Source organism: Triturus cristatus, chromosome 1_2 (genome assembly GCF_964204655.1).
Source record: "Triturus cristatus chromosome 1_2, aTriCri1.1, whole genome shotgun sequence".
NCBI classification, from domain to species: Eukaryota; Metazoa; Chordata; class Amphibia; order Caudata; family Salamandridae; genus Triturus; species Triturus cristatus.
The window spans coordinates 517,700,672-518,725,178 of NC_140580.1; the positions used below are offsets into that span (position 1 = coordinate 517,700,672).

The window sequence follows — 1,024,507 nt, forward strand, 5'->3', positions numbered from 1 at the left end:
TTTTTCAGACACTGCAGAATGTCGCCGTTCAAAGCCACGGTAGCCTTAGATTTCAGAGCAGCAGATTTCACATCTCACTGAGCCTTTATGGAGTCATAAAACTAACCCGGCAAGCCTCACTTTGTGAAGGGGAAGGACTCAAGCGCTGGTGTCTCTCATCAGGCCGTCATTGAATCTCATTCTCGTCAGCAAAGGTCTTAAACGAGTTTGCATTTCTTTCGACAAAGATTTTTCTGAAACACCCGTCCACAGTTTTCATTATGTTCAGTGCACGTAGCTTGCAATGTTATGTAACGTAATGTTATGTTATGAAAAGTTATGTTATGTACCGTCATGTTATGTAAAGTTAAGTTATGTTACGTTATGTAACGTTATTTTATGTTACGTTATGTAACGTAACGTTGTTATGGTATGTAACGTAATGTTATGTTATGTAAAGTTATGTTATGTACCGTCGTGTAATGTAACATTATGTAAAGTTATGTTATGTGACGTTATGTAACGTTCTGTTATGTTACGTTATGTAACCTAACGTTATGTTATGGTATGTAATGTTAACTTATGTAACTTAATGTTATTTTTGTCACAATCCCACCCACCTGAATACCAGGAACCGCGGAAATGGAGAAAGTCTCCCCTCTCACCTCCAGACCAAAACTCCACACTGTCTAGAACAGGATGGGTGATTGAGCCCAAGGGGAAAGGGAAGTGAGCTAATCCAACAAGCCTTGGGAGAAGAGGTCAGTGCAAGAGAGTGACAGGGTTTCTTGTTGGTGACGGAGAGACGATGGGTTCTACCTCTTCTGATTCTTGGGGTCACATGGGAGAGACACTGTCACAGAATAAGCGTTAAGGTTCCCAAATAGAATCGTCTTTGGAATGGTAATTTTCCTGGAATAAGAGTAGTCCTAGAAGTCCATTAGGACAGTGCACTGAACCCAACATATAATACAACAAGCATTGGCATAGCCAATAGGTCTCGCCTCTGGGACTTTATAAGTGTTTAGCCATGCAACCGTTAATGTTGTTGCACCAAGGATATTGTGCTGGATAACTAAACACTTATAAGGTCCCAAAGGTGAGACCTATTGGCTATGCCAATGCTTGTTTTGTTATGTTTTACTGAACTCAAGTTATGTTATGAAACAAAGACAAAGTGGAAAGGAGTGGGCAGGGGCATAAATAAACACATGCTTTTTCTAGGAGTCATTAGCCAGAAGTAGAAGCGCAGTGCTGCCCATTCTATGGCGCAGGGGCCATTTTGAATCCGGTAGCTGGGCACATTCTGTATAGTTATTAAATTATTAAATTATAAATGTATCAATTTGAGTACATCCAGGTGCACAGTGTGGGGTTTTGAAACCAGACTATGTGTGGTAAGCAGAAACAAACAAGGAATTTTACTTGTTCATTAAAAGCCGTAGTCGAGTTACAGTTTCTCATCTTTTAACGAGATAATGTTATTTAGATAACGGGGAGGGGGGGCGTGTAGGTGTGTATTTATAACTACATCCATTTCGATCCACCAAGTAAAAGCGGTTTCGTCAATTCGCGCATCCATTTTTAGTGAGACATATGATACTTTGAAAACTATTTTTTTCTCCCAAAATAGTCGGTATGTTTTATTCATCGTACGGTCTCTTCCACCGTTTTGAAAGTCTTCTGTTCTTGGGTTGTTTTCTGTTTTAATTATTTTTAAATTCACTGAAAAAACCATAAGTTTCAGGGGTGTTATAGTTAGCTGGACATTTCCCTCGTACAAACCCCTAGAAATTCCCCCGTTATAGTTAGTTCAGCTAACTATAACTCACGCGCCCCCACAATGCACTGCTGATGACGTCACATATTACATCACTCATGACATGGTCAGTGACATCACTCATGACATCACTGATGACATCTCAAATGACATCACTGATGACATCATCCAGTTTCTGTAGAGTTTTAATATGTTTAATATATATAGGGAAAGACCTATGGAAGAAGGATTGGGTGTATAAGTGTGTGAATGGATGATTTTCTAGGTGTGTGACTGACTCAATAAGTGAGTCATTAAACGTATCTTACTGCAGACTAGTGACTAAACTGTGTGAATGTCTGTATCTGTCTGTCTGTTGGTATATAAGTGCCTGCATGGTTTTGTGAACCTGATTGGTTGTCTGAGTATCTGTATGGGTGCATGAGTGTTTGTGTGGGTAGGGTGTGTGTGACTCTGTGCATAGATGTGTGAGTGGGTGATTCTATGGGTGCATGGTTTTAAGAGTGCATCTGTGATGGACTGTATGGTTGGGTGAGTGTATGTATCAGTGTGTTAGTGATTGAATGTATATCTCAGTGGTACATGTGTGAGTAACTACATATGTGAAAGGCAGGGTATATGTGTGTAAGAGTATATAACTGGGTATATGTGAGAGTGTGTGATTGTGAGAGTGGCTGTATGGATGAGTGTGTGCTTGTATCAGTAATTGCATAAGAGCGTAAGAATGTGGTAGTATTTTTATGAGTAAATGAACTTGTGTGTGTATAACTGTATAGGTGAGTAAATTGGAGTGTGCTTAATTATTTGCATGATTGACTAGGTGTGTGAGTATGTCTATGGATGATTGGCGGTGTCTGAGTGTCTATATAGGTGTATAAATGCATATGATAGTCCTGTATTGAGTGACTGTAAGTATGAGTGACTCTACAGATGAGTGAGTGGAGGTGTGTGTAGACCTAAGAGTCAATGAGTGGGTATGTAGTTATTGGTATTGTAGTATCTATGGTTTTAAGAATGGCCGTCTGAAATTTTGAGTCGGTATATCAAAGATTATATTAGGGTGTGAGAAGATGCACTAATTTATTACATGGATGACTTCATCAGTGATGTCATTTGAGATGTCATCAGTGATGTCACTGACCATGTCATGAGTGATGTAATATGTGACGTCATCAGCAGTGCATTGCGGGGCGCGCGAGTTATAGTTAGCTGAACTAACAATAACGGAGGAATTTGTAGGGTTTTGTACGAGGGAAATGTCCAGCTAACTATAACACCCCTGAAACTTATGGTTTTTCATTGAATTTCTAAGGTTTTTTGAATGCCAATTCCTAACTATAACGTGCATGAAACCTATGGTTTTTTCAGTGAATTTCAAAGGTTTTTTAAATGCTAATTCCTATCTATAATTTATCTCTTAAAGCTATGATGTTTAATGATTTTCATTGAATTTCTAAATTTTTCAATTTCAGTGTTTCAATTCCTTTAATTATGTTTTTTTTAAAAATACTTTTTTATCACCTGTTTTTTAACTTATTTTTTCAATTCTTTTAAAAAAATTTAAAAAAATGTTTTTATTGGGTTTTAAAAAAAAAATTGTTAATGTTTTAAAATATATTTTTATATTTTTTAAAATAATTTTTAAATATATTTTCAAAACGTTATTTATTTGTTTTTTTTCATTTTTTGGGGATCCGCGCACCCAACGCGTTAGGAACCGCACACCGTGCGCGCATTTCACTGTTTAAAAAAAAAAAAGGGGGGGCCCCAGCAACACTAGAGGGTCAGAGTATTTCTACCCTGCCCCCTTTACATCTTTAACACACTTATTTCCCTTACTTAATCAGCCTCGCTTCTACCGAGGCACAAAATGGTTTTTAAAAAAAAAATTGTTAATGTTTTAAAATATATTTTTATATTTTTTAAAATAATTTTTAAGCTATATTTTCAAACATTCATTATTTTTGTCATTTTTTTGGGATCTGCACACCCAACGCGTTAGGAACCGTGCACCGTGCGCAAAGAAGAAAATGCTGGTTCTGAGGGAGAATGTTTTCTCAAGGAAAGTGTCGAGGAACCTCTCCTGTGGTCCTTGTAACAATGTAGCAGTGTATTCCAGCAGTGATTGTACACTGATGTAGCGACGAAGAAAGAGGAACCACTCCTGCTGTCCTCGTAACAAATGTGGTGGTGTTCACGACAGGGGACGTACACCGGAGTCTCCTTTAAGGACGAGGAACCGCTCCTGCAGTCCTCGTAAGTAAGCAGCAGTGTGCTCGGCAGCGGCCGATTACACAGAAGAAAATCAGGGAGGAGGAAACCGCGCCTGCGGTCCTCAAAAGGCGTTGTGATGCCCATGGCAACGGCCGTGCACAGAAAAGGAAACAGGAAAAAGGAACCGCTCCTGCGGTCTTTGAAAGGCATTGCGGTGCTCATGATGACGGCTGTGCACCGTAAAGGCAAACAGGAAAAGGAACCACTCCTGCAGTCCTTGAAAGGCGTTGCGATGCTCACGGCAACAGCCATGCACCGTAAAGGAAAACAGGGAAAAGGAACCGCACCTGCGGTCCTTGAAAGGCGTTGCGGTGCTCACGGCGACGGCCGTGCACCGTAAAGGTAAACAGGGAAAAGGAACGGCTCCAGCGGTCCTTCCAAGAGCGGGGCGGTGCTCAAGACAAAAATAGCGGTGTTCACAGCAATGGTCGTACACCGAATTCTTGTTTAAAAATAGGAGGCGGAAACTGTAGTCTCCTAACAGCATGGTTCCAAAATGACTCTTTAAAGCCAAGCAACTTGATGCGGCTTCCGGTGCCTCTTTATAGGAGCGCCTCCTTATCACATGGTGTGTTTAGCCCAATAAGGAAGGAGAGGGAATCATCAAAGGGAAAGCAGGAAAGAAGAAGAAGGGCATTCATACAGATTTGAGGGTGGTTAGGAAATTGAGTGGTAACATTACCTCCTCCCCAAATGCTGACTAACAGGGCGAGGTTTATCAGGGTTGCGAGCATGAAACCTCCTCCCTAACAGAGGCGCATGGACATGCGCGGCAGGTGTCAGGCTACTTACATTTCCGCAGGAACGTGACGCAAATGAAGAAGAATCCCCAACTTCACCTGGTCATCAAATGCACCCAACTGGGTCAAAGTGCAAATAATAACCCGGGGAAGAAGGGAAGAAAACAAGGAAAAACACACAAAAATTCTTCGTGGCGCACCAAGTCTGAGATTGGGTCACTGTAAACAATATTTGAAAAGTTGGTAAGTATAAACTTAGTGTTTACCCTATGAATATATCTATTGATTAGTCTGGTGTATATATATATATATAATTATGCATATACCTGGATATTTCCCTTCTTCTGTGTTGTCTAATAGCTGAGGTATGTGTTGAAGATAGATGAGTATGGAACATTGAAAACAACCTGGATAAAGAAAATAAACGCAAGAAACATATGTAATGAACAATTGTAATTTGTTCATGTGTCTGGAATTAAATGATTGTAGAAATGGAACCCACCAAATGTTTTTATAGGAACTGCTCCATATATTTCTTGGTTAACTGCATAACTTAAATTCCCTTGACTGTAGGTAATTCATTCTTTTCGGTATTCATCCTTTCCTTATTTTTAGGAATCAAGAATGATCCAAGAAATTAAGAAAAAATCCAATCTTCATCAAATTGGAGCCCAAATCAGATAAGTAACATCAGAAACATTAAATATTTACAAATGGAGGACTGTATACCGACTTAATCACTTATTGCAGAAGTCCGCTTTTCTTTCTTATGTTTTTTTAGGAGGTGGTGAACGAGAACCTGAAGCCTACCGCAAAGAGGAGGCATCGAAGAGAATCCAGTAAATTGCAGGAAGCGAAGGATTAAATAAGGTGAGCGCCGCAAGGACGCCGCGGTGAGGGCACGAAGAAGCAATGTCCTTCAGGAACCGAGAAATGGCAAGAAGACGCCACGAGGATGCCACGATGGAGGAGAACCAGACGGGAGAGAGCGACGTGACCTGGAAGCCAGGTGAGTAATTCTGGAAGCATAGTCTGTACTCCAGAAAGTAGAACGCAAAGCATTCTTGCCCGAGAGCGGCTTGCTTACATGCACTGCAGCCGGCTCTTGCGCATGTGCAGGGCGCGAGTCGGCCAGCTCTGTAGTTCAATAGTCGCTCGCGCTCGACAGACCTGACCGCACGTTCCCAGGTTCTCTCTTTAGGTGGGTATCCCTTCCAATCAACCAAATAGAAAAGCTTCCCATTCAGTTTCTGTGAATCCATGATACGATTCACGTCATATTCTTCATGATTGTTAACTAAAAAGGGAGGTGGAGGAACCAAGGGATGACTAGAAGGAACAAAGGGTTTGAGATGAGAAGTGTGGAACACAGGATGGATTCGGTATTCATCCAGTAACTCTAGTTTCATGGCCACTGGATTGATAATTTGAACTATTTTAAACGGTTCAAGAAAACGGGGTTGCAGTTTCTTTGGACCCTCCAAATGGAGATTTTTTTAGGCTAACCAAACCATATCTCCAGGGGCATAGCACGACTATGTCTGTCTGCTCTTAACTTCATTGTTTCTTTTGTCAGACGTAAATGTGTTTGGGCAGCTTTCCATATCTCTTTCAGATTCAAGCAGAGGAAATCCACTACCGGAACCCTGAAGGTGGGTTGCAGGGGGACTGTTCTTGGGTTTAAACCCATAGCACAAAAGAAAGATGACATGCCTAAAGCGGAGAGTAAGCTGTTGTTGTATGCGAACTCAGTCACAGCATGGTTTTAACCCAACTACTTGTTAGAGTGGCTAATAAACAACGAAGGTACTGCTCCATGGTCTGATTAACTCGCTCTGTCTGTCCATCCGTTTGAGGATGATAAGTGGATGACAGTCGTAGATCCATTTTCAGGGCTGAACATACTTCGTGCCAAAATTTAGAAACAAATTGAGGATCCCTGTCTGAAACAAGTACTGGGGGAACACCATGCAAAAGTATGACGTGTTGAATGAAGACTGTCAACAATTTATTGGCCTTAGGGTTCTTAGGAAGAGGCACAAAATGTGCTACCTTAGAAAAGGAATCTACTACCACAACAATAGCGGTTTGTCCCTCCTCCTCAGGTAGATCTGTGATAAAATCCATACTCACAGTATGCCACGGATAAGGGGGCACAGGAAGAGGTTGCAACAACCCAGCAGGCGTTGTATGGGGTACTTTCTGTGTTGCACATATGGGACATGATGTGACATAGTTTAATACATCAACAGCCATGGTTTCACACCAAAACCTTCCATTACAGATGTTCTTGGTCTTCTGAACACCTGGATGGCTCACCAAAGAAGAGTAATGGTCCCATTGTTGTACTTGATCTCTGTATTTGCTCAGAATATACAACTGCTCCCCATGATAGAGTAAGCCATTCTTTAATTGATAATTGTGTTGTTTTAACCAAGAAGACATATTCAATTCGGATAATGTGTTTTCCAAGTCAGTGCAGAACTGATCAAATGAAACGTACCCAAGTATTTTATCAGAGGGTGTCAGTGACACAAGGTTTGGATTGGTTCTTTTATGTGGGAGTGACACGCATATTCGGGACAGAACGTCTGTTTTGCCATGTTGTCAGGCTGGTTGATAGGTGATCACAAAATCGAACTCACTAAAGAAAGATACCCATCGCATCGGTCTGGGTGTCAAAACTCTTGCTGCGCAAAAGAATTCCAGGTTCCTATGGTCAGAATATATAGATATGATGTGCCTAGCTCCCCAGAGATAATGCCTCCACTCCTGAAAAGCTTTCTTGATGGCCAGCAACTCCCTCTCAGAGATTGTGTAGTTTTGTTCCGCTGGTAATAGTTTTTTTAGAAAAGTATGCAATAGAGTGCATCTGTCCTGTCATGTCTCTCTGGGACAACCCCCCCCCCCCCCACACACACACACCCCCCACTGCATATTGGGGTGCATCTGCTTCTACAAAAAAGGGAACGGCTGAGTCAGGATGTATTTGCACAGGATCAGAGGTAAAATTACTTTTAGCATATCAAAAGCCAGTTGTGCTTCCAGCGACCAAACAAAAGGTACCCCTTTTTTTTTTTTACAAGCCTCGTTATGAGTGTCACCACATCTGAAAAATGAGTGATAGAACGACGGTAAAAATTTACAAAGCTCAAAAGAAACTGTACGTCCTTCACACAAGTTGGTACTGGCCAAGCCAGATGGCCTCTACTTTCTTTTTGTCCATCTGTATCCCAGCAGCAGAAATCAAATGTGGAAGCATGAAAGGTACATTTCTCAAGTTTGGCAAACAGGTTATGTTCCCTTAATCTTTGTAGTACTTGCTTCACATGACCCTCGTGTTCACTGGGATTTCTAGACAATACCAGAATATCGTCAATGTAGACTATTAAGAAGCGATCCAGGAAATCACGGAATATTTTGTTAATAAAAAACTAAAAAGCCGCAGGGGCATTGCAGAGGCCAAATGGCAACAGACAGTACTCAAACAATCCGAACTTCGTTCGGAATGCCGTTTTCCACTCATCCCCTCTACCTACCCTGATGAGATAATATGCTCCCCGTAAGTCTAACTTGGAAAACCCTGTGACATCCTTTATTTGATCCAACAATACCGGGATGAGTGATAACGAATGTATGACGTTACAACGCAAACATTTACAACACATGTCTTTACAACGCATGATTTTACATCGCATGCCATCACAACGCATTTTTAGAAACTACACTTACAACGCATTCCATTATATCGCATTATACCTTTACAACTCATACCATTACAACGCATACCATTACATTGCATTTAAGGTAAGTGTTGGATAGTGTAGGGGTAAAAATTACTATTTCCACTCCAGTGAGTGCAACATTAGGGTAAGTGTTGGATAGTGCAGGGGTAAAAATTACTATTCGCACTCCAGTGAGTGCAACAGTAGGGTAGTGTTGGATAGTGTAGGGGTAGAAATTATTATTCCCACTCCAGTGAGTGCAACAGTAGGGTAAGTGTTGAATAGTGTAAGGGTAAAAACTATGCGTTGTAATGGTATGCGTTGTAGCGACATGCGTTGTAATGACATGCGTTGTAGTGACATGCGATGTAATGGCTGCATTGTAATGGCATGCGATGTAAATGATGTTGCGTTGTAATGACTGCATTGTAAAGGTAGTGCGATGTAATGACTGCGTTGTAAAGGTTGTTTCCCGAGGTAACGGGCATTTGTTTTTAATCGTCACTCTATTAAGCGACCTATAATCTATGCACGCGTGAAGGCCCCCTCCTTCTTTGGTATGAAGAAAAGACGAGAGGAGATTGGAGAGAAGGAATGTCCAATGAACCCACAAGCTAACATCTCATCCAGGTATTCTTTTAGATGAGCCATTTCTGGTTCTCATAGTGTGTAGATTCTGCTGCATGGAAGTACCCCCACAGGCTCCAGATCTATGCGGCAATCGAAACTGCGATGAGGAAGCAGTGCAGTCACCTTTGTCTTATCAAACACGTCGGCGTACTGCAGATACATATGGGGTATTTTGATCTGTTCCGAAACAGTACAAGAGGCACACACTAGAGGAGAGACCCATTCTATTGCTTCTTGATAACAGTGTTGGATACAATGACTAGAGTTCAAGGTTACAGTTCTACACATCCAATCAATTTGGGTTTATGCAACTGTAACCATAGTACCCCTAGAATTACTCCCAAAGTAGGAGTGCCTGTAAGGTCAAAAGATATCTCTTCAGAATGACCGTTATCACACACCAATGTCAGAGGTGATGTATACGTCGTAATGAGTCCTGATGATAATTCAGACCCATCCACTGCTCTGACAGGTTCAGGCTCTTTCTTTTTTACAGATTCAATGCCCAGGGAGTTAGCCAGTTTGTTATCTAAGAAATAACCAGTTGCTTCAGAGTCTAATAGAACGGAAAGCGCCACACGATTAATGTTGGACAAGACCAAGGTAACACTAATGGGTAAGTGGCGAGGTACTCGTGCCAAAGAGGTACTATGGAGGAGATGGTTACCATGCTGGGCATAAGCAACACTCTTTCTAGGCACGGAGAATTTAGGTCGAATAGGACATTCTTGAGCAAAATGACCCCCTTTCCCACAATAGAGACAAAAGTTAAGAGTACGTCTCTTCTCTTTTTCTTCTCGAGTTATCGGCCCTCTGATCCTTCCAATTTGCATGGGTTTGGTGGGAAGTATTCTATTATCATCCCTCTGATCGCTTTTATACACAAGGACACGAAGAGTTTTGTTTCTCCCTCTCTCTCTCCGCCCCATTCACGAAGCCGGTGGTCCATTTTAATCACCAGATCGATGAACTCAGTGTACTCCTCTGGAGGATCCACTATTTGGGACAAAATATCCTTTAATTCATCGTTAACCCCCCGATAGAATTAGGATGTCCTTTTGTCTAGAGGCCAACGAGTTTCTGCCATTAACCTATTGAAATCGGTCACGTAAGAGAGCAAAGGATTCTTTCCTTGTCTGAGGTTTAACAATTTGGTGTCGCTGGGCTGCATAAATGTATGCTTGTCAAACAGCCTCCTCATTTATTGCTTAAAAAGTCATACAAGAGGGGGTCGTCTGTTTCGACTAACGTTATCGAATAGTTGGCCGCAGTATCCATAAGATAAGATAAATGCTACTTTGGCCAAGTCGTCTGCAAAATTTGTATGTCCACGCATGAACTGTAGATGGCATTGATTCATGAAACTGCGATATTTACCGCTTTCCCCACTAAACCTCCCTGGGGCAGCTAATGAGACAGGAACAGGAGTAACTATGGTCATACTAGCAGGTCATACTAGCAGGTTGAACCCCACCTCCCGGTTGGGGTTTGTCAAATAGGAAGGTGGTGGGCTGTACTACAGGACGGGAAGATTTGGGAATGGTCCCAGGTTGATGACCCAATGGCATTCCTACCTGCCTACTATGCAACTCATTTTTTAAAGGCTGGTTTTCTTGTCTTCGTTTTTGGACCTCTGTTTGAATGGCCGTCAAAGCCACCACTAACTCCTGTACTGAGGAAACAGGATTTGTGTCAACAGGGAACAGGGTCTCTCCATTCTCATGGAGATCAGTAGCAGTCCACCGAGTAGCTTTAAATTGGGGGTTACACGTGGCACTGTTGTCCTCAAAAAGTGTTCTGCATAAAATGTGAACTGCTCAACAGCATCATCCAAAAACACATGATTAATAAAGTGCTGGAAAAGAATTGATAGGCAACAAGTTCTCTGCATTTACTGTACACCCTGCAACAGCACTAAAGGTAGGCAAAAAAGACTGCACCATATAAGGGGCAACCCAGGGTTCAGCACTTCAAAAAGAAAGGTTTGCAGCTCCAGGCTGCAATCAATCTTGCTCATGCTGCACTACAGGCACATCAATGTCCTCCTGTAAATGAGGCAAATCATCAGTGCTAATAGTGGATTCATCATCAGATGATTCCCCGTAAACAAAAAATGCACTGAAAGATTCTTGCACTTTGTCCTCAGCCGCTGATGAAGAGTCCCTTTCAGAGCCATATTCGAAGGCAGATAAGAAACTATCAATACAAACCACATAACGAACTTTCTACTACAAAAAGCTACGAAGATACCTTTTACTTGCCACAGACAGCTAGACTGAAGATTAACTGAACCTACTCTACACAAACACAGCAAGCGCCATATACACGAGACAATACATTATAGATAATGCACAAATCGAAACGTGAATTTGAAAGACAATAAAACATAAGCAAAATATCTTAATATTATTACAACTGTTAAGAAACGTTCAAGCAGAGCAATGATACACATTTAAAATAAACATTACAAAAAAAGTTTCCTAACCAAATACATACAGCTATACAAATTGCAAATCTGCAAATGCCAAAACTTACTTCAGAATATGCCGCCAAGAAGATCAAAAGTTTTTCACTACAATAAAATGGTGAAAATAAGGTCACAAATGCACATGATAAGAAATAAAACAGTTAACATTATAAATCACAATGAGGCCTGCTCAGAGGGGACAGATCTGAATCAAATAAGACAGGAGTGGAGCACAAAGTGAAGGCAAAAGATTGGCATCTAAAAGCAGAGCAACCCTTACCTTAGGAGCAGCTCCCCCCACATACAGAAACTTATTCCCTGGTGTCTAGTGCCCCCTCCCAGGGGAGATTGACCTAAAAAATGGCTGTTCTGCCCCCAGGCGGAACGGAAACACAAGACAAATGCTCCCTTCAGGGGAGCAACCCTTGCCAAAGGGGCCACCCTCCCACAAATAAACAATATTGGCAGACATCCCTGGTGACTAGTGGTTTTCTAACCGCCGGGGGGGAGCAGATCGGCCTAAGAAAGTGTGGATCTGCCCCAAGGGAGGAGGAACAAAATAAACTTGGCCCCTTGAGGAGAGCGACCCTTGCCCAAGTGGCCACCCCTATGAATGAAAAAATATTAAAGACATCCCTGGTGTTTGGAGGGTTTTTGGGGCAGTACGGCCTTCAAAACTGCTAATCTGCACAGAGGTGGGCAGAAAACAGAGGAAACATATATGTCTCAAAACTGGGGAGCAACCCTTGCCCAATAGGGTGCATCGCGCCACAATCACAATGCCATGAGGCCTAGTGTTTGTATTCCTGCTGTGTGATCGTGGTCCCACCTGTGATCACCCAGCAGGAATAGACAGAAGAGAGACTCTGTGGACCACTTCCACCCCAATCCCTCCTGCAGCAAACAGACCTACCTCAACGAGGTCCTCTTACCTGATGCGCTGGAACCAATGGCTTCCAGTGTGTTCCTGGCAAGCAGTTATGAAGTTGGTGCAACGTGTGTGCTCTGACATCATGATCTTCCTGGGGAAGTGTCAGGGTTCTCAGCAGAAGAGCTACTACTGCCATCCCCAGTGAGGGCAGGTGGCCGGGGCACAAGAGTGGGTTCTAGGACGTTCTGGATACGTCCTTAGCATTTGAGAAGCAAACAAATGTGGGCGGTATTGAGACATCTGATAAGTATTGATTGCTGTCCCAACTGCCACTGTACTGCATTTACCTATTTAATAGCCTTTTGGCTTTATATATGACCTTCAGCCATGCACAGCAGGGTTTAGGTGAACAGCTAGGCCTACTGCTAAGCCGCAAGCCCAACCCGCCGTAGACCAGTAACTTCCACTGCACACACAGCCTTCACTCATGCACAGTGAGGGTTTACTGCAAGACTGTTTTCGCAGGGGTTAGTTTTATTTGGAGTCTTTTTAATGTTGTTTTACTATTTTTGTGCAACTTTGGTGGCAGCCAGACGCTTTGAAACTTTTACTACTTGGCCCTGCTGCAATCATAGTTCCCTCACCCCTTTTGATATCTATTTATGGTAAATCTGGACATAAGTACATGCAAGGAGTATACTGTCAATGCAGTCTGCGTCTATGCTAATCATTCTTTTGACTAAAGCACTCACACTGGGCACAGGGGGCCATTTTCTCCCATTTAAAGGGCTGCCACCTCAGACACAAAAGGAATCAGCACTGTGGGGCACTTCATTTTGGGCCCTGTTCACAGGCATATGCCCCATCAGTGGTTAGAACACTGGGATTAAGAATGAGTGCCAGGGGCATAGCTTCAAGGGGGTGTTTGGGGTGTGACACCCCTCGTTTAAATGCATTCTTGGCTTCGTAGCTGGGTCTAGGGGTCTGTTACCTCTGTGTCAGTTTTTCTTGTACTGGACTAAGAGTGAAAGACAAAACAGTGAGCTTTGGTGACTACTGACTTGGCCCTTAGTTCACTAATGGCATTGTTGTTGCAGGCGAACTATTAATGTTTTTTAAAATGTCACATTTAATAAATGACTGTTTATGCAGTGACATAATCAGACGTACTAAGATTAAATGTTTCCCCATGTTAAAGAAATATATTTTTTTGAAATTGTGAAGACGTTGTATCATATTTTTACATTATGTTCATTGAACTATGCACATGCCAAACGTTTCCATGGCTCAGCTCGTGCACTGACTCTTAGAGTTAAGCCAGAACCATGACTCGGATCACTCTGGTAATTTGCCTATACACTCTCCTACATTTGTTACTCGGGCTTAGAACATGGGGCCCTCAGTCACAAATAATTTGTAAAAGGCAAGGACGAGAAAGATAGAGCCCGGCCCACATGCACAGATTTAACAATTCTACTCAAGGCTTCTTGTAGCAGACACAAAGAAAGTGCGTGCAGGGAAAATGCATTTGAAATGAGTGACCCAAGACCGGGTCTACAGGCCATTGTGTTGACCGTCAAAGTAGTAATGAGTTTCCATTGAGAATTTACAGGTCCAGGTGGTAGAGGCAGGTGCAGAATTCGAGCAAGGGTGTTTGGGGTCTGACACCCCTAAAAATGCATTCATGGTTTGTTAGTTCTGTCTGCTATGTCTGCATTGATTTTCCTCGTTGTTCTCATTTCACGAAGATGTTTTAACGTTTTAATTTTTTGGTTTTAGATCTTTAATGTATTTAGTGACTGGGGGCCATATGTATCATTCCAAATTGAGATCGCAAACACCAAAATTTGCAGAATTTCGGTGTTTGCGATCCGAATTGGGCTTAGTGGTATGTATTAATGAAAAACTGCCTCTCAAAATAAGGAATCGCAAAATTTGCGATTCCCTATTTTGCGATTGCATTTAAGGAATCGCAAATTGCGATTTCTTAAATGCAATGTAAGAAGCACAGAAAAGGTGCAATTTGGGCTTAAGGAATCGCAAATTACCACCAACTTCTTTGAAAAATGCACTTTTTTGCATTTTTCAAAGTGCAACTTGGCGTACATTATTTGCGCCACATGTGCACCCATGCTTATTTCAATGGTGGAACAGGGTGTCCTTTTGACACCCTGGCACCCTTGAAGTTGCAGTCTCAATATGCGATTCTCTAATTGCTAATCGCAAATTGAGAATGTCTTCCCATTCATTCCTATAGGGAGGGTTTCCTTAATTGCGAATCGCACTTTGCGATTCGCAATTAAGGAATATGTAGGATTCGCAAATTATTTTGCAAATCCTACATACATCTCGTTTTGCGATTCTCAAATAGCGATTCTCTAAAATTCGCTATTTGAGAATCGCAAAACCAAACTTTCATACATATGCCCCTGGTTTACCAAAAAAGTAGTTAAATATATATCCATAGAAGAACCCCTAGAATGGATGGAAATTTGCTGCTTTTTGGAATTTACAAACATTGGCAGTAGTAGGTTTGGAAAGCTGCACCAGTCTCAAATGTCCAGGCATACTACTGGCAATCAGACTCCCAAAAGGTACTGGGATGAATGCTTGTAACCAGTTGCATTCACTCAGGTTATCATTCCAACCACCGTTTTTCATCCACTCTGCCTCTCTAGACAGAGACCAACCTAATGCAAATCAGTACCGACCCTTTTCTTCACAAAAACAGTCATCCTGAACCTTGGTAATCTCACCGCTCCATCCTTCTGTCCACTGCTTTTTTTAGTTGGGAAATTTGATTTTCACACACCCCGAATCTCACTGACTAAGCTATATGCGCCTGATGTGTCCGATCATTTCCTCTAATTTGAATAAAACCTGTTATTGTGAATTGTGGCTCTGAAAATGCCTTCTACACTTTTTTGGCTTTTTCTTACCAGTGTCTTTGTGGTAAATTGGCACTTTGCTTCCAAGCCAGTTTACTACAGGTAAGCTAAACTTGGTATCCCTGCCTGTGACATACAGCACCTTCAATACATTGAAAACGCTGCTACAAAAAATGTGTTTGGTTTTAAGAACTACAACCACATCTTTGCTGTCTGTTTTAATTTCACTGACTTCCGAGAGAGAAACAACCTTTACCACAAGCGGAACCCCACGTGCCTTTACCGCGCAGGCCTAAAAAAGGAAGCAAAACTACCATGCAAGTCTTTACCACGCAGGATTTTACAACAAATATGCCTTTACCATGCATACCATTACAATAAATTTTGTTATGAAGGCATGAATGGTAAAGGCATATTCGTTGTAAAAGTTTCAAATGTAAGTATATGTAAGTATTAATGTTTTTAAATTTTAAGTGTTCTAGATGTTTATTACACACACCCACACACACACACACACACACACTCAATCAATCAATCAATCAGGGAATTGTGGAGCGCACTACTCACCCGTAATGGTCTCAAGGCACGGGGGAAGGGGGGTTTACAGCTCAGAGTCAGCTAAAGAGCCAGGTCTTGAGGTTCTTCCTGAAGGTGTGCAGAGTGGGGGAGCTTCTGATGTCGATCGGGAGCTCGTTCCAGGTCTTTGCCACGATGTAGGAGAAGGCTCTTCCACCTGCTTTGGCTCTGCGAATGCGTGGGGTTTTGGGGAGGGCGAGGTCGGCGGAGCGGACATTTCTCTTGGGTACACGGAAGGAGACTCTTTCGTTGAGGTATTGGGATCCCGTGTTGTGGAGGGATTTGTAGGCATGGGTGAGTAGATTGGAGGTTACTCTCTTCTCAACGGGGAGCCTGTGGAGGTCTCACAGGTGTTGGGTGATGTGTTCATGTCATGAGATGCCGAGGACGAGTCTGGCTGCGGTCTTCTGGATGGTCTGGAGTTTACAGAGCAGGGATTTGTTGATTCTGGTGTACAGGGCGTTTCCATAGTCTAGTCTGCTTTTTATGCGTGCATGGGTGACCGTCTTTCTGGATTTGGGGGGGATCCATTTGAAGATCCTCCAAAGGATGTAGAGGGTGTTGAAGCAGGTGGAGGCGAAGGTGTAGATATGTCGGGTAATGGTGAGGGAAGAGTTGAGTATGATGCTGAGGTTTCGGGCGTGGTCCGTGGGAGTGCGGGGGTTGCCAAGGGTGGTGGGTCACCAGGTGATGTCCCATGCTGAGGGGGTCGGTCCGAGGACGAGGACTTCTGTCTTCTCCATGTTGAGCTTCAGGCAGCTGCTGCACATCCAGGTCGCTACGTCTGTCTTTCCTTCCTGGAAGCTGAGTCTGGTGGTGTGGGTATCCTTTGTGAGGGAGAGGATGAGTTGGGTATCGTCACCTTAGGATACTATGCTGAGTCCATGCTGTCTGACGATGGCGGTGAGGGGGTCCATATAGATGTTGACGAGCGTGGGTTGTACTCCGCAGTTGATCTCTGTGGGTTCGGAGAGGAAAGGCGGGAGTCTGATTCTTTGGGTTCTGCCGGTGAGGAAGGAGCAGATCCAGTCGAGCGCAGTTCCCTGTATGCCGGCGTCGTGGAGTCTGGCGAGAAGAGTGCGGTGGGAGACAGTGTCGAAGGCTACAGAGAGATCTAGTTGGATGAGGGTTGCGGTGTGGCCTTGGTCGAGGAGAGTGCGGATGTCACCAGTGGCATGGAGGAGGGCGGTATCGGTGCTGTCGTTGCTGCTGAATCTGGATTGTGAAGGGTCGAGCCTGGAGTTCTCTTCGATGAAGTTCGTTAGGTGGGCGTTGCCGATCTTCACAGTGACTTGGTCGCAAAGGGGAGTAGAGAGATGGGTCGGTAGTTTTTGAGGTCTGTTGGTCCGTGGAGGGCGCGCGCACACACACACACACACATGTTTTTGGGGGTTTAGGGTAGGTAAAAGTATATGGGTTTTTGGGTTGTAAGGAGTTTTATGGTTTGGGGTTTTGGATGGTAAATTAAGTTTTAGGATTTAGGGTGGGTATGGGCTTTTGGGTGGTAAGGACAATTTTAGGGTTTAGAGTGGGCATGGGTTTTTGAGTGGCAAGGGTAAATTTAGGGTTTAGGGTGGTAATGGGTTTCTGAATGGTAAGTGTTTTTTAGGGGTTAGGGTGTGTATGGGTTCTTGGGTGGGAAAGGAATTTTTAGGATTTAGGGTTTAGGGTGGGTATGGGTTTTTGGGTGGGAAGGGGTGTTTAGGGTAGGTATGGATTTTGGGGATGAAAAGGGTATTTTTAGGGTTTAGGGCACAAATGGGTTTTTGGGGGCTAAGGGTTTTTTAGTGTTTAGGGTGAGTATGGGTTTTGGGGTGGCAAGGGAAGTATGCATGTATGTGTATATATATACTTATAAATATATATTTGCAGCCTACAACATCGGACCGCAGCTGAAACCAATTACGTGAAGCCAGCTGACCTCACCTAATTGTGAGGGCAATAGAAATATAAGGGAGGGGTTGGAGTAACCTCGTCTAGCTGCGGCATCTGAGGAAGGCTTACATAAGCCGAAATGCATCATGCCATACAAAGCTGTTAATAAAATAAACACCCATGAAGCTCCCCACTGTGTCCTCTGGTTTCTCTTAATGAGGGGTCGAATTTATATATATATATATATATATATATATATATATATATATATATATATATATATATATTTCTTTTAAAAAACAAAAAAGATACACCCACACACATATTTGGATTGCTTTTATTCATTCCAGGTTGGTTTGTATGGTGTTTTACCAATCCAAAGCTGTAACAATGCCTGGAGTGGTAAAAGGCTTTTGTCATTTTACAGCCCGGCGTGGATGTCACTATGCTAATTCCATGCTTAAAGACTTTGGTGTAGAAATGGCAAAGCACTTTGTCCCTTTCTATGTCGGCGTGGATGGCACTGTGCTATTCTTATGCTTAAATACTTTGATAGAAAAGCAGACATTTGAGGTGAGCAAATTTAGAGTGTCGCTGGTGTTGTAGGGTGCTCATTACAGGAGCTGCTCTCCACCTAAACTTGGGAACTACCCAAAGATCTCCGCTTCTTTTTTATATATATATATATATATATATATATATATATATATATATATATATATATATATATATATATATATATACATATATATATATATATATATATATATATATATATTTTTAGAGAGAGAGAGAAAATTTAATTTGGGGTTATACTTTCCTGGTAACTTTTTACCACGCCATACATGGCTTAACCACGCAAATTTCATGGTAAAGACTTGCGTGGTAGTGTTGCGCACATTGTAATGACCGCGTTGTGAAGCAATTCATGGTAATGGCTTGCGTGGTCCCGTCATACATACGTATAGAACCTTGTATGTATAAAATCTATATGTGACTCAGAACTTTATAGAATAAAGAAACTTACTTTATAAAGGCTGAGTTCAACCAATATCATGTCAGTTGATCCCTCCTCTCCATCTCTAAATCATTGTTTCAATTCTCTAATTTTTACTTCAGAAGTTTAGAGTTTTCTGGTTACTTTTAAACATGAAAATTATGGAAAACTAGGTCATGAAGACTAGGATGTCACCCATGCCCTTGGGTGAAGAGGTTGGCTTCAGGATGTACTGGGTAAGAAAGAGGACTGTGGGGCCGAAATGATCGAAGGTAGTAAGGAGGACTGAGCGAGGGCTCTGAAATGAGAGCTAGAGAAACTGGCTGGGAGGGTGTGAGTGAAATAGTGGGGGTAGTGGACAAGGAAACTGTGAGATTTGTAAAAAGACATTCTTTGTTTGTTTTTTTTTCAACAAATTTTTATTGATATAAACAGCAAACATCATAATTGTTGTTCTTACAGGAAGTAAAAAAGAGTGACCAAGTGAGTCAAGATATAATGTTGACCTCTAATAGCATATCATACGTGATGAGAAATCCAGGTTGTTAGGCTAAACATCAGGGCATATATCTATGCTACAGGGAAAAATGAAAGACAATCATGAGACCAACAATATAGCTAACATTTAGCAGGGTCCAATACCCAGGTTTGTTAAATTATATCGAGCAACAAGCAACTAAACCAAGCATCCATCCCCACCCTCATCCCATGATCTTTGCTCCTCTTACCCCCACAAAACAAAAATTATAAGAGATTAGTGTAATGGCAAGCCCATCCTAATGCTTTGTAGTCTTCATTCCATTGTTGGTGGTCAGTAGATGAAACCCAGGGTCGAAACTCAGGTATTAACGCATTAAGGCCCCAAAGAGAGGTCATAAACACCACCCGTGGAACACTTAGGCAGGAGCTTCATCCTCATCTTCACTCTCACTTCCCTGAAAGTCAGCCAGGACCGCGTCCCATGCTCTCTCAAAATCTATGGGTCTTCTACCCTGAGGTGCCTCTTGGAGTAATGCTATCTCCTCACATCGCCTAGCGCAATATTTCCACGTTCTAGCCATCCAAGCAAGGCCCCTCAGCGTTTTTCCAGAGCATTGTAATTCTATGCTTAACTAGCACTAAAGCTAGATCAATGAATGAGGTAGTAACAAAGACCTAGGAGGCAAAATCGAGATGTGGGTGTAAGGGTACGCTCTGTGGCCTCTGTCAAGAGGAGCACCACCTCGGTCCAATAGAGGGTTAACTGGGGGTAGCCCCAGAGCATATGGAGGATATCTCCTACAGTAACATGACAGTGCAGGCAATCAGGAGGAGTAGGCAGAAGATAGACACAACTTCAGGGGCATGAGATATGCCCTGTGTAGGACGCAAAAGTGTATTATTTCTGATCCGAGCATTTCGGAAACCTTAGGTGCCACCTCCACATTTTTGCCCAGTCTTTGTCTGTCATGGAGGATCCCAGATCAGTTTCTCAACAGTTTCGTGGTACCACAAGTGGGATACAGACATCCTCATGCGAAACACAATACAATCCGGAGACAAACCGGCGAGTGTTAGACGTGTCACACAGGTAACGGTAACTATGGAGAAGCTTGGGCTTCACTCCGCGTCCACCCCAGAGCTCATGCAGAGTCACAGTCAGGTTGCCATAGAGTAGGAACTGACCCACCAGAATGTCGAAATCCTCACATAAATCCAGCAAAGGCCTCAACATAGTCTCTGAATATAACATACCCACTGTATCTAGCCCCACTGCTTACTAGTCCATTAACTGTTTCTCCTCCACACGATTCAGCTGTGAGATATCCAGGAGAATATCCAGGGAGTATGGGGATCTTACCCTCGCTTGACCAAGAACCTTCATCTAGTGCACCCGAAGAACATTGAGGTCCTGTCGACCTCCAGGGGTGGTATAAGGGTCCAAAGCTGCTGCATGCTAGGGGGATCAGTAGTTGCATTGATCTTGGGGCCTCCCTTCCCGGAAACCAACCCACAGCCCATTGCAGCTGCGCTGCCAGATAGTAGGAGTGAAAATCAGGGGCATTCATCCCACCGTCCGTCGTTGAAACAAGGCCCGAGTGACTTGTCACCGCCCCTCATTCCTTGTGAGATCAATACGGATGGAAACGAGGTCTCGGAATGTAGCCCTCCGCATCACCAATGGGACCACCGCAAATAACTACAATAGACAAGACAACACCACCATTTTAGCCATGTCAAAGCAGTCCAGCACAGAGAGAGGCAGAATCTTCCAAAATACCACACTAGCATGCATTTCAGCTACAAGCATTCCTATATTGCCTTCTAGGAGGTCGGGGAGGGTCCGGTAGATCCGAACCCCAAGGTAATGCACCACTGTCGGTTCCCAGCACCTGTGACACAAGTATGGGGACACTTCCCTGTCACTGTGGATTGAGAACAGACTGGTTTTCCGCCAGTTTACTCAGAGGCCTCATCAAAAGCAGCAAGGAAATCTCTCGCCCGTTCAGGTTCTGTGCGCATGTCGTGCAAGTAAAGCACCATATTGTCCGCGTACAGTGAAATAAAGTGAGACGCTCTGTGAGTTCGAATACCAGTAGAGGACAGGCCACTGCATAACCGTACAGGATAGGGGTTCCACCGCAATGACAAAAAGTAATGGGGAGGGTTGGCAACCTTGGCGGGTGCCACATCAAACAGCACATTGCCCCAAGATTGTGCATACTGTACGTATGGTGGTGACATGATCAGTATATAACAAAAAGGTCCAAGAAACAAAATGTGGTCCCAACCCCATCCGGAGCATGACGGCATGGAGAAAGTCCCAATACAGGCAATCAAATACCTTCTTGATGTCCACAAACATGCCCCCGCCCATTCCAGCTGTCGCAGACCCTCCCCAATTATTGCCAGCAGTCACCTGATATTAAAAGCCATGCACCAGCCCAGTATAAACCCGGACTGGTTGATATGGATTAATCCAGGCACACTGCCAAGGATCTTGTAATCAACGTTCAACATTGACAGGGGATCGGTAGGGAGTCACATCCGAGGCAGGTTTCCCTAGTTTGAGCAGAGGGATAATAAGAACCTCACGCATAGTGGGGGGCAGCGCCTTGGTGGTCAGTGCATGTTGATACAAGGGCATCAATCAGGGCTCAAGATTGTCAAGGTAAGCAGCATAGAATTCCACCAGAAGGCAATCAGTCCCTGGAACCTTCTCACGGGCCAAGCGCCGGACCTCAGCACAGATCTCCTCCTCCGTAATATTCTTCCCCAGTGCATCTACAACCTACCGGGTCAGTTCATTAGGTGGCAAAGCAGTCAGCCATTCAATAATGAAGGAGTCTTGTTGTGCCTCTCGAGCCGCATATAGGTGAGAATAATAGTTTGCAAAGGATTAATTGATCTCTCCCTGGGTGTTCTGGTGGGCAGCGTTCTGAGTTATCAATTCTAGTATTGGTGATCCGCGGTGAGAGAGGGTTAGCCAACCAAGCTAATAAGGGGGGGGGGCAATCTATCCCCCTTTGTGTCATGCCACTCACCTGGCTCTTGTCCGCAGAGACAATGCTGGACTTCTATCTCTCCTCTGGTGGCATCTGATCAGGGAATTGTAACTGTGAATCAACTGCTGCCCCAAAAGGGAAAGGGGATTGAGACAAAATAGCAAAGAGAGAGACTTGCGTGCCTTAGAGCTTAGCCACTCTCATCATGGAGTTGTACGTATGTCTCTTCTCAGTCCTGGAGAGCGTCATCGTGATATGTGCGTAATGTAGAGTGTGGTGAGCTGTACTGCAAATACAAGTACAGAGGTTATTCATTAAATGAGTAGTCATTAAATATTCCCTCCCGCCTTTGACATGTTTACTAACAGTCAGTTACACGATAATTAATCTATTGCTGCACAAACCTCCAATGTTATGATATGTTAAGAATTTTTTAAAGAGTGCGATTACCACAAAGATGCCTTGGCGCTGTCTGAGAGGCAAGCTAGGTGATGTTTAGATGTTAAATAGCCAGATCTTTATCTCCTTCCTAAAAGATGTTAGTGAGGGGATTGCTCTGAGATGAGGTGGGAGGCTGTTCCGAAGTTTAATTGTTTTGAGGACTATACCTCCGCCACCCCATTGCATCTTTTTTAAATTTAGGGACGGCTAAGAGGTTGGCTTTGGCCGATCTGAGTTCTCGGTTAAGTTTATATCGTTTAAAGCTGATCTAAGGAAGTCCGGCTCTGAGTCATGCATTCCTTTGTGGGCTAAGCAGAGGGCCTTAAATTTAGCACAACTGCCCATGGGAAGCCAGTGAGCTTGCGAAGTCCCTGCGTGATTGAGTGGAATTTGGGAAGATTAAGAAGCACTCTACCTGCGGCATTTTGGACTAACTGAAGTCAACTCATGTTTTTCTAGAATGGTTAGATAGATACTATTGTAGTAGTCCAACCTGGGAAGGACAAGTGCAGTGATTAAGGTTTTCCTGTGGCTATCTGGGATCAATTGAATAATTTTCGTGATCATTTTTAGGATATAGTAAGCTGAAGACGTTATAGCTGAGATTTGTGCACTCATATTAAGGTTGTTATCAATAATGACTGCTAAATTCTTAGCTTTGGTGACGGGAAGAGGAGGCTGGGGCAAATATTCAGGCCACCAATTAGTGGACCAAGCAGGAGAAGGGTTCCCAAAGACAATGATCTTGGTTTTACCTGAGTTAAGCTTCAGGCAGTGCCCGCTCATCCAGCCACTGACCGCCTTGATGCAATTTCGGCATCTCAGAGGGCCCGATGAATCATTATTGGCTGCTGCAATTATCAACTGAGTATCATGAGCATAGGATGTTACCTCCAAGTTGAAGCTTCTAATAAGAGGGGCCAGTTTCACTACATAAATATTAAAAAGTGTTGGGCTTAAAGACGACCCCTGAGGGACTCCGCATGGCAGGGAAAAAGGAGAGGAATTAAATTTGCCTAACGCTACTGTTTGCGATCTGTCACTGAGAAAAGAGGTGAGTAGATCAAGCGTGACCCCCTTCACTCCTATTTCCTCCAATAATCAACTGTTACCCTTAGAGTTGCGGCAAACCTGGCAGAAGCTATATTAAGTTTTCACATCACACACTAAGGTACACCTTGTTTGTTCAATACTAGGCACAAGGTGCACAAGAGTGTGCTTTTGGATTCACAGACTACAGCACAATAATGCATGGCTTATAAGAATGTCACTGGGCGCTAATACCAAGACCTCAGTATGTACGTTAAATAATACCCACACTGCCTCTATGTTCAAGAGTTGTCCTGTTTTCTGAATTTCAGCATCATAAAAACAAGTCTTTGGTTGATACGCTTTCTGTTAGTACACTAACCTTAAGGATGGTACTTAACCATGTTTTCTTTTAGGTGCGGCATTGTAGGGATGGTGTTCGCTGCGTCGCTGGATTTGCAAGGGAGAAGAAGACCGCACTGCTGAAGATTCACACAATGGCAGTGCGGTGTTGCAGGGATGGAGTTTGCTGTGTCACTTGATTTGCAGGGGAGAAGATGTTCGCAGCGTTGGAGATTCACAGGAGAGCTGCAATGCAGAAGAAACTCGGCCAGGTCATGGAAATGTTCAGGTGAATGGGATCCCTGAAGAGGATCCATCCTCTTCAACCAGTGGGTAAGCCAATGACTGCCTTATGGTTTGAGTGCAGTATAAATACTGTTCCCAAATCCTGATAAGTCAGCCCAAATATCCACATAGTCATGTGCCTCTGAGTGATCCCAAATATCCCCATAGTCTTGTGCCCATGAGTCAGCCCAAATATCCCTGTAGTCATGATAAGTCAGCCTGAAGGCCCTGGGGGATGGTACTGTTCGTACTTTGGTGTTTTATGACTCAGTGGCCTTGGGTCCTGGGGAATAATTACCTGGGAGGCTTTGAGATGTGTGCTTGATCCTTCAAGCCCCACACACACAAGGTACAGGAGGAGTGAGTACACAAGGAAGTCAGGGTCATGACACACTGAGTGTGACCTAACCACATATGGTTTGTGAACGAAACAGAGGAGGTGCTCCACATGTTCTGCTACTCTCTCTTTTGCATCTAGTAATTCCTGGCATAAGTGCTCCAAGTCCAGAAAGGTTCGCTCCTGAACAACAATATCCAGTAATCTGGACCCCTGCATATTCTGAGAAGCATGGTCCTCGAATAACCACTTTAAAGGCCTCCCATCCCACAAACAGAGAGGAAGAGGAACCAGTGTTCTAATCAAAATAATTCTGAATACCCTCCTGAACAGTTTCTCGAAACATAGGGTCTGCTAGGCTCTCTGCCGTAATGCGCCAGCTGGGTGTGCAGTTGTGCATTCCACTTCATTGTATAGTTTATAACAAGGTATTATGATCGGAGATGGTGTGGGCTAAGTATTTAATGGATGAAATGGCCCCCAGGATGTCAGGAGAACATAAGAAGGTATCAAGCGTACATGTAGTGCATGTATGACCAAGTGGAAGGAGTAATCTCGATTTAGGGGGTGGCGATGATACCAGCCATCACCCAAGCCCCTGTGCCCCTGCCAGGGTGTGAATTTATGGACCAGATGAACAGTAGGAGAGTCTCGGAGAGGAAGGTGAGAGCAGTCCTACTCAGAGTTGACAACACAGTTAAAATCGCCCCTAACAATAAGCGCCCGAGTTAACAAAGGTGCCAGCACTCATTGACAAAGATTGATCAACATTAGGGGCGTAAACATTAACAAAGGTGATATCTTGCCCATCTAATCAGCCCTTCAAAACAGAGTAACACCCCTCCACATCAATCGTGTCACTTGTAAGCTGAAACGGGACACCTGGTTTCACCCATATTGAGGTTCCCTGGGCAAAGGCTGAGTATGTGAAATATACTCTGTGCCCACTGCATCTCTTGCATAAGGCCGCCCCTCACTAGCATTCGAGTGAGTGTCCTGCAGGAATGCCAGATGAACACCCCTGTGTTTCAGGAATGCTCACATCTTATGAAGTTCAACCTTATTGTGGAGGTCCTAGATGTTCCTGGAGAAGAATTTTTAAGTGTGTCCTCTTCACCTCATCAAACAGTACTAGAGCCCAAAACCAGCTTGCAGGATATATGCATATCTGGAGAGGGGCACTTAGCCATGCCTAGAAAAAGGAGAAGCAAGAGCAGCTGGCCACAGGACCCCAGGTAACCCCAACAAACAGTAAAACAATCCAACACCCCCTCCCAAGGACAGTAAGGCAACGACACCCATCCAAACTAAATACTCCAACTAAAAACTAATTGGATCAGAAATACACGCAGAGTCTAAGGGGTGGTGGAATTAAGACACATTCCTCTCGAAAGGAAGAGGGACTCCCAACAGGTTACCTCCAACCATGACCATGTACTAAATAAAAGGAAAGGAAACCATCAGGGCCCCCAGTTAGAGAGGAAAGAATGCCCAAGCTTGTAATGGGGAAATGGCGAGTCACTACCCTGAGGCATAACAACAAGGAGGGAAAAAGTCAAGGGGGAACATTGTATAGTACATAAATAGATACCACCACATGAACAATGTGTTAAAATAGTCCTGCTGTTTGCGGGGTGACCTTGGGTGGATCCCAACTCCAGTCTGTATGCAGGGTAGAATCAGACTCCATGCCTGTGTCAGGACCACTGGATGCAGCCCCCTCTTCTGGTAAATGCCATTCAGAGCCAGAAGTCAACAGCACTCTGGCGATCTCTACAGACCTGGCCCAAAGAGGGGGACTACTTCGCCTCCCTGTATTCCAGGGTTGGTTTCGAGGGCACCTACTATGCCCCTGAGATTCTGGACTCCGGTCAAGCTAGTCAAGCTAGTCCCACACTTCGCCAGGTTCTAGGAAAACCTTTGTGCTCTGGGCAGTGATCACTCACAACTGTGCAAGGTACAGCATGGCATATTAAATATCAAGTTCTCAGAGCTTGCGTTTGACTTCATGGAACAAGGACCTCTGTCTCTGAACTGCAAGCATCAAATCCTGGAACAGCATTACTTGACTATTGTCCATCTGGAGTTCCCCAATGTCTCTGGTGTATTTAAGGATGTGGTCCGTGTCCCAGAAGTGGGGAAGGTGCGCAACAATGGGTTGAGTCGGCCCGCCAGGAGTTGGGGGCTGGGCCAGCACTATATGGGCACTCTCCAGAGTAAAGAAGGAAGAAAAGCCCTCCGGTGCAACTTTCTCCTGCAAACATGTTACAAGAAAGGCTACCATGTCTGTGCCCTCCAACTTACCAGGCATACCAACCACCCGGATATTGTTCCTGCGGGCCATCTACATGGGTCTCAAAAACATGAACCGGTCGACCACCTCCTCCAACTGAGTCTTTAGATCTTTAGGGGTAGGGACTATTTCCTGCAAGGTAAGTTCTGTAGCAACAATATGTTCCCCTAGTTTGCGTTGGTCAGCCCTCGGGAGGCTGAGGTCCACTACCACTTGTCCATTTTGTATCCAAGGGTTTCTTTATATTCCTGAATGGCCATAAAAATAGAGTCCAACTTGTCCTGCAAAAACAATACTGAATCTGAGTGTATGCAAGACTCTTCGCATCACACAGGAGAACAGAAGATTTATCAGGATCTTGTCCTTGGGCCTCCTTCCCACGGCCAAGGGGCAGCATTGGGTTGGGTGAGGAAAGAGGGGGGACGACAACATGAACCAATGTCAGTCACCTACTGCCAGGCAGGTCCGGGATGGGTAAGTTCCTGTACAGCGTGCAGTTTTCTAGGCACTGGGTCGTGGAGAGGGAGGTGAGATGCTGGGACCATAAGGCAGAGAACAGAACTGGGAGGAGAGCCGCCAACCCAATGACTCAGTGGGCCACCATCAGTAGCCATGCTGAAGACCGTAGGCAGCACCCCACAGCTTCAGTTAATTATGGCGAGTCCTCCCCTCCATCACAGTCGTATCCCTGGTAGTGTGAGTAGGCAAGCGAAGGAATCCCCCAAGGCAGGGCACGAGGTTCCCCGTAAGCACCAACCACTATGCAGCATCCAGCAGCCATTCATTTGAGGTCCCTCAATTGTTGTGGGTACCTGTGGCTGCCTAGCGAACCCCACAATTGCAGGTCTAAACGTAAGGGTGGGTCCCCCCTTCCCACTGCTACAGTTCAAATATCTTTGGCTCAGACAAGACCTCCAGGGCAGTGCGAGCACACAGTAGGCAGCAGTGAAACTTGGCGATTATTTTCAAAGAACTATTTCCTCGAAGCCTGCCTGAGTTGTCATTTTCCAATGTCTCTCATAAAGGGGACTTCAAGTAGCTAATGGAGCCAAGTTGGTATCCTCCATGAAGGTGTGTAATGCGCACAACGGTGCAAGCGACAATATTAAAAGGTACTAATCTCCCAGTATGGCAGGGGTGCTGTACTCAGTATGGGCAGTCGGCCGCAATTGACTGTCCTCATGGGCCCACAAAGGGCACATCTTAGTTCCGATGTGGCAGCTCGAGGGATCCAGTCATCAGACAGGGTTGACAGCAGGACTTAGCAAAACCAATCTCTGGAGGGGTCGCAGGTAAGCTCCGGCGCCTCAGGATAATCACGTGCGGACTACGGACACCCAGTGGGGCCCCCCATGTGGTAGAACAGCTCCGATCAGCAACAGGGTCTCGGGTGGTTACAATGGCCTCCAGCATCTTAGGCCTCTCTGAAGGAGCTGCTTAAGTACTGGGTAGCTGCCATCTTGAGTGGGGCATTGCCCAGCCCGCTCAAGAGAGGAGTGATGAGTGTACCTGGGCGGCCCCCAGTAGCACTCCACCACGGTGGGGGGTCTTGAGGCAATGAGGTGCTTGCATGCGCCTCACTTCCGGGAATCGCAGTGTCTGTACTCCTGCCCCCTCTCAGCTTGGCAGGGTTCCCAATCATCAGGCGGGCCCCCTCACAAAACTCACCAGCTCTAGATATCAGCAGGGCCCGCAGGTGAACCTTCATGCCCTCAGGTGCCGCACTTTGTGCCGAGTAGGAGGATGGCTCCAACCGGAGCTTAACAGAGTGAAGCCACCATCTTAGTTGTGTCGGAGTACAGCCCAATCGTTGAAGAAGCGGCAAACGGGCTCCGGCAAGTTCAATTTGGGCCCCCCTTGGCAGGAGGGGGTACCTCAACACCCTAATTGGCAGTATCAGGATGGGGTTAGATGTAAAAGCCCTGCTGGGAGCTCTCACTGGCCTCGTCTCACTCCATCGGCAGTTGGCGATGCCCCAAAGGCATCCTTTGTTGTAAGCTCACAATCCTTTTCAAAAGTCTTCTAATTTTGTCCATTTTACAGTCCATGCCTACACTAATACAGTATGGTTTCCAATGTGGTTTGCAATTTAGGCTGATTAGCTTTAAATGTAAGTGATTGCATGTAGAGAGCATTTGAGTATGTTAACTGGAGACCTCACCATGGAAACAAATTATCTGTCTCATATTTGGGAACAGCTGCAAATAGGATTACAGGATTAGATTAGTTGGCTGTGGCTGTAACCGTGCCCCAGTGCATTTATTCTCAACCTGTGGAGAGGAACCAAAAAGAGAGGGAGGTCATTCTGCTAACAGACTCACAGGGCAGAGAAGGCAACCACAAGCCAAGAAAAACAAGGGGAAAATCAGAAGCATTGAAATAAAATAACAGCAATTAGAAGGCATCTCTCTATCGTTAAAACAAAGAAAGCCACGATGTATTTTTGAATCTATTACGAAATGTGTTAATTGTTGAGCCCCATTAAAGATCTGTGACAAAAACTATAAACATACAGTAGAATGATGTGCACTGTTTTCAAGTAACGTGAGATACAGAGAAGATGCAAATTTGTGTTTTGTAAATGTAAATAATGCCAAATGTAGTTTACCCTACGTACAGGTAGCCCCTCTAACCTACCACCTTCAACCATCCATGACTTTTTGGTCCATATCACTTTCCTTGCTGTGGATTTTGTGCCAATATTTACAATGTTGGGGCAAAAACCTTCAAAAACCAGAATGCAACTTGCTTTTGGATAAATATTATCCAAAAACTCATCATCAATTCCCACAAGTTCAATTGCTCGTCGGATCTAAAGAGGAGTACCACACGGCCACAAACAGGAGCAGGACCTTCGGATTGTCCGCCGTGCCTACCAACCAGCAGATGCACTGAGATTGAAACAAATGTGTCAATAAAAGTTTGAGCCCTGATCAGAAAACTGTATAAGACCACTGAAAGGACCTGGAGTCAGCATCTGTTATATGGAGTCCTAGAACCACAGTCCTCTGTACTTGCATGTAACTATCATGGCCATTTATCGTCAAAGGTTGAGCAGAGGGGGGTTGAATTTGTGCAGTGGGATAAAAGTGCTCATCAGAACCTTAGAATCGACCATGAGTGGAAATCAAACAGGATCCTCTAAGCTTGGTCATTAATCCTACATCAGCCTTGAGCCTGATTTGAAATTCCACCTGCTTCTGTGCCCCAGATGTATTCCACCCTTCGTGTCTTTCAATAAGGAGAGCTAAAACGCTTTGCATTTTCATGTTTAGAAATGTTGTTTAGATTATGGCATTCGTGAGTATTCCGGTAAATAGGACCTTTTATTTAGGAGTGCCAAACTATAAATATCATGAATTGTATTTATACTCTGACAATCAGCTAAAGAACGATGCTGTAAATGGAAAATATAATATAAATTAAGCTTCCAAATTTATTGGAATAACTCTGCCTTTCTCTCTCTGTTAATCTACCTCCTGCCACTTAGCTTTCACATAACTTTACTGCTAGGGTCTTTTATCTCTAAATAGAGTTCCAAAATGACACCCGAGGGCCCCCTGAGTCTATTTCTCACTTACTGCTGAGGAGTCATGGATAAAAGACTTGCTAGGGTCTTGGCAACCCTCACATTCTTCTTCAAGCCAGTGAGCCCTCAGGACCACTAATCATCTACAGCAAAAATCCAGTGAGCCCTCAGGACCACTAATCATCGTTTGCAAAAATCCGGTGAGCCCTAAGAACAACTAATCATCTTTAGCAAAAATCCAGTGAGCCCTCAGGACTACTAATCATCTACAGCAAAAATCCAGTGGCCCTAAGGGCCACTAATCATCTTTAGCAAAAATCCAGAGAGCCCTCAGGACAACTAATCATCTTTAGCAAAAATCCAGTGAGCCCTCAGGACAACTAATCATCTACAGCAAAGATCCAGTGAGCCCTCAGGACAACTAATCATCTACAGGACAAATCCAGTGAGCCCTCAGGACCACTAATCATCTTCAGCAAAAATCCAGTGAGCCCTCAGGACAACTAATCATCTTCAGCAAACATCCAGTGAGCCCTCAGAACAACTAATCATCTTCAGAAAAAATTCAGTGAGCCCTTAGGACCACTAATCAAAAGGATCTTCTCTCGGGATTGGTGCTCCTTTTACTTGAGGAATATTTTTCTAGAAAATAAATATACAATTTTTAGTTCATCGCCTGCCTGTGTCTTTTCTTCTATGCCTTGCTAGTATCTCCCATGCAAGCAATCTAAGTAGATGGAAAACCTGTAAGGGTAGATAGTGCCAGGTCAGGCTCAGAATCTAACCATCAATAGCGTGACAATCTAACAGTGAAAAACTTGTGTATTGCCTTAGATTGCATTGTTATGCAATTACATTTAGGTAGAGCTTCATACACCTGACAAGGTGCCGAAGCTCTTTCCGTGGTTCAGAAACGGGGGTTGTGATTTGCACCGTGCAGATTATTGGTACAAATTTAAGTATAATCTGCACTCGAGCAGATGGGTCTTTTGTCCTAAGCTGAGACCTGACATCAACAAATCAGTAATATATCAATTATAGGGAAGCACTTTAGGCCTCACAAGGATGACAGAGAGTAGTGGATTTGCAAACCATTAAGTTGTATTAACAGATTAGAAATGTTAAAAATTTTAACTATTCACATTAGTCGTAAATCAAGAATCGTTATATAGATAAATGGTCAGTATAATTCAAAGAGATTCTAATATATCAAATTCATATGCAAAGCGCTCCCATTTCAGTTTGCCCTGAAAGGAAATCCCCTAACATGGCAAGCTAAGAAGCTGATAGAATGAGAGAAAATGGAGCAGAAAGTGTCGGCAGATAAAGCCTGTAAAGGCAGAATCAAGTGAAGATTGAGTCGAATAAACGAGAAAGGATTTCCTCAGGGGTGTAAGTCTTTGAGCAGGAGCAAAACGTTCCAAGAGAGTGGAAATGGAAAGGGCATCTCAGAAACTAACTAGCTGAATAGTGAGTGCACAATGATACATACAATTTTCAGCTTTTGCTATACTCTACACAGTTCCTAGAGAGAGGTAACCAATTAAAATTACACATTGATGATAAAAACTTTGGAATAATGTCTGGGTATAAGCTAAATGTCGAAAAAACCCAAATTCTTTGTACAAAGAACATACAATTCGATGATTCTAGAGTTACAAATGAGGTTACTTACTTAGGCATTCAGATCAAAACCCAAATGCAAGAAATTGTTGAAAGTAATTGGAAGCTGACTATAGCTCAAATTAAATATTCATTAGATAGATGGAGCAGGCTGAAATTATCAATAATCGGAAGGGGGAATATAATCAAGATGAATATCTTAGCCAAAATCCTGTATTTATTTCGAAGTATACCTTTAGAATTCACACCTAAACATATACAGCAATTACAAAATATATGTGGGAAATTCGTGTGGGCTCCTGGTAAACCTCGTAGAGCCATGAAATGGCTAACGTTACCGGAAGAAAGAGGAGGCCGCGGTTTGCCTGATTTTCTTTGCTATTATTATATTTGTTTTCTAAAAAAAATGGGATATGTACTGACAGGGGAATCTCCAAAAAACGAGGCGGATGCCCCATCCATCTTTTTCTTACTTCTAGGAGAAAAGGCAAAAGGTTGCTTATTAAAGGAATTAGAGGGCAACTACTACAAACACACCCGATTTAAGGTACTTGCTTCAGCATTTAAAGTCTGGAGAAATGTCAAGAAAATGATTAAATTAGGTAAAATTATATATTATACTCCTTTTGATGCTAATAAAATACTCCCTTCTGTGTTCTGGGACGATAATGCTAAGACATGGATTAGAAAAGGGATCTCTAGAATTGGTCACTTATATGATAAAAACGCAACATTTGTAACATACGCAGAATTAGTGGACAAATATCAGCTTCCACAGACGTTTTTTTTTAAATATCTCCAAATGCGTGACTTTTGCTTGAAAAATCAGATTGACGCTATTTCTAATAACTTAATTGAGGGGATCCGTCTTCAAAAAAGGATCGGCCCACTATATACGATCTTAATGGAATATAGGAACGATGATATTCAAAAATATAATCAATATTGGATGAACCAACTGGGAGACCCTCAAATTGATATAGTGGAATCTTTATGTCTCGCTAAAAAAATTTTGTTTGGCAGCCAATTTAAAAGCTCAAGTATATAAAACGATTTTTAGGTTATATTACACTCCTAAACGTATGGCAACTTGGGGAGATAAATATAATGGTAAATGTTTTCGGTGTGGAGATCAGGAAGCTGATATGTTGCATATTTTTTATAATTGTACAAAACTGTCGCATTTTCTTGTGGATGTCGAAAGATTTATGTCACTGGTGTTAGTTTGCCCTTTGAAGATTTCCCCCTCACTTATGATACTGGGAAGGTGTCAAAAAACATACAGCCATCAGATCTTAAAAGAACATGGGTATTTTTTATTTCTTGCAATGACGGTAGCTCGGTTATGTATCGCAACAGAATGGCTATCACCCGAGCCTCCGACTTTTGAATTCTGGAGAGCCAAGTTATATCGTATTTATGAAATTGAAATGAATTTGTATGCACTAAAAGGAACCAGGAAGAAATGTTTAGGAAACTTAATTTGGGGAGCCCTTTCTAATTTTCTCTCTGATAATACAAGTACATCTTGGTTTTTGCTCTTTGTTCTTTTTCTTCTCCTTTCTTATTGTTTTTCCTTGTATCGAAGTTATGTATATTTATAACAATGGAACTGTCATGGAAATAAAATAAATAAATAAAAAAAAGATGTAAGAGTCTTTTTCTCAGGCATCGCACCATGGAAGTTTTCAGCTGCATGGCCGTCATTAAATATCTCATAAGAGGATGATACAGCCCAGTCAGGCTGACCTAGGCGCAGGTGTGGGAATTTACTCTTTACTCTGAATGAAACGTACTGATAATCTATTCTCCCAGAAACTAAAACATTTGCTACATTTAACTAATTCAAACTACTGTTGCTTAGAGTTTGGCTCCTGAAACGAGAGAAAAGGGAGACTCTGTCAGGATTTGCTATCTGCTTAAAGGAACGTCAGAGGCATGAAGCAATATCCACGACTTCCCCAAAACACCAACCGCACCCAACAATGTCAAAGTGCCAATGGTACTCTGGGGAAGAGGGGAAACACAACAAGGGTTAAAAATCCCTCGACGACTCTCTCTCTGTGGCACAGGACCCGTCAGGACAGGAACAGGACTATAAAACAAACTAATAAATGTAACTAAGGACCTGTATACTAATGTGAACTGATTCTCTTTTCTTTTCTCCTAATGAATTATCCTCTTACCTAGCTCTGAAAATAAAGAGGCGTGTTCCAATGTTTCCAATGTTTCCTTTCTTCTTGGTCTATGTAAAACACTCCTTATAATGCATCTTGCTTGTATGTTTAGGCCATGTGAACAAAACATATGTGGAACCTTAACTTCAGGTTTCTCCTTTCTCAAGTGTATTTAATTTCCCCCAAATAAAAAGGAGACGGATCCCACAGTGCCAGGATAACTCAGATTAATATATTCTAGTGAACCAAAGTACAAAAAGCAGCGCAAGAGCGCTGTTACCGTAATGTCTTTACTTCTTTCTTGTTTTATATTGCAGGAATTTAGAAGCCACTCGAAGTCCACTGTAGTCCCACCTGGACCACCAATAGGAGCGACCGTCGAGGGCGCCAAAGAAGGAGGGAGCGTGCGTGATGAGGGAAACACCGCCGAGAAGGCTACAAGCCCAATGCAATCACCGCTGCTAGGACGCCGATCGCGGCACGCCACGCGGCCGACGTCCCAGGAAGCAGACCCGCGACCCATCGCCGCTCCAAGCCCCGAGGGCAACCAAGGAAACGTGGAGAGCACAGGAGCCCCAGGAACCGGACAAAGAAACACCAAGAGCTTCCAAAGAGCGCGACGCGTCAGCAGACGTGGGAGGTCGGACTTTACACACACCCGACCTCCCTCCGCGCATGCCCTCTAGTTACGGCGGCCATCTTGGTAGTTTAGATGGTCCGGGATCAGTAGTCCCGACAGTATACCCCCCCCCACAATCCTTCCAACTGGCTTGGGTTTATCAGGGTGCAGTCTATGGAACGTGCGTACCATTCGAGGAGCGTGTACCTGGCTGGCCGGCTCCCAAGTACGTTCCTCAATACCATACCCCTTCCAATGTATCAAGTATTGGAGTTGGCGTCGAACTCTACGGGTGTCAATGATTGCCCAGATTTCATACTCTGGTTCCCCATTCACTATTATAGAGGGTGGAGTCTTGGGTAGACGTGTACCAGGTTCCACTGGTTTTAGTAGCGACACATGAAAAACAGGATGGATCTTCAAAGAAGCTGGAAGATCCAGTTTCATAGCAACAGGATTAACCACCTTGCATATCTTGTATGGTCCAATATACCTGGGTTTAAATTTGCAAGGTCCTCTCAACGTCAAATATTTAGAGGATAGCCAAAGTCTATCTCCTTGTTGATACTCGGGTTCTGTGCGCCTGTGGGAATCCGCCCCCTTTTTATAACTGACCTTGGCGTTTTCTAATGTAATTCGAGCTGTCTTTTGTATCTCTTGTATTCCCTTTATGAAATCTATGGCTGCAGGGGCAGGACAAGAAGCGATTGGGATGTTAGTAGTGTGCGTGGGTGAAAGCCATAATTGCAATAGAAGGGGGAGAAGGACGTGGATGTATGACAGCTATTGTTATAGGAAAACTCTGCAATCCATACCATTTCATCCCAGTCTTCTAGAGGGTACAAGGTGTAACATCTGATGTATTGCTCGAAGCATTGGTTTACTCTCTCAGTTTGGCCGCGTGTTTGAGGGTGGTGACTAGAGGATAATCGGACATCTACCTGTAATAAGGCTCCTATCCCCTTCCAGAATTTGGAAACGAACTGAGCCCCCCTATCTGATATTAGCACAGATGGAAGGCCGTGCAACCGGACTATATGTTGAACGAAGACAGAGGCTAAAACCTTTGATGAAGGGAGAGCCTTCAGTGGGACGAAATGTGCCATTTTGGTTAGTAAATCCACTGCTACAAGAAGTGTTGTATTTCCCTGGGCAGTTTTGGGTAAATCCACTATAAAATCTAAAGACACAGTGTGCCAGGGACTAGGTGGTGTAGGTAACGGCTGCAACAAACACGTAGGGCTCTGGTGTGAGGCTTTCCCTTGGGCTCAGATATGACATGTTTGAACATAACGTTTTGCGTCTCTCCCCATACTAGGCCACCAAAAGTGTCTTCTTAATAGGTCCAGAGTCTTCATGTACCCTGGATGTCCCGCTAGAGGATGGGCATGACTCCATTCTAGTGCCTGTGACCTCAATGCCTGGGTGGGGAGAACTAAACCCCCTTGGACATAAAAGAAATCCTGTTCTGTAGTGACTTCATGATTTTCTACTGTTTGTTTCATAGCGGGGGACGATTGTTCTTTTTTGACAGCTCTCAAAAAGTCATCCTCGGAGCTTAGGACCCCAATTATTCTCTCTTGGGCTATAATAGGGGGAGGGTCACCCTACATTTCCGAGGTTTCGTAGCCTAAGCGGGACAAAGCACTTGCTTTGCTGTTTTGTTTTCCTGCTTGGAACTGAATCAGGAAATTGTAGTCACTAAAGAATTGCGTCCAGCGTAGTTGTCTCATAGATAGAGCCCTAGCAGATTTCAGGAATTGTAAGTTATGGTGATCTGTGAGTACAAGTATTCTGTGGTTTGCTCCTAGTAAGTATTGTCTCCATTCCTCAAATACCCTCTTTATGGCTAATAGCTCCTTATCCCCGGTGATATAATTCTGTTCTGCTGGTGACAAGTTTCGAGAAAAATATGCTATAGGGTGTAGGTGTCCGGTTTCAGGATCAGTTTGAGAAAGAACCCCTCCAACAGCCACTTGAGAGGCATCGGCCTCTACTATAAAGGGTCGAGAAGGGTCCGGATGTCGTAGAATTGGTGCCTTCGTAAAGGCGTTCTTCAGTGTAGTAAAAGCTCTTTCTGCCTCATTAGTCCAACTAAACTTGAGCCCTTTCCTTAACAACCTGGTTATAGGTGACACTACATCAGAGAAATTACTAATAAAGCGCCTGTAAAAGTTGGCAAAACCAAGAAAACTCTGGATTTCTTTTACATTTTGTGCTGCTTGCCAACGCATAATGGCTTCCACCTTCTGTGGGTCCATACTGATTCCTTGGGCAGTTAACACAAATCCAAGAAAACTTACTTCCCTGGTATGGAAGCAACTCTTTTCTATCTTACAGTACAAGTCGTTGTCTCGCAATCATTCAAGGACTCTTCGAACATGGACTTCATGTTCTTGCTGTGATGAGGAGTAGATTAAGAGGTCATCTATATAAGCAATCACGAACAGGTTTAACATATCTTTTAGGACCTCGTTAATAAAAAACTGGAAGGCTGAAGGGACATTACACAACCCAAAGGGCATTACCAAATACTCGTATAGCCCAAATTTGCTACAAAATGCTGTTTTCCACTCATCTCCTTCCTTGATTCTTACAAGATGGTAAGCTCCTCTTAAATTGAGTTTGGTGAAAATTTGAGCATCTTTTACTTGATCGAGTAGGGAAGATATTAAAGGCAGAAGATACCTCTTCTTGATAGTGACAGCGTTTAAAGCTCTGTAATCTATGCAACATCTAAGACCTCCCTCTCTCTTGGGTATAAAAAAAAGAGACGAGGAAGCAGGAGACCTGGAAGGACGGATAAAACCTATTCGTAACATTTCGTCTAAATACTCTCTTAAGTACAAGTTTTCCTTTTCTGTTAATGTATACACCCTACTTCAGGGTATGCGGGCTCCAGTTAATAGATCTATTCTGCAATCAAAAGATCTATGAGGTGGAAAACTAGTAGCCTTTTCAATATTGAATACTTCTTTTAGATCCTGATAAACCAAAGGTAGTTCTGGTTCCTCAATATAATTAAGGGCATTAGCCGACTTAGTACCAATTGACTCAGGAAGAAGGTGCGCACCACAGAAATCAGGGTTGAAAGCTAATGTCATTGCTTTCCAATCGATAAGCAGGCAATGTTGGCGCAACCAAGGTAACCCCCGGATAACTGGAAATTGAGGGGAGCGAATGAGATCAAAAACAATGAGTTCATGATGTTCTTCTTGAACGACTAATGATAATTTTATGGTGGCATGGGTAATAGGACCAGATTTTAACTTACTCCCATCTATCGTGGTAACCTCTTCCCAAGACTCTTTAGACACCTTAGGAATATTCTTCTCCTGAGCCCACAATGTGTCCATAAAGTTGCCTGAAGCACCGGAATCAACCATTATCTGTACGTCTGCAACCTGTTGTCCCCATATGAGACGTGAAGAAAGGAAGAAGTGACTTGGTCTAGAAGGCATTAGCGAGACAACCATCCCTGAAGTACCAGAAGCCTTTGTCTTGTGAGACCTCGGGTTTTTTAGTTTTCCGACTGTCTTGCTAGTTTTGGTTTTACAGGGCATTCCCTAAGAAAGTGTCCCTGCTTTCCGCAATACAAGCACAATTTCTTTTCTCGTCTTCGTTTTCTTTCATCTTCACTAAGAGGCCCTCTCACACTCCCTATTTGCATGGGTTCAGGCTCTTCTATCGTCTTTTCGGATTCCCCTTTCTTTTCTCTGTAGGTAGTAATTCGTCCTTCTGGTCTACTTCTTTCTCTCTTTCTTTCGAAGAGCCTGTGATCCAATCTAACTACAAGATCAATAAGAGCGGAACAAGACTCGGGCGGGTCTACAACCTGAGCTAGCATATCCTTCAACTCATCTCTCAGACCACGGTAGAATAAAGTACTACGCTTCTCCTCAGGCAATCCAGCTTCTACCACTAACCTATTGAAAGTAGAGATATAAGTAGCCAAGTCTTTGTTTTCCTGTTTTAAGTTAAGAAGGTCAGTATCAACTGAATGCACAAAGGAATGTTTATCAAACAATTTCTTAATTTAGTTTTTGAAAGCAGAGTAATCTTGTAGCAGAGGATCGTTCCTTTCTATTAAGGGTATGGCCCAATTTGCGGCAGACCCACCCAGATAGGATATAACAAAAGCCACCTTTGCTTGATCCGATGGAAAGCAAGAAGCCTTACACATGAAGTGTAATTGGCACTGGCTAATGAAGATCGCGAATTTGGCAGGATCCCCTAGAAACCTCTCGGGAGGGGCCAGCGGAATGGACTGTGGAGTGGTGACCTGAATTACCGGAAGACCGGCACTTGGAGTTTGAGTAGAAGTGAAAAGAGGCCCCCCCCAGGTTACTCATTCCTGGTTCTGATCTCAGACCCCGCTGTATATTATCTACCCTTGCCGAAAGGGCTTGTGTTTCTTTTTGTAAGTTACCTATCATATGTGCTAAGTCTGTAAGGGTCACCTGGTTCATGTCCATGACGTTCGGGCAAGACAATAACTTTCTTTTCTGGCTTCGCGCTATGTCAGGATTCGCTATCTGCTTGCAGGAACGTCAGAGGCATGAAGCAATATGCACGACTTCCCCAAAACACCAACCGCACCCAACAATGTCAAAGTGCCAATGGTACTCTGGGGAAGAGGGGAAACACAACAAGGGTTAAAAATCCCTCGACGACTCTCTCTCTGTGGCACAGGACCCGTCAGGACAGGAACAGGACTATAAAACAAACAAATAAATGTAACTAAGGACCTGTATACTAATGTGAACTGATTCTCTTTTCTTTTCTCCTAATGAATTATCCTCTTACCTAGCTCTGAAAATAAAGAGGCGTGTTCCAATGTTTCCCTTCTTCTTGGTCTATGTAAAACACTCCTTATAATGCGTCTTGCTTGTATGTTTAGGCCATGTGAACAAAACATATGTGGAACCTTAACTTCAGGTTTCTCCTTTCTCAAGTGTATTTAATTTCCCCCAAATTAAAAGAAGACGGATCCCACAGTGCCAGGATAACTCAGGTAAATGTATTGTAGTGAAACAAAGTACAAAAAGCAGTGCAAGAGCGTGGTTACCGTAATGTCTTTACTTCTTTCTTGTTTTATATTGCAGGAATTTAGAAGCCACTCGAAGTCCACTGTAGTCCCACCTGGACCGCCCATAGGAGCAACCACCGAGGGCGCCAAAGAAGGAGGGAGCGTGCGTGATGAGGGAAACACCGCAAGTTCCCTTTGACAGAGTGTGGCAAATATCTTGGCTTCTGTCTGAACAAGAACAGAGGTGTCGTATATCAGCTACAGTTTCGATAAGATATCAAAGCTTTAATACCCCCAGACGACTTTAAATCGATGGTACTCTTTCTGGAGGCTTCAAGACTTTTCTATGGAAACTCCATTTTTATTGGAATCCCTAACATTCGTCTAGCACGTCTTAAAGCGTCACCACGTGCTGCTGCAAAACTGGTTACAGGCCGAGAACATTCGAACATATAACCCCAATGGTAACTCCCCATCCAAGCAAGAAACAGCTATAAACTGGCATTCATGCCCATCAAACCCTCCACCCGGGACTCCAATTAACCTGGCTCAGAAACTCCTTGTTCCGGGGGACAGCAACAACTCGGGAGAACAGACAACCCCCTCCATGAAAAGCCTTCAGTGCAGAACACTAAGACAGTAAAACAATCTTTCGTTGGGAGCACCCCTAGAGTTTGGAACTCTTTCATGCTCTTTCACACAAATTAACTTGTTGTCTTTGGGAAAACAAGCATTTGCAATCCAATAGGTCTCGCATTTCGAAACTTTAACCTATTGGTATTGTAAACGACAATGCCTTTTATTACTGCAGGTTTTTTAAACATAAATAAAAGGCATTGTCATTTACAATGCCAATAGCTCAATATCTCGCAATTGCGAGACCTATTGCATTGCAAATGCTTGTTGAAAGATGCCGTTGAGGGGTTCATCCTGATTTCAGTGGGCAGAAAATTCCAAATTCTCGGGCGATACCCGAAAAAACTCGATTGTAAGTTTTCTTTTTATTGAACTATGAAGTCTTGAATTCTATAAACATTGGAGGGTGGAATTATCTGTCCTGTACGTACATTTGTCTCCCATAAATGATGGAATATGATAAACCGAATGGCTTGGTGGCTGAAATTGCCCTTAAGTCAGCATAGAAGGCCAACCCTTTCTTTCTGGAGGACCTTTTCCTCCAGGGAGATTGTCCCTCTACCCTTAGAAACATTTGATAGTTGAGGAAGATGAGTCCTTCACTGATGGAAACATCACTCGAGCTATTCAACAATAAAGATGCGTTTCTTTTTTAAGTGTTTGGCCTTTTGAAATCCTTACTGCTATCCCCTAATACCCCTCCCCAGCACCCCCCACCCCATAGCTGTAGACTAGTAGGGTAAATCCTTGATTCTCAGACACTTTTCCCGGCTGATGAAGCCAAACCCACACTTCTTGGAACCATCGCCGCAAGTTCGGTGATGAAACCCTAACAATGCACGTCATTTGGGACATCAGGAGGCTGGTGGTCATGTTCAGGAGACACTTCAGACTGATACGAAAAATTTGTTTTTATGCTCGCTCCGAGACACTTGTAACCCGGGTTTGCTGAACCTGCAAAATGCTTTATTGTAAAATGATTCCTTGTTTCTAGATAAGAGACTCACGCTTGAATCGGCCCCGGCTGGGATGAATCAGTCTCCTGGGAGAGGAGACAAGGCTTGCTTGTGGTAAGACAATGTCCGTACAACACCACAACAAACCACAGACACAGAGCACATGTGCCAGAGTGAGTCCGCTGAGTGAGTCCGCTTCCAGGCCCCGCAGCCCCCCAGAGGGGCACTCACTTCGCGCGTTATGGTTTGCATCAGAGATGCTGCTGTCAGAAATATGGTTTTACTGAGCGACTCCTGCCCCGCCGTCTGATGCCCCCATGCCTGCGGTGTTATGAACACAGAGATACGCATGCACGCAGACACAACAGGTAAAGGGAAGGAGACGCAGACACACAAACAGGCATGCACACTTACGAACACACATAAAGACACATACATGCACACAGACGCATATATGTAAACAGACACCCACATAAACCACAGACAGACAGAAACACCCCGAGACAAACAGGCACACAGTGAAACAAACGCACAGACACACACGTACACAAAAACAAACACTCAATCAGGCAAACACACCGACACATTGGCCCAAACACAAAGATAAGCACACCACTACACATAAACACACAAAGACCCCCACAAATTCGGAACACAAATAGAACTGTCTTAATATCTACCCTGGAAAACATCCTTTAAAAGCTAACCCTGAAATTGATGTGTTTAACGAGTGGGGCACGCAAACACACAGCATGCCCACACAACATGCAGCATACACATTGGGTGCGCTTGGACAACCGTATATAAAATAGGCATGCGAGCCGACTTTACAGGGCTTAGACTCAGCAAGCAGACCTACATAAAAACAAGTTCCTTTTATTTTAACGTGCACACACAACTTGTGTCCACAAACTGATATGCAGGTCTGCCAACACAGAAAGCTAACAGCACCCAAGAGGGTGATGGCAGGGGACTGGCTTAGATAGCCTGCTGTATAGCGGCTGAAGGTACCCGCACAAGAAACACACAGCACTAGAAACTTACAGGAACAGAACAGTACAAACAGAGAGAGTTCCACGAGGACTGCTCAAGGTACAACAGCGAATACTAAATATGAGGCACGAATAATAATAAATATATTGAACGCATTGTAGTATTACAGACTATCTAAATTCCCTGTCTGTGAGGACATCGGCACAACATTGTAAAAACAAGCGAAAGAGGATCGTGCCGGAGCATGGGGATCTCTTATCTATATGGGTCCATGTGTTTAAACACATGGCCTCATAAAAATAAGAAAGTAATTCACGACAGCCGTGAAGCAGGCCACCGAGTCCAGATCACAAGCCAAAGGGAGTCAACCAAAACACCTCATTTCCAATGGCAGGCCACCGTATAACATAAACAGTGACTCCGGCCAATGGGAATGATGGGCGGGGCTTAAAGCCCTCTTCTGAAAATCCTCTCCTACAAAATCTCTCACGGAGGCGGAGCAGGGCTCTGCCCTGCAACGCACGTGAGACCTAAAAACTCCTACAGCGTCATTTGGCTCTCTGACAGACTGTGATATTGGTTGTACTGCGAACGGAACAGAGAGGTACCTTTACCATCTTTTTCTTTAGCATTTTATTTGGACATTCCCTTATTGCTTCGCCTCATTTAATATGGCAGGTGGTCAGTTATTAAATGTAACTTGTTATCAGTACTCCTGTAAAGCTCCCGTCGTCTGTTACATCCTGTCTGCCGTGAATGCTGGTGCTTTGACAAACAACGACAGCCTTATCTCGTCTGCTGGTCTCTTGCTGCTCCGATATAATATTTACCTGAAAAAACTGAACTTTGGGAAGCACATTGACTTTGGTGTGATCGTCTGGATAAGATGCCACATATAACTCCATAGGCTGGTACTACTTAGACTTATTACAGCCTGGTGTTGCTGCTTGCCTTTGGTGTGGGCTTCGCCGTTTATTCCCGAATCACTCCCCGCACGATTAGGAACTAATATGTACGATTGACATTTCATTATACTATATCCTAAATTCTGGATCTAAGTACACTTTTTCTAATATATTATTGTGGAGATCAACTTCTCATTATTGGAAATTTTCTTAGATAACCTAGAGTGGTTCTTGCTTTTATTTCTTCACGGTCATCATAAAGACGGTGTACATACCTGATGCTAAATAACATTGACGGGGAACGAGTCACAAACCACGAAGCCGGCTATTTACTGGCCTCTCTCTGTTCGAGATTGACCCATTGAATAACTAGTGCCCTGAAGAAGTCCTGTATTAGGACGAAACGCGTTGGCTGTATCGTTGTGAAAAGTTGTACTTTTGACTTCGTTTTTAAACCACTGAAAGAAGAATAAAAAGGAAAATCTTGAAGAACATCACTATAAAGCACTCTGCCATCACTCTGCATTTGTCCGCGCTATACAAAACTTCTTAACTAACTTTATAATGAACTAACTAATTATTTACTTAAATAAAAAAACATATAAGTAAATACATTCATAAATACATACATAAGGAAATACGTAATACATGCATAAATACAGTCACAGGAATGAATATGGACTTTGAGTCTGTGACTCAGTGTAATACAACCTTTCCCTGCAGGCACTGCCTTACCAGTTGTCTTGGGGATCACCATCACTACATCATTTGAAGTGCTCCAAAGGGCATGTGATATGGTGTTACACTTCTTGTGGGCTTCTAAAGTGAACTTGTGTGATTTTAAATATTCCACTTAGGTACAAACACTTGCTATTTGTTCCTGCTTCAGTTTTTCTCCGTTACCATATGTTCTTCCTTTTCATATGCCTTTCTCCTTTTCCTTAGGTTTCGTCCTGGAGGCGGACTGCTAAGAAAGACTTTTGGCCTCGCCTTTATTTTATTTTTTAACAAATTAAGCACTGGCTGATTGGTTAAAGTGTTCTGGCAGACATGGGACCTGCTCCTGGCTTGTTAGTGAGAATTACTTTCCTGTTGGTCGATTTTTGTCTGTACTCTGTCTAACTTCTGCATGTATGTTATTTTGAAGTTATCGGACTCTATGGGGCTTCGTTAAGGTAACCTGCTCCTTGTACATAGCTCTTTAACTTTCCTAGCTAAAATTAATAAAAATAAGCCCTTTTTGAATATATTAATGCTAATCCGGTTTACACTAGGACAATTGGAAGCCTTTTGGACACCAAAAATAAGAAGATGTGTTGGGAGAGTGTTAGCGGTCCGACACATCTCCTCCCTGGAATTAACTGCTTGCAAAAACATTTGACGTTCAATTGTTATTTCCCACACTGAGGATAAAAACACCAAGAGGAAAATAATTCCTATACTTTCTTGTTTTAGAAAAATAACAGGGAGTGACACAACAGTATTAAACTCTCAGTTTTCACAATTTGATTTGTGAGTAGCTCATTTAGGCTAGGTTTTGTCAGTATATTCTGATGCTCGAAGCCCTGGCTATCTTATTATAAATTCAGGACTGCCTTGCATTTGATAAGTTTCCGAGAACATTTGCAAATAAATGAGGAGAAGCCACAAGACCTTGATTAGGGATGTAATAAGGGACAAGGTCCATTAAGGGCTCCTATTCATATATTGCCTGGACAAAAAACAAATAACCTTTGTCAACTAAAGTTTCTGTTTATTTCTGTGGAAAAACGAATCCAGATAATTCTGTTGTTAAAATGTATTGTTTAAAAAGGAAATATGAGAACATGTGTAAGAGGGGGATGGGTTGAAAAATTCCAGGAGGTTTTAGATTGTACTGTCACTTTCTAACGAGTATTTGGTACAGCCAGTAGGTGTGACTTTTCTAATAAGTAATGTGTTTCTTTCTTTTTTAGCCAAATTGTATTGGTTTTGCAAAGGGCACAGTATTAGTGACCGAATGGATCACCTTAAAGCTCAATAATTTCTATCCTATTAAATCAAATAACACTCCAACATTGATTCATGCAAGTCTTACTCACCCCCTACCCCACCACAGTGTCTCTTCTGTCCCTTCAAGTGCGCTTGCAGGAAGCTGCTGCAAATGGTAGCTTGACAACCGTCAATAGTCCATCTCAGGCCTTGGTGCAGTCCATCGTCCCTTTGGTGTCTGCAGTTATGGTTCTGCCTCCTTGGCGGTCTGAGCTAGTCTTCCTCCTCCTACCAGCTATCCCAAATTTTGATTAACTTTTTGGGACATCCTCTGCCCTCATATACTAGCTTTTCTATTGCTCAGAACCTCTGAATTTCTGTCACCCAGTCCTACACTCGTGGTCAGTCTGCCCTTTCCCACTTTCGTACCATTTCTCTTTTGGCCCCCATTAGCCCCAGATTGACCAGTATCCTATGGCACAATGTAATATTAGTACCCTGCCACACTCCCAGTAATACTAGGGATGCATGCACGCCTATTCATGTGCCCACTGGGGCCTCCAGGCTGGTCCGCACCCACCATCGAGAATTGCGCCAGCGTTGGTAGTTCCATATAGTGTGAAGGAAGGACCCCCACTGACTGCATGCATGTAGGCACTTGTTGAGTTCTGTCCATCCTATTTTGTGTAGTAGTGTCCCGGTGTAGTAGATCCTGTGAAGTATTTTAAGTTGTATCAGGCAGAGGCAAGCCAGTATGTCCACCCACCAAGGGAATTGTAGGGCACCCCCCCAGTCTTTGTCGTCTGTGTCTCCCAGATCTGACTGCCCACATTCTCTTAGTTTGCTCAGATCTCCCCGTGTTTTAAACTTTTTTTAGTTTTACAGCATCTCGGATCTAATACAGCAAACATCCTGTACCAGATATGCTGTCTTATCATGAACATTTTAATACAAACTCAGTTCTTCCTTCCCCCTCCCCCTCAGTATAGTTCAGGTATAATAACATTGTTGATCTACTTTAAAACTAGACATATGTGCATGACAAGGTAGCATCGCTTAATGCAGTCGGCATTCTTCCTATTTTTACTGTCAGGACTCTGGATGGCAGTCAAGATATCACAGCATAGCAACGCAGAACAGTGCACATGTCGTATAGTTTTACCATTTATCATTCAACCACATTTTCACAGTTCAGTGTTCCCCTCCCTTGCGCAAATCCAGGAGCATTTGCCCCCACGGCCGTGTATCATCCTGCAGTTTCCTGTCTTGCATAATATGTTTCATTTTGACCTTCTCAGCTACTGCCCATTCCGATACATCTCGCAGCCACTCCCCATGGCTCAGTGGGCGCGCAATGAGCCATTTGTTAGCAATTTGCCTTTTAGCAAACAATTGCCCCAACATTAGGAATTTACAGTTAAGCTTCTTTTTAACAGGGGCGGGAAGAAGGCCCAGCAATACCTCCCGGGGGGTAGCGTCAAACTTCCAGCTGGTGGCTCTATTTAAAGTCATCAGGACCAACTTCCAAAAGGATACGATGTCTACACAGTGGCATACCCTATATAAAAAGTCGGTCTTGGTTGTTCTGCAACGTGGACACCTATCCTGCCTCGTAGGGTGGTTAGCATGTAAGGTCCTAGGGGTAAGGTACAGTTGGTGTAAGTAAATATATTGTACGAGTTTAAAAAGGGCTTTAGAGCACCTTGCCCCAATCACATGATGTTATATTGACATCTAATCCTTACTCCCATCTGGCACGTGCTTTCGGGGTGATTGCCCGGGAATCTTCCTGAATCGCCCTGTATAAGATGTGTGAACAGTCTCAAGCCACCAACAATGTCTAACTGTCTATTCAGTGTATGAGAGGGTACAGGTTCTTCTGGGAAACTAGGCCCAAGCTTGTGGGCTGTGGCCAACATCTTATTGTACTGTAAATACTGTCCTGTACCCACTGCAAATAAATCATCTGCATCCTCCGGGGTAATAAACTGGCCCGCCAGATATAAATCGCCCAGTACTTCGCATCCTCCGCCTTTCCATTTTCTCATCAGCATAGTGTTCTTTATGTCCACAAAGGGTTTAAGTGCCCATATCGGCATATCTCGTGCGAATGGGGCCCTGTGGAGGACTAACATGACCACCTGCTCCAATATACAGCCCATCTGTTTAACCAGGTGAGGCCAATGTGCTTCTTTATTGATTGTCAAATTTATTTGTGTATTTATGTCGATTAATGAGTTGGTGAATGCAAGAATGAGTCAATGGGTGGATTAATCGATGAATATGCAAGTACATGGATGGGTGGATTGTTGAATGGGACATGTTCAAAAGTTTGATATAGGCTGGAGTGTAGTGTGACATTAAAGGCATAAGATACAAGGAGCCTCTTTTTCTCATCCCATAAAATGTATGAAAATGCCATCCACAGCTTTACTTAGTGTCGGTCAATGGATGGCCACTGTGTGCAAAGAATTGCCACTATGATGTGAGATGGTAATCACCATGTCATTGATGCCATGGCAAGTGTTATGCCTGCAGTTGTCACCACTATTCCAAGGATACCCACAATATGCCTAGATTTACAAACATTAGCCAAGGCCAGCCAAAAGTAGGTACTATCATTCCATGGGTTCCCAAAATTTGCCTGTAATTACCAGGCTTATGCCAAGCACAGCATTATGTAAGAGGTAGCTACCACCTTGCCATGGATGCCTCCAATTTGCTAAGAATTGTCAACAATATTCCTTGGCCAGCATTCGACCAGGAGTGGATGTCAATATGCCATAGGGTGCTGCAATACGCAAGAATTACCACCATTATTCCAGGGCAGACATTATGCTGCAGAAGGGCATGACCACCATATTCCCAGGATGTCTACAGTAGGCCCAAATATACCACTTTTGTAACAAAAATGAACACCATTATACCTTACATGAACCTCATCACACCGGAGGTTGAATGATTGTGAAGGGGCAAGGGGGTTGGAGAAGTTCCCCAGATGCCTAGGGTGACTTGAAAAAGAAGGATGAGGTCACTGACTGGTGTGATGCAAACACCGCTCTCTCTCTTTCTCTCTCTTTATAAAATATACACAGTCCAGTCATTCTCCATGGAGGGCCCAAGGCAGTATTCAGGGCCTTAGGGACTGGCCAATCATGGCTGATGTGTGGGTGGGGGCTTGGTGGAATCTAGGCAGGTAAACTCATTTGCCATTGCCCTGCTCACACCTACCTATGCGGATGCCTACAACTGCTTTACCAATTAATGGCCTGTCTGTTCGTAAATGGGAAAAACTTGATATGTCATTGCTGACAATTAAAGTTACCGAATGGCAGATAAACGTGGGCTGATCAATATGTGTACGACACTTCCAATAATCAATGACTGGGGTGAGCGTTTGACCCTCTTTGGCTATAGATTGTGCAAGGTGTGAGGAAATGTGGTTTATTATGTGGTGTGGTTGTGTGACCTCACTGTGTAATAAACTCACAAACCTGTCTTCAGTCCAGTCAGGCTCATTTGTAAAACCTTAGCTCAACACTGAGTAGCTGTGGCTTCGAGCAATCACGCTTTCATAAAGGAACAAGTGCAAAGCATTTAAAAGTACCAAAAGAAATGAGTACGAAAGAAATGCAACAAAGGAAATCTGACACCACTTTAAAAAAATAGGTCTTATTTTTATTAATTTTTAAACACCAAAATTAACAAAATCCAATGGAAGGCTCTGGACATATAAATTATAAGCAAATCATAACTCATTGCTTTTCACTTGAAATGCAAACAAGTATTGGCATCTACTGTGGTTAGCGATTTCTTTGAAAACTTTTGAAAACTTTTTATAAAGTTGTATTTGTGCACTTTGGGCAACCAACTCTGGCAGGGAACAAGTCACAGCGCCCGCCAGGCTTAGCAGGACAGTTACCTTGTGGTCCTTCAAGGAACGCATCGACAACAAGGCACACAACAGCAAAGAGCTCTTCAACATCGTGAAAGAGCTCTCCAACCCCAGCTCCAGCTCCAACGACATCCTGCCGTCTCAAGACCTATGCGACTCCCTAGCCACCTTCTTTCACCGCAAGATCGCAGACATCCACGACAGCTTCAATACCCAGACCCTCCAGACAGCCGCCAACACTGCAGACTCACTGCCCCCCAGCCTCACAAACCACCTGGTCTCCTGGACCCACATCAACGACGACGAAACCATCAAGACCATGAACACCATCCACTCCGGCTCACTATCCGACCCCAGCCCTCACCTCATCTTCAACAAAGCAAACTGCATCATCGCACCCCAACTTCGGAAGATCATCAACAGCTCCTTCGAGACCACCACCTTCCCGGAGAGTTGGAAGCACGCCGAGATCAACGCCCTACTCAAGAAACCCACAGCGGACCCAAAAGACCTCAAGAATTTCCGGCCCATCTCCCTTCTACCGTTCCCGGCGAAAGTCATCGAAAAGATCGTCAAAAGGCAACTGACCCACTTCCTCGAGGAGAACAACATCCTGGACCTGTCCCAATCTGGATTCCGCAGCAATCACAGTACCGAAACCGCCCTCATCGCTGCCACAGATGACATCAGGACCCTACTGGACAATAGCGAAACCGCGGCCCTCATCCTCCTAGACATCTCGGCCGCCTTCAACACCGTCTGCCACCACATCCTATGCACACGCCTACACGACGCAGGAATACGTGACAAAGCCCTGGACTGGATCACCTCCTTCCTCACCGACAGAACCCAGAGGGTCCGCCTCCCCCTTTCCTTTCTGAAGCCACCAAGATCATCTGCGGCGTGCCCCAAGGATCATGCCTCAGCCCTACCCTCTTCAACGTCTACATGGCACCGCTCGCCAACATCATTCGCTCGCACTACCTCAACATCGTCTCCTACGCCGACGACACTCAACTGATCCTCTCACTCACAAAAACCCCACCACAACCAACCTCCACTATGGAATAAAGGCCATCGCCAGCTGGATGCAGACCAGCCGCCTGAAACTTAACTCAGACAAGACAGAGGTCCTTATCCTCGGATCCACTCCCTCCGCCTGGGACGACTCTTGGTGGCCTCTTGGTGGCCAGCCGCCTTGGGATCCGTACCCACGCCCACCGACCACACATGCAACCTGGAGTTCATTCTGGACTCATCGCTCTCAATGACCCAGCAAGTCAACGCCATCTCCTCCTCCTGCTTCAACACCCTCTGCATGCTGCACAAAATCTACAGATGGATCCCTACCGGGACCAGAAGGATGGTCACACAGGCACTCGTCAGCAGCGGACTGGACTACGGCAACGCCCTCTATGCAGGAACTACGGCCAAACTCCAAAAAATACTTCAACGTGCACAAAACCCCTCCACACGCCTTATCCTTGACATCCCCGCCACACTCACATCACTGCCCACCTGAGAGATCTGCACTGGCTCCCAGTCAACAAGAGGATCACCTTCAAGCTCCTCACCCATGCCCACAAAGCACTACACAACGCCGGACCAGCATACCTCAACAAGCGTCTCACCTTCTACACCTCAAACCGCCGGCTTCGCTCCGCCGACCTCGCCCTTGCCACCGTCCCACGCATCCACAGGACCTCCACCGGTGGCAGATCCTTCTCCTACTTCGCTGCCAAGACATGGAACACCCTCCCCACACAGCTGCGACAGACCCAAGACCTGCTAACCTTCAGGAGACTTTTCAAGAAGTGGCTGTTCGAGCAGTAGCTGCACCCCCCACTCCCGGTTAGCGCCTTGAGACCCTCACGGGTGATCAGTGTGCTCTACAAAGAATTGATTGATTTATTGAAAGCAGTCTCCAGTCCAGTTCCAGGCTCTATGTTCAAACTGTTATAGACATCATTGAAGCTGATGCAAGGAATGCAAGATGCTGAGGATGCGTATCCAGTCAACTGGGGTTTTCCTGGGGCCACCCCTTGGTCAACAAACACAGTGGGGTGATTTTGGCCACAGAGGTCAAGGTGTCTCGAAGTCGAGGTGAAGTTCAGCTATAAAAAAGTTGCCACTGGTTTACAGGTCTCTGGTCTGAGCCACACAAGCAGTTCCCTTTAACTGTGGATTGTGTCCATCTTGGAATACCATTCTGAACTTCGATGAATCTCATGGGCCGAGCACACTAGGGTGCAACTTTTGAGTATAGGGGCTCAGTCTCCTAGGCTGCATTTCAGCATTCGGCATTGAGCAAACGATTGTGGTCACCAAATCAGCTTCTTAAGCTTTTGTGGGCCTGGAGCTGTAACAGGAAGTCAACTAACTGACTCTTGGAATTCTACACTAATACCTGGGGCTCATGAGAGGACTTTTCCTCGAACAGAGCACCACAGGCACAGTCCCATCTTTGAAAGTCCAGGAGCAGCAAGTTTAGTCCAGTCTTTGATGCAGCCTCTCTTTGCCAGGTCCAGGAAACGGCTGGGCAGTCCTTTTTTGGTCCTCTCTCTAGAACAGGCATGATCTGAAGTCTAGGTCCCAGAGGTGCCACTTTTACGTCCACAATTTGCCCTCAGGGATGCGGTGACAACTGCCAATGGGCTACCAGATCCCCTGCACTGAATGCCGACTACCTACAAAGTGCAGCATCTAGCTATCCCAGAGTGCAATATTCTGCCCACTCCGAAGATGGCAGAACCCTTCTCTCTGTATGTGGAGCTTGGTAGCCTACCCTAGAGATGTGGCTACCTGAGGCCTACACACCAACGGGAAAAGAGGTTTGACCACTGTTTCCCCCTCCCCGTCCATGACGCCAACCTGTCTACCAGAAAAAAGAAACATTCCCTCTCATGTGTGTCCACCATTTTGGGCTCACACCCTATCTGGCTTCTTGAAGGCAGAGGTAACACCTCTTACAACGGCAGGCCTGCATTGTGTCTTTTCGTGATAGTTGTTCACACCTTTCCCCAGGAGGACAGAAGACTGTCTCATGGCCAGCAACTATAAATGGCTACTGGAAAACTTGTGCAACAGAGTGGCAACTTTCTGAAGTTGCTTTTTACTCAAAAGTAACATTACATTTGACTAGGGCATTATGTCGGGTTTAGTGTAACAATAATTTTTGATACCTTGAAGTACCAACGATACCTTGAAGTACCAACTTTAATAGCCCTATTCAGAAGCTAGCACAGTTGAGTTGTCAGTGTGTAACCCTGTACTTGCCACTGGGGCTACTACCCGTTCTACAGTAAAAATGAAAAATTGGGGTTTCTACTGCTAGGGCATATAAAAATGCATGTCCCACTTTTTGATATACAGCACCCTTGTTTAGGACTCAACAGCCCTACCTTAGGGGTGACCTATATATATTACAAAGAAAGGTCTGTACTTTGTCATTAGTTTATTTGGCAAAGTTGAATTAGCAGTTTAAAACTGCTGTACCAGTGAATTAGCAGGCTGAGAGACATGTTTTACTTTGTCACATTCATTGTGGCACAATGACTACTGCAGCCCATAAGGTACACTTTAACTTATAGGCCCTGGGTACCCCTGGTACCATATACTAGGGACTTTAAAGGTAACTGATGCCAATTGGGTATAAGCCAATTAAACATACACTTTTACGGGCCGGAGCACTAGCACTGAGGTCTGATTAGCAGGCCTCAGTGCCCTCTCAGAGTCGAAAGACCAGCATCATCAGTCCACATTTTGTAGGGGGGCGTGGCTTGACTGCTGAACATGACGGATGAGCCTAGAGCTCCGCATCATCCCGTAATTTTCCCTGAAAATCTTAGAGTTCGGGATGAGACGAAGAGCCAGAAACAGGCCCATGGCAATGGTGAGGAGCCCGGGGGCTTCAAGAGAGAGTTTCCGGCTGCTGCGATCCCGGCGTGTGCTAAGATTCGATGGCCTGGACGCATTCCCGAAGCCCGAAAGGGGAGGAGGCCGGGAGACGCGATGACTGCTGGGTCCTATCGATCTACAGAACCCGGGGATCGAGGACACAGCGGTGGATCGGCCTGTAGTTGAGTAGTCCACCGCTCGTGCTGCACTGGGAGGCCCAGAGGCACCCGGTTGGGGACTCTCAATCTGAATTGAGTTTGGGGGCCTGCGTGGGCAGAGGCGATGTGTGCGTCCCCGGCAGGCCCAGAGGCTGAGCGAGGAACTAAGTCGTGGGCAACACCCTGTGGCGCAGTAAGTAGGCCTTACAAGGGAGAGCGGCAGTACTGAGGAGGGCTGAGAAGTCGCTGAGGGCTGCCTGGGGCTTTTGGGGCTGCCCGGAAAAGTAGAACGCGGCCCGCTGGGAGCAACGTGCCAGGCCTCATGGTAGAGACCGGCATGGGGAGAGCCTGCTGAGAGCTGACAGGCAAAATCCAAGGTGAGGAAAAGCCTGACTGAGGCGAGCACTGGAGGTCCCTGAAGTAGAGATGGCTGCAGAGCTGCCCTAAGTGGTGACATGGCGCACGTGGATGTGTGCTTGCCGGGATGCGACAGAGGGGAGAGGGCCCTTTTCTGGTAGATGAGGCTGTGAGACCTGAGACTTGGCAATACCCTGAAACTGAATAGCCAACCCCATGGGCAGTGTGGGTGGCCTTCCCCAGCTGGCACGAAGTGGCAAGTGCCCAGTAACCACCTTGGGCGTAAACGGAGTGAAGAGCAAGGGACACTAGTTAAAGTTTGGACGGCCAGGCGGATGGCCCAAGGTGCACCTCTCGCTTTCCCTCCCTCTGAGAGACAATATATACACAGGACACAATAATCACAAACAAATTGTGTTAGTGGAGGCGCGGAATACATCAAAGAGAGATACTTTTGAAGGTGACCATAGGCCTGCGCCATTTGAAGAATTACAAAGGTGACCCCGGCACCCACAAGGAGACGAGGGGCCTACTAGAGATCACCAGGCTCCTGTGGAAACTGGTTGGAAACACCCTTCCTCCAATCTAGCGGCCTGCTTGTGAAAAAGTCCCACACACAACCTCTGAGCTGCGGAAATGCCAGGCGTGAAGCCCAATGTTACCATGGACGAGGCCAGAGTAAAGTCGGTGGGAGCTCCCTTGGCGCAAGAGGATGATCCCCCGGACCTCCAAAACCGAGCACGCCGCCTCAACCGCCAATAGACCCGGTGAAGCAGCAGCTAGCCAAAATCCTGGAAGCCATTGCGGATACTAAAGCCACACTGCATCAGGACATTAGTGCGGTTTCGGTGGGCCTGGGGCTTCTCCGAGTTGAAAACCACAAACTATCCGAAAGGGTAAAAACAGCAGAGTTGACCATAGCGGACCTAACCCCGGTGCAAGCTGCGCTGTCACTTCAGGGCACAGGCCTTTCGTCCAGAGTGGACATGCTGGAGCAAAGAGTGGAAGACGCATATGGCCTCAATAGAAGTAATGACATTTGTGTGGTGGGACTGCCTGAGAAAGTGGAGGAAGGAGACATGATCGGCTACCTTGAGACATGGCTTCAAACGGTGGTTGCGCCAGAGGGGCTGTCCGCATACTACATGTTGTAGAGAGCACATTAGGTCCCGGGAAAGCCCCAGGCCTCCTTCCACACCCAGTGGTGGCCAGACTGTTGCACTACAAATATAGAGACCTACTCCTGCAGAGGATGTGATCAGGCGGCCCATTCACAGAGAACAACATCAGGGTCTCCATATTCCCCGATTATACATTGGAGGTCCAAAGAAGGAGGGCATTGTATCTGGTGGTGAAGAAAGATCTGCGCGATGAAGGTCTTCAATATTTGCTAACGTTCCCTGCCCACCTCCGCATCTTACTAGACGGCCAATCCCACTTCAGTGATGACCCCAAAAGGGCACAGGACTGGATAGAGGCACACAAAACTGGTAGATCGATGGGTGGAGAAAGGCAACCCCAGAGACAACCTGACAGAGACAACAAAACAAGACCCAGGAGACGACCCCGACGGGAACAGTCAGAAAAGCCCAGTCCCTCGCAGACTGAGAAGGAGAGAGCTGCAACCGTGCGGGCGAGATAGTGAAAAGTGCTGAGACTCCCTCAGAAGTGGGTTCAGGCTCAGCTAAAGGAATGGAAGGCTCAGAGTTCGAGGCCTCTGGGGTCAGCAGTGTGGCGCTAACGATGGTTACCCCTGGGACTACACAAAACATCATCTGATTAATGACTTGAGCGACACCAGGCCACGGCTGGAAACGATTAGGGACCAAGCTCATATGGACTCTGTGGAAGCTGTTCCAGCTCAGCCTGTGTGCTTTGGGCTGATGCAACAGGGCGAAATGCTAACTTTGTGCTACTGGCTAAACACCCCCGACGGGCGGGTACCACGATGGTCCCTGCCCTAAATTGGTGGGTAGTGACTTGGGTAAGGTTTGGGCAGCCGACTGTTGTTGAGCGGCTCTGGGATAAGGGAGTTGTAAGTTACTGGAAGTTGTGTTTTTATGCGCCGTTGCTTATTCCGCTGAATAGGGGTGGTCACCGGGACACATGGATCGCTTGGGGGTGTTGTGGGGAACTGTGCAATTCTATACTATCATCAATCATGGCAGCCGCCCCAGGTATTATTTCCTCTTTAGTGGAATCAAACACTTCAATTACATCCACACAGTATAGCCATACCGTATCATCAGAACATAAATTCACAATTGAGATAATAAAAAGTGAAGATTTTATTAAATCTTATTTGAACAATTTATTACGATCATTAAAAAAATTAAAACATCAAACAAACCATTGCATTTCTTCAACACAATCAATTGTTATGTATACAATAAAAAAGCATAAAAACCTATATTGCATCAGAAGAGGGTCACATGAAAAACACACATAAATTTCACAATTATACAAACAACAAAGCGGGAGAAAACAATAGACAAAAAGCTCATATCATTGTATAAAGACACCAGTCTATAATAGATTATTTGTCACAGTCGGAATACTTTACATAGTGCTTTTCCATCGACTTCCAAATATCCTAATGATCTAGTGTGTATACATTAAAAAAGCATCATTTCACAATTATACAAACAACAAAGCGGGAGAATACAGCCTCGGAGAACTAGACCCCCGATCCCTATGTGGAGGATCAAACCCTAGTTGCTGGAAGATGGTCCCTTTAAAGAGTCTTGCCTTCTGACATGACACAACGTACGGAACCGGACGTCATGCTGTGACTCGCTGGAGCTATCGTACTCCATACATTTTACATGATATTTTTCCTGTCATAAGGCACAACATGAAGTACATGCAAGAAGATCTCTCGAGTGTTGAGCCCTGAAGAAGTCCCAGTTGGACGAAACGCATTGGCTACCAATCTCGTGCTGTGATTTTAAAGAAAAACGAATGAATAAAGAATAAAAGGAATTTTGGAAGAAGGAACGACTCCTACATTTGTTGTCCGAAAGGAAATTGTCCTACTGTTCCCACTTGTATAATATGGACTAAAAGAATGTGTTACACATATAAGTGACTGGCTAGACGAGTGCTGAACCATTTTTGAGAATTTTGTTTGGAAAATTTATTTTCCTATATAGAGGTGTAGGGGTCACATCTCTCGTTCTTTGCACCACTGTATAGCTTTTCATTACTTTTATCACTACGTGTGGATGAGTGCAGGACTAGCCTGCCTTGCCCTAATAACATGAGGGTTAGGGATTGGATGTTCGATCAGTGGATATGGGAACACGGTCTGATTAAAAGATACAATAGTGGGTGATAATATTGATGTGGAATAGATTACCTGGGTTGACATACCTCTGTAGCACTCAGAGTCAGGTGTCTGGCCACATTCAGGGATGCTGAAGTCCTTTTCATTCTCAATGCCCACTGCCTCACCCTACCGCTGAGTGAGGAAGGCAGCAGCTGAATCCTCCTCAAGGAACGCTGTTCCTCACCTCTGTGGAGTTCAGTCTAACATGTCAAAGTAGGCTCTGGTGCTGGGGAGAGATGAAGGCTGACGCCAATGGTGGAGAGAGTATCCATACAGACCACTCACTGTAAACAGTGAGCAGCTGAAACGGATCTGGTCTTTTGGCTTGAGCCACAAACATAGAAGAAAGACTTGCCTTAATGTTAATCTGATACTGATGGTTCACTAGAAAGTAGCCATATTAGAATAGAGCCATGAAAGTCTTCACAAGGCTAGCCAAGGAGTCTTCTCCATAGATTTTTTGCATGCATTACACAACTATTATTTTTTTTTTTCTTAGGTTACTTGAATGCTGTCTGGTATGCCCTTTTACTCTTCTCTCTAGAGACATAAGCTCCTAGATATCTCTTTAGGCAGAACTTAGAACAACTATTAGGATCTCCAAGGAAATATCAAAGGAAACACAGGTGGGGAATACATAATTCATTTAACAAATTATGATCTCTTACATTGCTCTTCAGCAGGCTACATATACAAGTAAAAGTGTTAATAGGAAATTCTCCAGGCCTTCATTTAACGTCTTTGACCATCAAAGTAGGATCAAAGTAGGAGTAGTGCCTCATAGGCCGAGTGGTCACAAAGTGGTGAGACCACGTGGCTAGTACTGCTGTCGTGGGGAGACCACAAGGCCAGATCTTAATGCCCTCACACACCTGTTAGGGTGTCATTCTTCATCATTGGGCACTCCTCGTCTGGCCAGCGCTGCAATGTCTGACGGGCCTGGGGGCTCTTTGTCGGAGATCTTTTGATCCGAATTTGCCATTTAGGTGAATGCATGAGAGGGGGCTGTGCAAAAGTGTGTCAAGTGAAAAGTAAGGTGTGTTTAAAATAGACTCTGGTGCCCATAAAACAATTTTTATGGGGTAAGGGTACCAGGGCTAAAATAAAACAGTGGTGCTATCGTCCGGTCACAATGTACCTAGATAGCTGTCAGCAAAGTGAGGTCGATATGTTTGGTGCCTTGATTGCCCAGAGGGTCAGTCTGCACTTCATCAGGACCGGAAATAGTGATTTATCGCCCCCTAAGGAGGGTGAGACCTTATTTCTAATAAAGGATGGCCACTCAATATGTATGATACTACACCTGAATGGTTGCTGCATAACGATTCCACCCCAAGGTGAGCAGAACAATATCCCTTCGGCAAGTTGGAGGGTCCCGGAAAAACTGTGGGACACCTAGTCAGATCCGGGACAGTGATGCAAGACCTAGCCTCCTCCAAGGCGCCTGGAACTGAACTTGTGGTCTCCCCGCAACAGCAGTACTAGCCATGTGGTCTCACCACTTTGTGACCACTCGGTCTATGAGGAACTACTCCTATTTTGATGGTCAAATAGTTTACTTCTGGTAGGAGCATGGGTGTAGACCTCTATAAATATTGAGCTCTTCATCCCCCAATGATATAATAACTTCATTTAACGTCATCAGACATGTTGTATGAAGTCTTTTAGTATGAAAGCATTTTATATTGTCAACCTTTAGCTCACTACAAATGTATGAGTCATTTTGCTGCTGGAAGAATTGTAATGTGATCCCAGGTTTCAAGGTACTTGATTAAACTATACAGGTAACCACCAACATTATTTTCTGGGTGACACTCGTATTATTGTAAAATTGCTCTCAGGGCAATCTGGAAGGTGAGGCACTATGCAAAGCACTACCTTCATTAGTAAAGAGAGATTTAAGAAGAAAACCTTCTAAAAGGACCACTGGTCATCTATTTTCCAACAAACCTAAATAGACCCTATGCAAGAATGATTAACAACATATCTCTTTGATTGTAGAGAGGCTCTTGACTTTAAGGCAAGGCACCTATTCTGTAAGTTAAGCAAGATAGGGGAAACCCTCAGGCACGCTTCAATTAATTTCACTTCTTTGTGAAGATTCCTGACCAGCATTTAAATGAACTTGCAGCGATTTGTACAGCTAACTCTTTGGCATTAACAGCGGAAAAGAATAAGATATCTTTGTGGGAGAGTAATCATTGGTTTTTATTTGACACAGGATTAAAATGATTTAGGAGTACCAGAGAGATCGATACAACATAATGTGTATCATAATGGCAAATGGTGATATGCACTGTTGATAATAAATGTTACTAATACCTAGTAAATGGTACTCCGTTTACTAACCTCAGAAGGATGGAAGGCTGAGTTTGCTTTTTCCAAGACCTATACCGTACGGATCACAACATGTCAATGATGAGTTTTAACTCACTGCGCCATCCTGCCATGTGAATCACGCAGAGGCACATATACAGACAGGCAAATTCATATAAAAACACACTTGTCCGCTGTCGCGTCCTATCCAGCCCTGGTACTCGCCAATGACAACGTCACACACGGAGAGTAGTTATATACATCTTTATTCTTCAGTGGTTAAGCAAGAACTTGATGTTCTAAACATGCATTTACTTCATTGCTCTCCTACTCTTACATCATAGGTTTGCAGAGTCCATCAGGAACCAAAAGGGTTCTGTCATTCTTTATTTACAAGACACTTTACCCATCTACATTGCACCTAGATGCCCCATATCATATATGAATCCTCCAGCCAGCCCGAGTTTTGCCCAACAGCGTTTTTCAGGCAGTGGTTTCAAAACTATAATTCTAATGGTAAAATCAGCTATCAGAAAGCACATTTATGTTCTCTAAAAAGAGAGAACTGGCTAAAGGTGGAAAACTTGGTACGTGCCAGTTTATTATGCACATGGATGGACATATGGAACATAACAAAAGCGCACAATTCTTCATCATGCGGACAGCTTGAATCATATTCGGTTTGCTGCCTAAGGACCTAATTACGAGTCTGGCGGTTCAAGGACTGCCAGAGTTGTGGTGGCGTGGCGTGGTGGTCCAGCCACCGCCTCACCAGCGGTCTTACCACCCTATACGATTTGGACAGTCGGATTGTAATTGGACCGTTGGCTCTGCCTTGGAACCACCGTTCCCTGGAAGTTGTACGGCAGTCAGGGCCATTGTAAGATGCAGGTAGTACAGCTGCGGCACCGCCATGCATATTACAAGTTTCAGGACCACCAGCATTTTCATGGAGGTCTTTCCTGCATGAAAAGGCTGGCTGGCGGCACTGAAACAAAGGGGAATCTACAGGTCTACCTGTGCCTCCACAGCCTGGGGATGAATGCAGGGGAGCCTGTGCATGTGCCCCACTTCCTGCACGGCATGGACTTTACTTTGGCATTCCCTGGAAAGAGGCACCGCTGCGGGAACCGCCATGCCACCCGCCCGCCAGACCCCAAGATTATTTGTAATGTGGTGGGCAGGTGGCACCAACTCTTGGCGAAGCGGGGTCATGGCAGTGGCAGGGCACCCGCCCTCACACTGCCATAATTTGTATCCGGGCCCTAAGTGTTCAGATGCATGATGAAAGAGCTAAACTCCATTCCTCAAGCAAGATGCTTGTATTAAACTTTCATTCAAATAATCTTAAACTCAGCAATTGGCTCTATCGAACTTGAATCCCTAACTCATTCTATTTGTCCAAAAGGATTTGCTAAAATTACCATATAACTCAATGTAACTGGGATTTCCCAGTCCTTGCCATGACCCATCTCCTAATTTGTTAAAACATCTATTTAGTCTTTCAGTTCTTCTGCTGTATCCTGTCATTTTACATGAAAACAGCACTGTCTGCTGCACACTAAACCGTCTCTTGGTGCCAAACATCTCGAGATGGCACACTTGCTCTTCGTCACTGCTATACAAAATACAGTGCACACAAGGATTTGTGTTTTACTTCCACATTAGTGGCATTGTATGTGGACATGCATGAACATCAGAGGTAGCTTATCCACTATTGTTGGGTTATCCATCCTTAGCCCTCTACTATTCAATCTGTATGTCAGACCTTTGGCTGATGTTGTTGAGGGTGCTGGTTTGTCCCTGTTCTCTTACGCGAACAACTCTCAGATTATCTTCTCTCTGTCAATGGAGAGCGCAGCTGAGACTTCCCTCCTCCAGTTGGGCTTGGGTAAAATTGCCTCATGGATGCAGGCCAACTACTTTAAGCTCAACGGAGAAAAGACCGAGGTTCTGGTCTTAGGTAAAAAGAAGGATCTCTGGGGGCCCCAACATTGGCCTAGTGAGATGGGCGCACTTCCTCAACCCTCCCGCCAAGTCCGCAACTTGGGTGTCATCATTGATGACTCACTAACTATGCAACATCAGGCTGTTAAGGTAGCCGCCACATGCTTCACCATCTTGAAGTGGCTAAAAAAGATCATTTGGATGTTGCCAGAGCCTGCCCAGAGAACTGTAGTCCAGACGCTTGCCACATCTAGACTGGACTACGGTAACATTCTTTATCTGGGAGCAAATAAGGTGGTGACTCGCAGGCTACAGATGGTTCAGAACTCGGTGGCAAGACTACTTTGCTGGGTTCCTAGAGCTATCTCTGTTTCCGGCCATCTACGTGACCTGCATTGGCTCAGGATGGAGAACCGTATCAAGTTCAAAGCCCTGAGCTACATGTTTAAAATCAAAACAGGCGTGGCCCCTCAGTATCTGCAGTCTCTGGTCTGCCCCTATGTGCCTTCTCGCTGCCTTCGCTCGTCTACTCAAGGGAAATTACTGTGCCTAAAGTAAAACTATCTCGGATGGGTGAACGATCATTTGCACACCTTTGGGCCTTCCCTTTGGAACTCACTTCCCACCTCAATTCGGAATGAAACAGCATTTATACAATTCCGCAAATCCTTAAAAACCTGGCTTTTCAACCAATAATCTTTAAGATGCTACCTATTCCTTGGACTGGCTGGAGCCGGGAAACCCTTTTTGGGTAGCTGTTGCGCCTTACAAATTTAACTAATAACAATAATAATAATCTTAAGCACTAGCGTTGCTTCTTCAGGCAGAGGCTGATGTCCACGGTATGTATGCAGGAACTGCATAGGGTACTGAGGGGTGTTGTGATAAGAAACCAGGCAACAGACCATACCAATGAGCTTACGCAGGGTAGGAGGCTTGAGGTTCCCTGGTTAGAATAGTGGATTTTCTTTTTTGTCACTGCGTAAATGTATGATAAATGTAGGGCTCTCCTCTGGAATGGACTCACACAGAGCCCCTATCCATCAATCTACCTTTTTCTGGTAAAAAACGCTCACAATATATAAATATTCTTGTGACAAATACTGAACTGCCCTCAAATCTCAGTGTGCAGCAAATATTACCCCAAACGCTACTAAAATCAACTCAGATCTCACTGACATGAAAACTATGACATATATGTCTCCTACACATACACTTTCAAAAACAAGAATTTACTTACTGCATCATAATAAACACACCCGTGAAATAAAAATCCAAAACCTGGCATTGTAAAATGTCTGCAGGATAATAAGTGTTAGGGACATTGAAATGGAATCTGAATGTGACATTAAAAATTGTATGTTGCGCTTAGTTGCTTGTCATGTTGATTAGGAATCTGGTGCCATGTTACATGTGACTTCCATGAGGAATCTGGTGACTACTATAAAACATAGACTACGAGGAATCTGCTGCTTGCTCACATGTTTGTTTTATTGAAAGAGAGATCCAAGGCCAACCTGCAGAGGCACAAAGGAATCTGGTGTTAAGTTACAGGTTCCATCACTGAGGAAGTTAGTGGAAAAATATGCATGAAATCAAGGAGAAATGTGTTGTTATATCAAATATACACACATAAAGGAATATGGTGCCCATACATTAAGCGATTTAGTGGTATATGTGTAATCTTTCAGGAGTGTGTTTTTTATTGTTCAGCAGATCTACTTGGCTATTTGGAAGCATAGATGCGCTCTGCTTGACCATTCAGGCATGTGTTAGATCTTATGCTGACCCCCACATTCATGAATTTGCAGTGTCAATCTGCATACGCACTAAGGACATCTTGACTACGTCTGAAGTGGAAGGGAACCAAGATATTGGACCTACTGTTGAACCACTGAGACTATAAGGGTCCTTCCCAACCTTACCAAAGGGAGTTATTGGTGACGGATTGGGAGGATTCTGTTTGTAAAGGCTTATGCATAAATCAATTGAGTTCTGAAACAAACATAATTTCAATAATTTTATACTTTATTTTTTTCTGTTCATAAAAACTGTATCAAACTCCTGTTGAAAGGTGCTGACATTGTAATTCTGCTACAAGCATAAGTTTAGCAGTGTTAGTATTTCCTGTACACATTCTTCTGAGAATTACTGCGATCTATATATATTTTCTAAACTATAAGATCATACACTTATTGTAATGGGCTGCAATATCAGGCCCCAGTAACAAAAGCAGCAGTTCTTCACACTTGCACCCCCGGGTGTGGGGGGCTGGTCCTACAAAATTGCCAGGGCTGCTTTGAGTTCCCAGTCCGGCCCTGAACTCCATTTTAGCAGTACAAATTATATGGATACCTTGTGCTTTCCCTCTCAAACTGCTTTTTAATGCTGGACAGTTGAATGTAGACATTTAGTGTTACACACACTTTTCTTCAATGCACCTTCATATTAAGCTGCACATTATCATGACAATCTAGTAAGCCACATGGTTTTATTTGTGATTAACTATAGCAAACTAAGGGCCTTATTTGGAGTTTAGTGGGCGGAATACTTTTTCAAAACGTGACGGGTATCCTGTCATCTGTATTACATGTGCCGTAGGCTATAATGCACTTTTCATACATGTGATTCTGCTATCGCTGTATAAAAACCTGTTTCTAATATCTTTATAATAGGCGATTTGTGACATACCCTGTCGCTTATTATAAAGAAATGACATAGCCGCTCAACTATAATAAATTAATACAGTTGAGTTCTATCGTCACAAGGAGGGGAAAGGCAGGTCAGGGTAGGAGCATTAGTAAAGCAGCTGAGCAAAGAACGAAAAAAAATGTTGCTTTTTTTTCCTCCCGATTTGTTTTTCTAGCTGTACAGTGACAAGCAGAAAGGACATAATTAAGGCAACATGTTTATTTTTTGCATTCCTAGAGTAATTATAGAAGAGTTAGAATGTTTCTGCATGTTTCTACATTTTCTGAGCTACTGCACTTATTTTGCACTAGAGGTTCGGTTTTTATTGTTCATGTTTGCAAACATGCTTGCTCTCTCATACGAAAGAGCTACTCACCAGGAGTTAAGTGGGTTGTAGGAAAGGTGATGGTGTGACCATGTATTATAAGGAATAACGTACCCCCTCAGTATATAATAAGGATATTACAAGTCATCTTGATGTTCCATAACCTTATAAAAGAACTCATCCTTTGTCCTCGTTCCTCTTTACAGTCATGGAACTCCTCAGTGACTTACAATATCCTCATAATGTACGACAGGGGGGTACTTTATCCCATATGTATCATGGCAGACAGGGCATCGGCCACATTTGTGATGGAGTATTAAACTCTAAATAAGGCCCCAGGTATCTTAATGCAACCATTTATCTGGATAGATTTTTTCACCCCAGTGTTCTTTATCAGTATTGGGATACGGAGCTGCTTGAAAAATTGTAAGATATCATTTTTGCTGCCTGGCGTGATACAGTTGTGACAATTAATAGGCAGTGGAACCTAGCAGTGACAAGGTTGCCCTTCCATCAACAGAGAGCAGTGCTGTCGCGTGGCGAGGTGCTAACCGAAGCGAAGCACCGGCTCATTGACCAGAGAAATTGAAGTGTCCTGCTCTTCCCAGAGATTGTTCTGTCCGCCGGTTGGGCCATTAATACATTTCTGACCATGCCATCTGCTCAGAGCTGCCAGTTATTATCTGCCTGTTTGCTCTGTTCGAGTTAAGTCAGCCAGAAAGGATATTTTTTATGCAGTATCCAAGGTTGAAGCAGCTCCCTCTGTGTTCCGTTGGTATTGTATCTGCAAGGCGAGGCTTACTGTTTCTGTCACACTGACCCCCTCACGCCCTGTTTTACATGGATGATTCCTCGGTGGTGTGCCGAGTGCACCCATCCAGTTAGCTGCCAGCATGGGCTGGCGGCTGGCACTCAGGTACACAGGCAGTCTGCCTGGCGATGCGCGCAACGGGCAAGATGGATGTATGCACTGGACCGGAGGTCAGGTACACCGTGCACTGCCCCCTGAGGGCTGCAGTAGTGCGGAAACATTCTGAAGTGAGGCTGAAAACTGGACTCCTGTAAGACGGCCTGTGACAGAAACTGTGGAACCTTCTGGAAATCAGAGTGGGAACACAAAATATTAGAATTTAAAAAATCTAGAATCTTAAGACATTCACGGGCACAGTTTAAATGTAAAGTGTATACATGTTTGTACACATTTGTACTTTTTTTTTCATTTATTTTGTTAGCGTTTGTGTATTGTTAAGGAGATGAGAATGCCGCATACCAGAATTTGAAAAGAAAATACAGTTAATTGGTTTGGAGATAGCCATATTTGAATACTAAGGGTTGTATCACAAAGTGAGAACTGGAAGTACTTCAGTTAAGGCACAGATTGTGTCTTAGTCTTGTGCTTACTCATTTACTGGTATCTCAAGCTGTACTTGAAATTGAAAAATAGAAGTGCAGTACCTGCTTGTGTCTGAGAAGTGCCGGTACTCTCCAATTAAAGTATTACGTCTCCTTTGATAAGTGCAGGTACTCTCCCTCTCAAAATGAACAAGTGCCGGTACTCAGTACCGGCTCATTTAAAGCACTGATCTTAAGTATTTGAAGAGTCGGAGCAGCGCTATTTTACCACCAGGAAAATGTTTGCTTCCGACAGAAACCTTCAGTACATGAGCTGCTTTTGATTACAATGTAGCAGCACTGGTAGACGAATCTGAACTGAACAGAACGCAACACAATATCACACTAAGCAACATAACAACACAAAACGTAAAGGACACATCACAACAAACGCACCACAAGAACTGCAGTATAAGTATAACACACCAAAATCACATTGCAATCAGAGACGTTTTAAGGCATGTGCAAAGTGGGCTCTGGCCCAGGGCCCAGCCTTTCAGGGGCCCCCTGACAGAGACAGCTCTGTTCTGTCCAGTCTTGCCCTGGTGGCCTTGAATCATTCTTAAACAGATTGTTTTAAATACTGTTTTCCTTTCATTTATTTTTAATGTGGGTGATGTGTCAGAGTCTATTAAAGACATTTTGCAGAGAAATGTTATGTTTATTTTCATGCAACATCCATCACATATGAAAAATGGAAAGGTCTCGCAGGGATTATTTGCAGCAATATTAATGAAATGCTGCTGTGTTACAATATTGAAAACACACATCACTATCTCTGAACATGAGATTAAACGCATTAGAATTTGGACGATTGTGCTGGTGCACTGTCAGTGACCTGGGAAAAGAAAACAGCTGAAATTGAATAATAAATTCAAACCTGTCCTGAACAGGGGCCCCCAAAATAGGTTTTGCCCATGGCCCTCAAACTCCTTAAGATGTCCCTGTTTGCAATAATGCAGCACAAAGGCACAGCAGCAAAAAATAAAAACAGAACACGTCATCACCACAACAAAATGCAATACAACAAATCTGCAGAAATGTTTTTGTCATCTCCAGAGTCCTGTTTTCAAAATATGATGTTAAAAGGAGTTGGAACAAGCACTGATTTAACTTACCAAGGACATGAAATATCACCAGTCAAAAAAGTTTTATAAACCTCCTAGAAATCCTAATAGGGCCAGTAAAAGGAGTTCCTATTGGGGTTACAAGATATGGTGTTTCACCCGGAGACTTCGGCTGTTGAAAGTATCCAAAATATCCCAGTGAAACACCAAGAGAGAACATACAGTAACTGAGGTAGAAACAACCATTCACCCATGTTATCATGTCTTTTAATATGGACTAATGCAGCATATTGTACATGGAAATGTTTTTATTAATCACGCATAATAAAAAATGTATTCCCTTTGATTTACTCATATCCCTAGAGCCCTGAAAAATTATTTTCAGAAGCCTGTGTCAAATACAAATTTGTTATGTTATATATTTTTAATCAATTATTTTATAGAGTCTTCAAGCCAAAACAACAAGAAAAGTAAGAACAAAAGAATACCCATATCTGGAATATGTCTTTGATTCACAGAGAGGAAGACAATGCATTTAGGTAAAATGAATATAAAACAAATCAGATCCATTCCTTCAGGCTTCTTATGTTATTTTAAGGCCTCTCACAATTAAAAAATCTCACAAGAACAGGAACTTTTGGAAAGGTCCCAGTATGCCAGGGATATTTGTTATGTGTTCTGGCTTCTCTTTCCAGGAATCATAGGTGAGAATACTTCAGTCGTGCTGACCTTGCATTGTAGGCCTCCTATCACACTCTTTTTTCTCTTCCATAGTTGTTACTGCCATGTAGGTGAGACTCATTTCAGGGGAATAATGCTCCCTGAAACAGCTAACAAGCTTAACTTTGGCAGCTTTGCTGCCACCGATATGGCACTGATAATGCTTCCGTGAAACTAATGGTTTGGTAGCCCAGTCACCAAAGCACAATGAGGCCCAGAGTTTTTTTTGTTTAGTTTTTAGTTAGATCTAACTAATGTTTCCAGGACCGTGCCATATGAGTGGGAAACACAAACTAGTACATACCCACATAGTAATAGGTTTGTAGAGGTTTGCAAACGTTTTGTAAACGTTTTGCAGCATTTCTCATCCTATTCCACTTTTAATCTATATTTGGACGATTCACCTCTAGGCAGTGTAAGTATGTATTAGGGGTAGGTAATAAATTCCACTCCACCAGTGGAGGTTTGGCCACTCCATTTATTCATGTATCACGGAGTTCCGGCCAAATTCTGCCAACCGCCGCATGGCGTAGTTTTTTCTCGTGCGCCGCATACCACCGGTAAGTTGGCAAGCGGCAGCAGGAATTGGCGTCCCCTAGGGTGATTTTCAGGCGCTTTGAGGGTATCTGGCAAGATTTTCCCATTGTGGGTGGTCGCGACCATTCATGATGCGAAAGTTGCCGTTCAAGTGCAAAATCTACTCAAGCGGCAGTAAAACCAATTCAAGCAACAGCGCCCTCCGGCACGCCAGGTGGTGCAGTTCACGCTGATTTTTCAGCGGCAAACAAGCTTCCAGGCCTAAGAAATCAGCAGAAGTTCTGATTTCTGCCCGAACGTAGATCTCAGTGGAATCATGCTAAGTTTTCATGAAACTTTGTGAGGTCCGCCCACCCATACTATGTGTTCCCCATTATCATGAAATGTTTGTTGGAATTAGAGACATTCAATGGTAAACATTTTCACTGATGGAAAAAGTTAAATCCAGTGCATCCATGCATACTGTACAAGGCGGATAGGGCTTGCATATTGGATTAAAAACAGGCATAAGTAAGCAATGCATTTGAATACCATTCATTTATTCATGTACATTACAAGATGCGAAGTTTAGAAACTAGAACGTTAGAAATGTTTATGAAATAAGATAACACTTTTAAAATAGTTGTAAGTTCTGAGTGTTGTAAGTTAGACATGTTTTATGAGTTCGCCCCTGACATGCCATTGACCAGACATTTCACTTGCACCTATCACTCGAAGTTAGCTAGCTGTCAGGAAGAAAGAACCACACAAACGAGAACAAATTTAAATTCTCATTGTCCATAGCATCATCCTTTCAGATGATTTGGAAATGCGGATCAGGTGTGGAAAGTGAAACCATAAAAGAAAATCACCAAAAATATAAAGCGCTTTTTGCCCCATTCCTTCTGTTACAGTTCTTTCAATTGGCCTCCTTAAAAAAACTTTCAGAAGGCAGTATTATGTGCTTTACAGCTGTTTTCTTTCTCCTCTTTCTGAAAGTTTAGCTATACCAAGATAGCCATCAGAAGCCTGCCATAATAGGTTTTCAATTAACCTCTTGACTGCTAGGGCTTTCCCCTTGCTTTGCCAGTAGCTCCTGCTTAATTCTAAAAGTACCCAAGGTTTGTAGTTTCCTCTAGTAAGAGGGAAGCAAGAAAATAGCCAACAAAAGCTCCATTTTTTTTTTGTGTGGGAAAAATAGGAAAGAGTGCTGTGTAAGAAAGTGTATGCGTTTTTTTCTAAAAATGGCATCAACAAAAGGTTTGCTGTGCTAGGCTCGCCATCATTCCATCTTTAAGGAACAAGCAGAATTGTATCCAAACCAGCGTTTTTGCATTTTGCTAAGCAGTAGTCTGTTTTTTTGGTCTCGCCTAAACAACGTATACAGTGTGCTGCAAAAATGTGTTGTCTATTATTCAGTTGGCTTACTACCTGCCCACAGCATACCATCAGTTTTTAGGTCTCGTGGCGTAAGCAGCGCATGCGCTACTCTCGTCATACGAGACTTCTTGGAATCGATACGATTCCAGAAGTCGTGTCGCGGCTCCGCCTCCAATTTTGATAGGTGCTGGTCGTTTTGCGTCATGGATGATGCAAAACACAGTGTAATGATTGCACCGGAGGCAATCATTACACTGAGGGTTGCCACCCTGTCCCCCTTTGGCCCCGCCCACCTAGATTTGATCTTTTACTTGCGGCGGGAGACAGTGTCTCTCAATTAGCCGCAAAGCACTTCTTTTTTGCTATTAGCGCGTTTGTGTTCAACAATGGCTGACACGCCTTTCATTTCTCCTAAACGCTATCTTGTTACTATACGCTTGAGGCGCGGTGTCTTTTGCTTTATTATTGCCATTTGTTTGTTGCGTGAACTCGCCAGCACATATTCCTCTCCCAAATCGGAGCATGTTTTAAAGTGATATTCGGAAAATGATTCCCGGTTGCATGTGAGCTGAAACCTTTCAGAGCAGCAGATGTAAGTGTTCAACATGATTCTAAACACAAGTTGTGTATAGTGATGTTCCACTCTAGCGCTGAAATGCTGACCGCTCTACTTTTTTGCTCAAAGCTTTAGTTTATCGTACATTTCCACAACACTACCAAAGTTAAAGGAAACGCCTGAAGTTTTGGATAAAGGATTCAGTGCTTCTCATTAAATTTAGAGGCTGATGCTCGCTGAAATGTGATTCTTTCATGCCAACACAGGGCTGGGATCCAGCTCTGAGGCCAAGATCTAAACGGAAGCCCTATTCACAGCGTAAGAGAGCAGATGGTACAAAGCCACCTGAGTACAGTCTCTGTGCTCCAGAAGCAGTCAGGAGTTGTTTACTCCACGCATTTGGTGCACAGTGAAAGCGGTGGGATTCAGTGTCGTAGAGTCGGGGAGGGGGGTGTTTGGGGTGTCGCAACCCCAAATAAATGCATACATTGTGCTCTACGCTATCTTGTTACTATAAGTCGTAGTCGTAACCCGTGGGGCTTATGGCGATAATTCTGTTAGTCAAGTTTCTTTATTTATTAGTTCCCTTGTCTAGCATTTGATTCTGTCCACATGTCAATGTGGCAATATTCTGACCAGTCGCAACTAGTCAGTGGCCATACTGTCCGTCTAGTACCTGGAGACCATCAGTATCGCGCTGTACAGGTCCAATCATTCAGGTTGCTGCCTTTCATGCTTTTGTCGGCACCCCGCAGTGAGCATCTGCAGGATTAACAACAGAAAGCCACTTTGCATAACAGAAAGCCACTTTGCATACCGATGAGCTGCTGAGGCATGGTTCTGAGACCTGTAGTTTGTCACACGGCGCGCTTGATTTCCTCTTTCCATACTTGGGTAGCTCGCCCAGGCCTGCTTTTACTTTGCATCCTGGGATGTGTAGTTCCGGTGTTATGATGACATTCACAGGACTAAGCATCGTAGAATGCAAAGAAAAATACCTGCATGGGTTGTGCTACTTGCGCACGTAGATGGGCAACGTCAGAGCTCTGCATAAATGGTGGTTTGAAGGGGGTGGGAAATATGACGCAGATTGCTACATTCAGTTGATGAAATGTGTCGGTAACTCAAGTCTACCAAGCGGTGACCCGTGACCTGAAGCAACCATTGGGATTTCTTTTTTTGTTTGCCCGTTACATAAAACAGCATTCTGGGAATTGTAGTTTAAAATGGGTTGGACCTTTTTAAGAACAAGATGAAGCTGTCAAATGAAGGACTATAGCAAACTTCAAATGAAGCAGCTAAGGGGGCTGTGTTAACAGAGGCAGCACTCTGGGCTGACAGCCTGCAAGCACATAGGCACTCCTCGCTGAAAACGCATATCCAAAGCACAGAGGCATAGCTCTTTACTCAAACTGACATCAAGCAGGCAGAACTGTGCAATCACATGAAACAGGCAGCACTTTACAGTCACATGGATCACGTAGTACGCCAGGGTGACACGAGGCAAACAGCACTATACACTAATCGACACAAACCAGGCAGCACTGTGTTTGGGTGATGAAGGCAGCACTTTACACTCACATATAGCAGGCAGTACTGTACTCCCATGTGAAGCAGGCAGCACTTTACACTCACATGAAGCAGGCAGTACTGTACTCTCATGTGAAGCAGGCGGTACTTTACACTCACATGAAGCAGGCAGTGCTCCATGGCGACACAAGGCAAACAGGACTATAAACTAACCGACATAAACCAGGCAGCACTTTGCTCTGATGATGCAGGCAGCAATTTACACTCACATGAAGCAGGCAGCACTTTACACTCACATGAAGCATATAGCGCAATCTCGACCCACAGGTATCATAGCGCTTTTCATGAGCATTAGTTGAAGTAGCACATAGGATGCAACAAGTTTGTTTGTGTAATAGCTGCCGCTTCACCTCTTCAGAGTAATCATGTGGTGTGCTCACCCTCCCCCAGCACCCACAGAAGCGGAAGAAGTTAGTGTCGTACAGAGCTACCCACCAACAAAGCAAAGATCCCCTCACAGATGCTCCATTCCCACACCGCCATGGTTTGCATTTAGTCACGGCGCTTCCTCGAACACTTCACTGCCCTTGGCCAGTAACACAGCGTGGAGCCTCTTTAGTACCCACCCGAGATCGGATGTCTTACTGGTCGGCGCAAGGATGATCTTTTGACTCATTAACTTCTTATCTGCTGCCTGAAACCCGCCTCGGGGCATTCAGACACCCTCTGGGTTGAAGCTCTACTGCCTCATCATTGGGTAGCCATGTGAGGAGTTACTGCTCTGTTTGTCCGCATGTATGGAGACAGTCGATAACGTGTAATTTAGTGTTGCTTGTAACTTGCCAGTCCAGTTTTTGAACTGCATCAGCAAGCGAGATGATGATAACGTGTCTTTTCTCCAGTACTTCATACCTCACGTCTGCATTTGGATTCGCTGCATCTAAGCAAGTTTCTCCCTCACAGCCCTAGAACCTCCCTCACCTTTGTTGTCACATAACCTTCTCAACAACCCCACATCATCATTTTACTAAAGATTTCAGGAAGGATGTGGTAGGTTCTAGGGCTGTGTGAGTTAAGTGTTCAGGCTGGACTAAAAAGCCTAGACAAAGCATAATATTGTTACAGAAAGCAATGTGTCCGGAAGAGACAGCATACGCATCACACGGATGAACAGCCTCAATTTTTCAGCCAAAGTTTGGGTACAATCTTCACAAGTTAAAAAATTAGTGTGTATGTGCGCGAAATACTCATGTTTGGAATCACAGGATGTTGAGCGGACGTCAGGCTCGAACCTGTTTGACAGAAAATAAAATGCTGGCGCTTGAGAGGAAGGGACCGGGAGGAAGCAAAACACTCTCTTAAAGCTCTGTGCAAGAGCATGTTTGTCAAAGGACAACAATAACGGAAGCATTTTCAATATAATATACTATGAATTCATAGTTGTTGCTTATGTACCTAATGCAATTTACAGCCATCGAGAAAGCCAATAGTGCTGGCTTGTTGAAGGTGCAATGTTACTTGTGTTATATATCTGGATGAATGGACAGAAGCAGCAAATACCAGTCAGGCGGCACACTATGCTAAGCACAGATTTTTAGCTAAAGTGTTTTAAGCCACGCCTTTGATTACATCGGCCACGCCCCATGCAATAGGTCTCGCCTTTCATTAAGTTAAAGCCATTTGCTTTGCTATACAATACCATTAGCAAAGCAAATGGCTTTAACTTAATCAAAGGCGAGACCAATTGCATTTTCAATGCTTGTTTAAATTGTCACTCTCACTTGCAATCTTTGATTTTTTTGCTTGAAATTAATTTACAATGTCTGCTTTAACAGCTGCAGTCTCCAGGTTAATCTCCAGGGGGGAAGTAAGGGAATTACTGTGCGAATTAGAGCTAGAATTACTGATTCCAAGAGTAAGACCTAATTTCTCTCTCAGGGAAATTCAAGGTTCCACTTATAATCCATGTTAGCTTCTCCCCCAGAGTTCCCACTACCAACTGCATCTGTAACTCTTGGGTGGGGGATTTAATGGGTAGAAATCACGGCTACTTGTACTTGTACCGCAAGTGTTCGAGTGAGCATTGTGTCGGAGTCCTACAAAAACAGAGTCAGTGTATAACCCTCAGCTCCAGTGCAAACAGGCATCCATTTTGTACCTCTGCTTTGATGGTCACCATTAAAAGAAAAAATATATTTTCTCCTCCAGAAACTAAACAGTCCTTGCCTCCAAAAGAGTGAGCCTGTTTCCCACAAAGAACCATGCATAACATGGCCTCTCCACCCACATAATGGTAGTAGTACACTATCTTTATTTATTTATTTATAAAGTTTTATATAGCGGGAACAAGATCCCAAGGGATATCAGAGCGCTTCACAATAAAAGATGATCAGGGATGTACAGGCATCAAATACAAATCAACGAAACAGTTACAAAGGGTGCCCAATTACAGCAGATCCGGATGTGCAGGCGTCAAATACAAATCAACGAAACGGTTACAAAGCGTGCATCAAAGCATCATTATCGCTAACAATAGCGGAAATGGGAGGGGAAGAAAAGAATAAATAAGGAAATATAGCAAATCAGTACAAGACATGAAGGTATAAGTCCAGTAACTTATAGCAGGTGATCCAAATCCAATTAAGGCAAGAACTTGTTCATGAGGAATCATTTTACTTCCAATTTGAAAGCAACCGTGGAAGTGAGTCTGTGAACTTCAGGGGGGGAAAGAGTTCCAGATCCCCTGGGCAGAGTCGGAGAAAGATCTTAGACAAGTTCTCTTTTTGCGAAATATTTGTGGTTTCCGGAGGAAGGAGTTCGCGCTTCTTGTGGGTCTACCACCTCCTAATTCTAGCTTTGTGACAAGATACTTGGGGGTTTGGAAATGGAGAGCTTTGTGAGACAGGCAGGCAATCTTTAGCTGTATTCTTGCTTCAAAAGGCAGCCAATTTAGAGATTTTAAGACTGGGGAAATGTGCACATTTCTTTTTGTGCCCATGGTCAGTCTGGCCGCAGCATTCAATACAGCCTTAAGTGGGGCCAAGGTATAGTTACAGAGGCCACATAGCGTAGCACTGCCAAAGTCTAGCGTCAGCAAAACTAGGGCTTGGACCACCTGCTTGAAGTCAGCTTGTGGAAGGAAAGGTTTGAGATTCCTGAGTGTTCTCATCTGGTGATTCGCTCCCTTGCACACCTTGCTAATATGATTCTTCATATTTAAATGTTTGTCCAGGATGATTCCGAGAGATTTGGCAGAATCAATAATGAGGGGAGAGCAGTTGAAGGCAGTGAGATGGTTCATCCAGAGGTCTAGCTTGGGAGTATGATTCGGAGGAGAAATTAGCAGAAATTCGGTTTTGGAGGTGTTGAGTAGGAGGTGGTTCTCGGTTAGCCAGTTCTCAGTATTCATGAGGGTAGTGTTGAGTGATATAAGATATTCCGGGGAGGAGATTTTCAGGTAGAGTTGTGTGTTATCTGCGTACATATGGAAGAGAATGTTCATTGAGTTTAGTGCATTAGCCAGTGGTTCCAAGAAGAAGTTGAATAATATGGGGGATAAGGCGGACCCTTGTGGAACCCCCATAGACACTGGTGTGGGCTGGGATAGGGAGTGGTTCACCTTTATTCATTGTGATCTGTGGTGGAGGAAGGACGAGAACCATTGCAATACCAGACTGTAGAGGCCCATCCTATGCTCCAAAATAGATAAGAGGTTATCGTGATGTACAGTGTCAAATGCAGAGGTCAAGGAGGATTAGGAGGCAAGATTCATTGTGGTCGAGCATTTTTTAAATGTCATTGATAATGTGAATGAGAGCAGATTCAGTGCTATGTCCACTCCGAAAGCCAGATTGGTGTTGTCTAGGAGTTATAAATTCTCAATGTGAGCGCAGAGTTGAGATTGGACGCATTTAGGAGTTTGGCCAGAGTAGTGATGTTGGAGATAGGGCGTAAGTTGTTTAGGTCGGCACTATCAGCATTAGATTTTTTTAGAATAGGTGAAACCTGAGCTGCTTTTAGGCAGTCGGGGATTGTGCCTTAAGACAGTGAGGCATTGATAATCTTTGTCCAAAGGGGGGTGACGACTTCCTTGATTTCTTTGAAGACGGAGGATGGTACCGGGTCACTAAAATGATTGGATGGGTTGATACTCTGAAGAATCTTGTTAATGTCTCTTTCACTGAAAGGAGTAAAGGTGCCCCATGAGGTATTGTTCTTGGTGCTCAGACTGGCTGGTTCAAGCTGTTCTGAGGGGGACGAAGGGTGCGCAAATGAATAGGATGGCAAAGAAGCTTTCTTAGAATCCAGTTCGATATTGATGAGTCTTGATTTCTCGGTGAAGAAAGCAGCCAGAGCGTCACATGAGGGTGGGCTGAGAACTCGGTCAGAGCGCAAGGGTGCATCAACCGATTGTTGTTTAACAATTTCAAAAAGATTCTTGGGGCGATTAGAAGCTTGGTTAAGTTGGGATCTGAAGTAGTCGGCCTTGGTGCTCTTGATTTGTTTGTTATATGAGCTCCTTACCGTTCTAAGTACTTTCAGCTGATCCAAGGATGGTTTGGATCTCCAAGATTGTTCAATTCCCCTAGGTTGCGTCGTTCCGAATTTAGGTTGTCATTGAACGGAGATTTTTGTTGAGGAATTTTTTTGTTGGAGTGGTGCCATGGAATCCATGATACTTGAGATCGTAGAGTTGTAAAAGTCTGTGAGTACATGAACCTCAGACATGTCAGCTTGGGAGGAAAGGGCAGATTTACATTGGGTTGCTAGTTCAACTGTGTTGATATGTCTAAGGTCCCTTTTCCATATCTTCAACTTCATCGGTTGAGCCTTCCTCAGGGACACCTCCCGGTTGATATAAAAGAGGATGATGTGATGGTCGGACCAGTCACAAGGGGAGATGTTATCCAGTGACATGGTGCTTCCTTTGGAGATGATGAGATTCAAGATTTCTCCTTTATTATGCATCGGCCGGTCACAGTATTGAATCAGCTCGTGATCATCTAGGAAAGATTTAAGGCATGTAACAGCTTGGTCATTGGGGTTGGACCAGTGAAGGTTGAAATCACCGAGGAAGATTTGGGACACTACGGAATCGACATTGCCGGAGATGACTTCCATTAGTTGTTCGATGAAGGAGCGATTGTCCCCTGGGGTGTGATAGAATGATGTAGTTTACATACCAGGAGGTGGTTGCTTGAGATGTTGAGACAGAGGTATTCACTGGAGGACTCAGAATGAGAGACCGAGAGTGTATTCTGATGTATACAGGCTAGACCACTGCCCTGCTTCTCCGCTCTGCTGAGACGAATTATGTCATGGGAAGGAGGAATTAGGAGGTCTAGGAAAGGAGTGGAAGAGGGATTCAACCAAGTTTCAGTGAGGATGATGATATCTATCTCATTGTATTGGATGAGGCTGAAGATATCAGAGGCGCGTTTACTGGCTGATCTGCAGTTGAGCAGTGTGCATTTAAGTTGTCCCGGTGTGTGGGGAGAGACAACTGTGAGATGCTAAGTCGCTTGAGGTTGTCTTTAGTTATGAGTCGGAGGTTGTGTGGGGGTTCCCTGTTCGGGTTAGCATGAATGACTTGAATTTGACCGAGAGGAGCCTTGATGGTGTCTAAGTTAGGGGAATAAGAGGAGAGCAGATCATTGATATCCTTAGATGCAAGATCGGTCTTCGTCCTTTTGGGCCCGGAGTGGGCATTTGGGAGAGGTAAGGTATTAAATGTGGAATGGAGAGGATGCTGGGCAGGGCTAGATATCCCACTAGAGGGGACTCTGGGCAGGTTTTGAAGGGAGAGGAGGGAGCTGATCAAGGGGAGATGCTCAATTGAGAGGGCTTTCAAGACATGAAGTTCAGCCGTAAGAAGGTGCAACTGGAGGGATAAATCATCAAGGCGCGCCACCAAATCTGAATGCTGTGTGAGGGTTAAAGGGTGTATAGGGGGATCAGGTGGAGAGGAGGGGCCACGAAGGGAGCCAGAGAGGTCTAAGGCAATACTGCTAAGTTCAGGAGGGGGGAGTTGGCCATTGAGGATTTGCAATGTTCCTGAAAGCTTGGAAAGAGGGGCTAGGGAATGTGATATCTTCCTGCAAATGTGTTTTTCCATTGAAGGAGGAAGTTTAAGAAAGCCAAAATTACTATGCTTCTACAAGCAATGGATCGATATCAATGTAATTAATTAGAATTTTTAACCTCAATTGTACAGAACATCAGTTTTGATGGTTCGTGTTTTCTGTGAGAGAATTCAACATTCTACGTTTTCTTTTCATTTTGCGCATTTAGCTTAGAAGATACCAAGAAACATTCCTAACATTTGCAACAGTAATGTATCTAAGCCTAGATGTTTCAATGAGTTGTACACATTTTGGTGGAAATGTTAATCTGGTGAATAATGCGGATGATACTGGTAAATGGTTAAATAGGTCTTGGTGGAAGAGTTAATCTACTGAACAAAACTCATTATGCAGCTGGAGTGGTTAAAACTAAAACAAACTTTTCATTCTCTTCATTTTTATAAAAATGTAGGTGGTCAACTAGGAGCATCAATATTTTGTGAAGACATTTTATTTAAGAGCATCTACAATATGAACGCACTTTACAACCACAAAGATTAGGTATGCCTCCTCTTGCATCCAAGAGACCTTCAAAATACAAACTGAAGCCTCAGCACTTTTTTATTTTATTAAAAAAACCCTCTTTTTATTGATTTTTTTTTTACACCATTATATTTTCATACGAGACAAACAAGAACAACTTTCAAGCAGTAGGACATTCCTTCTATTCTCAGTGTTTGGTCTACACAATAGTACATGGTTGAACATGGGTCTAAGTGCCAAAGCAGAAAGGTAAGGCGTTTACAGAGTGGCTATATGCATCCGTATGGGCCCGGGATGAGCCTATGGTGGAGTGAAACCAAGTTGCTATGTTAATGTGAGTGTGAGCCACTGTGAACTGTTGGGGAGGGGGCAATTAAACAGCAGCATGACCAAGAATTGTGATTACAATCACAGGTGAACAGTTTGTGGGGTGGGGTGGGGTGCAGGGCTCCTGTTCGGTACTACCAGCACACTGCCTGTGTGGTAGTTTTCACAACCACTATTACTCAAGGAGGGGGCGACGTCATTCACCAGTTCTCAGAACTGTGTGGACATGTTGTCCCAAGCTGCCGCTATGAGTCTCTTATGGCGAGACTCCTCATGGTGCAGCTTAACACTCGCGGCTTCTGGCCACCGGAGGAGCGCCTTATGCCATAGTATTCAAGCTGGTGAGTTTGGTGATAGTGGCAAGAGTGTCATGTATTGTGTGACAATAGTGCGCTTAAGTCAGTCATGACCAGAGCATATGCTGCAAATCGGCAATGCAGGAGTGACATCTGGGGCATGTGAGATGTGCCTTCGGGAACATTTGGTTCAGTTTAGATTGTGTCAGGTAAGCTCTACGGAGTATAGTCTAATGTATGTTTTTAAATCTCGCATTTCGGGAGACCCTTTGGGGGGACTCGAATGCCATGGTCCTCTTTGAGTCATGTGTAATGGACGTGCGATGTCGTACTTCCATGCTGTTCTGAGGGATGTTAGAGATATCCCTGCATGCTCCCTAATGGCCTTGTAGAGCCATGTGACTAAGGGGTGCTGAATGCCAATGGTATATAAGGTTTGTATGATGGCATGGGGGGGTTCCTCATCCACCGTGTGTCAAAAAAGGTGGCACATAGCCAATAAATGGCCTGGTGGGATACCATGATCTTGTCTGAGCTGGTCAGACCTTAACAAGTGGTGGTGCTGCAATAGGTCACTGACTGTGATTAAGGAGTTATCATACCAGGAAGGTGAGTCACCAGCTGTGAAGAAGCCTAGGAATCTTGGCAGACTGAGGAGAGGACTTAGGGGTGCATATGGTTGAACATGACGTGTTGGCTGGAAAATCCTGGCTAAGCACTTTCAGACTATCCAGACATGCATAGGCCATGAGTGTTGAAGCTTTACTGTGGGTAGCAGAAATTGTTGAAGGGTATTGTGGGACAAAGGTCCATCGCCAGTGTTCATTTCATAAAGATTGACACCAGTCAGCCAGTTGGGCTGCGGGGTACCACGATTTGTAGGAGGGAGCATTTAAGCCCCCTTTACTCACCGGGAGTTTCAGTTTATGTAGAGCTATTTAGTGTCTCATGTTTTCCCAGATTAATTCCCCTAGCATGGAGTCCGACTCTCAGAAGAATTGCCTGGGTGGATAGACATGTACTTTTAAAAAGTAGCACAATAGTCGGGGAGGACAATCGTGTTCGGAGGGCTATTTTGCCTCTAATTGCATGTAGCAGATGCTTTCAGAATGTTACCTGGACCTTGAGGGCTGTGAATGCCTGTTTCAAGTTTCCCTCAAACAGGTTGAGTTGTAAATAGCAGAGCGGATTCCTGAGTAACAAACCATTTCCCCTGCCCAGAACAGTATGGCGCCACCCAGTCTTATCTCCTGTAATGGTGCATCTAGGCAGAGTGGGAAGACACAAGATATTGCCCAGTTCACTCATAGGCCTGCTGCTTTTTCAAACTCTTGGAGTGTTGCATAGATCTCCTCTGTGCCTTTGTTGGTGTTTTGAAGATAGAGCAACAGATCGTCGGCGTAAAGCGACACTGCTTGGGTCGTGCCTCCCAGTGGGATTCCGCAGTGTGTGTCTTCTGAACAGAGGCAATGGCCAAGAGTATGGGAGATAGGGGGCAACCCTAGTGGGTACCATGGACTATCGGTAATGGTTCAGATATTAAGTGGCCAATATGCACCCGGGAGGATGGGGTGGTGTATAATAGTTTCATACAGGCTAGAAGATTCCTAACTATTCCAAGCTTGGCCAGTACTTTAAAAAGATACTCCCAGGACAGCATTTCAGACCCCTTCTCTAGGTGAATTATCAAGCATGCTGCATGGACGAACCACAGTGATGCCTGAACTATCACATGGAATAGTCTTCCAGGATTGTGCTACGTGCTATGTCCAGGGACAAACCCAATTTGATTGTGGTGTATAATGTTAGGTAGTATCTTGAGGCCAGTCTTTTCCAGTATTTTGTAGCCGGCGTCCAATATTTCTATGGGCCGATACGAGGATAGGTGGGTGGGATCCCTATCGGGTTTAAGTAGAGAGATGAGGAGGGACTGTTGAAGGAATGCAGGGAGCACCCGAGTATCTAGCGCTTCATTGTAAACGTCTGTCAGTTTAGAGGCTAGAGGGGTGGAGAAGCGGTCATAGAATTCCAGAGGAAGATCATCCTTGCCTGGCGTTTTATTTCTGTCCAAGTTATTGATAGTTGTTTTCATCTCTGCCACTGTAATAGGGTTATAGAGATCTTCACATTCAATAATCGAAATGCTAGGCAGAGTTACTTTCTCCAGGTCATTGCAGGCAATGTAGCAGGTGGTGCCAGGTAAAGAGTAGTAGTCATAATAAGTTTGGAATATGGCTTTTTGCTAATACAGGAGAGAGCTAGCAGTGGGCACTAATCTGGTGATGGGCGGCGCACTGGCTTCCTGACATGCCAACCAGGCCAAGAGACAGCCTGGTTTGTCTCCAGTCTAATGTATCCTAGCTGTGTAGGTCATGAAGTTGAAACACCGCAGGTGCTCCATTATGTTTGCATGACTGTCTTTAGAGGTTGTTAGAGCAAGGCGCTTAATAGCGTTGAGAAGGGCATGCCGCTTGAGGTCCTCCAACGTCATCTTGGCATTTGCAAGATCCCTGTCTAGAGTCTGCCGTACTCCTATTATTTTTTTAATCCAGATGCCCCATGTAACCACCTTAAAGGCATCCCATTCAAATGCGTGGGAAGTAGCTGTGGCGTAGCTTTTGACAAAAAAATGGCTTATGTGCTCGAGTTGAATGTCTCAGAAGACGGGGTCATCTAAGACATCTTGTGGTAGACGCCATATGTGGATTGGTGAGAGGGGTGCGCTTCAGTCCATATCGACTATGTGGGCTGCATGGCCAGAGATGACATGACCAACGGAGTGTTTTAACTGGGGCAATATGGAAGTAGAGCATAGAAAACAGTCAAGGGGAATGTATAAGTCGTAAGGGGCGAGTAGTGGGAGTATTGTTTGGCTTGTGGGTTTTGTGTACGTCAGGCGTCTGACAGTAACCCAGCAGGCGAATTGTGCTGAGTGAAGGTTCACGGGTGCTTGGGGCAGTGGTAGGTGTGACCTGTCCAGGTCGATATCAAGGATACTGTTGTAGTCTACGCCCACTACCCACAGGATGTACACCCATTGGGACAGGACCCCTGACAAAAATTGGACTGGATTGAGTTAAGTGCATAAATACACCCAAGAGTACTTGGGCTCCAACTAAGCGACCCTCCCTAAAGATATATCTGCCTTAGTTGTCAATTGCAGTGTTCAGTGCCTGAAAAGGTATGCCAGGATGGACCCAGATCAGTGCACCTCTCTCGTATGCAGAATATGTTGGGCAGTATATGGAGCATCTGCAGTGCTATCGCAGCAGCTGAAGCTTCTCCTTGGTGAGGTGAGATTCCTGAAGGAAACATATATGTGCCTCTTAATGTAGGAGTAACTGTGGTGTGTTGTGTGCCTACCCTGACATTTAGGGTTAAGAGCCTGGTCTGATGGCGGTGCACCATGGAGTGGGGTTGTAATGGGGTGAGTTATGATAGTGCAAAACTATGTGGCCCATTTATTTCCCACCCACATGGGTGTGGGTTATGTGGTGCTCATGCTGTAAGGGGAACAACTGTGGTAACAGAAATGGAAACTTGAACCATTTCAAGAGCCTGCAGCAAAAAGCTGCATGTCAAACAATTGCGAAGAACACATTCTGTAGGTTGGGTTTTGTACTGAACAATAATCTGTAAGGAAGAGGGTTTTTTCTGGAGCAAATCGCAAGGGATCCTAGTTCATGTTGTCCTTGGCTCATTGTTCGGGCCACAGGATATTGCAGGCAAATGTCTTGAAAGACCAGGGGGCAATGTAGATGGGGGCAGGCTAACCTTTAGATTTCAGCAGGCAGGGAGCCCAGCTTGATTCTGACTGTAATTTGGAAGCAAAAGCAAAACTGGTCAGATCCGGCAGGAAGGGCATCAGAGCAGATTGTCTGCTGTCTGCGCAGTGATTCGTGGGCCAGAAGCTGATAGCAAGTGGTGGGAGTAGCTGGAGGCTCTGTCATCCTCGCTAACAGTGGAGGTGGCATCGTAATCTGTAGGTGTTGTGTTGAGAACTGGCGGAATGCCAGTGCTGTGGCCGACTGTTGCTCCCTTCCCATTTCCTGTGGGAGGGCACCTGAGGGGCCCCATGGTGCCCGCTGGCGGAGTGGCCGCCACAAACATGCGTTGACCTATTACGCTGTGTATTGCCCTTGTCCTTTGGAAGACGAGTGCCGCCGTCGGTGTGGTGCTTGATCTGGTCCCAGGCTGATGAGGGCTCTGTGAAGAAGATGGAAAGCAGGTCCTGGACGATCTTCATTTTCACCGGATACAGCAGGGAGTATTGAAGATGGAGGTCTTGGAGATGATGCTTTACACCCAGGAAAGAGGATCATTGCCACTGAAATGCCACTGTGTATTCTGGGAATACAGAAACCTTGCAATTCTCAAGTTCTTTTGACAAAAGAGGAAGGTGCACCAGAAAAAAGTCCAAAGCTTGAATGAGTCCTTAGAGTTCCTTTTAATTTTCATATATGTTACTTTCTTTTCATAGAGTAAGAGATCAGCCAACGCGTTTCGTTCTTTGAGATAAGAACTTCTTCAGGGCTGAAACAAGTAACAAACAAGTATATAGACATAACTACAAATATATACGCAACATATATATACATATATATACAGCCAAAGTGTTACATACATTACATAAGACCGTACACAAAATGACATCATTAAACATATAGATATAGACACATATGCATAAGTATATACAAAAAAATACAGCGAAATTCACATAAAAACGAGAATAATATAAATATGCATAAAAACAGCAGAGTAAAAAGACTATATATATATATATAAAATAAGAAGAGAAAAAATCTCATTCATTATTCAAAGGGTACTAGTGCAGTAAACAAATGCACATAAATATGGGATTTATGTGAGTAAATTCCAAACATATATATTATAGAGAGGGAATACTATCCATGAATCACAGGACGTGGACGGATTAAAAAAATCTCAAAAGGTGGCCACTTCATAAGAGACAAAAAGATATTTCAATGTATCTCACCGGTGTTTAAGCGTAGTAGAATAAGAGAAAAGTGGTCATCCAGAAGTCTGTAATACATATATCTATCGCCGTGCAATCAATAACAGGAGAATTCCTTAATATAGATTCAACTGGATAATTTTTGCAAGGATTCCAATATGCTGTAAAGTAAATTGAGACAAGAGAAAAAGAGAGAGAAAAGGAAAAGGAAGAGAAAAGGACAAAAAAGGGGGGGGGACAGAAATGAGAAGAAGAAAAAGAAAGAAAAAAAGGAAAAGAACAATTGAGAAATCATAATAACAGAGAACACAATATAATATATATTCAGAAAAGTCTTCCAAAGTTTAAGACATCTGCATGGATGCCAAATACAAGACAACACCAAAAAGATAATAATAAATCTCACCTGAAATGGGAGGACACTAACAGATAAGAATCACTGCACGGCGAAGGATACTAGAGAGTCCATATCCTCATGATCCCATAATATGGATTCAAGGGTACATAACGTGTAAATTCCACGCACTAAAAGTAACCAAAAATAGAAAGATACTAAGCAAAAGGGTACTACGAATAAACAGAGAATAATACAACAAATAAAAGGAGGAGAAAAAAGAGAAAAATACACCAAAAAGAAAGAAAACCTGTGCTGCAAGCAGTATAATAACTGTTATATGACCTCAAAAGCCAAACCCGTATACTCAATATAATGTAAGCATGTTGGTCAAAGTACCACACCAAGGACAAGAGTAAAATCTCTGGAACGCGGGTGTAAATATAGCAGTATACAAGTAAGCAACATTTGGAAAGACTTATACAATTCAAAATACAAAAGAGTCATGAAAGCGATACCGTGGTCAAATCGGTAGACAAAGTCACAAAAAAGACGCGGACCAAGTGAATCAAAATATAACCTAACCAGGGTAAGGACATAAACTAACGTCACGAATGGATGTTTAAAAAACAGGAGCCTTGTTAGAACAGTGTTAATGGCATGCCGAGTAATATTATCTCAAATTAAAAAGTTACAGGGTATACGGTAAGCGTAGCAGCACACTAGTAAGCAAAAAATTAGAAAGACTTACCCAAATCAAATACGAGAGGGCGTGAGACCGATACCGCAATAAGATCGGCAAGCACAGTTTGAAAAGAGCCGCGGAGCAAGTACGCCATTATATCACCTGACCAAAGTAGAAAACGTCAAGTATTACGTCAGGAATTAGACAAGCGCCATGTTTGAATGGTGTTAAGAGCATACCAAGTAGTATACAAATGAAATGAAGACTAGCAAAAGAAGCGAACAATGTCAAGAAGTAAAAAGTATGAAAAAAGCGCCATAATATAGCGGTGTTTAGGGAATATCGAATTGTTCAGAAATTGAGAAGCCAACCGGATATGCATATCACATAATATACCTGTCCAAACTAGAAACGTCACCTTTACATCAAAAATAAGAGTGTCAAAACAAGCGCCATATTTGAAAAGAGAAGTATACTCAAAGGTTAAAGATAAATACCATATACGGACATCGTCCAAAGAATACAAAGTTTGAAACAAGCACCAAAATAAAAGGTGTAATGGGCAAATTGAATTATATACTCAAAGTTGAAAAACAAACCAGATATACAAACCACAGAGTATACCAGTGCGCGTGAAGAAATAACACGCTAATCATGTATATCATGATATTAAGGGGAAAAAGAAAATAACTTAACCCCATATATAAATATAAAGAAAGTAATCTCCATATTTATAGAATTTCAATACGTATGGTATGCCTGAAAGAACTATAACCAATAACAAGTTATTATATGTAAGCGCAAAGAATATATATGTAAAACGTATCCACAGGTCAAGTGCTGATAACCAAGAGATCGAAAAGTATATGTACTACACATTTCCAAAGCGGCAACTACATAGTAAAGAGAACAATTGGGGAATAAGAAAGTATGAAAAATATATGAAAATGAGCAACAGAAAAAAGACAGAAGTAGGAGAAGATATATGTAATAACATGATAATAATAAAGTAATGGCTAGAGAATGAATCCTAAGAGAGTACTACAGGGACATCATATTTGTGTACAGTCAGCAATATGTCCAGATTGATCTTGATATACAGATATGTATAGAATGAAGAAGGGCCCATATGCAAGCAAACATAGTTGTATAACCAATGTACAGTATAGCAAAATTAAACAATAAAGCATGTACATATATATAGAAAGGATTGGCAAGTAAAGATTAAAGAACGAACTATGCCTAACAAGTGTCGAGTCAATTATGGTAACACAAGCTGTCCTAAAAAACAAAAAAGAGAGTAATTATTCATAATTACAAAAAATAGTGCATCTCGGTATCAGAATTGTGTCCCAAAGTAGTAGCCCGTAGGCGACATATCCACTTTGCTTCCACCTGTCTAAGGATCAATTCCCTGTTTGAACCTCTTTTGCATATAGGAATATGTTCAATGCCATGAAACCAAAAAGAGGAGCGATCGTTATGTTTGATCCTATAGTGTTCAGTTATGGGGTATCTGATGTCATCATTTAGAAGAGCTCGCCTGTGTTCCTGTATACGTATCTTTAGGGGGCGAATGGTACTTCCCACATATATAATACCACAATCACAACCAAGAATGTAAACAACATAGGTAGTATTGCAATTAATAAAATGGTTGATGTTGAATTTGCGTCCACTGTTGTAAGAGAACGTCTTGGTTTTATGTTTGCCCATGGGACAGATATTACAACTACCACAGACAAAGAATCCCTTAGGTTTTTCAGGGAGCCAAGTACCCATAGTTCGTGAAGTAGTAATATAACTAGGGCACAGTTCGTTTCTCAATGATAAGCCTTTTTTGTATGTGATGGAAGGTGTAATAGAAATACAATCTTTCAAACCATTAATAGAGGTTAAGAGGCACCAATTTCTCTGAAGAGCTTTAAAGATACCATCACTGTGTGTGGTATACTGTGTAATAAATCTTGCTCTGTTGTTGGTACTGTTGTTAGCTGTAGGTTTGTCGAGTAGTGTCAATTCTCTAGTCGTAGACAGGATTCTTTGTTCAGCTTTATCCAAAGTTTTGTTATCATACCCCCTATACTGAAATCTTTTTTTAGTTTCTTTAACATTAGAGAGAAAGTTACTCTCCTCGCTGCAGTTTCTCCTGATACGTGTTAATTCCCCAAAGGGGATGTTGTTAATAACAGAACTTGCATGGGCACTAGAAGCATGCAAAACAGCATTGCACGCGGTCTCCTTTCTATAGAGTTTACTCTCAATCTTATCGTTTGAAACATAGAAATTAATATCCAAGAAATTGATATTGTTAGTATGATAGGACATGGTCAGTTTAACATTAAACATATTATCATTTAGATAAGTGAAATATTGCTGCAGTTGTTCAACAGAACCGGACCAGAGACAGATGATATTGTCTATGTACCTCCCCCAGAACACAATAAAATCAGTCCAGGGGGAGGCACGTCTGGCCCAGGCATGCTCCCTCTCGTACCACCCCATAAAGAGGCAGGCGTACGAAGGAGCAAACCTGGAACCCATCGCAGCGCCCTTAGTCTGTTGGAACCAGGTCTTGTCATGCATGAAGAAGTTATTCATAAGAATAATGTTGACCATTTCAACAACCATCTCGTTGTATTCAAAGAGTTCAGCACCCTCCCGATCCAAAAAGGAACGTAATACCATAATACCAAAATGTTTGTCAATACATGTATAAAGACTCTCAACATCAAGTGTCACAAAAAGAAGTTCCTCAGACCATTGAAAGTCTTTAAGTTTGACAAGGATGTCCTTACTATCCTTGACATATGAAGGTAAATCCAGTACATATTTTCGTAGCTTGAGATCTACAAAATGTGAAAGTTTTTCGGTGGGTGAGCCCACCCCTGAGATGATGGGTCTTCCGGGGGGGAATGACCCCCCCTTGTGTATTTTTGGTAGAATGTATATACAGGGGAAAGAAGGACTTTCAACCCTTAAAAATCTATACTCATCTTCTGAGATAAGGGACATATCTCTCCACTCACCCAATTTGGTGTTGATCATGAGGGAGAGAGCGGGAATGGGGTTAGTGGTAATCTTCCTATAACAGGTGTTGTCATTTAGTTGTCTATTGATCTCATCAAGATAATCAGTGCGATTCATAATGACAATATTCCCCCCTTTATCTGCTTCGCGTATGACGATATTGTTGTCATCTTTTAGACGTTGTAAAGCCTGTCTTTTATTGTAAGAGATGTTCTGTTTCCTGAAGGGTTTATATTTGTTGGAAGTTTCCAGGGCATATAGTTCTTTAGTCATTTTCTCATAGAAAATATCTATATTTGGATTATAACCAAAAGTAGGGACAAATTTAGATTTGGGGCGTAAACCGCTATCATCATGTGCATCCTGGATAATATTAAAATCATTCAACAAACTAGGTATATCACATGGAGTATCATCACAAATAGATAATAAACATTGTACATTCCTAATATCCGCAATAGTATGAGAACTAGGATCACTAGGTGGTATATTGGTAACCTCTTCATGCGGTCTATTAGAAAAGTAATCACGAAGTTTGAGATTTCTAACAAACTTGTATAAATCAACATGTGTATTAACCAGGTCACCACACTGGGTGGGACAAAAATTTAAATCCTTACTAAGAATATGAGTCTCATCATCATCAAGTACTTTATTAGAAAGATTGACAATTTTCAAAGTGTATTTATCATCAGTTATAGTAATGTCATCAGATGTTAATTCATACTCCCCTTTTTGGCTTTGTTCGATATATCCCCTTTTCCTGTTGTAGACTTGGGATTTATTTTTGGACCTCCTCCCACCGCGCCTGATCTTAACTGCTCCTGCTTTTGTTGGAGTCTGTTGGAAATGCGTAGTTTCGCAAGTTCCTTTTGGAAGGACGAGGCCCCTTCCCCTAAAGGGGTCTCCGGTACTAAAGATGATGATGCAGTGCTCTCTTGTGATGAGATAGATATATTACTGGTTGAGCCTGTATCGTCGCTCTCTCCCTTGTCTTCTCTATTTCATTTTTTATCCTCTAGACCTTGTACACTGTCAAATTTCTTGTGAAAAGTATAGATTCTACCATCTCGATAGTCTCGGTCGTCTCTCTTAATCTTTCTAAGTTTTTTCTCTTTAAGATATACCTGGTGGTTGTCCATAACTTCTTTCAAGATATTATAATTCTTTTCAATGAGATCTTTCTCACCCATGTCATTAATCTGTTTTTCGATAGCTGCAATTTCTTCTCGCAACTTCTCCCCTTTTTCACATGCATGTTTAACCAAGATTTTCATCATAGTATGTGATGCCCCCTCCAAATTACATTCCCATTCATTCAGTAATACATCGCTTAGATCCTCAAAGGTGGGGAAAATTAAGATGCGTAATCCTCTGGGTACCTTACCATTTTCTATGTACTGTTGGAGGGTTACGCCGTCCCACCACCTACTTAATTCCTGTTTTTTTAGGCGTTCAAGTCTTAAAAATAATGTTTTTAAGCTGGTCTTATGTGTAGTTGTTTGAGTAACCGTCTCCTTTGAGGTACCTGTCCTGAAGAGATTGTATGCCATCTCTTCACGACCATCGTTGAATTTAGACATATTATGGTAGTAAGTCACTATAGTTTATATATGAGGTGAGTGCAAGAACGGTCAATAAAGTGTACTTGACAAAAGAAACCACCACGGCTGACCACTGGTTCAGCACCTCAAACCTGGTATACAATAGTAAATGTCCTGTGCACAAATCTTCCAAAGTCCGCCGCGGAGGGACTCCACTGAAAATCAGATGAGGAAGCACTTTTGACAAAAGAGGAAGGTGCACCAGAAAAAAGTCCAAAGCTTGAATGAGTCCTTAGAGTTCCTTTTAATTTTCATATATGTTACTTTCTTTTCATAGAGTAAGAGATCAGCCAACGCGTTTCGTTCTTTGAGATAAGAACTTCTTCAGGGCTGAAACAAGTAACAAACAAGTATATAGACATAACTACAAATATATACGCAACATATATATACATATATATACATATATATACAGCCAAAGTGTTACATACATTACATAAGACCATACACAAAAAGACATCATTAAACATATAGATATAGACACATATGCATAAGTATATACAAAAAAATACAGCGAAATTCACATAAAAACGAGAATAATATAAATATGCATAAAAACAGCAGAGTAAAAAGACTATATATATATATATATAAAATAAGAAGAGAAAAAATCTCATTCATTATTCAAAGGGTACTAGTGCAGTAAACAAATGCACATACATATGGGATTTATGTGAGTAAATTCCAAACATATATATTATAGAGAGGGAATACTATCCATGAATCACAGGACGTGGACGGATTAAAAAAATCTCAAAAGGTGGCCACTTCATAAGAGACAAAAAGATATTTCAATGTATCTCACCGCTGTTTAAGCGTAGTAGAATAAGAGAAAAGTGGTCATCCAGAAGTCTGTAATACATATATCTATCGCCGTGCAATCAATAACAGGAGAATTCCTTAATATAGATTCAACTGGATAATTTTTGCAAGGATTCCAATATGCTGTAAAGTAAATTGAGACAAGAGAAAAAGAGAGAGAAAAGGAAAAGGAAGAGAAAAGGACACAAAAAGGGGGGGGGGGGAACAGAAATGAGAAGAAGAAAAAGAAAGAAAAAAAGGAAAAGAACAAATAATAAATCATAATAACAGAGAACACAATATAATATATATTCAGAAAAGTCTTCCAAAGTTTAAGACATCTGCATGGATGCCAAATACAAGACAACACCAAAAAGATAACAATAAATCTCACCTGAAATGGGAGGACACTAACAGATAAGAATCATTGCATGGCGAAGGATACTAGAGAGTCCATATACTCATGATCCCATAATATGGATTCAAGGGTACATAACGTGTAAATTCCACGCACTAAAAGTAACCAAAAATAGAAAGATACTAAGCAAAAGGGTACTACGAATAAACAGAGAATAATACAACAAATAAAAGGAGGAGAAAAAAGAGAAAAATACACCAAAAAGAAAGAAAACCTGTGCTGCAAGCAGTATAATAACTGTTATATGACCTCAAAAGTCAAACCTGTATACTCAATATAATGTAAGCATGTTGGTCAAAGTACCACACCAAGGACAAGAGTAAAATCTCTGGAACGCGGGTGTAAATATAGCAGTATACAAGTAAGCAACATTTGGAAAGACTTATACAATTCAAAATACAAAAGAGTCATGAAAGCGATACCGTGGTCAAATCTGTAGACAAAGTCACAAAAAAGACGCGGACCAAGTGAATCAAAATATAACCTAACCAGGGTAAGGACATAAACTAACGTCACGAATGGATGTTTAAAAAACAGGAGCCATGTTAGAACAGTGTTAATGGCATGCCGAGTAATATTATCTCAAATTAAAAAGTTACAGGGTATACGGTAAGCGTAGCAGCACACTAGTAAGCAAAAAATTAGAAAGACTTACCCAAATCAAATACGAGAGGGCGTGAGACCGATACCGCAATAAGATCGGCAAGCACAGTTTGAAAAGAGCCGCGGAGCAAGTACGCCATTATATCACCTGACCAAAGTAGAAAACGTCAAGTATTACGTCAGGAATTAGACAAGCGCCATGTTTGAATGGTGTTAAGAGCATACCAAGTAGTATACAAATGAAATGAAGACTAGCAAAAGAAGCGAACAATGTCAAGAAGTAAAAAGTATGAAAAAAGCGCCATAATATAGCGGTGTTTAGGGAATATCGAATTGTTCAGAAATTGAGAAGCCAACCGGATATGCATATCACATAATATACCTGTCCAAACTAGAAACGTCACCTTTACATCAAAAATAAGAGTGTCAAAACAAGCGCCATATTTGAAAAGAGAAGTATACTCAAAGGTTAAAGATAAATACCATATACGGACATCGTCCAAAGAATACAAAGTTTGAAACAAGCACCAAAATAAAAGGTGTAATGGGCAAATTGAATTATATACTCAAAGTTGAAAAACAAACCAGATATACAAACCACAGAGTATACCAGTGCGCGTGAAGAAATAACACGCTAATCATGTATATCATGATATTAAGGGGAAAAAGAAAATAACTTAACCCCATATATAAATATAAAGAAAGTAATCTCCATATTTATAGAATTTCAATACGTATGGTATGCCTGAAAGAACTATAACCAATAACAAGTTATTATATGTAAGCGCAAAGAATATATATGTAAAACGTATCCACAGGTCAAGTGCTGATAACCAAGAGATCGAAAAGTATATGTACTACACATTTCCAAAGCGGCAACTACATAGTAAAGAGAACAATTGGGGAATAAGAAAGTATGAAAAATATATGAAAATGAGCAACAGAAAAAAGACAGAAGTAGGAGAAGATATATAGGATCAAACATAACGATCGCTCCTCTTTTTGGTTTCATGGCATTGAACATATTCCTATATGCAAAAGAGGTTCAAACAGGGAATTGATCCTTAGACAGGTGGAAGCAAAGTGGATATGTCGCCTACGGGCTACTACTTTGGGACACAATTCTGATACCGAGATGCACTATTTTTTGTAATTATGAATAATTACTCTCTTTTTTGTTTTTTAGGACAGCTTGTGTTACCATAATTGACTCGACACTTGTTAGGCATAGTTCGTTCTTTAATCTTTACTTGCCAATACTTTCTATATATATGTACATGCTTTATTGTTTAATTTTGCTATACTGTACATTGGTTATACAACTATGTTTGCTTGCATATGGGCCCTTCTTCATTCTATACATATCTGTATATCAAGATCAATCTGGACATATTGCTGACTGTACACAAATATGATGTCCCTGTAGTACTCTCTTAGGATTCATTCTCTAGCCATTACTTTATTATTATCTTGTTATTACATATATCTTCTCCTACTTCTGTCTTTTTTCTGTTGCTCATTTTCATATATTTTTCATACTTTCTTATTCCCCAATTGTTCTCTTTACTATGTAGTTGCCGCTTTGGAAATGTGTAGTACATATACTTTTCGATCTCTTGGTTATCAGCACTTGACCTGTGGATACGTTTTACATATATATTCTTTGCGCTTACATATAATAACTTGTTATTGGTTATAGTTCTTTCAGGCATACCATACGTATTGAAATTCTATAAATATGGAGATTACTTTCTTTATATTTATATATGGGGTTAAGTTATTTTCTTTTTCCCCTTAATATCATGATATACATGATTAGCGTGTTATTTCTTCACGCGCACTGGTATACTCTGTGGTTTGTATATCTGGTTTGTTTTTCAACTTTGAGTATATAATTCAATTTGCCCATTACACCTTTTATTTTGGTGCTTGTTTCAAACTTTGTATTCTTTGGACGATGTCCGTATATGGTATTTATCTTTAACCTTTGAGTATACTTCTCTTTTCAAATATGGCGCTTGTTTTGACACTCTTATTTTTGATGTAAAGGTGACGTTTCTAGTTTGGACAGGTATATTATGTGATATGCATATCCGGTTGGCTTCTCAATTTCTGAACAATTCGATATTCCCTAAACACCGCTATATTATGGCGCTTTTTTCATACTTTTTACTTCTTGACATTGTTCGCTTCTTTTGCTAGTCTTCATTTCATTTGTATACTACTTGGTATGCTCTTAACACCATTCAAACATGGCGCTTGTCTAATTCCTGACGTAATACTTGACGTTTTCTACTTTGGTCAGGTGATATAATGGCGTACTTGCTCCGCGGCTCTTTTCAAACTGTGCTTGCCGATCTTATTGCGGTATCGGTCTCACGCCCTCTCGTATTTGATTTGGGTAAGTCTTTCTAATTTTTTGCTTACTAGTGTGCTGCTACGCTTACCGTATACCCTGTAACTTTTTAATTTGAGATAATATTACTCGGCATGCCATTAACACTGTTCTAACATGGCTCCTGTTTTTTAAACATCCATTCGTGACGTTAGTTTATGTCCTTACCCTGGTTAGGTTATATTTTGATTCACTTGGTCCGCGTCTTTTTTGTGACTTTGTCTACCGATTTGACCACGGTATCGCTTTCATGACTCTTTTGTATTTTGAATTGTATAAGTCTTTCCAAATGTTGCTTACTTGTATACTGCTATATTTACACCCGCGTTCCAGAGATTTTACTCTTGTCCTTGGTGTGGTACTTTGACCAACATGCTTACATTATATTGAGTATACAGGTTTGACTTTTGAGGTCATATAACAGTTATTATACTGCTTGCAGCACAGGTTTTCTTTCTTTTTGGTGTATTTTTCTCTTTTTTCTCCTCCTTTTATTTGTTGTATTATTCTCTGTTTATTCGTAGTACCCTTTTGCTTAGTATCTTTCTATTTTTGGTTACTTTTAGTGCGTGGAATTTACACGTTATGTACCCTTGAATCCATATTATGGGATCATGAGGATATGGACTCTCTAGTATCCTTCGCCGTGCAGTGATTCTTATCTGTTAGTGTCCTCCCATTTCAGGTGAGATTTATTGTTATCTTTTTGGTGTTGTCTTGTATTTGGCATCCATGCAGATGTCTTAAACTTTGGAAGACTTTTCTGAATATATATTATATTGTGTTCTCTGTTATTATGAATTATTATTTGTTCTTTTCCTTTTTTTCTTTCTTTTTCTTCTTCTCATTTCTGTTCCCCCCCCTTTTTTTGTCCTTTTCTCTTCCTTTTCCTTTTCTCTCTCTTTTTCTCTTGTCTCAATTTACTTTACAGCATATTGGAATCCTTGCAAAAATTATCCAGTTGAATCTATATTAAGGAATTCTCCTGTTATTGATTGCACGGCGATAGATATATGTATTACAGACTTCTGGATGACCACTTTTCTCTTATTCTACTACGCTTAAACACCGGTGAGATACATTGAAATATCTTTTTGTCTCTTATGAAGTGGCCACCTTTTGAGATTTTTTTAATCCGTCCACGTCCTGTGATTCATGGATAGTATTCCTCTCTATAATATATATGTTTGGAATTTACTCACATAAATCCCATATGTATGTGCATTTGTTTACTGCACTAGTACCCTTTGAATAATGAATGAGATTTTTTCTCTTCTTATTTTATATATATATATATATAGTCTTTTTACTCTGCTGTTTTTATGCATATTTATATTATTCTCGTTTTTATGTGAATTTCGCTGTACTTTTTTGTATATACTTATGCATATGTGTCTATATCTATATGTTTAATGATGTCTTTTTGTGTATGGTCTTATGTAATGTATGTAACACTTTGGCTGTATATATATGTATATATATGTATATATATGTTGCGTATATATTTGTAGTTATGTCTATATACTTGTTTGTTACTTGTTTCAGCCCTGAAGAAGTTCTTATCTCAAAGAACGAAACGCGTTGGCTGATCTCTTACTCTATGAAAAGAAAGTAACATATATGAAAATTAAAAGGAACTCTAAGGACTCATTCAAGCTTTGGACTTTTTTCTGGTGCACCTTCCTCTTTTGTCAAAAGTGCTTCCTCATCTGATTTTCAGTGGAGTCCCTCCGCGGCGGACTTTGGAAGATTTGTGCACAGGACATTTACTATTGTATACCAGGTTTGAGGTGCTGAACCAGTGGTCAGCCGTGGTGGTTTCTTTTGTCAAGTACACTTTATTGACCGTTCTTGCACTCACCTCATATATAAACTATAGTGACTTACTACCATAATATGTCTAAATTCAACGATGGTCGTGAAGAGATGGCATACAATCTCTTCGGGACAGGTACCTCAAAGGAGACGGTTACTCAAACAACTACACATAAGACCAGCTTAAAAACATTATTTTTAAGACTTGAACGCCTAAAAAAACAGGAATTAAGTAGGTGGTGGGACGGCGTAACCCTCCAACAGTACATAGAAAATGGTAAGGTACCCAGAGGATTACGCATCTTAATTTTCCCCACCTTTGAGGATCTAAGCGATGTATTACTGAATGAATGGGAATGTAATTTGGAGGGGGCATCACATACTATGATGAAAATCTTGGTTAAACATGCATGTGAAAAAGGGGAGAAGTTGCGAGAAGAAATTGCAGCTATCGAAAAACAGATTAATGACATGGGTGAGAAAGATCTCATTGAAAAGAATTATAATATCTTGAAAGAAGTTATGGACAACCACCAGGTATATCTTAAAGAGAAAAAACTTAGAAAGATTAAGAGAGACGACCGAGACTATCGAGATGGTAGAATCTATACTTTTCACAAGAAATTTGACAGTGTACAAGGTCTAGAGGATAAAAAAAGAAATAGAGAAGACAAGGGAGAGAGCGACGATACAGGCTCAACCAGTAATATATCTATCTCATCACAAGAGAGCACTGCATCATCATCTTTAGTACCGGAGACCCCTTTAGGGGAAGGGGCCTCGTCCTTCCAAAAGGAACTTGCGAAACTACGCATTTCCAACAGACTCCAACAAAAGCAGGAGCAGTTAAGATCAGGCGCGGTGGGAGGAGGTCCAAAAATAAATCCCAAGTCTACAACAGGAAAAGGGGATATATCGAACAAAGCCAAAAAGGGGAGTATGAATTAACATCTGATGACATTACTATAACTGATGATAAATACACTTTGAAAATTGTCAATCTTTCTAATAAAGTACTTGATGATGATGAGACTCATATTCTTAGTAAGGGTTTACATTTTTGTCCCACCCAGTGTGGTGACCTGGTTAATACACATGTTGATTTATACAAGTTTGTTAGAAATCTCAAACTTCGTGATTACTTTTCTAATAGACCGCATGAAGAGGTTACCAATATACCACCTAGTGATCCTAGTTCTCATACTATTGCGGATATTAGGAATGTACAATGTTTATTATCTATTTGTGATGATACTCCATGTGATATACCTAGTTTGTTGAATGATTTTAATATTATCCAGGATGCACATGATGATAGCGGTTTACGCCCCAAATCTAAATTTGTCCCTACTTTTGGTTATAATCCAAATATAGATATTTTCTATGAGAAAATGACTAAAGAACTATATGCCCTGGAAACTTCCAACAAATATAAACCCTTCAGGAAACAGAACATCTCTTACAATGAAAGACAGGCTTTACAACGTCTAAAAGATGACAACAATATCGTCATACGCGAAGCAGATAAAGGGGGGAATATTGTCATTATGAATCGCACTGATTATCTTGATGAGATCAATAGACAACTAAATGACAACACCTGTTATAGGAAGATTACCACTAACCCCATTCCCGCTCTCTCCCTCATGATCAACACCAAATTGGGTGAGTGGAGAGATATGTCCCTTATCTCAGAAGATGAGTATAGATTTTTAAGGGTTGAAAGTCCTTCTTTCCTCTGTATATACATTCTACCAAAAATACACAAGGGGGGGTCATTCCCCCCCAGAAGACCCATCATCTCGGGGGTGGGCTCACCCACCGAAAAACTTTCACATTTTGTAGATCTCAAGCTACGAAAATATGTACTGGATTTACCTTCATATGTCAAGGATAGTAAGGACATCCTTGTCAAACTTAAAGACTTTCAATGGTCTGAGGAACTTCTTTTTGTGACACTTGATGTTGAGAGTCTTTATACATGTATTGACAAACATTTTGGTATTATGGCATTACGTTCCTTTTTGGATCGGGAGGGTGCTGAACTCTTTGAATACAACGAGATGGTTGTTGAAATGGTCAACATTATTCTTATGAATAACTTCTTCATGCATGACAAGACCTGGTTCCAACAGACTAAGGGCGCTGCGATGGGTTCCAGGTTTGCTCCTTCGTACGCCTGCCTCTTTATGGGGTGGTACGAGAGGGAGCATGCCTGGGCCAGACGTGCCTCCCCCTGGACTGATTTTATTGTGTTCTGGGGGAGGTACATAGACAATATCATCTGTCTCTGGTCCGGTTCTGTTGAACAACTGCAGCAATATTTCACTTATCTAAATGATAATATGTTTAATGTTAAACTGACCATGTCCTATCATACTAACAATATCAATTTCTTGGATATTAATTTCTATGTTTCAAATGATAAGATTGAGAGTAAACTCTATAGAAAGGAGACCGCGTGCAATGCTGTTTTGCATGCTTCTAGTGCCCATGCAAGTTCTGTTATTAACAACATCCCCTTTGGGGAATTAACACGTATCAGGAGAAACTGCAGCGAGGAGAGTAACTTTCTCTCTAATGTTAAAGAAACTAAAAAAAGATTTCAGTATAGGGGGTATGATAACAAAACTTTGGATAAAGCTGAACAAAGAATCCTGTCTACGACTAGAGAATTGACACTACTCGACAAACCTACAGCTAACAACAGTACCAACAACAGAGCAAGATTTATTACACAGTATACCACACACAGTGATGGTATCTTTAAAGCTCTTAAGAGAAATTGGTACCTCTTAACCTCTATTAATGGTTTGAAAGATTGTATTTCTATTACACCTTCCATCACATACAAAAAAGGCTTATCATTGAGAAACGAACTGTGCCCTAGTTATATTACTACTTCGCGAACTATGGGTACTTGGCTCCCTGAAAAACCTAAGGGATTCTTTGTCTGTGGTAGTTGTAATATCTGTCCCATGGGCAAACATAAAACCAAGACGTTCTCTTACAACAGTGGACGCAAATTCAACATCAACCATTTTATTAATTGCAATACTACCTATGTTGTTTACATTCTTGGTTGTGATTGTGGTATTATATATGTGGGAAGTACCATTCGCCCCCTAAAGATACGTATACAGGAACACAGGCGAGCTCTTCTAAATGATGACATCAGATACCCCATAACTGAGCACTATAGGATCAAACATAACGATCGCTCCTCTTTTTGGTTTCATGGCATTGAACATATTCCTATATGCAAAAGAGGTTCAAACAGGGAATTGATCCTTAGACAGGTGGAAGCAAAGTGGATATGTCGCCTACGGGCTACTACTTTGGGACACAATTCTGATACCGAGATGCACTATTTTTTGTAATTATGAATAATTACTCTCTTTTTTGTTTTTTAGGACAGCTTGTGTTACCATAATTGACTCGACACTTGTTAGGCATAGTTCGTTCTTTAATCTTTACTTGCCAATCCTTTCTATATATATGTACATGCTTTATTGTTTAATTTTGCTATACTGTACATTGGTTATACAACTATGTTTGCTTGCATATGGGCCCTTCTTCATTCTATACATATCTGTATATCAAGATCAATCTGGACATATTGCTGACTGTACACAAATATGATGTCCCTGTAGTACTCTCTTAGGATTCATTCTCTAGCCATTACTTTATTATTATCATGTTATTACATATATCTTCTCCTACTTCTGTCTTTTTTCTGTTGCTCATTTTCATATATTTTTCATACTTTCTTATTCCCCAATTGTTCTCTTTACTATGTAGTTGCCGCTTTGGAAATGTGTAGTACATATACTTTTCGATCTCTTGGTTATCAGCACTTGACCTGTGGATACGTTTTACATATATATTCTTTGCGCTTACATATAATAACTTGTTATTGGTTATAGTTCTTTCAGGCATACCATACGTATTGAAATTCTATAAATATGGAGATTACTTTCTTTATATTTATATATGGGGTTAAGTTATTTTCTTTTTCCCCTTAATATCATGATATACATGATTAGCGTGTTATTTCTTCACGCGCACTGGTATACTCTGTGGTTTGTATATCTGGTTTGTTTTTCAACTTTGAGTATATAATTCAATTTGCCCATTACACCTTTTATTTTGGTGCTTGTTTCAAACTTTGTATTCTTTGGACGATGTCCGTATATGGTATTTATCTTTAACCTTTGAGTATACTTCTCTTTTCAAATATGGCGCTTGTTTTGACACTCTTATTTTTGATGTAAAGGTGACGTTTCTAGTTTGGACAGGTATATTATGTGATATGCATATCCGGTTGGCTTCTCAATTTCTGAACAATTCGATATTCCCTAAACACCGCTATATTATGGCGCTTTTTTCATACTTTTTACTTCTTGACATTGTTCGCTTCTTTTGCTAGTCTTCATTTCATTTGTATACTACTTGGTATGCTCTTAACACCATTCAAACATGGCGCTTGTCTAATTCCTGACGTAATACTTGACGTTTTCTACTTTGGTCAGGTGATATAATGGCGTACTTGCTCCGCGGCTCTTTTCAAACTGTGCTTGCCGATCTTATTGCGGTATCGGTCTCACGCCCTCTCGTATTTGATTTGGGTAAGTCTTTCTAATTGTTTGCTTACTAGTGTGCTGCTACGCTTACCGTATACCCTGTAACTTTTTAATTTGAGATAATATTACTCGGCATGCCATTAACACTGTTCTAACATGGCTCCTGTTTTTTAAACATCCATTCGTGACGTTAGTTTATGTCCTTACCCTGGTTAGGTTATATTTTGATTCACTTGGTCCGCGTCTTTTTTGTGACTTTGTCTACCGATTTGACCACGGTATCGCTTTCATGACTCTTTTGTATTTTGAATTGTATAAGTCTTTCCAAATGTTGCTTACTTGTATACTGCTATATTTACACCCGCGTTCCAGAGATTTTACTCTTGTCCTTGGTGTGGTACTTTGACAAACATGCTTACATTATATTGAGTATACGGGTTTGACTTTTGAGGTCATATAACAGTTATTATACTGCTTGCAGCACAGGTTTTCTTTCTTTTTGGTGTATTTTTCTCTTTTTTCTCCTCCTTTTATTTGTTGTATTATTCTCTGTTTATTCGTAGTACCCTTTTGCTTAGTATCTTTCTATTTTTGGTTACTTTTAGTGCGTGGAATTTACACGTTATGTACCCTTGAATCCATATTATGGGATCATGAGAATATGGACTCTCTAGTATCCTTCGCCGTGCAGTGATTCTTATCTGTTAGTGTCCTCCCATTTCAGGTGAGATTTATTGTTATCTTTTTGGTGTTGTCTTGTATTTGGCATCCATGCAGATGTCTTAAACTTTGGAAGACTTTTCTGAATATATATTATATTGTGTTCTCTGTTATTATGATTTATTATTTGTTCTTTTCCTTTTTTTCTTTCTTTTTCTTCTTCTCATTTCTGTCCCCCCCCCTTTTTTTGTCCTTTTCTCTTCCTTTTCCTTTTCTCTCTCTTTTTCTCTTGTCTCAATTTACTTTACAGCATATTGGAATCCTTGCAAAAATTATCCAGTTGAATCTATATTAAGGAATTCTCCTGTTATTGATTGCACGGCGATAGATATATGTATTACAGACTTCTGGATGACCACTTTTCTCTTATTCTACTACGCTTAAACACCGGTGAGATACATTGAAATATCTTTTTGTCTCTTATGAAGTGGCCCCCTTTTGAGATTTTTTTAATCCGTCCACGTCCTGTGATTCATGGATAGTATTCCCTCTCTATAATATATATGTTTGGAATTTACTCACATAAATCCCATATTTATGTGCATTTGTTTACTGCACTAGTACCCTTTGAATAATGAATGAGATTTTTTCTCTTCTTATTTTAGATATATATATATAGTCTTTTTACTCTGCTGTTTTTATGCATATTTATATTATTCTTGTTTTTATGTGAATTTCGCTGTATTTTTTTGTATATACTTATGCATATGTGTCTATATCTATATGTTTAATGATGTCATTTTGTGTATGGTCTTATGTAATGTATGTAACACTTTGGCTGTATATATATGTATATATATGTATATATATGTTGCGTATATATTTGTAGTTATGTCTATATACTTGTTTGTTACTTGTTTCAGCCCTGAAGAAGTTCTTATCTCAAAGAACGAAACGCGTTGGCTGATCTCTTACTCTATGAAAAGAAAGTAACATATATGAAAATTAAAAGGAACTCTAAGGACTCATTCAAGCTTTGGACTTTTTTCTGGTGCACCTTCCTCTTTTGTCAAAAGTGCTTCCTCATCTGATTTTCAGTGGAGTCCCTCCGCGGCGGACTTTGGAAGATTTGTGCACAGGACATTTACTATTGTATACCAGGTTTGAGGTGCTGAACCAGTGGTCAGCCGTGGTGGTTTCTTTTGTCAAGTACACTTTATTGACCGTTCTTGCACTCACCTCATATATAAACTATAGTGACTTACTACCATAATATGTCTAAATTCAACGATGGTCGTGAAGAGATGGCATACAATCTCTTCGGGACAGGTACCTCACAGGAGACGGTTACTCAAACAACTACACATAAGGCCAGCTTAAAAACATTATTTTTAAGACTTGAACGCCTAAAAAAACAGGAATTAAGTAGGTGGTGGGACGGCGTAACCCTCCAACAGTACATAGAAAATGGTAAGGTACCCAGAGGATTACGCATCTTAATTTTCCCCACCTTTGAGGATCTAAGCGATGTATTACTGAATGAATGGGAATGTAATTTGGAGGGGGCATCACACACCATGATGAGAATCTTGGTTAAACATGCATGTGAAAAAGGGGAGAAGTTGCGAGAAGAAATTGCAGCTATCGAAAAACAGATTAATGACATGGGTGAGAAAGATCTCATTGAAAAGAATTATGATATCTTGAAAGAAGTTATGGACAACCACCAGGTATATCTTAAAGAGAAAAAACTTAGAAAGATTAAGAGAGACGACCGAGACTATCGAGATGGTAGAATCTATACTTTTCACAAGAAATTTGACAGTGTACAAGGTCTAGAGGATAAAAAAAGAAATAGAGAAGACAAGGGAGAGAGCGACGATACAGGCTCAACCAGTAATATATCTATCTCATCACAAGGGAGCACTGCATCATCATCTTTAGTACCGGAGACCCCTTTAGGGGAAGGGGCCTCGTCCTTCCAAAAGGAACTTGCGAAACTACGCATTTCCAACAGACTCCAACAAAAGCAGGAGCAGTTAAGATCAGGCGCGGTGGGAGGAGGTCCAAAAATAAATCCCAAGTCTACAACAGGAAAAGGGGATATATCGAACAAAGCCAAAAAGGGGAGTATGAATTAACGTCTGATGACATTACTATAACTGATGATAAATACACTTTGAAAATTGTCAATCTTTCTAATAAAGTACTTGATGATGATGAGACTCATATTCTTAGTAAGGGTTTACATTTTTGTCCCACCCAGTGTGGTGACCTGGTTAATACACATGTTGATTTATACAAGTTTGTTAGAAATCTCAAACTTCGTGATTACTTTTCTAATAGACCGCATGAAGAGGTTACCAATATACCACCTAGTGATCCTAGTTCTCATACTATTGCGGATATTAGGAATGTACAATGTTTATTATCTATTTGTGATGATACTCCATGTGATATACCTAGTTTGTTGAATGATTTTAATATTATCCAGGATGCACATGATGATAGCGGTTTACGCCCCAAATCTAAATTTGTCCCTACTTTTGGTTATAATCCAAATATAGATATTTTCTATGAGAAAATGACTAAAGAACTATATGCCCTGGAAACTTCCAACAAATATAAACCCTTCAGGAAACAGAACATCTCTTACAATGAAAGACAGGCTTTACAACGTCTAAAAGATGACAACAATATCGTCATACGCGAAGCAGATAAAGGGGGGAATATTGTCATTATGAATCGCACTGATTATCTTGATGAGATCAATAGACAACTAAATGACAACACCTGCTATAGGAAGATTACCACTAACCCCATTCCCGCTCTCTCCCTCATGATCAACACCAAATTGGGTGAGTGGAGAGATATGTCCCTTATCTCAGAAGATGAGTATAGATTTTTAAGGGTTGAAAGTCCTTCTTTCCCCTGTATATACATTCTACCAAAAATACACAAGGGGGGGTCATTCCCCCCCGGAAGACCCATCATCTCAGGGGTGGGCTCACCCACCGAAAAACTTTCACATTTTGTAGATCTCAAGCTACGAAAATATGTACTGGATTTACCTTCATATGTCAAGGATAGTAAGGACATCCTTGTCAAACTTAAAGACTTTCAATGGTCTGAGGAACTTCTTTTTGTGACACTTGATGTCGAGAGTCTTTATACATGTATTGACAAACATTTTGGTATTATGGCATTACGTTCCTTTTTGGATCGGGGGGGTGCTGAACTTTTTTAATACAACGAGATGGTTGTTGAAATGGTCAACATTATTCTTATGAATAACTTCTTCATGCATGACAAGACCTGGTTCCAACAGACTAAGGGCGCTGCGATGGGTTCCAGGTTTGCTCCTTCGTACGCCTGCCTCTTTATGGGGTGGTACGAGAGGGAGCATGCCTGGGCCAGACGTGCCTCCCCCTGGACTGATTTTATTGTGTTCTGGGGGAGGTACATAGACGATATCATCTGTCTCTGGTCCGGTTCTGTTGAACAACTGCAGCAATATTTCACTTATCTAAATGATAATATGTTTAATGTTAAACTGACCATGTCCTATCATACTAACAATATCAATTTCTTGGATATTAATTTCTATGTTTCAAATGATAAGATTGAGAGTAAACTCTATAGAAAGGAGACCGCGTGCAATGCTGTTTTGCATGCTTCTAGTGCCCATGCAAGTTCTGTTATTAACAACATCCCCTTTGGGGAATTAACACGTATCAGGAGAAACTGCAGCGAGGAGAGTAACTTTCTCTCTAATGTTAAAGAAACTAAAAAAAGATTTCAGTATAGGGGGTATGATAACAAAACTTTGGATAAAGCTGAACAAAGAATCCTGTCTACGACTAGAGAATTGACACTACTCGACAAACCTACAGCTAACAACAGTACCAACAACAGAGCAAGATTTATTACACAGTATACCACACACAGTGATGGTATCTTTAAAGCTCTTAAGAGAAATTGGTACCTCTTAACCTCTATTAATGGTTTGAAAGATTGTATTTCTATTACACCTTCCATCACATACAAAAAAGGCTTATCATTGAGAAACGAACTGTGCCCTAGTTATATTACTACTTCGCGAACTATGGGTACTTGGCTCCCTGAAAAACCTAAGGGATTCTTTGTCTGTGGTAGTTGTAATATCTGTCCCATGGGCAAACATAAAACCAAGACGTTCTCTTACAACAGTGGACGCAAATTCAACATCAACCATTTTATTAATTGCAATACTACCTATGTTGTTTACATTCTTGGTTGTGATTGTGGTATTATATATGTGGGAAGTACCATTCGCCCCCTAAAGATACGTATACAGGAACACAGGCGAGCTCTTCTAAATGATGACATCAGATACCCCATAACTGAACACTATAGGATCAAACATAACGATCGCTCCTCTTTTTGGTTTCATGGCATTGAACATATTCCTATATGCAAAAGAGGTTCAAACAGGGAATTGATCCTTAGACAGGTGGAAGCAAAGTGGATATGTCGCCTACGGGCTACTACTTTGGGACACAATTCTGATACCGAGATGCACTATTTTTTGTAATTATGAATAATTACTCTCTTTTTTGTTTTTTAGGACAGCTTGTGTTACCATAATTGACTCGACACTTGTTAGGTATAGTTCGTTCTTTAATCTTTACTTGCCAATACTTTCTATATATATGTACATGCTTTATTGTTTAATTTTGCTATACTGTACATTGGTTATACAACTATGTTTGCTTGCATATGGGCCCTTCTTCATTCTATACATATCTGTATATCAAGATCAATCTGGACATATTGCTGACTGTACACAAATATGATGTCCCTGTAGTACTCTCTTAGGATTCATTCTCTAGCCATTACTTTATTATTATCTTGTTATTACATATATCTTCTCCTACTTCTGTCTTTTTTCTGTTGCTCATTTTCATATATTTTTCATACTTTCTTATTCCCCAATTGTTCTCTTTACTATGTAGTTGCCGCTTTGGAAATGTGTAGTACATATACTTTTCGATCTCTTGGTTATCAGCACTTGACCTGTGGATACGTTTTACATATATATTCTTTGCGCTTACATATAATAACTTGTTATTGGTTATAGTTCTTTCAGGCATACCATACGTATTGAAATTCTATAAATATGGAGATTACTTTCTTTATATTTATATATGGGGTTAAGTTATTTTCTTTTTCCCCTTAATATCATGATATACATGATTAGCGTGTTATTTCTTCACGCGCACTGGTATACTCTGTGGTTTGTATATCTGGTTTGTTTTTCAACTTTGAGTATATAATTCAATTTGCCAATTACACCTTTTATTTTGGTGCTTGTTTCAAACTTTGTATTCTTTGGACGATGTCCGTATATGGTATTTATCTTTAACCTTTGAGTATACTTCTCTTTTCAAATATGGCGCTTGTTTTGACACTCTTATTTTTGATGTAAAGGTGACGTTTCTAGTTTGGACAGGTAGATTATGTGATATGCATATCCGGTTGGCTTCTCAATTTCTGAACAATTCGATATTCCCTAAACACCGCTATATTATGGCGCTTTTTTCATACTTTTTACTTCTTGACATTGTTCGCTTCTTTTGCTAGTCTTCATTTCATTTGTATACTACTTGGTATGCTCTTAACACCATTCAAACATGGCGCTTGTCTAATTCCTGACGTAATACTTGACGTTTTCTACTTTGGTCAGGTGATATAATGGCGTACTTGCTCCGCGGCTCTTTTCAAACTGTGCTTGCCGATCTTATTGCGGTATCGGTCTCACGCCCTCTCGTATTTGATTTGGGTAAGTCTTTCTAATTTTTTGCTTACTAGTGTGCTGCTACGCTTACCGTATACCCTGTAACTTTTTAATTTGAGATAATATTACTCGGCATGCCATTAACACTGTTCTAACATGGCTCCTGTTTTTTAAACATCCATTCGTGACGTTAGTTTATGTCCTTACCCTGGTTAGGTTATATTTTGATTCACTTGGTCTGCGTCTTTTTTGTGACTTTGTCTACCGATTTGACCACGGTATCGCTTTCATGACTCTTTTGTATTTTGAATTGTATAAGTCTTTCCAAATGTTGCTTACTTGTATACTGCTATATTTACACCCGCGTTCCAGAGATTTTACTCTTGTCCTTGGTGTGGTACTTTGACCAACATGCTTACATTATATTGAGTATACGGGTTTGACTTTTGAGGTCATATAACAGTTATTATACTGCTTGCAGCACAGGTTTTCTTTCTTTTTGGTGTATTTTTCTCTTTTTTCTCCTCCTTTTATTTGTTGTATTATTCTCTGTTTATTCGTAGTACCCTTTTGCTTAGTATCTTTCTATTTTTGGTTACTTTTAGTGCGTGGAATTTACACGTTATGTACCCTTGAATCCATATTATGGGATCATGAGGATATGGACTCTCTAGTATCCTTCGCCGTGCAGTGATTCTTATCTGTTAGTGTCCTCCCATTTCAGGTGAGATTTATTGTTATCTCTTTGGTGTTGTCTTGTATTTGGCATCCATGCAGATGTCTTAAACTTTGGAAGACTTTTCTGAATATATATTATATTGTGTTCTCTGTTATTATGATTTATTATTTGTTCTTTTCCTTTTTTTCTTTCTTTTTCTTCTTCTCATTTCTGTTCCCCCCCCCTTTTTTTGTCCTTTTCTCTTCCTTTTCCTTTTCTCTCTCTTTTTCTCTTGTCTCAATTTACTTTACAGCATATTGGAATCCTTGCAAAAATTATCCAGTTGAATCTATATTAAGGAATTCTCCTGTTATTGATTGCACGGCGATAGATATATGTATTACAGACTTCTGGATGACCACTTTTCTCTTATTCTACTACGCTTAAACACCGGTGAGATACATTGAAATATCTTTTTGTCTCTTATGAAGTGGCCACCTTTTGAGATTTTTTTAATCCGTCCACGTCCTGTGATTCATGGATAGTATTCCCTCTCTATAATATATATGTTTGGAATTTACTCACATAAATCCCATATTTATGTGCATTTGTTTACTGCACTAGTACCCTTTGAATAATGAATGAGATTTTTTCTCTTCTTATTTTATATATATATATATATAGTCTTTTTACTCTGCTGTTTTTATGCATATTTATATTATTCTCGTTTTTATGTGAATTTCGCTGTATTTTTTTGTATATACTTATGCATATGTGTCTATATCTATATGTTTAATGATGTCTTTTTGTGTATGGTCTTATGTAATGTATGTAACACTTTGGCTGTATATATATGTATATATATGTATATATATGTTGCGTATATATTTGTAGTTATGTCTATATACTTGTTTGTTACTTGTTTCAGCCCTGAAGAAGTTCTTATCTCAAAGAACGAAACGCGTTGGCTGATCTCTTACTCTATGAAAAGAAAGTAACATATATGAAAATTAAAAGGAACTCTAAGGACTCATTCAAGGTTTGGACTTTTTTCTGGTGCACCTTCCTCTTTTGTCAAAAGTGCTTCCTCATCTGATTTTCAGTGGAGTCCCTCCGCGGCGGACTTTGGAAGATTTGTGCACAGGACATTTACTATTGTATACCAGGTTTGAGGTGCTGAACCAGTGGTCAGCCGTGGTGGTTTCTTTTGTCAAGTACAATTCTCAAGTTCTATCAGGGCTGCTTTCTGAGTCGCTTGCAGAATGTTGTCTCTGTCTTTGTAGTGTTGGAGCCTTGCCACGACAAGGCAGGGTGAAGAGCCCGGCGGTGGGACGGTACACTGTGCACTTCTTCAAATGAGAAGTACGGGGACAATGCTGGTGCCAGGGTGAATGATCTCACCCAGTCCTCTGTCATTATTGTGCAGGAGCCCGTTGGTCCTTCGGGCGTCTCCTGGAGTCTCACCACTCTTATGTTGACTCGACGAGCCCTTCCCTCTGCCTCTTCTGCCTGGTCCTCTAGATGTCTCACATTATCAATGAGGTCACACGTACATTTCCCTTGGTCTTCTAGTTGGGGTGTTATATCCGCCAATGTGCGTTCTGTCTGGAGGCTAGCTTCCTTTGGACATCATGGAGGAGGTTGAACTCTGATTGCTGTTCCTCAATCTTAGTTTCGACTGATGATCTGGAGGTCTCTATCGCCTGTAATATGGTGTTTAATTTGTCACTTGATCCTGGGGGATGGGTGGGTTGCATGTGGCCAAACTCTGTCTCTTCCAAGGAAGAAGGGGATGGTGGTCAGTAAGGTCCCCTTATCGGTTTCTGACAGCCCATCCTGCCGTGGGGGAGACAGGTGGCCTGCGCTAGATGTATGTGTAGTGAGCCCAGCCATTGCTCACTGTTATGTGGGTGAGCACCCAAGGGTGGTTGACGGAGCGGTGGATCAATAGGTTGGAGTGGGTATAACCAGGTATGCCCCTGCAGGTTGATCTGTTGAAGGGGATCTGATGCCGCTCCGTGATCTGGCGTCAGGGTGACATCCAGCCCCAGGACTCTCCATCAACCCACTCGGGTGGGGGAGCGAAGGCAGGGAAACTGGTGCTTGGTATTGGTATCCGGCCTGGGGGCAGGTTTCCCTATCTCCCTGCAATGTAGTGTAGGCCTCAGTGCTGGGCAGTATCAGTGTGATCCCCTCTGTGGTCCAAAGCCTCAGTCAGGTGTATATGGGCGGCAACAGGGAGTGAAGCTGGGTGGCAAGGGTCACCAGCACATGTGCTTTCAGTTCCATCTTACCCCAGTGTGTGCTTTCAGTTCCATCTTACCCCAGTGTGTGACTCTGCAGTAGTGCCATGGGATCAGCTGTGGCAGGATAGCCTTGTGTGCTTTTCACTCTTGGTGTGGACTTGGTCAGCCCTTCTCCTGGCTGACTCTGCCCCGGGATCCCAGGGCCGGGAGCAAGTGGGTCCCCGATAGGCCATGCAGCAAACAGAAGCCCACCTGACTGACCCGCAGCCACAGCTCCCAGTCTGTCCATCTGGTGACTTTGTTCAATGTCTGGTTGGTTGTGGAGAATACTCCCCCTTTGGCAGTCACCCTGCGGCTCTGTTGGCCAGCCTTGTGGTAGCAGGACTCCCAGCTGCCGGGCACCAGGGCACGTTGAGGGTCTTTCTCAGTGCAGTTGCAGCAATAGTTGCAGTCCGCATTCAAGCCCCCCTGGTGATCTGAGGTCCAGCAGGCTAGGCCCAGAAGGGGAAGGTGTGGTTTTGTGGAGCGACTTCCACTAAACACCACCCGCAATGGTTTTGGAACTCCAGCTGGCTTAAATAAGGCAGGACACCTCAACCTCCACTGCCATTGCTCTGCGGACTGACGTGGCCCACATTGGAGCCAGGCCTGCCAGACCGGGTCTTCAGGACGATCTCAGCAAGGCCCCAGGGCTTGCTATTGTTGGGACTGGGCCCTCACCTCAGCGGCGCCCCTCCGAGTCTGTTGCCTCTGTCACTCACAGCAGCTCAACAAGCCCAGGGCCGGCTGGGTGCAGACTTGGTCCCTCGGTGTTGGGCATCTTCTGTGCGGTCGGGAACTCGGGCAGCAGCCAGCTGCCCCGTATGGTGCAGGGCTTTTCCCACGGGTGATACTAAGGCCCCCTCATCCTTCTTCTTTGTGTTCTGTGGAGAATCGATGAAGGGGGCTTATTAGACTTGGCATCTTTTGACGTGTTTTCCCCTGTCTTTTCGCTTTCTGACCTTCCAGTTTTTGTTGGTGTAGTGTCTCTGCGCACTTTCTCACTGCTGTTCAGTGTTAAAGTGTAAGTGCTCCTGCTGTAAATTGTGTTATGCATTGGTGTTTCCATGAATGGCATTTTTGATTTACTAGTAAGTCCCTGGTACAGTGCACTGAGAGAGCCAGGGCCTGTAATTCAAATGCTACCAGTGGGCTTGCAGCACTAACTGTGCCACCCACAGAATTAGCCCTGTAAAGGTAACTCAGACCTTCCACTGCAGAGTCTGTGAGCAATTTGTAACTGCCATGTCGACCTGTCAAGTGCACCCACTTGCCAGGCCCCAATCTTCCCTTTTCTTACATGTACGTCACCCCTAAGGAAGGCCCAAGGTACCCCTGTGGGCAGGGTGCTGTGTATGTGTATGTAGGACATGTACTGATGTGTGTGGCATGTCCTGGTAGTGAATTACAGTGTAATTTGTTTGTCACTATGGAAAGACTAACTGTCCAATAGGGTAGAATGGGAGTTTTGCTTATAACATCTTATAAGCATAACTTACTATTGGGACATGATAGGGAAACGGAGTTTAGTATGCCTGGACTCAGAATGTAAAAATGCATCCTTTAGTAAGATGATTTTTATGTTCTGTGTTTGAAAATACCACTTTTAGAAAGTGGGTATTTTCTTGCTTAGCAAATCCTGTGTGCCTCTCCCGGTTTGTAGATTCACTGTCTGGCTATTGAATGACAGGGGCTGGGGATGTGCATTCTCTCAGATGGCCACCGGAGGGGGAGTGTTGATGTGTGCCCTGCCTTTCCTGAATGAGTCAGGGCTGGGCTGAATAGACCTGGGCTGCATTCAGAGTAGTGGGAGGAGTTTTCACTAGTCCGTGAATAGGCCTGGTCTGCAGAGTAGTGGGAGGAGTTTTCGCTAGCACCTGAATAGGCCTGGTCTGCATTTAGAGTGGGGGGGAGAAGATTTCCCTTGCACCTGAATAGGCCCTGTCTTCCTTGGACTATGCTGTCTCCACCTCCTACTGGGAATCTGGGCCAGAGAGGACCAAACTGGTTTGGACTGAGCACAGACACTCTTTGCCTGAGAGAACAAATGAATTTTGAGCATAAATATTGGGGCCCAGACCCCAGAACTTTAGAACTCACTGGAATCAAGAAATCTGCCAAGAAGAAGAGCTGGAAGAATTGCCAGGAGGAACACTGTCCCTTTGCTGTGTTGTTGCTTTGTTGGGTTGCTGCTTCTGCCTTGGACAGAGAAAGGACTGGACTGAACTTTCTTTATTTGTGCTGAGTATCTCCAAGGGTTTGAAGTAGAGCTTGCCTCCTGATCTGAAGTCTCAGGAACTGCAAAATCTTCACCAACCTCTGGGTACCGCTTCTGGAGCCGCTGTTTCAGTTGCCACAGTGAAGGGTAAAGCAACCGAATCTGTCGCTGGCTCCGTGTCCTGAAGGCACCGCAGAGGGCACCGCCGTATCTCACACCACAACCCTGCTCTCACTGACCACGACCGCCGCACAGCACACCGCCTCACTTCACTTTGGCGCCCTGGTCTCATTGACGTCGTTGCAACACGCTTACCGCGACTTCCGTGACTGCATCGTGGCTTGGGGGCACCGCTCGTAAGTCACACGACGCACCTTCCCACACCGCAGCCCGGACCAACCAACGTCAGCTTCCCGCAACTGGCTCTGTCACCTGCATCACGATCTGTCAGCACCGCAACAAGCACCTCCTTCACTCCGCACTGCAGCCTTGGTCTCACCAACGCTGCTGGACCACCGTCACCGAGCCGCTGCCTGCACCGTGACTTGAAGGCACCGCACGCCGCACCGTTCCGCTTCACACCGCAACTGCGACGGTTGCCACGACCGTCCCGCACCCACATGTCGGCCGCAACACAAAAGGTACTGTTTACGAGTCTGTTGACACCCCTGACCGATGCGGTCAGACATAACTGTTGGATTCTGTTATTTAAAGCACCGCGGAGGCACCGGACAGAGCTACCGACTTCAAGGAACTTGTTTTTTCAAGTATTCTTGCAAAGTGCATATTTTTAAAGTACTGCATGTTTGATTTTTGTCTTTTTGGTCTTGTTTTGGATATGTAAAAATATTGGATATTTCTGTAAACTGGTGTGGTGTCTTTTTGTAGTGTTTTCACTGTATTACTGTTGGTTATGTGCTAATGCTTTACACACTGCCTCTGAGATAAGCCTGACTGCAGGGCCGGGTTTAGCACTGGTGGCGCCTTGTGCGATAATGTTTGTTGGCGCCCCCCCAGTGACCATCTCCGCCACGGATTCCATCACTACTACCATTTGACAATGCCCCCCAAGTCTCCGTCACCACTGTCTCAGATTAATTTAGTTTTATAGCGCCACTCATACCATTTTAAGATGTCAGAACACTTTACATCACACACGCATTGCACAGAGAAAATCATCGCTGTGTAAATCAGTATATAGGAAAGGTTACGTAAGACAGAGGCCTACAAGGAGTAGGAGTCACATGTCATCCTTACTGGTATGCAGTATCGTTTAAGAGTCCTTGGACTGGAAAAGCACAAATTCAGAATTTAAAATGTAACACCATTGTTCGGGGGTTTCTTTAACCCCTTGTGTGCCCCGCCCTTTCCCCGCCCTGTGCCGGGCGTTGAATTAGCGGGCAGGGTTCATGACGAGATAGTCTCGTCATGGGCACAGCGCAACCACGCTCCATGACGAGACTATCTCGTCATGGGCACTGAAGGGGTTAATAATGAGAATTGATTTCTCCCCAAATGAATCCCTTTTGCAAAATTAGGAAACCAAAAGACTGGGCAAAAAATATTTAGCTCTAATATTTTCCTTGCAATTTACATGCAGCAGGCACATTAACCCTCTGCACGATGATGATTCAAAGCTTTTACTAGAGAAAGCTCCGGTCTTTCTCCAGGAAGAACATTAATCACAGGAGTTGTCATTTTTTTTGATGTCTGGAATCTGCTGAGTCAATGTACGCGGCATCAGGTGCTTTTGAAAGGTGAACATGGCGCCCCCACCCCGAGTCAGCGCCCTGTGCGGTGGCACCGATCGCACCGCCCTGCCTGACTGTTCGTGCCAAGCTTCCTAGGGGGGTGAGCAGGGGTTATTTTAGGAGTGTAACTCCCTTACCCTGACTAGGAAAAAGGGTCCCTACTTGGACAAAGGTGCAAGCCCTTGCCAACTAGAGACCCCCATTTCTAACATGCCTTGTGGATGCTGGAGACAGGGGTGCGGCACAAACCCGGGCGGGATCACTCTGGAGTGTCACTGTGGTCCGTGTCAGCAGCTCTCGGGCCAGAGGTTGTTAGCCCTTCAGTCCCCCATGGATGGTGAGGGGATGCACGTATTGCATGCAGCATTAATGCGTATTCCTCTCCTTTTTTCCCCGGAACTCTGCTAGCCACAGTCCGCCATTTTCAGAGGCTAAGTACCCTCAAGGCTCTGCTCCTTAAGAACACAATGGAAATTAAATGATTGGAGTTGGGAGAGGAAGACAGAAGAAGAAGAGAAACAAGGTGGAAAATTTACAAAATTTGCATCCCGCCAGTTCGCTGGCCAACTGAGGTAGAAAGAATGTCAAATGACTTCATAAGTATGAGTACAAGATCACAATATTTGTCACAGTTTCTCCAGTTCTCTGCCCTCCAAGAAGTCTTCAGCCAACAGTGGTTGTGTAAAAAGAATCTGCAGCTCTCATGAATCTTCACATGCAGTCCTTTAATCTGAATTATCTCTCTTTATGCACCTCCAATGAAGCTTTTGGATAATCATAGAAGACCTGTTCCCTGAGAAAATGAAACATAAGAGCTCATGGATCCTCACTCATCACAGGGGTGGTAGGCCCAGCACCCTTTAGAAATTCATTAGAGGTTTTCTGCCTTCACCTGGTCCATCTCAATCCAAAGTACAGAGGTAATTGCTGAGTCTTTAAAGTACTGGCAGGACAAGAATATTCCCCTGAAAAAAATCCTTTTTAATTTGCAAACTCCGAATTTTTCTCTCCATATCCAGAACCTGCTTCTCAGTCTGGGTTGCCTTCATTCTCATCACTTCCAATGTTATCTCTATTGAAGAAGGTTTTCTAATGATTGTCGAATTAGAGGTCTTTAATTCCAGTACCACTTTTCCTTAGATATGCTGGCTAAGACTGGGTCTTTAGCAGCCTCAGAAGCCCCCTCGCCGAGACAGAGCAAAGTGCAACCCTATCACCCAATAGATTCCAGTGCATTGACAACTAGCAGTGTGGTTGACGTATTTGTGGATTTCAGAGACAATTGGGAGAAGGGATGGGTGGGCAGGCTCCTCCAAATGCTAGCTTATGTGGGGCGGAATAGTGCAGCTAAAAAATACTTCCTCTGGTGCACAGCGAGCCTAGCTGAAGCTCCTCATTGTGACATTCATCCTGGTGCCCAGCAAGGTCAACCTCAATGTCAGTATGAATTTCCAAAAAGTTACATGCAATATAAGTGAATATTTGGGTGAGATCACTGTGGTGAACAAATGAAGACACAAGACACTGCAGAATAAGTATGAAGCTGTATATTTATTGGCCACAGTCCTCCAGCCTCAGCCAGCAACTGCCAGATACCTAATCTCCCCAGGTCAGCCCTTCACACCGCAATCCACATTACATAGAGAAGGGTTCTAGAATATGGAATATGGAATGCAGTGCACCACAACATCTCTTCACACCGCAATCCACATTACATAGAGAAGGGTTCTAGAATATGGAATGCAGTGCACCACAACATCTCTTCACACCGCAATCCACATTACATAGAGAAGGGTTCTAGAATATGGAATGCAGTGCACCACAACATCTCTTCACACCGCAATCCACATTACATAGAGAAGGGTTCTAGAATATGGAATATGGAATGCAGTGCACCACAACATCTCTTCACACCGCAATCCACATTACATAGAGAAGGGTTCTAGAATATGAAATGCAGTGCACCGCAACACCTCCCTTCTTTTACAGACATACCAACAATGCAGAACTATAGGAGACTACCTTACAAAATGTAAAGTCAGGTAACAGGAATATAAATTCACAACTTAAAGAAAATATATTGCAAAATACAGTCAGGTAAAAAGATCAACCCTTGATAGCAACCATACAGTGCAAGTTGCATTATGTAAGAATATCACTTCCTATGTCATGAAAGACAAACACAGAAGTATAAAATACACAATGTACCCTTAAGGATCTCCGTACTGATAAGGCTAGACTGGCCCAGCTACTTTCACAGTTTGGTTTCATGTAAGGACTACAAATAAACGCCACTAAGTCCTTCGGGTATTCCTTCTATGGCACATTTAAAGAGCCCACTCTCCAATTTGGTAAGCTCTAACGGAACCTGATTCTTTCTGCTATTAAGGAATACAGATTTATTGGAAAACACAGGTTATACTAGAGGTAAATCTGGTGCATAGGATCAATTTGCGGAGGTTGCAGGTGTCATTCTGGGTCAGGTTACTGATATCTTTTCCAGGCCAGATGGCACTGGCAAAAATGGTAATGCTCCTGCGGTTACTGTACCATACTGTGACTCTCCCGTTGGTGGTCCCAACCTGGGTATTTAAGCTTGTGAGCTCCATGCTCATCGATCTAGTCTGGGGGAAGGGACGATTCGGATTTAGCCTGTCTAAACTGCAAATGGGAGCCCCTGATTTTAAAGCCTACTATATACCTGGACAACTGAAAAGGTTATCATATTGGTTAGCAGGTTATAATTAGTTTGAAATAGGATATACAACCATGCAACTGCAGCAAGGGAAGCGCCACTCACTGTTATGCCAAAATCCTCGTTATCACACGTAGATTCACTATTGTTGCGTACTGCCCTGATGTATTGGAAAATAGCCTTAAAGTACTCTAACACACATACGCTGTATGCACCGAACATTCCACTTTGCTGTCTTCTGACATCCACGGGCAAATTGATGGCCCGCAAGCTGGCTCCCTGGGATCAGGCCTAGGTGACGTCAGTTGGATCCCTGTTCATGGACGGAGTCTTTCTGCCCCATGCAGAGTTTGTACAAGTCCATGAGTTGCCTGATCCTTTATTCCTGACTCACACTAGTATTCTCCATTATGTGCGCAAGCATTGGGTAGTGGATAGTAAGGAACCTGCTACTCACGAGTTGCTTTGTGCGCTACACACAATGGGGCATGGGAGCCATTTGGTATGCTGGCTCTATGGTGGTCTGAGCGAACACCTCAAGGTTTCACTCCACCCCCTGAAACTTAAATAGGAATCTGATCCCGCAAGGGAACTGTCTGACAAAGAATGGGCCCACATTTTAGAGTACCCCAAAAGCATTTCCTGTAATACCCGATTTAAATGTATCCGGTTTTCAATACTACACAGAGCGTATTTGACACCATGCAAGCTGCAAGCAATGTCCTCTGAGGCCGCATCAGAGTGCCCGCGTTGTCACTAACCCAATGCAGAACTCATACACATGCTTTGGTCTAACAAGGTACTGGGGGCAGGTTTTGTAAGGGTTGTCATGGCTGACAGGAGTACATACCTGGACATCGTTGAATTTCTGCATATTGGGTTTGTCCCCACTGTCTAAAACGGCTGCAGTGATGCAAAGCTTTGTCGACCTTGCATTACTTCTGGCAAGAAGATTCATAACACAGCGCTGGAAGTCTCCCCGAGCTCCTAGGGAAGGGTTCTGGGAGGAGGAGGTGCTGCCCTGGGGCTCTGCTGAAAGCGAACCACTGCAGCTTGAAGAATATAGGGGTCTTTGTAAGAAGTCAATTTTGTTGGATTGGGCAGTGCTGCTGGAACAGTTCCATGAACACAAAAAAAGCAGTGTCCTTGATGCGCCCAGGGTATTTTCGCCCTGCGTATCAGGAATATTTAAAAACGTTTCCTGTGTGGTGCTTGTATGGAAATCTGAAAGAGAAAAATCAGCGTTGAACTGATCACTCTTAATAAGACCGGCCTTCCAGTGCTGTACAGCTAGTGACCCTGCAGTACATTGACTCCTGGCAGTGCATTTCTGAAGGGCTCTGCGAGCTGAGGTAGCAAATCAATTTCCCCGACTCTAAATGAGGTAGGGTAATTACAAGGTGGGCGGAAGATGACTTCAGCTAATTTAAAGCAGGTGTCCCATTAACCAATCAACCCTAAATGATCAAATACATTGGTCGTGAATTTCAAGTTCCCGAAGGAGATCTTATTACCTGAATTGATTGGAATATAGTGCTAAGAAATCAAAACATCATGTGATCATTGCATAAATGTGAGCATTTTTTTTAATACCGCTTGAGAGTAAATGCATGATAAATACGTGCAGCAAAATCAAACTTTAGACAATCTGCCACCTGGCAAGTGTTTTTTTAAGGCAAGACAAACATGTTTTAGGAAGCATCTTGTTATCAGTAACGTTTTTTCTTTTTAGGCAAATCACGTTGACACCGAGACCCTTTACTGGATCAGGCTCAGTGCCACAGCTGTAGATAATTCTAAATTTAACAGAAGCTGCAAACCTGCGATTTTTTATTTTCTCAAATACCATAAACCACAACAATTTCCATGATGAATATAGATAGAGCTTTCAAACCCCAGAATAGGGAACGCACAGCATCTAGAGCAGCGACACCATCAATAAGGTTAATAGGTAGAAGCCAAGGGTCGTGCATTTAACAGGGTGGGACTAAGGAACCAAAAGCAGCCCTGGGAAAAATCGTCAAACCAGCCCCACTCACTAGCCTCCTTGTGCAATCTCTCTCTTACTATCCATGCTCTCTCTCTCACATCTTACCTACCTTCTCCTTCTCTGACCTCTTACTCTCTACCTTCCCTTCCCCGCCTCTCTTTCTCTCCAAGCCTCCCAGTGCCTGCTGCTGTTAACCTCGGGAGCCTGGGAAAGTTACAGAGGCACCAGGAGCGGCCCTGAGCTGTCACAGCTGGCCTCCAGGAGCTCCAGCCCACCAGAGAAATGCCAGGTGGAATAAGAGGCCAGTCCGCCACTTGCATTTCACAGAGAGTACCACAAGCAATCGTTGAACTAAAGGGGAATTTAACTGAAGCTTCCCACTTGCTGCTGTACCAGTTGCTGACCCGGATCCATAACAGCATCTTACGAAAACAAGGATGGTCAGTGAGTTCCATCGAGTCTTTGTAGCTTCCAGTGTGTTGCATTAGGTTTCGGTTGTCCGAATAATAATAAGAAGAAATACTTTGCTGACCAGTGATAAGATCTCCGTCATGGTCCATGTTCTTTCGTTCTTCCTTTAGGGAAAGCTTGTTGCAGAAAGAGAAGCTTCTGTTGTAACAATACTGAACCTTTTACAAAGTTTGAATACCTGTTTGTGGTTAGCCCCGACAACTACAGGTGGTTGATGCATCCCATCACCTTCTTTTCTGTTAGAGTTAGAGAACATGCTTTTGGATGTGTTTAAAGACTGAGGTGCCATAGTCTTTTTTAGTCTGTTTCTTGGCTGTTGATGTATCATGTTGCCTTTCAATTCAATTCAAAATACTTTATTTCGGCCTATAAGGCCATAGAAGAAAGAAAACAATAAAATACAGTACATACATAGCAAGTTTTAAAAAAAAAATATGCTCATACATTACTCACTTCATCGCATCAATATACATCTGTTTCGTTGGAGTTCGTATTGAGTTTGGATGAGTCCCACAGGTTGGTCTTGACAATCTAAAGGCTAACCTATTATCTTGCTCATCTGTAAAGTGCTTGTGCAATTTATGAGCAGCAAAGTACTATTTGTTCTGTACCAAATATCGATTTCCGGAAAAATGCATATACAATGAATGTGCAATAGCGCAGTTGTTACAATATACCGTTATGCACGAACATCCGCGTGAATTGATTTGTGTCCAGAATGATACAAAAATTAATAAAATTTAAATATTCATTAAAAAGTTCAATAAAATGCCTATGTAAAACTGGAACTGTCAGTGCAGAAGATTATCAATATATTACTAAAAATATAAACGCTTATAAAATACATGACAATTAAAAGTGCGTCAGTGTTTACACAGAAGAGTAGCTATTTCACTTTCGATACCATATAGTCTTTGACAGTTATCTTCCCCGTGTATCTACCCCACTACACTAATTGTGACGCCATCTTCAGAGCCTTTCAGGTCAGCCTTTTCCAAGGATAAAAATTGTATTCTTACTAAATAGTAATTCGGTATCAGTACAGTATTTGGTTAAAGTATCTAGTCCCCTTGGATTTTAAACATGACTACTCTTGCCGAATAGTACACCCTTACCACTAGATTGACACTTCGGAGTGGCGCCCTGATTATAGAATTAAAGTTTTTGCCCTCTCTTTTTCCTTATAAAGTTAATAGCCAATAGGAATCGGCTGAGCCCAAATACTATTAGGCGAGAGTTGCCAGTTTTTAATATTCTCAACATTTCATTCATTCTCCTGACACTAAGGCACCTGCCTATCGGTTTTATCCACTTCCCTCTGGCGGATTTATATGCAGGGCAAAAAAACAGGACGTGTGGAATGTCCTCATCAGCCCCCATCTGGCAGAAAGTACAGTGAGACTCCCCCTCCTTAAGTTGTGACATTGTCCATTTGGCAACAAAACTGTTTATCTGCAATGTCCCGTATCTGAATTTCAGGTATAGACACTTTGCCAATTGTGGTTCTATCTCATCTGGGAATGGCTCGAAACAGGGGGTTGTTTTAAACTGAAGGAATTGCGCGATGAGCCTGCCCAATGTGCTGCTTGAAGTTACCTTATGTCTAACATAGTCCCAAAATAACAGCTTAATCTCACATTTTGAGTCAGGAGTCAGCAGATTCGGATTCAACCAGTTTCTGCTCAGACCTAGATCAAAAAGCCATGTTCTAATGTGGATCAACCAGGGAAAAGAAACTTGGGTGTCGAGTGCCAGCAGTTCGCTTAAGTGATTCTCTGTACACTGCTAATTCCGGTGTTGTCCAAGTTCTGATCCGAAATGACAGGGTTCTCCAAATTGCTAGGTGTTCCAAGCGTTTGATGCCCAAGTCATAGGTCAATGGGATCAATGGAGTATGTTGAGGAAGGGCGACAAACATTCTCAAAATTTAGTTTTCACCGATGGTTAGAGATTTGAGAGTGCCACTTCCCCAAATCTCCGCACCATACCAAGCAGCAGTTTGAGCTCTGGCCTTGTACACTTCCAGAGCGGGGGTGATGGCTTTTGAGGACATTGCAACTTGTTTTTTTACAATGGGAATAGAGTTTTGCATTAAGATAGCCTTCGACTTCTCTATCTGTGGGGCCCAGGATAGTTTAGAGTCTAAGGTGACTCCTCAAATATACAAAGTTTGATACACGTTCCAATGCTGCGCCATTCAAGTATATTTTGTTCTTAAAACTTCTGTGCGGCCTTTTAGTCATGTATTTTGTTTTTGTTGGGTTCACCGCGAGGCCTTTTGCTTTGCAATATTTATTAAGCATGTGAAGTAGGTTCTGCAGGCCACTAGGTGTTTGGGACAGCAGGATAGTGTCATCCGCAAATGTTAAGGTGCAGATGTAATTACCCCCTAATTTTGGCGAGTCATGGACACAATTTTGGAAATGTTCAACCAGATCGTTTACATACAAGAGGAACAGAGTCGGCGCCAGTACACAGCCCTGGCGCACTCCCCTCTTGACTTGGATCTCATTAGTAAGCTTGCCACCTTTACCCTATCGTACCTTAGCATAGTTGTCTTGATGTAGCCTAATAATTTGGACTAAGATCTCGTCAGGTACACCCTGTTGGTGTACATTTTCCCACAACTGAGCCCTTGGGATGGAATCGAATGCCGCCTTTAAATCAATAAAGGCGACATATAAATGGCTAGATCTTAAACTTGTGTATTTCCAGCCTAAGTTCAGGCGTCTAAACACTTGATCTATTGTACTTGTTTTCTGCCTGAAACCAGCCTGGCATGGTGATAGTATATCCTCTGCTATAATCCAATCAGTAAGCCTAGTTAAAATTTGTTTAGCATAGACCTTCTGTAGAACGTCTATCAGGCTTATAGGCCTATAGTTTGCAGGCTCTTCCCTGCTTCCCTTTTTATCTATATGGACTATCTCAGCGCCCTTAAAGGACACTGGCACTGGCTGCCCCCTAGCTATTGCATTCGTTAGTTCGTTTATGTATGGTACCCACACTTCCTGGCTATGTTTGCATGGATCCCCCGGTATTCTTTCTGGGCCTGGTGCCTTTGATGGCTTAATGGCTGCTACAGCATGCACCGTGTCCTCTATGCTGAACTGTAAAGGTGGTATTTGACTTGTAGTCAGGATCACCCAAGATTTGGTTGTGGGGTGTTTGGCTGAATCCAAATCAACAATGGTATCATAGAGGTTTGCAAAATGCCTCTGCCAGGTGATGAGGTCTAGATAGTGGTCAGAGGCCGTCATGTCACGTTTGGTTCCATGGGTCATTAATTTCCAAAAGAATGCTTGGTCCCCATTGTTTGCCGCTACTATAAGCTCTTCCCAAATACTATCTTCCCAGTTTCTTTGGGCTATCTTTTGTATTTTCTTGTATTTTGTTCTTTCTACTCTAATCTTGAGTGCGTTTTTGTTTTTGAGGTCTCTAATAAGCCGGGTTTTGGCCAATCTACATTCCCTATCATACCAAGGGTTAGATGACTGAGCCCCTGCCTTTACGGTACCCATTTTTATCCGTGGCTTGGTTAAGTGAACTTGTATTTCCTCTACTAGTTTCTGGTGGATGTCTGTTATCTGGTTGATTTCACTTGTTCTAATATAGCAGGCCATCTGACTGACCTTCGATTATTCGTTACCAGAGGCTGCCTTAGTTCTACTCTTGGGTCAGTTTATAGGTATGCATGGATTGGAAAATGTTTACCATTTAAAGCGAAGCATAACGGGAAATGGTCGCACTCTGATCTCTTGTCAACTTTGAAATACTGTGCATATGCCCAATGTGATGTACTGATAAGTATATAATCTATTCTCGACCTTGAGTTTCCTCTTGTGAAGGTATTTGCACAAGCAAGGTCTGAGGGGAAGCGGTCACTGCATGCTCTTAGACCTTTCTCGATGGTGAGATGGAACATTTGAATGGCAGAGGTGGTACACATCACTGTGTTTTTTGTTTGGAGGTGCGGAATCCCTCTAAATTGATCTTCCTCTTCAGACACTAGCGTCGAGTCCCACCATAGGTTCATAACAGCAATTAAAATCACCCCCTATGATGATGGCATCTTTTGAGTCGATGGATCCCAGGACCTCCTTGAAATGTTCTAGCAAAAGTGCTTCTTTTGAGCATTCCCTAGGTCTTACATATATATTAAAAAGATACAGCTGTATAGCATTAGAGAACTTAAGTTTCAGGCCCAAGATGTCCAATGAACACGTGGGTACAATTTCTATAGTAACATTTAGGTTAATTTTTACCCATATTACCAGTCCTCCCGATGCCCTCCCTTTTTTTGATTGTAGTGCCTCTATACTAAAGGTTCTATACCCTACTTTGTGCTGTGGTTCCCTAGCCCATGTCTCCTGGAAGAGACAAAGATCGAAGTCTTCTACGTAACTCTGCCAATCCGGTTCCTTAACTTTTTTCTTGAGCCCAGCTATGTTCCATGAGATTATCTTTATCAAGTTAGAGGCCAGGAGTGTATGGGTAGTCGGCATGTCACTAGGTACAAGACGGGTATTACACTCCCCTATTGAGTGGATGTTATCTACCCTGGTTTCGTGATGTGATGCATGATCTAAAATAACATCAAGACTTGATTGGGGGTTAGAACAAGAACTAAAGCTGACTGGGTTTGTATCTTGTTCAGGGGGGGGCCCTTTAGCCATCTTGTTCACCCTGTCTTGCCGAGCCAATCAATCTACAGTGTCTAAGTTCTTTGTCTCCTGTGTATCTTGGTGTCGGTTAGTGCAGATGGCTAGCTCCGGAATGTTTTGTTTGATGGTAATCAATGGATCAAAGAGAGTGTGTGACCGAAGGTTCATATCAATTAAACTATCTGCTATAAACCTTGAATGGAACGTTAACTTTATATCGTCCATACTCCCCTCTTCCTGTTGGAACCTTTCAGCTCTTATGATATCAGATCTTACTACAGAGAGACACTGACGTTTAAATCTGATCCAGTGGATCGCTTTATTTATCAGAGAATCCTCGTCTTCTCTGGCTCCCCGGTTTAACCTTGATGATGGTATATGTGTTGGGCTTATACTTAGTCGAGTATTGGGTTGATGGATGGGTGCTCTGTAGATGGCGATGGCCCGGCCCCTTCCGGACATTTTTGGGGTTTGGACCTGGCTCGTAATGACTTAATGATTTCGACCTGTGTACGTTATGGGGCGCCCGAGGAGCTATAATGCATCCCACGTTATTCGAAGGATTGCGTGGCCCAAATGGTTCATTCAAGTAAGTCATATGTGCAATTGGTCTTGATGGATGAGGAACTATGTTAGTTGGGTCTATATTCTAGTTTGTTGGGTCCTTTACAGGATGTTTGGAGGGTGCACCAGATGGATGTATTGGTCGCTTGATTACCCTGTTGGTCAGATCCGGTTTTTCACCAGAGTGCGTAGAGCAATTTATCAAGTTACTTTTTTCTTTAGGAGCTATAGGCAGGCTTTTTAGCAAGTCCAGAAGCATTCTCTTAAGTCCTGCTATCTCCTCTTGTGTAGAGTTCTGCTTTTGGCAAAGATCCCTCAGCACCTCATTAGTGTCCTCTAATTCTGTTTGGGTCCCTACTTCTCTCAAGCCGGCTGCAAGCCGTGTTATGAACTCAATCTTCTCCACTTGTCCCTCAGAATTTTCTTCATGGTCGTCTGCTAATATTAAGAATCTATTAGAGCATTCTAAGTGTATAAAGTCCCTAGTTGAGGCACTGGACTCTTCTGAATCTATAGTGACTCGTCTAGGGGACTCTTTTTGGGAGGAAATAACTTGTGTGGCTGAGGGGGACTCTGGGGCGCAATGCACAGTTACTAGAGGACTTTCTTGCTTTGGGATTTGTTTTGTGGAGATTGCTTTGCTTGCTAAAGTATGTAGAGATTTTCTTATTGCCTTTAGGTGCTGCTTCATCCCCATTTGCTAGCATAGATTCAAGGTCCTCGATCAACTCATCAATAGCTGCTAAGGTGCAGTTGTCTGCTGCAGAAGTCGCTGTTTTGCTAAATCTAGCCATCTTCTTCCTGCCTGCTACTGACTCTATTGCCTTCCTTTTCCCCATGTTCCTAGCAGCAAGCTGCTCAAACTTGCTGTTAGGGTTTTTGACTCCAGTAGCGGGGAAACTATCAAGCTTTTACATTTCCCACAGGACAGTTGTAACAAGGAAGAAGTGCACTGACTATTCAGCTAGTAGAAATTGTTTGCAGCGTCCCTTGGCTTATATATCAGAGAAAAAATGTTCAATTATTTATGCCGGTCAAAGTATAGCAAGTACATACATCTTTAGAAAAGTAGAGACGGTGTTCTGCCAGGCCAAAGAAGTCTTCCAAAAAGTTCGATATGGGGGCGACATAAGTCCGAATTTACAGTTCGAAGAGTAATATCAGAATTAAGCAGGTGGGTCAATTAGTGGATAAAATTCCATACAGCTCACAAAGTTCCATAAGAATAAATGAAAGAAAATAATTCTTACCCTAATGCGGTGTGAGCTTATGATGGATACAATTCTCTGTTACTGCCAGGGGGGGGGGGGGGGTGGCCCTGCCCTGCCTCTGTCTGTCTCTGACGGGTGCAGACGGGCCTGCCCTTGGCTTCACCCGGGCACGAATGCACACATCCCACGCTGCGGGAGTACTGGCAGAGTTTTAAGCGCCTTCTGGCGCGAAGGAAGCTCGTCCGCGGCGTCCGTGCTGCATTGCAGTCTGGGGCTTAGAGTTCCTGGCCCCCCACAAGACAAGGCAGCAGCGGTTCTGTCTCCTGCGCTGCGGGGGCACTAGCAGGGTTTTAGGCGCCTTTTTGCGTGAAGGAAGCTTGTCGGCGGCGTCCGCGCCTCAGTGCAGGCTGGGACTTGGACTTCCTGGCCCCCCACAGGACAAGGCAGCAGCTGTTCTGTCTCCTTTCACGGACACATTTGTATGATTTTATCAAGTGAACTGTGAGCCCAGGGCTCCATGTACAAGCAATGGAGCGAAGAAGTTGCACACGCATGACCTGGTTGTTCGGTTCTTGTATGAACTTAGCAATATCAACTAAACTCAATATTTCCCACCACCAAGAAATAACTTCTCTGTTTTTCTATTCTGTTAATGGGATTGGTCAACAAATAGGCAAACCGTTTTTTCCCTTTGCAAGTCAATGAATGCGACACACATAATCAACATATATAATTGAAAATGTATCAAGGTTTTGTAGAATGCACGAGGTTACGTTCTGAATTAAAAGTTATTGATTGTTTGCAGTGTAGAACGGTCGTTCTGGCAACTTTTATGTAAATCACCCAGGATTAGTTCTGCAATAAATGTAGAGCGAGATTATCCTGTCTGTCCACAATTGCACTTCTCACCCTGCTGACTACAATGCTTTGGGATGCAGGTCATGGGCCTGTGCAAATAGGACAGCAGAGGCGTGAAGCTTGTGATAAATACAACTGAAGTTCCAGACGGCATCGTTTGGCAACAGTCCCGTCAAGCATTCGGTTGTTCGCTTTTTGAACACACTTCACATACCATATATAGCCCCAGAGAGTCAAATAACTAACTTTTGACACCACAAGTGGATGACTTTTGGACTCATTGCAAATTAGGTTTGAATTGTTTTCCGGATTCTGACTCAGTCCCAAAAATGAGCTAAAAAAGCCTGATAATTTAAATTAAATAAAAAATATTTCATGTGATCAGATTGAGAAACAGAGAGCTCGCTGCATGCGCATCTATTTCACTGTCGCAAAACCTCACAAGTGCACAGGGGCAGCCTGTCAGGGTGAAAGAAATCACAGCACATATCAAAGTGACATTGTGAGTTGGAATGATCTTTGTTATCCGCTGTATCTTGTGAATAGGAAACATCTGTGTTGCAAGGGCCAATGAGCATTAAAGAGCTATCCAGGCCGGCCCTTGCAGTAAGCCTGCATCAAACAAACCGACTTGGTGCGGTTGACTTCACCAGAGAACACATCTGTCCATTTGGAACCCCCGACGGACACCGTGGTGATTTTTCTCTTTATTTCAGGCCTTGTGGTCACGGCGTGGGCTGGTGTCTTGGTTTTGGAGCTACTGGCATTGGGTTTCTCTTGTTTAGGATGCCACAAATACCAGGATTTTAAGTTGCATTAGAACCCTAACCCTAAATACCAGTGGTCAGTCCTCACCGGTGGATCACAAGTGTGCAGTTGGTGAAGCTACCAAGGTTGGTACCCATGGGTGACGTGCATGTAAATCCAGCACCTGGTGCCCTTAACATTGACTGGGAGACCAGTTGGGACCTCAACTGGTCTCTGCTTTGAAGCATCGCCAGTGGACCGTACCCCTCTCTCTGACTGCTAATTCTCCCTTAAATTGATGCCGACACATTAACCTTAAGTAGGTACTTTGTTTGGGAACGCTCTTCTAGTTTGGTTGGAGAGTTTTTGATCTTACTAGTCTTCGGATATTTTTTACTAGAAAGTCAGCCACAGGTGCTGACATTCATTGAGTTGTCCAGCATGGCACTGTAAGCCGCCAAGAACGTAGGACAGAGGAAAGGCATATGATGTATTGTTACACTCTGTCTGACACCTGTGCTTCATGGACTGGCTGGAGTAAAAAACATTATAGTGGATCCGAAAATTAATAAAGGCCGCTTAGAACACGAGAACCTTTTACGGGTATTGAAAGAGGGCCGTCGAGCCCCTTGTAAATAGGAACTCTTCTGCCTAGAGCCTAAATTCTACAAAAATGTTTGGATTTGTGTATCGGCCATAAAATGTACTACGACCTTGAGATGTTTTGTGCATATCTTTATTTTAATTGTCCTTTCTTTTCTAATTTGTAAATAAAAAGTTATGGCCTTCAAAGATATAGTCCTAACTGGACATTGTGTTTATTGAGATCCATTCAGTGCCCAGGTTTAAAACCCTCTACCTCCTCCTGGAATAAGCCTTGACTGTCTGGCTCTCTGCACAAGGACAGTCAAAGGATGTAACCTGTTTAACCAACTGGGCCCGTATTACATAAACAAGGAAATGCCCCCTCAAGATAGCGCTGGCACTTTATCAGGGGCAGCTCCTCCACTAAGGCAGAAGAGCGTCGCCCCACTGCCTTTCAGCATGGCAAAAAAGGAAAAATAAATTGATAATAACGCGATGTTACTATCATTTTTTTTTTGTGCTGACGCAGTTTTGTGGGGCAGGGCTAAGCTGGGCAGCGCAGGGGAGAGGAGTGGTGGCACTCTCTTAAGTGCGCATGAATGTTTGACCAGCCCTCTGGGTGGAGAACATGCCCAGGCTCCCATTATCCATCTGAACACGGCGCTTAGACCAATCACAGCTGGCCGACCGGCAGGTAAATGATCTTTTTTTATTTTTCTTTAACCCTTACGCCCCTTTCCCTCTACCGCTACCTCCCAGCCCCACTACTGCTTCCCAGGAGCAGACGCGACTACGCTATGTGTGCGCCAGCGCTATCGGTATTACAGAAGGGACCCCACAAGCGTCTGCTGCCCCTTCTGTAATACCACACAAATGCCCGTTGCGCCCCCGGGGCACTTTATGTAATACGTTCCCTGGAGTGCAATAGTACCCGCGGTTCAGAGAACGTGGTGAATAACAGTACCAACCGCAAACATGACCCGGTTACCAATGACTGCAGCAGGCCCAGAGAAAAGGTCTCACACCCAGTAATGCAGCCACCCTTGCCTATCTGCTCCCTGAGGTTTCTTCTTGTGCTCCACGTTTCCCCTTCTGCCCAAATCCCAGTGATGCGTCTTCACATTCCAATTCACTATCGATAAATTGACTACTGTCTCCACTTCAGAACATGCTGTAGTACCACATTTGGAAGCAGCAATTTAAACCCCACACAGAGGAAAAAGGTTATAGCAGGTGGTGAACTTTCAAAAAGAGGTGATTTTAAGCTAATCCCAGTTTTTTACTGTGTACTTAAGCAAATAAAGCAGGCCCTACCAACCAAAGCAGCGATTGGTGGCGTTGAGTCCCAATAAAAACATTTTGAGAATTAAAATTTAGCAAAATTGTAGATTACACAGAATATTTTCACTACAAAAATGGCCAAAAGTCCTTGATTTCACGGGCATTTCGGAAGGGGCACTATGTAATTCAAAGGCTTCCTGGTTTACTAAGTGAACCTGACTCTTTCTGGGGCAATGTTCGTGTTCTCTCCAAAAACACCTTTTTAAAATGGGACCAAAAATTGAATGTTCTGCTCTTTTTCACCAAAAATGTGCAAAAAAGCGTGGATTGTACAGTAGTACTTAAGTGAGTCTTATGACATACTACAACATTCGAGGTTACCCACACTACCTGACTTTTGGGACTAATGGTACTAGTGCCTATCATTGTTCTTTACATATGACAGGGCCTGATTACACACCATCGAGGGCAGAAGCCACATGTTCCTTTTATCTGATCTGGGACCCATGTAATATGAAGTAATTGCCAAGCAAAATCCACAAATATCCTGCACATTGGTTCCAGAAGTTTAGCAAGTTTGCCACATTCTGAAACCAGCCTTGAGGCAGGGACAAAATTGGCGAGGCAGCATGCAGCCTACCCTGAGGGACTGCTGGTTCCCCTCCCCATGGACAACCAATCTCTCGACCTCCACAGTGTTGTCTGTGTTGGGGAGGCACCAAAATTATGGAGCTTACCCCCTCAGCCTCATGATCTTCCGAAGGCTATGGGGAAAAACAATGGGGCCTCTTTATCCTAGGACAATGGCACCAACAAGCCTGGGGCCTAGTGGCAAGACCCTCCATGCACACATATAAAAGGAATTAAAATATACATATTTGAGCCTACCCAGAGTGTGGCACACAATACAGAGTTTGGGCCTAGCTTTGTTGGTGACCTGGCCTGCCCTGGTGACCATGGTCCCAGTTGTATCTCGTGCAGACCCCACACATATTGGAGTGCAAATGTGCAACGCCATGGTCTATCTAAGATCTCAGCCTGGTATTACATGTAACGAGGGCCTGTAAATTAAATGCTAATAGTGGGCCTGAAATACTCAATGTACCACCCACTAAAGTAGCCTTTTAAAACATGCCTCAGCCCTGCCACTGCAGCTTGTAATGCAGCTTTTAACTGCCAGTTTGACCTGACAAATAAACCTTTTGCCAGGGCTAAACCTTCCTTTTTAATACATATAAGTATTAAGCCCTAAGGCTCATAGGACAGAATGCATAGTATTTAAAAGGTAGGACATTTGTACGTACGTTTTTAAATGTCCTGGCAGTAAAAGTTGTTTTTCACTGTTGGAAGGCCTATCTCTCCCTTTGACGAGCACAGGGTTACCTTATTACATTTAATAGCTGCTAACTTTGAATAGGGAGCAGATAGAGATATGTTGTTTAGACTCAAATGAATTGTAATTTAAAATCCTCTTTAATGGTAAAATCAGATTTTAAGTCACAAACCTGAAAATGCTTATCTTAGAAAGTTGATAAGTACATGTTAAGAGAATGCACTCCTTCCCTTAAATCATTTATCATATTGTTGAACTTGATGTGTGAAATGCGTGCGAACAGAAGCCATGAAAACGCCCCCTAATCACAGCTTGTTATGAAAAATAACTCTTGAAAGGCACATTCCTCCTGTACCCGACTGTCGCACTGCTGAAAGGAAAATCATTCCTGGGTAAACCACTTCCTCCAAAGTTGCATATTTTTCCATAGTTTATCCATCATAATCCAAAAGTTTTGTATCATACATCTTCCTGTATACTTCACCAACACGGAGCCAGCATGTTTGCACTATAATTCTTTATTAAACAGTTTCAAATGCCTAATGTTGCCAATCCAGGCTTTAACAGAGGCACGTAAGGTCAAACATGTTTAAAGAGTGGGCTTATTTCATTTATTACTCCCAGTGCATTTCGAATCTTACAATTCTTCGTCAGGGGTTCACTAAAACAGATAGAAAAAAACAGTTTAACTTGGTGCTCAGACTTACTGTATGCCAAAAATGCTGCTAGTTTCCATACCACCTCCCTCACTTCACTAAAAAACAATCCAATATTTCCACTAATTGTGAAGCCCCATCGTGCTCAAAATCTTTTCCCAACAATCAAAGTACCTCCCCAGTTTTATCAACTAGTACAATGAATCACAACTCCCTCCCCACTAACAAATTCCCCAAACTCCAGGCAGCCCTCCATTTCTCACATTTACCTTCTAAACACCAAAACCGGCAGTCTAACCTCATGATTCTCACTTCACTTCCTCTTCCCAAATATCATAGTCACTTACTAGAAAGTTGGCATTTTCTTGTCCTACTTGCTCCTTCTCCCAGTGTCCTGGGTCACATGTCTGTGAATTACTCTACGGGTGGTGTTTGTGTTCCTTCCAGACATTAACGCTGGAGCGGATTAGTTGTGGACAGGATGGGCCAACCTGCCAGTATGGTTGGGACGGAGCTGTGCCCAGCCCCACGTAGTTTTCAAAGGGTTTGCCTCCAGTACACACACCTGACACTAGTTATTTGTCACCCCAGACTTCTTGGAGCCTAGATCCAGGAAGGGATGACCTTTCCAGAACCAGGTGTGGTCTAGCATAGGGAATACCCCCACTTCAAAACCTGGCACCATGTATAAATATTGGACTTCCAGAGCCACTATTCAGTATACTGCTTGAACTGTGGACATTACAGAAGAATGACTGCCTTGCTCGGCAGAGGCGTGCCCTGTTGTTTGGGGCCTGCCGAGCTCACCAGAGGACTACCCTGCTGCAATACAAGGACTGCCATGCTGCTTGAGGACTGCCTTGCTGTCTAAGAAGGAAGACTGGACCTGCTCCCTTCATCCCAGACTACCAGAGTGACTCCAAGGGCCAGTAGGTCGACCTCCTGTCTGAGCTACAAGGACTTAACAAGCTCCAGAAGCCTCCCTGCAAGCGCATAGCTGACCTGCTGCACTGTACCTGCCTGAGCCCTGCTGGCCTGGGCTGGAGTTAGTTCCTGATACCTAAGAGTTAAGCACCTCCTGTGAAGAACAGTGAAATCCGGGCATGTAGGGCTGTTTTTGAGCAGGAACAGGCTGAGATTCTGCCGCCTAGATACTGCCGCCTGCAAAGACCGCCAATGCAGAACTACAGTGAAACCGACTCTTTGCGCTACAGCGACAGCCAGTGACGACTGTCAATGAGGAATCTGCACTGGGTCCTGACCTCCCTTCTCTGGTCAGCGGCCCCGCGGGGGCCAGGGTCACTTTTCACCGCTCTCAGAGGGCTGCCCCTCGTTTCTCTGCCTTACCGCCACTCACCTTGTGGCCACACTCGGGAACGCGCTGCTGCCGCTCCCCCTTACAAGCCTCTCGCAGCTTCAGCCCCGTCCCTCTCAGTCAGGCCCTGTCGCCACTGTGGGTAGGCGGTGCCCCTACGGAGCCTCACCCAGCCCCTGCAGCCTGTTGCAGCCCGGTACCTTGATGCTTCTGCTTTGTGGGCCTTCTAGTGCGGGGAGACCATACTCATCTAGGCCGCGCCGCTGAGTTGTCAGAGGCTCCTCACCTCGGCGTCACCAGCACCAAGCCTCCTCTTCCCGGCCAATGGAACCACGAGGGCCGGGATCGTTCTTCCTCCTCAGTCAGCTGGCAATCCCAGGATCCTTGCCTCCTCCTCCGCCCGCCACTGCAGCCGCTCTCAGGGTTGCGCTGACTCCATTTCCCCTTGCAGGCTTCCCACTGCGGCTACAAGATGGCCGTCAAAGCCTGCCAGCTGTCTCCCGACTCTACAAGCTAGCAGCATCTCACTGCAACAGCTCCAAGACTTTAAACAACACCAGGGGAGTTGAGGCGATCCCTTTGTGTTGTGTATGCTTTACAATGCATATACTGCACCCAGGATGATTCCAGATAAACGAAGCTAACAGGAGCTCTGGGGAGCACGTCTAAGCGAAGTCCCCAAGCGACAAAATTGTGTTTCTCTCTGCATGTCAGAATGTTTTCTTGAACTAGATGAGGAAGATATTTTGGAACTCTTAGCAAAAGTGTTCTCAATTTAGCTTTTAAATTACTCAACATAACTTCTATGATAAACAGAGCTCCCTCATTCTGCTCATTTCTAAAGAAAAAGCGTTAGGTTTTACAGCTTTGATTCAATGAGGATAACTTCACGTGTACCACACTTTTTTCAGAAATAAAGAAGGGTAGTGTAGTAACGGTACTTCACATATTTTCCCCAGGAAGGAAATGTGAAGTGCCGTCACTACAGGTAGCACTCTTGTTCTTCACTGGGCCACTGTGGGAAACTTCAATATAGCATGGGGAGTCAACTGACAGATTGCTGCTGGTATCAAAAGTACATGTTTTAGTCTAAATGTCAGAATGTTTTACTGACACAGATGATAAAGATATCTGATAACTCATAGAAAATGTGTCCTCATTTAAGTTTTCTATAGCACTAACTATAATTTCTATGACAAAACAGAGCCCCTCATTTTGTTCCAAACATCTGCTGAAATGTTGTTTTCAATAGTAACATCACCCTCAATGTTCCCAGTGACTGCTATGTTCCAAAATGTAGTTTGATCGTTATCTTTAGTGGCAACAAGTAGGGTCTCCTATCTTCCTTGGTCTCATTCCTTATTTGAATTACTAATAGCCTTTTTGTAAGCCACTCACTTAGCTTGGACTCCTGGGATTTAATAGAAGGGATTAATGCAAGTTTAGTAGCTCTGAAACGGCTATTGAACTACAAGGGTGGGGGGGGGGGGGGGTCTTCCTTTTGGCTTCCACATAGAAGAGAATTTTGAGGTCTTCAAATAGTTAATTATGAACCTCCTCAATACTCACTGTGGATTCTTCCCGAGCCGTAAGGGGGTTTATGTTACTTAAATCTACTAAGCTCCTCTCAATCAGCTTATAAATAGACTTAACTGTTTCCGGTGAACGTGCTATCATGCTCTATTTAATTCTGCACCTGTTCCAAGCTTGTTTATGCCTGCCTAATCTGGTGACTGTTGCCCTACTAACCAGAAGATCCATGTCGAGTGCAAGGACATTGTGGTCAATATCGTGCCTTGCTATGATTACCATGGCAGTGAGAAATGGCCAAAGTCTAACATCGAATAGTGTGTAATCTATTAGACTGTTTCTGTGAATCCGATTAAATGTGTGCCTCCCATTCTTGTCTGATGGGGTTCTCCTGTTGCATGCATGCACACGCTGATTTAAATTCAGGGCATTTATTTGTCGGGCCAGTGGACACCATTTCTTTATGGGGTGCATTGTCAAGTCCAGAATGGACCAGACTCTATCCTCCTCCTTAGAGAGGCCATCAATGCTCACATCCAAAGGCTCGAATTTACAATTAAAATTGCCACCTACTATTTTATAGGTTCCCTCCGGCAGAGCTGCCAGATGAGCAGCGGGCAATTCAACTGTGGGCAATTCCTGTCTATTGGCCATGGGTCTTGAGTAGATATTATACACTTAAACAGTTAGCCCGGATGGAAATAGGAGGTTTACACACAGGATGTCATCCAATATTAACTCCACCTTCTCCACTGAACACCCAAGGTGAGTTCTAACCCACACCATCAAACCCCCAGAGGGTCCACCCCTGCCGCTAACTAGTGCCTCTTTACAATAGGTAGCATAGCCTGCTCACTGCACTTTCGTGGTTAGCAAAGATTCTTGGAAAAGGCAGACGTCAAACTGGTCAATGAAAAGACCCCAATCCATGCAATTTGGAGCCTATACCAGCGTTCCACGAAAGGACCATAAATGGAAGATGGGATCGAGCAACACTGAGCATTGCCATAGCCTCTTCTCGAGATGCGTCTCCCTTAATATCAATCTATCCAAGTAGCCCATTGCTACTTTCCTGCAGGCAGGGTTGTTGCCCTCGGTGGTCCCCTTCAATGCATTGTCCAACTGATGATGTATTGTCTCTGTGCATTGATGGAAATACAGTGGGAGAGGAACCTCTATTATCACAACTTGTCACAATATGTCTAGAGGACGTAATAGGATTGGTTAACACAGTCCCTCCTCCTTCTGTGTCTAGTGTGGTTGTGATTTTGGAATATCTTTAAGCTCAATTGCTGCTAAGCTAAGCGCACCAAAATTGGTTCAATTTCCTTACACACAATACCCTTGACTCTATCAACCAACTCCTCCATCAGATCAGCTGTCCGGCTTGGTTGTAAATCCAAACCCCTTTTCAGCAACTGAAAAAGGGAGCTAGACAGACACAGGGATATTGGGTCAAGATCCAGCTTAGGCATCTGTCTTGCATTGCTTGTTCAGCACTGTCCTCCTCGGTCTTTTAACTGCTTGTTGGAGTTACTCGTGGCATACCTTTGAAAGAGGAACACCATTATGTGCGCTAGACAACTGATGGGAAGCCCTGCATGCCACGCTAGTCTCGGCCTCAGGAGAACCAATAGCAACAACGGGCTCAAGTAAACCGGTAGATGATTTTGTAGGAGCCCCAGAGCCCAGGGATAGTATTCTCTCTGCCAGCTCAGTTTTTGTTGATACAACCCCTATCGCCCTCTGCAAGATCTGGTCTATTGATGTGGGTTTAGGGGGAGGGGTAACCGCCAACGGACCTCCAACACACTTATGTTTGCCCATGAGTCCCTCACTATTTTATACACTATTCGTAACTGGGGCCGATCTAGAAGGTAATATAAAAAATGCCTTATTTGGATGCAGATGGAGCTTAGGCAAGGCTAGTTAGGACCATTTAAGCCACCATGCGATAAGATATGGGTGGTTTACTAAAACGAAATGAGAAAAAACACAATCAACCAAGTCCCAGAGAAGCCATTAGAGCGATGGCCCAGCCTCGTCCGGCCGCGGACAGGTGCAGACGGGCCTGCCATTGGCCCGGGCTTTGCCTGAGCGCTGCCCGGGCGTTTCTTTGCATGTCCTGCACCACAGGACTTTAGCGTACTTAAGCAGCACTGGGTTAATGGCTAGATTGGTCTCAGGTGCTGGTCCAAGTGAGGATTCTGCGACTGGTAGTCCCCAGGGGCTGTCTGCTGCAGCGGCTTTTCTCCATGGAGCTTCTCCAGTTGTCACCATTAACACGAAAAGTGCGGCCCCCATACGGTGCTCCTGAAATGTAGCTGGTCCAGCGAGCCCCAGTGACACAGGGACAAGCACATCGGCCCGTCATTTTGTTAATTTTTAAAGGAAATGCTTTAAATGTTACAGCTTTGGTTCCATCAGGCCGGCTTTATGTGTGCCACAGTTTGTCATATATGTAAAATGGTAACACTTTAGTTTTTCATTAGAATGTTGTGGAAAGCTACAGTAGAACACTGAGTAATCAATTGACAGGCTGTTGGAAGTTAAATATTATTGAAGTAGACAATATCATTTGACACAAACATCGTGTCAAAAATATTGTTTACCAAAATATTGTCACTATACTTATAATGTTATGTTATGTTATAATGGTAAACACAAAAATATCATAAATAAATATTGTTGACACTCATGTCATCAGAAAATGGACAAAAATAAAAAACATTATAAGATAGTAATAAAGTAGTAAATAGTTTAATATATAATTGTAACATAACATGAATTGAATATGTATTCCACTACTAATCAATAATAAATACATCAATATATACTTATATAAACACACAAACACATACATATATATGTATTTATATTTACATAAATATATATATATTTTATAGTGTAACATAATTAATAAAAGTAATTGCTTTTACTTTTTTATATGTCAAAGGTATTAATGTGACTATATATATATTATCTACTGACGGTCGCCAGTAGATAGTTATAGTTAGGACCGAGTTCCCATAGGAAATCTGAAAATTCTATTTTGAATAACTTTGGCGCCGGTTGACTTATCTTTGTGAAATTTTCAAAACTAATGGGGCGCTCCGCTCAGCTCCTACGCTGAAAGTCTCGGGGTGATTCGTCAAGCGGGGGCTGAGAAAAAAGGGGGGTCCCAAAACGCGTTTTCCCCATGCATTTTCCCATAGGACCTTTAGTCGAAGGTACAGCCCGAACGGCTGAACAGAATTACTTGAAATTTGGCAAAGAGGTAGTCCTCAGGTCAGGCATGTGCCTTTTGCATATCTGGTGTCAATCTGTTCAGTAGTTCCTGAGAAAATTGCAGTTAAAAGTACATAAATATCTATATGCGCGCACCAAATGTCCGCGAGCGTAATTCTGATTGGTGGTTAGATGTCAGTCAACATTCCAATCGGTCGAAATCAGGAAGTGTCGGACGCCATTTTGTGTGTGACAGTGAAAAAGAGAGGTGGAGAACGTGAAAAGGGGGCAGGGTAGAGAGTTCCTGACCCCCTAGCCTTTGTTAGGGGGTCCCCGAAGGGTGAAAAAAACATTTTATTTTTTTTCAAAAAATCGCGGCGTGCGCGCATGGTGCGAACACCCCCAGCCGCCATTTTGAGTTTTAGAGGCAGAAGAGAGCTAAAAACACAAGTGGAGAACGTGAAAAGGGCGCAGGGTAGAGAGTCCCTGACCCCCTAGGCCTTCTCAGGGGGACCATCAAAGACCCCTAAGGTCCCAAAAAAAAACAAACGTTTTTATAAATATTGCGCGGTGCGCGCACGGCGGCAAAAAATTCATTAAAAAAATAGAATTAAAAATCAAGTTTAAGTGTTTAGATGTTGGTTGGCTCTAAAAAGAGCCATTGTGTTCATTGAGTGTTTTTTTGTACCTACAAGTAAGTACCGATGCAGAGTCTAACGTTCAAGAGGAAGACTCTGTTCCCTTCATCTGTGAAATGTACACCGTCTCCTCTATAAATGCCTTGCATGTTGTAACGCAAGTTGTTGTGGTATATAGAACCCATACCATAGTCTCTGAGGAAAGCAGAAACAGACTTATTGGCGTGCTTTTTTGCTTGTTTTCTTGAACTGTGATGGTTAGCATTCAGCACAAATCACTATCTCACAGAAGAGAGGCAAATGCTAACACATTTGAAAACAACAGGGTAGATTTTCCTTCCACTCCTGCAATGGGTGAGGTAGTTCCTACATGTTCAAAACTCCAATTAACCCTTACCACAGGTGATCTTACATACATCTCTGCAGTCTTCATGCAGTTGTGCAAGCGTCCATGCAGATCTCTCTTGCACCTGACAATACACGAATTAAATCTCTGACAACAATTCCTGTGTGCACACAGACTCATGGTGTGATTCTAGGCACAAAACAGCATTCCTGGGTGATACCAATACACTTTAACTTATGGTGAAGACATACTCCATAATATCTTACAAGTTCAAGGCAGTTAAATATCTTCCAAAACATAAAATGTAAAACACAACTTTAAAAGAAGAAACAAATTTCTATTATTTATATCAAAATACACCACATTCATCCCCTCTCAAATTCATAACTCACCTTTAAAAGTAGTTAGTTGAGAAAGAAATGTGCCACTCACACAGCAGATTATCGGAGCCAGAATCTCTGAGCTGTACTCCTCTCACCAGAACCACTAAATGGCAAAATTTCCCTCTCTTTTTTCACACATATACATGTTAACTTCAAATCACATTGCTTCCCACATTTGCATTGAATTAGTATATAGCGACACTCCTACCAGTGTAGGGTGTCCGAACACTTTGCATCGCACACAAATTACGCAGAGCCAATCCTTCATAAGCGTGTGAATCGGTGTATCGGAAATGTTACCTAGGCCAAAGGACTCAAAGTGTATGAGTCTCATGTCATCCCTACTGGTAGGCAATCTAGTTAACGGTTGCTTAGTGCGGAGAATCACAAGCTCAGTGTCGCTTTCTGGCCAAATTAACTCATTTGCCACAATAATCATGTTTTAATATTGGATGCTTTGCGATGTGTATGCAGTACAACCTGGAGACTCGATAATTCAATAGGACGGTATGGGCCGAACGAACACAATGCGGCAGTGACACCCGGTGGCCAATACACCACTGGCCTCAATCTTACCCGTCAGAACTATAGACTTCGTCAATGGTTGTTCGTGGCACAAGAAAATTAAGCAGCAACGAAGGCTTGGGGATACTAAAGAAAGCTGACAACTTGGCCGCAACAAACCTGATATTGCCGAGGCAGGGCACCAGACAGCCTGAGATCATGTCCGAGTCCGGATGTGCTCCCGCAGCCCATGGACCCAGGGGGCCGCCGGGGGAGCACTCGACGCGAAACCGGACTACTACTACTATCCAACAACAAGCTTACAGTATTCTGGGCATATAAATGCTATAAGCGGAACCCGGGACCACCAACAGCCCCCGGCACAAAGAAAAGCCGAAGATACCGCAAGCGGCTGAGGAGGAAAATCCCCAACAGACAGAGAAAGAAGGCCCTATAAACTGCAGGTAGTTTTAGTCCCACCTGAGTACAATCCAGAGCCAGCAGAATTCAAGAGGAAATCCTGATCCCTTATTTCTAGATCCAGGCTTGTTCTCAACTGTTTCGTACTTCCTAACCAAATCACCCTACCTCTCCAATCCCAGGTAATCATAACAATAAGGGAGCACGTTCACCCGTAGGTAACTTGTGCTAAATAATAGATGGTTCTTGTTACCCACTCAATGGAACTCATTCTATCGCAGCAGGTGGATGAAAGGCTGAGCAGTACGATAACTTGGCACTCAATCACAGGTAGAGTACTCCACCTTTCGTTAGTGAACCAGCCCTCTATGCATAATGTATGAGTGTTGGGGCATTGGGGCCCGGCACCCTTGCTGAGCCCACTGTGCCTTTGCACATTTTATCTATGCCTTTCCCACTAGAACGTTGGCAATCATTAGGACGTCGCTTTTCCCTAGGGTGACCGCCGCTGCGACCACGCACCGGTAGCGGCGTCCCTGGCTCCACCGCATGGCACCGCAAAACGTATCTCACCGCGGGGTGGAGGTGCAGGCAGGTGAGCAGCGCGCGGGGAATGCGACCCGGGCGCTGGCGGTAGGCCACTGTAGGGGCCGCGGGGTGGGCGCGCGCGCCGCAAGCAGGCCCTCCCGCGGCGTGAACCCGCCTCGGTGAGCCGGGGCCGCCGGCACAGGACACGACGCGACCCCGAGGCACCCGACACCAGTCGAAAATGCGAGGCATAGTTGCGGAACGCAATTGCTTTTGGCCTATGATCTGTCTGAGAATACTGAGTGTCTTGTTGACCCCATTGGAAATGCACCTGTGACCAACGAGCACAAATGCAAAAGGGAAGGCCTGGCTGGGAGGCATCTCCCCGGGAGGATCACCGTGCGCAGCCACGCGCAGGCCAACTCGCGCCAAAGTGCGCTCAGGCTGCTGTGACGCGCACCAGGGCTAAAGCGCGGTATTTCGGGTTTTTGGTTTTTTTTTTTTTTAATATAGAGCACCGTATCTACATTACACATTCAGGCCCGGGGAGCCGAGTGATTTGCCCAGAACCACACGACGCGAGCAAGACCTCGAGGCCCGAACCCTGTCCCCCCGCACCAGAGGCGGCAGCGCATCCCACGGACCACATCCTTGGCCTGAGCATGCTCTCATCCATTGAGCCGTCAGTACTGCCTCGCCCGCTTGGCATGGGAGGGGGGCAATCCAGGAGGAAGCGGGCGTGTGGGCGCCCACTGTGAAAGCAGGCAACCGGGAAAATAATCACACTAAATCAAAACACAATTGCTATAGATTTAGCCCGTCAGAGATGACCAGGCCTCCACTGCTGGGGATTAAACCCTTGCCTCTTAGGGACCTGCAGTAAAGGATCAGAAGTATGACCCGAGCCCGCGCCTCCGGAGGCGACTGCGACCTGAGCGCAGCGCCTTAAACCGCTCGGCCATCCGACAGATATAAGGAAATTACAGGGGGGTAATCGAACCTGCGCCTCCGATGACATGAGAGCGTTAAGCCAGCGCTTTAAACCCCCGGAACACCAACTGTGGCATGAGAGGGGCCGACCCCGCGATGCACCCTCCCCCAATGCAAATTTCAACCCTTTCCAAATGATTCCTACCCCCAACATGACTTCTGCCTGCTACCATAGCAACAGATCATGGGACGCTGGTGTGAGCAGAGAGGTCAGAAGTTCAGCACACAATGTTTCTAATCCAAAGAGCAAGAGTGCTTGACTTTTCAAACCTAACAGCATATCCAAAGTAATCTTCTGTGGGAACACATTTTTCTGAACCAATACAAAACCTGCTTTTAAAAATGTAAACATACAGCCTAGTTTTTAGTGTTGAAGGGTCTGAAACAGCCAATGAGTTCTTTTTATTAAAAAAAAAAGTATGTAAGCCTCCATTTTACAACTATCTTTCTTTTCATATTGCCATTCTACTGAAAGACACCTTCTGAGTGCATCCAGATCTCCTTGAAAGATGTTCACAGTGTGGATTGTAGGTCATAGCTATGTCTACTGGATTGAAAAGTATGCGGAAAAAAGAGGTATTGTGAAAGACCTTGCTTTGCCAAATGTAGACATTAAATGGATTGGTCAGAGAGGGTTAAAGTGGCACCAATTAATGCCTTTGGTGAAATCCTTTCTACATCTCCCACAGCCTGACCTTATAATTGTGCACTGTGGTGGAAATGACCTAGGCACTTTAACTGGGGTAGGTCTGGAAATGCTTGTTAAGGACACCTTAGTGCAATTGATGTCACTTTTTCCACAAACTACCTTTGTATATTCTAATATATGCCAAAGGCAAAAGTGGAACTGGTCCAACCAATATTGTCCGCAGATTGAGAAAGCAAAAAAGCACGTCAATAAGTCTGTTTCTGCTTTCCTCAGAGACTATGGTATGGGTTCCATATACCACAACAACTTGCGTTACAACATGCAAGGCATTTATAGAGGAGACGGTGTACATTTCACAGATGAAGGGAACAGAGTCTTCCTCTTGAACTTTAGACTCTGCATCGGTACTTACTTGTAGGTACAAAAAAACACTCAATGAACACAATGGCTCTTTTTAGAGCCAACCAACATCTAAACACTTAAACTTGATTTTTAATTCTATTTTTTTTATGAATTTTTTGCCGCCGTGCGCGCACCGCGCAATATTTATAAAAACTTTTTTTTTTTTTTTGGGACCTTAGGGGTCTTTGATGGTCCCCCTGAGAAGGCCTAGGGGGTCAGGGACTCTCTACCCTGCGCCCTTTTCACGTTCTCCACTTGTGTTTTTAGCTCTCTTCTGCCTCTAAAACTCAAAATGGCGGCTGGGGGTGTTCGCACCATGCGCGCACGCCGCGATTTTTTGAAAAAAAATAAAATGTTTTTTTCACCCTTCGGGGTCCTTCGGGGACCCCCTAACAAAGGCTAGGGGGTCAGGAACTCTCTACCCTGCCCCCTTTTCACGTTCTCCACCTCTCTTTTTCACTGTCACACACAAAATGGCGTCCGACACTTCCTGATTTCGACCGATTGGAATGTTGACTGACATCTAACCACCAATCAGAATTACGCTCGCGGACATTTGGTGCGCGCATATAGATATTTATGTACTTTTAACTGGAATTTTCTCAGGAACTACTGAACAGATTGACACCAGATATGCAAAAGGCGCATGCCTGACCTGAGGACTACCTCTTTGCCAAATTTCAAGTAATTCTGTTCAGCCGTTCGGGCTGTACCTTCGACTAAAGGTCCTATGGGAAAATGCATGGGGAAAACGCGTTTTGGGACCCCCCTTTTTTCTCAGCCCCCGCTTGACGAATCACCCCGAGACTTTCAGCGTAGGAGCTGAGCGGAGCGCCTCATTAGTTTTGAAAATTTCACAAAGATAAGTCAACCGGCGCCAAAGTTATTCAAAATAGAATTTTCAGATTTCCTATGGGAACTCGGTCCTAACTATAACTATCTACTGGCGACCGTCAGTAGATAATATATATATAGTCACATTAATACCTTTGACATATAAAAAAGTAAAAGCAATTACTTTTATTAATTATGTTACACTACTAAATATATATATATTTATGTAAATATAAATACATATATATGTATGTGTTTATATAAGTATATATTGATGTATTTATTATTGATTAGTACTGGAATACATATTCAATTCATGTTATGTTACAATTATATATTAAACTACTTACTACTTTATTACTATCTTATAATGTTTTTTATTTTTGTCCATTTTCTGATGACATGAGTGTCAACAATATTTATTTATGATATTTTTGTGTTTACCATTATAACATAACATAACATTATAAGTATAGTGACAATATTTTGGTAAACAATATTTTTGACACGATGTTTGTGTCAAATGATATTGTCTACTTCAATAATATTTCACTTCCAACAGCCTGTCAATTGATTACTCAGTGTTCTACTGTAGCTTTCCACAACATTCTAATGAAAAACTAAAGTGTTACCATTTTACATATATGACAAACTGTGGCACACATAAAGCCGGCCTGATGGAACCAAAGCTGTAACATTTAAAGCATTTCCTTTAAAAATTAACAAAATGACGGGCCGATGTGCTTGTCCCTGTGTCACTGGGGCTCGCTGGACCAGCTACATTTCAGGAGCACCGTATGGGGGCCGCACTTTTCGTGTTAATGGTGACAACTGGAGAAGCTCCATAGAGAAAAGCCGCTGCAGCAGACAGCCCCTGGGGACTACCAGTCGCAGAATCCTCACTTGGACCAGCACCTGAGACCAATCTAGCCATTAACCCAGTGCTGCTTAAGTACGCTAAAGTCCTGTGGTGCAGGACATGCAAAGAAACGCCCGGGCAGCGCTCAGGCAAAGCCCGGGCCAATAGCAGGCCCGTCTGCACCTGTCCGCGGCCGGACGAGGCTGGGCCATCGCTCTAATGGCTTCTCTGGGACTTGGTTGATTGTGTTTTTTCTCATTTCGTTTTAGTAAACCACCCATATCTTATCGCATGGTGGCTTAAATGGTCCTAACTAGCCTTGCCTAAACTCCATCTGCATCCAAATAAGGCATTTTTTATATTACCTTCTAGATCGGCCCCAGTTACGAATAGTGTATAATATAGTGAGGGACTCATGGGCAAACATAAGTGTGTTGGAGGTCCGTTGGCGGTTACCCCTCCCCCTAAACCCACATCAATAGACCAGATGCTGCAGAGGGCGATAGGGGTTGTATCAACCAAAACTGAGCTGGCAGAGAGAATACTATCCCTGGGCTCTGGGGCTCCTACAAAATCATCTACCGGTTTACTTGAGCCCGTTGTTGCTATTGGTTCTCCTGAGGCCGAGACTAGCGTGGCATGCAGGGCTTCCCATCAGTTGTCTAGCGCACATAATGGTGTTCCTCTTTCAAAGGTATGCCACGAGTAACTCCAACAAGCAGTTAAAAGACCGAGGAGGACAGTGCTGAACAAGCAATGCAAGACAGATGCCTAAGCTGGATCTTGACCCAATATCCCTGTGTCTGTCTACCTCCCTTTTTCAGTTGCTGAAAAGGGGTTTGGATTTACAACCGGACAGCTGATCTGATGGAGGAGTTGGTTGATAGAGTCAAGGGTATTGTGTGTAAGGAAATTGAACCAATTTTGGTGCGCTAAGCTTAGCAGCAATTGAGCTTAAAGATATTCCAAAATCACAACCACACTAGACACAGAAGGAGGAGGGACTGTGTTAACCAATCCTATTACGTCCTCTAGACATATTGTGACAAGTTGTGATAATAGAGGTTCCTCTCCCACTGTATTTCCATCAATGCACAGAGACAATACATCATCAGTTGGACAATGCATTGAAGGGGACCACCGAGGGCAACAACCCTGCCAGCAGGAAAGTAGCAATGGGCGACTTGGATAGATTGATATTAAGGGAGATGGCATCTCGAGAAGAGGCTATGGCAATGCTCAGTGTTGCTCGATCCCATCTTCCATTTATGGTCCTTTCGTGGAACGCTGGTATAGGCTCCAAATTGCATGGATTGGGGTCTTTTCATTGACCAGTTTGACGTCTGCCTTTTCCAATTATCTTTGCTAACCACGAAAGTGCAGTGAGCAGGCTATGCTACCTATAGTAAAGAGGCACTAGTTAGCGGCAGGGGTGGACCCTCTGGGGGTTTGATGGTGTGGGTTAGAACTCACCTTGGGTGTTCAGTGGAGAAGGTGGAGTTAATATTGGATGACATCCTGTGTGTAAACCTCCTATTTCCATCCGGGCTAACTGTTTAAGTGTATAATATCTACTCAAGACCCATGGCCAATAGACAGGAATTGCCCACAGTTGAATTGCTCGCTGCTCATCTGGCAGCTCTGCCGGAGGGAACCTATAAAATAGTAGGTGGCAATTTTAATTGTAAATTCAAGCCTTTGGATGTGAGCATTGATGGCCTCTCTAAGGAGGAGGATAGAGTCTGGTCCATTCTGGACTTCACAATGCACCCCATAAAGAAATGGTGTCCACTGGCCCGACAAATAAATGCCCTGAATTTAAATCAGCGTGTGCATGCATGCAACAGGAGAACCCCATCAGACAAGAATGGGAGGCACACATTTAATCGGATTCACAGAAACAGTCTAATAGATTACACACTATTCGATGTTAGACTTTGGCCATTTCTCACTGCCATGGTAATTATAGCAAGGCACGATATTGACCACAATGTCCTTGCACTCGACATGGATCTTCTGGTTAGTAGGGCAACAGTCACCAGATTAGGCAGGCATAAACAAGCTTGGAACAGGTGCAGAATTAAATAGAGCATGATAGCACGTTCACCGGAAACAGTTAAGTCTATTTATAAGCTGATTGAGAGGAGCTTAGTAGATTTAAGTAACATAAACCCCCTTACGGCTCGGGAAGAATCCACAGAGAGTATTGAGGAGGTTCATAATTAACTATTTGAAGACCTCAAAATTCTCTTCTATGTGGAAGCCAAAAGGAAGACCCCCCCCCCCCCACCCTTGTAGTTCAATAGCCGTTTCAGAGCTACTAAACTTGCATTAATCCCTTCTATTAAATCCCAGGAGTCCAAGCTAAGTGAGTGGCTTACAAAAAGGCTATTAGTAATTCAAATAAGGAATGGGACCAAGGAAGATAGGAGACCCTACTTGTTGCCACTAAATATAACAATCAAACTACATTTTGGAACATAGCAGTCACTGGGAACATTGAGGGTGATGTTACTATTGAAAACAATATTTCAGCAGATGTTTGGAACAAAATGAGGGGCTCTGTTTTGTCATAGAAATTATAGTTAGTGTCCGTCACTCCCTTCGAGCTAACATCCCTCCGGGGACCCGCCCTCCGCAGGCCTCCCCGCTTGAGGACAGGCTGTTGGACGGCCACATGCCGGAGCATGCCATTTCCCTCACATACAAAAAACTGATTAATAACCCCCCCGACCCCCTAGACTCCCTGAAAGCGAAATGGGTGGCAGACGGGCTTGAGATTGATGATGAGGAGTGGATTACCGCGCTGGGGTCTCCTAGGGAGGTAGCGATATCAGCTAGACTCCGACTGGTGCAGTTAAAAATTTTGCACAGGGTATATGTCTCCTGCACCAGGCTCCAGGCGATGGGTAGGGGAGGGGAGGGACTGTGCCGTCGGGGGTGTGGAGAGAGAGGTTCCTTTTTTCATATTCTATGGGAGTGCCCGGGTGTACAGCGGTACTGGCGGCGAGTGGTGTCCTGTATGGGGGAGGTGTGGGAAACTGAGATACGCACGGAAGCTAAGAGATGCTTGCTGAACATTTGGGAACCCACGGACTTGTCCCAACGGGGGAGACTATGGGTCACACTGGGACAAATTGTTGCCAAAAGGAATATAGCCCGCCTCTGGGGGGCATCGACCCTGCCGAAATTGAGGGGCTGGCAGAACGATATGGACTGGTGTATGCTACAGGAAAAGACGGTATACACGGCACGAGGGTGTCCCAGGAAATGGGAGGAGGTGTGGTCGCTCTGGAACGCATACCGGGGGGATATAGTTGAGCCACCGCGGGCCCGCCTATCCGACCTCGAAAGTGTTGACGCCATATAGGCTGCAGGCCGGTTCGGGCTGCTAGCCTGGTCTTTTGACTGTCCTCATAAGTTCCCGGTGCTGCGCCACCCTAGATGCACTGCATGAAAGAGACCTGTCTTGTGTGACCTGTTTTGTGTTTTTTTTGTTGTCTGAAAATAATAAAAAGATTTACAAAAAAAAAAGAAATTATAGTTAGTGTGAGGTTCCGTGGGAATCGTAATGATACTTTTTGGGTATGTTCGAATAGGGACGAGTTTGGTATCTACGAACCGCAAATGGCGAGTTTAGTGGGTGTACGCGTTTTCGCTACGCTACTATGTACGGTTCATCTCATTCCTGGGTATGTCCATCTGAGCCCTCGGGTTCCATTTGAGATGCGGCATCCATTTTGTTTCTTGCCCTCAGGTAGCCAGCGAATGGACCTTGTCCGCTTCGTGACCCTGGGATTCCCAAGCTTTCGCGGAGGACACGTGTTCCCTTGAAGGTGTCTTTATGATGAGGGGGATGACACGGCAAGGGCAGATGGCCCCGCTCGAAGCTCATCTTGCCGTGCTGGTCTATTGTTTCAGTCGTGCATGCATTAGGCACGGGTCCTTTGATCCTGCAATCAAGCTTCCGATATTGCTCTTCACACTCTTTTTCAATCTGTTGTGCATCCTTGTTTTTTCCTTTGCATCTGTTTCTGTCCCTTCTCCCAATTCGTTTACAGTCAGAATGGAATGTGCTTAATGTGGGGATAATGTGCTTTTACAGTTGGGAACCGGCAATGTTGCTGTAATTATGTTCCGGGCTTCTGAAACATGATTGCGACCCTTTTGAAGTTTACTGTGGGAACTGAGTTGTAAACCTTTGTTTGCTATGTTGTGCAATGACGGAAAATGTGTATAAAAGGAGCGATCCACTTCTACAATTCGAAGCAGTCTCTCAGAACCTACACGTTGTGTACTTCTTGCGATTTCTGTATCCCTGCAGTAAATAAACGCTGATCTTTGACGCCGCAGGAAGTGTCCCGTGTCTCTGTGTTTTGTACGCCGGAACAGGTAACCCACGAAGGTTTCAGGTGTTGTCCCCTGGCACCGCTGGGCCTTAGAATAGCCTAGTCCTTCAGTGGGCGCCCAACGTGGGGCGACATCAGCGGTACCGGTCCAAAGCCCGACGATCGTGAGGAACTTCGTGTGAAATCTCCGAGGGAAGTTGCACCCCGCTTCATCGATCCAGTTGTCGAAATAAGTGGCCCGAAGACTTTTCCCGCGAAGATTCCCGCTTCCTGACGGCTGCGACGGACTGATGCCCTGACTGTCGACCTGTTTTGGCGCCTGGCGTAGTCCTTTGTACGGCGAGACGATAGACGGGCCTTCCTGGTGACGCCATTGCTCTTTCAGTTAAGTATTTGTGGGTCGCTCCCAGAGTTCATGGTTTTGTAGTTCCTTTTTGGGACGGTTACTTTGTTGTTTGCGTGGTTCCATTGCATTTGTGGTTCTTAGTTGTTGGTTCTTAGTTGTTGGGTTTTATTTGACGATTGCAATTGCCAAAAACCGAGGGTCTTGCATTTTTTTTGCGAGGACATCGTAATACGATAGCCCTTGAAGTTTGTAAACTCGGTTAGTGTGCACGATGCCTGGCCGTAGTACTTTGTTTGGTTTCCTTAAATGTTGCAGCACGGATTCCCGACTGGAGGATTCATGTCCGATACCTCCAGTTGGAACTCCAATTTATGAGCTCTATAGTCGCCACGGAGTAGGTCCTATCGTATATAATGAATATTGGATTCGTTATACTAAAAAGGATGGTGTTCTTAGTTGGCCACCACATGGTAGTTTCGAAACAGCAATATTGGATAATCTTGAAGCCAAATTGTTTAAAAAGAAGGCTAGGCCGGCCATGTTTGATTCCTTTCGGTTATGGCGCAAAGAGGCCAAGCAGAAAGAAGGTAGGGAGCGAGAGTCGTTAGTGAAAATGGCGCGTAAATGGATTAGGCATCCTGCGAAGTACGCTCCGCGTATAGTTTTTGAGACATTTTCTCAGTTTAATGAGTCCACACAAAGATTCGTGTTCGAGGAAATGTGTAAATTCTTGAAAGAAGAGTGGGATAATGAGGAGGTAGATAATGTACCGCCTGAGATCACTGAGCTTCAGAATCAATTTTCGACTGGTATGGTTGTGGGTGGTAATGTCCGATGTGCTTTAGAGCGTCTGTTATCTTTTCGATCTACAGTACAACCTCGAGCATTGTTTAAGGACGACACTGAGGAGCGGATGGCACAACCTGGTCAGTATCCTATGCGGGAAGTTCCCCCAGTATGGATGCCAGGTGATCCTGCTGCTAACCCTGTTATTTTACCACACTTTCAGAGAGTTTGGATACACCTCCCGTGGAAGCGATCGGAAGTTTTGCAGGTAAAGCAAACCTTGCCTGACCCCCGCAAAAATCCTGCAGGTTATTATAAGGAGTTGTCCCAATTAGTGGATGCTACTGTCATGAACCTTGCCGATATTGATATGTTGTTTGGTAATGTAGTACCTCAACCGATTTGGGCGAAAATCCGTCAAGAGAATCACGCAGCTGAGTTAGGCGATGATTGGGCTGCTCTTGCGGCGGCTGACGCACGGCAAGTTGGTGGGGCTAAACCTGAACAGCTCATTGAGAATCTGCCCCAGAGGATAATTACACTTATGAAGACACTTATGCCAGCCATACGCGTTAATTGGGACAAATTGTCTGCGTGCAAACAAAAGAAGGGCGAAAGTGTCTCCGATTTCTTTACGAGATTTGAGGAGGCATTTATCGATCATAGTGGTCAGGATATGAGCTCTGAGGGAGGTCAGCGGTTGTTCGTTGATAAATTTGTATCGAATTTGTTGCCTGAACTAAGCAACAAGTTGAAGAATTCTGAAAGTTCGTGGGCCGTTTCTACCACTGCTCAGATATTAGCCACGGCCCAATACTACGAAAATAGGGAGAAAGAAGAAAGTGAACGCACAGATAAGAAAACGAAGGATCTTAAAACAAAGGTCTTATTGCAGCAAGCGTATCCTCCGTGCTCGAATCAAAATGACTCGCAACAGCCAAATCGATTACAATCACAGTTTTCTAGACCACAGTTACGTACTGACTCCTCTACACCTCGCTCTGTGTTGGGGTATAATCAATGCACATATTGTAGGGGGGAGGGCCATCTGAAGTTTAATTGTCCGGTTTTGCGTGACCGGAATAATGGTGTTTCGGCTCGAGGAGGTCGTAGTGGTCCTCAACAAGCATCACGTGGTAGAGGTCGCGGTGTTACTCAGAATCAGAATGAGCGTTTTGCCATTTCATCAGACTCGCAAAATTGCTTTGATCGGCGCGATCCATCGTCTGGTAGATCTGCACAGTATCATGTGGACGACTATTATGTCGAGCATGATGTTGATGCGGACAGTAATTACTAGGACAGCCATAGACAAAGTAAGGGAGTGGTATCAGTTCCGGTTGATCAGAGAGGGCCTTATGTCGCAGTTGCCACATTGGGCGTAGTTGAGCCTTTCCTGTTGGACACTGGTGCAGCGAAAAGTTCCATCATGCATTCGAAACTCCCTGGCGCGCCTTTGTCTGGCTTCACGAATGTTTCCGTTGGATTCTCTGGCGCCCCCGTTAGCAATCCAGTTTCTAGCCCTTTGCCCCTTACAATTGGGTCTCGTGAGTTAGAAGCTCCTTTAATTTTGACTACTGGTTGTGGTGAGAATCTTTTGGGCCTGGATTTATTGAAGCGGTTATATGCGACTTTGTACTGTTCTCCTGCGGGAGTGGAGCTTACGTTGGGTCAGAGAGTGATCTCTCCTATGTATTTGTCGACTGATAATCTCCCACCGGAATTGAGTTCTCTTCCTGATTCTTTGTGGGCGACAGGTCCCAATGATGTGGGCCTGCTGGATATACCACCTTATGTTGTTCAATTGAAATCCAACGTGCGACTGCCATGCATTCCTCAGTATCGTATCTCTCTTGATGGAGAACGAGCACTTCTAGCGATCATTTACGATTTGATCGATAAAGATGTCATCGAGGAAACACGGGGTAACGTGTGTAATAGTCCTGTGTTACCTATTTTGAAATGAACTGATCCATCCAAGCCTCCTGTGTATCGTTTTGTTATTGATTTAAGGGAGGTGAATAAAATTGTTGTTCCACAGTTTCCCGTGGTGCCTGATATTACAGCTTTGCTGACTCTGATTCCAGCTTCTGCATCATGGTTCTCGGTAATTGATCTGAAGAATGCTTTCTTTAGCATTCCAATTGCTGAGGAAAGCAGAGATCTATTCGGTTTCTCATTAGGTGGTCGTAGTTTCAGGTTCAAACGCGCGCCTCAGGGCTACTGTGAGAGTCCATCGATCTACAGCCAAGCTCTTAAGAGTCAACTTGATGCGTTTGTGTTACCGGCTGGTGCGGCCTTGATTCAGTACGTTGATGATCTGTTAGTAGCTGCTGACACTGAACAGATTTGCAAAACTGCTACAGTATCGCTGTTACAGCATCTATGTGACTTCCATCACAAAGTGTCACCTTCTAAACAACAATATTGTTGCCAAGAAGTAACCTATCTAGGTCACTTATTGTCAAAGGCGGGAAGAAGGTTGACCCCTGAACGAATTGCAGCAATTGCTCGAATGACTGTGCCAATAACTCAGAGAGATGTGCGTGCCTTTCTAGGTATCACGTCATACTGCAGACAGTGGATTCCGAACTTTTCACTGTTAGCGAAACCATTGATAGCTCTCACGTGCAAGGATGTTTCGACTCCTTTGCCATGGACGGAAGAATGTCAGAAAAGTTTTTCTGAACTGCGTGATGCGTTGTGTTCGGCTCCTGTGTTAGGTACTCCTGATTACAGTAAGCCATTTACACTATACATTCACGAGAGAGAAGGTTGTGCGTTGAGTGTTTTGACGCAACAATTTGGTGGTAAGCAGCGTCCATGTGCGTATTTTTCCTCGACTTTAGACCCGGTAGCTAGAGCGTTGCCAAGTTGCTTGAGGGCGACAGCGGCAGCTGCGGTGTCTATTCGACAATCCGCGGGTCTGGTCATGGATAATATGCTCATAGTGATGGTTCCGCATGCAGTTGACACTCTCTTGAATCGGACAAAAACTCAACATCTGACGAGTGCAAGGTTGTCTGGGTATGAGTTGACCCTTTTGGCAAGTCATATACAGATTAAGCGTTGTAATGTACTGAATCCGGCGACATTGTTGCCGGCTAATATGGAAACAAATGGTGTCCCACCACATGATTGTTATTTACGAACTGAGGAAGAAACGAAGGGTCGTGTGGACCTGAAAAACACTCCATTGACAGACCCCGATGGCACTTTGTATGTTGATGGTTCATGTTTTAAGTTGCCGAATGGTGATGTGACGACTGCGTATGCTGTAGTGACGTTGAGTACGGTTGTGGAAGCTGCGAGATTGAGTCAGAATTCGGCGCAAGCGGCAGAATTGATTGCGTTGACAAGAGCGTGTGTCTTATCTAAGGGAAAGCGGGTGAATGTGTTTACCGACAGTCAGTATGCGTTTGGTGTTGCACATAGTTTTGGTCGATTGTGGAGAGAAAGAGGATTTATGACATCGCATGGTACGAAGATCCAACACGGACAGCTTGTGAACGATCTTTTGGATGCACTTACATTGCCTAAACAGGTGGCAATCATTAAATGTAGTGCGCATCGAAAGGTTACGGATGATGTTGGTCGTGGTAATGCATTTGCGGATGAGATTGCTAAGGAAACGGCTAAGAATCTTGCAACCCGAATGTATGTTACGAGTTCAGTGAGGTGGCCGACGGAGACTGGGATGTGCGAAGACACTGTTGAGAGTGTGAAAGCAATTCAGAATGAGGCCACTAAAACTGAAAAGACCAAGTGGAAAGAAAGTACGGGAAAGTTAGACGCCCATGGATGTTGGGTTGACTTGTCGGAATATCAGAGGTGGATGTTACCGGATGCATATGTGCTAGCTGTCGTGACTATGGCTCATGGTCTGTCACATATTAGTGCGAAAGGTATATGCAAGTTATTGTCCCCTGTGTGGAAGAACGATGGTATTGCTAAATGTGCTGAGAGAGTGGTTAAGAATTGTATGGTGTGTCTGACGCATAATCCTGGCAAGGGCACCCCCACTCCACCTGGTCATTTTGCTCCTCCTGCCTGTCCCTTTGAGGTTATCCAACTGGACTTCATCCATGTGGAGAGATGCAATAATCTGAAGTACGTTTTAGTTGTGGTTTGTGCGTTCTCCAGATGGATCGAGGCCTATCCTCTTAAGGATAATACTGCCCTGTCCACAGCGAAAGTCCTACTGAAGGAATACTTTCCTCGGTATGGAATGCCACGGATTGTGTGGTCAGATAATGGAAGTGAGTTTGTGGGAAGTGTGATGCAGAGTGTGTGTAAGGGCCTTGGAATTCGACAGAAATTCCATAGCGCCAATCATCCTCAGGCAGCGGGTTTGGTTGAAGGGTACAATGGTACTCTGAAGCTGAAACTTGCGAAGATACAAGCTACGACTGGTTTGTCATGGCCTGATGACTTGCCTTTGGCTCTCTTATCAACCAGAGCGACTGTGCACTCTCGAGTAGGGCTCAGCCCATACGAGATTGTGTTCGGCCGCCCTGCGAACATTTGGGGAGTCCCGAGACCTAAGGCCTTTGATAGTCTTGAGTATCCAATGCTAATTGATTATCTTCATGAACTGACTGCTAAACTGAGGTTAATTCATCAACAGGTCTTTGAGGCTTTACCGGCACAGACAGAGGGTCCTGGACATCGGCTCCAACCGGGTGACTGGGTTGTTACCCGCAATTTTGGCAGAAAACGCAATCTGGAGCCAAGATTTGTGGGACCCTTTCAAGTATTGTTGGCTACAAAGACTGCAGTTCGGTTGGAAGGCAGAAAGAACTGGGTGCACGCCACCCCCACCAAAAAGGTGCCGATCCCTTCACCAGCAGACAATTGGGTGAGAACTGGTATTGCGGCAACGGAAACTGAGACCCCTCTATGCTTTGTGCCGTTTAGTGATGCTCAACCTGTAGGAGACAATTCATCGCAGCCAGATACACCTGTTGGGTCGTCAGTTGTGGAGAACTCAAGCTCCCAGTTGTCATCTAATCGACTGAACACTGTTCCACCAGCTGAACAATTATTTGAAGAGCAGACTCGACCTGGAAGAAATCGATACTTTCTTCGTCCACGTAACAAAGACTAATACATTTTTTCTTATATTCTCCTTTACTGTTGCCACGAACATTAAGAACAATTACATCCTTTTCTGATTTTTTGAGTTTCTTTTTATGTGTGCTTTTCACAGCTAAAGAGATTTTTATTAAGCTGAGTGTCTAAGAAAACCTATCATCCGGGTTAACCGTAGGGCCGTGCGGGTACTCCCTTCTGTTTAGCAGGTTCCTGACACTAGGTCGGTTACTTTTTGTCGACTCCTGGGAACTCCTGGGAATTGATAATCGCTACTCAGAATGAAGTGCGTCAAGTACGTCACGGACGGTTTTAAGAGGATGGCATTCTCTAAGCTGTTGGAAGTAGAAAGGATGTCGGCGCAAAGATCAAAATTGCATAAGATTGTACGAACGAAATGTTTTTTGTTTCAGGTATTTCTACTGTTTCTAACTGTTTCTATGCTATTGGTGAGTGGAGTGTATTTTGGAATACAGTCGTTATTGCCTTCCATTTCACCTACTCTCTCTCCTAAACTAAGCGCTATTACCACTGCTTCTCCACATTCCTTTCATCCTCTGCCCCAACATGAACAGGTTAGACGTGCGGAATTTATGAATAACTCCTTCGTTCAACTCCTACATCAGCATCAGTTGGTGATGAATACTACCAATTGTTGGGTGTGCGGGTTAATGCCACATACCATGGATAGGGGTATTCCGTATCTGGTTCTTCCTTATAGCTCCCACGGGTCAGCTCGAGCATTCCAAATTATGTTCCGTAGTGCACTAGATTCCTACCCCAGTCGAGAGCCACGCTCTGCAAACTCTGGTCCTGGTCCGTACCACAAGCCTTTGGCGATAGCAATTGCTGATCTAGATAGAGATATTTTTGATGCATCGCTTATTCCAGATGAAGAGGTGCAAGCCTATAAAGATCTGAGTGAGGCTGAATATAGTATGTCAGTGGGTGATAGACAGCTTAAGAGCTCGTCTCCAATATGGATTGTACCCCACCTCGGTAATTTCTGCTTGAAAGGTCTGGGTCGAAATCCGAGAGCACAACTTGGGAAGAGTGCTTGTACTGATACGTATGTTCTACCGATGCTCTCTTCCCCTGTTTTTCTGACTGCCAAGGGTACCTATTTCATACGTTATGAACGTGCATATACATGTTTGCCCCGTGACTTCTCGGGTACCTGTTATATTGCGAATCTTTTGCCACCGACTTTTACAGTTGCCTCAGACTATCACAAAACTAGAATTGTGAGAGGCGTTATTAGCGAAAAGGACACTGCCGGTCAAGAAGCAGGAGACTTCTTTAAGGGTTTCTTGCCGTTTTGGGGACCTATGATTAATAGTAGGAACCTGAGACAGTTGACCCGTGTGGTAGAGTCGACTGCTAACATAACTGCGAGTGCTCTTGGTAATTTAACAGCAGAACTTCAGGCGGATAGACTTATGACGTTGCAGAATCGTATGGTTTTAGACGTTGTTCTTGCGGATAGAGGTGGTATGTGCAAAGTGATCCATTCGAGCTGTTGCATTTTCATCCCTGACAACGCTCCAACTGTTTACCAAGCCATCTCGAAGTTGCATAAGATCTCTGAGTCCATACACGTGGACGAAGGTGGTTGGACACTTCTAGGATGGTTTTGGGGTCTGATATCAATCTGGGGTTGGAAGATTCTGATGATCGTAGGGGTTGTTGTAACGTTTCTGTTCACGTGTTGTCTTTGTGTGCAGTGTGGTCCTGCCTTATGTGGCCTCTGTGCTACAACGTGTATAAGACGGCCATCAGTTACCAAAGAGACGTTGATGAATAGAATGATGTTCCAGCAACAGCTGAACGATTTGATGAATATCGAAATCGATTCTGATCTCGACTAGTGCTTGCCTACATGAGGGCAAAAGGAGCGTCTGAGGTTCCGTGGGAATCGTAATGATACTTTTTGGGTATGTTCGAATAGGGACGAGTTTGGTATCTACGAACCGCAAATGGCGAGTTTAGTGGGTGTACGCGTTTTCGCTACGCTACTATGTACGGTTCATCTCATTCCTGGGTATGTCCCTTTTAGATGCGGCATCCATTTTGTTTCTTGCCCTCAGGTAGCCAGCGAATGGACCTTGTCCGCTTCGTGACCCTGGGATTCCCAAGCTTTCGCGGAGGACACGTGTTCCCTTGAAGGTGTCTTTATGATGAGGGGGATGACACGGCAAGGGCAGATGGCCCCGCTCGAAGCTCATCTTGCCGTGCTGGTCTATTGTTTCAGTCGTGCATGCATTAGGCACGGGTCCTTTGATCCTGCAATCAAGCTTCCGATATTGCTCTTCACACTCTTTTTCAATCTGTTGTGCATCCTTGTTTTTTCCTTTGCATCTGTTTCTGTCCCTTCTCCCAATTCGTTTACAGTCAGAATGGAATGTGCTTAATGTGGGGATAATGTGCTTTTACAGTTGGGAACCGGCAATGTTGCTGTAATTATGTTCCGGGCTTCTGAAACATGAATGCGACCCTTTTGAAGTTTACTGTGGGAACTGAGTTGTAAACCTTTGTTTGCTATGTTGTGCAATGACGGAAAATGTGTATAAAAGGAGCGATCCACTTCTACAATTCGAAGCAGTCTCTCAGAACCTACACGTTGTGTACTTCTTGCGATTTCTGTATCCCTGCAGTAAATAAACGCTGATCTTTGACGCCGCAGGAAGTGTCCCGTGTCTCTGTGTTTTGTACGCCGGAACAGGTAACCCACGAAGGTTTCAGGTGTTGTCCCCTGGCACCGCTGGGCCTTAGAATAGCCTAGTCCTTCAAGTGCTATAGAAAACTTAAATGAGGACACATTTTCTATGAGTTATCAGATATCTTTATCATCTGTGTCAGTAAAACATTCTGACATTTAGACTAAAACATGTACTTTTGATACCAGCAGCAATCTGTCAGTTGACTCCCCATGCTATATTGAAGTTTCCCACAGTGGCCCAGTGAAGAACAAGAGTGCTACCTGTAGTGACGGCACTTCACATTTCCTTCCTGGGGAAAATATGTGAAGTACCGTTACTACACTACCCTTCTTTATTTCTGAAAAAAGTGTGGTACACGTGAAGTTATCCTCATTGAATCAAAGCTGTAAAACCTAACGCTTTTTCTTTAGAAATGAGCAGAATGAGGGAGCTCTGTTTATCATAGAAGTTATGTTGAGTAATTTAAAAGCTAAATTGAGAACACTTTTGCTAAGAGTTCCAAAATATCTTCCTCATCTAGTTCAAGAAAACATTCTGACATGCAGAGAGAAACACAATTTTGTCGCTTGGGGACTTCGCTTAGACGTGCTCCCCAGAGCTCCTGTTAGCTTCGTTTATCTGGAATCATCCTGGGTGCAGTAAATGCATTTTAAAGCATACACAACACAAAGGGATCGCCTTAACTCCCCTGGTGTTGTTTAAAGTCTTGGAGCTGTTGCAGTGAGATGCTGCTAGTTTGTAGAGTCGGGAGACGGCTGGCAGGCTTTGACGGCCATCTTGTAGCCGCGGTGGGAAGCCTGCAAGGGGAAATGGAGTCAGCGCAACCCTGAGAGCGGCTGCAGTGGCGGGCGGAGGAGGAGGCAAGGATCCTGGGATTGCCAGCTGACTGAGGAGGAAGAACGATCCCGGCCCTCGTGGTTCCATTGGCCGGGAAGAGGAGGCTTGGTGCTGGTGACGCCGAGGTGAGGAGCCTCTGACAACTCAGCGGCGCGGCCTAGATGAGTATGGTCTCCCCGCAATAGAAGGCCCACAAACCAGAAGCATCAAGGTACCGGGCTGCAACAGGCTGCAGGGGCTGGGTGAGGCTCCGTAGGGGCACCGCCTACCCACAGTGGCGACAGGGCCTGACTGAGAGGGACGGGGCTGAAGCTGCGAGAGGCTTGTAAGGGGGAGCGGCAGCAGCGCGTTCCCGAGTGTGGCCACAAGGTGAGTGGCGGTAAGGCAGAGAAACGAGGGGCAGCCCTCTGAGAGCGGTGAAAAGTGACCCTGGCCCCCGCGGGGCCGCTGACCAGAGAAGGGAGGTCAGGACCCAGTGCAGATTCCTCATTGACAGTCGTCACTGGCTGTCGCTGTAGCGCAAAGAGTCGGTTTCACTGTAGTTCTGCATTGACGGTCTTTGCAGGCGGCAGTATCTAGGCGGCAGAATCTCAGCCTGTTCCTGCTCAAAAACAGCCCTACATGCCCGGATTTCACTGTTCTTCACAGGAGGAGCTTAACTCTTAGGTATCAGGAACTAACTCCAGCCGAGGCCAGCAGGGCTCAGGCAGGTACAGTGCAGCAGGTCAGCTATGCGCTTGCAGGGAGGCTTCTGGAGCTTGTTAAGTCCTTGTAGCTCAGACAGGAGGTCGACCTACTGGCCCTTGGAGTCAATCTGGTAGTCTGGGATGAAGGGAGCAGGTCCAGTCTTCCTTCTCAGACAGCAAGGCAGTCCTCAAGCAGCATGGCAGTCCTTGTATTGCAGCAGGGTAGTCCTCTGGTGAGCTCGGCAGGCCCCAAACAACAGGGCACGCCTCTGCAGAGCAAGGCAGTCATTCTTCTGTAATGTCCACAGTTCAAGCAGTATACTGAATAGTGGCTCTGGAAGTCCAATATTTATACATGGGGCCAGGTTTTGAAGTGGGGGTATTCCCTATGCTAGACCACACCTGGTTATGGAAAGGTCATCCCTTCCTGGATCTAGGCTCCAAGAAGTCTGGGGTGACAAATAACTAGTGTCAGGTGTGTGTACTGGAGGCAAACCCTTTGAAAACTACGTGGGGCTGGGCACAGCTCCGTCCCAACCATACTGGCAGGTTGGCCCATCCTGTCCACAACTAATCCGCTTCAGCGTTAATGTCTGGAAGGAACACAAACACCACCCGTAGAGTAATTCACAGACATGTGACCCAGGACACTGGCAGAAGGAGCAAGTAGGACAAGAAAATGCCACCTTTCTAGAAAGTGACTATGATATTTGGGAAGAGGAAGTGAAGTGAGAATCATGAGGTTAGACTGCCGGTTTTGGTGTTTAGAAGGTAAATGTGAGAAATGGAGGGCTGCCTGGAGTTTGGGGAATTTGTTAGTGGGGAGGGAGTTGTGATTCATTGTACTAGTTGATAAAACTGGGGAGGTACTTTGATTGTTGGGAAAAGATTTTGAGCACGATGGGGCTTCACAATTAGTGGAAATATTGGATTGTTTTTTAGTGAAGTGAGGGAGGTGGTATGGAAACTAGCAGCATTTTTGGCATACAGTAAGTCTGAGCACCAAGTTAAACTGTTTTTTTCTATCTGTTTTAGTGAACCCCTGACAAAGAATTGTAAGATTCGAAATGCACTGGGAGTAATAAATGAAATAAGCCCACTCTTTAAACATGTTTGACCTTACGTGCCTCTGTTAAAGCCTGGATTGGCAACATTAGGCATTTGAAACTGTTTAATAAAGAATTATAGTGCAAACATGCTGGCTCCGTGTTGGTGAAGTATACAGGAAGATGTATGATACAAAACTTTTGGATTATGATGGATAAACTATGGAAAAATATGCAACTTTGGAGGAAGTGGTTTACCCAGGAATGATTTTCCTTTCAGCAGTGCGACAGTCGGGTATAGGAGGAATGTGCCTTTGAAGAGTTATTTTTCATAACAAGCTGTGATTAGGGGCGTTTTCATGGCTTCTGTTCGCACGCATTTCACACATCAAGTTCAACAATATGATAAATGATTTAAGGGAAGGAGTGCATTCTCTTAACATGTACTTATCAACTTTCTAAGATAAGCATTTTCAGGTTTGTGACTTAAAATCTGATTTTACCATTAAAGAGGATTTTAAATTACAATTCATTTGAGTCTAAACAACATATCTCTATCTGCTCCCTATTCAAAGTTAGCAGCTATTAAATGTAATAAGGTAACCCTGTGCTAGTCAAAGGGAGAGATAGGCCTTCCAACAGTGAAAAACAACTTTTACTGCCAGGACATTTAAAAACGTACGTACAAATGTCCTACCTTTTAAATACTATGCATTCTGTCCTATGAGCCTTAGGGCTTAATACTTATATGTATTAAAAAGGAAGGTTTAGCCCTGGCAAAAGGTTTATTTGTCAGGTCAAACTGGCAGTTAAAAGCTGCATTACAGGCTGCAGTGGCAGGGCTGAGGCATGTTTTAAAAGGCTACTTTAGTGGGTGGTACATTGAGTATTTCAGGCCCACTATTAGCATTTAATTTACAGGCCCTCGTTACATGTAATACCAGGCTGAGATCTTAGATAGACCATGGCGTTGCACATTTGCACTCCAATATGTGTGGGGTCTGCACGAGATACAACTGGGACCATGGTCACCAGGGCAGGCCAGGTCACCAACAAAGCTAGGCCCAAACTCTGTATTGTGTGCCACACTCTGGGTAGGCTCAAATATGTATATTTTAATTCCTTTTATATGTGTGCATGGAGGGTCTTGCCACTAGGCCCCAGGCTTGTTGGTGCCATTGTCCTAGGATAAAGAGGCCCCATTGTTTTTCCCCATAGCCTTCGGAAGATCATGAGGCTGAGGGGGTAAGCTCCATAATTTTGGTGCCTCCCCAACACAGACAACACTGTGGAGGTCGAGAGATTGGTTGTCCATGGGGAGGGGAACCAGCAGTCCCTCAGGGTAGACTGCATGCTGCCTCGCCAATTTTGTCCCTGCCTCAAGGCTGGTTTCAGAATGTGGCAAACTTGCTAAACTTCTGGAACCAATGTGCAGGATATTTGTGGATTTTGCTTGGCAATTACTTCATATTACATGGGTCCCAGATCAGATAAAAGGACCATGTGGCTTCTGCCCTCGATGGTGTGTAATCAGGCCCTGTCATATGTAAAGAACAATGATAGGCACTAGTACCATTAGTCCCAAAAGTCAGGTAGTGTGGGTAACCTCGAATGTTGTAGTATGTCATAAGACTCACTTAAGTACTACTGTACAATCCACGCTTTTTTGCACATTTTTGGTGAAAAAGAGCAGAACATTCAATTTTTGGTCCCATTTTAAAAAGGTGTTTTTGGAGAGAACACGAACATTGCCCCAGAAAGAGTCAGGTTCACTTAGTAAACCAGGAAGCCTTTGAATTACATAGTGCCCCTTCCAAAATGCCCGTGAAATCAAGGACTTTTGGCCATTTTTGTAGTGAAAATATTCTGTGTAATCTACAATTTTGCTAAATTTTAATTCTCAAAATGTTTTTATTGGGACTCAACGCCACCAATCGCTGCTTTGGTTGGTAGGGCCTGCTTTATTTGCTTAAGTACACAGTAAAAAACTGGGATTAGCTTAAAATCACCTCTTTTTGAAAGTTCACCACCTGCTATAACCTTTTTCCTCTGTGTGGGGTTTAAATTGCTGCTTCCAAATGTGGTACTACAGCATGTTCTGAAGTGGAGACAGTAGTCAATTTATCGATAGTGAATTGGAATGTGAAGACGCATCACTGGGATTTGGGCAGAAGGGGAAACGTGGAGCATAAGAAGAAACCTCAGGGAGCAGATAGGCAAGGGTGGCTGCATTACTGGGTGTGAGACCTTTTCTCTGGGCCTGCTGCAGTCATTGGTAACCGGGTCATGTTTGCGGTTGGTACTGTTATTCACCACGTTCTCTGAACCGCGGGTACTATTGCACTCCAGGGAACGTATTACATAAAGTGCCCCGGGGGCGCAACGGGCATTTGTGTGGTATTACAGAAGGGGCAGCAGACGCTTGTGGGGTCCCTTCTGTAATACCGATAGCGCTGGCGCACACATAGAGTAGTCGCGTCTGCTCCTGGGAAGCAGTAGTGGGGCTGGGAGGTAGCGGTAGAGGGAAAGGGGCGTAAGGGTTAAAGAAAAAAAAAAAGATCATTTACCTGCCGGTCGGCCAGCTGTGATTGGTCTAAGCGCCGTGTTCAGATGGATAATGGGAGCCTGGGCATGTTCTCCACCCCGAGGGCTGGTCAAACATTCATGCGCACTTAAGAGAGTGTCACCACTCCTCTCCCCTGCGCTGCCCAGCTTAGCCCTGCCCCACAAAACTGCGTCAGCACAAAAAAAAAAATGATAGTAACATCGCGTTATTATCAATTTATTTTTCCTTTTTTGCCATGCTGAAAGGCAGTGGGGCGACGCTCTTCTGCCTTAGTGGAGGAGCTGCCCCTGATAAAGTGCCAGCGCTATCTTGAGGGGGCATTTCCTTGTTTATGTAATACGGGCCCAGTTGGCTAAACAGGTTACATCCTTTGACTGTCCTTGTGCAGAGAGCCAGACAGTCTAGGCTTATTCCAGGAGGAGGTAGAGGGTTTTAAACCTGGGCACTGAATGGATCTCAATAAACACAATGTCCAGTTAGGACTATATCTTTGAAGGCCATAACTTTTTATTTACAAATTAGAAAAGAAAGGACAATTAAAATAAATATATGCACAAAACATCTCAAGGTCGTAGTACATTTTATGGCCGATACACAAATCCAAACATTTTTGTAGAATTTAGGCTCTAGGCAGAAGAGTTCCTATTTACAAGGGGCTCGACGGCCCTCTTTCAATACCCGTAAAAGGTTCTCGTGTTCTAAGCGGCCTTTATTAATTTTCGGATCCACTATAATGTTTTTTACTCCAGCCAGTCCATGAAGCACAGGTGTCAGACAGAGTGTAACAATACATCATATGCCTTTCCTCTGTCCTACGTTCTTGGCGGCTTACAGTGCCATGCTGGACAACTCAATGAATGTCAGCACCTGTGGCTGACTTTCTAGTAAAAAATATCCGAAGACTAGTAAGATCAAAAACTCTCCAACCAAACTAGAAGAGCGTTCCCAAACAAAGTACCTACTTAAGGTTAATGTGTCGGCATCAATTTAAGGGAGAATTAGCAGTCAGAGAGAGGGGTACGGTCCACTGGCGATGCTTCAAAGCAGAGACCAGTTGAGGTCCCAACTGGTCTCCCAGTCAATGTTAAGGGCACCAGGTGCTGGATTTACATGCACGTCACCCATGGGTACCAACCTTGGTAGCTTCACCAACTGCACACTTGTGATCCACCGGTGAGGACTGACCACTGGTATTTAGGGTTAGGGTTCTAATGCAACTTAAAATCCTGGTATTTGTGGCATCCTAAACAAGAGAAACCCAATGCCAGTAGCTCCAAAACCAAGACACCAGCCCACGCCGTGACCACAAGGCCTGAAATAAAGAGAAAAATCACCACGGTGTCCGTCAGGGGTTCCAAATGGACAGATGTGTTCTCTGGTGAAGTCAACCGCACCAAGTCGGTTTGTTTGATGCAGGCTTACTGCAAGGGCCGGCCTGGATAGCTCTTTAATGCTCATTGGCCCTTGCAACACAGATGTTTCCTATTCACAAGATACAGCGGATAACAAAGATCATTCCAACTCACAATGTCACTTTGATATGTGCTGTGATTTCTTTCACCCTGACAGGCTGCCCCTTTGCACTTGTGAGGTTTTGCGACAGTGAAATAGATGCGCATGCAGCGAGCTCTCTGTTTCTCAATCTGATCACATGAAATATTTTTTATTTAATTTAAATTATCAGGCTTTTTTAGCTCATTTTTGGGACTGAGTCAGAATCCGGAAAACAATTCAAACCTAATTTGCAATGAGTCCAAAAGTCCTCCACTTGTGGTGTCAAAAGTTAGTTATTTGACTCTCTGGGGCTATATATGGTATGTGAAGTGTGTTCAAAAAGCGAACAACCGAATGCTTGACGGGACTGTTGCCAAACGATGCCGTCTGGAACTTCAGTTGTATTTATCACAAGCTTCACGCCTCTGCTGTCCTATTTGCACAGGCCCATGACCTGCATCCCAAAGCATTGTAGTCAGCAGGGTGAGAAGTGCAATTGTGGACAGACAGGATAATCTCGCTCTACATTTATTGCAGAACTAATCCTGGGTGATTTACATAAAAGTTGCCAGAACGACCGTTCTACACTGCAAACAATCAATAACTTTTAATTCAGAACGTAACCTCGTGCATTCTACAAAACCTTGATACATTTTCAATTATATATGTTGATTATGTGAGTCGCATTCATTGACTTGCAAAGGGAAAAAACGGTTTGCCTATTTGTTGACCAATCCCATTAACAGAATAGAAAAACAGAGAAGTTATTTCTTGGTGGTGGGAAATATTGAGTTTAGTTGATATTGCTAAGTTCATACAAGAACCGAACAACTAGGTCATGCGTGTGCAACTTCTTCGCTCTATTGCTTGTACATGGTATCAGCCCTGGGCTCACAGTTCACTTGATAAAATCAAACAAATGTGTCCATGAAAGGAGACAGAACAGCAGCTGCCTTGTCCTGTGGGGGGCCAGGAACTCCAAGTCCCAGCCTGCAATGCAGCACGAACACCGCGGACGAGCTTCCTTCGCGCCAGAAGGCGCTTAAAACTCTGCCAGTACTCCCGCAGCGTGGGATGCGTGCATTCGTGCCCGGGCAAAGCCCGGGCCAAGGGCAGGCCCGTCTGCACCCGACAGAGGCAGGGCAGGGCCACCCCCCCTGGCAGTAACAGAGAATTGTATCCATCATAAACTCACACCGCATTAGGGTAAGAATTATTTTCTTTCATTTATTCTTATGGAACTTTGTGAGCTGTATGGAATTTTATCCACTAATTGACCCACCTGCTTAATTCTGATATTACTCTTCGAACTGTAAATTCGGACTTATGTCGCCCCCATATCGAACTTTTTGGAAGACGACTTTGGCCTGGCAGAACACTGTCTCTGCTTTTCTAAAGATATATGTACTTGCTATACTTTGACCGGCATAAATAATTGAACATTTTTTCTCTGATATATAAGCCAAGGGACGCTGCAAACAATTTCTACTAGCTGAATAGTCAGTGCACTTCTTCCTTGTTACAACTGTCCTGTGGGAAATGTAAAAGCTTGATAGTTTCCCCGCTACTGGAGTCAAAAACCCTAACAGCAAGTTTGAGCAGCTTGCTGCTAGGAACATGGGGAAAAGGAAAGGAAGGCAATAGAGTCAGTAGCAGGCAGGAAGAAGATGGCTAGATTTAGCAAAACAGCGACTTATGCAGCAGACAACTGCACCTTAGCAGCTATTGATGAGTTGATCGAGGACGTTGAATCTATGCTAGCAAATGGGGATGAAGCAGCACCTAAAGGCAATAAGAAAATCTCTACATACTTTAGCAAGCAAAGCAATCTCCACAAAACACATCCCAAAGCAAAAAAGTCCTCTAGTAACTGTGTAAGGCTGCCCGGGGGGGGGGGGGGGTTGCGCAGCGGCCCACCCCTTGGAGGGCGGCCGCCTTAGTGCCACAGGAAGGCACAGGGGTGGGAGGTCGAGTCCCCCCCCCCCCGCATAGAGATGTAGCCCATGGGTGGAGCGCATGCTGCGAAGGTCCGATGCCTCGTGTTCGACCCCCAGCAGCCCTAGTGCGTTGTAAGAGCAATGATCGTTGCCAGCTAGCTCAGTTGGTTCGAGCGTGGGGAATTAACGCCAAGGTTGCGGGTTCGGTCCAGTACGGGCCAGTGCTCTCACGTATGTTTACCCCCTCTCACCCCCTCTCGGATTGCTTGGACCACTCCCGGCCCGTTGGGGGCCTCGGGCGTTCTATTGCGTTCGTCCGGGCGACCGCGGGCGGGGGGGGGAGGGTGCATCGCGGGGTCGGCCCCTCTCATGCCACAGTTGGTGTTCCGGGGGTTTAAAGCGCTGGCTTAAGGCTCTCATGTCATCGGAGGCGCAGGTTCGATTACCCCCCTGTAATTTCCTTATATCTGTCGGATGGCCGAGCAGTTTAAGGCGCTGCGCTCAGGTCGCAGTCGCCTCCGGAGGCGCGGGCTCGGGTCCTACTTCTGATCCTTTACTGCAGGTCCCTAAGAGACAAGGGTTTAATCCCCAGCAGTGGAGGCCTGGTCATCTCTGACGGGCTAAATCTATAGCAATTGAGTTTTGATTTAGTGTGATTATTTTCCCGGTTGCCTGCTTTCACAGTGGGCGCCCACACGCCCGCTTCCTCCTGGATTGCCCCCCTCCCATGCCAAGCGGGCGAGGCAGTACTGACGGCTCAATGGATGAGAGCATGCTCAGGCCAAGGATGTGGTCCGTGGGATGCGCTGCCGCCTCTGGTGCGGGGGGACAGGGTTCGGGCCTCGAGGTCTTGCTCGCGTCGTGTGGTTCTGGGCAAATCACTCGGCTCCCTGGGCCTGAATGTGTAATTCTAGATACGGTGCTCTATATTAAAAAAACAAACAAAAAAAAAACAAAAATACCGCGCTTTAGCCCTGGTGTGCGTCACAGCAGCCTGAGCGCACTTTGGCGCAAGTTGGCCTGCGCGTGGCTGCGCACGGTGATCTTCCCGGGGCGATGCCTCCCAGCCAGGCCTTCCCTTTTGCATTTGTGCTCGTTGGTCACAGGTGCATTTCCAATGGGGTCAACAAGACACTCAGTATTCTCAGACAGATCATAGGCCAAAAGCAATTGCGTTCCGCAACTATGCCTCGCATTTTCGACTGGTGTCGGGTGCCTCGGGGTCGCGTCGTGTCCTGTGCCGGCGGCCCCGGCTCACCGAGGCGGGTTCACGCCGCGGGAGGGCCTGCTTGCGGTGCGCGCGCGCGCCCCGCGGCCCCTACAGTGGCCTACCGCCAGCGCCCGGGTCGCATTCCCCGCGCGCTGCTCACCTGCCTGCACCTACGCCCCGCGGTGAGATACGTTTTGCGGTGCCATGCGGTGGAGCCAGGGACGCCGCTACCGGTGCGTGGTCGCAGCGGCGGTCACCCTAGGGAAAAGCGACGTCTAATGATTGCCAACGTTCTAGTGGGAAAGGCATAGATAAAATGTGCAAAGGCACAGTGGGCTCAGCAAGGGTGCCGGGCCCCAATGCCCCAACACTCATACATTATGCATAGAGGGCTGGTTCACTAACGAAAGGTGGAGTACTCTACCTGTGATTGAGTGCCAAGTTATCGTACTGCTCAGCCTTTCATCCACCTGCTGCGATAGAATGAGTTCCATTGAGTGGGTAACAAGAACCATCTATTATTTAGCACAAGTTACCTACGGGTGAACGTGCTCCCTTATTGTTATGATTACCTGGGATTGGAGAGGTAGGGTGATTTGGTTAGGAAGTACGAAACAGTTGAGAACAAGCCTGGATCTAGAAATAAGGGATCAGGATTTCCTCTTGAATTCTGCTGGCTCTGGATTGTACTCAGGTGGGACTAAAACTACCTGCAGTTTATAGGGCCTTCTTTCTCTGTCTGTTGGGGATTTTCCTCCTCAGCCGCTTGCGGTATCTTCGGCTTTTCTTTGTGCCGGGGGCTGTTGGTGGTCCCGGGTTCCGCTTATAGCATTTATATGTCCAGAATACTGTAAGCTTGTTGTTGGACAGTAGTAGGGGTCCGGTTTCGCGTCGAGTGCTCCCCCGGCGGCCCCCTGGGTCCATGGGCTGCGGGAGCACATCCGGACTCGGACATGATCTCAGGCTGTCTGGTGCCCTGCCTCGGCAATATCAGGTTTGTTGCGGCCAAGTTGTCAGCTTTCTTTAGTATTCCCAAGCCTTCGTTGCTGCTTAATTTTCTTGTGCCACGAACAACCATTGACGAAGTCTATAGTTCTGACGGGTAAGATTGAGGCCAGTGGTGTATTGGCCACCGGGTGTCACTGCCGCATTGTGTTCGTTCCGCCCATACCGTCCTATTGAATTATCGAGTCTCCAGGTTGTACTGCATACACATCGCAAAGCATCCAATATTAAAACATGATTATTGTGGCAAATGAGTTAATTTGGCCAGAAAGCGACACTGAGCTTGTGATTCTCCGCACTAAGCAACCGTTAACTAGATTGCCTACCAGTAGGGATGACATGAGACTCATACACTTTGAGTCCTTTGGCCTAGGTAACATTTCCGATACACCGATTCACACGCTTATGAAGGATTGGCTCTGCGTAATTTGTGTGCGATGCAAAGTGTTCGGACACCCTACACTGGTAGGAGTGTCGCTATATAAAGCAATGTGATTTGAAGTTAACATGTATATGTGTGAAAAAAGAGAGGGAAATTTTGCCATTTAGTGGTTCTGGTGAGAGGAGTACAGCTCAGAGATTCTGGCTCTGATAATCTGCTGTGTGAGTGGCACATTTCTTTCTCAACTAACTACTTTTAAAGGTGAGTTATGAATTTGAGAGGGGATGAATGTGGTGTATTTTGATATAAATAATAGAAATGTGTTTCTTCTTTTAAAGTTGTGTTTTACATTTTATGTTTTGGAAGATATTTAACTGCCTTGAACTTGTAAGATATTATGGAGTATGTCTTCACCATAAGTTAAAGTGTACTGGTATCACCCAGGAATGCTGTTTTGTGCCTAGAATCACACCATGAGTCTGTGTGCACACAGGAATTGTTGTCAGAGATTTAATTTGTGTTGCTCTTGTTCTGTAAGACTTGCACTCGTAGGAAAGGGGCAGCTTGTTTTCTTGAACTGTGATGGTTAGCATTCAGCACAAATCACTATCTCACAGAAGAGAGGCAAATGCTAACACATTTGAAAACAACAGGGTAGATTTTCCTTCCACTCCTGCAATGGGTGAGGTAGTTCCTACATGTTCAAAACTCCAATTAACCCTTACCACAGGTGATCTTACATACATCTCGGCAGTCTTCATGCAGTTGTGCAAGCGTCCATGCAGATCTCTCTTGCACCTGACAATACACAGTCTCCAGAAACACACTCTTAGCACACAGCCAGCTGCTTCTCCTGCACTCCCATGCTTACTACTCAGCACTGTGTGGTATTTCAGATAGCAGTGTGTACCGCTAACACATTCAACATCACCAAGGCTCATTTCCTTTGCTCTAGTCTAATCACTCACCCAAGTTCCACATGCTCATGGTCTCAAGTAGCTGTTAGGACATGTGCTCTTTTCTGCCTCTCTAAACTATAAGGAAAATGTGTCAGGCTGTTACAGTAATTATCACTTGCTCTACCACAGTAGTAAATGTGCTTTGAAATTGCCAATTAAATATCGTTTTCTGCCTAGAATCAAACCATGAGTCTGTGTACACACAGGAATTGTTGTCAGAGATTTAATTTGTGTTGCTCTTATTCTGTAAGACTTGCACTCATAGGAAAGGGGCAGCTTGTTTTCTTGAACTGTGATGGTTAGCATACAGCACACATCACCATCTCACAGATGAGAGGCAAATGCTAACACATTTGAAAACAACAGGGTAGATTTTCCTTCCGCTCCTGCAATGGGTGAGGTAGTTCCTACATGTTCAAAACTCCAATTAACCCTTACCACAGGTGATCTTACATACATCTCTGCAGTCTTCATGCAGGTGTGCAAGCGTCCATGCAGATCTCTCTTGCACCTGACAATACACATTCTCCAGAAACACACTCTTAGCACACAGGCAGCTGTTTCTCCTGCACTCCCATGCTTACTATTCAGCACTGTGTGGTATTTCAGATAGCAGTGTGTACCGCTAACACATTCAACATCACCAAGGCTCATTTCCTTTGCTCTAGTCTAATCACTCACCCAGGTTCCACATGCTCATGGTCTCAAGTAGCTGTTAGGACATGTGCTCTTTTCTGCCTCTCTAAACTATAAGGAAAATGTGTCAGGCTGTTACAGTAATTATCACTTGCTCTACCACAGTAGTAAATGTGCTTTGAAATTGCCAATTAAATATCGTTTTCTGCCTAGAATCAAACCATGAGTCTGTGTGCACACAGGAATTGTTGTCAGAGATTTAATTTGTGTTGCTCTTATTCTGTAAGACTTGCACTCATAGGAAAGGGGCAGCTTGTTTTCTTGAACTGTGATGGTTAGCATACAGCACACATCACCATCTCACAGATGAGAGGCAAATGCTAACACATTTGAAAACAACAGGGTAGATTTTCCTTGCAGTACTGTAATGAGTGAGGTAGTTCCTACATGTTCATAAGCCCAATTAACCCTTACCACATGTGCTCTTAAATACATCTCTGCAGTCTTCATGCAGTTGTGCAAGCGTCCATGCAGATCTCTTTTGCACCTGACAATACACAGTCTCCAGAAACACACTCTCAGCACACAGGCAGCTGTTTCTCCTGCACTCCCATGCTTACTATTCGGCACTGTGTGGTATTTCAGATAGCAGTGTGTAACGCTAACACATTCAACATCACCAAGGCTCATTTCCTTTGCTCTAGTCTAATCACTCACCCAGGTTCCACATGCTCATGGTCTCAAGTAGCTGTTAGGACATGTGCTCTTTTCTGCCTCTCTAATCTATAAGGAAAATGTGTCAGGCTGTTACAGTAATTATCACTTGCTCTACCACAGTAGTAAATGTGCTTTGAAATTGCCAATCAAATATCGTTTTCTGCCTAGAATCACACCATGAGTCTGTGTGCACACAGGAATTGTTGTCAGAGATTTAATTTGTGTTGCTCTTGTTCTGTAAGACTTGCACTCGCAGGAAAGGGGCAGCTTGTTTTCTTGAACTGTGATAGTTAGCATTCAGCACAAATCACTATCTCACAAATGAGAGGCAAATGCTAACACATTTGAAATCAACATGGTAGATTTTCCTTCCACTCCTGCAATGGGTGAGGTAGTTCCTACATGTTCAAAACTCCAATTAACCCTTACCACACATGTACTCTTACATACATCTCTGCAGTCTTCATGCAGTTGTGCAAGCGTCCATGCAGATCTCTCTTGCACCTGACCATACACAGTCTCCAGAAACACACTCTTTGCACACAGGCAGCTGCTTCTCCTGCATTCCCATGCTTACTATTCAGCACTGTGTGGTATTTCAGATAGCAGTGTGTAACGCTAACACATTCAACATCACCAAGGCTCATTTCCTTTGCTCTAGTCTAATCACTCACCCAGGTTCCACATGCTCATGGTCTCAAGTAGCTGTTAGGACATGTGCTGTTTTCTGCCTCTCTAAACTATAAGGAAAATGTGTCAGGCTGTTACAGTAATTATCACTTGCTCTACCACAGTAGTAAATGTGCTTTGAAATTGCCAATCAAATATCGTTTTCTGCCTAGAATCACACCATGAGTCTGTGCGCACACAGGAATTTTTGTCAGAGATTTAAATCGTGTTGCTCTTGTTCTGTAAGACTTGCACTCGTAGGAAAGGGGCAGCTCATATGATAGAATTTGAAAAGCTCAAAAAAATATAGTAATATATTTAAATTACATAAAGGTATTTTTTCTTTAGTTTCCTTTAGGTATTGCTGAACAACACTGAAATAAATTAAACATGCCTATAAAATCAAGAAAGAGAAAAGAACAGCAAAAACATCTATATTTGAAGACAACTGGACAACAAAAAGTAGTTGAAGAACCTCATGTTGGAAAAAAGAAAAAGTCTTCTGGTAAGCAGACTAAGGATTTTTTTAAAAATATCCTCAAACATAGAAAAAATGTACAAAGTATATCCACTGCAAATAGTGTTTCAAGAAGAAAACAACAACACAATTGAAAGAAAATACTAAATGCTAATGTACAATCAGAAGCAAGAAATAATGACTTAAAAAGAAAATCAGAATTTCAAAACATTCGTAAAAAAATGTTTCAGAGAAGAGTGGTGTTCAATTTGCTAAAGGATGTGAAAAAATATAGGAAGAAAGCAATATTTTATAAGAAAAAGAAACATATTGAATCAATTGTTGCAAAGGCTTTGGAATTAAAAAGAAAACTATTCATTTTAATTTTGAACAGGATCCGTACATTAGATAAAATAGTCAATGTAATGAAGTCAAAAAGCAAAAGGAAAAGAGTAGTGAAAAAAATAACTTTTGTAATGTGTTCTTAGGAGAATGGAAGCATAGTTCAAGTACTGAACCATTTTTTAATGAAGAGAGTTATCTTCAAAGTAATAGTTTGCTGCATGCAGTTGACACCAGTGGTCGAACTTATGAAGTTAAAGATGGTTGTGTAATGGAAAAGGAGAAAATGGTTCCAAGAAATGAGGAAGAAGTGTTAGCTGATGAGGTAATGGGGAAACGTCCTAAAGCCCCAGTGTACACTTGGAATTGTAGTTGTATTTGTACTGTACGACAAGAATCTATCGATAAATTACGTGACTTTCTAAGAGAATATAGTAAAAAAAAGTGTTAAACAGAAGATTAAGGTGCTTCAAAGACTAGATCCATGCAGAGTGAGAAAGAATACTGGTTTGCAAGGACATTCTCTGGCTTGTCTTTCTAGGAAAGTTTGTCAAAGTGTTTTTCACCATTTTAGGATGCTGGCAGTCCATCATACTGAAATGAGAAAGTTTGTGAGAAGATTGTATTTTGCTAAAAGTCCAGCACTAAAGTTAAATGAGTTGAATAGTGCTCTGTTGCGTGGATCTGTATCAGATGTAGAGAAGGTTACTGATGATATTCAGTTTTGTTACTTTGGTCCAGAACAAGAAAGTGCAGGAAATGATACAGTTATTGAAGAAAATGTGGAAGAGAATGTAGAACCCACTGTTAGTAAAAATTTTGAACATCAAATGACAAAATTTACTATCATCTCTAATGAAAGACCAAATATTACTTGTATTTGTTGCCGGAGAAGCCATTATAAAACTCAAACAAGGAATGTTGATCTCTATAAAAAAAGTGAAAAAGAAAATAATTATGAGTGGAAGGATTTTGCTACATATTTGTTTCGGGAAAATTGTTTTGATTTGGTGAAGATCAGCGTATTTGTAAATACTGTTATAACAAGTTAGAAGAAAATAAAATGCCAGCTAGAGCTGTACATAATAATTTAGAATTGGTTGATATTCCTGCAGAACTTACACCCTTATGCATCAAGCCAAAATCCAGTCGGTAAAATACCGATTCCTTATTAGCTCCCGGTATTAAGTAAAAAATACCCAATCCCAATGCATCAACCCAAAAGCAGAAATCGGTATTTAAGGAATCCTTAAATAGCGATTCTTTAAATAGGGATTCCTTAAATACCGATTCCTTAAATAGCTCTTGCATTTAAGGAATCCCAAAGTGAGATTCCTTAAATGCAATGCATCAAAGTTAAAAAATTAGCGATTTCGCTAATAAGGGGAGCAAATTACCATGAAGATGAACTGCATGGTAATTTGCAAAAACTTTGAAAAATGCACTTTTGTGCATTTTTCAAAGTGTCATGTTGCGCACACACATGCCCTTAGAGCATGTGTGTGTGCAACATATGTGCACATATCATTTTCAGGGGTGCAACAGGGTGTCCTTTTGACACCCTGGCACCCTTGAAAGTGCTCCAGCTATTAGCGATTCGGTAATACCGAATCGCTAATACAGAATGGCTTTACATTCATTCCTATGGGCCTCCAAGCCCATAGGAATGAATGGGTAGGTATTCCTTATTACCGATTCGGTATTACCGATTCGGTAATAAGGAATGTTAAGGAATCGCTATTTGAATAGCGATTCCTACATGCATAGCCTTTTGCTATTCCTTATTAGCGATTCCTTATTTTTCGCTAATAAGGAATCGCAAATGCTAATGTTGATGCATATGCCCCTTAGTGATTTAAATACGTATGAGTCTATACTCATTCAATGTGTCCATCCGTTTCAGACTATAGTTCGTATGGAGCCCAAAACAGGTAAATTACCTCCTTCAGATTTACAAAGAGGTTTAAAAGGAAGAGTTGTCTATTTGCCATTAGATTTGAAAAAAAATATTGAAACAATTGATGCAGATAGTTTGGAAACTGAACCATTAGTTATTCTGGTTAATGGTGTATCTACAAAGAATAAGAACATTTGGCAGGAGCTAGTAGATGTACGAAAAGTACAAAGAGCTAATTTATATTTGAAAAGAAATAATAAGTACTATGAATCAATTTATATGCATGAAGATGAAGAAGTTTTACTAGCAGACACAGGAATACCAACTGGGCAAATTGAAAAAGTGGATAAGTCAAAAGAAGAAGAAATTTATGAACATTTCAGCATACATCCTCTTCATTCTAAAGAAGTTATGGGAAACACTATTGATCTGTTTCAGATGAAAAAAGCAAAAGGAACTCCCGTGAGTGTATGGGAGGAGAGCTTGGAAGCTCGTTGTTTTCCCCAGCTGTTTCCTACAGGAAAAGGTGGACGATATGATGAACGTCCAGTACAGATTCCTGCTTCTGAGTATCGGACTACAAGATTATATGCAGAAGATCCAAGATTTCGTCAAAGTATTCCTTATTTGTTCCATCTTTTATTTGAAAGTGACTTGTCTGCACTATCTTATGCAGTAAATCACATTTTAAAAACTGGAGTACATCTACATAATGTGTCTGCAAAGGATTTTATAAACAAAGTGCAACAGCGAGATGATCATTTGGAATCTCAATTGATTAATCTGATGGCTTGTCAGCGTGGAACTAATGAATATTGGTACAGACGCCATGGAGAATTGAAATGTATGTATCGGAATGTAGGAACTCCTACATGGTTCCTTACCCTAAGCTGTGCTGAGTACGCTTGGGACGATTTACTGGATTTTCTTCGAGAGGCAAATTCAAATATTGAAAACATCCAATACAAGACAGCAGGAGAATTGTGCTCATTGGATCCGGTTAATGTTTGCAGATATTTCAATCATAGATTTGAGGCTATGATGTCCTTCATCTGCAATAACAAAAATCCACCTCTTGGAGAAGTTGTGGATTTCTTTTGGAGAAAAGAGTACCAAGCAAGAGGTGCTCCTCATATTCATATGCTGTTGTGGATCAAGGATGCCCCAAAATTTGGAACAGATTCTGATGATGCAGTTTTATCTTTCATTGAAGAATATGCAACATGTGCTATACCTAAAAGCACAGAAGAAAAAAACTTAAAAGAGCAAGTTTTACGTTTCCAAAGTCATCGGTGTGGAAAATACTGCCGACGAAAGTACAAGAGTAAAGATAAATTCTACACAAAATGTCGATTTGGATTTCCACGACCTGTTCTTTCAACAGGAAGAGTAAACAGTTTTATGTCAGCTGTGCGACATACCATTACAAGAAAATCTCCGAAAAATACCTACTACCTAAGAAGAAAAGAAGAGTCAATATATTTAAATGACTACAACCCAATCATTTTATCCATGTGGAATGCTAACATGGATATTCAGTATGTAGCTGACAATTCTATTGCTGTTGCTCGGTATGTCACATCTTACATCACTAAATCTGAGAAAACGGAATTGAAAGAAATGTGGGAAGAGATTTCTCACGAGAAGACTGTCAGTAAAAAGCTATACAGTTTCAGTTTAAAGATGGTATCGCATCGAGAAATTGGATCATACGAATGCTCAGATAGGTTATCATGTGCAAGTCTGTACTCCAAATCCAGATGAATAATTTGGGTAAGTTTAGGCCTTGCAGGAATGCGAAATCGGGTACTGAAATCTATTCGAGAAATTGAATATTTAGCAGAGAACGAACCAGAAAGTACAGACATTTTGAAAACAAATATGTTGGACACATATTACCCAAACAGAAGTCATCATCTTGAGAACATGTGTCTCTATGAAGTGCTGCATTACTACATTTTTACACGGAATGCCACAGAAGACATCAACAATGGAAAATATAAAGTCATTGGTGAGGAAGGATGTTTGGTGAAACAAACAAAAGGAAGTTTGATTAATCACAGGAAGCTGAGTTGCGACACTACTGACAAAAAGGAATTTTACTACTTAGCACTTTTACAGCTGTTTAAACCATGGCGTTCAGAGAATGAATTACTTGGAGATTTTCAGAGCTATGAAGATTCCTTTAATGCATGTAAAGATAGCATAGAATGCAGTACTTTCACAAATTATGTACAAATGTTAAATGAAGAAATTGAACAAGAAGCTACAATTGCAGCTGAAGTAGCTAGAGACAGTTCTCAAGACAGTCAAAGTTCTGGTACGCTCAGTCAAGATCCCCTAGGACAACCAATCGTAGAAAATGAAGCTGCAATAGCCATGACTGAAGTGGAAACAGCTATGAATCAAGCTCAGGAAGATTTAATAGACTTACCAAATTTGGAACAACAACTGAATGATGAACAACAACAAATTTATGAAGAAGTCACAAAACAAATTGATCATGGATTACTACATGAAAATAAAGAGTGCTCATGCACATCATTTGAACCAATCAGAATGTATGTGAGTGGACAAGCTGGAACTGGAAAAAGTTTCCTAATTAAAGTAATTCGAAGCTACCTACAGCAAAAAACAGATTCAACTTTGTCTTGTGTTGTTACTGCTCCAACTGGGTTAGCAGCACATAACATAAAAGGAATTACCTTACATCGTTTGCTAATGTTACCAGTAGAGCATGAGAACAAAATAGAATACCACAAGCTAACAGGAGAAGCATGTTTTGAAGTTTCAAGAGTGTTGAAGAAAATGAAAGTTCTCATTATTGATGAGGTAAGCATGGTATCAAACTTAATGCTTGCCTTTGTGCATTTAAGAATGCAGCAAATTCTAAAGACAGACTATGACGTGTTATTTGGAGGAAAACATGTTATAGTTTTTGGGGATCTACTGCAGCTCACTCCAGTTAAAGGACAACCAGTATTTAATACTGTTGCACATGAAGACACGAAAAAGTCATTAGGAAGTATAGGTAATGTGAATATTTGGTCATACTTTGAGTACAAAGAACTCATTACCAATATGCGGCAAGCAAATGATGATGATTATGCAAGTATTCTCAAAGATATCAGAATTGGACTACTCACAGAACATGGCAGAAAAGCTTTACAGAGTCGATTGCTATGTAATTTGTTTCCAACAGAACAAATAGTTCCAGAGAAAATATACAAGAAAATTGCAGAAAAAAATACTGTAATCTGCTTAATGCCAACACTACATGAATGCTCTATATTCAATGAAGAACTTTTGAAATTGGAAAATGAAGAGATAATGAAAATGGAAGCCGTGGATAAAATACAGCATGAAGGAATAACTATTATATTGACAGGCAAATTGAAAACTAAATTGGATTCTCTAGAGAAAAACATATCGAAAACAGCTGGTTTAGAAAAGAATCTTTATGTATGTATGAACTGTCGAGTAATTTTAAGACGTAATTTGAATGTAGAAAAAGGTTTAGTGAATGGAGCTATGGGTATAGTTGTGGGTTTTGTTAATTACCAGAAAAAAGATGGAATTGAATTTTTAAAAATAAAATTTGATCAGATTGAAGAGGTTAAAGACATTAGTCGTTGTTCAGTTCGTTTTTTGCTTGTGAAAGACTTATATGTACGTAGGAAGCAGTTTCTGTTTTCTCTAGCATATGCTCTAACTATTCACAAATCTCAAGGATTAACTGTAGATAGTGCTTTTGTAAACATTGGATCTAGTGTGTTTAAAGAAGGTATGGCATATGTTGCTTTGTCACGAGTGAAAAAATTATCTGGTTTATTCATGATAGACTTTGATGACTCAAAAGTTAGTGCTGATGCAAATTGTGTAAAGGAGTATAATAGATTAAGAAGAAGCTATGCTCCTCATTTAGGTCAGTATCCTGTGTTTGAAAAACGTGTTGTTTGTCGGAAAAGGAGAATTGAAAATATCTGTAATGAGGATGTACAGAAGAGAAAACAAAAAGAGAGTGATGTGATTGCAAGCAAAAAGAAAAAGGACAATGTTGAAGAGGTTGTTGGTTGTCATTTTGAAAATAGCTCTGGTGTCAACTGCTATGCTAATGTAGTGCTGAATGTTGTATTTTATCTTGAAAGTTTGCAAGAGCAGATAATACTAAATCATGAAAAAAGATTTTGTTCTCTGCTGAGTTTCCTTTATGAGAAGTTGAGTAATGATAAAACTAAAATAGAAAGTGCTTCTGATGTTAGAAATCTTTTAGATGTATGTTCTGGATGTACACAGTTTACACAAAATGTCCAGCAAGATGCACAGGAATTCTTAATGTATATGCTTATGGTACTGGAAGATGAAGGGGTAGAAATAGAAAATATGTTTGGTCTCTCTTATAAATGGGAACATTGTTCTGAAAACTGTATGAACACATGCAGCACTAATGTTGATTCTGAAAGGTTCATACATTTAACATTACCAGAGAGTAAATCAGTGACTTTTAGTAAATTAGTTAAAGATGCAAATCACAACATGGAATGTTCACAATGTAAATCAGAAATGTTATCAACGTTATTTTTAAAGAAATATGGACAGTATATAATTTTAATGATGCAACGTTGTAGAGCTGATGGAACAAAATTGGACACTTTAATAAAAAAGTTTGTAGGAAATCGATTATGAATATCAGGAAAGACTTTTGTTGCAGTTGCAATAATTTTCCATGATGGACCTTCTATAACTTCTGGTCATTACACAGTTTATCTAAAATGTGGAAAAGGCTGGACACTGTGTAATGATTCTCAATTGATTTTTAAGCAATGTTTGCCTGCAGAATTTCCAAATTCCTACTTAATTTTTCTAAAACCAAAATTTTAGATACAAATTGCAGCATCTGAAGAAACCATTATTTCGATTTTATAGGATTACCATTGGATATTTCACCTAAAAAGGATTTAAAAATTACCATTTGGCCTCATGGAAAGGCTAATGTTTCTATTGTGGACTTCTTTGACAGATATTATTTTGGTGTATGTGCTTAAGCCTCTGGAGACCAGGTGAAACAAAATTCGATTTCCTTACCTGCCGTGAGGGGAACGGCCATCGTGGGGGAGAAGACCTTATCGAGCAGCAACACTGCCGCCGTGAGGGGAACGGCCATCAAAACCACAACCCCCAGCATTCCCAGCCCCAGGCGCTTGCCGGTGACGGTATCCGGCAGCGCCTGGGACGTACAAAAGACCCGCAGGTGCCCCGCAGCACGGGACGCGCCTCTGGAGACCGGGTGAAACAAAATTCGATTTCCTTACCTGCCGTGAGGGGAACGGCCATCGTGGGGGAGAAGACCTTATAGAGCAGCAACACTGCCGCCGTGAGGGGAACGGCCATCAAAACCACAACCCCCAGCATTCCCAGCCCCGGGCGCTTGCCAGTGACGGTATCCGGCAGCGCCTGGGACGTACAAAAGACCCGCAGGTGCCCCGCAGCGTCCCTTGCCCGTCATTGCCAGGAATAGGCAGGGCTGGGCCATCCCCCTAACGTTGACCAGCCGCTGGTGCTTAAAAGGTATTGTTGATTTGTTGCTACTGCTGGGGACCATTCATCTGTTTACCACCTGTGCCATCTTGACTACTAGGGACCTCCCTTCTGTTGTTATTATTGGACATTTTGCAGCTGGCTCTGCTCTTCTATTTTGTTGCTATTACTCCTGGAGACATTCATAAACTTACGTGTCTGGATTTTGGTGCGTGTCTGGGAACTGACAGGGAAAGAGAAGCACCTTCTGTTGGGAAGAGATGGCAACTAAGTCGGGCAGGGTGGGCAAGGGTGGGAAGGCGGTCCCTTCAGGCTCAGTCATGGGAACATTGGACCAATTTATTGTTCGTGCTTCCTCAATCTTGGCCCACGAAATTGACCGCACTGAAAAAAGATTGTCACTGGATATTGTGGCCAATAGAAGGTCCTCAATGGGTCTCCTAGCTGGGGCGGTGTCTCCCATCTCGTCCATTAGAGTCCCAGTTATCCCTATTATTATCCCTGGCTCAGCTGTTCAACCAGAAGAGTGTATAGGCATTGATCAGGGGGTGCACACTGCTCTAGTACACCTAGCTCCTAGCGAATCTCATAGGGGGCGGAGACTATATCTACAATTGTATCTCCATCTGAGGGTCAATTAGGCTCTTTAGCTGGTAGCATTTCGCCTGACCCTATGGAGAGTAATGTTAGGACTTGTTATAAACGTGGTGTAAAACGAGTGCACCCATTGCCAGTAACTAAGAGGAAGTGTAGGAGTATGGCCCAGAAGGGTAGGAAGGCAAAAATCCAGAAGCCAAATGCTATAGCCGAATCTTCTGGAGGTATATTGGCGCCTCTAGAAAATAGTGCCGAGATTTTGTCTACAACGATGGCTGAGATAGATCAAGCAATGATTTCAGGGACAGATACCCCGTCTGATTTGACATAGGCAATATGGGATAAAATTGAACTGTTAGTTAACAGAATTTGTATCCCTATTTTTAAAAGATTTATCTCCATTGAAAAAAGACTTGATCTAATCGAAGGTGGAGAAGCTAAAACTATTAACAGTGTGAGGTCTGTGGACAGTGTTAGTAGTGGACAGCGTATGGTGGGAACTACTAAGACTAGTTCTAGGTTAAACCCATTAGTACATTCCTCGCAATTAGCGGTACCTGAAAGTAATCTTGCCGCGATTGTGAATGCTCCTATCCCCCAGGTCCCTTTGCTTGCCGCAACCGGAGCACATGACCCAAGTAGGGAGGGCGCAGTGTTGGATTGTCCTGATTTAATTCCCCCTGTCTTAGATAGGGGCAGTAGGGTGCCATATGATATATCTTTAGGCAGCCTTCCACGTATAGACCTCCCCCCTGCATCTACTCCTTATGTTTGTATTCTGACAGGGGTTCCCCCATTGAGACCGGGACAACGTGAAGACTACACTGATTCAAAAAATAAGTGTATTCATTGGCTGAATATGAATCGATCTCTTTTTTTTTTTTTTTTTTTTTGAGCAGAGCTTAATAGGAAACAATTCACCACATATATTGCACAAACAATCCGAACTTTTTACTCATGATTATCCATTGATTAAGTATGACAACTATTGCATATATCATTAATTTATTTTATTTCTTGCTTTTTCATTTCTATTTATATATATATATACATGTACAAAACCTTTCTTTGTGTACGTTTTATATCAAAATTATCATGTCATACATCAATGTGAACATTTGCATTTGCATTGTACATTAGATAATCAATAGGAGACAAAGGTTGTTGAGAGAAACAAAAAACAAACAAAAGAAATAACAAAAATAGAAGATAATACTATGTTATGGCTAATATTTTTTTGATTCTACGCGCGTTTCGGCGATCAGCCTTCTTCAGGTAGCCATAGTCCTGATACCTCCTATAGTAAAAGAAAATAAACTATAATTGTCTGTGCAAACCATGACACCCTAAAAGTGCATAATCATAATTCTAAAGAGTATATATACACATTTATTTACAAATTGTTACATACAAATATCTATTTACAATTTCGTACCTTTTCCTATACACATTAAATTATATTCCTATTTACAATTTCGTACCTTTTCCTATACACATTAAATTATATTCATTTCCAAATCACTATAGCTGCCTTTGGTTTCAAATTTGTAAATTTTTAGATTTTTAAAATGTTTTAAAAAGGGAGCTCAGTGAAGGAGAAACTCAAAGCATTCAATTTGATACAGTGTTTTTGGAGGCTTTTCACTTTTAGTCAGATTCGGTGTAATCAATTCATCGCTACTCTGCGCTGTGATAGGCTTCTTTAAGTCCTCCCCTTGGTCTGAGACTGATATTATATATCTATAGAGTTGTCACGACCTTTTTCTACTCTGTATGAGGTCACAATTATACTAGAAGTATAGACGAGTTTCATTAGGATTCTATTGCTTCTCTCTTTGCTCGCTCTATATATTATGTATCATTTCATTTCATTACCTTAAGGCGTGCAGTCACTCGTATTTACTCTATTGAGTGCAGGTCTGTAGATATTAATATCAATTTGTTTTTTCACCGCCCAAGGGTTGTGCTCAAGATTCTATAACAGGGAAAGAGTACGATATTAAGGATGATGCTGTTGCACAATCGAGCCCACTGTATCTATATAATTATGACTGACTTACTTTTTTGAGATATTTTCTGACATTGGGCAGGGCAAAAGGATAGTGACGTGCATCTAAAAAGGCTTACTGCTGGATTGATCTTGCTTTGCGATCTGTAGAAGACATAACATTATGATATCCTAATATTAATATTTTACAGGGCGACATATTCATGACTGACCTTCTTAGTCTTTTTTGGTTATTTTTAGGTACTTACTTGGGCTCAATGTCAATGTATGGTCACCAGATCGTTCCGTCTTAGATCTGGCGTATCTGGTAGCTGGTGGACATATTAATGGTTAGGTGAAGAATAATGACGTAGTCTGGGGGAGAGAGAAGTAGACTTGAATCTAGATGGATGTTAAGACTTACTACGCTTGTAAATCGGCGGGAAGAGCAACTTTCAATCTATTTACTTGATCGCGTAATCGCAAAATTTCACTCACCAGAACAGCAGCGCTACTTGCTCTAGCGGGTCACGGCGTATACAGTAGTCGCTCGATGTTTGCTCTTTTCGAACGGCCTGCGGTGACGTTGTCTATAAATAAGTGTATTAGATTGGATTACTGGTCATCGTCTGCCTTGTATTTAGCGATATAGTTCGCTATATCCTCTCTGTTTATGCTAGTTGTTAAGATGCTTGATAATCACTCACCAGAGGTTCGTCATTTTCTTATTTAAAATTTGCCGTTCTCAGCCTCATCGCTCTCCTGTGGCCGTATCAGCCTACAGACGCCATTGACATCCGGCATTTCCGTTATATTGTGTAAGCCTTTCTGTCATTGGTTGCTTTGCGTGCCGGGCTGGCCTATCGTGTGCTATTTGGCAACTGTTTCCATTTGGAAAGGTTACGTTAACATAGTCGATTGGACACAGATATAATTGTGTTTTTAAAGACCACCAATCATACGTGGCCCGATTATTGCGCGCACAAGAGATCTTAAAGGTATAGGCGTTTAGGTCACCGTCAATGACCTAATACTTCTGCACAAAAAAGAGGATAATATATATTGAGCGAGTCCATAAGTGACAAAGTCTGTTCATCTCACGGTTAAAATATTAGTGAAATAAAGACCTCTTTGTATATTTATACCCTTATCAAACCAGACACCCAAAACAAATGGGATCCAATTGGGGCAATCGTAACGTCTTTTATATAGATTCAATAAAGTTATGTATTAGTGTTGAGATACTGCAGTATTCCTATTGCGTAACTTGCCTCTAAGCCTGACCCAAAGGTTTGCCAAAAATGTAAGAATGTCTATTTGGTATATTAAATTCATTCCAGGGTTCTACATGATGTTTCTCATAATTATGTACATCGTATCAGTTATTGTAACGAATAGCTTGACTCCACGGGATCTCATTATTTAACCCTTGCTTATATGTGTCCAGGGAGAAAATCCAAAAGACTTCCCTTCTTTTCTGTATCTCCATGCCCTTTGTTCCACTGATATTGATCTTTTCCAATATTAACCATTTTATATTTTCTATAGTGTGATTAAGATCAATAAAATGTTGCACTAGTGGTGCTTGAAGTTTTTTCGTTTTGATAGCAGACCTGTGTTCTGTTAGGCGGGTTGCCATAGATCTTGATGTTTCCCCTATGTATGTTTTCTTGCAGGGACATTGAATTGCATATACTATGTTAGTAGTTTTGCAATTTGTTAGGCTCTGCAAATGTATTTCAACTCCATTTATGGAGTATTGTTTAACTTCTAGGGCAGATTTACAGGCCAGGCAGGACATACATCGATAGTTTCCTTTTACTGTGTGTAAACCTTCAATGGTTGTTTGTGTGGCCGTAGTTGTTGGTTTTTGCATACGGGATCTTGTCACCAGATCCTTCAAGTTTTTGTTTTTTCGATATGCAAACATTGGTTTGGGTAGGCAGTTTGAGTCACTCCTTGTGGCATTTAAGATGTGCCAACTGGAATTTACAATCTGTCGTACGGACTCGTTCATGGTTGAGTATCTCATAACCATCACCAAACTTTTTTGTTCTTTTGGGGGTTTCTTTTTCAATAGGCATTGGCGATCAAAGTACCGGGCCCTTTTGAAGGAGTCACGTACTAGCCTCTTGGGATAACCCCTGGCTATAAATTTCGCCTTCATAATGACCGATTGCTTGTCATAGTCCTCTATGTTGGTGCAGTTCCTTCGAAGACGAAGGAATTGCCCAAAAGGAATAGTTGACTTCTGTACTGACGGATGATAGCTAGAAAAATGCAGGAGCGTATTCCTTGCTGTGGGCTTTGTAAATAAATCAACCACTAGCTGTTGTCCGGTGGCTTTGATTGTTACATCTAAGAATTCAACTTTATGTTTGTCACTTGCTGCCACAAAACGGATATTTGGGTCGCAAAGATTTAACCAGGAAACAAATTCCGTTAGATCTTCTTCTGTCCCATTCCAGATGTAAAAGACATCATCTATAAACCTAGACCAGTTAGTGATGGATTCACTAAATGGTGCAACTTCATTGTATACAAAATGATGTTCATAGTATGCCATAAAGATGTTTGCTACCGTGGGTGCACAGGAAGCACCCATGCTTACTCCTTGCGTTTGTTGGTACAATGTACCATTGAATTCAAAGGTGTTCTCTTGAAGGATGATTTGGAGACATTCCAGTAAAAATTGTACAGGACAATCTATTTCATAGGTTTCAATAAACCATTTTACTGCTGTTAATGCTGCCGCTTGTGGGACATTGCTATATAGTGCCTCAATGTCCATGGTAACCAACAATTGTGAAGATTGGTTAAAGCTGATTTGTTCAATCTTGTTGATAATGTCAACTGTGTCCCTTATATATGATTTTGTTTTGGGGATATGGGGACGTAGTATGGCATCGACGTATTTAGATAGCGTCTCTGTTGCCGACCCAATAGTAGTCACAATGGGCCTATACGGTGGATTAGTGACATTTTTATGGATTTTTGGTATACCATATATAGCAGCCATTTTGGGTTTCGGTACATTTAGGAAAATCGATTCTTGCTCACAGATGGCTCCTTCTTCTAAGCCTTTTTTCGTTAAGTCTCTTATTAATTTGGACACTCGTCTGGTTGGGTCAACACTGATGGGGGTATAGTGCTTTCTATCAGACAACATCGTGGTCATATTGGTGACATATCGGTCTGTATCTATTACCACTATTCCCCCACCTTTGTCGCAGCTTTTGATGGTAATATCCGTATTGTTTTTGAGTTTCATGAGGGCCTGGTATTCGTCACGAGTTATGTTGTATCTGGGTGCTGGAATAAATTTTGTGGCTGTTGTTATTTTGTTAAATACCACATGCTCGAAGATAGCCACCTCGGGTCCTACCTGTTCCAGAGTGGGAGTGAACGTAGATGGGGGTGCTAACCCTGATCTGTTAGGGGTACCTGTTATTTGAGGGGGCCTATCCTCAAAGAAGGCCCGCAATCTGATCTTACGAAAAAATGAGATGAGGTCTTGGAACAGTTCAAACTTGTTAGCTTTGGTATGTGGGATGAAAGATAATCCCTTTGTTAATACGGATTCAGTCTGACTGTCAATTTTGATGGTACTTAAATTGAAAATTGGAATTTGATTTATTCGCGCCAATAGTGGGCATGTCTGGTCGTCAGAACTTGTGGGTCGTCCTGATAGAAATTCTGTGTTTGGGGGTAGTTGTATCCCTGCTGATAAGCGCCCCGTTGACGTCGTTGGTACCGAGGTCGCCATCTGGTTCTCTGGGCTCCTCCCCGGGCTAAAAAACCAGGTCGATCACCCCTATTGTCCCCTTGGCCCTGACGGCTTCCCATGTTGGCTTGATATTGATTGTAACCTTCTCCTTCTGAGTCTGTGGTATCTGAGAAGGTTACTATTTTCTTGATGGGCCTATCATTCCTAGACTGAAATTGATCTTCCTCTACTGGTAGCTGTTGGTAAAAGTTGTCTGCCAGGTATGGATAGATTTTTTCTTGGGTGGTATATCTTACATCCTTTTTGAGCTTATCTGTTTTTCGTTTCATCAGGTATTCCTGGTAAGATACCATCTCTGCTTCTACCTCTTCTAATTTCTTTTTCGCTTCCTCGATTGCTTGGTCATTTTTGATTTTGTTTTCTAATTCCTGGATTTCCTCCATTAGTGTTTGTATCATCTCTTTAGATGTTTCTACTATAAGGATCATTAGATCCCGAGAACATCTATTTGCTATATGTGACCAGCGTTCTAGGAATTTTCGAATTTTAACAAATAGACTTGGGATGTTTCTCACCCTTAGCCCTTGCGGGATAACTCCTACCTTTAGGTACTCCAACATGAAATGGCCATGCATTTCAATGCGTTTGGCTTTTTTCTTTAATGCTGTTAATTTGTTAAGGTCTTCATTACCTATTGTACTGGTTCTGAGGGGCTCAGAACCAGAAACATCTAAAGAGATGATACAAACACTAATGGAGGAAATCCAGGAATTAGAAAACAAAATCAAAAATGACCAAGCAATCGAGGAAGCGAAAAAGAAATTAGAAGAGGTAGAAGCAGAGATGGTATCTTACCAGGAATACCTGATGAAACGAAAAACAGATAAGCTCAAAAAGGATGTAAGATATACCACCCAAGAAAAAATCTATCCATACCTGGCAGACAACTTTTACGAACAGCTACCAGTAGAGGAAGATCAATTTCAGTCTAGGAATGATAGGCCCATCAAGAAAATAGTAACCTTCTCAGATACCACAGACTCAGAAGGAGAAGGTTACAATCAATATCAAGCCAACATGGGAAGCCGTCAGGGCCAAGGGGACAATAGGGGTGATCGACCTGGTTTTTTAGCCCGGCGAGGAGCCCAGAGAACCAGATGGCGACCTCGGTACCAACGACGTCAACGGGGCGCTTATCAGCAGGGATACAACTACCCCCAAACACAGAATTTCTATCAGGACGACCCACAAGTTCTGACGACCAGACATGCCCACTATTGGCGCGAATAAATCAAATTCCAATTTTCAATTTAAGTACCATCGAAATTGACAGTCAGACTGAATCCGTATTAACAAAGGGATTATCTTTCATCCCACATACCAAAGCTAACAAGTTTGAACTGTTCCAAGACCTCATCTCATTTTTTCGTAAGATCAGATTGCGGGCCTTCTTTGAGGATAGGCCCCCTCAAATAACAGGTACCCCTAACAGATCAGGGTTAGCACCCCCATCTACGTTCACTCCCACTCTGGAACAGGTAGGACCCGAGGTGGCTATCTTCGAGCATGTGGTATTTAACAAAATAACAACAGCCACAAAATGTATTCCAGCACCCAGATACAACATAGCTCGTGACGAATACCAGGCCCTCATGAAACTCAAAAACAATACGGATATTACCATCAAAAGCTGCGACAAAGGTGGGGGAATAGTGGTAATAGATACAGACCGATATGTCACCAATATGACCACGATGTTGTCTGATAGAAAGCACTATACCCCCATCAGTGTTGACCCAACCAGACGAGTGTCCAAATTAATAAGAGACTTAACGAAAAAAGGCTTAGAAGAAGGAGCCATCTGTGAGCAAGAATCGATTTTCCTAAATGTACCGAAACCCAAAATGGCTGCTATATATGGTATACCAAAAATCCATAAAAATGTCACTAATCCACCGTATAGGCCCATTGTGACTACTATTGGGTCGGCAACAGAGACGCTATCTAAATACGTCGATGCCATACTACGTCCCCATATCCCCAAAACAAAATCATATATAAGGGACACAGTTGACATTATCAACAAGATTGAACAAATCAGCTTTAACCAATCTTCACAATTGTTGGTTACCATGGACATTGAGGCACTATATAGCAATGTCCCACAAGCGGCAGCATTAACAGCAGTAAAATGGTTTATTGAAATCTATGAAATAGATTGTCCTGTACAATTTTTACTGGAATGTCTCCAAATCATCCTTCAAGAGAACACCTTTGAATTCAATGGTACATTGTACCAACAAACGCAAGGAGTAAGCATGGGTGCTTCCTGTGCACCCACGGTAGCAAACATCTTTATGGCATACTATGAACATCATTTTGTATACAATGAAGTTGCACCATTTAGTGAATCCATCACTAACTGGTCTAGGTTTATAGATGATGTCTTTTACATCTGGAATGGGACAGAAGAAGATCTAACGGAATTTGTTTCCTGGTTAAATCTTTGCGACCCAAATATCCGTTTTGTGGCAGCAAGTGACAAACATAAAGTTGAATTCTTAGATGTAACAATCAAAGCCACCGGACAACAGCTAGTGGTTGATTTATTTACAAAGCCCACAGCAAGGAATACGCTCCTGCATTTTTCTAGCTATCATCCGTCAGTACAGAAGTCAACTATTCCTTTTGGGCAATTCCTTCGTCTTCGAAGGAACTGCACCAACATAGAGGACTATGACAAGCAATCGGTCATTATGAAGGCGAAATTTATAGCCAGGGGTTATCCCAAGAGGCTAGTACGTGACTCCTTCAAAAGGGCCCGGTACTTTGATCGCCAATGCCTATTGAAAAAGAAACCCCCAAAAGAACAAAAAAGTTTGGTGATGGTTATGAGATACTCAACCATGAACGAGTCCGTACGACAGATTGTAAATTCCAGTTGGCACATCTTAAATGCCACAAGGAGTGACTCAAACTGCCTACCCAAACCAATGTTTGCATATCGAAAAAACAAAAACTTGAAGGATCTGGTGACAAGATCCCGTATGCAAAAACCAACAACTACGGCCACACAAACAACCATTGAAGGTTTACACACAGTAAAAGGAAACTATCGATGTATGTCCTGCCTGGCCTGTAAATCTGCCCTAGAAGTTAAACAATACTCCATAAATGGAGTTGAAATACATTTGCAGAGCCTAACAAATTGCAAAACTACTAACATAGTATATGCAATTCAATGTCCCTGCAAGAAAACATACATAGGGGAAACATCAAGATCTATGGCAACCCGCCTAACAGAACACAGGTCTGCTATCAAAACGAAAAAACTTCAAGCACCACTAGTGCAACATTTTATTGATCTTAATCACACTATAGAAAATATAAAATGGTTAATATTGGAAAAGATCAATATCAGTGGAACAAAGGGCATGGAGATACGGAAAAGAAGGGAAGTCTTTTGGATTTTCTCCCTGGACACATATAAGCAAGGGTTAAATAATGAGATCCCGTGGAGTCAAGCTATTCGTTACAATAACTGATACGATGTACATAATTATGAGAAACATCATGTAGAACCCTGGAATGAATTTAATATACCAAATAGACATTCTTACATTTTTGGCAAACCTTTGGGTCAGGCTTAGAGGCAAGTTACGCAATAGGAATACTGCAGTATCTCAACACTAATACATAACTTTATTGAATCTATATAAAAGACGTTACGATTGCCCCAATTGGATCCCATTTGTTTTGGGTGTCTGGTTTGATAAGGGTATAAATATACAAAGAGGTCTTTATTTCACTAATATTTTAACCGTGAGATGAACAGACTTTGTCACTTATGGACTCGCTCAATATATATTATCCTCTTTTTTGTGCAGAAGTATTAGGTCATTGACGGTGACCTAAACGCCTATACCTTTAAGATCTCTTGTGCGCGCAATAATCGGGCCACGTATGATTGGTGGTCTTTAAAAACACAATTATATCTGTGTCCAATCGACTATGTTAACGTAACCTTTCCAAATGGAAACAGTTGCCAAATAGCACACGATAGGCCAGCCCGGCACGCAAAGCAACCAATGACAGAAAGGCTTACACAATATAACGGAAATGCCGGATGTCAATGGCGTCTGTAGGCTGATACGGCCACAGGAGAGCGATGAGGCTGAGAACGGCAAATTTTAAATAAGAAAATGACGAACCTCTGGTGAGTGATTATCAAGCATCTTAACAACTAGCATAAACAGAGAGGATATAGCGAACTATATCGCTAAATACAAGGCAGACGATGACCAGTAATCCAATCTAATACACTTATTTATAGACAACGTCACCGCAGGCCGTTCGAAAAGAGCAAACATCGAGCGACTACTGTATACGCCGTGACCCGCTAGAGCAAGTAGCGCTGCTGTTCTGGTGAGTGAAATTTTGCGATTACGCGATCAAGTAAATAGATTGAAAGTTGCTCTTCCCGCCGATTTACAAGCGTAGTAAGTCTTAACATACATCTAGATTCAAGTCTACTTCTCTCTCCCCCAGACTACGTCATTATTCTTCACCTAACCATTAATATGTCCACCAGCTACCAGATACGCCAGATCTAAGACGGAACGATCTGGTGACCATACATTGACATTGAGCCCAAGTAAGTACCTAAAAATAACCAAAAAAGACTAAGAAGGTCAGTCATGAATATGTCGCCCTGTAAAATATTAATATTAGGATATCATAATGTTATGTCTTCTACAGATCGCAAAGCAAGATCAATCCAGCAGTAAGCCTTTTTAGATGCACGTCACTATCCTTTTGCCCTGCCCAATGTCAGAAAATATCTCAAAAAAGTAAGTCAGTCATAATTATATAGATACAGTGGGCTCGATTGTGCAACAGCATCATCCTTAATATCGTACTCTTTCCCTGTTATAGAATCTTGAGCACAACCCTTGGGCGGTGAAAAAACAAATTGATATTAATATCTACAGACCTGCACTCAATAGAGTAAATACGAGTGACTGCACGCCTTAAGGTAATGAAATGAAATGATACATAATATATAGAGCGAGCAAAGAGAGAAGCAATAGAATCCTAATGAAACTCGTCTATACTTCTAGTATAATTGTGACCTCATACAGAGTAGAAAAAGGTCGTGACAACTCTATAGATATATAATATCAGTCTCAGACCAAGGGGAGGACTTAAAGAAGCCTATCACAGCGCAGAGTAGCGATGAATTGATTACACCGAATCTGACTAAAAGTGAAAAGCCTCCAAAAACACTGTATCAAATTGAATGCTTTGAGTTTCTCCTTCACTGAGCTCCCTTCTTAAAAAATTTTAAAAATCTAAAAATTTACAAATTTGAAACCAAAGGCAGCTATAGTGATTTGGAAATGAATATAATTTAATGTGTATAGGAAAAGGTACGAAATTGTAAATAGGAATATAATTTAATGTGTATAGGAAAAGGTACGAAATTGTAAATAGATATTTGTATGTAACAATTTGTAAATAAATGTGTATATATACTCTTTAGAATTATGATTATGCACTTTTAGGGTGTCATGGTTTGCACAGACAATTATAGTTTATTTTCTTTTACTATAGGAGGTATCAGGACTATGGCTACCTGAAGAAGGCTGATCGCCGAAACGCGCGTAGAATCAAAAAAATATTAGCCATAACATAGTATTATCTTCTATTTTTGTTATTTCTTTTGTTTGTTTTTTGTTTCTCTCAACAACCTTTGTCTCCTATTGATTATCTAATGTACAATGCAAATGCAAATGTTCACATTGATGTATGACATGATAATTTTGATATAAAACGTACACAAAGAAAGGTTTTGTACATGTATATATATATATATATAAATAGAAATGAAAAAGCAAGAAATAAAATAAATTAATGATATATGCAATAGTTGTCATACTTAATCAATGGATAATCATGAGTAAAAAGTTCGGATTGTTTGTGCAATATATGTGGTGAATTGTTTCCTATTAAGCTCTGCTCAAAATTTTTTTGCTTTAAAACCCTATAATAGGAAATTTATTTTAGGGGTACCCTTGTTAAGTTACAATATATGAATCGATCTCTACCACCTGGAGCCTTGGCTAAAATTCATTTTGCAAGAAGGGTGGACTGGGTTGGGCAAAGACAGAAAACGATTGAGGGGGATTGTATTATTATTAATTTTGGGGACACTAGGGGAGGAGCCTAGCGCGCAACCAAGATGGCCGCGTAGGTGCGAGGCTCCCGAGGACCTCCGCGACCTCCTGCATAAATCCTGACCATATCCTGTCCTAGACGAGGGGACTGTGTTCGTGAGACCGAGCTGAGGTGCCACCCGTTCTCCGTTTCCAAATCGGACCTCGGACACCGGCGGGAGCATCGATTGAGGTTTGCGGCCTTCTCCACGCCGGCCCCCCGGATTGGAGTTGTGGGGCGATCCGGAGACAAAGTGAACAACAGCGGCGGGCGAGGCTGGGCGATTCGCGTACCCCGCACTTTCACTTTCGCGCCCTCCTTGCTGCCAAGCCAGGTAGGGTCGCGAGGCGGCGTGCGGTGGTGTGGCTTCATCGGGGTGCCCTGCCGGCCCGCCAGCTGTGATCCGCCCTTCGGAGCTGTGGTCGCCCTCCCCCGGAGCCCGTGAACTGGTTTGTCAGCCCCTTTCAAGGAGATTGGCACGATTTGGGGACTGGAGCCATGTCCACGAAACAAGATGGCGACCGGGCAAAGGTGAAATCGACCCGCCGTGGCGCAGCCCCTCAGTCTAACAGCATGGACCGCTACACCCTCCAGAAGGGATCTCCAGAGGCGCTGCGTAGGTCCCCTGTTGGCCCGACTGATGCTCCTGCTCTGCCCGCGGATCTGACCCTCCGGGACGTCATGGGCGCCATCGCCGAGATGAAGGCCTCAGTGGACCAGCGCTTTGACACTCTGGCGCAAAAGATTGACTTTTTCCTCGTGGATGTGGGCCTGGTGAGGGCCGATCTGTCCAAGACGAATGACCGGGTCGACTCTTTGGCCCACACCACCTCGGGCCTCACAACGGACGTGGCGGCCCTCCAAAAGGAGGTGCGCCGACTGGGCCAGGCGAGCGCCCTGATGGATCGTCGACTGGAAGATTCCGAGGGTCGGGCCCGGAGGAACAATGTTCGCATTGTCGGGGTGCCGGAGGGACGTGAGGAGGAGGCGGCGGATCTGTTTGTGGAGGACCTGATCCTCACCCATCTCCAGCCCCGGGGGCTGAGTAAACTCTTCGCAGTGGAACGTGCCCACAGGGTCCCCGGAGGGAGACCTAAGATCGGGGCCCCTCCGAGGCCTCTCATTGCCCGGATCTTCAACTTTCGGGACAGAGACGCTATCCTGCAGACTTCTAGGCAACAAGGACCGGTCAGACTCAACAATATGGACGTAAACTTCTATCCTGATTTTACTCCGGCGGTCCAGAAGCAGAGACTGAGTTTTCTCGGAGTCAAACGTCGCCTACGGGACCTGAACCTCAAGTATGCGATGCTTTTTCCAGCGAAGTTGAGGGTAGAGGTGGATGGCCGCACGCACTTTTTTGATCGTCCCGAGGCGGCCGGGGACTGGTTGGACACTTTGCCCGGGGATCGGGGCCGGGGGGGTGGGGGGGGCGCGGTTGGTGGGGAGGGCTTGCCGGATCAGGACTGAGGGACTAATAGTAGGCCTTGCTCTGGACAACATTATTGTCATCATTGACTGATTGTGTAAGTTCCCCTCCCGTGGAGGTCGTACGGGGTCTCTTGGGGGCTTTCCCTCCTCCTCTGGGGGACTAGTTAGTGTTTTCATCTATGGGGCGACAGGCACACTGCACTTTGGGGGGGCTGTTTGGGCTCATGCAGGGGTGCAGGGAGGGGGGAGTTCTGTTGGGACGGGTGGGTTGGGGTGGGGTGTTGTTCGTTTTTACCGCAAGGCAAACCCTTTACTGTATTGGTGTTTTTGAGGTGCTCTCGGGGGGACGAATGATGGCTTCTGTATGTGATGGGGGGTAGGGACTTGACTTTGTTGTCTTGGAACGTCAATGGACTGGGGGATAGGATTAAGCGAGGTGTGGTCCTGCAGTATCTGAAACGAATTTCGCCAGATGTGGTCTTTCTGCAGGAGACACACCTTATTGGTAATTCATTTTGTGCCATGAATCGGCGTGGCTATCGTTTGGTGGCCCACTCGGGCTTCACGTCTGGCTCGCGGGGGGTGGGCATCATGGTTAAGAACTCGCTCCCGCTGGAAATAGATGAGGTACGCCATGATGAGAGGGGACGCTACACTGCCTTGGTGGGGAGAATGGAGGGCAAAGTGGTTGTCTTTGTTTCAGTGTATGTCCCACCGGGGCTACAGTCAACCACTTTTGCGGACCTGGGGCGCCTCCTCCTTGACCTTCCGGGGGGGCTTCTGGTGGTTGGGGGGGATTTCAATGCGGTGGTTTCTGGGACTATGGATCGTCACCCCCCTAGGGACCTCCCCCGGGCGCAGGCGTGGCTGTCCGGCCTCTTAGATACATTGGGATTGGTGGACTGCTGGCGCTTAAAACATCCCGCGCAGCTGCAATACACCTTCCATTCGGGTGCCCATGGTAGCCTCTCGCGGCTTGATCATATCCTTGTCCCTGCGGCCTATGCTGGGAGGGTGGGAGAGGTGCGCCATCTGGCGCAGGGTATTTCAGATCACTCCCCGCTCCTGTTGCACTTTGGTGTCCTCCCGAGGGGGGAGGGCAGGGTAGCTCCAATCAATGCCTGGTACCTGCGCGACCCCACCATTCGTGCTGACCTGATTAAATCCTTGCAGCGGTATTTTGAGGAGAATGTGGGGTCTGTCCCTTCGGCTATCTCCCTCTGGGAGGCCTTCAAGACAGTTATTAGGGGGGAGGCCCTCTCCTTCATATCCCATGCCCGGAGGCGCGAGCAGGAGGAGGTGACCCGAGTGGAGGCCGAAATTACTGAATTAGAGGGTGATTTGGGGAGTGGGGTGACGGATGCTGCACTGCATGTTCTACACCTTAAGCAAGCGGCCTATAGGGCCCTTGTCACGGAGGCAGCCAGGGGCCTCAGTAGAGAGCAACAGGGGCGACTGTATGATGTGGGTGATAAGGCTGGTAAATTGATTGCGTGGTTGGATAAAAAGGAGAGAGCGAGTCGTGTGGTCCCGTTGATTGAGAGGATGGATGGTGTACGTGCCACCGAACCAGAAGACATTGTCTCTTGCTTCGCGGATTATTTCCGCGAGGTGTATTCCCCGGTCTCTCCCTGCTCGGAGGCGGATTCCCATGCCCTGCTTCGAGATATCGCGCTGCCCTCCCTTTCGGTGGAGGACAGGGAGTCGTTGGATGCTGCTCCTACCTCGGACGAAATTGCCCTCGCTATACGCTCGGTCGCATCTGGCAAGGCCATGGGCCCGAACGGCATCCCTATCGAGTTGTATAAGCTGCGACCGGACGTACTGGCACCCCACCTCCGCGCGATGTTCCTGGCGGCCCACTCGCGGGGCTCCCTCCCGCCGGACCAACGTCTGGCTACAATCGTGGTGATCCACAAGGAGGGGAAACCCCGAGACCGGGTTACCTCCTATCGGCCTATCTCGCTCTTGAATGCGGAGCCCAAAATCCTTGCCAAGGTGCTCGCCAACCGGCTGGTCGGCGTGGTAGGTGATTTGGTCCACCAAGACCAGTCTGGCTTTATCCCCCCATCGCAACACGGCCCTCAATCTGCGGCGCTTGCACGGGGTGCTCGCGCGTGTTCCGTTTGTGCGGGAGCCGGCCATCTTGGCGTCCTTAGACGCCACCATGGCGTTTGACACACTCGAATGGCCATACATTTGGGCGATGCTGGCGAAATTTGGATTTGGACCGGGATTCATCAGCTGGGTCAAATTGTTGTACTCGGGCCCATTAGCGCAGGTGGTAGTGAATGGGCGAGTCTCGGCCCCATTCGCGCTGGGACGGGGCACGCGACAGGGCTGCCCCTTGTCGCCGCTCCTGTTTGCATTGGCCTTGGAACCCCTGGCGGAGTGGCTGCGGTGGCACCCTTCCATCCGTGGTCTCCGTTGGACCCCCGAGTATGAGGACCGCGTGTCCCTCTACGCTGACGATATCCTTTTGTATCTAGCCTCCCCGCGCAAATCACTGACTGTCCTGGTTGATGTCCTGCGCTCCTTTGGCCGTAACTCAGGCCTTGTCATCAACTGGGCTAAATCATGTGTCTATGTGCTTTCCGGGGAGGCTCCCGTCCTCCCGCGGGGATGTCCGATCCAGATTGCCTCGCAGGGGTTTCGGTACCTGGGTGTCTATATCACGCTGGACCCGGAGGCCCGCTACGAGCGAAACTTGCTTCCCCCCCTCCAGCGCTTGAAGGAGGACGTCGCGCGCTGGCGGCGCCTGCCGCTTTCGCCGCTCGGCCGGGCGGCATTGTTTAAGATGATGTCGTTGCCGCGCTTCCTGTACGCTCTCCAGAACACTATGGACCTAGTCCCGGCGCGCTACTTCCGTGAGGTGGAGAGTCTACAGCGCCGTCTGTTCTGGGACGGGAGGCCGCGTATAGCCCTGGCGAAGTTGACGCTCCCGTGGTATGACGGGGGGATTGCCCTCCCGGACATTAAGCGGTATTACTGGGCCTCCCAGCTAGCTGCAATTAATCACGGCCTCTATGGGCCCGCCTTGAAACCGGCATTTGAAATGGACAAGATGCTCCTGCCCGGTGGCGATTACAATCGAGCACTCTACTCTGGCGCGCCGGATCCCCGCTTGACGGGGCCCACGCGTGTCATGGTGCGGGTGTGGCACGCGGCCAATGCAGCTATGGGGTGGAAGGACCGTTTGACCCGGGCGTCGCCGTTGTATGCGCCTCAGCGGTTGGGCTCCCTGTGGACCTCGAAGGGCTTCGAGAAGTGGGACACGATTGGCATCAGTAAAGTGGGGGACCTCTGGACGAGAGGGGGATTTAAAACATTCGAGACGCTGCAGACGGAGTTTCAGCTGCAGGGCAGTGAATACTTTCGGTACTTGCAGGTCCGTCATGCGCTGGGCTCCGTCTTCCCAGACGTCGCCTCCATCCCGGAGTCTTCCCCCCTGGAGGATAGAGTGCTGGATGGCCACGTTCCGGATAGCACGATCTCCCTCATTTACAAAAAATTGATTAATGATCGCTCGGGCCTGCTGACCGGCCTCCGTGAGGCTTGGGTTGCCGACGGGCTGGAGTTGGACGACAAAGACTGGATTTCCGCGGTGGCCTCTCCGAAGGAGGTGGCCATACCGGCTCGCCTTCGCTTCGTCCAGCTTAAGATACTTCACCGGGTTTACATGACGGGGCCAAGGCTTCTGCGTATGGGTTATGCTGAGGATGGGTTGTGTAAGCGTGGGTGTGGTGCTTTGGCGACTTTTTTGCATATTTTGTGGGAATGCCCGAAGGTGGAGCGATTCTGGCGTGGTGTGCATGAGGTCCTGCGTCTGGTTACGCATGTCGCGCTGTTGCCTGAAGCGAGGAGATGCTTGCTGAATGTGTGGGAACCAACTGATTACTCGGTTCCGCAGACGCGATGGTTGACTCTGGGATATATGATAGCTAAGCGTGACATCGCTCAACTGTGGGGATCCCAGCGGCCCCCGGCGGTGTCGGCCTGGAAAGAACATATGGATTGGTGCATGTTCCGAGAAAAGGTGTATGTGGCGAGGGGCAAGCCTGGGGCGTGGGTGAAAATATGGGGCCCCTGGAACGCCTACCGCGGGGGTATCTGCGGGCCACCACTGCTGCCTCCTACCTCACCGGCTCCGTCCCCCTAGTTGACCCCCTCCCCCAGCCCCGGGCACAGAGTTCCCCCAGTCCTGGACTTGTTTCCCTTCCCCCTCTTTAGATTCCTGTGGATGGTCGGGGTCCCTCATTTGAGGAGCACGTGTGGTTACCTTCGATTGCGGGTTGCCTTGCGGGTGTGGTTTTTCTATGTTGTTGTGTTTGGATAAAATGAAACCGTATTGTGGGCTTAGAGTCATGTGGCCCACGTCGTTGATGCCTCCTGATTTACTTCTCTGCAACGCCAAGTGCCCTTTTGTAAGTTTGTCAGGTGCTCCTGTCACTCTAGCGGCCGGCCGGAAGGTTGTAGGCCCATACTTGTATATACTTGAGATTACAATAAACGGTTTCAAAAAAAAATAAAATAAATAAATAAATTTTGGGGACACTAGAGCTGGGGAGTATATCTGTAGCGGGCATCACCAAGGTATGGTTTCTAGGATAAAACCTCTTCCCCTAACATACTTCTCCCCTGCCCCCCCCGCAGGCATTTGGAAAACTAGGGTACATAGGAGTGGATTGGTAGGGCGGCCCGGGGGGGAACTAGGTGTTCCGTTAGGAAATAGGTTTGAAGTTTTATCTGGCCTAGAGGAGTGTGATTGACTACTAACTATGACTAATCAACATAACTCGGAATGTATCTCAAAAGGTATCAACCCCCCAGATCTAGGCTTGAAGATGCCCGACGTGGATCATGGAAACCCAATTGTACCTAATCATTCCCTAGATGGGACTTTACCAAATAAACTTCCACCTGATGATAGTTGGAAGCTTAATGGGGAAAATGGGGGTAATAAGCCAGAACTGTTCTTGGGGACGACCACGACCTTGGGTTTTCCCCCTACTCAATTGGGCTGTCCTACGTTAAATAATTCCTGTATCCATAGACCTACAATCCTAAAGTTTCTATCCTGGAATATTGCAGGGATGGGTTCTAAACTAGTACATTCTGAATGGTCAGATTTTATTGATACCCATGACTTATGCTTTTTTCAAGAATCTTGGGCAATAGAGCCCCTGTTTCGTTTGGGGTATCTCTCTTTCCAGGTCCCTGCGATAAGACAAGAGAAGGGTCGCCCAATGGGGGGTTTGGTAACATGGGTACGGCAGGCACTTAGTTGCAAAATCACACAAATACCAATAAATAGTAATGATATTCTTGCTATAAAAATTACCACAGATCAAAGTCCTAGCCTATGTATTTTTAATGTCTATGCTAGAGGACTGCCTGGTGGGCGTCGTTCCCTTGTTATAGCTGACCTGGATAGGCTGTTGGACAATATACCAAGGGATTCTAGCCCGATGGTCGTGGGGGATTTTAATACCACGTTTGAACCCCTGGGGCAAAACGACCAAGATTTAAAGGCAGGATGAGGATGAATTTGGGGCATACCCACACTGGAGGTTGAGCCAATTAAAAAATGGTCAGAGGTGGCAATACAATTGAAAGGACTGTGTATCGGGCAACGATTGAGGGCCGTAAATGGGCGTACACTTTCTGATAAGAATGGGGCTAACACCTTTAATAACGGACGCAGGGCGAGTCGTATTGACTATGTGCTGGTAGGCCTGCCTTTGTGGCATTGTGTGAGGGACATGGCCGTAGTTACCCGAGTGGAAAGTGACCATGACCCTCTCGTTGTCACAATGGCTGGGCTGTTAGGTGAAATTATGCCAGCTAGCCCAGTGGAAGGAGCCAGCAACCTGGTATTGTCTAAGGATATACGCCATCTGAGATGGGAAAACGTTTCAAGATCCCAGGCAATATTGACAGAGATAAATAATGAGGTGGACAGGGTATTAGAAGTTTGGGTTCTGACGAGGGAAGCCAGATTCCTTTGACCCATGTCACCGTGATGCACACAGCACTGTTTGAGCAACTAAAACTGTTCTTTGGTAAATCTGTCAAGTATCGCCAGGGTAAGAAGAATAAAACTGAAGGATGGTTCACTGACAATTGTCGCCAGTTGCGGAGAAACTTGGGGTTAGCTATAGGTGAAGGTGACCCAGGAAAAGTAAGGTTGGTACGGGACTCCTATAAAATAGCAGTCAAAGCTGCTAAAAAACTTTGGGATCAGGCAAGATGGGTAGAGCTCAAAGAAGCATGTGTGTCACGGAACCCTAAAGCATTCTGGGATACGTTTAAGTGGGATAGGGGGGGGTCTCCGGACCCCCCGCAGAACAATGTTGCCCACCATCATTGGGTGGAATATTTTAAACCCCAGTATGCTTCTTTGGAGGACGAACAGTCTATGGGTCCCATTGATATAACCTTTTTCTCTGGAGAGGTGTTTACGTTAGGTGAAGTAGATAGGGCCTTGGATACTATAATTCCTAGTCGTGCTCCTGGAATGGATAACATTCCAGGAGATGTGTTTTTAAACTGTAAAACCTCATGGCGCTTGTACATAAGACATTTAGCAAATGCTATTGCTTGTGGGGCTCCAATCCCGGCCTCCTGGAAAGGGGCCGAGATAATACCGGTTTTTAAAAAGGGGGATAAATCTGTTGCTGCCAATTATAGACCAATAAGTCTTATAGACTCCATCCAAAAGATCATGGGTAGACTGATCTTACATAAGCTTCAGTTATGGATGAATGATGAACATATTCTTACCCCACTGCAAGCGGGTTTTCGCCCCCTTACTAGTACCATCGACCAGGTCTTCCGCTTTATTAACATCTATTGGAAGACAGTCGTTTTGGGAAAAGGAGCCCTGTATGTGGTATTTGTTGATTTGAAAGCAGCCTTCTGGTGCCACGACGTAGGCTGTGGGGTGTCCTAAGTGAATTGGCGATGCCTGCTGATCTGCTGTCTTTGATCATCCGCCTACATGAGGATAATCACGCGCGGGTCCGGTGGGGGTCAAAGGGTGAGGTCACTGACTTATTCCCCGTTGATAGGGGAGTGCGCCAGGGTTGCGTGCTTGCGCCTACCCTGTTTTCGCTCTTTGTGAACGGGGTGGCTGATTTCCTCCTGGAGACCCCCACCGATGCCCCTGTGCTGGCGAAGGAACGCATACCTGTTCTCATGTTCGCGGATGACACTTTGATAGTGTCTAAGACCCCTAGTGGCTTACAAAAAGCTCTTAGTAGGTTTGAGGCCTTTTGCTCGATTCGGGGTCTTATAATTAATACAGAAAAGACAAAATTTATGACATTTAATGAGCACAAATCTTTTCGGGGCAAGGTCTTTATGAATAATGTACCTCTTTTGAAAAAGTAGATGCCTTTACGTATTTGGGGGTCATGCTTCAGCCAGACATGAGTTGGTCTAAGCAAATTAATACAGCTAAACTAAAGCATAAACAACAGGCTGGCATTCTCGCAGCTAATTTTAAAACCTCCTTCTCCAAACCAATTAGCCCATTGATGGAGATCTATGGTCTGAAAGTCCTAAGCTCTACTCTGTATGGTGCGGAACTATGGGGGTTCCAGAATCTATCCACCATAACAGTTGCTAAAAATTCTTTTTTGCGCAAGGTCACTGGCGTCCCGAAAAGTACTCCCACGTGTCCATTATTGCTCGACTTAGGAAGGAAATCAATAAGGGATCTGGCTAAACTTCGCCCTCTTTTATATTGGCGAAGATTGTGGTGTACGGTTGAACTTTCACATTATGCAAGAGGTCTAAAAGATGTAATGGACACAGATCGTTTCCACAGGATTAAATGGCTAGGGGAGATAAGGTTGCCGCTGGTGAACCTCGGCCTGAGAGAAGTTTGGGAGGATCCCCAAAATGCTTCTTTTCCCTCAAAGAAGATGCTAAAGGAGATGTATTGGGATATGATAACGGCATCAACGCGAGTAAAGGGTGCAGTAAAACAACTGTCAGGTCGGTTCCTTGAACTGAAGTCAAAACCTGCTCTAGAACATTATTGGGACTTCATTGAGAAACCTTTTAGACAGGAAGTTATACTTCCAAATGAGGATCGGTACCCTACCTGTTAGATCATTCACTGGCAACTGGGTTGGGGTTACTATGAAAGTCTGCCCAAAATGTCTTGATAAAGAAGAAACTGTTAGCCATTTGTTGTTTTTTTGTCCACTGTATAAAAAACCTTGTGCTATGTGGGTCTTACCTATCTGTAAGCTTCTGGGCTTCAGGAAGCATGAGGAGGCACTAAGAATACTTACAACGGATTAATCGCAGCCAATAGCAATTGCCATGGCAATGTTTCTAGGCTGGGCCTGGTCCATCAGATTTAGGGTGTTGCCTCAGGCTGTCTGATTGTAATGGCCTTAGTTATGTTGATAGGTTAAACCATGATTCGAATCGTTTGGGACATTCCTGAGCGTATATGTATTTTAAAATCTTTTTAGAACCAATTTACTCGGCAGTATTCATTGTTTAATTTGTTATTAAACGTTTTAGATTCAGAATATTTATTATCTTAATTTATATATTGTATATATGTGTTTCGCTTTTATGACAAAACTGTCGAATAAAGCTATTTCAAACCGAAACCGCTTAAGCAACAAGATTTACAGACGTTATTTATTGCAAATAGTTATTGTTCTTAGAAGATATTTTTAATATATATGTTACATTTCTATCAAGGTATGTTTTACTGAGGATAGATTCAGGCCATTTTTAAACAATCTTTCAGATTGTTTATTTTTTTGCCCGCTGTTAAGTGATGAATACAATTGATATCACTATTTTCAGTGAAATTCAATATATTCTGAAAACAGCAAAAAAAGGGCAAAAAATTACTTTGTTAAATATGAAAATATGTGTACTGTATTCTAAAATGTATTGTTAAATATTACTACTTTTTTTTCTTTTTTTCAGATCTAGAAAGAAAATTTAGGAAATTGAATCCATTTTTCTTGTAATTAAAAAAACCCATTTATTTCTAATTAAGTTATTTTGTTGGTCAGGTAAGTTTAAAATATCTGTATTTCTCACCCCTTCACTTTCACGCTCCCTTTTCTTCACTTCTCCTCACTCTGCTTTTCTCATTCCCCTTCCCTCTCTCTTCTTCCTTTACTGCTCTTTCGTAACTCCCTCACTCCTTCTCTACTACTCCCCTAGGTTTACTGCCTCCATCACTATTTTTTCAACCATGTTTCTCTCCCTGTCTCCATATGTCTCAGTCATTCTAACTGCCTTACTCCTTCTCAGTTCCTTGCTCTCTGTCTCTGTTTCTGTCTCCCTCCCTTTGTCTGTCTTACCCTTAATTTCCTTAACATCTCTGTTTCTACCACTCCTCCTCTCTCCATCACTCATTTTCCATCTTTGTTAATTTTGTAACCTTCTCCGTCATTCTCCTTCCCTCACCGTCCCTAACTGTCACTATCCTTTACTCATAGTCACTCCTATTCTCCTACTTCACTTCCTCCTGTCTGTATCTCACACCCCTTCACCTTTTCGCATTCTTTCCTTCACTCTCCCTCACTCTCCTTTGCTCATTGAAATCCTGACACCCTTTCTCTCACTCCAGTTTCCTAAATCCCTCCATCCCCTCACTCCCCATCTCTCACTTTCCCTTACCCCCTTTTCTAATCCTCATACCCCTTATCTCACCATCACACCACTTCTCTTACTTTCAATCCCTTTACCCTGCTGTACATCATCCGCTTCATCTGTTACTCCCTTTTCCTATCTCCGTCCCTTACTCCCCTTTTCTCACTCCCCCTCCATCACTCTCCATTACTCACTGCCATTCCCTTACTCATTCACTCTTCTTACCTGTATCCTCTACCCTTAGTCCTTTTGTTGCAGTCAGTCTTTCACTTCCCTTTCATGACTGATCATACTTTCCTTTTCTCACTCATTCTGTCTGACCTTTCCTCCTCTTCACTCAGTCATTTCAATCATTTCAATCATTCATGTATACACTACACATTCATTCAATAAAATTACAACACAGTATATTAGGAATATAGCTATTCTTGGAGAAGTGAAGTGAGTTGTGAAAAGAACTGTTTTTTTGTCTTTTTTGTTTTGTATTTTTTTTATAGTTTTTTAACAATTTTGTATTTTTTTTAATTTTTTTAGAGCACCAAAAAAAACTGGTAATGAAAAACTGTTCAACAGGAACAAAAACAATAAATGAAAAAAATTATGGGCTGGAGCATGTGTGCTGCTGTATTTTGTTTTCGATCAAGTTAATACTGCTCTCACCGTAGCAAAGAACAGCATTGCACACATTACAATGTATGTGCACCATCTGGAAAAGTGGGCGGATGTCCAGTGATCTGGTACACGGAGAATCTGCGGCTGCAGATGATGTGCTCGGCTGAGCAGGTGGAGGGTTGTCTCTTAGGGCTCTAGTTGACTCTCGAACATAAGGTACAGGATGCACTGCCTTGAAGTGTCTCAACATTGAATAAATACTAAAAGAGTATTTCTTGTTGGGATCTCCTCTGGATAACACAGTTCCACAAATAGTGCATGTCACCTTCGGGCATTGACCTTCTTTTGGCCCTCTGGAAAGGTGAAGAATTTCCAGATGAAAAAGTCTTTTTGTTTGGTCTGCCTTGGTGGTACCACAAAGGTCTCCTCCTCACTCCCTGAAGTAGACTGCTGTTCTGCCATTTTCAAGTAGAATAGCTGTTCAGCTCCTTGTCCCAGGAAATCAGAAGAAATAGTGAGGGGAGTGGGTGTGGTGTTTGAAGATTCTGGAACAGAAACTACTATGAACCAATGAAAAGTGTTGTTTCGTAATCACATGACTTGCCGTGTGCGCACGTTGCTCGTACGCATGCTCGCACGCATCAGACATGAATTACTTTTAACCCGATTTCTAAAACATGAAAAGGAGGCAGGGAAGACACTCCCTGACCCCCTAGACCTTCTCAGGGGGTCCCTAAAGGACCTCGTAAATAAAAAAAAAACACGCGCTCACCGTGAAAAACCCTTAAAAAAAAAAAAACCTTTTATAAGTTTATAGAAGATATTAACTATGCTATTCAACTTTATCCAAATTAAAAAAAAAAAGAGCTGAGCCATTCCATATTACAGGATACAGTCAATCTATAACTATATACATAGGTAGTTTATTGTAAAATAAATATATAAAAAATATAATAATACATACATAAATTAGCATTTAAAAAACCTTACAAATTCACAAAAAAAACCATAGGTTTCACACACGTTATAGTTAGAAATTAGCATTTAAAAAACCTTGCAAATTCACTAAAAAAAACATAGGTTTCACACACGTTATAGTTAGGAATTAGCATTTAAAAAACCTTGCAAATTCACTGAAAAAACCATAGGTTTCACACACGTTATAGTTAGGAATTAGCATTTAAAAAACCTTGCAAATTCACTGAAAAAACCTTAGGTTTCACACATGTTATAGTTAGGAATTAGCATTTAAAAAACCTTGCAAATTCACTGAAAAAAACATAGGTTTCACACATGTTATCGTTAGCTGGACATTTCACTCGTACAAAACCATTGAAATTCCCCCGTTATAGTTAGTTCAGCTAACTATAACTCGCGCGACCGCAATCCACTGCTGATGACGTCACATATTACATCACTCATAACATGGTCAGTGACATCACTCATGACATCACTGATGACATCTCAAATGACATCACTGATGACATCATCCTTGTGTAAGAGTGGCAGACCTCCTCTTATCCTAATATAAACTTTGATCCACACATTGAAAAATACAAAATAAAGTTTTGAAAACTATAGAGATACCAAATTAATAATTTGTTTTTCTTCATTAAAGTCCCACCCTATCGCCCTACAAACCCAACAACCAGCTATGACACTAAAAATTACTATCAACAATTAAATAAATCATTCTAAATCACTTAAAATTCCAAACTAAATGTACAATTAATAACACACAAACAATAGTAACACATAAACATTTATAGATGAATTAAATATTAAAATAATTAAAAACAATCTTTTTACAACTATATCATTGAAAACAATATTAAAAACAGCTATACTATTAAAAACGATATTACCTAAAAAAAGATATTCTTGATATCAATATTTTTGCATCGCCATATTTTTGTGTCACAATATTTATTTTTCCGATATTTGTTCCTCCCGATATTTACACCTCAATATTTTGTCCAAATACCATTAGAAGTGCATAGAAGACGTTATTCTTACATGGCTGAGGACCATAGTGTAGTATGAACTTATTTTAGCTTCCGGAGCACCTACTATAACCTCTATGAAAAAATCTCAAAAATGGTTTGTCATATCTCAGCAGAAGATCAGCATTATTTACAGGGTAAAAACAACCTAGACAACACCAACATTTCTAAAATTAGTATGGGACCAATAACACAATGATTTCTATTGTAATGCGACCAAACTCTATTACCGCCCTTTATATGTGGTTCTTTTTGTGACTCTATTAACACCCTTTATATGTGGTTCTTTTTGCGACCCTCAAAAGCAGGCTTTTACTACAATGCATTTAAATGAGGACCATGTCCCAGAGTCCTGTAATGGCTGCAACAATATGTTGTCCATGTTTTGGCCAGCCCATCAAGGAGGGGACCTTTTGGGACCCCCCCCCCCCCCCACATGCCTTTGGGGTCAGGTTGCACCCTGCCCTTTAATATATATTTTTAATTAAGTTTCAATTCAAGGGTCTGTGTCCCTGAGTCCAATAACGGCTGCCGCAACATATTGTTCAGGTTGTGGTCAGCCAGTCAGGATTGACTAGTCATCTTTAAAGTGGTCAACTGGATCATATCAGGACACCAACAGTCCCTCTTAACTATATTTCAACCTACTTTAACCACACGATGACCACCCCATCAGCTCTTTAAACACAAACGTCTCAAAAAAGGCTAAACAGATTTACACCAAATAATGAAAAGCACACTTTCTGAGTAAAGGTATAATTTCTAACTTAATTTGGTTTATTTACGTTTAGTTGGGGTTTTTTTGCAAATGCAACCGTAGTTTCTTAGGGGAAATAACATAGGAAATCAAAGTTTTTGGAACACTCCTTGTTACTTATTTGCTCCTGCTTGATAAATCATGGTGAAACTTTACAGGAAGAAACTGAGGTGGATGAACATCTTCTTTGGAAAGTTTTGTGAAGATTTGTCAAGTGGCACTAAAGTGATTAGCAAAACAAAAATTCCTCTTCCTATGGAAACTGTGATCTAATTCCACAAACGCAATTTAGGATTAGGTATTTTTACGCAAACAAAAAAGGCCTGAAATGCTCCTCTTATAGTATGCACCACTTAAAACACATCAGACTCACTCCGCTCACCATGCTCAATTCGCCACTTGGCCAAAGGCACAGGAAATATGACTGTCTACCAAGAGCAAAACATTGCTGCGGGCGTGGGTTTTGGTGTGTGTTGTGTGTACATTAATATGTAAGACATTGAGTGCTGGTGCCCAAAGCTCAGCTCAGAAACTCGCAGCCGGCAATATTAAATGTCAATGAGCCGAATACCAAGGCTGCGTAGTCTTTATTCCACCTCAGGCCTCTTTAACCCCCTACCAGACACTCGCTGCACCTTTATTTCACTTGTGCATTTTCTTGCTTTCTCTCTTGGTAATGATTTTTACGTCTTTCTCTTCCTTCGTCTTTCCATTTTGTGTGTTTTTCTCTCTCTTGTCCTCAGTAAATGTCTGAGGAGGGAAAATAAGTTCCGGTCTCCAAAAATGAGGGCCGGTGGCCCCCACCGGCTCAAATTATTCACTGGTTGGATATCATAACTGGTATTTCAGAGCCTATTCTTATTTGTCTTCACTTAACCACAACTAATCTGTAACTGTGGATTTTTCCCTTTAGTGAGTCCTAGACTGAACCTCAGAAATTTAGGAAAAATTCCTTGCTAATTACCTGGCCAACATTGTGATATCAGACAGACCCAACATCAGAATTGGAACTGCAGCTCTTTTTATGGGCAATGAAGTAAGTGTGTTACAATGAGGCGAGTTTCTTGTTTAGTTGGCTGTCAAGTTGTGGTCCTATTTACATCTGTCAGGTGTACGGTCTGCCCTACTATTGAGCAGAACCTAGTTAAAAACACACAATGTAATTCTTTTATTTCTGTGCTTTATGTTGATAACAATTGTAGGTTATTTTATTGTGGGTCAGGAACTAAGGCTCATTTTCTGTCCGCAGTCTTTGCTTTCTGATAGCCTTTTTTTTGCAACGAGAGTTGTTTCTAATGGGTATTCGCACACATTTTGCATTATTCAGTTTCTCTTTATTTGTTCTGTGATTTACTGTCCTGTTTGTTTGTGCCTTCCTATTTTTATTGCATTGGAATTTCTACTTAAAAAAAAAAAAAAAAAATTGGAATCCGAACAATAAACTAAATTGGATCACAACTTCTCTAGGCATTTACAGGGAAAGTGATTTTAATAGAATGGCAGGGCTTATTGTATTTTAATTATCGTGTCTGCCGGATGCCGAAATCCACTTGTTATTACAATGGCTGCTTAGGGCTAACATAATTCTGTCAAAGTCAGAAACCATCTTGAAGAAATATGAAAAAAATCAGAAATGGTATTCTACTGTATTAAAAATGTATACAGAAAAACACAATTGTGCATGGGTGCATCGTAATTCCAATCATTCAATGCTCGTTCTATTATAAACATCAAATAATGCTGGTGCATATGGCAGTCAAACTGTTCTCTAAATGGCATTTTCGGTGTGATTCAGATGCTTGCTGCCTAGCTGCTTTTTAGGGAATCTTTAGTATGGGGGTAGTATGGAGGCAGCTACACAGGATCCTACCAAGCAAAAGAATGCAAGGGCTCAGTATTATCGAGTCCGGAGCGGGAACCAAAAGCAGCCCTGACAAAAATGTTCAAACCAGTCTCTCTCTCTCTAGCTCTCTCTTGCTCTCTCTCTGTCTCTCTCTCTCTCTCTCTAGCTGTTTGTCTCTCTCTTTCTTGTTCTCTCTTTGTAGCTTTTCTCTCCCTAGCTGTTTCTCTCACTCTCTTTCTCTCTCTAGCTCTCTCTTGCTCTCTGTGTCTCGCTTCTCTCTCTCTTTCTAGCTCTTTCTCTCTCTCTCTAGTTCTCTCTCTGTTGCTTGTCTATCTCTCTCTCTAGCTCTTTCTCTCACTCTCTCTCTGTGTCTCTCTCTATCGCTCTCGCTTTCTCTCGCTCTCTCTCTCTGTCTCTCTCTCTAGCTCTTTCTCTGTCTCTCTCTCGCTCTCACTCTCTCTCTTGCTCTGTCTCTCTCTTGCTCTCTTCAGCTCTCTATCACTTTCTCTCGCGCTCTGTCTGTCTCTTGCTCTGTCTCTCTCTCTAGCTCTCTCTCGCTCTCTTTCTCTGTCTTTCTCTTTCTTGATCTGCCTATCTCTGTAGCTACTTCTCTTGCTCTCTCTCGCTCTCTCTCTCTCACTCTCTCCCTATATCTGTCTCTCTTTCTCTCTGTCTGTCTCTCTCTAGCTCTTTCTCTCACGCTTTCTCTTTCTCTTTCTCTCTCTCTCTCTTTCGCTCTGTCTCTTCTTTTGTCTGTCTCTCTTTCTGTCCCTGTAGTTTCTGCTGCCATAAACCCTAGGGACCTGGAGACAGATGCAGCTGCGTTGACCTTCAAAAAATGGTCTCCATAGGGTCAAACCCCTCCTTTTCCCAAATGCCAGATGTTATAAATGGCCAGTCCAGCCTTTAGAATTATGTGGCAAAGTTAATTGCTTCCAAAAGATTCTAAACAAAATCATATTTCTGCAAGTAATAGGACACACTTCACTTGTGTTGTGCAATGAATGATAGCCTAGAATATATAATGGAGCAAAATATTATATTTTATTAACGTCTTTATTTTGAAAAAAAAGAGCAAACATTAATTAGACCAAAAAGAAGGTGGACGAGATACCAACACACATAAACAACCCCAGAACACTAGTTAACATTAAAAGCATACAGTACATGCAAATATGAGTGATGAAAAAGTCTGCTATCTACACATAAGTATCCTGCACCCTTCAGACAAAGTAATCCAGTAGGAAAGGTGCCGTCTTTTGAGTGACAGCAACCTTACTTGTGAGTGTGATCTCTGAGAATAGCTGCACTTCCTTTGTTGGGTCATTTAGACTTTGTCAGTATTTTTTTTTTTTTTTTTTTTTTTTTGAAAAACCTTTATTGACATTTCGATCATTGACAAGTATGGGCCTACAACCCCCCAGGGCCGGCCGCTAAGCAATCAGAGCAATAAGGTCAAATATAAGCACATGCGGCACCTCGGTAGCAAAATCTTCATACTAAGATAGTTCGGCCCGGGAGCCGCGCAGGTAGGACACCAGGAGAAAGGGGTTTTTCATTTTATAATGAAACAAAACAGTAGGATCAGGTGCCAAACAATTTCCCAACAGCGATAAAGGGCAGGCCGCATGATAGACGTTAGCAATAAACAGCAATCTATTGAATCCATGGCGCAAACACAGGAAATGATGGGAAAGAATATCAAAAACAGTTGCGCCTGCAGGCCCCCATACCTAACGCCCAGAGAACCCCCGGAAACTGTGGCACACACGGAGAGGCAACGGTTCACAGCAAAAGAGGCACACCACGCTGATCCCAGAAAAGAAGAAACAAGAAGAAACGGAGAAGAAAAAGGAGGCCATGGAAAAGGAGAGGAAGACTGAGAAAGAAAAGAGTCCCCCCCCCAACCCCCCACCCTGCACCTCTGCAAATGAGTATGGCCCCTCCCCCCAGCAGTGTGCCTGTCGCCCTGGAACTAGACCCGAAATATAGAAGAAACAGGGAAAAAGGAATAAGAAAGAACCCCACCAGGCGGGGGGGTGGAGAAAATATAATAAACTGGAGGAGGGCCTTCAGAACATACCCCCGGCTTCTCCCTCCCGCACAGTAAGGTATCCCAACAGCAAACAATAAGTAGCACCAAATCGACCATAACAAAAGGGGGAATGGGGAGCATTGCGCACCGAATAAGCTAGTAGCTATGTCCTGGGAGTACACAACCATGAGTCCGCCCGTCTACCAGATGACCACCCCGAGGGATCAGCCTCATCCCTGACCACTCCTGGCGATGCTGCCCATGCCTACCCCCCGACCCAGCGCCATGTCTGATGTTCCAAGGTGAAGGGATGTCCCAAAACAACCGGGAAGCGACGCACACAGGCGGGGTGGAGGTCTCAGAACGCCAACACAGTCCGCATCTCGGAGGGACGTCTTTCCCAGTGCTGCCCCAGGATCTGTACTGCACACAAGGTCCGGGAAGGCTGAATCATCCAAAGTAGACAGACATTGCTGGTAAAGTCCCTGGGTCACCGGAGGTCGTGCACGGGACGAGGCCACCACCTTCCACTCGGAACCACTACCTCCGGAACAGATCAAACCCTCAGTCAGCCGATCATACGGTAGCATACTGTCCGGAGTGTCCGGCTGCGCACTAATCGCAGGGATGGCCGCGACATTATCCTCCTGTGTGCAGTGTAGGAAGTCCCTGTGTAACTGTGGACCAGCATGCCGCCATTGTCCCAACGCTGATGCCACACCGTCGATCTTACTCCCCAAGACCTCGATGCCACGAGCCAAGGAGAAATGAAGGGCACCAAGGGCCTCAAGGAGGTCGCCGTACCCCAGCACTGCTCCCCGCGGTCGCTCTGCCACACTCCCAAAAGTCACACACTCCCAATCCTGCTGCGACCCGGTGGACAGGATAGTAGGCTGCATCGCAACAAGATGGCCGCCGGGGGAGGCCCGACTCGTATGGGGGCCGGGACCCAGGGACAAGCACCTCGGGGTCCACGTCGCTGGAGACAGGGGTCCGGGGGCAGGTACAAATACAGCCGTTGCGTGGACTCGGGCAACAGTCGTCTCCACCAAGGACCAGCAGCCGCGAAAATCCGGGAGCAGTCTGCAAGGATCAGGGCGAGCTAGGGGCGGTGTCCGGGCAGCTCACCGTCAAAGGCAGGGGCAAACACCGAAGAGTCTGAGAACTGCACCCCCGGGCATGCCCTCGATCCACTACGCTTTAGCAACGGGAGCGGCCGTGGCGAGATGCAGGCCGGGGGCAGCACCGCTCCGGTGGACCGACTCCACCCAGTCACCACAGGCCGCTGTTGTTAAACTGCCACCCGGCCAAGGCGTCCACTCGAGGTCCCGGCTCCGGGGCTGCACGGGCCGCAAAGTTCATCCGCAGATTTCTCAGGCGGTACAGTAGCCAAAAACCCCGGAGTCACACGATCGGTTGCCACTCTCCTTCACAAACACGATCCCATGGCGCAAGCTGAGGATCTAGTACAGGATATCCGTGCGGGATGCGGAGGTTCACGGACGACTTTGTCAGTATTAATTTGATTTTCTGACCCTTTTAACTAGATTGTTCACCTATAAACATTCATCTTTTCAGTGTGAAGTATTCCTTTGCTATTTATCAGTTTCATATTGACTGTATTTAGCATCTATAGCGTGTTGAGTCAAAGCTATTTGGTTCTGCTTTTGTGGCGTTTTACAAGGGAAGTTTCTGTAATACAGAGTAACCCTTTTATGATACTCCTGTAAGGTATGAACAAGACAACAGTTTTGAAATGTACCATAGAAGTAGGAGACAGAGCCGTATATACGGCATTCTCTAAGATATAGCATATCTATGTGTAATTTGTCATTTTCTGGGACTTCTAAACTGAGAATAGGAAGTGACATGGTATGGCCTTAGGTCTTCTGCTATAGATCTATTTGGAGTGTGGTACTTCGTTATAGTTGCTGGATTGACGCTTGCTGAGATAGCATATAGTAAGCATTTTGTACATTTCTCGTAGACCTCATTGTGAATGCCTGTTGTGAACCAGTTGTAAATGTGGGGCTTATTTATGATTTATAGATTCTATGTAACGCCCTAAATTTGGCATTATTACTCGCCTGGTTCTCATATGTAACAAGGCACACTTATAAGTATTGTTTTAGTGATCATTAGTGGGTTGAGGCTTCCTGTCCCCGATTTGGATTTTCTTATGTACATTTGTTTAGTAGACATGAGCACAGAGATTTCTACTGAATCCTGGCCTTATACTATTAGATGCAGCTAATACCTAGACTATTTCATTTGGGACTTGAGTTATCGGTTAGTAAGTATACTACTAGTACGACTTACGAACTAAGGCCTGATATGATTGTGTCATGAACGTCCGAGTTGGTGGGGGTGCACCCGGTTAGATCTCCGTAGTGCCAAGGGGTAATGCATGTTGCATTTGGAGACAAGGAGAATAAATAGATGTATCTCACTCTTCTCTATGATGACTTTGGGCCTAATTACGAGTTTGGTGGTCCATAGAACCGCCAAACTCACGGTGGACGTGTGGTGACGGTCTGGGACCGCCGCATCAGTGCTCTGACAGCCGTATTACGAGTATTGCGGTTGAACTGTGAGAGCACTGTCACAGCCACCAGGGATCCGCGCTCCCTGGCGCGGTGGTCTTGAAGCCGCAATATGTTTGGCGGTGCCGCTGCAGCACCACCAAGCATATTACAAGTTTCCTCACTGCAACCCTAACCACATCGGTGAGACCATATTGAAAAGGGTGGTGACGAGGAAACAAAGGGGGCCCTACAGAACCCCCCGGTGCCTCAGCCCATTTGATACATGCGGGGGACATATGTTGTTTCACTCTGTGTGCATGCAACCCCCTTTCCTGCATGGCATGGACTTCACAGTTCACTTAAGAAAGCATAATATGTAAGAGTATTGCTCAATGTCACTAGACAAAAAACAGGAAACACGCACAAAAGAACAATTGTACAAAAATTAAAACTTTGTCTTTTGATGAATTAAAGCACACACAGGCTTAGAAGGACCTAAAGCTGCAGTTAGCCAAACTGGCTGCGGAGGAGAGAAGTGCCGTGGCAGAAAAAGCCATAGCAGGGGAGAGGAGAGCTGAGGTTGAGAGGTTCTAAGCCAAGGAAAAACTGGCCATGAAGGCAGAACAAAAGAAAGCTGAGAGAGCCTTGGAAGAGAGAAAAAATGTTGGCTCATGAACTCAGTCTTAAGGAGCTGAACTTAAAAGCCAAATAGCTGTCAGAGGCCAATAGAAATTGTGGCAGCGAAAATACAGTTTCCAGTAGTGAAGGAAGGATCTACATAACTAGGGACATGGTGCCGGTCTTTGTTGTGGGTGATGACATAGACAGGTGGTTTGAGGAATAAGAGGTAGCTCTAGAGATGCATAGGATCCCTGAGGAGGATTGGGAGGCTAACCTCTGGAGGCTTATACCTAAGGAGGGGAGGGACGCCATACTGGCCCTAGAGAAGGGAGACATGATGAGGTATCCCCTCATGATGAAGACACTTGTCAAGAAATATGGTTTCACCCCAGAAAAGTACAAGTTAAGGTTCAGGGGCAGGGGCAGTCAGAAACTGTCGCGCCAGTCTTGGAGAGATTTCATGGATTACTTGTGTACGGTACTGGCTGGTTGGGTGAAGGGTAGTGAGTTAAACACCTATGAGGGGCTGTACAATTTGATCACAAAAGAGATCATGTTCATGTCATTGTTTTCCAGAACTTAACCAACACCTAGTTGACCTCAAGCTTACTGATCCTCAGGAAGCTTGCAAAGGTGGAAGGTCTCTGGGTTAGTACCAGATTTTCTGGGAAGGCACTGGGGAGTGATCCTAAGGAGGATGGCCCAGGTTTCCCCGACAGAGTGAGGGGGAGGTACACAGGGACCCTTCTAAGGAAAGGAGGGACGGTTATGGTGGGTGTAGGTCCAGGGTGCCCATTTCCAACCCTGGTGCTGTAATTGTTCCCAGTTGGGGCACAAGGAAGGGGGCCTGAACTATACCAAGTGACCATCCACTGGAGGGAGCTCTATGGCTTTAGGAGAGTTGGGAAATGTGGCCACCCCCTGCACCCTGACGGTTCAGTCTTCTGGGAGCACCACTTTCAAAGGGAGTTGGATGGAGGTCCAGATGGAGGGGCAGGAGGTCGAAACAGCCCACAGTGGGAGAACCAGGGAATCAGGGGTTGCTGCTCTGAGAACACTGACCACAGGGAGGCCACGTCTGACCTGGGGGTGCTCCCTGCGCTGTCACAGAGGCAGAGTGCTGGAGACCTGCCCCAGGCAAACCCCTTCAGGACACAGAGTGTGTGACCCATGAGGGGGTTTGGTGGTTCCCCCTTAAGACGTCCTGGCTCACCAGGCACTTATTTAGCTTCAGGCTACAGAATCCAGGCTGAGTGGCCAGTTTCAGGCTAACACCCCTTGACTGGTGGTAAGGAGAGTTGAAGAAGGGTACTTAACAGCTGGGGTTATTGCCCCCTCCCCTCTGAGAAACCTCAGAGGTCAGAGAACCCTGGCCTTTGTTGGCTACTGCCTTATGGGAAAAGTTTTCCTTGAGTTGGGGACAGATGTCTGATCCAAAGGGTGGAATGGGCCACGTCCCTTTGTTGGCCATGGTGGTACTATCTGCCTACTGGGATGCATCTGTGGGAAAGTTAAGATTAGGTGCTGCATAGATTGAGTCCACAGATGAGGAGAAGGATATCCCATGGGTCATTTCAGTGGCTCAAGAGAGTACAAAAAGAGGGATCCAATGGAGTTCAGAGAGGTGTAGAACTGACAAGTGCCCCTGCATAACAGGGGCTTCTTCCATTTTTTCTCTTCTAAGCAGGGAAGCCCATCAAGGTATTGATTAATCTTCCCTGGCTTTTAGCTGGAGGACAGTTGTATTGAACTTGGCCCTTTCTGCAAGGTCATCCTCAAACATTTTGCCTTCACTCCTCCCATTTTTGGTGAATTCATTTTTGTTGGCCTTAGGACTTATGCTTACTTTACCACTGCTAACCAATACTAAAGTGCTAGTGCTCTCTCTTCTCTAAAAATGGTCGAATTGGCTTATACTGAAGTGGCATATTAAATTTTCTTGTAAGTCCCGAGTAAAGTGGTACTATGTGTGCCCAGGCCCTGTAAATTAAATGCTACTAGTGTGCTTGCAGCACTGATTGTGCCACCCACTTGAGTAGCCCTAAAACATTTCTCAGGCCTGCCATTTCAGCCTGTCTGTGAAGCTTTAAACTGCCATTTCAACTTGGCAAAATAAAAAAAAATCAAGACTCAAACCTTTGTTTTTAATTCATATAAGTCACTCGTAGAGTAGGCCCTGGACAGCCCACGGGGCAGGGGGCAGTGTATTTAAAAAGTTCAACATGGACTTTTAAGTTTTACATGTCCTGGTAATGAAAAACTCTTAAATATGTTTTTCACTACTGCAAGGCATGCCCCCCGCATAGGATAACATTGGAGTTACCCTATTACATTTAATAAACTGCAGTGGCGGCTCCTTCATTGGGGCGTGGGTGCATCGCCCCACTGCTTTCTCGCAGTGCGAGAAGGCAGAAACATAAAATGGTAAAACTACCATTTTATGTTTCTGCTTCTCACAATGCGAGAAAGCAGAAGTGACTGGAGTGCCTAGTTGAGGGCGGGCGGGTGAGCGGTCCTGCTCGAGGGCAGGAGGTCAGTGGCTTTGCCCACTGTTGTGGGTACTGACTGGTCGGCCCCAGGGCCGACCAACTCAGTCATGCGCACTCTCCCTTTTTCTCTATGTAGGCTGAAATGGCCCAGCTGGGGCGCTCTCCACTGCGCCTCACTAATCACAACGCTACCATTGCAGTGTAGGGATTGGCTTAGGGGAGCAGGAGAAGGGAGGCTGCCTGCAATGCGCCAGGAGCAGCAGGAGCTGAGGCGGCAGTGCGTGATGCTGTTGCGGAACTGGAGGAAGGTAAGTTTTTTATTTTATATACATATTACCGTCCATCCCACCTCCCTCCCCCCGTGTGAACACCCCCACCCGTTTTGCTTGCCGTGACTGCTAGCAGAAATATACACATGCAGATAGAATAATAGAAAGACGGTGGATAAAGGTACCTCTAGGGAAGAGTTTTGGGATAGGTACATATAGTGTCAGAGTCCAGTGGTTGTTGGGAGGAGGGGATCCTCGCTCTCAGCCTCCATGCCTGCCCCGTGCGCCACCTGGAAGAGGTGCCGTTGTGGCAGTGTCTGCGTGGGAAAGCTCCCATACCGGCATCGAGCCCAGAAAATAAACACACGGAATAAAAAGTGCTTTAATTTGCCCAGGTGTGCGTATTGTTGTCTGTGACTGTGCGAAGGAAGCACTGTTAGCAAACACACAGGAGACTGGCGCAGGCAAGGTCAAGCCCACACACAAGGGGTGTCACATTTACTCAGGTGCGGTATGACACGGCCTCTCGGCCTGGCGCCATAAGTGTGTTCACTGCAGATGAAACGGACTCCTCGAGTTCTGGCCTCTGAAACTCTGGCAGACTATCACTCCTTCCACGTCACTGACCGCGTGCACTCCAGTGGCCTCTTATTTATTCTCCATGGCCGACCTCGTGCACTGAAATGGCGCCTCAGTTTAGTTACCCACATCTACTTTTTTACGAAGCCTGTCTCTTTTACCCATTACTGGCTCGTTACATTAATATAACTAACTGGTGCTTGGGTAAAGCGCTCCGATACCTTCAGGTCGAGTTTGCGCTATATAAAACTGCAAAGGACAAGTAAAAACACACATAAAAAACACTCGCTATTCACATATGCACTGATGTCTAGCAAATGCTGGAAAAGAGGAAAATCGGGCTGCAGTCTTTTACTGATCCAAGTAAATAGGAACACTGCAGCGAACATACAGGGCCGTACAAAACTGCCCAAATGAATTGGTACTGCCAGTGTTACCGCATGTGTAAAACCTAAGTATACACTCCAACAATACAACCCCGTACACTCCAACGCTTAATGGGGCTGTAACACTGGTGAGAACTAATCTGAAAAGCTTCGAAGCCACGTTACAGAGAAACGTACAGAAGGTTTGTGTAAGTTTGAATGCACATTTGGCCAGGAGTGTTGCTCAGAACTAAGACGGTTTAAACATCACTGTCCCTACTTCATAAGCTCCTCTTGTGTAATCCAACTCTTATTTTCCTTCTCCAATTGCACCTTGCTCCTCCTTGAAGTCACATTTCCTTTAATCAAGATTTTCTTATGACCAGTATGATTAAGAATAGTTGTGCTACTGCGGTACCAGTAAATTGTAGTTCATTTTAGTTCCATATTTCCAGAGCATTCTCATTATGTGTCAAACTTCTATAAGGTTTCTTAACTCCCACAACTCTAAACAGTAGTATTGACTGAGCTGTTCTTCACACCTTCTGGTTTGCTTGAAAATACACCATTTGCCCACTCTTTTTTTCAAAATGTTCTCGGGGGGAGAACCCTCCCCAAACCCCCCATAGGTGGTTCAGACTCGCTCGCTACGCTCGCTTGCCGCAGTGAAGTACGTACGACAATTGTTTTACACCCCACCACTTTCAAATGTCACCAGCCGCAACTGCAACGTCAAAACCGGAACAGGTAAGCAGTTCATGTTTGGTGTCTTTAGAATTGTAACAAAAAATCCTCTTTTATGGTAAAGTCAGATTTTAGAATACAATTTTCAAAATGCCACCACTTTTAGAAAGTTGCCATTTTCCTGTGTTAGCCATTTAAAGCTTGCAGCTGAGAGTTGGGCTTTGTGTATTCCTCCTAGACAGCCACACAAAACAGAAAGCTTAGGGGTGCCGAGATGGGCTATCAGTGGCAGGATGGGAGGGCGGAGCTGTCACACTTGAATAGGCTGTGTGCTGCCTCCACACAAAGGGCTGCATACCCCCTGTAGTTGATCTGGAGCCAGGGCAGGAGAGGCAGGCAACTTGAGCACTTCATAGGGAAGCTTCTAGAAGCTTCTCCCACTTCAAAGGAGGCACCTCATATAAATATTGGACCTCAGACACAAACTCATCAGTACACTTTGGACCTGTGGAGACTCTGCCAGGAAGAAGGACAGCTATGCTGCTGAAAGGACTGACTCTCTGCTGGACTGCTGACCTGATGGATTACTCCCTTGCTGGACTGCTGCCTTGCTGTCCTGCTGCCCTCTTGCCTGAGTCAGAGGGATTAGACCTGCACTTAAAACCAGGAATCCCAGTGTGACTCCAAGGGATAGTCTGCTGTCCTCCTGTTCAGAAGCACAGGGAAATAGCAGGCTGCCAACCACCTGAGCCAGCGCCCAGATCCAGCTGGAGCAAGCCTCCAATCCCCAAGTGGTGCCCCTTAGGTTGTGGCCCCTTGGTGTGGCCTCAATGGAGCTGAATTGAAGTTTATGGGATCTTCATGACCGCCAATGGGCCCGTTGGTGTCAAAACCTTGTCGCTTGCTCTGCCCGCCAATGCAAAGTTCCACCACCCGACCCTTCGCACTACAGCATCAATTGCTCACGGGGAATGTCACTGCGAAGCTACGGTTGGACAATTCACAACAGGATCTTCGCCCTACAGCGATAAACCTCTGTGACACCAGGCCTGCTCTTTGCGCTACATCGACTACCATCCACAACGCTTCCTTTCTCCTCGCGGAACCCTCCACACTGAGTGGGACTTTTTGCGCTGGACTGAGAAGGTAACTTTTCAGCGGGATTAACCTGGTCCCTGTCCGACCCGCCGACCATCGTGGTTGGCCTGAACTTGTGACTTATCCCAGTCTCGCTCGACCAGATAGCTACTAGTGACGCTTTGGGCTTTTTGTTCTATTTTCACTTAAATCGTTAAAATAGTAAATGTCAGGTTCTACTGATTGGATTTTTGTTGTTATGGTCTTGATTTATTTCTTAAAGTTTGCTCTATTTCTCTAAATTGATATGGGATTTTTCTTCTGTTGTGTTTTCACTTTATTACTGTTTGAAGAGCTTCATAAATACTTTCAACAATGCCTCTAAGATGGCGACTGAAGCCGGAAGACTTAGAGGATCAGGTCTTCCGAACGACAGTAGGTACTGCAATCAGGCAATATTTTGAGGAAAATACTAACACAGCGTCATCTAAATTAATAGAATGGGATGCATTGAAATCGGTTATACGAGGACGGTGTATATCAGAATCGGGGGGGGGTACGCAAGACACTGCTGCAAGCTGCAATAACAGCAGAGCAAAAGCTCCGACAGTTGGAGAGAGACCGACCAGAAACGGTAGATAAACAAGAGGACCTATTAGCAGCTAGGGAAGCGGTGGCTGAACAAGTTGAAAGACTACGCTGCTTCAACTATAAAAATTATATCAGCAGGGCCCACTCAGAAAGGGACAAATCTGGTGCTTTGTTGGCCTGGTTGGCTCATCCAGTTAGGAGGGGCGGTTGATCCTGGAATTAAGGGGACAAAGGGATGAAACATTATACCGTCAGCAGGACATTAATAATAGATTTTTGGAGTTCTATATGGATCTTTATGGGAGCAAGCAGACCCCAATGCCTGAGGACCTGGCTGAGTTTATGAGTGATGTAGCCCTCCCGGTGGTCATGGAAGAAGCAGCAAAGAAATTAGAAGGGGACCTAGAAGTGCACGAGGTGCGGGGAGCAATAAAAACTATGGCCAGAAATAAAACACCAGGTACGGATGGACTCCCTGTGGAGTTCCACTCGACCTATGCTGACTTACTGGCTCCTAGATTGGCAGAACTATATCGCCAGGCATACCGGGAGGGGCACCTCCCCTGCACAACTAGAGAGGTGATTATACCATTATTGAAACCAGGGAAGCCGGCATTGGACACGGCGGCCTACCAACCGTTGTCTATGCTTAATTTAGACTATAAACTACTGAGTCGGATATTGGCAACTCAGCTTCTCCCACATATGGCAACTTTAATACACAATGACCAAGCAGGTTTTATTCCTGCCAGAAATACTGCTTTGAATGTCAGGCAGTTACTTCGTGTTCTAGAGGCGCGATCCAACGGCGAGGATGATGAGACCATCTTCACTGTAGATATTGAAAAGGCCTTTGATAGTCTTGAATGGGCCTATCTATTCGAGGTCATGAAGAGATTTGGCCTGGGACCTGCATTTATTAAATGGACGGCGCTGCTGTATGCAGACTGTACTGCCCTGGTTAAGACGGGGAGACTGATCTCGGCTAGCTGCAGAATAGAACGTGGTACGCAACAGGGGTGCCCTTTATCGCCCCTGCTATTTGCCTTGGCGATGGAGCCGTTGGCAGCAAGGGCTCTTACAGGTAGACATTTCCAGAGCTTGGAAGAGGCAGGCCAGATTCACCATATTGCATTATATGCAAATGATCTGTTGTTGCAGATGCGGGCAATGTGCTCAGAGGGGCTAAGGACCTTCTTCATGAGCTGGGACGAGTAGCGGGCCTAAAAGTGAACTGGACCAAATCATCTCTCTTTCCTGTTCGGGCAGATGGTGTTCTCCCACAAGAAACGGAGGGAGTACGGTGGGAAGCCCGCTGTCTGACGTATCTAGGCACACAAATATATCACTCTCATGGAGATTTATTGGAAGGGAACATAGGAAGAGCCTTGAGAGGGGTTAAGAGTAGCTTCGACTTCTGGGGGACCATGCCTCTATCGGTGGCAGGTAGAGTTGCCCTCCTAAAGATGGTGACACTCCCAAGACTGTTGTACTATTATGGAGTGGTGCCAGTCTGGATCCCACCACGAATGTTCAACCAACTCAACTCGCTGGTGACAGCATTCATTTGGGGAGCCAGCAGACGGAGGGTAGCACTCACGACTCTTATGAGACCGTGGGCAGAGGGAGGCTTGGCGGCTCCGGACTTTGAGAATTACTATATAGCAGCGCAAATGTAGTGGCTCACAAAATGGGTGGCAGACAAACTTAGAGGGCCAGAAGAGCGGAGAGATGAGACCCCAAACTTGAAGTCTTTATCAAAAATCCTACTGAGACTTCCTTGCCGAGACCGGGACCTCTCTGTAGACCTGAGGACAGCACGTAGATGCAACAGGAGCCTGAGACGTTCCAAGATTACGCACCCCTACGCGCCAGAGATTCCCTTAATTATATGTGAGGCACTCCCCGATGGAGGCAACTAGCGTAGATTAGAAGCTTTAAGAGACCTGGGCCTGTCTACAATGGGAGACCTCTATGAGGAGGGTACTCTGATCCCATTCGACGATCTTAGAAACTGATATGACATACCGGGTAGGGAATTTCTATTACACACAGCCCTTACAACAGCCATAAGGAAACATTGGAGGGAGGGACTCACAGAAACGGGAACTTCTACGGGATACCAATCCATAGTGTCAGCGGCTGGTACCTTTAAAGCAGTCCCATGTTTGTATCGGCGGCTTTCATACACTACACTCTCCCCTTTGACTAAGATACATAGGGAGTGGCAGACAGACTTGGATAAACCCAGAGTGGATAAAGACTGGGGGGTACTGATGGAAAGAGCATGGAAAGGCACCAGAAATGCAAGATTTCAATAAATGTGAGGGCCTACCTCACACCGGATAAGATCAATAGATACTTTAATACGCAAACAGCCGCATGCCCACACTGCCATAAAATAGGAGCAGATTTCTTAAACATGTTCTGGAGCTGTCTCAGAGTAGGGGCCTTCTGGGATGAGGAAACCACGATTATGGCAGAAGTGATTGGAAAAGAGATAGGAAACACCCCCGATTATTGCCTACTACACTGGTTTCCCCACACTGCTAAGAACAAAGTAACTAGCAAATTCCAGGACCTTGGGTTGGTTTTGGCCAAACGAGATATTGCCCGCCATTGGAAGGCGAGAGATGGCCCCAGCGCGACTAGATGGAAAAAGGAGTTTATTAAATGGGCTGAGTGCGACAGTTCAGTCTGATTGCAAATAGCTAGAAGGACAGGGAACGAGAAAACACTGGAGTCAGCCAGAGCATGGGCAGCGTTGCTGGACTCGTTAAAGAACCCTGTAAATGCGGGGGGAGGATGACCAGGTGGGAGAGGTCTAAGGCCCAAATGATTGAGTCCAGTGTACGAATCCTATTCAAAGCAGTATGCCCATGGCTGATGGGCTCCCTCTGGTGATGCAGGTATTATATGAGGCTGTACTAGTGATCGTTAAAAGCTGGGCTGGAAAACCAGTGAATTAGCTGCATAAGTGCAGCGAACATGGTGACACGCCTCGGGGATAGTTGGGGATAGTTTGTATAGTTACATAGGGTTTGTAGAATTACTAACTGTCCTCTTGTTGAGCAGAGTATGACTACTAGAGTAGTAGGCTCCTGACCATACATAGGTAGAGTGCGCACCTTGATGTCTTATTATGGCTGAGCGATTCATTCATTAGAATGTCAGTATTAAAATGGGGTGCATGAATCTAGAACTCTACTGATGTAATGTGATATTGATTGTCTGTAAACCTAATAAAAAGTTTGTTTGAAAAAAACATTGCCTCTAAGTTAAGCCTCACTGCTCTGTGCCATGCTACCAGATGGTTGAGCACAAATTAATTTGGGGTTTCCTTGCAACTTCACCCTGACAACAACTGTGGTTGCTGCTTAAGAAAGGTTTCAATCCCCTCAACCAATAACCCAATTTCTCACATACAGAACATCATTTGGCATGGCAAGCTCATCTAGTGGAATATACAGAAGTTCTGAAAACATGTCTGCTATTGAGTGTTTATTTATCCAGTCTTACTAGTTGCTGGTGTGCTCTAGATTTGGTGGTCGGTGGAAAAACATGATTTTCGATCAATTGCATTTGTGGAGCATATAGCGTCACAAGCCATGCATGCTTACTTAGCATTTTCCAACCATAGCTGTGCACTTGACTAAACTGATATACCTGGAAGCATGCATGTGATTATTCAGCACTGCTTGCAGATGGTAAGATTGGGTCATGTCCATTTCAGCCACAATATGCTGCGCTGGATTTGCTGTATGAAACCAGTAGTGTTGATTTACGGAGTGTGCCTGTGTGCACAGGCAGTATAGCATATCAGGGACATTGAGACCACCCTTCACATATAGTTTCAGAAGTGTTTAGATTGCTTACCACCCTACACTAGATTTACATAAAGGAGATTGTAACGTTGTAAATTATAAGTTCTATGGTAAACAGGTAAAGGAATTTCAAAAGCTGAGCCAATTATTGTCAGAGGTGTTTATTCAAGCAATTTACTTGCTCTATAGGATTTGGCATAACTGTTCCGTAAACATCCTTCTGTACTGTCTCCATTTCCCTATGAATATTATTCCTAAGGTGTTCACCAATTCTGATTGCCAAATCAATGGATACTGTATCTGGCATTGGTGCACGGCAGGCGTGAGGGTAAATGCATCGACTTGGTCCTATTGATAGTGAGAACAGATAATCCACCACATTTTAGAACTGTTCTGATCATGGCCAATACGTTTCTAGAGGGAACTCTAATGAATAATAGGATGTAATCTGCTTATAATGATACGAACACTCGACCGGACATAATATTGACATCCCTATGGAAATGGTGCTAGTGGAACCGGCATACCAACGGTTCTATAGGAATTGCAAAAATGAACAGGGATATGGGGCACTCTTGTCTGGTGCCCCTAGGACATTCACTAGAAGGGAAAATGTGTTATTGACTAGCACCCATACTGTGGATTGGGCATACAGCAAACTCAGACACGTCATAAAGCTGATCATTTCAAGCACTGTAAATGTATGTTTCCATTCAATTGAGTTGAAAGCCTTGGCCGCGTCCAAGAACACAGCCACTGCTTGCAGTTAAGGATCTATTTGGTGCAGCATAGCATATATAGTACACAAGTTGCAGGTTGTCAAGCGGCCTGGTATAAACCCATACTTCTCAGGTAGTATTATCTGAAATATCTGGGGCATCAAACGTCAAGTCAGTATTTTTGCCACGATTTTGTTATCCAGATTTATCAGGAACAACTAGTTCTTTGTCAGGTTTGAGGAGGGTTTTGCAAATTATTGGTTGCAGTTTCCTGATTGTCTTCAACTCCTTATAGAGCTGCAATAGGTTGGTTCGAAAATATCAGCGTATTCCTTATAGAACTCAGTTGTTATTGGTTGCGCTAGATATCCCCCATGTGGATCTCCCAGCCGTGCTATGGCATTATCTTCCAGATACTCTTTTATTTCGGAGTCAGAGCACTAATTGTGTGAGTAATATAGTTCCATGTAGAAGTGCACAAATTCTCAAAGTATCTCCCACATCTCTTATCTCCTACCATTTCCCGTAGTTCTGCTTTCATAGTGCATATAACATTCACCGGAGTTTGCATTTCACCTGTACTACTCCAAAATTGCATCACACACTTCTTCTCGAAACCCACGGTCCAGTGGTGCTTCTGAAGGGAATTGCTAAAGCCTACGCTGTGCAGTCATCTCTGGTATAGTCAATATGATTTGTACAGTACCGTGATCAGACACTAATTAAAGCCCGTAGCATCAGGCTGGTCAACTACGCTGAGTTTGTCTTTCAGAAATAATCAACAGGTTGTAAAATATTTACACAACTGTATGAATGGTATTGTCAATTGGCTAGACTCAAATTCCCTTAAATTCAATGGGGATAAAACTGAGTTTTAATGCTGCTCAGCAAACAAAATCCCTCTGACACTCCCTGTGAATTTTTGCCCATTGTCAACCAGAGAAGAACTGATACAATCTGGCTCGGTCCGTAATTTAGGGTTTACTTTTGACAACAAGTTGTCCATGGAGCGCCACATAATACAGTTGCTGGCACATGTTTTTCGCTCCTCTGGAGTCTTTGGAAACATCTCCCTATGCTGCCTACGACTGCTATAACTTTGATCGTGCACAGTGTAATATTAAGTAGGCTATACTACTGTATACTCGTCTGTTAGGTGCACTAGAATATCTGATAAATAGACTATACAGTGTCCAAGCCTCTGCCGCTAAACTGGCACTGACAGACCTGTACAGATCGTCTACATCTCATGCGATGAGGGAACTTCACTGGCTCCCTCTGAAACGGAGAATAGCCTTCAAATCACTCTGTACAGTCTTTGAAGCTTCAGGGTAAGGGCCCAGTGCCCCTACAAAACAGATAAAAAAAGTTACACCTCTGGGAGATGTCTCCACTCTGCGACGGCAAATCTTATCTGCATTGCCAAAAAGATTCAGTCAGAGCATCCCAGTTGAATATATGTCGTTACTACGCATTCCGTTGCAACGCATGCCTTTACCACGCATGCATTACAACGAAATGGTTTTTACTCGCATTGCCCTTACCTCGATCTTGCCTTTACCCCGCTTTTTCGTTTTTGGGGGGAGACCCCCCCAAGCCCCCTTTCTTCTTTTTTTTTCTTTTTCTTAGGTCTTCGCCGACACTAACGAGGGACTGATGCTTTTTTTTCCGACCAGGAAGACGTTTTTCCGTGATGACGTTGCTTGCGTGCTAAAGACGTCGTTGAAGTAATACGCGTTGTGAAGACGTTTACGAGGTAAGTGTACCGTTGTAAACGTATCGCGTAGAAAACGCTTCGTGGTAAAGCCTGTTTCCCATCCCAGTTCTGCTAGCTTTCCTCAGATCTTCTGTTGACCTATTTCACTTCAGAAAAGCCTTGAAAACCTCGCTTTTCCCTAAGTTATCCATTCCTGCATTTCTCAGTCATCAATAGCGGCTGCTTTTGCCCCAGTTTTGTCCTCAGCGACAGAATACCAGTTTGATGACAGTGCGCTTTATAAATGTTTTAAATACATAACAATAATTTATTCTGTGCACATTAGTAAATTTTACTGATTCCTTGAAGCATGCTTCCCTTATGTGGCAAGTTTAAACTCGGGTTACACAGGACAGGTTTATTGTTAATTGTTTTTTATAAATTACTATATTTGAGGTATTGCTTGAGACTGTATAGCAATTTGTGTGTGTGTGTATATATTGTGAAGTGTTTGACTCTACAATGGGTGGAATTTTGGCAAAATCTAAGAATTAACTGCCAGAAGGGAAAGTGCCACTCTGGTTGGAAGTACTGCTTGTGAAATGCTTTTGAATCATGGTATGTTTACATGACTGTGGCTATTGGAATGACACAAAGCTACTGCAAATGACAAAATGCAGCACTTTCCTGAATGGGGTACGTTCAATGTGAAGAAACGATTAGTGCGTTTTGTTTGAAATGAAACCACACCCGACATTTTCGCAGTTAGAAACACTGAATTAATAGGATTAGGCAGCTAATGAGAAAGCACCTAAGAAAATGTTCAAAGGTCAGACTGCTACAGCTGTTCATAATAGATGGGAGCAAGGCTGAGTTTGAGGGAAAAGGTGTGGTATCAAGAAGTGTTAAAAACTGTGGGTACTTTCCCCTTAATTTCTAATGACCCAAATACAACCAAATCAAAAGAGAACATGAAAACCAATAAAAATGACTGTACTAAAAGCCGTTAATGACTCAACATATTATTGGATTGAATAAGATGCCTTGCTCCTTTTAATTTCTCCTTGTCGATGAACAAAGGTGCAAATGGCTAGTGGCGGAGGTTGTTTAATGATTACACCCGAAGATTGAGGTATAGACAATTCCACTCCCTCAGCCCTTAGTTACACCTGTCGGCTCTGTGCCTTAACTACTCATGTTATTTTAGTGATTTGAGGGTCACCATGACAAGGGGTGTGATTATTAATTGAGGTGAGTAGTCACCCACCCCAAACAATAATCCAATTTCTTACAGAGGACCTTAAGGAACTTCTGCCTCATGATGTAGATATGGGCGATGAGTTGGCATGGGTCATCCTTTCTCTCTGACACTGTCATGTCCTAGAGATGTGCCTGTGTTTTCCTTAAGCCTTCTCCTGGGTTTTGGTAAAGTAGAGAATTTAAAAACAGTTTTTGGTATAATTTTTGCTTACTCAGATGTTCTGGAAAGGGCCTATGTTTTTCAACATGCGCTGTGGAACTAGGTAGAATCCAGAGTGTAGAAGACAACAGCTAAATTGGTAGTATGTGCGACTGGTGTCATGTTTGTCCACCCACAGATCATTGAAACGGCTCACAGACACGTCAACTGTGGCCCATGATTTATGTCAATTCATGACTTCAGCTTGGTATTCTGCAATAACGCAATGTTCTTGCCGTAGTTAGTATACCTTGCAGCTTACATGACTTCTGCAATAATTTTGGGTGAAATGTCACAGAAACATATCCAGCATTGATCTGAGAGCTGATGGCTTTCACAATTTATAGTTATTAAAATTACAATACTTACATGCTCTTTCATATGAGTGTCAAATGAGTCAATAGTTTTACCAGGCTTTAGGTAGAAAAATGAAAGAGGTACCTTTCAAAGTCGGTATTCTTTTTTTAGTAGAACGGAAGTCACCACTCTGTCTTTGAGCTTGGCATAGAAGTTTCATTTTCTATTTCTGAAATGAAAAAAAAATTGTCTTTGGCGTAAGTTTGCTATTTCTGAAATGAAAAATAATGTCTTTGGTGTCGAACCAATACAGTGCATAAGCAGGCACAGCAGTCAATGCCAAGTGCACCTATGTAGATGTCAAATTATTTTACCCACCTGCACCATCCGAGGCCCTGGTTATTGGTAAGGGTGAAATTGAAAGCTATGGGAGGGCAACCGGGGTTAATGTCTGACCAGGGACACTGATGACAGGTACATGAGGTTGTACATTGGGGTGGTGCAAAGTACTTGCCTCCATTTGCAACTCAATGAGCAGTCCTCTTTCTTTTTTGCATTCACCTTTGACCTGCTGAGCCACGTCTGCCTGTTATGCACTGTGATCTCTTGACATGGCTAGTGATATGCTGCAGGGTTCAGGGCTGGGAGTCAGTTACAAGGTCCTTCATAATAATTTTAAGTTCAGTAAACTTCGACAGGGCAGAGAATGGAGATTCTGGAAGATGATCCTGGAAAGCCAGAAGCTAGACCGCTAACCATCACAGGAGAGGAGATTGTGGGGCCTAAGATAATTACAGGTTAAGTGGGATAGAGCGGCATAAGCACCTCTGACTAAGGTTTACATTTTCTGGCAGCTATTGCTAATTGCCTTGGCTTCCAGCTTCGATAGTTCGTTCACCCACTTAGCATCTCACAATTTTGTTGTGTTACTTCTGTTCATTCAGTTCCCTCACTTTCCCTCTCTGTCACTTTGTTGGAGTCTTTCTTACTTGCTTGTGTGGAGTAGACCGGCTTCTGTTACGAGGTCTTAGATGCACGGGTGTCCTGAGGAACTTTGCCAGAATCCAGGTCAACGTTTGCTCGCACATCCGCAATGCCTGCTCAGGTTTTGGGTACGCATTTGTTTGAAGGTTTAAATCATAAGAACTTCTGCTATTGCTGATAGCTGTCATCTTACCTTTCTGTTGTCACACGCATGCAGATACTCTTTTAATTGTTAATAGTGCAACTGTGGTTTTCATCTAACGGTATTCAAAGCACACAACAGAGTCTTGTTATAAGAGAATGGCGGACCCGCAACCAGGATCGCTGAATTCTTCACTTCTAACCCTTTTTCAATACTGCGTTCTCCCTTTGTCAATCCTATCTTTGTCTTTTTTCTTCTTCCTCCTTTTTCTGCCTTTCTCTCGCTTCCTTTTGGTTAAAGTCTGAGGATGAAAAAAATTCAAAGTCCCCAAAACTGAAGGCCAGTGCCTACCATCTACAACCACAACACATAGTAAGTACTAAAGTTCATGCTGTGTGGCATAAGGGTTCCTTTTCATACTGGTCTTTTCCATCAGACAGTGTTTTTATGCATTTGGCTTTTTTCTCGCCTCTCATTGACATTCTCTTAACACCCAGCAATATCTCTTATTCTAGGGTCATATGGCAGTGTGGCTGCAGGAAGGGTACAATCTTTCATCACTGCCTTCAATAAGAAAGCAAAGTAGTGACCTTAGCATATAGCCTTAGACATTTCCTCTAGAGAGAGGGGCTGTGTATTTATAATGGATAGGAGCTCATCAGGGATACTCTGAGAAAAGTATTTCGAAAGGGACTATCACTAGTTTAGCTTATTTGCATATTTCATATAGTCAGTGTCCTCTAGTGTGAATTGGCAGTGAGAAGAGGTGGGTAAATCATTAGTCATAGGGCTTCTGTTTTTTTGTCAAAACAAATCACACAGAATAATCATATCAAAGTAAGGAATTAGTGTAACTAAGCAGTACTCGGACAAGGCCTACATGATAGTAGTGGTGGTAGTGGGAAGCGGGGAGGTAAAGATATATTAAGACAATGTTGAGTGAGCAGATGAGAAACAGTGTGTACCTCTCCCTGGTGTATGTCATAATGCACCTGGATGTATTTCTGCTCTCTCTGGAAAACACCATTTACTGTTTTACTCACCACTATGGCCCTTGTAGCTCCAGGGCCTGGCAGCTTGACTCACTCATTTTCAGCACTGTGAGCTACTAGAGGGTGATGCAGAGCTTTGGTTCATCTGCTATAGTTTCCAAAGAGCCAAAAGTCAAAAGAAGAATTATTGTATAGGACAGCGGTTCTCAACCTTTTGCCTTCTGGGGACCCTCACTGAATCATTACTGGAAGCCGGAGACCCCCAAGCAATTTGTACATTTGGAGTCTTAAGACAGTAAAATGCAAAAAATACACAAAGTGCACACCAAACAAATACTCAAATTACAAAATATTTTATTATTTCACAACAGAAAAATAGACAAAAATCGAAATTTTAATTGTAATGGGAAGGTGCCCGGATTCCACAGAGCACAGGTTACAAATGACTGCCCTTTTGTGTTTCTCTTTCCCGTCTGCCCTCCATGATGCACTTTCTCTCTTGCCCAAGTGCTTCTGCCCAGCCCGCTACTGTTGCTCTCTTTACTTTTTCTCCTCGCTCCACATTGCTCTCTCTCCCCATTTGCTTGCTTCCCTCCCTGCACCATCCATGGTGCTTCCTCCCACCGGCACCCTGTGTGTTGCTTCATACCTGGCCTCCTGTAGCTTTCCCTCACTCTGCATGATTTTGCTCCCATATTGCTTCTACGCTAGTACCCCCATGTGCTCCAGATTGCTCTCTCTTACCGTTAGTGAGTTTACCACATCTTCACCATCCTTGTGCTTTAATCCGCCATCCTGTTTCTTCCACCCACCTCATCCTCTGTGATCCCGCCCTCCACCATTGCTTCTGTGCACCCCCTGAACTCCACGTTGCTTTTGTCACTGTTACTTTGCTTCCCACTACCTGTGCCAGGGTGTGGCTTCTCCCACCCTCCTGTATATTCTCCTCACCCCTGCCCTCCATGATTCTGTCCCCTGTGCCCTTCTTGTTGCTGTCTCCCACAGGTGTTTCTCCCTTTGCATTTGACTCCCATAAAAGCTCAGGATATCTAGTTCAGCTTCGCCAGGGAGCAAATGACCTTCAGGACTTTGAATTCAAATTGCCGGGGGAACAAATACAGCAGCTCCACTTCTAAAGGTGCAGGACCTATAATCACTGAATTGCATGAATTAGAATTGCTAATTACAATTGGTACATAGGTGAATACCACTAAGAATGCACCGAAGAGAGGACAAGGACTAAATCGGCATGTAATCTGAACACAGTTATGGCTCGCTGACTCACAAGCCTGAATGTACATAAAATGTTCAAAGTATATACAATACTATATTGCTGAAACCATTAGAAAAGCCAATAGGTCCCAAAGGCGAGACCTATTGCCTTTGCCAATGACTGTTATTTTATTGCTGAACTTTGCCCTGCCACAGTTTTAACAGATAACACAAACATTTGTTCAGGACAAGAGTCCGCTTGAGGATGGTGAGGGTCACTGCAGCACAGCATGTGAATTAGCAAAATTCCTTATTGCCGGAAGAGACCCTGAGCTGCCCTCGTGCGCACAGTTCAGCCGCAAAACAACATGCAGAAGGCATAGCTCTTCGGCATATGGACAAAGCGGAATGGTCAGACATGGGAAAGGGCACAGTTTTGCTCCTTCAACAGCCCGGTGTGAATGACATCAGCAGTGCAATGCAAGGCGAGGCACCATAATGAAATAGGGCCGATCACCCTGCAACTTGCACATAATTGATTCACCCAGATCAGTATGCCCCTGTTCCCTCAACACTTCCCCAGCGGCTGCAGACGATGCCCCCCACCCCTTACACTCACCACAGCCATGAATTAACGAGTTGTGGTGTTGGTGGGTCATGTTCCCATCAGAGTCTGGGCACAGGGTCAAGACTGATTTGCATATGGCTGGGTTCAAACTGGAATGGCATGGTAAGCAAAAAAACGATGGATTTAGGCCTAGATCTCTGTACTGGGGTGAATGTATGACATTGTTCTGCATTCTGTCCATCAACTGTTGTTTTTGCATTTGTCACCCTGAGTGGGACGGGTATGCCAAGACGTGGGTCCCGTGCTCTCCATGCCACTGGAATCAAACTATCCTGGCTGAAGAGGGGTAAAACCCTGAAACCGGTCCTAGGATGCTTGTTTCCAGTCCAGGGAGGACCTGGCTTGACCGTTCGGGCTGGACTGTTCCCATGAGGCACAGGGTCAAGACTGATTTGCATATGGCTGGGTTCAAACTGGAATGGCATGGTGAGCAAAAAAACTATGGATTTAGGCCCAGATCTCAGTTTTGGGGTGAATGTATGACATTGTTCTGCATTCTGTCCATCAATTGTTTTTGCATTTGTCACCTGAGTGGGACGGGTATGCCCAGACGTGGGTCCCGTGCTTGCCATGCCACTGGAATCAAGCTTTACTGGCTGAAGAGGGGTGAAACCCTGAAACCGGGCCTAAGATGCTTGTTTCCAGTCCAGGGAGGACCTGACATGGCAGTTTGGGCTGGACTGTTCCCATGAGGCACAGGGTCAAGACTGATTTGCATATGGCTGTGTTCAAACTGGAATGGGATGGTGAGAAAAATAACGATGGATTTAGACCCAGATATCTGTACTGGGGTGAATGTATGACATTGTTCTGCATTCTGTCCATCAACTGTTGTTTTTGCATTTGTCACCCCAAGTGGGACGGGTATGCCCAGACGTGGGTCCCATGCTCTCCATGCCACTGGAATCAAGCTATCCTGGCTGAAGAGGGATGAAACCCGAAACTGGTCCTAGGATGCTTGTTTCCAGTCCAGGGAGGACCTGGCTTGGCAGTTCGGGCTGGACTGTTCCCATGAGGCACAGGGTCAAGACTGATTTGCTTATGGCTGGGTTCAAACTGGAATGGCATGGTGAGCAAAAAAACGATCGATTTAGGCCAAGATCTCTGTACTGGGGTGAATGTATGACATTGTTCTGCATTCTGTCCTTCAACTGTTGTTTTTGAACAACAACAGCTGCAGTCCTTTCTCTCTTTCGCCTGTATCTGCGTCCTGCTGATTGGCTGTACTGGCGGCACTGGACCCCAGGGAGATATGCGGTAGGGCGGGAGGGGGCCAACATGGCGTAGAAAATGGACAAACGGGAGGAGCTCCGGTAGCATTCTAGAGAGAAGTGTTTGCAACTTTAAAAAGTGTGAATGTTTTTACCTTCATGAATGTCTGGAAAATGCATCAAAGTGAAAACATTTCCATAAACCTTCATGTCTTGGCAGCATCCAATACCCAATTTAGATGATACTTAGGCATAGTAACTCACCTTCTTGTTGCAAACTGATATATGGTACAATCCTCAAAGCCCAGAGTGTGAAAGGTCAAAAGATGGCGAGAGATAGTATGCTTGTTGAAACTACCAAAGTTAACTTGCCCAGCCCAGCATATAGCTCTCTGTATGCCATTCCCAGCTACCTCTATGTCAGTACCCTGTATTTCATCACACAGCTCCCTCTGCACCTGCCCCATCTATGGCAGTATCCTGAATGCAAGAACAGCATGCCCTATATCCCAGCACCATGTACTCGAGAATTAACCCTGTCACTGGTTTCCCTTCATTCACATGCTCATACTAACCAGGAAAACATGGGGCCCTAGATCTCAGACCTAATTTCCGAAAAGTTGACCAGACGGTAATCAATCCCTATGTAGTTGCTAGTTGACTATAATCGTTCAGAGCTCTCCGTATACCGGCAGTAGTGTACAGCAACCGAGAGGCTGTATACAGCAACATGTTGTAAACACCCGTCACCACATCACAAAAGGTGCAAGGGGAGTGTCGGAATCTCTGAGGAAACCTACCTCTCCGACTGAAGAGTCAGGGTCATGACGCAATCCAGTGCAAACTGAACAGAGCGTGTCAGTGCAAAGATTCACTTGATTACACGTGGTGGGCACTTCCGCTCTCTGAAGACAAACAGATCCTTATAGAAGTATTACAGTCGCAGCACATGCAGGAAATATTACAGCTTCTAGAAAACGTATGCGGTATTACAGGTCTTTTGCACTTAAACCTATAGGGGACATTACAGGTGTGCATATCGGTAGGAGGCTGACAAAAGCAGTCATGTGACATTGCAGAACTTTCACACAGAGCAATATGCGACATTGCAGGCCATATACACTTAAAGGGCAATAACAAATATCCAATGACACCATCCTTTTAAATCACTTCATAATGTATGTGGGTGATTTCTCAGGTGAGACACTTCGCATGGAGCTGCTGCACCACTCCCGAGTGTGGAGCTGCAGACCTATCTATTCTGTCTTGATGATTTATTTTCTTGTTGCAGCACATTACCTACCCCACAGATAAAAGCACAATAATATCTCGTTGTCGAGACACTTACACAGTGGGATAAACAGTCTTTCAAAAATCAGAGCATTTCTTAATACAAATGTTCATTTCTTCGCAATCATTTCTCTTATTTCTTTATGAACCAAAGTCTGGCACATGTTTTCAAGTCGACTACCGAGACCTTTTCAAAGTCTTTTGTGTTTTATTTTTTGTAGAGGGGTTGTTGTTTTTTTCATTAACTCTAGTATCCCATTCACATGCTACAACCTGCACTTCCTGTCTCTTTCTCTCATTTTTGTGTGTTCTTTTTCACACCTGCTTTCCACTGTTTCCTCTCCATCCGCTTTCCTTCCTATCTATTTAGCTAGGTCAAATTACCACTCCACTGCAAACAAAAAAAACATACCTAAAAAACATTGTTATTTACACCGCCAATAGTTCGAACGTTTCACAAATGTGAGACTGATTGCATTGAAAATGCTTGTTTTAATCATGCCACCACTGCACTGCCATTCACAGTTCTTGTGATGTGAGTATGCAGAGGTGTTTCTGTATCCAGTCAATCTCAATGCCTTTAGTGGTGGGAGACAGACTGGGCTAGGGACTTGAGACCTGTGGACTTTGCATACCCACTGATAATGTGTCACCGACCCCCAGGTTAAGAACCAACGGTATGGGAGCGCGCAGCGAAAGAAGATGGCCGCTACGTCGAGCCGGCTCATCACAAAGGAATTTCGTTTTAGCAGCGCAGCTTCGGAAAAAACTATGGATTCCGACGCCGGATGTGGAAACTCTTGACTCTGCAAGTTTTTAGACCGAAATGCGGTCTTTTCGTCATCTTATTTGCTGATTTGTGTTTTCCTCAGAAAAGCGGCCGCCATTTTGCCTTCAATGCTGCGGTTATTTTTTTCCTTCTGCTGCAATTTTGCTTCTCTTTGGCTCACTCCCTCCTACAATTAAACACTATTAAAGAGAAAGACGTCATTTTTCATATCATGCCTTCTTTTTTTTTTCTCTTCATTGTGGTTTTTTGCCGCTTTTACACTCCCTCAATGCCTCTATCGTAATTTTTAATATCAAATTCACAAACAAGTGCTGTAAGGAGATTACTGCTTGCGCCTACCAAGTGACGTCCCCTGTTTGCTCAAATAATATAATTATATTCCCTATTATACTGCAATTCCGGCGCTGCTGATGTTGATGATTCCTTTGTTCTGCTCTCATTGATAACTCGTGGTTTCCCTGAGGCACGTTTCCAGTGCCCCATATTTCATTGTTATCCATCGCTGTGCTGTGTTGGGACGTTTCACTCTTTTGCGCCATACTCACCATTACCACTGCTGCATCACCAATATTGCTGTTCTGCCGGCGGCCTTTGTTTGCCATCTTTGTCGCTATCTGCTGAGACACCTTCAACATGGATACTGCGAATTCAAGCAAATCTTATGTAGGCCCCTCAGGGGGTCGCAAAGATTCTAATGCCTCTTCTGTCAAACGTACCAAAAAAGACCCGCCCTCCCCTAATAAATCTCCGCTGCCTATTACTCTCGAGGACATCATGGAGGAGCTACGTCTTATTCGTCCCTTTATGAAAGACACTGTTACTACACTTCAGAGGCTGGATGATAAATGGTTTAGCCTAGATACGAGACTTTCCGATGTAGAACAGAGGATCAGTGATGCTCAAGATGTGGTTGCCAGAGTTGACACACTCACCAAGGAAATCAGCCAGCTCAAAAGGGTTACGGAAGATTTAGAAAATCGCAATAGGCGCAACAACCTTCGCATTTATGGTATTCCGGAAGGTTCTGAAGGGTAGGACATGATCCAGTTCTTGAAAACTCAAGTTCTTCAAATTGTTGGTCTCCCAAATCTTCAGACTTCAACATACAACGTGCCCATCGTCTGGGGCCAAGGAATACATCTCCTACATCTACACCTCGGGGAATCATTGCCTATTTCCTTTTATACTCAGACCTCATGACGATTCTCCAAGCTGCAAAGCAACATAAGCAAATGATTTGGTCTGGTCATAAAGTTTTTTTCACTCAGGATGTTTCTAAACCTACTTCTTCTCGTCGGAAGGAATTTTTGGACCTTCGACCTGCACTGAGATCCATGAATGCACGCTATGGTCTAATCCATCCTTGTGTTTTCAAAGTGACTTATAAAGACAGAACTTTTAGTTTTGAAGACCCTGCAGACCTGAAGAAGTTCATTCATACTCACAAAGGAGAACTCATGGAATTGAGAAAGCCCTAACTGTTTTGTTAATGTCTGAGTATTAAGTCTTGTTTTAATCCTATTTTAAAATGTATAGTTTAGCTCTTATGTTTCCTTTGTTCACTCCTTCTTTTTCTTGCAGGTCTTCCCCTTCCGGTGTTGTTGTCAAGGTGTCAAGGTCACCCTTCATATCGCCCTGTTGTTTACACTGTGCGTCTCATCCTGCTGCTGTTTTCTTTTTCCTAGATGTTTGGTAACTTCCTTCATTTGTCCAATTTGGTTGCCTTTCGTTCTGTATTTCACTTCACAGTCATTCTTTCTCCTTTTTTAGGGTAGCCTGCTCTTTATAGCTGCCTCTTCCTAGTCTGGCTGTCTTGTTCTTCGTTACCCCCTCCCACATTAATGTTTTTTGTTCAGTTGTTCTTTGTGGCTAAAGCCCTTTGGCTTTTTGCCATCCTTCTTTTGCTACTTTCTGGGGGACTCTGTTCCCCCTTATCCTCCTTTCTATTCTTTCCCCTTCCCTCTCCCTCTCCTCTCCTTCCCTCAGTTCCTACTTCCCTTTCTCTTTATCCCTTTCTTCTCTACTTTTATGGCAACATTTACGTTACCTACCCCACTCTATATTTTCCTCTCTCCTATTTCTGTTTATGGTACTCCGTTGTTCTCTTCCTCTATTCCTGTCACCATTTCCGGGGTGGACACAAGCTTTAGCTTCCTCGCTTTTGGTTCTCCTTTGTCATTCACATCTATTCAATATCTTTTTTCCTTTTTTCTCTCTTTTTCCACTCTGTTTTAAATTCTCTACTTCTTTTTGCTTATTCTTATTTTACTTCCAGAAATGAACGGTCTTCGTGTTATTTCTTGGAATGTTAAAGGTATTCGAAATCCTGTTAAAAAACAGCGTGTTTCATCTCATTTAGCAAGATTGAAATGTCATGTTGCATTGTTACAAGAAACTCACCTTAATTCACAAGATTTGTCTTCAATACGTAAGCAATGGGTTGGGGAGGCCTTTTGCTCTCCGGCAGTAAACAACAAAAATGGTGTTATTATTTTATTTCATAAATCGTTGTCTGTTCAGTTACAGAATGAGTCTCATGATAACTGTGGTAGATGGTTATTTTTTAGATGTTACTGTTAATAATACAAAATTTTCCTTCTGCAATGTTTATGGCCCTAATGGTGTAGATTTAACCTTCTGGAATGATTTTGCCATGCTTCTTTCTTCTCATGCGACTGATGATTTAATTGTGGGTGGTGACTGCAACCAACTTATGGATCCCTTTCTAAATCGTAAGTCACTCACCAGATATGTACCTAATAAGATGCAAAAGTCCTTTTTTAAAGCCATCTCTTCTAGCGGTCTTATAGATTCATGGAGACTTTCTCACCCTAACACTTTAGAATTTTCCTTTTTCTCTCCAGTACATGCATCACACTCCCGTATTGATTATATTTTTCTTACTCAACATGCCCTTCAATTTATGACTAATTCAGAAATAGGTTCTATTCTTATATCTGACCATGCCCCTGTTATAATTGACATGGATTTTCCCTCACCTACTCATATTTCTCGGCGCTGGCGCTTTAATAACTCGCTCCTCCTAGACTCACAGTTTACTGAACAATTTAAGCTCTTTGCAGTGGATTTCTTCACAAATAATCTTCGTTCTACTTCTCAATTTCATTTTATTTGGGATGCTTTTAAGGCTGCTGCCAGAGGATTTGTTATTGACTTTGTATCCCGAAAAAAGAAAAAAGCCCTATCAATGTCAGCCCAAATTCTTAAACAAATTAAAGACCTGGAGCATCTTTACTTCACCAAAAGCTCTTCAGAAACACTTCCCTCTCTCATTAAAGCTAAAATGCAATATAACAAACACTCTTGGGACTCTGCATGTAATAACCTTCTTAATTTCCATGCCAAAATGTATGGGGGCTGCAATAAAGCTGGCAAATCTCTCGCTAATTACCTCAAAATTAAAAAACAAAAATCCAAAATAACAACTATTACTGATTCATATGGGAATCATCAGTACACTGATGACAAAATCCTTGACTGTTTTGTTCAATATTACTCTTCACTTTATACTCCAGAATCCGTTCCCTCTCAGGTTCAAATTGACTCTTTTTTTTCAGTCTATTCCCAGGTCTTCTGATAGTTTTACTGATCTTTATTCCCACGATGTCCCCCTCTCAGAGGATGAAATACTCAATGCTATTACTCTTCTCCCCAAAGATAAAACACCTGGACCAGATGGGTTTATGGTTCGTTTTTATTTGCACTTTAAGGATATCCTCTTACCACATTTATTTTCTTTGATTACCTATTGTCTTGCTCAAGGAGAATCCAAAGGTTCCTTTACACAGGCAATGTTATGTTTGATCCCTAAAAAAGATAAAGATCCCTCCCTTTGTAAAAACTATCAACCTATTTCTTTAATTAACACTGATTGTAAAATTTACGCTAAAATTCTGGCCTCTTGTATTAATAAGATCATTCCTAACCTTACTAACATTTTTCAATCTGGGTTTGTCAAAGGCAGGTCCATTACTGACAATTCGAGAACCTTCCACAATATCATCCACCAGTTGCCGCTATTACATTGGACGCTGAGAAAGCATTCGATAGAGTATGCTGGGATTTTATGTTTGGTGCATTGAGGTGGCATGGCTTTAGCCCTTCCATTATTCGACATATTCAATTATTATATTCTGCTCCCTCTACTTCTATCTGGGTTAATGGTTCTCAATCTCATTATTTCTCTCTGCATAGAGGCACCAGACAAGGTTGTCCTCTCTCCCTCTTCTTTTTATTCTTGCGTTAGAACCCTTTTTAGAAAAAATTCGACGTTCGTCATCATATACTGGCTTTACATTTCAGAACTTTGATATTAAGTTCACTGCTTACGCAGATTATATTTTACTTTATATCTCTAATCCGACCACTTCTTTACCTTCACTCTTTACATTGTTGCAAGAATAGTCTCTGGTTTCTGGATATAAACGTAATATAGACAAGTCTGAGGTTTTACCCCTTAACAAATTTTGCCTTCCTCACATGTTTCAAGGTTCTGGCTTTGAATGGAATTCTGGTAATATTAAATGCTTAGGTATTCTCTATACTAACACTATTAGAGAAACCATCAAGCTTAATCAGAAAGATATTGTTAAAAAGCTCTCTTCCCTTATAGACAATTGGTCTCCTCTTTTCTTATCCTGGTGGGGGAGGTTAGCCACTATCAAAATGATGCTTCTTCCCATTGTACATTTTTATCTTTCTATGCTTCCAATTTCCCTTCCACTCTATTTTTTTAAAACAATAAATCGTATCTTCCCCTCATTCTTATGGAATAAACGCAAAGCTAGGATCTCTATTTCTCGTCTTCAGAAACCCAAAGATTCAGGTGGAGTCAACTTTCACAACCTCACTCGCTTTCATTTTGCCTTCACTCTAACACAAATTTGGCCCTTTCTATCTGATTCATCTGATCCTCCTCTAACAGCCTGGAGCTCAATAGAACTTGCGCAACTTTCTCCTTTCTCCTTCAATACGGCTACTCGCTTATCTCAGCCTCTGCAGCATTTTCTTACCCCTATCTTTAAGCATTCCAGAGCACTTGCTCTCTCAGTGTTTCGCTCCTCCCTTTCGCAGTCAGAGTTTTTTTCCTCAACTCCAATTTGGTATACCAAATCCAAAAGAGCACTTTTTTGGAAGGAATGGATTGATAAAGGTATTATTACCTTTGATCATTTACTTGCTAATAACTCCTTACGAGACTACTCTGACATTTGCGCCTCCTTTCACCTTTCCAACGCACAGTCTTCTCAATATCTCTTGCTTTAAAATTCTTTAGCCTTCATAAACTCTCAAATTGCTTCTCTGCCCACTATTGACACAACCCCTCCCCTATCAATGCCAGATTTCTCTATTCCTCTCAAAGCTGCGGCTATCTATAAACTACTTTCTTGCCCCTCTGCTGAAAGACCCAAATCTAAACTTGAACTCTCCTGGGAAAAGGATCTAGCTCAAGAGGTTCCCCTTCAGGTTTGGAATTCCTTATGGTCTAAGATACACACTGTTTCCCGCTCTGCTAGTTCTACACAGACTTTCTATTTTTTTTACAATAGACTTTTTTTTACCCCGTCCGACTTACATCATTTCAAATTGTCTGATTCCAAAAAATGTTGGTCTTGTTCTCATACCGATAGTGATTTTTTTCAAATGTTCTTTCACTGCCCGTTAGTTAAATCTTTTTGGTCTCGTATTTGGTTAAAATTAAATGAAATATTAGCTACTGACCGCTCCTTTGAGATTGTCCATATTTTTTTGGTTGGTGCCTCACCTATATGGAATGCTCACTGTAATACATGCAAATTTATAGATTTATATATAGCCATTTCTTTACAGATAATTACTACCAATTGGAAAGACACTTCAAAGATTTCATGTAACGCCTGGTGGAATTTACTGTGTCACCATCATAGGCTTGATCGTGCTTTTGCTACCACTGTACCTCTTTTGATCAAAAAAGATTTGTTATTGTTGCCTTTAACCAATTTTCTCTCTCAAATTGTCCCTTGATTATCTTGTTTTTGTCCCCTTTTTCAATTATAGCCGTTATTTAGTTTTTCTTATATATATATTTACTTGCTTATGTTAATTATATGATATTTTACTCTGTATATTGAATGCTTTTCCCCCCTCCCTCCCTTACCCTCTTTTTCCTTGTCTTCCTTTTGCCTTCCCTTGCATATTATACATAATACCTTTCAAAAAAAAAAAAAAGCTTTTTCCCTAAGTATATCCCCTACTTCCTTTATGGCATTCTTTAAATCTTGTAAGATTTCAATTGTTTTTATTGTTTATCTCATTGCCCAATGATTCTCTTTTGTATTGATGTTTTACTTGGTTTATTATATTTAATATAGCTTTCTAAACTGAAAAAAAAAGAACCAATGGTATAAGAAATTAGATAAAGCCTATTTGTTCTTCGAGGATTGTAAATCCATTTGGGAAGGACAGTAGCCATTTTATGGACCATTGGTGCTGAGACTTCCAGTGCTCCTCCTTAGGCCGCCATCATAGTCTACAGGCCACAGAAGTGAGAAGTGCTTTGTGGTTTACTATAAGCTGGTGCCACATGGGTCTATGGGCAAAAAATATCAGTCATCATAAATGTACCTTTTCTTCTGCACTAAACTTCCTTCCTGGTCACGAAACTTCGTTTGAATTAATTATATTGTTGTTTATGTAAACTTTCTATAGTAGGGTGTGTCGGTGTTAGACTTGGCATCTTTTGCATGGTTTTCCCTGACTTTTTGCCTCTACCTCCTGTATTTTTGATGCTGTGCTAGATTTCGTTTTTGCTGGCTTAGATGCTTTGAGCACTTAGCCACTGTTGATCAGTGTCAAAGTGCAAGTGCTCCCTTTGTATATTGCTGTTACAATTGGTTCTCTCTGATTGGCATTTTTGATTTACTGGTAAATCCCTAGTACAGTGTACTGAAGTGTGCCAGGGCCTGTAAATCAAATGCTATTAGTGGGCCAGCAGCACTGATTGTGCCACCCACATGAGTAGCTCTGAAAAGGTAACTCAGACCTGCCACTGCTGCGTCTGTGTGAAGTTGTTAACTGCCATGTCTACTTGGCAAGTGCACCCCCTTGCCAGGCCCTAACCTTCCCTTTTTCTACATGTAAGGCACCCGTATGGTTAGCTCAAGGTACCCCCCTGGGCAGGGTGCAGTGTATGTAAAAGGTTGGACATGTACTGGTGTGTGTGACATGTCCTGATGTTTAAATACTGCCAATTTTGTTTTTCACTATTGAAGGGCTATCTTGCCCCATAGGATAGAATGGGGGCTTATTTATAACATCTTATGAATATAACTTCCCATTGGGACAAGATTGAGAAATAAAGTTTAGGTTCTTTGAACTCAGAATTCAATAACACGTCTTTTAGTAAAGATGGTTTTTAAATTATGTGTTTGAAAATGTCACTTTTAGAAAGTAGGCATTTTCTTGTTTAACTATTCTGTGTGCCTCTGTCTGTTTGTGTATTGACTGTCTGGTTTTGGAGTGACAAGGGCTGGGGATGTGCATTCACTGTAGACAGCCACTTGGGGGGGTTGAGGTGTGCCTGGCCCTTCCGGGATGACTCAGAGCTAAACTGAATAGACCCTGGCTGAATTTAGAGTGGTGGGAGGAGATTTCCTTGCACCTGATTAGGGCCTGTCTCCCTTGCACAATGCTGTATCTACCCCCTGCGGTCATGCTGCACCAGTGAGGACAGAACTGGTTTGGACTGGGCACAGAGACCTTTGCACAAGGAGAACAAAGACATTATGGGGTATAAGTATTGAACCTAAAACCCCTGAACTTTAGACTTCTTCTGGAATTGATAGAGATCAGGGTGTGTATAATATACCCACTACCATGGATAAAGTAATCTCACAGTTACACGCACATGCATTCATCATACGCTAGGGCCCATTTCACTATACTAACATACACTCAAATACTACCAGCATTAAACCTGTGGAAAGAAAAACTCCTAATCACCCTGCATCTATATCGAGGTCGATAAGATCTGATTTTTGTGACTGTCCTTAAACATATTCTATACAACATATACAGCAATAATCAAAAATGCAAACCCAATAATTGACAAGAAAGAATATCCAACACCATGTTTAAAATTATATTGCTTTATCTAAGATTAGTCAAAGTAAATCAATTAGAGTAAATCATTTCTCATAATTACCTATTCTAGCTAAATGTCAGAACGGGTCAGGACAAGTCTCTCGGTAAATGTCTCTCAAGACGAAGTCCCTTCAGCATCAATCCTCAGCAACGCAGATTCAGTACGCGGCAAAGGCAAAATGGCAAGTGGCAAAAAAACCCTCTCTAGGCTAACATTTCTTATAGTTTCTAAACAATGGAAAGATACATTGGAAACATAGAAAAAACTGTAATGTCCGCCGGACCTGCTGAGCAGAGCGAGAAGGAAAGGATGTAACATCGCTGCATTTGAAAATCTCCGCTCAGGAAAAGTTCACATAATAAAGACTACGGAACAGGAACCAAGAAATAAAACATGTATCATATTAGTTCTGCTTCTCCTCGGCTATCGAGCCACAGTTCAGAGTTTTTCTCTAAGGCTCCTTTGTTTCCCAAGGCTGCCAAGGACATTTTCATTTCACTTGGAGATCTCCCAAAAACTGCTGCTGTCCTCATGGAAAGTTTTCAAACAAGCAAGCAAGGACCATGGTCAGTTGGCTTCAGGACCATTTCCAGCAGGGGTCTCCCTCGTCACAGTTTTCATATTATAAATCACAGCCTGGCTCATAAATCGGCCATCTTTTCTAGGCCAACATAGGCCTCAATAGACCATCTTAATTAAAAGAAACAAAAACAACGTTACCACAGCATAGTGATTAAACAGTGTTAACCCCACTAATACCCTTATGTGTATGCATCTATCTAGCACTTGCAACATAGAAAAGCATTAATTCGAAAAGCATTTTGTGCTCAAAAATAAACAGCACATAGCAATGTTTAAACATGAAAACACGCACGTTATTTTTTAAACAGCACATTTATGCACACCCACGTGTAACTCTCTCTTGTTAGGACAAACGGATTGATTAATATAAACGCACTCGCACAAGACAAATAATTAATTATTAATTATTAATAAATTAGTACAACGAATAGACATGCCAGAGCTTCAAAAGCCACTGAATTTTTCAAACTGAAAACTCTGCTCCAGCAATCCCCCCTTTGGTGATTTTATCACCAAATAAACCCCAAAAAAAAAAAAAAATTAGTGAAAATTTAGTCCCATTTTAGGAGAAATCAGAAATGTCTTTTCCCCTTACACAACATTACACACCAGTCACTCTTTCATCATCCCTTTTTGTCTCTAAGTAAACACTCTCCCTCAATTCTTCTAACTCAATTTCTTGAGGTTCTCTCTTCAACCTCTTGTTTTTCTTTTCTTTATTCAATTTCTTCCTCCCTCCCCTATTTTTACAACACACACACACCAATCTTATTATTAATAAGGCAACAATTATACAAGTTAAGGGAAACAATATTCTACCTATAATAGTACTACCTATTTTTGCAATAAAATTCTTAACAGCTATCATTTTATCAGCTATTTTAGTCCACAAACTCTCAGCTTCAAGTGGTACTAATTCTTCATGCAAATCAGTAATATTTTTGATATAGACCTTCAGGTCTTTGCTTTCGATGGAATGTAAGTGCAACAATGTTGAACTTTCAGCATTCCACAGACTCCACCCTCCTTGGCCAATAGAATATCAAGGGCAAGTCAATTTTGCATAGACATGGCACGTACGGCACTTAATTCCGTATTCACCAAAAGAAACCCTCCAGCGGTATTTGTCGATAAGCGATCAACCACTGTGGACAGTTTCCGAATTCCATAAGCATTCAAAGAAATTCCCACTGCTGGAATCAAAACCCCAAAAATATCACCCACTATTTCAGACCAAGTTTCTCTCTTAAAACGCGTTAGTAAATTAATATGTTCTACATCTGTTATTTTATCTATATGAAAAAATTTTGGAAAAACCAGGCCCACATAACACGTGCCATACCAATGGTCAGGCAACTTGTAATAAGCCTTGTTCCCACAAACATAGTACACTCCTGGAAAAATTGTATCTTCTCCACCTCTGAAACCCCAACCTGTTGCAATGAAGTATGTATCATGGCACTCACTAGTCCCGACAAAATATGTATCATATTGGGATTTCCTTCTTGTAATACAAAGTTTACCCTTCTGTGGTGCATCTAGAGCTAAAGTCGGACTAGCCCCATTCTTCAACTCTTTTCCCATCTCAATGTCCCAAATTGTCTCACTCACTTTATATTTTCCTGCTTTCTCATGCATGTTCAATCTCCTTTCTTCTACCATATCCAGGAAAGCTTTCTCCTCTCCTTTCAAACTGCAAGTTAAATTATTCTTAAAAATGTAATCTAATGTTAATCCTTTTTCTTCAATAAAATTCTCACCAAAAGTGTTAGCTTCTTTAGCTGGATTCAGCTCTTTGTTCATTGGCAAGTGCCCAAAAATACTATCTCTGTTAGACATTTTATAATCTACTCTCCCTAACAAATAAAAAACACTACTTAAAATACTACAGGAAATACCATATGTAGCTGGTAAATGATGATAAGTAACACCCTCTGAAACGGATGCAGGTAATTGCATACAGACGTAGCAATCCCTTACTTCCATTGTTTTCACATATTCATATAACAGTTTTGAAAAAACATTACTAGAAAAGTTATTAATTGACCTATCTTTGTGTATGTAAGTATTACTAATTCTAATTGGAACTACTTTTTGCGAATTCTTCTCTTCATTTGTCACATTCTCTGTATGCATCTCAAACTCTACTTTAAAAGTAACTAATAAAACTAAAACACCCCATAGAAGCATTAATAATCCAGTACAGCAGCAGCACATCCTACACCACCTTTTAAAGAAGGCACATCTATTTCTATTATCCTCTATGTTAGCCATTTTACTACTTTAGTTTAGCCTCTACTACTCCACTACTGTTGGAACTTCTTCAATTCTTCAGCAAATTCTTCAGCTTTCAGTTTTTCCAAATGATCCTTTCGTTCACTTAATCCAAGTGAATCCTTCCTTTATTCAGTTTGGATACTTGTCAGTCTTCACTTAAATTTCTTCAACATCAAATTGTATTAGATCTCCAACATCAAAATCCTCAGTACTCGACTCTTCTCCAATGTCAGTCAAGAGTACTTTCAGAATTTCACCAGTATCTTCCTCAACCACTTCTCTCAAGATCTCTTCCGGACTATCTCGAGTCACTGTTTCTTCTTTTCCTCCTTCAGACAGTGCCACATAAGACCATTCCGGTGATCTGTACTTTTGGTTGGGTCTTCTTACTCTTTTTATTTCTACTGGTTCGTTTGACTCCTTTGATTCTTCTCCTTCAGCTTTTGAACTTTGACTCGAAACTTCATTCACTTGTTCAGCTTTCGATGTACTTGCTCTTATTATTTTGTATCTCAGCCTCTTAACTCTGTTGTTAGGCCAACGATCTCCTCTTAACACCTTTTTCGGCTTTATTTCTTTATTACTTCTTTCTCCAATCCAAGTCCTCTTTCTCAGAACTCGACCCTCTGTTTGTTCATCCTCATCATCTGTTTCAAGTGCCTCTTGTTTCCGTTTTCCAGCAGCTTTCTTCTTTCCCACAGATTTTTTCACCACTGTTTGAGACTTCCCTACTCCAGTCCCTCCTCGGGTCTCCGACACGCAATCTTCTTGCTGTCTACTTGTCCCTTCACCTAGCTCATCAAGAATGTTCCCTACACCTCCTCGGGGGTCTTCCGCAATCTGTCCCTCTCTATCTTCTTCTGACCCTACTTCTTCAAGTATAATCTCAAGTGGTTCTTCAATCTCCTCCTCTTCTGATTCAGGAGTAGTCTCTGTGTGATTTCTCTTTTCTTTTCTTTTTCCTTCACTGCTGTTTGAAACTTCAGGCTCTCTTACAGAATCTGATCTCTTCTCTGATACTCGCAGTGGTTCATTCGAAGCTTTTCCTACTTCTTTCCCCACTGATTCTGTATCTTCATCATCGCTGGAATGTGACTCTTCAAAATACTCTTTACCAGTCCCTTCTTTTGGGTTTGGAACTCTCAGAGTATGACTTGCATGTACCCAGTGCTTCACTCCAGCACACTTTACTGCAGTCGTCGTAGTCAGAATAACTTGTCTCGGTCTTCCCCACCTTGGAATCAAGCAATTTCTTCTTCTGTGTACCTTTATCCTCACCCAGTCTCCTGGACTCAGATCATGGGCTTGCTTCTTCTCAAGTGTGGTAGCTTCTTCTCCAACCTGGTGAAACACAGAATGAACTGCGTCAGCCAGGCCTTTACAGTAATCCAAAATCATGTCATCAGTTATTGTCACCAACTTATTGACAGGCACGAATGCATGGCGCATTGCACGTCCCATGATTATTTCGTGCGGACTCAAACCAGTAGTTCTATCTGGAGTAGATCTCATAGTCATCAGAACTAGAGGTAAAACATCTGGCTATTTCATGCCAGTGGCTAAGCACATTTTTCCAATCCTATTCTTGATTGTGCCATTAATCTGCTCAACCACACCAGAAGCCTCTGGTCGGTATGCACAATGTAGCTTCTGCTGTATTTTCAATGCTTCACAAATCAAACCCATAAGCTCATTTTGAAAGTGTCCACCTCTATCAGACTCAACTGTTACTGGAAACCCGTACCTAGGAATCAACTCCCTTAACAGTAACTTTGCCACTGTTAATCCATCATTTCTTCTAGTCGGGTAAGCTTCCACCCACCTTGAAAACAAACAGACTACCACTAAAACATACCTCAGTCTGTTTACTTGGGGCATTTCAATGAAATCAATCTGCATTCTTGTAAAAGGACCTCCTTCTCTGCCTATTGTCCCCAGACTCACCACTGTCTTTTTCCCAGTGTTAAATTGCTGACAAACCAAACACCTCTGACAGATGCTTTCTGCAATTTTCCTGAACTTTGCATTGTACCAGGTCTGCTTGAACGACCTACCCATCGCGTCCCTCCCTAAATGTCCCTGGCCATGATACATCCTTGCCATTGACGACAAGATGGAGTTGGGCATTACTGGTCTGCCATCTCTGTAGACCCAAACATGGTCTGTTTCTCTTGGAGCACATCCTGCCTTAATCCAATCTTTTTTCTCTTCCTCTCCTGCCTCATCTTGCAACTGTTTCACTTCATCCCAGGTCTCTAAAACATTAGTAAACATCACAGAGAGAAAATACATTTCCCCTTCTCTGTCCCTGTTGATGAACTGATTCGTTTTGGCACAGTATTGCGCAACATCGTTTGCATAACGGTTTCCGACCGTTATAAAATCCTCCCCTAGTCCATGGCCAGCACATTTTACAACTGCTAACTCCTTAGGCAGCTGTATCGCCTCAAGCAATTTACCAATCACTTCAGCATTCTTTATCGGAGTTCCACTCGATGTCAAGAAACCTCTTTGTAGCCAAAGTTGGCCAAAATCATGCACCACTCCAAATCCATACTGACTATCAGTCATTACAGTTGTCCTCAAATCTTTCCCAATTTCACAAGCTTTTCACTGCAGTACAGCTCAAATTCTTTCTCATAGTCAGGCATACCCAAGGCTGGAGCCTCACACATTTTACTCTTGAGCTCTTCAAATGCTGCCATTTGTTCTGCATCCAGATCCAATGGATCTGTCATTTCACTTTTTGTCAGTTTAATCAGTGGCTTTGCTATTAAGGAAAAATTAATTATCCACTGACGACAATAACCCACCATACCCAGGAACATTCTCACTTCTCTCTGGGTTTTTGGAGCTTTCATTTCTCTGATTATTCTGATCCTGTCAACAGTCACTTTTCTCAGACCCTTTTCAATATTGTGTCCAAGATAATGCACCTCTTTCTTGCAAAATTGCAATTTGGCTGGAGATACCTTTAACCCTCCATCTGCCAGATGATTCAGTAAAGCTATGGTATCTACTTCACAAGCTTCACGTGTCTTTGATGCCCCCAGTAGGTCATCAATATACTGCACTAGTACTGAACTCTCGGGCATGATCAAACTTTCCAACGACTTCTTCAATAACTGATTGAATATCGAAGGACTCTCCGTATACCCCTGTGGGATTCGACACCATGCTAAGATACGCTGGCCAAACCTAAATGCAAAAATCGGCTGGCTATCATGATGCAATGGAATTGAAAAGAACGCATGACACAAATCAATCACTGTATACCACTCAGCATCATGTGGAATTTGATACAGGATCACTGATGGATTTGGCACAATAGGACAACATGCCACCACAATTTGATTAACTTTTCTCAAATCCTGTACGATCCTAAATTTCCCATTGGGCTTTTTTAGTCCCATTATCGGTGAATTACACGGACTACTCAGTAGTTCTCTCAGGACTCCTTGCTGAATCATTTTCTCAATTATAGGAGTTATCCCTTCAATTATTTCTGGTGTCATTTTGTATTGAGGAATGTTAGGATATGTGATTCCCTCTTTTACTGCAATTTTCACTGGATCTACATTATTCATCAATCCCACATCCTCTGCAGTAAAATCCCAAACTGTCCTTTTCACTGTGTCTCTCAGCTCTCGAGGCAAATCCTCCGGATTAAACACAGCAAATGCACCAATTAATTCACTTTCTCTATTCTCTAGAGTCACTCGGTACAAAACATCTTCATCTGGTGTCTCAAAGGCTATTCCATCCGGTGTACAAAAAATTGTACAGTTCATTTTGCACAACAAGTCCCTACCCAATAGGTTCACTGGACTCGTGTCACAGACAATGAATCTGTGCATGTCTGAAAATTTCCCTATCTGTACTCTTACAGGTTCAGTAAGACGTGTTCTGATTTGCGTATTGGCTACACCAACTACTTGGATTGCTTCATCCGAGAGAGGAAGATTTCTAACATCTGTTGACCTGACAGTTGATCTCGTCGCACCTGTGTCTACCAAAAAAGTAACACTCTCCTCATTTATTTTCCCATCCACAAATGGTCCTGCCTGGTCTATTTCTAGAGTTGCACCAAGTATGCACTCTTCTTCCTCTCCTCGGCACCGTCAATAATCACCCTCAGACTCACTCCCTTCACTCTTTAACAAGTACTGTTGTACTCTGTTAGAACGTCTTGGTTTGTTTACCTGCTCATCATTGTAGAATCCTGAATCCTGATTATACTTTTGTAACCCTCTATTCTGCGGCAAGGGCGGTTTTGGCTCTTGACTCTGCTCTCTCACAACTTTCTGTTGTTGCTGCTGTTGATTATTTCCTTCGTTCTGCACCTGTTGATTTAAGGATTTATTCTCATTACTCACTAATGGTGGATTAGGACACTCCGATCTCCAATGCCCCAATTGGCCACAGTTGTGACAAGGAAACTTTTTCTTCGCTTCCTCAAGACTTCCTTTTCCTTTCCCTGCATATCTAGGTCTATTCCCTGCATTATTTCCTGGATTATTTGCTTGTTCCACTAACTGTGCTTCCTGTCTCTCCGCAACTTTCACTTGTGCCCACATTGCTTTCTCTTTCAGCTTTCTTTGTTTTGCTTCAATTTCATCACTGAAGTATTTTGCATGCCTCAGGATCTCATCTACTTTCTTACTCTGCCAATCCACTGTGTGCTCACGAATTCTCTCACCAATTTCAGGTCTAAGGCCATATACAAATCTGTATACAAAATGACTCAAATCTTTGTCACCCAGGTGTTCATCTCCACTGAATTGTTTAAATGCCAGTATCAGCCTCTCGTAAAAAGCATGAACTGATTCTTTCGCTTCCTGTTGTGTTCGATCTATCTTTACCCAATCTGTCTCTTTTGCAGGAACTTTACTCTTCAGGTATACCATCACCTGATCATACTTTCTCATTACCTCTGGATCTGGTGCCCCTGTTCTTGGGTCTCTTGGATATTCCTCAGTAGGCCAACTCACAACTATTTTACACTCAGTCCACAAGTCTGCTGGAACAATTATATCAAACAGACTATTCAGGTCAACCCACAGCACTTTTGACAATTTCACAAACCTATCTACCTGCCTATACCACTCGACGGGCTTTTCTCTCAATCGAGGGAAATCATTCGTGAATGATAAAATATCCTGTCTGGTCCATGGAACATGTACATATCCTCCTCCAGGTATTTCTCTCATAGGATAATTATCCACTGGTTTCTCCTTTTCTCTCACTGGAAATGCTGAATAAGTTGTTCTATCTTCAGCCTCATCTCTTTTCTTGTACCACCTATCCTTCCACTTTTCTACATCACCCAATCTTCGCAATAATGCTACCATTTCCTTAATCTGTCCTGTTCTACCAGTAGCATTCAAATTTTCAATATCCTTCTCTGTAAAATCCATCCTGTAAGTTCTTTGTAAATCTTTCACTTTATCAATGTCAACTCCCTGTTCATTTGCTATTGCTCTTAGCCTGTCATGTGTATTTCTTGCTCTCCAGGTAACACTCTTGCACATAAACATTAGTTCACCATCATGATGACTCTTCAGAATCTCTGTTGGAACTGTTCCTGTAACAAGCTCTTCTAGTTCTACACGTAACCTAGCTACATCAATTACTTGTGAATCTTTATCCTTTTTCTGTAGAACCTTCATCCAATCATTCAAATCATCAACTGTTATTTCAGCAGTTTTTCTCACTGGAACCACTCTCTTTTGCGGTTCTAAAATTGGCATCCCTGAACAACTAGCTTCACTAGCATCCAATATTTCACTACATGTGTCATGTCTTGATTGTCTCAGGTCACTTCTTTCTGCTCTTTTGCCTGAATCTCCTGAAGGACCAACTGAATTTGTCAGATTATTTCCAACATATGGAATCACCAGTCCATTCTCACCTGTCCTCTGTTTGTCAAACACAGGCATAACCGGACCTATTGTTACAGGCACCGTAACAGCTTCTAGATTCTTCGTTAACTCCCTAATTTTCTCTGTCAACTCTGTTGTAGTTCTGGCTAATTGTCTGGCATTCTCATCAAGGTAATGATCACTTCTTACCTCAGGTGTCTCATTTTCTGTCTCACTAACACACACTGTATCCCTTATCGGAGAAACAACTGGTGTACTTTTATCCGGTTCTGGTCTATATGGAGGTGGTCTCTTGTAAATCATGTCATTCAAGACCTCATCCTCATACTCATTAACTCCATATTTTCTCATTTCTGACTCAGGAACCCTTTCTGCTCCTCCTTCAACTGTTCTCATCGGATATAATCCCTCTGACATACTAACATCTCGCCACCTTTTCATTCGATCATGATGAGTCTCACGATCATGTCTCCTCCCAAACATATACCTATAGTACCCTCCAGATCTCTGTTTTTCTCTCTCATGTACTTCCTCTTCCCATTCCACTAAAGCCTCGAACTGTGTAGGTCTCGGTTTCGGGTCAAGACATAGCATCTTTTCCCGTAAATTTCTCAACACGGCCAGATTAAATGAACCATGTTCTGGAAATGCTAGAACACCATCTTCTTTAGTATACCTAACCCAATTCTCCAACCATATACAGGTATGAAACCCATGTCTCGCAGCCATGAAGGATGCAGGTGTTTTCGGTGGAGGTAACAACTCACCCTCTCTTGTTTTAACATCTTTATCCTTGCTAAACCACTTTTTAATTTTACCAAAGAATGTCTTCTTCTTTTTTTCTTCTTGGTAATACATTTTAGCGTTTACCAAAACTCTCTACTCTTTCCGTATTATAAATATACAATACGAATTTTTCAACCAATTGCAGCGCGATTCACACTAACGCACCAATCCTGGAACGTCTACGTCACTAAATAGCCCTTCCAATCCTTGCGCGGCTCACACTAACGCACCAATCCTAGCGCGAGCACTATTCTGATCTACCATCCAATCAGAGCGCGGTCTTTCTGACGTCAACAGTCGCTGACTGCAGCTTCTGCTCTGTCTTCTGTCACTCGTCTACCCCTCCTTTACAAAAATCTTTTCAGTAGACTTCGTGTTAAAATTTCTACAAAATCTATTAGTTACAACATAAAAACATCTCCATTGTCTGCTTCGCTAACCACAGAATAGTAAAAGAGAGTTTATTTCATAAGAGACCTTTCATTGACACAGTAGCACTTCCTCTACTCTGCCCTACTAACATACATTCATTAACTGTTTCCTCTAGGACTTGTCCAAAGAGTCTTACAATCAACTAAATGTACAAACATTCACGCACATTCATACAAGGAAATATAGTACATACGCACAGAATCCTGCTTCCCGAGAACAGACAATCTGCTCCACTACAGAATTATAACATACACCAACTAAGCAAGCTTTCTTTGCCCAGTTCTTCAAACAAGCTCAGAGAATACCTATTACTCCTCCCGCGATAAGCTTTAACGGAAATCCTTACGGATCCCTGGGACTTAAGACCAGAGTTTCACAGATAACCTTCATTATCATACACACTCCTTATATACCAGAAATATCTAATAGTAACATACGACGATGTCACTGATTCCGAACCCAGACAATGTGACGCGCAACTTCAATTGTCACACGTTATTCCTCACAATTCCGTCTTTCCCGAGAGCAGCATATACTTCCCTCTGCCCTACTACGGAACTGCTACAGCTTCCAAGTTCCAGAAGCACTACATATAACTCAACATTACGACTCCAACATATAGTATTAGTACATATACCAACATGAACCAATAATCAATAATCAATAAACTAATGTACAAGCAATCTTATCAGATCAAGACAATCATCAAAAACCATCCTCTGCTACCAGGAAATTGATAGAGATCAGGGTGTGTATAATATACCCACTACCATGGATAAAGTAATCTCACAGTTACACGCACATGCATTCATCATACGCTAGGGCCCATTTCACTATACTAACATACACTCAAATACTACCAGCATTAAACCTGTGGAAAGAAAAACTCCTAATCACCCTGCATCTATATCGAGGTCGATAAGATCTGGTTTTTGTGACTGTCCTTAAACATATTCTATACAACATATACAGCAATAATCAAAAATGCAAACCCAATAATTGACAAGAAAGAATATCCAACACCATGTTTAAAATTATATTGCTTTATCTAAGATTAGTCAAAGTAAATCAATTAGAGTAAATCATTTCTCATAATTACCTATTCTAGCTAAATGTCAGAACGGGTCAGGACAAGTCTCTCGGTAAATGTCTCTCAAGACGAAGTCCCTTCAGCATCAATCCTCAGCAACGCAGATTCAGTACGCGGCAAAGGCAAAATGGCAAGTGGCAAAAAAACCCTCTCTAGGCTAACATTTCTGATAGTTTCTAAACAATGGAAAGATACATTGGAAACATAGAAAAAACTGTAATGTCCGCCGGACCTGCTGAGCAGAGCGAGAAGGAAAGGATGTAACATCGCTACATTTGAAAATCTCCGCTCAGGAAAAGTTCACATAATAAAGACTACGGAACAGGAACCAAGAAATAAAACATGTATCATATTAGTTCTGCTTCTCCTCGGCTATCGAGCCACAGTTCAGAGTTTTTCTCTAAGGCTCCTTTGTTTGCCAAGGCTGCCAAGGACATTTTCATTTCACTTGGAGATCTCCCAAAAACTGCTGCTGTCCTCATGGAAAGTTTTCAAACAAGCAAGCAAGGACCATGGTCAGTTGGCTTCAGGACCATTTCCAGCAGGGGTCTCCCTCGTCACAGTTTTCATATTATAAATCACAGCCAGGCTCATAAATCGGCCATCTTTTCTAGGCCAACATAGGCCTCAATAGACCATCTTAATTAAAAGAAACAAAAACAACGTTACCACAGCATAGTGATTAAACAGTGTTAACCCCACTAATACCCTTATGTGTATGCATCTATCTAGCACTTGCAACATAGAAAAGCATTAATTCGAAAAGCATTTTGTGCTCAAAAATAAACAGCACATAGCAATGTTTAAACATGAAAACACGCACGTTATTTTTTAAACAGCCCATTTATGCACACCCACGTGTAACTCTCTCTTGTTAGGACAAACGGATTGATTAATATAAACGCACTCGCACAAGACAAATAATTAATTATTAATTATTAATAAATTAGTACAACGAATAGACATGCCAGAGCTTCAAAAGCCACTGAATTTTTCAAACTGAAAACTCTGCTCCAGCAGAATCAAGAGAAACCTTTGCTAAGGAGCAGAGCTGGAGAAACTGGTACTGCCCCTTTGCTGTGTGCTGTCTGGGGTTGGCCTTCAGTAGCTGTTTCTGCCAAGGAAAGGAGAAGGACTTTGCTGTGTGCTGTGTCCCCCTGCTTGAGCAAGATCTCCAAGGGCTTGAGTAGAGCTTGCCTCCTGTTCTGAAGTCTCAGGGACACAAAGACTTCACCCCAGCTCCCCTGAACTTCCTATCTCAGAGTTCTGACCTGCCAAGAGGTGCCTGCGACTGTGTGGGGCCTCTGGAGGTTGTTCCTGTTGTTGGGAGCTGTAAAAGCAACGCAACTACAAGGAAATTAACACATCGGTCTTCTTGTGGCTGTTTTTCCGAAGCAGCACTGCTGTGCGAGAAGAATCTCCACGCATCGCTGCACCGCTGCCAAAACCGATGCAGCGCCTGTCACCGCTGCAAGAACTGACACATCGAGCGATCACGGCTGAAGGAACCGACGCAGCGCTGCTCGACGCTGCCGCATCGATCAACAACGCATCCCAGATTTCCACGCATCGTACCTGTGCGGCAAGATTTCCCGACGTATCACCTGCGGAGCAAAACCGTCTTGGAATCGACGCATCACTTCCCCATACAGACCAGATTCGATGCATCACTTTTCCTGCATGCAGCAGAACTATCGCATCGCCTCCCCAGGGTCTCAGGGACTGATTTCTTTGTTTTTCAATGCTTTCCATCTCGACGGCTGTTTGGCCTTGTGAATTTTGTTGCAACCACAGGTACTTTGAGAGAAATCACGCATCCATAGTTTTCTATGGGCCAAGTTGTTTTAAACCTTTTTAAAGTCATATTCTTATTACATGTTTGGTCTTGTTGAGTTTAGATAAAGATACTTTATTTTTCAAAACCTGTGTGGTGTCCATTTGTGGTGTTATCACTCTATTACTGTGTGTTTTGAGTACAAATACTTTACAAATTGCCTTTGGGATAAGTTTGTTTGCTCGTGCCAAGCTACCCAGGGGGTGAGCAGGGGTTATCTAAAGTGTGTATCCCCCTTACCCTGATTAGAAGCAAGGGTCCTTTTTGGACAAAGGTACCTACCTCTACCAGTCAGTATTCTTGTTAAGATTGTAACATTTTACAAAATCAAAATGTAGCTAATACCAGATGTGAGTGCATACGCCTGGCAAAACAATATGCATACACCAAAATCAGATGGTCCACGACTTATTGTCAGCATATTATTTCTCATAAAGTGTGTCTCTTTTCACGGCTTGTTAGGGATCTGTATGAAAAATTGTGCCAAAGTTTATAGATTGAAAATAAAAAGAGCAGACAGACTTTTTTGACAAGCCAGGAGCTTAAAAACAATACTACTCAATTCCTCTGCATGGCAGGAATACGGAACGCTGTCGACGTGGTTGACATTGCATCAGTTCTGCAGTGAAAGTATTTGTGACACTTTTAGGCCACCAATATCTTGAAGCATTTGTGTGCTCTAATTCAAAAAGTCAATTTTTATAAAGAAATGTTGCTTCATTTACAAGACATTGTCCTACCTCAGTGGAAACAAAGCTAAAGTGAAATGTTTTTTTGATCTTTTTAGTCGGTACCAAGACACATGCGGAAAAAAAAAACGTATAAATTAATTTTAGGAACGCACCCTCCGAGGAGACTTATATACTGTGAGAATACAATAGCCATCCTGTAATGGAGAACATCCACTCAGATTTGGAAAATAATGTGCCTCACTCATAGAGTTTTTACTGTGAGGTGTTTAAATCCTGACGTAAGCCTGACTGGCAGAATAAAAGATTTGTGAATTGAGCCCAAAATCTTTAATCATGAAGACCAAAAAGAGAAAGCTGTGTTAAAAGGAATTCAAAATTAGAAAGTGCTGTATGAAAATGTGTGATCATGTTTTTGTTTTGTGGTGTTCTTTAATTGTTTAGGCGAGGTTATATCTTATGTGTACCACAAATTAAATAGAAATTAAAAGTAAAAAAAAACTGTAGCCCAGCTCAGTGAACCACTGCCGAAAACACAAAAATCTAGCCCATTAGCATCCTATCTCAGGGACGTAGAGGTACTCTAAAAACATTATTTAACGCAGCAACGTTACCTAAAACAAACCTGTATTTTTAGGTTGGACATGCAATGGAGCTTGCGCCATTCGTTGCATGCATATTGTATTCATACATACTCTGAGTCTCTCATTTAGTTTCCTTCAGTCATTGGCTTATTTGACTCTGGAACCTTCAGCCACTGGCAAGAGACATTTTCAGTCACATTATGAATCAGCTCACAGGAGCATTTAGGCTACACCTTCTTTCCACTGGTTGTTTGGTTGGATCCTTCCTCCTCCAGTGAGATGCATGTGGAATACATATGGGGCAGCTTTACATGTGAAAAAGTACACTCTCTCATCACAGATGTAATTTTTTATCTCATCCATTCATTATACACAGAAAACAATCTTCTTTTTAATTGTTTTGCACTGCGCCAGGCACTATTTATTGCTTTTGGCAGCATTCGGCTGCAAGCTTTGCCAGTGCTTTCATTCTTTTACTGAAATCACTTTGAGATCTTTACACCCAATTCGGACTATAAAATTTGCCATTTAATTTAGAATGGCACTCTCTTTTCCAGCTTAAATTTGAAGAAAGGTGCTGATTTTGATAGATTCACCAGAGGCAAATTTAGCCATAACAATCAAAAAAGCAGTTCATGACATCAAATGTGGCAGACACATGGCGCCATATTGTCCTTTCCTCTGTTGTATTTTTTTTAATTTTTGTCATAAGCACAAAACCCAAAGCGGCCATCGAAGATGAGACAGACAATTATGTATACGTCTGTCAATGTTCACGAACTTTCAGAAAATTTTGAAAAAAAACCCATAAATAAATAAGTGTTCGGATTGATTGAATTTTCACAAACAGCACAGAATGTGATTGGCTGGCAAGGCCACTTAAGAAGGAAGACACTGTGTATCTCAATGAAATGTTAAATGAGTTGCTGTTATCGCTGAAGTCCCGCATAGTCAAGGGTATCTAATAGCGGGTAAAATAATTATCTTGTTGTAATGGCCTCCTCCAAAGGTCGTTAACTTAATTAGTACAGGCAGGTAGCGAGGGAGATGACAGCCACCGATACCTGAAAAATTAGTGTTGAGGGGGTGGAGATTAGCAAAGGCAAACTGCATGGAGTGTGAACTTGTACTGTCCTTTCAAACTGCATTCCCTGTGAGGTGATTGCATTAAACATATTGAAATTACATCGTAAACACAGGCATGATTGATTTTTTTTATGTATAACTGGGGTGGCATTCGCAGACGCGCTAAATATATACACATTATTTGACATACACTTAAAGCGTGTATGTTGCACTAAATAACTGGTAAACCGCAGCCTTGGATCAGCAGGGCCATAGCAATGGCAGAATGCATGGTGTACAAATATGTGAAACTGAAAATAACATAGCATAACAAAACACAAATACAAACACGGGTACCTCTGTATTTGTGGAAGCGGTGCATGTATATAAGAGCATGCATATCTGGTGGACGCAGTACAGACTTCACTAGCTGCTTCCAATATAGAAAACAAAACTAAATGTGCTCTCCTTCTCGGCCCCTATCTCTATGGTGCATTCATAAGCAACAAATGAAACAGACACAGATTGCTATAACATTGTTTGAGAACAATGCAAAAACAAGAAACTGCAACTAGCGTTCAAATTGCACATACATAGATCAATTTCTGCATGGTGAGAACAGATACATTCAAAAACTTTTTTTTATGTAGATGGCACTGTCAAACACATGAAACCCCCAAAACAGAGTGGTGGAAAATCGATCTTCCAAGCCCTTTCCAAAGAGTGCTCTGACTTTTGTCTGTATTTTGTGATTCAACGAGGGCATCTGTTCTCTTCAAAAGGGGTCAAGGAAACCCTACCCTTAGATTTGGTGGTTAAGCCAGAGAAACATCCCCGACCAGCGAGGGAGTGGCAGCCTGCTAAGTGATATGCACTTTGTTTGACATTTCTTCAGTGTGCTATCTTTGCCTAGGTCTCTTTCTTCCTTATTTATCACTTTTGGTCTATCTTTGCACGAGTCTTCCTATGCCGGGAATGAGCAAAGGGGTATTTCACCTTAATATTTGGGGAGAGGAATGCCATCTGACAGCTAGATTGCCGACTTTGGAGCTGGGAAATCAAGGTTCGAGCCTCGGGGTCGCATCCACATCCTGTGATTCTGGGCATATCACTTAGTCTCCCGTGCCTACGAAAAAAAATGAATGTGTCCTTGTGTAACTTAACTGGTACTCATGCAAAGTGCTCCAATACCTTTGGGTCGATTTCACGCTATATAAATCTGCAAAAAAATGTATATATTTACTCCAGAGTATCACGCTACCAAAATATTGAGGAGCAAAATATTGTCACGGTAAATATATGTGCTTAACTATAGATTTATTTTACTTAACTCCACATATATATACTTTGAAGATGTGCATATCTTTAGGGTGTGTGCAGGTGGAGTTAAGAATAGTAAATCTGTACTTACCTATATGTACTTACCTTCCCAATATATTTGTCCATGATATTTTGGCCATGAAATTTTGGTAGCGTGATGTTTCTGTAGTTGACTGTTAGAAATGGGATTTCTGGTTGGCTAGGGCTTGCGCCAAAGCCAGGCAGAAACCACCACTCAAGTCAGGGCTGGGGAGTTACACGCCAAAGATAACCCCTGCTCACCCCCTTGGTAGCTTGGCACGAGCAGTCAGGCTTATCTCTGAGGCAATGTGTAAAGCGTTTGCGCACGCACCCAGCAACAACACCCAAGGCCCACCACAAAAGAAACTCCACACAAGGTATTATATGAAAATAGCCTTTGTATTATACCAAAACACATTAGATAAAAACACACACTCTACAATGTGCCAACAGGCACGGGCAGAATTTACAAGGGATTATATGTACAGGGGACCACTGTCAGGAATTAGCACTAATCACCAATTGTACATGTAGAACATAACACAAATTAGCACTGTAGAACACAACCAGTAACTACTGGCGCAATAATGACCTCAGCCAGTGGCGTAACGAAACTTGAGGGGGCCCCCCTGCAAAGCACATGGAGGGGGGCCCCCCTCCCCCGGCGGCGCGGCCCACTATTTACCACTTTGCCCTACCATCCAGAAATCTAGCATATTTTGATTTGAAACTTCCAACATTTAAATGAAATGCCTCTATATTGTCTTTCTCTAATGAGAAAGTGGGAAACACTCTTAACATACAAGCAATGCCATTTGTAACAATACTGTCAAAAGCAGACTATTTAACTGAGGCAGCAATCAGAACAATGCCAAGGAGTGATCCTATCGTCTCAGGAACTGCCTACGGCTAAAGAACAACTACGAAGGGTCTGAAATAGAATAGACAATACCATGAAACTTTGAAAGACCAACCCAAACCTGCAATTCCATAAAAACTCGACTGACAATATACAAGAGAAGTGCATAAGCTATAACTCAGTATCCTGCGAAAGTCAAGAGAAATAGACTGGTGAACTATCTGCATGCCACACACTAGCGACTGTCAAGGGGTGTGCATGATAATAACGTGAACTGAGGAAGAAATTACAATCATAATGGCTTTATTAGTAAGCACTGCAAAACAGGCAGGCACACAAGGCTGAGGAAGAAAACTGTTTTGATGCTTCAGAATATTGATGAAGATGTCACCCTTCCATCCTCACCCCTCCATGCCAACCAAAAGTTTCATAGATGCCAAAGACCCCTGCTCTTTCTAGCATCCTCCTGGCCTTCTGGAATGTCCTCCCAGAACAACTCCCACTTTCATTATTAGTAACAAATGACATTTCAGGGTAAGAAAAAGGCTTACCCGGCGTTGACTGTTTCGGCTAGGCCAGCAGCATGGCACAGATTTGTTAGGACAGCAGCATGGCACAGATTTGGTTGGACAGCAGCATGGTTCAGATTTGTTAGGATAGCAGCATGGCACAGATTTGGTAGGGAAGCAGCATGGCACAGACCTGGTAGGGCAGCAGCATTGCACAGATTTAGTAGGGCAGCACGGCACATAATTGGTAGTTCTCAGTTTGGTCACCCCTCTGAATGCCAGCTTCACCAGCTGAGTGTGTTGATGGAGTCTATTGTATCGGCCTTGATCAGCATTAGAAGATGAAAACATTCTGAGGCCTGCCAGCCAGGAAAAATCTAACTACCTCCACCACATTAAGGGTGGCTACAATGTCTGAGGCTATCCTTGCTGACTCTTGGGTGGGTCCCATCCTGCTGACCCCGGACGTTGGGGCGACAGGACCTGCTATCTGCCTTTATCAGCCTTAGGAGATGAAACCATGCTGAGCCTTGCCAGCCAGGAAAAAACCAACTACCTCCACCACATTAAGGGTGGCTATATTGTCTGAGGCTATCCTTGCTCTCCACTCTTTCCATTTCTTCCCCTCTCTTCCTTCTCCCTCAACCCTTACTGTAGCTCCATTCTTCTTTGTTCCTTCTCTTCCTCCCTTGCAGTCTTCTTCCTTTGCCCCATCACTCTCTCCCCATCTCCTTACAAGCTTCCTTCCTTCTCTCCTTCCTTCATTTCTGCTTTACCACATCTCTATCTTTCTTCTAGCTTTTTCTTCCATACTTACCTTCCACCCTCCTTTCTTCTCTCCCTCCCTTTTCCTTTCTTCTTCCCTCCCTTCTACTCTCCTAACTGTTGTCTCCCCACCTCTCCTTCCTTCTATTCCGCTCTCTCCTTTCCCCCCTTTCTGTCTTTAAGCGCCCACCCACCACTCTTTTTTCGCTCCAACTCTTGTTACGTAGCTGTACATCTGGCCCAGCTTCATCTGAAGTGCAGCAGACACCCACTAAGGGTTTCTCATAAATCATTTAGCAATTTTTTGTTCTGGTATCATATGTAATTAACAGCTTGATTAATATTTTAATATTAACTTGCTTTATAAACCCTAACATCTGTTAACTCATTTATTGATGCCACTTGTCAGACTGGCAATGGGGCTCCCGTCAATTTAGAACAAAGAGAATTTAAGACCGTAAGTGAAGACAGGTGTAAGACACATCCCTGACACAAATCAACTACAATTGAAAGAAATATGACTCTAAACTGCTTGATGCACAGCCAGGCAAAAAAGCAGCTCTACTTAATGATGAATGCATGATGTAAATGAGCTACAATGATATCCACACAAGTCTCCAAGGAGCATAATTTAATCATTATAGTCTAATACCTCCTGCCTTGAAAGAACTGCACTGGTTTTCTATTAAACTAAGAATTACATTCAAAGGTAATGTATACAAATCATTTCAAGTATATGGTCCTTTCTATCTTGGTAACTTGACCCCAAATGTAAACCAGGCAACAAACGGAGGTCAAGCAGCACAAGTCCTCCAATAGTTCCACATGCAGATGAAAGCAGCATGCGGAAAACAGTGAGAGCTCAGGAGATGCTTTTTGGAATTCCTTGCACCACATCCTTCAAGTCACCGCCAAACTTTCATCCTCAAAGTACTGAAGAAAAAGTTATTCAAAGAAACCTATGACCATGAGCAGACACTATTCAGGACCACCCATCACCCTTTATCATAGCGCTCCTCACGGTCCGTTGGCTCAGTGTAGCTCCCACAAATATCCATCTCAAATATACACCCCTAACAGTTGCCCACGTCAGTCTTTAAGCCGAATGTTTATACCGTGAATTCCATCTCTCTCCTGCTCGAAGTGCAAAGTTTACCTAGCAATAGGTTAGAGAGCTACAAAAATTATAAAACAAGTACACAACTAGAACATTAAAGGCAAGTGAACAAAGTGTGTAACTTTTCTTGGAACCAAATAGAAATCCCCCCCCCCCCCACAGCCCCATAAATTTAGAGGGTGTCCCCTCCACATTACCAATTTGGATATAGATAATGTAAGCCCATGTCAAATTCTTGTTCTCCAAATACATCAACAGTTGCTCCCTGCCCATCCCCACACTGTATAGCTCTTTATTCCCACCCATGTGTAAACCCTCTACTAGAGCAAGGTTGGGAATGCCTTCCAAACTTTGCAAATAACCGCACACTGCAAGTTTTCCATTATTTTTCAAGGAACCTCCCCCCCCCCCCCCCCCCCCACACGAATGCCCACTCCACACCTCACCACTGAGATGTTTGCTCTACCTTAAAATTACATCATGATTAAATCAAGTAGCAAGTGAAAATTCACGACTTTTGTAAACACTACATGCAACCTGTGGAGCGGCCAAATTAATCTTAGTTTCACAAATGGCTTTGGTAATTACATCTGGTGTCAAACAAATGGAAATATCTGACAATTGACTGATTGTCCATCCCTTAGTTTCTTGGCGTCAGTTTGTATCTGGAAAATACCCATTAGTCGCTAATTAATGCCGCCTATATACAGTGTGCAAAACAAGTGTAATATATGGCCAGTCAAGGGATGTACGTCACCCTAATCCAGAGGGAGTGACGGAGCGCTCATTATTCCTAGGTCAGTGTGCAAGTAACTCATACAGTCTAGGTATACTCTTTGCCTTCGGAGGCCTGTTGTCCTCTTTATTCCATTATGCAATCAAGACTGCAAGTCCCAGAATGTAAGGTAAAAGACTGGGTGAGCTACTCACTCGTGGACTGGGGGAACTTCAGCACTCTGAAGCAATATTTGCCACCTCCCCTAAAACGGCGCAATTTACAAACGCCCTCATTGCAGATTCGCTATCGTAGCTTTCAAGTAATCAGGAGCTACATGCCACAGCTTCAGTCAGGCCTGGTTTTTTTTTTAGTCAACCATACTCTGTATGTACGATTAGAAAGGACCCACATTTTTACAAAGATACCGAAACTACAAACACCAGCACATAAAGTTGAAATGGAAACACGGGCAGGTTGAACACGTCACAAATGGAATAGGTTACATTTAACAGCTATATAGGTGCCAAGTTTCCCAAGTCCATTCGTGGCTAGCTCGGTAAGTTCCTTTTTTTTCTTCTTAGACTTCTGTGAATTGTAATCTTATTTAACCAAATATAAAAATGGGACTACAAGTCTCAAAATTCTAAGGAAAACCCGGGACGATACTAACTCGCCTGTGGACCTAGGAAAAATGGTACGTATGAATTGGTAGCTGGATAGCTTTTGTCTTCTAGGGCAACCTGTCCAAGAATTGTATTTTTGTCCTATCAGATGTTATGACTACTTTACTCAACAGTCTTTGTGTGTCGACTTTGGAGGGGTGAAAGGCTGAAGACGCATTGCTTGGGGCTGAAATACAATGTTTTATCCTGGTTTACAAGCACCCGGTTCTGAATAAGTCGTTAATAGGCATGGTGTTTTCAGTTCAGAAGGAATAACCCATTAGTGCCATAATGTAGTCATTTGTACGCCATATATTCCTTGAATACTAAACGAAAAAGTTATTTCTAATCAAGGAAATAAACGGTAAACTGTAGTTTTGAAACGTCCAGCAGTACACACAGCTCACCTTTACGAATAGTGTGTCTATCACAGTATGCGCTTCGCTGGACTGTTGATTAATGAATATGAGGTTTCTAAGGACTCAGTTTATGCGCGGCGCGCGCTGGCTTGGCCGGGCCCGACTATAAGCTAGGCCCCCGGAAAGTGGAGCCCCGGTCTGCATGTGCCTGAGCCAAGCAGGTCCGGCCTGCACTATCGGAGTACTGCCTCTCTGACTCAGGTTTGCAGGCGGGCCGTGAGCTGCTGTGGCAGTGGGTAATTACCTTCAGAGGCGGGCTGACCGGGCCTGGTCGCCCGCCCCCGGCCTCAGCTCAGATGCCAGTCACTGCAGATTTCTTCTGTTCGTTATACTTTTTGCAGCGAAAGAGCGCTGCAAAAAGTATAACGAACAGAAGAAATCTGCAGTGGAGTGGCAGGGACCCATACCAGGATTCCATTCCATTGCCCACCACCAACCCAACCTCTCTAAGACTCTCCACTCCGATGGACGGTGAGCGGCACCACACCACCAGGGCAGTGGCTCGCGTTACGGATCACTACTCCTGACCCGCCCTGCCTCGGACATACTCACGACACTCACCTGCAGCAGAAGACAGGACGAGGCTAGCCACCAAGCAGGGGCTAGTACTAGTAGTACTACTCTAGTGTAATTATCCAGGCACGGAGCGGCCGCACCCTTCACAAGAGTCAGTACTGTTACAAGTCACGCGCACTTTTAATTACAATGCGCATGACTGTGGCACCAGCTTCGCCCCCTCCCCCACCCTGAAGACGCGGCACCGCGCGCGCAGACGCACCATTTAATTATGAGTACGGGCGTACTGTGCACTAACTATTTAATTAATTTTATTAATTAAATAGTTAGAGGCCGTCACCGTAGCGTGCGCGTACAGTTTAATTTATGGGGACTTGGGAGGCCTCAGGCCGTCTGAGCAGTTAACTTGAGCACCTTTTTAACTGTGAAGACCGAGGCTTGCTTGCACTGCAGACGTCTGCCACCGCTGAGAGAGGGGGCCCTTGGAGTGTGGGGGCCCCCCCGCAGCCCCCGTGGTGCGGCCTGTGTTACGCCCCTGACCTCAGCGTCATCACACTAGCATCAGGTATAAAACCTATCCTGCATCCATCACAGGGGCATAAACACATTATGCAATTTCTCATTGGTCTAACGCATTAGACCTAACCGCCTAAGTATAACTATACTAGGGGCGTATATCGCACAGGGAAGTACCATCTGCCTAACATCACCCTAAACAGGTAAACAACCTCCTAGGCAGAGATAACCACATTTAGAGGTATAAGACACAGGGTGCGCCAAACATACTATACACAGTACATTCCCTAACACCATAAGCATGAACGCAGGGTGCGCAAAACATACTACACAGTACATTTCCTAGCACCAAAATCACATTAGAGTCCAGGTTGCGCCAGAACCTAAACGTAGCAGCTGCCCACTACTTGCTGGGCAGCTGGAGACAAGGACAGGGCCTAAACGCTGCAGCTGGCACTAAGTGCTGCGCAGCTGAGGAAGGCAAATAGGAGGCATGGGCTCTCACTAGCCCCTGAAACCATATGCCAAGACGTCGGAGCCATCTGGCTCAGAAAATAACATGTCCCCATGGAGCGCACGGGCTCCTGAAATAAATGCACGCCAATATAGGTAAGGAACTTGCCCCAAAGTACTGTGGAGCACACTGGCGGTTTAGATAACTGAAATGTGCCCCCAAAACGTGGAGTGTCCTGGCCATCGGGGCCGCAGACAATAAAGAATAGGGGACTGGCACCTCAGTGCCCTCTGGCCCCTACAGGGCGTGGAAATAACTTGCCCTCAAAACGTTGGAGCCACGCAGGCTCGGGAACCAACTGTGCCCCGCATTGGAGCGCACTGGCGCTTTAAATAAACATGCCACCGTGTTGGAGCCTTTCCTGGCTCTAAAAATAAATGTCCCCGTTGGAGCCACGGGGCTCTCAACATCAATCGTTGGAGCGGCCCACTGCCATGCGGGGCCGCTCGGACCCTGCCTCCCCCCATCCGGACTCACTCAGATCACTCACCGGCTGGGGGGGGGCAGCTTCTTCTTCTCCGGTCTCAGCGGCACTTCTCGTGGTGCGGGCAGCGGCGGGTCTCCCTCTCCAACACGGGAGCCCTGCCCAGGCATCGGTGGCGGTCATGGCGGGGCTCTCTCACCTCATGAGAGCCCCGTCCTCTTGATGCTCCGGCTTTCACCCGGTCCCCCATCTCGGGACAGGGACTTCTCTGGTGGAGCCTGAGAGGCTCCGGGACTTCCGCCGGCCGGGAAATGGCCGTACTTCCGCTGCCGTCCCGCGGCCCCGCCCACAACCAGGTGGGCCGCGGGCAGCAGCGGCGATCTTTGGCAGCAATGAGGGGTACGCTCCCTCCTTCATGACCACGTACAGTGGGGTGGGCACCCGCTTATTCAACAGCAGAAACGCGGCACCAAAGCGGGGTGGGCACCCGCGACACAAGGAAAAATGCGGGGTAGGCACCTGCCGCCATAAGCACCACGGGGGAATCCCTCTGGTGGGGATTTCCTCAGGCAGTATGCAGCGGCGCGCTGCAAAGCTCCAGTGCTCCTTCAGGAGCCCAATTTCAGCGCTCCCAGGCACTAGAAGGCTGTTTCAAGCCTTGGCAGAGTAAAAGGACCAGCAAAAGGTCCAAAAGGTCCTGAAGGTGTCCAGGGGGCAAAGCAGGGCCCAGGGGCCAGCACACAGGGCCCTCCAGCAGGGAGGTAGCCCCCATGGCGGTCCCTCCTGGGCCCCACCAGCAGCAAGCCCCCCTCTGTCAGGATCCAAAAAGAGAACAAGCAATAAAGCGCTCCCCAGGCGCTAGAAGTAAAGTCCTCCAGTATCCAGGGCATCCAGAGGCTGGGCAGGGCCCAGGGAGGCAAGCCTTCCCCTGGGCCCCAGCAGCAGCACGCCCCTGGTAGATTCAAGACAGAACGCAAGAACATTTTACATGGGGTCACAGCCCCTTTTTATACACAGATCACCTTTGTTTCAAGGTGCAGGGGAGGGGCGAACCAGATGCAACTGGTTCTTGAGCACTTTGTTTTGCTCAGCCCCTCTCCCTATTCACAGGGCAGGCCAGGGTCATCAGTCGCACCACAGGGGGCGGAGCCAGCATTGTGTGGGGAAAGCCCAGCCCTATTCAGGTCCTAGGTGTACTCCTCCCACTCATCCACATGCAGCTCTCTCCATTCACCCCCGGGGCAGACCCATCCTGACTCTGGGGATTCCCTAGCCCGTCACATGACCTCAGCCAGCCAATCACGCGACAGGCAGTCACTGCACATTTATGCCAGCGTCTAGAAGTGGCACTTCCACACTAGCTACATGGACACCGCACACATCATCGCGCAGCATTCAATCACACGAGTCCGTACATACCAAACTCGCACCTGCACTCCCCACGCATCAGGAACTACCAGGGACACATCCATTCCCCATTCATTCCTATGGGAGGGCAGGTCAGTCTCACTCAATGTAACCCAGAGCGCACGCACTTTACACTGGGACACAGTGTTAAAGCGCCTAAAGGCCTAAAACCACTAGTACAACACAGGAAAAAGGCTAGGATAATGAAAAAAGTTCTGGGGGTGAAATTGCCAGAAGGGCCAAGTCCAACATTGATATTTTAACATACAAGCTTGGAAGAGGAAGAGTGAGAAAGAGTGAGTGAGTGAGTGAGTGACTGAGAGAGATAGAGTGTGTGTGTGTGTTTTCGCGTACAAGCTCACCCATCCAGTGTCCTTTGCCCAGGGTCAGTGGGAGACCCTGTAGCTTGGGATTTCACTTTGTATCTTAGCTGACAATCTGCATCTGTGGCATATAACAAAAAAACGTACTCCCACACTAAGTGGTTGAACCAATCCAGACTCATATTGAAGTACAGGTGTGGGGAGCCCAATGATGAGGCATGCCACAGTTTGTAGGCGATGGCCTTGCATTTTCCTGATTTATGCCTCTACAAAATAACTAAGTTAATGTATGTTAACAGCCCTAATCCTTTCTTTGGTGCTATAAGCTTAAATAGATCCGGACATATTCTGGCTAACATATTCTTCAAGAGCCATAACAAGGACTTGCACTGTTGTGGCGCAGATCTCGATAGCATCCTGAGCACATAGCTCTAGAATTGGAAACTAGGAAGCAGTTATTGTTGCCTAAAACTAGTACATCTGGAGTCTGGTCAAGCACGACTGTTGCCTTAGTCATGGGGAATTGGCAGTGGGAGCAGGAGGATTTTAAAACAGTCTGTGGCTGTCCACTATAAATGTTTATGCAGGGATGCCCTGGTTGAATTAAAAGATGCTGGATAGCTGTGTTGACAAACTTGGGTTACAATCACCAGGACATCTTCAATCGTCAACATGTTTCAGAGGACTTAAAATTGCCCTGTGGGTCAACAACTATTAGTACCGAGAATACGTCTCTGGCTGCATGAGTCACGTGTTAAAAGTGGGACACTGCAACATATAAAATCATTCCTATGACACTCTTGCATGCAACATGAGACCTTTACACTTAAGTTGAAAAATGTTTTGCAATTTTGCCCTTGACTTTACTCTGTGGATTAGAGAGCATGACGTTGTATTATATTTTGCCATGCATGCCACATTATTTATGACCATGATATCGTTTCATAAGTAGCTAGAATGTATTATTGTGACACTGCCAAGAAGTTTATGGCAGGATGCACTAAGCTTGCACATGGAATGCAATGGAAGCAATGCTCTCACCTGTCTCTCACTGTCTTCGGTGATGACCACATACACAGTAGCAAGAGGGCCGGTGGTAGAAACAGGGACTGGAGAATGGGATAGGATACAAAACAGCGACAGTGGACTCTACTACTCTGACTCTTGTTACTTGAGTTGTTAAAGATGTCTCCAGGATGTTGTGCATAGCCACAAGAAAACAGGATATTTTAAGTCACTTCCATAAAAGGTTCTCTGCTTACCTTTAATAGTGAATGGATATACCATAGAATAGCTCTGTATCACTAAATCTCTATACTTTGATGTGGAACTAGTAATTTATCAAAGCTAAACACACAAAGAATGATCACCTCAAATATATGTTTCCTTATTATTCTTCCAAAAACTTGAAAAACTACCTCAAGCTTTGTCAATATGCATTCTCTGTGGAAGATGATATATAGTTTCTACTCGACACTTGTAGTACTCGCGGCAATTTGTATGTTCATACTCGAACTTTAAAACCCTGTACTTGGAATTCCTACATAAAATAAGCAACATAGTTCAGTCTAAAAATCATTCCTTATCCAGCATAGGATGACCCTTAGTAAATGTAAGAATTCTCATTCTTAGAAAAGTTCATTGTTGGACTTGGCCCTTCTGGCAAGTTTACCCCTAAAACTTTTTGCATTTGTCCTAGCCTTTCCCTATGTTGTGTAAGTGGTTTTAGGCCTCTAGGCACTTTTACACTGTGTCCCAGTGGAAAGTGCGTGCGCTCTGTGTATGTTTTAGTGAGACTGACCTGCCCTCCCATAGGAATGCATGGGGGATCTGAGTGACCGTGTTAAGTCCTGATGTGAGAGGAGTGCAGGGTCGAGTTTGGTATGTGCAAACTCGTGAGATTGAATGCTGCGCAATGATGTGTGCGGCGTTACTGTGCCTAGTGTAGAAGTGCCACTTCTAGAAGCTGGCATGTCTGTGTAATAAATGTGAAGTGACTGTCTGGCTTGTGATTGGCTGGTGTGCCTGGCTCCAGGAGTCAGGATGGGTCTGCCCCGGTGGTGAATGGAGAGATCTGCATGTTGATGGCAGGGAGGAGTACACCTGGGACCTGAATAGGGCTGGGCTTTCCCTCCACAATGCTGGCTCCACCCCCTGTGGTGCGTCTGACGTCCCTGGCCTGTCCTGTGAATAGGGAGAGGGGCTGAGCAAAACAAAGTGCTCAGGAACCAGTTGCATCTGGTTCGCCCCTTCCCTGCACCTTTGGAGACAAAGGATTTTGTGTATAAAAGAGGGGCTGTGACCCCATGAAAATGTTCTTGTTCTTGGACTAGAAACTACCAGGGGCGTGCTGCTGCTGGGGCTCAGGGGAAGGCTTGCCTTCCTGGGCCCTGCCCTGCCCCTGGATGCCTGGAGGACTTCTTGGGACCCTTTTTGCCTTGCTGAGGGATCCTCCAGCACCTTTTAGGATATCTTTGGCTGGGACCTGTCTACTTTATTCAAGTATTCTTAAGGACTTTGGTCCTCTATCCCTAGCTCCTGGTGAGCGCTTTGTTTCACTCTCTGCTGGGCGCTGTGTTTCCTCCTGGCAGCGCTGGGCTGCGATCTTCTTGGAGGGAATCCCCAGCGTAGGGATTCCCCCACATCGTGTCCTTTTGCGGGTGCCCACCCCACATGGCCGCCTATTTTTGTATTTTAATCGCGGGAGCCCACCCCGCTTATTGAGCATCATCGCGGGTGCCCACCCCGCTTATTTTATTATTTTGTTTGTGCACGGGTGCCCACCCCGTGACTTCGCCCATAATTAATGCGGGTGCCCACCCCGCATCTAAGCCGAGAAATAATCACCGCCGCGGCCCGAGCCGCACCTTGAATTCCCTCCGAGCCGCTGCCCAGCGCGACCCGGAAGGCAGGGACTCCGGGGGTGGGGCTTCCGGGAAGGGAAGCCCCGCGAGAGAAAAGTCCATGTCGGGACAGACAAAAGAAGACGGGAGAGGACGAGAGCCTTCCCCTGCCTCCCCGAGTGGCCCTGCAGAGTCCCGGGTCCCAGGAGGGGGCCTGGGTGAATAAAAAACACCGCCAGCGAGGCTCTCCAGAGGCAACCGACAGCGAGGGCAGTGGGTTGGATATTGTCGGGGGGTCCAATCACGATGGGGGGGCAGGAGAGTTGACCCTAGTAAGGTATGCAGTGGATTTTAGTAAAGTGCCCTGATTTTTCCCTCACTGTGATATGATTGTAAATGATTTTCTATTTTCCCCACTGTACATTTCACTCCTGGATGCCACCTTTTGCCCTATAAGCCATTTATAATGTCAATGAAATGCCTACATTTACTGATTTGATGCCAAATGCTTCTCTCTTTGTATTTGTAATTTGTAAACTCAAAAATAAAGTTTTAAAAAAAAATCACCCTTCGAGCAATGTCAACAAGAGTGTTGAAACGCTTTTAAGGGGCACAAATAACATTGACGAGCAAAACAACATTTTGGTGCAAAATCACACTGTGCAAACTAAGCAGGCTTGTGGTATCACATTTCGCGAATCCCCCCTTTAGGTCCAAATTCACATTTAGGTAGAAAATCACCTTTGATACAAAGAAAGCATCATCATGGTATCACATTAAGGAGCAAAATTACATGCAGGTGCAAACTCACTTTTAGATGCACAAATATGCATGGTGCACCATTAACAGGACTGTTGAAACACTTAAGAGGACAAATCACATTTAGGTAGCAAATGTAGGTTCACAACCACATCTAAATGGAATATCTCCATTGGTGCAGAATAAGTTGCACTTTTAACAGAACGGATGTGTATCCACTGCACCTCAAGGACATTTCACTTCATAGTCCATGCTGTACAATGGGGCCGGAGAGCAGGTAGCAAATGACGGGATACTTGTCTCACCTGATCAAATATTAGAATGACAAGTTTCTTCAAGCTAGGGGTGGAAAAGGTCTGACTCACGTGAACTGGTGGCTGAAGATTCTAAAATAGGCTGGATTATGAAATCGGCCACAGTGGTGTGTATTTTCACCTAGACACTACTGAGCACATTACATTTTGAAGTGCTGTGGTATTTTGCTCTACTCTATTTTGTGGCACTTAGGGGTCGATTATGGTGAGGCTCAGAAAGCTTTCCAAACCTCATCACAGTTTCAAAACCGACAGCCTCATTATAATGGAGGCCGTCGGTTTTGAAACCGGCCGGACATTCCGTCTGGCTTCCGACGGGCTCAAGGAGCCAATCTGCCAGTCGGAACTGGCACCGTTATCCCTATGAACTGCGTTTAACGCAGTCCGGATTTTGATGCTTGGTTTTTGGCAGGCTTTCCTTGCTGGGCTGTTGGAAAGCGAGTTCGGGGGCCCCTATCCGGGCCCCCTTCTTCCTGCGGCCTGTTGATCCCTGCATCATGTAGCAGGAACCGTGAGGTGCCTGCCACGCGGTGCAGGGATGAACACAAACTCCCTTTTCTGTATGGGAGCTTGTGCTGCAGCCAGTTTTTGACAGCAGCACAAGTTCCCATACAGAAAAAGGGAGATTGCGACTGTACCATGCAGTCGCATCATAATTCTGTGGTCGGGACTGTCGGTTGGAGTTCGGTCGGACCCGTATCTGCGACGGCTGCGTTCGCCCGACATCGTAATAGGCCCTTAGTGCTCTTTTGTGACGGAAACAATAATTTGTACACACGTGAACACGTAGTGAATTTTCTGCTGCAAAGCAGGGCTGGTTTCCTCAAGTGGAATTTGGAGCTAAATACGACATGCCATCATGTGAGAAAAGGCTAAATAGCACCACTTAGCAAATCACAGATTAAAAAATGACCCAACACAAGAAGAGTAAGTGGTCAGGCCCATACATTTGTGAAGTTTTGTCTAATTCAAAAATATTTGTCAAGTCAGGATGGTTCACTGTATTCCTCCGCCAGTTTACAGAATAGCGCTGGTGGAGTCTCCTAGTCCCACAGCCAGGCTCCTGTAGCAAAACCTGAAGACAAAGCATTAGAACCCACAGATTGCATTTTTCCTGTTCATCGAGTGTTATTTCCTCTCGCACAGTCAATGATGCGAAGTGGCGGCTTTGGCGCTTATGGTTTTTGACATTAGTTATAACGATGTGGACCGGAGGGGCTGAATCAATAGTAATCACATGTTGCTATGAGCACAAGCCTGGCATCATTAGATCTGGACGGCTTTCTATTCCCAAAGATAACTCGTCCGCTGAAAGATTACTTCGATTACTTGTCCCGTAATCTCTTCCTGGTGTTTGTTGCTATTTCCAAGGAGCATGGCAGCCAATTGTTTGTTCTACAAACATGAACAATGTAATGCTTTGAGTAATGGCTGACGCTGTTTTACATATGGCTGTGAGGAGCATTATGCAAGATTGCCCCAGCGTCATGTCCTTCCACGGTTTTGTTGAGCATTTAGCGTCGTTGATCAGCTTGCAATTACTATACATTTTCTAGAAAGTTGCCGCTTTTTTTGTGACCACATAGAGCTCCCTGTTCGTGTTTCGGAGGGGATTGACCAAAAGCAATTCAAGAAAACATTTATTTTCTAATGGTTTCAATGATAAACTGCAGTAAAGCGTTGGCATTATGGTCATAAACCCTTTTGCGGGAGGCCGTGCAGAATTGTTCATACGTGCTTTAGCCAAAATGCAGTTTCCATAAGTAAAGCGAATGCTGACACGTTCCTGTGGAGTTTTTTTTATCAGTTTTCGAAATAATATTTCGCAACTTCATCTTTAAAATGGATGCCGGGTTCTGCGGCGCGCGCTCTCTTATCCGGGCGATCGCACCTTATCGCCTATTGGGCAGACAGGCGCTGCTGTAGGCCGCGCGCTCCTCCCTCGGTGCACCCGGGCTGTTTTGCTTTCCTGTCACACTGCGCTTCTCAAGGTCCCATCTTTTGTCACATTCAACCTTGCGTGTCAGCAAATATTCTCCGTTAGGAGAAACCTTTGTGGTAAGCAGTGAAGGATGTGAATTCTAATGGTGAAAAGGAGGCTGTCTGTAACGATCTGGAAGCTGTCCCCGAGATAAAGGAAACTTTTATCGAAAATGTATCTCAGGACGCAAGAGTGCTTTTAATGTGCACTTGACCGTTTGTGTTTAGAACTGATCTCCCTCCATTGCCTTTACAGATTTTAATATAATAGATATTTTCCTTTCAATATTTTTATTCTTTATACATTGTTTATTGCTGCAACAGCAAATAGTGTGAAATTCCCAAAAGCAAACAAAGCAGAGGTTTTTATGTTAAGAACATACCAGGTTCACATTGTGGCGCTTGACACACAATTGATCGACACTCTGGATAGCAATGTGCTGTGTCATAGTGCAAGCCGGGGCGCAGATTTACTTACATTTGACGCAAGGCAGCGCAGCAAGCAAAGGTGGTGCGCTGCATTATGTCAAAGGGGAAGAGCAGTAAGGTGCCATATACACTAAGACATGCTGCTTCCCTCCTTCCCTGCGCTCTTTGAGCTCGCCTTCAGACAAGCATATCATTGCACCATAGTGCCACGATGTGTCCCTGATGTCTAGCATAGGTTTTGCAGTCATAGGGGACCTGCCAAGTACAAAATATTGAGATCAGAAATAGATTAAACCTTTTCCACGTTTGTATGTGTGCTGTATATTGCAGCACACATGCAAAGTTAGAGAACAGAAAACTTTTCTCCAGCATTATGCCTGGCTGGAGGAGGCTAATATTTTTGGTGCAAAGCGCTGTCAACCGTTTTTAGTAGATAGGGCTTTGTGTTAAAAAAAAACATGGCTGGTTGTATGGGAATTCCCATGTACCACTCATGAGACACACACTTGACATACTGCCGCAAGACATGGAGGTGGCTGAAACTCTTGTCCATGACTGGGTGATATTGGGCCTAGACAGCTGCATCCCGGCAAAGCTGGGTAGCTGAAATCGTGGGCAGTCCAAACCCTGGTTCAATGAATCCTTGTCCAAAGCCAAGAAACATTGTAAACAGCTTGAGCGAGTGTGGATGCGCTCGTATGATGTAGTAGGAAAAACTAACTATCGTGCTGCTATCAAACATTATCATAAATTAACTCGGAGAGCGAGGGCTGAGTATGTTGGTAACAAAATCTTAGACAGTCCTAACCCCTCCAAGACAGTTTTTTCCTTGCTTAAGAATATGAAGAATGGAGGTGTGTCCAGGATCTCCCCTATTTCATCAAACAGCCAGTGCAATGGCCTGGCCAGGTATTTTGTTAAAAAGGTTGAGAAGATATATCAAAGTCTCCCCCCTGTGGTCAGGTCAGGCAGCAAGGGCGTGTCTGATGCTCCTGGTCCCCAAGGGGCTAATAGTCTGTTATCCTTTCGTTTGCTATCTCTTGCAGATCTTGAGATCCTCTGCAAGAAAATTAAATCAGGTTCGCCAATTGACCCACTGACACCTAATCATTTTTGCCAGTTCCTCTCCATGATCGCGCCAGTAAGCTTGGAGTTGGTTAATCTCTCCTTGTGCTCAGCTGCGTTACCGGCAGCATGGAAACATGCGAAAGTCACTCCTCTGCTAAAGAAACCATCTTCGGATCCTGGTGAGCCAGGCAACTATCGCCCTATCTCACAACTTCCTTTTCTGGCAAAGATGGTGGAATTGCATGTGAATACTATTCTCACTGAGTTCACTGAGCAGAATGCAATTCTTGACCCTTCGCAGAACGGCTTTAGAGCACGTCACGGCACAGAGTCTGCTCTGTTGGCTGTGACGGAGGAAATCTGAGGGATTCTGGATGTAGGTGATTCTGCGGCCTTAATTCTTTTAGATCTAAGTGCCGCTTTTGACACTGTTTTCCACAAGATTTTGCTGAGGCGTCTGCATGACATCGGAGTGAGGGATCTGGCCTTGGATTGGTGTCGGCCTTTCTTGACGGGAAGATCTTTTCATGTCTGGGTGCCACCATTTCAATCGCAGGAGTTTGCTTTGAAACAGGGGGTGCCTCAGGGCTCTAATTTGAGCCCCTTTCTGGTTAATATATCTACATGCAACCTCTTGCACGGGTGGCTAAGGGTAGAGGATTGTCATTGGTGTTGTACGCTGACGACACCCAATTGGTGATCGCTTTCTCCAAGAGAAATACTTTTAGTTTGGGAAGGTTTAAGGAGGATCTGGTAGAGGTGGCAGGCTGGATGTCAACCAACTGCTTGCAGCTGAATGCCAGTAAGTCCGAGGTGCTGTTTTTTGGGAAAGATCGGGATTTATGGTCCGAGCAGTGTTGGCCAGACAGCCTCAAACCGGCCCCTGTGCCTAAAGAGGCAGTAAAGAACCTGGGGGTCTGGATCGACAGTGGGCTTACCTTCGATACACAATCTAAAGCCGTGGCAGGGACATGTTTTGGGCTGCTGTGTGGCTTGAAGCCTCTGCTCGTTTTTTTCCCCATCGGGTGCGTCAGACCATTATCCAAGCGACAATCCTGTCTAGGCTGGATTATGGTAATTCTCTGTACCTTGGGACCAACAAGTCTTGTATTAGGCGCTTGCAGAGAATCCAGAACGCTGCTGCATGTATTCTGGTGGCACTGCCGAGATCCTATTCAGTTTCCCATGTCCTGCCTAAGCTACACTGGTTGCCTGTTGAAAAGCGAATCCAGTTCAAGACTTTGCGTTTCGCACAGGATTCTGACTCAACAGGCTCCTTTGGGCCTGTCCAATCTGCTGCAGTTTTATGTGCCGCGGCGGTCCCTTAGATCGGCTGATCAAGCGTTAGTGAATGTCCCTTGTGTTCTGAGAGCGAGAGATGGAGGCCGCTCGTTCCGCAGTCTTGCGCCGCAACTCTGGAATCTGCTTCTGATCAGAGAGATCCAGAGTCATCTTGTTTTTCGAAAAGCCATCAAGACCTGGCTTTTCCCGATTCACGTCTAAACTGCTTTCCTGCCGGCTACTCTCATTGTCTTTGGTCGCGCTGGGACGCCCTGTTGCTGGGGCAGCTATGCGCCATACAAATCCGACAAATACATAAATAAATACATAGGTGCCAAGGTTTCAGATTGCTATGTGTGACATTTTCATAATTACAGTGTAATTATGAGTGACGTTTCAATGAGTATGAGTGACACTTTCTTGCAAGAAAAAATCAAGCAATGAAGACGAGGGAAACATAAATATAAAAATAAGACCCATTTGAGCAACAAGAAACTTTAAGAATATCTTAAAACTGGTGCAAACGCCTGCAGCGGCTGAGTCATAATTACAAAGAAATTATGAAAATGTCACACATAGCAATATGAAACATTGGCAGCTATGGCACTGATTGAACTACTCTGTGCATTATGAGTGTTGTGGTCTTGATATGCCTCAGTGGACCACTTTGTATAAATACACTTGAAAACAAAGATACCTAAAACGAAAGCCTTGGATTGCAAACATGGTGTCCTGCTGACAAGGGCCTGACAGTCGATCTGGCTGACATCCTACATCTCCAGCGTCTCATTTGGGCAGGTTGTGGTGTCTTGCGCTCTTTTTTAACGGAATGGGACACATTTTTCATTATTCAGACTTTACCCAGAGTAAGAGAGAGAAAGGCAGAGAAAGTAAAAAGAAGGAGAGATAGGAAAAGAGTAAAAATGGGGAAAGCATGGACGAAAAAGAACCTGTAAGAGAATAAAGCTAGATACAAGCAGTGTGGGGGTGGTGGAAAAATGGCATTAGTTATCCACAAGTCTAGGCACCCCAGCTTTCAGATGCTCCTGAAGTGGGTCTCTAAGAAAACTTTGGACCCCTGTGCTTATTATTATTTTTGAAATAAGGCACTGCCTCTATTTTTACCTAATTTCCAAGAGTTGACAGTCCATGTCTCCGTAGTTCAGGCCGTCCCTCCCGCGTAGATGATTTGTCCTCACTCTCTGGGAGGCTTGGCTTTTACAAGTGCTCTGTGTTAAAGGCTCCGCGACTCCTTCCATTCCTGAGATTATATTGAGCTCCCCAGTCACAGTCTTGGTCTGCTGATCTTTTAGGTACGATGTGACACGCCTGCGAGTTCTGCGTCCCCTGGGATTATCTACTGGTTTCGAAAGGCCTCGTTCCCTGGCCTTTCTGCAGCGGTCAACTCAGTCCTCGGCTGTGGGGAACACAGCATGGAGCTCGTGGTCTCGCTGGTGCCGTGTACAGAACCACCCAAAGAACCATGTGATGCAGGAAAGAAGGACTGTGTGGGGGAAAGGGTTATCCAGAGAAGGGAGACTGCAGCGAAGAGGTAACAATCCTGGGAGTGCCGGTCATTGGGCTGTCTTTACTGCAGCTCAGCCTCACTCGAGCAAAATAAGTTTAATGCTGAGCCGCCCAAAAATAAGGTATTGATGCATTTTGGTGACTAACTGTGCTGAAACAGTTGAGCAGTAGTATAAGCAACTATGTTTGGTAACCGGACACTTACTTTTGCAGCAGCTGCTACCACCGAGCCTGATCCTGCGCCTACTAGCCACAACGACTCAGAGTGATGTGCCAGCCTGTCACGATTACTTTCCCTTCAGCAGCGGCGGCCGCAGTCCAGCCCTCCAGTCGAGGACAGTGCTGGTGCAGCATTTTGATAATGGTCTCAGTGCTGCGGGGCTCACTGCAGTGCCTGTTCAGGCACCATCACATTGGTGGCATACGGGTCCTGGGTGACGGTGTCCTCACATTATGGTACTTTAATATTTCGGCTCAAGCAAACAGTTATACTTAGTGTGAGCACTCAACTGAAACTGTCTGCGCAACCGCACCAGCGCGGGTGAATTAGTTACATTGTAACCTCACCTACGTGAGGAGTCCTGAGAGAGCTGAGCCTGCCTGCAAGCTGCACACACGGCACACTGCCAGCTTTCTGGTTCATTTAGTAGCGCTACGACTTGGTTTGAGAGCCCAGCAGGTGCTCTATAAATGCGTGACTTTCCATTTCAGTGCCGTGATGCAGATCACCACACTGAAATGCGTTAGTCTAACGCCTGATACGTGGCACTTAGCAGGGATGGACATAAAGTAGCACAAACCGTACTTTGAATAACTTTAGTGCTACTTTCCAAAATTAAATCCCAGTTCAAGGCTTTGCAACAGTTTGCAACACTTTTTATGGCCCTACAGTGGCACAAAGGCTTGATAAATATGGGTCTACATGACTACTTAACACATTTACTCCACCCCCTGACTACTGTTAGTTTCGGTTCTGAAAGAGATACTGTAATAACAGAACACATTTATTTACACACATGACATACTGCAGGAAAAGGTATCTCTTGAGGCTGTAAAATACTTGCTCAGTTCTAGACTGTCCCTCGCAGAAGAGCAAAATCCATTTATTTAGCATGTACAGGTGACGATCTTGCCACCTAAATTTGGAGCCCCCCACCATGTGTACTACACCAGCCGGTCAATGGACCCGACCATTTGATCAAAGCCATTCCAAGCAAAATGTATCTCTGTATTGGTCACTATTTAATTCAAAAATGGTCCAATGATTGCTATTGAATGGATATGCTTGGGATCGGTTGCGTGGACAGGTTTCCAGTTTCTCAGTTGTTTACATATTTGTGGAGAAGCTTTTGTTGTTTTTTCTGTAAACTCTATTTATTTTGGGTGTTCTATTTGGTATTACCCTATGTCACCTGCTTCAATGATAAATTTATAGAGACTGCCAATTCATTGCTGGATGAGGCTTGGGATTGGCTGTGCTGTATGCCATCATGTGCTTGTCTTCTCTCTGAAATGACAAGAAGAGTGTGGCAGCAAGCTTACCCTATCAGCTGTGTAGCTACATGCTACCAGTCAGTTAGTGACTTGCTGTGTCCCATCAAATCATTGCTCTGCAGTGTCCACTAGAATATGCAAAAGTGTCTAGTGATTACTGGGTACTATCAATGCTGTGGGTGGAGTATAGGGTTGATAAATTATGCATAGATAGGTGTGAAAGGTGGGAGCGCAGGATACCTGCAACTTGCATCTTTGACTTATTTTGAACTCTGCAGTGCTGGAAGGAGAACCATCACAGTCTACCTCACTCGAAGAGTTGGCGCACCTATTTGAAACTGTTCCAGTTTTGTGACTAAATATATTCCTTGGCTCACCTGTACCATGGTGAGGTTTTGCTATTTCCAACACTCCTCTATCTATCGCACTGCATTGGTGCTTTCAGTGCCTCCTATAGATTCATTTGACCCCCTCACCATATCTGGGGGGACCAGACTATTCCTACCCTACCCCCTTTTCTTTATTTTTTACTTTGTTCGCGGGACTCTGCTTCAAGCCAAGTCCCAAGATGGCTGCCAACACTTCCTGGTTGAAGTGTTGGCAGCCAATCAAATTTTGGTAGGATCCGCGAGTCCACTGCAAGGACTCGAGCCTTCAGATGTCTATATTTTTTTAAGTTAGATATCTCAAAAACTACTGAGCGGATTTACACCAAATCACGAAAAGCACACTTCCTGTACCAACATCTAGCTTTCTGCTAAATTTGGTGAGATTCCCTTTAGCAGTTCGGGCTGTAGTGTTGTTCAAAAAATGAAAAATCCCCATAGACATAGCATGGAGAAAATGCATTTTGGGACCCCCCCCCTCCTTTTTTTGGCCCCTGCTTGACAGATTACCCGAAGCTGCCAACAAAGCAGCTGACCAAATAGGGAAAGTTTTCTGAAAATTTCGTGGAGATTCGTCAAGCAGCACCAAAGTTATTGGCAAAACAAAAAACGCTTGTCCTATGGAAACGCTGGTCCTAACTATAACTACCTACTGGCGACCGCCAGTAGGTATTATAATATGCATATTCAAGTTCAGGATCCAACACCAAGGAAGACGTTCGCTCAGAGACAAGTGAAAAAGTACGCTTCCAACAATACCTGTGGCCTTGATCACATGTTCAAGTTAGAGGAATCACAGTGCTTATATCGCATACTAGTGAAAGGATCATGGGTGGATCCTGCACAGTGAGGGGATAGATCAGCATGAAATGGTCAAGAGATGCAGACAAAAGGACATGCTGTAAATGCTCTGCATGTCTCCAAGGAGACAGACAGTGATGTCTGTAATGTACCCAACGTAAATCTGGTAGTCAGATAGCTAACAATAAGCAACCATTGATAACTCTGCCAGTGTAAAAATCCATAAGCATGTGCTCAGAGGCCTGGATCCCAAAATGCATGCACAATTCCCAGCAAAACAGAAATTCAAATACAATTCATTGAAAAGTACAACCAAAGTCTTATCTGTGGTGCGAAAGAGCACCATGGCAGTGAAAAAAAGGGTAGGGGACTCAATCGCTGTAACATAAAGATCTCCGGCGCAGGAGTGGGCAGTGTCTATACTGTGGCAAAAAGAGCCATTTTGTTAACAAATGTCCTACCAAGCCTAAGGGAAAGGGCCCAATTCCTCCTGTGAAAAGTGTAAATTCTGCTGAGTCTTTGACGGAAAACTAAAGAACTCAAAAGATTTGAAGGGGCATCTTTTAAGTACCTGGCAAATCCCCTCTTTAACGACAGCTGTCTGTGATCATGTGGCTCATCTCACTCTAAAAATGGAATTGATAATTCCACCAAGTAAAATACAGTCCATCATGGTCCTTATAGATGTGTGGGCCACCAGTCACTTCATAGACTCTGAGATGGCACAAACTTTATGTCTGCCATGTGTGCAAAAAAAGAAATCAGAAATAGTGCAAAAAGTCGATGGGCGAGTTTTGACCGCTGGCCCCATTACAAAGCAAACTATTGCAATGCTTCTAGAATTCAATGTGACTGGTATGAAACATACCAAGCCTTTTCCTTCAATCTCATTAGTACCCCTCAATATGGGTTTATCCTAGGCATGCCTTGGTAGCGGTTTCACAACCCTAGGACAGACAGGGTCTCGAGAGCAATCACAGGACTGTCCCCATTTTGTAAAGCACAATGCGTAACATCTCACTCTGCGGAATGCAACCATTCTGTAGCTACAGCCGCAGAGAAGGAAGTCACTTTACCTGAGTAATATGCACAGTTCCAGGAAGTCTTAAATGACAAAAAGGCAGAAGAGTTACCACTGCATCGCCCGCACAATTGCCAGATTGATTTGGTACCTGGAGCCGTAATCTCCAACTGTCGCATATACGCTTTGTCAAAAAAGGAAAATTACCATCTTAGAGAGTATTTAGACAAAAATCTTGGATACATCCGACCGTCTAAGTCCCCGGCAGCTTCCCCTTTATTCTTCGTACAGAAGGCTGATGGCGAGCTTCGCAAGTGCTTAGACTTAGAGCACTACACAAATTTACTGTGAACATTAAGTACCCTCTCCCACTCATCCCGGTAATTTTAGACCAAGTCAAATCAGCCGTCATAATACTAAGACCTCAAGAGAGCATACCACTTAGTAAGAATGCGAGAAGGCGTTGAATGGAAAACTGCCTTGAAAACCCAATAAGGCTTCTTTGAATATATGGTGATGCCCTTTGGTCTGTGCAATGCCCCAGCGGCTTTTCAATTCTTCCTAAATTACATCCTTCAAGAAAATCTGGACAAGTGCATCTTTGTGTATATAGACGATATCTTGATCTATTCCAATTCTGAGAAGACTCATGTCATGCATGGGACCATGTTACTGAAAAATGCACGGACTATGTTGTAAGTTAAGTAAATGCTATTTCCTTGTAACCGAGGTCTAATTCCTCAGAGTGATCCTGTCTCCCGGAGGCTTACAAATGGCTGATTAAAAGATACAGGCAGTTCTTCATTGGCCAACCCCCAAAACAGGCCGGGATGTTGGCAGGCTTGGGTTCGACAATTTCTATTGGCGATTCATGAATCATTTTTCTTAAGTGGTGGCCCCCATAACTCAGCTTCTGAGAGAAAAGTTATCCTTTGAGTGGGGGCTCGAGGCACAAAAGGCTTATGAACACCTTAAAAGAGCTTTCACATCAGCACAAGTTCTTGTTAACCCAAACCCTGATCTACCTTACATAGTACAAGTGGATGCTTCCGAAATTGCCATGGGAGTCATACTGTCACAAAGACATACTGTTACAGGGCAATTATACCCTACCCTGTCGTCTTTATGTCCAAGAGATTTTCCCTGGCAAAAAAAAAGAAAGACACAATCAACAAAAAAGAACTCCTGGTGATTTGGGGCGCATTCAAGGAGTGGAGACAATACTTGCTAGGAGCCAAACATACGGTTATTGTGTTTACTGACCACCACAATTCAGAGTTTATGAAAATCGCAAGAGTGTTCACTCCTCGGCAACTAAGGTGGATGTTATTCTTTTCTGAGTATGATTTCATAATCACCTTCTGCCCAGGATCAGACAATCAAAAGGCTGATGCTCTAACAAGGCAAGATTCCACCATGTTGCCCCTCCACAAGCAACCATAGACCCTGTAAAAGTCTTAAAAGTAATATCCACAGGAGACTTCCTAGGTGCAGTGCGAGAGAATTTCAAGGTACAAGACTGGCAAACTTGACTCTGTCAAGCCCCTAATAGAAAATCATACAGGACTTGCCTACTCATGAGTCTACACTGTTCCTACAAACAGTTACGCAAAGTGGTCTTTAGCTGGCATCATGACAATCCATGGGCAAGGCATCCAGGGGGTCAAAGGACAATGTTGCCAATACAACGAAATTTCTGGTGGCCCACCATGAGGCATGACATACATAAATTGGTCAAGGAATGTGAAACCTGTGCCAGAGCCAAGAGTGATCATGGGAAGCCTAAATGTCTTTTACTGCCTTTACCAACACCACAAAGACCCTGGGAGCACTGTTTTTTAGACTTCATTATGGATCTACCCACTGATCAAGGTTACACATGCATCCTAGTAGTTGTGGATAGTTTCTGCAATTTAGGCCATTGTATAGCTTGTAACAAACCACCTACTTCAGGGGAGTTAGCTCGATTACTCCTAGTCAACACTGTACTTTTACATGGAATCCCAAAGAAGATTACCTCAGACCAGTGCACACAGTTCACAGCTAGATTTTGGTCTCATTGGTGTAAGGCATTCCAGGTGGCCCCAGCACCATCTACCAGTCGCTACCCACAATCAGATGGACAAACTGAGAGGCTTAATAAAACTCTCAAACAAAATCTCAGATGTTATGCCTCCTCTGCAAAAGACTCCTGGGCAAACATGCATTGGCTGGCAGAGATAGCATATAACTTCACACATCATTCATCTATCCAAACCTCACCTCTTATTGTACATATGGGTATCATCCCAACTATTTACCAGTCCAAAGTCCCAAGCACCAAGACATAGTACAAACAGTAACATCAGTAATCAAAAACATTTTGAAAACTCACTCTCAAATAATCCAGCATTTGACCAAGGCGTAGTGCTGGATCAACGTATGCAGTGGGCGACAAAGTGTGGCTTTCCACTAAGAACATCACATTCCGTGACAAAAAGGCCAAACTATATTGGTCCCTACACCGTGATCCGACAAGTCAATCCTGTGGCATACGAACTGCGCCTTCCCCCACAGCTCAAAATGTACCCAGTCTTTCATACCTCCTTACTAAAGCCAGCTGAGCAACACTGTACACCTCGACCGAGCCCACTTTTAGTGCAAGGACAGGAAGAATACAAGGTACGCTGGATTTTGGATTCTCGCTGACGAGGTGCCCGATTGTGGTACCTAGAGTCCTGGAAAGGCTATGGATCAGAGAATGACTCTTGGGAACCTGCGACGAATGTCCATGCAACTCGCCTTGTGGCACAATTCCATGACTCCTTCCCCCTTAAACCAGCCCCTAGAGACCACTTGGGAGGGAGACCGCAGGGAGTCTGCCTGGTCTTGGAAGCAGATGTGTTCGGGGTTCCATCTTCTGCGTCTGTGTTGGGCGTTGTCTCCGACGACTCCAGGCATCCGATGGCAGCAATGCAGACATAAGCTTGGCAGCTGAACGGAGCACTGCTGACAAGCCATTACTAATTAAATCAGCAGGTTTGAAATCGGGCTGATCTTGGGGGGTAAGAGCGCATAACGCCAGCCATATAACGAACACTCCAGAAAGTTGTAATTTTTGGAAAAAACATGTAAATAAGTTGCGAGGCAGGTCCCGCATACTTTTTGCCATAACTTTGTGAATATTGGGGAAGAACCAGCCAAACTGCTAGGACCTGTGCACAAAGGCGTTTGAGAACTGAAGTAACATGCTGATAACTATTTTACAGAGTGCAACAGCAAGACCCACGATAGACTGCCAAAGAGTGGAGTCTGGTAGGTGTCCGTGTTTATTGCGTAATGTTGTACTAAATAACATGTACTTCCTGATCATTGTTGATAACGTTGCCTTACAGGTTGCTTTTATTATTGCCTTATAGACCTGTAACCTATATTCACTGACTAGGAGACTGCAGAACAACACCCAGGTGATTATCAAGAGCATAATTTTATTGGGATGGTTAGGAGAAGGGTTGAAGAAGGATTGGTTACGACTCTGCTCTTTTCCTTCACAGGTCTTCTTCTCCGCAGTTCCTTCCCCAACACCCTCTTCCCCACCTGGCCACTTCAACAGTCTGTGCCATAATGGCATTCAGGCTTGGTGGTGCCTGGAAGTGGGCATTCTAGCACCAAGCAAGCTCTGAGGAATCAAAGAATTTGACATAGGATTTTCTGAACGGGATTTGCTGTTGCAAGACGCTCAGAGCGGAAAACCTGATTTCGTAGCCCAGTGAGGTCACACCTTGTTCGGATAGCCTTCAGAGATTTGTCCCAAGCCTCCAGAGGTCTAGAAGTCCAAAACCTTCAAGGTCTTATGTTTTCAGAGGTGGTAGGAGAAGTCCAGTTAGACACAGTCAAAAGTCCCAGGACCTCAGGAACAGCACTTTGGGGTCAAGACTCACACTAGCAGAGGCCACCACCACTATCCAAGTCGGGTCCAGTTGACACTGGTAAGGTAGGAACTTCAGGAAAAGGCCTCTTGCAGCTTGTGGCAGTCCTGTAACCACACAGGAGGTCAATCAACTGACCCTTGGAGTCAACTTCTTTGTCCTGGGTACAGGAGGGAGCAGGTCCAGTCCTTCAAGGCACCGCTCAGGTTACAAATAGGTTGTCTAGTCCTCTTCTCAGCTTTTTCAGTCCCATAAAGTGTTCCCAGGAGGGTGCCAGGGGATGCCACATTTATGCCTGGCACTAACTTGTTGGTGGTGGAAACTCTTTGCCTCTCCCTAACTAGATTCCTGGCTCCTCCCTGCCTTGAAGTGAAAGATCCCAGGGGCTACACCACCCACATTTGCAGCAGTTGCTGTCTGCCCTACTGCAAACAATCCCACAGCGCCCCTCTCTTGAAATTCAAAATGGTGAAACCCTTTTCCCCTTGTGCAGATCCCATGTGCCCACGCAGAGGAGTGGCCGAGGTAATGAGCAGCCCCTCATCTGTGGCCACTCTAAACCAGTTCTGGGGGCAGCTCTCCCCCACTGGGCTTGATGCCTGTCTGACTGAGATGGCAAACGAAGGGGCGTGCCCAGGTGTCTTCTGACATCTGCTTGTGCCAAGGGAGCCCTCTTTGAAGTAAATTAAGTTATTGGGCACAGCTCAAGTGCTCTTCCCACCAGAGGAACAAAAACACATGCACACAACTAGGTCTTTGTCTCTGCTCTGGGAACAGTTTTCACGCCGTATTCAAGGCATTCACCGGTTGGGCGACAGTTGGAAGGCTCATGTTAATCAGTCTTCATGAGTTTTCAGGTAAGAAAAGGGTAATTTTCTAAAAGTTACATTTTCTTTGTATTTATTGTAAAGTTCGGATTCACAATTAAAACCCTCTTTTTATTAGGTGCGCGACTTGTAACATTATCACATACAGAAATTAAATAAATGCATACAAAGTTTGCACTTCACACTACAACTGATTCCTCTAGTATCCATACATATTTGTTACGTAATTGTCTTTGTTGAGTTAGTCAATATTTGGCACATTGTTCTGTTAGCTGTCTTCTAGTGAGGATTTTTCAGTTGAAGTTGGGCTTTTAATTAATATGAAAAAGATTGGTTTCATCATTCCTCTAGGCCCAACCCAGAGAAAGCAGAAGTAACATCAAATATTACTTTCCAGTGTTTTCCTGTGGACCAGCCAGCCTTCCAACAGTGAAAATAGCTTTTGGGTGCTAGTTTCTATAAGAACATGTTAACTTCAAATTTCTACAGATCTTACTATTAAATACCATACACCCTGCCGTGTGGGCTACAAGGCCTAGATAGGGGTGACTTATTAATATTTATAAGAAAGGTATTTACCTGTCAAAAGGGTTTATTTTGACAGGTCGCAGTGCATGTTTTGCACTGTTACAGTCAGACTATAGTTGTAGGCCTGAAGCCATGTTTATACTTCCGCTATAGTGGATGGCACAAGAGGTGCTGCAGTCCACTAGTGGTATTTAACTTCCAGGCCATAGGTACATTTTGTACCATATGCTTGGGACTTATAGGCAAGTTTAATATACCACTTTGGAGAATGTCAATTTGGCCATGTTGAAATGGGGAGCACAGTCACTTTACTACTGAATAGCAGGGTAATATGCACAGAGTTCTAAAACCAGCAAAACAGATAGGGCAAAAGTCTGGGGGGACATTATGCAAAAGATGGTTATTTCCTACAACGGAGAAGTCCTACAACTCTGAAGAAAGGTTTACAATTTTTTGGCAATCACATAACAGGTGACATAGAAAGTGAGTGGAAAGCTGCGTCAGATGCAGGTTTCCAGCCATACTATTGTACCTCTAGTGATTTCTAAGGCTGCCTGTTCCTCCTGTGCTGAACTGTACATATCTTACAATTTTGTACAATTAGGTTGCGTTGTGAATGTGCAAAAGCACATTGTTTTCTTTTTTTCCTTCTCTCTCAGGGATTTTTTTTCCCCCTTGGAGAACGCTCTTCTCTTACTACCCCAGCAATCTGGGGGTGAGCCGTTCCCCTTCCCATCTTGCCAGGGAAGTCCAACTCTTGGCTGGAGTAACTATCCCACCATTTCCAGGGTGGGAATTTCGTTTTTGAATCCCAATAAAAGGACGTTTGTGGGTGTGCACAGAATTACAAAGGCAAACCAAGCCTTGTAACTAACACCCACTACTCACCCCCTGCATGGTATTTACTGCAGCAGATTTGTCCACACTTGTGGCTGAGAAATCTGCAGTAGTAACTCTGTTTACTTTTTGCAGGAATCCTTTAGTGAATTTCAGCCAGGTATAAAAGGAGGCATTTTTAGCCATAGAAGTATGTTTATGGTAGAAAACGCTTTCCACGTCAACCCAATTTAGGGCTGGCCCTGACCCTATGGAAGACTGAGCTTCAAGTATCAATGTGGTATTTTTGGTCTATTTATTCGTGGAGAAATATGAGTATGGTGATAAAGTGAAATGATGCTGACCGAGGCGTAACGTAACAGTGTGTCAGACTGGACATACATCTTTGTTTTGGAGAATTTAAGCGGTTGTTATCTGAGTGGATTGAAATGTGAGTGGAAGGAAAAAGGGCGTTTAATATTTTGATATGATTAAACTATATGTGCATAATCCCCAATGCATCATTCAAATACTTCTCGGAGCTGCCCTTATGAACAGTGTAGTACTCTCAGCCGCAGGGCATCTGAGTTCAAGTTCCGTAGCTGTAATTGCCTGGAGTTACTGGAGGGACTCAGAGCAGGTAAACAGGCATGAGTCAGCAGAGGCACATTAGAGTTTATAAATGCCAGCAAGGAAAAGGCATAGGCCGTAGTTGGAGAGGGGGAGAGGGAGAAAAAGAGAGAGAGAAGAGAGAGAGAGAAAGAGTATGAGCACCTTAGACAATGTTTTCTTCGGAAACAAAATCACAGTTTCGAATCAGTATTATTTAGCTAGAAATTCGGAAATATCACAGTTTCAAACATATATAAAACAAAAATTACAAGAACGACTCAAAGGGAGTGATTTGACTGTTTTGTGTTTGTGTGTCGGCACAGTACTACATATAGTCAAAAGTTGTTATATTCTGTAAACGAGCATGCGCTTGAAAGTATCGTTGGGCGTGCCTATTAAATTGAAAGTTGTGAAAATAAAGTGATTTTTTATATTTGTTATAGCGCAGAATCACAGACCAATTACAATTCAAAATAATGCCATACAAATATTATACAAAATACCATGTGATATCTCCATGATTCTGTACAATTAGACGAACCATCTCATAGTTTAGGACAATCGATATATTAAAAATAGCAATGCTGAAATACATTGAAGCAATCAATAAAGTGACCATGTGCCGATTTAAGTCTCTTCCTCCCAAACTGCTTTGAACAAACAATGGTAAAAGCATATATATAGTACAGTTATACTAGCAGCCGTCAATAAAATGCCAATGTGCTACATTAAACCCCCACCACCTTAACTAATATAATCCCTTCAAGAATAACCTGGAAAGTGGTAATTCTAATCGTAGTAGCGGTAATCAGTGCTATAGGCAAGGAGATCCCGTTGGGCATGGTGACAGCGCTCCCGCACGGAGGGGATTGGTCGAGCCTACAGGTCTGGGAGGAGGCGGGTCTCCAAATGCTGGGCGATTTATACGAGGAGGGAGAATTGCTCCCATATCAGGCGCTGCGAGAGCGGTTCGATCTCCCGCGCGGGGACTACCTGCTGCACGCGGCAGTGACTGGGGCGATGCGAGAGTACTGGAGGGAGGGGCTCCGCGAGCCTCCTACGTCCGCGGCGTGCCAATACGCTATGATGTCGGCGGGCACCCGCAAGGCTGTCACCTGTCTCTACTCCAGAATGCTGAGCGAAACTTTGCAACCGCTGACAGCCCTGAAAGGCAAATGGGAAGGCGATCTCCAAACAGAGATTCCCGATGCTACGTGGGCGGGCCTGGTTCGAAGGGCCAGAAAGAGTACGAGAAATGCCCGCTTCCAACTGATCCACTTCTATGTTCTCCACAGGGCTTACCTTACGCCGGGCAAAATTCGGAAATATTTTGGGGCGGAGGAGGCGGCGTGCCCTAGGTGCGGCGCGATTGGAGCGGAACTCGGCCACATGTTGTGGGATTGCCCCCGCCTGAGTGATTATTGGAAGGCTGTGTGCGAGACACTGACTGAGGCGACAGACAGGGAGTTGCAATGTAGTAAAGCAGTCTGCGTTCTGCACTGGTTCCCGCACACGCCCAAGAACAAAACCACGAGTAAATTCATTGATATGGGCCTCCTCTTAGCAAAAAGGGAAGTGACGAGACTATGGAAATCAAAGCTGGGCCCCACGCATAAGAGATGGCTTAAGGAGTTGCAGAGGTGGGCGGCGAGCGAAAGTACACTTAGGTACCAGCTAGCGAGCCGTAGAGAGGATGATAAGGCATTGGAGGCGGCCACAGCGTGGGAGGTGATGGTGCAGGCCCTGGGCAACAGTGAGACTGAGGACGGAGGGGTCCCATCGGACGGGGAGGGCAGCCCCCGGGCTACTCCAGTCGCACACACACAGTAGATAGGTAACTGCGACACAAAGTACCCAAATTCATTCATTCAAGCTTCTGCCGGGCGTCGATGATAGCACTGAGGGGGGTGGGGCGGGGAGGGGGGGGCGAGGGCACTCGGGGCTTGGATTGGGGACTGGGTTTAGTTGGGGAGGAGGGGGGGGGGGGAGAAAACATTCCAAAGCAGAACATGGACGTCCTGGGAGTAACCTAAAGTCATTGGCCACTGAGATCGTTCGGGGACACTGTTCATCCTGTTGACGCTGCCCGGCCTCCGGGATGTGGGCTAATAAGCTGTGTACAAAAATATCCTGACCTGCCAGAAATCTAGCACAGGAGATTGAGATGCAGTCCCGTAATGTATGTACAGTGATGATCCTGTGATTCTGCAATAAAAACGGTTTAATAAAAAAAAAAAAAAAAAAATCAGTGCTATAGGCAAGATGCTCAGACCATCTAGAATCTACATACCCCTGTAACGTGTACAAAAGCATCCTGCCCCTTAGGGTGTGCCTTTGAAGCAATGACAAAAACCCAAATAACCCACTTTACAACAGTACGAAAATTAAGAAACCCCAATATCTACGAGTATCCTACATGGAGCCACCAGTGGTGCCGTTACCAAGTTGGGTGTTTTAATGAAGAACAAGGGGACCCAAACGAGTAAGCAAGGACCTTGGGTAACAATTTTTAAGGAGGACAGTGGTCCTTGGTAAAAAGGTTCAAAAGGGGAATGAATATAGAGGAGAGTCAACTCTATATGGTTCCTATCCAGCCGGATAGTACGATTTAATCAAAGATAATAAGTTTCAAGAACGCAAAAAAATATACAGTGGGATACAGTCCTGTATCCAGTGACATAAAGCAAGTAGTGACAAAGTGTGCAAATACAGTACAACAAAAGACAATTTTCAGGCAAAACAACGAAATTGCTTGTTACGTAATCAGAATAATAAAACAAGCGTGATAATTGACACAACCGTTACACATGGATTACAAATAATTTGTGTGCACGGTGTTTAAGCAGTCGACGACGTTTCGATCCCATTCAAAACAATATCGGGATCATCATCAGGACAGAAATTGCTGTTTGCCTAAGCATTATGACAATTTGACAACTATGTACACAGTGAAGAAGATGGAGAAAAAGGGAAAAGAAAAGAAAGTATGGGAATTAGTATGAGAAAGATTGTCCTTTTGAACATAGTGGTGGTGATACTAACAGACCTGCTCAAAGTGCGACTAACGAATATTGGTGGGAGTAGAAATTAATGGGCAGTGAGTAAAGCGCATGATGGAGGAAGCAGAACCGGTGCATCAGATAAGGTGACTAAAACAGTTGGTGACAATATAGAAAAGATAAGAATTAAGGAACATGCGGCGAAGATACACTAAAAGATATTGAGGAGCAGTGCAGGCCGCGCTGTGAGATTGTTGACTAATTATATTGGTTTTGGAACAAGAAATAAACGACATTGAAAAACAAATAAAGGAAACAAGCTCGGTCCCAGATTGTAAATAATTGCTTGATCAAGTTCAAAAAACAACAGATGAATTCTATAGATTAGAACAGAATAAAAAAATCGCTTAAAGTCAAGAAAGACATAAGATCATACGTAGTAGAAAGGACATCTGCAGAAGGATATCTACACCAATCGCACATACTCTAACCCTCAGAACCCCAAACCCTGGGGTAGGTACAATAGGCGCCACAATTTGGTTGGCTTTTCTGACACTTCCGTAGACTCCTCAGACAGCTCAGATCACGGTGATACCCCAGGACCCTCCACTAGGCCCCCTAACCAGACTTTTTTAGGCCGAAGCCAGAACGAACCTCCCAAATGAGGTTGCGGCAGACAGCAACAATGGTACAACCCCCCAGGGGAACACCAGACGCAACAAAACTTTTACCAGTGGTAGCAAGTACCATTCTGCACCAGACCATTTCTACCATTGAGAATCATACCATCCCCATCTTCAACCTCTCTAAGCACATCTTAGCTGACTCGGAACTTTCTCTACTCAGCAAAGGACTTTCCTTTGTCCCTACCATCAGGGCCAATTTCCTTGAACTACAAACTGAACTGCTTAGATTTTTTCGGCGAATACGCCTACATGCGTATTTCCTACTTAATCCCACTCCTATGGCTTGCTCCAATACACCTCTACGCCCACTGTCCACTTTTTCTCCAACTGCAAATATGATCCCCAGTGAGATCGCCACTTTCGAAAAAATGGTCTTCAAAGATCTATCCATACTTGAGAATACCAAACTTTTTATTCCATACAACATCTCATTAGAAGAGAAAAGGGCCATTGATACATTAAAAAACAATGAAACAATTGTAATAAAATCAGCCGATAAAGGTGGTGGCATAGTTTTACAAGAAAGGGAAACATACAAACAAGAAATTTTGAGGCAGCTATCTAACACAGATCACTACTGTAGATTATCATATAATCCCACTAGAGAACTTCAGCAATTAATCTTACAAATTACCACTGAAGGCAAAACACAAGGATTTCTGAGCCACAAGGAGTTCGTATTTCTTAACATCAAATCACCGCGAACGCCAGTGATTTACACACTTCCTAAAATACATAAAAATTACATCACCCCTCCAGGGCGCCCCATCATATCTGGCAGTGGTTCCATTCTCGAACCATTGGGACAGTATGTGGATTACTTCATAAAGGATTTTGTTCCCAAAACCGAGTGCTACATCAGACAGCATGGCCATGATTAACATAGTTGAGCACCACCCTTTTGATATGGATTAAGACATCCTATGCACCTTGGATGTCAAATCCCTATATACAAACATACCACAAGTTGAAGCACTATTGGTCATCGAACATATCCTTGATCACAGACCACGCCCCCACAACGTGCCAACTATCTTTATCCTACAGCTATTGGAACTATGCCTGACAAGGAACTTTTTTACTTTTGATAATGAATTTTATCAGCAGGTAAAGGGTACATCCATGGGCGCAGTTTTTGCACCAAATCCAGCCATTTTATACATGGACAAGCTTGAAACTTCCAAAATCCTCAGTACTCAAAATCCTTTTCAGTCAGACATCACTTTATGGAAACGTTACATAGATTACATTTTCTTGCTTTGGCATTCCACAATAGAGAGCCTCAACCAGTTCCTGCACTGGCTCAATAACAACTGTCAGGGCCTGACATTCACTCTCACACAGAGTCGTACGTGTATCCCATTTTTGGATCTCATGATTCATCAACTTAACGGTGAACTATTTACCAGCTTATACAGGAAGCCAACAGAAAGAAACACTTTGCTAAAATATAACAGCAACCATCCACGGGCTCCTAGAGACTCCCTTCCTTATTCCCAATTTCTCCGTATTCGGAGGAATTGCTATCTTAAGGCAGATTATTTTCATGAGGCTTCCGTTCTTTCATCCAAACTTCAAACTCGTGGCTACCCGAGACGTCTAGTACGTAACGCACTCAAAAGAGCATGGTACTGCCCCAGAGATGTCCTTCTTTCACCCAAAATCAAAGCCAACCAAGACCGCATGGTATGTGTGACCACTTTCTCACCTGTCTCTAATGCCATACGTAAATCTATCTTCAAACATTGGACAATTCTAAATGCAGGCACATTGAACATGAATCGGCCCTTATTTGCCTTCCGCAAAAGTCGCAACATAAAGGACCATTTGGTCAGAACTGCACTTCCCACCTCCAAACCGGCTGCCACATTAACTGAACTTTGGGGCTTCAATCCCGTCCTAGGACACACTAAATGCGGAAGTTGTAGTGTTTGCATTTTCACTATTGAAGGCACTGAATTCACATTTAACAATGTAAAGATTACCTCCAAAAGTTTCACAAATTATAATTCATGTAATGTGATTTATGTAATTCAATGTCCATGCCGAAAAGTCTACATAGGACAAACAACACAGAAAGCCCGCCTCAGGATATGCCAGCACCGCAGCCGCATTAGATGCCAAACACCAAATGCACCCCTTGTTGAATATTTCTCCACTGAAGGGCACAACGAAGATGACATCAAATGGACGGTAATCAGCCAAATAAAGCACCCACCCAGAGGAGCAGACATTGCTAGCTTACTCAACAAAGAGGAACTAAAATGGATTTTGCGTACTCAGAGCATAAAAAACGGACTGAACAGAAATGAGGACTGGACAACTCTACTCTGATCCTCCTCAACATGAGAATGTTCGGAAAACTACCTTCACTGTTTATTATTGTGTGCTTTCATGTTACTTAATTTCAACCCGTTTTTAACCCGCTTTTCCATCAAGTTTTGCCTAAATATACTCTGTTCATGCAGTATCACTCAACTGTCCCGGTTGACACGGTTTTCTTGCTTGCTCTATACCAATTTCTATTCAGCAATTATTTTAATGCCCCTTCTCTCTCACCGACTCGTGTTATCTTTCCCGCGCACCTTTTCTGGCACTTTTGGCACCCAGCCTGCTCTCTCCTCATTGTTTCATACTCCCAACATGGCCGCTGTTAACGCGCATTTCCGCGCCCGCGTAATTTTCCAACCTCCCGCGATATTTAAACGGGATAAGCTCACTCTCCGCTCAGGACCTTGACCGAGCCATCGTACTGCTCCACATACGGTCTTCCACCGCCCTGCAACCCGCATCGAGTCATTGAGCTTTCCTGGGCGGCATTCCACCGCTTTTAGACTCCCAGCCACTTGGAATTTCCACTCGCGTCCTACCCTCCCATGGCCTCCGCTCATATTCCCAATACCAAATGGCTCCCTCCATGTCCAGGTTCACTAACTGGATTCCTCCACTTCCAGGTTATCCGACTGCTGCCTAATTGACCAAATCCGACCCCAGAGCCATTGTGCCTTCTACACGGGTCCTCTTTACGAGGACCTTATCCCACTCACGAACTCCAAGGTAAGGCCCGGCGCCCTGCTGTCTTACCCTCCTCCTCAATTCCTCAAGCCATCACTTAGCCCGGTTTTCCTATTTTAGGTTGAGTTTCACTGGACCGATCCTGGCTCCCGCCTTCCATCATTCATCCCCGCCGCCACTATCAGCCGGTAAGCTATTCCTTGCTCTTGCAGTCCTCCCACTTCAAGGCACCGCCAACCATCCGTAGTGTGCCTTCACTCCTTTTACGCGAGGTTATTGGTTAAACCCCTCATTCATCACGTTCCTCTCTCGCCATTTCTTAGTGCACTTTCACTTCCTTTTGCGTGATCCTCACCCGTAATCCAATATAATTAGTCCACAATCTCACAGCGCGGCCTGCACTGCTCCTCAATATCTTTTAGTGTATCTTCGCCGCATGTTCCGTAATTCTTATCTTTTCTATATTGTCACCAACTGTTTTAGCCACCTTATCTGACGCACCGGTTCTGCTTCCTCCATCATGCGCTTTACTCACTGCCCATTATTCGTTAGTCACACTTTGAGCAGGTCTGTTAGTATCACCACCACTATGTTCAAAAGGACAATCTTTCTCATACTAATTCCCATACTTTCTTTTCTTTTCCCTTTTTCTCCATCTTCTTCACTGTGTACGTAGTTGTCAAATTGTCATGATGCTTTGGCAAACAGCAATTTCTGTCCTGATGATGATCCCGATATTGTTTTGAATGGGATCGAAACGTCGTTGACTGCTTAAACACCGTGCACACAAATTATTTTTAATCCATGTGTAACGGTTGTGTCAATTATCACGCTTGTTTTATTATTCTGATTACGTAACAAGCAATTTCGTTGTTTTGCCTGAAAATTGTCTTTCGTTGTACTGTATTTGCACACTTTGTCACTACTTGCTTTATGTCACTGGATACAGGACTGTATCCCACTGTATATTTTTTTGCGTTCTTGAAACTTACTATTATCTTTGATTATATCGTACTATCCGGCTGGATAGGAACCATATAGAGTTGACTCTGCTCTATATTCATTCCCCATTTGAACCTTTTTACCAAGGACCACTGTCCTCCTTAAAAATTGTTACCAAGTTGGGGCCAAACTCTTCAAGTGTGTCCATAAACCGCCATGAGTCTTTAAATCTTTTTTGATTCCCCACACTTTTCGCATATGCCTCCTCAAATTCTTTCGTCCTGATCATTTTATTAAACCACTCTTGGAATGATGGAACCCTGGATGATTTCCACTTTTGTAAAATCAATGAACAAGCAATTTTAGAGGCAATTGATATAAAAACCTGTCCCCACTTAATACCAGGACCCCGACTCTTTCGAGCAAACTCATAGTGCTTCGCCCAACATCGGGTCTATATTCATCTGGAGGTCAACAATAAAAGCTGTAAAGACCTTTTGCCAAAACTGTTTCAACAGCTGACAAGTAAAAATAAAGTATGTAAACAACCTCTCAACCCCCTATTGCTGATAGCGGAAGCACTGATCCTCTACTGCCGGATACATTGTAGGATGGGCCGCAGACGTATAGTAAGCCATCCAGCGAGATATCCTCTTAAATTTTGCTGCCCTTAAAGCCTTATACCCTAATAACAAAATAGAGTGCCATTATACCTCCGAAAGAGTGCCCGCCCCCCTCGTCACGTAGTAGTCTATACCAGTTTCCAGTTCTCTTAAGTTTCGGCCTTAAAGTGATCGCATGACGATGCGGGGATTTAAGCTAGATTCCAGGCAGTGATTTAAAAAAACAAGCACTTGCAATGCAATCAGTCTCGTCTTTGAGACCTTATATGTATCTAGCTATGCAGCACATTATCCTGGGTGCTGAAACATCTACTGTTCTTTAACATGGATGGAAAGTAAGCACCAAACTGTGTGACACGCCAGGTATGGGAACACATGGAGAGAAATATTGCCTTTCAGCAGGAAATGGTATAGTCCAAAGCTCTGTTTTTAATATAAAATCAGGGCCTTCAGTGGCCATATCACTGAAAATACAAGATTTGAAAAAAATATTATTGTCAACAGGTGCTCGTGGAAGACAACTTCTATGGTCTGGAATCTAGAGAATGCTGAAGTGATTCTGGTATTTTACTGACCTCTGCAAGTCGTTTTCTATCAAGACAATTAAATGGAGGCAGTTGAACAGAAAAAAAGTCCCTAAGCAGAGGAAGACAAGTCCTAGGGCTGATCTCCAGAGCCCACAAAGTACATATAAGTATATACTAAAGTATATAAGTATATACTAAAGTATATACAAGAGGTCTCGAATGCTCGACCTAAAAAGGGTGATCTGCTGGAATCCCAAAAAGAACAATTTACCAACAATCACCACACTGAGTCTGCAATTCTTGCCAAGTAATACACTTACCCCATACCATGAAGTGGCTTAATTCTTTGAAGCCATTAGCATTCCAACATGTTAACCTATTTTGTGGTATTGACATGCTGACATATTTACACTCCTGTAATGTAAGATACTCAGAGCCTGCTGAAATCCTTTTAGAAAAATAAAGCAACTGAAGTTGCACGCTAATCTCTTGTAAAACCTTGTACCTTGTTTTCTGGGGGGGCTTAGCAGTTTTTATAAAAACCGGCAACTGAGATTCAGCTTCCTGGATCATTTTTTCTATAAAAAAAAGGTTGAACATCCTCTTCCCATCTATTGATCTTGCTAGTGCATATAGCAAGGCTGCTTCATAATATAGTTGTACATGGGTAATGCCAACACCCCTGACTAATATATAATTGTAGTACAGAAAGTTTTACACTAGATGCCTTTTTGTTCCATACAAAGTTCTTCAAAAGTGCTTCTAACTCAGTAAAATAGCTCATCTTAACTTTTTAATAAGAGGGGGAGAAGTGCCCATCTATCCAATAATCCTTTGATCTTCTTAGCATTACAAGATAGTTTAACTGAAAAAGCTGGTAATAATTATTCGTTATGAAGATCCCTAGATATTGAATCACTTTTTGCAAGCTGGCCTGTTGCTGCAAACAAGAAGGGTGATCACTGGTTAAGGAATTAAAAAGAAGCAATTCTGTTTTATTCTGATTAATTTTATACCCCCCAATCTCTTTAAACCGCTTGAAATCATCCAACACCCGTTGGATGATCTGTTTCTCAGTCCTAAGATATAGGATAATATCATCTGCAATCATTTTCAGCTTAGGCATCCCCGTTATGGGGGCCTTGATACTCTCATTTTCCTGTATCCTATAAGTCGGGGGCTCTATGAAAAAAGTGAATAAAATTGGGGACAGAGGACACCCCTGTAACATTTCCCTACTTATATTTACTATCCCTGCAAAATTAGAATTCACAAAGACCTTCGCTTGTGCCCCTGGATACAAATTCTGTAGCATAGAGAGGAGTAGGGGAGGAAAGCCAAACCTTGCCATGCCATAACAAAGCGCACCCTAGTGAACCAGGTCGAATGCTTTCTCTGCATCAACCATTATTACTGCCGCATGAGGCTGGTTAACAGTAAAGTAATCCAGTGAGTGCATTAAGAAATACGTATTTGCCTATATCACCGACCTGCCACAAACCCCGTCTGATCATTATGTATTAAAGCCCGGGCTACCGGGGTATTACGTTTGGCCCATATTTTCATTAAAACGTTATAGTCTGGGGGGCGTAGCCTGGCAGCCAAGATGGCAAACCTGTGCTAGGCAAGCTCCGTCCAGCCTAAAACATTAATCCTTTAATTATCCTGTCCTCCGATCCTTTCGCACGCCTGGATCGTGGCCCTGGTGGGGCGCGACAGGGGGCTGCGTTCTGAGCCCGTTTTTGATCCCGCATCTTGGTGAGACTAGCTGCGGGGGCAGCGGCCTTGGGCAGCCAGGAGAGTGCAGGAGCTGGCTTGGAGCCTGGGGCGGCGGCCGACATCAGATGAACTGCGCATCTGGGGTTCCAGGAGGCCGCGGGCCAGTCGCTGAGTGTGCGCTGAGGCGGTGACGAGGTAAGGGTATCAGCGGCTTTGTATATTTAGCCGCGGGGGGCTCAGGTGAGGCCGCCCCCCCTCCCCCTACTCTCCCGCCGGAGCTGCTGCAGTGCAGTCGGCGGCTATACCGGGCTGCTGGGGTGACATCAGCCCACAGAATCGGCGGTCGCATCGGGCCGCGGTGGAGGAGCTGTGAGGTGGGGGAGCCGGCGACGGAGCCTGTAACCTGCTGTGCTGCCCTGGAGTCGAGGAGTGCCTGTGTCCCATGAGTCAGGGGAGGCAGTGAGTGCCGATTGTAGCCTCGCTCAGAGTTGGGGCTGCTACGTACTTGCACCGGCAACCATTTCGGGTCGCAAGTACTGGAGAGCACGGCCTGGGGAGCCGCAGGAGTTCTTGGTGGTTCTGAGTCCCGGCTGAGCTCCCCAGAAGGAAGTAGGAACACCACATGAGGCCCGGGGGTGTGTGTTGAGGTCCCCCAGACACCTGAACTCTGTGCTTAGATGGAAGCGGCTATATATCTTATTGGGACAGTGTGGGGGCCTGGATGGGGTGCGGTGGCCCTTTGCAGCACACGGCAGCCCTGGACTCGGGATCTTGGTGGTTACTTGGGGCCCCTCCGCTCGCTGCTGCTCTACTCCAACCTGCTAGTATTCCGCGCGTTCGGCGGCCAGGTAGGGTCGCACGGGGCCCAGATTCGTGGCCTAGGGGCCTCCCTTTGCTTGGCATACCTCTGAACCGGGGGGGTCGTCTCGGCCAGCCACGCTCACAGTAGCGGGACGCCTTTTCCCCTACCCAGACGTAGGAGTGTTCCTCGAGTGCAGTTGCCTAGAGATCTGGTGCTGAGCGACCTGGGACTAGGGTGGTTCAGCGGGCGCCATGACAAGGGACAAGACGAGTGGGGGCTTGGCTAAACAAAGCACCCTGGACAGATATATGGGCCCTGGGGTCTCCGCTGCGGCGCCTGGAGGGGCACAGAAGGCTGTGCCGGACAATGCTGCACTCATGGCCACTATCACACAGTCCACAGATGCCCTGGATGCCAAAATCAGAGCGGTCGGCTCCGACATCATGCCCCTCCGCCAGGACCTGCGGAACGCAGTGGCCCGCATCACGGGGACGGAGATGCGGATCTCTGGGGTGGAGGAGGAAGCTGCCACTCTGCAGAAGCGGGAGGCCACCCTCGAGACGACTCAGCAGGGCCTTGCGATGCACGTGGAGGATACAGAGGGGCGGGCAAGGCGTAACAATCTCCGCTTTGTGGGCTTCCTGGAGGGGTGCGAGGGGGGAGATATGGAGCAGTTCTTTACTGGGTGGTTGGAGAGCTGGCTCCCCCGGAATCCCTGTCCCGCTGCTTTGTGGTTGAGCGCGCCCATAGAGCCCTCATGCAGAAGCCCCCGCCTGGAGCCCGTCCGAGGCCGGTTATCGCAAAGCTGCAGAACTATCACGACCGAGACGTCATTTTAAAACAGGCTAGGGCCAAGGAACCTCTGCTTTTCGATAATGCTCGCATTTGATCTTCCTGGACTACACGACATTGGTCCAGCAATGGAGGCAATCCTTTTTGGCGGCCAAGGCCCGACTCCGCGAGCTAAAACTGCCATATGCTCTGCTGTATCCGGTCCGACTCAGGGTGGTGTACCGATCCCGGATGCACTTCTTTGATTTGCCAGAGGAAGTATTTCAGTGGACAGATGAGACGGTGCATTTGCGTCCCCATACGGCGCCTCGGCGTGGCTCCGACTCCTCATCCAGCAAGGCGGTTCGTAAGCAGCCTACACTGAAGCCCAAGGATCGCAGACGCTCCAGATCCAGTCGTCGATCCCGCTCCTGTAGTGTGTCTTACCGGGCTGGCTCGCCCTCCAGACAGTCTACTTTGGTCCCCAAATAAGAGGGAGAGTTCGCAGTCCTGTATATCTTTGACATTGTTGCCTGGATCGGAGTAGCCTAAATGAGGGCCGGCTTCTCTGTGTCTGCAGAGAGGATGCCTGCTGATTTTGGGCTGTGACTTGGGGATCCATTGGTCGAGGTGCGCCGGTACTCCCTTTTGGGGTCGGCTGGCAGCACCCGCCGCAACAGATGCTTAATCGTTTTTGAAGTATAGGGTGGGGGGGTTTGTGGGTTGTTTATGGCTCTGTCAACAAGTCACACTTTGCTATGGTACTGTTAGGCCTCTGTACACACACCACATACTTTCATTTGCACCGGAATATCTCATCAGGGTATCCAATGGCTGATCCACCTAGTGGCTCCCGGGCATCTCCTGGGACTCTTCAAATAATGAGCTGGAATGTCAGGAGAGTATTAGATAAAATTAAGCGAGGGACGGTTCTCCAGCAGGCTAAGAGGGCTCATCCTGATATACTCATGCTACAAGAAACACATCTTATGGGTTCGAAGGCACTCTGCCTTCAGCGTTATGGTTACGCTCAGGTGTTCCACTCGGGGTTTGCACGGGGGTCCCGGGGGGTGGCGATCTTGGTTCACCGCTGGGTCCATTACACACATGTCAAGACTTGGTCGGACACTCAGGGGCGATATCTGTTCCTGCAGGGCGTGATCAGAGAGGAACCAGTGGTTTTGGGCTGTGTCTATGCGCCTCCCCTGCTCTTGTGGGGCCTGGTGGAGTGGCTTATGACGCTGTGGGCGGATATGCCAGAGGGCCTGTCCACGATTGGGGGTGACTGGAATGATGTACTGGATGTGTCCTGGGACCATTGGAAACTCGGCTACAAAGCTTTCCTCGTTGGTGATTGGGCTCGATTGGGTGGACCCTTGGCGCCGTATGCATAGTAACACTCAGGGATACATGTATCTCTCTGCGGTTCACAACTCCTTCTCTCGCCTTGATTATTTGTTCGTTCCTCGGGCGACAGCTGGCAGGGTGTTGCAGGCGGAGAGCCTTCCGAGGGGGCTCTCTGATCATTCACCAGTTACTCTAACGTTACACATGGGCTGGGCAAAACAGTCCTTCCGCTGGCGCCTCTCGACGTGGAACCTTCAGAAGGCAGACTACAGGGAGTGTCTGGAGACTGCGTTAGATCAATACTTGACGCTCAATGTGGGGTCGGTCACTGGGGCTAAATCTCTGTGGGAGGCGCTGAAGCCCACAATGCGGAGCGTAGATATATCCTTCTGTGCAGCAGCCCATAGGACGCGGAAGGAGGCTCTGCTACAAGCGGAGACTGCTATTGGGGATCTTGACCTTCGTAGTAGAGGGGTTGGCGGTCCCCATGCACGGCAGTAGCTGTTGCTGGCGCAACAGAATTATGCAGCTCTTCTTAGGGATGAGGCCCACCTTACCTGGCTGGCAACGCGCAGTAGGGTCTACCAATGGGGGGATAAATCTAGCAAGATGCTACAATCGGTTGTGTCAGGGGATGTTCCATTCCCAGCCCCTTCCTTGTAAAGTGGGCCTAGATGGTAGGCCTCTCACAGACGCCCGGGACATCGCTGAGAGCTTCTCTACCTATTTTGCGGAGCTATATGCCCCCAGAGAGTGACTCCATGAAGACGTGGTAGGCCGGTTTTTGGATGACCTCCCGCCTCGGGCCCTGTCTGCTGAAGCGAGCGCTGAGCTGGATCTCCAGCTCACGGAGGAGGAATTGGGTGCTGCCCTAGGAGACCTTAATTCGGGGAAGGTCCCAGGGCCAAATGGGTTCCCCTGTGAATTTTTAAAGAAATGTTTTCTACAGCTGGGACCCCATTACCGTAGAGTGGTGGAGGAGTCCCGTGAGCGGGGGTGTCTTCCTCGGGACTGGCGACATGCGGAAGTTGTAGTGTTTCACAAACCACGCAGACCCCCAGACCAGCATGCTTCCTATCATCCTAATTTGCTCCTAAATGTAGAAGTCAAAATTTTGGCCAAGGCGTTGGCCAACCATCTGTGGTCCCACATTTCTACCTTGGTGCACCCGGATCAGGCCGGGTTTATGCCCCAGCAGGCGACTCGACATAATATTCGCCAGGCACAGGTTGCTGTTGCGGCTATCCGTGGGCTAGGAGTGCGGGTGGCGCTCTTGTTGGCCGATATGGACAGGGCATTTGATTCCCTTAGCTGGGTCTATCTCTTCACGCTGCTAAGCAGATTGAATCTTGGACCGTGTTTTCTGTCCTACCTGTCCCTACTTTACATGGATCTTACTGCATCGGTACGTGTTGCGGGCTCTCCTTCCTCTACCTTCTCTCTTCAACAGGGCACCCTGCAGGGCTGTCCGCTGTCTCCATATTTGTTTGCTCTGGTGATGGAACCCTTGGCCGCCTGGGTTCGTATGGACACGCATGTGTCTGGCTTCGAATGGGCGCATGGGTTGTCGGACCGTATTGCGCTATACGCCGATGATGTTTTATTCTTTCTCACCGACGTTGACCTGACGGGGCCGCGGCTACTTTGAATTATGCAGATCTTTGGGGAGTCTTCAGGTCTCTACTTGAACCCCAGTAAATCTACCTTGTGGCCTCTTGGGGCTGCATCGGGATTGGGCGCATGGGTCTCTTCGGTTCGGGTTGTTACCGGCGGGATGAAGTATCTTGGGGTGTTTTTATCGGACTCACTCACTGTGGCGTGGGAAAGGAATCTGGTTTCGGTCTGGGAGCGCATCCGGGAGGATCTTAAGACATGGTCCCATATGCCTCTATCTATCTATGGTCGGTAGGCCATTTTTAAGATGGTCTCTCTTCCCCGATTACTGTATCAACTACCTTATTCTGATGAAACCCAAATCAATAACATATTTTAAAACACTTGAACCCAGATTCCAACCTCTCTTTCAATCCCATTCAACCACGTAACATCTAACATTCATCCAAATCACTCACATTCCAGCAAACCAACACACAACCCTCTTTTCAATATTTCATAACTGTACACATCATGTGACAACAAACAAAAGCCAAACAGGAAAAAATTCAAAAAATTCAAGATCTCTAAATTTCCTCCCAAGTGCACCCCCAACAAAGTATACAATACATTTAGAGGTGCACCATTGGGGCATTAATTTGTACACTTGATTGGCAACAACAGGTCGACGCGTTTCGAAGAGAGGTTGGAATCTGGGTTAAAGTGTGTTAAAATATGTTATTGATTTGGGTTTCGTCAGAATAAGGTAGTTCACTTTTTGGTGTGTGCGTAAACATTTTAAATTGATCAAATCTTTTTCACTTGATTAAAACGTGAACATTTGAATGGATTTTTTGATTAAATTATATTGAAATTAATTGTTCAAGGTAACATTGATTCAATTCCATGCGCCATAAGGAAATGAGTATCAGTATTGGCATTGTGATGTTTTTTGTTTGAACAGGACTCACCCTTACTGATTTGAGCCAAAACCCTTCCTTGCTTTATGGTAATAACCTGGCAGCATTTTTTTACAAGAAAATTTACAACATATATCTTACCTTCCCTCGTATAACCACTCACAAGGACCTGTCCCCCATGGCTATGTCCCCTTCTGGCGTTCAAGCAACGCTGGAACGTATCCCTTTACTGGATCTTAATTCTCTAGAATCCATCCTGGCCCATGTTAAATCACGATCGCCTAAGGACCCAGCCCCCCCGCATGTTCTGAAATTAGCGACTGGTACAATTCTTCCAGTGATCTGCAAATTGATTAACACCTCCATCTCCATAGGAGTGGTTCCTTCACCCTGGAAATGCACCATGGTAAAACCCAATCTTGACCCAGAGCTCTTGGGGAATTATCGGCCTATCTCCCTCCTTCCAGTGATCAGTAAAATCCTGGAGAGGCATGTTAATTTAGTGCTATCCGGGTTTTTAGAATCAAACAACTTGCTTCACTCTACACAGACGGGTTTGCGGCCCCTACATGGGATGGAGACAGCTCTCTTAGCGGTGGCTAAAGAGTCCAGGAGGATCTTGGACCAGGGTGGTGTAGCGGCTATCATTCTCCTTGACCCCAGTGCCGCATTCGACACCATCAACCATAATATCTTGACCCTCAGACTCAGGAGTCGGAGTGTTATTACCTAGCTGCAATCCTTCTTAGAAGACAGATCCTTTCAGGTCTCCGAGGTAGATGTTGTTTCTAAGCGTATGGCTCTTAGCTGCGGTGTGCCTCAGCGATCCTCCCTGAGCCCCACGTTATTTAATATATACATGAGGCTGCTGGCCGAGATAGTCCATCCATTTGGTATAAAAATAGTCACATACGCCGACGATACACAACTTGTTGTGGCTTTAAACCACCCAGAAAACTCATCTGCTAGCTTGGGCCCTTGTTTGGAGGAGGTTGTCAAATGGATGGAGCTCTCCTGCTTAAACTTGAATGGAGACAAGACGGAGCTCATGCTCCTAGGCAACTCCCCAATTTTTAATTCAGGGCTATTGTGGCCGAACTGCCTTGGCTGTGCTCCGTCACCAAAGAATCAGATCATAAGTCTTGGCATGTGGCTGGATCGCTCCCTTCTATTGACTATCAAACAGCGAAACTGTCTTTCACATGCTATGGCATCTTGAGGTTGCTTCAAAAAATTCTTCCTCTCCTCTAATTCCTGGCAAGATGGATAATGGTCCAGGCTCTGATTCTCTCATGCTTGGACTACGGGAATGTGCTCTATCTGGGAGCTCCTCAGGCCACTACAACTAGACTACAAATCATTCCAAATTGCGCAGCCCGCTTGCTCCTAGATATCCCTTATCGGCAATCTGCCAAACCTGCGTTGAAACTCTGCATTGGGTGCCGATATTGAAGAGAATTAGATTTAAGGCGCTTTGTGTCACCCACAAGTCTTTCTGGGGGAAAGAACCGGTGATTAATCAATCTATCATTACCCCTTATCACCCTAACAGAATTCTCTGTTCGGCGAACCTCTTGCTCGTTGCGTTCCAAAAATAAAGAGAGCAAGAAGCGGCGGCTGCTCTTTCTCCTATAATGCTGCTAGGCTTTGGAATGCCCTTCCTCCCTACATACGTCGGGAATCCAACCATCTGCTTTTGCGAAAATTACTTAAAACCTGGCTTTTCAAAGACCCTGTTCAGTAAAGGTCTTTTCTCAGTCCGCGGCTGCAGATAGAGCTGGGATGCCTTAGGGTAGCTATGCGCTTTATAAATATTTCTTTCATTTACTTGTGAATACTTTAAAAAAGCACTCAACTGGAAATCCATCATTGCCACATGCCTTCCCACTAGGCATTATGGCCAGAACTTCCTGAAACTCTGTTCCTGATATAATAGAGGTCAGTCTTTCGCCCTGTAAAGTTGCCAGCTGGATAAGCCTGTCGGACTGAAAATATTCAGTTATATCTGCCTGCGAGATCATATATTTACTTTAATACAGAGCCTTATAATGCTGAAGGAAAACTTGGGACACTCCAGCCTTACTGAGTACCAACTCCCCAGTAACTGGCTGCTGTAAACTGAGTAACAAATGCAGCATCGCGCTTAACCTGCACTGACTATGAGAGAAATTTCCCAATCTGGCTTTCCTCATATACCCGCTGCTGAAAGGCCCTCGAGCTATTGATCTCCTCCATGATAAAGAATTCCCTCAAATCTTGCTTTGCTTTACTCAAATGAACCGCTATGTGGGAGTTACGTTCCTGAGACCTATTCTTCACCTGAAGAGCAGCATTGAATGTTGCCTGAAGCTCAGCTATACGCTTAACCATAATTTTGATTGGTGCGCTTTATAAGCAATGATCCACCGCCGGACTGTAGCCTTAAAGACGTACCAAACCAAGAACAATGAAACCGTTCCCCTATTCAGAGTAAAAAAATCGGAGATGAACATTCTCCTATCTTCCAGTCATTCTTGGTTAGTAAGAAGATTTTGATCCGGCTGCCGCCTGGGCCTTTTCCCTTTGATTGCATCAAACTCAAGTGCAAAGCTAGTCAGGGAATGATACGAAAATGAGTTCACCCAGATAACTGAACTGACTCATTTAAGCAAATGGGAAATTAAAAAATGGTCAATCGAGAAGCTGAATGAAAGCGGTGTGAGAAGAAGGTATATTGTGACAGACCAGGATGATCACTACGCCACGGACTAAGTAGCTGAAATTCTTGCTTCATTCACTGCATCAACCACTTTTGGCGCTTCAAATATATATTTTTTTTTATTAGATGTATCCCAGGCCGGGTCCTGGATAAAGTTAAAATCCCCCCCTAAGATTATCGGACCGACTGTTTCCATAGCAATATTATAAATATGTCTTAGTGAATCAGGTTCATTGAAAACTGGAGCGTAATAATTGACCAGGTTTAAGGTGTTACCATTCACGCTGGTTTTCAACTAAATCCCCCTTTCCTAGGGATCTCTAATCACGTGGGAAACCACTCAGTGCAGGCCTCTGCCTAGATGTACTGCTACTCCTCTCACTGCCAGTCCGACCAAAGCAAAATAAACTTTTGAATAAAACTTCTGAATAAAAAGTTCTGGAGAGTTACTTTTCAAATAGGTCTCCTACAAAAATATTATTTCAGGAGTGAAAGAAGTCAGCCATCTTATCAGCCCCCATACTTCTGCTTATTTGACATGACATGAACATTGCCCAAAATTAATTTTGCTTCAATGCCCATTAAATAAATAGCCTTTTGTACCCAATGGTAATATTCCTACATACCATGTAGCAAGAAATTCATAATCAATAATGCTTCTGCTCAGTTTTACTATGCATGCTCCCCTCCACCCCCACCTCAGATCCACCCATTGACATCCAACGTGCCTCAAAAAGCCCTGACCCCTGCGAGAGGCAAATCTCCCACAATATCTCTCTCACCGCTCCAACCCACACAGGGTGCCATAGTGTTGCACCCAAGAGACACTCAGTTCACTCTCCCCGGCCTCCAAAGTCCCAGTCCAACGAAACCCCTTAGGCCCGCACATTCTCAGCCTCCCAACAGAATGTATTTTCTGGCAACATCTTTATCCACAGCATCTTTAGCCTACCTCAGCCACTAAAGATAGATAGCTGCATATACCTCATTCATATCAAAAGATTATTGAGCTTCTAAAACTTCGCATTCTCTGGCAACATCATTAAGATCATTGGCCTAGCCCAACATTCAGCATGACAGCACAGACAGATATCATGATGGTAATCAATTGGAGATCTTTTGCAGGAGTTCCTGGGCCTCTGTTAAGCCAGTAAACATATGAAACTGCCCTTTAACCAAGACCTTTAACTTAGGACTGTTGTGCAATAGTAGCTTGAGCACCCTGTGCCTTACATTTTCACAAATTTTTTTCAACGGCGAGGTGCCACAGCCAACATATCTTCAAATATATGACAATTAGATATTTCTGGTGTTGAGGACTGCTTTTTCTCAATAGCCTTAACTAATATGTGCTCCTTGACACGATAGTCCGCAAAGTTCACAGAAATAGTATGTGGCAGTTGCGAATTTTGAAACGGTTATGTAAGGACTCAATGGGCTCTTGTAATAGTCAAGTCACCTGAATGTTCCCGCAGGAAGTAAGCCTTAATAATTGAATCATTGAATGACTTGGGGGCCCTCACAACCCTATGGGATCCCAACTATCTGTAGGTTAGAGCATTGTAAGTGGTTTTCTTACTCTTCAGTTTTAGATTCCAGCGAAGATTTTTTCTTCCCGAACTGGCTGACTCCTTCCTGCATCAAACTGACTTGATCCTCTCATTGCCATATTCTCAATTCAGCTTCCTGCAGCCTTTCCGGGATATGCATCATGGTTGCTTCAATTTAAGATAGTCTTTGATGCAAGGCTATGATTTCAATTGCCTGAGAGGCCTTTAAATCTCTAATTTCATCCAAGATGATATTGAGCATTTTCTTGATATCACACTGTGCAGAGACCCTTGAGTCCTCCTGGACATTCTGTTGCGGCCCCTCCTGAGACCGACAGACAGTGGGCGAGGTGGCAGGCGAATCCCACATGATCCACCGCTGAGGAACGATCGTCTCCTTCCTTGCCCACCATGCTGCTTCTGGGTCCAGACGGCAAGACACGGACCCCGTGACAGCGAGGTGCAGTCGGGTGCACGGCTAATAAGAAAAAGGAGAAAATGCTGAAATAGTGGTATACGGCACGGCGGCAGTAATGAAGGGGCAACACATAGCTGGAGGCAGATTGAGCGAGTGAGCACTGTGATGTGAGGTCTCCTGCTGACCAAAATGGTGACTTTCAAGCCGGCTCCCCCCCAGGTGCCAATCTTAACGTATCTCTGCATTCTTAAATCCATGGATGCCTCGAGATGTTGGTAGCAAGGGGGAGACTGCCAGGTTTCACACCGGGGGGGGGGGGTAGTGCCTTTATGGTTGCATTTTGTCTGGTTTTGGGTTGCTGGGCAGATTGCCCATCCCCACCCCCCAAATATCAAGTCCAAACTTGCTCAAGCAAATGCTATTGCTCTTGTGGGGCTTTTTGGGCTTTGCTTTCAATAATCTGTGGCCAGCAATTTCACCTAAGGGCCTGAAGGTAGAAACTGAAGGGTGTTATAAATATGGAAAAACATCTCTAAGCTGCCAGAATTGTTTGCAATTTTGACCTCACCTCAATGCTGGCCCTTAAAACGAAAAAGAGCACTGCACAAGCTAAATCTGCGCCTGCAAGAGTGAATCACCGTTGTCAGTTTGTCAAGGGTCTGGGATGGTGACAAGCCCATTACACTCTGAAGAAGATATGACCACTGCTCTGAAGGAAAGTGAGTTGGGGTCTGCAAGCGTCCCTTTGGAGTTGGGAGCAGAAGGTGTAGTAGCTGGGATGGACTCCCACTCAGGGATGGAAACTCGGAAGCATAACAACAAGACCAACAAGATTATTAAGAGTACTGAGAACAACAAGAAGAATGATACACCTATCGCTAAAACGAAAGATGACACTTTGTTTGTTATAGAAAAAAAGGCGTCATCAGGCCACTTAGGGTCACCTCAGCCCTCTGATAATCAGGCACCAGCTGAATTGCAGGCCCTTGCAGCAGGCTTGACTCCAGAGTCGTCTCAATCACAAGCCACCGACCATCAATTATTTCAGTCTTTCAGCACAGACCCCATTCCAGAGATATATTAGCAAGTGCAGCTCCAGACTGAAAAGTCCAAAAACATTTTTATAAAGACAACATGTTCCAGCAATTGAGTCAACTCAGGTGGGTTTTCAACTAAATGGGTCAGATGGGTGTAAGGCAGCTGGCGAGGTTTGCAGTGACAGTTACTCTACTTCCAAGAATACACCTCACTAGGGCCAGACTGAGAACTAAAGCAGCCCTGGCATAAATACCCAGACCAGCCCACTCCCTTTCTCTCCTCACACTTTCTCTTTGAATTCACCCATCTCTCTGCTTTCTTCTCTCTCTCTCTTCTGTCTCTCGTTCTTCTCCCTCTACAAGCTCTCCCTCTCTCTCTCCATCCCTCTCTCCCCATCTCTTTCTCTCGCTCTTAAAACCTCATGTGCCTGCTGCAATTAATCTCTGGAGCTGAGGAAAGCGACAGAGGCACCAGGAGCAGCCCAGGATTTTTAAAACCGACCTCCAAGGGCTCGAGCCCCCCAGGGAAATGCCCGTTGGAATAAAAGGCCACTCCGGCCCTGATATCTCCCCATTCAACCACCCTACAGACGTACTGACAGCGAGTGGTCGTGGTTCAGTTGCAATGGCTAGTGAGAGAATTAAACTGTATATTGGCAAACAAAGTTGTCGTTATGTTTCCTACTAGTGTTGTGGCCGGCAGCTTATGCGTGAAGGTGGTTGCCTGTCATATGCTCCCTACCTCACGACTGTGCAATGAGTCAGTCATCTGTAAGGGTTTATCATAAGTGTCTAGCTAAATCAGCCAATATCGCCTCATCTGTCGTTTTCAGGTCAGCACTTTTGGGGAGGCAAGCCAACAGGTGAGTCGCCTGCCTCACCACACTGTCAGCAGGAATGGATTGTGATCAGAGTGGGTTCTGCTTAGGTAGATAATTAGGTAGATGACATTGAAGGTTCTGCTTAGGGAGATGACATTGTAGGTTCTGCTTAGGGAGATGACATTGTAGGTCCTGCTTAGGTAGATGACATTGTAGGTTCTGCTTAGGGAGATTACATAGTAGGTTCTGCTTAGGGAGATGACATTTTAGGTTCTGCTTAGGTATATGACATTGTAGGTTCGGTTCTGCTTAGGGAGATGACATTGTAGGTTCAGCTTAGGTAGATGACATTGTAGGTTCTGCTTAGGTAGATGACGTAGTATGACATACGGGATGTCCCCCGATTCAACAGAAATTTGATGTTTCGTTAATAAGACCTACATACATTAGGTGCATTCTATGGCCACAGCTCAAAGAGTATATGGCCAATCTGTTAATTTATGTGAATTCAAGTATAAAACTTTACATAAAAAGCCAAGACATGTTCCCACCTACATAGGTGACAGAGGAGGTGAGTGTATGTGTTGGTTTTATTGTTGTTATTGTTGCCTTCATCATTTGCTTTAGAGGAGTAGAGGTGCATGACCGAACCATCTTAACTCTGAACCTATTAGCTGTCTGGGTTCAAGTGGGGATTGATAGTCAGGGGAGGTCACTGCTAGTTGGTTTTCACTTGCACTTCCTTTATGTGTCCAGAAGTAGGGTCTGGTTTCAAGCAGTCAGAACATGGGCCTTATGTATTATGGTCAGGTCACACACCAGTTGTTTTTGCACACTGACTGGTTCGTAATCAGTCCTTCAATTGGAGGAGGCATTTTATGACGCCGTGTGAATGCAAGTGCAGGGATGGAGGCCTTCGAGGGACAGCAAACCTCGTATCTCTGCATTTGCATTTCCTGCATACCGATTGCAATCAGCCCCTCTCTTAAACAAGTGCTGATTTTTTAAAGTCATCATGCAGAGAAGAACGTCTGGGGGAGTATGCATAGGTCCCCTGTCTGCTCTGCCCTAAGGCACCGGCCGCCATTCACAGGATGGAAGCTATCCCATTTGCAAATGGTTACCACTGCATGTTGAAACCTGGAAATAGTTTGCGACCACAATGTGTGCACAAAGCAATGCAACATATAATTCTGACTCTCAAGAGCGGTAGGGGAGGACGACCCTTTAAGGCCCCTCCTCCTTGGCATTTGAAATCAGTTGCAAAAGGTGCTGAGCAAGCCCTGGACTTTTCCGACTCACAAAGTACCCTTAGTTCATTACAGTTTGTGCTTTTGCAGCTGTGAAGGTTAGCATTTGGTGAATTGAATGTCATCGAGCTAAGCAGAACCCTCTCTGACCACAATCCATTGTCAATGGAAAAGCACTATGTACATTGGGACCAGGGTGCTGTGGCTATATCACTTCAGTCATGCAGTTTTGAAAAGAAATTAAGAAATGTGTGAGACAGACAGGTCCACAGTCACAATATAACGCTCCGGAAATTGTGACAGGAAGAGAAGGCTTCTGACACCAGCCACTGTCCCGCAGCCATTTCCAGCACCTAAGGCCCACGGAGCCAGTGGTGTCTGCTCATGTACCTGCAGGCCTCACTTACATAAGCGCTACTTGCACTCAGCGGTTGTCTTTTCTTCCATACTATCAGTGGTGGCTGGCACGGATTGGGGTGGCAGGGTGGATGGCGGGGGCGAAGAGGGTGAAGGGGGTAAAGTAAAAAAAAAAAGAAAACTTACCCTACCTCCTCGCCGCTCCTTGTCGACCCTCGTTGTCCCTCGGCTAAGCAGGAACCAGGAAGCACACCCAGGTTCCCCTGGCCAATCACAACGCTGCAATGCAGCGTTGTGATTGGTCTGAGTGCCGTGGTTTGGCGTTCAGCCAAGGAATTGGGGCCTGGGCATGTTCCCCATGCAGGCTGTAATACAGCCTGCATGGGGAACATGCAAAATGCGCATGACTGTTTGGCCGGCCCAAGAGGACTGGCCAAATAGCTATTGCGCACTTAATCAATCAGAACATTTGTAGAGCGCACTACTCACCCGTGAGGGTCTCAAGGCAGTGGGGGGGGGGGGGGGGGAGTGCTGCTACTGCTCGAATAGCCAGGTCTTGAGTAGCCTCCTGAAGGTTAGTAGGTCCTGGGTCTGCCATAGGAGGATGGGGAGGGTGTTCCAGGTCTTGGCGGCGAGGTGGGAGAACAATCTGCCGCCGTTGGTCGCTCTTTGGATGCGGGGGGACGGTGGCGAGGGCGAGGTCGGCGGAGCGGAGCTGGTGGTTCAGGGTGTAGAAGGTGAGTCGTCTGTTGAGGTATGCCGGTCCGGTGTTGTGGAGTGCTTTGTGTGCGTGGGTGAGGAGCTTGAAGGTGATCCTCTTGTTGACGGGAAGCCAGTACAGGCCTCTCAGGTGGGGTGTGATGTGGCTGTGGTGAGGGATGTCGAGGATCAGGCGTGCAGAGGCGTTCTGTATGCGTTGTAGTCGTTTCAGGAGTTTGGCTGAGGCTCCTGCTTAGATGGCGTTTCCGTAGTCCAGCCTGCTTCTGACGAGGGCCTGGGTGACTGTTCTTCTTGTTTCGGTGGGGATCCACCTGTAGATCTTGTGGAGCATGTGGAGGGTGTTGAAGCAGGAGGATGAGACGGCGTTGACTTGCTTGGTCATGGAGAGTGTTGAGTCGAGGATGAACCCAGGTTGCATGCGTGGTCGATGGGTGTCGGAGCTGCTTCCAGTGTGGTCGGCCACCAGGAGTCGTCCCAGGCTGAGGGGGTGGAGCCGAGGATGAGGACCTCCGTCTTGTTCGAGTTCAGCTTCAGACAGCTGTTCTTCATCCACTCGGCGACAGCCTTCATTCCTTCGTGGAGGTTAATTTTGGCGGTGAGGGGGTCCTTGGTGAGGGAGAGGATCAACTGGGTGTCGTCGGCGTAAGAGATGATGTTGAGGTCGTGAAGTCGGGTGACGCGGGTGACGCGGGTGAGCTGTGCCATGTAGACGTTGAATAATGTCGGCTGAGGGATGATCCTTGGGGTATGCCGCAGATGATCTCGGAGGCTACGGAACAGAAAGGTGAAGGAGGTGGTCCATTCCAGAGCCTTGTCTTAGGAGGGTGCCACTACTCCTCCCTTGCTCCGAAAGCAGAGCAGACCCGCCCCGCCCACCAAGCCACAGCAGGAACAAGTAAAATGATAATGACAACCAGTTTGTAATACCGAAACGTAAGTCGTATTACTGACCGGTGGTTGTTTTGTGTTTCTTTGCTTTCTCCCGGGGACGCCAAGCCAATCAGGGAACCAACAAGGAGCTGAAGGGAAGCTACCTGAAGAAGGGAGACCTGTGGAAGCGGATACCGGACCCATTATACTTTGTTCTTTATTCATTTCTGGACACCCTCGTACATTAGACTGTGTCTCTGCGTTAAGACTGTTCCTTTCATCCTCAATAAATGTACAAAGGTGTTACTACATCTTTGGTCCTAACAAAGCTCCGGGTTTGTACTGATTAAATTAAGAGAGGATTAGGTGCAGGTCCTTGGAGGTCAACTTACAATACAGTTACTATCATTTTATTTTTCCTTTATTTCTACTGCCGAAAGCAGTGAGGCGATGCTCCTCTGCCTCAGCGGAGGAGCCACCACTGCGTACTAATATTACTACACGGCACTGTGCCTGTCCCAGCCCTTTCATATTTTGTTACTGATTCCGACACCCACTCCTAGAAGACAGTTACATGCATGTGCCTTCCCTTTTTTGAAAAGCAATATTTTGCATATGGTTTTCAGAGAACATCTTTGTGCAATAACACCATATCTTGCCGCTCGTTACAGCTGCAGTAACGTCACAAACAACTGCCTTCCACCACTTTCCTCTGGACTCCAAGGGCCCGAAGAAAGCATGTCTTCTAATACCAGGCCAGAGAGATGCAAGCAAGAGATATGTTGTGCTGCTACTGAGCCATCTTCCCCAATGTATACCTGGGGCTGTATTACAGATGGCGCACCAGGGGTACAATGGGTGTTTGGCCCGCTTTTCGCGCCCCCAGTGCCCTTTGGTATTACAGAAGGGGCCGCAGACGCTTGTGCTGCCCTTTCTGTAATACCGATAGCGCTGGTGCACATAAAGTGCCAGCGCTATCTTCAGGGGGCATTCCCTCATTTACATGGAGGCATGCCCCATGCAAATGAGAGAATCCCTTTGCCTCTGCGTCTGCACTGCATTAGAGAAGTAGGTGCAGAGGCAAGGAAGCTTTCAGGAGGCGCACTGTTAGTGTGCCACCTAAAAGGTGGCACACTGTCAGTGCACCCCCTGAGAGCAGCCCTCTGGAGGGGGAAAAGGGGGTCCTATGGACCCCCTAGACATCCCCTTGCAGGCGGGTACAGTCACTGACTGCACCCGCCTGCAAGTATATCTCTAATCCCCTTTAAATTGCAGGCGGGTTGCTGCCTGCACTGAGAAAACACAGAGCGGCTTTAAAGCAGCCGTTCCGTTTATTCACATGAATGAGCTTCCCTGGGGGCAGCAAGAGCTCGCGGCTGCCCTGGGGGCAGCGCATTCCATGTAATAGCAAATAATTATTTAGTAGAGTCTTTTGCTACTTCAATGGCGTTTGTATAATAGCGGGTTTTTCAGCAAGGATTAATACTTTATGGGTGACTAGGGAATAATTAAAGGAATCTAAAATGGAGTCATAGTGAAGTTTCCATTTTCTTTCTAATCAATGACACAGTTGCTTCTGGAACCTGAGTATCTCCGAGAACCAAGGTTCTGAGGTCTTGATTATCTGATTTGTATATGTTTTTACATTTTGAAATGCTCTATCATATCCAGGGATGTAGTGATCCATTGAATAAAAGATGCTACCGCTCTATTTGGGTTATTAATGGGCGGTGAATGATTGTGGGACAGAGATGATCTAAAAAATTCTGAGGTGATGGAGCGTCAAAGAGGGATCGTTTGGTATGCTTTAAGTTGCGAGGGGTAGTGTAAGTTATGATGGGGCTTGAGGGTGAATATGACTGCTAGATGGTCAGACCAGATCAACAGGAGTGATTGCAGGATTTGAACGGAGTCATTATTGGAAAAAATATAAATCCAGCAGATAGCCTGCCGAGTGAGTAGCTCCCTTAACATATTGGGAAAGGCTTAAACTATCCATTACATCTGTTAAGTAGGCGGCATCCTTGTCATGAGTGTCTTCCAAATGAAGATTAAAATTGCCCAATCTTGTAAAGTCAGGACTAAACTATGTCAAGAAGCTGGTATAATGCAAGCATGGAAGCTGCCCTTGGGCCTGGAGGGCGATAAAGAAGCAAGCCGTTAAAAGAATCATGGTTTGATATTAGAAGCAAAGCAATGTCTATGGCTTGTGTCGCGAGAAAATGTGCACACTCGATTGCATGCTTGATGAGTGAGCGCGCTTTAATTAGGGCGCATTGAGCTGGCTTTATGATGTGTGCTGGTTTCGTGGGGATAGTAGTTTTCACTGTGAGCGCTCTCATTTTTTGGTTTGAAAGGGTGAGCCCATAGTCAGGGCAAGAGGTCATTTCAGTGCTTTTGTCAAGACAGAGAGTGGAGCCGGGGCTGCGCTTACCTGAGGAATTCAGAAGTTGGACTCTAGTATTTCAGTGATTCTATGGGTTGTAGGGGCTAACTGGCTTGATGGCTGGCGCTGAGCGCGGTCTAAGCGCGGACGGGCACAGACGGGCTTGCCTTTGGCGCATCCACGCAGTGGACGTGCTGTCAGGGAAATTAAATAGCCCTCCATGCAAGGGGCATGTCTAACACGTGAGCGCTGAGAGTGCAAAACTGGCCTTAATAACAAGTGGGGAAAGGACTGGGTTCAAATCCAGGGTCCAGCCACCCCGTAAACCTCCACAGGCTCCCCTGTGAAAGAAATGATACTGGAAAGCAAAACTAATCAAATTAAACGGCGAGGAATTTAAACAATAAAATTAATAAAATAGAGAAACAAGCCCTTTTAAAATGTCCCCCGTTTGAACAGGGAGCCAGGCAACTTCAAACAGGAGCCGAGTGCCAGATGCACCCGGCTCCTACAAGGAAACCAACAGAATGGCTTTGAGCAGCGGGATCAGTTTTGCTTGTCTGAGCTGTTATGTTTACTTCATTTCTCATCTCGCCTGAGTTGTTATGTTTACTTCATTTCAGATCATTATCTTCAGAGATGGTGGAGAGATTACTTTCTCAACTGCTAAGCTCTGGACATGGCAGACATCATCAAGGCTGAACTTCTGAAGATTAAGAGGTGCACTGTGCTCCCTGACTCAGAACCTGCTTTCGGCTTAGGTGAAAACACATTGAATATAAAGAAACCTCTTTTGTCTGGTTATTTCATGCAGGTATTGGGCAATCTATTTGTTTTATTGGCGCACTGATTCCTTAGTGTGGGATGGTACACAGCCTGAAGAGCTGGGTGTTCAGTCTCTGAAGTTCCAGTCCTCTCTCTCTTGCTACACCCAGCATCGCAGTCTCTTACTTATTTCTACTTCTACTTGTCTGCAGCGCAGTGAAAATGAGAGAGAAAGCATTTTTCCAGGGGAGATATAGGAGTGTAAAAATCTGGAGTGTGGTTAAAGTGGGGTAGGAACAACTGTGTGCTGGGACTGAGCTTTTATTTTATGTCTTTCCCAGTAGAACCAGTGGTTTTTGCTCAAAGAGTGCTCTGGGTGCCATGCTTGAGTAGAATGAACAGTCGTGGCCGGCATGACACGGGGCTGAGGGGGCTGGGGGGGCATGGGGACGGGGTTGCACGGGGTTAATTTAAAATAAAAAAATTAAAAGTTAACTTACCTTCGCCGGCCGCTCCCGCATCATCTCTGCTCCTCTCCTGCTCTCCTGTCTCCGGCAGGCACAGGAAGCAGGCAGACTCCCTCCCCTCCACTAAGCCAATCACGATGCTGCAATGGCAGCATTGTGATTGGTCGGGACGCCGACCGGCCAGGTGCCTATGGGGAGGCGATTTACTTCATGTAGGCTGTATGTAGCCTACAAGGAGAAAAGGCAAAGTGTGCATGACTGGTTTGGTTGGCCCCAGAGTGCCGACCAAACAGTCAGCGCCCTCAGTGTGGTCAAACATACAAACTAAACAAACTACTATGCAATTGGACAACTATAGTGGACAACAACACAGATGTACCATGCATGCAATGTTATGCTCTGGGTAGATGTCGGACATCACTTGAATAGGCAGGGCACAATTGGAACCTGACACAAGACTATGGACACCATCTATAATCCTTCCTATATGTAAAGTGATGACCCCCAAGCCCTTCTTCCACGTCTATACTATCCAAATGGGTTACACCAAAAGCAATGGCAAACCCTTTGGGGGCACGTATCCAAAAACCCCACCACAAGAAGGAAGCCCGCGAAGTGGCTCTGCTTCCCTCCAGGAGTGAAGGTGAACACCGACTGCTCAGACTCCATTAGAAGTTGCAAGTTCGTTAATGCACCTGCACCATTTTACAGGTGTATTTACTGAGCCGGAAACCTGCAATCTAAATGCTTTTGGCAGCAAGTAACACTGATGTCTGTGGCAGCGTAAGCATGACTCTTGTCCCACCCACAGACTTTATTGGAAATAACAGCCGGCCCATCACAAAGATGGCAGCCAAGCTCCATCTTTGTGTGGAGTACATTCCCATTGAAAACAAACTGACCGATCTGACGTTGGGAACGAAGCAGGAGCCTGACTAAAGAAATAACAGCACAGCTCATCAAGAAAAGTATGTAAATGTGGGATGATATTTGTAGGGTGTTATGTAAAACGACAATCAATTTTTCCACAGCAAAAATTATTGACTTTGAAAATAACATGATATAAATTATAAAGCATTCACATACTTATATTTAGACCATACTTTGAGAAAGCTATATAGTGCAAAAATGTTTCTTTTAGACTGGGAAACGGTTTTTTCAAGACAGACTCTGCTTTCACCAAATAGGCCCTGCCAGCAGCTACAAACAACGCACCATGCACTTTGCATTGGAAACACTACCTTGGAGGTGGAATGATATACCAATCAGCCAATGGCATGAGGAAGGAATTTACTCCTCTGAAGCACACTCTATTTATCAGTTTTCGAAGGCTAGAGAAAAATGATCTGACAGGCAGCTGCATTACATCACATACCTAAACTAACCAATAAGAAGGCTCAAACATGAGCACAGATTATTAATTAAGGATCAAAAAGTCCTGCTAAAACTCAATAATGTCACAAGGAGACCAGAAAACAATACTAAGACCAAGAGGAGGTAAAGGATAAAGCTCCAATTGGGTTTGCATCTTGCTTACTCTTAGAATATCCACTAAAGAAAGAGACTGGCATGATCATCTGGAGATATCAAGTTTGACCATAGGCATGGCCTCAGACAAGCCCAGAACTCGGAGACAAAAGGAAGCTAAAGATAATGGTGTGCAGAGGTGCACCAACCCTCCTGTACCTCAAAGTGTCCTTTCATTGTGAAAAACAGGAAGCAGGAGTAAAAACATATATATATATAATTGGTGTTGGGCGCTTGTAGAACTAAAATCTAGACACACAAACTATTTCTGATGGCATCTGAATGGTTATTGGAAACATCAGGCTTTTGTGCTAACTCCCCAGAAGTAGTGTGCCCTTGTGCACACAGGAATGCACAGGTGACGTCGAGCATTTCTCTAAGTGCATAGGATCAGCTGCCCTTTTAAAGGTTTTCGTTGTTTGTCGTGTTTTCAGCCTACTGTAAAGATTTCCATTTTGTTAGTAAAGTTTAGACTGTTTCATGCACAGGGTTGTTTTACGAGGCTTGTATTGCTAAATGAGCGTTTTATTTCCTGCTCAGACAATGTGCTTACAATTTAAAAATACAAGTTGCTTACAAATGAAAAGTATCCGATAAACACAAGAACGCAGAAGAGGAACCTAGCGTAAAATGAATCCGCGATATGTATACACGAAAGGTATCGTAGTATGCAAGTACTTTCAGCTGCACAGCGTGTTTCTCTATCACAGGACGACATCTTGCTGATTTCTGGGCCGTCACGCCCCCGTCGAATCTGAGCACGAGGGCTTCCTCAGTAAACGCAGAGATAGTCGGTGCTAGTTTTCGCGCCACGCACAGGAACAACTCTGGCAATTTCCCGCCACACTTTGTGGGAAAAAAACACGTTATCAGCTGTGGCGATTCGCAGCTTGTGTGTTCGGCTAATCTTGTAGCGGAGCTACCTGACATTTCCAAGTTGTCACTCAACGGTAGGCTAAGCCACAGTGACATGCTACCCCCTCCCCCCCTCCACATCTGATCACGCATTTGATGCACGAGATGAAAACCGCAGCATGTAACACACCGCCAGGACCGGGCCCTCACTCTTTTCAGATCACCTCCAGCAGGCGACCTTGCTGCATTTTATTTCAGCTGTCAGTTTAACTACAGCAAGATATCAACGCAGCGACTCACAAGCACAGGTAAGACACACATCCCCAGGCACACTAGAATGCACACCAAGCCTTTAAATATTATGCAAATATCCTTCGAGAATGAAAAGAACGAGCTGCATTTCATTGTTCGTTAAGTAAGTAACACGTATATATATCCCACTATTCGTTGATCGTGTTCTCATTTCAGTGGCTCCAATCAACATATTTAACACGTCAAGCAAACATTAGACTATGTTGTAGTCCCCGCGCATAGCCACGGAACCCAGCTGAGGTACGGTTAACGTTGTTACTCCTGGTGAGACTACTACGAGACTGTCAAAGAAACTGTGGTTGGCTCCACTGAGGGCGGTGCTCGTGCACAAGACTGATTGCAAGTCCTGACGCAGTGGTTGGGGGTTCTGTAGTGGGGTGCTCCCTTGCTTATGCTATTACATCTATGCTCGCCTACTGTGTCACTTGCCAAAGAATGTTATTGTATTCTTTAAAACAATAAAAACAGATTTCAAAAAAAAAATTAGACTATGTTGTAGTCCGAAAAAGACATCGGAAAAGCAAAATAAAGAACAGGTCAAAGAAAACTTTTGGAGGCAAAAGTACACAAAACCGTTCACTTCTCTTCTATAGATGGAGAGAACTGTATTTATCAGAGACATTTGCAGGATTTGGGGGGCCCTGGGCCAAACGTATTTTGAGGGCCCCTGTTCCGAACAGATTTGAGTTTATGATCCAATTTCAGCTCTTTAGTGCCTTCTTTGGCCAGGGCACTGACAGTGCACTGGCATACTTGTCCAAATGTGTTCACATCTAATATTCAGGGACAATGACGTGTGTTTTCAATATTGTAACACAGCAGCAGCTCACTAATATTACTGCAAATAATCTCTGTGACACCCTCCCATTTCTCATATGTGATGGCCTATTTGACCTAAAAGAAACTTTTTTTATGGATGTTGCATGAAACTTAACCACATTTTTCTGCAAAATGTCTGTAATAAATTCTCACTCATCACTCACATTAACAATAAATTAACAGAAAATGGTATCTGAACAATCTGTTTAAGGATTATGCAAGGTCCTTAGGGCAAGATTCTCCGCAGAACAGGGCCCCCTGAAAGGCTGGGGCCCTGGGCCAGAGCCCACTTTAACCATGCCTTAAAACTTCTCTGGTATTTATATAAATCCCCGAAAATGATACATATTTACATTCAGACCGGTGAATGATGAATATTGTGCAGGACATGTTGTGGTTTGGAGAATGTCCTGTGAATCCGGGAGGTGCACTTCTGAGGACACCATTAGCTATTTCGTGGTTGCATTTTTGTTCTGTGTCATATCTCTGTAGTGGAAAAGTGAATGCGTGCTGAATACATATGAACATTTGCTTGAAAGAACTGATCACAATGTGAAGCTGTCCTGCTTTGTCTCCTTAAATTCGTAGTTGCTCAGTAGAGGTTTGCCAGGTTGGAGTTGGCCCATAAGAAGGGTTGATGGGGTTGTATTGAACCAGGCACACACCCTTTGGGTCAAGTAAAGAGAGGAGGCTGTTGAGAGGTATGAGTTTGTGAAGATCTAGAAGAACAGATGCCATACATTTAGGGGAAGGCTAATAACCGCTCCAGCGGGGTGGTGGAAACAGTGCAAGTGACAGTCGCGATACGTGCAGCTGCAGCATGATTTGAAGATACCATGGCTCAAGGCCAGACTGTTAGGAGAGGATATAGTGGATTCAAAGTTTTATGTCCAGTAGCAGTGCAGGGTTTGTTTAGGTGCTTCAGAAGGGGAGCGGTGGAGTTCACCTGTGAGATACTACTAAAAGCGTAATAAAAGATTATCGTGCCTACACATTTATGAGTATTTAGCCAGAGTGGTAAATAGTCTAGATTTCGATGGAGAGAGGAAGTGTGGGTCCACGCTTGTAAACAGGTTGTGTGTGCAAGGGCAAACATGGCCTTGAATATGTGTAGTATTATACAGGAAGAACTAATGAGCTAGACATAGCCAAACCTGCTGGCGACTGGTAATGGACCAATGTGATCCTTCAGAGAATATGCAGTTGCTGGCTTAGGGGATGTTCTCGCTGCAGAGCCCCTCTCGCCTTCCCACCAGTATGTGCTGTTGTGGTGCAGACCTCCATACCACCCAGCTTAATTTATTCATCTCTACAACATACCATGCACCCTTCCGTGTATCCAGGGCTTAAACCTTGAAAAACCCTTTAATCTTTCCAGAATTCAGCAAGACTAAATCTACACTTAGGTATTGTGTATTGCATCACTTTTCAAACCTGTCCAGGATGCTTTCATGCCATAAACATTGGCCAAAGTTACCCTCACATTACTGCTTTTCTGTCACACTCTCCAATCGCTGCCACAGGCCCTAATTACCGGGTAATTTGTCTGCTTCCCTCTTCCTTGATTGGAGATGAAGAGGTGCAAATGGGAAAATACCACAGAGTGCACATTTCCCCATAGACACCGGATGAGGAAATTCCTATCAGGCCCTAAGAAACAAGTCTTCAAACATTGTGTGCTAAGGGCATGAAACACATTCTTACCACCAATTAAACTTGCTCCTCCACTGTTACTTTTAAAAACAAGCATTTGCAATGCAATAGGTCTCGCATTATAAAAGTGTGAGCAGTTGGTATTGCTAATAATAATGCAACACTAGCTATTGGCATTGTAAATGATAATGGCATTTATTTATGTGTTTTTTTAATAAAATAGATAAAGGCATTGTCATGAACAATGCCAATAGCTTACACTTTTGCAAATGCGAGACCTATTGCATTGCAAATGCAATAGGTCTCGCATTTATAGGAGTTTGAGCTATTGGCATTGTAAATGACAATGCTTTTTATTTAAGTTTTTTTTTTTTTAAACATAAATAAAAGGCACTGTCATTTATAATGCCAATAGCTCAAACTCGTATAACTGCGAGACCTATTGCATTGCAAATGCTTGTTAGAGGGGGAGTCTTAGGCTGTGGTGCGCATGTTTGAAGTCACTGTGAGCAGCCACCTCGAAGGTGCAGGCTGCAGACTCATCTTCTGGTGTATATGTAAACGTAGTGGGGCCGCTGCCCCTCTTTACATTATTGAAAGTTGACCATGTTTTCTGTCCCCCACATACAGATCTTCGGTGCGGTTCGCAACAATTTATCTGAAACAACCATGCTAAAAGTACATGCAAGAATCAGTTTGCTCCATGAAATGGGAACCCTGCAGCCCCAGGCAGAGAAGAATGCCTGGTCTAATTAGATAAAACGCGCAGCTCAGATTACCGCGGACCTTTGAACTCAGCCAGAGGCCCAATTCTCACCTCTCTGACAATACCGCGGTATCGTCTGAATGGCTGGCGGACCAGAGATCACTTAAAAACTCTGTTCAGTCCCACTGGCAAATGCCCACAAGAGAGATACCCTGTTTGGTGTGAGAGATGCAGGCAGGAGTCGGCTTAAGTAGCAGAATGCCAGAAATGAAGACAGGGAGAAAGAGAGAGTGTGAGAAAAACACAGCGACAAAAGGAGACCCAGAGAGACTCAGTGAGAAAGAGAAACTAAGAAATTGTCAGAGAAAAGGGGAGAGGAGGAGAGGAAAACAAACAGAGAGAATGACATAGAGAGAGAGAGAGAAAATATATTAAGAGAAAGGAAGGAGGGGCACAGGGAAACTCAGAGACACAGAGTAAGAGGCAGACAGAGACAGAGGGAGCGAGAGAGAAATAGGTTCAGCGATATAGAGACAGAGAAAGACTGAGATAGATATTATACATATCGAGAGAACTAGATATATATATAGAGAGGTGAAAAGAAACAGAGGGAGAAATAAGAAAGAGACAGAGAGGAAGGCAGAGTAGTAGAAAGAGAGATAAAGAGATGGGAACAGGGAGAGTGCAAGAGAGAGAGCGAGGCTCAAGTGAATGGGAAGAGAAAGACAGAAATAGAGTAGAGCAAAGAGAGAAATAGATGAAAGAGACAGGGAGGGAGAAAGAGGGAGACACAGAGGGAAAGGGGTGAAACCGAAAGAGAAAGAGAGTCAGATAGAGAGATGGACATAGAGAAAGTGAAAGTGAGAGACTCAGAAAGACAGAGAGGTAGAACCTTCCATGCAATTTGGTGTGTGCTGCTTGAAAAAACTGTTTAATCGGGAAAATAAGATTTTATCTGACTGACTCATTGTATGACTAAACCCACCCAAAGGGGAATGGCGTCAGAAGTGATTGTTCTGTCATCTTGTCAGCTCAGCATTAGGCAAAGATAAGGGTGTTTGTCCTCTACGAGAGGGTCTGGAGGTTGCACGAGTCTCTCAAAAACAACTACGGCATCTTGAATTTAAATCAGATAGCTGGGTAGACAACAGAAAATGTGCCGGGGAGGCAAGGCTATGATGTCGCTGTAGGTAATGCATGAGAAAGGGGATTGCAAGTAGTTGGGCGTTGATACACAGGAAAACAAGCATTAGCCGCATGCGCGCTTCGCGCTTAAAGTTTTTTTAAAAAACGACAAAAAAAGACAAGGCCGGCGGAGCGTGGCGCGCGCGCTTGGGGGCGGGGGAGCGCATTCCAGGATGACACAGATGGTTTCCATCGAGTTCTGGTTCGCATGGCTGAAACAGTCTAAGTTAGAAAGGGGGAACAAAAAAAAGAGAAACAGAACACAAAATATGAAGCAAAAAAAGTACAAAGCGCACAAACAATGGGAGATGAAAAGAAATAGAACGTAGAACTAAAGATGGAAGAGAGCTGGATAAGAACAGACAATTAGACCGCAAGAGGAAAGGGGTGAACACGAGACATTAATACGAAAATAGAGGAGATAAAAGAAGAAAACAACAATGATTGAAAGAAAACTGCATAAACACGAACACACTGTGGTGGATTATAAATCCTGCAGACAAAAGTCACCTTGTGCATGGTTATGCGTTCACCAAGCACGGATCTGAACTCGGTAACTCGAGCAGCACCCTAAGTGATGAAAACAGTGTGCGTAATGTCTGGCGCGTAGCTTGGTCAATACGTTTGGGGGAGGGGGGTTGGGAGCTTCTTTTCAATATAGCCTCAAATAATGTCTCAAAAACACCCGCCGCCTTGCTTTGCAGACAGATATAAATGCGATTTACTCAGCAGCATGTACATTTTCTAGTTACTTTAAAACGTGTATGAGCACAGCAAGTCTAGAAGCAGCTAAACTATTTGTGTAGAAATCTACGGGCGTTGTCGAAATTGGTTCCTTGCTGGAAGGAAAAACGTATATAAAATTCACTCTGCAACAAGACTACAACTGAATATTAAGACTCAATGAGTAAAGGAGAGGCATTCATGGAGGGAGGAAGGGAGGCGGTCGTGCGGCCGCGAATGTGAAAGTGATCGCGATCAAACATCAAAGCGGCCGTGCGTGCGCGAAAGTGAAAGAAAACGAGTGCTTTCAGGCTGCCAAATGGTGCACGCGCCCGGCGCACATGCACTGTATTTGGAGGCCTGAAAGCACTCGTTTGCACTTCCAAAACTCGCTTACTATAAGTCTCGCCAGAGCAGCGCTAAAGCGCTGTCTCAGGCGAGACCTAAAAAGAAACATCTCAAGGAGCAACTCACCCTACCTTGAAGAAAACCCCCTAGCTCCTCCTATCTCTTTGGGCCTAGTTACATCATGTCCTTGTTTCCATGTGTACAATTATCCTGAATCCGCCCTACCCCTTTACTATGTGCAGTTCTTTGATGCTTGCCATCTATATTTGTGCTACATAAGTCACAAAAGGTCCATAAATTTACACTGGTCTCTGTTGATATCACTAAGACAATACATTTTATATAGCATCGTTTTGTTCTGATTATCTGTTCTCACACATTGGTTAGAACTGCCAGTGCTTCCTGCTGTAGCCTATACTTCAGAGGTCAGTACCTCCATTAGGGTTGGTTGGATGGATACCTAATGGCATACAAAAACGGTGACTATCTTCACCAATAAAACCCTTTTTTTATGTTTGCCTGCGCAGCACTTGCGCTGTGCATTGTGAAATCCATTGTATTTAATATAAATCTTAAAAGGGGCGTACATCCGGCCTTACTTTTCATTGGTTCCCAAGCTTGCCGCTTACTTTTCCTCCTTTTCTATTGGTTGTAGCATACCATTTCCTGTTGTTTTCCAATTGTGCTTCTCTTATCAGTCTCTCAAGGCCCAAGTTCTGTGTTCATCCTTCTTGGTTTTGTAACTTCTTTTCTTAATTTGATTTGCTACTTTACACATATTACAAACCCCAAAGAAGGTATCAGAGCACTTCACAGAAACACTGAAGGTGAGCCTTTCACTGAGACTCTAACCCTGATCACAACGGCACTCACCAGTCCCCGCAGGGAAACGTGCACCCACCAGTCTCCTACACGCACCCATCATTACAGAGAGATCTCAGCATAGGCTAGTCTCTCCACACACCCATACTCTGTGAGCGAGATCTGAAAGGAGAAACTAGTCCCTCTCTACACGCTACTATGCACACCTGTCATCTGGGAGAGAGGTCTGATAGGAGAGGCCAGTTCCTCCCCATTAACTACCACACACAACCAACATCTGAGAGAGAGGCATGAAATGAGAGGCTTTTTGCTCCTCAGATCCTATTCTGTACATTCATCATTTGAGAGAGGGGCCTGGAAGGAGAGAGCAGTTGCTCCCTTACACCCTAGTGTGAACACCCATCATCCAAGAGAGGGTTCTAAGTAGAGAGGCCAGTCCCTCCATAAACGACTATTTACCTAGAATTGTGTTTATTTATTTATTTAAACAGTTTTATATAGCGCTGGCCAGACCCGAGGGTATCGGAGCACTTTACAACAGATTATAATGCAGGAGTCCCAAAATAAGGCATAGCTATACATATTGGTTCGTAAAGTCCCGGCATGAGGTGCGACAAATGAGACATGGCAGTCCTGAGAGCCTCGCACCCTGTCTTGAGCGGAACCATTCACAGGGAGGGGGGAGAGTGGGGAGGGGCATAGGGTCACTTGGAGGAGGTAGATAATGGTGACAAAGTGGCATGGTGCTGCAGGAAGTCGGCAAGTGCCCTACAGCGAGGGTTAACGGTTCGGGAAGGCACGGTTGAGGAAGAGGTCTTTTAGGAGTTTTTTAATTTTACAAAGGACGGGATAGTCCTAATGTGTGCTGGGATGGTGTTCCAGATTTTGGGTGCGTTTCCAGCGAATGACCGTGTGGCGGTTTTTTGTTTGCGTGTTTTCATAGGGATGAGCAGTAGAGAGTTGGAGCTCCTGAGGTTCCTTGTCTGGCCGGCCTTTTTGAGTTTGGAAGCCAGATATTCCGGTTTCCCTGTGTGGAGGGCTTTGTGCATGAGACAGGCAGTTCTGAAGCTGGCACGCATCTCTACTGGGAGCCATTTTAGTTCTTTGAGTGCAGGGGCAATGTGCTCAAATTTCCTGACTCCGTTGACCATTCTGGCTGCTGCATGTAGAGTAGTTTTGAGGGGGGCTAGGTGGGATTTCACTGTACCGGTAAGAATAGCATTTCCATAGTCGAGTCTAGATATCACCAGGGATTGGGTGGCTTGTATGAGGCCTTTGGGTGGGATGAAGGGTTTTATTTTGTTGAGAAGCTTCATATTGAGGAAGGCACTCTTCGCGGAGTTCTTGATGTGTCTGTCCATGTCAAGTTTTGGGTCTAGGGTGATTCCTAATGATTTTATGGAGTTGGCCGGAGTGAGATTACCGTTGAGAGCATAGATTGCTTCGAGTCATTCCATGGTTTGGGGATTTTCTTCTTTGTTGGAGATGAGGAGGATTTTGGTTTTGGCTTGGTTGAGTGTCAGGTGGTTTATGGATAGCCAATGTTGGACTTCTTTGAGAGTATTGTTTAGTCTCTGAATATCTTCAAAGGAGGAGGTTTCCAGATAGATCTGGGTGTTGTCTGCATAGAGGTGCAAGGTGATGTTGGCTTTTTTATGTATGTAGGTGAGGGGTTCCATATAAATGTTGAACAGTTGAGGGGAGAGCACTCATCCTTGTGGGACACCTCGGTTGACAGGACGTGAGTCGGAAGTGAAGGTTTTAATTTTTATTTTTTGGGAGCAGTTTTGTAAGAAGGAGAACCATTGTAGGACCACTTCATCAGCACCTACTCAGTCTAGCAGAGCCTTGATGAGTAGATTGTGATCCACCGTGTCAAAGGCTGCCGATAAGTCCACGAGGATGAGTAGGCAGCATTTGTCGTTATGTGGTAAATATTTCATTACCGGTACTATTTTTTATGCGGTAAAGTCTATCAAGAATAACTCAGTAAATATAAGAGGCAGAATCCGTGGTATTCGAGGTTTTAAAAGGCTTTATTCCTATACAAAGGAATACAATTCGAATTGTAGGCATTCTATTCCATCACCACGAAAGTTCAGGAAGGAAGGGCCTATATTATTGACAGGTAATCATTTTTATAGAAAAGGCATTACAGTGAAACAGATGCAGTAGGCGTAACAACTGATAAGACAAAATAAAATATGCATGCGTAACTAGAATAGGCGTAACTAGAAAACGTCATTATACATGATGTCACAAGTGGGTGGATCCATAAGAGAATCCTGCAATGTCAGCAGAAATATTTGGCAGAGATGCGCGCGCAGCCGCATGACGTGTGATTGACGTGCAACTAGAGGGTGAAGGGGACTTGACATTTAGCTCTATATGTGGAGACAGAAGTCTGGGGTTATGTCAACCTAATCCCAAATCATATCTAATATCCTATGTTTAAAGAACTGTGTTATCCAAAAAGAGAGGTCTCTTAGGATAGAATCTTATTCTATACTGACTGTTAGTGCGTGTACAAGCGTCTAAGTGTCTACACTAGATGCGAGGGGGTAGGAATATTCCATGGTAACGGGTCTATGAATTACTTGCATGAGGACAGCGAGGCCTGGCCCTATGCACGGTAGCTGAAGGAATGTTTACCTAAACTGCTAGACAGGAATGCATCAGATGAGGGGCGGAGGAGATAATCTTGAAGGTGAAATACAGTTTTTGGCAGGCGACGGGCTGGATCAGGCACCGTTAGCCGCGCAGGGAGTAAGACAAAGTTCATGGTCACAGATGCAGGCTCAGACTGGAGCTTTCAGAGGCAGAAGGCAGGAAAAGGCTTGATGACAGAATTCGGGCCTACTCGCCTGAATCTGTAAAATGTGGAAAGTGAACCACATAAAGTCGGTGGCCTTTCATACTTAGGAGAGGAATATCTGACCCATTCATGGTGGATCTGAAAGAGGACATGTTGACGGTGGACGCACATATATTTGCGTCTTCAAAACTGGAGTAGGAGGGAACATACATGTACTTATAGCATGCACATGGAGCCGTTGGGGTCTACGATAGGGGACATAACTGATCACAAAATTCACATTTCCTCATTCCCTCCTTGTCCCCTACGGACCCTCAGGAGATATCGATCTTCATCAATCCATCGATCTGTTCATATAGCATCATTTGTTCTTCTTTCTTCTTCCGGGATCTCGAACGAAAACTTGGATGTGGGATACACGAGGTGGCACACAGACCACAAATCGCTGGCCCACATTGTAGACATAAGCAGCAACTGAATAGTATGAGAAAGCCAATACCTAGGAAGGATAGGATTCTCCATCCCCAGGCTGACAACACGCCCCAGAACCAACCGGACCAAGTCCAGGTGCCTGGACTCTGGTGTATCTGGCTTACAATCTTATGAAGGCGAGTTATGGCTTTATATACTGACGGCGAATTTTCTGGGATGAAAATGCAGCAACTTGATCCGATGACCCTACAAGCTCCGCCCCTATCGGCCAGGATGACGTCAAGGACAAGACGATTTTGAAGCACAACAATCCGCATAGCAGACTGCTCTTCTGTTAAATTGCCTAAGGCGGAAATAGTTTCGTTCACTACTGCTTCAAGGGTTCTGGTTAATCTACGTATCAGCTTACTATTAGTGACTGTACCTATATAGGGAAAGAAACCTTTATTGAAATCTGTGTATTTCTCCCATGCTGTTTCAGTGTAATCGACAATTGGGAGATCTCTCTGTTGTCTATTGTGTACTAAATGGGTATTTCTATGATAATCAGGAGGAGCTAGGAAAACAGGTGGCAGAAGGAATGCTATGTAACAGGTACCATCCCAATCTAAAGGTAGACCTATATATGCGGTCTGGCCACATATAAAGTAGGAATGGCGAGAAGCTCTGAATGTAGACTTGCCTTGATCACTGAATTTTATTACAGTGGTGCATTTACTATGGCCCATGTGTATGGAACCATTCTTTCTTATACATAATTCCCCCTTTACTGGGAATACTGACATGGCGGGCAAGATTGGTGTAGCTTCAGATTCAACGTTCAGGATCATGAGGTTAAGTGTAAAGTTACCTAATCCATATACTTCATTTTCCAGATCAGTTCCTGTTCTTCTGGGAAGTCCCTCCTTGTTAGGGTAGCAGACTAAGTAAAACTAGGTTCAGGTTTCCCCATACCCAGTTGTCTTGATAAACTGCGGAATTTGAATCTGGGGAATTAATCAAACTAAACCATGCTCCACAGGAGCCATTGTGTGTAAACGGATAGGGAAAGAGGGGCAAAACTCCCTTATAGTTCTGATAGGGAGGGAGTCGGCCACATATCCAACAATTTGTGGCATTGCTGGTTTGATGGGAATGATGTAACATACTAATGAAAGTGTTATTGCGCAGCGCAAATCTATAAGACAATTCATGTGGAGGTAATTCACTAAAAGAATGTTCTGCAGTTATATTATAAGCACGCTTAAGAATAGGGTAATACATGTGCAATAGGATGCTGACAATGATGATCAGAAGACTTAGAAAAAACAAAATTAATAATGTTACTGTGCAGTGACTACGAAATGATTTACAATACGCATGCTTCTTGAGCAGCATCTGATGATTTCTTTCTCTATTCCGGTCTAGAGGATACATGTCAGAGACAAATTCAACCGATTCACCTTGGAGAGGACTTAAACAATCAAATTGTCTGACTTACTAGACCTCAATTTTAGTTTATAAAGTTCTGGTTTTGTTAATTCAGCCAAGGGGAGCTTTGAGTCTGTCTGTGAGGGAATACAGGGTTGAGTATCTACGCTGGATGGTAGTCCATAAAATTTCTTGATATGACTCGAGTGCAACCACCCTTTCCGTCCCTCGATTTTCACGGCTGTCCTTGTGGTGAGTAGAACCAACTTCGGTGACTTCCACCTAGGATCCATTCCTGACCAAAACCAGGTCACCAGGAACCACGTCATGGGGCTTCACCTCAGTATTATCGGGAAAAGCTGCGGATACCTGTGAACGACAAGATTGTAGTGCAGACATCAAGGAAGCCAGGTAATCTGTCAGCATATTACAGTCAACATCAGTGATTTTGCGAGGTATAGGCGTCCCCCACATATTTGGTGGTCTACCGAAGATCACCTCATACGGGGATAGCCCTGTTCGAGAATGGGCTACCATTCTCATGTAAAAGAGCGCAACTGGTAAGGCTACTATCCAATCGACTCCTTTTTCTCTACATATTTTGGACAATCTAATTTTCAGAGTTTGATTATGACGTTCCACGAGACCTGCCGCCTCGGGATGTCGGACACAGTGGAATTTCCATTGATAGCCTAATAGAAGGGAAACGTGTTTCATTAGTTTGGATGAGAACGGCTGGCCGTTATCTGAGTAGACAACACGTGGTAAACCGTACCGTGGGAAGAATTTTCGAACTAACTGTTTGGCAGTAGTCGGGGCAGTGTAATCTGAAACCGGGTATGCTTCTGTCCAACGGGAAAGAGCACAGACAACTACGAGAACATATTTGAATCCTCGACATCGTTCCATCTGGATATAATCCATCTGGAGGACTTCAAAAGCATGATCGGGAGTTTGGAATCCACCCTGTTCTACGGGGATGCTTTTACCTGGATTAAACTGACAACATATCATACAGGTACGAACTTTTTGTTTAGCTGCGGCTCGTAAATGTTTGTTGAACCAAATGTGTTGAATGCTGTCTAGCATAGCTTTTTCTCCTAGGTGCGCTGGACTATGTATAGTGTTAATGATGACTTGGACCATTGAGTCGGGAAGAAACCATATAGATTTTTCCTTCGTCATCCATCCTTGATCTGTTTGGATCCCTCCTAATTCAGTCCATTTCTTTATTTCTTCTGGTGTAGCATGTGTCTGTATGTCAATTACATCAAGGGCGGGATCATTAACTGTCATGCAATGTGTTGGTGTCGGAACTATTGTCTTTGTCATGTCAGTTGTGTGAGTCTGATTCTGAGCAGTCTGTTTAGCTGTTCTGTCAGCTAGGTCATTACCCTGAGAAATGATATCGGTAACTTTTGTGTGGGCTTTGCATTTCATAATCGATATTGCAGTAGGTAGATGAATCGCGTCTAATAGGGCTTGAATGAGGGGTCCGTGTTGGATGTGGGCACCGTGAGAAGTTAAATAACCTCTCTCTCGCCACAGCACGCCGAAGTCATGGACGACTCCGAATGCATAACGTGAATCCGTGTATATGTTGACTTTCTTATTTTTGGCTTGAATACAGGCTTGTGTCAGAGCGGTGAGCTCTGCTGCTTGAGCTGACAAAGTGTTAATACAATTTGTTTCAATGACTTCAGTGTCTGTTGTGACTGCGTAAGCGGCCACTAACTCTCCTGTACTTGTTCTCATACATGACCCATCTACATACAATGTCAAGTCTGGATCTGACAAAGGGATATCTGTCAAGTCTTGTCTGGGTTTCGTCGTGATAGTAATGACTTCGACACAATCATGTGCCAATGGATCTGTTCCGCCTACTGGTAACAGTGTGGCAGGATTTAACGTATTACAACGTCTGATTTCTATATGTGGCTGAAACAATGTTAATTCGTAACCGGTGAGTCTTGCTATAGTCAAGTGTTGTGTTTGTGTGCGGTTCAAGAGAACCTCTACTGCGTGTGGTACTTGTACTGTCAATTGATGTCCTAACACTATGGCATCGCTTTGTCTGATTGCTAAAGCTGTTGCTGCCACTGATTTCAGGCACGCTGGAAGTGCCTGAGCTACTGGATCTAATGTACTAGAGAAATAAGCACATGGTTTGTGTGATCCTGCTTGTTCCTGAGTGAGTACTGACAAAGCAGTACCTTCGCGTTCTGTAACGAAGAGTGTAAACTGTTTACTGTAACATGGTGTTGCTAGGACAGGTGCTTGGCATAAAGCTTTCTTTAAGCTTTCAAAGGCGTGTGTATGTTCTGGAGTCCAAGGAAGGACAGTTGATGTGGCTGCCTCCTGTGTTGTCAACTGGATGAGTGGTTTTGCTAGAAATGCATATTGAGGGATCCACTGCCTACAGTATGAAGTGAGGCCTATAAAAGCCCGCACCTCCTTTTGTGTCTTGGGTGCTGGCATGTTAGCAATTAACTGGATACGGTCGGATGTAAGCTGCCTTCCCTCCTTGGACAGCGAGTGCCCAAGGTAAACAACTCGCTGGACACAGAATTGCAGCTTAGAAGGGGACACCTTGTGCCCCTTGTCAGCCAGAAATTTCAAAACCGTCAGTGACGCTGTCTCACATTCAGGTTCGCTTCGGGCGGTGATCAGCAGATCATCGACATATTGAAGCAAGGCAGTGTTAACTGGCATGTGGATACTGTCAAGTTCTCGTTTCAGTGCTTGGCTATAGATGCTGGGGCTTTCTGTAAATCCTTGAGGTGCGCGTGTGAATTTAAAGCTTCGTCCATTTAAACTAAAACCGAACAAATATTGACTTTCCGGATCTATTGGGACACTAAAGAAAGCATTCTTGAGATCAATTACAGTGAAGAACGTTGCTTCTGAGTCAATAGCTGTGAGTAATGAAGAGATATCTGGGACCACAGGGTATTGTGGTACAATACATTTATTTAATTCGCGCAGATCAATAACTAATCGATATACTGGTGGTGCTTTTGGATCCGTTCTTTTAAGGATCGGAATTATCGGGGAATTACATACATTGGAGTCAGTTTCCACAACCACTCCTTGGGCAATAAGCTCGTCAATGATTTGCAGTAAAGCCACTACAGCATCTGGAGGTAACTTGTATTGTCGCATTCGTGGTAGTACTATTCCTGATTTCAGTGTGACTCGATATGGTGTAATGTTCATGCAACCAACATCAGTGGGGCCTTGTGCCCATAAATGTGTAGGTAAATTCTGCAGTCGGTAATCTATGTCTCTGGACACGTAGTGACCTTTAAAGTCACGTAAAAATAGTCGTACTCCTTCTGGAGAACAACATATTATGGCTCCTAGAGCTTTCAATGTTTTTATACCTAACAAGTTTTCTGGACATGATTTAGTAAGCAATAAATCTGTAGTACGTGTCAATGGACCGACTGTAAGTGGAAGAGGTTGTGTTACGTCATTCATTATAGGTTTTCCTGAGAATCCAAGGGAAATATTTTGTGAGCCTGAGAGGGGTGCCCCTGGAACTTCACTGCGTCTTATAGTTGTTCTGCTTGCCCCTGTATCAAGTAAAAACTTTCTGTCTTCCCCTAATAGTTCACTATGTACATAAGGTCCCTCTTGGTCTACAGGAACCTCTATAAGGGGTAAGCCAACTTCCCTCTCTAGGCTGTCTCATGAGTATCGCTGATAATCGGGATAATCTGTTTGTGCATACTGATACATCTGTTGTGTTGTTGCTTGTGTTGCAGCAATAGGCTGCGCTTGAGGTGGTGCTACGATCTGTTGTGGAGCTGCCTGTTGCGGAGCTAGTTGTTGCGGAGCTAACCTAGGTTGTGCATTCTGAGGTATTTGTTGTTGATTCTGATCCTGTCTAGGTGGACGTGGTCTTTCCTGGGTTCTACCCGTGGCGATATTATGTTTCAGGACTGGACAATCGTGTATATAATGACCTGGTTGTTTACAATAGTTGCATGTCCCTTTCGCAGGACCTGCGGAATCACCCTTTTGATGACTATCGGCTGGAACTGACTGTGCAACAAGCATTTTCATTTTTGTATCTTTCATACGTCTTTGTTCGTGTTCTTGTTCTTCTCTAATTCTATTGTGGTGATATTGTAACATCTGTAGCATCTGTGATGGGGTATTACCTTGCCAGGTACTTTCGAATTTCAATACTCTATTCTTGACTTGTAGCAGAGAATTTTCAACTAATTTTGTCACAAACAGATGTGGATATGACTCACTACTGGCTTTTATGCCACTATTTATACTAAAACATTTTTCAAATCGGGAATAGAAATCACTAGTGTCTTCATCTGGTTTTTGTTTACAGGCTGAGATTGCACCCCAGTCTTCCTTTTTCGTAGTTAATAAACGTGGCAGTACCTGTATTAGTAATCCTGCTAGTGCTGTAGTCTTTTCCCCAAGCCCTGCTCCTGCAGCTCGGGCCTTTTCTTCGTTTTCTAATGCTGTCCAATCTATCTTTTGGTCTCCCACCTCCCATTCTTTTTCTTTGAGTTTCTCATAAACACCGGCGGGTAATAGGACTTTTAATATTTTCATAATGTCGGGGTAGGTATACTCTCCCATGAGTAACATGTCTTTTATCTCACGGTGGAAACCTGCTGGGTCCTTGTCATGGCTGGGTACTACTTTCTTCATTTCTAATAATTCCAATTTAGTTATAGGCGTGTACACAAACACGCGTGTAAAATTATCGCCGGCACCTCTGATCGGGTGCACTTCGCGTAACGGGTTCTGTCTATCTATGTGATACATTTTTCTTCCCATTATGGGAACTGGAACGTGTTCTGGGCATACGAAATTTAAATATTGGTTTCGGGATTCTAGAATTTCCTTAATCAAATCAGTACCTGACCCTCTCCATATATTCGTGAGTAGTTCTGTCAATATGTCAGGTAAGGGTCCTGGATCGGAGTGTTGGCTTTTACATAATATAAGGAGGTGTTGAATCATGTATATACTAGCTAAACGCTGTTCATATGGGTCTAGATTCAGAAACGTGTGTGCGAGTACATCATCATTGTATTCGCCGGGACTGTCAGCCCATTGTACTGCTGACCTGGCTAATTCTTGTTCGTCCATGGAATCGAGCACGTGGTACCCCCTTCGATCTCGGAGTAATTTATCAGCGGCTTGGAATAAGTGTTCGGGGGATTTTGTATTTAGCATAGGGTTTGGAAAATGTCTATTATATTCCGGACGTATTGGGTCGTTAAAACCTCTGGTATTATTATGGGATCTTCCTCTACCTACATAAGCTATCGTTTCTAATTGCCCTGTTGGCATTTCTGATTCTTCCCCCTCCTCTCTGTTTAGGTCAGTGGCGTCTACCTCTAATCTTTCTTCGTGTATTCGTTCTACTTCTTTGCGGATCTTTCGGTACATGGCTACTATACATAACTGTTTATCATGTCTCCCTTCTGATATATTCTGGCCCCAAGTGACAAGTTTTTGCATTTCTTCCGGATTTACCCCAGGCCGGTCTTGATTTCTGATTACACTGTTTATGAGGAAACGTAACAGTTGTCCCTGTACCTCCGCTTTCTGGTACTCCATGGCTCTGCTAATACTTTCAGGACCTCGCCCTGACTGGACAAAGTGATATATATTTTCTAAATGTGTAGTCATTCCTGGTAGCTTCGTTAAATATATTGCAGCTCGTCGAATACGTAATGATGACAGCAGCATTTCGTCCCGTTTACCGGGCACAGGATCATATCTACAATCTACTAGAAGTTCCTTAAGCATGTCGGGAGTTGCTAGTTTGGGCGTACGTTGGTGTGCTAATTCTCTAAGGGAAAATTTATTTCCTCTGGGTGGCGTAGAAAAAATGTCTGTCGTACCTCCTGTAGCACCGTCTGGGGTGCTGGACGTGAAAGGATTTGTTGAAGGTGAGACAGCAACCGTCGTTGCTGGAAAAGCGGTAGAAACAGATGTGCTTGTCGGAATGTGTGTCGGAGCTTGTTGTTGCAGAGGTACGGACGGAGGATCTTGGCGATGAGCATCATCGGCAAGCGGTCTATGTGGTGCGGTATTAGCATACTCGGGAGCTGCGTCATCTAAATAGCAGGAAAGGAAAACATCTTCTGCGGTTCTGGGATGCCCCTTGGGATGTGCTTTTATCGGAAACAATGGAGGTGGCAAGTCTTTTGGTATTTCCGGAGTAGCCTTAGGTAACCCTTCGGCCAGAAGTGGATACATACCATTCATAAGGGCGTTTCTTTGTCTATCTACTTGTTCTGATTTTACTCGGGTACCTTCCTCAATTAACAGATTTTCTCGGGCTCTATTTGAATTCTCCTTACCCTTATCTTCCTGTCTGAGTGCTTTTTCTGTACGTCTATACGATTCTTTACGCCATAATTCAATGGCATCTTTCTGTGACTGTCTGGCTTTCTTTTTCCATAATTCTTCTTCTACTCTCATGATGCAATCTGCATCCCAGGTCCCCGCTGCGGGCCATCTCTGACTCTCTGGTAATTCTTTGGTGTAGTCCACCCATAAATCAAGAAATAATACGGCGTCTAGGCCATGCTTATGATACATAAAGTACCCTGGAGTGTCCCTCGGTGGGATGGGAACAGCTTCTTCGAGTACCCCTTTTCTAGTTTTGATCTGTCTTAGTTTCGAAAAGAGCGGCATTTTTAGACCTTATTACTAGAACACACTTTATACAAAAAAACACAATAATGAACAGTCATTCACACCACAGTATATAGAACGTATTTTAAAACATTTAACACTTAACAGTTTTTACGAACAATGATAAATAATAGAAAACTAGTTACTGACATTATACCGACACTAGATAATACTTATTTATATGCAAAACATACTATATATACTGCTAAACAGTACAGATACACTGCTAAAACAGTGCAGACCGGATTTGTGTACCCAAACCCGTCTTGACCGGCACAGACTTTGTGCACGTAAAATGCCTCCCCGGTAATGGTACTCACCGGGTAGCTCGGAACGGAAGGCCTCGGAACGGAACTGAAACTGGACCGGACTGGACTCGACTCGACTGGACTCGGAACTTCGGAACCTGGCGGGTCTCTGTATACCTCGGATCTTGCTCTCTCAGCTAGGCTCTGGTCGGGATACTTCGCACTTCTCACCGCCTCGTCTGGGTGTTGATCGCAGCCTCAGTCGTCCCCGCTTGGCCGGAAGGAGACACAGGAAATCCTGTAGATACGCGTTTTTGTCCGTTCAGCTGTGGCAGGAGACCGGGTCTGCAACGCACCGCCGGCGCGTGAGATGAGAAAGTGTCCCTATTCGGGCGCCAATTTATGTGGTAAATATTTCATTACCGGTACTATTTTTTATGCGGTAAAGTCTATCAAGAATAACTCAGTAAATATAAGAGGCAGAATCCGTGGTATTAGAGGTTTTAAAAGGCTTTATTCCAATACAAAGGAATACAATTCGAATTGTAGGCATTCTATTCCATCACCACGAAAGTTCAGGAAGGAAGGGCCTATATTATTGACAGGTAATCATTTTTATAGAAAAGGCATTACAGTGAAACAGATGCAGTAGGCGTAACAACTGATAAGACAAAATAAAATATGCATGCGTAACTAGAATAGGCGTAACTAGAAAACGTCATTATACATGATGTCACAAGTGGGTGGATCCATAAGAGAATCCTGCAATGTCAGCAGAAATATTTGGCAGAGATGCGCGCGCAGCCGCATGACGTGTGATTGACGTGCAACTAGAGGGTGAAGGGGACTTGACATTTAGCTCTATATGTGGAGACAGAAGTCTGGGGTTATGTCAACCTAATCCCAAATCATATCTAATATCCTATGTTTAAAGAACTGTGTTATCCAAAAAGAGAGGTCTCTTAGGATAGAATCTTATTCTATACTGACTGTTAGTGCGTGTACAAGCGTCTAAGTGTCTACACTAGATGCGAGGGGGTAGGAATATTCCATGGTAACGGGTCTATGAATTACTTGCATGAGGACAGCGAGGCCTGGCCCTATGCACGGTAGCTGAAGGAATGTTTACCTAAACTGCTAGACAGGAATGCATCAGATGAGGGGCGGAGGAGATAATCTTGAAGGTGAAATACAGTTTTTGGCAGGCGACGGGCTGGATCAGGCACCGTTAGCCGCGCAGGGAGTAAGACAAAGTTCATGGTCACAGATGCAGGCTCAGACTGGAGCTTTCAGAGGCAGAAGGCAGGAAAAGGCTTGATGACAGAATTCGGGCCTACTCGCCTGAATCTGTAAAATGTGGAAAGTGAACCACATAAAGTCGGTGGCCTTTCATACTTAGGAGAGGAATATCTGACCCATTCATGGTGGATCTGAAAGAGGACATGTTGACGGTGGACGCACATATATTTGCGTCTTCAAAACTGGAGTAGGAGGGAACATACATGTACTTATAGCATGCACATGGAGCCGTTGGGGTCTACGATAGGGGACATAACTGATCACAAAATTCACATTTCCTCAGTTATCTAGAGATTTGTGCATGTCATCCATGGTGTTTAGGATCGCGGTCTCAGTGCTATAGCCTTTTCTGAATCCCGGTTGGTGGGGATCTAGAAGGTTGAAGTTATCTATGTGCTGAGTTAGTTGTAAAAGAATGCATTTTTCGAACATTTTAGCAAGGAGGGGGAGGATGGAAACGGGTCTGAAGTTGTTCAAATCGTTGGTGTCAAGGCCGGGTTTTTTCAGGAGAGGTGCGACTTGGCCGACTTTGAGGCAGTCGGGAATGACGCCGGTACTCAAGGAGCTGTTTATGATCTTGCACCAGAATGGAGCTATGGAGAGTTGCAGCTTTTTAGTCAGTTGGGTGGATAATGGGCAAGTGCGTGAGATGCGGGTTTGGAGGTGGCGATCAGTTTGAGAATCTCGGTTTCAGGTATGGGGTTGAAGGATTTCCAGGATTTCGTGGGGTGTTTGCATGTGTTGGCTTCGGTTTCTGGGGGTGGGTTAGTGAATGAGAGGTTTGGGTTGATATCATGTGAGAGCTCAATCTTGGAGATTTTTGTCTTTAAAGAAGATGGTGAAGTTGTTGCATTGGTTTTTGGAGGCCTGGCCAGTCGAAGCTTAGGGCTTGGATGTTTGTTGTCTGATGATGTTGAATAGTTCTTTGGGTCTATTTTTCACGGTGTCCAGGGTGGTGCAGAAGGTGGTGTTTTTTTCGTTGTTAATGTGTTTTTTTGCATTTCCTTCGGGTTTCTTTGAGTTGCTCGTGGAGGCTTTTAGAGGGGTTGTTCCTCCATAGTTCTGCGGCTCTTAGTTGTCTTCTTTCCGTGTTGATGTCAGAGTTGAACCATGATCTGAACGGGGGGCTACTGGATCAAGGATGGAAGTCATAGTAGAGTTATAGTGAGTGGTGAGTTCCGTTGTAGAGAGATCATCCGTGGAGGTAGGCAGGAGTGAGCATACCCTTTTTTCAAAGTCGTCCATGGAGATCTGTCTAAGATTTCTCGTCCATTTGGGGGGGGGGGTCTTGGGTGAGGGGGTTGATGTTTGATTGGTTGAATGAAGTGGAATAGGATATGGTGCTGGTCAGACCAGTCAACAGGTAGGATCTGATCGATTGTGATAGTGTCCCGTTGGGAGATGATGGCATCAAGGATCGCACCTTTGTCGTGGGTAGTTTCTGAAAAAATTGCTGGGTAAGGTTATTGCTGTAGAGCAGCTCATTTAGGTTCTGGATTACTGTGTTGTTGTTATCGTTCCAGTGTAGATTCAGGTCTCCCAGAATTAGGATGTTGGCGTCTCGGAGTGAGCAATGAGCAATCATGTCGGACAGATGTTCGGTGAATGTGGTGGTGTTTCCTGGGGGATGGTATAGAAGATGGCACTGGAATGACTTGTCGCTTGTGTTGATGTTGGCGGAAAGGCATTCACAGGTGTTATAGTTCAAGGTGTTACGAGTCCGTCCTTAGTCCGGTACTCCTCAGGATTCGAGCGATGCTATAAAGGTATCCACCTCTTGATATCCCCAACACCTGCAATTACTGCACGGAGGATTAGAGCGATCAAGTGAGAGAAGGGTAGGAAGGGAACAGCAGGGATTAGAATCTGAAATTCAAATAACACCACAATGAAACACACTGGCATGCAACACTACTCTCATATAGTCTCGCTAGATAGGTCGCTACCTTGATCTTGTAACACAACCATTAAGGCTTCCTCTTCTCTCCTATTAAGGTGGTATTCCATCATACCGGATTATACTACAAAAGTAAAACGCATAGATTAACTGCCCATCAAAAGACACCTAGTAGAATATCAGATCCCTCTGGAAGAACACTCAAGAGTAGTGAGAGGGGTTGATTTTAATGCTTGCTATACATGAGTCTAGGCCACAGGTTGCTGAAGAGAAAAGCCAAAGTCTCGCAGGAAAATAATGAACAGCAGTTAATAGTTCTTACAGCTACTCAAAGATTATATCCCTTTTGGTTTCATGCACCATAGTCTTGCTGTTCCCCTATGAACAAGAAGTGAGGATTTGCAAAACATAAAGAAAGCTCGGAGGTAGTTCACTGAGCGCGCAGGCCGCCTGTCAGGACTGTCAGACCAAAAATAAGATTGAAGCCTTTTGTAAGGTCAAGGGTGCTGGAAACGAACGTTCATAAGAAGAGGAGCGGATCCTTAAGCTTATTTAAGGATCGAGCTGAACCCAAAATGGACGCCAACACTGGACTGAAGGAGCTGCAGGTTAGCGCTCTAGCGTTCCACAAAGATTATGAAGGTGCAGGTGTTGAGCGGTTGCCGCTTTGCACTTCACCAAAAAGCTGAGGAGAGAAGGTCGTTGTTTGGCAAGCGTCGTGAAGTCAGTCGGGGATAAGACGCTTCATCACGCAAACCAGTTATTGAGCATTGTTTGTCCGTAGCGGAGAAAAGTAAAATAAGACTGTTCCTGATATTAAATATTAAGATATTTTCCGGGAGCTGAAGTAGTCTGCCTCGTCTTCGAGCACATTAGTAGCAATTACCTACCGCAGTGTAAGGCAGCATAATTTGAGGAGAATAAACAGAGCAGTATCAACTGTTTAAGGAATTTTCATGAGAACAACTCATACCGTGTAAAATAAAGATTTCAGTCAGATGTAATTTCAGAACTCTTAGTGTGGAGAGTAGTGTACGGAATAGAAAGAAAGAAAGGAAGCAAGAAAAGAATTAGAGAGCAAGGAGGAGAAAGAAGTAAGGAGTTCCAGAAACACACTGAAAACAAAATAAAACTTGTACAGAGAAATATTACTCACCAGAACAGAAACCAGTCGAGGCGCTCGTCTCGAGTCTGTGGGTAAGGGCATCTAAGGAGATATAAAATAAAGATTATTTAATGGAAAGACAGAAGGAAAAGAAAACTAATATCGTTCCATTTAGTTACAGTGCCACAGAAGAACAGAAAGAAAGAACCGAGATAAAAAGAGTGAAAGAAGAGAAGCATAGGTCACTATAGACAGGGTAGGTGTCTAGAGGAGGACTACACAATACACCAACATATGGATAGGCAGGAAGGATATATTTGATTTAAATGTCGTTTTCTCTTTTAGTAAAAACTCACCTGTCCAGTCCAAGAAGATAGAAGGGCGTGAAGAGTGAAGAGCCAAGAGGACAATAGTGGCTGTCTCTTCTCTGTCCCATCCCCTTTCCCCCTCTGGAATTCCTTGGTGTGTTCGCTCAGGTTATTACGCGGAACACTAGGAAGGCTAGGGGAGGTACCGGGAACTTGCGACATTCTGCTCCCGTGCTGAGAGGAAGGGGTGCCAGCAGTACCTTGACAGAGTGAAGGGTCCACGTCTTTATTCGCACCTGAGCAGAATGGCGGAAGGTTTGGATCTAAAAAAGTTAGGAGAAATCCTGGAGGGAATACAAAGGGAGTTGATTTCTGTGAGAGAGGAGAATAGGGAGCTGAGGAAAGAAACTACAGATTTAACCTTAAAGATGAGTAGTTTTGAGTCTGGCCCAAACTTAATATATTCAGCATATACTGAAGGGAGTACTAGTGACTCTCTGGATTCCCAACCTAAGGTTACTACACAAGTAATTCATTCCCTGTCCCCAGTAATTCCTTTAGCACCCCCGAGCGTTTCAGTGGAGATCCCCAAAAGGCTCAAGTATTTCTGACACAATGCACATTACACTTTGTGTCGTCCAGCACTTTTCCCCGACGCGCAGTCTCGTGTGGCATTTATCCTGTCTTACCTAAGTGGGGATGCTGCGTCTTGGTCCATGCCCTTGGTCACCAGAAATGCTCCAATCTTATACGATTTGGATGAATTTAAAAAAGAATTTATTCGAATCTTTGACAGAAGAAGAGTTTCGCAGGCAACTGACAAAGAGTTATTGGGGATAAAACAGGGCAATCGAGACTTAGTGGCTTACCTGGCTCAGTTTAATAAGTTGGTTGTGGAGACCGAATGGCCGGAGAACAAAAGAGCAGCAGTGTTCTATCGTGGGCTAAAAGATGAATTAAAAGATGCATTAGCACAAGTACCCAATAGGCCCACAGAGGTTTCGGCATTAATAGATCTAGTTTTAGAAATCGATTTTCATCAGAGTGAGAGAAGAGGAGAGAGGAAACGAGATTATCGTCCAACTGTGGCTAGATTCGATCGAGTGAGGACAGAAGGCAACAAGTAAAACGACTTGTCCCGTGGGGGTGAACCCATGCAAATAGGAGCAAATCAGAGGGCCGCTTTCTAAAGAAGAAAAGGAAAGACGGAGGGTGAACAAGCAATGTCTTTACTGTGGAGGTACTGGCCATTTAGTCCGGGATTGTCCTAAGAAGCCGAAACAGAAAACGTCGGAAAACGCCTTGCACCACCAGTAAGTGGAGTTGGACTGGTGGTTGCTAATACTGAAACAGCTCCAACAAAACATACCTTGGCGAATACCTTACAGTCAGCTGCTCCGCACATGGTGGTAATGATGACGCTACGGTATAGAGAAAGAGTTTTGAAACAAGTAACTGTCATGATTGATTCAGGAGCTACGGGCAACTTTTGCGATCTAAAGTTCGCGGAGAAGATCGTATTACAGGCAATCATGAAAGAAAGAAGTGAGGCGGTCCGAGCAGTAGACGGAACAAACCTTTCATCTGGGCCCATAGTAAGCCATACAGAACCTGTGGAGTTGGAATCTGAAGAAGGACATCGAGAAAGCTTACAATTCAATTTAATAGATGCCCCTCAATTCCAACTGATATTGGGCCTGCCATGGCTTACGGAACACAACCCTACCATCAATTGGGAGGCCCGTACAGTAACATTGAACTCAATGTATTGTAAGGAGAATTGTTATCACGAATGTCTACGAGATCAAGAAAGGACGCCAGCTTTTCATTTAAGTGAAAAAGAATCCACCATCTGTGTGATAAATACAATCGAATTGCCTGAAGAATATGCCGAGTTTCAGGAGGTTTTAAGTGAAGCAGAAGCTGAGAAGCTTCCCCCGCATAGAAATTTTGATTGCAAAATCGAGTTGGATGTAATCTTCCCTGTAGCAGAATTTATCCCTTAACAGAGCGAGAAGACGAACATTTGAAGGAGTATCTACGAAGGTATTTGGAGAACGGATTTATAAGGCCATCACAATCCCCAGTCTCTTTTCCACTTTTTTTCATTCCGAAGAAAAATGGAGAATTGAGACTACAGGGCAATAAATCGGATAACTGTAAAAAATCGATATCCCTTGCCCTTAATCTCTGTGTTATTGGATCAGGTGAAGGAAGCTAAAATCTACACTAAGCTGGATTTGCGAGGGGCGTACCATCTAGTCCGAATACGAGAAGGGGATGAATGGAAGACGGCATTCAGGACCAAGCATGGGCTCTTTGAATATCAAGTAATGCCATATGGTTTATGCAATGCTCCAGCTGCCTTTCAGCACTTCATTAATGATGTGCTGAAGGAATTCATTGATAGGAATGCCATTGTATATATAGATGACATACTCATCTACTCCAACACAGTGGAAGAACATCAAGAACACGTTAAGAAAGTCCTGCAGAAACGGCGAGAGAACAATTTATTTGTCAAATTGGAGAAATGTGCATTTAGCGTTACCACTGTGGAGTTTTTGGGGTTTGTGTTAGCCCCGAGCGGAGTGACCATGGATGAAAACAAGATCAAGGCAGTGCTGGAATGGGAGTCTCCTAAATCAGTAAAGTAAATCCAGAGTTTCATAGGATTCGCAAACTTTTATAGGAGGTTCATTCCAAATTTTTCTCAGAAATTGATTCCCATGACAAGATTACTCAAGAAAGGAGTCCAGTTTGAATGGACAAAGGAAGCTGAAGAATCTTTCAACCTGCTGAAGAAGGATTTCACCACAGCACCAATATTACTCCATCCCAATCCTTCAGAGCCATTCTTTGTAGAAACTGATGCCTCCAATTGGGCCTTAGGAGGAGTGCTATCTCAAAGACATAAAATCACAGGACAACTGCACCCGGTGGCTTACCGCTCGAGAAAACTAACTGCTGCGGAAATCAATTACACCATCACTGAGAAGGAGCTGTTAGCCATCAAAGATGCGTTCAAAGAATGGAGACATTATTTGATGGGGGCAAGGCATAAGGTGACTGTCTATACAGATCATAGAAATCTAAAATTTCTGAAGTCAGCCCGAACGCTAACTCCAAGACAATTACGTTGGTCTCTATACTTCGCAGATTATGACTGTCATTACTTATCGTCCTGGTTCTCAAAATGGTAAGGCTGATGCCTTGTCCAGAAGGGGAACAGAAGGAAATTTAGAAGAAATCAAGAGCCAAACAATTTTACCTGCTGATAGGGTAATTGGAGCAGTGTTGCAAGGAAGAACAAAACCAGATGTCAATGTCCTTGGTGGAAATGGAAAACTGGGTGAAAGAAGATCCTGGGTGAAAGAAGATCCTGGGCGAGAGATTCGAGGAGGTTTACCGTACCATCATGGGGCTCTTTACCTGCCAACACATGAAATGCAGCAAAAGGCCTTGAAGGAAAGTCATGATGACATATTGGCAGGGCACAAGGGCATTACGAAGACTGAAGATCTAGTGAGGAGACGTTTTTGGTGGCCAGGGGTAATTAAGGATGTACGACGTTACGTAACCACTTGTGAGGTCTGCGCTAGGGGAAAGTCGGAACAACAAGCTCCCAAGGGTCTATTGCAACCTTTGCCCACACCACCTTATCCATGGCACACTATAACCTTAGACTTGATTGTAGATTTACCATCTAGCAAAGGGTTTGATACTATTTTGGTGTGCGTAGATGCTTTTACCAAAATGGCCCACTTTATACCTTTAAAAGGGGTTCCCACGGCAGCAACTTTGGCACATACCTTTAGTCAGAACATAGTTTGAGCCAATGGAATACCTAAGGTGTTAATATCAGATAGGGATTCTCAATTCTTATCTCATTTCTGGAAGGCCTTTACAAAGAAAATGGAGTATAGACTCTAGGTACACAACCAGTTATCACCCAGAAACTGATGGTCAAACCGAACGAACCAATCCGCAATTAGAGCAATACCTCAGATTGTGTTTGTTAGAACAGGAGGGGGATTGGCCGAATTATCTGTGGGCAGCAGAGTTTGCACATAACAATGCAAAGAATATGTCCACAGGTTACTCGCCTTTTTATTTGAATACTGGAAGGCATCCCCATCAATCTCTAAATTTCCAGGAAGTAGATGTACCTGCTGTTACTAATTTAGTAGAACATCTGACACAGATACATAAATCAGCCACTGAAAATGTAACTAAGGCCAAAGAAAGTAAAAAGTTTTATGCAGACAAGAAGAGAAGAAAGGAGCCCGATTTACAGGCAGGGTATAAGGTATGGTTAAACACGAAGAATCTTAGACTTAAAGGGGTAAGAAAGTTTCAGCCAAGATTTGTAGGCCCCTATCTAGTTAAGAAGAAACTAAGTGCAGTCAACTATCAGTTACAATTACCCAAAGGCTTGCGGGTTCATCCCGTGTTTCATGTCTCTTTTTTAAAGAAGGTTTCAAGGGATTTACGAATTAAAAGCCCCCCAAAGCCAATCCAAACTGAGAAAGGAGAAGAATTTGAGGTACACCAAGTATTGGATGCTAAGGTGCAAAAGGGGCAATTGTACTATTTGTTGGATTGGAAGAACTATGGGCCAGAGGAAAGATCTTGGGAACCATCCTCTAATGTTCATGCCCCCAGATTGATTAGGGAGTTTCATAGGCGATTTCCAAATAAGCCCAAGCCGGGAGGAAGCTCTTTGAGAGGGGGTACTGTCAGGACTGTCAGACCAAAAATAAGATTGAAGCCTTTTGTAAGGTCAAGGGGGCTGGAAACGAACGTTCATAAGAAGAGGAGCGGCTCCTTAAGCTTATTTAAGGATCGAGCTGAACCCAAAATGACCTCCAACACTGGACTGAAGGAGCTGCAGGTTAGCGCTCTAGCGTTCCACAAAGATTATGAAGGTGCAGGTGTTGAGCGGTTGCCGCTTTGCACTTCACCAAGAAGCTGAGGAGAGAAGGTCGTTGTTTGGCAAGCGTCGTGAAGTCAGTCAGGGATAAGACGCTTCGTCGCGCAAACCAGTTATTGAGCATTGTTTGTCCGTAGCGGAGAAAAGCAAAGTAAGACTGTTCCTGATATTAAATATTAAGATATTTTCCGGGAGCTGAAGTAGCCTGCCTCGTCTTCGAGCACATTAGTAGCAATTACCTACCGCAGTGTAAGGCAGCATAATTTGAGGAGAATAAACAGTACCTCCATTAGGGTTGGTTGGATGGATACCTAATGGCATACAAAAACGGTGACTATCTTCACCAATAAAACCCTTTTTTTATGTTTGCCTGCGCAGCACTTGCGCTGTGCATTGTGAAATCCATTGTATTTAATATAAATCTTAAAAGGGGCGTACATCCGGCCTTACTTTTCATTGGTTCCCAAGCTTGCCACTTACTTTTCCTCTTTTTCTATTGGTTGTAGCATACCATTTCCTGTTGTTTTCCAATTGTGCTTCTCTTATCAGTCTCTCAAGGCCCAAGTTCTGTGTTCATCCTTCTTGGTTTTGTAACTTCTTTTCTTAATTTGATTTGCTACTTTACACATATTACGAACCCCAAAGAAGGTATCAGAGCACTTCACAGAAACACTGAATGTGAGCCTTTCACTGAGACTCTAACCCTGATCACAACGGCACTCACCAGTCCCCGCAGGGAAACGTGCACCCACCAGTCTCCTACACGCACCCATCATTACAGAGAGATCTCAGCATAGGCTAGTCTCTCCACACACCCATACTCTGTGAGCGAGATCTGAAAGGAGAAACTAGTCCCTCTCTACACGCTACTATGCACACCTGTCATCTGGGAGAGAGGTCTGATAGGAGAGGCCAGTTCCTCCCCATTAACTACCACACACAACCAACATCTGAGAGAGAGGCCTGAAATGAGAGGCTTTTTGCTCCTCAGATCCTATTCTGTACATTCATCATTTGAGAGAGGGGCCTGGAAGGAGAGAGCAGTTGCTCCCTTACACCCTAGTGTGAACACCCATCATCCAAGAGAGGGTTATAAGTAGAGAGGCCAGTCCCTCCATAAACGACTATTTACCTAGAATTGTGTTTATTTATTTATTTAAACAGTTTTATATAGCGCTGGCCAGACCCGAGGGTATCGGAGCACTTTACAACAGATTATAATGCAGGAGTCCCAAAATAAGGCATAGGTATACATATTGGTTCGTAAAGTCCCGGCATGAGGTGCGACAAATGAGACATGGCAGTCCTGAGAGCCTCGCACCCTGTCTTGAGCGGAACCATTCACAGGGAGGGGGGAGAGTGGGGAGGGGCATAGGGTCACTTGGAGGAGGTAGATAATGGTGACAAAGTGGCATGGTGCTGCAGGAAGTCGGCAAGTGCCCTACAGCGAGGGTTAACGGTTCGGGAAGGCACGGTTGAGGAAGAGGTCTTTTAGGAGTTTTTTAATTTTACAAAGGACGGGATAGTCCTAATGTGTGCTGGGATGGTGTTCCAGATTTTGGGTGCGTTTCCAGCGAATGACCGTGTGGCGGTTTTTTGTTTGCGTGTTTTCATAGGGATGAGCAGTAGAGAGTTGGAGCTCCTGAGGTTCCTTGTCTGGCCGGCCTTTTTGAGTTTGGAAGCCAGATATTCCGGTTTCCCTGTGTGGAGGGCTTTGTGCATGAGACAGGCAGTTCTGAAGCTGGCACGCATCTCTACTGGGAGCCATTTTAGTTCTTTGAGTGCAGGGGCAATGTGCTCAAATTTCCTGACTCCGTTGACCATTCTGGCTGCTGCATTTAGAGTAGTTTTGAGGGGGGCTAGGTGGGATTTCACTGTACCGGTGAGAATAGCATTTCCATAGTCGAGTCTAGATATCACCAGGGATTGGGTGGCTTGTATGAGGCCTTTGGGTGGGATGAAGGGTTTTATTTTGTTGAGAAGCTTCATATTAAGGAAGGCACTCTTCGCGGAGTTCTTGATGTGTCTGTCCATGTCAAGTTTTGGGTCTAGGGTGATTCCTAATGATTTTATGGAGTTAGCCGGAGTGAGATTACCGTTGAGAGCATAGATTGCTTTGAGCCATTCCATGGTTTGGGGATTTTCTTCTTTGTTGGAGATGAGGAGGATTTTGGTTTTGGCTTGGTTGAGTGTCAGGTGGTTTATGGATAGCCAATGTTGGACTTCTTTGAGAGTATTGTTTAGTCTCTGAATATCTTCAAAGGAGGAGGTTTCCAGATAGATCTGGGTGTTGTCTGCATAGAGGTGCAAGGTGATGTTGGCTTTTTTATGTATGTAGGTGAGGGGTTCCGTATAAATGTTGAACAGTTGAGGGGAGAGCACTCATCCTTGTGGGACACCTCGGTTGACAGGACGTGAGTCGGAAGTGAAGGTTTTAATTTTTATTTTTTGGGAGCAGTTTTGTAAGAAGGAGAACCATTGTAGGACCACTTCATCAGCACCTACTCAGTCTAGCAGAGCCTTGATGAGTAGATTGTGATCCACCGTGTCAAAGGCTGCCGATAAGTCCACGAGGATGAGTAGGCAGCATTTGTCGTTATCTAGAGATTTGTGCATGTCATCCATGGTGTTTAGGATCGCGGTCTCAGTGCTATAGCCTTTTCTGAATCCCGGTTGGTGGGGATCTAGAAGGTTGAAGTTATCTATGTGCTGAGTTAGTTGTAAAAGAATGCATTTTTCGAACATTTTAGCAAGGAGGGGGAGGATGGAAACGGGTCTGAAGTTGTTCAAATCGTTGGTGTCAAGGCCGGGTTTTTTCAGGAGAGGTGCGACTTGGCCGACTTTGAGGCAGTCGGGAATGACGCCGGTACTCAAGGAGCTGTTTATGATCTTGCACCAGAATGGAGCTATGGAGAGTTGCAGCTTTTTAGTCAGTTGGGTGGATAATGGGCAAGTGCGTGAGATGCGGGTTTGGAGGTGGCGATCAGTTTGAGAATCTCGGTTTCAGGTATGGGGTTGAAGGATTTCCTGGATTTCGTGGGGTGTTTGCATGTGTTGGCTTCGGTTTCTGGGGGTGGGTTAGTGAATGAGAGGTTTGGGTTGATATCAAGTGAGAGCTCAATCTTGGAGATTTTTGTCTTTAAAGAAGATGGTGAAGTTGTTGCATTGGTTTTTGGAGGCCTGGCCAGTCGAAGCTTAGGGCTTGGATGTTTGTTGTCTGATGATGTTGAATAGTTCTTTGGGTCTATTTTTCACGGTGTCCAGGGTGGTGCAGAAGGTGGTGTTTTTTTCGTTGTTAATGTGTTTTTTTGCATTTCCTTCGGGTTTCTTTGAGTTGCTCGTGGAGGCTTTTAGAGGGGTTGTTCCTCCATAGTTCTGCGGCTCTTAGTTGTCTTCTTTCCGTGTTGATGTCAGAGTTGAACCATGATCTGAATGGAATGTTCCTGGTTTTTTTTAGTTTCAGGGGGGCTACTGGATCAAGGATGGAAGTCATAGTAGAGTTATAGTGAGTGGTGAGTTCCGTTGTAGAGAGATCATCCGTGGAGGTAGGCAGGAGTGAGCATACCCTTTTTTCAAAGTCGTCCATGGAGATCTGTCTAAGATTTCTCGTCCATTTGAGGGGGGGGGGGGGGTCTTGGGTGAGGGGGTTGATGTTTGATTGGTTGAATGAAGTGGAATAGGATATGGTGCTGGTCAGACCAGTCGACAGGTAGGATCTGATCGATTGTGATAGTGTCCCGTTGGGAGATGATGGCATCAAGGATCGCACCTTTGTCGTGGGTAGTTTCTGAAAAAATTGCTGGGTAAGGTTATTGCTGTAGAGCAGCTCATTTAGGTTCTGGATTACTGTGTTGTTGTTATCGTTCCAGTGTAGATTCAGGTCTCCCAGAATTAGGATGTTGGCGTCTCGGAGTGAGCAATGAGCAATCATGTCGGACAGATGTTCGGTGAATGTGGTGGTGTTTCCTGGGGGATGGTATAGAAGATGGCACTGGAATGACTTGTCACTTGTGTTGATGTTGGCGGAAAGGCATTCACAGGTGTTATAGTTCAAGGTGTTACGAGTCCGTCCTTAGTCCGGTACTCCTCAGGATTCGAGCGATGCTATAAAGGTATCCACCTCTTGATGTCCCCAACACCTGCAATTACTGCACGGAGGATTAGAGCGATCAAGTGAGAGAAGGGTAGGAAGGGAACAGCAGGGATTAGAATCTGAAATACAAATAACACCACAATGAAACACACTGGCATGCAACACTACTCTCATATAGTCTCGCTAGATAGGTCGCTACCTTGATCTTGTAACACAACCATTAAGGCTTCCTCTTCTCTCCTATTAAGGTGGTATTCCATCATACCGGATTATACTACAAAAGTAAAACGTATAGATTAACTGCCCATCAAAAGACACCTAGTAGAATATCAGATCCCTCTGGAAGAACACCCAAGAGTAGTGAGAGGGGTTGATTTTAATGCTTGCTATACATGAGTCTAGGCCACAGGTTGCTGAAGAGAAAAGCCAAAGTCTCGCAGGAAAATAATGCACAGCAGTTAATAGTTCTTACAGCTACTCAAAGATTATATCCCTTTTGGTTTCATGCACCATAGTCTTGCTGTTCCCCTATGAACAAGAAGTGAGGATTTGCAAAACATAAAGAAAGCTCGGAGGTAGTTCACTGAGCGCGCAGGCCGCCTGTCAGGACTGTCAGACCAAAAATAAGATTGAAGCCTTTTGTAAGGTCAAGGGTGCTGGAAACGAACGTTCATAAGAAGAGGAGCGGATCCTTAAGCTTATTTAAGGATCGAGCTGAACCCAAAATGGACGCCAACACTGGACTGAAGGAGCTGCAGGTTAGCGCTCTAGCGTTCCACAAAGATTATGAAGGTGCAGGTGGATAAGACGCTTCATCACGCAAACCAGTTATTGAGCATTGTTTGTCCGTAGCGGAGAAAAGAAAAGAAAAGTAAAATAAGACTGTTCCTGATATTAAATATTAAGATATTTTCCGGGAGCTGAAGTAGTCTGCCTCGTCTTCGAGCACATTAGTAGCAATTACCTACCGCAGTGTAAGGCAGCATAATTTGAGGAGAATAAACAGAGCAGTATCAACTGTTTAAGGAATTTTCATGAGAACAACTCATACCGTGTAAAATAAAGATTTCAGTCAGATGTAATTTCAGAACTCTTAGTGTGGAGAGTAGTGTACGGAATAGAAAGAAAGAAAGGAAGCAAGAAAAGAATTAGAGAGCAAGGAGGAGAAAGAAGTAAGGAGTTCCAGAAACACACTGAAAACAAAATAAAACTTGTACAGAGAAATATTACTCACCAGAACAGAAACCAGTCGAGGCGCTCGTCTCGAGTCTGTGGGTAAGGGCATCTAAGGAGATATAAAATAAAGATTATTTAATGGAAAGACAGAAGGAAAAGAAAACTAATATCGTTCCATTTAGTTACAGTGCCACAGAAGAACAGAAAGAAAGAACCGAGATAAAAAGAGTGAAAGAAGAGAAGCATAGGTCACTATAGACAGGGTAGGTGTCTAGAGGAGGACTACACAATACACCAACATATGGATAGGCAGGAAGGATATATTTGATTTAAATGTCGTTTTCTCTTTTAGTAAAAACTCACCTGTCCAGTCCAAGAAGATAGAAGGGCGTGAAGAGTGAAGAGCCAAGAGGACAATAGTGGCTGTCTCTTCTCTGTCCCATCCCCTTTCCCCCTCTGGAATTCCTTGGTGTGTTCGCTCAGGTTATTACGCGGAACACTAGGAAGGCTAGGGGAGGTACCGGGAACTTGCGACATTCTGCTCCCGTGCTGAGAGGAAGGGGTGCCAGCAGTACCTTGACAGAGTGAAGGGTCCACGTTTTTATTCGCACCTGAGCAGAATGGCGGAAGGTTTGGATCTAAAAAAGTTAGGAGAAATCCTGGAGGGAATACAAAGGGAGTTGATTTCCGTGAGAGAGGAGAATAGGGAGCTGAGGAAAGAAACTACAGATTTAACCTTAAAGATGAGTAGTTTTGAGTCTGGCCCAAACTGAATATATTCAGCATATACTGAAGGGAGTACTAGTGACTCTCGGGATTCCCAACCTAAGGTTACTACACAAGTAATTCATTCCCTGTCCCCAGTAATTCCTTTAGCACCCCCCGAGCGTTTCAGTGGAGATCCCCAAAAGGCTCAAGTATTTCTGACACAATGCACATTACACTTTGTGTCGTCCAGCACTTTTCCCCGACGCGCAGTCTCGTGTGGCATTTATCCTGTCTTACCTAAGTGGGGATGCTGCGTCTTGGTCCATGCCCTTGGTCACCAGAAATGCTCCAATCTTATACGATTTGGATGAATTTAAAAAAGAATTTCTTCGAATCTTTGACAGAAGAAGAGTTTCGCAGGCAACTGACAAAGAGTTATTGGGGATAAAACAGGGCAATCGAGACTTAGTGGCTTACCTGGCTCAGTTTAATAAGTTGGTTGTGGAGACCGAATGGCCGGAGAACAAAAGAGCAGCAGTGTTCTATCGTGGGCTAAAAGATGAATTAAAAGATGCATTAGCACAAGTACCCAATAGGCCCACAGAGGCTTCGGCATTAATAGATCTAGTTTTAGAAATCGATTTTCATCAGAGTGAGAGAAGAGGAGAGAGGAAACGAGATTATCGTCCAACTGTGGCTAGATTTGATCGAGTGAGGACAGAAGGCAACAAGTAAAACGACTTGTCCCGTGGGGGTGAACCCATGCAAATAGGAGCAAATCAGAGGGCCGCTTTCTAAAGAAGAAAAGGAAAGACGGAGGGTGAACAAGCAATGTCTTTACTGTGGAGGTACTGGCCATTTAGTCCGGGATTGTCCTAAGAAGCCGAAACAGAAAACGTCGGAAAACGCCTTGCACCACCAGTAAGTGGAGTTGGACTGGTGGTTGCTAATACTGAAACAGCTCCAACAAAACATACCTTGGCGAATACCTTACAGTCAGCGGCTCCGCACATGGTGGTAATGATGACGCTACGGTATAGAGAAAGAGTTTTGAAACAAGTAACTGTCATGATTGATTCAGGAGCTACGGGCAACTTTTGCGATCTAAAGTTCGCGGAGAAGATCGTATTACAGGCAATCATGAAAGAAAGAAGTGAGGCGGTCCGAGCAGTAGACGGAACAAACCTTTCATCTGGGCCCATAGTAAGCCATACAGAACCTGTGGAGTTGGAATCTGAAGAAGGACATCGAGAAAGCTTACAATTCAATTTAATAGATGCCCCTCAATTCCAACTGATATTGGGCCTGCCATGGCTTACGGAACACAACCCTACCATCAATTGGGAGGCCCGTACAGTAACATTGAACTCAATGTATTGTAAGGAGAATTGTTATCACGAATGTCTACGAGATCAAGAAAGGACGCCAGCTTTTCATTTAAGTGAAAAAGAATCCACCATCTGTGTGATAAATACAATCGAATTGCCTGAAGAATATGCCGAGTTTCAGGAGGTTTTAAGTGAAGCAGAAGCTGAGAAGCTTCCCCCGCATAGAAATTTTGATTGCAAAATCGAGTTGGAGCCAGGATGTAATCTTCCCTGTAGCAGAATTTATCCCTTAACAGAGCGAGAAGACGAACATTTGAAGGAGTATCTACGAAGGTATTTGGAGAACGGATTTATAAGGCCATCACAATCCCCAGTCTCTTTTCCACTTTTTTTCATTCCGAAGAAAAATGGAGAATTGAGGACGTGTATAGACTACAGGGCAATAAATCGGATAACTGTAAAAAATCGATATCCCTTGCCCTAAATCTCTGTGTTATTGGATCAGGTGAAGGAAGCTAAACTCTACACTAAGCTGGATTTGCGAGGGGCGTACCATCTAGTCCGAATACGAGAAGGGGATGAATGGAAGACGGCATTCAGGACCAAGCATGGGCTCTTTGAATATCAAGTAATGCCATATGGTTTATGCAATGCTCCAGCTGCCTTTCAGCACTTCATTAATGATGTGCTGAAGGAATTCATTGATAGGAATGCCATTGTATATATAGATGACATACTCATCTACTCCAACACAGTGGAAGAACATCAAGAACACGTTAAGAAAGTCCTGCAGAAACTGCGAGAGAACAATTTATTTGTCAAATTGGAGAAATGTGCATTTAGCGTTACCACTGTGGAGTTTTTGGGGTTTGTGTTAGCCCTGAGCGGAGTGACCATGGATGAAAACAAGATCAAGGCAGTGATGGAATGGGAGTCTCCTAAATCAGTAAAGTAAATCCAGAGTTTCATAGGATTCGCAAACTTTTATAGGAGGTTCATTCCAAATTTTTCTCAGAAATTGATTCCCATGACAATATTACTCAAGAAAGGAGTCCAGTTTGAATGGACAAAGGAAGCTGAAGAATCTTTCAACCTGCTGAAGAAGGATTTCACCACAGCACCAATATTACTCCATCCCAATCCTTCAGAGCCATTCTTTGTAGAAACTGATGCCTCCAATTGGGCCTTAGGAGGAGTGCTATCTCAAAGACATAAAATCACAGGACAACTGCACCCGGTGGCTTACCGCTCGAGAAAACTAACTGCTGCGGAAATCAATTACACCATCACTGAGAAGGAGCTGTTAGCCATCAAAGATGCGTTCAAAGAATGGAGACATTATTTGATGGGGGCAAGGCATAAGGTGACTGTCTATACAGATCATAGAAATCTAAAATTTCTGAAGTCAGCCCGAACGCTAACTCCAAGACAATTACGTTGGTCTCTATACTTCGCAGATTATGACTGTCATTACTTATCGTCCTGGTTCTCAAAATGGTAAGGCTGATGCCTTGTCCAGAAGGGGAACAGAAGGAAATTTAGAAGAAATCAAGAGCCAAACAATTTTACCTGCTGATAGGGTAATTGGAGCAGTGTTGCAAGGAAGAACAAAACCAGATGTCAATGTCCTTGGCGGAAATGGAAAACTGGGTGAAAGAAGATCCTGGGTGAAAGAAGATCCTGGGCGAGAGATTCGAGGAGGTTTACCGTACCATCATGGGGCTCTTTACCTGCCAACACATGAAATGCAGCAAAAGGCCTTGAAGGAAAGTCATGATGACATATTGGCAGGGCACAAGGGCATTACGAAGACTGAAGATCTAGTGAGGAGACGTTTTTGGTGGCCAGGGGTAATTAAGGATGTACGACGTTACGTAACCACTTGTGAGGTCTGCGCTAGGGGAAAGTCGGAACAACAAGCTCCCAAGGGTCTATTGCAACCTTTGCCCACACCACCTTATCCATGGCACACTATAACCTTAGACTTGATTGTAGATTTACCATCTAGCAAAGGGTTTGATACTATTTTGGTGTGCGTAGATGCTTTTACCAAAATGGCCCACTTTATACCTTTAAAAGGGGTTCCCACGGCAGCAACTTTGGCACATACCTTTAGTCAGAACATAGTTTGAGCCAATGGAATACCTAAGGTGTTAATATCAGATAGGGGTTCTCAATTCTTATCTCATTTCTGGAAGGCCTTTACAAAGAAAATGGAGTATAGACTCTAGGTACACAACCAGTTATCACCCAGAAACTGATGGTCAAACCGAACGAACCAATCCGCAATTAGAGCAATACCTCAGATTGTGTTTGTTAGAACAGGAGGGGGATTGGCCGAATTATCTGTGGGCAGCAGAGTTTGCACATAACAATGCAAAGAATATGTCCACAGGTTACTCGCCTTTTTATTTGAATACTGGAAGGCATCCCCATCAATCTCTAAATTTCCAGGAAGTAGATGTACCTGCTGTTACTAATTTAGTAGAACATCTGACACAGATACATAAATCAGCCACTGAAAATGTAACTAAGGCCAAAGAAAGTAAAAAGTTTTATGCAGACAAGAAGAGAAGAAAGGAGCCCGATTTACAGGCAGGGTATAAGGTATGGTTAAACACGAAGAATCTTAGACTTAAAGGGGTAAGAAAGTTTCAGCCAAGATTTGTAGGCCCCTATCTAGTTAAGAAGAAACTAAGTGCAGTCAACTATCAGTTACAATTACCCAAAGGCTTGCAGGTTCATCCCGTGTTTCATGTCTCTTTATTAAAGAAGGTTTCAAGGGATTTACGAATTAAAAGCCCCCCAAAGCCAATCCAAACTGAGAAAGGAGAAGAATTTGAGGTACACCAAGTATTGGATGCTAAGGTGCAAAAGGGGCAATTGTACTATTTGTTGGATTGGAAGAACTATGGGCCAGAGGAAAGATCTTGGGAACCATCCTCTAATGTTCATGCCCCCAGATTGATTAGGGAGTTCCATAGGCGATTTCCAAATAAGCCCAAGCCGGGAGGAAGCTCTTTGAGAGGGGCATACCAAAAATAAGATTGAAGCCTTTTGTAAGGTCAAGGGGGCTGGAAACGAACGTTCATAAGAAGAGGAGCGGCTCCTTAAGCTTATTTAAGGATCGAGCTGAACCCAAAATGACCTCCAACACTGGACTGAAGGAGCTGCAGGTTAGCGCTCTAGCGTTCCACAAAGATTATGAAGGTGCAGGTGTTGAGCGGTTGCCGCTTTGCACTTCACCAAGAAGCTGAGGAGAGAAGGTCGTTGTTTGGCAAGCGTCGTGAAGTCAGTCAGGGATAAGACGCTTCGTTGCGCAAACCAGTTATTGAGCATTGTTTGTCCGTAGCGGAGAAAAGCAAAGTAAGACTGTTCCTGATATTAAATATTAAGATATTTTCCGGGAGCTGAAGTAGCCTGCCTCGTCTTCGAGCACATTAGTAGCAATTACCTACCGCAGTGTAAGGCAGCATAATTTGAGGAGAATAAACAGAGCAGTATCAACTGTTTAAGGCATTTTCATGAGAACAACTCATACCGTGTAAAATAAAGATTTCAGTCAGATGTAATTTCAGAACTCTTAGTGTGGAGAGTAGTGTACAGAATAGAAAGAAAGAAAGGAAGCAAGAAAAGAATTAGAGAGCAAGGAGGAGAAAGATGTAAGGAGTTCCAGACACACACTGAAAACAAAATAAAACTTGTACAGAGAAATATTACTCACCAGAACAGAATCCAGTCGAGGCGCTAGTCTCGAGTCTGTGGGTAAGGGCATCTAAGGAGATATAAAATATAGATTATTTAATGGAAAGACAGAAGGAAAAGAAAACGAATATCGTTCCTTTTAGTTACAGTGCCACAGAAGAACAGAAAGAAAGAACCGAGATAAAAAGAGTGAAAGAAGAGAAGCATAGGTCACTATAGACAGGGTAGGTGTCTAGAGGAGGACTACACAATACACCAACATATGGATAGGCAGGAAGGATATATTTGATTTAAATGTCGTTTTCTCTTTTAGGAAAGACTCACCTGTCCAGTCCAAGAAGATAGAAGGGCGTGAAGAGTGAAGAACCAAGAGGACAATAGTGGCTGTCTCTTCTCTGTCCCATCCCCTTTCCCCCTCTGGAATTCCTTGGTGTGTTCGCTCAGGTTATTACGCGGAACACTAGGAAGGCTAGGGGAGGTACCGGGAACTTGCGACATTCTGCTCCCGTGCTGAGAGGAAGGGGTGCCAGCAGTACCTTGACACCGCCGCTCATAAGACGATATCTGGTAGGAACAGTACTCAAGATAAAGACATGCTTTCCGCTTCTGCGCGGTTCAAACACCTAAAGGAAAGCAACAAAGAATAAAGCGCCTTAGCGGTTAATGGCTCCTGCCTCGGAGCTTCGGTAAAAGCAAATAACAAAATGCCAAAGTTACGGAAATGCCAGCGCTGACAACTGCTCCTGCCTCGGAGCTCCTGTGAAAGCAAACACAAATGTCATGGAAACGCCATCGCTGATGACCGCTCCTGCCTTGGAGCGTTGATTACTTATCTCGCTTCTCACGTCGCCAAGAGGAAGAGCTGAATCCAGGAACAGGTACTTCTCGGTTGCCTTCACCGGGGTACGCAACCCTCTCGTTGTGGAGACGAACAGTCAGAGATTGTCTCATCCTTCCGAAGCACGGGGAAAGCAGGAGACTTCGCGTCCGCGAATTCTCCTCCGGAAACAGGAAGTTGATGACGGGCTCGCTATCGGGAATTACGCATGTCTTCTCGTGCGCGTCGTGTTCTTTTAAGGACGCGACTCCGCCCCTTTTTTGGATGCATTCTGGGGGTTGTAGGCCAGGCAGGCGCGACGCCCGTGAATCCTGACAAAAGGTGTTGATTTCAGTCACAGATATATTGATTTTATGAATGATGGCTATAACTCCGCCTTTTTGGTCATTTCAATCTTTGTTAATGATTACAAAGCCTGGTGGCACGAGAGTATCCATGAGAGGTGTCGAGCAATCGTTTAACCACGTCTCTGTGATGAAGGCTTTGTCTATGTCATGGGTGAGGATGGATTCTGCTAGTTCAGTTGCATGTTTAGTGGCTGATCTGCAGTTGATGAGCATGCAGTTAGTGGTGGGTGCCTCTTTATTGGGGTTCTTAAGGGGGGCCCTGGGGATGTTGATAAGGGAGGCAGGGGGTCTAGGGTGATTAGGAGGGGAGTGGTCCCTTCTGAATCTGGTGATCACCTGGATTTTGGATAGAGAGGTGGCGGTGGAAGGGATGTCGTAAGAGGCGGCCAGATCTGCTGCTTCACTCGGGGACATAGCTATTCTAGTTCTGTTGGTACAGTCTGGGTACCGATTTTGATCCAAAGGGGGGGTGGGGTGGGGTTGGGGTCTCTCTGTGGAGGGGAGTCGTGGGGTGCCAATGGTGAGTAGGGTTGTTGACTGTGGGGGAGAAATGGGGATTTGTGTGTGGTTTACAGAGCGAGGAGAAGTTGGTAAGGATTTAGTTGAAGCCCTTGATAACAATTGCTAGCTGGTTTTCAAGCAGGGTGAGACATTGACCTGTCTCTTCAAGGGAGGGGGTAGGGAGGTTCTGAAAGGGGCCCTCCCTAGAGGGGGGAGTCCTGACGCTGCTGCCTTGTCATCTGGTAGATAGTGTGTCGTCTGTGCGGTCATTGGGAGTGGCCGAGGGCACAGCGGGAGGAGGGTTATGTTGTGGATGCCGCGTTCTTATGAGTGTGGGTATAGGGAAGCAGCTGGGGGTCATGGACAGAGTATTGCGGTTGATCATAGACGATTGGGGAGGGTAGTAGGCGGGGTGGTCGAGGAGACGGTCAGAGGCGGGAGCCGTGTTCTTGGTGGCAGCTGAGAGGGTTGTGTCACGTCCCGGGAGGCTAGTGTTGTTCTTGGGGTGCGCGTGAGAGGTTTGGATGCTCTGCTGGAGGGACAGACTGTCCAAGGAGAGGGCGTGGGTAGGGTGGGGAAGGGGGGCTTGAGAGGAGGTAGACCGAAGTGAGGGGAAGAGTGCGTCAAAAGCCTCAAGGTTGTCGTCGTTAGCTTGGATTAGGACTTTGCCGTTGGGGTATATGGTCACAGAAGTATTCCCCCTCTGCCTCGAGCTGTTGGGGAAAGAGATCGTTAGTTTGCAGCTGAGGGGTGTATGTGTCGTTTTGGAAATGTGAAGTTGTGATCTAATGATGGAAGTCCACTCATCAGGTCTTTCCGTGTGAAAGATGAAATCCATTTTAATCTGGCCTTTGGAGGAGCAGTGATATATGTCCTCAAATAAGGATTCTCGGTGCTGTCTAATCAGTTTGTGTTTACGTTTTTTTTGCGCTTTGGGTGAGAGGTTGGGGGTGGGGGGGGAAGTTGATCGAGTGGGAGTTCGGGCCATGCGGTTTTAGGTATTTTGAAGTGGTCAGGATGTGGTGGTTAGGCGTGACCAAAGGTATATTGATTTTATTGGACTGGAGGCTGGTTCCCTAGGTGAGCGGTGGGTCTGGACGGCCGGTGAAGTAGAAAGGAGGTTAGGAGCGGTAATCACAATGTTGTGGGGCCCACATCACTACCTAGCTGCGATCAGGGGGTTGGGTGAGAGAATAGCTGCGGCACATTCGCCTCTCTATGGAATGGAGATGGCATACCTATGTTGTATAGTCAACCTGAGCGTTCAAATCCTATGGAAGCCATCTTATGGTCAGGCACTGGAGGTTCCATTCTGGGGCACGTCACTATCTCAGGATTAGCTTTGTTGGGCTACCGTATCCTAATAGGATCCAGCTTAGGACCAGGGTCTCGAATTGGGGGGATTCTCGTGAGTCCAGGGCAGATCCCTGGTGTAGTTGTCCTCGGGTTAGCACTTGGCAGCCATCTTGGGGTCAGGCCTTGATGTCAAGCAGCTTGGGAAGGCGGTGTGCAATAGTGCTCGTGGTATAAAGGTTCTCTCATAGATTAACTTGTTGAATAATTTAGCCCTGAATTTTTGCTAGTTGGGTCTCATGTGTCCAAAGGGGATCCCTGGTGCTGTGTTATGAGGGATTAGTTGATTTCGGCCATCTTGAGGTCTGGCCTTATGGACACAAAGCTGGGGGAAGCGATATTCCCTCCGTTACGGGCCTTCATCACTTCTTGGATGTGGCCGGCGGGTCGGGATGCGAGTGCTGCGGCACCTTAAGCCCTTCTTTAACAGTTTGCAGTGGGATCGCCTTGCCACTACAAAGCCCGGTTAGTTGATTGCGGCAATCTTGCCGTCAGGCCAGTGGGCACAAGGCTTGGGGAGGCGGTAATCACCTTGATACAGGGCCCTTAACGATTCAATGTTGAGACCGGCGGGTCAGAATGGGGGTATGGCAGCCACGTAGATACTTATTTTGCAGTGCTGGAGAGACATCTGTGCCGTTTGAGCACTAAGCAGAATTCTAGGTCGATAGCAGCCATCATGAGGTCAGGCACTGGCAGTACTATCCAAAGCTCGTAGTGAGGTTGTTGTGTTTCGGGGCCCTCATCGCTCCTTGGCTGCAACCGGCGGGTCAGGATGAGGGCGATTTAGTGGTGCAAGTTCTTACTAAGAGTTGCTGGGTCACTTGTATAATTTGCTCGTCATTGCAGATTTTGCGCCGGGAGCGTCCATCTTGGAATCAGGCATTGGCGGCTCCGGTGCGGCGCTCATCCACAGCCTGCGAACTGCCCAATCGATCTTCCAGTGCCAGTACGACTTGAGCACAAGGTTCAAGGCCATGTGCCAATGGGATTCGCGCGGGTCAAACGTGGTGTGTCCCCGAATAGAGCGAGGTCTGCAGAACGCCGATCACCTTCTAGGCACCCTTTGCAGTCCTGGAGGTGTCGGGACACAGATCCTTGCTTCTTGACTTTCGATGAGCGAGATTCAGGCTTCCCCGCTTCAGGAAGAGTCTGGTGAGTCCTCGTTCGCTTGGGGGGGGGGGCAGAGAGATGGAGGGGGGAAACAGGGATTTACACAGCATCGGTGATCCCAGTGCCCGGGAGCTCCGGTGTTAGAGCTCCATCCCCGCGGCCATCGTGTGTGTGTTGCGATCTCACGAGCCCTGAGAGAGTAGAATGCAAGCTTCAGAGAGTGAGGCTTGCCGCAAGAGGCTCATTCAATCCCACGTGACCCGCATGGAAAAATACTTGGCCTGCACCTAGGTGCTTTACGATTCCACGAGAGTCACACAAGATCGCATGGGGAGAACAAGAAGAAAAAATTAGAAGAGGGCCAAGGTGAACCAATAGCGAACATTCTTATTACATGCTTGAAGAAATGCTGTCATGAGATTAGCTGCAGAGCCAGAGAGAGCTCAGATTGTCCTTGGTGCTTTGGAGGAGACGGAAATCTCTGAGTTGTGCTCAGCAGATGTGACTTAATTTGGAACTGAAAGAGACTGGTGTCTAGCTGCATTTAAGAAAGAGCTCCAAGTTCAAGTAGTTTATGAAGTTTGTTTAGAAGTGTCAGTAAGTGAACTAATGTTTGTAAACTTGGAAGAGGTGTGGCGCAGCCGCCAGGGTGCCTGACTCCAGACCACGGGGTTCACGGTTCGATCCCCGGTGCCGGCGGCAGGTAAGCCCAGCACCATGTGACTCTGGGCAATAGCTCGCTTAATCTTCCCGAGGGCCCCCAGCGCCGGGAAACCACTTCGGAGGTAGCTGTGCGCTTTACAAATTCAAGGTTATTATTAAACTTATCCTCTGCAATAAGGTTTACTAAGTGAAAAGCTGTTTAAGAGGTGTAGATTTCTTAATATAGTTTTTGATTAGTAGAGAGATACCGGAAAAAAATAGGTGTTACAGTGTATGTAGTTGTAAAGGAAGCCGTGTTTCTCAAACTATAAAATAAAGAATGAGTGTGTGTTAATACAATCCCTAGTGTATTTATGAACTTCACTGTACATATACTTTAGCCCCAACAGGCGTTTGAGTGGTGATATTGCCATTCCTAGAATGAAACACTGTGGTCAGTGTTAACAAAGGTGTCTCAAGAGGAATGTGTTACTTTATAAACTTATTAAATCAGGTTTGATGGCATGTTCTAATTTATTTGTGATAAAAATGTTTTGGGTGTGGAATTTTTCAGAAGGGACAACAAGTTAGTGATACATTAGATAAAAATATGCGATTGTGGATGAAAGATGGAGAGAAGTTTAAAGAATATAGTGAAGAATGACTTATTTATTGACTACTATTTAACTTCTACATTTTTGGGGTATTTTCTCTTTCCATAGGAGCAAAATGGAAATCAGAAGGTACGGACAAGAAAACTATCATGTGAGAAAATATATGGAGGAGAAAAAGAAGTTTTTTTTCACTTTTGAAAAACAGGAAATAACAGTGGAAAGTGAGGGGAAAAATATTAATTGGAAAAGTGATGTTTGTATAGCATAGGGAGACATTTGTGATCTTTCACAAGCTTGTGCTGTGCAGGTCTACGTGTCTCTGAGGAAATAAATATCTGCTTACATAAGCAGCAAAAAAAAAAAGTTTGAAGACAAGCAGGATTATTGTCTTGTTTAGCAGTGAGTACCTGAGCAAGCACAGTGTACCCAGGTTGAAAAGATGTGGAAGCACATGAAGAGCTCTGCAGTTCAGCAGCACAAGCAAACTCTGTCCGAGCTAGTCTTTGTGAACTCCTTCATAATTAACAAAAAAAAAACAGTATGCATAAGAAAATTTGCTGAGATTTTTTTGCTAGCTGGCCTCAAAACAAAACAAGCATTGGCATAGCCAATAGGTCTCGCCTTTGGGACCTTATAAGTGTTTAGTTATCCAGCACAATATCCTTGGTGCAACAACATCAAGTGTTGCATGGCTAAACACTTATAAGGTCCCAAAGGTGAGACCTATTGGCTATGCCAATGCTTGTTGTGAATGGAAAGCACTCTCTCGCCTCTTCCTATTTCTCAATGGTGGAGCTACAACTGGAGGCCGGTCATGGTTTGAGTTGGGGGGGTGGAGGCGAAGAATGTTGATGAGGGAGGAGGGAGGCAGGCAGGAGGGAGGCGGAGGAAGAAAGAGGTGGCTGCTGCAGTTTCTAGCCTACGCCGATGCTGCTTTCCAAGAAAAGACACCCAAGTTAAGGCTTCGAAGGGTGCTTTTCTCCCTGAAACAGTCACAGGAAGCAGAAAACTCTAAAATATACATTTAGTTTCTTGCTCGCTTCCCATGAGTGTTGTTAAGGGTCGAGCGTGTAGCTCTCAAAGTGACTGCTGTGTACCACAAACTGATGAGTTTTCATGGAAATATTGCACTCTTCCCTGCAAAACCTGCCGTGATTTTTCCGATCCGGGATTTGGCGTTTCCTGCGCTAGAGAACAGACCAACAGAGTGCCCCCTGCAGCAGACACACAAATAAAGACTTCTACAACTAAACCACTGGACTTTTATTTTGCTTTTTAACGGCATTCCGTTTCCAGATGTTCTAGATGTCAGCTCATGCCCCTTTCCAAAACCTTGCACCTAAAGTTTAAAAAAAATATATAATAAATACAGAAATGCTGGAAAGGGAATCCGAAAAGGGGGAATTTAAGGCATCCGTTGGCGGAAGGAAAAAGGAAGCTGGTTTCCTCTTTTGCTCGTAGCGCCGGAGGCCCGGCTTGCATTCCCGGACTAGAGTGGCGACAGTGGCCATCGAGGACGCTGCGGCTGTCGTCATGGCCGCCCAGCTCACGCCGGAAGAAGGGCAGGTAAACTAAACGTCGACACCGTGTCGCACTGACAGGACAGTGCTAGGGAAACGCTGAGGTTTAGTGAAAGACGTCAGAGGGTGGGGTTGTCTAAATCTTATAATCATCGTTTTCGAATCGAATGTATGATGAGAAAATAGATTTGGTAAATCAACTTTTTTATAGCTTTTAGATATTTTTCATTTTTGACAAAACCCGCTTTTATGTTCTAAAGTTATTTCTACGGTAACAAGTTGTAGAAAACACGTATTGCGCACATGATTTTAAGTACGCCACTTTTTGAGGACATGCCCGGTTTCCGAGCCTGTGAAATGGCTACTTTGAAAATATAGGGACAGTTAGGGTCTGGGAACGTGTCATCTGTGCCCAAACTACACTACAGTGGTGCTATAAATTTGCAGAAGATTTTAAACAAGCGGTCTTCAACATGGACACGGACAGGGCGGAGCGAGTGGGCGCGCGGCTGCAAAAGTGAAAGCAGCTGCAGCGTCCACACGCTTAATGACCCGTGAAAGACAGATGGCGGCTGCGCGCGTGAACGCAAGCGCTATGCCTGCCAAAGCGTGGGGTAGCACTTTGAAAACCCACCTACTAAATGTCTCGCAGAGCAGCGCATGCGCTGGCTCAGCGAGACCTAAAAAAACTGCCATACCAAAGACGCTATGCAGTGCTGAGGTGATGTAACTACACCAGGCTACTTATCATAATGTGATGAAGACATTATGACATTATACATTAGTAAAGTTGGTTGTTTTGTTTGTTTTATAGTTGTTGATATAGTTTATTAAGTAGTAGTTGTAGTTTTGTAATTTTGTTAAACTATTGTTTTGTAATAAAAAGTTCAAAGTTACTACTGATTAGTTTGCTTAACAGTTGTTAGAGATTTGAATATTATGTAATATTGACTACAACTGACAGTTCCATCTTCAGGGAGTGCAGAAGTGCTCCTGGATGTATATATATTTATAGGTACTATGTACATCTTTTATGCTACAGAGAGTTGTTAATGGAGACATGCAACAGTGAGGTCTCAGTAGAGAGATCAGTCCTTGTCCACACTGTAGTATACAGACCTCTCATACGATAGAGGTTTTGGCACAAAGGCAGTGCATCATCATACTTTACTATGCACTGCTATCAGCTGGTGGAGATGTGATGGAGAAGGAAGTTCTTTTGCAAGTTATTATACATGCTTGTTACTCTTGAGAGAAATTTCAGTGGAGAGGTCTGTCCCTGTGCAAAACCAACTACACATACCTGTCTCCATGGGGAAAGGTTTGAGGGAGAGGCGAGTGTGTCCTCACATTCAACTATCCACACCAATCAACCAAGACAGTTCTCAACAGAGAGGATACTTCATTTGTATACCCTACTATACACATTCATCACCAAAAAAAGAGAGATAGTCGCAAAGAGCAGTCTCTAGACATCACAGTCTACTACACGTAGACTGTGATGGTCTTTGCTGTCTCTTCTGTGGTGACAGGGGTCTAGGCGAGTATGGCCGACTGAGTGGAGTTGCTGGGGAAGGTGTTTGGTTGGTGCCTTGGTCCTGTTCGAAGTTGTCGTAGAGTGTGCTGATCTTGTGGTGGAAGAAGGAGCAGAGTTTGTTGCAGAGGTCCTGGGAGGGAGGGACGTCAGAGGTTTCGCTGGGGGGTCTGGCGAATTCTTGTATGATGTTGAAGAGTTCCTTAGTTGCGGGAGTTGGAGAGGATTCTGTCCTGGATGAAGTTCCTCTTCGTAGATCTGATGAGTTGGTGGTGTGCTGCAGTGGCAGTCCTGTAGGCGGTGCATGCTTCTGGGGTTTTGCTGTTCCTCCAAGCTCTCGAGTCGTCGGCACAAGCGATTGGATTCTCAGAGGTCTGTGGTGAACCAGGTGGCTTTCGTGGTGTGTTGTCTGTCGGAGATCTGGAGGGGTGCGAGCGTGTTGGTGCTGTCGGCGATCCATTTGGACTCCAAGTGGACGCAGTGGTGGTCAGTCCAGAAGGGTTGCATGGTGTGACAGAAGTGAATGTTGATTCCTCCGACAAAGATGGGGTCGAGGGTGTGTCCCGCCTTGTGAGTGGGGGTGGTGACAAGTTGCTTCAGTTCGATGTTGGCAAGGTTGTCTAGGAGGGCGGTGGAGTTGGGGGTCGCTGAGGTTGTCGAGGTGGAAATTCAGGTTTCCGAGCAGTACGTAGTCCATGGAGGCGAGGGTTGTATTTGGTCTGCGATGGTGTATGGGGCACGGGGTCCGGGAGGACTGTAGGCGAAAGTTCCGCATAGAGTTGTTTTGGGGTTGACCTAGATTTGAAGTGGATGTGTTCCATAGAGGGTATGAGTTTGACAGTCGGAGGGAGCTTTTGTGGACGATGGCGAGGCCTCCTCCAGGTCGGTTGGGGCGGTCTTTCCTTTGGATCTTGTATCCATCGGGTATGGCACTTGCGATTTCCGGTGCAGTGGAGACGTTGGTCCAGGTCTCTGTCAGGAAGGTGACGTCAGGCGAGAGAGTGTTGAGGAGGTCCCAGATTGCTATTGCCTGTCTGTGCAGGGAGCGTACGTTGAGGAGAATGCAGCTCAGGGTTTGGGTGTGCTGGCTTCTGGTGAGCTGGCGGTGGCTGTCCGGGTCGGGAGGTGGGTGAAGGTGCGGCGACAGTGTCGGCAAGAGAACGGGCCTTGGGTGATGCTTGCAGTTGTTGTTGTGTCCGGGGTTGAGTGCGTGAAGGCTTGCTTAGTTGTAGCGGCAGAGGGTCGGAGGACCAGGGTCCCTGGCGTTAGTTGTGGTAGGGTCACGGATGGGCTTGCCTTTGGAGCGCAGCGGCCGCCATTAAGTGGTGATCAGGGGGAGGGAGAGCAGCTGGGAGGTAGGAGCGGGAACATGTGGGGGGAGGGGCCGCGGGAACAGCAGCGGCAGGAAAGGGGAGCGAAGGCAATGTGGGAAAAATAAAAAACAAACAGTGAAAGCAGCAACAGAACAGAAAAACAGCACAGACAGACCAAAAAGGCATCGGACAGACAAAAGGCACAATTAGACAAAAAAACAAAAAAACAAAGGGTGGCAGAACGGACCAGCAGAAGAGCAAGGCTCTCCCATTGGACCACCAGGGATGAGGCGCAGGCAGGAGCCTGCGGGTGGAGGAGGGCCTCGAACACCTACCTGAACCAGAGAGGTGCCGGGGGCGGAGATGCAAAAACGGAGCTGCGCGAGGGGAAGAGCAGCTTCCCTGATGAGGTCAGAGGTCTTGCTCACCCTGTCACGCAGCGGCCGCCATTAAGTAGGGGTCGCAGGGAAGGAGAGCAGCTGGGAGGCGGGAACACGCAGGGTGGAGGGGCTATGGGGGCAGCAGCGGCAAGAAAAGGGAGCCAAGGCAAAAAAGGATTATTTTTTTTTTTAAAACAGTAAAAGCAGCAACAGAACAGAAAAATGTCACAGACAGACCAAAAAGACAACGGACAGATAAAAGGCACAATTAGACAAAAAATTAAAAACAGAAAAACAAACTGAAAGGCTGACCGAGAGGACCAGCAGAAGAGCAAGGCTCTCCCACTGGACCACCAGGGATAAGGCACAAGCAGGAGCCTGCGGGTGGAGGAGGGCCTCAAACACCTACCTGAACCAGAGAGGTGCTAGTGGCAGCGACGGAGCTGCGCGAGGGGAGAGCAGCTGCCCTGACCAGGAGGTCAGAGATCTTGCTCTTAGGATCATACATAAAAAAAACAAGTAGAGGGTAAGAGAAGATCTCTTAAGAAAGAGGTTTCAGTGCAGAGGCTTGTGTGTTTGTACAGTATAATACACATCCACACAATACAGAGCTATTAGTCATGAAATTTAGGTTAAATGTTTGGGCTTGCGAGCATCTTGTGAAAGTTGGACAAATAGAAGAGTGGAAGCAGGCGTTTGGGTGCTCCCGCTTTTGCAAGACTCTCACAGGAGTCAGTATACAAAAAAAGGGGGAGTTATAACATGAAAGAATCAGTCACTTAATGTTGCAATAGGGCGGCTATGACAAGAGCCTTTGTGTTTATAGTATGAAATGTTAAGTTACACATAGAACTGGATGCATTCCTTGATGTTAAGGATAGATTTGTTTCTAGTTATTTAAAACCATAACAATAAGCAAAGCAATAAAAAAATTGTTAAAACAGAACAGTCACTTGCGTTGTGTTTAATCAGTTCAAGGCATACATCTGCGAATTCAATAGTCAAACAAGTACTTAGTCATTACGTCTTTTCCCATCAATAGAAAATCATGATACATTACAGTTCTGCCAAGGGATCCCTTGACAACATTCAAGTAGAAACATAAAACTGAATGTGCTTTAAAATAATCTTAAAAATCGAATGAATTTGGTGAATTTAAAAATATCCAAAAGAAGGAAAATTTGACATGCAGCACCATAGCACGATTGATGCCAGTACACCCAAGGTAACATTTGAGTATAAGGGCTAGAGGCGCCGGAGAGTCAGTCCTGGCATCTAGGCAAGCTGTCCAGTAAATGGCTTAGATGCCATGTCAGATCGCAGGCATAACGCGTGATGAAAGGTGTGTGGGATCCAGCCTGCCAGGAGAAAATATCTAAACCAGATAAAGTAGTCTGAACTCTTCCATCATGCTACAAGTGCCCGTCTGAGTCTAGAAATACTATTTGCAAGAACAAAGGGAATTCTACCACTGGCTTGCACTGGTCAGGACTAAAGTAAGATAATTTTTAAGGTGCCAGGTGCAGTATCATTAGGCTTACGATGCAAACCAGGTTTAAAGAGTACCTTATGCAATGACCAGTGGCCTGTCAAGACTATCTCGCCTCTCATCCTAGGCTAAAAGCACCTAATCCCCACTAGTCCTAGCCAAGGTGTCACGATAAGGCTGCGGGCCAGAGAATAAAGTGCATAGATATTAATGAAGATCATGTTTCGCTGCTGCAGCGAAGTGCACTCCATCTCACCTATAGACTGCTGGCATATGAAACCAGATTTTGTTATGATACAAAAAGCCCATGCCATAGTCACGAAGAAATGCAGAAATAGTTTAATTAACAAGCTTCCGAGACTTGTCAATGTTAGGACAAAAGTATTTGGACCACTGTCATTTTTGCCTTTGACTTATATTAGAATATACTAAGGCAGTGTGAGGAAAGAGATTGTGAAACGATCTCCTTCACTTGGATTTCAAGCACAACCTGTCTAATTGTACCTAGGTCATTGCCACCACAGAACCCTATCATCAGGTCTGGGAGCTAACAATCCAAAATGCTCTCAACCATTGGTAACAATTAATGCCACTTCATACCTCTATGGCCAATCCAAGTGATGTCCAAGTTTGGAAATCCAAGATTCTGGTCACTACCACAGTTAATGGAATATTCTCTAATCCAGTGGATGAAGCTGTGTCGCAAAATCCAGAGGTGAACCATGGTGCGCTATGGAGATCTCAGTCACAAGAGAGTGCTCAGCTGAATCAGTAAGCTCCAGGAGCAAGATAGGGATAGATGCGGAGGGAAAAATGGGAGGGAGGCAAAATATAGATGTAATTCCTATTTTTTTGGAAGTTAAAAAAGTAGGTTAGGTTGTGACTAACTGTTGTTTGTATGGTGCACAGTTACTTGTTAAACAGGAGGGGTTTTTCTGTTGGGTGATTTTCAAATTGTGCTACCATCCAGCGAGAGACATTAACGAGCTTCCTCAGGCTCACAAGAGGCACCGATTAGGGTGGACATTTCTGACTATCGCGAGAGTCTTGCGAAAGATTTTGAGAAGGAAAAAAAACAACTTAGAACATAGATCATGAAACTATAGGGTAGCTCTCAAAAGAGTAGTTTTTGTTAACAATTTTCAAAGAATATACTTTTTTTTGTGTTTAACATCTGTTTTGTATTTTAAAACCGCTCGGAGGCTGGACTCTTTTGCTGACCTTCTCTGCTTCCCTGTGACTTGCCCGGAGGTGCTTGCTGCGAGGACGCTGAGGGACGAGTGCTGTTTTACCCCTCATTGTGTTTGCGGGACTGCGAGGACCAGCTGCCTTTGCGCTTGTTTCATTATTGACTGCAGCTGGTGCCTCTTCCCGTTCACTCCCACTCACGGCATTTAACGCCTCGCAGCCCCGCTTCGCGGACGCCGCTCGGAGGCTGGACTCTTTTGCTGACCTTCTCTGCTTCCCTGTGACCTGCCCGGAGGTGCTTGCTGCGAGGATGCTGAGGGACGAGTGCTGTTTTACCCCTCATTGTGTTTGCGGGACTGCGAGGACCAGCTGCCTTTGCGCTCGTTTCATTATTGACTGCAGCTGGTGCCTCTTCCCGTACACTCCCCCTGGTTTATATATCAGTTAGCCCATTTACGCGTTAGCGGGACGCGAGCGGGGTGCAGGCCGGGGCGAAGCCCGGGCAAAGGGCGGGCCCTCTTAGGCCCTCAGAGGCCAAGCGAGGCCGGGCAGGGCCCGGTTATTTTAATTGTTATTTAATTTTTTTTGTGTGTGTCCTCTGCACTTTGTGTTCTCCGATATAACTGTTGGTATGGCCCAACCTCCCGACAAAGTTGTCAATGGAATGCCGGGGGTCACGTTAATTGGTTCTCTTGACAAATATTTTAAAAGGGTCTCGCAGGATGAGGTCAGGGAAAATATTTTAGCTAAACGCCGGACAGAGCGTCGCCGCTCAGTCGAAAATTTAAAACTTAGGGTTCCTGAAGCACTTATTCCCCAGGTATCTCCCCGGGACGGTGGTAGTCCTAACGTTCATGGTGACCTCCCTCTGCTGGAAAGTGTTCCCTTTTTGCTTCGGGATTGCACTCCTACTCATTCTGTCTCTATCGATCACGATAGTAGTGCTAACCCCCCCACAGCTTTATTAGCATATCTGCAGTTTCAAACACACACACCCCCACTCGTGGTAATCAAGCTAAGAAGAATACCAAGTTTTCCAAAGTGGCTAAGATTTTCGGTCCTCCACCGAGTAAAAGAAGACGTAAGAAAGGAGGGGTGTTGGCTAAGCCAAAGATTAGCCACTCTGATTTTGGGAAACATTCAAAGAAGGTTGTTAGTACTGCAGTAGGGAAAGTAGCTGTTCCTGTAATCATGCCTAATTTGCCACCTCCTTCTCCATCTGTCAGCCTAGACCCAGAGGAGAACCCTATTGTGACATTACCTACTCTTGCTGACCCGCTGTTGTTATCAGCACCCTCTGTTCAACATGACACTTTGGCCCATTTGTTTAAGTCTCTTATTTCACCCATCGTTGAGAGTTTATACAGGTTGGAGAAAAGACTTGCGGACATAGAATCCGCTATAAGTAGGAAGGATGTGCCGATCATAGCTCAGGCGAATGTGGCTGCCTCTATCGACTCACTACCTACTATTGCTGTACCCAAGGACACTCCTCATTCCATTAAGGTTATTCCCCAGCCCATTAATCAGATAGCTCTTAACCATCAAAACCCATTGCCCCCCTTGACTGTGAATACCCTGATCGAGAATCCATCTAGCGACCTCTCGGGGGGAAGAGCATATGCATCCAAAGGGAACTTGTGGAAAGAGAGAGGAACTGGTAGTTACAATAGGGCTTTAACGACCATTGGGCCACAAGTAGATCTGCCCCCAGAAGCTGTGCTCCTGGTGGTTGTTTTGACGGGGGTGCCGCCACTGGCTGATAACAAAAAAGAAGGGTTTTCCCAACTGAAAAACAAAACTATGCACTGGCTTAGTATTCATAGACCAATCGAGGAGAATTTTAATGGTGAGATATTGTATGTTAGGCGTCTCCCCTGGCTGGGCGGCAGAAGCAAAGATATTGAGGGAGATAGAGTTATAGTAAACTTTAGAGACCCACGCGCAGTTGATTATATATTGAACTGGCACATCGGAAGTGGTAATAATTGCAGCACCCCCCGCGCATTGACTTATTTTTATCCCAGATCCCTTGTGTTTCCCATACCTCATACAAATAAACAGCCTTTAACCATTTAAACCCCCCCGATAGCACCCATTCCCAGGCAATTGGCATTCGGCCCCTACACAGCTCTTGCTGTTGATTCCCCTAGGTTTCAATGCTACCCACTGGATCTGATATTAGTGGGGTTGCAACCAATATTCAACCTTTGCCCCCGGGTGGTAGCGCTGAAGGCTGTCCACCACAGAAATCATTGTATCACTCAGATTCCATAAACGACCTTACCCCACGGGCGCCGGGTGGGAATGAGGGAGCTACTCCTGATCGGTTCGTAATAGACAACGAGGATATCCACCTATGTATGTTGGAATGTGGCTGGATTGCAAAAAAAGATGGATCTCCCAGAATGGAACTCCTTCATCGAGAAGTTCGATGTATGTATGTTCCAAGAAACCTGGAGTTTGCTTCCAGTATACAAATCCGGTTACTCAACCTTTTTCCTACCTGCTCAAGGTTGTGGAAAGGGCAGACCAGCAGGGGGTCTACATGTTTGGGTAAAAATTGGCAGGAACAGGGTTGTTTCTATCCATGATTTAGGGAGTTGGGATATCCAACACATCTCATTCGCGGGGCAAACAAAGGGCAGCAGGATAGATTTATTTAATATTTATTCAAGAGGGACCATGGGGGATACAACCTCAAGCACAGTATCAATTCTAGACCAGGCAATAACTAACTGTCCCCCTTCCTCCAAAATCATTGAGGGGGGGGACTTTAACTGTACATTTGAGCCCCTAAGTGGAGATGATCCCTTGGGTACTGAAGAGGACTCTAGATGGTCTATCCCGGCCCTGTCACTAGCCCCAATTAAAAAATGGTCTACTAAGGTAATCCAGATCAACGCTCTCACAGTGGAACACAATCTTGGAGCACTTAATGGTAGGACTCCTTCCAACTGTGATGGAGCGATGACTTAACAGGCTTAGCAGTCCGTCCAGAATTGATTACATTTTAATAGATGTCGCACTGTGGTGTGACTTAATTGATATGGAGGTGGTACCCTCGCAGGATAGTGATCACAACCCCCTTTGTATGAAGTTAAGGTGGGGCAAACGAAATGCTGGCGAGAGGATAGTCCCCCTGAGGACAACCAATGAGGTGCTCCCATATAAAGGTAATCATAGGCTGAAATGGGACAAGGTTCAACCCCAGGTTGACAACTTGGCAAGGATCAGGGTCCATGTAGTAGACCTGACCATAGAGTTGAAGGATCTCGAATTGGGATTAAATAACGCCCAGGGATCGTCCTTTGAACAGGTTTACAAAAATGCAGTAGAGGCAGTAGGGAAATTCTTTTTAATTCAAGACAAAAATGGTAGTTTGGCAAAAAAAACGCCCAAACCCAGCAACCCTTGGTACTCTAACCAGTGCAAGGCAAAAAGAAAAGAGATAACAGCCGCCTTGCGTAAAAAGAGTCAACCCCTAGTTAGAGCAGCCAGAAAGGATTATGCAACGGCACTGAAGCAGGCCAAACGTGAGTGGGAGGAACAATACTGGCAGGACCTTAAATGAGCTTCCACAAGGAAGAACTCATTGTTATTTTGGGAATTGATTAACAAAGCTAGGCAGCGTAATTCACCATCTTTAGTTATCATATAACAAGCCAGCAATGGTATCGCCATTTTTTTGGATTGTATGGTGGGATAGAAGCGGTCCATTCCCCTCCCCTCGATCCATCCAATAGGGCTTCTGTCTGAGGTGGGTTTATCTCGATCTCCACCAGAACAGGCAACTGGACCAACAGGCATTCACCTACAGTTAGTAGACAAACTCTCGAAGGCGTTCTGTCTGACTGGGTCCGCGAGGCCCCATTTGCCCAAAAGGCAATTGTGGTACTCTGCCGAGTGCAGGAAATCGAAGAGCGAGTTACTTACCGCCATCAAGGCCCTAGATAGAGGCAGGATCAAAGTATTGAGGGCCAAACATAAACAAACCTTAGAAAGGGCTAGAAAATTATGGGAGTTTGATATCTGGGAAGAACTAAGATCGACTTTGGTAGCGAAGGACTTTAGGGGCTCCTGGACTATTGTCAGCAAGGGCAGGAAAGAAGCAGGAACAATCACATTCCCAAACATAGCCCCAGTGGTATGGGAAGCTCATTATGGAGGTCTTTATTCAAGCCCAAACAACAATGTACCACCTTCGCCCATTTCTCCTCCCAGACTCCCTATTCAAGTTGAAGCTACAACGACGATGACGACAAAGGAGGTGGAAATGGCTATACACCTATTGATACCCAACAAAGCGCCGGGATTGGACAAAATCCCTGGCGACCTCTACCGTTCGGAACCAATGATCTGGGCGCCGTATCTTTGTGCCCTATTTAATTTTATTCTGACGGGTGGTGATCTCCCAGAGTCCTGGTTAGGTGCGGAGATCGTGCCTATATTCAAGAAAGGCTGTCCTTTAAAACCGTCAAACTATAGGCCCATCAGCCTAATTGATATCACACAGAAGCTGTTTGGGCGTATAATATTGGACAGACTCCAGGCCTGGGAGACCGACAATAACATCTTAAGCTTCCTGCAAGCAGGATTCAGAAAGGGCACCTCCACTGTCGATCAGATCTTCCGACTTCAGGTCATACACTGGAAGACCGTGAGTTTAGAGGGTGGCAGCCTCTACCTCATTTTTGTTGACCTGAGGTCGGCATTTGACCTGTTCCCACGAGAAAATCTGTGGAAGGTGCTTCGGGCCCTTAATGTCCCCTCATATCTTTTGGATATTGTTTACAGACTCCATATGCAAAACTTTGCCCAGGTTAGATGTGGCAAATATGGTGAGCTTTCTTCCCGCTTTCCCGTCAACTGTGGAGTCCGACAGGGATGCGTGTTGGCACCCACGCTATTCTGTCTATATATCAACGGGCTCATTAAACATCTGGAAGGTATTAGGGACACAGATGCGCCAAGACTTGCCACGGGTATGGTGCCAGCGTTGATGTTCGCTGACGACACTCTTTTGTTGTCACGAACATCAACTGGCATCCAGCGTATCTTGGATGGCTTTGTGGATTTTTGCGCAGAAAGAGGCTTAGAGATCAATTTAGCTAAAACCAAATACATGATCCTTAATCCCCCCAAACACACACGGCCAAACCCAGTCCTGAATGGCGTTCACCTTGAGCGGGTAACTACATTCGGCTATCTGGGGATTTTATTACAAGAACATTTTGGTTGGGGTGGTCAAATTGCCAACTCTGTGCTAAAACTTGCCCAAACTACCGGGGGAATATCCAAAGTATTCAGAGGTTCGGTCTCCAAACCAGTGTCCCCAGCACTAGAAATATATAGGACACAAGTAAGAGCAGCCTCCATTTATGGAGCAGAACTGTGGGGCCACTCTAGAATACACAGCCTGATTGGGTCTGAAAATTCATTCGTGAGGAGTCTGCTGGGTCTTCCCTCTAGCTCCCCGTTGACCCCTATCAGGTTGGATTGTGGGTTGTTACCCATGGAACAAGTGGTAATGTTGCGTCCATTGATACACTGGAAGAGACTATGGTCCAATGAGGAGTTGGGATTTTACCGTGAGGAATTTAAGGGAGTCTGGCCTCAACTAAAGAGCAAGAATATCCCTTGGTTGAGATTCGTTAGGGATATCTGCACTAAGATTAGCCTTCCTGAATTATGGACCTCTCCGGAGGTCTCATGCCCGGCTCTACCCAAAGTAAAATTGGTCTAACAGTTTAATAACTACCATCTTGCGTGCCTTTATGAATGCCCTAAGATCAGCAGGCTGACGGCTGTGTTCCTCCAAATTAAAGACAACTACAGGAGAGAGGAGTTTCTAGATCTGGTTAGTCCTCCGGCCGCGAGGAAGCTTTATTGCCAATTGAGAATGGGTTGTCTCCCGCTCAGATCATTCACATCTGGCTGGGACGCCAACAATACTACTGCCTGTCCGGCTTGTAGCCATATACTGGAGGATGAAAAACACGTTTTCTTTTTTTGCCCAATATACCTACCCCAAAGAAAATGTTGGATCAAGCCCTTATGCAACAATCTTGGTTTCAGAGAGTGCGAAAGAGCTATGAGAGTCTTAAAGTACGATACCAAACCACCGATAGTCTTTGCAGTTTCCCGGTTCCTTAATGCTGTATGGATATCATGTAGGAAATTTTTATAATTAACCATTTTTTTTTTAATGTACTTGCAATATTTTCCAAATATGAATTGACTGGTTGTGTTTTTATCTTTCCTTTTATTATATTGTGTATTGTGATAATCTATGTTGCTTTTATGGCCACAGAGCCGAAATAAAGTTTATCAATGGCAATAGGGCTTCTTCTTTATTGCTGTCTGTAGATCCCTTCTTGACTTCTGAAGTGGTGCTGGCTATCAGACACCTGACACCGAAGAAAGCTGCTGGCCCTGATGGTATTCCAGGAGATCTCCTATTGGAAGAACCCGCATTATCGGCCAAACTCATTGCCCTAATAATGAATTTGATCTCTAAGGGATTCCCCGTCCCAGACTCATGGAAGGGAGCGGAGGTGATTACCGTGTTTAAGAAGGGTGCCAGAGATGACCCTGCCAACTACAGACCGATCAGTCTGATTGACGTGATCCAGAAGGTGGTTGGCAGGGTCATTATTAGGAGGGTAGGAGTCTGGATGGAAGAGAAGTACGTTTTGTCTCACTTCCAAGCTGGGTTCTGCCAAAAGGTGGGCACAATGGACCAGGTCTTCCGTTTTTCTGCGATCTATTGGAAGACAGTAACCATCAACAAAGGTAGCTTATACCTGGCTTTCATAGACCTCAGGATGGCGTTTGACCTGGTCCCTCGTGAAAGGTTGTGGGAAGTCCTAGAGAAGATGGGCATTCCAGGATCACTTTTGGGCTTTATTGTGAAACTTCACGAGGGGAATTATGCGAGGATCAGATGGGGCACCCAAGGCCAACTGACTGAGAGGATACCCGTGAGGAGGGGAGTACGCCAGGGATGTGTTATGGCACCAACGCTGTTTTCTCTCTTTGTGAATGGTGTGGTGGACCATCTGAGAGAGGACCCGGCCGATGCACCATCCCTAGCAGGTGAAAAAAAACCCACACTCCTCTTCGCGGATGACACCATTCTGATCTCCAAGTCCCCCTCAGGCCTCCAAAAGCTCCTGAATCGCTTTAGTGCGTTTTGCACCGATAGAGGTCTTCCCATCAATACCTCAAAAACAAAGCTCATGGCTTTATCACCTTCTACCAGATTTAGGAACAATCTTTTGCTTAATGGGGAGCCTTTGGAGCTGGTAGAATCCTTTGATTATCTGGGTATTAGGGTTAATAGTCGGATGAGTTAGAAAGACCACTTGGCCAAAATGTTGCTAAATTATAAAAGAGTTTCAGGTGCAGTTTTAAGAGAACACCGAGAGTCTACGAGCAAGCCCGTGGCACCGATTCTCGCAATTTAGGAGGGCCAAGTATTACCATCCGCACTATACGGCTCTGAATTATGGGGATTCGAGAACACACAGGAGTTAGTCATGTCCGAAAACAAGTTCTTGAGGGAGCTGGTTGCCCTTCCCGCTTCTACCCCGTTAATCTCTCTACGGTTAGACATGGGCAGGCGCCCTTTTAAAGATCTAGTGCGCCTGCGCCCATTACTCTTTTGGGTTCGTCTGCGAAGGACCAGGGAGCTTCAAAAGTATGCAGCTGCTTTAGATGAACTAATTTCGCTTAATACAGGAAATAGGATTAAGTGGTTGAGCAATCTGAGGCAGCTGGTTGTTCGATTGGGTCTGAGCGAAGCATGGAAGAGCCAAGTACCACCACCTAAGCTAGTGATTAAGCAGTTGTACTGGGATTGGGTTCAGAAGGAGACCTATTGTAGTTGTGTTGGGGGCTCCCTAACTGAGCGGTTCATGTCATTTAAATGGACAAAAAGATTTGAACCATTCTTGGATTTTATAGAGAAACCCCTGGACAGAGCACTTTATTTAAAGGTTAGGTTTGGGACCCTCGAGGTGAACGATTTTACCTTGGGGTGGAAAAAACAGGGTGGCCAATCGAACTCTTGTCCAGGTTGCGCAGCCCCTACTGAGTCCGTGGCTCATTACTTTTTTGCCTGCCCCGCTTACAGGGTAGCTAGGAGGATATGGCGAAAACCATTATGTAAGGGGCTGGGCCTTAGATGTCATAAAATGGCCCTGAGGTTTCTCTGCACTGATACGACTTCCATTGCCATGGTGTGCGGAGTTGCTAAATATTTGGGCAGTGCATGGTTGTCACGCATGAGGCGTATTAAAGCCTTCTCCCACCCCATTTAATTGTTTGAAGGCTTTGGAAGGAGGCCTCCTTGAGATTTGACAGTGTTCCTTTCGTATTGCTTATTAAATTAGTAATTGTGAAATAGGAGTTGTTGTTTGTACTTTAGGATTGGTGGGTTCTTGTTTTTATATCTGTATTGTATTGTAAATTGTACTCTTTTATGATGAATTCTTTTATCGAATAAAGTATTTACACATTTTTAATAGGGTAGGACAAAAACAACATCTCATTAAAGACGAAAAAAGGAAGAATTTGGAAAAAAATTCTAAAGAAAATACTGCATGGGAGCATTCGTGATCTTGGACAAGTTTCCTCTGGGCAGGTCTGCTGGTCTCTGATGAAAAAAACGATCTGCTTACGCACACTGCAAAACAGTGCTTTATTCAGGTAAACAGGGTTATTGTCTGCTACTGCACTTACTACCTGCGCAGGTACAGTATCTCCCGGAGCAAATTATGTGAAAGCCCCTGTAGAGTTGTCTAGCTCTGCAGCATGAGCCTACTCTGCCAAAGCAAACCTTTGCAGATGCATACATCTCAGGTGCCTCCACATGCCTGTGGTACTCATACTATACGGTTTATTTCTGCTCCACCGGCTGAACTCCTTCTTGCAAAGTTTATAGATGATGTACTTTTCAGAAACTTTGTCACCAGGTTGAATTTCAAAGAACTGCCACACCAAGGATTACTTGGGTGGCTGAACTGGTGCAGCAGCCCCTAGCTGCTCATCAGAATCTGATAAAGACATCTTGAGTTGGTAGGGAAACAGGAAAGGAGAGCAAGCCAGATATGCCTACCCTCACAAAAATACAAGACAGAAATAAAGAAAAAAGGAAGGACTCTTCATTTTTTAATTAAAGACATTCATATGAACCAATCACAATCCTTCCTTCGAGTGTTGTTCCTCCCCCGAGACTCCCACAGCGTCTCGCAATCTCGTAAAATATTATTGCTTTATATATTTCATGGAACAATTCATAATCAATTTTTCCGAGCTAATCAACATCTCTAATGTCTTAATTTATTCAGAATTACAAGAAAAGACTGTTTTCAATCTAATTGCAAATGCACAATCTCGCGGGAAGATCGCAAGGGCCGAACGTACAAGCTTTCATTTTTCTCACATACTTTGGCAACAGGACTTTGATTTAAGCCTCCATCTATGTGTAACATTCATTGGCAACTCACACTAGTCTCCACCATGCTTAAATGAAGTAATGATTACATTTAAAACTTTACCGCTAGTTAAATTGCGCACCATATAACTTTTACCATGGTGAATCAGACTTGTCTCCAGGACTACACTATTTCCATTTTGTACATGCACACATGTTCACCTAGTTAATCTATGCTGTATATGTTTGTGGGCTCTTTAATGCCTGATTTGTTCCTACAATTAGCTATTGGTTTATTGACCAATTTAAGGACTAGTAGCTTGGATGATGTTGTTTGAGTTGCCATCAGTAATGCCCTAAATGATGTCATTTAACGTAGAATGATGCAATATGTGAGATCATGCGTGGATTGGGGGGGGCGCTTGGCCACAGGCCCTGCGGACAACCCTGTGCGGATTGCCAACCTCCCGCCACGCACAGCCCATGCGCTACATGGGGTTAGCCACAGGGCCTGGACTCTAGGACCCCCACCCCCCCCCCCCAAGTGGAAAAAGGGTTTAGGGTATCTCTACCCTTTCTCTCCTGTTTTGTTTTTATTATTATTTTTTTAAGGACTGGGTGACCCAGTCTCAGAGTACTGTAATGGTGGCCGCAACATTTCTCCTTCTGTTGATGGCAGCCAATTGGAGCTCAGTCCAGTGGGACTGCTCTCAGCCCTGCAGCACCAGCCAATCAGAATTCTTTATTTTGAATTCTGGCCCGCTGCACTGGATATTGCTTTTTTAATTACCCTTACTTTTCCCAAAATAGCTGAATAGGTTTACAGCAAATCACAAAAAGCACACGGTCTGAAGAAAGATCTAGCGTAATTCTATGCAGCCATTTTTTCTGCATCATTGTCTAATTTTCCCTATAGAAATTGCATGGGTCACTGTATTGTACTGCCTGGTTGGAATAGGCATGTGTGGTATTGACTGATAGTCACCCCACAATACGAGTTGTTAAAAGTTTATTACAATAGAATCGTTTGCACCCAGTGCAGTGTGGACAGATTTAATTTATAAGCAGGAGTGGAACACAAAAAATGCAATTCAAAGTTTGATATTTGTCTGCCACATGAACGGTCTTACTACAGTATCAGAACAAAGTGTTGTAGTCCCTCCCAAAATATGTTCAATGGCCTCATGGAGTCTCACCGTACACTGCGAAACTGTTCAGTGATTCAGAGATGTGCTAACCCCACCAAAACCCCCTGCGTTTTAATGACAGAGTTTCGAGCTGCTGTCAGTGTCTGGAGAGAGACTTCCTGGTGGAACCTTTGAAGGAGTGGGGCTGCACTATCTTTTACACTGCTGTATTTCCTGGACATCGGCTACATACACCAAAAATGTGACTAAATAGTGTTTAAATGAGTGAACACAGTTTAATATTAAACCAAAATCAAAGTTTGTAAATTATCTGAAAACACCCATGCTTTAAGGTCAACTTTTAAAGATATTGCAGAAATTCTTTGCAAATTCTGCAATGTCACCAAGGAAACATCTCTGCACTTGCAGCTCTTGTCCGCCTACGCAGTATTGTACTGCGACTCCTATGCACGGTGAGCCAGAAACACCCGGCCATTCATTTCTAATATGAATTGCAGCTCTGGGAAGTGAACCAGAGCACAATCTCTCAAGGGCAGACTCTGCATATTAATCTGCAAGAAACACTGCAGCTGGGTTTTTCTTTTTTTCGCATAACCTTTTGGGTTTTTTGGAGAGGGCATGCGGGTTTACATTACCAGGGAACGAAACTACCCATTTATGCATCAATACATTTCAAGCTCGAGACAGCTCGCGTTTACGCTCCATTGTGTTTCCTCTCTATCATTTATCACATTTTATAGACTATTTGATTTGAAAAACCTTTTTGATATTTTCCTCAGGTTTATGCGCGTGGCTCCGCAGTATTACTTCAGCACCCTGCCTGCCAGGGGAAGCAGGGAAATTCTGCAGCAGGCAATCGATAAACTATCCCCCGGTGCAACAGGAAAGGGGAGTCGACAGACGAATCCTGCAATTTCAAATCCAACCAACCCGGCCCTGCCAGCTCTGCTGAACAAATACGTTTTATTCAATGACCTTCTTCATTATTCTAGGGCAAGTTCGAAAAAAATATGCAATACAAAGTCCAAAGAAAATACGTGTACTTTGTCGGCGTGAAAGTGATACAATTTAATTGTATTCAGAGAGAAAATATGTACAGTAAAGGGTTGTAAATATTTTATGAAACGTTTTGCAATGCTTGATACAATTGGATGAAGTAGAACACATTGTTAACTATGATTTAATGGGGTCCAGACCAAATAAGAAAATCTGAATTACACAAAAATAAAAAATAACCTTTTACTTGTAGAATACATAAACTCTGAAATTATATAAAAACTGACAAAGTGCAGGACCATTGAAAGGAAAATGCTTAGACTCCACAGGCAGCGACTTCGATAGCTCATGTGATTCAGACCGATAGATATTCTTTTAGTTTATCCATGATGGCGTCCATTTTATCCGCCGAGATTAACATCACAGTTCGAAGGGGTTTCATTGGTACGTCATCAAAAGACCAACGGCCTCCGAGGCACGTGTCGCTCTCCTCTTGCACGGAGTAGTCAAACTTCAGAAGCGCCTTCTAAATGGAAAAGGTAAGAGTTTTAATCGAGAATAAACAAAATCGTGCAGCATACACCGAGTCGCTGAACTACTTCAAGTATCTTTAAAAGCGAAAGCACTTCATCAAGGTCAAGCATTAAGCATGGTTTTATTAAAAGGTCAACAGCAGCAAACCGAGCCCCCTGCAATCTGTGCCTGTCCAACTTACTATCTGTAGCCATCGAGCCCGCTTTTTCTACGCCCTCCATTTAATATGTATGCATTTTGCAACATGCCTATCGTTCATACACTTAAACTTTGAGGAAACGCCCAAGTTTACAATATTACAATATATTTCGTCTATACAAGTTCTATGTAGGCTTACCCAAAAAAAATATCTATCACGACCGCAGCAGACTCAAAGTGCAGCCACTGATTGTTATTAAAAATGAATGCAACTCTTCAGCTCTTTGAACAATGCATTGGTCGTAAGTGGAGAGCAGACTACCTTAAGGTGTGCATAAAAAACAAACCCTTGAATGCCTTTATACTCAAATTTCTATGAAAGCCGGAAAGTCACATATTCCTGCAAGAACCTTAAGATCAGCAACACAAGGCTAGCTCTAGTGATGAATCGATGGAATTAGGTTAAGTCTTAGGACATTGCCAATGGCTTCACTGTACCTACTCTGGGTTGGAATACTTGAACACTTTAGATTGACTTTGAATCATTTCTGGAGCCCAGCTGAATTACATATATGCTGTTCTGGCATTACTAAAATGTATTCCACTTGGCCAGCCTACCCTCTAGATAGGAAAGCACGCACTCTCTGTTTTTAGGCATTCTACAGACACAGCTAGACACTTAGTAAAAACCCATGACAGACGTTAAGGCTGAAAGGTAGACCTTTGTTTGAAATGATAATTTTTGCCACTAGTCACAAACTTCAGATACTTATGACTGCCTCAGACACTGTCGTTTGAAAGCAGGCATCATTTAAATCGATGATCGTCATATGATCATTGATTGGCAACACTGTAATATTGTCATCTTGACTTATTATCTTGACATGTCTGTTCAATAGGCATTAACCTATTTTTGGCCTCAGTTCATGACTGGATGTTATTAGAAAATATACAGAGTACACTCTCTGGTTTATCTCTAAGGCGCCTTTTGATTCACATTCTCCTACCCCAAATGTAGCTCCAGGGATGGGAGAATATAAAAAACGCTTCCAAACAGAAGTCCTCGTTGAACAAATACACTCATCCATTGCCATCCTGGGGAGATGTTGACTGACTACAATGCACCGTCAAAGCCTATCTTACCATCTTGTCTGGTACAATGATTCAAAATCTTTTAGACGCAACGCAGGATGTTTCAACATCAAATTTAAGGGTTATGTCATGGAACATTGCTGTCCATACTCAAGAGTCTTGACAACCATAACGGGGTGCTTCTTATAAAATATCACAATGTAATCTTGTTGCAAGAAACATAGGACTGAATTCCCTTGCATTTAGAAGACTACAATCCGGATGAGAAATTCTCCAATGGAAGAACAGCGAGCTCTTCTTAACTAGATGCTCTTTTGCTATACTTCTGTCCAGTCATTATGATGATCTTCTAGGAGTGCATTATTTATGTCAATGCCCAACATTGAACCCTTCTGAGCTTTTGTAACAGCTGTAAGAGATCAAACAGTCCTGCTCTACACCTGTTGTAGAAAACCTTGGGAACCACTATGAGAGAAAAAAAGTTAAACACCCTGACAGCAGGAGACGCCATTTTTACAATTTGTCAATTCTGAATGACCATGGTAGACATGCTGTCAATAGATGAGCTCTATCAGATGTCCCACCTCAGATTACTTAAAATGCTCGGAACTTGACAAGTAGTAGAGACAGTATTTTCCAATGCATTACAAGTGCATTATTATTATTCTAAGGGTAGAATGTAAACCAAAGTCCCAACTATAAAATAATGCTTTCTCACACTTATCACCAGATAAACAAGCATTAAAAATGCAATAGGACTCGCCTTTTATTAAGTTAAAGCCATTTGCTTTGCTATACAATACCATAAGCAAAGCACATGGCTTTAACTTAATCAAAGGTGAGACCTATTGCATTTTCAATGTTTGTTACATATGTAAGAGGTGTAAGGGTTCGGGAGCAAAACAGTTTGTTAAGAATAACATTCATGTTTAGGCGTGATGCTTTTCAAGCCTGTGGGCCATGGTTTGAGCTTTCTAGAAGGGAGAACACCAATGCGCGAGACTATCTTCCAGTTCGTGAGACACGAGATTAGGTGAGAGCCACTTGTGTGACCAGTTCCACGCGCCACAAGACCAGGCGGGATAAAGACAGATTTTTAATGAGAGGGAGGCGAGGTCCGGAGACTGAGACCGGCAGACAAAGACTCAGAAAAAGAGCGAGAGAAGCGGCCATTGAACTGAAGGAGCCGAAATTGGTTCGCTCAAGGAGACAAGTGGCGGGAAAGAAGAGGGAGAGTGAAAGGGAAAGAGAGCAAGTGGCAAACGCAGATGGAAGAAAAACAAGCGCGGCCCGTCATGGGATGGACAGAAGATGTGCACAGTTTCTTCACTGTGTGCTTCGACTGATGTATGTGAACATGAAGGCGCGTTTCAGCGATATAAGAACTATGGCTGGGAAAGAAAGATCAGCTTATCTGACTGCTAGAAAGATTGCATTACACAATGAGTCACCAATTCACACATTCTCCGGCAGATTCTGATAGGGCACCCTTGTATCGGTAGACTGTGCACAAGAAGCCAGACTCGAGAGAGCCCCTTTGTGCTTTGATTGATGCCACTTGATTGTAAATGCCTGTGGTAATGCTATTAGGGGCTATGCAGATGGATTTTATTAGACTCATGCTCATCTGCTGGGCATAAAGAATGAGTGTGCAGTGTAAAAATAGATTCAGGTTGTTGGAGCCGGCATCAGCCTTCGGGCTGCTTCTACTCCGAAGTGCTGACAGGGGCTGGCGAGTAGTGACAAGCACCAGTCAGTAGCATAAGTACATGGAAGCGCAGACAGGTAGTGCCGAGCATACCTCTTTGAAAGTGTGCTGCACAAAGCCACAATGTATCAGAGGGTTACATTACAATTTGTATTGCAGTTTCTACTTGTCAAAGCTGTCCCATCGGGTAGCTGTAGGGGCGGGCCAAGGGTATCCCAGAAGAGGAGGTTATCTACATGCACCACAACAGACTCCATCCCTAAGTAACTAGGACAGCCCATAAACGTTGGGGCAGGCGACAGATACAGCTGCAAACGTAACTCGCCTGGGTAATCTGGTATCGTTCGTGTCCTCCTCAATCACTGTCGAACGTCTCCGATTGCTGATAAAACCCACAGACCTCACACCTATGGGTATTTATTGATCTCCGCATTTTGAAATAATTTCTGTAAGAGTCGTAATAAAAGGTCAGTCTGCAGAACGTGGATTTTCCACAAGTTTTTAAAGAAAGGTCCCATTATCCGCAGCACTTAACAAAATGAGCACTCACAGAAAATCAAGTGCCTCTGAAGAAAAGCTATTTAAGAGATGCACAAAGAGAGAAAAGGGCACATCTCATTTTAGAAAGCACCATCGCTGCCAGTGGGCTTGAAATAAAACAAAGCACCATTGTGCTAGCCCGATGTCAAAGGATCCTGCGCTCGAGGTGCTGCCCCCAGCACTTATGGGGCAGGCACGGCCTTCCAAGCACAGCCCTTCATTAAGACTCAGCCGTTACCAGGACTTTAAGATATGCACAACCTTTGGCCAATGTATACTTTCTACAGTGCAACTGCAAGCAAAGCCGGGAACTGTACTGTTACCCTGGCTACTCAGAAAGACAAATACCGGAATACTTGGGTTAATCACGCCCATTTATTTTTGTACAATGCGACTTGAAAAACTGCACAGGTCCGGTCGTTCTGAGCTGGGAGAGCACGGTCTTTACAAAAGAACCACCATAACAATCTTATTCTATTCCAAATGATGAAAACCCTATTTTAGTATTCTACTCCATTTTAACAGAGTATCCTTACTGTCCGCTTGGTAGCGCTTTGTACTGGCACATACTGAACGCTTGGCAGCGCTTTCTACTTGCATATACTGAAAGCTTGGCAGCGCTTTGCACATGGACGGACAGAAGATGTGCACGCGGAGACTGTCTTTACTGGCGTCGGAAAAAAAAAGTCCCCAGTGTATCAGCCCGCCATTAAAGCATCCAATCCTCGCGTGCACATCTTCTGTCTTGTTTGTCTCCCCGCTTGCACGCTGGAATCGCATCGATTCCAAAACGCCTCTGCATGGCATGCGCTGCTTTCGCCAGACCGAGACCTAAAAAGGTTTAGGGGTGCAAATTGAAAACATTAAGAGTCTACGGAGTGAAAAAAGGTAATCAAGGGGGGGCGTGGCTTGCTGCCAAGCAAGATGGCCGCAGCCTAGTTGGGCTCCGAGGGTGAGATCAACTCCCCCGTGCATCCGTCGCTGATCCGGGTCTCATTTCAACCCCAGGGTCCGTGTGTGAAGCGTAGACGAAGCGACCCGGATTGCTCCCATTCTCGGGTCTTTGAGGCCGGGAGCGTCTGTGACGAGGCTTGGAAGATTGCGGCCTATCCTTGAGCCGGAAACCTGGGCCTCGAGTGACCGGAGTGCCCCGGGTGGGGCGTGGGCGAGCCGGGCCGCCTCCGGAACATCCCGGGACAATTGCCGTCTTGTGACGGGCCCAGGCGGCGGTGATTGCAGTACGCGTCCTGCTCCCTGCACAAACTACCGGCAGAGCCAAGGGCGGGCGAGGCCCGGGCGGCGCAGGGGCGGGCAGCCCCGCGGGAGACTCGTGGTCAGGCCAGAAGGCCGTGGCGGGCCCATGCTGGGGGACCACCCGGACGGATTGGAGATGAGGCGAGAGATCTGAGGACCGGCGTGCCTCAGCGAGGGGCACCCAAGGAGTGGCTGAAGGTGGTGCTGCCTGGCACTGGTGGAGCTCACTGGCAGGGCTCCCCGTTATGTGATTGATGAGGAGGGCTGAGGGCTGCAGATTTGACGAGTGCCGGGCCTGGCGGCGATTTGAGCGCCACCTTTGACTGTCAGTGCTGAGCCCGCGGGTGTGACCTGTGGTGGTGGACGATTCCTGGGCTGCCCGGGAGTTCGGCGCCCGATCGGGGCTTCCGGCTTCGCCGCGTCGCGTACGGTGGACGGGAGACGAGTCTGGCGACATCACCCGATATGACCATGAGCGGGAAGGGAGCTCGAGCGAACCAGCAAGGCAAGCTGGACAAGTTTGCGTACATCAAAGACTCGTCCTCGGCATCGGACCGCGGCAGCCGCGCCGAGAAGGTAGCGGCGGACTCTGAGGCGCCTAAGGTGACGCTGGAGGACATCATGGCTTCCTTGACGCAAGTACAATCCACCGTGGGATCAATTTTCTCGGACGTGTCCCTCCTCCGTGCGGACTTCCAGAAAATGTCAGCCAGGGTCACGGATGTGGAGCAGGTGACGGCTATCTTAACGAAGGACTCGAGCTACCTTCTACAAAAGGTGTCGCAGTTGGATGCGGAGAAGAAACGTATGGCGGCCAGGTTGGATGATCAGGAGGGGCGCTCCCGTCGCAACAATGTGAGCATTACTGGGATTCCAGAAAGTGAGGGGCATCCTGCCATGGATTTATATGTTGAAGACCTGATAAAGTCCAAACTGCAGCCCAAGGGTCTATCAGCTTTTTTCTCGGTGGAACGTGCCCATAGAGTACCTGGTGGCCGGCCGAAGGTGGGTGCGCCTCCGAGGCCTGTCCTGGCTCGCCTGTTCAACTTCCGCGACAGGGACGCCATTCTCCAGGCGGCGCGGGTGGCGTCGCCTCTCCGTCTCCAGAACTCCACAGTGTCCTTCTTCCCGGACTACACGGCGGCGGTGGCGGCACAGCAGAGAAGCTTCCTGGAAGTCAAAAGGAAGCTGAGAGCCCGTGAACTTCCCTATGCTATGCTCTTCCCGGCACGGCTACGTGTGGTAGCGGATGGGAAGACAAGATTTTTCTACACGCCGGAAGAGGCTCATGACTGGCTGGAGGGATGGCGGCGGGTTGCGGGTGCTGGCCGCTTGGACCGGAGGGGGAAGACAGCCTGGAGGCCCTGAAGTTCCTGATTCTCGCAGCTGGCGATCAGGGGAGGTGGAGGAGGAGTCCCCCGGATGACGCCCTGACGGCGGCTCCTTCTGCCATGGAGCTTAGTAACGCCCTCGGGGTCCCGTCGACGCTGGAATGGCCTACTTCATGTTGCCTTAGGGCATGAACGCTGGGATATGGGGATGGGGGGGGGGGGGGGGGGGATGTCCTGGTCTTCCTCGGACCCCACGCTCCTTGACGCGCAAGTACTGTTTGGGGTTACGGGAATTGAGCACTCTGCTGAGTTGGGGTGGCGGGCAGTTTTGAGTCCGTGTGGCAGGGAGGAGGGTGGGGGGGGATGGGCAATGTTTTTCTGTTTTCTGTTAATGGTTGGGTTCTGGATGGCACGGGCACCTGAGTTTGACACAGCACGCTTTCCTTACATTGCACATGTCCCATACCGATTGATCCGCACTACTCATTGCCTTTTGTCTCAACCACCGTAATGTCCGACTTGCTGCACGAACTACCACCTGAGACCGCTTTGACCCAGGTGCGGCCCCTCTCCATACTCACGTGGAATGTGCGGGGACTAGGGGACAAAATCAAACTGGGGCTGGTCCTGCAGAGCATTAAGAGGTGCGCCCCGGCGGTAGTCTTACTCCAGGAGACTCACCTTACTGGCACCGCTAGTAAGGCGATGGACAGATGGGGATACAAGATGGTGGCGCATTCTGAATTCACCTCCGGGTCTCGGGGGGTGGGCATAATGCTGCGCCGGCAGTCCCATTTGATAGTAGTTAGCGTACACACTGAGGGGTCGGGGCGCTTTGCTGCCGCACACACTCAATGGGAGGGGCGGCCCATAAACAGAGTCTGTCTACGTTCCACCTGCGCTACATGTTACGGCATTCCAGGCACTTAGTGAATTTCTGCTTACACTACCGGAGGGGGGAGGTGTTATTGGGTTGCGACTTTAACGCTGTTATGAATGACCTCACTGACCGGTGTCCACCACGGGCGGGGAGTGACGTGCCTTGCGAGTTTTACAGAGGCTATCGGATTAACAGACCTTTGGCGGTTGCATCATCCGGCGGCGCAACACTTCACATACCACTCCAGGGGTGCACAACAGTCTCACCCGCATGGACTACTTTCTGGGTTCGTCCGGTTGTCTCCAAAATATCGAAAGTGTAGAAATAAGACCCAGAGGAATATCTGACCATTCACCGATACTATTGCACTACACTAGCTATCTCCAGACGCGTCGCTGCATCTACCCGATGCGTCCCAGCTGCATACGGCTCCCCCAGGTTCGCAAATCTATAGCGAAGGCGGCGACCCTGTACTTCCAGGAAAACACCGCCTCGGTCGACTCCCCAACTGTCCTCTGGGAGGCATACAAAACGTCGTGCGGGGGCAGGCGATGGCCTCCGTTGCAGAGCATAAGTGCGAACAACTTTCTGAGCTGCAGTCGCTTGAGCTCGAGCTCCAGGCGGCGGAGGTTCGCCAGGCCCATGATCCATCACTCGCGGCCGCACGCTCCCTGCGCTTGGTACAGACGAAATATAAGGAGCATCTAGCGGAGGGTGCCAGACAACGCCTGGAGGCCTCAAGGCACACAGTTTATGATGTGGGCAATAAAACGGGTAGGCTGCTGGTGTGGCTGGACAGTGGTGCCAGGTGGATTGCGCAACTTTGCACTGAGGAGGGGCAGAGGACGTCGGACCCGCGCGTAATAGTGAGCACCCTGGCGGAACACTTTCGGGGGGTCTACTCCTCCGCTTCCTCCATGACGGTTGAGGAGGCACTAACATACGTCAGGGACCTGCGGATGCCCCAACTTTCCCCTGAGGCGCGGGAGACCCTTGAGGCTGAGCTCGCGGTGGAGGAGCTCCAGGCGGCTATAGGCGCGTTGCGGCCCGGTAAGGCTCTGGGGCCCAACGGCATTCCGGTTGAGCTATATCAGAGGCTATCCGAGACGCTTGCCCCACACTTATTAAAAATGTTTGCGCATAGCCTACAAGAGGGAGAGCTCCCTGTGGATCAGCGTACGGCCACCATCGTGGTGATTCCAAAACCGGGTAAGCCGGCAGATCAGTGTACCTCCTACCGTCCCATATCGCTGCTTAACGCGGAGGCCAAGATCCTTGCGAAGCTACTGGCCACCAGGCTGACGCCGCACTTATCTGACATTGTGCATCCGGATCAGTCGGGCTTTATGCCCGGCAGAGGTACTTCCCACAACCTGAGGCGCCTGCACGGTGTGCTGGCCCGGGTGGAGCGCTTGCAGGACCCGGCTGTGCTTCTCTCTTGACGCAAGAATGGCATTCGACATGGTTAAATGGCCCTTTCTCTTTGCGGTATTGCAGCATCTGGGCTTCGGGCCCAAATTCTTTGCCTGGGTCCGACTTCTATACACTAAGCCACTGGCCCATGTCACAGCCAACGGACATATGTCAGAGGACTTCCCCCTGACGCGTGGCACGCGTCAGGGCTGTCCTTTATCGCCACTGCTCTTCGCCCTGGTGCTTGAGCCGCTGGCTGCTTGGGTCCGATGGGAGCCCATGATGCGGGGTCTGCAATGGTCTGCCGACTGGGAGGATCGCATCTCCCTGTACGCGGACGACGTGTTGCTGTATCTGTCTTCCCCTAGGCGTTCTATCTTGACGTTACTTAACATCTGCGAGATCTTTGGCAGAGCGTCCGGCTATAAGATTAATTGATCGAAGTCGGTCCTCTTCGTGCTCCATGGCCCTCCTCCACGGCTGCCGGCGGGATGTCCACTTCAGGTGGCGGGGGAGTCGTTCAAGTATCTAGGGGTGCACATTACGTTGGATCAGATGGAATTTTTCAGGTGCAATCTGTGCCCCTTGATGGACCGCCTCAGGCGTGATGTGCATCATTGGGGAGCGCTGCCACTGACCCTGTTGGGGAGAGCGGCGCTCTTCAAGATGATGACACTGCCGAGATTTCTATACGTGCTGGAAAACACACCATACCCGGCGCCTCCGGCCTATTTCCGCGCGATAGCGGCGCAGGTCTCCAGCCTACTCTGGGGCAGCAAACCGGCGCGAATTGCGCAATCTAAATTAGTTCGCGGGTGGTACGATGGGGGAATTGCGCTCCCGGATATCCAGCTCTACTATTGGGCGGTGCAGCTGAAGGTGGTTAACCAGTGGCTCCATGCGCCACAGTCTGACCCTGCATTCAAAGCGGACAGAGATATACTGGGCGAGAGGGGTATGCTGTCGCCCTTATATGATGCTAGACTAGCCCCGAAGTTGATCGGCCCTCTGAGGCAGACTGTGTCGGTCTGGCATGCGGCGCAGGCCCGGCTGGGGTGGCGGGGGGTCCTGACGCGACTTACACCTCTCTGGGATGCCAAGCAGCTGGGACGATTGAGGGATAGCAAGGGCTTCGATGCTTGGGACAATATCGGGATCGCGGTGCTAGGACATATGTGGCAAAAGGGGGGCGGTCGTCCAGTTTGCACTCTTGCAACAGCAATATGAGCTGGCTCCTTCGGAGTGGTTCAGATATCTTCAGATGAAACATGCCCTGGTCACGCAGCTGGCCCCTGGGGCAGAGGTTCCCGAGGCGTCCCCATTGGAGGACAGGCTGTTGACGGAGTACATGCCACAGAAGGCTACGTCCTTCACGTACCGCAAACTTAACAACATGCCGGACCCCATGGGGCCCTTGCGGGAGAAGTGGGCCGTTGAAATCGGCGACATCGATGACCCGGAATGGCGTGAGGCACTGGCCTCGTGAGGCGGGTATGCGGCTGCGGCTGGTGCAGCTTCGCATTTTGCATCGCTCATAATACACCAGGTGCTTACTACATAAAATGGGCAGAGCAATACACCCCTTCTGCTTGCGGGGTTGTGGGGAGGAAGGAACCTTTTATCACACTATCTGGGAGTGCCCTGTCATCCAAGACTTCTGGAAGCGAGTGATGCAGACAATGTCACAGGCGTGTGAGGTGTCGCTGGTGCCGGAGCCTCGACTGTGTCTGTTGAATGTGTGGGAGCCCAATGATCTCAGCCGCCAGGCGCAGGGCTGGGTAACGATGGGGATAATGACGGCCAAACGGAACATAGCCCAAAAATGGGGAGCGGTGGGGGTGCCCTTGCTGACCGCATGGAGAGGAGATATGGATGTAGCCATGTTCGCTGAGCGATCAGCATTTATTAGGCAGGGCTGCCCTCGCAAATGGGACAAGGTATGGGGGCCCTGGAACAGATTCAGAGGAGGAATATGCGTCCCGCCACCATTGTCCCATGAGGACTCCTCGGACTCGGATGATTGAGGTGGACTGCAGGGTCGAGGGGCGGTGGGTTGATACCGGCTGTGTTAGCATACCTGAAATGGGGTTTACTCCTATACTGTTTGTTGGGGTGCTGGTATGTCAAATGATCTGTGCACATTGTTTATTCAAGTGTCTTGCTGTTTTTGCCTATCATGAAAACAATAAAAATTCTTTAAAAAAAAAAAAAAGGTAATCAAAGACTCAGTCGGCAGAAGCACTCACAAATAGCAAAATTGCACATTCAAATATGTTTAGCTCGATTCTCAGTGCCAGTAGAGATAGTAAATGCTTACATCAGTTGGACTAAAAAAAACAAACAAATGGAATGTTTTACAACGAAGCATAGATCCTACTTTCCTTTCTCCTCAAGGTGTATTGTGGTTTAACATCTTTAAGTTACTCCTATGTAAAGCATATGCTGTTGATTTAGAAAAAAAAAAAAATTGAAAATGGTAACAAGCTACAGTAAAATGAAAAACGAAGACACTCTACAAAAAGGTATGTGAGGATTTATAAGTAGTGGCATTCCAGAGAAAAACTGATTTTGAGCGCATGTTGCAAAAAGGTCACACAAATGAATATATTCCCCTAAAAGATCTGCTAATGTTTTGGGAGGAATTCATTTTGCAGGAAACCAAAGTTACAGTGGTGGCGGTTTCTTTTGTTATTCTGAATTAAAAAAGCTAAATATGGCAAAGGCTGCTAATAAAATCAGCAGTTCGTGATCGGTTACCTAGTTATCTATACAAATACTATCCTGACATATTGGTCCTTTGGTTTGCAGGCCATGTTACTTGTAAACCTGTCACCACTTACATGGAACAAGGCAAATGGGTTATCCCCATTTAAAAAAGCTAATACACATGATCAGTATTGCCAAGTAAGTAATTCATTTATTGTGTGATTATTTAAAATCATTACAAATTAAGGGGATCAAACCAAAAATTAGCCCCAGTAAAAATTAAAAAAAAAAAGCAAATAGTAAGATGTGACATCGTCACTTAGAGAAGAACTTGGGTGATAAATATGTAAAATATAATAACCAGTTAATAGGTCTGATTTTTTAAATATACATCACTTTGCGGTCGTATAATTTAAAACCGCAATCAAACCATAACCAATAAATTATATTAAGACTTGACACTGCATTTTTGTAAAAGAAGCCGCTGCTACAGCATTATCAAATGAAGAAAAATAAAATCAGATTTTAGACCCTGGGCCAAAAATGGAAGCTTTGATTACATTTTACTAATCGCATTTGGATTGTGGCCCTTTATCATATATATTTACTTTGAGCCTCATTTTAGACTGTGGGCCAGGAGTTACAGCAATGCCCTTTGTAGTCAGTCTGTCATTGGTGCAGAGTCGCCTGACTGGTCACCTGGGGCTGCGTTGCTTAACTCATCCATTGCCAGCTTCATGACCTTTAAGAATCAAGCAATTAATTGGCCTAATTCACCTTTAGGCACATTACGAATCAGTGTTGCAAGTTTGTATCTTCTGAGTTCTAGGGTGATTGGAGTCAAAAAGTGCACAGCATTAGGAATTTGAGACATGTGCAGACACTATGGGTTTGATGTCTCTGCAGAGGACTTGCATACTCTGCAAGACCTCTGAGCCACTGTTTATTCTTTCATACTTGTAGGCTTTCAATGGAATAGCACCACGCCAAGTCTATTTTCCTTAGTTGCTTCAGATACAGCGGCATAGAAGGTGGATTACAGATGGTAGAGCAAGTTTGGCATTGGACATTTTGCTGAGCTCTTCCATATCCAGCAGTCATAACAGGAGTTTGGCCTGTATATTAAGGAGTTGGCTACTGACTTGCTCGGAAATGCCATATCCCAAATCTCTTCTGCCTCTAAATCACTTAAGCAAGAGTTCAAGTATGATTTCCATGCTGATTTTCCATTAGTTATGGCCATCAACAGTTTTTTTTTTGTGTATTACATAAGGCTTATTTAAGCTTAGCACAGTAAGCTAGGAATCTAGAATTAAGCACCAGATGGCATCTCGGCAGCTTAAATTCCAAGTGCAGCTATGCATGAACAGCAGAGCCTGGTAGACAGAAGACTTGACAAGAAGTGTTATACTGCACTTTATCAAGCCATGTACCCAAGGTGTTTATGAAAATAATCATTCCATATAGCAGCATAGGCGTTAGTTTGCATTCAGTTACCTTGCAAAGCATGGTTACGTCTGTCCCAGTTTCATCCTTCTATAGGAGTATTAATGCGATGTTTAGGAATTGTGTTGCGTTTTTGATAGCTCGCTTGCGAGGCATGACATGACCTCTTTCACTGAACCGCACACAAAGATACTTTTGGTCAGGTACTCTTTCTATTTTTTCGCTGTCAATTTTCCAGTTGCCCCTCTTGTGTACTGGGCAGTCAAAGATGATTATTTTGTTTTTTGCTGCGTTCAGGAGTTCACTCAGAGAGGAGGGAGGGCAGCAGGGAACGTTGGACCGGATGAAGTATCTAGCAGAAAGAGAGTTACCAAAAGGTACAGAACTTGTTCCGATGGACCCTTCTACTTGAAGATTCCTAACCTGAGAACAGATACAGCAGCAGTACCTCTCAAAGGTGGAGGGTCTGATGAGTAGATACAGATTAGGAAGCCTTGCATGACTAACGGGGCAAAATAGCCCTCCTCTCGGAACGGACTGTCAAGGATTTAGTGTTCGTAGTGCCATTGGCCCTGGTGGAATGAGCCTGCAGACTTTTGGGGGGTCCCTTCATAGCCAGTGCATAGCAGATTTTAATAAAAGGACTATACACATGGAAAAAGCCCTCTTTTGTACCGCCTTGCCTTTCTCGGTCCCACTGAACCCCACAAAGAGCTGATCATCCACACAATGGTCTCTTGTGAAGTCAATATATAAACTAAACATTATCTTAGGGCAAGGTTATACTCAAAATACGGCCCGGGGGCCGCATGCAGCCCTCCTGACCTAAACATGCGGCCCCCTGTTCAACTGCAGCACTAGGCTACTGTTTACTTGACTCAGCACGGACATCAAAAAGATGTTAAAATAACATACAAGAATGTGTTTAAAGGTTAATTGAAGTAAAAGAAAGGAAGAAATGAGGGTGTACTGCACCAAGTAACTTTAGCAATAGCTTAATTTTTTAAGGATATCTTGCAGCAAAAGTGTAAAAATAGGTCCCTTAAAAATTCAAAAAGTGTATTTCAGTTACATGCAGGACAGTTTCACCTTAGTACATCAGATTATAAAACTGGATTGAGAAGTATTTTTTTTAAAGTGAAATGTTACAAACATCAATTTAGAAACTTTCATTCTTCTCCCACCCACCCTAACAATGCCAATAGTGAACTAGGAGGCAAGTCAGTTGTTTTGTGCATTCTTTGGGTGGCCTGGGTTCCTATTATACATAAACAACATTATCGAGGGAGAAAGGGTGTACAGACAAACTGGAACCCAAAAGAAAGGTGAAGGCTGTCAATAAACCAAGGGCAAAATCAAAAAATACAAGGCCAAAACATGGAGTGGGGCAGGGTAAAAATAGTATTCCTGCGCCAAGAACATCCAACAAGGCAGTACAACTTATAATACACACAGACCAATTACAGAAAGTACCAACTCTGGGAAACACATGCCAAGAAACTGTTGCCAGCATCCCTTGTAATCAGGAAAGTCCAAACAACCTTTGCATGAAGAATTTAATGCCTGGAATGGAACAGTTAATTAAGTCACTCATGCTCCCCGTTATTGAAAGGATAAAAACAATAGGGGAAAGGCTGGAGAAGATCGAACAGCAAAACAATGAAATTATGACGATACTTGTTAAGTTTTCTTCACCACAGAACCAAAATAATGCCAATGACAAACGGATTAATGAGGAAATTCCGTCAGTTGTGATGGACACTAGTAAATATAAGCAATTAGCTCCGCAAGTTACATTATCAAATAATGGCATTGAGATACCGCAAACAGCTCCCCAAAAAAGTTTGGTCGGAGCAATTGAGGTACAACCCCATTCCGGGGCACAGGCTGGAATAGTTGGCATAGAGCATACTATTGGGAAAGATGGGATCTGTATCAACAGTAATACCAGTAATAGAAATACCACTGAGGAACAATCTGAGAGATTGAGGTTAATTAGTAAGAACGCATGTATTGACTTGCCACCAGAATCGTACCCTTTCACAGCAGTTATGATAGGAGTACCCACTTTAAGAGAGGGCAAGTTGGAGAATTATATTGAATTAAAAAATAAGGTAAGCCATTGGCTATCCCAACATAGACCTATTCCCCCATATCTAAATGGCCAAATACTCAATGTTAGGAGACTGAACTGGGTGGGCAAGAGACAAAAGGATTATGAAGGAGACTGCATTATTGTAAATTTTAAAGACAGACGCTTGGCAGGTTATATTAGTGGGTGGAGGGAGTATGGCTTGGAAGGTAGAATTCAAATAGTGGATCTCACCTATTTTTACCCACCCTCCCAGCACCCCCAAAGCAACTTGCCATGGAACTCTACTCAAGAAAATAGGCACTTCAATCATTATGACAATCGTCACATGGTTCGATGTCACCCCCGTTTCGCACCCTTATACGAGGATAGACACCCTAACTATATTGACTACCACGACAGGCAATACAGGATACCCATTTATAACCGCTTTGACGCCCTCAACTCTCAAGGCTTAGAGGGCGTGGATTGACCGTTTGTAGAGATTTTGATACCATCAACTGTCAACCCATTTGAACTAAAAAGCAGCGTAACAACTAAAGAGCACACTCCTGTAATTTTGAGCCTAGCAGACGAGTGGCAAACTGCCAACCCACTTGAACCAAAAAACAGTGTAATAACCAAAGAGCAGACCCCTGCAACCCTGAGTTTAGCAGACGAGTGGCCAGTCAGCCCTAATTTATTTTTTGTAAATACCTTTGGGAACCAGGGTAAGACTAATGCAAATCCAGAGCAGTTGGTGGTCTTTAGTGAACCATTGACCACTAAAAAACCACTTACAGCCTTGCCCTCTTTTAAGAGTAATCTTATAAAATCCCCAAAATTAGGTCAGAATAAAGTATATGACCTAAAAATACTTAGCTGGAACGTCGCAGGCCTTGAACCCAGATTAAAAAATAACGATTGGGTGGAGTTAATTACAAGGTACGACATAATTATGTTCCAAGAAACTTGGGCACCACATAATCTGCACATTGATGGGTTTCATTGTTATAACACCCCAGCGCACAAATCGCTACATGGTCGGGCTGTTGGTGGGTTGTTCGTTGGCCTCAGTATAATGGCCGGGGGAAACCACAGGGCCATTAAGACTGACAATGTCAACATACAGGCTATTGAGTATAAGCAAAAAAAAAATCCTTTTGTTCTGATAAATTTTTACAATAATGATTTTTTATCAGTTCCAAACAAGAATTTTACAGCACTGTCTGATTTCATTTCCAAGTTAGTAGATAGTCAGGGAGAAATTGGTGGGCCTGAAATTGTCCTGGCTGGGGATTTTAACGCGCAGCTCCCAATAATTTCATCGGTGGAACAGCAAAATGGATATCTTGCTAATCAAAGGGGTCGGGAATTGAGAGCTCTCTTAGATGATCACATTCTTAGTAACACAAAGGATCATGGACCAAAATTAACGCAGGATCAGGTACCGACACATAGAGGACCAGCTAGTACCTCCACTATTGATTTTATCTTTGTTTCCCCTGGCATGGCTGATTGTATAGTAGAAATTGACACAGTGGATACTGACTTTGGGGATCATAACCCCGTAACTGTAACACTTAAATTAGCCCCTAAACCGGTTTATAGATCGACGCAGGGAGCAAAGGATCTAAGCGTATCCACTGATAAATTGCGTCTAAAATGGAGAGGCATAGATAGAGCAAAAATTATGGCATCTTTGTTAGGGGTTAATCAGCAGAGCATAGATCTCTGCCTAGACCAAACAATTGGTGGCCAGCTAATCATAACACATTTTAGCAAAATATGTGCCTCAGTCAGGTCTTTGCTGATGATTCAGGCCCCCCAGAGCCCTAAAGACCCTAGGTGGTTTGATCATAGTTGCTCAACTGCAAATAGGAACCTACGTAAGACCCTCATAGAAATTCCTAGAGTCAGGGCAAAAGTTAGTGAAGCAAGGAAGACTTATAAATTAGCCCTAGAGAAAAGGAAATCTATGCTCCTGGGCGAACGCTGGGAAGCCCTGGCTCTGACCGCAGGTAGTAAATCGAGCAATCTATTTTGGCCAGCAGTAAAAGAACTTCGGAATATGGGCCAACAACTTACACCAATCAGCTGTACTATCTCTGCTAGTTCCTGGGAACTACATTTTGCAAAAATTTATGCTGCCCCGGGAAAAGACCCACTTATCAATATTCCTGAAACACCCGTCAATTTAAAAATAACCGAAGGAGAAGTAGAGGAGGCAATTGCACAGAGCCTTGGTAACAAGGCCCCCGGCCCAGATGGTCTCCCAATAGACCTTATTAAATGGCAACCTGATCTCTGGGCACCCATATTAGTGAATGTTTTTAACAGTCTTCCTGAATCCCCAATGCCTGAAACATGGAGCACTAGTATAATAGTCCCAATTTATAAGAAAGGGGATAGGTCGGATCCTGTAAACTACAGACCAATCTCATTGTTAGATAACACACTGAAGATATTAGGTCGTGTCATCTACAATAGATTGATTACATGGTCAGAGGAAACTGGGATATTATCCCCCTGCCAACTGGGATTTAGATCAAGGGTCGGCACAGTGGAACAATGCCTCAACCTCAAACTAATTATTGACAAATATAACATTGCCCGCTCTGTCCCTATTTATTTAGCTTTTATGGATTTGTCATCCGCCTTTGATTTGGTTAATCGGTCTAAACTTTGGACTATTTTATTAGAGTATGGGATGGACACGACCCTGGTAGACTTTTTAGCTTTTTTACATATGGACCTAAAATCTAGAGTGAGAATAGGCGTAGGCGGGGAACTGTCTGGACCCATTGAAATTGGAAGAGGAGTTAGACAGGGGTGCGTTTTAGCACCCCTGCTTTTTATTATTTATATAAACAGGCTTAGTAACTACCTTGCAAAGTCCAAACCAGACGTACCCCTAATAAATGGCAAAGCAATACCTACTCTTCTGTACGCAGACGATGCGGTGCTAATGGGCCGCACACCGAACTCGCTCCGTTCTCTGGTTCTTAATTTTACTGTATTTATGGATAATTTGGACTTAAGAGTCAATTTTAAAAAATCTTTTATAATGGCATGTGGGCCAGGGAAACGGCGACTGAGCCCCATACAAGTCGGGGGAGAAAAACTTATCGCAACTAATACTTTCCCGTACTTGGGTGTGACCTTTGCTGCGAATGGCTCGTGGTCTGGGCATTTGGCCCAGGCCACGAGCAAATTCTCAAAGGCCGCAAACTCAATTTTAAGCATTCCGAAACCTAAGAGGTCGGGAGTAACAAAGGCAATTGCTAAGATCTTCAAACTCCAATGTGTGCCAGTGGCAACCTATGGAGCTGAAGTCTGGGGCATCGGGAACAGCATCTCCATCCAGCGGGTAGAGAATCGGTTTTGCAGGAGAGTATTAAATGTGCCAATTTTCACATCCAACCTCATCACACATAATGAATTAGATTTAAATTTTATCTCAGATTTTGTTAGTTCTCGACCAGTACTATTTTGGCACTCGGTCTGGTCAAACAAATCCGCGCTACTCACACAAGAGATAATAACTGATTGTTTAAATTGTGATAGGGGGCTGAAGATCCCGTGGATATCCTACATAAACACAAACCTGCGAGAAATAGGAATGGACAATATTTTTATTAACCCTACACACGTCAGTAAAATTAAAAAATCTGAATTAAAAGAGGCACTAAGCGCCCTGTTTTGCCAAAAAAGACTTAGGAGGGAAAAAGAGAAACCAACAGTCATAAGGTATACGGAAATAGTAGCCACCAGAAATCCCTTCCCATTATATCTCACTATACAATTGACAAATTGGGAAAGAAGTCTTATGTCGTCTGAGGGCTGGGACTATTAGGTATCTTTTAAATTTCCCTTTGGGGTACCAAGAAACTGCACTTATGACGAGCTGTCCCTGTAATGGGCAAAGCAAACAAAGCGATTTGCACTTCTTTTTTCTCTGTAATTTCTACTTATTGTATACAAAGCGGTTCTTAATCCCTTATTTTAAAAAATTGAGACCAATTAGTTTAACTAAATCTTATGAGGTATTGTTAGCACTTGGAAACGAGGAAATAATTTTCCGTGTTTGCAGTTTTTTAAAAACAGCTGTCCACGCGCGCAGAACTATGGAAATGTAAATAATGATGTATTTTAACTCACATGTATTATTGGGGAATCTGTTTTTTCTTTGATGTAAATATATGATGTGCTTTTATGAATTGTCATAATTCGAATAAAGATTCTTTGATTGATTGATTGAAACAACATTATAGTTTATTAAATCAAACACAGGAGAAGGTTTTGTACAATGCACATCCTGAAGTCATGTGTTTCAAAGTCCTCATATCTGATAATTAAGAACAAATTAAGAACAAATAGGGAAAGTGAAATAAAACAATTGCCTAGGATCAAACAATTTGATTAAGTGGGGAAGCCAGGATGAATCCCATGTTTTCTGGTTTCACATTGTGCAATTCAGCCAAAAGATGTATATGCTTTGTTTCCTTTACAGCTACCTTAATGCCAACCCCCTGGCCCCAAACTCCTGATCGCCATCCTGCTACCATTAATGCGGCTCTCGGTCACATCACAGACCAAACTTTTTGGCCCCTGGGAAAATATGTGTGAGTACCCATGTCTTAGGGTTAATTATTTGGAGCCTCTCCTCTCTTTCAGATTCTTATTGAGATAAAACTATCAGCAGGGTGACAGGTTGACCAATATTGAAGGGTGATACCACCTTTGGTAGGATGACAACCTGAGCCTGAATCCAGTGCTCAATTTGTGAAAGAAAAGTGACATTGTCCGAAACTCTGCTCAGAAGCCGTGAGCAGTGCAATGAAACGTTGGCACACAGAATACCAAGACTGGTAGTTTTGAAACCATGGGGTACCTCTTTAATCCTGTAAGACTGGTAGTTTTGAAACCATGGCGTACCTCTTTAATCCAGTACCAGACACTCCCTCCTCCTTTATCGCACTCCTGCAGGTTCCTGCTTTCTCCTTTTGTGACGGTTTTGCCGTCGTTCTGTTAATTCGTCTCTCCGATGTGTAATTTTTCTCTTGTGTTCGGTTAATAAATGATGCGAAAAATAAGTGCCTCTCCCCATAAAAAAGTGCTGGTGCCCCCCACCGCCAACAACTGGCTTAAATTATTCACTGTCTGTAGCACCAGTTTGTCTTGGAAGTAAGTGGTGTAAGGAGATTGCATGTAGACCACCTGTAGCTCACTCATACACCACATAGAAGTGATGGTAATAAGAAAAACTGTCTAGTTCATCAGTAGCGGTAGAAAACAACTGTGCATAAGCTCGAATGGTGTGCACATAAGGAACATCAGACCCAGATCTAGGGCAACATGTATGACACGTTTTAGCAAACAGAGTATCGGACCGTTTGCGACCGCTAAAGAGCCATTTGGCGTGTACTAACCCTATTTTGTGAGTTGGTAACCTATCACCGGCTCACAAAATAGGGTTTGCGAGTCGGTATTAGGAAGGGGCGTGTCAAGGGCCTCCCTTCCTAATAGCAAGTCACAGGGGGATTCATGGATGTTTTGCGGTCGTAATGCAGTGACAAAACACTCATATTTTACCAACTCCGTGAAGGAGGTGGTAACCCATTTGCAAATGGGAAGGGGTCCCCCAGAGATCCCTTCTCCTTTGTGAATGTGAGCGCCAAAATTTTTTTTTTTTTTTTTTTTTTTTTTTTTTTTAGAGTAGTCGGTGGGCCCAGGGTCCACTGCCTACTCAAACAATGAAAAGGAAGCTTTTAATTTTTAAATGCATCCCATTTTCCTATCATTTAAAAAAAGAAAGAAAAAAAATGTGCTTTATTTAAAAAGCAATCACAGACATGGTGGTCTGCTGACTCCAGCAGGCCACCATCCCTGTGAATACAGACCATTCCCAAAGGGTCGCTAATTGCGACCTGCCTCATGAATGTTGAAGCAGGTCAATTGCGACCCTATTGGGAATCGCTAAATGTGTCCGAGACACATTGGTACATCGCATTTTGCGAGTTCCTAATTGCGACTCATAAGAAGTCACAATTAGGAACTCGCAACATTTTTCCGTCGTACATGTGGCCCTTAGACCTCAATGAGGAATGACAAATGGTTTTAGAGGGAACATATTTGTTAAACACCACTAATCGAACATACCCTGTGCCTCCTTGGGATGGAAACGCCACTCTTGGTCCACCAGTCAATGTCTGCTCGAGCCTTCAGGGAGTGGTTGGTTACCCAAAAGATCTTCTGCTGAGCCTCTGGTCACAGGAGAGAACACCACCCTACCTGTTCTAGTTCCACATTGTGGCCATGCTGTCACGTCAGGACCTGCACCAGCCTTTACTTGATAGTCGGTAGGAAGGCTTTAAGGCCAAATGCAAAAACAACAGTTGATGGACAGAATGCAGAACAATGTCAAACATTCACCCCAGTACAGAGATCTGGGCCTAAATCCATTGTTTTTTTTGCTCACCATGCCATTCCAGTTTGAACCCAGCCATATGCAAATCAGTCTTGACCCTGTGCCTCATGAGTCTTTTGCTTTCTCGCCCTAAGTGCGCCGGGTATGCCCAGACGTGGTTCCCGGGTTCACTGTGCCACTGGATTCAAGCTATCCTGGCTGAAGAGGGGTGAAACCCTGAAACCAGTCCTAGGATGCTTGTTTCCGGTCCAGGGAGGACCTGGCTTGGCAGTTCGGGCTGGACTGTTCCCATAAGGCACAGGGCCAAGACTGATTTGCATATGGCCAGGTCTAAACTGGGGTTTCATGGTGAGCAAAAGAATGATGGATTTAACCCAGATCTCTTGACTGGGGGTGAATATTTTGATTGGTTCTGCATTCCGTCCATCAATTGTGTGTCTTTGGCTTTAAGGCCAGGCAGATCGATCAAAGCTACAAAATGTTGATGTGGGACTGTTTCTCTGCCAGATACCAGAGGCCCCTGATCTCCACCTCCCACAGATTACCTCCCCAACTTAGTAACAATTTAGCAGTTACAACTGTGACATCCATGTGGAGAAGAAAAAGTGGCCTGCCAAATGTTTATTTGGTGATCGTCTGCCTCCACTTGATGTCCAGAGTCATCTCTTGCAAGATCTTGACAGTACAATGCCAATTGAGGTGCCACTGAAACCTTGGGTTCCATTTTAGGGTCTGCATGTGCTATCTGGATGCATGTGGCCAAGAGCACAAGAAGTCCCAGTAACATCGCCACTAAGACCTAGGACTGAGACTAAAATCTCAGTATCATATCCTAAATGTCATGTACTTGCTGCGGAAGTGGAAATCCCTTGAAAGCTACCAGGTTCAAGTTAGCACCTATGACGGGAATTCTCTGCATAGGGCTAAGGTGGGACTTCGGCTCGATGAAGTAAAACCTCAAGAGTTCAAGAGCCAGTTGTCCAAAGGTGTTCCATGACCGACAGCTGTGAACTTGCCTTGAGCAGCCAATGGGGGAGGTACAGGAATGCATGCATCTCTAAGAGCCAAACGTAAGCTGCAACCACTGCCATTACTTTCGTGAACACCCAAGAGGCCAAAGCAAGACTGAAGGGCAGTTTGGCAACTTTGAAGTGTTCCGACCCCAATGTCAACCGCAGTTATTTTCTGTGGGGCTGCAACAGAGGTATAAGGAAATACATGTCCTGTGAGTCCAGTAACCCCATCAAGACCACTGACTCATTGTCAGTAAAATTGCTCTCCCTCCCTCGCAGCTCCACCATTAAGTGAGGCCTTCCCCCGAGCCCCTGCACTCTCGAGTGTTGGTGTTCGAGGCACTCCTCCACCCACAGGTTTCACCTGCGCCTCATCCCGGGTGGTCCAGTGGACCTTTGTCTCCACTATTTCTCACCTTTTTCACTCGTTTTTTTCCCTCACTTCTCTCTCCCCCTTCACTCTCCTTCTGGGTCTTTCCTCCATTTTCTGTCGTTTTCCCCTCATTTGAAGCTCCCCCCTTCACTCTCCTTCTGTGAATTTTCTGTTTTTCACTCGTTTTTACCCTCATCTCAATCTCCCCCTTTCACTCTCCTTCTGTGTCCTCTGTGTCTTTCCTCCACTTTCTTGCACTTTTGCTCCCTTATTTAAATTTCTCTCTTTTTGCCTTTTTCCGCCTGTTTTTCTCCGCCACTGCTGCCCCCGCGGCCCCTCCCCCCAAGCATGACCAGTGCGACCGGCCCAATCCAGCTCCCCTCCCAGCTGTTCAGCCCTCCCCGACCCCTACTTAATGGCGGCTGCTGCGTGTCCACGCCACCGCCACGCCAAAGGCAAGCCCATCTGCGCCCTGACTGCAACCAGTGCCAGGAACCCTAGATCTCTGCACCGCCAACGATGAGACCCAGCGGCACTCCACATTATCAACCCAGGCCGCAAAAACAACTGCAAGCTAGCATCACCAGCCGACACCCACGGACCCTTCAGCTGTCACCGCTGCCGGCACACCTGCAGCACCGCCAAGACCACAGACCCAGCGCAACCCGCCCGCAAGAACACAACCGAACCGAAGACCCTGCAATGCATCCTCCTCAACGTCCGATCCCTCCACAAACACTCCACCGAAATCTGGGACCTCCTCGACAGCACCACCCCGGACGGAGCATTCTTTACCGAAACCTGGACCAACACCACCTTGAGACCGGCCATCACCATTCCCCAAGGATACAAGATCTCCAGGAAGGTCCGCCCCACCCGCCTGGGAGGTGGAATCTCCATCGTCCACAAATCCACCCTCCGCCTGAGCACACTCCCAGACGAGCCCACAGACCTGATGGAACACCTTCACTTCAAGATACTGGCCAGCCCTACCTCCACCCTCCGAGGAACCCTCATATACCGGCCCCCTGGATCCCGCAGACTTTTCGCCAACTCCATCACGGACATCTCCCCGCATGCCATTGCGTCCAACAACTACACCCTACTCGGAGACCTCAACTTCGACCTCGACAACCAACTGGACCCCAGCACCACATCCCTCTTGGACAACCTCAACAACATTGGACTCTGCCTGATCGTGACCAAACCCACGCACTCAGCAGGACACACCTTTGACCCCCTCTTAACAGGAAACTCCATCACCTTCAGCCACACCACCGAACTCCCATGGACTGACCATCGATGTGTCCACTTCAAGTTCAGAACACCCACCATCCAAAGACACCAGCACCTGCTCCCACGAAGAAACTGGACCAGAATCACCGACGACCAGCTAACCTCATCACTCAGCAACTCCACCCCAACCATCGCGGAAAACGACAACCCCAACACCGCAGCCCGAACCCTGCACAGATGGATCTCCGACAGCGCCAACACCATAGCACCCCTCAAGAAAAACAACACCCACGGCAAGAAAGCTAGATAGTTCACCACCGAACTTCGAGAGTCCAGACACTTGCCGCCGCCTCGAAAAGGCCTGAAGGAACACCAAATCCACAGAAGCCCACAACAACTTCAGAGCCACCACCAACTCATCAGAAAAACGAGGAAAAAAGCGATTGAATACAGAATCTCCACTCTTGCACACAACAGCAAAGAACTCTTCCACATCATCAAGGAGTTCACCCAACCCACCAGCGAGTCCACCGACATCCCTCCCTCACAAGACCTCCGCGACAAACTCGGCACCTTTTTCCACCACAAAATACAGAGCATCTAAGACAACTTCGACGAAGACAACCAGCACACTGAACCCTCACCAACCACCCCCGACACCCTGAAGCCAGCGATCGACAACTGGACTACCCTCACACTGAAGACGAAGTCAATCCACTCCGGGGCCCCCACGGACCCGTGCACTCACCACATTTTCAACAGATCTGCCGACACCATCGCACCCATGCTCTGCCACACCATGAACCGCTCCCTGACAACCGCCTCATTCCCTGACTGGAAATACACGGAGATCAACCCCCTCCTGAAGAAACCCTCGGCGGACCCCACCGACCTAAAAAACTACAGACCCATCTCCCTGCTCCCGTTCCCAGCGAAAGTCATCGAGAAAGTCATCAACAGCCAACTCGTCACATTCATCGAAGAGCACAACATCCTCGCTCCTCCCAATCCATCCGGCTTCAGAAAAAAAACACAGAACGGAAACCGCCCTCCTCGCCGCAACAGACGACACCCGTACCTTACTGGACAAAGGAGAAACAGCAGCCCTCATCCTCCTCGACCTCTCAGCGGCGTTCGACACAGTCTCTCACCGCACCCTAATACGCAGACTCCACGACGCAGGGATACAAGACAAGGCCCTCGACTGGATCCGCTCCTTCCTCCATGGCAGAACGCAGTGGGTCAGACTCCTCCCCCCCCCCCCCCCCTTTCCTCTCGGACCCTACACCTACCGAGTCCCCAAGGGGTCCTCCCTCAACTCTTCAACGTCTACATGGCTCCGCTCACCCCCATCGTCTGAACTTACGGACTCAACATTGTGTCATACGCAGATGACACCAAACTCATCCTCTACCTATCCAACAAACCCAACACCGCCAGACAACGTTCGAGAAGGCATGGAAGCCGTCACCAAATGGATGGAAAACAGCTGCCTACAACTAAACACCAACAAAACGGAAGTACTCATCATGGGTCCAAACCCCGACGCCTGGAACAACACCTGGTGGCCCCCCGCCCTTGGAAGCCCGCCCACCCCCACGGACGCATCCTGGACTCAGAGCTCAAAATGGACCACCAGATCAACTCAGTCTCGTCCTCCTGCTTCCACACCCTCCGCCTCCTACATAAGACCTTAAAATGGATCGCCCTCGAACACAGAAAGACTGTCACTCACACTCTGGTCACCAGCAGGCTCGACTACGGAAACACACTATGCCGGAATAAACCAAAACCTCACTCGCAAGCTACAGAACGTCCAAAACGCCGCAAGACTGGTCCTCAACCTGCCAAGAAACTGCCACATCTTCCAGCACCTGCGCACACCCCACTGGCTCCCCTTTGAAGCTAGAGTCACCTTCAAGATGCTAACCCACACTCACAAGGCCCTCCACGACACCGGACCAGCATACCTGAACAGCCGACTCAAATTCCACGCATCTCAAAGGACCCTATGATCAGCCCAGCTCTCCTACGCCGTGGTCCCCTGCACTAGAAAGACCAGATCGGGAGGCCGCTCCTCCTCCTTCCACGCAGCCAGAACCTGGACCGACCCGCCGCTCCACCTCAGACAGATAACATCGCTCCCCATCTTCGCAAGAAGCCTCAAATCCTGGCTCTTCGACAGACCCCCCTCCTTGATGGACTGGAACCTACGACCCCCTCAGCGCCTTGAGACCCTTACGGGTGAGTAGTCGCACTTAACATCGATTGATTGATCAAGTCTCACAGGGGGCATGCCTCCAGCGGGGTGTCAATCTACGCTAAGAATGATTTAATGGCAACAACTGTTGTTAAATGTAGGAAAGGGGGACTGTATCATCTTGAAAATAACTCGGACCATCAGTGGGCGAACAAGGTCAACGGTATCCCTCATCATAGGTTGCATCTATCTATACCCCATCAGGTCAAGAAGAAAATCAACCTTGACGTCATTGCTCCCAACTTTGCAGGATCCAATTGCATCAAAGCTGGATATGTGGAAAAGTATAGGCGATTTTAACACCAACTTAATGGAGGATGAATTGAACAAAAGCGCAACAGGTCTTAATGATGAGATTTGGGACATACAGCCAATCAATGTGCATATCAAAGGAGCGAGAAGCAAGGCAAAGCACTTGTAGTGCAATTAAATCAACTGGGCCTCCGCATCATAAATGGCAGTTGCGCCGTATATTCCAGCGACCTATACACACACATCTTGCTTTAAAGTGGCTACCCTAGACTATATGTTGGTGTCTTTTGAGCATATTCAACTTATAGGCAAATTTGAGGTTGCCAAGTCCATAGCCAGAAACATGCCATTCTTAGTTCTGAAGCCACAATATTACCCCCCCACTGCCACCCTAAAGCGTGGCTCATCGGAAAGCAAGACGACCTCAAACCCATTAATAGGGTAGGGTGGAATTTGGAACATCACCTCGTATGCAGTTGGTGGTGTTCAAGGTTGCCCGCAATACAGTATGCTCAGTCCATTTTGGATCTTTTGGGCCAGGGAGTTCCTGAGGTCCTCTGGAACGGCCATCAAAATCTTGCTAACATTAGCGTACCTGCCTAGAAGGAACACTCTATTCAAGGAGCATAAAGCCAGAGTAGATGCAATATTTCTTTCCAAAAATGTAATAAAAAGAGGTTTGACTCCATATCTACCGGGTTTGATTGAAAAGTATTTGGATTTACTCTACTTGTGGACTCCTGCACCATAAGGCTTCCAGGCGTTCGGTTGGCTGATCGGAAGTGCTAAGCATGGCTTGACCAAGTGGCCATGAGAGAGTTCATTAAGGCCTTGTTAAATGGTAGCAGTGGGTCAGATGAACTTGGACCCGGTTTAAGAATTGCTGTGAAAAAATGGCTTTCTTTTCCAGAGTAAGGAATTGCAATTCTAGGACTTCTGCTGCTCTTCGCACTACAACAGCAGAATAGACACTTTTTGGTGGACCAAGTGGTGAGCCCAGATCGGTTTCTGGTGAGATCTAGCACTCTGACATCTTGCAAACCTAAGTACAGCCCTTCATAAGTGCAATGAGGGGGATGCAGATTGTCTGCCACCTTATCAGCAGTATTGTGACAGACAATAGGCATGCAATGGACCATACTGGCATCGGGCCCAAAGAGGGCCTCTATCCTCTAGTAGTCTGCATTGTGATAGAGGCCAAGGCTGAAGGTCTGGCTGTACAACCACTGGTTGCATCTTAGCAATTTTATAGTGTGACATCGACCTGGCAAAAAGGCCAACATCTGTTCAGGGTCAGAAACCTGCATTGCAATTGTACCCAGTACCAGTCCCAGAGGGATCAGCATTGGCATAGAAGAAACTTGCAGGGACCAGTTTCAGTATGGACCTGGTAACGTGGCCTATCGGGCAGTAGGTGTCGGGGGAGGACCCACCACCGAAGTCGAACTTGGGGCCCCTGTGGCTTTTTGGGACATTTAAGGTGTACAAAAGGCAGCTGGCAGCATTTAGAAAATTTGCATCATGCCATCCTTACAGGCCGCATATTGATGCGGTGTGGACAACAGCTCGGAAAATTCAGGACATACTGAAACCAAATGCGGTACTAAGTCAGAGTCAGAAGACACCAGCCTCTTTTTGCAACTTCTCACCAGTCTATGAGGGGCAGAAGGTTATGAGTCCCATATAGCATTTTTTTCAGCTTTAACTTGCCAGAAGACTGAGTACGGGACCTTGCTCGGGACAAACAATGTGACTGCAACTAGGGCCAGCCCTAAGACTTTGAGTGGGACGTCAGCCTACATGTCAAATGCAATGTTTTATTCTCAGCAAAACAAAGCGTTGTCTCCAGCTCCCAGATTGCCTAAGCATGCATGAGGGTGTGCTTACTGCCCACCTCTAAGTGGATACCAGAGCCCAAACATCGTAGAAACACATTTTACTGGTCTGTGTCCACATCTACTTCCACTGTGCTGCTTGAATCCTTCTTTTTTGGGAGAGACAGCTTCCCTGGCACTGTGTCCGACACATTTAGGAGTCATTGGAAAACTCGCATCTCAAAACCAGTTTGCCTTTTACGCAGTCCAGGCTGCTGGAACAAAAGAGTAAAGCAAGTCACATCGTCCAAACAATCCAGTAAACCCAGAAAAACTGGCATTTCTCAAAGTGTTGTATAAGTGGGCCCAACCCTTGCTAATAACACCTGTTTCATGGAGGGACTGAGCCCCGACACCCATGCATTTTCTGTGTAGTTCAATAAATTCTACTGAAATTGTGTGTTGTGTACTTGATCCCCAAGTTTTATATGAAAACAAAATATTAAGAAAACACTTTCAATAAAAGCTACCTTACAGGACAGAAGATTTAAAGGTAAGCTATTAAATTTAACTTTGGTGGTTCTGGATGTAGGATCACAGTGCTCATTTTGTGAAACAAGAGTGGGCTCAGTGGGGATAACTACAGCAGTGGAGGATCCGAATACCCTGCATGCATTCCCTTTCTGGATGAAATTGATTAATTTTTGCTAGTGAATATCAACACATTGTGTTGAGATGAAAAAGGCAGACATAAGAGCACATCTTTCCAAAGAGCATTTGAAATATTTTTTCTCTAGAAACATGGCTCAAGGTGTCTTCATATTTTGCCTTTTTTCTTCCAGCTCATTGAACTGTAGAATGCAACTTCCATTTGCAACATTATGTAAGACTTAAACATAGATATCATACTTGCATCTAGGAGTGGTGCAATTAATTTTCCAATAACCTCGAATTTGGGCTTTCTTCGAAAGATAAGGGACTATGTCCCATTAGGTCTTGACTGCAGTATGTTGTGATAGCGTGGGTAATCTGGATAGGCAATAACACTTCGACGTGAACCATGGGACCAAATAAAAGGTAGTCTGATAGCTTAGAGCTGGAATGGACTGATGTGCAGAGTTACTTCGTGTGCAGACCAGTTGACCATAATTTTCATTATTTTCCCCAGGTGTGCTTCATCAAAAGGGATTAAAGAAGGTAGTTGGTAAATACATTTAGTGACTGCTCTAAGGTTTTTGGATTGGAGACAAGGAAATGGCTCAAAACATAATAAACATTGGAGACAAAGTGTATATAAATCAGATGACGATTCAATGTCCGACAACCAAAGGTTTTTGTTTTCCCATTGTGCCAAATCCCCTTTCCCCCTGAAAGAATTTATCATACTGGTTTTTTTTAATCAAGCTGTATAAGAATTTGTTTCATGTCCCTATGAAGGTGCCTTCTGGGTGCCTACGGAGAAGCCTTGCACATCTTTAAAACCTGCACCACACTAACTAGATCCTTGATGCACCTCCCCACTATCTTATTTCAACAAGCAAGGAATGATGGGTACTCATTTTGAACCAGCGAAGTCACTTCCATACCATAAATTGGGATTAGTGCATTATTACAGTCCGTGTCAGACATGAGCTCTTTAGTACATCTCGGTTTATAGGTGCATACCAATTTCTTCATGCCTGGAAAACAAATACATTGATTTTTGTTACATGTTTAACTGATAGAAACCCACCTGGAAGGCATGGAATGCTGAGGAGAAGAGCAGCTAAATATGATGCAGAACAAAGCCAAGCTACTAACACGGTCTGTGAGAACCTACAGCAGTAGTAGTCTGGTTTTGAGTTTTGGCAACTAAGGCAGAAGTAGAAGACCTATTATTTTTTAAATCTGTTTAGAGGTTGCAACTACCAAGAACAAGCAAACAGCATAAATAATAAAAGAATATAGAATGTAAGCTCTAATCCCATTTAGAAAAACTAAAAGCTTGAAGTATAATCGAATAGTCAAAGAATGTGAAGGAAATTAAAGGAAAATGGAAAAAATAGGGATAGTCAGTTTCAATGCATGGCTGTGGGAACAACAAAGAAAATTAGTTGAAGATTTAAGTCACCTGGAGTAAAAACTTCATCAGTGCGAGGGTTCAAAATGGTTCAGATGATGCGAGGCCCATGAAGTTAAATTTACTGCTTGGGTCATCCAGTGAAGAGAACACCAACATTTAAAAAGTATAAGGATACTATCTCCAAGATGACTGATACTCAACAAGATTTTTTTAGATGCTCTGGAAGTTGCTCTGTCTGGCAGGCTTTCCTCAGCATCAAATACAGCACGAGTTTACTTTAGAGAGTTAAAAAAGTGCTGAAAATTCCTGGCCTGTGTAAAGTGCTGGAACAGAGTACACAAGCTAATTTCAGGCCAAGCAGGGCGACACTCATCTTATCCCCTTGGCATCTGGATTCCATAATGAAATCAAGACAGATGTAAATGCTTTTGGTGCTAATTTTTAATAGTTATTTGAAAATACATTTTATTGTCATTTTTAACAAACACAATGGTGCACACCACCTTAAACCACCCCCCAGATTCTCTTCCTCCACAATGTTACAGCAACAGCTACAGTCGTCTATCTAAGCCCCTCAACTCAGACAGAGTTTTGCAGTCCATAGTAGTCCCACCAATCTAATATATGCCAACCCGATCCCGCCCGTCAAAACGCCACCCAACGGCATTTGTATTAGACAATACTCGCGGCCCGCTCCTGTAAGAGGAAGGTCTGTAGTAAGACATTGAGTTTTTGGAACCAAGAATTGGGGAATGGTTAGTTCTGCAGGGCATAGAGGTGTTTGGGAAACAACATCATCTTAAAGAGGAGCACCCTGCCCAAGGTATTTAGTGGGAGACCAAACCAGGACTGTACCGCACTCCTTGCATCAGTGAGCAGGAGAGTCAAATTGAGGGTGTATGTAAGTTCCGGCAGAAACGCTATTTAGACCCCTAAATATTTAAAACTCAAACACTGGATTAGGGTAGTGTTCTCTCTACTTCCTTGTCTCCCTTCAGCGGGACCAGGAGAGACTTTTGCCAGTTAATGCAAGGCCTCTTCAACAACCCCCAAAATAAGACAGAGGACCCGACAGCTGCGGATGTGACAGGAAGAGGAGCATGTCGTCGGCATATAGAGCTAGCTTGTCCTTCGAGTCGCCCACCCACCTCCATCCCCACACCTGTGCATTGCACCGGATAATTTGGGCCAAAGGTTCTATCGCTAAGGTGAAGAGGAGAGGTGGGCATCCCTGCCCATGTAGTGCAGGACCTGGTCCAAATAGGATCAATCCACTGTGTCAAAAGCTCTCTCGAAATCTACCAACAGGAGCGCAAAGGATCATTCATCACCTGCCAGCGAGCAAGCGGCACACTGACACGTCTGATGCAGTGGTGGGTGCTCGGTTGAGCATAAAGATGCATTCATCAACATGAATGACACTTGACAGTACGCACTGCAGTATGTTGGCCAGGATTTTGGAGAAAACCTTAATTTAGCATTTATTAGCAAAATGGTCAGATTAGGGCCACGAGTGTCAGAGGGCTGCCTCCTCTTGGGGAGGAAACATCTAGCAATGCAGAAAAGAAACACAGCTAATCCTCTTCAGCATAAAGGTCCATCAGATAGGGAGTAAGCAGGGATTGAAAACACCGATAGTACTCCATTGGAAGCCATCAGGTCCAGGGTCCTACTGGTAATCAAGTCTTGTATGGCCGCCTCCATCTTGTCTGTCATAATGGCAGTCTCCAGATCAGTTCTCTAAAGCGCTGTAAGTGTAGACTGGGGTATGCCCTGAAGGAGTGGGTCGGTGCACTCCCATTCATGTCGAGGGTGGTGGGCATACAATGCCTGATAACAGACATCGAATGCCTCTGGAATATTTCCCCGCCGCTGGCATACGGTCCTCAGTTTTATAGTTTAGTGGTACCAGAATGCAGCGTAGATAAATAAGAGTCTAGTTTACAGACTTTAGTTCCTATCTAACTGTCAGGATAAACAAGCATTGGCATAGCCAATAGGTCTCGTCTTTGGGACCTTATAAGTATTTAGTTATGCAGCACAATATCCTTGGTGCAACAACATCAACTGTTGCATGGCTAAACACTTATAAGGTCCCAAAGGCGAGACCTATTGGCTATGCCAATGCTCGTTTTTAATGCTCTTCGACCACTGCTTTGAAGAGGGAATTTTAACTACACAGCAGACCACAGCAAGTTTTCGATAAACCTACTATCAACCATTATGTTTACTAGGAAGCGTGACATTTTCTTTGTGTCAGAACAAAATATTTGCACAGTTTTTTTAAGGGTGAAGTATTATCAGAGCTTCACAAGCTGGAGGGTCGCTGCAGGATTCCCCCGGCGGTCACCGGTTGCCATAGTAATCTGTACACATCTCCTCATCACTGTTGAGTTGCCACAGTGACCAAGACGCTTCTCTTTTTAAAAAGCGAGCTGTGGCAGCGTCCGAGATGCAGGAGGCTATTGAGGACTGCGTGGGAGACGAAGGATTCAGACTCCTTTCTCGGTGAGGCTGGGAAATTTTTTCAGGTGTCGGAGTGCGGGAAATACGTCAGGCAGCGGTCACACCATTGAGTGGATTCCCGGGGGAAATAACGAGTCAACGACCTTGCACACACACACACACTCGCTTCCTGTTTTATTTCCGAATTCCCGTTTTTAAATGCGGTAGTTTCTAAAAAGGATTGTGGCTTACAGTAATTCCCCGAGCAAAAAAGAAAAGAAGTAAATTCAATATTACACATCTGATGTAATGTAAACAATGAAATGAGGCTGGCAAAACTATACATACGAAGTCTTAATAGTTATTCTAAAACTATCTTGTGAAACCAGCCAGTAGGACTACAACTTTTTTGAGTGGGGTGGGAGGAAGGGGGGGGGGGAACGAGGGGCGGTGTAAGACTCCCAGCCAGGGCCGGCTCGAACGCTGGTTGCGATGGTTAGCAGTCTTTTTTGGCGCTCTCCTCCCCCATATCTAGGGTGACCAGATTCTCAAAACAACCAGAACAAAAGGAGCGCAAGCAAAAAGGAGACGAGAGGGTGGAGCGAGTGAGTGGCCGGGACGTGTGGGCAAGGAGAGAAGCGCGCGTGCCCGGGGAAGAGCAGTCTGCTCGTTTTCGAAGCATATACTCGTGGCGCACCGCTGCACGCTCCCGCAAGGTGTATGCCGTCACAAGCACGAGTATGTGCTTCGAAAAAGGCAGAACGACGGCTAAAGGTCTCTCATAAGCGAGACCTCAAAAGGACCAATATTTACATTCCCCTATGTACTACCCGGCAATGGGCAGTTAATATCACTTGCTTTCCAGCATCCAAAGGATTAATACAATGGTCCTCTCGGGTATGGACACATTTTCAGGCACTCCGGTATACCACAGCAGGTCGGTAGGTCAAGCCAGCAATAGTAAGTAGAGCTAACTGGTCCTAGAATAAATTTGGAAGTAGATAATCAACTCTGGCTGTCCAAGTTTAGTTCAAACAGGCGCTGCAGTAGACCACCTTCAAACAGAGTCAGGAAGTTTTCCGCCTCCATACCTGCCACAAATCTCAGTGGGTTTCCAAGAGGCACTAAATTGGTCAATACCGGATTCCTGCTTGTGCAGTTTCCAAGCCTTAATAGCAGAAATTTTAAGCCTGTCTTAAACAATGCCCACTTTTACATCCAATTAGCCGCCACAAAATCTAGAGGTGTTTACCTTCAGACGAATAAGATCCCAAGTTGAGTTTCTAGGATTTTAATAAGGGGACAAGCTCACATTTTAACTAATGCCTCCTGTACCCAAGGCTTTCTTCCATGTCAGAGAGGTCCCATACATTGAAACAGATCAGGATGAGAGAGACTCCGGTCAGGCATGAAGTCAAACTGCCTGGCTTACTCTGGGGCAGAAAGGAGGTTATTACCTCCAATCTGCCCCCTTGGGATGTCCATAAGCCCACTAGACACCAGGAATGTTTAAGAATAAAAAAAAGCCTCAAGGGAGCACACCCAGGCATTGGCCCTAGCACCTACCTCTAAATTATCCCCAATAATCCTCCCCTAGGGAGAAGATAGAAGGTATTTACATTGAATCTGTCCCTCAAACAAGGCCCACAAGACCCCAGGGAGTTAGGGAGTTATTTTGGGGGGGGGGGGGGGGGGGGGGGGAGTGTCTGGCCCTCTGACTGGGTTGTCCTTCTGTCCCTACTGGGGGTCATACAAGAAGTCTTTACATCCAATCTTCCCCTAGAGGTGGGCAGAAATCCCACCAGACACCAGGGATTTGTTTTGTAAATAAAAAAAATGGGATGGGGTGACCACCCAGGTTTCGGGCCAAACTTCAAACACCTAAATTATCAAAACAGTCTTTCTGCCCCCACGTAGGGCCAAAAGAGGGCTTGCCTCAATTAGCCTTGCAGGGGTAGGAGTAGAAAGCTTGCTGGATACCAGAACAATTTTTATAAACTAATTGGGATGGGTTGGATTCTGTCCCTTCCTGATATCAGGTCCCATGTCTAAACAGTCTTTCTGCTCCTTTGGAGACTAAAGCATCCACATCCCTCTGGTACGAAAGAGGTAAGTTGGATACTAACAGGTGTTCTTTTAAATGGCCCAACAGAGAGGGGCTAAATCTCAACATAGTCCCACGTGCCACACTGAACGGCTGTACCTTTCGTCTAGATTTGGCCGCCACATGGGATTCTACTTCCATTGACCCTTGTCTGATCTATGCGTTGCAAGCACTAGGCCCAACCACACAAGTGAGGTGGCATTTTTATCAGGATAAGTGGCGAAACGCTTGAGCAAATTTTGTGGATCTCTACCAATTCTGGAAGTTTACAGCACAAAAATGCAGGCAAAATGTGTGTTTTGGTCCAAATCTTTAGGTGTGCAGGGCACTATGGGTAAAGACATTGTAGGATCCATGTGAGTCACACCACCCCAGAATACCCAGGTGTCTAGTTTTAAGAAAGGTCTGCATGTGGTAGGTTTCCTTAGGTACCGGCTGAGCTAGGGCCCAAAATCTACAGCTAACCAAGCAGTAAAAAAAGGGTTGGTTTTGATGGGAAAAATATTATCGGCCCATGCTGCATTTTGGGCCTTTTCCAGTCATGAGCTCAAGCGCCACCTACACAAGTGAGGTACCATTTTTATCGGGCGATGTGAGGGAACACTGGGTGATAGGAATTTTGTGGGTCTCTGCTAGTTCGGGACGTTTACGTCAGAGAAATGCAAAGAAAATGTTCCATTTTCGATAATGTTGGGAGGTTTGCAAATACTTCTGTGTAATATAGCTTGGTGAGAACCAGACAAGTCACATCACACTTGAGTCCTAGGTCTATAGTTTTCAGAAATGCGTGTGTTTGGTAGGTTTCCCCGGGCGTCAGCTGAGCTAGGACCCAAAATCCACAGCAACCAAAATTGCAAAAAAGGGGCAAATTTCAGGGGGAAATATTTGATCTGTTCATGTTTGCGTTTTGGGCCCTTTGCGGTCACAGGCGCTAGGCTCACTTACACAACTGAGACACGATTTTTATCTGCAAACATAGGGAACGCTGGGTGGTGGAAAATGTGTGGCTCGCTACAGATTCCAGAACTATCCCTCCCATAAATGTGAGGAAAATCTGTGTTTTTAACCAAAGTTTGAGGTTTGCAAGGGCTTCTGGGTAAGAAAAGGTTGCAAGAGCTATACAAGTCATGCCACCCTGGATACCCCCGCATGTCTAGTTTTCAGAAATGTCTGGAAATGGTAGCTTTTCCATGGGTCGCAGCTGAGCTAGGGCCCAAAATCCACAGCTTGACATATACTGGGGGGGGGGGGGGGGCGGCGTAAACGTGGATTCTACTGCGTAAAAATGGATGTCTCCAGGTCTTGTTTAGTGTTCTAAGCCCAGCCACACAAGTGGGGGTACATTTTTTAGAGAGAGACATGTGGAAAAACAGAAAAGTTGGGCATTTACGATTACCAGTTGGGTCTCTCTGCATTTGTAGCTTCCAAATATAAGCCAGTGTGAAAGAAAGAAGACATTTTGCAAAAGGTCCTCTGAATTGCATGATAGTATGGGTAACCCCATATTCAGAGATGACTAACCACTTTTCCTAAACTCAGCATCTTGTGCACATTCCAGAAATACTAAGGTTTCCTACATACCTATTTTTCATTCTTTATATTTTACTATATGAATTGCTGTATATTCTATACATAATGAAAAATCACTGAAAGGTGCAGCTCAGTTTGTTGGCTCTGGGTATCTCATGTTTTTGGGGAACCTACAAACCCTATAGATTGCATTGACCCTAAAGATCTGTTGTAGTTAATTGCATAAATCGCCCATTGTGGAAACAAGTTACAGAAGAAAGTGTTGTCATAATTATGTTTTTCCTACTCCTTTTCACACAGTTAGTTTATTTGGGAAACCTTTGAGAGATCTACACAACCGACTCCGTTGCTGAATTCAGTAGATTTTCTACTTTTCAAAAATGTATAGTTTCTTGGATTATCCTTGGGTTTCACATTCGTTTCCACCACAAACTACAAGTAGGTTGAAACCACAAAAATTAGGAAAAATGGACTAGTTTGAAGAAAAATGCAAAAACTGTGGTAAAATTAGATTTTTTGGCACAACTGTGCTGGTTTCTGAAAGCTTGGAAGATGGTGTTCCAAGCACAGTTAACCTTATTTTGATGATATTTTTAGAGCAAAAGAAATCTATCTGCTTTCTTGCACAGCACTTTTCCCACCCATTTTTTGCAAAACAAACCCCAAAAATGCAGCTACATTTGGGCTATTTTCTCGATCCCCTTCAGGGGAATCCACAAACCCTGGGTACCTTTTGAATGTTAGTATGTTGGAAGAGAACGATGTAAATGTGAGGTAGATTCCTTATGTGGAAAGAAGTTATCAAGGTGCAAGTGCAAAGCACCCCAAATAGCAAAATTAAAAAGGGCTTAGCATTCGAAGGGTAAAAGGCCTACCAGTTAAGGGGTAAACAAGCCACTAAAAGGCAAAATGTCCATGCGTGCGACACAAAAAACGTTTAAAGGTGCAGTAGGTCAGCACTCTTGTGAGAAAGGCATGCATATACATTTTATCTTACCTCAAGGCTGTTAATTCTAAGGTTTCTAATCTCCTTAATTCAGCAGCCTTATTTTGATAAACAATACCATGATATTGGGTACTTAACTCCATTTCTTTAAAAAGAGAGCAACAGCATGATGCTAGCCGATTTCTTCTCTTATTGTGTCTTGTTCTTCAATTTATGTCCAGCCTCATTTAGTGGGCTTTTGATAGTGTTTAAAGTTACATACAATATGAAATAGCAATTGTTTTTAAAAATATAGTCAGGATTTTGGGGGCTTTTCTCCTTAGATGCCACTGGGGAGAGACTGGTTGTGTACAAGCACATATGGACTGACTTAATTTGGAACGCCAAATACCCTAATACAAAGTGAGTTTGATTTATAAAGTTTTTGGATTGGTGTGAACATCTGGTTTGGAATGTTTTAGAGTTCGTGAGAAGGAGGAGTACTCAAGCTGGTAGAATTGGTGACTCAGTAAGGGATGTGCTTTTCCTTCTTTTATCCGTAGTTGCCACTAAGGAATGACTGGCGGGTTTCCAACTCACACACATTGACCTGTTCTTGATCATTACATGCAGAATTGCTATGCGAGTAGTGACAATTAAACCACTTACTTTGACCAGCAATAGCATGTGCAAATTGGGCTAAAATGATTAGGAATAAAGGGATAATAGTAACAGGCCCATATGTTAGTAGTAGCTTTAGATAAGCTTTTCAGGTGTGGACCCTTACACCCCAAAAAGTTTTCTGATATGTTCAGTGTTTGGAAAATGTTGAGAATATATAAAATGTTCTTCAACTGGAAATACATAAATAATAGGAATGAAATAATGAATGTTTTCATAATATTTTTAAGGGCGGGACGCGGATGCAACACACATTAAGTGTAGCATCATGTTAGTATTTATGTGTCTTCAATGTGTACATTTCATCAGCATGTGCAAGGTGAGCAGTAATGTTTTAGTGCATGTAGTTTTTTTTTTTTTAAATAAATCTTTTTATTAAGTTCAACAATAGTATACATACATGTTGCATACAGTACAGCACGGTCGTCCCAGTTCTCATTACTTTGACACCGGTAGGTAACAGTCTGATCATACAGAGTCCGTATCTCTTCCTCTATTACGCTGTATTTCCAGTTCCTTCGATGGGGAGACACACAGGATACCCCGGTATTCATTCCATTTCACCCATTTCCTGTCCCATTTCTTTGGGCACCCTCGTGTTTTAAAAACTTCTGTCTCTGCGACCATGCACCTGTCTAGTTCTTTCAACCACAGGTTAGGGAAAGGTATATCTGTTGCCCCCCATTTTCTCGCTATCTCTCGTTTGACCAGGGTGTATCCCAGCGAGGTAAGTTGTTGCTCCACCTCTGTGAGATCTGTGGGGGGCCAAATATTAAGGAGTCCCAATCTTGAAGTAAGGTGTATCTCTTTTCCCAGGGCATTTTGTATGTGCGTCGTTGCCCCCTCCCACACGTGTCTAAACTCTGGGCACTCCCAAATCATGTGGAAGAAAGTAGCTGGTTGTGAGCAGCCCTTAAGACAAAGCATGTCTGGTCTAGCCCCTATTTTTGCTAACGTAGTGCCCGACATATAGGACGTATGGAGAATGCGGAGTTGTATCAATTTGAATCTGGAGTTAATTGCTGCTTCTTTGGGGGACATTAGTGCCGACTGCCAGTCCTCGTCATCCATTAACCCCACATCTCCCTGCCATTGCTCCCTTAGCTTGCTAAATGGGCCTGGTAGGTTATTACAAATCTTCCTATACGTTAGTGATAATCGCTTTCGTCTGGAGCGGTCCGTCGAGCAATCTGTCCTCTAGTGGGGACGAGTCTGGTATGTCCTTAAGGTCTGGTATCGCCGTATGAGGGCATGTCTGACTTGCAGATATCGGAAGCATTCTCCTTGGTTCATTTCGTATTTTAACCGTAATTCGTCGAACTTGAGGAGTGACCCTTTGTTAATTAATTCCCCGACTGTGGATATCCCTATTATGTCCCACTTGTCAAATCCCGGCTGGTGACACAGGAGCCCTAGTTGCTGAGTATACCACAGGGGTGTGTGTTTTGTTATTCTATTGGACTACCCCAATCGGGAATTTGCCTGGTGCCATATCTTGACAGTGTGGGAGGTGGGCCCAAAGTATCTTTTTTCCAGCCCTGGAGTATAGAGCCCCCAAATATCCCAATCTTCCTGCTTGTTGTCTATCCAATTGATACGCTGGATCAACCGGGGAACGATACATCCAGTGATTTATCACCACCAGTTGCGAAGCCCAATAGTACATTCGAAGGTGCGGGAGGGCAATCCCCCCCGTCGTACCACCCCTTTGTCAGAGCTACACGGGGAGCCCCCCGTCTCATAGTAGCGTCCGGATTTCACTCTCTACTCCAGCGAAGTAGGTATCTGGGATATACTGCGGGCAATTCTGCATCATATATAGAAACCGTGGGAGAGCTAACATTTTAAAGAGGGAAAGAGGCAGAGATCTCCAATGTTTTACGTCTGCTCTCAGTCTGGCCAGCGGTGGTGCCAGGTTGCGCTCATAGAAAAGGTTGGGGTCTGTGGTGATATACATCCCAAGATATCTGAACCCTACTGTGGTTACTTCCACGTTGCATCCTCTGGGGAGTCTCGGGACTGACCCCCTGAGTACAAACAGCACTGATTTACTCCAGTTTATGGCGTAACCGGAGAAAATTCCGAAATTTGTAAAAATATTTAACACCCCATGAAGAGACCTGTAGGGAGAGGCAAGATATAATAGAATATCATCCGCATATAGCGATACAAGGTAGTCGTGGTCGTCCGTCCATTTTAAGCCCCTTATGACGTCTCTTCGCACCCATGCGGCCAGCGGTTCCAGCATAAGGGCAAATATCAGCGGTGAGAGGGGGCATCCCTGCCGGGTGCCCCTTCCTAGTGTAAACTTTTGTGATGTGCAATTATTAACTCGCACCTGGCCCTTTATGTCGGTGTATAGCAGTCGTACCCACCCCCTAAATTTCAGTCCATAGCCCGTTCTGTTTAGGACTTCAAACAAGTATGGCCATTCGATTGAATCAAATGCCATAGTGGCGTCCAAGGACAACACCACGGCATCCTCCTCCACACTGTCCCGTCTAGCCAGAACGTTGTGAAGGCGTCGGATGTTAAGTGCTGTGTTCCTCCCCGGCATGAAGCCGGATTGGTCCGGATGAACCAACGAGGAAATGACCCCCACCAGGCGCAAGGCCAGAATTTGTGCTAATACCTTAGCCTCCACGTTCACTAAAGATATTGGTCTGTAGGAGCTACATACTTCGGCCGGTTTCCCTGGCTTGCGGAGTACCACTATGGATGCCAATCTCTGGTCCTCAGGCAGAGCCCCTTGCTCAAAGCTTTCCTCAAACATTGATCGTAGATGCGGTGCCGCCTGGGACGCCACCAGATGTAGAAACTAAATGGGTACCCCATTTGGTCCCATGACTTTTCCGGATTGAATGCTGCCAATGGCCTTTTGGATCTCCTCATCTGATAAATCTTCCTCAAGGGTGTCTCTGTCGCTCTCAGAGAGAGAAGGTATATCACTATCTAAGAGAAGCTGGCGAGAGTCTTCTGCTGTGTAGGTCGTGGAGGAGTAGATGCCTTCGAAATAATCTGCAAAGGCTTCTGCTATATCATGAGGGTGTACAACGGGAGTGCCATCTTTCAAAATAAGTTTAGGTACCCACCTGTCCCCTTGGTCCCGCTTCTCTAGCCATACTAGGGTCTTGCCCGCCCTATCCCCCCCAATTCGTATACTCTGTGGCGGTTATGAAGTATTTTGGCCATTGCCTGTTCCCTGGTTTTTATGCTGTATTCCTCCCTTTTAAGGGCTAGGCGGTGGAAAACCTCATCCGTGGGTGTGGTGACGCTATCTAGTTCCAGTTGCTGAAGCTCACTCTCTAACTTCACTATCTGTTAGTGTCTATTTTTAGAGTATCCAGCCTGTAGTGCACGCGCCTGTCCCTTTAGGACCACCTTAAATGCTTCCCACAAAGTTACCGATGACTCCACCGATCCTACATTTTCTTTAAAATAGTTTACGGTCTGGGAGTGCATTTCCGTTTTTATGTCTGGGATTCTCAAATTCCAAGGGTTAATGGTGAGCGAGACCTGAGGCCGTTTTTCACCATGAGTAAAGTCAATACTGACCGGGGAGTGGTCCGAAATGCCCCTCGGAAGGGCATGAGGGTTGCAGAACTTGCCGACATAGGTAGTGTATGTCAGAAAATAGTCGATTCGGGGGGGGGCCCAGTCTCGGCCTCCCTCCCGGTACACGATGGGCTCGTTCAACGGAGAAGAAATGCGATAATCCGTGGGGCTTTAGGTGGTTTTTGATAAGGTCTTCCACATAGAGGTCCAGGGCTGGTCCTCCCACATTTTCCGGCACACCAATGATTCGGACGTTATTGCGCCTGGAGCGCCCCTCCTGGTCGTCCAGCTTAGCCAATATGAACTTATTATCATCCTCCAGTTTCCGTACTTGCCGTTGCAGTTCTGTTGTTTCTATGGAAAGTGTCTTTGTCGTGGATTCCACTTCATGTATTCTCTGGGACAGTTTCGAGAAATCTGCCCGTATCAGGGATATGTCCGTAGAGATAGTGCCGATGGAGGACTGGATGCGTTGTAGGGCGGCCATGACGTCCAGCAACGTGACGGACTCCTGGCCCTGGGCCGTCGAAGCCTCTGCTTGGGACTCCGTTGCCCGCAAGGTTTCCACCTGGTCTTTTGTGTATGCGTATTTATCCGATTTGCCGGACAGTCCACCCCTCTGACCTCGTCCTCCCATCTGGAAATGCCGGTGAGGGGCTCCGCCAGGCCGACAGAAAAAAAGGAGGGGGGGGGGGGGGAGCCAGGCAGTACTCACCGCTGCGTTTTCCACTGACTCGCGCAGCCTTTCGGGTTTCTCGCCTTACCCCCCCCCCTAGTGCCGGAATGTCGATGTGATTAAGTCGTAAAGTGTGCCTCCGCCGGCATGACGAGCCGCCACTTTTCCCCAGAGCCCTAGGGGGCTGCCTCCAAGTCTTCTGTCCACCGGCCAGTCGCGTCGCATGCCCCTCCTACAGGGTAGACACTGATGTGGCAATGCGTGGCCAGGGCCCACCACTCCTGGTATCTCTTGCGTGGCCAACCGCACCGCAGGGCTCGACCAGGGGCTTTATTCAGGAGTCAGCCCACACCGCGGGAGCCCGCGCCGCCACCAACCCTCTCTCACCGGTTGGCAGGATCGCGCCCCCGGTGTCTGCATCCAACGTCGCCTCTCCACTCCCTGGACACCCTCTGGTTTAGGCCTCGGCTGGTGAGAAGCCCGGTCCGGTTAGGCAAAAGCCAGACTGTCAGGAGGAGTCAGGTTCCCATCCCGCAGTCCTCCGGTTCTCACTCCCTTCAGAGAGCTGCTCCTGCAGCCAATCGTGCACCTGCCAAGGCCTCCGGGCGTCAGTCCAACCAGGGCTCGTCTGGTTCTCCGGCCCACTCCGCCACTCCCCTCGCATCGCTGAAGCACCAGTCACCAGTCGTCACTGTGAGCTAATATCACCCATCAATGCGCCATCTGCCTCTCCTATCGCGCCGTTCAGCGGTGTCCCGGCTCCTCCCGCGTCTTTCTACTCTTTGTGTCGCAGATGTGCGTGCGGCCGCCGGCAGAGGCAGTACGCGACTCCCCGGCTTCCCCCGGAGGCGCAGGCCGACGCCGTCACACACTAGTCTGCCGCTACCGATCCCACGGAGGTCCGGAAAGTCGCTATGCCAACCTCCAAAGTTCCGATTTACGCTTCGTCAAGCGTGTTGAGTGCAGCTACCGGATTAGTGGTCGGATTTTGTACGAAGGGCTCCCTCGGCTACGGAGCTCTCCTAGGCTGCGGCCATATTGCTTGGTCGCTAGCCACGCTCCCCCTAGTGCATATAGTTTTTAATCATGTAAACATCATAAGGATGTCAACAATAGGTGTATATTGAGTCTGGATGTAAATATTTTTGTAAATGTATTTTATGTACTATTTAAATTTACAGCCCTGATGAAGTCCTTGACAGGACAAAACGTGTTGGCTGGGCTGTTTGAAGTCAACAGTATTGATGTAAATGAATAAAGATGTTATTTTTCAAAAAACAAATTTCGGCTCCCTCTTTATATTTGGAACATAAAATGGAAATTATGTGTTGAACTGTCTTGAAACTGAAGGATAAAATTACTCGATATTTAAAGTTCCCTCCACAATTAAGGTTTTGTACGGGTTCTCACCCTTTCCAAGTAGTGTGACTGTAGGAGGTGGGGAACTACCGTTTAACACTATTGAAACGGACGCCAGTGCAGTTGTCCTACGGCCAACACTGCTCCTTCATTGTTTGTGGTTGTATCTATAGTTGATCTTCAAATCAAAAGTAGTTTTCTGTCAAGGTCAGCATTGCACTTTGGATGACGAAGGTGACTGGTGTAATTTGATATTCAGAGGTCTTCTGTAGAAGATGTTCTATTACTGTGCGAGCCTCCAGCTGGAGTATACACTTGTAAAGCGACTCGACCACCAAACCGATCAGCGCATGACCAGATGGATCAAAGACAAGTTTATCTAGGAGGCACAGGATCTTTGGTATTGTTTAGGCGTGAAACATTTTTAGTACCAAAGGACAAAAAAGAGGTGGTCTTAAAATGGGGAGAATGGTATACGTGCAGAACCAATTTCAGAGACGATTGGTTGCCCTGCAGGTCTTTGGAAGCAAATAAAAGTAAGGAGTCTTGGGGTTGTTAAGGAAGTCATGTTCCTGTTTGATAATCCAGGCATGTTTCAAGGCTTCTTCAGTCGTCCTTTTTATAGAACTTTTAATGTGGTTATTTGGATTCCTCTGAATTGAGAAATAGAAAGTTCTGTCCTTAAGTTGTCTCAAGCATTCTCTTCTGTAAATCATCTATACCTAAAAGCACAATTGCCCCACCTTTGTCTGCTGGTTTAATGGTCCGTGTAGGTTCATTGCCTAATAATTGTGCAGGCTGTAGTCCTTAATTAGATAGACTGAAGAATGGAAGATGATGTTCCTTGTACTCATTCTCCAGGTTTCTAATAATGGTCCCTTTTCTCCACTACCAAGATAGTAATCCTTAAAATGAACGGTCTCCAAGTAAGATACAATGTACAAATATGCCTCTCATCAGAGTGCTGTGTGCTCAATACACATTTTTACGTTTCACGCATGGATAGATTGTTTGAGATGCCTATTAAACTAAGGGTGATGTATCCCACTTCATTACAAAAGGGCTGCCAGATTTATGACTTTCAGATCATTAGACAATGAACCCTTGAGGGAAGCACCTGAAACACTTTGAACTTTTCTTATGCAGGCTCTAATTTTCTATACTCTTCATTTTCTGAGCAGGAGAATGCAATCTTGTCCTGAGGAATGCCACAAACACCTCATTTGAGGGCTTCTCAATGGCATAAACATTTTGACCTCTGCTAGTGGGTCTAAATAACACAAACCACAATTTTAATCCTTTCTTTGGCGACACATTAAAATGTACACCGACCACCAATGAGGTGGTTTTATCCCTTTAAAGTACCCTCAGCATAGCTACTTTCACATCTAGTGACAAATTCACGTGGCCTTACCTCAAACGCTATGATTTCAAAAGACCATTTGGCGCTCCCTGACAATATAGCAGGTTGTAGCTCTCAGTTTGATCTTAATGATCAATGCCAAGATGGGGTAGAGGATGACACCCATCAGGTGGGTGACAGCCTTTCATTCTAAACCGGAGAGTACCTTGGACTTTCTATTTCTGTGACCCCCACGGTTGACAGTGCTGTAGTGTTGGCAAGATGATTTATAATGGAGGGTGTACTGACTAAACTTTGGCCCGTCTGGACCTCTGTGCCATTGAATACAGTGCATTTTAGACAACAAGGATGAACTAAAAGCATACAATCAAAAGAAACTTTAATAAAAAATGTTTGAGGCACTGAGAGCTGTTCCAGTGGGAAGAGGAGATAAAGTTAGCTCAAGTCATATTTAGGCGGCATTTCCTTTCCAAGAGTGACCTTTTTCTGGGGTTTTGAAAATAAAATAAGTATTTTACCTCATAAAAGAATTCATCCTCGGCATTCGAAAACATCAGTTCATCTTTTGGTTGTTGTCCAGCTGGGTTTCTAGAAATCTTTTCAGCTTCTCTGTAGGTCTTGCTGATCATCAAATAATAGTAGCATTTCCCACATGGCTTATTGGTTCTTTGTGTCTCTGTCAGTTCTTTCCTGATGAGCAGAAAAAGCGATAACCCTTTTTAACATAACCTCCGAGGCTGAACAATGATGAATAATATTAAACAGTGCACAGACACACAAAACCTACTTGTGACAAAAACATGACATTTCACGTGTTGATAATGCTAACTGCCTTAAATGGCATCTGCTGTAAAACCACTGACTCGCCTTTCAAGCAATGGCAGGCAATTTTGAGTGATGCATTTAAAGTTCATCTTTTGCCCTGCAGGCAACTTGAAAATGGGATGATGAAATCACAGATTGGAAAGCGCTGCAGCTTAATGAGAAAATGAGAACCTGGGTTGCAATTTAGTTAATATGCAGCCTCGAAGTTTAGACTAGGAATGAGTGAAGTTTCACACTTCCTTGACAGGATAACAAACAGTGCAACAAATTAAACATAGGTGCACGACCGCAACGACGAGACACAAAATGAAGTCAAAAGGTCTCGGGGAGATTGGGAAGCAGAACAATTGGCTTTGCCAATACCTTGCTTTTTCTTAGCTGGGTGCCATGACTGTGCACACACACTTAAAGCTGAAGAAATAACATTATACTATGGGGGTGCAGATGCGCATGCAAGGTTAGCCACTGTGGAATGGTTTGTAAACCAAAGATGGCTACCCAGTGAACAGTGTGAGGATGCTGGACGGGGCATGCTGGCACTGGGAGGGGAGGAATAAGGAGTGGGAGGGACAGAAAGGGGGGTAGCAAAGAGAACAAGATGACAGAGCAGATGAGAAAATAGTCCCTCATGCACAGCAAGCTCTCGACGTCAGCAGTGGAAGGAAAAAACTCATCTAATCAAAACATGGTGAGATCGAAATTGTCCTTGAATGGAACAAAGACAAGTCTAGGGAGGGGAAACCATTGAATCTGGAGTAAAGACTGAGATAAAGAAGAAAGCTGAAAAGGCTCGAAGAAAGTAAAACTTGTATATGATTATTGGAGCATCTTCATATACGACTGGCAGTAAAAGCAGGAACACAGCAACTGCCTTCTGTTCACACAGTAACATTCTTCCCACTACCATATTCCAATTCCAGCATGACAATCTATGTTCCATAAAGAAAACCCAACAAACGCCATTGAATCATGAGCAAGGATGGAAGCAAAGCACACTAATTCTAAGTTGAATACAATAGGTCTGTTGCCAATATACAGTTACAGTTGTGTAGGGGTGAGGGGGGGGGGGATGCATAAAAACATTCATATCTGTATCAACATTCTTTTCTTCTCTAGACTGCGTTATACAACTACTTAGAGATCCCAAAAATGTAATAACATAAGGACATACCAAAACATAAAACCAATTTCGAAGAGACTATGTTTAGCATCAGCAGTTATCGCTGGGCAATTAGAGACAACTGCTGGCAATAGAAGCCTCCTCCAGACAACCAAAGATGCTTAGCTTGTTCTTTCATAGCCTTCCTGATCCCGCCTCCCCAACCATCTCTTTTTAAACCAAAGCCTCTTTTTAGGTATTTTGATTACCTCTTGATGTTTTATTACATCTCTCCCCACCAACCCCATCTTGAGCTGTATTACATATCCGATGTACTTTTCCTGTTATCACCACGGCGCACCCTTAAAAAGGTGTGCGGTGTGCAAAACAGAAAAAAGGTACCCTAGTACAGTGAATGCACTGCCCCCAGAGCAGCTGCGAACTTGTGATGCCCTGGTGGCAGTGCATTCAAGTGAAATACAAAGGGGCTGCTCCAAAACCGCTCAGTTTTTCACTGTGCAGGCGGCAACCCACATGCACTTAAAAGATGGATTATGGATCCCTTTGCAGGCTGGTGCAGTGAGTGACTGCGCCCGCCTGCAAGGTGATGTCTGGGGGGGGGTCCATGGGAACCCCTTTACCCCATTCTAGGGGGCTGCCATCAGGGGATGCACTAAAAGGGTGCCTTCTTCTTGTGGCACACTTTCAGTGCACCTCCTGACAGCTTCTTTGCCTCTGCGCCTGCCTCTATAATATTGCGCGGTTGCAGAGGCAAAGAGATTTCTTCATTTGCATGGGGCCATGCCCTCATGCAAATGAGGGAACACCCTCTTGAGATAGCGTTCGCGCGCCATGTGCACCAGCGCTATCCATATTACAGAAGGGGCCACACAAGCGTCTACGACCCCCTTTTGTAATACCAAATTGCCCCGGAAGAGCACATGCCACTGGGCGCCCCAGGCCACGTTCTGTAGTACGGCCTCTTCTAACACGGGAAACGTCTAGCATCCCCGAGGTGCTACAGCATTGTTGCCGGAACAAGGTGCAATACCACAACAACCCTGCAAGAGTTGTAGTCTTTTCTTTACCATTTCATTAAAATTGCCTCCTGCATCACTTCATCTTGCCTGTCCTCTAGGGTCCCCAGAACGCCCATCTCTGAGCTTAGAGAGCTGGCCTCTCTTGAAAAGTTCCAAGTCTAATGATTCATGCAGAATCTGATCAACAGGTTAACTGGAGCAGGCACAAAAACTCTCCTATATAATAATATGCATTTTAAAGTGTTTTTATTTGAAGAAATGCTTATGGTTAAAACAGATTGAAGAAAGTAGATGAGTATCAAGTAATGATTTGTTGGCATACAAATAATTATTAACTAGAAACGTGACATTGTCTATAGAATGAAAAATTGCTGCTTATTCATTAAATGGAAAAAGACTTCTCTTTTGGGGTTAACAGATTGCATTTGACAGGCATATAGATGTATGTTTATTAAAGGTGGCAGAAATTAAGAGGGAGCATAGCACGAAATGGACAAAGGTTTATTTCTTGACTAAAAAAGTATTTTGTTTGAAAAATTTCGAGTGAGAAAAGGACTGTGCCACCCCTTTGACCAAAGAATGCCGATTTGTTAGACTATGTATTTGGGTTTTTTATAGCACGCTAATCATGTGTGCCGGTATCTAGGCGCTTTGTAGCAGGTGTGTGAGGCCAACCCTGGAAGCTTACTCGAAAAGCCAGGCCTTCAGCTTCTTGCAAAAGTCAAAGGGAGGAGGCGGCTCTGATGTGGTTGTGGGAGGTAGTTCCAGGCATTATGAACCAGGTACGAGAAGGCGTGCTCCTCCTGCTCTGCTTTTGTGTATGCGTGAAGTCCGTGCTAGTACAAGACCAGCAGAGTCGGTGTCTGGAAGGTTGGTGGAAGTGAATGCGGTTATTCAGGAAGGCAGAGCTAGTGTTGTGGAGAGCTTCGTAGGCGTGGTTGAGGACTTAAAATTGTGCACACTTGCATTTTGGGAGCCTGTGGAGTTCTCGAAAGTGTGGTGTAATATGAGCTTGGGGTGGGAGGTTGAGGATTAGTCTGAGGGAACGGTGGAGAACTATTATTCCCATTCACTGGTAGACACTAATAGTGCTGTAGGTCCATGTGTGTGCTCATGAAGATCATACAATGGACCACACTGATTTCTCCTTGTTTACTTTGCCTGAACTGGTTCTCTTGATCCTCAACCATCCAGAAGTCTGTATCGTGCCATGGCTCAAGAGATCCATTCAGGCACCTGCTATCAGCCCTCCTGGATCCTCATATCGGGCATTACCCCAAAAGTCAAACCACTAACACAATATCAAGAGTGCCACATACCTCCTTTCCTGGAAAAGATATAACTTTGAAACAGAGACTGCCCAACACAAAGTAGTAAGCAAAAAAGCCCATCATTTAAAATCTTTTATTTCCATCTTGTACCCCCCCTGGTGTATTGAGGACTCCCTTTCTACAGAGCTATATCCTACTAGCCTCCCTATACTACCTGATACAGGTATATGACCTTCCCTAAAGCAGTTGCCTGTAAGTCAGAGTTGCTTTCACACCATGGTGCTGCACTTAGAAACAGAGCTCATCTATACATGCCATATTCCATTTCAAAATGAAGCACATGGCCTAGTTGGTAAACACTATGTGGGCAAGGAATTAACAGGAAGAGACTACATGCCAAAAGCCCTGCCAGCAGATGCAGTCTCGGAAGATACGCCTGGTAAAGCAGACTTACTCACAGAGTACTTGCTTTCAGGATTATGTGCCAAAAAGACCCTTTTAAGTGGAGCCAGTTAAAGAAAGACACGGAAAAAAAAAAAATCTACATTTTCAAAGAAACTCATGGAAACAAACACCAACTCGTTCAAAAGATTAAAGTATAGATTGTACTAGTCAACAGTACGTAGAAAAGCAGAGTGGATAAAAAAATATTTTTTAAAAAAAGTAGAGCCCATAATGGGGATGGAGCCAGGGGCACTGTGAGCCTGATGGGCTTCTATTTTAAATGCAGATGATGCAAATCGAAAATGTATTATTAATTTGCAGCTCAAAAACAGTGATTAGCATTTTAAAAATCGCTTAATTACAGCAACCCAAGAGATTAACTTTAAGCTGGTGTTCGTGTCAATAGCAAACATGCAGATCTTCTGTTCTCGCTGACTTCCAATGAAAAGCTTCAGACTCGGGGTTGCTCATTACTGCCTTAAAAAGGTCAGTAGCAAGTCAAGACTTGGTGAATGAGTGCCTACAGGAGCTCAGCATACACAGCAAATTAAGACAGGACCATCTAAATACCATACTCCATAAAGGACACTTGATAATTTGCAGATCTTCGGTAACGCGTTGATTAGGAGTGTTAGTTTTCAGGCCACTATATTCTTTTGGAGGGGTATTATTTTTGTAATGAGCAGTGATAAGTGGATTCCAAGAACCAAGTTTCCTCACAAGTTAACCGGCCGGGCTTGCACTTCCCTGTTTAAAGTGTTCAGAGACCAAATTAATTTGAAGTTTATTTTTTCAGGTCAAGACTTTTGGATGGTTAGGTGGCTCACACTGAACTTCAGTTTTCATTCCACATATGTATTTTTATGACTACTTTATGCGTCCAGTGAGTGCAGGCACAAATTCTCTTTTTCACTGTGCCCCCAAGCACATTTGGAAGAATCCACAGAATTAGTTTGAGAATTAGCTAAAATATAAACTTTTGTAATACTTTCTCTCCAGTACGTTTACAAACTGCAAATTATACAAAGGCAATTACTGCTGTTTCAGGCACAAAAGGCTCAGACAGCATAAGACCAAACTCAAAACTACAGCCACTAATCAATGTCCTGTCAAAAATGTGATTCAATAGTGATAACTTGATAGGAAACCTCGGTTCATGCCACAAAAAACTTCTAAAGAAAACTCTAGATTTGATAAATGTATGAGGTAGACATTTTGGTGCTCGAAGCCTTAAAATCCAGAACACTCCCAAAAGTAGACATGACAGAACTACCCTTTGCTACATACTCTACAACGTCTACTCCAACTAAGGTAAATTCCATACACCATAGGGGCTACACCCATTTTCATATGTTTTCGCGAACATGTTGTGAAGGTGGCGTTGACTCTGGTATTCCCTTCTCTTTTGTTCTCACTACACAGGGACTTTATCAAGGTCTTGGAAGATTTTACATGCCGTTCTACAGTTTAGAAAAATATACAGTAAATCAGGTCAGTCTTCGAGTTAATATATTTGAACGTGTTTTTGAGTCATCGATTTGGTTCCAACCACATGGATTACGGTTTGTATTCAGGACTAAACCAACCTCATCTGTCTATTTGCATTTGACATTTAGACCTGACGATTTTGCCTAGAATATAATCTACTTTTAGTTTTATGTATCGGGCTGGGACTACTAGCACCCCACAACATATGTAGGATGCTACCTATACGAATAGACTCAATATGAGATATTAGACAAATGGTCTTTCATGACTTTTTTGCGTCTACTTCTTTAGCACTTTTTGGAGCCCCTCATTCTTTGGACTTGAATTGAAAGACGTACTATGTGAGACAGAGTTTTTCTTTTCTCGCTGCAACAGGACGAGTTTAATTCCAGTTTGTAAGTATTTCTCCTCAGTTTTTCAGGATCTAACAGGTTTTGGCTAGAAGGACAATGCATTTTACTAACTTGTTTTATTTCGCTCTTTGTTTCTATATGAAGCAGCCAAGACTTAACGCGAGGCCGCAACATTAATGGCCTTCTTACACAGTATACTCGTCCCACCTATCTATTGCGATTGATAACCTTGGAAGCTTTGCTTTGAGGTTACACAACCTATTTATATTATCTCATGTTCTATTTCTACAGTTGGTGTCACCTTTCTTTACTCATTAAAAAAAAAAAAACGTAATATGGAATAATACAAGCAATGGCTCTATCTATTGCACGCCTACGACTCTATACTACATGTGGAATACATCTATGGTGACTACGGCTCATTTTCCTAATATCTGGTCTTTCCTTGCTTTGGCTTTCTTGTGGACGTTCATTTCGGACACTTGTCACGACTGATACTCACCTTGTATTTTACAATTTATATCTTTGACAGTGATCTGTTCCTCAATATATGTCCTTTATTGTTATACAGCCTTGAAAACGTAACTGTGTGACGAAACACGGGTCGGCTGTTACCAACACAACGAAAATTGGACGGACTTAACCTGTTCATCACTATATTGACGCTGCCATCACTTTTTTGAAAACTGGATTGATGTAACTTGTTTATCAATGTATTGAATATGTGAAAGATAGAAGCTGTGAAAAGAGACGTTAATTGAGAATCTTTGAATTATGCTTCATTTGTAATAAAGAAAACTTCTCATTTGAAGACATTTCCTTTTGAACAGACTATTACCTATTTGGTTTATACTTTAAAGTGGCGTGCCGGGGTATTCCTTTTGGACATATTGACACATTCGGCTTAGTCTCATGTGCACTCACACCTTGGGTAGTAGAGTGTGGAATTACCCAGCGGCAATATTTTTCTCACTAACCCGTTGTATATATTTAACGTGTATTTTATGCCCAATATAATGTGCTTTTTAAATAAGAGGTGCAATTTCTTTTCCACTACTACCTTCTCTTTTTTCACTTTCTAAAGTGGACCATGAACAACATACAATGATCTCTCAATTTGAGACAGAATTTACACCAATTAACAGTAACATACAAGCATGAGGAGCATAAAGCTAATGCATGCGGGTCTATGTTGAATATAAATTAATGTGATTTGGCAAAATATAATTATATGGCTTTGTTCACACATAAGCCACACAAGCAATGCATAAAATGTACTTCGTAAACCATTGTTGGAGCCGTGTTTTCTGGAATTCTCTGTTCATCGTAAAAATAGATCCTTAAAGAAAAGTATTTATGGATTCATTTATAAAATATTGTAAATGAGAAAATATGTACTTTTCTGAATCACTAATTATTGGTCTCGAAGAACGAGAGAGTTTTTAACCCTTTCTTTACCCCGGATTACCTTTTTATCAACTTCTTCTATCACATTATGCTTCCTGTCTCTTTATCTCACTCTTGCAAGTTCCTGGTCATCCATCCCTGCTGTCTCAATGTGATGCCTTTTTCATATCTTTTCCTTCTTCCTCCGTTATTGGACTTTCTCTATCTTGCTCAAAGTCGGATGATGAAAAACTACTCCTGGTACCCAAAAACGATGCATGGTACCCACCACCAGAAACCACTTGCACAAATTAAGCAGTTTCACAATGTTAACTCAAAGCCTGGCTCTAGGTTCATGAAATTGTATGGTTGCTATAGCACTGTACAGCAGTCATGGGGCATATTGGCTGATAACTTTCTAAACAGGCCAGTTTCATTCATCCACAGATTTCCTTGAAAAACAGGCGATCCATTGCATACAGAAAAGGAAGAGCTAAAGTAAGATAAGATTAGTGTTTAGAATGTGCTGCTAAATTGGCTGCCTTAACGGTTAACCTCCAGCATTTAATTTGAGCCAGTGGTTTCCGGTACTCGTCCTCAGGACTTATTTGTCAACACCGGCACATATGACAGTCTGCCACTTAGCGGTACGGTTTGTCTAATTTAGAGATGGGCAAAACAACAGGTATTTGTTACTTCAATATATACTAAAATGATTAACTGCTGCCCAAGCCATTTTTTATAGCTTTTGGGGCCTCAAAAAGTCTGAATTGTCACACCTGTAGGAGCAGAATGGAAAACATTTGTGTTGGTACTGTCACTAGCAGACGCAAAATGTGATGCAAGCTGCAGTGACCCCCTGATGAGGGTCATAGCACTTATTTATTTTGACAAATTAAGCACTGCCCGCCTCCATAGCACTCCTGAACACAAGGTGATAGTCAATCATGCAAAGTGGCAAGGGCATGGGGCTCTACAGTGTAGCTGCAAAAACCAAAAAAATTCAAATAATACAAAGCTCCCTGACATGCTGGCCAAGTAAACAAGCATTTGCAATGCAATAGGTTTCGCATTACTGATAGTTCGAGGTATTGGCGTTGCAAATAATAAATGCATCGCCAATAGCTCATACTTTTAGTAATGTAAGACCTAGTGCATTGCAAATGATTGCATAGTGAGCCAGGAACCAGCATTGTATGTCTCAGTGCAGTACCACAAGCTGCTCCTAGAGCTCCCTAGTGAGCATGGCACCAGAACTGCTTGTCTAGGTGCAGTACCGCAAGCTGTTCCTATAGGTACCTAGTGAGCAAGGCACTAGCACTGCTTGTCTAGGTGCAGCACCGCATGCTGCTCCTAGAGGTCCCTAGTGAGCATCATAAACTTTGAAGATCTGGTAAATCCAGCCTACACATACTGCATTGCATGCAAGACAGGACCACAAGTACATTCAAATATCTATGTCCGAATATACAATTAATAGCTTTGAAATGTGACAAAATAATTATATTAATTCCGGATCAGGTTAGGTTGTACTCCATGTGGAGCTGATAAAGGAACATTTATAGAAGGTCTAATATAAATGTGAGATGTGGTAGGTGCAGTACTGCAAGCTGCTCCTAGAGGTCCCTAGTGAGCAAGGCACCAGCACTACTAGTGCTGCAAGCTGCTACTAGAGGTCTCTAGTGAGCATCATCAACTTTTGGTCACATATGGTGCTCCCATAATGCATTGCATGCAAGACAGACCCAAGAGTACATTCAAATAGCTATGTCCATATATACAATTAATAGCTTTGAAATGTGACAAAACAATTATATTATTCCGATTAGGTTGTACTCTTTGTGGAGTTAATGAAGAGAAATGTATAGAAGGTCTAATATAAATTTGATGTGTAGGTGCAGAACCGCAAGCTGCGCAGAGAGGGTATGATAACACTCTTGTACAAACAAAAGGGAGAAAGAAGAGCAAGAACTGGAGGCCCATATCTCTCCTCTATGTGGACTACAAGATTCTCACAAAGTTGATGGCCAACCGCCCAAAGAAAGTGATAGCCAAGTTAGGTCACCCTGGCCAGTCCTGTGGGATACCGGGTCGGCAAATAGCGAACAGTCTGGCCCGGATCTGGGACACGATCGAGATCAATCAATCAAGGGCCACAAGGTCCCCACGGTCTTGGTCAGCCTGGATCAGGAAAAGGAATTCAACTGCGTTTCCCATGAGTTCATGGCCCTAGCTCGGGACATGATCGAGGAAAAAAGGATCGCAAGACTATAGGCTCATTGAGGTGAAAGTCTGACGGGACCTTGGGAACACACTTGGGATTAGTCCGTAGTATAACCCTATCATGTTTGAATTGAAGAAAAGGGTCTTGAATTGAGAATGCATGAAGCTCTTACTCGCCTTGCAGATGTAAGGGCTAGAAGGAGTGCCTTTTTCCAGGAGAGAAACTTGAGTTTGGCTCTGTGTATTGGCTCAAAAGGGTGTTTCATAAGCCGAGCAAAAACTATGTTGAGTTGCCAAGTTGGAGGTGGAGACTTCACGGGAGGGAAAGTCCTAAACATACCTTTGAGAAATTGTTTAATCAGTCTATGTGACAAAAGAGAAGGACCCGCAGAAGATCTCCTGAAACAGGATATCGCTGCCAGGTGAACTTCAAAAGAGGCATGAGCCAGACCTGAAGTCGCCTGATGGAGAAGATAAGGTAATATTTGCTCTGGAGAAGTGAAAGGGTGTACATTCGCAGACTTACACCAGATGCAGAATCTTTTCCATTTCAAGGAATATGTTTTGTGTGTACTGTTTGCTCGAGCCCGAGCCAGAACCGCCCTGCAATCTGGAGAAATGTCTAGGCCATGGAACTCTTGGAACTCAGGAGCCAAGCCGATAATCTGAGAGATGCTGAACCCGGATGTCGGACTTGTTCCCGGTCCATTGTGAGAAGAGAGGGAAAAGGTTTCAACAGAATTGGCGGTTCCAGGGAAAGAAGATGGAGCTCCATGAACCAATGCTGGCGAGGCCACGCTGGCGCGATCAGGGATAGCGTGCAGGGTTTTGCCTTCAACTTCCTGAGGACTCTGGGAATCAGGGGAATAGGTGGAAAAGCGTAACCAAAGACGTTGAACCATGCTATCGAAAATGCATTCCCTAGAGATCCCCGTTGGGGATGCCAGCTTGTGAAGTTTTGGCATTTGGTGTTGTGCTGGGTGGCAAATAGATCCAAGAGAGGTGTGCCCCATTGATAGAATATGCCGTTGAGAACCTGCTGGTTCAATTCCCATTCGTGACAAGTTGTCTGTTGCCTGCTTAGTGAATCGGCCAGTACATTGCCAGTTCCTGGAACATATTCCGCTCTGAGGAAAATGTGTTGAAGTAACCAGTTCCAGATCTTTTGAGATTCGTGAGAGAGTGGCAGCGAACGAGTCCCCCCCCCCCCCCCCCCCCTGCTTTTTCAGGTAGTGCATTGTTGTAGTATTGTCCATCCGGACAAGAACTAGAGAACCTTTGATCTTGGGAAAGAACGCCAGGAGAGCCAGATAAACAGCCCGTAATTAGAGGAGGGTTATGTGAAGCTTCCGTTCGGAAGGAGACCACTTTCCGCTGAAGTTCTTAAAGGAAAGCTCCCCAACCCTCCAGGGACGCATCCGTTGTGATTATTTGTGGAGAGGCTTGAAGCAAGAAGGGCAGGCCCGGAGAAAGATTCTGTGAGTCCACCACTGTAGAGCAGGGACCATCTGAGGGGTCACCTGAATTACATTGTCGAAGGGTCCTTCGGCTTAAATCCACTGAGAGGATAGTGATTCCTGGCGAGGGAGCATGTGGAGGCGACAGTAGGGAACCAGCAGAATACATTTCCCGAGAAGAGATTTGAACAGGCGCACTGTGAGAAACTTCCTGGATTTTATGCGGTTCGCCAAGTGAATAAGTTTGCACTGCCTCTCTTGTGATGGGAAAGCTTTCTTCTGGGTTGTATCGAGAATAGCACCCAGAAAATATATCCGCTGAGACGGTTGCAGGATGGATTTATCTGAATTGAGAGTGAGCCTCAAGCGAATGAAAAGCTGTAGACAGGCGTTGGAAGATCTGCTTGCGCCGTCTAGAGAAGGTGCCTTGATGAGCCAGTCATCGAGATCGGGAAAAACTTGGTGACGTTGCTGCCTGAGGTATGCAGCCACTGGAGAAAGGCACTTTGTGAAGACGAGAGGGGCTGACTTGAGTCCGAAGGGCAGGACTGGGAATTGGTAATGTCTCAAACAAATAGGGGGAAAGGGGGGGGGCTTAACAATAATAAACTAGCTTATTATTATTGTAGGTCCAGCATACATGCCCATCAATCAGTGTAAACAAAAGGGTATGCAGTTCCTAAGGTTAGCGCAGTGTGTGTTAGAATCACTCCAGGTACCAGGGTAATGTCTGCCTGCCACAGCGAACCTCAGAATTGTTTTGTGATTCCTGTGGATAGGAATATGAAAGTAGGCATCTTGAAGATCCAAAGATACCATGTAGTCATTTGCATTGAGAAGTTGCAGCACTTCTTGAATGGTAACCATGCGAAACGATTGTTTCTTTAAGAATTTGTTGAGACTTCTCAAATCTAGAATGGGTCTCCATTTCTTCTCCTTTTTGCGCACCAAGAAAAAACGGGAGTAAAAACCTTTCCCCTGCTGGCGAAGGGGAACCCGCTCTATAGCACCTTTCTGGAGCATTAGTGAGATTTCCAGGAGTAAAAGGCGCAGATTCTTGTGAAGCATAGGTCGAGGAGGGGTCTGCGGAGGAGTCTGAATGAACTTCAGTGAGTGTCCGAATTCTACCAGTTGAAGAACCCAACGGTCCGTTGTGACCAGTTTCCAATTGTGTAAAAAATGGGAAATGTTTCCTCCTACTTTGGAGGACAGAGAGGAAATGGAGACCGGCGGTAGAGAAAAGTCATTGACGCCAGGCAGAATCCTTCTGTCGTCCGCCCTTTCCGCAAAAGGAGGACTTATTGTATGAAGATTGCTGCTGTTGGCGCTGTTGAAACCGTGGCCGCAATTGCTGGTTGGAGGAGGAATAGGAAGACCGATATTGTTGGTAGGTTCCTCTAGTGGAAGATTGACCTCTACCCCGTGAGCCTCGAAAAGGTTTTTTTTTTTTTAAATTGAAGGGTACCCAAAGCCCTGGCCGTGTCCGTATCCTTTTATTGCCTTGAAGGGCTTCATCAATATGAGTGCCAAAAAGCAGTTGACCATCATAAGGCATGTCTAAAATCTTCGTCTGGATTTCCGGGCGGAATGTAGTCGCCTTAAGCCAACCTTGGCGTCAGAAGATCACAGCCCCAGCCAATTGGCAGAAACCAGTAGAGGCGATGTCCATCGCACAATCGATTTCGGAAGCCGAACGTTCGCCCTCTAACAAAATTTTCTTTGCCTCTTCTTTCGAATCGTCTGGCAGGGCCTCCAAGTATGGTGCAATGTCCGCCCACATCTGTCTGTTGTAACGCCCCAATAACGCTAAAGAACTAGACGCACGCACCGTCAATGCAGACATGGAAGAAAAATGCTTCCCAATATGGTCCAGACATCTGCCCTCCCTATCTGGTGGAGCTGAAAGCGGAGCAGTACGGTTTTTAGATCTCCGCTGAGCTGCCTGAGTGATGACGGAATCAGGCTTGGGATGTCCGGTAAGACAGGCTGGAGCGGTGTCTGGAGCTCTGTACTTGACATGAAGTTCAGAGGGACTTGTTGCAGCCCTGAACATGCTGTCCTCATTCGAATCCTCCTCCTCGTCCAAAAGGTGGGATGGAGGTAATGGCTGGACCCTGCTTGTTGATGTAAGGGAAGGCGTCAGCCTCCTTTTAGTGACTTTGAGGTGAACATATGCACTGTCCAACTTTGATTGTGGTGTCGTCGACGAGGCTGTCGTCTGTAGTCGTCACCAACGAGGAAACACCAACGGACACAACCGATGGTACCATCGACGAAGTCCTCGTCGACAGTCGCCGTTGGGAGAGACGTCGATGGAACACTCCTCGTCGACGCGCTCGTCATCAAGCGTGGAGTCGACACTGTCTTGGACGTCGACTTTTTAATCTTGATCGTCGATGACAATGGAATAACAGCCGTCGACGATGAGGTAGTCGTTGTCGACGAGTGCGATGCTGACGACGCCAAGAGTGTAGAGACTGTCGTCGTCGACGACGAGGTTACTCCCACAGCTGTAGATGGAGATGGAGATTTTGTCGCCGTCGAGGGCACCGTCGACATGGTGGTCGTCGACTGGGCTGAAGCAGGCTTTTTAAAGGTGTGTACAATCCTCAGCAGAGGATCCTTGTGTGGTAAAGCCTTAAGCTGTGCCTCCGAAGACTTTTTCTGAGTCTTCTTTTGAGGGGCTGCGAAGAAGGACCTGGAGAAGCATCTCTGGACCTTTTCTGTGAGGTTCTTGAAGACTTTGTGGAGCCCTCACTCTCCTCAGAGGACAAGGGATATTCTTTGTCCTTAAGCCTCTGCAGCCAAATTAAAAGCCGTCCCTCACGGTCTTTAAGAGTCTTTGATGAAAAGGTACGACATACCTTACAGTCTTTGGAGGAATGGTCCGGATAGAGACAGTAGAGGCAGTCTTTATGCTGGTCGTCGACATGCATTCTCTTCTTATTGCAGGAAGCACAAGGCCTACAAAGGCCTTTTTTAGGAGTGTCTGACATGAAGACAGAGTAGACTTCACTCAGAATAAGTACTTGTGAAGAAAAATCCACTTGAATCCCAGAAGCAAGGAAAAACTGAGCAGAGCTCAGTGGAGAATCCCTTACCACGACGTGCGGTAGAAAATCTGAGGGACTAGAGCTCCTTCCAGGAAGGTTCCAGAGGGTGGTGATAGCGGATTGGTTGTTCTCTAGAGTTTGGTCCTCATTACAAAAGGACCTAGATATGTTACTAATGTGAGGCCTTTAGCCTATCTCTCTATATGTCTAGTGGGACATTACTTTTCTTATGCCCCGGGGACTCCCATCCAGACGACGGGGAATGAATCAGGCATGTGAATCTATGAAAGATACCCTAATACTGCACAAGTCTTTGGTCCTGCAGAACAAGACCCTGCCAGTGCCCCAGTACGTCGCTCAAGTTTGGCCGTTGCAGATCCGAACAGCCAAGGCCATCACGAGAATGATCTTCTACGTCATCTGGTGCTCGAAGATGGACAGAGTGAAGAGGGCGGTGATGTTCAAGACCCACGACAAAGGAGACAAGGAAGTGCCTGACATCGCCACCATTCTGAGTGGAATCTTTGTGTGCCATTGTGTGAATAACACCCTGAGGACTGAAGATTAGAGCCATGTTGGCTTTCTGATGGCACGATTCTTCCTGTTGCCAACGTGGAGGAGCCTCGGATGGGCAGAATAGGTGAGCGCTGTCCTGTACAACTGGGAGACCCCGTGGTTCTACAAGGACGTGAAGAAGTTCATGAAGGCGCTCAGGTAAGAGGCCCCCGCCACATAGACCCTGAAGCTTGTCTAACGCCAGATACGTGCAAGGGACATCAGCGAGCCGATCGGCGCCCCCCCCCTCCTCTGCCACAGCAGACCACGTGTGGGAAAACGGCACATCCAAGCGCCTGACGAACCAGCACAAAGACATTGCCTGGATGGCCATCCAAGGAGGACTTCCCGTGAGAGCCTTCATGCATGCAAGAGGACTCAACCGATACAGGTCCTGCCCGAGACGGTGCACCGTGGATGAGAAGACATACCATCTCTTCTAGAAGTGCACGTACACACAGGACCTGCTGAAGGCCCTAGGCATGGAGCTTAGGGCCTGGATACCTACTTCATGCATCACTGTAGACTCTGATGTATGGTTTGTTCCCAGGGACACATGCACTAGGTGACCTCCAGAGCTGCTGGAGGCTCTGTGCTGTTTTAAAGATGTTCTTCTGTTTTCAAGAAACCGCCTGGTAATAGGGAAGGAGACATCGATCCTGGTGTGCCGTAAGATGATCCACAGCCTACTGCATGACTACACTGTACAGGGCGGATCAGATGAAGACGATGACTGAGGGGGGTGGGGTGCCTGAAGGGGCCACTAACCTGTTTTTGTCCTTTTTTCTTTAACCCAGGAACCAGTTGGCAACAGGGGAGAGGAGAAGGCGGATGAAGATGGGTGGAGTAAATGTAGTTATTTACTATATGTGTTTGACTAACGTGACCTTTTCCCTTCACAGGTAAAAGGTCAATGGGATAGCTTGGGCACTTGTTGCCCAGTTTGTGACCAACGACTGATGAATAAATAGGGTGTTGAGGAAGGTGATTGATGTATCTGAACGAGAAACGACAACCTGACAAGTGGAAAAAAAAATTCACCCTACCCATAATGCAAGACAGTACCACAGTACAGTCAATATATACAATTAGTAGCTTTGAAATGCGACAAGAAAATTATTATATTAATTCCGATTAGGTTGTATTCTATGTGGAGCTGATGAAGTGAAATTTATAGAAGAGCTAATATAAATGTGAGATGTGCTAGCGAGTAAAGTAACCACTGCCAACCTTTTTAGGACCAAGTGAGTGTCTGAAGGCCTTTAAAATAATAGTGCCTTAAAGCTGTAATTAAAACCTAGGGCGTAACAACACATGTAATAAATAGGAGGTGTCCTCATGGGAAGTTACAAAAAGAGACAGGGCAGTACTAAGGAGGGGCTGCAAAGCCTAATGACCAATGAAAAGCCACCATTTACAAAGGACAGGGACAGGAGCCAATTAAAAACAAGCATTTGCAATGCAATAAGTCTCACATTTACGCGAGTTTGAGCTATTGACATTGCAAATAACAATGCCTTTTATTTTTGTTTTAAAACATAAATAAAAGGCATTGTCATTTACAATGCCAATAGCTTAAACTCGCGTAAATGCAAGACCTATTGCATTGCAAATGCTTGTTCTAGCCAGTCACTCAAGAGCTTAAGAGCGTGATGAGGCATAAAGTAGGTCACCTGTATACTGTGACGAGTCCCAAACAGGGAAGAACGTGGCCATGATTATTGAACATCTCTGAGAGATATTTGTCTTCGGTTGAGAAAATATATTTAATGCATTGTTCCTCATCACCTCCACAGACATGGAAAGCAGTGCACTTCGGTGCTAGGCTGGTGTGTTTGGGTTGCTTCGGGACTCTTTTTGACTTTTCCAATGTTTTCTAGTGTTTTTATTAATTTATTTTATACTGCATATGTTTGCAAAAATAAAAATTAAAAAACACTATACTGTACACTTGCCAAGGCCAGACCTCTTGGCTTTGCCACTTTTTGTATAAAGTTGTCCTACCAGCACATCTGCTACGCTGTTGCTTGCCATTTACAAGGTAAGAAAGGGTACCCACTAGTACTAGGGGGTGGGGGCTCGTAGGGCTGAAGGGTAAGGAGACAGACAGTCTCAAGGAGGCCCGATATGAAGACGCGATGTTTACGGGATAGAAATGGAGGGTGGAGGGGGTATACCTGGAATAAGAGGGTGAGATTTAGGGAGATAGTGGGGTTACCTCGTGCCACGACAGAATAAACCCATTTGCACTGGGGGAGAAGTGTTAAATCCGGAGTGGCATCTGATGGAAGAGGGCCAAGAGCGGGGGAGAGCTACACCCTGAGGTGGAGGTCCGAAGACACCTGGCCTGAGAGAGGGAACAGTCCTGGGGTCAGGGAGATACTAAAAAAAGACTGAAGGAGTAAACAGTAGGGAGAGACTGCGAGGAGACCTGTACGGGGCAGCAGTGGAGAGTAAACAGGGGTCCCTTGCTAAGGGCAGGTAATCGGCGCTCTAAGCGGGGTCCCTGCGGGTGGGAAGAGCCGTCTAGAGATTGGGAAAGTGCTGCCACGTGACACCACGCCTTCCGTCAGTCCAGATCTGGGCTTTAGGTGGCAATTATTTTGTATTTTAGCTTCCCCGTGTTTTGTATGGGCCTGTAAGTCCCCGCATGCTACGAATAAGTAGTTGACTAGGACTCCGATATTGGCTGAATAAGGCCGACCTGACAAGATGTTGAGCAGCTTTGAATCTCGGCGTCGGCTCAACATCCTGTGATTCTGGGCAGATCACTTATTCTCCCTGTGCCTTCAAAAAATGAACGTGTCCATGTGTGATGTAGCTGGTGCTCATGTAAAGCGCTCCAGTACCTTCGGGTCGCTTTCGTGAGAAAAAAAAAAAGTGGGCACGTATGGCCGCTAACTTTTTGTCCTAAGGCAACGTAGTAGGGTGGTGGTGCTTTTGAGGAAATCCTATCACGTTGGTTCAATCAAAACTACAAAAATGTGGAGTTGGACTCCCTTCCAAAGGGCTCTCCTCTCCGTCTCTTTCTTTTCAAGAATAGACTACGTGCACAATGGAAACTCACCAGTCAAGCTAATGTACGTTTACAAACGCAGCGTGCGCTGTTGTGTAACACGACGCCACCAGCCTGCTTCCGGGTCCGACCTGTCCTTAGACTTGCACAGACACAGCCCGAGCCCTCCCTGCTGTTTACGGTAGCCTGGAGAGTGTCACTTTTCAATTCTATTTCGTCAGGAAGTCAGCTTTGTAATTGAACGTGATGAAGTGAAATTCATTTCTGCCCTTTCACTGTGCACGTGACAGGGAGGGAAAGTGAAAGCGCGCCATGTGCACGTTGTGCTGAACGTGCCGTGAGCGTGCACATCTGCTGTCCGGGTGCAAGCTGAGAATGCCAGAGTAGACACGCCGTGAGCATGCACATCGGCGGTCCCCCTTGGGACACAAAACTCACATCAATAGATCTCGCCAAGGCAAGCAGCGAATGCGCTGCATCGCTAGGCGAGACCTAATGAGGGACAGAAGTAGGCGGACCTTTATGCACATATCCCAAATACGGCATGACTCGAAGGGACAGCAAAAGCGCTGCCTAGGCGAGACATAAAAACAGTAAGAGGAGACTCCAAGAGCTCAAGTACATGAACAGTGGCTGACTGTGTCCAAAAGAAGTGGGTACAGTGGGAAAGTTGGGAGGTTAATGATATAAGACTATTTAAAAAATGTTACATTTTTGGCACCATCAGCACCACAAAAACATTCGATTGTTCTCTTCAGAGGAGTTTAAAGGATTTAATGAGAGAAGTACACGTCATGAAGCGAAGGGGAAACAATTAATATTTTTTACATAACCATGTTCATAAAATAATAGAATTCAGAACGTGTTTTCCAACAGGATTGAAAGCTTTACCCTTCAAATTACTGTGAAAAGTTTATTACAAGGAAATTACTTACACAACATGACTTTATGTAGGTTGGGCTTCAAGTATATGAATTTAGTCTCAACGTATTTAATGAGCTTATGTGCTAAATAAAATCTTTTTTTTACTCTCGATAACAAAACCAGCATTTGTTTCCGAGATTTATGGTCCAGTGTATTTTCCTTCTGCTTAGGACTACTTAGTAATTCTGAACACAGAAATCGTTTTTTCCCCCTTTACAAAATACATCACTTAGGACTGGTGAGGTACCATGCTGAACAGTTGCGTTAAACGGCTCTTCTCCGAAAATTGTGATTATTATGAGCTTTACCATAAAGGAACAGGCAATGTTGACCTGCGTGTTGTAACTGCACCATAAGGAAAGCAATTACAAGTACATATCGCATTTCTTGTAAAAGGATTTCAGTGTTCTCAGCTTATCATAATCAAACTTATTGTCACTTGCTTGAATTTATAGCATCTCTCTCCCCCCTCGGCTCCAGCACATTTACATTTAAATAACATCTTTGAAGCCATTTGGAAAAAAAATGACTGTTCCAAAGCAGTTTCGGAAAGAGTCTTACTGAAGTTGCTGGTGCATGGGCAGAGCGATCTGTGCTGGTACATTAATGAATCTTTCACTTAGGAGGAGGCCCACGGGTTTACTGGTGTCATTTAGAAGCTTATCCAGCTGTTCGACCATACTCTGTGCACAGTTCTTCTCACACTGGCTTAGAATCAATTCTATAATTTGTTCAGCACATGGGGTACCCTGGAAATCAAAGAAATAGCTTTCGTTAATCCACACAAAGTCTAAGTGCACAGACAAACCCTGACAGGTTTTCTCATTTAAATCCCACTTCATATGCACAGTATTGTGCGCAGACTACTTTTCGACATCGACTTATTACACGACCGCTTAAAGTGACATAATATTGCGATTTATGCACACACAGGTATGGACATTTGGATGTGATATAGCTCACAGACATGGCGACAAAAGAATAATGTATCGAGACTGATGACTAGTCCTCTTTTGTTTGCCACGTTTAAAATCCACCTATGGGAAAGCTCCATGTGATTTTTAAAATGTATTGAAATCGATGTGATGGTGCAACTGCAAATGCAAACATGGGAAATATTTCACAGGGAACCATAAAATATGGGAAATATTTCACTGTCTGTGAAAATGTATTTAATCATCATACTGACAGCGACACACCACTGTAGAGCTTTAACTTTCTCAGGGCTACTAGAATTAGGTGGCATGGAGGACCAAATTATATAGCAAGGGTGTCTAAATAATGCAGCAAAAAGTAAAGTATGCCGCAGATTCTCGGTCTGTATTAATTTTATGCATTTGAGATGGAAACAGTTTTGGTGAAATTGCATATTGTGACAAATGTATTGAATCATAATTATACATTAAACGCTGCAGCTAAAGAATCGCCTAACCAGCACCATAGCACATTGTTTTATTATCACTTTATTTAAGAGAAAGGTAAACAAATGCTAAACATGCTAATTCCAATCAATGCCTATAGTTAGCTGCAATTTGTAGGAAACCACTTTTACAAGCTAACTAACCCCAAAATATACAACTATCAAAAATACAGAAAGGACAAGATTACGGAGTTACTAGTTATTTATCATATATATATATATATATATATATATATATATATATATATATATATATATATATATATATATTATATTTATTTATATTACCTACTGGCAGTCGCCAGTAGGTAGTTATAGTTAGGACCCCTTTTCCATAGGAAAACCTCAACATTCTATTTTGAATAACTTTGGCGCCGGTCGATGAATCCTCGCGAATTTCTCAAAATAGGTGGGGCGCTACGCTCCGCTCCTACCCTGAAAGTCTCGGGGGGATTCGTCAAGCGGGGGCTGAGATAAAAGGGGGGTCCCAAAACGCGTTTTTCCCATGCATTTTTCCATAGGACCTTTAGAACGAGCTACAGCCCGAACGGCTGAACAGAATTACTAGAAATTTGGCAGAGAGGTAGTCCCTAGGTCAAGGAAGTGCCTTTTGTAGGTTTGGTGTAAATCTGTTCAGTAGATTCTGAGAAAATAGCCTTTAAATCAATATATATATCTGAGCCCGCTTACAGTACGCTTACCGTACGCTTACCGTAAGCGTACGGTGGCGTGCGCGAGCGCGATTCTGATTGGCTCTTAGATCTTAGTAAACATTCGAATCGGCCGAAACCAGGAAGCGGCGGCCGCCATTTTGTCTCTCGCACTGAGTGTTGTTTATCAAACAAGATGGCCAAAAACATGTTACGGGGCTGTTTTGACAACTCCCTCCCACATAGTCATGTTGAGGGAGTCCCCAAACATCCCCCAAGAGCAAAAACGGTTTTATTTTTTTTTCGGCAATTTCGCCGAGTAAGCTTACCGTACGCTTACCGTAAGCGTACGGTAATAAAAAAAACACTATCCACACTTACCCCACCCCCTGTGCTTTTGGAGGCCGTAGGCCACCAAATGTACAGGGCTTATTAATAGGTAAAAAAAACTAAATTTTGGCAACATGAAATTATAAAATCGAAATAAAAAAAACACTATCCACATTGACCCCACCCCCTGTGCTTTTGGTGGCCGAAGGCCACCAAATGTACAGGGCTTATTAAAGTTGATAAAAACCGTGCACGGAACGAACTGCGTTAAGTGGGCGCGCACGCCTCGAATGGCGTAAAGTAACTTAGCATTTAAAAAACCGTACAAATTCACTGAAAAAACCATAGGTTTCACACACGTTATAGTTAGGAATTAGCATTTAAAAAACCTTGCAAATTCACTGAAAAAACCATAGGTTTCACACACGTTATAGTTAGGAATTAGCATTTAAAAAACCTTGCAAATTCACTGAAAAAACCATAGGTTTCACACATGTTATAGTTAGCGGAAATTTTACTGATAAAAAACCAGTGAAATTGCCCCGTTATAGTTAGTCCTGGCAACTATAACTCACGCGACCGCAATCTTCTGCTGATGACATATGTGTCTTTATGAAAAAAAAATATTTGTAATATATGTATAGCTAAAAATGTATGGAAGAAGACATGGGCAAATAAGTGTCTAAATACAGTATTAGCATCAGCAGAGGATTGCGGTCGCGTGAGTTATAGTTGCCAGCACTAACTATAACGGGGCAATTTCACTGGTTTTTTTATCAGTAAAATTTCCGCTAACTATAACATGTGTGAAACCTATGGTTTTTTCAGTGAATATATATATATATATATATATATATATCGCATATATATTTTTTTTAAGAAAACGTTTAATGTGAAATTATAGTTAGGTATAGTAATAAGATCTTACTTTATGTTAAAACCCCCCTCACTAAAAATTCATTGAAAAAAACAAAGTTTAAAGTGGCAGTATAGTTTAAGTGTTCAAATAAAGCAAAAATCTATTTTAAAGAAAAAAACCCTGAGCAGTGCAGTGCACATCGGGGGAGGGGTTGGTTGCAAGGCCTGGCTACTGGCCAGGCTCGGGAAAACAACCCCGTAGTACCCCAACTCACATTTCATTTATTATTTTTTTTACGTTTTTCGTTGGTACCTCAGTACTGGTGATCAAAATTCAGACCAATAGTACCTCTGTATCGTGCAAGTTTTTCTCTGGGAAGCTTGCACTGTACTGCGGTACCATGGGTGAAGAGTTTTGAGTCGGATTCACTGTACCTCATGGGAGGGCCATGTTGAGTCTAATGGGAGTATTGCAATACCCGTGGCACAATTTTAGTTTTTTGGGCCCCTGAAGGGGGTGGATGGGAGAGGGGGGGGGGGGAAGGGGGGGTTAAATACTAGGCAGCAGGATGTCCTACCCTGCCCCCATATACTACTTTTTTTTTAAAAAAGTAATTCAGGACATTGGTACCTAGTTTATGAGTCTTGAAATGGCAGCCACAATATTTCTCTCTACATGTCAACCAGCCAATCGGATCACTTGAGGTAAAGCTTACTTGGCCAATCAGAAGGCCAATTTTTTTAATTTTTTTATTTTCTGTACCGTGGGACTTACCTGGGACCAACTGTCCAGATATTCCTTTTCTTTTTAACTCATGACCACCCCGAGGACCTCTTTAAAAAGCAACTTTCTTGAAAAAGGCTGAACAGATTTACATCAAATATATATATATTTTTTTTTTTAAGAACACGGTTTATGAGTAAAATTCCAACCTTGGCCAAATTTGGTGTTATTCAGTTCAGCCATTTCTTCTGTACCTGCAACATGGATAGTAACATGGGAAAACAACGTTTGGGGACCTCTGCCCTTTTTCTTGGACCAGACGTGATGGATCACCTAGAAACTTTAAGGGAAGGAGCCAAGTTGGAGGAGCTTTTTTTCTGGTGAGTTTCATACAGATGCATCAAACAGCACCACAGTTATTAAAAAAACAAAATCGCTATTCCTATTGCAACTTGTACTCCGCCACGCATGGCGTTGTCATTAATATAGTAATTTCAGATGTAATGAGTTATATTATCAATAATGTCACAGAACATTTAATGAGTGATGTAATATGTGAGGTCATAAGCAGTGTCTAGTGAGCACGAGTTATAATATCAGTTAACTATAATTTGTGAATTTCAGGCTTTTTTGGGTTTAAAATGTTACATTTTAACTGACATTTTCACCTAACTACATCACTTTCACCTTAAGATACATATATTTTCTTATTCCTTCTCTGAAAAAAATCAAAGGTTACAGGGACTTTATAGTTAGGTCCAGTTTTTATACACACAAAACCATAGAAATTCAGCAGTTATAGTTATTTCAAGTAACTATAACTCGTGTCCTAAGTTAACTATAACTCGCACACATGCCATGCACAGTTTCCTCATCAATAATTTCACTGCAAATATTACAGTGAAATAATCAATGAAGTCATAGAAGATGGCATAATTGATGTAATATGTAGGGTAATTAGCAGTGCATGGTGAGGGTGTGAGTTATAGTTACCTTAGAGCACGAGTTATAGTTAATTGAGAGAACTATGAATCCTGAATTTCTATGCTTTTGATTGTGTAAATTCTGTACCTAACTAGAACGTCCCAGTAACCTTTTTTCCCCAGTTAATTTTGACATTTTTTTAATGCTATTTCCTAACTATAATGTCTTTGTAACCTTTGGCGTTTTAGTGAATTTGCACAAATTCAATACTAAAACACCACCACATTTAATACAAACATATGCTATTGCAATTTCTCGAAGTGTATCACTGCCTGTATGTGGGTGTATGAGTGGCTATATGGGTGAGTGTGTGTGTGTGTGTGAGTGGCTATGTGTGTGTGTGTGGGTGTGTGTGAGTGGCTATGTGTGTGTGTGTGTGTGTGTGAGTGTGTGGGTGTGAGTGAGTGGCTATATGAGTGAGTGTGTGGGTGAGTGAGTGGCTATGTGTGTGGGTGAGTGAGTGGCTATGTGTGTGTGTGAGTGAGTGGCTATATGAGTGAGTGTGTGGGTGAGTGAGTGGCTATGTGTGTGTGTGTGAGTGTGTGTGAGTGGCTATATGGGTGTGTGTGTGAGTGGCTATATGGGCGAGTGTGTGTGAGTGGCTATGTGAGTGAGTGTGTGGCTATGTGAGTGAGTGGCTATATGGGTGTGTGTGTGAGTGGCTATATGGGCGAGTGTGTGGGTGTGTGTGTGTGAGTGGCTATGTGAGTGTGTGTGTGTGTGTGTGTGTGTGTGTGTGTGTGTGTGTGTGTGTGTGTGAGTGGCTATGTGAGTGAGTGTGTGTGAGTGAGTGAGTGGCTATGTGAGTGAGTGAGTGAGTGGTGTGGGTGTGTGGGAGCGTGTGCGAGTGCATGTGTGTGTTTTAAATTGGATCTGGATCCTTGTGTGCTAAATGAACTCATTTCTGGACAATTTCTTGCCCATGAGGGGTCCTTCATAGACCCCTTCATGAGTCCTATGGCATCTGGGTACCTCTTCAATGACACCTATCAGTTTTACATTTTATTTTCTACCCTGGGAACTGTGTCCTAATGCACAAATGGCAGCCGCAAATTTCCTTTAATCCAACAAGGACCTGGCAATAATCGGCACTTTTCGTCAATTTGTGTATGTAGATACGTAGGATTACTTATAGGGTGATATGTTTATCTGTTCCCCCTAAATCAGTAGTTCTTTTCATGAACTCGGACCCAATGCCCTGTGCCTTAAAAATTAGTATTTTATAATTCCTACAGCAGGGAGAAACCCAATCAACAGTCAGATCACTCAACCAGCACCAATCAGCATCAGAAAGTGTACGCATCACAAAAATAGTGAGGTGCAGGAAAAAGTGTAAAGAAATGAGAAAGTATCTCACATGCGCACCACCGGAGGAGCTACTGGCAGGTTCTCACCAGCTTGCCCACGTGTTTATCACCATCGATAACTTTCTCATAAAGTAAAATATGTGTCCAGTGCAAGAGAGGTGTGAAAAAATAGAAAAAAATAAGCAAGACCCCAAAGGAAAAGAGACAGAAGTCTGAAGTAAAATTGGGTCCAACTCACGTACGCACTTCCAGCTTTTTTATTCCACTGCGTGAGTTAGACCAATGTTATAAACACAGCATGTTGTTAACCACATTAAGGATGGCCAACATGTTTCATTGCCTTTTCAAAGATAGCGGCAATGAAACATGTTGGCCATCCTTATTGTGGTTAACAACATGCTGTGTTATTATTTCATTTCTCTACACTTTTTCCTGCACCTCACTATTTTTGTGATACGTACACTTTCTAATGTGGTTTGGTGCTGGTTGAGTGATCCGCCGGTTGACTGGTTCTCCCTACTGTGGGAATTATAAAATACTAATTTTTAAGGCAGAGGGGATTAGGTCAGAGTTCATGAAAAGAACTACCGATTTAGGGGGAACAGATAAACATATCACCCTATAAGTAATCCTACGTATCTACATACACAAATTGACGAAAAGTGCTGATTATTGCCAGGTCCTTCTTGTTGGATTATAGATTGAGTGGAGGGTGGCCTGGCATTTATCTTCCCTCTGCAGCTCCTTGTTGGATTATAGCCGCAAATTGCCTCTCAGGTTGCGGCCAGCCAATCACAGCATTGCTTTTGGTGCGTGGATCCAGGAATCCGCCCTGATCCGGAGGATCCACATCTCTAGATATACGTACATTTTTCTACTTTAATAACTCCAAAACTACTAAACAGATTTACACCAAATTACGAAAGGCAACCTTTGTGGACAAAGATCTAGCTTTCTTCCAAATTTAGTGTATTTGCGTTCAGCAGTTTGGGCTGCAGTCGTGTCTAAAATACCTATGGGAAACTGCATGGGAAAACACCTTTTGAGACACCCCTCCTCCCCCCCCCCCCCCCATTTTCTTGGCCCGGCTTCATGATCACGCCAAAACTTTCCAGACAGCAGCTGAAGTGACTGGCATGCTAGTTGTGAACATTCATTAAAGTTAGCAAAACAGAAAATCTTTTCTATGGAAAGAGGGGGATTGGAAATGTCTGTTCCCCATTCATTTTTCCAGCAAAAAATTGGCAGAAAGCAAGATCTTGGTCCGAAAAATGTGTTTTTGTGTAAATCAGTTTAGTAGTGCAACGGAGGGCAGTGGGAATTTGCGCTATTTTCTTAGTGCAAAATCCACCTTCACGTCCAAAAAATGATGCAGGGAAGCATTTTGCACTACGAAAATAGCACAGACAAATACCACCCTGCGTCTTGCATACTCTGCAGTGTTTAACTTTTAATCACTACAGAGTATGTAAGGGCGCCAGTGCCAATTGGAATGCAGTGGATGCTAAACTTTAGAACCCATTGCATATCACTCTGCAGTGCATACCCCTCTGCGTCCCTAGATACTCTGCAGTAGTAACTGCAGAGTATGTAAGGGCGCCAAGGGGTATATACTGCAGTGGTTTCTAAATTGGGTCAGAAGAGGGAGCAGTCCCTCTATGTTTAAAAACCACTGCAGATTAAAGTTTAGAAACCAACCACTGCAGATTAATTTCACCAGCAGAGCAGCGGAATTTATCAGTAATTCCGCATTACAAGAGTAACATGAAATGATCAAATTCCTCGGATTCCGCCGGTTGAATAAAAAAAATTCCCAAGCCAACTCATGACTGCGATTTTACCCTGGTGATCCACTAGAGGGCAAGAGGGTCTTATGATTAGTTGGAGTCAACTTTAAAAAATCCTTTTTTTTCCCTTTCTTTTTTGAATGAGTTTCAGGCAGTGGCGAGGGATGCGGCCAAAACCCAACACCGAGCCACACAATGTAGAGTTTATGAGGTGGGCGACAAAGCAGGAAAGCTACTTGCGTGGCTCGACCGCAGAGAACAGGCGAGTCGTATAGTGGTGGAACTAGCCACTAAAACCGGTGGCCTGACCTCCGACCCTCGAAGTATTGCTAATGAGTTCGACAACCATTACAAAGAAGTATATACTTCCCGAAGGAAGTATACTGAAACTGAGGCGCTCTCTATGCTCCACGACATCCCACTCCCTAGACTTTCCAACGAGGAGCGAACAGACCTGGATAGGGAGTTGGAGCACGGAGAAGTGGAATAAGCTATCCACGACCTGCATGGGGGGCAAAGCCTCCGGTCCGAATGGCTTGCCGGTCGAACATTCCAAATTGAACGCAAGTAAAATCGCACCATTTCTAGTTAGAATGTTCCAAGACAGTTGAGAGGCTGGATTGCTCCCATTAAATCAGAGACTGGACAATATAGTGGTAAATCCACAAACAAGGAAAACCAAACCACCTGTGCGCGTCCTACAGGCCGACATCGCTTCTAAATGCAGAGGCCACGATACTGGCTAAGATACTTGCCTCCCGTCTTTTGACAGTGATTACCAACCTTGTACATTTCGACCAATCTGGCTTCATGCCAGCCAGGAATACTTCTCTCAATCTGCGGAGACTTCACAGAGTCCTTATGAGGGCCGACACTATTCTGGAAGATGCAGTGGTGGTCTCACTTGACGCGGCCGTGGTCTTTGATACGATCGAATGGTCATATTTTGGGGTGTTGCAAAAACTAGGATTCGGCCATGACTTCCTGAGTTGGGTAAGTCTCCTTTACGCTCCCCCCTGGCTCGGATAGTGGTCAATAATCAGATGTCCTCCCCATTTGAGCTGGGTAGGGGCACTCGTCAGGGTTGCTCCCTCTCCCCATTGATTTTTGCCCGCATTTTGGAACCATTGGCGATGTGGATAAGGAAGGACCCGATAATTAGAGGGTTGAAATGGGCATCAGACTGGGAGGACCGTGTATCGCTTTATGCAGGTGACATCTTACTTTATTTAGCGTCAACAGCTGCCTCTTTAAATAGAGCGCTCCACATCTTCATGGTCTTTGGGGAATTTTCAGGATACACCATTAACTGGTCTAAATCGGTCCTTTATGTCATGAGCAGAAGAACGAACCCCAGTCTTACCCAGAGGTTTCACCATAACAATCGCCCCTACTAGTTTTAAATAACTGGGGATCCAGGTTTCCAGAGATCTGACACTCTCATACGATCAAAATCTCCTTCCCGCATTACAGCACCTTAAAAGTGACGTCACACACTGGAAATCGCTCCCTCTGTCCCTCTTGGGGAGGGCCGCCTTGTTCAAAATGAGGTCACTTCCCAGTTTCCTCCAAAATGAACCACTCCCAGTAACACAAGCATATTTCAAATCAATTGATTCAGTTCTGAGGGAGCTCCTGTGGGAGAGGAAACCTCCACAGATATCTCTTTCCAAGCTCACAAGGGGGTGGTACGACGGAGGCATTGCACTCCCCGATATTAGAAGATATTAATAGGCAGCTCATCTCACTGCCATTAATCATTGTACCTACAGAGCGCAGAACGACCCAGGCTTTAACTTGGACAGATGGCTACTCCCCGGAGGGAGTTACAGGTGAGCGCTATTCACCAATCCTTCTAAAATGAAACTAACGGGGCCCACCAACCACTCGGTCAGAGTATGGACAGAGACCACAGAGTTTGGGTAACCTGAGAGTTACTAAAGGGTTTGACAAATGGGAACTAATTGGCTTATCCTCAGTTGGGGCCCTGTGGAAGGACGGAGGAATACTCTCCTTCGAACAGTTGAGAGACGAATATGACCTAGCCACCTCAGAACACTAAAGATATCTTCTGCTCGAACACGTGCTGCAAGCAGTAATACCCAGGGGGGAAAATCCACCCAAGTCCTCGCCGCTAGAGGACAGTATACTAGACTGCCACCTCCTGGAGAAGGCAATCTCCATGATACATAAAAAAATACTTAAACAATTCTCCCGATACCCTTCTCCAAATCCGTACTCCCTGGGATCATGACGTAGCTGGGCTGGACGATGGGGAATGGCTAGAAGCGTTTGCATCCCCACAGGAAACAGCCATCTCATCCAGACGGAGTCTCGTTCAACTCAAGATATTACATAGAATATATTATTCGGATTAACGTTGATGAAAATGGGCTTTAGGGAGGACGCAGTTTGTATATGGGGATGTGGGCTGGATGGCACATTCATACATACACTCTGGGAGTGTCCATGAATCCAGAGATACTGGGAGAGGTTGACGAAATGTATGACCGAAGTCACAGGGGTAACTAATATTTGGGGCCCTACAGATCTAAATGTCAAAGATAAGTTATGGGCGTCATTGGGAATGAGGGTCGCCAAACAAAATATTGCAAAACTGGGGGGGGGGGAAGAAAGAGAGAAAAACCATCCCATAGACTCTGGGAAAACAACATGGACCATTGTATGTTCAAAACAGTATATATTTCACGAGGTTGCTCCAACAAATGGTTGCAGATATGGCAAAAATGGAACACTTACAGGAGGGACATCTATGAACCGCCGAGAGACATACCAATCATGGACATGGATTAGTGCCCACTTGATTGATTTATTGTGTTATTTTTCTGTCCCAATGGGTGATAAACCTTCAATATGGATAGTTACCGACTGCCGCATGGTGCATAATATGGTCTGTAATATGTTATTTTATGTGTTAATTAGTTTTTAATAAAAAGAACAGTTAAAAAAAAAAAACAACAAAATCATTTTCATTAGGGGGAAACCATTGCTCACACACTAAACACCAAGGAGGTATATTGTTTAATTGAATCAAGAGGCGGGGGTGGCCTTCCTGATATCAGGCTCTGCCCCTCCCCTAAATCACCCAAACAGTCTTTCTGCCCCCCCCCCCCCCCCTCCCAGAGGGCAGGTAGGAGGGACTCTACCTCCAATCTGTCCCCACGGCCGGATGAGGGGGGGCAAAATCCCACTAGGCACCAGGGAGGTATATTTTTTGAATTGAAAAAAGTGGCAGATATAGGGTCAAGCCCTAACCCTCAAATCAGCCCAAGAGACATTTTGCCCCTCTCTGGGGCAGCTAGCGGGACTTTACCTCCAATATGCCAGCCCCGGGGGGCGGGGGGATGCTTTTCGTTCTTGCTACTAGGGGTGGAGACAGCCTGTCCAAACAACAGGCCAATCCCCCACCCCCAAATGACCACAACTGTGTTTCTTCCCTCCGGGGGCAAATAGGAGCACTTTACTTGCAATCTATCCACAGGAGGATGGGGGTAAAACACCCAAACACCTTTCTTATATAAAAAGGTGTTGGGGTGTTTACCCACAAACTGCTCTACGGTGTCAGAAAAACGGTTGTAGATTAGGGTCAAGGTGCAATTAGCTGATGAGCAGCTCCCCCAATTCTTTTCATTTTTATTTTTGGGGCTTGTTTTCCCTTTCTGTCTTCTGAGGGCAGATTTTGGGTAAACACCTTCAATCTACCCCCAGGGCGGGTGGGAAGAAGTAGTCACCTGTTCTGGTGTGGGGCACAGCACAATGCCTATGTGAACTGTCGCATCACCCTTTTAGTTTTCCCCTGGTGTCCTTTGTTCCCCCAGGGGTAGATTTCAGGTAAATACCCATAATCTAACACCTTTTGGTGAGGAGAATGAAGTACCTATTCTGGGGTGGGAGCATCGTGGGATGCCTGGCTGAAACGCCACCCACCATCTTTTTTTGGGATTGGGGGTGAGCTGGCCTGATTGTAGCACACCAATCTCTTTGTTGTTGCCATTTTTTTGTGGGGGATTGGGGGGGGGGGGGAGACACTTTAGTGAAGCACTTTTTCCCCCCATAAAACCCCTATATTTTGCCAATTTTTTTAGTCCCCTCCAAGGGAATCCACAAACTTAACGTACCTTTAGAATCCTCAGGATGTTGGAAAAAAGGACACAAATTTGGCATGGGTAACTTAAGTGGAAAAAATGATTACCTACGCACAAACTACCCCCAATAGCCATGAAAAGGCTTAGCATTACAAGGGGGAAAGGCCTAGGAGTGCAAGGGTTACAGAGAATTTCAGTGTGTTTTTTAAACATGTGTTAATGCACTATGTGCAAAGATAACCACAATTGCACTTTAACCTTGTTTTTTTAAATGGATTTCTTGGTGATTTGATCACATACTACAATCAATAGCTGGAGGCAGGGTCTCATGGTTAAACCAGTGCAGTTCACCAACTGCTGCTGTGCATAGCCTTTGGCAGTGTGAAGTGGGAGCTAGCAACAGGCTTTTGGCTAGACCCTGCTTCTTAACCCACCAAAGGCAGATGTGCAGGGCATAAGAGTTCAGCTCTTTTGCTGGTGGTCTTCAAAATAATAGTTTTTTTCTTTTTCATAACTTGTGGCAAACTACTTATAAACTTCTTTTTTCAATGCTCAATTTATTTGTAACTTTTCATATTTTTTGTCCTAGTTCTTGGGTTTTGCGCTCCGCACAATACATTCTTATTGCAATCCATGCAACGAAGCCCCAACATTTTGAAATGTGCATTGGTTTCCTCTTGCCCATCTAGCAGGAACGCTTGGCAAAGTTTCCCGCTCTTCTGCTTCAGCACATAACCTCTCCTGCTGGCACATAAAAGTACTTACTGTCTCTTGTTTGGACATGAGGTATTTCCTTATAATTTAAGTGCCAAAGAAGCAGTGTCGTCCTTGGTCCATGCTAAGTTTTTGGTCACTTAGCTTGCAGGTGATCATCCTGGCATTTAGATTCTTTTTGTGACAACTACTCCTACACATCAGTGTTTAACAGTTTCTACACCCTATCACTCTTTCTAAGATAGGGAACCTACTCTTTCTGATCCTGTGAAGTTTCAGAAACCACCTTAGCAATGATCTCAGTCGTTCTTATTCTTCCTACATTTCAAAAAATCTATTGTGATCTGCCTGGGCATCCTGCTCCACCCAGAATTGTGTCTGTGTCTCATGTTGCTAGGGAAAAGGCACATGTTGAGGTCACTATGTCCGACCCACCCCCCAAAATTGACTGATGGCAGCCCACATCTAAGTAAACATTTTCACCACGAAAATGTTTACTTTTTAAATTCTTAAGAACATACTAATGTCTCAACAGTCCATTGACAATTGTCTGAGACCATGGACTCAAAACACCTAAAATGATACATAGTTTGTGGTCTCGGTATCAAGACACCATACTCGCCGTGTTTTTAAAATGACGGTTTAGACCTCTGTATCTAAACCGCAGATCATGAAAGTCATGGATCCGTTGTGAGTCCCTTAGCATAGTCTGCTGTTTCAGTACCAGCACCGAGGATTAAGGTTCATGAACATAGGGGACCTGCAGCTGTCAAGTGTTCGTGGACCTGCCTAAACATGCGGGGGGGGGGGGGGGGGGGGGACACTTAGACCCGAGGGTCAGACAGCCACTTCTAAAGGTATCTTCAGGACCTGAGGAACGAGAGACTTGTACTGTAACAGCAGCCGCAAAATAATATTTTGTTTTGCAGGCAGGTAATTAGTGCATTTAAGCTTGCAGTCTCTGTTTGAAGTGATCAGACCTGAGATAGACAACAGGTGAAAAAAAGCTCAGATTAGTTTATTTTTTAATCTTTGGGTCGGAGGACAGTCCTTGGAAAGGGGTTCGAGGCCATTGGTTGACTAATGCGACTTTTTAGCCCCTGTGAAGCTCACCTGACATTTTTGTAAGGGCTAATTGATCAAACAGATTTACACCAAACCATGCACAAGTACTTTAGTAATGTTTTATCTTCATGCGAGGTTTAGTGTTATTTCAATCCTGCAGTTGTTAAAATGGCAGCAGACACTTTTTGATCCCCTGCCTCTACTCCCAGTAGATATGTATGAAAGTAGTCATGGGGAGCACAAATCAGAATAACCTTTTTGGCACATCTCCTGCAGATTCCAACAGAGCCAGAATTATTAAGAAACCCCAAAAAATTCCTTAACAAAGGAATCTACGACCCAACATGGAGTAATACTTAACGCCCCAAACTTGAGATATTCCTGAAAGGCGACTATATAAAACTTTAACCACGTGCACCAGAACTTACGCTCCTTCCATGCTATGTACCCACACATTTTCACAAATAACTCTACGTTGTATATGCCTATGAGATGATCAGTGATGTCAATAGTGATGTACTTTGAGATGTCATTGTTGCAATTAATGATCCCACTGAGCATGTCATGAGTGGTATAAAAAGTGAGGTCATAAGCAGTGCATGGTTGGGTGCAAGTTATAGATAGTTTACTAAGCTATCTGGTGAATTTAAGGTTTTATTTAATTTTTTGGGGCGGTAAATGTTTTTATATTACAACACTTTTCTATAATGTCACTTCAACCTTTGTTTTTTCAGTTTATTTCTGGGGTTTCCCTGCTGAGCCTTTGGCTGTGTGCATGAGGGATTGGCCCCCAGCCATGTTCTGGGCTCAACCCCACCATGGGCAGCCAACCAGACTCTGAGCAAAGCCCTCAGCCATGCTCAGCAGGGGGGTTGGCCACATCTAACCCTCCATGGCAGAATCCAATCCCTCTGCAGATACCCAACCCAAATCTGTTTTGTTTTAGGGTTCTACTTTACTTAATGCGGTGCAACTGTACCCTGCAAGCTTGCATGGCACTAAGGGGGTTGAAGCTTGCACGGCACTAAGGGAGTTGACGCTTTAGCAGGTGCTCCTACAGGGGTACCGCAGTACCTCACAGAAGAGCTACACTGAGTCCGGCAGTACCAGAGGCAAAAAATATATATATTTTTTTTTGTTTGTTTAGACCCATGGGGTTGGCTATGGGTCCACCACAAGTGGCAGGGGGTAGAGTGTCCCAACAGTATCTTCTTGTAATACCCGTTTAAAACATATTCAGAACTGGGAGACTGAATACCTGGACCCTGCATTTTTCTCTGGATTGCGGCCAGTCAATCAGATCCGATCCCTTGGTACTTCAGGTCAGATAACAATATGGCCGATGAGAGAAGAGGCTCCCTCTGCTAATCAGAGGGCCCTATTTTTTACTCCTGTTGGACCAAATGTCCAGCTGTTGCTAACTTTTTAACCCCTTAAGGACCATCCTGAGCACATATTTAAACACAAATCTTGAAAACTGCTGAACAGATTTATACAAAATAATGAAAAGCATGCTTTCTGAATAAAGCTTCAACTTTCTGCCAAATCTGATGTAATTCAGTTTAGCCATTTTTTCTTTATCAGAAAACAAAGTTTCCTGTGGAAATTCACATGGCAATTTTTATTTTTTTGGGAGCCCACCTTTTTCAAGACCCTTGCTCGACAGATCAGCGAAAAGCTTTCCATGTGGTCGAGGAACTTAATTTTTGGAACATTTCCACCATATTTGTCATTCAGCATCAAAGTTATTAATAAAAATAAATGCTTCCTATGGAAACTGTGTCCTAAGTATAGCTACACAGTGGCAACCGCTAGTGTGTAATACTACACAGTGGTGGTAACCACTGTGTAGTTCTGGTTCAGAAGCACTTCCCATTGGAGAGTTATTTTTTGATATGCCCGATTGGTCCCTCTTGCTTTAAATGCTAAAAAAACTATTTTAAACAGAAAAATGATGGCCAGGGACTCTTGTGCCTGTTTCGGTATCACGGATTAGCCCCGTTTGAGACTTATTTAGGGGTTGTATACTTAAAAAGAAGAAAAAAATTGAAAAATAAAAGGTCTGGCTAATTGTCTAGTACTATGGGCCAATCCTCAGGCATTTGCTGCAAACTAAAGGCCGTGCACAGCAGGGGTTGTTCCAAAAGTATGGGTTAGCCACAGGGCCTAGCCAAAGGCTATGCACAGCGGGGTTGACTGCTCGCGACGGGTTGAATGCAGAACCTGGTCTCAGACCAAGCCCAGCTGCGCATGGCCTTTGGGGGTTGAAAGGTAGTAAAGAAAATTAAATTCTCTGAACACACACAGTTAAAAATGGAGTTATTGTTTTAGCTCAAATGCCAATGGCATGAAACAAAAATTAACCAACAAGAAAGAAAAATGGTGGGTAGCACAAGTTACGCTATGTGTTATTTGCTTAGGAAACCTTAACAGGCAAATGTCCATGGTTTTGCACGTGAGCCAGTATCACAACTCACTTTTTAAAATTATATATATATATATATATATATATATATATATATATATATATATATATATATATATATATATTCCTCCAAATCCAACTTCAAGCGTAACAAGAAGAGGGCACGCACACAAAGTAGATAAAATCTGTAGCAAGTCTTTATTGTCATGGGCCTCCAATGAGAGACGCGTTTCGGCAGGGAACCTGCTTTTGTCAACCTAAAGGTACACCATGTTTGAAATGCCTTTAAATATCACAAGGTGCTAAACATAGACGAAATACTACGTTACTAATGCGCGGTGAGTAAGTTCCTTTAACACTTCATATAATGCCTGCTGATGCTAAACATGCACATATATTAAATGGATAATTGTTTGTCACATACAATAGGCAACACTGGTAATTCACAGGCATGATGTTATAAATCCCGGTCACGTGACCACCACAAATGTAGTTTAACATTGCAGATACTGCTACTACCAGAGCCATCTGAATTTTTATGAAAAGTGTTGAACTAAGTTTTATAAAGCATCCGCGCATTATACCGTCTGTGCGCACATAACTTCAATTTTTTTTTAAAACCACATAGCGCAAATCAACAGCCGATTCTGGGTCATCAATATTTTAAAAATGGCATACGACCATGTCCCATATATTTATAATGTACCAAAATGGTTTCTAAAACAGATAAATCTGCAGTTTGGGAGTCCTGGGCATCACACCCAATAGTTCTTGCAGGTCAAAAACTCATTGTCCCAGCATGCATCTGTTGAGCTGTTTACAACCTGAGTGCCACGATGACAAATAAACTTATTGCTGTAATGCAAGAGTCTGAGGGGGCCCATACACGACAAAAAATTGCAATGCTGTCCACCCACCTCACCGTTAGGAGCACTTACTCCTACAGTGCCCAGTCATCACATTGTTCCAAGACAAGAAACAAAAAATAACCAACAAGAAAGCAAAATGGTGGGCAGCACAAGTTACGGTATGTGTTATTTGCTTAGGAGAGCTTAACTGGCAAATGTCCATGGTTTTGCACATGTGAGCCAGAATCACAACTCACTTTTTTAATAATAATAAAAAATATATATATATATATATATATATATATATATATATATATATATCTATATCAAGCTCTTTGTCTTTTGATTCTGTAGACTAAGAAAGGATTGCACTCACTCGTAGTTATTTTCATGGAAAGGATTTTATTCTTGCCAAACCCAACGCGTTTCGCCTCTGCAAGAAGGCTTGATCACGGGATGAGGTTACAAGGCATGCCTCTCTTTTATGTCTAGCATGCAATCACTTCCTGTTTGTGTTTAAACAAATGCATTGTGGTCAGTGAAGTTTTTATACAGTGAAAAAATTAATATATAATGATTGTGCTCATTTGTCAGGTGAGTGTGTTGCTTTTGTTAGTACTTGGTGTACTTAATACATATTAGTGTTGTAGCCTTGTATGTTTTCCAGTCTTTCCACTTCTTTGTACCTCGCAATTTTTAAGAAGGATTACTGTTTTGTAACTAGTTCTTTCATAGCTCTCTGGTGAGCATTATGTTTCCAGTTGCTTGCCAGGGGTAACAGTCCGGTATTATTTACAGGTGAGTGTACAGTTCATTTTGATTCAGCCCTCTGGGGTCTAGCGTTCTGAATGTGAGGATGTGTTTTGATTCCTTTCGTCGCAGGATTTGTAGTCGATCTCCTCCTCTTTCCGAAACTGGTATTTGTTCCAGAGCCCAAAATCGTAGAGTTTCCCAGTCACTGTTGCGATGTCTTTCCATGTGTCTTGCGACTGCATTGGTTCGATCTTTGTGGATTGTGGCTCGCACATGTTCCAGAATGCGACACATGTAACCTCATCCCGTGATCAAGCCTTCTTGCAGAGGCGAAACGAGTTGGTTTGGCAAGAATAAAATCCTTTCCATGAAAATAACTACGAGTGAGTGCAATCCCTTTAGTCTACAGAATCAAAAGACTAAGAGCTTGCTACATAATTATCGGCTGGATCCTGCCGAATGGTTTGTGCACCGCGCTGAAAACGGAGCGCCTACGTCACCAAAGGATCCGTTCTGAATATATATATATATATTTCACTTAAAAAACCATAGGTTTCACACATGTTATAGTTAGGTGGATATTTCACTCATAAAAAACCAATGAAATTCCCCCGTTATAGTTCGTTCAGATAACTATAACTCGCGCGCCCGCAATCCACTGCACATGTCACATATTACATCACTCATGACATGGTCAGTGGCATCACTCATGACATCACTGATGACATCATCCTTGTGATAGAGTGGCGGTCGCGCGAGTTATAGTTATCTGAACTAACTATAACGGGGGAATTTCATTGGTTTTTTACGAGTGAAATGTCCAGCTAACTATAACATGTGTGAAACCTATGGTTTTTTAAGTGAATTTGCAAGGTTTTTTAAATGCTAATTCCCAACTATAACGTGTGTGAAACCTATGGTTTTTTCAGTGAATTTGTACGGTTTTTTAAATGCTAATTTATTTATGTATTATTTTTATATATATTTATTTTACAATAAACTACGTATTAAAAATTATTATTTTTTTTTTGTTTTTCATCCTGCGATTTTTTTTTATTTTTTGGGGGGGTTTTCAGGGTGCGCGCACTATGCGCGCATCACTGCGATTTAAAAAAAAATAAATATTTTTTTTTTGCCTTCGGGGTCCTTCAGGGACCCACTGACAAAGGCTAGGGGGTCAGGAACTCTCTACCCTGCCCCCTTTTCACGTTCGCCACCTTCCTTTTTCACTCTCGCACTGAAAACAAACAAAATGGCGCCCGACACTTCCTGATTTCGACCGATTCGAACGTTGACTAACATGTAACCACCAATCAGAATTACGCTCGCGCACGTTAGGGTGCTCGCACCCTGCGCGCTTAGATATATATATGCTTTTAAATGCTATTTTCTCTGGAAATACTGAACAGATTTACACCAGACCTGCAAAAGGCACTTCCTCGACCTTATGGCTACCTCTCTGCCAAATTTCAAGTAATTCTCTTCAGCCGTTCGGGCTGTAGCTGCGACTAAAGGTCCTATGGAAAAATGCATGGGGAAAACGCGTTTCGGGACCCCCCTTTTTTCCTCGGCCCCCGCTTGACGAATCACCCCGAGACTTTCAGGGTAGGAGCTGAACGGAGCGCCCCATTAGTTTTGAAAATTTTGCGAGGATTCGTCAACCGGCGCTAAAGTTATTCAAAATAGAATTTTGAGATTTCCTATGGAAACACGGTCCTAACTATAACTATCTACTGGCGACCGCCAGTATGTATATATATATATATATATATATATATATATATATATATATATATATATATATATATATATATATATATATATATATATATATATATATATATATATATATATATATATATATATATTCATCCCCAAGGTTGCCCATATGGAGTCACCACACACGAAGGGGTTACCGCTCAAGATGCCACAGGTAGCAAGGTGCCTGCTACCTGTGGTGATGAATTTAATGCGGCCAGTCCGGTCGCGGAGTTGCCCCGCCGCTTTACGAGCGGATCCTGAGTGTTCGCTAACATGGACACTCGTTGGAACAGAGGGGGCCTGAGCCACGGGCATATATTGGGAAGTGGTCAGCGTTGCCATTACAGACCTTTCGCCCAATCGGGATTATATTTTAATTTGGATGATTGCAGCAGCGCACTTGCTTTGAGGAACTGCTAAGTCTTCCGGCATACCACGGAACTACTATATCCAGAATGCCGGTTTGAATAACACCCACATGGGCGGGACTTAAATTTGAATAAATTATGGTTCCAAACTCACCTGCTTCTTTCGTCTTGAATGCCAGTGAACAAGAGCATTTCCATTGCTCAAAACGCGTATGGCTTGCTTGAAAAGGCTGGGGGCATGCAGACACCTTGCTACCTGTGGCATCCTGAGCGGTAACCCCTTCGTGTGTGGTGACTCCATATGGGCAACCTTGGTGATGAATTTAATGCGGCCAGTCCGGTCGCGGAGTTGCCCCGCCGCTTTACGAGCGGATCCTGAGTGTTCGCTAACATGGACACTCGTTGGAACAGAGGGGGCCTGAGCCACAGGCATATATTGGGAAGTGGTCAGCGTTGCCATTACAGACCTTTCGCCCAATCTGGATTATATTTTAATTTGGATGATTGCAGCAGCGCACTTGCTTTGAGGAACTGCTAAGTCTTCCGGCATACCACGGAACTACTATATCCAGAATGCCGGTTTGAATAACGCCCACATGGGCGGGACTTAAATTTGAATAAATTATGGTTCCAAACTCACCTGCTTCTTTCGTCTTGAATGCCAGTGAACAAGAGCATTTCCATTGCTCGAAACGCGTATGGCTTGCTTGAAAAGGCTGGGGACATGCAGACACCTTGCTACCTGTGGCATCCTGAGCGGTAACCCCTTCGTGTGTGGTGACTCCATATGGGCAACCTTGGTGATGAATTTAATGCGGCCAGTCCGGTCGCGGAGTTGCCCCGCCGCTTTACGAGCGGATCCTGAGTGTTCGCTAACATGGACACTCGTTGGAACAGAGGGGGCCTGAGCCACAGGCATATATTGGGAAGTGGTCAGCGTTGCCATTACAGACCTTTCGCCCAATCGGGATTATATTTTAATTTGGATGATTGCAGCAGCGCACTTGCTTTGAGGAACTGCTAAGTCTTCCGGCATACCACGGAACTACTATATCCAGAATGCCGGTTTGAATAACGCCCACATGGGCGGGACTTAAATTTGAATAAATTATGGTTCCAAACTCACCTGCTTCTTTCGTCTTGAATGCCAGTGAACAAGAGCATTTCCATTGCTCGAAACGCGTATGGCTTGCTTGAAAAGGCTGGGGACATGCAGACACCTTGCTACCTGTGGCATCCTGAGTGGTAACCCCTTCGTGTGTGGTGACTCCATATGGGCAACCTTGGTGATGAATATATATATATATATATATATATATATATATATATATATATATATATATATATATATCCAAACACAGCATTCTCCTGTTCCGGAGCCCCCAACCCTTCAGGGCGGCCTCATTAAATGATAGACACGGAGCAGTCCATCCAAACACACGCAAATCTGAAACACAAATGAGGCCCATTACTGGCAATGACGCTTTTATTCAGAGTCAACAGCAGCACGACAACCTTCCTGTTACCTAACGTTTCAGCCTCACTGGCCTTGCTCACAGGTGGAAGGTTGATAATTAACTTGCCAGGTGCGCTTGTGCATGCTCTTAAAAAAGTTCTTGGGTCACATGGTTGCAAGTTGAAATACAAATCCCATAGTGCACCGCCAATTATTAGGAATTACAAACTGGAAGTCCTCATGATTTTCGACTTTTAATCTTGAAAGTTATTACCTTCGTGGCAGTAGCACTGATGTTGGTGTGGAATCATTGACTAAAAACAGCCAGGTGAGTTGGTATCACTTGCAGATTTCTTATATTTTTTCGTTCTGAACGAAGCCTCATTACAACAGCACGATCAGAAATGGAAGTGCTCCATCACCGAATCCCTTCCAAACACGCTCAGATTTTCGCCGAGTGGCGTTCCTAAGTAGGCTGGGCGCGTGAGTGGGTCATGCTCCTCCATAAAATCCAAACACCGCATTCTCCTGTTCCGGAGCCCCCAACCCTTCAGGGCGGCCTCATTAAATGATAGACACGGAGCAGTCCATCCAAACACCAGCAAATATATATATATATATCTTTATTCACAGAAAAAAACATAGGTTTCAGGGCTGTTATAGTTAGAAATTAGCATTTAAAAAAACCTTAGAAATCCACAGAAAAAAACCATAGGTTTCAGGGGTTTTCTAGTTAGCTGGCCATTTCACTCGTACAAAACCATAGTAATTCCTCTGGTATAGTTAGTTCTGCTAACTATAACTCGCGTGCCCGCAATGCACTGCTGATGATGTCACATATTGCATCATTCATGACATGGTCAGTGATATCACTGATGACATCTCAAATGACATCACTGATTTCTAACTATAACGTCTCTGAAACCTATGGTTTTTTCAGTGAATTTCAAAGCTTTTTTAAATGCTAATTTCTAACTATAACGTCTCTGAAACCTATGGTTTTTTCAGTGAATTTCAAAGCTTTTTTAAATGCTAATTTTTAAGTGTTATACCTATTTTTTTTGTACTGATTTTCTACAGTTTAACTGTTTATTTATAAATATTTTATTCATTAAAAACATTTTGCTGAAAATTGCAAAAAAATTAAAACTCAAATATTGATTAATTTTCTGGTTTTCATTTTTTATTGTAATATATTTATATTATTATTTTCTTTAAAAAAATAATTACATTCTTTTCGGAGTCGCGCACTCAAATCGTACACATCACGGTGGGTGCGCGCATTCTAGTCACATCGTATACATTTAATATCACGTGATGTGTGCGATTGGTATGGAACCAGTCTGCGACTCCTGCTCCCGCGTATTCGCAACACATGCGCATTATGGTACGAGAGGTTTGCGCGGTTGCGGGTCCCGTGTGATGTCATATACGTGCTGGGGCGCGAGACTCCCGCAAAAAAAAAAAGTATGTTCCAAAATGATATGTATGTATCTTTAATATACGTATTAGGGCAAGATATTATGTAAGATATTCATAAAAATAATATATTTGTACTTATTATAAACTTATATTATTTTTAAATATATTTTCGCGAAGTCTGGTGCTTGCATCGTGAGTGCAGAAAACCAGGTCAGCAGAGCTGCTGTAGAGCCAGAGAACCAGGTCAGCAGAGCTGCTGTAGAACCAGAGAAACCAGGTCAGCAGAGCTGCTTTAGAAGGAAGAACCAGGTCAGCAGAGCTGCTCTAGAGCCAGAGAACCAGGTCAGCAGAGCTGCTCTAGAGCCAGAGAACCAGGTCAGCAGAGCTGCTCTAGAGCCAGAGAAACCAGGTCAGCAGAGCTGCTCTAGAGCCAGAGAAACCAGGTCAGCAGAGCTGCTCTAGAGCCAGAGAAACCTGTCAGCAGAGCTGCTTTAGAGCCAGAGAACCAGGTCAGCAGAGCTGCTCTAGCTGACACTGACTGACCAACACCTCTCTACTACACCCCTACCCCTCTACACGCACACATATGCACTTATATATGTATGTGTATATATATATACACACATACATACATATATAAATATATATAATCTGCATATCTATATAAATATAAATGCATGCATACATATACATATATGCATACTATGTACATGAACGTTTGAAAAACACTAGTACAAGCAAAGCTAAAAAGCCACCTAATTACAAACAGAATTGCTTTAAATTAAACGAGGGCGAGACCTATTGCATTTTCAATGCTGGTTTACTTTGGTTCCATCAAGAAGGCATTCAGATGTGTCACACATTTGCCATAAATTCTGAATGGTAGCACTCTAGTTGCTCATTAGATCACTGTAGTAAAGCAACTGCTCACCAGGGAAGTCTGCTGCTGGTATTGAAAGTGTATGTTTCTGTCTACATGTCAGAATTTTTTTATGAAATAGAAGAGGATTTGAGAAGTCACTCAAAACGTGCCCTAATTTCTCTTTCTGCAGCACTAAATCATACTTTCTATGGCAAAATGAACCCCCTCATTTTGTTCCTTTTTAAATTAAATGTTTTAAGAGTTACCACTTTATTCCAATCAAGATGGCTTCAGGTGTGCCATACGTTTGTCATAAGTAGGACTGTTAGCGCTCTAGTTGTTCTTTGGAACACTCTGGGAAGATGCAGTATAACAGTAAGGAATCAACTGACAGTCTCTGCCCTTGTTGGATGTACATGTTTTACTGAGAATGTCAGACTTCATTCTCACATGACTGACAAAGATAATGTGAATTTACAGAAAATATGCTCAGTTTAGCTTATAGATCACCTTCCAAACCTCTGTGGGAAAAGCATGAGAAAATAGTTCTCTCAAACATGATTCATGATATCCCAGCAGAAGGCTTTTACACATGGTAAAATCACCTCAGAACATACCACAATTCCTAAAATGAGTATGGTATCATCAACAAATGATCTATAATGTAACTAAAGTCTTAAAACCTTCTATTAACTGCAATGCTTTTTAATGAGGTGCTATTGCTGGAGCAGAGTTTTCTGTTGAAAATCTATTGGGTTTTTTAAGCTCTGGTTTGTCTATTGTCGAAAGAAATTAAAAATATTAATTTATAACTACTAATTATTTGTTTTGTGTAAATGTTCTGATTAATCAATACGTACTAATAAGAGAAAACTATACGTGGGGTTGCATTCATGTTACTTACTAATAATGTGCATGTTTAATTAAATAAATGTTGCTGAGTGCTGTTTATTTTAAAGCACAAAAACGCTTTTAAAATGTCATGTACTAATGCTTTTCTTGTGTTGCAAAGGCTAGATAATTACATACACATAAGGGTATTAGTGGGGTTAACACTTTTTAATCACTATGCTGTGGTAACGTTGTTTTTGTCTCTTTTAATTAAGATGGTACGTTTTGGCCTATTTAAAAATGGCTACCGTTTAAAGCCTACATTCGAGTGCTGAGATTTTGATGAGAAGGCCTTGCTGAACATGGTCGAGAGTCATCTGACCACAGTCTTCGCCTGGTTAAAAGTTTTCCGTGAGGACAGCAGCTTTGGGCGGACATCCAAGTGTCCTTGGAAGACAAAGGAGCCACATGAACTTTGTGATCACCATGCTGGTTCCGAGGAAATATGAACATGAAAGTTTTAGTTCCGTCTTCCGTTTTTTTATTTTTGTGATTTTTTCTGAGCGGAGATTTTTCCAAATGTAGCGATGCTACATCCTTTCCTGCTGGCTTTGCTCAGCGGTTAAGCGGATATCTAAAACATTTTATGTTGCCTTCTTTTGTTAAATTTATTATAAATATACTAGACTAGAGAGGGTCTGTGGTCATTGCATTTTGGATTCTGAGGCCACTTCTTTCCGAACTTGCGTTGGTGAGGATCGATGCTGTGAGGACGGTGACTTGAGAGACTTCTATCGAGAGACCTGTCGTGACTCGTTTATGACATTTAGCTAGAATAGGTAATTATGAGAATAATGATTTTGCTTTTGAATTGATTTTCTTTGAACTAATTTTAGATAAATTACCATTATTTGAAATACTGTGTTGGTGGTTATTTCTTGTCAATTATGGAGTACTCTATTTTGATTATTGTTGATTATTATTGGTTAAATCATGACTCAAGACAGTGTCAATTAGGTCTTCTCGACCGTAGTGTAGATGCAGGGTGTTTAGAAGGTTTTCTTTCCACAGGTTCAGTGCTGATGGAGTAATCTGAGTGTATGTTAGTGAAATGGGCCCAAGCGTATGATGAGTGTATGTGCGTGTATCTGTGAATTTACTCTATCCGTGGAAGTAGGGAGAATTTGTACACCCCAATTTCCTGGTAGCAGAATTTGATGGTTTTGATGATTGTCTTGATCTGATTAGATTGCTTGTACATTGGCTTTGATTTATTGATTATTGATTGATGTTGGTATATGTACTAATACTATATGTTGAAGTCGTCATGTTGAGTTTTATGTAGTGCTTCTGGAATTTGGGAGCTGGTAGCAGTTCCGTAGTAGGGCAGAGGGAAGTATATGCTGCTCTCGGGAAAGACGGGATTGTTGGTCCTGTACGTATGCAGGAAAAACGTGTGACAATTGAAGTTGCGCGTCACATTGTCTGTGTTCGGAATTAGTGACATCGTTGTGTGTTACTATTAGAAATATTTCTGGTATAAAAAGGAGTGTGTATGGTAGCGAAGGTTATCTGTGAAACTCTGGTCTTAAGTCCCAGGGATCCGTAAGGTTCACCGTTAAAGCTTATCGCGGGAGGAGTAATAGGTATTCTCTGAGCTTGTTTGAAGGACTGGGCAGAGGTAAACACTGCTTGGTTAACGTAGGTTATAATTCTGTAGTGGGGCAGATTGTTCGCTGTTCTCGGGAAAAGCAGGATTCTGTGTGTATGTACTACATTTTCTTGTATGAATGTGCGTGAATGCTCATACATTTAGTTGATTGTAAGACTCTTTGGAGCAGTCCTAGAGGAAACAGTTAATGAATGCATGTTAGAAGGGCAGAGTAGAGGGATGTGCTACTGTGTCAACGGGATTCTTGTGAAATAGATTTTCTTTACTATTCTTTGGTTAGCGAAGCAGACAATGGAGATGTTTATATGTTGTAACTAATAGATTTTGTAGAATCTGACACGAAGTCTACTGAGAAGTTTTGTAAAGGAGGGGTAGTCGACTGACAGGAGACAGGAGCAGGAGAGACTGCAGCGACTGCTGACGTCAAACAGACCGCGCTCTGATTGGATATTGAATCAGAACATTGCTCGCGCTGAGATTGGTGCGTTGGTGTGAGCCGCGCAAGGATTGGAAAGAGTCACCTTATACTCTTGTGACGTAGGCGCTCCAGGATTGGTGCGTTAGTGTGAGTCGCGCTGTTATTGGATAAAACATCGTACTATTCAGTTGTATTACGGAAGGGATTAGAAAGTTTGGTAAAAGCTAAAATGTATTACCAAGAAGAGGAAAAGAAAAAATCTTTGTTCAGAAAGATTAAAAATTGGTTCGACAAGGATAAAGATGTTAAAACGAGAGAAGGTGAATTGTTACCTCCATCGAAAACGCCTGCATTCTTTATGGCTGCGAGATATGGGTATCATACCTGTATATGGTTGGAGAATTGGGTTAGGTATACTAAAGAAGATGGTGTTCTAGCATTTCCAGAACATGGTTCATTTAATCTGGCCGTGTTGAAAAATTTGCGGGAAAAGATGTTGTGTCTTGACCCAAGACCGAGGCCGACACAGTTTGAGGCTTTAGTGGAATGGGAAGAGGAAGTACATGAGCGAGAAAAACAGAGGTCTGGGGGAAACTATAGATATATGTTTGGGAGGAGACATGATCGTGAAACTCATCATGATCGAATGAAAAGATGGCGAGATGCTAGTATGACAGAGGGATTATACCCTATGAGAACAATTGAAGAGAAGGGTACAGAAAGGGTTCCTGAGGCAGAAGTGAGAAGATATGGAGTTAATGAGTATGAGGATGAAGTCTTGAATGACATGATTTACAAAAGACCACCTCCATATAGACCAGAACCAGAAGAGAGCACACCAGTTGTTTCTCCGATAAGAGATACATTGCGTATCATTGAGACAGAAAATGTGACACCTGAGTTAAGAAGTGGTAATCCTTTTAGGGAAAAAGAAAGAGAGAATAGAAGTGGTGACGAGAATACGAGAGAATTAGCCAGAACTACATCGGAGTTGACTGAAAAGATTAGAGAGCTGACAAAGAATCTAGAAGCTGTTACGGTGCCTGTAACCATAGGTCCGGTTATGCCTGTTTTTGATAAGCAGAGGACGGGTGAAAATAGTTTGGTGATTCCATATGTTGGGAATAGATTGACAAGTTTGGCTGGTCCCTCAGGAGATTCAGGAAAAAGGACAGAAAATGATGATTTGAGACAATCCAGACATGAGACATGTAGTGAAGGATTAGAGATACAGTCTAATTCGAGATTGGATGCTAGTGAAGCTAGTTGTTCAGGGATGCCGATTTTAGAACCGCAGAAGAAAGTGGTTCCAGTGAGAAAATCTACTGAAATAACAGCTGAAGATTTGAATGAAAGGATGAAAGTTCTTCAAAAGAGGGATAAAGATTCACAGGCAATTGATGTGGCTAGGTTACGTGTAGAATTAGAAGAGCTTGTTGCAGGGACAGTTCCTACAGAAATTCTGAAAAATCATCATGATGGTGAACTGTTATTTATGTGTAAAAATATCACCTGGAGAGCTAAAAATACACATGACAGATTAAGAGCAATAGCGAATGAGCACGGAGTTGACATTGATAAAGTGAAAGCTTTGCAGAAGTCTTACAGGATGGATTTCACAGACAAAGATATTGAGAATCTGAATGGTGCTGGTAGAACAGGACAGATTAAAGAGATGATCTCTTTATTGCGAAAATGGGGTGATGTTGAGAAGTGGAAGGATAGGTGGTACAAGAAAAGAGAAGAATCAGGGGATAGGACTTATTCAGCATTTCCTGTGAGAGAAAAAGATAAAACAGAGGATGCTTATCCTATGAGAGAAATACCTGGAGGAGGATATGTACATGTTCCATGGACCAGACAGGATATTTTATCATTTACGAATGATTTCCCTCGACTGAGAGAAAAGCCCGTCGAGTGGTATAGGCAGGTAGACAGGTTTGTGAAATTGTCAAAAGTGCAGTGGATTGACCTGAATAGTCTGTTTGATATAATTGTTCCAGCAGACTTGTGGGCTGAGTGTAAAATAGTTGTAAGTTGGCCTACTGAGGAATATCCAAGAGATCAGAGAACAGGAGCACCAGATCCAGAGGTAATGAGAAAGTATGAGCAGGTGATCGTATACCTGAAAAATAAAGTACCTCCAAAAGAGACAGACTGGGTTAAAATAGATCGAACACACCAGGAAGCAAAAGAATCGGTTCACGCTTTTTATGAGAGGCTGATACTGGCTTTTAAACAATTCAGTGGGGATGAACACCTGGGTGACAAGGATTTGAGTCATTTTGTATACAGATTTGTATATGGCCTGAGACCTGAGATTAGTGAGAGAATTCGTGAGCATACAGTGGACTGGCAGAGTAAGAAAATAGATGAGATTTTGAGACATGCAAAATACTTCAGTGATGAAATTGAAGCAAAACAGAGAAAGCTGAAAGAGAAAGCAATGTGGGCACAAGTGAAAGTTGCGGAAAGACAGGAAGCACAGTTGGTGGAACAGGCGAATAATGCAGGAAATAATCCAGGGAATAGGCCCAGATATGCAGGGAAAGGAAAGGGGAATCTTGAGGAAGCCAAAAAGAAGTTCCCGTGTCACAACTGTGGCCAACTGGGACATTGGAGATCTGAATGTACCAATCCACCATTAGCGAATAATGAGAATAAAACCTTAAATCAACAGGTGCAGAACGAAGGGATTAATCGACAGCAGCAACAACCTTCTGTTGTGAAACAGCAGAGTCAAGAGCCAAAACCGCCCTTGCCGCAGAATAGAGGATCACAAAAGTACAATCAGGATTCGGGATTCTACAATGATGAGCAGGTAAACAAACCAAGGCGTTCTAACCAGGTACAGCAGTACTTGTTAAAGAATGAAGGGAGTGAGTCTGAAGGTGATTATTGACGGTGCCGAAGAGAGGAGGAAGAGTGCATACTTGGTGCAACTCTAGAAATAGACCAGGCAGGACCATTTGTGGATGGGAAAATAAATGAAGAAGGTGTTACTTTTTTAGTAGACACAGGTGCGACAAGATCAACTGTCAGGTCAACAGATATTAGAAATCTTCCTCTCTCGGATGAAGCAATCCAAGTAGTTGGTGTAGCCAATACACAAATCAAGACACGTCTTACTGAACCAGTAAGAGTACAAATAGGGAAATTTTCAGACATGCACAGATTTATTGTCTGTGACACTAGTCCAGTGAACTTGTTAGGCAGGGATCTGCTTTGTAAAATGAACTGTACAATTTTTTGTACACCGGATGGAATAGCTTTTGAAACACCAGATGAGGATGTTTTGTACCGAATGACTCTAGAAAATAGAGAGAGTGAGTTAATTGGTGCATATGCTGTGTTTCATCCGGAGGATTTACCTCAAGAGCTGAGAGACACAGTGAAAAGGACAGTTTGGGATTTTACTGGAGAGGATGTGGGATTGATGAATAATGTAGATCCTGTGAAAATTGCAGTGAAAGAAGGAATTACTTATCCTAACATTCCTCAGTACAAAATGACACCAGAAATAATTGAAGGAATAACTCCTATTATTGAGAAAATGATTCAACAAGGAGTTTTGAGAGAACTACTGAGTAGTCCGTGTAACTCACCGATAATGGGGCTAAAGAAACCTAATGGGAAGTTCAGGATTGTACAGGATTTGAGAAAAGTTAACAAAATTGTGGTGGCATGTTGTCCTATTGTGCCAAATCCGTCAGTGATTTTGTATCAGATTTCACATGATGCTGAGTGGTACACAGTGATTGATTTGTGTCATGCTTTCTTTTCAATTCCATTGCATCATGACAGCCAGCCGATTTTTGCATTTAGGTTTGGCCAGCGTATTTTAGCATGGTGTCGTATCCCACAGAGGTATACAGAGAGTCCTTCGATATTTAATCAGTTATTGAAAAAATCATTGGAGAGCTTGATTATGCCTGAAAATTCAGTACTAGTGCAGTATATTGATGATTTGCTTGTGGCATCAAAGACACGTGAAGCTTGTGAAGTAGATACCATAGCTTTACTGAATCATCTGGCAGATGGAGGGTTAAAGGTATCTCCAGCTAAATTGCAATTTTGCAAGAAAGAGGTGCATTATCTTGGACACAATATTGAAAAAGGTCTAAGAAAAGTGACTGATGACAGGATCAGAATTATCAGAGAAATGAAAGCCCCAAAGACCCAGAGGGAAGTGAGAATGTTCCTGGGAATGGTGGGTTATTGTCGTCAGTGGATAATTAATTTCTCCCTGATAGCAAAGCCACTGATTAAGCTGACAAAAAGTGAGATGACAGATCCATTGGAACTAGATGGAGAACAAATGGCAGCATTTGAGGAGCTGAAGAGCAGAATGTGTGAAGCCCCTGCTTTGGGTATGCCAGACTATGAGAAAGAGTTTGAGTTGTACTGTAGTGAGAGAAATGGATGTGCACTTTCAGTGTTAATCCAGAAGCATGGATTACTGAGAAGGCCTATTGCGTACTTCTCATCGACACTTGACCCTGTAGCTGTGGGTTTACCAGGTTGTCTGAAATCTGTGGCTGCAACATGCAGAAGTCTGGAACAGAGTGAAGGAATTATAATGGGATATCCTGTAAGGGTATTCGTACCTCATAATGTGGCAATTCTTTTGACAAGAAGCAGAACTCAGTACATGTCACATAGTCGGCTGACTAAATATGAGAAAGTCATTCTGGGAGCATCAAATGTGACTCTGGAGAGATGTGTGAATGTGAATCCAGCGACATTATTGCCGGATATTGAAAATGTGGGTGTGAAGACAGAAGATGATCACAATTGTTTGGATGTGCTGGATTACTGTACAAAACCGAGACCAGACATAAGGGATCTTCCCTTGCTTGAGAGTGATCATGTGCTGTTTGTAGATGGATCATGTCTGAGGAATGATGAGGGTGTGCTGAGTGCAGCATATGCAGTGTGCAAGGTTTCAGAAGTGATGGAAGCATCACCATTGAAAGGAGTGAAATCTGCACAAGTTGCAGAATTGGTGGCATTGACGAAAGCTTGTGAGATTGGGAAAGATCTGAGAGTGACTGTGATGACTGATAGTCAGTATGGATTTGGAGTTGTGCATGATTTTGGCCAACTTTGGCTACAGAGAGGTTTCTTGACGTCGAGTGGGACTCCAATAAAGAATGCTGAAGTGATTGGGAAATTGCTTGAGGCGATACAGCTGCCTAAAGAATTAGCAGTTGTGAAATGTGCTGCTCATGGACAAGGAGATGATTTTGTGACAGTTGGAAACAGATTTGCCAACGACATTGCACAATATTGTGCTAAGAACAATCACTCGATTAATAGGGAACGAGAAGGGGAAATGTCTTTTTGTTCTGTGATGTTTACTAATGTTCTAGAAACGTGGGATGAAGTGAAACAGTTGCAGGATGAGGCAGGAAAGGAAGAAAAGAAAGACTGGATCAAGGCAGGTTGTGCCCCAAGAGAAACAGACCATGTTTGGGTCTATAGAGATGGCAGACCAGTCATGCCTAACTCTATGCTGTCGACAATGGCAAGGATGTATCATGGCCAGGGACATTTGGGAAGGGATGCGATGATCAGGTCTTTTAAACAGACTTGGTACAATGCAAAGTTCAGGACAATTGCAGAGAGCATCTGTCAAAGATGTTTGATTTGCCAGCAATTTAACACTGGGAAAAAGACAGTGGTGAGTCTGGGAACGATAGGCAGAGAAGGTGGTCCTTTCACGAGAATGCAGGTAGATTTCATTGAAATGCCCCAAGTCGAAAAGACTGAGGTATGTTCTAGTGGTAGTCTGTTTGTTCTCAAGATGGGTGGAGGCCTATCCGACTAGGAGAAATGATGGAATAACAGTGGCAAAGTTACTGTTAAGAGAGTTGATTCCTAGGTACGGGTTTCCAGTAACGATTGAGTCTGATAGAGGTGGACACTTCTATAATGAGCTCATGAGTTTGATTTGTGAAGCATTGGGCATACAGCAGAAGCTACATTGTGCATACAGGCCAGAGGCTTCTGGTGTGGTTGAACAGATAAATGGCACAATCAAGAACAGGATTGGTAAGATGTGTTTAGCCACTGGAATGAAATGGCCTGATGTCTTGCCTCTAGTGCTAATGACGATTAGATCTACTCCAGATAGAACTACTGGGTTGAGTCCGCACGAGATTTTGATGGGACGTGCAATGCGTCATGCATTTGTACCTGTCAATAAGTTGATGACAATAACTGATGACATGATTTTGGATTACTGTAAAGGCCTGGCTGACGCAGTTCATTCTGTGTTTCACCAGGTTGGAGAAGAAGCTACCACACTTGAGAAGAAGCAAGCTCATGATCTGAGTCCAGGGGACTGGGTGAGGATTAAAGTACACAGAAGAAGAAATTGCTTGGTTCCAAGGTGGGGAAGGCCAAGACAAGTTATTTTGACTACGACAACTGCAGTGAAGTGTGCTGGTGTGAAAAACTGGGTACATGCGAGTCATACTCAGAGTTCCAAACCCAAAGGATGGGACTGGCAAGGAGTATTTTGAAGAATCTGATTCCAGTGATGATGAAGACCCAGAACCAGTGAGAAAAAATCAAAGTTCAGGAAAAGAAGCAGAAAAGACTTCAAGAGAACCATTGGGAGTCTCAGAAGGGAGATCAGATTCTGTAAGAGAGCCTGAAGTTCCAAAAAGCAGTGGAGGAAAAAGAAGAGAAAAGAGCAGTTCCACAGAGACTACTCCTGAATCAGAAGAGGAGATTGAAGAACCCCTTGAGATTATACCTGAAGAAGTAGGGTCAGAAGAAGATCGAGAGGGACAGATTGCAGAAGACCCCCGAGGAGGTGTAGGGAACATTCCTGATAAGCTAGGTGAAGGGACAAGTAGACAGCAAGAAGATTGCGTGTCGGAGACTCGAGGAGGGAAAGAAGTAGGGAAGTCTCAAACAGTGGTGAAAAAGACTGTGGAGCGAAAGAAAACTGCTGAAGAACAAGAGGCATTTGAAACAGAATCGGATGAAAGTGAGAATGAGAAATCAGAAGGTCGAGTTCTGAGAAAGAACTTGGATTGGAGAAAGAAATAATACAGAAACAAGACCGAGAAAGGTTGTAAGAGGAGATTTTTGGCCTAACAACAGAGTAAAGAGGCTGAGATACAGACTGATAAGAGCAAATACATCGAAAGCTGAACAAGTGAATGAGGTGTCGAGTCAAAACGAAGTAAAAAGAAAGGAGCAAAAGGAGTCAAGAGAACCCGAGGAGATAAAGAGAATTAGAAGACCCAACCAAAAGTACAGATCACCGGAATGGTCTTATGTGGCACTGTCTGAAGGAGGAGAAGAAGAAACAGTGAATCGAGACAATCCGGAGGGGATCTTGAGAAAAGTGGTTGAGGAAAAGGAAAAATCTGTTGGAATCTTAAAAGTTATCCTGACTGACATTGGAGAAGAGTCGGATGCACAGGATGTTGTTGAAGATCTGATACAATTCGATGTTGCTGAAGAAGGAGTGAAAAGTGATGAATATCCAAATTGAGTGAACTGAAGAAATCACTTGGAGAAAAAGTGAAAAGGAGAAAGTCTGAAATTCAGTTGTCTGAAGTGATAAAAAAAAAATAAAGAATAGCAGTAGTGGAGTAGTAGAGGCTAAGTCAAAAGACACGGTCAAAGTAGTAAAATGGCTAACAGAGAATAATCAAAGTAGATGTGCCTTCTTGAAAAGATGGTGTAGAATGTGCTGTTGCTGTACTGGATTATTGATGCTACTATGGGGTGTTTTAGCTTTATTAGTTACATTTAGAGTTACAATAGGTACATTTGAAATACATACTGAGAATGAGACTAATGTAGAGAAAAGTTCACAAAAAGTAGTTCCAACTAGAATTAGTAATACTTACATGCATAAAGATAGGTCAATTAATGATTTTTCTAGCAATGTTTTTTCGAAATTGTTGTATGAATGTGAAGACAATGGAAGTGAGGGATTGCTACGTTTGTATGCAATTACCTGCATCCGTTTTAGAGGGTGTTACTTATCACCATTTACCAGCTACGTATGGAATTTCTTGTAGTGTGTTAAGTAGTGTTTTTTATTTGCTAGGGAAAATAGATTATGAGATGTCTAACAAAGATAGTATTTTTGGGCAATTGCCTATGAATGAAAAGCTGAATCCAGCTAAAGAAGCTAACATTTTTGGTGAGATTTTCATTGAAAAAGAAGAATTAACATTAGATTACATTTTTAAGAATAATTTAACTTGCAGTTTGAAAGAAGAGGAGAAAGCTTTCCTAAACATGGTGGAGGAAAGGAGATTGTATTTCCCTGCCTTTTCATGCATGCTCAAAGTGAGTGAGACAATTTGGGACATTGAGATGGGAAAAGAATTGAGAAATGGAGCTAGTCCAACTTTAGCTTTAGATGCACCACAGAAGGGTAAGCTGTGCATTACAAGAAGGAAATCCCAATATGATACATACTTTGTTGGGACTAGTGAGTGTCATGATACATACTTAATTGCAACAGGATGGGGTTTTAGAGGAGGAGAGGATCCAGTTTTCCCAGGAGTGTATTATGTTTGTGGGAACAAGGCTTATTACAAGTTGCCTGACCATTGGTATGGCACGTGTTATGTGGGCCTGGTCTTTCCAAAGATTTTTCATATAGATAGAATAGAAGATGTAGAATATATTAATTTACTAACACGTTTTAAGAGAGAAACTTGGTCAGCAATAGTGGGTGATATTTTTGGAGCTTTAATTCCAGCAGTGGGAATTTCTTTGAATGCATATGGAATTCGGAAACTGTCAACAGTGGTGGATCGCTTATCGATAAATACCGCTGGAGGGTTTGTTTTGGTGAATACGGAATTGATTGCCGTACGTGCCATGTCTATGCAAAATCGACTTGCCCTTGATATTCTATTAGCCAAGGAGGGTGGGGTCTGTGGAATGCTGAAAGTTCAACATTGTTGCACTTACATTCCAGACGAAAGCAAAGACTTGAAGGTCTATATCAAAAATATTACTGATTTGCATGAAGAATTAGTACCACTGGAAGCTGAGAGTATTTGGACTAAAATAGCTAATAAAATAGTTGCTGTTAAGAGTTTTATTGCAAAAATAGGTAGTACTATTATAGGTAAGATATTGTTTCCTTTGACTTGTATAATTGTTGCTTTATTAATACTAAGATTGGTGTGTTTGTGTTGTAAAAACAGGGGAGGGAAAAATAAATTAATTAAAAGAAATATTGAAAGGAGAAATAAAAGAAAAAGAGATCCACAAGAAATAGAATTAGAAGAATTGAGGGAGAGTGTTTATTTGGAGACAAAGAGGGATGATGAAAGGGAGTCTGGTGTCTAGTGTTGTGAAAAAGAAAAAGACATTTCCAGTTTCTCCTAAAAATTGGGATTAAATTTTACTAATTTTTTTTTTGGGTTGTTTATTTGGTGATAAGATCACCAAAGGGGGGATTGCTGGAGCAGAGTTTTCTGTTGAAAATCTATTGGGTTTTTTAAGCTCTGGTTTGTCTATTGTCGAAAGAAATTAAAATTATTAATTTATAACTACTAATTATTTGTTTTGTGTAAATGTTCTGATTAATCAATACGTACTAATAAGAGAAAACTGTATGTGGGGTTGCATTCATGTTACTTACTAATAATGTGCATGTTTAATTAAATAAATGTTGCTGAGTGCTGTTTATTTTAAAGCACAAAAACGCTTTTAAAATGTCATGTACTAATGCTTTTCTTGTGTTGCAAAGGCTAGATAATTACATACACATAAGGGTATTAGTGGGGTTAACACTGTTTAATCACTATGCTGTGGTAACGTTGTTTTTGTCTCTTTTAATTAAGATGGTACGTTTTGGCCTATTTAAAAATGGCTACCGTTTAAAGCCTACATTCGAGTGCTGAGATTTTGATGAGAAGGCCTTGCTGAACATGGTCGAGAGTCATCTGACCACAGTCTTCGCCTGGTTAAAAGTTTTCCGTGAGGACAGCAGCTTTGGGCGGACATCCAAGTGTCCTTGGAAGACAAAGGAGCCACAATGAACTTTGTGATCACCATGCTGGTTCCGAGGAAATATGAACATGAAAAAGAAACATTTTCAAGTTTTAGTTCCGTCTTCCGTTTTTTTATTTTTGTGATTTTTTCTGAGCGGAGATTTTTCCAAATGTAGCGATGCTACATCCTTTCCTGCTCGCTTTGCTCAGCGGTTCAGCGGATATCTAAAACATTTTATGTTGCCTTCTTTTGTTAAATTTATTATAAATATACTAGACTAGAGAGGGTCTGTGGTCATTGCATTTTGGATTCTGAGGCCACTTCTTTCCGAACTTGCGTTGGTGAGGATCGATGCTGTGAGGACGGTGACTTGAGAGACTTCTATCGAGAGACCTATCGAGAGACCTGTCCTGACTCGTTTATGACATTTAGCTAGAATAGGTAATTATGAGAATAATGATTTTGCTTTTGAATTGATTTTCTTTGAACTAATTTTAGATAAATTACCATTATTTGAAATACTGTGTTGGTGGTTATTTCTTGTCAATTATTGAGTACTCTATTTTGATTATTGTTGATTATTATTGGTTAAATCATGACTCAAGACAGTGTCAATTAGGTCTTATCGACCGTAGTGTAGATGCAGGGTGTTTAGAAGGTTTTCTTTCCACAGGTTCAGTGCTGATGGAGTAATCTGTGTGTATGTTAGTGAAATGGGCCCAAGCGTATGATGTGTATGTGCGTGTATCTGTGAATTTACTCTATCATGTATATTGGTCCCAAGATGGCTGCCAACACTTCTTGGATGAAGTGCTGACAGCCAATCAGATCTCACGATGAGATGTGTGGTTAGGCTCCGCCCAGATACATGTGATTTTACTTTTGATTTTCTCAGGAACTACTGAACGGATTTACACCATTTAAGCAAAAGGTACGACTCTGAACCAAGGTCTACTTTTCTGCCAAATTTGGTGCAATTCCGTTCAGCAGCTCGGGCTGTAGCTGCGGCTAAAGGTCCTATGGGAAATTGCATGGGGAAAACACGTTTTGGGACCCCCCCCCCCTTTTGTCTCAGCCCCCGCTACACGAATCATCCCGAGACTTTCAGGATAGGAGCGGACCGGAGCTGGCCAAAAGTTTTGAAAAATCGCGAAGATTCGTCAACGGGCACCAAAGTTATTCCAAATATAACGTTGCGGATTTCCTATGGAAAATAGGTCCGAAGTATATCTACTGGCAATCGCCAGTAGGGGATATATATATATATATATATATATATATACACACACACATACACACACACACGTGTGCGTATTTGTCATAAAGGGATTCTGTTGCCATCCTAAGCAACGAGTCAGTAGACAGAGTGGTTTGTATCACCAGAACCCCGAGAGGGCAATATAGGATGATTTTTCACGTCACATGCTGCGCATTTAAAAAAAAATAATATTTTTTGGGGTGTAGTTAGCTTGTAAAAGCGGTTTTCTTTCAAGTGCACCGTACAATGGGCAGTGGTTGTAATGAGAATGTATTGATGTTGTTTACATTTCGCTAATAACAGTTGATAAAGCAATGGACAGCTAATTACTTCACCGGCAAATTTCACACTACTGGGCGACCTCAACATACACTTCGATAATACACAGGACAGTGACGCCACAGAGATGACGGCCAGCTTAGCGGCAGTCGAACTAGAGCAGCTTGTCTCCTCCCCTACGCACACAAAAGGCCACCTACTAGACCCTGTATTCAGCAACTGCACACAGTTAACAATTGGCACTATCATTCGTCTTCCATGGACTGATCACTTCCTGATCCCACTCACCTGGACTAAGCACAAATGCGTCCCACCCTCCCACATTCCCCGCAGAATGAGGAATTGGTCCAAACTATGTCTGGACGACTGGACCAACATTCTTACCAAAACTAGGCCTGTGCTCAACGGCGATCCCTCTAAAGGTAACAGTGAATACGACAATTGGATCACGAATTCACTAGACTCCGTATTACACCCCCGCACTACTAGCTCAAAAAGACATCAGAATACAGCGCCCTGGTACTCAGAAGAACTTAGACATAAAGCGCATCTGTAAGAGGCTGGAAAGGAAGTGGTGCCTGAGCTACGCTGCTACAGACAAAGCCACTTACAGGGAGGCCATTGGAGCCTACAAAATCGGCAATAAAACTGACACAATCGATTTATTACAATGACAAAATAATGTCTGCCAAATGTAAACCCAAAGAAATGTACCAAACGGTAAAAAGCCTAACTACGCTTCCACCCCCACCAATCGCCAACCCCAATGTGCCCTCCCGATGTAACTATCTGGCTGATTTCTTCTTCCTTAAGGTAAACAAAATCTACACATCTTTTCCGGACATTGACTCGGACCCACTCCCCCAAGGACATTATCCAGCAGCTGAAGTAGAGGAGTCGCCTCTTAACACCTTAGCCCACTTCCCACAGTTAGACTCAGTAACACTCGAGTCTCTGATGCACCAAATAAAATCTGGCTCCCCATGCGACCCTGCACCACCGAATACGCTGGTCTCGGCTAGCAAGGTGATTCTTCCCACACTATTGGAGTTATAGAATTCCTCGATAGTGACTCCGAGCACTCTTGAAGAAACCCAACCTCGATCCTGGCAACCTCAACAGCTATCGCCCTATCTCATTGCTCCCCTGGGCAAGCAAAGTCCTCGAAAAACACATTAACACCTCTCTAACCAGGTTTTTCAAGAGCAACCATCTGCCTGACACCACCCAGATGGGCTTCCGTCCCAAACATGGTACGGAGACGGCTTTGGTGGCAGTCACAGAGGAAGCGAGGCGGATCCTAGATCGGGGGGGGAGGATCAGTGGCAGTGATCCTCCTTGACCTGAGCGCCGCCTTTGATACGGTGAACCATAAAGTCCTCCTTCGCCGCCTCCTGAGCTTAGGAATATCAGGAGAAGCCCTAGCTTGGCTCAAGTCCTTTCTAAAAGACCGCACCTTCCGAGTCTTTGAAGGAGCCTCAGTCTCCTCAAGCAAGCCTCTGGAATGTGGGGTACCGCAGGGCTCCTCATTAAGCCCCACGTTATTCAACGCATACATGAGACCACTGGCAGAGATTGTCCGTCCGCATGGCATTAAGATCGTCACTTATGCGGACGACACCCAGCTAGTGGTCTCCCTTGCGCATAAGAACAGTCAGCAAGCACAGACCAGCTTGATTCACTGTCTGGAGCAGATAAAGAGCTGGATGACGAAGTCATGCTTAAAGCTCAATGGGGATAAAACCGAGCTCATGCTCCTCGGTCCATCTGCCCCCTCCACCTTAGAGCTATTGTGGCCCCCCAGCCTAGGTGCCCCCCCCCCCCTACACCCAGAGATAACATAAAACGTCTCGGAATATGGCTAGACAAATCCCTAACATTCAATACACAAGTCACCAAACTATCAGCAACATGCTTTGGTCTCATCAGGATGATGAAAAAAATCCTCCCACTTCTTCCTTTCGAGGCCAAACAGGTAGTCATCCAGGGCTGGATTCAATCCCGTATTAACTTTAGCAATGCCCTGTATTTAGGGGCTCCTGAATACTGCCTGAACAAACTACAGCGGATCCAAAACTGTGCAGCCCGTACACTTCTTGGAATCCCCCGCAGAACCCCGATAGGGCCGGGATTAAAAACTCTGCACTGGCTCCCTGTCAGGGAAAGAATTAAGTTCAAGGCCATGTGCATCACCCACCAAGCCTTTTGGAAATCCGGCCCTGTAATCAACCACTCCCTGGTCACTCCCTACCACCCCAAGAAAGAGCTTCGCTCCTCTCAAGCCTTCCTAGCCGTTGTCCCGCCGATACGAAGATCCAGAGCAGGAGGTCGATCTTTCTCCTACAATGCATCCAAACTGTGGAACTCTCTCCCCCTACATCCAAGGTCCAACTCCAACCTACTAACCTTTCGCAAACAATTAAAAACCTTCCTCTTTAACTAAAAACAAACTTACTCCCTGTGATCAACTTCAGTAGAAGGTTCACTCTATTCCCTAGCGCCTGGACGCCTCAGGGCAGCTGTTCGCGCTTAACACATTTCTTTCATTTCATTTCATCAATGCACAGATCAGGAAAAACCAGATAGTCAACATTTGCTACCCTAACTCCACCCCCTACCACCCTCTCTACCCCCTCCCCCCCTCTGTCAGCGTGCCCGCCTCCAGCCCCTGTAAATTGAGACATTAAGCACCCCGAGGTCCGACACAGCCCAGCTCTAAGCAATGGAAAAGACATCAGGAATAATCTCAAAGGACCTGAGGCTCCATGTCCCCGTCATATACCCTTCATGCTCCCGCCCTGACCACCCACGTGCACCTCAATACTTTGTGCAGACACAGACCCCTCCCAACTACGCTGAAGGGGCCTCATCCGATGCAGTCTCCCCCGCGGTCCCAGAGGGCCCCGCCCCGGGTCCCAGACCCCGGCCAGCGTCTACAGGGTCCCCGTCCTCCTCATCCAACTCTTCCAAAGCGCGAAGCCCCTCCACTAGCACTCCCCATGCCCTAGCCGCATCCAGCACCTTATCATTAGCCGCCCGCTGCAGCTGAAGCGTCCCTTCGCTCCCCGCCCAAGCCAAGAAACTCGCTTTCCACCTCCGAAAGCTCGGCCCGGCTTGTGCCTTCCAGTGCATGGTGAGCTCCCTCTTTGCCATTATCAAACCCAGGTCATAGAATTTTAGAATTTGCTCATGATTTTAGTACGAGGAGTGTGCGGAAACCAAAGCAGGAGGCAAGTCCCCATCTCCACATCCAGCTCGCGCTCAGTCACTCGATTCAGACACGCCACGACATCCGTCCAATAAGAGCCCAATCCCTGACAGGACCAAAACATATGGCCGAAATCAGCCCCGTCCGCCCTGCACCTGGGGCATGAGGAGTGGGAACCTCCAAAGTACTGCAAAATTTTTACCGGAGTTAAGTAAGCCCTGTGAAGAGTGAAGAATTGCACCAATTGAAATCTAGCGTTGCGTGTGCCCTTCCAGGCCCGTCGCAGCAGCTGGGGCCAAGTCGTCTCAGGAATGGGCCTACCAAGATCACCCTCCCATTTACCCCGCAAGGCATCCAAGGGCGTAAGCTTCTCCGTAGATAAACGCCTATAGAGACAAGTGATGGCCCTGAACGTACCCGCCGCCATAGTGATATATTGGCACCCCAAAGAGGTCATGGGCTCCGACAGTGCTTCTGAATCCCCGACACCAAGGCGGCGTGTAAAAGATAATCCCCCCCTTGGTAAATCATAAGCCTCCTGTAAATCCTGGAAAGGTAGCAAATCACCCTCCCTGTATAAATCCCCGATCATATGAAACCCACATTCTTCCCAACCAGCCAACGCCGACCAATCCCCACCATGCGGGAGGGCCGTGCACATGCCCAGAGGAATTTCCAGGGCGTATGGGACCACGAAGCCTGCCCGTCTCTGACAGCGAAGCCAGCACAGCCGGAGGGTGCGCTCCTCGAGGGCAAGATGGTCCAACCTGAGCCGCTGCTGGAGCACAATAAAGGACAACACGTGACGAGGGATAACCCTACCCTGGGGGCCATCAGGACCTCTAAACTCACGCGCCATGGCCTGTGTAAGCCATTGCAGCTGGGCCGCCAAATAGTACCATTCAAAATCTGGGGCTGCCAGCCCCCCCCCCCCCTCCTCTCGTGATCTTATCAGCGTGGCCAGAGCCACCCGCCGTCTGCCAGTCCCCCAAATAATCCCGGTCATCAAAGTCCGCAGCATCTTAAAAAAGGGGGCCGGGATCCATATCGGCAAAGTACGAAAAAAGTAAAGCAATCGTGGCAGCGCTATCATCTTCAGCAGCGCTACCCGCCCGGCTACCGAGAGAGGGAGAGTGCGCCAAAACGCCATACTACCCTTGAGCCCTCTCAACGCTCCTCTCACGTTCCCCTCGAACAGATCGGCGGGAGCATGAAATATTCGGACCCCCAGATACGGCAGGCAGGTTCCCACCGCAGGTCTCCCGGCGTCGCCGGCACTCCAAGGGACAAAGGAAACAGGCAGGTCTTAGCCCAATTCACCTGCAGCCCCGACAAAGTGCCAAATTCCCGGAGCAGAGTTCTGGCGCCCTGCAGGGAACCCCCCCGCGTCAGCCAAATATAACAGGAGATCATCTGCGTACAAGGATATGGGATGGACCTCCCCACGCAGCGAAACACCCTCAAATAACCTCCCCCGTCGGGCATGCGCCGCAAGAGGTTCGATCGCCAGCGCAAACAAAAGTGGGGAGAGGGAGCAGCCCTGACGAGTGCCTCTCTCCACCCGACAAGCTGCTGAGATCGTACGTCCCGTGCGAACCCTAGCTGTGGCGGAGGCATACAACAAGCCAGTCCAGCGCACAAAATCGTCCCCCAAGCCAAACCCCCTCAACACCCTGAACAGGTACGGACACTCCACACTGTGGAATGCCTTCTAGATATCCACCGACAGTACCACAGCCTCCGACGCGCCCTCCCCTCTCTCCCCCATGATCCGCACCAAATCGCCGAATGCACGACGCAGTATTCCTGGTGGGAATGCAACCAGATTGATCCGGGTGGCCCAGGGTGCGCATGTGGCCTAGAAGTCGCGTGGCCAAAATCTTACTGAGGATCTTATAGTCAACCGAGAGCATGGAGAGCGGCCTGTACGCCGTCCGGGCGGTGGGGGTCCCCCCCCTTCTTCAGGAGCGGCACTATAATCGCCTCCCTTGTAGTGAGCGGCAGCCTACCCAGATCCCACGCCTCCCTGTACACCGACTGTAACCGCGGTGCCAGGATATCCAAATACGCTGCATAAAATTCCACCGGGAGGCCGTCAGCCCCTGGAGTCTTCCCCCGGGCCATATGTTTCACCGCTGACCTAATCTCACCGAGGGAGATAGCTGCCCCCAATACCATACCCTGTTCCGGGTCCAGGTGCGGTAAACCTGCCGCCTCCAAATAGGCATTCAGTTCGTCTGTCGGCTCACTCATCCTGCTCCGTTACAGCAGCGTGTAATAGTCCAGGAATTGGCCATTAATCTCTGTTTGTGAGTAGGCCATACCCCCCCCCAGGCGCAGACAGCGACACTATTGGAGATCCCCGGGCGACCGGATTGGCCAGCCAGGCCAGTAAACGAACCTTTCCTCCAAGCCCAACTTTCAAGTACGGTTCTAAAGCAAAGACTCATCGTGGCTTTGCCTTGAGAAGAAGACAAAACCCTCATTCCCATTCCAGATGCAAGCCTTTCTGGCCAGCAGTGACGCATAGCGTAGACATAAAAGTAAGTTCAGCTAGATTTGTGGCAGAGACATTCTAGCCTCGCCACAAAATGTGGGTAGAGTTCCCACTGCAGGTCCCGAGGCACCCGATTAAATCAAGCCCTCTGTACGAAGCTCGTAAGTAAGGGAAAGCACATCTTACACAAATAATGCGCACTTGGCTGAATTCTATGTCAGGACCAGAGGCTCCGATTAGGCTTCTCATTTTAAGTTCACAGCAGCCAATGAAAACACAGAAAAACAAAACCATGTGATCAACCATAGAGTCCCAGGGTATATAAGGTCCCTGCATGAACAGAGTCCTCTTTCTTTGCTTCCCCGCAGACAGTTAAGTGCTTTTACATTGAATTGCTTATTTGCTCGCTAATGCTTGAACAAATTTTACAAGTGTTTAAAAAGTGTACTTACAGCGTTTTAGATGCTCTGTTGATGCTGAATGCTTGCACTGTTGCAGGGTTAGAAGGTGTTTCACAGCGTTTTGTATTTAGGCAGCTTTCATAGACTCAGCGGGGTTCTGGCCGTGCGCTCTCTCTCCAAACTAGTTGCAAGAGGATCACTCCGCTCGGGTTCTTTGTAGCGTCCGCAGCGCACGCATTGGAGGTGCGGTTGCTCTTTATTCTTTCCGTTCATGCCTGTAGGCATTTCGGAAACCGCCTCTGCCCAGCACGCACCCTTACTGGCGATCGGCAGTGGAGCGGGAGGACTCACGGATGCGCAGTCCTCTTTCCATTTTTGGCATCGGCCAGCACCGCACATGCACGGCGGTCAGATTTGGATTTTCTTCTCTGAAGGATTAAATCGAACGCCAGAGCTGCGTTTTCAGAGCTCCTGACCCAATATCTTGCCGTAAATGGCTCGTTTTTGCTCCCCCGACGCCCTGCATCTCTGACTGTGTGGGGCTGAACAATTGTGCATAGGCTTTGCCTAGAGTGGGTTCTGTGGCAAGCTTTCCTCCCTCCACATCCTATAAAAGTGTTCAAAGTTCCGGACTGGGACAACAGAAGCTTGACTGGGGTTACCACTCCCCCTGAATGAAAATATATATATATCATATACCAATGCTTACTTGAGGCTAAAGAGCAAGCTGGACACAGCTCCGGAATTTGAGACAAGAATTTATTGAGCTTCTCAGCGCTGGTACAGTCCGTGAAACGCTTGGGCAGACGCGTTTCTGGCCGGAATGGCCGTCTTCAGTGCCGGTTTCAACGACTGTTGGTTTCACCATTGGCAAAGGAACCACTCCTTAAAGCAGTCTCTCGGCTCCTCCTACTAACCAGGTGGTTATCATTAGTGTTGCTGGATTCAGGTAGGTTGCATGATGGTACTTGCAGTCCAATGAGGTACCTCATATAGTAATGGGGATTCCCAAACATCAAGTGATGCCCCAAAATTTGTTTGGCACTGGATTGACAATGACGCAGCCTTCCTGAAATGTGATGATCCGGCTCACACTTGTGTCAAAATCCTTTTCCGGCTGCCACTCGCTGCCTCCTCTCTCCCCTCGCGCTAATCACAGCCAAATGGCAGTATTCGCTAGGGGGGGCTCCGCGTTTTGTACTCCTCGTACTTCACCATTCGTTAAGCTGAAAGACGCGGTGCACCAGATCGAGAGGGCGTGTCCTGGGTCGGTCACAGCAAAACCGACTATACCTCATATACCAATGCTTACTTGAGGCTAAAGAGCAAGCTGGACACAGCTCCGGAATTTGAGACAAGAATTTATTGAGCTTCTCAGCACTGGTACAGTCAGTGAAACGCTTGGGCAGACGCGTTTCTGGCCGGAATGGCCGTCTTCAGTGCCGGTTTCACCATTGGCAAAGGAACCACTCCTTAAAGCAGTCTCTCGGCTCCTCCTACTAACCAGGTGGTTATCATTAGTGTTGCTGGATTCAGGTAGGTTGCATGATGGTACTTGCAGTCCAATGAGGTACCTCATAGTAATGGGGATTCCCAAACATCAAGTGATGGCCCAAAATTTGTTTGCCACTGGATTGACAATGACGCAGCCTTCCTGAAATGTGATGATCCGGCTCACACTTGTGTCAAAATCCTTTTCAGGCTGCCACTCGCTGCCTCCTCTCTCCCCTCGCGCTAATCACAGCCAAATGGCAGTATTCGCTAGGGGGGGCTCCGCGTTTTGTACTCCTCGTACTTCACCATTCGTTTTTCTGAAAGACGCGGTGCACCAGATCGAGAGGGCGTGTCCTGGGCCGGTCACAGCAAAACCGACTATACCTCATATACCAATGCTTACTTGAGGCTAAAGAGCAAGCTGGACACAGCTCCGGAATTTGAGACAAGAATTTGAGCTTCTCAGCGCTGGTACAGTCCGTGAAACGCTTGGGCAGACGCGTTTCTGTCCGGAATGGCCGTCTTCACCATTGGCAAAGGAACCACTCCTTAAAGCAGTCTCTCGGCTCCTCCTACTAACCAGGTGGTTATCATTAGTGTTGCTGGATTCAGGTAGGTTGCATGATGGTACTTGCAGTCCAATGAGGTACCTCATATAGTAATGGGGATTCCCAAACATCAAGTGATGGCCCAAAATTTGTTTGCCACTGGATTGACAATGACGCAGCCTTCCTGAAATGTGATGATCCGGCCCACACTGGTGTCAAAATCCTTTTCAGGCTGCGAGAAAATAAATAAATAAATAAATATATATAATCATCTACTGGCTTATGCCAGTAGATAGTTATAGTAGTTTGGACCCGTGTTTCCATAGGAAATCCGCAACATTCGATTTGGAATAACTTTGGCGCCGGTTGACGAATCCTCGCGAAATTTTCAAAATAGGTGGGGCGCTCCGCTCCTACCCTGAAAGTCTCGGGGGGATTCGTCAAGCGGGGACTGAGAAAAAAGGGGGGTCCCAAAACATGTTTTCCCCATGCAATTTTCCATAGGGACCTTGAGTCCAAGGTACAGCCCGAACAGAATTACTTGAAATTTGGCAAAGAGGTAGTCCTCAGATCAGGGATATGCCTTTTGCATATATGGAGTCAATCTGTTCAGTAGATCCTGAGAAAATTGCAGTTAAAAGCACATACATATCTATAGCCGCGCACCGTGCGCGCACCCTAACGTGCGCGAGCGTAATTCTGATTGGTGGTTTCAGGTCAGTCAATGTTGGAATCGGTCAAAATCAGGAAGTGTCGGCCGCCATTTTGTTTGTTTTCAGTGCGAGAGTGAAAAAGGAAGGTGGCGAACGTGAAAAGGGGGCAGGGTAGAGAGTTCCTGACCCCCTAGCCTTTGTCAGGGGGTCCCTGAAGGACCCCGAAGGGTGAAAAAAAAACCATTTTTTATTTTTGCAAAAAAAATCGCGGGGTGCGCGCACCGTGCGTGCACGGTGAAAAACCTTTAAAAATTTATATATATATCTCCAAACAAAGACTCTTTAGCCTTCCAAAGCTGGTAACGCACTCCGAGCCAATAGACTTTCAAAAAATGCTTTATTCCACCATGCTGACAAACCGGTTTCGGTCTTCGCGACCTTTTTCAATGTCAGAGTCCATTTGCCATTCATCTCTTAAATACACGGATGTTAAACGACATAGAAAGAAGATTTCAGTATTTAAATACATAGACATAGAAGAAGGGCCACTGTGCCTCTAAATTGTAACATAGTGGCCATCTTAAAGTCGCTCTTAACTAGCCATCATATTATAGGTCCAGAATTAATTTGCTGGTTATTTCGACCAAGAAAAGAAATAATCATTCACATAGTGTTATCCACTCTCATTGTGACATCTGAATTATGATTGTTATTGTAATGACAACTTTATAAATACCTTATGAAGGTAATTATAGTTATTAAGCCCTGAATGGGCTATGACGTTTTGTCTTACTATTTTCTTACCGGTCGAACCATATAATAGAATGTAATTCAAAGAACATCATCATGTATTGTGTTTAGAAAATGGAAGAGGACAACATGGAAGACAATAAAGTAACTCTACAGTATCATAACAAATCAAATTGGAAAAATTAAATTAAAATCGGCGTCCCATCAACTATTTGTTTATTTAGGTAGATAAAATACAATATACAATTGTTCCCATTCATGTTTTGTAATGGCTTGATATTCTTTATATTTCACACATAGGGGGAAACTATTGTAGAAACAAATACTAATTAGAAAGAAACAGAAAAGGAGGAGGAAGGGTTTGGAGAGAAACATATATATATATATATATATATATATATATATATATATATATATATATAATAAAACATACATAACTTAGCATTTAAAAAGCCATACCAATTAACTTAAAAAACCATAGGTTTCACACACGTTATAGTTAGGAATTAGCATTTAAAAAACCTTGCAAATTCACTGAAAAAACCATAGGTTTCACACATGTTATAGTTAGCTGGACATTTCACTCGTAAAAAACCATTGAAATTCCCCCGTTATAGTTAGTTCAGATAACTATAACTCGCGCGGCCGCCACTATCACAAGGATGATGTCATCAGTGAGGTCATGCGTGATGCAACTGACCATGTCATGAGTGATGTAATATGTGACGTCATCAGCAATGGATTGCGGTCGCGCGAGTTATAGTTATCTGAACTAACTATAACGGGGGAATTTCAATGGTTTTTTACGAGTGAAATGTCCAGTTAACTATAACATGTGTGCAACCTATGGTTTTAAGTGAATTTGCAAGGTTTTTTAAATGCTAATTCCTAACTATAACGTGTGTGAAACCTATGGTTTTTTAAGTGAATATATATATATATATATATATATATATATATATATATATATATATATACACATATACACATATACACACACACACACACACACACACACACACACACACACACACACACACACACACACACACACACACACACACACACACACACAGCAATGAACATGGCACTCTGGAACTGGTTTTGAGCTTATATTTATTGTTTTAGCACCTCCACAAAGCAACGCGTTTCAGCCCCTCGGATATGGATATATAGATATATATACACATAGCCTGTCAACGATATTATCTACAGGCAGTTCTCCTGGGTCTGAATTCACACTCTGTGTGCTATCATGACTGAGTATTATGAGGAGGACTATCAATACTAGGAACCCTCTGGGTCTACAGAACAAGACATCGTTAAGCTTTGGATGCGGGTGTCCAACATTCAGTCAACAGAGCGTTAGTAAGAGCTATAAAGCCCCTGAAGCGTCACCTTTGCACTTACGCCAAGCAACAAGGCTGGCTTCCTTCTATAGGCTCTCGCCCCCGAAGTGGGCAAGGAAGGACCAATCCGCACGCAGCAGATTTTGCTAGACTTGCCAAGTCCATGGCTGACTAGGAGCACACTACCCCTAACAGGGAAGCCACGATTACGGAGCTCCCTCAGAACACTGACCAGGACACCTCCTCAGACACTTCTACAGATCAAGAAGAGGCCCCTGCAAAAAAGGCGAGGAAAGAGAAGCACACTGAGAAACCTTCAACTCACAAGGTCCTCAGTTTTGAGCCATGAGATATTATCCACCCAAATTCCTCGGCCTGGCTTCCACCCCAAGAGGTGGCAGATTATGTGCATGCGCAGATTATGTGCATGCCCAGAAAGTATACTGAGGATCCCAAGAAGGGCCTCGATCGGTCTTGGGAGATCCTGTCAGGATAAACTCTTCGATATTACCAGACCTCTGACCAAAATTCTGGAATTAGGATTCCGTGCCAAAGAGTCTCAGCTTGCGATCGATCCGGAAGAACGGATTGGCTGGGCAAAAAGGGCAGTTCGCCAACTGTGCACTATCTGCTGAACGCCGTCGCTCTATCCTGCTGAAATGAGATCCTAAGCTCGCTGAACTGTCAACTTCAGAATCTAGCCCACTGGCTCAAGGAATGCTGTTTGGACAACCTTTCCTGAAGGAATTAACAAAATTTGTGGATACTTTCAGCGGCTTGGACAAAACCCAGGGATCCCTTAAGCGAGCGTTCCTCCCGGTTTTCGGCAGGGCAGGACGCTTTCGGGAGCGCTCGTTCGGCCGTGGTTTCAATCAAGGCACCCCTTGCGGCCAACAAAGAGGAGGCTATCAGGATTCGGGCTCCAATACCTCCTCCTTCTACCCCACTCTAAGATCCAGGAACAGATTCCGCAAAGGCAGGTTTGGCGGCAATTCCGGTGGTCAACAAGACTCCGAAACTCGGGTGAGCTGGATTCCCTGTTCCGATGTGATTTGGGGGGGCAGAGTGATGAGTTTTCTCGACAGATGGCACAAGATCTCTCAGAATGCTTGGGTGTTAGAAACAGTACAGGGGTACAAACTAGAGCTATACGACTCCCCAGTTCAGGGCGTGCACCCACAACTGATGTCTTTTTCCCAACGAGATCAGAGCTTTAGCTCAACAGAAATCAAGTCTTTACTGCGGAAAGGCGCGAGAACGCCTGCCACTCTTCACCCTCGAGGTTTTCTAAGCAATGTCTTCCTAGTAGAAAAGAAAGGGGGTGGGTCCTGGCTGGAAACCTCAGAAATTTCAACTCATGGATTATTTACAGGCACTTCAAGATAGAAGGTATCAATCTATTACGCAATCTCCTCCAAGAAGGAAACTGGATGGTCCGGCTGGACCTGAAGGATGCGTATTTGTCCATTCCCATATTCCCCCCTCATCGCTGGTTTCTACATTTTCTATGGAAGGGGGTTTGTTACAAGTACAAAGTTCTCCCGTTCGGCCTGCCGTCAGCACCATGGTGCATCACGAAGCTCCTGAGACCAGTGGTAGAGTCGCTCAGAGCCCGGGGAGTCCATCTCAATATATCTAGACGACATCATCATCATTATGGCGACATCCCCCCCAGCTAGTTCAAGTACACCTCAATTGGGCGATCAGTCTATTACAGAATTTGGGGTTCATTGTGAATTCACACAAGTCAGTACTGACCCCGACTCAAGCTATCGAATTCCTGGGCTTCCTAGTCAACTCCTTGACTTGCCAGCTCCTGCTTCCGATGCAAAAGATCAGAGCTATCAAACGGGAACTGAGATCTACACTTCACAGGCAGACGATATCCCGGAGATCATTAGCCCGAATAGTGTGTTTATTGGCATCTTCCATTCAGGCTATCTTCCCGTGTCCCCTTCACTACCGGGGCCTTCAACGGCTCGAGTTCCGCCATCTCCAAAAAGGCATCAATTACTCAGAACAGATTCCTCTCTCAGAGGAGGCGAGGCTAGAGTTGACCTGGTGGTTAAACCACATGTAGGCCTGGAACAGCCGAGCTCTCTTCGGATCAGCCCCAGATGTAGTAATTGAATCAGATGCCAGTCGGTGGGGTTGGGGAGCCTGATGCGGCCAGTTGTCCACGGGTGGTCGTTGGTCACCGCAAGAGCTACAGTTACAGATCAACTGCCTGGAACTATTAGCTAGTTCCTTTGCGATCCGATGTCTAGCTCCCCAGAAGACAGATTGTTGTATACTTCTTTGGATGGACAACATATCGGCGGTTCGGTATGTCAACAAACTGGGCGGTACCAAGTCTCAGATGCTGGCAGAGATTGCCAAGGATTTTTGGCACTTCTGTCTTCAGAACATAACCTCAGTAGTGGCGGAATATCTTCCGGGCTATAACAACGAGGTGGCAGATTGGCACTCCCGCCATCTGAAGGACTTCAGCGACTGGATGCTGCTTCCCAGAGTATTTCAGAACCCGATACATCTATGGGGTCCCTGTCAGATAGACTTGTTTGCATCCCGCTTCAACAGACAGGTTCCCCAGTTTTTCAGTTGGAGGCCGGACCCAGAAGCTCTGGCCGCGGATGCATTCCTACAGGAGTGGCCGACAACCCTGTGTTATGCATTTCCTCCGTTTATGATGATCCCCAGGGTTCTAGCACAAACCAGGGCTTATCGGACGGAACTCATCCTGATCACTCCCCTACGGAGGGCTCAAGCATGGTTCACGGTCCTTCTTGGAATGAGTTGTGCAGTTCCGGTTCTTCTCCCTCGGATAGAGAACCTACTGCTGGACCCTCTTCAGAATCCTCATCCATTGGTGCTATCAGGCCTACTTCCTCTAGTGGCCTGGCGGGTTTCAGGGACCGATGGAAAGTCCCGGGCCTCACGCGAGGCTGACAGATTTATCAATGAAGCCTGGTTGGCCAACACCCATAAAAGATATGCTTCCTCTTGGAAGAGATGGTGTGATTGGTGCGATCAACGGGACGTGGATCCCTCTAAAGCACGTCTCTCTAGTTGTCAATTTTCTGGCCTCTATTGCATCCTCAGGTTTGGCATACAGAACAGTCAACAACTTTCGGTCCGCCATCTCGGCAGGTCATATACCCATGGATGGCAAACCCGTTGGCGAACATCCGTTGGTGTGTAAGCTGCTTAGAGGCGTATGGATGATAAAACCTCTGTGTCCTACATATTCTCAGTTGTGGGAAGTTTCCATTGTCCTTACATTTCTGTGAGTGTGGCCTTCTAATAAGTACTTATCCCGTAAACAACTTTCAGCTAAACTAACGATGTGTCGCAGGGTCGGGATGCCCGGGGAGGTGTTACCCAGAACGGTGGACTGGTGGGAGGTGCAACCTGATAAGACATTTCTCTTTTCTACACAGCAAGATGACTGGCTAGCAACATCACAGGACGGTAGCAAGAGTCCCGCTGTCCCTCGAGTACTGTACCTTTAAAGTGGTATTCGACTCCACCTCCAAACGTGACGTGGCAGGCTTCGTACCAACCGACGATCCCCAGAAGAGGGTGGGTCTCTACACCGGAGGAAGAGAGGAGAGCGAGGAACGAAGGAGCGAGGAGAGTGGAAGCCGAATCGAACCAGGAGGAACAGGAGAGCGAGGAGGAGCGCGAATACTTGCTGGCGGAGGCCGAAGAAGTCAGGAGAGCCAAGGAGCGGCCAGGACCGTGCTTCACCCAGCCACGTTCCTGGAGGAGCGTGGCTAACCCAGGTACGCAAACGGTTCCTGGGCTGGATGGGGAGGCAGGAGAGACCGGACGCCTAGGGGAAACTCACTCCCACCCGAGTCCTGCACTCGTCACTAACCCCTCCCCGCACTATCACTACCCCGTTTTTGAGCTGACATCACTCGTTTGGAGGTGCTCCTTCACTACCGCACCCCATCTCATTTACAAAGACCTCGAGACTCACCTGCTGCCTTTCCTTTTTTTCCCTTTATATAACTCGAGTCACCATCTGTTGTGAACCAAGACCGGGACCCCTGAAGGCCGCGAGGGATGCCCAGACGACTTTGTGAGAGGGGAAGAGGACAGCAGGAGCCTAGGACTTATCCCTTGTTGTTGTTGGTTCTGTGTATTCGTCCTGGCATCAAGAAAGACACTTGTATCGTGTGAATAAATCCTCCTTACAACCACAAAGAGTCGTGCCTGTTCCCATTGACCCGCTAACACTGGTGGAGAATGCGGGCATAGGTCAACCCATCTGCAAACCAAGATGGAGAGCCCGATACAGCACCTCGTAAAAGGGCAAGAAAAACTAGAATGGCCCGTAGAACGCCAGATGACGTCAGCGCAGGCTGACCGTGACATCTTCAGAGACACCATCGCGGCCCAAATTGAGGGACTGCAGAAAATAACAGAGAATCCTTCGACAGTCCCCACTCGATTTACCACACATTCCCCATCGGGTATCTCCCCACAGAAGTACATGGCTGGGGAGGATCCGGATGCTTTCCTTTTGAACTTCGAGAGGGCGGCAAGGGCGTGTGGCTGGCCTGCGGACAAATGGCCGTTCTTTTCGGCACCCCTGTTGACTGGAGAGGCGCAAGCCGCCTACCAAGTCGCCAACGCCAGAGGGGAAACACCATACATAGACATCAAGAACATAATCTTGGATCATTTGGGTCTCGATGCGGAGGCCTACAGGGTGCGTTTTAGGAGAGAGAAGAGGGCTCCGGGGGAAAATCCCAAAATCTTGCTTTTTCGATTAAAGATGGCAGCCGACAAGTGGCTAACCCCTGCCGTTAGTACCAATGAGGAGATCATGGAAAAGATCTACTTGGAACAATATCTGGAAGCCCTCCCCTTTAGCACCCAGAAGTGGTTGAGGCAGCATACTCACCTCACTATGGAACAGGCCATAGACATGGCCACCATGTATTCCCGCGCACAGCCCAAACCGCTAAACGGAGAAATCGAACAGACGACCCATCCTGCCATACGACAAAAGGTCTAATACCGCCCCAGACGTTGCGAGGCCTAAACCTCTGAAATCAGACATACCAAGTTTCAAGGGGCCACAATGCTACGATTGTGGTGATTGGGGGCACATAGCCCGCCTCTGCCCTAGGAAGAGACAGACAGAAGAACCAATGGAGGTGGGGTATATCACCAAGTCCATCATGTACACTGCGGAGATGGGGAGCGCCTTCCATGCAAGTGCCAGGGTGAATGGGAGACATGTAAAAGCCCTGTTAGATTCAGGGTGCAGACAATTCAAAGATGCCTTATACAACCTAGTCAGATCATACCCAACACCACTGTATATATTAGGTCTATCGTTGCCAGGGGATATGGCTTGACGTCCCCATGCACACACCTGACACCTAGTAGCAGGGTGACATATAGTGTTAAGGTAAGGGTCCTGGAAAGCCTCCCAGAGGAAGTCATAATAGGAACAGACAACCCAGAGTTCCTTGAACTGTTCCAGAGAGTAGTGAAGGAACGAGACATGAAGAGCGGCACAGGGGAAATCCCAGATAATCGTTTATCAGCCTTGAGCACCCCGGAACCATGGTTACATGATAGGAGCTTCAAATTCGCCCAGGCCAAACGACACGACATTGTTCAATGCCTGGGAACAGGCACACGCGTCACAGGACAGGGGTATACCCACATATCCAAGGTTCCTTATACAGGAAGGCCTCCTATACAGACAGGGCTCCCACACTGACTCCCATCAGCTGCTAGTTCCACTATCCTTTAGAGACCAGCTGTTTTTTTCACATTCACACCTCACAGCAGCACACATTGGGGCAGAGAAAACGACTCAGAACCTACTGAGGCACTTTTATTGGCCCGGGGTGTACAGAGACATTAAAGAGTATTGTCAGTCCTGCGAAATATGCAAAAAAAAGGAATACCCATAGACCTCCGGCGGTGCCCTTACAACCAATGCCCATCATCGGTACCCCCTTCGAGAGGGTAGGAATGGACCTAATCGGACCCCTTCCTCGCACAAAAAAAGGGAATATGTACGCCCTGGTAATAGTGGATTATGCCACCCATTATCCCGAGGCCTTATCCATACGGGCTCCTACAAGCCGCATCATCTCAGAAGTTCTTTGAACTTTTTTCACAGGTTGGTTTCCCCAAAGAATTCCTGACAGACCAAGGTACACCATTCGTCTCGCGTATGGTGAGAGGTCTGTCAGGCCCTGGACCTGCGACATATCAAGACGTCGGTATATCACCCCAAACCGATGGGCTCGTTGAACGGTATAACGGCACTTTGAAGACCACTTTGAGGAAGATGTTGAGTGCGAATGGGAAGGAATGAGACTAGCTGTTACCCTTAGCTCTTTATGTCATTAGAGGACAGGTACAACGTTCTATGGGGTGCTCATCCTTCGAGCTGCTTTACAGACGACAGCCACGTACCCTACTTGAAATGACAAAGGATGCCTGGGAGAAGGAAGAGATTGTGGAAACCAGAGACATGTTGGAATACACACAACAGCTGAAAGCCAAAATAGGAAAACTCCGGGACCAGGCATATTCCCACTTAGAGGAGAAACAAAAACGTCAAAAAGCAGTATACTACAAAGGGAAGAGATGGAGGAAACTGTGCCTTGGTGATTGGGTTTTGGTGTTACCATCATCTACCAAGACATTTTTGTTGGAGTGGAAGGGGCCCTACAAAATCACCAAAGTGATAGGAAATACCACCTACAGACTCCGGCTATCCCCCAGCCAAAGCCAGACCTTCCATATAAATATGCTAAAGAAATGGATTGGGCCTTTACCCACTGCAGCCCTTCTTACATTACCAACTAGGGCAGAGGACCACCACACCTTGGAACAACTAGTAATAAACGACAAACTTAGCCCAGAAGAGACAGCTTCCCTTTGAACGGCGCTCGCCCCATTCGCGGCTATATTTTCCGACAAACCAGGAAAGACCCACCTGGCAGAACACTGGATCGACACCCGACTGGCCGGATAATCAAACAACGTCCCTATCAGATCCCTGCTGCCAGACGGATCGCCATACAGAAGGAAGTGCAAGACATGCTACGACTAGGAGTCATCCAACCCTTGAGGAGTGAATGGTCCTTACCAATCGTGATAGTGCCCAAACCAGATGGAAGCACTCGTTTATGCCTATCCCATCCCACGCATCAACGAATTGATTGAGAAACTGGGGACGCCAGTTATATCACCACACTCTACCTATCCAAAGGATACTGGCAAGTGCCATTACGCAAGGAAGACCAAAAGAAAACTGCCTTCTCAACCCCGGACGGGCTCTATGAATTCACGGTGCTCCCATTTGGATTGCACGGAGCGCTGGCAACTTTCCAGAGGCTAATGAACACGGTTTTGGGGGACTTCAACAGCTTCTCATCGGCCTACCTGGATGATATTGTAGTCTTTAGCCCCGACTGGAAAACCCACCTCCAACACCTACAAACAATCCTCCAGGCATTACGAGAAGCGGGGTTGCATGTAAATGCCAAGAAATCCCGAGCAGGATACCGAAGTGTGAAGTACCTGGGGTACGTCCTGGGACACAGCATTATTGCACCCCAAACAGAAAAGTTTAGGGCCATTCGTGAGACATCGTTCCCCTCCACCAAACGAGAAATGAGGGCCTTCCTGGGACTAATAGGGTACTATAGATGGTTTATAACCCAGTTCTCCGAAAAAGCAGCCCCTCTGACGGACACCCTTCGTAGGGATGTAAAGACCCAAGTCCTATCACACCCCACGGTCCCGATATTGGAGGCTTTCCACGCCCTTAAAAGAGCCATAACCACCTCTCCAGTCAGGACCTCCCCTGACTTTTCAAAGCCTTTTGTCCTGCACACCGACGCCTCCAATCATGGGATAGGAGCTGTACTGTCCCAGCTCTCTGCTGTTGGAGCAGATCACCCTATCGTGTACATCAGCAGAAAACTATTCCCCAGGGAGAGAAAGTACCCTACCATAGAGAGGGAATGTCTAGCGGTTAAATGGGCCATAAACTACGCTATTACCTAGAGGGTCACCCATTCACCCTGTACACTGACCATGTGCCCCTCCAGTGGATGAGCCGTAATCACGCTCATAACCCCTGCATCCTCCGGTGGTTCCTTTCTCTCCAACCCTTTAAATTTTCTGTGAAACGCCGTAAGGGTGCAGAGAACAGCAGTGAAGATTTCCTCTCTAGAGTCTGTCCTCTCCCCGAACGGGAGAATCCATGGCAGGAGGTGTGTCGCAGGGTCAGGATGCCCGGGGAGGTGTTACCCAGAACGGTGGACTGGTGGGAGGCGCAACGTAAGACACTTCTCTTTTCTACACAGCAGGACGACTGGCTAGCAACATCACATGATGGTAGCGAGAGTCCTGCTGCCCCTGAGTACTGTACCTTTAACTGGGTCAAAGTGGTATTTGACTTCGGCCCCAACCGTGACGTGGCAGGCTTCGTACCAACAAGAGACAACGAACCCCGAAGAGGGTGTGTCTACACCGGAGGAAGAGAGGAGAGCGAGGAACGAAGGAGTGAGGAGAGTGGAAGTCTAATCGAAACAGGAGGAACAGGAGAGCGAGGAGGAGCGTGAATACCAGCTGGCAGAGAAGATGTCAGGAGGCTGAAGGCGTTGGGAGAACAGAGGAGCGGCCAGGACCATGCTTCGCCCAGCCACGTTCCTGGAGGGCCGTGGCTAACCCAGGTACGCAAGCGGTTCCTGGGCTGGGTGGGGAGGCGGGAGAGACCGGACGCCTAGGGGAAACGCACTCTCACCTGAGTCCTGCACTCGTCACTACCCCCTCCCGGCACTATCACTACCCTGTTTTTGAGCTGATGTCACTCGTTTGGAGGTGCTCCTTCACTACCCCGCCCCACCTCATTTAAACTGAACGAGACTCACCCACTGCCTTTCCTTTTTTTTCTCTATATATAACTCGAGTCACCATCTGTTGTAAACCAAGACCGGGACCCCTGAAGGCCGCGAGGGACGCCCAGACGACTTTGTGAGAGATGAAGAGGACAGCGGGAGCCTAGGACTTATCCCTTGTTATTGTTGGTTCTGTGTATTCGTCCTGGCATCAAGAAAGACACTTGTATCGTGTGAATAAATCCTCCTTACAACCACAAAGAGTCGTGCTTGTTCCCATTGACCCGCTAACACGATACTACTAGGTCTAGTTTCTTGTAAACGATTTTCGGATGTACGTGCTTTGGATTTAGCAGGCGTAGGTTTTCCCCAGAAGGAGTGACCTTTACCCTGTCTAGAAGAACTAAGTGTAACACTGCATCTGTCACCTACCCAGCTTTTCCAAATAATCCCAAGCTTAGCATGGTGCAATGTGTTAAAGATTACAAGGTAAGTACTGCAGAATTTCGTACTGATATGCAAGGTCAACTGTTGATTGCTCTGCAAAAGCCCTTTCGCCCGGTGGCTCCTGCTACCTTGTCTCGATGGATGCATTGGCTCATAGGCAAAGCAGGGATTGATATTTCCAAGTTTGGGGCACATTCAGCCCGCGGAGCTATGACTTCGAAAGCATATTCATCAGGTGTCAGCCTGTCAGACATGAACGCAGCTGACTGGTCTACTAAACATACATTTAAAGCTTTTTATTACAAACCTATTATTGATGTAGCTTCTGTTGTGGTGGCTAAGCTTTGAACAAGTATAATCGGAGCCTCCGGTCCGGATATAGAATTAACAATTTGTGAACATTCGTGACAAGAATTTTCAATTCTATTCAGGACTCGGAGAAGAGTTTTATCCCACCCAGAGGATATTATGCATTATATGTCATGTTACCCGTTTGATCATGCTATTTTATATTGCATGCTTTGGATTGTTTTTCCCACCCTTTTATGTGCATTGTTGACATTTTATCAAGTGGTTATGAATGGCTATTACGGGGTGTTCCTCTTTTATTCCAGGTGCGGATAGCAAGTAAAGCCTGACTATAGTACCGCTGTGGCTGGGTTTTATGCAGTTCTTCAGGTCTATACGACGTTGAATTCCCTGGACCGTGTTCTAGTTCAAATGTACATCCCGTTGGGCCTTCAGTTGTTGGTTTGGAGAAGTCCAAGTCTGCCGGTTGTTCTTCAGGAGCAGGTCGTGAATTAACTTAACTGTTATGTTTACAAAGAAAGAGGACTCTATGTTCATGCAGGGACCTTATATACACTGGGACGCTATGGTTGATCACATGGTTTTGTTTTCATTGGCTGCTGTGAGCTTCAGTAAAGAAATGAGAAGCATAATCCTCGCCTCCGAGTTCTTAATAGAATTGAAAATTCTTGTCACGAATGTTGACAAATTTTTAATTGTTAACAGAAACTGTTAAACGTTATCGATTCACCAAAATGCCTGGGGTAGCGCAAGTGAAACTGCACGCAAAAGGTACATAGCAAAAAAATCCTCACTGTTATCACTGAGTAGAACGTCCAGCTTTTCAATTTGTCTGAGCTCTGCCAAGTATTTTACAAATAAGGATATATATTTTCATAAAACTTTATGGGGAAACCAAAATAATAAGTAAATAGGACTTGACAAATGTACTTCACACATACATTCAGTATTGCTATGCAGACCAGTGTTATTTTCCAATGCAGCGCAAGGGCATGTTATAAAGTTTGGTAAAAAAAATATAAATGTAACATACTGTAATATAATAAAGGCATAAATTGGCTAACAAAATAAATACATTGTAAGGAAGATCGCAGACAATGTGCAAATGTACAAACCAGCACGTGCATAGATGTTAAAAGCTGTCAGTGGAAGGATATGCAGGCATGGTTAAGTACACAGACACAGACTGAAGAGCGTACAAGGGACTGTAAAAAGCACTGGTTGAGGAAGAAAACTGAGCCCCAGGTGACTCAAGATGCAGTAGGAACGTTAAACTATTTTACAGGAAGAACCACAAACCAGGGCAGCTGAAGTAAATTAGGAGAGCCATAAGAGAAGTTATGGATGGGAGACCTGGCCCTGCGGCCAACCCCTGCTGTGCAAGGCTAAAGCTAATGCCCAGCGGGGTATGGCCACTGGTTGACAAAAAGGCAAATTACCTCTTGTACGTGGTATACGAAAAAACTAAAAACCATTCACTGCAAAAAAAAACAAAAAAAAACACAACAACACAGAGGTTGAAGTAAAGTTATGGAGGCATTCTGGTAACACCTTAACTAAGGTGTCTCTGAAAAGGTGGTAATTGTAATCTCGAAGATCATTTACAACAGTTCCAATATCATTTGTTTAATTAAGGGTGAGGTAATGAGCACTACATTTAGTTTGCGAGTTGTGGGTTGCATGACAGTTGAGTGAATAATGAATTGTGAACCTAACTATAACTTGGACTTTTTAACAGTGGTTTCTTAGATGAATTACCAAGCTTTTTAAAAAACAAACAAAAAAAAAAAAAACATATGTTAAGGTGTTATAACAATGGCACCAATAATATCTTAAATCAACAAGCTTTGATTATTTAAAAACGATCATAAAAGCATCACACACACAGATTTCAGTTTAAAAATGTACACAAATACACTTCATATATTACATGATAAAAAGAAAAAGTGTCAGAAATCTATTACTTTTGTTTGCGTAGTACGGACTTCAGAAAACTTTCCACATAAAAACAGAACAAATGACTCAGAAGCATGTGCAGGAAAGCCAAAGCTGGCTTTCTCTGGTTGAAACCATATAATTTAAGAACTGGTTTAAAAAAATTCTTCTGTTTTGAAATTCATATTTACAGATGAAAACAAAATGTTCTAGAGTTTACATGGAAGTCTCATCGCAAGGGCTAATTGAGACAGATGCTTCGTCATATTGACTCAGGGGAAAGCAAAGCTGAGATCTTATAGTTCGTTCTCAGTCAAAATTTAGCTAGTGTTGGTCGCCACTAGGTAGTTAGAGTTAGGTCTGCTTTTCCATAAACGGAGCACTTTTTTGGTTTGCTAATAACATTGGTCCTGTTTGACAAATCTTCACAAAACTTTGCAAAAAACGTTTATCCACCCCAATTCCTTCCTGGAATGTCTGTGGTAATCCATCCAGCAGGTCTGAGAAAAATAAGGGGGGGGGGGGGGGGGCAAAATCCCCATATATTTACCATAGACTTCTTTAGACAAGGCTACAGCAAAAATAGCTGAAAGGAATTACACCAAATCTGGCAGGAAGCTAGATCTTAATCTTCAGCGTGTGCTTTTTGTGATTTGTTGCTAATCTCTTCAGTAGGTTTTGAGAAATTAAGAGAAAAATAATATAGATATTTGGATGGGTGAGCTCGCGAGAAAAAAAGGAAAACAAATGCCCCACTCTTGCGAGTCTTGCAGGACAAAAAAACCCAAAAAAAACCAAGATGGAGGCCGGGCCGCATTAATTTATCATAAGCCCTGGGGAGCCTACACCCAGGGCTGTGTTTATAAATGGGAGGGGGGTTGCATGGCTCCCTTCCAGAGCCTTCAAATGCCCTGGGGAGCTCACCTCTGGGGCCGGTGTTATTATTTATGGGGGAGGCGGGGGCTGCGTGGCCTCCTGCTCCCCTGGGACAAAAATTCGCAAAATGGGTACCAGAACGCTTGGTACCCCACCCAAACCGGAAAAGGCCCCAGGGAGCCCACCCCTGGGCGGAATCAGTTTAAGGAGGAGGGGGGGGCTCGCGGCCACCCTCCCTGAGTCAATAATGGCCCCAGGCACCTTATTCTACGGAGCAGACTCACATGTTATGTCCCAGTGGGCCCACCCCTGGGACATAGTTGTTTCCCTGTCCACAGCGGTGAGGGCAGGGAAACCTCAGTTTGCCCTCTCTGCGTGTAGGTAAAGGATTTCCCATGCTCACACCATTGAAACAAGTGTAACATCATTGGTGGGGCATAGTACATAATACCAGTGAAAAAATTAGATTTTTAAGGTTTGGGAATCGAAAGAGTAATCTGCATCTCACCCACATCGATGAAGAAAAAGATGCAGCGAATGAATGCCAATAATGTTTGAGGTTATGTTAACAGAATTTTTAAAAACGCTCATTCACCCTTAGATCGTGTGCCGCTAATTTCAGAAAATATAGCGCAGGGTAACGAGACATTGTTCAGAGTATAAGCGAGTCTTGCGATGTTTTCTAAAATTGTGTAACAAGTAGTAGATCATGGTGTAAGGAACGATGAGGATCATCGGCCAGAATTTTTAAGAGCTGGGTATGTGATGTAGGAAGAGATCAAGTGGGAACATATCTAGTGATTCTAGTAACAAGAAGGGGCTGGTCCGAAGAGACATTCAAGCTATACCTAAAATATTAAAGCATATTCTATCATGTATAGATTGATAGTGAGCCAGCAAAGGTATGGCTTTACCAAAGCGAGAGGATGATGCAACGAGCCAGGCTTCTTGGTTTTGGTCATACTTTGCTCTTGTCACGCTGGATTTAATTCCACGCATCAACTTTACAGTAGAGATTGCTTTCTGAGTATGGCGGTGGACACACGAGTATACGTGCATCTGCACAGAGCGGCATGCAGCACTCGCATGCATGTGTGTATCATAAGTATGTATTTATTCATTCATTCAGCTATGGCGCACACAACTCCGGGGAACCAGCGCCTGTACATGAACACCACAAGACATACATATGTTTCAGGCAGGTGTTGCTGAAGCTGCCACACACGCATCAGTGGTCTGCTTCGGGTTCATGGGTGAATACCTCATGTACTGATCGATCACAGCTAAATATTACATGCACACACCATGTGGGACAACATCTCATTAACCCAACCGATGGCCGTGATGTGGACTCTGACTCACAGCCCATAAAATGTATTCAGACGTGTGTTAAAATAGGGTTGTGTGTTAGAAATTTAACATATCGGCAGTTTATGAGGTTTGCTGTGCCCTCACTAGATGATCAAAGTTAATTTCTATTGTCTTACAAGTTGCATGTTCACTCAAATTATTGCTTCTGAAGGGGTCCATATTTATAACAAGCCACTCAGAATAAAGGCCATTGAATGAAATCACTTGTGACCAGACGAAAACAAGCATGGGCGCGTGGCGGCAAAAGTGAAAGCAGCTGCAGTGTCCCGCGAGTGGTGCGTGCGCGCTCGTGTGAAATGTGCTATTTTTTTGTTCCCTTGATTAAATATTTATGTGACCGTCGCGCGGCAGGATGGGTGCGGAGCTGTGCGCGGATGGCGCTGAAGACAGCTGCTGCAGTGGACTCGGGTCGGGCAAGGGGCAAAGAATGCCGGGGACGCGAACGTAAAACCCCGCGAAGGAGCTTTGCGTGTGCCAGGCACCGGCGGGGACAGCGCCTCCTCGTCCTCCGAAGAGCGGTGCCCGGAGTCCGCCCCCAGAGGGGAGCCGCCCGCCCTGTATGTGCAACTACACGGGGATTCTGCCCGCCGCCTGCGGCTGCACGAGCGGCCGCTTCACCTGCAGAGCCGCTACCTGCAGCGCCTGGGCTTCCGCCAGCAGAGCCGGCTGCAGGACGAGGGACTGGAGCCCGATATTGCCTGTCTCATCAGCTTCTACATAGGTACGTACTGGGTTGCGAGCTGGGGGAGGTTGGACTCTTAAGTTACGGTGTGGCAGTACTGCGAGAAGGGTATAGGATTCTGTTGATGGCTGTTGCATACTCAAGCGTAGCTGAGAGGAGTTCAGCGGACACTGTTGAAGGTGATGGGTCCAGAGTAAAAATAAATAAGCCATGTACACACTATGTTCTGAAATGCAATGGGTAATGCACTGGTGGAGTGTAAATTCTGTGGATGAGTTCGACATTGGACTCGACCTGTGAGTACTCTGCAGAATGGTGCAGGATATTGGTGGTGGCGAGGAGCATGCGACAAACGGGACACAGAGGAGTCTACTGGGGTGCACACGGGTGCTGGCCTGAATGGCGCCGTGCACTTGTTGGGCTCGGTTCCTTGGGGGGAGGCTAAAAGACACTTGTAGGTGTGCATGCACAATGACTATAAAGAGCACTGTAAACTCAGGAGTGTGTTTTGGAATGTATGGAGCGCGGGCACGTGGCGGCAAAAGTGAAAGCCTTTGCTGAGGCGCGGGTGTGAGGGGGAATAGGCATCAAAGTTAAAAGAAAAAAGAAATGCGCAGCCGCAAAAGTGAACGCCATCTGTTTCCAATTAACGCGGCTGGAAACAGATGGCGCCGCTGCTCGCTCCCGAGACACATAGGCTATGGGAGGGGACATTTAAAGATAATGCGGGTTGGAGGAGCCAAGATGGCGACCGAGACGGCAGCGTAGACTCCCGGCTCCGTGAGCCTCCGCACCCCGCACGGATATCCTGCAAGAGATCCTTATTCTGCACCACGAGAATGTGTTCGTAAGCGAAAGTGGCAACCGATCATGTGACCCCGAGGTTTCTGACTGCCATACAACCGGAGAAATCAGCGATCGAACTTTGCGGCCCGTGCGGTCCCGACGCCGGGACCTCGAGTGGGCACCTTGGCCGGGTGGCAGTTGAACAACAGCGGCCTGTGACGACTGGGTGGAGCCGGTCCACCGGAGTGGAGCCCCCATCGGCCTGCATTTTGCCGTGGCCGCTCCCCCCTATTGAGCGCCGCGGACTGAGGACATGCCCGGGTGTACGATTTCCGGATTCTGTGGCGTTTGCCCCTGCGTTTGGTGGTGAGCTGCCTGGGCGCCGTCCCTGGCCCGCCTTGATCCTTGCGGGCTGCTCCCGGCTTTTTGCGGGAGATGGTCCGTGGCGGAGACGACTGTTGCCTGTGACCGTGCAACGGCTGGATCTGTGCCTGTCCCGGGATCCCTGTCTTCAGCGACGTGGCCCTTGAGGCGTTGTTCCCCTGGTCCTGGCCCCTATACGAGTCGGGCCCTCCCAGCGGCCATTTTGCTATTATGCAGCCAGCCATCCTGTCCGCGGGGACGCAGCGGGACTGGGGGTGTGTGACTTTCGGGAGTGTGGCGGAGCGATCGGAGGGAGCCGCTCTGGGATATGGCGACCTCCTGGAGGCCCTGGGTGCCCTTCATTACTCCTTTGCTCATGGCGCCGAGGTCCTGGGGGGGAAGCTAGATGGTGTGGTAACAGCGTTGGGGCAGTGGCGGCATGCTGGTCCACAAGTACGCAGTGGCTTTCCACACTGCACACAAGAGGAAGATGTTGCGGCCCCCCCCGCGATTGGTGTACAGCCGGACACCTCGGACAATATGCTACCGTGTGGTCGGCTAACTGTGAACTTAATCTGTTCCGGAGGTATTGGACCTGCGCGGAAGATGGTGGCCTTGTCCCGTGCGCGGTCTCCGGCGGCCCGGGGACACTTCCAGCAACGTGTATCTCATTTGGCTGCTCCAGCCTATCTGGTCCTTGTGGGCGGTGCAGATCCTGGGGCAGCACTGGAAAAGACGCCCCTCCATGAAGCGGTCTGTGCGGATGCCCAGAGACTTCCACCCCACCTGTGTGCGGCGTTTCCCGACTGTTTTTGGACACTCCTGTACTTTGGGACATTGGACATGGTGCTGGGTCAAGGGGCAGGTACGGGTAGAATCGCAAAAAGCGGTCAAGGCTGAGGCTGATCCTTCGAGGGTGGTCACTTCATAGATAGGCGGACTCATGGTTGTGCGCTCCTGGGGTCATTCGAACATTTGGTGTGTTATGCTTCCCATTTCCCCCCCCCCCTCCCCTATTTTTGTTGATATGATCGGCCTGGTACCGCTAATTGTTTGTTGGGGGGAGACCTCACCGTGCGGGAGGGAGAAGCCGGGGGTATGTTTTGATGGCCCTCCTCCAATTTATTATATTCTCTCCGCCCACCCGTCTGGGGGGGCCCTTTCTCACTCTCTTTTTCCCTGTCTCTTCTATATTTCGGGTCTAGTTCCAGGGCGACAGGCACACTGCTGGGGGGTGGGGCCATACTCATTTGCAGAGGTGCAGGGTGGGGGGATGGGGGAGGGGACTCTTTCGTCTTTATCTCCTTTTCTATGGCCTCCTTTTTCTCCACTGTTTCTTTTTGCTTTCTTTTTCTGGGATCAGTGCGATACACCACCCTGATTGTGAATCGTTTGCTCTTCATGTGTGCCACAGTCTCTGGGGGGTTCGCTGGGCTTTCGGTACGGGGACCAGTAGGCGCAACTATTTTTGATGTTTCTCCCCATCCGTACTTTCTCGCGCCTGCGCCATCGCCTCACTGTATTGCTGCTTATTGTTTGTCTCTTATCCTGACCCTTCTCGCTGTTGGCAAATTGTCTGGCACCTGATCCTATTCTTCGTTTCATCATAAAATGAAAAACCCTCTCTCTCCTGGTGCCCTACCTGCGCGGCTTATTGGCCGGACTATATTGGACTGAAGACTTCGCTCTCCGAGGTGCCGCCTGTGTTCACATTTGCTTTTATTATCCTGATTATTTAGCGGCCGGCCCCGGGGGGTTGTAGGCCCATACGTGTAAATGATTGAAACATCAATAAAGGTTTTTCAAAAAAAAAAAAAAAAAAAAAAAAAAAAAGATAATGCGGGACATACCCGATCCTTTGGCCATTTGCGTGCTTTCTTTTGTGTAAGCCTTATGCAATGGCCAATCAAATGCGTGGCAGTAAAAAAATAAAAAAAACACGAGGAAAATCTCTGGGAGTTGGAAGTCCTTGCAATAAGCCTCGCAGAGCAACGCATGCGCGCTGGCTCAGGCGAGACCTAAAAAGAGAACCAACCCAGATCGATTCTGAAAGAGAAAACAGATAATCCACATAATCAGTTTGCTTATCCTGTATAAAGGTGGGTGCCACTGACCCACTTCCAAGTTCTCTTCAACTAAAGTGGATGCCTCAAAGAGTACTTGAAGGACTACTGCACAACCTAAGCTGCTGTCTGCAGGACAGTCACCTTTCCAGAGGTGAGGGGACATCATCTGAAGTCTGGCCTTGTTGGAAGAAATATAGTCTCTGGTCTGAAGCGCCGTGAAGCCAACCTTTTGCTGAGATACAGAAGAAGCCTGCCAACGCGGCAGAGGTGTGGCTTGACCTGAAGTGCCAGAGGAGCCTGATCATCATCGGTGTGTGGGTCCATCAGCATAGGAGGATCCTGCAACCACCAACCAAGTCTAACACGAGATGTGGAGTGCCACTGCAACCAAGACCCTTATAAGGCTGTCCTTGTGCCGCTGTGACCTTTGACTTTGGCAGCTCACCTACTGCAACTCACTGGTGAACCAGAGTAGGGTCCACTGTTGCCAGAGTCACTATGTGAGGATGTTGGAAGGCAGCTCCCTGTCATACTGCTGCCACCTTTCCCCAGATTGTGAGTCTACCCTCCAGAGGGAGTGTCTCGTCGCAGAAGCGGGAGTAAAGAGACATGCAAGAAGTGGACTGCTAGTTCCCGCCAGCTGTTGGGAAACTTTGATACCTGTGCTTTGGAGAGACTGACAACAGCAGAGACTTGTTTGAGAACTGAGCACTTAAACTGAACTCTGAGATAATCTGCACCTAAGCCTTGATATTTGTCCAAGGGACACTACTCACATACGGGGGGGGGGGGGGGGGGGGGGGGGAGGTGGGCGAAGTCCCAACTAGACGGACCAAAGAGGGAGGAAACACCTGAAAGAGGGGCATGGTGAGGCAGAACGCAAGCTATAGTAGACCAAGCGCCAGTATGAGAATTGTGACTTTATGCACGGTCAAGTACGACATTTCACATGTGTGGATTAAAGTAGGTTTAATTTACCAAACTATAGCACAGAGTCGGCCATTCAGCTGGATGATTGTGGAGAGCCGAATTTGTGTACTCCCACACTACCTCCTTGAGAAGCCTGTGACTGCTTATCATTGCTACCACCAATAGTCAAATGCTGAAGGAGTTGTACTTGGCCCAGTTTGCATTGCCAGAGTAGAATGGCTCCTGGGTCATCAGCGACAAAGGACCCCAGCCCCTAAGCCCAGTTGCCCATGCTTTCCACGTAAACCCCCCTGAAAGGGGTCAGACTAATGTAATACATCAAACCGTAAAAAGGGGAACCCGATTTAAAATAATTTACAAGTTGTTCTAATTTATCTGTTGACTTTTTTTTTTTATATTGACAGCTTTGGAAGTGTATCTAGTGCCTGAGAAGAGGTTACCTCAAAGAGAGTAGCTGAATGGTGTCCCGAGTCACTGTTATCTTATCAGCAAAGACATTAACCAGATCTCTACAGATTTTGAGAGGGACCGATAGGAGAAACTAAATTAGAAATATCAGACTGTTTGCATTCCACTGTAAAGTTTGAAGTATTTAAAACGCCTTTCACAATGAATTAAGGAACAGATTACACACAAAACAGTGCAAGAATTCGTTGCAACCGAATTTGAATCCATATTGCACATAGCAAACATGTTGCCCGCTAATAAAAATAAAAATGAAACGGTGCTAGAGTAAGATAGATATACATTTTTCAAGCCAATTACCTTTCTTTCAGTTAAGTTTAGGAGACTGATAAAGCCAAATATGTGGCCATGGTCGTCATCATCATCATCTTCGCCGTCGTCTTCCAGGTTTTCTGCTTGCTGATGGATATAAAAACACAAAGTTTCATGAACCAGCTAATAAAAGAATTCCACATTAAAGTATTAATTAAAAATAATTTGAATTGAACAGCGAGAAAGCAAAGAAAGATAGAGATCCTCTGCTCTTGCAGCAACTGCTCTGTGAGCCATGCAGGCATCAAAATCTTACAGTCTGGAAAGTAGCTGGAATTACCCTAAGTGAAATACACATTATTCATTGTAGTGCTTTGCGCTACTCCTTCTTTCACTGTGAATTGAGCACTAATTGTTGAATTAAATAACACATAGCACTGGGGATTCTTCGGCTTATCAGTCTGTGCTGCAAGTGACATGTTCTAATCAGTCCCACGCTACCAGGAATAATCGAGTTAACTATATGGTAGATTGTCATTGAGCAATTACCTGTGCTTGAGTATTATCATCACCCCTCTCTATTTCCTGATGCCCATATCATAGTAAGTCTCCACGTTTTCCAGTAATTATTCTTTTGACATTTCTATCTGCATTTATCCATATATTTTTAAATCTTATTTATATTTTTCCAGTTGTATTTAGGTGGGTGGAGAAATTAAGCTAGAACTAGTATATTTCCTGGTTACTTTAGCGCACACTGCTAAGCCTGTGAAATTTTTGCATGCTAAAGTAGTTATATACAATAAAGAAAAAGAAATATAATCGAATGAAAAAGTTAACATTGCAGTAGTGGCAAATTTGCATTAATTAAACTATGTGTCGCGAATGAGAGCATGGAGAGACACTTTTACTAAGAACCAACTCCTGTAGGTTTCGGTTTAATAAATAAATAAATAAATAAATAAATACACACGGAAACAGATTGTTTACATCCGTATTTGCATATGCAAATTACTGAAAGTTGAAAACGGAGAAACGTAATTATAGCGTGTGCCACAAAACAATATCTTGGTTAGAAGGCATTATATATATTTTTAAACTACCCAATTATGTTACCTTAATCACACTCCCAATATGATTCTGCTGTATTAATAGGTCTGCCACTTCGGATGTGTTAACGTGAGCTTTCAGAAACAGCTGAAAAAACAAATTACGACAGCCTTTATAAAAGAACACACGTTATCAAGTAGATTGTTTAATTTGTCAACTGAGATGCAGAATTCATCCTCAACATACAAATTAAGATGGTCGTTAAAAGACATCTTCCACCCAAGATGGCTTTTTTTGCCACAAAGCGGACAATGCCCTCACCTGACTTTACAGATCAACCAGAAACGGGATCTGGCGAAACGGAACCTGTGCCTCAGAGCACACATGACTTCCCTTTTTATGGCGGCTCGAAACCATTGTGGATAATATTCCCTCTGCAGTTAAAAACATCCATTTGGAAAATCCGTGTCTAGGTAAATGCTTCAGAAAATACACAGCGGACCTTGGTCTTGGCTCCATGCTACTTCTGAAATGTATATTGCAAATTCCAATGCACATAACAGAAGTAGTGGTGGCATGGAGAGGAGGGCGAGTGAAATCAAGCTTACCTATACTGCTGCTAATCGAGGCCTACTATTGGCAATGGTCCTACGGGATGCAGAAAAGGCCTTTGATAGAATAACTTGGGCCTATCTATGGAGCACTATGGGTAAAATAGAGTTTGGCTCTTTTTAATAAGGCGATTCAAATCCTTTATAAGCAACCACAAGTCTTGAATCAGCGAACAGGTATAAGCAAATTAGATAGTATAAAAATCTTGCAAGGCACACAGCAAGGATGTCCTGGTTCCCCCCTTATAGAATATATAATCGTTTATACGGACACTTTGAAATAAGGCGATTTTTTTTCCCCCAAGGACACACAAGTACGCTATTAGCATATGCAGATGACAATGCAGTGATTACCACAACTGCAGAAACCTCTAGGATGGAAACTGATGTGGAAGCTCATCTCTACCTTTCTCCTGAACTGTGGGAAAACACAAATAGTTTCTAATAGTTATGATGAAGTAAATGGTATTGGATGTTCTAATGGTGCAATTGTTTTAATTTTAACGCTTGCATACTCTACATTTTATACTTTGCTTATTCTCTCTATTCAGCCTCCCGTTGCTCCTTCCCTGTTCTGCAGCGGCTTTTGTGGCGATTGTGCAGAGGGAAGTGAAGTGTGAATCTTGAATTTATTTCCGGTTTTTGAGAGGTGTAGCCGCTCTGAGGCACGGTGTTAAAAATTAGGGCGGGGTGGACATGCAGCAGGCACGACTAAAGCAAGCCCATCTTCGCCCATCTGCGTCCAGAAACCCTGGTTCATCACAGCCAGAGATGAGGTTGTATACCTCTACGTTCTTGCTCTCCTTACGGCCGATCTCCAACGCCTGCGGCCAGGTTATTTTACCTGGAAGCAACATCTCGGACTTGTAAAACTTGCAATTTTGCTCACACTTCTTAAAAAAGATTCTTTGGACGCTCAGATAGCCTCATGCCTGACATCCAACCAGGTATAGAGAGCAGAAGGTGCGGATTGCTTGGGTGTGGAGCAATATTCTACTCAGTTATTTCATTGCTTTAGCCTGAATTGTTGCTCTCTCCCTAAACATCACCTCTTTATGATTTTAACCCTGACGTAGTATTTCTTACTGAAACTTGGCTACATGCAGGCTCTTTGCCGGATAATATTGCAGGTCTTCCTGCTAACTTCTCTTTAACTGGTATAGATGGCCACACAGAAATGGTGGAGGAATAGCTATTTAATAAATTTAAAAAAAAAACGTATAAAAGCAAAATTGATCACATTTTGATCTCGGACTGTGAAGCTTTGCTATTTAAACTTTTCTTCACTGCGACATCCACGTTTTCTGGGGCTCTGATCTATCGTCCCCCTGGTTACCCGAATAAATGGCGTACCACTCTCCCCGACCTACTGGCCCCTCATATCTTGCACTTTGCCAATTTCACGCTTCTCTGGAACATTAATCTTCATCTTGAGATTCCAAACTGCAACCAGTCTGAGCCTTAATCGAAGATCTGGATATTCTTCATCTAGCACTTCTAAACTCTGCACCTACTCACTCTTTTGGACCCAATTTTTCTAACATAAAGAACTTGCTTATCGACCCCACCTCTACAGCTATGCTGTGCCTTTCAAGATTAAAGCCCCTTCTCATCCCATAGCGCAGTCTGTCCCAAAATCTTATGTCAGAAACTGGTCCAAACTTAACATCCCAGCATTATTTATTTATTACATTTATTGAGCGCGAGCGAATACCCGTAGGCGTCTCGGCGCTAGACTATACAGCTGTCTTTCCCCAAGATATTGATAACTTCGGAAGATCATGGGCAGTGTCACTGGTTAAACAGCCAGGTTTTTAGTTTCTTACGAAACTGCAAAAGTGAGGGGCTGGTTCTGATATGTTGTGGCAAAGTATTCCATATCTTAGGAGCCGCAGCTGAAAATCGGCGGTCACCCCAGGAGACTGTTTTGGAACGTGGAACCACTAATTGGTTAAGAGTTATGGATCGAAGCGGTCTGACCGGTTTATAGGGTATAAGCTGGTCCTTGAGGGGGCGTGGTCCTTGATCGTGAAGTGCCTTGTAGACTATGCAGAGTGATTTAAACTTGATCCTGTTTTGGATCGTCAACCAGTGGTATGTCCTTATAGTATCAGAAATGGGTGCAAACTTGGGTGTTCTAGGACAGCAGACGTGCTGCTGCATTCTGTATTGTCTGCAGTTTTTTTGTTACCCTGGCTTGGGCATTTAGAAAAAGTGCATTGCAGTAGTCTAAGGATGAAAGTACTAAGGAACTGACCAGTGTTTTGGCAGCAGCATCCGGTAGAAAAGGGATGATTTTCCTTATCATTCTAAGTTTATGATGGGCTGTGGCTGCTACTTTGTTCGCGTGTGCCATGAAGTTGAGATGATCATCAAAAGTTACTCCCAAATTCCTGACCTTGGGGGTCGGGCTAGGAGGGGTACCGAAGGCTGGTGGCCACCAGGATACAGACCAAAATCGGGGAGAGGGGTCCAAAGATGACCACCTCCGTTTTATCGGAGTTGAGCTTCAGGCAGGTACCTGCCATCCACTCTCCAATCGACATCATTCCATTTTGGAAGCGCTCTGCCACCTCCAGCCCGTCACCTTTAATGGCCAACACCAGTTGCATGACATCAGCATATGAGGTTAGGCTCATCCCGTATGCTTTGATTACACAAGCAAGGTCCGACACATAGATGTTAAATAGTGTCGGACTGAGGGATGAGCCTTGAGGAACCCCACACGGAAGGGACAGTTTGGCCGATTGGTATGGCCCCAGTGTGACCACCTGCGTTCTATCGGCCAGGAAGGAGGAGAGCAAGTCTCTCGCAGTGTGGTGAATGCCCATCCTTCCGACACGGTCCACCAAGATCTTATGGTCGACCGTGTCGAAAGCTGCCGAGAGATCTAACAATACAAGTAATGCTGTCCCTCCCTGGTCACGGATAATTCTGATGTTGTCTGCTGCTTTGATAAGGGCGGTTTCTGTACCGTGATACTTACGGAAGCCAAACTGTGTGTCGTCCAATAGATGATGTTTCTCTATATACTCTGATAGCTGCTGGTTCATGGCTTTTTCCGCCACTTTAGCTAGGAAAGGGAGGCTTGCTATGGGCCTATAATTCTTTAGTTCCTCCTTATCTAAATTGGGTTTCTTCAGCAGGGGTTTAACCAGTGTTTCTTTTAAGGAATCTGGATATGTCCCTGAACTCAGTATTGTGTTGCAAACATGAGTGATGACCGGAACAGTAGTGTCCATCACCATGGAAAGAACTGAGGAAGGGCAAGGGTCCAGAGCCGATCCCGTTTTAATAGACGTGATGATGATTTTTGTTTGATCAATAGTAAGAGCCTTAAAACTGGACAAGGTGTTTCCTGAGGAAATGTGAAAGGGAGGGGCTCTGGTGATGTTAATTTTTTAAGTAAAAGCTTGGTATATGTCATTGACCTTGGAGAAAAAGAACTCAGACAACGCGTCGCAGAATGATTGTGACGGGGACGGATTTAGATCTGGTGCATTACCAGATAAGGTTTTAGTGATGTCATATAGTTGCCTACTAGAGTTTTTAGCATTTTCAATTTGTTCCGAAAAAAATGTTTTTTTGGCTGCAATAATCATAGTTTTATAAATGGCCAATGATTCTTTATATTTGATCTTGCTTTCGGTGTCATAGGTTCTACGCCAGTGCCTTTCCCTATTCCTACTTAATTGTTTTTGGGTTCTTAATTCCTCTGTGTACCACGGAGCGGTCGGTGTGCTTCTATTCCTGGAATGGAGTTTAGTGGGTACTAGGTGATTCGTGGCATCACCTAGCCATTCATGGAATTGATGAGTGGCGGTATTGGGTTCATTGGATAGGTCTGGGCAAGTTTTGTCCAGAAGTATTTTTAGTTCAGTATGGTTTATATTCTTCCATACTTTGAAAGAGCCTGACTTAGTAGATGTGACCTTCTTCCTCAATGATTCCTTGATTGTCAGGCCGCTAAATATAGCAAAGTGATCCGTCCATGGCATGGGTAGAATATTTAATATGTGCAGGCCCTCTACGTTAGAAAAAATACCGTCCAGCGTATGTCCTGCCTGGTGGGTGGGAGAGGTAACCAGTTGTCTAAGGCCCATTATTTCTAGGTCTGATGTAAGGGCGACGGTGTCCCTATCATTTTCTTGTTCTAGGTAGAAATTCATGTCACCCATAATTGTCGTAGACTCTTCCGTGGCTATCGATTCAGTTATCGTACTTAAGTTGGTCAAAAAGGCTGCTCTTGTCCCAGGGGGACGGTATAGGAGAACTCCCTTAAAGTTAAAAAGGGCTGTGAACTTTATGTTAAAGTGCATGGCTTCACATGATGTAACAGGAATAGATGATGTTCGGACCTCGAACCGGTCTCTTGCTATAATGGCCAGACCCCCTCCCTTTTTTCTAACCCTATCCTGTCGGTAGGCTTTATAGCCGGGAGGGACTGCAATTACTAGATCAGGGGCTGATGTATCATCAGTCCATGTTTCAGTGATATAAAGCGCATCTAAGTTGTTATCAGTGATAAGGTCCGCTATTTCTTGGCTGTGTTTGCCCAGTGACCGCGCATTGATGAGGGCCATAAGAATGACCACCTCGTTGACGTCACTTTGCAGTTTAGGGGGAGTTTTCAAGTTGTTAATAGAAATCGTACTATTACAGTGGGGGCAAATCAAGTTGGAAACCATAGGTATTTGTGATAGGTCATGTTTAGTGCATCGAAAGGAAGGGGTTGGTTGAAGCTCCATCAGGGCCATATGGGATTAGGCTGACTTGTAATATGAGGGAGCCGGAGCAGGGTTCTTGGCCCTGGGTGCGGGCCGGGCGCAGACGGGCTTGCCATTGGCGCGCCCGCTGCACGGACGGATGTTCATGCCCTTATATCCGGTGTGAGGAGGGTGGGAGGCGGCCAGCAGCTGCAGCGCTACCCCTCCCTCACCCAAGATGGCCGAACCCCTTCTCCCCAAGCGCCAAGAACTAGAAATGCACTGGGAATCGGGTTCGAGGGGGCGGAAAGACGTGCAGGTAGTTTTTAAAAATCAACTAAACATGCACAAGATACAAAATACAATTACAGATTTAAAATTATGCAGTATTTTAAAATTCGATCAGAGCAAAGCCCCCGGCTTCCGCCTCAGGGGAGAGACATCTGTGAAGCAACTTCTTAACACAAAGCCAGCACTTGTACTGCACCTGATCATGATGAAACTGTCTTACATCAATCGCTCAATGATGCTGCTGAGACCGTCTAGCCATCTACAAAACAAACTTGTGGGTAGAACGCACCCTCCGGCTCCCTGGTTCAATGATGTACTCCGATCAGAAAAGAAGCAGTGTAAAATCTTAGAAAGACATCGGAGGAAACGATACGATGAGGAGGATAAATCTGATTATGGCTTTAGAAAGATATCATGTCCTTTGCACATCAGCACTCGCCACTTATTACACTGAAAGAAATAGTCACTGCCCAACACTGCCAGAAAACTCTTTAAGGTGGTGAAAGAATTATCAGACGCTAATAATATCATGCCTGCAACATCTCTCACCCAAAGCCAGTGCGACAAACTAGCAGTTTTTTTGTGCACGAGGTGGACAAAATTCATCTACAATTTAAAGGATCTATGAACATTGATTCCAATGTATACTTAGACTCACTTGACACTCTTTCAGTGAAGGCAACCCCTTGAGCAATCAAGCCAATAGTTGCGGCTAAAATCAGTGCATGGCCACATATGGATCTTCAATTCTTTGACGGCATTGCTGTACATAACTCTCCCACTACATTAAAATACTGTGCAAACATCTAAAGGCTGACGTGGTGCTTCTTTTGTTTTAATATTTCACCCTAGAAGTTTTGAGGTTATGCAGTTCACTTTGTCCCTAATTATGTGAATCATAGATTGACACATTTCTAAAATCTTATGCAGATAAAATTCCTCATATTTGCAAAGTAAGCTGAGTTTAAGCCCAGAGGATAGCCTTTGCCCTATTAGTTGAATGTAGTCGGTCTGGGTTAAAAAGCATGGTTCAGTGGCAATATAAACCATTCATATAAACATTTGAATTTCACAGAGTGGAAGAAATAGGCACAGCCTCATTTCCTAAGGAAAGTGAATGCTGTATAACGGCCTGCCCATTCACTCCCACCCAAGAAAATCTTTGTAGGATAAGCGGTTTGCAACAGAGTGTCCTCCACTCAGCAGTACCTGTGAACAACATTGGCCCCCTGTGAGCACACACTCAGTACACCAAGGATTGAATGGCATTCTGGAGGAGGATAGGCTATGGCACCTCTTTTTGGTGGCAACAAACTGTAGGATCTTCAGCAACCCACACTGTTTTAAGTACAGTAACCAGCTTGCACAGTTGCTAAGTTTCTGATTGGCTCTCTTGGTCTTCAGTTGGCAATGTGAAGCAGAAGGAAAGGCAAAAGGGGGTCAGATTTTTGATAACCTCAAACAAGAGACAGGACACTGTGCCAACATTTAAAAGCATCTTCCCCAAATCAAGAAGATCAACGTGTAAAACCCAATATCCTCCGTGACAATAACTATTAATGTTCTCTTCATTTGTGGAAAGCATATGCAAAAGTGCAGAGAAAATGGTCTCCTTGCACCTGGGATCTGTATGCAAGAGTCAAGCATGTTGAAGCCAAGTCATATACCACAAAGGAGCAAGTATACAGTGCTGTACAGCACTCAGCGAACCAGAGTTGCTACATAATATAAGCTAAAAGGAGGATCTTGAGGATTTTATTTGGATCCTCACAAGTCCATTTCTTTTTTAGGCCAGAAAGCGGGAGAAGTAGGAGCAAACTAACTTCCCAGGCAACAGCCATACTGATGCCAGGACTTCTTGGGAGAAGCGGACTGCTCCAATTCGGAGGAATTCGTACACCCTCCAAATTACATTAGATGAGACAAAGCATGCCGACTGTCGATTAGTAACACGCATCGGCATCACACAGGGGTTTCAAATCAAGAATACCCAAAGCGGAGGTACGCTTTTGTAATCTTGCTGGAACCAGGCAAAAACAAAAATCTGAAGCACTTAAAGCCGGCTCCAATTTAGGGTTAACCACTGAGAAGGCCAAATAATCATACAATTATCATATCTGCAGACATTTTCCACACAAAATGGTGCTTTCATCACAAAAAGGAACAAATGCAAAACAACGCATGAACTCTGGGATTGTCTCAATTTAAGTGGAAAGCATTCACATTAAAGTTAAACAATAATATGGCTGGTACGCAACATGCAGGGATTTCAGTATCGCTTATCCCTACAGGGCCAAACGTGTGCCTAGAAATACTAAATTAATAAAAATATTATGGACAGGTAAAAATCTATTCATGCTTATTTGTAATAGAGGAACTTCAGATGTGTTATTTTTGGAGCTGGTCAGAGGAGTTGAGCAAATCCAACCACTTTGATGCAGGCGTCAATAATATACAACTGATCCATATTGTTCAGACTTAACTTAAAAAAGGCGTTTTGGAAGAGGAACACAAAGGTGGTTCTAATACATACTAAATCTGAGGATTACATGGTTTATAACTCAACAGATCACCCCCATACCGTCACAACACAAACAAATAAAATGCAGTCCTGTACAATAGTTCCGTGTCTACTAGGTGTCTTAACTGCTACAGTGAGCAAATGGGTAAAACATGCAACATACAGTACACAACTTGTTTCACAATCATTTATTTTAGAAACACGTACATTGGAAAGAGTATGGCACACACAGGGAAATGCATATTATCACAATCGTTCAACTTTATGGTCAGACTAAAAAGTTATGGCATTCAAGATTACCCTGCATTCACAAATCAACCCTTCATTAATAATCTAATCACTTTAATTTGAAAAAGGTTAAAACTAAGCTGCCAAAGACCAGTATTAATAAGACATACCTGCTGTAGTAGTTTCTTTATCCCATTGTGGTCAAAATCAGTAATTTCATGCGCTTCAAAATCAACATTTACATCCTGTACAAAAATAGACATATGAAAGATGATAAATAACCGTAGCTGATCACAGGTATCAAGTACATTCCAAGGTAAGAACAAATATGCCATCAAGCAACTAACAGCCTCCTTATAGATGTGGTTTTAGGGCTACCGTAACACCACAAGGATGTGACAGCTTACACAATCAAAAAACAAACCATGCATCAGTTTGGGTGTTTATGTACTGAATTCACATAAATATCAAAAATGAGCTCCCTGATTTGATCATCTGACACGTGTTCCCGACTTTCCATCTTGTACGATTCTTAACAACAGTACTCAATACTGGATGGATAAGGAAGCTAACAACTCCCACAAGTCGCTCCTTGTGCAACTGTTAAGCGCTATATATCCTCCCTGTAAAAGGAGGAACTATACATTCAAGACATAGTGTTGTACTCCGGTTTAGGCACAGAGAGTACAATGGAATCCACAAATAAGGAAATTGGGCCTTTAAGAAGAAGCATTGGAAAACCAGATTGGTCTTGCCATTAAAAAGAAAAAAAAAAAAACAACAAAAAAAAAACAAACAAAAAAAATAAATAAATAAAAAAAACACACAACACGTGGCAAGCTATTGGGTTTGCCAATGCTGGTCTCCTTTGTCCGAGGCCACCGCTTTTGTCTATGCTGCTCAGCACCAGAATTTTTTAAAAAAAAGTAATAAGTGCCCCGGCACAATGACATATGTACGCTTATGTCATTACACAGCTATAGTTTTATTTATTTTACTCTTCCAAGATTGCAGACACCAAGCTTGGAGCACTAAATAAAAATTAAAAATAATAACTTTCCTTTAAAAAATAAAATAAAAGGAGAGTGTGATGAAGGGCCTTTACAATCAGAAGAGGCATAGTACCAATGCCCACCATGAAATAAAAAACAGGGAGTGGTAGGAGGAATTTCAAAGTCACTGTCGAAGGTCATCAGTGAGTAGGGAGGGCGAGGGAGCAACACAGGTCGAGGGAAGGGTTTAAACAAGCATTTACAATGCAATGGTATCGACATTGTTAAAGTTAGAGCTATTGGCATTGCTCATGACATTATTTTTGTTTAGGTTTTTGTTTTTAAAACATTTTTAAGAAACGGCATTGTTATTTACAATGTCAATAGCTTAATCACTCTCAAATGCGAGACCTATTGCATTTGCACCCACACACAGAGCCACCCACACAGAGCAACCCATACACAAATAGAGCCACCCACAGAGCCACCTACACACAGTTACCCACACACAGACAGAGCCACACACAGAGCCACCCACTCACGTCAGACCTGACAGATAGATGCATGTAAAAAGTTAAAACGAAAGCCATAAAGCTACGGTTGCAATGCACAACTTGGCAATCAAAACCTAAATGTTTAAATAAGGACAGGATTCGAGGTTACATGTCCTACTTTTTATTGCCATGCACCCTGCCTGAAGGGCTATAAGGACTACTTAGAGGTGACATTGTTAGTTAAGTGTAAGGTTTAGACCTCTTGAAAGGGATTATTTTGGCATGGTGAATTGCAGTTTTTACACATCCAGTTAGGCTACAATGGAAGACATGAAGCATGTTTTCACGGTTAGTATAGTGGCCGGCACAACAGATGCAGCACTCCACTAGTGGAATCTAACTTACAGATCCTGCGTACACTTTGTACCATATATTAGGGAAATAGGTAAAATAAACATACCAATAATTTTGAATTATAACCAATTTCAACATGTTTTAGGTCAGAGCACATGGTCTAGATATCAGTGCTCCTGTAAACAGTCTAAAAACCATTAGGTTTCTCGTTCAGACTCTAGACTAACAAACACCACGCTTTTCTTATGAAATCATTCTATTCTTTCGGTCTATCTCGTTAACCGATATTTCTCTTTGTCAGGTGTGAGAATTGCATCAGGAAACTGTTTCCAGAAAACATTATGGGGTACAAGTGAATACAATTATCTTTTTTGAACAGAATTCTCTTCATGCCTGCTTTTAAAGTGACTATTTTGGCAATATGCTTTGATGCAGTTCGCAAATAATTCTGAATTCCTAATTTAATTATTGTTTCAAGTTGCTTAAAATATTACAATTAGTAAAATATGGATGCTAAAATAAAGAGAGCAAAGAATCCCATAAGAAAAAAATAGATGTTAAGAAAAATTATAGTTCATTAAAATACAACTTAAACCACGGTCTGTTAAACTAAGGTCTTGTTTGAGGTCACTGTGTTTTAGGGTCAAATTCCTCAATTCATATAACATGTTTGCCATTGAATATTCAGGAACTGATATTCATGATATATTCAAATGTTAACAGTGTCTATGAAAGTCCACATCCTCTTCTGGCTTCTGCTTCAGATGGATAAATATGTTGATGCTTAGCTAAATACATTTTTATTAAAAGATTTAAATCTATTAAATATGATGCTCATAAATTTGACAAACCGGGATATCTCAGACGGAATACGGGTTTTAAACCCTCTGAGAAATATCCAATTTTTATTTTTTTAGAAACATTGGTTTAAGGGATAGTTTGCGTGCCAACATGAATTCTAGGCAACGGCAAAGTAGGTGCAAGATGGATTCGCTTCTTTAGTTGCTGAATCTAAAATGAGGGGTTGCAATGGCATTGTTCCTTCAGCCATGGGTATTGTGAAGCGAGATAAACACTTGACTCAGAATACCATCCTTCAGGTGTCGCCACAAAGATTACAATTAAATAGGGGACGCAACAGAGATAAGGAGTGATTACACATGGCAGCAGTGTATTATAAATCGCTATATTAAAAATATCAGTCATTGTTACATCTCCGCGGTGGCCACATCAGAACTAGCCAAATTAGTAACATGTTGTCAAATGTCTGAATATAGAAATCAGGAGCCTGCCCGGGTGCCCTTAAGGACCTGGAGTGCTAGTTAACAAACCCTGCATTTTTCGTTAGTAAGGTGAACTTCATGCTCAAGGGCACGACTTACCTCTGACATGCAAAGGACATTACCGGTTTTAACAGATGCAGGATAGAAAGCCCTTTCAGTATCACAATAACGTAGAATTAATCTTTTCGGAACAAAGGCAGATCAGAAATGTCAAGAGTTTTACAAGCAGCTGGTGCAGCATGGGATTGTAGTTATGTCTAGTGGTCGGACAAAAACCAGCTTTATACAGGAAGCAGGATAGCCTTTGGACTATATCTTTCCTACGCGAATAAAACAATACTTGTTATCCAGCATTTAAAAACTGCAGTTATGCAAATGTTCTCCTCTCCCATTAAAGTGTTTGAATAAAGTATACTCGGCTGAGAGCACGGAGAGGGAGGTTGCACTGACAGAAGCGAAACCCCGAAAGCATATCACTCGTGTCGGAAGAGATAAAAACAGCGGCTGTCTGGACTTGAAGCACCACAGCGAACGCGTCCATGCAATGTCACCCGTCCTTACCAGACCGCGAGAGAGCACTTCTAGCCAGAGGAAACATGACTGCACAGAGAGCAGGGACAACGGGTGCACTTCCCACTATAGTACCCTTGAAAGGAGTGATAAACAAAATGGCCACTATCCTCAACCGGAACTTCCGGCAGCGGAAAAGAGGCTGCAGTGGAAAGCACCGGGTCCCGCCTAATCAGGTGGCTCTGTTGGAAACACGGGGGTACTGGTGTTTTCTAGAAGTAGTTTAGACTAGAGAGAACGAGGTTTATTGTTGAAGTAATTTGGAACTGTGAAGTATGTATTCGAGATTTTGTAAGCGAGATTAATTGCCCATCTGTCTTTTGCGCAATTGTCATACGAATATATGTGGCGCCACTCAAGTTTGACCACTCGTTAAGTGGAGCAGAATTATTTTTCAAACATAGAGGCAAGTAAATGTCTTAGATGGGGGTACAGTTTATAGGGGTTCGACGTGAACTGATGGAAGTATCTCAAAGACTAACATTTGTCTCGCCGCCATACAGTTTAAGAACACCGGGTCTTTAAGAGTAACACCAACATACGAGTGTTCTCGGACACATGTATTCTGGGAAATGTAGTTTGTGACGCCCGACCTTAGGGACTACACTATAAACATATTTTATCAGATTTTACACTTAAAATTGGCCTTGCTATATACATACATTGTGTTGTACACGCCGCAACTGTGATATGCGCTTAAAGACAACCCAAAAGCGAAAGGCAATCGAGAATTTTTTTCGATGGATAAATATCGTCAGGCTAAGAAATGGAGGATCTTTGATAACGCGATCGACTTTAATTCAACAAAAACAATATTGTATAACTGGAACAGATTCAGGCGTTCTATGCTTCTTTAAGTACATTCACTTTTCAGCTTTCGTAAGAGTCTCAGGAAGGCATGGCTGACACCGACCCCAGGACCCCGCCGACTTTGTAACCATGTTTCTCCGAGGTGAAGCAGAAATGCCTCGGAGAAACGGAGCGGCATTTTCGGATTCGGGGCGGGTTTTTCTTTCTCTCCTCTTGCCATTGGCTGGAATGGTTACATTCCAGAGGAGAGAAAGAATCGAAAAAACACGCCCCCGAATCCGAAAAAGACAGGGGCTTGTTTGGAGAGACAATGCTCTTCTCCAATGGCTGACCAGTACTTCAGAGGCCAGCCAATGGAGAAGAGGTAAAAAAAAGGGGCGGGTTAAAGCCCCACTCCTAACATTAAATCTCGGAGCGAGACTGCGCAAGCGCAGTCTTCGAGCCGAGACCTAAAAAGGGTTTGAAAAAAAAAAAAATCAGTATCAGCTGAAGGGAAAAAAGCATAATTTAAACCACTCTGCAAAATGGTTATGGTAATCAGTGGTTTGGACAGTGTTACATGTGAAGTTTTTAAACATGGTACTGTTTCAAACTAGCGTCTCTGCATTTTTAGACCTCAGACCACATTTCTACGATTCTCAGCAACTCACAAAGTTCAAAATACAGTAATCGAATAACAGTCTTTACTATCCATCTTATATGCGGCATGGAAAGAAGCGTTGAGTTATTTACATACTTTATTACAATAAATGTGCAAGTATGCTTTTTAATGTAGACTCGTAGTTAAAATTACTGCACTCAGTATTTCGGCAGATGACAGTTTTACCTACTATTTACAATTTTGGAATGTTAAATCATTTTCTAGACTCCCTGATTAAAAATGTTAACATTTATAAAAAGCATAAACAAGTACTGTTATTAGTAAAGCACATCTCTTTGCTTACAGGTGAGTGTTTATATATTTGATGCTGTAAATGGTTTTTGCTTGTAGCTTACAATTTAGAGCACGATAATAAAATATCCTGTCAAGTGGGAGAAGAAAAAGAATGGTGTATTAATAAAATTGCGTATGTGCGTTTTTTTTTTTTAAACAATTTTAAAAGCACTCCATTTAAGCAATGGCCTACCATGAAAAACACGTGCAAGCCAATGGCAGAGAAGTCATTCCGATTCAAAGCCCACACTCTCTCTGTACAACTTCTTGTACTTTTTTGAGGTATTGATGCCAGCCATATCTGTCTGCAGTCACACTGAAAATAATGCCCCCTCTGTCCCACAAAATGATGCAATGAACCCAAGATACAGTGCCACCGGGATACTTCCACTCGTGGGAATGGCTATCCAAAGAACTTTGGAAGAGGATAGTCTTTTTCTATTTCTTTCTGTTAAATGTAATATTGTGTTAATTAGGTTGCCCTCTTGTTGACAATGAAAAATATTTTTAAAAAATAAATAAAAAAAATAAAAAAAGGAAGGACAGTCTTGAAAAAGATATGTCCCTGAAGGTGAATCGATTGCCTTGGTTCCCAATAGGTACAATCTTACAGAGGTGATTGTAAGGCTCTTATGCCCGTTCATTGTGCCTGGAGGCCACATCCATATTACAGAATGGGCTGGAGATGCATGTGCCGCAATGTGCTGTGTAAAGTGGCTGCTCATCGTTAGCATGGGGCAACTGCTACAGGCAAATTAAAATGTACAATACAAGCACCTAGACATTTCAAACCTAAGCTCTTCATCTGGATCTCGATACAGGGTCGGATTGGGAAGGCAGGCAGTCCTGGATTGGGCCGGTGCCTAAGGGACCCCTGCTTCATCCCCCCCCTGCTAGGCCATTGCACTTCAGGCTATGTGGGCGAGAAGTGAGTCTGAGAATAGGCCTCGCTGGGGGCCGGGTGATGCTCTGGCTTTTGTGCCATTTTCACATCGGCCCCATGGGGCTGCCTAGCCCAGAAGCAGTGGCTTTTCCCTGACCCGCCATTACATTCAGGCAATGGTAGGTGGGAGAGTGCACGGACCTCGCTGCAGGTCAGGTGATGTTGTGGCCATGGGCCATCTATACCTCAGCCTCCTCTGGAACAGTAGTACCTGTGTGCTTTTTCTTCACCCCTCTTCTACCTGGCCATCGCCCTGAGGCTAGTGGGGGCTGGGGAGAGGGGTGAAGTAAGAGAAGTGGCCTCAGCCTCGCTGGGTGGTAGTGCGATGTCACCTCAGCCCCAATGTCTTATAAGCCTTCCTGGAGGGGTGTGTGTGTATTTGCATAGGCTTTGCGGTGAGGTAACCTTTATTAAAACTAGGGAGGAAGTGGCATTACGGCCAAATCTGCAGACTTTGTAACTGGGAAATCATGTACCAGTCCTTGTGTTGGCTCAACATCTTACAATTCTGGGCAAATCATTGAATATCCAGATGCGTAAAGTAACAAGCATTGGCATAGCCAATAGGTCTCGCCTTTGGGACATTACAAGTGTTTAACCATGCAACAGTTGATATTGCAGCAAGGATATTGTGCTGCATAATTAAACACTTGACATGTGGGAGCATAGAATAGTAGGATATTTGTTATTGCCAATTGGATTTCACTGCATGTGTGCCTTCCAAATGTTAGCAAGTAAGAAAGAAAACATTCTGAAAAATACCCTGTAACTTATATGCTTCTATTGACAAACACTAATTCAGAGATTTACAAATACCCCGCTACTAAATTACATTTCTTGTTCCCATTTCAGAAATACGTAAGTTACCTTGATATCTATTTTTGGACTCTACATATTTCACCATATGAATTCGTCTAAACTAGTTACTGAGGGAGGCCGAGCAGTTAAGGGGTTAACAACCCTCTCCTGTCCCTGTTGTGCTTTTTCATTTAGTACTGCTCTGCCATACATTGTATAGCTCTTTTTGGTCCTCGGTAAGCCAAAACCTGTTTTTTTTTTTTAACTACAATATATGTATTTTATACTTGTAGGGCTTTAAGCCAGCCCTCTTAATCCATGTGTCTGTTATTGTTATGCTCATGTTTCTTCCTTCCAGTGCAGCATGGGGCAGAGGTGCAGCCCACTTCATTGGCTAACTTGAATGTGACTGACGTTATTCTGCCCTTTCCACTTAAGGAAGCTACTTTCTGTGTGGATGTGCTTCTTGGGTAAGGACTACTGTCACATTGTGTGCTTGTAAGGACTACTGTCACATTGTGTGCTTGTAAGGACTACTGTCACATTGCGTGCTTTTTTTTTTTAATAAACAAAAAATATTTGTACTTTTAGGCAATGTTTGTTTTTTGAGTGATTGGCTGCCCAGCAGTTTCCTCAACAATAAAGGTTTGCAAAATCCCTGGCAAAACAAACTTTGGCTAAGCTAAAAAGGCTAGTGGCCAATCCTTGGTTTATTTGTTTTGATCTTTTAATGCAGTATCAGCTGCTTGCTCTACAACGGCTGGTCAACAGAGCTGGCATTTCTAATAATTCTTGTTAAGTATAATCATTTCTGCACCCAAAAACCCACTCAAATAAAAGTAGCATTCTGAACTGAATGTTTCAGTTTAATGTGCTTAGAGATTTTTTTCCAGAAGCCATCCCCCCCTTCACCGTGCCTGAACTTTCAGCTGTCATAATAAAAGAGAATAAGCACTGCAGGTAAGCACTTTTGTTTATCGAATCTCTGGGATAAAAAAAAAACTGCTGCTAGCACAGTTGAATTTCCACATCAAATAGTGTGTCCATATAATACGTGGCATCAGACATTCCATAGGACACGTACATTCATACTTGAATAGCAGTAGCACTTATATTTTGATGAAAAACAGTAGGTTTAAAATGCCATAAAATTCTAACCACGTGGTACATTTCTGGAAAAAATGTATTAGGAATATTTCACTTTATATGCAAAAGCATAAATATTCAAACAATGAAAAGGAATAATTCCCAAATGAGTAATGTGTCATTTAGGGCACATTAAATGTTTCAGAAGATTAAAACCCATTCGATGAATCTAGCATGCACATAGGTGTTTAAATTTGACAATACAAATGATATTGGTGAACAGCCTGTATTTTACCAAACTGGTATGCTTCAATAGTTAAATGTCGTGTAAATCTGTCTCGGTGATGAACAGCAGCAGTTATTCAAACAAAAAATAATAGCAGGCCCGTTTGTAGTGATACCGCAGGGGACTGGTGTTTTGGTAGACAGCAGAAAAAGGCATTTTGTCCTTTTTACCCCCTGTAATCCCACTGGAAAATTAAACATGTTTTATGAATTAACATCGACTCCTGCCAGGTTACCTCCCTAAAGAGAGCTCGTGCATGCACTCTTGCTACATTTTTGGACAACCACTCGATCGTTTGTGTGCGCCTGACAGACAGTTTATGACCCGGACTACTGTGGAACAGTGCACCCGTCTGCCCCAGCCAAACTGCGAGGAAGGCGGGGGGTCAGTGGTCACATTTAACACAGCTAACTCGCTTAGAAACATTTTAGTTTTTAGCCTCATGTTTTTGCTTTTGAGTACCTCCAATTTTCACTTCCTTCCCTACGCATCATTTTAATTTTTTTTACTCCGATTCCATCTTTACCAATAGTACATTTTTATTTTATTGAAATACACCCCCCCCCCGCACCCCATCAATTTGAAAATCGGTCACATCCTCGTTGGTATCTTAGGTCTCGCTGAGCCCAGCGCATGCGCTGGCTCAAAGAGACATTTTGGAGGTGAGTTTTCAAAGTGCTGCTGGCTGGACTAGCGCTTGCGTTCACGCAAACGTGCACACGCGAACCGCCAGCCTTCAGCAGCACTTTGAAAACTCGTGCTTTAGCACGTCATCGCGATCACTTTCGCTTTCAGAGCGATCGCGATCACTTTCGCTTTTACGGCCGCGCGACGTTACTTTTACTGCCGTGCGGCCAATGCTGGTTTTGTCTTTTCTACACTGGGCGATTACAAGAGGCACCAGAGAGTCTTCCTTCTCGATGCAGGAAGGACGCGGTTCATAGAGCGATTTAGTGTACACTCCTGTGTACAAGGGGCAGGAGGCTGCTTCCGTGCCAAGTCGTCTTTCTTTGCAAGGTGTCCACAGGGGGCTAGCTTTGATTCACCTGGCTTTTACTGAGCTACTGCTTAAGGCGATCAGAAGGCGCAAATTAAATTTTAAAAAACACGTCTGTCCCCATGTACTCATACAGCTCTCGTGAGTGCTCTGCAGACATCCCTTGCCTCTGAGATGCGGAATACCCACAGAAATTAAGCTGGCCTTGCCAGGTTGGAAAGTATACAGTATGTTCCCCCCCCCCCCCCGTGTCAAGTGGACTTCATTCCTGGCCGGGGTCCCTCCGATGCTCCGTGCTGGTAAACATCCCGTGGGGGAACAGATAGTTCACGACTCGGAAAACAAGCACACGTGTGTTCTGAGTTTTCAGTGTTTTATCGTTTCCAGGAAGTTGTGCTTCACGCGGTTACGCTGGAGGTCGCAGATGCACGATTTACTTTTCTATGAATAGTTTCAGACTGATTAAAAATAGTCAGTTGCAGAAAGGAGCCATGGTTACTAAGCAGCAATCTCCCTCCAAGACAGGACGCTTAGATAACCGAGAAGCCTCATTGTACATTAGTGTATCCCAAAAGCCATAGAGCTCTTGGCCTATGTTCAGTGGTGAAGCAAGGCTGTCATGGTGGGTTGGGCCCTAATAAAAGTGAAGGAAACAGGACCCATCCCAATGGCTAGCTAGTGAAAAAAGGCCGACATTGAGCTGCAGTGGTCCTGCACGTCCCTTGCTATAGTCATGTTCCAATCTCTTCATTCCCCCACCACTGCATCACTCCTCTAATAACTCCAGCTGCTCCTCCTGTTTCTTGTCCTCTGTATCACGCTACCTTTCACTCTCCCCAATCCCTTTCTACCTCTCCACTTTCCCTCCGCCTCTCATTTGCTATTGATGGCTATAATTCCCCAGTCCCCTCTCCCTTTTTTCCTGCATCCATCAGCACCTTTCTGTCCCCTGTATTGCTTTACCTTCCAGAGGAGTTGGCCTAACGGTTAGGGCGCTCGACCTTGGACTTGGGTGGAACTTGGCTTGATTCTCGGTAACAACGCTAAACCTCCTGCGATTCCCTCCTGTGATTCTGGGCAAATCACTTAATCTCCCCGTGCCTAACAAAAAAATGAATGTGTGTCCTCATGTAACGTAACTGGCTCTATGTAAAGCGCTCTGATACCAGAGTGGATTCGGGTCAAGTTCGCGCTATATAAAAAAAAACTAACTCTTCCCTATTCCTCTTTTTTCCTTACCTTCTTCCATTCATATGTCCACTCTACCGTCCTGTAGCTTCCACTGTATTTCGTCACTTTTTATGTTTCACCTCCCCATTCCCACCTGTACCTCTCAATTCTGGTCCGCAGCACCCTTCTACTCTTTTTTTCTGATTCATCAGTCTAGTACCTTTTACCTCTCTTTCCTTCTCTTAGCGTTTCGATGTGCCCCATTTTACCCATTATCTTGGTCTTCATATTTATGTAGCTGCTTTGCTCCTTTTGCTCTCTCTTTTTTGTACGTTTCCATCCACCTGTAACTAACTTATTTACACCTTTTACTCTGCGCCGCATTTCATTATCCATCTCCATCGAGCTGCTTTACACCTGCTCTCTTCACTCACTCCTTCATCTTACTATCCATCTGTATATAGCTATCTTCTGTCGTTAGCTCTCTCCCCTATATACCCTATTTCATCTGTACATTGCTACTTTACGCTCTCCCACATAGCCCAGTATTCGTCTGTATCTAGCAGTTTTAAATAGTTTGCTCTCGACCACTCACCTATCTTCTTCTCCATGTGTTTCCGCTATTTTCCGCCTTCCGTCAGTTACCATTTATGGCACTATCCATCGAGCTGCTTTACACGTTTTGGTTTTCTCCTCTATCCCCCTGTATCTCAGTAGCCACTTGTATCCAGCCGCTTTACACCTTTGACTCTCTCCCACATAACCCTGCAGTCCCCTTACCTTTCTTACAATTCCCCAAGTAGCTTTAATATAACATAACACCTGTTGTTAAAGAGCAGGTTCACCCAAGCCTTGGATCTATTGGCGCTAGAATAACAGGCGTGTTACTAAATGGTACTCATTTTATGGACCTTGGAAGGATGAAAGGCTAAGTGGACCCACCGCAATTTGAATCTATGAACATGAGGTAAAACAGATCCCTGGAGTAATATGCATTAGCTCACTGAGTCACTGACTCAATCTTACATCCATTCTTGTATATCCTCACTTTCTCCTACTCGCTCTACATTTGTATCTCGCTTTCTATTTTTTAACCTCTTTCCACTCTCCACTGTATATCTCCGCTCTTCTTCCCATTATACCATTCACTCCTCTATCTTACTAGTAATTTTTCTCTACTCTCACCTCATCTGTTTTCACGCACGCACACACACGCGCGCACCAAAGAACCCTTCCAGAGACCTTTCTACCCTGCCGCTCCTCTGAGGCAGAACTGAAGCTGTCCAGCGCCAAGAGCCAGGCGGCCAGCCCTCGGAGCACATGGCTTCTGCGTTTACAAGACCTCCTCTCAAGAAGCTGCTTAGGAAAGGGGGAGGGGCTGTATTTTCATAAATGGGATTTATACATACATTCCCGTGGTATACTGTACATTTTAGTTTTGTGAATACATTTTATAACTTATTTTTTTTTTATCCACATATGATGTGATATACTGTCTGTACAACATTGCTGCATGCTTCAAACACGTGTGATGTTTTATATTGGGGATTGCTTTCTCAATTCCCCCTGTAGACACTTTATGGTTGCAGGCGTGTCCTCTGTTGCACCATCAGTCCGGACCTCACCTTATTCCAATACTAACCATCTTCATTTGTAGATATTGCGGGTATTTTGTGCTCACTGCTACCATTGTGATGTTTTTTTTTTTTTTTTTTTTTTTTACAGTTTCAGCCCTTCTCTCTCCTCCCTTCTTTCTCTGCCTCAGGCCTCTTCTTCCACTACTTCAGCCTCCTCTCTTTCTACTCCTACCCACTTTTGGCTGTCGCAGCCCCCTTTCCTATCTGTCCCTTCCCTGCCTCAGCCCTTCTCTCTCTCTTTACTGCCTCACCCCTTCTCTCTCTCTGCCTTGTCTCAGCCCTTCTCTCTCTTGCCTGCCCCAGCCCTGCTCTCTCACTTTTGGGACCTTAGAAGTATTTAGTTATGCAACACAATACCCTTGGTACAACATCAACCGTTGCATGGCTAAACACTTATAAGGTCCCAAAGGCGAGACCTTTTGGCTATGCCAATGCTTGTTAATTAGGTGAAGCGCCGATGGTTGTACATCTACAAATATTTGGCGGGAAATTCTATCCTTCTCTGAAGAAACACCCCATCTTTTTTGTCATCTATGAAAGGACATTTTTCCAATACCGGTGATTTCACTCATTGGCTTCTATTTTCTTTGAAACTGACTATTCATTAATAGAGGAATGTTTGCTAGCTTTTATCCATGTTAAAATATTTCCCGAAATATTGAGTTGGAGCTTGTAAAAATATAGCACGTATAGACACAGACGTCTGACAACCTTGACAGATCGGCGCGCTTTTAGTACCTGGGACTTTGAAAGCGAGGAACGCCCCTGCCTCCTGTTTTCAAAGTAAATATTTGTCCATAAAACTGCCCTCCCCCTACAGATGAAATGGCATGCTGCGGACCGGCAATTTACATTGAACTGCTGTGATAAATGAACAAGCGAGCACTCTGATTTTATTTAATATTTTCTGTTCAATTTACAGGTCTGTATGAGATGCTGGCCACCCTGCCGGCTCAGCTGCAGCCACATGTTGACAGCCAGGAGGAACTGGCCTTCCTATGGGACATGTTTGGTGAAAAAAGCCTCCATTCACTGTTGCAGGTAAAAAACCGCAATGAAGTTGCTTTAGTGTTTCAAACCATCATATGGAAAGATGTTTTGCGCGCCGTATAACTACACCAGCCTTCACATTGTTGCTCGGCAAAAACGAAAAAACAGCCTTGCTTCTAACCCAGCTCGTGTTCTGTCAGGGGTGGACGTTGTTAACAAGCGCGGTGTGACCCGAAACAGATGGCACACTGCGCGCCGCTGCTAATTAAACAAGGAATGCGAGGTTTGCAGCTGGCACCCGGCCGTGCTGCTGCTCGCTCCCGAGCTCCCTAGGCCTGAAGAGAGGCCTGAAAAAGCCAAATGGAACGTTCAGCATAGTGCAAGATTTGAGAAAAATAAATAAAAGAGTTGTGTCATGTTGTCCTATTGTACCAAATCCATCTGTAATTTTGTATCAGATTCCACATGATGCTGAATGGTACACAGTAAGTGACCTGTGTCATGCTTTCTTCTCCATTCCATTGCATTGCATCAAGACAGCAGATTTTTGGGTTCCGGTTTGGCGAACGCATTTTGGCATGGTGCCGAATCCCACAGGGGTATACAGAGAGCCCCTCAATATTTAACCAGATATTGAAAAAGTCCTTAAAACATCTAGAGATGTCCGAGAGCTCAGTACTAGTGCAATATATCGACGACCTGCTAGTGGCGTCAAAAACACGAGAAGCTTGTGTAGTGGATACCATAGCATTGCTAAATCATTTAGCAGATGGAAGACTTAAAGTATCCCCATCGAATTTGCAATTCTGCCAGAAAGAAGTACAATATTTAGGCCATAAAATTGAAAAAAGGATTGAGGAAAATAACTGCAGAGAGAATCAAGATAATAAAAGGAATGAGAGCCTCAAAGAGAAGTGAGAATGGTTCTTGGAATGGTAGGATATTGTCAGTGGATAAGTAACTTTTCCCTGATTGCAAAACCTTTGGTACGCCTGACGAGACAGGATGTAAAAGATCCCATTGAATTGAATAAAGAAGAGTTAACAGCCTTAAACAATTGAGAGACAGTGTGTGTGAGGCACCAGCACTTGGTATGCCCGATTATGAGAAGGAGTTTGAACTATACTGCAGCGAAAAGAATGGATGTGCACTCTGTATTAATACAGAAACATGGAAAACTGAGAAGACCAATTGCATTTTTTCAGCTATACTCGACCCAGTAGCTGTAGCATTGCTTGGTTGTCTGAAAACAGTGGCTGCCACTTGTAAGAGTCTGGAACAGAGCGAAGGAATTGTGATGGGCTATCCTGTGCGAGTATTTATACCTCATGATGTGGCAATCCTTCTAACAAGGAGCCGCACTCAGTTCATGACGCATAGTCGGCTGACTAAATATGAAAAGGTCATATTAGGTACAACGAATGTTAGTCTTGTAAGATGTCTGAATGTGAATCCTTCAACGTTATTGCCGGATGCTGAGAATGTGAAAGTCAGATGATGTGGATCATGACTGCTTGGATGTGCTCGATTTCTGTACCAAACCGCGTCCTGATATAAAAGATGTACCTTTGACAGAAAGTGACTATGTGATGTTTGTGGACGGGTCATGCTTGAGAACAGAAGAAGGAATTCTGGGTGCAGCATATGCAGTGTGCACAGTAGCAGCAGTAATGGAAGCATCTTACCTAAAGGTAGTAAAGTCAGCCCAAGTTGCAGAACGTTTTGCCTTAACCAGGAGCATGTAAGTTGGGAAAGAATGTGAGAGTGACTGTGATAACTGATAGTCAATATGGCTTCGGTGTCGTGCACGATTTTGGCCAAATTTGGTCACAGAGAGGATTTTTTACCTCAAGTGGAACCCCTATAAAGAATGCTGAAGTGGTTGGGAAATTGCTTGAGGCGATACAACTGCCTAAGCAATTGGCTGTTGTGAAGTGTGCTGCACACTTAAAGACTGGAGATTACTTCGCAGCTGGGAACCAGTATGCAAACGATATGGCTCAATATTGTGCGCGAAATCAGAATTCGGTGAACAGGGCAAAAGAAAAGGAAATTAATTCATGTCCCTTGTTGTTTACTAACATTGTGAATACATGGGAAGAAGTGAGGCAGTTACAGGAAGAAGCAGGAGATGAGGAAATGAGATAATGGGTCAAGGCAGGATGTGCACCAAGGGAAACAGATCATGTGTGGGTCTATCGGGATGGAAGACCAGTTATGCCTGAAAGCATGGTGTCAGCCATGGTCCGGATATATCATGGACAAGCACACGTAGGGAGAGACGCAATGCTTAGATTATTTAAGCAGACATGGTACAATGCAAAATTCAGACTTGCAGCTGAGAGTCTTTGTCAAAGATGCCTTATATGTCAGCAGTTCAATCCTGGAAGAAAAACAGTGGTAAGTCTAGGAACCATAGGTCGAGAAGGAGGGCCTTTCACCAGAATGCAAATCTACTTCATTGAGATGCCTCCCTGTAACAGGTTGAGGTATGTTTTAGTGATGGTCTGCCCGTTTCCTAGATGGGTAAAGCATATCCCACAAGAAGAAGTGATGGAATAACAGTAGCAAAACTGCTTTTGAGGGAGTTCATCCCTAGATTTGGGTTTCCAGTCACAATTGAGTCAGATAGAGGAAAACATTTCCATAATGAAATCATGAAGCTAATTTGTGAAGCATTGAATGTACAACAAAAACAGCATTGTGCCTATCGGCCAGAGGCTTCTGGTGTGGTAGAACAGGTAAATGGCACTATTAAAACAGATTAGGAAAGATGTGTTTAGCCACAGGACTGAAATGGCCTGATGTCTTGCCTCTGGTACTCATGACTATTAGATCAATTCCAGATAGGAACACAGGTTTGAGTCCCCACGAGATTGTGATGGGGAGAGCGACGAGGCATGTATTCATACCAGTCAACAAGTTATTGCCCATCCCTGATGACTTGGTGTTGGATTACTGTAAGGGACTGGCTGACGCTGTACATTCTGTGTTTCATCAGGTTGGATCAGATGCCACCACCCTTGAAAAGAAGCCAGCTCATGATCTGAGCCCAGGTGACTGGGTGAGAATTAAAGTGCACAGACGAAGGAACTGTCTGGTCCCACATTGGGGAAAACCACGACAAGTGATTTTAACTACAACAGCTGTAAAGTGTGCAGGAATAAATAACTGGATCCATGCTAGTCATAACTTGCGAATTCCAAACCAGGACAAAATTCTTAAAATGGGGGGGCAGAACCAAATTTGACCGTTGCCCCAAAGAACATTCCCTTGAGGAGGAAGTTGCAGATTTCTGACACCAGCTCAGACTCCGAGACTAAACAAGCACAGGTACTTACAGGAAAAGAGAAAAACAGTGAAGAGACAATTAAAGAAGTTCTCGATAAAGTAATTCCTGATGGAAAGTTGAGAGAAAGTCCACCTGAAGTAACAAAAGCAGATGGTCAGGTGACAGATATAGAAAGTGAAGGAAAGATTTTTGTGGAAGGCCCCCCGAGGAGTTCAGTGGCGTAGCTAGGTGGGGGCGGTCCGCCCCAGGCGGCACTATTTTGGGGTAGGACAAAGGCATTCAGATAAGGCTTGGCTTGCTTTTGGGGACGGGCAGAGAAGGAATAGGACTCGGGCAATGTCCTCTTCCTTTTTTTGCTGGCAGCTGTCCCCCCCCTCTCTTCCTATTATTCCCTCTCTTCCTGTCTTGCACCTCACTTACTGAAAACCGTGACTTGAAGAAACACCTCTTTCCTTTAGTTGCTTCCCTGTGAAATGGATCCAAAAAGAGAAAAACACTCTTGCGAGAAATGCCCCTTTTCAGACATTTTTCTATTCCAAAGTGCAGCGGGATGGAGAGAAATAGAAGGTTTTAAATATGAAAAATAAATACATAACTAAATAAAACGAGACAGAGTGGTTGCAAAGTGGCCAGATTGGTTTTATTTACATCCAAATACATCAGCCTCACTTTACAGAGTTTGCCAGTGAAGCGCTACTTTTGTTTTCTCGTCTTTCTCTGAATAGCATTGTTGTTCCCAGGTGGGAAAGTGTACCATTCCTAGAGGTATTGCAATACCTGGTTGATGGGTGGATTGCAAAACAAAATGTGTACCATGGCTCTGTGTTTATGGATGTGGTCTTTTTAAACCATGCTGCTTACGTTTTGTAAGGATATAAGCAATGGACATTGAAACGGTTCCCTTCAGGGGCCTCTAGTCAGGTCCTTAACTTTTCAGGTAAAACCACTCGCTGATTTCTGAATAGTGAGTGAGGGATCGTTTAAGGTAACCATGTTGTTTCTGCTTACATTTCACATGCTTTACTTAATCTTGCATTCCCTATGAGTGGTTGCTTTTACTTTTTTTTTTTTTTTAGGCAGCATATTACTCTTATCAAGTGCATAATTTGAATTGAGCCACATCCAAGTGTTTATAGCGGGCACAATTAGGTTATAGCTGAAGGCAGTGCGAGTTTCTCTCAGTGGGGCAGTAGGGTGTTCAGTGGGGGAGAGGATGTGGCACTATGGCCAGAGCTGTCGTATTTGGAACTGGGGAACCGGGTTCAGCCTTCATGACCAGTCCACCAGACCACTCTACTGAGGGAGCACATTCCCATGCCAGACCTTAGAAGGCCCCATTAGACCTTAGAAGGCTTGATGTCTTAGCACAAGCAGGTGTAACCTAGTGGTGTCAATTGTGGGTTAACCTTGAAGGCCTGTCCACCACAATCCATACTGAAGTTCATCTCCAGTCTTGCGGGCAGGCCTACGAAGCAGCACACCATAGAGCAACAGTGATCCAGTCTCTGTGACTCTGTCACTGAGGTCACATGAACCTTGAGCAGGTTAGGGCGATGCGAACGGTGTGACCGCACTGGGTACCTATTTCGGGTGGGTGCATAGTGTTTGCAAGTATATTATGGTTTAAAAATAACTTGCTGCCTCCTTCCTGGCCTCCAGCAATTTTCAGAAACAATAAAAATGTCATGATAACTTCGGTGATTAATGTTCTTCCTAGAGAGAGATCGGAGTTTTGTCTAGTGGAAGGGTTGACTCCTGGAAAGGTAGCACAGAGGGTTAATGTGCCTGCTGCAAAGAACATGTACCATGCAGATCACAAAGTGCACTGCTTTAATGGGGGGGGGAAACCATGATGAATGGTCATTTAATGTCAGCTGTAGATGATGGATCCCTGAACAGTGTCATGTATGTGCATGTTTGCATTGTGCGGAGGGGATTACCAGGTAATTATTCACGCAGCTCTCTGATGGATGTCACATGCAGTTTTTCTGAGTCCCCAGATAGATCATGCAGTCTGTGTGTTCTCTTTTGTACTGCCAGTCACTGGTGTATTCAACTGTGTAGCCTTGGACCGTGTCACGTATGTGCATGTAACTTGCATGATCGAGGTAACTATTAGCGGCGATACTACGTGTCTCTCGGACCGCTTTCAAGTGCTCGCCGTCCTTTTTCCCCAGCAACCCCCTCCCTCCCTAGGGGCGGCAAGCGGAGGGATAGCCCCGGGCGCCTCTAGCTACGGCTCTGGAGGAGTTGTAGGGAATTCGAACATCCAGTTAGAGGAAGGGACGGTTAGTCAGCAGGAAGATTGTGTGCATGAAACACGAGGAGGGACAGAAGTAGGGGAAATAAAAGAAGTGGTGGAAAGAAAAACAGCTGAAAGTAAAAGTCAAATTGAAACAGAATCAGAGGACAGTGATGTAGAAGCACCAGAAAGTCGAGTCCTGAGAAAAAGAGCATGGAGAGCTGAGAAAAACGAAAAGGGAAATAAATTGAAAATATCCGCAAGAGATGAAATCTGGCCAAACAAAATAAAGAGATTGCGATACCGACTGACACGAGTAAATTCATCCAGAGCTGAACAAGTGAATGAAGTATCTAATCAAGAAAAATTTAAAGACGAGGGAAAAACGACAACAGAAGAAAATAAGAGAACAAGAAAACCTAACCAGAAGTATAAATAGCCGGAATGGTCATAAGTGGCACTGCCTGAAATAAAAAGCGGCGGATAGCCAAGAAAATCCAGAGTTGACTGTACCAGAAGTGGTTGAGGAAGACAAAGAATTGGAAATCCTGAGTTATCTTGTCCGACATTGGAGAAGAAGCAGATGTTCAGGAAGTTCTGTATCAAGATTGTGAAAGAAAAGTGAAAGACGATCAAATGCCAAACTGAAAAGACCAAAAAAGTGATACCAATGGGAAGACTATAAATTACTGGAAAAGGCATAACTGATAGAACCAAGTAGGTGCTTAGAGCCTTGGGTTAGACAAAACTAGTTGTGAAGTAGAAGAGGCTAAGTAAAAAGACACTGATCATTTTTCGAAATGGGAAACACAGAGAATAGAAAAACTAAATGTGTATTTCTTAGAAGGTGGTTAAAAATGTGTTGTTGTACAGGATTACTAATGCTTATATAGAGTGCTTTGGCTTTGATGATCTCATTTAAAGTTACACTAGAAACAATAGGACATAGTGAGAATAAAACTAATGTAGAAAAGTTTCAGAACGTATATCCGACTAATATAGATAAAAATTATTTACATAAAGACAGGTCTATAAATGATTTCTCTAACAATGTATTTTCAAAATTACTGTATGAATATGTGAAGACAATGGACATGAGGGACTGCTACGTCATATCATATTCACCCAGCGCCTAGACGCCTCGGCATAAGTGCGCTTTATAAGCCCTTCAGTCAGTCAATACAGCATCCCACGCAGGGCATGCGCTTCCCAGGCACGACCTAAAAAGCAGGTAACTTGACAGGTATGCAAATGTACAGTGGTAAAGGTAGTTAAAAATCAACCTCTTCCGTTAAAAAAAGCATTTTAACATCTTCTCAATGTAGATGTGCATTAGACAAATGTACATCTTCATTGAAACAAAGGTCCTAGAATTATAAACAGAAATCGAGGTCAAGGACACACTCCGTTTGTGGATGCTCAAACTTGTCTAAACGAGGGGAGCATGTCTTCTCTGTGCAAAAGAAACTGCTATACTGGGAAACAGTTATTGAAAAAAAAAACACGCATAGGCAGTACACATCAGTGAACAGCTGTTTTTCAAGATGGCCACCACGTTGTCCCGAATACTGAAACACGTTCTCGTTCTAGTTTCCTGTACGTGCCAATTGCTTCCAACTTAAAGGATAAACAGTGCCAGCAAGTGCGAGCCGCGTGGGTCTCCAGAAGATGTTGAACTAATGTTCTTGTTATCCGGTTAACCTTTGAATTATTACATTGTAGGTCGAGATGCGTGTAGATAGCAGGTAAACGTAAGATCTATCAGCTAACCAGCATAATAAGCAAACTACGATGCTAAGAAATACCCCCCACGGCGAACAGTCGTCGTTTGAGAAATTAAAAGGATAAACTACGGACAATAATTTTCAACTATAGCAGATAACTCTTGCTTTCACTACCAACAGACGCCCCTCGCTGCCCCCCGAAAGCACCGCCAGAAGGGAAGAGACAGAGCACCCCTGCAACTATACGGACCTCGTGTGTTTCCTCCTCTGAATCTGCGTCCTCTTCCTCGGAACTGTCATCTTCCTCGGAGTCGTCTACTTCCTCACGGTACTGCTTCGTCGGCTCTAGAGCGGGTTTTTTCGGTCTGGACGCCATCCTGTTCAGCAGTGAAGAGGACGGAACAAGCAGCGAGAGTCATAGACATAGAAGAAAGGAGACTGGCTGAAACATTCTCCTCCCTCGCCGTCACTCGGCCTCTCAGGGCTCAGTCTGCACTCTCATGGCGAGAGCTGCCAGGACAGCTGTAGGAGACGCTGCTCCGTACTCTATTGAATGGCACAGTTTGGGATTCCCGCTAGCTCTTATTTCTGTGCTTTTTAGGTAAACGAAAAAGCAAACGGTCATGGTTTACAGCATTGCGTGGCAATTCCTGTACTGTTTTGAAGTGTTTGTGATTTCATAATTGTTTTTAATTGCTGCTTTTTATTAGCCATTCACTTTAGTAAAAAAAATAACACGTAGTTAAACGATGGCAACTGTCAGGAGTCCGTTCACATACGTCCTCTTTCTATGGCTATACGAAGTACTTTAACTACGCCCACCACAATTACACTGTTTATCCTTATGTAGAGGTTGTATGTTCTTCCTGTCTAGTGGCATGGTGGTTATTCGATATATTTTGATGCACTGCGTACCTAGCATGTTTACCCATGTTTCCCTTCTGTAATCCGTAAGTTATTATCAGGAAGTTGCATTCGTTTGAACATAAACGTGTATTTTGTATGCAAGTTAGATTTTTAGAGCGATTTCAAGTTGCCCCACACTAGATGTGAGTGGTTCATGCAGTCCTGGTTATTTCCCTTGTACTTGCGCACACGTTGTTTTGTTTTTCCACTGTAAAATGAGAATTCTATGTACTAAGAGCCCATAACAGCAGCAAAACGAGATGACACAATTTAAAGATTACCACAATTTAAAGATCCCTGGTTATCTATATTATGAATTATTTCACTGGAATTATGTGGCAGGATTGAATGGTGTGTGATACAAGTAAAAACAAGTCATTTGACACATTGCGTCATTAGAGCAAAATTAAGCTGTATAGTAATGGATATTAATAACTCACTGTTTTAACATTCTGACCCAATTCATACAAAGGTGATATCAACACTAAAGAATGTACGTAAATTTCGCAAGAAATGTATTTGCATCATAGAAAAACATTTATGCTTAAATATTTCTTACCGTTTCATGTTTTTATGTAAGTGTTATTTTTATAAGAAGGCACTTTAAAAAATGCAAGACCTTAAAAAGTGATGAACATGTACGAGATTATTCTAAACTGTAAGTTTCCTCTTAATGTAACTGATGTTTGAAGAAAGTATGTGATCTAAACAAGAATATGGATGAGCAATGGAAAAAAATGTACGATAAATAAGGAGCTATTCTTTTCATATATTTGCAATTACTGCAAAATCCATAGCCAAGTGTGCAGTATTCCTTTATCACCAACAACTTATCTAAATGTGCGGATATTGGTCCTGATCTGAATAGACGAAAGCTCTCGGGTGTCTGAGTTTCATATTTGAGATTCATGTATGCACAGAAGATTACCCGTATACTGTCCATAACATGGTTTAACTTCATTGTTGTATACGTTTGTGCCTCCACTTGGTTTGCCTGTTCAGGAACCTCGCATTTCCCAAAAAAATGAAGAATCACAACTGTTAGACCTTGCATCATTGGCGTGGGTCTCCCTTCCTCTTTTCGTTTCCTATCTTTTATGTTGGCAGGATTTAGATGCTCTAGGCACTGTGCCACTGCTAATCAGTGCCACAGCGCGAATGCTCCCCGTGTAAAGATGACTGTATAAATAAGGATAACCATAATGCCTAGGTCTGTGTAGTATGTTCTAATAGCGAGTTACCCTCCATTTCTCTGTTACTATTGTGAAGCTATCCGTTCTCATAGGCCAGAATGGGCAGGTTGAGGATTACCTTCTATAATCCTATCTGACCCCCAGAACCTGATAGGAACTTCGAGTTTGGTATGTTTATGCTCGGGACATTGAGATACACCTTTTAGTAAGAACCATTTATATATCCCATGTTCGAAAATGCCTCTTCTGGAAATGCAGTATTTTCTTGCCTGAGCTTTCCTGTAGGCTTTGCTAGTATGTGTATTAGCCGTCTGGTTTTGGAGCAGCAGGGCCAGCTGGGTCAGACCTGGCTGGAGAGAGAGATTGGTATTCAGAGCATGGGGAGGGGTGACTCTTTGATCTGAGGAAGCCTGTGCCTGTCAAGGTGAATGATGGCTCCATCCCCCCACTGGGCGTCTGATAGCAGACCCCCGCATTCTGAAAGGGTAGGATGTCGCCTCGTAAACCAAGTGCTCCCCGACCCCACGATCTGTCTGAGTGAACAGAGGAAAGGACTTTTGAAACTTTCACCAAGCTTGCTGAAGAAACTACCCGAGGGCCTGAATCGAGAGCGCCTCCTGCCGAAGTCTCAGGGACATTAGACTTCACCCCGTCAGCCGTCGGAATTCCTGTGCGAGGAATTCTGCTTGAGCATTCCAGAGCCTCTAGTTCTACTGTGAGGAACGCGGACGGGGAACTTTTTTTTTTTTGTGTTCATTTTTCAAAAACCTTTATTGATAGTTTGCACAGTACATCAGTGTAATGTCAATCAACAATGTTGTTGCATGAATAGTGCGCCAGTATCTTACACCTTCCTGTACAAATTCATTACATAGGATCAACATCCCCCCCCTTATCCAACCTATATAATACTCCATCCAACGGTCATAGGGTAGCACAGGAATACAGTGTACAGATAGCATCATGTTCCCTAGAGTACAGGGCCTCTGGATTCAGCGGTATGCAGACCTCATACTCCCGATTGAGATCAGCGGGGTGGGTTTGGCCTCCCCCGACTGTGGCAGGTACCTATAATCTCACCGTGCCCCTTGCCAGCATCATTAGCCATGTGCTTCCTTTTCATTGCAATCCAATAAGGTCTCAGAGTCTGTTTGTGGGGGTCCCAAGTGGTTGCCAGTACTGACCCCCTTTTCGGTTCCCACCCCTTCACCTCCCGGGCCCTGTCCCTGGACTGCTGCATTCCCCAGGAGATAGGCAGTCAGTGGCCCCCAAATATTTTCATGTGATCTTGCCACGTAGACATTGTTATTTATCCAGTCCTTTCAGTTTCACTTTCTACGTGCTCAGGGGGCTATCTCAGCCCCCTGAGCACGTAGAAAGACGGGAGAGGTATCGTTGGAAAGGGGAGAATCAGTGCATCCCTGCTTGGGGATCGCCACAGGAGGGCGATCCCCAAGCAGGGATCCACCCACTAGACACCAGGGAGGGGGGAGCGGCTCCTTGGGCAAGAGCCTTTGCTCCCCCAAATATCGTTGGCACCATTGAATCTTTTTGCCCCCGCTGGGGGGCAGATGGGGGCATTAGCCCCCAATCTGCCCCCCCCCCCGGGGAGGCAAAAAGCCCACTAGACACCAGGGAATAAAAATAAAAAAAATAGGGGTGGGGGCTGCCCAAAACGGGCAGGCCCATGCCCCCACCCCACCCCCCAATTACTACAGTCTTTCTGCCCCCCCCCGGGGGGCAGATGGGGCATTGGCCCCTAATGGGCATTGGCCCCTAATCTGCCCCTTCGGGGGGCAGAAAGCCCACTAAATACCAGGGATTCGTTTTTAGTTTTTTTTGTAGGGTGGGGGCTGCCCAAAACGGGCACACCAATGCCCCCACCCACCCGCCACCATTACAGCCTTTCTGCCCCCCCTAGGGGGCAGATGGGGCATTGGCCACCAATCTGCCCCCGGGGGGGGCAAAAAGCCCACTAGACACCAGGGAATAAAAAAAAAAAAATAGGGGTGGGGGCTGCCCAAAACTGGCAGGCCCATGCCCCCGCCCCACCCCCCAATTATTACAGTCTTTCTGCCCCCCCGTGGGGCAGATGGGGCATTGGCCCCTAATCTGCCCCTTCGGTGGGACAGAAAGCCCACTAAACACCAGGGATTTATTTTTAGATTTTTTTTAGGGTGGGGGCTGCCCGAAACGGGCTCGCCAATGCCCCCACCCGCCATCATTACAGCCTTTCTACCCCCCCTGGGGGGCAGATGGGGCATTGGCCCCTAATCTGCCCCTTTGGTGGGGGGGGGGGGCGGAAAGGCCACTTGACGCCAGGGATTTTTTTCGTGCAATTTTCTTTAGGATGATGGATTTTATTTAGGGTGGAGGCTGCCCGAAACGGGCACGCCAATGCCCCCACCCCGCCACCATTACAGCCTTTCTGCCCCCCCTGGGGGGCAGATGGGGCAGTAGCCCCCAATCTGCCCCCCCCGAGGGGCAGAAAGCCCACTATCCACCAGGGATTTTTTTTGCGCAATTGTTTTTAGGGTGTGAGCTGCCCGAAACGGGCACGCCAATGTCCCCACCCTCCCCCCCACAAAAATGACAGTCTTTCTGCCCCCCAGGAGGCAGATGGGAGCTGTAGCCCCCAATCTGGCCCCCCCTGGGGGGCGCAGAAAGCCCACTAGAAACCATGGATTTTTTTGTTTTATTAGTGTAGGGGTAGGGGCTCCCCAAAATGGGCATGACAATACCCCCACCCCACCCCCAGAGAACCTCCAGTCTTTCCGCCCCCCGGGAGGGTAGTTGGCGGCAGCGGCCCCTGATCTGCCCCCTGGGGGGGGCAGAAAGCCCACTAGGCGCCAGCGAGTACGCAGCCTTTTGTTATGCGTGGGGGTGGGGGCTGCCCAAAATGGTCATACCAATGCCCCCACCCCCACAAAAAATAGCCACAGTCTTTCTGCCCCTTTAGGGGCATATCGGGATGAAACCCCCTTCCCCGATTTCCCCCCCCCCCAGGACGGCAGAAAGCCCACTGGGCTCCAGCTTTTTTTTAACAATGTGCATACCTCTGGATTTTGGGCCCTAGCGCAGTTGGCACGTAGGCAAACCTAGCAAAACTGTACATTTTTTAAAACTAGACACCGAGGGGAATCCAGGATGGGGTTACTTGACTGGCTCTCACCAGGTTCTGTTACCCAGAATCCATTGCAAACCTAAAAATGTGTCCAAAATAACAAATTTTCCTCACATTTCTGTGGTGGAAAGTTCTGGAATCTGCGTGGGTCCACAAAATTCCACCCACCCCGCGTTCCCCAAAGTCTTCCGAGAAAAATGGTACCTCACTTGCGTGGGTAGGCCTAGTGCCCGCGTGAGGCAAGGGTCCAAAACCAATTGAGGAGACATCAAAATTACCTATCACGAGGAGGAGCCAAGATGGCGACCGGGACGGCAGCGTAGGCTCCCGGCTCCGTGAACCTCCGCATCCCGCACAGATATCCTGCATGAGATCCTTAGCCTGCGCTATATGCCCGTGTTGGTGAATGAGAGCGGCAACCGATCGTGTGACTCCGAAGTTTCTGGCGGCGGTATCGCCGGAGAAATGTCCATTTAAAGTTTGCGGCCTGTGCAACCCTGGAACCGGGACCTCGAGTGGATAACATGGCCGGGCGGCAGTTCAACAACAGCGGCCTTTGGTGACTGGGTGGAGTCGGACTAACCGGAGCGGTGAGAATATCGGCCTACATTTCGCCGTGGTCGTTCCTACCACTAAGCGTAGCGGAACGAGTGCATGCCCGAGGTGGCTAATCCAAGATTCCCCGGTGATTGCCTCAGCCTTCGCCGGTGAGCTGCCCGGCCGCCGCCTGCAACTCGCCCTGATTCTTGCGGACTGCTCCCGGATTTTCGCGGGCGCAGATCCGTGGTGGGGATGATTGCTGCCCGTGACCACACACCGGGTATATTTTTTGCCTGCCCCCGAAACCCTGACTCCAGTGACATGGAACCTGAGGCGCTTGTCCCTGAGTCCTGGTCCCAATCTGGGTTGGACCTACCCAGCGCCCATCTTGACAGGACGAAGTCTACCATCCTGTACACTGGGTCGCAGCACGATTGGAAGTGTGCGACTATGAGGAGCGTAGCGGAGCGAGCGCCGAGAGCTGTGCTGGGGTATGGTGATCTTCTCGAGGCTCTCGGTGCCCTTCATTCCACCTTGGTTCACGGCGCCTGGGTATTGGGGAGTAAGCTTGATGGGGTGGCATCAGCGTCGGAACAGTTGCTGCCTGCCTGCCCCCAGGTACACGGGGACTTCCTACACCGCACACAGGAGGACAGTGTCGTGGCCGCCCCTGTGGATAGTGACCAGCTGGAAACTCCGGACAGTATCTCAACGTGTGATCGGCTGGCTGTGGGTCTGGTCTGTCCCGGAGGTCTGGGACCTGAGTGGGGGGGGGGGGTGGCCTTGTCCCGTGTGCGGCCTCCGGCAACCCAGGCAACATTCCAGCAACGGTCACCTGCTCTGGCTGATTTCGCCTTCTTGGACCTTGTGTGCAGTGCAGATCCTGGGGCAGCACTGGGAAAGACGACTCTCCATACTGCTGACTGTGTTGGTGATCAGAGACTTCCACCCTACCTGTGTGTGTCGCTTCCTGTTCTTTTTTGGACGCTCCTCTTCTTTGTAGCATTGGACATGGCACTGGGTCGATGGGTATGCATGGGTAGATTCGCAAAGAGTGGCCAAGGATAAGGCTGATCCTTCAGAGGTGGTCATCTAATAGGCGGGCGGGCTCAGGGGTTGCGTGCTCTCACGGCATAACTGTTAGTGTAATAGGCGCATAATGCTCCCCATTCTTCTTTGATTTGGTCGATTCTGTGTTGCTTATTGTTTGCTTTGGGGGGAAACAAATTGTGCGGGAGGGAGAAGCCGGGGGCATGTTTTGAAGGCCCTCCTCCAGTTTATTAATATTCTCTCTACCCCCCCGTCTGGTGGGGTTCTTTTCTTACTCCTCTTTCTCTGTTTCTTCTATATTTCGGGTCTGGTTCCGGGGCGACAGGCACGCTGCTGGGGGGGGGGGGCCGTACTCATCTGCAGAGGTGCAGGGTGGGGGGTTGGGGGAGGGGATCCTTTAGTCTTTAACCCCTTTTTTTCCATGGCCTCCTTTTTCTTCTCTTATACTTCTTTGTCTTTCTTTTCTGGGATCAGCATGGTAGAACTCCTTCGTCGTTAATCGCTGCGTTTTCATGTGTGCCACAATTCCCGTGGTGTTTTCTGGGTTTTAGGGCAGGGGACTGCAGGCGCAAATGGCCGTGATATTCCTCCACATCCTGAACTTTTAGTTTCAGTGCCATTGACTAGATAAATTGCTGTTTATTGTTGACGTTTATTATTCTACCTGCCATTTCTTGCTGCCGGGAAACTGTTCGGCACCTGATCCTTCCATCCTCCCTTATTATAAAATGAAAACCTTTTGTATCCTGGTCTCCTACTTGGGCTGTTCAGTGGCCGAGAGTATACCAGCATGGAGATTCTGCTCCCCGAGGTGCTGCCTGTGATAAATATTGATTTCTGTTACTCTGACTGCTTAGCGGCCGGCCCCGGGGGTTGTAGGCCCATACTTGTTATTGGTTGAAATGTCAATAAAGGTTTTTCAAAAAAAAAAAAAAAAAAAAATTACCTATCACAAAACAACCTGGTTTTGCAAAGGGGGTCCCATGAGTTTTTGGCCCCGGGCTTGGAGGCTATCTAGGGAAACCTACCAAACCCACACATTTCTGAAAACTAGACACCCTGGGGATTCCAGGGAGGTATGGCTTGCGTGGATTCCCCAACGTTTCCTTACCCAGAATGCCCTGCAAACCTCAAATGTAGCTGACAAAATCACCTTTTCACACATTTTTGTGTGGGAAAGTTGTGGCATCACCGGGCTGACACAAATTTCCTACCACCCATCGTTCCCCCGGGTCTCCCGATAAAAACGGTGCCTCACTTGTGTGGGAAAAAGCTAAAATTGGGGTTTGCAGGGCATTCTGGGTAAGGAAACGTTGGGGGATCCACGCAAGCCATACCTCCCTGGAATCCCCAGGGTGTCTAGTTTTCAGAAATGTGTGGGTTTAGTAGGTTTCCCTAGGTGCCGGCAGAGCTAGGGTTCAAAAACTACAGCTAGGCACTTTGCCAAAAAAGGGTCATTTTTCACTATGAAGTTGAGGTACCATTTTTCTTGGAAGACTTTGGAGAACACTGGGTGGGTGGAAATTTGGGGATCCAAGTAGATTCCAGAACTTTCCACCACAGAAATATGGGGAAAATGTGTTTTTTTGGGCAATTTTTGAGGTTTGCAAGGGATTCTGGGTAACAGAACCTGGTGGGATGCAGTCAAGTCACCCCATCCTGGATTCCCCTGGGTGTCTAGTTTTCAAAAATGTATAGGCTTGCTAGGTTTGCCTAGGTGCCGGCAGAGCTATGGTTCAAAAACTACAGCTAGGCACTTTGCCAAAAAAGGGTCATTTTTCACAGCGAAATTGAGGTGTGTCCACGTTGCGTTTTGCGCCGTTTCCTGTCGCGGGCACTAGGCCGACCCACACAAGTGAGGTACCATTTTTCTCGGAAGACTTTGGGGAACGCGGGGTGGGTGGAAATTTGTGGATTCATGCAGATTCCAGAACTTTCCACCAGAGAAATGTGGGGAAAATGTGTCTTTTTTGGCAATTTTTTAGGTTTGCAAGGGATTCTGGGTAACAGAACCTGGTGGGAGGCAGTCAAGTCACCCCATCCTGGATTCCCCTGGGTGTCTAGTTTTCAAAAATGTATAGGTTTGCTAGGTTTCCCTAGGTGCCAGCAGAGCTGGGGTTCAAAAACTACAGCTAGGCACTTTGCCAAAAAAGGGTCATTTTTCACAGCAAAATTGAGGTGTGTGCACGTTGCGTTTTGCGCCGTTTCCTGTAGCAGGCACTAGGCCGTCCCACACAAGTGAGGTGCCATTTTTCTCAGAAGACTTTGGGGAACACTGGGTGGGTGGAAATTTGGGGATCCAAGTAGATTCCAGAACTTTCCACCACAGAAATATGGGGAAAAAGTGTTTTTTGGCAATGTTTTAGGTTTGCAAGGGATTCTGGGTAACATAACCTGGTGGGAGGCAGTCAAGTCACCCCATCCTGGATTCCCCTGGGTGTCTAGTTTTCAAAAATGTATAGGTTTGCTAGGTTTCCCTAGGTGCCGGCAGAGAGCTAGGGTTAAAAAACTACAGCTAGGCACTTTGCTAAAAAAGGGTAATTTTGCATTGTGAAAATGTGGTGTGTTCAGGTTGGGTTTTGAGCCATTTCCTGTCGTGGGCACTATGCCTACCCCTACAAGTGAGGTACCATTTTTATCGAGAGACTTAGGGTAATTCAGATTTGTAAAGGAACTGTTATTACCTATTGACTTTCGATGCATTTCTGCCTTCCAAATGAAAGACATTGTGTAAAAAAGAAGTCATTCTAAAAAATGACTGATAATTCTCATGCTAGTATGAGTATTCCCAAATTCGGAAATGTGCAAATATCTACTGTTTCTAAACTCTATATTTTGTTCCCATTTCAGAAATACATAGGTGTCTTTCATACCGATTTTCCCATGTACACATTTTTACAGAATAATTACTATATACCTGGTACATAATAAAAAACCATTGCAAGTTGCTGCTCAGTTTTTGGCTATGGGTTCATCGTGTTCTTGGTGAACCTACAAGTCCTATATATCCCCACAACCAGTAATGTCCAGCGGATGTAACGGTATATTGCTTTCAAAGAGCTGTCATAATTAGAAGAAGTTACAGGTGAAAATGTTGACACAAAAGGCGCTTTTTTTCAACAAATGTTCAATTTATCCTATATTTAACTGTTAGTTTCTATAAAGAAACCTTGATGAAAAATGCCAAAACTGTGTAAAAAATGTTGGGTTTCTGACAAAAGTCTGGTATCCCCTAAAAGCTGGGAAAATGGTGATTTCAGCCCCACAAACCCTTTTTTGATAACACTTGCAGGGAAAAACCCAGATGCTGTCATTTGCAGCCCGTTTTTCCCATTATCCCCCCCAAAAACTAAATTTTTCTGTATTTTGGCTCATTTCTGTGACCCCTCCAGGGGAATCCACAAACCCTGAGTACCTTCAGAATTCCCATGATGTTGGAAGAAAGGGACGCAAATTTGGCGTGGATACCTTATGTGGTCAAAAAGTTACAGGGGCCTCAGCGCACACTACCCCAAATAGCCAAAAAAGGGCGTGGCCCAGGAGGGGGAAAAGGCCTGGCTGCGAAGAGGATAATGTCCGGTGATTGGTGCCATGCTCCAATTGCTTAGTACTGTCTCTCTTGGAGGCTGGTTGGACTCTGGTCTGGTATGAACTAATAAATCACAAATGTTTCTAGTTCTCTTATTAGGAAATCTGTGTTTGGACCATTTCATGGGGCCGTAGGTCAGGATACGCAAAAGTAAGACATGTGATTCATTCTCCTCTGATTATATGCATTGTTAACCCAAGTGAATATAGAGTAATGTTATTAAATATAAAAATACCTACTATTAAGCAGTTTACCACTAAAAACAAAATTACCAGCACGCTGTAAAGCATTTGTAGAGTACTCACAATCCCTGATAGGTTCTCAAAATGCTTTTATTAGCATTGGCTCCTGTGCGCCCATGTGATATTTCAGGCTTGATGTAGGGCAATTGGTTGTTGAATGACCTTTTAGGTGGGGCACTGTCAGTGCACCTCCTGACAGCTTCTTTACCTCTGTGCTCGTGTCTATAATACAGCACGGGTGCAGAGGCAAAGAAATTGCCTCATTTCCATGGGACCACGCCCCCATGCAAATGAGGGAACACCCGCTGGTAATAGTGCTGCTGCAACATGTGCACCAGCGCTATCTGTATTACAGAAAGGGCCGCAGAAGCATCTGCGGCACTTTCTGTAATACCAAAGTGCCTCGGGCCGCACAAGGATCTGCGGCACTTCCAAGGCGGGCACACATGTCCGTTGAACCCCTGGGGCACTTTCTATAGTATGGCCCCTGATGTACTTTCTGATTTGTTCAATAAACTATGATGTTTGATTTGATCTTTGAAGTATGAGTCATTTTAAAATCTTGAATTCAAAAATGTAAACCAGTGGTCACTATCTGAAACTAATACCAGATCCTGAATTTTGTTTTCTGTGCAGTGCCTTTTAGTCTGCTTTGTAGTCAAATATTTTCTGCTCAGGCTATGTACTGTGTTTAAATGTACGATCACTGTTTGCCTTGCACAATGCAGTGTCATAATCATGTGTAGTATGTTCCAGCCAGCCAGACAGTATAGTTTGAAAGCTGAATTGTTCTGAACTATACAAAAGGACCATATTTCAGTGCTCTTTGTGTCTGACTTCTTTTTTGTCATCTGAGCTTTTGATGATGGGATGCTGTGGTAGCACCTTTTGAGCTTGCCAGGTATCAGGGGAACCATCCAGCAGTGGATCACTTTTCTTGCAAAATGGCAGAACCCAACAGGTAGCCATTCATGCTGGTCTCTTGAAGGTCATAACTGTTTTTGGGTTTTGCATTTGCCACCTAATCTGCTTCACATATATATTGAGCATCCTAGCATTTTCATTGGGTAGCATGGTCAGGATTTTCATCAAATCACATGGTCTGCAGTGCAGTGAATATGACCAGATGCATGCCTCTTACAAAGCAGGTTTGAAACAGCCTTGATTCACACACAACCAGCTTGTCTGAACTGGCCATGGGTATGGAGAAAAATTGTTTGAAGCTCATTTGGAACAAAGCAGGACTAATGATTGTGGAACCTGCGAAACACTAAAAGGGTAAAGGGTGCTGTAAGTTGCCATTGATTATTAGCATTGATCCACCTTCCTTTGCCCAAGCATGTGGCTGCGATGGTTAGAACAGACTGTATTAATCCCAGACTTGTGCTTTCTTCATGCAGCCCTCTGAACATACTTATTGGTCCCTGCCATTGTGCCAGTATGTGTGAACTATGGGTCTGTCGTGTAAGGAGCCGTCTCTTCTGTGTGATGAAACCACAACTAGTACTCAAAAGCTGGGACAAAAGTCTTTCTTTAATTGTATAATTCCACCTTCAAGTGACCTGGCCTGGTTACCTCTGATCTTCCACCTAAAATTCAACTTCACTCTAAGGGCATTTTAAGATCTACATGTGGTGCGTGTTCAGTTTGCAGGCTTGGCTAGTACTTGTGCTGCAGAGGATTGGTACCTAGACAGTGGTTCCTAACAGTTTGACTTCTGTGGGCCCCCGCTTAATAATTACTGGAACCAGAAGACACCCAGTGACTAATTATTGGAGTCCAGGGACTCGCATTGAGTCATGACTTGAAGCCGGGTACCCCATCATAAGCATTTTTGATGATTTGAACAGTAAAACAATGCACACAAAATACAGACAAAAAAGCGAACATTTTTATTTGATTCACAAACGTATATGACAAAATCGAAAATTATAATTTTAATGGGAAAGATGGACCTTTTCTAAATTGAATTGATGCCACTCGTCACCTATACTATATATCCTGTTTGATGCATTTGCACTGCTCCCAAGACTCAATGTGAGGATACTAATTAAATTTTTAGCCTCCAATTTAAAATTCCCTCACATTTACAGAATGTTTTAAAAGTTTCAGTTTTAAATGTTTCTTCTTGCATAATATACGCTTTAATAACCTGTTAACATTATTTAATTGTCAAAGCAGTCGTGGAACAACTTAGTAGGCTTTGCAGACTCCCTGGGATCCCTGGACCTCAGGTTAAGAACTACTGGGCTAACTAAGACAGTACGGTCTAGGTGCCTCTAACCACATCAGTTGGTTTATGGGCAACAGCGGAAAGTTCCCTACTCCTGAGACCAGCAGTGAAAGAAAGATGAGCCATTTTAGCCAAGCTATTTGCCAGTCCCGTGACAGTACTTATTTATTCTGGGTGCTTTTTAGGTCTTACCTGCGATAGCACATGCACTCTCTCTTGCAAGAGGTATTGTTCACAACAAGTGGCTTGCAGCCTGCCCATCACTTAACGCTCTTTGGCTTCATTGTCACTATTATTTGCTGTCGTCTAATTAGCCAGCGCTTGCTGGCTTCACTTCCTCTTCTTTCAGCTGGAGCACAGACCAACTACTGATTGCTTCAGCTTAATTGCTGTCTGTCCGCAGATCACTCTGTGATTGAGGTGTACTGCTTTTATATTTTCTTCTTCCCTGTCATCATTTTTGAACCTCTTGCCATTTGTAGCTATGTTTTACTATGTCACACGCACTTCAAAGAAGCCCTTCTCTCCTTTGAAATGGACGTTTATTGTGATATAAGCTATCTGTTTTGTTGTGACAACTTTTTCCAAATGTATTTTACTGAGATATGGACATGGACACAGTTGCTTTTCCATATGACATATTTTTTCTCCACTCATGGGGAGATTGCCTGATTTGCTCAGAATCGCAGGGATGTTGTGCCAAGACCTAACAAGCATTAGCAAAGCAAATATGTCTTCCCTTTAAGACTATTGGCTCTGCCATTGCCTTTTGTTTCTGATGTACAGCATGGGCATTAACCGTGTTGGCCATAAGCGAGATCTATTGGCCATGTGTTTCTAATTAGAAACACATGGCCCCATAAAGACAAGAGATCCCCATGCTCCGGCTCCAGCGCGGTCCTCTTTCACTTTCGGGACCGCGCTTGTTTCTTTTCTTTGTGAACCACTCTCACTGCAGGCACGACCTGTTTTGTTTTATTAACGGAGCATTGCTCTTTAATGCGCTTTAAATTTTGAATGCAGTACTAGGCTGTACAGAGCCCTCATTGCTGTGCGTGCGCTACATTAACGGATATTTGTTTGTTGTGTAGTGTGCAGTACTGGGCTATACAGAGTCCTCATTGCTGTGCGTGCGCTACATGAATGGATATAATAGGCTCTTGCTCTACAAGGTCTTTTGGCTGTTTGTTTAGCAAATTCATACAGCGCAAACTGAACTCAAGAGTAGTAGAGACCTTTACAAGACACCCAGTTACATTACACAAGAGCACATTCACACAGTAACACATTGCCTTTTAGAAGGCACGGGAGATTAACTAATTTGCCCAGAATCACACATTGGTAAGCCAACGCCGTGACTCGAACAACACCCATTTTCGCCCGCGACCATCATGCGTGATTAATCAATTAATCGCACATGATCATCATGCGTGATTAATCAATTAATCTTCCCATGGTCCCCCTGTTTACTAAAAACGGGGTGCTAAGGAACATTGACATAAGCTATAAGAAGGGACCACCTCGTTAAATCTGTTTCGTGTTCTATCTACTCGCCGTTTTTTGTTTCTAATATACGGCCTCTTTCTGCTCTCCCATGTGCCCCCTTCGAGATCCTCCTCTCCTTCCGCATTCTGCCAGCACCCTCCTACCCAATAGTCATCCACCACCACATCCACCACCACGTCCACCACCGCCACGTCCACCACCATGTCCACCACGTCCACCACCACGTCCACCACCACCACGTCCACCACCACGTCCACCACCACCACCAAGTCCACCACTACCACGTCCACCACCACGTCCACCACCACCATTCACCACCACCACCACGTCCACCATCACCAGGTCCCCAACGTCCACCACCATGTCCACCACCACGTCCACCACCACCATGTCCACCACCGCATGTCCACCACCACATCCACCACCACCACCTCCACCATGTCCAACACCATGTCCACGTCCACCATCACGTCCATGTCCACCACCACCATATCCACGTCCACTACCACCACGTCCACTACCACCACGTCCACTACCACCACGTCCACCACCACCACGTCCACCACCACCACGTCCACCACCACCACATCCACCACCACCACATTCACCACCATGTCCACCACCAACACATCCACCACCAACACGTCCACCACCACGTTCACCATGTCCACCACCACCACGTCCACCACCACCACGTCCACCACATCCACGTCCACCACATCCACGTCCACCACGTCCACCACCACCACGTCCACCACCACCACCATGTCCACCACCACATCCACCACCACGTCCATCACCACCACCACATCCATCACCACCACCACATCCATCACCACCACCACATCCACCACCACGTCCACCACCAACACGTCCTCCACCACCACCACGTCCTCCACCACCACCACGTCCTCCACCACGTCCACCACATCCACGTCCACCACCACCACCACGTCCACCACCACCACCACCATGTCCACCATCACCACCACGTCCATCACCACCTCGTCCATCACCACCACGTCCACCACCACCACGTCCACCACCACGTCCACCACCACGTCCACCACCACCACGTCCCCCACCACCACGTCCCCCACCACGTCCACCACCACCACTACGTCCACCACTACGTCCACCACCACCACGTCCACCACCACCACCACCCGTGGCAGGTAAAGTGTCATTGGAGGGCAGGGGTAATAGGAGTGTCAACCCCGGCTGTACATGGGACATTTAAGGATGTATTTGGTGCTAGAAGATGGTAATAGGAGCTAGAACTTCATTAAGTTAAAGCCATTTGCTTTGCTATACAATACTATTAGCAAGCAAATGGCTTTAACTTAATCAAAGGCGAGACCTATTGCATTTTCAATGCTTGTCTTTTAACTTGTTTGTCCGTGCCTCCATAGGCTCTATAATAAATAATGGAGATGGAGATATTGTTTCAGAATAACAGCCTGCAGTGCTGCTCATGTGTTCATTTAATCACGTTTTGCATGCTTAAATAGAAACAGGTAGTTGTTCACTTGACTTGTTCCATAAGTAATCTGCGGCCGGCTTGTAATGAAAATGTGGCTGCGGAGGCCAGGGGTCAGGGCAGCCGTGCATGCTGTTATAAGTGAAGCGCGCGACTGGCAGAAGCCTGTGCTGAACGGGCAAGGTGGACGATGACGCACATTTAAGACGTCAGTGCACATTGGGGCTGCTGATTTGCCCACAGCAGTGCTCTTGCCTGAGAAGCGTTATTTTCATCTCGGTCTTCACGCAGTCCCTCTACAATTTGAGTTAAATTATAACCGTGAAAACGTAGAGTTCCTTAAAAGCCAAAATGACTAATCTAATTTCTAACACGGTATTTGCGATAAAGTATATGTATGAAGTTTTTACTTTATATTTTCATTAAAAAATAAAACCAAATTGATCCTTTAATTTGAACGTTGATTAACCAAGACCGTAAGTGTTCAGCACCTGGTCACTGCTTGAAAACTGTTTTTATGTGTCTGTCACATTGTGGAGACGAGGGAAGAATGTGGCGAGGGTCATGTTTTCATGGCCTCTAGGCTTATCAGAGATGGTTGTTTCTGTGGTTAAAGCCCTTTCCTCTTGCCTTGGCTTGGGGAGGCATAACTTGTTGGAGTGGGCAAGATTGCTTGGTGGTCTATAATTTTTTTTATGGTACCTGATGTTTGATTAAGGCTGGTCACCAAACTCTGAAGTGCCTGCTAAAGATGTTAGGATTCACTCGTACATGTTTTTTCAAACTCATAGGAATGAGGTTCTAAGCTGTGACTTCCTCCATTGGGACTTGTGACCGCCATTTTGCACAGTTACCTGCCGCAAATGCAACAAGCCAGAAAAGCTTCCTATGGTGCTGTTATTGTCCTCTCTGTGAGTACTTTCTTATTTGTGTTTCACTTTTTTATGGCATATAAATGAAAAAACATATTGCAATGGGTCTGTATAACAATTCCACCACTTCACAGCGCGGTGATAATATTATAATGTGCCTGCAGACTACAAAGTACAAATATAGTCCTGCATTACAGTTTCAAGGATCTATGTCCATAGAGGTGTCCATAGTGGTAGCAGTGTGCACTTCCATTCTGACTGAAATAAGGCTTTGCGGGTGAGAGGGGGGCAGTGATCTTTTTATGCTAACTGAACAAAGTATACCACTAATGAGCCTTAAGAGCAGTAACTATAACAATCACAAAACAGTAATTGTGGTCTTCTTCTTGATTCCTTATAGGGAGCTTGTCCAGGTCAGTGGTGCAATCACGAGGAAAATGCTCAGTAGACATGACTCACTTGATGTTGCTGAAAGTACGATCCCGTGATCGGGGAGAAGGGAAAGAGGGGTGAGCGAAAAGAGAAAGTGGGTAGGAGAAAGGGGAGTAGGGCAAGTGGAAGAGCCTGCGCGGGGACAAAGAGAATGAAGGGGAACTTCGAATCGTTGGCCTCTGAGAACTTCACAGTATGTAGTTGCGAGGGATGTGGATCCCACCATCACCAGAAGTATTCACATTTGCCCATGTTAGCGCTCATTTGGGCACTCCCTCATCTGGTCATGTGACTTGAAGTGGCTAGGGTACAATGGTTGCTTAACCGAGGTTCTCATTTGTATGGAGTACACTCACAAAAAATGGGGGGCATGGGTCAGCGCAGTATTTTGACTGGGTGTTGGGAGCAGATCAGCAGGGTGGCCGTAGTGGTAGGTCCTGATTCTGAGCCCCATCGTAGGCATTAATGGGACTTCTTGACAGTGGGGTGGAGGAGAGAAAGGGGGAGGAGAGGGTTATGTGTCAAAAGCATCTGGCTAAGATTGTTAAATGAGATTGAGAATACATATAGACCTTTAGATTTAAATCCATTTAGACTGTTGCGTCCTATATAGCTGGGGCTGGGTTGTCAATGAAAGGCAATTTGATTTGTGCGAATATTTCCATGTTGTCCTGCATTTTGTAGATAAATTGTTAAGTGGCTGCAGTTTTACACATTTGCATCAGCCATTCATTATGAGTGGGCCTCTGGGGTGACCACCAGTGCTGCAGAATATAGATGTTTGCTCTAGTTATGGCAGTGGCCAGCAAAGTCTCATATGACAAGTTAGTGTCGGGAGATCAATCATATCATGCAGTAGGACTAGTTTGTGAGAGGGGGGGGCATATCTAGGGTCCTACTTCGGTTGTTCTGGACTCATGACCAGTATCCGTATAGGTCCGGCAAGTGCAGATTATATGGGGCGTATCGCAGCCAGGTTGGGGACACCTCCAAGTCCCCAAATTGATACATTTAGTTGGGAACGTTTAGAATAATCTGCATTGGTTATGGCAATATGTGGTTCAAGATTATCTGCTACAATTCTCTCCACTCTCCAAAAATATTTGAGGAGTTTGGGTTTATTATTGACATTTGTAGTCTGTTTATGGTTGCATTTGTTTTCATATAAAACAACTGTAGTGCCTCTCTTTTATCCCACTTGATTTTGCATCCTGCTATTTCTGTGAAGTCTTAGATAATTTGTGTGATTGCTGGTAGTTAAGTGTGAAGGTCAGTGAGGGTAACTAGGGTGTTGTACGCATATAGAAGTATTTTGGAGGGGCCTGCTGGCGAGAGATTCCTGCTATCTTTCCATCCTGTTGAATGGCCCCTGCTAAAGGTTCCCTGGCAGGTTCCCTTAAAAATCTAGGAATGACTCTCATAGAAACTCTTAGCAATTAGCCTGTGCTGTGGGGGTTTCGTATAGCTATTGGAGTTTGATGATGAAGGCTTCCCCCAATCCCATCTTCTGGAGAGTGTGAAACATGTATTTTCATTCAATTATACCAAATGCATTTTGATCGTTGAGAGAGAATGCTAACATATCGTCTGGAGAGTCTATAGACAGCCATAAGACGTGGGATAGAGTACGCTTATGGTAGCAAGAGGTCTTGCTTGGTACGAATCCTACCTGCGATCCATGGACAAATATGGGAATGACCTTTTTAATGCGGGTGGCCAGTATTCCTGCCAAGATCTTGACGTCTGTATTAAGTAGGGGACCTGGGAGGTATCTGCTGCATATCAAGAGGTCTTTCTGTCACTCGTTTGAAGAATTTTGTAAAGTAAGCATGTTAGTTGAGTCCCAGCATACGTGTTTCTGAGTGGCTGCTTCTATAGACCCTGGTTTTAAAACGTTAACATTTGTTTGTAGAGATTTTATGATCAACCACTTGGCTACTTAAAAGGCTTAAAATTGTATTTGCCCACCAGACCACTGAGATCACTTTACAAGATGCTTTTACTCTGCTAAGAGCTACAGTCAGATGCTTAACGCAACTAATTGGTTTAATCATGGATTCTGTAGCCCAGCAATATCCGGAAGAATGATGTAGTCCCAGGTGAAAAGTGGGTGGGTCATGCCAGGCACTAAGGGCTTTTTTTTTAGCCAAAGGACTCAGACCTCTTTACAATAAATGAAGCTTATTTCCGATCATACAGGTGATGGACTCTGTTTGAAAAAATGTCTGAAGCAGGTGTGAAGGGTGTATACATCTGTCTACTACAAATTTAATTGTTTTAGGTCATACAGTTCTTTTCCTTCTGTAACACCATCTTAGAGATGGAAACCTGTCCTGCCTTGTCACGTGCAACTGCTCATTTTAATCGTTATGAGAAGGCTACGGGAATACCGGAATAAGGTTTGCTGTGACACACAACGTTATCAGTTGATCAGTGCTGTTTACATAGATTTTAAACACACCTACAGTTAGGCTCCACCCAATGTCCTGATGGAAATATCAATTGATGAGGTCAGAGAGTCGAAATGTATTGATGCAAAACTGTATTCCACCTTAAGATCTCTTTGGTAGTAGCGTATCAGGTGTTTAGCTTTTGAATAGGAACTACTCGCATCCTTCAATTCCATATTACTTCTCATATAACTGCACTTTCTATACAGCACCTCACTTATTTTGAGTTTGGTTTCATCAACCTAAGTTCTCAGATCATATGATGCTTCACAGGGGCAGCATTTCCGTTATAGCAGAGGAGCGTCGCCCGCTGAAGTGTCCCCAAAGAAAAAAAATTAAATGGTAATGAAGCTAATTCATTACCATTTTATTTGTCTTCTTGAACAGAGTGTTCAGTAAGTAAGTAAGTAGCATATTTAAAGATCGCACGAATGCCGTGGCGTCTTGGCGCTGAGAGAGACGTATCGTGTTTTGTCTGAGCAAATAATGAAATTATTTGGGGGAAAGAGCCAGGTCTTGACCATTTTCCTAAACTGAAGCCTTTTAGGCTGTAGCCTAATGGTGATCTGCAGTCTGTTCCAAACTTTGGCTGCCCGGTGGTATAGGCTTTTCCCTCCCATCTGGCTTTTTGGATATTAGGGACCTGAATTGGCTGATATAAGATTCCTTCGCGGAGAGTACCAGAGAAATAGTTTCTGCATGTCCAAGGCTGAGTCACTGTACGGTGCCTTATGTACCAGACAGAGGGATTTAAATGCCACACGTTGCTGAATCGGAAGCAAATGGAGCTGTCTAATGCTACCGCAGATAGAGTGGTATTTAGGAATGTCAAGTAGCAGTCGTGCAGCGGCATTCTGCAGTGACTGTAGTTTAGTTATCTGGTACTTGTCAACGCCCACAAACAATGAGTTACCATAGTCTATTTTTGAGAGGAATAGCGCACTTATCTGTGTTTTTCTGAGATCCTGAGGAATGAAAGGCATGATCATACGTAGGATCTTCAATAAAAAGAAGCATGAGGAAGTCAGGAGATTAATCTGTGCTGTGAAGTTTAGCTGGTTGTCAAACATCATCCCAGGTTTCTAGCCTTGGCAGATGGAAGGGGGCACTTTCCTGCCACTACTGGCCACCATGCTTGGTTCTGTATAAATGGCCCCTTACCAAACTGGTAGCTGTGATTTCAACACTCGATGAGATAGATATAACTATGTGAGTGTCGTCCGCATATGATATCACCATGAAACCATGCTCCCTGATTAACTTGGCTAAAGGGTAACATAGATGTTAAAAAGAGTCGGTGATAATGCTGAGCATTGTGGCACCCCACATTGGAGGCAGAAATTCCCTGATTTCAAGTTGTCCCAGCACACCGTCTGCTCCTTAGATGTCAAGAAGGAGGGAAGAAGGGTTAGAGCTGTCTCTTTAATCCCTATTGCCTTCAGCCGCCGCGTTAGCACTGCATAATTAATGGTATCAAACGCTGCTGATAGGTCAAGATGTATAAGTATGGCTTTTCACCTGCCCATCCAGCTGTTTGCGAATCTCCTTTTTGGCCATAATCAGGGCAGATTCTGTGGAGTGGTGTGGTCTAAAGCCATGTTGGGTGAAGTCTAGGAGGTCATGAGAATCTAGATAGTTAGTTAGCTCAGTATGAACTGATTTTTCTAAACTTTTTATTGCTCTCAGAAGATATTATATTGGACGGTAGTTCTTCACCTCTGTAGGGTCTAAGGAGGGTTTCTTCCAGATGGGCCTTATACATTCTTTTCTCCAAGACACGGGAAAGATCCCCGAACTATTCACATCATTAAGAAGAGGGGTTAGATGGATGCTAATCTTTTCTGAAACCAGATGTAATATAGCAGGGTGGCACGGGTCAGTGAGCGAACCTGACTTAGTTAGTAGCAGCAGATTATTTACTGTATCTGCTGTTAATGTCGGGAAATTGTACAGTTTGCTACAGGTTGGGTTCTCATGGATAAGGTTGTCATTATTTTTGGTTAAATTAGGGGCTATTGTTAAGAGTTCATTGTAGACTGCTTGTACTTTGGTTTGAAAATAATTAGCAATCTTATTACAGATTGTTTGATCTGGTATGAACTGGTGGTCCTGTTGCGGCTTGGACAGGACAGTGACTGCCTTAAAGAGCTCCTTAGAAGAGTTCTTAGCTGCGTCTATTCTGTTTGTGAGACCGCTCATTTTGGCTTTTTTGATTGCTACCTTATATTCCTCTAGGGCTAAATTGTAGACTGTTTTACCTTCCTTGCTGTACTCCGCCTTCCATTTTTGCTCTGATCGTCTACATTTGGCTTGAATGATTTTAAGATCAGAATCGTACCAGAGTGCTGAAGCCTGACTTCTTCTCTGTTTCCTTATTTTTTCCAGGGCCAACTGGTCTACTACTGATCTAATCCATTCATCAATGTTGTTGGCTGCCAGGTTGTTATCTGATACAGGCATAGGGGGATTCCTATCAAGGAGCTCTTCATGTTTTTGTATTCTGTGCCAGGGGCGAGCCTTGACCAAGGGCCGTCTATTTAGGTGGGACCTGGTTTTCTCTGGGATCAGTATTTTAAAGTAGATAGCTTTTTGACCTGTCCATGGTAAGGGAAGAATTGTATCTAATATGATATTGGGATTATTGGTAAAAATGCCATCCAGGGTGTGGCCAGCCTTGTGTGTGGATTCCGAGATAATTTGGGTCAGACCGAATCCCGCCAGGTTGTCCAGCAGCACGGCTGTGTCTCCATTATTATTGGATTCGAGGTGAAAATGAAAGTCGCCTAAAATTGTGAAAGTAGGGATCTCTACACATGATTCTAAGAGAGTCTGGAGTGACTGTATAAATGTGGACCTTAACTCCGGCGGTCGGTAGAGAAGTAGTCACGGGAAGGTCCAGGTGTTATTCATTTTAATATTCAAATTCATGGCTTCCGCTTCAAGTTGTTGGGTAGGCTCAATGCTAATTCTGAAGCAGGAGCAATATAGTATGGCAATGCCCCCCCCCCCCCCCCCCCATTTTTCCCTTTCCTGTCTACGCAGGCCACTTGATATCCTCCCTGTAGAGCAATGTTCCAGTCGGGCCCAGAAGTATCATTATCCCGTGTTTCTTTCAAAAAGACCAGGTCTGGGTCAGACAACAGCATCATGCATTCTAACTCATATTTATGCTTTATCTGACGCACCAGCTTGTACTTTTAAGCACTGCCGGCAAAGGACAACTAGAGCACCGACCTGTTCCAAGGCGGGCCCGCTCTTACATATGGGCACCGCAGGTTGTGATCGTCTAAGTTCAGTTGAGTCTATTTTATGTTAAAACAGAGTGCAACAAAGTGCAAAACGATGCAATAAAACTATAACAAATCAGTTAAGGTACTTGCATTCAGTTAAAAGTACTTGCATTTGCATGGAACGCGAGTTCAGCGTTGCTACTGCTAAGGACGGGGGGGCGGGGCTGCTGCTGAATGGCAGCAACAGGGAGGAGGGTGGGCTGACTTTTGCACTTGTTTAAAATGCACATGTCTCTTTGGCTGTCCATCTTGTGACGGCCAGCCACACATGCCCACTTTAAACCTCTCAACCCCGCTGTCTTAAGACAGCGGGGTTGAAAGTAAGTGCACGCATTCAGTGCCCTCGGTAGCGCAGACAGAGACTGCTCCCTCCAATTAGAGAGCTGCTCTCATGAGCATGAGAGCAGCGCCAGGATTGGCTTGGGAGCCTGCCTCGAGGAGAGAAGACAGCGGAGGACTATGCTCATTGCAGAAAGTTAAGTGTTTTATTTTACTTAGTGTATTTTTATTTCCACGCCCGCCTCATCACCCTAGGGACATGCCAGCCGCCACTAATGTTTCATTAAACATGGTACATTTTATAAATAAAAGAATTGGAGAAAGTAAACTTCGGTTATTAATAACAATATAAAATTGTAGGTTAATCTGATAAAGGTTCAGACAGTACAAAATATCACCTTTATTGTTTTGTACTGTCTGAAAGTGTATCAGTTTATCATATCATTTTATTGTGCTATTAATTACAAAAGGTCCCCTTCACACTTGATGCCCCTCGGGACGCTTACCTCTACAGTAGATTTTTCTACTTTGAATACCAGAGAAATGAAGAAATACAATGTTGAGCTGTAGACTGGCTAGGAAAATAATCAATGCATGGTTCTTTCTAGACTAATTTCTGATGTCTTGACTGTGGCAAATATTTTACAGAATCAGTCTTTCCTGAAAAATAGACTATATTACACATCTAAAAAGATCTTTTGTTTACTGGGTACTTCCAATGTGATGAATTAAGGAGTTTGGTTGAACCTGCAGATTATGCAGATGTATTTATGAATTTGAGGTGAATTTTGTTCCGCAAACTTTGGATATAATTTCAAGGAGATAGCACCCTCGGTTGCAGTAATAACGCTAGGAAGCAGCATTGAAAGGGATCAGAAGAGCTGTAGGAATTTTGTGAGTAGTTGAAAAAAGATTGTAGATGTTGTGAATTGGTCGTTTATCTCCGATGTATGAAGATTAGAGAAATGAAAGTGGCTAAAATAGAAAAAAACAATAGTTTATCTAAAAGATTTAGGCCATTTGTGAGCCTGGGTATATGAATGAATAAACATATCACTTTTCTTTCTTGATTATTTGTAATTGTGTTCTTTCAGCTAACAGACTGTGTCTGACTATGAAATAAGCAAGAGAAAGTAATAAAATATGTTTTTGTAAATTAATTGAACATGCCTTGGCACTGTAGGTGGCTTTTTATGTGAGGCTGTCCAGCTGTTTTTGTTCATTCTATGTCCATGGAGAAAAGAAAAGCAGTATTAATTTTCACTGTAAGTCATCCTGCTGTTTTGTTTTTCAGGTAAAACCAAAGGGGATGATGGACGGAGTGTTGAACATTGCAAGCACTCACCCCCAGTCAACTGATCTGGGTTTAATCCATCATCATTCTTTAGCTCACTCCACCACCCTAGTTCAGACATGGCCATATGCAAATCAGTCTGACCTTGTGCCTCATTGGAACAGTCCAGCCCGAACTGCCAAGCCATGTCTTCCCTGGACCGGAAACAAGCATCCTGGGACCGGTTTCTGGCTAATCAGCCGTCATCAGCCAGACAATTGTGTGTCTTTTGCTTTCTAGCCCTAAGTGCGCCAGGTATGCCCAGACGTGGGTCCTGGGCTCACTGTGCCACTGGAATCAAGCTATCCTGGCTGAAGAGGGGTAAAACCCCGAAACCGGGCCTAGGATGCTTGTTTCCGGTCCAGGGAGGACCTAGCTTGGCAGAGCCGGCTGGACTGTACCCATGAGGCACAGGGTCAAGACTGATTTGCATATGGCCAAGTCTAAACTGGGGTGGCATGGTGAGCAAAAGTATGATGGATTTAACCCAGATCTCTTGACTGGGGGTGAATGTTTTGATTTGTGCTGCATCCGTCCATCAATTGTGTGTCTTTTGTTTTTCAGGTAGCCATTAGAATATGACATTTGTCTCTTTGCAGAGACTACAACTGCCTAAGGGCTTACCCTAATACTTCATCCAATGTGGGTTTGGCCTCTTTCCGTTTTGATGTTTAACAGCTTTAATATGCACGTAGCCATAAATCCGGGCTCTGGTCTGTTCGCTTCAGATTGCATTCAGATTGCTCTGCTTTGGGTAGCTCACATTTTGCATTAAAGGTTTTTATTCTTCTTTCCAATACTTTGCAATTCACCTTTTCTTGGTGGTGTGCATTAAGATTTAAGTAACATACTGTATAACATAGTCACTTATTTAGGCATAGGTCTGTCCAGGAAGAACTATCACCACTTCGAATTTTTCTTCTTAGTATTTTGATTATGACTTGAGCAATGGAAAATAATAAAAAGCATCTGCAATGTAATAGGTCACACATTTACGAGATTATGAGCTATCGGCATTGTAAATGACAATGCCTTTTATTTATGTGATGTTTTTAAAACAGATAAATAAAACGTATTGTCATTTACAATGCCAATAGCTTAAACTCTTGCGAATGAGAGACATTTCGCATTGCAAACGCGTTTGTGCTATAAAAATAAAATATAAAGCGTTAGGCGAGAGCGTGTCCTGCCTGCAACAGCAGGCAGGACACAGCTATTTTATAAAATATTGCTCAGAGGCTGTAATTAAAGCCTACTGAATAACAACACATGCATGTAACAGGGGGTGTCACCATGCGAGGTTACAGAATGAGATAAGGCGGTACTAAGGAGGGACTTCTAAGCCTATTGACCAATGAACGGCCACAGTTTCCAGTGGACAATGACACAAGCCAATGAAAAATATGGGCACAGAGTGGGGGGAGCTTCAATTCCCTAACTGAATACAGCATGCCTCGCAGAACAGCACATGGGCTCGACCTAAATGCCTGTTTTTGTAAAATAATTGAATCTGTCTTGCCACTTTTGTTGAGAAGCTATTTTTATTCATTCTTTGTCCATGGAGGTAAATACAAGAACAACAATATTGGTGATAAACTGAAAGTCACTCTTCTGTTTTTTTTTTCTGGCAACCCTTACAATATGTTCCCTGTTGGAAATGTTGCCCTTTCTGCAGGATCACCCCAGATTATCTTTTGCCTTTTGCTTAATGCTATTTTTGCTGGCTGTAGAAATCTGCATTTTACCCCTGCTAACCAGCGGAGAAGTGTTTCTGGTCGTCCTTTCAACATGATCAAATTGGTATACACCTGATTAGCATATTTAACTTAGCTATAAGTCCCAAGAATATGGTACCAGGGTTTACCCAAGGCCTGTGAGTTAAATGGCACAAGTTTGGGGGAGCGCACATATTGTGCGATGCACTACTATGACAATGTAAAATGACTGCAAGCCTGCCATTAGTAGCTTGGCTAACCAGGTTTTTACTACAAATTTGATCTGTCAAAATAACACCTTTTACCTGTTCTAAAGCTTCTATTTCAATATTTATAAGTCACTCTTAAGTAGGCCTTTATTGCCCATCAGGCAAGGTGCATAGTATTTAAAATTAGGAAATGTAAAAGTTTAATTTTGTATATTGTCTTTGCAGTGTATATCCCCACAAAGCTATTTTGACTCTAGCTGCTTTGCAATATTCAATACTAATACTGTATTTCGGCAATGGGAATAGCTAGAAAAATTATTAAACAACTATTTATAATAGGTTTAATAAATCCAATTTAATTGTGAAGTCTGATTTGTTTCTAGATATTGCAGAAAAGTAACTTTTTGTTTTTTAAATTCTCTTTTTATTAAACAAAAGCGATGGTACAGTGGTGGGCCACAAAGCCACGCAATACTAGTACACAATGATAAAGGCTCATAAGAATGGTCACAAATTAAATCCTGTCTCAATACAACATCAGACAGTAAGAAGATCAATGTCCAAAGCGTTTTTCCACAGTTCAACTGAAGGAGATGGACAGATATCACCCCGCGATGTAATCCATTTCACCCATTTGTGGTCCCATTTCGCAGGACAACCTCTATGCTTGAATACATCTTTTTCTGCAATCATAGCATTGTCCATATCTTTGGCCCATTTAGAGAACTTAGGTAAATCTCTGACCACCCACCCCTGAGAAATATTCCTGATGGCAAGGACAAACCCCAGGGACGCCCATGTGTGTTCTGTTAGAGTCAAGTCTATGGCTTCACACACATTCAGAAGACATAGACGCGGAGAGTGAACAATGGTTTTCCCACTGACCCTCGCTAGTGTAGAGACAATTTTCACCCAGTAGGACTGGAGCTGTGGACACTCCCAGATCGTGTGGAAGAAGGTACCCTTTGCCGTGCACCCTCTAAGGCACCCAGGATCCGGGCGACTACCTATTTTGACAAGTATGTGTGCTGAAAATATGTTCTGTTGAGGATTTTAAGTTGAATGAGACGTAGGCGCATTGGGATAGCAACTTCACTGGTGGAGGAGAGGGCTTCCTGCCAGTCATCGTCCTCTAGGTATCCTAGGTCAGTTACCCAGAGCCGTCGGAGGTGTACCAGAGGGTCAGGCTTATTGTTTATCACTATGCGATAGGTGAGTGAAATCGCTTTGCGTGTCAGGGGATCAGTCAAGAGCCGATCCTCCAGCGGGGAGGCCTCGGGTAAGGCCTTGTCACTGGCGACGACCGAGGTGAGTGCATGTCGGATTTGGAGATACCGAAAAGTCTCAGACTCTGCCAACTGATATCCTTTTTGGAGATCTGCAAATGAGACCATTGCGTAACGTTTCCAAAGGTCCCCCACTGAGGAAATACCAATTCAGTCCCATTTGTCAAAGCCTGGACACCGGCTCAGTATGCCGAGTTGCTCAGATTCCCACAGGGGGGTGAGCAATGTTAGTTTCTTATGCCACCCAAGTTTCTTTGTAGCATAGTGCCAAAGTGTCACTGTGTGGGCCGTGGGGCCGGTAAGATGTTGCTGTTTTGGGTTGGAATATAGTGCTCGTTGGTAACCTCCCTTAGTCATTACCCATCTGTCTGTACGGTATGCCAGCTCGGACAGTGGGGTGAAGACCCATTGGTTAACCACCGCAAGATGGGAAACCCAGTAGTATTGTTTCAGGTCTGATAACGCGATTCCTCCATCGTACCACCCTCTGATCAATTTATGTGTTGCGATGAGTGGGCTTTTCCAGTTCCATAGGAGAGGTCTGACCTCGCTCTCCACACAGATAAAATTGGCATCTAGGACCCTATGGGGGTTATTCTGTAATACATATAGAAATCAGGGAAGAGCTAGCATTTTAAACAAAGCCGCTCGACCGAGCAAATTGAGGGGCAGCGTCTGCCACTGTAGTGCCTCTTTACGAAACCTGGTCAATGGGGCTTTGAGGTTAGCATCATAGAAGCTGACCGGGTGTGGAGTGATGTATATGCCGAGATAGCGGAAGCCATCAGTATCGACTGTGATATTGGTGTCTTTAGGCATCCGCGGTGTAGGGCCCTGCAGCATAAACAAAACAGATTTCGTCCAATTAATGGTATATCCCGAATGGGCACTAAAGATTGCAAAAATGTGCAGAATTCTGTGGATCGAAGCCGAAGGGGCTGCTACGAAGAGTAGAACCTTGTCAGCATAGAGGGATGCAGGCCAGCATCAAGTCCTGGGGCAGCGATCTTGTCTGGTAACCCTCCAAGTACATAGGTGTTATCTTAGAGGACACTAGCTTAAACAGTTCTATTGGGAGCCCATTGGGGTCCATAGTCTTGCCCGATTTAATTTCATCGATGGTAGTCGCAAGTTCCTCTTCTGTGAGGTCACCCTCCAAGGAGTCGCTGTGTTCTTGGGTAAGTACCGTCACCGGAATAGTGGACAGGAGGTCTCTTGAGTCTTGGAGGATGGTATAGGTAGTGGAGGAGTATATGGATACAAAGTGAGAGGAGAAGGCCTCGGTAATATGCTGTGGATCTGTCACCAGTTCGCCCACATCCGTCTCGATAAGGGGCACCCATCTCTGAGAGGCCTCCCACTCCTCCAACTACGCAGGCATTTTACCCATGGCATCACCCAACTCATAAATTCTATGGAGAGTCACCATGTGTTTTGCCCTGGCAGTCTCCGTTGCTAACTGATGATAGTCTAGGTGTTTGACACTCAAAGTATGGGCAAGCTGCTCGTCATCACTGGTTGCCACCCCTTCCTCTAACTCCAGAATTTCTAATCTAGCTGTCCGTTCCTTCTTGTGCCCCACCATCAGGGAGTGTGCCTGACCCTTGATTACTGCCCCGAAGGCCCCCCATACCGTGCAGTGGGATTGAACTGTATGTGTGTTCTCAGTAAAATAATGGTCTACTTCTTTGAGCAGAGCACTCCTGACCTGTGGAATTTTCAAGCACCAGGGGTTTATGCAGAGGGTGAGTCGGCGGTGTGCCTGAGGCAAAGTTAACTGAATAAAAACCGTGGAATGATCTGAAATACCACGTGCCAGGGACCTAGAGTCAGTAAATAGGAGAGGTCATCAGTATGTGTAAGCAGATGGTCAATTCTGGACTGACTGCCATGTGCCCCGGAGTGAAAAGTAAAAGTCCGCGCCAGGGGGTTAAAATGGCGCCAGAGATCCACTAGACCAAACGCCAGGAGAAAGTCCATTAGGGGGAGGTGTCATGTGAGTCTTGGCGAGGGGGAGAAAAAGTAACTTTTAGAAAGTTACCTTTGTCATGCCTAAATTCCCTGAGAGCTAAATCTACATTTGCTCTGTCTTCTGCAAGCCAATAATTACCCTTTGAATAGGCATGAATGAGGCGTGAACTTGCTCCCAGACGCAAACTGACCTGAATGGAAAGAGATGACCCATCAGAACCTGAAAGAATGTGAAGGGTGCACTGGGTGGATCCTTTCTGACTTAAGTGTGACATACTTCCTGCTTGAATGTCACATTCTACTTGACAGGTCTGCAGGAGTTTTTCATATGACACTTGGGGTGCACTTCATTGGGGCCTCCCCTGTCACAGGCAAATCTTAGCTGACTCTTGGGCAGGGCCCTTTTTTTGTCTCCTCCAGCCAGTCAAGCGCCAATTACATTGGGCCTCTTTTTGACATTACAGTGTCACACCCTGTTTGATTGGTCTGCTGGGTTTACATATAACATTTGGGGTGCACTTCAGAGAAAGATAGTTGGATGCCTAACCATTCTTGTCTATCCTAGATCCGGTTAAAAACTCAGATTTGTTCTACCGGACTGCCACAAACTGGATTTTGGTGTTAGATGTGAGACAACACTAGGATTACCATGGTACGCTCCCCCATGCACACCCGCCAGACTTGAAAATGCCTAAAGTGGGTAGGATACTCTGTTGGTTAGGGCATCCGAGGTGTCATAGTCACCCATTGGCTCTGTGCCACAGCTGCCAGTAATCGATATGAGACCATATATTGTGAGGGGCAGAATAATGGGTATACGCCAATGTCGAGTCTCCCTTCAGACACCAGGCACCCCTTAACGGATATGTGCCGCAAGTGTCACAGAGAATCTGGAGTGATCTTGGCTTACCAGCCGAGAAGAGTGCTGTGATGTAAAGTGCAGGATCCATTAGTAAATTAAAGTCACCACCTATGATTAGGTTGTCAAAGGCAATGCACCCAATCTGCGTGTGTAATGTTTAAAAAAACACTGGGGAGTCCACATTTGGGGTGTAGATGTTAGTAATATTAATGGCTTGCTTGTGCCCTCATGACCAGGGCATATCTGCCATGTTCATCCAGGATTGAGGCTGTGGGGTGAAATGGCAAGCTTTTATGGATCAGAGTGCAGACTCCCCTGGAGTGCGTGCTGTAATAAGAGTAGTAACGATGTTGGCCCCATGTAGCTGCAAAGTGCATTCCTTGTAAAAAGTTGATCTGAGTTCTGTGGCGGGCAAAATACTGCAAGATCTGTTTACCTTTCCGCAAGCTGGTTTAGCCATGGATGTTCAAGACAGGAATGTTAACAGCACAGACCACGATTCAGAGGACCATGGATGGGTCACGAAAATGTGTGAAGAAATCAGTGTGATGGTTCAGATTAATGACAAGTCTACAAAATCATAGTGGTGGAGAAACAACAGACATAAACTCAAAAAAATGAACAAACCCCTTTCCCGCTCCCACCCCACCTCCCACACAAGGCCAATAATTGCCCGGTGAATCCCAATACTATCATACCCCTTAATATGATGAGAAAAAACAATGATCATAACAGTGTATACCACAGAGGGTGGGAACACCACAGCAGTGGCCCAGCTAAATTGTGTGTAGTGAATGGAATGGGTTCCGATCAGAGGGTTAGGTAGCAGAAAGCGTAGGCGTCTGGTGGATTTGGTCGCGGAAGTGAGAGACAACGATCGGAGGAATTCAAAAGAGACGTACAACAGATACCAGCAGCGGGGTGTGCACATCAGCCTGTAGGGCAAAAGTCAGCACTGGCACGGAGGGATCTGTCAGGGGTGGAGCTTTGTGAGTACCCATGTTCTGTTGAATGTTGTTTACAGAAAGTCTGTGCTGCTGTCGGGGTGTCAAAAAAAGTGAGCTTTATCTTTCACTTCAACCCTGAGGCATGTTAGGAACAGCATACCATAGCAGAGACCCATTTTGGGTAGTGTAGACTTGACATCTGCGAATTTCCGATGTGCCACTTGTACTGCCATGGTGATGTCCGGAAACAGGGAGTAGTTTAGTAGTCTGGCAGTTATCGATCTCTGAGGGAATCTGGGGTTGGGTCGGAGGCCCAATGAACGTTGTGTAATTTCAACAACAAAGGTGGATGTGAAGTTCTGTCTGCCCAGCATATTCGGCAGTAGCTCTTGATGAACAAATCCAGGTGTTCAGTATCCCGCTGGAACCCATACGGTTCCTGTTAATGATTTCAGGAGATGAGGAATGGCCTAGATACACAAGAATATGGTTGACTCTGGCTGCAGTAGTCGCCAAGCACAACATAGTGAAGCACTGGGGAGCAATCCACCCCACCAAGGTATCAGACTGGAAAACTGACTTAGACTGGTGTCAACAAGCAGAGAAGACTATCAATTGGTCTAGGGGATGTCCCTGGAAATGGGAGAAAGTATGGCATCCCTGGCGGGCATTCAGAGGTTTGTAGGAACTGGGTGGGGCATTTATTCTCTCTGTTTTCTCTTTTTTTTTTATACAAAGAATAATGAAAAACCAAAAATGAAAAACAGCCCCCCTCTACCACCCCCCTCCCTGATCCCCTGCCAGATGGATCCCCAACTACCCACCACCCTAACATAACAGCTTCAATCCCGTTAAACAGTACTTTCGTGTGGGAAGGAGAAGTCAGTGAGGCGCCGTAGTCTACCCCATCCTCAAAGACAATCTTGCAACAAAGGAGCGCAACACCTCCTAGTCAAATCTTGCTGCCCCTGTCCTTTGTGTGCCCCCCTGGGGGGGGGAAGATCAGGTCGGCCGAAACTCCGCCATTAGTCAAATCCGCACCTCGTGTTGCCTCAAGCAGTACATGTGTCCCTCGGTTCGGGCAGATCCCAACTATGCAATGTTGCCTTAAGTCACTCCTCGGTCTCGGTCCGCTGCGGGTGTTCTTCCTCTTGCTCCTGTCCGTGTTCCCTGGGGTCCTCTTCGCGTTGCTGTTGGCGTCTCTCCGACCGTCTAGATCCTTCCCCCCCCGTTGCCATCCCTCGAGCCAGCCGTGGGTCTCCTCCGGTGTTTCAAAGAAACACGTTTTTCCATCCGCTACTACACGCAGTTTCGCAAGAAACAGCATTGAATATGGTAGTTCCCTGTGTCTAAGTTCTTTTTTTACCTCAAGGAAGCTCCTGTGACGCTTAGTAACCGCCGCCGTATAGTCCGGGAAGAAGGATACCACCGAGTTTTGAATGCGTAACGGTGGTGCCACCCTTGCTGTTTGCAATATGGCATCCCTATCTCGGAAGTTGAAAATGCGGGCCACGATGGGTCTAGGGGGAGCCCAGGCTTGGGCTTACCCCCCGGCACCCTGTGTGCTCTTTCCACGGAGAAGAGAGTTGAGAGCCCTCTGGGTTGAAGTCTGGTTTTTATGAGGTCTTCTATGTAGAGGTCCATGGCTGGGCCCCCCTCGCTTTCGGAAATGCCCGTAATTCTGACGTTGTTGCGCCGGGAGCGCCCTTCCTGGTCATCCAGCTTTGCCGCCATGAGTCTATTTTCTGCCTCTAAATGACTGACCTTTTGGAGCAGAGTGGTGGTGTCTTTAGTAAGGGACTTCGTCACATGTTCAACTTCTGTGACCCTGGCGGTCATCTTTTGAAAGTCTTCCCGCAGGAAGCAGACATCAGTGGAGATCGATCCCACCGTCGATTGCACATTAGTGAGAGCGGACATAATATCCTCCAGCGTTACTTTAGCCGCTCCCTCCAATTCCAGGGCCTTGTCTGATAGGCCTTTGCGCTCAGGCACGGCAGGAAAGTCTTTTGCATAAGCGTATTTGTCCAGCTTGACCTGAGAGGTCGTGCGTGGGCGTCTGCCCCCATCCTCGTCCGGATAATGCAGCGCTGGCCGGTAGTCGCTGCTGCCTGCCGCGTGACCACAAGCCACGCGCTGCCTGTCGGTTTTCCCGTCGCTCTGCAAAATTGTGATTTGTGGGGCCTGTGAACGTTAATGTGCGTTCAGCAAGGCTGCACTTATGCTATAGTGACACACTTCCACCCCGTGAGTCCTCTCTCTGACTCTCGGGGCCTTCAGCTAGTGGGTCCGTGCTCAGCTATATTCGTGGTCTTGGGCGATGTTTTGCGCGTGTAAGCGCTGCTGCCGCAGGTGCCGGGAAATTAGCCTTTTGGGGGCCTGGGGCAACGTTCCCCCCGATCCGCCGTCAGTTTAGTTGCTCACCGGTCATTCTGGTGCTGTCCCGGGCGTTGCTCAACTCCCCAGGTCACCTACTGGGATTTCAGCACTGCCGTCGTCCACCGTGTTGAGGCCGCAATGGTGGGCGCTTTCCGCCCCCGGTTTCGTTCGCCTCATGCGGGCCTCTGCATCAATTGAGGCCACGGCTACAGCCGGGTGACTAGGCCGCTCCCCTCTCTACATTCTCCAGGGCGTGCTGAATGTCGATTCAGGCCAGAGCTAGGTCTCGCACGTCTCAGGGTGGACTCTGCTTCACTTTAGGCCCCGTCTTCGGCCGCGTGACTAGGCCGCTCCCTTCCCTGCTTTCTCTGGGGCGCGCAGAGCGCAGATGCCGGCCCGAAGCTGGCTCAGTGGGAGCCCCGTTCACTCCGCACACTGTGTGTGTATCAGGGGCAGGATTGATGACTGAATGAAGCAGGCAAAGGTAGGCGCTTTCCGCTCCCGGCTCAGTTCGCCTTCCGAGTCGCCCACCTCGCCGCCCACCTCACCGCCTGCTGCTCGCCGGGTCTCGCACTTCTCAGACGGGCCTCTGCCTCAAGTTAGTCCCCAGCTGCGGCTGCGTGACTAGGCCGCTCCCTTCTACACGCTCTCCTCGGCGCGCTGAGTGTCGTTTCGGGCCAGGAGCTGGATCGGCCGACGCCCCGCGCACCCCGCTCTCTGTGTGTGTCTTTGGGGCAGGATAAATTACCGGATGGTGTGTCGGATTGCTAGGGGAACCTATGCCTCCCTCTGAGCTCCTCTAAGCTGCGGTCATCTTGTTTGGCTGCAAGCCACGCCCGATATTTTCTCTGTTTTCAATTAGTTTGCGTACAACTCACGTCTACTCATCCACCTGTAACCAAAGTATGACTCAGACATTAGGAATGTATACGTATCTACCAAGTTGTTTACTGAGCACAAAACAATACAAATATTTTTTTTTAAATCACGGGCCGCGGCGGTTGCAACACAGCAGGACGAGCTGGCCAGAAGCTGCAGAGATGTGCTGCGGTTAAAGCGGAAGCAGGCCGGGCCAGGGTGCCCCAATTAGGCTCGATGGCTGGTGAACCCCAGGTATGTGTGCAGGGAAGGAGGTTTGGCCACCAGTTTCATTACAACACGTTTCGGGGCAACACAGTCACGCATCCCCCCTGCGGTGCCGCAACTGTTCATCACCTCCACCTGCACCAGAGTGGTCGCGGTCTCGAGGCAACTGCTGTCAGGTGTAGGGGCAAAGTCGATGATCCAAGGGGGAAGCACGCGGATGCCAGCCGCCACGTCGGCCGTGCGCAGCCGCAACTTACACAGGTGCAAAGAGTCAGGCAAGTCGGTCAGCAGCCCATGTGGTCGTAGGTTGAAGCCCGGGCCCCAGTATGGCAGGTGGCAGGGTCCATGATAACGGCAGAGACTAGGCGGAGGGCCGAGACAATGTGCCAATCTGCCAATGGGGTTTAACTCGGCAGCCTAGCAAGGCCCGGTGGCCTTAACACTTCATGCTTGTAGGCATTAAAGAGGCTACCCCATGCACATGGAACAGAGGTCATTGTCATGTTTGATTTTCTTTCCACATGCAGACCAAAAGCCCCATGATATCCTGTGCATTGCTGCTAAAAGATGTGCACCACATTGTAGTGAGGCCTTAATTTTACATTTTACATGTTTTTAGGCTGGCATCACTTTAGCAATGTTATTTTTACATGGTTATGCTTGCACAATATTAATCTGAGATGATGTACAAGCTGCTTGTTTATCAAAAAGCTTTCCTTGCTATGTAATCTGTACACTCCTTTCAAGGCTGGGAACACAGAACAAGATATCCTAGTGCTTGCGTTGTCCATTCGAAGTCGGCTTCTAGCATCTAGACATATCATTGCATCAGAGCTGTACCTCTAACGCAGTGTTTTTTTTTAATATAAATGGTACACTGCCCTTTTGTGGGTCAGAGGAGCACACCGGTCACAACTGTCCTGGATCAAATCATGTGTTCAACATACAGCTTTGCTAACTCTGATCTTCCATCCTGCAGAGCAGGATTTTCAGTTCCACTTCAATCCGATTCCCTGGCCCTGTTACCCATGTATAGGGGCTCAGGCTAACCTATGAGATCGGGCAGAGGGTACACCCACTATCTTCTCGGAGTAAGGGTAGTGACATGTAGAAATATATAAAAAATCAGACAGCCATGTTTGGACTGTTTATTCTTTTCACCATGTTCATAATGCTGGTTAATTGCTTTGTTTTATCTGCCTAATAATCACAGCTAATTCTTTCTTCAAAATGCAAGACTATGATTATTTCAATAAACGTATTGAAAACTTTATTCAGATCTTTCTTGTGTTTTTCATTGGGATGCATAAGTAAACAACAAAAGTTGTAAGATCTGTTTCACTGACTCCCTTGGGGATCAGAGTGTCCTGTTCAAGGTTGCCAAAAGCACCTGCCATCCCTGGATGGTTAGGGATTTGGATGAGGCACTGTGAGCTAGCTAGGAATTGGGCCGACAGTATTTGATGGTGCAGAGGGACTCAGTCCCTACATTCTGAAGTTCTGTCATCCCAATACGCAGTCCTACCTTTATAGTGGGAACCGTATAACAACATAATACATAAAGCAACCTCTGCTCTGTCAAATTATCACATTTATCTATTGTTTTTCTCTAACAAATGCAACCCTTTGCCAGTGTAGTTACTCATGCACACCAACCCACAACACCATAAATAAGCAAGGTCCTCTACACTAGCTCACAGAGAAATAAAACGTGCATTTGACCTATTGAAAGTCAGATTCCAGTTCATCCATGTCAGTGGAGGTGTATTTATGTTCAACACTCAGAAGGTGTGCAAAATTCTTGATCAGAGCTGGCTATTGCACAATCCAGCGATCAAATTCCCCTTTCAATTAGCCACTTAGCTTTACTTCTGCCCTGAGAGAAGCACCAACAGGGCTGGACTAGAAGCTAGAACCAGCCCTTGCAGAAATGTTCAAACCAGCCATACACTCTAAAGCCCACAAGTACAATGGACCATGGGACCATGGGACCATGGTTGGGTCACGGCAGCCAATCTTGCTGAAAAACTAACTGCCATCCACCAGAAAAATTCCAAAGTGGTAGAATAACCAATACTGCCACAGCAACAGTAATGCAATCTACATATTGAGGGAAGAAGCATGAAAATCTTACCTAGGAAGATGTGAAGAACAATTTACTTAACAGCACCTGAAAGACACCTGTTTTTGCTTTCAGCCAAATTCCTAACCACAAGATACCAGGGAAACAACCCCCTCTACACACCCACCAGATTCCAAGAACAGATCTGCATCATATCATGGATCTACAGACGGCCTGCAATAAATACATTGCAGTTTGTTTCTTGCTATTTTTTGTGACTGATGAAAGATCTGTATAGAGTGATCCTTAGTCCATGTGAGTTAATATCTCACGCTAACTAGGAGCGAAATGCTGCGACTCTTGCAGGAATTTGTAGGGTATATTAGAATTGGAGATGTTGACCCTTCCAGAGGGCATGGCCTTTGTATGTATGATCGCTCATGCTATGAAAGGAATATAACAAAGCTAGAGAAGATTTCACTATTATTCACAGATATATCTGGTAAATGATGAGATTGGAAGCATCTAAGTGGGCAGCACCAAAGCTCTTGGATTGTGTTTTCGTCCTGTCCTACAGATGATTGCTCATATTGGCAGGTATGGTCGGTGCTTGGCTTCATTGCTACAACCTGCCCGCCAGCAGGGCATCGAAATGGGAGTAAACAAAGTGACACTTTAGTGGGTTGCTCTATTGGGTTGTGCTGCATTTGACAGACAGGAGTAATGAGATTCCGAGGAACACCAGAAAAGGTTATCTTTGCCACCTGTGTTACTATCGCGAGCCCCGATGTGATTAAGGTCTTATCTTCAGGATTTCTCTTATTTTAAATTCACCAGAAACAGACCGGTCACATCTGAGGGTCTGCATTGTTAACAGCCCTACATGAACGGGCATTGTCCCCTGTAGTGGGTGCACAATTGACCTGCTTGAACATTGTGTCAGATACGTCCTACCTACCTTCAGGTAACGCTGATGTTGTGGAATGGCTGCACGCTAGAGCTGCTCTGCCGGTCGGGACATAATTCTGCAAAAAACTACTGCGTTTGGTGATTCCCGATACGAAAAAAGCACAGCAGGAAGGATCGGAACTACTGCGCTTTGAAATAAAGGTATTGGATGCACAAGATATTGTCCCAACGCAAACAAATTTGACTTGAAAGGTGAGACCCCCCGGCACTCCAGGCCGAAACAAAATGGTAGATACGTACACTGTAACGTAAGCAAAAGTGAAACTGGATTGCACCTCCAATCTATCTGCGCTACCGAAGCTACGGCAGATATGCTGAAAGTCTCTTCGCTCTGCTAGGGACGGCCTGGTAGTAAGACATCAATACCGGCTTGCTGAAGTGCGCAATATATGCTTAAGGATTGGCGGAGGGCGGCTACTCCCGAAAGCAGCGAAGTGTGATACTTTGCTCACTGCACGATTGTTTCTGCTGAAACTCTCTCACGTCATTGGTGAATTGTGGAACGGAGGGGGCAACGACGTGGTTTGTTGGCTACACGCAGCATCCTGAATTACAGCGCCCGAAGCGACCCCACACTGCCCTGGCAAGTGACCTCCAGACACATTTTGCAACCTACGCTGCCCTGAAGTGCCAGCGCGCATATAGTGCAATAACGCAGTTAGAGAAACAACGTTGATGCTCGCAGACGGCAAATAGACACTTAAAAAAATCGGCCAGTCAACACGTAGGCAACCCTTGCTCCGGTGACCCTACAGTACGACGCAAATTCTACGCCATAGACCTACGATTTGACAAATAACACTGGGGGTAAATACCATCGCCCTAGCCAGCACAGAAGTAAGTTTGCTATGTTTGCCCGCCCCCACATGCATTAAATGTACAGCAACGCCACATCTTCTGTTTAAGAAGTGGGACATAAGTGACTGGGCCTAATCTGTGCATATTGCGTAACACACGCTAACCGTTGAAAGGCCCCTGCGGTGAAGGTGCGGCATAGAGAAATTGGGCGAGTCATACAACCGTCCTACAAAAGGTGCATATGAACTGGTGCGGGTAGTGCACTGCTGCTTCACTAGCTCGACTACGATAGGCAGAGCACACCCTCACAGGTGAAATTGTAGGGAGGGAGGTCTGGATAGTCATACATGTGTGGCTTATACCAGTTGCTATCAAACTGGCTTAGAAATATAATTACATATGACAAGGTGGCAGAACAAAGATTATGCTACCCGCTCACCAGCGAAACGGCACATATTGCCCTCGTTGGGGTGCAAGTGTCATGGGTAAACCAGACAAGCAACAACAAAACTCTCCTTTGACACCCCCCGCACACCCAAAACAAAAACGGCGCACTCAGATACTGAATTGGATGCGGACCAAGCACAAAAATCCAGAATGGACGCCACATTGCAAGCAATACAGATGAGCCTACAAGCCATAGATGGTATTGATTCACTCAAACAGAGAGTAGACTATATGGCTGCCAAACTTGATAAGCAAGGTGAAAGATTGAATGCAGCAGAAGTGCGCATATCCACGGTTGAAGACGAATCCACTACGACAACACGCAAATGCACGGATATAGAAATGGTCCTGGAAGTCATCAAACAGAAAAATTAAGATTTAGAAGTGAGATCTCGCCGAAATAACCTGCGTATCATTGGGATTCCAGAGAGTATCAACACGGGGAAAATGGAGACCTATGTGGAGGATATGCTACGACACATCTTTGGTGCGGAAAGCTTCTCCTCCGTGCTTATTATTGAACGGGCACATAGACCACTGGCACCTGCGCCACCACCGGAAGCCCCACCGAGACTCATCATCTCTCATGTCCTCAACTACAGAGATCGAGATGTGATTTTACGCATGGAAAGGGAAAAGCAGCAAAAAACATACCAAGGCAATAATGTGTCTTTTTATCCCAATTTTACACTGGCGGTACAAACAGCACGTTAGGACTTCAATTCTGCCAAAAAGAAGCTGAGGCATATGGGCATCGAATATGCAATGTTATACCCTGCAAGACTGTGCATAACACATGATAGACGAGCAAAAATACTATCAACACCAAAGGCAGCACAAGACTTCATCAAAAAACTTTCTCAAGATGCAAAACACAGAACAATGGGAACTCTGATCCGGACTCAGATTGACAAGCTGAAGTCGGTGGTAATATATATGGCATACTTAATGATCAAGGCTGCAATAAGTGACTATATATGTATGTATATGACTATACCTGAATGTGTCCTTTGCACTATAGTGGATATCTCACCTAAGTATGGGCTAATGAGGGTGCGAACATTGAGTGTTCTAATGCGCACAGTTATACTACCCCAATTAGAATGGTATATTTTGGACAGTACACTCCCTGGTAATGAACAAATATAGACTGAATATATACCTCTTTTTTACAAAAAGACGGTGCACCAAGGGAAAAGTCTTTTCACTAAATCCAATTTGTTGTTCTTTTATTTTCATTCAATTTTCAAGAAACAGACTCAGCCAACGCGTTTCGTTCTCTACGAACTTCGTCAGGGCATAGGTTGTCTCCAAGGAGCGGCCACCATAAATTCCAAAAAGACACCGCCGTCCTTTAAATGTTATACGGATGTATGTAACCACTGCAAATGTAGAGGTTCTTGTGGAAATATCACCGGCTAGTCCAACAATTAATTAATCGAAAACTTTTGGTCGATTTCTATGTATCAACGGTAAAGGTAAAACGACCTTGTTGTCGTATATTTAGGCCCACAGTACAGGCTCCATCATTCAGCTCTCGTGGTTCTCTGCACACTTTCAGCCAGGGCACCATCAGACTGCACGCTACATGAGAAGGGACCAAGTGAACACGAGGGGGAGGGCGGAACCACATGGAATGGACAAATGAGGATACGAGTGTCGGGCTCAATGTCGTACAACATTGAGCCCGACACTCGTATCCTCGAGGAAACACCGTTGAAATATAGATACTCCTTTTGTGTTTCATAACGTCCTCCCGGCTGTCCGTTTAGCTGATCCCTGGATGTGTTGTCCATTCCATGTGGTTCCGCCCTCCCCCTCGTGTTCACTTGGTCCCTTCTCATGTAGCGTGCAGTCTGATGGTGCCCTGGCTGAAAGTGTGCAGAGAACCACGAGAGCTGAATGATGGAGCCTGTACTGTGGGCCTAAATATACGACAACAAGGTCGTTTTACCTTTACCGTTGATACATAGAAATCGACCAAAAGTTTTCGATTAATTAATTGTTGGACTAGCCGGTGATATTTCCACAAGAACCTCTACATTTGCAGTGGTTACATACATCCGTATAACATTTAAAGGACGGCGGTGTCTTTTTGGAATTTATGGTGGCCGCTCCTTGGAGACAACCTATGCCCTGACGAAGTTCGTAGAGAACGAAACGCGTTGGCTGAGTCTGTTTCTTGAAAATTGAATGAAAATAAAAGAACAACAAATTGGATTTAGTGAAAAGACTTTTCCCTTGGTGCACCGTCTTTTTGTAAAAAAGTTTGTATATCTGGTTTTCCAGTAGAGCAAAAGTACGGCATGCTCTGGACGTGTTTCTGCACCCTTTTAAAAATTGTGTATTGATTTTGGATTTGGTGTGCTTAACTGTGGTCAGCCGTACGTTCCTTTTGGTTACTGAATATATACCTCTGTAGATGAGCAGGATTGTTCAAATGACATGATTGTAAGGTATCGTATAATACTGTAAACACCGATTGGGATACTGCGATGCTATGTTAGCAAGTGCAATAGGACCTTAGTTTAGACAGTTATGACTGTGCTTATTGTGGCTTTTCCTCCGCATGTGTTACACCAAAATACTCAGGTAATACTCGACCACATCTGTATTCACGGGTGTTGATGTGAGCACTCAGCGACCCCCTGAAGGGTGCTCCCCGTAACTGTTAGTACAATTGTACTGTTGTTTACAAGGGTATGTCTTTGGCATGATTGGGATGCTGAAGTGGGTGGGGGGTTTAAGGGTAAGTTTACTGTTTACTACAGGCTTATACAAACAAAGTACACAACAAAAAACTATGTCGTAACTAGAGCTAAAAGTACAACCATGGAATTGATGTATGTTACACTTGGTAGATACAGGAGGAAAAGGTATTTCATCATTTTTTAGACATTTTGTGTTAGAGTATCGAGGCTGAATTAAAATCCTCACAAATTCGATTCTCATCCTGGAATATTAGAAGTCTAAATAATCCCAAGAAAATACGACAGGTATTCACCTATCTGGATCGACATCGCATTGATATGGCGATGCTGCAGGAATCCCACCTTGCAAAAACAACGAAATGTTCGTTGGGCAATAGATGGTCTGAAACAGTGATAATGTCTTCTTACTCCAATTATTCTAGAGGTGTCATTATATTGGTATGAAAGGGTGTACAATTTCTTATGGATCAAAGCATAACAGATGACCTGGGACAATATATTATTGTTACAGGGCATATTTGAGGCCATCATATTGAACTGATTAATACTTATGGCCCAAATATAGACGACCCTGAATTTTTCCAGAATGTATGGCGGAATCTCAGGGATTTACCTGATCTGGAACTACTGTAGGGTGGCGACTTAAACTTGTCCCTGAATGAATATCGAGCTAGATCAGGGGTTACTAAAGAACCACATAAGCGGGCAGTAAAGACAGTAAATGATGGTATGATGGAATTTAAAATGCTCGATATTTGGCGTCTACCGCACCCACATCATATGGAAGCTACACATCATTCTACATCACATAACAGTTGGTCGTGCATAGACTATTGGCTTGCGACTGAGAAACTCACCACATGGACAAAAGACATACAACATCTGCCGAAAACACTATCGGATCACAAACCTGTCCTCTTAGTTATCAAACCCTCCATTTATGCACCACCACCATACATATGGTGATTTAATGCTAAAGTGCTGTTAGACTCTTCATACAATGACTCCATTAGACAGGCTATTGAGTAATATTTTGAACCAACCCTCAGTTGACGATCCTAGCTTGCTATGGGAAGCCTTTAAGGCAACCATACGTGGAGTGTGTATTAGCACAAATGCAGGAATTCTGAAGGACATTCATCAACAGCTCAATCAACGCGAAACCAAGCTAAAGGTCCTAGAACAGGAATTTGAACTCACTCAAAACACGGTTCTATTGGGTGACATCCGAAACATAATATCTGAATATCAAGAGGATGAACTCAAATACATATCAAAACGAAGCATTGCTCGAACATATGGGGAAGGGGTAGACCAGGGCGAGTACTGGCACATAAAATATGCAGTAGTCGCGCCGCCCAAGCCGTACTTAAAATCAAAGACCGTCATGACACATTACGTTATGACACAGAAGGCATATTGCGAGCCTTCATGGACACATACGGTGAGCTATATACTTCACGTGACACTGCTAATTCACAAGAAACATTTAACATATCTTGAGGATATTGCAATAGCATGGCTGTCGGAATCCCAGACGGAATACCTATCGCAAGCTGTCACAGTTGAAGAAATTACAGAAGTGATTAAAACACTGCCCAATGGTAAAGCTCCTTGCCCAGATGGCTTTACTAGTGAATTTTATAAGGAGTATGTTGATCTGCTAGCCCCTCACCTTGTGGAAATGTATGGTGACGCCCACGACAAACAGATACTACCGCCCACATTAAGGGAGGCTATGATTATAGCTCTGCTGAAGCCCGACAAAGACCCAGAACTCTGTGAATCCTACCGGCCTTTATCATTATATAATCGGGATTCATACCCCATCGCTCCACAGCACATAATATTCGTACCCTATTTGCGTTATCACACCAATTGAACCCAGAATAGCAAGCGGCTGCTGTTTTGGTAGACGCAGCCAAAGCGTTCGACTCATTTGAATGGATATACCTGTTCACAGTATTACAGAAAATAGGACTGCCCCCAATCCTCCTGCAATGGATTAAAATACTACATACTGCGCCAGTCGCAAGAATAAGGGTGAATCAATATGTATCGAATACAATACAGATTACACGTGGCACGTGACAAGGATGCCCCCTATCACCACTTGTATTCGCGATCGCACACTAGAGCCAGTGGCGTGCAAAATCAGACAATGTCACAAAAATACGGCCCTACAATTTCCTCTATGCCCATTAAACATTTCCTTTTATGCAGACGACATGGTACTATATGTCCGATACCCCACTGTAAATTTATCCCCCCTGATACGGGAATATATAAAATTTGGACGACATTCGGGACATCAAATAAATTGGAGTAAATCAACAATAATCCCATTACCAGAAATTACTAAGCCATACCCGCCAGAGTTTCCATTAGAATGGCAGACCATCCCAGTTAAGTACCTGGGGATCTGGCATCATCGAAACCCTGGGGTAGGCGTGCGGGAAAACTACGGGACAGTCAGGACTAAATTAGAAGAGAATGTGGAGAGATGGATTCAATTACCGCTCTCTTTGGCAGATAGACTAGCCATTGTTAAGATGGTCGTACTGCCCACATTTCTCTATCTCTTCAACAACATCCCCATTACACCGCCAAAGGCACTATGTCAAAGATTGCAGACCACTGTCACCCGGCTTATATGGGCCGGTAAACAAGCATGCATTAAAATGCCCAATCTAACGTTGCCATATTCAAAAGGCGGCTTTAAAGTACCAGATTTTCTCCTTTACTATCTATGTGCTCAAGCGCAATATGCACACTATTGGTATCACCCGATCCGTTATCTGCCACATATGGCGATTGAAGACAGTGATGCACTTCCAATTCCACTATGTAACATGCTGCCACACCAACGCTCCCACGTGAGCAAACATGAAATAAACACAATTTGAACTACAAGCATGGCGTGGCAGCGAATTGGAAAATTGGCGCATAAACTTCCAGTGTATGCACCGGCGCTACCACTGCAACACCATCCAGCTCTGTCAATGACCCAAGAAAAAGTTGGAATGGACTTACTACACAGGGTGGGCATAGAAAATATGGAAGACCTTTATAAAGACAACCTGTTTATAGAAACTGATGACCTTACCTATATTAGCAAAAAAACTTTGCTGTTCAAATTCACATATCATAGGGTACGAAGTGCCATAAAAAATCTATACCCCACATTCCCGAATTAACCACCTACGTTAAAAGCATTACAAATGATTATCACTAACCCTCATAATATACATCTTGTAACGAAACTTTATGTATTAATTCAAGAAGACTTAGAGGGCAATACGGCTAGGGCATTGGATAGGTGGAACAAAATTCTGGAAATACAACTTACTGATGAGGAATGGGGTGCCTGTTGTGCCCTGACCGATATGCTCACTCCTAATGGTAATCTGCGCATCATACATTATAAATATTTGCACCAAACTTATCACACACGGCTGAAGTTACATAAATGTGGGCTCCGACCTGATGCACGTTGCCAAATACGTGGCACAGATAATGCTGCTTTCATTCACTTAGCATGGCAGTGCCTTCACATCAGGACATACTGGGCCGATGTCACTAGAATGTTAAGTGATATATTGGACACGAAAATTGGCTGCACAATTGAAATATGTCTATTGGGGCTAGTATCCAATTTACGATCAGTCAAGCGTACATTTTGCATAATAGCGTTATTATTGGCAAAGAGGAGGGTTTCAATACATTGGGGGGGGCAAGCGGTATCCAAATAGTAAACAGTGGCTCCAGGATATGGCATACTGTAGAGACGAGACACTTTGAAGACATATGAAGAGGAACTCCCAACTAGATCTAGGCCAAGAGACTACTGGACAACTCTAACAGACTACCTTCAAGCTAATCAAACTGTAATGTCAACATCTAATGAGTGAGATATTGTAACTCAGTTGTACACATGATGAGACCTTGAAATGTACTGTACTGATCATCACTGTTTGTGATATTACACGCATTATTATTGCAAACCTGTATTGGTTTTTTTTTCATTCTCTTTTGTTGTAAGGATTATATGAACATAATAAAAACTTTATTAAAAAAAAAATACCTTCAGGTAACGCTAATGCTGACTCCATAGAGACAAGTCCCTCCTCAGTATGACTGTGGTATTCCTTTGCTGGGCTAATCCTTCTATGCCTGTCAACAGTGCTATATAGCAGATCATGAATGTGTGTATTCATGTTTGTGTTAGTTGTGGCTATGTGGCTGAATGTGTGTGTTCATGTTTGTGTTAGTTGTGGCTATGTGGCTGAATGTGTGTATTCAGTTTGTGTTAGTGGTACCTATGTAGCTGTATTTGACTGTTTTGCACACTCATCTGCCTCCACATCTTGCAGTCCCACCAGTCCATGTCTGCCTCTTGGCGGCAGTCTGTCCTCAAATGTTTGGAGCATCAGACCGTGTGCACTTCAGCCTCTTGTAAGAGATTCTCAAGGATGATGGCTCGGAGGCATCTAAGCTGCTTCCTGAGGCCATCCTAGGATACTGTGCTGCCCTCCATGTCACGCTTTATTGCATGAGTACTAATGACTTTCTTTATGTATGTGGTTGTGTTGTTTGTTGGCATGAGCAGGTTGGTAGGCATGCCTCCGTTTCTTCTGTGTTAGCTGAGGGAAGCCGGTCAGTACAATTTCAACACCTGCTCAATTACAAAAAATAAGGAATTATCGCACCATATAGTATTACCATAACATACTTTTACTGCCTGCAGATTTACAACAGTGCTTTATTGCCACATAACTTACCTTGCTAAGCTTTCTTTGGTGTAGTATTATCACATGAGACAAATGCGATAACGATATTACTGCTAGGCCGTGTTGCGTGTGATATTTGCAGCTGAACTCTAAATGAACACTATTGCTGCAGACTTTTGAGTAGGTCCTGGAGTCTGGTGACTTCTCACAATTTGCTGTGGTTTCTGCTTAAGGAAGCATTTTCTTCAGTTTGACATTAATTCACGCTGTTGATAAACGACGTGAAAGGGTTTCCGGAGCTGTAATTCTCTAGTAAAATGAAATAAATGCAATATCACTTAGATATGCATTGCTCTTGTCTTAGCAGGGGACGCTCTGCCCTGAAATTATAGCTACAAAAGGGTGCAGGTGCAGCTGTCATGACTTCTATTAAAACTCCTATGATGCATGGCAAGCAGGCTGCCAGGACTGCATCTGGGCGGATGCCCAAAGTGAGGTACAAAAGAACTGCATTAGAACTAAAGTTTAAAGCGCACTACATCATTGTACTCATTCAGCATTTTCCTGCATATTGTCCTGCTTTTCTTGATAGTCAATTGTTCCTATCACAAAAACAATTGACTAACAGTTTCTCGCCTAGATTTTTTTATCGTTGCTTATCATGCACACTTGAGATGGTAGTAAAAAGAGAAACATTGTGACCTTTTGCTAACAGAACTCTCAAATAGCACATTGTGTGACTCACAGAGATTGCGGCCAGGCTTACTTATGGTGCCTGCTTTGTGTATCTAATGGCACTTTCCTTCCATGTCTAATGTTGCTTTCCTTCCTTATCCTATGTGGTTGCTTTCTGTATCTAATGGTGCTTGCCTTCCGTAGCTATTGGCGTTTTCCTTCCATATCTAATGGTATTTTCCTTCCATATCTAATGGTGCTTTCCTTCCATATCTAATGGTGCTTCCCTTCCTTATCCTATGATGCTGCTTTCTGTATTGAATGGTGTTTTCCTTCCTTATCTTATGCGGTTACTTTTTGTATCTAATGGTGCTTGCCTTCCGTAGCTGATGGTGTTTTCCTGCCATATCTAATGGTATTTTCCTTCCATATCTAATAGTTCTTTCCTTCCATATCTAATGGTGCTTTCCTTCCTTATCCCATGGTGCTGCTTTCTGTATCGAATGGTGCTTTCCTTCCTTATCCTATGCTTCTGCTTTCTGTATCTAATGGTGCATTTCTTCTGTAGCTAATGATGTTTCCCATACATATTTAATGTTGCCTTCCTTCCATATCAAATGGTGCTTTCCTTCCTTATCCTATGCAGTTGGTCTCTGTATCTAATGGTGCTTGCCTTCCGTAGCTAATGGTGCTTGCCTTCTGTAGCTAATGGTGCTTTCCTTCCAACTCAATGGTGCTTTCCTTCCTTATCCTATGGTGCTGCTTTCTGAATCGAATGGTGCTTTCCTTCCTTATCCTATGGTGCTGCTTTCTGAATCAAATGGTGCTTGCCTTCCATAGCTAATGGTGCTTTCCTTCCATATCTAATGGTGCTTTCTTTCCTTATCCTATGCTTCTGCTTTCTGGATCTAATGGTGCATTTCTTCTGTAGCTAATGATGTTTCCCATACATATCTAATGTTGCCTTCCTTCCATATCAAATGGTGCTTTCCTTCCTTATCCTATGCAGTTGGTCTCTGTATCTAATGGTGCTTGCCTTCCATAGCTAATGGTGCTTGCCTTCTGTAGCAAATAGTGCTTTCCTTCCAACTCAATGGTACTTTCCTTCTTTAGCCTAAGGTGCTGCTTTCTGTATCTAATGGTGCTTGCCTTCAATATCTAATGGTGCTTGCCTTTGATATCTAATGGTACTTTCCTTTCATATCTACTGGTGCTTTCCTTTCCTATCTACTGGTGCTTTCATTCCTATGCAGTTCTCTGTATCTAATGGTACTTGCCTTCCGTAGCTAATGGTGCTTGCCTTCTGTAGCTAATGGTGCTTGCCTTTCGTAGCTAATGCTGCTTTCCTTCCATATCTAATGCTGCTTTCCTTTCTTATCCTATGGTTCTACTTGCTGTATCTAATGGTGCTTGCCTTCTGTAGCTAATGGTGTTTTCCCTCCATATCTAATGTTACTTTCCTTCTATATCTAATGTTGGTTTCCTTCCTATGCGGTTGCTTTCTCTATCCAATTGTACTTGCCTTCCATATCTAATGGGGCATTCCTTCCAAATCTACTGGTGCTTTCCTTCCTTATCTACTGGTGCTTTCATTTCTTATCCTATGCGGTTGCTCTCTGTATCTAATGGTACTTGCCATCCGTAGCTAATGGTGCTTGCCTTCCATAGCTAATGGTGCTTGCCTTCTGTAGCTAATGCTGCTTTCCTTCCATATCTAATGCTGCTTTCCTTTCTTATCCTATGGTGCTACTTGCTGTATCTAATGGTGCTTGCCTTCTGTAGCTAATAGTGTTTTCCTTCCGTATCTAATGTTGCTTTCCTTTATATCTAATGCTGCTTTCCTTCCTATGCAGTTGCTTTCTCTATCTATTGGTGCTTGCCTTCCATATCTAATTGTGCATTTCTTCCATATCCAATGGTTCTTGCCTTCCTTATCTAACTGCACTCCCCTTCCTCAGTTGTGCTTGCCTCCCTTTCTAGTGGTGCTTGCCTTCCCTAGCCAGTGGTGCTTGCCTTTCCTATCGAGTGGTGCTTGCCTTTCCTATCCAGTGGTGCTTGCCTCTCCTATCCAGTGGTGCTTGCCTTCCCTATCCAGTGGTGCTTGCCTTCCCTATCCAGTGGTGCTTGCCTTCCCTATCCACTGGTGCTTGCCTCCCCTATCCAGTGTTGTTTGCTTTCCGTATCTAATGCTCCTTTCCTTCCGCATCTAATGATGCTTGTCGTTCGTATTTAGCGGTGCTTTACTTCCGTATCTAATTACTTCTAATCAATTCTTCCTAAGCGCACACACTGCCTGTTCTCCTCTTTCAAAAAGAACAATTGATGGACAGAATGCAGAACAAAGTCATACATTCACCCCACTACAGAAAACTGGGCCTAAATCCAGCGTTTTTTTGCTCCCAATGCCATTCCAGGTTGAACTCAGCCATATGCACATCAGTCTTGACCCTGCTCCCTATGAGAACAGTCCAGCCCGAACTGCCAGGCCAGGTCCTCCCTGGACTGGAAAAAAGCATCCTAGGACCGGTTTAGGGATTTCACCCCTCTTCAGCCAGGCTAGCTTGACTCCAGTGGCATGGAGAGCATGGGACCCACGTCTGGTCATAACCGTCCCACTCAGGGTGACAAATGCATAAAGAACAATTGGTGGGCAGAATGCAGAACAATGTCATACATTCACCCCAGTACAGAGATCTTGGCCTAAATCCATCATTTTTTTTGCTCCCCATGCCATTCCAGTTTGAACCCAGCCATATGCAAACCAGTCTTGACCCTGCTCCCTATGGGAACAACCCAGCCCGAACTGCCACACCAGGTCCTCCCTAGACTGGAAAAAATAATCCTAGGACCGGTTTCGGGGTTTCTCCCCTCATCAGCCAGGCTAGCAGTGGTGTAACACAGGACCCTGAATCCCCCGCAGCGCGGGGGCCCGAGTGCAGGGGGGGCCCTCAGTACAGTACTCAGGCCTGAGAGCTCTGGATTAAATCCGGAGCGGGGGGCCCTCAATGTATCTTTCTGGGGGCCCCCTCTACATTCGTTACGCCACTGCAAGCTAGCTTAACTCCTCCTTCAGTATTGCCTCTCACTTTGATAACTTCCAGTGAGTTAAGCCTCTACTATTCCAAGCATAAGTATTTGAGCTTTTGAATGAGTAATATACCTTCCAATCCCACCTAATGTAAAGTAAAAGCAACTACTTTACCTGTGTTGTTGGCTCTGATTAGAGCTCAGTAATAGAGTTCAGCATAGTCTTGATATAAGAAGTAGAAACAAATGCAAGTAAAATCTAGGCACTTGTCAACTTTGTGTGATGCGTATATTGTGCAAAACAGGAAGGGGGCTGCAGTTGATGCTCCATTTTAGGTGTAAAGTTTTCCAAATATTAGGCACCCGGCTACCAGCAACACTATTGCAGTCTGCACAGATAACTTTATTATAACCGTGTCTGTAAGCATGAGCTAAATACTATCCACATGAAGCCAGAAAGAGATATAAGCACTTGCCTTTTCAGGAGGAACTGCAGTTTTTGTATTAGCAGAGTACCATTTTAGTCAACTTGAAACCAAGTAAAAGCAACTCTTGACAAGTTTCTTTCTCACCGAACTTCATCAGGAGGAACAAAGAAGGGTTTGTGACAGCACTGCAATGTGCGTCCTTGAGTTCAAGGCTGCTAAACTGAGTGAGCTTTCATTTTCATACTAGTGGTATTTGTTTTGTCTTTACTGGCGACAGCCAGTTTGAATTGAGCAATACCATTCCTAAACACGTGTTTGGCACATAAGAAGCCCTTCAAGAAATATGGAGGGAGAGACCAGTATGATAGTGGGCAACACCTTTTGAGAATAATCATTTTAGCGCCCACTCTTTTTCCAAAGTTATTTACATCCACTTAAGGGAATCTGTAGGGCTAGAAGCATGCACCAATCATGAACCCAAACCAGAATTTGTGTATACATGTGCCAGTCAATGAGAGCTTATGTCTGCAGGAGGGGCTACGAAGGCTCGTAGGAAAGGCCTTCATTGTCTCCATAGATGGTTGATCAGATCTAACCCCACTTGCTGTGTGTTTTTTAGTCTGGGTGCTGTCTATGTTTATGTATGTTTTATGCATAGGGATTTATTGAGCACACCTGCTTCTCAAAAGACTGTCCCGGCGCTGTACGGTGAAACACACAAAAGAAAGTATGGGGACAGGCAACTGGACAAAGGAGCTTTGTCTTGAGCTTTCGCTTAAATAATCCTTCATCGTCTGTCTGCCACAGTTCTAGAGGAAGATTGTTCCATCCCACCGGCCCCAAGAAGCAGAAGAATCGTCCACTGGCTTTAGCAAGGCGAGCCTTTGAAATCGTGGCCAGATGGTTATTAGTGTAACGCAAAGCTCTCCCAGGGTTATAGTAAGAGATCCTGAAGGATAAGTAATCTGGGCCTGAATTGTAAAGCGCTCTATGCATTAGCAGAGTGGTCTTGAATAAAATCCGCTTGTTTATGGGAAGCCAGTGAAAATTACGCAGATGTGGAGTGACATGCTCTCTTCTAGGAGGATTGCGAGCAAGCCTGGCAGCAACATTTTGCACAATCTGTAACTTCCTCGCCAGATATTGCGGTAAACCAGCGTATATAGCATTGGCATAGTCCAGCCTGGACATAACCAAAGTCAAAACCACTGAAATCCTAATCGGAGCCAAAAGAAAATGCAGGAATTTTTTCATCATACGCAGGAGGCCAAAGCACATACTAACCACTGAGTTTATGTGATTGTGGAAGGACATATTGTTGTCAAATTTGATCTCCCAGTGTTTTACAGTTTCAACTTGAGTATTGGGTGGGATAGCCCCTTCTGGCTTAATTCACCTAAGGTTAAATGCCCAAAGAGTCTAGTATCCCTTTGGACATTTAGACTTGTCGGTCGAGAGAGTTATGGTCTGCACAAGCTCAAGATTTGGGTTGTTGGTAGAAGGATGTCTTGAACACTGCTCAAAGCCCAGATGGCAGTTTTACAAAAAATGGGGTGACCCTGAGCCCCTCAGAACCTGGGTGTATCATGACAAACAAAAATGGTTCCGTCGGGTTACTGATTACTTCTGCTGGCGCATCAAGTATCGTATATATCTATTTTGTTATCACAAACGTATCTCAAACGCCTAGACGCAGGAAACATTCTTACAAACAATAAGGCACATGACTCAAATTGCTGTCTGCTGTGTAAGTTTTAGCGAAATAATATCATTCCTATACTTTACACATAAATAATCATGGCTGTCAACCCAAGTGAAATATTTACAAGTAAGTCGTGACAAAGTGACATTGGTGCTCAGTGGTGTGCAATATATACATGGTGGTGGAAATTATGTACATGTGGGTAATGGGCCAGATAACGTGGGGAAATGCAATGACTCTATATATGCTCCTTTCGGTAGTCAAGAATGGGTCTTCATCAGGACGGAATGGGGTGGGGCGGGATTTGGGACAGCCTATAAATAAGAAAGGCGGTGTTAGGTGTGTTACATCTGGCAGAGATAAGAAATGGGAATGCATGTGGTGATGGAACTCACCCTAAAAGAACCAGAGTGAATTCTGGAACGAGCCCTGGTGGCGGAATCAATTGGGACCTGGCGGTGATGATCTACAAAGTAGAAAGGCATGTGAAATATACCTGTAGGGTGTGCAAGCGTCACATCAAACCACCCAGGGGGTGGTACAGCGTCCCTTCCGAAGTAGGGAATTTAAAAGCAAACCTCTAGCGTGACCAAATGGCTGTTAGACGCGTTCCCGCTCTAACCCGACAAGTGGGAGCGCGTGGCAGAGTCGTGTTAAGGTCAAAGGGCAACCTATGCATGTAATAACTTGTCAGAGTACGGGTGGAATTTCGAGACCACGCCACTGTGCTGCCGCCACTAAACTTGAGTCGCTACAGCACATAACGTTACTAAATGCCTAATGTGGGACTGGGTGCAGCACATAACGTCCCGCCCCACCCCGTTCCGTCCTGATGAAGACCCATTCTTGACTACCGAAAGGAAAGGAGCATATATAGGGTTGAAGCGTCGACGACCACAGTAGGCTCAGATCATCCAAGGCTCTGCACAAAGAAAGAATAATCATCATTCGCAGAGTCATTGCATTTCCCCACGTTATCTGGCCCATTACCCACATGTGCATAATTTCCGCCACCATGTATATGTTGCACACCACTGAGCACCAATGTCACTTTGTCACTACTTACTTGTAAATATTTCACTTGAGTTGACATCCATGATTATTTATGTGTAAAGTATAGGAATGATATTATTTCGATAAAACTTATACAGCAGACAGCAATTTGAGTCATGTGCCTTATTGTTTGTAAGAATGTTTCCCGCGTCTAGGCGTTTGAGATACGTTTGTGATAACAAAATTGATATATGCGATACTTGATGCGCCAGCAGAAGTAATCAGTAACCCGACAGAACCATTTTTGTTTGTCTAAGCCCAGATGGCAGCAGCTTGAAGGATGGCTCAGGAAATAGAATGACAGCAGCTTTAATTACCCAGCCATGTTCCTTGAACATTTCTGGGGGTTTCAGGTGGCATAATAGCCAGTACCTTTACCACATGTACATGGTATTACCTTAGGCAGTTTTACAGCCCAGTTGCTCAAGTCGGAATTGAAAATGTAAAGTTTCAAATTTACCAACCAGTAATCCCACATACGTTACACCTTTTCCACCAGTAATCGCCTTGTAATTTCCTCCAGGTAATACGTGGAAAGATTGAGCAGAGAAAAACTCTTGAATCCATGCACAATTTGCGCTAGACTCAGAATCTGAAATCAGGTGTTAACAGTATTGCACCTGATTTCTGAAATACTGCAGGACTCAAATGAGTCAATAAGTATTGATTGCTCACTGCAAATTGTCAGCACTTAGAATAAATCTTAAACAATGATTTAAGAACTTTGCAACAGAACCTTTTTTCCCAGTACATTTGAGTAATGTCCTTAAAGTTAGTGGCTGCAAGTATGTAAAGCGATCATCAGTATTCTCAAGAATCTGTTCATCTCCCATATAATCATTTTAACATAAAAAATTCTTTACCGGGGTGTAATTACAACCAGAAATAAGGTATGCATTTGGGATTGATGAGAAAGATTTTCTTTTCATTTACACGCTATATATATGTATATCACTTAGGAAGACAATATGGTTTTGGGACGTGATTTTGTAGTGATGTTAACCACTTTTGCAGTGACTTAGTAGACAATATGACATATGGGTACACTTTGGGAAGTTATAATGATGATGGAACACTATCTTTGAGGTGCCCATTGGATTTGGGTTGTTCAACAACAAACATTACAAACTAATACAAAGAATGTTAGATATCGGAGTGTTGATATCATAAGTTGTGCATGGGTTTCCACATGAAAGTCACTAATAAGAACATTAAACATACACAATGTTTTGACACCGATGTCACCATAATAGGCGTAAACCAATTGTACGGTATGATGCAAAATTACAGTGGAGATTATTTTCTGTATTTTTTTAGCCCTGGGGAAATCGCGGGTGTATCCCTAACTGTGACAAAACACGTGTTGGCTTTGTGGCTAGGAATGAATAATTCCACAACTAACAGAAAGAACAAACTATATACCTGTGGATTTTTTTAATAGTAATTTTGAATGAACTATATGTACTATATGCAAGTGTGTGCTGGAGGTTGAGAGGCATTTGTACTTTAAGGAGTCTGGTGAATCTCCCTACCTTTGATCACCGCAAGGAGATAATTTGTCACAACCAAAAGTATGTGTACTGCTTGTTGGGCGCCATTTCCCTTGTTTTTGATCACCCATAGGAGACTGTACTCTTAGATAAACATAAGTATATTTTTCAAAAAGAACTGGGAAAGATAAAGGGCTTTTCACACAATAATTTCTCAAATAAACAGCCAACCTGGTTACACATACATTGAGGAGTGTTCCTATGAGTTCAAGAAGGGAATTATCAACAATGTTGTGTGAGATGTGTCATGCTGGGGTGATTTAACCTGTTGACTTCTCAGAGGAGGTATCACCAATTGTACTGAAAAATAGAGATTACGTGTTGACCTTAGTTCTGTCAGCAAACAGATTAAGGTACTTTGCCATTTATTACCATGCATTCAAGCTTTACTAGCTAAGATTGCTGCTTCTGTAGTTTTCTCTACACTTGATCACACATTAACTTACCCCTAGCTAGAGCTTACAAGGAAATCTCTGCATATCATCAATTTCATCACCTCATAGAGAGCATTCAGAGACATCAGGATGACGTTTGGTTTGGCCATGGTATTCCAGAAACTTATGCCTGTGTTTCTGGGTGTAGTGGCTGTCCAGAATGATATCCCTGTGTAGGCTGATTCTGTTAAAAAAAAATTGCATTTTGGATCAAGTGTTTGGAATTTTGCATCAGAGATGTATGACCTTGCAACTTGGGAAATGTACATTTCTTGCTACTAAACTGGTCTATTGGGGCATAAAATCTTTACAGAGGGAACCTCTCCCAAGGATGATTTTTAGAAGGTGATTCGGGAAGTGTCCAAGCCATCTGATAAGGACCAAATCTAGATCCTTTTACTCTTGATTTGTAGAAAGCCTTTCCTGGGTTGTAGTTCCTTGGCGGGTTCAATGACGAAGAGTGTGAACATTTCTTGTATGCAAGAGCACGAGGAAGCTTTTTGTGAGATGAAAGACCGATTCATAAATATTTTGCCTTTATCTCCATTTTTAGATTCTAACAGGAGCATCATCACAGTTGATTGAAGTATATTGGGTCTCTGAGTTATCCTTACGCAGCTCAAAGGTGGAAGGGAGGTGACTTAATGTTGCCTCCAGAGTGTTGTCTGAAGAGAGGTTAATTATTCCACTATTAAGAGGGAGACCCTCGCCTGTGCCTGGGGTGTTGAACATTTGATGTCTTATATCCGGGAAAAATCCTTCACTATACGAACAGATCACAAACCTCCTATTTCTTTTTTAATAGCAATGTTACATGGAAAGCCTCATCTCAAATAATTGGACTGTTGTCTTAGTTCTATGAGTACAATTAGGCAATGACTTATTTACCAGGTTCTGAGAAGAGATTGTTTATCTAGATTGAATGTTCAATGTAACCATGATGGTTCATGTTAAGACAAGGAAAAATGTCTAGTTGCTTCAATTTTAGATGCATTAGTTGATGTTCAACATGTTATGAATGACGAATTGTGGGTCAAAGCACTGCAGGAGGATGTCATCTTAAAAATAGATGTCAATATATTCTCTCTGAATGGCCTAGACAAATGTTATTATACCAGAATTAAGGGTATGCGGGAAGGTCAGGAATGAGGGGTTTTTGAAGAGTGATTTAGTCATGAAGGGCTCTTGCTTTGTGTTCTTAGCCTGTTCACCCACAATTCATCCTGCTGACCCATACCAATCATGTTAGAGAATTAGGGGCCAAGAAAAAGGTTAAATCACACTTTCGGTGGCCCTACATAAATGATCATGTTTCAGGATTTGTCAAATCTTGTAAATTATGTTCATTTCAAATTATGTTGGAGTTGGATGTCATGAATTTCCTCCTCCTCTGTGGCGAGAGTTGGATACGGATTTGCTTTGGCCTCACGAGGGTTAGACCTCAAGGAAGGTCTAAGCCTCAATTGTGATGGGTTATTTTCGTGAATGGGTGGAATTAAAATGGTTGCGTTATCGTAACACTGATTCGAATATAGAGTGCTTAACAAAAAAGAGAAGACATTCTTTCTTCATTCATGTCAGATGATGAGTACAATTTACAACATTTCAGTTAAACAAGTGCTTTCAGGATGGATTTGGGCATTTTACATGAATGCTTGCATTTTTCTTAAAATGAATACATAAAGGTTTTAACAGCGTTGTGGTGAAAGATGTTCAACCTGTGCTTTGTTCTGCATTGAATTTCAAAGAACATGTTTCTAAGTTAGTGTGGATGTGCCATCGCACTCCACATTGCACCTTGAGAGCTTCTTAAAGTTAGGAAACCTTTGCAACATGCATAATCCAGGGTGGCTTACTGCACTTTCAAACCCATCTCCAGTGGTCCGAAATTATGTTTGCTTAGTTGTAGTTAGTATCTATTCTTCAGCTACTCCAGACTCAAATCACCCCGACAGTTTTTTAGGTCTTGGCTAGATAGCGCTTTCGCTGTTTCTTTGAGGCATGTTATATATATTTTGTGGGCTTCAGTCCACACATAGGCTTCCCATTTGCTGGCTCCATAGTGGCTCTCCTATTCTTTTTCCCCGTTTGTCCATGGCATTCATTTGTCATGCCTCTTGCAGTGTTTAGCCTTCCCGAGAGCAGGATTCAAGTACTATATCAATCCACTGGTAACCATTTTACCATCTGTTTATGAACTACTTTTTCTTTCATGAAAAACAATTGACACGATCGGTTCTGTTTTCACTCCCTTCGAGATCTTCTGTAAACAGGCCAGTGAATCATGTTCTTATCTCGTCACTTTTGATGTGCATTCAAAGGCCGAGGTCAAATGTCAGAGACTACTTGGCTGCCTCCGGTATGTCTTTAGCTCTCTCAAGACTCAGAGATGCGTAAGTCATGTTTTCCCAAGGATGAGGTTATAGAGTATTTTATTAGAAAGCTGCATGACAACGCTCCTGGGAACAAGCACAGGTCTTGCAGGATATTTCAGATGTCGTTTTTAAGCTGTACTTTCAGCCTTGTGCGTCACACACGCTGGCTCAATGCTGCTGCTTAGCTCTCTGGTGAATGTCTTGCTAATAGCCTGCTGCAACTGCCCCATTTTCTACCCTCCGCGTGCGTGCCTCTGTGCGTCTTTTCTACAAGCTCATAGTCCACAGTAGCATTCACAGTGGATTTTTAGTTTTATCTATACTATCTGTCGATGCATGATAGCAACTGCACTGGGAATTTCCTTTATGTGCACATATTTTTTGTATAGCTCCTGTTTGCTGCTTTTTAGTCACTTCACGCCCCTCAAAGTTGTAAGGATTAGATTAGATTAGTAGTTTGTAGAGCGCCTGGTTACTCCAATGGAGTGTCCCCATGCTGGGAATTCTTCCTCTAGGTCGAGATCGCCGTCGTCTGAAAAATACCTTAGCACCAGTCTACCTGGGATGACCTAAAGAACCATGTAAAGTGTGGCTGGGTTGGGACCCGGTTGACTGTGTTTGAATAATGTGAATAACAGCCGGGGATAATTTCATGTCAAACTAGATTTACGAATAGCAGTGCCCACACTGCAAACCCTTGTGGGTTGCAAGAAAAGAACTGGCAAAGAGTTCTCTTGAGACACACACTAGAATAAACAAATGCTTTTCACTGCCTATGCAGCTGAAAGCATGGACTTGTTTAGATCTAAGCCTACAAGACAGCGCATGCGCTGTATGTTGCAAGAGTGCATTTAATTTTGTCCTCCCTCGCGTAGTACTCTACTCCCTTAATCATGCTTTGGGATCCCCTCTGTAGTCTGTTTGCTTTTATGCCACCGTGCCCCTCACCTTTTACTTTAGCAGCCAATTATTTTAACACACCCTCATCCCTCCCAACCCCCCCCCCCCTACCATACTGCGCCTTTCAAAGGATTCTATCTGCACAGATTTCGCAGCTACTTCAACCTGGTTACAGCCCTGCCAACAGGCCTGTCCAACCCTTGCCTACCATAGAGCACATACAAGAGCTGTTTCTCCCCTGTGCCTGTTTTCTCTCAGCTCAAAACAATGTGTCTTATGCCATGGGACACAGTTTACACAGCGCTTCTACTTTAAACATACAATTCTCGTAATACACACTGTTATTGGGTTGGATTCCAGTTACGCCATGGCCTGCCATTAAAAGTCAGTCACTGCGATGGGTGTCTGCTGCTATGAAATAGAAGGCAGGCTGGGAAAACAATACAATTGTGGCAGGTGGAAATGGCCAGCAGAGTGACACAGAAGTAAAATTCTGAATATTCTTGCACTTTCAAGCCTGCAGCACAGATCCGCTGCCCTTAAGTACAGCATATTGCACCTTGCATTATTTTACAGGATTATTAAGTAGCGTTGTTCAGCTTGCAACCCGGCAGTGCCCATGTTGCAACCAGTGCTTGTAATATGCAAGACAATGTTACAGCACGTAGATGCAGAGATGAGCACTCCTTTGCTAGGCTCCAGGCCCCCGTTGATTTCCGCCTTCCACCCCACATTGCTTTCCTCACACTCGCTTTATAAAACTATAATACTTTCTGTTTTTGTTTTTCTTTTAGTTACCGATCCAACTCGGATCGGTAACTAAAGAGAAAAAAAAACCTGGCTTTTCAAAAGTAAAATAAAAAAAAAAAAATAGTACCCTTCATTTACGTGATAGTCTCAGGGGGCACTCTGCACCATTCATTCATTGTTGTACAATATTTATTATTTATATGCTTTACTGTACCTCTTCCCATGGCACCCTTCATCCGTGTTTTAGTCCCAATGAGTTCTTGGCATAGCATCATTCTTTTAAGTATAAGTGTAACGCCCTGAACGTCTCAGGATCGTTTAACAGACACGACAATGAGGACGCAACCACTTGTGAAGGGTTAGTTCTTTTAATGAAGGCAAATAAAATACAAAGAACAAACAAAAGTTATAGTCACTGGAATCCTCCAGGCTAAGTACGTTACCAGCCCACAGCACGGATGGTCCTAACCGTCCTCTGCATATACGCCGATCCCGGCGTATGCCAACAGAGGGCAGAAATGAAATGGCCGACAATGCCAATCGGTAGGCTGTGAGGGGCACGAAGAGTGTTGGGGAGAATCGAGGAGTCAGGGAAACACCCAGCCGGGGTCTCTACCTGAAGGGAGCAGCCGCTCAACCTCTTCCTCAGACTGCACCGGGACGCGGAGTCACCTCCTGGTGATGTGTCACCGATACCCCAATCACAAGCAAGAAGACTGAACCGAGAGCAGCCGCTCGATCGATCCTGTGGACTTCAGAGTCTGTAACGCGGCAAACACCTCCTGGTGTGCGTTACAGCTGGCAGTCCCTGTATCTCTGGTCGGGCTGGGAGTTACGACTCCAACCAGCAAAAGCGCCACTGCGCTTGGACTCAGCCGAGTCAAAAAGCGAAGCTCAATGGTTGACCGGTAGAGCTTCCGGGTCCTTCACAGGTGACGATGGGGCAAGACACGGCCCAGGGAGTAACGACTCGACCTACCTCCGTTCTTGCCTTACTGGAGCACCACTCCGGAACACTGCTCTTCACGAAGCAGGTACGTCGGTGTAAACACAATATCCGACAGCCTTGTACCTCCCGGTTCCTCCCTTTATAGGGAGTGTTTTCCTTGAGTTATGTAACAGCTCTCCTGTTTACATAAGGGCGTGTTTTCCTTGAGTTATGTAACAGCTCTCCTGTTTACATAAGGGCGTGTTTCCCTTGAGTTATGTAACAGCTCTCCTGTTTACATAAGGGCGTGTTTCCCTTGAGTTATGTAACAGCTCTCCTGTTTACATAAGGGCGTGTTTCCCTTGAGTTATGTAACAGCTCTCCTGTTTACATAAGGGCGTGTTTCCCTTGAGTTATGTAACAGCTCTCCTGTTTACATAACCTCTCAACCGCTAAGCATCCTGGGAGATGTAGTCCGTTTTCGCTGGTTACCGTTTTCCTCCCCTCGTATGACAGGAATTCTTGACAATAAGCAAGCATATCAATAGTATCGTATATTCACATTTGAGGATTTGTAAGCACAGCCTTCTCGGCACACTCCATTTTAAAGTATTCTGCAAAATCAGGACCACTTCCTCCGTACCTGCTTGACCAACCTCAAATCTAATCTCAAGAGCCAAAAGTCCCACAAAGCTGGCACCACACATTTCCACCTACTGATGCCACTAAATTCCATTATTTGAACCACACACTCGCGGCCACCCTTTGGGCTACTGAAGGTAACCATTCAACATTCACATTTCTTCACATTGCAAGCTATCCCTCTGATACCACTGTACATTGTAAATTATTCCAATAATGCACTATTATTTTATATCGTCTAATCCACCACCTAGCAACACCTCGCCTAATTATCTATCGGCCCACCTGCACAGCATATTTGCTTTATTTTGCCTGATGCACTCTAAAACATTTTTGTTCGAAATATTTCTGCATATTTTCAAATAAATACATTTTGAGTAGAAGTGAGGTAGTGGGTGGCTTGCTTTTGGAGATGTGAGGAATCAAAGAAGGAGATGTGTGGTTTTGATGCCTTCTAGGTGTGTTTGTGAGAGCTGCATTTGAATTTTGTTAGGAGCCTTATTTAAATCTGACATGGAGCTTTTTAAATTAAGCACCCATTACAGATGCCTGCAGAAAGCCTCTTTTGTTTATTTCTTTCATTAGATAAGCATATTTAATTACTGAAAAAAGTCTAATCACGTCTTGGACAAAGCACGAGTTTTCTTCAATTAAATACCAACTTTAATCTGTAAAACACTTTATTGAAAACAGCAGATTGAAGTGTTCTAATAATTTAGGCAATTTCCATTTGAGGCATTTAACAAGCAACACAGCTTTGACTGCAAGAAAAGTTGGGATCGTAATGGCGTGCCTCGTATAGACCGGTAGTCTACATAGGGTGCATAGTCTCTGCGCCGCAGAGCATCTTTCAAAAGGTGTGCCTAGCACAGACCGGGAAAGTGCGCCGTATTATGAATTGATAGATTAGCTTTCATTTTTCTACAGCGCAGCGTATGCCCGAAGGCGTCTTGGTGCTAGGAATCTACTGATAAGTCCTCTACACCAATTGTGATCATGACTACAGTGGAAGTGCAAAAAGCCAGGTTTTCTAAAAATCTGCAAGTTGGATTGGCCTCTCAAATGTTCCAGAATATGATTCCAGAGCTTGGAGTTGTGGTAAACAAAACCTCTATGCCCCAGAGGGTCAGTGAATTCTAGGCACCACCACCTTTTTGGAGACTGCAGATCGTAAATACCTGTTAGGTGAGTATCATGAGAATCTTCTTTTGAGGTATTCAGGGCCAGACAGATTAACCTCTTCAGTGCCCCGCCCTTTCCCCGCCCTGTGCCGGGCGTTGCATTAGCGGGCGGGGTTCATGACGAGATAGTCTCGTCATGGGCTCAGCGCAACCGCGCTCCATGACGAGACTATCTCGTCATGGGCACTGAAGGGGTTAAGAGCTTTGTGAGCTATACAAAGCGCTTTAAAAGTGACCCATTTTTATCCGGGAGCCAATGTAATTTCTCCAAAGCTTTTGAGACGGGTCGAACTTTTTAATATTTTTAAGCAGACAACCTGCTGTGTTCTGTATCTGCTGCAAAAAAAATTAAAACCCTTGCTGCAAGCCCAGATAAAGGGCATTGCAATAAACCAGTCTCGAAAAAAGCAGGGAGAATAACGGTCTTCCTGAGTTCATAAGAAATAAAGGACAGAATTTTCCTTCTTGTTTTTAGCAGAAAAACAAGCCATCACAAGCTGATAGGTCTGATCTGTGAGTTTGGAATCGAACACGATTCCCAAATTTCTCACTTTCAATACAGGAGAAGGCAGAGGTCCCAGAGTCTGTGGCCACCAGGCGTTATCCCAAAAAGAGATATTGTTTCTGAAAATGAGCACCTCTGTCTTTTCAGAGTTTTGCTCAAGATAGTGACTGCTAATCCAGTTCACTAATAACTCAATCAGCCACCTCCTCAATGTTGTTAGTAATGGATACTACTAACTGAGTATCGTCAGTATAGGAGATGGTTGAGAAGACAAATGTTCTTATCAGTTTTGGTAATGGAGCCACATATAGATTAAATAACATGGGACTTAATGATGACCCTTGTGGGGCATCATATGGCAGACAGAATGGTTTTGAAGGGAAATCTCTTAGGACTGCTGATTGTTCCCTGTCATCAAGAAAGGAGCAGAGAAGCTTAAAAGTGGCACCACTGATTCCTACTATGATGACTGTGCTGACCAAAGGGCAGCCTCAAACTTGTGCAACCCACCTGCACTTTAAAGAGTACATACCATAAAGAACCCCCCAATGGCCATAAGTACATGTTACTATTTTAATTGTATAAACAAAATCTTTAATCGTTGTGCATAGAGATATAATTGTGTATATTACTTCATAAACAATTTTGGAACTCAGTACAAGAAATCAAATGAAAACATTTAAGGACATACATTAATCCATAAGAGACTTCAATGATAAAAAGGAAAAATAAAAATGAAAAATCAAATGCTTTATAGATAGGCCTTTTCCTAATAATTATTTTAGTGCAGCAATCCATGCTTTCCCAAGAAAAGGGTTGTATTCTCTCAAAGATATCCCAATGTTCAAAAATGTAGAATTAAAATTGTTCAGTATCTTCAAAGCTCCCTGAAACATTGATTGTCCAACTATCCAAGTATCTAGACTCCAATCAGCAGCTTCCTCCTTCACAAGTTTGTTTTTGTCTGGGTTACAGCACTGAATCCACTCTGCTAGAGGTTTCAGACGCTATCAAACTGGCCATGGACAACGGGAAGAGAGCTGCCTCATTGTTACTGGATCTTTCAGTGGCATTTGACACGGTTTCCCATCCTAGCATGATGCAATGTATGTGAGACATCTGGATAGGTGGGACTGCACTGGCCTGGCTGGGTTCCTTCTTGTGCAGATGCCAATCTGTTTGGATGTCGCCATTCGTTTCTGAATCCAAAACTCTTAAGTTTGGTGTCCCCCAGGGCTCACCATTGAGTCCTACATTGTTTAATGGTTAAATGGCCCCCTTAGCAGCCCTGGTGGAATCCTCTGGAGCACAGGTCATCTCATATGCTGGCAACACACAGATTCTTTTAACCTGGGATGGGAACATCTCTATCGCCCAGAATAGATTTGAAGCGTGTTTGTCAACGGTGTTTCAGTTGATGCGCTGGAGTAATCTCCAATGCAACACTAGTAAAATAGAAGTTTGGGGCTTTGGATCCCCTCCTCCTTCATGGGGCGGTGAATTCTGGCCTAGCTCTGCTCCATCCCTTCTGACTCCTGCCATAGCGGTTAGGAATTTCGGAGTGAAATTTGACAACAATCTGTCCTTCAAATCGCAGGTAGAAAGCGTAGTTAGGACCTGCTTCTGTCTTCTTTGATTTCTGAGTATATTTTTGTTCCTGCTTCCCTCTCTGTGTCAGAAGATGGCAGTCCATGCCCTCATTTCATCTCTGCTGGACTATGCTAATGCCTTATACTGGGATCTCCTTTTGTATCAACTCAAGTGACTGCAGTCGATGCAGAATGACGCAGCCCGGCTCCTGCTTAAAATCCGGAGGAACCTCTCAATACATGCCCTTCTTAAGGAACTTACTTACTTACTTACTTTAATACTTTATTCGATAGATATTTATCATAAAAGTACAAACATGCAAAGTACATAAAAACAATCCATCCATAGTACTACAATTACATCCAGAACAGCAAATAGCGAAAAAAGGGACAAAAAATAAAAACAGAATTTAAAACAATGCTTTCTTCATTCATGAGAATTTATATATTACCCAGCAGCCTAGAGCGGATTAACCAGGCACCCGCGAGGTATTTAGCAACCCCACAGATGGTATACATAGAAACAGTATTGGTTAAAATAATACGCAGGGCTGATCTGTGATCCCTTACTCCCAGCTCCCTGCATACAGGTTTCAACCATTTAGCCCTAACAAACTTGTAGGCTGAACAAGCAAATAAAAAATGGCCAAGGGATTCCTCTGGACATTGGCAACCTGGGCAATTTAGATCAAGCCCCCCCTTGGCCTTCCACCTTTCCAAAAACATTTTAAGGGGAAGAGTGCCATATCTTAGTTTCAAGAACAAAGTTCTATCTCTAGGTAGTTGGATAAAATCTAAAAAGGGTTCCAACTTCATAGATGGTTTATGGTCAAGAAAGTTCATCGTTAAAGTTCCCAGGTTTAAGTTATTGTTAACCTTGGCCTCAACCCAGTCCCAGTATAATTTCTTTACAATTTGTTTTGCAGGGGGGACTTGTGTGGCCCAGGACTCCCCCAGGCCTATTAATACTACCAGTTTCTTAAGGTTGTTAAGCCACTTTATTTGGTGGGAAACATTTAGGGATATTAACTCGTCCAACACTCGAGCATATCCAGCTAATTCCTGGGTTCTTCTAAGGCGCACCCAAAATAACAGCGGCCTTAGTTGAACTTTGTCCGAGATTGATTTTTTACCCATATCAAAAAATAATGGTAACAGAGGGGTTGAAACTGGAAGTGAGACTAGATCTCTGATAAACTTATTTTCTGCAGTTGCCAGGACCTTAGTGTTTTCAGCACCCCATAATTCGGAGCCATAAACTGCCGAGACTAAAGCCTTCCCTTCATAGACTACCAAGGCAGGGGCAACCGGTCTACTAATAGAGAGGCGCTGATTCTTTAGTATGGCACCGGAGACCCTTTTGAGGTTTAGTACCATTTTTGATATATGGGAATCCCAGCTCATGTTGTTGGACAACCTAACCCCTAAATAATCAAATTCATTCACCACCTCTAAAGGGGACCCATACAAAGTAAGACGAACATTCCTAACCTTTCTGTTTGGAGATAGAACCATTAACTTTGTCTTCGAAGTGTTGACCGTTAACCCACGGTCGTTACAGAAGAGGGAGAAGCGGTCAAGCAATTTTTGGAGACCCTTGGGGGTCTTGGACATCAGGAGGGTATCGTCCGCAAAAAGAAGTGTGGGGGTTTTCTCCCCGGCAAGGACGGGGGCATCCGCAGGGTCCTCCCTCAAATGGTCCACCACCCCATTTATAAAGAGGGAGAACAGTGTCGGAGCCATCACACATCCCTGCCGCACCCCCCTGTTGACTGATACCCTCCCTGTCAATTGGCCCTGGCGCCCCCAACGTATCCTTGCATAGTTATCCTCATGGAGTTTGATAACAAATTGCAGCAGGGAACTAGGAAACCCCATGGCTAATAAAACCTCCCATAGCTTGGCGCGTGGGATAACATCAAACGCGGTATTCAGGTCTATGAAAGCCAAGTAAAGACAACCCTTAATAATTGATACTGACTTCCAATAGACCGCGCAAAACCGGAAGACTTGATCCATTGCACCAACATTCCGCCTAAACCCAGCCTGGAAATGGGTTAGAATATCATTATCCATTAGCCATGTCTCAACTCGATTTATAATGACCCTGCCAACTACCTTTTGAATGGTGTCAATTAAACTAATTGGTCTGTAGTTGGCAGGGTCCTCTCTATCACCTTTCTTATAAATCGTGATCACCTCCGCCCCTTTCCATGATTCCGGGACGGGATGGCCTCGCTGGATGAGATTCATTAGATTTGCTATATAGTCTGCCCAAATTTGGGGATCATGAAGTAGAAGATCCCCGGGCAGGCCATGTGGACCAGCCGCTTTGCCTGGAAGGATATTTAAAATAGCGACCTTGACTTCTCGCGGGGAGAACAAGTTTTCATTACTGGGCAACTCCAAACTAAGGTTGCGCTTATTGCACACTGCTAATGGCAATGGAGGGACTTGATCGCCTTCCTCACAATACAATTTTTAAAAATGGGCGTGCCATTGCTGTTCATTAATATGATTTAAAATGGGGTCAACTCCCCTACGGTCTAAAGCATTGATCAATTTCCAGAAAATAGTAGAATTCTTCCCGCTGGCAGCGATCTTAAGCTGCTTCCAATGCTCCTCCTCCCAATTTTTCTTGGCTGAGGCTATTGAACTACGGTACTCCTTTCTAGCCAGTTTCACTGCTATTGGGTCCTTCAATTTTATCGCCAAACCAATGGCTTTCCTCTTTTTCCTACATTCCACTGTATACCACGTGTTCGCCTTCAGGGGTCTAAGATCCGCTGGGGGGTTCCCTTGGGTGTTTTTGAGGAAATACTTTCCTATTTTATCTGTGAAATTTTGGTACTGGCCCAATAATTTGGGCCCCAGAGAGTGAACCTCTCCCAGATCCACCACTGCGAGGCTGGAGGTTTCTGCTTTAACTAAGTCCCCAATACTATTAATTTTCGCCTCTTCACATTTTACCACGTCCCATCTAAGTTTCCGGTTACAATTAGAGGGGAGGACATCCTTGGTGATCAGCTCCATCCCCCCGCTCTTACTAATCCCGTTTGCCCAGTTGATTCCCATACATAATGGGTTATGATCGCTATCTGAAGACTGCCTGACCTCCATATCTACTAAACTAGCCCATGAATGAACATCTAAAAAGATGTAATCGATACGTGATGGGCAGCCTTTCCTATTATAGGTCATTGCCCCGTTACGATCAGAAGTGGTCCGGCCATTTAATGCCCGTAGATTATGTTCCAAAGCCAGTGCGTTCAACTGTATAGCTATGGCAGACCACTTCTTAATAGGGGCCAGTACTAAAGGGGGTATAGTCTGTCTCCAGTCCTCTGAGTTCAAACCCAATACATCCTCGTCATCCAGGGGTTCAAATGTACAGTTAAAATCACCCCCCAACAGGATTTTGGACCTAGGTGGAAGCTCAGACAATTTTACATCAAGCAGCTCAATTGTTTGCGAGGTTAAACCACCCTGTACCCCTCTTGCATAAACACAAAACAAATGAACAATACCCCCGTGTGGGCTTTTCAGGGAAATGTGCAAGATATCATTGGATTGGACCTTGTGTGTAATAATAGTACAATTCAAATTCACCTTTACCCAGATGAGCAGACCACCTGAGGGGCGGCCTTTTCCTATGGAAACTGCTGGGACAAAGTATGTAGAGTACCCATTTTTATATTGCGGGGACAAACTCCAAGTTTCCTGAAACATACAAATATGGAAGGAGTCAATGAAGTCATTCCATTCCGGATTTTCAAGATTTTTCCTGAGCCCTGCTATGTTCCAAAAAAGGATGTTAATCGAAGAGAGTACTACAGTAGTGCAACGGGTGTGGCTGTTGGACTACAATCCAATTTGCCCCTGCTAGGGCAACCATTATCCACAAACACTTGAACCCCCGTTCCAATTGGAGTTATAGCCCGTGGTAACCCTACCTCCTCCCTCATAACCTCTTGGCCAGAGTGCTGGATCGAATGTCAATCAACTGCTTCCAGGCCACTGAAGCGATTGAAACAGGGTACTGGAGGGGGGTTATGCTGATGACCATGCCAATCCCCTTGAAACTGAGTAGAACCAAAAGGGGGCCTACCTACTCTCCTGTGTACTGTGCTCCACCCTCCATCTTCACCCGCATCCCACTGGTTAGAATTATAATCCATAAAAGGCTCCTCTCTCATCCCCCTTCTTGTGTAATTTTGAGCTCTTAACCAGCTCCACCTATTACTGCGGTGATCTGCAAGCATATAGAAATAGGAGAGGGGTTTAACTAAGATTGAAGAGTTGTTATTACATGGGTGCCCAGCACGGATATATTCCACCGTACGTGGGTCCTCAAATGTTACAACAACGCAGTCGCCCTGGAGATTTTTTTTATTCTCACCCACCCATGGTGCTCTCTCCACCATAAGCAAATTACTGCGAATGTTAGGTGGAAGTGGGTAGTTTCTATCTAACCAGTGGCAAACTTTGTTTTTGAGAGCCCAAAAGGATTCTGTTGATGAGGGGGCAAGCTCAGGGACACCTGTTAGAACTATTACAAGGGAGTGGGCGTCAGGAGGTAAATTTATATTCTGGCGTATCTTAGGATTCGCTGGAAGGGATAAAAGGGGTTTGGGAGCAGGAATAATGGGACCATTTACTTTCTGTGATTTACTGGGTGCCTTGGAAGGCAACTTAGTAGTACTATTTGTATTACCCTTAGGTGTAGGTATTTTTAGTGGACACTTTGGAGGGGAAGGGTTCTTCCCTGCTGGTGTTTAATAGACAGAGGCAGTTTGATGCCAGCCAGTGCTGGTCCACCAATTGCCTTTTGGGCAGAAACTTTGGGTCCGGCTTTTAACTCCAGATTTAGAGCCTGTAGTTGATGTTCAATACCCTGTAGTCTAGTCTCCAGGGGAGACAGTAAGGATTTAATGAGCTCAGATATGGAGCTCATAAATATACCGTTCCTGTCTTCGGCCCCCTCAGAAGATTCATCCAGACTACTCTCTTCAAGGAGACTTGCTAAACTATAAATTGAGGCTGTATCGTCTGGAATACCCAATGGTATCGGGTGTGAAGCACGGTGCGCCTCAGCTATTCCTCCACTATTATCTATGGTATCCACATTAGCCCTCCCCACCTCTGGCCCACAAAAAGTGCTAACACAGTCATTGGGTCCTCCTGCCCCATCAACTATAACTACTAATTCAGCACTGTCCTTACTAGATATTTGGGAGCATTTGGGAATGGCACCCTCCCTTAAACCCCTTTGTGCAAGTGTTTTATCATGGTCGTCGATAGCTAACGAGGAAGCCATGGGAGAGGTAAGAGGGGCTACTGGTGGGGGCATCAAAAAAGCAGAGTCCAGGGGTACAGATTGACTGGTACTGATGGAATGGGTTTCAGGTATAGACTGAATGGGGTTTGGTTGGTGAGTGCATTGGGCTTTACTTGGTGTGCGCGCAGAGGCTATGAGGCCTAGAGATGATCTTCTCGCTTGTGCGAGATCCTGTGACACTCTTCTTTCCATGAGGGCAATCCCCTCATCAATTAGAGTGTTTGTACGCACAATAAAGTTATCTAATGTGCCTGTCAGCTTCGAAGCACCAGCCACAGCCTTGCTTCGAGTTTCACGTGTGCACATCACTATGACCGGGGGTTACTGACTAGCTAAAACCATATACAACCACAGTTACGTCAGAATACCAGCAAATAATATAAGGGTAGGCAGAGTTACTCACAACAAATATACCCAAGACAGCTAAACAAGAATCAAAATACAGTGGGGTGAGCAAAACCAAGAGTTATGGCCCAGACCAGACCCTACAGGCCTCGGAGGGCCACAGAGGGCCCGCCCTTGTCCCGGGCTTCTCCCGGGTCGCTCCCGCGCGCTCCCGCGCTGCGGCCGTGCGTCCTTCTAAAATAACAAAAAAGGAGTGATGGGCGGGGGGGGCGGGGCCAGCAGTGAGAGCAGCCCAGGTGAAGCAGATTGGGCTCGCAGGGACTCCTGGGTGATGGAGTCCCTGCTAACGTGTTCGCAGCCCTGCCAGCAACAACACGCCCCAAGTCTTTAGACAGGAGACAGCCCCTCTCCCAGCAGCAGCTCTCGATGATGGTATATGCGCCGCGGGACCCGCGAAGCGGGCCCGGCGAGTTGCCGGCGGTTTCCAAGGGCAGAGGGCGAAGAAGGCAGCAACAGCAGTCCGGTGGCAGGTCCGAACAAACAGCCGGTAAGGGTCCCACAAACAAAGTCCTGAAGTCTGCTTTTACTCCGTGGGCGGGGGGGCGGGGCCAGCAGGGAGAGCAGCCCAGGTGAAGCAGATTGGGCTCGCAGGGACTCCTGGGTGATGGAGTCCCTGCTAACGTGCGCGCAGCCCTGCCAGCAACAACACGCCCCAAGTCTTTAGACAGGAGACAGCCCCTCTCCCAGCAGCAGCTCTCGCTGATGGTATATGCGCCGCGGGACCCGCGAAGCGGGCCCGGCGAGTTGCCGGCGGTTTCCAAGGTCAGAGGGCAGAGGGCGAAGAAGGCAGCAACAGCAGTCCGGTGGCAGGTCCGAATAAACAGCCGGTAAGGGTCCCCTTACCGGCTACACTGGCTGTCTATTCAAGAGAGAGTGAACTTCAAGGGACTATATTGGCCCATAGAGCCTTTTATGGCCTAGGTCCCAGCTTCCTAACCAAGAGACTCTCACATTATCAGTTTCTCAAAAGGAGGAACCAGGAGTTTTTTACCCAGGTCCTGCACAAGGACTCCCAACTAAGGTATGCCAATACTAAATGAATGTACAGTTCCTAAAGTGAAGGGGAATAGGGGAGGGGTCAGGTCTCTTACAGATTGCCCTCACACACCCCGGAGGATTGCATGCTTCATCATAGGGCTTGTGCTCCTCGTCGGGCCGGCGCTGCAATGCCCGACTGGCACCCGCGAAGGAGCTCTTTGCCAGAGATCTTATTAGATGAAGCCGTTGGGTATGTGAGGGTATGTGGTCAGGGTAGTGAGTGAGTGAGTGACTAAAAATAGGTCTAGTGCTGTCCTAAATAATGCTTTTATTCTGAGGGTGTACTAGCCTAGCTAAAAAAGGAGCCCTGTCTGAAAGTATTGATCATACAGGGTTCTTCTAGTGAGGGTGATCAACATGTTTCTTGGCTTTTAGCCCCTAACGGGTCTAGCGGCAATTTGTCAGGAACGGTGTATGAAAGTGAAAGAGAAGGTGCTCTTGACTCTTATACTACCACAGCGCTGGTGTATTGCATCATTGTGTAAACAGCGGTGCTGCCTGGAGTCAGGGCATATAGCCAGAACTTTTGAGACCCAGGGCTCAACACAGCAATGCAGATGGGGTGAGAAACCAGAGCACTTCGTTGCTCGATCAAAAAGGTGGCATAGCAACTAGCTATCATCCTACCCCTGCTCTGAGCTCCTTCCCGGGTGCCCGTCGGGCATTGCAGTGCTGGCCCGACGAGGAGCACAAGCCCTATGATGAAGCATGACATCCTCCGGGGTGTGTGAGGGTAATCTGTAAGAGACCTGACCCCTCCCCTATTCCCCTTCACTTTAGGAACTGCACAATCATTTAGTATAGACCCTCACATTATCACCCATTTAGAACTTTGTCCTGTACAGATGCATTGTTGGTGGTGGGACCTAAGGCTAAGAGGAAGAAATGGTGAGGCACCTCTTTTTCTGCGTTGGCTGCTTCAGGCTAGAATGCCCTCCCCTTGCACCTACTTTCTACAAAGTCTGCCGGTTCTTTTAAGTGCTGCTTCAAACTTGGCTGTTTAACTGTGCTTTAAATTCATGTTCCACATATAAGATCAATCTTGGATGAACGGGTAAAGCCGGGAAACTTTATTAAGTAGCCGCGCTTCATAAGTTCCATTTTGATTTTGACATAGTTTGATTTCTTCCGTGGAGATTATTTCCCATGTTAGTCAGGGAGTTTTCATGTTTATTTGTGGGTAGACTGGATGTGAGGGTACAGGAGTTTGGTTGAAGTTCGCACTTGTTGTAGATGGTTCTGATTTTGTTGCTGAAGAATTCCAAGAGGGAGTGATGCTGTTCATGGTGGAAACTGGAGAGGTGAATTTCAGTCTTTAAAGATTGTGAAGAGTTCTTTGCTGCTGTTGGAGGTGTTGTCTATGCACTTTGTTGCTAGGACCTTCCTCTTGGTTTCTCTGATCAGCTGGTGGTGGCGTCTCAGGGCTGCTTTGTACATTTCCTTATTTTTTTCATGGTGGTTAATTTTCCATCTTCTTTGCAGTTATTTGCAGTGTGGTTTAGTTGTGTGGGGTCTCTTTCGGTGTACCAGCTAGCCTGCTGCTGGTTCCTCTTTTGTGTATTGTGTCTACGGGGTGCAGGGAGTTTGGAGCAAGTTTGTAATCTGCATGTTGAGCTGTTGAATTCACTGTTTAGATTGTCGTTGGTGGGGTTAGGCTGGTTAAGGCGCAGGGTGTTGGGCAAGTTAGATTCCAAATTCTGCTCCAACTGCCTTTGGCCAGGGTTGTGGTGGTGGGTTTTGTTTGTCGCAGGATGCTGATTTGGAATTGGATGATGTTTGAGCAGTTCAGGTGACGGGCAGGGATGCGGTGATTTTGATGCCGTTGAAGAGGCAAAAACTGGGTGGCGGGAGTGTCCAACCGAGTATGTGGGACCGGTGACGTGTTCTGTCAGTCTGAGGTTTCTTAGGCGTATGAGGAAAGCGGTGGACTCCAGAGAGTTTTAACAACCTTTGAGGAGTTCTGCTCAAGGCGTGGATTGGAGGTCAATGTGTCAAAAACTAAATTGATGGCCTTTAATCCACATAGGGCCTTCAAGGGGGGCATTAAAATGAATAATCTCCTGCTAGAGCAAGTCAAGGAGTTCACATACCTAAGGGTAAATATCCATGAGGGGCTAAATTGGGCACACCAGGTTGATATAGCATCCCTAAAACACCGACAACTGGCAGGGGTGCTGCAAAAGGAATAGAACCCCTAATTCTCAAAGACAATCAGTCAGGCGATTGAGATCTATAACATGAAAGTCATCAGCTCTGCCTTATATGGTGCTGAGCTTTGGGGGCATGAGAACATAGTGAAGCTTACACTTTCTGAAAATAAGTTCTTTAAAAATATCCCCAACTTGCCACAGAGTACCCCGACACGCCCATTATTGAACGATCTAGGGAGAAAGTCAATCACAGACACTGCTAATTACATCTTCTTTTATACTGGCGTAGACTCTCGTCTAGCCCAGAACTTAGAGTATGCGGCTGGTTTCCTAGACATAATAAGGGTAGATACACTGCACCAAATTAAATGGTTGAGGGAGCTTAGAGCTATCCTAGCGAATATAGGTATGAATTCACTGTGGTGGATCCTAAAAACACTACTATTCCACCAAAAAAGATCCTGAAGGACAAAAATTGGGAATCGGTCCAGATGAATACAGTGAGAAGCTGCGAGTCCTCCACCTAAACAGGGCTATTTCTGGACTGTAAACCTATCCCTAGGCAGGAACAATATTGGGATCTTATTACAAAGCCCCATGAGCGGAAACTATATTTCCAGTTTAGGGTGGGTACATTGCCACTAACAGTGTTTACTAGTAAATGGTCCAAATCTAGCAATGACTTGTGTCTGGTATGCCAGCATAGCAAAGAATCACTGGCCCACTTATTGTTTGAATGTATTGGATATAATGCCCCACGCCGGGTCTGGTTGACACCAATTTGCAAGCTCTTGGGAACAAGAAGGTCAAGGGAAGCTGAAAGAATTCTAAGAACTGATACCACAGAAGTGATTGTTATAGCAATGGCGAAATATCTGGGGTGGGCGTGGGCAATAGCGAGATATCTGGGGTGGGCGTGGGCAATAAGAGCACGTTTCCACTATTAAGCATTAGATTGAATGAGATTATGTTATGCTGTAATGTATTTATTGAGGAATGATCTGCCCTGTTTGCACAACCACTTTACCTTGAAATTTGAAGCTCGTATCGTGGATCAATTACAAAGTTTTATCATAACTATTTTTATTGTATTTTTATATTTGTACATAGCATTTTTATGGTATTTGTATTCATCCATCCATTCGGGCGTGTATTATATTTGATATGATGTATTAGGAATTGTTCTAGACGTCCTATGAACTGTTTCAGATGTACTTTTGTGTGATCTTATGACCTAATAAGCCTAATAAAGCTTTTTGGAATGGAATGGAAAGCGGTGGTGTTGGTATTGGTCCTGTCTTCCAAGTGAAAGTTAAAGAGTCCTAGTAGGATATCGTTTTTTTGGAGTAGATGGCAAGGGGAGCGACGAAGTCTGCAATGTCAGTGAAGGTAGCTCAGGGTGCCGGTGGTCGGTAGAAAAGGTTTCTGGTCAGGGTGTATGTTGCTCAGATTCGGAGTTGTAACTGTTGTTACTCTGTGTAGGGGGTTGCTATCTCCGTGGAGTGGTGCAGTTGATGGCTTCCTTGAAAATTACAGCTAATCATCCTCCCTGATTGGTAAATGTTCTTTGTCTGCGCTGCAGAATTCGAGCACCTGTGAATACAGTTGAAGGGAGGTGGGAGTGACTATACTTTCCCTTTCTCCATTCTTTGTGAATTTTAATAACATTGCTGTTTGATAATAATTGGCCACATTTGTTTCTATGGTTTGCACAGTTGCCCGGGACAATAATGAATGCGACGCACAGGACGTCTGGCTTCTCTTCAGGCCTCTGCATAAGCGTGCAGCCCAGTCCTTGCGTGCGTGTATCCTTCACGCGCACCCTCTGCCGACTGGCGTCCTCCTGCACCTGGGGGCCGAATGCGCGTGACTGTCATTGAGCCCTGTTAATGCTGTGCGTCAGAACGTGACACCCCGGCTGCCTGCCGGGAGATCACGCTCTTAACCATGTCCTTTAATGGAGAGCGAACTGAGTTAATAACGTAAATTTAAGAACTCTGCTGATTAGATTAACTAATCCTGTAGTTAAAGGCAACATATAAAAAGAGAAATTGATCAAGGAGTTGAAACTAATTCTGACCATGGGCGCTCATGCAAGCCAGTAGCCTTTCAGAGGGGCTGTATCGCTTTATTGATTGCTTTTCACAGAAGCTAATTTTTATTCTGGGCAGAGGTCTTTCCGTTCATTTGTTGAGTAAATATAGAGCGAGCTTCCAATTTAAAGAAGTTTGCAATTTCAAGTCGCTGAACTGCTAACGGCTGTTATTCTTTTAATGTACCTGCTAGTTAAACAACCCTCTCGGTCCACTTGTTTACTTTTTGCATGGGTCTGAAAGCGTAATGGCATTCGTGATTGGTTGGACACGGCTGATGGACTGGCTGAAGCCTGTATTGTATGTAACACACGGACTGTTTCTGCTCCCAGCCCAACCTCCACTCGCCTGAATCCTTCCCCTTCACTGCAAATCCTCTAGCTATGACGCTATACTGGACAGTTTTTCCAAAAGCCTACCAGGAGCACCTGGTGCTACCACGAGCTGTTTAGGCCGGTCACGTAAGAAAATCTAACATTGCCCTCACTGTTTACCTTGTACGATAACCTTAGAGGCCTGTCACCGGCTTTTGTGGGGCCCAGGACCACAAATTGAAGTAGGGCCCTTTTTTGGACGAGAACCTGTTTCAAAGTTTTATAAAAATGTCCTTGTGGAAAGAGAAAACGCAATGTATCCAGCATCTGCAGGCATAATCTAGAGATATTAGCCGTTTCAGCTGCCTATTAATTAATATCTGCTTCAAAATCTATTACTTAATGTTAGAGCCATAACCCTTCCCCCTCCTGTGACAGGCCTAGTGGCGGCTGCCCCGGAACTGGTGTGGTGAGGTTGGGGATGGATTAATAAAAAATAAAAACAAATAAACTTACCTGCCTCACATCTCTCTTCCGTCCTGGAAGAAAAGTCTGCTGGAAGCACCTGGAAGCACCCAGGCTTCCGGACTCTCCCAGCCAATCACGACACTGTAGGAGAAGTGTCGCAGTGCCTGGGAGCCTGGGCATGTTCTCCACGGGCCAAGTGCGCATGACGGTTTGGCCGGCCCCAAACCGTCATGTGCACTTAGAGGAGTGCAACCACTCCCCCCGCACTCTGGCGTCACAGAGCCCAGCCCTTCCCGACTCCCGCATAGAAAAATAAAATGATAATAACGTCCTGTTATTATAATTTTATTTTTATTTTTTTGCACTGCTGGAATAGCAGTGGGGAGACGCTGGACAGGCCTGCTTACAGGTGAATTATTTTGAGTTGCTTCTGTATGTTGTCCCCCCGCCCCCACACACAAAAATGTGTGATCTAGTTACATTGAATAGCCTTGATCTGGCAAGAAATTTAAGCGAAATGGGTGGTAACTAAACATCAGGGTCGCCAAGAAACCTATTCTACTCTTTCAAATAAGCTAACTGAACAAAACCATAAATAGCTACTAAAAGAAAGAAATGAGGGCACATCCAGGAATTGTGGGGCTATTTTTAATTTTTTAACATTGTACAAGTCAAGGGTACTTCTGAGTTTTGGGCAAGTTGCATGGTCTCTTGAAATTAATTCGGTCCATCCTGGATATTGCCACTGAAATGGCTGCTCATAATAAAAGAGTTACCGGATTGCCTGCTTGTAGCTTGGTTGGTGTTTGATGGAGCTCTGGGTCCAGACAGTATACATTCAGATTTCTTTGCCTATTATCTCTCCTACAGAGTGGAGTAATGCTCCCTGTAGGCACAGTGGTAGGGTGGGCACAAATGGTCTCACACTCTAAGGGGAATGAATGAAAAGGGTCAATCCTCAAGAAGGGCTTTTAGTAGCGCTGCTACCTTTTGCCAAATATTATTGCTCGAAGTTTTGCTGAAGTTTATAGCAAATAAGTCAATTACATAACACATGTGGGTGGATTAAAATAACACCCTTTCTGCTTTGACATTTAAATCTCTAATGGCAGATATGTTGAAATTAGGGATGGTGGCTTCAGTAAAGCCTGGGTGGGCGTAAGTAAGCATTAGACACACTAGATTTGAGTATACGATTGAACAAGCTTCCAGGCCTGTCAATCCAAAGGTGTTACTGAACTTGATCAAGTTTATTCGATTTACGACTTGTGAAAGAAGGGTCAGACTGAGACATCCTTTCACAATAGGGAGCCAGACAAGAGTGTTCTTTGGCACCTTCCTGCTGCTCCTGTTCATCTCTCGTTGTGATCCTGATCTCCATGGAGTTGTGGATTACTCTCCACATCTGTCTACAAGAGACTTTTTATCCAGCATTCCTATACACTGATGAATTAACGCCAGGGGTGTCCACAGCTCAGATAGACACAAGCCCACGTTTGTTCAGAAAATGCACATCTTTCTCATAATCCTCTGGTATCTAAAGTGTTAAGGATCCGGAACAGCTTGTGTCCTACCAATGGTAAATTGGTGGAAGAAAAATTAAGACAGTGACCTGTTATAACGGCCTAGGAATCACTTTTGCAAATCAAGTGGAACTGGAGCAAACATGCACCAAAGGTCGTGAAGGCCAGCTGTGCAAAGGTTGGAGGATCAATCCATATAGTTTTAAATGGATGCCTGCAGTCATTGTATAAAATGTGTTGCTTAATTCAGTATTATTGTCTAGTGCTCTCATCCCCCCCACCTTTAAAATTACAACCTAGCACCAGTGCTGTACTGTCACGATCTGCTGTAGCTGAGTTGTGACCTCAAGAAGCCTTCTGCCAGTCAAGAGACTGTTGGAAAAACAGCTTCCTGATCTGATTATCAACTTAAATGAAAAGGATGGCTCGTCTTTGGAGCTCCATAAAAGATCTCCTTCACGACCTTACCAAGCACCATTTCAGAGATGCAGCTTCAGATTGAATAATCATAGATTTAACGTGACTAAGCGCCTGTGAACAACTCTGGGGAAGGGGATTCCGCCTTGGTGCTTTACACCCATGAGATAGCTCTCCGCCATAGCGCATATACGGAAACACTCTGTACACCTGGCAACATGATGTTGCGATGGGTGTATGGTCGCCGCTCTCTGATGGGATGAGCCTGGTTGTCGTAGCTCGCTCTGGGTAGCTACAGTGCACAAAAATTAAGCACTGGGTGTAGTAATTATATTATTAAAGAAATTAGTCCCAGTTGATGTAGTAGCAGAATAGAGGCACATATTATTTTGTTGATTTACATAGAGCAAACATGTCACTATATCAACAGAAAGTAAAACACTAACACGTGCCTCTCTTCCCTTTAAAACGCCCCAGAGATAGGACGGTGAGGACAAAGGGACAGACTTTACAGTGGGAAAAATAAAAGGACTGGATGCTGTTGGGGTTATTTGCGGGTCATTCATTGCACAAAAGATGAGTTTGGTTGAACTTCTTGTTTAGTTGCTGCTGGTAACCTGAGTCTGACTTTGTTAGATTTAAGGTTAAAGTTTGTATTGCCATTTTATTGACAGAATCCCAATAAACTAATAATGAGCTACAAACGCAGTGTGAGAGGAGGAAAGACTGTCCGTCAGCTCCGATATTCACACGTGTGACCAAGCGGCGTCAGTCATATCTCATTCTGTTTTTACTCATTTCACTCCCACTTCCTGTGACTGATGCTTCAGCTGCCCCAGACAAATGGCAGCCTAGAATAAGGCGCATAAGGAATGGCCTTTCCAGTGTCTGCAGCAGGCGAATGGCGCAGTAGCTCAGTCCTTTTTCCATCTCCACGATTGACTTTCCTGTCAGGGCTGCCTCTCAGTTTGCTGTGGTGGACTCCTGAACGCCTAAGCTGTGTCCAAGAAACTGTACTCTCCAGCACTCTCTCCTTCATTGCTCACTTCCAACAAGCAACACAGAAAGAAGTGCAAGAATAGGAAAAGCAAACATTCTGGTGGGCATTGAGAAAATACTTCATCGCAGCTGTGTATGCCTAAGCATAAACTCAACATGATGCCATGGTATTGGGACTTTATGTAATCAGCCCGTCAGTTTTCATATCCAAAAACCATAACTCTACACTGACAGTCTTCTCTGTATTATCTGAGTTCTCCTTCCCTCCTCTCCACTAAGATTTAAATTAGGTTGACTTTTACTGTGAAGCTGCAAAAACTTGCATTGCATCTGGGTGGAAAAGAACATTTCTACTAATTTTTTTGTCAGTTTGCGTACTTCTTGAAATCTATTTACGTAGACGTTTGGAAAAATGGGGACTCATTGGGTACTTTGGCCACATCACAAAAACCGTTTCCGGTCTGCAGTATTTGAATTTGTATGCAGTGAAAGCCGTCAGGTTCTTTTCATTGGTAGGGCAAAATGTTATTTATTGAAGTACCGCTGGCAACAATGAAATGTTCTTTTTATGATGCAGTGGGGTGATAACTTCAAGCACTGTGCAATCTACTGCAGGCAGATTAAAATATCAATGACGGCTTTTACCACTGGCAAATTCAATTACCGGGGACACGTATTTGTTTGCGATACGGCCAATATAACCTACAAATTGCAATATTGCCAACACAACGGTTTACCTTATCCGACCCAGGTGGTTTTTCTTTACTACTATTTTTACCTTTCAGAATCTTCAGCATCAGTCCTCGACACCCCAGTTACCGCTCTGTTTTGATTGCTCCCCCTCCATTGCTCTTTAGAGGGCAGCCTGATTTATTTTGTGATGTTTGGCGTCAGATCTTCATTCAGGTTGCCCTTAAAGGTCACCAGTAACCCACCCTACCCCTGTTGTCCTCCCTCTAGATGGGTTGTAGTCTTTAAATAGGCAAGTAGTCATAGATCATGAGTGCCTGCACTTTTTATGTACTAGGCAGAGTACCAGCACTTCTCATCCGAAATTAATTACTATCATAGTAAAGTATTGGTACTTCCCAGTATCAAGCAGGTACCAGGGAGTCGTGGGACCCTGAACTACTGCTGTCCATATCAGACTCTAGTAGAGGTGCCTAAAAGGCAAAAAATGTCCAGAAGTGCTGTCTGCAGTTCAGGTGAGAACCCACATTTTCTTTAGGTCTGGGTGAAATTTCAGTTATGCCTGCATAATATCGCATAATTTTGGGAAATTTGCATTCTGTGCATTCTGCATTCTGCTTGTTATGTGAAATTGACCAAATTATGCAAGGTGAAGTAATTACGCTGTATTTGGTGCAACTATTAATGCTTGAGCACAAGAACAAGGTGAACATCCAGAGCGCAAGCAGCTTTTGTTCACAGCCGTTTTTTTAGCACTAGATGCATTGCAAGGTCGAAAATGGACACAAGGATGCATTTTGTGAAAAATGCCAGTTTTCCATTTTATGTAATTTCAAGTTCTTTCATGTAATTATTGCAAAATTTTGCATAATTATGCAAAAGCAAATTACAAGAACCCCCTACTTTTCACTGGGGTCTATTATCTACACTCCTAGCCTCATTCAAAGCATTTCCCCAACCTCGCACAGAGTGGTCAGCTGCCTAAATGTTATATTTTCCACTGCTACCCCTGAAGCAAAGTTCTCACTGTTGACTAACATCAACCTTGTTACATGGAGAGAACCCAGGCCTTCTTGAACCCCCTTCCCCTGGCAGACCATGATGGGTAGGAATCACCCTGCAGCAGAGGTGGCATGTCCCCGGTCTGCTTGAAATGTGAAGCCCTGATTAGCAGAGGGAGTGGACGAGTAACAACAGGCTGCCATCGAAGATTGAATGAGAGGTGTGGTTCGTACTCTCCCTCACCCACTGTTTCTACAGACAGAATGCAGGTTATATGTAATGTGTGCAGTTAGGAGGCACACACAGTTCCTGACTAAGAGGGTATAGGTAGAGCTCCTCAGAAGGAAGAGTCTAGTTATTTTATTGCATTGGTGTTCTGATTACAACAGAGCCATTGCTTTTGTAGTATTTGTTTGTGTTGATATACTGTCAAAGGATTTAAATTAAAAGGCACAAGCCGAGTGTCAGAGTAGAGTAGCAGGCCAGTCTAGTCTTATTGTTTCTCTTCTTGACATAAAGCTGATGACCCCAATATGGGCTGAAGATTGACGCCGGCTACGTTGGTTTCTAGTGATATCTTTATCTGACAAGGGCTTCCCCACCCCCAGCTAGCTACCCTGGCAACAACATGCTCTCAGCCTATTCAATGATTCACCCACAAATGAAAGAGTTGGGGCAGCGATTCATGGATTGAAGATGTATGTTGGGGGGGGGGAGCGTTGTGCCAGATGGTAGGGCGTGTGTTGAGAGTTTTCCATGCAGGGGGAGAAGGGCACTGTAGCTTATGATAATCACACGTCTTGGGTGCCTCGGTCAAAAATACCATTGTACCAGTACTTGAAATGGGATAATAGAGGGCAGGTAAGTACCAGAGTACTACTTGGTTCTCAGAAGTGGTGATACTCACCAATTGAAAGTATTGCACTTCTTCTGAGACGTGCAGGTACTCTCCCCCTCAAAATGGAGGAGTGCAGGTACTCAGTACTAACAGTACCTGCCCATTTAAAGCACTGAATCGGACTGAAGAAGCTATAACCACAAGAGTGTAACCATCAATGCTGCAGCGGCACTGGGCACAGGTCTGTGAGGAGCTCCCGCCGCCCCAAATGTTGCTGTCTTTTATCACCCAACAGAAGGCTCTTTTTTTAGTTCTGATGTGACAGACTATCAATTGTTACAATTTCTTGGCTCCTTCCAAAGGAATATTACTCTCTCAGCTCATGCTGTTGTCTTGGTGTATCATTCCACTTCCTAGTAAGTGATCCCATTGGAATGCATGTGGGTATTATTTTACATCTGAAATGTGCATTCAGTCATCACATTCTATTGTTTATGTCCTATATGCTTTATATATAGAAACAATCCTTTTTTTGCTACTCTTTTTCTCAGCATCAGCAAAGCCAACAGAGCAGGCTTTAATCCGATAAGCAACATTTTGCCTTCCATACGTTTAAATAGCATTTGTTAATTTTCTGCGATGAAAAGCGTTAGCACATTAAAGCTTAGCCTATTGGCTTTGCCGATGCTTTTTTTCCCTTTCTTACAGTAAGGCCCTCGTCTCCCTTTCTACCCCTCTGTGCGGTCAGAGTTATTACTCGCTTGGAAACAGAATGAATCACATTATGCTTAAAATATTCGCACACTACTGTGATTTTCTAGCAGCACCGCTCAAGACATTCATGATTCATCCCGTGGTCATAAAAGATGACTTTTGTCGTCTTGTTCACCACGTCTTTCCTTAACTTAGACTTCTACTTCTTGGCACACGTAGGGCATAGCAGTGTGGGCGCCATGTTTTTTCTTTTTTGTTAAATTGCGGTTGCCCATCCTAATCTGAGTCCACCAGCCTTTGAACTAAGAGGCCTTATCTGTGACGGCGAAAGCTCCCCAGCGGGTGCCGTTTAATGCTAACTCACCGCTGGAGGGGCGACCCTGCCGGCTCCTCCGACCGCCCTGACAGACTGGAGGGTGATGCCACCGAGCGCTCGGCCTGGGATGACGAAGGCTTTTTTTGTGTTCTCTTTCAGAGTCCCTCGCTGACCCCAGAGCCATCACAATGAAGGTGCTGCTCCTGAAGGACCCCAAAGACCATGAATTGGGACCGGACCCGTACGTGGAGGTGAGTGACAGCAGCACTGCGGCTCAGCGAACGCGGGGGAGGGGAGAAACGTCCCAGCTGCCCATCACTGTCTGTACAGCTTGAAAGGCAAACACGTCATATTATCAATACAGCTGACAGATGGAAATTCCTTTTATTTCCAGTATCCGCGGAAATGCTGTCAAAATGAAGCGGAGCAAGTTTTTTCAACTTTAAAGTGCATTTCTTCAGTTCTGTAAAGACATGGCAGTATAATACCCTTGTACAGAGGATAGTGACATACTCACACTTTATTGTACTGTGTATGTAGCGCTCGCGTAGCACTGATACAGATTCCAATGCACTACATTTTAGTTTGCATATACATAGAAAAATAGGGTGGAACAACTGACACATGCATTCGATTGGTATAATTTATGGGAATGGTTTTGGTGCTGAGCAGAGTGGTAATTCTGCGGTTCTTTGTGAAATTACCAGTCACAAGTTTTAGCATTAATATAAACTGTTTTTCTACTCTCGTTTCCCACCTGCCGAAAGACGGTTGAAACTAGTTGGACAGTTACTTTCACTCACAAGTGTTCACGTTTTGCGTTCTCAGTCTGTGAACTTACAGCAGTTGTAATTCTGTTTGATGAAATTCACTCATGGAGGCAAGGTTTGAGCATGATGCCTGTCTGATATGATGAACACTCAGAGAGTCTCACATGTTTGTGGGTGTTCACAAACGTGTAGCAAGCCCATTTGCACCCTGGAAAAGAACAGAAATGTACTCTAATAAAGCACAGGTGCAAATCCCTATCCAAACAGGAAAAAGGCACCAACGACAGACAAAGGTTAAGCACTTAAATTCCCAAATTAAGTTTTTCAAAAAACGGTGCATCCACTTCCAGCATCCGTCGCTGATTGATGCTTTAAAGTCCAAAAGGTTTCACAAGAGAAGGAAGGTGCACTCAAAACAGAGTCATTCAAGGCCACAACTGTTGTCCATTATTATATTAAATTTATTCCAGACAGTTAAACACAAATGGCAAACAGCCAACGCGTTTCGTCCCTTTTGCCAAGGAACTTCTTCAGGGCTGTGAGAATAACATGAAAAACACAATTATAGTACAACAACCAACATGAACATACGACAAACTACAAGTACGAATATATAAAAATATACATTGATCAATGACAAAACATTAATGTTATTGAAAACATCATATATATAAAAACCAAACAAACGAACTACATGCATCACAAGGACTAAACGAGTAATACATCTATTTAGTTTGTTAGTATAATCAATTAAAATACATTTTTAATAAACACAAACACACCCAATAATGAAAAAGCATGGTTATTGGGGCTATTTGTTTTAGGATAAGAAAAACAAATAGCCCCAATAACCATGCTTTTTCATTATTGGGTGTGTTTGTGTTTATAAAAATTTAGTTTGTCGTATGTTCATGTTGGTTGTTGTACTATAATTGTGTTTTTCATGTTATTCTCACAGCCCTGAAGAAGTTCCATGGCAAAAGGGACGAAACGCGTTGGCTGTTTGCCATTTGTGTTTAACTATCTGGAATAAATTTAATATAATAATGGACAACAGTTGTGGCCTTGAATGACTCTGTTTTGAGTGCACCTTCCTTCTCTTGCAAATCCCTATCCACCTTACTGGGGAGGAAACCCTCACAAAATTGGTGGGGTGCAGGGGAATGGGTTTCTCCAAGGGGACAAACATTTCCTCCAGCGAAGAAAAACAAAGATAAAAGTTTTAAATTGTAAATGGTCCTTTACGAAGTATTTATGCTTGCATAAATGTACACCTGCTACATTGATTCATACAAAAATGCTTTCACCCATAAAAAAGCTTTGATTACACAAAATTCCAGAGCAAGTCATGCAAACTGGGGCAGCTTCCCAAGAAAGAGTACTTCTGCAACCCACTTTGAATTCCCCAAAAATTGAAATTTACTTGTCTCCAAGCTTGGGCGAACCACTGTAGGAATACAGGAGACTCTTCACAAAGGTACATTTAAACGAGAGTAAATCCAAGTGTGTAAGTTTGCTCATGCACTGTGAAGTACATTTACAACTTCTGGATGTTCATCATTTAAGAGTGTATATTTACTGCGTAGTGTAGACTTACTTTGCTTCACCCCCTACATTCAGGGGGTGAAGCCTAACCTATGAATGTAAAGTTACTAGAAGTAACTTTTCACACATAAGCAGCGATCTCCACAGTCCGGGTGGAGATCTGCCTATGATAAAGTATAAGGAATAGTAAACAAGTTTAAATAACATTAAAACAATAGTAAAAATAGTTTCTCGTTATATATAAATGTAAATTAATTTTATGTATTTTAAATGTATTACTAAATAAAAAATTACATTATTAACTTAATTTTGAAATACATATATGCTTCATTTAAATATATTGAATCTTTTGAAGATTCATATTACAATCCTTTTAAAGTAAAATGTTTATATGTATTCATTTTGTAATAGTAAATTATAAAAATTATGCAAGGAAGAAATTAATTTTTTTATTATTTATTTTTAAGTTAAAGAGGTTAGATCAAATTAGTTAATTTGATATATTTCTCATTAAATGTGTGTGTGTGTGTATATATATATATGTGTGTGTTGGAAATGGCCCTTTTTGCAGGGTTATCCCCAAACTTTTTGCTTCTTCCTCCTATGTTTTCCTGACCTGTGTTTGTTGGCCATAGGATGCTGAGCACTTTTCCACTGCTGATCAGTGCTAAAGTGCATATGATCTGTGTAAATTGTTATTGTGATTAGTTCTCCCTGATTGGCATATTTGATTAACCAGTAGGTCCCTAGTAAAGTGCACTGAGTGTGCCAGGGCTTGTAAATTAAATGCTACTAGTGGGCCTGCAGCACTGATTGTGCCACCTACATGAGTAGCCCTGAAAAGATGTCTTAGTCCTGCCACTGCGGTGCCTGCGCACAGTTTGTTAACTGCCATGTCGACTTGGCAAGTACACCCACTTACCAGGCCCTAACCTTCCCTTTTCTTATACATGGGGCACCCCTATGGTAGGTCCAAGGTACCCCTCCCGGGGAGGGTGCAGTGTATGTGAAAGGTAGGACATGTACTGGTGTGTGCAACATATCCTGATAGTGAAATACTGCCAATTTCGTTTTTCACTATTGAAAGGCTATCTTGCCCCATAAGACGGAATGGGGAATGCTTTGTAACATTTTACAAGCATATCTTCCCGTAGGGATAAAATGGAAAAATGGAGTTTGGTATCCCTGAACTCAGGATTTAATAACACATCATTTAGTAAAGATGGTTTTTAAATTGTGTGTTTGAAAATAGCACTTTTAGAAAGTGGCTATTTTCTTGTTCAACCATCCTGTGTGCCTCAGACTGTGGATTGACAGTCTGGCTTTGGAGTGACAGGGGCTGGAGAGGTGCAGTGGCTCAAGGATTCCGGATGAGTCAGCACTAGGCTGAATAGGCCTGATCTGCATTTGGAGTGGTGGTAGGAGTAGCACCTGTACCTAAATAGGGCTGGGCCTGCCTTCCACAATGCTGACTCCTCCCCCCGGTGGTGTGTCTGGAGCCAAGGCTCACACTGACAATGGATGTTATTGTGCACTTGCAGAGTGCCCCCCAGAACTGGTTTGAACTGGGCTCAGGGCCCCTTGCACAAAGAGAACAAAGACTTTTTGGGGTATAAGTATTAGACCTAAAACTCCTGAACTTTAGATCATTTCTGGAATTCAAGAGGAACCTTTGCCAAGGAGAAGAGCTGGAGATACTGAGGAGAAGTACTGCCCTTGCTGTGTGTCTGGGGTTGGCCTCCAGTTGCTGTTTCTGCCAAGGAAAGGAGAAGGACTTTGCTGTGTGCTGTGTCCCCTGCTTGAAGGAGATCTCCAAGGGCCTGGAGTGAGCTGGCCTCCTGTTCTGGAGTCTCAGGGACTCAAAGACTTCATCCCAGCTCCCCTGAACTCTGCTGCTGTGAGTTCTAGCCTGCCAAGATGTGCCTGTGCCAGTTTTGGGCCTCTGGAGGTTGTTACTGCCGTTTGGGAGCTGGAAGGAAGAAGAAACGTGAAGAACTGCTAAAATCGACGCATGGCTCTTCTTGCAGTTGTTTTCTCGACACATCTCCCCAGCGCAAGAAGAATTTCCACGCATCGCCATGCCGCTGTGAAAACCGTCACAGAGCCTGACGCCGCTGCAAGAATCGGATCGAGGGATCGTGGCTGAAGAGGACCGACAAAGTGCCGCTCGACGCCACTGCATCGATCGCTGACGCTACTCGGATTTCCAGGCATCGTACCTGTGCTCCCGACGCATTACCCGCGGACCGGAACTGCCACGAAGAATCGACGCATCATTCCCCATACAGACCGGATTCGAGGCAACTCAGGTGTGTCGCATCTCTTTATTTTTTTACCCTGCGGCTGTTTGACTTTTGGAACTTTGACTCTTCTACAGGTACTTTGGTGAAAAGTCACGCATCCATAGTTTTCTATGGTACAAGTTCTTGAAAGCTTTTGAAAGTCATATTTTTAACTGTGTATGTTGGATTTTTGTCGTTTAGGTCTTGTTTAGTTTAGATAAAGATACTTTCTTTTTCTAAACTGGTGTGTTGTCCTTTTGTGGTGTTTTCACTGTGTTACTGTGAGTGTTGGTACAAATACTTTACACATTGCCTTTGGGATAAGCCTGTCTGCTCGTGCCAAGCTACCAAGGGGGTGAGCAGGGGTTATCTTAAGTGTGTATCCCCCTTACCCTGACTTGAAACAAGGGTCCCTGTTTGTACAGAGGTACCTACCTCTGCCAACTAGAGACCCCCATTTCTAACTATATATATATATATATATATATATATATTCCAAAATTCTTATTCCAAGTGAAGATTTTCACAATAAGAAGACGGCACACCAGGAAACGGCACAAAAACTTTATTGTGCACCAGCAGTTAAAGGACGACGCGTTTCGGCGTTTTGCCTTTGTCGAAACGCGTCGTCCTTTAACTGCTGGTGCACAATAAAGTTTTTGTGCCGTTTCCTGGTGTGCCGTCTTCTTATTGTGGAAATCTTCACTTGGAATATGAATTTTGGAGTATTTACGGTGGCTGCTGCTGCCACCGACGGCACCAACGTCGTAGGCATGGGGACTGCTTTGGCAGCAAACCGACGAAGATATATATATATATATATATATTCAGTGAAAAAACCATAGGTTTCACACATGCTATAGTTAGCTGGAGATTTTACTCATAAAAAACCAATGAAATTCCCCCGTTATAGTTAGTGCAGGCAACTATAACTCACGCGACCGCAATCCTCTGCTGATGCTAATACTGTATTTAGACACTTATTTGCCCATGTCTTCTTCCATGAAATTTTAGCTATACATATATTACAAATATTTTTTTTTCATAAAGACACATATGTCATCAGCAGAGGATTGCGGTCGCGTGAGTTATAGTTGCCTGCACTAACTATAACGGGGGAATTTCATTGGTTTTTTATGAGTAAAATCTCCAGCTAACTATAGCATGTGTGAAACCTATGGTTTTTTCACTGAATTTGCAAGGTTTTTTAAATGCTAATTCCTAACTATAACGTGTGTGAAACCTATGGTTTTTTCAGTGAATTTGTACGGTTTTTTAAATGCTAAGTTACTTTACGCCGTTCGTGGCGTGCGCGCCCACTTAACGCAGTTCGTTCCGTGCGCGCACGGTGCGCTTCGCGCACCGTGCGCGCACAGTGAGCACGCGGTGCGCTTCGCGCACCGCGCGCCCACTTTACGCAGTTAGTGCCGTGCACGCACGGTGGGCACGCGGTGCGCTACGCGCACCGCGTGCCCACGTTACGCTTGGTGGGCCATGTACGCACGATGCGCTTCGCGCACCGTCCGCACATGGAGGACATATTATGCGCTTCGTTGTGAAAGGTAATATTTTAAATTTTCCTTATTACTTATATGCCATGCACAAAAGATGCACTTCGGGTACCTTTTGCACACGGGGTGGGGAAAGTGTGGATAGTTTTAAAAAAAAAAAAATATTTTTTACCGTACGCGTACGGTAAGCGTAATCGGCGTTTTTTCGAAAAAAAATAAAATTGAATTTTTTCCATTGGGGGTTGTTTTGGGACACCTTAATCAAGGCTAGGTGTTTAGGAGCTGTATAAACAGCCCCTTTACATGTTTTTTGCCTTAGTTTTTCCTCCCCCCCTCAGAGTGCGAGAGAGAAAATGGCGGCCGCCGCTTCCTGGTTTCGACCGATTCGAATGTTTACTAAGATCTAACAGCCAATTAGAATCGCGCACGCGCACGGCACCGTACGCGTACGGTAAGCTTACCGTAAGCGCACGGTAAGCGCACCGTAAGCTGGCTCAGATATATATATTGATTTCAATGCTATTTTCTCAGGATCTACTGAACAGATTTACACCAGACCTACAAAAGGCACTTCCTTGACCTGTAGACTACCTCTCTGCCAAATTTCAAGTAACTCTGTTCGGCCGTTCGGGCTGTAGCTGTGTCTAAAGGTCCTATGGAAAAATGCATGGGAAAAACGTGTTTTGGGACCCCCCTTTTTTCTCAGCCCCCGCTTGACGAATCCCCCCGAGACTTTCAGGGTAGGAGCGGAGCGTAGCGCCCCACCTATTTTGAAAATTTCGCGAGGATTCGTCGACCGGCGCCAAAGTTATTCCAAATAGAATGTTGCGGATTTCCTATGGAAACAGGGTCCTAACTATAACTATCTACTGGTGACCGCCAGTAGATAATATATATATATATATGTATATTTAGAAATAAGTAAATTTAGTTCCACATTATTTCTTAGGAGCTTCAATTTTAAATCTCTGCGTCCATTATGATCTATGGGAGGGTGATGCAGTACCAGTGGTTGGCCATGTGTGTTTTGGAACTCTGCTTGAACACACTTACAACTGTTATCTCTTGTCTGTAGTAAATACAGAAGTGTGGTTTGTGAATAGGAATGGGCTTAGTCTTTTGTGGGTGGATGCATGTCCTTCCCTAAACCCCTCTCTAGCCCTCCCTGTATATGCTCCTTACTCCTTCCCAAACCCCTCTTATTCAGTAGCAAGTATCCCTCATTACCCAGCCACTCCTGTGTCTCTCCTACAGTTACTACTAAAATACAGGCATGCATGTGCATCGATCTCCATATTTGGGTTGGAGACCTCCACACAGAAAATATAGGTGAGGCAAAGGCATAGACCTCCACACGTAGGTTAGTGAATAACTTTCCTCGTATATGAGTGGTACTGCTTAACCGACTGCAAAACGCAGTGTGGGGATAGGTTCCAATATTTTTTACGGTTTTGGGCCTTTGTTTTCTCGTCAGAACTAAGAAGTTTTGCATGTAGTGTTGTATGTTTTTACAGCTGCTTAACCACAGAAAACGAATCCAGAAAATGTGTGCCTTAACGTGCTTTTCTGCTTGTTAATAATCATTAAATAGTTTGCCTTAGCTTCTGCCTTGTGTTGCAGCACACAGAGCTGTGTTTCTTGTAAATGGTTTATATTGGAAAAGATGGCGCTTTCTGCACCGGCTCCATAGTTCACTGTTAACGATGCGCATAGAGGGCCTCATTTGATTCTCCTTTTTACCATCATAAACAATTTATCAATTTAGCAGATGCACGTGAGGTGCGATCACAGCAGAGTTGCAAACAAATCTGTAAATATTGCTGGATCTCTATTTTCCATAACAGGGTCGTCGATAGCTGCCGTTTAGTAAATAATGTGATGCGAAGGACGCGAAAGTGTGCAATTATCAGCTGCTTGTTTATGCCTGGAGATAGCAGGCACATTGATTTTTTTATTTTCTTTTCCGCCCGCAGGAGCTGAGACTGCATGGGTTTGAGGCAACATTGATCCCCGTTTTATCCTTCGAATTTGTATCTCTTCAGAGACTTTTTGAAAAGGTAAACTGATTTTGCTGTTTCTAATGCTCGGGGATTTGAATTCATCATGGATAATTCAGAATATCTGATCTGTGGTGTTCTGCTTCTCTTCCGCCACTAATGCAAGAGTTAAGGGCTAAGTATGCAGCGTCCTAGTACTTGAGCACTTTGGAGTCATAAATAATTTAAAAAACGGAAATTCACAGGCTAAATATTTCAATATTAACCTAGCAATATTTCATGCATGGGCGAGGGCATTGGTGACTTGCTTGAGGGGTAAATGTGATCCTACTGCTGTAGAGCGACAGCTCCCACATCATCATCATAGCTGCCAAGGTATCAGATTGCTATGTGTGACATTTCCCTAATTTCAGTGTAATTATGAGTGACAATTCAACGACTATGAGTGACACTTGCTCGCGAGCAAAATCAAGAAATGAAGACGCGGGAAACCTATAAATATCAGAAATAACGCCCATTTGAGCAACGAGAAACTCTAAGAAGGTCTCAAAACTGCTGCAAAGCACCACAAATGGAAGTGCACTCATCGGAGGCAGACTGCATGACTACAGTTCTCAGTAACAGAGGGCAGGCAGGACCTGCAGCCGCTCAGAAGATGATTTAATTGATATAATCATTCAAGACCGCTCACTAGCCTAAAAAGCAAATTTTATAGCATAGCAAGTGCAACTAGGAGATTTTACCGTCACCCAGTCTCAAGCACTTACTGTTTTTGTGAGCCTGGCAAGCTGGAGCCGCAGCAACAGGCAGGCCCCGTCACACTCACCAGCCTGGCTGCAGGTCTCCATGGCAGCCTAAACTTCACGAGACAGTGTAGGAACTACTTAAATGAATGCAGGATTTAACGAAGGTTGCCATTGGACAGAAAGTTAGACATAAACTGCAGGTAGTAGTGTTCCCTTAACAGGAAATGTCCGCACATCCACTGTATACAGAAGTAAATTAGCACTTAATTTAGCGTGAAAACAAGTTTTTATACAAAGGTTTTATGTTATAGTTCTAAAAGCCGGTGCTAAGTCGGCCCCAAAACAACTACTACCTAAAGGTGTTGTTAGCACAAATCAATGTACAATCAATTTAAACACAGAAAATGGAGGCCTATACAGCACACTATTTGTCCTTATCTAGTCCCGGTTAAATGTGTTCAACCCTTGGGTATAAATAAACCCAAATTCAAAACAAGGAAAACACAACAGTATTAGTCAGAAACAGAAATCCAGAACTTAGCAGTCTTTATTCTCATAATACAAATCTTTAATATTCCCAGCACATGATTAGCCGACACGTGTTTCGTCTTTGCTCAGACTTTTTCAAGGCATAAAAATCGGGAATAACAATCCAAAGTCAGAATTTCACCACATCTATTACAGTAAACAGGAATCGGCATTTGATAATTATAATGCACAGGCTGTTACTTACTTGGGCTTCTGCTGCAGTATCAGATGAGGATCAGTCTGGACTCTAAGACTGGCGGGTGCAGCTCCATAATTGCGTGCACGACTTTGCTGTGCAGGGCTGGTGCACCAGGCAGGCTTAGGCCATAGGCCACTGCAGGCCGCGGAAATTCAGGTTTGCCGCTAGGCCCGCCTCCGGTGATAATCAACCAGGCAGAGGCTGTCCTGACTCCTGTGAGTCCCGGGCGGGAACATCCAGTGACAGACAGTCATTGGACACACTACCTCGATGATGTCAGGGTGATAGAGCCGCGCCATGGCAAATCGCAATAATGGATTGTGCTACATTGTAGCAGGTGGAGTGAGTGTGAGCCTGCCAGCAGCCTTTACTCTGCTGGGAGCCCCACGCTTGCTGCAGGAGCATCGAGCATACCACGGACAGCGCGCTGCCACACTCAACAGTTTTCGGCAGCACTTTAAGTGACAGCTGAGATGTGCATATGCGTGACAATGCATTTCAGTGCGGTAATGTGGATTACCACACTGAAATGTGTTAGTCTAACACGCGATGCGTGATACTTGGCAGGCTGCATCATCAGACCCTACAAATTGGCCATTTCACAATATTACCATAGGTTCCGCAGTATACCAAGTGGCATGCATCGCCAGAACCGCCTCTAGAGTTCTTTTTTGCCCTATGCGAAAATTGCCAAGTATCCCCTGCAATAGGTCCTTCTCCTTGTGCATACCGACCATCAAACAAACAAGTAAATCATACAAGTTGTTTATTTCAGATATAAGTTGCACCCTTATCAAACACCATTAGCATTTTGGAAAAGTCCTTGCAGATGGCTTAGCTCTTTGCAAGTAAACATCTCCGCTCAAAGGATGCCCGTCAGTCACATGCCCACGAGTAGATGTCACATGAAATGCTAAAACTCAAGGAATAAAGAGATTGCCTTGAGGATGTGTTCACTCTCTTTGTCATGTGCGTTTCAAATCCATCAAGTTGATGTAAGGCACACACAAAAAACCCATTTGTAATGTAGTATATGAGATTAACGACCATTCCCTCGGAAGCAACCAATGAAAACAGAGGAAGAGGGAACCACCCGGAAGAAGAATCTCTTCACAGCGCCCCCGATGAGTTCATTGATTTCCTGTCGCCTCTGGATCTTAATGAGCGCGCGGCTGACACTCCCGGTGATTCATGGGTAGGACCATAAGAACAGAGGGTGCTGCAATTACAGCATGGCAGCGTGCGCCGGTACATTTCCTCGTTAGTGTCCTTTTTAAAGGGAACGTTTAAGCAGCAAGGAATGAATGTAGATTTACAAACTAGTGTATTTTATTGGGACTCTGTGTGAGGTAAACGCATGTTTGCGAGTCTTTAGTCTTACTGTCTGTACTTAGTCTCCAAGGAACTGCCTGAAACATGAGAATGAACAACTATAAGGGATACTTTATGGAAAAGGCCTCTCTAATATGGCATTCGAAGAGGAACGGTGCGAGCGTAAACACGCATAGGTATCCTATAACCTTATTTATTTTTTATAAAGAGCTCTAGGACTCCGAGTAAAGGAGCACCCATGAGAGGAAATGTGTTTTGTTGTTTTTCCCTCACCCACTCTATTAGTGGCATGCATCGTCATCATCTGCTCTCATTCTGGTCCCTATAAACCAGGATATGCTCGACCATGTTCTAGAGAGCGCTAAAGCTCAGGGTCTATAGAATAAAAAATACCTCAGGGACACTCCAGTTTCTTTTTAATATTGGGCGTGTTTTTGGTTATTAGTGTCCCTGCACCCTATTACAGAATTGTCATCATGTTTCATCCTATTATATTTAGCCGCTAAGAGTCTCAGACTTTCATCAGGACTGATTCTATGCTCCGTCCAGAGGATTGTCCTCTTTCTGTCAGTCCAACACTGTTTCTAAGACAATACATCACATACACACGTAGGCATACTTGCCCCAAACAAAGAAAGGGGGAGATGTAGGTGGCTTGGCACTGAGTCAAGATGGCGCTTTAGTGGGCTGCTCCTGCTGCAGATGGGAAAACTTGGTTCACATCTGCTCACAACTGAGCTCTTGATGCCTCACTTTGGGCCAACTGATCGACCAACTCGTCCTGCCCATGGTGAGAGGCCATAGTGGCACCGTGACAGACGTACCAACCCGAGCGCCAGAGCTGGCAGCATCCTAGCTTCTGAGACAGAGGCGGAAATTGAGTAACATCCCTGCAACGCCAGGTCCCGAGTCCAAGAGAGCCTAAAAACCCAAGGGCCCCGGGACAATTCCGTGGGCCCGTCTGAGGTGCAGAGCAGGACTCCGCTGGGCAGCGGTGTGGGGCCGGTGAGGCCTGGGGACCATAAACAGCAAAGCGCCTGTCTAGAGGAGCCTGTGGATGGAGTGCCCTTCTCCGCATCGTGGGACCACGTGTTGATTCCTGGGGGAGCCAGGGCCCTGCTGGAAAAAATAGAAAGCCTGCCCGAGGAAGCTAGCCCTCCCTGCCTAATAGCAGAGGACCAAAGAAGACAGGGGTGCTTGCAGAGAGCCCATCTGGTGGAGCGGAACCCAGCCCTCCGAGGTGAAAGGGGTGGGTCCTCCGCCAGACCAGAGCTTGGCCTCCTCCCTGCGTTTGCCACAAGGCATTGGGAGAGGTACGAGCACTGTTGCCAGAGGGGGATCCAGATACCAGACACATCCTAGGTGCTGACTGACCAGCTGCTTCGAGATCATCAGCGACAGGCAAAGTGAGCTGCTGGAGTGAATAGTACTGTCTAATCCCTGTACGACAATGTGAGGTGCGAGGGAAAGGGCGCAAATCGGCACCAGCCAACAAGCTCGACTAAAACACCTTTAGGTGCGAGAAAGAAGGTAGTGCTGCAGATTTAGACACAGGGCAAGAGATGAATGAGGCACAGGACCCCTCACCTAAAAACCTGCTTCGAGCAATTAAAGACATCAATACTGCACTAGCACACAAAATAGATGCAGTGGCAATTGATATTGCCTCCTGTCTGAATGTGAGAAACCTTCATCTAGGATTAATGTGGTGGAACACCCAGTCATTGAACACTCAGACTCTATCACTATCCTGCTGTGGAAAGTCTAGTAACTATGGGAGACCATGCAAGGACCACATGAGGACAGAGGACGCAGAAATGTGGTCTCTGTGCAATATCCAGAAATCCGAGTGTTGGGCCTCCCGGAGTACTGTAAAGGCAAAGAACCGGAGAGCTTTCTAGAGGTCTTACTCCAAAAGGTAATCTACCCCACCACCCTATCTGGAAACTCAGTGATTGAAAAGGGCACACAGGATACTCAGAGTCCTCCCTCCACCTCCCCCAAGCCTGGAACCAGAGCCCAGTCGCTTATCGCCCGGATCCTCGGCTTAAGATACTGAGATGCCATTCTTAGGGCGACACGTATCAATGCCCCTCTACAGTAAAAAAACAACCCAGTTATGGTATTCCCCGACTATGTGCATGAAATACAGGCAAAGCGCAGATCCTTTAAAAGGGTGAAAACGGATCTGAGAGAGAGGAATATCTAATAAATGATGCTTGCTTGCAAAGCTAAAGATCCTTTCTAATGGCAAGTCCTGTCTTTTTGTGACCCCTGGCGCCCAGTTAAAAATAAAGATAAACGTTGGGACTCCCCTTTAACAAGAGGAGCATGTAGCACAAGGAGGCGAGAAACTGGTGGCCGCAAATGATCCTTGATGCCTACACAGTGGCACTCTCCTGAACAGCTAGGTGCCATGGAATCGGTGGGCAGTAGATATAATGTAGTCACGAACCAAGAGTGTTCTCTTCTGTCCAACATCTTTTCCTTTTTTCTCTTTCCTTTTCTTGTTACCCTCCATTGGACCATTTGCCATCCCAAGGAGTTGAAACCAAACTGTTCTTTCCTCTTATATCTGGTTTGGTAAGTTAATATGTTATATGAGGGTGGGCAATAGCCTAGGTGCCTTGTGAATTGGGGTGGCGGGGAGTTCTATGCCTGCCACATGAGGCAGTAGGGGGGTGTAAGTACATTGGTTATACAGGTACACCACAGAGTACTGGGACACATACACTCAAGTATTAAAATGGAGACACAGCAGAGTCTGAATCGGGCGATCCTCACATGGAATGTCAGTGGGCCATAAATTGAAGAGAGGTGTGGTGGATAGATTTCTTAGTAGACTAGACCCAGACCAGGTCCTGCTACAGGAGACCCCTCCCCCCGGGGAAATACTGTGGATCAATAGGAAGGGGATGATATAAAGACGTTGGTCCACTCGGGGTTCACCTCTGGTTCATGGGGAGTGGCCATTCTGATGCCTAGCTCACTCCCACTCTCATTGGAATGAGTCAGGATAGACAAAGAAGGCTGTTATGAAGCAATACAGGGAGAATACAGAAAAACTGGCAGTGGTGTTGATGTACCTCCTGTCGAGCCTACAGTAGATCATGTTAGACCACATGGGGAAGTGGTTAGCACAGAGGGTTTTAGGAGGTGAAACAAATCTGACACTACAACAGGATCTAGATAGTCACACTAGTGGACCCCCAGAGACGAGATGACAAAGGCATGCAACACCTCCACACGGCCTTGGGTCTTCTGGAGCTGTGGAGAGACTCCCACACTAGTGCACAAGAATACTCATATGCAACCTCCAACAAACATTCACTCTCTAGGCTAGACTATTTATTTACCCTGGTCATAAAAGGTGGTAGGTTTGTGAACACGTTTTCTGCCCTGGGGCATCTCAGATCACCCCCACTCCTGACCACTTTGCACATGAAGACACCCATATTAGTGCAGACTGGAGGCTAGACCTCTAGCTTTTACAGACTGGAATGTTGGGACACAGCTGAGACGGACCACTGAAGCATATCTGAAAGAGAATGTGGGGTCAGTGGCATCGAGAGCAACTCTATCAGAAGCGTATAAAGCGGTAACATAGGAACAACTCATCGCCATCCATGCAGATAACCAAATGGACAGAGAGAGAAAGGTTAGGGACCTCAGACAACATATAGGGGCGGAATAAGCAGATTACATCAAAACCCTGCGGGGGGAACATCCTCATAAGGGAGGAATACAGAGAAGTGGTGGAGGGTGAAGCAAGGGCGCTCTTCCCTAGCAAGCAGCATAATTTTTGAGGTTCGCAATAAGGCAGTCAAGGTGTTGGCCCGGCTGGCACACATGGAGGAGGGGCAGCAATGAGTCAGTAACTTACAGGCACCAGACGGTGTCACATCAAAGCAGGGTCTGATACAGCAGAGACCTTCGCCTCCTATCTAAAGTCCCTGTATTGATCTAGGGTGAGTGCGGTGCACCCCTTGGGAGACAGGAGTTCGTAAGAGACCTTAAAATTCAGGCCTTCTCCTTGGAGGACACGGTCTGGCTCTACCAAAAATTAGAGATGGTGGCGATTCTAGGGGCCATGAAGCAACTGCTTTCAGGGAAAACTTTGGCCCCAATGTGTATACTGTGGAATTTTGTAAGTGCATGGGGGACCTACTTGGAGAGACTCTCATAGGAACGTACCCCTGGGCTAGGCAGGAGGGCTCGAGACGTCCGATTGACCACAGTCACCCTCCTATATAAACAAGGTAAGTCCCAGGGGGTGGCTCCCCGTACCGACCAGTATCCTTACTGAACTCTGAGCCCAAGTTACTGGCCAAGGTACTAGCCATTCACCTCTACCAAGTGATAGATAAGCTTCTACATGCAGACCGGTATGGGTTCAAGCCCTACAGGGCAACAAGACATAATCTTCGGCGCCTCTTCAGGGTCTTGGCGAGGGTGAAGGACATCCGGGAGCTGGCAGTGGTGTTGTTGCTTGACATAGAAAACACCTTTGACTCCCTGGAATGGCCCTACCTTCTGGCAGTCCTCCATAAAATGGGGCTGGGTGTGGAATTTCTGCATTGGATCAAACTACTATCTAGGGATCCCATGGCGAAGGTGATGGTAAATAGGGTGGTATCACGAGAATTCCACTTGGGACGAGGGGCAAGGCAGGAATGTTCCCCCCCCGCTCTATGCCCTGGCGGTTGAGCCCCTGGGAAACTGGTTCCATTGCAACGCACAGTTGAGAGGTCTCCATTGGGACGAGGATTGGGGGGATGTCGTTTTCCTTAATGCGGACAACATGCTCATTTGTGTAACAGATCCACAACTGGAGATGCTATACATATTCAGGGAATTCATAGGGGTCCACACTAATTGGCATACATCAGTAGCATACCCACTTACGCCCTGGCAACCCCCGACAGGATGGGGGAACATTTTACAGTGGACACAAAAGGGTTCACATACTTGCGAGTGTACATCACTCAAGACCAGTCAGTCTTTATGTGTAGAAACTTGGATGGGTTCTAGAGAAGTACAAGACAGATGTGGAACACTGGAGGTATCTCCCCTTTCCTTAATGGGTCAGGAGGTCTTGTTTAAAATGATTCCAACCCCCACTTCCTCTATATGTTGCAAACACACCTAACAAGATCCTGGGCTCCTTTTTCTGGGGATTGATAGCATCACGAGATCCCTGCTATGGGTTGAAGGCACCCTAGAACTGCACTACATACGCTGACAAGGCCCCCATGCAACATTTGTATAGCTTTACCAAACCTAAAACTTTACTACTGGGCCTCTCACCTCCTGATCGTTAACGATTGGGCAGTCAAGGATCAGCATGAGCCCTCAGTGTAAGCGGACAAGACAGCCATGTCACCCAGGCGGTATCCCAGGAATCTTTAAGGTGCCATTACACTGAGTTGGACACCAACCCTAAGTCCACAGTTATCAAAATATGGAAGGTGGCAATTAAAGAACTAGGGTGGGAAAAAAAACTCATATTGAAAACACCACTTTGGGACTTGACTCTGCTGGCAGACCTAGTGACACTGGACGGCTTAAAGGAATGGGGAATATGGGTATATTTAAACTTAGGGAAATATGGAGTCCTGAGGGACTTCTTCTATCTGACATACTCCAACGACAATAAGAGCTGACAAAAGCCCAGTGGTTTCGTTGCCTACAACTTAAACTTGCACTTAGTGGGTATAGACCCTGTGTAGACCTGATTGTTGATAAAGAACCCTTTTAGACTCTGTTGTAGATGAATTCCCCCTGGAGGGCAGAGTACTGTTAGCCCATCTACACAAACTTGCAATATCCCAAATATACAGGACACTAATCACCAACACATATGACACCTTGGCGAAACCTCAAATGCAAATGGGAGACTAACCTGAAGGATGGGGACTGGGGTGAGGCCTGTTGGTACTCCAGGTAGGCGGTGATTAGAGCAGACTTTCGAATCATACAACTTAAAATACTCCATAGAACCCACTGCACTAGAACACGTCCGTATAAAATGGGGAGAATAGCCACTAATACCTGTTCACGGGGGATGTCAAACACCAGGTTTCCTGATTCACATCCTCTGGAGTTGCCCGAGGATCCAGGAGTGCAGGGATAGAGCTCCGCCACAGATATCCAGAGTCCTGAAAGAGTCATTAAAGCTTACTCCACAGTTGACTACCCTGGTGATCTGAAGTAATTAAACCCTTTTTCAAGCACGCCTTGCTTTTCTGCTACCTTACTTTAATGGTGGTCAGAGGGACATTATTCGATTGTGGGGCACAGGAACACTTCGGAGGGTGGCCTGTTGGGCACGCAATATGGACTGGTGTTTGAGTATCAATGATATACCGGGCATGAGATTTCCCCCAAAAGTACTCCAGAATATGGGGGCCATGGGGCAAATTCAGGGACACCTCCTGAGGACATTGTACATCTAGTAGGGTGCACAGCGCCCTGCACGAGTACTTTAAGACATTGGTTTGCCGATGCACCTCCTGTGACCCGGGGCCTGGGCTGCCTGTGCCTGACCATGAAATGGACTAATGTGATGTCCGGTGGTGCCCTGACATGAATGTATGACATTACAACACAAACATTTACTACGCATGCCTTTACAACGCAGTTATTACATCGCAACATCCATTTCAACGCATGATTTTACAACGCATTTTTAGAAACTACATTTACAACGCATGTCACTACAACGCATACCATAACAATGCATACCATTACAACGCATATTACTTTTGGGGCAACAGAAGGGTAAGTGTTGGATAGTGTAGGGGTAAAAATTACTATTCCCACTCCAGTGAGTGCAACAGTAGGGTAAGTATTGGATAGTGTAGGGGTAAAATTACTATTCCTACTCCAGTGAGTGCAGCAGTAGGGTAAGTGTTGGATAGTGCAGGGTTAAAAATTACTATTCCCCATTACTTCCCTTATAATGCGTTGTAAAGGTATGCATTATAGTGACATGCGTTGTAGTGATATGCGTTGTAATGACATGCGTTGTAGTGACATGCAGTGTAATAGCTGTGTTGTGATAGCATGCGATGTAATGGATGTCGTGTTGTAATGACTGCGTTGTAAAGGCAGTGCAGTGTAATGACTGCGTTGTAAAGGTTGTTTCCCCCTGACATGTATATGGTAACTGTCCCTATATGCATGTGCTAATATGTACCCGCCCTAGAGAACACCATGTTTTTGTATTATGGATTACCACTGCAGGTTGAAAATAAATAAAAAGATTTTAAACAAATCTCAACATTTGGTAACTTTGGTAATTTGCATATCTCAGCGTCCAGCTTGGGTGCTGATTCATACAGTTATGACACAAACACAAAAACACTACACACAAGAATGCAACAAATGCATTAGTGGTCTCTTTTAGTTAGGGGGATCAAATGCATTTTGACGATACAGACCAGTATTTCGATAAAACACAAGAATAGTGTGCTCACACGTAGTGACACACCTCACAGCACATAGTGAAGGTGAAAATGAGGGTAATAGCAGAGCTTTAGTATCTCATCTTGAATCAGTAATGAGTGCTACTTCATGGGAACGCATTAGGGGCATACCCCTGTAGGCACTTACTAGTATGATCAAGGTAGAAAGATAAAAACACATATGCGAGAAGAGGTCAGGATCCCTGCGTCAGGTAACATGCACTATCAAGAATTACCTGGGTCAGTAGTCCATTTTTTTTACTCATGCCATCAATGATTCTACATCTTATTTTCACCTGTTTTCTGCCCCACCGTGACATTCATGAAAACTAGAGACCCGGGATAACTGCATAAATTACACCATTTTATTTTCACTTAATGCCACAATATTTAAAAATGCAATGTCCTCATATTTAGGTACCGGTAAACCCCAGAATTCTCCTCCACCATACAGTCCTGCTTTGCCACACTCCTCCTGAGAAAAACAGTGCTGATCATATGTGGATGGGCAAACCTCATCGCCAGTGTCAGTTAAGAGCAGGAAAAAGTTTTGAGGCAGCACGGGGGACAATTAAAACAAGCATTTACAATGCAATGGTCTCGGCATTGTTAAAGTTAGAGCTATTGGCACTGCTCATGACATTATTTTTGTTTATGTTTTTGTTTTTAAAACATTTAAAGAAACGGCATTGTTATTTTCAATGTCAATAGCTTAATCGCTCTCAAATGCGAGACCTATTGCATTTGCACCCACACACAGAGCCACACACACAAAGCCACCCACACACACAGAGCCACCCACACAGAGCCACCTACACAGAGCTATTCACATAGAGCTACCTGCACACAAATAGAGCCACCCACACAGAGCCACCTACACACACACACACACACACACACACACACACACAGAGTTACCCACCCACAGACAGAGCCACCCACGCATAGAGCCACCTACCAAAAAAGCCACCCACACAGAGGCACACACACACACACACACACACACACACACACACACACACACACAGCCTACCACACACACACACACACACACACAGATCTTAGAGTGGCTATTGAGGAAATCATGGACTAAAGACGTGAAAGACTAAAGGCAAAAGCAGCACAGGTTGCGGTGACGCTCCTCCCAGACGGGAAACAACCTTTACAACGCAACTATTACATCGCACTACACTTACAAAGCAGGCATTACAACGGAACAACCTTTACAACGCATGGCACTACAACGCATACCATTACAACGCATACCATTACAACGCATGACACTACATCGCATGTCACTACAACGCAGGCATTACAACGCATACCATTACAATGCATACCATTGGAGTTAGAATAGTAATTTTTAACCCCTACACTATCCAACACTTACCCTACTGAGGGACATCTGTGTCACTGCCCCATGGCAGCAGCTCTAAAAGAAAAGAGCGGAAGTGAAAGCACAGCGAGGCCAACAAAGGGAGGGGCAGGGTTGCTTAATGTATCGGGGAGGAGATGGGGGGGCTATTCTTTCACTGAGCACAACTGTGCCTTGGCTGGGGTTTACGTCGAATGACGCGGCTCGGGAGTAAAGACAAAAAAGACAACGGGAGGAGGAGGGAGTAAAGACAACACAGACAACCGGAGGGACAGGAGTAAAGACAACACGGAAAACACGATGGGTAGGGGGGTACAGGAGTAAAGACAACACAAACAACGGGAGGGGGCAGGAAGAAATTGAACACAGACAATGGGAGGTGGGGGTCTGGAAAGGCAACACAAACTACCGCGGGGAGGGGGCCGGAGCAAAGTGAACACGGATAACGGGAGGGAGCAAAGTAAACAGGGACAGATTGCGCAACAGGAAAGTTACTATGTAAGCTGAGGCATGATGCCATTTAGCTGTTACCCGGAAGCATGTTAAAGGGCCAGTTAGGTGGTGAAGTCAACAATCCAGTGACATCTCGCAAACTATTTTCTCTTAAAGCTCAGTGCACCCCTCTGAAGCAAGGCGCCCTGGGCCGGGGCCCAGCTTGCACATGGCCAGACACGGCTCTTTTGTCACACTTGGCATGGGAACATTGCCAGCTGTTGAAGGGTGCATTCCTGCTCAGGCCTGAATCCAAGTGATGCGGAGAGGGACAGAGGAGCACAGACAGGCTCTGAAGATGAAACCACACCTCTGTCTCCGAGGGACATCTAGGCACGGCTCTTGTGTCACACTTGGCATGGGACCCTTGCCATCTGTTGCAGGGTGCATTCCTGCTCAGGCCTGAACCCAAGTGATGCGGAGAGGGACAGAGCAGCACAGACAGGCTCTGAAGATGAAACCACGCCTCTATCTCCGAGGGACATCTGTGTCACTGCCCCAGGGCAGCAGCTCTAAACGAAAAGAGCGGAAGTGAAAGCACAGCAAGGCCAACAACGGGAGGGGCAGGGTTGCTTAATGGATCGGGGAGGAGATGGGGGGGGGGGGGGGGGGCTATTCTTTCACTGAGCACAACTGTGCCTTTGCTGGGGTTTACGTCGAATGACGCAGCTCGGGAGCAAACACAAACAATCCTCACAAAGGTACCTTTCTGTGCACTACCACCGCCATGTACATTTGTAGCCACATCATTGACACCGCAACCAACTCTCGGTCTGGTCAGCAACAGGAAATGCATCAGAGAGCACGGAACGTTAAATAAAAAAAAATGCATACCACACGTTAATAAAATAATCGTAATCTCCCCCAAAAAACATTAAGTTAAAGACACTAGTACTAAATGCATTCCACGCGCAAGTGAAAGGCATGCAATAGTTAAAAAAAAAAGTGTGAGGAAAAAAACTCAGCACAGTTTGGCTCCTGCAGCCTCAGTAATGGCGCTGCTATCATGTTACACAGAGTGGCCAATAACTTTTCGGTCCATTAAATAAAGATGTAACAAATGCGTTTGACTTGGTGAAATATTTTTTTTTAAAGTGGCGGGCGGAAGCAGGGATGCCAGAAAGCAAACAGGGAAAGGCTATGTATATATCAGCGCCGGGAGGATAACTGGGGCGAGTTGAGAAGAGAAGGGGACAGTTTTAAAGAACAGCAAGAACTAAGGGAAACAAGGCAGAGCAAAAGGCAAGCACACCAAAAGAGCGGAAGTGAAAGCACAGCGAGGCCAACAAAGGGAGGGGCAGGGTTGCTTAATGGATCGGGGAGGAGATGGGGGGGCTATTCTTTCACTGAGCACAACTGTGCCTTGGCCAGGGTTGCCAGATTTTTTCACAACTTTCAAGCCCAAAAGCAACGAAACGGTAGCCCAAAGTAGCAAAAAGTAGCCCAATTTTGCCACTCCATTAACTTACGTGTAGCCTGCCTACAACATTCACAAATATACTTCTATTTCAAGGATTATATGTTTACCTCCCATATTAATCAGATAACTTACATTTTGTACACTGAAATCAAAGTTGGTCTGTCAGGAAAACTGTCACTCACTTGATATCGCATGGTGTGGAGCAAGCCGGCCCAAAATATTCTGGGTTCAATTTGGGGGACTGCAAGTGCGGAAACGTTCTTCTTGGGAAAGGTGCTCTTCAGCTTGCATACTCACGTCAGGCCCCCCAATAGGCCAATGCTTCATGTTTTTTTACACTTGTTTGAATTCTCCCAAAGCAATGCTGAACATCTCTTTACATACGCAAATTACGTATGTTTCGTACTTTTTGGTACTCATCAGAAGAGAGCAGTTCGAGGCATGGGGTGCAGGGCTTGCTGCTTGATGTTCCCATGAGCTGATACCTGATAAAGTGCAAGTGCATTCTGCAGACTCACACAAGCGCCATCTCCTGTTTTTTGCGAGGCAACAGTATGGTAGATCCTTGTTCAGACAGTGGAAAGTTCAATTGTGCCAAAGAGTTCTTCTGGGCCAGGCACTGGCAAGATAAGCAGCAGCCCATAGCCTTTTGTGATTCTGAATGCTGTCAATCATGACTGCCAGGCCAATAGCTGTGCGGATTGACAGGCAAGGGGGTTAACAAATATAGGGATTTTAATAAAGAGCCTGAGAACAGCAGTAGATTTGCAGAATCATGATAAAAAAATGTACATACTTTCTTGCACGTGCATAATTTGCCACCTGCGTGTGAGTGTGTGTATACACACACATTATATATATATATATATATATATATATATATATATATATATATATATATATATATATATGTTCGTCATTGAAACCTGTCAGGTGTTCAGGCAAGAGTGCACATACATTAACTGGTTAAATAAATGCAGAAATACACACATTTCATCGGAATTTCGCAAAACCTAAAATAAATATGGATAAATACAGGTAAAATTTGCAAAAATTACACATGGATAAATACAGACAGACATGACACAAATATAAATACCATAAAACCAGGAGCCCTAATTATAAGGCACTGGACAACTGGTATCTACAGCCATATAAATCATGAGCACACAATTCATTTGCCCACAAATACAACCCTTCTAAAACAAAACAACAACTGCCATGAAAACAATATTAAGAAACCCACTCCCAAGGAAGATAGGCGTCTAATTTGGGCAGAGACCCCTCTGTTGAAACATCAAACAGAGGCCGGCGGAGCACTGATGTGCAATTGCTTGGCATTGGTGGTAAACACTCTGGCAGCTTCTTTGGATAAGGAAAACTGCCCTTGCTTGACATTGGTACTTAAGACTGTGGAATACTTTAGACATGGAATGGGTTTCAAAAACAGCCACTATTATCAATAGAGCCTGAATCCATATGTCCCCCTTGGCTTGATTACCCAGCCAAATATTACATAACTATAAAGTAATTTAACTACTTCATTATTCTTGTCTTTTATGCTATTAGGGACGGTGGGAATTCAGATATTATGACCTTTAACAGGATGCATTTTGTAACTGACTGCATGAACCACGCGGTGTGGTACAATCTTGTCATCTATAGAAATGTATGGTTCATCATGCAGTTTGAATGAACACCAAATAGTAATAATAATTTTTAAAAACTAAGTTGCACCAAGATGCACACCCAGGAGGAAGACTACAGGCAATGGTGGGACCATGTGAAATAATGTAAAGGTGGCACTGGGATAACTGTGCTCATGTCAAGGACACGTTGGGTCATATTCAGCTTCCGGAAGGTTTGTTAGCAGTGAAGGAGACTGCTTCCTGTTCATGAAAATCTGAACAGCTTCAAGGAACAAATTCCTGGTTCGCTCCATGCCTTCTATTCACATTCAGAATGTTACTTTTGCTCTTCCCTCCTATCCTGTAAGGCTGTGCTGCTCTTGGGGTAACTGCACTGCCGAGTGCAGGTCCACTACACTGAGCACCACTGGTCCACTCTCAGGCCACGTCTCTGCTGTTCCACCACCTAGAACAGTAGGTGAGACAGATAACCCAGTAGGTTGAGTGCTTGTGGACAATAATGTGTACTCTGCAAGCCCGCATTCAGGCAGGTCCACATCAACTCTTTAGGTTCATGAAAAGCTTACCCTTGTTTTTTTGATAATAGCACCTCTTAATGATTCAGTTTGTCGTGTGCATTGCGCACTCATACTATCTATATAAAATGTCTTGTCCCAAGAGGCACTTCTACAAAGGAATCTTTTCTACAGCTATTTAGCAAAATTAAAAAGTTTGTTAGGTAGTGGGCCATATGAATACTTTTTTACGTGTCTTCTGGAACCCCAGGTAAGAAGAAAGAAAACAAGGGCTGTTTCAAAAGCTATCATGATAGATAGATACCCATGTCACCAGTATCACTTCCCGAAACAGACCAATGTCTTAGGCCATCTGCTTTACAAGTGTACCCGTTTATCCATTTGTGGTAAAAAAAAAAAAAAAACACACGCAACCACCGAGGTGGTTATCAGTGACAGCTACTATTTGGTCTTCTATGGAGTCTGTCACATCTTCCCCTGAAGGATGGAGCTGGCAGGTGGAAGAACAAATGGCATTGCATAATAATTTACAGGGCCACAGGCTGCTGGAGGAAGCCAAGAATATAATCTGCCAGGCCTTGTTAGTGGAGGAAAGGAGGGAAATACACCTTAGATAATAAGTGAATATGAGGATTGTATTACGATGATGGATTCTTTCACCATTTATGCTAGTTGCAACACAATGGGAAATTAAAACAATAACTACAAAAAAATAATACTAACCGGAACAAAAAACAACATCAACAACATTAATTTAGAATTTACATGACTGCTACGCTCTTAGCGAGCTGTTTACATTTTATCCAGTCTTGTCCAGTTTGGGCGGAACACTTGGCTACTGAGATGCTGCCATTTTGGGGAAGAACACTTTTTTAAAAAATGGCCCTGCGCTCTGTCATATTAGTAGGCAGTATAGTTTAATAGTGATTGATCTGGAGAAACACAAACTTAAAATTTACAACTTAATACCATGATTGGGGGTTCTCTTTAATAATCATTATTGATTTCTATCCAAATGAACACGTTTTGCAACATTAGGATAATCAAAGGCTTGGGGGAAAAAACATAAAGCTCTAGTTCATAAATTGCAGTTTGTATGCAGCTCTAAGAATAAAGTTAATAGCTCACGGTTCTTTGTTAGGATGTTAACTTACAAACTTCAAGTAGCAAAAGGATCTTACTGACAAAAGCAGTAACCCACTGACCTATTTTCAATATGTGCACTCTGTGATGGGCATGGTACATTTGCTTTTCAGCAGGCACATTAACCCTCTGCGCTGTCTTTCCATGAGTCAAAACTTCCACTAGATAAAACTCTGATCTCGCTCTAAGAAGAAGTTTATTCACCAGAGTGGTTATGACATTTTTATTATTGCCGAAAATTGCTGTAGGCCAGGTAGGAGGCAGCAAGTGTTTTTAAACCATAATTTACAACGCCCCCTCAAAGTCAGCACCCGTTGCAGTCACACCTGTCGCACCGCCCTAGGTCACTGAGGTCACAGGGGTCCTGTGACCTCAGAGACATAGTCACTGTTGCTCTAGGGTCTGCTACTTCGTAGGCCTGCCCGCAGGACTTGAGGTGAACATCAGTATGGATTATGGTGGCCAGGCCTTCAAGGTGAACCCACACTGGCCACTGCTGGGGTCCACCTGCTGGTGCTGAGACACCAGGGCTTCTCCGGTTTTGCGCGGCCCGATAAGGTCTAGCATGGGAGTGGGCTCCCTCCGGAGAGTGGTCTGAGGGATTGTTAATTAAGGCTGAACCTGGTTCCCTAGTTCTAAATTCGGCAGCTCTGCCCCCAGTGCTACATCCGCTCCCTCACTGAACTGAACGCCATACTGCCCCCCTGAGAGAAACGCACACTGCCCCCCTGAGAGAAACTCACACTGCCCTCAACTACAATCCAATGTGACCTGCTATAAACAACTGGATGCGACTCAATTCATATTACACACTAGGCAAGAGCAATATGTTATCTAAAAGAAATAGTAACAACACCCTGGAAAAAGCAAACACTCGTAGGGAATGAAAGATTAAATAAAGCATGTGAAATGTAAGCAGGAACAACATGGTGAACTTAACGGTTTTACATTTATGCAGAAATCAACTAGTATTTTTGCCTGAAAACTACAGGGCCCAGAAAGGATCCATTTCAATGTCCCCTGCTCACAAAACGTAAGCAGTATGGTTTACAAATACCACGGGGCATATTATCAAGGAACGGCGATAATGTTATCGCCGTTACTTGCTAATATGGCCCCACATTCGTGAACACAAAGCCGCCCTACACATTTTGTATTGCAGTAACTCCAGGTTTGACGCACTTCGCCAGGGGGGGCGGGGAACAGCGCTTCACTGGCAAACTCGGTAAAATGACGCTAATGTTTTTGTGGTTTGAATAAAAAATCTGCCCACTTTAAGAACACTCCGTCTTCCTTCTTTATTTCATTATTGATTTCATATTTTGAAGCATTTTATTTCCGAGGCTGCTGCAGGATCGGACATTTGAAACGCAAATGCACGGTTTTTCCCTCACCTTTCTGAAGCATGGAGCACAATGGCAGGCAGAGAGAGGGTGATGCAAGTGTTGTGCACCCTGGCAGGTTGCTGGCAGTGCGTACACCCCCCCCCCCCCCCCCTGGCAGCCCGGGCTGAAACTGCTTGTTAATGGGGCTTTGTTGGTTTTTCACCCCTCTTAGAGCCCCTGCATCGCCACTCTAACAATTGCTGGAAGAATTCACGTTACACAATACCAAGCCCGAGGCGGGAGACTAGCCTTGAAATCGGTAGTCTCCCGCCTGAATCGGGAGGGTTGACATGTATGGAATCTATACAAATAAAGTAGGGGCACGCTGTGCCCTGCCTATCCCGCCCACTTTGACCACTGGCACGCATACATTTAAAATGTCACACCTGCCTCACCTTTAAACTTGCTGGGGACCGCCGCCGGTGCAATCTGCAGAGTTCACAGGAGAGGAGGGGCTGGGGCCGGGAGTAGCAGCTGACTGCAGGGCAGGCTGAGGCTGCTACGAGTCGAAGTCCCTCGTAGTCGCAGGCTCAGCTCCGAAGTTGGAAAGGAGGAAGGGGGGGGGGGGATCCCAAAGATAAAGGGCAAAGGTATGGGGCGGGCCAGTACCCTACCTGACGCGCCCACCACAACACCACTGAGTAAATAATCTGACCCACGATTGGGTCACAGGAACCCCAGGGCAGGTCAGCACACTCTTGGGGGCAGGTCGGGAAGTCGCTGCTGGTATAGCAGGACCCTCATTGGAAGCAGCTTCCCGCCTGCAAAGATATACGGCCCTGCAGGTGTTAATTGTGGGCAGGGGCCGCAGGGCACAGACACCTAAAGGTCAAAAAGGGGTGTGATGAGGAAGGCAACCATCGGCTGCAGCGTGGGCGGGGCGGCGCCGCACAAAGCTTTGAATCCGCCGCACACTCGGCGGATTCTAGCCCAAATTTCGGGAGCCCGCCCAACACGATTTTTTCTCGCACAATCGGGCAAAATATCGCCCAATTGTGCGAGAAATAGCCCAATCTGGCAACCCTGGCCTTGGCTGGGGTTTACGTCGAATGACGCGGCTCGGGAGTAAAGACAAACCAGTAACAATCTCTAAACACACGTCCATATTTTCGCAATGCTGGCTGCAACACAAGGTCCATTTAGGTGGTATCATGTCCTGCATTGTCACCTAATGTTACTGGCTGCATTATATATTTTGATGTAATGACAGAAGAAGTAAAATACCAGTAGCAGCACACTAAGCTAAGCATGGATTTTAAGTTTGCGTGTCACGCCCTTAATTAAATCGGTTACGCCCCTTTGAGAACCCCCTCCCCCTTCAGTTTTGAAGCCCTGGTGCTCTGGCATAAGCAGATGCTGCCGAGATCTATGTTATGTGTAACCTGCGGGTCACAGTGTTGAATCTTTGTTTGATAGGGAATCGTTTCTTGGAGCTTTGAATACCTAATGGCGCTCAAATCCTTAGCACTTACTTTCGACTTCAGAAGCCTGAAAGGCTGAGACAACTTTTCGGGGAGAGCGACCTATCTGCTGGTAACAAATATAGCGCTTCATGGAGCGCTCCACTCCAGTTCTCGCTGAGCTGTCTTATCAGCACTCTCCAAAGTGCTCATATCAGGCGATCCTGTTCCTCTTTCTTTCTTACCAGGACATGACCTAGCAATAACCAACTCCACTCTGCCACTCGAGAAGCCGACATTGATGACACAGGCAAGCGCCTGGAAATTGACTCAATATGCTTTAGGTGGACTGCACTGTTGGACACAACATGCCAGAATGCAACAGCCTGGTGAAGCCTCTTGAACTACAGCAGTGGCTTTAATCATGGGGATCTGTCTGGCAAAGATCTTCTTCTGCCAGAAGATGTGGGTGCCAGGGGCCTTTCTTGGCTTAGAAAAGGGGTGGCTATGTGTGGGTCAACCACCTAAAAAATGTAGGGGTCTTTTTGCGGATGACCTCCAGACACCTCCTCATGTGGTCCCTGCCATCCAGTTTTGCCATCAGCACATCCCTTTCAGCTTTGGGAGTTTTAGGGGTTGCTTTGCTGTAATCTGTTTTTTTATTACTTGTTTTCAATTGCATGGTTGATAATTTTCTTCTCCTTTAACTGTAGTATTTGGGGGGGGGGGGGGGGGGCATTTGTTGGCAATGCAGCTCACATCTGAAACAATTTTGTATGATTGGCTATTTTCATCTTGAGCCTCCAGTGGGGCATTTGGGCGCCTTGAAAATATTTTGGTTGAGGGTGGACGCTGCCACTACTGTTTCTGGCCTGCATTTGGCTGGGGGCTCCATTGTTTGAGCTCTTTCGGGTTGTGAGGGATGCGATCTGTGCTGGGGAATCAATTATTGGTCTGGTTGTCCAGCCCATCTCTTTTCCTGGAGCTCGGGGGTCCTACTGGGGTGGGATACTTCCTGCATGGTTGTTTTAGATTATTATCTGAGCGGGTCTGAAGAACCAACATGTTGGTGGCCCTTCAGACTACCAGGGAGAGCTCTGATTTGGTTTCTGGGGATGTTGGGAGGACCTGGGCAAGAGTCAGATATTGAGCTCTGCGTCGGGGTGGTTAGGATGAATATGTCTATCTCTGAGTACTCTGTAAGGGGGGGACATTAATATATGCCAGGAACTGTAACTTGCTGTTTGTTGAAGTAGTTGCTTGGCAGCCATTCATTTTACAGTTTTGCAAAATGTTCTTGTTAATAGATACGGCGAGAGATGTTTATCACCAACAAATGAATTCAGCCTCAGGTCAGTTCCTGTGTTGGCTGGTTGATGCTTGGGGCTCCACGCGGCACTTCCGGGGCCCCATTCTTATGTTACAGTGCTACAAAGTTATAAAATCCGAAGGACAGCTCAGCTATAGAGCGCGTTTCTTCAGTGGAATGTGACCTGCAGATCACGCTGTCGAATAGCTGCAAGTCCACTGCGGCCTGTCATCCTTCCAAGGTTGAAAAACGTAGTATTACCCAGCTAGATATTAATAACTTTCTAAGAGACGGTAAATGAAGGGCAGAATTCAAATAAATCACCCCCTCCCCCTCCAGACACACACACATACAGGTGCAGCTTGGGTGATGACAATAATACAACATTCAGGGTAGACCCTGAAAGTGCCAAGAGCGAGTTAAACGAGGCAACGCGCATTTCAAAGAAGTAAACACACGTGTCTGTACGCGTGTAAAAAAGCCGTATGTGGACTCCGGCCGCCAGGCAGGTGGACGACAAGCTGGCATCTGTAAGAGCGGCCCCTCTGCTATCACAGCTCGGCGAAGTGCGAGACTTGCCTCTATCATCGGATAAACGGAGATTAGAAACCTTTGTGGGGTTTCCTCATTAAAGCCCGGGGTGCCGGGGGCGGAGGGACCGGGGGCGGTCAGCTGCAGCCTTGACAGACATGCGGCAGCACCGGGCCACTTCAGTCCCACCCCTCTCAGTCTCCTTCCTTCCGAGTGAGACTGACCTTTCCCCAGCCCTACCCGCCCATTTCCACCAGATTTCGTTGTTGGTATGGGGTGTTTGGATTTATACTGATAGCTGAGATAAAAGCGTCTGTGACTGACAGATAGCCCGTCTTTGCAGATGTGACGCACTAGATTAAAGAGACATAAGGTGGAATCGACTACGCCGTCTTGGTATTCGCCTCCCCACCCCCTATATTCGAAGCACTGACAGGCCGCATGTTTCTAAATAAACATGACGTTTGGCCCCGGCACCTATTGTTGAACAAAATAAGCACGGTGTACAGCGCGACATCCAGCCAGTCCATAAACACAATGCCAAATGTAAAATTGGAAGACCCTGAAAGTAAATTGTTATTAGCTAAAAGGTCAAGGTAGGTTTTCGAAGTAAGAAATCCAAAAGACCAACAGACAGCTATGAATTGCAGCTATATCTAGTTGTATCACATCTTGTAACTTTGAGGGGGAGAGAAATGGTATAAAGGCGTCTATTCTTGTCAGTTTTTTTTATCAACCCCTATAGCTACCTACGTGTTGTTTTCTGCCTGCAACATATAGTTTATTGTCTAAAGTCCTTATGCTTCCCAACATCTGGATGGAATACATCATTGCAGTTTGTCAAGTGGATTTTCCCACAAAAGTTCTCTCTAGAGCGGTTTCCCCAAACTTTGTACCCCAGAATCGGAGTCCCCGCGTGAAAAAAACAGCAAATGCTGTCTCGGTTCAACTCATTTGAATTTTGAAACTTAGCAGCATTCAAGCGCGTGCAAATACGTACAAGTTCAGATTTTAAGCAAACATGTAGGAGTGAATTGACTCAAATACTCCTTTCGGCGCCTACTGACTGGTAGATGAACAAATACATGTGCATAGTTAGGCACATGTATTTGTTGTATTCTGCGTTACCTCTCGGTACACTCTGCAGCTAGGGTGGGCGGGGCAAATGAAGCTGGCGCACGAGCCCTCCCAAATACTTTCACTGGCTAGGACGTGTCAAAGCAAAACGAAAGCACCATAACGCGAAGGAACAATCATAACTGAACTGTCTCCCCCCACGGACCACTGGACATCTCGAGTTCTTTAAAAAAACTGAAAAGGGAATGTCGTTGTTTTCGGTTCACCCCACCACCATCCCCCTGTCTCCTCCCCAGAACACGGACACTAATGTCTCGAGCTCCCCCTCCCCGTCTGCGGAGTACACAGTGTCAGACACGAGTCTGCGGAGAGCCCCACCCGCAGGATAAGGCAGAAGTGATAATTGGGCCCGCGAGCCCCTCGGCTGAAGAATGCCCCGCATTGTGCTCAGCGATAAGTCTCTAACGGGACAGAAGGTTGTTTATACTCAGATATCATTGTGTCCAGGTACAGGACAACTGCTGCATTCAAAACGCAATCGCTCGAAACATCCATCATTTAAAACCAAATTAAGTATATATATATACAGTAAATATGATTTGCTTCAAGCTGCTGAAGTGCTGGCAGTGACGAGCAAAAGGCAAGCACACCACCGCCTTTCTCCGAGGCAGAGCAGAAATGCCTCGGAGAAACGCAGTGTCCTTTTCGGATTCGGGGGCGTGTTTGTCTTTTCTCTCCTCCAGCCATTGGCTGGAGGAGAGAATGAGACTTTCTTTAAAAAACACGCCCCCCCATCCGAAAAGGACGGGGCCTAATCGGAGTGACTGACCTCTTCTCCAGTGGCTGGCCAGCATTTACGAGGCCAGCCAATGGAGAACAGGGGAGAAGAGGGGAGGGTTCAAGCCCCTCTTCTCCAAGTCATAAAATCTCCGACTTCCGGTTCTGCCTTTCGGCAGACCGGTAGTCCTCGACCTAAAAAGCATGATAGCAGCGCTGGATTGGACGGAGCGCGCTGGTTTTACACTCCCAAAGAGACTCGGAGCCTGTGCCTGTTTCTTTTCCATGCCGTAGGCTATAGCCTGGAGATATCAAAGTGTACATGACCGTTAGGCTAGCCAAACCGTCATGCGCACTTGCAGTGCCCTGTGCCCATCACTCCTGCTGCTGTCAGAGTATGGCCCCGCCCTCAAGACCCGACTCTGGCTGCAGCTCCGTCATGTAAAATGAAATGATAATAAGACTGCTTTATTATCATTTTATTTTACATGTTTTTATCTGCTGGCAGAGGCAGTGGGGCAACACTCCTTCGCCATAACGGAGGAGGCACCACTGCTCATCGCTTGTGGGGAGGCACCACTGCTCATCGCTTGTGGGAAGCCAGTGGTTTTTGACCCTGGGTTTCCCCTGCGGACAGATAAACCTGCAACTCGTGACATTTCCGTAAAGCAGACATCTAGGTTAATCCTGGGAAGTGTGGCTTGTATCGATTGCCTGTTTTCTAGCCAATAAGACCCAGCAAAACAATTTTAACTTACCAGTAAACACCAGAATGCAAAAGGCAAATATCAAACTGCCCTGCACAGTAGCATTTCCACTTGCAAGCAAGCATTTGCAAAGTCTATAAGTCTCGCATTTTGGGCATATTAGCTTTGCCAATGTTTTTAGCCATGCAGTACAGCATTGTGTAATTTTTGTAGCCAAGGGATCAACATGCATATTTGCGCCTACAAAATGAAAGTGTTTTTTTTTTTTTTTGGACCGTCGGACATGCATTGGTATATAAAAATAGAAGTAGAAAAGCGCTGTTTGAAAACACAGCGCGAAAGCCCTTAAGTAAAAAATAGAAACAGAATGTAACAAGCATTGCCATAGCCAATAGGTCTCGCCTTTGGGACCTTATAAGTATTTAATTATGCAGCACAATATCCTTGGTGCAACAACGTCAACTGTTGCATGGGTAAAAACTTATAAGGTCCCAAAGGCGAGACCTGTTGGCTATGTCAATGCTTGTTTCAATATCAAACTGACTCAGAGCAGGAGGCAGAAAGCACAAGAGAGAGAACAAAGGAATAAGGCAAAGAGATGAAAACGGGGACAAAGGGAAAAAGCAGAGATAAGAATTAACAGGAAAAAAGTGAGATAAATATGCAGGTAGTATAGGGTGGTGGAACTGGCATGAGGAGAAATCAAAAGTCTTTTATTTGGCATGCCTGGCATTTGGTAGGCTCGTAAAAAAACGTTGGGCCTTAGCAGTTATGTTTTTACAAAATAAGCATTGAGAAGGTGTTCGCAAAGCATGGGGTTAACACTATGTAAAGTTTCACTGTGGGTAATAAAATAATTCACTGACAATCATGATTCCTTATTTTTTTATTTTTTACAAATTTGCTTTATAAACTAACATAATGTGATATTAAATGTATCTGATGGAGAAGTGAAGTAAGAGTTTAAACAGGAACAACTATTTCTCAACGCAGAAGTAGTCGCATGTCAATTATGGGACAAGTTGATCCACTAATTGCTATTTAATTAGCATCACGTTTAATCTGTCACATGCAGTTTTAAGATGTGTTCTATTAAAACCGGCCTGAAATTACATGATTGCTACAAAAAAAATGCAAAACACAGAAGGCTGTAAAGCACACGTCGTATAGGGTGCAGAAAATAAGACACTCTAGGGTGTATCGGGGAAGTAATACAAAAACAGCAATAATCTAAAGCAATAAAAGAATGCACCCTTTTTTTTTCTCTACATACCACTGCAGAATTTTGCATTTTACATTTAAAACGTTCACTTCAGAAATAGTTGATACGGCCGCAGGGGACTTTTTAGTACTGTGCCCACACTCAGTTCGCTGGATGTCTGTTCTAAGGTGGAGGGCACGAGAGCATCATTGAAGATGCGCATCCATAAAAGGGACAGAAGGTAATTGAGGAAACAAAATGTCTGTTGTTAGAAGGCACCGAACATGATACCACTTGCCCACGCAGACACAGCAAGACACTGCAAACTTCATCAAGAACGGCAGAGGCTTCCAGTTTTCAATTTCACAACAAAGATAAATCTGAGTCCCGGATGTTTGTTTGTTTGTAAGAGACATTAACAATGGTGCACGGCAGGGAGAGATGAAGAGAGGGAGAGAAACAGCGAGCTAAAGCCAAGGAGAGACAGGCAGCGCCAGATAAAGCAAGAGACTGGAAGACATTGAGCCAAAAGGAAAGACACGACTAGAGCAAGCATCGTGCAATTAAAACAAGCAGTCTCTGCATGGTAACAGGGACCAGACACGCACAGGGTTTATTTTTGCTTAAACACATGCATGTTTTGCATTGGTTTGTTTTGCCACTCGTGCACATTTGGGGTTTACCTTACGGGAGTGAGCAGGGGCAGGGCCATAATTGCTAACAGATGGTGCCCCTGCTCGCTCCCGCAAGGGCAACGCCAAACGTGCACGCGTTGCAATACAAAGCAATGCAAAACATGCACGCGTTTAGGCAAAAGTGGTGATCGATTGCAAGAGGTTCCCTCCTAAGCAGCGCTTGCGCGCTGCGTAGGCGAGACCTAAAAAGGATGACTAAGTTGGGGGAGGGAGAGAAGCAATACAGCAGGGGGGAGAAGCAACATGGTTAAACAAGACGAGCTAAAGAGAGCAATGTGGCATGCGGGGAGAAGAAGCACTCGCAGGCAAGAAAGCGCAACACAAGTGCAGGTGTGGCGAGAGAGTAGCAGATAGAAACTAATCTTAGTATGCTTTGAGCTTTTAGTGTCTGTTATTTCCACAACCCATGTATACTTTGTGTGTTAAACAGATTACTCACCCCGAAGATTATGGTGGTCTCATTTTTACCAGCCCCAGAGCTGTTGAAGCTTTTAAGCTGTGCTTGGCAGAGAATGATAAAAATGAAGGTAAGTGCTCTAAAATCCTGACTTGTCCTAATTTTTGCAAAAGTATTAGCAAAGTCAATCTTTCTGGTATTGATTGCCCGACTTTTGGCTTTGTCAAAGCTTGTTTTGCTTTGCTTTGATGTTTAGGTCTCGCTCACAAGATAGTGAAAGATTTATTGTGAACTTACAGTGAGCTTGCAGCCCTCCCATTGCTTATCATTGGTTGGCTTTATTGGCACTCTAGTTTGCTTTCTTTTTTATTTGATAACTTGCTTTCCTCTTCTTGCTTTTGACCCTCCCTTGGAGTGTAGCCTCTTTAGGATGCCCTGATATGTGTGTTTCCTCTGCTAGAGGCCACTCTGTAATGTTTCTAATCTACATGTTCTCCTAGGGGCGAAGAGTACTGAGCCAGCTTATAGCTATTCACTTTTTTTGCCCATAGCAAACCCAGTGATGCGAACCTGTGGGCATCTTGTATTTCCTCAGCATTGTTTGGTAGAAACATTCTGCTAAATTCCTGTTGCTGTCTTCAAACTAATGACCGTTAACTTCCAAAACTTGACACCTTGTCATATTTCCATGTGAGATGCATAAATATGACTTCCACAACCTCACATTTGGGACAAAGTTACAGTACTGCCTGGGGGACAAAGTTACAGTCCTGTCTGGGTAAATTCTCCAGTTTTACTGTGTGATGTAGGAAGTTGAAATGTAGGAGTTTCAATCTGGCATTACGTGAAATCCCCTTTACTGAAGAGTATGTCATACTCCACTCTCTGTCAGTAATCTCTTCACGGAAGCTGTCTTCCCTTGCTTGTTTGCTTTTCATTGGTGACTTTTCGTATCTTCCTTACAAGTTTAATACATCGGAGATATGAAATGTTGACTCTAACCCAGCTGTAGGATTTCCTAAAGTGAACCCATAGGAAGTTGCGTATTAGAAAGTCAGCCGGAATTCCTCTGGCAATCCTCACCAACTTAGTATACTGAAGCAATTGACCGGAGCTGACCCCAAGAGCATTCTGCACTGCTTGGAAGGCTCTTCAGGAAACAAGTATCCTAATTTTTAACAGCCCACTACTGTGAAGCTTGCCACTGATATATCATGACCTATATGTTGAAATTGTTACAGGGCCAATATGTCCAGCTCCATTGCAGAAGGGTGCCCTAGGATTACTTTGACTGCCAATTTCCAAAGAGACACTCGGCTATCCAAATTGAGACCCATCTAGCGTATGCAGAGAATGTGACTTAGTATTCTGACCTCTCTACGTTTTTCTGAGTTTAGAGTCTTCTGTGATTTCGGTGAGGTGAGTTTCCTGCAAGAAGGCTATGCCCACATTATGTTTTTTAAGCAAAGCTAATGCCCTCTGTCGTTTCACAAAGCCATTGAAACCCCGTATGTTTCAAGTAATTATTTTAAACTGTCTACCCATGTGATAACAATAGTGCTATGGGAGGAGCCCTGTCATATCTAACAGTGTGAGGGAGGGAAGATCTGAACTCTTGCATGGTGAAGTTGCAGAACTTGTATGCAGTAATCGTCCGTGACATAGCGAGTCAGCAAGGTCCAAAAATGAATGGTTCATCCCACTCCAGGTAAATACTTGTATATATAGTGCGTTACCATATATAGTAATACTGACTCTTGTCTTCAATATGCAAGAGATCAAGCTTACTTTATGGCCGCCAACCAGCCAGAGCGGCCCTAGTGAACCTAAGAACGAGGACTGCACCCCACCTACTCTGCAACTCACTAGGGTCTACTTCAAAGGGGGAGTGAAACGTCTAGAAGAAACCAGTGATGCTGATAATCTGAGATCCATACAGAAAAATATATTAAATACCTGGACCCGGTGGGAATCATCTACCACCAGTATCCCTTGCACCCAATCTCATCCCTGACCTCCCAATGTTCAGTCCACTGAGGTATCCTGGCTCTGACTTGGTTCTCACCAGGTACTATCCCTGAGGTACCCACAGAGCTTGAACCCAGAGGCCGATTGTGCCATTCTCATGCACCACAAGCCTTCCAGAGCCACCTTAACTCATCCTCCTCCTTCTTCATGTGGCACTCCCATCAAAAGTTCCTTGAGTGTCCAGAATCCTTGCAGATGACTGAGAGGATCTCAATCTGTCCCAAGATTGCAGAAGAAGATTATGAAAGAAGTGGGATTTTCCCTCATGTACCTCTTGCAATTTAGCCGGGAAGAGTAGCATGTAGTTTAAGCTCAGGGCCCTAAGCTTTTTCTTCACTTGCTCAAAAGATTTTCTGAGCCACTGTAATCTTTGAGTGTAGCCTGGAAATAATTTGACGACTGCTCCCTTGTGTCTCAGCTGTGTTGCTTTTCTTGTGTGTTGCAGATTGAGATCTCTTTGCCAATAGTTCATTATTTTGGCGATGATAGCTTTGGGTGGAGCCCCAGAAGGAGGAGGGGCTAGAGAGCACCCTTGTGTGCTTTCTCCACAATAAAGCACTGAGGGAGATTCTAGTGGGTTTGAGAGTGGTCATAATCCATTTTTCCATACACTTCTTTGAAGTTTGTCCCTCTGCTCTTTCTGGATGTTCTATAAACTCGAGATTGTCCCTGCGCAATCTCCCTTCTGAATCCTCCTCTGTGGAGTCCAACTGATTCGTCACTTCTGACAGGGATTGAAGTTAGTTCTTCGGGGCATTTACGTCAGTATTTAACTCTTCCCCTGTCTTTTCAGTTTGGGGTGATCTTTCACTGACCTGCACATCGACCAGAAGAAGGTTGACCTCCAAGGATATGTCATTGATCTTTTTCTCTAGGGTTTGGCTGGATCTTCCAATTGGGCCAGAATTTGGGCCCCAGTGATGTCTCCCAGTGCTACAGAGGCAACCGAGTCAACATGGGCATCTACACCTATTTCTCAGTATACTGATCCATTTTAGTTTGCTGAGTCGTTCTGGGGCTTTCACCATGCTGATGTTATTATGGTGTGTCTGATCATCAGGCTATCACCTTGGACAAGAGGTGCTCCAGTAATACCCCCAGGTCAGTGAGGCCTCAATGAGTGGAGTTGAGAGCAGCATGTGCCCCCGGAGGAGGCTTGCACGTAGTTACTCCACCAGAAGCCAACTCGGGCTTCCAGTCCCAAATGTCTCCAGAGGTTTTTCAGACTTCAGAACCTCTACAGAGTTGTCCCGGAAAGTGGAGGGCATGTGCAACATGTAAAAGAGGCACAGCACAGGCACAAGTCCAGCTCTGATGGGCCCACCCACTTACACCCTCCGCTGTCAGTGTGCAGGGAACCACCCAGTCCCCTACCTGCAACAGCAAGTGATTATTGGGAGACCAAGGGTGGAGGCAGCATCAAGGAGTAGGCCAGACCAGGTAAACGCTGGAGGAGAATCCCCGAGGTGCCACAGGGCCTAGGAGCAGTAGGACCCCCAGATCCTGGCTGGATGCTCTCATGCAAGTAGCACTGCTCCCAGCAGGCTCGGGCTGCTCAGACCGCCACCTCCTGGTGCAGACCCCCGTATCAACTTGCTGTTTAGTAAGTGTGCTTTGTCCAGGAGAGTCCTTCCCTCCGGAGAGTGCCCCACGCCTGCAGGCCCAATAGGGGCTGAGTGCCACACCTGAACCAGGCCTCTCTAGTTCAGATCACCACAGAGCCACTATCCAGTTTTGCCGGAGGAGGAGGTCCCCTGCGTCAAACCCAATCCATGCCGCTAACTTCGGGGTCAGCAGTACTCAGGAAGATGGCAGAGCGCACGCTCAGCCCCCAGGTTGTCACAGCTGCTCTCACTCACTTCATATTGGCACAGAGTGTGACAAGATTAATTCTCGCGAGAGAAGCCTCAAGCTACTGCATGTTGTCAGACATGTGGATTGGCCAAGCACCCGAGCATCATTTATATTACATTAAAATATTCCTTTGTGGCAGAATCCCAATGCAAGTGTTTTGCCTGTGTGCGAATACCGACAAAACAGTACTCGAGAGTGAAGAGTGCAGACTACGCGCTGTGATCGCGTACCCACATTCTTCTGAGTTTGTCCTTCATATTAAATATCCCCAGGACGGCGTAAGTAGCATTCAAGTATGGGGTCCATTTTGATGCAACATTTTGTGCCATTTAGCTGGACATTGAACAACGAAATAGTCTTATTTTGTTGTGAGCACAAACCTGTTGTGAGCTGGAGAGTATGATGAAAAGCTTTATTGCAGACTGCTTGTTGTGTAGGTAAATCTGCTAAGAGTATGCAACTTCTCTGGCTATCCTGCGGTGCAAAAGAAATGCTTCTTTCAGACGATCTCCTGTTGTGATTTTCTCATGCTTTTTCGAGCTTTTTCACTCAAACAGGGCTGGCGCCACTATAGGGACACAGCTACTGCATTACCCTAACAATAGCATGTGATTGCTTCCTTGTAGGACCACCTTCTCGTCATTTAATTCATGCCTGCTTACAGAACATGTCTCCACTGGAGGGTCTGTATCTGCAGGCACAAGTACTGTACTTTTTAAATGGCCCTATTTTTATTCTACATTTCTTTGATCCCACTTGATATGCATTTTAAATTCTTAAAACATATAGAAAGGTTCAGTTTCATCATAAGAAATATGTTGGCTCAACGAAAGTCACCTTATGTATGGCATACATCAAGCTGCTGTTTGATTCCATTGTGTGGCATATGTGGCAAGTGGCGAACTCCCTTAGTATGGGCTTGAATCTCATTTGTGCAGTAACTTGACTCCACGCCAGTAAATCCATCCAATGTTCTTTTGGCGCCGTAATGCAACGTGACAAGACCAGTTCATGTTCTATTGTGTCTTGCTAGCGTAGTATACTGGACTCCTTTTTTTAGGTCTTGCCTAAGACTGCGCATGTACTCAGCGGCGTAGCGTGGGTTACCAGTGCCCGGGGCAAGGCAAGTATTCGTGCATCCTAACCTGTGGACGGTTAGCAATGCTTGTGCTTCCTGGGAACCATGCCAGAGATGTAAATTGGCCTAGTTTCCAAAGACCAAGCTCTTCTTTTTAACTCTGTTCACACACAACCAGAAAGACAATGGCTTGGAAAAAGCTGGCAAACAGCAGCAGAGTAACCTCAACAAAGTCGGCAACTTTGTCAAAGTCGCCTCAGTCCCCACAAAACCACCAGCCAATCTAGCACATCTGGAACTGATAGATCTGGAGAATCTTAATGCCCTAAAGAGTATTAAAGAGTCCTTAATCACAGTGGCGGCCGCCACAAATAAAGGGTTGTGTGGCGGGTGGAGGGGACGCCGGAGGGGGAGTGTGGGGAGAGGGAGGAGGTAGTGCAGGGGTGTTAAAAATAATAGATTTAAAAAAAGTAACTTTAGCCGCAAGCCGCCTCCAGCGTCTCGTCGCACTGCCTCTCCTCTTCCTGTTTCCCCCCAGCCCCTGGGTCAGACGCCCATCCAATCCCAGTGCTGCAGAGCAGCAGAAGGATTGGCCTGAGCTGGCTAGAAAGACGCTTCTCTCAGGACAGGGAGTCTGTGGTGGTTTCTCCAGCCCGGCTGCTCAATGCCGCCGGGCTGGAGAAACCTAAGTGCGCATGTGTGTTTTGGGCGGCCTGAGCCGGCTGGCCAAACACACATGAGCACTTAGGGAGTGCACGTAGTGACCATCCTCCCCCCTCCCATGCCTCGGCCCGCCCTTCCCTACAGCACTGGCTAAGAGCCGGCAAATGCAAAATCAAACGATGCAAGAACATATTTTTATTTTACATTTCCTGGATCGGAGCTAGGTAGTGGGGCGACGCTCCTCTGCCATTGCGGAGGAGCCGCTGCTGCTCAATCAAGACACAAGCTGCGTCGGGCGTCGATGAGGCCACAGATTAAATAGGACAATATCTTATTTCCCTGCTCAAGGACCACACTAGGCCTTACTTGACCTCTCCAAGTTCAGGTCAAGAACCCTCAAATTTGCTACCGACTCATACCAGTCCTCAAGCAGCCAGAGAAAACAGTACAAGAAAGGATAAAAACAAGGGGCAAGCGACGTTGAACAACAGCAGGTGTACACTTGGGGTAAGTTTTGAGGAAATTGGATCTTGGTTACTACCTTAGGAAATCGAGACTGCAGAGAGTTGTAGGTATATATAGTAATAGGAGGGCTGGCACCAGGCGCATGGGCACAAGCGGCACAAACCTAATGCTGGCCGCCGCTGCACCCCAAGAGGGCCACCACCATACCTAATATGCTTACCAGCAACCAAACTGCTATTCGCTGCTGCCACAGCTACTACAGTTCTATCAGTCACTGGAGCTCCACAGCCCCCGCAACAGCCACTCCTTGCCCAATGCCTGTAGTTCCTACAAGGCAGGCAGGGAATGGAAGAAGGAGCAGTCGGAGGGTAAGCGAGGTGCGGCAGGCAAACGTACTATCAGGGACAGCAATGGGCAGTCTTTCGGCAGCCCAACACCTACTGGCCAAAAAACATCAAGAAAACGCCTGGGGTCCTCTGGCGTGGCTCCATGGTGAACTTCATACTCCCGCTCCTGCAGTCCGTGAAGCTCCTCAACTCGCATCCAACCACGTCAGCAAGATCAATCTCCTTCAAGAACTTAATGGGTGTGGTCTCCCATAATTATTTTATCTGAAGTATATTATTTGACAATCCCCCCAGTAGCATCTCAAACACTTTAGACAAAATTACTGTACGCTATCATAAGACTAGTCCAGATTCTGGGAGGCACTGCAAGAAGTTAATATTGGCCTACCCTTGTAAATTTCAGAACACTCTTCCCGAAAGGCTTACCCTTTTAAAATGTTGCACCCCTAAGAATTTTGCACCCATGGCATCCACCCCTGTGCCCCCGCCCACGCTACGGCCCTGCATGCGCAGTCTGTTGTAAGGCATTTTATTAGCTTACAGTGGGCGTAGAGCCCACCCATTGTTTACCGTTGGTTAGCTCAGGGCTTTAAGTGGGCCGGGCACTTTTTGAAAGGAGGCCTTGAAACGGGTCTCTACCGGGCTCTGTTTTGTGCCCTGGCACAGGCGCTACGTTTTTTCCGGACTGCAGTGACAGCAGGCACATTGATGTGCGCTGCTCACACTGCTCACTTCTCACTAGTGGAGAAGTTACGGTATGATGTCATGCCAGGTGAGTGTTGTAGTGGAAGGGAAATCCTTTAAAGAGCCATTTTCTCTCTGGATTTCCATTCTCTTTTTGAAACTCAGGAGTAGCAACATTGTTGTAGTGTCACCAGGGCTTTAAGTGGAAGCTTTTTCTATATTATATATAAGCCATAGTTGCTGCTTATTTATCTCATGCAACTAACAACCATTGACAAGCCAATAGTCCTGACTTGTTGTAGGTATGATGTTACTTGTTGCATCATATATCTGGATGCAACGACAGAAACCGCAAAATGCACTATGCTAAGTACAGATTTTTAGCTTATGTGTTTTAAGCCACGCCCTTAATTACATTGACCACGCCTCTTTGAGAGACCACCCCCTACTCCCCCCAGTTTTTTCATCCCACTGAAAACCCTGGGTTAGCCTCATTGTAAGTGTCGTTTTTAGGTCTCGCCTGGCGTTAGCAGCGCATAGCGCTGCTCTTGCCATGCGAGGGCTTTTTGTGATCAATTCAACATGTGCACGCGTACGGAGGGACAAAGATGGCGTCGGGCTGTCCACATACAGCTACAACTGCACGCGCATGTGGACAGCCCGACGCCATCTTTGTCCCTCCGTACGCGTGCACATGTAAAAAGCCCTCGCATGGCGAGAGCAGGGCTGTGCGCTGCTAACGCCGTCTGGCTGTCCACATGCGCGTGCAAATGCACACGCATGTGGACAGCCCGACTTTTTACCTGAGAGAGAGGGGGCGGCGCTCTCCTGTCCTGGGCGCACTCTGATCTTCTTTGCCGGGTGTAGGGAAGCCCCGGGTGGCGCTCTCCTGTCCTGGGCGCACTCCGATCTTCTTTGCCGGGCGTAGGGAAGCTCCGGTCGTTAGACGGTACCGGGCGCTTCCCTGTTTGTTTTCAGTTGTTGCTCTTTGTTTTCGCAATACTTCAGACTCCCGGCCGTTTTTTATTATAGAGTTTAATAGTCTGAAAAAAAATATTTATGGGGCGCCATACCACTTTACACAGACAGGTCATGTTGTCTAATATCCTTTGGAAGGGGCTCCTCCTGTGTTAACTTTGCATTTTGACAGGAGAAGTTGTTTACACCTGGCCCAGCATGGGGCAACAGGAGGTATTGTGTACAGCACACCAGAATAAATGCCCTTTTTCCTGATTTCTTTCTGAACCCCTACATCTGCATATCTCACACCTCATCTCTTTTCTCTTTAGCACTCTCTTTTCACTCTTTCTTCCACATACTTTTCTTGCATCTTATGCCTTCACCCCCTCAGACACACTAATGCACCCACTCAGCTGTAAGTTCTGCCTTTTCTTTATTCTTTACCCCGGTAATATTTCTACAGCTGTGCACCACCTTCACACAGGTCCGCAAAGAATCACATTTACAACTGGCACACCTCAGCATTGCTCTATGCTCTCTAAAGAGAGGCCAAGGATTGGATGAACATGTACTCTGAACCTGTTTGTGGCCCACTGACAGGCACTGTGAGAAATTTGCTCTGCCTTCGGCCTGAACTTCACAGCTCTTACTCACTACCGTTTATAAATACCCACTCACATCCTGAACTCGCACAGATATACACAGGCAGCTCTTTTCACAGTGCGCACTTTACATGGTTAATATGTTGCATTAAAATAGGTTCAGAAACAGAAAATCCTTTAAAAACAAATTCTCTGAGGGAATTGAATAGTAAATAAAATGTGAAATGTAAATGGGAACAAGATTGCTGTTCCCAGGCTGATGGGCAGTGTCTGTTTTTGCCAACTGCAGCTACCACCTGAAAGTGGGGCAGAGGGTGCGGGATAGGCAGGACAACCCCAGTTATACCACTGTCCCCATCCATTGATTAAAAGGTCATTTTATGTGTTGTTTGTAGTAATTGGGTGCAAACTGCTAGGTACCTCATCTGGCTTAATGAATTCACCTGGGTGGGATACCTGCCAAGTAGAAGGGACCAAACACGGAAGTAGTGCCTATTGGCCACTTGTATTAAATATTAATCATAAAGTGCTTTTACTAAGTTGAGTCGTAACTTTTAAACAACTAATGAAAGAGTATGAACACATTAAGCATTTTCCTAGTCACAGTTAGCAACATGTCATTGTTCGGTTGGACTTTAGGCAACCCCTCCCCCCCCCCCGCCCCCCCCTAAAATAAACTGATATGCTGTTTAGGACCCCAAATAAAACACACAAATGGAATAAAGCACAAGGCAGTCAGTCAGTAATACGATGAAAGGTCATGTTATGTTTGACTGAATAATTCATCCAATCATGTATCCATCCTCACTTTAAACATCTCTCGGATACATACATTTTAAGACTGCTTTGTGTGCTACCACAGTTAATGTTTTTTTTTAAATTTAAATACAGCTTCTGGGGCCAGTGGTCTATGCCAAGGGGTCCTCCCTTGCTGGGACAGTTGCTTGGGTATTTTATCATTTGAATCGCTCTGCAGCTCTCAGACAGCACCACCTTTCAACCTCAAAGTCCAGTTTAGCTTCATCTGAAGAGGCTTCACGGAATCTGGTTACCTTATCCCCTGAGTTTCTACCTTCCAAGGAGTATCTGCTCAACTATATGGATATCACCCTCATAACGTTCTCAGTTGTAATGGCAGTGTAGCTTGTATCTATTCCTATTGGCTGGAACCTTCAATTTCAATGACAGTGGGATTATAGACTGTTGCCAGTGCATGGTGTCCTGAAGAAGGCCTTCAGAGTAGGCCTTCATCCTGCAGCAAAATAAAACAAAACGATGCCCCATGCACTATTTAGTATGTACAAGCACGCAAAGGCTGAGGGGTGAAGACCTCATAATAGCACCGGGGATGCAAGGGCCTTCGATACACTACTTCTATGAAGGGTGTCAGGGCCCCTGGACCACAGGTACACCAGGCTATCTCTTTTGGCCCCGACATCAGGTACAAGATGAGGATACATTAAATAAATGTAGGTTGTCCTATACCATGGTCCTCTCAAAATGATGCCTGCCACTGGTAATGCTTCAGGGTACCTAAACCTTTGCTTGGAAGCAATCCTCTTACCTACAGGTGAAAGCTTTTCCATCATGTTTGCCAATAAGCCATGCCTAATTTGTGCTGGTGGTTAAGGTGGTGGGCATTTGTACAACTTTTTGGGGACAGGAAATTAATTTTTCATAATCTGGCATTGACTGAGAGTGAAAGACAGAACAGGTGGAGAGGAAGAAGAAGAGAAAGATAGGAAAATAGTGCCAAAGGATGGAAGCAGGGATAACAAGCATTTAAAAGGCAATAGGTCTCGCCTTTCATTAAGTTAAAGCCATTTGCTTTGCTATACAATAGCAAAGCAAATGGCTTTAACTTAAAGGCGAGACCTATTGCATTTTCAATGCTTGTTCTACTGTTTGATGGCTTGCGTGGGCTTTACTTCCCCGTCGTGAGTTTCTCTCTTCTATAGCATGGATGCAAATTGCATTTGTGTGTCTTACACTAGAGTGCATTTGTTTTACAGCTACGAACAGCTGTGAATTTGAAAATATTGCTTGATTCTGTTGCTTGGGCAGGTAGTTTTCCATATATTCCTTCTTTGGAAGTTCAAACGAGGAAGAGCAACAACAACTTTGTCGGGGGAGCGAGGTCTGACGATGCCGATGCTCCCACTGAGGTATAAGTCTCAAAGGCCTCAGGAACAGCTCTGTCGGTGCTGAGTTATGAGGTATTCACAATGTGACGTCACTAATGCCAGCTGAAACCATGTTTCTCAACTCATTGTTCACGCTTCACCCCTCGATGTTTCCCATCTCCTCGAGGTGAAATGCAGCGTTTCTTCGGCCCTGTGAGCTTTTGATGCAGATTTCGAGTAATACTAGATCAGGTCCCTCCCAAGAAGCCGGAGTTCGCTACAGGCTTGCTCACCCACCCCCATAGAATTCGTAAAACAAATTGTACCAGCTCCATCGTGGGAGCACCAAGTTCTGGTTTGGTATACTAAAAAATAATTCAGTGGGCGCATAATCTGTTCCCAATTAGACAGTAGTAACAGGAGCCAACGTTCAGTGTTCTGTGCTCTGTAATATATTAGCCTTGGACATGAAGAATGCTGACTGGAAGTGAAGACCAGACCCAGTCAGGCGTGGGCTCTGTATGTCAAATGTTTGTGACACACTCACTTCCTTCTTTAGAGGGCCGCTGGAGGCAGACTTTACATCTATCACTGGGTCCATCTGTTCTCATCTGATTGATTGCACGCTAGCCCTCTTTCTATTGGTGCTCCCCGTACACACATGGGTATCCAAGTAGCTCAAACCATTGTTCCTTTGATAAAGGTTGCAGGTGAATTTACCTTCTTATTCTATGCAAAAAATATGCCTCAGACGTTTTCTTTAGCAACACATGTCTGGGTGCCATCATGGCTTTTGTCCCAGCCTCATCTTTAGCACACTTAACTCTTTGTGCCTCCATTTGTCCTTTGGTAGCTAATATTCTGGGGGAGGTGGGGTGAACTTTTAGCTCTACAGATATGTTTAGTTGTCCGCCAGATCTCCTGTAATCATTTTGGGTCATCCCACCAGCGATTGGCTTGAAGCCTCTTGTAGATTCCAAATCAGCCCCCAAGATTACTGCACTTTTTTGTTAACGTTTGCAATGGTGGTTACAAAAGATCCCCATCTCTGACATTGAATGTACTATGCAGAATGAAACTAGCCAGCAATTTAACCAGTGAGGTATTTAAAGATATTACGAATATTTCAAACAAAGGGTGCTATTGAGAATAGACTGTATACCGCCCACGTATTTTGCGATGCCCACTTTCACCTTTGAAGTTTGAAATGCATCAGGTGCGTGACAATTGAAAGAGAGGAAATAGCAGCAGTGTCCAATCTTATGTGTATGCAAATGAACCTGGACCGATGATATGTGCCCTCTCGCTCTCCATTGCTTCAACTCGGGGGAGGGGTGTGTGTGCGCGCGCGCGTTATTCTCTCCGTACTTTTGCAGTTTACTGGAGCTGACGAGTAAATTGTTTGTTGGCTGTTTCCTTTGGTGCACAGCCAGAGTGACGACGGGGAGCTGGTTGCGTGAGTACGAGGCAGCCGCCCAGGCACGAATGGAAGGCCACAGGAGCGCGCGCCAGGCCCCACCCAGGTTGGGTCTGCCTGCCAGCTGGCTGTATGGCAGCCAAGGGAGGCATTCAAAGGCCCTGCTGCCCCTTCTTGGACACAGCCGCATGTCGACACTCACTCTCTGCCATCCCTTGAAGCCAGTTAATGGCTGAGGAGTTTGGTAACAATAACATGTCCATTTTAGAGTGCAAGAGAGCTCGCCCTGTACTAATAGCCGTTGTTATGGTATGTGTAGTCTGTCTCACCCAAGCCACGCGCTCCCCTGCCTTGCAGCGAGCACAGTCTCGTTCTGCCTCTCGGGACTCCAGCACTGTATGCGCAGCTTGCCTGTGCCTCTCTTTTTAGTGCTTTCCTCTTTGCACTTCTGTCCATTAACACACTGCCCTATTTGCCCTGCCATCTTCTGTGTGCAGCCTGGTTGTACACCTCTTTGCACAACTGCCATGTGTGCACAGGGCCGGCTTTAGCACTGGTGGCGCCCGGTGTGACAATCATTTTTGGCGCCTCCAGCCCCACGATCTCCTCCTTGGATTCTCTCCCTACCACCAGGCAAAAGCGCCCCTCATCTCTCCAATCATAAATTCTTGGTAAGCCCAGTGCCACCTCCGGGCAGCGCCCCCCTCCACAGGTCAGCGCACTTTACGGCCGTACCTGTCGCACTGCTCTAAAGCTGGCCCTGTGTGTGCACGCCGGTTTCAGGCCCACTTTGCACTGCTCTTCGTGCAATATAAAAGTCTCCCTTCTTTGCACAGTTGTCGTGGTGTATATTATTAAGTTGTGTACATTAATTCAGGGTCCTTCTGTATGGGGAAAAATCGAGGTTACAGAAGGTGCTTTAGATTTTTCAATCAATCAGGGGTTTGTAAAGCGCAGCTACTCACCCGAAAGGCTCTCAAGGTGCCGCAGTGGGGTGGGTGGGGCAGCTTCTAGGATATTACGGTGATTCGTCGATGAGCCGGGTCTTGAGGTCCTTCAGGAACTTGGGGAGTGTTAGTGTCTGTCGGAGGTGGAGAGGGAGGGTGTTTCATGCCTTGGCCGCGAGGATGCAGCGCCCTCCTGTTCTGGTCTTCTTGATACGTAGTACCGTCGCAAGAGAGAGCTGGGCTGAGTGGAGGGATCTTTGGGGTGCGTGAAACGAGAGGCGGTGGTTCATGTAGGCGGGTCCTCTGTTGTGGAAGGCTTTGTGGGCGTGGGTGAGAAGCTTGAAGGTGATTCTCTTTTCAACGGTGAGCCAGTGTTGTGTCCGCAGGTGTTGGCTGATGTGGCAGTGGCGCGGTAGGTTGAGAACTAGTCTGGCGACGTTCTGGAGTTTGTGGGTGAGGTTCTTGTTGATCCCGTCGTAGAGCGCATTGCCATAGTCCAGTCTGCTGCTGATGAGGGCATGGATGACAGTTTTCCTGTTTTCGAGGGGGAACGGAGGAGGCGGAGGGTGTGGTAGCAGGAAGAGGGGACAGCTTTGATCTGGCAGTCCATTTTGAGTTCGGAGTCCAGGATGATTCCAAGGTTGCATGTGTGGTCATTGGGGAAGAGGGGGTTCCTGAAGGGGTGGGGGGGGCACCAGGTGTTGTTCCAGGCTTCAGTGTGTCGGCCCATGATGAGTACTTCAGTTTTGTTCGTGTGAATTGTAGGCAGCTGTTTTTCATCCACCTGGCTACTGCTTCCATTCCTTCTTGAAAGTTGTTTTTGGAGATGTTGGGTTTGTTGGATAGAGAGAGGATGAGTTGGGTGTCGCCGGCGTATGATACAATGTTAAGTCAGTATGATCTGACGATGGAAGCGAGCAGCTCCATGTAGACATTGAACAGGGTGGCAATTCGTTTGTTCTCAAGCACACGCTACTATTACTGTGCATTAACGTATTCAAAACAGTTGCATTCAGATAATAACAGTTTCTTAATTCTTGTTCTTATATTCTTTTTAATTTGTTCTTAGAATTATGGTCTCAAACCTTAAGCGTTGAACAGGGTGGGGCTGATGGAGGATCCTTGGGGGACTCCGCAGGTGGTCGGTGTGGGTTTCAAGGGGAAAGGAGGGAGACTGACACGCTGCGTTCTGCAACAGAGGAATGAGCGGATCCAGTCAAGGGCCTTGTTCCGGATTCCTGCATTGTGGAGTCTGCAAGCTAGGGTGCGGTGTGAGACTGTGTCGAAGGCTGCGGATAGGTCCAGGAGGATGAGGGCCACAGTCTCTCCTCTGTCGAGGAGGGAGCAGATGTCGTCTGTTGCGGCAAGAAGGGTGGTTTCGGTGCTGTGATTCTTCCTGAATCCTGATTGGGCTTTTTTAAATCTCTATCGAGCATTTGAATAAAAAGATGCAAGAGATATCTATTAATTTGTAAGAGAGCTGAATGGGGACTCGAGTTAAATATGCTGGGAGATGATTCAGCAAATTAAATGTTATGTTATGAAGCAGATAGAAGAGAAGATGGGCGTTATATAAAGGCATATCTTAAAGTCTGTGATGTCGATGGTTCCCATCCCAAATCTGTATATTTGTAAAGGCCTTCTCACAATATATAAGAACTATCTGAATAACTTACAGGATTTGTTCTGCATTGCTGAGGTCCTGCGGTTTCAGCTTGTGCAATGAAATGTAGGGTTCAAAGGCTGCACACGTGCTATCAGCTACATGCAGAGCGTTCTTGTAAAGCAAACATTTGTCCACAGTTAAAGTGGCAGCGTCCGCAGTCTGTGATCTGCGGAGGCCCCTTTCCTTTGATGGACACACGGCAAGCCCGACAACTTGAAAAATGCGACAAAAGGCAAAAAGCATGAAGATTGAGTTTGCGTGCATGGTCTGTTGGTGTAGATTACAGCATTCCTCCAGGTATGTTCCTATTGTTGCTGTAGGAATAATAATGTTTTGGAAATTATAATCAACTAAAATCGGATCAGCATTTTAGGTATTAAACTTTAATAATTCAAGTTCCGGTGTTCTTTCTCTAGTCTCCTGGTTCAACACAAATAACTGCAGGGTGAGTTGTGCCCTGTAAGTCATCACTGCTCCGTGTGGGTGTCATAACCCCTTTCAAAGGACTACGGGGAAAACAGGAGCTACTCGACTGTAGGTGGTTGAGGCCTTTTACTACTGATGCCCCGAGGTCTGACTCACTATGGGTCCTGAGCAACTGGGCCAAATACTCCTTCAGCACTTGACTCTCCAAAGCAACGTGTCTTGAGTTGTCCAAGGCTTCTTGTGGGGGTGGGAGGGGGTAGATGCAGAGGTGTGAGAACAACTCAAAGTATGTTCAATATCACAAATAAATGATTGTGCAGTCAAATACTTGCTTTTATGAAAAAAAAGTATTTATGTACAAATACAAAATAAAATACAGCATACAAGAAAAATTCATAGCGTCCTCTGAGGTCAGGGCTCTAGTTTGTGATAGGCAGGTCCTTGAGTCCCACTTCCCTCTCACTAATGGCAGTGGTTATTCGCCATTCACTAAAAGTGATAATCAGGTTCAGCCCCACTAGTAGTCTGAGTCTCAGGAGTCCCACTCAGACTCTTCCAAAGTCAAAGGTGTTCCAGCACACAATATGGCTGAACAAATTACCTGGGGTCATTCCGGCCCTGCTATCTGTTTTAACCACTCTGGAAAGGGTTGCACTACCAGAGTCCTCAGGAACATTTAATTCTCGGACGTTGCAGAAGGCTGCAACAGCTGCTGACCGTGAGTAGCACTCGCGCCTCTGCAGGGACAGTGCCTGGATGGCCACATTGCTTCCTCCGGTGAGAAAGTACGTTCCTCTGATCCTTCTCACAGGTGGAGGGACAATCACTTGTGTTCTGATCTTCAGTCAGGGCTTGGTCGTACACCGTGTGCTCTCCTCTTGACGATGGAACCAGGCAACGATCATTGTTCTTCACAGTGGCCTTCTCTAGCATATAGCGTCACCGACCTTACTCCGCTCACCGGCAACAGCCCTATCGGCACAGCAGTAAGTTCCTCGCCACAATGGCCCCTTCTTACATATAGGTCCACTGACTTCACTCCGTGGACAGGCTACAGATAGATCAGCAGAGCACTGATGCCAACTTTTCGCTCACCCCCTCTGGCATATGGGGTAGCCTACTTTACACTGCAAAAGGGCGACAGCCAGATCGGTGCAACCACGGCTAACTTAATTTCAGCCCCCCTGGCATAGTGTCTCCAACTTGAATATGCACAAGGGCGGTGTTTGGTGCAGTAGCCTTCTCCTCACACCTCACTACGGGAATCCACTGACCAGCGTACCATGCAACATTCCTTGTTCTTCACAGTGGCCCCTTTTAGCATATGGGTTCACCAACATTACTCTGCACACAGGTGAAGGCCCCGATCGGCATGGCAATAACTTATTTGTCACAACAGCTCCCTCTGACATACAGGATCGCTTACTTCACTCAACACACGGGCTACAGTCCGATTAGCTTGGTAGTGAAGCCTACTGCTACCTTTAGCAGACAGGGCCATTGGTTTTACTCTGCAGACATGCACACAGGTGGAAGCCTGACCAGTACAACCATGGCTAACTTCATGGCGGACCCCTCTGCCATACAGGGTTGGTGACTTAAATCTGCACGTGGGTGACGACCCGATAAGTACAGTAGCTGTCTCCTCACACCTTACTACGAGGAACCACTCACCAGGTTCTTCCACTGGACCTTGCTTTCTCCAAGCACTCTCCTCTTTCTCACAGGGCACCCTGGGCTGGGCGAGGCAGACAGGCACCGGTGCTCCAGGCCAGATGGTCTTGAACTTCCTTTGCAATGTTACCTCACCCTGCTGGGAGACTGGCAAACCTCAACCTTTAGGTCTGGTCACAGGCAACAGTCTTGCAGGTCTTCTCCTCCTTGCACAGCCCGACTGGCTGCTCGACAGTTGACGTTTTTGGGGGCCTTGAGTTCCCCTTCTTATAGTCTATTTCCAGACACCAAATGTGATTTAGGGTCTGAGTAATTGAAGTTTTTTTGGGGTGTGTGCTTCCCTTTGAAGTGCCTCTCTCCTCCCCTTCTTCCAGAAAGCCATCTGCCACAGCAGAATAAACTCCAAATGTGATAGCCCTAGAACACAAACCATTGTAATGACTAGAGCTCACACCTGGAGATCATCTACAGTGATCTGTGCATCAAAGGGTTACCCCAGTGCCCCAGCCCTACTATTTATGATTCTCTTATCATCCCTGAAATGGCATCAGGCCCCTTTCTAGTGACCTCTCCTTGAAACAAAGAGTACTTGATGAAGAGCACTGGAGAGCCAGGTTCTTCTTCCTCCAGTGTTTATTCCACTTAGCTCTCAGGAATGTAGCAATCCACAAATCTATCTGGAGGATTTCCCTACTTCCTCATGCTCTTCCAGTCAGCCCTGTGTGTCCCAAATTGGAACCCAGAGTCTTCCATATATTATACCATTCACAGGCACTAATATATATCACACACATGCATCCACACAAGTTTAGGCCAGGTAAGCACACAGCAGCGGGAATTTACATGTGGGAGCCTGTAGAGCTCACTCTAGTGACACAGGTAAAAGTGCCTGTTCACTCCTATTGATCACTAGACGGTATGCTGCCACCACTTGCCTTGTACTACTGAACTGCTGGCAAAGGCAACAGATTTTCACCACTATCAAAGTAGCTCTTTGGGGCCCCACCCAATCCAACAAGACCACAAAAAGACAGGCCCATGTCCTGGCGCATACACATGATCTGCGTTTGCCCAGGACAACAAAAATCAGCCTTAGGGATCCAGACATCAGTACAGTTGGGGCACTCAAGGTAGTGGCGCACATCCGTCACCATGCAAGGGACTTTTCCGTCCCAACTTTTACAAATATTTGATTGGAAGTAAACATGAAGCCAAATATATGGAGATGTGTATGGGTGTCTTCTGGTCTAGACAATATGATATGTGGGTCAAGTCTGTGTTCGAATCCACTTTACAACAGCGCCCCAGGTTAAACCCATGAAGTTGTGTGATAGTTAGTTATTATTTTGAAAACAGTATTTTATTTTGCGTTGTGTTATGTTTTTGAAGCAATCTTGAAAGTGCTGACAGGGAATGAACTGTGCCATACTGCAAAGAGAAGAAAAAGCCTCTACTCGCCAGTCTGAGCATGAGTCCCTGCATGAGATGGGATGCATAAATAACCTTTAGCAAATGTCACAGGGTGAATACACCAGCCTGCCGCACCCAGTCTAAAAATGGGCCCCCCAAAAACATTTGCCCTGGGGTGATATGGTACCTGGTGCTTGCATTTGATATGGGTTTAAACATTGTGGGCTATTTTTTTGAAATTTTCTGAGAATGTATGACGCTAGAACGATTGCCATTAGGCCGGCAGCTCCAACAACGACAGAATTAGATCGAAACTGGCGCTCAGATGCCATTCGTGAAAGTAAGCGATTCGGCATAAAATAGTAATGACGCCGTTGTGATGCTGCTTTTGTTCTAAAGGCTTTCATAATAAAGCCTTCATAAAATAGGATGTTTCCCATTTTCGGATGTGACCTGGGTTTTCATAGCATAGAGACTAATACAAATTTTCTAGTAATGATGAAGGAAAGTTACAATTCTATTAAGGACACAGAGGCAAGGATTATGCTATATTTTCTTTATTCCTTTTCCAGCAGCTTCAACTTTAATCATGAACAACTAATATTCCCATAATGCTTGCTGTAAAGGTCATCCACAATCCACCAATAGGCAGTCCATATGGTCTAAAAGGGTGTATGCTGCCTGTATGACTCCCTCTTTCTTGACTGCGACCAAGTTATTTCCGAGCCTTGTCAGTCTGTCTTGGAACCTTCAGGCCCTGAAAGAAGATGGAAACAGGACCAATGACTCCAATCTCAAGGTAAATCCAGATAAGCATCTTAAACCAAACTACCATCAAGATACAATATGTACAATCATGGAAACAAATACATCACATCTAACGCCTCATGGTGTATATGATCAGAAGAATATATATTAGCAAAACACGTACTTATACCATGTTATGGTGTATCACCCTGGTGGCCATTTGTCCTAATGGTCCTGGGTTGGGATCAGGTCTCTCAGAGCCTCAGGTGGGAATAATCCTCGCGTCCGTGTCCTTAATAGAATTGAAACTTTCCTTTCATGATTACTAGGAAATTTTTCATTCCATGTCAGGACTGGAGGCGAGGATTATGCTCGTTCAAAGCTTATCCACCACCAACCACACCATGTCGAAGACTGGTTTGAAGTGGAACCTATTGAACATGGAGTCCGATGACCAGTCTGCAGCGTTTATGATATCCTCTAATCTAGCTCCCAGGGAGAAAGCTTTCATAGCCATCGCTCCCCTTACTGAGTGGGCACCAAACCACGAGACGTCTATACCCGCCTCCTGCATCACCCATCTAATCCAACGGGCTATAGTTGGTGGCGAAACCGCCTTGAAAGGCTTCCTTAGAGAGATCTGTAACTGTCGTTCCCCCGGTGGACGTGTGTCTTCCGTCATACTCTCATACTCCTTGAGGCAGCGGACTGCGCACAACTTTGGAGAATTATCAAAAGCAGGGCAAGACACCATTCTGGAATCTGATTTAGTTCTTCGAACTATATGGAAAAACCCTTCCCGATATGTCCAGGTCACTCACGTAGGACACTCGTCGGCATGACACCAGGCACAGGAGCATAGCCAGCTTAGCTGACAGTTTCTTACGAGACAAGTATTTTTTGGGTTGCCAAGATTGGAAAAGGTGTAGAACCTTACTAACGTCCCATAGCGATGAATACCTTGATTCTGGAGGAAGTGTGGGGCGAATTCCCCGCATCCATTTACAGATCATTTGATATTCCCCAACTGGGGTCCCTTAGACTGGCAGGTGACCCGCTGAGATTGCTGATCTATAAGAATCGATGGTTCAGTATGCTACGCCTTGCGTCGCTAAAGACGCCAGGAAGTTCATAATGGCTATCACTTCGCACCCCATGAGATCCTGGTCGTTCCGAACACACCAACTGACCCATCTGGTCCATGCGGTTCTATAGCGTTTGTTTGTGCTGTCTGCCCAAGCTGCTTCCAATAACCTTTGAGCATCGTTCGATAGGCCAGCGAGGCCTGAAATCCACCAGACCACTAAAGGCATTCGCCCTTGCTGGACCACGGGGTGAGGATTGCCCTGGGGATCCCTCAGAATGAATTAATCTTGGGGTAGAAGGATTGGAGAATCCCAGGAAAGTTCCAGAAGAACTGGAAACCACACTTGAGACCTCCAATACGGGGTGATCAACACCACTTTTGCCTTTTGTTTGCATATCGGTGCTGCGAGCCTCATTATCATCGCAAACAGGGAACCTCCCTGGACCAATCCTGGAGAAAAGCATCCGTCACGAGAGAATCGGGTTTCCAGCTGAAGAACCGAGAAAGCTGGTGGTCCAGATGAGACGCAAAGAGGTCTATCGAGAAAAGACCCCACAGGTGGTGCAGCCTCTGAAATGACTGTGGATGTAGTTGCCACAAGCTCAGGTCTGACCAACTCCTGGAACACCAATCTGCTATTACATTGGAAGTTCCCGGGAGATATTCCGCCGTCACCGAAATATTCCACCATCACAGAGGAGAAACAAAGTGTCCAAAGGTCCTTGGCAAGGTCTGCTACGACCTTGGACTTCGTCCTTCTGAGATGATTGAAGTAGCGGACGGCCGAGACATTGTCCATCTTCAAGAGGACATTGCAATACACCTTGTCCTTTGTCCAACACTGGATTGCAAAGGAACCTGCCAGCAGCTCCAGGCAGTTGATGTGGAGATGGCTTTCCTCGGAGGACCAGTTTCCTTCTGTAAAGGAGTCGCCGCATCGAGCACCCCACCCCGACTTGCTGGCTTCGGACTCTATTACCAAAAATGGCTCTGCCGTTCCAGGCTTCCATATGATCCAGCCACCATCTCATCTCCAAGCGGACCTCTTCCGTAATAGGAACCTGGTTGTAATACTGCAGCCCTCTGCAAAGATGAGAGGCCTTCAGGCGTTTCAAAGCCCTTTAATGGAGCGGACCTGGGAAGATTGCCTGAATTGAAGATGCTAGGAGGCCTACCAAGCAAGCTATCTGCCTAAATGAAGTTGAAGAGTGGGCTAGCATCCTCCTGAGTTCCCTGCGAATCTTGGTCATCGTTGCTGGGAGACTCAGGGTACGAGATACAGAGTCTATGACAAACCCCAGGAAGGTCACCTGTTTGGAAGGAGTCAGAAGTGACTTTTAGGCATTGATCACGAACCCCAGGCTCCGGAGAAGGTCTACCATCTCCTGCCACAGCTGTAAAAGGCGGAGCAGGTACTGTTCTAAGAGCAGAATACACAAAGTACACGATAAGACGAGAGCCCTTCGCTCTTCGTGTCTCCACCACCGGCTTGAGAACCTTGGTGAAACACCATGGGGCCGAAGAAAGACTGAAAGGGAGGGTTGCGAACTTGTACACCTGATCCTTCCATAGGAACTGTAGAAACCGACGATGTGGGGGAAAAAAATGGGGACCGCAAAGTACGCGTCTTTCAAATCTAACCGGGCCATCCAATCGTCTGATTGGAGGAGGTGCCTCAGCAGATGGATGCCCTCCATCTTGAAGTGGCAGTAAACCAACCATTGGTTGAACTCCCTCAGGTTTATCACTGGACGCTGACCGCCATCTGTTTTGTCTAAGAGAAAAATGTTACTGAGGAAACCCCTTGGATGGAGCTGAGTTGGCGCGACCACTCCTTTTTGCAGCAGATCCATCACTTCCCGCTGTATGAGATTGACCTGATCCTGTGCAAAAACCAGCGTGCGGGGGCGAACTTCCTGAACAGGAGAGCCGTAGAACTCTATTTGAAACCCTTGAATGGTTTGCAACACCCATGTGTTGGAAGTGATAGACCTCCATTTGTGTTGGAAAACCGTCAACCTCCCACCCACCTTTATATGGGGAAGAGAGAAGAGGCTTACCTGGTGTGGCCTGTGATTGGCCTCTGGATGCTCCTCTGCCACCGCGGCCTCTGTAGCCTGTTCTTGGAAGAACTCCTGTCTGCCTGGCTCTTGGGCCTCCATACTCCGTCCCATTTAAAAAGAAGGCTTGTCATGTTCCCCCAGCAACTATAAATAGCATTGATGGTTGTTGAGTTAAAAATGTTTTCAACGCTGTTATTGCATGATTTAGAATCCTGGTCGCACGACAAAGGAAGAACCCCCTTAAACCAAACTGGCCTCCTAAGGGGCCAAGGTACTTCAACAAATCTTATGACCCTGAGCCTAATCAGGAATAGAGCAAAAGCAACTGGGACACCTCTTTATATGTTCTTCGTTGATTTCAAAGCAGCTTTTGATGGTGTCCCTCGGGACAATCTATGGGCAAAGCATCAGCGATGGGTTATCCCACCGAACATCCTACGAGCAATTAGGCTGGTATATTCGGATACCTGGGTCAAGATTAACAAGCATTGGCATAGCCAATAGGTCTCGCCTTTGGGACCTTATAAGTGTTTAGCCATGCAACAGTCGCATAACTAAATACTTATAAGGTCCCAAAAGCGAGACCTATTGGCAATGCCAAGCGACTGTGCGGCCGCGAAAGTAAAAGTGATCGCGATCAAACATCAAAGCGGCCGTGTGGCCGCGAAAGTAATCGCGGTCAAGCGCGGCGCGCGCGCGCGCACATGCACTGTAGCTCTAGGCTGGCCTTGTAGCACTTTTTGGAGCCCTCTCAAAAAGTCTCGCCAGACCAGCGCATGCGCTGGGTCAGGCGAGACCTAAAAATGGAGATGGCTTGTGCGTATCAAGGAAGGTGCAAACAACTTCTGGCGTAAAACAGGTCCGTGTCCTAGCCCCCTTCCTCTTTAATCTATTTTTGGCAGATCTCTCTAATGAGCTAGACAAACAGAAGGCCCGTGCACCGAGCGTTGGAGGACAACAAATGTTGCATATCCTTTATGCTGACGACTTTGTGCTGTTCAGCAATACTGGAAATACATTTTTCGAAAACAAGTGTTATGGTGTGCAATCATCCTTCTAAGACCAATCAAAAATGGCTTATTAAGGGAAACAGAATTGACGAGGTCAGAATCTATGTATACCTAGAAGTGAAAATAGACACAAATGGCTTCTTTGGTTCCCAGAAGAAGGCGATAAAGGCGAAAGCACAGACCATTAACTATGGCTTCTCGTCACTGGCCAGATCCATTCAAGGCCATGATCTAAAGCCCTTGGGATCAGTTATGAAAGAAGCCACATTGATGCCAACCCTTGCATATGGATCGGTGATCATGCTGGGGGACGATGCTCTTCTTTTAGATAAATTGATAAGAGCTTATACATACCTTTTAGGCTCCCAAGGTCGGCCTCTCCTGCACAGATTGCTAGAATTCCTGCTTGTAAAACAGACACTTGCTAGACGGACGGCGTTCATCAAGCTTTGTCATAACCTGAGAGCTGCAGCTGAAAACACCCTGGCTAATCTAGTCTGGATAGAAATTAACTTACAACGTGGCAATGGTGCTCACAATAAATATTTAGAAAACAGCATTAGGATGCTTGAATTGGGTGACCTTTGGACCTCTAATTCTTTTGGGCAAACTTTTAAGGAACTAGTAAATAAATCAACTAAACTACAAAGTTGGGTGGCAGACAAAGAAAGCCTGTCTAGACGTCGACATGGGTGGCTGGTGTTGAAATCGTATTCAATTCTAAAAGAATCAGCCCTGTTGGCCGCACCTTTCCACCGGAAGATCAAACTGCCATTTCTGGCCTTAAGATTCGGAGAAATACCCACACTAGACCTCATGCCAAAATGGAGAATGACCGGTCTAAGTGACGATTGGTCCAGCCGTCTATGCCACCAGGGAAATGAAACATTGCTTCATATTGTATGCATTTCTCCTGTATTGATGGTTCAACGAAGATCCCTAATAAGACGGAGGTCCTTGAACGGGGAATTAGGTCGTGTAGGCCTGCTGTAGTGAGGTCTATGGACCCATGCAACACAATGCTGAACATTAGACTGACTCAGTTATTGAATATTTTTTTTTTTTAAATGATCAGCGAACAGGTTATGCAATGAGTAATCTGGAGAGGGCTCCCAAATCCAATTTTAAAATGCGATAAACCAGAAACCTTTTAGGCAAATTTAATATGCACAGATAATCGGCAAGGGCGGGCTGCTGGGGATTGCAATAATCGCCTGCTCCCTATCCTGCCTCGTGCAGATAACTACTTTGTCTAGTCTGGTATTTTTAATGGTGTAAAGTTTTGCACATCTGCACTTTTATATCAGGACTCCTAGCCCAGTCTGCACTGTATACATACCTGCCTCGGTCCTGCTTATATGCACCTTAATTACTTATATCAATATACTTAACGGAACCTGAGCCGTCTGTATGACAATCGTGCATTTTTAGATAGTAGGGAAAAGATTAACCCCTGTTTATCCACTTTATCCAATGTAGTCTTGTATCTGGCATCTCGACTAAAATACCTAGGGAGGAAAGTTGAAGCAAGCGAAGGGCTTGTGGCGAGATGCCCAGCGGCCGTATTAGTTGTATGATAGATCTCCTTTTAATGCATTTTGCATGTATTTTTAAACATTATGAACTGTATGATTTTGTTTATGGTTTTAATTGACTAATAAACTAATTCTCTCTCCTCTGTACAATCCTACTCCATGACGAAGAATACGAGCAGTTAGCTATTGGCGTCCCTCACGGATAAACTGCCAGACTAGGCGCTGTATGCGCTAGACAAAGTTAACACAGCTCGAGGCTGGATAGGAGAAGTAAATGCGAGCAGCCAGCAGATGGGATCAGTCGCTCTGGCCACTGTATAGGTGCTATAGAGGGTTTAATGCAGCTCAAGGCTGGATTCCAGGTGACTGGAGTCACTGGGGTTAATGCAGCTCAAGGCTGGATTCTAGGTGACTGGAGTCACTGACTTTTGTTTTCCTAATGGAGTGAGTCGGAATAATGCTCCGCTAAAGGGGGAACTCACCCTTCACTGCACCGGGTGTCACAAAATGTCTGGCCTGCCCCAAACTGTCTCCTTCCCCCCAGGGCACTTGCATCTTCAGGCGTGTCGAAGTACAGACCCGCAAGCGGGCGTCAATTGAGGTAGTGAATATTTAATACAGACCTGCGAGTCGCGGGCCTAATGACTTTAAGGCAAACCGGCAGCGAATGGTGTCGTGGGCACCGCGTCGAGCTCTCGTTGATCCTGCCTGACAGCGCAGCTCGGATCAACGAGACGCGGACACGCACCCTCTAGGCTTCTGAAGAGCACACCGCACTGCCTGTCAAGTGAGGGGCCGCGAGCCCCGATAAGCTGAAACAAATGAGCACAAAAGCACAATAATATCACAACGCTCAACAGTGAAATCCCAAAGCAAGAGAGGGCATTCCAAATTACATAAAACCCTTAGTTTCCCGGCATTAGACAAACGCGAGAGAAAAAAGGTACTTATCTGCTGGAAGCAGAAGAAAAAAGAGGGAGTCATACAGGAAGCATACACCCTTGTAGACCATGTGGACTGCCTATTGGTGGATTTTGGATGACCTTTACAGCATGCATTATGGGAATGTTAGTTTTTTATGCTGGAATAAAGAAAGTATAGCATAATCCTCGCCTCCGGTCCTGACATACAATTAATGTATTGTTGGTTTATTTGTGGCACACGAGGGAGTTTCCTGAGGTGGCTGTAACGAGGTATGGTAGGAGTGGCCTGCTGTTGCTCCGCAGTCAGTTGGACCAAGCAATCAACTAGAAGGTCCCTATATCTACTGAGTTTGGTTACTACTGTAGATTCTCTTCAATAATAGGTAAATAATTGATAAACTACTTGATAACTTTATTCAAATGACACCAATACAAGTGTGTTGCACGACTACAGTGAACTTGAATATTAAAAAATTACAAAACAAAACAAGGTAGTTTCTGGATTATTGCAGTACATGTGCAATACCATCAACAAATCTGTGAAGAGATTTAGAGAGAACAGATGCATGACCAATGCGTGTGTAGAATTCTTCTTCTCTTGAACTGTTTCCAGGACAGTAACAAGCAGTTATCTATATATTTATGAAGGCTCCATATCTGAAAAGTCCTATTTATTCTCATCTCCAGTTTGCACTTTACCTTTCCAACCTGATCCTACTTTGCACCCTCAGCTAAAGCCCTTGTTATCAAGGAATAGCTGAAATCCATAAATCTAATCTTTCAATTTTTCCTTAATCCATGGACCTAGTCCTCTGTATACAGTATTGGATTTTCAATCAGCACTTTAACACTTTTCACAAAAAAATCCAAGGGTCCGAGTTCTCATGTGTTTTTTTAAATATGTTCTTGATGGTCTTGAACGCAGAGTGCAGTTTCTCATCAGAGGGTGTTTACGGGGCCTAGTTTATTCAAGTTCTGTTTCCTCTCTCGTTACAATATGAGTGTAACAAGTGTATTCGAAACATATGTACATGGGTAATGCATGATTGAATACTAGAACACAAGAAAACATCGGCAAAGGTAGTGCGATGGATAAAAACACACGCATTGTATCTTTTCATTGGATTTAAAATTGCGTAAATGGCCACAGGGAAAATCAGTTGTCGGAAAGCAGAAAGGTAATAAAAGGTTTTTATTACTAGTCCAGCAGTGGACAGAGGCAGGGCTGGACTAGAAACCAAAATCAGCCCGGGCAAAAAACTTCAAACCACCCACACTCTGCAGGAGGTCGGGACTGCGAAGTGGCATGGTTGCTGATGACAACCATTTTTGCTCTGAAAACAGCCTCTAACGGGGAAATGTTTGTGTGATAAATGGTTATTGTGGACTTAACAATGATGGGGAAAGATTAAACTCATTTAAAGGAGAAATGCTAATGTTTACGTTTGCAAAACTGAAAGAACTGACCATACATACCTTTATGACCATTCTGTGGCTGTTTATTTCCCGTCCACTAAACGTTTCTACAACAGTCAGATCTCAGTCAAGAACTCTATTTTATGTCACCAGAAATTCTCTGCGTGTGTGACATGCCCATTGCTTTGGCGCAAGAGTCAGCTACTCGATTTAATTCCCAAAGCATAAAATATCGATCCATAACACAAAATGCTTGAATACTCAATTAATTGTCAGTGCTCGGAGACAAAGTTTATTTAAGTGTCTAAACAAATGAGCACAGCGACAGTCGTACGACTAAGGGGGGAGGGGGCTAGCCTCAGAGGGTGGCACTAACTCGGAATTCATTATATGTCCCGTTCAACCCTGCTCAAGGTCCCCCTTGGCCTTTAAAGATAGTGAAACTGCAGAGTTTTCACAACCCCCTGGAGTCAGAAACTCGGGGTCTGATTCACAAAGGTAAACGTACTCTTTTGTGTAGGTTTAAGTGCTTTGCTATTCACAAACTACGAGTTAATAGTAATTTTATGAATGCGGAGTCTGTTTTCTAAATCCACTTTTTTTTCAAAATGTAAAGGTATAGCTTGGACATTTTTGTAGTGTTGTGTCCTATCCATATCCCCTCATTCTTAATGAGGTTTTCACTTCGGGGTCCTCAAACTTCTTCCCCTAAATGCTGTGAACCTGGGAGCGCACGCCTATTATTTTCTTCTCTGAAAGAAGAGTGGAGTTTTCTGCCTTGAATCGTCATGCTTTGGACAATTGGGATCAAAAACACAGTTTGTCGCGGGGACCTGTTCCGTCACTGGAAGAACATGGTTATATGCTGCGCAAGTTTTCTGTAACTCGATTACACGACTCCGTGTAAAAGCGTTTTCTAAGGAATAAGAAATGGCGACAACAAGTTAGAGTAGGCACCGAATAATACGAAAGGTGGAATGGTTGGTGCCAGGTTGGTAATCTTTATAGGGCCAGTTTACTTTAAGTGGAGATAGAAAAGGTCTTTCATCAGCAGCCTTCTGAATGCTTATCACGCATTAGCATTCAGAAGACGTCTTTTGGGACCTATGACCCCCCATCCAATAAGGTTTAAATGACCCCCTTAACGATGTTCTTTGTAAACTCTGGTGTAAAGTGTTTGAACAAATCCATACTTTTGATCTTCAACTCTTTCCTTGGCAAATAGCTTTTTCAGTGTATCTTTTACTTTTTCTCATATACTTAGTAAGGTAAGATTAATACCAGCGGTGGTCCCGGCAAGTAAGTGTGGTGGGCCGGGGCACGGCGAGATGGGGGGAGAAGTCAACAGGTGATGGAATAGGGAAAAATAAATAAATACTATTCCATCGTCTTTCAATTTCATCCCCATCCCGTCCCGCCCCACCGTGCTTACCTGCATGGACCGCTGCTGATGAATACTATTAAGGAATACGTTGAGCTTAGGCTGTTTCTACCTTTTGTTTAATGAACAGATTGCAATTTCAGTCTGTCAATATTCTGACATGATTTTCTTTGGCACCTTTAGTTACCGTAAGTAACTTCGATGCATGTTCCTGGTGCTGGAAGCACACGGATATGATCACATGCTGTCCAGCACGATCTGTGAGGGTTGTCTGAGTAAATAATCATAGCATGAATTACTCACCGCCACCAACACGCCAATAGCTTGTTGCCTTGTAATCCCACAGCACATTTAACTAGGGTGTATGTCTGTAACTGTGGCTTCATTGGGTGCTGTACTTGTGCCTAGAGTTTGTAAAAAGGAATATGTGTACCTGAACCTACTGTCAGTAAAAATTTATGTTGGAAGACTGATGCCTGTGCAGATGCTCGTCAGTTGTGGGGATCTGTGTCCCTCCATCTTTTCAATGCTGCTTGATAGTCAGTGCGTGCATTTAACCCTATAGTCAGTTAATGCGTAATATGCGATTGGCAGCTTGATAACTGTAATAGATTCAGACGCGTCTGCTCCAGCTGCTTCAAGATTAAAAGAGAAGGTATAAGATGAGCTTTGCTCAACGAGCGACAGTCTACGAGAATCTGAGCGTGCCGCTGATGTCGTCTAAGTGTTTTATATTCATTCCTACAGCATATATTCCATTGTACAAATGACTGCCTGAGATCCAACCACAGGTTGGCCAAAGAAGGCAAGGATTTGATATTATGAAGAAGCCCAGGCTGATGATCCAGTCTTGATGTACTTTCACAGGCACGCTGCAAACTAAGAAATCACAAACTATGACATTGCTTGTAGACATTTTCTTTTTAAAAATGTTATTTTTTATTTTCTAGATACTTATGGACTAAGTAGATACAAAGACATGCATTACATAGTAAATTACATCTCTGACAGCTTACATGGAGGACTACGCAGTAATATGAGACACAGTGCTATCTCATTACATAGACATACAGGGCAAAGAAATAATGCGACTACATATATATTAGAATAATCAACAAAGCAGTGGGGGCCAAGGTTAGATAACATCGCACACAAGCAGATCAGGCCTGGGGGTATGATATCGTCTGAGTCGAGGAGAGAGCTATCTATAGTTCGCCAAATCAATGAGTCTACAAGAGTGTCCACTTTACCAATGGGAGGGTGTCGTGCATAAAGTGTCTGATGATAGGGCAATTATTGGGGTGTTTCCTGTGAGCTAGCAGCTGTCGATGGTCTGGTGTCAACAGTAAGGTGTGCATCCCTCTCCCTGAGGCAAGTTGTGAAAGGGTCCCAGATATCGTTCAGGCGAGATGCCATAAGCATAAGGTCCCAAAAAGTCGTCAGCTGTTCTTGACAATAGGCTATGTCGCGGATCCACTCAGGGATGCAAGAGTACTTAGGGGCTCCCCAATGTATAGCCAGCATAACCAAGCAGGGCAACTAATGGGGAACACTCCAGCGTTTGTCCTGTAATGGCTTGTATGGTATCACATACCTCCCCCCAAAATTTGAGGACGGCTGGACACTCCCATGCGATGTGTAGGAAGGTGGCCGCTTCACGTTTACACTTCCAGCAGCGCGAGTCCGGTCGCAGCTTTAATTTATATAATTGTAAGGGGGTACAGTAATATCGATGCAGGAATTTAAAATGTATAAGCTTCAACTTACAGTTTGGGGACAGATATCGTAGTTGTGCACAGCAGAATGCCCATTGCTCATCTGTGGGCCTGTCTACCAGCTCAGTCCTCCACTGTTCCAGAGCTTTCGAAACAGTCCATGAAGTGTTTGACTGCGTGAGGGTATAGAGGCTGGTGACCAATTTACGAGAGGATAATGTGACAAGTAATTGTTCTAATGGCTACATAGTGTCAGGGGATGCTGGTAAAGAAGGGTGCATTGTTTTACAGGCGGCCCTTAATCGATGATATAAGAGTAATTCTAGAAGTGGCGTGTGCGTGTCATCCTGTCCAGTGGGCAGTTCCAGGAATGTGCCTTGTGGATAGAGGTCGCCTAGCGTTGATATACCGATTTTACGGGCCCAAATCTATTGCATCTTTGTCATGTAGGAAGGGAAAATGTGGGTGGAACACAAGCGGTGTGGAGGGTGCGTATAGCAGAGGGGCATCTATCCGCTTTCTCAAGCTCTCCCAAGCCCAACGCACGGTTTCAACTGTGTTGATTTGGTTGGCATTTCTGCGGTAGGGTTGTTATACAGCCACGTGCAGTGGGGTGGGGTCGGCTATGTCTCTCTCAGTGGCTACATGAGGTTGACATGGGATGGGATGTACCGAATAATGAAGAAATTATGCTTGCGCACTTAGCGCATAAAGTTCGAGGCCAGGTGCCCTAGTCCTCCGTATGATAGTGGGCGAGTCAGCAAGTCCCAACTTACCCTGGGTTGGCCACCGGCCCAGGCCATAGCTATCGTAATAGATCGCAGAGTTTTAAAAAAGGCTCGAGTAAAGGGTATTGGTATATTCACGAAGAGGTATAGTAATTTAGGGAGGACAATCATTTTAAGTATGACAATTCTACCCGCCAGCGTCAGAGGTAGAGCAGCCCAAAATGTAGCCTTATCCTCAAGCCAATCTAGTAGTCAACCAAAATGTAAGCGCCAGATTTGTTGTAGGTCTTTGCTGAGCCAACACCAAGATATTTCTAGGCATCATCCGCCCATGTCAGCGGGAATTACAAAGTGGTATCCAGTTGGGCATCTGTGAGGGGCAGGATTGAGGACTTCGACTAATTGATTTTTATGCCAGACATACCGCCAAAGCAGAGGACTTCCCGCAGTACAGGATTTAATTTCCGTCCGGTTTCCTAATATGTTATGTTATGTTAAGTACATTTATTACGCGCGCAGATACTCAAGGAGTGTCCCGGCGCAGTCAAAGAAAGAACCAAATTATAAGTGAACTTTAAGAGAAAAAGGTGCGTTTTTAACAGTTTTTTAAAGACCTACAGATCTTCAACAGAGCGTAGTGAGAGGGAAAGCGCATTCCAAGCGCGGCCCGCAGCCACGACCAGAGAGGCGCCGCCTAACCGGTGATGCTGAGAAGAGAAGACGACCTCAGAGATCGACCCGGCACGTAGAACGAAAAGCATTTCTGCAGGTAACCGGGGCCTTGCCCATGCAGAGCACGATGGGCTATGATGAGGGATTTAAAGGCCACCCGAGCCTTGACCGGAAGCCAATGAAGGGAGCGACGGTAGCCATGAACGTTCTGCCTGGGACCCAGCCCACCCAGCAAGCGGACAGACGCATTTTGGGTCACTTGAAGCTTGTTGAGAGCATAAGCTGGGATCCCAGCATAGAGAGCATTTGCGTAATCCAAACGGGACAGAATAAGTGCCCGAACCACCGATTCCCTGGCCGCTTGAGAGAGAAGCCGCAAAAATCTTCTCAGAGCTCTGAGAAGACCAAAACAGCAGCCCGACAGACGCTTGACCTGACTAGAGAAAGAGAGATTGCAATCGAAGTAGACTCCCAAATTCTTCACGGTCTGGCTATTGGAAGCAGGCAGTGGGAACTCAGGGGGCCAGATTGACTCTCTAAACCCTGAGGGGAAATTGCAGAACATCAGAACCTCAGATTTGTCCTCGTTGCATTTTAGATGGGCCGAAACCATCCACGCAAAATCCGAGGAGAGGCATCTCTGCACGAGGGCCCCCGAGGACCCCTGCTTATCCCAAGTGAACAGAAGTTATAGTGTAATGTCGTCAGCATACATTGAGATGATAAGGTTTCTGTCCGTAAAGACTAGACCTCGGGCAGAGCAACGCTGGCGAATTCTAGCAGCCAGTGGCTCCATTGCCACCAAAAAAAGGAGCGGTGACATGGGGCATCCCTGCATGGTTCCACGGATAATGGGAAAGGGATCAGAAATTCAACCGTTCGCTTTGAGCCGGGCTATGGGTTTGGTATATAATAAGCTAATTAGTTTGACAAAATTAGGGCTGAAGCCTAATCTCGGCAAGATAGTAAACAAGAAGGGCCATTCCAAAGAATCAAACGCTTTGGTAGCGTCCAAAAATGCTGCGTTTGCCGGGAGTTGGGGATCAATTTGGTGGATTGTAGAAAAGAATGCACGCAAGTTGTGGGCAGTTGACCTGCCTGGAATAAAGCCAGATTGATCCGGCCTAGCGATGAGTGGCATTACCACATTGCTTGTAGACATTGGTTGCAACACAACACAGCAGTGGTCTCTGTGAAAATTGCAGTTCAGTGATGGTCCGCGCATATGACGTCTGATTGTGCAGAGGAACATTGTCTATCACAAACGTACTATGAGCCTGGCCAGTTGAGAAGTTAAGATTCCTAAACAGAAAGGCACAAGAGTTGCACCCATACTCTACACCTACTAATCACTTCCAGCACATCGGTAACATTAGATGACAAATGTTAGTCAGCTGTCTTGACCAGATAACAAAGAAGCACAATTGGCCCACAATTTTTTAAAAATGTTAGGTACCTTAAGAGCAGAGTAACCTGTTGTTGGCCGAGCCTCAAATGTTGGGTTTGGTGTTGAGGAAAATGGCCCACGTGCCACAGTTCCACAGCGTCGCTGCAATTGCAGTTTTCCCTTCTTCAATTGCAGACAACGTAGAAACAGCACAAGTGAAATTGTCCTTAGGACTAACCCAGATAAACAGCTCTAGTATCAAGGCTAAAAATAGCATCTTATTCTTAGATTTTTGGGGAGTTGTTTGTCCTTTCCCCACTGCCCGTCTGCTAGCTGCACTTAGGTCTCTGACAAAGGGACAGAACACTGCCTCTGGGGCTCTTACTTTAGTAGCCCACCCGATGGTGCAATACACTCACTGGCCCATAAATATGTCACAGGTATCAATTTTCTGGTAACAGTATGGTGTAGTCCTGCAGGAACTAGGGAATTATGATGAAGAATTTGTACGCACAAAGCTCTAGTTGTGCATGTTTGCACCCTTAGAAAATGTTACTTCCATATTAAGTCATGTCGCCTTGGCACAGAAGGAGACGTTACCAATTCCGCAGACTTATTAGATTACTTCATTCTTCTACGGAAACCGCTTACTTATAGACAACGTAAAAGTAGGTTTAGCTTCAACTAAAATGAAGACTGTTTTCCATGTTCACATAATTTTATTGTCATTGACAGATCATTTAATGAAAAGTATTTCTTTTTCACTACAGTGGTCCATCTATGCTAGAAGGCATGTCTTACGGTCAGTGCAGAATCCAATCTTTCTGAGTCCTGTCTGCAACCTGATCGTTCCAGGGAGCTGCGCCTTCTTGGTATTCCTAATGCGCTTCTCATGCTTGAAAGGTTCCACAGGGTTAAACCTACTTCTGCATTTGTACTCTGCCAGACTGTATTTAGGATGGAGTGAGAGCATTACTTTCTCATATTGTAGTCACCTCTTCTACCACAGTATAATCAAGGATGTGACCTGCAGCATTCTGAGTCTGGCTTCAGTGGCTGACCCTGGAACCAGGGACCAATGCCTGCTCTCTGTGTTAAAATGAGCCGGCAGGCTGCCATGGATACCGCTGAACTCAACAGATTTTGTGCTAATATTTTCTTTTCAAAATGTGCTTATCTCTGATTAAGAACAAGCAGAAATGTTTCTATTGTGTTCGCTCATCTAATCTCGAATGTGCTTGATATCACCTTCTGATTTGCCTCTGAGTACTTGATGGAAGACACCATCATGTTGACTGTGTCCCCTTGCTCCTTGCTCCCAATTCTTAGCCTCGGATAACCACCTGAAAGCAAAGCTTAGGGTGGCCTGCACTTAATTTGCGAAAACATAGGATGACTGACATTGACCCACAAAACATTGCAGGAAAGCATTGATTTTTGCAATTTTAATCTTGGTCTTTTTAGGTCTCAACCCACAGACCGCTTTAGTGGACTGTTGTTGAAGACCGCCTGTCTAGAATGCAATATACATAGAGTGGGCTTCGGGTCAGTCTTCTGCTCATAGTTAGATGACTCTCTTGTGTATCTGAGTTTCCAGCTCCATATTCTTAATTTTTTTTTTTAAACATTTTTATTGAATTTTTAAAGAAACATTGCTGATTGCATCAGACAAATGCAAATCATGTTGTATACATGCATCAGGTAGCTCGTTAAGCAATACATAGTACAAATTTGGTACATTGTCTCATCACCCACACCTCTGATAGTTCAATTTATACCCCCTGGGCGTCTCCACGGTCTTGTGTGGGCTGTTGTGGATTAGTCACTCATCCAGCTCCATATTCGATGGCTGTCCTGCCGAGGTTTTTATCTCACATCTCCTCCGCAGCATAGGTCATTCACCATCATTTTTATTGGTGGCTGACATGAAGGGGCTATCACTTTCCTTTAGCACCCATGATTTTCCTTTTCCTCGCACTCGCTTTTCGGAATTTGATCCCACCCCAGATTGGCAACTTGTTCCCTTCCCGACTAAGTGCAACCATGTTTGAATGATTGCTCTATATTTTTAAGACAAATCATTACAGGATGGCTATTGCGGTTTCGCACGAAAGCGTGGTAGATATCTAGCAAGTAGGTTTCACAAATGTGACCTAGTGGCTTTGGCAATGCTTGTTTAATATGGTCTTGTGTCTTTTACACATGCACACTAAGCCTTCTTTGCATGTCATAGTGGCACATATCCTTGTTGCCCCCCTTTTCACTCTGCAGCTTAGCAGAATATTAAAACATTGTCCAATGTTAGTTTAATATTTTCCTCTTAGTAATTATTCACCATGTATTAATCATGTCCAAGCCTAAACAGTGCTTTAAAAGCGGTTGCATCTGTTCAAGCGGCTCAAACTGCCCCTTTGCCATCACCTCTAAGTGGCTGCTGTGAAGCTTGGTGTTCCTTAGTTTGAGAGGCAGTGATTTATGGCATGTTATAGAGTGCTGTAGGCTCTGCAGTACTTAGCTGCACGTGTTGTAGGAAGCCCTTTTCCCCTGAATCGTATCCTTATTTCCACTGGTCTAAAGTCCAGATGTTCACACAAGCCCTAGGAAGCAGTAATGGACCCTACTTGCCTCCTGTGAGAAGCCTGGTTAGATTAATCCAATTCATATCTCTGCACTTCTTCACCCACAGCCATGTTGTTTGAGGTCTCTTTTTCGGTGCGACTGTAGTCTACGAAGAACCCACCCATCTCAACCCATTGACTATGTACCCAATGTTGTAATTAAATGTGAAAATAGAAGGTGTGCCATTTCTTAAAAACAAAGAAATGTATCAAATTTGCATAATGTACTACGGAGAGCCACAAGTAGCAGTCCTATTTTTCCGCATGGATTTAGGGTCAGCTCCAGAAAATATGAATGCAGTTTATAAAAAAAATTATTTAGTTTTTTTTGTTATAATGGACACTTTCTTCCTTCCCTTTTCCTTGAACAGGTCCTTAGTCATTAAAAGAGTGTCCATTATGTTATCTCCCATGATAAAACCACTGTAATGCGTGTGTGTAGGTGGCCTGGGTTTGACCATACAGCCCGCCGTTGCATGGACGTACTGTTCAGACTTATTGTCACCATCAGTTGACGTTAGCCATAGGTCACAGTATTGCCTAATACTCAGGAATGTGCAATGTAGACTGGCGCTGCCCATTTGAAAGTAGATGAGCTATCTCTCAGGGTTCTTTAGAGGCACTTAGTTGGTTGTGAAGCACTTCACTTTCTACTAAGCTAAGTCTGCACTATACAAATACCACAAATAAATAATAATAAATAAATGAATACACTAGTCTTAGATAAATTAGTATAGGTCCAAACTCGAACAGTGCCTGATTATTGGTGTTTCTCTTTTTTTGGGATCTGTATTTGTACAATATAGTATTAGTCGCTGCCAATGTGCGGGAGGTCTATCTGCTCTAATAGATCTGGGAAACATTTGGGTGTTCCTGTATCCTTCCTTTTCGTTTATGTCAATCCCTCTTTGGATGCAGGACCGCGAGGTCCATTCTGTCTTTTGATATAGAGCTAGGCTGATCCCAGAGCAGGTAGGAGTAGCTCTTACCTCAACTGTTCAAAATATACTGCACCATATACAGTGCTCTGGGGGCCTTCGGCTAGGTTTGTGCTATAGAAATACCACATACATACATACATGTACTGTCCGAAAAGTTAGTGTAGGAGTTCTTCATCACACACACAAACAAATTGACCTGCTCTCCTGCGTGCCTGAGAACAGGCTGCAAAGCTCAGAACTGTAATACAAAGCCTGTTGCTAAGAGCAGTTGTGAATAGTGGGAGTGAGAATTGTACAAACTGGACCATTCTGAAAGCACAAGTAGCGCACAAAGAGGAGAATTTGGCTGTGCTTTGATAACGACCATCAGGCTGATGAAACAGAGACCCGCACTGTATTTAGCAGAATAGAGCCCTAGTCTTTTACAAGTACTGAAGACCATTGACACCAGGCCTGTAAAAGATATGTTACATCATGGTATGATGTTGTCTTATAGAGTGCACTATGATCCGAAGTATTCTTCACACTTAAAGCTCAGCCCCAAATAGAGAGCAATAGCGAGTCTAGGGGAAAGTATTGTTTAAACAAGAATGATTCGGCTCTTTTCCAAAGTGCACAGAAAAGAGGATGTTTCTTAGCCCTGAGGGCAAGTTATTCCTCTTCAGAGGAGCCAGAAGCACCCAAGCGGGCCTTACGGAATCCTGGGGCGTGAAAAAGAATTTGAGAAGATCGAAGAGATCTATTCAGATGGTAATGAAGTAGACGATTGTTGAATCATTTGTGAGACATGCTAAAAATGGAATGATCAGCAATGCATAGCAGTTTAGGTTTAATGCAGGCTTTAATGGAAATGGAAAAGCCAGGCATGGGAAGGATCCCACCCTTTACGCTCCGTGCACAAGTAAAGCCATGGTGGCCAAGGGATATGGTTCAGAAGGAGCTAGCAGGAGGTCACTCCAGTTTGAAACACACTGGAGGTTGCTCTAAGAAATCCATCAGATTCAGCAACGATCCCTTTTTTTCCTGGTTGCCTGTAAATTTTGCCTTCCAGTGCGGGCCTCTAATCCCTTGAGAAGCGGGTGCGTTGGCGACTGTTGATCCTTTGTGAAGGCACCTCTCCTCTTTATGGATAAGGCAGACAGCCTGTCCATTCTTTGCTGGCTTTCCTTGGCCACTTGCATGCAGACTCTGGAACCTGTGGATACATTCCCTTCCTGCCCACACTTCACTGTTTCTGATTTCACTGATGAAGGAGAGCCTGGAGAGACACCTCTTCAGAGCATTGAAAGGTCATGGTCTAGCTGCTCCTGATGAAATGTGTGTTTGTGACCACAGAGCCACTGCATTCAAGGCGTGTTCTGTTCCTTTTATTTGCTATATTGTTGTGTTTCAAAACGAGTTGTTAGCAGTTTACCTTCGATTCTTTTTGCACATAATTGCATTATCAATTTAAGCTGAGTATCACAAATAAAAAATATCCACAATGTGCCATAAAAGCAGCGAGCCTTTTATGCGCTCTCATTAAACGTACTTGGTTGTATTTCAGCTTTTAAGAACTGTATCTGATATCAATAGAGGAGTCTAAAATTACAACCCCGCTGCAGCAGGACAAAGATCTCTCTCACTATCTCTTGTGCTAACTCTGCGAACTGCATACTCCCTGGCGAACAGAACTGTGCTAACATCAAACTTTGCCCGATGATGTTGTGCTTCCAGTCGTTCATCTTGCCACAAGCGTGTACCCGAACAAGCCCCGCACAGAAACAAACGAGCTATTACTCAGGGCTTGCAATCTGCGGATTTTATGTGTCTGGGCTATTAGCATGGTCGAGGTTCTCAAAATTATTTTAATTAGGATAATGATTTTTATTGTACCAGACCATAATCGGGTAATACTTACATTTCTAATTTAGAATTAGGATGTCGCCAAGATGGCGAACTTGGGGGAGATAAAGTAAAATGCGCTGCCTGATTAGAACACTCAGTGAAGTGTTCAGTCATATTGAAATCTCGCTTTTAAGTACTGCAGCACTGCATTAAAATAATCAGCGAGCGTGTGCTAGAGAGATGTACTGTGACATTCCAAGACTTGGCAGTGCCACGTCTTCGAGATAATGGTTTAGAAATGGCCTAATAGGGAATTTAGAGGACAATAAAGGGCAAGATAGGAAGCAGAGTCCTTTGTCTGGCTCCTACTGTGTGAGACATAAATTGATACATAGATATAGTTATAGATATTGTTGCCCATCAAGCCTACGCAGTTCTTGGCTTGCTGAAACACAAGACATGCTTAGATATCACAAAGGGACTTGATATAAGATCAGGAGAAAACACTGGCGATCGGTGACTAGCATTACATGCAATATTTCTGTTTTGATGTGTAGTAGTTGCTTAGAGACTTTTAGGACATATTGCTAGAGCAGTAATGACAGAGTGGCATGAATGATGGCAACAGGGCTTGGCACTGACTTTATGTCTATGGAAGTGAGCTGTAAACTCCCGACGACACTGCTGTGCGGCCAGGTAGGATGGAGTACAAAGTGCAAAGATCAAGTAAGTTAGTGACTTGTGGTTGGTGTTAAGTGTTTTGGAGAACTAGTGGATATAGAAAACACTAAAGAATGAGGGCAAGAGAGCAGCCTGGCGATGCTAGGAAATGAAGAAATACGAGGTGGTGAGATGCACACCTTCACTTTTGTAAACTCCCATTTTCATTGTATACCATCATCAACGTACTCTCTCAATTCAACCTTGTAGGCGTGCGATGCTAGGAAATGGCCAGTCGAGACAACATTTGGAGGAAACGTCTGGTCTTATTGTGTATCGAGTGTGAATCACAACTCAGTTGATAGGAAACAAATAAGAATTGTTGTTACTTGTGAAACTAAATGTCACTTCCCTCACTTGGAGACTGTTTAATGCGATACATCAGGAAAGATGAATGTGCTTCATCGTGTGTTCTGCTCGTCATCCTAGAGTATAAAATAGGAAACTGTTAAAATTCTTAAGGCAACATTTACCTTATACTGGACAATTGTGGATTTGTCTCCTCATCCTTCTCCACATCTCAGTGACATTTGATACAGTTACACGTTTTGGAAGCCTGCTTGTGCTTCAAGGGAAGGTTCCTGAGTTGGCTCTCCTTTTTCCTAGCTGGCCGCAGAATGGAGAACTCCTCCTCTGACACTTCTCTGATCGGTTCCATATTAGCTTTCTCTGTGTTTATCTGGTACCCAAATCCTAATGTAGGGACCAGGTGTTTCCTTCATCAATATGCAGATTATCTAAATTTTCTTTAAATCTCCTCCATTGTTAACATCGAAAAATTTAGAACCTATCGACATCACTGAACAATTTAAAGCTAACTTCAATAAGTCATGGCGCTTTGAACTTTAAATCAGTGGCTTCACTCCAAATCTTTTCCCTGTGGTAAAGGCTTTGTGCTTTAAGATTTATCAGCAGCTTTTATTGAGTGAATATAAGGACCGCTTTAAAAAAATGCCAGAGCTGCTCGGACGTAGCTTTACTACATCCATAAAAAAACGAAACCCATTCCTAAATAATAAAAACTTACACTCAGCGGTTCAGTCTTAAGCTCACATTAGCTTCGGAGCGGCTGCTCTGATTGGGCTTCCTAAAGCAGCATTTGACTCACTAAAGCTGTGTTACGCCATGTAGCAAGACTGGTATCTAGAAAAAAATGATGACATCACGCCCCTTTGCAGACAGAACATCCTGGTGTCAAATGGATCCTAAATCGATTTCAGATTGGCTTGCCTTGTATTCAGGGTGCTCCTTTTTCAATATTCCCCATACCTCGCCTCTGCATTGAGGGACACCTCGGAACTGACCACTCCAAAGTTCCCAACAGGCGGCGTCTCAAGCACTCTGTGAAGTGCCTTCCAAGTTTTGGAGCTCTGCACTTGAAGACCTTAGGGGACAAATTTTTCTCCATCAGTTTAGGAAAAAAATGGGGGTTTTTTCAACTGTTGTTTTTTGGGAGCATCCAAGTGACCCCCTTCACGCTGATCTCTTAGAAATCTATTCTTCCAACTTTCCACACAATACAGTGCATTTACTTTTACCATTACTAAGTTTTGGTTATCCAACTTTTCCCTCTAAATGTAATTCTTCCTTCTCATCCGTCCCACATTTTGACTATGTGTAGTTTTACTACTTCCGGTTTCAATGTAAAGAGACCTGGTTTGTTTATGATGCCAACAATGTGTTTTTCTTGCAAAAATATATGTCAGTTGTAAAAAGGGCCTTCAATAGCATGCACGATTCAATTAGCTGGGCCTCGTTGTTGCTCTCAAGGTCAGACAGATCATTTACTTTCAGAGCAGTGCAGCTTCAGACATTGCAGCAGGGCACAGTAACGAGGATTCTCTGGCTTCTAGGCTTGTAAGTACTCTCTAGGGGAACAGAATAATAAAAAGCTGGTGAGATCTATCGCCTAACTGATGCTGTAGAGCTTCCCCTGAAGTACAGCTGAATATATTATAAAGGCTGTAGACGGTCAGTATTTGTGGCAAGCTCTATCGAACTGTTAGAAAATCTGGGCCAGTCATGGGGATGGAGGTAAGAGTAACAATTTTTTAAATTAAGAGAGCAACACCTTGCTGCAAAAATCATATGACACAATGAAGCATGCAAAGAAGAGTGCCAAAAACAAAAAAGTGCATAGCAGAAATAACCCCTGTCAAATTAATCCAGTGATGTTAAATCCAGCTATTAATATCACAAAATATCAGCTAAAACAAAAATGATGTTCACTCAGTAAAAGACACTTTTTTCTGATTATACATTTTCCCACAGATTCCTTGCTTAACAAATTATCTCTCAAGGTGTCAAACTGGTACTGAAATCTCCCCCCACCACCAATGGCTCCCCAGAGCCTTGAAGTGGCACGTTGCAGCTCCAGACCAAACTCAGGCTCTGGTCATGATGACCGCAGGGTATATTAAATGTCAACCGGAGCACTGGCATCAGTTCATGTTTTTCCACACCTTATCAACACACGCCGGGAGATCATTCTGTCTGTCTCACTGGCACGATTGATCAGCATTCTGACAGCAACTATGCCAAGTGTCTCTTGGATGTGATGTCATAGATTGAAACATGACGCAGCATCGGGCAGTTCGTATGGCTCCATGCACCCAAAGGCCATGAGGTAGTGAGAGGCCAAATTGTTTCTTGTTAAATGATGCAGGGATAAGCCTAAGCAGTCTCCTCCATCATCAGGTAAGTCAGCCTTAAAGAAATGATCTCCCTCGTTATCTTCCCACAAAAAGCTCAAGAAATAGCGTAGGATGTCAAGGTCCTCTTCTGCCTTGAAGTTACCGTCCTGCTCGAGGAGTCTTTTGTGGTGTAGAAGCTGTTCTCCATTGCTGAAGTCTTCTTCGTCACTGGAACAGATCCAGACGCTGACACAGATGAGACTGGAGTGTCTAGGTTCAGCGTCTGCCCCCCCCCCCCCAGGTCATGACCTTCAAAGGCTCATTCACCCAATGAACCAAACCCCAAGCAGAGGGCATTCCGACGAGCAGCTCCAAATCCAACTCCTCCCAGTACTGTGCCTCCCTGAGCCTCCGCCCCGGTCACAAAAAGAAAGTTGACGCCTTCCAAGGTACCGTCTCACATTTGGTCAGCCTCGATTAATTTGTCACCAGCGGAAACACCATCCACAGAGGCATCTACAAACACAAATATGTCACACTTAAGAGAGACACATACAACCCATGCCCCACTCCTGGCCTCATCATATATTTGCAAGAGGTAGTGAAGGACGTGAATAATTGGGAGTAGAACAACTTTTGCATTTGAAGGGTGAGTCCTATTCCTTGGGGCCTAGTAAAAAAGACTGTGGCTCTCTCTGGACTCTAAACTTTCACCAGAAGTCAGGGCTCCTATTGCCTATTAATGGACAGAAATCACTCTTCTCTTTGGTCGGGAGTACACTTTGAGTGCCACCCCTAGCCAGAAGAAACTTATGCTAAAAAACATGGAGCATCCTAAAGGGACTAGCAGATTGTCGAGTTCAATGAGAAAAAAAGCGCCAATCAGTCGAAAGTAAAAAAAAAATCAGGATGGCACAGCTGTCCATTAAGAACAAGGACTTCGTTCTACCTATATCTGCTATATTTCCACCCTGTCGTGGTGCAAATATAGGAACTATGTTTCCTCATAGACATCACTTGCGCTTATAGCGCAGAACAGCGGAAGGTTTAAGGCAGCGGTTCCTACCCTTTGGACTTATGTGGACTCCCAGTTAATCATTAATAGAAGCCAGAGACCCCCGCTTAACCAATTTCCACAATTTGCACCTAAAAAACATGTAGAAAGAAGTATCCATCAAAAACACAAGTAACAATATATTGTAATTCTCGAGCAAAAGAAATACAAAAATCGGAATTTAAATTTGAATGGAAGGGTTGAAACTTTTCAAAATTTGGTTTGATTTCTAAGAGATAAAGCAATGTGCTAGAGTCTAGCATATTGCTTCGTCTTTTTTGCTTGAAATGCATGGTTGCTCCATGTTGGTGCATACAAGTGATTTATTTAAGTTTACAGTGATCCTTGCCAGTTTCTGTTCCTTATGCTTTTGCTGCTCCCACGAGTCAAGTTACAGATACCTACATAATTTTTAAACTTCAATTTCAAATTCCTTCACACTGACAAAGTATAATAACATTTTCAATGTAACTTTTTATGCGTATTTACTTTGTTAATCTGCTAAAAGTACTCAATTTTCTAAATAATCGTGGACCCACTGAATAGGCATCACGGACCCCAGGTTGAGAACTGCCAGTTTAAGGTATACCCCGGTTCACATGCGACGATGAAGAGGGTTGCTTCCGCTGTAGACCGATAATCAATGAGCACCAAGCTGCAAAGAGAGTGTGTCCTCCGATAAAGCACTATTGTGCCTACCCCTTTTTAGGTCTCGCCTGACCCAGCGCATGCGCTGGTCTGGCGAGACTTATTGAGAGGGCTCCAAAAAGTGCTACCAGGCCAGCCTGGAGCTACAGTGCATGTGTGCGGGCCCGCGCGCCGCGATTACCGCTTTGATGTTTCATCGTGATCGCGATCACTTTTACTTTCGCAGGGCCGCTTTGCATAGCCAATAGGTATCGCTTTTGGGACCTATTTAGTTATGCAACTGTTGCATGGCTAAACACTTATAAGGTCCCAAAGGCGAGACCTATTGGCTATGCCAATGCTTGTTTTTGTTCTGGCTTGACAGTGCAGCTATCACTGGATAATAATGTGGGCATCACTAGAGAGGGTCTTTAGCTCAGTCCACATGTTTGGAGCAAGAGGTTGATTGAGCAGGTTCGTGTGCCTCCTGAAAAATAGTGCTGTCCCTCCGCAGCTGTTATCATTTTGCTTTTTTATCCAGCTGCCTACGCTTGAACTTTCAGGGGCACACACATGGCATTGGAATGCTATTAAAGTGTCTTAGATAACTAGATCATTTATGTTCTTTTTCTCTGGCAGCATCACAGGTGGGAGGAAGGCAGTCATGAACCTACATGGATTTTTAGATCTGGCTTGACAGTGCAACTGTCACCTGACATTAAAAAAATATATATTTTATTGGTATTTATTTTACTTCACAGTTCACAATACCACAAAGGATATATCTCTTTATATAATCACAAGCTTACAGGCCACACAGTGATGATAAACATACAGATCAGAGCCCACTTGATTGTTGTCATGCAATTTCGTATTACCTGGGATCCAATTAAAGGAAGGGAGGTTCCCCGATCCCGTCTGACCGTTCTCTAATGGCTCGTGGGTGTGACACCTCTGTTATCTCTCCCATTTCTAACTCATATTATCTCATCCAAGTGCTCCAAATTTTGGTGAATTTCTTGGGACACCCTCTAGCTTTGTAGGTTACCTTTTCTGCGGCCATATATAAGTCCATGATTTCCTTCCATTCATCAATCGTAGGAAGGCCTGGATCTCCCCAGTTCTTAGCTATGTCTCTTTTTGCTACTATTAGACCCAGGTTACATAGTATGAGTTTGGGGCGAGGGAGGTCAACATCTGAGGAGATTCCCAGTAAAATGTACACCGGACATTTTAACCTACACTAATATTACTCTACAGTTCTTTGCGTCCAAGCAAATACATATCTGTTCCTGCGTTATTTCCTTGTAATGCTACACATTACCATACAACATTCCTTTAAAGCTAGACGTATTGCCTTTGCCAATGCTTGTCCTTCCATTCTGTACTGCTCCCCCATTCCGACCGTCTATGCTCAATGGAAATTTGACAAACTGTGGCTGTCAGAGTTACATCACTAACACTAAATGACGTTAGCACCTATGTCAGGCCGGTGATGTACCAAGCTGCTGGCTGTTGTTTGCAGGTCCTCGAATTACACGACATGTCACGTCACCCATAGTACAATGTCAGTGGAGCGAGAGCCCCACTCTGTCCTCAACTGTGCCGGAAGCTGGTGGTGCTTGGCCGTATGGGGCAAGTGACACAGACTACACTGTCATTTCACTGCCTACCTTCGACCTGGACAAAGATCAGATGTGCAGCAAAATTTGCACCCTAGCAGTGATTTTTTTTTTAAATTCAGTTTTGATTGATTTTAAAGAAAAGGTATAATCGACAGTACGATAAGTCACACATATGCTAAATCAGCACAACAAAGGGGAAGATAGATACATGGTTAGAGCATGCAAGTCTAGTGTGTACGTACATTCAGAGTAATCATGTGCATAATTTGTATCTTCATAATTTTAAATGCAGTTATCTAACGGCAAAAAATGGGTAGAACTTGAGGAAATAGACAACAAAGGAAGGGGGGGACACATGTGGGAGGGACGCAGTGCGATTCATTTTGTCATAGCTATCCAGGAAAGAGGGAAGATGGAGGCAGTGTGTACGCGATCTTTTCAGTTAGGAACGTTCAATACAAGCAGTAAGGCCTATGTGTGAAGAGGAACGTAGTAAAAGAAGAATGAGTACCTGCCGTCTCGGGGTGGCAATCGCCAGCACTCACCCTCCCCCGCTCTTCAATGCGTCGTCGGGGGGTGGCAAGCCGAGGAATTGCCAGTCCACCCCCCGCTCTCCACTACGGCTACCGCGGGGCGACAAACGCAGGGACCGCCTCGGGCTGTCATAGGTCTATCTACGCCACTGGTAAGGTAGTATCTTGGATGGCTTCATGGAGGGAGGTCATCATTTTATGTGCGGTGTACAAACTCTGTGAGTAGGGTGGCCCATTGAGGAGAGATGGGGCCCATTGAGGAGAGATGGGCCCATTGAGGAGAGATGGGGCCCATTGAGGAGAGATGGGGCCCATTGAGGAGAGATGGGGCCCATTCAGGAGAGATGGGGCCCATTCAGGAGGGATGGGGCCCATTGAGGAGAGATGGGCCCATTGAGGAGAGATGGGGCCCATTCAGGAGAGATGGGGCCCATTGAGGAGAGATGGGTCTTTTGTGCTGGCCACATGCCTCCTCATAATGGAGGGCATCCTCCTCTGTGCACCCTAGGAGTGATTATAGCTAGTGCTGTAGTAAAGCCGCCCACAATGGTTTACCCGCCCACTTTCTTATAACCTTTTGGAGCTTTGCAGGGAACGCAGATTTCTTTTTCTCCTTCGTTAATACAGCATACGTTCCCTTAAATCACCTTCTGGGGTTGTTGAAAAGACACCACTTTGGCTTCTCCTGATGCAGCAGCTCTTTAAGCTGCAGATTATTGCAGCAAGAAAAAGAACTGGCAGTGAGAATGCACCTGATGCCAGGCTGCACAGAGTGTGCTTGTGCAGATGGACTGGAGGAGAACAGCAGACATAAATCACGGTCAGTCCTGCAGTCCTGGTGTGTGCAGCTTCAGCTTGTTTGCATCAGTTATGAAATGCCAAGTGTTATATCTTTGTTTCATTGATTTTGTGGGGTTGGCACTCCTGATGTTCTTTGTATGGCACACAACGATCTATATTATCAATTACTAGATCATACCATTTCAAGAAGTGGCAGCAAATGAACCTTCACACGGAGTTAATAGAGCAGTCTTAGTTGGTTTTGTAATTAGGCTTTCAGTTCATGCCTTATAATTAACTGCTGTAAAATCTTAAATCATTATAATATTCCGTATTGCATTGTCAATATACACTTGGACAAAATGATAGCTTTTTTCAATGTATTTACGACAGGCATGTGTAATTGAGACAACGTTTTTAACATTATAATGACGTAGCAAAATATGCTAGTATATTGTCATATCAATAAATACATATCTGTGGGTGTGTATCTTTCGCTCTCTCTCTTTCTCTCTCTCTCTCTCTCTCTCTCTCTCTCTCTCTCTCTCTCTCTATATATATATATATATATATATATATATATATAGATAGATAGATAGATAGATAGATAGATAGATAGATCTTTCATATGCAGACAGGTGCATAGCTTGGTCAGTAAAATAGGGGGGTGGGCGTGAGCCTGAGATTTCCCTACACTCACTGTTGCATATCCAATTACATTTTTGATTTGCTATTATTTAGTATGGAAGGAAGTGTGAAGGCAGCATTCCTCAAAATATATTTTGCGCCAGAAACTTGACACAAGCACAGCACAAAATAGCTTTTCGGCATAGAGCACCAACCCCCTATTATCTTTGCAAAGGGCGCATAAATTAGGGGGAACAGCACAGATACCCATAGAAATTCACAAAAATCCAATCACACAGCAGCATATGTGCCTCCCGGTTGTGTGGTAGTATTTTTACATGGTATGGTGAAAAGGTGATGTTGGTCATTTTATTTGTTACTGCTGCGGCAGCTTGGCGGGTGGTGCTGTTCTGCTCTCAGAGCAGGGGGAGGAGTGGTGGGCACACTGTAAAGTGCACATGAATGCTTGGCCGGCCGCCTCGAGCCGGCCAAACAATCATGCACACTTTGCATGTTCTCCACCCAGGCAGCATTACAGCCTGGGTGGTGAACATGGCCTGGCTCTCATTCCTTAGCTGAGCGCTGAACCATGGCGCTTAGACCAATCACAATGCTACATTGCAACATTGTGATTGGCTTAGGGGAGCCTAGGTGCTTACTGTTTCAGCTGGATCAGAGAGACGACGACAAGTGACAACGAGGAAAGACGCAGCGAGGAGGTACATTTTTTTTGCTTTACCCCCTACCAACCCCTGCCTTCCGCCACCCCTGATCCGTGCCAGCCGCCACTGGGCTGCCACCTCAGAGCTAGTGGTAGCCCTGCATTTGTCCCCTCTGAAAGCTTGTGACATTAAACAATTGGAATTTTGAAAAGACTATAATCGCTTGGCCTCAAAGGACTGAGCATTCATCTCGAAAGAGGAGCATCATGTTTTTTTATCGTACCAAAGAATGAACAGATGGCACAATATAATAATTACCATATGATGAATATTGGTATTCTTCAATCAGCTCAAAGCTTGGAACTATTCAACATTACCACTTTTGTGCCTCACACAATGTACCCCAATGTGCATCGCTTGTGCATTAGCCGGTCAGTGAGGGAACAACCCAGGGGGGGAGGTTCCAGCATTGACCTACCTTATTTAGGACATGGCTGAGGAAGAGGTCCAGGCCACTGGTTTATGAACCAACCATAGGTCTTTGCTCCTTGTGTCACAAGGAGCAGGCGACAGTTCCAGAGCTCTTACTTATAAGGGATCTTTCACGCTTTGAGCCTCCTCCAGTAGAGGAGGCAGAGTTCAATAAGGTACTACAGCAAATTATGTTTTCCCCCAGTATCACCTAGAGGACTGGAACACTAGGCTGAAACAATACTGTACGAATACTCCAGACTAACTAAGCCATCAGCTTTCAGCCATCCTATGAACACCATTCCCTCGCAGATGTTCACCTTACAAAAAAGCAGTGCTGACTGACATCAGAAAACTAGAACAATCCCAAAAGATAGTGTTTCAAAACCTCTTCCAGCTCCAACCCTTGCATTGCAAACCTTCAGCTGTAACATGGACTTGGTTATTAATCCACTTGCATGTAGAGCCCTGAACTTGTGCCAGCCACTATGTACCTAAAAGAGGCTCTCAGACTACATGAGGACGGAGAGAATAGCGTCTTCATTTCATCCGACTCCACTGAACACCCATGATCCTTTGTCATGGGATTGGTGGGGAGAACATGTGGCAACATGTGCATCTCTGCAAAGGAGGCAGAGCTCCTCAATGAGGACAACATCAAAACCCTGATATTTTCCACCCCTGAGAAGATTTCAGAGAACTGGTGTCCTCCATTAAGCAGACCTATTGTCGCTAGCAACCAATGTCCAGCTTTACAAACATTGTTTTTAAATCACATTACAAAAAGGATCCCTACCTGCAAAATCTAGTATTTGACCCAGAACGTAACGGTTATTGAGTCTCAGTTTTGAAGCTCTTTACAAAAGCTTAGCATCGAGGGCCACGTTGGAAGCGCTGGCAGACAACCTGCGCTGAGTAGAGTGGCATCATCGCAAGGCACCAGGTTTGTCATGAGCTGCATACAACTGGCTCTGACAACAAACCTCTAGGTTTGAGCAGCATTTTTCGCAAATTTATTTTACCTCTGTGGGAGTAGTAGTAGATCTCAGTATTGCAAACCCATAAGTGGATAGGTTTGAGTGAACACTCCTACTCATAAAGGAAAACCTTTATGGTGCGTGGCTCAACTCCTGGAAGATATGCAATGGCGTCTTTGTCGTCTGTGATTAGACAGACCTAGAGTTACTTTCTCGACTGGTTTGGGGGTAGATCACCACACACCTTTTAGGAAAATACCAGCTAGCCTTCTTGAACAATGGTAATATTCGACCAAATTCCCAGCTTACCGCAACATCACTGGCGGTAGAGTAGACGAGGGCCATTTCAAAATCGCTTTGATTCAGTGCATTTTGCCCCAACTTGACCCACTCTGCTCAGCTATGTTTTTACAAGACTGCCATTATCAGCAAATGTTAATTTCCAAAATTCACACAATAATTTCTTCCCTTACCTGTGTTTTTAAACATACTTAGTGTTTCTACTTCATAAGCTGGAATTTCCTGTTTGTTAATTAATGTACATGAATTCCCCATTTGATTGACAAGGTTATGGTATGTTTGAATTTCTAATACATTATTCCACTTTTCACTGTGCCCCGGATGCACTTTGGAAACGCCCTTCATCAAGGGGCCATATTCATGAATCAATGTATTACTCAAGCTTGCGTTTGACATGTTCTGCCATAAGGCAGACGACTTGGACCTGTGTGTAGCACCGAGTCACACGGAAACCATTAGACCACAGATTAGAAACATGTTGTGACACTGAGTTAAATATGATCCCATGGAAGATCAAACTAATGTCAGTCCTCCACTTCAAAAAGAAACTAAAGACCCACCTCCTCAGTGAAGACATCGACCACCAGAGGTACAACTCACTACAATCTAAACCCCAGCCACATTCGGTTGACAAGTGTGGCCTCCACTTGTAGGCAGTGAACAGATGCCTCCCACCATCTACAGTGCTTTAATGTGCACCCATACGTCACTGGAGCTTTGCCTCATACAAGAGGCACAGCACAAAAAACAGCATATCGAGCTTCTTTAGCACACAACAGCTACTTCAAAAGAAGTGAGTTCAAGCTTCCCTCACACACAAATTACAGAACAAGCACTATCAGTGAAAGCTTTCCTAACAAACAACTAAAGTGCGAGCAGCAGTCAAGCATCCATCAAATACAGTGTATACGCAGCAGTAGTGCAAGCCTCTCTAACTCACAACAGCTACAGCACAAGAAGCAGTGAGTTAAAGCTTCCCTCACACACAAGATACAGAACGAACACTAGCAGTGTAAGCTTTCCTAACAAACCACTTAACCACAAGCAGCAGATCAAACAGCCATCATATACACTGTATAAGCAGCAGTAGCACACACTTCTATAACACACAGCTACAGCACAAGAAGCAACAGTGCAAGCTTCCCACACACTCAAATACAGCAGACAGAGTAGCAGATCAATCATCCTTAGCATACAACATGTATAGCACAATTAGCAGCAGTGCAAGCTTTCCTAACATCCAACAGGTGGAGCACAGGCAACAACCGTGCAGGCTTCCTTCACACATAGCAGGGGTGCGTGCAAGCATTGCATGCTTCCCTCACACACAGCAGATATAGGTCAGCAGCAGAAGTGTTAACCTGAAGCCTTGCCATGAATGGTAGAATCTGTGTCGATAAACAGAGAAACTCATACATGTCCCTTAAAAAGTGAGTGAAACACGAAAATGAAGACTCTATGGTGTAGTGTCCTACCCAGCCCAGGCACTCGCCACTGACTACGCCACACACAGAGGCTAGTTATACACGTCTTTATTCTTCACCGTGTAAGCAAGAACTCAATGCTCTAAACCTGCATTCGCTTCGCTACCCACTGTCTATGCCTATGTCACAGGTCTACAGAGTCCACCAGGAACCAAAATAGTTCTGTCATTCTTTATTTGCACAACCCTAAAGTCCCCTTTTGTTAAATAAAAAACTACAACTTGTAACAATAAATAAATAAATCCATAAATAATTACAAATACATATGCACTTATAACTCTTCAATGAGCTGTCATGGCGCTTGGATCACACATCCTGATCTGGTCATCCAAAACCCGGAGCTGGTAGTCGAAGTGTAAGTGATCTGCATAGGTGAGGTGAAAACAGCAGTCGCAGGATCTGTCTGGGCCGAGTCTCTACGGTGACTTCGATGTTTGGTGCGTGATGAGACGCATGTCTGAAGTGAGAAGAATCTCTAGTAAGAGACTTCCCAGGACGTTGGGCAGTCACCATGTGACATTTGGTGGTGGTAACAGTAAAAGGCTCAGCCTCGAAGGGAGTATCAGATTTTCGTTTTCTAGATTGTCGAAGTAGTACTTGATCTCCTCTCTTGAAAGTAATATCTTTCCCATGACGTCACTGGTCATCATGAATTTTCGTTTTTCGATTTGATAAAAATCTTCTGTGCAAATGTCTTTCTCAGTCTTTGATCTTAGGTTGGTCCATTGAGGTAACTTGGTTGTCATGGCTCTCCCACACATCAACGTTTCAGGGCTTTCCCCTGTAGTTCGGTGGTGGGTTGATCGGTAAGCTCGAAGAGTGGTATTTAGAACAACCTTTAGATCAAGCTTCTCTAATGCAGCACACTTTTTTTTTTTTTTGAGTACCAAAGAGGAGTGCTTTTCTGATGCTTTACATTGAGATGGCTGAGAAAGTCTTTGAACTCTCGACTATTGAAGGGCAGACCGTTGTCAGATTTCAAGATCACAGGGACACCCCATGTCGCAAAGATGCCATATAATCTTTCAATAACCTTTTCATGAGTGATGAATGAAAGATCTTCTACCAATGAAAAGCGAGAGTATTCATCAACAATGACTATTAGATGATGTCCATTTTCAAGAGGACCAAAGAAATCAACAGCAATTCTCTCCCAAGCATGGTTAGCCAATTCAGACATGTTTAATGGGAGCTGAGTTACATGGGATGAGAGAAAGTCGCATAAATGGCAGTCCTTTAACTCTCTTTCAACCCTTTCATCGAGATAAGGAAACCAGGCTCTGTCTCTAAGATCTCTCTTTGTGGCAACTATTGTTCGGTGTCCCTCGTGGGCCACTTCAATAACTTCAGAATGACAATTTGTGTACCTGGCAAGAGCAGGCCTTCCTGAGTTACAGACAGTTCTCCTCTGACATTTCAGATTTTTTAAGTACTCACAGTCACTGGTGAGTGGTCAAGAGTGCTGGTTCCAAGATTGATGAGCAATGATGTCTTTCAATTTCAGCATGTCACTATCTTGGCTCGTCGCCGTGACAATTTCCTCTGACATGGCAGCGGTGTACTCGACTTTGTAATGAAATTTATGTAGGCTTCAGCTGTCTTAGATTGGGTGCCAGGGCATTGTAATAGCACTCTTGAAAAATAATGTAGAGGATTTCAATCTTTCCCTGGAAGGTGAATTATTGTGTAGTTGTATTCTTATAATCTCAGATCCCAACGTTCAATACGAGGAGGCATCTTGGCTGTTGGATTGCCAAATATGGGTTATTGATTTTTATAACTCAAGATTGTCATATGTAACAACAAATCGAGTAGCCTCCATAGAGTTACACTTACCTATCCTCATATCCCCCCTCCCCCCCCCCACCACGCCCCCTCCACCCAACAGATAAAAGTTAGGCTCCTGTGGTAGATAGACAAAATCCCCTTGGAGTCTGTAAATATGCCTTGTCTTCATTAGTTTAGGGCCGAGTGCCTTTCCATTTCCTCTGGGTCTTCTCGGGAGTCCATGTCTTTCCACCACTTGGTATCTTCCCTTCCCAGTCCATCTCTTTAGGTCCCAGCACCCCAACCTTCCCACACTTTTTCGTGTTTATGGGTACATCCCCCACGCTCATAGACCAGTTTTTCTCTCATCCGACACAACTGGTTTCCACATTCTTCCCAAATGTGATAAAAGGTGACAAGAAAAAACTGGGACGGGGTTAGCCTGTCTTATGTGTGCTTCTCGTGGAGACACTGTTAAAACCAGTGACTGCCATTTAGGAAGTAGGTGGTGCTGACAAATCATAGGGTCCTCACGTTCTCAGATGTGCCCAGAGACAGGATATGCTGCAGAGATGGCTGACCAGGAGGTTCAAGGCTCTTCCTGACAGCCTGCACCAGGCTTGGCATCATTTGTATGAGAAATTGTCCATTTTCTCTTCGACTGGGAGAGACAGAATATTCATAGGTAATGTAAAGGTTGAGCATTCCCAACGGCGTTGAGTGACCTTTGCATATTGCCTATTGCAGAGTTGCTTGTTATCTTCTTTGCAAATTGGTGCTTTCTGAAAGTTGTTGTTTTTAAATATGTTTATTAGTTTCAACAGGCATGATGACAAACAGATAGATGTGAGTCAAATAGCGAGTGCCAATAAAAAACAACCCCCCTCCCCCCACCCCCCAGCAGAGCAGATCACAAGACATTGTACATTTTGAGAAATCCTGTAAATCAGGGACAGACATGAGTGGTGCCGCAGAAACATATTCAGTGGTGGAACTCTCATAATGAAATAGCTGTTACATAGAGATTAAGAGGCATACACTTCCACAGGTTACATCAAATCTGGGTGGGACGAGGGGGGCGTGGCCAGGCGCCGTGAGGAATGGCCGCCTGATCCCGGAGCTCCGCCGGAGCCGTCGGTGTCCCTTGAAATCCGGCACAGATCCGCGCTGAGGGGAGCGCCCTCGGGATCCCCCCAGCTTCCCCCGGCCCAGTGCCCAACAATAGTGAAACCGGGCCCTCCTGCAATCACCGCACGGCTCGGGAGGGCGGCCGCGACAGGCGACGGCAACCAGGCGCTGCGCCCCTGGAGCTCCCTGGCCGCTCCCAACGCCACTCGAGGCCCCGGCTTACGGCCTACACAACGGCGTGGTCGGAGGGGCGCCGGCGACGGAGGACGCGGCCTCGCCTGCGGTGGCGGGCCGCCGCTGGACCCGGGCGCCTGTATACCCTGCTGGCGTGGTGCAGATACTAGAGGACTGAAGCGCTAATACACCCGGGGCTGAAGCCCGGGAACTCCCTGGCCGGAGAGAGGCGGCCATTTCGGGCTGAGCTGTAGCAGAAGCGAGGAGGAGCGGCTGGGGCTGCTGCTGTGGGTGTGCCCTGCATCACTCGCCGGGTGGGGGCCAGCGCTCGTGGCTGGAGATAGACTGGACGCCTGATAGCCGGAGGTGAGGGACGGCGAGGCTCGCACCCGGGGCCTGGGCTGCTTGTTTGCGGCGGGGGCCGCCTTCCCTGAGCTGATCCCTGGAGAGCGCCGGGGAGCCGCGGACATGCCACGGACACGACATAAGAGTAGTATCGGAGCTGGTGCGGACCACCGGGCGTTCGGTTGTTGCGGCGGGCGGTGGCGCATTCGGCCCACGAGGCGCCCGGAACGCCATGCGGCCTAAAGGTGGCACCGCGACCCAGACCAGCAAACTGGATCAGTATACAATCGCAAAGGCGCCGCGGCAGACGGAAGGGGCTGCGAAAGAGGCTGCAGGTCCGGAGGAGCCCTCCTTGACGTCCATAATGGCCGCGATCCAAACCCTGGGTGCGACCTTGGAGACCAAAATGGAAAAGATCACCATAGAGGTGAACCTGCTCCGTGCCGACCTGGGGAAAACCACGGACCGGTCCAAGACCAATGAAGTTGAGATAAAGCCCTTGCAGGACTCGGAGAAGCGGCTTGAGGGCAGGGTAAATGAGCTTGTCCACCAGCACCGGCTGCTGGCCCTACGGCTTGACGACCAGGAAGGCAGGGCCCGGAGGAGCAACATCCGCGTTGTAGGTGTGGCAGAAGGACTTGAAGGGGAATGTATGGAGCTCTTTCTAGAGGACCTGAAACCCAAGCGCCTCTCGAAGCTCTTCACAATCGAGCGGGCACATAGGGCTCCGATCCCACGACCCAAACCTGGGGCCCTGTCGCGGACAATTATAGCGAAAGTACTGAATTACCGGGACCGCAATGCTATTCTCCAGGCGGCAAGACAGCACGGGGATCTGCAGTATGAGGGGGCCACGGTCCGGTTCTTTCCCGATTTCACGCTCCAGGTCCAGCAGGAAAGACGCTCCTTTCAAGGGGTCAAGGCGGCGTTGCGCGAACGTGGGATCAGATACATGATGTTCTTTCCTGCCAAACTGAAGGTTATAGCTGGTGGCAGATCCCTCTTCTTCACCTCGCCGGCGGCGGTGCAGGAGTGGCTGGACGCGGGTGAGTCGTCGGAGGCTTCCCGGAGAGACGACGATCGATGGCGGGGCGCGGGGATCCCCGCCCCAGGATCAGCGGCAGGCCGAGCGGAAGGTGGTGAGCTGAGTCAGCGGTTCTGGCGTTCCTGGTCGAACAGTCCCCGTTGGGACTCACCCAGGGACGGTGCAGCGAGATGAGAACACGAGAGCGGTGATGAGAAGACGTCGGACAGTAAAGTATACCACCTGTGGGGGGGGGGTTTTGACTATGAGACTTGCTGGCCCTTGAGGCAGTTTGATTGCCTGCCCTCCTCTGGGGCTGGCTCCAGTTTATATGCGGCACTATGGGCCTACGGGGCAGAACGAACTGGGGCACCACGGACGGGCGGTCAGGAGGGGGCTGGCCCACGAACTTCCCAAGTAGAGTTCCTCGGTGGGGTCCACCGGGGCAGGGTTGGGCGACAGGCGCTCTGCTAATTGGGGTGGTGGGTAGTTTTGAGCCCACGGAGCAGGGGGCAGGGAGGGGGGGTTTGTTTTTGCAGGAAGGGGCAGGGATGTTAGGGTCAGACTTGAAGGGGAGGGAGTGGCTTGAACGGTTGGCCAACTTTGTTGTCTTTTGCACTTTATGCCATTGTGGGGTGGGAACCGGGGAGGGGTGGGAGTTGGGGATCCTGTTCGGTCACACAATCTATGTCCGCACGTATGAAGCTGGGGTGGTGGGACGAAGCACCCTAACAAGGAACAGATATGGCTAGGAGGTGGGAAAAAAGTTTGAAGGTCCTCAGCTGGAATGTCAATGGTTTGGGGGACAGACTCAAGCGCACTATAGTCCTGCAATTTCTCAAACGACACCAGCCAGATGTGGTGCTCATGCAAGAAACACACTTGCCGGGGAATGTCTCTCAGGCCTTGAATAGATATGGCTACACTCTAGCAGCACACTCAGGTTTCACCTCCGGATCGAGGGGGGTGGGGATACTCCTGCGTCGCTCGCTGCCCCTCCACATAGACCTCATCAAGACCGACCCACAGGGCCGGTTCACGGCTGTCTCCGGGCGTTGGGAGGGCCGGACGCTTAATCTACTCTCAATCTATGTCCCGCCAGGCCTCCAGGCCCGGGCCTTTGCAGACCTGGGCACATTTCTCCTTTCTCTTCCTGAAGGTCAGCTAGTGCTGGGAGGGGACTTTAACGCAGTGGCGTCGGGAACCCGAGATAGGCAGCCCCCCAGGGACCTACCCCAGGGGCAGAGGTGGTTGGCGGACTTCCTTGAGGCCTTCCGGCTCACGGATGTTTGGCGCCTGCTTCGTCCCAATGATAGCCGCTTTACTTTCTTTTCGGGGGCGCATCACTCCTTTTCACGACTGGATTACATCCTTACCCTGCTGCGGCCAGACATGGTGGTACGGGAGGTAGAGCTCCTCCCTAGGGGCATTTCCGACCACTCACCGGTCCTTACACATATCACATTTGGGGATAGACGGGAGGGCTGTATAGCACCAATAAACGCCTGGCACCTAAAACACGAGGTCACTAGGAAACACATCTCCACCTCAATCTCACGCTACTTCGCAGAGAATGACGGGCAGAGAATGACGGGTCGGTAAACTCCCCTGTCACCCTGTGGGAGGCATTCAAACCCGTGGTACGGGGTGAGGCGCTTTCGGCTATAGCGGCTAGGCGGCGGTAGAGACGCCAGCAGGTCACTACACTGGAGGCAGAGTTGGAGGAACTGGAGAGGGAGGCGCCGTCTAGCGGAGACCGGGAGGCCAGGCACAAAATGCAATTAAAGGCGGCTGAGTACAAAGCGCTGGTGACCCAAGAAGCGCAGACTTTGGCTCGGCACAAGCTTGGTAGAATATACGACCAGGGCGACAAAGCTGGGAAACTTATCGCCTGGCTCGAGAGGAAACAACAGGCCGGCAGGGTGGTGCCGGAGTTGCGCACCGAGTCAGGGAGAGTGATCACAGAGCCCCGGGAAATAGTCCAACAATTTGCCAGTCACTACCAGCAGATCTACAGGAGGGAGTCGGACCGGCCGGAGGAGGACTCTATGAACCTCCTTACTGACATACGCCTGCCCACCCTCTCGGATGCAGACCGGGAAGCTCTGGACTGCCCGATCACCGAGGCGGAGCTGCAGAGAGCGATAGGGGATCTCCGCCCGGGTAAGGCGCTCGGGCCCAATGGCATTCCCATAGAAATTTACAAACTCCAGCCGGACGTCTCTAGTAAGCACCTAAAACTCATGTTCGATCACAGCAGAGAAGTGGGGCTGCTGCCCCGGGATCAGCGTATAGCGACCATAGTGGCAATACCGAAAGAGGGGAAACCCAAGGACTCATGTGCATCGTACAGACCAATCTCGCTTCTAAACGCGGAGCCCAAAATACTGGCGAAGACGCTGGCCAATAGGCTTCAGTCGGTGCTTCCTTCATTGATCCACCCCGACCAGTCAGGGTTCATGCCCCATCGTAACACGGCCCTCAACATCAGGAGATTGAATGGTGTACTAGGGCAGCGCCACAGACTTCAGGAGGACGCGGTGGTGATCTCTCTGGACGCCACTATGGCATTCGACACCCTGGAATGGCCGTATATGTTCGCAGTCCTGCGTAAACTGGGCTTTGGGCCTCATTTCATTGCCTGGGTACGTCTGATGTATGCTGGTGTATGCTGGCGCAGGTGCTGGTAAACAACAAGCTGTCTGAAGTCTTCACGCTGGCAAGAGGGACTCGGCAGGGATGCCCCCTCTCTCCCCTTCTTTTCGCCCTCTCCCTGGAGCCACTTGCGGCCTGGATAAGGCAGGATGCCGCCTTAAAGGGCATAGCATGGGAGGAGGGGTGGGAGGATAGAATATCCCTCTATGCTGATGACATACTCCTTTACCTCTCTAAGCCGCGAGGGTCGATAATTGTGGCACTCGACATACTGGCCAGTTTTGGGCGCAATTCTGGATTTCGGGTCAATTGGGCCAAATCACATCTGTATGTCCTGCGTGGGGACCCTCCACGGCTCCCTGACACGTGTCCTATCACGGTGGCAGAAGAAGGGTTCAAGTACCTGGGAGTGTACGTCACCTGTAATAAAGCTTTGCTCTACGAGCACAACCTCAAGCTGCCGCTGCTCCGGCTCCAGAGTGAGGCAAAATCCTGGCAGCACCTGCCACTGTCCTTGCTGGGCCGGGCAGCCTTATTTAAGATGCTAGCGCTCCCGCGGTTTCTATACGCGCTACAAAACTACCCGGACTTGGTTCCGAACAGCTAATTCCTAGCTATTGAAGCCGCATTGCGCGACCTCCTCTGGGCTGGGTCACCCCGAATATCACTGGCCAAGCTCACACTGGGATGGTACGATGGCGGTATAGCTCTCCCCGACATCCGTAAATATTATTGGGCGGCCCACCTATCCGCGATTAACCAGGGGACGAACGGAGACGGGAACGATCCAGCCTACGGTATGGACAGATAGTTGCTTCCCGGGGGGAACTATGAAATAGCACTTTACTCGAGACGAGGTAGGCGCCGACTCACCGGACCCACACTCCACTCGGTGCAGATATGGCACATCGCTCTGAAGAAGCTCGGCTGGTCCGGGGCCCTCACGATGGCCACGCCACTTTGGGCCTCTGAAACATTGGGTAATCTGGGACGCACCAAGGGGTTCCGCAACTGGGACTTGATCGGCATCTCTCAAATTAAAGACATCTGGGGCCCTACAGGGATCCGCACATTCGCCCAAATGCAAGAAGCATATGAGCTGGCGGACACCGAATATTTTAGATATTTGCAGATACGTCACTCTCTACAGGCTAATATCCCTACGGAGGTCAAACTGCCACCAGCCTCCCCGCTTGAAGATAGGTTGCTGGATGGACACCTCACGGAACACGCCATATCCCTCACCTACAAGAAGCTTATCAATAACCCCCCAGATATGCTCATTCCCCTTAAAGACAAATGGGTCGCCGAAGGGCTAGAGATAGATGACGAGGAGTGGCTTTACGCCCTGGCTTCCCCGCGGGAGGTCGCGATATCAGCCCGACTGCAACTTATTCAGCTGAAGACTCTTCACAGAGTCTATATCTCCTGCACAAGACTCCACGCAATGGGAAGGGTGGACACAGCACACTGTAAGAGAGGTTGTGGGGGCACGGGTACCTTTTTTCATGTGTTATGGGGCTGCCCGAAGATTCAGAGGTACTGGCGAAGAGTGGTGCGGTGTATGGAGGAGGTGTGGGAGGTGGAGATTCGCCCGGAGGCTAAGAGGTGTCTCCTCAATATATGGGAGCCAACGGACCTGCCACCAAAAGGGAGGCTCTGGGTGACGCTCGGGCAGATGGTAGCGAAGAGGAATATAGCCAGGCTCTGGGGAAGTCCTACTCCACCCAAACTGTCAGAATGGAGCAGTGATATGGACTGGTGCATGCTGCAGGAAAGGACTGTGTACGTGGCGAGAGGGTGCCCCCGTAAGAGGTGTGGTCCAGGTGGAATGACTTTAGGGGGGGCATTTGCGAGCCTCCTTCCGTCGCGCAGGATGACCCCGTAGATGTGTAGAATCCCACCGCTCTTGTTGCTCTGAATGCTGGGAGAGAGAAGCGGAGGCCGCAGCTCCGGGACGTGGAATGCATACGGTACGCACAGTGTTGACCGGTAGTTAGGGGGGTGGGGGTGGGGGGGGGGGGGGAGTTTGATTGTTCCACACCTTTATGCCTGTTGAGGCACCAAGCCTTTACTGTATAGTTGTTTTAAGAGAAATTGAGACCTGCAATATCCTCCTTTAAAACTTGGTACAATTGCATCCATTAACGCCGCCGTACCCCCGGGTTGACGGCAAAGGGCTGTGTGATTTAGCGACATATCAGATATATCCTCCGCGGCCGGCCCGCAGGGTTGTAGGCTGACAGCTGTGTACTTGTATCTCTAAATAAAGGTCTTTCCAAAAAAAAAAAAAAATCTGGGTGGGACAACAAGTATGCAGTGAGCGGGGCCCAGAAACACTTGGGGCGCGAAGCCTCGGGCAATTCTTCCGCATAGACCCACAGCTGATCCCTACAGTAAAGTAGATCATGGATCCACTTTTTCACCGTTGGAGTGGTCTTCGCTTCCCAACACTGTGCAAGAGCTCTTTTGGCAAACAGAGTCGATATTGCAACTATGCGCCTATTACAGGGCTTAAGGCGTTTCAAATACCCAAGGAGGCAGATCTCAGGAGTGAGCACACTTACTACTTTAGACCAGAAGGCAAATATACCTGCACATAGCCATGCCACATGCAGGAAGTCAGCATCCGCCTGCCCACACCTCACACAGCCAGCAGACTCACGCAGACCATACCTACAGAGTTGCAGAACGGTATAATATAACTTGTGTAATATTTAAAGTGAAATATGCGGAGGTTACAATTCGCTGTGAGGCGACTCGCAGCACGCCTTCCAAAGGTCTACCGTGAGGGCGGACCCCAGCGCTGTCTGCCATCTAAGATACGAGGGGTGATCCCTAAATTCTCGCAAGGAAGTATTGTAAAGTTTGGTGATTAAGCCCTTTCGCCCCTCTCCCACCAGCATCCCGTCAATGCCCGCAGAGTTGTAGGTTTCTCTGGATAATTCGGGTAAATAGTTCTAACAGCCTGCCGAACACAGACATAAGTAAAACCCAACATAAATCCACGATCGGTAACCCCTTGTACATCCTGCAATGACCTAAACCGACCCTGCTTATACAGGTCCCCCATCCGGGAGATACCAACATTCGCCAACTCCCGTAGTGCGGGCTTCTCAAGTGCCACAGAAATGTCAGGATGCGAAGCCAATGGCAGCTGTAGAGCATATAAATACGGCAGCTGCACCTTTTTTGCTAGCGTCCTCCAAGCCCATGCAGTGCATTGCATGGGGTTTATTTCAGTCCGAGGGCCACCCGAGCCTCCAGAAGGAGTTGCTGCCTGCAGGGGCATTGGAAGAACAGTGTCTGCTTCAATAGCTGTATGAGGTTGAAACCGTTGCGGGAAGTGCCAATAATGCACAAATTGCGCTTGCGCTCATAAATAGTATAATCGGAGGTCTAGGAGCCTCAAACCCGCCCCGGTCAAAGGGCTGAACAAGAACATCCCAACTGCATCTGGGCTTCTTTCCACCCCATACAAATGTAAGCAATGCCGATTGAAGCATCTTAAACAGCACGATATTCAACTTGATCGGAATATCGACAAAAAAATAGAGCAGTTTGGGGAGGAAGGTCATTTTTATAACTGCTATCCGATCTGCGAGGGAGAGGGGCAGGTGCGCCTACCGCTCAGCCAGCTCAGTGATACGCGTAATGGCACGTCCATAGTTCTCAGATATCACCTTATCTGGATCTCTATGCAGCCATACCCCCAGATATCGCACTGAATCATGCGTCCAGGTCAGCGGAAAGTCCAGCTCCACCTCTATCGTGCCAGTCGTTAGTGGGAACACCGCCGAGTCGCCCAGTTAATCCCGAGACCCGAAAACCGCTCAAATTTAACATACTCCCGGAGCAAATCTGGCAAAAAAGTGGTGGGTTCACGGACGTATAGTAACATATCATCGGCATATAGGGAGACCACTAGTGGTCTCTGTAGGAAGGTGGATATCTGACTATGGTTACCCCCAACTTTTTGCCTAGTGTCTAGCTGGTTTTTCGACTTAGTTGGCCTGAGATCCTGCCATTCAGGGTCTCAGGCTGTCTGCTCTCTCTGTAAAATGGACTCCATGTACCCTAGGTACATAACCAATTGGTAAGGATCACCTTATTGGACCCTGTACAGTGTACCCTAGGTACCCAGGGCATAGGTGTACCCTAGGCCTCCCAGGGGCTGCAGCATGTATTATGCCACCCCTGGTCTGGCCTTCCAATCAGACACAACTGGCTGATCACTCAGCTGGGGCAAGGTCGTGTAATCACCCCTTGCTTAGATATAGTATGCCTATATCTACCCTTATATATAGACACATGTGTACCTATCAGTCACTCCTATGGCAGGCCTTAACAATCCTGGAGGCAGAGTGCTTGGTAACATGTGAGATGGTGCTCTAGCATGAGCTGAGCCTGTCTGCAGCTTTCGGAACCATGTCCTTATAGCTGTTCTATGATATAGCCTACCATATACTCTTAAAGTGCCTTATAATCTTAAACGGTTATGGTAACTATGGTTGGGCTGTATCAAAACATGTCGTGTAAGGTGTCTAACACTTTGGAATAATACCCCCATGCCATTTCTGGTGATGAGGATATTATTCCCCCCTTCTAGAGGGAGAGACATGTTAAAATCCTACTTTGCTGTGTAACCTCTGACCAAAGCCTCAGCATCACAAAATGGATGCTGCTGCCACGACACAAGTCTGACCTCCTGCAGCTGGGAGTGATCCCAGCCAGGGAGGCCTGGACAATAGGTTTCCTGCTTGGGGAGGTGCTAGCACCTCCCCAGACAGCCTTTAGTTTATTGGGGCAGGGTGGGCTGAAAGGAATGAGACATGCCTGGGGCACACAAGGTGTTCCTTGCATAGTCCAGTTCAAACCGGCGCTGGGGCACTCCAGCCCCAGCTCTGGCGCGAAACTGGACAAAGGGAAGTGGGTGTAACCACCCCCTCCCAGGTCCCACCCATAAGGCGTGACCTAGCAGGTATCCCAGCCCCCCAGATTAGTATAAGAGTGGGAGTTGGGCCTCAAGACTGGAGATTATCCTGAACCTGCAAAACTGAACAGAAACTCTGGACCTTCGACATTCGACGAAAGAAGAAGACTGAAGAATCTCCCTTGTAGCCAAGGAGTGGCTACCCTGTGCAAACAGGCACCATCAAGTGACTACCCTTTGCTTTGTGAAACGTTCGACGAGGAACCGACTGCAGAGCCCGACCAGAGCCTTGATTTCCAGACTTCTCCGACCCTCATCCACATCTGCAGCAGAGCTGAGATCCGTGGAGGCGACGAGCGACGTGGGACCGGCTACCTGGGAAAAGTGGCTAGTAACTTACAGTGCAGCTTCTGAGGTACCCTCGAAGTTGTGCACCGGGGATTGAGAAGCCCCAACCCCAAGCACCATCTGCACCGAAGACCAGCCCCCCACACTCCACGAGTCCTGCGTGGGGCCCTTCAGCATTTTCCTGCTTGCCGCGTCTGTCCGGTTGCTTGCCCGCTGGCTAGTGGCCTTTGTGACGACGCTCCCTGAAATCTTCTGCGCTGGTTTGGCTCCTCCAGACTGGCTCCCGCTTCTCTGCAAAGAAGAAGCACCCCAGACCTTCCTGGTCTGCACCAGAAGCAAGTCCCTTGTTCTTCGTGGGTTCCGCTTGCCAAGGCTTGGTGAGTCCTAGTCCAACTTCGACGCCGCCGACAGCAAGATCCTTCGTGGGACAGCTCGCCTCCTGGTCCTGGTCGTCCTCGACGCTTCCTGGTCCTCCTGGCTGCAGCGACAAGCTTCACCTTCACCTGCAACTCTTCACGACATCGCCTGGTTCCTTCCTGGTTCCACGTGGTCACTGGCTAGTGACCTTGACTCTGTCCCTTCTGCTTGCAGGTTTCTTCTCTTCTTGATCCCAGGCTTGGGATCCACCGGACACTCTCTCCTGACTGCCTGTCAGCATCTTTCTTCAGGCATCCATAGGAGTCGACGACGAAAATGACGCATCTTCACCCCTATGCACCCGCAGCCTGTGGGCTAGGTAACTTGGGTACTCCGGTGCTCATCAGGATAGTGACTATCCTAGTGTCTAGTTTTCAAGTCTCAACTTCCTAGCTACTCCGGAAGTGTCCTAAATCTATCTATTTCTAAACTGTAACATTGCTATTGACTTTTACGCATTACGCGTGAGTGTTTCCACTCTGCACACGAATCCCGTGGGTCTCCCACTTCCTAACTAACGCTAGTGTAGTGTAGCCCCAGCGATTCCCTAGGCCTAGGCCTATTCTATTTCCGTGACAGTGGTTCTTATACCACTTATTTAGTATATGGTTTGCGTGGCCCCTAGGGCCTAACTGTATTACTTACCTGTGTGACTTACTGTATGCATTAATAAGACTGTGTTGTACTTACCTCTAAACTCATAAAGAGTGCTGAGGGTTTGCTTAGAATAAATACACTTTATTTTATATATATCTGTTGTGGTGTCCTTTCATTTGGTATTCAAGGGATTATATATGGTATCACAGCTGGCTTCACATGCCATTCAGAGTTTAGCCTAAGACTGCTCTTGTCCATGCTACCACTAGGATAGCTGGTCTATAAGGTTGACTTTACAACCAATCACCATAAGGGTATTTGGACTGATATAAGGTGTACACTATAACTAGTGACATCATACATCAGGCCAACTTCTCACAGTCTCTGCCGAAAGCGTAGTGCAGCTGCTGGATGCTTCTGTCGGAGCTTGCAAGCCAGAGGCTCCAATGCGAGCGAGAAGAGCATCGGTGACAGAGGGCAACCCTGCCGCGTGCCCTTTTCTATAGGAAATGCCGAAGACACCCATCCATTAACACGCACACGGGCAACCGGTTCCGCATATAGCACTCTAATCCATTGCATAAAAAACGGAGGAAGGCCCATTCTAGTTAAAACCGTGAACATGAAATTCCATTGGAGAGAGTCAAAAGCTTTCGCCGCATCGAGCAGCACAGCCACTGCTTGGAAATCTGAATCAAAATTATGCAATGTGGAGAACACTGTATGCAGATTATGGGTCGTAGAGCGCGCAGACACAAAACCCGACTGGTCAGGTAAGACCAGGAGAGGGACCAGCGGTTGAAGCCTGGTGGCAATCATCTTAGCCAGTATCTTTGTGTCTATATTAATAATTGATAGAGGCTTATAGGATTCACACAGGTTGGGAGACTTATCTGGTTTCAACAAAGTCACCAGCAAGGCCTCTTTGAGAGTAGGTGGAAGCCGCCCCTCCTCATAAGCCACCGGATAGACAGCAAGAAGCCTGGGGCGAGATCTGACACATAGGCCTTATAAAACTCGCTAAGAAGCCCGTCCATTCCTGCGGCCTTTCAGGTACATAATGACATTATGGCAAGTTTAACGTCCTCTACATCAAACGGCTGCATGAGATATTCCCGATGTGAATTGGAGAGCCACCCAAGTGCGACGTCTTCCAGTTAGGAATCTATCTCTTCAAGTGGCGGGTTCCTCCTAGCAGCGTAAAGTTTAGTGTAAAATTGTAAGACTATATCACAAATTTCGTGAGTCGAGTAGTGGACAACCCCATCCCCATCTAAGAGTTCCTTAATACACTCCTGGCTGCGCAGCGCTGCTAGCTTCTGCGCCACAGAGCGGCCTGGACAGCCCCCTTCCCCATAATAGCGTGCAGTGCTGCAGCGAGAGCGGTGCAACAGCTCCTGATCAGCTGTTTCGTTATGGTCCGTGACAAGGTCTCTTATTGCAGCTAACTTCTCTGGAGAGGGATTATTCTCAAATTCACGCTCGAGTGTGGAGATGTCAGACGCCAACTTTTGTAGTCTGCGTCGGAGATCCCGCAGCACTCCCTATTGTGCTCCTATGCAAGCCCCCCAGATAGTCACCTTGAACGCTTCCCAAAGTACTCCAGCACTATCAACAGACCCCTCATTCGAGTTTACGAGGGGCCACACCCACACGACAGTTATACACTCGGTCACGCGGTCCGGAGGTGAATTTCCATGCCCCTCCCCTAGTTTAAACCTGTGTTACACCCCTGTTCACGTGACATAGTATTCGTGCGTATCCATGGGATACACACACTGCCTCGTACTTGATCATAACATCTTTCTGAGGACTCTACGTCAGTATTTACAGTTGGTGTGTAATACTGCATACTGTACTTTATGCCATACTTACTGGAAAGATGTGAATGATGTATGGTATATTAAATCTGAAAATGTCAATAAAAATATGTTACAAAAAAAAAAAAAAACAGACCCCTCATTCTCTTTTAAAAACTTACGGATCGCCTCGCCTATTGTCCGTCTAAAGACCGGGTCGGTTAACTCAGTCGGCTGTAATCGCCATGTAAAGGGCGGTCATTCACATGTGGGTATCTACAACTCAAGGACTACAGGGGAATGATCCTTCACAGCCCAAGTACAAACCACCTCCGACACAAGTCAGAAATCTATGCGGGACCACGTCTCATGTACAGAAGATACAAATGTGCTCTCCCGACTAGCAGGATGTTGAAGATGCCAGACATCATGTAGGTGGCCAGCATCCAGTAACCCCAAGAAAACCTCCGCTGCCTGTTTAGGCCTCACCGTTCCACTACTAACCCTATCTAAGGTGACACCAAGACACACATTGAAATCGCCACCCCAAGTTATTGCAGCTGGAGGGAACTCAGAAATCCTGCGCCATACATCCAAAAAGAAGGACGGCTCTTCTGTGTTTTGTCCATATACGTTGACCAACAGCACACTCATGCCACCCAGCTGTCCATGTACTATCGCCACTCGCCCATGCTCATCTATGTCAGTTCGAACCACTGTAAAGGGGACACCTTTTTTAACGAGAGTCATCACACCCCTAGAATAAGTAGAATAAGAGGACGCAAGTTTCACACTCGCCCAGCGTGCACCCACTCTTTGTGCTGATTCTTTAGTGAGGTACGTCTCTTATAGTAAGGCTACTTGCACCTCCATTCTATCTAGGTATGCCAGTACTGATCGTATTTTTTTAGGGGTATTGAGTCCTCGCACGTTCCAGGTGAGGAACTTAATCTTACCGCTCATGTTGAGGAGCATTCAGTAACGGGATACCAACGCTATACAGCACACCACATATGTCTGAAGTACCATAGCATACCTTTACAAGAAATTCACAATATAACTGCAATGTCCGTCTGCCTTTCCCAATCACAAATCCCCCACCCACTTCAGTGTCCCAAACTCGCCAAAGCCATCCCAATTCAAAGATACCCACCCCCAACAGAACCAAACAAGTGAAATTTGCATTTGGGGGACACCCATATAGAGGGGGTGTCAGATCGCGTCTAGCCTCCTAGCTAGTAGGAGGTGGCTGAGCAAAAAAACCTAGTAGCTGTGCCTATCACACTATGATACTATGACTAGGGGTGGTCGGAATTTGCGTTGTCGCGCTACGCAAAGCTCCGCAAAACGGTAAAAAATCTACGCGACCACGCAGAAATTCTACGAACACGTGGAATTTCTTGTTCCGCACGTTCGCGATGCTTTTTTCCTGTTCGCGAATGCTGCTTGCGTGCTCGGGGGAAAATATATCGCAAACACGCATTTTGAAAGCGCGAACAAGCTAAAAATTCCGCGAAGCCGCGGATCGTGGAATTTTTGGCTATTCCGCGTTCTTCGCAGAACGAAAAATTACCCAAATTCTGCAAGCGAATCGGAATTTACCGCCCAGGCCTAACTATGAACACTGGCCCAATGAGGCACAAAGAAAAAGAAAAAAAACTTAATGAGGCAATTACAAGCAAAATGAGAAGACCTGAAAAGTCAAAATGGACTGTTAGAAACATCATTGCAACAATAAATGAGAACCGTCTATAAAACATTGGTACTGCATTCGGGCAGGCAGATCCTCACTGTTCTTCATTGTCAGACGGCACCAGAGACTCTAGGCGCGCCCGCTTGAGATGTTTGGCGTGTTCCAGGGCAGTTTTAGGGTTAGTGAAGATTTTTGAGGCCTATCTGAACCAATCTGCAGGCGGGCAGGGTATACCATAGAGTAAGGAACCTCTTCGGACTGCAGAAATTTTTTACAGCACCAAACTCTCCTCGCTGCCTTCACAGCGACTGTGAAATCGGGAAAGAACCAAAGAGAGTTACCCTGATGCTCAATGTATCCCTTATCACGAGCCATTCGTAGAATAACATCCCGGTCCCTATAGTTCAGCAGTCGCGCTATAATTGGGTGAGGTGGAGCGCCAGGAACAGGCCTCGCAGCAAGGGAGCGGTGCGTCCTCTCGACAATAAACATGGGGGAGAGCTGTTCAGTACCAAAAATGTCCTTGATCAGGCTTTCCACGAACAATTCCATCTTACTAACATTCGTGGATTCAGGAAGGCCCGTGATCCTCATGTTATTTCGCATCCTTAGCCAGGATAAGGGACAGAACCTTCTCCATGTTTTCCCGGTAACCTCTCTCAGGCCATCCTCTGTAACCGACACACGTTGTTCCACTTCTCCCATACGAGTATTTTGCTTCTCAAGCTGCGCCGACATGTGATCCAGGCAGGGGTTAACTGCTGCCATCGTCCCCTCTATGGACTGCAGGCTGCGCTGCATAGCCAGCAGCGTTGTCTCGAGGGGGGGGCGGGGGGGGGGGTTTCAGCCGGAGCATCAGCCTCAGCGTCCGATGCAGCCCTCTCAGAGGATTTGGAGGATTTGCACGCCTCAAAAGTGAGACGCGGTTGAGTCTTATCAGTCTTCCCATATTATTCGCAGTGAAGGCGACGCACACAGGCCCGGTATGCACACAAAGGGCGAACTATACAGTGCGGGGCCCAAGGAAATGCAGGCTTCCGGCCAGGGAGCGCTTGGAACCACAATAGATGAATTAGAGGCACTACCGCAGTGAAAGTGCGCCAAAACTAGGCTAGGCCGTAGTGGAGACCGATACGGAGGGGCACACAAGCGAAGAACAGTTTGCCCCTAAGAGAATCGCTGAAGCCAGGGCCTTCACACCAGGGGTTAGAGGTCGTAGAGAGAGAACTGCGCAACAGAGATATGTCCACAGCAAAGTCAATAGGTGGGGGGAGCCGCAATCTCAGCAGACTCACCACAGCAGCCAATACTCCCCACAATGGGACCAAGGAGGCCGGCAGCTGCTCCGCACCAAACACCACAGCAGCAATCACAGCACGGTCGCCGGCTCTCCCCGCCAATGCCACTCACTGCCATGCTGTCTCCAGCCAGTTCGGGGACGTCATGGCACAGTTCTGCCGGCTTGCAGCATGCTGTTCACCCTCACGCACCGACGCACCGCACAGCCCGCAGACTGCGGTCCGAACCCCCACCCGCGCTGCCACCACAGACACCGGCAGGGGTCAGGCCGCCCCCCACTCACCGCAGCAGGCGCCGAGCGCTCCAAATCCTGCACAGCTTCTCCACCAAGTCCGGCCAGGCGAATCCGGATACTCGGGCCAAGGCTCCTTAGGGGCACCGCGCTGCCGTCTCCCCCAGCAGTATGAGTTAAATCCCTTTATTGCATAGACTATAGTATCTCCACATACATTTTGTGGTGGTGTCCAAAATAGAAAGACCGGAAAGGGATAACTTCCTGACAGATACCTTAATACTTATCCCTTTGTCCATATTGCATCGTATTACGGTATCTGTCTGGGAGTTATCCCTCCCAGTCTTTCTATTTTGGACACTACCACAAAACTTATTTGGAGCCACTATATTCTATGCAATAAAGGGATTTAACTTGTATGTTTTATACGTCTATTGAATGGACTTACAAGGATTCTACTACAATATAGAGAGAGGTCTATGAACAAGATATACATGAGCCCTGAGGAAGTTCATTAAGTAATTTGAACTAAACGCGTTGGCTGGATGTTCATTATATGGATATAAAGTAAAGAAGGAATAAAATTATAATTGGAAAATACATATTGGACTCCTATGGATTACAATTTTTTCTTTGTGCACCTTTCCATTTGTTGCTATATCAAGTATGCTGGACAGTGGTACTAAACAACGGCAGGTACCTGATAAGCAGTGCACAGGACCATATATTTGTTTGGAACTTTGATTGAGGTGTGGTCTCTTTAGTTCACCATTTTTTTCATGTGTTTGGTTGTTGTTCACTTTCACTTGAAACAGACCCTGAGTAACTCTTTGACGATGATTTTGATAATGATCAACTTTGTTTGGTGTTGATTTGCCTCATTGGTGTGACCGCTTGACTTTGTGCAAGCACGTTAACGTCATTGATGTAGCACTCGGTCGGCCATTTTGTCTTCAAGCTGTGACGCACTTTCTGTTCTCTTTGCTTTGCAACTGTCACAAAATGGTTTGCTTTGCCACAGCCGTTTCAAATCTGTCCAATGGCGGGTCATCTACCGACGGGTGGAAATGACAGTCCACATCTGAAACACTTTTTCTTTTTCTGTGGAGACATCGCTTTGAGTTCCTCAGCTTTATGATTTGACTTACTTTTCATGCTCCTGACTGACGCACTCTGGGCACCTCTGACCTCCATGTCAGCCACTTGTCGATGAGAACGCTCCTCAGCTCGGGCAGCCGTGAGTACCTGCTATAAGCTCACAGTTTCTTTCAGCATTCGTCGTTTAAAGGAATCTGACAGACTTCCCTCTATAACTCTAAGGTGTGTAGCTTTCCTCATCATTAAATTAATTGAATTTACAGTGCTTTATAAGGAGATCCAGTCCCTCAACACATTCATTGATGGTTTCACCCACTCTCTGGCGTTCTTGTCTGAAGATATATCTTTCGTAATCTACATTTGGCACTGGATTGAACTTGACATTCAAAACTGCTTTGAATTGATGGTACCTCACTTCACCATTTTGTGGTATCTTTTTTATGGCTTTTTTTTACACCTTCACCAGCCGTGTTCTCCAAATACTTGATAATAGTTTTGTCATCTGTTTCATCTATTGCAGCTACAAAATCCTCAAAAATCTCTATTCAAGCAATCTATTGATTTCCAATATTGTGTTTTTGACAGTATCAAATGATGATGGTGGTTTTAAGAAAGCAGCAGCAATATAGCTATTGGTGGACAGCAGTGGTCTCTCAAACGCTTCTTGGTGAACTTGCTCATGCAAACCATCTCTAGAACCTTTTGCGCTTAAATGTCTCTTTGTAAACACCTGGTTGATCTCTGCTTCATAGCACGTCAGATTTAATCTTAATTTGCACTGGATTATCTGAATATGCTTCTTTTTAAGACTTGGTTGCATCCGCTTTTAGCACTATCACTCTCTATGATGTACAGCATTAATTTGCATAGTGGCGCGGTACCTCTGGTTGCAGCCTTTTCATTTGATTCTCGCCCACCGATGTGTAGATTTTCAATGATGCTTTCTTTGTCCTCAAGTTTTACACAGGCTGGCATTGCGCTGAGACTCCACAGGTGCTAGCATAGATTCTTCACTTTGACTGCGGCACGCATGAGGAGTTTGCTGGATGGCGGCAAACTCTCTGGGAGAGCACTGCTGATCTACAGGTTACATATTCCCTACTCATAGCCAGTTGTAGAATCCTACCCAGCCCGGTCACTCGCCACTGACTTCGCCACACATGGGGCCTCATGTAGGAAGCCAAATACCGGTCGGTAACGGCCGATTTTCGGTAATTATACCGTTACCGACCGGTATTTTGGCTTTTGGTATGTAGGGGGCTCATTTCTGTATTCGGTAATTTACCGAATCGGTAAAATTACCGAATCGGTAATTTTACCGATTCGGTAAATTCCGAATACAGAAATGAGATGTAGGGGGAGTGTGTGGGTGTTTTTAGGAGTCGGTATTTACCACCAACTAATAGTTGGTGGTAAATAACTAATGGATGTGTGTAAGCATTTTTAAGCGCTTAGCAGTGTGCAATGTGGCAGACATACATGCCCTTAGGGCATGTATGTGTGCCACATGTGCACACATGGCCGAATCAGGGGTGCAACAGGGTGTCAATGTGACACCCTGCCACCCTTGCATGTGTTCCCCCCATTACCGAATCGGTATTTACCGATTCGGTAATGAGGCATACCTTCCCATCAATGGGAAGGTATGCCTCATTACCGAATCGGTAAATACCGATTCGGTAATTACCGAATTTTAACGAATCGGTAAAAATTACCGACACTTTACCTACATACGAGTTACCACTTCTTAAATACCGATTCGGTAACGTTCGGTATTTAAGAAGTGGTAACTGGTATGCTACCTACATGAGGCCCATGGAGAGCAGTTATACACGTCTTTATTCTTCAGCGCGTAAGCAAGAACTCAACGTTCTAAACCTGCATTCACTTTGCTACCCTCCAATACTTGCGTCACAGGTTTACAGAGTCCATAAGGAACCAAAAGAGTTTTGTCATTCTTTATTTACACGACACTATATAAGGCAATTTCTTTACACATTTATTTTACTTATTGCACAGGTCACAAACACTTGAAGTGTTGTAATAGTAGCTGCAGGTGGATGAAATGAATATGCCATTAAATTCCATCATACAAATGTGCTAAGTTTTAAATGTATTTCAGTAAAAAATGCATAGCAATTAAGGGATGGGAGTTGGAACGCTGAGCGACAAACATATCGACTTCAAAGATGCATGCAACTCCTCATGAAGTTACTGCTGACACCAAACCAACACCGTTACATTTTTAACAAAAGGAAATAGCAGCTCGAGCTTTCTCTGCACACAGAACAAGCCTCAGTGTTATATTCACAGCTTAAATCCCTCCAGCTGAATGTCCACATCTTCCCGCCCACACACCAGCTCACGACTTAGTAGTCATACTGTTTTTTTACTAACTGGTTCTTATACAAGAGGCCTCTTCTCGAATCAGTAAACCACTAAATAAGCACGCTGTTCTAGAACGTTTTATTTCTAAAAAAAAGAAATACAAGTACAGAAACAGTTCTTCTGCCGAAAAAGTAATGGAACCCAGTTCCCAACCATTCCTACAGACTTCTGATACAGATCTGGGTGCACAAAATATCCCCACTTCCACGGATAGAGTAATTTCACAGTTACACGCACATACACTCATCATACACTAGGGCCCATTTCACTAACATACGCTCAAATACTCTACCGGCACTGAACCCGTGGAAAGAAAACTCCTAAACACCCTGCATCTGCATTGAGGTCGATAAGACCTGGTTATTGTAACTGTCCTGAAACATAATCTAAACAATCTATACAACAATAATCAAAATAGAGTACTCAATAATTGACAAGAAATAATAACCAACACCGTATTCAAAAGTATGGTACTTTATCTAAAATTAGTCAAAATAAATCATTCAGAATAAATCATCATTCTCATAATTACCTATTCTAGCTAAATGTCAGAATGGGTCAGGACAGGTCTCTCAGAAAAAGTCTCTCAAGTCGCGTCCTCTCAGCATCGATCCTCACCAACGCAGGTTTGGGAAGAAAATGGCAAAGTGGCAAAAACCCTCTCTAGGCTAACAATTTTTATAGTATTTTAAACAAAGGAAAGAAACAAAAAGTATTCATCGCATCCGCCGATCCTCTGAGCAAAGCGAGAAGGAAAGGATGTAGCATCGCTACATTTGGAAAATCTCCGCTCAGGAAAATCACAAAAATAAAAAGACAGAACAGGAACCAAAAATAAAAATGTATCCTTTAGCTTCCACATTTCCTCGGCGATGTCACAATAAGTTTAGAGTCTTTCTTTAAGGCTCCTTTGTCTTCCAAGGCTGTCAAGGCTGTTCCGATGCATCTGGAAACTTGCCCAGAACTGCTGCTGTCCTCACGGAAAGTTTTAACCAGGCAAGGACTGTGGTCAGATGACTCGACTATATTCAGCAAGGCCCTCTCATCACAAATCACCTACTCGAGGCCAGGCTGCAAACGGCGGCCATGTTTTGTCAGGCCACAATAGACCATCTTAATTGAAAGAGACAAAAACAACATTACCACAGCATAGTGATTAAACAGTGTTAACCCCACTAATACCCTTATGTGTGTGTAATTATCTAGCCTTTGCAACACAGAAAAGCATTAATTCGAAAGCGTTTTGTGCTTTAAAATAAACAGCACTCAGCAACATTTAAACATGTAAACGTACACGTTTTTATTAATTAGCACACATACGCGTTCCCACGTGTAATCCTCTCTTGTTAATACACACATGTTGATCAGTATAAAAACACTTACACAAAACAAGTAATTAATAATTAATGATTAATGTTAGTTTTGACAAATAGACAAACCAGAGCTTAAAAACCCGATTGATTTTCAAACAGAAAATTCTGCTCTAGCAATCCCCCCTTTGGTGATTTTATCACCAAATAACCCAAAAATACAAAAAAAAAATTAGTGAAATTTTAGTCCCATTTTAGGAGAAATCGGAAATGTCTTTTTCTCCTTACACAATACTACACACCAGTCACTCTTTCATCATCCCTCTTTGTTTCTAAGTAGACACTCTCCCTCAATTCTTCTAATTCAATTTCTTGTGGCTCTCTTTTCAACCTTTTGTTTCTCTTTTCATTATTTCTTTTAATTAATCTCTTTTTCCCGCCCCTGTTTTTACAACACAAACACAGAAATGGGACTAGCCCCATTTCTCAATTCTTTTCCCATCTCAATGTCCCAAATTGTCTCACTCACTTTATATTTCCCTGCTTTCTCATGCATGCTCAATCTCCTCTCCTCCACCATATTTAGGAAAGCTTTCTCCTCTTCTTTCAGACTGCAAGTCAAATTATTCTTAAAAATGTAATCTAATGTTAATTCTTCTTTTTCAATAAAAATCTCACCAAAAATGTTAGCTTCTTTAGCTGGATTCAGCTCTTTGTTCATTGGCAAGTGCCCAAAAATACTATCTTTGTAAGACATCTTATAATCTATTTTCCCTAACAAATAAAAAACACTACTTAACACACTACAAGAAATTCCATACGTAGCTGGTAAATGATGATAAGTAACACCCTCTGAAACGGATGCAGGTAATTGCATACAGACGTAGCAATCCCTAACTTCCATTGTCTTCACATATTCGTATAACAGCTTCGAAAAAACATTACTAGAAAAATCATTAATTGACCTATCTTTATGTACGTAAGTATTACTAATTCTAGTCGGAACTACTTTTTGTGAACTCTTCTCTGCAAAAGTCACATTCTCAGTGTGTATTCCTAAAGTGTCTAATGTAACCCTAAAGGTAACTAATAAAGCTAAAACACCCCATAATAGCATTAATAATCCAGTACAGCAGCAGCACATTCTACACCATCTTCTTAAGAAGGCACATCTACTTTGATTATTCTCTGTGTTAGCCATTTTACTACTTTGACCGTGTCTTTTGACTTAGCCTCTACTACTCCACTAGTTGAGTTTCTAGAACTCTGGATTACTTCAAACAGCTAATTTTCAGGTTTTCTTCTTTTCACTTTCTCCAAGTGATTTCTTCTTGTTCACTCAGTTTGGATATTCATCACTTTTCACTCCAACTTCTTCGACATCAAATTGTATTAGATCTCCAACAATATCTTCAGTATCCGACTTTTCATCAATGTCAGTCAAGATTACTTTCAGGATTTCACCAGTATCTTCCTCAACCACTTCTCGTACGGTCTCCTCTGGATTTCCTTGACTTTCTGCCTCTTCACCTTCAGACAGTGCCACGTACGTCCATTCCGGCGACCTATACTTCTGGTTAGGTTTTCTTATTCTCTTGATCCCTTCTGGTTCTTGTTCTTTTGACTCTTTTCTCTTTTCACCTTTTACTGGATTCTGACTCGATACTTCATTCACTTGTTCAGCTTTCGAAGTATTTGCTCTTATCAGTCTATATCTCAGCCTCTTTATTCTGTTGTTAGGCCAAAGATCTCCTCTCACAACCTTTTTCGGTCTTGTTTCTGTATTATTTCTCTCTCCAATCCAAGTTCTCTTTCTCAGAACTCGACCCTCTGATTTCTCAATTTCACTTTCATCCGATTCTGTTTCAAATGCCTCTTGTTCTTCAGCAGTTCTCTTTCGCTCCACAGTCTTTTTCACCACTGTTTGAGACTTCCCTACTTCTTTCCCTCCTCGGATCTCCGACACGCAATCTTCTTGCTGTCTACTTGTCCCTTTACCTAGCTTGTCAAGAGTGTTCCCTACACCTCCTCGGGGGTCTTCCGCAATCTGTCCCTCTCTATCTTCTTCTGACCCTACTTCTTCAGGTACAATCTCAAGTGGTTCTTCAATCTCCTCCTCTTCTGATTCAGGAGTAGTCTCTGTGGAATTGCTCTTTTCTTTTCTTTTTCCTTCACTGCTTTTCGGAACTTCAGGCTTTTTCACAGAATCTGATCTTTTTCCCAAGACTTTCAATGGTTCTCTTGAAATCTTCTCTGACTCTTTTACTGGTTCTGTTTCTTCATCATCACTGGAATCTGACTCTTCAAAATACTCCTTACCAGTTCCGTCTTTTGGGTTTGGAACTCTCAGAGTATGACTCGCATGCACCCAATTTTTCACACCAGCACACTTTACTGCAGTTGTCGTAGTCAGAATAACTTGTCTCGGCCTTCCCCACCTTGGAACCAAGCAATTTCTTCTTCTGTGCACCTTAATCCTCACCCAGTCCCCTGGACTCAGATCATGAGCTTGCTTCTTCTCAAGTGTGGTAGCTTCTTCTCCAACCTGGTGAAACACAGAATGAACTGCGTCAGCCAGGCCTTTACAGTAATCCAAAATCATGTCATCAGTTATTGTCATTAACTTATTTGCAGGTACATATGCATGTCGCATTGCACGTCCCATTATGATTTCGTGCGGACTTAAACCAGTAGTTCTATCTGGAGTAGATCTAATAGTCATTAGCACTAGAGGCAAGACATCTGGCCATTTCATGCCAGTGGCTAAACACATCTTACCAATCCTGTTCTTGATTGTGCCGTTTATCTGCTCAACAACACCAGAAGCCTCTGGTCTGTATGCACAATGTAGCTTCTGCTGTATGCTCAATGCTTCACAAATCAAACTCATGAGTTCATTATAGAAGTGTCCACCTCTATCAGACTCAATCGTTACTGGAAATCCGTACCTAGGAATCAACTCTCTTAACAGTAACTTTGCCACTGTTATTCCATCATTTCTCCTAGTCGGATAGGCCTCCACCCATCTTGAAAACAAACAGACTACCACTAGAACATACCTCAGTCTGTTCACTTGGGGCATTTCAATGAAATCAATCTGCATTCTTGTAAAAGGACCTCCTTCTCTGCCTATTGTTCCCAGACTCACCACTGTCTTTTTCCCAGTGTTAAATTGCTGGCAAATCAAACATCTCTGACAGATGCTCTCTGCAATTGTCCTGAACTTTGCATTGTACCAGGTCTGCTTAAACGACCTGATCATCGCATCCCTTCCCAAATGTCCCTGTCCATGATACATTCTTGCCATTGACGACAGCATGGAGTTCGGCATTACTGGTCTGCCATCTCTATAGACCCAAACATGGTCTGTTTCTCTTGGGGCACAACCTGCCTTAATCCAGTCTTTCTTTTCTTCCTTTCCTGCCTCATCCTGCAACTGTTTCACTTCATCCCACGTCTCTAAGACATTAGTAAACATCACAGAACAAAAAGACATTTCACCTTCTCGTTCCCGATTAATGGACTGATTATTTTTTGCACAATATTGTGCAATGTCATTGGCATATCGATTTCCAACTGTCACAAAATCATCTCCTTGTCCATGAGCAGCACACTTCACAACTGCTAACTCTTTAGGCAACTGTATTGCTTCAAGCAATTTCCCAATCACTTCAGCATTCTTTATTGGGGTCCCACTCGACGTCAAGAAACCTCTTTGTAGCCAAAGCTGGCCAAAATCATGCACAACTCCAAATCCATACTGACTATCAGTCATCACAGTCATGCTCAAATCTTTCCCAATTTCACAAGCTTTTGTCAATGCCACTAATTCAGCAACTTGCGCAGATTTCACTCCTTTCAATGGTGATGCTTCCATAACCTCTGAAACCTTGCACACTGCATATGCTGCACACAGCACACCCTCATCATTCCTCAGGCATGATCCATCCACAAACAACACATGATCACTCTCATGCAAGGGAAGATCCCTTATGTCTGGTCTCGGTTTTGTACAGTAATCAAGCACATCCAAACAATTGTGATCATCTTCTGTTTTCACTCCCACATTTTCAATATCCGGCAACAATGTCGCTGGATTCACATTCACACATCTTTCAAGAGTCACATTTGATGCTCCCAGAATCACTTTCTCATATTTAGTCAGCCGACTATGTGACATGTACTGGGTTCTGCTTCTTGTCAAAAGAATTGCCACATTATGAGGTACGAATACCCTTACAGGATATCCCATTATGATTCCCTCACTCTGTTCCAGGCTTCTGCAAGTTGCAGCCACAGATTTCAAACAACCTGGTAAACCTACAGCTACAGGGTCAAGTGTCGATGAGAAGTACGCAATAGGCCTCCTCAGCAATCCATGCTTCTGAATTAACACTGAAAGTGCACATCCATTTCTCTCACTGCAGTACAACTCAAACTCCTTTTCATAGTCAGGCATACCCAAAGCTGGGGCCTCACACATTCTGCTTTTCAGCTCTTCAAATGCTGCCATTTGTTCCCCATCTAGTTCCAATGGGTCTGTCATCTCACTTTTTGTCAGCTTAATCAGTGGCTTTGCTATCAGAGAAAAATTAATTATCCACTGACGACAATAACCCACCATACCCAGAAACATTCTCACTTCCCTCTGGGTCTTTGGAGCTTTCATTCCCCTGATGATTTTGATCCTGTCATCAGTCACCTTTCTCAGACCTTTTTCAATATTGTGTCCAAGATAATGCACCTCTTTCTTACAGAATTGCAATTTGGCTGGAGATACCTTTAACCCTCCATCCGCCAGATGATTCAGTAAAGCTATGGTATCTACTTCACAAGCTTCACGCGTCTTTGATGCCACAAGTAGGTCATCAATATACTGCACTAGTACTGAGTTTTCAGGCATTATTAAACTCTCCAAAGACTTTTTCAATAACTGATTGAATATCGAAGGACTCTCTGTATACCCCTGTGGGATACGACACCATGCTAAAATACGCTGGCCAAATCTAAATGCAAAAATCGGCTGGCTGTCATGATGCAATGGAATTGAAAAGAAAGCATGACACAAATCAATCACTGTATACCACTCAGCATCATGTGGAATCTGATACAAAATCACTGATGGATTTGGCACAATAGGACAACATGCCACCACAATTTGGTTAACCTTTCTCAAATCTTGTACAATCCTAAATTTCCCATTTGGCTTTTTTAGTCCCATTATCGGTGAATTACACGGACTACTCAGTAGTTCTCTCAGAACTCCCTGCTGAATCATCTTCTCAATTATAGGAGTTATTCCTTCAATTATTTCTGGTGTCATTTTATACTGAGGAATGTTAGGATAAGTAATTCCCTCTTTCACTGAAATTTTCACAGGATCTACATTATTCATCAATCCCACATCCTCTCCAGTAAAATCCCAAACTGCCCTTTTCACTGTGTCTCTCAGCTCTTGAGGCAAATCCTCCGGATTAAACACAGCAAATGCACCAACCATTTCATTTTCTCTATTTCCTAGAGTCATTCGGTACAAAACATCCTCATCTGGTGTCTCAAAAGCTATTCCATCCGGTGTACAGAAAATTGTGCAGTTCATTTTGCACAACAGATCCCTACCTAACAGGTTCACTGGACTAGTGTCACAGACGATAAATCTGTGCATGTCTGAAAATTTCCCTATTTGTACTCTTACCGTTTCAGTAAGACGTGTCCTGATTTGTGTATTAGCTACACCAACTACTTGGATTGCTTCATCCGAGAGAGGAAGATTTCTAATATCTGTTGACCTGACAGTTGATCTTGTCGCACCTGTGTCTACCAAAAAAGTAACACTTTCTTCATTTATTTTCCCATCTACAAATGGTCCTGCCTGGTCTATTTCTAGAGTTGCACCAAGTATGCACTCTTCCTCCTCTCTTCGGCACCGTCAATAATCACCCTCAGACTCACTCCCTTCATTCTTTAGCAAGTACTGTTGCACCTGGTTAGAACGCCTTGGTTTGTTTACCTGTTCATCATTGTAGAATCCTGAATCCTGATTATACTTTTGTGACCCTCTATTCTGCGGCAAGGGCGGTTTTGGCTCTTGACTCTGCTGTCTCACAACTTTCTGTTGTTGCTGCTGTTGATTATTTCCTTCGTTCTGCACCTGTTGATTCAAGGATTTTCCCTCATTATTCACTAATGGTGGATTGGTACACTCAGATCTCCAATGTCCCAGTTGGCCACAGTTGTGACATGGGAACTTTTTCTTAGCTTCCTCAAGATTTCCCTTTCCTTTTCCTGCATATCTAGGTCTATTCCCCGCATTATTTCCTGCACTATTCGCCTGTTCCACCAACTGTGCTTCCTGTCTTTCCGCAACCTTCACTTGTGCCCACATTGCTTTCTCTTTCAGCTTTCTCTGTTTTGCTTCAATTTCATCACTGAAGTATTTCGCATGTCTCAGAATCTCATCTATTTTCTTACTCTGCCAGTCCACTGTGTGTTCACGAATTCTCTCACTAATCTCAGGTCTCAGGCCATATACAAATCTGTATACAAAATGATTCAAATCTTTGTCACCCAGGTGTTCATCTCCACTGAATTGTTTAAAAGCCAATATCAGCCTCTCATAAAAAGCATGAACTGATTCTTTTGCTTCCTGTTGTGTTCGATCTATTTTAACCCAGTCTGTTTCTTTTGGAGGTACCTTACTCTTCAGGTATACCATCACCTGTTCATACTTTCTCATTACCTCTGGATCTGGTGCTCCTGTTCTCTGATCTCTTGGACATTCCTCAGTAGGCCAACTCACAACTATTTTACACTCAGTCCACAAGTCTGCTGGAACAATTATATCAAACAGACTATTCAGGTCAATCCACAGCACTTTTGACAATTTCACAAACCTATCTACCTGCCTATACCACTCGACGGGCTTTTCTCTCAATCGAGGGAAATCATTTGTAAATGATAAAATATCCTGTCTGGTCCATGGAACATGTACATATCCTCCTCCAGGTATTTCTCTCATAGGATAATTATCCACTGGTTTCTCCTTTTCTCTCACAGGAAATGCTGAATAAGTCCTATCCTCTGATTCTTCTCTTTTCTTGTACCACCTATCCTTCCACTTTTCTACATCACCCCATCTTCGCAATAATGCGACCATTTCTTTAATCTGTCCTGTTCTACCAGCACCATTCAGATTTTCTATGTCTTTGTCTGTAAAATCCATCCTGTAAGTTTTCTGCAAAGCTTTCACCTTATCAATGTCAACTCCCTGTTCATTCGCTATTGCTCTTAACCTGTCATGTGTATTTCTCGCTCTCCAGGTAATGTTTTTACACATAAACAACAGCTCACCTTCATGATGATTTTTAAGAATCTCCGTTGGAACTGTCCCTGCAACAAGCTCTTCTAATTCTACACGTAACCTAGCCACATCAATTGCTTGTGAATCTTTATCCCTCTTCTGAAGAACTTTCATCCAATCATTCAAATCTTCAGCTGTTATTTCAGTAGTATTTCTCACTGGAACCACTTTCTTTTGCGGTTCTAAAATCGGCATTCCTGAACAACTAGCTTCACTAGCATCCAGTCCTTCACTACATGTGTCATGTCTGGATTGTCTCAGATCACTACTCTCCGTCCTTCTTCCTGAATCTCCTGAGGGACCAGCTGAACTTGTTATCTTATTCCCAACATATGGAATCACCAAACCATTTTCACCTGTCCTCTGGTTATCAAACACAGGCATTATCGGACCTATAGTTACAGGTACCGTAACAGCTTCCAGATTCTTTGTTAACTCCCTAATCTTTTCAGTCATCTCTGATGTAGTTCTGGCTAATTCTCTTGTATTCCCGTTACCACATCGATTCTCTCTCTCCCTGAAAGGATTACCACTTCTTAACTCAGGTGTCACATTTTCTGTCTCAGTAATACGGTGCGTATCTCTTATCGGAGAAACAATTGGTGTGCTTTCTTCTGGTTCTGGTCTATATGGAGGTGGTCTCTTGTAAATCATGTCATTCAAGACCTCATCCTCATACTCATTAACTCCATATCTTCTCACTTCTGCCTCAGGAACCCTTTCTGCTCCCTCTTCAACTGTTCTCATAGGATATAATCCCTCTGACATACTAGCATCTCGCCATCTTTTCATTCGATCATGATGAGTTTCACGATCATGTCTCCTCCCGAACATGTACCTGTAATGTCCTCCAGACCTCTGCTTTTCTCGCTCATGTACTTCCTCTTCCCATTCCACTAAAGCCTCAAACTGTGTCGGCCTTGGTTTTGGGTCAAGACATAACATCTTTTCCCGTAAATTTCTCAACACGGCCAGATTAAATGAACCATGTTCTGGAAATGCTAGAACACCATCCTCTTTGGTATACCTAACCCAGTTCTCCAACCATATACAGGTATGATACCCATATCTTGCAGCCATGAAGGATGCAGGTGTTTTCGCTGGAGGTAACAATTCACCCTCTCTCGTCTTAACATCTTTATCCTTGTCAAACCACCTTTTGATTTTTCCAAAGAATGTTTTCTTCTTTTTCTCTTCTTGGTAATACATTTTAGCGTTTACTAAAACTTTCTAATCCTTCCGTATTATAAATATACAATACGATTTTTCAACCAATAACAGCGCGACTCACACTAACGCACCAATCCTGGAGCGTCTACGTCACTAGAATAGCTCTTCCAATCCTTGCGCGGCTCACACCAACACACCAATCCTAGCGCGAGCACTATTCTGATCCACTATCCAATCAGAGCGCGGTCTCTATGACGTCAGCAGCCGCTGCAGTCTCTGTCTCCTGTCTCCTGTCACTCGTCTACCCCTCCTTTACAAAACTCTTAGTAGACTTTGTGTCAAAATTCTCTACAAAATCTATTAGTTACAACATATAAACATCTCCATTGTCTGCTTCGCTAACCACAGAATAGTAAAGAAAAATCTATTTCACAAGAATCAACGGACTTTCATACATTCCTTAACTGTTTCCTCTAGGACTTGTCCAAAGAGTCTTACAATCAACTAAATGTATATGCATTCACGCACATTCATACAAGAAAATATAGTACATACACACAGAATCCTGCTTCCCGAGAACAGCGAACAATCTGTCCCACTACAGAATTATAGCACACGTCAACCAAGCAGCTTACCTCTGCCCAGTTCCTCAAACAAGCTCAGAGAATACCTATTACTTCTCCCGCGATAAGCTTTAACGGTGAACCTTACGGATCCCTGGGACTTAAGACCAGAGTTTCACAGATAACCTTCACTACCATACACACTCCTTATATACCAGAAATATATCTAATAGTAACATACAACAATGTCACTGATTCCGAACTCAGACAATGTGACGCGCAACTTCAATTGTCACACGTTTTTCCCTACAATCCCGTCTTTCCCGAGAGCAGCATATACTTCCCTCTGCCCTACTACGGAACTGCTACTAGCTCCCAAATTCCAGAAGCACTACATATAACTCAACATGACGACTCCAACATATAGTATTAGTACATATATCAACATCAATCAATAATCAATAATCAATAAGCTAATGTACAAGCAATCTAATCAGATCAAGACAATCATCAATAACCATCCTAACTCTGCTACCAGGAAATTGATACAGATCTGGGTGCACAAAATATCCCCACTTCCACGGATAGAGTAATTTCACAGTTACACGCACATACACTCATCATACACTAGGGCCCATTTCACTAACATACGCTCAAATACTCTACCGGCACTGAACCCGTGGAAAGAAAACTCCTAAACACCCTGCATCTGCATTGAGGTCGATAAGACCTGGTTATTGTAACTGTCCTGAAACATAATCTAAACAATCTATACAACAATAATCAAAATAGAGTACTCAATAATTGACAAGAAATAATAACCAACACCGTATTCAAAAGTATGGTACTTTATCTAAAATTAGTCAAAATAAATCATTCAGAATAAATCATCATTCTCATAATGACCTATTCTAGCTAAATGTCAGAATGGGTCAGGACAGGTCTCTCAGAAAAAGTCTCTCAAGTCGCGTCCTCTCAGCATCGATCCTCACCAACGCAGGTTTGGGAAGAAAATGGCAAAGTGGCAAAAACCCTCTCTAGGCTAACAATTTTTATAGTATTTTAAACAAAGGAAAGAAACAAAAAGTATTCATCGCATCCGCCGAACCTCTGAGCAAAGCGAGAAGGAAAGGATGTAGCATCGCTACATTTGGAAAATCTCCGCTCAGGAAAATCACAAAAATAAAAAGACAGAACAGGAACCAAAAATAAAAATGTATCCTTTAGCTTCCACATTTCCTCGGCGATGTCACAATAAGTTTAGAGTCTTTCTTTAAGGCTCCTTTGTCTTCCAAGGCTGTCAAGGCTGTTCCGATGCATCTGGAAACTTGCCCAGAACTGCTGCTGTCCTCACGGAAAGTTTTAACCAGGCAAGGACTGTGGTCAGATGACTCGACTATATTCAGCAAGGCCCTCTCATCACAAATCACCTACTCGAGGCCAGGCTGCAAACGGCGGCCATGTTTTGTCAGGCCACAATAGACCATCTTAATTGAAAGAGACAAAAACAACATTACCACAGCATAGTGATTAAACAGTGTTAACCCCACTAATACCCTTATGTGTAATTATCTAGCCTTTGCAACACAGAAAAGCATTAATTCGAAAGCGTTTTGTGCTTTAAAATAAACAGCACTCAGCAACATTTAAACATGTAAACGTACACGTTTTTATTAATTAGCACACATACGCGTTCCCACGTGTAATCCTCTCTTGTTAATACACACATGTTGATCAGTATAAAAACACTTACACAAAACAAGTAATTAATAATTAATGTTAGTTTTGACAAATAGACAAACCAGAGCTTAAAAACCCGATTGATTTTCAAACAGAAAATTCTGCTCTAGCACTTCGACCTCTGCTTCTGGTGTTCTCCACTTTACCTCTGAGAATAACAGACGAAGGACCCCCTTTATAGATCTCAGTTTTCTGCAGAGGAAAATATGCAACAATTAAAGTTTGATTGCTGTATTGTATCCTCAGAGAGGTGATAATGTGTCTCCAGAGAGTTTAGGGAATACCTGTTATGCTCTGGCTTAAAAGGGTACATTATTAATGCATTATACTTTCACAGTGGTGTGGCTTTTTGTATGCAAGTTTTATTACCCACTCTAACCTGAAACTAGTTTCATTGACCTTGGAAGAATGAAAGATTAATTGACTATTTCAGTATCAAAAGGTGAGAACTGCAGGTCGCGTACTGTTCTCAGCAATGCATGATTGCTTAGCCGCTAAGCTTCATGAATTCCTATTTGCAGGTTTTTAATGCTAACATCTAATCTGCAAAGGAGCATAAGAGGCATAACCACATTCCTGACATATAGACAGATCCCTTTGTGAATGCATAGAGTAGGAGTTCTAAACCTGTGGTCCACCGACCAATGGGGGTGGGGGAGTCAACAATGCATACTTAGGAAGTCTGCGACTATTTAGAAAATTAAATATTCTAAGAAGTTTAATCAAGTATACACAGATAAAAAGCAAGATGTGAAATTAAAACATTTAAAACGCTCTGTAAATATGAAAATTAAGTTTGTTATCCTTAGCTCGATTTGTGTGTGCAATGCAAGCACAGCAAACCGAATCTAGTATGGATGATTGCTGGCCCTAAATGAAGCGTTGTATACCAACAAAAAGATAGCTTGCATTAGAAGTAAACAAGACAAAGTGATGTGCTAGATAGAGTGTCGAAACTGCTTTGTTTTTCAAAAAAAGCGCCAACCTTCCAATTAAAATTTCGATTTTGTTTATTTGTGAATTAAATAAAATAGTTCAAAATGTGCGTATTTATTTTATATATGCTTGTTTTGTTATGGATTTCTGTGCATTGTTTTGAGGTTCAAATATGCTTAGGCTGGGATCCCCCGCTTACAGTAGTGATTCAGGAGGTGTCCCCGGAAGTCAAAAAGTTAGGAGACACAGGTGTAGACTAGTAGATTGTTCCATACAAAATAGATCCTTCTCTGATTACAGGTGGGCATATAATGCGGTTGTGATGTCACTGCCTATAATGTTGCTTCATGTGATGTCATTGTACATTGCATATGCTAATTGGTCGTGGCATTGCCAGCAGGAGGCCTAATTACCGTGGTAGTAGTGTTGCATAGGATATAGATAAAGGTGGTCCTTATGTTCCTTTGACGCAGAGCTGTTGGTGAATGGATATCCCTAACTATGAGGATGGAAAAGTCGCAGAAACAACACAGCCATTTATTCTCAAATTTTGAGGGCAATCTAGGACTTAATCCCTCAAAGTGTCAACGATTATGGAGTCGTGACAACATTTAGCACTATTCAGCATTTGAAATGGTGACTTCCCCAGACTCTTAGGAGTGAGCTTTACAGCCAGCTGGATGAAATTAAACCCAGTTCTTCTAGGATGTCTGACGTTATGCTTGTGATTCTCACAAATAAACAGAAAATGTCACCCCATAGTTTAAAATTGTGAAACTCTGTACCCTGTCACAATCAGAAACAACAAATGTTTACTTGTAATTTTTAAGCAAATGCACTTGCAGATCCATCCCAGTACAGTGATGAGTAAGAAACACTTCCTTGTAAAGTAAGTAGAAAAGAAAACTGAAAAATAGACTACTATAACTATTAAAGAACTTTAATAAACACACAGTTCCAATATTGGACCCAATTACGATGTTGGGCGGAAAGCCTCCAACATCGTAGTTTTCATTCCGCCCGCCGTATTAGGATGACAGCGGCCGGAATGAAAACAGCAGGTAGATTCTGACGCCGTCCCAACGGGATCTAGGAGCCCATTACAGCGTCGGAAGCCAGCATAATCCCTTGAATGACGGCGGAGCCAGGCTCGGCTCCAAAGGCCAGATTATGATGACACTTCCCAGACGTGGGTACCTTGTTCACTTAGCCACTGGATTCAAGCTAGCCTGGCTGATGACCGCTGATTAGCCAGAAACCGGTCCCAGGATGCTTGTTTCCGGTCCAGGGGAGACATGGCTTGGCAGTTCGGGCTGGACTGTTCCCATGAGGCACAGGGTCAGACTGATTTGCATATGGCCATGTCCGAACTGGGGTGGCAGAGTGAGCTAAAGAATGATTATGGGTTAAACCCAGATCAGTTGACTGGGGGGGTGAGTGCTTGCAATGTTCATCACTCCGTCCATCATCCCCTTTGGTTTTGCACACATCTCGACAGCCATTTCATGTCGGCCGTTAAGACATGAAAAGGCTGTCGGAAAGTGTCTTTGGCTACCACTAGCAAGGCCCCCTTATCCCCTGGCCCTCCGCAATGGGGCCTGGGGGGCACCTATGGTGCCCCGCCCTAAACATGGGGCCTGCCACACGGTGCAGGGATTTTCACAAACATCCATTGTTCAATGGATGCTTGTGCTGTGGGCCTTTTCTGCCCACCGCACAAGCTTCAGTTGAACAATGAAGGTTTGCGTCCACCCTGTGGGCAGTCGCATCGTAATGCCAAGGTCGGAACAGCCGACCTAGGTTGGGTGGTTCCAGACCGGCATCGTAATAAGACCCATTATCTTTACATCAGCGTGAGGAATAGGACCTGACTGGCCATTCTTCTACTCTGGAAGTTTCCAGATGGCCTACAGTGCAAGGGGCTGCTCCCAGGCCGGGCTTATGAGGAAAAGCAATACACATTCTCCACAAATATGTACTTTCAACACACATAACATGGGAAAATAAGGGTTAAATGTCCTGAATATGCAAATCACGAAACTCCACATACTTCCTATTTCTGCTAGGCTCCTAAAAATAAGTCCGGATTAGATGTGCAAAGCTTTTTGGATTCGCAAACCCTCCGAATCAGCAAATTACTGAATGCTAAAACTATTTTTCTTATATACTAAACATATATAGCAATTCAGAAAACATTTTTCTCAGTTGCTAAATTTGTTTAGGAATGGGTACTGAAGCAGTATTTTGAAGCAGTGTGTTTTGGGCATTCTTTCTCAAAAGCGATTTAGTACCCTGCGCATCAATGTTTTACGACCATAATCCGGTTGCAAAACATTGAAAAGTTACAGAATTTTGAGCTGGGGTGGTACCTTATTTGCAAAATGGAAGAGGTCCCCTTTTGTGTTTTTTAAACGCAGCTTCATTTCCTTTAGAGAAACTGGACTGCATTTAAAAAAAAAAAAAAAGTTTATTCAAAGGCAATTACAGCCATGATGTCTGCTGACCCTAGGAGGCTGCGATCCTTTTGATGGTCACCAATCAGTGAGCTACAGTTTATGAATCTTCATAAATATTTATGAATAGGTCAGATTGAAACCCACTCCGATTCTTTATTTTGTGAACCGACCTATTCTTGCATATGAATTATTTAGTGGTCTCAAAAAAGTTGTAATTCAAATTTTGACTGCTACCTGTGGCTCCATTTTTAGTACATCTAGTCCTCAGTACCATAAACCTACTAGAACTATCAAAACAAGACCATCAGCACAGCATGTGTACATGCCATACATTTACACATTAATAGCTTCCTTTTGTGCGTTCTTCCGCCTATCGAAAAAATTGTCAACTTCTAGTGAATTTTTCTATAGCACACACTAAGTGCTCCTCGGAGTAGCCGAGCGCTTTATAAATCTATCATTCATACACTTGCAATGGTATTGTGGCATAGACAGACAAAGCCATTTTCCCAGAATAAGGCGCATTGGTTGGACTGGGAAAGATGGGATTCGAGGATCACACCAGATGCCCACAGATATAGTGGGTAAGTCTGTAGTTTCAGTTTAAATAATTTGTATTAGTTTCATTAAATGCAGTAAGTAGTGCAATAAGTCTGTAGACGTATTTGTGCGGGCATAGCATTTAGTGTGGCACTGCTTCTCCTCTCACAATGTTTAGGTTTGCAGAGTTAATCAAATATATGTCGTAGTCACTTTCAACATTTTAATGTGTTTAACTTGGCCGCATAAAAGTCTCCATTGAGCACTTGAATGCCACTGCTGATGCGAATAATTGTACTGATTCTAGAGTGCTATTAGGAAGAGATGTTAAGAGGAATTCTAGAGCCCCACTAGATCACTATAAAACCTATTTTAATTAACCAATAAAGTGGGAACATATGTTGTAAATCGTACCTTGAGTGTTGCAAGCACATTGACTCATCATATGTGCTGAAAGGTGCACAGTGTGGCATATGCCATGTGAAATGTTGAAATGTACTATTTAAAAAATAACATGTGGGACCCATTTTGTGAAATGCAGTGCGTGATGTACATGTTCACATGTACAAGTAGCTAGATGCAATGTAAAGTATGATATGCATCACATGAAGTGTGCTGCCTTTACACAGAGCAACAAGGAGCAAGCAGTACGGCAAGTGATATGATGGCAGTAACCATATGAAACGTACTGTGACATTTATAATGACTCGGTTACTTACCGGTAATGTTCATTACTCCGAGTCATAATCTACCTCGTGACAGTCACAAAGGAGCACCCCGTGTTCCAGACACAGCATTTACCCATAAATTAAAAAGGTCCTCACCCAATATGGCCACCTGACAGGAAGTACTTGTCACCTGGCCTATAAGGGTGGGACCAACACAGGAAACATCCTGAAATACAAAAGTAGAAACTAAAGGAAAGACAAGAAATTTGTTCGTCCCCCCCCCCACCACCACCACCAAGGGCGGGCGGGCGGGAGGGAACATGACTGTGACGAGGAAGATTCAGACACAGAGTAATGTACATTACCGGCAAGTAACCGAGTCATTACCATCCTCGTCCGTCTTCCTCGTCACAGTCACAAAGGAGCGTATACCCAAGCGCCGGACGAACAAAGAAACAGATATCCAGGATACCAAGGAAAAAACAATGCAGACAAGCACAACCAGTGAACAGCCGCAAGGACTGCGGAGCCAAAATCCCCAGAAGATCCACTTCCAACTGCAAAGAAACGGGAGAAGACGGCACGTGGGGAGGCCCAAGACACCGAAGCACAAAGTACCAACAAGGAGGCCCCTAGAAAGAAGCCCAAGCCCAGGAAAAATACACATACAGAGTGGAACAACCCTGAATGACCAGGGGAAGTGAGACCCCCGGAAGCAGGAAGGCCAAAATCGCCCAACACGGGACACGAACCCACGACCCTCAGAGTAAGAGCCACATGCGGATCTTGAGACTAAGAGGCACATGCTCCCCCGACAGAGCCAGCCGGGCAGAGAAGCGGACCAAACCCAACGGGAGCAGAGGCCTACGTAGGACGACGGCCCCGCCGGGCGATAAGAAAAAATCCACCAGGCGAAGGGAGGTCGTATGTCAAGGCAGATCGCCAGAGCCCAAGGCAAACCAGGGAACGGAGCTGTATCCCCACCCCGGAGAGGGGCAGCCGAGGACATTTAGGAGATAGAAGGACTGGTCAGGATGAAGGCCCAGGTAGGCAGGTCCAAACGGAATGGACCAGAATGCAAGCATGAAGGACCAAAGGAAGACCCCCAGGGAAACACAGGCAGAGCAACGACAGGCCGTCGCAGTAGAAAAACTGCGCAGAAGGCAAGAAGCCAAGGACTCAAGGGAGACGAGAGAATACCCCCGGATAGCCGAAACGGTGGACCACCGGCAACGGAGAGCAGAGAAGCACAAACCGCACCGAAGGAACACAAGCACAGAACCCTCTCACAGGCAACAGGGAGAAACCCCGTGAAGAAAAGAAAAAAAACGCCAGTGATGGCCACAGACCCCAAGGGTACAGTTTCTTAAGCAGGGACTGGCGACGCTTTACTCCAGAATTAACATGCCACATCATAGTAAATCTCAATTAAGACTTGCATTGCCCATGCGCCACCTTGCATGATGCAAGGGCAACGCAATCCTATTGCAAAGCTGGTCCTGGGACTCGAACGTTGTATCCTCAGTTCCAGAGGTAGCAGTTCTGGCCGCTAGGCCGCAGGTCCTGCTCCTTGAAAGCAGTGGCAGGAATCGAACCCAAGTGCAGTGGGAGCCAGAGCTACCAGAGACACAAGACTCACCAGAGAGCGACATCTCCATGGTAGTAACAGTGCCACAACCATTGACCGGGAACAACAATGTTACATTGTTTAATGTTTATTCCCTTTTTATTCCCCTGTTCCTTTAAATTTCTTGTGTATATTTTTTAAATGTGCGCATGTCTTGCTGTTAGTTATTACTTCATTTGGAACGATTCTTTATCTCATTCTGCTTTGGATTTCTGAGCAAGCAGTACTGTGCCCTGTTCATTAAACTGCTTTAACCTATCCTGGATTTATTAGACTTATTTACTAGAGAACTATACATTGGCGACGAGGGACCTGTACCTGCTACTTCTTTGGGGCACAGGAGCGGTACAGTAACTTTGGGATTTTCTCCAATTTTACTTGGAATCTGCAAGGATTTATTGCTGCGTTATTTGTGGAGAGAATTGTTTGTACTTCATCACCAACTTTCTACGGACTTTTTCTCATATTCCTACATCAAGAAAAACAATTTTGACAAATTTGGAGATTTTTACAGATTCGCATCCTTTGAATCTCACCGTTATCTTCCTGTCCGTGCTGTTGCTGTAGTAACGGCTTCCTTAACGCGTGTCTCAGCGCGTGCTCCCTGCTGACCGGCATCACTGTGTGGATTTCCTTGTCTTGGAGACAGCGTTTTCGATGCGCATTCCTGCGTGTGTTGGAGTCTTTTGAAGCTACGATGGATTTGACCTTAACGCGATTGCGTCATCGCGCAACGTAACCCTTACGCGGCCTCATCACACGCATCGCCACCATCTTGTGTTTACCTGTTCTTCCTTCAATTCGTCTATGCGCACGACAGCGCATATTTCTTATTATCAACTGTTTATATGGATCATTAAATTGTGCTTTATGAACATATTTACACTGATAAATCGTCGCAAAAGCACACGGCTGGATTAAAGCGGGTTGGTAAACTTGTGCATATTACTCGATCTCCTTCAAGAAGAATTCTTTCAATTTACAAGACTAGATTTTTAAGACTAGAATTTTAAGCGACGCTACAAGGAGATACTGAGAGAATACTTCAGTGGAACTATATTTTTTCTTTTCACTTCTTTTTATTTCTCTTTAATAACTTTCATTTTGTTATTGTATTTTTTTTTTCGTGTGCAAGACTCATATTTTAGGCAAAAGGAAAATTGTGTTTCTATTATTTCATTGTGTTGGTATTCTCTCTACTAATATTTTACCATGCAATTTGCACCCCCTGGAAAATTCTTACAATCCAAAGACGATCCTCCAATTCCGTGGTCTAGGTGGAAGGAGGAATTCTTAACTTATATGAAAGCTATTGATGGGGACAGGATAGGAAATGAGAGGAAGAAAATATGCTGCTTCATTGTTTAGGGTCCGAGGTCCAAGCTGTTTTCAGAACTCTACCTGTAGTACCGGGAGAAATTAGTACTTTTGATGAAGCTTTATTGCGTATGGAGACTCGTTTCAAACCCATCACCAGCATAGCATTGAACAGATACAAGTTTTACACAAGATCTAAACTAGATTCTGAATCATTTGATGACTTTTTAACTGCGCTCAGAACTCTTGTAGTTTCTTGTAATTTTGCTGTCATGGGTGACAAAATGATAAGATATCAAATAATTGCGAATGTTAAAAGTACAGCAACAGTTGTGGATTTTATGAAATCCCAATTTACATGATACTATAGCCACTGCAAAAGCATTTGAACTATCTGATAAATGGATGAAACTATTGAAGAGGTTAATGTTAAAGGTGATATGAGCAATAAGTGTGTTGATGAAGTCTGCTGTGAATAATCTTCCTAAAAATACTTATCAAGGTACTAAGAATGACTAGTCAATTGTATGTTTTAGGTGTGGTAGTACCAACCATGTAGCATCGTTTAAGTTTTGTCCTGCCATAGGTAAGGAGTGTATTAAGTGTGGGAGAGTGGGACATTTTGCCAGAGCTTGCAAGGATGACCGCAAAAGTACGGTTAATAAAGGGAAAAGTGTCTCTAATAGTTCCAGTGGAATATCCTCCATTAGGGATGTTCAGTCAATGGCAGATGTTCCGGTGAATGAAAGAGGGATTGTTGTATCAGTAATTGATATTTGCTCTCTCGGAGAAACTTTAAGTTCACCTAAGTGTGTTGTTAACTTTCTTAAGGTGGATTTGGAGTTGATGGCTGACTCTGGGTCTCCTTGGTCCATTATTACGGAAGATTACTTTTGTGAGAAGTTCTCTAAGATTGTATCCGTGGAGGACCTATCTCCTTCAGACATCATAGCTCAAAGTTTTGATGGTTCTGCCATTGAGATGTTAGGATACATGGCATCTGAGGTTCATTTCAAAGGAAGGTTTGCATTCATCAAGGTGTATGTAGCAAAAAAAGGTGTTAATGTTTTAGGTTGAAAGGACCAGTGGAGGTTGGGGATCATACTTAATCCGCATTGTAAGGAACCAGTGATGGTAGTGGAAGAAGTTCAAAGTTATTGTAATATTGAAAGAGAGTTCCCTGAAGTGTTTTCAGATAACCTAGGAAAACTTAAAGGTTTTACGCATGCTATTAAACTTAAACAAGGAGCAGTTCCTGTCAGACAGAAGCTCAGGAATGTGCCAATTAATGCTATAGAAGAAATGAGTGAAGTTTTAAGAGGAATGTTGGATGAGGGAGTCATTGAGGAAGTAGAATCGTCTGAATGGGTATCTCCGGGTTGTGTTGGCACGGAAACCTGATAAGTCTTTGAGATTATGCATTGACCTCAGGACTCTAAATGCTAATATTTTAATTGATTGCCATCCCTTGCCAAATATAAATGAAGTCGTGAGCAGGTTAGGTGGTGCCACTGTTTTCTCCACCTTAGGTCGGCTTATCATCAAATTGAGTTAGCTGAAGAGTCACGCCACATGACTGCATTTATCACGCCACAAGGTCTGTTCCAATTCAAAAGGATGCCTTTTGGATTGGCGTCAGCGGCTTCCATTTTTCAGAGACCTATGTGCCATATTTTCAAGAACGTGCAGTCGTGTGTAAAATGTTTTCAGGATGATATCCTTATTTATTCTCCTGACAAAAGAAGTCATGCTAAGCATTTAATGGAAGTTTGTTCCATTCTGAAGGAGCATGGGCTAACTCTTTAAAAAAAACAAGTGTAAACTCTTTCAAGATTCAATTGAGTATCTTGGACACACTCTTAGCAAAGAGGGTGTTGTTCCAAAAAAATCCTTGGTTGATGCAATTCTTAAGGCTCCAACTCCTGATTCCAAGGATAAGTTGCTATCATTCTCAGGTCTCTGTGAGTATTATAGCAAATTCATTATGAATTTTGCTTCAAAGATGGAACCGTTGAGAGAATTGATTAGGAAAAATGTTGTTTGTCTGGGTTTTAAAACAACAAGAAGCATTTGATAATATCAAATCCGAGATGTTAGCTGCTCCTACCTTGAAACCTTTTTGTATAGGAAAGACTTGTGTGCTCACTGTGGATGCCAGTCTATATGGTCTGGGATGTGTGTTGTCTCAGTGTGCAGGGAAGGATGAATGGAATGTGGTGTTTGCCTCCCGCACGCTTAATCTAACTGAGAGACGGTATGCTGTGATAGACAGAGAGTTATTGGCATGTTTATGGAGGGTTGAACATTTTATCAACTATATCTGGGGAGCGTGATTTGTTTTGAGAACGGATCACAAGCCTTTAGTTTCAATTTTATCTCCTGGTGGTGGTTTCAATGCCACAGCTCGTATTGCGAGATTAATGTCTCGTCTGCAAGAATATACTTTCACTGTTGAGTATATTCCAGGAAAGTGCAATGTTACAGCAGATTGTTTGTCCAGACTTCCATGTGAAGCTGATGTGGTATGTGATAATGTGGAGGAAATTGTTGCTGACATTTCTGCAGTTATGTCAGAGAAGTTCTGTTCCATTTCTCAAGAAGAGTCGAAAAAAGGGATGGATGATGATGTACTTTTAGGTCAAGTTATCAATTTTACAAGAATTGGTTGGCCCCCTAAAAATGAGATTTGCGCTGAACTTTTTCCTTTTTGGAAAAGTTCTGGTGAACTGGTTATAGAAGGTGATTTTATATTCAGGAAGGGAAAATGTATTCCACTTTTATCGCTTCACAATCGAATTTTATCCAAGAGTCATGAAAGTCATTTGGGAATGTCCTCCATGAAGAGACTCGTAAGATCAATATTTTGGTGGCCAGGTTTAGATAGATTTGTTGACAGAATAGTCAGAGAATGCCCTGAGTGTGTGAGTAGTGAAAAAATGCTCAGATGTGATCCTGCTCCACTTATTCCGGTCAAATGGACGGATTTTCCATGGCAGAAAGTGGGCTTAGACATTGCAGGGCCCTTTAATTTTTTACCTCAAGAGTGCAGGTTTGCTATAGTAATGGTAGATTACCATTCTCAACGGCCTGAAGTGAAATTGGTTCCACATGCCACCACCGAAAGTGTGATAACATTTTTAAAAGAAGTCTTTGCCAGAGAGGGATTCCCAGAGGTGCTAATTTCGGCTAATGGGGTTCAATTGAAATCTCATGAGATTACAGATTTTCTTACATTTTGTAATATTAAGCATGTCACCACAGCATTATATGAACCACAAGGAAACGGCCAAGTTGAAAAGTACAACAGAGTGCTTAAACAAGATATTTTATGGGCACGAAATTTTGGTTCAACTTGGAAGGATACATTGAGAGAATAAGTATGGTTATACCGTATAACTCCCCACTCGACTTCAGAAGTTTCTCCCTTCCGTTTACTCAAAGGTAGAGAACCTGTACCAAAATTTTATCCATGATGGTTCATAAAAAACTTGGAGACTTATCCTGAAGAAATTAAACAAGAGGATGTTGCTCATACTGTGAAACAAAAAAAAAAGATAGAGGTAAATTATTTTATGATTTACGCATAAAGTAAAAGTACCACATTTTGAAGTTGGATAGTGGGTGAGGATTAGGAGACCTGGTTTGGTTCCTAAAGGTGAGATGAAATTTGGTAAACCGATTAAGGTTGTTAAGGTGAATCGCAAAAGTGTGGTTACCCAAGATGGAAAAGTATGGAATGTAAAACGAGTTTCTAAATGTGTTAAATTGTCTGTGTAATTTTCCTAAGGGGAAAGATGTGTTACATTGTTTAATGTTTATTCCCTTTTTATTCCCCTGTTCCTTTAAATTTCTTGTGTATATTTTTTAATGAACGCATGCCTTGCTGTTAGTTATTACTTCATTTGGAATGATTCTTTATCTCATTCTGCTTTGGATTTCTGAGCAAGCAGTACTGTGCCCTGTTCATTAAACTGCTTTAACCTATCCTGGATTTATTGGACTTATTTACTAGAGAACTTTACAAACAACCAGGGAAACACCAGAAAAGAACACATACCTGTGGAGTAAGGACTGTGACCATGAACACTAGGCCACAACATCACCGCCATCAACTTCCAAACCCCCAACGCCAACCGGCTGAGCGTCAGACGAAACAGGAGAGGAAAGCGGAGCGGAGAAGGGGACAGCGGAAATCACCACAGAGGAGCAACCGCCAGGAAGTAGGAGGGGACACCAAGGCAGACGAGGCACCAAGCACCAACACCCCATGCAAGGAAGAAGGGTGGAAGCCATGGCAGAAGAGCAACCGGAGGGGATGCAAGAGAACCAACCAGGGCTACCTGAATCACCCTGCCAGGACCCTGAAGAGAAACCGAAGAAGGAGAAGGGGAGCCACCCGAACTGCATGCGACCCAACCGCGCCGAATCAAAAAGAGGAGAGCGAGCGCCCCCCAAAATGCGAAGGAGGCGCGTGTCACATGAAGACCGGGCGGACCTAAACCCCACACGTCGACAGTAGAAGGCCAAAGTGCACAGGAGCAGCGAATACAGCAGCCAGCACCGCCCAAGACGAGGACACCCAGCGAATCGCGGGGAACCAAGAACCCTGAGCCGAAAGACTGAAGTACATGAGAAAGGAGCAGACGGCCAGGCCAAGCCACATCAACGCCACAACCACCAGAAACAACCAGCCGACAGCAATGGCAGGATCCGAACCAGTGTCCAGCGAGAGCCGATGCCACCAGAGGCACATGACCTACCAAATAGCGAAATCCCCTTGGAGAGCTAAGCACCCCAAGAGCATGTAATAGACCCCCCACCAGGGGAGCCAAGGCCGGAGGAAACACCCGAGGGACAGAGGGCAACCCAAAGGAGAGGATACAAAAAGGAGGAGCTGACCCAGGGCAAGAACCGCAACACCCCTAAAAGAGAGGATGCACAGGAAGCCCACAGCACCAGGAATATCCTGACAGGCACTCATCCAGGAACAAACCAGGCAGACCTCCGAGAACAGACGAGAGCAGGTGTGTACAGGGTCATACGGCAGAAGGCACCAAAGGGCCAAGAAGCCAGAAGGGCCCCAGAGGAAACAAGAGGCAACTTGTCCAGAAGCATATAGAAGACCACGGCCAAGAGACCCAAGAAGGGCAGAGACCCCTGACGGGCCCGAAACCCTGAAATATAGAGTGCAGCCACCCAGACCCAACACCGGACCTGGAACCAACAACCACCAGGCGAAGAACCCAGGAGCCGGAGAAGGAGTGAGAACCAATCCGGCCGCCCACCGTGAGAGAGGCAGGAAGTGGCAGAGGCAACGGGAAGGGTAGCACCAGAAGGCAGAAGCTGGGAGACTGCATAGATAGGGCGCCACGGCCACAACCCCACCCCCGAAAGGGCCGAGAGGAACCCCGCACAAGACGGGGGATGACCAAAGGCACGCCCGCATGCGACACCAGACGCCCAAGATGAACCAACGAGAAAGAGCCCCGTGGGACTAAGGGCCCGTCCAACATAACATGTGCATTTGAAAAGCGCACGTATCACCCAAGGGTCACAAGGCGCAGAATAACAGACATGTATTGCCACCCAGCACAAAGGAACTCATAATATCGATCTCAGATGGATGAAAGGCTGAGTGGACCTGCCGGGATTAGAACCTGTGACTATGAGGGCGAACACAGAACCCTACAGTGGCTCATAAGCCCACTGTACCACCAGACCGGCTCCATACAGAGAGAGAGGCAATCCGAATCCGCTGCCTTAAAACATAGGAGCAAAGGAACCAAAGGGGAAGAGTCAGAGACCATAACCACAAGACCATGAGGGGAAGCCGGCCGTGAAACATGTGACAATGCTCAAAGAATAGAAGAAGCAGCGGACACCCAGAGCCGGTGGAACCGGACTGAGAGAAGGAACCCCAGTGTTAGAGACAGGAACCGCATGACACATCACACGAAAAACAGCGCACAAGGAGCGCAAGACACCTCGTCCGGGGAAACGCGCGCTGCACAAAGCAACAAGCGGGCACCAATTCCACATGAAACCCAGAATAACGGAGACACCCGGATTGGAACACACAGCCTGTGGAATAAAACAGAGACCGTTCAGACATGGAAAGGAATCAATATATGATACAAAGTCACGGGGAGTTAAAGTGACTTGTCCAAATCACAGGAAGTTGAGTGTTGATGCCGAGACTCGAACCTGGAACTCCAGGGGGAGGACATTCGCCGAAACCGATAGGCAGCATCCACTCCCACTAGCAGGATGCAAACCCCAGCCCCGCGAGAAACCTCCACCACAAACATAGGCAGGTGAGAAGATGCAAGGGACCCAAACCGGCAACGGCTAGTCACTCAATTAAACGCACCAACACCGAGCCAGAACCCCAGTGGGACAGGGCAGGCAGAGAAAGAGAAGGGCAAGCCAGCCCACCACAAATCCACGTCCGAGGAGCCGGTGCCCGGCACCCGCCCCAAGCAGCACAGCCGCCTGTGGGTAATTGAAAAGAATGACGCGGATTCTGAAAGCAGAGGCGGGATGCGAAGGACTGTTGGAAACTTTTCCCACCTTGGGGCAATTAGAGCGCAAGACGTTTGACGCGCAGCCGAAAAGGAACCGGGATATTCAATTCCCGATCGGCAGTTCCAACGTCAAAGGTGACCCAGCGCGAGCACCACAAAAGAAGCACCGCGCACACCATCCAGCCTACAAGAGGCAGTAAAAGAACGCACCTGAGCGCTCAAGCGTAGGAGCACAAAAACACACCGCATGTAGGCGGAAACGCCACCAACCCAGCACCGCCGCACCCCAGACACACAGCGTGGGAGCGGCGGTGCAAAGGCATACAAATATGCCGGGCAAAGTGGACAGGCAGCCGCCTCCATCGCTCCGCGCGGGAGCGACGCCAAACAAAAACCGCCGCTCACAATAAAACATACAGTTTAAACAGAAATAGGAGGGGAGCGGCGGCCGTAAGTAAACGGGGACGCTAGAGCAGTCCCCGGAAAATAAAAAAAATATATATACATTACCGAGACCGGAAAAATGATTACCGTCCTCGTTCAGATGATGAGTGTTCTGCAGGTATGTATGTTTCCTGTGTTGGTCCCACCCTTATAGGCCAGGTGACAGGTACTTCCTGTCAGGCGGCCATATTGGGTGAGGACCTTTTTAATTTATGGGTAAATGCTGTGTCTGGAACACGGGGTGCTCCTTTGTGACTGTGACGAGGAATCCGGACGAGGATGGTAATGTAGCTATTACAATCTGAGGGGATCATGATTGTAACCTCGACATGTACGTATGTTGTATTTGTTCAGCGGGAACCTAGCAGAAAGCAACAGTGTACTGTGTGTACCGGGTTAAAGATAGCCTTACAGTCCGCGTGTGCTTGGAGAAGTACCTGGGTTCTGAGGGAAGGGGGGGAGGGGGGGGGCAGTTACTGCATTGGTAGATGGTATTCTCGGGTCTAAAGAGCTGCCTTTCCCAGACCCTGGCCACACAGGAGGTGGGAAGGCCATTCTGCCTTTTATTTCCTCTGGATTGTACAGTGAGAAATATATATTCTCAGGTGGACATTGAAGTGTATTCCAGATGACCGGAACATACCGTCATAGTGGTAGACAGTAGTGGCCCGCCGGATGAGGGGTTGATGCTAGTAGGAGTGATTTCTGTGACATTTTAGCAGCGCCTACCCCTGCCTTGTGGCTCCGCCACAACCCTGTGAGCTCCCGCCCAAAATATGCAGGTATAGTGAGTACCCACCCTCCTTCCCCCACTTCATTATGTAAAACTTAAAACGACATTAGCTGTAGGGTGACCAACTGTCTGTAAATTTCACGGACTGCCCGTTATTTGCGCCTCTTGTCCGTTGTCCATGAGGAATTCTTTCACAGACGCCTTTTGTCGGTAATTTCAGACATTGGAGTGATCTGCCCTCTGAAAGCAGCCTGTAACTCTCGCTGCAGGGGCCAGCTCACGCTCCTGCTGTGATCAGTGGCCTGCTGCAGCCCCTCCCGACCTGGCACAGACTGCTATCGGCCCATTATCATTTTGTATGTGGGCCTAATTATCACATACAGAATGATAATGGGACTCTGACCAGTGACAGCATTTACTGGGCCTCCTTCTGCCAGAGCCCAGGGAATGGCAAACTACTTTTGTTTATGGGCAAAGGTTATGCATTTGTGCTGTTATTATTTTCATGTTTACCCTGGCCCCTGAGCCCCCTTAGTTTTTACACATCACATCCCCTTGGGATGATTGACTGGATCGGGTGTTTTTTTTTTAATGGGGGACAGGGGGCATGTAAGATCTGAGAACCTTCAGCTTTGATTTTTTTCTTTCTCTTTTTTTTTTTGAATATGCAAATGCAGGTGTTTTTCACTCGCACACACAACAGATGCAGTGCAAGGTTGTCTCAACCTAATATAAACTTATTTTGACTTGTGCTTGTGTTGGTTGTCTATTTACTTATGTAATATTGCGCGACCTCCTCTGATTTGTCTGTAAACTTACCTTTTGTTTTGAATTCTGACCTGTCCTGAATTTAGACCCTTTGCCATGAATTTGCACCCATTCCAGTTGGTCACCCTAGTTAGCTGAACATGCTAAACGCTTGTAGTGTTCCCTGCTTCCAAGCTCCTCCCCCCTCCACGAATTGTCACTATTCTGCAGAGCACAATCGATTAATCCAAACAAACTCCTCATGGTGTTCCGGATGTGCCTGATGTAAATATAGTAAACCTAATGTCTCCTGAGGTCACTGAGGCTCATGCCACATGTGCCTGGCAGGAGGCTTTATAAATGGTTAGCATCATTAACGTGCAAGGGAAACAGTTGTTTACAGTCACTATTTCCGCTTTATATTATCTTTCGTTTTAATGGGGACATATTACAGCAGTGACCTTTAAAGGGGTTAGAGCGGCATCTTGCGGCCAAATTAAGGAATGCTCGTTTCGCTGCAGAAGATGCTGCCGTGTGGCCTCAGAAAAAGCCAGACAGGCTAAAGGCAAAGAGCGGCATGTGTTTTTCTACCCCCGTGGTCTGCTGGACTCCTGAAAAAGGAGAGAAGGAACCCTTTGCTGGAGGGATTTCGCTGATAGAAATCACAAGATTAATAATCTAGCTAAAACCGCCTGCCTGTTTGGTTTCTATGTTAATAAATAAGCTAGAGGCACCAGTCGGTCATTCAACGGACTCAGTAAAGATTACCAGGGCACAAGTCCTAAACAAGCATTGGCAATGCCAATCAGTCCCGCCATTAGGATCTTATATGTATCCCGTGCCTGAATGTGCCCTTGTGCAACGTAACCGGAGCTTATGTAAAGCGCTCCAATACCTTCAGGTAGAGTTTGCGCCATAGAAATCTGTTGCAGCTTGTGGTGAACAGCTCTAACATAGCTCCATCGTGTTTTAACAAGGCGGCATTATTGGTGAGGTCAGTGCTTTAAATAACAGAGTACCTGCACTATTAATTTTCCATTTAGACTAGAGTACCTGTTACTTCTGAGAAGTGGCGGGACTCTCCCATTAGATGGATTGCAGCAGTGCTCAGAAGTGCAGGTACTCTGTACAGGACAGTACCTGCCCACTTAATGCATTGGGTGAGGTGAAAGTCTGTTGCATCAATGGGACTGCAGGAGCAGCCGCCACGTTATTACTTTTGCAAGTGGTGGCCTTGTTAGGAGAAAGAACACCAGTTGACATCCAGGAGAGCAATATAAACACTCTCGACGGAAGAAGAAAACTTTTGCCCATTCAAATGCTGTACTCAGATCAATGAAAAGTGGGCAAAGCCAAAGCACCTCTCTTGTGATTTCAAGCTGTACCTTAAAACCATATGTCGCAGACCACTCGGCGCCCTTAAAAGGCCAACGGTGCAGTGTACATACACTGTGCTTTGAATCACTGCCGGAACGTTTAATGCCATCGCTTTGAACTGACCCACACTCTAATGAATCTTCTAGTCTCCGTATCCTACAATAATAACACCTTCTGCATTTAAAAAAGGTTTCCTTCTTCGGCCTCCTGTTAACTCTCCCGGGCAACAGCTAAAACTGCACTGGCAAATAACTGCACCCAAAGAGTGGACACAGGTCGGAATCCGGCGGACTACATCATACCAATTGACTATCCGGCTCAAGCCCCTCCTGGCACGCCATGGAGGGCTCGCATCTGGACCCGAAGTAACTAATCACTGAAACCGGTATGTATGTAAGCGTTTAACATTTCCCATCACTCCAGAAGAATAACAGCAACAGATCTTAAGTTAGAAGGCACTCACACGAGAGAAACAAACTGCAAGAAGGGGGAAAGGCGGAAGGGGGAAAGGAGATGTGCACGCGCGTGCGCCCAGACAGGCGTGCACATCGCCTGTCTGTGCGCGTGTACATCTCCTGTCCCCCTTCCGTCGAAAAACCGACGCCAATAGGTCTCGCGCTGCATCGCTAGGCAGGACCTAAAAAAGAAGTGGGGGGACTAACTTAACTAACTTAATTAATCAGTATGCAAGTGGCCTCACGGCGCGTGGCATCACGCCGCGTGACATTGAGGCGCGTGACATCACAACTCGTGACATCACTGGAAGTGGCATCACAAGAAGAGACATCAGATCTTAAGCCCTCACATATATGTTTAGCAGGTCTATCATGAGTGCATTTGAGCACATTTCGAGTATACTTGCAAACCCTTGCAAACCCTTCTGATTTAGGCAGAAGATTCACACTTTTGTAAGCTTCATGTAAACCAATGTTGCCTGTTGTCAGCGTAAAGCTTCTTCTACCCATAGTGCTTTAAAAGAAAAAATAGTGCTATTTAAATTATTACACTGCCTCCTCAAAGGTAGTAAGCGTATATAAATGCTATTTATTTTGTGCAAATACTAGAAAAGATCAACACATCTGACGTTCTTACAGTGCATGCATATCTCCTAAACAGAGCCTGAACAAATTGAAAAGCTGCTACTCATAAGTATGTGTGGAGTGCTAACAAGGTGTGAGCATTTGTTTCTCCTCTGCTGCATTTGCTTTTAGGTGTGAGGCTCCTGACTGCTACCAGCCAAGAGACTCGAACAAAAGGAGGCCTGATGACCCCTCTGAGTTTGCCTTTGTTATGAGCCCAGCAGGAGTCTGAAATAAGAGAGCCCCATGCCGTCCCCGCCTGCACGTTGTTGTGGATCGAAAGCAGACAACTGCAGGCACTGCTGAATGTGTCCCGGTGTTTTAAAATTACACCGGCACAAACTCAGCATCTTTTTTTAGTGGGGCCCAACTTCTTGGCAGGGTGGACGGCGTCCACCCTATGAAAAAAAGTGGGTGGACGCCGTCCACCAGCATGTACCCCCAACTCGTGCCCTGGAGATTACCCTGGAAACCAGTGGAAAAAAGCTATAACATTGCTGAAATCAGTAAAAGATTGCTATGTTTTAGGAGTGACTTTATCATCGCTGCTGAGTTTCCAGATTGTTTATGTGTGACGTTGCCATGGTTTAAGCGTGCCTATGTGTGGCATTCTACACATTACGTGTGAATCTGTGAGAGAAACGTAATTGCGATTATAACTAGGGGGAAAAATGCCAGTGATACGGTAAATATCATAAACTTCCCACTGTGGCACTCAATCAATCAGGGAATTGTAAGCACGCTACTCACCCGTGAGGGTCTCTAGGCGCTGAGGGTGGGGTCCGCAGATCTGTTAAGCTGAAGAGCCAGGTCTTGAGGGTCTTCCTGAAGGTGTTCAGGGAGGGGGCGCGTCTGATGTCTGCCGGTAACTGGTTCCAGGTCTTGGCTGCAATGTGAGAGAAGGATCTTCCGCGTGCTCTGGTTCTGTGGATGCACGGGGCTTTCGGCCAGTGAGTGGTTGGAAGATCGGAGGTTTTTTTTGGGTACGTGGAAGTTGATTCTGTTATTCCTTTCTGGAAGTTGAGTTTGGCAGTGGTGGGGTCGTTGGTGAGGGAGAGGATGAGCTGGGTGTCGTCGGCGTAGGATACGATGTTGAGGCCGTGTTGTCGGACGATGGCTGCGAGGGGGGCCATGTAGATGTTGAAGAGGGTGGGGCTCAGGGATGAACCCTGTGGGACTCTGCAGGTGATTTTCATGGGGTCAGAGAGGAAGGGTGGGAGTCTGATCCTTTGGCTTCTTCTGGTGAGGAATGATCGGATTCAGTCTAGGGCTTGTATGCCTGCATCGTGTAGTCTGGCGACTAGTGTGCGGTGGGACACAGTGTCGAAGGCCGCTGATAGGTCGAGTAGGATGAGGGCTGCGGAGTGGCCTTGGTCCAGGAGGGTGCGGATGTCATCTGTGGTGGCGAGTAGAGCGGTCTCTGTGCTGTGGTTGCTTCGGAATCCGGATTGGGATGGGTCGAGGACGGCGTTCTCTTCAATGAATCGTGTCAGTTTCCTGTTGACTGTTTTCTCTGCAACTTTGGCTGCCAAGGTGAGGAGCGAGATGGGCCGATATGTGTTGAGGTCAGTGGGGTCAGCTGTGGGCTTCTTAAGCAGAGGTCCGACTTCTGCGCGCTTCCAGTCGTCTGGGAAGGTGCCTGTTTTGAAGGTGGTATTGATGATGCGTTGTAGTTCAGGTGCGATGGCAGCCGCGGCTCTGTGGTAGATGTGAGGGGGGCAGGGGGCAGTGGGGGCCCCCAAGTGGATGCTTTTCATGGTCGAGGCAGTGTCTTCAGCCGTGATCAGTGTCCAGTTGGAGATGGTGGGCTGTCTGGTGTTTCTGTGGCACCTGGTGGATGGTCGATTAAGTTGTTGTAGAGGTTTTTGATCTTGAGATGGAAATAGGTTCCAAGCTTGTCGCAGAGGTCTTGGGATGAGGTGATGTCTGTGGCCGTGCTGCGTGGTTTGGTGAATTATTGAATGACACTGAAAAGTTCCTTGAAGTTGGTGGAGTTGGCCAGGATTTTGTTGTGGATGAAGTTCCTCTTGGTGGCTGATCGGATTGTGGTAATCCGTCATGGCATCCTTGTAGGTGGTGTGGTTTTCGGTTGTCTTGGTGTTTCTCCAATTCTTCTCCAGGCGTCTGTAGGTGTGTCTGGCTTCTTATAGAGCGGTGGTGAACCAGGCAGCTTTCCTGGGGCGTTGTCTGTTGGGGTTGCGTAGCGGGGCAGCTCATCTGCGCAGTCGGACATCCAGGTGTGGAGTTCTCTGGCTGCGTCATTTGCGTCGGGTGCCCAGGTGTGGTTGCCTCGGGTGAGGGTGGAGTTAAGTTGCTCGGTGGTAACCTTGCTCCAGTTCCTTTGTGGTGGGCGTGGGACTGGTTTAGGTGCCTTGGGTTTGTTGATGGCGAAGTGTTCGCAGTGGTGGTCGGTCCATGGCGGCTGCGTTGTGTGACTGAATTGGATGCTGTTTCCTGCTGTGAAGAGATGGGGTCGAGGGTGTGTCCTGCTCTGTGGGTCGGTGTGTTGACGAGTTGTTTAAGTCCGATACTGACGAGGTTGTCACGAAGGTAGTGGAGTTGGGGTCACTGGGGTTGTCAAGGTGGAAGTTCAGGTCTTCAATGAGTATGTAGTTTGTTGAGGCAGTGGCGTGGGGTGCGATGAAGTCGGTGGTGGTGAAGGGTGTTCGGGGGCCAGGGGGTCTGTAGACGAGAGTTCCCCGGAGTGTGGCTTTGGGGGTGGTCTGGATCTGGAAGTGCAGGTGTTCGGCGGAGGGGAAGGGTTCGCTGGAGGTGGTGAGGCAAAGGGTGCTCTTGTGGGCGATGGCGAGGCCTCCTCCTGGGTGGTTGGGGCAGTCTTTCCTCTGGATCTTGTATCCGTCTGGGATGGCGATGCTGATGTCGGGGGCAGAGGATGCGTTGGTCCAGGTCTCTTTGAAGAAGGCGATGTCAGGCGAGAGAGAGTTGAGTAGGTTCCAGATTTCCATGGAGTGTTTGTGTACGGAGCGTACATTGAGGAGGATGCATGTTAGGGTGTCGCCGGTGCTGGCGTCGGCGGTGTTGGAGGCCGCGGTGGCAGTGAGGGTATGGCGGCAGTGGAGGCAGGAGAACTGGCCGTGGGTTGTATTCGGCGAGACCTGTTGGCATTCTCTAAGTCTTCCAGGGTTGAGTGCGAGGAGGGTGGTGGTTTCCCCTACTTAATGGCGGCCGCGGTCGGGTTGAGGACGGGCGCAGATGGGCTTGCCTTCGGTGCGCCAGCTGCTCGCATTGTGCGCGAGTCCGCTGCGCGACCGCACAGCGACCGCCATTAAGTAGTGGAGGTGGGAGGGAGGAGAGGCTGGGAGGCGGGAGCGGGGGCATTCCAGGGGGGGGGAATTCCAGGGGAATGTGGCCACAGGGGCAGCAACGGCAGAAGGCGATAGGAACAGGCAGGCACGAGAAAATAAAAACAGTGGTGGAATTAGAGCAAGACACAGATGGGCACAAGAACAGTGGCACAACAGGGAAAGTAACGGCTGAGAAACGTTACGGTGGTTGCAGGCAGTCTGGCCCCAGTTGTAGCGAGCAGCAGGCGCAGGAGCGGACAGCAGCCTCGAACCTCCCAAGGAAGAGGTCGGGGTCTGGAGGCAAGAGACGGCACAGCAGAGCTGCGGGAAGAGAGTGGACCTAGATCGAGGGTCGGAGGTCTTCTCTACATAAAGCTTTAAAAGTATGTGCCAACTACTTTTTTTTTTTAATATACTTACTTGCAGTGACATAGTGCTACTGTCTGCAGGTATCATGGCTGGCCTTGGGCGAGCTGGGACCAGGGCACCAATATTCTGAGGGGCGCAGCAGGGAACTGCTTGACTTAAGGTTTTGCAAATAGCAATTCCTCCCTACCACTTGGTCTCAATCGGGACTCGTTAAAGACTTTGTAATCAACCCTTAATCTACCTCAGCCTAACTGTTAGAACCCCATCAGTGCCCTGCCCTCCTCCCATCTTCCGCATGCCAGAAATACCACAGCGACTCCCCGCCCCCACAACAAACACCAAATTTTCTTTCCGCCCAGGGCGCTGACTCAGTCTATCCGATTTAAGGCTGACCCTGGGTGGCATAGTTGTTGAATTTAAAGTTACCTTAGTCTGCAGAGAGATGGGACTACCCACCTTTAGTACAGTGCGTACAATCAATCAATCAGGGGCTTCTAAAGCGCGCTACTCACCCGTGGGGGTCTCAAGGCGCTGGTGAGGGTCTCAAGGTGCTGGGTCTCAAGGCGTACTGTTCTAAGGTATAGTCAGGTAGTCAGGGCTTTAAGTGGGATAAAAAAGGGGCATGGCTGATGTAATTAAGGGCTTGGCTTAAAAACACATAAGCTAAAAATCTGTGCTTAGCATAGTGTGCCGCCCGGCTTCTATTTTGCTGCTTCTGTCATTGCACCCAGATATATAATGCAACAAGTAACATTGCACCTACAACAAGCCAGGACTGCTAGCTTTACCAATGGTTGTTAGTTGCATAAGACAATTAAGCAACAACTACGACTTTGTTGTTATAGCATAGAAAATGTTTCAGTTCTGAAATGATGAGACTGTGAAAGAAATATAAAAAGTCTCTTTGAAATTATATCAGGAGGCAGTGAAAGGTGGTACTGCTGCAGAGTAAGATTTCTTTTTCACCCTGAGGGTGAGGGCAAAATGGGAGAGCCCAGTAGGGACCTGTCTCAGCATCTGCTGTTTTAGGACTGCCGGTGACCAGGCCCACTTAAAGCCCTGGGCACTACCATTACAACTATCTACTTTTCCTTGACTCCTTATCATCTGGCCCGGCTGCAGCTATTGCAGCTCTAAATGTTGACTGTCGTTTTTATTATGGCACTGACAAATAACCTTTCACACTGAGTGATTCAAAAAGCACAACTGCTGATGAGCTCAGAGGAGCATTTAAAATTGTGTGACAAAATGTTCCAGGGCTGGAATTCAGGAAAGATTAACAATTTGTGTTTGTCAGACCCATGAGGGGTGGCACTTGACAGGTTGCTTTAATTTTTGCTGCCCGCTGCCACATTGTTCCTGTACTTCTAGAGAAGCTGGTCTCCTCAGAGTTGCCACTCTCTTCCAGAGAAAAACACCAGCCAGTTGTTCATGTTTTTGGCGTATGCCATAGCATTGATCTGCTGCATAAATAAGAATTTATGGAAAAGTATGTTTTTTGTGTTTTTTACATGGCAATGCTGCCTCTGCTTACTATGTCGATGCTTTTCAGTATTTAAAGGCCTATTGATGCATTGGGGCTATGTATGAACCCCAAATGACGAGGGCCCCAAGCACAATGACAATAAGTCATGGGAGAGGATGTAGCCTTACGGCTAGAGCTGCCGACTTTGGAGCAGGGGAACCGGGTTTGAGCCTCGGCATGGGCTCAGCATCCCGTGATTCTGGGCAAATCACTTAATCTCCCCCGCCTACCAAAAAATTAATGTATCCTTGTGTAACGTAACTGGTGCTCATGTAAAGTGCTCCAATACCTTCGGGTTGAGTTTGTGCTATATAAATTTGCAAAAAAAAATAATAATACATATAAACCCACAGAAGCCACATAGGAAAGTTTACACAGGAAAATCCACTTATAACAAGCTTCAAAGTGCAAACCATGAAGGTTTATTTAAAATGTAAGAATCCTTACAGAAGGCAAAAAGGTATATGGTTAGTCAATCAATCCAGATATGCAAAATGCAGTTAAAGGTAAACCAGCATTGGCAGTGAAAGCTAAGCCCCAACATAATCACTTGCCAGAACACTTTATTGTCTCACACAAAGGAAAAAAAGAACCAAAGAGCAATATGTCATAAGGACTGCTCAGTGTAAGGTAGGGGGGGAAAAAACATGAAAAATGTTTTAAGTGTAGCTCTATAAACAGTGGAGTTTGCTCTCTAGGGGGGACCGGAAAAGAATCTGGTTTGCAGCCCAAATGTAGCATTTTTAGGTCTCGGCTGTCGAAAGCAGCGTGCATGCGCTGCTCTTGTCAACAAGAGCTTCTTGGAATCAATACGGATTCCAAAGCTCTCGGAGGCGGAGTTGAAGCCCCGCCCATCTTTTTTAATTGGGTAGCGTCATTTTACATACAAAACGCTGGCTTCTGATTGCAAAGGAGGCTTCTTAGTCCCTCCTTGTTGCCGCCTTGTCTCCTTTTGGCCCCGCCCACCAGGATTGGATCGTTTACTGGCGGCGGGAGACAGTGTCTCCTAATTAGCCGCTATGCACTTTTTTCTTTGCATTGGGCTTTGGCAAAGTCAGCTGCATGTTTATTTTCGCATTGCGCTTTCACTTAAAGTGAAAGCGCGATGTGAAAATAAACACTCGGCTGCCTTTGCAGTACCGCGCTTGTCTTTTACTTATTAAATAATGTCCTATGGGAACGTTGCTGTGGCAGAACTTGCCGCTGGCGCTGTGATAAAGGATCATGTTGGTGTTTAGAGCCGACCCCAAGTGAACAGACCGGTGGCCGAGAGGAACGGAGATCTCCAACGTAGGTAAGGTGGTGTACGTTGCTGAGGGTTGTAGACCGAAAAACGGGGCTGAGAGTGCTTCGTTGGCGACGCTTGATCCTCCGAGCCAATCAAGGTGAGTGCGAGTGCTGTATTTAATGGGAGGCCCTATTGATCCTCTCTAGAGTTATTGGCTAAGATTTGCTTGTGTACATTGTTGCCACCCACTCTCAGCTCCTTATGGTGGTCGCCGTGAATAAAAAAAGCTCGGCCTATCCCCTTCCAGCAGTGAGTGAGGACGGGGAGGGCTGCTGGAGAATAAGACTGGGGCACATTTGTAGCATTGTGCAGTAAAGCCTACACCGCCGCTCCTCACAGGTATTAATCACAAAACTAGCTGCGAGTAGATGTGCTAAGTTAAAACCAAGTTTGAAAAAAAAAACGCTTCCCTGTACAATGACGATTCTTCTGCGAAGTGAACTGCTTGGAGGTCACACTATTAATACCCACTTCGCAGAAAAATAATAGAGCCTGCCTTCAAACTGGATTCGGGAGACACTGTTCTTTACCATACATGCATGCTACCAATCTATACTAGGAATTTTCAAGGACATTTTTAAACAATGCACAATAAATTATTGCCACGAATTTTGGCTACATGACTGAAATGAAAATACAGCACCTTGGGTTCAAATTTACAAGAGGATAAGAAAACAACAAATGTCTTAACAAACATGTGCCAAAAATACTTAAAAGCTGCAGGCCGTGCAACTCTAGGCCTGGCGAACAAAGCAGGCACGAGCGTCACAGCATAATAAATAAATCATGCCTGCGTACTCTTTTCTCATCCATGCCTTTTACTTAAGGGTAAAGGCTCTATTTGTGTACCACGAAACAAGCTTAAATTATGGTGAATTACAGGGCCGGTTTGCGATTAAAAATAAAGTCAATTGTGGGTTCGCAGGCACAGTGATTTTTTTGCTCGCCAAATAACTGTATGTCAAGCTGTCTGTAAAATCATATTTGAAATCTTGACGTGGATGAGGAAAAATTCTGAATGAACGCAGTAAACAACTACGAAGGGCCAGCAATCTCTCAATCTGTTCTCTGTAAAGGCTGATGTGGTCGTGAAGCCATGTCAGAGCTCCCTACGACCTCTTCTCCCGCCATCACAAGAAGCGCAGCATCCACGCAGCACATCCAGGCAGAATGGAATGATCTAGGGCCGGCCTTCCCCATGAAAGGTGGAGGAGGGACAGAGAAATAGGCGGCTGGATGTTACGGGATCAAGGGTGAAAACTGAGGGGAGATTATGATTAATTGAGATGCCGATCTCTTGTGTTCCAAATTGCCTGCAAGAAAGCTGGTACCGTGGAGCTGCTGTTTGACTGCACTGAATGGAAAAAAGGGTCCGAACTCCCAATCTGACAGAATTAGTGTGCGTTTTCTCCACTGTAGGTCTTCATTAGCTCTTACGCCATGTCCGGATCTGTTTTTACTGCCCACTATACTGTTGCATCTGCTAGAATTCTCGCCATACCTCCTCGTGGCGTGGACAGTTACTGTAATTTTTTTTGTTTTCTGTCTGTGCCACATGCACAGTAATTCTATCGCCTGGGCTGAGCCGTTAGCCCTCCGCCATTCGTGCTAACCATGCTTCTCCTAGAATGCATTCTGTATATTTGTATGTGCTACAAAAGCGAGAGCCTATGTGTTCCCTTCCCATTCCACACGTACACCAGCTGTATTCTTTGTCCTTGCTGTGTTGGTCTTGCTGAGGACACCGCTGCTGCAGCAGAGTATATCCTACAGTATGATCTGGTCCTGTTGGTTTTGTGTCTGCCCTGTTGGTTTTGTGTCTTCAACCTTCAGTGTGCCGTTGGTTTGCTCATTTTGTCTCCTTTCATAAGCTCTGCGGACTGGTGGGATTGCTGCTGCTTGAAATCTCTTTATTGACATATCATGCATTGTTCTTTTCTATTACTCCTCCTGATCCTGTGTGCGCACTGCTGTTTGCCTGGCAATAATCCCTTCTATTCACCTGCTCTTACTGTCTGTTTTGTTGTCGGAGAAACCTACCAGTAAATGATGTCCATGCCTTGCTTGTGTCCCAGCGGTGTCTATATACATGCCATTACCCAGCCACAAAGGCCTGTATCAATTGTATTACTGATGGTAGAAATAATAGCTGAATATAAGGTAATGAACCTCCCCTACAACCAAGCGCAGGTGCTTGCTTTGAACCCACATACAGGGCTCAGGCCCTTGCCAATCAGAGGGCAGCCTGGCTATTGGATATCCCAGAACTGCTCACTTGTTCTGTTTCACCTTTTCAAAATAGGTGGTAGAAAAAAAATATATGGCTTTCAGAAAGCCGAAGAGGCACTGACCTCTTCAAACACTAGTCGGGTCACTGTGTCTACGAGGTGCGTTCCATGTCTGGGCTCTGTATAGTTCATATGTTGGCCGTCCTACTGGTGGACCTGACCGGAACATTGGGGTATTCTGTGAACTTTCTGCTTTCCATTTTCGTTGGCAATGTCTCTGTTAACTGTGTGCTTATTGTAATGCAAGGTGGATCTGTAGAGTGCTGCTTATCACCCATGAGGGTATCCAGGGAATGAGTAGGTGAATGTAGGCCTTTGGTGAGGCTGGGCCTGGGTACAGGCAGTCTCGATGGTCCTGCAAGAAGACTATCTGAAAAGCCAGAACTTCAGCTTCTTGCAGAAATTAAGATGTAAGCAGGAGGCCCTGATGTTTTGGGGGAGGTCCTTCCTGGATTTGGCGGCTTGGTAGGAGAATGATTATACTCATTTTGCTTCTATGGATGCAGGGTGAGTGTGCAAGAGAAGCTGAGCGAAGTTGCCTGGTGGGTTGGCGGAAATGAAGCCAGTGATTGAGCTATGCGGGTCCTGTGTTGTGTAGTGACTTGCATGCATGTGTGAGAGGTTTGAACTGGCAGCACTTCTGATTGGGGAGTCAGTGGAGCTCTCTGAGGAGTAGAGTGGTGTGAGGTCAAGGACAAGTCTGGCGGCAGTGTTTTGGATGGTTTGAAGTCTGTGAAGATGGGTTGGGATGCCAACGTAAAGTGCATTGGCGTAGTTCAATCTGTTTGTGATCAGGGCCTGCGTGATGCTAGGTCTGGTGTCCAGTGGGAGCCACTTGAAGATTTTACATAACATGCGGAGGATATGGAAACATGAGGAGGTGACAGCGTTGACCTGGGACTTCATGGTGATGCTGGTGTCCAGGATGAGGTCTAGGTTCCTGGCTTGGTCAGTTCGGGTGGGTGTGCGTCCAAGTTTGGCAGGCAGTCAGGTGGAATTGACGGTTGGCATCTACTTTTCTGCTGCTAGTGAGAAATGCATTTGTGAGTTGTTTTTCTTCAACTCTCTGCTCTTGCTTTCATCACATATACAATGGTGCCACTCTGCCTGTGTGCCTGGCATTGATTGCTTTTTGCTGCTGCTGATATAAATTTTGGAAAAAACTCTAAATCTTATACGTTGCACATCCTGTGCTCCAACATACACCACTGTGCCTTCTCAACTAGCCGGGGAGACAGTATTAGCTGGTGCTCTTCTGGTTGATGATGCTAGCTCTCTCCCACCCAGCTTTCCCCTACTGCTGTTGCAGCTAATAATGTAGATTGTTTGCCAGTTGTTACCTTGTTCCTGCATGGATCAGTGTCTTCCTGATCGATGCTTTTGAATGCAGTTCATTTCAACATTCATCATGAACTTCTGTTGAATATTTTGTGCAGTGACGTCTTACTTTGTGTTTGAACATTAGTCTCTGCCTGTCTTAATGAAGGCCTCTGCAGTGCTCGTTAAGCCAGTAGGTATTGGCATTTGCTATTTACTTGGCCCACTGGCACTCTGTACGGACAGCGGTCTGTGGTGTGTCATTTCATAACTTGCTATTGCATACTGTCTCGTTCATTATCAAACAGTGTAAACCCACAGGCTCAAATGTGATTTATCTCGCCCATTGTTCATTGAATGCCTTCCATTATTGCATAGATCAATGCAGGATTTCTGTCTAAAATTAAGAATGTTCTCATAGTGATAAAAGTGTTGAGGCCACTCTGACGCTTGTAGTTTATCTCTGGCATTAAAGTTAAATTTCTATTCAATTAACATGCAGTAACTGCACTCGTGCACGGGCTGCTGTCACTGTGTATGCATTGCCTGTATTTATGGATCACATTAACATTAGGAATGTATCTGATCTTCTTGTATGGTGCTCCTTTTCCTCCTGGAAACAAGGCTGTCACGTGCATCATGCATTAGCTGCATTGCTGATAAAAATGCAGGCTTTCTGTTTTTGATTGCAATGCACTGTGCTCGCTGCGCCCCCATATGTGCAGATGACACCCATGCCTCTTTGAGTGCCAGCATGGCACTGTCACCACCCACGCTCAGCTCCTTATGGTGGTCGCCGTGAATAAAAAAAGGTCTGCCTATCTCCTTCCAGCAGAGCCGTTCACTTTTTCTCTTTGCTACATTAGACATCCCTTCAGTACCACAAACCCATTTTTGCGCAGTGCTGAGCCTTCAGCAGCTGCCCCCTCCCCGCCTCAATTGGGCGCCGCGCTAGCCGCCGCCCAACTCCTGCTCCCTAAACGGGGTGCTTTAAAAATGGCTCGCCGGTGCGCCGACCCGGCTCTTAGGGGCGCTGGGGGAGAACCCACGCGCCATACCTAGCCCTTACCTTCCAACAAAACAAGAATTAAAAATGCAATAGGTCTCGCCTTTCATTAAGTTAAAGCCATTTGCTTTGCTAGTGGTATTGTATAGCAAAGCAAATGGCTTTAACTTAATGAAAGGCGAGACCTATTGCATTTTCAATGCTTGTTATAGGCTGTAGACAATGAGACTCGAACAGTCCATGTGGTTCGACATGAAAGATAGAGAGAGCTCCCCGAATAGTAAAAAAAAAAAACACAAGCGAATTGCGACGTTTTCTTTAAATCTAATGAATAAGCCCGAATTAATGGAAGCGCCGAAAGCCATTATCTGAGGCTGTTGGTACAGGGGCAGAGGAAGAAAAAGATGTCAGGTTGTAAATGTGCGCGATGTGCAAGGGTTGGAAAACACAGCCAGCCCTACTCATGCTAACTTAAGGATTTTGACTCGTTAAAATACAGTGAACACATTTCAGTTGGGTCTATTTAATGTTAAGCACAGAATTATTCATTCTAAAAGTAGCACTGTAATTCTCAGCCTCGGACCAATCAGACAAATGCCTTTTAAGTGATTTCTTTTTAAGGGCCTATTTTAAGTATATGTCAAAAAGGGTAAGAAACACGTATTGACTGATTTTCCATTTTTAAATGGCATTGACATAAAAATACGGGCCATGCCTGTAATGGAGCTGCCATTTGGCAATCCTGCCCATCACGCTGTCCTTACTCTGGGGTCCTTCGCCTTCATCTCCTTTCCAGTGCTTTGGACAGGAAGCCGTGGTCGGTGTGTCAGAAGTGGACATGTGAGGATTCTGTGCAGCCAGTGCTTCATTTGTAAATGAATAAGTGCCAGGACCCAAGATGCTTCTTAGGAGGCACTGCAGCTTCCCCCATCAACGGCCCATGCCAGCGATGCCCAATACCTGTGCCAACGACACCTATTGACCATTATAATCCTGCAAATATGAAAACTGGGACTATACTAGGTGATCCAATGCTGTAAGAAGGGACGCAGCGCCATGGTACTACTGCTTCTGTAATTGTACATTGAATTGTTAAACACTTTGCTCATGTGCATTTATAAAAACAGACTAACAGCACCGGCATATACTGGATTGTCACAAATTCGTGCTGGTGTTACGAAATAAGAGCCGGTGTTGAGCAGATCTAAACACCAGAACAAATTGAGCACTGGGTACAGCAGGGTCTATTCTCCCTCTTATGAGATTACAAAGATTCTTTAAAAAAAGTGGGGAGTAGTCAGACTGCAGAATGGAGAGATTTGAATACTATTGTCACTATAAACTTTAGGACTGGATCACGTAAACAATTGTACGTAGGCAGTATTTCAATTTGTTCTTTGCAAATTGTGCAAGACATGATGTTAACACCATATAGCATCATGTAGTGTGTTTTTCAGTTATTTTTCCAATAGATTATATTTTATACAACAGTTTGACATTTCTCCAATTGTTTTTGCTACCTGTATATTTAAATGATGCAGACATAAGTCCATTTAAATGATCCAGCAAACACATTTAGATGATCCTGTGTATTCCTACATATGTCCAGAGGCTGGATCCCTACCAAATTTTCACCATAGCCACACACTACATAAACATTTTCTATTTCAGTCAGCATTAAAAATGTCAAGCCAACTCTTGTGACTAATGTTCTAGTTAGAAAGAAAGATCAGAATTTTATCTAGGGGCAGTTTTGAATCGCGATAAAGTAGCACAGAGGGTTAATATGCCTGCTGCAGAAAACGTGTACCATGCAGATCACAGATATGTATTTTATGTGGACAGCTGAGTGGATTACTGTTTTTGTCACAGAGATCCTTTCTTACCGCAGTTCATAAGATACAACCCTAATATAGAACAGTGACTGTTAAGAACTGTCTTCAAAGAGCTGCATGCAAACTGCAAAAAATAGGTTAGGACATTCTGTTTCCCACCCCAGTCTTTCATTATCTATTCCTAATGTTTCTGAAAAGTGCTTTTTTGGGTAGATACACATTCTTATTAGTAAAGCCAGCCTTTACCGGTGCTTTAAAACAAATTGCATGTATGTGAAAGAGGGGCTATGGAGAGATATGGGGCACTTGTGCCTGGTGGATGTGAGGGAATATGAGGAGATGGTCATGGGGATGGGGGGGCGCCAAAAATTATTGTCGCATCAGACGTCTACAGCTTAAAGCTGGCCCTGATAGTAATTGCATGGCAGCATTAATACATACAGGCGTGGAAATATGGATTTTTATGGTCAGTTATGTCCCCTATCTTGGACCCCAACGGTTTCATGTATAAACCATAAGTACATGTATGTTTCCTCCAGTTCCAGTTATGAAGACGCAAACACATGTGTGTCCACCGTCAACATGTCCTCTTTCAGATCCGCCATGAATGGGCCGGATATTCCATTCCTAAGTATGAAAGGCCACCGGCTTTATATGGTTCATTTATCCCATTTTACAGTTCAGGCGAGTAGGCCCTGATTCTGCCATCAAGCCTTTTCTGCCTTCTGCCTCTGAAAGCTCCAGTCTGAGCTCGCATCTGTACCCATGAACTTTGTCCTACTCCCTGCGCGGCTAACGGTGCCTGACTCCAGCCTGTTGCCTGCCAAAAACTGTATTTCACCTTCAAGATTATCTGCTTTGCTCCGCTCCCTATCCAATACATTCCTGTCTAGTAGTTTAAGTAAACATTCTCCCAGCTACCGAGCAAAGGGCCCGGCTTCTCTGTCTTCATGCAAGTAATTCATAGCCCTATTACTATGGAAGATTTCTGCCCTCGCATCTAGTGTAGACACTTAGACGCTTGTACACGCACTAACGGTCAGTATAGTCAGTATAGAATAAGATTCTATCCTAAGAGTCCTTTCTTTCTGGATAACACAGTTCTTTAAACATAGGATAATAGATATGATTTGGGATTAGGTTGACATAACCCCAGACTTCTGTCTCCACATGTAGAGCTAAATGTCAAGTCCCCTTCACCCCCTAGTTGCACGTCAATCACACGTCATGCTGCTGCGCGCGCATCTCTGCCAAGTATTTCTGCTGACATTGCGAAATTCTTTCATGGAACCACCCATTTATGACATCATATCTGATGACGTTCTTTAGTTACGCCCAGTTACACCCACTTTAGTTACGCATGGATGTTTTATCTTAGTTATCAATTATTACGCCTCCTGCATCTGTTTCACTGTAATGCCTATTGTATAAAAATGATTACTTGTCAATAAAGTGGGGTCCTTCACTTCCTGAACCTTCGTGGTGATGGAATATGGAGTCCTCAATTCGAATTGATTTTGGAATAAAGCCCGTTCCGAACCTCTAATACCACGGATTCTGCCTCTTATTTTACTGAGCTAATATTATAGATTTTCCGCATCAAATTAAGTTCCGGTAATTAAATTATTTACCACATATATGGCGCCCGAACAGGGACACTTTCTCATCTCACGCGCCGGAGGTGCGTTGCAGGCCCGGTCTCCTGTCACAGCTGGACGGACAGCAACGCGTACCCACAGGATTTCCTGTATCTCCCTCCTGCCGAGCGGGGGTAACTGAGGCTGCGATCAACACCCAGACGAGGCGGTGAGAAGTGCGAAGTATCCCGACCAGAGCCTAGCTGAGAGAGCAAGATCCGAGGTATACAGAGGCCCACCAGTTCCGAAGTTCAGAAGTTCCGAAGTATCGAGTCGAGTCCAGTCCGGTCCGAGTCCAGTTCAGTTCAGTTCCGAGGCCTTCCGTTCCGAGCTACCCGGTGAGTACCATTGTCGGGGAGGCGTTCTGACGTGCACATAGGTTGTGCCGGTCAAGACGGGTTTGGGTACACAAGTCCGGTCTGCACTGTTTCAGCAGTGTATCTGTACTGTTTAGCAGTATATCAAGTATGTCTAGTATATGAAGTCAGAATTATCTAGTTAGTATCGAGTATTATGCTTAGTGAACGGCCATCATTGTTGTTCATTAAATGTTAAATGTTAAAAATGTTTTAAACACGTTCTGCATATTGTGGTGTGAATGACTGTTCATTATTGTGTTTCGTTGTATTAAACGTGTTCAAAATTAGGTATCAGATCAGTTTTCAATATGCCGCTCTTTTCGAAATTAAGACAGATAAAAACCAGAAAAGGGGTACTCGAAGAAGCTGTTCCCATTCCCCCTAGGGACACTCCAGGGTACTTCATGTATCATAAACATGGCCTAGACGCCATATTATTTCTTGATTTATGGGTAGACTACACCAAGGAATTACCAGAAAGTCAGAGGTGGCCCGCAGCTGGGACCTGGGATGCAGATTGCATCGTGAAAGTAGAGGAAGAATTATGGAAAAAGAAAGCTAGACAACCACAGAAAGACGCCATTGAATTATGGCGTAAAGAATCGTATAGACGTACAGAAAAAGCACGTAGACAGGAAGAGAAGAGTAAGGAGAATTCAAATAAAGTTCGAGAAAATATATTAATTGAAGAAGGTACTCGAGTAAAATCAGAACAAGTAGACAGACAACGAAATGCCCTTATGAATGGTATGTATCCTCTTCTGGCCGAAGGATTACCTAAGGCTACTCCGGAGATACCAAAAGACTTGCCACCCCCATTGTTTCCGATAAAAGTACATCCCAAAGGGCATCCCAGAACCGCAGAAGATGTTTTTCTTTCCTCTTATTTAGACGACGCAGCTCCCGAGTATGCTAATGCTGCGCCACATAGACCGCCTGCAGAGGGGGTTCAACGCCAAGACCCTCTTCCGTCTGTACCTCCGCAACAGCAAACTCCGACACAAGTTCAGGCAAGCACATCTGCTTCGACATCTGTATCCACACCTATAGTTGCTATATCACGTTCGACGAATCCTTTCACATCCAGCACCCCAGGTGGGGCTACCGGAGGTACATCAAAACATTTTTTCCACGCCACCCAGAGTAAATAAACTTTCCTTTCAAGAATTAGCCCACCAACGTACGCCCAAACTAGTAACTCCCAACACGCTCAAGGAACTTCTAATAGATTGTAGATATGACCCTGTGCCCGGAAAAGGGGACGAAATGATGCTAGCATCATTACGTATCCGACGAGCTATTTAGGGAAGCTACCAGGAATGACTACACACTTAGAAAATATATATCACTTTGTTCAGTCAGGGCGAGATTCTGAGAGTATTAACAGAGCCATGGAGTACCAAAAAGTGGAAATACAGGGGGAACTGTTACTTTTCCTCATAAATTGTGTGATCAGAAATCAAGACCAACCAGGGGTAAATCCGAAAGAAATGCAAATTCTTACCACATGGAGTCAGAATATATCAGAGGGGAGACATGATAAACGATCATGTATAGTAGCTATGTGCCGAAAGATCCGCAAAGAAATAGAACGAATACACGAAGAAAGATTAACAGTAGACGAACCTGAACAAACCGAGGAGGAGGAAGAATTAGAACTGCCCACAGGACAGTTAGAAGCCATGGCCTATGTAGGTAGAGGAAGATCTTGCAATAATACTAGATGCTTCACTGATCCGATACGTCCGGTACGTCCAGATAATAGCAGAAATTTCCAAACTCCTATAATAAATATAAGGTCCCCCGAACATTCGTTCCAAGCCGCTGACAAATTACTCCGAGAACGAAGGGGTTATCATATACTCGATTCTATGGACGAACAAGAATTAGCCAGGTCAGCCGTTCATTGGGTTGATAGTCCCGGAAAATATAGTGATGATACATTAGCACACACGTTTTTGAACCTCGCCCCAGATGAACAGCGTTTAGCTGGTATCTATATGATTCAACAACTCCTTATATTATATAAAAGCCAACACTCCGACCCTGGTCCCTTACCTGATATATTGACTAAATTACTCACGAATAAATGGAGAGGTTCAGGTACTGAGCTAATTAGAGAAATACTAGAATCCAGAAAGCAGTACATTCTTTTTGTATGTCCCGAACATGTCTCACTGCCCATCAAGGAAAGAACGACGTATTATATGGATAGACAGAATCCCTTACGCGAAGTGCACCCGATAAAAGGAGAGGACAATCAGTTTAAACGTGTGTTTGTATACACACCCATATCTAAAATAGAACTATTGGAAATGAAGAAGGTGGTACCCAGTCATGACAAAGACCCAGCGGGTTTCCACCGAGAAATTAAAGACATGTTACTCATGGGAGAATATACCTACCCGACATTATGACAATATTGAAGGTATTAATGCCTGCGGGCATTTATGAAAAACTCAAGGAAAAGGATTGGGAGGTGGGAGACCAAAAAATAGATTGGACAGCATTAGAAAACGAAGAAAAAGCTCGAGGTCCAGGTGCAGGGCTTGGGGAGAAGACCAAAACACTACCAGGTTTACTAGTACAGGTACTGCCACGTTTATTAACTACGAAAAAGGAAGACTGGGGTGCAATCTCAGCCTGTAAACAAAAACCAGACGAGGACACTAGTGATTTCTATGCCCGATTCGAAAAATGTTTTGGTATAAATAGTGGAATAAAAGCAAGCAGCGAATCGTATCCACATCTGTTTGTGACAAAGTTAGTTGAAAATTCTTTGCCCCAAGTTAAGAATAGAGTATTGAAATTCGAGAGTACCTGGCAAGGTAACACTCCGTCACAAATGTTACAAATGCTACAGTACCATCACAATAGAATTAGAGAGGAACAAGAACATGAACAAAGACGCATGAAAGACACGAAAATGAAAATGCTAGTTTCCCAGACAGTTCCAGCTGACGGTCATAAAAAGGGTATGACACAGTCCGGTATTTCAACAGGTCCTGTAAAAGGGACATGCAACTATTGTAAACAGCCAGGCCATTATGTACACGATTGTCCAGTTTTAAAACATAATATCGCCACAGGTAATACAAAAGAAAGACCACGGCCACTTAGACAGGATCAGAACCAACAAGGAGCTCCGCAGCATGCACAGTCCATGCCAGCTCCGCAACAGTCTCTGCCAGCTCCACCACCACAGCCTATTGCTGCCACACAAACAACGACACGACAGATGTACCAGACCGCACAGTATGACTATCCTGATTATCAACGATACTCATGAAACAGCCTAGAGAGGGAAGTTGGCTTACCCCTTATTGAGGTCCCTGTAGATCAAGAAGGACCTTATGTACACAGTGAACTATTAGGCCAAGATAGAAAATTTTTACTTGATACAGGGGCAAGCCGAACAACAATAAAACGTAGTGAAGTTCCAGGGGCACCCCTCTCAGGCTCACAGAATATTTCCCTTGGCTTTTCAGGAAAACCTATCGTTAACGAAGTATCACAGCCTCTTCCCCTTACGATTGGTCCCTTGACACGAACTACAGATTTATTGCTTACTAAATCATGCCCAGAAAACCTGTTAGGTATAAAAACTTTGAAAGCTCTAGGAGCTATAATATGTTGTTCTCCGGAAGGAGTAAGATTGTTTTTACGTGATTTCAAAGGGCACTATGTGTCCCGAGACATGGATCACCGACTGCAGACTTTACCCACACATTTATGGGCACAAGGCCCTACAGATGTTGGTTGCATGAACATTACACCATATCGAGTCACACTAAAGGCAGGAGTGGTACTACCACGAATGCGACAATACAAGTTACCACCAGATGCTGTAGTGGCTTTACTGCAAATCATTGACGAACTTATTACCCAAGGAGTGGTTGTGGAAACAGACTCCAATGTATGTAATTCACCGATAATTCCGATTCTTAAACGAACTAATCCAAAGGCCCCGCCAGTATATCGATTGGTTATTGATCTGCGCGAATTAAATAAATGTATTGTACCACAATACCCCGTAGTTCCAGACATTTCTTCATTACTGACAGCTATTGATTCCAAAGCAACATTCTTTACTGTAATTGATCTCAAGAATGCCTTTTTCAGCGTCCCAATAGATCCGGAAAGCCAATACTTGTTCGGATTTAGTTTAAATGGACGAAGCTTTAAATTCACACGCGCACCCCAAGTATTCACAGAAAGCCCCAGCATCTATAGCCAAACGAGAACTTGACAGTATACACATGCCAGTCAACACTGCCCTGCTTCAATATGTCGATGATCTGCTGATCACCGCTAGAAGCGAACCTGAATGTGAAAAAGCCTCACTGACGGTTTTACAATTTTTGGCCGAAAAGGGGCATAAGGTGTCCCCTTCTAAGCTGCAATTCTGTGTCCAGCGAGTTGTTTACCTTGGTCACTCGCTGTCCAAGGAGGGAAGGCAGCTTACACCAGATCGCATCCAGTTAATTGCTAACATGCCAATACCCAAGACACAAAAGGAGGTGCGGGCTTTTATAGGCCTCACTTCATATTGTAGGCAGTGGATCCCTCAGTATGCATTTCTAGCAAAACCACTCATTCAGTTGACAACACAGGAGGCAGCCACATCGACTGTCCTCCCTTGGACACAGGAACATACACAAGCTTTTGAAAGCCTAAAGAAAGCTTTATGTCAAGCACCCGTTTTAGCAACACCATGTTACTATAAACATTTTACACTCTTTGTTACAGAACGCGAAGGTACTGCTTTGTCAGTACTCACACAGGAACAAGCAGGATCACACAAACCGTGTGCTTATTTTTCTAGTACATTAGATCCCGTAGCTCAGGCTCTGCCTGCGTGCCTGAAATCAGTGGCAGCAACAGCTTTAGCAATCAGACAAAGCGATGCCATAGTGTTAGGACACCAATTGACAGTACAAGTACCACATGCAGTAGAGGTTCTCTTGAACCGCACACAGACACAACACTTGACTATAGCACGACTCACTGGTTACGAATTAACATTGTTTCAGCCACATATAGAAATCAGACGTTGTAGTACATTGAATCCTGCCACATTGTTACCAGTAAGCGGAACAGACCCACTTGCACATGATTGTATTGAAGTTATCACTATCACGACGAAACCTAGACAAGACTTGACAGACGTCCCATTGTCAGATCCAGACCTGACGTTGTATGTAGATGGGTCATGTATGAGAACAAATACAGGAGAGTTAGTGGCCGCGTATGCAGTCACAACAGATACTGAAGTCATTGAAACAAATCGCATAAATACCTTGTCCGCTCAAGCAGCAGAGCTCGTCGCTCTGACACAAGCCTGTATTCAAGCTACGAATAAAAAAGTCAACATATATACTGATTCACGTTATGCATTCGGAGTTGTACATGACTTCGGCGTACTGTGGCGAGAGAGAGGTTATTTAACTTCTCACGGTACCCACATTCAGCACGGACCCCTCATTCATGCCTTATTAGATGCAATACATCTACCCACTGCAATATCAATTATGAAATGTAAAGCTCATACGAAAGTTACTGATATCATTTCCCAAGGCAATGATTTAGCTGACAGAACAGCTAAACAGACTGCTCAAACCCACACATCTGACATGACAAAGACAATAGTTCCGACACCAACACATTGCATGACGGTTAAGGATCCCGCCCTTGACGTAATTGACATACAGACACATGCTACACCAGATGAAATAAAGAAATGGACTGAATTAGGAGGGACCCAAACGGATCAAGGATGGATGACGAAGGAAAAATCTGTGTGGTTCCTTCCTGATTCAATGGTCCAAGTTATCATTAACACTGTACATAGTCCAGCGCACCTAGGAGAAAAAGCTATGTTAGATAGCATTCAACACATTTGGTTCAACAAACATTTACGAGCAGCAGCTAAACAAAAAGTCCGTACCTGTATGATCTGTTGTCAGTTTAACCCAGGTAAAAGCATTCCCGTAGAACAGGGTGGATTTCAGCCTCCTGATCACTCTTTTGAAGTCCTCCAGATGGATTATATCCAGATGGAACGATGTCGAGGATTCAAATATGTTCTCGTAGTTGTCTGTGCTCTTTCCCGTTGGACAGAGGCATACCCGGTTTCAGATTACACTGCCCCGACTACTGCCAAACAGTTGGTTCGAGAATTCTTCCCACGATACGGTTTACCACGTGTTGTCTACTCAGATAACGGCCAGCCGTTCTCCTCCGAACTAATGAAACACGTTTCACTTTTGTTAGGCTATCAGTGGAGATTTCACTGTGTCCGACACCCCGAGGCAGCAGGTCTCGTGGAACGACATAATCAAACTCTGAAAATTAGATTGTCCAAAATATGTAGAGAGAAAGGTGTCGACTGGGTAGTAGCCTTACCAGTTGCACTCTTTTACATGAGAATGGTAGCGCACTCTCGAACAGGGCTATCCCCTTATGAGGTGGTCTTTGGTAGACCACCAAATATGTGGGGGACGCCTATACCACGAAAAATAACTGATATTGACTGTAACATGCTGACAGATTACTTGGCTTCCTTGATGTCTGCACTACAATCTTGTCGTTCACAGGTAGCTGCAGCTTTTCCCGACAACACCGAGGTGAAACCCCATGACGTAATTCCAGGGGACCTGGTGTTAGTGAGGAACTTTGACCGGAAGTCTCAGCTGGATCCTAGGTGGAAATCGCCTCAACTCGTACTGTTAACAACGAGGACAGCCGTGAAGATCGAAGGTCGAAAAGGCTGGATACATTCAAGTCATATCAAGAAATTTCATGGACTACCTTCTGATGTAAATGACACACCTTGCGTGTCTTCACCGATTGACTCAAAGCTTCCTTTGGTTGAACTGAATGACAAAGAACAATACAGACTAAAATTAAGGTCTACCAAGTCAGACAATTTGATTGTTTAAGTCCTCTCCAAGGTGAATCGGTCGAATTTGTCCCTGACATGAATCCCCTAGACCTGAATAGAGAGAGACACCGAAGGAAGCGAATGAAACAACATGCGTACTATAAATCACTGCGTAGTCATTGCACAGTGACGTTATTAATTTTGTTTTTCTTATGTCTTTTAATAATAGCTGCAAGTATATTGTTGCACATATATTATCCTATTTCTAAACATATTTATAATGTTACTGCTGAACATTCTTTTAGTGAATTTCCCCCGCATGAGTTGTCATATAGATTTGCGCTGCGCAATAACACTTTTATTAGTATGTTACATCATTCCCATCAGGTTAGCAATGCTACAAATTGTTGGATATGTGGCCGACTCCCTCCCTATCAGAACTATAAAGGAATTCTGCCTCTCTTCCCATACCCGTTCACACACAATGGCTCCTGTGGAGCATGGTTTAGTCTAATTAATTCCCAAGATTCGAATTCCGCAGTTTATCAAGACAACTGGGTATGGGGAAACCTGAACTTAGTTTTACTCAAAGTCTGCTACCCTGACAAGAAGGGACTTCCCAAAGGAACAGGAACTGATCTAGAAAATGAAGTATATGGATTAGGTAATTACACGCTTAATCTCATGATCCTGAATGTTGAATCTGAAGCTGCACCAATTTTGCCCGCTATGTCAGTGTTTCCAGTTAAAGGTGAATTGTGTATAAAAAAGAATGGCTCCACACACATGGGCCACAGTAAATGCACCACTGTAATAGAATTCAGTGATCAAGGCAAGTCTACATTTAGAGCCTCTCGCCATTCCTACTTCATATGTGGTCCGACTGCATATATACGTCTGCCTCTAGATTGGGATGGTACCTGCTACATTGGATTCCTTCTGCCACCTGTTTTCCTAGCTCCTCCTGATTACCATAGAAATACTCATTTAGTACACAATAGAGAACGGAGAGATCTCCCAATAGTCGATTACACTGAGACAGCATGGGAAAAATACACAGATTTCAATAAAGGTCTCTTTCCCTATATAGGTACAGTTACCAATAGTAAGCTGATACGTAGATTAACCAGAACCCTTGAAGCAGTAGTGAACGAAACTATTTCCGCCTTAGGCAATTTAACAGAAGAGCAGTCTGCTATGCGGATTGTTGTGCTTGAAAATCGTCTTGTCCTTGACGTCATCCTGGCCGATAGGGGCGGAGCTTGTAGGGTCATCGGATCAAGCTGTTGCATTTTCATACCAGAAAATTCGCCATCTGTATATAAAGCCATAACTCGCCTTCATAAGATTGTAAGCCAGATACACCAGAATCCAGGCACCTGGACTTGGTCCAGTTGGTTTTGGAGTGTATTATCTACCTTTGGATGGAGGGTCCTATCCTTCCTAGGTATTGGCTTTCTCATACTATTCAGTTGCTGTTTATGCCTACAATGTGGACCAGCGATTTGTGGTCTGTGTGCCACCTCGTGTATCCCACATCCAAGTTTTCATTCAAGATTCCGGAAGAAGAAAGAAGAACAAATGATGCTATATGAACAGATCAACGGATTGATGAAGATTGATATCTCTTAAGGGCAAGTAGGGGACAAGGAGGGAATGTGGAAATATGGATTTTTATGGTCAGTTATGTCCCCTATCTTGGACCCCAACGGTTTCATGTATAAACCATAAGTACATGTATGTTTCCTCCAGTTCCAGTTATGAAGACGCAAACACATGTGTGTCCACCGTCAACATGTCCTCTTTCAGATCCGCCATGAATGGGCCGGATATTCCATTCCTAAGTATGAAAGGCCACCGGCTTTATATGGTTCATTTATCCCATTTTACAGTTCAGGCGAGTAGGCCCTGATTCTGCCATCAAGCCTTTTCTGCCTTCTGCCTCTGAAAGCTCCAGTCTGAGCTCGCATCTGTACCCATGAACTTTGTCCTACTCCCTGCGCGGCTAACGGTGCCTGACTCCAGCCTGTTGCCTGCCAAAAACTGTATTTCACCTTCAAGATTATCTGCTTTGCTCCGCTCCCTATCCAATACATTCCTGTCTAGTAGTTTAAGTAAACATTCTCCCAGCTACCGAGCAAAGGGCCCGGCTTCTCTGTCTTCATGCAAGTAATTCATAGCCCTATTACTATGGAAGATTTCTGCCCTCGCATCTAGTGTAGACACTTAGACGCTTGTACACGCACTAACGGTCAGTATAGTCAGTATAGAATAAGATTCTATCCTAAGAGTCCTTTCTTTCTGGATAACACAGTTCTTTAAACATAGGATAATAGATATGATTTGGGATTAGGTTGACATAACCCCAGACTTCTGTCTCCACATGTAGAGCTAAATGTCAAGTCCCCTTCACCCCCTAGTTGCACGTCAATCACACGTCATGCTGCTGCGCGCGCATCTCTGCCAAGTATTTCTGCTGACATTGCGAAATTCTTTCATGGAACCACCCATTTATGACATCATATCTGATGACGTTCTTTAGTTACGCCCAGTTACACCCACTTTAGTTACGCATGGATGTTTTATCTTAGTTATCAATTATTACGCCTCCTGCATCTGTTTCACTGTAATGCCTATTGTATAAAAATGATTACTTGTCAATAAAGTGGGGTCCTTCACTTCCTGAACCTTCGTGGTGATGGAATATGGAGTCCTCAATTCGAATTGATTTTGGAATAAAGCCCGTTCCGAACCTCTAATACCACGGATTCTGCCTCTTATTTTACTGAGCTATTATTATAGATTTTCCGCATCAAATTAAGTTCCGGTAATTAAATTATTTACCACAATAATGTGCATTTTTTTTTTAATTCTTGGCTCTTTGAGACGTTGATGGCAGTGGGGTTTGTTGGCAAAAACCTAAAGGCACATAGATATATAGGCATACAGGTATGCATGTGCAACTATCAACTGACAAGGGCTCCTAGGTACACAAGCCACAGGCCTATGCACAGAGGCATCCACATACATGTTTACATATGAAATGCAGCAATGTAGCTGACATATAAGCTAACAAGTACCATTGTATACAGATCAACAGACATACATACATGCGTGTATTCACACAGACCAATAGACATGTAGGTACCGTTACACACAGATATATAGGGCCTGAGTTAAAGTTTGGCGGACCGGGTTACTCCATCACAAACGTGACGGATATGCCGTCTGCGGTATTACAAGTCCATTATATATCCTACGGAACTTGTAATATGGAGGAGGGGATATCCGTCACGTTTGTGGTAGAGTAACTGGGTCCGCCAAACTCTGACTCAGGCTATGTTAATAAACTAACAGAAATACAGGCAGCCATAAACACAAGCCAAAAGACATGCATGCATTCATATTCAAAGTCATAATGGTGTGTATGCACACAAAGTTACATCCATCCAAGCACTCATGCAACTAGGGATACAGGCTATATAAGCACAAGGTATTGTATTGTTTTGTATCATCACATTTTTATAACTCTTCATACTTCTAATGAGGCCATAAAGCGCGTGCACATCTCCCCCCATTACCTCTCCTCCCATCCAGAGTCACAAGTAGTCACAGTCTGCATATGGATGGTGGAGTGGAGGACAGATGGACAGATAAAGGGAGAGGATGTGGCCTAATGGCTAGAACGGTCGCCCTCAAAGCTGGGGAACCGGGTTCGAGTATCGGCAGGGACGCTCAACATCCTGTAATTCTGGGCAAATCACTAAATATCCCCGTACCTAACAAAAAAAAAAAAAAGAGAGAATATGTCCATATGTAATACAACTGGTGCACATGTAAAGCGCTCTGATACCTTTGAGTCTAATTTGCACTATAAAAAAATAAAATACAATAAAAAATGGGCAGTTAGATGGATGCATTAGTTATGCTGGGGTGATCTCAGGTTTCTTGGCCACTTAATCTTTAGCTCCTCACAGAGGGAATAAGACTTGAGATGGAGAAGGGAATAGTGTATCAGTGTCCAATGCTTCCATGGCATTTCCTTAAAGCAGTAACTTCTACCGAATGATGGAATAGTTTAGTATTCAAGCCCATCCAGTCCTAGGTCTATTCGGATTGCTCGATTGATTCAGTGCATTTATAATGAGCACACTACTTTGAAGTCTCTTGGCATGAGTATTAATGATTCATTACCCAAAAACGTATAGTTTAAGAGTTTTTTAAAGGAGGAGATATTGGACAAATGCTGCTTATTTTGTGCCAAAAAGTTTCAAACAACTTATAATAGTTATGCAGTACAGACGCTTGTCCTGAGTTCTTGGTTCCAGGGTTAGGCAGTACAAAGAGATTCTGTTTGTCAGAGAGGTTGGGATCCGGTTGTTGAGCATAAATCTTTTTTTTAAACCATCTAAAATTCCTTCAAGGAAACAGGACTGCTTTAAAAAAAAAAAAACATTCTGAAGTTTGTCTGAGGCTTCGAGCCCCTGATTCTTTTTTTATCATAACAGATTTTATTAGGTTTCATGCTAGAAGAAGGCCCAAGAGGCCATACATATACATATGTAACGTAATATGATGCAGCCTGGCATTATACATCAAAACCAATAAACATTTGAATATATTGCGATGTAATGTGTCCCTGATGGAGACCAGCTGATTCTTAAAGGGGAAGAAGCCCATAGAGCAGTGGCGGCTGCTTTGTTAAGGCGGAGGGGTGTTGCCCCACTGCTCTCTGAGCAGTTGTAAAACGAAAAATAGAATGATAATAACACAATGTTATTATTTTATTTTTCAGTACTGAGCCAGGGCAGGGTGGGGTGTGCTATCCTGACGCAGAGCAGCAGCTAGTAGGGAGGAGGAGTGGTGAGCACCATAAGTGCGCATGACAGTTTGGCCGACCATTTTAGAACGGCCATACCTTTATACGCACTTATTATCTCCCTACCCGGCTGTGTTGCACAGCTGAGTGGAGAACAGTCCAAGGCTCACAGGGTATTGTCTAAGCGGCAAACCAAGCCACTCAGGCCAATCCCGATGCTACTGTCATGCTGGTAATACTATCAGCAGTATGACAGCAGTGTTGTGATTGGCTTTGGGGAGTCTGGGAGCCTGTGTGCTGCCGGGAGTCAGAAGAGGACAGAGGAGAGGCGGCAGCTGGCAGGTAAGTCATCTTTTCTCCCACCGGGAAAACGGCGAGTGCCCGCCACAGCCAGTCCGGCCCAGGGTATGGACAAGTTTATGACAAAATGCTGACAGGCAGTCTTCAGCTAATGTAACTAAATATCAGATCTGGTGCCACATCAGACAAGGTCTGTCAGTACGGATGCACTGGTACCTCCTGCGGTGCAGAGAGTACAGACTGCAGGGCATGGGTTCAGTCTTCTGAGCACAAGCTTGTAACTCTTTCAGTTGCAGAAGGGAGACCCAGTCCGGCCGTGAACCTTTCCAATTCTGACCAGTGTATTTTGATAGCAGAGATGTGCTCCATACAGTCAGAACCAATCAGTGGTTAATTTGTGTAAAAAAAAAAAAAAAAAAGTGCCTGGGCTCTCGTCGGGAGGCAGCTTGCTGGTAAGCCATTTAAAACAAAGCCAACTACTAACCAGGAAGTGGGGAGAGGATGTGGCGTAATGGCCGGAGCTGAGGAACCAGGTTAGAGTCTTGGCATCGGCTCAGCATCTGTCATTCAGCGCCAATCACTTAATCTCCCTATGCCTACCAAAAATAAGTGTGCCTTTACTGGTTCTCATGAAACTATAGCGCCGGTGTTGTTGATTAAGTATCGGTGCTGAGCACCGGAAATCACAGGCTCAAATTAAGCACTGGTACCAATCCGTAGACATTCCTCTTGCACTGGAAACTGAGTAGCAGGGGCGTAGCTTCAGGAGGGGTGTTTGGCGTGTTACACCCCGTAATAAATGTATCATTTAGTAAATAGTTGGAGTCGAGTATGGTAAGGTGTCTGTCGGATTTCACCTGGGATTTTTAAACACTCAGAGAAAAATACACAAACACTTCTGTTTTGAAGGTCTTAAAACATGGGTGTTTTACAAAATACAGCGTTTTAAGTACCTCTCACAATTTGCACTCCTTTTCATTGGCCCTTAATCCCCCCACATGAGCTGCTTCTCATTTCTCATATAATAGTTAAAATGATATGCCAGAGTGATTGACCAGAAAAGCTGAAGCTTGCGAACCCTCCCCACCTACCCCCCCAGTCTTACTGACCAAGCTACGCCACTGCTGATTATCACGTGGCACATTCCTCTGTGATAGTCAGAATTGGACCAGATCTCTTTGTCTAGCAATTAAGCTACAATTCATGCTGCCTCCCAGTAGCAAGTGACCAGTAGAGAGGTACTCTTTTCTCCTGAGAAACCTCACAGTTCAGTGCTGTACTCAGGAGTGACCTAAGTGGAACCTTCCCAGGCACTTGTGAATGGAGAATTCAATCCATAACCTCACATAAGGATTGGAAAAAGTCTCATTGAGATCCTAATTTAGAAGCTTTAACACAACATGCCAGTCAATCAAGAACGCACTCAGTATTGTGCGAAAGAACCGTCAACGTCTTCACGCCTACTTGAAATAAAGATATAAAAATAAACTCTAAGTGAAACACTGCTTTTCCTAAGATAATGATCAATGCTAGCTTCGACATTTACCCATTTTAATATATTTTCAACTTGTAAGCAACAGTGGCGAAGACATGTGACCGAAACTAAAACTCCAGACGGTACGAGTTTCAGAAGTTGCCTGATATTTTCATGAGTATGGACAGTGTAGACCATGAGCAGATATAGATATATACATTTCTCAGGCGCTGAGTTAGTCATTTGGGAGTCTTTGCTTGAGAGTGCCAATACAAATTAGTGGTTCAGTATGTCAGAAACGCGCATATAGTGCAAGACTAGTAAAATAATAGACTTACAAAATGGCTATAGTTAAAAATCATGGTACTTTTTACAATCATTGTGTTTATTAAATGCAGTACAAATTAGCATAAATCATAAAATCAAAACGAGTTCACAATCTTAACAGGAATGCTACTGTACTCAGGGAACAGGAAAATAGCCGGTCCTCACCTGGACCCTGTATTCCCTTCACCTGACTGTGGTGTCATGGTCTCTGCCCAGGGTCTCATTCACTAGGACTCATTTGAATGAGATCGCGCGCGAAGACTGTCTTACGAATCCTTGAATTAGCCAGTTGTTATAGACCCACTCCAGTGAGCATGTATTTAGTTGTTAAATTATTCTAGATTTCTGTCTTGTCTTTTCCCTGATCAATTACAACAAGGTAAAACTTATTTAAGTTGTTTCAGGAATACATCATACTAAGCTGAAAATCAAATACAAACAGCCTGCCCCTCATGCCTCTGTGCGCCTCAGTAGAGAATACAGACCTTAATAAACATACGCATGAAGCAATACCAATATTTGTATTTATATTTTCATTGTTTCGGAATCTTATAAAGCACAGAGCATTTATGAAAGGCATCAATTCAATTAATTAATTATAAAACATGTTGACATAAAAAGTAATAAGATAGTAGCTAATGCTTTAAAACACATTATAAAATGCAGTTTAAAAGTATAACTGGAGTCAATGATTAAAGCATTCCTAAACTGAAGAAAGGATTACAATGGAATAGGAAATCGGTTTCCAGGTTTCATAATCTGGCCAAAAATGATCGTTCTGATATTCTAATTTTTCAAGCTTTTCAGCAAGAATGTAGCCATGCTGCAAAACATTCTAGCAACCCATCAGATTTGAAATTTTGATGACTAAATAATATCAAAATAAAAAATCAGTTGCAGGACTTTGTGCCCAGTAAGCTAACCTCGCGAGGATGCCAGTGAAGACCAAAGGCCGCGATGATTTGATCAAAAGGGTAGTACCTTACAGTAACTTCGCTCATGGCTAGGACAGGGTTTTTTCCTTTAGTGGCTCAAATGATCACAACTCTCTGTTAGCAGGCACATTTCTTAACCATCTTAAATATTCTTTAGTTTCACCGCTATAAAAGAATGAAATATCACTGACCCTTACTGACCTTGACATCTGTAGGCCTATTGCAGGGAAGCCTGCCTTAATAAAGACCTTGGAAAAGATAGTGATTGTTCAACTTCTACCACACATGGGTATACTGGGGGCACATGAGCCGGGCTTTCACCATAAACTACAAGGTCAGCTTTGCTTGATACGAGGAAGTGACATCACCATATTTCTGACGATGGCTCCATAGCGCTGTTAGTACTTCTTAACCTCTCAGCTACGTTCGATAGGATTGTTCATGGTATTCTTTTGGACTGATTTTCTTTGTGAGTAGGGGTAAACAAGCTCCAAAGGCTTGGTTTCAAGTCATTTGTCAAATCATGCTTTTCAGGTTATATATGGATGTTGCCAAGTGTATTGTACCTTAATGCCAGTAACACTGAATAACTACTGGTCAGCCCCAGACCACTTGTTTAAAAAGTTTTTCATAACTTGAATGGACTCATAGGGAGCTATTCACAAAAGTGGTTTTACACATTAATAAATCTACATGTGTAAAATTACTGTTACCCTTTTGAGTTACTTTATTCCTTTTGGCCAGTCATCATCTATAAGTGCAAAGTAAATCAAACTCAACACTTACATATCCACACCTACTATATTTTACTTTCTGTGCACTTGGCGGAGACCTCTACAATTGGGGCGTAGCACTCCCTATGGTAAAGTATATAGAAATTAATTCAAGTAAAAAAAAGTATGTTTTTCATGTTCCATATTGGTGTTAAATAATTTTAGACATTTATTTAAGATATAGAATGTTTTTAAAATGTTACTGAACTATTAACTAATTTGTAATACATTAATGTATAATAAATGACTAATATTTTTAAAGATTTTTTAAATGAAATCCACCTAAAGTAAAATATTTATATTTATTTATTATGTATTAAAGTTTACTCAAATGTAAGCATATACTTAATTAGTTAAAACAATTAGTTACCTTTTAAATGAAAAAGTAAATAAATTATTTTAAAATAAAATATTTATAATTTGTGTATTGTTGTTGCATTAAAAATATGTATTTATATTTTTAAATAACTAAAATGTGTTAATTTATTTCCACATTATTTCCTATGTGGTTCTATTTTCCCTACCTCCATATTTTCGATGTGAGCGTTTTGCAGTACCTGCGGTTGGCCATGTGTGGTGCTGAAGTTACTCCAGTTCTGTGCAGTTCTGAGTACAACTATTTTTTGGTTGAAGTTACGTTAGAAGTGCAGTTTGAGAATAGGAAGGGGCTTTCCCTTTTGTGGGTATGTATATGTCCTTCTCTAACCCTCTCTGTAACCCTCCTTTAACACTTTCTTACTCATACCAAAACATCTCCCCATTAGTAGTAAGTATTCCCAATATCCCAGCCAATACACACATGTACTTATAAAACATATACCTGTGTGTGAAGAGATCTTCCAGTCAGGGGTGAGATCTCCACACATAAAAAATGGTAGAGATGGAGACCTCTGCATGTAGGTTTGTGAATACCATTTTATAGTTCTTAGTAGTACTATTGTAGTGCTGCTAAATGTAGTATAAATGTTTATAAATAGGCCTCATAGTGTGATGAAGCTGGGGGACACTGCACTATATCCTTTTCACAAAGTAAAAACTTTTGGCACAACATTTGGTAGTATTCTGATGAAGGATAATCATATCAATACTCGGGCAAAAAATCATTGACTTCATATAGCTGATAAAATCAAGTTTTATAAAAACTACCTCCTTGGACATGGGTTCTCACAAACATTTGCTCAGGGGCCACAAAGTATGATGTGACTGAGGGCCACACTGATGCCAGCAGGATGGCGGGAGAGGGTCTAGGTGGGTCAGGGATTGTGTAAGGAGGCTCAAAACCATGTCAAATAAATAGGCAGGCATTTATTTGCAGGTTAATAAATGCTTGCCCATTTATTTACTATTTTTTCTGAATATTAGTGGTCAGTAACTAAACAGCAGCTGGTGCTGCTGTTCACCACGGGGGCCACATTTAAAGGTCAAGAGGGCTGCAAGCCGCCCCTTGGCCGTACTTTGAGTATCACTATCCTAGGAAGTAAGATTGGTTCACTCTGTACTTAGTCAGATGATAAGATCTCAGGACAAAGGCTGGCATAGAGTTGTGACTGTACAACAGGAAACAGTGGGATGGAAATAATGAACGTGAAGGGGTGTAGGTGGTGGAATGGTCTTGCACTGGATCGAAGGTTAACTTCCAGTTTGGAGAGTTTTATTAAGAGATTAAAGTCGCATTTGTGTGGGACTAGTTGCTATTACCCTGCACCTCTCTCTATACCTCAGTTTTACTGGTGCCGTGTAAAGAAATGAACTTGCTTTAACCTCGCCACTTGTACTGGTGTCATAAGTGTAACTCCTGCAGTGAGCCGGACTGTAGCACTAATGTGGGCCACAGAGATTGTCTGCTGTGAGTCTTCACCTGTCTGGCTCATTCTAACAATAAATAAACCACCTGTGTCAATTAGAAAAAAATCTTAAATGACTAAATAACATGAATCAACATGCATTGAATCTAAAGGGAAATCATTTACCTAATAAGTGGTTACCCTGCCATTCTTACATAGATATGCTCATGCTGTGCCTATGTTCGACATCCCTGCGCTGTAGATTCACATATGTGACCCTGCCTACCTCCCCTTCGTTACATACACAAACATGCTGGCCAGTAATCTAACCAAACTGCCATGCTTTCATTCAGGGCTTAAAGTGGAATTAAACAAGCATTGGCATAGCCTATAGGTCTCGCCTTTGGGACCTTATAAGTGTTTAGATATCCAGCACAATATCCTTGGTGCAACAAGATCAAGTGTTGCATTGCTAAACACTTATAAGGTCCCAAAGGCGAGACCTATTGGCTATGCCAATGTTTTTTTTTTCTAAGAAGCCCCACCCCTCTCCTTTATTTCTTTGAAGGTTCAAGCAGGCCTTTATGCGTGAAAAATATGCGCGGGTTGTGCTGTTTTGAAAGTACATTGTGACTGTGAACATAACAGGGTCAACATGGAGAGGCAGGGGTGGGGTGTGGGATCAGAGGTATGAACGGAGCCCTGCTGCTGAGAGAAGCTTGGGAGGGAATCAAACAAACATGCTGGTGGTGGAAACCCTCCCCTGACACCAGACAGAGGAGGTGCCGCAAAGAAAAGCAAAACTCTGGAGCAAGCCAAACCCTCTCACTTGGGTTTAGTGGTTACACAGTGCCATCAAACAAATGGGTATACCGAGCACTTTTTGTGTCAGAAAAGAAAGGGGAAAAAACATGGATTGGAGAGATGGAGTCCAAGTGGCACTCTTTGACCACCGGTTGGGTCCAAGGTTATTTACGCGTCACAAAAACATTGCGCTAAAGACATTAAACCAATAAATGGCAGAAGGGCTCTTATGCAGCTGACGTACCACAGTGATGTGCCCTATTTACATTTGCAAGCTGCTGAAGAGGAGGAAAGAAGAAGAGAACACGTTTTGTACTCGAACGAAAGTGGTCGAGCTGTTCAACAACTCATCAGTTCATTGCCCCGGACTATTGAGTACGAGCGGTGCCGGCCATGAGACACTGAAGCCAGCCTCAAACTATGAGACAGGGCCATTGTCATCACTGTAAGGGCTCCATTGTACGTTTGCCAGGCCGCAATAAAACGGGTGAGATGGGGTGTTGTTGAAAACACTACTTTAAGAATTAAAATACACGCCTCTAAGTATAACGATCGCGATCAAACTTCAAAGCGGCCGTGGTGCCGCGAAAGTGATCGCGATCGCGATCAAACATCAAAGCAGCCGCGCGTCAGCGAAAGTGAAAGTAATCTCGGTCAAGCGAGGCGCGCGCGCCCGCACACATGCACTGTAGCTCTATGCTGGCCTGGTAGCACATTTTGGAGCCCTCTCAATAAGTCTCGCCAGACCAGCGCATGCGCTGGGTCAGGCGAGACCTAAAAACTGGGGGTCTCTCAAAGGGGCGTGACCAATGTAATTAAGGGCGTAGCTTAAAACACGTAAGCTAAAAATCTGCGTTTAGCATAGTGTGCCCCCCGATGATACAACAAGTAACATCATACCTACAACAAGTCAGGACTATTGGCTTTGTCAATGGTTGTTAGTTGCATAAGATAAATAGGCAGCAACTATGGCTTGTTTATAATATTGAAAAAGCTTCCACTTAAAGCCCTGGTGACCCCACGGCAATGTTGCCTCTCCAGGGTTTAAAAAAGAGCAGGGAAATCCAGAGAGAAAATGACTCTCTTTAAAGGATCTCCCTTCCCCTACAACACGCTCACCTGGCATGACGTCATACGTAACGTCTCCACTAGTGAGAAGTGAGAGCAGCGCACATCGATGTGCCTGCTGTCACTGCAGTCCGGGGAAAAACGGGCCGCCTGTGGCAGGTCACACAACAGAGCCCAATAGAGACCCGTTTCGAGGCCCCACTCAAAAAACTGCCGGTGCTCAGACCTGGTGAGACCTGGCCCACTTAAAGCCCTGCTTGCATTGTTTCTTACTTCGCCACCAATTGATCAGTTTGGAAGAACGTGGTACAAGAGACTGACTTTCATCCCGCCAAATCTTGTGCACATTGGTCGGCGGCTAGGTTACAAGGGAATTCCCAAAAAGTGGTGGCCGTTCACTGAGTATCTGTGGGCCCAGACAGTAAGGACTCTTCAACCACAATGAACAACGCACCCGGCCCTCCTTCCTCTCAAGAAGCAGGACCATTGGCGCCCTGAGCCGCCTCGGTTTCCTGTCCTATCCTGAAGCAGGGCACTTAGGCAGCTGTTTATTGTGCTGCACCTCGGCCTCCCTCGGCCTTTTACGGGAGAGGGAGGTCTGGGCATGCTGACATCTACCTCCGTGTGTCCTGTCGCTACTATGAACAGGGCACCGAGGCAGTTGTCTGCTGCTTCACCGGCAAAATTAGCTTAAGCTACTAAGTTAACCGGTCTATTTCCTGTCTCTCGGACTTCTGCCCTGTCAGCAGCATTCACCCCTTTCCATCTCGAGCCTGAACTAAAGCGCTTTCCAGCGCATATTGGTAGTCACCGCGTTCTCTTCCACTTCTGAAAATCTGAAGCGCTGGCGAGTTGGTAGTTCTGTGTCACTTGGCAAAGCCAGGTGAGTTTATTTTAACCCCAAATGATGGTTAGACGCTGCAAGAACTGATTCTATAGGAAGATGTCTTCGGCGGTACCCATGATGCAGAAGAGCTGTTCTTTCAAGCATCTGATTATATGGAACATAGTAAAGCTGAGGAACGATTGTAACAGGCGAGTGTCCATTCAGTTGCGTTATTCAGAACGCTTTTAGCAACTTCTTGAAGTGGCGGCGGGTGGAATTTGAGACTGGTGAGGCGTGAGAGCAATGAATGAAATATTGTACGTGAGCGAAGCAAGTTCGGTGTTTATGGGTGGGATTCCGGGAGGGAAGGGGCAGGCGATGTGTGGTTCACCCTGAGAATTGTGGTATATTTTGGTGCAATCACAAGGTGTAGGAAATGTTACATGAGCAATAAGGGTTAGAAGGAGTATCTATAGTTGTAGACTGATAGTAGACGTTATATATTAAGAGCTGGAGGATTGGAAAACACAATGTCATGATTAAAAATGTAACAGTGATTGAGATTGGCACTTGGATTTTATTACTATTTAAAACTCTAGAGCAGTTCCTCTTGTGTGGTGTCTTCTGACATTTGCAACCATGAGATATCTCATGTCTACTTTTTCTACATAAAACCATCACTGGTGTTCGAAGAGGACAGGTCTGGAAATGGGTTTCAACATCATACGCACTCTAACCTCTCTCAAAATATATATGGATGTATCATGGATGGAGGATATGGCTTAGGTGAATGGACTTTGGTGATTATTTTAGCACTCCATGAATTAAACTGAGTGTAAGGGGCCTGTGTTGGGAGAGTGGATGAGTGAGTAAGGGACACATTAATTTACCCCCGGCCTAAACATGAAATTGAGTATTTGTGTAACAGAGAATTGACATAACTGTTGCTAAATAAGCATATACCCATTAGACGGTCGCGAAGCGGTTCCATAAAGTGTTATCCATGCATATTGTAAATTCCTGCCTGGAAGAATTTGCGCTGTATGCATGCGTATATGATGCATGATTCAGAAAAGTGTTCAGCACATGTGGTGCAGAAGCATCAGGGAGTTTCTGGGCACAGCTCACATCAAACAGCGTGCATAACACACTTCCAAACTTTGACCTCGGTTGGACAGCCGGTGTTACCAGGAATCCCAGTGGAGAAGTGGAATGCACAGCAGTTAAAAAATATATAATTCTATAGTGTGCCTAGAGTATGGATGCTTACTTCAGGCTCTCCACTCATTGCACACATAGTCAAGAAAATGGGCGCAAGCCACCAGAAAACGCCAAGAATATACATTTGTGTAATGACATGCTGACGTACTGTCTGCAATGCGGATGGACAACGTGCCAGATCACAGTTACAGGTAAGGTACAAATGCCCCTGGGAAACTTACTGGATATTCCTTGCCTTTAATACTCAGAAAATAGTTAGATGTTTCATGAGTTTTCATCCCTGTGTACTTTCATGTGCTTGTTTTTCCACACTAAAAATAAAAGTTCAAATTGAATGTAAAACGATATTGTAAAGGTTTACTAATTAATTCTCACTGGATGTTCAGCATTTTCCTGTCAGCACCCCTTTCATCACCCATGTTTCTACCCCGCATCCCCAAAATTCTTGTAGTTGCAGATAACCTGTCATACTTGTGGAATTTGCACACTGGCAGTTCGCACAGAAATGAGAGGTAACTTTGAAGACACCTCTGCCCTCCTCTATGCTAATGTAAAGAGTTATCTACATAGTGGATCATGCAGAGAAATGTGCAGCGCAGTCTAAAATCATGTTTAAATCCACTGTTGTATTATTTATATTGGAAAATTTGTCTGCACGAGTCCCCAGACTGTTATCTTGTGCTGACCGGGACCCAGGCAGACCCCGTGTGGAAATTTAAGAAAGAAACATAAGTAATGCTCTTAGGATCAAACAATAAATTCTTAAGTTATTTGTCTTTGCTGTTGTTGGTGGAGTGTTGAGCATGTTATGTTGTTGGAGCATTTTGGGGGACTTGTCTGGTTTGAGGCTCTCTGCTTTTAACTTCGTATGAGAGAGCTATGCGTGGATTCAAACTCGTGGTTTGCAACTTAGCAAGTATTTGACTCACTGAGCCTAAAAAAGTGCAGTAAAAGTGCGAGTAACGTCCGATTCATAGTGCTTTAAACTTCATGGAAACGAGACACCGCTAATGTTGAAAAGAGGAGAGGCAGGGGGTTGAAAGATAGTTGACACTCCGGCTTTAGGATTTGAATGGAGCGCTTACTGTCCTAAACAAACCGTTAGCCCTGGCACCTCAGTGCCAACCAAAACGCTGCACCAACAAGAGCCCAGATAGTACACAAGAATACCCAACGAGCAATACTAACCAAATGTTATGTTCTCAACCCTCGTTGGTGGTGGGGGGGGGCCTGCAGCGCACACATACACCTGGCTGGGGCCTAGCGCGCGCGGCGCGCAATAAACACACACGCCGGTATTGTCGTCGGGCGCGAACTGCCGCTCCGTTCGCCCGCCCCTTTATTATATATATCGACGTGCTCACGTCCACCGACGTGAGCGCAACTTGCGTATTACCCCCTCGCGCTCTATAGAGCGCTAACTGTAACATCCCTCTCCAACTTAGTCCTTGACGGCAGTTCAGCTTCTAATTCGCGGCATCACTTACTTGGCATGCAAAGTCTCTCAACCGGCTGCTGGGCAGGGGGTTCTCTCTCAGCTCATACCTCGAGGCCCCCCGAGGGGCCGGGGCTTGGGTTGCTGGTGCAGCCTCTTGTCCTGGTTCGCCGCCTGGGCGCTCGGTGTTGTCCGGATCAGTCCCTGGGCTGCCCCGTGGGACGGAGCTGGGTACACTCGCTGGGAGGCCCCGGGAGTTATGGTCTTCGTCGACTCCCGTAGCCTCCCGGTCGTCAGCGGGCCTCCTCACCACCTTGAACCATGATATGTTCCGGGTGACTAGATCTCTTCCCCGGCGCGCCGTCACCATGGTCCTATGCCGGTCGACTACTCTCCAGTAGCCCCTTTCATATCGTGTCTTGAACTTTCCTCCGGGCTGTCGCTCTCTTAGAACCACTGTATCTCCTACGTGGATCTCTCTAGGCACGGCTCTTCGCGCTTTGCTGACTCTGTCATTGCGTTCTTGGCGCCTCCGGAACGCATTCTCCTCACTGAACGGCAGTGCTGTCCAGCCTGGGGCGATTGGTAGTCCATCCCTGCGAGTTCCGTTGAACATTAGGGCCCAGGGCGCCTGGCGGGTGGAACAATGGGGAGTGCTGCGGTACTCCCCCAGGAATCGCTGCAGTTCTTGTTCCGGGTCTACCTGTTCGGACACGGCGATGCGCAGTATTTTGTTGATGGTGCGCATGAACCGCTCTACCTCCCCATTGGCCTGGGGCCACTGCGGGGTGATGCGCCGATGGCGGATGCCATCTGACTTTAAGAGCTCTTCGAACTCGTGTCCTTGAAATGGGGGCCCATTGTCACTCCGCAGCTCCTCGGGGCATCCGAACATCCCAAACACCTTTTCCAGGGTTGGACCCACGTGCACGAAAGCGGTGGACGGCAACGCCTCCGCTATCGGGTACTTCGAGTAGCTGTCGATGATTACTAACGTGACTCGCCCGTCGGGCAGGCTCCCGAAGTCCACACTGATTTTCTCCCACGGGCTTCGTCCATGCTCTTCGGTTATGATGGGAGCCGGTGGTTGGGCTCCGCTGGTTAACTGGCATGATTGGCAGCTGCGAACGGTGTCGTCTACATATTCGTCCATGCTCGGGAACCAGACTTTCTCTCTCATCCGGGCCTTCATTCTCTCTGTCCCCTGGTGTCCTTTGTGTGCTAGCTGCGTAGCTCTTGCCCTGAGGGCAGCTGGGACAACAATTCTGGAGCCTCTTAGGATGAGTCCCCCTCTGGTCACGCTCAGCTCGTGGCGTACTCTCCACATATGTTGGAGGTAGTCTCTGTTTTCGTTGGACCATGAATTTGCTGTCTGTAGGAAGTGCTGCCATGAGCCTTCGAGGATGGTGCTCTTGACTTTGACCATTACTGGGTCTTGGTCGGCCGCCTCTAGGATCTCCTCTAGAGTTAAGGCACAGGGACACGTCAGCGCAGCCACCATGTCGAGGTGACCTTCCGCCTCCTCTTCACTGTCCATTGGCGTGTGCTTGCTACAGTTCTCTGGGTGTCGGGACAGGAAGTCCGCTGGCTTCTTAGCACCTGGCCGATATACTACGCTTAGGTGATACTGTTGAAGGCCAATGGCCCATCGCTCTATTCGTGGGGGCGGGTGTGGCGCTGTCCCTCGGAATAGTGGCACCAGCGGCTGATGGTCTGTCACCACTGTGAACGGGTGTCCGCATACGTACATATGGAAATGACGGCAGCTCCATCGGATCGCCAGAGCTTCACGCTCGATTTGGGAGTAGCGTTTCTCTGTGTCAGTGAGGGCCTTGCTAGCATATGCTAGAACTGCCCACTGTCCCGGTTCTTGCTCTTGCGTCAGGACCGTCCCTAGCCCTACAGGACTCGCATCCACTAGGATTTCGGTCTTTTTGCTCGGGTCAAAGTAGACTAATGTGGTTTGGTCCAGTAGTGCCCCCTTGATCGCCTCAAACGCTGTCTCTTCGGTGTTTGTCCACTGCCACATCACGTCTGTCTTGGTGAGGTGCCTGAGAGGTTCAGCCAGGGTGGCCAGATTCGGGATGAACCTCCCACAATAAGTGGCCATCCCCAGGAAGCTGCGGACTTCTGCCACTGACGCAGGGGCTGCAGCCACTTTGATGGCGTGTGACTTCCGGGGATCCACTTGGATGCCTTCTTTAGTAAACACGTAGCCGAAGAATTCGATCGTTTGTTGAAACAGTTGGCACTTTTCCCGGTGTAAGGTGACACCGTGCTCCTGTAGACGTGCTAGGGTGGCTCGGACATGTCCGTAGTGTTCCTCCACTGTTTTGGAGTAGATGAGGATATCATCGCTGACGTTTAGGACGCCAGGTAGGCCGATCAAAATGTCTTTAATGGTATTTTGGAAAATTTCGGCGGCCGACGAGATCCCAAAGTTTAGGCGTTTATATTGTCTCAGTCCTAGGTGCGTGCTGAATGTAGTAATATACCGGCTCTCCTTCGCTAAGGTGAGCTGGTGGTAGCCCGCCTTTAGATCTAGTTTCGAGAACCATCGGGCACCGTTTAGATCCGATGTCATCCATGGTCGGTGTGATATGCCTCTCCCGTTTGATGGCTTTGTTTGGGAGGCGCATGTCGATGCACAGCCGGATCTTCCCAGGTTGTCGTGGTTTCTCAGCTATCACCATTGGTGATACCCACGGTGTGGGTCCTGTGACCTTCTCAATTACTCATTGTTCCTCCAGCCTTTGGAGCTCCTCCTCTACCAGCGGGCGTAAGTGGAATGGAATTCACCTGTGCCTTAGGGCTGTCGGTTGTACCGCGGGGTCGATGTGGAGACGTACCGGTGGCCTTTTGATCTTCCCTAGTCCTGAGAATAGGCCTTGGAATGTTTCCAACAGGTCTTCGACTTGCCTGTCCTGGACCATCCAGAGGAACGTGATCAGCCCTAAATCCTCTGCGGCGTGCCCGCTGAGCAATGTGTCCACTTCTTGGTCGATTAAGTGAATGTCAATGACAATTTCTGATTGTCCCGACTGCACCGCTACAGTCATCTTGCCTTTTAGCGGAAGCGGCGTATCACTTCCGTAAGCGTATATCTTGGCCTTGGATTGTCGGAGCTCAGGTCTTGGTCTGAGGCGGTTATACTGCTGTACACCCATCACTGTTACGGACGCGCCTGTGTTGATCACGGCATTCACTTTCGATCCGGCTATGAGAATGTCGCACCGTGGCTGCGGTCGTCTGGTACTCTTTAGGGCCTTGGTGAACAATACGAGGTACGTTTCATCTTCGTCTTCGGACTCTATGCTTGAGTCTTGATAGCCCCTGGTCTGCCCCCTCCTGGGCTTCGGCTGTGATGACAGCGACGTGTGTGATAGCTGTCTCACCAGTTTCTTCAGCGGCCTGTCACGCTTGTTTCCGCTTCTCTGCGTCTTCCTCCGGCAGACCGACGCAAAATGGTTGTCGATGCCGCAGTTAGTGCACGTTTTCCCTCTAGCTGGGCATGCTTTGAGTGGGTGGTCGTCATACCCGCAGTATCCACACTGCCGGGCTTGAGCTGGGGGCCGCCGGTCACGGGGCTTCTGTGGCCTTTCTTTCGCTCGCACCGCGTCCGTCTTTTCTATCTTCACTTCTACGCCTTTGTCTGTATCTTTGACTAAGGCTTGGTCCATCTCTTCCGCTCGCGCCGCCGACAAATCATGTGTTCTGGCCAGGACCAGGATCTCGTTCATTGTGATGTTGGGTTGGCGAAGTATCAGCACTCGAAGCGTCTTACTCCTGATTCCTAGTATCAGTTGCGCCCGGATCTCTTCTTTGGCCCTGTCCCCTACGAGGTGCGTGTCTGCGAGGGCTCTCAGCCTCGTGTGGAAGGCATCCACAGATTCCCCTTCGCGCTGCTTCGCTTGGCGTAGTTTAAAGTGTTCATAGTCTGGGTTGACTTGGGGGTCGAAGTGTGCATTCAGAGCCGCCACTGCTGCCGGGTAGTCATCTGGGTTCCCCGTGTTAGGCAGGTGTTTAAATAGGAGGTACACCTCTTCCCCCGCGTAGTGTAGGAGGAGGAATCATTTTACCGCTCCATATGTCTCCCTTGACCCAATGAAATAGTTCTCCAGCCTGCCCAGCCAGGTCTGCCATCGCGGGGCAGCTGTCGTGGGGTCAGCGGCTTCGCTGAATGGGGGGGGCCTGCAGCTCACACATACACCTGGCTGGGGCCTAGCGCGCGCGGCGCGCAATAAACACACACACGCCGGTATTGTCGTCGGGCGCGAACTGCCGCTCTGTTCGCTTGCCCCTTTATTATATATATCGACGCGCTCACGTCGGCGGACTTGCGTATTACCACCTCGCGCTCTAGCTGGAGGCTAGAGCGCTAACTGTAACACCAAACACTACAAATTTGAAAGATGCACACTTTCCACTCCAGCGCACTCCTTGAAAGCAATATAATAAATAGATAACTCACATCACAAAAGTGGAGTCTGCACAACGCGCACAGCACTGCCGGGGTACAGGTCTTTTGGAGAGCGAAAGATCTAAACCCAGGGCTTTAAGTGAGTCGGGTCTCACCGGGTCTGAGCACCGGCAGTTTTTTAAAGGGGACCTCGAAACGGGTCTCTATCGAGCTCTGTTTTGTGCCCTGGCACAGGCGGTCCGTTAGTTCCGACTGCAGTGACAGCAGGCACATCATGTGCGCGTTCTCACACTGCTTACTTCTCATGAGTGGAGAAGTTACGGCATGACGTCATGCCAGGGGAGCGTTGTAGGGGAAGGGAAATCCTTTAAAGAGAGTCATTTTCTCTCTGGTTTTCCCTTCTCTTTTTGAAACGCACGAGCAGCAACATCGTTGTGGTGTCACCAGGGCTTTAAGTGGAACTTTTTCAATATTATATACAAGCCACAGTTGCTGCTTATTTATCTTATGTAACTAACAACCGTTGACAAATCCAATTGTCCTGACTTGTAAGTATGATGTTATTTGTTGTATCACATATCTGGATACAATTATAGAAACAGCAAAATACAAGTCGGGCGGCACACCAATGCTAAGCACTGATGTTAAGCCACGCCCTTAATTACATTAGCCACGCCCCTTTGAGAGACCCCCTAGTTTATTCAACCCACTTAAAGCCCTGTCTAAACCCTCCCCTTCTCACTCCTCATAGGTTTAGGTGGGGTCAGTTATGTTTGCTGCCCACACCCCACTCTGTAACGATTTGGGAAAGGGAAGGGGGGTGATAGGCAGCATTGGCGTTGACAGACAGCCACGGGAAGTACAGGGCTAATACTGTACACGCCCGGGGCTGACTCTAAAATCCGACGCTGCATTGCGCCATTACTGGGTGGCCCTGAGGACCCACAAGCATTGAAGGCCCGGGCTGGCATCATGTCAGCCCGTAGGCTGCAGAAAAATCATCTTTAAAACTAGCACATGTGCACTAGCGCATGTGTCCAAGAAAACCTGCCTGGCTGTTTTGGTGAGCATCACTAGTCTAGTCAGTGAGACCAGGCACTGCATTAAAATGGAAATATGGATGATAATAACTTTATGCAATTACAATCCGTAAGGGGTGTAGAGTTAGAGGGGCACAGCCCCCGTGCAGCATCAGGAACCGCCCCTGACTTCTTGGTACCTTCTCTAATTTGATGCTTTTCCCCCCGTAGGATTTAGGTTCACTATCTGTTTCCTGAACATTCCTACCGAATGCTGTGTAAGCATCTAATAATCTGGAACAATTGTGGGAGGGCACAGAGCACAGCTGGCTGTTCCTGAGGACCACATGTGCTTGTACAGTCATGACGGGCCTTTATCTATCTATCTATCTATCTATCTATCTATCTATCTATCTATCTATCTATCTATCTATCTATCTATCTATCTATCTATCTATCTATCTATCTATCTATCTATCTATCTATCTATCTATCTATCTATCTATCTATCTATCTATCTATCTATCTATCTATCTATCTATCTATCTCCTATGTAGACTATTCTACCAGTAAAAAAAAGTGTCAGTGCATTGCACATACCATTGGACTATGTGACGCAAAGCATCCCATGTAAAGAACCAGAGATAAACATCTAAACATTAGAAGAACCAGAACATATTACAGTTGCTCATGTATCACATTTGCTGCAATTAGATTTCCACGTCATGTTACCCGATTGTTACTAGATGGACAGCCGGTGGTACTGGGTTGTTTTTATGCTCTGAATTTTGATCAGGACAAGTTTTTCTATAGGCTGGGTATGGCCCTGGCGGGATGAGTCTCTATTCCTTGGTTACTGGGGGGAGATTGTAACACCATAGATTTAGACCGCTCTCACCCACCAGTAAATGGTGTGGCGAGCAGCAAACAGGCTGAACTCCTAAACTCGTGGATAGATGGGTGGGGGGTGTCTGATGCCTGGAGGTGCATGCACCCTACACACAAGGAATACTCGTTCTATTCACCAGTACACTTATTGCATACACAAATAGATCGTTTTCTCTGCTCCAACACTGTGCTTCCCCAAATAAGCCACATAACATACCTAGCGAAGACCTTCTCTGACCACAATCCTATACAGCTGACATTACAATGGGGCCGAACACCTACCCCCATCCCCACTTGGCGGCTCTGGCCGCTGCTACTGGAGGATGCCCTGTTCCGAGCCCAGACGGCAACGACTATCACTAATTATTTCACTGACAACTGGGGTACGGCCTCCTCCAAATTAGTGGACTGGGATGCTTTGAAAGTGGTGGTGAGAGGATCGACAACGGGTCAACTTGTGGGAGCAAGACAGGAGATACATCAGAGCCTTGTGGATGTTGAACTCAGACTTAACACGCTAGAGTCTCAAGCGGTGACTGACCCCCAGCAGGCAGCGGCCCTACAAGAGGCACGCATTAAGCATGCCGAGACTCTAGAGACCCTGCGCCTCCTTGACTATAAAGCCTTTACACAAAGTAAACATGCTGAAGCTGACAGATCTGGGGCGCTACTGGCCCGCCTGGTACGGGACAGCCCAGAGCCACCCACGATCACGCAGATTATGACCCCGACTAGCGGCCTAGTCTCTACTCAGGGCGAGGTTAATCTGGCCTTTACTGCTTACCTTAGTGAGTTATACGCAGCCCCAACGCAACTCGATGCTGTCCAACGGGATACATTTTTTCAAGAGCTCACCCTGCCGGTGCTCTCGGACGAGACCCGCAAAGGCATGACAGGGCCTGTTACCAGGGCGGAGATCCGGACAGCGATCAAGGGACTTAACCGTAATAAGGCTCCGGGGCCGGATGGCCTACCCCCTGAATTCTATGATACATATCAGGATACATTAATCCAGAAACTTGAAGAACTGTACCGAGTGGCCCTAGAGAGAGGTTACTTGCCGAAGTCCACCATGCAGGCAACGGTGATAACAATCCCCAAGCCTGGACGAGATATCACTATCATGGGTAATTATAGGCCGCTCTCCCTCTTGAATACCGAGTACAAAATTTTAAGTAAGGTACTAGCTAATCGCCTACAACCGCTGCTGTGTCACCTTATCCACCAGGACCAATCTGGATTTTTGCCAAATCGCAATATATCCCTAAACACTAGACGGTTACACTATATTATGGCTGCAGGCGCTGACGCGTACCCTGCCGCAGGCTGCCTGACCCTTGATCTGAGGCAGGCGTTTGATTCCATCGCTTGGGATTACATGTTTATGGCTCTTCAGCGGTTCGGACTCCCGGAGGACTACCTTAAACTAGTGCGGCTACTCTATACGGACCCTACGGCTAGAGTGCGCACCGGTAATCATATCTCTGATGCATACACTATACATAGAGGCACCCGGCAGGGATGTCCTCTCTCCCCCTTATTTTTCGTCTTAGCGCTTGAACCGCTGGCAATAGCGCTGAGAGCCAGAGCACCCCACATAGGTATACCGTTGGATGGCAGTATTCATGTCCTCTCCATCTATGCGGACGATATCCTCCTTTATATACGGGATCTAGACTCGGATATCGAGCCAATTCCGTCTCTCTTCCGCACCTTTGAAAATATCTCGGGATTGGCCATTAATTATCGGAAATCATATGGCTTTTACTTCCGGGAAGGCGTCCACTCAGACACGATCCCATTTGGTGGCGCTACACTATCGACTGCACACCACACGTTTAAGTATCTTGGGATTCAAGTCTATCGAGAACATAAGGACCAATTAGATGGTAATCTCATGAGGGCCATTACGGCTCTGCGTTCTAGCGTGGCATTCTGGACCTCGCTACCACTGTCAGTGATGGGTCGGATAGCCATCTCCAAAATGGTGGTGCTCCCCCGGCTATTACACTACTTTGTCAATTTGCCCTTACTAATACCCCAGGCCATGTTCAACCTACTTGACTCCATTCTCTTGGACCTCATCTGGGGAGGGGGCAGACGCAGGATTAGCCTTAAGAAATTGCAATTATCGCCGCGGAAAGGAGGATTGGGGGTACCTGACTTTAAGGCGTATTACCTGGCCAGTCAGCTACAATGGCTGTCCTACTGGACGGCGGGGCGGAATATCCAGGAGATAGGGTACACTCCAGACGACTTGACACGAGGTTCTCTGCATATGCTTCTCCTGCCTGGGACACGGATACCACGCAGTGCCCCCCCTCTTCTATTACTAGCATTGCACTGTTGGAGAAAGGCCCTACAGTACACTGGAAAGTACATCCCATATGCTCCAAATATACCACTGTTGGGTATACCTCTTCCTACTGGCAGATTGACAACAAATCGCTTGCGGGTGTGGGAGACAGCCGGGGTAGAAACAGTGGGATCCTTCTTTGGGGATGGTACTCTCCTGGACCATCGCACTTTTGTGCGGGTCACGGGCACCACAGACCGCCATTACTTGCTACACGCCACGACAGTACACTATATTAAAAACACGTGGGCTCCTCAACGTGCGGAACCGACACAGCATGAACTGGTACATTTGGTATACTATATGGGGGCAGGGGGACATTTAATAAAATGGCTTTACGCCGGAATCCGGGCCCAGGTTGGCACCCAGCTGCACGATCTCCGTGCTAAATGGGCGGAAGATTCGGACAGGGAGATCAGGGACAAAGACTGGGAGTGCTTGGTGGAACACCCAAAGAAAGTGTCGCGTAACGCCAAACTTAGGTTCATTCAAATGATGATCCTACATAGAGCCTACCTCACTCCGAAGAGGCTGCACCTTATGTTCCCGACGGCACAAGCAACCTGTCCTAGATGTCGCTCTGAAGAGGCGGGATTTGCCCATATGGTTTGGAACTGCCCACGCTTACGCCCGTACTGGCAAAGCATTCGACAGACATTACACGGAGTCACACACATAGAAGTGAAAGACGACATCCTGGACTGTCTCTTAGGATTACGTAAACGCACCAAGACTCAACGAGCACAAATGTGCTTCCTTGACCTTTCTTTAATCCTTGCGATACGTACAATCACTAGACAGTGGAAGGCCTCTAGGTGCCCCACTCTAAAGGCCTGGCAGGCCGATGTGGTACTATGGGGGAGGCAGAGAGTGCTGCGTTGAGGCGGGAAGAGGAGAAAGGAATGCGGAAGCACCCCATAGCGATGGCCTGGGAGGTAATGCTCTTAGGCCTAAAAAATGTGGATTTACACCCCACGGGAACAGGGCACACACAGTAAGTGGCACAGCTCCTGACCCCAGCAAGTACTAGACTGGTAACCCTAGCAGTGTTTGCCCTATGGCGATCGAGAGGGCCGCAACGATCCACCACACGACACTAGACACATGATAGTATGTATGACCAGGGACCTTGTCCACTGTTACTAGAGGGAGATTTAGAGACCGAGGAGCGGGGTGGGGGGGGTTTATTATGTTAAATGTTAAGAGTATCTTCTACTCCTGGAGGTTATTCGAATGGTTTAGGTATGTAGGTACCCTATGAATGGCAATATATATTTCTAAATGGAAAGTGAGACGAGACTAGGTTTTACTTGCATATGTACGATCCGAAGACCGTGCTTGTACATAATGGGTACAATGTATTTTCTTTTTCTTGTGTCTTTTTCCTCTGTTTTATTGGTTTATTTTTTTTTTATTTATATATTTTTACTTTTTTTATTTTTTTATTTTAACGATCATTAGCGAATGCATACCTGTAATGCTGATGTGGTTGATACCCTGCCGACAAAATAAATAAATAAATAAATAATAATAAAGTGTGTTAAAAAAAAAAATGTTACCCGATTGTTAGTGTCCACCACTGTCATCTGTGGAAGGGTCGGTCAAACATCAAAATACTACAAAATACAGACATATGGTTAGTGACACAAATAGTTATTACGTTTACATAATAATGTACTACTCTGCACTAGTAAATATCAATCAAGGTGAACCTGTAGATTGGCCATGGATGTATAGGAGTGTTGTACACTCTCCCAGGGTCGGATTAGTAACGCGGGCATTTGGGAAATGGCCGAAGGGCCGGTAGCCGAGTTCTAGCTGTGGGCTGCTTTTTTGGGCAGCTTGGGGGCTGTCTGTGCTGTTGAGATGCCGCCAGCGGCCCAGTGGGTGCCTGAGTGGCCTTTCTAAAGGCAGATGGCGGAGGTATTACTCCCTTTCTCTCGCTGGGCTGGGCCATTAATGTATGCTGATTGAGCGGGGGCGTGTGGCCTGAGCAGAAGTGTTCTCACTTGCATTCATGTGTGGCTCGGCAGTGTGAACTAATCTGTGCATTTTTTTTTATCTAACTGAAGTTAATAAAACATGCCCCCCACCCCTTTTCTATTAATAAAACTTAGCTGAAGCGGTGTTTTGCGGAAAGGCAATGTGCAAATGTGGGCCACTTTATTTTGGTGTGTCCGATTTTTGATTTCAATCCAACCCTGCGCTCTCCACACATTACAGACACACCTCAGGGCAAGGAGGTACAGTTTTTAGCTCGAGTCTCTGGGAGGCATGCCGTTTTAGAGTATATACTTGAAGCCCCGCCCATATTGTCCATGGACTTGTGGCATTGTCCTTCGAAAATGCGGGCTTCTGATTCGTTGATAGGCTTGTTTGTCCCTCCTTAGTACCGGCTTATCGTCATTTGTAACCTCCCATGAGGACTGGCCCATTTACTTCTGTTGTTACACGGTATATCTTATTTAGTCTGTAAGCACTATTTTCATCAATGAGCTTCTCCTACTGCAGGCACATGTTTTCCTGCTGCATTCAGTGTGCCATGCGCGCTTTCACTTTCAAAGCAGCCCAGGACAATGGCGGCTGCTTTTTCGAAATGAAATTGGTCTTGCATTTACAAGACTTTGAACTATTGGCATTGTAAATGGCAATGCATTGTATTTATGTGTTAATTATGAAAACAGATAAATAAAAGGTATTGTCACTTACAATGCCAATAGCTTAAACTCTCACAAATGCGAGACCAATTGCATTGCAAATGCTTGTTTTTTATTTCTGGTCTATAGTTGAAAATATGAATATGTGAGTAGTGTTGTTTACTGCCAAAAATGCATTCCTACACCCTGTACAGTTTCTGCAAGTATGTGCTGATTGCACATATCCTTAATTAGCATGAGAATATTAGATTCTAGCATATCCTGATAATTAAAGCTGCAATTAACATACCTTAGCTGCCGAAACAAGGTTGCTGTAGGAAATTGCGCGGCCATGGGCTGATTGGATTATGGAAATGCAATTCTGATTTGCTTTACTCTGCTCAAACATTTCTTTTGCAAATTTGTAGAAATGCAATGTCGAAGTTTGGACTATGGAAATAAATAGGTATTCTCTAGCTTGAAATTAGCATATTTAACTTTTACAAGAACAATAGTTTGGGATTTTCACGCACTTGGGTTCAGCAGGCTTTTGAAGATGTTTCCATTATCCAGACTTTCCACTTTCATCTAGGTGTTGAGCCAGCGCCTAGAGTTGATTGCATTTACAGTAAGCGCTCCCGTTACTTGCTATTTTGGGGGCACAGTGAAGGGTCCAATAGCTCCAAATAAGAATACAAAATAAGTGCAAATAAAATGAACCACTTTCGTCAAGTGACAGAAATAAATTTGAACATGCTTGATGTTTAAGTTTTGGTGTGTCTGTCGAGTGAGCTGTGGTGTGGTGTGGCGTGGGAGTGGGGATGAGGTAGAGGTAACTGTGGGTACTGAAGATTCTGTAATAGTGCCTCTGCTTTAGGCAGTGTCGGGTGGATTAGGAGAATACATAACACAAGTGATGGTACCATTATTGAGAGTAAAATAATGTTCCATGCAGAGTAGTTATACTTCAAGCAACAGAAGACTTGTATAATTATTTTAATTATAAAATAATCTTGAATAGCGCATCGCTATCCAAACAGGGTTTCCCAGTGCTTAGGCAGCTAGATTGGGGCTAGCAGAGTTAGACATGAGCAGAACAGCCAGGTTTTCAGATTTTTGCGGAAGGTGGTCAGTGAGGGGCAAGGTGTTCCACAGCTTATGGCCCAAGTATGAGAAGGAGCGACCGCCCAACCGAACCAGTTTGACTCTGGGAACCATACAGAGGCGCTGGTTGCTCGATTGAAGGGAGCGAGTAGGCTGGTATGGTACCACCAGTGGACCAGTACTCGACCTAGCTTTCTGCACATAGCATAAAGCTTTGAACTGTATCCTTTTGCCCACCGTAAGCCAGTGAAATTCACGAAGGAGACATGACAAAGAGGCATGTTTAGGAAGATGATATAGTAGCCTGGTGGCAGAGTTCTACCCCTAGATCTACGTGCCCCTAGATGGGGGTTCATAGTTCCAGTTACTTTTTAAGTCTTTGTTATTAGGGAATGTACAATGTTGACTATTGTGAATGTGTATGGCATTAGATTTACAATATACTTCATGTCCCCTTAAAAGCAATACAAATGATGTATATTGGCAGGTTGACTCTCCACACACTTTATAGGTTGCACACTTGTCCAGGTTGCTTGCTTTAAGCATGATTCAGCTAGTTAGTTAGTTAGTTAACCGGATTTGTAGAGCGCGCAGCTGCCCCAGCAAAGGGGCGTCCCGGCGCTATAATGGACAAAAAGCCGGACACAAGCAGTACCAAAGACCATAACAACTCTAGGAATCCGGAGGAAAAAGGAAGGTTTTAACGGCCTTCCTAAAGACCAGAAGTTCGTCAATAGCACGGATATGGACAGGAAGAGAGTTCCATAGCCTAGCAGCAAGCACTCTGAAAGAGCGGCCACCGGCCCTAGCCCTCTTGAAGCACGGGACTGTGACCAGATGGAGCCCTGAAGATCTTAGAGACCGCGGGGGTACATATGGCAAGATAAAATGCTCCAAGATCTGAGGAGAGGAGTGCTTCAGAATTTTAAACGAAAGGCAAAGAGACTTAAACTTAATCCTCTGAGCAACAGGGAGCCAATGGAGTTTATAGATGATTTTTTTGGCCGAACAGAATCTCGGCAAGCCTACCAGAGCCCTGGCGGCAGCGTTTTGAACGCGTTGAAGTCTGGAAAGTTCGGCCAGATTAGCTCCCAGCAGAAGGGAACTCGCGTAGTCCAACCTGGACAAAATCGTAGCTTGTACAATAAGCTGTCTGGTTGGGGCATCAAAGAATTTAAAAATGGGTCTGAGCCTACGAAGAGTCCCGAAGCACGTGGCAGCGGTTTTCTTAGTGTGAGAGACAAAACTAAGTTTAGAATCCAACCAGATCCCTAGGTTTTTAACCTCGGTGGCAGGGAAAGGGGTTGGGCCGAGCTCAGATGGCCACCAATGATCACCCCAGAGATGACTCTGCCTGCCAACAATGAGCACCTCGGTTTTTTTGGCGTTCAATTGCAGGCAATTGTCTGTCATCCAATGGGCCACTGAGCTAATTCCCTCACGGAACTTAGCCGCCTCAAGGTCGGAGGCCCCACTTATTGCAACCGCCAGCTGCGTGTCGTCAGCGTAGGACACCATAGTCAGGTTACAACGCTTGGCGACAGCAGCCAGCGGCTGCACATAGAGATTGAAAAGTGTGGGGCTAAGAGCCGACCCCTGCGGAACACCCTGTGCAATAGGATAGGGTTTAGATTGGAAGGGAGGAGTGACCTACGTTCCCTTTAAGGCGCGCGTGCGCGCACCTTCGCCGACGTCACCGCGCACTCCCGGATGTGGAGCGCGCACAAACGATTTCAGGACGTTCGGCGGAGAGGCGCCGGCCGCGCCGCCGCTTTAAGAAGCGAGCGGCGCGAAAACCAGGCACTTGTTCCAGTGCTGCCGGCGAGGAGTCGTAGGAGTCGTGGAGAGTGCAGGTAAGGGGGCTTGGGGGCTTGTGGCGGCTTTGGGGGGTGCTCGGGGGTGTGTGGCGGCAGAGCGCGGGGCTGTGTATATAGAGATACCCACTGTGTACAATTGACTCTTTGATGGAGGAGAGAAGATTATTTGCCCAGTGCCTTGGTGAATTTGGGTCATTCGTTGTCGAATCTCCATTGTTGCAAGGATAGGCTCAACAGGAGACATGGAAACGGAGGAATGCTTCGAAGTTTTGGTCTCAGATGGTTTCGGAACCAAAGAATGTTTAGAGATTTTGGTTTCAGGCGGTTTCGGCACAGAGTGTTTCGAAGCTATACTCTTGGTAAGAATGGGTTTTAAGCCCAGTTCTTAGGCTCGTGTTTAACATTAGTTGCCTGGCAACTACCTGGTGTCTCCTTCTGTGGGCTTACACTTGACGAACCACACTGTGCCTCGTTTAGAACTTCTCGAAAAAAGTGCATTCCACCACAGCGCTGGAAAACACGCTTTTATTTCAAATGTTATGCAAATGTGTAGAAATTGTCACACCCAGCCCTCTTTGGTTACTCTAGTCCTCTTTCAGTTCTTTCCAAAAAGATTTAATTTGCGGGGTGTGTGTGCGTGCGTGTGTGTGTGTGTGTGTGTGTGTGTGTGTGTATGTGTGTGTGTGTATGTGTGTGTATATATATATATATAATATATATATATATATTTTTTTTTTAAGGTGTGCTCTCCTGCACAGTATTTGTAAATGAGAAAGTTCCTCGTCAGTATTTACTTAGGAGCTTTATATAGTATCACAAATTGTCTTGGAGCTCCTTCAAGGCACAGAGTTCGATGGCACTGTGACTCATGGTGGATGCAAGTAAGCTCTTGCATAGTTAATATTCAAATGCTGCTCCGAGTAGGATTTTAGCCGAGTGAATTGTTGTTAATATTAGTAATGTAGCGCACAGTCTGCTATTGCCAGAGCACTGCATGTCTGGAATTCATTTTTTTATTGCAAAGGAGGTGGATTCTTCCTTTGAGTTTGGATTCATGGAGATTCACGGTTGTGACCATGTCCCCCAAGAAATTGATCAATGTTTTAGGCTTTTGAATGTACATTGCTGGTAGATTAACAGAGATCTAGCAGGGGTATTGCTGGTACTGGAATATATCTGCCCATTTAAAGCATTTAGTGGGGTGTATAATGAATGCATTTACTCTGTCTTTGCGGTAAGGCTGTGTCGGTGCCTTCACATGACATGATCAGCTTACTCTGTCAATTTCTGCAATAGTGAAGGAAACCAATGTGACTGTCTTCAAAACATTTTGATTTGCAGTCTTATCATTTTTACTCCTGATTGAGAAGACACCGGTTGTTCCAATACTATGAAACCTGTGTTGGCAGTATAGTTGTAGTGGGGTGAAACTGACCAACCAAGACTCTTTACACCATGGCAGGCGCCCCTATATCAGATGTCCGGGATCCTGGATAAAATTATTTTTTGTTGCACCCAGTAATGAAGTTGACCGTTTTGTAGTCTGTTTATGGGTGTCTAATTCACCAGCATTTATTGTGTTTGCGCAGCTTCTCTCTCGATGTGTAAGGCCTCAGTCTTCCCATAAGTTGGAAGCCCAGTTCACCTGTCCCATTTAGTTTGGCGCAATGGTTCATCTGTCTTCTGTTCCATTCATAAGTCTTATATATTCTGTCTCAAATTGCAACAAATAATGCTTCCAGGGTCGTCAGGCCAAGCAGTGTAAAACTTTTTCCTGCATGAATCTTTTGTCCTTCTGTTCAATTTGCTTCAGTCATTACAATTCAGGGCAAGGATTGTTTCCCATCACTTTCAAAGATCATGTCAGGTCCATAATATATGTGGTATCTAAAATAGACATTTGTCTTGTGGCGGCTTGGGGGGGTGCTCGGGGGTGTGTGGCTGCAGAGCGCGGGACTGATTGTGGCCAAACGGCTGACCACACATTTCGGACCTTTGCCAACGCTTGTGTTATTTTTTTTCCCAAAAATCATATTTCAACTGGCCTGTGTAACCAATTCATGTCATGGCGTGTTTATCCAATTTGGAAACTGCCCTTAAGACACTTATTGTGGCACTGTATGTGTGAAAATGCACCATCTTTTCACTTATTGAAGTAAACGTTCTGAGTGACATTTGGCGCCGCGCACACACGCGGTCTGGTTCCTGGCGCACATAGCCATGGTTGCAGCACACAGAGACCCTCCACTGCCGCACACAGAGGAAAGAAATTCGAGGGAACATTGGGAGTGACAACCCTGAATGTGCGACCGGATAAAAACGATCGGAACCATTCAAGTGCCACGTTGTCGACGCCTGCCTCACCCAAACGCTGTAACAAAACAGCGTGGGAGACGGTGTCGAACGTGGCACTGAGGTCAAGAAGCACCAGTGCCGCCGTTTGACCAGAATCAACCAAAGTTCGCAGGTGATCGACCATTGAGAGCAGCGCAGTCTCAGTGCTGTGGCCAGGTCGAAAGCCATTCTGCGAAGGGTCTAAGATATTGGCAGAATGGAGATGGTTGGATAGGATGGCATTGACGTGGGCCTCGGTCAGTTTTGCCACCCACGGAAGAAGGGATATGGGCACGATAGTTCTCCAATTTTGATGGGTCCAGGGCAGGTTTTTTTAAAATGGGCATCACCTGGGCTTGTTTCCAGCTACCAGGGACAAAGCCTGACGTCAGGGATAAATTGACAAGGTCGCATAAAGGAGGGAAACAGAGTGAAGCAGATTCTCTGAATTGGGCAGGTCGTAGAGGATCCATTGGTGAACCTGATTTGACTTTCACCGCAATTTTATTAAATTCCTCCATCGAGAGCTCTGGGAGAGAGCGCAAAGACATGGTTGTCTTCGGGCCAGATTCCAGCTTCTCCGAAGATGCGAATGAGCCAGGAAAAGAACGGTAAATGGCCTCCACCTTTTCCACAAAAAAGGTGGCCAGGCCCTCACAATGCGAGGCAGAGCAGATCTCAGCGACTGGGGCTCTACTGGCTGTAAGATCCTTAAGCACCTTAAATATTAATTTAGTAGGATTGGTGCTGATGTTAAATTCACGAGAAAAGTAAGCGGCCCGAGCTTTACAGACCGCTCTATGATATTTCTTAATCCTGACAAGGTGCAGCGTTTTCCTATCGGGCAGATATGACAGAGTTCAGTTTTTGTATGGATTGAGCGTGGTGAGTGGTCTGCTGGTCTGTCAAAGGCTGAGCCACATTGGACAAACAGTTCTATATCCTCTTCTCCTTCGTGGGCCTCCTGGATTAGCATGTTGTACACTATTTGGTTTTAAGAGAGATATGAGAATGGTGAGTGTGAACATTCCCCACCCCCCCAGTTTTCTGTAGCTTTGACACAATTTATTTTTTGGACATTCCATCATTTGTATACTGCTTCATAATGATATGTTTTAAATTATAAATGGTCAACTTTTTAGGTCTTTTCTAGGCAGCGCTTACGCTGTCTCTTCGAGACGTGGCGTATTCAGGTATGGAATTTAAGCTCTGCCCATTTTCCGCCCATCTTTCGCCCATCTTTTCAATTGGCTCCTGTTACAGTCCTTTGTAAATGGTGGCTTTTAATTAATCAGTTGGCATAATAGTCCCTCCTTAGTATCTCCTTTTCTCCTGTTGTAAACTCCCATGAGGACTGCCCCTGTTACATGTGTTGTTACTCTGGATGTTTTAATTACAGTCTATGAGCACTAATAAATACATTCCTCCTGTCTGCTGTTGCAGACAAGACACGCTCTCCAGCTACTGCATCACTTAGCCTCATGACTAAATAAATTAAAAGAATGGCATGGCGCGCTGCGTCACATTTCCCAGACGCAACCAGATTTAATTTATTTGCAGTGCGGTGTGCGATTGCTACAAAAATAAATAAATAGAAAAAAAAGCTGGGCACCCGCTTCTTTTATTTTTTATTTATTTTCTAGTAGTCGCCAAATGCCACGCTGTGAGAGAGCATTTGTTGTTAGGCTTTTGTAGCCTTTTCAGTATGCCGCACTTTAACTTTAAATGTTTAAAGTTAAAACATGCCATGCCGTCAATGCTAAAAAAGGAAATAAATACACAACAAAAGGCGGGCCGTCGCCTTTACATCATTGTCGGAGTTACCTTTTAACATGACGGTCGCCTGCCTTTAATTTCTATTTATTGACTTTTCTACTATTGATGGCACAGCACACTTTAACTTTAAACATATAAAGTTAAAGCGCAGCGTACCACAAAGGCTACAAAAGCCTAAAAACAAAATGCTCAAAAATACTTGCGCTCCTTCTTTAAACCACTGGGTAATGGAATTTAAATATTAGGTCTTAAAGACAGGGTGCAGTACCACACTCTGTTACTAGGTGTCCCAGGGACACCTAGTAACAGCCTGTGGTACTGGAATTACACCTAGTAATAGCCTGTGGTACTGGAATTTAAAATTAGGTCTTAAGGAAAGAGTGTAGTACCACACTTTCCTTCATTAGTGAAATTTCTTATTTTGCTACTGCTGGCATAATTTGAAACAAAGAAAAAAAATAAACTAGCGTTTACAACAGCAATAGCTCACATTTTCACTAATGCGAGACCTATTGCATTGTAAATGCTTGCTGTATGTGCAGCTTATTTTAGGGGCATCAACACGAAATAAACTTTTTTCATTGATAAATTGGGTGGATTAGTGTAGGTGCTTTGGCTGTAAGTGCAGGAAGCGAGCTGGTCTCAATGCAATAGGCCACGCCAGCTACAGAATCTGAGAGTCAGGCTAAGCATGTTTCTTCAAAATGTCCTGCTCACAAGAGATAAAGGCTCAGTCCAGTGGCAATCCTGTGCACAAGCGGAAAACCTAACCCACAGTGGTTGCCAGCTCCAGCAGTCTAGTAAGCCATGTGCAGCACCTCCTTTCATTCTGACTGGCGCAGGGATACATCTGTCAGCATTATCAAGCCTCTAGGGGGTGCAGGGTAGGTGGCTGGTGGTGGTTCAAGTGGTGGCATGCTCAATTCTGGGGACAAGCAAAGATTGTCATTTATCAAATTGCCACTTCGTCTCAATGTGGGAATGTCCTCATGATTGTTCCTGTTGCTTACTCTGATGCCCTCATCTCACAATGATGCTACTCTGGTGTAAGCCTGGGGCTCAGTTTTGTGCAGTTAGAGATAAACATATTTGCCCTATTTATGCACCAACCCTTCTCTTAGCTTATCACCCCAAAACTGGTGCTACACTTTTGGAGTTCTACTGTGCTCAGAGTCGTAAAACTATTTATAAAGACAAAACCCCTCTGAAGTTCAGACCAGCAATGAAATGTTTTGCAATGCCACAAGATTATGTACTGAATGCCTAGACCGCTACAAAGGCTGAGACAAATCAAGTATCTAGTTGTGCCAAAAGGATTGGTGCCTAAAACTCTTGACATCAAAGGCCGCTTCTGCAGTGAGACCTGATACAATATCAAAAATAGGTATATCTACACCAAGAAATACCTGTACCTAAATGATTTTATAATAATAGATGGAAGTTTTACAGGAGTCTTTCTGCCTCTCAGATGGCATTGTTGCTTCACTGGACATCATTCAAAGAACATTCTTCATCTTCAGGAAAGTTGACACAAGATATTGATTATTTTCTTAAACATATACATTTTTGATGGAAAATATACAGTATACAAACAGACATGCTACACCTTTAGCTTCGGTTAATCAAACTTTCTTTCTAGTGTCTTCTCAATCAAAGCAACATTGTCTTTCACAGCTGAACAAGCATCTTCACAGCCTGTGTTTGTTGACCATGTTGGTTCTCCGTTGAGCAGCATTGGCAATGGCCCAGTTTCAGGGGTGTAGCCTGGTCAGTAAGATTGGGGGGTGTGTGAGCTTCAGATTTCCCGACAATCACGCTGGCATATAATGTTAAAACACACTATACGACAAGCAGGGTGCATGAAAGGGGCTGAAGGGGCAGCAGAAAGGGAGAGGAATGCGGATTGGTAAGAGTACTAAGTGAGAAAAATTATATTTTGTAAAATAGTCAAATTTTTGGGACTTTCAAAACAGAGATGAGTATGTATGTTTTATGCCAGTGTGTGCATGCAAAAATCCCAGGTGAAATCTGACAGACACCTTACCATACCAGACATAAAGCACCTGTACCCAACTACTCATCAGAAAATACATTTATTAGGGGTTTGTAATACCCCAAACATCCCCCCTGAAGCTACGCCCCTGCCCATGATCTTTGATATGCCTTGTGCCGCTGTCCTCTTTGGGTAGTTCAGCACACATCATGTGCTATCAAGTTTGTCACTGAGAGGCATTAAACGTGTGTTACCTCCAGAACTCTATAGACCAATCTTCGAGTAAAGTAGACTGAGCTGCCAGACATATCTCTCGAGCATCGTGCATCAAATTGGCGGGTTTTTTCATCATCAGTAGGTCCAACAGCTTTCCTTACCAACCAACCTTTTAGCGATTTGTGACACTCCACACACTGTTCCAGCAAAGCCACTCATTCTAATCAAAGGCCTTTAATGTCTGTTCTTCATTGTATGGGAGACTTCTGTGTTGCATAAGACAGACGTGGATGCTGATGGGAAAATGTGCTTTCTTTGTTCCCAGAGGCTAATTGGCCAACCGCACCTCCCAAAAGGTAGTCCCCACCAGTTCAACAATGCAGCACCACTGCCTGCTTGTCCCTTTCTTTTATTAACATTGTCATTAATCCTAGAGGGACCTAGAGTTTCTTTCTTTCCCAGATTTAGCTGGATATCCCACTTTGCCATTACTAGAGCCCCCCATTAGGAACCAGATCGGCAAAATCTAAACGATACTTAGAAATTAAGGTGCATTCACTGCTGCAATCTCAATTTAACATTGAATTTTAAGTTATCCAGTATTAGGGTATCTTTCATAGATTCACATGCCTGAATCATTCCCCGTCGTCGGGATGGGAGTTTCCCGGTACATAAATAAAGTAATGTCTTAGTAGACATAAAGAGTAATAGGCCAAAGGCCTCACCTTAGTAACATATCCACGTCCTTTTGTAAAAAAGGACCAAACTTTAGAGAGTAGCCAATCAGCTATCACCACCCTCTAGAACCTTCCTGGAAGGAGCTCTATTCCCTCAGATTTTCTACCGCACGTCGTGCTAGGGGAGTCTCAGGGGTGGGGGAATCATATCGCCCGACGCCCGAACCATGTAGTTTTTATTCGTGGGCAAGAAGATTTAATGTCTATTTTGTCCGACGGACAAGTAGACATTAAATCACGTAAAGAAAATAGGCTGTGGGCACTCTGGAGCTCACAGCCAATCAAACAAGCTTGCCGAGAGCCTTTGGAGGCCTCTGATTGGCTAGCAGCCCATGACTTCACTGGGCTCTAGCCAGTGATTGGCTGGGGAGTGAATCGTCACTCAGTCTCGGCAAGCAGTTGAACTTCGAGACCGCCGCGAGCGAGGCAATTACATTTGAGGTAAAATGAATCACTGCCATAGCGCCCGCCACCACTGCTAGTGTTATTTTGCCCAGCGTGCATACAAATTGCACTGAAATATTGTAATACAACTTGTCTGCCTGCTGACGGACCGTCTCTAATGCGGCGTCATTGCGGCTGCAGAAAGTGCGGGCTCATCGCTGCTACTGCCGACTGCGCACGTTTCTATTGGTATGCAGAGTGGATTAAAACTCCCTTTCATACCAGATGTCTGACACAGATTGGGCAATTTCTCTCACAAATGGGCGATATCTATCCCATTTGTGTGAGAAAATGCTCAATTGGCCAGTGCCTATTTTTCGGGCTTAATTTAGCCCGTTGTGCGCATTTTTATTTAAACTGCAGCGGCGCCTCTGCGTTGTCGCTGCGGTTTCTTTCATAATTGTAAAAGGACGCAACTGTTCCCTTGACATTGCGGGCGGCGTGGGCACTGCACATATCAAGTTGCATCACAGTGCAGTTGTTCCCAAACTGTGCGCCGCGTAGTATGTTCTGAATAAGATTTAATTCACAAAGTTTGTAAATTAACTATTTATAGCCCCGAGAAACCCATTTGACAGTGTCATCCCCACCTGTCGGCGTCTGAATCATGATTTGGCCCAGCGCACAACATGCTTCACAATGCAATCAAGAGCCTCTGCTTTCACGGGACTGCTTTTTATTTCCCCTTGCTGATAGATGTTCTCATTGATTGGTGTCAGCCAGGTACATCCGCCCAAACGGGATTGCTAAAGGGCTGCATTAAGGAACTGAAACAAACATGAGTGCGTAATGTTTTGCTAACCAGAGTCCAAATTAAATTTATCGCTGACGGCGCACTGCATACATAGTGACTGAAACCTCCCCAACCCCCTGGTCCTTCAAGGTGTAATGACATGAAATACCTTCACCTACCTTCTGACAGGGCTGCTCCGTCAAAACCTCCTCGCCCATAATGCACTTGTTACCTTCACAAACGGGGCAGATTTCCAATTATTAAGAATGAAATATGTTTTTAAAGATGTACGGGTAATTTACCGCTTCTTCCCTCTGCACCAACAACCCTGCGTGTTCCCTCTCCCTCCAAAGTTTTCCATATTCCTTTTCACTTCTAAATCCACCGTGTACGCCCTCCCACTAATGTGCACCACTCGGATGGAGGAAGGTTTCAACAAAGCGATGAAAACGTGTGTGTTATATTTATTTAAATGACTCCTATCTCAATTATGAAAAACTCCTAGCGCCAGAAAAACAGTACCCCGGTAACAGACATGTGCTTTACAAATATTTAAATTAAACCAGACAGTCCTCTTCTCACTGTTTGATACCTCACACTCGGGCGGGACCACTGATTTCTTTGCGAAGTGGCGAGAACAGGCTCGGAATTAATGGTTTCTGCACACGGTTTGGATTTTAAAACTGTCTGGTGCCGATTGGTGGAAGTTCATCAGCCTTGGCTCTTTGCAGGATTTAGGATAATGATGCCTGGACTTCATCTGCGGGGGTTAAAAATACATTTGATTTTCGAAAGCGAAAGTAGCCGCCTCAATGTTCTGATGCTGAAGGCTTACGTAATGCTCGTTGTGACCAGTATTGGAAATCAGTATTTCTGCTGAAGATTGCTCCCTCCATCGCAAAAGGTCACAAAAGGCTCTCCAATTCCACCACCAAGGAGGCATCTATGGTGCTTGTGTTTTGGCTGGGCAATTAATCAGCTTAATATTCCGGCGCCATAAAGTGTGGCAGCGCTGGCATGGGGAGAAGATAGAGGCGCGCATACAGTAGCAGATTAAAAACCTCAGATGGAGCACGTGGAGGCGTGAGGAAAGGAAAGCGCATGCAGTGGCATAATAAAGTTAACTGCAGGCGCGTGCTTATTTGGTACAGAAGGGCGCTGCTTAACTAAGTGTAGTAATGTAACTGGCGCTCATCTAAAGCGCTCCAATATGTTCAGGTCGAGTTTGCGCTATTAAACTGCAAAAAAAAGTCATTCTTTTATTAAAAATACATTCTCAGAGACAGTCTCACTCTCGAGGTCATATGCAAGCATAGTCAAAGTCTTAAAATAACTCGGGCTAGAATATTGGAAACAAGTGAAATCGGGAGGTGGTGAGGAAAATATGAAAGGTACTACCATTAAAGAAGAAGAGAAAATGCTGATTTCGCTTGACAGGAGTTCAATCCTGGTGGTGTGTTCATTTGGTATGTGCTAATTTATACAAATAGATATGCAGAGCTCTGCCAATGAACACAACTAGATCACTCTTGACTGTGCTTGTGTGAAACAGGGGGGGTTTCTTTATGTTTAAAAGGGATAATATCGCTTGTCAAGTTTTTCTTAAGCATTATCATTGCACAGCATTTAAATGGTTTATTGATTTTAATAAAACAAAAATATATTAATGTTTCTCTGTCAGCCGGAGCCCTTATGTTTGATGTGGGACGGAAGTAGGTGGGACAAGTGGATTTTCCAGGACATGTAGATCTCAGTTGCATTTTGTCCCTTGGACAAGTAGATTATTTGGAAAATTCCACACCCCTGGAGTCTCCACTGAGCTCTGCTCAGCATTCCTTGTTTCTGGATTGCCAGTGTTTCTCGCTTTGACTTTCCATTTTCTGGGTGAAGTTCTTCAGTTCCTCATGGCAGACACTCCGAAGAAAGGCCTTTTCAGGTCTTGTGCTTCCTGTGGTAAAAAGAGGCTTCATGTGGACGATCAACACAAAGACTGTCTCTACTGCCTTTATCTGAACCACTCTTCAAATGACTGTAAGGTATGTCGTACCTTTTCCTCCAAGACCCTTAAAGATCGTGAGGGGCGCCACTTAATTTGGCTGCAGAGGCTTAAAGACAAAGATACAGTACTGTCTTCTGAGGAAAGTGAGGGCTCGTCAATCTCTTCACAGTCCTCTCAAAAAAGACCAAGGGTGGCTTCTCCGGGCCCTTCGTCGCAGCCACCTCAAAAGAAGGCGCATAAAAAGTCTTCAGAGGTCCTTCCTAAGACTCTTCCAGCGAAGGTTTCTCCTCAGAAAGTTCTTCATGCCTTCAAAAAGCCTTCTTCCACCCCGTCGATGACGGCCTCGTCGACGGTGGCTTCAACGACGAGGAAATCTCCATCGACGGCATTGCATGTCACATCGTCGACGACGACAGTTTCCACCTCTGTCGTGTCTCATTCCCTATCAACATCGACGACGACAACTCTGAAAATTAAAAAGACATAGTCGACATCCAAGCTGCCGTTGACGCTGCGATCGCCGTCGACAGCGTCGATGACGACACCGTCGACAAAGACTGTCCCGTCGGCGAAGACTGTCCCGTCGACATCTTCATCATCGTCGACGAGGACTCCATCGACGACGGCTCCGTCGACGAAACCTTCATCGTCGACGACGGCCCTGACGGCGGCACCTCAATCTGCTATGATGCCCATCCACACTTCACCGTCGACGACTATGCCATCGACGGGCCTGTCGACGATAGCAGATTCTGCCATACAAAGTACATATGTGCACCTAAAAATCACCAAACGTGCACTGACACCGACCCTGACCTCCCCTAGTAAAGTCCAGCTCTTGCCTCCAGCACATCTTTTAGCGGAAGAAGACTCGGACGATGGCAGTATGTTCCGAACGGCGACAAGCCCATCACAACTGCACATTAAATACCAAGACAGTTCTGATTACGAAGATCAAGGGCAGGAAGATCAGGCGGTTTCTCCTGAAGAATATCATCCACCTCCACGTCCCATGGTTTGTCTGCCTGCTTCCCTGGTCTCTGACCTACAGTTCCTCATTTCAGACTATAAGCAGAGGTTTCCAACGTCTGCACCATCTCTGCTTCCGGTTGTGCCTCCAACACCATGGCCACGACCTCCTCCATTGAATTTACAGTCTGAGCCTGTCACATCACCACCTCCTCTTTCTACAGATGATGAAGAGGAGGCGGACCATGAAGAAGAGGAACTTCAAGATTCCCAATCTAATCGGGACGAGTAGGATGATTACATACTTCCCTGTCCAGCTTCTCCCGTTCCTACCACAGCTGACTCGCCTCCGGAGGACATTGGAGGCTTTCACAATATCGTGGAGAGAGCGGCGCAGCGCTTCCAAATACCTATGCCCTCACACCAACAGGATTGTTTCCTCTACAATTTTAAAGAGCCTTTTTTAGAAGTCCGTTAGGTCTATCCCTATTATTGACTACATATGGGAACAGGGCGTTAAGAGCATGCAGAACCCTTCTTCGGTACCTCCAGTATTGCCTCGTCTGGATAAGAAGTATAAAGCTCCAGATACTGCTCCGGCTTGCCTGACCGGCCATCCGAAACCGGACTCAGTCATTACTCAAGCTGCTCAGCGGAAATCAAAAAATCCTTCCGCTCTGCTGACTGCTCCTCCGGATAAAGAGGGTAGGCGGCTGGACAATATTGGCAAACGCTTCTCGTCCATGTCTGCAGTGACAGTGCATGCATCCAATTCCTTGGCACTGTTAGGACGTTATAACCGGCAGATGTGGGCAGATATTGCTCCATACCTTGCGTCCTTGCCGGAGGAGTCAAAAGAAGAGGCGAAGAAAATCTTACTGAAGGGCGAGAGATCTGCCTCCGAAAATATAGACTGTGTGATGGATATCGCCTCTACCGGATTTCGCCAACTCGCGGGTGCAGCTGTACTACGGCGCTAGGGTTGGTTGAAGGCGACTTCCTTCAGACCGGAAGTGCAAACCAAAGTCTTGGACATGCCATACGATGGCCAGCTTCTTTTTGGGACACACATAGACGAAGCTCTGCAAGGTATTAAAAAGGATACCGACACGGACAGGGCTTTGGGTACCCTGCAATTCCGGAACCCCTCTTTTCGAGGCTCAAGAGGGAGAGGTCAAACATCTACCAGAGGGGATTTCCAACACCGATCTTCCTTCTCTTCCACTCAGCAATATCGGCCTCAATACCAACAGCATCAAAAGCACACCACCTACACTAAATCTTCCTTTCGTGGCAAAGGAGGGCAACAGAAAGACGCTGCTCGGCGACAATGACTTCACACTACCGCCGGTCTCCAACTCCTCTCTGCCCTCCAAAGTTGGAGGAAGAATTTCCCACTTTCTGAAAAATTGGAAGCAAATAACAATGGACCGTTGGGTCCTGCAATTAGTTCAATTCGGACATTCACTGGAATTCATCCAAATTCCTCCCCAAACCTCTCCCCGACCTATGCTCCACAAAAACTTGCAAGCTCTGCTCCTGGAGGTGGCACTTATGCTCCAGAAAGGAGCTATAGAGAGAGTTCCCCCACGTCAAAAGGGAAAGGGATTTTACTCCAGATTTTTCCTCCTACGCAAAAAGGAGACCGATATTGGACTTGAGAAATCTAAACAAATTCCTGAAAAAACAGTTGTTTCGTATGGTCACCATCCAGGAAGTACTACAACTCCTCAATGCGGATGACTACATGGTGTCTTTAGACCTTCAGGACGCCCATTTTCCCCTCCCGATCCACCGCAACCACAAACAATTTCTGAGATTCGCGGTGGCGGGCAGGCATTACCAATTTCGTGTCCTGCCGTTTGGACTCAAATCGCCACCACGCATTTTTACAAAATGTCTTTCTCCGGTGGCTGCATACCTTCAACAACAACACCATCAAGTATTTCCGTATCTGGACGACTGGCTCGTCAAAGCACCCTCTCTAGAAGGCGCGTCCAGGTCTTCCACCACCTGTCTGAGGCTTTTCCATTGTTTGGGGCTTACTCTCAATCAGGACAAGTCCGTCCTTCAGCCTTCCCAGCGCATAACTTTCCTGGGTGCTACCCTCGACACGCTACAAAGGAAAGCGTTTCCGTCACAGGAGCGCAAAGACAAACTTGTTTCCTTGGCACTTCGCATACGTTCCAAAAAGACACTTTCTGTGCGTCTCTTCAAATCCCTGCTCGGGATGATGTCCTCCTGCATCCTGCTATTTCTCTCGATGGGGTACACCTCTTCTGGACCTCTTCGTCACCCAGCAGAACGCCAAATGCCAACACTTTGCAAGCTGGCATCCCCAGAAAGGGTCTCTAGGGAATGCGTTTTCGATCGCATGGTGCAACGTCTTTGCATACGCTTTTCCACCAATTCCCCTGATTCCCAGGGTGCTCCGGAAATTGAAAGCGGAACCTTGCACGCTCATCTTGATAGCTCCAGCTTGGCCACGCCAACACTGGTTCACGGAGCTTCACCTTCTCTCCTTGGAACCGCCGATCAGGTTGAAACCATTTCCCTCTCTCCTCACTATGAACCACCAACAAGTCCAGCATCTGGATCCGGCATCTCTCAAATTATCAGCCTAGCTCCTGAGTTCAGAGAGTTCCAGGGCCTAGACATCCCTCTGGACTGTAGAGAAGTTCTAGCTCGGGCCCGAGCAGATAGTACCACCAAAACGTACTCCTTAAAATGAAAGAGGTTCTGTATCTGGTGCAAGTCAAACAAAATATACCCTCTTTCATCCTCTCCGGAGCAAATCCTGCCTTACCTTCTTCATTTGGCAAAATCTGGTCTGGCTCATACCTCCATTAAAGTCCATCTGGCAGCAATATCACGTTTCAGGAGATCCTCTGCAGGTCCTTCCCTGTGGTCCCATCGGCTCATTAAACAATTCCTTAAAGGCCTGTTTAGAACATTCCCTCTGGTAAAAACTTTACCTCCTGCTTGGCAACTCAACACAGTTCTGGCTCAACTTATGAAACACCCTTTTGAGCCAATACACAGAGCGGATCTCAAGTATCTCTCCTGGAAAACAGCGCTCCTTCTAGCCCTTACCTCGGCAAGGCGAGTGAGTGAACTTCATGCTTTTTCAATCCAAGACCCTTTCCTCCAAATCAAACACGACAGTGTCATACTTCGTACAAATCCGAAGTTTATCCTTAAAGTTCCCTCAAACTTCCATCTCAATGAGCCTATTGTGCTGTGTTCCTTCTTTCCAAATCCTCGAACAGTGGCAGAGAAAACCCTGCATTCTTTAGACCTTAAACGCTGCCTGAAATTCTTCATCGATAGAACAAAGACATTTCGCAAATCTAACCAACTCTTTGTGGCGTACAGTCGACCTAGGAAAGGTCTTCCACTCACTAAGCAAAGTATCTTACGCTGGATCTCCGCAGCTTCTAATCGGTACCATTGAGCTCCTGAGGTGCACTTATTGTTTTAAGGAGCCGAGCACACATTTGTTGTTGTAAGAGGAGGGAGTAGGATTGTGCAGTGTCCTGCATGCCCCTTCAGGACCATTGACCTTGAACAGAAGCGTTTGTATGCTATCTTAATAATGCTGGTGTAATTGGAATCATAGTCCAGTAATGGTAATAGTAATAGGATGCCATAGATCCCGGTGCAAGCAAGACAATTGGCCCATTTAACTGCTATTGGGGTAGTAAAATTCAGCTATTTTCAGGGTTCATTGGGCCCTTCGGGATCCGGGTCCCAGTGCCTCTGCGTCCTCTACACGAACGTTAGCTACGTCCCTGCATGGCAAGAAATGTGAAATAAGTAATTTAAGTAAACCCAGCAAATCTTGGAACCAGCCTTCAGAAGTGAGAGAAAGTATACAGTTCATCTCATCTCTATCTTTAATTTGTTTTAGAATTTGATTTTGAAGTGTAAGTTAATGTAACATCCTGCTGTGCCGTCGAACTAACATGATTGCATTTGCTCCCTCCTGCTGTTGTGTGCCGCCTTTTTTTTTTTTTTTTACATACGCATGAGGCATTTTCAATATCCCCTCATAAATGCTTAATCCTATTTAGTAAAGTGTAGATTACAGTCAGACAGGGTGCAATGACAGGCTGTCCATTTGTCCATCACCAAGAGTAGACTTGTTAAAATGCATTGTAAAATCTAGTTGGACGCCAGGGGAGAGACCATATCTGCATCTGTAATAATGGTACAATTCGTTCTTATTCACTTTTCGACTGTGTTAATGCAGTCATCAAATGTTGTAAAGAAAAACATCTCAAGGGTTTTGTTTTTAAGCTTTTTTTTTTTTTTTTTAGTTTCGTTTGTAATTTCCTTCGTGAAAGCTCGCCGTAATCTAATGAAATGCTTTACATGCGTCTTTTCGATTGACTGATGCTTAAAAAGACAGAACCCATTCTGCATGTAGGTTTTCACAGAGCTTTTCCATTTTTCCAAACCATCGATTTTCAAAAGCAGCTGAAGCAATACAGTATTGATAAGGCGTGGCATTGAACTTCAGGCAACCATAGTGCCGGATCAAATGTTGCCCAATAACAAAAAGGTGGCTGTGAGTGTAGACACCAGTTCCTAGCACTTCACTACCCCTCGGAAACATACTGTGGGGCTACAGTACTGGTTAGCAGAAGACATTTGTACAGTAGCTTACCCTATAGAAATGATCCGCCTCTAGGCTCAAGTGGGAGCGTGACTTATTACCGCAGTGGGTTGCCCTGCACCTACCACTGCTGTTAGTGGTCAGCAGGTGGGTCGCGTGAGTTGGATGAGGCCGAACAGAGCATTGTCAGATGTATGACTTTACTTCGCATTCTATTGTAACGCATGCCTTTACCACGCATGCATTACAACGCAAATGTCATTACAAAGCAGACCTTTACTACGCATGTTATTTCAACGAATATGCCTTTACAGCGCATGCCTTTACACCGAATTTCGTTGTAAAAGCATGTATGTTAAAGGCAAATGTGTGGTAAAGGTTTCCCTGATCCTTACCCTAAACCATAATCCCAGTCCCTGGCGTACCCCACCCCCAGCCCCCAACCATTCTAAAAAAACACCCTTCCCATAAAAAACCTATCCCTGCGTGACTCCCTCCTGGCCTAAAACTACTCCTGCTCGACCCCACTTGGCACCCAGCCCTTCCTGTACCCCCCAGCACTTCTCCTACCCTAAACCACTACCCCTGCACACCTCCCGACCCCCAGCCCTTCCCCTACCCTAAATCCTAAAATACTACCCCTATGCTCCACCCTGTACCTCAGCCCAGGCCCAAGCCCCCTTACCTTGTTGAAAAATTATGTCTTGGCAGTTCATTGTAGTATTTATCATTGGTGATGAATGAAATCAATTGGAAAGAAGAGGGGATGGCTCTTTCTGGTAATAGGGAGTATTGTTTGTGAGCACCTACTTGTAAGACATTGTAAATCGCTTGATACAGATGTACGACTTGACCATACCTATCGTTACCACTGTAATAGTTGACTTTGAATCATGCTTGGATCTGAGAAGCTAAAGACTTCATCTGGATCTGTAACTGACATCTTTTACCACTATATGTTGAGAGGTACCCCCTAAAAATGAATTTGTAGACCTGGGAGCGAGGAGGAAGAAACCACAAAATGTATAAGAAAAACTCCCACACGACCTATATGCTTTCTCCATAGGTTCACTAGAGCTCTATGGGTTACACATTGCTGGACGTGAACAATCATACCATTAATCATATGATTTTTATCATTTTATTATATTTTTTAACTCTTTCATATTTTTTCGAATTTTCACTGATTGTAGAAAGGTTAAAAACAACTTTATAAAGCCACAAAAAAATAAATGAGTGCAACTATACAATTGTTCCACTTAGAAGAACATGTTACAATTATTTTAGTGCATTGTTACTGTTTGAAAAAGAAACATGTATATTAAAGCTTTGAATATGTCTCCTGTATCAACCACACAACCATTCTCGCCTCTCACATAACACCACACTGACACTCCCTCATCACATTCATGGTCTGCCTAGTCTAGATCAGCATACACAGATGATAGCCACGGAGAGAACACTTCAAGAGATATCCACGGTAGTGTTACAGACTGGGATTTCACAGCAACCAGGTCAACGCACGTATCGGTGGAAGTTTTTTTAATTTTTTTTTTTTTACATTGGCAAAGCATTTTAATAAAATTAAATTCATGTTACTCAGGCCTGGTTACAAGCTAGACTACATTTACACCAAAATGGATTCCCAACAGGTACAGTTAGTCTGAGTAAATATAATATTACCTTTCAATATAAGTGTGGCTCTTACAAAAAAATTAATGTAGTCACCTATTGTTGATTATCGGTGGAAGTTTTGATTTCTGTCCACCTTCATCAGGACCACCCTTATTTTTATTTAAAGGTGAGCGGTAGGGGAATCTGTAAACAGAGAATCCAACGTCACATAAGGGCTGTCCCAGCAATACAAACTTTTATTTATAGTTTATTATTATTACTATGAGTAGAGCTCTTGCGTTTATCCAATTTTAAAAAGGACCACCACCAAGAGTTTAAATGAAAGAAAAACCAAGGATCAAAAGAATAATTCATTTGTGGAAAGAGTGTGCACAGGCAAAAACAAGGTCAAATATGCAACCACTTTGCCCTTAGAGTGCCTTAGAGAGCCTGGCTGTCGTGCTACCATATACCCCTTGCATTTAAAAAGGAGCTGGATATCTTTTTAAGTGCAACTTCAGAATGGCAGAGTGTTAAGATGATAGAAAAGCCACACAAGATGATCACAACTAGATGCCAACAAACTGACCAAAAACATCTCTGCTGCTTCTTTGGGATGCCTTAAGGGGCTCACAAGAGTGAAGGAATAAGCCCAAGGTATCACTCATAGGACTAAAGTTTGATATAGGAATTTGTGTAGCGAGCATCGCCAACCAATGGGAATTTTATCCATGAAGGGGTAATATTCCGGCTCTGCAACATATTTTCCAGCATGCGTAGTACGGTTTGAAGCCTGTAGGTTTTCAGGCAAAACACGCTTTGCACACCGTCAGCAAAAGCAAATTGTTGGAGGTCAATAAAACACTGACACAAGTTCAGGAGTGGAGCTCCGCATCCACATTGAAGGGTGTGGAAAAAAGGGAATTAACATCAGTGCACAACAGTGGTGTCCACATACGGCTCCACACCGTCACTGCCCAGAAGCAGGCGAGGTCACAGCGGAGTCCAATAGGGCCACCTACAGGTGTGTGATGCCAAATTATAAAAGGTTTCTGGCTCAATTCTGGCGCCTGGAGAAATTTAAAAGGTGAGGAATCTGCAGTTAGAAGTATCCTTCAAAAACTTCATACAACAGTGAGGTGTGTCATTCCAAAATTGTTTGGCTGTTGATGGTCCAATCATTAAATCAATTGCACTTAAAATGTTTTGGGAAGAATTCATTTAGCTTAAACTTTCAATATTTTAACAAAGAGCACTCTATCCCGCACCCCCACCCTCTGCCATGCTGTAGTTCTGTATTTCATAGGCAAGGATTATTTTTAACATAAAGTATTCTAATGTTTTTCAGCCTGGATGAACTCACTGAAAGAAAAATGGCAATCCAAACCGGTGTATGTAGTTGGAAAAGCTACTGCTTTGTTAGGTGAGTTAATGCATGACCTGTCATATCAAATATATGTTATACACCTATAAAGGTATCTTGTAATTTCTTTTCTTTTCAAATATATGATATTGTTTTTTAAAGTGTCAGGACGCAAGCATTCAAACTAGCGAAAGGGCGTAAAAACTTGTTAAAGTTGGCAAGAGAATATCTGTCTTCCAATGAAGAGATGAAAAAAAAATGAATGTAACTGAATATTTATAAAGCACAATGATTACCTTAGGTTAGGGTGTCCTGGTGCTAAGATGCAAAACAGATACTGTGAATTAAGTGAACAACCAGATCACTGACCAATGCACACCCTTTTCATTCTGGGGGATAGATAAGAGTCATGCACTTAAGATGTGGAGGTTGCATGTGGGGAAATAGGAAGTAATGTGTGACCTGATATCTAAGGGCCCTTTACCTGAAAGGGCCCTAAGATAGATTGAGAGGACCTTAAACATAATTCTCTTTTGAACAGAAACCCATTGTAAAGCTTGATGATGTTTAGAGATTGATTGATGCCTGACAACATCAGTTGCAGGCTTGTTGATATGGTGGAAGGGAGTCAAGCAAATAGAGCATTGCAGTAGTTAAGGTGTAATATTATCACTGAGTGGATGGCTGTCTTACAAAAGGCAAGATTTTCTTTAGTAGCCTAAGCACTGGAATGTGGGACAGTGGTAGTGTGATGGCGTTTATGTAATAGGGTAGTCATGCTCAAGAGGTTAACCACATTGGGAAAGAGTCATGTTGTTTATATCCTTGTGTTTTTCAATAAAAATATAAATTACAAATGAAAACATGGAGTCCATTCCAGGGGGGGGATAGTTTGTAAATATATTTTAAATAATTGTAAGGATGAAAATGCTGTCCCATACCCATAAGTTAGCTATTTTGTCCCTCTAAGCCCCCCTGTGTTTTTATTTTATTTTTGTCAACAGGGTCTGGGCCCCTGGTTATGCAAGTTGCTGCCCCCACCTTTTTGGCAAGTCCTGAGAGGAGCACCTACAGTTGGCCTCCCCCCCCCTCACCCCCTGTGCTTTCAAGGGGTAACCCACATTGATCACCTGTGCATGAGCCTTGACTGGTTGCAGTGCACTCTTGTTTTCTCTATGCTGGAGGTACTCATTAAATTTGGATACTGGCCTCCCTGTGCAAATTATGTGCAGAGGCCTGTGGCAGATGTCACTGCTTCATTTGCATTTTTTGAGTAAGTTATCACGGCTGTAACCCTTCGTTAACATTAGAACAAATGTGTACAGTAAATGGTTTTCAGACACTATTGGTGCATCTGTCCTTAGGGCTACCAAAGCTGATGAGACATTTACTTTAGTCTAAGAATATTGTCTGCAAGATGGAGGATGAGAGATGCCCAAAGAGGGCAAACCCACCCCCACTTTCTTCTTCCCTTATTCTCTAAAGGGAATCTTTAAGAGGAAATAGTCTAGTCAAGAAAGTCTTAAACTGTGGTCCACAGACCACTGGGGAACCGCAGAACCTATTCAGATGGTCCATGGACCCATATCACCTCTATTATTTTCTTAATTGAAAACGAGTGTTGTGATCCACAATCAAATTAAATTAAAAACAGTCCACATTTATAAGTTGCCGAAGTATCGACCCACAAGGCCAAATGAACCAGAAAAGGGTCATCATCAGGAGAGATGATTTAAGGAGACACCAGACAAATGATTGCAATAGTCCTACAATCTTTTGGGAAAGCCTAACTCAATGGATGCCTCATCCAGCTTAGTCTTAAGAAATGACAAGCATGAGGGGTAAGGCCTTGTTTGAACAAGTCTAGGAAAGGGCTTGAGTTGAGTTCACCAAGCGCTGGAGAATTGATCTATAGCTTTGTGTAAAAATGCTGGTGTAAAACAACATTTCTCTAATTTGAACCTCAATATGGTATAGCTTCCATTACTGTCAGCGGTCCTATGAGGCCCTCAAGAAACAAGAGGTGTATTGGGAGAAAGAAGTTGGGGATCGCAATCCAAGGGCGACAATAAGTGAATCCACTTCTTGCACCTCCTACAGCATATGAGGTTTCGGACATTTCGATTGGTAAGCCAAGAGAAATGGTGTGAAAGAGGCAAATGAGGGGGAAAAAAAAAAAAGAGTGGCCGATTTCAGTCAAATGCTGTCTCACGGATCGGTATTGATATTCAGAATGCTCGCCGTGCCGGAATGAATCCGAACCCTCGTAATACAAGTGTCGTCAATAACATCATACTATCCCTGTCAGTATAGTATTGTACATAGCAACAGCGCACTTTTTATTCACTGCATCACTTTTCACTGCGCCGTCAACCCAATAGGAATACCTCAGTTTAATATTTGATGTTACTTCATTTTTGAAATAGTAATTTGTTGAAAAGAAATACATTAAATGCATAAACAAACCTCACTTGTAAAAAGTGTTTCTTAAAAAACTATTGCAGTGGAAGCTACGGCCTACACTTTGCCCATAGGGACCTATTGTGTTTTTAATTATTGTTCTACCCAGGTGCTTGGGTTCCTGGGTTGCCCCCTTTTTCCTGAATCTCTATTGTTTTCTATCAACAATTATCAGCATTTTCTGCTCAATAATTGTATAAACATGTTCCTCCTACGAAGAAAATAGTTTCATCTAGTAACAACAATACTTATTTGAAGCCTTAATTTTGCCTACACAATGGATTTGATATATGTATTAATAAAATCAACAATGATTCGGTTAAGAAAAAAATCATAAGCATTTAAAAAAAGTTTGTAGTTAGAAGCTGAATGCTAGGTCAGGACAGAGCACATATCTATGCACAGCGTCACTGTTCGTATTCTAAAACGCTGCGATCTGAAAAAGCAGTCAACTTCTGACTAAAAATACCTTCGGATTGCCTATGATTTTCTGGGAAATCGTATGCATCTGCACACTTTGTGAGCTAGTGTTTTAACCGCTCAATGATCTATGCAATTAATGCAGAGGTAAACTGCCCAAAGGCCCTTCCAGGAGGCACGTTCTCCCAGCCACTCCTTTACATACACAGGCACATACAGACTCCACTTGTATTGGAAAGAGGGCATTGCTGCACTTTTCAGCAGAGCTGTATAACATAGGTAGAGTGCCATTTCTCAGTAGGCAGCAGGTACTCTGGCACAATGAGCACCTAGTCTTCTAGCTTTTTTACAGTCATTCTCTTTGTCACCTTCTGACATAAGGTTGATTGCTGCCCTGTATCTATCCGAGACCAAGGTCAATCCATTTACTATTTCTGTCCCATCACTTCTGAGAGCAGTGATTTCACATGATTACCTATTGATTTGTGAATACGGCCTTGGCATTCTACCAGTGTGTAGTCTTGTATTTACACATGCAGCTACAGAGGAAGGTAGATGTGCTGAGTTCATAGTGTATCCTTATTTGTGTACGTGTTTGTACTTCTTGTTAAGGTACAAATCATAGAAATGCTTGGGGGTCCTTTTCTTCAGTTGTGATAAATTGGCATTCGCAGAAGTGAAAAGGTTAAGAAGAGCTGCTCTAGTCTATCTAGAGGGAATCCACATAGTTCTCTGCCAGAGCAGTGCCCTAGAATGTATACATAGGCCTCTGCATGTAGGTATAGGCCCAACGTTGCATTCTGGGAAGTAATCTTTTTTTTATCCTTCCTGAAGAGGGATAATGTGCCCGAGGCTAATTGGGCTGTTAGAATGTAGGCTGGAGCTGCCCTGCACCTGACTGAATATATTGTTTTACCTAGTCTGGCGTGGACCCTGAGCTGGTGTTGTATCCATAGTGCATGCTACCCAGTTCCTCCTCAGAGGGACTAAGTCTAAAGGCCTCACTGATTTACCCTGTTATGACTGACTTTGCATGAGTTTAATCCCCTAGCCTGTCGAAGGAACGTTGTGAGCATCTGCTGAAGCCCTGCAAACTCCCTACTGGCGAAGGTAGCAGTTGCTTGTTTTGTAGCCAGAGGGGCCAAAGGTTACCTAGGGATGAAATATATATGTATATGTATGTATGTATGTATGTCAGGTACAAAAGAGCACAGGCACAAAAGGGCATCCAGATTATGGCAAATTTTTAAATAATTGTGCAAGTATAAAAACACGGATTGTGTTTATTGTAAAGTGGTCTGCTACCGGGCTCCAGAAAGAAAGCAGAACTGCATCTCTTGGAGCCGTTCCCATGCTTCTGATGTTAACCCATTTCCCAAGCCTCCTTGCAACTAGGACTGCAACATGCATTAGAAAACATTTCACATTTGAAATGTAAACAATTCATATAGAAAGGTACCGTCACCAGGTGTGACTAGTTCAGTAAGTACATTTCCCAACTCTAAAACACTGTCCTTCGTTTGTAGGTTCAAGGTACCCTGTAGCTTGTTTATTGTTGCTTTTGCTTATTTCTGGATGGGATTGTATGAGACATTTGCAAACCTGTAGGGTTTGACGTACTACAACGTAATCATTTTGGCGGGACTGCTTAGTTCTTCCCTTACTTAGGTGTCCTGTGTCTGTGTCAGCCGTTGCTAGTGAAGATTAGCTGTTTGTGAGAGTTGTGTAACTGTTATTGGTTCTTTGTTTTTCCCATTGCAGGTGTCTTCTAAGATGTCTGCCAAGGTGTGCGAACACTAGTGCCTTGTTTTCCATGAAGCTTTGTGAACACTATATGCAGGGTACAGCCAGGGGCCCTAGATCTATTACTGTAGTGCTTCATCATTGTAATAATTTTCTATCAGAATATCATTTTTACTTTTGGAGCCTACAGTTTAATATTTATATATATATGTATATATTACCTACTGGCGGTCGCCAGTAGGTAGTTATAGTTAGGACCCCTTTTCCATAGGAAAACCTCAACATTCTATTTTGAATAACTTTGGCGCCGGTCGATGAATCCTCGCGAATTTCTCAAAATAGGTGGGGCGCTACGCTCCGCTCCTACCCTGAAAGTCTCGGGGGGATTCGTCAAGCGGGGGCTGAGATAAAAGGGGGGTCCCAAAACGCGTTTTTCCCATGCATTTTTCCATAGGACCTTTAGAACGAGCTACAGCCCGATCGGCTGAACAGAATTACTAGAAATTTGGCAGAGAGGTAGTCCCTAGGTCAAGGAAGTGCCTTTTGTAGGTTTGGTGTAAATCTGTTCAGTAGATTCTGAGAAAATAGCCTTTAAATCAATATATATATCTGAGCCCGCTTACGGTACGCTTACCGTACGCTTACCGTAAGCGTACGGTGGCGTGCGCGAGCGCGATTCTGATTGGCTCTTAGATCTTAGTAAACATTCGAATCGGCCGAAACCAGGAAGCGGCGGCCGCCATTTTGTCTCTCGCACTGAGTGTTGTTTATCAAACAAGATGGCCAAAAACATGTTACGGGGCTGTTTTGACAACTCCCTCCCACATAGTCATGTTGAGGGAGTCCCCAAACATCCCCCAAGAGCAAAAACGATTTTATTTTTTTTTCTGCAATTTCGCAGAGTACGCTTACCGTAAGCGTACGGTAAAAAAAAAAAAAAAAAAAAAAACCACTATCCACACTTACCCCACCCCCTGTGCTTTTGGTGGCCGTAGGCCACCAAATGTACAGGGCTTATTAATAGGTAAAAAAAACTAAATTTTGGCAACATGAAATTATAAAATCGAAATAAAAAAAACACTATCCACATTGACCCCACCCCCTGTGCTTTTGGTGGCCGAAGGCCACCAAATGTACAGGGCTTATTAAAGTTGATAAAAACCGTGCACGGAACGAACTGCGTTAAGTGGGCGCGCACGCCTCGAATGGCGTAAAGTAACTTAGCATTTAAAAAACAGTACAAATTCACTGAAAAAACCATAGGTTTCACACACGTTATAGTTAGGAATTAGCATTTAAAAAACCTTGCAAATTCACTGAAAAAACCATAGGTTTCACACATGTTATAGTTAGCGGAAATTTTACTGATAAAAAACCAGTGAAATTGCCCCGTTATAGTTAGTGCTGGCAACTATAACTCGCGCGACCGCAATCTTCTGCTGATGACATATGTATCTTTATGAAAAAAAAATATTTGTAATATATGTATAGCTAAAAATGTATGGAAGAAGACATGGGCAAATAAGTGTCTAAATACAGTATTAGCATCAGCCGAAGATTGCGGTCGCGTGAGTTATAGTTGCCAGCACTAACTATAACGGGGCAATTTCACTGGTTTTTTATCAGTAAAATTTCCGCTAACTATAACATGTGTGAAACCTATGGTTTTTTCAGTGAATTTGCAAGGTTTTTTAAATGCTAATTCCTAACTATAACGTGTGTGAAACCTATGGTTTTTTCAGTGAATATATATATATTCACTTAAAAAACCATAGGTTTCACACAAGTTATAGTTAGCTGTACATTTCACTCGTAAAAAACCAATGAAATTCCACGTTATAGTTAGATCAGGTAACTATAACTTGCGCCCCCGCAATGCACTGCTGATGACGTCACATATTACATCACTTATGACATGGTCAGTGACATCACTCATGACATCAATGATGACATCTGAAATGACACATTGTGCATTGCGGTCGCGCAAGTTATAGTTACCTGATCTAACTATAACGTGGAATTTCATTGGTTTTTTACGAGTGAAATGTACAGCTAACTATAACTTGTGTGAAACCTATGGTTTTTTAAGTGAATTTGCAAGGTTTTTTAAATGCTAATTCCTAACTATAACGTGTGTGAAACCTATGGTTTTTTCTGTGAATTTGTACGGTTTTTTAAATGCTAAGTTATGTATTTATTTTTAATTTTTGCGCGCACGGTGCGCTTCGCGCACGCCTCTCCATTTTTTACAAAATATCAATTGTTTTTTTCTCCCTTGGGGGTCCTTAGATTTATATATTAAATGTGATTGTTAATTCTATTTTTATTTTTTTTATTTTTACCGTACGCTCCGCGATTTTTATAAAAATTATTAAATTTATTTTTCATACTTTTTGGTCCTTCGTGAACCCCCTGACGAACGCTAGGGGGTCTGCAACTCTCTTCGTTGCCCCCTTTTCATGTTATCAATCTTTGTTTTTCAGTGCGAGAGACAGAAAATGGCGGCCGATACTTTCTGATTTCGACCGATTCGAATGTTTACAGTCATGTAACCACCAATCAGAATTGAGCTCGCGCACGGCACCGTACGCGTACGGTAAGCTTACCGTAAGCGCACGGAGCGCGCTTACAGATATATATATTGATTTAAATGCTATTTTCTCAGGACCTACTGAACAGATTTACACCAGACCTGCAAAAGGCACATCCCTGACCTGAGGACTACCTCTCTGCCCAATTTCAAGTAATTCTGTTCAGCCGTTCGGGCTGTAGCTCGGACTAAAGGTCCTATGGAAAAATGCATGGGGGAAACGCGTTTTGGGACCCCCCTTTTTTCTCAGCCCCCGCTTGACAAATCCCCCCGAGACTTTCAGGGTAGGAGCGGAGCGTAGCGCACCATTAGTTTTGAAAAATTCGCGAGGATTCGTCAACTGGCGCCAAAGTTATTCCAAATAGAATGTTGCGGATTTCCTATGGAAACACGATCCTAACTATAACTATCTACTGGCGACCGCCAGTAGATAATATATATATATATATATATTATCTATCCTTAAATCGTCTCCACACAAACCTCCGCAGCCAGCATACGAAACGGGGGGTAAGGAACCAGCAGCACAGCTTGGGTAACCCACAGGCTTTTATTTTATTTTACTTCACCATCAGGTGCGGAGATGAGACATATATATATATATATTTATATATATCAGTGGCGGCCGGCATGACTAGCGAGTGGGCGGGGGGAAGGGAGGGGCGCGGGCATGAGGTAGCACAAAGAAAAAAAGTACAATTAAAACTTACCTTGCTGCCGGTCCCGCCGCCATGTCTCTGCTCTTTGCTCCTGCTTTCCGATACAGTAGCAATTTATGGTTAAAGTGGATTCAGAAATCAGGAATTCTGGGCTACTCATTTTAGGTTTTCCAAACAGACAGCTTTTGTTGTTGGCAGCAGACCTGTTGTATCCAATTTCAAGAGTGGACTTTGGATTCATCCCTGTTTCCTGATTTGATGGCTTACTTGTCTATCACAGTCCTCCTGCTCCTGATTGGATGGGTTTTCTCAGCTAAGGAGCAATATGGTTTCACAGTGCTTTGTTTTGGTGAGTTGTAATCTTCCAATGCTGATGTCAGGTCTTTCCAATACTGCTCATGAGGGACTGTTTTCTCTGCCTCTCTCTCCTTGCTTTTCCTGCTCCCCCTCCAATTTCCCACCGAACAGCTCTGTTTATTTAAATACTTGGTTCTCACCCTCCCTCTCTTCTTGCTGCCCCTCCCCTGTCTCTACCCCCCACTAGTTTTATTTAAGTAGTTTCCTCTTACATGCTACCTGCCCACTTTCCCAACTCCTCTCATGTTCTATCCTTCGCGTACCACTTTATAAGCAGGCAGTCATCTTTTAAGGTTTTTCAAACCATTCTGAAATGGCTGCCCGTGCATTCATTAAGAAAAAGCATTACAGCGTGGCTGCCATTCGTTCGCTTGCACAGCGTCCATCTTGAGGCTAAAAGGTGTGCTTCCAGATGTCACAGTTTGAGACCGATTGCCAACACTGGTTTCCTTTTTTGGGAGATTTACCACCCATTGAAGCACAGACATGTGTGAGATTGCATAAAATCAATTGAAAAAATCCAAATTCACTCTTAAAAGCAATCAGCAAAACAATTCTAGCTAGATTTATGTTCAGATAACGAGTAAATTCCAACTCTGTTCTCACTTATTATGACAATACATTAAAAAAATTCCTAAATTTGAAAACCTTTTTAACTTTAATCATAATTAATTAATTAACCTCTGTATTCTCTATATTTCATCCTCTGTTGCAAACTATTTAGATTTTTCACAGTTTAGGGCATCAAAATATATATCAAGTAGATTTCCTCTCAGCTCTGCATACTCCTTGTCTCCTTTAGGAATCTGTTGTGACTTGTCCTTGTGTGGGTTGCTTGGCATCTTGCCGGGAAGTACCTTATGTACAGCTCCTATGCTATTAACTGGTTCTATCTGGAGCAGGCCCGACTCTAGGATTCTTGCTCAGGGAGGGTCAAGCGCAAGATTGGGTGAGCCACAAAGATGAGAATGGGCAGTAGTAAAAAGTATTGCAGAGATCCGATATTTTAGATACAGACATTATCGAACTTTGACGTCTTAACACCCTAACAACCAACGAGGTACCTACTTCGCTTTCCCAACTGGGTTACCGCCTTTGTTGAAAGAGAGAGATGCAGCATGCAGATGGGCTGCAGCCTGCTCCTGGTCATGTGCAGAAACATTTCTGCAGCCACATATCTCTTTGCAGAGATATATATATGTTCGAGGCATATGAGCTGCAGATTATACACTGTGTATAGATCGCCATCTGGTGTTGGGCCCGGATGTTTGCAGTTTGTTTTTCCTCTTGGATAGTCTTTGGAAGTCACGAGTTCGGTGACTCCTCCTCTGGTTCGTATTGCGCATGGGCTTCGGCTCCATCCTCAGATTGTTTTTTTCCGCCATCGGGCTCGGATGTAATACTTCGCGCTCCGGTTCCGAACTTCCCAGTTCACCGATCAACGCACAAATCCTCGCTCATCGAGCTTCTTCAAAGATATAAATCATCTTACTCATCTTCTCTTCGGCACTTCTTCGATTCCGGTGGTCGACGGCGGCCTTCGGGCCTATTCCGGCTCCGGTCTCGGCTGATGGAAAGAACTCCCTTCAAGAAGTGCCCTCGATGTGGGTCCAAGTTTCCCCACACCGATCTCCATGAGGTGTGCAACCTCTGCCTCTCCCCAGAACACGAGGCCCGAGACTGTCCCGCCTGCAAGTCTTTTCGCTCAAAGAAGACCATTCGAGATCGACGGGCTAGACGCAACATGGCGCACTCCTCGACCTCTGCTCCAGTCGACATCTTCGGGGACGACGTCGAAGCTCCGGGACAGCAGGACATCGAACAGGAGGACGACGACCTAGTCAGCGCTTCCGAGGCCAACGACTCAGATGTGGAGGACATCACCCCGGCGCAGCTGGTCGTGAGTACAATTCCCCCACAATTCCCCCTCCCACGCCGATACCGAAAAAGGCTTCGGTCACACCTTCGCCTCCGGGCCTAGGCAAGACCAAGGACACTGCTTCTCACACCCCACCTTCGGGCCCGGTAAAGAAGCCTATTAAGCCTTCCGGTAGCTCGGGCTCGAGCCAGCCGACCACCGGTGCCGAGAAACACCCTTCGGCACCGAAGAAAAAATCGGCCTCCACCTCCACACCGAACCCGGCACCAAAGCCTTCGGGGTCGAAACCTGCCCCTCCGGCGCCGACCAAACATCACAAGACCCTCGGCACCGACACTCCCGTGCCGAGACCTTCTTCGGCACCGACCAAAAAAACGGAGGTTCCAAGGAAGCACGGCTTCGACAAACCTAAAAAGCCGTCGGCCCCGAAACCTTCGGCGCCGACCGAACAACCAGTGTCACAGGAGCTTTTCACACCGGATCCTTTGCAAAAAACCCTCACCAAGGATCCAAAGACTGGACACTTGACATTGTCTTCAAAAAAGAGACACTTGGACAAGCCAGCTCCACCTCCACCTCCAAAGAGAAAGGACATTGCTACCTCTCCTTTCAGGGTGCCTTCCGCACCTCCTCCTCCTCCTCCTCCACCCTCTCCACCTCCACCCCCTCCACCTCCACCTCATCGTTCCCCCACCTTGTCTCCTGTCCCAGACGATTTGGGGGACCCTTACTATGATCCTGCAGATGTGCCACAAGATCCCACCCCTACTGGATCTTCAGACCCATGGGATGATTATAACAATCCGGACATCCCAGATGTCCCACAGGATGACCTTTATCCATCTAGACCATCCCCTCCTGAAGATTCCTTGGGTTTTCACCATTTGTTACAACGGGCGGCACACTGCCATGGGGTGGAGTCACATACCGACCCAGTGGAGGAGGATTTTCTCCTAGACACCTTTGACAATACACATAGGTCCACTGCCATTCTACCTATGTTAAAGGGCGTAATTAAACATGCCCCTGAGGTTTTTAAAGACCCAGTCAGGGCCAGGGTCCTAAACCCTCGGATAGAGAAGAAATACAAAGCCGCCCCCACAGACCCTTCTTACATTAAAGGCCCTGTACCATTAGACTCCCTAGTGGTATCTACAGCTAGGAAGCGCTCAAATTCTCAGGCGTCAGGCGAGGCGCCCCCACCTGACAAAGAGTCCAAGCTCCTAGATGCGTCAGGGAAGCGCACTGCGTCACAAGCGGCCTATATCTGGCGTATTGCCAATACACAAGCACTGTTGGCCCGATACGACAGGGCGCATTATGATGAGCTAGAGACCATCATGCACCATCTCCCTGAAAAGTACAAGACTAGGGCTAACGAACTTATTTAAGAGGGAAAGACAATAACCAATACCTCGATACGATGTGCCCTAGACGCAGCAGATACAGCCTCCAGGGCCATAAACACCAGTGTCCTTCTCCGTCGCCATGCCTGGCTCAGGGTTTCAGGGTTTAAACCAGAGGTACAAGCCTCTATTTTAAATCACCCTTTCGACCAAGATCATTTATTTGGCCCTAAAGTAGACAAAGCCCTCGAAAAAATAAAAAAAGATACAGACACGGCGAAATCTATGGGAGCCCTACAAACACAGACTCCCAGGCGCTCCTTTCGCCGTTCTTCCTTTCGGGGCACGGGCAGAGGCTACTCCTCGGACAGTGCATCCACGTCCTATAAATCCCCTCCTCAATCTACCTTCACGAAGGGTTATCAAAGAGGCGGATACAGAGGCAATAATAGTAAGGGCAGAGGCAAAACAAATACCGCCCGCTCTGCCACACCTCCTGCCCAATGACTTCCCCCCGCTCCCTCCAGACCATTCCACTCCGGTCGGAGGCAGACTACAACATTTCCTTCACGTCTGGGAGACAATTACCTCAGACAGATGGGTGACACAAATTATTCAGTCAGGGTATTGCCTAGAATTAACATCTACACCCCCCAACATTCCACCCAGGCACCGCCCTATGTCGCAAGAACATACTGCGCTACTAACACAAGAGGTGATCTCCCTCCTGCAAAAAGGATCAATAGAGCAGGTCCCCATAAATCAACAAAATTTAAGGGTCTACTCCCTGTACTTTCTAATTCCAAAGACGGACGAGACCCTACGACCTATCTTAGATCTCAGATCTCTAAACACCTACATTCATTGAGACCATTTTCACATGGTAACCCTTCAACAGGTTCTTCCACTTCTCTCCCAGAACGATTTTCTCACCACTCTGGACTTGAAAGACGCGTACTTTAACATCCCAGTACACCAGTCTCACAGAAAGTACGTCAGGTTTGTGGTGGACGGACAACACTACCAGTTCAAGGTGCTCCCGTTCGGGGTAACAACAGCACCAAGGGTTTTCACCAAGTGCCTGGCAGTAGTGGCTGCACACCTCAGAAGACAGCACATTCACGTCTTCCCCTATCTGGACGACTGGCTGATAAAAGCCGCATCCTACCAACAATGTGTGCAACATACCGCCGCTACGGTCCAACTACTTCACCAGCTAGGTTTCACGGTGAACCATCAAAAATCCCACCTGGTACCATCACACACAAAACAATATCTCGGAGCCACCATAGACACCTCAAAAGCCATAGCCTATCCCAATCCTGTCAGGATTGCAAAAATACAGGCTCTGCGTCAAAAATTCCTATGTCAACACTCTCTCCCAGCAAGAGTGTTTATGCAGCTCATAGGGATGATGGCCTCTTGCATCTTTATAGTGCCTCATGCAAGACTCCAAATGCGTCCACTCCAAGAGTGCCTGGCGCGCCAGTGGAACCAGGCCCAGGGACAACTGACAGATCTGGTGTTGGTAGACGGTCGCACCCATCGCTCTCTGCAGTGGTGGAACGCCACAAACCTTTCCAGAGGTCGACCGTTCCTGGACCCGGTCCCACAAATAATCCTAACAGCAGATGCATCGCTCTCCGGCTGGGGAGCTCATCTATTACATCTCACAGCACAGGGCACACGGACTCCGCTACAGAAGTTAATCCACATCAACCATCTGGAGTTACTGGCGATCTTCCTCGCCCTAAAATCCTTCCAGGCGCAGATTTCAGGCAAGGCAGTCCTCATTCGCATAGACAACATGACTGCCATGTACTACATTCAAAAACAGGGGGGCACACACTCTCCACAGCTCTCTCAGTTAGCACAGAGCATATGGAGATGGGCAATTCCACAAAAGATCTTTCTCCTAGCCCAACACGTCCCAGGAGTACAAAACACCGTGGCAGATCTGCTGAGCAGACAGACACAGCAGATCCACGAGTGGGAACTTCACCCACAGGTTCTTCACCCGTTCTTTCAGAAGTGGGGGCATCCACACATAGACCTATTCACCACCCACGAAAACAAAAAATGCCCAAGCTTCGCCGCCAGATATCCACACCCATTGTCCGAAGGCAATGCGATATGGATGAACTGGTCAAACAAATTTGCATACGCTTTTCCACCTCTCCCACTAATTCCATTAGTGGTGCGAAATCTACAGCAGCATTCCCTAACTCTGATCCTAGTAGCTCCAACATGGGCCAGACAACCGTGGTACACCACACTGCTGGAACTCTCAGTAGTACCACACCAAAAGCTACGTCTCTCGCCATGCCTCCTAACCCAGAACCATGGAGAGATCAGGCACCCGGACCCAGCTCAACTCAACCTTGCGATCTGGCTCCTGAGGTCCTAGAATTTGGATACCTTAACTTTCCCCCTGATTGCATGAACATTATCAGGGAAGCTAGACGCCCTACTACTAGGGCGTGCTATGCAGCAAAGTGGAAAAGATTTGTTGTTTACTGCCACAACAACGCAATCAATCCTTTAAATGTATCCATACAGCACATTATATGCTATTTACTCCATTTACAAAGGTGTAACCTAGCATATACTTCCATTCGGTTACACCTCGCTGCAATTGCTGCTTATTTACAGAATAGGCAGCACCTCTCACTTTTCAAAGTGCCTGCCATCAAAGCCTTTATGGAAGGCCTCAAAAGAGTAATTCCACCCAGAGTGCCACCCTCACCGGTTTTGAACTTGAATATAGTCCTCACGCGGTTAATGGGACCCCCTTTCGAACCATTACATAAATGCGAGCTGCAATTTCTCACATGGAAAACAGCTTTCCTAGTGGCCATCACTTCCCTCAGAAGAGTTAATGAAATACAGGCACTCACTATACAGGAACCTTTTCTTCAGATGCATCACAACAAGGTTGTACTCCGCACCAATCCCAAATTTCTACCCAAGGTCATTTCTCCATTCCATCTAAACCAGTCGGTAGAATTACCAGTCTTTTTCTCGCAACCCCAAACAGTTGCGGAAAGAGCCTTACACACACTGGATGTTAAAAGGGCTTTACTTTACTACATCCAAAGAACACAACCTTTCAGGAAAACCAAACAGCTATTTGTCTTCTTCTCCCCACCACACAAAGGCAACCCTATTTCTAAATCAGGGATAACTAGGTGGATTGTAAAATGCATACAGATTTGCTACCACAAAGCAAAACGAACGCTATCTGTTCCCCCTAAAGCCCACTCTACAAGGAAGATAGGGGCTTCTATGGCTTTCCTAGGGAACATACCACTAGATGACAGCTGCAAAGCAGCGACATGTTCAACACCGCACACCTTCACAAAACATTACTGTGTAGATGTGCAAACCAAGCAACAAGCTAGTGTGGGCCAAGCTGTACTAAAGACACTGTTTCAAATAACTGCAACGGATGCCGGTGGTCGCCGCTAGGGTTGGGTACTGCTATATAATCTATGCACAGTGTATAATCTGCAGCTCATATGCCTCGAACGGAATATGCTACTTACCAGTATGCATCTGTTCTTGGCATGTAGAGCTGCAGATCTATACACGCCCACCCGCCTCCCCGGCTACCTGTATCCGTTCCAGTCTTATCTTATTTAGATACAATACACATGGGTTTCTTTACTGTTACTACTACGCTCCATCTTTCCCTACTGGCGAAAAACAATCTGAGGATGGAGCCGAAGCCCATGCGCAATACGAACCAGAGGAGGAGTCACCGAACTCGTGACTTCCAAAGACTTTCCAAGAGGAAAAACAAACTGCAAACATCCGGGCCCAACACCAGATGTCGATCTATGCATAGTGTATAGATCTGCATCTCTACATGCCAAGAACAGATGCATACTGGTAAGTAGCATATTCCTTTAATTGCCAGTTTTGCACTTTGCAAAGCATTGAAGATTAAAAACGTGGTGCAGTAAGCCCTCTGACAACGCCGCACACCCCTCCCTACCTAATACAGTAATGCAGACTTCACCATTATTTATCCTCCCTTTCTATGCACATGCTCAATAAACAAAAAAACACAGTTAAAACTGAGTTATGGTTTTGACAAACGTGCAAAACCAACTCAAATGGGCTTGGGTCTTTCTCCCATCTGTTTTGAGGCAAACCAAGTTTTTTCTGAGATATTGCTTCTTTTGGCCATTCTTACCTCTAGCAGTCTCCCCTGTAGTGATAATACTTCCAACATTCACAGCTCCCCCTTTAAACTAACAACATGCTTGAACTGCTAGTATTGAGTTGTCTGGTTGCTTTGGTTGCGTGTATTTGGTTTGCAATGTGTTCATGGTAATTAGCTTGTACCAAGTGATAAAATAAGCTTTACTCAGGAAAACTATACTGTAGTGCCCTATACTAAACAAACATGCTCAGAACCCCTCTATCTATTTTAATCCAATCCTATATCTCCCTCCCATTATTCTGCTTCTTGTTTTCCATCTCTTTCTTCCTGTCCCTCTCTCTCTCCGTTGTAGCCCTGATTTTCCCCATTTCCATTGCCCCTGCACTTTTTCCCTCCCTCTCTGTTAGTCTATAAACTCCCCCTCTTTCTCACTCCTCAGTCTCCCACATACACTCTATCCTTAGCTCTTTTTCTTCCTCCTATGTCCTTATTCCCCACTCTCTCAATTTATATTGCCTCTTTGATTTTTACTTCAGTTCTTTTTCCTGTGTTACAAATTCTCCTTTTCTTCAACTGTGTTTTCTCATGCGTTACCCTCATTTTCCTCTAGCACATGAGCTTGTTGGTGTACTACACCTAATGTTATATTTAATTGTGTCCCATTTAATGACTTGCTGCTGTCAGTAACCTGCGTTATCAACCCATGACATTTTCAGAAGACCTCTCTTGGTAGACATTACATAGATTCCTGTCCTTGTAAGTGCTTTCTTGTTAGTTAAGGCATATTTGCGTGCCCCCCGCCCCCGCTCGTGAGTGCGTGGAGCTGCCCCAAAGACACTTGGAAGCCAGGCGGTGTGGGGGAGAGGCCATGAGTCCTACCGCGGCTCCTTTTCTGATGTAGGCAATTGCCCTTGAATTATTAAAATTCAAACCATCTTGAATAGCTGTTCTTTTAGAAGAGATACATTATTTTTGCATGACTAATCTATCCGTTTATTACTGTTGCATCCACAATAAACGTTTCTCTCTGTTCGGCGTGTGTCCCAGAGCCACATGGTTGTATGTTGCCAGAAAGACCGTGACAACTGGCAACAGCAACTCTAGCGTCGCAATGACGGCGGCCATGCGTTTCCATTTGAGGAGATCACGTCCCGCTTGCAGTAGTAGCTTGTCGTTGATTGCTTGCTTTGTCTCTGATTGCAGGGCCGCGCGCTGTGTACAGTATTGCTCATTGGATCGGTTTCTCTTTGCCATTACTGGTTGTGCAGAGCCGGAGTGGTGTTGATTTCTTTTTAAATGGATCCAATAAAGCTGTCATTTCAAAATTATCTGTCAGTACGATTGTGGCGCATAACCTCCCGTGTCAGTGTGACTCGGTCAGAGGCCCTTCCCGCCTGTTCCCGCCGCGCGGCCCGGGCTGATAGCCAATGCTGACTCCGCACTGCAGCAGCAGGAGCTCGCGGCCCTGTCATTACGGCGGCCACGCGCCAGGTCCCGTCGCCTCGCGGACGGTGCAGGCGTCAGAGGTGCCGCTCTTTACAGAGGCACCTGCTGTCCAGCCAGAGTGGCCCGGTCAAACGTCTCTGTCCCCGCTGCTCCCGTGGTGTGGGATGACATGTGCTCCAGTGGGCAAGTAATTTATTGCTTCTGGCAGACAGAAAGGAAGGAATTGGCAATATCAGTGCATAGCGAACATGAACAGTGCTAAGCAAGAGAGGAGGTGGGAGTTTACGTAGGAATGGCAGTAGGTACAGTGGTGCCGGGGCCCAGGCGCACGCCGCACTTAAGCAACACAATTATAGGCATGATATGGGGGCTGTTTTCCTTAGGTGCACTGGAGCTAGGACACACCTGGTACGCCATCGAGTGGATGTGGGCGGTGGTTGAGGACAGTGAGGCTTCTGCTCCTCAAACAATCAGTAGGGGGTTGTCTTGGAAACTGATAGCAGAAGTTTGGGATAGGGTGTGAAGGTGACCAGGGATAAAGTCCCCGTAGTCATCAGTCATAACAGTGATTTGTTACCACCCTTGTAAGGGACTCTCCGCTTTCCTTCCTGATGTCCCTGTGATAATGTTGGAGCAAGGGTCATAGAAGGCAATAACTTCCCTAACAGCTCAGGAAGAGGAGGAGATGGAAGTAACTCATAAGCTCAAGGAAAGGTAGGTGGCCGCTGTTTATAAATGGGAAATAAATGAAGGGGAAAAGGGAGGGAGTCAGCATGATCTGGGATCAGCTGGAACTCAGTAGGGCAACAGATAGGTTTATTGGGGTGGCCAACACTTTGCAACATTTTCCCACCAGGGGGAACACATTAGTTCTCCTACGAATGCCCATATTGAGGAGCGCCAGGAATATGGAAGGGATTTTTCAGGGTTGTCGGTTATCTGACTTAGAGCCATTTACTAGCTGTTAAAGGAGTTTTGCTGAGCTGCTGGAGGTAGGGTTTTTGTAGGTTCTTTGAAAGCCAGTGAGCTCAGGTCAGGATCAGTACTGCAGTTAGACAGACTACCAACATTCAGAATTAGGTAAATAATCAATGAACTTCACTGTCCCAAAGGGGCACAGCAACACATTAGAACTTCAGATAGAGTCCAAATGGATTAGCTGGGGCATGACCTCAGTTGAGTGTGGCGGGAAATACAAAAGTACCATTGAAGATCAGATGAGGTTGAAATAAATAAAGGGTTCCAGGACTTTCTTTCTTTTTCTGTCATACCTAAAGTCTGAGAAGTCTGTTGCTGTGAGCACTTTCTGTATTTGTGTTCTACATTCACTAGACTTTTCAGGTTTATCCTGGCCTGGCTATGTATGGTTAAATGACTGAATAAGATAGGTACTAATAAGTCACAAAATTGTCTTGAAAAACTCATCAAATTTACCTAACCACACTTGTACCGCACAGCACAGGTCACTAATACAAATAATGTCAAACATTATAGTACGGCAAACCATGCAGGGCAAAGTAGTACGAGGCTCTGGTGTAATTCAAAAGGAGGATGACTGTAACATCATACAAATATCCATATTCAACAAGAACATCCTGTAAAAGTAATATTAAACGAGCATTTGCAAGGTCATCATATCTGGCTTGCAGTGCAATTATGTCATTTTGTGAATATTTTACACACAGTAGCCACAGGAGGTCGCTCTTTTTCGATGCATGTGAATTTGGGAAGTAAACGACAGTATCCACATCACCAGCAACAGAATGGAATCAATAACACTGTATAATCATCCGCCATATTCTATAGCTCTATCTGTATTTTGTCAGTGCTTGCAACAGACACCTAAGGTTGTCTGTAACAAGATGCTAACAAGCATTGGCATAGCCTATAGGTCTCTCCTTTGGGACCTTATATGTGTTTAGGCATGCAACAGTTGATGTTGTTGCACCAAGGATATTGTGCTGGATAACTAAACACTTATAAGGTCCCAAAGGCGAGGCCTGTTGGCTATGCCAATGCTTGTTTTAACACTCTACTGTAGTACTGTTTTATGAAACTTTTGATCCGTTTGAGCAACAAACAACTTTTTGTTAACACGCACTTACTGCTTTTCCATCGCACTCGTTAGCCTATCATGCACAGAAGAACCAGCGCGAGGTTCGAACTCTCCCCCCGCCAATCAGCTAATGAAAATGAGACTGGCGCCGTTCACTTGCACGTGCAACCAGAGCTGTGGCTGAACAGCTGTCACCGGGAATGCCACCCTCTAGCTTCCAATAGAGCGCGGCTCGGACTTTCCGATCGTCGAGTAGGGAACGAGGCTAGCTTCAACTTCCTCACAACAACTACCCGAGTTTGGAGCGTTCCAGAAACAGCTTGTTGCGACTGTCCAACTAACCACACACCGTGCCGCATATATTCTTTTATTTAACTTAGTGACTGTTGAGCTCCCCATGCTACTCCACTTACCTTTTAAGTTTTCCACCATCTTCCAACAAGCGCCAAATTAAGAAAAATGCGACAGAGAGCATAGACGCGCAGCATTTACCTTGCGGGAGCGAGCGCGATAATTGCTAACAGATGGCACCACTCGCTCCTGCAAGGGAAACGCCAAACGTGCACGCCTTGCAATAGAAAGCAATGAAAAACGTGCACGTTTTTGGCCAAAAAGCTGATCGATTCCAAAAGGTCCCCCGCATAGGCGTGACCTAAAAATAAATACACTTGGCAAGGGTAGGTACCCAAATTGTTTGAAAGGGTACTTTCAGTTAATGATTTTTTAAACAGGAGAATTAAACCTGAAACAAGTGGCTTACTGAAGTACAATTGAATAGACGCATACTCATAAACCAATAGAATTCTATGGTGTTTGGGCAAAACAGATTCTCAAAGAACAGGTAAATAATCCAGTATAGATGTGTCAGAAAGATCTTAAAATGTGACTCCCGCTAAGTATGGAGATCACACACCCAACAAAGTCAAAGCATCAGTGATGACTGCTTTGCGGTTAATTGGCAGCAGGGGGACCAGTGACCATGCATCGAACAGAAAGCATGCAAAAAAATCACTTAATGCACTGATAGTAGCACTACTAATGAAAAGTGAGAACTGTAAGACAATTCAAATGATGTTCCTCAAGCTATTAATGAAGATGGCCACCAAAAAGATTATTGGGGAAAAAGGATGGAAACAAATGAAATTCTAATTTAGAAGACAGACTTGTGAGCAGAATTTCTGAATGCCAAAGCATGGGTACTGTATTTAAATTAAACGAATCTCTAATGCATATAGAGAAATAATTTTACAACCTCTATAAATTTGCATAAAGTTGGACAATTTTCAGTATTTACATTAGCAATACATTAAAAAGAATAACATATTTGTGATTATAAATTATAGTTAAAACCACTGAATGTACACAGATGTCATGAATATTCAGGATTCAAGAAGAAAGACAAGGGGTACATCAACTGAAGGCACTGCAGATGCATGCTACCTAGTAACAGATAGTAGAGTGATCCAGAGACCATTAGGTATTTACTCATGACTGAGCGAGATAAGATGAAATCGTAGAGGTAAGGTCAGTGCTAGAAGTAAGGGGATCCTGGTCCGGCAGCTATTGCTGGCCCAGATCTAGAGTCTGGCCGACCCGGGGAAACATGCTGAATTTGTAGTTTTTTGACGCCAGGACACATTTCCGCAGCCCCCGCATGTTGTCTGCATTTCAATTGGAGCAGCAATATGCAGGACGTCAAGGGGGCATTCTTTGTATTTTATTTCACTTCCAGCCGGGCCAAAACCAAAGGGCTAAATTAAAGAGTCCTCGGCCTTACTTTTGTTAGCTTATCATAAGGCTGGTTGCGTTCTGGAGCCTGAAATAAAGCAAAGGGACACAGCTTATCATCACTTCAGTAGTACTTAAGAGAAACTAGGACTTGAAGGCAGGTTTTTGACTTTGTTCAAATGCCCAAATAACAAATGTGCAAGAACTGTAAGAATGCAACATTTATCTGTGTGTATGAGTAATTGCACCAATAATAATTTAAATGGCATGTACTAATTTATTTTTTTATTTAGTTCTCTTATAGCTCTACTCATCCCAGTGTAGAGTGTCAGAGCACTTTATATCACACACAGAAACAAACTAAATTATACAATTGTGTAAATAGATGTATAGGAAATGTCACCTAAGACAATGAGGGTTATAAGGTGTAGGAATTATATATCGTCCAAACTTGTAGACATTATAACCCCCTCAAAATTGCTGGGCACACAAAGATCTTGTCAGCAGGTGTCTTGACTGCAAGGTATTTTAGAATGCAGCCACGTTTTGACCAATTAAGAACGCTGGAACAGGGGGGAGGAGCCTAGCGCGCAACCAAGATGGCCGCGTAGGTGCGAGGCTCCCGAGGACCTCCGCGACCTCCTACATATATCCTGACAATATCCTGTCCTAGATGAGGGGACTGTGTTGGTGAGCCCGAGCTGAGGTGGCACCCGCTTTCCGCTTCCAAATTGGACCTCGGACTCCGGCGGTAGCACCGATTGAGATTTGCGGCCTTCTCCACGCCGGACCCCGGATTGGAGTTGTGGGGTGATCCGGAGGCAAAGTCAACAACAGCGGCGGGCTGGGCGCGGCGGCTCGCGTACCCCGCACTTTCACTTTCGCTTTTGCACCCTCCTTGCTGTCTCGGCGAGGTTGGGTCGCGGGGCACTGTGAGGTGGTGTGGCCCCGTTGGGGTGCCCTGCCGGCCCGCCGGCTGTGACTTGCCCCGCGGCCCTGAGGTTACCCCCCCCCGGATCCCGTGAACCGGCTTGCCCGCCCTTTACGACGTGCCTGGCACGGCCGTGGGACTGGAACCATGTCCACAAAGCAAGATGGAGATCGGGCAAAGGTGAAATCGACCCGACGTGGCGCAGTCCACCAATCTAACAGCATGGACCGCTATACCCTCCAGAAGGGATCTCCCGAGGTGCCGCGTAGGTCCCCTGAGGGCCCGACTGATGCTCCTGCTCTGCCCGCGGATCTGACCCTGCGGGACGTGATGGGCGCCATCGCTGAGATGAAGGCCTCGGTGGATCAGCGTTTTGATACACTGGCGCAGAAAATTGACTCGGTCCTCGTGGATGTTGGCCTAGTAAGGGCCGATCTATCCAAGACTAATGACCGGGTCGATTCTTTGGCCCACACCACATCGGGCCTCACGACGGATGTGGCAGCCCTCCAAAAGGAGGTGCGCCGGCTTGGCCAGGCGAGCGCGCTGATGGATCGTCGCCTGGAGGATTCTGAGGGTCGGGCCCGGAGGAACAATGTCCGTATTCTCGGGGTGCCTGAGGGACGTGAGGAGGCAGCGGCGGATCTATTCGTGGAGAACTTGATTCTCACCCACCTCCAGCCCCGGGGACTGAGTAAATTCTTCGCGGTGGAGCGGGCCCACAGGGTTCCCGGGGGAAGGCCCAAGGCCGGAGCCCCCCCGAGGCCTCTCATCGCCCGGATTTTCAACTTTCGGGACAGAGACGCTATCCTGCAATCCTCCAGACTACAGGGGCCGGTCAGACTCGACAATATGGATATAAATTTTTATCCTGACTTCACCCCAGCGGTCCAAAAGCAGAGACTAAGCTTTCTCGGAGTCAAACGTCGTCTACGGGACCTAAATCTCAAGTACGCTATGCTTTTCCCGGCTAAGCTGCGGGTGGAGTTGGATGGCCGCACGCACTTTTTTGATCGTCCCGAAGCAGCCGGGGACTGGCTAGATACCTTGCCTGGGGATCGGGATCGGGGGGGTGGGGGGGGAGCGGTGGGGGGAGAGGGCCCGCCGGATCAGGACTGAGGGACTAATATTATGCCTCGCTCTGGACAAAATTGATGTCACTTTTGACTGTTTGCCTGTTCGAGTAAGTCTCCTCCTGTGGAGGTCGTGTGGGGTCTCTTGGGGGTTCTCCCTCCTCCTCTGGGGGTCTAGTTAGTTTCACCATCTATGGGGCGACAGGCACACTGCACTTTGGGGGGGCTGTTTGGGCTCATGCAGGGGTGCAGGGAGGGGGGAGTTCTGTTGGGGTGGGGGAGTTGGGGTGGGGTGTTGTTCGTTTTTACCACAAGGCAAACCCTTTTCTGTACTGTTTTTAAGGTGCTCCCCGGGGGACGACTGATGGCTCCTGTGTGTGATGGGGGGTAGGGATTTGACTTTGTTGTCTTGGAACGTTAATGGACTGGGGGATAGGATCAAACGAGGTGTGGTCCTGCAGTATTTGAAACGAATCTCACCCGATGTAGTCTTCCTGCAGGAGACACACCTTATTGGAAACTCTTTTTGTGCCATGAATCGGCGTGGCTATTGTTTGGTGGCCCACTCGGGCTTCACGTCGGGCTCACGGGGTGTGGGCATTATGGTGAAGAACTCGCTCCCGTTGGAAATTGATGAAGTGCGCCATGATGATAGGGGACGCTATGCTGTTTTAGTGGGGAGAATGGAAGGCAAAGTAGTGGTCTTTGTATCAGTATACGTCCCACCGGGGCTACAGGCGACCACTTTTGCAGACCTGGGGCGCCTCCTCCTGGGCCTTCCGGGGGGACTCCTAGTGGTTGGGGGGGACTTCAATGCGGTGGTTTCTGGGACTCTGGATCGTCACCCCCCTAGGGACCTCCCCCGGGCCCAGGCGTGGTTATCCGGCCTCTTGGATACACTGGGATTGGTGGACTGCTGGCGCTTAAAACATCCCACGCAGTAGCAGTACACTTTCCACTCGGGGGCCCATGGTAGCCTCTCACGGCTTGATCATGTCCTTGTCCCGGCGGCCTATGCTGGGAGTGTGGGGGAGGTGCGCCATCTGGCGCGGGGTATCTCAGATCATTCCCCGCTCCTGTTCCATTTTGATGTCCTTCCGAGGGGTGAGGGCAGGGTAGTTCCCATCAATGCCTGGTACCTGCGCGACCCCACCATTCGCGCTGATGTGATTAAATCCTTGCAGCGATACTTTGATGAGAATGTGGGGTCCGTCCCTTCGGCTATCTCCTTGTGGGAAGCCTTCAAGACAGTTCTCAGAGGAGAGGCCCTGTCCCTTATTTCCCATGCCCGGAGGCGCGAGCGGGAGGAGGTTACCCGGGTGGAGGCCGAAATTGCTGAATTGGAGGGTGATTTAGAGGGCGGAGTGACGGATGCTGCACTACATGTCCTACAACTTAAGCAGGCGGCCTACAGGGCCCTCGTTACGGAGGCGGCCAGGGGCCTCAGTAGGGAGCAACAGGGGCGACTGTATGATGTGGGTGATAAGGCGGGCAAACTGATAGCGTGGTTGGATAAAAAGGAGAGAGTGAATCGTGTGGTCCCGCTGATTGAGAGGACGGATGGTGTGAGTGTCACCGAGCCAGAAGAAATTGTCTCCTGTTTCGCGGATTATTTCCGCGAGGTGTATTCTCCGGTCTCTCCTTGCTCGGAGGAGGACTCCCATTCCCTGCTTAGGGATATCGCGCTGCCCTCCCTCTCGGAGGAGGACAGGGTGTCGCTGGATGCCGCTCCTACATCCGACGAAATTGCCCTCGCCATACGTTCGGTTGCCTCTGGCAAGGCCATGGGCCCGAATGGCATCCCTATCGAGTTATATAAGTTGCGACCAGATGTACTGGCACCCCACCTCCGCGCGATGTTCCTGGCGGCCCACTCGCTGGGCTCCCTCCCGCCGGACCAGCGTCTGGCTACTATCGTGGTGATCCACAAGGAGGGGAGGCCTCGGGACCGGGTCACATCCTATCGGCCTATCTCGCTCTTGAATGCGGAGCCCAAAATTCTCGCTAAAGTGCTGGCCAATCGGCTGGTCGGCGTGGTGGGCGACCTGGTCCACCAAGACCAGTCCGGCTTTATCCCCCATCGCAACACGGCCCTTAATCTGCGGCGCTTGCACGGGGTGCTCGCACGTGTCCCATTCGTGCGGGAGCCGGCCATTTTGGCGTCCTTAGACGCCACTATGGCGTTTGACACGCTTGAGTGGCCATACATTTGGGCGATGCTGGCGAAGTTTGGATTCGGCCCGGGCTTCATCAGTTGGGTCAAATTGTTGTATTCGGGCCCATTGGCGCAGGTGGTGGTGAATGGAAGAGTTTCGGCCCCATTCGAGCTGGGCCGGGGCACGCGACAGGGCTGCCCCTTGTCGCCGCTCCTGTTTGCGCTGGCCTTGGAGCCCCTGGCGGAGTGGCTGCGGTGGCACCCCTCCATCCGTGGTCTCCGTTTGACCCCCGAGTATGAGGACCGTGTGTCCCTATACGCTGACGACATCCTTTTGTACCTAGCCTCCCCACGTAAGTCACTCATAGTCCTGGTTGATGTTTTACGTTCATTCGGCCGGAATTCAGGCCTTGTCATCAACTGGGCTAAATCATGCGTGTATGTGCTCTCTGGGGAGGCTCCTGTCCTTCCGCGGGGTTGTCCGATTCAAATTGCCTCTCAGGGGTTTCGATACCTGGGTGTCTACATTACTCTGGACCCAGAGGCCCGCTACGAGCGGAACTTGCTTCCCCCTCTCCAGCGCTTGAAGGAGGACGTCGTGCGCTGGCGGCGCCTGCCGCTTTCGCCGCTCGGCCGGGCGGCGTTGTTTAAGATGATGTCGTTGCCACGTTTCTTATACGCTCTCCAGAACACTATGGACCCAGTCCCGGCGCGCTACTTCCGTGAGGTGGAGAGTTTACAGCGCCGCCTGTTCTGGGACGGGAGGCCGCGCATTGCCCTGGCGAAGTTGACGCTCCCATGGTATGACGGGGGGATTGCCCTCCCGGATATTAAACGGTATTACTGGGCCTCCCAGCTAGCTGCAATTAACCATGGCCTCTATGGGCCCGCCTTGAACCCGGCATTTGAGATGGACAAGATGCTACTGCCCGGTGGCGACTACATTCGAGCGCTCTACTCTGGCGCGCCCGACGCTCGCTTGACGGGACCTACGCGTGTCATGGTCAGAGTATGGCATGCGGCTAATGCAGCTATGGGGTGGAAGGACCGTTTGACCCGGGCGTCACCGCTGTATGCGTCTGAGAAGTTGGGCTCTCTCTGGACCTCGAAGGGCTTTGGGAGATGGGACATGATAGGCATCAGTAAAGTGGGGGATCTCTGGTCGAGGGGAGGATTTAAAACATTCGAGATGCTGCAGACGGAGTTTCAATTGCAGGGCAGTGAATACTTTCGATACCTGCAGATCCGTCATGCACTGGGCTCCGTCTTCCCAGACGTCGCCTCCATCCCGGAGTCTTCCCCCCTGGAGGATAGAGTGCTAGATGGCCACGTCCCAGACAGCACGATCTCCCTTATTTATGAAAAACTGATTAATGATCGATCGGGCTTGCTGATTGGCCTTCGCGAGGCTTGGGTTGCCGACGGTCTGGAATTGGACGATGAGGACTGGACCTCCGCGGTGGCCTCTCCGAAGGAGGTGGCTATACCGGCTCGCCTTCGCTTCGTCCAGCTTAAGATACTCCACCGGGTCTACATGACGGGGCCAAGGCTTCAGCGTATGGGCTATACTGAGGATGGATTGTGTAAGCGTGGTTGTGGTGCCGTGGCGACCTTCCTGCATATTTTATGGGAATGCCCGAAGGTGGAGCGATTCTGGCGCGGTGTGCACGAGGTCCTGCGAGTGGTTACGCGTGTTGCGCTGCTGCCGGAAGCGAGGAGATGCCTGTTGAATGTGTGGGAACCAACTGACTACTCGGCTCCGCAAACGTGGTGGGTGACTCTGGGATATATGATTGCTAAGCGTGATATTGCGCAACTGTGGGGATCCCAGAACCCCCCGGCGGTGTCGGCCTGGAAAGAGCACATGGACTGGTGCATGTTTTGAGAAAAGGTGGTGTATGTGGCGAGGGGTAAGCCTGGGACATGGGTGAAAGTGTGGGGCCCCTGGAACGCCTACCGTGGGAGTATTTGCGCGCCACCGTTGCTGCCTGCTGCCTCACCAGCCCCGTCCCCTTAGCTGACTCCTTCCCCTAGCCCCGGGCACAGGGTTCCCCCAGTCCTCGCTCTGTTTCCCTTCCCCTCTTTGGACTCCTCTGGATAGTTGGGGTTCCCCATTGGGGAGCACGTGCTGCTACTTTTGACTGTGGGTAGCCTTGTGGGTGTTGTTTTCTTGTTGTTTGTATAAAATGAAACCGTACTGTGGGGTATTATGGCTGTGGCCCATGATGTTGATAACTCCTGCTTATGCTCCTTTGTAACGCCAAGTGTTCTATGAACGTATGCCATATGTTTCTGCCATTCCTAGCGGCCGGCCGGAAGGTTGTGGGCCCATATTTGTATATTCTTGAGATTTGTAATAAACGGTTTCAAAAACAAAAAAAAAAAAAAAAAAAAAGAACGCTGGAACAGATTTACTGGCACATTCGTCCTTGCTGCTAATTTCTTTGCAGCCGATTAAAAATATAAATTGACAGACACTGCTTTTCATGACTCCGCTCCTCACAAATTCACCTTTTTCCTCTGCCACACCTTGACCCCCATTTTATGGGTTCCCGGAGTTATTTTGTTCCATTTCCCTCACTGTATGTAGCTGATTGTGAGAAAGTGTGTTCTTTCTGCATGGTTGCCCCTACTTTTTGCTGAACTGCTGATGTACTTTGACTAAGTGTGCCCTGGGCTCCTGCCAATCAGGAACCAAGGCCTATGTCCGTTCCCTAAAACTGCATTGAAGACCAAACCCAATTGGCACTCTCTGGCCACAGGTCAGTCCCTGGTAAATGGTACCACAGGTACCCAGGGCACTGATCAGGGAAGACCTCTAAGGGCTGCAGCACTTATTGTGCCACCCTTAGAGGCCCTGTACCTTTACACTCACACACTGCCTTTGCAGGTTGTGTGTTTTGGCGCAGAACAAAGTGAAGAGTCGACATGACACACATCCCTGTGTGCCATGCCTACAACCCACTGCCCTGGCATAGATCAGCCACCCCTCTAGCTGGGTGCACCATACCAGTGGTGAGGGTACAGGTACATGAGCCCTGTACCCCTACAGTATCTAAGCCAATTCTTAGACATTGTAAGTGCAGTAATGCCAGCATATTAAACCCACACTGATGCCAGTGTGGGATTTAATGAAAATGCACACAGAGGTCATCTTCGAGCTGCGCTCTGAAAAACGACCTAACACTAGTGTCCAGGCTGAGTGGCTGCTCCCCAGCTGCCACCACCAGACATGTTTCTGGACCCCTGGGTCGAGAGCCTGCTGCTCTCGGGGCCCTGGAACAATGCACGTCCTGGGACAAGGTGCCAAGCCTCCTCCCCCAGGATGGGCTGGGTCCATGAAGGGGAAGCTTCAAAGGCTTGCCGCCTTTGTGAGCTTCACCAGGCCTTTTGCTGCTTCCAGCAATTGGTCCCCTCCAGTTCTGACCCCCACTTTGGGTGGGAGAACCGGCGGAAAAAAAAAGAGAAGGACCGAACAGCCGTGCTGAAGCTAAGAAGAGGAGGACGCCCACTGACTTGGCCCCAGCCCTACCGGCCTGTCCTCACCTCGAACCAGCAGAAGAGAAACTCCGGTGTGTCTTGCAGCCAGCAACCTCAAGAACCCTGAGGACCTGCCCTGCCTTCCAAGGAAAAGACATTGTCTCCCGTGAACACTGGATTTGTTCCCAGCAGACTCCAGCTCTGGCAAAATCCGCGAGTCTGCACCACTCTGCACCTGTCGCCCACGGGCTGTGTTCGAGTGGCCCAACACCATGAGGAGGTCTCCCCGGTGATTCTGACCCGAAATCTGGTGACCTCTGACCGGCCTCGAATCTCCCAGCGAAGCCTGCAGCCTCTTTCTGAAGACTCCACCCGCACCCCCCGCTTCACCCCCCACCGACCAAGACCGGAGCTGGTAAGAGAAACCTGACGCCTAAAGACATCCCTGCCCCACGGCCTTTGGTGGCCCAACCAATGGCGTCCCAGCATCCCCAGGTATCCCAACTTATCTCTCAAACCGGTGGTCACCTTCAGAAGATCTTCGTCCCGGGGCATGCAGTCTTTGTTGAAACCAGAGAATCCCCATTGACATCAACAGGGCACCCGACGCCAAAACAGCACTTTGCACACAGCGGCCCCTGCACCGCTGCAGTGCACCTTTTGTGCTAAACAGGATCCCCCTTTGCCTTAAGCCAAACACCAGGAGCTTTGCTCCCACAACCCAGTGGCCTGCTCGTAAGCAGCCGCCAACCGGAGGCCCTCTATCCCCTATTGGATAACAATGGGCCTAAGCACTCTGCACCCGGCCGCTCTAGTGCCGCGTGGGATGTAACATGAGTGTATCCTTGACCCTGGGGGAACCCTTGTTCTTACCCCAGAAACTCAACCCCAAAGACCCATTACTTACTTGGTAACTGTTAACTTAATTTCCCCCCATAGGAACCTGTTGACTGTTTTTCTCTGAAAAATGTTGTAAGTGTGGAGTTGATTTGCATGGAAGCCTGAAAAGTTACAATTTTACAAAACTGATTTACTTACCTTTTCTCCAGGAAATGTCCCAGTGTGATATCTAGGCATATCGCGCTGAGTAGAAAAGTAACTTAAAAATTAATCTGTACAGTAATTTCAATACATTGACTTACCTGTATCTCATTTAGCTTCATTTGAACTTGCTTTCACGTGTAAACACTGCATAATCTTTTGCAAAGCATTTATTTCACTTACCTGTGCCAGGCTTGGCTTGGTTCTAGAAATAAAATAACAACAATATTTTTTCTACAAACAAAATTGGTCTGAGTTCAGTCTTTGAGTGTGTGACATCATTTACTGATTGAGTGTGTACAACAAATGCTTAACACTACCCTCTGATACAGTTTTACTGCTCGCCTACACTACCACAAATAGAGAGTAAGGTGCGATCTACTTTTACCTCTGCCTACCTTTGGGGTTCCACTGGACTCTGTGCACATTATATCTCTTTTTGGTATAGTATATACAGAGCCAGCTTCCTACAATGATCAGCAGATTGGGTCGAAGGAAATCACCAGGGTGCTAGTGTGGGCTGTGACTGCCATTTGAAAGGTCCGCGAACCCCCTCGATTGACCCTAATCTGCAGGATTCCTAGGGTAGAGAGAGGTTAGACATATTGCCCATCCATCCTTGGAATGTTTTCTTCCTCAGTGAGATGCCATCTAATGTCCTCACCCCTTTGTTTTCTCTTCATAATACTCTGCTGGCATTGCATGGTCAATTTGGCATCTCATCCTTTGTTTATGTTTACCAACGTGCATCCTGATTTTCGATGAATTCTAGCCAGCATAAAGCAGTTCATAAGGCGTTTTACACTTGTACACATTGCAGGCAGTGTAATTCGTAGATGTAGACAATGCTCTGGAGAAGGTATCATGCTGGAATATATTGCTATTGTATGTCAGGTCACATTCCACACTGCTGGCACATCTGTTGTGTCCCTTAAATGGGTAGTAAAGTCCACAAGGAGGTCATATAAAGGACTGCATCCTGGTGTTGAGGTTGCTTTATGTCAAAATCTCATATCTGTTCCTTGGGCTTTTCCAACTGATTATCAAGTGCAAATAGCTATCACTCTGAACATAATCTAAAATAAGTTCTATCTATTGTACTAAAATATCTGGCTGCTCCCAGATTCATGGAACTTTACTAAAGTGTCCTCTTTCTCTGTTGGCAATTGGTTAAAATGCTGGGCGAGGCAGTTCTACCAAACACCACTCATATAATACAAATACTGGAAAAGGCCCATGCACGTGAGTTACAGCCGTCTTTAGTGTGGGGGAGCGTAGGTCCTTGAGATGTTCAAATTAACTGAAGTACTTATCTTCACGCGCGCGACTCTCAGCTTCATTTGCTACTCAGCATAGTCTGTTCTGCTACTAGGCCTGCCATGTTTCACCCACTAGAGGTGAATACAAAGAAACCCCTGATTTAAATATAGGGATGCTATTATTTGATTTAACTTTTAGCCGCGTACATTTATTCCTGTTAGTGGTTGTGTGAGGTTTGGTGTGTCGAGGTGACGCAAGGATCAGGCACCACAGAGTCTCCTCAAGCTAAAAGGAGCAGCTATTTTTCCACATTCTCCAAAGCAGCAGAAATGGGCTACTTGCTTTAGCTCCTTTAATTTACAGACAAATGGACTGGTGGCTCTCAGGAACACGGGGGGGGGGTGGGGCGCGAAGGTTTGCACGTCTCATTATGCAGCAATGTTCCTCCCCCTTACTTTAAGTTTGCAGCTATATACACACACTGTATATGTGTGGGTGTGCATGGGGGGATAACATTATATTGACCAGCTTATGCTCCCACTAATGCCAGGCTGAAGCCCTCAAACGTGGGTCATAAATGTATGTCTTATGGTCGCCAGCTGAGGTTGATATCAAACTTATGTCTTGGAAAAAAAAGGCCGGTCACCAAATCGCAATTCATGTGGAACCTCTCCTGTTAGCCTGAAACAAAACTTTATTAAATTATCTGTTTCATCCATTTTGGTGTTATGTGCAGTGAACCTTTCGCCACATACAGTTCCTTTGATGTCCGAAATTAATCCTGTCCTCCTACCAAAGACAGAAATAGTATATTTGCAGGGCATCTGTGACCAGGTCAGTGGCGCAATGGAGTTGGGGCTGTCGGTCTAAGTACCTCAGACCTTCCACCTTATTTAAAGCAGATGGTCCGATGTACCTTTTTGCTTGTTCGGTTCAATCAGGAAAAGCCTAGTGAGCCCTAACAGAAGAAATATAGAATGAAACCCATTCAAATGGGCGGAAACTCTCAGGTTGTCAGGCCATTAATTTTTGTTTTGCAAAAAAACCTCCTGCTTTGAGAGCTTGTTTTGGTAAAAACAAAAAAAAAGTTAGCTGAGTAGCTGCATGATAAATGGTAGCCACTCAGCAAACTTACAATGGCTTTAGAGGAGTGGCCATTGCAGAAGCTTCTATGAAGGCATAGAGATCTCTACCAGGCAATCAAAGATCTATAAATATGATGGACAGCAGTCCAGCAGGGTAGCGGAGGTTATTACCTCCACCCCCTGTCAGGAGATGGGCTGCCTGCCAAACTCTAAATGAAGCCCTAACACATGTCCTTTGGTGCCACATTGCAGTTTCTAGCACTTCGCCGATGATATCTACCCCCCCCCCTAACATACAGAACACAGGCAGCTGAAATGGTGGATTGTTCAACGAAGAACATGCCTATTGGTTCTTTGCTGTTTACTCTGAGGTCCATCTTGCCCCCTAGAGCCTTGTCTTGATGCACTGCAGTGTATTTAACTGGAATTTACAGTCGGCTAAACTGAGGTGAATATCACTGAGCAGCTGACTGCCAGTCTCACTTCATTTTCCTTACACCAGTTATCGCTGTGATGTCGAACTTACCCAATTCACCCTACAAATCTATTCTATCTGCAACATCCTTAGGGCACATTGTTCTGGACTTTGTTCTGAGGCTGATAATATTCAATCGCTTCCCTGGTGGGCACATCAACCTCATGTTAAGAAACAAAAACAGAATGTTGATAGATCAGAATTGCCGATTGCGCCAATGGAAGGCAACCCACTGACAAACGTGAATCGGGAATTAATTTTTTTTTAAACTGGCAGATACTGGCTATCCTATTTACTTTTTATCTTCTGTTTAAACTGATGGCAGAGCAATTCAAAATGAAAAACCCTTTATTTTATTTTGTTCTTTCTACGGCTTGCTATCCTTGACCCCTCTGTGATCAGCTTCAAGCCATCACATGCTTAATTCTTGAGAAAACTGTTCAACAAACCAGTGCAAAAACTCTGCAAATGTTTAAGGAAGTTGGCTTCTCACCATTTATTAACTAAAAAAGTATAGGTTACTATTAGCTGATGGCAAGATCTCTCCAGCATAAATTATTGATTCTAACACCACATCACCCCTACAATGCCTCCCTCCAGCTACATTAAATTGATCGACTGCAGTTGTGATACTCCTGATCCTGTCATTTCTTTCACGTACAAGGAAACAAGGGCCACCCTGCTCCCAAGGAACCATGGTATCCATTATATATCAAAGGAACAATGGCTCCTGCGGACAATGTATGGGATACTTAATAATAGCTAAGCACAATGGCAATAATCATGGGTCAAAGGATGCCGAAAGAGAAAAAAAGTATACAGAACACACATTAGAATTCAAATGCGGTTCGTGTAAATATTGCATCTGTATTATGATGCAGATAAAGAAAGTGCTTGTTGTCTCAAGTGAACTTAGAACCTACATATCAAAGAGTGACACATTGTGACACACAGTAAGGTTACATAGTGTACAAAAACGACCATTCATCAAATATACAATAATTATTTACCGCCATACGACACATTAGTAGGGGCTGAGAACGGTTTGTTTGAAGTGCGTGTCGACGGCGTTTTGACCCCACGTTCAACAGGGGGGTCTCATATGGACCTAACAATGAGGGATACCTGAAGGAATAACAATAAATTGCTAGGGTGGTGATGTGCACATCATCAGGGGAGTGACTCAAAACAGAGTTTTAAGAAAAAATAGTTACTCACATGGGGCCCAGCCGGGCGCCCTGTGAGGGGAAAGGAGAACTGACAGTTGTTATGGCATTTAGCCGCTGCACATGTCCGTGTTCAAATAAAGAGTAAACACTTCAATCCATGTTACAATTTAACTTCCGGGGTATGGAAGCAAGAGAAGTGGATGACTCATGTCTTGTATTTTTCAAAAGGACTGGGCCGCTGTAGTCAGCCGCACAATGCAGTGAATGTTAATTGAATTGTAAGCATACCGATCTTAGGAGGACCACCGAAATCTGCCTCCTTCTGCCAAATGACATTTCTTTGGCAGCTACAGATATGAAACACTTATATTATATACTCCTCAGTCCTCATCACTATCGATGTACAATATGTTTGACAGGCGCATGTGACTGGTGTGGGAGCAAATTGAGGTTACCCCAAATTTTAGACATCCCAAAATTTACCTTCATCAATCCTCCCGCAATTACTGGATCAGAGACGTGCCCCGTGTTATGGCACGTCCCAAAACACTACAATTGAGCACAATACTGTACATTAATATTTTAGATTGATTAAAAATAAGGGGGGCCTAATCAATAATAATGTTCTAGATCAATGAAAAGTTTAAGGGAATTATTAAAAAAAAAAGTGTAACAGTCAATGCCATGAGGGCTCTCAGATGCAGTGTGGAAAGGTCAGAAAATATTCTAAGTTCCAAACGGGCAGCAAAATCAGAAAATAAATTGACAGCATCCTTAGCAGCATCTATGTCTCTAGAAAATCGTGTGACTCACCCCTAAAATCAAGGGTTTTTTATACACAATTCTTGAATAGAAAATAAGGTCTGCGAAATCATTGTGGTGTGAATGAATGTGCCATTTCTTCAGCAAATTAGAGCACTTGAAAAATAAACAGTATTACCTGAACACCTGAGCGCTATCCAATTTTCTTGAACAATGATTCAGCACCCTCTGTGCTAATGTCATCAAGAGATGTCACACTATTCGAATGAATAGATTGAATTGAAGCAGCAGATGATGTGGTTGCATGTTGCCAATTACATCCCAGTTGTAAAAAAATTACCATGAGCAGAACAATAACAACAATGAAAAATATTTTAATTCATTGCAGCTTGACTGTGTTCTGCGGAACTTGTGGGGAGAGAATGTGCTCAAGCGGGGGAAGCACAGTTGAGTGACAAGGAGGACTTCCATTTTAGTTAAAACTATGCTTGCACAAAAATGTGGACTAACTAAAATGCAATAATAAATACACTTTTACACATCTTAGAAAACTTGTTTAAAAGGAATTCTATAAATTCAGTCTTTAGATGTTAAATCGTGTGAGAAAACGTATTGCATGTTGTTAATCGCGCACAAAAATATAAATCTAATGATAAACTAAGAATTCTAAAAACAATGGAATTGTCAACGTGATCACATAAATAATCTGCACAGGTAGCATGTACCTGTTGTATCGCCCTTTTGATTGCCTGTATCACTTTATTATGCATTTTCAATTTTATGTATGTTTAATATCTTAATTTGAGTGATGCCTTTTTTATGAAGCTTTATGGGGCTAGTCCCTGAAATAAACTTATGTACTACTATAAATCTATAAAATTATTTTACAGTGGTGACCTGAAATTTGGAATGAGCAGTGTGAAAGAGAGTGATGCAAGAATCTGATAGGGTATACATGAGCCGCAAGATCAATTGATGATTAAATGGAAATTGGGGTATATGTAGCAGCAGGTTCACGCCTAGAATGTTGGGTTTGGAGTGATTGGGTGACAGTGCTTTTATTGCAAACCTTGGAAGAATAGAAGTCAGAATTCCCTCCTGCCGTTCTCTTTAGCGTTTCCATGATGCCCTGAATATGCCCAAAGTCATGCTGCAGAGTGGTCCATTAGGCACATATTCCATGTTAGGGGGTGTGGCCAGCTGTGATGGTGTGCCTTGGGGGCAGGTCACAATGCACTACAGAGTGCTTGCTTGCAGAGGCGTGCTGCTACCCAGACCCTGTCTGTGGCACAGCACAGTGACACAGGACACTGATCATCAACCAAGCATTTCACTTGAGCATTGACACGTTATCAAAAGGTTCTGGGTACAACCGTGCAGTGCCCCTACACTTGTCATTTAATATACAAACGCCAAAGAAATATTTTAAAAAATACCACAACACCAACGATATTCATATCAAACATGCCTGCAAACGTAACCTCTAGGCATGCAGGAGTATTATTCAAAAATATGGAACTCAGTGCCTTACTGTTATGAGCTTACCCTAAGGCAGGCGTATGTTGTTTGTGGTATTTTTGAACATATGTGAATACTTTGGAACAATAAGAACAGCATCCGCTGTGTACAAACAAAACTGTGGTTTTATTGACAACTAAACTTGTTGATTTGAAGTAGCATTGAAAATAAAAGACTGGAGCCAAGCCTAAGGCACATAATGAAGAATTATTTTGCTGTATGTTTCAGATTCCCTATGCAATGTATATGTAATCCTAAAGAATGCAATGATTATGCAGATGTACGAGTGGACTAACTCTCTTTATATTTTGAAGGAATACATTTTGAAAGCACAAACTCATTCAATAAGATGAATATTTGATTTATGAGATATTTCGATTATTGGCTGTAAGAAGAACGATACTCATAAGTGCAATATTTAAAACATAAAATTAAAAACTCTTCCGCGCTTGAGAGGTTGGAGGTCCTCCATGGTTTCAGAGTGGGTTATTGGGTTAGACCTCGCCTTTCCCTCTTTCACAATTCCTGAATAAACCTTTAGGTTGATTATTTAGGGTCAAGATATGGAAATAACTGTAGTGAGCACACCCTGCTGTGGTTCTCCCCTTATCAATGTGTAAATTGACCTGGGAGTCTTAAGAAAATGTGACTGATACATATGTAGGTGATGTTAGTTGTAAGGTTTCTTTCGTTTGAAGAAACTGAAAGTACATTGATGTCGCTGTTTGCTTGTTGTTGTAGTCTCTGTAATTGGCCTCATCCCTCAAGGAGAAGAGTCTGGAAATGCCGAAAAACTAGCAGCATTCATTTGTTCAAGTAAGTACATTAAAGACCATATGGATGTAGCTTTTTAATTGCTGGTCTTTTCGTCCTAGTTAATAATTTAAGGTCTCACAATAAGGTCCCCTAACGCTTTTTTTTTTTAAAGGGGAGTTTTGTTAGGCCTGGGGGAAGTTCAAATTAGGCTGGGGGAATTCACATAATTTTCGGAATTTTGGAATACTCTTGTTCTGCAAAATTATGCCACTTCGCGTAATTAAGCAGTCAAAATGTACCGCACACGCATGTATACAACAGAACATGAGTGTACGTTATTCGTGTTGCTTTTATTTTTTTGTACTATTTTTAAGTGGGGCATGCATCCTCACATCAAAATCTGACACTAGGATACATTTCACGCTAAAATATAGTGCTAAATGGCAGCTTTGCTTTTTGCATAACTCTACATAATTTTGACGGAATTTCACGTACTCATGCAAAAGCAATTTAAGGAAATGTTTGGTTCGCCCCTAGTCTTGTACAGTTTACAAGATTCCTGCTTTGCAAGTATGGGATTATATTTTCACAAAGCAGTTAGAGTGGACTCTTTTGGGAGAAATGCTACAGTTACTGTACAATGCTTCATAAATTGCATCTTCTACAAGTTAGAGTATTTCAACATTAGCCTTGATTGCATAAATGTAAAAGGCCTATTGCCTATACTAGAAACTGCAAGCCACACTCTTAAGTATCCCGGGTCTAGAAATTGGCCAACTAAGTGCTTCAATGTGAATCTGTATAATGTTGAATGTGACCTCAGTAATCAAAAGTGCAGTGTGCCGATCACTTGCAGTCCTGACTTCTTACTCAGGATTTCCTCGCAACTGACATTTTATGGTGTATGAATGAACACACTTTCTGTGTAATTGAGTGATTTTTTTGTGCTGCTCATCCACACACACATCTATATGGTTTATCCAGATGTGCATGCCTGGAGGTGGTCGGGCTCCAAGATGACCAAGTGTCTTGCGAATTCTGGTGCTGTTCTACTATCAGGGGTATCTGGACTGGGGGAGAGTAGAGTGGGGATATGGTCGGCCTCTCTCAGGAGCGAAGTGAGCAGTGCTCCGATGGGATGGCTCTGTAGTGCTTGTGGTGCAGACATCCGGCCTCCTGAATCAGAGGCCCCTGTGGGAAATAATGATCCTACCATGGCACCCTGACAGTTCTTGCCGGGACCAGATATGGTGCTGAGGATCGTTGCTCGTTATCTGTGTAGTCCTCTGGGGACATGAGTGTTCAGGTGAAGCTGGCATCCGTGATTATCTCCTAGGGGACCAGAGACGTCTGTGGCATGAGAGATGGAGTGAGTCACTGACGCAAGGGTGATGCAGGAGAGCACGCCGTTTAGGTACTAGCCTTTCGCTCCTTGCACTGTGACAATTGGACTACACTGGCACTGTTGAGACCAAAGCAAGAAAATAAGGCGAGGACTTTTTCTCCCAGAATCGCTTCCTCCAGGAGGAAAGGCTAGAAAGGGAAAGATGTCAGTGACACAAAGTGAGAGGCTGATAATGAGGACTTTTAAAGAGATGCCTGGTACTGTACAGCAGATGCAGTCCAGAGTATCCTCTATGGAGGGGACTTTGGATTCTCCTGTGAGCCGTATCTCCAAAACTGAATGGGAGATGGGTGACCTGTGCCGAAGAGTAGGTGCAACGGAGACCAAGCTGAGAATGAGGAAAAGGCAGAAGATATCAGGATCCTGGTGTTCCTAGCTGCAGCCGGGACATAGAGTCTGATGCCCGAATGTTTTTAAATACAATAGCACAGGAGGGTGTGAAAATGGAATCTGTGAAAGTGACTAGGGCATCTTGTTTGCTCACTAAAGGCCTCTCTGTGGTGGAAGCTGCAAATCGTAGTGTGCTGGTGGGGTTGGGGGATACGCATCAGAGAGAGATTATGATCAAACTGCCAGCTAAGAAAAGCAGCCTGATTTCTGAGGGGTCCAAAATTCATATTTTCCCAGCTTTTAGCCATTCAGCCCTACTGAGAAGGGAAGACCTGCAGCTTTTGAAGACGGACTTTGTGGCAGCGGGGAAAGAAGCTTCCTTGTGGTTCCCTGCAGACTTTGTGACAGTGGGGAAAGAAGCTTCCTTGTGGTTCCCTGCTGACTTTGTGGCAGCGGGGAAAGAAGCTTCCTTGTGGTTCCCTGCTGACTTTGTGGCAGCTGGGAAAGAAGCTTCCTTGTGGTTCCCTGCAGACTTTGTGACAGTGGGGAAAGAAGCTCCTTGTGGTTCCCTGCAGACTTTGTGGCAGTGGGGAAAGAAGCTTCCTTGTGGTTCCCTGCAGACTTTGTGACAGTGGGGAAAGAAGCTTCCTTGTGGTTCCCTGCTGACTTTGTGGCAGCGGGGAAAGAAGCTTCCTTGTGGTTCCCTGCAGACTTTATGGCAGCTGGGAAAGAAGCTTCCTTGTGGTTCCCTGCAGACTTTGTGACAGTGGGGAAAGAAGCTTCCTTGTGGTTCCCTGCAGACTTTGTGGCAGTGGGGAAAGAAGCTTCCTTGTGGTTCCCTGCTGACTTTGTGGCAGCGGGGAAAGAAGCTTCCTTGTGGTTCCCTGCAGACTTTGTGACAGTGGGGAAAGAAGCTTCCTTGTGGTTCCCTGCTGACTTTGTGGCAGCGGGGAAAGAAGCTTCCTTGTGGTTCCCTGCAGACTTTGTGGCAGTGGGGAAAGAAGCTTCCTTGTGGTTCCCTGCTGACTTTGTGGCAGCGGGGAAAGAAGCTTCCTTGTGGTTCCCTGCAGACTTTATGGCAGCTGGGAAAGAAGCTTCCTTGTGGTTCCCTGCAGACTTTGTGGCAGCTGTGAAAGAAGCTTCCTTGTGGTTCCCTGCAGACTTTGTGGTAGGTGAGAAAGAAGATACCTTGTGGTTTCCTGCAGACTTTGTGGCAGCGGGGAAAGAAGTTACCTTGTGGTTCGCTGGGACAGTTGTTTGCAGTAGATGGTGGGAGGACACATGTTCCCCAGCCTTAGTGATGCCAGAGGCTACTTGAACTCTGTAATGAAATTACAGTCCAAGGAAGAGGAGGAGCTCCAAACTGGTGCGCACTGGTCTGACGTTGGCAGCGTCGTGGTATGCCTGAGATGTTCTGATGTGAGGGTCCTCCAGCTTTAGGCTGGACGACATCGCAATACCTTCTTGTGTTTTTTTACTGCAATACATGTTAGAGTTTATTGGTGTGAAATATGTTGGAAGTCCAATACCGTTGATTCTTCCTCTGTCCATCCCCTAGTCTGAGTTTATGTTGATGGGGGCTGAATAAGATGTTGTTGGATAGAGAGACAAAAAATGTTTTTCCTTTTTATAATGGTATATAAAATGCCTTTCAGCAATTGTTGTGGGAGATTTTGCTGGTGTATATTCCTTATGCCACCTGATTTCTGATGAACAGATTTAAACCTAAATGTACAGGCCCTTGTGTTCACCTGAGCCTCTTCGCCCAAATGTTTAGACGTTCCAACAGAATGCACACACCTACCTTTGTAATAAAAATTGTTAGTATGAAAAGCCTGAATAGTTATTTACCCCTTTAGATAGACTAGGTTCAGGTGTATTGACATTGCTTTCTTAGTCCTCTTTCTTTGACCGGTCATATTTGTACTTGGCTAATTGTTTACACATATCTTTGTAACTAATTGTTTAAACTCACTAGGCCTGATGATACCCCTATTTTAAGTGAAGCGAACGGCAGTGCAACAATATAGCTGGCAAAGTCATGCTTCCCACAGATAAGATATTCCTCACTTGGTCCATTAATCATAGTAGCAGAACAAATTAGACCCCTTATGTTTACCACCATGGGCACAACATAATGCTGCAATCACATAGTTGGGAAAGCAATGCCACCCCAACAGTACCTTCTAGCCTCTCAAACAGTTATGCCTCGCAAGGTTAAAGGAACAGCTCATCTTTTACCGCGTCTCAGAAAACAGAGAAAAAACCCAGACAGCACAGCTGGGTGGCCACTTGACAAATATTTTCCTTCTGACATGAGGTACTCAACAGAATGTTAGGGTTCTGTCACTTCACACAAACACATGTGCAGTACTTTAACCAGGACCTACAGTGGCTTTTCCTTCAAACCAATCAAAAATAGCATTATCACGCCTGAGAACAGGTCCATTATTACACAACCAAACCACTATGGCAGTGTAGAAAATGACTTGTTCAACTAGAAAACCCAACCACAATGACACCTTACTAAATACTTGTGTTCAGCCAGGACCCCCACAACAGTTTTGAATGGCTCCCCTTGACTGCTGCAAGTGATATAGGGGTCTTAAACCTTTCCTGTAAAGACAGGAACCTTCGTGCTTCACGAAGGCAGGTGAAGTTTCCAACTTGAATGAATGAATAAATGAAATAAAATTTATAGAGCGCGATGGCTACCCGGAGGCCTCCCAGCGCTGCGAACAGGTACAGGAGACAGGGGAGCCCTGGTAATTGTCCCTGCCACTAATATGTATCTACTATCCTTATGCATGAGGGATTGGTAGTGTTTGAATTTATAGACTGGTGCTTAAGAGTTTCTATAGTCTTAGAGTGCACAGAATGTGAGCAAAAGTATTTATTTATGTCCAGTTATTTGTATATCTGGCATCATTTCTCTGCGGTGATTTCCCACACCATCATCTCATTTCCACCTGTCTATAAATATTAGCAAGTCTCCCTAATGTTAATTTGGCTATTGAGACCCTTAACAAGTGTGAGTAATAAATGATTCGCCTTAAGGTAAAAAATAGTATATTATTACATTTTACATAGTTGTGTTCTTCAACGCAGAGGTGTGTCTAGGAGTTATGTGTTTTTCTCCAGTTGCATACACCAATACTTGCCTCACACCAAGGACCGCATAACAGATGCTATTCAATAGTGATGGTAATTAGGGTGCACTTTTCGAAGTATAATGTGGCGTCTCAAACTAAGCTCGTTTTGGAATCTACAAGTGTGATTGTGTTAGATCACATACTTCAGATCATTGAGTTTGGTGGTTATACTCAGATATTTGATATTTTTAATATCAGCACTATTGTTAAGAATCGAATACATTCTCAATGGGGTGGGGGTGAGGGTTGTTCGTGGGCGGGGGGGGTTGCATTTTGTATTTACATATTGTTTCGCTATTGTTAGGCTTTTTATCTGTGCACTGATCACTCACCATTTTCTGAGCCATGCTCATATTACTCTACTGCCTATGGGCTCTGTGCCCCTACTGCCTAGGTGCCACTGCGGTACCGGGGTCCCCTGCCGGTCACTCCGGAGGACGCACCTAGCCTGTATGAAAACTATACATATCGCACCCAATGCCGTGCCCACAACCTAAGACAGGCGGACTCCGTATACTCAGATGGAATGTGCGGGGAGCACTTGATAAAATTAAACGGGGTGCCATTCTCCGACAAGCCAAGTGCGACGGCGCAGACATATTGATGTTACAAGAATCACATTTATTAGGCTCAAAGACCCCTTGTGTTCTCCGCTATGGGTTTGCGCAAGTCTTCCATTCCGGCTTTACTTTGGGCTCCAGAGGAGTGGGTATCCTTATTCATAAGCGCGTTCCTTACGTACACTCCAAATCCTGGGTGGACACGCAGGGCAGATACATTGTCATTCAAGGGTCCATTTTTGGGGAACAGGTGGTTTTTGGCTGTGTGTATGCTCCTCCCCCGCTTTCCTGGTCTCTGACAAAACGTCTCCTAGCCCTTTGGTTGGAGATACCCCCTGGCGTAACGGTCGTTGGGGGTGATTGGAATGATGTCATGAATGTGACCCAAGACCACTGGAGACAGGGGGGCCTGCCTATGCCCTGCTCGGTCACTAAACTTAGTTCTTTGGTGGCGGGAATGGGCTGGTCAGATACGTGGCGAGGGATGCATGGTGTGGAACAGGGCTATACCTACTTTTCTTCTGTCCACGAATCCTTCTCGCGCCTGGAGTATTTATTCGTCCCTAAAGGAGCTATGGACAGAGTATCTGAGGTAGATATCCATCCGAGAGGCCTTTCGGACCATTCCCCTGTCGCCCTAACTCTACATCTTGGCCCTACGTGGCCACCCTTTAGATGGCGCCTTTCTACCTGGAACCTTCAAGATGAACAGTACAGAGATCATCTAGACCGAGCCTTAGACCAATACCTGGAGCTAAACGTGGGGTCTGAGAAGGTAGCTGAGCCTCTCTGGGAAGCCCTGAAGTCCACGATACGTGGTGTGGACATCTCATATTGCTCCGCCGCGCACCGGGCCCAGAAAGAAGAATTGTTGAGGTCCGAGGCCCGCTTGTTTACCCTGGAACAGGCCAGTAGGGGGGAAGCAGGGCGCACCGGCATGCTGTCAGCTGACTCTCACGAGACAGATGCATGTTGATCTCTTAATGGAGGAGGCGCGTCTGGTGTGGCTGGCGACCCGTAGTAGAATATATCAATGGGAGGACAAATCCAGCAAATTGCGTCATCGGCTGTGCCAGGGAGCTATACAGCCCCTTACTCTCCCTGCAGTGGTGGGCCCTGATGGTGGCCCTCTGCGTGACCCCCAGGCCATCACCGAAAGCTTTGCATGCTATTATGCAACACTCTACGCCCAGCATGAAGTACTCGCGGTAGAGCAGATCCACCACTTCATAGATGCTCCTCCGCCTGAGCGCTTCCCTACCACGGCCCGAGATTGCCTGGATTGCCCTCTCATGGTGGAGGAACTGGGGGTGGCCCTACACGGACTGAACTCTGGTAAAGCACCGGGCCCTAATGGCTATCCATGCAAATGTTATAAACGATATTTTACGAAACTGCGCCCCCACTTCCTGAACACAGTCGAAAAGGCGAGAGATCTTGGCTGCCTTCCGCGGGAATGGCACCATGCAGAGATAGTGGTCTTTCCAAAACCAGGGTGACCCCCCTGACCAGCACACGTCATATCGCCCTATTTCGCTACTCAACATAGAAGCCAAAATACTGGCCAAAGCCTTGGCCAATAGACTCTCCCCCTATATAACCCAGGTGGTCCACCCAGACCAGGCGGGCTTTATGCCCCACCGTGCAACGCGGCACAACATTCGTCGTGCACATATTGCCGTAGATGCTTTTCAGAGGCTTGATGTGTCTGGCGCGCTCCTCCTTGCGGACATGGACCGTGCCTTTGATTCTCTCAGCTGGCCATATCTATTTTCACTCCTTGACCGACTAAACCTCCGCCCGCGGTTCCTATCATACCTGAAGCTACTGTATACCGAGATTACAGCATCCGCCCACATCGCTGCGTCGGTCTCGACCCCATTCCAGGTGGGCAGGGGGACTCGACAGGGGTGCCCGCTGTCGCCGTTACTTTTTGCCATGGCCATGGAACCCTTGGCGGCATGGGTGAGAATGGATGCCATGGTTACGGGATTTGAGTGGGCACATGGACACTCGGACCGTATAGCCTTTTATGCCGACGACGTTCTTTTCTTTCTCACAGATGTTAACAGGACTGGCCCCCGATTACTCCGCATCATGGAGATCTTCTGGGAGACCTCGGGCCTCTCTATGAATCACTCCAAATCTACACTGTGGACCAGGGGCCCACAGATAATCCTCGGTCCCTGGGCTTCTGCAATACTGGTGACTACAGTCGGCTTGAAGTACTTGGGGGTGTTCCTAGCAGACTCGGCAAACGTCTCATGGGACCATAATATCCTTCCGGTATGGACGCGTGTTTGAGATGAACTTAAAACCTGGTCCCATATGCCCTTGTCGCTTCCGGGTATTTTTAAAATGGTGTCCTTACCGCGGTTATTGTACCAACTGCAGAATTATCCATTCCGTATCCCACCTGCGTGGTTCTGCCAGGTTAACTTGGCCCTGAGTCAATTCCTATGGGCCGGGAAAACTCCTCGAGTGGCACTACGTACTTGTTTTCAGTCGACATACAGCGGCGGCCTAGCCACATCGGATTTCTTGTCTTACTATATGGCCTCACATTGCTTATCCTAAATGAGTGGTGATACGGGGACCGTTCGGACCCGGCCTACCTGCTGGAGCGCAGACTCATGGGAAACCACTCACATACATACTATTTTCTATTCCGCCCGATGCGCTGAGTCCTTCCGTATGGTGTTCAAGTGTGGAAGCAGGCATTGCGGAAGATAGGATGGTGGGGCAGACTGACAAAAGAGACTCCCTTGTGGGCGAACAGAGGTTTGCCTCAGCTGGCTGGCCTGGCGGGCTTCCATCATTGGGATGCTATAGGAATCTCGACCCTCGGATACGTTATGCGAAGTGCGACTCTGAAGTCTTTCCGTCAACTCCAACAGGAGTTCTCAATTCCCAAGACTCAATTTTATAATTCTAGAACGATCTCAAGATGGCGCTTCCGGACCCTCAAAGCGAGATCGAGGCCACCCTCCTTTGGGATATCCCTCTGCAAGAGTCCATTCTTTCAGGATTCACCCGGTAGGATCAGATGGGAGTCACATACTTGACAGATGTTCGCCAAGGGGGGACATTGATGTCCTTTTAGGAACTGCAAGACTACTATAGCTTCTCCCACACACAATTCTTTCGATACCTTCAGATGCACCACGCCCTGCTGGTCCACCTCCCAGTAGATGCCCAGATCCCTGAATACAGTCCTCTCGAAGCCAAGTTCATGATGGGAAGATTGGGTAGGGGAGCCATCTCGGTGATTTATCGTTCCCTGACGATCAATGCGCTAGATCAATTCCCCTTTCCCAGACAGAAATGGGTGGGCGAGTAGGACGATGATGAGTGGAGAGAGGCATGCTTGACCCCAAGAGAATTGTCGATCTCCTCACAACTGCGGAATAATCCAAATGAATTATCTCCATACGGTATATCTGACCCCCAGTGGCTGCAGCGGATGGGTCTTATAGCCAAGGCCTCATGTGCCAGATGTTACTTCCTTACCACCGACTTCTTTCATATGATCTATATTTGCCCGGCCTTGACATCCTTGTGGGAGGGGGTGGGGCGTGAGATATCTGTAGTGCTGGGGACGCTGCATTGCTCTGGGTCCCAGAATGGCCCTATTTGGTCTCCTGGAGGAAGCTGGGGGAGGAGAGCCGAAAGGATCTTCATAGGAATGGCCTCCTTAGTAGCTAGGAGGAACATTGCCCACAGCTGGAAATGACCAGAGCCCCCCTCTCTGGTGGCTTGGAGGAAAGGAGATGATTGGTGTGAACAGCAAGAAAAAACACTATATGTATGAGATGAGGGGCTTCCCCCAAAATCACGGTAAGATATGGGGAGGGTGGTGGGCATATCATGAGCTACTGTTGTAATGAGAAAAGTTGCCCAACGTGATTGTGATTCTTTATGGTGCATTCTGACACTACTGTTCTGGCGATGTATTAATATTGGTGAATGAGCCTTGTAACACTAAACCTAAAAATGTGGTTATTAAAAAAATAGTCTATAATGATGCTGAGAGGAATGAAAGGACTTCCACCAAGAACTGCACTTCAGTTCTATCTTCAGACTATTTTTTTACCCAACAGACTCCAACAATTTCCATCTCAAAAGATTATCGGGTCAAATGTGAAACCAGCATATCTTCTCTAGAATTGCATGCTATAACTGACTATCAATGAGCATTATTTGCAGTCTTTACTTTTCTTTCTGGACATGCATGCCCAAGAGAGTACCTATCATTATGCAGCAGATCAGTGGCACGGGGGCACACAGTTTTAGGGGCACTAGGCATCCCAATAATGGATGCATTTTACTACCCAGCTAGTGGGGAGTTGGAGCGGGGGCAGATGGAAGCAGTTTCCTTCATTTCATTGGAGTTCAGGGCACTGTCGCTTTGCCACAGGTGATGCCAGAGATTTTATTAATTCACTAGACTAGAAGGTGGGGGAAATTGCATCTGCTTGCTCTGGCCTTCATTTTTGCAAACTGTTGTATGTGCACATACTTCTTTGAGACTGTGGAGACCCATAGTCTCTACAGAGTACTGCATCACTGAAAAGCATATATATAAAACGCTGGCCAATTCGAGTTCTTGTGTGCACGCCTCTGGTAGATGATGAGTGATGTATAGACTGGTTTGCTACACGTAGAAGGGCTGAGTGTCGAGCCAGTGGGGATTTTGTGGAACCTTTGTCTCAAAAGGCCTCGAAGTAAGAGGTAGATGTCTCTGGCTGAACTCCATGAGCAGTTCAGCTGTCCCCTGTGCTTACTGCCTGAGATTTCCCTGTTGCTGAATCCTGTGAAGGCTGTGTAACTGTGAAGGCTGTGTATGGATGGGGATCCTGTAGGCTCTGCCAATGCTGCTATTAGAGCACCTGATCAACATCGGTAGACCCACCAGTGTCAAGTTTCAGATGTCAGAGATATTGGCCAAATGGATAAGAAGCTAGCAGCTAGGGTCTAGGGGTTGACTTTGAAACAAACTTAAGAGGGCACCTCCATCTACACAGAACTTTCTTCAGTAGAAATGCTAACAGCTAACCAAGCCACTAAATGAAGAAGAGGATGTTAGGGAACATATATCTAGGGGGCAGAGAACCCTGCATGTGAAATTTGATAAAGGGGAAAAAAGAATGAGGGTGTTCGTGGCCAAGATGGAATAGGTGGAGATGGAAATAATGCATAAGGAGATGAAAATTGCAAAGTTGAAGTAGGAATGGATGCATAAGAGATGACGTTGCATCAACTGTAGGAGGACATTGTCACAAACCCATGAGTTTCACTGGTATTTATTGGATATAATTTCAGGGGGTTTAAGAGTGGCTCTGTTATTCTACCCTCCCTCCCTTTGTGGTTACTAAGAATGGTGAAACTACGCACAGGATAGATGAGATCAGCCTACAGAGATCCAAGTATTATCCCGGTGGTGCTTCAGGAGAAAGGCGGAAGGGAAACAAACAGTTCTGAGGGAGAAGCATCACAGAAAGGGGACTTTTACCATGGCCACAGGAGTTTGTTGTTTCCTTAATTGAGTCCCGATATATTAACATGGTCTCTGCTGCCAACGTGGCCTCCTGGCTCCAGGCATCGTACAGGCTCTTCAGTCAGTCCATGTTTTGCACATATACTTGGTTTTTGAATGATGAAATTAAAACAAGTGGTATATACCGAATACATTTATAAACATACCCATACTCTGCAGTGTCAATTAACTGTGGTGCTGTCTTCACCCTACATAAAAAGCATAAAATGATATGTGCCCAATTATGGCTGGTACCAAAGTTGGTATAACATAAAGCTTCCACTAATTTCTAATTTTTACAACTAGAAATACTTCTTCCCCCAACAATAAACACAAATTTCACCTTCAACCAAATATGCTTTGCTTACTATAGTATTTCTTATTATGGATTCTCAATATGGTATATATATATTTTTTTAAACAAACTTTATTGCGTCAAACAACAAAGATCTTGCAGTGCTCTGTAACCCAGAGGCGTACTGCGACATATATAACATAATCAATATGCTGACATTTTTTTTAAAAGATTTTTATTGAGTTTTCCACCACCAGAATCCCGAGGACTAGCACTACACACAATAACATCATAATATGATCCAACCATCAAAATACACAGTAGGAGAAGTCCACTCTGCTAGGTCCCCGCCGTATATTCCCCACCCACCACCCTCTCTACCCCCACCCCCCCCCCCCCCAGTCAGTGTGCCCACAGCAACCCCTCATCAACCTCTGCCAGTCGGGCCCCAGAAACTGAGGCATCCCAACACCGGACAAATGGGAAAACCCTATTATTGTGCTCATGAAAAATAAAAATAAAAAATGGGGGCCCGCAGCGACCTCCCTCTGCGCCCCCTGTTCCCACCCAGACTCCTCAACAGCTGTCAATGTAGGGTGCAGGTACCGAATCCTCCATGAGTGTACCTAAGTAGCCCCGTCCTGCATGGACTCCCCAGTAGCCCCCGCCGACCCTGTCCCAGGTTCATCAATATGCTGACATTTATACACTGTATTACATGAATAACCTTGAGAAAGGAAAAAAATATATATATATTAAATTTACAACTAACCCCCCTCCCCCCTCCCCTTCTGTGCACTGTCGATACTCCACCTCCCATCGATAATCGGTCAATCCTGTGGCGGGAGCAGGCAGGTCCGCACAAATAAAGCCTGTATCGTATGGGATCATCCTAACTGCCATAGATCTCAGTCGCGGCCACATCAGGTTCTAAGGAGAGACCCCTATACTCCGCCCATCGCTTCCAGATCTTCACATGTTTTTGAGGGCATCCTCGGGCTCAAAACATAGGGAGTTCCAACCCCATATTAAAATCTAACCCATTCTTCCAGGCCGTTATTGGTGGTGAAGTGGTCGCCTTCCAGTTGCGCGCTATGTCTCTTTTAGCCACGGTAAGACCCAGGAGCAATAAGTGTCGTTTGTATATGTTGCCCCCTATGCCCTCCAAGATATGCAATAGTACTAATTTAGGTGAGAAAGGGAGATCCCATCCCAAGACTTCAGATAAGCAGGCCAACACTCACCTCCAGAATCGTACAATCACATTGCACTGCCATACCGTGTGGAACAGGTTACCGTCCTCCCGAGATCAGCGGAGACAGAGTGGGGAGGCTATTAGGCCAGCCCTCCATAGTCGCACCCGAGTGTAATATATTAGATGCAAGTAGTTAAACTGGATCAGGCGGAGGCGCATAGCTATTGCCGCCTCCCTAGGGGAATAAAGTGCTTCCGTCCAATCCTCACTCTCCAGAGGTCCGAGGTCCTCCTCCCAGGTCCCCCGAAGTTTATCTAATGCGGAGGGGCTATTTGTCACCAAAGATTGATAGATTTTGGAAATGTTATGATCATGCAGGTCTCCCATGAAGAGTTTAGCTTCGATGGGGCTAAATTCAGGGAGGGATTCTAGGCTAGCGATGTAGGGAATAAGGGCGTGTCAAAACACCCATTGTCGACTATTTTAAGCACACAAATACCGTCCGTGCCACCACCATCACCATAAAAAAGAAACCTCTCCAGCAGGATCACAGAAACAGATCTACCTTACACCCCATCGCCCTCAAGTAGACAAGTGTATGCCACCCAAAAAAACACACTGAACTCTCTGGGTTCTCCATACTGTACCTCACATATGACTGGAAGGTCAACCACACTTTACACACATTGACATCCTAGGCTCTAGTAGTAAGGCTGCTGGGGATGCTACTGCACTCCCAAAATCGTGCTGGAGCTCAGAAGGTGAGTGAGCAATAATGGTGCCTTTAAATTTTGAATTTTATCTTGTCACATTTGCTGTGCCTTCAGAGACAGAGGTCAAATGTCAGGCTGTGTCTTCTGACAGATTGCTGCCTATTCTTTTAACACAAAGATTGATGTTTACTTTTCTTTCTCTGACTGCAAGGTTAGAGGATTGTGTAATCTTGATGCAGTACAGCGATTGTGGAAGGAAAGACTGTATTTTTGATGCTGGCTAAGATGCTTTGGGCACTTTGCCACTGCTCCCTGTACAAATTGTTATTACAATTGGTTATCCATGTTTGATATATTTGATTTACTGGTAAGTCCCTAGTAAATTGCACGAAGTGCCCAGGGCCTGTAAATCAAATGCTACAAGTGGGCCTGCAGCACTGCACTGATTGGGCCACCCACAATATAGCCCTGCAAATTTAACTCAGGCCTGCCACTGCAGTGTCTGCGCGCAGTTTTAACTGCCATGTCAACCTGGCAAGTGCAACCACTTGCCAGGCCCTAACGTTCCTTTTTCTTACATGTGAGACACCCCTCAGATCGACCCAGAGTACCCCCCCTGGGCAGGGTGCAGTGTATGTGAAAGGTAGGACATGTACTTGTATGTGTGGCATGTCCTGATAGTGAAATACTGTGTGTTTTGTTTTTCACTATTGAAAGGCTATCTGTCCTGCTGGGACAAGATCGAGGAATTGAGTTTAGGCTCTCTGAACTCAGAATTTAATAACAGATCTTTTAATGAAAATTGTTTTTAAATTGTGTGTTTTAAAATGCTACTTTAGACATTTTCTTATTTACCATTCTGTGTTCCTCTGCTGGTTGTTTATTGACTGTCTGGTGTTGATGTGACGGGGGCTGGGGCTGTGCATTCACTGTAGACCGGCACTGGGGAGGTTGAGGTGTGCCTGGCCCTTCCAGGATTACTCAGGGCTGAGCTGAATAGACCTGGGCTGCAGGTAGAGTAGTAGGAGTAGTCTTCCTTGCACCTGAATAGGACATGTTTCCCTTGCAAAATGCTGTCTCCACCTTCTGTAGTCATACTGCACCAGTGAGGACAGAACTAGTTCAGACTGGGCTCAGAGGCCCTGGCCACAAGAGAACAAGGACAAAATAGGGTATAAGTAGTGGACTTTAAACCCCAGAACTTTAGTTCATTTCTGGACTCGAGGAACCTTTGCCAGGGAAAAGTGCTGGAGAGCTGTGAGGAGGAGTACTGCCCCTTTGCTGTGTGAGGTTGGCCTGCAGTGGCTGCTTCTGCTAAGGAAAGGACAAAGACTGGAACTTTGCTGAGAAGCCGGCTTGAAGGAGAATCTCCAAGAGCTTGTGTGTGCTGGCCTCCTGTTCTGAAGTCTCAGGGACACATCGACTTCACCCACAGCTCCCCTGAACCCTACTGCTGAGAGCTTAGACCTGCCAGAAGGTGCCTGTTCCAGTTTTGGGCCTCTGGAGGTTGTTCCTGCTGTTGGGAGCTGCAAGAACTTACAAGAAGCAAGAAAACAATCTCCAATGCCTTCAGTGACGCCGCCGCGACCTGCACCAAGACCAGGGGCACTGCTTGTGAAGTGCACGATGCACCGCCCTGCCTGCATTGCAACTCCGACGCCCTTCAACACCTGCCAACGCCTGCAGTTATCGGCCTTCCCAACGCCAGCACTTGCACCGACTCTGTCACCGCCAGCACCTATATCCAGTTATTGCGGCGCCGATAACCACTGAGGTTGACTCCACAAACTCAGCGACTTTGCATCACCTCACCAGAACAGACACCTCACCACCGATACAGCCAACTTCATCTTTCCTGGATTCAACACGTCGCCTCCTCACAGACACTATGCCTCGCCTCCCCGTGGCAGCCAGTGTGCCGGCCTGGACCTCCGCACAGACGCCTCACCTCCATGACCCTGTGCATCGTCATAGACTTTGTTTTCCAAGGTACTGTTTGATTGGGGGTCCGTGTGACTCCATGCCCGACACCGCGCACCTCGCAGTCGATGCCATTCTTTGGATTTATTGCGTATAACGTCGTACTAGCCCCAGGTGAAGCAGTTTGTTCTCTATAAGTTTTATTTTTGCAATAACTGTTCTAAAATCGTAATTTGATAGATGTATGTTGGATTTTTGTCGTTTTGGTCTTGTTGAGTTTAGATAAAGATACTTTATTTTTCTAAACTGGTGTGGTGTCTATTTGTGGTGTTATCACTGTGCTACTGTGTGTTTTGAGTATAAATACTTTACATATTGCCTTTGGGATAAACCTGTATGCTCATGCCAAGCTACCAAGTGGATGAGCAGGGGTTATATAAAGTGTTAATCCCCCTTACCCTGACTAGAAGCAAGGGTCCCTACTTGGACAAAGGTACATACCTCTGCCAATTAGAGACCCCCATTTCTAACAACACCCATACCACTCTCCTGCTGAATGACTCATTTGCTTCAGTTGTTCATTGCGTGACACATGGATTTTTCACAAACCGGAAGACTTCAGTTATGTAACATTAATGGCTGCATCTCCACTATGAAAATCTTTCCAGCACCACTGATTGACATGGTCAACAATTAAACAGAAAAAGTTTGAACTATGAATATATGCCTTTGCCTGACATCTGTAATTCAGAGGACTACATGCTACCAACAGACAATTGTACTGGCAACTTGGAGTCAAAGCAACAAGAGTAAAATAGGGGACAAATCTGGGAGCACCAACTATACCTTGCATATTGTAGCACATTTCATAAGGAAATAGGTACAACCTGCCCTTTGACTTATGTGCTGTAAACTAATGCCAACACTCACCCATCTGCCATTGACTGTACTTACCCTGTCACATGGCTAGGTTAGGCCCGGAAAGCCATTTTACGTGTACGTTTCTTAAGTTGCCTTCTTTGCTACACTATGACCTTTGACACACATTTGCTTGTGTGACAGTGCAGGATTAGTGTCTCTGAAACCACATTACTGACAACTCCACTTCGTAAGTACACTATCATGACATCCTTTTTTTTGGTTTATTGAAGTTAAACATTGCCATATAATATTATATCATGGTACAGAGTAATATGTGATAGCATGGCTGACAAAACACTGAAATTACAACAAAGAGAGAAGAGAGTCCACGGGGTCAATATGAATCACATGAATGGTCAATAACCCAACATCACAGCTTTAAGGATTGATAAAGGCAGTTGGTAACAGTATGGGCAGAATTCAATGCCTGGAATATCTTGAATTGTGGTAATGTGTGTAGGCATGAAGGCGCGTCAAAGGCAAGCCCGTCCGCGCCTGTCCGCACCCTGAAGTCGCCAGGAGCCAGGGACCCTGGTCGATCCACCCCGACCCGGGTTTGAATCGCCTTTGATCCTATTCCTGCAAAGAGCTGCTAGATCTAAGAACTGACCCCCGTCCGCCATACCGGCCTGGGACTTGCCCAGGTTTAGAGGGCCCTTTCTCCTGCCGAGGATGCCGTTATCAAGGCACTTTAATGGAGGCAGCCCCCACCTATGGTAACCGTGCTCTTCTTACCCAAACTTATATCCCCCACTCCCTCAAATTGCTACCTCTTTTACCAGTGACACAGGAAATCCCCCCCTTATAAGTGAGGGTGGAAAAGTATGCTCTGCAATGTTAGATCCCAAGCATTCCATCGCAGTATGGGACCTCATCTCCTCCGTGCAGCCTGATATCGGTTTCTTGACTGAGACATGGCTTAAGCCCCATTCTTCTCCTGCCATCACACTAGCTCTGCCTGATGGTTACAGGATTATAAGAATGGATAGACCGTCAAAGGTGGCGGGCGGACTAGCAATAATACATAAGGACAGCATCAAAGTCACTATATTGGAGCAGCGCTGCAACGCAAATATTAAAATCATGGTCTTTCGGTTGGACCTCTTATCACAATTCAGCTGGAAGGGGGCCTTAGTCCCCCGGCCCCCAGGCCCCTTAGCTGAATTCTCAGTCCAACTTACCGAACTTATAGCCCCCCATGTGATCTCGACCAACAATTTCCTATTGTTGGGAGACTTTAACGTCCACAGCGAATGTAGCTCTAATACCGACACACTGACACTTATGGCAGACCTTGCTCTTCTGGGCTTACTTAAGCGCAACAAAGGCCCTACCCACCCAGCAGGTCACACACTGGACATGATTTTTTCTAACTCACCTTGCATTTTTGTGTGAACCTCCTCAGCCGCTGACATGGTTAGATCATGCATCAATTGATTTTTTTATCCAGGGCCCTAGGGAGATGAATGGTCCCACCCCTGTCACCTACTCTGCCCATTGGCAATGGAAGAAAATCACCCCGGAGCGCTTCCAGGCCTCCTTCCTGGCGCCCTGGGGCAACCACCGGTCAATATAGAGTACGCTCTTGCCAAATACAGTTCTGCAATCCCTGGCGCCATAGACCAGCACGCGCCACGGAAATCTTTTTCCAACTCATCAAAACGCATCAGATTAAATATCATACAATACATAATTATTAACAAGACACACGCCCCAAGCATAGAAGAAAAGAGCCAATAGGGTAAGTGGAAAACAAAGCGGAACCAGTAAGAAAGGTTCGAAAATAGAAATATCAGATGACTCGAAGAGACCTCTCCTCCAACTGTGTTTGTCATCCCACCCCCGAACTAATTCATTAACAGATTACAACTAACTTGCAGGTGGTGAGATACGTTTGTGTGTATTGGAGGACAGTCATGACACAAGAGAATGCTAGCAGGAGACAGTGAAGGCCAGTCGATAAGATATGATCGGGAAAGAATAGTGTGAGCCTACAGATAGTTGAAACAGGAATGAGGAAAGCCAGACAAGGATTAGTGTACTCGGCTACTCCAAACACCAGCTTCACAAATAAAGGCCGAGGACGTATTTCGACACCAAGCTACGGGAAAAGCAGAATAGACTTCGTTCGCCGTGCTGCCTGAGTGATGGCAACACAAAATGGCGGTGTGTCACAAAATGGCGGGTCGATTCGATTGTGATCGAAAATCGAAGTTCCTTTTGCCAGAACTCAGGCAAGATAGACTCGCGTTAATCTGAGTCCACATCAATAGCCATGAGATCATCGAGCTGTTGCTGTAACATCATCCTTATGTTTTCTGTTACTTGAGGTTTGGGTTTTGGGATGCACATAGTAGCACAAAGATCACAGATAGCGGGACCACAGTGCATACAAAGGCAACAAGAAAATACAATAGTCAAGATTATTCCAAGGAATGTCAATGCTTTCCAACCCCATTTGGACAGTAGTCCCCAAAACCATTCCGTTAAAGACCAATCTCCTTCGTCCTGATGAATAGACTCGGAGATTATGTGCAACTTGGAGATAGCTTGGTATACTGTCGGAGCGTCATTAGGAATGAAAATACAGCAGCTTGACCCGATCAATTTACATACTTTACATACTCCACCACGATCGGCAAGAATAAAGTCTAAGGCAACTCGATTTTGCAAGGTCATAAGACGATCCGCCTGTAGTTCCGCCGTGATATTACTCAAGGCTCCTACAGTGATGTCTATTGTAGTCTCTACGAAACGGACCAATTGCCTTATATTTCTGCTGTTGGCCATTGGACCCCAGAAGGGAAGAAAACCTTTAAGGAAATCTCCTCCTTCTTGTCCCGCGGTGTCTTTTGAGTCAATGATTCCTCGGCTGAGACGGGTTCGGTGATAATTGGCAGAAGCAGTGTAAGTAGGAGGAAGAAGGAAAGCTATGTAGCAGGTACCAGAGAAACCCGTTGGTAACCAAGTATAAGCTCTATCATAACAAATGAAATAGGTGCCTTGAAGACGGTACTAGAGGAGGCGAGTTTTGAGAGGAATAAATGTACGTGTAGGAGCAGTTACTCTTTAGTGCAGTGTCAGAAGAGCGATCGTTTATTTTTAAACAGAAATTACCTTGATGCGGTATAGTCCACATTGGTGAGGATTTCTCCTTTCCCATTTTATTATTAAGACTCGACAGATATAGGGTGACGTTACAATTGGTGTATGCTTTCCTTTCGTCGATGGAAATCTTGCTGTTCTCCATGATTTTAGCCATAACTACCATACCCTTAATCAAGGAACTATGACTAAAATCCGGATAATTAATTTGTGAAGCAACGGACCGTCTAAATTTGCTTTGATAGGCATTGGAGAAAATGACAAAGAATGCCCAAGCAGAACCCTCATAAGAAAAAGGAAGAACTAGATATGGTATTCCTTTCTCAGTAGTATGTGGCATAAGACCACATACCCAACAATCAGTTGTGTTAACCACTAATTGATGCTGGTGCAATAGTTGGACAAAGGAATTGTTGTAATACTCGGTTCTTCTGACAAGTTCATGTGAAGGAAAAGTATGAAAGAGGTGTGGAGAGATAGTAGAAGAAGGCACAGAGGAAGAAGGGGAGGTATTTCTTGGCTGCACCACATACATTATCCAACCAATAATCGCCAAAGCAATACATAATGATATAAAAACACATAGAGTTATACTATAACGACTGTACATTATTTTACAAGATGCTTTCTTCATTTAATTTCTTCTCTCTTTATTACTTGGTGTAGTTTCCATTTTCACTAGTGGATGCTCCCGGCAATCTTCCTCAATCACTGAAGTCACGATGCTCTACCGTCCTATGACACTGAGGATCCTGCAGACCTATTGTCACTACTCAGGTCGTGACCTAGACTCCTACCGTGACCCTGCAACCTAAACAGAACACTACACAAGGGAGAAGAAAGTCTTAATTGTTCTTTTGTCTGGGCCTGAGGTGATAATGCTCCTTCCCCAGAACACTTTGGTCTCGAAACAATGTTCTTGGTTCAGTCGTATTCAAGCGACGATGCAATGGAATTCCTTCTTGTAAAATGTCGTCGTCCTCTTTCCCAGATAATGTCCCATTCAGGTGTGCATCGCTAAAGGGTACAAATCGTGGAACTGTTTCGCCTTCACAGTCACCAACCCCTCTACGAACCCACTGATCCAAAGGCAAAGGTACTTTCTTGCAGTGCACACCGTGAATCCAATTTTTCTTTCCTTCAACTTTAACTGCTGTCCTTGTCGTTAGTAGGACCATCCGGGGCTCCCGCCATCTGGGTTACAAATTCATTTTCTTCTGAAAGTTTCGGGTGCAGACCCAGTCACCTGGTCGGATGGAATGACCTGGGTCTGTGGAAGCCTCCGGCAAGGCACTCTGAACCTGTCGATGAAGGACATGCAATTTAGTTGTAAGGTCATGCAGATAGTCAATCAACATTGGATAGGGCAAGTCTGAAAACTTTTTAGGACGAGGTATTCCCCATACGTTGGCCGGACGGCCAAATACCACTTCGTAAGGGCTAAGTCCCAGACGAGAGTGTACTGCAGTTCTGGTGGATAGCAGAGCTAACGGTAAAGCATCAGGCCAATTAAGTCCCGTACTTGCTTGAATCTTCGCTAATTTCAACTTCAAGGTTCCATTGTAACATTCTACTAAACCCGCTGACTGTGGATGATTTGCCGCGTGGAACTTTTGCTTGATTCCAAGACCTGCACAAACTTTCTGCATGACTTGGCCAATAAATTCGCTCCCATTGTCACTCCAGACAATGCGCGGCAAACCAAAGCTGGGAAAGAACTCTTTTAGAAGGATTTTAGCTGTGGATAAAGCTGTGTTATCTTTCAAAGGGTATGCTTCTATCCACCTCGAAAAGGCACATACTACCACCAGAACATATTTGAGGTTGTTGCATCGATCCATGTGAATGTAATCGATTTGCAACACTTCAAATGGGTATGTCGGAGGAGCAAAGTGACCTGCTGGACTGGGGGTTCCCTTTCCTGGATTGTACATCAGACAAACAATACAATGCTTTACTACGTTGTCTGCACATTTTGGGATGTTCTCGTTTTGCCACACTGGGGCCAAAAGTTTACAAATGCCTTTTGCACTAAGGTGAGCTGGACCATGAGCCATAGTAACCACTGGGAGTACATAAGCATCCGGTAACAACCAACGTTGATGTTCGGATAATTCTACCCAACAACCCATCTCATCTAACATTCCCGTACTTTCTCTCCACTTGCTCAACTCTCTTTCTGAAGCCTCTTTCTGAATCGCTTTCACGCTTTCCACTGTATTCTCACACATTCCTCTCTCTCTGACCCAATTCGCAGGACCTGCCATATACATTCAAATCGTTGAATCTCTCGCTGTTTTCTTTGCTATTTCATCAGCAAATGCATTTCCCCGTCCAACATCATCCGTAATCTTCTTGTGTGCACTGCACTTCACTATCGCTATTTGGGTAGGTAAAGCAAGTGACTCAAGGAGATCAGTCACTAACTGACCATGCTGTATCTTAGTGCCATGTGAAGTTAGGAAACCCCTCTCCCTCCAGAGACGCCCAAAATTGAACGCGACACCAAAGGCATACTGACTGTCAGTGTACACGTTCACTCTTTTCCCTTTTTTTTTTTTTAAAAACCTTTATTTAACACAAGAAATATGTACAAACATGGGCCTACAACCACCAACATTCCAGCCGCTAGTGTAGAAAAAAGGATTATCAATGACACAAATTACATATCAAATTCAATAGCTAAGACATGGGCAGGTCATACATGAACACGGTACGAACGTCCCCAGTACCCATCAGATCAACAAGAAGGTTTCGTTTTCTGTTTGTTAAAACAAAATAAACAAAATGAAACAAAAACAAGGCAAAGATTCCGCGATAGCAAGCATGTGCCCTAGCAGGCGGGGGATAGTAACAGTGACGCAATGTACTGTACCCCAACTCACGTCGAGGAAATCGGGGGGGGCAGGAAGAAGGCCAGCTACCATTCATATAGTTCAGTAAGAACCGGGAACATCACAGCTAGGGGGACAATGGTATGTCTAAGGTGACCTCCAGCGGGGGGGTGCAGATGTCCCTGCGATAGGAGTTCCACGGGCCCCACATCCTGCTCCACGCCTTAGGTTTGCCTCTAGCCACATACACCGTCTTCTCTCTGAACATACACCAGTCCATATTTTCCTTCCATTGCGACACCGTGGGCGGCCTATGGGAGCCCCACAACTGTGCAATGTCCCTCTTGGCAATCATGTTGCCCAGAGTAACCCAGCGCTCTTGTTCCACCCTGCAATCAGTCGGCTCCCATACATTCAACACACATCGCCGAGCCTCGGGATACAACGCCACCCCCGTCACCTCCTCTATTACTGCATGCACCGCAGCCCAGAAACGCGCCACCATCGGGCACTCCCAGAGAATGTGGAGAAAAGTAGCAAGAAGACCACAGCCGCGCCTACACAAACCATCAACGGAATACCCCATATGGAGCAATCGAGGGCCAGTGACATAGACCCTGTGTAGTATCTTCAACTGTACAAATCGAAGGCGAGCCGGTATGGCCACCTCCCTCGGTGAAGCTATGGCGGCAGTCCAATCCTCGTCATCTAGTTCCAGACCATCGGCAATCCAGACCTCTCTCAGATGCGTGAGGAGGTCCGCACGAGTGTTAATCAATTTTTTATAAATCAGGGAGATGGTACTATCAGGGAGATAACCATCGAGTATGCGGTCCTCCAACGGAGAGGATTCAGGGGTAGCCCCCGGAGTCGGGAAAGCCGAGCGCAATGCATGGCGAATCTGCGCATAACGAAAGAATTCCCTGTCATGCAGCTGGTACTCCACCTTAAGCTCTTCAAACGTCTTAAAAGCACCCCTCGCCCAAAGATCACTCACCCGAGAAATGCCAATCATATCCCATTTCTCAAAACCCTTCGTCCTCCACAGGCCGCCCAACCTATCTGAAGCATATAGTGGAGTCGCGCGAGACAGACGGCCCTTCCAGCCAGTAGCGGCAGTGGCACAGTGCCAGGCACGTACAGCTGAGTTTGTGGGACCCGTCAACTTGACACCGCTAGACGTGGAATAAAGCGCTCTATTGTAATCTCCGCCTGGCAACAGTAGTTTATCCATCTCGTAGGCAGGATGAACAGCCGGGCTGTATGTCCCATGATTCACCGCCACCAGCTGGGATGCCCAGTAGTACCTCCGGATGTCCGGGAGAGCCATGCCCCCGTCGTACCACGGAAGGGTCAATTTAGCGAGAGCAATCCGCGATCTTCCACCCCAGATCAGCTGTCTCTGTAAACTCTCTACCTCACTAAAATACCGCGCAGGCACCACATCTAACGTATTCTGTAAGGCATACAAGAAACGCGGAAGAGACATCATCTTGAATAATGCCGCCCGGCCGAGCGGCGAAAGTGGAAGCTTCCGCCAGCGAGCAACATCGGCCTTCAGCCGTTGGAGCGGGGGCAATAGATTCCGAGCATAACGAACCGCAGGGTTCAATGACACATAGACGCCCAAATATTTGAATCCGGAATGTGATATCGGGATTGGACACCCGCGGGGGAGAAGAGGGGGATCGCCAACAAGCACATAAACACAGGATTTCAACCAGTTAATAATGAGCCCAGAATTGCGACCGAAGGAGTTTAACACATCAAACAATACAATCAAGGACCTCCGCGGGGATGTAAGATAGAGCAGAATGTCGTCTGCGTAGAGTGACACACGATCCTCAAAGGTCGGTGTCCATTGAATACCTTTCAAAGAGGGTTCAACAGAGCGAATCACCAAAGCTATCTCATCACTTGTCAATGCGGCATCCATCAAACCCCTATCCTCGTCAGAGAGACACGGCAACGCGATATCTCGCAGCAGTAGGTGAGAGTCCTCTTCAGGTCTATCAGAGACCCGAGAGTACACCTCACGAAGGTGCTCCGCAAAACAATTCACAATCTCCGCAGGTTCCGTCACACTCACACCATCGGCACGCACAATCACCGGAACCACTCGGTTAGCAGTCTCTTTTCTGTCCAGCCACGCAATCAACTTTCCGGCCTTGTCGCCAACATCATATAGGCGTCCCTGTTGTTCGCGGCTCATGTGTTTAGCAGCATCAGTAACCAGCGCCCTATAGTCCGACTGCTTAAGGCGGAGGGTATGGAGCTTGTCACGCGTGACACCCCGTCCCAGATCCTCCTCCAATTCTGCTATATCTGACTCAAGGCGCACCACCTCCTCATCTTTACGTTTCTTGGCTAAAGAAATCAAAGAGAGGGCCTGCCCACGTATGACCGTCTTGAAGGCTTCCCATAAGGTCACAGCCGAAGTGACCGACCCCTGATTTTCTGTAAAATAATGGTCCAGTGACTTAACCAAAGGAGCACGAGTTTTGGGGTTTCGCAAGTACCAGGGGTTAATCGGCGCCACCCTCCCCGCCGCCCCCAAGGCAACCTCCAGGTGTAAGAACAGTGGGGAGTGATCTGAAATGCCTCGGGCAAGGTGTGTAACTTCCCTAATCATCTGAGCTTGGGCAGCCGGCATCAGCACATAATCCAGTCTAGATAAAGAACCGTGGGCACCAGAGTGAAACGTATATTGGGTTAGTCCCGGGTGCAGCAACCTCCAGCAGTCCATGAGCCCCATCGTGCTGAGAAAGCCACCCAACCAAGAATGTGCCCCGGGGAGGTCCCAGGGTGGATACCGGTCCTCTCTCCCCGACACCACAGAATTGAAATCTCCACCCACAAGCAGGAGGCCCTCCGGGAGTCCAAGTAACAACCGCCCCAAATCAGCAAAGGTGGTAGTTTGCAGCCCAGGGGGGACATAGACAGAGACCAGCAATAAGACCTTCCCCTCCCACCGGCCCACCAACGCAACATAGCGTCCCCGCTAATCGTGTATGACGTCATCAACTTCTAGTGGGAGAGAAGTACGAACCAGAATCCCCACTCCCCTAGAGCCAGAGGTGAAACCAGAGTGAGCGACCAAACGGTAGCCCCTCCTATTCATGGCTTGGCAGGACTGTCCTATTAAATGAGACCTTCTCCCATTGCGCGCATTGCTGGACAGCTTTTAATCATTATTGGTATACTTCTGGGCATACTATTTTTAAATTGCGCTGTATGTAATCGCGCTGCTATTTTTTCTAACTATCTGGCGTTGTTAGTACAACAAGCAGGGGCACAGTTTAGGCTTACTTGCACTATAAATCGTGTCCTCACTCGCATTCTGCGGGATTTAGGTAGTGGGGTCGTGGTGCTCCGTCCGCCATCTTGGGTGGGTGCTGACGCTTGGGCCACTCGTAAGCCCCATCTTGGTCGGGTCTAGAGGCTCTAGTAGCCGGAAGCCCGCGCATTGGAGAGCTTATTTAAACTGCTCTCTCAACACGTTCTACAGACCTTCTCCCATTGCGCGCATTGCTGGACAGCTTTTAATCATTATTGGTATACTTCTGGGCATACTATTTTTAAATTGCGCTGTATGTAATTGCGCTGCTATTTTTTCTAACTATCTGGCGTTGTTAGTACAACAAGCAGGGGCACAGTTTAGGCTTACTTGCACTATAAATCGTGTCCTCACTCGCATTCTGCGGGATTTAGGTAGTGGGGTCGTGGTGCTCCGTCCGCCATCTTGGGTGGGTGCTGACGCTTGGGCCACTCGTAAGCGCCATCTTGGTCTGGTCTAGAGGCTCTAGTAGCCGGAAGCCCGCGCGGCGTTATACCATAAATAGACATGGGTGAGCAGGCGCGCAGCGGATGCGCGCAGCGGACGCGCCGTAGACGCGCCGGAGGTGCGCCAGAGGTAAGCCCGTTTGCGCCCGTTCGCGTCCCGGGGGCTCCCGGTGTGCCCGCTGCCATTCACCTGGTAGATAATCGTGACGATTGCAATACCTCATTGTGCCTTACGGCGGCTGATGATCATTATCGGCTGTGTCCATCTTCTCATAGGACCCTTTCTTGTGGCTTACTGAATGTTCGTTCCCTCGTTAAGCACCATGCTGAGATTGCTCTCTTAATAGAATCCTTACATTTGGATATACTATTTGTGACTGAAACATGGGCATCGGCGGAATGTGGGTTGGAACTCGGGTGGGCTTGCCCACCGGGCTACCTTATAAGACACACTCCTCGAACCTCTGGTAGGGGGGGTGGAGTAGGTTGCATTTTTAAAGACTCAATCTCTCTTGTGGAATTGCAAGTAAAAGAGGTGTCAGGTTTTGAGCTCATGGGCTTTTCTATCATGGCCCAGGGCGGTACCTTGATTGCAGGGCTTCTATGCTATAGACCTCCCTCCTCGGCTACAACAGCCCTTCAGTCACTAGTCGATTTGATCTACGACCTCCCAAACTCCCATGCTAAATTTTTAGTATTGGGAGATTTTAACCTCTGGCCCTCTGGCCCTCAAGATCTGGCCTATAGGGAACTCTGCCAAGCGTGTAATAACATTCAACTTACACAGCTGGTTCTGGTACCCACCCATATTAAGGGGCACACGTTAGACCTGATATTCGCCGAGAGGGAGTTGGTCGTAGTAAAAGAAGTCTTGGATCAGTGTTGGACAGATCATTCATTGATTAATATGACCATTGCTTTGCCTGCTCCGTTAAAAACAAATAATTCAAGTGGCTTTAAGCTTAATCGTCAATGGGCTCGCCTTCTTAGGGAGCCGATCCGCCCTACTCTATTGCCTAGGGGTTTTTTGGTGGAGGATAGTGTGGACAAGAGCTATACTGCCCTCTGTCAGCAAATTTTGACATCTCTAGATGAGTTGGCCCCTTTGCGGAGGGTGAGGGATAGACCTAGAGGAGATAATGCTTGGTTTAATGACGATCTTAGACAGCACAAGAACCGTTGTAAACAGGCTGAGCGTACTTGGAGGAGAGGATATAAGGAGTTGGATAGGGTAGCATATAAAGTGGCCCTGCAGGTATATAAGACCCAGCTAAGAAGTGCTAAGGCAAAGTTCTTAGAAGATACCTTGGGGAAGGCCACCAATAAATCGCAGACCCTATTCAAGTTGGTTAACAACTTATCTAATCCGTCCTGTACAGTCCCAGTCATTCCGGCTTCTCGAAATCTGTGTGATTCTCTGGCCCTTGCGTTTGAGGAGAAAATTAGGACCATTCTGAATGGACTTTCAGTGCCCGGACAGCTGATGCCGTCTCTTCCTCTCTCCGTGGAATCCCCTTGCAGTTTGGCGCCTGTATGGGCTAACAACAAGGTAGACTCCCCTCAGTTGCCTCGTTTCCCTATTTTCTCGTTCGAGGAATTCTGTGTTTTGGCCAATGGAGTATCCTCAGGTTCACCTCTTGACCCAATGCCTCATAAGATCTGGAAGGCATTTCAAGATGAGTTGTTTCCTCCACTCCACTCTATCTGCTGTCAGTCACTGATGACAGCGATAGTTCCTGATAGTTGGAAGTTGGCAGTAGTAACTCCATTACTAAAAAAGGCTTCTCTAGATCCTTTATGCTCGGCTAACTATAGACCCATCTCACTTTTACCTTTTGTGATAAAAATTCTTGAGAGATGGGTCACGAGAGCCTTGTCTAACTTCCTGGAAACAAACTCCTGTCTGGATGCAGCCCAATTTGGTTTTAGACCGGCCCACGGTACTGAGACCGCATTGGTTACCGTGTTGGATGATCTACGAACGCGTGTCGACAGGGATAGGTCAGCTTTTTTAGTGCTGCTTGACATGTCGGCCGCGTTCGACACAGTGGACCATGAGGTTCTCCTAGATCGTCTTCAAAGCGTGGGAGTAAACGGTCTGGCTCTAAGCTGGTTAACATCTTATCTTTGTAACAGACAGCAAGCTGTGGCATTACCGCCATTTCGGTCAGCCACACGACAGGTGAATTATGGTGTCCCTCAAGGGTCGGCGATTAGTCCGATCCTGTTTAATCTATATCTCCGTCCTCTGATAGACCTAATTAAGTCATTCGGCATATCAGTCATCAATTATGCCGATGACACTCAATTGATATTCTTATTTGAGGGCACTGAGGCGGTCTCGAAGGACACCTTTCACCGTTGTATGTCGGCCTCAGCAGAATGGTTACGAGCTAACTCACTCCAATTCAATGGGTCGAAAACGGAGGTTCTCCATTGTTCGCCTGATCGTCTTCCTCGCGCACTACCTGATGACTTCTGGCCAACTTCTATCCCGGGCTCTGTGGAAGCCGCTGAATCGGCTCGCAATTTAGGAGTCCTGTTTGAACCCGGTCTACAGTTGGATGTCTCAGTAAATAAGACTGCAGCGACCTGCATGGGCCTGCTTCGTGCCCTGCGCAAAATTCTACCAATACTCCCTCGAAGTGCTAGAGCAGAGGTAGTGCGTAGTTCTATTCTCAGTAGGTTAGACTACTGCAACACACTACTTCTGGGAGCTCCTAAAATATTGATCCTAAGGTTGCAGAGGATCCAGAACATGGCCGCGAAATTGGCTCTGTCGCGACCACGCTCTGCCTCCTCTTCTGCAGCATTAGCTGATCTACATTGGCTGCCGGTGCAGCAGAGGATCGCTTTCAAGGCGTCATGCCTTGTTTTCAGAGCGCTGCATGGACTAGGACCAATTCCACTTCAGAATCTCTTCTCTTGGTATCAAGCTGCCCGACCTCTGAGATCTTCGTCGGCGTTCCTGGTGAGGATTCCCAGGATTACTAGAGTAAGGATAGGTGGCCGTGCTTTTAGTTACACGGCCGCCACACTATGGAATTCCCTACCTCTAGCACTAAGGAGTAGTCAAGATCTGCTCTCCTTTAAAAGGGATCTTAAGACCTACCTGTTCCCAAGAGCAATGTAATTACATCCTTCCTGATGGCTTGATAAGGTCTCAGCGCCAGGATACCCTTTCGGGTGACAGCTGCGCTTAATAAGAAATAAATACATACATACATACAAATGCGTTTCCTGCAGGAACACTACATCGGGCGAAAGACGCTTCAAGTACTGCAGCACAACCCCCCGCTTCAATCGATCCCCTAACCCGTTGACGTTCCACATCAACACACGTAATCCCCTACCCCCCATCCCCGATGCAAAGATTCCCCCAGCTACAGCGAGAACACGAAACAGAAAACCAATTGCCTTATATTAAACTGAAACAACCCCCATCCCACAACTCTCCCCCCGCCCACCCAACTCCCGTCTCACACCCCCCCACCCTGCACCCCTGCACTAGACCAAACAGCCCCCCCAACTTGCAGTGTGCCTGTCGCCCTAACATCAAACCTGCTCTACGAAAAGAAAAAAATCCCTAGGAGGAAGAGTCTCACCAGTTACCCCACAGCCCCCAAATTTATGAAGGAGAGAGAACACAATACAATAACATCCAACCAAAGTCTGAGGTAGACACGATCCCGTCCAGGAATCAGCACTTGAGCGCTCACAGTCGTCCTTCCGGTCCGCTACCCTCGTCCGCAGTCTGCTCCTCATTATTACGGCGACTTTGCAGAGTGTCCAGCCAGTCCCCAGCCGCCTCAGGCCGATCAAAAAAATAGGTCCGTTCTGCTAATTCAACACGCAACTTGGCCGGGAAGAGCATAGAATACTTTAGGCCCATGTCCCTCAATCGCCGCTTAACAGGCAAAAAGCTCATTCTTTGCTACTCTTTTCCCTTTTGATAATACACAAGCTCTCGTCAGTGCTATCAACTCTGCTGCTTGCGCTGAATTGTGTCCAATGCGTGCAGTTTCCACAATCGTATGTAAGGTAGTTACAGCATAAGCTGAAACCGTATCTCCATTAGGCATCTTGAAACAAGAACCATCTACCCATAGAGTCCCATCCGGATTCTCTAACGGTGTGTCTCTCAGGTCGATTCTTCCCTTTGTCTCTTCCTCAGTACGGAAGAAACAATCATGCTGATCCTTAACACTCTCCTCATTTGGAAGGGGCAACAAAGTAGCTGGATTCAAGGTATTACATCGTTTGATGTGTACGTGACTAGCTAAAAGCGTCAGCTCGTAATCAGTTAAACGTGCACTCGTAAGATGCTGTGTCTTCGTTCTGTTTAGCAAAGTATCCACTGCATGTGGCACCATGACAATGAGAGTGTTATCTAACACCATTCCAGCAGACTGTCGGATAGAAATTGCTGCGGCTGCTGTGGCTTTCAGACAACTGGGCAATGCTTTAGCTACGGGATCTAATGTAGCTGAAAAATAGGCAAATGGCCGCTGTCTATCTCCAAATTGCTGTGTCAAGACTGACAATGCACAACCTTCTCTCTCGTGAACATACAGCGTAAAAGGCTTAGTGTAATCTGGGGTACCCAGTACAGGAGCAGAACACAGAGCAGTGCGTAAATCAGTGAAACTCCTTTGGCACTCATCAGTCCAAGGAAGGGGCTGAGGCGTATCTTTTAAAGTGAGTGCCAACAAAGGTTTGGCAATCAAAGAGAAGTTAGGGATCCACTGTCTACAATAAGAAGTGATACCCAGAAAGGCACGTACTTCCCTTTGTGTGGATGGTACAGACATTCGTGCAATCGCCTGAATTCGTTCTGGTGTCAATTGTCGTCCCTCCTTTGATAGGAGATGACCCAAGTAGGTAACCTCTCGACAAACATATTGCAGTTTGGAAGGTGAAACCTTGTGATTCAGCTTAAACAAGTGACGTAACAGTGCAACAGTGACATCCTTGCAGATATCTTCTGAATCAGCGGCGACTAACAAGTCGTCCATATATTGGATAAGAGCAGCACCAGACGGCAAGTGAAAAGTATCCAGATGACATTTCAAAGCTTGGCTGTAAATGGAGGGACTTTCACAGTACCCTTGGGGTGCGCGCTTAAATCGGAAGCTTCGGCCTCCAAGAGAGAAACCAAAAATGTCCCTACTCTCTTCTGCAATGGGAATACTGAAGAAGGCATTCTTTAGATCAATAACAGAAAACCAAGTTGCTGTGGAAGATATCATAGTCAACAAGGCAGTGATATCTGGAATAACAGGAAATTGTGGAATCACAATTTTGTTTACTTCTCGCAGATCAATCACAAACCGGTACACAGGAGGCTGAGAAGGATCAGTACGTTTAAGAACAGGAAGAATAGGACTATTGCATGTGTTACCTCTCGTTTCTTCAACCACACCCTTCCGAATTAAGTCATGAATGATTTCCAAAAGCGCTTTTTCACCTTCAGCAGAGATTCTATATTGTGGGATACGTGGTAATTCAACATTGGGCTTGAGAGTGACAACATAAGGCGGTATCTCAAGACAACCCACATCGTTCGGACCAGTGGCCCAAAGTGCTGTTGGAAGAGAAAGCAACTCAGGAGGAAACTGATCTTTAGACAGATACATTGGGGAGATCAACTTCTGACCTAGAGTAAGATGTACGCCTGAAGGAGAACAATATATTGTAGAATGCATTCTTTTCAATAGGTCTAGACCCAACAGATTCTCACCACAACCATTCATCAACAGAAGTGGAGCTTCCAAATCATAAGGACCAACTGAAATAGGCAAAGGACAAGAAACCGGATTGCGAACAGGGGCGCCAGAGAATCCTACAGAAACATTTGTTAAGCCAGACAAAGGTGCCCCAGGGAGTTTAGAATGAATAATAGAACTTCTCATTGCTCCAGTATCTAGAAGAAATGGCTCTGATACACCCATTGTAGTGACGTTGACATAAGGACCATTTTGATCTACTGGGATTGGCACAACTCCCTTACTTTGTCCATGGCTGTCCTAGTTAGCATGAAGACTCTCATTCTCGCCTTCAACATAATGGTCTACATTATAATACTGAGTAGATCTCATATTCTGCTGATCAAAGTAGTTCATGGAATTGGGAGAAGGAAGGGCACGCTGTTCTTGAGTTAACATACCTCGACCTCTACCTCTGTTTGCTGACTGGAGGCCAGCATGACCTCGTGGAGCAGATAGCGCTCCACTGCGCTGCAATAAAACCGGACAACTGCTCTTAAAATGACCTTCCTCTCTACAATAGGCACATTGATTAGGACCTAACAAAGGTCGCGGAATGTATGGCTCAGGTTTCTGATACAATCTCTGAAACTGCGGTGGCTGCTGAGTCTGAGGCTGAACATAACGTGGAGGATAGGCTTGCTGCAAGAGAACCTTCGTTTTTAAATCTTTCGTCTTTTTCTCTTGCTTTTCTTTTTCTTCTTTATCCCTATTCTCGTAATATTGTGCAGTAGCCAATATCTGGACAGAAGAAGAAGAAACAGCCCAAGAACTTTCTGAATCTTTTAATTTGTGTGACAGCTCGGGAAGCAAATTGAATACAAATGTTTCCACGAATAATCGCTGTCCACCCTCGGTAGCCATGTCCTGACCACTGTGATCAATAAATGTCTCCTCGAAACGAGTAAAGAAATCAGAGACACTTTCATCTTTCTTTTGTTTGCATGCTGCTAGCTTATCCCAATTCACTCTTAATGCAGGCGTCATAGTTTTCATTAACGTAATGATTCTACCAGGAAGCTCTGAGATCAAAGCGTCAGGCTTTGCGCCACCCACTTGGTCTCTATCTGTATCAGCTATAACATTCCAAGTAGCACCTAGTTCCTGTGCGTGATCCTCTCTACGAATCTTAGCCCATATCGTCTGTGGGACTACATTACCCATTAGCATATCAATATCTGCTAGATTCATAATACAAGCATCGATTGTCTGCGATAATTCTTTGTAATAACCTGCAGGGTTCTTACGAGGATCTGGTAGAGTCTGTTTAAGGGCCAAAACTTCAGACCTCTTCCATGGCACATGTACCCTTATACGTTGAAAATGAGCAGGAATAGCTGGATTAGCACCTACAGCCGCAGCTTCCTCCTTCCTAACTGGAGGAACCTCCCTCATAGGATAATTTTTCGACGTCAGTTTAACCGACGGATCAGAATCAAGAAAAATCTGAGAGAACAATAAGGATCTATAAGAGATGAGTGTCCTTACAACTTCCTCAACTTTGGAACCTACGATAAGTCCTTTTTCAAAATCGGTTTGGACATCTAACAAATCTTGTGAGATCGGACTCGAACTCACATCTTCCCATTCTTTAATGAGAATATCGCACATTACATTAAAGACATACCTTTGCGTAGGCGCATTCCATTGCAAAAAGGTAGGCATAATATCAGACACACTATATTGTGGACCCTTCTTGATCCATCTTCGTGCAAGAGAATCTAGCTTCTCTCGTTCCTCAAAATCTGGGAACTGACTACGAGATTGTCTTCGAGCAAAAGCCGGAGACACATTAAAAGCTCCAAAGAAAGGAGATAGAATTCTAGTGACGGAATCTGTGAGACGCTTACTCGCAGACGGTGAATTGGACATTAGAACTGGAGACAGAGTATTAGGAGAACTAACAGAAGAAGAACTAGAAATTGCAGGAGGAGCAGAAGGCAAAGAAGAGCTAAGATCAGGAGATGAAGGCAAAGAAGTTGAGATTAATTGTAAAACCGGCAAGGGCGGTAATTTTGGAGTAGGCAAATGCTGAAGAGCCGGAACCGGCGGAGGTACCACTAGCAGCTGGGCAGGCTGTAACGGCTGAGGTACATTGGCATTTTGCGCATAGGGCAGAGGCAACCTCAATAAATGGGACATTAGGGGATCTTCTTCTATATCTTTCTTATTATCAGAAGGAGAAACAGGCAACACCGGATAGCATTTATCTATCGCCATACGATGTTGTCTTTCTGAAATTTCAGTCGCATTGTCAATTTCATCATTCTTGAACCGTTGGGCAGCCTGTATAATTGTCATACCCTGGGCTTTCCTATCTCGTTTTGCTTGTTTAATTTCTTTCTGTTTGGCTTCCTTACGCCAAAGGCGGAAAGAGTCAAACATTGCCGGCCGGGCTTTTCTTTTGAACAGAACTGCTTCCAAATTATCTAGCACATCAGGCTCAAAACTACCATTTTCTGGCCATTTGAGAACACCATCTTTCTTCGTGTATCGAGTCCATGTCTCGTTAAAGGCAATGGGGCCGATACCATGTTTCGAATAGAGCTCATATGTGGGAGTTCCAACCGAAGGAATCAGACAAGAGTCCTCAAGTCGGGAGTCCCTATTACAACCAAGACAACAAATTCTTCCAAACTTAGTCAGACCAGGCATTTCGCAATGTCTCTAGACTGTTCACAAACTTCAAGGGAGTAAAACTCAGTTTACGCGGCACAAATGCACTTACCCTCGGCTTTAGTCTTTGCAATGACTAAATCTAAGAAACCTAAGGACATCAAACAAAGAACCAAAATTGTGGGCGCGACCCACGAAAATACTTACCTTAACTAAGGACGTCTTCTTCCACCAACAGAGGCCCGTCTATCGTCTCGCTTTACCATACATCATCAAAGGAATGGGCCAAAGCAGGGCGGCAGTCAGGGCAGCGGTCGCCAGTAGCCGTCAGGAAGGAGTAACCGCGCTGCAAAAGACCTTCGGACCACTTTTGACATACAGGGGTCGCTTAGTGTGGCTCGCGAACCCTCCGGAATTTTCTTGCGAGGTTCCTCACGACCTTCGAGCAGAACCGGTACCACTGAAGCCGCCCTACATTGGGCGCCAATTGAAGAACCAGAACCTTTTGGACCTGGCGGCGCAGGGTACGCCCTCTATCTTCGGAGTTCACCTGCTTCGCTACACAGAGACACGGGACACTCTGTCGGCGTTAGAAGATTGGATTTATTTAGCTGCAGCTAGTACAGTTATCCTAGAAGTACACAAAGTAGGTTCTCAAGAGACTGCCACTTCACTCTGTGGCGCATCAGATTAAATATCATACAATACATAATTATTAACAAGACACACGCCCCAAGCATAGAAGAAAAGAGCCAATAGGGTAAGTGGAAAACAAAGCGGAACCAGTAAGAAAGGTTCGAAAATAGAAATATCAGATGACTCGAAGAGACCTCTCCAACTGTGTTTGTCATCCCACCCCCGAACTAATTCATTAACAGATTACAACTAACTTGCAGGTGGTGAGATACGTTTGTGTGTATTGGAGGACAGTCATGACACAAGAGAATGCTAGCAGGAGACAGTGAAGGCCAGTCGATAAGATATGATCGGGAAAGAATAGTGTGAGCCTACAGATAGTTGAAACAGGGATTAGGAAAGCCAGACAAGGATTAGTGTACTCGGCTAGTCCAAACACCAGCTTCACAAATAAAGGCCGAGGATGTATTTCGACACCAAGCTACGGGAAAAGCAGAATAGACTTCGTTCGCCGTGCTGCCTGAGTGATGGCAACACAAAATGGCGGTGGGTCACAAAATGGCGGGTCGATTCGATCGTGATCGAAAATCGAAGTTCCTCAGACCCTCCTTTTGCCAGAACTCAGGCAAGATAGACTCACGTTAATCTGAGTCCACATCAATAGCCATGAGATCATCGAGCTGTTGCTGTAACATCATCCTTATGTTTTCTGTTACTTGAGGTTTGGGTTTTGGGATGCACATAGTAGCACAAAGATCACCGATAGCGGGACCACAGTGCATACAAAGGCAACAAGAAAATACAATAGTCAAGATTATTCCAAGGAATATCAATGCTTTCCAACCCCATTTGGACAGTAGTCCCCAAAACCATTCCGTTAAAGACCAATCTCCTTCGTCCTGATGAATAGACTCGGAGATTATGTGCAACTTGGAGATAGCTTGGTATACTGTCGGAGCGTCATTAGGAATGAAAATACAGCAGCTTGACCCGATCAATTTACATACTCCACCACGATCGTCAAGAATAAAGTCTAAGGCAACTCGATTTTGCAAGGTCATAAGACGATCCGCCTGTAGTTCCGCCGTGATATTACTCAAGGCTCCTACAGTGATGTCTATTGTAGTCTCTCCGACACGGACCAATTGCCTTATATTTCTGCTGTTGGCCATTGGACCCCAGAAGGGAAGAAAACCTTTAAGGAAATCTCCTTCTTCTTGTCCCGCGGTGTCTTTTGAGTCAATGATTCCTCGGCTGAGACGGGTTCGGTGATAATTGGCAGAAGCAGTGTAAGTAGGAGGAAGAAGGAAAGCTATGTAGCAGGTACCAGAGAAACCCGTTGGTAACCAAGTATAAGCTCTATCATAGCAGATGAAACAGGTGCCTTGAGACGGCACTAGAGGAGGCGAGTTTTGAGAGGAATAAATGTACGTGTAGGAGCAGTTACTCTTTAGTGCAGTGTCAGAAGAGCGATCGTTTATTTTTAAACAGAAATTACCTTGATGCGGTATAGTCCAGATTGGTGAGGATTTCTCCTTTCCCATTTTATTATTAAGACTCGACATATATTGGGTGACGTTACAATTGGTGTATGCTTTCCTTTCGTCGATGGAAATCTTGCTGTTCTCCATGATTTTAGCCATAACTACCATACCCTTAATCAAGGAACTATGACTAAAATCCGGATAATTCATTTGTGAAGCAACGGACCGTCTAAATTTGCTTTGATAGGCATTGGAGAAAATGACAAAGAATGCCCAAGCAGAACCCACATAAGAAAAAGGAAGAACTAGATATGGTATTCCTTTCTCAGTAGTATGTGGCATAAGACCACATACCCAACAATCAGTTGTGTTAACCACTAATTGATGCTGGTGCAATAGTTGGACAAAGGAATTGTTGTAATACTCGGTTCTTCTGACAAGTTCATGTGAAGGAAAAGTATGAAAGAGGTGTGGAGAGATAGTAGAAGAAGGCAAAGAGGAAGAAGGGGAGGTATTTCTTGGCTGCACCACATACATTATCCAACCAATAATCGCCAAAGCAATACATAATGATATAAAAACACATAGAGTTATACTATAACGACTGTACATTATTTTACAAGATGCTTTCTTCATTTAATTTCTTCTCTCTTTATTACTTGGTGTAGTTTCCATTTTCACTAGTGGATGCTCCCGGCAATCTTCCTCAATCACTGAAGTCACGATGCTCTACCGTCCTATGACACTGAGGATCCTGCAGACCTATTGTCACTACTCAGGTCGTGACCTAGACTCCTACCGTGACCCTGCAACCTAAACAGAACACTACACAAGGGAGAAGAAAGTCTTAATTGTTCTTTTGTCTGGGCCCGAGGTGATAATGCTCCTTCCCCAGAACACTTTGGTCTCGAAACAATGTTCTTGGTTCAGTCGTATTCAAGCGACGATGCAATGGAATTGCTTCTTGTAAAATGTCGTCGTCCTCTTTCCCAGACAATGTCCCATTCAGGTGTGCATCGCTAAAGGGTACAAATCGTGGAACTGTTTCGCATTCACAGTCACCAACCCCTCTACGAACCCACTGATCCAAAGGCAAAGGTACTTTCTTGCAGTGCACACCGTGAATCCAATTTTTCTTTCCTTCAACTTTAACTGCTGTCCTTGTCGTTAGTAGGACCATCCGGGGCTCCCGCCATCTGGGTTACAAATTCATTTTCTTCTGAAAGTTTCGGGTGCAGACCCAGTCACCTGGTCGGATGGAATGACCTGGGTCTGTGGAAGCCTCCGGCAAGGCACTCTGAACCTGTCGATGAAGGACATGCAATTTAGTTGTAAGGTCATGCAGATAGTCAATCAACATTGGATAGGGCAAGTCTGAAAACTTTTTAGGACGAGGTATTCCCCATACGTTGGCCGGACGGCCAAATACCACTTCGTAAGGGCTAAGTCCCAGACGAGAGTGTACTGCAGTTCTGGTGGATAGCAGAGCTAACGGTAAAGCATCAGGCCAATTAAGTCCCGTACTTGCTTGAATCTTCGCTAATTTCAACTTCAAGGTTCCATTGTAACATTCTACTAAACCCGCTGACTGTGGATAAATTGCCGCGTGGAACTTTTGCTTGATTCCAAGACCTGCACAAACTTTCTGCATGACTTGGCCAATAAATTCGCTCCCATTGTCACTCCAGACAATGCGCGGCGAACCAAACCTGGGAAAGAACTCTTTTAGAAGGATTTTAGCTGTGGATAAAGCTGTGTTATCTTTCAAAGGGTATGCTTCTATCCACCTCGAAAAGGCACATACTACCACCAGAACATATTTGAGGTTGTTGAATCGATCCATGTGAATGTAATCGATTTGCAACACTTCAAATGGGTATGTCGGAGGAGCAAAGTGACCTGCTGGAGTGGGGGTTCCCTTTCCTGGATTGTACATCAGACAAAGAATACAATGCTTTACTACGTTGTCTGCACATTTTGGGATGCCACACTGGGGCCAAAAGTTTACAAATGCCTTTTGCACTAAGGTGAGCTGGACCATGAGCCATAGTAATTGAAAATCAAGTTCCTCAACTGTTTGGTTTTCCGATCAGCTTCGCACTCAAAAACAATTATGCAGAAAACTCTAAAGACGCTGGTGCCGCACCCTTGATGAGAGGGATAAAGATAGTTTTAAGGTCTCTCTCTCTGACTACCACAAAAACATTAAGGCCGCTAGGTAAGCTCATATCGCGTCTCAATTAGCCCAGGCTGGAAACGCTCCCAAAACCCTTTACCGTATTCTCCAGTCTTTTATTAACCCCTCGGCATGTGATAATTTAGAGGCCCTCTCACAATCCCTTTGCAATGACTTCGCAAAATATTCCTCTCAGAAAGTAGATCTTCTATATGATAAAATCGTTTCATCAGGGAGCCATCTTCCGGTCGCCTTGACTCATGACTTGCCAGAACAGGTAAACATTCAGCTATTAGAGAGTTTCCCTCCAGTGACCTCGGGAGATGTTGAAACAATGTTACGTATTGTACAATCTGGCTCACCCCTAGATATCATTCCGGCCAAAGTCGCAGCCTCCTTGTCCTATCAAATATCTCCCTACATAGAGTTTCTCCTGAATCTTTCGCTGAGAGGGGGTCACGTCCCTCTGGAAAGCAGCACAGGTTATGCCTATCCTCAAGAACTCGAAGGCCCCATGTCTGATCTCTCCAATCTCCATCCTATCTCGCTTCTCCCTCTCCTGAGCAAATTATTAGAGAAACACAACAACAAAACATCTGTCCGACCATGTCGAACTCACTGGCAGTCTAGAACCTTCCCAGTCAGGCTTCAGGCCCAAATACAGCACCGAATCAGCCCTGCTAGAGGTCACAGATAACATCAGGATGAACCTAGATAGGGGCCAATCGACGATTCTGGTGCTGTTGGACCTTTCTGCCACGTTCGACAAGGTCTCACAAGAGATATTGCTCAGGAGATTGGACTAAGAGATTCTGCCTTCTGGTGGATGACAAGCTTTCTCTCCTCCTGGACTCAGACCATTAATCTTAGCCCTTATCGCTCAGCGTCTATGAAATTGACCAAGGGAGTTCCCCAGGGCTCGTGTCTGAGCCCTATTTTGTTTAATATCTATGTGGCTCCCTTGGCCAATCTCCTTAGAACCTGCGGTTTCATTCCTATCTCTTACGCCGACGATACACAGCAGCAATTTTCCTTCAATAAATTTACCTCCTCTATGCAGTCGGCCTTCTCTTCTGGAATGAATGCCATCTCCAATTGGATGAGATGTAACTTCCTCCAATTCAATGTGGGGAAGACCGAAATCATGCTCTTCGGAGATCCCTTACTATGGACCCCTGATTGGTGGTCGGTGGACCCGGGTACCCCGCCCCCAAGTCCACTGTCAAGAGCCTAGGCATTCGCCTAGACCAGGGTCTCACTCTGAAAGAGCACGCTGCTCTGACAGCTGGCTCCTGTTTCCATATGTTGAGCCTATTACGCCGAGTTTCTCCCCTGCTTCCCGATTCCACTCGGAAGACTCTGACGCAGGCACTAATACTGAGCCGTCTGGACTACTGTAATGGCCTCTCGCCCTCTCCTCCATCAGCTACACTGGCTCCCAGTTCGTGAGCGTATTAAGCTTAAAGTTTGCTGCACGGTCCACAAAGTTTTAAACAATCTCGGCCCGCCTATCTGGCTGAGAAATGCATGCCGTATACACCCTCTAGATCCCTCTGCTCTGGAACCAAATCCCTTCTCGCGGTCCCCCGAGTTAGGAAGGCCAGATGGAGTGGAAAGGCTTTTTCCCACCTAGGTAGTCTTTACTGGAACCAGCCCCCATTGCACTTGAGACAATGCCCTGACCACCTCCAATTCCGGAACCACCTTAAGACCTTTCTTTTCTGTCTCTGATCTTGTTCCAGTCCCGCCACTTTTCTGTTGCCTGTCCGCAGCGCAGAGATACCCCTTCGGGGGTTGATTCTGGTGCTATATAAATAAATGAATAAATAAATAAGCATGTTATCTATGGCGTGACCACTCTCCTAGCAGCATATGATAAATAGTGTTGATGGCCATGTTATATCAGTCATCATTTCCAGTATAAGGGGTATACAGTATATCTGGGCAGGGTGGCGCTCAGGACATCACAGGCGGCGTGAGATAGCTCGACCCTTTCTGTCATAGCGAGTCTGTAAATGGAGCCCAGATGTCTGAGCTTCTCGACTTAGGGGGCATTAACTAACGCGCAATAAGTGGATAATTGTTCTGACAGGATGTAATATTTTTAATCCATGCATCAGTGGAGGGAGTGGGCTGCCTGCCCCAATGCATGGCCACCCTACGTTTCACCAAGAAGTGCAGCATGGCAAGGAGGCGGCGACCCGCGGGGTGACCCTCCTTTACATAGCCGCAAGCTCACTAGGGTTAAATGTCTCTGCTTCAATACTGTGATGTCCTAGATGATGTCATAGACCTCACCCCAGAACCTCGCTATTGGTGGGCATAGCCATGCCACATGCAGAAATGTGGCCTGTGGTGTTTGTCATCACCAGCAGTTAGCATCTGTCCTGGGACCCATGCGGTGAAGCTGTAGTGGAGTTCGATAAATGCGATATAGGAACATGAAATGGATAAATCTTAACTTATTGTCAGGGGAGAGGAGTTCCAACTGGCCACATCAGAACAACCATTGCTCATCCGTGATCGGTGAGGCCAGGTGCGTACGCCAGTTTTCCTGTGCCCTCGGGACAGTTATCGGGGATGTGCATTGTGTGATGCTGTATAGACGTGTTATAAATTTACTCTGGGCAGGGGTCTGTTAGCATGTGTACAAGTGCAAAAAGAGCGGGGGCTGGAAAAATATGATGCAACTAGCGGCAGGTGGCACGTAGTTTATAGTAAGGTAAAGTGTCTGAGGAATTGAGTGGGGTGTCCCCATCTGTTTGTGGGGAGCAATAAACTCATCTGCAGGATATAGATCTGCAAATCTGTTAAAGTTGAGCTTACGTGTCCGCCAAACTGATCCGCTGTCAGTATAGCAGGGCGAGTCGCAGATTATATGCTAGTGTGATGGACGGAGCGTAGAGTATGGAAAGACCCTCCCTTTTACTTAATTCATCCCACGCCCATCTCATGTTCTCCATCATGTCTACCTCCCTTCCTGGGTTCTTGTGAGCATGGTAGAGTGCAGTAGGCAAAAAAGTAGGAGCAGCCCTATCCAGTTCCACTGCAACGTGGGGCTGATATGGAGATAGGTAGAGCCAATAATGTAGAAATTGGGCTTGTGCACAGGATGCATATAACATGAAGTTGGGAGCCCCCATGCCCCCCTGTTTCAATGGAAGGGTGAGTATCTCCCAGGATATTCTTGGTTGTCTATCCGCCTAAGCTAATTACACCATGTCTTTCCTTGCGCTTGTCGCACTCAAATATAGTTGGCAACCTGGGCCCTGGTGCGGTGCAAATAATAATCAGAAATGAAAGAGTTGGGGCCCCGCCACACCTAGCATATAGGTCTATGTAGGGGGCATGTTCAGGCCTGGTTGGAGGGCTGATATGGGGTCAGAACATTAAGTGGGGATGCTCTTCGTTTAGGATATTACACCAGCTGAATGCGCCTGTCCTGCGACTCTCTCCTTCTTGGGATACGTGTTGTATCCAGACGAAGCCCCAGCGAGGTATGGAGTGATGGGCTCCGTGCTGCGGCCCTTCAGTTCAACCTGCAGCTGGGCATGCATCTGGGCCGTCCCCGCAAAGTTGCGCTGTCCCGCTGCCCGGAAAGGCAGGGTGGGGACGCGGCCCGGCCCAGCAGCGGGCCCGTATGTATCACCGCCTCTCCGTCCTCTTCAGTAGGGCCTGTCGAAGGCCGGCGCCAATACAAGCTCGGGCAGACCCGCCCACCCCACACAGGCCGCCTCGGCAGCCAGGGAATGGGAAACGGCCACTACAACGCGGCCGTTTCCACGCATGACCATAAACACGCATGCATTACAACGCATGTGTGGTTACAACGAAAAACCTTTACCGCGCATACCTTTACTACGAGATTCGTAGTAAAGGCATGTGTGCTAAAGTTAAAAGAAAAAAAAGGGGGGGTTGGGGGGATTCTCCCCCTCCTCCCCCCACCCCAAAAAAAAGCGTGGGATTAAAAAAGGGGGCTAAGTGGTTCACCCTTATACTCTGCTTTCTTCGCATCCGTTTTTGTAGGGTTTGTAATTTTTTATGGTGGGTGGGTCTATAAAACTTGTTTGTGGTGTGAATTAGGTTTTTCAGGTGGAAAGATGCAAGACTGGTTGTGCAGACCTAGCGCCTATTATTTCTGCTGCTTTTTTCTGTTGCTCTGTTGAATTCTTCGCTTTTCTTGTGGACATAATGTCGCAGACATCTGTATTTTCGCCTGAATCGGTTTTAGACTTCTGTTTAAACTTACCAAGACACTGTTCCATCAGCCCTTTTGAGGTCGCAGCCTGTGCTGTCTGGTTTGCTAAAGACATCTTGGGAACATTTAGAATGCTGATATAGGGATACATCCCACCCGTTGCGTACCATTGGCTTTGTGGTTTGTAACTCACATTTCTTGGCTTTCTATTTGCTGGCTTCATTTGCTTTAGGCTGTCCAGCTTGAGTTTGTCCCTCCAATTGCCCAAATCTTGTTTACTTTATTCTTCCACAAACTTGTTTTCTGTAAACAGGCCTTTAAATCTTGTTCTTATCTTGCCGCATTTGCTGTGCATTCAAAAACTTACTTGAATGTTAGAGAATTTATGTGACAATCCTGCTGAGTATCCATGTAAGAGGATACGGTGTGATTTTTTTTCTAGGACACAAAAAAACAAGCATTTACAATGCAAAATGTCTTGCATTTTTGAGAGTTAGAGCTATTGAAGTTGTAAATGACAATATATTTTACGTATGCGTTTTCTGTTTGGAGTGGAGTGAGTGTTTGTGGTGTGGTGGGTTAATTTGTGGGTTGGATTGGAATTGTTAGTTGTGGAATTGTGTGTCGAATTATGTGGTGTGGAGTGGATTTGTGTAGTGAAATAATGTGGCAAGGTGTGCAGTGGAATTATATGCATAGTAATTATGTGGTATTGAGTGTAATAGAATTATGTGGAGTGGGGTTGTGTGTCATGGAGTGTAATTAAGTGGAATGCTATTTTGTGGAGTGGTATGTTGTGGAGTTTACTTATGTGGTGTGCTGTTGAATTTTATGGCATGATGTGGAATGTTGTGGTGTGGATTGGGTGTATGTGGTGTGATGTGTAATTGTGTTGTTGAGTTGAATTTTGTGGCTTGTTGATTTATGTGGTGTGGAATGGAAATGTGTAGAGTTGAATCGTGTGGCGTGGAAGTGTGTGGCGTTGAGTGAAAATTATTTTGAGTGGTATTATGTGGAATGGAGTGAAGTGGAAATATCTGGTTTAAAATCTTTAGGATTGTAGTTATGTGGTATAGAATGTTGGTGAATGGAATTATTTATAGTTGAATTGTGTGGCATGGAATTATGAGATGTTCAAATGTGCTGTGTGTGGTAGAATTATGTGGTAAGGATTTGGACAAGCTGTGTACGCTATTGCTTTTATCTCATGGGGTATGAAGTTGACGATTGCCTCTTTTTCTTTGTAAAATTAATATGGGCTGTTACTTTAGCTTCCGGTACGTTTCTTCTGAACAGTCTGTTAAGCGGTATTGTATTATTGCATTGTGTGACCTTGCACATGCACTGAAGAGCAAGTGTCTGGCAGATATGCAAAAAATAATCCTACTTCTCAGTAATAACTTACACTCTTCTAGGCTGTAATTCTAATCCTAGAATGAGTTACCTGTTTGCTTTACAAAGACAGCTAGTAAAACAAGTACTTGCATTGCCGGCCTGTAGAAGAAGCAAAGGTTTTAAAGGGACTTGTTTTCGTGCAAGGTATTGCTTTTCCCAGTTCACAAAAGGGATTAAAAAAATCTCCAGATATAATAGGGTTGACAGGATGATGCGATAGCAGAATATTGATATGTGTCGATCTGGTGAGGACTGTGGGCAGCAAGTGCTTAATACGCTAGTCGCATGAGAAAGAAATCATATATTTTTTTTACCTTCCATTAGTTATTAGAAAGGAAGAGGGAAGAGAAGCGTTCACCGACAGAATTCGGTTAGTCGGTGGGGGGGAGGGGTGGGGGGGAGTGGGGGGTTGGGGAGGGAATGCAGTGGTCTCTGGTAGATGCTGCCCAGAAGACATTGGTATATGTATCAGGTGCTGCTCATCACACGAAGTGGAAATGTGCTTTTGATATTGCTGGTATTGATGGCTGCTGTTCCGCTGCAGACTGCGCTGGGCTGGCAGTGGGTGGAGGAAATGCTGTGTTGTCACTGTAGGTTTCATGACACGGATCGTGCATTCTCTGTAGTATTTGGCCTTGAGGTACTTGCTGATTGGAGCTACCTATGTGATCAGGTTTGGCTTTGACAGGAGGTATGGTTTAGTGGGGTATATAGTCAGGGTTGGATTGGGATAAAAAATCAGCCCGGGCATGCTAAAAAAAAAGTGGCCCATATTTGCTTATTGCCTTTCCGCAAAACACGGCTTCAGCAAAGTTTTATATAAAGGGTTGGGGGTCTCTGACAGAGGCATGATTTCTTAACATAGATTAAAAAAATGCACGGATTAGGCCCCCTGCTCCCGCTCAATATGCATACATAAATGGGCCGGCCCAGCAATAGAAAGGGAGTGACACCTCTGGCCGTTGATAAAAGGGAGGTAATGAACGCACGTCTGCCTCCAGAAAGGCTACTCAGGCACTCACTAGGACGCTGGCAGCATCCGAACAACACTGACACCGCCCAAATTGGTCCCCCAGGCTACCCAAAAAAGTGGCCCACAGCTGGAACTCGGAAACCCGCCCCACGGCCATTGCCCGAGCGCCTGCCTTACCATTCCGACCCTATATATAGTCTAAATTAATGTTGGTGGGAGGAAACAAAAATCGGGCCCTTTGTACATTTAATATAATTTTGTGTGCAGAGGATCAAAAGTAACAGGAACTGCTTTTGTGCCGTAGCAGCTAGCAAGAAGAATTGTTTGGGGGTGGTCCGTTCAAGAGATTGTTTAAGATGTTTTGAACTACCACTGTGTAACTGGGGAGGGCAGCACCTGAAAGGGTCTGTCTGCGGTGGGTGTCTGGAACTAGTGGGAGTGTTTAGCCATGGGCAAAGAGCAAAAAGGTATGGATAATGGTTGGGGTGGTGCCATGCTGGTTTGTCTTGGAGGCACACTTGGCGCTTTGGAATGTGGTGTGCAGATGGAAGAGGGTTACATGTTGAAGAGGACGTGTCCCCAGTCGGCAGTGGTTAGATGGGGACCAGCCATCAGTAGTTCTGACAGTGGTAGACCGGGGAGCAGTGGGCTGCGGTCACGGGATCGCAGTGACATTGAAGAGCTGGTTTTATGGGCGGGCGGAAAGCATAATGGCTTGTTTCGTAAGGGCAAGAGTAGACCGTAATGGACGCATTAGTAGCAGGCATGACAGAGCTGGCTCTACCCTCCGGAAAGACTGGGGCCTGGGCCAGAGCCCACTTTGTCAATGGCTGAAAACGCCTCTGGCAGTCTGGGCTTGTTCAGCTTTGTATCCTGGGCCGAAAGTCCATGTATCTGTTCATCTTTTCCCTTCTAAACCCAGATGAAACGTTTTGTAAAGAATCTTAAGAGGGGTAACCATCCAGCGCTCGACATTGCAGCTATTCCTAGTTTTTGGCCTTCAATGGCAGCTGCCAGGAGGCTGCCAAGATGCTAAATTACAACTTTTAACGCCTATTTACAATATTTGTGGAATGTTTAATTGTCCAGAATTGCTGTTAGAATAGGAAATGCTGATCGACGATGTGGGAGAAGCTGTAACTGTGTCTACAGAACATCTGCTTTGAGGGGCAGAGGTGTTGGGGGGGCGAGAAACTGAAAATTGACTCAGGATGAAAAATGCTGGTCGTATCTGTCCTCTTCAGAACAATTTCTAACGAGAAAACATTATTTTACAACTATTTAAGAACAAACATTATTCGGACAAGTGAGGTAACATTGTAACTTGTGCCTTCATTATGGGTAAAGTCCACTGAAAAGGAGAGCTAGGGAAGGAGTCGAGTAGTGTCTAGATTTGGGCGGGTGATGTTTCTTTTATACTGCTTCAGGGAAGGGCCGGCCCCACTCAGGAAGGCTGTTTAAAGTCTTAACCCCCCCTTACTTCAGTCTCTTTGAACGCTAGAGAATAGATCTTGGCCCTGCGAGCCGTGCAGCTCCCTCAGATTTCACATGTCTTGTGGGGGCTGCCAAGGTCAGAGGTGGTGCAGCAGATGTGGTTGTGGAAGGCAGTCGGCAGTGACAGGTGGAGCTCTGAGCATGCGGCTGCCTGGCTGAGTTTAAACAGTGCATGCCAGCGTAACACCTTATCACAAGACGCTGTTTGTGCAGGTCACGTGTGGATGCAGCAAAGCACGGCTCTTCGATGAAAAACTGTAGCTCCTGGAAGGCCACACAGAGATTCACCTGGTTAACTGTTCCCTGCATCCACACATCTGGATGAGCAGGGGCCCTACAATAGTTTGTCCCTCAAAAAAGCATTTTGTGCTGAAAATCTGCAAAGGGACACTTTAAAATTGGGAAATTGTGTAAACATCAATACTCGTGACTCCAGGCCATCCTTGTGGTGCAGCGGTCAGAGCTGCCAACTTGGGAGATGGGGTCCGTGTTCGAGCCTCGGCAACAGCTCAACAACCAGTGATCTGTAACTCTGGGCAAATCACTTAATGTCCTGCCCGTGCTCTACTAATTTAAAAAAAACACAAAGGTCAAGCAATGTTGTGGAAGAGGTGGGCGGTGCATAGTGAAGCTGCAAGAAACTAAGTAAACGGAACAATTGAGGAGCAGACGCACGCCAACAATTAGAAAAGAGTGCAGTCAAAGCTCTCTAAATAATCCTGACGAGTAAGATGCACGTAACACGGGCTGTCCTCGTGGGAAGTAACAATAGAAGAAAAGGAGGTACTAAACAGAAATAAGGAGGGACTACTAACAAAATAAACCAATGAAATAAAAAGAATTCGGAAAGACACTGCATGGAGGTAATAAAACATATAGGCAGAGCTTTACAGAGCATGTCTCGAAGAGACAGTGCAAGCAATGCCTAGGTGAGACCTAAAAACTCAAATCTACTCCACTCACCCCACTCTACCCCTACCCCACCCCACTCAATCTAACCCAATCAACCCCACCCCACACCCATCTACTGCACTCCTTTCAAATCTTCCCCACTCTGCTCCAATATACCCCAGTCTACCCCACTCCACTCGAGTCCACTCCAATTTACCCCAATCCACCACTTCACTCTAATCTACCCACCTCAGTCTACTCCACTCCACTTCAATTCAATCTACCCCAGTCCAATGTACCCCACTCCATTCCAATTTACTCTAAGCTACTTCAAACTCCACTACAATCTGTCATATTCCTCCACTCTAGTCTACCTCATTCCTCTCCAATCTACCCCATTCCAATCTACCCCACTCAACTCTAGTCTACCACACTCAAATCTACCCTATTCCACTTTGATCTACCCAACTCCACCACACTACACTTCACTCAAACCTACCCCACACCATTTCACACAATCCAACACAAACTACACTCAAATCTACCCCACTTGAATCTAACCCACTTCACCCCAATCCAATCTGCTTCACTCAATCTACCCCACTCCACTCTACCCCAATCTACCACACTCCATTCCACTCTACTCAGTCTACTGTAGCCAATCTGCTCTACTGCAATCTACCCCACTCTAGTCTATACCAGTCTACTCCATCCAAATGTACCCCATCCTAATCCAGTCTACCCCACCCCAATCTATCACACATCACCCTATCTAACTACACTTCAATCTACTCCACTCCTCTCCGGTCTGCCTCACTCCAAACTACCCCACTTCTATTTATCTCACTTAAATCTACCTCACTCCACTGTACCCCGCTTCACTCCAATCTACCCTACCGTAATCATCCCAGTCTACCTCTCTCTATTGTACCCTACTTCACCCTAATATACCTCACTCCACTCCAGTCTACATCACTGCAATCTACCTCACCCCACTCCAATCTACCTCAATTCTCTGCACTTCACTCTTCACCAGTCTACCCCCACTCAACTCCAATCTACCCCAATATATCCCCCTCCACCCAAATCTTACCACTCCAATCTATGCAATCTACTCCACACCACTCCAATCTACCCCGAAACCACTCTAATCTACCCCACTCCTTAATCTACCCCACTCTAATCTACCCCAGTCCACCCCAGTCTACCCCAGTCCACTCCAATCTTCCAGACTCCCATCCAGTCTACCCTATTCCACTACAATCTCACCCAATCCACTCTTCCCACAATTTACCCACCTACACTTCAATCTACCCCAGTATATCTCACTCCACCCCAATCTACCCTTATAAACCCCACTCCACCCCAATCTACTCCAGTCCAGTCTACCCTGCTCCGCCCTACCCCACTCCACCCCAATCTACACCACTCCAATCTACCCCACCCCACCCCACTCCACACCATTAACTTTCAGCCAAGTTGAACAGCAGCCAAACTGGTGTACATAATGGCTATAACACATTACCACACCAATAGCTCTTGCATAGGCTAGACCTATTGGCTTTACCAATGCTTGTTAATCACTGTGAACCTGATATTAAAGGTGCGATTAATGTGGGCTTGGGAATCCGTAAAGCAAGGTGATGGTTTGACTGTGAAAATATTTCTCTGGAGAGATCAGTCAAAATGCATATCATCTGCCGAAAACATGGCGAAATAAAGCCTCTGCTGTAGGTAAGTATTGTTCATGTCTATATAATTTTAGGACTAATGATCCAACCTTCCACAAGTGCATCCCTCGGGCGATCCTGTAAGAGAACGCCAGAAGAGTCTTGAAACGCACCCGTTAATTTTTGCAGTGCAATTATTTCAGAATTTGTGGTTCTTTAGAAAGACGGCTCCATTAGCAGGTATGGAGTGCAGCGAGGATTCATATCTGGCTCCATCTCCTGCAATATTGCCTCATCCGTTATCCTGATGGCCTTGGTTGCTTGCAGTCATTTTCTGCTAACAGATCGGCGTTGCTAATAAATCAGTTTGCAATTAGGGTATTTAGATAAGTCTTTGTCACAGGCGAATGAGGTTATTTAATTTCATTTCCGTAGTGTATCGCGCTCTTTTGTAACAATTCTGGTTGCAGCTGCTGAAGTTCTAGCATAGGTTAATGCTCAAAGACACTTTTTTAATTTTGAGGGGTCAGACCTCAGTAACTCCGAATTAGATTAATGTGAACTGGAATAGGTAAACAAAGCTGTTCATTTTACTAAAATATTTTTATTAGAAACTGAAGTCGATTTTACATAAAATGCAATGAAAGTGGTAAAATAGTTTCAAATCTGCCCAACTAAACCACTCTAAGCCGCACCCGCCATTTGGTATCAAGGAACTGGGCATTAAGCCCTCTCTTTAATACCCGATGCACTGGTTGAATTTCCCTGCAAGGGCAATAAAGAGAGGCGTTCCTTCCTTTGCAGATAGCTATTCCCCATTGAGGGACACCCTGCTTGCCCTGGGGTATGATGACCCCCTTACAGAATATACACTGGACCAGAGCACCGTGGTGGAATGGTGCAGAATGTGAGATCCCTCCCCCAGTGGATGGCTTGTATTTTGTAACAGATCGAAGGAAATTTCGGAGGCTGTTGGGATTGGTTCTGGGACATTGGATTGTGAAAAGAGAGTCTTGGACCTGTTGCAAAGGCAGGAATTTAATGCCCCTGTGCAGAGCGAAGTAGCTCAGAAGTAATGCAGGTGTGAGTCACATTTCACGGCAAACGTGAAGATTGTCACAGAATACACAGACGCCATATAACCCGCCCGCGCAAAGGTTTGGATTTAACAATTTGCAGAGGTAAATTATCACATTCATCATAGGAGAGAATCAGTGCTCAATTTGAGCCGGTCGTTGCAGGAGGGGTCTTATTTTTGGCGACCAGTACTTCTTTTTCCTCATCAGACTTTCACTCAGAGCAAGAGAGAGAAAAACTCACAGGACAAGAAGAAAGAGGAAGAGACGAACGGAAAAACAGTGACAAGGAACGAAAGTAAGGATGAAAGAGAACCTGTAAGAGTCAGATAGAGTCAGACAAAGAATCCGGGAGAGTCTCTTGGTACATGAAAGAGGCATGAGGTAGAATCAGGACCACACAGCCTGCTGTACTCGGCACCTTGACCTTCTATAGCGCCGGCCGGGGTCTTCTGACCTAAACTTTGGGCCCTGGCCCTTTTTGTAATACACATTAACCACTGTAGAGAGCTCCAACTTCTGTATTTCCACATCTTCATCAGCTGCTTCCTGAATATAATTAGATGAGATCCAGAGTATGGGATTATTAGGCAGCATTCAAACCGGTAACGTGGCAAACATCAATATACTTGTGTGGGAGCCACAGTGACGTACATTGATTTCCATCTCTTTGCTTTTGCTTTCAACTTGAATGTGCACAGTCAGGCGTGGCTTTGCTCATCCTACCATAAACCCAAAGCACAAAAAATGATGTTTCACCTACCCTTCAACAGCAATGAGTTTTCACCTCTATGACACATTGTCATGCCTTTGGCAGTGCTTTTCTTTCAGTCACCTTCCAGGCACATCCACTGCCCCTCAGCAGCATTCATCAAAGTAAAAGGTTGCTAGGATTTCATGGCTTCTCCAGTAGCCCAAGCTGGAAAGCTGTATCTTTCAGTGCAGAGAGAAGAAAGCAGCACAAGATCTCTAAATGAAAATTGATTCCACTCCCCCAACAGTCACTGAGCATTTTAGCCTGTTGGGAGAGCAATTCTCTTTATATTGAGATGCCCAGAAAGTAATTGCAGCGGACATGAAGACTGGGGTGTCCCTGCTATTCTGTACCTGTACCTTTTTCATGTATTCCTTCTAAAGGAACATTTCGAAATGATGACTCTAGGTCACATTTTTCATCTCCTTAAGTAAGAGACCAGCTCTGCAAGGTAGGTCTCAGGTATGACTATTTCCACCTTACTGGAAGAGTCCTTTGTTGGAACTGCTTGAGATTTGTTGTTGGGACATTGCTAGTACAAGGTGCTGTCTCTTGGGTTGGGCTCTGCCCTATATTTTCACCAATCTGGCAGAAAAAGTGGTGCTCTGAATACTCCATTTCATTCTATAGCAACATCATCGCCTGTAAGAGATGGCATGTTTTCACACATAGATGTAATCTATCACAGTGCAAACTGTGTGTACAATAATATTGATTCCACTGTGGATTCTGTGGCCTTTCCACTGTCAAGAAGCAATCTCAGATGGTTCTGGAATCGGTCTCTGGTGGTACTTCAATAAGAGTCATAATGCAAGGAGAGAAGTGCAGCAAAGTGGCAGTCACTGAGGTGAAACAGAAAAAAAAGAGTGAAACCCACAAAATATGTGAGGAAAACAACAAAGGTGGTTAAGAAATAGGAGCCTGGGGAAAACTGGAACAATTAGCAGCAAGTCCACCATCTTTGACAGTTGCTGTACTTACAGCTTCAGACACTTCGTAAGCATCTACCGGCAATTGCGACCTGGAAGTGGAACTTAGCTGTTACTGCATCATCTTGAGAGTGGTGTCAGAAGCTTTTATGTCGTCCAGTGCTACTAGTTTCTGTAAGTCTTAGTGTGCTCACCCACAGTCTCTGCTGTTCAGCAAGTCGCCACCAACACAAGGAGAAGGCTCCACAATGATTCTTCTGATCTTGTTATGGTGTTGGTTCCTCCATATATATAGAAAAGCTGCTGATGATGAAAAATGTAACATATTGGTGAGAACCTGCTGATTGGCTCCCTGGGAGTTGCTTATGTGTGGCACTTCCTATATTTTTTAATACATCCCCTTTTTTCACCTATGGTTTTCCCAAGGGGAAAGACCTGCCTTTTTTTAAAAACAACACACATACTGGGGGTGTAACTTGCTAGATACTAGAACCATTCCTGTCCCTAAAGTGAATTAGGCACCACCCTCTCCCACAATTAGAATCAGGTGTGTGATAGGTATCACGGGCTTTTGTTGAGTGTGAATGGTTTGAGTGGAGGGGGCCCATGATGTTTTTCCTTATCGAGCTCCTTCTTATTTATACAGGAGCATACATATTAAACCTTGAAAAGATTCCCACTGTGCAGTGCAGCATATCTGCACTCTAAAATATCAGCAGCAGCATATCATAAGCCCCCGCAGCCCCTGCGGTGCAGGGGGGCCCCAAGCTCCCCTTAGCAAAAGTGGTAGGTGGTCAGCTAAGGAGGGGAGACCCCTCCATGTACTTTGTAGAGGGCCCCCTCAAGTTTTGTTACACCCCTGGATATCAGCTGCTAAGCTAGGAAAATGAGGACACAGTCATGCAGTGGCATTCTGTAGGTGCCTTCATTCAAAGAATCTTTTTTCTTAGCGACCGCCCTTCCTTGTAGCTCTATTTTTTGTTGTTGAAAGTTATGAGTGAAAAAATGATGCGTTACCTGTGGATATTCTCTGCCACTACCTCCACGCACCTGTAGCAGATTATGGTGTGTATATGTGTGTGTGTGTGTGTGTGTATATATATATATACACATATACACACACACACCTAGGAGGTGGAGGTAGTGGCAGAGAATCTCCACAGGTAACGCATCATTTTTTCACTCATAACTTTCATATATATATATTCCATTTCCCCACTACCGCTCTCAAACACAGCGGGTGCTTCCAACACGCGATGATGGACTCGCATTACCACATAGTCATTCCAAAAATGCTGGGCACTCAGGGCTCCATGAAAATTTATATTTTATTGTAAATACAATGTGTGTCACCCAAGCTGACAAATGCTTATGACCTCACATATTACATCACTCATGACATGGTCAGTGACATCTCAAATGACATCACGGATGGCATCACGGATTATGCCACCCAGTGATTTTGAGTGTTTTCTAAAGGTTTTTGCGTGTTAAGCGTATATACTAAGGTACAACAAAAGTTAAATTAGTATACTTTGTGTACTACTGAGTGATTCCTTTTTTAACTTAATTTGTGAGAGTTGCTGTGTGACTGTGTGTATCTGTGTATGAGTAGATGTCTGAGTGAATTTACATGTGTGTGAGTGGGTGTGTGCGTAGCTGTATGGCTGAAACCTTTGTTTTTTCAGTGAATTTCTAAGCATTTTTGTTTCTATTTCCTATCTAATAGTCCCCGTATCTTTTGGTTTTTCAGTGACTTTCTACATTTTTTAAAATTCTATTTCCAAACTATAACATCTGTGTAACCTTTGTTTTTTAAAGTGAATTTGTAAGGTTATTTTAATTTTATTTCCTAACTGTAACCACTAACCTTTGACACTGAGTGTGTGAGTGATTGTATGAGTGTCTTAGTGGGTATATAGTTAGGTTTGTAAGTGGGTGTGAGAGAGTATGAGTGGGGCTGTAAGTGGGCATACGAGTGTCTGAGTGGGTCTGTGAGTGGGTGTGTGAGTCTCAGCAGATCTGTGAGTTGTTGTGTGAATCTTTGAGTAGATGAGAGAGTATGAGTGATTCTGTATGTTGGTGCATGATTGTCTGACAGTGTCTGTGAGTGGGTGTTAGTGTCTGAATTTGTCTGTGAGTGGGTGCATGAGAGAATGGGTCTGTAAGTCGCTGTGAAAGTGTCTGAGTTGTTCTGTGAGTTGGTGCATGAGTGCCTGAGTGTGTTCTACTCATTTTCTTTAGGCCTGGGCAGAGCTCGCGGAGGTTCACTTGGAATTCCGTGGAGTTACCGAAAAACTCCACCAAATTCCGTGGCGTTCTGTGAGCAGGTGGGTACTGCTCGGCCACTCCTGATGAAATCCCCTTGGCTACTGAGGGTCATTGGGGCCAAAAACCCATATTGTTGCCACAAGTAAGTCTCCCACAGCGGGATTGCTGATACCTTGTCGAAGGTCCCGCTCCCTTTCTCAACCACTCTGCAAACACATCTCCTGGGAAATTGCTGGTTGGGGGATGAAGTCCCCTTGTCTGCTGAGGGTCGTTGGGTGCCAAGAACCCCTATTGTTGCCACTAGTTAGTTCCACAAAGCGGGATTGCGGAGAGCTCGTCGGAAGACCTGCCACCTTTCTCAACCACTCTGTAAACGCGCCTCCCGGTGCACTGCTGGTTGGAGAATGAAGTCCCCATGGCTGCTTAGGGTCGTTGTAGCCGAGAACCCCTATTGTTGCCACACAAAGTCCCCCACAGTTTGATTGCTGAGACCTCATCAGAGTACCCGCCCCACTTCTCAACCATTGTGCACACATGCCTCTTGGCACACTACTGTTTGGGGCATGAACTCCCCTTGGCTGAGGGTCATTGGGGGCCAATAACCCCTATTGTTGTCACAAGTGAGTCCCCCAAAGCGCGATTGCTGAAACCTTGTCGGAGGCCCGCCCCCTTTCGCAACCACTCTACAAAGGGGCCTCCTGGTGCACTAATTGTCGGGTTTAGGGTCTTTTTTCCCAGTCTTGAGGCATTGGGGCGGTTCCTGGCCTTGGTTCTTGTAAGTCCTGGTTTGTCCGAGACAGGGGCGACCCCTTCCGGTAGCCACGGTGCTGCCGACAATGAAAGCCTAAGCAGCCAGTGCGCTCCAAAAGGAGTCCCAAGAGGAAAAACCCGGAGGGAAAAAACTGCGATGATGATGATGAGACTCCAGGAATGAAGGAGAAGACAAGGAGCCAGAAAACTCTGGAATACCAGGAGCCCAAAAGAAACCAGGAGAAAGCTGGAAGTCAAGCTGGAGCCGAAGTCGCAAGGTAACCAGGAACGCCAACGAAAGGAAGGGATCACCAAAATAAGAGTCAATGAGCCAACAGGAGCGAGGACACACCAGCAGGAACAAGGAGTGTTGCAATGCAAGGAAGGATAGGTTCAGATCCCTTATATACAGAAAAACAGTTAGTGACATACAGGAACAGGAAGTGACATACAGGAACAGGAAGTGACAAAACAGGAAGGAGAGGTGTCACCATCTTGGATAGGGAAAAGAGTGAAGTGCATTACAGAAAGATCACCATGTTAGGAAGATAAGTAACCCTCCCCTATTGCCTTCTGGGAGCAAGGTGAAGAGGAGAGCAACAATATGGCCCCCAAGGAAGGGGGATCACCAGACGCCCACACCAGGTGAGTGTAATGTCCCAAGATGCCTCGGGAAGCGAATGGGCCGCTGTGCAAGTATGCGGCGTGCCCGAAAACCAACAGGCGTCCAGGGTGCTTTCCGTGATGCTGTTGAAATGGCCACAGCGGGCCACGATGCTGTACCGCGGCGCCCCCGAAGAGGAGGGAGGGGCGCCACGGGTTGCATCGCTGCCGGCGAAGAAGAAACAGATAGCGCCGCGGGTCGCGAGTCGGACCCTGGCATAACAATAATGGTTAGGGGATGAACACCACTTGTTTGCTGAGGGTCGTGGGGGGCCAAGAACCCCTATTGTTGCCACAAGTAACTCCCCCACAGCAGATTTGCGGAGACCTCAGTGGCCCCGCCCCCTTTCCCATCCACTCTGCAAACACACCTCCTGCCCTGCCCCCTTTCTCATCCACTCTGCAAACACACCTCCTGGCACACTAATGTTTGGGGGATGAATTCCCCTTGGCTGCTGAGGGTCGTTTGGGCCAAGAACCCCTATTGTTGCTACAAGTAAGTCTCCCACAGCCGAATTGCTAAGACCTCGTTGTTGGCCCCACCTCCTTTCTCAACCACTCTGCAAACGCACTTCCTAGCGCACTACTGGTTGGGGGATGAAGTCAAGGGGTGAGGGCACTAGTTACCTCTGCAAACTCCGCCGGAAGAGCAAAGTTTACCACCCTCCCCTAGTTTTTTGCCTTTTTCTGCTCACGTCTGACCTTTATTTTGCCTCTCTGTGCTTGTTTCTGATCTTTATCTGCCTCTTTCTGCTGGCTTCTGTCCTTAGTTAGTCTTTTCTGCTTGTTTCTGATATCTATTATGCCTCTTTTGGCTCGTTTCTGACATTTATTCTGTCTCTATTCGGCCTCACTGTGCTCGTTTCGGACCTCTATTCTGTCTCTTTCTGCTCGTGTCTGACATCTATTATGCCTCTTTCTGCTTGTTTCTCACCTTTATCATGCCTCTTTCTGCTTGTTGCTGACCTTTATTCTGCCTCTTTCTGCTTGTCTCTTACCTTTATTTTGTCTCTTTCTGCTCGATTCTGGCCTTTATTCTATCTCTTTCTGCTCGTTGCTGACCTTTATTCTGCTTGTTTCTGACTTTTATTCTGCCTCTTTCTGCTTGTTTCTTACCTTTACTTTGCCTCGTTCTGCTCATTTCTTACCTTTATTTTGCCTCCTTCTGCTCGTTTCTGACCTTTATATTGCCTCTTTCTCGTCTTTTCACCCCCCAGAACCATGGGGGAGCCTCAAGGCCCCGAGGTCACAGCCGGCTTCCCGCCTCCTGCGGGAGCCGACATTGCTCTCACAGACAAGGAACTGCTGAACATGCATCTCCCTGTCAGAGCAATTCTTTGTCTGTTTCTCTGCCTGCTTGACAGCGGGTAGGAAAGCAGAAGAAGACGCTGCTCTCAGCAAGTGGGAGTGGTTTCACAGCTTTCATTTGCTGAGAGCGGAGTTCGTTTTTGCAAAGCAGGAACTGGACCTGGGGGGAGGCGGTCCCCAAGGCCATTATTGGCTCCAGGAGGTGTGCCGCGCGCCCCCCCCTCCTTTGATCTGCACGTGCCTGCCCGGGGGAGGTGGGTGTCCCCGGAGCCGTATATGGCCCGAGAGGAGGGCTGTGCGGCCCCTCTCCCAATTGTTTAAAAATATTTTGCCCCGGTAAGGTGGTGCTCCTCCGGGTGTGGGGTCTGCTGCCCTCCCCCATTAGGTGTTATTTAGCCCCAGGGAGGTGATGTTACCTGGGACTCGGGGTCTGCCTGGGCCCCCCCCTATCAAATTTCTTTAGCACCCAGGGAAGTGGTGGTCCCAGGGGCTCAATAAGCCTTAGAAGGGGGGCCCCGTGCGCCCCCATCCTTTTTTTAAAAATAAAATGCCCCTGGGGCCTGGTTCACCTGGGGACCGTATTCAAAACAAGTGCCGGAGCCCATGTTTGTTTTATTTTTTTTTAGTTTTGGCCATGGATTCGCAGCTAACGTTTTCAAAGCAAAACTTTTTTTTAAAGTGATTTTTGGCCTTGGGATGGTTCCAGGGGTACCCCACCACCACATCTAAGGGGGTTAGAGTATCCCTTTTTTTCAAACTTTTTTGTGGGACTCTGCTGATGCTGAGTCACAAGATGGCTGCCAACTGATGCTGAGTCACAAGATGGCTGCCAACACTTCCTGGTTGAAGTGCTGGCAGACCATAAGATCTCACCATGAGATCTGTGCTTAGGCTCCACCCAGATATCCTTATTTGCTGTACCTTAAATTTCTCAACAACTACTGTAGGGATGTACACCGGATAACTGAAAGTGCGATCAGTGAAGCAAAATCTACCGTCCTGCCAAATTTGGTGTAATTCCATCCAGCGTTTCGGGCTGTAGTCGTGTTCAAAGTTTCATTGGGAAGTAACATGGGAAATCGTATTTTTCCCCCCTTTTTTAAGGCCCGTACTTGAAGGGTCACCCCGAAACTTTCCATGCACAAGACCCACAATTACACTATTTGGGGAAAATTTTGTGAAGCTTCATCACATTATGCCTAAGAGAAAGTCAGAAAACACTTTCTTTAGAGATATATTGACCAAACTATAACTACCTACCGGGGCCCCCAGTAGGGGGGGGGGTGTATGTGTGTGTGTGTGTGTGCGTGTGTGTGCGTGTGTGCGTGTGCGTGTGTGTGTGTGTCCCCTAAATTGAATTGATAAGAAACTTCTTCTATTGTTGCTTCAAATATGTTCCCATTTGCAGCCTAACCAGCACCATTCACTGCTTCTGAGATGTTCACAACACCTGTCACTTTGGAGCCTGTGTGTCATTTAACAGTGGTGCTTCGCCTTAATCTGTAGTAGACCGATATAATTGTATTTTTCTCTCTACCGGATCCATTTAGAGGATGCCGTCGCACCGTGTAATGGAATTACAAGATTCAATTTTAATTATGCATGCTAAAAAAGCTCGTGACTCCTTGAATGATAAATGCATACTAAAGTTAAAAAAAAATGCGGGAACGTTCCGTTACAAAAAAAATGCGGGAACGTTCTGCTCATGTGCACTGTTGTCTTGTGGAATGGATTCCCCATGTTAAATGTACGCTTTTATTTCAATATTTTTTTTTCCAGGAGAATCTCCCGACTCCTCCTCGCCTCTTCTTTTCCCCTGCGGGTCCATCAAGCGGGAAGTGCTTCCAAAAATACTTCGAGAAAAGAGTATGTGTACTTTAGGGGGTTGTGTCCATTGTTTCCGCCCCCATACTATAAACCGTATTTTATTCTGTCAGATGTTGTTTTTGAGGGTTTTGGTGTCTGGAGATTCGACTCTGTGAAAACCTCCGCGGCTTCAAGGAGAAATCATCACTTTCCCTCATGCAAAACAAAACAAGAAAAGGCGAATTCTCGCCTGGCAGTTCAGCAGAACCCTGAGTGGTACATATTGACTAACTTTTAATGCGGTGTCTGCCCTTTTAGAGGGCATATGGTTAAGTATTTCAGTTGGCTAAATGTTGAAAGGTTCAGAATGTGATGACCGTTTTGCAGCAACTTTTTGTTCTTGCAGGTTGTGTGGCTCGTCCAATTGAGAGCAACACTCCAGGCCAGTTATATGTCATGTTGCAGACGAAAATGACTAATACCTAATATCTAGACATATCTAGACATATCTAGACTAATATCTAGACATTGCAAAGTCGCATTTCCTTTTCCATTTTATTGCGGCCCTTCTGCACGCTGCCCTTGGAGGTAGGAGTGACCATACATGGTTATTTTATAAAGTATTTTAATCATTTATTCATAAGTGTTCCCAACAAAAGCGAGCTGAATGTTTCTGAAGTCTGTTTTCTCGTTGTGATCTACGTTTTTTTCTGTATTGCAGCGGCACTTTACACGTTTATAACGCTCGATAACAGCGGGTGCATTTCTGTCTCCTTGCTGCAGGTATTTCCATGGAAAGCCTCGTCGTTTATCAAACAGCCCAGCATCCCGCTATCAAAGAGTCCCTGGGAAATTATTTCGTACAGGTACTTCTTACTGTGCGGAAATAGAGATGGTTTGAAGAATCCGTCTTATGATGTTTGCCACGCACACCGGACGCCCCCGGCCGCGCGCTTCCTCCCTTGCGCCCACTCTAGCACGTGCGTCACTCGATAACATCTAAACTCTCCAGCCAATTACTTAAACGAGGTGTTTCCTTTGACACACTTTACCGCTGGATGTGAAAACCCACATGAGTGAAAGTCGACGCTCCAGCTAATGGGGTTTTCTGTTCCCTGCAACGAGACGCTCTGCGAGCAAACACGCCATTACTTCCCCGCACGCCTTCGTCGTCCCAGGCTTTACTGAATGTGTAATGCTTTCTCCTACAGACATTGTTCACCTACCCTCGTAAGCTTTCTCAAACACCTTTTCAACATGGCTTCTCCTGTTCCCCATAGACCTCCCCCTAGAAATAGGGGGTAGCCCTCATCTACACTTCCTGAATTTGTTTTGTATTGATCCATACTTGCTTTTAGCTGTCTGTTTGCAAAATACTTCTTGGACCATACCAAAAACTTACAGTGGGTTATAACAAGTCGATTGCTTACCATTGGTTGGCTTTCATCTCATTCATTTGCATGCTTCTTAATAAATGGCTTTCTTTCCTCGTCTTCTGTTTGTCCTTCCTGGGGTGGACAGCGTCTTTACCTTTCTTTTGATGGTATCATTAGTATCCTTTCTCTGCTCATATTCAGGAAACCATTTATATTTTGCTTTTAGCATTGCATGCGAGTACGTGCGCTTTGTTCCCTCTGTATAGTGGATTTTATGCTTCATTTATTATAGCCCTCCTCGTTCCACCCTAGGATTTTTTATTTTTTTATTTATTCCTCTCCAGCCTCAACCTAATGCATTGGTTCCCCACCCACTCCTCATTGCAGTCTCTTCTCATTCTCCTCCATTCCTTCCGCACCACTAGCAGTACTTTAAATAAAACATTTTTAAAAATGTTTTTGCAGAGCCCTGCAGCTGCTTTTTGCATTAAAAAAAAAAAAAAAAAAAATGCTGTCACACAATTCAGCATTATTTTTTTTATTTATCTCTACAAATGACGTCTGGCAACTTCAAAAAGGTAAATAAATAATATAAACACAGTGGCGGTCATGCCGTTTCGTGGGTACGCCAATGTGTTGTGACGCATGCGTGTGCACAGGTCAGCACACCTGCGTGCATATTTGGAATGACTCTGCCAGCAGCGTCATGAGGTTTACATGTTCATTTACATTATCTCATCTTGTTCTTTTTTTTGCCCATACGGAACAGCCTCAGCAAAAAGCATTTCTTTTTGCTGATGCAGGACAGCACGAGCAAAAAGCATTGCCAAAGACTCTAGGCCTGATTTAGATCTCGGCGGATAGGTTACTCCATCGCAACGGTGACGGATATCCTGTCCGCTGAAATATAAATCCCATAGGATATAATGGGATATATATTTCGGCAGGCAGGATATCAGTCACTGCTGTGATGGAGTAACCTGTCCGCGGACATCTAAATTAGGGCCTCTGTCAAAAAGGTGAGAACAATTGGCTTTGCCAATGCACCTTAATTACAAGTATGTGGTGGCCATACCTGATTTCAGTACCAAGCTAGGTAGGTCTCAGATGTTCATTTCTGACACACATGCCTCCAAAATATGACTTAAAGTTTTCATGCTATATTAGATCTCTGCAGTTGCACAAGGGTTGTCCTCTCCTCTCCTTGATAATTTCTGTGAGGCATCCATTCGGCAGATTGTGTTTCTTGAGGGAAGCGTGACTGCTGACAGTGCCTAGAATTAAGATGGAGGATGTATTGCGAGAGGATGGTTGGATGCATTGTTTCAGCTTGATGCTCCATCATGTAGAGAACATGAATCTCCTGTGGAAGATGATTTGGATCCAGTAATTCTGAGACTTTACCGTCGCTAGAGTCCATGCTAATTATTACTGAGAAAGCCGTAGAAGCAGCCTTTTCAGCCAGAGAGAATGCACCAGCCCCAAATACCCAGACTCTCTCCTCCACCAGATGTTGATGATGACTCTCAAAAAGGAAGAGATAAGGGTTTTATATAGGGTCCGGAACGTTCAGAAGTTTTCGAACATTTGAGAACCAATGTTTCTTTGCTGATGGATACTTGTGACCGCAAATGCCTCACACTAGAATACTGCCGGCACCAAATGGGATCCAGAAAACCTCTCCATAGCAGTTTCCCATGTAGCGCTATGTGGCATCATGTGTCTTTGCAATGACTCCACACCACCGGGAAGTGATGGTGCAGAGCCACAGATAAGCACCACCCCATGTGCATTGACATCAGTTTCTTTCTTTCCACACCTTCTGAGAAGAACCCGGACCTCTGCTCCAACTTTGTTAGTTTTCCAACATCTTCTAAAATGATGATATAAGTTTGCTAGGAAATTATGTCCCCATCCAAAACAAAAGGTTTTTAGTCATGTCGCAACTGCAAGAAACAAAGGTTAGTAAACGGACCCACACAAATGTGTGTCTTTGGTCTCTCCATCATCTCCTTGTGTTTGCTTTGTTCGCCCTAAGTTGGCAGGGTATGCCCAGACGTGGGTCCCTTGCTCACTTTGCCACTGGATTCGAGCTAGCCTGGCTGATGAGGGCTCTTAGCCCGAAACCGGTCCCAGGATGCTTGTTTCCGGTCCAGGGAAGACATGGCTTGGCAGTTCGCGCTGGACTGTTTCCATGAGGCACAGGGTCAAGACTGATTTGCATATAGCTGTGTCTGAACTGGGGTTGCAAAGTGAGCTAAAGAATAATAATGGATTCAACCCAGATCTGTGACTGGGGGTGAATGTCTGAAAAGTTTCAGCTCTCCGTCCATCATCTCCTTGTGTTTGCTTTGTTCGCCCTAAGTCGGCAGGGTATGCCCAGACGTGGGTCCCTTGCTCACTTTGCGACTGGATTCAAGCTAGCCTGGCTCATGATGGCTGTTATCCTGAAACCTGTCCCAGGATGCTTGTTTCCGGTCCAGGGAAGATATGGTTTCGCAGTTCGGGCTGGACTGTTCCCATGAGGTACAAGGTCAAGACTGATTTGCATATAGCTGTGTCTGAACTGAGGTGGCAAAGTGAGCTAAAGAACGATGATGGATTCAACCCAGATCTGTGACTGGGGGTGAGTGTCTGAAAAATGTCAGCGCTCCGTCCATAATCTCCTTGTGTTTGCTTTGTTCACCCTAAGTTGGCAGGGTATGCCCAGACATGGGTCCCTTGCTCGCTTTGCCACTGGATTCAAGCTAGCCTGGCTGATGAGGGCTGTTAGCCTGAAACCGGTCCCAGTATGCTTGTTTCTGGCCCAGGAAAGACATGGTTTGGCAGTTCGGGCTGGATTATTCCCATGAGGCACAGGGTCAAGACTGATTTGCATATAGCAGTGCCTGAACTGGGGTGGCAAAGTGAAGTGAAGAACGATGATGGATTCATCCCAGATCTGTGACTGGGGGTGAGTGTCTGAAAAGTTTCAGCGCTCCGTCCATCTTCTCCTTGTGTTTGCTTTGGTCTCTTGGCTATTGCTCTAAGTTGTGCTATAAGTGTTCTCTCAAAGCCGTAGTCGATCCGAGATGGGAGACTGAACTGTATGTTACCGAACACAGATCTGCCCAGAAGAAGACTGAGGCCTTAAGATGGCCATGCTGCAAATTTTTGGTGTGCATCCAGCTCCCTCTCGTATGCCTTCAGGGCCCCATGAAACTGCTGGGTTACCACTGGCTGGTCCATCGTAGGTGCAGTTTGCCCCCCTGGGACCCATTACTGAGCCCATACTGTTAGCGGTACATACTCCTGTTGCGGTCCAGAGATCTATAATAGTCACCACCATTACACTGGTGCCAATATTGGACCCCGAACTGACTTCGGCTCAAACCTGAATTATGTCACACTACGAAATAACAAAAGCACAACCAGTCATCATGCAACCTAACTGTCCCCCAGTGTCTCTATCATGTTGCACCTACCACCAGAGTCTCCATTATCTCTTTGGTTCTGACTCTGATCCTATACCAAAGTAGTGGGGCACCCAAGGATCTTGATGATGATGATGACAATGGTTTACTTCCGCCTCACTATACCGATGATGACGTATACATTGATTTACAAAATGACAGCAGGCTTGATATCTTGCCTAAGACCGAGCTTAACTCACCACTTGGGACACAAACTTCGGAGAGTACCTAATTTGCAGTGGTGGTCCAGAGGGAAGGTGAGGCACTAGATTTGTAGCTACCCTCAGTTGAGACCAAAACAAAAGTTCTAGTGAAGATTTTGCAGCCTGGACCAATGACCTTTGAGGTCTCGCTTCCTTTTAACAATGAAATTACTGATACTTTGTAGGCCACTTGGTTGCAGCCTTGTCCTTGCCCGCCTGTGAGTTGGCGGTGGCCAGATGTCACAGAGCAGCATCTGGTGACCCAAATGTTCTCACCAAGCACCTTACTTCAGAGAATCTTATTATGTAGACCTCGACCAATAAGGTGAACCCTAACTCATTTCTTATCACTCCTCCGAATAGGGAATCAAAGAGGATTGATGCTTTTGGGAAGTGCAGGTTGTCTTTGGACAGTTTAGCACGGCGCTCTGTAAATGCTGTTTATTTGCTGTTCCACTGCACACATGCCTTTTGAGACATGGCCAGCAAGATCTTGCTGGCGGTCCTGGAGGACCTTAGGGTCTCTTTGACCCAAACGGTTCATGATGGACAGGACACATCCAAATATGTTATACCCCAGGTTTGGATACTACTGACTCTCTGTGCAGGGCAGTCAGTACTATTGTTGTCCTTCTTCGCCATGCGTAGATGCTTTCTATAGGATTCTTTGGCAATGTACAGCCGTTCCTCATGGATATGCCTTGTTATTGATCCCACCTTTTGGGTGAGAAGGCAGACTCTACTTTAGAGCTTTTTAAGAGCACCAGAGCTATGCCAAACTGCTTTGGACTGATGAGCCCTCCCAAACAGTTTCTGCATCTGTTCTGAATGTTTAGCGGCTATTCTATGGACTGGCGTGAATACAGAGACGGCCTTCCCAACCAGTGATGTAGCAGATACCCCAGTCCTTTCGAGGACGCAGATATGGGTCTGGCAGGCAGCGAGATTGCAAGCACGGGCATCAGTCCTCTTTCCCTGCTACAACGGCCACCAATTTTAATTTGCCATAGGTGGTGCCTGCCCAACTAGTGGGGGGCATGAGTCTGCATTTTCTTTAAGGTTGGTGATCCATCACATCAAATGGATTGGTCATATAGATAATTTAAAATGGCTATTCTCTGCCTTTTCTTTCTGCCCTGCTGACTTTTCTTCCAAAACCAGAACGAATTTCAGACAAACACCTGTCCATTCTGGTACAGGGGGTGAGGTTGTTGCTTTCCAAGGGTGCTGTTGAGAGAGTTCTGGACATGGAAGGCAGAGGCGGTTGTTACTCTAGCTATTTCCTTGCTCTGCAGAAGGACAGAAGCCTCAGGTCTATTCTGGACCTTCGGCCTCTGGATGCCTTCCTGATGAAGGACAAATTAAAAATGCTCTAACTGGCCTAGATTCTGTCTGCTCTGGACCCTAGAGACTGGAAGGTGTCAATGGACCCACAGGATGCATATTTTCATATACCGGTACTGCAATCCCACAGATTCAAGGTGGGCCAAGAGCATTTTCAGTTTACTTTGCTCCCTTCCAGCCTCACCAGCACTCCTTGGATGTTCATGATAGTGATGGCAGAGATCACTGCCCATCACTTGGGGATACTAGGTTCCCTTACCTCGACAACTGACTAGTGAAGGCAGGCTCACCAAAATCAATCATGGGCCACCTCCAGATGACCGTGAACCTCTTGACGTTGCGGTTCATTATCAACAAGTCAAAGTCATACTGACTCTCTCCCAGAGGAAGCCATTCATTGGAGCAGTCATTGACACATTGCAGTTCAGGACTTTCTCTCCCCTGCAACACGTCCAGGACATTCAGGCCGTGATCTGATGTTTCAGACTCAATCCGGAATCATGGCGAGAGCAGCTCTGAGGCTTTTTGGCCTCTTATCCTCCTTGTCAGCTCCTGGTCAGCTATTCCAGGTAACACATGTAGGTTACCTAATGGAATTTAAAGTTCCAGTGGGCACAGCATTCAGGTAATCTTACTGATAAAATACATGTATCAGAAGAGAGGCTTGAGATAAGCAAGGGTGGCTGCTCAAATGCTTTTGGTCCAGAGGCAGGCTCCTCTCCCTTCCCCACCCAGAGTTGATGGTATGATGAACACATCCCTATTGGGCTTTGGAGGTTATCTGTGGGAAGTGGAGATCACATAACTCTGAATGCTGCAGAATGCTGGCTCCACATCAGTCTGCTGGAGTCGCGTGCCATCTGTCTGGCTCTGAAAGCTGTTGCCATCTATTAAGGGGAGGCTGGTGCATGTTCTCATGGATAAAACCATCAGCATGTGGTACTGCAACAAGTAAGGCAAAGTGGGGTCCTGAGTCCTGTGTCAGGAGGCCCTGTGCCACTGGAGGTGGTTGGAGGACCCGGGCATTTTCGTGATTACAAACCACCTGAGAGACTCACTAAATGCCTGAGTAGATGAACTGAACATGCAGCGTCTGGCCGAGCATGGGTGACTTCTCCGCCCTGAGGTGCAGTTGAGGCCGTCTATTGTTCCCTCCTTGTTTTCTGGCTCATTTTATTATGCGAAGGTTGAATAATCTTTTATTCACTCTTCGTAAAATAAAAAGATGCCATACTACTTCGGGTCCTGCAACAGCCTGAGGCAGCTAGTGCCACTGTCAGATCGCTGGCACGGGTGCATAAAGGCGCCTGAACCAGCCATCAGAGATACTGTTCAAGGCTGGTGAAATCCCAGCCCTGGTTTCAGGGCACTGGCATGCCTCAGTGCATTACCCCTATCTGTGACGATCTGTAGTGTCTCTGAAAACCGTAGCCATAGATGCTGCAGGCTTAAGCCCTGTAGTACCTGGTTCTACAACCCAATCAGCCTGTCACTGTAGCTCTTCCCAAGTGGTAACTGTTAGAAATGGGATTTCTGGTTGGCTAGGGCTTGCGCCAAAGCCAGGCAGAAACCACCACTCTAGTCCGGGCTGGGGAGTTACACGCCAAAGATAACCCCTGCTCACCCCCTTGGTAGCTTGGCACGAGCAGTCAGGCTTATCCCGGAGGCAATGTGTAAAGCGTTTGCGCGCGCACCCAGCAACAACACCCAAGGCCCACCACAAAGGAAACTCCACACAAGGTATTATATAAAAATAGCCTTTGTATTATACCAAACACATTAGATAAAAACACACACTTTACAATGTGCCAACAGGCACGGGCAGAATTTACAAGGGATTATATGTACAGGGGACAGGGCCACCTGGACCACTGTCAGGAATTAGCACTTTTAGAACTTAGCACAAATCACCAATAGTAAATGTAAAACATAACACAAAGTAACTGTAGAGCACAACCAGTAACTACTGGCGCAATAATGACCTCAGCGTCATCACACTAGCATCAGGTATAAAACCTATCCTGCATCTATCACAGGGGCATAAATCACATTATGCAATTCTCATTGGTCTAACGCACTAGACCTAACTGTACTAGGGGCGCACATCGCACAGGGAAGTACAATCTCCCTACCATCAACCTAAGCAGGTAAAACAACCTTCTAGGCAGAAATAACCACATTCAGAGGTATCAGACACAGGGTGCGCCAAACATACTATACACAGTACATTTCCTAGCACCATAAGCATGAACACAGGGTGCGCAAAACATACTACACCGTACATTTCCTAGCACCAAAATCACATCAGAGTCCAGGTTGCGCAAGAACCTAAACGTAGCAGCTGCCCACTACTTGCTGGGCAGCTGGGGACAAGCACAGGGCCTAAACGCTGCAGCTGGCACTAAGTGCTGCGCAGCTGGGGAAGGCACATAGTAGGCAGGGGCTCTCACTAGCCCCTGAAACGATATCCAGAATGTCGGAGCCACCTAGGCTCGAAAATGACATGTCCCCATGGAGCGCACAAGCTCCTAAAATAATGATGCGCCAATATAGAAAAGGTCCTTGCCCCAAAGTACTGTGGAGCGCACTGGCGGCGAAATGGAAAGTGTCCCCAAACGCTGGAGCCCTCGGGGCTCTGAAAACATACACATCGACCAAGTTGGAGCCTCTCCTGGCTCTAGAAACAACTAAGTTGCCTCAGTCACTTTGGAGCGCACTCGCGCTCTTAAAACAAACAATGTGGGGGACGTTGGAGCCCTCTAGGCTCTATAAACAATTGTGCCCGTCGTTGGAGCGGCGGAGGCTCTGAAACCAACATAGCCCTCGCAGGAGCGGCCCTCTGGCAGACGGGGCCGCTCGGACTAGGTGCCTCATCTGGCACACAAACGGGAGAGGGCATGTTGGAGCGGCCCACTGGCAAGCGGGGCCGCTCAGCACTGGCACTAGTGCCTTCACCTCGCGCCTTCCCCCTCACCACGGGCAGCACCACTCACCGGCTCTCTCTTCGCCCGGTCCCCCTTCTGGGACCGGGACTTCCTGCACTTGCGGTCGTGGCGGGGCTCTCTCACCTCATGAGAGCCCCGTCGCTCGATGCGCCGGTATTCGCCCGGTCCCCCATCTCGGGACCGGGACTTCTCTGGTGGAGCCTGCGAGGCTCCGGGACCTCCTCCCCTCAAAATGGTGGTACTTCCGCGGGCCCAGCGGCAATTTCGAATGCGGCTCGGGCCGCGGCGGTGATTTCGAATGCGGGCAAGTTCGGGGTGGGCACCCGGAATTTTAAATAACTCAATAAGCGGGGTAGGCACCCGTATCACTCCTGAATATGAAACGAAGACGCAGGGTGGGCACCTGCGCACCCCAGGCAACCAGATAAGCGGGGCGGGCACCCGCAAGGCACGCATCATGGGGGAATCCCTACGCTGGGGATTCCCTCTCTCGCTCGTAGCAGCGCAACGCTGCACAACTCCAGCTCCTCTCCCTGGGGGAATAAAAGCGCTCTCCAGGCGCTATGTTCAGGACCAGAAAAGCACCTTGCTGCAAGAAAAATAAAGCTCCCAGGGCGCTAGGCCAGCATCAAGCCTTGGCAAGGTAAAAGGAAAGTCACAAGGGTCCAGAAGGTCCTGAAGGCATCCAGGGGGCAAGGTAGGGCCCAGGGGCCAGCACACAGGGCCCTCCAGCAGGGAGGTAGCCCCCATGGCGGTCCCTCCTGGGCCCCACCAGCAGCACGCCCCTGGTAGATTCAAGACCGAGCAAGAACATTTTCAGGGGGTCACAGCCCCTCTTTTATACACCACATCCCTTTGTTCTGGGTTCTGGGTTCAGGGGAAAACCAGTCGCAGCTGGTTGGGGAGCACCCTTGATGTGCCCAGCCCCTCACTCTATTCACTGGCAGGGCTAGGGTCGTCAGTCGCACCACAGGGGGCTGAGCCAGCATTGTGTGGGGAAAGCCCTGCCCTATTCAGGACCCAGGTGTACTCCTCCCACCCATCTAGCTGCTGATCTCCCTATTCACCACCGGGTGACTCCTCCTGACTCTGGGGAATCCCTAGCCCGTCACATGACCTCAACCAGCCAATCGCCAGACAAGGCACACATTTTACACTGCACACCGAAGTGCCCACTTCTAGAAGTGGCACTACCATACTAGCTACACGCACGCCGCACGCATCATCGCGCAGCATTCAATCACACGAGTCCGCACATACCAAACTCGACCATGCACACCCCACGCATCAGGAACTACCAGGGACACATACATTCCCCATGCATTCCTATGGGAGGGCAGGCCTATCTCACCACATGCACTCAGAGGGCGCACGCACTTTATCCTGGGACACAGGAAAAGTGCGCAGAAACCAAAAACCACTATCACCAAGTCACCAGTAAAAGCAAAAAAAGTTCAGGGGTGAACCTGCCAGAAGGGCCAGGTCCAACAGTAACAGATTGGGAAACAGTGGGGTGAAAGAGCAGTGACTTAAATCTGGTACCTGCAACTGCGAAGGTTTGAGTATTCCGCCTCATTCATGCTTGAGTGCTGTATGCAGAAAGGAGCTTTGTGGCTGTTCCGTGGATACATGGATTAGCAGGAGTCCAAATGGAGCCTGCACAGAGAGCAAAGTAAGTAAAAAAAGCTTTTAAATATGTGCGTCTAGGTGAGAGTGTGTGTGTGTGTGTGTGAGCATGTCTGTGTGTGAGTGAAAGTGAGAAAAGAGTCGATGAAGGAGTGAGTCAGATTGAGTGAGAATGAGTGGTAAGAGTGAGTGAGGGAGAAAGACAGTGTAGCTGAATGTTACTGTGTGTGAGACTGAGTCAGAGTCTTAGTGTGAGAGAATGAGTTAGGAAGAGTGAGAGCAAGTTAGAATGAGTGCGACTGAGTGAGACTAGAAGAGTTAGAGTGGGAATGAGTGGGAGTGAGTGAGAATGAGTCGAACTGAGTGAAACTAGGTGAGTCAGACTGAGATTGAGTGATTTGAAATGTGTGGCACTGAGTGACAGTGAGTGAGACAGAATGAGACTGACTGAGCCAGAGTGTGCCAGAATGAGACGAGGTGAGAATGAGTGAGGCTGACTGAGAATGACTAGGACTAAGTGAGTCAATGAGACTGGGTGAGTCAAAACAAGCCAGATTGAAACTTTGTGAGATTCAGAGAGTCTGAATGAGACATTGTGAGTGAGTCAGAATGAGACTGAGAATGAGTGGGTCACAGTGAGATTGAGTGAGTCTGAATGAGTGACAGTAGTTGAGATTGAATGAGAATGATTAAGAGAGTGAGACTAGGTGAGTCAGAGTGAGACTGATTGAGTGAGAATGAGTGTGACTGACTGAAATACTGAGAATGAGTGAGACCATGTGAATCAGAGTGAGGCTGTCTAAGTCAGAGTGAGATTCAGACTGGGTGAGTGAGAATGAGACTAAGTTACTCAAAGTAAGACTGAGTGATTCAAAATGAGACTAAGAATGGGTGAGCCACAGTGAGATTGGGTGAGTCCGAATGAGTGAGATGGAGTGTGTCCGAGTGAGTGAGAGTAACATTCTGTAAATCAAAAAGACTGACGCTGGGTAACAATGAATGAGACTGAGAGGGTCAGAGTGAGAATGAGTGAGACTGTGAGTCAGAGGGAGTAAAATGGAATCCAAGTGGGAATGACAGTACGTAAATGTGAGTGCGAGAGAACCTCCTGAACCATCCCAAAAAAAGTCAGGCATGCGCACTGGAATATGAGTCAGAGATTATTCCCCACCACCTTTTACGGTCCTCAGCCACCACTGCCAAGGTGGTGTAGGGTGTCATCCAACAGTGTGGAGAACCCTGGCTAGATCTCTTCACCACTGCTGACAATGAAGTGGCAGAGGTTTGCGCATTAGATTTTCCGCAAGAACACTCGTTAGGAGATGAATTTCAGCTGGAATGGAAAATTGGGACTCCTGTACTGCTTTCTGTCCCTGCCTCTCTTGACCCAAATTCTAATAATCAGCAGGATCGACTAGGCCCAAGTCATCCTAGAAGCTCCTGATTGGGCCGGGGGGTGCGGTACTTGGACAATAGGTGCATGAGCATCTGTCTTTTGATCAGTCTGCCACTTCATGAGGTACGCCTGTCTCAGCAAAAGGGAAGGGTCCTCCACCTGAATTTGAGCAATCTGCTGCCTATATACATGGAGATTGAGCAGTGGTAGCTGAATGCATTTGATATGCAGTCTGAAGTGGTGGGTGTCATCCCTGCTGCCAGGTGCCCGTCTATGAAATCCATTTACGACGGACACTGGGACAAAGTTGTGACCTGATGTGGCATTTGCAAGACTGACCTTTAAAAAACAAAAAAGCTGTTGGACATCCTGTTTGTTTTACCTTTGGTCCAGCAAGGCCCTGCAGTAGGCACTAATAAAGGGTATTTGTCGGCACTTTTAGCCGTTGTGTTTGCCAAACCAACCGTCCTTGTTTTGATAACCTATTGTGATGAAATTCATTAAAGCTTTGACGCACTTTCCCTCCCAAACTGTTTGTGATGCCACAGTGGGACCTTAATTTAGTCTTGACATTTTTCATGTGTATGTTCTTTGAACTGACGTACGACTGCTCACTGCTTTTCCTGACCCTAAAGACAGTCTTCTTCTAATGCAATTATGTCAGCTTATTGCAAGTGAAATTCAGGCACTTTCATTGCAACTGCCACACACCACCTTTTTCCTGTACAAGTTGGTGCTGAGGACTTGTGTGACAAAAGTCGTAAATCCCTTCCACATTGGGCAGTCTAATACTATACCAGCATTCTTTGCTCCCCCTCATCCCTCGAAAGAGGACGAGAGGCTTCATCAGGTAGATCCCTAAAAGCTCAATGCTTTTACATTGATTGTACCAAAGATCATTGAGTGAGCATTCCACATTTTGTGGGGTTCTCTGGAGCGAAGAAAAGGAAGGCTGTGCATAAGAGGACCTTATTGAGTGGAATAGTTTGCTTCATTAAGATCTGATGTGCACTGGCCAAGAAACAGCCTCTGGAAGGTCTGAGAGTCATTTCCACAAGGCTAAGGCTGCTATCCCTGCATTGCCATGCGGAATGTCTGTCTTTAACATCTGCCAGGCTGCAATGTGGGCATCAGTGCACACCTTTACAAAGCACTACTGCCTTGACAGCCAGGTCTGACGGGAAGGGCATTTCACTTGCTTGGTCCAGCAAGACTTAGTGGTCTAATCCCTCTCCACAGACCCCCCCTCCTCGAGAGCTACTGCCTTGGCATCTAGTCTGAGTTGAAAAATCTTCGTTAAGAACGGTCCCTCACATCACAACAACAAGTTACTTACTCTAAGTAACGCTCTTTCTAGTGGAAACTCTAATTAACTGCAGATTGCTCACAGCCCTCCCACCGCCCCATTCTGAAGTGGATTCTTTTTGACATCTTAAAAGGTTCCAAGTTAGTATTCAGCATACTGTTACCAACATTTATTCGCTCTGGGGCACGGAAAGGGAAAAAACAAGGAAATGACGCCAGCGGGCAGGGTGACGCTTTCATGAAGCTCTGCTCTGTCAGTTCTGGGGGTGGTGCGGGGTCCACACGGAGCAGTATGACGCTACTAGGCGGCACACGGGAATAATGCCATTGAAAAGTTTTTCATATCTAGTCTGGCGCCGGAGGAGTATTTTAAGGTGAGGAATCTGCAGTTAGACAGATTATCCACTGGAAAGAGCATTCGGAAGGTAAGTAACTTGTTCTTCTAGATCCTTTGGATGCTGCCAAAGAGGAGGACTTTTTTCATACAGTAACACAGAAGGGAGCTAGAAAGCCTACCTGTACATGCAGCATTATCCAAAGTACTGCAGCATGAGTCTAGAGAGGTGGAGAATCAATCATTTCCAAGATATTTTGTCAAGTTAGCATTCACTGCAGAACGTCTTGGAGGAATTCCCATCAGTACTTAAAGTGGAGTCCCTGATGTCAGGATTGTCATTGTAGGCAGTTATTATTTCAGAAGACGCCCCATCTGCAGATGCCGTAGGTAAGAATGTTGAGGCCGTGATCATGTGGCCATACTCCGAATCTAGTTTCGTGATTCTAGCAACTGGTTATGTGAACTACATAATCCAGTCACTCCTGAAGGACGTTTAAGTTATTGGCTAATCAAATCCAGCGGGGTAAGGAGCTTAGATAAACCTTGTAAATTATGGAACAGCAAGTGCCCTTCGTGGCTGATATTTCATTTGATTTTATTATGTGCAGCAGCAGCATCAGCCTCTTCCATTGCAGCCAGATAGGCCCGCGTATCCAAGAAAGCGATGTTGATGCATCCACCTTTTTCGGGTACAAAGTTATTTGGTCCTCCGTTGAACAAATGGTCAAGAAGTCTGCTTAGAATAGAAAACGTATGACTCCAGCAAACCTTCTTTCAAGGGGTTTGGGTTTAACTACTGAAGAGCATTTGGTCCCTCTTCAATGCCTAAGGTTGCTAATCAGCCCTTTTGAGGTTGATACCAGTATCCACACACGCACCGGTACCAACCATCATTCTCAACAACTACACCTCCTCTTCCCAAACCATAATTATGTTCCATAGTATCCCGATTATCCATTTGGGGTGCACCTATGATTTTTTTTCTGAGACTTCAAATTATCAAGTTATCAAATTAATTTTTATTCCCCTTCAGATTATTTCTTTTGTGAGATTCCATTGCTTCATTGTACTTGATACGATAAGGTACTGTTGAAGGGCATTTATGAACTATTGATCATTGCAGTACCAAAGGAAGTGGAGTTGGATTGTTTAACTTTCGAGACTCCCTTTTGGCTCAGGTTGGGTGCATTTTTTCCGGACTCTGCTCATCATGTTTAAATTTAGTTTTCTGTTATTAAAATCCAGAGGTGTTGCAGCATTGCAAATGGTTGATGTATCTGCTCGGTCACCTAGTTTTCCAAATTCGGTAATGACTGGGACGAGGAAGACAAGCAATGAGGTAATATCCCGGTTACTTACCAGTAATCTTCATGCTGGTCTTTCTTGTCACAGTCCAAGTTTCTTGCCCACCCACCTCAAATTGGTATATTCTAGGCGACCAGTTTCTTTTGAATTTGATTTTAGCTTACATAACATCAGAAATAAGGAAATTAGCTTTCTTCTATTTCTATGGGCAGTGTCTAAAGGGAACAAAAGAAGCCATGTTGAACCTGTGTTTGAGAAGCCTTGCTGTTGTAGGGAAAGTGGGGCAGACGGAATCAAAAGCAATCCTGGCAAAGTGTTTAAACGAGCCCTGCTCCATTATTTTCCGCACCTTTTTTCTTCCCAACCATCTTTTTGTCTTACTCCTACTCTCCTCACTCTCTTCTCCCTCTGATCTTTCTCTATCCTCTCCTTTTCTCCTCTCTCCTTTCGTTCTTTCATTCACCTATACCTTTCCCTCGTCTGTCTTGCTCTGTCTTTGCTCATACCACTACAGTTCTGACTGCAATGAAGTGACAGACACACCAGCAGCAGCCCAGGGACCTCGGAAACCGACTTCCAAAGGCTCCATCCCACTGAGGAAAAGCCCAATGAAATAAATGGTCAGTCCAGCCTTGTAGACAAACAATGGCTTTAGGGGAAAACATTGCCTATTCGGTAAGGACTGTAATGAGGAGGACAAGGACTCAGAGTAATGAATATTACCAATAAGCAATCGGGCCCAGGTAACAGTCAGCCAGATACTTTTGTAGTATTGCATGTAATCATATGGTCTGCAGCACTAGGTGACAGGCCAACATATTGCTCCAGTTCTTAGTTGAAGATTGTACATTCCTCTGTCTATTTGACTAATTTGAATTCAGTGGCATAGCAAAGGTGCCCTGAAACCTATTACAAGCAAGGAAAGGGCCTCCAACTATTTGGGTAGTAACAGATCGGCAAAATTGGGGTAGAGAGGTCTGTCAAACACATGGAGCATTGGTACCACTGCACATGCTGCACTATTTAATACCTATACCTATATTGAATTAAAGAAAATGCACCATATCTGCTAAAACTACATCTTCATGACTTTGGTGTGCTACGAAATCCAATAACCTTAAGTCTTCCTAATTTTGACCACTGGCAGTGCCTTCTACTGGACTCAACTGTGGAATATGGGAGTTTAGACACTGCTTTATACATATCCCGCAGAAAAACAAAGGGACAATCTACTAAATTCTACTAATTAAAAGCTCAAATCGCAACCAATTAACCACACCAGGTACCAGTAACCAGTTTGAAGATGTGCTGCAACCAGCAGGATTTTGCTCAAAACTAGGAAGATGCCTAGAAACTCACGTGGCAGTAATTATAAGTATTAGCATCAGTTTTAAAGTGATCAGCTGGAATTTGCAACAGATCATGAGAACATTTTATAGTATACCGATATGAAACCTCTTCATATGCATGTTTTATGGTTTGGCTAATGAGATATAAATATGTCCCCCGCTTAACTCCCACACTCTGGTTCCAATAAATAAACAGCATACAGTACCAGGTCCATTTAAAGCGGGATGAAGTACACATATTCCCTTTGATCATCTACATCCCATTGCAAAGAGAATAGGTGGCTTTCTGGAATTATGAGGCATGGTCAATCATTTGTAAAAGAACAGCCATTTTATCAGCCACTTCGTGTCTAAGAGAGAATCTATCCAAAGCATTACAATCATGATTTATAATGTGTTGTGCACAATTCCCTTATGTTCTCAGAATGGTTCTCAAATAGTTATTTTGTGCTGACGATGGCCACCCTATCATCAAGAGATTTCGCCTAAGTCAAGCTAAAACAGATTGCATGAATCTGCAAACATTCACTAAGGAATGTTGTTGGTCCAAAGTGTGTGTTTAGGATAATGTCATAGTATGGTTAGAAACCTCTGGGCAAGAGAACTGTAAAAATATATTTTCAAACAGAAGCGTAAACTATTTAGAGACCATGATCCAGAAAGTGATTGGGGCAAATGGGTAGCAACAAAGCAGTACAATGAAACTGCAAACTAGACATTAAGAATTGGAACCCATTGAGGGACTTGGACATCAGTGGAGATGCTGCACCACCAAGACCTGCACCTTGAAAAGAAGATTGCTGCTTTTCAGGCGTAACATTGTGATGGGGTAGGAATGGTTTCTGTATATTGTCTATACTGCTCAGCGCAGGGAGGCAAACTCTCCTAGAGCCAAAGTCATGCCAGTGATCAATGTAATTGTCAAATGAGAGAGAAGTATGGGGATTTTGAGAGACTAAAATGGCTAAAGCAAAGTGATGTTGTCTATTATGAATATGTGAGTTGATGTGCAATTATCTGTGTAAAGGCACAGCAACAAAATGTAAAATATGGAGTTGATGGCCACCAAAGAAAACTCCAGGCATTGTTCTGTTATAAGGGATTTGCACGTTGTCATTTTGACATGCCTCAACACTCTTGTCTAATCTTGTAGTGTGTCTATGAATATAGTAAGGTCTGATGCTTTAATGTGGAATTCCTTATTGAGACAGAGTGGCCACAGAGTTTTTGAAAGGCTACTTTTCTAACATCCAATGATGATTTAGTCACGCTCTGGCTTTTGTTTGGGGTTGGTGATATTTTGAAGGATTTTTAAGTCCAGTGTCCAGACTACTCCCACCTTTTATCCTTTCATTCACCCAGGCAAAGATTTTATTCCATAGACTATCCCACAACTAGGTACTTAAGGCCATTTGTGATAATTACATGTTTTTTGTCTTGGATCATATCCTAAATATTCCACTTTACTCAATGCAATGTGAGTTTTTAATCCTGCTAGGGTACCTGGCCCTAATTTAGGCTCAGCGCTGAAGTGTAGTTTAAAATAGAAAGCAGGTGCCTTCTCATTTAAGCTGGGTGAATCGGATCTCTGCCCGGGTGTTCCACATAAAATAGCGAACCTTAAATCGTCTACAGTCTTCATCTCATTGTCATTTGGTGTTCGGGACTGGTATGCCACTGATGGTAGAAGAAAGAGAACTTGATATACACCTTGGTTTAATTGGGAGTAGTTGGAAAGCACAATCCGTGACTGGAGTATTTTTGGGGATTTGGATCCTCAAAATACGGTTTGAGAAGCAGGATTCAAAATGGATTATTGCTTGTCCTCCATTTTGACTAGGGTCACAGATCTAAAAAGCTACTCTTGCAAACCTTTGGCTTGTTTCCTCAATGAATGGTTCTAAGATACCATTTCCAAATGATATATTGTCACTGAGTGTATTATTAGTTGGAGTGGGTGGGAGTCCACCCCAAGTAAAAATGGTGGTATCTTGTTAGGTTAGGTGCAGTAAAGGTTTCTGTAATTTAAACCTGAGCTCTATAGTTATGGTACAGTGCAGATAGGCTTAATTTAAGACCATGTGTAAATTATTTAGAAATGGCAACACAGTTAAAAAGTCAAAAACACAACACATTAAAAATCTCACTCCAATTTATAAAAATAGAAAAAAGATTAGTAAACAAAATGATATTAAAATGAGAAAAATCCAATTAGGGGAACCAGATATACTAATTTTTACATTTCAAATTTTAAAATAGCGCCAATTAGCATTATGTGCCAACAAAGGGGCATCTTGTTGGGCTTGACTTGGAGCAAGGTACGATTTAAGGCCAACCACAATAGAGCGCGGGTCGGATACAGAAACCAGGTTCGTCCTAGTCATATGTTTTACCTTCTGACTCTGAAATGGAAATCAAAAGTCCTCAGCGGGGAAAAACTGGCGGCTATGGCTGAGAAGAGCTCCACGAGGCCAGTTAGTCATTGGAAGAGGTCCTGGCGAAGCTGTTGACTTTTGTCGGGAACAGTACAGTCGGGAAAAATGTTCCATCCTGGCTGGATAATTTTGACACCTTCGCCTGGGATAGATTTATACTTTCTGACTTTTTTTGTTGCTCTAATTCCTCCTGCATGGGAAAGCTGCAACCTGTAGCCGAAACAGTGCTCCACAAAGCTGGCTACTCTCTTGACGATGTCCCACTGGAACGAATTTGCTGCTGCAGAAAAGCTCCAACCAGGAGCAATGTGAATCTTTGGCTCAGATGCAGCACACCTTCATAGGATTGACTCAGCAGGTTTGTACCATTCCTCCGAAAGTCTTTGAAGCAACAAAGTTTCCAAGTCCCAGGTTTCTCAGGACGTGAGGAGTAGTACACTCTGATATAGCTTAGGGCCCCAGAACTTCAGGAACAGCACTTGGGGGTCATGACTCACTCCAGCAGAAGCCACAAGCAGAATCTAGGGCAGGTCCAGTTGGAACTGTTGAGCTGGGTTCTTGAGGAAAAGGGAATAAAGCAGCTTGTTATGTCCCTTTAGTTTAATAGGAGCTCAGCCAACTGACCCTTGGAGTCCATTTCTTTGTTCAGCCTACAAGTGGGAGCAGTTCGAGCCTTTCAGATCTCCTCACAGGGTTCAACAGTAGATGTAGGCCTTCTTCTGTCTTCCACAGGTCCAGTAGTGTTCTGAAGAGGTTGCTCAGGGGTGCCACATTTATGCCTGCCCCTACCTTCTGGGACAGGGTGATGCCTGCCCCCTCCCTAATCAATGTAGGAAAAATTCTCAGTAGTAACCCTACCCACGTTTGCAGTTGTTCTGTGTACCCTACTGCAAACAATCCCATAGTGGCCCACTCTACCTAAAACTAAGATGGTAGAACCTTTCTTACCCTGTGCAGAACTTCTGTGCCTATTCTAGAGATGTGTACCAAAAACTCCTGCAACAGGAGGGGGTGGATCCTACTAACATGAGAAGATGTATCACTTGCAATATATAAACCAAACAATAGACCTCTTGTGGTAATCACTAATGACAATTGCAAAAATTAAAAAAGCACTTCTCACTTGATCATAAGAAGCTTGTTTCATTGTAGTTTTCAAAAATTAATTTGTAATCTATTATATATATATGTGACACTTAAGTAGAGACATTGTACACAGAATTATATACACAAACTCATAGGACCCGGACCCCCCAGTGGAACCCCGCTCCACCATAGTGCACCCACAAACCATTTAATTCTCCCTGCGGAGAGCTTACCATCTCTCCCCTCAGTGCTGGCCTCGGGAGTATGCCAGCGGGCCTCCCGTTACCCTGAAAATCACAGTTCTGTGGCCCCTTTTCCACAAAGCCCCCCTCACTCTTATCCTAACTCGAAACCCTATTTCTAGGGACGGGTGGGTGGGAGATCGCAGTAGTCCTCAGCATCCAGGCAGGGGCAGGAAAATCGAGAACAGAGGAAGAGTGAAGGTGAGTGCGGGGCCTAAATAGCCCCCTGGCCCCACCTCCCCCTCCCCCATACCGGAAGTACACGTTGGGCCCACGTCGTGGTGCCCCGGAAGTACTACTACCGGCCAGCAGCCAATTAGGCTGCTGGCCGAGCCACAGGGTGTGTCACGGGGGCGGGGGCCGGGTCTTAAGTGCGCGCTCTCCCAGGGTCGCGCTTGGCATAGGACCCGGACCCGCCAGTGGAACCCCGCTCCACCCATTAGGCCATGTTTAATACAACAAGATATTCATAAACATGACAATCAATAACATTGATAAACTTTTCAGGTTAAAAATTCACTTTACCACATTTTTAATATTTACAAGCGTTCATAATTCATAACCTTATTTTTGTCCCTAAAACCCTCCAGCACTAAGGGGCCTCCTGGCTCGCATCCCCAACGATTGAGAACCACGCAAGGCGCAACCCACCTGCGTCCTTGAGTGGTGAGCCCCCCAGCCCTCGGTCCTTGTCCGTCTATTTCCGGGGGGCCCACCCCTCGCCACCAGGCTGCCAAGGAGGCTCGTGTGACCTGTTGCCCTTGCCTCTCCAGCCGGTGTCCCCATTCTCCCTGCGGAGAGCTTACCGTCTCTCCCCTCAGTGCTGGCCTCGGGAGTATGCCAGCGGGCCTCCTGTTACCCTGAAAATCACAGTTCTGTGGCCCCTTTTCCGCCACTAGGGTGATCAGGGCCTACAGGTCCTTCACCCTCCCCACTGAAGAACAGATTTTGTACGAATGACCAGATCCCCTTAATCCACATGTCCGTGCCAATGTCTGATAAGTGAACGCCGTCTTGGTGAAACATCCGGTCCCCAGCTATTAGTCTGTGAGGGATATGACACAGGCGGGCCGGACCTGAGCACAGCTTGGCCAACTCCCCGTTGAGGCGTCTTACTGGCACATTCAGGGCCTGGGATCTGACCCCCGTCGCCCAAGTCCGGCGAGGGATCATGCATGACCACGCAATCAGGGCCCGTGGGAATGTTCTCCCCAGCCAGGCAAATTCGGTCAGTAAGTCCTCCCTTACTGCCTTGCGACCTAACTTCACCATGTCATTTCCTCCCAGGTGCAGGATGATTAAATCCGGGGACGGATGTCCCTCGTGTTCCCGTGTTTCCTGGACCAGTTGTTGCAACTGCCGGATTCGCAGACTGCCGACGCCTCGCCATAAGAATGATGTCCCTTTTAAACCCAATGGTTTCGCCACTCGCTTCTGCCGCAGCCGGACCGTGGCGCGCCGCAGGAACGAGTGTCCCAACACCCAAATCACCTTTGGCGACATACTAATAGCGAGGGTGAAGAAAAACAAGGTCAGCGTGGTCAACTCCATACATTGCACTTCGTTTCAAAGTAACTCAGGTCGCACATAGCGCTTAAAACAGGATGATGACCAGCGCCCCACTTTCTTAACCGTCTCGGCCGGTAAACCAGCACCTGCAGCAAGCGTTGCTGCCCCTATCCTAAAGGAGTGTGATGAATATCCCTTAGGATCCAACCCCAGGCAGTCCAGAGCCCGTCGAAACACGGCCCTGAACTGGAATTGAGATAGGCAATCACCCTGCTCATGTATGAACAGGGCCTGTCCCCCCCAACTGGGCCGTATTAGCAGATATGCCTCCATACTGGCTATGGGGCACGCCACATCCCCTGGAGCTGGGGACAAGTAAATTAAGGACCCCTTCCCCAATGGGTCCGTCTTGGATTTCCTTAGTACTACCTCCAAACCCCCTGGGTCTATTCTTGTGTCCTGCTACTTGAGGCCCCCTGTGTAATCTCTTTTTGAAGCCCCTACTAATTCGCCCAGTCGAAAAGCCCCATAAAAGGCTAGGGAGAAGGCTGCCCTGAATAGTATACATTCATATTGGGAAACGCATACCGACTGTAATATCCCTAACATGTCCCTTGGCGTCTTCACCTCCAGAGGCCTCCTCTTGTCTTTCTTCACTCCTTCCAGCCTAGCCCAGCCTGACAGAGCCCTCCTTACCACAAAAGTTGCCCCGGGGTCCTGCTGACCTGCCAATTCCGCAAAGAAGCTTATCGCCGATACGTGCGCCCTGGCGTAGGACGCCGGTCTACCCTGATTTCTAAGTGCTACTAAATACTCGCAAAGCGCCTCTGTGGAAAAAAGAGGGGACCGGCTCGTTCCTGTATGCTCTGAACTGCTGTTGGTATGTCCGTCTCGTGCGTTCACTCACCGATGCTCCCACCAGCCCTGCTATTCCGGGACTCCAATCTTCCACAAAGATGCCGGTAACACCGTCATCTGCTCGTCTGCCTGAGGATGATACTTTCTGAACTCCTGCAACTTGGAGCGAGACAAAGCGTCAGCAGCCTGATTTTTCACACCGGGGATATGCGCTGCCTTGAACACCAGATTAAGCTTTAGACATGCCAGAACCAAATGATTCAACAATCGCAACACGTGATTACAAGTAGCTCCCTGCCTATTGATGGCTTCCACCACTGCCATATTGTCAGACCAGAAGATTTCAGTCTTGTTCCTAAAGAATGTTGCCCAGATTTCTACTGCCACTATGATTGGGAATAGCTCTAAGAAGGCTATGTTCCTAGACAGACCACTTCCATGCCATGCCGCCGGCCAATCGCCCCTACACCACTGAGGCCCCAATATCGCCCCAAAGCCAATGCTACCTGCTGAGTCCGTGAGCAGGCCCAATTCTGAATTGGAAATCGCCGGCTCGGGCCAAATTGCCTTTCCATTGAAATCCCTCAAAAAACTACGCCAAATCCTTAGGTCTTCCTTCACATCCGCCTGTAACCTAACGTGGTGATATTTCTGAGTGAGTCCCGCCATTGCCCGAGCAATTGATCTCGAGAACGGGCGGCCCATCGGGATAATCCTCAATGCGAAGTTCAACTGCCCCACTAGTACCTGAAGTTGATGCAGGGTGACCTTGGGACCTGCTAAGGCAGCATCTATTGCCAGCGAGAAAGCCCTTACCTTGTCTAGCGGCAACCTGCATTCCCCTGCCACTGTATCAATGCCCAAGAAGGATATGCTGGTATCAGGGCCCACCGTCTTACCTGGGGCCAGTGGCACTCCCAGCTCTTCAAACAAAGCTACCAGCTCGCTCAAAGCCTGCCCGCATCTCCCTGAAGCGGGGGGGCCCATGATCATAAAATCATCCAAGTAGTGCACTATCTCCTTGTGCCCTGTTCTTAATACAAACAACCACTGCAGCATAGTGCTGAACATCTCAAAATATTTGCATGACACTGCGCAGCCCATTGACATGCACCTGTCATAATAATATTGGAAATTAAATTGAAAACCCAGGAGATGATAGTCTTCCGCGTGCACTGGCAGGAGCAAAAAGGCAGACTCAATGTCGGTTTTTGCTAAAAAAGCATTTGGCCCTAAATCGCGCAGTCTCTTTAAAGCCGCATCGAACGAAGAGTAAGTCACAGAGCACAGGGACGGGTTTATGGCGTCATTCACTGATGCTCCCTGTGGCACCGATAAATTGTGAATCATTCTGAATTGACCCGGCTCCTTTTTGGGCACCACCCCCAGGGGTGAACATACAAAACCTGGCAGTGGCGGAGTCCCAAAAGGGCCCGCCATCCGCCCTAGCGCCTTTTCTATGCGCACCTTTAGCGCCACTACTTCTGGATGCATACGTGCTGACAATAAGTTTTTACAATAATCTACTGGGGGCACTCCTTGCGCCGGGATGCGGAAGCCTGAAGAGAACCCTTCGTATAAAATTCTGGCTGCCTTCCTGTCAGGGTTCTGGTTTAGCCAGAAAATCAGCTTCCCTAAATTGACCGGAGTAGGTAAATCATTGTGTAGGTGGTGGCTTGGAATCCCTACCTTTTTCTTTGGATTTCTTGATACATTTAAACTCTGGATGGGTGGGGTGGCCGCAGTAAGCACATGCGTGCTTGAACTTGCATGTCCCAGGGGCCCAGGTGCACGTTTTACGGTTGAAGGCCCCACATGTCCCTTTTTTCTCACCCTTGCCTCCTTGGGAGGTCCGAAAGGGCTGCCTCATGGGAGTCTTATTGTTCACGCTTTCCAATCAGACATTAACCTCCGTTTGATCCCAACCCATGTCGGGGTCCTCCACCTTGGCCCACCTAAAATCTCTGTCATAATCTAACCAAGCTGCACCCCCATACATGACCTGAGCCTTTAGAATTTTGTTGGCATAGCATATCAGGGGTATAGCCAACTCTGGCTTTTTCACCAGCATTACAATTGAGAAAACATTGAAACCAAATAGCCAGTTGGTAATTGATTCTTCCACTCTTGGTTTTCTCTCCCGGAAGAACCCATCCTTCCTGTCTTTTTCTCTATTGTCTTCTTCCCTCCTCTTTGGCCTAATTAGGGAAAAAATGTCCACAAATTCACCCTTCCAAATCTTCTCTCTTGTGTCCAGCGGCACATGTGCTGCTAATTTACCTCGCTTTGATAAAACCGTTTCCATACCGCTCATTACTTTACATTCATCACCCACAACTTTACTTGCGCATTCCACTGCCTTACCTGCAGTAGGCACTGCCGTTGTTGGTTGTGCGGGGGGCGCTTGACCCACCGCCTGTGGAGGCGTGCTCTCATCTGTTTCCTGCGCTTTTCCTAAGAGGGACACTTGCTTGCTCAACTCAGCTAGGACCCCGCCTGTCCCTGCCTGTGAAGCCCATGGGGCCACTGCTGGGCTGCCTAGTACTGGCGCCCCCAACTGTGCCAAAAGAGTTGCTACTGTCGCTAATATACTAGCGTTGGCTAACTGCCCCCCTTCAGCTGGCGCGATGGGGGTCCCTACTTTCAATACCTCATCCTGTGACACTGGTGCTACCATTGGTATTGCTGCTGTTACTGGTATATTCTCTGGGACTGTGGGTATTGGGGTATTAGTGGCCGACGTCAAGGCCCTAATAGCCCCTCTAATTTCAGCCAATATAATGCTCACATCATCCCATCCTTCCCCTGGCCCCCCACCCACTGGGCGTGGGGGTGCTTCTTGTGGGACCAGCGGTGCCATGATGGGCTCAGGCACTGGGGTTAGTGTAGGTAAGGAGGCCACCGGACCCGGTTCCACCGGTGCAGAAGGCAGTGCAGGCAATGGTTCTGGTGGAGGCGCTCTGGGCGCCGTAGGCTGCGGTATCACTGGTTGTGGCACGGGAGTAACTGGCACTGGCCCCTCAATCTCCCTCACCCCCTTCTCTTCTGGTTTCCCCTGGCTTTCTTCACTAAAGGAGGGAAGGCAGCTTTGGGTGGGACAATAGCCCTACGCGGGCGCTCCCTTGCTACTGGCTCTGGGACATCCTCACTGTCTGACTCAGGAGCCTCCCCCCCAGCACTCTCAGGCAGTTCCTCCTCACTATCCTCGTCCCTGTTCAGTTTCGCCAGCATCAGCTTCAACAGCTGTGTAATTTCTGACTCTCCCTCCTTTCTCTTAGGGTTCCTCTTGGGGAGCATTGTAATTACTGTGTGCTCAGCTGAGTGTTTGTCCAACCACTAACTGCGTTGACCTGCTAACCCCGTGTGTCCTCCCCCACGTCACAAATCCTTTTGAGTTTGTCCAATCCCCTTCTCTTTAACACCTAAATTGACTAGCACCAGGGTAGCTGTACCCCTGTCCCCGTGCTAATGAAGGCAACAGGTTGTTCGGTTTATAGCTGATGAATGTTTCTGCCAGCGAATTGCTTTTAAATCCTGCTATAATGGTACACTCACTGCTGTGCCATCTCTGCGCTGCAGCAACCCCTGCCGCCCCCTGCTGATGCGGCAACGCTCTATTCGTGCTAAATTTGAAAAAGGCGTCTGCTCGGTTAACCAAGAAATCTACCTGACCAGAATCAATGGGAATTGAACCTGTGACCTTGAGTGTCAGAATCTCAGACCGTAATACAATTTTAACTAACAGAATCAATGGGAATTGAACCTGTAAACTTTTAGAGTAATGAGAGTAGGCGCCTCAGACCTTAAATTATGGGGCCCTGAAATTCGTTCCTTCACAAATTCCCCGAACACGGGCAGTGAAGAGCTTGCTGCCCTCTTTTACGCGTTTATTTTAAAAATTGCCCCCGTGCCCAAAGACGGTTCTCCGTTCCTTGCTGCCCTTCCGACTCTCGGAAGGCCCCGCGCTCTCTCGCAGACTGCTCTAGGCCGCCGATTTGTGCTAGCGCTCTCTGGTGCGCTTCCTATCTGCTGTTGCTGGGCCCGCCGAAGCAGCTCTCACCCCGACCGCCGCACTTCCAGCCCGCCCACACAATAATTAATTCTAACCCCGGGATGCGCCCGTGAAGCGCCACGCCTGCCTAACGTCCCTCGATGCAGAACCAGGAAGGGCACCGCGCTGCAACCGGAGGACAGCGGGGACCACGGCACCACGAAAATTACACGGATGGCTGCCCATCGAGACCCGGAAGCTGCACACACGCCCCCACCGCCCCCAACACCTCACCTGGTAATCCGCGACGCCGCAAGAAGCTGCTACCCAATCAACCACCGACCGCGACCCGGCCCGACACCCAGCAGCCCGACGAGCAACGACACGACGACACGACAACCTCGACGATCGCAGGAAGAGAAGATCGCAGTAGTCCTCAGCATCCGGGCAGGAAAATCGGGAACAGAGGAAGAGTGAAGGTGAGTGCGGGGCCTAAATAGCCCCCTGGCCCCCCCTCCACCCCGCCCCCCCCCCCTCCCCCCCTCCCGTAAGTCCGCGTTGGGCCCATGTTGTGGTGCCCCGGAAGTACTACTACCGCCAGCAACCAATTAGGCTGCTGGCCGAGCCACGGGGTGTGTCACGGGGGCGGGGAGCCGGGTCCTAAGTGCACGCTCCCCCAGGGTCGCTCTTGGCATATACTTATATACAACTTTAATGAACAAAGAAATGCATAATGTGCACAGTGCCCTCACCAATTAATGATACTTAATGCATAAGCTGTTACACTTTTCTGGAATACAGCTCGTGTTCCACTGTTCATCAAGATAGGTATGGTCCATGTATGTTTTTTAGTTACTTCTTTATACAACGGCACATAGAGACATACAGAGCAATAATTTCCGTCCGTCTAAGGGAGGATAAATGGCATCTTAATTGTCCTATTTCAATAGTTCCTAATGCATCCGTTTCCACCTACTACTGCCCCTGCATGATGCTTGTCGCTGTATTTTGACCCTGAACATTCAAGTTGTGTGTATAAGACTACGGCAAATATACAAGGCCCAATGTACCTACCAAGCAGAGCCCATGAAAGTTATCACTCTACAGATGAATCCCTAACAAAAGAAACACGACTATGCCTGGCCAAGGCCGGACTGCCTGTAACAGGCATCAGGCATTTCCCCGGGAATGCCGGAAGGGTGGGGTGCTGGTTTTGTTACTGGGGGGTGGGGGGGGGGTTGTAGCAGTGCAGCAGCTATGAAAGCACCCAGGTGCAGAGTTCCTTGTACATCCAGTAGTTTTTAGGCAACAATAAAAGTGCAAAGATGACTGGTGATTAATGTACCTGCTGGATAGAGATCTGAGTTTTGTGTAGAGGCAGTTTTTTTTTTCAACAACCCAATTTTATTGTTGAAAGCCAATACAGATTCGGCATCCCGTATAGCGCCAGCAGCATGTAATGACAGGCAGCATTGATTTCAACATTTTCAAACATTACAGAATCACGCTGATGCAATAAACACATTTAGAAGAAACTTAACACAACAAACGATAGAGTAGTGGCAGTTTTGACTCACCTAAGGTAGCGCAGATGGTTAATATGTCTGCTGCAAAGAACATGTACAATGCAGATCACAGAACATGTACAATGCAGATCACAGAACAGTATTTATGTGCATAGCTTAGTGGGTTATTGCTTTTGTCACGGAGACCCTTTTGTTACTGTGCAGTTCATAAGTTATAATCATAATCTAGCACAGTGAACTATGAAGTTGTCACCAGAGAGCTGCATGCAAACTACATGGTACAGGTTGGAAAGTATGTTTTTTTCCGAGCGTTTTATTATCCTGATGTTGCTAAAAAGGGTACAGTTAGGGAATCATTGAAAAGCCCCAACAAATATTGTTGAATCTTGGTGCACACTGAGGTCATCATTTACTATGCTTTAAAAGGTAATACAATTGAATATATAATAAAAGGATGTGTTGTAAAATGCAACATTTTTTCCCAAATTTTCTTGGCTGGGGGAACCCTGCCAAACCCTCCTTGTAGTGGTCAGGCTCGCTCGTGGCACTCACTATGCACCATATGGGGGCTGATCTGACAAAATATGCCAGGCCTGCTTTGGGTTCCCAGTCCGGCCCTGTGCCTGGGTGGTTCTTGAGCCAGGCGAGCCTGGGCCGACACTAGAAGGACAGTCGGAGAGTTTGCCTTGTTGCCAGGGATGGTTTCAGCCAAATGTCACTTCCTGTAAATAGGCTAAAGTCCTTGGACTCGCCCTGTCTCTGCAGACTGTGTACGAGCACCTGACTCTTTCTCCACTTGAGTGGCTTCATAATTGAACATCATTACCCTCTGCTAAGGGAGGCAACTGCTGTTAATTGCCCACTACGCAATCACAAATCTGAACTGCAGGCTCATACTGAGAGGGAAGGGCAACAAGAGCAATTAATGGCTGATATTAAATGGGCAATTTGTCTATTCGCACCTGCCACCCTCGTTACACTCTTTCCTTCCACTCAGCCAGGCTGACACATCAGGAACATAACAGTTGTTAAATCCTGCAATGTAAGTCTTCTAATGGGCTGGGTCAGTCATAAAGCTCCAGAGCAGGCTCTAATGCAATTCGACATGTAACAAAAAGCTCAGTATTAAAAGGTGCAGCTATTCAAAGGGTGGCGTGTGAATACTCAAATAAGTGGAACCTGCTAAAAGCAGCTGCATCCAGGTGTGTGAACCCGATGCCCGGTGTGATACCTCATGTGGGCTGTGCTGTCATTACTGGTTCTGGCGGGGGGATGGGTATTAGATAATGCCCTCTAAACGTGTGCTTGCTGACTTCTTAATTACATTTCTGGACAACCTTGCTTACAGGCTAAGAGCAAGAAGAGATTACTTTTCTATGTAGTTCAGGCAGCCAGATGGAACTTGCATGCATACTCGTGTTTTTAAGCTTAGCGACAGTAGCTTGACAATGACAGCTATATGTGTATTTTTCTTTCTTTCTTCTGTTGTGTAGGCGGGCATCCCTTCAAGCGTTACTTTTTTCAGCCCATCCGGTGTCAAGTTCTGTCTGGGCCATATACAGGCCCTGTCTGGTGACTCTATCGATCACATTAAGGTAATGTATGAGCCATATAGCCAATAAGATAATGAGATACTTGATCGCTGCTGAGAAGTGTGTGCAACGACCAAACTACAGTACTAAGCACATAAACACGTTGCAACTAATATAGCTTTGTACTTGAAATATATTTGAACAATACTTGAAGAAGATTTCCACTATGTATTTTTGCTGCGTAGTGAGATGATGGGATATGCTCCCCACGGTAATTCTCTCTTTCTAATGTAAAAGCAAGGCAACGTGTTCTTACCTAAATGAATATTTTTGTATTAAAGTAAAAATGTGCGCGAATGTGATTCTCTCCTCACTGCATCATCAATGTGTCATATCTTAATTTAGATTGTATTATAACTGCCACAAGAGGGCCAACATATATATTTCAGAAAAAAATGCACTCACCTTGCATAAGTAAACCCAGTAAATGCAGCGTTTTATTTTGTTGAACATGTGATATGATAAAAGGCATTAATTAAAATACCCCTAGGGGTTAGTGCTGCAAGGCCGCTTCCTGGACTTAGAAGCTGAAAAGGAAGTTACTGGTGGTTTTGAGTAATTCCTCAGCAGTGATGGACATTGCCTTTATAATGTCAGTCAGAGAAGGGACCCTTAATGCTGGTGTCATCTACTATTTTCTTATAAAGGTAGATTTTTTCAGATGGTTCTGTGTATTGTTGTGCTACATCTGTGCGGGTTAGTGGGCCTGGTTCCTGTTTGACTCAGACACTTTATGACATCTCTCTATACTCTGGTATATGCCCTCAGTTAAGGTTGAAGATGTCTCGGTTAAGAGGCCACCGACATTACTGAAATTAAGCTCTATTCACAGAACCCTTCAAGTGCTTAGCTCCCACTGTTAGCAGACAAGTCTCTCGAACCATCAACCCTTCAGCTGTAAGATATTCCCTACTCCACCTTTAATTACGTTCTTCTGAGTTATTCTCTCCATCTATAGTTTCCAACGGTGTTAAGAGGGTTGCGACATGCCTGACTCTTCTTCATCCAAATTCTTCATGTTCCTTTTACCTGTTGAGAAGTGGAGTGTTTCTAGGTTTAACGCCCTCAGTGAGGACTTTGTTTCATCATTGCGTCCACCATCTGTTGAGACTGTGGTATATTCTCAGGGAAATTAACTGATCATAGCTGGATTTATCCTTCAAGTGTTTTTTAAAGTCTGCATTTTAGCTTCATCTGCTCTGGGTTTGGTTAATTGAAAACCAACCCATCCATCCTCACTACTATACACTGTCTGTTTATAATAGCGGCTGCTACCGGACGGGGATGGTTTGGAGAGGAATGTATTTTTTTTTTAAAAGACTTACCTTTCACGGCCGGCCGCCTTTCCTCCATCTTCATCCTCTTCATCTTTCTGTCCTGGCTGGCATCAGGAAGCACCCACCCACACCGGCTCCCCATAGCCAATCACAACGCTGCAATGCAGCGTTGGTATTGCTCTGAGTGCAGTGGTTCTGCGCACAGATAGGAACAGAGAGCCTGTGCATGTTCCTCACCAGGCTGCGTAATGCATCCTGGTGCATAAACTGGTCAGCCCAAGAGGGCCGGCCAAACAGTTCATGCTCACTTAGAGAGTGCAAATCACTCCTCCTCTGCTCTGGCCAGCCCAGCTCCGCCCTGCCAATGACTGCAATAAGAAATATAAAATGATAATGACAATACATTATTATCATTTTATTTTTCCTTTTGAGTAGTGAGGCAACTCTCCTCCGCCTTAGCAGAGGAGCGCCACTTTCTGTTTATCACCATTATTAAGCAGAAGCATCGCTGTGTTGGCATGTCCACTGTGTTTTCAATTATATTGTGACCTCTGGGCACTGAGAAGTCCCACGTAGGTCTTTCAGCAGCTAACAGCCCTTGCAGCTGGGGCAGTGCTCATTCTCCAACACCCGATCCACTTCAGGTGCATCTGGAACGGGGGCTGTGGATAGCACAGCCAGTGCCTTCTAGGAGTCTGCCCAGATCTGCTTACTACTTTGTTCTGGTCTAGGCAAATCTGGAATGGTTCCATTTTCCTTCTGGTACTGATGTGCACCCTATGCTCTGGTCAACACAGTTGACATTGTCCAATCTATGTAGGCTTCTGGTCTCTGTACTAAACCAAGGACAATCAAATAATTGCCCAAGAGACATCCAGCACATGGCGTCTCTCACACCTATATCAACGATGGTCAACTTGCCATTGATTTCTACTGCAGTTCTGGCAATCAGATACTCCCAGTCTTCGCCACTGGCTACCAAACCTGTACCATTGGCACCAGGAAGAGTCCGCTCTGGTTTGGCTCTCAACCATTGTTCTGTAAGCTCCTGTATCTCTCAGGGCAGGAACCTTCCTTTCATTGATACTAACTTCTAACACAAACCCTATTATGTTTGCGTGAATTTGCTTCCATCTAACAAATGTCAATAGGTTGAGTGCAACCATGCTCTCTTGGATCTCTTCACCCCCAATCAACACACTCAATATCATGAGTCCAGCTGGTACAGAGTCTTTCAAATGAAGGTCTCTTCTATAATGCCCCTCCTTGTGGCTCTAAAACTAGCAATACTTTTGGGCTTGGAAGAATCTTCCTGTTCTCTGTTATCCGTGGGTTGTTCCTGGCTTGAACCCAATTGCCTTTCTGGTTGTGAACCCACTTGGAATCTTTGGAGTTTTCCTAACCTTTACCCTCCAGTTTGGAGCTAGTCTCTTGAGAGTTCCTCTCTCATTTTAGCTAAGAGCCATGCTGCACCAGCAGTTGTTAACCCCCATGAGCTACCCACTAGTCAGCAAACACTGCAAGTTTCTCTGGATCCTTCTCTGTCAGATCTCACAAATATTGTCTAAGTGGTTTAAAGCACCCCCCCACCTTGAGTCTCATTGTCCAACTCAGTCCGTTAAAGGCATGACAATCATTGGTCCCCATCCCTCTCATTCCAATCATGCAACACATCAACTGCTCTCTCAGGGCAGGACCAGGACTTCACTCAAGTTATGGGGCAGGCCTAGTCCTCTGCACATATATTAGATTAGTGTGAGGCTAGGGCCAAAAATGAAAATACCTACATACCACATACTCCTAGTCATGCACTCAGTGTAGAGAAACACAACTTTACACCATGCAAGGAACATTTCCAACCCTACTGTTATCATCATATTATTATTATTATTACTGTCAGTATTATTATTATCATTATTGTTAATCTTGTTATTACTATTATTATTGTTAGTATCACTATTATTATTACTAATAATATTATCATCATCTTTTATGCATTGTTTGCATTACTTGTGTCTGTATGTTGTCGTTGTTGGTTTGTAGACATGAACACCTGGTTCTTCCTGGCTTGTCCGGGCATCTCCTTAACAGTCTATCACTCACAACTCTCCCTCATCCCCGGATTCCTCAAACTCTTTGCCACCAAACCCCCTTTTGATTTATCCCTTGCAACATCTGGTTCTCCTTCCTCTGATCTCCTGCAGCCTGTTTTTCTCAACTGCTTCCTCCTTGCCAAACACCGTTGGCCAGCTATCCACCACTCCATTTTGGGTAGGAGCATTACAACCACAAGACTACTTTCTCATTCCCTCTCTCTTGTTCCCTCCGTTCAACTCTTCTGACACGTCTATCACTTTTAGACAGTCTTAGAGCAGCGTACAGCGCTACAAAAGGAAACCAACATAAGGGATTAAACACATCAACAGGTGTGTTTGTCAATGTGCGCGTGTAGGTATGCTGTCCACCTGTGTGCAGCTGAGCATGCACTGCACAAAAGTCAAGCCTATTAGCTTTGCCATTGATTGTTTACGCAATGAAGTGTAGAAGCTGAGAGTGAGAGTTTTTTGTTATTCCTTTTGCATTGCAAAGTATACTTAAATAAGGATTGAGTTCTTATGATTTTGTTAGTCCGCCTTTAAGAGATGCCACCTCTCCTGACATTGACAGCGTATCGGTTGTAGTCAACAGTGGAGCGGCAAGTACTTGATCACCATCATTAGACCCCACTAAAGCTACTGGGAGCACAGACGGATGGTATCCAAGGATCACTTATAATTAGACAACGATAAAAAAGCAGAGAGAATATTGTGAAAAACCTACTGAAGGAGAAACAAGGGTGAAGTCAATGATTCCTTTAAGACCTAATGTGCTCGATAACAATTATTGAATTGTTGTGTTCCTTAGGGAGCACAAACAAGGGTAGATGTATTGCAAACAAGGTATTTTTTTGTCTCAAATCAGCACAGTGTTGTTTAAATCCGGGCACAGGATCTCCATCAAGATAAATTTAGATATGCCCTTAGCAGTCTAAATGCGGATTAGTCAATCAATCTATCAGAATGCTCATTCGGTTGAAACTTTATAAACCCAGAAAGATCACCAATATAAAATGATAAAAGAAAAGCATTTTATTACACACTTTCTCCACTGTACAAATTAGGAACGTAAAATCTTGCCTCAACAAACATTCAAAGTGTAAAACTAAAAAAGGCCTGTTTTAGTGCTACAGTCTCATCTGGCATGGTGTTCCTATGCCTAATAGCTGAGACTATAGACCCCCCTCCCCCCCCCCCCCCAGAACCCTAACATGATAACATACAGGATTATAGATGGCTAACAATGAACAACAGCAATGTTATTCTCTGAAAAATTGTGAGTGACAACAGATTGACAACAAGAGGTGTGATCAAGCTGTCTATGATGTCACTCAGAATTCCGAGCTGTAATTTTATGTTGTATTATATACAACCCCTTCCCCCAGATCATCTACCTATGCTTTCAACGTGTAAGTTGAAGTAATGGAGGAACCGCATATACCACAAAAGAATATTATAAAATGGCCTCCTACCACACATCCTCACCCCCCACCACCCTCTGGAAAACCTTCCCCTGCCCATCTCCCAATGGAAAAAAAAAACAATGAATAACTGACTTCCTGACACCCACCCCCACCCCACATACTGCCCATGCTTCCCACACCTACGCACTAAATTCTGTGGACCAAAATACCTTACTGTGGTGATGTACTCTTCCTTCTACATTCCACATTCAGTGGTCACGTTCCATGGAATGTGGAATGTAGTGGAATGAAGGAGGGTTGGGAGTTCTGGGAGGGTTGGTTGCCAAGCGGGGCTGGCGAAGACTGTGGCCAATAAACTTGGCCACAGGAGGTGAAAACTAATGTACTCACTGAAGTGCTCCAACCCGGACAGACCCCCTATCGCTTTTTAATAAGGCCCTTATGGAAACCCTTCTAGGGACATGGGCACAAACATGCTATGGGTTGCCTAAATAGGTAGACAGTGAGGTGCTATGGTCCTGCCCTGTGTGATCCGGCTTTCTTAACACAGCACCCTACCCCAGAAAGTTAGTGGTGCAAGCGTCCACCAGCAGAGTCATCCTCAATGCCTTCCACCCTGCCCAACGGGATAGAGAATCAAAGTGCCTTGAAACATTTGGGACAGTATATTCTCTTCCAGGCTTGTATTGTGGTCCGAAAAAACAAAAAGAGTCCACTCTGAGTTACAAAATGAAGTGCTAACCTTCCAAAAAGTGACTAAACCCAAGCAAACCGTTTGGTTACTAGCATGGGAAAGCAATGTAGTTTTGTAAAATAACCCTCACCCACCAAAAGGTCCCTTGGTGGCATGCTTCATCATCAGCTTCTTCCCACCCTGCTGCGGGACGGGGCGTGCTACTACCGACGGATACGTCGGAGCACTTTGAAGTGAAGTGAAGTGATGTGTATTGGTGTGAGAGTGGAAGGATCACCTGGCGTTGTTGAAAAACTAAACTTTAATGCTCCCTATAGCTGGTATTGTTTAAAAAAAAGTGGGGAAAGAGGAGGGAAAAAGCTTTAATGAGCGGCTCCCTCGCTGGTCGACATGTTTCGAAGCCCACCCCTAAGCTTCTTCTTCAGGACCAAATACAATGATCCCTGTTACCACTCTGACTGGTGCCTAGTGCTGTTAGCCTGTTGGGTGTTTTGAATTAATAGACTTCTGTGCAAAACATTCGTTCAATACCTACTTGGTAATATTCTTAACAGAACGAATAAGCAATTTCTTAATTGACAATATTTTAGGTTTCCTAATTTGACCCCATGAGCTTGAACACGGAGGGGAGGAGCGCTTGTAGTCAAACATTCGTCAAAGCATCTCGCTCACACTAGAGACAATGCCTGCCCGTGGCTCCGTCGAACGGAACCCCTAACACGCTAACAGCACTAGGCACCAGTCAGAGTGGTAACAGTAATCATTGTATTTGGTCCTGAAGAAGAAGCTTAGGGGTAGGCTTCGAAACATAGGGAGCATTAAAGTGCCACGCCCCGTCCCGCAGCGGGGCGGGAAGAACACAATGATGAAGCATGCCACCTAGGACCTTTTGGTGGGTGAGGGTTATTTTAAGAAACTCCATTGCTTCCCCATGCTAGTAACCAAACGGTTTGCTTGGGTTTAGTCACTTTTTGGAAGGTTAGTACTTCATTTTGTAACTCAGAGTGGACTCTTTTTGTTTTTTATAGCTTACAGAGGAGATTGAGTCCATGACTGATATATCTCTTCACTCCCTTCTTTGTTTCTTGATGTGATTGTATTGTGGCCCATCAACGGCAACTACCTATTTGGTCAAAACACTCACGCCCTTTGGGACTGTTACTCGGGTACTACCTGCAATACCAGAGGACAGGCGCCGCATTCTTTGTGGGCTAGATCCCATGGAGTGTTATGCTTGGATGATAGGAACCAGTGTGACACTTTGAAGACAAGCCTGGATGAGATCTATGGGCTTCTCCTGTGATATCCAATCCACCTAATGGACATGCCCTTCGATGGCTCTCACCTATTTGGCAAAAGAGCGGACTCAGCCCTTGAGTGATTTAAAGACATTAGGGCCACAACATGGCCTGTTTTCCCCAGCACATCAGTTTTGCCAGTAATTTGAATCCCTTTCGTGGCTATGGTGGGTGCATTAAGTACAGCCAAAAAATGCCCATTTAGGCAGCCTGGCAGACCTATAGCCTTTTCGAGGCCAAGGCCACGGCATGCAAAAACAGGAAATGCGGTGTGCAGCCCTGTCTCCAGCTGCTGCTGCCGCAAAAACTCTTCAGCGGCTCCTTTCAAACACACACCTACAATGTTGGCGGCAGGATCCACCATTTTCTCTAAGGCCGCCAAGCGATCACTTTGGACAAGTGGGTCCTTCAAATTGTCCAGTGGTTATGCCTTTCTGTTTCCTTCCACTCCACTACACCTTACATCATCTTCAGAACAGCTGACAGAGAACCATCTGACCATTTTACAGCAAGCAGTACAGGCCCTTCTGACCAAAGAAGCCATTGAGAGGGTGCCGCATCAGAAATGGGAACTGACTCTTACTCCCGCTACTTTCTGGTGCCAAAGAAAGACGGAGGCCTTTGTCCTGTTTTATTCCATCACCCTCCCAACACCTTTCTGAGAAAGGACAAATTCAAGGTGCTCATCTTTGCCCAGGTCTTCTCTGCCAAAGACCCTGGAGACTGGATGGTAGCGTTGCACCTACAGGATACTTATTTCCAAATTCCTGCCCCGCAGGCTCACAGGGGTTATCTACATTTCATGGTGGGTCAGTTTGCTTTGCTCTCCAGTGCTCCTCAGTCAAGTGTTTCTGAAAGTAAAGGAGGTAGTTGCAGCGCACCTTTGAAGGAGTACTAGTTTTCATGTAGCTCGACGACTGGCTGTTGAAGATGGACTCCCCCAGGCAGCCATTACCCACCTCTAACTTCGGCAAAGCTCTTAACATCCTAGGGGTTCACTATCAATGTGCTGAAGTCACACCTGACAGATTCTCACTATCTATAGCTATTCTGGACACAGTGCAGTTTTGTGTTTTCCCCCGCAGGTTAGAGTCCAGGACATTCTTGCTATGATCCCAACGTTTCAGCTTTGGTCCTGGATCTTGTAAACCTGGCAAAGTTGATAGGTCATGCTGACCTGCCCTGCACACTGTGCTTCCAGCGTCCTCTCCATAATGATAAGTATGCTATACTGCATGCAGTCCTACGTGGCTGGGGCAGCAGTAGACCACACCAAGCCTGCCCATGGCATTGTGTGTGGCTCCATCTCACCATCCTGCTCTAAAGCTGCACTGGGCCTCCCCTAAGCAAGAGGAACGCAAGCAGCAATAGTAGCAGGTGGGGTGGCTGTGGGCTCTTGTGCGACTTCGCACTAGGGACAAGTGAGAGATTCTGGGAAAGTAGGTAGGTTTTTATTTTATGATACCGTGGTATTTCTGCTTCCTGGCTACCCTGGCTAGGTTGGCGGGCATACATGCTGGGAAATGACTGAGTGTGCCTGAGCCCCAAATGGCTATTCCTACATACAGATCATAACTGCTGGGACAACACTTTGGGAAGGAATGTTGAGCAATGAGCCACAGTGATGTTTGCCTGGCCTGGGAAAGCAGGTTGTATATGACACATCCCACTTTAATCATTGCATCCTTTCTCACCAAACTGGGCCAGAAAAACCCACTGATGTGGAAGACCTCCACAAAAGACCGGTACCCAAAATCAATAACAAGAACATCCCCAAGGCCGTCACAGGCTGCCCTGCAAACCACAGACGTACCGGTGATCACATATGCCCAGCATACGTGAAATGATCACGAAAACACATAACAAAGACCGCTAAATCAGGTCTTAACCAAATAATAAAATTAAGGAATGGAAAACGTATTGCATACCTGTAGCCAAGATGGCAATCTATTGGCTGCAGAAAAACGAAGCAGGAAGTCTTAGACAAGATATGACATATTTGTACTCCATTTGATGGGGGCCATATTGGATTGGGAAAGAAAAGTCAAGTTTGGTGATCGTTATATGAGTGGTAAAGAGGTGAACTTGTTATATGTAAGAAGCAGACAGATGAGGAGGTAATATCCTTATCATGTGCCTTTGGGATTACATCATCCTATCTACCCATCTTTTCACTCCTTGCAGCCTGTGCCTCAAATTGTCTATGGTAGAGTATGGCCAGAAGTGGGTCATAGATGTACAAGAAGGCACGGGGAGCCAGCAAACCTGCCTGTTCTAACCGGTGAATTAAAGGATCGGCCTGGGAGCCCTGTGGGTGCTGTCGGGTAAAGCACAGCTCATACAGGCCGTGTATGCAGTGGCTGATGTGCACGTTCAGTATGAAATGTTTTCGATTCCCTTTAACCGTTCGTAAAAGTTGTAGGTAGAAGATAAGAATGCACTAAAGCCCGAGTTAGATACCGATACCTGCAGATCAGACACGCTCTCATGGTCGCAATCCCACCTGACACACAGCTAGCGGAGTCGTCGTCGCCGCTAGAAGACAGACTGCTCACAGAGCATCTCAACAAAAAAGCCATATCACAGATGTACCGGAAAATAATAAACAACCAGCCGGACCCCCTGAACGCCCTTAAATCCAAATGGGAAGCGGAGATAGGAGAACTAGACGACACAGACTGGCAGGACACGCTCTCATCCCCTAAGACAGTAGCGATACCCTCAAAACTAAAGTTGATACAATTAAAAATCCTACACCGTACATATTACACCCGAACACTATTATATAAATTGCACCGGACTGACTCACCGCTTTGTCTCAGACAATGTGGAGAAGAGGGGACTCTCTTTCACACCCTTTGGCTATGTCCAGCAATTGTCCGTTATTGGAAGGCAGTTATGCGCACCCTCTCGTAGGTCACAAAAATTACGATTCTCCCAGACCCAAGAAGATGTCTCCTTAACGTATGGGAACCGACGGACCTAACTCGCATAGCGCAAACATGGGTAACACTGGGCATGATGCTGGCGAAGAGAAGTATAGCACAGTAGTGGGGGTCCCGGCAGACTCCCACCCTTCCTCAGTGGAGTGAGGCAATGGATAATGCAATGATTGTTGAAAATACTGTATATTCACAGAGGGTGCCCAAAAAAATGGTCTCTGATATGGGGAGGGTGGAATGCTTATCGTGGGAATATATGTGAGCTCCCGAGGGAGGATCCAGGCTCAGAAGTAAGCAATTGAAGGGACCATTAAAGCGGAATGTATGATATTATATAATTTAATTATATGTGCAGGGATAGGGGCGCAAGGAAAGGCTCAATATAATAACAATGTCATCAACAGGATACATTATATGTCAAAGGACCATGTACTTGTTACTGATGTGTTTCTCGTGATAATCAGTGCCAAGAATACTCTGATTGTGTTGGAAAATATCAATAAACATAACTTTAAAAAAAAAAAAAGCCCGAGTTTGTAGTAATAACTTGTACTTTTGTTTTCCCCGTTCCAGTTTGCAGCAATAGGCCCAACCACAGCCGAGGCCCTGACAGCAGAAGACATCCGTGTTAGCTGCACGGCAAAGAACCCTACGCCACGGGACCTGGCCCTGGGGCTGAAGGCCGCCCTGCAGCAGTGAAGAATTAGCTGGACTTGTCTGGAAACATTTGAAGCCGTAGCAGTTGCGAGGTTCTTTGGTACGCGAGGGTGGTTTCGATTCAGATATATGCTGTTAAAAGAAAACAAATAAAAACATTTGTAAATAGCAGCCTGCTTGATAATTCATATTGCTATAAAATAAAAGTCTCCTGTGCCTACCCGTTTGCACTGCTTCGGGCACTTTTGCAGCTTTAGCGCCTCGAATCGTTTCCCTCTGCCAGCAGCCCTTGCTCCTCACCTGCCTCTCCGTCATTTTAGCCCAGTCTTTGCTTCTTCCCAGACGTGGTATCCCACAATCTAAGGTCCGCTGTGTGCTGTTGGTTCGCCATTCGTCGAGGCCCTAGAAATGCATTTGACATCCACGGTATCCCGGACGCTGGTAGAAACTCTATTTGACCAGTTACAAATGGCTTCAAATGAATCCATCCATTTGTATTTTCTGACAATGCATTCTATATGTAAGTAAGTAGAAAACAAAGGATATTATACTTGCTAAATAAAATAGTGACCAACGGTTAAACACCAATTCACTTTTCCAAGATGTGGCGCCAATGTTGAAGAGTGTTCCTAAAGTCATCACAGATGATGTCCAAAACCCACCTGCCCACCACTGTATCCAGTGAAAACCATTTGTAACTAGTCAGCTGGAGTTTCCACACAGGGAGTGGATTGTTTTTACTCTCGGTGTTAAGGCAAGCCACACATGCCTATTGCTCTGGTATAAATTGGCAGGGCAAGGCTTCCTCCGTGAATACTTCCGGTTCAACCTCCCTTCCAGTCATCACCCGCGTTAGGTGGCGCGTGCAGGTGGGCTGCGTCCGCGCTAACATCGCACCGCAGTGACGATTGGCTTTAAAGGAAGACGGCAGCAGCTCGCAGGCCGCCGACATGTGCAAACACCGGAGATGAAGCAGCAGGAGGCTGGGCGTTGGGTAGTCCAGCGGTTGTAAACACGCGCGCACACACCGGCGCAGCCTGCCCCTGGTAAACACTCCACGCCATCTCTGAAGTACAGGTGTCCACGCCTCTCCTTTGATTTCTAGCATGTGCGTTTCCTTTCTTTTGTTTAGTACATCCGTTTTAGGTGTGTAGAGTCGTGGACTAGGTGGAAGCCCCTTTTAGAATGTTGAAAAACCACTACCTTCCCGTATAAAATTCATTTTAAACTTTTAATTTTTTTCTTTTGAACCTCTTTTATTTTCGTTTATTAAAAGCAACTACAGAGCTGGTGGTATGCTGACCCCAGTAGGACACATCCTTGTGATGAATATCATTCCTAAAGGGTCGCAAACTATGAGCTACCTCATTAACACGAGGTAGGTCGATTTGCGACCCTCTATAAATCGCTAGTTTTAATTTAAAACTTTCATACATTAGGAGTTGTGGTTACCAAATTGTGATTCAGTAAACATCGAAATTTCCAATGTTAGCACATCTGACCCCTAGTTCTGTGTCTAAATTCTTAGAAGCACTATGAAAATGTTATGTTTTTTTCATCAATGAACCACGCTAATCCCAAATTGTTATATGTGTAACATAAAAAGAAAGGCTGTTCATTGACCCAATAAAAATTACCCTATGGCTTCGACAATCACAGAGTTTTGAAGTGAAACATTGATATTAATATAAGATTTTATTTATACAAAGTTCGGATATGGTTTTCTCTTAAACAATTAAAATGTATGCTAGCTCAGGAAGTTAAGGCATCTGCTGCCAACAAGCAAATACAAACTGGAGGTCACAGGTTTGAATGTCTGGAGGATCTGCTTTTCATCCATCCTATGCTAAAAAGAGTCCTAGTGAGTTGGTGTAAAAGTAACCCCTGTAATTTTCTGTTCTATGAGGCTGTGAGAAGGTGGCTGGAAGCGCTTCGTATTCGAAGGTTAATGTAAGCAGAAACTGGGCTCTTAGATAAAATACAAAGAAATTTATTCTGGGAGGCAGGTAGCTCTCCTAACTGGATTTATGGTCAGAGGCATACATCTTAACTCCCCTGACTGCACGCTGATAACCCAAATTTATTCTGTGAATGTGCTGTCAAGTTGTCGCAAAGACTAGTTGGACGTTAAAGAAAAGACCTTACCTTTAAAAATGCATCCGAGCTAGGAGCCTTGAAACAGATATGTCCTCCCCTCCTTTTTGTGGTCTTTTCTCTCACAGGCTGGAGCTGTCAAAGAAGATAGGGGCAGCACCCCCTGCCGCTCGCTACAAATGGAGTGGGGCAGTTAGGTTTGTGCGTTATGAAGTGGGGTGGTCAGGAAAAGATGGGGCAGAGTTTAATGGCACTACGGTGTGTGTTGGGAAAGAGTGAGGTATATTGGGCCCATCTACTTATTCCTTTCAAAGACTGATGAAGAGGAGTAGGGCAATCCCTGGGCACGTGTAGATAGAAAATGCCTGCGCCTATCTGGGGCTGCTGAAGTGCACAGGGACGTGTCCAGTGAAAGTGCAGGGTAGAAGGTGGTTGACTGTCTCAGGTACTGCCAAAATAAGGACAAGCCCATTTTAGTGACATTTCTGCCACGCCTCTATTGTTCTTAGGATCACAGTTTCCATACAGTTTGTATGCATAAAATTGCATCTCTGTTCCTGTTTAAACTTCACATGTTGTTGGAGAGTACATGGGTAGACTCAAACAGCAATCTAATAACTGGTGGTGTGCAGGTGTCGGGCGAGGTGGCGCTTAGATTCTCCTCTTTGTCCACATGAATGGAAGCCCTGCAGGGCTCCACTTCAGGACAGTAGGCTGGTTAGGGCTGAGGGGGCCTTGGGCACTAGATGACCCAGTGTGTGGGTTTGCAAAACATCGGGGAGTGGCACGTGGAGGTCTCGGTCCTTATCAGGGAGGCAGACTGCAGGCAGCAATAGAGCTTCCTCTTCTTCGATTTGAAGTTGAGTAGGGGTGGGCTGTTGCACGAACACAAAGAATGTCCATGTTCTTGGAGCCCAAATAAAAGGGCAGAGGGCCTAGGGTAGGGGTGACCTTTGTGATGTCAGGCTCATTGTGTTTCCCGCAGAGTGGTCGAGTACTGAAGGCATATCAGCAGGCCTTCATAAGTAGCACTTCCACACACCAATGGCATGAGAACAGTGGAGATGCACAGTACATGTTTAGGTCCCCCAGGTACCTCCTCCCTTTTCCCTGTGTCCCTTCCGCTCTAAAATGTGAGTGGGGTAGGTCTCCCACGCCTCCACGCTTCCTATGCCCATAGTTATTTCTGTGCATATGCTTAAAAGTTGCTGTGACCTGGTTTGGGACAAACATTGCGAAAGTGTAACTCATGGGTAGAGCAAAGATAAACTAGGAAAAAGCAAGCAACACTTGTGAGTTTTTTTCATTGCAGATGCAAGTCACGTTAAAGGACTGATGCTTGGGCCTCTGGTTGTTCTCAGCAGAAGCATAAGAAACTTGCACATTGGTCAAGGAATGTCTGTTGTAGGTAATACACATGGGCTTACTTCAAGCACTTAGTATGTAGTCACAAGCTTGCAAACCACAAACATGTATAAGTAGCATGCAAACCAATATTTCCAGGAAGCTTGGCTGTTGCCATTGTGAAGATATTATTCTATGTTCGCATGATAACCCAGAATATCTGAGTACCCACGGTCATATTATTCCTTTCAGATCAAAAAAGGAGACTAGCAGCCAGGGAACAATACTGCATTAGATGCTGGATCAAGAATATCTATCCAACCTCATCAATTATTATCATCTACCTCAGGAAGGGGATGTTTCACACCACCCGGCAATGATCAGGCAAACCCTGGTCTATGGGTGAACACACAATACTAATGGTTCCAGTATCACCAGATACTACAGTGACAACCTCAACCCAGCTCCCATAACTCTGGTTTCTGTTGTGTTGAAACACCTGTAGATGTGAGAATCCCTCCAAGTAGGGCAAGCAATAAAAGGAAGACAAATAGGTCCTTGTGCTGTACACTGTCCTGAATGTTTTTGGCATGTGGATTATATGTATAAGAAGGGCACCTTGTAAGCTGCTTTGTAGCAAAGCTCTCCCCCGACCAACATCTATCTTTGAAACCCCTTGTTTTAAGGATTATTTGAACTTTGTTACCATGATTTTTGTAAAGATGGTGTTAGATATGAGGGTCTCTAGTTGGCAGAGGCCGGTACCTTTGTCCAAGTAGGGACCCTTCTTCCTAGTCAGGGTAAGGGGCATACACCTCTGAAATAACCCCTTCTCAACCCCTTGGTAGCTTGGCACGAGCAGACAGGCTTATCTCCGAGGCAGTGAGTAAAGTATTTGTGAACACATACAGTAATATAGCGAAAACACTACAAATGGACACCACACCAATTTAGACAATAAGTGATCTTTATCTAAACTAAAACAAGACCAAACAACAAAAATATACAATACAGTAATGAATATATGACTTTCAAATGGTAGAAATAGTTCAGTTCAAAGCAACTTGCAGATACAACACTTTTCACACAAAGTACCTTGGATACGTCACGCACACAAACAAAAAGGGTTGCAGGGATAGTGATGTGTGGGTTCCTTACACTCAGGGAAGGTGATGGGGTCGATTCCTTGCTCCGGGGGAGGTGATGCATTGGTTCCTGACTGCTGCGCTGGGGAGGTGATGCGTTGGTTCCTTACCAGAGAGGAGGTGATGCGTTGGTTTCTTACAGCGTGGGGAGGTGATGCCTCAGTTTCTTACTGCGCCCCCCAACGATGCGACAGACCTGGCGCCTCGATGCAACGCTACGATCCGAGTCAATGTGTGGGTTTCCTGCAGCTGCACAGCAGGGCTTGCATCAGAATTGGTGCGGTGATCTCGGACTTCGGAGACAGGTGCACTCGATGCGGCGTACGGTGATTTTTCGAGCCGTGGGCAGGCGCTGCGTCAGTTTCTTCGGCAATGCGTCGGAAACAGGTACGAATGCGTTGCGCTTCTCATCGTTTCATTACTTTTCCAGCACTCACAGGCAAAACAACCTCCAGAGGCCCAGAACAGCTACATGCACCTCTTGGCAGGTCAAAAATCCCAGCAAGGAAGTTCAGGGGAGCTGGGGGTGAAGTCTTTGTGTCCCTGAGACTTCAGAACAGGAGGCAAGCTCTTCAATCCCCTTGAAGATCTTCCTTGGCAGAAAGTAGCCACTGCAGTCCAACCCCAGACAGCAAACAGCACAGGGGTAGTATTCCTCCTCAGTTTCTCCAGCTCTTCTCCTTTACAAAGGTTCCTCTTGATTCCCAGAATGACCTAAAAGTCTAGGGTCTGGACCCCTCTTTTTATAATACAAAATCCTTTGTTCTCTGTGGCAGATAAGTCTTTGCCCAGCCAAAACCAGTTCTGTCCTCTCTGGTGCAGCTTTCTGGCAGGAGGTGGAGACAGCATTGTCCTTGGCAGACCAGGCCCATTCAGGTGTGAAAGAAATCTCCTCTCCCTACTCTGAATGCAGCCCAGGTCTATTCAGCCCAGCCTTGACTCACCCTGGAAATGCAAGACACACCTCAACCCCCCAAATGGGTGTCTGAACAGAATGCACACCCATAGCCCCTGTCACTCCAAAGCCAGACAGTTAATACACAACCTGGCAGAGGTACACTGGATGGTTAGGCAAAACTTTCTAAAAGTGGTATTTTCAAACCAAGAATGTAAAAATAACTCTTACCAAAAGATGCATCTTAACATTCTGAGTTCAGGCTTATCAAACTTTATTTTCCTACCTTGTTCCCATGGGCAGTAATGCTCATAAGATGTTATGGGCAAACACCCAATTGTATCCAATGGGACAGATAGCCTTTCAATAGTGAAAAACGAAATTGGCAGTATTTCACTATCACTATCTCTCAGGCCCAGATTTACTACATTTTATACTTGGTTTGCATCACTTTTTTGACACAGCCACAGTGCAAAATGTATGTCAGGATTTACTATGCCACACAAAGCCCAATTTAAAGTTACTTTGCTACGTTACGTTGCATGAAAAGTTAGTACATCTGCCTTCCCTGAGGTCCTGGGGTCTTGAGGCACATACTTCTGAGGTGGATTAGGACTTAAAGGACTAAGAGTCAGAAGGTAAAAATTTTGACCAGGACAAACCTGGTTGGTGCATCTGACTTGCGCTCCATTGCAGTCAGCATCAAATTGGACCTAGGTCCTGGTCTACTCTGACCATTGACTATCACTGGCTCTTTATACTTTCTGGTGACAGAACAGCCAACGCGTTTCGCCCAGATACGGGCTTCTTCAGGGCAAGTCAAGTAAAAAGGCAGTTCTATAATCCGAAGTAACCGTAAAAGGAGTGGAGTGTTCCGAGTTGGTATTGGATGATATGGATAATAAACGATACTTTAAATAAAGTGAGGTTCCATCAGGGCTGTAGTCGGTAATGCCGGTGCGTCCTTGTAGAGGAAGAGCTGTTCTGTTTCTGTACCAGGAGCACATCTTGAATAAAAAACAAAAGAATTTTAAACAACGACGTGAAAATTCTTCTCTGTATCTCTTCAACTCATGGATTCACTGTGAATAATTTTCTGTAATATTGCCTCTCATACCCCTATGTTAGACCGCTGAGGTGGGTCCAGCCATCAGACCTGAGGACTCCCAATGTTCTTCTCAGGGGTGCCACAGAAGAGGGAGGCTCGTAGCACGATTGGAGTTGAGTGAGCAGGCTTTCAGGATTCACTGCTCGCTTTGCCCACTCCATGCTCTTGAGCATTACAGACTATTACTGATGGTGTCTTAAGTTCTTTCTTCCTTTCTGGCTGACTTGTTTTTTGGGAAAAATGTAGCCCTGTGGTAGGAGCAGGTGCCCAGTAAAGCCTCTTTTATTATCTTTTATTTTTTTATTTAATCTTTTATTATTACTTGAAAACTAGCACTTGTACTGCTTCTCTTTTGTGCTCTCCCCATAGGTCAGGTTGGTTCTCAGTGGCTCATAGTATACAGATCTTCTGAAGGCTACTTCTCACTTTCTAACTTCAGATTCCTCACCGTTTTAATTTTTTCCAGGCAACAGACTGGAACCAGAATTTTTCACAGCAGTTGCTCCCACACGCCGACAGGTAGTGTCATCGGACTCCATGGTGATCTCCAGAAGTGATAGCAAAGAGTCACATATAAGCACCACCCCTGCATGCTGATGTAAGTCCTTTTCTGCCTGCTTCCATCAGTGCAAATCGAAGCTCTTCTACACTCCCAACTTTTCTCAGTGTTTCACTGATTCCAAAATCAATCTTCTCTGGCATTGTGCTAGAGATATTGTCTCTGCTGGAGGCTGCAGGCTTTAAACCCTGCTGTAACTGCAGGTAGAATATGTTGGCCATGGATCTGCATAAGACAAGTCTGTGATGTCTAGGCAGGCTTCAGAGTCCTGCAACTAGTGCTCCCCGGTACACCCAGGCCTTCAGGGAGTCGAGACTGCACTTCGCTGAAGACAAGAAATTGGTAGGTCATGCTCTGTCACACTCCAAACAGAGCAAGTCGTTAGACCACTTCAGGTCCTGGTTTTCTCCAAGTCGCTGTCCTCTGATAAGTTGACGATGAAGTTAAGTCTCACCATAAATACAAGAAGTCCAAGCAAGACTCTTCTCTAATCTGTCATTCCCACTCCAGTAAGAAATCTCACAATCGGTACTTGAAGGACCCGACGCAGCTCCCATCTTACAACTTGGAGCCTATTCGGATGCTGGTCTCAGCACATCCTAAGTTGTTCGGACCGTCATCGACTTGGCAGCAGATGGGGGCCTTCAGAGAGACTATGCTGTAACTTTTCCATGTGATGCCGGCACCCTGTGGAGTGCTTTTGTACCCCATGGAAATAAAACACAGGGGTGCTTAGTTGGACTTCTACTGGCAGGGCCTGTCCTGATGACATCTTATCCAGTTGGGCCGCTTCCCTGCCCCTGCCCATGTCTCCACTTGTACACCAGAAGCCTCGTCAGTTTTAACCACTTTGGTGGCAGCCTCCGCTTCATATTTGACTCCATAGCCTATTTCGGATATGGAGCAGACTTCAGCCCTTGTCAGGCCTATGTCTTGTCATAAGATTACCAATGTGCAGTCCCTAACTTTTAAATTAACCTCGGCCTTTTTCTTGATGCCAGTACTACTGTAGTTTGGAAGTCTTGCTCAGATTCTGAAGCCATTTAATACCTTCATAATGGTCTGCACGATAAGGATGACGACAAGGAGGCAGATCATGTACTCCATCTTCATTACATTGATGTTTGCTTATTTTTAGATCTACAGAATGCCAGTGGCTGGATGGTTCCGAGTCAGAGTTGAACTCCACATCTGGGCCCAACCCTTCTGAGAGCTTTGGTGGTCCAAACCTCAACCAGCAAAGCGAATCCCAACGCATTCTCTACTGTTCCCGACAGGGAATTGAAGTGCATTGAGGTGGTCAGCAAAAAAGGATTTTCCTCTGCCAGTTTGGTATTAAGGACCCTAAACACCATCTGCATGCTGGGATGCTACACACTATGGGATATGGATAGCAAGATCTTGTTCGCCAATCCTGACACATTTTGGAATGTTTTTTGATCAAACAAGTCAAGACGGACAAGGTGTGGCCAGATATGTGCTGAGAGCTGTTCTGAACACGACCCACTGTGTTGGTAACACCAAGGGCACCATTGTAGTGGTCAGGCATCATCTCTGGATATGCCGTACAGAATTTTCTTGAGTCATACATCCCTTATGGTTAAGCCATTTTACGGTTTGATGCTTTTTTGTAAGAAAGCTAGAAAGCGGACACTGTGTTGAAGCCCTTGAAAGGCATCTGTGATATAGTCCATCCTTTGGGTTTGCTATCTCTGAACCGTGGATTCCATCAGCAATACCGAAAGTTTCTCCCTTCCCATTGTCATGGGAAGGGGCAGAATTTATTTGTTCCCTCTTCAGCTGCCGTGCAGTTACCTAAGAACAGTGGGATGTTTAGCATCATTATACCCTCCATTTACACCTCCACATGTTCCTCTGTGTTTGTTCAGACTTCAGCAGATCATATGTCCATTCTTGCACAGGAAGATCGAATCGTTCTGGCCAGAGGAACCATAGATAGGGCAGCAAAGGCATAGAAGTGAAGGGAGTGTCCCAAAAAGATGGAGCACTCAAGTTGACACTAGACCTCTGACTTCTGAAAACCTTCCTTTGGAAGGAAAAGTTCAAGATGTTGACTTTGGCCCAGGTTCTTTATGTCCTAGATTCAGAGGGCTGGATGTTGTCCTTGGACATGCAGGAATCGTGTTTTCATGTACCTGTCCTATAGATACTTCCTTCAGTTCATGGTGGGATGGGAACACTTCCAGTTTACCATCATGCCCTTCAGCTTTGCCTAAGCAATCCCACTTTTAACATAGGTGTTGGTGGCGGTTGTGGCACATCTTTAGAGGTTGTGATACATGTGTTCACGAACCTCGATGACTGGCTGGTGAAGCCGGACTCGGCACAATCAGTTTCTGGCCACCTGTAGACAACTGACTCCCTTCTGTCATCCCTAGGGTTTTACATCAACTAACCAAAATGCCACATGCAGTCTAGGGGCCAAAAAATAAACAAAAGTAAAGTCAAAATAAACATAAACAAAAGCAATAACCTGCACATTTAACCCTACCCTACCTCCACCCACATTGTAATAAGATGATATACAACACTGATATTAATTCGAGCATGAATTCCGTACCCTCCCATCCCCCTCTCCTCCAGTGAACATCTGAATCTCGTCATTTACCAATTGTCCTAAAGATCGGACAGGTTCCAGCACGATACCACTGTAATCTGCCCATACCTGCCAATTGTTGGAGTGTTTCTGCAGACATCCTCTTGCCTTATATACTGCTACCTCTAGGACCCTACAGTGATCCTTCCCTTATTCCATACCACAAGGGGGGTTGGCCTTCCTTGCCCTAGCTATGTCTTGTTTAGCCAGGGTCAGTCCCAAAAACAGTAGCAATAACATATCTATTACCCCCCGGACTATCCGTGACATGGAGGAGAATGAGTTTCGGGTCAATTGGGAATGTTCAAGACTAAATAGCACTGAGTTAAGACATCACTCTTTGCCAGAACCAGTCCAATGTATAGCAACCTCACACTGTATGTGGAAATGTTCCTTTGTCTATGTGACAGTGGAGGCAGGTTAAGGAGGCAATCACCCCTATATGCCACAGACGATGGCATGTGTAGTACCCTCTGTGAAGGTATTTAAGTTGAATCAAACTAAGGCGGCCTCCAGAGGTACCCCCAGAGCCTCAGTCCATCTTCATTCCCCAGGGCCCGAAATCTTCCTCCCATGTCCCCATGAGGGCGAGGAATGTGTCCGGACTGTTAGAGATAAGGGTCTGATAAATTCTGACGATTTTGTGGTCCCCCAGGTCACCTATAATGAGTTTACCCTCCAGTGGGTAAATTCAGGGACATCAGGCAGGGCCGAAATATATGGGTTAAGCTCATGGCGGAGTTGGATGTAGCGATGAAATTGACTACGTGGAGTTGGTTGGAAATCCATCTGATTTGAAAGGACGGGGAGCCGTTTTTCCGCATTGGGTGACAACTAACTTTGACTAACGAATTTTGGCAGCTGGACAGGAGAGAAAGCACAGAGCACTTTACCGGCGCCAGGACCGGACCGGACCACACCGCCCAGCAGTCTTTGCGCCAGGAGGCGCCAGCATGCATTGTTTGCATCAGGCGGCGCTCTTAAGAGGCCGCGGGCTCCCGCGGGGCGGGAGCGCGGTGCATCTATTGTGGTGTTGGGGCATTGCCCCCCCCGCCCGCGCCCGCAGCTCCTTCGGCGTCTCTGAACTTAGTTTACTTAAGTTCAGAGACGCTGAGGGAGAACTGACAATCATGTCAGTCAGCATGACGTCGGACCGCTCACCCCCTTTAGAGTCTGAAGGGGGTGAGCGATCCGGCGTCATGTTGACTGACATGCATTGTCAGACCAGCCAAGGACAGGCAGCACTGCAGCACAAGTGCGCATGAGTGGGGAAGGTGAGCAAATTTTTCGCCCGTGCCCAGTCATGCGCACTTGTGTTTCCACTGGCTTGCGCATGCCCATTAGGAGCCCCCTCGGTCTCCTAATGGGCAGACGGTGGGCGAAGAGTAACCGTGCCCTAAGCCAATCCTGGCGCTGCAGCAGCGCCAGGATTGGCTGAGGGGTTGCCACTGCAGTGCTGTTCCTGTTTGAAGAGACGCCATTGCCAACGCCGAGCAGAGGCAGTCAGGTAAGTTTTCTTTTTCAAAATGTTATTCTCCCTCGGCCCCCCACCCCTGTGTGACCCCCACCCCTGCGAGCTGCGACTGTAATTTCCCTGGGGTATGAAGTAAGGCTGTTGGGGGGGTAGGGGGGTTCTATAGCTGAAGTGCGTGCCTGCAAGGGCGCGTGGTTGGTACGGTATTGTTGTCTTTGTTCTTTTAGCCTTGGGAAGGGCTTCCATGTTGAGTCTGAGACCTCCAAGGGGCAGATATCGTGTTCTGGGACACGCACTTAGCAGCAGTGTGTAGGACGCAGTGAACAGTAAGGAGCACTGTGACTGCTAGAGGGGGCTGCAATGGCAGGTTTCCTTTCCCGTATGAAGGATGGCTGCGGCGAGGCTGATGTTGTAGACGGGAGCATGGAGAGCTGTGACTGCTTGAATGGGCAGAAGAAGGGCTTTCATTTCCCTGGGGTATGAAAGGTGGCTTGGGAGGCTGCCCTTGACGAATTGTGTGCTGGGCTGCAAGTGACTGCTGGTGATGTCTGATTCAGAAAAACGTGCAGGGGTAAGGGAGGAAGGAGAGTCTGCCCATGGTGTATGAATGACTCCTCTGGGGGCAAGATGTGCACAGGGTATGAGGAGTGCTGTAGTGGCCTGGACTTGAAGCATTGTAGGAAGGCAGCAGGGACAGACCTTTTATACCATCCCTCCCGAGCCCTTCTCCCCCCTCCCACCATCGGGCACTCAACTCGGACCTCCACGCCTCACCATCTTCAAATGTCACCAGCCGCTACTGCTAACGAACTTTGGCAGCTGGACAGGGAAGAAAGCACAGAGCACTTTACCAACGCCAAGACCGGACTGGACCACACCGCCCAGCAGTCTTTGAGCCAGGAGGCGTCAGCACGCATTGTTTGAGTCAGGTGGCGCTCTTAAGCGGCCGTGGGCTCCCGCAGCGACCCGGCTGAGGCTGGGCTGGGCCCACCCTGTTGGCTCTACATCCGGGATCCCCTTGCAAAATTGATCACGGCGACCATGGAGATTAAAGCCTTCCAAGGAGCTGTGCCCTCCCCAGTACCTGCCCTCCCTTGTGATATCGTCAGCAGCGGAGGAGGTAGGATTGACTCTTGTTGCTGAGCAGCCTTGGCCTATGGTTGAAGTGAACCTTTTTAACACTCTTTAATACTGAATGTGGTTGAGCTCATGACTGTAGTGATTGGAGTGCTCGTTCGTCTTTCGCCCTCTGGGCTGTACCTCGGTCTTCTTTATTTGGGACTGCAGTTCCATGCATTTGCCTTTTGTTTGTCGAGACATGGTTAGGCGTAAGGGTGCATCGGCCATGGCGAGGGCAAAGACTGGTACCACTGCCACTGCCTCAGTATCTACCATGGACTAGTATCACTCATCTACCACTTGTTGCTACTCACATGTCTCGGATAGAAGGTGATGATGAACCTTTAAGCCTATCCAGTAGTTCTGGGATTCTTGATGGCTCGCAGGCTGGTGCTGGGGAATCTAGTTTGTTAATAGCCCCTCCTAAGCATACGCCACGGCCTCTTTCGCCTGTTATCACAATAAGCAACAAGGGGGGTAGTGAATCCAATCAATCACAAGGGAACGCCTTTAATTCAACCAGTACGCCAATGGAACTATCTTCAGCCATTAGAAGCGAAGACGTACATCTGGTCACTGAGGGGAATTCGCGGCTAGGTGCTGGCACTAAAAGGAAATCTCAAGCGATTGGAGGTAAAGCGAAGAAATCGAAACCTAACCTGGTTCCTAAACCTTCGGCACCCGCTTCAGTATCCCCATACCACTAATCCTATGGGGGCTTTGGAAGCCTTCCAGGCAGTGATGACCAGCCTGCTGGACCTCAAACTTGGACCGATCCTTGAGAGGCTGACTCTGACCGAGAAAAACTTTGCAGCCCGGAACAATACTGAACTACCTCTCTTAACAGGAGGGCTAAGGGTTGGTTCGGGCCGGAGTACTGCACGGGACTCTTCTTCGCTGACAAATTTGCCTAACAATAACATGGAACAGCAACAATTCCCATCACAGATGCAGCCTCTAGCACGGGGGGGGGTGGCTTGTAACAACGAGTAAAGGCCCAAGTAAGAGTAGGGATATGCCTGTACAGGCGCGGGTTTCGGATGAAAGTCATTCTTTAGGGAGCTGGATGCTGGGGAGTAGAGAGGTTCAGCCACAGTGTTTACCAGTAATTGATTTACCGCCTGAATCTACCCCTTACGTGGTAGTTTTGGGGAATGTTCCACCTCTCCCTCGGGGAACTAAAGAGGATTTTGGCCAGTTAAAAAACAAAGTACTTCACTGGCTATCAAATAATACCAAACTGGGTTCACGGGTGGAAAAAAATATCATCATGGTGCGTAGAGTTAGATGGATGGGCAGCTCTTGTAAAATTGGCACGGACGATTGTGTTATTATTAATTTTGATAGACCACATCTTGCTGTAAGGATCCTGTTTAGGGACACACACCCTGCTCTTCCTAGCTCCGGGTCATTTGTAAGGGCCTTACCACTGTTTTTTTTTTTTATAAACCTAATACACCAGGGTATACCCACAGGAACATCAACATGGAAGCCCCCCTAGATGGTTGGCCACAAAGATTTCAGCCTGCATATGCACAATTGCCCACACCCCCAGTTCACCCAACACATTTGTCAGGTCGCCAGTACATCGCCCCTCCCACTTTGGAGTTAATTAATAGATTTTCTCCATTAGCAAGGTTGGAGGAGTGTGGTTTACTTAGGAGCCCCACAATGTCCGCCAATGAGTCTGAGCCCAAAAAGCAGGATTCTCCAGTGCAAGACAAGGGGGGCCCTGGTGTATCTGATAACAATATCTTATCGTGGAACATCGCAGGCCTGGCTAATAAGTTCCATGATCTAAACTGCAGTTGCAATTTGTGAATCAATTCAGTGTGATCTGTTTACAAGAAACGTGGCTAGTGGATTGTGACTTCTTTTTGGAGGGCTATAAGTCTTTTTTGTGCCGCCTCTCCGTCGGTGGTAGATCTAAGGGTGGCCTCGTTACCTATATATCTCTGGCGGATGACTGCCCGATACAGGTTTTGACGTCATCAAGCCCAGGTCTTCAGGCTCTGGTTCTAAAAAGGGGGGCTAACAGATTGGGTCTCATGCATTTTTATAATTCTGTGGCATGCCCCCTAGGTGTCTGAAATATTACGTTCCTGGGTTCATTTATAAGGCAGTCTTGTACTTCTAATTTACACATTATGGTCCTGGGTGATTTCAATATCCACCCATGTGGAGACCCAAGGACGACAAGTACTGCTGATTTAGGCTGTCCTCGGATGAGGGGGATCCATTTTGAACATCTTATCCAGGGGGAACTATTGAACAATCTATTAAATTAATTTGATTTGATGTCCCTGATGTCCTTATCTGACCTGCATAGCATAGCTCCTGACCCCTCCTTTAAAGGGAGAGGTAGTGGTTCTTTTATAGATTATATTTTAATTTCATCTTCCTTAAAAGCTTTATTTTGTGGTTTCACTATTCTGGAAAGTCCTTTTAGTGGCCATAACCCGCTCTGTGTCCAATTGCGTGGTTCACTTTTATGGCAAAATAGAAGTGTGGTAATCAAGGGTACGCTAAGACCAACAGATGGTAGACGAAGGCTCCCAGATTTCTCCAGATTTTTTTTATCGTGAAGTAAGTGAATCCTGTGACACCGAACTAGCGCTGTGTACCTCTCCAGGTACTTCCCCGGGTGAGGTTATCAGTGTTTATAATATCATCTCTACCAAAGTCGGTGCACTCTTAAGTGCACCGGCTCGCAGAGTAGCTATTTCTACCCCCCAGATGGTTTGATTCATCATGCTCCCAGGCAGCGAGAAAGCTGAGGGAAGCCTTGAATGTTAATCCGAGAGATCAATCCCTGGTTAGAGCTTGTCGCAAAGAGTACAAAATAACATTGGCCAAACGGAAGGGTGTCTTGAAGGAGGAGGCTTGGAGGGAGTTGATTGAGTCGAGTACCCTTAGGTTTTGGAGCCTTATCAACAGACCAATTTTCGAGCATGAAGTAGGGGGTCAACTAGGTTCGCACATTACTGAGGAGGAATGGAGGCTCTATTTTAAAACTATATTTGAAAGCCCAATGAAGCAAATTTGCCAGACAGGCCATGATATGGACGCCCCCGTAGTGATATTTGAACAGGGAGCGTTTGAGGTTGGTATTGACGGGTTAACCTTCAATAAAGCTCCAGGACCAGATGGCATGCCTCCGGATCTTTTTAAGTCTGATCCACCTTTCTGGGCGCCGGTCCTTGTGGCTGTGTTCAATGCAGAGGCCATGAACGGTTGCCCTGAGTCCTGGGCCACCTCAACTATAGTACCCGTTTTCAAGAAGGGTGATCGTAATAGCTATAGGCCGATCTCACTTCTTGATTCAGTGCTTAAGGTCGTGGGCTGCGTATTACTAGAATGACTGTCCACTTGGGCGGAGGAGCACAAGATAATATCTGATGTCCAGTTTGGATTCCGCCCTGGTCAGTTGCGCGTTCTGGTACTGTCTACCTAGCCTTCACAGACTTGTCTTCCGCATTTGGTTGCGTGAATAGGGTCAAACTGTGGCAGTCCATGAGGGGTAGAGAGTAATATTGACAACTTCCTCGAGGACCTTCATAGGGCAGCCCAGGCCAATGTCAGATTCTCCCAGGACCGCCGTGTTTCACGGGACTTTGATATAAAGAGGGGTGTACGGCAAGGCTGTGTTTTGGCCCCATTTTTGTTTAATCTCTATATCAAGGACCTAGATAGAGCTTTAATAGCTACGGGGGTAGATTACCCGTATGTAGGGCGACTTGTTCTCCCCGTCCTACTATATGCGGATTACGCAGTTCTTTTATCTAGGACTGCTAGAGGTTTGCAATCTCTGTTAGACGCTTTTTCAAACTTTATGTCGGAACGAGATTTATCAATTATTAACTCGAAATCCTACACAATGCAGGTGGGGACTCGCCCTAAAATAAGTTTTCAGTTTAGAGTAGGCCCCGCCAATGTCCCCCTCACTTACGTTTTTTCTTACCTAGGGGTCTTATTAGACGATCAAATAAAATGGGGGCCACTAATCCATAGGAAAAAGGGGGATCTGGTCTGGGTGAATGCTGCCATTTTTAACTTTGCTTCTAAATTAGGCAAGAGACCAATTTCAGCTATGCTGGAAGTTTACCAAGCTAAAAGTTTAGCTACAGCCCGTTATGGAAGCGAAATTTGGGGGCATACTGCCGCAGACTCACTACAGGTGGTTGAGAACACTTTTCTGAAGCGCCTGTTATGTGTTCCGTGTGATCTGTCTAATCTGGTGGTCCAAGAGGAACTGGGGGTGCCTTATTTAAGTGACGTCCTGGCACTGCGCCCCCTTGTGTTTTGGCTAAAGTGTTGGATGAATAAAGAATTAACTCTTACCCACCTGATTTTAAAAGAGTACATGTCTCTTGACAACGTGTTCCGAATACCGTGGCTTAAATATATTAAAAGTAGCTTTGAAAAGTTAGGGCGTGCTGATCTATATTCCAATCCTGAAACTATTGCTAAAAAGGATGTGGAGATAACTAGGGAATCCTTCATCAGTTTAAGGAAATTGGAAAGGGATGAGTGGGAATTGCGGAAACCGAGTGTCCCCATATTTTTAATACTTAACACAACTCCATCTGCCGAGCCTTATCTCCTGGGGTCTTTATCCACTTACGAGCGTTTTTTATTGACAAGGTTCCGCCTGAATCTTTTTCACCTCCTGCTTGCCAGTCCAAGAGGCTGCAGTAGAAGTCACTTGTTAGCACCCTGTGGCTGTGACGGACAGTCTCCACAGGAACTGCTGCATTTTATGCTTCTCTGTAAATTTATGCGGTACCTCGAAGGCACTTTTTAGTCCCTATTTTAAAGAGGATGAATTTTAATCAGGCTCGTCCATCTCTCCTGTGCATCCAACTATTGAAGGCGGACTGTATATTTTATATTGTTGGTTATCTAAAATCCACTGTGAGAACTAGGGCTTGTTTGGACAATTAGCTATTTGATTGAGGATCCATCGAGGAGATAAATGTCTGAAGATCAGAATACCATTGCAGGGCATTATTAATCTAAGGGGGATACTGCTTGACTCTTCATTGTGCACTTTATTGCTAGAGATTAATATGGGAGGCTGTGCATTAGTCTCTTATTATATTTTACTGGGCTTGTAATTTTATGGAATCATGTTTTTAATGTAATCTGGATTTTCTGCAACTTTTATGGTTTTATCAATGTGAAACCGAATAAAGTTTATTTGAATGAATTTGAAAGGACGGGAGAACTGTACCATTCATGATGTCATCTAGGGTGGAGATCCAGATAAGATCCCATTTTCGAAAGCCTTCCAGCATAGGTACCTGCTGCATCAGGTGAACCTGCCAGAGCGGTGTCCACTCCAAACCATCCGACGAATGGACTGTTTCTACAAATGTAAGACCACCTTGGTTGCTGGAGAGAAACACTGGTAGTACCCTCCCATACACATACGAGACAAGGGAGATGTCCCCCATCACCCACCTCTCAGATGCAATGGCGGAGTCCTCCTGGAAGTCGTACCACTAGTCATTAATAATCAGCAAGTGTGATGCACGGTAATAAGAATCAATATCTACCGCTGTGATACCTCTACAATAGGCCAACTAAAAGCATTTACCAAGGGCACTACGCCGAGTACCACCCTCCCAAATGAAGCCACTAAGAACGGAGTTTAGCTTCCAAAACCAGAGTTGCTGGATGTCATATAGAAAATTCTGTAGCTGATATAGAAACCGATATGTAGTAATGTAGGTTCTGTCAGGAACAAAATTGCTTTTTTCTTTACTGAATAAAGAACATTTTGGGTAAATAAACAATTATTCAAACATTTGTGTCATAGCAATAAATAGAGAAGAAAGAAACAAACACACCAATCATGATCAATTCAAAGGATTATATTAAAGGAAAAAATCACGTATTTCTTTTTACAATTTGTAGTGTATAAATGACATTAACGGGCTGTCACAAGAATTGAACAAACACAACGGCACAAGTGATAAGGTGACAAGGTGCATAAAAGGGCTGTTTGTGAAAAAGATATATACAGTGATGTATTGTTGGTTTAAAATGATCATTCAGATATCATCCATCCCTAGATAAATAAATCTCTAGTCTGCTTGGCATTTTAATTTTCGTTTGATGTGGAGCAGAGAGAATAGGATTATGACAAGCACGTCGATGTTTCGACCTGAAAGTGTGCAATTTGCTAGTCACGGAGGGTCTTCTTTAGGACGAAAGGAACACAAGGCCAGCCTGAATACAGGTAATGTGTACCTCGACTGTCTTCAAGATATGATCCACCTTAAGTTGGATTCAAGGAAGGATTGAATCATGCGTGGTCTTGGTGTTGATGAGTAAAGCCAAGATAGTGAAGAATCACTTCAAAGGGCGACATGTTTGGGAAGCTCACCCGGCGCTGCTCGAAGGTACACATTACCTGTATTCGGGCTGTCCTTGTGTTCCTCTACCCAGGAAACCCTGGTCTTGGCTTCCGTACTCTGCTCAATGGCCTTCCTAAGGTCCAGCTAGAGCAGGGTGGCATCCATACCCACCGCTCCAATTTTAGCATCCAGCATGTCTTTGGGTAATAGCCGCCAAGAGTGCAGTGCTGTCCAGAGCCGCGCCATCAAGACTGCAAGACCCAGAAGGAGAAGAGGGTCCCAGAGGTTGGGCGTATTTGTCCATAGTGCTCTGTTTGGTGACTGGTGGATCTTTGTCTTTAGCCTTGTTGACGAACTGATGGTGGATACAGCAACCATTACTCTTCAGTCGACTACACATCAACAGACCCCCTCCACGGCCCAGCTTGTGGAGCGGCACGAGCAGTCAGAGGCCAAGACAGTTGCCATCTGTTGCGGTGCTGGAGGCGCCACAAGGGTCACAGGTTGGGCCAGGATGTCCAGAAAAGGAGTGGCAGGAGGTGTACAGCTGCAAACCGCACCAGGACCTAGCCTGGCCGCTTCCGCAATGGGCACACCCCCTCTTGGCACAACCCCCTACTGGTGTTACTCGGTGAACGATACACCAGCCCGTCAAACCACTTGGAGCAATGCACAAGATGTGCAGGGGAGACATTTGCAGAGCCAGGAGCTTTGGCCATCCATGCCACTAGGCAGTACAGGGCATCCATCCTCACAACTGGCTGGGAGGTCCCGCTGAACAATGAGGGGCCAGGTAGGGACTGAGTCACTTTAGGTCCATTATGGAAATCCAGGCCTGTGTTGGAAGTCGGAGCCATCCCTCAACAACAGCAATTCTGCTCTCCCCATGGGGGAGCCCTTGGTGTTCCCTGAATTCTGAGGATGGAGGTAGGGGTAACAAAGGGGGAAATGGAAGGAACAAATGGGCCAGTGCAGGAAGTGCCTGACGATCTTAGCTCTCCCCTTAGAAGAGGGATAGGAGGCGATGCTGTCCCCAAGGCCAGGCCGAGGGCACCACAAACTGCATGTCTCCAATTGCTCCCGGTGGGCCCGCCACCACTCCCTCCACACGCACAGCATTTTGGGCACAGGAGGACCAGAGAGGCCAACATTTGAGGCGTGCCTCCATGCTGCTAGCTAGGAGGCTCACAGTCGGCTTGTTGGCCAAACTCAATCATCGCCCCGGCACTGGAACATTATGGTACTCAAGCAGTCGGGGAGGATGATGTAGGCTCCCCGCTGGCACCTACTGCCACGCGTAGTCTGTCCCAGTGCCGGGAGGGCAGGGTCTGCCATGTCACTGATCCCAGCAAGGCCGTAGTCCTCACCGCAAGGCAGCGTCTTGACCCCCCGACAGCCGCTCTGCTCCGGAGAGCCTGCTTACGGTAGTGCCACTGTATTCGACCTCACCCTCCATATCTCCCAGCCTAACGGGGCATAATGGGACAAAATGGCAGTGTTCACAGCACGATGTGGGTCAGGATCTCACCGGATGTGAGGCAACTATACAGAGTGTTGTTAAAGTGCGGCTGCCTTGTTCAGTGGTCAAGCCACTCCCCCCACACAATGGTGGTTAATGCCTTTCTACTCCGGCATCGAGTGTGGGACATTCAGGGTATAGCCCTGATATTTTACGGCTCATTCCTGGATTTCGGTGCAAACAGTTTTAAGGCTTCTTGGCTCTTGGCCTTGTGCACCCCTACTGATCCCCTTTGTATAGGCCCTACAGTAGAACCACCACCTGCAGTGAGCACAGCAATGGGGTTTGTATTTCAGAAGAGGCAGTACAGGACATTGGGCCATGACTTTTGGACACCAACCAGACCTGTGGCGGGACGTTCTCTCTACTCATACAGAGCTCACAGTAGTAATGAATGTATTATTTGTGGGCTTCGGTCTTCATCTGGAGAGAGGTGGAGATCAGAAGCCTTTGATATCCGGTGGAGCAGACGCACCACAGCATCCTTCTTCAGATTCATACCATTCAGTTGACTTTGATGGCCTTCCTTGCATCTACCAAATAGAAGCCGGTTCAAGTCTTGATGGGGAAAACATCTATTTGGTAGTAACATAAGCAGGGTGGTGTGGGGTCGTACGTTTTGTGTCAGGAGGCACCGTGACTCAGAAGATGACTGAACCTGCCATAAATCCCACTGACGGCCAATTATTGGACGGGATTGTAGAATGCCAGGGTGGATGAGTTCCGGAGATGTCATCTGCCAGACCTTCACAATGCTTTCCCCTAGTAGTGCTTGCCTTGGCTGGATCTTTAGACCACCACTGAGAATGTTCAGTGCCACTATTACTGCACGCTATAGTTTCTGCCTCAAGCGTGCCTGGGAGACACACCCCTCTGCAGGTGGACTCCTGTCTCCTGTATGCCTTGCCACCTCTGCCTTGAGTACTTAAGAAGTTCAGGAAATAACAGGCTTAGATCATCTTGATAGCCCTGGATAGAGTCAGGAGAGCGTGGTGGTGCAGCCTGAGCATTTTATATTCAGTCCATCTACCTCTTGTGGAAGATTGGAGAGAGTAGCCTCTCTCGACATTAGTGGCAGCTCATGTAGGTAAGCACGGTGCGGGGCGGGGATACTGGGGGGTGGAAGTCACAAACGAAGCAAAATGGAAAATAAAATAAATAAAACCACTTACCTTGTGATCGCTGCATTGCCGACGCGGCGAACGCAAGGTAAGCGGTTTTATTTCTTTCTTTTATTTTCCTTTCCCTATTCCGTCGTTGGTCACTTCCTCCCCAACCCCGCCCCAACCCACCGCCCCACCGTGCTTACCTGCGCAGGTCGCGACTGCTGGACACTCCCCAGCGCACTGTTGGCCTGGGCTTGCTCTCTAAGACAGCTGGGTTGAAAGGTTTAAAGTGCACGTCTGGCCATCACAAGACAGCCGGTAAAAGATATATGCGCATTTTAAACTAGTGCACAAGCAGCCTTCCACTCAGCACGCCCCGCCCCGACACTGGGTTTGAGACGGGTTGATGAAAAATAAAACGGTAATAAACTAACTTTATTACCATTTTATTTTCCATCTGTGAAAGCTTTTAAATTAATGGAGCGACGCCCCTCCACTCTAATGGAGGAGCTACCCTAATTCGTTCTAGAGCTGTTCTAGCACCACGATGCCTAACAGGATTGGCTCTAGGGCGGTGCGACCGGTGCTGATTTCCGAGCACGCCATGTTTGCAAGCTTATTTTAATTTTAAAAGCACCTGCTGCTGCGTTCCTTGCCTCCAGCAATTTGCAGGCAACAATAAAAATGTCAAGATAACTCCAGTAATTAATGTTTTTTCTGGAGAGAGATCAGAGTTTTTTTGTCTAGTTGAGGTTTGTTGGAAAGAACCGGTACCATTCAGATCACAAAGTGCATATAATATAAATATGTCAGTGGGTTACTGCTTTTCTAAGATACATCCTTTTGTTACTTGCTGTTTATAAGTCAAAATCTTAACATTGAACAATGTATTATTAAATATCATCAAAGAACTGTATGCACGCTGCAAAGTATAGATTTGAACATATAGATTAATGTTGAAAAAAGGGTTCATTTGGGTAGAAATCGATTTTTATTATTAAAGAGAACCCCCAACTATGGTGTTCCCTTTTCAATTCGGGGTTTGTGCAACTCCAGACCAAGCACTCTTAAACTATACTGCCTACCAGTATGGATGACATGTCACCTCTACACCTTGTAGTCCTCTGGCATATGTAACATTTCCTATACGTTGACTTACACATGTATGATTGATTGTCCCTGTGTGATGCAAAGTGCTCTGACACCCTACACTGATATGAGTGGTGCTTTATTACTAATTATATGCACCTGGAAGAGAGTGGTTATGGAGACTTGTGGGGCACTGTTAAAAGGTGATGGGGAGGGAATCCGTCCACCTTGGATCGATGGGGGGCGCCAAAAATCATTGTTGCACAAGACGCCACCAATGCTAAAGCCGGCCCTGATGCCAAAATCGTGGGTGACCGCGAAAGCTACTAAACTAATACATAAATGCCAAAGAAGCCATCAGGCGGTGCAGTGACTGCGCCACACAGGCGGTCCCCGTGGCCGAGTATCCATGTACCAGTGTCTGCGTCTCCGTGTCCAAGTCTCCGAGCCTCCGTCGTGGGGTGTGCATGTCTTCTCCTCAGTGTGTGTGTGTCCCCTTTCCCAGCCTGCTCTTGATTTCTCGGTGCTCTGGTCTGTGGTGGCAAAGCTCTTGGGTATTATTTTCAGCCTCTCTATAAAATGTAAACTTATAACTACTACGGTCCTGTAAAAAGCCGGGCGTGTTATACGAACCATTTTGCTACATTTCTGCGGGTTTTGTGGCCATTCTGAGATATTTACAGGGGATGAGTGAATCACATGACATTTATTCAGGCTATTCGTTTTAAGTGTCGCTGCAAAGTTACTTTATAAAAAGCAATGATCTTGCCGCAGGGAGATAAAAACCCCTGTCAGTCTCAGCTGAACTATTTCCATTAAGATGACGCTAGTAAAAGGTTCAAAGGCACACAGCGCCACACCTCAGCACACTGGATGTTTGCTCCGGGTTGAAAGACTTCAGGCACACTTTCGTGTTTGTTTATTTGTTTACTCCGTGTCGGAAGCCATTCGCGATGAGCTCGTGAGGGAGGGAGGAGGTCTGTGGGCCAGAGGCTGGTGCCAATAAAAAGCGGCCCGCCTTATTCACCTTTAAGTGGACATTTAGAGGCTGACCCGACGCCATGCCGACTGCGCCGGCTCTGGGCGCGCTACTGCTCCTGCTCGGGGCTCTCAGACCGGGACACCAAGAGAAGCTCTTCCACAGCCGGGACCACTCGGACCTGCAGCCCTCGCCGCAGCACCAGGCGGAACTCGTCACGGACCTCCAGTCAGCCCAGGTAGGAGATACAGCACTACAGCCCCACAGCCTTAGACTAGTGCCACAACACGCGAGGAGAGGGTTGTGCTTGAGCAGTGGGCTAAAATCGAATTAATAAAACGAAAGCCAGCGGCTAGCCATCAGTAGTACAGCAGGTGCAATGACAGGGCCCAGAGGCGTGAGAGGCCCCTGCACCCTAATTATAGCTGCTTTTACCAGCCAAGTAAGGTATAAGGGCAGTTTCCTTACTTGCATTAGGGCTATGGCAACCTTGCTACCCACTTATCACGTTGTAAATGCCAGCTGGAGGTATCTGGGAGTGCTCATGCCCTCTCACACCATGTCATTCTTAGAGTGTGAATGAATGGCTGGAGGTTTGCTGTCCCTTGCAGGCCTCCATCCCTGCATTCAGTGAGAACCGAAACATTAAATTCCTTAACCATTAAGAGTAATGAGACAGGATTCCTCGAATCCTATTGGACGCTCACTTTCCGCTGCAATGGATTGGCACATTCATTACAGCATAAAACGTAGGGTGGGCCCCTAAAGCATTCAAGTGTAAAACCATTGACAGCTTTGCAAACTGACCAGTGGTGCATCAGGCATATTATTACTTTCGATGTCTTCAGGGCGAGTACACTATGTGCATTTAAAGTGCATTTTGTGAATTAGCTATTTCTCAGAGAAAAAGAGACAGATGCTTCAATTGACCAGCGAATGTGCCTCTTGCCCCCATGCATATTTTGCATTCGGAGGTGCCCCGGGGGTGTGGGAAGCACAAGTCCCAGTACATCCCTCATTCATAGAGAGCAGGGCCACTGGAATCCTGTTGCAGGGGAGGGCCAAATTATGTGGCATTGTTGACTGCATTATGCGCCCAGAAAAGACAGATTATGCAGCATAAAGTGGCATAATTTATGGCGGTATTACTTGATTATTTTGTCACTTTTACTCATGTTAACACTGTCTGAGTAAAGGTTTGACCTCATTTGCACCATTTTAACACCCAAATACAGCTATAAGCAACAAAAAGATAGCAGTAAGCTTTTCGGAAGTGCTTTCCACTGTATGGAAGAATGTGGCACCACATTTTTAGTAACTTCTGATCCGTTTGAGCTAGAAACACATTTTTCTTTGTTGAAGTTTGCAGATGATGAATTATATGGTAAATGCTGCAAATCTATAGGTATGCGAAACACGCTGCGGCTGAAATATCGCATATTCCTGTTGCCCTGATAGAGAAATATCTGTTTCCGGTGAATCTCCCCTCCCCCCTGGGGCGACCCGGAACAGATGCAGAGTTGCTGCAGGCCCAGCTGCAGTACATTCAGGGCTCAGAAATGTTACCTGATGATGTAGCCTGCAAACATGAGAAGGCCTCACCACCATGCCCACGTGGCTCAAGGAATTCAATACAACACAGCGCATGCTACACTGTTATGCAAGGAGGGCTGGGGCTGCAAAGGAGCCTCCGAGCTCAGTGCCCGGCGCGCCTCCAAATTTTAAATCCTATTCGTAAATGGGGAACTACTGGTGCTGAAATTATAGCCGCTCAATTAAAAGGACGATTTAATTATTGTAAATGTGTGATCACGGTATCCTGAATTGGGACTTCAGTGTATATCCATTTATTCTTCTAGTTCAGTTTATTTAGAAAATCATCAATGAGTGTTATTCATTTGAAAACGGCAAACAAATATGCTTCACTGTGCTGTCCAGATATTTTCCCTACTTCCAGTCTCACAGGAGCTGCATTGGTGCAGTGTACATTTCACTCTTTCTCTAGACTGTTTACATTGCCTTCATGACTTCACCAACAGCAAGGGTTCCGGAAGTATCATGATAATGATTCGTATTCAGTGATGTCAAGTAGAGATTCTAGCTGTTAGTTGATAGAGTGGAAGGCATCACCATATGGGCTGTGGAAGCGGTGGGTGGGTCTTTGTGTCGGCCTATGATAGACAGAGCAGTGAACCCTGTCTCTTCTATTCTTAACAGCTGAAAAAATTATCTTAGTAGACAAGAATAAAAAATATATTTGAGAGCATTAAGTATGTGAATTTTTTGACAAAAATCAAAGAATTAAACAAAAACAGAAACGATTTTATGAGATTATCCTGCTTGTATGTGGATTTTAGAATCAGAATCCATTAACGCAGACACATAACTTGCTTATAGTGAGCACATGCTGCAAAACTATTATATATATATATATATGTGTGTATATATATATATATATATATTATCTACTGGCGGTCGCCAGTAGATAGTTATAGTTAGGACCCTGTTTCCATAGGAAATCCGCAACATTCTATTTGGAATAACTTTGGCGCCGGTCGATGAATCCTCGCGAAATTTTCAAAATAGGTGGGGCGCTACGCTCCGCTCCTACCCTGAAAGTCTCGGGGGGATTCGTCAAGCGGGGGCTGAGAAAAAAGGGGGGTCCCAAAACGCGTTTTTCCCATGCATTTTTCCATAGGACCTTTAGACACAGCTACAGCCCGAACGGCTGAACAGAGTTACTTGAAATTTGGCAGAGAGGTAGTCCTCAGGTCAAGGAAGTGCCTTTTGTAGGTCTGGTGTAAATCTGTTCAGTAGTTCCTGAGAAAATAGCATTTAAATCAATATATATATGTGGGCGGAGCCTAACCACACATCTCATCCTGAGATCTGATTGGCTGTCAGCACTTCATCCAAGAAGTGTTGGCAGCCATCTTGGGACCAATATACATGATAGCACCTCATTAAAAAGCATTGCAGTTAATAGAAGGTTTTAAGACTTTAGTTACATTATAAATCATTTGTTGATGGTACCATACTCATTTTAGGAATTGTGGTATGTTCTAAGGTGATTTCACCATGTGAAAAAGCCTTCTGCTGGGATATCATGATTGAGAGAAAAATATTTTCTCATGCTTTTACCACAGAGGTTTGGAAGGTGATCTATAAGCTAAACTGAGAGCTTATTTTCTGTAAATTCACATTATCTTTCTCAGTCATGTGAGAATGAAGTCTGACATTCTCAGTAAAACATGTACATCCAACAAGGGCAGAGACTGACAGTTGATTCCTTTGTGTTCTACTGCAGCTTTCCAGAGTGTTCCAAAGAACTACTAGAGCGCTAACCGTCCTACTTATGATAAATGTATGGCACACCTGAAGCCATCTTGCTTGGATTAAAGTGGTAACTCTTAAAACATTTAATTAAAAAAGGAACAAAATGAGGTGGTTCATTTTTCCATAAAAAGTATGATTAGTGCTGCAGAAAGAAAAATTAGGGCACATTTTGAGTGACTTCTCAAATCCTGGCATGCAGACTGAAACATGCACTTTCAATACCAGCAGCAGTTTTCCCTGGTGAGCAGTAGCTTTACTACAGTGATCTAATGAGCAAAAAGAGTGCTAACATTCTGATTTTATGGCAAATGTGTGACACATTTGAATGCCTTCTTGATGGAATCAAAGTAAAAAACTGAAAGTATTTCCTACTGAGGAGACTGCAGTAAATGAGGAAATTAGGAAACTTCATAACAAATAAGTCTCCCAAGATGGCCACCAGAGACAAAAGAGCCCAAATGTAGCCCAAATATCACCCAGATGTAGCCCAAGTATAGCCCAATGACAGAATGTCCAAGAATGTTCTTAAAAACAACTAGAGCACTTACTGTCTTCATTATGACAAAAGTATGGCACACCTGAAGCCATCTTGATTGGAATAAACTGGTAACACTTAAAACATTTAATTTAAAAAGGAACACAATGAGGGGGTTCATTTTGCCATAGAAATTATGATTAATGCTGAAGAAAGAAAATGAGGGCACATTTTGAGTGACTTCTCAAATCCTCTTCTATTTCATTAAAAAATTCTGACATGCAGACTGAAACATGCACTTTTAATACCAGGAGCAGACTTCCATGGTGAGCAGTAGTTTTACTACAGTGATCTAATGAGCAACTAGAGTGCTAACATTCAGAATTCATGGCAAATGTGTGACATATCTGAATACCTTCATGATGGAATCAAAGTAAAAAACTGAAAGCATTTCCGACTGAGGAGACTGCAGTACATGAGGAAATTAGGAAACTTCATAACAAATAAATCTCCCAAGATGGCCAGCGGAGACAAAAGAGCCCAAATGTAGCCCAAAATCACCCAGATATAGCCCAAATATAGCCCAATGACAGAAGTGTGCAAAACACTTATTATTTTGTGTTTTTGCAGTGTTATATAGTGCAGACTTGTCAGGTATTGGAGTGCTTTACATGAGCATTGGTTACATCACACAAGAACAAATTCATTTTGGTTGTAGACATGGGGAGACTAAGTGATTTGACCAGAATCACAGAATGTCGAGCTGAAGCAGAAACTTCAACCTGGTTCCCCAGTTGCAAAGTCTGCAGTTCTGGAAGTAACACCACATCCTCTCCCCTAAGTGCAACATTTAATCAAGTTGTCAACTAGATAAAAAAACATAAAGATAACAAATAATTTAAAAGTGCTTTGTCGCTATTTGAAAACTCAGAAAATATGTCCTTATTTTAGTCTTTTAGAGCACTAACCATAATTTTGATGCCAATAAGACCCTCTCATATATGTAATTTCTAAAGGAATGCTCTAGGTATTACAGTTTTGATTACATCAAGATGATGTCAGGCGCTCCACACTTTTGTAATAAATATAGAATGTTAGCAATCTAGTTGTTCATTAGGATACTGTTGAGAGGCAGAGGCCAGGGGCACGGACTCTGAAAATTGAAGGCAGGTAGGAGGGTGCAAAGGCAACAATTTAACCACACTGAGCAGGCAGGAAGGGCCGTGGAAGCACAACAGACTATGGAGGGCAGTGGAAAGGGGGGCAGGGGCAACAAACCAACAATACAGGACTTGCAAGAGAGGCTGTTGGAGGGAAGATCTATTACGGGTCAAGGAAGCTAGGGGCGGTCCCCAGAGCCCCGGGAGCCACCACAGAACTGAGCAGGAGAGTGAGTCAGGGACAAAAGGGGCACCTTAATTTGAGCCGGGGTGCCTAGGAACGCTTGCTCCAAAAATGAAGAAAACAGACATATGAGACATGGAATTGGAGGCAGAATACAATGGCAGTTTAATGAGAAGATGCAACTTCAAAGAAACCGCAGAATAGAGACCTAAAGTACAAAATACAGAATCCAGATAATCATACAGCTGTCATGATATTCTCTGTATCTCAATTAATGGACTGACGGAGAGAGAGAGAAAACACATCTATAAATGCATCATGAGAAACAAGTTACACCAAGGAAAATGTTACCTAGGGACACTCACATTTACTCTTAGAGCAAGCATTCCTGCAATTACAATACAACATCTTTTAAATGCAAAAGTAAAGAGAACAATGGTTAAACATAACATGACATTTCATCTAGGTAAAATAGAATAAGATACTTCAAGCAAAGCCGAGCAAGACATTTTAAGCAAAGGAAGACAAGAGCTCCCAGTTCTTGGGGAAAACCTGCACAGCCTGTTAACCTACATACAGACGGCAAGGTTGTCCGTCGATATCTGTGGGTGCTCCCTTTTTATATCATTTTGTGGGCTCCTTTGCACGCTACATCTACCTACGTATGCTACCCAAAAGCTTCGTCTGCAGATTTTACCAGACATTTCGTCATTTACCCACTTAATGCTGACAATGGACTGGGTGAAAAGGTCAGTCTCTCAGGCCAATCGCTTATCGTAAGTTCCATAGAGCATGTAGAAAATAATGGGTATTGTACAGGAATTCAATATATTCATGTATAAAATCTCCTCAGTTCTCCTAACTTGACGCTCTGCGGTTGCCACTTCCTTAAAAGCGGGAAACCTGCCCAGGAAGCAAGTACCAGTCCAGGATGCAGCCTACTGTATGTCGACAGCTTCAGGGGGATGTTGAACTTTGATACCGAGCACGGAGCACTCGGGTAGGGTGGGGGCTACTAGTTTGGAGCAGAAGGCCTCGCAGACCTGCCTTCAGACTGCTATACACTAAAATTGCAGAGCTATGGTCAATTTAACAAAGAGGCCTACATATTGAACAGAAGGGCCTACACAGGGGTTTTATACTGGCTGAGTGGTAAGGATGTCTCAGGATAATTATATAGCAACACAGGACCCGCTGGTCAATTTAATACGGCCTACAAATGCGGCTGGCAGGGCAAGGACAAGGGTCTCATACTTCAGGTGTGGACAGAACGGGCCAGGGGCCCCCTGTGATACAAAATCTACCCTCCTTCAAGGCTGTGGCAATGTAATAGACCATTGTGGGCAGAAGGAAGAGGCAATGGTAGTACAACCATACATGCCAACAGACCCGATTCAGCCAGGAAACGTCCAATGTTTTTAAGCTCAAATGGGCTTTATTTGATCTGTCTCCTGTCTACAATAACCTCTTTTTCAATGTAACTCAAAGGGGAAAATCAATACCCCAGTTTTTTTTCAAAATCTCCCTTTTACCAAGTTCAAAATGTTCGCAAGTATGGTACATTGGATCATGGAAGGAAATGGGATAGGGACATGGACTTGGATAACAGAGGACAGGAGAGACATGGAGAGGTGCACCAAACTGACCCTGCAGGGCAGGCATCAGGGTTTGCAGCAGCACAATACACCACACAGGGCATGCAGGACGGGAGTGCAGCACAACAATCCATAGAAAGCAAGAGGGAGGGGACAGGACCATGCACATGGACAACAGAGAACAGAGGGGAAAGAGGCAATGGTAGCTAGCTGACCATAATGGACAGACAGGAGAGAAGGCTGCAGCATAACAGACCATAAAGGGCAGGAGGGACGGATCAGGGGCATTACAATGGAACAGACAAGCCAGGAGGGAGGGAGTAGGGGTCTGCACATGTAAACAGAGGGCTGGGGGCAAGGGGGCAGGGCAGGAGCAGCAAGATGGCCATGGAGGTCAGGCAGGATGGGCACTAGAAGCAAGACACAACATGAAGAGCAACAGTGAGACTGTGATGGCATACACACAGACCATGGAGGGAAGGTGGGAGGGGGTCAGGGGCAGCTAACTGACCACACAGGGAAGGTGGGAGGGGCCATGGCAGCACAGAAGACCATGCATGGCAAGTGGGAGGGTTAGTGGCAGCACAATGGCTATGATGGGCAAGAAGGAGGGTGCAGGGGCATGCACAAAGGACGATGGAGGATAGAAGGGAGGGTCAGGACCTGTGCACAGACAAGAAAGTTCAGGGGAAGGGGCCTCACAACAGACCACACGGGGCAGGCAGGAGGAGCAGTTGCAGCACAACAGACCAGGGAGGGCAGAAGGGTGTGGCAGTACAATGGACCATGTAGGACAGGAGGAAGAGGATAGAGGCATGGCATGTGGACAGGCAGGGTGGAGGTGGCAGGGACAGGTTACAGTCATCTGACAATGCTAGGCAGGTGGGAGGGGAGTGGCAGCTCAACAGAACACTCAGAGTAGATAGGAGTGGCAGGTCCATGGGACATGGTGGGCAAAAAGGATGGAGCAGGGGCATGCACAAAGACATCGGAGGGCAGGGGGAAGGAGAATAGGGGCAGCAAGCTAAGCACAGAGTTTAAGCAGGAGGTCAATGATGGGGCATAGAATTGGGCAATGGAGGGCAGGAGGAGTGGACTGGTACATCATACTAAATTGAGGGCAGTGGCAGCACATCAGACCATGCATGGCAGGAGGGAGGAGGCTAGTCCATGGATTCACACAACAGAGGATAGGGAGGAGGGGGATGGGGCAGCAAGCTAACTGTTCAGAGAAGGCGGGTATTAGAAACTTTATTGTTTTTAAAACATTTTGTCTGTGCAAACTACTTAAAATATGAACAAGTATGCAGCATAATCTCACTTTTATTCAGGAAGAAGAAGACGTTAGTGACTGTGACTCCGGGCTCACTTGGCAAAAACACCCCCTGACCCTCCACCCCCTATCGCAAAATGTAATGCCCGTGAAAAGGGTAGGTGAACACAGTGTTATATAGAACATAGTCCTGAGAGCACGATTGAAAATGAAAACTAGATATAGTGTATGGTATAAACTATGCACCAAAAAGTGTGATATAAGATGAACCAGGCGTGAAATATAATATGCAATACATTGTGCGCAATGACAGATTCATTGGAGAGCGCGAGATAGCACAGGCACTAGCGTGTGCTATGCGATATGCGCCTTGGAGTGTAATATGCACAGGGCAGTGTTGTGTAACCTAACTAGTCTCTAAAGTTGTAATATAAAATATGTGCTGGGGAGTGTAACGTTGCATATGCACTGTGACAAAGATATGGATCCCAAATTGTAATATGTATGGCATAGCACTGTGCGTTATAACATAGGCATCGAGGAAGGCACGTTAGATGGGGCAATATAACCCGTGCGAAGACAAGTGTGGCATGACATTTTCACGGGGTGGTGTTACAGTGCACATGGGCTAGAGAGTGTCATAGCATATGCACTAGCTAGTGGAATACAATACAGAGAGGTGTGTGGCACTCGGCAGGCAATTGTGGGTGTAACACAGCATTGGGCTCTGTCAGGAGCGCGCTGTGACTCGCAAGTGATGTTCGTCCCCTTTCCAGAGAGTAAAATAAAAAGTATTACACATCCGGCAGTGGATGTGTGTTTTATTAACTGTGAGGGGGGTTTCTTGCATAGTTTTGGTCGAATTTTTGTCGAATCCCCTTTGAATGGCTTGGTGTGCATGTGTATTAAATGTGCCCGTCAATAGCTACCCATGTTTGTATAAATAAACGACAAGGGTGTCTACCGGGATTAGGCACGGTAGAGCATCAGACATGTCAGAGCTTCACTAGTGGTGTAAATACATTCCACGTGGATTAATTGCATGCATAGTCGCCTTTTAATGAATATCACGCAAATCGTCATGGTGATAGGTACGTACGGTTTGTCCAGCATGTCCTAGGTGTGTCTATAAATATATATTTTTTAAAAATAATAAAAAACAGTGGCCGGCCCTGGGGATTGGGGTCAAAAAAATATAATTAGGAGACAGGCCCTGGGGGATGGGGTCATCAGGGCCAATAAATTAGAATAAGAAGGGGAACCACACAGCCCCCCTTCTTAAAAAAATAAAATAAATAAAAGACTGGCATCGTGCCGGAGGCCATGCCCCCTCCATGCAGCACTCTGCAAACGCGCCCCCAACAGGCATCTCCAGTATGCGCCAGGGAGCTGCGCTGCAGACAGGTGTTCTGAGGCCAAGCCCCTTTTTACACCTCTCTGCAACGCAGCTCTGTGGCGCTTACTGGAGGTACCTAGTGGTCTAGTGTGACCCTAGGGACCCTTAGGATTCAAGGGGACTTAATCTCTCAATTTAGAACAGCCACAGGGCGCGTTTACACAGTGGTGAAGGGAGGGGACGGGGCCTGAGGTGACGTGTGCAAACACGCACCATGGCACGTTTTAAATTGGGGATATAATTTCCCTTCAATACTGAGGGCCCCTGGGGGCTAACTAGCCCACCAAGTGCTTCCAGTAAGCGCCACTGAGCTGCATTGCAGAGAGGTGGTCCAGGCCGTGCCACTTTTTACACCTCTCTGCAACGCAGCTCTGTGGCACTTACTGGAGGTACCTAGTGGGCTAGTTGGACCCTAGGGACCCTCAGGACTCAAATGAACTTAATCTCCCAACTAAAAACGGACACAGGGCGTGTTTACACAATGGTGAAAGGAGGGGACGGGGCCTGAGTTAACGTGTGCAAAAACGCCCTGTGGCCTGTTTTAAGAGGTAGTTTTAATCCCCATGCCCTATTATATACTAGGGGCTTATAGAGGAGGTAAGGCTAATCACAGGGGGACCCCAACGCATAATGTTCCCTAGTGTATGTAGGTGTTTTCACTGTATTCTAAGTGTCTTTTAACATAGCACTGGCTCTAGGACTGGTTAGTCAGACTCAGTTACCACCAGTATCCGTCTGAAAAAGTTGAGGGTACAGGATGATTTTGCAACAAGGCTTCTTTCTGCTCTTCTTTTTGTTCTTTCTGCACGTTATCCTTCTTCCTGCACTTATCTTCGTATTTGAGGACTTCTGTTGCTTCTTTCTGCACTTCTTTTGTTTCTTTCTGTGCATTTTTTCTTCTTTCTTCACATGTCCTATCTCTGTAGGCATAGTTAGAAATTAGCATTTAAAAAACCTTTGAAATTAACAGAAAAAACCATAGGTTTCAGGCACGTTATAGTTAGGAATTAGCATTTAAAAAACCTCAGAAATTCACTGAAAAAACCATAGGTTTCAGGGGTGTTATAGTTAGCTGGACTTTTCACTTGTACAAAACCATTGAAATTCCCCCGTTATAGTTAGTTCAGCTAACTATAACTCGCGCGCCCGCAATGCACTGCTGATGACGTCACATATTACATCACTCATGACATGGTCAGTGACATCACTCATGACATCACTGATGACATCTCAAATGACATCACTGATGACGTCACTGATGACATCATCCTTGTGATAGAGTGGCAGACCTCCTCTCACCCTAATATAACCTTTGATACACACATTCAAAAATAGAGACTAAAATTTTCAAAACAATGGACATACCAATACCAGTTACAACAACCTCTTCAGTAATTCTAAGATCCACATACACATCCACTCATTCACCAACAGTCCAATACAGTCACTCATACATGTACTCACTCATCATATGTACTCATACACCTATACATCCTGTTACACAATGCCACTCATCCATAGTTACTCACACACATAGTCACTCATGCTAATAAAGAATCAAACATACATTTACTTGCATATACAGTTATACACACACCACCACACTTACTTCTACGGAAACTTACACATACTTAGTCTTTTAAACAATCACTTATAGAAACACATACTTATTCATACAGGAACTCTTTCAATCTCTCACTCTCACATATACTCACATATATACACCAATAGTCACATATACTAGTTTAAAACATATGTAGTTACTCATAAAGACACTATTGAGACAGTCATTCACTCACTAACACACCCATACACACACTCATCCACCCATACAGTCCTGCACACATGCTGTGTTCAACACATACAAACAGTGAGTCACTCATTCATGCACCTATGCACTACGTAATACCCCCACCGAACCGTGCAGACACTCAGACTGATACTCAAAAAACCAACTAATAACCTATATAGACACCCATGTAGCTACTCACCAACCCATGCAGCCACTTATACACAAAGTGAGAGACTGATACAGATATTTACATATTTAAACATTACTCACTAAGCCATGTATTCACTATGATACACTTAATCAGTCAGTTACACAATCAATTTTTCAAAAACAAATCATCCATTTAGACACTTATATACCCATTTATTCTTCCATCGACCTTGAGATATACATATATGAAACATATTTAATTTTCAGAATAACACACATTCACTGGATGATGTCATCAGTGATGTCATTTGAGATGTCATCAGTGATGTCATGAGTGATGTCACTGACCATGTCATGAGTGATGTAATATGTGACGTCATCAGCAGTGCATTGCGGGCGCGCGAGTTATAGTTAGCTGAACTAACTATAACGGGGGAATTTCAATGGTTTTGTACAAGTGAAAAGTCCAGCTAACTATAACACCCCTGAAACCTATGGTTTTTTCAGTGAATATATATATATATATATATATATATATAAAGGTGGCGCCTCACATATCAGTGGGGCGCAAAGATGATTTCACTCCGCGTACTTCTATCTAAAAGATTTATTTCGGCCTGGAATAAATCTTTTTGGAAGAAGTACGCTGAGTGCAATCTTCTTTGAGCCCCACTGATGAGTGAGGCTCGCCTTTTCATTGTTCACGGGACCCATAAAACAAAATAACAAACGCACACACACACCCTTCTCTTTCTCTCTCTCAACTCAATGGCGGCACAGGAACAGAACCGCCCACAGCCAAAAGATGGTATAAGAAAATTACTATTAATAAACACCAAGTTTTCAGTGTAAAGTGCTAACAAAACTTATTACAAAACTCTAAACAGCCGATGCGTTTTGGCTCAACGCCTTCAACTGGGCCCCGCCTACTCTCATGGTGGACACCATTATATTTTATGTTCCCTCTTTAGTTTCATTGGCCCTTAAGCACTAGAGGGTTCAACATCACATTTGCAGCTCATTCCGTCCTCCATTTTGGCTCACACCATCAATTCATTTTAGATAGTTTTCTGCATTTAAATGGTACTGTAGTATTATATTAACGTTGCAAAACAATTGTATCAAATTTTCAACGTTAATCCTTTTTTCAACATACATTGTCTACACACAGTTCCCAATTTAATTAGGTAACTTCCTACAGGTTGATTATGATACATGGACGGTGCACATGTTACAAAAGGATGTATACCTTTCGGCTCTGAGTCAACATGTTATTGCACAATCTTAGTAATAAGGATAAGCATACTTTCCTCATAAGGGATTCTAGTTCAAAGTGCTCATGCTTGCGTTTAATATATTGCTTAAAGTGACAAGTGCTGCTGCTTAAGTCGTTCAATAGACCATTACTGCCATACAATGGATATAGATGACTCATGCTTGGTTACAGTGATCTGAGTCAGCTGCTCGGATTTTACATGTACTCCCATTTGCCGTGGGTACATTCCACAGAAGTGTCCAAGATTCGGCTCATATATGGTCCTTCAGCGTAAAGAATGATCCATATTGCACATCCCCAAAATTCATATATACACTACAACTTAAATTCATATGCTCCATATTGCACTTATTAAAAAAAACATAAACACTTCAATTCAAGTTCAATACAATATTGCACGTATTCTGTTCTGAGAATTAGGCGTATCCCATCCATTATTCTAAAGTGATAATGTATATTCAAAGCATTGTATGCTTGCGGTAACGTGCTACACCAACTTAAATTCAATATTACATTGCACATGTTCTATTCAATGAATTATCTACAAAACACGAAGGGGTAACCCAGTATCCCTCAGAAACTGGGCATGTATATTATAACAAACAGTGGTTCTGTCGGGTGTAGCTATTTATTTGTAATTGAAAACAATCATGTAAACAACAAATCAACTGATGGCGCAAAATTACAGACGAAATTCAACATTCATTTGTGGTTAAAAAAGAGAAAATGATTTACCTAGATTTAGAAATTTTCAAAAAGGAAATTTTCATTAAATAGAATAATTACCATGAGAAAGGGCTGTCTAATAATACAATCAAATAAACGGCGCAAGTGACCAATATTTACAGTGACAAGGTGAATAAAGTGCAGATGTGACAGAATCGGTGTACTTAACATGTAAGTGATAAAGTAAGCGAATGAAGAAATATTTACATATGAAAACAGTGTCCGATTTCTAAGTATAATACAAATGTCTCAAGCTCAGGAATTGATCTACATTTGTTTTAAAAGCAATGAGACCTATTGAGGATTGGACTTTTAACAACCGTCAACGTTTCAACCCTAACAGAAGCAATGATACGAAAAAGTCAGTGCGGGTCTTCTTCAGGACAATATGTAAGTCAGACAGCCGATTCTGCGAGTTTGAATTGATACCAAGAACATAATGTTGGATGGTTAACCTGAATTTCGCTTTGCCCTGAGGTCAGATGGAGCCCTCTATGGAGTGGAGAAGGGGTACTGTACGAATACTGTTCCTCACGGTCAGCTTGTTTGAGTCAAGATTACACTTGGGTCAATGACTTAGAAATAAGGGACTGGTGAGCACAAATATGATCAATGTTGCTCACAAAGGCGCAAGGGTTGTTGCTTCTTAATTGTAGCAATCCACAATATCATTATTATTCAGAGCACAGGATCCTGCCGGCTGGAATCAAGAGAGGAGCCAGTCCCAGAGAATAGTGAGAGCGTGGGTTGACATTTAATAACAAGCAACCTTTGCAAGCTGAAACGAGCTGAATACTATACAAGCCACTCCATGAAAATAATGACATATATGAATATGATGTATATTTTTTAAATGTTGTTTATGTTATATATTATATTATGTTTTTAGAGAAATTGAACATTGCAGGCATGGGACAGACCAAAAGCAATACAGTACAGAAAAGTACTCATAGGAATTAGCTGCGTATAATCAAAATGCAAATCAAAATATTCTAACATCAAATTACAAACAAGCACAAAAGAATACAAAGAATCAAAGACATTCATAGCTATTAAGTCTATACATCAATCATACCATGGGTGTGTAATAATACTTTCAAGACAACTTCTAGCCTTGATCATTTATAATTGGATCAAAGTCTTATCTTAGGCACACATCGTACAAAGTGTAGCAGGTTTCAGGTGCAAGTTGCAGGTGGAATGTTAAACCTCAAAAGAGAGAATAGAACCAGAGGCAACATGGGAGGATAGAGCAGGGTACCTGTCTACTTAAATGAGTAATCTGGGTCAGTGGTATTGTCACAACACTCTTCATCAGTTAGACGCAAGGGACAGCGCCCTTTGCATGTCTCTGCCTGTTGGAGTTTTTAAGTCTAAGGAGGTTATCGCTGTTCATTTTAGGTAGTTTTCATACTATTGTATCTCAACTAGTTACTTGAATACGGTTGATTTTTAGTCTCTGTTGATTTGCTATTGCGTACCCTTCTACATCGATCCCATCAGTGTAGCTCTCCATTCCTCAGCTCCCACGTAGGCGGATCGACTGCCTTCAGTGTCTAAGCTAATAGTCTTTTGGCCAATGTAAGAGCCAGGTCAGCAAATCTGGTCTCGTATTTGTGTTTGTTATAACAGGTTACAGTCACGGCCGGTATGGCTCATGGGTGAGGGGGCTGGCGCGGGGTGGCGGGCACGGGCAAGTGGTCACGAGGGAAGGAGGGGGTCGTGCGGTTAAATAATAATAATTTATAAAAAAACGTACCTTTCCCGGGTCCCGCATCTTGTCTGTTCCTGCTTTCCTGTCTCCGCAGGAACAGGAAGCAGGCAGCCTCCCTTCCCTCCCCTAAGCCAATCACAACGCTGCAATGGCAGCATTGTGATTGGTTGGAACGCTCACCATACAGGCATCTATGGGGAGGCCATTTTCTCCATGTAGGCTGCATGCAGCCTACATGGAGAAAAGGGGAGTGCGCAGCACTGGGCAAGCCAGTCTGCCGTCTAGCAGACCCGCCCACCCCCAACAAAACTCTTCTGCTTTCTCGCAGTGCGAGAAGCAGAAACATAAAATGGTATTTATAATACCATTTTATGTTTCTGCTGCTTGCACTGCGAGAAAGCAGTGGGGTGACGCTCCTCCGCCCACATGGAGAAGCCACCCCTAACAGGTTATCCCTCCCTTTGGAAACAAAGTCAAGGCTCCATCTATATGTATATTGGATATGCTTTTAATTGTTCATGTAATGCATTCCCTAATGGTTGTATTTTAACGCATGTTCAAAATACGTGCAGGGGATCCTCTTCGTCTGCGTGACATCTTGGGCAGCAAGCAAGCACACTGCAAAATATTCTATTTAATCGGACGGGACCAAGGGATATGCGGTGGATGATATTGTGTTGGATTAATTTAAACTGAGCATTTCTTGATACCGTTTTGGCGTAAGTTAAAGCTTTACCCCATTTCTGCTGTGATATGTCAGTGTTTAAAACTAGTTCCAAGTTGCAAAAGTCTGGTTTGGTCACTGTTGTGGAAAGTTTGTATGTTTTTCACAATTTCAGGTTAAGCGGAGTTCCACAGCACACCAGAACGCACAGCTCATACACTGTGGGAATAGCAGGGCACGTCTATGTCTAATGGGCTCTTGCACAGGTTAATTACCAGTGCCCAGGCACTGTACCTGGTACACTGTCCCATACTATTTGGACTTGCTCAGAAGCTGTGCTCAATGGACAATGGGCATAAGATGTGGTCTGCACCCATGCCCTATGACAGTACCCCTGCTTACAGTTCAAACTATGCACAAGACATGAAAATTAACAGAATGTCAGAGACTAAGATGCCAGATCTTCCAAACCCCCCTGCTCCCCATCCATCTTCAAGGCCCACCCATGTTTCTAATGCTTCTCCCAGATTCAGAATTCTGGAGCTGGGCCTGTGGGCTATGCCTCTTGGAAAACATTTTTAAGTACACTTCTTTGGCCACGTCCATTTTAGAGCCGCACCTTTTTTATCCTCCCTAAAACACTGAGTTAAATTCCTTCTTTTTCCATTTCGCATATCCTGCATATCCTATGTGCTGTACTTCAGTAGTACACATAGCTTCATACAACTTCTAAAACTGCCTCTAGGCTTAGAATTGCTCTTTTTATCTGAACTTTATCTTTGAACCACGTCGATATTTTTTCTGCTCAATGCCTTACAGCAGAACGCTTGAAATTGTCTTCTTTTTGGAAACAAAAGCTCCCACTTTTAAATATTTCAGTGTGAGGAGGTTATTGTTTAGTGTAGTTTGGCTTTTACTTTTTTCACCAACGCCTCCTACGTATTTTTACTTTTTTCATAGGTTACTGCGAATGATTGCTGATTGAGCAAACTGTAGTTCATTCACTGGTGGAGATATTTTTTTTAAAAACACTGGCGCTGGAGGTGAAGTTTTGCAGCACAATGTTTCAAATATTTATATTGATCAAATTGGCAAATCATTGCCACGAAGTACTGTGAGCGATCTAATGAAATATTGAAATACTTCAGTGTATTTCACTGTACACAACTGTACACTACACTGCACTCAACTATGCCGGGGACCCTGACAATCCTTAGACCACCACGTCGGGCAACCATGACCGGAATTTTGTAATCTAGGATTGCTCGTGGCTCCGTTTTTCCGGGGTGCATGTGCTCAGTCCATGGCTTTCTGCTTACCAACCACTGAATCCTGTACATTTAACCTAATTTGTTTACATTATCAGTCATGTGATGGCTTTGTAGAGACACAAGTCTCTCTCTAACTACCCATGCATTACCCCTTTTCTCCTGACTACAGGGGGTCGCCCTCATTTCCCGCGCCTGTTCTAGCAGGTTTCGCAGTGAAACTCGGTAAGATGTACCGAGTTTTTGACTCATGACCCAAGCCTTTCCAGGAAGGGAATATGCATGTGATTTTCACGGAGTGATGTTTTGATAGACATTGATAGGTGTGTTCATACTATAATTTTTAACAGTTTGATATTTTAACAAAGGATCGTGAAATTCACGGTTTAGGAAGGGCACTGTCCCCACGAGCGGTGTTTTAATATCAATAAACAGGCCGCATCGCACCAAATGGGTTGAGAAAGGGTTAAGAAAGCAATGTTTTATCACACAAAAGGACAGAAGGTATTTTCATCTGTTATGAGTACCGGTTTTCTTTTCACTTGTACATTCTATTTCTTCACTTCCAGATCCAATTTGGATTAGGATTACAGGACTTTTTTATAAATACAAGTAACAGGTGTAGTAATCATATATATAGATTAAGGTATATTAGAAAGGGAGTAAGAAAAGGGATCTAATAGTCCTGACGAAACCCGAGAGAGACAAGATATCCGGCTAAAACATGTCAACTTCTTTGCAGAACGGAGGGGTGAATGGTGCTTAATTCCCTTACTTCACCACCATCCTTTGGTAGGGAGTTACCTTTTAGCCCTACCAGTGGAATCCAGGAATAAAATAGATATTGGGATATCCCTTAGTTTTAACTTTTTATCTGCACTTACTTTTTTTCAGATCCAGTCCTTTTCTTTATGTTTGTTTTGTCTTCCCCACCCTATTGCGCTACCTCTAGCGTTGGTCTGCGCAGAGGTGTTTGTAGCAGCTCTTTGATGAAGCATGTCACAAACCTTTTTGAGTAGGGGCAGTTTTTTCAAAACATTGCACTTTGCTGTCCTTTATATTTTTCTCATTAAGAGCGATCTATGTGTCCTTACTTCTTAGTGTGTGATTAGGTTTACCCTGAGGAGGGCGAAGTAAGGCTATTTTCTCCTGTTCCCCTTTACTTGTGTGAAGCTCTTTGTAGAAAGCCTGACCAAAGAAACATGTTGTATTGAAAATACTGATTGAGTGATATGATCCAATCTACATTGAATTATCTTGAAACAAAAACCAGAACACAAAATGGTGTATTTTATTTTTATGCTATCAAAAGCTACATGAAGTATAACTGGCCTCATAATCAGAAAGGCCACTGGACAATGGCATTACCATTCAATTATTCTTCTCAATCGGTCTGACGTGTTGCTCAAGCCCATTCTTTTTCCATTTTTGGTAAAGAAATCATTGCACGTCTCAAGTGGTTCCACCACCCAGAAGCTATATCACAAACTTTGCCCTGGAAAAGGAGCGGATCTTCAAAATCAGACCCATATTTGACATTTCAAAGAAGAACTGTATTTAATCTACTTTTTTTTTAGGAAGATAACAAAAAACTGTTTAAAATCAGTTGGCTCCAAATGTTCCCCTTTTGATACCACCATTGGCTGTGTGCACTAGCATTCAAGGCACAAAAATGTTGCAAATAGAAGTTCACTTTTTTTTTTTAACCAATCTAAGGTTCCTGTAATGTACCCCTGGGGGCATATTAATGTGTTGAGTTGCGTCACGCTTGTACCACTCGATGTGTTGCATGTGCGACGCAAGCCCAAAATGTGATTTATGAAGCCATGCAAGGTCACCTTGTGTGAGAATGAGTGGCTTTATAAATCCAGAATAATGCAACACAGCACAGATCACTGTGTTGCGTTACACAGCCCTGGGAAGACATTCCATGGGTGGTGTGTGGGTGTTCCAATACAGCTCTCATAGAATTTGACGCATTCCCAAATTTACCAAAAGTGGTAGACCTGAGAATGCGCCAAAAAGCTATGCCTTCCCAGATGAAGTGTGATGAGGAGAAATATCTTTATTTTTTCTCATTACTTCCTCTTTCTATGTGTGCCTCATTATGCAGCACACATAGGAAGAAAAATATGCCTCTCAGGATTGTTTTTGTGCAGGAAGGTGTACCTTCTTTCACAAAAACAATACTCCTTACAATGCAGGCACCCTTGCACCATGGTGCTAGGGTGTCTTCTTTGGCACTAGGTAGCCAAAATGGCACCAGTACAGGGACAAAGGTAGGAATATGCCGTATTCTTTTAAATACTGTGAATTTTTGCCCTTTCCCTGTTAGGCAGCGCAGCAAGGTGACTTGCTGCGGTGCAAGACTTTGCCATAATTATGACCCCTGGTGTATAAGGTGGCATTCCACGCCGCGAGCGCTCTGCCAAAGAAGGTGACTTGTGTCCAACTCAGCAGAATTCACAAATTGTATATGGAATGGTGCTAGGCTGGGCAACAATAAAGCCAAGGAAGAGAACGATTACGCTTGTGTTGACAATGTTCAGGAAGCAGATACTTATTTAAATTATTATTAAAACGCCCAAGCTTTAAGTCCACCTCTCTGCAGATGAGAGATGCTAAGTCTGAGGAACGTTTGTGAATCATACTGTCCGTTTTTTGCCTGAGGGATTGTTGGACTTGGCTCTTTTTGCAGGGTCATCCCAGAACTTTTTGCCTTCCTCCTGTATTTATTCTGACCTGTTGTTGGTGGTTTAAGGACTCTGGGCACTTTATCACTGTTGATTAGTGCTAAAGTGCATGTGCTCTCTATGGAAAACTTGGTAAGATTGGTCTACACCTGTTTGACATATTTAATGTACCTATCAGTTCCTTGTACAGTGGTATCCCAAATACCCAGGGCCAGTAAATTAAATGCTACTGGTGGGCTTGCAACGCTGCTTGAGCTACCCACCAAAAGTAGCCTTTCAAACCTGTCTCAGGCCTCTGCCACTGCAAAGTCTGCACATGCAGTTTACTGCCGCTGTGATGTGGCACATAAAGTGGTTGCGTGTCTGTAACTCCCCTTTTACTACATATCACCCCTGAGGTAGGCTCCAGCTAGCCATATGGGCAGAGTGCGGTGTAGGTAAAAGGTAGTACATGTGCCTTAACTGTGTGGCATGTCCTGGTAGTGACAAACAGCCTATTTGGTTTATCACTGCTGTGAGGCTGCCCTCAAATAGGGTTGTATTGGGGATTCCCTGAAATGTGCATCAGTGGTAATTCCTGACATGAGAGGGGTAGCGCGACCATTTTTGGTATGTTTTGAATAGTAGGGATAAATCCTGCTTATTGGTGAAAGCAGATATATTATTACTATTTTATAAATGCCACTTTTAGAAGTGGGCATTTCTGTGTGCTTGTGTGTCTTTGTGCCTGCCTGATGTGTATTGATTGTCTGGTTCTGACTGACAGGGGAGAGGGCATGTGCATTCACTCTAGACAGTCCCCAGGGGGGTTGAGGTGTGTCATGCCCTGCCTGGGTGACTCAACGCTAGGCTGAATAGGCCTGGTCTGATTTTGGAGTGGTGGGAGGAGTGGCACCTGCACCTGAATAGGGCTGTCCCTGCCATCCACAATGATGGCTCCACCCCCCTGTGGTGTGTCTGGAGTCAGGGCTCACACTTTGAATGAGGAGTGTTGTGCACTTGTAAAGATATTTTAATGTACCAGCAGTATTGGTTTGAACTGGCCTCAGGGCCCTGTGCCAGGACAGAACAAAGACTATTGGTACTATAAGTATTGAGGCTGTGACACCATGAAAGGGGAACTGCTTGAACTGGAATTGCAACAGACGCTGCTGGCTACAGACTGCCAGGAGGAACTGCCAGGAGGAACCGCCAGGAGGAACCGCCATGGGACTTGCTGAATCAGAGTGCTGACCTGCTGCCTGCTGGGTAAAAAGAAGGGCTACCACTGTTGTTATTTAGACCTTTTGTGCTGGCATGCCTGTGCCCTGTTGTTGGTATCCCCAGTGATCTCCCAGGGCTGAGTGGCTTGCCCTGGGTGATGTGGAGCGGTGTGTGGTGAGCGTTGTGCTTTCGCCCTCTGATTTGAGACCGCCCATGAGGAGTGCTGGTCAGGGCCTGGGAGAAGCGCTGTGTTTCCCCACCATGCGGTTGCAAAGCGCGTGGAGAGTGCTAATTACCAGTCCCAGCGTTGGCGAGCTACCGAGAAGCGCATGGCGGGTGCTTCCCTTCGTACTGGGCTTGTGGAGATCAGTGCGTGTGGAGCGCTGCGGGTCGAGAACTTCGCTCTGCCTTACTCCCCGAGCGTTGGGCTCTATGAAGGGAGTCTCTGGGCCCAACGTGCCGTGAGAGCCCGAGAGGTGCAGCCAGACAGGGAGCTGAGCGAGGCCCCTGCCAGTTGCCGTAGCAACGGGGGAGCCGCGGGAGAAACCTGCCTTGCCTTCCCAGCAAGGGAGGCGCCATGCTAGAAGAAGTAATTAAAGGACTCCGGCCCGTGGTGGGCAGGGCCAGAGTCTGCCTGCAGTAGGGTGACTGTGGGAGCCTATTAAGGGCTCCGGGGACGGAGACACGTCCTGGCCAACGAGAGAGAGCCGACGGAGACTTCGCTCCGTGTCGGGCGGGCCCTCGGGGTTTACAGGACTCAAATTGGTGACCGGTCACAGGTTCCCTTCTACAGAGCCAAACCGAGAGGGGGCAGACAAGTCCCAAAGGGCGCAGCCGCCACCAGATCAGTGGATAGTGGAGACCGGTTGAGGCCGCCCATGTGGTGAGCCCGCTTGGGCCCACCGTTGCCAGCCAGACCCTGGGGGGAAGCCTGAAGATTTCTGGCATATGGGGAGATGGGGCACGGTTGGCCCCGTTGGCCCGAAGTAGTGCTCGGGCCTCTCCCCCGTGGTATTGGAAGCTGTGTCTGCCTACTCGGCAGCGTGATTTAGGCACAGCGTTGGGTGCTGTGAGGGCACACGGGTGTTAGTAATGCGGGCCTAGGGGCATCGTGACCTATGCATTTTTCTTCATGACAAGCGCCTAGTGGCCTTGGGAACTTATGGGAAGTGTAAAATCTAGGAGTAGTTATCCCATTGCCCTGCTTGCGGTGTTGGGCTCAAGAGCAGGTTGAGACCTCGACTGAGGCCCCTACTTAGAAGTGCCCTATACGCTTATTTATAGCAAAGGCACCCATATGTGTAGTAATGGTGATCTACATATGTCTGAGGTGGGCATGATGTGCTCATGATATGTGTATTGTGGGAAATGTGTACTAAGATGCACTGATGATTATATGTATGCATAACGTAATGTGCTAAGTGTAATCCTGCCAGTAGTTACTGGTCGCCCTAACTGTGATCCCTATGACAGTGGACCGATTGGCCTAGTGATTCATGTAAATCCCTGTGAAGACATGACAAGTGCCTATGTGGCACGGTAAAATATGCGATTGTGTTCCAATGTGTTTTTATGGATAATACAAAGGCTATTTGTATATAACTTTGTGTGAAGTTTCTTTTGTGGTGTGCCTACTGTGTCACTGCTGTGTGAGTGTGTTGCACAAACTCTTTACACATTGCCTCTGGGATAAGCCTGACTTGTCTGCCAAGCTACCGAGGGGGTGAGCAGGGGTTATCTTGGGTGTGTAACTCCCTTGCCCTGACTAGAGTGGTGAGTTCTGTCTGGCGTAGGTGCATTCCCTAGCCAATCAGAAACCCCATTTCTAACAGGGAGTGGCATTGTCTGAGAAGCACATCAACACAATGTTTTAGTGTAGACCATTGAGGACGTCCCTAATGACAAATTCGATTGATTTACTGACAGGGAGATGCCTTTGAAAGATGCATAGGCCCGAGACAATGACAGATGACTGACAGCCTTGTTGCTGTGCTAGCCTGACAGAAAGTCACCAAATGTGCCTATTGGCGAAGCATGATTGCCTCTACAGTGCTACAATTCTGCTGTTTCTAATTGTATAAAATATACATGAGGTGCAACCTGTCATAACTTTTTTGTTTATATTCACAGCATTTCCTATCAAAATATGGATGGACAGAGCCTGTGAAATGGGAGGGCGCATCACCTAAGAATGCTGCAGAATTGCCCCGCTACGGAGACGCAGGCTTGATGCAGGAGGGCGCATCCATTTCAAGATACGGCCAGGAATTCCCACTTGAACCGACACAGGCCCCAGCTTTTGTAGAGGCGCTTAAAAAGTTTCAAACACTGAACGGCTTACCAGCCACAGGAAAACTTGATGATTCCACTATTGCGGCCATGAACAAACCACGTTGTGGCGTCCCTGACAACCAGCTAGGCAAGGAATCCGCCATTCTCAAAAATAACCCCAACAATGTGACTGAGCAGGCGAGTGGCACTTCACTGAATACAACAACCAATCAAAATACAGAAAATGGAACTTCTACCTCGAAAATACGAAAAAAGCGCTTCTTACAAATGTTAGCCGCACCAGTCAGGTATAAAGACCAGGATAACCAAGGAAGCAAAGTAAGAGCTGCTTTTTCTAAAAAGCTACTAAAATGGAGACTGATCGGCGAAGGGTACAGCAGCCAGCTATCCATCGATGAGCAGAGGTATGTCTTCAAGACGGCGTTCAGGATGTGGAGCGAGGTCATGCCGCTGGATTTTGAAGAGGATCTCACATCCCCCATGTCACTCATAGATGTGAAGTTGGGCTTTGGAAGAGGTAAGTTGAAAAGATAGCCACACAGGCTATCACTGTTTTTCTAGAATCTGGGCCACCAAAAAAATGCAGTGTCATCCTGCCACCACCACCACCAGTGGTGTCGCAAGGATGTCAGGGAACCAGAAGCTAACGAGTAATATTAGCCCCCACTGGCCAATTTTTTAAAAGAACTGAAATACTGCCATGAATTGAATGGGGCTGTATATGGTTGTCATATAACTCCTCCTCCATCTATTGTTGTGTGGTTTATTGAAATACTCTGCTTCCAGTAGTCTTTACATATGCCAAGATTGATGGCAGATTTGGGCCATTGTGGAGAGATATAACCACATATCAGGAGGCGGAGTCAAGAACTTCCCATTGACATAATATAAATAAATACATTTTCTTGCAGAGCACACAGTCCCACTTATTTTGCAGATAATAGGAGTAAGGCACAGTAACACATAGTGAATTGTCCAGCATCACAAGATGTAATGATGTGGGGAGGCTGAATTTAAATCTAGACCCCTTTAGCTCCAAGGGATGTAGAGTTCCATTAGACAACGCGGCGTATCAAATAACCCTACTCAGGAATCATAACTACCAACCAATAGTCTTCATCATTTACTGTACCAGCTGAGAACTGAACTTTTCTTGAATGATAGCTACAAAGTATTTACTTGTAAGTTTTTCTCTTTTGCATTCAACTTGTTTCATGTGCAATTCTAGATAGGTACCATTTTCAAAACTTCTTCATGTGTTAGCACCAAATGTTCATCTACAATGAATGTCTTCTAATGTTTATCTGTTGGTAAGTATTGCTGCTTCCTTGAAATGTGAAAAACATGTTTTGGGCAAAGCAAAGAGATGTGAAAGCGCTGAGGGAATTAGTTTTAGTGAACTGAATTTCTTTTTTCACACCTAGAGTTTGCTTTATTTGTTGTTTAATAATAATAGTGCTTTTATCATTCTAGCGAATAATGCTGTCTGCAGCTCATTTTCAATAGCATTCTTAGCAGGCAATTTCTTATAAGTCCAAGTAATTGCCTTTATTCAAACAAGTGTCATTCTGGAAGAATTTACCCCAAAAATCACTTGCTAGAATCTTTCAAGAAATGCAAAGCATTCTAGTGTTTTTTTTTTTTAAAGAATATTGACATCAGCATGTATCAGTGACCCCCCCCTGCCCCTCCCAATCTTAGCACACACACTTGTAAACACTGCCTGGCTGGGGTGAAATGCAGCGTTTATTTATATTTAATCTTTGTTACTCCTCTTCCCAAGTTTCACCGTCACAGTGCTTATTTACAAGGTGGTCTCACATCTGTGAAAGTAGCTTTCTTGCTTCTAATCGGAACCCGATAGTGTCCGTTTTAGCCAGGCGGCATATCCGCTTCGATGGTGTAACAGACTTTGCACTTTTTGTCCAAGTTCTAAAGCCAGCCAAAGCAAGATAACACTGGGAGGATGAATAGTACTGTGATGAAGAAAAGTAGTGCTAAGAGTAATGGCAATTACTGGTAAGTAATCAAGTTATTGCCTAATAGCTCTCTTTTCCATCTAAGACCTTGTTTATGAGATGCGGTCAAGAAATATCAGACTACAATGGGCTCAACTGCAGCCCCTACCGGACCTTACTATGCTTACCACCAAGACAGTGCAAAATAAAGTTCACCTTTCCGCAGCTCTAAGGGCCCCAGTTTCAATCTCGGAGGAGAGAGCTTCTTCCGAAGTAGAGAAAACCGCAGTAGGTATCCAGACTCCCCTTGGTTGCTGACCGACAGACAACTGACCCTAGAAGGGGCCTTTGAACCCCAGCAGTGGTTGCCAGGATTCCCCTCGTGGGTTACCCTTAGATACCGTCTGGCGGGGAAGAGCTTGGCCAGAGCCTCACACGTATGACTGCAGAAGCCTTTGCCCTCAACCTGACGCCCCAAATGTAACAAAGTGGCCTTCTGACTGTCTGAAAGAGGGCAGAACGTTCAAGACAGTTGGACAATCCTGAGAAGAGACACACACTAGGAAATGAGAAGGCGAGGTAGCTTGTGAAAGGTTGGCAGCATCTTTGACCTTGAGCACAGAATTTGTTCTATGAATCAAAGGGTTGACCCAGACCATCAAGAAAATGTCCTTACAAAACAGGAAGCGTAACTCTACCAGTCTTCTAACAAAAGTAATGCCTACCAAAATGTTTGCTGTACTAGATAGAACTAACTTCAACGGGGTGGACCTATAGGGCACTCAGAAACACTCAGAATCGGGGGGAAATCATGAGCAAGGCCTGGCTAGAAATACAAAAACCACAGAGCAGCTGACCCACCACCACCTTTCCTTCTGAGAATTGTCCTCGGGTAGACCTTATCATCTGAATAGCTGCTCAGTGCGGACTCTCAGTCACTGGAATGATCCCAGACAACCCCCACCTAGAAAGAATTGAGGGGCAGAGCAGACCAAAAGGGAGATTGGACCCAGCTTCCTTGAGGAGCACTGTCCGCGAAAGGCATTGCAACGCTGACCATAAGAGTTTAAATTGCCAGAGCGCTGGTGCTGCTGGAGAATCCAAGAGAATGTTCTGGATAATCCATGTCACTGGATAACTTTCCTCTCCACCTACCATAGCGGCAGTTTCAACCCGCTTCCAGCCCCCTCTACCTCTTCTCACACCTTTTAGTCACTCTTCCCTTCTCCTTCTCCTTCTCCCCCTCCTTCTGACCACTCCATTTTCACAAGCTACTTAGATCCGCATATTCAACTGTTCTTGTAAAATCTCAGAAAATGTAAACATTCGACAAGCAGAAAGCAAGAAAACTACAGTGGTTTCCTGAGAAATTGACATTATCCTCTAAAAGCGTGCAATATGGTTAATTTGTTAGGCAATTTGTTGTAGTCTGGCGACCTCTCTTGGCCATTTGTGGTGACGCTGGAAATCGAGTCCGCTCCAGTGGCTTTAATGCAGAACTGGCCGTGGTTGCGGGGCTCTCAGGGAGTTATAATACTAGAGTAGGATAGTTAGGGTCAAGATTTTATATTAGCAATAGAAAGTTTCCTCTATGAGAAGTTGGGCCACCTCATACATAAGGAGCGGGATGAGGCAGAGGCAAGGACCGTAGAACAATTACCCTTCTGCATTCTCCCACTGATGGTCCCGTGGAAGCATTTTCTTATAGAGAAATCACAATTTCTGGAGAACCAAACAGCATTCTCAAATTTCTCAGGATATTCCATGTCCCTGGATAATTTACCCCTCCATGGCCACCGTGACAACCCACTTTCAGCCCTCTTTCGCACACCCTCTTGCCATTCTTCCCTTTTCTTCTTTCTCCCTCCTTCTGACCAGCCCATACCCACAAACGACTTAGATCCACATGTTCAAGTGTTCTAGCACATGTAAATCTCAGAAAATGCAAACATTTGGCAAGCAGAAAACAAGTAAACCCGAACGGTTTTCTGAGATTTTGACATTGCCACTCAAAGGGTGCGACGAGGTTAATATGTAAGGCGTTTTGTTGTAATCTAGTGCCCTCTTGTGGCCATTTGTGGTGACGCGGTAAAGCCGCTAGCCAGTGGCTTCAATGCAGCACTGGCCCTGGATGTTGAGGTGCTGAGGGCGTTATACAATTGGAGTAGGGTAGGGTAGTCGGGGTCACGAGTTCATTAGCATCAGCAAGTTCCCTCTCTGAGAAGTTGCGTCACATCATACATAAGGGCTGGAATGAGGAAGAGGGACATGGACCCTGACCAAGGGACAATCCCCCCTCTGCATCCTCTTAACGGTATTCCTGCGGCAGCCTTTTCTTATAGCGGGATCACGGTTTATTGAATTATCATGAAAGCTGCGCCTCAGACCTTCACGGCATGTCACCTCTAGTCACCCTCTCTCACTGCCCTAAATTCAAGCCTCACGCTTTTATAATTCACTTGTCATCCACACACTTCAAGCTGTCCATCCATCTCCTTTCCCACCTACGTCCTCCTGCTTCCATTCTCCTCCCTTGTGTCTGTATTATCTTTCAATGCCTTCTCTTATTTTGTTTGATCTGAATCCCTTTCAAATGTCCTCCTGCCCTTCCCCATCTCTGTTTTGCAGATACCCTCTCTGTGCCTCCGATGCTCTTCGCTCTGCGTCCTCCATCCCCACTTCTTCTTGCCTCACCTCACCCCCTGCGCTCAGTACTTCCTCTTCACTGGCCACTACACAATGGAACTGTGGAACTCTGACTCTGTCTTCACCCAAGACTTGTGTATGTAGTTCTTCTTCTTAAGTGCAATTAGTTTGTATTTTCTCGATCGAAGTATCACTTTCTTTTAATAATGCTGTTTTCTTGCAAAGCCCCGTGGTGAAAGTGTTATGTAAATGCATTCAAAGGAAACAAATTAAATAATTCCACCAGTCCAAGCCAGTCTCGAATTCAACCCAATGCAACTTTCAAACTGTCACGTGCACACTTACCAAATTAAATTCTTGCTGTGGGGTTGAAAATCCCTGACGCAGCCTCCTCATGTTCCCAATCTGACTGGCTCAGCACATTTTATGCAGAACACTCATACCACGAGTCACATGTCAGGCGCTCTACGTGCATGTGTCTGATGCTCACCAACGTAGCATTAGGCTCTGTTGGCCAACGTGAGTTTACCCAGAATAGAACTGTTGCTGACTCAGGTGACTACCATTCCCATTATGTGACTAGTGGGTGGGGCACAGGCCTTTGTACTTGTACCCCAGTAGGAAGAGTACTCACCAGGTCTCTGTGCAGTGTGTGTGACCATGGAACCCCATGATTCCCAGTAATTGTAGGTGGTGTGGGCCAGAGTAGTGCTTGGCTACATAAAAGAGGGGGTAACCCTTAGTTGTGACCCTGCATATTTGTGTCTGGCCCCTAGGTTTGTAGGGTACCTCATAGGGTTTTGCATTAGTGATAACTGCTGTCTCCCCTTTCTCTGTCCGCTCTTTGCCTTTCCTTTTCCCCTCTCTGCAGAAACCATTGTAAGACACGCGCATGCGCCTGGCTCTGCACCAAGCTTGCTTTTTGCAGCAGGTCAGTCTATAGCATGGGTACTCACAAACTTTCTCTCGGGGGCCAAATTTAT

General features: G+C 45.0%; 3 protein-coding genes and 1 long non-coding RNA gene across 9 annotated transcripts in view; 3 read left to right on the forward strand and 1 right to left on the reverse strand.

The window, feature by feature from the left end:
* Window positions 1-382,869: 382,869 nt before the first annotated feature.
* BCCIP (BRCA2 and CDKN1A interacting protein) lies at window positions 382,870-546,110 on the reverse strand. Its single transcript, XM_085606244.1, has 7 exons — window positions 545,965-546,110; window positions 525,283-525,357; window positions 516,822-516,902; window positions 515,754-515,852; window positions 447,709-447,896; window positions 428,532-428,703; window positions 382,870-383,348 (listed from the first exon to the last, which is right to left on the reverse strand). The coding sequence occupies exons 1-7, from the start codon at window positions 546,088-546,090 to the stop codon at window positions 383,178-383,180; spliced, it is 912 nt and encodes a 303-aa protein (XP_085462370.1). The 5' UTR covers window positions 546,091-546,110; the 3' UTR covers window positions 382,870-383,177.
* Window positions 545,597-546,030, forward strand: LOC146867547 (uncharacterized). Its single transcript, XR_014961783.1, has 2 exons — window positions 545,597-545,735; window positions 545,895-546,030. It is a non-coding gene; the product is annotated as an uncharacterized LOC146867547 (long non-coding RNA).
* A 34-nt stretch (window positions 546,111-546,144) lies between the features above and the next one.
* UROS (uroporphyrinogen III synthase) lies at window positions 546,145-972,484 on the forward strand. 6 transcript variants are annotated; one of them, XM_085606246.1, is made up of 11 exons: window positions 546,195-546,315; window positions 562,369-562,488; window positions 628,609-628,700; window positions 636,531-636,614; window positions 662,932-663,028; window positions 836,873-836,947; window positions 873,430-873,504; window positions 932,022-932,108; window positions 932,832-932,914; window positions 961,827-961,928; window positions 972,230-972,484. In XM_085606246.1, exons 3-11 carry the CDS (start codon window positions 628,638-628,640, stop codon window positions 972,353-972,355), a joined length of 792 nt encoding a protein of 263 aa, XP_085462372.1. In that variant the 5' UTR covers window positions 546,195-546,315; window positions 562,369-562,488; window positions 628,609-628,637; the 3' UTR covers window positions 972,356-972,484. The 6 variants fall into 6 exon arrangements, with proteins under 6 accessions (XP_085462374.1, XP_085462376.1, XP_085462372.1 ...); XM_085606245.1 differs by lacking the exon at window positions 546,195-546,315 and adding an exon at window positions 546,549-546,664; XM_085606248.1 differs by lacking the exon at window positions 562,369-562,488 and having other exon boundaries at window positions 546,145-546,315.
* A 23,277-nt stretch (window positions 972,485-995,761) lies between these two features.
* The window catches only part of MMP21 (matrix metallopeptidase 21), a 94,197-nt gene continuing 65,451 nt past the window's right edge, over window positions 995,762-1,024,507 (forward strand). Inside the window, exons 1-2 of the mRNA XM_085606257.1 lie at window positions 995,762-995,961; window positions 1,018,759-1,019,437. Coding sequence (XP_085462383.1) covers window positions 995,806-995,961; window positions 1,018,759-1,019,437 — 835 coding nt within the window. The 5' untranslated portion in view covers window positions 995,762-995,805. The remainder of the gene's footprint in view (window positions 995,962-1,018,758; window positions 1,019,438-1,024,507) is intronic.

Excerpts from the sequence above, each read along its gene's own strand:
- UROS (XM_085606248.1), top strand. The coding sequence starts at position 628,638 with ATGAAGGTGCTGCTCCTGAAGGACCCCAAAGACCATGAATTGGGACCG. Across the intron at positions 663,029-836,872 it reads AGAGAATGATAAAAATGAAG|CCTGGATGAACTCACTGAAA; the intron begins GTAAGTGCTCTA and ends AATGTTTTTCAG. Across the intron at positions 873,505-932,021 it reads AGCAGCATTCATTTGTTCAA|GAGAATCTCCCGACTCCTCC; the intron begins GTAAGTACATTA and ends TTTTTTTTCCAG.
- BCCIP (XM_085606244.1), bottom strand. The coding sequence starts at position 546,090 with ATGGCGTCCAGACCGAAAAAACCCGCTCTAGAGCCGACGAAGCAGTAC. Across the intron at positions 525,358-545,964 it reads CAGAGGAGGAAACACACGAG|GATGTAAATGTTGATTTTGA; the intron begins GTCCGTATAGTT and ends ATTTTTGTACAG. Across the intron at positions 515,853-516,821 it reads ATATTGGGAGTGTGATTAAG|CAAGCAGAAAACCTGGAAGA; the intron begins GTAACATAATTG and ends TATATCCATCAG.